This window comes from Castor canadensis, chromosome 8, assembly GCF_047511655.1.
Source record: "Castor canadensis chromosome 8, mCasCan1.hap1v2, whole genome shotgun sequence".
Classification (NCBI taxonomy): Eukaryota; Metazoa; Chordata; class Mammalia; order Rodentia; family Castoridae; genus Castor; species Castor canadensis.
Window position 1 is genome coordinate 51818200 of NC_133393.1, and position 972753 is coordinate 52790952.

General features: G+C 39.8%; 3 protein-coding genes, 1 long non-coding RNA gene and 1 other non-coding gene across 6 annotated transcripts; 2 read left to right on the forward strand and 3 right to left on the reverse strand.

The window, feature by feature from the left end:
* The first annotated feature begins 121907 nt into the window (after positions 1-121907).
* On the forward strand, positions 121908-753695 carry Gmds (GDP-mannose 4,6-dehydratase). 2 transcript variants are annotated; one of them, XM_074082996.1, is made up of 12 exons: positions 121908-122263; positions 250538-250582; positions 257818-257905; positions 258727-258836; positions 412570-412762; positions 413557-413661; positions 441686-441813; positions 636915-637033; positions 662488-662584; positions 717271-717316; positions 752961-753029; positions 753289-753695. In XM_074082996.1, exons 1-11 carry the CDS (start codon positions 122162-122164, stop codon positions 753026-753028), a joined length of 1101 nt encoding a protein of 366 aa, XP_073939097.1. In that variant the 5' UTR covers positions 121908-122161; the 3' UTR covers position 753029; positions 753289-753695. The 2 variants fall into 2 exon arrangements, with proteins under 2 accessions (XP_073939097.1, XP_020021540.2); XM_020165951.2 differs by lacking the exon at positions 717271-717316 and having other exon boundaries at positions 121916-122263.
* On the reverse strand, positions 159556-159627 carry Trnav-aac (transfer RNA valine (anticodon AAC)). The gene has a single exon. It is a non-coding gene; the product is annotated as a tRNA-Val (tRNA).
* A 9365-nt stretch (positions 753696-763060) lies between the features above and the next one.
* Positions 763061-766467, reverse strand: Foxc1 (forkhead box C1). Its single transcript, XM_020165949.2, has one exon. The coding sequence runs from the start codon at positions 766440-766442 to the stop codon at positions 764772-764774; it is 1671 nt and encodes a 556-aa protein (XP_020021538.2). The 5' UTR covers positions 766443-766467; the 3' UTR covers positions 763061-764771.
* A 19218-nt stretch (positions 766468-785685) lies between these two features.
* LOC141425708 (uncharacterized) lies at positions 785686-839307 on the forward strand. The gene is made up of 6 exons (XR_012450788.1): positions 785686-785876; positions 786221-786564; positions 788286-788448; positions 792308-792500; positions 800401-800673; positions 836657-839307. It is a non-coding gene; the product is annotated as an uncharacterized lncRNA (long non-coding RNA).
* A 106720-nt stretch (positions 839308-946027) lies between these two features.
* On the reverse strand, positions 946028-951718 carry Foxf2 (forkhead box F2). Its single transcript, XM_020165948.2, has 2 exons — positions 950138-951718; positions 946028-946894 (listed from the first exon to the last, which is right to left on the reverse strand). The coding sequence occupies exons 1-2, from the start codon at positions 951327-951329 to the stop codon at positions 946731-946733; spliced, it is 1356 nt and encodes a 451-aa protein (XP_020021537.1). The 5' UTR covers positions 951330-951718; the 3' UTR covers positions 946028-946730.
* Positions 951719-972753: the final 21035 nt, after the last annotated feature.

Sequence of the window (972753 nt, forward strand, 5' to 3'; positions counted from 1 at the left end):
TTTAGTACATTTTCCACGAGATGGACCATCAAAGTAACTACATAAAACTCACACTCACTTATACTTTTTTTTTTCAAATTTGAAAATCCAAATTCCCCATCTGCTCACAGAGCCTTGTCTGGACTTAACCAGACAGTGATCTCCTGACATTATAGAGTGGGTGCAGAGTTAAAGGAAGTGAATTGAATTTACAATGGTAACCTTTTCTTGCCAGGAAACTCATCCAACCAAGGTTGGAAATACAATCCTCAAATCTTGGGTATTAATTGACTCCTTGGCCAAAGCAATCATTCTATCAGCCAATTAAGGTCCTTGGAGAAAGACTATACTATCATCCAGCGCCAGCACCAAACCCGCGACTTTGCCCCTTTGTCTCCAGTGACTTGAATTTCCTCTCTTCAGTCTGTTGGCAAAATTAGAGAGTTTTTAAAGCTCTCTGAACCCAGCTGCCCAGGCATAGTTTAATAAGAAGCCACAGCTAGTTTGTTGAAACTTGTGAAAAGTTTGTGAATTATTAACGAGGGTCCACAAGGAGTCTGTGTTCTTCTGGAGCAAAGCAAAGCAAAGTGGGGAGCCAAAGGAAGTGGGAATTTTAGAGGGCAGCTGATGGATTGAAATAGCACACAAGACATGCCAGCTTCCCACCTTCTTTCTCTCTCCCCGCACTGCTACCTCCCTGCCCCAGTGCTAGAGATCTCAAACCCAGGGCTTCACGAATTATAGGCAAGGGCTCTACCACTGAGCTATACCTCCCATCCTTCTCACCATCTTTTTTTCCAACATGAAAAGGAATACAAATTAAGGACCTATACTCTTTCTGCTGTTACAGTTTCCAGTTTCATATGACTAGTGTGTTCCAATGACACTCATATTTCCAATGACTGTTGATCACCATTCATTGGAAAGACACAAAAGGAATGCTCTATCATCCTCTGGCTGGAGATCGTAATCCAGACTGTGATTTTCTAGTTATAAAAACCCTAGGCAAGGAAGTTAAATTCCCAAAATTCCTATGTTATCAACTTTAGGTTGCCAAAAAGTTTAAATGAAAACTACTTCATATAATATGTGCTTAATAAATATTAGTAGCTATTGTTATTGTTCTCTGATAACTGTTTTTCCTTGTATTTTCTAACTAAATCAAAGACTCCCCTTCATTTAAAAAATTATAAAATTGGACGTTTCTGTAAGATCCAACTCTGGATGAGTGTTTTCTAACATTAGCATACATGGAGAACAAAGTAAACTGCCTAGGGACTCTCTGGTGAACTGTATAAGTGTGAACAATCACCCCCATGTATATAAATCAGGAAGACCCTTTTGATATACACTAGAGAAAATGGAGAACTTAGGCAATCACAATACAGTTTTGGTCAGAGAAATTTTCACTTGAATTGTTCCAATCATTGAGGGGAAAAATGACAACTTTTTATGGATTTAGTTATCTGAACATTTGCTTCAGGTTCCCAGATCATCTGTAAACAGTGCTTTGATTTCCTGACAGCACACAATCCATATGGCATCCCACAGATGCAAATAATCAGTAAATAATAGGTTGACCTGGTATGAAGGTGGGGGAATGTTCCCCAAATGACAGCTATCACCACATTCAGGGCTCACCAAAGCAAGAAGCAATCAACTGGTTGAGTGGTAGTACTACTAGGCACTGCATCATTGTGGTCCAGTTTCCTGGAACGAAGCCAATTGCAATGTCCAAAAAGCATAGAAAATTTTCACTTTTCTGCCATTGTTCTGAAGGTTATTTGAGATTTGAGATAGTTGGCTTTGTCCAAGAATAATTGAGTGGCTAGCACAATGAGAATTTCTGGAGTTGTCCTAGAGCTCTTCAATTCCAAGCCAAACATGAAGACTCTTATGGAAAAAATTATCTCTGTCCATTTCACCTATGTTCCTTGATTTCCTACCTCCTTCATTAAATATCCTTAACATATTTACATTTCTTTCTATTGTTCTCTTCCCTGCATCTGTACAAGTGTCCACTCAAACATGCATTTATAGTGTTCCCAAAGAAAGTGAGATGAGTGAGGAGGGGTCTGGGGCAAGACTGCACAGTAGAAAACACATCAGTACTGATAAGCTTCAAGTGCCTACTGACAAAGCAATTAGCTTACCATGAGGTCCAAGTCATGTGCCAAAAACTTTGAGGGTCTTAGCAGAAAAGATGGACAATTCTCTTCAAGACAGGTCCAATAAAGCTGACCAAAGGGACTCATAGATGTATCAAGCATCTATGGAGCTACAGTGCTCCAACTGCCCCCTGCCATGTGCGGCCTCAATCTGAGGATGCCCAGTTCTGTTGCCAGACTGGGATTTTGTCAGCACTTGCTGTGCCCCAGAGACAGCTGCAAGTGAACCCTGCAGCACTGCAGCATCTACCCTACCTCAGCACTGGGAAGAGTCTATGTGGCATCTGTAGTCTCCTACCAGATACCTCAGGCAGGATCCTGCTCAGAGGACGATTAATTCAAAGGGCTTAAACTTACAACCATAACTTTTAAAGATTGTAATTTTTTAAATCTGTTTAAAACTCATTAATTCCTTCAGTAGCAAAGAAATAACAGCATTAATTAAAATGCCTAATAAATTAGTGAAAGCAGGCTGTTCCTCACCCTTATCCAACAGCTATCAAAGGCACCTAAAACACAAAGTCGATCAGGAGGTCTGCTTGGTGCTACCTGTCCTGATCTCCAACAGGATCAGACCGGACCTTTTACATCACTCCTGATGTGGGCCTGATCCTAGGTGCAAGGACTGGGAGGGACAGCAAGGGGAACAGTTATCATATCTATAACTACCATCTCCTACACTGTGTGCTAAAAGCTTTATGATATCTGTTCACTCATTTAATCCCATGAACAACTATAGCATAGGTACTTCTGTACACATTACAAGTAAGGATTCTGAGCTTTAAAGAGCCTCTGAATCTTGTCCCTTCTTAAGCACTACCACTGCCTCTCAAACTTTAATGTGTAGCCAAATTATCTGAAGAATCTTGTCAAAGTTCAGCTTCTGATTTGGTAGGTCTGGGACGAGGTGCTATGTAAGATTCACCCGTCAGCATTCTTGGGGGGTTGGTTCCAGGACCCCCAAGAATACCAAATTCTGGTGTACTTGAGTTACTTACATAAAATATCCCTTTTATACTTGCATATAACCTATACACATACTCTGGTACACTTTAAGTCATCTCTAGATGACTTACAATACCTGACACAAGGTACTTGCTATTAAACATTGTTATGCTATATTGTTTAGGGAGTAATGACAAGAAAAATGTGTACATGTTCAGTACTGATGCAACCATCAACAGCCTAACTATATTTTCAGTCCATAGCCGAATGAATCTGAAGATGCAGAACCCACAGACACAAAGGGCTGACTACTTTTTCTTCTGTGTTCACGATGGGTTCCCCTAAGTGACAGAGGGAGGAGTGCACAGAAGGGAGTGACAAGAAGGGAACCAACTTTCCTTCTACAAAACATTATGCTGTTTCCTAATGTCTACATAACAATCAAGAATCTCACAAAGTTAGTAATTTTCTTCCATGAAAGTGCTTAACTAAGAACTGAGTTGAGGCTCTGTGTATCTATGTCATATTTTTTCTGGAACACTAGGGCCTGAACAGATTGGCCAGTTTTTCATTTTAAAAAACCAGCCTCCAGGAATAAGAACTGGCCAGTCTCCTAAAGATGTGGTAACAGGACTGTGCAACCCTAAAAGCTTGCATGTGTCTGTCATACATACACATTGTGGAAGAAGGAAAGCTGCTTTTCTTTTAAGGACTCCTCCAGGATCATATGGCATCCAAGACAGCCTGAAAGAACAATGCTGGAGGCATCACGATACCCGACTTCAAACTATATTACAAAGCAATAACAATAAAAACAGCATGGTACTGGCACAAAAACAGACATGAAGACCAGTGGAACAGAATAGAGGACCCAGATATGAAGCACACAACTATAACCAACTTGTCTTTGACAAAGGCGCTAAAAATATACGATGGAGAAATAGCAGCCTCTTCAACAAAAACTGCTGGGAAAACTGGTTAGCAGTCTGCAAAAAACTGAAACGAGATCTGTGTTTATTACCCTGTACTAGTATTAACTCAAAATGGATCAAGGATCTTAATATCAGACCCCAAACTGTAAAGTTGATACAGGAAAGAGTAGGAAATAATTTGGAACTAATAGGTATAGGCAAGAACTTTCTTAATGGAACCCCAGCGGCTCAGCAACTAAGAGATAGCATAGATAGATGGGACTTCATAAAACTAAAAAGCTTCTGCTCATCCAAAGAAATGGTCTCCAAACTGAAGAGACCACCACAGAGTGGGAGAAAATATTTGCCAGCTACACATCAGACAAAGGACTGATAACCAGAATATACAGGGAACTCAAAAAACTAAACTCTCCCAAAATTAATGAGCCAATAAAGAAATGGGCACGTGAACTAAACAGAACTTTCTCAAAAGAAGAAATTCAAATGGCCAAAAACCACATGAAAAAATGCTCAGCATCTGAGCCATAAAGGAAATGCAAATCAAAACTACACTAAGATTCCACCTCACCCCTGTTAGAATAGCCATCATCAAAAACACCACCAACAACAGGTGTTGGTGAGGATGTGGAGAAAAAGAAACCCTTACACACTGCTGGTGGGAATGCAAACTAGTACAACCTCTCTGGAAAAAAATTTGGAGGCTACTTAAAAAGCTAGACATCGATCTACCATTTGATCCAGCAATACCACTCTTGGGGATATACCCAAAAGACTGTGACACAGGTTACTCCAGAGGCACCTGCACACCCATGTTTATTGCAGCACTATTCACAATAGCCAAGTTATGGAAACAGCCAAGATGCCCCACCACTGACGAATGGATTAAGAAAATGTGGTATCTATACACAATGGAATTTTATGCAGCCATGAAGAAGAACGAAATGTTATCATTTGCTGGTAAATGGATGGAATTGGAGAACATCATTCTGAGTGAGGTTAGCCTGGCCCAAAAGACCCAAAATCGTATGTTCTCCCTCATATGTGGACATTAGATCAAGGGCAAACACAACAAGGGGATTGGACTATGAGCACATGATAAAAGCGAGAGCACACAAGGAAGGGGTGAGGATAGGTAAGACACCTAAAAAACTAGCTAGTATTTGTTGCCCTTAACGCAGAGAAACTAAAGCAAATACCTTAAAGCAACTGAGGCCAATAGGAAAAGGGGAACAGGTACTAGAGAAAAGGTTAGATCAAAAAGAATTAACCTAGAAGGTAACACCCACACACAGGAAATCAATGTGAGTCAGTGCCCTGTATATCTATCCTTATCTCAACCAGCAAAAACCCTTGTCCCTTCCTGTTATTGCTTATACTCTCTCTTCAACAAAATTAGAGATAAGGGCAAAATAGTTTCTGCTGGGTATTGGGGGGGGGGAAGAGAGGGGGCGGAGTGGGTGGTAAGGGATGGGGTGGGGGCAGGGGGGAGAAATGAACCAAGCCTTGTATGCACATATGAATAATAAAAGAAAAGGGAAAAAAAAGATAGCATTTGATGTCTTCAATGCAAAGGAACTAATGCAGAAACTTTAAAGCAACAGAGGCTAATAGGATAAGGGGACTAGGAGCTAGAGAAAAGGTTAGCTCGAGAAGAATCAATTTAGAAAGTAGCACATATGTACATGGAAGCAATACTAGGAATCTCCCTATATAGCTATCCTTACTTCATCTAGCAAAAAGCCTTAGTCCTCCTTATTAATGTTTATACTCTCTCTTCAACAAAACTAGAGAGAAGGGCAAAACAGTTTCTGCTTGGAAGCGAGGGGGTGGGAGGAAGAAGGAGGGAGTGGGGGGAAAGGGAGGGGGTGGGGGAAGAGGGGAGTAATGCCCCAATCATTGTATGCACACATGAATAAAGGAAATTAAAATAAAAAGACAGCCTGAAATGGGCCTTTTGGCTCATGGCTCTCACTTGGGGGTGGTGCCCACTTGTTGGTGGCATTTCCTTCCCCATGAAGCTTTTTGAGGACATTTTATAGAAGATGAGTTTTATTTTCACTGAAAGCATCACAGTGATTCTTGAGAGTGAGGTTAGGAGATTTGGAGACATCCGCTGGAGCAAGGGGCCAGAAGTACTTCAGGAGCAAAGCAACATCTGCTCCTGTCCCTTACCGCATTTGGCTCCCTCCCCCTCTGTGGACTTCCTCTGTCTTCCCCATACCCAGAGCACAGGATTGGGAAGTGACCAAAACAGACCCTATGCCCTCATCCTTGGCATGAGCTTATCCTTCCTGGAGAAAACATGAAGTGCAGTGACCACTGCTAAAGAATGTGGTGAGGATTGGGCAAGAGACATGATGTTTTCACCCTGGTTTTCCTCAGTCTGTGGCTGGAAATCTTAGGGAGAGATTCTTCCATGAACTCCTCATCCATTGAGCCATTCATTCAGCAAATGCCTACTGAGCAGCTACCATGCTGGAGGCATTGCACTGGGCCGTGGGCTGCAGGGTAAGTGCAAACAGAGTTCCTGGGCTTACCGAGCTTTGAATCTGCAAGTGAGGCAAATAGGCAATAAATAAAGTAGCACACTGTAGTGAGTGCTATAACAAAGCCATGCTCAGAAGCAGGAGGGAGTAAGAGAGAAAGAGCAGCCACCTTCATTGAGCACCTACTTTGTGCCAGGCACTTTACACACATCCCTTCAATCTTGTTCACATTTCTGCTCATTTGGAAGATGAGAATAGCCCTGTGACATATTGAAGTAACTCAGGAGGGAAACACTAGTGATAAGCAAGATATAAAAGATGCCCTGCAGAATTCCTAGGACTTGGGGTAGCTTTATAGCCTTGAATAAAATAAGAAGTAATGGAATAAAACCAGGTGCAGTTTGATGACTTGGTGTCCTGGTTTTGTTACTCTCTTCACAGCATTCTGGAAGAGGATACAATGCTCTGGAAGAGCATTCTGCAAAAGGATACAAATGAAAATAGTGATCAATAAATGATCCTGACATCAGAACTGCTATAAAGAAATTTAACTCACATCATTTCCTGCTCTTTGATGCTAGACAGCTAACAGACAACACTGAAGGACACCCTGAGATGGCATCGATACACAATAAGTTTTGTTTCAAATATATGTATATATGTATATATTTTAATATATGGATATATATATATATATACACAATATGCAGAAATAAAATATTGCCTCGAATTCAGTTAAACTTATCTCTTTTTAGTTGGTAGGCAAAATTTTTTAGAGTACATGAGATAAATATGTATAATTAAAAACATAAGAATAGGTTGGCAAAAAGGATAAGCATTGAGAATACTAACATTGATAACAGATGATAGATAAACAGATAATTAGTTTCTTGTAAGCCACCATAACAAATTATATACTGGGTTGCTTCAAACAATAGAAATCTATTCTCTCAGAGACCAGAAGTCAGAAATCGAAGTGTCTACAGAGCCATGCCACCTCCAGAGACCCTAGGGGACAATCTGTTCTTTGCCACTTCCAGTGTTCGTGGTTCCAGGTGTTCATTTGCTTGTTACCATATCACTCCAATGTCTGCCTGCATGGTCATGTAGTCTCTTCTTCTGTCTGTCCCTTCTCTGTGTATCTCTTACAAGAACACTTGTCATTAGATTTAGGACCTACCCACCTAATCCAGGGTGATCTCATCTCTAGACCCTTCACTTGATTTTATCTGCAAAGACCATTTTTCCAAATAAGGTCACATTTATAGGTTCCAGGGATCAGGACATAAGAATATCTTTTGTGGGGGGGGGGGAAGGAGAAGTCACCATTCAGACCACTAAAGGTAGAGAGACAAGAGATAGGTCCTCTATTTATATACTACATTTATTAAATTGTACAGTGTCCTCTTAGTTTTGTCACTATTGCAACTTAAGCAGCTGTGAGTGGCTAGTATTCATTTTACCATATCACTTTGGGTCATGAGCTCACAAAAGACTACATTTGTAAAAAGATGATTGTCAAACCAGATGCCAGAACTTTGGTGGGACACCCTATAATTCAAACCATGAGCTCCTCGGGTTGTGTTTTAGGAACGACAATCCTATAATAACAATATTGTGTGCAGTCCCCTTGGCTTTCCACAGGCTTAGGTGCACAAAGGCCCCATCATCTGTGAGCAGCTGATGTTCTGGAACCTGTTTGGGTAGACATACAGTGAGTACTTGCTTGAAATATGTTTTTCTGCCAAGAAATAGTCACCATGTCTACAGCTCCAAGCATGTGGTTCCAGGGACGTGGCCTGTCATAAAAGGTATGTCTATGGAAAAGAGATTTTAAACATGTCCTGTTATCTTCTATTCCTCATTGCTGAAACAACTGCAAGAAAAGAAAGAGGAAGGAAGGGAGGGAGGGAGGGAAGAAGAAGGGAAGGGAGAAAGAGAGGGAAGAAGAGGGGAACAGAGGGTCGGGGAGGGGAGGGGCACAGAGGATTTTCTTGGACTAGTAAAAAAGGAAGATTGAATTTTTTTCTGTTTAATTTCCAAAGTGCAAAGAGCCAAAAGAAAAATTCTGATACTCTTTACATTCCCAATTAGTCAGGGCACATGCTTCTGTCAGTGAAGGCAGATTAAAATAGTGGTCCTGTTGACATAATGTACCTTACCCAGAAGAGAAGGAAGAATATAAAAGGGCTAGAAAACTAAAAGGAAAGTTTTTTTTTTAAGTTTATAGTAGGAAAATATTTAAATATACAGTAGCTAGGCATAATAGATATGTTTTTTATTTTAGTCAATCAAACATCTCTCATTTGTAATATTTTGTTTTTCTTCCTTTTGGTGAAAATTCTGTGACTTAGCTGATAAAATAGCAAATAGTCAGTGGTTTTCATTGCCGTCAGTCAATCCTATTCCCATCAGCATGCCAAAATATAACAGAGAAGTTATTCTTTTTATTTTTACAAGAAATTAATTTAACCATTGTACAACATCTGTTTAGCCACATTAGATAGAACACACTTGGCCCAGCTTTGAAGGCAAACCTTCAATGGCCATTAACCTTTAGGAGATTCTGACATCTGGCTTATGTTTTAGCTGGAAAAGTTTCTGTTTCATTTTACTTTTTGCTTTATGCAAATGCTTTTGGGTTTTTCCAAATGCTTTCTTGTTTTTTTATATATATTTGTGGCCTCAAATAGTTTTATTTTTATCCCTACACTGACAGAACCAGGTTATATGAATAGTTAAGGAAATGCTCCAAGTAAAAACCAGCTTTACCTTTCTGGGAGTTTTCCTGAATATTTCATACAAAGAAAAATTTTTTTACTCCAAGATTCTTTAGAAGTATCTAAACATTTATCTTTACTTTTTCCCTTATGTTTCTGTTGAAAGATTTTTTTTAATTTGCAATATAGCATTCCTTTGAATAAAAATTCCATTAATGGGCCAGAATTATGTAGGAAATAAAGTGAACTAGGATTGGTATTATTCACTTATAGTTACAGCTTAATACCATATTATTAAATTTTCAGTTCCTATTATTAAAATGATGTCTATATCCTGTTCAACTCCCTAAATTAAAAAAAAATCCATCCCTTAAAAATCGTGATGCCCAAATGCAGTATAAACTATAATGCTTAGAATTAATTGCTTCCATTATGCAACAAAAATATATAGCATAATATAAATTGTAAGCTTTGCAGGAACAGCTGGAAAATATTGTTCTCTTGATAGAAGTTACTTTAATTGTGAAATAATTCCCAAGCCAAGATATCAGCATTTAAATTTTGTTTGTCTGTCCCCTGAGCAATATTTTATGATTCTGTGTCTAACTAATAAAGGTTAACTCAGTTGTTTATTTACAATTATTACTGTCAGTTACCAAACCAATAAAAGATATAAACTCTATTATTTATCACAAGAAATCTGTGTGGTTTTACAGATATATATGGTAATTTTTCTGTGCATTTTACAAATTCTGTAACCAACACTAAGTCTCTAAACATCTAAGACAGCTTCTGCCCTGAGGGCACCATTTCCCAGGTGTTACATTAAACGTTAGTCACTACTTATTTTGTAAGATTTTTAATTTAGTAAGTTTTATGACTGTAGAATTAGTATTCTACACAGTCATCCAATTGGGTACTTACTATGTCCCAGGTGCTATGTTCAGTCTAGGGGATAAATAAGATCTCCCATTTAAGGAAGACTCAAACTTCCTGATCTTGTAAGATAGTGATCTTGTAAGACTTTTGATGCTTTCAGATATTGAAGCCTGAAGATAGTTTCTAAATTGAATTGAGTTTGGCCTAAAGTTGCCTCCATATACAATAAACTGCAATCTAACTTGAAGTTTAAACAAGTTGTAACTTCTTAGTCACAAGTAATGAACTGTTAAAATTATGTTTGAATAAGGTAGACATGGAGCTGTAAGCAATTAGGCTGTCTGTGTACCTCACTTCCACTTTTGGAATGTTGCCCCTTCTTTTCTCTAGCTATGAATAGATTCTGACCATGGGGTAGAAGGAAGCTTTCTAAACCATTTTAGGTCTAGATGGCTGCCTTATTGTAGAAGTGGTAATAAAGTCAATTAAGATCTACAAAACTAGAATTCTTACAATTTTGACATTTAATGGAATATACCTGTCAGCTTTTACTCTAATAATCATTTTAAACAGAACCTCTTCCAGGAGTTCACAAATGTCAATTGCCAAAAGTTAAAGAAAATAATAATAATATTTGAAGAAGGTCAAATACCATCTAGGTAACAGAATCATGTTCTGTCTAAAATAGACCAGGTGAATAGAAGACAAGACATTGGCAGCTGAACTTGTGTGATCTGCATGCATAATTATAGGAATACATAATCACAACATCATCAGCACTTCCACAGTGCTGGTTAGATGCAGATGAAATATATTTTTATGTAAATACATTTGATTCTTATTATTCCGGATATACTGAAATAGTGAGTATTGAACCATTGATCCTAGAGGCAATATAGTGTCCCTCCAAATACACAGGGGATTCGGTTCCAGTCCACCCCCTCAAACACACACCAAAATTCAAGGACATTCATGTCCCATAAGCAAAATGACATAACATAGTATGTGAATATACCCTACACATACCCTCTCATATACTTTTAATCATCTCTATATTACTTGTGATACCTAATACAATCAAATACTATGCAAATAGTTCCTGTATTGTTTAGGGAATAATAACAAGAAAAAAGTCTGTTCATCTAAGTACAGACACAATTTTTTTTCCAAATATTTTCCACTCACAGTTGGTTCAATCCATGAAAGTGGAAGCTACAGATACAGGATTAGGTTCCTGTAAGCCTCTGGCCACAACATTTTTGTAAACTGAGAGCCTTGTTTTTATGTGTGTTTCTGTTTAAGAAACCTCCTTTAATATTTATTGATTCATTAACATTGAACTCAAAGCCAACAGAGTTATAATTTATTGCTGAAAAAGCCTCTCTAACACACATAGTTCCTCTATAAGTCATCTCACGACTTCTCGCACTTAGGAACAGTAAACAGCACTTCAGTACTATGCTTGGAGGCTATTTTAAACAGCAAAATCATCAACAAAAATGCAAAAGAAATGAATTAAATAGATCATAAAAAGGACACATGTAGTATGAAAGCAGAAACAAGGCAGAGCAGTATCTTTGTTCAACCTCAACTAGGATCATGCATGTCTGGTGATTCAAATATCTTGTGCTGTGCAATGTCTGATGAATGGACCACACAGTGCTGCAAGTACTGATTTGGGGTTACAAATATATTTTATCAAATGGACAACTTTGAAATATGGAACATAATGAGGATCAACTATGTATGGGACATGAATACATTTTAAACATTTTATCATAAAAATTTACAAAACTGCACAAGATAGAGAGAATATTAAGAATATTAATATTTTCTTTCTATCTGGATCTCTCAATCTCTTTCCTTCTCTCAGTGTTTTGTCAGTGCTAGGAATGGAACTTGTGGCCTAATGTATACTAGGCATTTGCTCTAGCACTGAGCTACATACAGCCTCTCTACCAGAGCTCTTTTTTTAAACATTGCATCTATGACCTTCAATATGTCAAAAGAAAGGAACAATTTGTGCTTATTCTTTTCCAGTAATATAAAGATTAGCACAGAGCCTGTCTGGCCTATGTGCTTGCCTAGTATTTGTCCAATTTGAGTCCTCAGAATCAGTAATGAAAAAAACCATGCTGAACATTTCATAACAGAGAGGGGATATAATGAAGAATTTATTGGATACATGTAAAAGATAAGCACTTTATTTTGGAAAAAAAAAAAGAAAACCAGTGAACAGGATGAGCTGGGAGTATAGTTCAAGTGGTAGAGCACTTGCTTCGCATGTACGAAGCCCTGGGTTTGATCCCCAGCACTGGATAAATGATTGAGAGAGAGAGGAATACTCATCAAGGATGTGTGAATTGTATTTCATGTCAATTAGGGTCTTGCATGAGGTCAAAGCTGAGATAATTTGAAAAGTATTTTGGTAAGACTCTACACAAGTTAACAAATGTACAGTAGAAAACTGACCAGGAACAGCTGGCCCAAGGAAGTGTTCTCATTGGAAATATCAGATGTGGATTCAAGAATGGGTGTGAAATTAGTGCTCTGAGAAATGTTGTAAATTTAAATGAAACCTCTTTAACCCAAAAGTTCACAGTGCCATATGTCCATACTAAAGGAAAATTACGATAATAAGAAATAAAGAGAAATCCTTCCTAAAAGACAAAGAAATTAAGAATTCTGTCTATTTGGCATTCATCTATTTTTTTTTTCTTCCCATAAAATGTCACAGCATTGTAAATACTTCTACCATAAAATCCCCAAAACAATTTCTAAGCATTTTTCAATCTCACATTCCTGAAACTAACACAGAAATTAAAACGTCTGCCATATGCATGTGGATTTCAGACCTTGAGCACCTACCTTAACAGACATTCAAAGACTCAGTGAGGCGTAAACCAGAGACCACTTGGATTACCTTTCCTTCTTCTGTGCATGCCGTTCTCCATAGCAGGAAAACATATCATGTATCCTATCATTTACCCCAACCAGTTTTTCCAAGTTTCATGGTCATCATCTCCCTTATTCCTGGAACAGAACAGTCTTGCAAAGTTTGCCAACAGTAATTCAGATGTGGGCTGCAAGTCACTCCCTAGCCAAGGCTGCCTGATGACCAATACCTGCTTTCCCAATACTCAGCTGTGCAATGAGATGTTGCTGCCCTGCAGTGTGGATGGCTGTGTGTGTTGGATACAAGAGTGTATACGGCCTCAATTATTTGTCCCTGACAAGTGAGGAGTGACAGAAGTGATTGGGATAATGGTTTTGTTGGGGGGGGGGGGTGAAACACAAAAATTAGGAAGCCAGGAACTAAGTAGGAGACTAGCTACACATTTGTCTCTTAGGGCACCAAGGTCAAAGAGCAGTGGGGAGTATTTTGTGGAGAAGAAAGCCAGGATCAAATTAGAGTGGCTAACTTTGTCTTTTGTTAGCCCCATCCTGGCTCACTTCCTGGACCATTCAATTTATCTTTGTTTCTCTAGCATCTGACATTTGCCTGCATCAGGCATTACTAAAAAGATATGATCCAAGAATGTCTTTTATTTACATTATGATACTCAACACAGCCCTTGTGTCTCAATTCACATAAGATATATTAAGCCTCTCATTTTAACATAAAGCAATATTCTTCACACTGATCAAAGTTGGTAACTATTAGGTTCCTTTTGCCTGGTTAATTTCAGTGCAATGCACTCCTTCAGAGAATTAGTGGTTTCATTTCTAAAAGAAAGAACAATAAGAAGCAGGCAGTGAGCACAGGACTTTAGCAAGGACTAAAGATTAAATATTCCTCTGAATGACCAGTAATAACTAGGTAGTGACTGCTTTATTTATCCAGTTGGGTTACTTTCCTGAGTGACATTTTCACCCTGGTTTTTATAGTGTCCAAAGAATGACTTCTTGATTCAAAAGAATTTTTTATCTACTTTTGCTTCAATTCAGGGGAAACTTTCATTAGCCAAATTAGATAGACACATCTACTTATGCATAATTATTGGATATTACTGATGTTGAAAAACTTAGTGAAATTTAGGATCTTTTCAGACCCAAAGAGAAATAGTGTCAGAATTGTCTTCCTCCTCAACTTATCTCCTTCACATTCCATATTCATCATTTCCCAAAGCAGAGACAGAGTATGCATCAGACACATCTTACGTTTAGGAGATCCAATCACCCCTTTACTGTGTGTGCATCAGTGTGTGCCATGTGTGTTAAGACCCTCTTTACTTCATTATGTTCCTAACTTAATTGATTCCTTAACATGAAACAACCATTCCTATTCACAGGCATACACATATGTTCACATATCCGTGGGGATACATGTGTATATACTGACATGTAAGTTCATCATGTGGATAAAATCTGGGCTTTATCTATTTGATTTGCTGGTCTGAAGATTCACTGGCCACAGCTGGGTTGCAATGCTCAGTCTTTCCACTGACTAAAGCTATTGGGAAAGCCATTCGTTTTGGCTCTGTGTTTGGAGAGGGAACAAGATACTATAATTCCAGTTCAGCAGAGCATGACCAGAACAGATGAACATTACCCAGAGTACGGGAGGGCAAATGACCAGGGAAGCCCATGCACAGGGACAGGGAGCTCTTTCTAACTTGCCCTGCACACTTTTCTATGCCTCTCCTTCATACCTTTCACTGTAGTTAGCTTTTCCCTGATGGAGTGTGTCTCCCTTACTCCAGTTCCAGCCCAGCTAGTTAAGGAGGAGAGGGCTGGGGTGTATCTCAGTGATAGAACACTTGCCTAGAATGTGTGAGACCCTGGGTTCGACCACCAGCAATACCAAAAAAATGCAAGAGAGGCAAATTTGTTCATCACTGCATCATTTATTCCTTTATTCAAGTAGCATTATGTGCCAGATAGAGTAGGCTCTAGAGAGAAAAACAGGCATGGCCTCCCTCTGCCTTCATGATGCCCACAGTTCAATAGGGGAGACAGACACTAAAAATATTATCATCAACTAATTGATAAGCTAGAATCATGATAAATACAGAGCACTAAGAGAAGAGTATGCCGTTTCCCATGGCTCCTCTCTGGTAATAAATCCTAAAACTCTCCTGGCACCTGAAATGAAACAAAACACTCTACTATAAACTGCTGCAGGACTGGAGAAATCATTAAGAAATTCAAAGGCCTGGGGGTATGGCTCAGTGGTAGAGCACTCTCATAGCTTGCATGAGGCCCTGGATTCCATCTCCAGCTCTGAAAAAAGCAAAAAGAACTGAACAGAAGCCCAACAAGACTGAGGTCTGCTTACAACTGTATTGTCTTTTCCAGTATTAAGGTGTTAAGTTCTGGTCTTGTTTAGCACTGGTTCTCATCCTGATTTGATTAGTAGTAATACTTCACATATCTACAGTATTTTAGGCTTCAAAGCACAGCCATACATGGAGGCAGTTCCTTACATGCTTTGTTTTATATTTTTGGAACAGAGCAGGACACTAACTAATTAGCCAGTCATCTTCACATCCATCCTGTGAAAGAGATATGGCCTTGATTATTCCCTAGAGAAAGAAATGGAAATTTCAAAGCCAGGTGACTTGCTCTAGTCTACACATCCAGGAAGGAGGGTCAAGGGATCTTCACCTCTACCGATGCTGCTTCTAAGGCCTGTTGCCTGTTGATTTTACTAGTGACTACATGTTGGCATAACTTGACCATATTTCTGCCCTTTTTTAAAACTGACACATAAAAACTGTACATATTTTGACATGAGTGTAAAAGAGGGACCATTTGTGGGCAGAACCAGGGAGAAAGGAGAGGATGATGGAAGAGTGAATATGACTGAAGAACACTATATGCATGTATGAAAACAGCCTAATAAAACCTACTAAAATTGTTTTTTAAAGGGAGGAGATAAGAAACAATAATGGAGGGTGTGGATTTGAATGAAGTACATTATATGCATGTAAGGAACCACTATGAAACCCTGCTGAAAATATTTGCAAATAAAAATTGTACATACTTAAGAAGGGCCATGTGATATTTCAATACATGTACACACTGTAAAACATTCAAATTAAGATAAGCATATCTTCTCCTCAAATATTTATCATTTGTTGTAGTGGAAACATTAAAAATCCTTTCTTCCAGCTTTACCAAAATATATATTATTATTCTCTATAAATCACTCAACTCTGCAATGGAATCCCAGAACCTTTTCCTTTCTAACTGTAACTTAGTACTCACTGATTAGCCTTTCCCTATCCCTCCCCAGTACCCTCTCTAGCCTCTGCTAACCACCATTGTCCTCTCAACTTATATGTGATGAGCTTTTCTATATTCCATATATGAGTGAGATCATGTGGTTCTTTCTCTGGTTTATTTCTCATAATATAATGATCTCTATCCATGTTGTCACAAATGACAGGATTTCATCCTTTTTACAGCTGACTAGTATTCCATTGTGTATATGTACCACATTTTCTGCCCTTCTGTAATGAGGTTGAGTAAGAAAAGACTGAAGAATCTACAAGTTAAAGTATAAGCATTTAAATGTGCATTTTGTTTTTACATCACCTGATGTGTACTCTCCATGGGCACATACCTTCTTTATATCTATAACATCACAAATGAGTTCATATCATCCATTTATCTAACATTCATAATGGTTTAGTTAGTAGTTCATGAAGCTGCTTTTTGTGTTGTGATAAGTGATATTGTGAGGCATGTACTTGAGTCACTACAACATCTTGCAGCCTTTTGTTTTCAGGAAGCGGTATCCCAAATACTTTCTGGAGTAAGACAGAAAGATTAAGATCTAACACAGAAGTCAGGAGCGGTGGTGCACACCTGGAGGCCTAGCACTCAGGAGGCTGAGGCAGAAGGATCACAAATTCATGACCAATCTGGTCTACATAACAAGACCCTGTCTCAGGAAAAAAAAAAAAGCTAACGTGGTTATTTCAAAATTATGCAGCCAGTCAAAGCAATAGCCCTTAATATGAGTACCACAAGGTAAACAAAGAGGGACAAAATGGGCTTGGCCAACAAGTCCCTAGTACCTCCTGCCCATTTGTCTCAACGTATGTGCATTCTGCACTGTAAGACAGTGTTTGGAACTGAGAACATGAACTAGGCTAAGTGATAAATCTCCCATACGTGTAAATTATGTAAGCAGAATTCCCAATGCTTTTTTCTACTTTTTTTTGGTGGTAGTACTGGGGTTTGGACTCAGGGCTTCATTCTTGCTAGGAAGGTGCTCTACTAAAGCCATGCTTCCAGCCCTTTCTAATGCTTCTTTAACCTACTACACATCCATCCTAAGTGGCTCTTATTGCAAATAACTTTGTGATAATCACATATCCTACATCAGAGTGACTGAGAAAATTAAATAAATCTGCATATTTGTATTTAACATTTATTTTCATTTGTCATCATCATCATTATGAACTCATAACAGGTCAGATAACTTTAGCAGTTAATACTTTTAGCCCTGATCATTAAAAATATTTTATATGAACTTCTGTGGGCAAAAACTTATAGCTTATTAACTTGTTGGGTACTTTGTACAAAAACCCAGTAAGATCCAGGGAATGGCCTTTATCATAACTTTACCCATTTTTCAGCACCTCCACATATCAATAATCTCATTAAAGTATATCTTCTCCAAGCTTCTGAACATATAGTGGGTTCTCAATATACATTGCAGGAAAAAATGGAAAATCCTACTTTAGTATCTCATTTTCCTATTGTGGTGAAGAAAAATACTTAAAGAACCAGTTCCTGCAGAGATGTTAAGATTCCCCAAGTGCTGGGAAAACTGGCTATTCACATGCAGAAGACTGAAACTATACTCCTATTTATCACCCTGTTCAAAAATCAACTCCAAGTAGATCAAAGACCTTAATGTATGACCTGAAACTCTGAAACTAGTACAGGAAAAAATATGGAAAACCCGGGAAAATACAGGCATAGGTAATTATTTTCTGAATAGGACTCCAATTGTCCAGGAAATAACAGCAAGAATTGACAAATAGGACTGCACCAAATTAAAATTTTTCTGAAAATTTAGTTACCAGAATCAATAGACAACCTACAGAATGGGAGAAAATCTTCACTAGCTGTTCAACAAACAAAGGATTAATATCCAGAATATACAAAGAGCTGAAAAAACAAAACAGCAAAAGAACAAATAAGCCAATTAATAAATCTGCAATTAACTGGTAGCTAGTTCTCAGGATATAAGTGGCATACAAGCACATGAAGAACTGTTGAACATCCTTAGCCATAAAGAAAACGCAAATTAAAACTACACTAAGATTCCATCGGTCAGACTGGCTATCATCAAGAAAACAAACAACAAATGCTTGTGAGGATGTAGAAGAAACAGAGCCCTCATCCACTATGGAAATCAGTATGGAGGTTCCTCAAAAAACTAAGAATAGACTTACCTTATGAACCCAGTGTTGGGCATATATATGAAAGAGTAAAAATCAATATACAAGAGAGACACCTTCACGCCCAAGTTTATTGCAGCTCTCTTCATAGCCAAACTGTGGAAATAGCCAAGATACCAAACAACTGATGAATGAGTAAAGAAAATTATATAAATATATATACCACTATTACTCAGCCATAGAGAAAAATGAAATTATGTTAACTGCAGGAAAATGGTTGAGACTGGAGATCATAATGCTAAGCAAGATAAGATAAGCTCAAAAGGCCAAATATCATGTTCTTGCTCATTTGTGAAACTAGATCTAAAATGATGGTGATGTTGTTGATGATTATGATGATAAGACATGAATGTATATGGGGGACTGTCTGGGGGAGTCAGCATAACGGGAAGGGGGAAAGAAAGGATACTGAGGGGTGAAGAGTTTAGAAGTACACTGCCTATATACATATGAAGACAGCATAATTAAACCCACTAAACACTGTTCAAAAAAGCAGGGAGGGGCAGGAATGGAAATGTAATGGAGGGAGCGAATTTTTTCAAAGTACACTGTATGCATGTATGGAATTATCACAATGAAATTCCCTTGTATTATTAATGTATGCTAAAAATAAAAATGAATAAAACTGCACGAAGGGGGGAAAAAAAGAATCCCCCAAGATCATGTGCATTTAAAAGAGGGTTTCCTGGGCTGGTGGAGTGGCCCAAGTGGTAGAGCACCTGACTAGCAAGCATGAGGCCCTGAGTTCAATCCCAGTACTGCCCAAAAAAAAAGGAGGAAAAGAGGACTTCCTCATGCAGTCACTATGTAAAAACCACAGGTACAATTATCATACCAGATTATGAAGACCAGTCTGGGAATGATGGATTTGAGGTCAAGTTTGGAAAATGCTGCCTCACTCTGAGACTTCCTTTGAGACACAATAAACACTCTGAGATGTTCCGAAGCTGTTTAATAGTCCTTAAAATTGGAATTCTTGAGAGCTTGTTTGGAGGTCCTAGGAGGGGAGCACAACTACTCATATACCCTTGACCGAAGAACAGTCCTCTATCGGGACGGACATCCTCTTCCACCGAGTGTGCAGCTTTGGGAGGGATGCACATGCAGCAGTGAGGGAGGAAGGGGACACCCGCCTAGCCAGCCAGATCAGCCAAATCAATCCTGGATATCAATGGGGTGACAGATGTCACAGCCAGATCACCCTCACATCCTAAAATTGGAATTCTTATTTTCACCTTTTTGATAATAGCCACTCTAATTGGAGTGAGGTGATATGTCACTGTGTTTTGATTTGCATTTCTCTAATGATTAGAAGTGCTGAACTTTTTTTCCACATTTGTTGGCCATTTGTATGCCTTCTTTTAATAAATATAAATTCAAATCTCTTGCCCATTTTTAACCATATTATTTGCCAATGCTAACATGAATAGTAATCCTTATACATTGTTGATGGGGACATAATGAATATAGTCATTATGGAAAACAGTATGGAGATTTCTCAAAAAATTAAAAACAAAACTGGCATATGACCCAGCAACCCCACTACTGATTATTTATCCAAAGGAAATGAAATCCACATGTTAAAAAAAAAACTATCTGCGCTCCCGTGTACACAGTACCACTATTCAGAGCAGCCAAGATAAGGAATTAACCTAAGTGTCCATCAGCGGATATGTGGTGCATATATACCATGGAATACTGTGCAGGCATAAAAAATAATACAAGTCTGTCATTTGCAATAATGTAGATGAACCAGGTGCTGATGGCTCACGCCTGTAGTCCTCAGCTACTCAGGAAGCAGAGATCAGGAGAATCACTGTTCAAACTCAGCTGGGGCATATAGTTCCATGGGACCCTATCCCAAAAAAATCCACCACAAAAAAGGGCTGATGTAGTGGCTCAAGGTGGAGGTCCTGAGTTCAAACCCCAATTCAAAACAAGCAAACAAAAAACCTGGAAGACATTGTTAAAGTGAAATAAGCCAGACAGACACAGGAAGACAAATATCACATAATCTCACTTATTCGTAGAATCTAAAACAGTTGATCTCATTGAAGTAGAGTAGAATAGTAGTTACTGGGGCAGGGGGAATGAGGGAAGGTGGTGGGAGGTCAGAGAGAGATTGGTCCATGGGTACAAAACGAGGGTTACACAGGAAGAATAGGATATGGTGATCTATTGCACAGTAGGTTGACTATAGTTTACAATATTGGATATTTCAAAATATGTAGAAGAGAGGATTTTGAAGGTTCTTACCACCAAATGAGAAATGTTTGAGGTGATAATGTGCTTAATACCCGATCTGATTATTATACAGTGAATACATGTATTCATTAAAAAAGAGAAAAGAGTCAGGGACCTGTAGTCCTAGCTACTCAGGAGGCTGAGGCAGGAGGATCCTTTTGAATCCAGGAGTTTGGTGGGGCCCCATTTTGAAAAACTTAAGGAAGAAAAGAAAGAGAGATGAAGGAGGGAGAGAAAGGAAAGAAGGAAGGAAGGAAGCAAGTTTGGGAGCCAGGCAGCATTACATGGGAAAAAAATGGAATTGATGCCCTTCCCCACCCCACCCTCCACCCCTGTTTTCAGGGCACCTCGAGACTAGCTGAATAGCCTTCTTTACCAGGCAATTAGGCAATTCTAACCCAACAAACATGACTTGCCAAATGGAGAAGACCCATCTTGGAACAGTGAAGCCTTCCTGGCATCTTGAAAGTTCCAGGCTTTCTGCTTTCTCCAGTGTGAAAAGGGACAATGCTACCTCAGGCATGCAAAGGTTCACTGAATCAGTACACTTAAAATGCTTAGAGCAGTACCACAAAGAGTGTGTGACTGCATGCTCTGTCAATATGCACTATTGTCACCAGATTGTTATTACTATTAATCACTAAGACTAACCATGGGGCTAGTCCTGAATGAACCTTCTTTGAAATACTCACTGGGGCATATGTTCAGAATACTCTTCTTGGTGGTAAATACTTTTTGAATCAACAAACGAACTGGCTCCCCTGGGTATGCTATTTTTAAAAATGACCTCGCTTACTGTTACATGGGTGGGCAGCTGTTTGCAATTACAGCCATATATGTGGTCCACAGGTATGCCAGGGTTGGGCATCTGGCTTTCCGTGAAATGTTTTCAAGCAACTTGCCGCCGCATCATGCTCAGCAGCCAAACCACACCAAATGGAAATGTACTAAAAGAGACGGGCAGAGTGAAACGCTCCCTGAAAAACAGAAAAGTGACTCACGCTCGTAAAATACCATTACCATGGAAATTCTTTACACACCGGCCCATCCTAGGAGGGGGGAACATTTCCATGAACTGTTTATTGGCCAGTTGTTGAGAAGGTTGGTTTTTTCACAATGGCTTCTCACTTCTTTATTGGTGAGGTCAGAAGACAAGCTGGTGCTAAAAAGAGAAGCCTTCTCAGCTATGCAAGATCACCCTGCTTGATTGCTACAAACCCTAAAAACCTAAGTCTGTGTCCAACATCACAGTAGCAGCCATCAAAAAGAGTGTGTGTGGATGTTTTTAGTCTTACTTTACAGTTTTACAATCATGAGATATTGAAACCAAGCAAATGGTTATATGAAAGATCCTGTAAAGGCTGACAGGCCCTGAAATATGGAAAGATGGTTTAAAAAACTACTTATTTGAAAAGTGTCCAGTCTTGGTACTTATGTCCTTCATGCTACCCCCTTGCCCTATGCTTTCTCAGCTTGTCATTCCATTGCAGGCCGTGTCTCTTCTGAAGAGCATGATTTTCTCCATGCCTCTGGAGGACATGCATATAAGTGTGCAGTATGAGCATGTGTGTGTACTGGGGATGTGCTGTATGTCGGGTTTGTGTAGTATGGTGTGTGGATGTGTTTGTTAGGTGTATGAATGGGTGTTGAGTGTATTTGATACGGTGTGTGTATTGGGTGTGTGTGGTATGTGTATAACAAGGGACACATGCTTCTATCCAAGCAAAAAATAATAATAATAACAGTAAATAATTACATTTATTCACCTTCTGTAGTTACTTCCTGGGTCAAAGCTTCATGTTCATTCCATAACTCGATGGACACAGCTGGAGAATAGTAAGGCCCACAAATCAACTAAAAGTTGCCAACTAACCTTTCTGTATTTTCTGTTATGCTAGCTATGTTGATGACTATCACATGTTAAAATAGTACATATTGAGCTGAGCATGGTGGCCCATGCCTATATCCCATCACTTCAGAGACTGAGGCAGGAAGACTGTGAATTTGACGGTGAGATCCTGTGTCAAAACAAACAAATAGTACATCTTTTTTGTTTCACTATCTCTTTCCAATTTTGTCTATGTTCATCACCTTAGAACAAGGGAGGAGGAAGTCAAGAAGACTGGGCAAGTAGGGAAATGAGGGAGACCAGATGAAAAGAGGAGTAGAGAAGCACAAAAACAGAAATGGGCAGAAATCTAAGCTAGCACTTGTTGGCTGGCATGACCAGCACGTGCCTTGGAGGAGCAACACCCTCCAACCACCCGGAAACTCAGAACAATTGCCTGAGTGTATCTGAGGATACGTGAATTAATGGCTCCAGAACTGTCATCACCCCCTCACTAACACGTTCTCACCTGTGACATGTTGGCTGGCTTGGGTTTGCAGGTTCAAAGCTGGCTTTGTATACCCATTCCCTTGTGAAATGTGTTGAATTTTCCCCACATGCACACTTTTACATAATTGTTACATGTTCTTGTCCTTAATGAGAATAACATGATACTCATGTAAGGACGCCCCAGGTGTTCTGGAACAGTAGTCTCTCAGATAAGAACTTTGAGGGGGCAGGGATATGGCCATGAGATGCAATTCAGCAGATGCTGCACCCAAATCCCCAAGCTTCCTCAATCCCACTTTTCCTTGAGACAGCCAAATCAAGTTATTATTTCCAAATAGTTGACTGGTGTAAATGATAGTAGCTTTTGCAGCTCTGCTATTTTCCCCATAAAATGCAGTACTAAATAAACTTCCAAATTCTATTTCCATCTGTCTAGGGATTCTGAACATGCTTAATAGATTCATTCATAGAATGTTACAGCTAGAAAGGATTTCAGTGATCATTTGGTGCAAACATGTCAGGCCTGAATATATGAAATGATTTGTCTGGGGGGACATGTCATAGTGAATTGGTTGGGAACTGAAATCAAACCCTCTGCACCCAGCCTCCATGGCACCCATCAAGGAAAGGAATGAGCAAGAGACAAAGAATGACTGGCTCAGGACTGTTTTATCACTGGGAAAGTGCTTAACGGAGACTTCATTTAACAAGATACTTTTAAGTGACTGGTCCTGTTAGCCAACACCTACCCCCACCACCTTCTTGTGCCAGTTCCAGGAAAGAGAATGCTTGGTTTGTCATGAGTAAAGATGCACAGGCCATTAAGGAGAGCTTGTTCATAACACATTGCTCTAAAATACTTTGCCAAGTAAAATGTCCTTTCCACTCTCATTTGCAGGCATTTGCATTGAATTGGCCTAGATAGAAAAGGAGAGAAAGTGTGCCATTGAAGAACATTCTAGAACTTGAAATTAGGTATTTTGAAGTTCCTATGAAATATATATGTCTCAGTTTGTCTCGTCTATAAAAAGGAATATGAGAGCAAAGTTTCCTTTTTTTGGGGAAAGGAGAAACAGGCCAATATATCACAAGTGCTGAGCATAAGAGAATTTGGCAAATACAGACTACACTGTCTGCTTTAATACTTTTGAGACTATGTAGAAACAAGGTGGGTGGGAAAACATACCTTCTTCCTGCACTCACTAAAAAAAAGTATAGAATAAAATGTCAGTGTACCCTAAGTAATAAACATCCCCAGAGATCATATCCAGACATTTTAACATGGACTTAGGCTAAAAGTAAAGAATGAAAGCAAGCTTATCCTCTTGGTTTATCTAATACCTACACATACTGAAGGTCATCTGAGCTCAAATACAATCTCTTCATAAATGCTGTTCCTGTTCTAGAATTCTCCCAGGTTCCCAACAGAAACACAGAAGTGTGGAAGGCAGGCAAACAGTCTGCCATGTGCACTAACCAATTATGAGACATGAGTGATTGTCCCCTATAACTAAATCTTGCCCCTGATATTGATGCTTACTCCTGCCTTGGGCTCTATATGGGCACTAGTACCAGAAAGGATTGTCTTAATGCAATGAGATAATACTAAAAGAATAGAAGTGAGTCTGTCCTATAAATCAGAGGTAAGCAGAACCAGATAGTAAATAGTTTATACTTTGTATACCTTTCAGTTTTTGTCACATTTACTCAACCTAGCCCATGTAATGTGAGAGCAGCCACAGACTAAGTGTAAATAAATAGGGGTGGTTGTTTTCCAAAAAACTATTTACAAAGGCAGGTGGCAGGCTGGCAGGCTTGGGTTGGCCCTTGTGCCAGTTTTCCCGCCCTAATTTAAATGTTGCACTGAGTCAGGAAACACAGCAGAATGTCCCAAGAAAACTTCTGGTGTTTTGAATAGACAGAAACAATAGGAGAATAGAATCATTCTGCAGAAGATGTTAAAGTGGTCATATTGAACAAAATGGGGGGGATGTCAGGTACCAGTGGCCATGCCTATGATCCTAGCTACTCAGGAGGCAGAGATCATGAGGATCACAGTTTGAAGCCAGCTCCAGGCAAATAGTTCAAGGAAAAAACACCCATCACAAAAAAGGGCTTGTAGAGAGGCTCAAGTGGTAAGAGCACCTGCCTAGCAAGTGCAAGGCCCTTTGCCCCCTGCCAAAAAAAATGGGGGAGAAAAGCCAAATCTTAATAGACAGTACCTTATTCACTTTGAGAGTAGACTTGGTATAGAATTTATATACTTAATAAAATTGATAAAGGGAGTTTATGTACAGCTTTATGACTTTATATGTAATTATTACAACAAAGATAATTTTAATACCCCCATATATACGTACAACTTTTGTTTTATATATCAGTTTTAAAATTCGTATTAAATTGAAAAGCAAAAACAAAAAGATAATTTATTTAAACACTAGGGGACTCTGTTGAAACAAGGACTCTTTCCTTAAAAGAGATTAGTCCAGAAGTACCTGGGAGTTGAAAGCCACTGGCTTAGAAGAAATGTACACTAATTCTGTAATATCAACCCTCTTCAAAATTGAAGAAAGCTTCAGAACCAAAAGCACTGCTAAGGTCTCGAAAACAGATGTTAACTAAAGAACTTCAAAGGCACCACTGACTTGACCACAAAAACAGGACACAGTATGAACACTGCTCATCAGACATCCAATTTCTTTTGGGCCTGGTTGGTTTTGTTTTTTAGTTTAGCCAAAATTTTCTTAGGTTTCAACACTCCAAACACTATTTCAATGAACACAGAAATGAGTAAACATTGTTCAGGGTGTTTGGGGAAGGAAAAGTGTAACTAAGTTTATGAAGCCAGTACATTGTGTGCACACAGACACATGTGCCATAAGTAAATGAGCTTTTGTGGGGATGCTGGTAGGTGTTTGGAGCCTGCTTGTTTAAGGCCTCAGTTTTTCCCAGAGTTGTCTCACGTTTGAGCATAACGTTTTTTTGCTGTGGGTTTTTTGGTAAACATTCTTTGTCAGAGTAGGAAAGTTTCTTTACGTAATGCTAGAGATGGAATCCAGGGCCTCTTGCATGCTAAGCAAGTGTCCACTGCTGCTGCATCCCCCGCCCAGGAAGGTTTCTTTCTATTCCTACTTTGTTGGGAGTTTTTATCATAAAGGGGTACTGAGTTTTGTCCGATTTTCCCCCTTCATCTATCAAGTTGCTCGTGATTTCAATTTTGTTCTAGTAATCTAATGAGTTACACTGATTAATTCTCAAAAGTTGGACCACTCTGAATTCCTGGAATGAGCCACGGCTTTTCATACATCGTGGGATTTAGTTTTCTAATGGTTACGAAAATTTAGCATTTTGTCATTTCTTTGTGTTTTAATGCCGTTGTTGGCTTTCGAAACTCAAAGTAAATGCCTCCCCAAAAGAGAAAACGTTCCCTGCTTCTTGTATTCTGGAAAAGTTTGTATGGCGTTATTACTTCTTTAAATGTTTAGAATAATTGATCAGGGCCTAATTTTCTCTCATATAAAGGACCCTACGAATGCTTCCTTCACTTATTCCACAGCAGCAGCTATCCACCCGAGCCCTAACTCCCCCAGGACACCCCCCAACCAGCCCCCGAGTGTGGGAAGACTGACCCCACCCTACCATGCTTTGCCCTCGCGTTCTCCAACGGCCAGTCTACCAAAACAGACTGTTAGCCATGTTCCCTCTTGGCCTTGTGCACTAGGGCTGGAATCACTCTCAACAAGCGGCTCTGATAGTGTGGCGGGCACAGGACACGTGCGCGTCCGCGGGGCCACCTCTGCCCTGGGCACATCGCCTGCAGCCTGGCACATCTGCTACTGCCGTGACCAAGCAACTGGGAGCAGAGGGGTGGGACTTCCGCTTTCCCACTTCCACTTCCGGGCTATGAGGCCTCACCGCACAAAATGCGAAGGCACAGGTTGTGTGTGTAACAGCGCCCTTTGGTCCTGTTGGGAGCCTCGGTTTTCCGCACCTTTCAAGTTAGTCTGGGACAGCCACACTTGTCTCAGCCCCGTAGGGCTAAAAATAATATATTCCCCACTTCCGTGCAAAGTCCGTACACATAAATAAGCATTTAATAATATAATATTAGTTATTATTTCTCACTGTGGCAGATTGCTCTTCCAAAAGTTGGGGTTCTAGGTGAAGCAAAGCACTTGCCACCATCTCCACTGTAACACACACACACATCTCTCTTTACACTAGTGTGCTGGGGTTTTCACACATGCCACGTAAGTGCTCTACCACTGAGTCACACTGCCAGGAGAAACGGAGCCTGCCTTTCTTCTGGAAACCCCCTACCTCTCCTCCCCAGCTCTATTGGCAAGCCACAGTTCAGCTAAATCTGTCCCACCCTGGGGCTGCGGACACTCCATCTGAGGCAGAGGCTGGGCGGTTGTTTGCTGGAACTTCTAGGAAACAAAAATGTTCCCTTCCTTTAGGAGGAGGCTGCGGAAAGGAACTTCTTTGTCTCTGTAGAAGATAAGCCATGAGATGTGAGGCCCCCACGTGCCACGTAATTATATCAGCATCTCTCAACCTCGCATCTATTGATATTTGGGTCATTGTTGTGCAGACTGTCCTGTGCATTGTAGGTTCTTGAGCCATACTCCTGGCCTCTACTGGCTAGATTCAAGTAGCAGTCTCTCCCTAGTTGTGACAAAAAACTGTTCCCAAATATTGCCAAATGTCACCTGGTGAGAACTACTACTTTATCTTAAACATGTCGACTTTTCTGTCATTAACAACATATTATGATACATGTGAATGATGTCCTTTGTCTCTTAGAAAAATCTTTAACTTAAAGGTTTTTTTACCGATACATGAGAAGCACATGGTGCATATTTTTGGGTAGTCATGCTGCCATGTTTGGATACAAGTATATATTGTATAATGTTTAAATCCGGTTCAACCTACCTGTCTACTCAAGCATTTATCATTTGTCTGTGCTTCCTTGCAAAAATTGTAAAGTGGGATACTAACAATTCAAATTCCACAAGTGAGTCTCATTTAAATCTCATGTATGCTTGTTTTTCAAACACTTATTTTAAATAAAAGGTTTAATTTCAAACAGTTGGTTCTAAAAGGAAGAAAAGCTACTTTGGAAGACCACTTTTGAAATACTTCCAATCAAATTTGATTGGAAACACCAAATTTGAAAGATTATTCTAAAACCTTCATTTGTATTTGGGACACAGAGTCCAAGGACATAGCTGATCCATACAGAAGAAAGAACAAGATTAAGAAAGAACAAAAGTCACTATGTCCTCTGCATTCCTAGAAATGATCCCTCCTTAACCCCTAGTGCTATGGTTCGGATGTGGTTTGCCCCCAAAGCTTGGTCCTCAATGTGGTCATGTTAAGATGGTTGAACCTTTAGCTGGGTGCAGCAGTTCATACCTATAATCCTAGTTAGTTGTGACCAGAGATGAGGAGGATTGAGGTTCAAAGCCAGCCAAGAGAAGAAATTCACAAGACCCTATCTCAACCAATAAAAACTGGATGGTGTTTCATGCGTAAGACCTCAGCTACCCAGGAAGTATAAATAGGAGCATAACAGTGCAGGCTGGCTTGGACATAAATGGCAAGACCCTAATTGAAAAATTCCTATAGCAAAAAGGGCTAGTGGCATGGCTCAAGTGGTGGAGCACAAGGCTCTGAGTTCAAACCACAGTATCACCAAAAGATGGTGAAACTTTTAAAAGATGGGACCTAATGAAAGGTGTCTTGATCATGGAGACTCCATCCTCATGAATGGATTAATGCTGTCTCAAAGGAGTGAGTCAGATCTTGTGTGACTGGATTAGTTCTCTTTTTTTTTTTGCAGCACTGGTGTTTGATCTCAGGACCTCACGTTTGCTAAGCAGGTGTTCTTACAACTTGAGCCACTTCACCAGCCCCTTTTTTGTGATGGACTTTTTCAAAATAAGGTCTTCAGATTGTGATCCTTCTGGTCTTTTCTTCCTTAGTAGCTAGGATTACAGGCATGAGCCACCAGTGCCTGGCTGGATTAGTTCTTGAGAGAGCAGGTTACCATAAAGTGAAGTCACCCCACACACTTGCCCTTTTCTGCCTGCAGCCAATTCCCTTTCTGCTTCTCCATCATGTTGTGATACAGCCAGGGCCCTCACCAGTATACCAGGCTATTTGAACTCTCAGCCATCAGAATCATGAGCCAAATAAACTCTTTGCTTTATAAGTAGCCCAGCCTTGTGTATTTTGTTATAGCAATATAAATAGAGTAAGACACCTAGCTACCCTATTCCTTCTAAAGAGACCCTTGCACACTTAATACTACCAGTCTTTGACCTCTTATACAAAAGGGAACTTACACTGCTACAGTGTTCAGTACCTTGCATCTTCCTTCACTTCCCAATACACTTTGAAAGACTCTTCATATCAATAAAGTCACCCCATTTCTCATAGCTACAAAGTATTAGCATGTAAGATACTTCCAATCATTGGCTATTACAATTAACTTTGTAGATATGTTTGCACATGCTCAAGTGTAGCCACATTAAACATCCTTGAGGTGAAATTTCTGTATCAAAGGGTTTATAATTTTGACAGACAAATAAGAACAAATTGCTCTCTATAGCCTGTAACCGATTTGCATTCCTTCCAGTAATGTACGAGACTTCCTACAACTTTTCTACAACTAAGTATGTCAGTTACCAAACTCTCTGTCAATCTAATAGGTGGAAATTGGTGTTGGTAGGGAAAGTATGTGTGTGGTGTGTGGGGACAGGGCTAGATAAAGCAATATTGGCCATGAATTGAAAATGTTGAAGAGGGGTGATGGGGAAGTTCATTGTACTATTCTACTTTAGTATAGATTTAAACTTTTCCAAAGTAAAAGAGTTGGTAAAAGAGCCATTTATTTGGTTTTGCTTTTCTGGGTCCTGTCTATTCTCATCCTTTTCCCATTTTTCTACTGTATTTTGAAACTTTTCTATTGATTTGCAAGGATCAATTTAAATATTAGAGAAATTAGCCCCTTGCTTATGGAACAATTTTAAAATATTTTTTCTTGAACTTTCAGAACTATTTTTACATATTTTAATTTAATAACTCTCATTTTATGACTTCTGAGTTTCATATCATAACTAGAAAGACCTTTCCTGGTTCAATGTTATTTTTTAAATTCTTCTGTCCTCCTTTATAGTACCGTCATGGTTTCTGAATTTCTGTCTTATTTTCTACACTTAAAGCTTTGGTAGACCTACAATCTAGATGAAGCCAATATTTGAGACAAACATCCAGTTTTATTTAGATGTTTGTCCTATGGTCTCAACATCATTTATTATATGATCCACCTAGTATTCATTGATTTCGTATTCCTTTTAGCATATACTGACTCTCTGGAGGTACTGGGTCTTATCCATGGGCCAAAGCCTCCCTCAGTTTATCTGGGATGGCTAAAATTCATGACTTCTTCCTCTTGTCTAATTGCATTGGATAGTGCCAACAGATCAATGTTGAATAGTTTGCCAAGTGGATATTCTGCTCTTAGGTTTAATGCGAATAAATGTTTTTCCCCATTTAGCATGATGCTAGTTTGAGAGTGAAATAGATATGCTTTATTTTAAGGATATGTCCACTATTGCTAATTTCTGGAACAACTCAGAAATCCCAATGACTTAAGTAAATAACAGTTGCTTTAATCCTTCAAATCACAGCCCAACATAAGTCATGTGGGCCATCTGAGGACTCTCCCCCAGGCAGTCATTCAAGGATACATGCTCATTCCATGTCCCTTCCCAGAGCCTCAGAGCCCTGACTGCGTTCTCTGCCTCTGGCAGAAAAAGGGAGAAAATAGCAGGGGGCTGAATGGGAGATGCCTGTGGGTGAGGCCTTAAAATGGCAATGTCACTCCTTTGCACATTTCCTCGAAAAGAGTTCCTACCTGCAAGAGAAGCTGAACAGTGTTGCTATCTTCGTGTCCAAGAAGGAAAAGAAAACTGCTGTGTCCATTAATCCAAATATTTTCTGTTCAACTTAAGCATATATTCTCCTATATGTGCACCCTTTGTGTGTGAATCTGTCTACTGCATCTATTAGAACTATGTCAGTTATGCTGCAGTAACAGACAATCTGAATGTCTTAGCTTATTTTCTCTAATGATCCATATCCCAGTGCAGAGGAGAAGCTCTGCTTGTCCTGACCACTCAGAGGCTCAAAATGATCAAGGGACCTTCTGATACATGCATCCATGATAGCCATGGCAGGTGCTATGGTTTGGACGCAGTTGTCCCTGAAAGGTTCATGTGCTGAAAACTTAGTCCGCAGTGTGATGACATTGAGAGGTGTTGGAATTTTTAAGAGGTGGGGCCTAGTAGAAACCGATTAGACCATGGAGCATTACCCTCAGAAGGGATTAAGTTGGATTCTTGGAGTGGTTTAATTATCAAAAGAATGAATTGTTACCAGACAACCCAAGTTTGACTTCTTTGACTCTCTTTTGCTTTGTATTGCCATGTGCTCTCTCTCTTTTACATACCTTTCTGTGTCTCTGCCATTTTGTGACACAGCCAGAGGCACCCACCCTCTCCAGGGTACTGGTACCATGCTATTTGGACTTTCCAGGCACCAGAATCATGAGCCAAACAAAGTTCTTACTTTTAAATTATCCAGCCTCAGGGTGTTTTGTTATAGCAATGTAAAATAAACTAATACAAATAGTAAGTAAAAGACCAGAAAATCAGACTCTACCATTGCATTAACAAGTCATATGGCCATGATGAACACCAAAGGACAAGGAAATGCAATTCTCCCAGGTGCTCGCATGCAGCAGCAAATCAGATAAAAGCTAACTGTGAAAGTACATCCCCCACTCAGAGTATATTAAACTGTAACTCTATTCAATTCAAAGTCTGTCTCACCTCTAATCTATGATTGTTTTCATACCCATAGATATGCATTAATATAGCTGGAAAATACTGACAGGATAAGGAATTGACAAATTGTTAAACCTTTACACTTTGGTCTACTCAGGGATGCATTTCAATACTGTTAGCCACTACACAGCAGAGCCTGCCTAGGAAGAGCATTTCTGCATTTATTAATTGTAAGGCTGATAATTAGTCTTTCAACATTATCAAACCATTTTGCAAGTCTGTATTTCAAGAACTAAAATATACTGTGACTAAAGTTTTTAATGTCAGATGGAATCTGTCAAATACCATAACGAGGCCAAAACTAAGCTCTCTGTTAGCAAAGGTCAAATTTTGTGGAAATTAAATACAAAAACAATCTTTTAAGTGGTTACATTTTCAATAACTTTTCCCCTCAAATTTTAGAAATAAATTAACCCCCCTTTTTATTCTTTATGGACTCTCAGGTACAAAGTATTACAAATCGATATAGAGATTTCCCTGGAATCAATCAATCAATAAGTATGAATTAAGTCCCTACTGTGTGCAGAGCTCTTAGAAGGTTTGTTAATGTGTCTTCCCATTCAGATTATTATTCAGGTTTCTAATTGGTTGTTGCATGGTACAGAATAAGTCAGGTGAAACCTGAATTGAAGATGCAACTTTGGACAGATTATCTTCCACGGCTTGTCAGAAAGTAAGCAAGGTGGGTATATTACAGAATAATTATCTGCTCTCAATCAACACCCCTCTCCAACACGTTTTCTTCAATAGGAATGTTTGGAAACCATGACTCTCCTCTTACCAGGTGTTGCAGCAAAGCAACTGGGGTAAGCTGCTCTTTGTAAGCCCTTCTGCAAGAGAAAAAGGGTGGGGAGAGTGGAGGAGGAAATTCCCCTAATGTCTGGACTCCTTTGTTCTCCTCTGCCTCTTCCTCACCTGCAGGTTTACCTGTGTCTGCACCCTGTATAATCCTCTCATTTGCATCTTCAACAAATGTTTACTAAGGAACAGTGTGCACCAGATCCAGTGCTAGGTCACTAGGATGCAAAGCACACTCAACCTGGACCTTACGCCTCAGAAAGTTACACTGCAGTAAGAAATTGGCTATACAAATGAACATAGTTTGTAAGCACTGCTTTATGTTTCCAGATTAAATCAAAAGGCTCAAGCCTCCACCTGAAGATTGGCAAGAATTCCAGTGACAAACTTGCACTTTCCTGTCCTCCTGGATCATTTAGGTGTCCTGGAGCCTTCTTCCCAGAGATGGAAAGCCCTGTGGTCTCCCAGGCAGCTGCTCCCATTGCTACACTGGTTCTTACTACCACCCGGAGCTGCAAGTCACCTTGTCACCCATTGCTCATCCATGCTTCAGCTGGAGGGGTCCTTTAAAAGAGAGATGCGCAGCAGGTTTCCACATGCCACAAGTCCCCATCACCCAGCCTCCAGAGCTGTGGCTTTAAAGACTCAGTCCTTCCAGACTCCCTTCCTGTATGCTCTTCCAAGGTTTCACCTCCTCCAGGCACATGGCCTCAGAGCCTTCATAGAACCCACAAAGACATTCTCTTCCCAGACCTGAAGATTCCCACAGTGGCATGGCTGCTTCCCTTTTCAACTCCTCAAATACAAAGGCTTTATGTTTTCTGTTTTCCATGCACTGTTGCCGTGACAAACCTAGGTCTGTGAACTACCTGGCAAGCAGGAGGTCCTCTTCCCAGATGTTCCAAGCAGCTCATTTTGTGGTCTTGAATCCGGGCCACCACTGACTGTTGGGAAAGCTACACATTGCACAACTTCAAGAGCAGCATTACTGGGTCAGAGGACAGATGCACATTACTTTCAGAAAGAAACTGATGATTTTCCAGAATGACTATACCAGTTTGAGTCCCTTGAGCAATGCTCTGTCTCCCCACATCCTTGTCAATACTTGAGTCATCTGTCCTTCTAATCGTTGCCATTCAGATGGGTATGAAGTGGTTTGTATTACTGTGATTTCTAGAGCTAGACTGTTGGTGACACTGTACTCTTGTCATTTGTAGTCTGCCTTGGTCATGAACTGTAAGAGTGAATGTTTGTGTCCCACTAAAACTCCTATGTTGAAATCCTCCCCTCCCTCCAATGTAATGACCTTAGGAGGTAAGGCTTTTTGATGGTAATTAGTCAGGAGGGTGGAGACTCCAAGATAGGATTAGTGAGTGCCCTTATAAGAATAGGCAGGAAAGCCAGACACTGGTGGCTCAGGCGTGTATGGCTAACTACTTAGGTGGTGAGATTGGGAGATTTGTGGTTTGAGGCCAGCCCAGACAACTAGTTTGTGAGATTCCATCTCCAAAATAACCAGAGCAAAATGGACTGGAGGTGTGGCTCAAGCTGTAGAGCACCTGCTTGGCAAATGTGAAACCCTGAGTTCAAAACCCCAGTTCCACCAAAAACAAACAAACAAACAAAAAAATGAATTCTTTCTCCCTCTCCTCCCTTCCTCATTCTCCCTCCCTTCCTCCTGCCCTTTCTCTCTCTCTCTCTCCGTCTCCCTCTCCCATGTGAGGATATAACAAGCCATCTATAAATAAAAAAGAGAGCCTTCACAAGAACCCAACCATACTGGTGATCTCTGACTTCCAGCCTCCAGAACTGTGAGAAATCTGTGTTTGTGGTTTATAAGCCACCTAGTCTATGGCAATTTGTTACAGCAGCCAGAACTAACTGAGACAAGGACCTACACCCAAGTAAGTGAGTAACTCAGAAATATGCTTAACATAGCTGGTGTATTTTAATAATAATAAATAATAGCCTATCAGCCCCCTCTTTAACCATTATTCTTTCAAAATACTCTAAATGCATCATTTCCTCAGCCCTCACAGCCATACTGTCAAGCACTTGCCACAACATGTTTCCTTCTGTGGGGCAACAAGTTGCATTGCCAAGACAGGTGCTGTGGAAGGATAAGATAGTAGGCAATGTAAGTGTAAGCTTTGCACTGAATTCAATATCAATCTTATTTGAACCAGCTATTCAAATTATTTATATTGTACATCTTTCCTTATCCTGCTCAAACTTACTTACTCATAAACAAATACTTATAGAATGCCAGGCATTATTCTAGACACAGAGGACAAAGCAATACAGATGACAGAGGCACCTCATGGAACACTCTTCCTGGAGAAAAAAAAAATGTAACTTTAGAATACAGTGATGCTAACAGATGTGCTCCAAGTACAGAATTTCAGGCACCTCAGTTCTTTTCCCCAGTATCCTATGGCTAATCTACTCAGTGTGGCTCCTTACCACACTGTATGTGCAACAGGAATGATGTCTTCACAAGGTGTATGTGACGGAACCATGGGCAGCTAATCCAGGAGGCGTCAGGCCCTGAGGACCCACTCCTTGTTGTTCTGGGCCTTCTTTTCCCTACCTGGCTCTCCAGGCATGCAGTTCATCAATGGTGAGTGAGGCAGGGCCTTCAACTTCTCCTGGGTGAACAAAAAGAGGTGTCTGCCCTATATCCTGTGCCAGGCTAAGGCCTCGCTCTTCGGCTTGAAGATGGCTGTCTCTTCCCTGTGTCCTCACATGGTCTCCTGGGTGTGTCTGGGTCCTAATCTCCTCTTCTTCCAAGGACACCAGTCCTACTGGATTAGGGCCCATCTTTATGACCTCATTTTTAACTAGAGTACCTTTGTAAAGACCCCATTTTCACATATGACCACATAGGAATTTGCAGGGGAATACAGTTCAGTCCTCAACAGGGAGAAACAACTAAAACACATCATTCAATCAATAGAGCCTCTGTCCTATGCCAGGTGAAGGAATGCAGAAAGCAATAAACAATCATCCAAGCTAACAAGAAACTGGAAAAGCGGCTCATTTGACTTTTATTAGATTTGGTTTCCCTACACCTTCTTCTGTTAGCAGAGACATGGACCCTGAGAGCTTGCCTTATAGTGACCATGGCAATGAAGCAGGGAGCCCAGAACACTGCACCATACTCTGTCACTCTCCAGGCAGAACATGTTCTAGCAATAATGGTCATTGAAGCAGGTTCTAAAACCAGGACAAGGCAAAGGCATGATGCTCTTCTGTGACCCAACAACACAACTAATATCATAAAAGAACTAAGTGGAATATTTTATTAATTGTTTTTTCATGTTACATAGAAAAACTGAATCGGTTTCACGTACCACTCCCCAAAAAATGTATAAAATGGTAAAAGGTTTAAAAAAAAAAGTGGGTGTGATGGCACATGCCTGGAAATCCAGCTATCAGGAGGCAGAAGCAGAAGGATTGTGAGTTTGAAGATAGCCCAGGCAAAGGTAGCTGCAAACCCTGTTTCAAAGTTAAATTAAAAACAAAAGGACTGGGGGCATGGCTCATGTGGTAGAGCACTTGCCTAACTTTTGCAAGGCCCTGGACTCAATCCCCACTACTGCAAAAAAAAAAAAAAAAGGTTATTATAAAGTTGATGGTATTAAAAGCAGTAGCCATTGGACATCCTTGCAAAGTGCAAAGAACCTCTTCCAAGAGAGACATCCTTAAATTCAGCTTTGCAATATGGTAGGTCCAGGAGGGAAAGCAGCTAAAAGCCTGGAGGCTTAGATACTCAGACAGGTCTAATGTTCTAGGGGAAGGGAAAAATCTAGAATTTGTAGAGTCCATATTAGGGGTATCAAATAAAATTCAACTTTATTTTTGCGGTATTGGGGTTTGAACTCAGGGCCTACACCTTGAGCCACTCAACCAGCCCTCTTTTGGTGATGGGATTTTTCATGAGAGGGTTTCATGAACTATTTGCCTGAGCTGGCTTTGATTAATCCTAGCTAATCCTAGCTCCAAGTAGCTAGGATTATAGGAGTGAGCCACAAGCATCCAGTTAAAATTCAACTGTTTTAAATCTCTTGTCAATTTTTTTCTGTCATTACATGTAAAGCAAATATAATATTAAATACCCTTTTCACCACTATCATGATCGACCATGATGTACATCATGATGACCTTTCCTTTTGCAACTGAATAGTCCAATTTGATAGAATGACTTGGAAATCAAGAGAAAAAAAAAACAGCAAAATTGCACCTGGTAATCTCCTACAACTCAACACATGAAAAACAATTCAGTTCAGAAATGAGCAGACATTTCTCCAAAGATACACAAATGGCCATAGTGCATGAAAAAATGGTCAACCTCATTAGTTATTAGAGAAATTCAAGTCAAAATCACAAGATACCACAGACACTGGGATGGCTTTTAAAAGAAAAGTGGGGGTGGCTGAGGATATAACTCAGTGGTAGAGCATGTGCTTAGCATGCACAAAGTCCTGGGTTTGATCTCAAGGACCACAAATGAAAAGGAAAATAACAAGTGCAAGTGAGGATGTGGAGAAATTGGAATTCATGTGCAAATGCCATAGATGTTGTTGGATATGATTTGTTGAATCTTCAAAAAGCTACACACAAAATTACCACATGATCCAACAATTCCACTTCTGGGTATATGCCCCAAATAATTGAAAGCAGGCACTCAAACAGATAAGTGTATACCCACATTCAATGCAACATTAGTCATCACAGCCAAAAAGGCAGAAGCAACCCAGCTGTTCATCAACAGGTAAACAAAATGTGGCACACATGAAATATTATTCAGCCATAAATAGAACTGATATTCTGACATATTCTACAACATGGATAACCTTTGCAGATGTTAGGCTAAGAGAAATAACCAGATATAAAGGATAAATAGTGTGTGAGTCCACTTACATGTGGTACCCAGAATAATCAAATTCATATTGACAGAAAGAAGAACGGTGATTGTCAGAGACTGGAGAAAAGGGAGGTAAGTGTTTAGTATGTGCAGAATTGCAGTCTCAGAAGATGAAAAGGTTATGTGTATGGTTGGCGGTAATGGTTACACAACTACATGAATATGCTTAATACCAGTGAATGGACACTTAAAATGATGTATTTTACATTATGTAGCTTTACAAATTTGTTGTAAAGTCACTCTTGTTGCTTTGAGGAGGAGGGTAAGGCAGGAATGGAAGCCAAAAGACCGTTAGAAGGTGAGTGCAGTAATCTAGAAAACAATGACTTAGGCCAAAAGGGAGGGTGCCAGTAAGGTCAAGAGGTCATATTTGGGATATCCCAACATTTCCCACTTAATGCTAGTAACTTGTGATCCTGAAAATCACATGTTCTATGCAAAAAACATTTAGAGTCTATTTCTTATTGTTTATAAATTAATTACGCCACATTGCATGGCAATCCATAACCCCAACAGATTTCTTAAAACATAACTAAGGAGACAGCTGCAAGATGGCAGAGGGATAGATGCTTTCTGCATCAGGCCACATGAGTAAAAGGTTGGATAACAAAGAAGAGACTACATATACAAGAGACAAAGAGAGGAAAGCACAGTAGAAATATAAAAGAGTAAATGGATATCTGAAAAATACTCTGAATCAAAAAGACAACATAAATAGTTTGCAGTGTCCACCCATTCATGCTCTCCCTGAAGATAGGTGAAGACTACTGAAGGTAAGCCAAGCACCAGATGCAGCAGAATAGCAAAACTAGCTCTGGGACAATAATTACACTACCCACAAATCCTAACACCATAGTGGGGATATCTATCACAAGACAGTAATTTTCCCCTGTGAGGCAGCAGGGAACAACAGCAAAATAGACCAGCACTACATTTCTCATATGTCCAAGGGCTGTGGCAAGGTGCCATCTCCAGTGAGTCAGTGGAGCACTGGTTTATCAAGACACCTGACTTGAATTTGCAGTAAGCTGAGAAGTTAAAAGGTGCCGGGGTAGGAAACTGGCAACTCTTCCTAACTGCCTGAGGAAATTCACAGGAATAAAAGAGCCTTCATTGGCAGAGAGCTCAAATATCTGAAGCTCCTTGAAGGCAGGCCAGTTTGGAGACTGAGCATTGGAGTGATATGGGAAATCACAGACCATAGATTTCTGAGTCTCCCAGCCACATCATCCTTGTAGAAACCTTCCACCAAGAGCATCTCTGGCAGAAACACCCAAAGGTCTGCAACCACACCCAAACTTGCCACAAAAACCCCCACTGGATAAGGTCAATTTAAAAAAACAAAACACTCAGCCCCCACTGAGAACTCCAGTTAGTGGAGCTGCTTAATAGTAAACAACAACAAGCAATAAACATCTAGCTGGGCAAAGCTGGGATTTGAAAGGTCACATCCTGGGACACTCCAGGTCTCCAAACCACTATGTCTGCTTGGAAATCCACCACCAGAGGCAGACATAAAGAGGTGGAGGTTTGGACTGGGTCCAAGTGGGAAAGGCAGCTGGTAGACCTGCCCTCACAAGCCACCAGCCCTGACCTCACAGAAGCAGTGGCCCTGCCAGCTTCAAGTCCTCCACATTTCAACAGAAAGCTCAACCCCCATCTATGGAAGCCACTTGGACCCAAAATAACTCAGAGGGCAAAGCTCTTAAAATGAATTGACTGTCTCAACTGCTGTTCCCTGAGGCTTTAGCTAGAAACACAACCCCGCCTTTCTGAAGCTGTTTCCATAACAACCAGGGTAAGAAGGACAGAGAAAAATGCTTGTCACAGACAAGAAATATAAGCTTTTTTATTGTTATTATTGTGGTTGTGTTGTTTTATGTTTTCTGTTTGTTTGTTTATTTGTTTTTTGTCTTACCTTACTTTTGTTTTTGTTTTGGTTCTTTGTTCAATGTTGGACTGTTTCTTTCATTGTCTATTTCTCAATTACTAATATCTAAAGCCCTCTCATACTACTACTTACTACACCTCCCTCCCCTCCTTGCCATTATTCCCCCTCCCTTCCCCTCACCCAACCCCCACAATACTCAAATTCCAATCCTTATACTCTGAAACTAGTGTTAAGCTCCCAGATCATCCTCCTAGAAATAAGAATTTTGCTCCCATACAACCTTACTGGAGAGTCAGATTCAGGCATCAATTGTTCCTTACTCATTTGAATACTTGATTTATTGTTGAATTGTTTATCTCACTTCTGCAATAGTTCTCCATACACCCAAGGAAGTAAAAGGAATATTAGACCAACAGATGTGCAAGACACAGTATAGAAATTTAATATGAAAAACCAAGGCAATGTCTCACCTCCAAACTCCCAAAACAACTTAACATCTGAATTGACTGAAATACTAGAGAGAGAATTCAGAAGCTTATTATTAAAAAATGATCAGAAACCTTAAAGAGGACTCAAATAAACAGATAAATGAAGTTAGGAAAACAATCCAAGACCTACAAAAGAAAGTCAGTACAATGGAAGAGAAATTCAGCAAGGAAATATAAATTATGAAAAAAAATCAAGTTGAAATGTTAGAAATAAAAATCTCAATATATCAAATACAAACCATAATGGATAGTATTATCAGCAGACAAGATCAAACAGAAGAAAGAATATCAGAGATGGTAAACAAGATTGAGAAGCTATTGCAAGCAAACAATCATAAAGAAAAAAATTAATACACATGATTACAACATAAAAGAACTGTGGGATACAATCAAAAGACCAACCCTAAGAATTCACAGGGTGGAAGAAGGAGCTGACATACAAACCAAAGGCATAGAAAATCTGTTCAATGAAATCATAGCAAAAAAAATCCCCAAATCTATATGACAATATAGATGACCATGTACAGGAAGCATTTCAAACTCCAAATAGACATGATCAGAAAAGAACAACCCCATGACACAATGTAATTAAAATGCCAACTCTAGAAACCAAAGAAAGGACCCTGAAAGCTTCAAGAGAAAAATGCCAACTCACATCCAAAGGTAAACACATAAGAATCACCTCAGACCTCTCAGCATAAACCCTAAAAGCCAGGAAAGCATGGAGCAATATAATTCAAGCTCTAAGAGAGCATAACTCCCAGCCAAGAATATTTTATCCAGCAAAGCTGTCCTTCAACCTTGAGGGAGAAATAAAGACCTTCCAGGACAAGTACAAGCTAAAGCAGTTCATGTTCACCAAGCCTACATTACAAAGTATACTCAGAGAACTAATACACATGGAACAGGGCAAAAAATAATCACAAATACAAGAAGCTAGGAAAGAATAAAACTCAAGAGGAATTGACAAACCTATAAGAGATAGGAAAACAGCAAGCATGATCAACTCAGAAAACCAATAAAACCCAAAGTTGAACAAAGTCAAAAGTAAAGAACAATTAACACATGATTCAACCTGGAAAAAAAGCAATAGAAACACAGGAATCAGTAAACACCTCTCGACCATTACCCCAAATGTAAATAGACTTAACTCTCCCATCAAAAGACAGATTGTCAGAGTAGATCAAATAGCAAGATCCAACAATCTGTTGTCTACAAAAAACACACCTCACAGCCAAAGACACACACAAATTAAAAGCAAAAGGTTGGAAAAAGATTTACCAGGCATATAGAAACCAAAACCAAGCAGAAGTAGCTATTCTTATATCAGACAAAGCAGATTTTATGCAAAAATTAGTCAGAAAAGATAAAGAAGACCACTACATTTTAATAAAGGGAACGATCCAGCAAGAAGATACAACAATTCTATATGCTGTGAACGTTGAAGCCCCCACATTCATAAAACAAACACTTCTGAGCTTAAAGGAACAGATAGAACCAGATTCAATAATTGTAAGCAAAGAACCTGATTCAATAATTGTAAGCAATCTCAACATCACACTCTCTTCAATAGACAGAATATTCAGGCAGAAAATCAACAAAGATATCCTAGAACTAAACAATACCTTCAACAAAATCAATTTAGCAGACATATGTAGAGCATTTCATCCTACAACAGCAGATTACACATTCTTCTCAGCAGCCCATGGAACTTTTTCCAAAATATACCATATCATAGGTCATAAAGCAAATGTCAACAATACAAAAAAAGTGAAATAATCCACTATATCGTAATAGACCATAAGGGAATAAAATTAGAAATCAACAGTATGGAAACCACAAAAACCATTCAAACTCATGGAGACAGAACAGCACACTCTGAACAAGCAATGGGTCATTGAAGATATAAGGAAAGAAATTAAGAGATTCCCAGATTCAAATGCAAAGGAGGACACAAGTTACCAAAACTTGTGGGATGCAGCAAAGGCAGTCTTAAGAGGGAAGTTTATAGCCATGTCATCCACATCAGAAAGCTAGAGAGATCTCAGATAAATAATCTGATGATTCATCTCAAAATCCTAGAAAAACAAGAGCAAGACAACTTGAAAAGTAATAGAGGGAAAGAGATTATAAAAATCTGGGCAGAAATCAGTGAATTAGAGACCAAAAAACCCAACAAATCAAGGAAACAAAAAGCTGGTTCTTTGAAAAAATAAACAAGATTGACAAACTTCTAGCCGAATTAACTAAAAGAGGAAAGGAAAAGACACAAATTAATAAAATCAGAGATGAAAAAGGGAACATTACAACAGACACCAATGAAATTCAGATGATCATATGGGAATAAAAACCTATACTCCAGAAATCTGGAAAATGAAGAAGAAATAGATAAGTTTCTTGGCACATACAACTTGCCAAAATTGAACCAAGAGGTGATTAAAACTTAAACAGATCTATAACAAGTAAAGAGATTGAGACAGTTATAAAGAACCTCCCAACAAAGAAAAGCCTAGGCCCTGATGGCTTTGCTGCTGAATTCTACCTGACTTTTAACGAAGAATTAACACCAATGCTCCTCAAATTATTCCATACAGTACAAAAGGAAGGAATATTCCCAAACTCATTCTACAAAGTCAGTATTACCCTAATACCAAAGCCAGGTACAGACACATGAAAAAAAGATAGAAAGTTATAGGCCAATATCTTTGATGAACATGGACTCAAAAATCCTCATTAAAATACTTGCTAACAGAATGCAACAACACATTATGAAGATCATACACCATGATCAAGTAGGTTTCATTACAGGGATGCAAGGACAGTACAACATTTGCAAATCAATAAATGAAATGCAAGACATAAACAGAATCAAGGACAAAAACCGTATCATTATATCAATAGATGCAGGAAACGCCTTTGACAAAATTCAACATCTTTTCCATGATAAAATCTCTGAAGAAATGAGGAATAAAAGGCACATTCCTCAACATTGTAAAGGCTATATATGACAAACCTATACCCAAAATCATACTTAATGGGGAAAAAACTGAAACCATTTCCTCTAAAATCAGAAACGAGACAAGTATGTCCACACTCTCTACTCTTATTCAACATAGTGCTGCAATTCCTAGCCAGAGCAATAAGACAGAAGAAAGAAATACAAGGGATTCAAACAGAGAAGGAAAGGCTGGTGGATTGGTTCAAGTGGTAAAGCACTTACCTAGCAAGCATAAAGCCCTGAGTTCAAACCCCAGTACTGCCAAAAATGCAAAGCAAAACAAAACAAACAGGGAAGGAAGAGGTCAAATTGTCCCTATTTGCAGATGATATGATATTATACTTGAAAGATATACCATAAAAACTCCACCAAAAAACTTAGCTCTCATAAACACTTTCAGCAAAGTAGCAGGATAAAAAATCAATACACAATAATCAGTAGCAATTCTATATTCAGACAATGAACAGTCTGAGAAAGAAATCAGGAAAACAATACCATTCACAATAGCTTCAAAAAAATTAAAATACCTAGGAATAAATTTTAAAAATGAGGTGACCTACCTATACAATGAAAACCACAAGTCACAAAAGAGAGAACTCAATAAAGACATCAGAACATGAAAGGACATCCCATGATTATGGATTGACAGAACCAATATTGTGAAAAGGTCTATGTTACCAAAAGCAATCTATGTGTTCAATGCAATCCCCATCAAAATTCCAATGACATTCTTCAGCAATATAGAAAAATTAATCTTAAAGTTCATATGGAAGCACAAAAGACCTCTAATAGCCAAAGCAATCCTGAGCCAAAAGAGCAATGCTAGAGACATCACACCTGACTTCAAACTATACTACAGAGCTATAGTAATAAAAACAGCATGGCACTGCACAAAAACAGACATGAAGACCAATGCAATAGAATAGAAGACACAGACCCAACACCACACAACTACAACCATTTGATTTTTGACAAAGGTGACCAAAATATGTGCTGGAGAAAAGACTGCCTCTTTCAACAAATGGTTGGGAAAACTGGATTTCCACCTTCAGAAGACTGACTAGTCCCTCATCTTGTAGTACCATGAATTCAAAGTGGATTGAAGTTCTTTTTTTTTTCAGTTAACTCAAATAACTTTATTTAGTACTTCTTTTATGCAAAGAATGTTGTACATGGAGGGGTCACAAAATAAATAATTCTCACTTATTTTCAAAAAGTTTTAACCAAGAACTTGAGCCAATAGCTAAATATGTAAAAATAATATACTACTCATTAAACAACTCTGAGTTCAACCACAGAGCCATAACTGGATAGTTTTTGCCAGGCAGAAGCTTGTCAAGTTTGAAAGCATATTTGTAGCCAGTGAGATTATGGTGAGGTTATAAACTATTTTTAATATATAGTCTGGAAATGTTAACATGTAGCTGTTGTAAACGTTATAAGTTGTCATTTGATCTTGTTGTTGTTGTTTTCAAGATCTTGATTGTCATTTTATCTAACCTTTTTTTATTTATTTTTTGTTATTGTCATGCTGTGATACATTGTAACATTTACAAAGATTCTTATGATATATCATACTTGAACTCACTGTCCCCCATTTCTGGAATAGTTTTAACAAGTTTCAATTTTCCATTTACATCCATGTGTACACAATATTTGCACCATATTCACACTTCTACACCCTCTCCCCATATCGTCCTTCTTCCCACTGGAAAAAATTCCCCAGACAGGACTTGTTCTGCCCTCCTGTTTTCTGTTTTTATAAATAATGGAATTTTTGTTTAAGAACCTGTTGAAACTGTTCCAGGAAGGATTGAAGTTCTTAATGTAAGATCTGAACTAGTAAATTAATCCAGGAAAAAAATAGAGAACACTTTGCACCACACAGGCATACGTAATAATTTATAAGCAGAACTTCAATAGCTCAGCAATTAAAAGAAAGTATTGAAAATGGGACTGCATGAAACTAAAAAGCTTCTGCACAGCAAAGAAAACAGTCACCAGACTGAAGAGACAACTTACAGAATAGGAGAAAATCTTTACCAGCTATACATCTGACAAGGGATTAATAACCAGAATATACAGGGAGCTCAAAAACTAACCTTGCAAAGAATTAACAACCCACTGAATGGGGTTGCAAATGAACAGAACAGACAGTTCTCAAAAGAAGAAATACAAATGGCCAAAAAACATATGAAGAAATGCTCAACTTCCTTGGGCATATAGGAAATACAAATCAAAACGACATTGAGATTTCACCTCAATGGATCAGAATGGTTATCATCAATAATACAAAAAACAATGAATGCTGGTGAGGATATGGGGAAAAGGAACACTTCTACACTGTTGGTGGGAATATAAATTAGTGCAATCGTTATAGAAAGCAATATGGAGGTTTCTCAAAAACCTAAAAATAGAACTACCATATGAGCCAGCAATACCATTCCTGGGCTTATATCCAAAAGAAGGTACTCCAGGATATGATAGGGCCACTTGCACACCCATGCTTTTTCAGCACTATTTACAATAGTGCTTTGAAAGCAGCCCATATGCCCTACAACTGATGAATGAATTAAGAAAATGTGGACTATATACACAATGGAATTTTATTCAGCCATAAAGAAGAATGAAATTAATGTTGTTTGCAGGTAAATGAATGGAACTGGAGAACTTTATGTTAAGCGAAGTACGGCAAGTTCAAAAAATCAAAAGTTGCATGTTTCCTCTCATATGTAGAAGCTAGTCCTATAAGTTAAACGCATGCATAGAAATATATGTGATCATATTATATATATATTTATACATACATAGTTTCAGAGAGAACGAAATTGTGCTAGTGAATCTGTCTGAAGGGGCTATGGGGGATGGGAGAGAAAATGTTAAAGAATGAAAAATACTGAAACAATCCATCTCTATATAAATACAATATAATGCATTGTGTTGTACGCTGTTGAATATTAGGGGAGCATGGTAATAGAGAATGAGTAAGTAACAGGGGAAGAGGTTTAATTTGATAAAAGCACAGTATATACAGACCTGAAGTGCCAAAGCAACCCTCTTGGACTATCAATATACACTTAATTTTTTAAAATGCAGGGCGTGAGGGAAAAATAAATCTTTTCCAGGAATGGGTATCAGTAGGAGGTAGTTAGGCACAAGGAAAGGGGGAATGAGGGTATGTATGGTGGACATGTTTTGTACCCATATATGAAAATAGAAGAATGAAAACTGCTGAAGTTGTTCTAAGAAGGGTGAGAGGGAGGAAGAAAGAGAATGATGGAGGGGTTAATTCAACTAAGATTTATTTTAAACACATATGTAAATATCTCATTGTATCCCCTGTACAGCTATTACATGTTAATAAAATCTTAAAATAAAAAGAAGAATTTATGAGCATTTAAAAACATAACTAAACACATTGAAATGTCTGTATGTAAGTAATAAATTATAATGTCAGGATGTAAAATGCTTAAAGCATTTCCTAATCTCCAAAGATTAATGTGTTGCTACATGTCATGTTAATTTGATTTATAGGCAGTAACATGTATAGTTTATACACTATAATATAAACATTTTGTTTATAATGGGCCATGACAAATAACATATAGCAATGAATTCGTTTGTTAGAAAAATGCAAAAAAAAAGTTTATAATAAAAAATAAGTCTCGGGCTTGAGTGCTGGGATGCAAGTGCTCAGTGGCAGAACACTTTCCTAGCAAGCATATGGCCCTAAGTTTGACCCCAACACCACAAAAAAAAAAGAAGAAAGAGAAGGAAAAGAAGAAAGGGAGGGAAGAAGGGAGAAAAATAAACAAATCAAGCTATTTCCTGTCTTGAATTGTGATCTGCCATATTCACAGGTTCTAGGGATTAGGATGTGGACGTTTGTGAGGACTATTGTTCTGCCTTCCACAATGCTGAAGACATCAGTGTGAGAGAATGGAAAGAACTCAAGTTCCTCATGCACAACCTGGAATCTCTTACCTCTGGACTTCTTATTATATGAAATAATAAACTTCTAAATTGTTTAAGTCCCAAAACCCCAACTACCTCAGTTTCCCAACAATGTTACCAACATTTTCATACCACAGCAGTATTACCCTTCACAATTCCACCTTTTGTGGTTTCAGTTTCATGCTATCAACTGTAGTCTGAAAATATTACATGGAAAATTCCAGAAATAAACAAGTTTTAAATTGCTCACTGTTTTGAGTAGCATAGTGAAATCTCTTGCCATCCTGCTCCACTTGCCTGGGATGTGAATTGTTCCTTTGTCCAGCATATCCAGGCTATATATGCTACCCTCCCATTAGTCATTTAGTAACTGTCTTGAGCATCAGATCAGTTGTTGTGGTTTTGCAGTATCTGTGTTCAAATAACCTTTATCTTACTTAATAATGGCCCCAAAGCACAAGGGTATTGATGGTGCTAATTCAGATATGACAAAAAGTAAACACAAAGTGCTTCCTTTAAGTATCATCTCATACCACCACAAGAAGGCTGAGTATGATACAATAAGATATTGTGAGACTAGAGTCACTTAAGTTTATTGTAGTATATTGTCATAATCATTCTATTTTGTCATTAGTTATTGCTGTGCCTAGTCTATAAATTGAACTTTATCATAGGTATGCATGTATAGGAAAAACAACATAGTTTCAGGCCCCATGGATAAGGGGAATGGCAATATATAATTTTATGCCTTTGAAACTTCTAATTCTAAATTTATACTTGAGAACACCAAAGTGCCAGACTAAAAATTCAGGTGCACAGATAAATATGGGAGAAAATATTTGTCTATGGCTGACCCACCAAATTTTGATCACTACATTGAAGCATTCAATATTAATCTTTACTAGTAAAGTACATTTTTGCAAAGAAACAAAAATCCTCTTGAACATATTCATAAGGTTGAAGTAAAAGCTCAGCCAGCCAGACATCCACTCATCCACACTAACTTACTATGAAAATATTGCAGGCCAGCTTTCTCTAAATTTGCTCTAGAACAACTGGATGTCTAAGGAGTTCTTATTAATAAAACATGATGTTTCTTTCCGTAGAAAGAGGCCTTGGGGAGTGGTTCAGAGAAGAAAAAGGCAAAGGGACTTCAGAGTTTGGTCTGCTCAAAAAGGAGATTAAAAATATCCACAAGAAGCAAAATAAGAATTAGAAATAAATACATGGCACTTCTTTCTTTAATCTCCCTCACTTTCCTCTTTCCCAAGTTTTGCATTGATAGGCTCTCAATAAACACAACAGGTACAGAATGAATGACTGAGTGAAAGAATAAATGAATGAAAAGACAAATGATGGAACAATAGGGCTCATCACTGGGGATCCTGTCTCCAAAGGGTAGTAAAGAAAGTATGAGGTATGAGGCTGGGGTAAAGCTCAGAGAGACAGCACGTGTTCACAATGCACAACACCCTGGTTCAATCCTCAGCACCAACAAATAAACAAATAATATTAAGTTTGAGGTGTTGTTTGAGAGCCTAATGGCTTTTAATAATTTAGCTCTTCTTCCTCACTCATCAGCAGCCACACATTCTCCCTGTCTTATTCAAATCTAATAGTTGCATGCAACACTAAGGTCTAATCCTGAGTTCGCCTTTTGATGAAAACCCTCATTTTGTCATCACATAGGACTCTATTGGTTTGTTTTATATATAATTTTTTGTGGTGCTGGGGATTATAAAATTTGAAAATTAATAGACCTAAAGGATGATTTTTAAATATGGTGGAGCAGCCTTGTGTGTGTGGTGCACACCTGTAGTCCCAGGTTCTTAGAAGGCAGAGGCAGGAGGATAACGAGCCCAGGAGTCTGAGGTCAGCCTGGGCCACATAGTGAGGTGCCACCCCCATCTCAAAAAATAAAATAAAGTAAGGTGGAAACAACTAGACCAATTAGTGTGAGAATACCAGTTTAAAAAAAAAACATTCAGTTAGTCCAAGTGAAGAGCACTCATTCAATTAGGATATTGAGTTCAAGTACCGATTACTTATTTAAGCCAATGTCCTAGTCCTAGCCCAACTGTAATCATGTTCTGACACTGTAGCTGACTTCCTTAGCCAGGCAGGACCTATTAGATGGCTATAGTATCTTCCATTTCAAAAACTTGACCCCATCATCCTAGTGGGTAGTAGTTTGAAGTTATGGGTAAAGTAGTTCAAATGTCAAATGCTGTGACTAGACTTTAACCACTAAGCAAGACAGCCTGGGCAATTCTCCAAGAATCAAAATTTACGGTTCAAGGAAACAGAAATGCTGAAAATAAATTGATGTGACTTATGGATAGGCAGCAAAATATGTTTTTGACCAAAATACACAATTTTGGGGTGCCTAAAAGCATGCTTTTAGTCATTATCACCCAACTTTCAATATTACAAATGTTATTTTAAGGTCTAAAACTATATATAATTGATAGGTTTTAAATGTTATATTGCTCTTACATTTTTATTATCATTGTTGAGGTGGGGACTGTTTCATTTCATAACTTGAAATTCTAAACTTTGCCTAAGAATAGACATCCACGTCATTGGGCGTACCTGCTCCACTTCACGTCATCCGTGTGGCATTATTATCATCTGTGCAAATTTCTCTAAATCAATTCCCTCCTCCACCACTGCGTATTTTTTGCTTTGGGTTGGGGAGTTTGTTTTGTTTTTGTGGTGCTAGGGATGGAACCCACAACCTCTCCCATGCTAGGCAAGCACTCTAGCACTGAGCCCTCCTCTGCTTCTTAAAGGATTTGGCCCGTTACAATGGCAGAAATGTTGCTTACATGTCCTTTTTTCCAGGCAGCTACCAATGTTGAAAAACAAATTTAAAAAGTAATTCTATTGAAAAACAAATACAAAAGTAAAATCAAATGCAGACATATTACAGAGATAGAAGCAAAAACATTTGGTTGAACTAACTGTTCAAAGTCAAATGTGTGATTCAAATGTATTTACTTGGAAGTGTAAGAGAGTAGGCACATAAAAACATTATGGCTTTTATAATTAAGTCAATGTAACACCATAAGTGCTTTAAGTTGATGAGATAATCATAAGCTGTCATTTAATCAGTGATTTAAAATTTCCCTTCCACCAAACATCTAATGACTGCTTCAAGCATGTGAAACTAATGTAAGTTTTACCTTCTTTTCTTTCATTTGTTTCCAATATGTGTATAATTTGAAAATAAAGAACTGGGCATGGTGGCACACACCTGGAGCTACTCTGGAGGCTGAGGTGGGGGCTTACTTGAGTCCACGAGTTAAAGGTCATATTGGGCAACACAGTAGGATCCCCTTTAAAGGAAAAGGAAAGAAGGAAGGAAGGAAAGAGAAAGACCAAACGTAACTAGCAGCATTTACAAAAGTAATTATTAGTGCCACAAACATTCATAATTCTTATAACTTTAAAGGTAAGTATACTGGAAATGGTAGTTGTCTGTGATGTCAATATATATTCACCCATATAAAAAAATAAGTCACACATAAAAGCATAATTCTATTAAAGCTATTAGCAAAAACAAAGAAGAGATTGAATTTTGAAATGATTGAGTCTGAACCATCCTGCCAAGACGTTTACTTTCATCATAAAGTTTTCATAAAGAAATGTTGACACAAATAGCCTTCCTCATTTAGACCAGTAGGTGGCGGTATTGACTGCCTGCCAGAACCGTCTAAACCTGGCTGGAACCTCTCATTGTTTCAAAATAATACCCAAGAAATACAAATGAGTTCATCTTATCTGTGTTTTGAAACTTTCAAAGATACTATTCCACACTATCAGACTACTGTGAACTCTCTTTGTGAAGCCCCATGATCTATCTATTTCTCTTGGCTCTGTGCATGGCATTCGATTGATGGGACATGTTTGGTTTCCAAGTGTTAGTTAACCGATGGATACACACTTTATCTATTTCCCCACTTGCAAAGCACCACTGTTTATCCTGCCTAGCACAGATCTTTGGAACTGCATGGGAAGTTTCCTATGAGCCAAATACAAGGCAACATGTGCATGAGAAACACAAGTTTATATTTGGACTCAGAAACATTAAAATAGTCCAGGCTGCTCTGGAATTTATATACACTACATATCCACTGCAGTAATTCAAATCCCATCTTCTCACAAGCTTCTCTTCAACAGCATTCTTTATTGTGTTTTTATTTGATGTATCCTTATCTGAGTAGTTTTTGTTGCTGTTTTGTTTTATTTGCTTACTAAATGGAATAATCTCTGACATCAGGAATTTGAATGCTGCCAACAGGATAAACTAAAATCTGTCATTTTGTCAAAACATGCTTATAAACATAAAAACTGCTATGTTCTGTGGATAAAATTATCATCCTTTTTCACGCCTAAAGTTTTCAGCTTGCTCTAACAGTCCTCTCAAAGGGATTGCTGAGTTGCTGATTCATTCCTTTCACGTAAACCAGGGTTGGCAAACTTTTCATATGGGTTAGATAGTAAGTATTTTGGGCTTTGGAACCCACAAAGTAAAGAGTAGATACTTCTGTGACCATTTAATAATGTAAAAAACAATTTTCAGCTCAAGAACAATATAACAACCAGCAGCAGTCCAAATTTAGCCTGCAGGCAGTTGTTTGCCAACTTTACTGAAAGATACACAGATGGTTCGACCTAAACAATTTTTTAACTTTTCAATGATTCAAAAGCATACCCAAACACCCACTCTATGTTTCATTTTCAGTTCAGTATTCAGTAACAAATGAGATATTCAACACTTTATTACAAAATAGACTTTGCACTAGGTGATTCTGCACAACTGTAGTCTAAAGAAAGTGCTCTAAGCACATCGAAGGTAAGTAAGGCTAAGCTGTGAGTTTGGTAAGTTAGGAATATTCGGTGCACTTTGAACTTAATATTTCCAACTAACTATGTGTGTCAGGATTGTACATATCATAAGCTAAGAAGCATTTGTATCTATATTTTCTAACAAAGTCCTTGAAGACTCAGAAAGAGAGACTTTAGCTCCGTCTTAATTTTTTTCTACTTAAAAAGTTTCCTGTTTAAGGCTACGTAGCAGAATTTGATACTAACCTTTTGAGATATATATATTTAGGGAGTGCTGGGGATTAAACCCAGGGCCTCACACATGCTAAGAACATGCTCTACCACTGAGCTATCAACAACCCCAATCTTCTATATTTTTAAGATATATATTATTATTAAGAAACATGGGATAATCCAAGCACAGAAAGACAAATGATCTCATATGTAGAATATGAAACAATTGATTTCATAGAAGCTGAGCAGTGGTTACCAGAGGCTGAGGAGAGTAGGGAGGAGAGAGGAGTGGAAAAGATTGATCAATGAGTACTAAGTTACAGTTACATGGGAGAAACAAGTTCTGGTGTGCTATTGCACAGTAGGGTGACTATAAAAGTTAGAAGAAAGGATTTTGAATGTTTTCACCATAAAGAGATGACAACACACATCAAAACATCACTGGGTACCCCATAAATGCACAATTTTTGTTGTTAATTAAAAGTTAAAATTAAATGAAAAATTTTGCAAGAAAGAAAATTGCTAGACCCAAGATCAGAAAATCTGGGGCTGGTGGAGCAGCTCAGGTGGTAGAGAGCCTGCCTAACAAGCATGAGGCCCTTGCTTGCTAGGCAGTTCAAGTCCCAGTACCACAAAAAAAAAGAGGAAGATCAGAAAATATGGTCCAAAGTAGACTCACAACGCTGCACAGCGAGCTGGGTGCAGGGTGAAGAGGAGATCAGAAGTTGCAGAGAGACAGCCAGAAACACCCATATATAAATAGCCATCCTACTGAACACAACGGACAAACCATGGCAGATGCCTTTCAGTAATCCCTTAGAACATCTTTCAAACTGGTGTTAATGACCTTTGCATTTCAATTGAAATTTTATAATCTTTTGGAACCATTACTACAGCAGGTGTTTCAGAAGATATCCCCTGTGGCAGACTTTGACTGTATGTACCACCAACACTTCTGAGGCCAGGACAAAGGAGTGCTAAGTGTGGGATGGGGCTGATGCCCCTCTCCCCTGGAGACTTGGGGAAATATGGAACACATCTGCAGAGTTAACTGGAATGCCACAGTGTGAGTTGAAGGTCCACAATTTCTTCTTCCCTTTCACCAGCAGCATAGTATGTTTTGCAGAATAGATCAGCTAGTAGGAAAAGAATGACATAAAATAACAGATCCACTCAATAATTATTTATCTTTGACTTTGCAATATGGTCAAATATATTCTCAGAAGCTTGTTTTTAAAAAATGAAGCTGAGGATGGAGATTTAGCTCAGTTGTAGAGTGTTTGTCTAGCATGTGGGAAGACCTGGGTTCCATCTTCAGCACTGTACCCCCCAATCAAGCCCAGGACGGTAGCACATATTTGTAATCCCAGAACTTACAAGGCTGAGGCAGGAGTATCATGAGTTTGAAGCCGGCCTGAGCTCCATAGTGAGACCCTGTCTCAAAAAACCAAGGTCTGGGGATATAAGTCAGTGGCAGAGCCCTTGCATAGCATGCAGTAGGCCCTGGGTTCCATCCTCAGCACTGCAAAGGAGAAGAAAATAAACCTGAATTCACATGCCTGCATACTGTGTCCTGATTTAGCTGGGAGTGACCTTAACATCAGCTAATCCAGTCTTCTTTCACAGGTGAGTAAGAAAACCAGAGATGTGTGGCTTGCCTGAGGCAACACAGCAAGGAACTGGGTTGGGAGAGGGGGTGGCTTATGAATGGTCAGCCTCCTTAAGAGCAAACTTTCTAGTTCTATGGGTAGGGCTGACAACAAATTGCTTTTCTTTCAATGAGTGAGTTTTTACTTAGATTCCAAAACAAAAGGGGTGGAGGGAAAGAATACAAGGTAATGTGAATGCCTTCCACATTGTCCAGAGACTAAGTAAAAATGGGAATGAAGGGCTCCATCTCTCACTTCTCCAGACATAGTATCGTACAGACTGTGAGCTGGGCCTTTGGATTTGCTCAGCCAGTCTACAGGCGCACAGAAACTAGCTCCTGCCTCCTTCAGGTACAGGAACCACACTGAATCTCAGGGTCTCTGATAATGGCACAGACCAGCAGCACATCTAGTTGTCTCAGACTGTTCCACTGAATCAGCCATTGGGCCTTCCCTTTTGAGGAATTAAAGGGAAGCATTACATGGAGCATATCCCCCACCGAATTGCCTGGGTTCCATCCCCAGCACTAAAAAAAAAGAAAAGAAAAGAAAGCAGAAATATCAAGAGGTACCAGGTATTTCAAGGCTGGATTCTCTCCAAACACCAACAACAGATCAATTTCTTAAACATGTGAAGCCAAACTTCTCTCAAACTTCTCTTTGGTATGTTTACATATAAACATACCAAACCACTGCATTACAAGCAAATCACAGCAGCCAGTGTTATTTTTAAGATTCAAGATTTCTACTTTATGGGACACTCTGTGACCCATAAAATAAAATTTTATCACAAAGTGATACTTGCTTAGGGGGTTCCAGGCTGCAAAGTGGACTACTCTGGGGTCTCCTATCAGGATGGTTTAATCCTTTGGATTTTAGGCCAACCGGATAGTTTTCATTCTACTAAACTATGTCCCCTTATAATGCACAACCTCATTACCATTCAGCCTCTCCCACTTATTCATCAACCCATTTATTCCAGAAAGAATAAATCACTGGTTTTTTTACATTTTCTAAATTTTTCCCCATATGAAAACAAATGCCAAAATTATGCCAAAAGCAATGTGCAACTGGATATTAGAAGGCAAAGTGGGAACATTCCTTCTGCAGGCAGTCCTCCTCACAAAGAAGGGAGAACCCATAGATGCCACCTCAAGAACAGTCACTAGTGTCCACCAGCATTTAGTTCCATTATTTTCTGGGCCCAAAACAACACTGCCCTGATTCTAGAAAATGTTTCTTTAAGCAATGTGGCCTTGTCATTGGCTGGGCCAGTCAGAGCCTATCCCAGACTGCAGCTGGCCTGAAGGAGCTGTTTCTTTTTTTGACCATAAAGTCTTCAAGAAGCATGCTTGGATCTCCAGGCTGAGCCTGCTGTGATGAAGCCTATCTGAAGTAAGACAGAGATGCAGGAGTTCAGGAGAAGGTGAGAGAGCTTATGGGAGCCAGAGAGAGGGAAGGAAGAAGAAGAGAGAGGAGGGGAGAAGCAGAAAAAGAGTGGCTTTGCACACTTCCAAGTCCCTGATTCTCTTTCCCTCTGACAGTAGAACTGAAGAGGAAGAGGAAAGAAGAGAGAATAAAGGGGAGAGGGATGGCCAAAAGAAATGGTGATTTCATGTAGAAAAAGTGTCCACCAACAATGAATGAGAAAGGCCAGCTACATTTATTATTTATTTACCTTTAGAGTTTAAGAGCATGGCAGGATATCAGGCACTTTGTCCTTGGGAGGGATTTCATTGATCTGAATTGGGGGATTTTTCTTTGCCTTCAGTTTTATTTTGTTTTTATTCTCTCTGTGTGTGCCTGTTTGCAAGATGGGACGGTCTCTTTTCCAGTTTAAGATATCTACAAGTGTCTTTGCCCACAGATGGGGTTTAGGAAGTGGGCTGCCTAGCCCTGTTACCTGCAGGACCATAGTTTATTTTGGATTCTGTCTGGTTTTTTGTTCTAAAGCACTTCCAACATGCAGTACTTCTGCCAGGTTCAGCCAAAAGGGCTAGCTCTCATTCTACTTTCTGGTTTCAAGATAGGTCTCCAATTTCAGGTTCAACTCCATTGATAAAATGAGATGAAAAGGTTACAGTTACATCTGCACCTTCTTCACACTCATCGTTGTCCAGAGGTATTTCCTGTCCCACCAAAAATCTCCTGTGGTCTTATGTTGTTTGTTTGTTTGTTTGTTTGTTTTGTATGATTGAATTATGGGAACCTTTTGGGTATGGTTTTTAAGAGACTTTGACTTAGGTTTATTGTGGAAAGATGGATCCCTGGGATCCTTTCTGGGTCTGTACAATCAGCTTTTATCATCCAGGATTTAGCTCCTGAGGTTCCAACCAACATGTGTACGAGTTGGGATAAGTCAGTTAACCCTGGGTAATATTCCCCAAAGGAATTCCAAATTCTTCAGTGAATATTTGCTAGTCTTGGTTAGGCTTAGGGAAATCTTTATAACTCTTAATTCGGCTCATGACCAAGATTTGTGTTTTTGTTTTTGCGGTGCTGGGGAATTGAACCCGGGACCTTCTACATGCTAGTCAAATGCTCTGCCATTGAGCTACACTGTTCTCTAATTTATTAACATCTGCTGTTATTTTTAGAAATTTTATTTCCTAGTTTTTTCAGAGATTCGCACATTGATTGTTTTGTTTTCTATTTTTAATTTTCTTGCATAATAATAAAATAATTTAAGTTTCAAGATTTTCCTTCACACATTTTCACCCTCATCTCCTAAGTTTTGATATTGTGTCTACATTTCTTTTTAAATAGATAACTTACAATTTCAGTCTTAAGATGTCACCCTACATCCAAAAGTTATTTAAGAGAGTAATCTCTCACTACTTCTGTATGTGTGTGCGTGTGTGTGTGTGTGAGAACACACGTGCACACGCATGTTTGGTTCTTCTTGCTTTGGTCTTAATTTTTTCCTTGTGACTTATTATATAAACAATTTTATAAGTGTTACATGAATTTTTTTAAATGACTGTAAAAACCTTAAAGATTCCACCAAAAAACCTAGAAAACTTAATAAATTAGTTCAGCTAAGTAACAGGATATAAAATCAACAAGAAAAATTGCATTTCTATACATTAACATGAACAATATGAAAACGAAATCAAGAAAACAATTCCATTTACAACAGCAACCCACAGAATAAATACTTAGGAACTAACCAAAGAGGAAATACACTGAAAACTACAAAAGGTTGTTGAAAAACTTAAAGACAAATACATGGAATGATATTCCTATTTGTTAGATTGAAAGACTTACTATTGTTAGGGTGACAATATTACCCAAAGCAATCTACAGAGTCAATGTGTAGGAGTGGAAAAGGGGTGACCCCTATCTGCCATCATAGATGGTCATGCCTGACAACTCTTTAACAAAAGCAGGTTGACAAGAGAAACGCAAAACCAATGTACTTGATTACTTTTATGTGACATGAGAACCTTTAATTTTTTATTGTTAGTGTATTGGGGATGCATCGTGACATTTATAAGAGTTCTTTCAATATATGGTAGTTGAATCACCCTCTCCATCATTCTCCTTTATCCCCTGTCCCCCACATAAGAACCTTTAGAATGAAGACCCAAGGACACAGGGAGGCTTTCTGATTTTATGCTTAGGTTCAAGGGAGCAGGGACAGTTGTACAGAAATGTGACTAAACAAAAAGTGTCTGAGCTAGTGGGTTTATTCAGCCAAGTAGGGAAACACAGCAAGACCTGTCCATCCAGATTCTTCCTGGCCCCTCAGCTGCAGGATGCTTTCCTCCTGGACACAGAGCAAAAACCTGTGGAATAAGAGTCATGATTTCCTTATGGCCAACTGTTACACAGAAAGGCAGAAGAACGAATAGAGTAATATTTTTAGGCTACATGACTGGCTTGAGAAAAACAGGTCCCGGTTTTCTTGACCTACCTTGGAAAAGAGGAATTCTAGTTTCTCTGGCTTGCCTTGGGGAAGGATGAAAGGCAAAATAAAGGTGGGCAGGGAACTATAGGAGAGAAAGATTACTTCTGTGACCTTCATTTTGGGAAACCATTTTTTGAGTCTTCACAGATTTGAGCTCTATGAAAAATCCCAATGAAGTTTTTTACAAAAGCAGAAAAACCCATCACAAAATTCATATGGAAGTTCCAAGGACCCCAATAGCAAAACTTCTAAGAAGAACACAGTTGGAAATCTCAAACAGACTGATTTCAAAACTTACTATAAAGCTATTGTAACCAAAACAGTATGGTTCTGCCAAAAGGACAGACAAAGTGACAAATGGAATAGAATAGAGAGCCCAAAAATAGACCCTTTCATCTATGGTGAATTGATTTTCAACAAAGATGTGAAGACCATTCAATGAGAAGAGGAAAGTCTTTTCAACAAATTAATTTCAGGACAGCCATATGTACACGCAAAAGAAGAAGTCCAGCCCTTACCTTACACCATATAAAAAATTAACTCAGAAAGATTACAAATCCAAATGTAAGCACTAAAACTGAAAGTCCTAGAAGAAAGTATAGAACAAAAGCTCCAAGATGCTTAATTTGGTAATGATTTCTCGGAAAACACAATAAAAACACAGTCAATCAAAAAAATATAAATAAATTGAACTCCATTAAAATTTTCTGTGCATCCAAGAACACTACCAAATGAGTGAAAAAAGAATGGCAAAAAAATATTTGCAAAGCATGTATTTGACAATGGTTTCATATAAAGAATTTCTAAAATTCAACCACAGAAAAATAATCCAATTCAAAATGAGACATTTTTCAAACAAGACACAAATGACCAAGAAGCATATGGGAAGATATCCAACATCACTAGCCATTAGGGAAACACAAATCAAAGCCACATAATGTATCCCTTCAGAGCTACTAGGATGGATGTTGTAACACCAAAAAAATTAAAAAGAAAAGTTGCAAGTGAGGATGTAGACAAATTGGAACTCTGGTGCAGTGCTGGTGTAATCCTTGTGGAACACAGATTGGTGGTTCCTTAAATAAACACAGAATTACTGTATCTAGCAATTCCATTTTTAGGTACATACTTAAATTCTAAAAAGGGTCTCAAAGAGATACATAAACAATAGTGGTCACAGCAGCATTATTCACAACAGCTGAAAAGACAGCACAGATAGATGGGCAAATTGTGGTCTCCGTATGATGGAAGATTACTCAGTCTTTAAAGGAAGAAAATTCTAGCACAAGACAAAATATGAATGAACCTCAAAACATCGTGTTAGTGAAATAAGCCAGACACAAAATGACACATATTGCATGATTTCCTTATATGAGGTCCTTACAATAGGCAAATCCATAAAAACAGAAAGTAGAATAGAGACTGCCAAGGGCTGAAAGTGTATGTGTGTGTGTGGGGGTAATTATTCCTTAATGGGCCACAGACTTTCTGTCTGAAATGATGAAAAAAAAATTGTGAAGATGGGTAGAGAAGGTGGGTGCTTAACATTGTAAATGCACATGGAACCACTGAGCTGTTTATACACTTAAAATTGTGAAGATGGGGCTGGTGACCCCATCAAGTGGTAGAGCACTGCCTAGCAAGTGGCAAGTGTGGGACCCTGAGTTCAAACACCAGTATCACCCCCCAAAAACTGTTAAAATGATGTTTTACAGTATTTTACCACAATAATAATAATTTACAAGAATGGCTGTATTAACCAGATTAGAAAATTCAAATTCATCTGTAAAAGGGTCAAGTGAGATTGACAGGTGAGGGCAGACACATGGGGTGGGGCAAGAAGGTCTCTTCATGATGATTATGGGAAGAGAGGAAACGGTTTCCCAGCAGGTTACAGTCAAGGGACTATTTCATCACAGAGAGTGGAAGTCTATCACATTTCACAACAGATGCCAAAGAATTTCTCCTAAGAACCAAACTACATTAGAAAAAGACATGAATCCTTTGATAACAAAATTTGTTTCATTCTAAATCCTTTTGGAAAAAAAAGCAGCATAAATCCCAAGTGAAACGCTCCCATAATTCTCCTTACACACCCCATCCACAGGACAAGAGTCACGCAATGCACCTTACTTACCTTGTAGTGTAGAACACACACATCTTCTGTATCCTTGTTTAGTTTAGCCTACTGGATCTGTAAAAATATAAGAACCCCACTACAATCCTACCCCCACAGCACCTGTCAATTTCCTCTTGTATTTTTAAGTGTTTGCTTTATTTATATTTAAGCAATAATATTAAGTGCAGAAAGATCAATGAAAGCTGTTCCATATGTATGAAATAAAAACCTTTATTATCAGTTAGTTTAAAATTAACCCAATTTCCTACATACTGGAATTTGCCTTTTATTTTTAATTATAATTCCTACTTTTTCTTTTTTTATATCAATGTTATACTGGTCTTACCCATTATTTTAATTTTAAACTTTCTGGGTCACTGAAACTGACTAAAAGTCTGGACAGACCCAGACATAAATTCCTTAAATAAGAGAGTGCTTAAGTTGTCTTTCAGGAAAAGCCTCCAGATTCACACTAAGAAGGGTATGAAACAGGCTTTTCAAGAATGGACATGTGGACCAGGTGTCATGGAGTTTGTCTATAATCCCAGCTACTTAGGAGGATCACAATTGGAGACAATCCTGGGTGAAGCTAGTGAGTCTCTGTATCAAAACACAAGCAGGGCATGGCAGTACAAATTTTAAATCCCAGCTACCACACAGGGGGAGGTAGGAAGATTGCCTGGGGCAAAAAGTACAAGACTCTACCTGAAAAATAAAGCAAAAAGGGCTGAAGGCATAGCCCAAGTGCGAGTTCCCGAGTTCAATCCCCATGGAAAAAGAAAAAAAAGAAAAAGAAAACCTGCATGAAGTAACTGCCCCTGAAAAAGAAGCATGGAACCCACAGAGAGGCATGATGGCCATCCATGCCTGCAGGAGAGAATCCTAAACCTCCCCTCTCTAGACTGCAGTCAATAAGCTGCTTCTCCCCTCTTCCTCCTCCTCACCAGAGGCAGGTTTGAGCTTTCTGCTCCTATCCTCCCTGGCTGGCCAACCTCACAACCAAACTCCTTCTCTGCAAAACCCAGTGCCGAGGTATTGGCTTGTGGGTGGGGGGCAGGAAGCCCTCGCCTTTATAAAGCATGTACAATGAAGCTTCTATTTTTAATCTGAGTCTTTTGAATCGTTAGGTTTAATCCGTTTACACTTCTGGTAGTAACTGATATACTTTGTTTTGTTCTAATTCAATGTTTTAAAAAATATTCTGCTTTTTTTTTGTTGGAAGCAATACTTTGAGATTTCATTTTCATTTTGTTTTGTTTGTTGGTGCTGGGGATTAAATGCAGGGCCCTGCACATGCTACATGTGCCTCCCCACAGAGCGGCACTCCCAGCTCCAGTATTTGGAGTTTTGCTTGTTTTTTTTTTTTTTTATCATGAGATATAGAAAAGGGAATACACATTACAGTTACACACAATTTACTGAAGCAAATACTGCCATAACCGTGGTACCCTTCAGTGTGTCACAACCAATTGTAATTGAGAGGTAACTGCTATTCTGGCTTTTGCAAAAATCAACCTCTTGCTACAGTCTCCAATTGTGCATGCATCGCTAAATGACATAACCCCGTTTTGCCTGGTGTTGAAATTATACAAGTAGAATCACGCTGCCTTTTTTGTGTGTCTTGCTTCTGTCACCTAACATTATTTATGTGAGATCTATTTGTGTCATTATGTACACTTCTGGTAAATTCATTTTCAATGCTACATCTTCTGTTTTATGACTATGTCAAAATTAATTAGTTAAGACAGCTACACCAGTTTATTCCAAGTATTTCATGCATGGTATATATTTCCCCTGTTTTCATTTTTAACCTTTCTGTTTCTTATGCTTTAGAAGTGGTTTTTGTAATATGCAGTTAGGTTCTTGTGATTTTGTGGTTTGTATAAGCTAAGCTAACAATCTTTGCCATGAAGCTAGAACATCTAATATATTTATATGTAATATAATTGTTTTTTGCTGAGGCTTAAGCTACTATCATAATTTGGGCCTTGTATTTATTCCATCTATTCGTTGTTTGCTCTGTCTTTTGCTTCCTGAAAATTTTTTAATCATTCTAGTTTGTCCCTTCTTCTAGTTTCAAAGTTAGTTAATTTGATCTTGTTCTTTTAATGATTATCCTAGAAATAAATATCTGAATAGTCAAGGAAGACTACATTTGTCCTACTTCTAGACAACACATGTGCCTTAGAAAAATTTGATTCCAGTTTCTTCCTGACATATGCTGTTGTATTAACTCTATCATGGACTGGCAGTATGGCTCAAGGGGTAGAACATCAGCTTTGCAAAGTGCAAAACCCTGAGTTCAAACACAGTCTCATAAAAAAAAACATTTAAAAAAAACTCTACCATGTTTTTTTATTTCCACTAAATGCTATTTGCTTATTTTTCATTTAAGTTTATCAATATATTTACCATTTTCATTGTTCTTTTTTTGGTGGTACTAGAGTTTGAACTCAGACCCTTGCACTTGACACGCAGGTGATTTACTGCTTGAGCCATGCCCCCAGGTCTTTTTGCTTTGGTTATTTTGGGGATTATTTATGTTGGGGCGGGCCTGGATTGTGATTCTCTTATTTATATTTTCCACATAGCTGGAATGACAGGCATGCACCACCATACCCAGTTTTTATTGGTTGAGATGGAGTCTCTCAACATTTTTGCCAGGTTGACTTCAAACCACGATCCTCCTGGTCTCTGCTCCCCAAGTAGCTAGGAATACAGGAATGAATCATCACACCCCACTTTCTTATTATTTCTTGCCTATCACATCTTCCACTGGGATTATTTTCTTTAGTCTAAGGTATATCTATTAAAATTTCCTTTAGAGAAGGTCAACTGAGAGTGAATTATCTGAGTTTTCATTTATCTGAAATAAAATGGGCTTTTTTTTTTCTAGCTTGTGTTTGCTGGCTACAGAATATAAAGTTGGCAACTAGCACTTTGCCTTTCATTTTAAACTGCCACTTTTTGTGTTAGGATACTGCCATTCTCCTACCTATACCTTCTAGGTGGCTGGAATTACAGATCTGTACCACCACACCCAGTTTATTTGCTGAGATGCAGTCTTGCTAACTTTTTATAGGGGGAGGATAGTAGTCTCCTCCTACAATCTCCTGAACTCCACCTACTCAGTAGCTAGGATAACAGGCATGTGCCAGCACATCTGGCTGAAGGGGTGGTCTTTCATTAGTTCTAGAAAATTTCCATTTAACATCCTTTCAAATATTGCCTCTTCCTCTTTTTCTTTCTTTGGTTTTCTGGAACTACAAATAGACATGTAGTTCATTCACTTTATTCTCCATAACTTCTTTCATAGTTTGCATCTTTTATTTCTCTATACAGCACTCTGGATAATTTATCCTGGCCTGTCTTTCAGTTAGATAATTTTCTCTGTAGTACAGTTGAATCTTTTGTTTAACACATCCAATGAATTTTTACAGTTCAGCATTTCTATTTTCCATTTCTTGTTGATTGGTATTTTTATATTTTCTTGGTCTCTTTTAATAGAACTAGATTCTCTGCATGTATATTCTTCTTTTAAAAACAGTGAACACTATTGTTTTACAATTTATATCTGATCATTTTCCCACCTAGTCTTTACAAGTTTGTTTCTGCAAACTGATAATTGTCCTATTCTTTTGCCCATGATGCAATGTATCTATGTACACTTAATTCTTTTTTTGGGGACAGGATTTCACTATGTTGTTCTGGCTGGCCTCAAACACTTGGACTGAAGCCATGCTCCTGCTTCACCTTCCCCAGTAGTTAGGGCTGTAGTCCAGGTATGCTCTACTGTGCCTGACTGATTTTTTTTTAATTGTGTGTGAGGCGCTGTCCATGAAAAACCATTTGTGGAGACTTTTTAGAGGCCAAAGGTAAAGAAATGTCTTCACAGTGCCAGGTGCCTAGTGACTCAACAAATCTAGGACTTTAAAAAAAAAAACGTTATTGAGCTATAAATTACATGAAATGGAACTTTCATGCCTTCATTATATACATATCAGTGACTTTTGACAAATGTTTACAACTGTGTAACCACTATCATATCAAGATATAGAACATTTTTCTCCCAGAAATCTCCCTTGTGTCCAGCACAGTCATTCCTCCACTCTCAGCCCCAAAGAACCACTAATCAGCCTCCTTTTTTTTTTTTTTTTCATTTTTCTTTTATTATTCATATGTGCATACAAGGCTTGGTTTATTTCTCCCCCCTGCCCCCACCCCCTCCCTTACCACCCACTCCACCCCCTCCAGCTCCCCCCCTCAATACCCAGCAGAAACTATTTTGCCCTTATCTCTAATTTTGTTGTAGAGAGAGTATAAGCAATAATAGGAAGGAACAAGGGGTTTTGCTGGTTGAGATAAAGATAGCTATACAGGGCATTGACTCACATTGATTTCCTGTGCGTGGGTGTTACCTTCTAGGTTAATTCTTTTTGATCTAACCTTTTCTCTAGTACCTGGTCCCCTTTTCCTATTGGCCTCAGTTGCTTTAAGGTATCTGCTTTAGTTTCTCTGCATTAAGGGCAACAAATGCTAGCTAGTTTTTTAGGTGTCTTACCTATCCTCACCCCTCCCTTGTGTGCTCTCGCTTTTATCATGTGCTCATAGTCCAATCCCATTGTTGTGTTTGCCCTTGATTTAATGTCCACATATGAGGGAGAACATACGATTTTTGGTTTTTTGAGCCAGGCTAACCTCACTCAGAATGATGTTCTCCAATTCCGTCCATTTACCAGCGAATGATAACATTTCGTTCTTCTTCATGGCTGCATAAAATTCCATTGTGTATAGATACCACATTTTCTTAATCCATTCGTCAGTGGTGGGGCATCTTGGCTGTTTCCATAACTTGGCTATTGTGAATAGTGCTGCAATAAACATGGATGTGCAGGTGCCTCTGGAGTAACAGTCTTTTGGGTATATCCCCAAGAGTGGTATTGCTGGATCAAATGGTAGATCGATGTCCAGCTTTTTAAGTAGCCTCCAAATTTTTTTCCAGAGTGGTTGTACTAGTCTACATTCCCACCAACAGTGTAAGAGGGTTCCTTTTTCCCTGCATCCTCGCCAACACCTGTTGGTGGTGGTGTTGCTGATGATGGCTGTTCTAACAGGGGTGAGGTGGAATCTTAGTGTGGTTTTAATTTGCATTTCCTTTATTGCTAGAGATGGTGAGCATTTTTTCATGTGTTTTCTGGCCATTTGAATTTCTTCTTTTGAGAAAGTTCTGTTTAGTTCACATGCCCATTTCTTTATTGGTTCATTAGTTTTGGGAGAATTTAGTTTTTTAAGTTCCCTGTATATTCTGGTTATCAGTCCTTTGTCTGATGTATAATTGGCAAATATTTTCTCCCACTCTGTGGGTGTTCTCTTCAGTTTAGAGACCATTTCTTTTGATGAACAGAAGCTTTTTAGTTTTATGAGGTCCCATTTATCTATGCTATCTCTTAGTTGCTGTGCTGCTGGGGTTTCATTGAGAAAGTTCTTACCTATACCTACTAACTCCAGAGTATTTCCTACTCTTTCTTGTATCAACTTAAGAGTTTGGGGTCTGATATTCAGATCCTTGATCCATTTTGAGTTAATCTTGGTATAGGGTGATATACATGGATCTAGTTTCAGTTTTTTGCAGACTGCTAACCAGTTTTCCCAGCAGTTTTTGTTGAAGAGGCTGCTATTTCTCCATCGTATATTTTTAGCTCCTTTGTCAAAGATAAGTTGCTTATAGTTGTGTGGCTTCATATCTGGATCCTCTATTCTGTTCCACTGGTCTTCATGTCTGTTTTTGTGCCAGTACCATGCTGTTTTTATTATTATTGCTTTGTAATATAGTTTGAAGTCAGGTATTGTGATACCTCCTGCATTGTTCTTTTGACTGAGTATTGCCTTGGCTATTCGTGGCCTCTTGTGTTTCCATATAAATTTAACAGTAGATTTTTCAATCTCTTTGATGAATGTCATTGGAATTTTGATGGGAATTGCATTAAACATGTAACTAATCAGCCTCCTGATGTAGTTTAGACTACTCCAGAATTTTATATAAATGAAACCATAAACTTTTCACTCTTTTGTGTCTATGCACTCATATTCAGCACTATATTTTTGAGATCCACTCATGTTGCTGCATATATTAGTAATTTGTTCGTTTCACTTTTGAGGGGTAATTCATAATGTAAACATACCACAATTTTTTTTTATCAATTCACCAGTTAAGAACATTTGAATTGTTTCCAGGTTTTGCTCACTATGAATAAGACTGGTATTCGTAAGAACCTCATTCATATAAACAAACCATACATTTATAAACATGTTTTGTAAATGTACGGTTTTTTTTTCTCTCTCTCTAACTCTCTCTCTCTCTCTTACACATGGAGTCCAGGGCCTGCTCAGAGTACACAAGTGCTCTACCACTGAACTATACCCCTAGCCTTGTTTATGTTTCTCTTGGGGATAGAATCACAGGGTCACATGGTGAGTAAAGGATTAACTTTACAAGAAGCTATCAAAGTGTCTTCCAAAGTAATGATAAAGCAATGGGGTCCCACTGTGTTTCTCAGTCTGGACAGTCTGGACTCAAATTCCTGAGCTGAAATGATCCTTTTGCCTCAGCCTCCCAAATACCTAAGACTACAGGTGTGCTTCCATGCTTGGAGCCAAGATCACTTCTCTGGTCTGTTTCCCTAACCTCCAAACTACCTCTGTTCAGCGTCAGGGCAGATTTTCATACAGGTTCTTGTAAGAGTTTGCTGATGCTTTTACCCTGGTCCTTTTCAGCTCATCTTAATGTGAAGATAGCCTCTCCTTCTCAGGTGGATCATGGGATTTGCTTTCTACCACCTCCTGAGGCCATCAAAAAGAAAAGATAAAGTTTGCCAGATCCGCCAATGCGTTAGAACTCACAAGACTTCCATGCTCTACTTACCTCCATGGGCTTTTGACAGGCAATGCCTCACATCTTTGCAGGTTTTGGATGATTTTAAGAAAACATCTTTTATAATTTATCCAGAGTTTCAGCGTTTTCAGAAGCCAGGTTGGTTCTGATAACTTAATCTGTATCAACAATTTGTTCTTTTCTTTCACCTCTTCTATTAGATCAACAGACAGATCTGCTTTACTCATGTTTCTAAATTGTTTGAATTTTTACAGAGAGTATGCATTCCACTTATAATCATAAAGATATTTTCAATTTAAAAACACCTAAAAGTGGTTATCTTTAATTTTTTCTAAAAATGCACTGTGTTTTCTTACAGGCTCATCATGGAAAATTATGAGAAATATTTCCCCTATTTCCTTTAAAAGAGAAAGCTAAGGATTTTTATAATTGTCATTTGGCTTCATTTTAATTTTTTGTGGTACTGGGGTTTGAACTTAGGGCTTGGACTTTACTAGGCAGATGCTCTAACACTTGAACCATGCCCCTAGCCCTTTTTGCTTTAGTTATTTTTTGAATAGGGTCTTGCTTTTATGCCTGGGCAGGCCTGGATTGTGATCTTCCTACTTAGAGCTACTTCTGTGTAACTGGGATGACAGGCACATGCCACTACCATGCCAGCTTTTTATTGGTTAAGATGTGGTCTCACTATTTGCCTGGGCTGACCTCAAACATCTATCCTCCCAATCTCTGCCTCCCTAGTAGCTAAGATAACAGGCATAAGCCACTGCACCTGGCAAGAAAGCTAAGTCTGTGTCTTGAAATTAGATGTGGGTTAAAGGCAGGAATGGGATACCCATGGTATAACACACAAGACCAGACTAGTTGTTATAAGTTGAATTGTGTCCCCAAATAACTTAGGGTGAAGGCCTAAAGCCTCATACCTCAGGTTATGACTTTATTTAGAAATAGAGCCCTTGCAGACATAGTTATGATAAGATCATGCCACGGTAGGCTGAACCATTAATCCAATAAAAGCCTTTAAAATAATCCAATACTTACAAAAGGATAAAATAGAGACAAAGACCCCATATGACAATGGAAATTGGAGTGAGGTATTTCCTATTCAATGGGAGGAATGACAATCTCTTCAAGAAATGGTGAAGGGATAAAATTGGACCTTTATTTTGTAGCATACACAAAAAGCAACTCAAATATGGTGACAGAGTAACATTGCCAGCCATTATTCCTCATGGATACACCCCAATAAAGAGAAATTACCTCACCTGACTCTGCAGAACCTGTAAGATAGTAAGCACTGGCAGCAAAGTAATTTTGATTCCATCAATAGCCCATTAGTGTATCGGTAACTTCAAACAAAGCAGAACATCCAGACTGAGGGTTTTTCCAGTGGATGCATGTATAGATGGGCATGGAAACCTGCAAAGAAAAAACAACAGGAATCAGGCACACCTACATAGAAGCCCTGACCAAAACAAAAGATAGAGCCCTTCAGTTGTACAGGATACAGCTACTAGCTACTAACTACAGCTAATAAGCTGTGGCAGCATGCACAGAAGCACAGTTCAACAGGTTCCAACACAGGAAAGGACTGCTGCTGGAACATACAGCTCACCGTCTTCCTAGATCACAAAGATTCTTCTTTGTTCCTAGAATTCTCTAAATATACTGGAGCAGAAGCAATGATTGTACTTCATTAGAGTTTACTATAATCTCAAGATCATGGTCTATCACTTGTGATAGCTCCTGCAGCTAAGCTTCTTCTTCTGAATGGAGTAGGGAACTGTACCCAGCATTTTGAGCCCTGAGATCAAACATTTGACTACTGAACCACACACTATGAGTCTAGTGACAAGAAAATACACCAAAACCCAGCCACTTCAAAGTTATCAAGATAACCTGACAGTTATCTTGATAAAACAAAAAACATTTTTAAGATAGTTTTTTGTAAATGTTATCAAGAACAACACAGTATTTTTAAGATAGCCTTGTTGTTATGAGCTTAGAGAATTAAGTTTTAGTTTAACATCAGTACATTTTGTATCTTACAAAACCTTTAATATAATTTTTAGATTTTAGTCAACTTAATCATTTACATAAGCATTTATAAGCTCCATCTTTTATGACAACTTACTCTGTACTTTTATGACAACTTATTTTGCAACCCCTGGGGAAACTTGTCTTTATCCTTTTTAAAATTTATTTAAAACTATTTTTTAACCTTTTATTTTTAAAAACCATATCTTTAATACCTAATATATATTTTTGTTACTTATTGAAAATAATTCACAAAACCTTTTAACTTATAGCCTTATTATTTGCATGTAAAAACTAGAAAGAAAGCAACCTTAAAATTATTTTTTGTATAAAAACAATTTATAGAAAGCCCATTTGTTAATAGACCATGTATATGAGAGAATTGAATCCCAGATTTTACTTACGACAGAATGAAACAGGCTAAGGTCATTTTTTTAACTACCTGAAATATAAGATTCTTCCTGCAAGCTATGGTCCCCCTTTTCTTTCTTTTTTCCCTCCTCTGGTCTGAGCTAGAGTGTTAACCCCTGAATGCCTGCATTCTAGTGAGACCTGATTAAAATGAGTTTGAAAACTGGTTTTCTTAAAAGTAGCAGTAGAACAGAGTAAAAGTAACACTTTTTATATTGACTCTATAATAAGAACCATCCTCAAGATGTTCAATATGTAAAAAGCTTAAGTAGTTTATAACAGAGATCTTTAACACAAACACCCTGGGGTTTTTTTGTTACCTTGAATATTACCTTATAACCTGTTACCTTATAACAGCAGTTTAAGAACCATTTTGAAGATGCTTATGCACAAATGCATTTAATAAATTAAGGATGCTAAAAAAAATGTCAACTTAAGTACACATAAGATGAACTGGAATTCCAGGAGCAAATTAAATTATGCCCAATGCTTTAAACAAATTGACACACATATACACACACACACACACACACACACACACACACACACAAAATTATAGTGCACTCTTAAAAAAAAAAAAACTTCTTAAATTATACCCAGAGGGCTATCAGGGCTATCTGGTGGAATAGTGGATGATGCATTTGTTCCCTTGTGAGTCTCCCTCTTTGGAACTGAATTTTTGTTACCCATCCCTTAATCTCAGTTGTGGCTATTTCCCAGGAAGCTCAACTCCCCCCTTCACTTCTCCCCCCTCTCCCCTCAGTACTGGGGGTTTCTTGCATTTTACCCAAAGTGCTTTGTTTTACATCCTAGTCTGTCTTGCTGGTGAGAAAACCCAGTATGTGTTCACCTCCCTAATTCTTGGAGGTGTCTCACACACTTTCACCCTGCTCCCTAAACCTAAGAGACAGTTTTATCCCAGATAGGGTTACTAGGGTGTCTGCTGGGAGTTGATCAGGCTCCCCTTCTGCCACCTAAAGGCAGACCTATTATTCAAAACTGGGTTCTTACCAGTCTGATGGCTGGAGCTCCCAATTGGTTCCTGAGCCTTCTCTGTGTTCCTTTATGCAACCAAGACTTGTTCTCTGGCATGCCAGGAAAGGTAAGTCCCTCCATTGGATCCATAGGTCCACTGGCACCTGGCTGGATGCTCTCTCAATGAGCTGGGGTTGCCAGGTTCCAGCAACAACCAGGTGAAAACACTATCTCTGAATCCTGGACAATCCCCTGGAAATGTTATGGGATATTTAAGTGGGGAAACAGGACACCAAGTCTTTTCAGGAAGCAATATTTATTAGTGTGCAGGCAGCAGCTCAGTGGATTCACACTGAAAGAGTGAGCCCCAAGAACAAAGGGGTTTTACCCTATATACCCTTGAAAGCAAGTTACAGAAGCCAAAAGCAAGGTTTAACCCATGTGTGGTTGCATGTAACTCTATTGGCTACTTCACCCCCAGTGCTATGTGACCTTCTTCACATTTAGATTTAAGCTTTATCTCACTGCTATGCCATCCTCTCTCCCATGCTATATTATCAGAACACAGACTTGTTTGCTTCTTTTCTGGCCCTCCTCCCTGCTACAATGTAACCTTACATGTTCATGAGTTCCAAGAATTTAAGAGAGCTCTTTAGAGAACTATTATTTTGCTTACTGTAAACTGGTACATTTGACTTTGGAACTGTGCAAATATTTTACATCATTACAGAAAAAAAAGATAATTTTATAGGAAAAAAGATAATTTTAAAACCTCTACAAGTTGAAAATAAAATATAACATATGCAGTTAAATACATGTGTATTCAGCCTCATAAACAGATGCTAACAATTTCAGGGGATGCTAGAACACAGTGATAATCACTGCATCTCATAAAGGTATACCCTAAAAAAAAAAGAACTCCAGAACAATTCTAATTGCTTTCAATAATCATGTTATCAGTGGTAATTAGTATGTTTATTCTGAAACTGGTGTGTGTGTGTGTGTGTGTTGTGTACTTTGAAGGAAATGAGTGATTATATCATATCCTAGTTATATTTCCCAGTATCCTTAAGAACTATGATTTTCATGTAGAAAAAAAGGAGATATGCTCAGAAAGGTTGAGTAAAACTCTGGATATCTAAATTGGAATTGGAAGAATCATCATCAACTCCAAAAGGCCTATGAGCAATGATAAACTCAATGATAATCATTTCCCTTAGAATCCAGCCTGTAGTTTTCATGTATCCTTTTTCACTGGAAGGAACCAGGAAAATAGCTGACTTCAGGTATGGGCAGGAAATTTTAAAGAAGAGTCTGGAAATAGAATTCACCAAATGCTACCTAGATTGTGTCAGAAGAACTCAAGAGCTGGTGTGAAGAGGTTAAAGATGAGAAAATTTGAGCATCAGTAAGAATAATAAGTGCAATGAATGAAACATAACAAATGTACCTAAACCCAAAAATTCACAATGTTACTAAAAATAATAATAAAAGGTAGGGATAGAGTTAAAGTGTAACCATTTTCCAATATTTAATGAATTCGTATTCAACATCACATACACCCCCCCCCACACACACACACACAAAGCCGTCCATATTTTATATGCTTCTTGATGGAGAAAGAACATAACACATCTGTAAGTATCGTGCCAAAAAAAGGATACATAATTTGATCAAAGCTTTAGATCTGATTGTCACTTTTTAATAAATTCAGAGAATAGAGGAGACTGTTAAATTATACCATGGAAAAACAATCAACAAAAGCCAAGATATGGAAATTATACAGGACAAATGATCCATTTGCTTCATCCAAAAAACTCTTAGGAAAAAGAAAGAGATGAAGAGAAAATTACAGATTAAAACAAAACAAAAAAAAGAAGACTTAATAAGACCCATGTGGTAGGGCATATCTGTGGTCCAAGCTTCTTGGGAGGAAGAGACAGGAGGATCACAGTTCGAGGCCAACCCTGGAAAAGTTAGTAGAAGACCTTATCTGAAAAACAAAATAAACCCAAAAAAGCTAGGGGCATTGCTCAAGTGGTCCTAATTCAGTACTACAAAAGAGGAGAGGGAGAGAAACAGGAAGAGGGAAAGGGAGAAGAGAAGAGAAAAGAGAAGAGAAGAGAAGAGAGAGAGGAGAGATAGAGAGAGATGAGCAAGAAAGAGAGACTTCACATTTATGTTAATCTATTACAATCTGTGATCTTTATTTGGAGCCTGATTGAATCAAACACAAAAGGTCCTTATCTTATAGATACTTAGTAAAATATTTTTGAGTGAAATGATAAAATGCTTTAGATTTTCTTCAAAAACTACAAGGAAGAGGAAATAGGTGAGGGTACCTGTGAAATGAGATCAGCCATTGGTGATAGTTGCTGAAATTGGGTGGTAGATATACAAGAGCTCATTGTAATATCTACTTATTTGTTAGTTTGGGCTGATAAAACAAAACACCATACAGTGAATGACTTAAACAACAAACATTTATTTCTCACAGACCTAGAGGCTGCAAAGTTGAAGATTGGAGCACTGTCAGTTCTGGTGCCTGATGAGGCTTCACTTTCTATTTTGTAGACAGTCATCTTCCCCTTAAATCCTCATAGGGTGGAGAGAGAGAGGAAAAGCAAGCTCCCTCTGTCTTGTCTCTTCTTCTAAGAGCATTAATCCCTTCATCAGGGCTCTGTCCTCATGGCCTACTTACCTCTCAAAGGTCCTATCTCCAAATATCATTGTTGGTTCTGTTTTCAACATGAATTTGGTAAGGGGTCACATTCAGTCCACAGCAACTTGTATTTGCAAAGACTAGAAAGATTACCTAGCATTGTCTCTCAAACAGAAGACTAATGCATGTGCTTTGGTTATCTTGATGTCTTCCTCTAGATAAGAGCCATATTGCTCAAACAAACTACAAATTTCTTTCTTCTTCATATAGTCCTGGGCTGGCATTGCAGCTCCATGAGCACCAGAGAACCAGACTTCTCCCTTGTTCTCTGCCATTCTCAACATGTGTTTCTACATAATTATTCACACTGGCTACCCAAGTTCTACCATGATGTCCATATTATCACCAGAAAGAAGAAGGAAAGGATGAAGAATGGAATGTCTTTTTCTTTTTATAATAGTAACTTGCAAGTGATTCTCTGCATTAGGTAAAAAGTTCTAAGAATTCATTACAACTATAAACAGAGACCAGAGACTTGATATGCTGGCTTCCTCTTGCAAAGTGGGAGGTTTCTCACATTTCCACCTTATGGCTAATATTTTCTGGTAGCAATAAAATCAAATTTCACACTTTTATTTTTCCAATAGTCTTTGCCAGTATGCAAGCAGAAACACACCCTGGTATTCAAATAAAGTGACTTTGGGGGTGGAAAATGGCAAGCCTTATCCCATAAAACTTCAGAACTGATCTATAACTGGTAAAATAACTCCTAAAGAACTCCTGCATTATGAAAAATAGGGGAAAATATTAAAATTAAGTTGTCAAGGGCCAAAGATATATGACATTTTTCCCCAGTGTCAGTAAGAGTGCTTCAGTGGTACCATCCTGACACTGAAAGAAAATAGCTATTTGTATGGTACTCATGTGTTTTTTTTTCTTGGATTCCCATCATCTTTAATTCTTTTGTTCCTGGAAAAGATGTACTCAACCCCAATGCTCTTTTTGTAATAGGACCTTTCCAAAGGTCTCTGGTTCAATGGCACTCAATAAATCTTTTAAAATAGTAAAACTGAAGGTAACATATTTTTAAATGCCCCAGAACAATATCCTGCCTCATACGCATTAGGATTAGGACTTAAGAAGGAGAATTTTTTGTAAAACATGCATAGAGTTCAGTGGAGTCTAGAGGACATTTCCAAGAACTCACTCCCTTGTGCTTAAGCAAAAATATTCCAAACAGATTGGTGATTAGGTTATTTTGTATAATCTGGTCTTCGATCTAGGAGGGATTCTCCACCATCAACAACTTGATGACAGGTAAGCTACAGGAATCATAACAAAAGAAATAAAGGACATTCCAATCTCCTCTGGTGAGGCATACCTCATTATTCTAGGCACAGATGAGATATCCACCTGTCAGAAGTTTTTATCTGAATTTAAGAAGAGTAATAAAATATGTGCTTATGAGAAATGGAGCATTATAGACCTATTTATGGAGAATCTATCTTATTTTTGCTCTTGTTTTCAGGAAATGGGTATCGTGGATTGGGAAGCCAAGTATGGCAAAAGAATTTGCAGCAACTAAGAGAAAGCACAGTCAAATGGGACCTCATAAAACTAAAAAGTTTCTGCTCAACAAAAGAAATGGTCTCTAAACTGAAGAGACCACCCACAGAGTAGGAGATAATATTTGCCAGCTACACATCAGACAAAGGACTGATAACCAGAATATATAGGGAACTCAAAAAACTAAATTCTCCCAAAACTAATGAACCAATAAAGAAATGGGCAAGTGAACTAAACAGAACTTTCTCAAAAGAAGAAATTCAAATGGCCAAAAAACACATGAAAAAATGCTCACCATCTCTAGCAATAAAGGAAATGCAAATTAAAACCACGCTAAGATTTCACCTCACCCCTGTTAGAAGAGCCATCATTAGCAACACCACCAACAACAGGTGTTGGTGAGGATTCAGGGAGAAAGGAATCCTCTTACACTGTTGGTGGGAATGTAAACTAGTACAACCACTCTGGAAAAAAATTTGGAGGCTACTCAAAAAGCTAAACATTGATCTACCATTTGATCCAGCAATACCACTCTTGGGGATATACCCAAAAGACTGTGACACAGTTACTCCAGAGGCACCTGCACACCCATGTTTATTGCAGCACTATTCACAATACCCAAGTTATGGAAACAGCCAAGATGCCCCACCAATGATGAATGGATCAAGAAAATGTGGTATTTACACACAATGGAATTTTATGCAGCCATGAAGAAGAATGAAATGTTATCATTTGCAGGTAAATGGATGGAATTGGAGAACATCATTCTGAGTGAGGTTAGCCTGGCCCAAAAGACCAAAAATCTTATGTTCTTCCTCATATGCGGACATTAGATCAAGGGCAACAAGGGGATTGGACTTTGATCACATGATAAAGCGAGAGCACACAAGGGAGGGGTGAGGATCATTCTGAGTGAGGTTAGCCTGGCCCAAAAGACCAAAAATCGTACGTTCTCCATCATATGTGGACATTAGATCAAGGGCAAACACAACAAGGGGATTGGACTATGAGCACATGATAAAAGCGAGAGCACACAAGGGAGGGGTGAGGATAGGTAAGACACCTAAAAAACTAGCTAGGATTTGATGCCCTTAATGCAGAGAAACTAAAGCAGATACCTTAAAGCAACTGAGGCCAATAGGAAAAGGGGACCAGGAACTAGAGAAAAGGTTAGATCAAAAAGAATTAACCTAGAAGGTAACACCCACGCACAGGAAATCAATGTGAGTCAATGCCCTGTATAGCTATCCTTATCTCAACCAGCAAAACCCCTTGTTCCTTCCTATTATTGCTTATACTCTCCCTACAACAAAATTAGAGATAAGGGCAAAATAGTTTCTGCTGGGTATTGAGGGGGGGGAGCGGGAGGAGGTGGAGTGGGTGGTAAGGGAGGGGGTGGGGGCAGGGGGGAGAAATGAACCAAGCCTTGTATGCACATATGAATAATAAAAGAAAAATGAAAAAATAAATAAATAAATAAATAAATAAAATTAACCATGAAAAAAAAAAAGAAGAAGAATTAACCTAGAAGGTAACACACATACACAGGAAATTAATGTGAGTCAACTCCCTGTATATCTATCCTTATGTCAACTAGCAAAAACCCTTGTTCCTTCCTATTATTGCCTATACTCTCTCTTCAACAAAATTAGAGATAAGGGCAAAATTTCTGCCAGGTATCGAGGGGTTGAAGGGGGTAAGGGAGGGGGTGGGGGGGTTAGAGAGGGGATGGGGGAAGGGGGGAGAAATGACCCAAGCATTGTATGCACATATGAATAAAAAAAGAATATAAAAAACAATAATAAATAAATAAATATAAAAAAAAGAATTTGCAGAGATGGGGAGTGGGTGAAAGCAAAGATTTTTTAGGATGCCATTAAAGGGAAAAGAATGGCAGACAGTTAGGCAAAGGAGCAGAGCACACCAAGACAGGATTGAGAGTAGATCTTACACTTTCAGTTAGGCCACTTTTGACTGTCCACCTCCCTTTTTGTGGCCCTTACTGGTTGGTTACCTCTTCCCTGGATCATGGTTTGAATTTTGCACATACAGGAGCTCAGCCCTCCTTCCTCATTCCTCCTAACTCTCAGTGTTTTGTTCCCACCATCCTTTTGCAATGGGTTCTCAATATGTTGCCTGGCTGGTCTAAAATCACAGTTAAGCAATCGTCCCACCTCAGGCTAGATGGGACTGAAGGCATGCTGTACCACAGCTGGCTCACTTTGGCTCTTTAGAGACGTTACATAAAATCATTTGGTTTCCTAACCTTGAATTTATAGGTCTTTGAGATGTGAGTACATTATACTTACTATTATGGAGAACACTCAACCCTCAGAATTGATATAAAAGTTATTTTAGTGTGAAAACATTTGGAGCTACAGAAAGTGAACCTGAACTTTTCCTTTTTTTACTAACAACAGACCTTCAGGGAAATACAGCAACATTAACCCCGCTCTAAGGGGATTTCCTACTAAAGTAGCTACCATGGAGAAAGTTCAGGCCATTAATATCAAAAATCCCCATATCACTTTCCACACTTTCTGGGTGAACCCTTGACCCCACTCTCTTTATTAAGTTAGTATATAAACATTTCTCTCTGTCTATTCATGTGCACATGTAAGTAAACTTTGCCTTTTAGCCCCTTACTCTGTACACTGTCAGCTAATTTACTATGCCCCAACCTTTCAAACCTAAGATGGAACAGGAAAAGCTTCCCTCCAACATTACCTAAACCTCTAAGAGTGCTCTGCTTACAAAGACAGGAGCAAGGAGGCAGGAACAACAAAAAATCCAGTATAAAAACAATTTGTTCAGGCTAAAACAGAGTAAGTAACACATCACCCGATATGAAAATCTTTTCTGCACTTTCTCCTGTGCTCTGGCTTTCAAGAGTCATCCAAGCCAGTCCTGACATCTGTGCTGGTACCCAGGTGGATGTGTTGTATTCTTTTGTTTCTTCTGCATTTAATGAGCACTTCCTTAGTGTAAGAGTCCTGCGATAATGATCAACCAGACCATACCTGACCAATATCGCCACTAAGGCAAGCCCCAATCTTGCTCTTTCCCTGTGTAATCCTAAGACTATTGTCACTGAGGACACAGATTTATCTCTTTTCTTTTCGTGTGTCCACACTGAAAATAACTCCTTTTCTGCCTTACCGCCATTCATCTCTTCGACTGACCTTTTGGGATAGGTGGGCAGACCTGGTCTGTGGGGCACCCCAACAAGGTGTCTTTGGCCTAGTTCTGGCAACAATGGTAGATGTGAGCCCATAAGTGGCTGAAATGGTGGGTGGGGAGAGAAAGAGGAGAGATAGAGTCTTTTTTTTTTTTTTCTGTTTTGGCTGGACTCACGTTTGAACTCAGGGCCTTGGGCATGCTAGGCAGGTGCTTTACCATTTGAGTCATGCTACCAGCCATTTTTTGCTTTAGTTATTTTTCAGGTTGGGTCTCGCATTGTTTTTGGCCAAGCCAGCCTCAGTCTGCAATGCTCCTACCTATACTTCCCAGTTGCTGGGAAGTATACCACTATGCCTGTTTTTTTTCTGAGATAGGGTCTCTCTAACTTTTTGCCTGGGTTGTACTTGATCCATGATCCTCCCCCTCCCTCTCTTCCTAGTAGCTGGAATTATAGGTGTGAGCCACTAGGTCTGGCAATAAGTATCCTTGAAAGAAAAAAACAACAAAAATGTGTCAAGGAAAAAATCAAAATGGTATAGCATTGGTTTGGGGCACTTAAAATAGAGTCATGAGCTGGACACCAGTAGCTCATGCCTATAATCCTAGCAACTCAGGAGGCAGAGATCAGGAGAACCATGGTTCAAATCCAGATCCAGGCAAGTAATTCTGAAGACCCTATCTCTCAAAAGACCCATTACAAAAAAAGGCTGGCACAAAGGCTCAAGAGGTAAGAGTACCTGCCTAGCAAGCATGAGGCCCTGAGTTCAAACCCCAGTGCTGCCAAAAACAAATTAATTAATTAAATTAAATACAGTCATGAAGCTGTTCTTACTCACATCTCAGACACATCCACAACTGAGCCTTTTTTTTAATTTTTATTTTATTCATATGTGCATACAATGTTTGGGTCATTTTTCCCCCCTTCCTCCTGCCCCCTCCCTTACCCTCCCCTTACCCACCCTTACCCTTTGCTACCCAGCAGAAACTATTTTGCCTTTATCTCTAATTTTGTTGAAAAGAGAGTATGAGCAAAATAGGAAGGACCAAGGGTTTTTGCTAGTTGAGATAAGGTTAGCTATATGGGGGAGTTGACTCGCATTGATTTCCTGTGCATGTGTGTCACCTTCGAAGTTAATTCTTTTTGATCTAACCTTTTCTCTAGTTCCTGGTTCCCTTCTCCTACTGGCCTCTGTCACTTTAAAGTATCTGCTTTAGTTTCTCTGCGTTGAGGGCAACAAATGCTAGCTAGTTTTTTAGGTGTCTTACCTATCCTCATACCTCCCTTGTGTGCTCTCGCTTTATCATGTGATCAAAGTCCAATCCCTTTGTTGTGTTTGCCCTTGATCTAATGTCTACATATGAGGGAGAACATAAGATTTTTGGTCTTTTGGGCCAGGCTAACCTCACTCAGAATGATGTTCTCCAATTCCATCCATTTACCTGCAAATGATAACATTTCATTCTTCTTCATGGCTGCATAAAATTCCATTGTGTGTAAATCCCACATTTTCATAATCCATTCGTCAGTGCTGGGGCATCTTGGCTGTTTCCATAACTTGGCTATTGTGAATAGTGCCGCAATAAACATGGGTGTGCAGGTGCCTCTGGAGTAACCTGTGTCACAGTCTTTTGGGTATATCCCCAAGAGTGGTATTGCTGGATCATATGGTAGATCAATGCTTAGCTTTTTAAGTTAGCCTCCAAATTTTTTTCCAGAGTGGTTGTACTAGTTTACATTCCCACCAGCAGTGTAAGAGGGTTCCTTTTTCCCCGTGTCCTCACCAACACCTGTTGTTGGTGGTGTTGCTAATGATGGCTATTCTAACAGGGTTGAGGTAGAATCTTAATGTGGTATTAATTTGCATTTCCTTTATTGTTAGAGATGGTGAGCATTTTTTCATGTGTTTTTTTGGCCATTTGAATTTCTTCTTTTGAGAAAGTTCTGTTTAGTTTACTTGCCCATTTCTTTATTGGTTCATTGGGAGAATTTAGTTTTTTGAATTCCCTATATATTCTGGTTATCAGTCCTTTGTCTGATGTGTAGCTGGCAAATATTTTCTCCCACTCTGTGGGTGGTCTCTTCAGTATAGAGACCATTTCTTTTGTTGAGCAGAAGCTTTTTAGTCTTATGAAGTTCCATTTATCTATGCTATCTCTTAGTTACTGTGCTGCTGGGGTTCCACTGAGAAAGTTCTTACCTATACTTATTAATTCCAGAGTATTTCCCACTCTTTCTGTATCAACTTTAAAGTCTAGTGTCTGATATTAAGATCCTTTATCCATTTTGAGTTAGTATTGGTATAGGGTGATATATGTGGATCTAGTTTCAGTTTTTTGCAGACTACTAACCAGTTTTCCCAGCAGTTTTTGTTGAAGAGGTTATCTTTTCTCCATTACATATTTTTAGTGCCTTTGTCAAAGACAAGTTGGTTATAGTTGTGTGGCCTCATATCTGGGTCCTCTATTCTGTTCCACTGGCCTTCATGTCAGTTTTTGTGCCAGTGCCATGCCGTTTTTATTGTTATTGCTTTGTAATATAGTTTGAAGTTGGGTATCGTGATATCTCCAGCATTGTTCTTTTGACTGAGTATTGCCTTGGCTATTCGTGGCCTCCTGTGTTTCCATACAAATTTGTTGAACCACCCTTGCATTCCTGGGATAAAGCCTACTTGGTCATGGTGAATGATCTTTTTGATGTGTTGCAAAATTCTGTTTGCCATTATTTTGTTGAGGATTTTTGCATCAATGTCATTAAGGAGATTGGCCTATAGTTCTCCTTTTCGGAGGTGTCTTTGCCTGGTTTTGGGATAAATGTAATACTGGCTTCATAAAATGTGTTAGGCAGTTTTCCTTCCCTTTCTATTTCATGGAGCAGTTTTAGGAGGGTTGGTATCAGTTCTTCTTTAAAGGTCTGATAGAATTCAGCAGAGAATCCATCAGGTCCTGGACTTTTCTTTTTGGGGAGACTCTTGATTGATGCTTCAATTTCATTTTGTGTTATAGATCTATTCAGGTGATTAATGTCCTCTTGGTTCAGTTTTGGATGATCATATGTATCTAGAAATCTGTCCATTTCTTTAAGATTTTTGAATTTATTTGAATATAGGTTTCTGAAGTAGTCTCTGATGATTTCCTGGACTTCCATGGTGTTTGTTGTTATCTCCCCTTTTGCATTCCTAATTCTACTAATTTGGGTTTTTTCTCTCCTCATTTTAGTCAGGTTTGCCAGGGGGTCTATCAATCTTGTTTATTTTTTCAAAGAACCAACTTTTTGTTTCTTTAATTCTTTGTATTTTTTTTGTTTGTATTTCATTGATTTCAGCCTCTTATTTCTATTATTTCTCTCCTTCTATTTGTTTTGGGGTTTGCTTGTTCTTGTTTTTCTAGGAGTTTGGGATGTATCATTAGGTCATTGATTTGGGATCATTCAGTCTTTTTAATATATGCATTCATGGCTATAAACTTTCTTCTCAGGATTGCCTTTGATGTGTTCCATAGGTTCCGGTAGGTTGTATTTTCATTTTCATTGATTTCCAGGAACTTTTTAATTTCCTCTTTTATTTCATCAATGACGCATTGTTCATTAAGCAATGAGTTATTCAGTTTCCAGCTGTTGGCATGTTTTTTGTCTTTACTTTTGTTGTTGAGTTCTAGTTTTATTGCATTGTGATCAGATAGAATGCATGATATAATTTCTGTTTTCTTATATTTGCTGAGACTTTCTTTGTGCCCTAGAATATGATCTATTTTGGAGAAGTTTCCATGGGCTACTGAGATGACTGTATATTGTGTAGAAATTGGATGGAATATTCTGTAGACATCAAGTAGGTCCATTTCATCTTTATTGATTTTTTGTTTGGATGACCTATCTATTGATGATAGTGGGTGTTAAAATCTCCCACAACCACTGTGTTGGAGTTAATATATGATTTTAGGTCCTTCAGGGTATGTTTGATGAAATTGGGTGCATTGACGTTGGGTGCATATAGGTTGATAATTGTTATTTCCTTTTGGTCTATTTCCCCTTTTATTAGTATGGAATGTCCTTCTTTATCTCATTTGATCAAGGTAGATTTGAAGTCTACTTTGTCAGAGATAAGTATTGCTACTCCTGCCTGTTTTCAGGGGCCACTGCCTTGGTAAGTCTTCTTCCAGCCTTTCATCCTAAGCCTATGCTTATTTCTGACAGTGAGATGGGTCTCTTCTAAGCAACAAATTGTTGGATCTTCCTTTTTAATCCACTTTGTCAAATGGTGCCTTTTGATGGGGGAATTAAGTCCATTAAAATTAAGTGTTGGTACTGATAGGTATGTGGTGATTCCTGTCATTTAGTTGTCTTAGTTGTTTGAAGGTTTGATTGTGTGTACCTAAATTGAGGGTATTGTCTACTTTCTTGCATTTTCTTTTCCTGTAGTTTGGTGCTGCCTGCCCTTTCATAGTTATTACTTTCTGCATGCAGAATCCCTTGAAGAATCTTTTGTAGTGGTGGCTAAGTAGTCACACATTGTTTTAGTTTCTGCTTATCATGGAAGACTTTTATTGCCCTATTTTAAATGATAGTTTTGTTGGGTAGAGTATCCTAGGTTTGAAGTTATTTTCATTCAGTGCCCAGAAGACCTCACCCCAGCTCTTCTTGCTTTTAATGTTTCTGTTGAGAAGTCTGCTGTGATTTTGATGGGTTTACCTTTGTATGTTATTTGTTTTTTCTCTCCCACAGCCTTCAGTATTCTTTCTCGGGTCTCTGTACTTGTTGCTTTAATGATAATATGCTGTGGATAGTTCTACTTTGGTCTTGTTTGTTTGGTGTTCTAGAGGCCTCTTGCATCTGTACAGGAATAGATTTCTCTAGATTTGGGAAATTTTCTGTTACTATTTTGTTGAATATATTATGCATTCCCTTTGCTTGCACCTCTTCTCCTTCTTCAATGCCCATGATTCTCAGGTTTGGTCTTTTGATGGAGTCAATGAGTTTTTGAATTTTCTTTTCACAGGTCTTGAGTTGTTTAACTTGTAATTCTTCAGTTTTTCCTTTAATTACCATTTCATCTTGAAGTTCTGAGATTCTGTCTTCTGTTTGTTCTATTCTGCTGGATTGGACTTCCATTTTGTTTTACAATTTTGTTTCATTCTTTTTTCTGAGATTTTCCATATCCTGAGTTGTTTCCTCTTTAATGTTGTCTATTTTTGACCTGAGTTCATTTATCTCTTTGTTTCACTTTGGTGTTTATACAGTGCTTCTATGGTTTCTTTTATTTCTTCTTGTGCTTTCTTAAATTCTCTATTTTTGTTGCCTTGGAATTTCTTGAGTATCTCCTGCACATTTTGGTTGACCATACCCAGTATCATCTCTATAAAATTCTCATTGATTACTTGTATGATTTCTTCTTTTAGATTGTTCTTGTGGGCTTCATTGGGTTCTTTGGCATAGTTTACCTTCATTTTGTTGGAGTCTGGATCTGAGTATCTGTTTTCTTCATTTCCCTCTGGTTCCTGTACTAATTTTTTGCTGTGGGGAAACTGGTTTTCCTATTTTTTCTGTCTTCCCATCATTGCCCTTGGTATTGTTATTGTCCCTGTACTGTGTGCAATTAAGTATTTTCTAGCTTGTAGTAATAACAATGGTGATATTTAAAATGGAAGGGTCAGAGGAGAGGGAAAGCAAAGAAGGTAAAGGAAAAGGGAAAGTCAAATAAACAAGTAAAAAAAAAACAAACAAGTAAACAAAAAATTTTCCAAGATATAAACAGGGAGAGCTACTGTACTAATCAACAGTAAGCTAAACAGGCATTAGAGAGACAGAGAGAGGATTGAAAAAAAAATCTCCCAAGTTCAAATGCAATAAAGTTTCAGTCTTAATAATTTTGGTGTTAGGCCTTCAGCCTCCAATCCTGGAGATGGTGTTTCAGAAGTAGTTCTGTCATTGTCTCATCAAAGGGGAAAAGACAAAAACAAAAAAAACCCCAAAACACCACAAAGTGTCCCAAGTTCAAATGCAATACAGTTTCAGTAAGGTTTTCAGCATGCAGGTGTAGTTTGGTTGTTGTCTCATCAAAGGAAGAGATAAAAAAAAAAAAGAGTCTGGAGACAGTTCTGTGAATGGCTATCTGAGGCTGTGGCTTACCTGCCCGTGGCTGTCAGCCTGCTATGCAGATCTCAGGAGTGAGATTAACACTCACCTAGCCCCTCAGGCTTTGTTTACTCAGAGTTCTCCTGTGTGTGAGCCACTGGTACAAGCTTTCCCCTTTCCAAGCACACTGGGAGAGGTGACACTGCACCAGCTTTCTCAGGCTTGCATGTTTATTTACAGCTCACTGGGAAGTGGGTCTTCCCCCCTCTCCTGTGGAGTTTTCCTCCCACTGCCGCTTTTACAAGCTTTCCCGCTTCTGGTTGCTGGGCATGTGCTGCTGCTCCTGCCTTCTCCAGCCGGCTTGTTTATTTACAGTTCCATGGGGGATTCCCCTCCCCCTCTCTTTGGCACTCAGGGCACCCCACCCTCTTTGCTACATGTATTTTTTGTTGTTATTGCTTATTATTCAGTTTTTTCTCTTTTTTCCCCGGGTGGTGGTCAGTCTGTCCAGGGGGCTATGCTGATCTGGCCCAGGGTTGTCCGTGGGAGTACTGCATGCTGCTTAGCTCACCTTGTGGTCTGCGTCCTCCCAAGCTGTCTGGGCGCTGGCATCTGGCGGTGCAGGAGCCCTCCTGGTTTCTCCATATAACTTGGAGTGGAGATGCTATTTGCGGGCTGGGGGTTTGGAGGAGTCAAAGGTTTGCCTCTTCTTGGTGGTTTTTCCTGTAAGGTGTATCTCCAGCATCTCTCCAAGATTTTACTTCAGGAAGCACGCTTTCTGCTTCCTCCTTCTTGGAATCCCAGCCCACAACTGAACTTTTGAACTGGGCTGCAGACATGCCCACTCCCAGATTTGAGATGACCTTTGAAACATTAGTAACTTCTACTAACCTTCTGTATAAAAGACCCCCTTCTCCCAAACTACCCAGAGATTGAGACCAACCAAATCTCTTCTTACTAAAAACTTGGCTTTTGCCAATGTTTGCCTGTGGTAGTCTATCATAGGAACACAAAACAGACTTTAAGAGCCCAGCTGAATCAGCTGAGGAGACTAGGTGGTAGAGGATTTCTGCTGGATGGTAGGAAGAGGTAGACCTTCAGTGGCAGTGATTTATATGAAAAGAAAAACAAACATTACTGGTTAGAAACTCACGTTTTGAATTCAAAGGGCCAATGAATCTTTCAATGTCAGAATGAAGGCAGTAGTTGTAGGCTAACTTCCTGGTTTATGTTTTCAGTGTCTTTGGCAATGGAATTGACTGTGTTTCTTTTGTTGTTGTTGTTTGTTTTCTTATTGTTGTTGTGGTACTGGGGTTTGAACTCAGAGCCTCATGCTTGCTAGGCAGGTGCTCTCTACTTAAGCCACTCTACCACTCTGGCATTGGCTATTTTGATGAACTTTCTGAGTGTCTCACATAGCAGTAGGCACAAAAATTGTCTGCACATGATCTGTTAGGATGATTTCTTTGAAATTTACACACATTTTCCATCTTCAGCTTGCAGGACTTCAGGAAAAGGTCAGTTTGGGCTCTCAGTGCTGTCAAAGCAAGAGGGTAAAAGAAAAACCAGAAATGTTAACCTGAAGAGTCATAGCCAGATTTTGGAGAAAATGAGAATTAAAGGTTCAGTCCAGTTTATAGATAGACAACCAAATCCCACAGACAATGAACAGGACTAGAATCTAATAAGAGGTGCACTAAAGTTTTCCAATGAAACATAATTTTATTCTCTACCAGCACTGCCATTTCACCAAAGATAATCACAATAAGACTAATGTATTTGCAAACAGGTCTAGTCTCAGGGCTGGTGGAGTGGCTCAAGTGGTAGAATGCCTGCCTAGCAAGTGTGAGGTCCTGAGTTCAAACTCCAGTACCGCCAAAAAAAGAAAATTACAAATCACTAAAGAAAGAAATCAATGAAGACATTAGAAGATGGAAGGATATCTCATACTCATGGATCAGCAGAATCAATATTGTAAAACTGCCTATACCGCTAAAAGCAACCTATATGTTCAATTTAATCCTTATCAAAATTCCAATGGTATTCTTCACTGAGATAGAAAAATCAATTCAAGAGTTCATATGGGAGGCACAAAAGACCTCAAATTGCCAAAGTAATCCTGAGCCAAAAGACCAATGCTGGAGGCATCATAATACCTGACTTCAAACTATACTACAGAGCTATAGTAATAAAAACAGCATGTTACTGGCACAAAAACAGACATGAAGACCAGTGGAATAGAATAGAAGACTCAGATACAAACCCACACAACTACAACCATCTGATTTTTGACAAAGGAGCCCAAAATATGTGTTGGAGAAAAGATAGCTCTTTACCAAATTGTGCTGGGAAGCAGGACACTGGTGGCTCATGCTGTAATTGCAGCTACTCAGGAGGCGGAGATCAGGAGAATCATGGTTCGAAGCCAGCCCAGGCAAATAGTTTGCGAGACCCTACCTTGCAAAAACCCATCACAAGAAAGCCTGGTGGAGTAGCTCAAGGTATAGACCCTGAGTTCAAACCCCAGTACCAAAAAAAAAATTATGCTGGGAAAACTGGATTTCTACCTGCAGAAGACTGAAACTAGACCCTAGTCTCTCACTGTGCACAGAAGCAACTCAAAGTGAATTAGAGATATTAATGTAAGGTCTGAACCAGTGAAATTAATCCAGGAAAAAATAGGGTACACACTGAACCACAGAGGCATAGGTAATAACTTTATGAATAGAACTCTAATAGCTTAGCAATTAAGAGAAAAGTTTGACAAATGGGACTACATGAAACTAAAAAGCTTCTGTAAAGCAAAGGAAATAGTCATCAGACTGAAGAGACAGCCTACAGAACGGGAAGCCTACATCTGACAGGGGATTAATAACCAGAATAAACAGAAGTTTAAAAACTAACCTCCCAAAGAATCAACAACCCACTGAATAAATGGGCAAATTGACCGGACAGACAATTCTCAAAGAAGTACAAATGGCCAATAAACACATGAAGAAATACTCAACATCTCTGGCCATAAAGGAAATGCAAATCAAAATGACATTGAGATTCCACCTCAGCCAGTCAAAATGGCCATGATCAATAACACAAACAACAACGAACGCTGGCAAGGATGTGGGGAAAAGGAACTCTTATACGCTGTTGGTAGGAATGTAAATTACTACAACTGCTACGGAAAGCAATGTGGAGGTCCCTCAAAAAACTAAAAATAGACCTACCATACAATATAGCATACCACTTCTAGGCATATATCTGAAGGAATATGCTCCAGGATATGGTAGAGCCTCTTGCACACCCATGTTTATTATAGCACCATTTACCATAGCCAAACTTTGCAAACAATGCAGCTGTCTCATGACTGATAAATGGATTATTAAAATGTGGTCTATATATACAATAGAGTTTTATTCAGCCATAAAGAAAAATGAAATTCTGTTTGCAGGTAAATGGATGGAACTGGAGAACATCATGTTAAGCGCAGTGAGCCAGGCTCAAAAAAAGTCAAAGATCACATGTTTTCCCTCATTTGTAGAAGTTAGACCTATAAGTTAAAGGTATATATAAATGTATACATGACTATGCGTGTTATATATATATATATAAATATATATATATTATATATATATATATATATATATAGTGAGAGAGAGAACAAGCCTGTATTAGTGGGTCTGTCTGAGGGGACTACAGGAGGCAAGAGAGGGAAAGAAAATGTTAGAGAATGAAAAATATTGAAAGAACTTATCTATATATGAATATAATATAATGAAATGCATAAGTTGTTGAATATTAGGGAAGCATGGTGATAGAGAAAGAGTAAGTAATGGGAGGGAGTTAATTTGATTAAAGCATGATATATATAGGCCTGGAGTACCACAGGAAAACCCCCTTAGACTAATAGCATGCACTTAAGGAAATTGAGCTGGCAGAGTGGCTCAAGTGGTAGAGCACCTGCCTAGCAAGTAGGAGGGCCTACAAAAAAAAAACAAGAAGAAGAAGAAGAAGGACAATAGGATAAAACAGGTCTTTTCTAGGGGTGGGTATCAGTGTGTGGCAGGGAGAAGGCATAAGGAAAGAGTGAATGAGTGAGAATATGGTGGATGTATTTTGTATTCATATATGAAAATATTAGAATGAGGGCTGGCAGAGTGTCTCAAGCAGTAAGAGGTCCTGAGTTCAAACCCCAGTGCCACCAAAAAAAAAAAAAAGGAAAAAAATTGAAAATGAAACCCAATGAAATTGCTGAGTGGGGAGAAGGGAGAAAGATGGCAAATCACAATGTATCCCCCTGTACAGCTATTAAATGATAATAAAAAAGAATATTAAGAAAACATTAATGTAGAGTGTTCAAGCCTGGTGCTGGTGGCTGACGCCTTTAATCTTACCTACTCAGGAGGCAGAGATCAGGAGGATTGCAATTTGAAGCCAGCTCGGGCAAACAGTTCACAAGAACTTACCTGGAAAAAACCCATCACAAAAAAGAGCTGGTGGAGTGATTCAAGGTGTAGGCACTGAGTTCAAACCCCAGTACCAACCCCCTCCCCCCAAAATGAAGAGTGTTCAGGAAATAATAAATGGAAGATCTAACCTTGGGTTTTTCTTGATTCTCACATCTCAGAAACGTCAAGAAGTATCCTTAGCACCTAATATGTCCTTCAATAAATAAATGAGTATAAAGAAGCAAAAAACAATCAGAAAAGAACAAAAAAGAAAATATGTAATTAAAAGAAAAACAGAATACTGAGCTATTTCAGGAAAATATAATATTTCAAACATAGTGAATTTGTTTAAAATTTCCAAGTAAAATCTAATGAAAAATTTAATGAAAAAATAGAACTTGTATTTTAGGAATGGGGGAAGGGAGGAATAAAGGAAAATGATAGAGGGGTGAATTCAACTGTGATATATTGTAAGAACTTTTGTCAATTTCACAATATCCCCAATACAATAATAGTAATTTTAAAAATAAATAATAGCATAATAGAACTTGTTTTCTTTAGCATAAGTGGTTTTTTTTTTTTTTTTTTTTTTGGTGGCACTGGGGTTTGAACTCAGGGTCTCCAGTGCTCTACCACTTGAGTCACTCCTCCAGCCCTTTTTTGTGTTGGGTGTTTTCAAGATAGGGTCTCATGAACTATTTGCCTGGGCTGGCCTTGAACCATCATCCTCTGGATCTGTGCCTCCTGAGTAGCTAGGATTATAGGTGTGAGCCATTGGTGCCTGGCTGAAGTTTATTTTTCCTTTGAAGGGTTTTTATACCTGTCAGTCACATCATTGATCCCTGCAAGGCTTCCCTTATCCTACTCTCATTACACTCACCCTGCTCAGCCACTCTATTTTGTTTAACATATACTTTTTGTTTGAATGTCCTCTTATAAGATGTGAGTTGTTGCTTTGTATGACACATTTTTAATTTATGTAAATGGCATTGTGCTATCTACTTCATTTCATTCCTTTACTTTGTTTTCAGTAAGTACTGCTTTTGAAGTGCAACCCACATCGTTCTATTTCTTTACCATCCATTGCTCCTTCCCACTGTACAGCACTCCATGGAGGTCATGTCCTCATTTCACCTATGGACTCTTTTGCTCATGGATGTCCAAATTGTCTTCAAGGCTTGTCACCATCATCTGAGAATACAGGGAAAAAACAAGTTCAGTTTCTCCTATATTCCCATTCAACAATCAACACAGAACATTTCTGTGAACAAACGTGGGAGATTTTCCCTGTACACAAAGTAGTCCTTCAGCAGCAGACACCAGCCAGTCATCCTTTAATTCACTTCAGTTTTGATGCTATCTATCTGACGATCTCAGACCCTCCAAAAGACTCCCCCTACTTCAGATGCCAGTCCCAAGTCCAGGCCTCTGGAACTTCTTATTAACTTGCTGTATTTTGGGGTCCCAGTGCCTCCCCCTTGCATTTGATTAGTTTATTAGCATGGCTCACAAAACTCAGGGAAACACTTAGGTTTTCTAGTTTTTAGGTTGAGCACCCGTAATTCAAATCCCAAAATCTGAAATGCTTCAAAATCTGGAACTTTCTGACCATCCCCATGGCTCATTTTGAAATGTAGCTTTTGGAGCATTTCAGACTTCAGATTTTCAGATTAGGGACATTCAACCAGTGAAATCTATGTGAATATTCTAAAATCCAAAAAACTCTGAAATCACAAACACTTCTGGTCCCAAATATTTTGATTAAGGGATACTCAATGTGTAAACAATATAAACGAACAGATGAAGTTCAATTTAGGGCAAGCCATGTGATAAGAGAGGCGGAGCTTCCATGCCCTGTCTGGGTGCACTACCCTCTAGAAACCTCCACAGGTTCAATTATTGGGAAACTCTGAACTTTACCTTTAGGATTTTCTAAGTATGCTTTCTTATGTAAGCATGATTGATTGAATCACTGTCAACTTAACTTTCATCCCTTTTCCTTCCTCAGAGACATGTGGGTGAGGAAAGGTCCTAATCCTATAATCCTACCCTGGTCTTTCCTCCCTGACCAGCCCCATCCTCAAGCTACCTAGGGGCTGACAGCCAAAAGTCAATTCATTAGCATACAAAAAGACACATCCACTCTGAGCTATGTAGTGATTCAGTGATATTCTCTCTCTCTCTTCTCTTTCTTTGTCTCTAGATTCCAAGGGTTTTAGAAGTTAGATACCAAGAAACTGGGATGAAGACCAAACACATATTTTACAATAAGGATTGTGCAAAAATGTACCATCATGTACTGACATAATAGGAGAGGGGTAGAGATATCAGCTTATTGGCTTTCTAACTCTGCATTTTGTACATCCTGGTTCAAGTGTCCTGTATCTCACTGGTTTAGTTGACTTCTCTAGGGACTTTCTATTTCTATTCCTGTCTTCAGCAGGTTGATTGACAGCTTTTGAGGGAAACAGAAAGCAACAGGAAACAAGAACACACATGCTGTTTATGTATGTGGTCCTGCTGGTCTCTGATTTTGCTGCTACTGAGGTGCTTGCTGAGGCCGGCCTACGCTTGGTCTGCTCACTGGGTGTCTTCTCAAGGACACCACTGTCTTCTTCATCTTCTGTCTGTCCTTCCTCTGGACCATTTCTACAAACATACTGTTATTTTACATGACCCATGTCCCCCTTCTGTTATTTGTTCCATTTATCTCCTTCCCTTCCCACAAAAATTTTAACTCTTGCTGTGTCTAATTCATTTCTCCTATTTCCTCGTTAGCTCATTCCAAGAACTACCCTACTTCTATGCCTCTTTATTACTAAATCCAATGACCAATTCTTAAGTAACTGCATTAGACCTTGTTGATTACTCCCTCCTCCTTATAGCAATGTCTTTTCCTGACTTTCAGAATACCATATCTCCTGATTTTTCTGATTTCCCCAACTTCTTAATGCTGGGAGACATTGGATCTCAGACTTCAGACTATTCTTTCTAGCTACATGTGTTCTGATTACATGTCACCTATGACTACTCTCATCTTTTATCTCCAGTCAATTGCTTTCATGTGAACCCTAGGCCCATATATTCCTGTGTCCTGCTCAACAGCTCCATTTGGATGCTTCAAAGGCATCTCAAAGTTAACATATCCAAAAGTGACTTCTTATCTTTCCCCAAAACTGCTCTCTCCCACAGGCTTTTCCACCTCAATTAAGAATAAGTCCACCCTTCCCCTTGTTCAGATCTAAGGCCTCAAAGTGATCTCTGACTTCTCTCTTTCTCCTCTTCCTATTTCTAATCCTTTAGAAAATTCTGATTATTCTACATTTAAAATATATCCAGATTACAACCACTTCTCACTCCCTCCTCTGCTACCATCTTAATGCAATTCAACATTATCATGTCTTGTCTGTGTTATTATAATGGCTGTTCTTGCTCACTACTTTACTTCAATTCAACACAGCAGCAAAAATACCCTTTAAGTAGGTAAAGGATATAATTTACTCATTTACTCAAAATTTCCAACAGCATCTCTTCTCACTTAGAGTAAAAGATAGAGTAACAGAATAGGCTATAATACTCTACCTACCTGTATTAGATATTTACTGCTACCTAATAAATTACCCCAAAACTTGGTAGCTTCAAATAACCATTTATTTACCTTAGTTTTCTGTGGGTCAGGACTCTGGGATCACCTTAGCTGAGTAATTCTGGTTCAATATCTCTCGTGAGGTTGTAGTCAAGCTGTTGGCCAGCTCTGCATTCATCTGAAGCTTTCAGTAGGACTGAAGGATCCACTGCTCACTCACATAGCCATTTGTGGACTTCAGTTCCTCACAGGATGAGGGACTAAGGGCCTTTGACCATGCTATGCAGTCCTTCATAGGGCTACTCTAGCAAACGAGCTGGCTTTCCCTAGTGCACTGCAATGCACCTGATGAAAGAGAGAGAGAGAGAGAGAGAGAGAGAGAGAGAGAGAGAGACTGAGGCTTCCACATTGTTTCTTCTGTTGCAGGCTGGTGTTGAGAGTTCTTGCCTTCATGGACCAAAAAATTGGCTCGTGGGGCAGCAGATTGACTCATGAGACAACAAGGTCGGCACACTAAGTAGGATTTATTCAAGAAAGAAAAGGCTGCAGCTAGAGCAGTGCAGCAGAGCCCGGAAACCTGTGGCTCCCCACTCAGGTGAAGGCTGGGGCTTTTTATGGATGCTTTAACTCTGGGTTAGGGTAACGGTTAGATGGCTTCTTTCCATTGGCCATGGATTCACTCATGCAGGTGCTCTTAAACAAGCTGGTCTGTTTGCCCCTTATGGGGGTAGGGGGGTGGAGAACAACCCTGAGAGCATTCTGTTTATCAATCCCATGGCAGATTTATGAGACCATGTATCTCCTCCTCAGGGTGCAGGGCTCATAGTGCTCTCCATGGCAGATGGGATACTGAGATGGGATACTGACTCACTCATCTGTCCTTTAGGTTCCCAGACCCAAAACTTCCATCATCCATCACATTCTCCTCTCTCTCTCTCCCCCTCCCCCCACTGAGCCACAACTCCAGCCCCTCTCTCTCTCTCTCTCTCTCTCTCTCTCTTTGTTCCTTGCCATGAAGAGAAAGGGTTTGCTTTACCACATGCTCCCTGCCATGATGTATTTCCCTACCACAAGTCCAAAAGCAACAGAGCCAACCAATCATGGACTGAAACCTCCAAAACTACAAGCCAAAAATATACCTTTTCTCTTTATAAGTTTCTTTTCTCAGGTATGTGTTACAGCAATGGAAAGCTGACTAACAGAGTCACTATACAATGGGTACATATAGCAGGATGCAGGTGGCTCACGTCTGCAATCCTACTTACTAGAGAGGAAGAGACAAATAGTTCAAGGTTGTCGAGGTTCAAGACAAATAGTTCTCGAGGCTCTATCTTGAAAATACCCAACACAAAAAAAAGACTGGCCAAGTGGCTCAAGTGGTAGAGTGAGATCACCTGTCTAGTAAATGTGAGACTGAATTCAAACACCAGTACCTCACCAAAAAAAAAAAGAAAAGAAAAGAATGAGATACAATTTTGCATTTTATGGGCTTTCGAGGGGTTAATGAAAGAGTAAATTCTGCTAACTCTGGAATTATACCAATTGCTGATTTAATGTGCTGATAAACTACATTATATTATTCTTCACTAATTATTAGCTTTACTTTACTGAATTTCATTCTTGCAAGGTTAGCTGGCTTTGTTTCATCCTATCAAACTTTTAATCTCTTAACACCATCTAAGTCGGAATGCCCTGAGATTTTCCAGCCCTGAAATTTATGATAAGCATGGAGTTAAGTTAGAGAGGCAGAGAGCAGTCTGAGTTTTCCTAGCTCCATTTCCTGTTTTCCCTTAGTCCCTCCAGGAGAGAGTAGTCTTTCTTCTCATCGGCTGCTTATAATGGACCATGTGATCCTACTTCCTTTAGTAGCCCATTTCAGCAGCTGTATAGGGGAGGGGAAAATGACTTCCCTCCACTTTCTAGATTATTTGGCTAGGCTATGATTTAAATTTATACAAAACAGATTAACAGAGAAAAAAATACCAATTTAAGTACATTCCCAAAGCAGTCCCACAAAAACACTAGACTCAAAGAAAGGCTATATTGATTGGATCTTATATAGTATCTGAAACCACAGAAAGCAGTAAGCTGGGGAAACTTTGTGGAGATAAATTATGAGAGGGTTATGGGAGATGATATATAGTGAATCAAGGTTGCCTTGCCATGTGGATAGAAGTCTCTCAGGTGATAAAAGCTCTCTTCCTAGTAGGAACCTTTAGTAATGAAACTTTCCTTTATGTATGGAAATTTTTTTATTGAAAGAGCAGCTTTCAGAGCTACTTCTATGTCTGAAGTTTCTCAAATTAAGCAACTTGAAATAATTAATATGCCAAAGAAGGATATTTTGGGGTGTCGTATCCAGGTCTCCTTCAATCATGTTTTGGGATAGTGAGTCATGAGCTCCAATATCAGCATTAACAACTGGTTATCATAGTGCCTGGTATGAGGTAGGCACTCATAAGGATTTGCCAAATGAAGTTTGAATTAATGAAATGTCCAACCAACATTTAAGTTTAATACTCTTTTGTTTTCTTTGAGCTTCAGCAAAAATGAACTGTTCACCAGTTTTCACAAAATCATTTATTGGACTTTAAGAGAATATTAAAGAATTTTTTTTAAAATTAATTTTATTAGTAGATAATAATTGTGCAAAGTGAGAGGTTTCACTATGATATGTCTGCACATACATTTTATGTACTTTGGTCATATTCACTCTCTCTTACCTCTTGACAAAATGACTTTTTAAATCTTGCAATAGGAGCATTTGATTCTGTTTTTGATTTTTACAGTAATTCTGGTGCCTAGTCTGTGTATTTAACCCAGGGAGGAATACTGAATACAATAAGCTGAAAAGGGCTTCCGGGAATACAGAGTGAGGAAGAAAGGACATTCCTGACTTTGAATGTCATAATCTAAATGGATTAATTTTTAAGCTACCCTCATAAAATAGAATTAATAGTTAGGAGAACAGAACTATCTGTTTCTCATCAAGATTCAATTCAGCAAGCATTTGTTAAATACCTTTGCAATGTGTTCTGGGTGTGTTTGAAGAAGTAAAATGCACAGTCCTTTTGAGAACGGGAAGCTTAGAAGACTCTCTACTTTTTCAACAGTGTGAATTAAGATCTGTTTTAACTTAGCATAACCCAAGAAGTCTTTTGCAGGAAACACTTTTTTTCTAGTGTTTATTTGCCTTAGAGTTTTGAATCAAGAGGCAGAGAAAGGCAGTTAGGGAGGTATAAATTTTCTAACTGATCTAGAGTTTCCATTCACTTTGAATTCCCTCTATCTTTCTATTTCTTGGGATTTTTTTTCTCCTTTGTTTCTAAATATTACAATGATTTATACTGGATTCTAAAGAAGTTCACATAAGTTTTGTAAATAGCAGAATGCATGCCATTGTGAGTAACTTTTCTATTTATCTCATCACCCTTTACAATACATGAGTTGTCCCTTTATGTAACAGTTTTTTTTTTTTTTTTTGGTGAGACTGGGGTTTGAACTCAGGGTGTCATGCTTACAAAGCAGGGGCTCACAAAGCAGGCCCTCTACCACTTGAGCCACACCTCCGGTCCAGTTTGCTCTGGTTATTTTGGAGATGGGGGTGGGGGATAGCATCTCACAAACTGTTTGCCTAGGCTGGCCTCAAACTGAGATCCTCCTGATCTCAGCCTCCCAAGTAGCTAGGATTTGCAGGAGTGAGCCACCTGGCTTTTAAAGGAATTTTTAAAAGACAGGCAGCATATTTTTACAAGTTTCATAACCATTCTTAGATGGCACATTTAACCAGAAACACCAAAGTGTTTGAAGTTCTGTTGTTTAAATGTGCGAGTTTTCCTCTGCAGATGAGTTTTATAGATTTTTCTCAGGAATGAGTTAGAATGTATGTAATAAGTATTAAAGGAAAGTTCCAGTAACATTTTTGGTTTAGGATGTCAAGAAACACTTGTCACATTTGGCTCCATTCATGGCTTGGTTGATTTAAATTTGTGCTAATGAAAACTGAAATAGAGCTGGGAGTGTGGCTCAGTTGTAGAGCACTTGCTTGCCTAGTGTGCAATAGGCTCTGGGTTCAATTCCCAGCACCAGAAAAGAAAATTGAAAGAGAAACTTGTCTTAATTGATAAGAAGATGATATGTAGGAACTTTTGGGTGGTGAGGGTCCTTGGTCTGCTCTTAGATAGAAATCAAAGACGGACTGGAACAGCAAAGGTCAGAGAAATTTTATTTGTAGAGAAGAGAAAGGAAAGGCTGCATGGAGGCATGCAGCGGGCTCCTGCAGTCCACCCTTCATAATCAGAAGGTATACCATACTTATTAATGATCTTAGATTTTAGTACTAGAAGGTTAGAAATGTAATTTTCTCCAGCACCCTAAGACCTTGGCTCCTAAGGGCAATGCTGTGTCTTAGTCTCCAGCGTTTCTGCTACATGTCAGGAAATAGGGAGGAGTGGAGAGAGAGAGGAACATGATCCTCCTCATTCAACTGTGAGGTCACTGAGGACAGGGAAGTTTCCTGATATTTTACAACCAACAAGTGTTACAATCTTAGACTTTCTGCATTCCTCTGTATGACATGGCAAGAAATATCCATTTGGTTTCTACCCTAGGTTCCTGGTGCAGTGCTCTTAAAAGCATTGAAAGGGTAGTAGGGGTAATAGGAGCATCTCTTTGTTATAATATTTGCTCTTAGGTCCCAGATCCTGACACAAGAACTGCTAAGATCTTTGGAGTCTTCAGGATGCATTTTGTATATTAATAGGATGAATGGTGGCTAGTGCCCCTAGATAGCTTTAGAATGGGAGCTAAAAACATCAAGACATGACCAGAGAGTTGGGACTTCCAGCCTTACCCACCAACCTCCAGGGAGGGAAGAGGGGCTGGGAGTTGAGTTAATCACTAATGGCTAATGTTTAATCAGTTTTTCCCATATATAAAACTTGCTTTAAAACCTTTAAATGGGCTGGGGAGTGTAGCTCAGTGATAGAGCTCTTGCCTAACATGCACAAGGCCCTGGTTTTGATCTCTAGCACCCAAAACCAAAACTAAAACCCATGAAATATCTTCTTTCCCTCTACCTCCACTATGCTTCCAACACTGCCGTCAACCTCCCTTTGTTATCTTGAGATTCTTTTTCCTCTGGTTACTGATCCTAGCTAAAATTACTTCTGACAGCAAGGGTGATATTCAAAGAGAGAAAGAACAGGACCTTCATTGCCCATCTGGAGGCTGTGTCTTATTTTGCCTTGGGGGAAAAAAGAAGTTGATTTATAGTAGGATGAGTCAGTAATTGGGTGACTAGTTCCTAACACCAGGGAATTCCCTATGCCTTCTTCTCAGATGTGGTTTTGTTCATCAGTAGCTTCGCACCCAATGGGTAGTAAATACCTTTGACTAAATGATGTTTTCCATCTATTCCAGCCTCCATTCATGGAGACAGGTGACTTCCCAAACCCTTGTAGGATGGTTTTACCTAAGCTCTACTCTTGTTCATACAGAAGTAAGAGCCAGGACCCAGCAGGAGATTAGCACTCTAATTTGTGCCTTTTATGCACTACCCCATGCTTGAGTGGAGGTGCCAACCACTTGGATTACTGGCATCCAAGCCTACATATTTAAAGGGAAGCAGACCTTTTCATTGCTTTCATGTGTCTCCCAAGACATTCTGCTTTCTTAATCACTAGTGGAGAATCTGTCACTGGTTCTGCCTGCATATGGTCAACTTGTCGTAAAAAGTAATAAAACAGTGTTTTTGTTTTTGTTTTATACCATGGACTTCTTTTCATGGCTAGCATGATACATTTACCACTGTGCTAATCAAAAAGCTATATATAAAAAAACTACCACATGTAGGTTCATCTTATTTGGGCCCTCATAACAAAATACTACAGGCTGGGTGGATTAAACAACAGAATTAATGTTCTCACAGTTCTGAAGGCACAAAGACCAAGATCAAGGTGTGGGAAAAGTTGGTTCCTGGTGAGGCCTTTGTTTGTGACTTGCAGATGACTGCCTCTCACTGTGTACTCATGTGACATTTTCTCTGCATGTACACAGAGGGAGCAAGAGTTCTGGCATCTCTCTTATACTTTGTCTCTCTGTCTCTGTCTCTCCTTATAAGGACACTCAGTCCTACTGGATAGTGTTCCATACTTATGACTTTATTTAACCTGAGTTAGGGCCTTCTTAAAGGTCCTATCTCCAAATATAGTCACGTTAGGGGTTAGAGCTTCAATCTACAGACTTGGAGAGACTCAAAATACATAATAGGGTTAATAGGGACAATTCAGATATTGTAAATGTCTTCCATCATCACATCATGATCCCTTGGCATTTATGTCTACTTCTCTTTTTATATATATATATACACACACATATATCTATGTATGTATAAAAGACTTATTGAAAGACAATACAACTTGGCTTTCTGTTAGGACACTGGCACTGGGGCTAGTTCCCATCTCTGAAGACACCTGACTTTGAGCCATGGCTGAGCTCCCATTGGGCAGCAGTGAACAACAACTTGCAGGTCCTGTGAGTTTGCCATTCTGGAGGTGGAGCTTCCTGCTTCATCAACATGCTGCAGCTGAGGCTGTGTGAGGCAGAGAATAGCCTTGCCTACAGAGCCCTGAATAGATTCAGTCCTAATAAAAGCTGTGGACTTTGTGTGATTGGAACTAACGGGCCATTCTGGAGGGGTTTTGGTAGTGTGGGAGGCTGTGCATGGGTGGAGGTAAGGCAGTATGGGTACTTTGTACTTTCTGCTCAATTTTTCTGTGAAGCAAAACCTACCCTAAAAAATAAAATCAATTAAAAAATATACATATAATAAATAATGTATAGGGCTGGGGGTGTAGCTTAGTAGCAGAGTGTATGCCTTAGCTTGCATGGGACCCTGGATTCAATCACCAGGACCAAAATAAATAAATAGACCAACAATACAACTAGAAAACCAAGACAGGTTTATTAGAAGAGAGAACTTTCAGGAAGATATAAAGAACCAATTTCTATTTATATCTTGGTATTTGGCTTTGACTCAGGGCTTTGTGCTTGCTTGGCAGACACTCTACCACTTGAGACACACTTCCAACCCTTCTTGTTCTGGTTATTTTGGAGATAGGGTCTCAATTTTTGCCTGGAACACAATCCTTCTGTGATCAGAAGTCTTCCAAATTCTTTGTATCCCACCAGTAAGAACGCATGGCAGGGCACTTGGGTGTAAAGGGAGTTTATTAAAAGTTAGGGAAGAGAAATACAAAGGTAAGCATGGTGGCGCCCAGGTGGAAGCCGGAAACCGAGAGAGCATGTTTCTACTCTTCAGGTGCTTTTGAAACCTACAATAACCTATGGGAAGGGCAGAACAAGGTGATTCCTATCCAATAATCAATGAGTGGGGAGGGGGCATGGGTGGTTCCTGACCCAGGCAAGGACATGGCCTTACCTTGACAAAGGAGCCCACCTTTGAGCCAGGGGGAGGATGGGTAGACTCCTGTGTACACTTATGTTAATTCTCAGGTGCCCTACCCGTGAGGGAGAAAGTTCTCATTCTAACTTATTTTAATTAGAATGGAGCTCAGGAGCTCCATTCAAGGAGGAGCCTCAGTCCCAAGTTTTCCCATATTCTACCCTGCCTCAAATTCCCCCTGAGAGACAATATTCCAAACAATTCTTTTTTGGGGGTTGCAGTACATCATCAGTATTTGCTTTGAGCTGACAAGTGGCTGTAGCCCCTATCTATCAGGAATATTGTCCTCCTTCTATTGCTATCCCTGGGGGCTTAATCAGATGACATCTGTTGTCTGAATTTTTGTCCAACCTGATCAAGATTGTTCATAGGAACCTCATTTGTCTGTAGAGATGGATAGTCCCATTGCCTCATGATTTGGGTTCTAAAGGTTTTTATTATGGAAGAGATAAATCTGGTTTAGAAGGCATGACCCAAACATTAACAAAGATAGGTGCATCAGAAGAGGCCCTACCAGGTGTAGCAAAAAGGATAAAGAATCTAACTTCTCATTTTGAAAAGTGACAGAGAGTCTTATGGTTACTTTGTCTATAGGTGTTTATGCCTATAGCTATTTTTAACTCTTAGATGGAGCTCTGTTTGGACTGCCATTGTAGTGGACAGTTTAGGACTGGTCGTATGGGGTAATATCTACATGAGAGGCTAGATGTACCAGGGGCAGGTGCCAGTCCAATTAGAGGGTAAACATCAATGAGTCAGTGTGGGGAGCAGATTATAAGAAACCTATGAGAACTTGACATGAGCACAACTATGTCAGATAATCTGCAGGCTGGGATTTGGCACAGCCCCCAGCTGCAGAAGGGAGCAAGCACAGCTATGCCCAATAATCTGTAGGCTTGGATGGAAACAGCCCCCTTGTAAGATGTTTACATGCAGAGAGTAGTGATCACAGGTTCCCCCTGTTTCTGATGACTACAATGTCATGCCGCCCGAGAACTGTTGCTCTACTTCCTTGTTTGCTGCTTTAACTAATAAACTCACTAGAGGTGGTGGAGGCTGCTGTGTGTCTCCACCAGAGTGCCCAGCCCACCTGACCCCAGCTTTTCTGCATGTTTGTCTTTTCTCGATCTCCCATTGCTCCCAGTTAGGTTTCTAGGATGAGCTCACGCGGGCTGTTAAGAGGTGGCACCCGAACAGGGACCTAACTATGGGGGAACTTGAAGCCAGAGAAGAAGACTATTCAAGAAGCACATGCATAATAAAAAAATAAGTAAGGTGAGGGGGAGAGTGAGTTAAATACAGTCAGGTGTAAAAACATGGGACACTACAGGTCTAAGGATCGAGCTATACTAAAGATTAGAGGAAGCAGGGTCAGGTCTCTTCAGTTTATGCAGTTTTTAAATTTTGTACAGGGTACTTGCCAATGGTTCCCTGAGGAGGGCACTGTAAATTTAGAAAGATGGAAAAAGGTAGGAGACAGACTGATGGCACAATATACGGCTGAAGGGCTGGAATGCATGCCCATTTTTACTTTCGGTTTGTGGTCCATGATTAGAGATTGTTTAGTTCCCACTCCCTCACATAAACAAAGATTCTCCTCTTCAGTATCCGACTTGACTCCTGGAGATATGCCTTCAGTGTCGGAGGGGAGGAATGGGATTTGCAGAGCGCAGCACCACTGCCAGGAACAGGCAGATCCCAGAGTGACTGAGTCACTGTGAGTGCCGGCAGAGCCACGGCATCAGATCTGCCTCCTAAAAGAGCTCAACCCTGTCTAGGCCCAGCCCTGTTTCTGTACTGCTGCTGCACAGGAATATGGGGGCACTCTGGCAATTGCAGGGGGTGTTGGAATGGTTACTCTTAGGTCACTCTCCTGCTAAGTTTCTTACATCATATTATGAGCTGGTAGCTAGGCTGATTGCTAAGAGATGCACTCCTTGTTTGAATTGTTGGGGCATGAGCCCAGTAACATTGTTGACCCATTTTTTAAAAGATCAACAGCACTGGTTATGGCAATTTTCAGACTTATGGCAGTCTGCACTGGCTAATTTTCCGGGACAGGTTGGGGAACATCTCCCACATTCAAAGCTCTTACAGTTTGCCTCCTTTCACGCATTTGTCTTTCCAAAAATTATTCTATCCTCTCCTCTGTCAGAGGCTGTCACAATTTTCACTGATGCTTCTGGGCATGGACCCCCTGGTACTGCTGCCTATTACACCAGAGATTGCCACAAGGTTGAAAATACTATTTTTGTCTCCACTCAAAGGGCAGAGCTTTATGTTGTTGTCATGGTCCTCAGGAGCTTTCCACAACAACCTATCAATCTGTACAGTGATATTCACTATGTGGTAGGTGTTTTATGCCATATTAAAACTGCTTATATTGGCCATATTAGAAGTGAAAACTATGCTGTGTAGTGTGGTGCACACTCACCTCTATCTCTGTTTTGGGAGCCATTTGTGCTCACATTCTAATCTCCCTGGCTCACTCACTGATGGTAATGCCTGAGCAGATAACCTAGTCTCTGGGCTTGCCCATGCAAACTGCTGCACCCGTAGAAGCTGCCTAAGTCATGCTTTGTACCATCAAAATGCTTCAGCCCTGTGTAGGCAATTTCACCTTTCCAGAGAACAGGCTTGACAAATCATTATATCTATGCCTCCTCACACATTGGTGAGGCCACTAAGCATGTCATCACTCATTGTTTGGCTATGTAGGTTTGAGGGCATGTTTGTGTTTTTCCTGAAAGCACAGAATACCCAGTGTGGCTACCATCATGGTTTGTCAAGCTTCAAGGACCCCCTGGTCCCAAAGATGAGGAGGCTGAGACTGGAAGACTCACCTGCCCTGGGACAGGGAGCGCTGAGGCTGACTCTTCCACTGACCAGAGGGTGACCAAGGAAATGGCCTCTGGTAAGAGAGATGTGGGACAGTGAGCCACCCACCTGAGGTCAAATTAAGAAACTAATGGACATGGTGATGACAGTAACCAGTAGCCTGGGGATGGCTGAGAATCCCATAGCCACATTGCTGGTGGCATTGGTCATAATTACAATACAGTTGAGTATTGTCCAGGGTGGGTGATGCATACTGGACTTTCATGCCCAACCTGTCAATGGTGCATCTTATCACTTGGCAGAGCCACCTTATACCTATCTTTACCAATGATATGGTGCATAGGAGATTATTCCTCAGGACATATGTTGCCTAAATATAGTGACTATAACTTTACAGGTAAAAGCTCATCTTATGGGTACATGGGAATGAAGCAATGATTCTGTGGACTTATGGCAATTGAGGCAACAAATATTGACCATGCAAAAGGCTTATAAAATGCTGTTTCTCCAGCTAATACTGCAAAAACTATTCTGGATGAACTCAATGGTTTCAATCCATTTAACTTGCTAAAGTACTCCTTCTGGTATTTGGCAGGAACAAGTGTGTTATTGTTCATCTGTTTTCTTGTTCTTTCAGTTGGATGCCGCATGGTGCAAAGACAGCTTCTTGGATTAAGGATCAGGCTTCATCAGGAGCATTTAGAAAATAAAAAAGGGAGGGATGTGGGGAGTGGATTGTGAGACACCTATGAGAACTTGACATGAACACAGCTACGCCCAATAATCTGCAGGCTGGGATGGGAACAGCCCCAACTGCAGAAGAGGGCAAAGACAAAATGCAGCCCCCTTGTAAGATGTTTACATGCAGAGAGTAATGATCTTGGGTTTTCCTGTTCCTGATAACTACAATGTCATGCCTCCCCATGACCCCAGAACTGTTGCTCTACTTCCTTGTTTGCTGTTGTATATAATAAACTCACTGGAGGTAGTGGAGGTTGTTGTGTTTCTCCATCAGAGTGCTGAGCCCAGCTGACCCCAGCTTTTCTGCATGTTTGTCTTTTGTCTTTTCTCAATCTCCTGTTGCTCCCAGTTAGATTTCTAGGACAAGCTCACACAGGCTGCAAGAAGTCAGTTCTGTACAGAAAGAAGATTCAGTGTCCCTAGGCAGAAGTTAGATACCATTGAAAGTTATATTACCTTTGCTTAAACAGAAGGCCTTGGCCAAAGACATGAGTTTGACTTTTGTCAGAAGCTTGGAAGGCTTAACTATTAGAGCACATGCGTAAGAGCCACCCCCCCCCCCCCTTTTAAAAATATCTTGGCTTTGGTTACTTTTCAAGGTCTGGCATAATCAACTCCATCTGGATCTGGAGAAGTCCCCTCATTTGTGCAGTCCTTTGAACTGTTTAAGATGATTGAATGCCACTTGTTTCTCTAAGACATTGGGGAACACCAGCCACTCGAGGGTCACATCCTCTTAAACTGTTGCTCTGAAGAGTCATCTCTGAAGATTCTGCCAATTTGGCTGTTTTGTCCCTTGGAACAGGAGTAGCTTCTCCCAGAAAGTCAGATTTTGTCCCATGGAGGAGGGGGAGTGACACATCAAACAGATCAGAAGTCAATGCCAATGTGACCTTTATGGCCAAATTAAGCAGCAAAGAGACTTATTTAAAAATGGTTCTTAGGCTGGGCTTAATTGAATCTAATTGTCTGTCCCATACAGGATGTTCTGATAACCTTGAATTGGTGTAAAATGTCAGCAGACAACAGTTATAAAGCTTTACAAGGAAAATACAAAATGACTCCAATACTTATGAATGTTTGTCCTGGTTGACAGATTAGCATTTTTTCAGATCAATCAAGATACAGGAAACAACAGTTTCTGTATTTTGCTATCTTTCTTTTTATTTATTTCATAAATTTAATGTTATTCTCCCTTGAAAAAGTGAAATGAGTTTGACAAGATGATTCTGGTGTGTGTGTGTGTGTGTGTGTGTGTGTGTGTGTGTGTGTGTGTGTGTATGTGTACTGGGGGTTAATATAAGGCCTAGTATATGTTAGGCAAGTGCTGTATCACTGAACTATAACTTAGCCCAGAGTCTGATATTTTTGGGGAAGAGAAAATGTATACTAGAGAAGAAATTTTGAAAATGAAGAATCATAAAGGGGAAAATATTATAACAGTAGCTCTTATATTAAAAGAGTTTGGCATTTGAAAAGAAATAGATAATTAAGCCAAAGAAAGAAATCAGGTTCCAGTAAAAGTTTCAACTATAAATTGCAATTCAAGGTACAATAGACCAGGGGTGGTGGCTCAAATCTGTAATCCTAGATCCTTAGGAGGCAGAGAGCAAGAGGATCAGGGAAGTCAGCCTGGGCAAAAAGTTCACGAGACCTCATCTTTACAAAAAAAGCTGGGTTTGACAGTGCTTTCTTGTTATCCCAGCTATGTGGGAAAGGTAAATAGGAGGATGTGAGAAAAATGATCTTTTCTATCAAAGTATTTGTTACCCTCTTACATTACTTAAAAATTCCTCAGGTTGCCCTCTTAGGTGACTTGCATGTTTAAAGGGTCCTTGCTTCTTCTTCTGGATTTCTGTACAACTCCATTGCCTGCCAACTGCATGCCCTAACCCATCCGCTAAGCCTTTTAGCCAATCGAGGGAGATTGTGAACCTTTGACCTGGACAAATCCCAGGTGAGGGGCAGGTATGACTGCATCAGGGATATAAGGAGGAGCCACTGTCAGCCATCTTGTGCTTGCGTGTTGCTTAACAGGAGTGAGCACATGTTTGCACCCTCTTGATCAAAAGAAAATTGCCTTGTCAAGATTTTCTGTCTCTTGTGTATTTGTTTTTGGCACCAGAGGATTATTAATTCCAACAATTTGGGGTTCATCCGGAATATTACATTCCGTCTGGGAAGGGAGGCCCCCGGCCCTTCCCTGGGGAGATGCGTCCTGCTTCCTGATTGTGGCAGCCCGGAGGTGCTGTGGGACGACAATTTCCCAGATCTGCGAATGAACTTGGACTGCAGAATTTCTTGACAATGTGGGTAAAAGAGCTCTGAAGACAGGAACTATGGCAACCATGTAAGTTTTGTGCATAAACCAAGACAAGAAACATCACAGGGGTGAACAAGTAATGTCTTGGTGGTCAGGATACTGGGGCTGTGTGATGTGTGAATAAGTCGTGTTGGGTGACATGCAAAAGACATGTTGGGTGACACGCAGGGAAAGCAAAGTCCTGATCCATAGTTCTGAGGCGACCTCATACTATTTAAGGAGGATTGTATTTTTAAATCTAAACCAGGTCAGTTTATACTGATCTGCAAGCTACTGAAAGGTGCCTCAAGCTCCCATGAAGGACGTGGGTGATAGACAAAGTGAAAAAGAATCAGAGTGCAAGAAACCTCCAATACAAAGGGCGGGGGGAGGGGGGTTGAGCTCCTGATAGACAGAGCACAGTTGACCAGAAGGGAGAAATGGGAAATAAAGGCAGCAAAGAGGGGGACCAGAAAACAAAGGTCCAGGATAAGATATCCTCTGGGAGTCCCCTAGGGAAGATGCTAAAATATTGGGGTGATAGCCCCTGTACTACAGGGAAAAAGAAACAAAGAATGGTTAAATACTGTTGTTTTATCTGGACCCAAGAACCGATCTTAAACCCTTTGGGTTTTTGGCCAAAATTTGGGTCTGATGAGGACTGGGTATGTCAACTTAATTGAGCATGTTAATGACAAGAGTTCAGTCACTCAAGAGGAGATGGAATATGCCCTCTGTTGGAGACAGAGTCCTGTAGTCTTCTTTCCACTTGAAGAAAAAAAAAAAGACAAAAAGAAAAAAACCCCAAAACACCTTTTAACTGGTATTTACTCTCCTCCTTCCCCACCCCCCCAATAACCCTCCTGTTCCTCTGGTTCAGGTGCCAGAGCCAGCCCCCACACCCCCATCCCAGGCTTCTGCCTCTCCACCTCCCCCTCCCAACTCTTTCACCTTTGCCCCCTTTCAACTCCCTGCCCCCCAGGCTTCCACCTCTCCACCTCCTCCCCCTAACCCTTCCACCTCCACCCCTTTCCAGTTCCCTGCTTCCCCCACTCCTTACTGAAAACCCGTCCCTGCCATAACTCCAAAAGGAGTTAGAGCAATGTCCTTGGGACATTGAGAATCTACCTTTTCCTCAGTTCCAAGTGGAAAAATCATACTCCCTCTTTCCTCTAAGGGAGGTCCCCCTTGGAGGGGGTAAAATTCGGTTTATAAATGCTCCTTTTACCAGCTCTGAGATCTGAAACTTTAAAAAGGAGTTGCGACCCCTTCTCAAGGATCCCTTTGGGGTTTCAGAACAGGTCGATCAATTTTGGGGACCACAGATATATACTTGGGTTGAGTTAATGTCTATTTTGCTAATTCTCTTTTCAGGGGAGGAAAGAGCCATGATCTGTAGAGCAGCAATGGCTATCTGGGAATGTGAACATCCCCCAGGACAGAATGTCCCAGCTGCTGATGTTAAGTTTCCTAACCAAGATCCCCAGTGGAATAACAACACCCAAGGACACTGAGAAAATTTAAGAGATTTAATAATAAGGGGAATCTGGGAATCAGTGTCAAGGTCACAAAACCTCTCTAAAGCCTTTAATGTCCAACAAGGGAAGGATGAGGGACCAACCGAGTTCATGAATGGCCTCAAGCACAGATGAGAAAGTATACTGGGCTAGACTTAGAAGACCCTTTGGGACAGGGAATGTTAAAATTTCACTTTGTTACAAACAGCTGGCCAGATATAACAAGAAAATTACAAAAGCTAGAAAATTGGAAAAATAGATCCAGAGAGGAATATTGAGAGAGGCACAAAAGGTGTATGCAAGGAGAGAGAAAGAAAAATAAAAACAAAAAGCAAGGATTATGTTATCCATGATCGAGCAGGTTAATAGGGGAAGGTCAAATCGGTGCCTTTACCCTATCAGACAGCAGGTTAATAGGGAAAGGCCAAACCAATATCCTGTTGGACCTCAACTGGCCTGGCTTCCCTCAATGGAGTAAAAGAGACCAGAAAGTCAGAAGATGAAACAAAGAAGAGGGGAAATTAAGTGCTTTAAGTGTGGGGAGACCAGACACTTTAAGAGAGAATGTCCAGAATGGGAAAGAGAGCATAGGGAAACTGTTACCTTAATTACATTAGATGAAGAATAGGGGAGTCAGGGGCTCTTTTACCTTGAAGGGTCCCACTCAGAGAGCCCTTGATAAATTTAGAAGTGGGACCACAATGTGAAGTTGTCACCTTCCTGATTGACTCATGTGCTTTCCAGATCCTCCCTCTGTCTTCTGCCCAGGGGCTTAATCTATTCCCTGGAGAGGATACTAATTTCTGGGGTAAAGGGAGAAAGCTTTTCAGTTACAATGTTACAAGAAACAGTATTTATTTCCAAGACAGGACCACTAAGATACAATTTCTCCTAGTCCTGAGGCAGGTACCAACCTATTTGGAAGAGATCTAATGACCCAATTAGAAATTGGTTTACATGTAAAAAGGGATAAAATACAAGCATCCCTAAATCTGCTTATTCCATGGGCCAAGAAACAAATTAAGCCAATAGTCTGGGCTAGAGATGGGAACCAGGGCGGCCTCCAAGCCCCCTAACTTTAACTACTGATGAGGCCCTAAATCCAGCCACTTTCTTGGCAGGAAAGCTGGAGGGTGGAGCCCCCGAACATAAATGTTTAGATATTATTGAATATCAAACAAAAGTGAGGCCAGACCTCAGGGAAACTCCTTTCCAGACTGGGTTCCATTTTTTTGTGAATGGATCCTCTTGGGTAATTGAGGGAAAAAGGCATAATGGATACTCTATAGTAGATGGGAAGGCCATGACTATAATAGAATCAGACTGACTCCCTAACAATTGGTCAGCACAAACTTGCAAGTTGTTTGCCCTAAATCAGGCCTTAAAACACTTAAAGGCCAAAGAAGGGACCATATACACTGATTCAAAATATGCATTTGGTGTGGTCCACACCTTTGGAAAAATCTGGATGGAACGGGGCTTAATCAATAGCAAGGGCCAAGACTTGGTACATGGGAATGAATTCAACAAATATTACAAAGCCTAAAACTACCTGAAGAAATAGCCATAGTCCATGTGCCAGGTCACCAAAAGGGGGTAAACTTTGAAGCTCAGGGAAATTCTTTTGCAGATGAGACAGCAAAACAGGCTGTTCTCACCTCTGAGGCCCTGGTCGTTTGTCTCATTCAACATCTCCCTGCTCCTCAAGTCACCCCTATCTTTACCCCCTCTGAGGAAGAACAACTAAAAAAACTTGGGGCAGTCAGGACTGAACAGGGAAAATGGGTTCTCCCTGACGGGAGGGAAATGATCTCAAAGCCCCTAATGAGAGAACTCCTTACCTTTCTCCATCAGGGGAGCTACTGGGGACCCCAGGACATGTGTGATGCAGTTTTGCAAATCTATGGGTGTATAGGGACCTATACACTAGCCAAAAAAGAATCAGAAGGATATCTTACTTGTCAAAAGATTAACAAGCAAGCTCTGAGACAGAGACCAGCTGGGGGTAGAAACCCCGGGTTGCGACCCTTCAAAGCATTCAGGTAGATTACACTGAGATGCCCAAAAGAGGTCATCTTAAATACTTTTTGGTTATTGTAGACCATCTCACTCACTGGGTAGAGCCCATCCCTCTCCCAGGGGTCATTGCTACAAATGCAATTAGTGTATTACTAGAAAACATAATCCCAAGTTTGGGGTTATAGAAAATATAGACTCAGACAATTGGAGTCATTTCACTGCCACCATCCTTAAGGGATTTATGAAGGCTCTAGAAATCAAATGGGAATATCATCCTCTCTGGCATCCACCTTCCTCAGGGAGAGTTGAAAGAATGAATCAGACTTTTAAATAACAACTCACTAAATTAGTTTTAGAGACTAGATTACCTTGGGCTAAATGTCTTTCCGTAGTGCTACTCAGAATTAGGATGGCCTCTTGGAAGGACATTGGCCTCTCCCCCTCTGAAATGCTTTATGGGCTTCCTTACCTTAGCTCTGTTACTGACTTTGACTTCCTTTGAAGTCAAAGACTATTTCCTCAAAAATTATATACTTGGATTGTCCTCTACCTTACTTTGTCTTAGGAAAAAAGGATTATTAGCACAGGCTCCTCCACTTGACTTTCCTGTCCATCCACACCAGCCTGGCAATTATGTACTGGTCAAGACCTGGAAAGAAAATAAGCTTGAGCCAGCTTGGGAAGGACCCTTCCTGGTCCTGCTGACCATGGAGACAGCCGTCTGGACCGCAGAGTGAGGATGGACTCATCACACACGCATAAAAAAAAGGTGCCCTCACCTGACCAGAAAGAGCAATGGGCTGTGTTCTCACATCCAGGCAACACCAAAGAGACTTTAAAAAGACTGCAATGAAAATATTCTCTTTCATTTGGGAAATGGTATGCATGCTTATTATTAATGTAACTCAGAATACTTTTCCCTTTATTGTTGAATTCGATGCATGTCACGTCCTTCCTTGCAGAGACCCTATATCCCAACTTCAACTCCAAGGATACTCCTTTTATATGTGCCCATCCTGGGACCCACAGGGAAGCCTGGTATCTGTCCAGAGTGGATGATATATCCAGACTGGATATAAAGGATACGCTTCCCCTTTTTATGAAAATCCTAAGGGCTGGACTAGACCCCAGAGCACTGGAAAGACTCTGGTTTCCACCATACAAAATAATAGACAGTCTTTTAACAGACTAATAAAAATTACAGCTGTTTCAAACACACCCCTTTCTTACGTGTAAAGATAAACAATGTAACCCACTTAGAAAACCCTTGTAGTATGACAGGAGAACCATCAATATTTCATACATATGGGTTGGGAGCAGGGACAGACTGCTTAGAATCCTTTGAGCTCCATTTAGCTCCCAACCCCTCCCAGGTGACACCCAGTTCTACCTCCACTCCAACATTACCTCTATGTTTGTATGACAATTGAACTCAGGAGACCGTGGTAGAAGTCAAGGACTTAAGACAAACTGTAGCTATTGGAATCAGGTACAGGGATACGGAATGCTTGGATGAAATGGATAAAATATTCTATCTACACATTAAATAAGAGCGATTGCTACATTTGTACTACTGGGAGACCAGAGTCTCAGGTGGTCCCGTTTTCATTAGGATGGTCCTCAGATCCAGATGGAATGTATTGCATGTTGCCTCTGTTTCAGGATGCCAAAGCTTGGGGCAATGAATCCTGCTGGATGCTATCATTACTGTTCCCAGAGGTCAGAGGTCCTGTGGGTTAGCACCTAAGGACTATTAGGCCACCCACCCTAGACGTCAATTATATTCTATGTCTCACCAGACGGGGGGGACAACTGACAAATGTGGGAAGCCTGACAGGATGCAGTAAAAGCCAGACCTTCAACAGTCTCACAAACCAGTCCACACTCTCAGTGGGAAGAGCCGATGTCTGGTAGTACTACAGAGGACCTTTACTTGAGACTCTCCCAGGTAACTGGACAGGCACCTGTGCTCGGGTGCAGTTGGCAATCCCTTTCACCCTAGCATTTGGATCCCCAGCCCATGCCACAACATCTAGAAAAAAGAGAGACATAGACATGATGTTAACCAAAAAGGGAGGAGTTTGCGTAATGATTGGAGTTTCATGTTGCACTGATATATCAAACAACACAGCCCCTGATGAATCTGTTGCTAAGACACTATAGGGATTAACTACCCTATCTAACAAGCTAGCTGAAAATTCAAGTATAAATGATCCCTTTACTGACTTAATTGAAAATTGGTTTGGAAGCTGGAAGGGCTGGATGACCTCAATCTTAACCTCCTTGGTCGTAGTGTCCGGAGTTTTAATTTTAGTAGGATGCTGCGTAATTCCTTGTGTCTGAGGACTAATACAGCAATTAATTGAGACAGCCCTCACCAATCAATCACCCCTGCCCTACCAAAGTAACTTGGTTCTATTAGAAACGCAGCAACATGAGAGCAAATGACTCCTAAATGAGTTTGAAGAAAAGAATTTAAATTAAGAGGGGGGAAATTGTGAGAAAAACGATCTTTTCTATCAAAGTATTTGTTACTTTTAGAATACTTAAAAATTCCTCAGGTCGACATCTCAGGTGACTTGCATGTTTAAAGGGTCCTTGCTTCTTCTTCCGGATTCCTGTACAACTCCATTGCCAGCCAAATGTATGCCCTAACCCATCCCCCAAGCCTTTTAGCCAATCAAGGGAGATTATGAACCTTTGACCCGGACAAATCCCAGGTGAGGGGGAGGTACAACTGCGTCAGGGATATAAGGAGGAGCCACTGTCAGCCATCTTGTGCTTGCGTGTTGCTTAGCGGGAGTGAGCAAGAGCAAATTGCTTTGTCAAGATTTTCTTTCTCTTGTATGTCTGTATTTGGCACCAGAGGGTTATTAATTCCAACAGAGGATCACAATCCATGCCTGTGCAAGGCATAAAATGTGATCTTATCTGAAAAATAACCAAAGCAAAAAGGGCTGAGAGTGTGGCTCAAGTGGTAATATGTCTGTCAAGCAAGCATGAGGCTGTGAGTTCAAATCTTGTTACTACCAGAAAAAGGAAACAATAAGGATAAAATATTACATTAATGTGCAAAAAGGATAAAATATTATATTAATGTGCAAAAGATGAAGTAGTCAATACATAGCTTTGAGATCTTTACGCATTTGAGAAAAAAATTTTATTTATTAATATATGATATTATTTGTATATAAAAATCCATATACAAGAGAAGATAAGGGGACAGTTGTATACTTTTACTGTGGGAAATATCTCTTAAAGTAAGTTATGAGAAACAGCAAAATGAAAAGCATCTTAATGGGAGGAAATATTTGAAATGTAGAAAATGACATTTATTATCTATGATATGTAAAAAACTTCAGCAAATCTATATGAAGATAAACTACCCAAAAGAAAATTGGACAAAATGTATGACAGACCATTCACAGAAAAAGAAACTAAAAAGGAAAGATAACCATCTGAAAACATGCCTAACTTCACTAATAATTAGAAACTTGCAAATTAAAACAAAACACCACTTTTAGCCATGCTATTTTGAAGAATGCCAGATTGGCTCCTCAATGCTGCAAATGGTCTGGGGTTTTACACATGGAGTGGAAACGCAAACTATTATTACCTTGGATGAAGGCAGTTGGCAGAATCTAACCCCGACACTCCCTTGGGTCAGGGACCTGGCATAAGGTAGGCAAACATAGTTATTTGTTAACTTCATGCAGGATTGCTTTCACAAATGGAAAAAGTATGGGCTTTGTGGTTAGATAAAGGTGGCTTTTCCTCCTGGTTCTGCCCTTTATTTACTAAGTAACCTTTAAGCAATTGACTTAATCTCTCTTTGCTCCAACTTCCTTATCTAGAAAATGGAGATACTTTCTATTTTGTAAAGTTAGGAGAAATATTGAAACAACATATGCAGTGTTTCATCCAGTGGCTGCTAAGTTATAAGTGCTCAATATAGAATCATCTTTATTCTCTCCCACATGATTTTCCTGGAAATCCACGAACATTTCAGAAAACTGTACCCAGGTTCTTTTTACCTTCTTCCTCCTCCTCATCTAAACACCTCAACATTTAAATCCAGGCTCTTCTCTTTTGTGTTGCCAACACAGTTCATAAGAATCTTCCAATAGAGCCATCATGGTGGCTCACACTGGTAATCCTAGTTTCTTGGGAGGTGGAGATCAGGAAGCTAGAGGTTCAAGCCCAGCAAGACCCCATCTCAAGCAATTACTGGACATGATGGCACATGTCTGTCATCTCTGCTAGGGCAGCATAAACAGGTGGATCACGTCCAGGCCAGCCTGGGAAAAACTGTGAGAACCTATCACAAAAAATGACTAAAAGTAAAAAGGGCTGGGAGCCTAGCTCAAGTTACAGAGCACCTGTCTAGAAAGTACCAGGCCTTGAGTTTCACCTCCAGTACCACCAAAAAGAAAAAAGAGAATCTTCTAACAGAAGGTGACATTCATTATTGCACCAGTCCTTTAATAGACTTGTCATTTGTGGGTTATTGAGTCTCCCCAAAAGGTGTGTTCACATCCTAACCTCTGGTACCTATAAATGGATTTTTATTTGGAAATAGGGTCTTTGCAGATATAATCAAGTTAAGACACAGTCATGATAGAGTATGGTGGGTCCCAAATCCAATATGATTGGTGTCCTTATAGAAAGAGGGAAACTTGGCCATAGACACATACAGGGAAAACACCGTGTGATTACAGAGGCAAAGGTGGGTGTTGGGGTTAACAGTGAGGATAGCCATCCCTCCCTCCTTGCAGGTGGCTTACTGGAAACTCCCCACTGAACCCCAAAGACTGACAAAGGGACAGTTGTTAACATTTATCTCCAGATGGGTCTCAAGGACAATTGAGCAGACAGTGACCTAACCACAACTTATCTTTCTTGGTTGCCCAGCAACAATATCCCTTAGTAACTTTCCTGGTACTTTTCTACTAGCCCCCTATATCTAGCCCAAGCCTGTGTGTGGCAGTGGGCTCTAGCTCTCTTGCTGGGGTCCCCTCCGCAGGGCTCCCACCTGAACAATAAACCCTGTGCTGGTATTTGAGCGGTTTCTCTCCCTCCTCCATGCCTCTTTCATTTTCTAACAGTTGAAGTGATATGTCTGCCCATCAAGGAACACCAAGCATTGCTGGCAACTATCATAAGCTAGGAGAGACAAGAAAGATACTACTGTAGAGCCTTCAAAGGAAGTATGGCCCTGCTAACACCTTGATTTCAGACTCCCAGCCTTCAGAACTGGAAACTAGTATTCTGCCTCAAAAAGGGTCATTTGACTGTAATTCTAGGTTCGGTATAATTTGTGAGATAGATGGAGACATCATCAGGTTTGGATAATTATGAATGAAAAACCCAAAATACAATTGAGCCAGGCTTAGAAAAGGGAAGAATGTTTTTCTTGGTCTGTTTTGTGCTGATATTTGTACTGATATAACGAATTGTAACAGTTATTTAAGCTGCTCTTACTGAAAAGCAATGACTCCTCACTTAAACCTGAAAATTAACTAAAAGCTTCTTATTCTCTTTTTTTATCTGTGTCCTTTGCTGTGTGAAAGAATGTGTCCATTCTTTCAGTGTTTCATCCAGTGGTTGTCATAGTCACTTTGCTGCCATCTTGAAATCCTGGAAGGATCACCTGCCAGGTGTCAATAACTCTCACTGTAACAAGGCCACACTTGACCAGTCCTGAGGCAATGAGCTTACCAGACTGCCTGCCACCATGTATGTCCACAGCATGCACCTGTGACTGGGACTGTTTAATAATTATGTATACTTTTCCCCTTGCCCTCAATTCTTCCACCTATTTAAACCTAAAGCAAAAGTCTGTTTATGGAAGGTAGATTAAAATGCTACCTTCCTCTTCTGTAGCTGCCAGTGCTATATAATAAACTCCCTTTCTCTGCCCTTCACCATATTTTTCTTTTATTTGCAGCATTGGACAAGTGGCTGGACCCTAACATATGAGACTTTGGGCCTGAGGCCTAAAATCTCCTGTAACATAATAACATATATTGGGACATTTATAAATTATAGATACTTATTTCTCAAAGTTCTAAAGCCTAGAAAGTCCAAGATAAAGGCACTGATAAATTTGATCAAAAACCCAGTACTGTGAGAACTATTTTAATTCATTCCAAGAGTGATGCTCTCCAATGGAATTACCTTCCCCCATCTTAATACACTAAATTTCCAAATAATGAACTTCCGGCATGTGGAGGAGGTCCCATTTTAAGGAAACATGGTCTACAAAGGATACTAAGGAACAGATGGAATGTGTTAGGGCTGAAACTTACCTTCTGGGAAGCCCAGATGGAAAATAGATGTCATGTTGTCCATGTCACCCTCCTTCTCCCCTCCAAATTCCAACCATGATTCCAGGAAGTGACAATCAATCAAGTCCATTATATATAGCCAATCAAAAGTGGCCTAACCTGAGGTATAAAACTTACTCTAAACTCTGCCTCAGCACTGTTATGCTCCTTTGAAATCCACAGGAGACAAACCACATCCAAACAAAAGATTTTAAGAAGGTACCTTGCCACTGCTTCCTCAAAGGGAAAAAACAATGTGTCCTCCCATAGCAGAAGACCAAAAGACAGAACCCACTCCCACAGTCCCTTTTTATAGGCATTACTTCATTTGTGAAGGCAGAGACTTCATGATCTAAACACCTCCCATTAGGAGATAATAAGAGTGTATTGCTTGAATCTAAGTTTGTGTTATTTGTTTTATAGCACAGAAACTAGTGCAGGATGTATTTTGCATGAGGAAGGGTTGTGAATTGAAGTGGCCCAAGATTAGCCTGAGGAGATAGTTCCAAAGAGGGCCACTGGCATTTCTTTCTCTTTGTGTATATTTAGGCTGCTCATCACATCAACCAGAGCAGCTGGTACCAGAGGTAGAATGTGATTCTTTCCCTTTGAATGTGGACTAGTCTTAGTGTCTTGCTTTGACAGATACAATGTGATAGAAATGATGTCCTGAGACATCATAAGGACCTTTGGAGTCTCTTCCCAGGTATTACAGAATTCTCACTCTTAGTAGTTCTGACCCACGGTGTAAGCTAACAAAAAAGGAAATTGCAAGACCACAAAGAGAGGCCAGATGGAAAGCAAGGCCATAGTTGAGCTTAGCCTTCCAGTCTTCCCTACCATGGCACTAGACTGTGAGTGAAGACTCTTTGGATGCTTCAGACCACACTGGCCAACATCTGTGTGATTGTAGCTGATGTCACAAGGAGCAAAAGGACTGTCCAGCAGACCCCTGCCAGACTTATTAAGCCATAGATTCTGAGCAGTTTATTACACAGCACTCTGGCAGGACCGGGTTTGGTCTCATCCAGGAAAGGCAGCAGGCCACCAGCCTAAACCGAGGATAGCTCCCATTAGAGGTGGCTGGGAGGGACTCAGCAGCAGAATTATTTCATCCATCATGTATCAGTGGCTAGGGCTGCACCACATGTCTATGTCCACATCCTTCACTGACAAGGGGAATGGAATTATCCTGATGATTTTAGACTAGAGACTAGTTGTGGTTCTTTGTGCTCCTTTCCCTGAACATTTGCCAAACACCTTTGATACACACACACATACACACACATGGCCTATATGTGTGCCTAAAGTCAATTTGTCTCTAGTGCTCTCATATTTTAAATTTTCAAATTTTTTAAAAATAGACCAATGGTTTTCAAAGTAGGAGACTATTCATTGGGAAAGTTCTCCATTCTGATAATCTCAGTTTCTCACTTGGAATCATGGCTGTGCTGTCTAGTTAGAATCTCCCCCAGGGAAGCACAGCATTATTTTTTTCATTGGTGGCAGCAAACCCCAGGTAAGTGCATATAAAGCTTTAAGTCTTTTGGGTCCTGTTTCAGCATTTTTGTCTCAGAATTTTGAGAACACATATGTGCCTACTCCTTCATTTCTAACATTTCTGAAAGTCTTTCTCAATAAAAGTGTATCTCCTATAGCATAAAACAGTACAGATGAAGTAATACATTGTTCTTTAAATTAGATGAGGTAGTAAAATACCCTTGACTGACTGTGGAAACTTGCCAGTACCTGGCTACCAGTCTGATTCTTATAATATGTCAAAATTGCCTCAAAGTTATGATATTGGTCTCATTTTAAATTCTAAGTTCTCTACTGCCAGAGAAATCTTGTTATTTTGTGTTAACATGTTTAACATGTTCAATATGCTGTCATAAATCTCAGTTCTTCCATCCAGGCTGAGTCTACAGCAACTAGGAATGGCTTCAATCATCATCCTAGTACTTTGATGCCCATTAAAGGTCTTGATGCAGGACTTAATCTGAGGCCAGGATTATAAAGGCAAGCACCTTGAATCATATGCATTTCAGAATTTGCTACAGCTCCTTTGAGAAACACTAAAGAGAACTTCAATCCTAGTGAATTGTTTTTTAAATGGCTCACTCTTTCCAACATACACAGCTTCCTTTAACCCAAGGAGACATGTCTTTGGGAATTCATTTTAGGACAAAGGAGTGCTGAAGACCATCTGGGCTCTGTCCTGAATTGTGTAATAATCCTAGTAAGATGATCTAGACCTCATAATACTCATTTGCTTGAAGACAGAGATCTATCTGATGAAAAATTATATGAGTGAGGATGTAAGAGAAATAAATGTCTTCAATTAATTTGAATACTTTTAAAGTTTATTTTATAAACACATCAAGGTGTGGTGATGTGTATCTGCAATTCCAGATACTTAGGCAGCTGAGTCAGGAATTAGCGCAGGAATTCAAGACTAGCCTGAGAAGCATAGGGAGACCTCAGCTCAAAAAACAAAAATTGGTTGGGTATAGTGGTTTATGCCTGTAATTCTAGCCTCTTGGGAGACAGAGATCATCTGGAGGATTGAGGTTAGAGGCAAAAAGTTCACAAGATCTCATCACAACTGAAAATGTGGGTATGGTGACTCGTGCCTGTCATCCCAGCTACCAGGGAAGGATAAATATGAGGATCTTGATCCTGGCCAGTCTGGGCATAAAGCAAGACCCTATCTCAAAAATAACTAAAAGGGCTGGTGGAGTGGCTCAAGATGTAGGCCCTGAGTTCAAACTCTAATACCAAAAAAAAAAAGAACAAGTGGAGTTAAGGGCTGGAGTCTATGAAGTGCTAAGTCCTTAGGGATATAGGCAGGCAGCCCAACTTTATCTGCTATGTAGCCCATTTGTTTCTACATACTCTGCTAGAAGATAGTATCAAGCTATTTCATTGCCTTCCAATTCTGTTTGTAAAACCCTGCTGCTTCTTTTATACATTCTAACAAAGATTTTTTATATAATTTTTTTTTCAAGTGGAAAATAGGCATCTGTGTTGTTTCATGTCCTACAGACTTGGATTTTATAAGTTTTTTTTTCAAAATTGAGAGCTTATTTTCTGAATGATATAAATTCTAAAGGAAGGTAAAAAGGAAATGGTCTCCAATTCTCCTCTGTGTGCTTTTTGTTGCTCAAACCCTTCTCTTTCAATGTCGCTCACCAGTAGGTGAGCATTTTTGTCTTGATTAAGAACAGAGTCTGAAGTTTGAGTCTTGTCTGTACCACCATCTCAGTCAAGGGTTACAGCTAGACACAGAGACTGTTGAACGTATATCAAGCAGAAAGGGACTTAATGCAGGAAATTCTATGTTTACAAAATCCTCACAAGAAAACAGTTTGGCAGTTTTTTAAAAAACTAAACATACAATTACCACAGGACTCAGCAATTCTACTCCTGGGTAAAATGAAGACTTTCATTTGCACAAAAACTTATACATGAATGTTCACGGCAGCTTTATTTATAGAAAACCCAAACTGGAATCAGCCCAGATATACTTCAATGGGTGAGAGGTTAAACAAACTCTAGTATTCCCATACTGTGGAATACTATTCAATAGTAAAAGTGAATGACCTATAAATACACACAACTTGGATGACTCTCCAGGAAACTGAAGCTGGATGAAAAAGCCAAAATCCCCCCACCCCCAAATTACAAGCTCTGTGATTTATAATATTCTCTCAATGACAAAATTTTAGAAATGGAGAATGGATTAGTAGTTTCAGGGGTTAGAGATAGGGGTGGGAGAAAAGTGGTGTGGGTATAAAAGGCAACGAGTGTCCGGGCACTGATAGCTCATGCCTGTAATACTAGCTACTCAGGAGGCAGAGATCAGGAGGATTGTGCTTTGAAGTCAGCCTGGGAAAATAGTTTTTGAGACCCTATCTCAAAAATACCCACCACAAAAAAGGGCTGGTGGAGTGGTTCAAGTGGCAGAGCACCTGTCTAGCAACCATGAGGCTCCGAGATCAAACCCCAGTACCACACACACACACACACACACACACACACATATACACTCACACAAAAGGCACCAAGAGGCATCACTGTAGGGCTGGAACTGCTCAGTATTTTGACTATGGTAGTGGATAAATGTACTGTACACATGCAAAACTGAATAATGCCAAATATAGTTGTCCCTTTAGTGTCCAAGGGGGATTAGTTCCAGGGTAACTTTCTCTCCTCTATGGATACCTAAGTTTGCAGCTGCTCAAGTCTCATATAAAATGGGGCAGTTGGTAGTATTTGCATATAAACTATGTACATCCCACCTGTATACTTTTTTGTTTGTTTTGTTTTTGCGGTCCTGGGTTTGAACTCAGGGCCTCCTGTTTGCTAGGCAGGCACTCTACCACTTGGGCTACATGCCCACCCTTTTTTTTAGTTGTTTTTCAGATAGGTTCTTCCATTTTTGCTGGACTGGTTTCATATTGAAATCTTCCTACCTATGGCCTCCCATGTTGCTGGGACCACAGGAGTGTACTACCACTGCCTAGCTTATTGATTGAGGTGTCTTGCTAACATTTTGCCTGGCTGGCTTTGAACTGCCACTCTCCACCTCCCGAGTAGCTGGGATTACATATGTGTGTGAGCCACCATGCCTGGCCTCTTCCACATACTTTAAATCATCTTTAAATGACTTATAATACATGATACAACATAAATACTGTGTCAATAGTTGCTATAGTATTTTGTTTAGGGAATAATGAAAATAAGTCTCTGCATGTTTAGTACAGACACAACCATGGTAGCACTAACTATGTAGTACATGATCCAAGTTTGGTTGAATCCATGGATGCAGAACACATGGATATGAGGACAAACTGTATTGACATTTTGGGTGAGATAATTCTTGATGTGCACTGTCCTGTGTTGTAGAATGTTGAGCAACAGACCTAGTCTCTAATTACTAAATTACCAATTCTACAACTCCAGTTGTGACAACCAAAAATGACTCCATACTTTGTTAAATGTTCCTTGGTGTAAGCTTACCCATAATTGAGAATTATTAGGTTAGACTAAAACACAACTAGGGCCATTTCCCTCAGAGCTTTCAACTCTCCTGTAGCCCACACTTTTCCTTCTATCTAATATAATCTCATGCTGCCTAGAACCTATGCTGGCTGTTTATATTCCCTAATGCCACTGGGTAAATGACAAGACCTTCACTACCAACTCCCTCCCTCCCTCTCAAACAATAAGGCAAACCTTTTTTTCCTCTGTCTGAATAGAGCTAATTAAGTCAATGAAGTCATTAAGGAAGACCTTAATCAATTATAACTGGTGTCCTTACAAGAATAGGAACTTTGGACACAAAAACATACTAGAGGGAGGGCATCACATGAGCATGAAGATGGCCATCTACAAGCAGAGGAGAGAGGCCTCAGAAGAAATCAATCCTTGATCTTGTAACTCCTGCTTCCACATTTTCCAGAAATAAATTTGTGTTAAGCTAACCAGTCTGTGTGGTACTTTGTTATGGAAACCCTAGCAGACTAATAATTTGCCCTGATACCGGTTTTAGGAAGTTTTCTAGAGACATATCTATCCTTCATTTCTCATTTTGGATCTTCAGTATTTTGTAAATATTTTTTAAAAATTTTATTTTCAGGCCCTAACAATATTTGTATGTTTGCATGTATGTATGTATTTATTATTTTATAGTGCAGGGGATCAAACTTAGGAACTCATACATGCTAGGCAAGTGCTTTACTACTGAGCTACATCCCCACCCCACACAATATTGGTTTTATTTCCAGATTTCTTCTGTCACACTAAGAAGGACAGATGGATTTCCAGCATTCAGTGGTGTGATAGGAGGTCTCAAAGCTCTAGGCCAATTTTTCTCAGCTTATTTTTTCCGAAAGTGTTAAATCATTTACTCATGCATTAATTTACAGCATGAAAACAAATAGTTTTTCAAATAGTATAGTAGATTCAAAGACATTTCTTGTTCATTGTGAATTCCTTTAAATGAATGTGTTTCCTCTGCTTTAGGGTCTCATTCTCCACAGAGAATGCACAGAGGAAAGGCAAGGTGTGGAACTAGACAAGTCTATGTATGACCCTGAGGAATAACCTTGAGGATTTTTTTTTTTTGAAGGGTGGGGATTTTAAATTTAATCCTGAGTGTTCCTGATTTTGGAATTCCAGGTTCTCATCACATCCTGCATGTTATTTTGGGCACTGCTATGGTAATTCAGTTTGTGATTTGAGGCGAATATCAGAGGTTATTTTTTGGGGGAGAGATAGGTAGAGCAATCGGGACAATGAAATTTGTATCCCTCCCAGTGTCTGAGTCACTGCAGCTCCTTTCCTTGCCAAATGCAAGGTAAATTTAATGGACACGGAGCTGGGACCCTACCTTGTGTGGGAATGACTCTTTGAAATTTGCCATGTCCAGGTTCATTGATCCATACAGTCTTTCCTTATGCTGCACATGGGTGGGGCCAGAGTCCTGCAAACTAGAACACTGCACTTTGAGTCCTGTTACTTGGAACCTCCACGCCTAACTCCAAGGTTCAGGAAAGTGCTAGAAGTCAGAAAGCCAGGCTAGGACCGAGGTTAGTTATTCCCCACATCTGTAACTCCATTTAGAGGCCCTGTGACTCTAGTGTCTTTCAAGTAATGTAAAACCAGGCTCCTCAAAAACGCAGTGCAACAGGCTTCCAGGAATTACTAAGGTTGACCCCAGTCCTGTGACGCCTGGATTTGGGATTCAAAAGTCAGCCCAGGGTTCCTCCCAGCATACTCAGGTGACAACGGGATTTCTGGGAGATTCGGCAAGGCGGAAGGGAGGACTTCAGGTTGGAGTCCAAGCCTCCCCGTGTCAGTTCTCTACACTCGGCCCTGCTAGGGAGCGGCAGGCGCCGACTAGCATCCTTCCTCTTTCCGGCGCCCCGGCGGCGGCAGGCCCCGCCCCTCCAACGCGGCCGTTGGCGAGGGGGCGTGGCGTGGCGGCCGCCGGCGGGGCGGGGCTTGCCGCGGTCGCCGCAGTAGCGTCGTTGCTGACGTGACAGAAGCGGCGCCCGCCAGGTCGCTGCCCTGCAGCTCGCCGCCCAGCTCGCCTCGGCCCGCCCCCTCCCCTCCTTGGCCGGCCTCCTCGCGCCCTGTCAGACCGTGGCGGCCAGCCGCGCGGCGCACCTCCCTCCGCCTTCAGTATTGCGAGGCGGCCCGCTCGCGGGCACACCCCCACCTCCCTGCCGGCATTACCGCCCGCGTCGCGCTCCGCCCTGCTCTGCTCTCGACCGCTCCGCCGCTCGCCTTCCCGCCCGAGGCAACATGGCCCACGCGCCGGCACGCTACTCCAGCCCCCGGGACTCCGGGGACTGTGAGATGAGCAAGCCCAGGAAGGTGGCGCTCATCACCGGCATCACCGGCCAGGTGAGTGCGAAGGCTGGGGGTGACCGGGCCTGCTGCCACCCCGGCACGTGTGCGCGCGGACCCAGCGCTGGTACCCGCGTCTCCAGGAGCAGTTGTCAGGGCATCCCGGAAGGGGTCTGCGGCCGGGACGGGGACCGGGGCTGTAGTGGGGGCAGTGTATTGCGCGTGGAGTGTGGAGTGGATCCTAGGCTTCTGGTCTTCCTCTGGGGGATGTGAGCTGGGCTCCTCACCTGATGGAGCCTCTCCTGGGCACAACCACCCTCGCTCACCTGTTCGCCAGATGACCTCAGCGCTTGTTTCGCCTGGCCCAAGAGGGTGCACTTGGAATTTTGTTCTTTGCAGATTCTAGTGCAGGGGAAGGGAAAAGAACATGTTTCTGTCAGTATATAGGGAGGCAGGAGGGGGTGCCTTGGTGTTTTGGTTCCTCCTCACCAGATTTCCAGGTAGAAAAGAGGAAATAAAAGAAAGTGTTTTGAACTCACAAACTGGGAAATGTTTTTTTGGGAAACACAAACACATTTTTTTAGTCAAATGCATTTCTGAGAGTCATATTCATACATTTCGAAGCATATCTGACAGACCGGTTCAGAAGTGACGCTACTGTTTCCAGTTCCAAAGAAATGAGTTCGTTGAATGAAGTAAGAAGGTGAAGCTGTCTTAAATGTTGGCACCTCATTGTTGCAGACTGAGCATGGCTAGTTTGTGACAGTCATCTCTTACAGGTGTTGCAACAAGTAAGGCCATCGCTATGTCTTATCAGGCTGCGCTGTTTCAGATTCAATAATGATGAAATAATCATAATCTTATTGTTACAGAAAAAATGTGATATGTGGGTCCCTGATAGCTACAGGTGTCTAAAAATGTTGAAATAAAGATGAAAATAATGGTATATATTATGCTTATTATATATTCCACTCACTTGAATAATATTAGCTTATTAGTTCTCACAACAAACTGTTTACAATGTGGAAGTAAGGCTTTAGGAGTTTGATTTGCTTGAGGCCAAACAGCTAGGAAGTGTATTTGGGATTGAAACTGTGCTCTCAAAGATGCCTGGCCTTAGAAAAGGAGAAACTGAATTGATCAGACAATTTCAACTACTAGATACTGATTAATTTCTAGTTACTCTCACATCTTGTTTTGTTTAAGGTAATTATGACAGACAAGTGTTTGAAAACTGGTAGGAGAAGGATGAGGTTGAGGAGAAAACCCATAAATTCTGGCAGTAACAGCTTACATTCTCTCAGCACCCCCCTCTTTCACTCTTCCTCCTCCCTTCTTCTCCCCCACACCCCTTCCCCCCCAGGCCCCAGTCCAGGGCTTCCCAGATGCCTTCTACCCCTGAGCCACACCCCCAGCCCTGTCCTCTCTCTTTTTTTAATGTTGGGGAACTTTGTACAGATGATTCCCTCTTTTCTAAGTTTTCAGACTGAATCTGAAGCCCAAATGTTTACTGAATTTACTTGATTTCTTAAAAGTAAAGATTTTTAAAAAGTAGGGTCAAGAAATTAGTTAAGATGCTGATGTATTGTTATGGCTTATGTCAGTTTAATGACCAGCAGTATGAATCAGTGCAGGTTAGAAATGGAATCTTACTTAGATGTTTGAAAGCAGTCATTTAGCTGGTACTGAGTGGCCAGCAAGGCTTGGAAGTGGGCCCTCGAAGTGGTCCCCAACTCTAGTTTGTCTGGCATACTGCCACAAGGGTCTCCTGAAGTGCAATGCTCAGCATACCACTCTCTGACCAGAATTTTTGGCTTCTCATTTCATTTCCAATTTTAAACACCTGCTTTGCTCCTTCTGATCTTTGCCCTGCAACATATGCCCTTGGCATTATCTCCTTACTTGCTTGGTGCGGCATTGGCTTCCTAATGTTGTCTTAGCGCAATGCTGAGTTTGATAGCTGCCACGTAAGTGCTTGCTGATGGAATTGATTGCTCTTCTGTGCTGTTTATTTTCGCTGACAGTGACTTCCAACCTGGAAGGATCCTCGAGGATTCTTGAGGACTGACATTAAAGCAAGGTGGTCCATACCTTATTGTGTATTTTCTTAATAATATTGGATGAGAACTTATTGAGCTACTCACTATGGTAGGCATTTTATATATCTCTGCCTAAGAAACAGGAATAACTTGTATTTGAGAAGGATCATATGGCTGATACTGAGTGGCCAGAAAGGCATGGAAGTGGTCCCCCACTGTAGTTTGTCCTGCAAATTTGCACACCTGGCTAAGAAGTTTAAGTATGTTCTTGAGGTCACACATGATCTAAAACCTTTGGTAAAGCCACACACACACTAATTGAGAGAGAGAAAGAGATTGATTCAAGTGCCCCTGCTCTGGCTCTTTGGGCTGTCATGGCAAAAGTGAGCTGAAATTACTTGTCACAAATTCCTATTTGAGAATAGTACAGACAGGCCAGCTGTCTTATCTGTTATGCCCCTCTAATATATATTCTCAGGCTTTTTATTCTGGCTTTTCCCTCCTATCCTTGGCACAGTAGCTGTGAATCCTTTTCCAAAATGTACACCTTACTGAATCACTTTCCAAGAAACCCAGACATTGTTGTCCAGGCCCTCTGCTAACCATTCCCAAAGCTCACTTGCCTTGTCTAATGATGTTTGCTGTTCTTTACTGCACTAATGGAAATGCTTTTGCTGTTCTTTGAGTGCTATTGCCTTGTATTCTTTGGAGTCATTATTTGTGGCTGAATGGACAAGACTTGACTATAAGACTTTTGACTTGATTTATATGACTCAGTGTTCTCAGACTAATCCTGCCAAATGTAGCCACTTTAGGAACTTTTTTTTGTGTTTACATACATGCATCCTCTGTTGGTGGTATAGGTAATTTGCATATCTTCTTTCTTTCCGCTTGCAAACTGCTTTAAGTAGAAATCTCATTTTCAGTCTATTACCTCCCACATGGCTTCACCTACTGAGTTTTCAAAAATGTTGACTTAGTTTTCCCATTAATGGAAGGATGTACAGGCTTGTTTTGATGCTGCTGGGGTAAAAAGATGTTGGTTCTCACAGTCTTTGAGGATCTTAAGACAATGCAAATGTAAAGACAGTGCACATGAAAAAATTAGTAACACAATAGTGTTAGGGGCCAAAATGCGTGTTTCCTCCATTCCTAAGGGAGAAGTCATTGACTACAGAAACAGAAGAAACTGTTCCAGGTAATTGGAATATGTAGGAGTGTAGAGAGGGGAGTTTTTTTTGTTTTTTTTTTTTTTTTAAGAGGGGGGCAGGCATTCATTAAAAATTGTAACACTTATAGAGAAGTTTTTTATTTTGTGTGTGTGTATGTGTGTGTTTGTTGGGGATTAAAACTAGGGCCTTGTGTTATATATAGCACACACTCTACTGCTAAACCACATTCCTAGCCTCCACTTCCAAAAAAGAAATGAGGGTTGAGGTTGTAGTTTGGTGGTAAGTCATATGCTAAACATGCCTGAGGCTCTGGGTTCATCTTTGGTATGAAAAAAGCAAAAGCTGCCAAGACTGGTGGCTCACATCTATGATCCTAGCTACTCAGGAGGCAGAGATCAAGAGGATCAAGAAATACCCAACACAAAACAGGACTGGTAGAATGACTCAGAGGTTCAGAGTTCAAACTCCAGTACCACCAAAAAACAAAATAAAACAAAAAACTAAAAACACCCAAAAAACAAAAAAATCCAAAACCCAAAAAACTAACCAAACAAAAAAACCCAAGAGCGAAAAGCTGAGTGTGTGATAGCAATAGAAAGATGGAAGTATTGTACCCCAGGGCTGAGGACAGCACTGACAGTGAGCATAAAATTCAGCGTTGAACTTCCTGAAGTCAAAATGTATAGGTGACCTCTCAGGGCTTTAACTTTCAATCAAGAGACTCAAAATAAGATGACACAATATATTTGATGGTAGTGTTTTGTTTTTTTTTTTTTTTGAGACAGGATCTTACTATGTAGCCTAGGCTGGCCTCAAACTCTCGATACTCCCAACAGGTTTGGGATTACAGGTGTGTTACACCATACCAGGCAATTTTAACTTTTGGAGATTCTGTTGTCCTATGTATGTCTCTTTCCCTCCAGCCCCGTTTTTTTTAAAATGAGCTCTTTTTCGGGGGTGGGGAGGTTATGCATGTATTGTACGAGTGTGCATGTGTGCTAGGGATGGAACCCAGGGCATCCTGCATGCTATCTACCCTAGAATCACAACCCCCAGCCTGTTTTGTTTGTTTGGTGAGACACGGTCTTGCTATTTAGCCCAGGCTGGCTTTGAATGCATGATCCTCCTGCCTCAGCTTCCTAATACTGGGATTTATAGATAGGTACCACCATGGCAGGCTCAAAGTTGTTTTTACAAGACAGAAATGCCTTTCTAGCGTATTCTTTTATAATTCCAATGAAAGGTGAAAGCATACATTTTGGTAGGTGGAGACTTTAGAGAACTGAATGATAAGAGTGTCTGTGGATTTTTCCCTTTTCAATATTAGTTTTTTCAATCAGTTATCTGCCAGAATAGGAGCAGGTTAGAACTTTAGGTTACTTTGTGAGGTTCTAGGGAAGAGAGCCTTGCATTCTGAATACCAGGTGTACTTAAGGGTAGGATTTATGTTGCTGTTTTATTATGAAAGAATCTGATAGGTGAAGTCCTTCTCACCTGCTAGCGTGCCTAAGGGGGTGGTGGGGATCTGTCCAAACATTGAAATATGTACTAATTCAAGGTTCCAGAGTTCTGTACCTTGAAGCACCAGAACAGTCTCTTCTGTTTTTTATAATCAATGACTTTTCTATAGGGTTGGAGAAAATACTCATTTTGGCTCCTAACACTATTGTGTAATTAATATTACACTATTGTGTCCACTGTCTTCTCATGTGCATTGCCTTAGCATTCAGACAAAGCACCTGTCTTTAAACAAACATGGTCAAGAGGAGGTAACTGGTATGCCAGTTGAAGGTAGCAATTTATTTGTAGATAAGTCTTGCTTAGTTGAAGGAGTGGACCATTTGACTTATCAATATCAGGTTATTCAAGCCATATTATTTTGTATCAATTTTATTTTGATGGCTTTTTAAAAATTACTGTTTTTGGTGGGACTGGGGTTTGAACTCAGGCCCTCGTGCTTACTAGTCAGGCCCTCTACTACTTGAGCCATGCCGCCATCCCTTTTTTGCTTTAGTTATTTTTCAGGTAAGATACCATGTTTTTGCCTGGGGTACAGTCCTGCTACCTATGGCCTCCTGAGTGCTGGGATTATAAATCTGAGCCACCATGCCCAGTTCTGATGGCCTTATTTTTTAATCTTCAGTAATTTCATAAGTTTCCTTTGAGCATATTTTAGCTGCTCTAAAACAAACCTACTCTTTAAAGAAATGCATGTAAGAATGTATGACCTGATTCACTAGACTTAGGTCCTTTAATTTAAAAATTAATTTACAGTGTTAGTGATAGAACAATAATGTGGCCATTTATAAATCGGTGTCCATTTTATTCTCAGACCTCATTTAAGAAACTCCCAAGGACAGCCCTGCCCTTAACAGAAATTCCCATACTCTAAGACAGCGCCACCCCTACCAGAGACTACTGCTAACTTCCTTAACCTCCCTCTTCTATAAAAGCCATGCCTGGCCCAGAATTGCTGCTGCGCTATCTTTTCCCTGGCCAGCCTGGCAGTTTGGGCCTGCCATTAAACTTTGCTCTATGGATGTGAGACTTTTCTTGTGAGCTTTCTTTGTGAGCAGCGTTTTTCCTAATATTTGGTGCTGTGACTTGGATCAGGGTGCACTCCCGGCAGTCCTCCATCCCATCCTGCTCTCTCTCTCTCTCCTCCCATTCCCTTCCTCTGGGATCAAAGCTGCTTTGCCGAAACCCCTGATCATAGAAAGCGCTGCTCCTTCGTTAGCTCACAGGGAATTTCCTCCACCCCAGCACGCCTCCAGTTGCCATTCATCACTGGCCAGTCTTCCCTCAAGGTCCTCTCTCAGTGAGTCCTCGCACGCAGAGCCATGATCTTTCTTCTCATTTCCTTGAAATCCTAACACTAAGTCTCACCTCACTCCCATCCCTGGACACTGGGTCCCCCACTAGGGACTGTGGACCCCCGTGATGAAGACGTTTCCTCTGGGTGCTCCACATCTCTCTATCTCTCTCTCCTGAGGACCTGATATTTCAGGGACGCCCGCCATATCTCTCCTCAGGTCAGGCCTCTCCATGAGAGTTGGACCATCCAAAATTCCTTCAGACTCCCCATTGTGATGTCTTCTGGCCAATCTTGGGCCCCTACGCCTCACGCCTGATCTTAAGCCCTGAAAGCTCATTTTTCTCTGTAATCAGGCATGGCCCTGATACCCATTAGACAGTGTCTCCAAATGGCCACTTAATGGCACTTTCAGTCCCAATATTTTAAGGGATTTATACAATCTCTGTGAGCATGCTGGTAAATGGAAGGAAATACCCTACGCCCAATCCTTTTCCTACCTCCACACCAAACTCTCCCTCTGTACTTCCTGTTCCCCTGTGCTGGTTCTATTAGTCTCTAAACCAGCTTCTAAATGAACCAAATCCTCTCCCGAACCTTCTCCTTCCCCATGTAAGCAGACTTCTTGCGCTGCTCTGGCTGCTTGTCTCTTTGTATTTGTATGGTGTCAAGCCACTCCTTGCCAACTCTGGCCTCAAGGCGGTTCCAGCTCTGGGAGAGCTCATGCTTCCCTCCCTGTGGGCTGAGACCAAGTCCCCAGTTTATTCAGGTATGCCTTATGCTACATTGGCAGAGTGCTGTTTGATTATGACATCTGATGACTGCTTCTCTTTTCCCTCTTCTGTCTAATGCACCATTTTTCTGAGACGGTGACCAAAGACTAGAGGTGTCGTTTTACTGAAAGTGTTCCAGTACCAGTCAATGGGAGTGACCTAGAGGTGATGGCTAATCCCTCAGGTGTGTGTCATGCCTCTAGGCTCTGCCTTCCCCTCCCTTACCTAAGATGTCAGGACACCTTTTCTGCTTCCTCCATGGTCTCACCATGTGTCCTTCCCCTCCCTGGGCTTAGTGGGACCCTGCCTTCCATGATAAACTTGTAGCATGGTACCTTATGACTTAAGTTATTCCAACTAGTTTTCCAGGCCTCTCAGTCTAAAGTAACTTTAAATCAGCTGCTAGGCAAAAGCGCTTACAAAAAAAACTGTGGCTGCCACACTAATGCCCTAACTCCACCCCCACAAGGGGAGGAGGGAAAGCAAACAGGTGCACTCGTGCACAGCGGGAACACCTGCCATAGCTAAGAGAATCCATAGGCCAACCCAACACACATCCTAGGCTGCCAGCTGCACATGGGCCGCCACTTCCCCTAGAATAAAACGCGCACAGAGTACACAGGAAGCGGGGAGGGGCGACAGTCCGCAGGATCAGGCCTAGACAGTCAGGCTTGCTTGTCCCTGACTGTGTGTGTGTGTGTGTGTGTGTAGGGAGTGGCGCCTTGCACACGCCCTGCTCCTAGCCCCACCTCACACCTCGGGGCACTGGACCCAGCCTTATAAGCCAATTGTTAGCTCAAGGTTATAGTCCCAAAAATCTTAAAATGGACATTATGGTACTGTTATTGGCCTGTGGTGCCCTCTACATGCCCTTCTCTAACTTTGCAGATGATTTATTCCTTTGTTAAAAAAGTAGCCTTTATTAAAGAGGCTGCTTGCTGTTAGCTAAAAGACAGGATCATAACGTTTTGTTCTTTCTGGGAGTGACCTACATCTTCCAGTCTTCTGGCTTGTAGATGTTGGAAGCTTTGTACAGAGGCCTGGCCTCAGTATTATTTGGGTGGCCAAGAGAAGTGGCCTTCACAGGGTTCCTTAAATTACAATACCATACTCCAATTAGACCTTTTCTATAAAAGGGAAGATAATGAACTAAGGTCTGTTATACAAATTTCTACCTTCTAAGCCACCCTAATATTCAGAACCTCCTAATGGGTGCTTCTCCCTTCAACAGGTAATGGTAGAAAGAGGGCAAGTCTTATGTCCCCTTCCAATTATCAGATCTAAGTGAAATTTAGAAACATCTGGACAGCTATACTGATGCTCAGACAAATACATTCAAGCCTTTATCTCTGTAATCCAAACCTTTCAACTGACATGAAAAGATATTATGCTTCTACTAGACCAGACTCTTTTCTCATTAGAAAGGATATTATGCTTCTACTAGACCAGACTCTTTTTCTCATTAGAAAAGCAATGGGTTCTGGCCTGGCCAAGGCCACTCAGGTTGGAAATGATTACCATTTACAATGAGCCCCAATACTAGTGGCACCTGGAAATGAGGGAATAAATGTGCCTAACTATAGGGGCAGAGGCAGTCCCCTTGACAGATCCACACTAAAAGGGGCTGGTGATATGGCTCAAACAGTAGAGTGCTGCTTTGCAGGCAAAAGTCCTGAGTTCAAATCTCAGTACAGCCAAAGGGGAAAAAATATATTTGGGGATAAGGGAATAGCTCAATGCTATTCCCTAGTCTGCCCAGCACATGCAAGGCCCTGGGTTCAATTCCCCAGCATTGCTAAATCAAAAAAAAAAAAAGTGGTAAGAAAGATAAGTGGCATTAATGTTGCTTCAGGCATCTCATAGTGGAAGAAAGTAGTTTAACTACTCTCTTCAAGTGAGATCTTGAAGATCTCTCACTCTTCAAGTGAGGAAACTGGATCTCTCACTCTTCAAGTGAGGAAACTGGATAAAAGTGTTACACTTAACCTAAATCCCGACAGCCCCTGCCTCCCACAGGTCACCTACCTAGGTGTGGCCTTAAAGGGACAGACTCACTCCCTGAGTCATGAGTGCATCAACCCAGTCTTCTGCCATAAGACAGCTTAGAGCTTTCTTGGGAGTTACAGGATTTTACAGAATCTGTATCCCTAGATATGCAGTCCCTTAGCAGACATCTTTTTATGCTCCTCCTAATATTCCTATTTGGGTCTTAAATAATGTATGGCCACCCATTTCTCTTAGAAAACTTGCCTCCAACAAACTCTGCTCCTCTGGCTGACTACCTACCTTATCTTAACCTTCTCAGGGAACTTCTCAGAGAGCATGCAGACCAGATCCTGCCCCATCCTATAACAATTTCTGTTAAACCAGGGGATCTTGTTCTCTTAAAGGATCTTCTACCCTCTCCATTGGGATTTCAGTGGACCAGCCCTCATCTGGTCATTCTCACGACACCCACTACTGTCAATCTCAATGGGATCCCCCAGTGGTGGCACCTCTCAGGGAACAGTTAAATTGTCTAGGGAACAACATTTCACAGTGGTTCTTCTGGCTAATGCTAATCCTAATGCCTGTGTTTCTTGCTCTGCTATTCTTAACCTTCCTCCCTTGTATCATGCTACATGTCTGCTATTGCTAATCAAAAGTTTAACCAGTTGTACCTCCAGGGACATCAACCTACCTGGACACAGGAGTCTGAGGATCTTGTCCCATACAACGCCCCCTGCCAGCAGGAAGCAGCTAAAGAGACCGGTGCTTCACCCCAATTCCTGATCCTCATTCCCTACCCTCATCATTATTAAAAAAAAAAATTGGGGAATGATAGAACAATAATGTCACCATTTATAAATTGGCAGCCGTTTTATCCTCAGACCTCACTTGAGAAACTTCCAAGGACAGCCCTGCCCTTAACAGAAATTCCTGCACTCTAAGACAGCCCCACCCCTACCAGTGACTACCTTGCATGCGCTAACTTCCTTAACCTCCCCCTTCTGTAAAAGCCACGCCTGTCCCAGAATCTCTGCTGCGCCATCTTTTCCCTAGCCAACCTGGCAGTTTGGGCCTGTCATTAAACTTTGCTCTATGGACGTGAGACTTTTCTTGTGAGCTTTCTTTGTGAGAGGCATTTTTCCTAATAGTTAGAAATTTGTAATTGAGAGTTGTCAAGAAGTACTATTTTTTTTTCCCACAGTACTCCTTGAACTCTTTAAATAATGACTCGAATTATAATAAATAACAGGGACATTTCCTCTATGGTTTACTTTCTAATACCTATTCAGTTTCCTACAGATTTCTATATCCCAATATAGCTGTTAGAATAATCACTTAGATAGATGGAGATTTAAGAAAATGTGATTTGCAAAAAAAAAAGCCAAATCAAACTATTTGGTTGGTAATATTATATGGCATCCCATGGTCAAATGTGTATCTAGTTCAAGGGAAGAGGCTCATGATGGATTAGGGATGCCGCCTGGGAGAGGGAATGGGGTAATGGCATACCTGATATTTCTTCACAGGACTGTGACTGTCGGGAATAGGAAAAAATGTCCTAGTCACTTACCTATCTTGGTATCTAGCATAACTGATATAGAGTAGGTACTCAAAATATTTGATAATTTAATTTTTAGTTATAGATAACTTTCCTGGAGATTGTAAAGTTTGTATCCATGGGAATAAACTGTTATTATGTGTTCCTTGTTGGTTAGGTAGAGGCGAGACATTGTCAGAGTATTGGGGAGAATTGGCTAGTGTATACCTACCTAATGGACAAGTTGAAGTTTAAGTAGAAAAATGATTTCAGATTTAAAGAACTTGGGATGTACACATTTTAGGGGAAAAATAACATGTCCAGTTTTGTGTGATAGATTTCCTACTGTTTTTGTACTTATATCAACCTTTGAATTTAAAAAATACTCCTTTGTCATACATGTTGGTACTTTAGAACTGTAGTTAAATTACTGCCATTGCATAGAAGAGGGAAAGAGACTGAGAATATGATGTCCCCAGGTCACACAGCAAGTTATTACTAGAAATAGAATTAGAACCCAAACCCAGAATCCTGTCTGCTAGATAATTGGTCTCTCCATGTCTTGACGACTCTGATTTACACTGTTAACCACTAACTGCAAGAGAGAGAATGCTATGTGCCACAAAAATTGGAGTGAAAAACTATCCATTAGTGTATTAGTAATATATGTTATAGTATTACATAAAGTTGAATAACAAATGAACATCTGAATAAGCACTGGAATCTATTTTAGTATTCAAAGAAAAACTACGTAATATTTAACATCTTATTTTAACAAAATATTGGTAGTTTGAAAAGATTTGAGGGACTTGAGTTTTTAAGATTTGATCTACAAGGGAAAATTAACAAGATTATAGGGACTGAAGGAAGAGATTACTGTAGACAATACTTTTAGAGCACTCAAAGAGTCACTGTTCATTCAGGAGTGTATATAGTCCTTATCTGGTGGTTGACCTCCAGTGCTTCAAAACTTAATTTGAGTGCTGCATTGTTAGCTCATGATCTGGGAAGACCTAGTGCTGCATAATCTTTGTATTTGGCCTAAGGACTCCAAAGCTGCAATTAAGGGTGGGTTTTACTAGTTCCTGACTCGATTTCTCTCTTACTTGTCTTTGTTGCTATCTTTGAGTTACAGAGTTCTCAGCTTGTCTTTCCTTTTTTGGAAGTGTGCTGGGATTGAAACTCAGGACCTTCTGCATGCTAGGCAAACTCTCCACAACTGAGCTATACCCCCAGCCCTTCCTGTCCTTTGAAGCAGACTTTCTTCAACCTTTGTGAGACAAAATGATCACTAAATGTGTAACCAAACCAGAATTACTTGGCTGTGATTCAATGGAAAGAATTATGCATAAGGTGTAAGGCAAAATATTTACCTTTAACCAGGATTCTAGATACTTTGCAGGTAATTATTTGGGGGATGGGTAGAGAAAAGAGTTACTTTTATAAAACGAATGCCAAGCACTTTGCATAAATTATCCCATGTTACCAGGTGGTATTCATTTTTGCTGTCCAAATTACATTGGATGAGGAAACCACGACTTGATGGACATTTGTTGCTTTCAAGAAATAAGTTTTTTTAAACAGCAGCTATATAATTGAGAAGCACTTCTGAAAGTACATTGGGTGATGTTACCATGATCTGTTAACATGATCTGGGAGTAAGGGTGGACCTGGGAGGTGGAGGACTGTATTCTCCAAGACCCATCGAAATACTAGCACTTTTCTCAGTTCTTATAGGTAAAGAGATGAAAATGGTGAGACAAAGTGCTTTTCCCAGTCCATAAACCTCTACTACTTCCTGCTGAGAATCAAGAGCGAGTAGGCAATTCATGTGATCCTCAGAGGCAGTTAGATGCCTAGGGCTGCATTTTGATAGTGGATTGCTTGTAGGAAAGTTATACCTGGAGAGTCTACTTTGAGTTCTAAGAGCACATGGTCCAGATATTTGATTGTGAGGCCACAATAAAGTGTTCTTAGTGAACCTTCTTCCACCTATATGCTATAGTCTCCAAACTCAGTAGTGCTTGTTGTGTCCTTAGGTGAGTTACTTCTTTCTCTACTGCTACTTTCCCTCTCAGTAGAAATGTGCTTGGTTTCAAGGTTCAGATAGGATTTTCCTTGGGAGACTCAGGATTCCCCTATTCTAGATTTTTATACCCTGCTTTTTTCTTTTTGATGGCACTGGGGATTGAACTCTGGGCCTCACACTTAACTGGGTAGGTGCTCTTACCACTTGAGCCACTCTGTCAGCCCACCAGCCTTTTTAAATTTTTGTGGTTTTTTTTTTTTTTTTCAACATAGGGTAAGGGCTGACTTTGAACCTCGAACCTCCTGATCTCTGCCTCCTGAGTAGCTAGGATTATAGTTGTGAGTCTTTGGTGCCTGGCTTCTTGTATGATATTTTGAACAGAGAAGTCTGTTTAAGCCTGAAAACTTTTTGTCCTTTAGAAAGCTCTTAGCATATATTTTTAATCTGACTTTTCTTCCTGTGGTTTAGTTTGTCTGAAGAGATGCTTCCTCAGTTTGACAATAGCCTCCCCTCATATTTCGTCTGTTAAGCAGTGCATGTGGCCTTTCCTCTCCTATATATCTAAGCACCAATTTATCTTTTTTCCCTCCATGTCCTAGAGAGCATCACATTTTGGTGCAGATTTTCCTATACTTAGTAATAAAAGGTATTAGTTATCATAATTAACTGGTTCAACAAATGTCTGAGTATTATTTATTAGAGAATCAGGCAGATTAAAATTAGCACTTTTATGACAATGATGTACTAGTGCTGATGATAAATATGATTATAATAATATGTATTGAAATTTACTTTGTGTCAGGCATTATTCAAAGTACTTTTACACTTTGTTCAAAGTACATTACTTATTGAAGCAACAGCATTTCTCTGAGGTCTCTTGAGTTTTCCTTTGCAGAGTCAGATTTCAAATATAAATCTCAGTAATTTTATTTTCTATTACAGTTCAAATTCTAAATTCTAAGCAGAGGTAATTAAATTGTATATTAAATTTTAAAAATAAGGCATTTTCAAGAGCCTTTCCCAGTTGTAGAAAGGTGGATTATAGTCAATAAGCCTGTACTAATTACTAAGTTGTATTCTCCCCTCCCCCGATTTTATTCTGTTTGCTTGGTCATTTATAACAAAGATATTTGTGCACATGTTGATAACTAATGATCTTGCAAACTGCCTGAAGACTAGGACTCTATGAAGTGGAGGAGAGAAGAATGAGTTGGGTTTGTACAGTGAGTGACTTGGGTTTGAAACAACAGGGCTCTGAGCAAGTTATCTTTTCTACCAGCTTAGAAGAGTAATTCCTACCAAACAGAAAATAAATTTGCCACATAGTAGGGGCCTTTGCTTCATTATTAGAATGGACCTTTCTTCACAATGTTAGCACAATACTGAAAGATTTCTTGAATTTCAAGAAAGGAAATTGAGTGGGAAGTATCAATACTAAGCCTTGCTTTACATGGGGAGTGCATTAGTTAGGAGGGGAAAGTATTTGAAATCAACCACGAGGCTGTAAAATTTTGGGAGGCTGAAGATTTGTTGTCTAGTATGCCTTATGGAGTAAATGTGCAAAGCAAATCTGGTCTTACCTTCTCACATAAGAGGATTGTGGGCCGTGACTTCCACTCTAAATATTCTTTGCTAGGATTTGTGATCCTAGGATGAAAAGTTCGGCATAACTGGACAGAAGAGAGATGTTGTGTGTACTGTCCTGCTTTGATCAAGGACTGCTGTGTGGTGGAAGGCTTTTATGTCTTTACATGTAATTAATTGAAAATACTCTGCAGTGAGAAGTAGGCTGGGTGTTAAAATTGCAACTAATTGTATATTCCTACCTTTTTCTGGGTCTGTTCCTTAACTCTTTTTGTGAAGGATTACCAGGTCATCTCTAAAGTCTGTTTCTAGTCTAAAGTGCTGTGACTTTAGGATTGCAGGCAATGGTATAATTATGTGCAAAATACAAAAAATTAGATAAATGTCTTTAAGCAGCATAATCACTTAATACAGTTTTCAAAGATAAGTCCAGTAGATTCTTAAAAAAGTGAAACCAGTGAACTTAAGTGTGTAAGCGAAGAATTGTATTTACCTGGAATTTGTTAATAAGGTTAATGTGAAAAACTGAACTATTTACCTTTGTAGGATAAACCAAATGAATGAAATGATGTTTTAGAGGGTGGGGAGGATGATTTTCAGAATTCCTCGTTTTTTTGTAGAAATATTAAAAAAATATAAACATTTGTATTTTGAACCTGGGGTTCACATAGTTGAGCTTTTATTAATTCAGCAAATATTTGTTGAAATTTATTTTGTCCTGATCTAGGTGCTGGTGATGTAGCAATGAACAAAATATACACAATTTTTGTCTTCACAGAGCTGGTAGTCTAAGGGGGGGATTAGCAATCAGGTGTGTAACTTTATTGCTATAATAATGAATGAATTACTGTATTACAAGAAGATATGTCCTTAAACATCCTCTAAAATACCATTAATTCATCCAATTAATTGAACATCTTTACCATGTCAATTTCTGGTTATAAATGCCATGTTGTTGAAAGGGTTGGATGTGAAGGTTTCTTGTTTTTTGTTTTGTTTTTAAAGAGACAGGGTCTTGCTATGTTTAGCCCAGGCTGTTCTCTTAACTCCTGGGCTCAAGTGATCTTCCTACTTCAGCTTCATGTGTAACTGGGACTATAGATGTGTAATGCCACTCCTGTTGTGAAGTTTTTTTTTTTTTTTTTTGTAGGAAGCTGAACTGCTTAAGGACTGTCTGTGTGCTGCTTTATTTTTCTTTCAGGCTTAGAAATCTTTTGCAATCAAATGAGGACTGGTTAAAGACGTTAACTGTTTTTATTCTTATTTTGTTATCTTACAGGCTTTATTTCCTACTCTTAACAGTTATTCCATTTGGAGGGCATTGTAATTGGATCACATGTATTTATGTTTATACAATGAACTATTTCTTATTCAAATAGTTTTCTGGAGTGAATTGTCATCTTGTTGTGATGACATAATTTAGAGGGCAGCTTCACTTTTTTTTTGCCAATCATGAAAGTCCTGGAAGGCCACACAGAAGGGTTTGGATACAGCAGTATGGAGTCAGAGACACATGTTACAAAGAGAATTTAACCTTGGCTCAGGCTGAAAGCTGAGCTCAAAATCCTGCTTTCAAAATAAATGTATTAAAGAAAGTCGGCAGGATGAAAGGCTGGAAGAAGATTTACCAAGCCAGTGGCCCCCGAAAACAAGCAGGAGTAGCAATACTTATCTCTGACAAAGTAGACTTCAAACCTACATTGATCAAACGAGATAAAGAAGGACATTCCATACTAATAAAAGGTGAAATAGACCAAAAGGAAATAATAATCATCAATCTGTACGCACCCAATGTCAACGCACCCAATTTCATCAAACATACCCTGAAAGACCTAAAAGCATATATAAACGCCAACACAGTGGTTGTGGGAGACTTTAACACTCCATTATCATCAATAGATAGGTCATCCAAACAAAAACTGAATAATGAAATCCAAGATCTAAAATATGCAATAGATCAAGTGGACCTAGTAGATGTCTACAGAACATTTCATCCAACCTCTACACAATATACATTCTTCTCAGCAGCCCATGGAACCTTCTCCAAAATAGATCATATCCTAGGGCACAAAGCAAGCCTCAGCAAATATAAGAAAATAGAAATAATACCATGCATACTATCTGACCACAATGCAGTAAAAGTAGAACTCAACAACAAAAGTAAAGACAAAAACATGCAAATAACTGGAAACTAAATAACTCATTACTTAATGAAGAATGGATCATCGATGCAATAAAAGAGGAAATTAAAAAGTTCCTAGAAGTCAATGAAAATGAAAACACAACCTACTGGAACCTATGGGACACAGCTAAGGCAGTCTTGAGAGGAAAGTTTATAGCCATGAGTGCATATATTAAAAAGATTGAAAGATCCCAAATCAATGACCTAATGATACATCTCAAACTCCTAGAAAAACAAGAACAAGCAAATCCCAAAACAAATAGAAGGAGAGAAATAATAAAAATAAGAGCTGAAATCAACGAAATAGAAACCAAAAAAACCATACAAAGAATTAATGAAACAAAAAGTTGGTTCTTTGAAAAAATAAACAAGATCGATAGACCCCTGGCAAACCTGACTAAAATGAGGAGAGAAAAAACCCAAATTAGTAGAATTAGGAATGCAAAAGGGGAGATAACAACAAACACCATGGAAGTCCAGGAAATCATCAGAGACTACTTTGAGAACCTATATTCAAATAAATTTGAAAATCTAAAAGAAATGGACAGATTTCTAGATACATATGATCATCCAAAACTGAACCAAGAGGAAATTAATCACCTGAATAGACCTATAACACAAAATGAAATTGAAGCAGCAATCAAGAGTCTCCCCAAAAAGAAAAGTCCAGGACCTGATGGATTCTCTGCTGAATTCTATCAGACCTTTAAAGAAGAAATGATACCAACCCTCTTTAAACTGTTCCATGAAATAGAAAGGGAAGGAAAACTGCCTAACACATTTTATGAAGCCAGTATTACACTTATCCCAAAACCAGGCAAAGACACCTCCAAAAAGGAGAACTATAGGCCAATCTCCTTAATGAACATTGATGCAAAAATCCTCAACAAAATAATGGCAAACCGAATTCAGCAACACATCAAAAAGATTATTCACCACGACCAAGTAGGCTTCATCCCAGGAATGCAGGGGTGGTTCAACATACGAAAATCAATAAACGTAATAAACCACATTAACAGAAGCAAAGACAAAAACCACTTGATCATCTCAGTAGAATGAGAAAAAGCCTTTGATAAGATCCAACATCATTTCATGATAAAAGCTCTAAGAAAACTAGGAATAGAAGGAAAGTACCTCAACATTATAAAAGCTATATATGACAAACCTACAGCCAGCATTATACTTAACGGAGAAAAATTAAAACCATTCCCTCTAAAATCAGGAGCCAGACAAGGATGCCCACTATCTCCACTCCTATTCAACAGAGTACTGGAATTCCTAGCCAGAGCAATTAGGCAAGAAGAAGGAATAAAAGGAATACAAATAGGTAAAGAAACTGTCAAAATATCCCTATTTGCAGACGACATGATCCTATACCTTAAAGACCCAAAAAACTCTACTCAGAAGCTTCTAGACATCATCAATAGCTATAGCAAGGTAGCAGGATATAAAATCAACATAGAAAAATCATTAGCATTTCTATACACTAACAATGAGCAAATGGAAAAAGAATGTATGAAAACAATTCCATTTACAATAGCCTCAAACAAAATCAAATACCTAGGTATAAACCTAACAAAAGATGTGAAAGACCTCTACAAGGAAAACTATACACTTCTGAAGAAAGAGATTGAGGAAGACTGTAGAAAGTGGAGAGATCTCCCATGCTCATGGATTGGTAGAATCAACATAGTAAAAATATCGATACTCCCCAAAGTAATCTACATGTTTAATGCAATTCCCATCAAAATTCCAATGACATTCATTAAAGAGATTGAAAAATCTACCGTTAAATTTATATGGAAACACAAGAGGCCACGAATAGCCAAGGCAATACTCAGTCAAAAGAACAATGCAGGAGGTATCACAATACCTGACTTCAAACTATATTACAAAGCAATAACAATAAAAACAGCATGGTACTGGCACAAAAACAGACATGAAGACCAGTGGAACACAATAGAGGATCCAGATATGAAGCCACACAACTATAAGCAACTTGTCTTTGACAAAGGATCTAAAAATATACGATGGAGAAATAGCAGCCTCTTCAACAAAAACTGCTGGGAAAACTGGTTAGCAGTCTGCAAAAAACTGAAACTAGATCCATGTATATCACCCTATACCAAGATTAACTCAAAATGGATCAAGGATCTTAATATTAGACCCCAAACTCTTAAGTTGATACAAGAAAGAGTAGGAAATACTCTGGAGTTAGTAGGTTTAGGTAAGAACTTTCTCAATGAAACCTCAGCAGCACAGCAACTAAGAGATAGCATAGATAAATGGGACCTCATAAAACTAGAAAGCTTCTGTTCATCAAAAGAAATGGTCTCTAAACTGAAGAGAACACCCACAGAGTGGGAGAAAATATTTGCCAACTATACATCAGACAAAGGACTGATAACCAGAATATACAGGGAACTTAAAAAACTAAATTCTCCCAAAACTAATGAACCAATAAAGAAATGGGCATGTGAACTAAACAGAACTTTCTCAAAAGAAGAAATTCAAATGGCCAGAAAACACATGATAAACTGCTCACCATCTCTAGCAAGAAAGGAAATGCAAATTAAAACCACTCTGAGATTCCACCTCACCCCTGTTAGAATAGCCATCATCAGCAACACCACCACCAACAGGTGTTGGCGAGGATGCGGGGAAAAAGGAACCCTCTTACACTGTTGGTGGGAATGTAGACTAGTACAACCACTCCGGAAAAAAATTTGGAGGCTACTTAAAAAGCTGGACATCGATCTACCATTTGATCCAGCAATACCACTCTTGGGGATATACCCAAAATACTGTTACTCCAGAGGCACCTGCACACCCATGTTTATTGCGGCACTATTCACAATAGCCAAGTTATGGAAACAGCCAAGATGCCCCACCACTGACGAATGGATTAAGAAAATGTGGTATCTATACACAATGGAATTTTATGCAGCCATGAAGAAGAACGAAATGTTATCATTTGCTGGTAAATGGATGGAATTGGAGAACATCATTCTGAGTGAGGTTAGCCTGGCCCAAAAGACCAAAAATCGTATGTTCTCCCTCATATGTGGACATTAGATCAAGGGCAAACACAACAAGGGGATTGGACTATGAGCACATGATAAAAGCGAGAGCACACAAGGGAGGGGTGAGGATAGGTAAGACACCTAAAAAACTAGCTAGCATTTGTTGCCCTTAACGCAGAGAAACTAAAGCAGATACCTTAAAGCAACTGAGGCCAATAGGAAAAGGGGAACAGGTACTAGAGAAAAGGTTAGATCAAAAAGAATTAACCTAGAAGGTAACACCCACGCACAGGAAATCAATGTGAGTCAGTGCCCTGTATAGCTATCCTTATCTCAACCAGCAAAACCCCTTGTTCCTTCCTATTATTGCTTATACTCTCTCTACAACAAAATTAGAAATAAGGGCAAAATAGTTTCTGCTGGGTATTGGGGGGGGGAGAGGAAGGGGGCGGGGTGGGTGGTAAGGGAGGGGGTGGGGGCAGTGGGGAGAAATGAACCAAGCCTTGTATGCACATATGAATAATAAAAGAAAAAAAAAACAAGAAAGTCGGCCACTTACTCAGCATCTCTAGGTAAATTGCTTAATCTCTTGAGTCTTCATTTTCATTTCTTTAAAATTAAGTTTTACCCATGTCACAAATTAATGTGCAGATTAGGAATGATGATTATGAAGATGCCTATCACAGTGCCCTGCAGATACTATTTATGTCATGATAGATGTTATTATTTACTGTATGTAATAACTTCTTAAGATGGGTAGGAATGAGAGAAAGATGGAGAAGTGTTTTGGGAATGTATTTTAGGGAGTAGTGTGGAAAGTGAGTTTGCGTAGCAAAAAAATAGAGTCAGGAAGATAACCTCTTGAATTGCAAGAACATGAGGCAGTAGATATGAGCAAGTATGGTTATGAAGGAAAGGGACTGAAACACAGCAGCACACTGTGATAAATATAGGAATGTGAGAAAGGAACAGTTAGAAATCTTAAGGTTATTTTGATTTTGGAAAATGGCTAGACGGTATTACCATGGCCAGAAATACAATCACTAGGAAGGAAATCCAGTTGTCTGGAGTGAACAGTGAATTATTTTGATCCTCTTTTGAGTTTGAGTTGAGAGCATGACATTCAATTTCAAATAATCTGTAAGCTATTTAAAGTACATGCTTGAATTGAAGGTGAGAAATCATGGCCTGTTGTTTTATAACAGCCTGGCAAGGCAATGGTCTGAGATCAGGCTGTGAAGTAGGGAAGTTCTAAAAGTGTCTTTGCTGCTCTGATGTTCCCTCAGTCATCATCCCCCAGAACTTTTTGTGGCTCCTGTTTATCTGACATCAAAATTAACATTTTCTCTTAGTTTTGCCAGTATACTTCTATTTTCTCCTGCCTGCTTATTGCTTGTGTTTTTCTAATCATGCTAAAGGGAAGCAAGGTGCTTAGCCACACAATTCTCCTATGAGCTTATGGGAATGAGTGAGTGAAAAGAAAGCTGATTATCAGTAACATTCTTGGCACTGGTTCTCTACTGTACCAAACCCCATCTTTGGCAAAGTAGTAAACAGTTTTCTGCCAAATCTTACGATTTAATCATAAGTAGAAACCCAGCTGTTTATGTAACTTCACTTCTTAAAGTTACTCTGCTTTCCTAGATATCAATTTGATGTTCTTATATAGAATTGAAGTTAGATGATTTTGTTCTTAGTGACTTTATTTGTGGAAGTGTATTTACTTCATTTTTTTTTCTGGCTGCTCATACTATGCCTTTAAAAAATTTTATTACTTAGGATTTTTAGGTGAACTTTTTTGAGACCTTCATATTAATTTTTTTAACTTCAAGGGTGAAAAATGAAGGTATTTGAAGGAAGTTTTTATTTATACCTATTAGTTACACTTGGAAAATGTACCACAAAGACTTGATAATACTGTATGTGTATTGTATTTACAATGCATGAGCATTGAGTTTGATTATATTGTGAAATGAATTGCTTGGTTATGTTTAAAAGAAACATGTTTCTTAATGCAGAGTAAAAAAGCCTCTAATTTGACCCTGTAGTAGTGTTTTTAAATTAAGACATAATTTCTATGTTTCCTAGATGGTTGTGTAATCTTTCACAAAAGAAGTTGACTTTTCAGTGGTCCTTTTTTTTTATGAACTGTACTTTTACATTTCTTTAAAAATGATGAATTGCAATTTTTCAGGTATATTCAAGTTCCAGTAGTATTTGTCCATGATCAGTTTCATAAACATAAGCACATTTGTTGTAGTTTATAATAGAATATCTCAAAATATAATCAAGGTTGGCAGATACCCACAGTTCAACATGTGAATATGGAATGTACTCCCATTTGGATGGACCTAATCAAGGAGAAAGGCAACTGTTTGTCAAGACTGGTGAGAGGCTTCATATTTCCCCCCACTTGCAGAATAACAAGTTAACTTATAGTCTTATGGATGATGACAGAAGAGAGAGGCTTGCAGGTTAGAGATAAAGGACTTTATTACTCACAACATCATAGGTAGTGTGAACTTCATGTTTGTGCAGTTCTGTTTGCATAGCATTCTCCTGCCCTAGTCCCAATGCCTATGGGGGTAACATAGTAGTGGGTTTGCTGTGGGTGTGCACTACAGTTGAGAATATCTGAGGTTAGGAGTCCCCTCTTGCCTCCTCCTTTTTATTTTTTGAGATAGGATCTTGCAAAGTTGACCCAGGCTGGTCTGGAACTTATGGGCTCAAACATGTGCCACTGTGCCCAGTTGGAAAATCCCAATTTTTTATAGAGCGTCTGCTGGTAAATCTGCCCTACCTTTGACTTGAGGGAGACATTATCTTTATTATTACTAGGAAACAATTCTCTCTGCTCCAGAGAGAAACACTATCTCTATCTTAAAAGTTGTCTACCTCGAAAAAGTATCAGTGCATTTGCTCCTAATACAAGCAGAAATGGAGAGACTCCTGGAGAATTGCCTTCTCTGACTGTTTGCTCTGCTACCAAAACTCACCAATATGACAACACAGCAATTTTCCTCTTATTTCTCCATCCATCTCTGTAGGGCACTTGAGCTTCACTTTGGAACCCCATTTTCTTTTTGCCTGAGGAACAAAATGGTAAGACCTGAACTCAGGTGCTTAGTGTTTTTTTTTTTTCTTCCTTCTCTTGTGCTGGGAATAGGCAGGTGTTCTACCACTGAATTATGTATACCCCAAGTTCAGCTGCTTAGGGTGGAATGAATGAATGGGCATTTTATTTAGGAACATTTTATATTTTTCTCTGTATGAGAGTTGAAATTACAGTAGGCTTACCTTTCATGAAACATTTATTAAATTTAATCTGATGTTAAACAGACTATTAAGTCTCATTTGGTCTGAAGAACCCCATTCAGAAGAACCCATGTCCATATTTTCCCTGAATGTGATCTCAATTTGGATGATTCCAATTCAGTTGATTTAGAACTTTTCTTATCATCTGGCTCCTGGGTGAGCACATGCCATCGCTTGTTTTAATTTATTCTCCTAGCGACCATAATCTCTTTTCATTAATTTTTGTGCTTTCTCTCCATTCTTGAATCATACCTAATTGGAAACCCTCATCTTCACTTGAAAATTACTGATGCTATTTTTAAGAATGTTTGTATAGTGTCTCATAGGCCCTTACCCTCAAGGTAAGAAAACTTAGGTTTTTTTCGTATTTTCTTAAAGGTTTCTTTACAGCCCTGTTTTGATTTTCATTAGTTTCAATGTTATCATTGGAATGTAGTTTAGAAACTCACATGTTTTATTAAAGAGAGTGCTTTTTGGTTCTGAAGGGGTGCTTTTATAATAGGTTAAGTGTGGTCTCATGTGATTGGAAAGAGTAAGAAAGATTATGAGAGGAGGATTGGAGGTTGGGAGGAAGGATTTTGTATTTATCTCCATGTCTATGTCCATGAGAACAAGAACTGTATTTTACTGCTGTGTCCCAGGCTTAGTGCTCAGTATATGGTGGGCTTTCAATAAATTTTCATTAAATGACATCTGGAGTTAATATCTCCTCCATAAAAATTGAGGGGGAAGTATACTGCATTAAAAAAGAACCTGGAATATAAATGTGCAGCATGTCATACTTTGGAGCAAAAGCAACAAACTAGCCCATGGGCCAAGTCTACTTGCCATCTGTTTTTTGCAAATAAAGTTGTACTGGAGCACTGTCACACCTGCTTTAAAATATTGTTTCTTGCTGCTTCCAAATAGTGTTGAATAGATGCAATAGAGTGGGTGTGTCCTGGAAAGCATGAAGTAATTGCAATTAGGGAAACAGTTTGCCAAACTCTGCTGCAGAGCTGTCTTCATTGAGTAAACAGCTGGATTGCCACTGACGTAGATGATATCTCTAAATAGGAGACTGTAGAGACCAAAGGAATGAGGGTGATTTGGAGAAAATGTTTGTTTTTCAGGGTTGGGAGAGGAGGAAGTTAGTGAGGGGATAAGAGAGAGAACAAATTACTGAGTGATATGGAATCTGAGGGAGACCAGAGGTTTTGTTGTTGTTTTCGTGGAAAATACATGTAATATAAAGTTTACTGATAGTGATGGTATATTCATAAAATTGTGCAGCCATTATCATTATCTAGTTCCAGAACATTTTTTATCACCCCTAAATGAAGCCCCATACTCATTAAATAATTATTCCCTACTCCTGCCTTTGTCCAGATCCTGGCAACCACTAATCTGTGTTCTGTCTCTGTGGATTTTCCTATTCTGGATATTTCATGTAAATGGATTATACAATATGTAACCTTTTGTGTCTGGGTTGTTTCATTTAGCATAATTGCTTTAGTTTGTTTTATGTTGCTATATTAGAACATCTGAGACTGGGACTTTTAAAAGACAAGAGGTTTATTTTGGCTCACAGTTTGGGAGGCCAGGAAGTCCATGATTTGGTGGCTGAATCTGGTGAGGGCCATATGTTGCTGCTTCAACTCATGGTGGAAAGTGGAAGGGAAGTGAGCACATGTGGGTGAGGGAGACCACATGGCAAGAAAGAAATGCAAGAAAGCCAAGGAAACTGTATTCTTTTTATAATAATCTGCTTTCAGGGTAACTAATCTAGTCACTCAAGAGTGATGACTCACTCAAGCTTGCAAGATGGCATCAATCTATTGAGGACTCTACTTAGATTCTGTAACTCAAACCCTGTCTGCTAGGCCCCATCTCCCAGCACTACCACATTGAGGATTTAAGCCCCAACGTAAGTTTTGGTGGGGACGAATTATACCAACAATGTTTTCAGAGTGCATTCATGTTGTAGAATGTGTCAGAACTTCATTCCTTTTTATGGCCAAATAATAATTTAATTGTGTGGATATACCACATCCTGTTTATTCAGCTACCTGTTGATGGACATGTTCATTGTTTCTACCATTTGGCCTATGTGAATAATGCTACAGTGAACATTCCTGTACAACTGTCTCTTTGAACACCTGTTTTCAGTTTTTGGTCTATACCCCAGAGTGGCATTGCAGGACAAAGTTTTGAGTAAAAGTATGTAGAATTGCAAATGCTTCAAGGGAGATCAGGAAGAACTAGGGCTGAAATGGGTTTTTTTTTGGCAGTACTGGGGTTTGAACTGAGGGCCTCGTGCTTGTTAGACATTCTCTCTACCACTTGAGCCATGCTCCTAGCCCCAAAGGGGCCTTTCGATTTTGGCAACCAAGAAGTTATTTGGTGGCCTTCAATAGAGTTAAGAAGGGAGTAGCAGGTGTGTGTGTGTGTGGGGTGACATAAACAATGTATACACATGTAAGTAAATGTAAAAACAATAAAATGAGAGAGAGAGAGAGAAAAAAAAGAGAATAGCAATCAGATTGTAGATTTACTGCAAACAGGTCCTAGTTATGTTTGTAAGGTTTGGCTGAGAAAGAATAGATGGAGTTTCTCATCTGTTGATTGCATCCAGGCCTTGGCAGGTTTTTTTTCTGCCTCTCCTCCACTGCATCGAACTTTTGATCCTCCTGTCTCTGCTTCCCAAAAGCTGGGATTTTGGGTGTGCACCATTTGTGTTTCATGAAAGAGGTGAGAGAAACTTCTTTGCTGAAGTGGGAAAGGTCAAGGCCACCAAGAGACCTGAGATAGCCAGAGCCTCCAGCTCTGTACAGTTGCTGGAGGTGCAGAGATGCTATCTCTGCAGCAATGCTGTCCTTGTCAGTGTGGCTCTGCATTGTGATTTTGGGTGCTATTTCTGGTTGTGAAGTTCTGGTTGAAGAAGTCAGCTTCTTCAGCTTGTACTATAGGTTTTGCCCATTTACCTCCTACCCCCCCAATTCAATTAGCTTCAGACTGGTTTTTATGGTTTATAGTAAGATATTTAACTGAACGAGGATGGAAAGTGATAGATTGATGATGGGTGGGTTTTTTAATGTCCTTTAAGAAACATGGAAGTGGATGTGACTAAATCATACCAGTGAAGTTGTGATTTGAGTAATGTGGGGGTAAGTATATTTCATGGGAGAGACATGCTTGGTAGCCTACCTCAGGGAGAAGGGACAATTAAATGTATTGAGTGAATTTCTCAAGATGGACGGTTAGATTTTGGGAGATTGTTTCAAGGTGAAGTGATGTTACATAATGGAGTTTGCAAAGGTTTGCTTTTCTATAAATATAAATTTTGCAATGGAGAAATAGGAGTGGAGTTGAGCAAGTATTGAAATCTTTTTTCTTTTTAAAAATTTTTAAAACATTATTGTGTGGGGGTGCATTGTGACATTTGCAAAAGTTCTTATTAATATATCGTAGTTGAATTTACTCCCTCCATCATTCTCCTTTATTTCCCCTCCCTCCTCTTTTTTTTTCTTTAGCTTTTTTATAACTATACTGGTTTTTAATTTTACATCATCTGTTTTGCTATTTTGACTAGTTTAGGAATTTTTGAATGATTTTAACGTATATAGTATTTTCCTTTCATCATATTGTGTTTTAATTTTACTTATGTTGGGCATAAGGATTTTAACCTGTTTAAGCATAATAAAATATTTATACTTTTGCCAGTAGCTATTATGGAATTTTGGTTTTAATTGCCAAAAGCAAGGGAGGCTTTTAAAAGAAATTCTCTTATGACTGGGAGCCAACTGGACATCTTAGAATGTTCACTTAATAGGACACAGTGGTTAGTACAGGGCTTCAGGTTGGGTCTAGGCAATCTAAAATTACTGTTCAGCTCTTTAAAAATGCAGATCACTTAACTTTCATGGGCCTTTTTTTCTCCTCAAATACATGTTTTAAGGAGTAGATGTAAATACACATAGAGAATAAAGTCATCTAAAATTTCTTTTAGCTTTCCTAAGTTAAATTTTATAGCACCCTAGAATTTAGTATAGCATTTAGTACTGTAGATCATGTTTAATGTTTTGGTTTGGGAGAGATTTCAGGAATTAACCTGTTGATAGGGCTCTGAAGAGGAATCAGCTGTTGGCTCTACAGAGGGATCTTCACTCTTATGAAGTGTGGAAGAAGGAGCAGTGCTGTTCCTGGAACATATTAGAGAGGCTTCCCTCTGTGGCTGTAGGAAAGTATGAACCTCAAGGTTTACAGGGTAGAGGCATATGGAGAACAATCCATGTAATCCTTCTCAGGTAGGGCAACTAAGTATGCCTTGAAAGGTTGTCTTTATAACCTCACAGTTTTTGTGTTCTACTTAATTGAAGTAAGATTGTGTTAATAAACAAATTTTTTTTTGTCAGGAATGATGTGGGCAAAGGATCCACTTCTGTTACTCAAATCCTTGCCTTGGAATTGGTAGAAATCTAATCCTAAAATAAAAGCTTAGGAGAGCTAGCTGAATATCAGTTTGATTCCTGACCTCCATACGTACTGTGTACATCTGGCAAACTTCTAACCACCTCCCTTTTCTGTACCAGGAAGTAACAATGTGCCATCCACAATGGTGTTTAGGAAATGGGAGTACTATTATTTTGTTGCTCCCTGCCACCTTTCCAGTATACCATACTGGATGCTGGCCATGCTCTAATTCCTAACACTTCTGAGCTAATGACCCCAGGATTCCTGGGGTGAGATGAAGACCCTCTATCACAGAAAATCCACTTAGGTAGTCTTGCTGTGCCTCCTTTCCCATGCCTTCCTGCTCCAAGCCTCTGGTGCTGTTACTGCTCAGAGCCTGCCTGGCTACTCCCTTCCATTCCCCCATTGTCCACTGGAGCTGTGGTTTACCCTGCTTGTTAGATGTCGTACCCTACATGATGAAGCTGTCAAAAGAGGGTTTTGGGGTGAATTCTAATTTTAGTGGGCAAAGAATGCACTGCCCAGTTGGAATGAAGAAAGCCATTCCTCCCAGCAAAAGCACTGTTACTCATAACAATATATATAATGCATTTTCAGGAACTAAATTTGTGTTTAACAGAATGCTGTCCTCATTGAGAAATAGGTACAAGTTCAAATAACTGATTTTCAAGTGTACTTTTGGACCCTTTGATGAATTATTATCACTAATTAGAAGCCCATTAACTCTCTCCTTCTCTTCCTCTCTCCCTCTCTCCCTCTCTCCCTCTTCCTTTCCTTTTTTCCCCTCCCCCTCCCTCCTCTCCCCGCTGCTGGGATTTGAACTCCTCACACTTGCTAGGCAGGTGCTCTACCACTTGAGCCATTCCACCCATCCTTTTTTGAGTTGGGTATTTTCAAGATAGGGTCTTGTGAACTATTTGCTCGGGGCTGCTGTTTCTAGCCACGATCTTCCTGATCTCTGCCTCTTGAATAGCTAGGATTATAGGCATGAGCCCCCTGTGCCCCACTGTGCCTGCCCCAGCATGTTCCTTTATCTTAAAAGCAGTTTTATCATTTAAGGTGGGAGTGGAGAAGGGTTGGAGTGAACAGTGAAGGAAAAGGAGTGATTATAAAGAGGAAGGAAGAAAAGGAGGGAGGTGGAAGGCCCCAGAGGTGTTGGGAAGCTTAGAAGGGTAGTGTTGGCTTTTTAGTCTCCATTTTCCTCTGTGCATGAATCCTGTTAGATTAGTGATGAGGTTTCACAAACATTTAATCTCAAGTGACATTCACATTGACACAGCCTTGCTGCTTATATTAAAGCCAAGCATGCTCAGGCAGGTATCTGTCATTCTTGTTTCTTTAGGAAAAGTTATTGAAGGTGAATTGTTCCTCTGCTTACATGTTTTGTCTCGGTTCAGCACTGAAAGGGAAGTCTGAGGAACTGCTTTCCTTTTACCTCACACTTAACAATGAGGCCTTGCGTAGGAATGGGCCACAGGCTGAGGAAGGTTGCACATAGCTGTATATTGGTTCTCACTCAGTACGGGCATGTGTCTGTTTCCCATGTTGCCTGGGATGCTGCACAGAGTTGAGAGGATGGAAAAAGGTGGGAGGCCTGCATTTGGATAGCAGGCCCGAGTTCTGGGCAACCTCATGTAAATGACACAGGAGGTATCTGGCCATGCCTTTTCTCTTACTTATGTGGCCACTGAGATTCAGTTGCCATTGTGACCCAAGAGACACAATTATGTTAATATGGAACTCCTGGGCAGGAATACTCCTTCCTTCTCATCCTAGTTCTTCAGCTCCAATCTTGATTAAACACTCACTTTATTCACTGCTTTCAGTGCCATCTTGGGTATTATCTGCTGAGCTAGCTTTCCCCCCATTCACTCTTTAGAGAGTACTCAGATTTTTAGAATCAGCTATTTCTCTAGGTATGGAGTTCATTCCAAAAGAATGTTTCACAGCCAAGATGCCCCAGCACTGACGAATGGATTAAGAAAATGTGGTATCTATACACAATGGAATTTTATGCAGCCATGAAGAAGAACGAAATGTTATCATTCGCTGGTAAATGGATGGAATTGGAGAACATCATTCTGAGTGAGGTTAGCCTGGCTCAAAAGACCAAAAATCGTATGTTCTCCCTCATATGTGGACATTAGATCAAGGGCAAACACAACAAGGGGATTGGACTATGAGCACATGATAAAAGCGAGAGCACACAAGGGAGGGGTGAGGATAGGTAAGACACCTAAAAAACTAGCTAGCATTTGTTGCCCTTAATGCAGAGAAACTAAAGCAGATACCTTAAAGCAACTGAGGCCAATAGGAAAAGGGGACCAGGAACTAGAGAAAAGGTTAGATTAAAAAGAATTAACCTAGAAGGTAACACCCACGCACAGGAAATCAATGTGAGTCAATGCCCTGTATAGCTATCCTTATCTCAACCAGCAAAACCCCTTGTTCCTTCCTATTATTGCTTATACTCTCTCTACAACAAAATTAGAGATAAGGGCAAAATAGTTTCTGCTGGGTATTGAGGGGGGGAGCGGGAGGGGGTGGAGTGGGCGGTAAGGGAGGGGGTGGGGGCAGGGGGGAGAAATAAACCAAGCCTTGTATGCACATATGAATAATAAAAGAAAAATGAAAAAAAAAAAAAACAAAAGAATGTTTCATTTTTGGTGATTTGGCCTTTGATTTCAATCCTTTCTGGAGAAAGTCACCTTTTGCAGCCAAAATAAGATCTGTTACTGGCCCGGAATTGGATATGAATCATACAGTGCATCTGGGATCTTTGCTGAATGATTCTTTATGGGTCAGTACTAATGAATATAAGGTGCAATAGGGGTAAATGCATTTAGGGGTTCCAAGTTGAGGAAAAGCCCTACCTGGAAATCAGTTGTCAGGTAACCTGTCTAACATCTCCTTGGCCTCTGTTACAGTTGTCACAGATATACCTTGTATATTTTAGTTCAAAGTCAATAATTTTTTATGGTTTTGTATTATTTTGAGTGAGGTAATATAATTTAGGGAAATAAATGCAAATAGATTCATTGTTCATTAGTTTTTAACATATGTACATGCAAATTCCGTAAAAAAATTCCTGATGATTATATTTCCAGATGTTCATATTCCATTTCTGCTTATCTTGATAAGAAGGTTATGATATATTTTGAATATTGTTCTGGTGTATTTCTCAGTTAAGTTTTGTTAATGATACTCTGTCAAAGCACTGGGTTACTTAATTGATTAAGTCTAAATTTAATTACAATCTAGTAATGCCAAAATGTGGTTGTACTTTTTTTTCCCCTTGGCATTCTAGGGATTGATACCAAGGCTGTGAATGTACTTTTATTCTTTTTAGGTGGGATTGGGGTTTGAACTCAGGGCTTCATACTTGCAAGCAGATGCTTTACTACTTGAGCTATACTTCTAGTCCATTTTGCTTTGATTATTTTGGAGATGGGGGTCTTTCAAACTGTTTGCTTGGGCTGGCCTCAAATCTTGATCTTCCTAATTTCACCCTCCCAAGTAGGAGAACAAGCATGAGCTACTGATGTTCGGTTACTTTTATTCTTATGGGTAGTTATCGTGGGTTAAAATCTGACTCTTAGATCCAAATAGTAATGATGATCTCACAGGTCTCTTTTTGCTCTGACAAATTCTTTCAAAATTTGTGAATTGCATTCTGGGTCTCTACTGTAGAGGAGACTTCCAGCTTCATGAGTTTCCTATTATCTCTACCCAAAAATCAGATTCTGTACCCAAGGCCAGTTCTGGACAAAATCTGTGGGTTTTACATCTGTGGACTCAGCCAGTCATGGAACAAAAATAGAAAAAATTGCATCTGTCTTGCATCTTGTCAAGACAGATGCAGTTTTTTTCTTATTCCCAAACAATATAGCATAACAACTATTTACATAGCATTATATTGTATTAGGTATTGTAAGTAATCTAGAGATGATTTAAAGTATCCAGGATATATGTAGGTTATATGTAAATACTAAGCCATTTTCTATAAGGAACTTTAGCATCTGTGTGTTTTGGCATGTGTGGGGTGTCTTGGAACCAGTCCCCCGAAGATAATGAAGGATGCTGTAATGTCATTTGTGAGTGTATGAGACAGGGTGAAAAATGGGGTGCCCCCTTATCCTAGGAGAGTTGGAGAGGGAGAACCTCACCTGGCTACTTGACAGGTTCTATCTGTGTCGATTTTCTGCTATTGAAAGTTGGTCTTGTTCCAGGCACTGGTTCATATCTGTGTAATCCTAGCTGCTTGGGAGGCTGAGATCAGGTGAATTGTAATTTGAGGCCAGCCCTGGCAAAAAGTTCTTGAGACTCCATCTCAACCCGTTGGTAAGATGTGTGGTGGCTTGTGCCTGTCAAACTACTACATGGGAGGCTGAGATCGGGAGAATTGCGGTCCAGGGCAGCCTGAGTAAAAGTGAGACCCTATCTCCAAAATAACCAGAGCAAAAGGGGCTGGAGGCATGGCTCAAGATTGCCTGCTTTGCAAGCATGAAGCCCTGAGTTCAAACTTCAGTACCACCAAAAAAAAAAAAAAATTCTTCGTCTTGTGTTATGTAGCCATGGTAACGTGTCAGAAAGCTCTAGTAAAGAAGCTCAGAGGTAAATCTTGACTGCTAACCTGTTGGTAGTCCTTACTAATTATTTGTTTTCTCTCATCCTCCCTTTTGCCTTTTCCCTCCCCACTATTTCTTTTCAGGACTTCCCCTTTTGCCAACCCCTTTTTCCTTTCAGGTTAGGCCTTTAGATGTTGGAATGGAAACAGCCTTTCATCTGGGGACTGAGTTCACGTGCCAGGAAGTAACAGTGGCTGGAGAGTTGTAACAGCAGCCCTTGCCCTTCTGTGGTTGGGGTCTGGTTGCCTGTGGGTGGTCATCATGCCTTAGGAGATTTTATGGAACAAAAAGTGGAATCTTATTTTAATAGTTCTGGAAGGAGTGGTAATAGTGTTTGTAGATCATGGTCCAGATGGCAACTGGCTTTTTTCTGACCTGCCCTTCTCATATTGCCCTTGAAACATTTCCTTCTTCTACTTTGTGTTAGGGTTTTGCAATCATTCCCTTCTGATCCCTAGCTTCCTGGGTAATTGTAGATGGTTTTTTATTTCCTTTGTGCTGTGATATTGATCATCAATGTTTGTCTATAGCAAACATGCTGATCTGGATGCAAGCTGGAAAATCTAAGGGTTAGCAAATGATTCATCAGTCACACAGTGGTTCTTAATACCCACTAGAATGAACCTCAAAAGATATAGGAGCTGGAGAAACTACAAGTTGGGAGGGGCAGTTTGCTTTGTGCCTCTGTCGAATGAAATCAGTAGGACAAAGGGTCCTTGTTAACTTCAGGCAATGTCTGAAATTGTGCCAACACACCTGCATTCAAATCTCTCTGTTAATTCTTAGACCTGTTACCTTGAGGGAATTGCTTAATCTCTCTGCCTCAGTTTTCTCTTTTGTAAAATGGGGATAATAGTTCTAATTACTTCATAAGTGGGAGCTAAAGGTCACAGTGCCTAGTATGTAATAAATACTCATTAATATTTTACTCTTAACTGTCCGCCTTGACCCAGAGTTCTTTTCCTGGGTATGACATGCGACAGTTTGAGAGGAATACTCAACTATGTTTTCTTTGCCTGTCCAATTAAACGTGCTTTTTTGCAGGCATTTGATGTTAATCTGCAAATGTTATCCTAAAAATTTAGTCTTCAGCACTTACCTTGAGACACAATGCCAAACTTTTACACAGAATATTTCTGACCACTGATCCCTTTTCTTCTATAAATATAAAATTATTTATAAAGTAACTTAGAACTACTTAACACATTATTTTTAGAATAAATATGTTTCTCCTATAAGAACATTCATTTAGATCTTTTATTTAGAAAATAATTAGGTTGCAAATTGAAATAGTTTCCAGCTTTTTGATATATAGCCCAGTATTCTCAATATTATAACCCAAATGAAAACTCTGATGTCTAGAGATCATTGTTGGTGGTGATTAGTGTTCTGCTTAAGAGATTGCTGCCATGAAAGTGGAGTTAGTATGACGTGCAGTGATCCAGCATCTGTGTCAGTACAGATGAATAGTACTGAAGTCACAATGAGGTGTCTCCTACCTTTGTTTCCCAGCCCAGTGTTTTCAGTTACCGTGACCACTTTATTATCTCTTAGGGGCTATTCAGCTCACTCTTACTTTTCCCTTCCCACCCTACAGTGTCACCATACAAGATCATTAATGGTATTTCATGCTGAAGCAGTGTTAACTTAGGTCCTTTTTTTGCTTGCTTTGCTGGCACCTGTGGTCACTGTTGGGGCAGTCAAGGAAGACTGTCCATTCTGCTGGTTTTCCTTCTACCTTACTGTCATTGCCTTCTTCTAATGTTCATCTTTGAAGATTGACATTTTTATTTTTTGTCTTTTCTTATTGCTCATGCCAGGCAAGCAATCTTACCACTGAGCTACATCCCAGCCCAAAGGTTGGCACATTTTAAGGTCTAATCTCCAGCTTTTTTTTTTTCCTACTTTACTGACTTTCTGTATCTATAAACTGCAGGTTCTCTGCTTTTATGCATCTCAAACCATTGTCTCCAGGCCATATTTTTTTCTCAAGTCCCAGACCCTTAATTCCAAGTGCCTCAATGTGTCCATGTAGGTATTTTATAGGTGTGAAATCCTTACTCAGAAGTCCAAAGATTAATTTGTTTTTCCATTCTTTCTTCTTTATGTTTTTCTCCATCTTAATGCAGATCAGCACCATAATCCATTTGGTAGCCTAAATCAGAAATCTGAGTCATTCTGTTCTGCTTACCTTTCCTACTTTTCATATCTTTATGAGTAGGTTTTATTGATTTTACCCCACTGACATTGGCAGCTTCTTCATCTCTGGTTCTCTCACTGCCCAAATCAATTGCCTTGTCCTGCCCTGGCTATTGTAGTCACCTCTTGCCTGGTCTTTCTACCTCCAGTTCTCCCTTTCATTCATGTGGTGCCAGCAAGTTGCAGCTTTACTTTAAGCGTGGATGTCTGTCTCTTGTCCCCGGGGAAGTACAAACTCCCTTCTGGGCTTACACCACATGCTCCTCAGCTTCTGTGTGTGTACCCCTTGTAATCTAGCCATTTGTACTCCGGCTAGTTTTTTGAATTCAACGTGTCAGTGTTAGAGATTGCTAGAGAAACAGACCAGTAGACTGTATACATATATCCAAAAAAAGAGATTTATTTTAAGGAATTGGCCCCCATAGTTCTGGGGGTTGGTAATCTGGAGACCTAGGGACGAATTGATGTGGCAGCTCCAGTCTGAAGACCAGTCTCTGGAGACCTTACTTCCTCTGGAAAGGCCTTTGACTGGATGAAGCCCACCTGTATTATGGAGGGTAATCCACTGATTTGCTCACAGTTTTGCGATTTAAGTGTTTATATGTTTAAAAATAACATTCATAGAAGCATCTAGATGGGTGTTGGATAAACTACCTGGGTATAAGTTGATACCCAAAATTTACTATGCAGTGTCTTCCTCAACCTTGCCTATGTTCACATTTCTGTACAAGTTATTCCTATACCTCTGGTCATCTGGAAACCTGCTTCTCATCCTGTACTCAACTCTGAGGCTGACTGGCTTTCCCAGAGCAGTACAATATTTCCTCTTTTTTTTTTTTTTTTTTTTTTTATTCATATGTGCATACAAGGCTTGGTTCATTTCTCCCCCCTGCCCCCACCCCCTCCCTTACCACCCACTCCACCCCCTCCCGCTCCCCCCCCTCAATACCCAGCAGAAACTATTTTGCCCTTATCTCTAATTTTGTTGTAGAGAGAGTATAAGCAATAATAGGAAGGAACAAGGGGTTTTGCTGGTTGAGATAAGGATAGCTATACAGGGCATTGACTCACATTGATTTCCTGTGCGTGGCTGTTACCTTCTAGGTTAATTCTTTTTGATCTAACCTTTTCTCTAGTTCCTGGTCCCCTTTTCCTATTGGCCTCAGTTGCTTTAAGGTATCTGCTTTAGTTTCTCTGCATTAAGGGCAACAAATGCTAGCTAGTTTTTTAGGTGTCTTACCTATCCTCACCCCTCCCTTGTGTGCTCTCGCTTTTATCATGTGCTCATAGTCCAATCCCCTTGTGTTTGTCCTTGATCTAATGTCCACATATGAGGGAGAACATACGATTTTTGGTCTTTTGGGCCAGGCTAACCTCACTCAGAATGATGATTCCTCTTTTTGTTCCTGATGGACAGGCACAGCACTATTCCCTAACCTGAGTATTTTTTACTTCCTTGTTTCCTCTATTAATTAAAAATGCTTCAAGAACCAAGCTTTTATTCCATTTATATTCACCATGATTAAGCAGATAATGGGTGCTTAATTTGAGCCAAAGGTCTGAATCAGGCCATGAAAACGAAACAGTGGAAGAGGAAAGCAGAGATTTTGGAGCCGTGTTGAAACTGAGAAGTCACCATTGATGGACACTAGGGTGTGAACTGCAGTTCCCCGAGTGAGAGTTTATAGATGCCAAGGGAAATAGCTGCAGTCAGATTAAAGAAAGGATCAACACGAGCCCCCAGGAAGCTCCAAACTGAGTCCCAGAACCTACTTCTCACAGCAAGTTCTGGGCAGCCCTAATACTGTGATTGGGTGACAGTATGCAGACACTTTTGCTCTGCCAACCCCAGTATGTTGGGTGCTTCCTGCTAATCAGCCCCAGTAAAGGAGTTCCTGTGAGGAACATGGTGTCCATCTGTTGTTTTTCATTACCGTGGCGAATAACTTACAATTTTTGTATTTCTTATTTAAGAATGTCTGTCTCTTTATGGCCTCTAAGCTTTCATTTCCCTTTATTCTTCTAAATGATCAGGGTTGCTTATTATATGGGCAGTACTGAATTTGTAATTGGATATTTGTTTTGTTTGGCATTATTATAACATGAATAAGAGTTTCTAATTAATTTTTCTCCTCATAAAATTAACTATGATCACTTTGTTAACATTTTATTTATTTATTTAGGCTATTGGCATTTAAGCTCAAGGTCTTATGCTTGCTAGGCATACATTCTGCCACTTGAACCACACCTCTAGACCTAAAATGACATTTTAGATAACACCATTTTTAATAGTGTTGTATTTAAGGGAGCCTGATGAATATAGCAAGATAAAGTACAGTTGAAATTAAATGAATGGGTAATATTACAAATGAGAGCTGGAGTTCTGGATGAAGCCAGGAATAAAGCTGAGAGGAAATCTTTGTGCCACACTGCTATACATCCTTCCATAGAAGAAGGCCACAGTTATGGCCATAGCAAACAGAGGGCAATGCAGTTACTGGCATACTGTATAATATTTGAAGGAAGCAAAAGTAACCAGGCTTCTCAGGAACAAAATTCATGATACTGAAATCAGAGTGAGATTTTTTTTCTTTAAAGTTCCTTGGGTAAGGTGGTATCCAGATGGTGTGTTCTATTGACAGTGTGGTCCCACTTTCTTTGTTACTGGTCTATGACAGAAAATGAAAGCAAGCTAAGTTTCATGGCTGATCACCTTTCTGGTGACTCATTTTAAATCATATTTTACAAAATAACCAGTTCATGATGTATTAGAAATGTAAAATGAGGGAGATGACTACAACTGATTCTTCACAGACGATTGGTGAAGCACTGATTTAGAGGAGTCTGTTCCATGATTACATAATGTTCACACAGTAAATTCCACATTGTCCTGTCATCTCACACACTGTATTTTTGGCCTGTGGCATAGTGTCAGAATGCTCTTTGAAAGAATTCAATGAGTATTCAAGTTTGCAGTTCTTGAATAATCTGGCTTTTACTTAGATTTTGCTTAATTTTCAATTTTTCATTTTTTTGGGATAGGCAGTATATCCACCTAATTTAAAATATAAAGATGCACAGATGCAAATGAATATTTAGGTGATTCTTCCTCCTATTCCTCTCCTTCACCTCCCTGTGTCTTTTTCTTAAAAGATATCTTCTTTCTTGCATTACTGTATTTTAGTGTCAAGAATGAATATGCTCCAGATCCTTTAGATCATCCTCTGTGAAACATTTTTTTAAGCTTTGGATAAGTATGGGGCAGAGCGTAGGCCTGGGGGTCAGCATTTTCCGTGTTGCTAATTGAGGATAGAGAACTTTTCTTTTGTTCTGCATACAGTTGTCTTTTAAGTAAGTTAAAGAAGGAAAATAAAGTCTTACGTTTACTGGCTTTATCATGCTGCGGGAGAGGTAGATGGTGCAAGCTGATGAGGTTGACAAGGACAAGTTGAAGAGTAAAGGGCACTTCCTTTCTGCATGGAGTTAGGTTCAAAGACAGGTCTCAGGTTCCTAGTAAGTCTTTACTGTAGCAGATAGAAAAATGGACTCAAGGGCCCTAAGTTTTGCCTCATAGACTATAGCTATAGCAATTTATTTATTTATTACTGTTATTTTTTGTGGTGCTGGGGCTTGAACCCAGGGCCTAGTGCATGTTAGGCAAGTGCTCTACCATTGAGCTACACCCCTAGTCCTAGCTATGGTAATTTTAGCCTAGATTTTTCATGTGAACACTGCATAATTTTGGCTTTGAATAAATCTGAGCAAGCACCAATAGAGCATTTAATTCTGAGCAATTTTAAGTTTTTGTTCATCTGTTGAGATCTGCCCCAATATAGTCTGGCTATCTGAAGGCATGAATTTGTTATATAGGGGAGTTAGGCATTCTTGTTCAGCAAGTATGTCTTAAGTATGTAAACTACATCTTCTAATGACTGTGATGATAGGTTAACAGGAAAAATAAAGCTAGTGAAGGATGTGCAGACATATATCTGCCTTTACGTTAGATTTTGGAACCTTATAATCTTGAATAAACTTTACCTCTGTGAACCTCAGTTTCTTGGTCTATAAAATGAAGATAATTAACACTAAATTACAGAGTTATTGTCACACAGCATGGCTTTCAACAAATGGTGTGGTATTTATAATCTGAAACTCTGTAAATACAGACATTAAAAGGTCTACACTTTGTAATCGCTGAAGCAGATTAAAAAACAATCATTTTTTCACTCCTGGCTATGAATCGATGATATTATAGTGTGTTTGCAAAAGTAAATCATTGATTTTTGGCAAAGATGATTTCTTAATGCAAGAAGCAGTACAAAATCAAATATTTCCTAGTTCCTAAATGATCTAGTTTAACTGGTTTGTTCTCACCTTTCTAAGCAAGTATGTTTCTGTCTCATTTTTCCTCAGAAAACAAGGAGAGGGAACTTCTGTGTTTTCAAGGCACAGCGAGGTGAAATTAGTTTCTGTTGTTTATGTCCTTATTTTCCTTTAATCTGTGCATTTTCAGAGGTTGGGTCTTGTGTGTCTTGGTATTCCAGATGAATTCATTATAACCCTCAGCTTACTTTCTTTCCTTTACTTCACCCCCCCACCTCCCGCCGAGGTTGTGTTCCAACTCTGCAGGTTTATACAAACAGGGTGTAGCTCACTTGGCTAGCATGCATGAGACCTTGGGTCTGATCTCCAGTACAAAAAGAAAGATAAGTGAGAAAATGGCATCTCAAGCTTGGGGTGGTGTGGTGGGGAAGTCAATGAGAAGAGATAGTAAAGAAACTTTGAAGTCATTAAAGGGTTTTTGGTCCACCCCCAAAAGGTGAATTAATACTGACTAGTGGGATGCAATGGTCAAAATTCCTGGGCCTCAGAGCCACTGCACAGCTGCAGATAGGAGCTTGAGGTGGGTGGGGTGGTGGTGGAGGTGGAGGTGGTGGGGCAGTTGTCGTGAGGAGACACATCCCAGAGCAGATGACAGCTGAGCTTCCTTTCTTTGAAGAGTAGTAGGAATTACTTGCCATGAGAGTGGGCTGGAGTCCTGCCAGCATAAGGAAAGACAGGTGAGAAACAGCAAGGGCTTCTCATAGGGGATCATGAAGGATCTAGGTGAGCCAGCTTAAAAAAATATATTTTTGGGTCACAGACTTCTTTTAAAATTTTATTTTATTTTACTTTTTTAATTGGTAGGTCTTCTTTTTTTTTTTTTTGTATTGGGGATTGAACTCAGCGCCTTGTGCTTGCTAGGCAGACTACTTGGGCCATACTCTCAACCCAAGACTGTCTTAACTAAAGCCTGAGTCTTTCCCAACACAAAAAAAGCATGAACGCAAAGCATACATGCACAAGCATGCTCATATACGCTCACATGCATGCTCACTCACACTCAGATATACTCATGCACATATGTGCACATTCACGTACCAGGCTCATATACCTCCATACCATCATAGGCATTCACAAATATCTTGAAGCATATGCATGCTCTTTTGGTTAAAGAAGAATCTGTTTCATTTTAATTTGAGCCAATGGAGATCATGTTTTGTTAAAATATTCAAAATAACTTATGGGAATTATGAAATGATGCTGTTCTTCTTACAGATTAAAACACATGCACATATTTCTTCTTATTCCCCCCTGTGCTGCTGGGGATTGAACCCAGAGTCTTGTATGTGCTAGGCATGCTTTCTACTACTGAGATACACCACCCACATGTATTTCTGAACCTTAAATACTATTTAATTAGAAATTAAAATTATTTTATGACATGAGTCTTTAATTAGCATATATTGTCCCCATTAAAAAGCATTTTAATAGGTCTCTTTCTTGCTATCTGTCTTTCTGCTTCCTGGCTGCCAGGAGGTGAGTAACTTCCCTCTGCCACACCTTTCTGCCATGATATGCTACCTTACCAAAGGCCCCAAAACAATAGAGTCAAGTGATTATGGATTGAAACCTCAGAAACCATGAACCAACATAAATCTTTGCTCCTTTAAAAGGTGGTTTTATCAGACTGAATTTCATGACTGATTATGTAAACTGTATGTTCACTGGCTGTATCTGTCTAGGTACAGTCAAGAAAACATAACCTACTGATGGAGCAGCTCAAGTGGTAGGGCACCTGCCTAGCAATCATAAGGCCCTGAGTTTAAACCTCAGTACTGTCAAAATAAAAAAAAAAAGAAAACATAATCTAATACTAGATACTTAAAACACATGCTGCTTAATATAAACAATAGCATATGCTGGATGAGCTGAAAAACCTAGAAGACAGTGAGACAACTTAGGTCTTAGCAAAAGTAGGAAGTTGCTACCACTCCTAGGGCTGGAGGGAAAGCACTAAAGGATGACATTCTCATAGTTCAGAAGTCAGAGCCTACTAGACTAAACTAGAACTAGAGCAAACTAGAAAGTTGGGGTTGCTTGGCAGAGCTGGTATAATGAATAGAGGGTATGTGCAGAAGGTATTGGAAGAGATATAGTTGCTTGCTGAAAAGACCATTCAAAGCAGAACAAGAGGGGAAAAATAGCCCTGCTGTATTTATAATTGAATCAGTCAGAAAAAAGAGAACCATACCAAAATTTTTTAACAGAGGAAATTTATTATACACTATACTGGTGTTGGAGGACTAAAACACAAAAAGGAAAACCCTGAGATAGTAAGTGAAGAAAGCAACTACTAACCCCAGGCCTGGGGAACAAAGGGATTGAGAATATTGGAACTAGATACTTGAAATGGGTTAAATAGACCTGGAACCCAGTCCTCTGAAGAGGAAATGATTCCTGGCTGCTGTGTAATCCCAGGAGTTCAGATCTCCTGTGGGCTGGAATGCAGATCTGTAAACATGTGGAATGTTTCTGCATTTGGACTAAAAGTGCTTTCCAGAAATTAGATGAATTGTAAGGCACTTGGTGTAAAGCTATTTCCCTTGAGTAACTATTATCTTCCCATGCACAAGATGATCAATACAGAGCCAAAATACTTTTAAAAATTTGACTTGAGGCTTGGAGGCATGGCTTAAGCAGTAGGTACCTGCCTAGCAATTGCAAAGCCCTGAGTTCAAACTCTAGTATTGCAGATAAAAAAGATATCTGACAAGCTCGTAATTACTATATTTGGTTATGCTGATATGAAAGGCACAATAAATGATCAGTTCTCTATCTTTACCAACTTTAATAAATTGGTCCCATACCATCCTTGAATGATCTTTTTTAGTATATTATGAACTCATGGAATTACTTTTGATGTATTTCAGTCTTTGTACTTTGACGCTCCATTTGTCATAATCTACGGCAGGGGAACTTTTCCATTTGTCTCTGGGTCCTTTTGATGCAGTCTTGGTGGTCTTTGCTTCACTTGTTTTCTGGAATCAGCTCTTTTTTTCCAAGGAGCCTAAGGCAGGCTTATTTTAATTTTGAAAATCTTCAATAAAAAGTTAACACTGTTGTGAGTATGGTGGCACATACCTGAAATCCCAGGACTCTGGAGACTGAGGCAGAAGGATGTGGAGTTTGAGGCCAACCTGGGCTACATAGTGAGACGCTGTGTCCAAAAAAAAAAAAAAAATTATCTTGTCACCTCTTTGACCAAAACCTTTAGGCCTTCTCCCCTTTTAAGCTTGAGTTCTAGTATTATTCATCCCTGTTCATCATAACCTGCTGTGTTTTCATTTGATCCTATTATGTTCTCATACACTCTGTGACCAGTACAGTTAGTTTTTAAATGGCGCTCTTCCTAGATGCTGCCACACTGGAGTACTGCCTAGTAATCTGTTCTGGACCCACTGTAGGTTTTTTTTCTTCTACAAGTGCCCCTGCTCCTCCCTCAAACTGTGGTGCAACTTTTATGAACCTTAAGACAAATTGAATGTGTATTTTTGTTCTCCTTTCTCAAAGTGAGTTTACATCAAATATCCTATTTAATACTACCTACAGCTGCTTTGTCAAGACCATTGAGTTTGTATTACTTCCATTTCACAAATGAAGCAATTAAGACCTAAAGAGTTTAATGGGCCTACCATCCCATCATTAGTAAATGACAAAGTAATGAGCTGCTGGAATGGTAAATTAGAGCCCAGAATTTTTTCAGTGGCTTCCTTGACTGCTATAAATCAAGGAAGTCCACTTTGCAACATATTTTGAGACACTCTTGAGTCAAGACAGTCTCAGAGGGCTTTCCTGAGTGACATTTGCCCCCTTCTGGTGAGTTTTACTGTGGGTTATAGAGATTGCTGAGGAGAGTGCATGCTCCCTTTATTGAGTTCTATAATCTTAGGAGATAAAGAATGTACAACAGAGGGTTTTTATGATTTCTCTGTCTTTGAGGTTCTTTTATTTATTTCTCTTTTTTGGTTTGTATGAAGTAAGGTGTCACTACATAGGCCAGGCTGGCCTCAAACTTGGTGATTCTTTTGCCATAGCTTCCCAGAATACTGGGATTACAGATATGCACCACTATACCTGGTTTTCCCGAGAGTCTTAAGTTATCCATTGAGGGAGTAATCTTAGGTGACAGAAGTTAAGTAGAAAACAAAAACAGAACAACAGCAACAACAAAAACCCAGTCATGAAACCCTACAGAAGAAATGCTAAGCAAAGGTGATAGTTTCCTTTTAAAAAATTTAAATAATAGCTGGGTGCCGGTGGCTCACTCCTGTAACCCTAGCTACTCAGGAGGTAGAGAGTAGGAGAATCATGGTTCAAAGCCAGCCTGGGCAAATAGTGCATGATACCATAAATTGTACTAAAAAATATAGAACAAATACCACTATTAAGTTGGTCTTGCCTAAAGTTTAAAATGCAGTCAAGGAGCTTTAGAAGAAGAGTAACTGAATGTGTTATCGTTATACATTTAAAATAATCAGAAGTCATTTGAAAAGTAGATACTACCATGCTGGTAGCACTGGCTAGGTTCAAGCTCACTGAGCCCTTGTCTCCTCTAAAATGACTTGAGCTGCAGTAAAAATTGTGGCAAATCATGTTACTCCCTTGATAGATATGCTTTAGTTTTTGAATGATTTTACCCTGTCTCATTTTGGGACCACTTACACTGTTTCTAGAGGTTTTAATAAATACATGTTTGATACTGCCAACTATAAGCAGAAGTTCTTGTTAAATTTAATCTTCTCATTGTTCTTGTGTGTGTATATGTGTGTGTGTGTGTTTGGATAAAAGATGTATTAGGTGCAAGATGTGAGTCATGGCTTTCATCCTTCTGCTTGACACCTTCAGACTCTTAGACAAGTACATTGGTGCCTGTTGTTTGGTGGTGGTCTTTGCTAGTGGACCTCTCTCTGGTATGCAGGTTTGCTTCCCCTATAGGAGGAAGATGAGCAAGTCGTCCAGGTCAGGATTTAGTTACAGAGCTGAAGAACTATAAACTGTCAAATCTAGAAGTGACCCTCTTGTCCTACTGCCCAGACTTTTTGATTTTCTTACTAGCAGCATCTGCCCCCCCAATATATGTTAATTTCTGATTCTCTGTGGTGTTATCAAAGCTCTTATTTTATCACTTAAAGATACTTAAAATAAAACATTCCCCCCAATCATATACTAGCTCTTAATATTATCATTTAAAATAATTTAACACCAGAAAGTTACGAAGTAATCTTAAAGAGTAGAAGACCTTCTAAGGAGTGTGAGTTGTGGCTAATGATTTCTTTTGTTGATTTATAGTGCTTGGTGGACACTTAGTCACGGATATGTACTGTTAACTGGGAGATAAAGGTCCAAAATTGTGTCTTGGGAGAGATGCAAGTGGTTTCTAAACTGAGCTTGAGATACAGTTTAGAAAGATCCCTGCTCTCATTCCTGGGACCATCTCAGGTTAGTATTGGTGCTAGTAGCCAAAACAGTTATTAGCTGAGCTATTGAGAATATTAGATTGCCTTAACTCAGTACACCCTTATTTTTTCTTAAATAGGATGGTGATAGTTTACAGAGAAATGTTTCAAAGTTTTCTTAATGTAGCTCACTGCATAGGCTTTAGGATTCAGTGATAGGTAAAATATTGCATAAGTTTTATTTGAAGAAATTAGTAAAAAAAGCCAAAAGAACAAAAACGGTCTTTTTAAAATTGTGACTTCTCAAGTTGCCACATGTTGGACATGACTAGGGTGCTTTTATTTCCTTTTGGTTATTTCAACTACTCTGAGCTCTTCCACAGTCTGACTGCTATTAATTCATGCTTGTTTTTTTGAGGTAGGGTCTCACTAACTTTTGCTCAGGCTGGCCTTGAACTCTCGTCTTCCTGTCTTCACCTCCTGATCTGTCTACCTTTTCTACCTCATCTCTCCCATGCAAGTCTTTCATATGCCTGGACAAAGCTACTGACTTGGCAAGCACATATATACTTAACTTCCTGGTACTCAAGGTCCTATTTTAGAGAAATAGTTTCAGTTTTTTTCCTACCCAGAGGAATTTATTGTTGTAACAACTCCCCTTAGTCTTTAGACTATTGCTTGTCACACTGTTAACCTTGCAGTCTTCCCAAGAGAACTTTCAGATGGACATATCAAAGGAAATTACACTTTGCTTGGATGAGAAAATTGTTATCAGTACTTTTTTAATGTTCTCTAGATTACTGCCAAGCTATTTTAGTGAAAAAATGACAAATCATTTGAAGAAGACAGCCTACTCAAATTGACTTACAATGAAACAGAAGCCACATACAGTAGTATATCTATTAAAGAAGTTGATATCATTATCAAACGCCTATCTCACATATACAGAAAAAGCCTGCAGCACAAACAAGCAAACAGACCAATACCTGGGGCCAGTACTGATCAGTGGCAAGGAGGCAGTTGGTTGTTGCTCCCAGGGGAACAGATGTGGAAGTTGTGAACTGTAGGTGCAGAGCCACCAGCATAAGAACCTACTTGGTGAGGTCTCTGTGTGCAGGGGCCACACCATCCACGACCTTTGAGAATTTGGTGAGCTGTTTTGGTGTTACTTTAATTGGAAATGGAAACAAGTAGAAAGTATTAAGAGATGAGAATTGTGGTCTGATTTGTGATTCAACAAACTCATGTGACTGCTTCATGGATGGTGGGCTCCAAATGGCAATAGTGAAAGAAGGGATCCTGGCTAGGATGCTGTTAGACTAGTTCCCTGGCAATGGACCAGGGAACATGTTGAGAAGAGGTCTGGTTTGGAATACATTTTGGAGGCAGAATGTGGGATTTGCTATAGGATTGCACTGAGAAGATGACTTTTAAGTGAGAAGAATTTTAAATGCAACTGACCTTAACTTATGCAGAGGAGGAATAAGAATAGCATTTTAAACCACAAAACATATAACTATGAGTTGGTTGCTTTTAGCTGTGCCACTTACTGGTGTGGCCTTTAGCTAAGATGCTGTGTCTTCAACTGCCTCATTTGTAAAATGTTGATATTAACATCCACTTTGGGGGTTGCTGGGAGAATTAAAAATATTTTAAGTGTTTAGAAGCTCAATAAGCAAGTCATTACTTATTTCTTTTGTAAACTTAACAGAAAAAATTTTAAGGGACTGGAGGTGTACTCAGTAGTATAACAGGTGTTTTGCATATATGGTGCCCTGGGTTTAATCCACAGCACCAGAAAAAAATTAGTTTCTTTGCCATACCATATATATTATTGATTCTTTTTTTGTTATAGAAATTAATGCTCAGCATAGGTTAGGCCCTATGGTAATTTTTTTTTTTTTGAGACAGGGTCTTGCTATGAAGCTGGGGTGCCTTTGAACTTGGTGTCTTCCTGCCTCAGCCTCTCAAGTGCTGGGGTTACAGGTGTGGACCACCATGCATGACTTTTTTTTTTTTCTTAGCCATGATGGCATTTGAATTCAGGACTTTGCACTTGTGAGGCAAACATGCTACTGCTTAAGCTATGTTGTCAGCACTTTTTGTTCTGGTTGTTTTGGAGATTGGGTCTTATTTTTTGCTTAGGCTGGCCTAGACTGTGATCCTCCTATTTTATGCTTTCCATTGTGGCTGGTTTGACCATGCCCAGTTTTTTTCTGTTGAGATGGGATCTCATGAACTTTTTTTGCCTAGGCTGGTTTGGAACCACAGTCTTCCTGATCTGAGTTTCCTGAGTAGGTTGGGATGACAGTCACAAACCATCATGTCCTGCTATTGGTTGAAATGGATTCTTGCAAAGTTTTTGCTCCTGCTGGCCTGAAACCACAACCCTCCCAATCTCAGGCTCCCAAGTAGCTAGATTACAGATGTGAGTCACTGGCACCTGGCTCCAGACGTGGCTTTTATGGTAACTTGTTTTTTTTGGGTGGGACTAGGGTTTGAACTCAAGGGTTGTGCTTGCAAAGTAGGCTCTTTACCACTTCATTCTCACTTCCGGTCCATTTGCTTTGGTTGTTTTGAAAATGGGGTTCTTGAGAACTATTTGCCTGGACTGTCCTCAAACTGCCATCTTCCAGACCTCAGCCTCCCAATAGCTAACTAGGATTACAGGTGTGAGCTGCTAGCACTGGCTTATGTAACTTTTTAAGTAGCTGGAACCCCAACCCTTGCAGGGCTATAACAAGAGTTCTATAGTTAAGTTGTAGAGCTGTCTAAGTAGAATCCCATTTTTTGACAATAGAATGAGATAGATTTTATGATGATCCCTGGTTTTCTCTAATGATCCCAGACCATTAGTGGTAAAGGTAGTATGTTCATTAGGGTAGTGTAGTCCATTGAAGCTTCTGTGATGATAATGTTTTGTCCTGCGCTGCTTAAAATAGCCAGTAGCCACAGGTAGTCAAGTTCTTGAAATGTAACTAGTGTAACAGAATACCTGAATTTTAAATTAAAGTGGCCAAATGGGGCTATTGGTTACTGTATTAGACAGCATGGTTCTAGAAAGAAAGTTCTGTAATGCAGGAACTTTGTCTCCTATCACTAAAACAGCACTTACCATGTAAGCAACATCTGAGAGAGATTTGTTAAATGAATGAAAGGATATCCTTTATTTTTATTTTTTATTTTTGTATATGTATATTTATCATTTTTACATTTACTCACATTTGTATACATTGTTTGGGCTACCCTCCCCCCCTTCCTTTGGGATAGAACCTGTTCTGCCCTCTTGTTCTCTGTGTTTTTTGAAGAGAAGACATAAGCGATAATAAGAGAAACATAGTATTTTTGCTAGTTTGAGGTAAAGATAGCTATACAGAGAGATTCATAGTGTTGGCTTCCATGCACATGTCTATTGCAGCCAACATTGGTTCATCTCTACCAGACCTTTTCACTACTTCCTGGTCCCCTTCCTATAGTGGCCTCTGCCAGTTTCAGATTGCTATATTCATTCCTCTACAGTGAGCACATCAACCACATTCAAGTTTTAGGTTTCCTTTCTTTTCCCTATTCCTGCCATGTGCGTTCTCCTCTTAATGTGTGACCCATGTCCAATAATGTTACTGCATTTGTTTTAGGTCTATAATCTGCATATGAAGGAGAATATGCAATTTTTGGCCTCCTGAGCCTGGCTAACTTTGCTTAAGATGATGTTCTCCAATTCCACCCATTTACTTGCACATGACAAAATTTCATTCTTCTTTGTGGCTGAATAAAAATTCCATTGTGTATAAATACCACATTTTCTTAATCCATTTGTCAGTAGTGGGGCAGCTTGGCTATTTGTGAATAGTGCTGCAATAAACACGGGTGTGCAGGTACCTTTGTAATAACCTGAATTGCATTCTTTCGGATATATCCCTAGGAGTGGTATTGCTGGATCATATGGCAGATCTATGTTTAGTTTTTTAAGAAGCCTCCATATTGTTTTCCAAAGTGGTTGTACTAGCTTACATTTTTACCAGTAGTGTATGAGGGTTTCTTTTTCCTTGCATCATTGCCAACATTTGTGTTCTTGATGCTAGCTATTCTAACAAAGTGAGGTGGAATTTCAATTTTTTGGGGGGGAAATTTTCTGTTATTATTTTATTGAATATATTATGTATGCCTTTGACTTGCACCTGCTCTCCTTCTTCAGTGCCCATGATTCTCAGGTTTGGTTTTTTTATGGAGTTTCTAAGTTCTTGCATATTCTTTTTTTAGCTCTTGAGTTGTTTGACTAAGATTTCTGTTTTCTCTTTAATTTCTATTTTATTTTTGAGCTCTTAGATTCTGTCTTCCAGTTGTTCTAATCTGCTGGTGTGACCTTCCACTGTGTTTTTTGTTTGACTAAAGTGACTTTTTATTTCCAGGATTTCTGTTTGATTCTTTTTTCTGAGGTTTTCCATATCATTGTTCAACTCCTTTTTTATATTTCGTGTTGTCATCTTTAATTCATATCTTTTTTTTAGTGTCCTTTGTTTCACTTTGATATTTGTTGAAGTCTTCTCTGAGTGTTTCATTTATTTGTTTCTATGTCTTCTCATGTTCTTTATTTTCAGTGTCTTGAGATTTCTTGAGTGCATCTTGTACATAATGGTTAACCATGTTTAGTGTCTTCTCCATGAGTTTCTCAGCGATTTCTTCTTTGGGGTTTTTTTTTTTTTTGTGGGCATCACTGGGCTCCTTCGTGACATTTATCATTGCTTTGTTGGGGTCAGGAACTGGGTATCTATTTTCTTCATTTCCCAATGAATCCTGTATTGAATTATTTTTTTGAGGAGAGTAGTTTCCATCCCTTCTTCTTCCCATTGCTCCACTTGGTGCTGTGCAACTATGTTCTTGATAGGCTAGTTGGTGGTTTTAATTTCTTGTTTTCTTTCCCTTGATTTAATTTTTGTGTTGTGACTGACTTGGTTGTTAGCTAGGTTGATGTGCTCTTTCTGTCCCTGACCTGGAGGTGTAATTTAGCAGTAATAAATTCACAAGTTCAATGCCAGACCAGTTGTTTACATATTATATAGAAAACCCCTAGATGATAATATCTATAAACATTGGGAGCTGGGGGATTATTAGGCTAGATATAGATTTTGGGAAATTGGTAAAAGTGGCACTAAAAATGGGGGGGAGGGGAAAAGGGTGGGTGGGTGGGAGAAGAGGTATAGGGGCTGCTTATTTTGTGGCCCTTGTGAGTGTTTGGGTATATTTCTGTTGTTGTAGTGGAGGGTGCTTATGTTAGGGATTGTAGGGGGCTGGGATTGTGTACAGTTGGTACAGTAGGCTATTCAGTGGGCGGTGAGTGTAAGAGGGAGGGATAGTGTTGTGACAGGTTGTGGGGGGATAGAGGGAGGTAAAGACAGGAGAGAGTGGATGAGAAAGGGCAGAAAGAGTAGTTGGGAGGGAGAACAATGGATTGTAGCATAGGAAAAGGAGGGAAAGTGAAGGGGGTAAGAACAGGGTAAAAAAATAGTGATGGTGAAGTTAATAAAGTCAGAAAAAAACACAACAAAAAAACTAGGTACAGAACAACAAAAAGTTCAGTCTTTTGGTAAAAGTTCTGAAGTTATTCCTTAGGCATCCAATCTTGTTATTGGCTTACAAGTGGGAGCTCTGATATGGTTTCATCAGGTGACTTGCTTGGGAGTAGGATTTGCAACTAACTACAGGGTTAGTTGCAACTGGGAGGTGAGGTAAGTATGCCAGTTTGTGCAGGGTGGTCAGAGCTGTTGTTGTTTTCACCAGGTGGCAGCTGCATTGCCCTTCAGCTGCAACTCTTGTTTGGTCAGCTCCTCCCCCAGCAAGGTGTGGCAGTTAAGTTTTGAATACTGCCCTCTGTCCCATGAGATCAGCTCAAGGATCCACCACCTGCTCCACTTTGAGAGCTTGGTTTGTTTCCCCACCTCCATTCTCAGCCTTTGTGCCTCTCCCCACCTCTGCTCAGTGCTAGCAGCTCCTCTGGGAGGTTGGCTCCTTGCCCCACCCTTGGTCTCTGAGAGAGGTTCAGTGTTGCACCCCCAACTCTGCTTTTGGTGTTATATTACTGTTTGCTATTCATGCTGTTCAGTTTTGTTGAGGCGGGGATTCAGTCTACCCGGGGGCTGCACTGGATTATGTTGGCAGGGGTGGAGGGTGGGTTGCTGGGTAGGGGAGTCATGTATGGTTCATGATGCTTGCCTGTGTGTTCTGCAAATTCACTCAAGCAGCTTTAAAACCTGCTGGCAGGGAGAAATGGTGTGGCATAGGGAGGCTTTCCACAAGGTAGGGATCTGGGATGTCACAGAGTTCGATTCTGATTGATGCTCTTTTTCTGCTTGTTGGGAGACAAGACATGTCTTGCTGGCTGTGCTGTGTGGGATTTTTGCGGCTGTTAGGTGTAATTAAAGGCTGATTTAGAGGTCAGTCTTGAATTTTATGTGTACCTAACATAATGGCGGTTATTATTTTGGCTAGAAGCAATCAGAATTACTCAAGTGTCGCTCTGACGTGTCAAGATGGTTTCTGGAGTCACAGAGCTTAGGATTTCTGATTCCCTGCCCTAATTGCCATCTTCAAAACCCCATATCTTTTAAACATAAGGAATATGTGCAGGAAAAAAGTAATTGTCAATCATTTCTACTTTGTTTAAACATCAGGGTAGTAGGAGGTTAGAAAGCACTGACCAAGATTTGGGGAAGGAAAGGGGTACTATACAACTGGGCAAGGGCATTTCTTTGTATAGAACTTACCTACACCTGCAGAAGGGCCAACATAAAGATGGCCAAGAACTAACCTCTGTTAGGCACCAGTCCACAGGTGCCTATCAGACATGATGTATGATGACACTTTGAGAAAACACTGTGAAGGATAAGCCTATCAAAACAAAGATAACCCAAAGTACTAGTTTTGTAGCTGCCTGGAACAAATTTCTTTAAGAAAGTAAGTCACTCAAATTAAGGAAGTTTTGAAAGTCAGGTTGTTTAAAGATAACCCTCAATTTAACCTTAAGGGAAAATGTACTCTTCCCCTTCTACAACTTTTAAGGAAAGGTTAAATGCAGATATATGTTGACCCATGGCAATTTTATGTTAGTGATAATTTTTATTCTTACAAAATCATTTGTCCTCATAACAAGTTAGGAAGTTTAAAGTTTTTTGTTCCTTATACTATTGTGAAGGTATTACTCCAATTACCCCTCAAGTCTCTACATCACCACATGGTTTTCCATCAAAATAATACCCATTGACCAAGAATACATAGTGCAGCCTTTGGAATCAACAAAATCACTTATTGTGTTTTTTAAAAAACACAATTCATTTTAAAGCCAACCATTTTCTCCAAACCATTACAGAAAACATTGTTTAAAAAGTCATTTAAAAAAGGCTTGACATATAAAACAAAAATTGTGACCCAACACTCACAACAGTATTCACTCTGGGCTTTCACAGTAGGCCTACTGTACTATGTCTAAAGAAACTTGGCATTTTGTCTAAGAGTAAGTCAATAACAGGAACTCAATCATAAATGCTCTGGTTTCCTGCTAGTGAAGGACTCTCCGCTGCTGACTCTCACTAAGCACAAATTTAAACAACAGTTGGCAGTAAAGCCTGACAGGGAAGGCAGTGTTATTTTTAAATTGAGAAATTATTTTTTCATAAATTTCTTGTCTTATATATTCTTTTCCAATTTTGCCATCATTTTCCATTTCAAAATTGAATAAATATCTTCAAAGTGACAGGAAAAACTTCATTGAGTCAATAAATGTTAACTCCCCCCAGTCTCCTAGTGGCCTAAAATAATTCCAGTGTGTGAGGATCAGCTTTTATTAATTGGACAAGCCTTCAAAAATGAATAAAAGTAATTTATGTTGTCAGTTTGATTAACAGGCTTCCTATGAACACACATTCCTATAAAGTTAATAAGTATGGACTATTCAAGACACACTAGAAAATGTTCTTAGGAACCTTTCAATTGAAAATAGAGCAGAAGACTCATGGCAACGGGTGTGCTTAGTCCCCATCTAGGTACCTTTGTTACTTGACTCAAGGTGACTTTCTACAGACTCAGTCAAGTGTAAGAGACGAGGATTGCTTCTCCCTGATCATACCCACCACCTGGGACCTGCTTTGTTTTCCTTCTCTGCTGTAGCCACCCTGTCCACTTACCATCTGGAACCAACAGCGCAGCTCATCTTTATTGGAGCAGGAGAGATTTCAGAGCAATGGCAGCTTATGCTATCCAGATGAAGCACAGCAAACTTGGTACTATGTCAATTCAGATGGTTCCTCCTGGGCCTCCTGTCCACATATACCACAAGTCTAGTCTGAGATTGTAGCTGCCAAGACTGTTCCTAGCTTACCTGTTTTCCCCTCCTCCCAGAGTGAGTTGAACAGAGAATTGAGAGTTGGTTGAATGCATGTTTGATTTGAAACCAGACATTCAAGCACATCAGTTTCATAGTATCATAGAAAATCATATGGGGAGAAAATGAAGAAGAGGAGGAGGAGGGACAGAAACTTGACAATAGAATTACATGACTCTGCTAGGTCTACATCTAAAGCACCATGAGCCAGGCAGCTAGATGCAGCTCTCATTTTGCCATAATGGTGTTTATTGTAAGGTTATATCTATTAACAATAATAACGGCTGATTGGAGATTGCAACGGAAAGTGCCATTGTAGATATTGAGTTGAGTACAAATATTACTATTTTTTAAGGTTTTTCCCCTAAGACTATTTTCTATAAGGTTTTGTATTTCTTTTAATTCATCTTTTTCATTTTTAAAATATTTATGTATCTTCTGTGCTCTCCTAATTAATGAGTATTAATCTTGTCATCACATTGAATATCGGCACAGTGAATTGAATAGTTAAAGGACACATGGAACGGACTTGGTCCCAAACATGGACCACATAAAGCTAAAGACAACTTAGTTCTTTCTTAGATCTGGGAGGCAATAGAGAAGCATGGTTGAGCTATACCCATCTGCTCATATCACTTGTATGATTCATGCATCATTTTTTGCTTGATGTAGTTGAGGAATAGTTATAAAAGATCGGTATTTCTAAATTGGCACACTAAAAGTTAGGCAGAATATTGTGAGTGCTTGCCTACAGTTAAAATGAAATTACTGTTGTTTTTTTTTTTTTTTTCATTTTTCTTTTATTATTCATATGTGCATACAAGGATTGCTTCATTTCTCCCCACTGCCCCCACCCCCTCCCTTACCACCCACTCCGCCCCCTCCCTCTCCCCCCCAATACCCAGCAGAAACTATTTTGCCCTTATTTCTAATTTTGTTGTAGAGAGAGTATAAGCAATAATAGGAAGGAACAAGGGGTTTTGCTGGTTGAGATAAGAATAGCTATACAGGGCATTGACTCACATTGATTTCCTGTGCGTGGGTGTTACCTTCTAGGTTAATTCTTTTTGATCTAACCTTTTCTCTAGTACCTGTTCCCCTTTTCCTATTGGCCTCAGTTGCTTTAAGGTATCTGCTTTAGTTTCTCTGCGTTAAGGGCAACAAATGCTAGCTAGTTTTTTAGGTGTCTTACCTATCCTCATCCCTCCCTTGTGTGCTCTCGCTTTTATCATGTGCTCATAGTCCAATCCCCTTGTTGTGTTTGCCCTTGATCTAATGTCCACATATGAGGGAGAACATACGATTTTTGGTCTTTTGGGCCAGGCTAACCTCACTCAGAATGATGTTCTCCAATTCCATCCATTTACCAGCGAATGATAACATTTCATTCTTCTTCATGGCTGCATAAATTCCATTGTGTATAGATACCACATTTTCTTAATCCATTCTCAGTGCTGGGGCATCTTGGCTGTTTCCATAACTTGGCTATTGTGAATAGTGCCGTAATAAACATGGATGTGCAGGTGCCTCTGGAGTAACAGTCTTTTGGGTATATCCCCAAGAGTGGTATTGCTGGATCAAATGGTAGATCGATGTCCAGCTTTTTAAGTAGCCTCCATATTTTTTTCCAGAGTGGTTGTACTAGTCTACATTCCCACCAACAGTGTAAGAGGGTTCCTTTTTCCCCGCATCCTCGCCAACACCTGTTGTTGGTGGTGTTGCTGATGATGGCTATTCTAACAGGGGTGAGGTGGAATCTTAGCGTGGTTTTAATTTGCATTTCCTTTATTGCTAGAGATGGTGAGCATTTTGAAATTACTGTTGTAATTTAAGTGTATGTGTGGAGCAAAGGGTATGTCGAAAATCCCAGCTTTGCTGTAGACCTTAAAACGACTCTAAAAAAAAACTAAAACCTATTAAATTTTTTTAAAAATGAAGTTACTACTACCTGAGATGATTTATGCTTTGTTCTTTATAATAAATATTAGATTAAACCATATGAACATACCATTTCCAAGCATTTTAGACCCATAAAAATGATAACATAAAATTTAATTATAAGAGTTTGGGTGATTTCCATTATGTTCACTCATTTAAGAATTTGCCCAGCTTTATTTTAATATGGTGTTGTGGACCATGGCCAGGCCTGCTGCTGGCCTGAGTGCAAGCTCAAATCAGAACATAGAACTACAGAACTGTAGAGTCTCATGAAATCCTCATATGGCAGTAGACTCTTGGGCTTTGAAGTATCATCATGCCAGCTTAGAATATAATAGAGCCTATGGCTCTGGATTCTTCAGTGTCTGGAGTTCTTACTCAGCATGGGGTGCATTGACTAACAAACTCCAAGAATGCCTCTAAAGCCACTAGGGAAGCTTGGATGAGCTGTGCCTCTTCCTCATGGGAACACTTATCTTTCTTATGATTCGTGTATCATTTTTTGCTTAATGTATTTGAAGATCTGTGACTTATGCAAGTCCCCTTTAAGAAAAGTTACGTGTTTTTGATGAATTCGTCCACTTACAGATTTGAAAGGTTCTTCTTGAACCCTGGTAATACTGTTTTCAAGTCTACTTTGATATTAATTAGCCACTTAATTTTCTTATGCTGATGTTTACATTGTATATCTAAAAATGCATGTTGTTGATTATAACAGTACATAAATAGCCTGATATAGTTATTTAGGTGTTAGACTCCTGGAAAAACCTTAGTTATTTGGGAAATAGCTTACTAACTCACAAGAAAAATGCAGTGCCATCTAGTGATCCAAATGAGTGTTATATGCTGCAAGCACTTTGTATATAGCAAGATCTTCCCTCTGCAGAGATTGTTGACTGGTCTTCCTGCCCTACCCTTACCTCTTTAGGCTCCTTGTTCAGTGGAGTGACCAGAATAACCTTTTAAGTATAGTCCAGGTCATGTCATCCACTCCTCAAAACTGTCCTGGAAAAGCTAAGTTCTTCTGTGGCCTGCTGAAACCCTTAGGCTGTTTGTTCCTGCCATATCATTCCCTTACTTTCTAGGCCTCACCCACACTAGCTTTGTACCATTCTTTGAATACATTAAACATGCTCCCAGCTCAGGGCCCACCTGGATCATTTTACCCTATGTTGTGTGCTCTCTCCCTCCACATCTCTCATAAAAATGCTATTTTTTCATGAGCTCTTCAGAGTTGCTATCTCCTCTCTCCTGACTTCCTTGCCCTGCCTTGTTTTTCCCTGTAGCACTTTTCATTACTTGGCTTGGCACATGCATTTTTTTTCTTGTCTGTCTCTCTCCTGTAGAGTGTAAACTTCTTAAGTGTAAGACTTTGTGTGTATTGCTGGAATCTCCACTTCTAGAATGGTATCTGACACACAGTAGACGTGGAATAAAATTTTGTTTAATAAATGAAAGCATAGAGCTATTTGTACTAAAGTTTTCAGATGACAGTGTTCATATATATCACATATAATCCCTCAGTGTTTCCAACCTGCTGTCATGTGGAATAACATTTACTATATGCTTGAGGATTTTAACCCCTTATCTTTTAGAAATCCTTAATTTATTCTCTTGATTTTTCCATTTATTTATTTTTTGACAAATGTTTCCTGTGTCTGCTTTGTACCAGGACAGTTTTTAGGTACTGCTAAATAGTGAAATGTGATTAACAAGTGGGTGAATCATTTTCTTTTTTTCCCCTTCCTCCCTTCCTCCTTCTCCTCCCTTCCTCCATCTCCTCCTTTCTTCCCTCTCCTCCTTTCTTCCCTTGCCTCCCTTCCTCCCTCGCCTCCCTTCCTCCCTTGCCTCTCTTCCTCCCTTCCTCCCTCTCCTTCCTTCCTCCCTTCCTTTCCCCTTCCCTATTTTCCTTCCCCCATCCCTTCCTCTCTCTCATCCCTTCCCCCCCATCACTTCCCCCTTCTCATCCTTTTCTTCCTCTCTTCCATTCCTTCTTCCCTCTCTCTCCCTCCTTTCTTCTTTGTCAGGTTTGAATTTAGGACCGCAAGCTTGCTAGACAGGCGCTCTACTGATTGAGCCATACCTCCAACCCAAGAGTACTTTTCTTAAGGAGTTTTATACATGAATGAAGAAGACTGAAATAAATGAAGATAATGTCAACAAATAATAAATACCATGAAAATAATTTTAGGAATAGAGATTGAATTGGCTTGGGCCAGGTTATCATGTTAGATTATTGGTAAGAGGGCCAGGGCTTTTTTGAGTACATGTCATAGGAACTGATTATGTAGAAAAGCAGCCTGGAGGAGGTGTTCAAGGTGGTGGAAAAGGCAGTGCTAGGTTATGTTCTAGGGACAAGAGGAAGGGCCACATGGCTGCAGTATACATAACTAGGGAGCAGTGAGTAGGAACATTAGAAAGGAGACAGGGAAGACATTTGAGGGGCAGCAAGTAAGTAGAGGATGGATTATGTTGGACTTTTTAGGCCATAGTATCCAGTTTACATTTTATTCCTCTTGGACTGGGAAGCCAGTGGAACATCTGATTTACATTGTGCTGAGATCTCTTGCTGCCTGGGAGTTGTGTCAAAGAGTAAATTTATTTGGGGTTCCCATTAAGGTCTAACAGAGAGATTTTAGTATAATACTTAATTTTTATTGCCATTCATAAAACTAGAATCTTTCATTAAATGATTTTTAGGAAAGTCTCAATTATTGAATAAACAACAGCATGTGTTGCAGTCGTGAAAGTTAAAAACACAAAGTAAATAGTCTAAATATTTTTACCATTATGACTAATAAGTAATGAACAATGTTGGACTATAAAGTTTTTATGAAGTAGGAAATTGCATTTTTAAATATTACAGGGTAGGGAAATGAGAGTAGATGGTTAGAAATTAGAGATTCAATTTTATGAATAAGGATACTGTGTTCTCTCTCTGAGGGGAGAATGGTTAAGCGGCTTGGTTTCCCTTTTAGAGAAAGCAGAGCCATTAACAAGCCTGAGTTAGTGACTTTATAAATTGTCCCTTTTTTGCCTTCCCATTCTGAGAGATGGAACAGAGATACCTCATATATGGACTAGTGTAATTCTGTTGGCTTAGGGTAGTGATCTTTACCCTTTCTATTCTAGACACTGTAAAGTTGAAAATACTTAGTTTTTCTTGAACTTGATGAGAAGTCTCATGTGGTATAAAAGTTACAACAGTTCTAATATTTTCTAATTTCACAAGTCATCATAATTTTCTGAGTCTGTAAAATACCTTGTAGCAATAAAATGAAAATTTCCTTACCCCAGTTCCTATCTGTAGTTCTTCTTTTTTGCGGGGGCGGGGGCAGTGCTGGAGTTTGAACTCAGGGTCTAGACCTTGAGCCACTCCACCAGCCCTTTTTTGTGATGGGGTTTTTGAGATATGGGCTTGTGACCTATTTTCCAAGGCAGGCTTTGAACCGTGTACCTCCTGATCTCTGGCTCTTGAGTAGCTAGGATTATAGGTGTGAGCCACCAGTGCCCAGATTCTATTTTGTTTTTGTTTTTGTTTTTTACAAATTGCTCATTTTTTCTTTTTCTTTTTATGTTTCTAATCCAGTGATCTCTTAAACATGATTAAAAATGCCTGTAATCTCGGATCTTCTGGTCATTGAAGCGTCCTTTCATGAACAAAAATAGAATGAAAGCTATGTCATTGTAGGGGACAAAAAGTACATTAGTTTATGGCAAGGCCCTCAAAGCCTCTCAATATATTGAACGTATTTCATTTTCTACCAAGTACTTTTATCCTAGTAATAGTCAGGGAGTGATAATTATATGATACACCTGTTAACATGCCAGCCCTTTCTTAAAAAAATTACTTAATTTGTATATGAATACCTGAATATATATAAGCATACACACACATATCCAGATTTCTCATCATGGGCAGGAAATTAATTCCTTAGCTTCTGGTGCAAATTCTTTGTTTTTTTGTTGTTTCTTTCATTGGCTGATCCTAGTCTCTAGTCTTTGCCTCCAGTGGCCACTTATTGTAGTGAATTCTGCACAGCTTCTTAACATTCACTTACAGCGACCCTGTGGGGCAATGTGTGTTTTTTTCCTATGTTAAAGATGGAAACAAAATCGATCAGAAGGATTACTTTGTACATCTCCCTGATGGTAAATGACACAGCTGTGATTTGGACCCAAGCCTTTTGATGTGCGTTATTTTCCACTAATACTCATGTTGTTTCTCAATTACAGTTTGAAGAAATGAAAATAACTTTGGGTTCTGCAACTTGTCCTGCATAGTGGTTCCCTGAGAGAAGGACTTCGTCCCTCACTCTATGAAGGGGACCTTTCTTTGCTACTCATACTGTGCTTCAGACCTCATGACATTTCTGCCATTGGTTTTCACCATGCTGGCTGTGCCATGGAGCACCTACAATTAGGAAGTGTGGCAAATTAAAGCCATGCTGTCTTGTTAAAGTGTTTCAAGGAAATGGGACACTTTGAATTGACACATGTCAAGCACGTGTCTCACTTTTTGATCTAAGCAAAGCCAGAACATTTCTAGATGTAGTGCTCCCCTGTGAAGGCAAATGGTGTAGAGCCAGGCATGCCCTTTTATGGGAAATGCCATTACTTTTATAGACCTGGCCCTTGATGTGGTCAGGTTTAGCAACTTACTTGACCACACAGGAGTGGAGCTGCAGGAGTAGCTGGCAACAAAGCCTCTTCCTTCTAGCCCAATGGTCTTTCCCCGAAATTGTTTACTTTCCTCAGGAAACTAGCTTTTCTTTAAATAACAGTCTACCCTCTGCTGAGAGCCTGGACCTAAGGATGAATAAAGGCATCCTTTGAAGCCCCAGTGTTTCCACAGGTGAATTGTATGACCTTGAATCTCTGGGATGAGTCAGGAACATGCAGCACTTGACATGAGGGTGGAGCAGAGCCTCTGGCACCCCTGTGTGTGTACCTCCTCGTATAACTAGCAGTGGGAGCAGCCTTTATAGTGGATATGGAAGCTTGCTAATTGCATTTCTTTAATGCAGAATTTATTGGTTCTTCATGGAAGATCTTACAGCAACTTAGAATGAGGAAGTTGTCTCTTAGGGAGGGTGTGGACTGCCGTTGGACTCAGTCCTTGGCTTTTTTTTTTTTTTTTAAAGTTTTTGGTGGGACTGGGGCTTGAACTCGGGTTCACACTTGCAAAGCAGGCACTTTACCACTTGAGCCACTCCTCCAGTCCATTTTGCTCTGGTTAATTTGGAGATAGAGTCATGCAAACCATTTACCCAGGATATTCTCAAACTGTAATCCTCCCAATCTCAGCCTCCCAAGTAGCTAGGATTTTAAGTATGAGCCATTGGTGCCTGACATTTTTGCAAGTATCCATGTAGAGTCAAGTGTTATATATATAATCACCATCATAATTATGAGAATTGTTACGGCTCTTGTCTAAATGCTGTAGTTGTTAGGTTAGAAAGTTTGAAGATAAAGGTATGAAGGTATACTTGGGACATACTTTGATTTTCTAAAGGTTTGATCACCCCAAAACTCCCCTATTCCTTTTGGGAATTCTTTTGAATGGCATTTTTTTTTTTTTTTTGAGATAGGGTCTCTATGTTGCCTAGGCTGGCCTCATACTCCTGGGCTTAGGAAGTCCTCCTGCCTCAGCTTCCCATGTAACTTGGGCTGCAAGTATGTGTGTCTGCAACCAGCTTGTAGGACATAATTTGGTGTCAGAGGATTACAAAGATCGATGTTCTGCAGCTTTCCTCTTGGTGATCAGGTGTGCATCTAGTTTAACTTTTTTCTGTGTTTTTAAACTGATGTCTCTGAACACCTATTACCACCTTGCCAGTAAGTTAAAGACAGCCCCCTTTAGATGTAAAGTTTACCCTTTTCTGAACTTCCTAAAACTATGCAAGAGGTAAATTTTTCACAGGCAGTCCCATACAGTTTCTTTGAATTTGTTTTGGAATCAGTGTTTAGTGTAGGTGTCAAACACTGTTAAAAAAAAAAAAAAACATAAATAACATCTTCTAGAGACTAGCCAGGGTAGATTTTTGGGAGTGCCTTCCTGGCAGCAGTGAACTTTAAGTGCTTTTGAGTGCAGTGGTGCCTTGTAACTCACATGGTTATTACATTTTGGTAAATGTAAATTCCCTTTGATCTTGGCATTGAAAGCAAAATGTAGAATCCAATACAAGGCTGTGTTCATAGCTCAAGACGTTTAACAGTGTAGTGAGGAAAAAACCCCACCAGGTGGCTCAAGTATATATGGCATCTACATTTTTTTTAGTCCTTGAGTATTATACCTAAAATTTGCAGTTTGACTTGTACTTTAGATAGAGCTTTTAATATGAACCATTGTAAGAATTTACTTTTTTCACACAATCTTAGAATGCCAAAGCAAATGGTTAACTGCTTTGAATTACCACCGACTAACAGTTACAGATTTTTTGGGCACAAATACTGTTTTGCTTAGAATAAAAACTTTGATGTTATTTTTTTACTTTGGCAGAAATAGATGCCTACTTGTCAAATATGATATTTATGTTTATTTTGACATATACTTTCCATAGGTGCAGGTAAAATTAATAGATGTTTAATTTTACTCTTGAAATATAAACTATGAGCCTGGTTTATGTTGCCTTATTTTTATGTCCCCCTTCCTTAGAAAATAAAGAGGAGACTTTCATAGTTAAGAAATCAGCATGTAATTTTTATGGAGTTTCTATTCTTCCAAAAGAATGTAGAAACTTCAAAATTTTATTCTGAAGGCAGTTGCTGTGTAGCTTCCCATTTACATAGGAGAAAAGGACTAAAAAGCAAAAGCATTTGCTTTGTTTCAGAATATATGTACATTAAAGTTTATGTAAATCATCTCTGCTACCCTTGGTAGACCAAGAATAACAATTTTGGTTCTCATGATTTTTGTTTTTCATTCTGTGTCCCTGGAATTAGATTTTCTTTTTCTGACAAGTGTAAGCATAATGGAAAAATAAAATACCTCTTCAAAACTTTAGTGTTCAGGTTCCTGTTTATTTAGGCCTTAATTTTCAGACAAATTCATTGGTTATTAATCACTTGCATTACAGAAGAGGGAAAAAGAAAAAAGAGGTGAAATTTAAATTAGTTTTTTTTCTTTGCATTTATTCCAGTTTGCTGGAGGAAAGATGAAATAAGTCTTTAAGAACATGTTTTAAAGTTACCATAATTTTGTTTACTTTTATAACTCCATATAGGAATAATTACTTCAGGAAGGAAATTCAGGTCTTTATTGATATAAAAACATTATGTTTTCTTTTTCTTTGTAGTGAAGACTGTTAGTTCCAAAGAAGGCTTAAGGAGTGATTGTGGTTAACAGAATGGCATTTATTAAACATCGCTACTGTACTTGACAGAAGCAATATCACTACGTCTGAAAACCTTGATATATGTTTAGTTGACTATGATAATTTCCCCCCTTTTTACCTTGGTTACTTGTAGTAACCAAGAATCCTAAACAATAGATCTTTGTTAAGATCTTGATTTTTGTCAAGGAAATTGATGTGATTTCAAAGAACTATTACTATGTGTGAACTGTGTAGAGGAAGCTGTTTGGATTTCCACCCCCTCCTCCATGATTAAGAAAATACAATCAAAAGGCACCATTTGACAAACTGGATTAAAAAGGAAGATCCAACAATTTGTTGCTTACAGGAGACCCATCTCATCGATAGAAATAAGCATAGGCTTAGGATGAAAGGCTGGAAGAAGATTTACCAAGCCAGTGGCCCCCAAAACCAGGCAGGAGTAGCAATACTGATCTCGGACAAAGAATAAATATAAGAGCTGAAATCAATGAAATAGAAACCAAAAAAACCATACAAAGAATTAATGAAAAAAAAGTTGGTTCTTTGAAAAAATAAACAAGATTGATAGATCCCTGGCAAACCTGCCTAAAATGAGAGAAAAAAACCCAAATCAGTAAAATCACGAATCCAAAAGGGGAGATAACAGCAAACACCATGGAAGTCCAGGAAATCATCAGAGACTACTTTGAGAACCTATATTTCAGTAAATTTGAAAATCTTGAAGAAATGGACAGATTTCTAGATACTTATGATCATCCAAAACAGAACCAAGAGGAAATGAATCACCTGAATAGATCTATAACACAAAATGAAATTGAAGCAGCAATCAAGAGTCTCCCCAAAAGGAAAAGTCCAGGACCTGATGGATTCTCTGCTAAATTCTATCAGACCTTTAAAGAAGAACTGATACCAACCCTCCTTAAACTGTTCCACGAAACAGAAAGGGAAGGAAAACTGCCTAACACATTTTATGAAGCCAGTATTACACTTATCCCAAAACCAGGCAAAGACACCTCCAAAAAGGAGAACTATAGGCCAATCTCCTTAATGAACATTGATGCAAAAATCCTCAAGAAAATAATGGCAAACTGAATTCAACAACACATCAAAAAGATCATTCACCATGACCAAGTAGGCTTCATCCCAGGAATGCAGGGGTGGTTCAACATATGAAAATCAATAAACGTAATAAACCACATTAACAGAAGCAAAGATAAAAACCACTTGATCATCTCAATAGATGCAGAAAAAGCCTTTGATATGATCCAACACCATTTCATGATAAAAGCTCTAAGAAAACTAGGAATAGAAGGAAATTACCTCAACATTATAAAAGCTACATATGACAAACTTACAGCCAGCATTATACTTAACGGAGAAAAACTGAAACCATTCCCTCTAAAATCAGGAATGAGATAAGGATGCCCACTATCTCCACTCCTATTCAACATAGTACTGGAATTCCTAGCCAGAGCAATTAGGCAAGAAGAAGGAATAAAAGGAATACAAATAGGTAAAGAAACTGTCAAAATATCCCTATTTGCAGATGACATGATCCTATACCTTAAAGACCCAAAAAACTCTATTCAAAAGCTATAGCAAGGTAGCAGGATATAAAATCAACGTAGAAAAATAATTAGCATTTCTATACACTAATAATGAACAAACTGAGAGAGAGTATATGAAAACAATTCCATTTATGAGAGCCTAAAAAAAAAAATCAAATACCTAGGAGTAAATTTAACAAAGGATGTGAACAACCTCTACAAGGAAAATTATAAACTTCTGAAGAAAGAGATTGAGGAAGACTAGAAAGTGGAGAGATCGCCCATGCTCATGGATTGGTAGATTTAACAGATTAAACATGGCTATACTCCCAAAAGCAATCTACATGTTTAATGCAATTCCCATCAAAATTCCAATGACATTCATCAAAGAGATTGAAAAATCTACTGTTAAATTTATATGGAAACACAAGCGACCATGAATAGCCAAGGCAATACTCAGAAAAAAGAACAACACTGGAAGTATCACAATACCCGACTTCAAACTATATTACAAAGCAATAGCAAAAAAACAGCATGGTACTGGCACAAAAACAGACATGAAGACCAGTGGAACAGAATAGAGGACCCAGATATGAGGCCACACAACTATAACCAACTTATCTTTGACAAAGGCGCTAAAAATATACGATGGGGAAAAGACAGCCTCTTCAACAAAAACTGCTGGGAAAACTGGCTAGCAGTCTGCAAAAAACTGAATCTAGATCCATGTTTATCACTGTATACCAGTATTAACTCAAAATGGATCAAAGACCTTAATATCAGACCACAAACTCTAAAGTTGGTACAGGAAAGAGTAGGAAATACTTTGGAACTAATAGGTGTAGGCAAGGACTTTCTCAATGGAACCCCAGCAGCTCAGCAACTAAGAGATAGCATAGATAAATGGGACTTCATGAAACTAAAAAACTTATGCTCAACAAAAGAAATGGTCTCTAAACTGAAGAGAACACCCACAGAGTGGGAGAAAATATTTGCCAGCTAAACATCAGACAAAGGACTGATAACCAGAATATATAGGGAACTCAGAAAACTAAACTCTCCCAAAACTAATGAACCAATAAAGAAATGGGCAAGTGAACTAAACAGAACTTTCTCAAAAGAAGAAATTCAAATGGCCAAAAAACACATGAAAAAATGCTCACCATCTGTAGCCATAAAGGAAATGTGAATCAAAACCACACTAAGATTCCACCTCACCCCTGTTAGAATACCCGTCATTAGAAACACCACCACCAATAGGTATTGGCGAGGATTTGGGGAGAAAGGAACCCTTATACATTGTTGGTGGGAATGTAAACTAGTACAACCACTCTGGAAAAAACTTGGAGGCTTCTTAAAAATCTAAACATAGACCTGCCATATGATCCAGCAATCCCACTCCTGGGGATATACCCAAAGGAATGCGACACAGGTTACTCCAAAGGCATTGCACACTCATGTTTATTGCAGCACTATTCACAATAGCCAAGTTATGGAAACAGCCAAGATGCTCCACTATTGATGAATGGATTAAGAAAATGTGGTATTTATACACAATGGAATACTACTTAGCCATGAAGAAGAATGAAATCTTATCATTTGCAGGTAAATGGATGGAACTGGAGAACATCATCCTGAGTGAGGTTAGCCAGACCCAGAAGACCAAAAATCGTATATTCTCCCTGCGTACTTTAGATCAAGGGCAAACACAACAAGGGGATTGGACTTTGATGACATGATGAGGCGAGAGGGAGGTAATGAGGATAGGCAAAATACACAAAAAAACCAAGATAGCATTTGATGTCCTCAATGTAAAGGAAGTAATGCAGAAACTTTAAAGCAACTGAGGCCAACAGGAGAAGGGGACCAGGAACTAAAGAAAAAGTTAGTTCAAGAAGATTTAATTTAGAATGTAACACATATGTACAGGAAAGCAATGCGAGTAAACTCCCTGTATAGCTACCCTTATCTCAACTTGTTCCTTCCTATTATTGCTAATACTCTCTCTACAACAAAATTAGAGATAAGGGCAAAATAGTTTCTGCCTGGTAGCGAGGGGGTGGGGGGGGGAGAACAAGGGGGCCAGAGGAAAGGGCGGGGGTGCGGGGAAGGGGGATAAATGACCCAAACATTGTATGCACATATGAATATGAATAAAAGAAATAAAAAAATACAATAACAAAAAAGTGTGTATGTGCGATACTTTTCAATCCTAGTTACGTTTTACTTTTATTTGGCTTGGTTTTAAAATAGAATCTTTTTTTTGTTTTAATGATAAGGGGATTAAATATCTGAAACATGTTGATCAATTAAGGAAATAAAATTTGTAGAATGTGCTTAAAGATGCAATTTAGTGTTATTATACTTTTAGCTATTATGTTTGTTTAATGGATTTAAAGTATAAGTGTATGTGTGTGTGTGTTGAAAATATATTTAGATTGAGTGTGTTTGTCAGTGGTAGAGCACTTGGTCTAGTGTATACTGAACCCTGGATTCACTCCCCAACACTACAGAAAGATAAAAGATAAAATATGTTCCATGACGAATTGAACTTGATCTTTAAGAATCATGAAATAAACTGGGTGTAATGGTACATGTGTATAATCCTGGCTACTCTGGAGATGGAGGTAGGAGGAGCATATGAGTTTGAGGCCAGCCTGGGCAAAGTTAGCAAGACCCTATCTCAAAAACAAAAGGGCTAGGGGCATGGCTGAAGCAGTAGATTGCTCGGAGGCCCTGGCTTCAATCCCCAGTACCAGGGAGGTGGGGAAGGGAAGAATCATGAAGCTATTTTCCACCATTTAAAAACTCTTATTTCTTAATACTTCAAAAATGTTTGCATTGTGAATATTTTGATGCCATTTCTTCCTGAGTGAAAATTCTTTTTAATTAGTTTTAGTTGGTATATTGCTTCAGTGATTGTTGTGAACTTAAAAATTAAGCTTTGAACTCAAAAGAGCTCAAGTGTAGAATACAAAGGCACTTTGCTCACCTTGATCGGAAGGCACCTTTCCCTCCCCTCTCTCTCTTGCTCAGTCCAAACTGCTGACAAAGCTGAGATTAAATCAGGATTTCCTAGGGCATGGGAACTACCTAACTTGACTTACATCAAGCTGAATTGAGAAAGATAGGTAACATTTATAGCACTTTCATTAAGCTTCCACTATTCTGAGTGCCCATGTGGCCATTTTGTGTTTATTTGCTACCTTTATAGTCTTGGAATGAAATTTGTGAATATCCTAAGTGTGCATATTATTTAAAAAAATCCATGTAAGGTTTTTATTACAACAAAAAGGAAATCCTTTGCCCAAAGCACTTGCATTTCCGTATATAGATGTGCAGATGCTGCCTCACTGGAGCATTTGTTGAGGTGCTCAGAGGCTTACCACCTGGGGTATGTGGCACCTCAGCAAGCACTGGTAGTGGGCTGGTGGTGTCATTCTTTTTTAAAAAATGGTCAGATTTGGTTAAATTTGTATTAGCATAGTCATGTTTTTTTTTTACCACATGCTTTGCAATGATACTTTCTATGTAAAATCCAAGTTAAGTTCTATGCTTCATCAGTTATAAGTAGATTTCTGACCCACATAAAATTTCAGTAGGACTTTAGAAAGTCATGACAAATGCAGAATTTTTTTTATCTGTGTGGACCATCCTACAGGTTGTGAGACCTCTAGCATTCCTGATTTCCATGCACTTGGTGCTACTAACTCCCTCCATGATTTTGTGACAAGCAAAACACTTCCACTAATCCCTAGACCTTCCCTAGGGTATGGGTGTTGGGAACTAATTTTCTAGTGGCTAAGCCTAGAAAATTACTAAGCTGTGTTCATTAAGCAACACATTAAGAGTTCTGTGAGGCAGACAGTACTGGATGTTGCAAAGGGAATACGAGTGGTGCTTGTTTTCTTCCCCCAGAGAGTACATCTTGTATAAGAAAGTACAGGTGTCATGTCAGGGAATGTGAGGTAACTTGGGCATGGGAGGATTCAGGAAAAATATAGTTTATGGGTCATTCAATGGTGATCTGTTTTCCACTTGCCTTTTTCCTGTGTCTTGGCAGCCCGCTCTCACCCTAGCCAAGAGGATGCTGCCCTCTGGAAGCACTGAATGGGAAGTTTAGCTCTGCCCCTCTCACGAAGTGAGACCCTGAGCAGAAACTTGACTTCCAAGCCTTGGTGTTCTCATGTCCAGAAGTGAGGATCATGAAATCTCACTTGAGAAATTTTGTATAAAAATAAGGCAATAGTAAAAGTTTGCCTTTTGCTATTTTTTTTCCATAAAAGAGAAAATAGGCAATCAATACATGGGGTTACGATTACTCTAATTCTAAACTATTGTTGTTTATTAGAAACATTAAAAATATTTTTTTTTGGCCCAGCGTAATGACTCAAGCCTATAATCATAGCTACTTGGGAGACGGAGATTGGGAGGATTCTGATTTGAGGCCAGTCTGAGCAAAAGGTTTGTGTGGTCCCATCTCAACCAATGGCTGGGTGTGCTGGCACATGACTGTTGTCCCCAGCTGTTCAGGGAAGCACAAACAGGAAGGTTGTGGTTCAGCTGGTCCAGGCATAAAGCCAGATCCTGTGTCAAAAATAGCCAACACAAAAAGGGCTGGAGGTGTGGCTCAAGTGGTCGAGTGTCTGCTTAGCAAGTGTAAGACACTGAGTTCAACCATCTCTACCACCAAAACCAACCAAACACAAAACCCCAAACCCCAAAATAACCAGAATTTTTGTTTGCAATGTCAGGTTTCCATTCCAGACTTACTCTTTTTTTTTAAATTTTTTTCTCCTCTGTTTTTTTCTTCAGAAATAAAATATAAAAGCATTTTGTGATTTTTAATAAAACATGCAGGTTGAATGTTTCTCAAAAAATTACTTTTCTGAGCTGTGTGCTCTTACCTTTGTGTGATGGAAAAGGAGATAGGAGTTGATGGAGGCCTTGGAGGCACAAGTCCTTTGAAATATATGTTGGAGTTACTGATGTCTTTAAAGGATTCACATTTGATTACACAAGCTCACTGAGCTCACTGAGCTCCATCATTTAAAACTGAAGGACCACTTGCTACACACTATCATCAACCCAGTAATTGTGGAGTCATGTGCTTATCTTGGTCACAAAACGTTTCAGTGTTGTGGTAGTTAGTACTTGTAGACTACATAGTAGAATATCAGGGCTTACACTTATATATAGAAAATAAAAACCATTCCCCATAACCAGTGGAATACAGACTGAGAAGTAATTATTTTCAGATTTGAAGACCCTCTAGAGAGGTGTAGTTTTACATTCTGCAAATGCCATCAAAGTGAATATGCCCGGGAAGTATATTTAGAATTGTAAAATCAAAATGAGCAGAGCACTGAAAAGCAGTGGCTCTCCCTCTTGTTTTCTAAGTAATATGAATTCCTTGTCCCCATCCCAGATCAACTTAACAACTTAATTTCTTAGAGTGGGGCTGGGGAAGTTTTGCTTTGAACAGGTTCTCATTTGACATTGATTATCATATGAATTTGTGAGTCACCATTATAGATTGAAAAATTAACACTCTAAATATAAGATTACCCTGCATTTCTACTTGTCCATTTGATATCTCTACCTGGATGCTTTCTCTAAATATCAAAGTAAAATGACAAGTAAAAAGAACAATCCTTATTTCTGACTACTCCTCTTCTTATACCACTACTATTTCTGTTATTAGCTTTCTTTCTGTTACCCAGGTTTCAAACTCCAGTTCCTTTGAATAGTTTTCTGTTCCTTTCCTCCCATTAGGTCAGTCATAGTGTGTTCTGTCTCTTTCATTTTTCTCATCTCTCCTTGTCTCTTTTCTGTCTGTGCTTTCACTAATCCCCACTTGAGTTTTCCTGGATTCAGTCTTCCCCACCATTCATGTAGCTATGAGATTGTATTCTTAGAGAAGCATGCTGACATTGTGAGTTAAACCCTGTAGCCCAGCAGTCTAGACCTACCACACTATCATTCTAGCTCTTTCTCCTTTTTGTATCTACCACTAGCCTTTGGCCATCATGGGTAATTTTACCCTACTTCACTCTTCTGGAGGACCCACATTGTTGCTTCTGGGTTTAGTGGTATCTACCTAGGGCTCCTCTGTTGCTCACCCACCACTCCTCATTACTCAGCTCAGTTTCATGTTTTTGAGGAAGGCCTTCTGGTTCCTTTACCAGATGTGCCTTTGTCCCGCTCAGTCCTCTGCCAAGGGTTGCAGTTAGTCAGTTATTTATCCTTATGATTGGATGTTAAACTCCTGGAGCAGTAACTATTGAAGTCTTCAGTATTGAAATTACCTGGAAAATATTCCATTGCTGCAAAGGATAAGATTTAAAATCTCTTACTATTTTTTCCTGTCTCAGAAAATTAATCTCTACACTCAAAATGTCACCTTTTTTTAATCTCAAGAGGAAAATTGCTTAAGTGACCAGCATTGAGCAGTTTCAGACATTTCAGATGAGGCAGCTGGAGAGACAAAAATATTTTTTTTTTTCTTTTTTGGCAGTATGGGGGTTTGAATTCAGAGCCTCATGCTTGCTAGGAAGGCACTCTACCACTTGAGCCACTCCAAAGTCCTTGTTTTGGCTGGGTATTTTTTGAGATAGGGTCTTATGAATCGTTTTCCCCAGGTTGACTTTGAACCATTATCCTTCTGATCTCCGTCTCCTTTATAGCTAGAAATACAGGCCTAAGCCACTGGCACCTGACTTGATGTTGTTTTTATAGGCAACTTTAAATTGCCTTTGTTTAGGGAGTAAGGTGTTATTCTAAGCTAAAATTGTTTGACCATTGATGAGTTTCAGCTAAACTGGACTTTGTGTATGAGGAGAGAATTCTGAACAGTTAGGTAGAATAATCCACTTGTCTCCAGAGTAGGAGCCTATTCAGTCCCATTATCTCTCTTTCTAAAGCCCCCTCCTTGGCAGAAATGTCTCCTAGAATGCTGTTGGACTGAAGAGAAAGTCAGCCTGAGTAGACAGGGACTGACTCCTCAGTTATGAATGGACCTAGATTAGGTGCTGATCCTCCTGCCTCAGCCTCCTGTGTGCTGGGATTACAGGTGTATACCACCATGCTGAGCTATAACAATCCTTTTGAATAAAACAACTTCAACTTGAAAACTGTTGCTCATTTCCTTCTAATGTTTGTCATTTTAAATTGTCTCTTTTAGTAAAAGAATGACAATAAAAGTTACGTCCAAGGGTTTAAGAGTTTTTAACTGTTTCACTTGTTTGACATGTTTTCTAGCTTCTTAGTTTTTTAACTTTTCTAACTTCCACTTAAACCTCAGCATTCTGTTCTGGAATGTGGTCTTAGTGATGGTACCACTCTTATAGGGTAGGATCTCATGATTGAGGAAATGTAACATTGCATAACAAATACAGTGTCTCTCATGATGTGTTTTCTACATGGAACATTGTGAGGTATTTTTTTGTGCTTCTTCTATTTTGCATTTAGTGTTATGGCTTTGTACTGTTCCAACAAGTAGCCTTAGCCCTTCTTGGATGAGAATCAAGTTGTCACTGAGATGACTAATGGGACTATACGTAAGTCAAATCCATAGAAATGTGAATGGTTATCAGTGGATAAACAAAAGAATCAAATTTATTTTCCAGAAATGTCACAGGTCTTCCTAGTTACTGTGATTTCCTCTTAGACCAATAGGGTGGAGGTGAAGGAGAATCTGAAGACATAAAGAGGCCCCTCTGTGGCCTGAGACAGGAGTGCTTCACCCTCTGGCGAGCTGGAGGCTCACCTTCCTGGCTCCACTGCAGAAAGACCAGCTGAAACCAACTTGTTCATCCATTTCTTTTGTGAACTTGGCTGATGAATAAAGGTCTCATGTCCTAAATGATACTGTAAAGTCTGTAAAAATAATTATTTAAAGTATAAAGTATGATTGCCTAGAGAACAGAGATCACTTATGATGTCTTAATGAACTGTTTAAGTTTTAAAAAGTATTACTTTTAAACATAAAGTATCACTAATATCTAAAGGTAAACTTCACTCTTAGTTGGAAGTAATTGAATTCACATATACAATTATATATAAGTGTATACATGCATTATTTACATATATGAATATGACTTAATATATAAAATATATGTGTGTATATATGTGTATTTATGAAAGGTGACAAATTCTCAAAGACCTTTAGGTATCCATTTGATTTAATGCCAATAACTAGAAAGTTTTCATACATAACCACTCAGTAATTTTAGGTCTCATCTCAGTCATTCAGCTCTAGGTAAGTGAAACTATGTAGGTTGTTGTGTGGTTTTTGGACCTTGTTTTTAACAGAATGGATATTTTTCTTTAAATTAATAAGCAAACCTAAACAATGTTTTTCAGTTTATATTAGAGCAAATGCTTGTAGGTAGCTGGAAGGGACACCAAACCTAGAGATAAGGTTCTTTTAACATGTTTAATTTATTATGGGAAGGCTAGTTAGTACATTGTTCCTGTAGAACAGTTTAACTGTAGAGACTTGTTACATGTTCCCCTCCATTGAAGTTGTTTCAAATATTCAAGTGTTAACGGAAACCTCTAAACAATGCCCTTGGCCTTATTTTGGGAATTGGATAAGTTGACTTCTTATACTTATGTCAGGTTCCATTAATCAACACTTTTGCTATTTCTAAGGGATAAGCCTGGTTCTTGGTTGCAGTAAGGTAAACATCTGTAGCCATTTTTGAATTGCTACACAATTTACTAATAACATTGTACATTAAAATATTACAGTAATTCTCAGAAGTTTTGAAAATGAACAATTTTTATTTTCCTTCATTCCCTTCATATTTTTGTTCTTATGTGCAGTTAGTTTTTACCAGGCAAAGTTCATTGAGTACTAATTCAAGTTTGACTCATTTAGAACCATGTAGCAGCCCCAGTTACTGCAGTTTTCATGACTTGGAACCTAGCCAAGTTAGGGACTCATTGGTAAAAATATAACACTGAATTTAATGGAATACAGCTCTAACAAATATATGTTAATTTACTCATTTTTAAAACAAATAGTTACTAAATACCTCTGGTTCCCAGTTTTCTCATCTGTAAAATGTGAGTAATAACAATAGGAAGAGTTTTTGAGTGATGGTGAGTAGGTTGAAAGGGACTGAGAGTTGAGCATGTCCTAGACATTTGGGGTATAATCCCAGATACTGTATTTATGATCAGTGTGTTTTGCATGGAACCTCATTTTTAATAATAGTTGATGAGGCTGAAGGAAATGTGGGTCATGTACTTAATAGATACAATATTATCTGGGCTCTAGGGTGGCAAAGCTTGAGGCATCAATTATGTCTTAGGGGAAATTTTGAGTGTTTTAACTACTGATCTGGGATGTGGGTAAAGGAGCTGTATGGGGTAGAGTAATGCCAGCATGAAAGACTTAGTACACAGCTTGGCAGCTTACTTGTGGAAAATGAGTACAATAACTGTTACAGTGTTGTTATTGGTTCCAGACACTGGCTAAAGATGTACACATTGTTGGATCTTCACAGTTGGTATCTGGATGTGGACACCAATTTAGAATGGATTATTTTGATAACAATATTTGATCATTATATAGCACAAAGGATATACAGTGAAACGAGTGCACTAGTTTTAGGAGCAAATAATGGTGCCCATGAACTTGGGAGGTACCATGCTGAATCAGATTCTTGCTTTGTTTTATGCATTGCTGCAGCTTCAGTACCAGAAAAGGGTCTGGTACAGATTAATATGTAAATGAACAGTGATTCTAGAGGGTGCAAAGTGCTGTGAAGGGAATGTGTCCAGTGGTAAGCTGGAACATTGTCACAAAAAGAGGCCAGGAGTATACTAATAAGAGAATGATAAGACAGGTGGTGGGGAGGTCGGTTGGTAAGGATCAGATCTTCCAGGGACTTTATTAACCATTGTCATGAGTCAGGTCTTGTTTTGAGTAGCCTTTGTTGAATGGAAATGTGATTTCATTCAGTTTATGATCACTTTTGCTAGATTGGAATGTAGGGTTTCAAGAGTGGAAAAAAATTAGACAATTACAGTAATCTAGGCAAGAAATGACAGGACAGTACAGTGGAGATGGAGAGAAATAGTCCAATCTGTATGATATTTTGGAATTGAGCTGATAGGTTTTGGTGATAAGTTTGATTTCTGAAGGCAAAGAAAGGGAGGAGTCAAGATTTTGAAGTGTTTGTCTTAATCATTCAGATGAGCAGGAATGCCATTTATTGAAAGCAGAGGGACACTTTTGAGGAGAGAAGTGTGTTGGAAATTATGAATTGAGAAGTAACTGCTGTACTCTTTGTTCCTGTATACCTTTCTGTTTTATTGCAATTTATGTTTTTTAGGCAGTATCTTGCTCAGCCCAGGCCAGCCTTGAACTTGCCACCTTGCTGAATGCTGGGATTATAGGTATGTGTCACCACACATGGCATCTGTATACTTTTTAGTGCATCTGCTTAAGCTTGGGATTTCATAAATCTTCTACTGGTATAAATGAATTGGAGAAGAAATACCTAATGAAGAGAGCTTTTTGGATTCTCCAGCTTATTTTAATGGTTTAAAATTATTGAAGAAAGAAATGTTTTTTATCAGTAATTTGGGAAACTGTCAAAGATTCTTTGGAATTATGGAAGGTTTGTTCATTTTAGTTGCTATTTATACCAGAGTGACACTCTGGTCTTCATTTGTTTAGACTTGTTTTAAAGAAAAGTTACTCAAGTAGTGAAGTATTCATAGATATTGTGTACCAGGATATAGCTGTGTCACTTTCTGCAGCTAATGAGAGAAAGAAGGGAGAAATTCATATTAGTTTTTAAATCTAAACTTTATTTTTGAAACCATTTTTTATATTTGCCCTCTACTGTGTTGGTTTTTTTCCCTCACTGCTCTGAGTAGATTTAAATTCTCTTTTTGCAGTTTTAGTTTCTTTCCTTATTATCTTAATTTCTCATTTTACGTTAAACTATTATCTTTTTACCTTACATTCTTCTTTTATTATAGCTGTTTACATCTTTACATGGAAGTCTTTGTGTATTCAAATGAGGATAGAATTTTCTAAAACTTCTGACTCTTATAGTAGATTGTTTCAAATTATCCTAAAGATTTAGGATTAAGATCACATTTTCTTTCTTTTCTCCCCCAGGTTTTATAAAATTTTATTTAGTATTGTACTGAGGTACATTGTGACATTTACAAAAGTTCTTACAATGTATCATAATTGAATTCACCCCCTCCATCATTCTCCTTTATCTTCTCTACCCCAACATGAGAAACTTTGGAATGGAATTTGTCCATTTCTTCTAGATTTTCCAGTTGTGTTTGAATATAAGTTTTCAAAGTAATCTCTAATGATTCCCTGAATTTCCTTGGTGTTTGTTGTGATCTCCCCTGTTTTGTTTCTAATTTTATTAATTTGGGTCTTTCCCTTTCTCATTTTAGTCAGATTTGCTAGGGGTTTATCAATCTTATTTATCTTTTTAAAGAACCAGCTTTTTGTTTTGTTGATTCTTTGTTGTTTTTGTTTTTTTTTTTTTTTGGTCTCTGTTTAATAGATTTTGGCCCTTATTTTTATTCTTTCTTTCCTTCTGCTAGTTTTGGGTTTAGCTTATTCTTGTTTTTCTGGGGGTTTGAGATGTGCCATTAGGTTGTTTGAGATTTTTCTTTGTTTTTAATATATGTTTTATGGCTATAAATTTTCTCCTGCCATTTGCTGTGTCCTATGAGGTCTGGTAAGTTGTTCTTTCATTTTTATTAAATTCCAGGAACTTTTTGATTTCTTTCCTTATTTCTTTTATGACCCACTGTTCTTTGAGCAATGTATTGTTTAATCTCCAGATATTGAGTATTTTCTGCTGTTTCTTTTGTTGTCGAGTTCTAGTTTTATCCTGTTGTGGTCAGACAGTATATAGGGGACTATATTAATTGTTCTATATTTCAAGACTTGGCTTGTGACCAAATATGATCTATTTTGGAGAAATTTCCATAGGCTGTTCAGAAGAATGTGTATTGTGCTGTTTAGGTTGGAATACTCTTAGACATCTGTCAGGCCCATTTGATCTATGGTGTCATTTAGTTTTAAAGTTTCTTTGTTGATTTTTTTGTGTGAATAATTTATCTATTGGTGATAGGGGAATATTGAAGTCTTCCACTATCACTGTGTTGGGGTCTGAGTTTTTAAGTTTAGTAGTATATGTTTGATGAAGTTGGGTGTACTGACATTGGGTACATATAAGTTAACAATTATTTCCTCTTGATATATTACTCTTTTTCTTTGTATGAAGTGATCTTCTTTGTCTGTTCTGACTAATTTAGGTTTGGAGTCTACTTAACTGATATAAATACAGGTACTTCTGCCTATTTTGGGAGGCCGTTAGCTTGGTAAATCTTTTTCCACCCTTTCATCTAAGCCAATGTTTATTTCTGTCTGTAAGGTTGGTTTCTCATAAACAACAGATTGTTGTCTTCCTTTTTACTCCAGTTTGCCAGTCAATGTCTTTTGATGGGGGAGTTAAGGGCTTTTGACATTCACTGTTACTATTGAGAAATCTGTAGTGATTCCTGTCATTTAATTGGTTTTGTTGTATAAGGATTTTTGTGTGTGCAGTTAATTCTATGCTACTGTCTGATTACTTGTGTGCTCGTCTCTTGAGATTTAATAATTCCCATCTTTTTGTGACTATGTTTATTTTCATCTTCTGTGTGTAGGATTCCTTTGAGAATCTTCTGAAGTTCTGGTGTGGTGGTTATGTGTTGTTTTAGCTTCTGTTTATCAGGGAGGGTTTTTACTCCTCCTTCAGTTTTGAATGATAGCTTTGCTGAGTAGAATATCCTAGAATTAAAATTGTTTTCTTTCAGTGCTTGAAGTACCTCAGTCCATGCCCTTCTTGCTTTTAACATTTCCATTGAAAAAAATCTGCTGTTATTTAGGTAGGTTTACCTTTATATGTTACTAGATTTTTTTTCTCTTATAGCCTTCAGTATTTTTTCCTTGTTCTTTGTGCTTATTATTTTAACCACAGTATGCCATGGAAAGGTTCTATTTTGGTCATGTCTCTTTGGTGTCCATGATATTTTAAATGTCTAATCAGTGCTTGCATTTCTCCGATTATCTCTGTTTATGTATCACAATTCACTTGAATTAGAGTATAAGTAAGAGCAGTACATTGAGATTCTTTTTTTCTTGTGGTGGGACTGGGTTTTAACTCAGGGTTTTGTGCTTGCCAAGAAGGTGCTCTGTTGCTTGATTCACACCTCCAGACCATTTTGCTCTGGTTATTTTGGAGATTTCAAGTAAATTATTTGCCTAGGCTGGCATTGAACCGTGATCCTCCTGATCTCAGCGAACCAAGCCACCAGTGCCTGATGAGAATGATCTTTTTCACCATTTTTTTATTTGTTGTTTTTCTTTTACTTGGTGAATTTTATTGTTGAAAGCATCAGCTCTGTTTGTCTTGGAAGACTCACCACATCTGGATTTTACTAATTGCATCCTATAATGTCTATTTCCTTTAAGTTGATAGTAAGGTCTTCTATAGGTTTGATCAGAATTGGACTCTTTTTTTTTCCCTTGAAGAAAACTTCAGAGATAGTATTTTATTCCTCTATCAAGATGTATGTAATATCTGGCCATCTCTTTTCTTGTGATGTTTTTCAGCCAGTGCTGTTAACAAGCTAGATATATTAATTCCTGGAGGGCTTCAAATGGTGACATTCTATCTTTTCTTGTAGGTTGATAAGCTAGAATTCTTTTATAAAAACAAAAAGAGCTTCCTCTTATGTATTTGGTTATCCCAAGTCACAATCATAGGAAAGATAAAATAATTGTTTGATATTTTTTATTTACCAATTTTCAAATTAGGGAAGTGGTTTCCTACTCTGCTAGTGCTGCCATTATAGACACCACAGACTAGGTGACTTAAGTGACAGAAACTGATTTGCACATAGTTCCAGAGGATAAAATTAAAGATCAAGATGTCCGTAGGGTTGTTTTCTTCTGAGGCTTCTCTCCTTGATTTGTAGATGGTCAACTTTTCCCTTTAACTTCCCAGGTTGTCGTTAGATCTATTTGTACCCTAATCTTCAAATAAGGACACCAGACATATTAGATTAGTGCTCATCCTGATAACCTTATTTTTACCTTAATTACTTCTTTAAAGGCCCTTACTGCAAATAAAATCACATTTTGAAGTTTTGGGGGTGAGGACTTCAACTAGGGGATGGGGAAGATTTAATTCATAATGTCTAGTTCCTATCAAGTGGAATTAAAAAAATACAGCAATGAACATATCTTATGTGTTTCAATCTATTACATTTATCTTCAAATTTGGTTACTTGGAAGACTATTGCTCCTGAGTTCTTTAGATACAAATTCCAGTATTCTTACGTAGTTTTCTTGCATCTGAGTATAATAAGTTATTCTAGGCCTGCCTTTCCACTACAGAAGTGAATTAGATACAGTTTTTAGAAGTCCTGGCTTCTTTTAGTGAGATATAGTACCAGATGATTATTATATACTAATGTTGGAAACCTCATTGGCTAGGTTTTTTCTTATCCCCATAATGAGGGATTTTACTGTAGTGGTTAACAGCATCTGCTCTGGAGATTCATATTGCTCAGATGCAACTTGGCTCCATTACTTACAAGCTGTTTGACCTTGGGCAGTGAACTTAATTTCACTGACTCTGAATTTCATTATCAGACCCATTTCATCATCTATTGTATAAACTCCATGAAAGCTAGTACTTTCTCTCTCCTGTATTGTTAACAGCTATATTATCAACATCTAAAACAGGATCTGGACATAGTTGGTATTGATAAATATTTGTTAATGAATATATTTGTGAAATGACAAAAATAGTAATATTCTCTTTATAGGATGACGGAATACTTACGGATAATGCTTACAAAATGCCTATAGGTGTCAAGAACTTTGAAGGGTCTGAAATATTCTCCTACTTACAAGCTAACAAGTTTTATGGCTACTAGCATAAGATATGAGACCCTTGGGTCAGAGACAAATACTTTTTGTTGTTGTTATTGTTTGTACTTTTGATACAGGTCTCACTACGTAGCCGAGGATGACCTTGAACATTCAATTTTCCTGTCTCAGCTTCCTGAGTGTTAGGATCATAGGTATATACCACCACGTCCAGCTGATAAATAGTATGGCAGTAGCAGTACCCAGAGTCTCACATGACTCTTGCCCTCATTTCCTGAGCCTCAGTTCTCATAGAGCAATATGGTGATGACAGGATGAGATCTGTGTATGCAGTTGGCTAGTTTATAGCAGAGGAGCCTTGAGCTTGAGGGAGTTGAATCTTTTATAATGGACAGTAAAAAAACTTATTCCAGAAGGAAATACTTTCTCTTGTCTTCTAAAGTTATTCACACTCCAGAATGATGGCTCTGGACAAAAGCTGTGCAGAATCACAAGAATCTCATGAGAAATTATTTACCAAGAATAGTACTGATAAGTAATATTCAGTAAGTATTGGTCATTGAGAGATATGTGATAATTATCTTATGCTCATTTCCCAATCTGAACATTTAGTTTCTCCTCACTCCCTTAATCCAGTCCTTATTTAATTATTGTCTTGTCATCGTTTCCTGCAAGATTCCTGGCTATGTATTTTGTGATTTCTGACACATTCACAATCAGTTTATTTGTTATTTTTGATTGCTTATTTAATTTTAATTGAGTTTTAAAAATCATAGTCCTTTGTTAGGCAACAGTAATTTTTGGATTATATTTTTAGGGTTGGTAGGGCTGAACATTTCCCCTCTGCTCCCCTTCAATTTTCCTCCCCTTCCCTGATCTTCAGCTTTTAGACTCCAGAACTGAGAGAATTTCTGTTTATGAGCTACTTAATATATGATTTTTTTTATTGTTTTATTATTCATATGTGCATACAGGCTTGGGTCATTTCCCCCCCCTGCCCCCACCCCCTCCCTTACCACCCACTCTGCCCCCTCCCTCTCCCCCCCTACCCCCTCAATAACCAGCAGAAACTATTTTGCCCTTATCTGTAGTTTTGTTGAAGAGAGAGTATAAGCAATAATATGAAGGAACAAGGGTTTTTGCTGGTTGAGATAAGGATAGCTATACAGGGATTTGACTCACATTAATTTCCTGTGCATGTGTGTTACCTTCTAGGTTAATTCTTTTTGATCTCACCTTTTCTGTAGTTCCTGGTCCCCTTTTCCTGTTGGCCTCCGTTGCTTTTAAGGTATCTGCTTTAGTTTCTCTGCATTAAGGGCAACAAATGCTAACTAATTTTTTAGGTGTCGTACCTATCTTCACCCCTCCCTTGTGTACTCTCGCTTTTATCATGTGCTCAAAGTCCACTCCCATTGTTGTGTTTGCCCTTGATCTAATGTCCACATATGAGGGAGAACATACAATTTTTGGTCTTTTGGGCCAGGCTAACCTCACTCAGAATGATGTTCTCCAATTCCATCCATTTACCAGTGAATGATAACATTTCATTCTTCATGGCTGCATAAAATTCCATTGTGTATAGATACCACATTTTCTTAATCCATTCGTCAGTGCTGGGGCATCTTGGCTGTTTCTATAACTTGGCTATTGTGAATAGTGCCACAATAAACATGGATGTGCAGGTGCCTCTGGAGTAACTTGTGTCACAGTCTTTTGGATATATCCCCAAGAGTGGTATTGCTGGATCAAATGGTAGATCAATGTTTAGCTTTTGAAGTAGCCTCCAAATTTTTTTCCAGAGTGGTTGTACTAGTTTACATTCCCACCAAGAATGTAAGAGGGTTCCTTTTTCCCCCCACATCCTCGCCAACACCTGTTGGTGGTGGTGTTGCTAATGATGGCTATTCTAACCGACCGTGGTGAGGTGGAATCTTAGTGTGGTTTTAATTTGCATTTCCTTTATTGCTAGAGATGGTGAGCATTTTTTCATGTGTTTTTTGGCCATTTGAATTTCTTCTTTTGAAAAAGTTCTGTTTAGTTCACTTGCCCATTTCTTTATTGGTTAATTAATGTTGGGAGAATTTAGTTTTTTGAGTTCCCTATATATTCTAGTTATCAGTCCTTTGTCTGATGTGTAGCTGGCAAATATTTGCTCCCACTCTGTGGGTGTTCTCTTCAGTTTAGAGACCATTTCTTTTGATGAACAGAAGCTTTTTAGTTTTATGAGGTCCCATTTATCTATGCTATCTCTTAGTTGCTGTGCTGCTGGGGTTTTGTTGAGAAAGTTCTTGCCTATACCTACTAACTCCAGAGTATTTCCTACTCTTTCTTGTATCAACTTTAGAGTTTGTGGTCTGACATTAAGATCCTTGATCCATCTTGAGTTAATATTGGTGTAGGGTGATATACATGGATCTAGTTTCAGTTTTTGCAGACTGCTAACCAGTTTTCCCAGCAGTTTTTGTTGAAGAGGCTGCTATTTCTCCATCGTATATTTTTAGCTCCTTTGTCAAAGACAAGTTGGTTATAGTTGTGTGGCTTCATATCTGGGTCCTCTGTTCTGTTACACTGGTCTTCATGTCTGTTTTTGTGCCAGTACTATGCTGTTTTTATCATTATTGCTTTGTAATGTAGTTTGAAGTCAGGTATCGTGATACCTCCAGCATTGTTCTTTTGACTGAGTATTGCCTTGGCTATTCGTGGCCTCTTGTGTTTCCATATAAATTTTACGGTAGATTTTTCAATCTCTTTAATGAATGTCATTGGAATTTTGTTGGGAATTGTATTAAACATGTAGATTACTTTTGGGAGTATAGACATTTTTACTATGTTGATTCTACTAATCCATGAGCATGGGAGATCTCTCCACTTTCTATAGTCTTCCTCAATCTTTCTTCAGAAGTTTATAGTTTTCCTTGTAGAGGTCTTTCACATCTTTTGTTAGGTTTACACCTAGGTATTTGATTTTTTTTAAGGTATGGTAAATGGAATTGTTTTCATACATTCTTTTTCCGTTTGCTCATTGTTAGTGTATAGAAATGCTAATGATTTTTCTATATTGATTTTATATCCTGCTACCTTGCTGTAGCTATTGATGATGTCTAGAAGCTTCTGAGTAGAGTTTTTTGGGTCTTTAAGGTATAGGATCATGATATCTGCAAATAGGGATATTTTGACAGTTTCTTTACTTATTTGTATTCCTTTTATTCCTTCTTCTTGCCTAATTGCTCTGGCTAGGAATTCCAGTACTGTGTTGAATAGGAGTAGAGATAGTGGGCATCCTTATCTCGTTCCTGATTTTAGAGGGAATGGTTTCAGTTTTTCTCCGTTAAGTATAATACTGGCTATAGGTTTGTCATATATAGCTTTTATAATGTTGAGGGCGAATGGCCTTGCTCTTTTTTTATTCTGCCTATTACTTGATATGCCTTTTCCATATGAGGTCTGTTTTCAATTCTGGATAATGTTCTGTAAGTATCTATGTGACTAATTCACAGTCTTTGTTTTGATACTTCTATTTCTCAGTACTACTCTTACTGAATGCTTGTTGGAATTGCTCAGTCTAACATTCAGATTTCTTAGCTTGTCTTTTGTATTCTCTTTCTATCACTTTGAGTCATTTTAATTTCTTCTGACATTTGCTTTGAGTTTTTTTTTTAACTTTATCTACTGATTAACTCATCCTTGGAGTTTTACTTTTATGACTATATTTCTTAACTGGAACATATTTTTTTCTTTTTTGAGACAGGGTCTTGCTGTGGTACCCTGGCTGACCTAGAATTTGTGATCCTCTTGCCTTTCCCTGTTTAAGTGCTAGGATTATGGGCCTGTACCATCATGCCTGGCCAGAATTGTCTATTTATATTTTTATATTCTGATACATTGTGAATTTGATTACTTCCTTTATCTCCTAGATATATTTATTTTAAAGTTCCATGAAAAATGTTCTGTTGTCTATTACTTGTTATGAGCTGACAGCCTGTGTGCAGTTAAATAACCATTTGTAGTTGGTTTTTTGGAATATGAGTTTTATTCCGTAAAAGTGTATATGATGTGGTAAACATATGGATGGTTATTTTGTGTGTCAGCTTGCTATTTGGTCAAATATTCTGAGTGAGGGTAATTTTGAATGAGATCAACATTTGGATCAGGTCTGAATATAGCAGATTGATACCCCTAATGTGAGTGAGCCCTATCTCGTCCATTGAAGGCCTGAGTAGAACAAAACAGCCTCCTCTAATTGCCTAATTGCCTTGAAGTGAGAAATGAGGCTTTTTCTTCTTTTAGATTCAAACAGAAACACCTGTACTTCTTGGCTCTTGAACCTGCTAGCTTTTGGCCTGGAATCTATACCATTGGCTTTCTTAGCTCTTAGACCTTTAGACTTACACTGAAACTACACCATCAGCTCTTGTGACCCTCAAGCTTCTGACTGCAGATCTTGGGATTTCCATAATCACTACAGTTAGTTTCATTTTTTTCTCTTTCCTTAATTATATATAGGTATAGATCCATCTAACACAGACACACACACACACACTCTCTATTGGTTCTGTTTCTCTCGAGCAAACACATATTTTGACTAACATGGATTTTGGTATAAAGAATGGTTTTAGAGGAACAGAACTTTAAAGGTGGGTTTTTCTGAATTGGGCCTGAGGTTTTAGGAATTGCCTCTATAATCTGATTAAAGGATGTTAATGACTGTCTACTAGTAAAGAGCATTGATAGTTCAAGGTGTGATATATTAAAATCACAATAGAGATATATTAAATATCACAATTGAATACTCCTGATCAACCACTTATATGACTGTTTATGATACTTTTGACCATTTTGAGCAAACTAACAAATACTGAGATTGGCTGGTTGCTCCTAATATCATTGGACAAAGTGTGTGTGGGGTATTTTGGTGGGGAAAGAAAGTGATGAGCTCAGGAATTCAGATTCCTAGCTTAAATATCACATAAATTACCTGGAGGTTTCTATGTATGCCCTGAAGGAGACTCTTATTTCTTGTAGCTGTGGGCTGGGATTGTTGTTGATACATAAACCCGGAATCTTATCCTGTAATGGACAGAATTACACGAAAAGTTGCATTCTCATCTTCATTATAGTATCTACTGTTAAAGAAAGGACATCACTTGGGAAGGAATGTAATCCTGAAAGTTGAAATGGGGATGTGTGAAAAGACTTAGATAAAACTGGGGACTTTGAACTCTTAAATTCTGATGAATCTTCTTTGCTTATAGGCATGGCTTTATCAACCCTACATTGTCTGAAGAAACAGTAGTGGCCTTCTTATTCAATTGCTTTGGTAGATAGTGCTGAATCTTCTCAAGACCCATTCTCACCAACCATCTTTGCTTCCACACCTATAATTTCAGCAAGTCCCTAAAGGTGAATTACAATGTGTTATCTATGCATGACAAGGTGCACCACACTCCAAAAGAACTAAGTTTCCTAACTTAGATAGAAATCTGGGGAACAAGTATGAGAATGAATATTAAGAGTGTAGGACAATGGTAGAAGACACATAAAGTTGAGTTAGTCAAGATTTATTGCAGTGGGCTCACTGAACAGCGATTCTGCATTTAATGTTGCAGTTCAATGAGTTAGGGCTCTAACTAGGCCAGGTGTTGTGGTTCACACCTGTAATCCCAGCTGTAGCTAAGAGGATTGTGGTCTGAGTCTGGCCCAGGCAAAAAGCAAGATCCTAACTAAAAATAACCTAAAGCAAAAAGCACTGGAGGTGTGGCTTAAGTGGCAGAGCACTTGCTAGGCCCTGGATTCAAACCCCAGTACTAGTACTGCAAAAAAAAAAAAAAAAAAAAAAAAAAGAACACTAACTCACCAATAGAAGAAGCCTACTGTGTTGGTGAAATTTCTAGAGTCCAGTAGTGTGGGGTTTGCTGAGATACTCCTTTTAAGGTGACCGATCTGTTTTTACATCTGGTCCCTTCTACAACCAAGAAAGTGACACAACCAACAGCGCAGAGTGGGTTTTTTTGTTTGTTTGTTTTTGAATTTAGCAGCAACACATTTCTCATTTTGGTATGTTATTCCAGCTCAGTTACCCAGTGACCTGAAAAGCTGTTAGTTTTGAGTGGAGTCCATAACAGGAGAAAGCTCTTAATAGGTTCCTTTGCACACTGTTCTTCCACTTGGATCATATGATCCAGAAGATCCAGTGGTCCTTGAAGTGTCAGTGACAGATAGGGAAGTTGTTTGAAGCCTTTCTCAGGCCCTTTATAGGTAAGAGCTCACAGCATGAGCTTTTAGGATTTTGGAGCAAAGTCCTACCCTCGTCTGTGAATAATAACTATGATTTTGAGAAACAGCTTGTAGCTTTCTACTGGGCCTTAGTAAAAACTGAATGCTTCACCATGGGCCACCAAGTTACTCTGTGACCTCAACTGTTCATCATGAACTGGATGTTATCTGACCTACAAACTATGAAGTTGGTTATGTACAGTAGCACTCCATCATCAAATGGCAGTAGGATATATGTGGTCAGACTTGAGTAGGCTGTGAAGACACAAGTACAGTTACATGAAGTTAATTACACAAAGAAATGACCCAAATGCATCTGTTCCCCACTTCTGTTATAATACTTTCTCTTTCCCAGTCTGCACTTATGGTCCCATGAGGAATTCCCTGCAGAGCACCTGACAAAGGAAGGGAAGTCTTGGGCTTGATTTACAGTTGTTTCTGCATGATTTGCAGGAACCACCCTCATGTGGACAGCTGTAGTTCTACAACTGCTGTCTGTGACATTCTGGAAGGACATTGTGAAGGGAATTTCTCCAAGTAGGTAGAACTTTTAGCATTGCCCCTAGTTGTTTACTTTGCTTGGAAAGAGAAATAGCCAGCTGCATGACTATATACTTATTCATATGCTGTTGTTGTAGTCTCTAGCAATCTATGGTCAGCAGACACCTAGATTCTTATATCCTGTGTGGAAGAATACACACAGGATATGTGTATTTACAAAGGGAGATAATGAAGTTTATTAGCTGAGGGTTGTGGCATGGTTCCTCCCAGGTGGTGGGGCAGAAAGCTTGGGGAGCAAGAGCTTGTTTGTTTTAAGTGAAAGCACAGAGGAAAGAATGGGTGTTCCTGTGGGTCCAGCTAGGGTGATTGACAGTTTTGATCTACCCTGCACATGCACTTAAGCTAGCTGTTACGTATTTTAATTAAAAGCATGGAGTGTGATCATGTATTCATGTTTTAAGCAAGGGATTTGCAACTGAAAAGAGCTCTGCCACTAGGAAAGTTCACATGGCACCTGAATCCCCATGATTTCCTTTCCCTATTTAGCCTGCCTCAGTGTGACCATTGACTTGGTTTAAGGGGCAGGGATTTGGAACACAATTGGAAAATTGGTAGCATGGAAATTTGGGGAGAGGTATGAAGAATGAGATCTCTCTGAATGGGCAAAAAAGGTGAAGATAGATGTGTCCCATTTGAATGCTAACCCCAAAGGTGACCTCAGCAGAGGATAATTTTAATAATAAAGCTGATAGAATGATCCATTTTGTGGCTGTCAGTCAGCTTCTTTCCCCAGTCACTGTCATTGCCCAAGGAGTTCATGAACAGAGTGACCATGGTGGGAGGAATGGATGTTATGCATGGGTTCAGTGACACAGAGTTCTGATCACCAAAGGTGACCTAACTATGGCCATTACTGAGTGTCTCATCTGTCAGACTGTTACTAACTCCCTGATAAGTCTGCATTCCCTGGGGTGATCAGCCAGCTCCCTGGTGGCAGGTTGATTACATTTGATCATGAAAAGGGCAGTGTTGTGTTTTTATTGGAATGAATGCTTATTCTGGATAGAGATTTGCCTTCCCAACATGCAGTATTTTTGCCTTAACTACCATCATGGGCCTGTGGACCTGTGGAATGCCTTACCTACTGTTACGATGTTACACACAGCATTGCTTATGACCAAAGAGCTCATTGTACCCAAGTAAAGTGTGGCAGTGGGTACAAGCTCATGGAATTCACCACCTTAAAGAAGGTACCTTGAAAGAATGGTGGAATGACCTTTCCAAGATGCAGTTACAGTGTCTACTAGATTAAAATACCTTGCATGGCTGGAGCAAAGTTTGTTTTCTAGAAGGCTGTACTAGATGTAGAGTCAGCATCTAGCATGGTACTGCTTTTCCTGTAGCCAGGCTTTGTGTACTCAGGAATAAGGGGTGGAAATGAGAGTGACATAACCACCATTACCCGTAGCAATCTACTAGCAAACTTCTTGCTGTCTGACCCTGTGACTTACGTTCTGCTGGCCTTGAGTTCTTAATTCTGAAGAGAAGAATGCTTGTACAGGAGACACAATGATGATTCTACTGAATTGCAGGTTAAAACTGCTGTTCAATTACTTTGGGATCCTTATGCCTCTGAATCATTAGGCAAAGAAGGAAATTATGGTGCTGGTTATGGTGATTGATTCTGACTCCCAAGGGGATAATGAACTGTGGAGGTAAGGAAGAGTGTGTCCATGACACAGGAAATCCTTTAGGACACCTCTTACTCTTACCAGGCCTTGTGATTAAGGTCAGTAGAAAATTACAATTCAACCAGGCAGGGCTATAAATGACCCAGACCCAACAGGAATGAAGGTTTAGGTCACCCCCCAGGTAAAGAACTATAATTAGCTGAGACACTTACAGAAGACAATAGGAATACTGAATGGGTAGTAGAAGAGGGTAGTTATAAATACCAACTATCACTACAAGACCAGTTACAGCAACAAGGATTATAATTGTCATGATTATTTCTTCTTATGAATGTTTGATGCATAGTGTATACATATAATATATAAATACATGTGTGTATATATATATATATAGATATCTATCTATACCTATATCTATATCTCAGATACATTTGTTTTCTTTCCTCTCTTTTCCCTTACCACGTATCACAAGATGTATTGACTTTATATTCTAGTATTTAATTTACACTAATTTTTCATCATAGTATTTAATTTATGGGCTATCATGAAGAAGAATAACGTCACTCAGGGCTTTGCCGCCTCTTCTGGGAAGGGGAAGGGGTTACTGCATTTTTGGTTATACACATGGTAATTTTATTCTGTTAGGTAGAATTAGGACCTTGTTAATGTCTTTATTTGAAAATTAAGTTTGGTTGAAGGAGATGCATATGGTGCCAAGTTATTGGGGGCATGTGGGGATTAAGTTGTGTGTCAACTTGACTATACCATAGGGTGTCCAGGCATTTGGTGAAACATTATTCTTGGTGTATATGTAAAGGTGTTTCTGGATAAGATTAACATTTGGATTAGCAGGTTAACATTTGGATTATCACACTGATTATAGCACATTGCTTTCCCTAACGTGGTTGAGTGTCATTCATTCACTCCATTGAAGGCCTGGTAGGAAAGGTTGCCTCTCCTACCAGTAAGAGGGAACTCCTTATGCCTGACTGCGTTGAGCTGAAACTTGGGCCTTTACCTCCTTTGGACTCCTGAGACATTGGCTCCTCTTGGGTTTTGGATCTGCCAGCCTGTGTACTGGAATTGGCCTACTTGGGTCTCCAGTTTTCATGGTTAGGGCACTTATCATCACCTAGGTCATACACTATCATTCTAGATTATAACCCACACCTTCTTCTTCTTCTTTTTTTTTTTTTTTAGGTGTTACTGTCGTTTGAGCTCAGACCCTTGCCAGACAGGTACTCTACCATTTGAACCATGCTCCCCAGCCCTTTATGCTTTACTTACTTTTTTTTAATAGGATCTCATGTTTATGCCCAGGCTAGCCTAGACTGCAATCAACCTATTAATGCCTCCTGCATAGCTGGGATGACAGGTTGACCACCATGTCTACCTACATTATTTGTTGAGAAAGGAGCTCATGAACTTGTTGCACATGCTGGCCTTGAACAACAATCCTCTTGATCTCCACCTCCTGAGTAGCTAGGAGTCCAGATTTGAGCCATTGTGCCTGGCTCATCTCATCAGTCTTAATTGTACTTCTCAAGAGCTTGCCTAAACTCTCCTTAGGATATTTTCACATCAGCATTTTAGTGCTGGATCAATGAGAAAATTAGGGAGGTATCTAAATTGGTGGGCTATTGTTCCTCTGATTGTTTATTTTTAGATGTAGTCATAGAGTAGCTAGGGTGATAGAAAGGGGTGGTCATAGACACAGGATGATGGGAATGAAGAGAAACTGTAGTGACCTCTGAACTTAGAGAGCAGGAGGGGACTGAGTATCCTGGGGAGCAGTGTGGGTTAGAAGATGTATGTGTCACTGTTGCTGTCTTCTTTTAACCCACAGCCATGTCACAAAAGTTATTCATTCCATGGGTCTCAAATCTGGTCATGTAGTAAGGTTCTTGGAAGATGTGTGGAGGATGTGTGCATGTGTCTTTGTTGGAATGTTATAAAACATTCCTGGTATATTTGACTCAATCTTTTGAAACTAATAATTTTACTAGCAGTTCCTATGATTATTTTAGGTAGGAAGTTTCATATTCCAACTCTGAACTCATAAGACTAGAAAAATCAACAACAAAGTATACTCTTTTATGTTTAATAATCAATTTCTGCTTTCTCTTACCAGACAAGTAGTTTCAAGCCCCAGAGGCATAAGAAGAAAAATAATGGGAAAGAACTTTGAGAACAGATGCCTATTACTTGATTTTAGCTGTAGAAAACCACATTCTGAATTTGTGGAATGCTGGTGTTCCATGGGAGGAGAGTTTGAAAACCACTTTTCATTTGTCTAGTCAGTTCTTTTTCACCAGTGTAAAAATTGGCCTCCTACACTGTGTGGCTCACTCAAGATTCCAAAAATCCACTGCTAGGAGTAGACATATCACTAGAACCTAGGTACCCACACTTTTGTTCATGTGTTCTCTCTGCTCCTTGAAAAATGGACTGCTTTTATTCTCTAAAAATAGGACTGGAATTTATATCCTGGTGTGGCTCTGGGGCCAATTCAATCTCAAGAGAGTTTGCTTCAGAAAGCAGTGACCTTATCAAGCATAGACAATTTCCTGTGTCACTAAGATGTTCTTTGGCAGAATATTATTTTTCTTGGTGAATGTGTTGTGGTATAAAATATGCACAGAGCCAACTGTTCTTCCAGAGTGAATTAACTGTATTGTAGTTTATCTGTGTCACATCTTCCTTTTTAGGTTATTGACAGTGACTCCTGTCATTAGTGACTGGCTTGGATGATTTTTAGCTTTCTGTCTTTTTATTCTGACTTTCAAGCAGCCCAACTCACAGCCAGAAAGTCCTTGGGAAGCAAACTCTTAGCTCTTATTTGTGTTCAGGGACACTTTAGAAATGGTAACTCTGCCAAAAAGGGTTGCTTTAGTTATTCTGTTGGGTCCTTTATCTTTTCATCAGCCTCACGTGTGTTATTGTTCTATTGTGGTGGAAATATTGTCAGACGAGAAACCAAGCAACACTCAGAGAAGTGGAGAGCTCAGATTTTATTGTATGCCAGTGGTCCTGGATGAGCTCATACTCAAAATTCTGTGCCCCCAACAATGAATTCACGGGATTCTTAAAGGGCAGTGCAGGGCATCAGGTTATAAGAATGTGTTAGTTGTTAATAGGTGAGCCAGTGCTGGGTTAGAGTCCTGGGTTGTTTAGATAGGAGCAGCAGGGGAGGTCTGCTTTGGAAAGTTTGTTTACAGAAGGAGACAAAGGAAGGTGGGAATGGGCAATTATCTCTACATGGGGCCTTTTTGTCTGGGCCCTGAACTAATTTTATGGCTTAACTAGCACCTTCTCATGACCTATGGCCTGCTTGAGACAATCTTCGTGCTCATTCCCCCTTTTGATGCTTTTCCTACTTGTGGATGAGCATTGAGCCTAAATTTCAGGGCTTCCATTAGGTTTCTCCTGTCCCATAGGCCTATACTGGGTTACCAAGAACTGTATCTTTATTGCCTCCATTCAGGAGTTAATGAGGTGAGTTAGGGCATTGAGAATGCAAGGACCAAATACTAGTGCCAATAGGAGCATGAAAAGAGGACCAGACAAGGGGAGTAGCCATGAGGCCCAATTCCATATGCTGCTCCATCTGTTCCAGGAATTTGCTAATTCCTGTCTCCTATGTGTGACCCAGTCCTTTAATTGCTGAGCCATATCTCTGACTATTTTTGACTGATTCACATAAAAACAACATTTTTCATTTAGGAAAAGGCAGAGCCCCCCTGCCCCCTTTTGGCAGTGAGTAAGTCCAACCCTCTCCAATTTTGGAGGACCAATGATGCTAGGGAGTCCAGCTGGTCCTGCATGGTCATTATGGATCTAGCCACTTGTTCTCAGTCATTTGTTAGGTCCACAGATAATTGATTATAGTAAGTGGTTGACGAGGCAATTCCTTCCATGCCTCTTCCTATTCCAGCCATTATCCCTAATCCAATTAGTAAAGTATAAATTGGATATCTCTCTTTGACTGCATGTGGTTCATCAAAGGTACAGGGAGGGTCTGATTGTTAGGCACTGTGTTTATTTGGGGAGTGAGGAGTGCTAATGTGCAAATGCCCTTCTAGTTAGCTGGGAAGCACTGATTAGCAAGGTCCCACATACAAAGAAGGTTCCTGGGCTGTTGCACGATGGTCTGTCAACTGTACATCTAATGGCAGTGACTGTACAGTTTTGGATTTGGGCACATTGGCTAGCAGCCGGTCCCCCCACTGGATAGTATTTTCTTGAATTGTAGATACAATTAGGGGCCCTCTGAGCTAGCTGTATATTTCTTACTTTGGGTTTCATGGTGGTAGAGTTGGGAGTAGCATCATGCATGCTCCAGTTGAGGGGGCTCACTGGAGTTGCTACATAATGGAGGGGACTTGAGGACAGGCAGAGCCAACAATCACCCACCAATGGTGGGTTCATAAGATTTAGGAGGCAGTGAGTTGCATTTAATAGGTTGTACAGTTGGGGTTCCAAGTTAAAGTTCCCTGTCTCGGAAGGATGCCCTAATGGGGATTGTGGTGGTGGCAGATCAATGTCTTTTATAGGCTCATAGCTGCCCAGGTAATCACCTCTGGATAGCCTCTCTACATCTGTGGTTTTTCCTTTAGTAAACTGAATGGGGACGGGGTGGACTGGTAGAGTGCCCAGACATAATGAGGTTTATTTCCTCCCCCTGTCATTTTGTTGTTCCATGCCTTTAAGGGGTCCCCATCTTTCTGTCAGCAAACTGTCTGTGCTATAGTGCCTTTGTTCTTGCAGGACCCTGTCAGGCCTGTCAGTTTTTCTTTATAGTAAATTGTCCCTTCTCTGGTACATTCAGAAATTGATGTGCTGCATGTAGGTGATGTATTGGTAATAGGTAAAGGCATATTATAACTGTCCCTGGAAGGAGAGAGGTTTTACGCAAGCTGAACAGTCATCCTGGCCTCTAGATGGGACAACCTTAAAATGTAATAGAGTTATGAGGCAAAAATACATCGGAGACCTCATGCCTGAGACTGGGGTCTGGGCTACAGATAGCACCAAACAGCAGTAAGGCTTCCTACTATGAGGAGATAACAGGAGGCCAGCAGTAATTTTTGGTCTATGTTCCAATCCTGGGGAGCAGTGACTGCCAGTCCTAGTGCGAACAGTATTTCAACAATGGTAATCAGTAGGATAGAGTATGGGTGGCAGAAATTTATTTCCTGGCAGGAGAATCCTCAGGCTTCCACCGTGTGTTGACCAACCAGCTTCTGGGAGGTGGATAAAGCAGGGCTGGAGCTCTCTCAGGTGATGGCATGCTGTTGTGACATCCCTGGAACCTTAATTTGAGAAGGTTAGTTGGGTCATAGACAGCCTGCCAGTTGTTGGGGTCTGTGGAGCTGCTGCCTTTTTTATATGGGAGTGATGAATCCAGGGAGTGACACCTGCAACTTTAACAGCCGTGGAGTTGCTGACATTACTAGATGGGGATCTGTTCAACTGGGTTGGAGTGGTTCCTTTTTCCAGTCTTTTACCCATACCATATCGCTGGGTTGGGAGTTACCCATGCAGATTGGGGTCCTTTCTAAGACTTCCAGTGAAGTGTGGCATAGGAGTTTTCCTAGGGCCTGGAGCTGTCAGGACATGTCTAGATTTCCAATTTTCCCCCTGCTGTCAGCAATCCTTTTTCCTTGTGTATTGTTCCATGCATGTGCAGGGTGGCAGAGGCATACTTAGAATCTGTGTTAGATGTTCACACACTTTCCCTTTGCATATCGTAATGCCTGGACCAACGCCCAAACTTCAGCTCATTGTGCGATCCATCCTTGTGGTAGGGCTTCAGCCTGTATGATGTCGTTAGCAGTGGTGACTGTGAACCCAGCCTTTTGCCGTCTTCCCTGGATGAAGAGTTTGAGTTCTGGACTTGAGAGAGGGGCTTCCATTAGGTCTGCCCTTCTGGAGTACACTTCGTCCATTACCTCTTCACAATCATGATCTGGGGGCCCTTCCTCGGTTGGCAGGAAGGTGGCAGGATTTAAAGTCCATACAGTTTCAAGTCTGACTTGAGGATTTTCACATAGTAGTCCTTGGTAATGGTCCATTCTGGAACTGGTCAGCCATTTATGACTCTGCCCATTCATTAGGGCCATGACTGCATGAGGGACTTTAACATTAATGTCCTGTCCTAGAGTGAGTTTGTTGGCCTCCCTGATTAGGGTTACCATAGCAGCCAGGGCATGGAGACATGAAGGCCACCTTGAGGCCACTGTGTCCAAGTGCCTTGACAGGTAAGCCACTGGCCGCTGCCATGGACCCACCATTTGGGTGAGGACCCCCAGAGGTGTGTGATTTTTCTGTCAGGTGAAGAGATTGAATGATTGTGTTATATCTGGTAGTCTTAGCACAGGGGCGCTGGCTAACAGTCTCTTTATCTCCTGGAAAGCCTTTTCTTGGTCTGGTCCCCAGTTTAGAGGGTCCTTTCTGGAGCCTGCTGTGGCCTTGTAGAGTGGTTTGGCCATGCTTGTATATCCAGGTATCCAGATGTGACAGAATCCTGCCACTCCCATGAATTCTCAGACCTCCCTTTTGGTCTTTGGCTGTGGGATGGAGCAGATAGCCCGTTTCCTCTATGGATCCAGGGTGTGTTGTCCTTCTGAGATGATGAATCTGATGTTTGGACTTCTTGCTGGCAAACTTGGGCCTTTTTCCAGGAAACTTTGTAGCCTGCCTGGGAGAGTCAGGCTAGCCATGCCTTTGTCCTCTCCCAGTATTTCTCCTGGTCGTGGATTGCCAGGAGCAGATCTTTCACATATTGGAGCAAAGTACAACTTGGATTTTCTTCTGGGAAAGTTGAAAAATCCACCACTAGGGCTTCCTTGAACAAGGTGGGTGAATTTTTGAATCCCTAAGCTAGTCTGGTCCAGGCCATTTGTGTTTTTCTTTCAGTATGGGGGTCTTCCCATTCAAAGGCAAACAGACGCTGGCTAACTGGGGCCAGGTGGCAGCAGAAGAAAGCTCCTTTAGGTCCAGGCAGGTGAACCAGCTTGCTTGTGGTGGTAGAAGGCTCAGGAGAGTATAGGTATTAGGAACTACTGGGTGCTGCATGATGAAAGTGTTGTTGACTGCCTGCAGGTCCTAGACAGGTTAGTAATCATTTCCTTCTTGACAGGTAACAGTGGGATGTTCCATGGTGATTGGGATTTGATCAGTATCTCTGTGTCCTTCACCTGCTGTAGGTGGGTCTGAATTCCTAGGTGTGCTTCCCATGGCACTGGATATTGCCTCTATCTAAGAGGGAGAGCCCCAGGTCTGAGATCTACCAGTATGGGTGCATGGTTACGAGCCAGGCTGTGAGGCCCTTTTTCAGCCCAGACATTAGGAAACTCCTCCAACAGGCAGATGGACTTTGCCAGGTCCCCCTTTTCCTCGTGGTAGAGTTGCCATTCGTCTTCTATAGGCATGGTCACTGCCATAATTAGGGCATTTGGTCCTCTCATTGTAAGGCTTTTAGGCCCTCCCTGGGAGAATGTGATTTGGGCTCCAAGCTTTGTTATTAAGTCCCTTCCCAGCAGAGGAATTGGACTTTCTGGTAAATACAGGAATTCGTGATTCACCTTCTGCTCTCCTAGTTGGCATGTCCAGGGTTGGCAGAACTGCTGGGTAGTTTGGGTGCCGGTGGCTCTGACTGTTGTGGCCCTGTGGTCACTGAGTGGGGCCACAGGTTTAGTGACCATGGAATGCTCAGTGCCTGAGTCCACCATGAAGATCATTGGTTGAATCCCCACTTTCATTTTGGCTGTGGGCTCTCGGGCCTAGTAGTAAGGAGCCTGGTCTTCCCTAGTTTGACTCAATTTCTGCTAGGCCAATGAGGTCCTGGGACTCTGGTTAGGGTTGCCATCCTGTCTTCTTTCTGGGAGTAATTTTGTTAGGCTCCGATGCTGGTCCCTTGTGGTGGGGGCATTCATTCTTCCAGTGGCCAGTCTTCTTGCAATAGGCACATTGGTCTCTTCGGAGTGGGGTTCTTCCACTGGGTCTCCCCTTCTGTGATGGAGCTGACTGCTTGATCAGGTCTGGCTTCCCCTGTGCTGCAGACAGTAATGATACCTTGGCTTTCATTCTTTTTTTTTTTTTCTTCTTCTTGTTTTTCCTCATTTTCCTGGTTTACAAAGACTTTATTTACCACATCTAATAGCTGGGTGGCATTCATTGCTGGGTGGCATTCATTCCAGCGAGGCCTTCATGTTTCTGATGTTTCTGGTGAATGTCGGCATATGACTGTGCCACAAACGCTATATTGACCATTCAATACAAAACTAGCAGTTTTCTGGCAATTCTGGATTGAAGGGGGTGTACACCCGAAGGCCTCATGGAATCTCTCATAAAAATCAGTTGGTGTTTCCTCTGGCTTTTGGATAACTGCTGCGGTTTTGGTCATGTTGGTAGGTCTTTTAGCTCCAGCCCTGAACCTGTGTAGGAGGGCAATGCGATATTGAGTGAGGACTCCTCGTCCTTCTGCTGTATTGAAGTCCTGGGGGCTGCCTCTCTTGCCCAAGCTTCTGCATCTAGGTTTCCTGCTGGAGCCTGCCTTTGGGGCCAGCGGCAAGCTTCTGTCAGAATTTGCCATTGCTCTTCTTTGTTGAAAAATGTCAGGAGGATCTGTTGGCAGTCATCCCAAGTGGGTTGATGGGTCTGAAATTTGGATTCTAGCAGGTCAACCATGGCCTGGGGTTTTTCTGAATATGGCAGTGTGTGGTTCCTTCAATTTAAGAGGTCAGTTGTACTGAAAGGCTGGTAATAGAAGATAGAGCGTCCTGGTTGGATCATGCAGTCAACCTTGCTGGGGCCCTTGCGTCTCACGGAGCAGCATTTGCAGGGCCCTGGCCTGAGGGGCTGTCGCCTAGGATGAGTGCAGGTGGCAGTTTAGGAGCCGTGGACTTGGATTCCAAGCCAGAGAGGGGTGTGGGACATCACTAGGACTGGGAGGCTGCTGATAGGGCTGAGGGGGACTTATTGAAGGTGGTGGACTGTCTGGGAAAGGTGGCACTGGCTGCTGTGATGGCAGGGGCACAAGCAGTTCATCTTCTGGATCCCCTTGCAGATTAGGCTTCATCAGATTTTGGTCTTTAGGCTTCATTGGCTGGGCCACAAAAAAACTGCTCTGTCCCTTTTTGTTGGCGCAGAATCAAAGCCAAGAGGACAAGGTCTGAGGAACCTGAAGGTGATATAGGGGAACTGATCAGGGTGTCCAGGGCTTCCTATTATGATCTGATAAGTGGCCCTGACAGTGGGCAAATCTAGGGTATCTTCAGGGGGCCAGTTGATTCCAAAAGTGGGCCATTCCAACTCACACAGCATATGCAGCCTTCTGGGAGACATTTTGATTTCATAATCTCCTGAGAATCTCTTCTTAAAATGTTTAAGCATACATTCTAGGACTGTGGGTTTTGAGGAATTTCCACCTGTGGTAGTTAGAGGTGTCCCTTATATCCACCCTGTGTATTACCCCTGCGTTGGTGGCACAAACCAGGATGGGTGCCCCTTCAAGAGAAGAGACCATCAGATGTCTGCCTGGCCATGTCCTGAAGGAACTTGGGTGCCTTTTAGCATCAATGGCAAGGTCAGCCTTGTTACTGTAGATCGGGTTGCCCTGATGCTGCCCTAAGCTGTATGAGATCACCATGGGCTGCAGGACAGACCCACTTGGTCTCCATAGCTTTTCAGCTGTGGAGACACAATCTCGGGCCCGAAGTAAGAATGAATCAGGCTGCTTATTTACGCACACATTCACACCAAAGTTATTACAATTTTCCTTTTCCGCTTTTGGAGAAGTCCCTGACCTGCGGAATTCCTATCAGAGGTTTCTGGGAGCTGATCAAACTCCCCTTCCGCCCAGTGGGGTGGGACCTGACTGAGGGCTGACTTTCCCAGGATGAGGGGTGCTTACTGAGTCCAGATGAAATTGCCAGGTGAGTTGTTCCACTTCTTGGAGTCCAGTTGGGTGAAGACTTCTCAGAGTGTTGGAACTCTGGGGCGAAGGAGGACCTGGGATACCATCAGGTGGCACACTGCTGATCCCGAGTCCCTCCCTACTCCGGTGCAGTCCAGCCGCCAGCTGGTGGCTCATGAGGCCAGAATGGTTGATATCCCACTGGGGCCTCTAGAAATGTTGTGAAAATATTGTCAGACGAGAAACTAAGGGGCACCCAGAGAAGTGGAGAATCCAGATTTGTTTTATGCCAGCAATCCCAGATGAGCTCACACTCAAAATTTTGGGTCCTCAACAATGAATTCACGGGATTTTTAAAGGGCAGTGCAGGGCATCAGGTTATAAGAATGTGTTAGTTGTTAATAGGTGAGCCAGTGCTGGGTTAGAGTCCCAGGGTTGTTTAGATAGGAGCAGCAGGGGAGGTCTGCTTTGGAAAGTTTGTTTACAGAAGGAGACAAAGGAAGGTGGGAATGGGCAATTATCTCTACATGGGGCCTTTTTGTCTGGGCCCTGAACTAATTTTATGGCTTAACTAGCAATTTCTTTTGTCCTATGGCCTGCTTGAGACAATCTTCCTGTTCACTATCCTAGGTCCAAGGGTCATGGTGGGTCGCTGGAGTTTCTCAGTTTCCTTTGGGTCAGTGCTTCATAGCATAGCTTTGTTATGCTAAAAGCGAATTTTCAGATCCTCAGGGGTGCCCAAATTGAAATAAACCAACAAAACCTCTCAAAAATACACTATGAAACTTCTTGAGGGAAGCTCTCCATTCTCTGCTAATTCATAAATCTTGTTGTAGGATAGTGGATACTACAGTAGGTGCTTTGTTAATACCTGGATCTCTCCTGTCATTTGTCATATAAATTGCTTATTGCATCAATGAATAAAATTAACATATACATATAATTAAAGATCATTTGTATTTGAAAATTATTTTGCATAACATTTTTGACAAAGTTTATTGAAAATGTTTCAAATACCTTACAGTCTTTGGATATTCAAGTTGTAAGAATAACTAAAAGTACATATTCAGAGAAGTACTATTTATTGGAATACTTTATACGTTAGTTTAGTAAATTGAATTTGACCAATGGTATATTAGTTTTCATAAATTTGTATCAATAGCCACAACTATAACTTTTTTTTCTATAATTTGAAAAACTGTCTTCATAGAATTAATTAAAAAAAAAAAGAATTAGTACAGTAGGAATCAGTGTCAAACCTGGGTTGAGCCCTAGGTCTTTCTAGCCGAGAGGGTTTCTACCTATAAAATGGGGTCTTTGTGAATGAAAGAAGTTGTGTTTTATACTTACCTGGCAGGGGAGATACCATGATCAAGAAGTTGTGTTACCACATGTACAGGAAACAATGCTTGTCAACTCCCTGTATAGCTATTCTTATCTCAACTAGCAAAAACCCTTGGTCCTTCCTATTATTGCTTATACTCTCTCTTCAACAAAATTAGAGATAAGAGCAGAATAGTTTCTGCCTGGTAGCAAGGGGTAAGGGGGGGTAAGGAAGGGAGTGAGGGGGGTAAGGGGGAAGGTGGGGGGAAGGGGGGAGAAATGACCCAAACAATGTATGCACATATGAATAAAATAAAAATAAAAAAAAAGAAGTTGTGTTACATGTTTATTACCAATCTGGAATACTCTTCATAAATGTCAGCTGCTGATCCTCTTCTGGTAAAGAATTACTGTTCAAAACTGACTCCTCTCAGAGTTCAGATGTGATATTCTGGCCTAAGTTACAGTTTATACAGGTAAAAATTATTGTATATAGCAAAAAATTATTGTGAAATATAGTACTTTTTATGAGGGGAGAATTTTTATCTTTCTTTAAGTATGTAAGTATTTAGGCTTAAATAGATCTTAGTTGTTTCCTATGAACTCTAAAAGGATTGAATTATATTTGTACTTGAAGAACTTTTTGTTAGCTTCCTTGTTAAGGAATCTTTAGCCTGCATCCTTACCACTCAGGAGCTTAGGCAGGAATATCTTGAATTCAAGGCCAACCTGGTCTATATAGTGAGCTTGAGGACAAACTGGCTACATAGGGAGACCCTATCTCAAAAACGAAAACATAAACAAACATCAAAACCTAGCATGTAGTAGAAAGATTTTTGTAAAGTGACAAAATTCTAAAAAGTTTATGAAAAATGTAACTTTTTGAAGAAGGCCAAATGTTTATGTTTGATTTTACTCACTTGGAGCACAGAATTATTGATCTTTCCTCTTACCTCCACTCCCTCTTTTTTTCCAATGATCTTTCTTCCTATAAGACTTAACCATGCGATTCTTTAAGTAAGGAGGTGTGTTTGTTAAAAACTGCTCAAGACTTGGCTCCCTTCATTACCTCCAGCAGTGTATGGAATTAACTGCACATACCATTTATGCCAATTGAGAAAGAAAAAGCCGTAGTGACCATATCTGGCTCTTGTGGTTTGAAGGTTAAAATGAACAATCAAAAGAGATTTATTTGCTAAGCCCCATCCAACCTTCCTTAGTTCTTCCTCCTATGCTGAAGGGGAGGTCAGAGCAACTATCTTAGTAGTAATCATACAGCCCTTGACAAGTTTGGGCTCATGATTCTTACTGAGGTTTAGAAGTTATGCTGAGGTCCTCTGTAATGTTACAACATCCATGTAACTGATGAGACACATAATTTTATTTTGATATCCAGATTGTATCTGAATTAATGAGAAATTTTGCTCCATAATGCTTTTCCATTTTTCAGTGAAAAAACTATTGTCCCTGGACATATTTATGCTTAACTTTTGTGTTACATTCTCATACCACTAGAAAGAGTATTCTTATTATAAATTAAGAAATTCCTGCCAGGGGAATTATTTGAATGTCATCTGAGACAGACTTCTGGTTTCTGTTACTCTTATGTATACGTATAAGTCTTTTTATTTTTAAACATTGTTAGTACTATGAAGGGAAAATATAAGTTGGAACCAGCAAGGTGATGAAAAAGGCCACTGTGGGAGTTGAACATGAAAGAATGGAGCTTTCATGTGGAGGGAGGTATTGATGTGGTTTTGGGGGCTGAGATTTGTTTTTCTTTCACCTACCATCTTAGAGACAATAGTGAATCAGAACTGTATCAGGCAGGCAAGTCTTTCAAACCTGCTGAACAGTGCTAGTATTAGTTTAGGCTGAAGCACATAATTGTATTGGGTAATAAAGGAATTTAAAAATTCCTGCCCTCCCCCCATGTGGCTCTTTTCTGCAAAGCAGACTAATGGAGAAGTACTTTTGCATGTGTTACTATTCATCTCTGACTGATGCAAGAAGCCGTACCTTGTGATTCCCTCATTTCCAAAGCCCTTATTTCTTTGGCAGGGCTTTTGTGTGTTTGATGATATACTTTTGAAAGCAAAAAATATTTTCTCACATGATGAGTATTGGCATCCCTAGTCTGGACAAAGCAACATCTATATACTGACATTAGCTATAGGATGTGTGATCTTTTATATTCAGGTCAGCAGACTAGCTGACCTTGGTTATTGGGCTGAGATACAGATTTCTTGCCATTTTTTGGTTTCCAGACTCACTTAAAATGCACAGAAATTACAGTGCCCACACTCAGAAGAAAAAAGAGTTTGAGTACATATGCATGACTATCTTAGGGGAGTGCTTTCTAGAATCTTGATGTGCAAAGTATGCTTCACAGAGGAATAGTGTCCCCTGAGAGCCTGTGAGACACACTAAGTCTCTGGCCCCAGTCCACTCCCTCTTAATTAGAACGTGTATTTTAAAAAGATATCAGGTAATTTGGATGTGCAGTAATGTTCAAGAAGGTCTGCTCTAGAACATCCTGAGGAAATAAAGGCAATCCAGTTGTGCTATACTCTGGTTACAAATGGTGTTTCTAATGTGCCTATATGTCATTGCAGTACTTTTCATAAAAGCTGGAATAAAAGGAATAATGTTTATTATCTGTGTACTAAGAAGAAATAATATAAGTTAGTTGGTTCTTGCTTTTCTTTAATAGTAATTTGGTAATCATTTTATGTTCTCTTCTATAACTTTAGAAGGAAAATTCATGGCACTTGGCTCTCTTATTCAAAATCCCAGGTAGTTTTTTTCCTTCTTTTTTCATTTTGATGGGACGTAGAAGGAAATTTGGGCCCTTTGGTGTGTGTAAAGAAAATAGGAACATATTCAGAGCAGAAACTGAAACATTGTGATGTGCAGAGATAAATAATATTTATCCCCAAGCATATTTAGTTTTTTGTAGTGGTGATGTATTTGTATCATAGTCTCTGTTCTTTTTATCTGACTTTAAGATGAAAGTATTTACTTTATTGGTCATATTATGCAATTTAATTTAAAAAAAACTGAAGTATAATATCATCTTGTTTCAATAGCTATTAAAGGAATGCTCTAAGACTGCATTTTTTTTTCTTTTTGGTAGTACTAGGGTTTGAACTCAGGGCATTACACATGTTTAGGCAGGTGCTGTACCACTTGAGCTACTCCATCAATCTCGTAAGACTGCATTTAAAAAAAAAACATGCTGTTTTAGCTTTTATGAGAGTCAGTATTTGGTTGTGTCTCCAATTCTCATTTGTTGTCTTATTTATCTCACTTTTATTTTTTGAGGGTTTACTATGTACAGATTCTATGCAAGGCAGGTAAGGTTTTCATTAGATTAAATACCATTTTTTGTAAGACCATGTTTTCAAGTTCTCAATGATAGTGTCATATAAATAATTGTATTATCATGGGAAGATTTTTTTGAGTGATAATTTCTCTGCCAATAGTTTTTCTCCTTCACATTTTGCCTTGAAATTATGACATGCAACTTCTACATATAACCAGCTTTTAAGGTTATATATAATATTCAATTTTCTAAACCCTGACTCAGAAAGTAGTATGAAGTGAAAGATTTAGGATTAGGAAATCTATTTAGATTTTTCCTGATAGAAAGATTTGTAAGTATCTTGCCTTCTAATACTCATGTCTAGTAAGTGCCAAAACAGTGGGAAATTTAACTTTTGTTATTTTTTTAAAATTTTACTTTGATTTTATAAATCACTAATTTTAAACTCAAATTTGTGAAAGCATAACAACCTGAATAAAAAGTATCTTTTGGCAGGGATGTTGATTCTTACCCTCCATGAGAAGAACAAGCAAATAACTTTATGGAGCTGTTCTTTAAGGAAATTGGCATTGCGGCTATTCTCACACTTCATCTTTCTTAAGGATGTAGCATTCCAAAATGCTCCATTAATAGGGAACTCCTATGGACATGGTGCCTGAGTTTGAGAAATTTTTAAACAATTATGTTCTTGTTACTTACTGCTTGGGATACACTAATCTTGTCAGCCAGATGCAATTTATATTGAAATATTGAGTTGTCATAATATTGGTGGCAAGGAAATAAAATGCTTCCTTTTAAATGGGGGACCACTTATGAGAAAAATCCAAAGTAAACTGGAGGCATTTGGTCACAGGGTACAGCCACAAAAGATATCCACCCAAATGGTAATTACCTTTGATGTCAGTTTTTGAATCTATATCACTTTTGGAAACTGTCCAATTTTCTAAATCTTTATTAATTGTCCCATTAGGAGGAAAAATGTTTTCTTTTGTGCAGCTTAGCTTCTTTTGTGTCTTGTCTGTTAAGTGTAATTACTGAGACACAGTAAAGTGGTAAAGATAAACTAGGTTATAGATAATCTTTAATTGGTAAGAATGAATATTCTTGTGATTTGATATTGTATCACATTGGAAATAGAAAGACTCATTTAAAGAAGTTAGCTTGTTTACTTTTTTGAAGTTGTCAGCATTTATCAAGTACTTGTGCCAGTATTTATGAAAGATATGAGGCAAAGCATCCATTCTTTCAAGGAAAAGCCTTACCTTGGGTAAGGTTCAAAAAATGTATTTTAAAAAGAAAGTATGATTGCACATAAAAAGATACAGAAGTGTTGTGAAACAGTTGATTGACCAGCCTCTTTAAGGTTAAGTGTTAGATTTAGCCATGTGAATTGTTAAAAAAAACTATAACTATTGAATGCTAGCAATTTCATGTGGTTTAACTTTGAAATAGACTGGTTTAATCTAAGCTAAATTTTTCTTCCCTTCCCCATCTCCTCAATAATGGGCTTTTATTGAACTTGTCTGTAGATAAAATTTAAGTCCAGGTTGGACCTAGCCTGAAGTTCTGGTCCTTAATGATAAATAGCTTGAAAAAAAATCCAGCTTCCATGCTCACTCTTCATATAATTGCATCTCATGAATACATTTATTGATATGTTCCAATAAACAATCCAATACTGTGAACCTTAGAAATGAGACAAGAGGATAAGTTTTAGGTGGCACTAGACAATGAATGCGTGGAAGTGAGTGGTGTAAGTTTAGGTGGAAAAGTTTTCATTAAATTTGAGTTGGAAAGGAGTTGGTGCATACCTGTGATCAGTGCCTTTCCTTCTTGTCTGGTGTGCCAAATCAGAATTATAGATCCTAACCATTTCCCAGTATCTTAATTTAATTTTGAATCTGAGTGCTTTTTGAATATTGTTTTTTGTTTATTAGCATATATTCCCATTAATAATCTGGATAGAAAAGAAAGTTTATTTAATATGTTATTTTCATATTGCATAGCATTATTGAAATAGAGATTTCCTCTGTAGCATTGTTGTATATATTCACAAACATTTACCTTTTAAATCCAGAATAATGTGGACTGAACCAACATTTGGAGAAGAATGACTAAATATATTTCAAATTTGTTTCCAGCTTTTATTTCTAAAATCTACCATGATATATATATACTGTGAGCTCAGAGCCTTGCACTTGCTAGGCAGGTACTCTGCCACTTGAGCCATGCCTTCAGACCTGAAAACATTTGTATTTAATCTTTAGTAATGGGATTGTGACTTAGAGTTGTCTGTATCATTGGGAAAAAGAATGTTTACATATAAAAACAAAAAGCAGCTTTAATAACCCTTTCTTTTTCATATGAAAGTATTATATAAACAAGGCAGAAATTAAACTGTGTAGAAACTCCCTTTTAAAAAACTGGGAGTGGTAGTGTATGCATGTAATTCCAGCACTTGGGAGGTAGATGCAGGAAGATAGTAATTTGAGGTCATCCAGGGCTACATAATGAATAAAGCAAAGCAAACCAAACCAAAACAACAACAAAAAGAAAGAAAATCCCTCTTGTCATGTTTACCTCTAGAATTCTGTCCTTGCAGAGTACAATTTTTAGTGTCTTTCCAGAAATGTTTTTATGTTCACACTAATATATATCCTTTAAAATTTATGTAAATGTTATGTTCTACATACAGTTCTTCGCCTTGCTGGAATAAACATTCTTGTTCATGCACATGTATGTAATTTGTCATATATATTTCAGTTTATCCTGAGTGTAAAATTCTTAGCAATGGAAGTATTAGATCAGAGATGTGTGTCTCTCCAAACTGTTCTCTAAAAGTATGTATAACAATAGCATACAAAAGTACCCTGTCTCAGTAGGGTTTATATAGCATTTTAGCATGTGTCGGTAAAAAGGATGGCATTTCAGTTATATTTATATGTATTTCATTGAGCAGGGGTTGCATATGTGTTTATAATATATATATATATATGTATTTGTCTGTGTATGTATATATATATTTATATATATATTTTCTGTTAATTGCTGGCATTTGCCTTCTGGACTGTTGGTTTGTTGCTTTTTCTTCTTAGACACTTTTTTTGTGAAATTGAAGATATTTTTTCCCCTTTTGCTTTTTAACTATTGATTTTCTTTCTTTCTTGACCCTATAGAAAGTTTTATTTTCCTTGCAATTAAATTATTAGTCTTTTTCTGTATGATCTGGATTTTGAGACTTTCTTAAAATATTCCCTGCTCTAAGATTATGAACTCATTTATCCATGCCTTTTCTAATATTTTTATGATTCATTTTATGATGTTTTTATGATTTATGATTTCATTTTTAATCTTCGTTCATTGTATCTTAAACTTGTTTCGGTGCAAAGATAGGGAGGGCCATAGATTTGTTATTTTTTCCTAAAATGGTATTTCCCAGCTTTATTTATTAAATAATCCATTTTCCCCCATTGATTAAAAGATTTTGCCTTCATTTTATACTGTTCCTGTATGTATTTGGGACTCTATCTAGAGTTTGCATCTTTGGTATCTCTGATGACATTATTATATTTTTATAGTATGTAATTTTCATGACTAACACAATTCTGTTTCTTCTATTCATCTTTTTCTGGGATTTTCAGGTCTTTCTCATCAGTTTATATGACTCCAGAGTATAATTTTGTCAGTTTCCATCCAAACTCATATAAATAGTCATTGAATCAAATTTAAGCTTAATTAAGGTAAAGTGTGTGTCTTCAAAATGTTGAATTTTTTAATCTAAGAGCAAGGATTGTCCTTCAATGTTGTAAAATTGTTTGTTTCTATATTCTTAGAAGAGATTAAATTTTTCTTTGTGTGGTTCATATTAATATTTTGTTAATTCTATTTTTAGATATTTAAATTTTATTGTTATAAATACAGTGTATCCCCCAATATAATTTTTTAAATGTTACTATCATAAAATGGAAAACTCTTGATTTTTAATGATAACTTTAAAGTCAGTTAATTTAATAAATTCTTATTTTTTTGGTATACAATTGTATCATTTGCAAGATAATTGTCTTTTTTCTCAGTTGCATTGTTTAGTAGCAGTAACCAGTTCCATGTCTTTTAGATACTTTCCAAATTAGCCAATAAAGTGCCTTGACTAAAATAAATTTTATTTAAAACAGCTTTTTAAATATTTTTTGATCTACTGGGATTTAAGAAAGGGGGAGGGAGAGTGAGGGAGAGTGATGGAGGGGATGACTAATTAACATATATTGTAAGCACATATGTAAATGTCACAATGTGTACCCCTTGTACAACTATTATGTGCTAATATAAAAAAGAAAGGTACTTCTGAATTTTGTTTTCTGTTAATAAAGGAACTTTAAACACCATTCTTTAAGAAATAAAGTCAATTTAGAACAAAATAAAGTATGAACTTAGGTGTTTGCATATTACATTAATATTTTCATTTTAGAGGAAAATGCGTTTATGACATGCTCTTATAAAGTCGTGTCTGGCCTTTAATTATGGTGAGCCTTCTTCCAGAAGATGTGAACTTTCAGTTGGCATAGATTAGCAAAAGGCAGTTTAAATCAGTGTTTCTCAGAACTACTGGTGAAGTTACATGGCATATTTTAAAAAGTACATTTAAAATTAGTAGTGTTTAAAAAAACACAAGGAAGGGGTGAGGATAGTTAAGACACCTAAAAAACTAGCTAGCATTTGTTGCCCTTAACACAGAGAAACTAAAGCAGATACCTTAAAGCAACTGAGGCCAATAGGAAAAGGGGAACAGGTACTAGAGAAAAGATTAGATCAAAAAGAATTAACCTAGAAGGTAACACCCACGCACAGGAAATCAATGTGAGTCAATGCCCTGTATAGCTATCCTTATCTCAACCAGCAAAAACCCTTGTTCCTTCCTATTATTGCTTATACTCTCTCTACAACAAAATTAGAAATAAGGGCAAAATAGTTTCTGCTGGGTATTGAGGGGGGGTGGAGAGGGAGGGGGTGGAGTGGGTGGTAAGGGAGGGGTGGGGGCAGGGGGGAGAAATGAACCAAGTCTTGTATGCACATATGAATAATAAAAGAAAAATGAAAAAAAAAAAACAAAAACAAATAAACAACAAAATTCTCTCACTAAAAAAAAAAAAAAGAAAAGAAAATGTGGTATCTATACACAATGGAATTTTATGCAGCCATGAAGAAGAACTAAATGTTATCATTCGCTGGTAAATGGATGGAACTGGAGAACATCATTCTGAGTGAGGTTGGCCTGGCCCAAAAGACCAAACATCGTATGTTCTCCCTCATATGCAGACATTAGATCAAGGGCAAACACAAGGGAATTGAACTTTGATCACAAGATAAAAGCGAGAGCACACAAGGAAGGGGTGAGGATAGGTAAGACACCTAAAAAACTAGATAGCATTTGTTGCCCTCAATGCAGAGAAACTAAGGCAGATACCTTAAAGCAACTGAGGCCAATAGGAGAAGGGGACCAGGAACTAGAGAAAAGGTTAAACCAAAAAGAATTAACCTAGAAGGTAACACACATGTACAGGAAATCACTGTGAGTCAACTCCCTGTATAGCTATCCTTATCTCAACTAGCAAAAACCCTTGGTCCTTCCTATTATTGCTTGTACTCTCTCTTCAACAAAATTAGAGATAAGGGCAAAATAGTTTCTGCCAGGTATCGAGGGGGTTGGGATGGAGAGGGAGGGGGCAGGGTGGGTAGTAAGGGAGGGGGTGGGGGCAGGGGGGAGAAATGACCCAAGCATCCCAAGCATTGTATTGTATGCACATAGGAATAAAAAAAAAAAGAAAAAAAAGAAATAAAATTTTTTGTATTCATTTATTCACATGTGCATACATTGTTTGGGCCATTCCTCACCCTTGCCCCCTGCCCCATCCCTCTCCCCAGTAGTGTTATATACATATTTATCTGTACATAATTTAATATATCCCAGTAAAATATTGTATACCCTGTTTCTAACCTGTGTTTTCATTTTTGATATTTGCTTAGAATGAGGTTAAGTAAAAACAGTACATAAGTGTCTTAAAATTCTTAAATTGATTGAAATGTGCAAAACTCAGTTTTAGATTAATATTAAGTACATAAATTTTCAGAGCCCAAGGGCAGTATTCTGTATATTTTCTTATTTATGGTGTTTGGTAAATAGTAATAGTGATGTAAGTACTGAAGATTATTATGAGTAAGAAGTTACACCAAGAGCATCTATATGTTATCTCATTAACTGATGAAGGAATTCATTTTCCAGAATTCAAATAATTTATACAGAATTTATCTCAAAGAATTTATACAGATTACTTGCGCCACATTATATAGCTATTATTGTAAACTTTATATACATATAATTCACTCTGATTTATTTATGTTTACATGAGAGTATTATATTTGACTATACTTGCCTTTGGCAATCTTCAATGACAATAAATAAAAATTTAGCTTAAAATATTTAAGTTATCTTTACCTAGACAAATACATAAAACTACACTGTCTCAGAATAATCCAAAGATGGCCTAATAGTTTAGGCATCCCTAAAGAAAAATTGCTAGTATAAATGCAGCCCAATCATATTCATATTCCAGAGTTTCAAGATAGTTAGAAGGTGTAAACTTTAACTGTGGTCTGTATAAATGTTTTGGATTAGAAAGAGATAGCTTATATAGGCACCATAATTGATAATACTTAGAAATATTAGTCAACCCAACATCTTTAAATTTACTGAGTGATTAGAACTCAGTATATGACCAACAGCTACAATTTTTGCAGAAACATCCAGTCTTTTGTATATTCTCTAGTTTCAGTTATTATGGATTCTTAATCTAAAGTAATTGCTTCTGATGGGTGGAAATAATTTCAGAGACCATTTTAGTGTTTCAAGCCCTAATTTTGTGGATGAAAACTGAAATCCAAAGAAGTAATTTTCTGAGAAGATAATGTAAAAGTGGTGGAGACAGTTTGATGCTGGAATCTCCAACCATATAACTCCATGTTGACAGTTTTATAATAATGGTAGAGGTACACTTCAGGGTCACACATATCTCACTTAGAAGTTGTTCATTTTGTTGTCATCTTAGTAAGTGCCTAATTTTGCTAATGTATTCATACCTGCTCCTAAATGAAATTGATAAGTAGTCTTTTTTTGTAATATGTACTGTGTAGAATGAGTGTTTTTTGAGAGAAATAATAAAATACAAACTGTAAGAATACTGTGAGATGGTAGTATTTGCCTTGGGCACATTGTTACTAGTATGATAAAAAAAAATTCAGCACTCAATCTACATAGCAAACCAAAATAACAGGGTGTTATAAACATTTCCTGTCACTTCCAGAATATAAGGTGGTTTTAAGACAGTTAACAAAAAGAAGAAAGAAAAGGATAAAGAAAACTCCCAAGCCCTTAAATCTTGGGACCTAGTTAATGTGCACAGCTCTGGCTGAGATTTGTTGTGTGCTGAGTCTCCTCAGAGCTTGTAAAGGCAGTTAAATATAGTCACAGTTGGGCTCTGTGGACCAGCAAATAGGAAAAGCAGGGAAAGCTGGAGGCAGGTTGGAGAAGTATACTTCAAAGTAATTTATTTTGACACTTTTTAAAGGCTTCTTTGTAAATGCACTTTTAAATAGTAGTTCTGTTTCCTTGAATCCATGTAAGAGCATAAAATAGACTGGATTCAGGAGAACTGGCGTGGGAATATTTTCAGCTCAGTTACTCCTTGTGTTGGGACAGCTGCTCTACTCTGCACTGCCCTGTTTCTTTTAATGGGCCTGTATTCAGGTGGCTAAAAACACTGTTCTGTGGTAGAATTTTACATAATCCTTATGTACGTGTTTATTGTGTTTGCCTGTTCGTTGGAGTGATGTGACTAAATTCTGTACCTATTAGGTTTTCAAACAGAAGGAAACATATATAAATGGCCCAATAGCAAATATTTAGCAGTTGGATCAACACATAAAAAGATAACACCTTATTCTCCTTACTCATGTTTTAAAAACATTTTAGTTGTTTTTGCAATTTTGGTAATAGATCCCACAATCTTGGGTATGCTAAGCACGCACTCTACCACTGACCTACCCAGCCCGGTTATTGTAATTTAATGAAATCAGCTAAACAGATTATTTCTTCAAACCAAACAAATGACTCTTCCAAGATTTTTCTCCAATAAGAAAATAATTATCTACCATTTCCCTGTTAGTTAATTATTCTAAGGTAAATGGTCAGAGATAACTATGGACAAGCAAAAGGACAATTATGTGTTTTTTGTTGTTGTTTTTCTTTTATTTTCTTTACCAAAGTTTTGGTTTCCTCATTGGTGAAGTAATTGAGTTTACTAATCTCTAGGAGCCACTCCTCATCTATAAATTTGTGATTCATAACTGTGGATCGATGGCACAGGGGAGCTCTGCATCTGCAGGCCCTAGCTAGCCATGGCATCTGAGGTGTGGAGGCACTTGTGTTCCATTGTAAGGCAGATGACCATTCACTTCCTTTTCTCCTGTATTTCTGCACATCCATGAATGATGCTTCAGTTGGCCCACTCAGATTTGGGAGTTTTACTCTTTTAACTCCACCTCTTTCACAGATTAGGGTGTGATAACAGGTCTTGGAGAACCCCTGCTGTCAAGACTACTAACTTCTCAACCATGACCACAAACACAGAGGCCAGAGAATGCTTTTTTTAAGTCTCACATTTATACTTTGCTGCCTTACTTAGGACTTTGAAGTACATGTTGAATTACTGAATAGATCCATTAACTGGAGGTTTTCACACTACAAATCTGAATTTACCACATTCGGCTTAGTCACACCAGCATTTAATTTATTTTGGATCAGCCCCCTGCAGCAAGGAACTTAAGGTTTTACTACTAAATAGTTGCTTTTGAAAAGTTATTTATCCTTTTGCTCACTCAATATCTGACAAAAAATGTGCAAATGCTTCCAGGAATAGTAAAATGGTATTTCTAAACACTAGACTGAAACAGGGAACTTAATTCTAGGGTGTTCCACTTGAGGATGTCTACTATATATTATAGGATTTTACACAAGATTCTTTTAAATAAGGAATATTTCTAATTTCTTTCAAATGTGAGTCAATATGTAAATATTTTGTTAAGAAAACTTGTCAGCAACACATGTATTTCATTATGCATAAAAAGTAGCTACTTTTAGTTTGTTAGTTTCTGAACTATCTAGCATGCTCAAGGGAATTGCTATGAATATAAAGCATTTGCTAGACTTGGATACCTTTTAATATTTTTTGAAGTATCTTAGAGAAAAGTTCTGTGTTTTGTAGCATGATCTGCTTTGTAAAGATCTCATTAAGAAATGAAATCCTGTGAAAAGTATGATTATTGATGTTCTTACTTAATGGATGGTGATAACATATGGGTTGGGAGGGGAGGGACAAATTGATAAATCCAGAGGGATCCAAAGTGATGATCTAGGAACGATGCAGAGATTTCCAGTGTCTTAATGCTATAGAGTAGAGATAATTAATGCTAAGGTTTAAAAGTTATGGCAATCTGATGTTTAGGTCTTTCTTCCCCATTTGGAATATTGTCAAACTATCCTTTTGAACCAAGTCACTGGAAACTTTAGGTTCAGAGTCTCATGCATCTTTTCTGGGCTAGCAACCAATATCACGTACCACTGAAATTAGGGACTCTCAACATGTATATGAGTGTGAGGGGAGGCTGGTATTAGTTTTCCATTCTTGGCAGAGTCTGCTGTGTCAGAGGTTTTTGAATGATTACCATTTTGATTATCTTCATGATTTGTTTCAGACCATCACTTTCACATTTTGGCCAACTGGTAAGGTTTAATTTTTTTTTTAATTTTTAGATTTCATCAAAACCAAACAGTTTTCTGAGTATTTCTGTTTTTCTCTTAATTCCAAAATACTGCCTTTGACGCTAAAATACCATAAGAAAATAGACATTTTAAAATTAAATTTAAAAGCACCAGATAGGTGTAAGTCAAGTGGGACTCCCATTTTCTTTTGCATTTTGGTCCTTCAGTGCCAGTTAATGGTATACCATATCTATCAGTGACTTCCTCTTTCAAGTCTTCTTACCCTTAGAACACATCATTCCCCCTACCAAGAATATCTCTTTCTTCTTCTTGCTGATTAAGTTTTTTTACATCTTCAAAAGGTCAGCTCAAAATTCATCTTTGAGAGAAGATTTCTTGGCAGATTTTTCCTGATAGTTAATTCTATTTCTGCTTTCTGTTTAGGGGGTAAATGAATTACTTATGGTATCAACAGCAAGCAGTAGTTTCCTTCTTTCTAAGGAAAGAAGGCACACACGGTATCTTACTTGTATAGGAAACTAGTGTTTAATAGCAGAACTAAGAAAAATCCAAATGTTCATATTATAAAGAGATTTGGGGGAGAGTTTTTTTTTAAAAACCACGTTTTCATACCTTTTCAGGTATTATCACAGAATTGTATAGCTTTAGTGCTATAGGTACCATGAGAGATTATATAATTTAATTAAATTACAGTCTTAAATAACCAGAGGTTGCCTACTGAATTTGAGCATTTTGTTTATTGTCTAAAACTCAAAATGCCTAAATTGAAGTATTTTTTCCTTCTTGTACCACAACTATTGACATTGCCTTTCTTTTTAATGTGTTCATTATTATCACATTCATTTAAGAACTTAACCATGTTCATGTCTCTTGAGGTTATACCCTACATCTTAGGGTATGAACAACTTTCAGTGCTGGAAAATAATTGTTATCTTGCAAAGTGGTTTGACCAATTTGTAGAATCACCAGCAATATATAAGAATATGCCTTGTATACAAAGAACACATCTTTGCTATATATTATACGATGGTTATAATTTGCATTTTCCTGACTGCTACTGAAGATGTAATAGTCTGTTTCCTTCCTCCTTCCCTCCCTTTTTATGTCCCTCCCTCCCTCCCTCCCTCCTTTTTTCCCTCCTTCGCCTTCCAGGGCCTTGCAAATACTCTACCACTGAGTTACATCCCCATCCCTCCCCTGCATTTGTGCATTCCTACTTAAGATTCATTGGGAAAGTTTAGTTACAGAGAAAACAAAACACAAAAGGAAAATGGCAGTTAGAATTAGCTTGAATGTTAGTAAGGAGAGTAGCATAGCCTATTACCCAGATGTGCCGGGTGCATGGCAGTTGAGATGTTTCAAGCCAAAAGACCCAGGGCATTGCCCAGGTGAAATGGTAAGAGTTCATGCATTGGGGAGTCTGGGAAGCACTTTAGGGGTTGGGGAAAGCCTATATAGCAGTGTTCCTCAGCAGATAGTGCTGGAGGCAGCACCCTTTGAGATTCCTTGTTTTAAGACAAAGAGACCACCCAACTGACAACAGTTATAATATTGAAGTTTCAGATGTTATCATGGTATTGGTATATCTCTTGGAGACTTAGGACCTCTGAGATTAGGAATCCAGGGCATTGAATTTTAATTTGTGAAACGAATATGTATTGCATGCTTATCACAGAATGCAGTGTGTGGCGTCATAATGAGCAGAGTAGCTGTTGTGCTGTACTTATGGATCCTATAGTTCATTAGGGAATACACATAGTCCATATCCTTACTACTATAGGTTAATGTTGCCTAGGAACATTGTGACATTAGCTATGAAGGAAAAGTGCAGTGTGCTCTAAGGGTTTCTTTCACAGTAGGGATCTTACTTGGCTGGAAGAGAAGGAAAGAATTTCTGAGGAAGTGATGGTTGAACCAGCATCTAGAATTATAGGAGTTGCATTGAGTGAATAGGTCAAGGACAGAGCAGTCAAGGGAGATAAGGAAGAATGGCAGCCTGCATGAAGCTCAGGAGGTACAGATTATAGAGCCCAAAGAAGGCCAGCATGGCAGGCAGGCAAAGTGCCAGGGGGAGACCTGGGTCACTTCAAACCTGTGGTTACTGATTGTTAACCAGTGGTACAGAGTGGAAACTCCTTAAACTGCCCCACTTCCTGCCTTGTCTGACCTTTTGGTGGATTCTCTCCTCACTCTTTTGGGGACCTTTGTTAGTCTGCCAGGGCTGCCTTCACAAAGCACCACAGAGTTTTGGGGTGGGGTGCTTAATGCAGGTTTATTGTTTTAGAGTTCTGGAGGCTGACAGTCTGAGATCAAGGTGTTGATAGTATCACCTTGAGGTCTTGAGAATCTCCCTTGTTCCTCTCTCTATCTTCTGGTGGTTTGCTGGCAATCTGTGGCATTCCTTGGTTTGTGAGACATAACCCTGATCTCTGCCTTCATTACTTGGCATTCTTCTTGTGTGTGTGTGTGTTTGTGTGTGTATGTGTGTGTGTGGTCTAAATTTTGCCCTTCTATGAATTAGCAGCCCACCTTGCTCCAATATGATCTCATTATCTTAACTCCATCTGTAATGATCCTATTTCCAAATATGGGTTGTTTTCTGAGGTACTGAGGGGTTAGGACTTCAACATAGGAACTTGGGGGGATAAAATCTAACCTATAACAGGTACTATATTTAGCCTGACATACATTTATTTATTTATTTGTGCCCCTTCCTATACAAACATGAACTTACTCTCTGTTTGTTTTAAGGCCTAGGGTCAAAACCATAAAATTGAAATTGCCTTGTAGTAAACATGCAGTAAAACTTAGATAATAATGTCTTTGTTCAAGTGCCATAATTTACCTCCACCTTATAAGAAAATACAAGTGCCTATTATTGGGCATTCACCCATCAGACAATTGTTGCCAAATGGATATTACCAGCCTTGAAACTAGTGGGACTCCAAATTGTGCTATAAGAGAGGGGAACTGAGGAGAGAGGGAGCAGAGACAAGATGGAGAGTGTTAAGAAAGGGGTGGTGGAGGAGAGGGAGAGAGGAAGAGTGGGGGAGAGAGAGGAGAGAGCACACACAACCAAAACCAAACCTAGACTTCTTGGCATGTAATTAGTGTTTGCAGAAGGTGCTGAGTTGAACTGGCAGCCTTGGAGACTATCGTGCCTCAGCATGTGGCTGCTGGACCTTTGTGGTTAGAAGACCAGTATTTCCAAAGTGTCTTTCAGCGTACCTGGTCACCTTTCCTTTCCTTCTTGTGGCTTACCAAGCTGGCATACCTATTTATTGTCAGTTCAAATAAACAGTTTTGGTGTGGGATTAGTATCCCCTCCCTCTGTATTCCTGCTTGTCCAGAATCCACATTCAACTATGGGTTTGTGTTAACAGTTAGATGAAGACTAAAATTCAGCTCGCAGGTACCCTGTGTAGATATGTAAGCTGGCAGCCATTTGGTGCGTTAATACCTAAGCTGCACATGTTTTTCAGTATTTTGAAGCTTGCCCCTTGTTTAATGCAATATATTTAGTCAGTTGATATTGCAGCTCTGCATGTGGGCATGACAAACAGGTCTGTAGCCAGCTCATGGGATAGAATCTTAGAGTCGGAGAAAGCATATTAGTTTTGGGGGCCATCTTCCTACCTGTTGTGAATTTTCTCTCCCTACAAACATCTTGTCTTCCAGTCTTCACAAGAGTATTTCTACTACCAAGTCCATGGACAGCTTCACATTGGTCCAGCCCACTCTCCTTGATGGTTTCTCTTTGAACTCCTCTTAAACCCTTTGGAGTTCATTTTTTCTGTTTGTGATATGCTAGCTCTTCACTCACTTGTATGTATTTCTTTTTCCTTTTGAATATTGTTCTTTAGAAGTAACCCTTTTTTCATTCTTTCCTATCATTTTTCACTTGTTACTCTATAAAGTCTTTTCAGCTATTTGGAGTCTCTTAGGACGTGTTAGCACTTCCCAGAGGAGATGGTTCCATTGGATAGAATACAGTATTGTTGCCTGGGATGCCTAGTTCAGCTGCTCAATGTTTTATTTTTCAAAGCAGCACATTCTGTCACTTTGAAGCCAGCTGAAATATAGGGTTACAAGGCCTGTATATCTTACCATAAATGATCAACTTCTTACAACATTTCTCAGAAATCTTCAATGGTTCTGCATTGTTGTTTGAATAAACTTCAGACTTATCAGCCTGAATTACATGCCTTCCAGAATGTATCTTGGGTTAGGATTTCCCAAACTTCCTTAGAAGAATATTATGGCTGCCAGAAGTTCACAGGTAGTAGCTTTTACCATCAGTCTTCCCCTCCAGAGTACTGGGGATTCTGTTACTAAATAAAACTTTTTTGGGGGTGTGTTGGTGGTGTAGTTCCAGTGGTTGTGAGCTTACTTGGCACTTATCAAGGTACTTTTGCAGAAAGGATTTGGAAAGGTCATAGTAACCGTATTTTCTGTGACTGCTGTAAGAAAGCACTACAAAGCTGGATGGATTTATCCTCTCAAAAGTTGTGTAAGTCCAAAGTCAAAGTGTAGGTTGGCAGGGCACACTCCCTTCAGAGGCTTCAGTTGAAATACCTGTTCCTTCCCTCTTCCTGGTGGCTGCTGGCATCCCTTTATTTGTGTCCTCATTGTTCCAATCTCTGCTTCTGCGGTCATCATGGCCTCCTCTTCTGTCTGTGTGAAATCTCTCGCCGCCTCTCTCTTATGTGAACATTTGTGTTTGCCTTTAGGGCCCACCAAAATAATCTAGGGTAATCTTCCCTATGCAAGATCCTTAATCATATCTGCAAAGACTGTTTTTCAATATAAGGTAACATTCATGGCTTCCAGTTATTAGGACACAGCCACATCTCTGGTGACTGTTAGTTAGCCTGCCATAGTCACTAAAGAGTTGATTTCCATTATCTGTTCATGACTAAGCAGCTCTTTCCACACACTTCCCACACCTACTTTTCCCTGCCTCCAGCTGTTTGTCCTGTTCATCTGTGACACTTATTTTTGACTCTCCAGTTCATATTTTTACTTCCACCTAACTTTCTTTGGGCCTGGTTCATATATATACTTTTAAAGCATATTCTGTGCTTTTCATGCTAACTCTTGTTAATCTCTATGCTGTTGTTAAAGTTTGACAGTTTGGAATAGTGGGGAAAGGTCTCTGTACTTACACTGTGTGGACATGAATTCTGCTTTTTCAGCTAATGGCTGGATAAAGTGACATAATTCTGCCTCAGTTTCATTGTCTGTGATGTGTTGATGATTAAATACTTAGAGAGTAAAGTTGTGAGAATTAGCATAATTTATGTAAACTGCTAAGAACAGAGTCTGTCACTGCACTGACCAAAAATGGTAGTCATCAGCCACATGGGTTTAAACAATTAAAATTTGGCTACTACAACTGAGGAACAGAGTTTTAAGATGAAATCAGTGTAAAATATGTTATTGTCAAAAATACAACTTTCTTGTTTGGAAGGATTGATTAATGTTTAACATATTTCACAGATAAACACCATCCCCATCTTACTGGTATTAGCAGATTTATTCTTGTTGGTGTTAACCAATTTGAATATTTTTTCTGTGTGCTAACATTATATATAGTCAGTATATTTGGATATTTTATGCATAGAGCATGAATTGAAGTGACCGTGAACATTACAATTATTAATTAAATTCAAATGTTTATTATTTTAATAAATTTTGTTAAGTTATTTTTTGTTAAAATAATGAAGGACACATTTCTAAATTAATGCCGTAGGCATACGCCAACTAATGTAGAATTGAGTACAGGTACAGAAACCAATGTTGTTATTTGAGCAGTGAAAACAAAAGGAGAAAAAGGTTTCATGAGGAATGGTATTTGCATTTTACTATGCCAGATCAAAACCAAAAGCTTTGTGTAAAAATAATGTGACAAAGTAGGTGATAGTAAGATGTTTTCAACAAATCCTTAGTGGATTTGTTAGAAGCTTCCTCTCAAAGGACAAAAAAGAATTGCTATAATTAGCTGCCTAAAATCAGTATTTAATGTCCAACAAATTTCTAATTAAAAAAAAATTATTTATTTTTTCCATTATTGGGGTTAGAACTCAGGGCCTCATGCTTGCTAGGCAACTGTTCTACTCCTTGAGCCATCCCCTCAGTTCTTTTGTTTATATTTTGTTTTTGAGACATCTTTGTCCAGACTGGCTTTGAACTCTTGATCCTCCTGTCTCCACTACATGCCTACCTTCAATATTTCATTAACATGTTGATACAACATTCCAGATATATCGAATTAAGTAAATATGTTATTAAAACTATCTTTTATCTCTTTCCCTTTTTAAGTTGACTACTAGATAATTTTGACGTAATATCTGTGGCTTAAGTTATACTTCTGTTAGCTGGCAGTGGCTTAAAATATTACGAACATATGGTAAATTAATTAGCTTTAATGTTTTTGCTAACATGAAGTTGATGATGGATTGTTTTCTTGTTTTCCCACTATATTATAAACTCCTCAAAGGTAGCAAATGCATTTCATCCTTTTATTTATCACATCACATAATGTAGTACTTTAGCTATTTCCCCACGTTTTTATTAGAGCATATTAATAGTACAATGTGGGTGGTTTCATTGTGGTATTTTCATGCATGCATATAATAGACTTTGATAATATTCACCTCATCTGTTACTCTTTCTTATCCCCTCCCCCCAACTCTCTGGAATTTTATCTTTCTTGTAAATTTTAAAAAATGGGTTTCAATATGGTTTAAGTATTAATAGATGTTTATCAGTTAACTGATTACCCCAAGGTATTCTTTTAACAAATAAAAGTATGCATCAACATTTTTTTAACCTCAGAATAAAGGTATATGGTAGGCTTTTTGTGTACTCGTGCAGTCACATAACACTCCAACATTCATGTATATACACACACATACAATAGCATTTGTTTAGTATACTTGGTTTAAGCAAGGGGTTTTGTTTTGTTAGTGTGTTATTGTCAGGTAATAATTGATATATTTTTCTTTTTTTGTTAGTGTTAATTGTACACAGGGGTGATGATATTTATTATTTTGCATTAAAATTTACTTGTGTTTTCATGATTTACATGAGTTTTTTACTTAGTTAAAAAGCTGCTATGCATCTTATTTTGGTTGAAATATTTCAGTTTTGATTGAAGTACAAGTATTGTAGAAATAACACTGTAGTTAGGATTAGATCATTGTTTATATTTTGCCAAGTTCTCTACCTGGATCTATGACCTTGTAAAAGGGATTAGGCTTTTGAAATTGAATTATCTAATCAGGAAAAATGAGGATAATATCACCTATCTCACCAAGATGTTGTAAGATATAATTGGGAAAAGTTTCTTAAGAGTACTTAGCAACTATAAGAAGTTATAGTAATGCAGATGATAATATTTTGATAGAAACAATGATAAATACTTTCAAGAACATACATGCTCTAATGTCAGATTGACTTAACTATATAGTTTAAATATGTAACCTATATCTACAAAATGTACTCAAATATATCCCAAATAAATTAGAAATCTCAGAAGAGAGAATAGCTGGGAAGCAAAAGCAGTAGTTAGACATTTAAGTGTTGGAGTATTGGACTTACAGGTGCCTTACCCTTTCTTCCAAAAGCTCTGGTCTTTTTCAGTGGAGTCTTAAAAATATTTCTATCAGCCATGTTGATTAGAGATTTAAATATATATACAGGCCGGGCACTGGTAGCTCACACCTATCATCCTTCTACTTGGAAGTCTAAAATTGAAAGGATCTCTGTTCTAGGTAAGCCCAGGTAAATAGTTTGTGGGACCCCATCTGTAAAATAACCAGAGCAAAATGGACTAGAGGTGTGGCACTGTTGTAAAGCACTTACTTCACAGGTGTGAAGCCCTGAGTTCAAACTCCAGTCCCGTCAGGAAAAGAAAAAAAGAAATATATGGTAGGATAAGAGCTTAGTCCCACTGCTATTGGTGAAAGATAGCAAAACAACAAAATAAAAAAACAACTGAAAGCATTAGCCTTGCAGAGAGTTGAACTGTAATCTTGGTATCTCACCAACAGTTTCTTTTATCCTCCTCTGTTTCTGTGTTGGAGCTAAAACAAACCTGGATTGTACAGCCTAAAAGGCAGTGACACTGGATCCCTACCTGTTCCCAAATGGTTTTGGATATCATTCTGGGTTGTAAAATCTTAATGGACATTAATAATATAGCATGACCCTAACAAATAAATACAGAGATGTTCTAACCTACAGAATTGAGTTTTAGCAGCCAAATCCACCATAGGATACCACTTCCCAGTCAAATCAACATTTTTTGTCCTCTCTAGAAACTCTGCTTGTAACTTTCACTTAGAGCATTCCATCTGTCTTTGGACTGAGTATTATCATTATTAGTTTTATCATCTGTAGGTTTTTGGGTAGATGTTTACACATTTCTGTATTGACACTCATGTGCAGCCAATTGAATTTTATCTTTCTTTCAGTGGTTTTAAGTTCCTGAAAACACAGCATTTTCTTTTGTTGTATATACTAGGCAAGAGCCATATTACTGTTATGTCTCCAGCCTCACAAATCACAGTTCTTAACTTGTATCTTCCTTTAGTGATTTACAGTGATTCCTGCATGGCAGGAAGTCCATAGGGGCAGAGCAGATCTGAAATGCATAAGGTAGGCAGTAGGTGACATTAAAATATTCACATATTTTAAGACCAATCTTAACTGGATTATGCTAATTAATTGTATCTCTTAAAGAAATTGGGTTAAAAAAGCACAAGGATATTTGTAAATAGTTATTAAGCGCTTATATAACCAACTGATATTTTGGGCAGCAACCCATTCAATGAATGTGCAGCAAAATGGACATCTAGTCACTAATATTTATCCTTTTATTATTATTATGATCTCTTAAAAGCCATAAACAAAAAGACTTTTAATTTTTTTGTTTTTCTGCCTTAGCCAGGACACAAATTATAAAAAAATAAATCTATAAAGAAACATTAATGCTAAAATTTCATACTTCTCTTTTCAGTATCAAGTTTTTTCTTTCAAAGTTAAAATTTTCTGTTAAGCATAACCTTGAACACTGGGCGAACTAAAGCTCCATTTTAGTACGAGTACCTGCAAAAAGTCATTTCCTTTATAAATCACTTGAATTAACTAGAACAGTATAATTATGTACTTTGCAGAGAAACAGCCTTTAATTGTATAGGTGTACATTGTGGGATTTATAAAAGTTCTTACAGTGTATTAAATATATCATACTTGAATTCACCCCTTCCACCATTCTCCTTTATGTCTCCTTCTCCCCATTCCTGAAATAGTTTCAACAGGTATCATTTTTACATTTAAACAGTATTTGTACCATATTCACGCTCCTGTACCCTTTCCCTGCCATCTCCCTTCTTCCATTGGTACCAACCCCTTCAACGCAGGACCTGTTCTGCCCTCCTCTGATTTTGAAGAAGAAAAAAAATGACATTTTTGATTGCTTAAGATAGCTACACAGGGAGTTTCCTTATGACATTTCCATTGTAAACTGAATTTGTTCATCTCCCCTATTTTTGTACGTTCTACCTTAGACCCTGGTTTCAGCTGGTTTAAAAATTCTATATTCATTCTTGTATAGAGAATACACCAACCATATTCACCTTCTTAATTTCCTTCTTTTACCCTACCCCTCTTGATGTGACCTCCCCTTAGTGTGACCTGTTTTTCATAATATTGCTGTATTTGTATTAGGTCTGTATTCCACATATGAGAGAAAATGCGCACCTTTTGACCTTCTGAACCCAACTATTTTTATTATTTGTCTCCTTCTGCTTGTTTTGGGTTTAGCTTGTTCTTGTTTTCCTAGCACTTTGAGATGCAGTAACAAGTTGTTTATTTTAGCTTGTTCTGTATTTTTAATATGTGCACTCATGGCTATAAACTTTTCTCCTAGGACTGCCTTTGCTGTGTCCCATAGGTTCTGATAGATTGTGCTTGAAAGCACATTAAATTAAATTGAAAGCACACTATTTGATTTCCTCCCTTATTTCTTTAGTGACCCACTGATTGTTGAGCAACATGTTGTTCAGCCTCCCATTGTTTATTTTCTGCTGTTTCTTTTGTTTTTGAGTTCTAGTTTTAGTACATTGTGGTCAGATAGTATGTAGGGGATTATTTCAGTTTTCTTATGTTTGTTGAGACTTGCTTTGTGACATAAGATACAGTCTATTTTGGAAAAAGTTCCATGGGTCGTTAAGAAGAATGTATATTGTGCTGTTGTAGGATGGAATACTCTATATAGTTCTGTCAGGTCCATTAGATCTGTGGTGTCACTCAATTCTAGAATTTCTTTGTTGATTTTTTTTGTCTGAATGACCCATCTGTTGGTGATAGAGTAGTATTAAAGTCTCCCACCACCGCTTTGTTGGGGTCTTTCTGTGTTTTTAAGTCCAATAATTTATGTTTAATCATGTTGGGTGCACTGACATTGGGCACATAATTAGTTAACAATTGTTATTTCCTCTTGATGTATTGCCCCTTTTATTTGTATGAAATGATCTTTTTTTATCTCTTCTGACTAACTTAGGTATGAATTCCACTTTATCTGATATAAGTATTGCTACTCCTTCCTGTTTTGAGGGGCTATTAGCTTGGTAAATCTTCTTCTACCCTTTTACCTTAAGGCAATGTTTGTTTCTCATACATAAGGTGGGTTTCTCATAACCAACAGAATATTGGTTCTTCCTTTTTTAATCCAGTTTGCAATTTGGTTAGACTGTCACTTTGAAAGATATCAAGGATTAGGAAAGGAAAGAGAAAGTGTCTCAATTTCTAATATTTATACAATTTTACTTTTTATATAATTATAGCTATTTATTATAAAAGATTACTAAAAAGTGAAATTTACTGATAAATTGGTATTCTAATAATTGTTTAAGTCCATATCAAGGTATTTGGAACCCTGATTTATAAAATCTTTCTGCTAGTATATTGCTAAACTTGAAAGGAGTTATTCAACCAGCACTGACCTAGCCAGTTAGGCAGATTTTTTGACAGGATTTTGACAGGGATATGCTTCTAGTATTTCCTCTGTTTTTTCTTTTTCTCATCCTTGATTTCACATTCAAGTGTGGTGATTTATTTCTCCAGGGCACTGTGCCATCTAGGATAGAAGAGGTCAGTGTGATAGTATTTCATAGCTTTTCTTTCATCCACAACACGTTGCTACCCTCTCTTTCCATGACTCACATCTCCACTGCTGTTCCCTGATAGCAGGACATTTTGAATAGCTATATGGGTTACCTGCTTATTATTCTCATCCTGTCCACATGTGGGTGTGCTAATGTGTGTGGAATCTGGTAGGTCCAGCCAGTGTTGAAGCATAGTGCTATCTAGGCCAGGAAATGCCTGGCTGCCCAGATACTTCTTAGAGCAATAGGGCAGGGACTGAATATCTTATTTCCTTCCTGTCCTGCTCCATTCCATAACACCTATGGCTCAAATGAGTGTTTGATAGTCACTAATCCAGCTCACTTTTTATTGTTAATGGAGTCTGTAGAAGCCAGATTTTATGTGGAAATATCTCTAGGTCCATCATTATGGAGTGATTGAACCTATTAACAAGGCAAAATGCCATAAAAGTAATTTATTACAACTATATCTTACTTAAACTCTTGTATTAGGCCTTGGGCAAGTTGATTAGTCTCAATTTGCCTTGGTTTCTTCCTTTGTAAAATGGAAATATTAATAGTACCAACCTCATAAAGTGGATGGATGTGGACCAGGTGGAGCAGGTGTGGCACAGATGCACAGAGTGCTGTGTGAGTGCTCATTGTTACATGAATTATCATTTGAAGTAGTATTTCACAGTAGAATTTTTTCTTGTGAAGGATTAAAAATTTCAACATGAGTGGTAAGATAAGTGTGTGTGTGTGGGGGGGGAATGGGGATTATAAAAGAAAATGATGGTTAAAATTTCATGGGTACACTTCTTCATTTGTGTAGAGGTGAGTGGATGAACCTCACCCTTCATGCATCTATATACCATGTACCAGCTGGCACAAGTGTGGGCTGTTGAGTATCCTTGGATTTACCTTTAAAACTTTCAAACATATCTAGGACTGTATGTGTTGGGGTGTGTGTGTGTGTGCGTGTGTGTGTGTCGTATTTTTCCTAATCATTGAATTAAAAATTATTTTTCTATACAGTTGCTTCCACTTGTTTTTAAAACTATTAGTCTCATTTTGTTAAAGTGGTTGCCCAAATTACAGAAAGTTATTTAGTCTGTTGAAATTAGTGTTATTACAAATGCTGAATTGTGCACCTATACTTGGAGTTCATATTTCACTATTTGCTTTCTTCCTTGTTCACTAAAGTAAAGGTGTGCAGTAATTGTTTGCAATTTGGAAGGACCATGCATTTCAAATTATGTTGTTATGGGGCTTGGCCACTGAAACAGGCTCACCCATTTCAAATATCAGTTTTTGACTGGCATTCATGGGACATGAAAATGTAGGTACTTTTGTACATTTTGTAGATACTTGTAAAAATAAACCAATCAACTAGAAAAATGGGTAAAGGTTATAAAAGTTAAGAATAAGCAGTCCTCAGAAGGAATAAGATATAAGGTCACAAACACAAAAACCCTTCAATCTACTACTCAAAAATGAAGCATTTCCCCTCCCCGCAAATATACCATTTTGCCTATGATGTTGGGAAAAATGTTTTGTAAAGTTAGATTTTTTTGGAGGGCAGTCCTGGGGTTTGAACTCAGGTCCCACACGCTTGATAGGCAGGCAGGCACTCCAACACTTGAGCAACTCCACCAGCCCTGTAAAATTAATCTTTAATGACACGTTTCCTCCTTCATGTTTTTGATATGTAAATCTTTTTTGTTTTTAACTGACCATGGGCTCAAAATATCACAACCTTTTGAAACTGAGCATGTTTTGAGAGAGAGAATTGTGGTCATGATATACCAATGTGTAGGATAACTGGAGGTGTCTGGCCTCTTTCTAGAACTAGTCACTGGGGCTTGGGAATGTGGCTCAAGTGGTATAGTGCTTGCTCAGAAGTATGAGGAATTGAGTTCAAGCTCCAGTACTGCCAAAAGTAAAACAACAACAAAAAGCCTTTTTTTAGAACCAGTCACTAAAATGCAGATATTTGGTTGCAAAGCTGTTCTTCCTTTGCAGTGTGAGTGAGGCATGTGCAACCATGTAGTACCTGCTCAGGACCTTTATGGCACAGAGGGAAGGGAAAGAGTATCTCAAGGGTTGGGCACAGTACTGAGAACTGGTCGATCCCTGTTTCTGTATTGCTGTGCTTTTCTCTACCAGGAGGCAAATCAAAGGAAGTGAAAGTTCGTTCTTTGGTGGCAACTTTTATGGGCAAATAATTTTCAGCTATATGAGATGGTTCTGTGTGTTTAAAATACTGATGGTGTCCCCATTTCCTTTAACTACCATTCTGTTCTTGCTTTTCACTCTGGTAATGCCTGAGAGCATGTTACTTGGTTTTCAGCTGTAGTCACTTAGTCCAGTCTCTCTATTTTAGGGGTTTGTTAGGTTTTTTTTTTTTGTATTTTTGTTTTATTTGAGACAGGGTCTTGCTTTATAGCCCAGGCTGACCTTGAACTCAAGATCTTCCTGCCTCTACCTCTTGAGCACTGGGTTTACAGGTGTGTATCACTATGCCTGGCTTGTTAAGCATTTTTTAGTGCAAAATCTGAGTCCTGGGAGTCCAGAGACCTGTTTATTTTTTATTTCAGTGCCAGTTTTGTTACTTCCTTAGTGTGTGACTATACACTAAATACTGCTTTGAATCTCAATTTCCTGATCTGAAAAATGAGTTAAATTAATTAATCCTCATGGTCTTGTGAATTCTGTGAGTCTGACAGAAATGTTACCCAGTCACATGTTACAAACATGAGCCAGGTGTAAAGACTTTTCAGATATATTCTGCCCCTGGATGCTTGACACCCCAGTAGTTAAATCATTGGCAATTTTCATTCTGATTCAAAACAGCATCTTCTGGTAATCACTGAGTGTTTCTTGTTCTCTTAGCAGAGGTTCAGAATCCCTTGATGTTATAGTTTTGATTAGCTAGAAAGATGTTTCTTTTCAGAGTAAGTAGAATACATAATGAAAGAGTGTGGTGGACCATGCAAGAGAGTGCTTTCTTGCTGCACAGATGGAATATTCCATTTCCTGATGCCAGAGATGTTCTAAACAAAGAGATTCATTTTATTTAGCGACATGGCTTCTCTAGCCCAATATTTCTTATCTCACTCTGTTCGAAGAAGCTGCCAATGGTTCCTAAACCGAAACAATGTGATTTAGTGAGCAGTTCAGAAGGGACCAGGTTCTCAAGTTGCATGTAAGATTGGCCTGTTTTCCATCTTGACCGTAAGTGCATCCATGTTGGAAAACAGAAAAGAAACTAGTCTCTTGGTTGCAGGACAGCTGCCGCAGTACATATGTATTTGAACACAGTATGAGTGTTTAGGGCCATTTAGGGCTTTTTCTTAACCATCTCTGGCCATTGAGAGAAGTGGGAATTTCTGCATCTCCTTCAGCTTTTTACAGATGTGGAGTTTTAAGTAGTTTTTATATAATAGTCAAAACGTGACTGTTAATTTCTAGAATTATGCTTAATTTTATGTGATTCTCTCTTTTCCATGAAAAATGAGTCCACATCTCTTAAAGAATGGGATAGGCATCAGGCATACTGAAACCTGACCCTTTTTGGGCCATGGGACATACATTTACCACCAGAGCAATTATGCCTCTAAACAACAGTGATTCACCTCAAGGGTATAACACATGCCCGAGAACCAAGACCTGGGAAATCTCAGGTGCTGTACTCTTTCTCTTTCCTCTGGGCTCTGGAGTGCTCTAAAATTACACGACTTTTGGGTATGGGTCACTTGATTAAAACTGGAAGCATGTTTAATCTATAAAACACCCTGTAATGGAAAATGACTAAATCAAGTTGGTTTGAAATGAATCCTTTATGGTCTTTTATAACTTTATTGGGTTTTGACATGTTTTGGTAGCTCCCAGGTGGAGGAGGGTAAAGGGAGAGAATTTCCTAGTTCAGAATAGTGAAAGACTTGGACTTGTCTTGCCTTTGTTGTAACTAGTGGTGTGATGTTAGGCAACCTGACTAAACCCCCCATGCCTCAGTTTCTGGAGATGCCAAGTAACTGCTTTTACTTCCTAGCCAAGTTTTTGTGAGAGTAAGGCAGAACATATTTCTGTGTCTTGAAAATGTTAAAGTCATGGTGATTACCTAGAATAGTATGGCATTTGATATGAAATAGATACCTTCAATAGCTATGTTCAAAATTAAATTAAAAGGGTCATAGTTGGGACATTAGCTCTCTAATTAACGTTTTCTGCAACAAGGTTTGAACCCAGGCTGCAATTTATACCAGACAGTAATAGTGAATGAGTTGGAGATTTAGTCTGTTTTCGTGGTTTCAGGAGTCAAGTGTGAGAACTTAATGTTAGCTGCAGGTTTTCAGTGTGACATTTCTGATTGGAGCAGTCTCTGTCAGCCTTTGCTTCAAGAGGAGGTAGAAACAACGTCCTTCTGGCTTGGTGGATATCTACCTGCTCAGATACCATGTCTGTCCTGGAGTCCTCCAGAGGCCTGCGGGAAGGGTGAGGAGAAGTCAGATGGGCTCCCTGGGCTAGAATCCTGGAGCCTTCCCTTGGCTTACTTTCTGCTCATTGTGCATCCTGGGCCCTGTCACTGGAGAGGCCTGGCGGGGAACTAAGGAGGAAGCAAGTGCCACTACTAGTTCAGAATGTTCAGTGTAGTTGGAAAGTTTGAGAAGCAGCCTGGGTGAGAAGTACAAGACCTTGTTGACAGGGTTCAGTCTTGGTTAGGTCTGTTTCACATCAGCTTTCTGAATAATCACAGCTCTCCCCACCCGAGAGATCTCTAGCCCACTCGCTTCTGTCTTTGCTAATTCATGTATAATTTTTTAACATTCTATGTGGCTATGATAGAACATAAAGTATTTTTAACTTTTTATTCTAAGAGAATTACAAAGTATGAAAACTATAGTATTTATTGTGTGCTTTAAAACAATAGTATAATAACAGGGCTTTCCAACCAGTTGTCAAATTGTTCTTATTGCAAATATTTTTCTATAAAGCTGTTTTTCTCATTGATTTGTGGGGATAATGATTACTTTAAAACATTTTTAGTAGTCATGTAGGCCAGCCAGGCTTGCCCTGGCCTGGGTTGGTCAGCTTCATGATCTGACTTAGTCAACATACTGGGTATGTACAAACTATGTACATTATAAGATTGGAGTGAAGGCCAAACCCTTTCTCTTCTCCATGGGTCTGCAGATTAGAATATTTATGTCAGTAAGTCAGAAGAAAATCTGTTAGAGGTTTTAATGAACCACAAAATATTTCCCTTGTACATTACCTTGTCATTCTGCCTGAATTAACTCATGACCTTTGCATTAATGTTGTAAACCCTTGCTTGGCAGCCTGGTCATCTTCATGCAAAGGGTGTCTCCAGTTCCAGCTTTAGGTTTAGTCATGATAATAGGCTTGGTTCATTTTTTTCTTTTTCCTGGAATATCTGGTAGGCACTTTTGAAGCTCAAAGAGATATTTTAATTTTTTTGGACTAAAGAGAAAACCCAAACCTTCCCAACTACCTTTGTGTACACAAATTTGCAGTAGTTTGAGCCTCCTGGTTTTATGTTTAAGTCTGCATAGAATGGAAGGGGCTCCATACTGGGGCTGAAATTAGAGAAACAATTATAAATTGTTTATAAATACGTGTCCAATTTGTTTTCTGAGAAAGGTGACTTGTTTAAGTATCTCTAGAATAGTTATTGCTCAACTTTTGAACTCTTACTTGTTTAATTAGGTATCTCTCACACTTTATTTCCCTAAAAATGGTGCACATAAAATAGTTTAGTTTAAATAGAGACCCAGAAATTTAAAAAAGCCAGTTGAGAATTTAAACACTTTTTATCATAAGGTAGGAGTTAACTACATGATTTAAGATTAATACAAATGAAGTGCTTATTATTTTATAAAAGTTAATATCCTCTTCCTTTTTAAAGTTTATATGTATATGTACATACATGTGCTGTGATAATACAAATCTGATCATATTTGCCTCACACCTAATATATACATATATACCCTAAAACCCTTTAAACCCCACCATTGACTTTTTAGAACCCTTGGACTTAGCAGCCAACTGTCCTCCAGTGCCTGGAAGCCCCACCCCACCAAAAGGTGCTCTCGCTTTCCAAGTCCTCCTTGGCCTTCTCCTCTCTACTGAGCAGCCTTTTTCAGTAATGTCAACACTCTGTGTTCTCTGCCTCCTCTTGCACTTGCCCTTCTTTCTCTGCAAGTCCCTCTAGCTCCCATCTCATCCTCTGCAGCGATTCCTTTTTTTTACCGCTCCCCCAGAATTTGTTGTATTCCTCTTTTATGTTTCTGTAGTACAAAGGCATTTTGCGTTGTGTACATATTTGCGTATTTCACATAGCTTGTAAGTGGCAAAACTTAAGCCCAAATCCGTGTGGTTCTGAAACTTTGTGTTGCCTTTGAGTACCTCCTTGGATTTCTGTGGAACTCACATGAATTACTGGCTGGGAAAATGCTCTGTGAATGGTGAAACACCATGCATTGCATATTGTCATTATCACAACTGGTTTTATTTTGGTTGTCATGATCCTTAATTTTAGTTCAGGTGGACTTTTAAATTCTTTTCTCAAAACCCTTAGTATAGGCCATCTTCCTGTACCATGTACTACCATGAATCTGACATATGCCAAATTTTCCTCTTTTTCCAGGATGGTTCGTACTTGGCTGAGTTCCTGCTAGAGAAAGGCTATGAGGTGAGTGACTGATGCAGTGGGCCAGTGGTGATGGGATCTGTGGGATGTAGCCACTTCTCCTCCTCTGCAACTTCCATGGAAACTGATAACAAATCAGACTCTGGTGCAGACTGTGCTGTTGTGCCTATGATGCTGCCAGCTCATTGTCTGTGTGATCGTGAGCCCTGGTGGTACAGCCATTCTGCATGCCGCTCATATTCCCAAGAAAGCAGCAGCCTGTGTGAGCCTGACTATAACATTATAAGGGTTAATTTATGATGTAATGTGTTACATAAAAATGTGTCACAGTGAAGTCACTTCATTCGGAAATTGCACAGAGCAATAAAAACCAAGTTGATCTTTGGTGAGCTTGAATGCAAAATTTACACCTGGAGGTTTTTGCTTTCTCTAATAGGCAGCATATATTTTGTGGAGGGTGAAATGTAAATTTGCTCTGCTGCTGCTGCTGTCATTGTCACTTTTGTTTCTCCTTCAACATTTTCTCCTTAAAAGAAACACAGGTTTTTACACTAAATTTGATGTACAAAAGAACATGCACCTTACATATACACGTGTATAAATTTATGCTCTATAGAGAATAAAAACCTACACAATGGTTCATATACTCTGACCTGCTTGGGGAATGTTTACATTGATAGTTTTGTATTGACTTTTATCCCAATTATAGGACATTTCATAAAATATGTGCAGTTAGGCAAACGGAAAAACAACAGCAAGGAATCTGACCTCTAAATGCCAATAGGATTCGAAGAAAAGGAAATTAGTTTTCTAATCGTACTCATAATCTTTTTGGAGAGCCTTCATTTTTACACTTTAAAAAATCATAGTGGAGTGTTTCATACCTTCTGTACTTTCATATAATAGTTCTACAGATCAATATTAAAGACAAATGTAATTATGAAAGTACATATGTACACATATGAAGAGATTACTATAATAATCAGGAGTATTTGCAGACCAGAAAGCTCTAGAATAGGTCATGTATGGTGCAAAAAAGTAGATTTTAAGAAAAGTCTTAGCTACTCTTTACTGCTTTAATAATTATGGTGAGGTGTGGCAGAGAGACTTTTTTTTTTTCCTTTTTGCAGTACTGGGGTTTGAACTTGGGGGCTTTACTTCGAGTCACTCCACTAGCCCTTTTTTTTGTGATGCGGGTTTTCAAAATAGGTCTCATAAACTGTTTGTCTGGGCTGGCTTTGAACCTCGATCCTCTTGATCTTTGCCTCCTGAGTAGCTAGGATTTCAGGTGTGAGCCACTGATGCCCGGCTGGCAGACTTTTGTAATGCTGTTTCAGATGCGTGGGACCTTCTGAGAAGTAGCCAGAGATGTTGGTGAAGTACAAGTGAACCAGGATGAGTAGCTAGCTAGGTGAGTGGTTGTCTTTTCAGTTTTGAAGAGGGAGGTGGTGTGTCTGGAGTGAATCTCTAACTGCACAGGTGTTGTGACTTACTTTGAGGTGGACTTTGATGTGGACACAGCGGTTTGAGAGTAGAGGTGAGGTTCGTATCAAAGGCAGTGTCTGTATCTAGTTCAGCAGATAATGGGTAGATTAGTGGATGGAAAGGGTCTGGGGCTAGTCTGACTGTGTAGATATTAACCGTTCTCAGGCAGGAGGGCTCCACATGTGGGTATTGTTAGTGCTACTAGAAAAGGCTGGGAAGGAGCTACAGGGAGAAGCAAAGCTCCATTCAGGTGTGTCTCCTTAAGGAACTAGCAGACTTTAGAAAGCAGGTAGGATGAGAGATTTGGAAACAGTAATGAGAGACCAGAACTGCTTGGTTAGTTGTAAACGTTTGTATTCTACTGACATTTGAAATTATAAGAACAGATTTGATTCTGATATAGAAAGACAATAGAAGGCCCACTTGGCAAATAACAGTTAGTTAAGAGGAATTTATCACAGAAACAATGATTGGACAGAGAGGAGAGGTTTAGAAGTGAGACCCATAAACTGATAGAAGAAAACATTATTGATAATACAGCGGGGAGTACAGAACCCCAAAGCACAAGTAGAAACAAATCCTCCTGTGTTACAGAGGAAATGTGAGGTGTATACATATGGTGGGAGGAAAGGGTGTTTATCTGTATTGAATTTTAATAGGTTCCCATCTCAATTTTAACAGATTGATATAATTGGAGAATAAGCTATTATGAGGAGTCTATGGTGAGGCATCATCTTTTTCTGCTTAGCACAGCAAATGTTAGAGTGATTTTCAAATTGGCAGCATTGGAAAATTTCCACTTTGATTAGCTAACAGTGGCAAGGTCAGCCTGACTGACTGTGAAGGAGGCAAGTAGAGGAGCAGACCCAGAGGCAGTAATGACTGGGTGGTATAGGCAAGAACAAACCTTATGTGTAGAGTTAGTACAGCACAGTTAATTCTTTTATTCTCTCTCTAGTCAAAGAAAAAAAACAAAACAAAAGAACAACAACAACAACAACAAAACCCCAGGAAAAACTACTTGAGAGGCAGAGATCTGGAGGATGGCGGTTCGAAGCCAGCCCCAGGCAACCGAGATACTATCTTGAAAAATCACATCTCAAGAAAGGGCTGGTGGAATGGCCCAAGGTGTAGGTCCTGAGTTCAAACTCCAGTGCACCAAAAAAAGAAAAACAACAACAAAAAAAAAAACACCTAGAAAAAGCACAAATGATTACCTAAACTTCAAAAACAGACATTTGTGAGTGGCTTGAAAAGGAATAGCATCTATCAGCAGATTGATTAGTAGTAGTTAATTGCCTTGTGTGATCACACATGCCTTTGCATTTCTGAAACCTCGGGGACTGGCCATTTAGTTTAGCCACTGAAATCTATGCATCTGATCATGTTCTGAATGGCCATTCAAAGTGTAAAAGTAAAGTATAGTCATCCTTTGGTATCATCAGGGGGTTATTTCTAGGACCTCTCGCAGATATCAAAATCTGAGGGTGTTCAAGTCCTTTATATAGTATGGTATAATATTTGCCTATTACCTATGCAGTCCTTCCATATACTTTAATCTCTAGGGTACTTATGATACCTAATACAATTCAAGTATTATGTAAATAGTTGTATTTGTTACAGAATAATCATAAAGAAGAAAGTGTGTATATTTTCAGTATAGTGTAGTTTAAAAAAAATACTTTGTAGTAGATTGAGTCAATGGATGTAGAGCCTATGGATACAGAGGACTATGTTGCTTTATCTCTATTCCATTTCTTACTGAGAAGAGACATAGTAAGAATTACAGTTTTTATTTTTTGTTTCTTGAATTTTACTGAGGACTAAACATTAAGGAAAGTATAAAGAGAATGGATTCAACATTTGTTTGTTCTTTATTGATACCTGCAGATGTCCTCTCATAATAAGGAAAACTAATAATTATTAGGTTTTATGGAAAATTACCCTGTAAATCCTTTATATACTTAATTCTGCATCTTGCTAAAGCACAAAAGACCTTTCTCCTTTATATCCCGCTGATCAGCACAAAGCAAGGGAATGGAATAAGCAGTCTAGCCTGTTTAACAAGGGAATCTTGTGGCTTGAGCACTGGATGGCCTATATCTTAATCTTCCTCTGCCTTTGCTGGCTGTGTGTCCTTAAGCAAGTCACTTGACCCCTCTAAGTCTTGACTGTAAATTGGGATGATGAGCACACGTATCTCCCAAAGTTGCTGTAACCATTAGGTAAGACAGAAAATGGAAAACACTTAACTAGTGGGGGTCTGTGAGATGCAATTTGCTCATGGATGCAGGAGTGAATGAGAGGCAGTGTCTGATGCTGACAAGCCAGGGGAAACATGGTGTAGAGGGCTCCTTAGGCCCATTCATTCATACTGAATGGCTGAAAGGCTGGCATGTTCTCTTGCCTAGGATGTTGGAGCAATCTTCGTTCCATTCCATTGTTACAGAAAAAGGAAAATCAACACAAGTAAATCTTTTTATGGAAGCACATGTGAGCTCTAAGTGCTTTTCAGCACCATTGTTAGCAGATAAGCTGACAATATACTGCTAACAACATACTCTTGTGCCAGCTTTACACAGAGGAAAGCCAGAGAAATAAAAGTTGAACTCTTTAAAAGCTAACATTTGTGATTATATTAAATCATGTGACAAGAACAACAATAACATAGCATATCAGAATTTAAAATAAAGAATAGGAGCTAGTGGAGTAGGTCAAGTGGTAGAGCACTTGCTTAGCAAAGTGAGGCCCTGAGTTCAAATCCCAGTACCACCAAAAGAATAGGTACACTGTGGGGTTTCCATCCAGGAAAGGAACTATTCCCACCTCCTCTGAAGTAGAGTATAAAAATAGAAAGGAAATGGGATGCCAGAATTGTTCGATTGCTATCTCTGGGAGATTGTTAGCATATGAAGGTCTTAATACTTCTTTTATTGATCTGTGAGAATATGTGAAACTTTTTTTTTTCCCTGGGTTGTTGGTTATGCCAAAAGCCTGGGTACTTTGCTTTGAAAAAAGGCCAAGGTTTTTTTATAGATTTCATTTATACACTGTAGTGAGTATGGGCAGTGTTGGCCACGTTTATCCTTTAACAATACCACTTATTAAGAGTTGTGTGATGTAAGGAGTGTTCTCAGCCGAAGAATGGGGATAATAACAGTACAGGTGTTGTGAAGAGTAAGTGATTTAATAGCTATAAAGAATAATGGCTGGCACAAGGTCACTGCAGTGTAAATGTTAGCTGTTGATACTGCCTACACAAAGGTGAATGGCATTAACCATTCCTGGGAGGCATCCTGCTTCTAAGAGAAACTTAGACACTAAAGAATCTAAAATTGAATGGTAAGAACTTCTCATTTTCTTAATTATAGTAAAAAAAAAGTAAAGCATTTTTCTCTTATAGTGTAATATGACTCTAGGTTTTAAAATCCATTCAGCTTTGTTCTGACACTGAGAGAACTTGAAGTTGTTCTCTTTACCTAGTTCACTGGAATGTGAACTTTTTTTGGTTATCCTTTTCATTTATTTTAAGACCTCAGTTTTTCAGAATTATATTTTGTTTTTGAACTACTATAATGCAATAACCATACTGATTAAGTTTATATAAAGTCATTCAGCTCATTTATCTTTTCAGTTTGGTTTCCTTACTTTCATTTTCTCCCAAAATCCTTACAAAAACAAACAGAAATGCCTACATCCTTTCTGTAAAGAGAAAGCTGCTAATCTCAAATTCTTAACTAGTTTACTGAGTTTGCACACATTTTGGCTTGTTTTAGAATTTGTATTTCACATGTCTCAGAAGTAGACAGAACCAGCTTTCATTAGTTCTTAGAATAATACTTGCTGTCATGTATTAAGCATTTGGCAGGCCTTTCTTTCCTTGTAGACACATACCAAAAATTGGGAGTTGGGGGAAATTAAAACACTTTTTATTTTTCAATTAGGAAAAAACAAAACAAAAAAACCTAGCACAATGCTTTTCATTGTCAGTGTGACATTAAGGGCCTATGTTACAGATTTGTGTAGTCTGCTTTTTACACTGAATCCATCAAGATAATTTGATATTTTTTATCAAAGCTTTTGATGTATAGATAATATATACATTTTATATATATATATATATCATAGTTCTCTTACAAGTTAGGCTATTAGAATGTGTGATTTCTCTAGAATTCGGTAATCAAGAGGTCACTAATAATATTATTTTATTATAATATCAAAGTTGAATTACCTATTTTTAGAACATAAAATAGAAATTCTTCCCTATCAAGCACAACAAAACACTTACATCTGAGGAATCTATATTTCAGAAATAACTGGTGGTAAATACCAACTTTCCTATATAAAAATATGTATGTGAAATTGTTCTTTATTAAACAAAATTCATTAATTTTGCACAGCAGTTTAACTTTATGATTCAGCAGCTTGAAAAGTCAATACCATAGAGCAGAATAAATTCTGAGCTTAATTAGTGCTGTTTTCTACACTTCTAAATTAGGAGTAGCTATGTATAGCCACATCTCAATTTAATGCTTCCTAGATTTTATTGTTTGTTTCCTAAAATGTCAACCAACTTTGCAGTATTCTTTTCCTAAAATATTTTCATATTTACAAACTTTTCTTGGGTTTCATTATTCTGGAAAATGATGGTGATGAGTGCTTTTCTGTTGGCTAAAGTAACTAACCAATAGAGTTATTAATTGTGGGCATGTTGTAGCCGTTGGAGAAGTCATTTTCTCATGTATGCCACGTAAAATGACAGTGGCATTTCTTTCTGTTGGAAAGAAAGTTTTAATGTGCTTATAATTTCTCCCTTGCATTTGGAATATTTGAGTCATGCCAGGGATTAATTTTTGGTTTGAAGTAGACAGAAAATCATTGAGCTAAAATATAGAAGTGTATTCAGCTGCAAATGAAACTACTCAACATTGGAAGGAACACTTCTAAAATAAGTCAAGGATTAAAATTGCCGCCAGTGGAACTGGAACTTGGGCAACTGGTGACATAAGCTGGTGTTAGCTTTGGCAGCATAAAGAGCAATCTTGACACTAGAATGAAGTAGGATCAGTTCTGGAATAATTTCTCCTATATATCAGACACACATAGTCTTTTCTTCAGTATTAGATAGGCTTGGATTCCTGTCCCAGTGACCTTATCCCCTTGCATTGATCATGGCTATGTCAAGATAAAGTGCAAATATTAAATGTCTCTTAATTTGAGTTTTTTTTATGTTGTAAATTGGGTCCTTAACCTTTTCACTTTAGCTTTCTGACTTTTCTACACAGCTCTGTTTAATAATAATTGCTGTTCAATTTTAACTGTGACCCCAGAAATATGTATATAATAGATGCAACATGCAGTAGTTCTGAAGACTCTGGAAAGATGTAGAGGCCTCATGCTCTGTGTTAAATAGGCCACAAAGCACTTTAAAGATGTAGCCTTATGTGGTCTGTCTTTAGTTTCAAATTGAAGAGATACTTTTGTCATCAGAAAGGCTCAAGTGTGTGTGTGTTTGGAAAAAGAGACATTTGAGTATCTACCACTAAGCATGCAGTCACATATTTATCTAACTATGTTTGTTGAGATAGGCAGTAAAAACACTGGAGAAACACATAGGCGATGGTAACTGGCAGGCAATGATCAGGAGCAAGTAAGCAGCAGAACAATTTCTAATACTTGATAAATAGTATGTTTTCATAGAGTCAAAAATTAGCAAAAGAACTTCTAAGTTGTTTAGTAATCATCAGTGCACATTTATAATTTACTTTTGTCTTTTTGTACTTAAAACTTAGGTCCATGGAATTGTACGGCGATCTAGTTCATTCAATACAGGTCGAATTGAACATCTCTATAAGAATCCCCAAGCTCATATTGAAGGAAGTAAGTCATTTTAATTCTCTAAAATCTCTTTCTATAACTTCCTATCATCAGAGAAGATGTTTTCAATGTCATTTTTCTCAAAGTTCATCCTGTCACAGTTATTTGCCTATGAATTATTACATAAGAATATGACCTACATGCCTATGAAAACCTTTGTTGTTGCTTGCTGCCCTAGGCTGTAGTATCATCTTGGTTTGGCTATTAAGAGGATATTGAGGCTGGGCCTAGTGGCTCAAGCCTGTAATCCTGGCTACTTGGGAGGCAGAGATCTGGAAATTGACGGTTCCAGGCCATTTTTTTTTTTTTTTTTTTGTGAGCTCAGGGCTTTGTACTTGCAGAACAGGTGCTCTACCATTTGAGCCATACCTCTAGTCTGTTTTATTTTGGTTATTTTGGAGATGGGGCCTCATGAACTGTTTGCCTGGGATGGCCTTGAACTGTGATCCTCCCAGTCTCCACCTCCCATATTGCTAGTGTTACAGATTTGAACCACTGGGGCCTGGCTCTGCAGGTTCTTTAAAGATGACAGCTATACTCTGCAACTTCAGAACCATCAAATAGCAATGTTTCCTTGAGGCTAGCTATCTAAACTAGGCTGGTGGCTTCAATCTGGGCCTCAAATTTGCAATCCTTCTGCCTCAGGAAAGGTTTTCCTGCATGCTGGGACTAAAGGCATGGGCCACTACACCTGGCAACACTTCAGTTAGATGTTGGCTCTCACACTCTCACAGCGTGCATTTCAGCCGAGATCATTTCAAAAAACCAACCAACAAGCTTCTATTGTTTTCTTCTAGCTAATGCTCTGTTTTTAAACCCTAAAGACATGAAGTTGCACTATGGTGATCTCACTGACAGTACCTGCCTTGTGAAGATCATAAATGAAGTGAAGCCTACAGAGATCTACAACCTTGGTGCCCAGAGCCACGTCAAAGTAAGAAATTGTCATTGTCATGATTTCTCTGGCTGTGTTCTGAATTTTACTCATGTGTGTTTGCCTCTTGATACAATAGTACACCCACTTACTCTGGTCTTAGTCATCAAGGTTAACCCTCAATATTAGTTTGGGTATTAGTCCTAATAGAAATATTGATAGGTTTTTAAAAGATGTAGTCTCTGTTACTGAACAAATTTTACTGAGTAAAATTTTACTGCTGAGATTGAAGTGGCAGTTTTCATTTATTTGGGTCTTGAGCCCCCATCAGATGTATTTTCTGCCATTTCACATCACAGTGTGAATGAAGTATTTTGTTAAAATGTTAAAAGATAACTCAGTAAAACCTTTATTTTAATACTGCTTTTGTTATTGGCTAACTCGCTGAAAAATATTTTTTGATTTCTAATAATATTAAAATTAGCTGAATCAACTGTTATGAGTGGTAAAGATCAATGGAAGAAAGGTTTTTTAGCCTTTTCTTCCTCAATGTGACTTCCCTGGTGCCCTGCCACCTTGGTTTACTCTTTCTTTCTGGAACAAACTGCAGTAAATCCAAGAAGCCCTTCCCAGGCTTTAGTGATCTGCTTTACTCAGGTTTTGGTGACTGTGTTTGACTGCTCCATTGGGTGAGTGAAATCTGAAAACAGGGATGATCTGAGTTCTACTTAGATACTCATTCCATTAGGATGGTTAGTGGAGCTTGGAAATAAAAGTAAACAACTCTTACATTAAAAAGAGCTGGAAAAAAAAAAGCCCAAAAAACTCCAGAAAATCTATCAGCATATTTTGTTGTTTGGTGAACAAAATAGCAGTTTTATTTCAGGAAGTATATATGATGGTTTGATCTCTCTCTATTCTCAACTTTGTACAGAATGGAGTCTATTTGTCTGTTTTTTATACCTCTTTGACTTTAAGGAAGAAATTATGAACTGAATATAATGCAGTATCACAGTAATTCCAGCCTTATAATAACAGATTTAAAAATTGAGTGTCAGTCCTCATAATACCTTTTTCTCTAAACTGTTAACATTAAGAATGTCCACATATTGATCATAAATATACCTCTTTCCTGCCTGTATCGTCTAGGAAGAAAATTTTCCCACCTTTTTTTTTTTTTAATGGCATTGCATATGGAACCCAGGATCGCGAACATATTATGCACCTACTATACGAGAGATATAACAGCAGCCCCTTTTGCTTTCTTAATCTCTGTGATTCTGTTTTATATCTAGACCTAAAATTTGGTCTATAAGAGGTATCAGGGTCTTTAGATTCTAGTGGAGCTGTTTTCCTGAGTGATTCTCAATATGTTCTAATTGTGATAGGGTATCTTATGCATTCTCTGCTTGAGAGGTTATCCATTCTCTTTTGTGCAGAGAAGCTGCACAAAATGACTGTATCATTTCAGGAATGAAGACTTTTCTCTAATTGAGGCAGTCAGCCTATCTTTCACCTTATAATTCATTTGTCTGTTTCTTGGCCTTCCTGAGCAGCCGTGAGAGAATCTTTCAGACAGAGTGGAAGATTTTGGAATGAGTATTTTGTTATTCAGTTTCCCTAAGGTGAAGTAGTTTTCTTTGTAATTATAGATTAGTTTATCATGTCGAGAAACTGTAAACAGGATGATAGGAAGATGTGGGGAACTTTCTAAAAATTCATTTATAGAAGCCCATTTCCCTGTCATTTTAGTATCAATTGAGCTGGTCCTGTCCTTTTTCTAAGATGTATTTGTAGTTCAAAAGCCTGTTATTGTTTTCTTTAGTTACAGTGATCGCACTTGTATTTGGGTATCATTTTTGGGTGGTTATATTATAAGTAATAGGAGGTTGAGTCGATTGCCTCTCAGTTACTATATATGTGAATATCTGTTTTTATTGTGTTTTCATTGCTTTTCCTAAAGGGTCAGTTAATTGGCAGGAATGGTTCTCAATTAAGGCTTTTGGTTTGTCACATTAAGATTCCACCTTGCTCTTGCTAGAATGGCTATCAAGAACACAAACAATGACAAATGCTGGTGAGGATGGGGCAGGGAAGGAACCCTCATAGTTGGTGGGAATGTAAATTCTGCATCTACTGTGAAAACCAGTATGGAGGCTCCTCAAAAAACTAAAACTAGAACTACCATATTATCCAACAATACCACTTCTAGGCATATATCTGAAGGACTGTAAGTCAGGATACAATAAAGATACTTGCACACCCATGTTTATTGCAGCACTATTCACAATAGCCAAGCTATGGAAATAGCCTAGCTATGGCAATAGCCCAGATGCTCTACAACTGATGAATGGGTTAAGAAAATGTGATATGTATATGTTTGTATATATACACATACACAATGGAATTTTATTCTGCTGTAAGGAATGAAATTTTGTCATTTGCAGGTAACTGAATGAAAATTTGTCATTTGCAAGTAAATGGATGGAACGGGAGAACATCATCTTAAGTGAGATCAGCCAGGTTCAGAAAAACAAAGGTTGCATGTTTTCTCTCATATGTGGAAAACAGATCCAATACAAGCATTATCATATATACATATAAATGTGTAAAGAACATGTTTCCTCTAACAGTGGGACTGTTAAAGTAAGGAAGAAAAGAAAAGAAGATAGAGAGTGAATAATAATAAAATACATCACATCTATGTAGGAACAAGTACTGAAAACAGTTGAACAATACAGGGTAGGAAGAAAAGAGTAAGGAAGAGTATGGAGGGGGTTAGACTGATTTAAGTATAGTATATTTACATGTACAATAAGAAGGCAGATCCCCACTGAACAACAAACAATAAAGGATGGGAATATAAAACAGGTTATGTTAAAGGGAGGGTATCAGAGGAGGGAGAGGGTAAAGGAGGGTGACTGTGGATGATATACTTTCTATACAGGTATGAACAATCCCTTTAAGAAAGGGAATGGGAGTAGGAGGGAGAGTAATGGAGAGGATAACCAAATTGGAATACAAACATGTATATATGGACATGTCCCAAGGAACCCCCCCATATAACTATCATATGCCAGTAGAAATGTTTAAAAAATAAAATAATAAAATAAAAGAATATTTGAAAACACAAAAAAAGAATTTTGGTTTGTAAGGTTATTTAATCCTTCAACAAATGTTTGTTAAGTGCATACCTCATTCAAGGTACTATGAATGATACAGTGGATGACAAATGCATAAAATCCATTTCTGCTGTGGAGGAGTTCAATTTTAGTAGGGGTGTTTGGTGGCAAGTGCCACTCTGGCACAGAGTCTTCATCTATGATTGTAAGAACTTTTGTAAATGTCACAGTGTATCCCAGTACAACAATAATGTAATAAAAAAAATCATTAGAGAAAGATGAGTGGGAACTTCCATCTGAAGGATTATGGATGGTGTCAAGGAGGAAGGAGTGGGCACTGGCTCAGGTCTTGATGTATAGTGAGGGCATTTGTAGGTATAGTGGGAAACGTCAAAATGGAGGCAATAACATAAAGCTAAGAGTTACAAGAGAGGAAACTCAGGTCATATTGCAGCATGATGAGCATTTGTATGGTCACCTGGGCAAAAGGAATACTGAGGAGGGAAATGTGAGAACAGGTTATGTAGGAAGGGGGGCTATGTCCAGTCAACCTCTATGTTTTAAATGGGGGAGAAATGTATTCATACATGAGTCTTAGAGGTATAGCTGGAGAAGACATAGGAAGTTCTTGGATTTGAATGGTGGCACAGGAAAGGAGGTGGGAGGAGGACAGAACAGGATGCCTGGTGGAGCTGACTTCCCTGCCCACTAGATGTGGTCACCAGGGAGGAGGGAAAGCCCCAATGCTCAGGGGATCAGACAGTTGATGAAACCACAAGAAGTTTTACTTGGCAGTACTTGAAAAACACTCAGGTGAAGCAGGTCATGAGGTGGTTTAAAATATGTTGTGAGGCTTGAGAGGGCTTTGAAGTGTAGAGGTGTAAATTTAGCTCCCAGAGTCCTTGAGATGGTGGGTGGTTGCTGAAGGAAGAGAGGTAGGAGACTGAAGATTGAATCTTGGGGACAGGCCTTCACAGAGTAGAGTAGGAATAGGGTTGATTGATGGAGAGAATGGAGGATAAGAGAGAGAGAGTGGGTGGAATTGTGTCTTGGAAGTCCAGAAGTTAGACCATTTTAAGCAGAAGGGGATGAATCTGGGAGAGAGAGGATTGGGAAAAGGTCACTGGCCTTGGCAGTAATGTGGCAATAACTTGCAACTTTTGTTTCGGTGGCACTATGGATGGAACCTTGTTCCTCATGCTTGCTAGGAAAGTGCACTACTACTGAGCCACATCTCTAGCCTGACTTGGACTTTTAAAAGAGTATTTTAGGGATGAGATGGAAAGAGTTAGCCAGAACACAAGGGGTTTAGAAGTTGAGGGTTTGTGAGGGGAATGTAAATTGAGTGGATTCTTTTCTAGAAATTTCCTATTGGAAAGGCAAGAGAGAATATGATAAAGCTTATATCACCATCCCCTCTAGTTTTCTAGGCCCTTCCCCAGAATCTCTGATTCTTTAGGTGCAGAGGAAGGGAGGACTTGCATTTTTAGGATGTGTCCAGGTGATGCCGACCGTGGTCTGGTTACCACATTTTGAGAACCATTGCTCTAGTGTTTCGGACTTCTTGATTTATCCATGTAGAATCTATGCTTTAAGTACATTCTTCTTAGACTTTCTTCCTTTAATGTATTAACTTTTGAGTTTGGTATGAAATAGTCCTGTTATTTACCAGTTAATGATAGTGTGAGCTTTTAAAGTCCAAGGCTATGCCTGCAATTAGAATGGAAAGAGTCTCAAGAGAATCTGACATACCTTTATATCTGCCCAAGTTCTTCACATTCAGAAATCTTTTTTTTCCACATAGTGTCTAGTCCATGAGCATAAATACTTCTCAGTTACTCCTAATATTTTATTTATTTATTTTTTTTTTTTTCATTTTTCTTTTATTATTCATATGTGCATACAAGGCTTGGTTTATTTCTCCCCCCTGCCCCCACCCCCTCCCTTACCACCCACTCCACCCCCTCCCGCTCCCCCCCTTAATACCCAGCAGAAACTATTTTGCCCTTATCTCTAATTTTGTTGTAGAGAGAGTATAAGCAATAATAGGAAGGAACAAGGGGTTTTGCTGGTTGAGATAAGGCTAGCTATACAGGGCATTGACTCACATTGATTTCCTGTGCGTGGGTGTTACCTTCTAGGTTAAAATAATCTGAGTAAAAGCTACAGTTAACATGCCCTTAAAAATCCCATTTTTTGCCAGCTGCTGGTATCTCATGCCTGTAATCCTAGCTACTCAGGAGGCAGAGATCAGGAGGTTCATGGTTCAAAGCCAGCCTGGGCAAATAGTTTGCAAGAGCAACACCCTATCTCAAAAGAACCCATCACCAGAAAAAGAAAGGGCTCAGGGTGTAGGCCCTGAGTTCAAACTTGAGTACAGAAAAAAAAATCCCATTTTTCATATCTTTGTTTATACTGTGATTTTTCTTGCCATGGGCAGAGTTGGCATTGGAGATGATATTGGGATAAAGGTCCCTGTTTGCTGGCTCTGCTTACCTGCCAGGCAGCTGGGCCATGCTGCTCTGTCCCTGATCACTTTAGGCTCTATATTTTGGGTTTCAGTTGTTTGCCTGTTTTCCTAATAGCTTATTAGGGAATTAGGGTGGAAAAATACATATTTTATTCATTATGATTAATTTCTTTGTAGGACTTACTGTGTTCATAGGCAATTTCTTACTGTAATGAAAAAGTTCAGACAGTGGAATGCTTGCAATAAGAATAATTAAAATAAGTATTTTTTGGTGCTCTTTTGATAAAAAGGTTCTAATATTAGCACACTTTTGTATTTAATTTTGAATCCATGACTTCTAGAATGGGCATTGTTTGTGTTGGCTTCTCTTTGTGTGGAGTATAGTCTTCTGTCACTCTCACTTCTAGTTAATTCAGTGTGGGCTATGGTATACTAAAAGTAAAGAAAATAAAATAATAGGAAGTTAGTTTGGTTTCCTGCAGGAAACCAGTGAAGATGAAATTGGTTCTTGGAATAAACCCACAGCAGTCTGGGAAATACTGATTGAAGAGATTTTTCTGAATCATAAACAGAAAAATTATGACTCATGAAGTAGGTCATTGAAAGGCTGATCTTATGTGGGAGAAAGTGAGAGATGACTGAAATGTACTAGTTATTAAAGCAGTTAAACATGGCATGATGACATCATCCACATAGGAACAAATGATCCAATATGTAGTCCTGCCCATTTTGATGGAGAAAGTGTTTTAGCAATCTGCTTTTCTGAGGTTATTGTTGTTTGCTGTCATGCTTTGAGATTTGTTCACAATTTCTCAAAGCTTCTTTGAAATCTTAGGCCATTTTTGCAGTTAATAGTGTTAAAAGAGATCTTTGCATAGTGAATGTAGTCATGTTCCTCACATTCATCTCATGTTGGAATTGCCTTGATTTTTTCAAAAATATGAAAATTATGCAGTCATGGAATGTTAGAACTAGAAGGAACTTTAGAAATAATTAACATGATTTTCGTTTTTACAAATGAAGTCACCTGCTCAAGGTTTTATATTTTGTTACTGCCAAATCCAGGGTTGGACCACAAATCTTCCTATTATGTTATTTATTTTAAAGACCAATCAATAAAATGATTATCTCAACCAGTGGTAATTCTGATGTTAAATAGTCATCATTAAGTATTGTCTTCCTCCACATAGCTCAATTTCTTCCCCATGTGTCTTTAGTGGAGACAGAAAGTCACCCTTTTCTTCTTAGTTTTAAGAAGGATTTTCACATCCCTTCTTAACTTTCTTTCATTCAACACTCCATACTTTCTACTCCTCTTCTAACCCTTTAATTATCTTTATTACTTTTCTTTTTCAATTCTCTATGAGTTGCTTATTAAATTTTATTTCATGACAGCAAGGAGGCCTGAGTACCCAGGATATAAGCTGGAGCATTTCCTGAGGGGTGGGAGCTTAGATTTCCCCACACAGCAGATTCTGAACATGAAAGCCTAAAGGGAATGAGTTTATGTAGTCCTCTTTGAGGCTCAGGAAGCTGGTCACAAAAGCAGAGCTGTGAGCCAAGGGGCCTGATGTAGTAGTAAACAGGCACCAAGTTAGAACCAGGGAGAGAGGAGACAGAAAAAGCTCATCCAGGGAATGAAGTTGGAAATAAAAATAGCAGGGGAATTAAATTGGTGGACCTTGGAAAAGTGCCCAAGCAATATAATTACCCAAGCTAAAGAATTTTCTATGGATTCTGAGTTGAAATTTAAGCTTGATCGGTAACCCCCATATTCACCCCCAGGAAACCCGAACCTTTTGGCAACTGTAAATGAGGGAGGGGGCAAGTGACTAAATGCAGTGGGAGAATTGTATTATGGTTGGGAAGGGCAGGTGCCTATGATTGAACATCTGGCTAGTGCCTTTCTGACTCAATTATAGAACAAATTATAGAACAAAACAGTATTACAACAATATGATCCTTACTGTGTAGTTATAGCACCCTTACCTTACAGCAAGGTAGGAGGGCAGCCTGTTAAAAACTCAGAGCAAACAGCAGGTAGGGACTGTTCTTCTATGTTCTTACTTATTAATTTTCTTATTTTGGACCCTGGGGAGCCTGGAAGGGAAGTGTGAGTTGAACAAGAAAATGAAGGGTAAAGTAGGGCAGGGAACATAGCTATCACTGTTAGAATGAATATCCTTATATGTGGATCAGGGCCTGGCCCAATGGCTCTCACAATTGCATGGTTAGAGTTCATTATAATGCTATGCGTGAACACAGTCATCTACCTCTTCTCTCTGGTGGCTGCCTTTTACCAGGTCCTGGACAGAATGCAGTGGGGAGATATTGTGACTGGTATCTGAATAGGGATAGACTGTGCCATGTAAGCAGAAGACAGAAATATTCTTATGAGAAATTGTAGAAATTGAGAGCCACAACTCTCAAATCAGGGGTGCATCAGAATTCTTGGGACATACTCTGAATTACCAGTGCACTTATCCCCACAAGACACTGAGTCTTGGGGTTTTCCCTGGCTTCAAATCCTGGTCACTTCATGTGCTGGCTGCAGGACCTTGGCAGGATCCTCAGCCTTTCTGAGTCTCCATTTTCTCATCTATGTAGTGAGCCACCTGTCTGACAAGATGATTTGGCCCATGGACCTGTGCACTTGCACTTGATTGTAACACTCTTTTCCTAGGTACCACCCACCACATTCTCTTGACTATGCCCAACCGTTAACAAAATGTCAGCTTCACAGTGAGCCCCTCCTGACCATCCTCTCTGAATCAGTAATGCTCCTGAGAATGGTGGCACCCTCATCCTAGGAGAGTAGTTTAGCAGTAAATACGGTAGGCAAGGTAGGGTGGTAGTGGTGAGGAGGAAATGAAGTATGCAAAGGGGGACTGCCCTGCCCCACAGGTTTAGGCTAACATGAGGCAGATTATCCAGAAAAGTGGAGGGGCTAATGTCAACCTGCCAGTTATTACTGCTTCTGTCTGGGATGAAATCTGCTGTTTGAAATGATAGGAAAGACTGTTTTCCATGATAAAATGCCTATACTTCCTGCTACTGAAACATTAACTTTGTGTGACATATTCTAAAGCAGTGAAATGATGTTTTGGGCTCTTTCATTTTTTTATTACATGGGCCATAGAATTTTGAGGTGGAAGAGCTCTTGGTAATGACCTAGCTCAAGCCCTCATTTCACAATTGCCTTCCTGGGATTGCCATTTGATGGGCAGCCAAGCTTTGTCTAATCTAGAACCTAAGGCTAATGCCAGTCAGTTCCTTGTTGTGCTACTAAGCTGACAAGGCCAAGGATGGGGGGTGGGAGAAACATGGCAGTGAACTATGAGAGTTTTTACTGCTGATGTCATTTTCACCATTTACTATAGTGAAATGGAGTTTTGGTGTAACAGGTTTGAGTTAAAAACATTTTTTCCCTTACTGGAGGGAATTGGTTATAATTAATACCATAATGGAAGTGTTTGCATAGCTAGGAAGATCCCCAAATACAATAATTCAAGGTATAACAGCATATCGGTGATATTAAAATAAAATTAATATTTAGGAAAGTAGAAATTTATAGCACTAACTCATAGAAATTATAAATTCTTTGGTTAGGATAATCAGTACAGTGAAACTTTGTGTACTGGGTGCTTACACTGTACTGTATAAACTCAGACAGTGTCAGTTGTGGCTGATAATACTATTTGCTACTCATGTAGTCAGAATTGTTAGTTTAGTAATTAGAATGAGCAGCCTGCTCCTGTTTGTGTAATTATTTTTAAAAGAAGTTACCAAGTCAGTTACATAGCTATAATATTCATTAATTAATATTTTCTGTGACTCTGAATAACTATCTGGTCTCATACTGCAAATACATTTTGTCCACTTACTAGTATATACAAATTATTATTATTATTGTTGTTATTATCGGCAATACTGGGTTTTGTTTGTTTGTTTGTTTTTTGGCTGTACTGGGGATCAAATTTCAGGAGTAGTGTTTTGTTTTGTGGGGGAGCAGTACTGAGGTTTAAACTCAGGGCTTCACACTTGCTAGGCAGGTATTTTGGCACTTGAGCCACACCCCTTAGGCCTTTTTGTTCGGGTTATTTCGGAGATGTGGTCTTGGTTTTTGTCCAGGCCTGCCTGAACCATGATCCTCTTATTTATGCTTCACACTTAGCCGTGATGATAGATGTGCACCATGATGCCCAGGATTTTTTTTTTTTCCCATTGAGATGGGGTTTCACAAACTTCTTTGCATGAGTTGGCCTCCAATTTGGATCCTCTGGATCTCAGCCTCTCAAGTAGCTCGTAATCATCTCTGACAATAATTTATTTACTTAGTAGATAGATGAGCCAATATAGTCTTACATATTATATAAGAAAATTGTTATATTATCATGTGGATATGCTCAGAGCAATGTAAAACCTCCATTTTGTTAGCAAATTGTGGGTGTTGAAATAATAAAAGAGACCTCATGTGTAGATTCTTTACTTTGATAAAGAGCAGTAAGTATAACTTTGAGAACCTGAGGATTTATATGTTAGGTTTGCATTTAGTCATAATATCCAGGCATTCTACAGTGCCTGTTTCTGGAAAACTTAGCTCTGTTGCAGGGGAGGTACATAGGTTGATGAGTGAAACAGTACTGGGTGCTTTTAATCGCCATGTGGATAGATGGCATGTGTTTTTGCTGTACCACTCCCCATCCCCCATTCTTTCTGACCAGTTCTGTTGTCTTCTCATCTGTGCAGGCAGAGTCCCCACGACATTTAATATAGTTGGTAATTGTATCAGTTTATTATACAGCAAAATTGCACTATGAGGTCTTTTTCATTTTATAAGTTAATGTTTGTTCTGTAGTATATAAACTCTACTAATACAAATATGGTTAGTAAGTTCTCCTGGTTCCTAGGAAGATGCTTGGTACTTTTTTTTTTTTAATCCCATATTCATGAGGGTAAGTGAGAGTGTCCATTTACTGGTGGGTCCTTGTGTGTTGTGTGGCTCAAATTCTTCTTGGAAGTCTGTTAGAGATTTGAGCAATTGAATTCTACAACCACTTAAAAAGTGCTTTATAGTCCATTAAGAATTTTTATGGAAGAGAACACTCAATGGAAGTTCTCTTCTCCCTATTCAAACAGATTGTTCTGTTTTATTAGATCTAAGTGGTATTGTAATTTTGATAACAGCTATAATGTCTGGAATTTTATAATTAGTGGACCTCACAAAGGTATGGTTGTTGGGTTTCGCATACTTGTTTACTAAATAAAATCCAAAGTAGTAGTATTATAGTATTATAATAATTTTATGTTTATTAAGCCAAAAGTAATACAAATGGCCAAATCTATATGTTTATCTTAATTTCAACTTCTAGGTGTATTTATAAATATAAATGGTGAGCAAATAGTAAGTCAGTAACTGTATTGTGAGTGGAAACTTTTTTTGAACTTTTAATGATGCATGGAAACACTTCTTAGGATTCATAATTAGGTGAGAATATGTAATTTGTATCAATTAAATTATAGACAATTAATAACTTTTAAAATACTATTCCCCAAAACTGTGTGTAAAATTGAAGGAATTAAATTTATTTTTTCTTTAAAAGACCTAATAAAGCTTGGTTTTAAATGTGATTCCTATTTTATCCTTTTAGTACTATGGAGTTTATAAGATTTTGCATTGCTAAATTTGGATCCTTAAAGTTGGAATAGTAACATAAAATTAAACCTTTTCTAATTCAAAGAAATTTAATTCATCAGGTTTTTTTTCTATTAATTTCTACTGTAAATCATTAACTTACTACCTTACCAGTGCTTTCAAGGAAAAAAATGCTAAAAAATTGTTCTAACGTATTAGATTTTTGTCTTTTGAAAAGTGTCTAACCACAGCAATTAAGAGATAGCATAGATAAATGGGACCTCATAAAACTAAAAAGCTTCTGTTCATCAAAAGAAATGGTCTCTAAACTGAAGAGAACACCCACAGAGTGGGAGAAAATATTTGCCAACTATACATCAGACAAAGGACTGATAACCAGATAGGGAACTTAAAAAACTAAATTCTCCCAAAACTAATGAGCCAATAAAGAAATGGTCAAGTGAACTAAACAGAACTTTCTCAAAAGAAGAAATTCAAATGGCCAGAAAACACATGAAAAAATGCTCACCATCTCTAGCAAGAAAGGAAATGCAAATTAAAACCACGCTAAGATTCCACTTCACCCCTGTTAGAATAGCCATCATCAGCAACACCACCACCAACAGGTGTTGGCGAGGATGCGGGGGAAAAAGGAACCCTCTTACACTGTTGGTGGGAATGTAGACTAGTACAACCACTCTGGAAAAAAATTTGGAGGCTACTTAAAAAGCTGGACATCGATCTACCATTTGATCCAGCAATACCACTCTTGGGGATATACCCAAAAGACTGTGACACAGGTTACTCCAGAGGCACCTGTGCACCCATGTTTATTGCGGCACTATTCACAATAGCCAAGTTATGGAAACAGCCAAGATGCCCCAGCACTGATGAATGGATTAAGAAAATGTGGTATCTATACACAATGGAATTCTATGCAGCCATGAAGAAGAACGAAATGTTATCATTCGCTGGTAAATGGATGGAATTAGAGAACATCATTCTGAGTGAGGTTAGCCTGGCCCAAAAGACCAAAAATCGTATGTTCTCCCTCATATGTGGACATTAGATCAAGGGCAAACACAACAAAGGGATTGGACTATGAGCACATGATAAAAGCGAGAGCACACAAGGAAGGGGTGAGGATAGGTAAGACACCTAAAAAACTAGCTAGCATTTGTTGCCCTTAACACAGAGAAACTAAAGCAAATACCTTAAAGCAACTGAGGCCAATAGGAAAAGGGGAACAGGTACTAGAGAAAAGGTGAGATCAAAAAGAATTAACCTAGAAGGTAACACCCACGCACAGGAAATCAATGTGAGTCAATGCCCTGTATAGCTATCCTTATCTCAACCAGCAAAAACCTTTGTTCCTTCCTATTATTGCTTATACTCTCTCTACAACAAAATTAGAAATAAGGGCAAAATAGTTTCTGCTGGGTATTGGGGGGGAGAGGGAGGGGGCGGAGTGGGTGGTAAGGGAGGGGGTGGGGGCAGGGGGGAGAAATGAAGCAATCCTTGTATGCACATATGAATAATAAAAGAAAAATGAAAAAAAAGAAAAGAAAAGTGTCTAACATCAAAGATTAGTAGGTATGATTGTTATTGTTGTTTTTAAGGTCACACAATAGAGACCTTATAGTTAGGGATGTTAATTTTAAAAATATGCAAACAATTTGAATTTGCTTTATTTATGAGAAACTGCACGAAGTCTTGGTTTGGCATGTTAAAACTATGTTGTTCATCATTAAAATAACTGAGAATTGTTTAGAAATTGTTGCATTTTAAAAGGTGTGCTAACGTGTACAGTTACAGTGTTGATGATTAAACTTAAATGTGTACTGAAAGGAAGAACATTGTGTTGGTGGTAATTATGCAGTTGCTGTAAAAGGCAGATGGGTAGAGAGAAGGCAGGCACTGTTTGAGCTCCTCATTTTGTTTGGTGTAACAGGGTATCAGGGTCAACATTTTCCTGAGTCTCCTTTATGCTCCCATTCTCATTCAGCCTTTTAGAAGTCAGTAATATTGACAAAATAAACCTTTAACCTTTAAAGAGGACATTCTTCAGTCCTATTAACACACATCATTAGTCCTAATTGTAAAGAATCACTCTTTACCTTTATTGTGGATTAACTGATGCGGAGAACAGTTTGTGCTACCATTCTCTTGTGGTTTACCTTGCAGTGGTTTTTTAGTTTGTGTTGAACAGTGATATTTATCAGGACAATTCAGAAGCAGGCTGAGAGGCTGATAGATTTCTCTATCTTCTCTAGAAAAGAATTGTTTGAGTGTTTGATAGAGGTTATTTGACTATTCACAGTATTTGAGTTACTGGTTTAAATAATGTGAGTAAATAATATTTTATTTGCTTATTTTACACTAAATATGATGAAAGTATTTGGCTCAGTGATCATTTAGTCCTATTATTGGCAAGATGTTTAGATTGTAATTTTGCAAAAAATTTTTTTATTGGAATTATTTGCTTAAAGTGACTTAAAAATCTCAGCTTTTCTTTTTAACTTTTTTTCTTCCATCATATTTCCATCAAAGTTGCCACATTAATCAAAAGTATCAGTAGCAGTAATGGAAGAAACTATTGGTTTTGTTAAATAATGTGCCTTCAGTAGTCTTTCAGTTTTATGAAGTTGTTTTATAGAGGAAGTAATAGAACTTCCTGACACCAACTCCTGCACTTGGGTGGGGAAGCAGTTTATTCCTGAAGCTCCTTCTACCCTCTGTCTAGATGAATGACATGATTCTTTTTGGAACCTAGGAAGTTTTTGGTGTGTGGAAGATGCTGTGCTCTTTTGTACACATAGATGGCAGCAAAGTGTTATAGACAAAGGACGGTCAACCTTGTAGTTAGAAAGATGAGTGACAGTACATACTGATTCCCAACAGCTCAGGTCCTTGTGTCCCATAGTTAAAATAAAATAAGAAAGAAAGGTATTACTGATAACACAAAGTATAGCAGAGTGAAGGCAATGGGAAGCTATAGTACACTGCATTTCTGGACAAATCCAAAGTGGCAAAGCTTAATCTCTTAAGGTATGTCATCCACTCCTGTAATGTGATTGGAATCAGCTAAGATAATGTGCATGCATGTCAAAAAGACAGTGAAGGCTGAGGGGTAGTTGGGAAGAGGGAAGTAAAAGAGAAAACATACACAAGTTGCAGGGGCAAGTAATGACTTGCTGCCTGCGGGTACTGTAGAGTTTGGCCTGCCTGTCTCCTTTTTAGTTAAGCAAGTTATGAAGAGGAAATGTCAATCCATGAATCAGGCAAACATTCCATGGGAACCTTTGCTCAAATGTCAGCATTTTAGAAAATAGAACTGCAGTCTATTATGGCTCAGTCCCCAGGCTGGATTTGCTATTAAATGCACAAGTACAAATGTATTTGTTCAGAACACGTTTGCAATTAACAAGTCATTTTATGTCTTAACTAGCATTCCTGTATAATTACATAATCACTATAAAAATGACAATCATCATTATAATTAATATTTAATATGTGTCTGCTTCTGACCATCTTTCTGTGGTTTCTCACACATCTCCAGGTCATTTTCAAGTTTTAGAATTGCATTTGGTGAAATCATAGACAGGAAGAGCTAATGAAGTAGAAGTGTATTTGTTAGACACTGAGATCTGGAAGTAAGTTACTAAAAAAGCAATTTGTAGCGTGTTCTGAACAATCGAATGTTTGTAATACTACTAAAGTAATCGTAATGTTGTTCAGAAAAACATTTCACCTATCCTTAGATTTTTCTGATCTCCTTTCAGGTGATTTAGTGCCACAGACTAATCTCTATGTCCCAAAATTGATTCTAGAGGTGTGCATAATAACTTTCTTAAATGAAGTATCTGGCAAGTTTCTCTTGTGACAGCAACTTATTTCTCACATAGTTATTTTCTTAGTAAATTTGATATCTTAATAACCCCTTCCCTCATTTCTGAGTTCAAAAAATAACACTTAATATAATTTATTTCTCATACTTAATAAAGGCTTACTTGAGAGTATATTGCCGTTTACCTTTTAGCAACTTCAACCAAATGAGGGTCAGAAGGGAATGTGGTTTGCAAGGGTGAAGGTGGTTTCCAGCATCATTTGCTGTGTACTGTAATGGCCCTCAATGGTGTTTTAATGAAGCATAAAACATATTCTGGCTGCTGCTTGTTACTTAGTAATGATTAAATGGTTATGCTCTGTCATAGATCAGTTAGAAAAGATACATATATGTAGTTTTCTATTTTAAACAAACTATTGTGTTAACTTTAGTTTGCATAAACAGGTCTATAAATTAATGTTTTTAATGTGACTGTGTGATCATGAAGACTAAGAAAAATTTGATTTATAAACATGTAATTATAATTTTGTGAATCTTAAATTTAACTAATTTGATGGAATATTTAAGATGAAGTTTTACCATCATAGATTTTTTTAGAGCCAAAGTATAAGATGTTTGAATTACTTATAATTATATATTAATTCCTTTGGAGGTCATTAATGAAATAGCACACAATTTGTTAAATGAGCTTTAGTTTAACATACAGTGTTTGAAAATAACTTTTAACCAGAATATGATATGTTTTGCAAGCGACTATATTCTTCTTTTTTACTTTTAGTTCTGCCGTGGCAGACATGAGGTTTAGACTATGTGCTTTTTCTTAGTAGGATAGTATCATACAGATTATTTATTTGACCTTTTCATTGCTACAGTTTTCATAAAAAGGACAGGATTGCAACACCACTTCCTCTAACTGCTTGGTTTCAAAAAAATCACGTCTCAAGTAGCCAAATCTAAGTCATTTGTATGGCTCACTAAAGAAGAATTTTGTTCTACAACTTTTAAAAACAAATACATTGATTTTCTTAATATTATCATCACTACATTAATTTTCTTTGATAGTAATTTATAAATATTTTGCATAACTAATAAATGTTGAATAATAATTTTTTCCAATAGCTTAAAACTTTTAAATGGATTTTAGAAAACAATATGCTTCATAAACAACTTTTGATATACTTTCAAACTAGGAAAATATTTTATGTGTTATAGAGGACTTCAATATTTTATCGGCATCTTATAACTAATTTTAATTTATGATAGCTTTGAATTTGTTTGTATGACTAAATCTTGGATATTTGAAAGTTTTTCAATATTACATAATTGTTTAAGTAATGTGTCTTATTTAATTTTCTTGATTATGTTGACTTTAATCTACTTAAGTAGGATTCCAGTTGATCAATAAAATAGAGCACACAGTTATTTGGAATTATGCTACCAGAATGTTTGAGCTTATGATTCTTAGCTTTTCTTTCCTTATTATGTCCAGGTTGTGACCTCTTTTATTTGGTGTAAAATATTTTAAAATGTGGAAATATTTTTTAAAGTATTTAAATTGATAGATGAGAAAGACTATAGTCACAAAGTATACTTTCTCATGTGGCTATTATTTCTTATGAAGTATTAAGATCAGTGGAAAAATAATATCTTATGAATGTCCTAAAGTTCAGTTGCAGCCCCAAACTTAGTTGCCTTTTTTAAAAAATGGGTTGAATCTTTATTTTGGTACTGAACATCTAAATTCATAAACATATTGCCCCTATTTGTATTCTTTGAGAGATGATTTCACGTAGACTTAATGTTCTCTCATTTTTAGGGAGATTTGTTTATGTTTTTAGCACACGTTCTCCCTGCCTCTCTGTTTTTTATTGAGAATTCCACTTGTCAAGTTGAACCATCTCATATGATGATGAGACTTTGGTGGTATGACTTTATTGGCATAAGATCCAGAGATTAAGCCCTAATTCTGTTTCTCCAAAGTGTGAAATATGAGCTTGTGTTTTTTTTTCCCCCTCTCATGACAAGCGTCTCTGAATTTTCTTTTTCTTTTTTCTCTTCCTTCTCCCTTTTCTCCTCCTCCTTTTGTGTGCTATTTATAGCTATGGCATTTGGGAAAAGATGTATCTTAACTGATAGCATGAACATCGTGAGTAAACATTTATCTGGTCATTTTGTTGGAATTGTAATTACAAACCAGCAAAAATTCATTCTTTATAATATGGCATAAATTTTGTACTAAGTAATTCCTTCAATAAAAACTTTTTAGAAAAATTTGACACTTTAAACACTGTCATTTTTAACAAGAAAACTTGATAATGTCTGCTTACCTGCTCACCCTTGATAGAAACATTGCTGGTTAATTTTTATCTTGTTTCATTGTGAAATAGAAATTGACAAGGATTTTGACTCATCTTGCTCATTTTATTGCATTCTTATAGAAAATACTAGTGTAATTGAAAATTTGTAGTGAAATTAGTTCTCTGGATAAGAGTTACATTTCTGTGTGTAAAACAACAACTATGAAGTGCTGAGATTTAGTACTTTACTTTTCAGGGATGCTTCAGTTTTTCCAATGTACTAAACTTAATTCCATGTGCCAGTGGACATTTGTGTAGTGCTCCTGTCCTGTGTTTGTTTGAATTTTTAAAATATTACCTCTATGATCTAATGCTATACATAGTATCTCAACTTCTCATTGATACATATTTTATTACTGTCATATCCCTGGCCCCCAGTCTTCAATCTGTCTTAGTCAGATTTAAACTAAAGACATATGTTTGCTACCACATATCAAATCCCTTACTGGATGATTCGTAGTTTATTTACATTGTATCACAACTTTTGGTCTTTAAAAATACAGCTTCATAAAATAAAATAATTTATTGCACATTTAGATATCTTAATGAAACAGTATAATGCTGAAAATATTGATTTTTGTAACACTTAGAATCTTAGGAAGACAAAACATGACTAACTTCTGAAAATTTACCAGTCAACTCTCAGGAATTTGTAATAAATCTAAAAAATAACTACAAGGTTATATGTGAACTAAGAGTTTCACTATATTTGTATACACTTATTTAACCCAGTTTTGATTATACAGTTCTTAGGTTCCAACCTCATTGATTTATATTCGTGATTGATAAATTGAAATGAAAAGCCTTCTAAATACTAGCACAGAGTATTGTGTATGTGTGTGTGTGTGTGTGTGTGTGTGTGTGTGTGAGAGAGAGAGAGACAGAGAGAGAGAGAGAGAGAGAGAGAGAAAGGGAGGAGAAATATAGTATGAAGACTTATCAAAGTATTTTTCATGTAAAGTGAAACTTCTGAACAAAACATGTAACCTCACAGGGCCTCAGTTTCCTCATCTGTAAAATGGTGTGTGAGACTTTGGGAAGGAAGAAGGGTTACATTAATGCTCTCCCAAACCTCTTTTATCCCAAAATTCTATGATTTGTTTTTGAAATAGTATGCTTATCAATATAAATTATATCTCCTGACTAATGTACATATAAGTATTAATGAAACCCAAGGATGAAAGATCTTACTAAAAAAATATTCGTTTTCGGAAGAATTAATTGACAGAGTTTAGTGTATAATGGTTTTCTGAAGAAATATTTAAAATTCTTTTTAAAAGTAGGCTTATACGTTTTTAAACATTCAGTGCAAAATAGATGGAAACTCTGGGATGGAAAAACCATTATGCTTCATTTTGTCAAAAAGTACAAATTATATTTGAGTGCTCTATAAGGGGTGGTAACACTCCTACCACGAGAATATCTTATCTAGAGAAAAATTAGTATATGAATATTTTCTATAAAGCAGAAATATGAATGAGTAAATTGTTTTTTTGAATAATAAATAATGGCTTTCTTAAAGGTAAATACATGTGCATTTCTACAAATTGATTCTGAGGCATATAAATAACCTTAGGTGCTAGTGTTAATTTGTTTCTACATTTAGTTATAATAGTTATATCTTTATTTCTTACAAATTACAGACAGTTGTAGTAGAATCTGTTGTGCCCCAAATTTGCTTATCAGGGAAAAGCATAAACAAATAAATCTGTTTTCATGTTCTGAATATATTGAATATGTTAATTATAAAATTATGCATCTAAATATTATAACTCATTCAAGTACAACTTTCCATTTAAAGAATTATTACTGCTTTTCTCATTGGGAAAGAAGTTTGGAGATGTAGTTGTGTTTATATTATATATTCAATTTGTGGAATAATAAGCTGGTATTGAGAACTCTACTGAATGAATGCTAAATGAGAGTTGATACCACAAAATATGGTGGTTGACTGTAGATGATCATTTTAGAGAACAAAAAGTGAAAGCTTCAAAACTATATTTTAAAATGATAGCATTATAATTTCCCTAGCACAGTACAAATTCACCATCTGGCCAAACACAACAAAACAAAATAAAACAGAGCAAACCCCACAAATTAAAAGTTTTACTTTCCAAAGTGTTTTTTTTTCCTCTTTTAGTGCAGAGGTTCAAACTTGGGACTTCACACATGTTAAGCCAGTGCTCTATCACTGAAATACATCCCTAGCTCCTTAACTTTTTATTTGAATTAAGAATTACTATTTTTTCCTAGGATTTATAAAAGTCAGAGAAAAATACTTGGTAGTAATAAAGTTTTTTCCTTCTTACCTGTCATCATATTTAAACCTTGTATTCCCACATGAAAGATCCCAACATTATAACCTTATAGCATAGATTCAATTATTTTTAAATCATCCAGATTCCACTTCCAGCTAGTGCTGGAATTTTTAAGCTTATTGTCAGTCTTATTTTAACCCTAATTAAGGCATTCCTAAAATATTTAGTGTAAGCTTTTTATAAGTTTCCTTCTATATCATGTGAAAAACTTAAAAAGTTTAGTTTAGGGTTTGTAATTCAGATAAGCATGGAAAAATTAGATTTTTTTCCACCTTCTGTGAAATTACTACTAAAGGGTTAAGAATGTTTCAAACTTAAGCTATAAATTGCACACAAATTCTTAGATTGGTTTTTATCCTTTGCTATCTAATAAAGACTAAAACAATTTAAAATAGATCACTTTCTTTGTGACTACACTTTCATTATTTGAAGAGCAATTACAAAAATAATTTGTGTATACTTTTTCTTAAAATCCTACCTTGTTATTTTTTTTTTTAAGTAGTAACAAAGAAGTATTTTACTTGTTTTTTCACAGTGTTTTCATGCTTTTGGTAGACAGTTGAAGTTTTTTTTAAAAAGCCGTGGTTTTAAATTTACAAAGTACCTGAAAATTAGTTATGGGTTGTAATTAATGCTAACAGTTTATTTATTTGACATGTTCTTCTTTTGTCAGTATCCTAATCATGTAGGCTGGTGATTATCTTCTTAGAACTGTAAGATCCTAGTCTAATTTCTGAATCTCAAATAAATTAAGTTCCCTCAGTTGAACAGCCAGACTTTGTGGGGCAGGACTGGGGTGGGAATGAAGACTTGCTTTCTTACTCCTCAGTCAGAGAGAGCTAAATCTTCTCTACTCATGGCCTTTCACTTGCTTTGTCAAAGTATGACATGGATAGATTGCTTGGAATTTTTTCAAAGCTTTTCCTATGTAATAACGATGGCAAAGATTCTAAGCATTTGTCAGGGACCACTAATACATGTTGTGACAGCAGTTTAAGGGGGGAAAAGGTGAATTTATTACTAATAAAACATTAAAACCTTATATTTGAAGCCAAACATAATTTACATGTAGTCTCACCCCTGACTGCATCACCTGTTGTGATTTAAGCTTTAGTCTTCTTTCTCTTCTCACAAGCATTCATTCTCTGCTTCCCCTCAGGTACCCCGCCCTCCCCCAGTAGATAGATGGTAGCATAAGTCCTCAAAGGGCCTTGACTAGAACCATCTGGTGTTGTCTTCCTCAAGCACAATGGGCCAGGCACCATTCCATGGGGGGCTGGTATACACAATTATAAAATGTGAAAAAAGGTTTCAGATTCCAAAAATTCAGTGTTCTGTTATAGCCTCTTTTAGGCTTCTGGGTATTCTTGTGATTCTGTTGTTCATTTTCTTATCAAACTATCTTGCAAACTTGTTAGCTTGTTTTATTTTCCCTTTTCCTTCTGAGTAGCATTTTCTTTATGTACTTGTACGACATATTATTAAGATGATAACTGTTGGTCATTCTTATTCTCACTCTACAGTCGACCCATTTTCAGTTTACTGAAAGTGTATTCCTTTCCTAATAAACTTACTGCCACTTTCACTACAAAAAAGATGATACCTATTAAAATCACATTGTTTAATATATGTATCATATAGCTGTCCTTAATAACCAGTGTTTTAAAAAGCAACTGAGGCCAATAGGAAAAGGGGAACAGGTACTAGAGAAAAGGTTAGATCAAAAAGAATTAACCTAGAAGGTAACACCCACGCAGAGGAAATCAATGTGAGTCAACTCCCTGTATAGCTATCCTTATCTCAACCAGCAAAAGCCCTTGTTCCTTCCTATTATTGCTTATACTCTTTCTACAACAAAATTTGAAATAAGGGCAAAATAGTTTCTGCTGGGTATTGGGGGGGAGAGAGGGAGGGGGCGGAGTGGGTGGTAAGGGAGGGGGTGGGGGCAGGGGGGAGAAATGAACCAAGCCTTGTATGTACATATGAATAATAAAAGAAAAAGGAAAAAAAAATTGGGAAATCATTTGGAAAAACAAAACAAACAAACAAACAAAAATAACCAGTGTTTTAAAAAGACAATGTATTCTTGGACTAATGAACATTTCTTAATATAGAATTTTCAAACACTAATCTCTAGATATATGTGTATACACACGCAGACATACAATTGAATTGCAAAGTTGATATTGCTTCTGATGATGTGTTCATTGGGACTTGTTTGGGATTTTAGTGAGATAGCTGTACTTTAGAGCTGCTATCCCTCTGAATTGGGAACCTTTCAAAAAGGTTTTCACTGTTTTTTTCACCCTAGCATTTGGTTAGTCCTAAAATTACCAAGTAATATGTGAATTTCATAGGCAGAGAACATATTGAAGTACTTTTAGAACTAACAATATGTTGTTCCTAATGGTTGTGAACTTATTTTCCTTAAAATGGCAAAACCTTGCTGTGGTGTTTTCCACTACATCAGTTAACATCAAGTTTCTTATTTCTGAAACAGACTTTGTGCTTAAACAGTGCTCAAATTTCTAAATGTGTTTTCTTAAGGCAAATTCTTATAATAAGTTAAAAATTAATTAAATGTGTGCATTTATTTAGAAATCAAAATATATTTTATTTCTGTGTATGCCTTACGCTGAGACACTTGGGCATATAAAAACCTTAACTTAGAAAACAAATCAGGATGATCATTTTTAATTGTCAGATGAATAATTCATTTCAAAATTATTTTTAATAAACTTTATGTCACCTTCATTGAACATAAGATTTATTTTTTGTAAAAAAAAATATACATTGTCTTTTTAAAACACTGGTTATTTTTGTTTGTTTGTTTGTTTGTTTGTTTTGTTTTTCCAAATGATTTCCCAATTTTTTTTTTCTTTTTTCTTTTATTATTCATATGTACATACAAGGCTTGGTTCATTTCTCCCCCTGCCCCCACCCCCTCCCTTACCACCCACTCCGCCCCCTCCCTCTCTCCCCCCCAATACCCAGCATTATACAGTGTCATGGCTATGTCTCTGATTCATGATGTGGTCAGGTAGTAATATAGATTATAAATTAATTGATGTCTCTTTCTGTGAAATGCCCTTTTCTATTCTTTGTCCATTCAGTTCTTTAACCTTTTATTTTTTTAAATTTCCTGACTTGTAGTAATTCTTACTGATCTTTTATCAGTAATATGTGTTGAAATATATTCTTTCAGTTTGCCACTTCTATACTAGCTTTGTCTGTAGTGTCCTTCACTGAGCATAAATCTTGAGTTTTGTTGAGGCACCACTCTACTTTAATTAGGGCTATATGTGATGTGTTTGAGAAAGCTTCTTGGATAGCATGGTTTCTACAATCACTGAGAATCTTTCAACATCTTAAAATGTAGTCATTCGGCACATTAAATAAATTATTGAAGGCTTCATAAAGTAAATCAAGTTACTCTACATGATCTCCAAAATTCCTTCCAACTCTACAATTCTAACATTCTATTATATTATAGCTAGGTTAAAGATAAAGTGCCATGTAGTATAAAATATACTATACAATTGCAAGAAACACCCTGTCTTTCATTGATTCTGTGACACCATTGATTTTCAGTTACATCATTATTTCATGTGCTATTAGGAAAGGATAATCTCTTGTGGTGAAACTGTGACACAGTTCCTTTTCACCACCTACATTCTTTTATTATTTGTTGATAAGTTCATGTAGATCGATTGAGACACTCAATGTGTACACTCTTGTGTACATCTCAAAAACAAAATATGAGCAAAATTAATAAGAGCAAAATCAATTGTAAGAAAATACAGAATTTTAGATATTCTTTCAGTGACAAGTGTTTGCTTGTTAATAATTTGTGCCTTGCTGAATTTTGAGTTTCTTTCTTGATAATGCTAAGTGATAATCTTATTAAATTTAAGATGTATAATACTCACAATGTGTACCATTTAACTAAAGTAACAACAGCCTGGGTGGTGATGATGCAAATGTACACATGATCAAAAAGTGACAACTACAGCATAGCTGCTACCTGGCTGACCATGATTATAAGGTTCTACCTGTTTACAGAAATCGTAGAACTGAGAAAATGCCTCCTGTGTGATGCATGGTGTCCTGCACTGTGTTGTCAAACTAGGCACGTATGTTTGATGCTTTGCAGCAGTACCGTCTGCTTCATGGCTTCCAAATTACCAGAAGAAGTAACTTGTCTAAGTCATAACGAGAAAATTCCATATGGAATCCTGTTTTATCTTCAGTGTTGTTATAGTTGTGCCTCCCATACTCATTAGCTTAACACATCATGGAATGTAGCAGATGGAAAAGATTTTCCAGGTAGTTTGTTCTTTCCTTTTAAGTAGAAGAGGAATCATTTCTGTAACTTCACTGACTGCATGTAAGGGATTCACATACAGTCCTGTTTGAGCAGTCTCCTTCAGTACTGAAGACCCTGTGTGTCAGGACTGCTTTTTTGTCAGGAAGGCCCTTTTAAAATTAAGCCCAGATCTGCCTCTTCTAATCTCTATGCCATTGATTCCAGCTCTCCCTAGCCTTCAAACTACACCCATGTGTCTATCCATCTCTCTATAATGACTTCTACTGGAAGTTTTGGATCACATTTTCTCTTACTAGTGCTTCATTTATGAATGTCTTGTGTGGAACCTGGTGCTTAGTACAATATGTGGCACTCCAGTGACTACCTGCCCTCTTTTTCTTAGTGCAGACTTGAATCATCTTTGCTTTATTGGCAGTCATGCCAAGCTGTTGGGTGACAATTCAAGTGCCTAAGTTTCAGATATTTGGTATGTTAGCTATATTTCTTTTTGCCCTTCTTTTAAAGATTAATATTTGGACTTTAAAACTTCAGATTTATTTTGGTTAAGTCGCCATCTTGTTAGATATAGGTTAATTTTTTACAGTCTGTGGAGACTAAACAAATAAAAAGTCATAGTCTATTTAGAGTATCCAGTATGGTTATGATCATTTCTAGTGTTATTTCCTAATGTGTGCAGCTTGCTCTTTGCATGTGTGAGCATCTCTCTGGCATGTGTGTTTTTGAGGATAGTCTGGAGGAGAGAGTCCTGTGGCACTCAGTGGAATGTTCCCTGCAGATGGACGTTGACATTGGTCTTCCTTGGGAATAGTCATTTTGCCAGTTTAGTATTTTCCTCCTGCTTCACAATGGCTTACATTTCATTATCCTGTCGATATTAGACTTCAAGAATGTGGGGGAAATTATCACAGGATTGTTTCTTGAGAAATGTTTCTCATGCCTGTCATTTCCCTACTATTATATCAGATATTTGTAAAAGTTTTAAATGAAAATTTGTTTCTAAATCACAAAAGTAATATAACATTAAAAAAACTTTGGGCCTCCCCCTCAAAAAAAGTTACCTAAAACCTTTTAAACATTTTGGTTTTTTTTTGTATTTTGAGATAGAGTCTCTGTATGTAGCCCAGGCTGGTCTCAAACTCACAATCCTCCTGCTTCTGCCTCCCGTGTGCACCACCATGTTTGACTTGGTTACTTAAAATCTTAACACTTGAATCTGTTTTGCTGCTCTTTTTTTTTTTTTTTTTGCTAGTTTTCTTTCTAGTTTGTTTTCAAATGTTTTTGAGATACATGAAATCATAATATACATTCAATTGTGTATCTTCCTTAAAATTAAATTTTTATTAAAAAATCCTTTTGCTATTAATAAGTTCCATTTCAGTGGCCTCATAATTTTACATGAGTCTTTCACCTTGAATAATCATGCAGAATAATGAATTTTTAGCTTTGCGTTTATATCGAGTATCATAGTCAAAATGTGTTCTTACACGTTTTTCTTCTCCCCGTTATCTATAATAGGTGCAATTAAAGATAGTAACTACCACTACTAACTTCAGGGGATTATAGTGAATCTGTGCTGACAATATGAAATGCCCCCAAATGTCTGTTTTTAAGACAGATATGTTTTGTTTTCTCATGAGTTTTGGTTTCTTACTTTCAAAAAAAACAAAGATAGATTAAGAAAAAAAAGGGGGGTTGAGAGTATTTTTTCAAGTATTTTCTGTCTTTTAAATGTGAGAAACAATGTTTTGTGATCTTGTAGATCTATTTTTCTTTTTAAACAGAGATTTCTAAAAGCTGAATCAAAATGGAATAGGCTAAATATGTTTTGACTTAATTCTCAGTCCACTTAGGTATATCTGGAAGACTGGTCACATTGGAAATATTTGCATTGGTGGTGAGACTATAGGTTTCCTGCTTTGCTTTACTTCCGTAGTTTGGCATGTTTCAGTGAGCAAGCTCAAAATGTAGAAAACAGGATAATGAATACTTTTTGATTCATAAATTCATAATCTAATAACTATTCACTTAACACGTATACCTCTACGTATTTCTTGATAAGATTTAAAAAAATTTTTTTTGGTGCAACTGGGGTTTGAACTCATGCTTAGCTTCATGCTTGCTAAGCAAATGCGCTACCCTTTAAGCCAGTCCACCAGTGAGATTTTATCTTTCCTTATGTACCATTCTGTTTTATTTATAATGTCATTTATATTGCTATTCTGGATTGCTGAAATGCCCAACCTACACATGTGGAGTTTCTGAATGAGCTTTTTTTTTAAAAAAAAAAAACAGTGGGAGAAATGTACTAGATCCTGTGTCTTTCAGCTTCTGTCAATACATTTGTAGTACTTTTTGAGGAATACCAGTGATGGAACATCATGTGTGTTCATTTCTAGAAGTCCTTACACATGTCTCTACCTTTGCCACTACTATAGAATCTCAGTGTTTTAAAAAGTTATACATGCTGACTCTGTATCTGATATTTGAATATCTTTCAAAATATATGACAGGCACTAAAACTATACCAGGCACTACATAGATGGTAGGAATATGAAGATGATTACAGTACCTTTGACTTCTGTGGTCACATTTTAGTGTAGATAAATACTGTAACTGAAGAAAACAGAAAGTGCTGCAGGATATGAGATGAGGAAATGATCAATTGTAAGGGTAGGAGAGAGTGGGGAAAAGGAGCTGTCAGGGAAAATTGCAGAAAGGACTCCATTTGAACTAGTATGATTGAAGTTATGTTTTGCCAGGTGGTCAATAAGGAGAATGGTTCAAAGGAACAGCACAGATGAGGCATGATTGTCTATGACGTTATGTGGTTATTTACTAAGAATTAACAGGTCTACTCTGAGAAAATACTTAGTCTACTATTCCTTGTTAGGTCAGTCCATTCTATTCTCAAACAACCCCAGTTGAAAATCTCTCTGTAGCATATTTTACATCCACTGCTTCTAGGTTTTTTCCCTCTTAGTAATTCATGTGAAACAAATTCAATTATTTTGTTACATTTCTACTCTTTTCCCCCGTCCCCGGGAAGGGTTATTACTCCTATGTAGGCAACCTGTTCCTCAACCCTGCCCTTACCTTCCTTCTTTGCTCAAGGTTATATAGCCCTAATTCCTGTATTTCCTGGTCCCAAAGTGTCCAGATTCTTGTCTGTTCAACACATCCTATTTGTCTCTATCCTTCTTAAAGTCTAATGCTCAGGATTAAAACACTTTATACTAGGTGTGGCTTGGCTGTTACGGAAAGAAGCAAGATGTCATTTTCTTTGTTCTAGTGACTACACTATTGCTTTTCAGACCATAATTGTAAAACCCTGCTTTGGTGACCATGTCAAAATGACCCACTGTCTAGTCAAATTAAATATACTTAAACTATATTTATAGATTATTACTACATGACACTTATTGAAATCCTGATAGTCCAAAGAAAATTGGATAGAATTTGAGTACCTAATAATGGAAAAATGCAAGAACTAAATTCATTTCCTCTGGAGTTTTAATATGTTTTGATCAGTTGCATTTGTTAAATGTATGAGTCTGTGTTTTATACAGCTAATGGTATTTTGGATCTCCTTTTGATATGTGTTGGTTTTACATCCATCCAAACATCTGGTGAGGATATTTTAGACCACATTGGGTTTTCTATCAGCATACTTTAAAAGTAAGCAATTCCAGCTAAACATTATGAAGTCTTCTATACTATAAACCAAGAAGCAATTTAGTTGGCAACTCAAATGGAGAATGTAGAATGGAAATGAAATGAGATAAATTTCCCCTAGAGGCAGTCCACATTGTAGACTCTAAAGGGATGAATGCTGATATTGTACATAAAGTGTGCTTTTACAAAAGCTTAGAATTTCTAAATATTTATCATGGCAGTGTTCTATACTTAAATAACATAATGAATATAGTGTCATTTTTTTCTTTTAGTTCTGTTAGCCTGGTAGTTGGAACTAGTAAGTGGTGAGTCCTTGAAACTTCAGCTAAATCCTTCTTTGATATTCTAAAACATAATATTCAACTTTGGTTATGGGGTATTCAAATTATTTAATGCCATTATAAACATAGTAAGTGTTCAAATATTTTAATTTGAACGGGTATCAGTATAAATCAAAGTATCATTTCAAAAACTTTTACACCATTGTAAAGAAAGTCATAAGACTGAGAAATAAGTTTTTAAAAATTATTCTGGATTGTATTTGGAATCCTAGAAATCAATGTAAAGTGGGTCGTTTTACAAGGTCATGAATTTTAAAATCTATTTTCCTATTTATTCAGAAAGTATGCTACTCTGAAAATTTAGGAGATTTGTTGATATTTAGAATGTATATCATTAGGAGTATTTTCTTTGGTTTCTGGCCTAGTAAAACAGTTTTTAGAGGTAAATATAATTTTTTATAACTATCAAATGAATAAGTTAATTTCTGTTTTGTGAATACTTATTTTTTCTAAATATATTGGCAGCATGTTTGGAACCTTTTGTGTATAGAGATTTGAATTCATTGTTTTGTTCTGTATCCAGGAATATTGTAGGCTGGATTGTTCAGATCAAATCATCTCTTGAAAGCAAGTAAAAATGCAACTTAAATCTCTTTAAGATAATTAAGGCCCTAAAAAGATAGCAAGCCATTATCAGGCAAATAACTTATGAGAAAATAGGGAGGGTAAGTTATGTATGCAGGCTGTTTTAAACATGATGGTATTTGTCCACTTCAGTAATGGGAAAGATCTTCTGTTCCGCACCCCCCCCCACTCTCTATTTTGGTGGGACTGGGATTTAACTCAGGGTTTTGACTTGCAAAGCAGGCATGCAACCACTTGAGCCACACCTGCAGTCTATTTTGCTCTGGTTGTTTTGGAGATCAGTTCTCTCAAAGTATGTGTCTGGGTCGGCCTTGAACCTTGACCTCTGGATTGTGGATCTCAGCCTCCTAAATAGCTAAGATTATAGATGTGAACCACTAGCACCCAGCTTGGAAAATGATCAGTCAATCAATCAATCAAATACTTAATTCACTTATTTATTCATTTGGAAGTACTGAGGTTTGAATTCAGGACCTCAGGCTTGTTAGGCAGGTGCTTTACCACTTGAGCCATGTCCCCCAGCCCTTTTGCTTTTGATGAGTTTTGAGATAGGGCCTTACCTTATGCCCAGGCAGGTCTGGACTTCTATTCTCCTACTTATATTTCCCATGTACCTGGGATGGCAGGTACATGGCCACCACAACCCAGCTTTTGTTGGTTGAGATGGGGGATCTCATGAACTTTTTGCCTGGTCTGGTTGGGAACCATGATCCTCCCAATCTCCACCTCCCAAGTAACTAGGATTACAGGCTTCAGCCACTGTAGTCAGCCTGGATATTCATTTCTGACAGTCCCGTGTGATGAAATAAACAGAAATCAAAGAACTACTTCCTTAGATTTAGGGCAAATTAGGTATAAATCCTCACTCTACCCCCAGGGAGTGTCACAGGAAAATTGCTTTGGTGCAAAGCATAGCTGATGTGAAGGGGAATTCTTGAGAAGTTGTAACTACTAGTAAGCCCGCTAAGCATATCGTAATCCACATATATGTTGCTTGGGTAGTCCAGAAACCTTTAAGCCCAGGATTTAGTTAGAGAAATTTAAGAATTTGTAGAACCCTTAAGTTCCTGACAGAAGCTAAATAAATTATTCTCTAGAGGGAATTACCATAAATAAGACCTAAGGGTAATTTTTTTTCAAAAGCAATGAGCAGTACATATAAAAAATAACAAGGTACTCAAGGAAAAGGTAATTTTTTTTTTAATTTTTGTGTTGAGGATACATTATGGCATTTATAAAAGTTGTTGCAGTATATTGGATATATCATGAGAGCTTTCTTCTCATATCTTCTCTTTTTCTTCTGCTTTCATGTGCTGCTTTTCTTTCTCCTCTTTTTTTCTCTTTCTTACTACATACTCTCCTGTCTTTAGTTTTGTAGTTGTTTAATGCATTTTCTCTGGAAATCCTCCTCTTTGAGACTTTCAAAGCACTCATTTCCTCTGCTAATGTTATTGCTCTGGCTAAGTCTTTCCTCATCAACTCACAAATGGGTTGGTTTTAGGACTTTCTAGTGGACTTTACTTTTTTCCTCAATTCAGTAGTAAATCTTGTTCAGGCTAATTGTTTTTCACAATCCTTCAGTAGTTTCTATATGAAAATTCCTAAGTATTACATTTGATTTCTAGGTAAAATGGCTAAAATATTGGAAGCTGGGAAAATGATTGAGAAATATTTATTCATGTAATTCATTTCCAAACTAGATTCTATTTTATAAACTAACCTATAAGCTGTTTCAGGAATGAGAGTTCTTTGGTTTTACTATTATTGTTGACCTTTTATATAGTGTTTTACACTTAATGGCTATCAAATAAATGTTCTGAGAGAATTAAAGATTAAGAAAAAGCAGATAAATTTTCAGTCATCTGTCTCCTTTGGCACACATTGCCTCTATTGAGGCTAAAGGAAGAAGGCCTGTTTAAACATGTCTTTTCTTGCACTGTGGATTGTTTTTTGGCCATTTCTTGATTTGCCACCAGTGCCTTAGAGTTATTCATCTTATCAGCATTCTCAGTCTCAGCTTACTTGGCAATGGGATAAAGGGAAAGAGCATTGCCAACATTAGCCATGCTTAAGGAATGGCAGGAGGACTGGATTCTCTTTCCTTGCCAGGTGAAATTTTCCATCCCTAAGATCAAGCTTGTGATCAGAAATCATCAGTTTTCTCTATATGTTATTTCTAGAACCAATAAAAATATCCTCCATTTTAAGTAAACCAAAGATAAATATTTCAGCTTTGCACAAAAGAGAAAAGAGGGAAGTATTTATTTTATGTACCCTAAAGACTTCTGGAATTTTGAGTCTGGAAGAACCTGTGAGTTATCCCAGGCAGGCTGAGCTTGATAGGAAGGACCTACTTTCACTGTAGCTCTGAGGTTTATAAAACATTTGCCTACTTCTTTTTATGTTTATACCTATCATGTGATACAGGCAACTATTATTGCCATTTTACAGGCAAGGTAATGCCTAGCCAGCTTTCATTTTTGCAAATGAGTCATTTAGGTCATTTCTAGAAGCATTAACTAAACACCTACCATATCCCTTCCACTTTGATTTTAACTGCAGTTTTTCTAATCCCTGTTACTGTGGCTAATTTAAATGTGTAACCTTAGCACAACTCTGACCTTTTTCTTCCATGATGTTCTCATTTGTAAGATCTGTACTCCATAAGGTAGTATTTTTCATTTTGATTTTTTTCTCACCACTTCTCTTTCCTCTATTTTAATATGTGAGTGGATTATTTTATTTTGCAGAGTAGTAAGATGGATGAGCCCTGAATTAATTTCCTAATCACAGAAGCTCTTTTGGAATTAAGGAAAACAAAGACCATGCTTATATGTAAACAAGACATGCAAACAGTCTATACAATAATGTCAGTAGCAATCTAAGGACATAAAACTTGAGCAATATAGATAGTCAACTTTGACTGAAGATATTTCATTCGATCTAAAATTTTGTCCAAAAAGACAAACTTCTTTGATATGGATAATATTTAAAAACAAATAGGCAGAATTTGTTAGGTTTTGGGATAATTGGAAGTCCAAGACTTGTTTTGTATTTTTATAGAAGAGCCAGTGGCACTCAGGGAATCTTAACATTAATTGTAGCTAAGTACTAATATAAATATAAAAATATATATATATTGTCAAACTAGAATAAATTTTAAGTATCTACTGTTTCTAGATAGTAAGGATAAACACGTCTATGTGCTTTCAGATTTGAGAAGTGGAAATGAAATCACAGACTCAAATGCAAATTCAGCCTCTTTCGTTGGAGTTTCTCTACTAGTAACTTGTTAAATTTACTTGTAACTTGTTAAATTTACAAGTTCAGAGTCTTCAACTAAAAGAAAGAAACCTAGAATTAGAATAATGGAAAGAAAGAAAAAGTACCTACATTTATCATATAGAAAAGAAATAATTTATTTATTTTTTTTTAGTTTTTTTATTTTTTCATTTTTCTTTTATTATTCATATGTGCATACAAGGCTTGGTTTATTTCTCCCCCCTGCCCCCACCCCCTCCCTTACCACCCACTCCACCCCCTCCCGCTCCCCCCCTCAATACCCAGCAGAAACTATTTTGCCCTTATCTCTAATTTTGTTGTAGAGAGAGTATAAGCAATAATAGGAAGGAACAAGGGGTTTTGCTGGTTGAGATAAGGATAGCTATACAGGGCATTGACTCATATTGATTTCCTGTGCGTGGGTGTTACCTTCTAGGTTAATTCTTTTTAATCTAACCTTTTCTCTAGTTCCTGGTCCCCTTTTCCTATTGGCCTCAGTTGCTTTCAGGTATCTGCTTTAGTTTCTCTGCATTAAGGGCAACAAATGCTAGCTAGTTTTTTAGGTATCTTACCTATCCTCACCCCTCCCTTGTGTGCTCTCGCTTTTATCATGTACTCATAGTCCAATCCCCTTGTTGTGTTTGCCCTTGATCTAATGTCCACATATGAGGGAGAACATACGATTTTTGGTCTTTTGAGCCAGGCTAACCTCACTCAGAATGATGTTCTCCAATTCCATCCATTTACCAGCGAATGATAACATTTCGTTCTTCTTCATGGCTGCATAAAATTCCATTGTGTATAGATACCACATTTTCTTAATCCATTCGTCAGTGCTGGGGCATCTTGGCTGTTTCCATAACTTGGCTATTGTGAATAGTGCCGCAATAAACATGGATGTGCAGGTGCCTCTGGAGTAACAGTCTTTTGGGTATATCCCCAAGAGTGGTATTGCTGGATCAAATGGTAGATCGATGTCCAGCTTTTTAAGTAGCCTCCAAATTTTTTTCCAGAGTGGTTGTACTAGTCTACATTCCCACCAACAGTGTAAGAGGGTTCCTTTTTCCCTGCATCCTCGCCAACACCTGTTGTTGGTGGTGTTGCTGATGATGGCTATTCTAACAGGGGTGAGGTGGAATCTTAGTGTGGTTTTAATTTGCATTTCCTTTATTGCTAGAGATGGTGAGCATTTTTTCATGTGTTTTCTGGCCATTTGAATTTCTTCTTTTGAGAAAGTTCTGTTTAGTTCACTTGCCCATTTCTTTATTGGTTCATTAGTTTTGGGAGAATTTAGTTTTTTAAGTTCCCTGTATATTCTGGTTATCAGTCCTTTGTCTGATGTATAGTTGGCAAATATTTTCTCCCACTCTGCGGGTGTTCTCTTCAGTTTAGAGACCATTTCTTTTGATGAACAGAAGCTTTTTAGTTTTATGAGGTCCCATTTATCTATGCTATCTCTTAGTTGCTGTGCTGCTGGGGTTTCATTGAGAAAGTTCTTCCCTATACCTACTAACTCCAGAGTATTTCCTACTCTTTCTTGTATCAACTTAAGAGTTTGGGGTCTAATATTAAGATCCTTGATCCATTTTGAGTTAATCTTGGTATAGGGTGATATACATGGATCTAGTTTCAGTTTTTTGCAGACTGCTAACCAGTTTTCCCAGCAGTTTTTGTTGAAGAGGCTGCTATTTCTCCATCGTATATTTTTAGCTCCTTTGTCAAAGATAAGTTGCTTATAGTTGTGTGGCTTCATATCTGGATCCTCTATTCTGTTCCACTGGTCTTCATGTCTGTTTTTGTGCCAGTACCATGCTGTTTTTATTGTTTTTGCTTTGTAATATAGTTTGAAGTCAGGTATTGTGATACCTCCTGCATTGCTCTTTTGACTGAGTATTGCCTTGGCTATTCGTGGCCTCTTGTGTTTCCATATAAATTTAACAGTAGATTTTTCAATCTCTTTGATGAATGTCATTGGAATTTTGATGGGAATTGCATTAAACATGTAGATTACTTTGGGGAGTATAGACATTTTTACTATGTTGATTCTACCAATCCATGAGCATGGGAGATCTCTCCACTTTCTATAGTCTTCCTCAATCTCTTTCTTCAGAAGTGTATAGTTTTCCTTGTAGAGGTCTTTCACATCTTTTGTTAGGTTTACACCTAGGTATTTGATTTTTTTTGAGGCTATTGTAAATGGAATTGTTTTCATACATTCTTTTTCCGTTTGCTCATTGTTAGTGTATAGAAGTGCTAATGATTTTTCTATGTTGATTTTATATCCTGCTACCTTGCTATAGCTATTGATGATGTCTAGAAGCTTCTGAGTAGAGTTTTTTGGGTCTTTAAGGTATAGGATCATGTCGTCTGCAAATAGGGATATTTTGACAGTTTCTTTACCTATTTGTATTCCTTTTATTCCTTCTTCTTGCCTAATTGCTCTGGCTAGGAATTCCAGTACTATGTTGAATAGGAGTGGAGATAGTGGGCATCCTTGTCTGGTTCCTGATTTTAGAGGGAATGGTTTTAATTTTTCTCCGTTAAGTATAATGCTGGCTGTAGGTTTGTCATATATAGCTTTTATAATGTTGAGGAACTTTCCTTCTATTCCTAGTTTTCTTAGAGCTTTTATCATGAAATGATGTTGGATCTTATCAAAGGCTTTTTCTCATTCTATTGAGATGATCAAGTGGTTTTTGTCTTTGCTTCTGTTAATGTGGTTTATTACGTTTATTGATTTTCGTATGTTGAACCACCCCTGCATCCCTGGGATGAAGCCTACCTGGTCGTGGTGAATAATCTTTTTGATGTGTTGCTGAATTCGATTTGCCATTATTTTGTTGAGGATTTTTGCATCAATGTTCATTAAGGAGATTGGCCTATAGTTCTCCTTTTTGGAGGTGTCTTTGCCTGGTTTTGGGATAAGTGTAATACTGGCTTCATAAAATGTGTTTGGCAGTTTTCCTTCCCTTTCTATTTCATGGAACAGTTTAAGGAGGGTTGGTATCAGTTGTTCTTTAAAGGTCTGATAGAATTCAGCAGAGAATCCATCAGGTCCTGGACTTTTGAAAAGAAATAATTTAATTTCTTCAAATGGAATTGTGGGTGTGGCTATTGGCTTATTAAACATCCTTTTACTCCGGGATTGAATGATGACTTATTTCTTCTCTTGTCATTCTAATCTGTCCTGTCAGAACTTCTAGAATCCCCAAAATCAGTTCATTCTGGTGGCGGCATCAGTGTTACAGTGAAGAAGAACATCAAATATGTGCCTATAGTAGGAATGGAAAAGCCTTTATGAAGCTGAGGCACTCAGATCCTCATAAATTACATCTGTGGTAATAATTCTTTAGTGTTTTAGCTCGACATTTCAACAAGTTTTTTATGTTAATATTTTATTTGGAACAATATTGTGATTTTCCAAGTGATTTCTCTTATGGAAACTCTTGAGTTTATGAAGGACACAGACAAATATTTCAGAGCTTTTTTTTTATTGCTCCAGACAGCAGCAAACACATGGCAACAATAATGTACTAAAAGGAAAACCATTATAGTCAGCTCAAACTTTCTTCGTTCAAAGCCCTTCTTTCATAGTCTTGGCCATAAGGGCCTGGAAATGCATACTATCACCTCTTCATTGTATTATTTTCTGCCAGCACACAGCCCAGAAGGGAAATAAAACATATTTAACTGATGTGCATAGCAGAATAAAGTCTATCAACAACTTTTTGTAAAATGTCTATTATATGAGTTGAAAAGAATGTAAATGTGGAGAAGCAGCACCTTCCACTACTAAAGAAGTTCCAGCGTCTTGGAGGTAGCCACAGAGCAGCAGCTTGGGGGAGGAACAACATCATGCTTTCTCTTTGTTGACCCTTCTCTCCTGATACTATGTTGTCAGTATTCCTTGAATGGTCTGGGATCTTAGTCAAATATCTGAATTGCAGATATTGATGGGCCCTCAAGAGATGTAATGTTTCTTCGAATTGTGTTTTAGAGTTAAAGAAGTGCTACTGTTAGTTGAAGGTTGGAAACTGGAAAAGACACTAAGGTAGGATTTTCATAGATTTCTGCCAGCTCTTGGGGACATCAGGGCACATGCCCTGATGAAAGAATTACTGCTTCAAGATGCACATTGCCGGGTAATGGGATTCCAGAGATTGCTTTAGACCCTTGGTTAACAGAGCATTCTTTTAGGTGTTGTCTCTGGAAGAAAAGGAATCTGATTTGGGATAGTGTCCATTTTCATGTGATTGGACCAAAGTCTGTAGAGAAGAGCAACAATACATAACCACTGACCCCTCACTTGGGGCTGCTCTCTGTGCTAAGAGTTACACATACACATTATTTTGTTCAATAATCTCCTTTAATCTGTATTACATTCCACATTTTATTGATAAAGAGACAAAGAAATTTTGTATTTTAGGACCACAGAATTAATGAATGTGGGGAGAGCTTGGATTTAAATACAGCTTTGTTTGATAAAGAAAATGTTTATAAACTTCATGGTAGCTTTTTTCCTCTTCTGATGAGATTGATGTGAAAAAGGAAAAGTTAGAAGAAAGAACATATATATGACCATGAAAAATGTTGTAAAGTAAGGCATGCAGGCAATTAACTGAAAAGTAATGTCAATTCAAAATGAAACATTATAATCAGTAGTACTTGACTAAGTGAAAAAAATTTAATTGATAAACCAAGCTAGAAAGCTCTAGGTGGTTCAGAAAATAACTTGAGTGAATATTGAAAATTATGTGACACATGTTATGATACCTGGAGAGAGAGAGAGAAAAGAAAGAAAAAGATGGGGTCCTGGGAGTGGGCCTGGAGTTTTTGGTAAATCTTTCTAAGCTATATTTTTGTAAATTTAAGGATCTCATGATATTGTCTAAACGTGGTTGTAAAGGAGGCAAACTTTTCTAGATGTGACTGTGTTTAGGGTTTTTTTTTTTAGGCTTCATTTACTTTGCCTAGTAAAAACTGGCATAACCTTGAAAAGTGATAGGGTTGCTAAATTTTGTACTGGCTTCTGAATTTAGTTGTGATTTTATGTAATTTCAAGGTTGGCTCTTTCCTTTTAGTAGTGTTAGAAAGTCTCTGATGCAGGGAACAGCCCTCTCTCGTTTGCTCAAGCTATATGTAAACCAACCCTTTTACTTTTGGAAAATTGAATTCAAGAATTTTATTTGGATTATTTTATTACAGCTACTTGCTGCAAAATGAAGGGTAATTGGCTAATCTAGGATCTGGGAGCTATTTTAGAGATTGGAAAATTGGATCTCTATCTACCACTTGAATAAATAAGCAGCCTCTCAAATGTGAGCCCAGCCAGTTGATAGGAAAGGGTATATGTTTATAGGTTCTCGTGATCATTAGTTTATCATAGTCTATGATAAATAGCCTCTTCCCGTCTCAAACCCCCAAGGCCAGAAATGCAGGTGCAAGTAGTTGGAAACATAAGCTGATATGAAAAGTACCTATGACAGTGAAAGAAAAAGTTAAGCTACACACTATTAAGGATAACTTATAATTTTATCTGAAACATTAGCCAGGAAAAGTAAGTTACCTGCATTTACCTAAAATCCAGAGTCTACCACATTTTTTGCATCTAGAAAACATTTGAAGAAATATTTGTTAATTTGTTTTCTCTAACCAAAATTGTTCTTGAGACATATAATTATGACTGACTGAGTTATGATTCATTCTATCTTGAATGTTGTTTATTTTAGCTTTGCTGCTTCTTTCTATTCAAGTTGAAATGATTTCTGTTAATATGGGATGTTGGAATGCCTAACCCCCAATTAACTGGAATGCTTTTGGTAAAAATAGACCTCGACTTCAGAATATCTGTCAAAAATCAATAGCACATGATAAATATACCGCAATTTTAAAATTACTTGATGATGGACTTGCCCATTACTTTAAGAATATTCAAGTGACATGAAGATTTGTGAGAAATCAGAGACTTTATTATAAAATTAAGGTAAAATTAGCTTTCGCAGGCCATAGGCCTTCAAAGAAGTTGGCCTTCAGCTCCTACCATCTACAAGGTGTTTGAGCCAAATTTTCAAACTGGATAGAACTAACCCAAATGTCAGAAGACTTGTGTGGTTAATATTCTGAAGAAACATTGCAGTTGCAATGAATCTGATCTGATTCTTTCTTCCTAAGCAGTTGTTTTGGGTTTGTTTTTCTGCCTATTTTATTTAATTCTATAATTTAATAGAATAACTCGGAATATTTCTCTGGTTTGTGTTTTCTTAGGGCTACCATAGACACTTAAAGAACTAAGATTATTTAATAATGCTAGATCTCACTTTTGCACAGTTAACTTAGACAGCCAAGTTTCTATTGTCTTAGATGATGTGGCCTTGATTTAGGCTCAAGATAGATGAGTGGAATTGTAAAGGAGAGATGATTAAGGAAAGTATTGGCATTTATTAAGTTTTTGACATTGTGTTGAAGTTTTGGTGTTCAAGGTGTCTAATTTTGATTGATTGAAAGCCACAATGACTAGTTTCTAGCCCTACTGTCTGATTTTTACCCTTAGAACACAGATTTGCCAAGTGATTTAGAGAAATTCCTTAAAATTTTTGTACTAAATTCTCTGATAAATTTCTGGGTACTTGCTTTGTTTTACAAGTGAACATATGTGGTGAGACTTGTTGAAAAAGAATTATAGCTTTAAAAATACATCTTGGTATAATAAAGAATGATCAGGTTTGAAGTCCTTGCTGATAATAAATTATATAATTGGAGAGTGTTTTAATCACATTTAGGCTTTTTCCAGGCTTTGGAGACAGGGTCTTGCTTTGTATCCCAGAATGTCCTTGAACTCCAGATCCTCTTGCTTCAGCCTCCTTATTGTTTGAATTACAAGTGAGTGCCACCATGCCTGGTGAGGCTCACTTCTATTATCTAGCAAATAAGGATGTTGAGTGAGATCAATGTTTTCAAACTATTTTTTTTCTTACTGCAAACTCCTGTAAGAAATGATTTTATAAAGCATTCCAACAGGTAAGCCAAGTTGGGTTAAATAATATTTGTCCTTACAAAGTACAACATATCTTTTATTTTTTTAAATGTCATTTGCTAGACTGATTTCTTGACTTACAACCATCACTTTCAGTTTGAAAACACTGGGTTAAATGCTTTCAGACAACCCTTTCAGTTTTGAGATTTAAACTGGAGAATTGGGGTTTGGTTTTACTGTTTTTGCCTCCATAGATCAAGTTGAGTACTTATCAGTGATGACCTGTAACCCTCATTGCAAGATGGAGGGCGATCATGAAGCCTATGCCCTGAGGTTAGTAGGGACAATTGGCAAAATGACTGTTGTCATCCCTGTCATGCCAGCCCTGGGCAGTCTACCAGCCAGCAGTGACACTCAGCTTTCTGTCGTCTTCTGCTGACTGCCTCGCTGTGTTGGTCTCTCATTTATTGGAGCTGAAGTCATCAGAACTCAGAAAGAAAGATTAGAATAGCAGATTGATCAGGAAAGAGTAGACATGTGTGGTATTTATGTCTGTGTTACCTGACTTTCCTTGATTATGAAAATAAAATGTTGTCTGGGCATTCAGGGAAAGAGATGGGCCATCCTACTGAGCTGCAAAGAGAGGGCGCCTAGCACCCTGTTGGCACAGTCTGCATTCATACTTTGTTGGAGTTCTTGGAGCACATTCCTCTCTTGAATTTTGATTTCTGTTTTCCATAGAAGTCCTAATTTTAGCATTATCGTTTTTTCCTTCAGAAATTAAAAACATAAAATTATTTCTCTGAGAATTTGACATCCTCTATCGAGTAACACACTTTATAAGCAAAACTTTAATGATATTGAAATAGTTTTTGTTGAAATTACTATATGATCCCCATATAGCAATCCTGTTAAACAGAGGAATAGTACTTCAGTTTTGCAGAAAATTGAGGCTCGTATTGTTTGGTTAAGCTGCATGACATTGTCATTTTATATCTTCAAGTAATTGCCTATTAGCAGTATTAGATTGCTCAGTCCAGAAACTTACCTAAGATCAAATACCTAGAAAGGACATTCTAATATAGCACTGACGACCCCACAGCACCCTCCCATTTCTCACTGTTCTTTACTATTTCCTGGGTGAAATTTACTCTATTTAAAAAACTCAGTAAATGGATAGCAAAAGACATATTCCATTATGAGAACTCATTCTAGATTGGCACCAAGAAATGGAAAAATGAAGATCAAAAGGTCATTTGATCATTCATATATAATATACAATTATGTATATATATATATACACACACACACACACATACACATGGAATACAGGTATTCACACATTTTTCAGAGAATTTAGTAGAAATGATGTAAAAATTTATGTTACACATATTTCTCTACATAGGTTTATATATACATATGGATATATACAGATCTCGAGAAAAATATATGTGGAAAGGGGAAAGGGGGAGAGATAAAGAAAAAGAAAGGGAGGGGATATTAAGTATTTCTGAAGAAGGTGATTTCAGTGTTTCTAGAATTATTTCTAAGCTTATTTACTGAAAGTTGTTATTTCTAATATTTTATTAATTAAAAATTTATAGGATTGAAATTTAAAGTATGATCTGACAAACAGTAGCTCAAAAGCAGCATTCTAAGCCAGGTGCCAGAGGCCTATGACTATAATCTTAGCTACTTGGGAGGCTGAGATCAAGAGAATTGCAATTTGAGGCTAGTCAAGGCAAATAGTTTGAAAGACCCCATTTTCAAAATAATCACAGCATGGACCAGAGATATGGCTCAAGCAGTAGTGTCTGCTTTGCAAATGCTGTGGCCTGAGTTCAAACCCTAGTGTCCCCCCTCCACACAAAAGCATTCTAAGTAGAATGCTACTTTTTGAGTACTAAATATGCTTTTTGTCCCATGTATCTGCTGAACGACTTCTTCTATCTGTAGGCTGATGCTCTGCCCTTCCAGGATGCCTCAATGGTGAAGAGTAAGTGGATATGTTTAGAAAAGGCACCTCCCCCAGCCCAGCACTGTCCACAGATACTCTGGTCCCTTCAGCACAAGGGTGACACTTCAGAAGTTAGCATGAGTTGTGGCAGATGGGGGTTGGTTTAATTTTCTCTGTGCATTGACTGTCTAATCTAAACATTCCAATGTGGGAAACTAAACTGGTAGCTGGTATTTCTAACGAAGGGTCATTGATTCTCAGATAGAAAACATTCTATTGATGCAGAATATCTGAACCTGAGATGGAAAGGTCACGTGTTTGTTTAATTTAAGTAGATAGAAATTTATAGATGTGTTTGGATTTTACTAGCTATAGCAATTTCAAATATTGAAATGACATTTATAACAGGAAGATGGGGTTCAGATTAGAGTAGTGAATAACAAAGTGAAAATGTTATTCTAGCAGCTTACAGATACTTCCTTGTGCCTTTACCTCTGCTAAATCCAGACGAAATGATCTTGAAAGAGCAATGCGTACTGTTGTTGGTTTTCATTGATTTTGCTTCATGCCATGTGAAGGATACACTGCTTGCCCTAAAATAATGAAATTGAAAGAAATTTGATTTTGGTGGACTTCCAGTATCTTTCTTTACACTTCAGTTTTGCAGAAATGGTCACTCAAAAGCAAAATCAACTTCACAATCTACTCCCGGCTGCCATGAAACCAGAACTTATAGACATGGAGAGAATTGAAAGTTTCAGCAATTTTGGAGCAACATTACTTCCATGTTTGATCAGTTTTATTTAAAAAAAAAAAAGTTAGACAACTTACCTCAGACATCCTGAAGCTCTGTAGATAACTTACATTTCTTCAAATGAGTCATGAAGAGTGACTGTTGGAATCTTGAAGAACTATAGTATTGAGGGCTGGGGTAGAGGAGTTTCCCTATAATCTTATAGATTTTGAACATTTTAGGGTATCTAAGTTGTAGAAACTAAATAAAATTTTTAAATAAATCAACAATTGTTTAATAATTTAAAATAATAAATTGGTAGTGTCTTTTTCCTGTGGTATGCATTTTCTGTTGAATGAATGAAAAGTTAAATGTCTAAAGCACAAATTGTTTCATGACTGCATACACAGATATATATATATATATATAATATATATGTATATATATTTAGAGAGAGAGAGAGAGAGAGAGAGAGAGAGAGAGAGAGAGAGAAAGAGAGAGCATGAGCCTGGCATGAGCCTTCTGATTGACATATTTCTTCATAGAGCTGCTCTACAAATTAACAGGCAGCCTTACCATCACTTACACCTGTTTTTTATTTTGCAGCCTTAATGGTATCATGTGTATTTTAGAAATGAACAAAACGAGAGCTGGATGTGTGATGTGCACTACCCAATATCACATTAAAAGTAAGAAATATAAGCATAAGAAGCCTGTAATTGGGCCATCTTTGGTTGCAATTCATTCATCACCATCATCTACCTTTTTGCACTCTTTAAAGTTTCAAATATGGCAGTATAGGTGGCTGACTGGAGATTTGAATTTTGGAGGGTTTAGAATTTTAATTCTTTTTTTTTAAATGTGAAGTATACATATGTCTTTGTTTTCATAGACTTTTCAGCATGCAATTCATTATTGAAGAAGATGGAAAGCTCATTCTTGGCTGGAGATGCAGCCTCTGCATATCAGTAGTGGCCTATGTTTTCTTTGTTGTTGTTTCATTCATTCAGTATTTATTGAGCTCCTGTTAAGTGTGAGGAAATTACCCATTAGGGAAGATGGATTTAGAAAAAGGAATTATGAAATGCCCCTTGTTGCCCTCACGCCAGTGGGTTAAAGGGATCCTTAAGATTTCTTTAAAGTTCAACTCACTCACATTAGAAACCAAGAAACCCATGTAGAAAAATGAGCAAAGATGGCTGATAGTCCTTGTGCATTGTATCTAGAAATTTCTGATTTGGCCATTGTCAGCCATTAAATGGGGAATTCAGGACTTGAGGTTATGATTCTGGTTTTGATAAAGTGAACTTCTGGGATATGGAGTTGGTGGGACACATTCACTGGGAAACTCAGATTCTTCAGAGCAGCTGTGTGTTTCTGGACAGTGGACAGAGCAAATCAGTGGAAAAAGAGTAGGGCTCTTGGCCTTTGCTTGGGGGGAATCCTTGTTGTTTTGGGGCAAGGCAGTCATTTCTGTAGCAAGGATCTGGTTTCTGTGGGAAACATTACATTTCTAGTAACTGTGGTATGTGTGTTTGGAAAATAATACCAAGAGAGCTATTCAAGAATTTATCAGGCAGTGGTCCATGAGATCCTGGTTGTATGATGCACATTCTGGTAGGGCATGGCTCTGACCAGAGATTGGAAGAACTTTGGAAGCAGCAAAGTAGGAATATAGTGGTAAAGGTAGGAGAGGTAGGTGATTGTGGGGTCTTAGACACCAAGGCCAAGGAAATCCTGGGGCCCAGTAGTGTCTATGAGGTCAAGGGCATGGTCACTTAATAAAGCCACTGGATTAGAGGGATATTCAGAATTGTCTTTTGAGATAATATGACTTTCATCCTTTGGTGGACTTAGTATTGATAGTGTCTGTACATATATAAAGAAGTGTTTTCAGAAGTCTGGAGGCATGGGTCAAGTGATAGAGTACCTGTGTAGCAAGGGCAAGGCCCTGAGCTCAAACCCTAGTCGCATACACACACACTCACTCACGTAATGTTTTCGGTTAGTATATTTTATTACCTTTCCAGCCTCAGTTCTTCTCTCTTCCTCCATTAAATTGCTAGATCTTAAAGGAGACACATTACTATCATGATGTCATGAATTTTTCACAATTTTTTGATATTTTTCAATATAATTTGCTTTCTTTGTAATTTATAATTTATAAATTCATAATTTATTTTGGTTCTTTAAAAGCACTATTCTGAAAGGACCCTAGATTTCCTAGACTGCCAAAGAGGTTCATGGAACAAAACAGTGCCAGCTGTTGACTTGGGGACTGCATTTCTGAGTTCATAGTAGCTGCATGTAGGTGCTGAGTAAATTCATGCCCCAAGCAATGGGGTTTGCATAAACTCTATGAATTTATTCCCTCCCTTATGGGGAAAGGCAAAATGCAGTCTATCACATTTCAGCTCTCTTATTTCATTTCCAGTCATAGTTCAGTGGTGACATGACAGTTTGAAATAGAGTCTACAGTATCTCCCTAGCTAGGCTTCTTTTGTCATCAAAAAGAGGTAGCGTGGGAAGGGATTAAAATCATGGGTCTCAAGGCTGGATTCAATGGTAAATTCTGTTACTTCCCAGATGAGTGTGTTTGGACAGGGTATTTAATGTTGTGTATTTAGATTTTCTTTTCTGTAAAAGATGATAATGATAGAAAAGGATAGAAAATTATAGATACTTTATGGTATGTGCTTATGAAACAATAAACAAATAAGATTGGAGTGGAAGGACATTTATTCGTATTTTTCTTTGCTTTTTCTCTTTAAAATGCCTCTTAAGCTGAAATCAACAAAATAGAAACCAAAAAAACCATACAAAGAATTAATGAAACAAAAAGTTGGTTCTTTGAAAAAATAAACAAGATCGATAGACCCCTGGCAAACCTGACTAAAATGAGGAGAGAAAAAACCCAAATTAGTAGAATTAGGAATGCAAAAGGGGAGATAACAAGAAACACCATGGAAGTCCAGGAAATCATCAGAGACTACTTTGAGAACCTATATTCAAATAAATTTGAAAATCTAAAAGAAATGGACAGATTTCTGGATACTTATGATCATCCAAAACTGAACCGAGAGGAAATGAATCACCTGAATAGACCTATAACACAAAATGAAATTGAAGCAGCAATCAAGAGTCTCCCCAAAAAGAAAAGTCCAGGACCTGATGGATTCTCTGCTGAATTCTATCAGACCTTTAAAGAAGAACTGATACCAACCCTCCTTAAACTGTTCCATGAAATAGAAAGGGAAGGAAAACTGCCTAACACATTTTATGAAGCCAGTATTACTCTTATCCCAAAACCAGGCAAAGACACCTCCAAAAAGGAGAACTATAGGCCAATCTCCTTAATGAACATTGATGCAAAAATCCTCAAGAAAATAATGGCAAACTGAATTCAACAACACATCAAAAAGATCATTCACCACGACCAAGTAGGATTCATCACAGGGATGCAGGGGTGGTTCAACATATGAAAATCAATAAACGTAATAAACCATATTAACAGAAGCAAAGACAAAAACCACTTGATCATCTCAATAGAATGAGAAAAAGCCTTTGATAAGATCCAACATCATTTCATGATAAAAGCTCTAAGAAAACTAGGAATAGAAGGAAAGTTCCTCAACATTATAAAAGCTATATATGACAAACCTACAGCCAGCATTATACTTAACGGAAAAAAATTAAAACCATTCCCTCTAAAATCAGGAACCAGACAAGGATGCCCACTATCTCCACTCCTATTCAACAGAGTACTGGAATTCCTAGCCAGAGCAATTAGGCAAGAAGAAGGAATAAAAGGAATACAAATAGGTAAAGAAACTGTCAAAATATCCCTATTTGCAGACGACCTGATACTATACCTTAAAGACCCAAAAAACTCTACTCAGAAGCTTCTAGACATCATCAATAGCTATAGCAAGGTAGCAGGATATAAAATCAACATAGAAAAATCATTAGCATTTCTATACACTAACAATGAGCAAACGGAAAAAGAATGTATGAAAACAATTCCATTTACAGTAGCCTCAAAAAAAAGCAAATACCTAGGTGTAAACCTAACAAAAGATGTGAAAGACCTCTACAAGGAAAACTATACACTTCTGAAGAAAGAGATTGAGGAAGACTGTAGAAAGTGGAGAGATCTCCCATACTCATGGATTGATAGAATCAACATAGTAAAAATGTCTATACTCCCCAAAATAATCTACATGTTTAATGCAATTCCCATCAAAATTCCAATGACATTCATTAAAGAGATTGAAAAATCTACTGTTAAATTTATATGGAAACACAAGAGGCCACGAATAGCCAAGGCAATACTCAGTCAAAAGAGCAATGCAGGAGGTATCACAATACCTGACTTCAAACTATATTACAAAGCAAAAACAATAAAAACAGCATGGTACTGGCACAAAAACAGACATGAAGACCAGTGGAACAGAATAGAGGATCCAGATATGAAGCCACACAACTATAAGCAACTTATCTTTGACAAAGGAGCTAAAAATATACGATGGAGAAATAGCAGCCTCTTCAACAAAAACTGCTGGGAAAACTGGTTAGCAGTCTGCAAAAAACTGAAACTAGATCCATGTATATCACCCTATACCAAGATTAACTCAAAATGGATCAAGGATCTTAATATTAGACCCCAAACTCTTAAGTTGATACAAGAAAGAGTAGGAAATACTCTGGAGTTAGTAGGTATAGGTAAGAACTTTCTCAATGAAACCCCAGCAGCACAGCAACTAAGAGATAGCATAGATAAATGGGACCTCATAAAACTAAAAAGCTTCTGTTCATCAAAAGAAATGGTCTCTAAACTGAAGAGAACACCCACAGAGTGGGAGAAAATATTTGCCAACTATACATCAGACAAAGGACTGATAACCAGAATATACAGGGAACTTAAAAAACTAAATTCTCCCAAAACTAATGAACCAATAAAGAAATGGTCAAGTGAACTAAACAGAACTTTCTCAAAAGAAGAAATACAAATGGCTAGAAAACACATGAAAAAATGCTCACCATCTCTAGCAATAAAGGAAATGCAAATTAAAACCTCGCTAAGATTCCACCTCACCCCTGTTAGAATAGCCATCATCAGCAACACCACCAACAACAGGTGTTGGCGAGGATGCGGGGGAAAAAGGAACCCTCTTACACTGTTGGTGGGAATGTAGACTAGTACAACCACTCTGGAAAAAAATTTGGAGGCTACTTAAAAAGCTGGACATCGATCTACCATTTGATCCAGCAATACCACTCTTGGGGATATACCCAAAAGACTGTTACTCCAGAGGCACCTGCACATCCATGTTTATTGCGGCACTATTCACAATAGCCAAGTTATGGAAACAGCCAAGATGCCCCAGCACTGACGAATGGATTAAGAAAATGTGGTATCTATACACAATGGAATTTTATGCAGCCATGAAGAAGAACGAAATGTTATCATTTGCTGGTGAGTGGATGGAATTGGAGAACATCATTGTGAGTGAGGTTAGCCTGGCTCAAAAAACCAAAAATCGTATGTTCTCCCTCATATGTGGACATTAGATCAAGGGCAAACACAACAAGGGGATTGGACTATGAGCACATGATAAAAGCGAGAGCACACAAGGGAGGGGTGAGGATAGGTAAGACACCTAAAAAACTAGCTAGCATTTGTTGCCCTTAACGCAGAGAAACTAAAGCAGATACCTGAAAGCAACTGAGGCCAACAGGAAAAGGGGAACAGGTACTAGAGAAAAGGTTAGATCAAAAAGAATTAACCTAGAAGGTAACACCCACGCACAGGAAATCAATGTGAGTCAATGCCCTGTATAGCTATCCTTATCTCAACCAGCAAAAACCCTTGTTCTTTCCTATTATTGCTTATACTCTTTCTACAACAAAATTAGAAATAAGGGCAAAATAGTTTCTGCTGGGTATTGAGGGGGGGGAGAGGGAGGGGGCGGAGTGGGCGGTAAGGGATGGGGTGGGGGCAGGGGGGAGAAATGAACCAAGCCTTGTATGCACATATGAATAATAAAAGAAAAATGAAAAAAAAAAAAAAAAAAAAGAAAGTCTGATTTGAACCACCATAGACAGGAAAACCCTTAGCAAGCAGTCAAGGTTGCTGTGTGCCTTGAGGATTATCATGATCAATCCCAATAAATGTTCATTTATCAAAAAAAAAAATACCTCTTAATTTTTATAGTATTTAAAGTATATTTCAAATATAAAAGATTGCCTTAGGTTGGGGCTGGGGCTCACTGGCAGAGCATTTGCCTAGCTTGCATGCGGCTTTGGGTTCGATCCCCAGCATTGCCCCCCACCCCAAAAAAGGAAAAAGACTACCTCTTGCTGAATTATTGGTAATGAAGTCAAAACCATAATTTTCATGGATTAATTTGCTAAATAGGGGTATTTTGAGAAAGTACAAGATGCTAATCTGGGAAAAATTGCCTGCCATCTGTTGAGATCCAGGTATACTTTGACCATAATTATCTTCAGGGATTATGTAATTGAAAAGAACTTTGCTTATAACCACATCTAGTTTAAGCTCTGTCCCAGTGTATCAGAGTTCTGTATTGCTTTGAGTATCTGTAATACTTTGTTTAAACCATGGTTGTAGAAATTAATGTGTAAATTGTGACTGTTTTCAACTTATTTTTAAAAAAATTACAAATATTGATACAGATATGGAGGATGAACAAATGCAAAGATCTAATATACAACATGAGAACTCTAGTCAATAATATTCAGAATTATATTCAGGACTTTTGCTAAAATAGTAGATTTTGGGTGATCTTGCAATACATAAAGAGGTAAGAATGTAATGGTGTGTATATTAATTTGCTTCACTATACTCAAACCATTTCACTAAATGTATATATATAATACATATATATATCTGATGCATCTTGTTCACCTTAGATATACAATAAAAAATAGAAGGTGAGTTGCTTATTGCAGTTAAATTGTGTGGATCATTTTTATCCCTAAAGATTCCTATAACATCTGGGACTGTTGGGCATTTGGTAAGGTCAGAGTGAATTATTTTTGTGTAAAATCTGATAGTTTCCAGTTACAGGGTGTTTATTTGCATGTAGTTGTTGATAATTGTTAAATATTATTTTTGGAGGATTTATACATTTAACTTTGGTTGTGTCTGGGACACTAACTCGTAGTCTTAATTCTAGAGTAACAGAATAATTTTTCTTTGTTTAAAATATTTGAAGACCATCTGACATCATTCACCTTTGCATATGTAAACCTACCTCCTTCTTTCAGCTGTTTCTCAGGAGCCAACATCCCCAGCATGCTTCCCTCACTTTCTACTGTGCTCCTGAGCTGATGTTGCACAGCAGGGTGCAGTTCTCTAGCACTTGAGTGGCCAGGGATCTCAGCAGCCATGTGTCTTGCTTTGCTGTCCTGAAACGGAGCTAGGCTTCTGAACAACTGATGTTCTTTTGGTCTTTAGCAACTTGACTACTACCAAACCATGCCATCCCTTTCTGAGATGTGGCATTTATGTAACTATGAATGTCTCACATGGTAGTTTTTCCTTCTTTGTTTTGACCCAAATCCACTCAGAGTTGTTTGTTGGATGCCTATTCTGAAATCAAGAGAGGTAAAATACCTTAACTGTCTTCTCTTTAGGAAACTCATTTTGCATGAATTTGTAATTTCATTTCATTTTATTTTTCTCATCTGTTATTTATGAGAAGTTTGTCTGTAATAAAATAAATGCAAGAATTTTGACAGACTATTTTATACTCCAATTTTATATTATACGTCTTTACTTACTTTGCTGCTTCTGAACTCTAAATAGGATTTCAGAAAAGAGAGATCCAAGGCAGTAGGGTGTAGTGGTTCAGATTGTGGGGTCTGGAGCCAGATGCCCTGGGCTCAGATCTTCCCTGTCATGGTCTTGCTGGCTTCTGTGACCCTGAGCAAGTCATTTTCTGTGCCTGTTTCCTTATTTATAACACAGGTTATTGTGACGTTTCTAGGCATATAAGTGAAACGGTTAATGACCTTTTCACCTTCCCCTCAAAGGGGAACATTGTGGTCTTCCTAAAGAATCAGTTGCATGAAGTCAACCTAGCTTTTCTGAAAGCAAGTGAGGCAAGGATCTCTCTTTCTCCTTGTGCTATCTGTGTACACCGCCTGGCTACCAGCTTGTGTCAGAAAGCTAACCCAAGTTACTTGACCAGAATGGGATAAACGAGGTGGGGGTTAGGGAGTGAAGGTAAAGCTGGAAGAAATTGTAAGAATTGTGGCTAGGGAAGGGGGGAGGTGCCATGGGTAGGGGGAAATAGACAGGCTATTTCTTCTCATGGACAAATATCTCTGCCCCAAGGAGGAAAATAAAACAAATTCAGCAGTGAATGTTTCAATTGTGAAAGTGTGATTGGTGAAATACACTTTTCCTCTTTCTCTCCCTTTATTCTTTGTTCTAGTCCACTTAGGTTGCTTTTAAGCTTTTTTTGGCCTTGTTGTTTCTTATCCTTATTTCCAGTATACTTTACTAAATTTTGACATATAATTTTTTAAAAATCTAGAAAGTAAAGTAGTTCCCAAAGCCTGAGTTCCTTTTTATTATCAACTTGGTATATGAAAACATAATTTATGACAAGGTCTGCTCTTCTGGTGGTGGAAAATATGAAATACATTCTTTGTATTTTGAAAACCATTTCATCAGGTGCCATTTCTTAATGTTTTAAATATGTGAGATATCTTTTCCATATGGTCTGTAACTAATTATTAATTCTTGATATATTTATTTGTAGATCACCTATTTATATAGTTTCATTTGTCCATCACCTGTGTGTGTAGCTGTACTAGTAATATCTGTTAATTCATTGTTGTTTTCAACCTGTAATGCTAGAGCATTAACAAGTTTTACTTCTTGCTGTTCTTCTTAACTGCTTGGCGTATTTCTAACCTTCAAACAGTTTTTCTTGGGTTATTCTCTCAGCACATTTGACATGCAACAAAAGTGACTTTTGTCTTGTTATGGAAGTGGGCCAAGTTGTTTGACATAATGACAGGTGGGATATTATATATATATATAGGGCTGGCTGAGGCATTGGGTTCCACGAGTTCTTTGTTCCCTGTAGTTTGTGTTTTGACTTGCATTTTTCAGACAGCCATTGGGGCCATCCAGCTCCTTTACTGAGTTTGGAGCATACCTGTAAGAGTTGGCCTTATAAAGATTTTAACTGCAGTGTTAGCAGTTTCGTAAACATTTTATATATTCATATTTATTGTAGTTTGATTTAAGTATTAGTTTTATACTTAGCATTTGCTGAGGGTGATTTTGTTTGTTTTTACATAGTCTCCTGTTATGAGAAGTACAACCACTGTGTTTATTGTGATGAACATTGTTCTTTTTCATGGGATGAATGTTTTGGCCTGTATTTATTTGCAAATAAAAAATAATACAACAAACTTTCCCCACCTTAGGCAAATAAATCCTTTAGAAACTAAATATCTTTATCTTTAATATCAGAAATACGAGAATATACTGTTATAGCAGGAAGTGATACAAAAAATTTAAACCAATCTCAACTTTGAGGCATATCAAAATATTTCACAGAGGCAATGATTTTTCTTTCTTTCTACCAATAAAAAGATATTTATAGGATATCTATTAGATTCCAGGCACTGTGTCATGCACTGGGGAGGCTATCATGCAGACAGATAGATCCTTGTCCTCCTGGGCTTGGGTTTAGGTGCCACAGCTTATATCCATAGCTTATTAGGGCAAATGCCATATTTATAGGTCTGACCACAGAAAGATTCTGAGGCAAACTGGTAGTAATTGCTGTAATTTATTGAGAGATAAATGCTATCTATCTCTAGCCCTCACAAGTGAGAATGAGCTACTAATATCCTTGTTATATAGGTAAGTGAACTAAGGCTCAGAAAGATCGATTAGTTTTACCCAATTTTTGCTGAGAATTTAAAAATTCTAGTCTATTTGTTGCCAGTTAGTACTTTATATTATGACTTGTCTCTCAATACAGGTTTTAGTCTAATAATGTTAACTTGATTTTAAGATGACATCAGGGCATTGCAGTTTAAAACTTGAGTTAAATCATTAATAGAAAAAAATTGTTGTTTTTACAACTTGCCTTTTGCTTTTTTTTTTTGATGGTACTGGGGGTTTGAAATAAGGGCCTCATGCTTGCTAGGCAGGCACTCTACCACTTAAGCCATTCTGCCTACCCTGCTGTTTGCTTTTTTTTTATAGTAATGAAGAAGAGTGATTGGCCTTTAAATTCTACCACCCACATATTTTGAATGTGGTTTATGCATATATTCACTAAAGCAGGAGAATTATTTTTTTCTTATTTTAATGCAAAGTAATAATATATGTCATAGTTCTTGGGCTTTTCAGAAATACACGCTTCAGTCTCAACGATCTTAAGTGTTATAGAATCTTTCTTCCCAATCTTTATCATAAGCAGCAAATATTTTAGGCCAACAAACAACACCTAATGTATTTATAACTTTGTTTTTTATTCAGATCTACATGTATCATTGGATGAAATTTCCTAATATATAAATACAATTGGCTCTTTGTATTTGTGGATTTTACATCCATGGATTCAACTAATGAAGGATCAAAAATAATTTAAAGAAAATAAATTGATCTGTACTAACCATGTATAGACTTTTTCTTGTCACTCATCCCTAAAACAATGCAGTGTAACAACTATTTGCATAGTATTTGCATTGTATTTGATATTGTAAGTAATCTAAAAATGATGTAAACTATACAACAGGATGGGTATAAGTTATTTGCAAATGCTACACAACATTTTATATAAGGGACTTCAATATCCAAAGGTTTTTGTATCCAAAGGGATCCTGGAACAAATTCCCCATGGATACGGAGGAACCATTGTACATTTATTGAAGGGAGAAAGGGACCCAGAAGAGGGCCATTGAACATACTGTGCCATCCTCGTTGGTGCCCCCTCCAGGGCATTAGGGAGATGCTTCTCTTGGGCCCCTCAGAAGCTTCCCATCTTTTCCTTCAGATGGGAAATTGCTTTAAGGCCAGTGTACAGAATATTGCTGGCAGTGCTTTCTCTGGTTTCTTATGCTGATCTATGCATAATTGTGGTCAAGAAAATAATGAGTGAATGATTAACATATAGCTCTCAATTTTTATTCAGCTGCCAAACTCATAGCACTAGGAAATAACCCAGGCCAACTGCCTTGCAGTGGCTTAGAATTTCAGGTTTTAAAGTCAAAATCCATAGCTCTAAAATCATTTGAAAGCTTTTAATGGAAAGATGAAGAATGACTAATGAGATCAAATTTAAATCAGCACACATTATCTCTTTCTCTGTTTTCTTTTGTTATGTTTGTGACTGTTATAAACATTGGTAATGGTACCAGTACAGGTGGGTACTTTCAAATAATGTAGGTTTGGTAACCACTTAAGATCTTTAGTGTTGATTGATGTATAATATCATTTCTGCTCTCCAGAGTAGCATCCTGCACTTTAGGATAGATTTTGGGGAAACAACCAATCAACAGAAAAAATGTTTTCCAAAATATCATCAAGACTTCTGTTTGATGACCTCTAGTCTCAGAGGCTTAAGGTTCAGGTATACAAAATGTGAACATTGGGTGGGCAGGTGTTCTACAGGGGTCTCCAGGGTCTGGCCACACACTCATTTCCTGCCCCTTCTTCCCTGGCTGCCAACCTTATTGCCCTTTTTGCTAGTCCTGGAACACTCCAACTCCTGCCTCAGGACCTTCTGTGTCTGGAGGTTCAATTACATGCTTCCTTCTTTTAGTCTTTTTCACCTGGGTGAGACACTCCCTACCATGCGTGACTTGATACCTAACCCCTTTCTCCATAGCACTCACCACTCCCTAACATACTTACATGTTTTGTGTTATTTATATTGTTTATTGACCTTCCTTCACTAAAGTTTGAGATCCACAAAGGATGAGATTTTGTTTCTGTAGCATCTCTTAGAATATGTATTACAGTGGGGCTTAGGATGATGATAGTCCACGGTAGGTGCTCAAGTAATATTATTTGAATAAATGATAGGAGTTTTTCTAAAATCACAGAATGTAGAAACTAACTTCATTTGTTTTGCTATTTAAGCTGTGCTTATTAAAGGACCTGAAAATAAAATCTAAATATTTAAACTATGCTTCCTATTGGGCATTTAAGGAAAAATAATTACCATTGTGGAGGCATCCTCAGCTTTCATTTAGAGGCTGACCTGTGGCAATTGTGAACTGACAACCAGAGGGGCAAAAGGCATAGGGGTCTGGAGGCAGGAGATCAGGTGCCACCCTTGATTGGTGTGTGTGACTGCAATAATTTCAATTCAATAAAACGTGGGCATTTATGTCAGTATATCACTTCCATGGCTTATTGACTAGAGAGAATAGTTAGAAAAAGGAAAACATAGGTGTTGAAAAGAGGCTTACATTTACTTATGTATTCTTTTGTTACCTTATTTTGAAATATGGTCATATTGATTTATTGTTATTTCAACTATAAATCTTATTTTATAAAACTTAAAGTTCAAAAGTCAGATTATAATGCCATTGCTGAAAATGGTGTAGTCCTATCTTCATTTTGTAGAAGTGTGTATTACTGTATAAGTTTTTTCCCAGGATGATGCCCTGAGCTTTACTCTATCAGAATGATTTAGCATATATTTGGGGCTGATACATGTGAAAAATATTAAAGGATGAATTTTCTTTTCTTTTTGGGACTTGAATAATAGTGCCTTTTTAGCCTCTCTAAATAAATGAATAAAATAGCTATGAACACCCCACAAAAATATAATAACTAGTAATAAATTTAACCGAGGAAGTTAGTGACCTCCAAAATGAAAATTATGAAACTAATTATAAAGAACACAAACAGGTGGAAAGACATCACATGTTCATGGATTGGAAGAATCAGTATTATTAAAATGATTATAGTATTCAAAGCAAACTATAGATTGAATCAATTATCATCAAAATACTAATGACTTTCTTCAGAGAAATAGAGAAAACAATCCTAAAATTCATTTGGAATCACAAATACTCAGAATAACCAAAGCAATCCTGAGCAACTAAAACAAAACAAAACAAAAAAATTAATGCTGAAAGCATCATAACACCTGACTTCAAAATACACCACAAAACTATAGTAACTAAAACTGTATGACACTGGCATAAAAACACACACACAGAGCAGTGGAATAGAGTAGGGAATCCAGACATTAATACACATTTATATAGCTAGCTGATGTTTGACAAAGGTTTTGAAAACATATAGTGGAGAAAATATAGTCTCTTCAATAAACGGTCCTGACAAAGTTGGATATGCAGAGCTGGGTGTGGTGGCTTATAGCTATAATTACAGGTTCTAGGCCAGCCTGAGTTACACAGTGAGTTTCTTGCCTTAAAAAAATAGAGCACACTGGTGCATACCTGTAATCCCAGCTACTTGGGAGTTAGAGATATGAGGATCACAGTTTGAGGCCAGCTTGGGCAAAAAGTTAGTGAGACCCTATCTCAAAAATAAGCAAGGTATGGTGACTCACATCTTGTAATTCCAGCTACACAGGAGGAAGGTAGGATCACGGTCTGAAGCCTATCCAGGCAAAAATTATGAGACTTTACCTTAAAATAACTAAAGCAAAAAGGACTGGGACATGGCTCAAGTATAGAGCACTTGCCTCGCAAGTGCCAGGCCCTGAGTTCAAGCCCCGGTATTGCCAAAAAAAAATTGTGTTTGCATTGCATATACAGATGAATGAAAATAGAGCCGTTCTTTTCATCATTTACAAAAATCAACTCAAAATGGATCAAAAACCTAAGTGTTAAACTTGAAACAATGTAATTACTAAAGAAAAAAAAATTAAAAACCCACAGGGCAATACAATTTTTTTTAAACCAGGCCAACATTATTTTAGCTTGGATCCCAAAGGTACAGTCAGCAGAAGTAAAAATAGACAAATAGGATTATATGAAACTGAAAAGGGTTTGCCCAACAAAGGAAATAATCACCAGATCCAGACAACCTGCAGAGTGGGAGAGTATATCTTAACTAATTCTTTAACATTTGATTGATATCCAGAACACGTAATGAACTAAAAAAGCTGAACACTAAAAATCCCAACAACAACAATATCCAAATAGTCCAGTTAAAATATGGACTAAAGAACTAAGACTAAACAGATAGCTCTCAAAGGAAAACATGCAAATTACCAACAAGTACATGACAAAATGCTCAGTTTCACTTATCATTAGAGAAATGCAAATTAAAACCACACAGTAAGATATCATCTCACCCCAGTTAGAATGGCCATCATCAAAAACTCAATTCCCCCCTCCACTGCCAAAAAAAAGAGCCTTAAGTGTTGTCAAGAATGCAGAGAAAGGGGAATTCTTATATACACTGCTAGTGAGAATATAAGTTAGTATAGTTGCTTTGAAGAACAGTATGGATATCATCAAAAAAACTTTAAAATATAACTACCATATGATCCAGCAGTTACACTATTGGGTATGTATCCAAAGGAGATGAAGTCATTATACCCAAGAGATATGTGTACTCCCGTCATTTTTGCAGCACTATAGCAAATAAAGGAATCAACCAGATGGGTTACTATTCAGCCATACATAAGAATTAAATACTATTATTTGGAACTGGAGGAACTAGCGGTCATTAACTTAAGTGAAATAAGCCAGATACAGAAAGACAAATACCACATGTTCTCTTTCATTTGTGGAAACTTAAAAAGTCAATTATGTAGAAGAACATTGTAGAATAGTGGTCACTAGAGAAAGGGGAGGGTGGATGCAGAGAAGTTCAGTAAGAGCCACCAAAACACAGATAAGTGGAATTATTTCTGGTTCTTCTTTAGCACATTGGAGTAACTATTGGTTAAAACAATCTATGGTATATTTCAAAATGACTAGAAGAGTGTGAAATTCTCAACACATAAAATGATTAGTGGTTGAAGATATGGAATTATTTATTAACCCAACTTGATTGTTACACATTGTAATCAGGTATTGAATTGCTTTAAGGTATCTTATAAAGCTGTACATATATTATTTCTTAGTGAAAGTGAATTATTTTCTGAAGCATTACTTATGAAAGGGGGTGATAATAAACACTATAAATAGAACTGAAATAGCTGATCATTTTTCCAATGATCATATTCTCAATCTGCCTCAAAAGCAATAAAAATAATAGTTCTGATAAGTTAGGTGTTTTCAAATGCATATAGTTCTCTATAGAGTTCATAATGAAACTTTGGACATAACGGCATGTTTAATAAACATCACTGCCAGTGGTTGAAATGAAACCCCAGGACCTTACAATGTGCAAATGCCTGTATTCTAGTGGGTAGGATGAATGGGGAGTTGGAAAATCTAGGTCTGCTTCTAAAAGTCCCTTTGACTTATATGGTAGTAATAAAAATTGGATTTTTAAGTTTCTGAATGGAATTTCAAGCTTAGACTTTGATGGCTTCTTGTTTGCACACTGCTCACATTCTTCATATTCCTTCACGGTGACCCTCAGTGAGGTTGGTAGAGATATTCTTGAGCATCTTTGTTGATATTCAAAATATATAAGGGTATTCCTTTCTGCTTTCAGAGAGCTCTATTTGGAAGTTATTCCTATATTCATAATCTCTCTGCTTTTAACTCAGTAAAATAAATCTCTCTTCTACTTGATGTTTTCTTGGATTTGTCAGGGTAGGTACACTATGATAAGAATTACTATGGTCTGTCATTCCAAGTTTAATCTTCCTGACATTTTCCCCAGTTCTTCTCAGGCATGATTTTGAGCATGTGGATACCATCCTGGTCTCTGTCTGTGCAGCCTGTTCCACTTGGGTCAGGCCTAGCTTTTGGTAGCACTCTGACTCAATCCATAAACCAGATGCAACCACCAGCCTGAAGAAAGGGGAGTGGTTGACTGGCGTCTTTTTTGGAAAGAACTCTGTCTGTATGTAGCTATGATCCATTAGTTTCCTTGAGTAGTCATTGTCATACTGTTGACATGTTGAGTTTCAGTTAGCTAAAGAATGTTTTGTTTTCTTTTTCCTGGTTATGTACCAGTGCATCTACATCATCATTATCCTACATTCATGATTCTATTTGTGTTCATTTGTTGGGGGTTGGTGTTTCATTCTCTTTACATAGCCATATGCTGTTTAACAATGGGGACATGTTCTGAGAAAGGTGTTGCTAGGTAGTTTCATTGTGAGAATGTCATAAATGTGTTTACACAAGCTAAGATGACTGTGATGTCAGTAGGTATGGGTCTGCATTGTGTATGTGGCTCATTATTGACTAAAATGTTTTAATGCATAACTATTCATTTTCATTCATTGTGCTAGATAGAGACCTTGGTATAGGGATAGTACTCTTCCTAACTTACTAATCTCTCATTTTAGCCTCTAGTCTTTCAAAACTTGATCTGAGGTATCAATATAAAGATTTAGAAGGATGAGGCTAAAGACAGAGTGCTCTAAGGTATATCCCAATGAGTTTCTAGACCTGAGTTGCTCAATATGGTAGCTATGGCTATGTGACTATTTGTGGTTATAGTTTAATTAATTAAAGTTAAAGGAAATTAAAAATCTAGTTCCCTAGCTATACTGGCCACATTATAAATGCCCACTACTTAACTCATTTATCACATGTGGCTATTGGACAGCAGTAATATAGAATATTTCTATTGTCACAGCAAATGCTAGTGGACAATGTGGCTCTGGTTTAAGATTGGTCCCTTTATTGACACTTGAAACATAAAAACAATGGCGTGTATTATTATCCTATACTTCCCCATACTGATTCCTTTAATTCGATTATAACAGATGGTTAAAGTGACACATTTTATCTGAGAGAATAAGACAAGTTTTATTAGGACAGATATAATTCGTGTTTTGAAGGATGACTGATTTTGAGAATAAACATGGGTAGACTTGTCAATTTCTTGGGAAAACTGGAAGGATATTGAGTATCACAGAGGACAAGGTATATAAAATTTTGTAATTAGAGATGTATATGGAAAAGGAAATTTGGGATGTGATGAAGTTTTATTGAAAAATACATATATTTGTGTGTATAAAACTGATTTAAGTATGAAGTAAGAATTGGAGGAGGAGAACGTTCATTCATTCATTCAGCATTTATTTGTTGAGTTCCTATTCTGTCTTGGTACTGAGCTGTATCTAGAAGATACTGTCATAGAGGTCTTTCCCTTGGAGTGCTTGGTGATCAGGTGGGGAGACACATACCCCCAACAATGCAGACCACTACGTACTATGTACTATGTACTATGTACAATGGTTAGGATAGGGACAGGAATGATGTTCTTAAAAAGTAAGTTACTGGCCCAGGAAGATAAAAAAGTGGTTAATTTCAGTTTCTGTCTCTTAAGTGGAAATTTAAAGACACTGATGATTCATCCAAAAAAATTTTTTTTCATCTCTCCATCCTGGTAGGAATGCTGCATTTTATTATCTCACCAAGTTTTAAAAGTTTGGTGATAATGTTGCATTTATACAAAAACAGAAATTCCCTTTCTCAGCAATCCCTAAGTACACAATTTTTTATTTTAAAAACTGTAATGAGGTTAAGATCACATTAACATCAGAATACTCTTGTGTATTATATAGTTAACTTCCTGTTACCTGGGCACAGATCACTGTTTTTTAAAAATTTTTTATTGTTTTATTATTCATATGTGCATACAATGCTTGGGTCATTTCTCCCCCCTGCCCTCACCCCCTCCCTTACCACCCACTACGCCCCTCCCTCTCCTCCCCACCCCCTGGATACCCGACAGAGACTATTTTGCCCTTAACAGATCATTGTTGGTAAGATTAATGAAGAGTGTTTCAGCAGAAAAAAATTAATCAAAATCAAGGTTGACTGGTCCTCAAAGTCTGCTCTGTGAGAGTCAGTTTTGGACTACAAACAGAAGTTCACGTTCTTACATTCCAGTGCTGGAGATTCTGACCCAGTTAAGTCTGGGTTTGTTTCATGTTGTTCGTGGCTTTTAAAGCACTTTTGTGATTCTGATGTGCAGCCAGGGTTGAAGATTCTTGGTTTCCTGTGTAGAATTTTTTGGTAAATAACACATTTCATATTTTGTCTCCTGTGACTTTGTTCCCTTTTTTTCACCATTCTAATCCTTACATTGTAGTGGTGCAGATATAAGCCCTTTGATAACATTTAAAGATAATAAAGTAATAAAATAACATGATCTAACAAAGACATTAATGTATGGTGGTTAATTGTAAGAACTCTAAAATCAGGTTGCCTATCTTTAAATCCTGCCTCACCATTTACCATCTCTGTGACTTTGGACATATTTCTTCCCTTTGCAGACCTCAATTTCTTCATCTGAAAAAAAATGGAGAAAATAACAATCAATCTTATAGGACATTGTGAGAATTGAGTTCTTTAAAAGTTTGTTAATTGTTTTGGTGGCATTGGGATTTTTTTCATGGTCTCATGCTTACTAGGCAAGTGCTCAACCACTTTAGCCAACCCTCCAGTGTATATTTTTCTTTAATTCTTATTTTCTTACTTTTTTTTTTTTTTGCTGGGAGCCAGCCTTGGACTTCGAGCCTCCTACCTAAATCTTCCTTATAGCTGGGGATAACAGGAGTGTACCACCATACCTGGCTTCTGTATTGAGATGGGTGTCTCACGGGCTGGCCTTGAATGGCAATCCTCCTGATCTTTGCCTCCTAAGTAACTGGGATTACAGGCATGAACCACCACACCTTATCTAGGGAGATTCCAAGATTCCTAATGGATGCCTGAAGCTTCATATGGTATAAACCTTATATATGTTATGCTTACTCCTGTACACATATACCTATGATAAAGTTTATAAGTTGGGCATTAGATGAGATTAACAATAATAATGAATTAGAACATATGGGACTAATAATGAATTAGTCCCATACTGTGTTATGGGACTGTTTCTCAAGATATGCTATTAAAGTACTCACTTTTCTTCTCCTTGTTATGTGAGATCATACAATGTCCTCATAATGATATGAAGTGAGCCAAGTAGCCATTGTGAGGTAGCATTGACTACTCAGTGTCACTTGAACATAGTACTGTGAAACTCTGAGGGTGTATATTAAAATTGAGATGGTTACTAAGTGACTCATGAGTGACTAGCATATAAAGCATGGATACACTGGACAAAGGAAGAGTTATGTTTCCAGGAGGAATGGAGAGGGATAGCACAAGATTTCTTCATACTACTCAGAGCAGTGTGTAATTTAAAATATTGTTTATTTCGGGAATTTCCTACTTAATATTTTTGGACCTTAGGAAATCACTGGTAATTGAAACTATGGATATGGTAGAACTGCTACATATGTACCTTATTTCATTGATTCTAAGATGTACATGTTACCAACTCTAAAATCAGGGGGTGACATATAAGCAGTAGAATGTCTGGATCACTTGACAAAGCTTTTCCTTCCTATGTAGTACATAAAATATGGGTGTATCTTATAATCATTAATGTCTTAGATTTGTTTAATTTATGAACTGCAAATGATTAGATGCATTAATTTTTGTTTTAGTAAACTGGAATGCCTTGATCTCTTTAAACTTATAAATATGATGATCATAATTTTAAACAACTATTGGGTATTTCCTATGTGCTAGAGAGTGGGCTAAGCATTTCAATAATAGGTATTTTTTTGCAATGATGATTTGGAGGAGGTAGAAAAATCTCAAACTGATTCAAGCATATTTGACTTCAAAATCTAGTCTGTTAATCACTGTCATATACTGGCTATCGTAATATTTAATCTGTACATGCTACATAATTTTTAGTGAGTTCTTTTAAGATAAAATGGAAAGAAGCATGTAAAGTCAGGATCCAAGTTAATGTTCCTGCTCCATCAGCAACTTAGCTCTATATGCTAACGTAAGTGTTTATAAAACTGAGGGAAGAAGTGGTTAAGAAAAAGAGGAAATAATTTGACATCCTTGAGGCAGGATTCTGTAAAATGCAAATACCAGAGGCATCATACCTATACATGACAACATGTAGTAGGACTGGGAAATGCCATACAAAAGCAGAGGCCAACAAAAAGATAATTGTCTTTATTGTTTTTCAGTAGGTATAGTTGACATATGTAGGTGTGATTATCTTTGCATTTTTCCTGCTTAGGATTTAGTAACATTTATGAATCTGAAAATTCAGTAATTTTACCCTGTTGGCGAAATTTATTCCTTCTGCCGCATTCTTTTTTTTTTTTCCTTTTCTCCGTGAGCCCAGTTAAAGGATTTTTTTTTTTTTTTGGAGACAAAAAAATAAAAAAAGAAAGAAAAACCCCTGTGGGAGTAGTGGCCTTGTCTTCAGTCTTTGTCTTCTCCTTTCAAGGATGCCACTCATGCTCCATCAACCTCTGGCCTGCCATCTCCTTAAGACTGAACCCCAGACCTTCAATTCAGAGAGTTCTGATGGCAAGATAATTTGAAGTTGACATAGACATTGCCAAGCAATCTATGAGATCAAAACTGTGTTGGAAGATTTGGAAAAGGATGATGAAGGTGATGATGGCCCTGTTCCTCTACCAAGCGTTAACGCACAATACTTAAAGGCCATTCAGTGATATAACCACAAGGATGGCCCTTCTTCTGAGAATGATGAGGGCGTAGAAAAGGAAATAGATGATATCCTTGTTTGGGGGCAAGAATTCTTGAGGGTCAAACAATGAACACTTTTTAAACTCATTCTGGCTGCAGACTCTTCAGGTACCAGAGGTTTGCTTCATGTCACAAGCCAGTGATCAAGGGGAAAACTCCGAAAGAGATTTACAAGACCTTGGATACTATAAACGACTTTACTGAAGCCCAGTATTTGGAGAGAGAACCAGTGACATGAAGAGAAGTGAAAGACTGTGCCCAACACTGTAGCAGTGCAAGGACTATTTGAAATGCTAGTTGCACTGCACTGTTTATAATTGTTAATATTAGACAAACAAATGCAGCAGCATATCAATTGTATTAATACAGTATTATCCTTATTGCATGTGTAGTTTGGGTACACATTCTAAACCTATGGTTGAGTTTCTTCTAGTAGGATTGGAAGCTGCTGTTTTCTTTTCTCTGAGTAAAACTGAGCTGTGGGTTTTCTGTAGAAAGTAGTATTTTGGAATTTCCCTCTTTTTTGTAAAGAATTTTCTGCCTACTTTATTGTCCAGTTAATTTTACTGGCATTTCAAAAGTTGGCATTGTAAATAAAACTATGTGCAAAAACTTTTCTGAAATAGAATTTGAAAAAATGAAAAAAATCCTTGTCTGGTAATTTCAGCATCATGCCATCTTTGTTGATTGTCTTATCTTTTTAGAATGGATCATGCTTTCTTCTCTGGATTCTGCTACAGTCTTCCTAATGGTGTTGATTGTTTTGTTCTTGCAAAAAATTAATTTGGATCATTCACACTGCAATTTCTGTTTCCTTGACAGTAACTCAAAGTACATTCATTTCTTTCAGTGTTAGGCTGGTTTACGGGTCAGAGATTTGAGCAGAGTTCATATGCAGAATTTATTCCTCATCTTCTCTCTCTCTTAAATACTCTCAAGTGCCATTAGGTAGTGTTTATTTTTGTTTGTTTTTTGGTGTGATTGCATGGTTTATATTGGCTGTTCAAAAAGGAACATTTTTTATTTCTTTGGAAGAAGATTCTTCTGGGGTACTTACTTTTTACTACTTGCCAATGTTTCTTGTGGAAGAGACATGCACATTTGCAAAAAACAATGAAACTTGCCCTTTCTAAGATGCTAGAATGAAAGTTTGTAGCTTGTGTTTCTGAGATTGAATGTACTCTTTTGACATTTTAGTATCTTCCATGAGTGCAGTTTATTCTGACGTTTGAATAAGCATGGTTGATGTATTTCTTATTTTGGTGTGACTGGGGTCTGAACTGAGGGCATTGTGCTTTCAAAGCACATGCTCTATTGCTTGAGCCACACTCCAGACCATTTTGTTGTGGTTATTTTGGAGATGGGGGTCTCATGAACTATTGTTTGCCCGGGCTGGCCTTGAACCACGATCTCCCAGTCTCAGCCTCCAAAGTAGCTAGGAGTGAGCTGATGTAGAAATTAAAATGTTTTCTTCAACATGTTGAAATTTTGACCTTATAATAAATAAAAATATTCACAAATTATGTATATAAACTTTAATTATCCAAGTAATTCTATAGAGAGGGACATTAAATAATTCACTCTTGTGTAAATTACACGTATAATTGGAGGAAAAACAAACTGATTGATTTGCCTTGATAATTGCCCAATTGATTTGCCTTGATAATTGTTTACTTGATTTACACAATGTTAATCTAATTAGCAATATATTCATTAATAGAAATATGTTGTCTTGAGTTATTCTGTAATTATTTATGGCTATAAAAACAAGATTTTTTTGCTTACTCATACTGAAATTAATGTTTTTTCTTAATGCGTTTAATCTTATGAATCTCAAAATTATGTGCTGTGAAATTTAGCCTATTGAATAAGTATTTTAAAAGATTAGGATTATATGCTTTGCTCTTCTTTAATTTCCTCAAGTTTGAACTATTATAATAGAAATATTTGGTAGGCTAACTTTGAAATAATAAGTATAAGTGAGGATTGGAAAATGATCATGATCATGAATATTTTAAATGTTTAATATTTTTATAGTTCATAATTTTAATCCTATCATCTCCAGTGAGTCCATCTTGTTGAAAGCAGAAGAGAAAATAGAAGACAGGGAAGACTAAACAGCAAGATGGACTTATTGGAGATGATTGGTGCAGCATATGGCTTCATACAGTCCTTCCGTTGAATTATATGACCCCATTCTGTGTACATAGGGAATGTACACCAGTGTAACTTTGATAGCACAAGCTGACATAATGACAAAGGGGATGTTAGAGATTAATTTCACTGTCAACCTTTGTGCAAATTAATAAGCCAAAACCAGTGATATAAGGCTAACATAACATTAGCCAATTCAGTTTATTCCAGGAATGTAAGAATGCTTTAATATTTAAAATAAGTTAGTGTATTTCAACATATTATTTAAGTAAAGGAGAAAAATTATATGATTCTTTTACCAGAAAAAGAAAAATTAATAGATAATAATGGATCTTTTAAATCTTTTATATGTTACTTTGCTGTTGCTGCTATAACAAGTTATCAACAAAAACTTACTACCTTACAGTTCTGGACAGCAGAAGTCCAAGATGGATCTCAGTGGGCCAAAATCAAGCACTCAGCAAAGCTCCATTCCTTCTGGAGGCTCTGTGGGAGAGTTTGCTTCCTTACCTTTTAAAACTTCTAGAGACTATCTGTGTTCCTTGGCTTGTGGTCCTATATCACTCCAGTCTGCTGTTGTCATCACAGTACCTTCTCTGATGACTATGACCCTCTTGCTTCCTTTTTTTTCCATAAAAGGACCTTACTGATTATCTTGGGCACACCTGGGCTATTCAGAAGTAGTTCAGCATTTCACAAATCCTTAATTTAATCGCATGTTGAAATTCCCTCTTGCCATGGGGTAGAACATATTCATTGGTCTTGAGGATTAGTATATGGACATATTACAGGCGGGGGCGGGGTTTACTAATCTGTCTACCACAGCATGTCTAAAAAAAGTGTATGAAAAACATTATACTTACAGCATTCTTCTGATACAAGGAATGAAGTAAGTTGCCCACTAACACCCTATCTGACATGGTCATGGAGGACATATCCAGTGTATTTAGTCAAATAAATAAATAAATGAACAAACAAATTATAACCTTGGAAAAGAAGGAATCCCTTTTATTATTTGTAGATAAATATGTTTGTGACAAAAGAAATTCTAAAAGAATTTAGAGATAATTTCTGAAATTATTCATTGTAATAATTTTGTTTTGGATAAAATAACAACATAGACTGGGAGAATTAAACAATGGAAGTTTTTTTTCACACAACTATGGAGACTCCAAGGCACAAGATCAAGGCAGATTTGATTCCTGGTAAAGACTCTTCCTGGCTTACAGAGGCTGCCTTCTGGTCGTGTGTTCACATAGGGAGGAGAGAGCAAGCAAACTCTCTTTTGTGTCTTCTTATTAGGGCATTGTTGTCATTGTGAATCCCCATTTCATACCTCATCTAACACTACAGACTTTATCTCCAGCAATCATAATATTGGCATCTGAGGGAAAGGGGCCACAAATATCCAGTCCTTAACAGGAGTTTTGCTGGTTACAAAGTCAATGCAGTGAACAAAATCAGTTGTATTTCTATATAACAACAACAAACAAAAAACAAAAATTTAAAAGAATATTTTTATAGTAGCATTAAAATATCAAATAATTGTGAAAAATACTCAAGATCACACCAGAAAAATTATTCAGAGGAAATTATTATAGAATAGTGGCCTAAGCAAAAGGAGGTAATGCCACGGATGTAGATATGAAGAATCAGTATCTTTAAAATGTAGATTCTTTTATAATTCATCTTTAGATTTATAAACAATTCATGTGATTTATGTTGTGGGTATGTTTACATAAACTGATCCCAAAAGTTTTATGGAAATACAAAAGGACAAGAATGGCCAACATATTCATAAAGGAAAACAAATAGCATGATGAGAGAAATTGCTTACTTGGTTATTAAGGTTTATTTTATGTTATATTGATTAAAACAATAAGACTTTGGCCTGATAGTATCAAATAGAACAGTGGAATACAGTATGAAGGACTTCATATGGTGCCTTGAAAAAACCTCATCTTCTGTCACTGGTGCTATGTCTGTTGCCTGGCTGTAAAGAAGAAACATCCTACACAACATACAACATTTGTGGATTATAAATGTGAGTATGAAAAGAAAAATAATTAATCTAGAATGTGTCAGACTAGAATATTTTCATAACCTCATGGGAGGGAAAAATTTCTTGTGTAGAATACCAAAAATAACCAAATTTGTTGTTTGATCTCTGCAGTCTGAGTGAATTCTCTAGTGTAGGCCATTAGAGACTATTATTAAGTGAGATGGTATAAATCCAAAGAATGATCAGTGACTTCTTGGATACTGTTTTTAAGGGTGTACTGTATACTTTTAGTGTTGTTGATCAGTGTGAAAATAAGGGTGTAAGATGGAGGAAACATTGCAGCTTCAGCTGAAAGTATCTGGAAAGAAAGTTTAGTGAGGAAACTGATACTCACTTTTTTAACACTAAATGTAATTTGCCCCATGGAATTTTCTTAATAGGGTGACAAGACATTTAAAAAATATGTAATACATATTATCTTATGTAAATTTGTTCTTAAAAATCGTGTGAATGATTTGAATATAATTCAGTTTAAAAATATCATGCCCCCCACCTGGTTATTTTAGAGGAACTCCACAATAAATTTGCTTTACACAGCCTAAGATTCCTTCTGTGACTACAGAAATCCCACCCTCTTCCCCACTTCTCTGTCCATTTTTTGGTAACATCAAATTGGTTAATCCAGTTTATAGGGGCAGAATTGGAGTTGTGAGGTTACAACTCTTAATATAATGTTAACTGTGTAAGGCAGTCTTAAATTGCTAAGAGGTTTGTGTTCTAATGGATTGTATCAAATGTCAATTGCAATAAGACTATAATCTAGGGCGTGCATTGGGTATTGGTTTTACTACATATTCAGGCTGCTTCTGATTTTGTTTGGAATTGTTCCAAACAAAACTAAAATGTGAAATTTGTATTCACAGAATTGTTAGAATTTCTATTGACTCCTTTCTGTATGAGAGCATGTTTATGTACAGCACAATATGTGGGCTTATATAAGTACAAAAATATTTTTACTTGAGTGTAAAACTAATGTCTCAAGCCACCATTTAATATAAATTTTATGATGGATTTAGGGGATATTTGTTAGCTTTGTAATCACTGACCATGTTTTTGTTTTAGCATTTTCCCCCAATAAGTATGAAAAATATGTTGGAAAATGAGGAGACTAGTTTTACTTTATTGAAATAACATATAAATATGAAACATGAAGACTAACATAGCCTTTTAATGGGAATAAAGTACCAATTCAGGAAATATTGTACAGAAAGTTTTTGCTGATGGTAATTACTGCAGCATTTTGTAAATTTGTCATCTTTTAGGATTTGTTAATGACCATTTACATGAAAATCTACTTATTCCATGTGAGGATCAAAATGAAAATTGTACTAAATAAATGTAGTTTTAGATATCAGTTTCAGCATTTGACTCATATAAATTTTTTAAAAAACGTGTTCATCTAGTTTTGGGGCTTATACTTTTAAAAAGAAAGTTATCTTAGTATTGTTTGGAATGAACTATGTAGTTGTCATCCATGTCTAGTAGTTCTTGTAGTGAATGATTATAAAATGAAATTGTTGAAATCAAACTCACAGTAAAAGATAATTGATTTGAACTTTTTTTTTTTTTTGACTAGGCCTGACTCTTCTTTATTTCAGAGCCAAATTAAGAATTCTGTTATTATGACATTGAAGATCACTCCAAAGTCTGACATGCTAGTACGTACCTATAATCCCAGGCTATGGGAGCTAAGGAAAGCGGATCATAAATTTGAGGCTAGCCTGTTGTTCATAGTGAGACCTGTGTTAAAAAACAAAAACAAACAAATAGATTGCTGCAAAAAGGTTGATGACCCCATAAATTTTCGGCACTACTACATAAATCTAATTCTTACAACAAAACCTACCAATTGTAAAGACCAACAACATGTCTTTAACTTACTGAATGAAAAAGAGAAATCAAATCTTCATGAGCTTATTATTTTGACCTTAACAATAGCATAATTATTAACCATGCTGAAATTTATCATAATACAAGAAAGAGTAATAATAAATGATATAAGTATTCAATACTAGCTCAGGAGAAAAAGGAAAAAAGAACACATAAATAGAAGAAGGAATTAAAAAATATAAAAAGTGAAGCAGTAATGTGTTAATAGTAGTACCAGTTAATTTAAAATATGATTACTGATTGAGAGTGTCAGTGAAGAAAAAGGAAGAAATGAATGTCTATTAATATTAGAAATAAGGAATGAAATATATTTTAGAGGGGATGTATTTTAAATATAAGAATTTTTAATGTAATATAGGCAATATGAAAAAGTTAGTGAAATGAATTGTATAGGAAAGTATAAATTGACATTTAATCATGAAACATTTTAAATATTCCCATTAAAAATGGTCTTTCTTGAGGATCCAAAATGGTGACTAGTACACAGACGCAGACTGCGTGAGCTCTGGGAATCAGAGACCTTGCTGAGACTCTGGAGACACGATTGGCTGAGGTAAAGCATCAGGGAGAGCTGAAACTTCGGCACCCTGAACCCATAGCCTGTGGAAGGCTTCTCCACATCATGATACACTAAAAGAACAGGCTCACCTGCTGTCCCACCAAGCCTCCACCAGGCCACCACCCCAACAGGCCACTGCCTCCCCCCCACTTCTGCCAGGCTGCCGCCAGCCTGCCAGGATGCCACCGGCCTGCTGGCACACTGGCTGCTGCCTGCCACAGGAGGGCTCCAACACCACCAGGCTCCAGCTCCAAACCTGCCTAAGAGATGCAGACCATCAGGACAGGATGTTAAAGGAGTAACACCAGAACTACTAAGACTGAAATTATATTGTTCCTGAACCAGGGATTTTTCTTTTCTTTTCTAAGTGTTTGCTTGTCTTGTTCACTGTTTGATTGTACACCATCTCCCCTGTTGATTTCATTGGTTCTCCTTCTTTTTTTCTTCTTCTTTTTTCTCCTTCTTTCTTGGTTTTGTTAATTTTAATATTGTAAGGTAGCTAATACTAAATTACACATAGACTAGGGACAGAAACAGTACCAAGTGAAATGATGGGAAGATGAAAAAAGGATGGAAACCATTCTCCCCCACCCAAAATAAATTAGTACTGGATACATAGGGAAGTGAAGAAAATGGATGCCCAGATCCAGACTCCAACAAAACAAAGATAAACTATACCAAGGAACACAACGAAGCCCACAATCACAACCTGAAAGAAGAAATTCTGCAAGTAATCAATGAGAATTTCACAGAGATACTAGACACGGTAAACCAAAACATACAGGAGGCACTCAAGAAATTCCAAGAGAGCCAATGGCCCCCAAAAACAGGCAGGAGTAGCAATACTTATCTCTGATAAAGTAGATTTCAAACCTACATTGATCAAACAAGATAAAGAAGGACATTCCATACTAATAAAAGGGGAAATAGACCAAAAGGAAATAACAATTATCAACCTATATGCACCCAATGTCAACACACCCAATTTCATCAAACATACTCTGAAAGACCTAAAAGCATATAGAAACGCCAACACAGTGGTTGTGGGAGACTTTAACACCCCATTATCACCAATGGATAGGTCATCCAAATAATAAATCAATAAAGAAATCCAAGATCTAAAATATGCAATAGATCAAATGGATCTAGTTGATGTCATTTTCATCCAACTTCTACACAATATACATTCTTCTCAGCAGCCCATGGAACCTTCTCCAAAATAGATCATATCCTAGGGCACAAAGCAAGTCTCAGCAAATATAGGAAAATAGAAATTATACCGTGCATACCATCTGATCACAATGCAGTAAAAGTAGAACTCAACAACAAAAGTAAAGACAAAAAACATGCAAACAGCTGGAAACTAAATAACTCATTACTTGATGAAGAATGGATCATCGATGAAATAAAAGAGGAAATTAAAACATTTCTGGAAGTCAATGAAAATGAAAACACAACCTACCGGAACCTATGGGACACAGCTAAGGCAGTCCTGAGAGGAAAGTTTATAGCCATGAGTGCATACATTAAAAAGACTGAAAGATCCCAAATCAATGACCTAATGATGCATCTCAAACTCCTAGAAAAACAAGAACAAGCAAATCCCAAAACAAATAGAAGGAGAGAAATAAAAATAACAGTTGAAGTCAACGAAATAGAAACCAAAAAAGCCATACAAAGAATTAATGAAACAAAATGTTGGTTCTTTGAAAAAATAAGATCGACAGACCCCTGGCAAACCTGACTAAAATGAGGAGAGAAAAAACCCAAATTTGTAGAATCAGGAATGCAAAAGGAGAGATAACAACAAACACCATGGAAGTCCAGGAAATCATCAGAGACTACTTCAAGAACCTATATTCAAATAAATTTGAAAATCTTGAAGAAATAGACAGATTTCTAGATACATATGATCATGAAAAATGGAACAAAGAGGGCATTAATCACCTGAATAGATCTATAACACGAAATGAAATTGAAGCAGCAATCAAGAGTCTCCCCAAAAAGAAAAGTCCAGGACCTGATGGATTCTCTGCTGAATTCTATCAGACCTTTAAAGAAGAACTGATACCAACCCTCCTTAAACTGTTCCACAAATGGAAAGGGAAGGAAAACTGCCTAACACATTTTATGAAGCCAGTATTACACTTATCCCAAAACCAGGCAAAGACACCTCCAAAAAGGAGAACTATAGGCCAATCTCCTTAATGAACATTGATGCAAAAATCCTCAACAAAATAATGGCAAACTGAATTCAACAACACATCAAAAAGATTATTCACCGCAACCAAGTAGGCTTCATCCCAGGAATGCAAGTGTGGTTCAACATATGAAAATCAATAAACGTAATAAACCACATTAACAGAAGCAAAGACAAAAACCACTTGATCATCTCAATAGATGCAGAAAAAGCCTTTGACAAGATCCAACACCATTTCATGATAAAAGCTCTAAGAAACTAGGAATAGACGGAAAGTACCTCAACATTATAATAGCTATATATGACAAACCTACAGCCAGCATTATACTTAACGGAGAAAAACTGAAACCATGCCCTCTAAAATCAGGAACCAGACAAGGATGCCCACTATCTCCACTCCTATTCAACAGAGTACTGGAATTCCTAGCCAGAGCAATTATGCAAGAAGAAGGAATAAAAGGAATACAAATAGGTAAAGAAACTGTCAAAATATCCCTATTTGCAGACGACATGATCCTATACCTTAAAGACCCAAAAAACTCTACTCAGAAGCTTCTAGACATCATCAATAGCTATAGCAAGGTAGCAGGATATAAAAATCAACATAGAAAAATCATTAGCATTTCTATACACTAATAACGAACAAACTGATAAAGAATATATGAAAACAATTCCATTTACAATAGCCTCAAAAAAAATCAAATACCGTCGTGTAAACCTAACAAAGGATGTGAATGACCTTTACATGGAAAACTATATACATCTGAAGAAAGAGATTGAGGAAGACTATAGAAAGTGGAGAGATCTCCCATGCTCATAGATTTGTAGAATCAACATAGTAAAAATGTCTATACTCCCAAAAGTAATCTACATGTTTAATGCAATTCCCATCAAAATTCCAATGACATTCATTAAAGAGATTGAAAAATCTACCATTAAATTTATATGGAAACATAACAGGCCAAAAATAGCCAAGAACAATGCTGGAGGTATCACGATACCTGACTTCAAACTATATTACAAAGCAATAACAATAAAAACAGCATGGTACTGGCACAAAAACAGACATGAAGACCAGTGGATCAGAATAGAGGACCCAGATATGAAGCAACACAACTATAACCAATTTGTCTTTGACAAATGCGCTAAAAATTTACCATGGAGAAAAAGCAGCCTCTTCAACAAAACCTGCTGGGAAAACTGGTTAGCAGTCTGCTACAGACTGAAACTAAGTCCATGTATATCACCCTAAACCAATATTAACTCAAAATAGATCAAGGATCTTAATATCAAATCACAAACTCTAAAGTTGATAAAGGAAAGGGTAGGAAATACTCTGGAATTAGTAGGTGTAGGTAAGAACTTTCTCAATGGAACCTCAGCAGCACAGCAACTAAGAGATAGCATAGATAAATGGGACTTCATAAAACTTAAAAGCTTCTGCTCAACAACAGAAATGGTCTCTAAACTGAAGAGAACGCCCACAGAGTGGGAGAAAATATTTGCTAGCTACGCATCAGACAAAGGACTGATAACCAAAATATATAGGGAACTTAAAAAACTAAATTCTCCCAAAACTAATGAACCAATAAAGAAATGGGCAAGTGAACTAAACAGAACTTTCTCAAAAGAAGAAATTCAAATGGCCAAAAAACACATGAAAAAATGCTCACCATCTCCAGCAATAAATGAAATGCAAATTAAAACCACACTAAGATTCCACCTCACCCCTGTTAGAATAGCCATCATTGTATCCACATATGAATAATAAAAAAGGAAAATAAAATAAAAATTCCAGGAGAACAAAAATAAAGAATATGAGAAAACACAAAAAGAAATATGAAATCATAGGAGCACTAAATAAACACCAAAGTGAAACAGAAAACACCATAAAGAAACAGAAAACACCATGAATTAAGGATGAAAATTGATAATACTAAAGAGGAAGTGACCCATGATATGGAAAATCTCAGAGAAATAATGAAACAGAAAGACAAAACAAAATGGAAGGCCACTCCAGCAGACTAGAACAAGCAGAAGACAGAATCTCAGAACCTGAAGATAAAATGGTAATTAAAGGAAAAACTGAAGAACTGTTAGTCAGACAACTCAAGTCCTGTGAAAGGAATATGCAAGAACTCACTGACTCCATCAAAAGACCATACCTGAGAATCATGGGTATTGAAGAAGGAAAAAGGGTGCAAGGAAAAGGAATTAGTAATATATTCAACAAAATAATAACAGAAAATTTTCCAAATCTAGAGAAAACTATGCCCATTCAGATACAGGAAGACTCGGGGACAACAAACAGACTTGACCAAAATAAAACTACCCCATGACATATTATCATTAAAAGAACAAACACAGAGAATAGATAAAGAATATTGAAGGCTATAAGAGAGAAAAAAGAAATAACATACAAAGGTAAACCCATGAAAATCACAGCAGATTTCTCAGCAGAAACCTTAAAAGCAAGAAGAGCATGGAATGAGGTATTCTGGGCACTGAATGAAAATAACTTTAACCCTAGGATACTCTACCCAGCAAAACTATCATTCCAAATAGATAGAGCAATAAAAGTGTTCCATGATAAGCAGAAACTAAAACAATATATGACCACCAAGCCACCACTACAAAAGATTCTTCAAGGAATTCTGCACACAGAAAGTGAAAGCAAACAAAACCATGAAAGGGCAGGCAGCACCAAACCACAGGAGAAGAAAAGGCAAGAAAGGAGAGAGTAACATTGATTCAGCTGCACACAATCAAACCCTTAAACAACAAAGACAACTAAATGCCAGAAATCACCACATACCTATTAATACTAACACTGAATGTTTACAGACTTAATTCCACCATCAGAAGACACTGCTTGGCAAAGTGGATTAGAAAGGAAGATCCAACAATCTGCCTACAAGAGATCCATCTCATCGACAGAGACAACATTGGCTGAGGGTGAAAGGCTGGAAGAAGATTTACCAAGCCAATGACCCCGAAAACAGGCAGGGGTAGCAATACTTATCTTGGACAAAATAGACTTCAAACTTACATTGATCAAACGAGATAAAGAAGGAAACTCCATACTAATATAAGGGGAAATAGACCAAAAGGAAATAACAATTCTCAACGTATATGCAAACAATGTCACTGCACCCAATTTAATGAAACATACTCTGAAGGACCTAAAAACATATATAGAGTCCAATACAGTGGTAGTGGGAGACATTAATACCCCCCTATCACCAATAGACAGGTCATCCAAACAAAAATTCAATAAAGAAATTCTAGAACTAAATCATACCATAGATCAAATGGACCTAGCTGATGTCCACAGAATATTTCTTCCAATTTCTATACAATGTACATTCTTCTCAGCAGCTCATGGAACTTTCTCCAAAACTGATCATATCTTAGGGTACATAGGAAGCCTCAGCAAACATAAGAAAATAGAAATAATCCCATGCATTTTATCTGATCATAATGCATTAAAACTAGAAATCAACAACAAAAACAACAGTAAAAAACATGCAAACAATTGGAAGGTAATCAATTGGAAATTGTTCAATGATCAATGGGTCATTGATGAAATAAAAGAGGAAATTAAAAGGTTCCTGGAAGTTAATGAAATGAATACATGATATACCTGAACCTACGGGACATAGCAAAGGCAGGCCTAAGAGGAAAGTTTATAGCTGTGAGTGCATATATTAAAAGGTGAGAAAGATCTCAAATCAATGACCTTATGCTACATCTCAAACTCTTAGCAAAACAAGAACAAGCAAATCCCAAAACAAGCAGAAGGAGAGAAATAAAAAATAAGAGCTGAAACCAATGAAATAGAAACAAACAAAAAAAAGATACAAAGAATCAATGAAACAAAAAGCTGGTTCTTTGAAACAATAAATAAGATTGACAGACTCCTGGCAAACCTGACTAAAATGAGGAGAGAAAAAACCCAAATCAATAAAGTCATAAATGCAAAAGGGGAGATCACAACAAACACCATGGAAATCCAGGAAATCATCAGTGATTACTTTAAGAACCTATTTTCTAATAAAATTGAAAGTCTTGAAAGTCTTGAAGAAAGTCTTGAAGCAGTAATTAAGAGTCTCCCACAAAAGAGAAGTCCAGGACCTGATGGATTCTCTGCTGAATTCTATCAGATGTTTAAAAAAGAACTAATAACAACACTCCTTAAACTGTTCCATGAAATAGAAAGGGAAGGAACACTACCTAACTCATTTCATGAAGCCAATATTACTCTCATCCCCAAACCAGACAAAGACACCTCAAAAAAGGAGACCTATAGGCCAATTTCATTAATGAACATCAATGCAAATATCCTCAATAAAATAATGGCAAACCATATCCAACAACACACCAGAAAGATCATACACCAGGAACAAGTCAGCTTCATCCCAAGATTGCAGCGGTGGTTCAACATACGCAAATCTAGAGATGTAGTACAGCACATTAATAGAAGCAAAGACAAAAACTACTTGTTCATCTCAGTAGGTGCAGAAAAAGCCTTTGACAAGATCTAACACCACTTCATGACAAAAGCTCTAAGAAAAATAGGAATAGAAGGAATGTACCTCAACATTGTAAAGGCTATATATGACAAACATACAACCAACATCATACTTCACGGTGAAAAACTGAAACCATTTCCCCTAAAATCAGGAATGAGACAAGGGTTCCCACTATCCCCACTCCTATTCCATATAGAACTGGAATTCCTAGCCAGAGCAATTAGGCAAGAAGAAGTAAAAGGAATACAAATAGAAAAGAAAATGTCAAAATATCCCTATTTGCAGACATTATGATCCCATTCCTTAAAGTCCCAAAAACTCTATGCAAAAACTCCTGGACACCATAAACAGCTATAACAAGGTGGCAGGATACCAAATCAACTTGCAAAAATCATTGGCTTTTCTATACACCAATGACGAACAAACTGAGAAGGAATATATGGAAACAATTCCATTCACAATAGCCTCAAAAAAAAAAATCAAATACCTAGGAATAAACTTAACAAAGGATTTGAATGACCTCTACAAGGAGAACTACAAACCCCTGAAGAAAGAGATCGAGGAAGACTACAGAAGATGGAAAGACCTCCTGTGCTCATAGATTGGTAGAATCAGCATAGTAAAAATGGCTATACTACCAAAAGCAATCTACATGTTTAATGCAATTCCCATCAAAATTCCGATGACATTCATTAAAGAGATTGAAAAATCTGTGAAATTTATATGGAAACACAAGAGGCCACGAATAGCCAAGGCAATACTCAGTCAAAAGAACAATGCTGGAGGTATCACAATACCCAACTTCAAACTATATTATAAAGCAATATCAATAAAAACAGCATGGTACTGGCACAAAAACAGACATGAAGACCAGTGGAACAGAATAGAGGACCTGGATATGAAACCACACAACCATACTCACCTTATTTTTGACAAAGGTGCCAAAAATATGATGGAGAAAAGACAGCCTCTTCAACAAATGTTGCGGGGAGAAGTGGTTATCTTCCTGCAAAAAACAAACTAGATCCATGTTTATCACCCTGTACTAGTATCAACTCAAAATGGATCAAGGACCTTAATATCAGACCCGAAACTCTGAAGTTAGTACAGGAAGGAGCAGGAAACACTCTGGAAGTAATAGGTATAGGCAAGGACTTCCTCAATAGAACCCCAGCAGCTCAGCAACTAAGAGAAAGAATGGACAAATCGGACTTCATAAAATTAAAAAGCTTCAGCACAACAAAAGAAATGGTCTTTAAACTGAAGAGACCACCCAGAGAGTGGGAGAAAGTATTTGCCAGCTATACATCAGACAAAGGACTGATAATCAGAATATACAGGGACCTTAAGAAACTAAACTCTCCTAAAATAAATGAACAAATAAAGAAATGAGCAAATGAACTAAACAGAACTTTCTCAAAAGAAGGAATTCAAGTGGCCCAAAAACACATGAAAAAATGCTCACCATCTCTAGGCATAAAGGAAATGCAAATGAAAACCTCACTAAGATTCCACCTCACCCCTGTTAGAATAGCCATCATCAAAAACACCACCAACAACAGATGTTGGCGAGGACATGGCAACACAAGCTAGTGTAACCATTCTGGAAAAAATTTGGAGGCTTTTAAAAAATCTAAACATAGATCTGCCTTATGATCCAGCAACCCACTCCTGGGGATACACCCAAAGGAATGTAGCACAGGTTACTCCAGAGGCACCTGCACACCCATGTGTGTGCAGCGCTATTCACAATAGCCATGTTATGGAAACAACCAAGATGCCCCACTACTGACAATGGATCAAGAAAATGTGGTATTTATACACAATGGAATTTTATGCAGCCATGAAGAAGAATGAAATCTCATCATTCACAAGTAAATGGATGGAACTGGAGAACATCTATCTGAGCGAGGTTAGCCAGACTCAGAAGACCAAAAATCATATGTTCTCCCTCATATGCGGACTTTAGATCTATGACAAATACAGCAGTGTTGTTGGAGTGGATTCACATGACAAGGGGAGAGCACATGTGGGAGGTATGGGGATAGGTAGTAAATCCAAACCACGAAAGCATTTGTTGTCCCCACTCCAGAGGAACTAATACAGAAACCTTAAAGAGACAGGTCAACACGAGAAGGGGATCAGGATCCAGTGTAAGGATCAGTTAGAGATGAATCAACTAGGATTGTAACACATTTGTACGTGGAAGTAATGCTAGGAATCTCTCTGTATAGTTATCCTGAACTAGCAAAAACGCTTTATCTTTCTTATTATGCTTATGTCTTCTCTTCAAGAAAATTAGAGATAAGGGCAGAACAGGTTCTGCCTAGAAGCGAGGGGTGGAGAGTGTGGGGGTGGGGGCAGCGGGGAAAAATGACCCAAACAAGGTATGCGCATGTAAATAAATGAATAAAAAGAAATGGTCTTTCCTTGGGGTGGGGGTGCGGCTTAGCAGGAGTTGTTTACCTGGTATTTGCTTTGACACTATGCTGCACTTAAAAATAAGTATACGTTTTGTCTCATAGGTAGTGTATAAAGCCAGCACTGTCCCTTGGAAGTATAATGTGAGCAGCATGTGTAATTTAAAATTTTTCCTTCCCACACTCTTTCTCTCCCTCCCTTCCTTTTGGCTGTACAGGTGTTTGAATTCAGGTCCTTAGGCTTGCTAGGCAGCTGCTTTGTCACTTGAGCCATACCCCCAGCCCTTTTTGCTTTTAAGTTATTTTTTAGATAGTATCTCACATTTTTTTGCCCAGGCCAGCTTGGATTGCAAGCCACCTACCCATGTCCTCCCTTTTAGCTGGGACCATAGGCATGCTCCAAGCCTGGCTTATTTATTGAAATGGGTGTTCACTAACTTTTTGTGTGGGCTGGCCTTGAACCCTGATCTTCCTAATATTTGCCTACTGAGTATCTGAAATTACTGTGCGCAGCCTAAATTTTGTAGTACCTGTGTAAAAGTGAAAAAGGAACAACAACTAGAGGTGTAGCTCAAATGGTCAAGCACCTGCTTTGTAAGCATGAATTCCTGAGCTCAAACTTTACTACCACCAAAAAAAGAAAAAAAAGAGAAAATGAAACAGGTAAAATGAAGCTTAATTGTATGTTTTACTTTATCCAAAATATTCAAACTATTGTTTTACCTTCAGCAGTGGCCATATTTCATTGCTATCTGTGGTATACAGTTAGCACTGTGGAATACAGTGTGCTATTTGCCCAGTTGACAGCCTTTTTTTATTCCCACGTGCATTGGCTTAGCTTTTCTCTACCTCTTTCTAGCTTATCAAGGTGCTACAAATGCTGAGTTAAAGTGAGGAGGGAAGTAAGGTTTTTGAGGTATACTTTGGTAATTTTTGTGAAAGATTGCTTGAATTAGTAAAGATTTAGAGGGCACACAACAGGTTTTTTGGATAACAGAGCAGCCCTCCATTAGACAGTGAGTATTGGCCTGTGATATCAAATTATCTGACTCAGAAGAAGTTGGCTATCCCTGTGGGCAAAGCCCTCTCGGCTTTCTTGGACCTATATGTTGAGTGTCAGCAGTAAACTTGATCTTGTTACTCTACTCCTTTGTCTTCACTCTTTTGACCCATGAGACTAATCCAACACCGTGAAATGACAAACATTCTATCCTGGCCATAATACTGTCTTTTGTTAGTCTTTAGTGAACCAAGGGAAGTTGTAGAAATTTCATATGGGTGTGTGATTAAATAAAGTGAAGACTGATGATGAACTAAGTATTTTGGGAGATGTATGTGACTGATGACCACAGTCTGTATAGTACCTTGATGTAATGAAAAGAGTCAAAGTGAAAGGAAACAATTATAGTCATTATCAGTCTTTGTTAGTTATCACTGGCTCTTTTAAAAATACAAAATTCCCAATGTTTATGATTTTGATAATTAAATTAGATTTGTTACTTGTGTTGTGCATATAATTCTATCAATAGAATTTTGAGTTAAGGTAATACTTAGCAATATGATTTTATAATGGCTGCTCTTACGCTTGCTATGGAGCCTTCTATGAGGAGTGAATATAAGTATTGGTTTTCCTCATATTTAATGGTTGTTATCAATAGTAACTATTCATTCAAATGAGATAAAGGAAATTATAAAACAGTAGTAGGTTTTGCTTCCTATCTGTAAATGAAATTTTATGGGAATTCACCTTACACAGTTTCTAAATCTAATGATAAATACCAAGAAAGACATCAATAAATATTCCTCCATTTGATTTTTTTCTATTTGTATAAAGCAGTTGAGATCATTCACATAGTAAATCTGCCTTACGTGTGTTTTATGTTACTTAAAGGCAAATTTGTGATATAAAAATACAAGAGCTACTAAGCCAAGATTATAAAATGAATAATAATGGTATGAGAACATAAAAAAAATGAGGTATTTGAATCTGATAGGACAACCCTTCTCAAAGTAGGTTCAGAAGACTACCTAATCACAGTCACCTAGGGTCTATATTCAAATTCAGTTTCCTGTGTTTTCAGTCAGACTTTTGAAATTAGAATATTGATTGATGGTATCCATAAATGTGTTGGAGTAATTTTCTCATGTCATTCTTGTGGTGCAAGATGTCGAGAAGAGGTGTACAAATGATGAAGGCATCTCTGAGGAGGTGTATGTGGAGGATGGATGGGGTATGGAAGGGTGAGGCATGCTGTGCAGGTAGGTAGGGTGGGGGGAATAGGTGGAGTGGGAGATTCAAAGAAGGTAGAACAGACAGAATGCAATGATGGGTCAGCTATTGAGTATTAGAAGAAAGAAAGAAGTTTAAGATGTTTCCTTATCTATTGTGGATGATTTCTAACATTTTTTTCTTAACTATTGAATACTTCAAAATATTTACCATTCCAGATAATGACATTTTTAAGTTAAATAGTGGGAACACTCAAATGTAAATTCATGTAGCATTCAATAAGTTAACTTCTTATATTTTCCTTTGTTACCTTTTCTAAAATTATGTCATTCTATTATATTGTTTTGTTAGCTCATTTTACTTCTTTCAGAAAAAAAAAAATCTCATTTGTTGATGAGGGTGCATGACCTGGTTTTAAATGATATCCCTTCCATTAAAGTGGTTATTTTGGAGCATCTAAATCTCCAAATGGAGGAATATTTATTGATGTCTTGGTATTTATCATTAGATTTAGAATGGTCATGTACCACAAGGGAAAATGGTCACATTTATGGGTGATATCATCACCTCTGTTTTGGGATTGTATATGTTTTTTTTGTTTGTTACAATGTATTCATTACTTTTGTTACCTTAATTTCTGCTCACAGTGCATGTTGTTCATACTTTGTACCCCTTTTACCTGAAACTTCTCTAATAGCTTTCAAATTTGTATATTTTTACAATGTTATATTAAGGTGTTTAAAGCAAATTGATGTTTAAAAAATGTATCTTGCAATATGTTTAACAGACACTCTTGAGTCCTACTGTACTTCTAACCCCTGTGTTTCCTTGTTTCTCACCTCTCTTGTAGGTCCAAGGATGGGGAGGGCATAAGGATGATAGATTAGGTCAACTGTCTGTAATGTATGTTGTTGGAAAACATTTTAAAGTTGAACTGTTCAATGGTCCGTTTTTTTTTTTTTTTTTAAAGCCCAGTCAAAATAGTCTTGGTGTCGAAATGGCTCTATAAAAATGTCTCAGGACATATGTCTATGATTAATGTCATTTGTATACTGTTATTGTTATTTGTGATCCATTAATAATACCTCTCTCTCTAGGTACCTGAAATGGTCACAATCTCTTGCATTTCATTGTTTATATTATATATATATATATATATATATATATATATATGAACACATATATATATATTTATTATATATATTATATATATAATATTCATATATATACAATGAATATATAATGAATAATGAATATATAATATATATTCATATATATAATATATATAAGATAATCTATGCACACAGACATATAAGCACTTTTGTGTACATGTGCACATACATTCATATGTGATGCAGTATCCTTTTAAACGTTTGTCCTTAGGGCCACAGAACAAGAATTATTAAGAGTTGCCTCCTTAAGCGAAGAAAATATAATTTCTTACCTATCTTAAAGTTCATAGCTGAACTACTGCACAAAAGACAGATTAACCAGAGAAAAGTATACAATTTTATTTTATGTAAGTTTTATGTGACCTGGAGCCTTCATAAATGAATACCTAAAGGAAGAGGGAAGCCTGTGCATTTTAATGCTAGGTTTGATGAGGAAGTGTATAGTAGTGAAGTATAATTAGAGGATACATGGTAATGATCTAATGGTAATAAGTTGTGGTGGTGAGAATTTAGCAGAGCCTATTCAGTTTTGGCTTTGTGTCCCTGTGTCTTCACAGATAAGAGTCTTCCTTTCCTACAGATATGGGGGAAGCACCTCTGGAATTACAGTTTTATGACTTGCTTCAAGGAAGGGAGAAGATGAGAAAGGCCTTCCTGCTTCTGCTGCTTTCTCAATGCCATGGTACCATATTTAGGGGTAGCATGCCCTGAGCCTCCACATGTCCTATTACCTTTGATTCCAATTGAGAGACCTCTATTTTACCTTTCTCTTCTAGAAAATAACATGAATAATGAATTCAAAGGTAATATTATAACGTGTTTGCCATAAAGAATAATCCTTTCTGATGTAAGCTAAGTAGATCATAGAACTATTTTTTAATGGTTCATATAGTATATTCTGAATCATATACCATCTTGAATTTCACACATTCATTGACTTTTTCTTAGAAAGCATTCTTATAAAATTATATTTTCTTTTGCAAGATTTCAGCCAAATGGATGATACACATCACTTGATTGTGATTGATGTTGATGAATGTTCATATTGGCCCATCCTTGCTGTTGTGCCTTAAGTCCTTTTGTGGATGTGTGGCATGCCTGCCCTCCTCTACAAACCCCTTCTCTGCAGAGAGGAGCAGTGTGCTCTAGTGTGCTGTCACTTATGTTCCAAGGCACTGTCTTGGTCTGTCCTGTACTGCTATAACAGAATACCACAGAGTAGGTAAATCATACACAATATCAGTTTATTCCGGTCATGGTTCTGGAGGCCAGGGGCTACATTTGAAGAGGGCCTTCTTGATACACTGTAATAGCCTTCACGACCTATTCACCTCTCGGTCTCACCTTCCAGTACTGTCTCAATGACAATTAAATTTCATCATGAGTTTTCTAGGGGACATTCAAACCATAGCAGGAGCCAGTGGACTCAGAGGAAATGTATTAACAGAATTCCAGCCCTGTAGTCCACAAATCCAAATGAGGGGACAAGCTTTTGAAGGAAAACATTTGTAGGGTTTGTATCCAGAGGTACCTAGTAGTTGAAACTCCAAATTAAGGACAGGTTTAAAAAATAATAAATAAATAAATAATTCAAATTTCACTTTGTTAATACAAATTGAAGAAAAATTTACATCCCTATGTTATTCATTAATCATTTATTGGAAGAGCATTTTCCAGGAGGAGTATTTTCTTCATACTCTACTTTTAGTTGGAGTTTGATTGGGAAGAGTGCTTTTGAGGAAAGTTATATGAAGAGGTGATTTCTTGAAGTTTTAAATATAAATATAAATATATATTTGTTTTCCTATATGAACAGGATACTGGTTTGACAAGAATTGGCCTTATTGCTATATGAAGGAACACTGAAGCATGTGGACCCAGTTCAGTTTGGGGACCACGAATGAATGCCATCAAGGACAATGCCGAAGCACAGCCTCTCTCCAGACAAGCTGGCATTCATTACTGATAGCTGGCCCTCTTGGCAACCTTTCCAGCTTTTGCCAGTTTAGTGCTTATCAAAGCACTTTATCAGTGGGGAAGGGATGTGGGCTAAGCACTTCACTTAGCTCTAGCTTCCTAGCTCACAATCTGTCAGCAAACAGCTGCTTTTCAACATGCTCGCTCTGTACTGTGCAGCTGATGCTGGGCTGGGGACAAAGCCAGCTTTGTGTCAGCAAGGGGGCAAGAGGGGCCAATCTTTAGTGGAAAGTGGCTGAGCCCAACTTCAAGCTTTAATTTTTAAAGGGTTCTTTGGACAGCTTGGTACTCCCCTCCCCTTTTTATTTGAAGGTTCGAGGTTAACTTTAAAAGTTTAGCTTACCAAGGCAGGTAGACTATAGATACATTGTGGCAAGGAGTGGTTCAAACATTTATCTTTGTAAGCTACAATTGTACTGCCTGTGTTACCTTTTTCTGCCAGTTTTTACCTCCTTTTTTCTTAATCCCCTGTTCTCTTGTCTTCATGTACTGTATTCTTCTGTCTTCATTTCAGGCTATTTCAGAAATAATATGCAAGTTACCAGCAACTTTTAGATCTTAATGGTAAGGAAAGCCCAGCTTTAGTGTTTGTAAACACTAGAGAGCAGCAGAACCAAATTCCAAGCATTCAGTTGGTCCCATTCACAAAATCCAGCCACTCCATGTTGCATCACTACTTAATTTGTAGAATTTTCCAAAAACAAAGCAAAACAGTATGTTTAAATGATGTCATGGATATTCATGCTGTTGCAGATGTTCAGGTTTCTCCTTCTGGTCCCACGATAGGAATGCACCTCTTTACCTATCTGAAATCATATGAAGATGCCAGTTTCTTTTCTGGCCCCTTCATTGCTGTTGAAGCAGGGGTCAGGATGCAGCCTGTTTGTCCCTGGAGTCCAGGATGAGCAGAAGAAGCCTGTGCTCAGCTGACTAGTGAGGGACATTCAGTGTGAGCCAGCATATTTCATTCAGCAGGAGTGTTTCATTTGAAGGGTCCTGCTACCAGAGCATAACATAGCTTTCTGACTGATTTCCCGCTTTTGGATCATTTGTAATTTCTCTGTTAGGATTTTCATCTCTTTTCTACCTTCTTTTTTACAAAAAGAAATGCTCAGCTGGGTGCCTGTGGCTCACTCCTGTAATCCTAGCTACTCAGGAGGCAGAGATCAGGAGGATGTTGTTTGAAGACAGCCCTGACAAGTACTTCTCAAGACCCCATCTCAAAAACCCCTTCACAAAAATAGGGCTGGTGGAGTGGCTCAGGGTGAAGGCCCTGAGTTCAAGCCCCAGTACCGCAAAAACAACAACAATAAAAAAGTGTTCAGAGGCATGTGCTACAAGGACTAAGAGAGGTGTAGTTGAAGTGGCCTGAGCAGTTTACATGAGGATGCAAAGCTTTTCAAGTATTGGCTGGTTTCCTAGCTTTGTCAGTGGAGATAGCTTTGTTGGAGAAATATTGTTGATAGTTATGATGCTCGTATTGAGGGCTCTTTCCTTTCATCTTGTGAGTTCAGGTTGTTCTTACTTCAGTATCTTTCTGTTCCCAGAAAATAATTCCAGGTAGAACACAAGTAGAAACTGGTGAGTATTTATTTAAAATCTTACTTATGAATGTGTATTTTATGGCCCAAGATAACCATACTGTGAGCTGAGCCACATTAAATTGGGAAATACTGCAAGTTTCACAGTACAAATTAACATGCAGGAGGCTCTGAAGTCTTCGAATAGAGTAACTTGTTCCTATCTTGCTTACAATTTATTTTTCACATAGAATACTGTTCATGAGGATAATGGTTTACTCTTAGTATATCCTATATTTACTTCCTGTCACTTATAGGAAAAGAATTACTATTAATCATCATATCGTTTAACATGACTTGGCATTTTGCCTGGAACACTGTTTGTGGGTAATTTCATATGGATAGCTAACACCTAGAACAATTGATTTGCTAAGCAATTCCTGAGATAGACCTTCCCACATGGGGCATAGCTGAGATTTCTTCCACCAATAAGCAATAAGACTCTGAAAAGCAATGGTTTTTATTTCCAATTATCAAGCTTATTAAAGGATCAATAAATTAGTTTATATCTGGGATGTGCATTTATGAATACAACTTCATAATCTATTATGCTGATATGTTTAGCTCTTTACCCAAAGTCTAATTTATCAACACCTTTTTATCTTAAATAATTTATGCAGAAGGGTCATAAATGCTCCTTAAAAGAGCTTTATTTCACCAGTTAATTAAGTCTCCCTGATTTCTTTCATTGACTTTAAAAGGGAGTTCAGGGTTGAGCTGACTTTCATTAGGCACACAATTTCTTACATTAAATTGAAGTTGTGAAAGGAGAACACTGTCATCTAACTCTTCATTGCACAATAAATTGAAGGCTGAAGGTCTGTTGGCCAGTCAGGCCCATGATAGGAGAATATTCTTGGAGGAAGAAGTTTTTGTTTTATTTTATTTATTAGCATTTATTAGTTGTACAAATGGGTTTCACTGTGATACTTCCATATATGTATATAATGTGCCTCGATAAAATTCACCCCCTCTATGTCTCTCTTCCCTCCTTTGAAAACAGTTTCTACAGGTTTCATTGTTCTATTTTCATGTATGGGCATAAAATACTTTGACCATATTCAATACTCTTTCACCCTCTCCTTTTGCTCTCTCCCTAAACAACATCTGTTTTACATTCCTGTTAATCATTTTTAAAGACTAGATTCCACATATGAGACACAACATGAGGTACTTGTCTCTTTCCGTCTGTCTTTTTTCACTTAACATGATGAACTCTAGTTTCATCCATTTTTCTGTAAGCAAAATATTTCCATTCTTTTTTATGGCTGGATAACCCTCCTTTGTGTATCAATACCATATTTCCTTTATCCATTTATCTATGATGGGCACCTAGACTGATTCAGTATTTTTACTATTGTGAGTAGTGTTGCTCTAAACACAAGTATGCAGGTATTCCTTCAGATGTATGCCTAGGAGTGGTATAGCAGGATTATAATGTAGTTCTGTCTTTAGTTCTTTAAGGAACTTCCACACCGGTTTTCGTAGTGGCTGCACTAAGTTACACTCCCACCAACAGAGTGTAGGGTCCATTCTCCCCCTCCACCCTGCCCTCTGTCCTCATCAGCATTTGTTGCTTGTTTTCTTGATGATAGCCATTCTGATTAGGGTGAGATGGAATCTCAGTGCTGTTTTGATTTGCATTTTCTTTATGGCTAAAAATGCTGAACATTTTTTCAAGTATTTATTAGCCATTTGAACAATTGCTAATTTGTTTGCCCAGTTATTAATTAGATTATTTATTCTTTTGGTTTTAATTTTTAGGGATCTTCATGTATTCCAATGAATAACTTGAAACCATTTTCTTCTATTTTGAAGGTTTTCTTTTGATTCTGTCAATTGTTTCCTTTGCAGTGAGGAAGCTTTATAATTTGATACAATTCCATTTTTCAATTCTTGTTCTTATTTTCTGAGCAGTTGGGGTTTTATTCAGGAAAGGATTACCTACACATACATTTTGAAGGGTTTCCCTATGTTTTCCTGTAGCACTTTCAAAGTATTTGGTCTGACATTAATATCTTGTATCCACTTGGAATTGATTTTGTACAGGGATAGATATAGTTCTAATCTCTAGATTCTGTTTTCTACATGTGGATATTCCATTTTCCTACCTCAGTTTCTTGAAGAGACTATCTTTTCTCCAACATAGGTTTTGGTGCCTTTGTCAAAAATCAGTTGGCTATAACTGTGTGGGGTTATTTCTCAATTTTTTGTTCAATTCTGTTGATTGACATGTCTGTTTGTATACATTTCTGTGCTTTTTTTTGTTACTTTGGCTCTGTAGTATAATTTGAAGTCATGCATTGTGATAGTCACAGCATTGCTCTTTTTTCCTCTGGCTATTTGGGGTCTTTTGTGCTTCCAAATTAATTTTAGGATTGATTTCTTCTATTTCTGTAAAGATTGTCATTGGAAATTTGATGGGGATTACATTGAATCTGTAGATTGCTTTAGGTAGTATAGTAATTTTCACAGTATTAATTCTGAAAATCCATGAACATGGGAGGTCTTTCCATCTAGTACCCATCTTCAGTTTCTTTCTTCATAGTTTTATAGTTTTCATTGGAGAGGTCTTTCACTTCCTTAGTTAGGTTTATTCCTAGGCATTTAATTTTACAAGGCTATTGTGAATGAGAGTGTTTTCTTGATTTCTTCAGCCTGTTCATTATTGGTATATGGAAAAGCTATTGATTTTTTTAATGTTGATTTTGTATCTTGCTGCTTTGCCATGCTTATCAAATTAAAGAAGGTTTTGGGTTTTTTTGTAGAATCTTTAGGGTTTTTAGGTATATGACCATATCATCTGCAAATGGGGTAAGTTGAATTCTTCCTTTCCTATTTGTGTTCCTTTTATTTCTTTCTCTTACCTTACTGCTCTGGCTAAGAATTTTAGCACTATATTGAATAAGAGTTGGGAGTGTGGACACCCTTGTTTTGTGCCTGACTTTAGAGGAAATGTTTTTAGCCTTTCCCATTTAGCACAGTGTTGGCTATAAATTTATTGTATATAGCCTTTACTATGTTGAGGTATGGTCCTTCTATTCGTAGTTTCATCTAGGCTTTCATCATGAAAGGATGTTGAATTTTGTCAAAGGCCTTTTCTGCATGTATTACAATGATCACATGATTTTTGTCTTTTATTCTGTTTGTTTTCTGTATTACATTAATTGATTTGTGTATATTAAACCATCCTTGCATCCTGGAATGAAGCTAACTTGATTATGGTATGATCTTTTTAATGTGTTGTTAAATTCAGTTTGCAAGTATTTTTTTTTGAGAATTTTTATGCCTGTATTTATCAAGGAAATTGTTCTATGATTTTCTTTTTTTGTAGTGTCTCCAGATTCAATATCATGGTAATAAATGGCTTAATAGAATGAGTTTGGTAGTGGTCCTTCCCTTTGAATTTTATGGAATAGTTTGAGCAGCATTGGTATTCATTTTTAAAGTTCTGGTAGAATTCAGCAGTGAACCCATCGGTTCTGGGCTTTTCTTTGTTGAAAGACTATTATTGCTTCAGTTTCATTGCTTACTATAGACCTATTTAGGTGATTTATATCCTCTTGCTTCAATTTTGTAGGTCATATGCACCTAGAGATTTATCCATTTCTTCTAGATCTTCCAGTCTTAGAATATAGGTTCTCGAAGTATTCCCTAATGATCCTCTGGAATTCTTAGAAAGATAAGTCCTGGCATAATTACAAACATTTTAGGATTCCTAGTATATGTTGTTCATTGTTAGTATGCTATATAATGACATCTTTTATTATTGCTGTATCTTTGTCACTCATCTTATGAATTTAACCAGACGCAATGCTTACTATCATTTTTTTCCTTGAATACAGAGATGAGTCGCTCAAGAAACCAACTTATCTTTTAACAGCTCCTTATTCTAGTTTGTGTTCTCTCTCTCTCTCTCTCTTTCTCTTTCTCCCCCTCTGTCCCTGTCTTCCTCTCTCCTGCTCTCTCCCCTTCCCTCCCCACCCTCACTCACAACAATTTTTATTAGCATATGTTAGTTGTACAGGGTCCAGTTCTTTGCTTCGGAATTTTGTCAGATGTGATACTGTAGCTGTATGAACTTCTGTATTAACTTACAGTAACAGGGAGTTAATGTGAAGTGGCTAGATTTAACAAGGATCTCATTTCTTGGAATTTAAAGTGTATTTAAAACAAGGTTGCTTATTTGAAAATAGAGACTCAAAACACTCAGCACTACTGAGGATTACATTTCCAAGGCTTACAAGCTGGTTAAAATTCTGCTTAAATTATTTTTGAATTACTATATTTAAACTCATTTGAAATAAAAAAAAAGGAGGAGTTTTAAGTATTCTTTTGCTCTATCATTGTATGGTGTTTTCCTTTCCTAAAGAACTTGATTATGGGTAGGGATATTGATATAATTGAAAGAAGTATGAGCTTATATTTATACAAAGTGCTTTGTTAAGTATGATGTGGTATGCAGAAGTGAATAAGAAATTTAGTAAAATCATATGACAGAGAAATGAATGAAATAGAAAGCAAGGGCCCTTTGAGGCTCTGATGTAGGAGGTAAGAATTGTGGGTTATTCCTTGGCAAATAAAGGAAGACCTATCTAAGGAGGTCATTCATTATTTGAGTTGGCCTTGAGGAATGGATAAGTTTTGAACTTTGGAAGATAGGGAGGAATGCATCCAGGCAGGTCAAGCACAGGTTTCAAAATCACCAGGGAAAAAATGCCTTGACACACAAGACAAAAGAAGTTACTTTAACAACTTTGGTGAGCAGTGGTGTTTTACCATGAGCCTGCCCTCCACACAAGGCATGAGGCTACCTGACAGCAGACAATAGTCAGCAGTGTGTTCTGCTTATGAATTGTGTAGTGGTGTGGTGCTACGCACTTAAAGGATTTTATTCAGCTACACATCATAGGATCCTGAAAACAGCTTACTTGTTCTCATGTAGGAGGGAGTCTAGAGATGGAAGATTGGGGATGGCATGAGATTCTACAGTGCCCTGAGGGGTGGCCACTTCTATTGTTTTCCACTTAGTCATCCTGAGCCTGGACCCCCCCCCACTCACACCCTCACCTCCACCCCCACCCCCGTGCTCTCAAGGTGAATGCTTTACCTGTTTATGCATTTGGTCTCTTTCATTATCTTGTATCATGTACAGATCATGTAGGCTCTGGAAAGTTCCACTATATACACGTGAGAATATAAAGATGAAAAAGACAAATAATGGGCCTAGGGATATAGCTTGGTGGTACAGTGTGTGTTTATTATCATGCCTGAGGCCCTTGGTTCATCCTCTAGCACTAACCCCTAAAATACAAATTCTGCTTTAATATTTTTTATAATATCCTTGACTTTCTACTCCCCCATTTAATTGTGTCTGAGATACCCTTAGGCGTTCCCAGGTCACACTTAGAATACTGCTGTTTTAGGCCTCTGGGCCAAATGTAGCTCTGAGATTGAAGGGAGATTTAAGGGTTTTTTTTGTAATAGCTTTATTGACATATCCTTCACCTAGATCATAATTTGCCATTTAAAACATAAATTAGGTAGTTTTTAGTATACTGCAGAATTGTGTAGCCATGATCCCAGTGGATTTTAGAACACTGTCATTAACCCACAAAGAACCCCATGCCCATGAGTGTTTACTCTCCATTCCTCTTACTCACCTGGCCTTGGTACCCATTGACGTATTTGCTGTGTCTACAGATTTACTTATGTACTGACATATAAATGGAATCATACAATATGTTATCTTTATGTCTAAAGGGTTACAATGAAAACAGCAACAAGAAAGAATAATATACCTCAGAGATGGTGTATGACCTGAAAAGCTGAAAATATTTTCTGTCTGACCCTAAACAGAAAAAGTTGCTGACCCCTTTTTTAAAAGAACAAGGTACAGCTTTGACTGGAAATATGTTTTTGAACAACGTATCTCTGTACATGTATACACATCTACGTATATTTATAATATGCTGTTACTCATTCAACTCAAGAATTAAAATGAATGAGATGAAAATAAAGAAGTTTTATATAGCAGTATATGTGCCTCTCAAGTATGCATTCTGCTCCACATCAGTGACTCTAAAATATTTACTTATAACTTGCTGTGTTAGAATTTTCTTGACATTTTTTACAAATAGTTTTTAGTTTTCCATCTCAGTGCTACTAAACTGACACATTAGCGTTGGAACCCAGGAATCTTCATTTCAGTAAGTTCTTCCCCTCCCCAAAATTGTGATGTGCAACTTGATTTAGGAACCATCTCTTTATACCTTTAAGAGCTGAAGTATTGTGTACAGGCAGATTATAGAGCAAATAGTGCAATGAAAGCCATGGCATTGAACATCTAATACATAGCCCCTTAAATTTTTATTTTCAGAAGCCTTCTTATATCCTGACAGCATTCTTTCAAGGTATAAATTTATTCTTATGAGTCAATATAGCCACTTTTTCCTTAGGAAGTGCAAAAGTTTAATAATAAAAAAGACCATTTCATTTGTTGAGAAAATGAAGAGTTTGTTCCACTATTCACCACTTTTTAACTAGACATCTTTGTGAGATGGAGAGATTGCCATGGGCTCGAAAATGAAAATAATTGAGATGCTTCCCCAGTCAAATAATATGATAATCTTCAAGTTTATCAATTTAAGAGCAGAATAACCTGATACTTTGAGAACTTCTGATTTCTTCACTTCTAACACCCTGACTGGGTTTGAAGTATCTTTTAGCAATTATTGTTCATTGATTAATGAGCTATTGAATTGATTCAGTGATATTCCATTGGTTAGATGATTTGGCTCAAACTACAGATGAAGGCTATATATCAATTTAAAATAATTCAGAAAGGGCAACTACTTGAATTGAAAATACCTCAATCTTTCATTTTCCTGAATGATAATTCATTTAACTATTTGCATGATTTAATATACTTTAACTTTGAGTCAGTTACTTGTAACTTGTTAAACCATGTTTACATGGGTTTTATTTTATTGAAGCATTTTTGTGACTTTTATTTCAAATTCTTCTTCTTTTTTTTTTTTTTTGATAGGACTGGGGTTTGAACTCAGGGTTTTGCACTTACAAAGCAGGGGCTCTTCCACTTGAACCACACCTTCAGTCTGTTTTGCTCTGGTTATTTTGGAGATGGGGGTTACGTGAAGTATTTGCTTGGGCTGGCCGCAAACCATGATCCTCCTAACCTCAGTTTCCCAAATAGCTAAGGACTACAGGTGTAAGTCACCAGTACCCTCTACCTCAAATTCTTAAAAAACAAAACTTAACCCCAAAATAGTGTTGAAATTTTTCTTTGTATCATCTTCTTATACAAATCAGTGACTTTTATAGTACACTAGTAGGAAGAATTGTATTGTGTCTGTCAACAGGAGGTTATATTAAAATCCAGTGCTGTGTCTTTGTGGAAGACATTTCAGCTAACTATGAATGAGCAGTTTTATAATAATGAGAGGAACTACAACTACTACTGCTACCATCACCATCACTATTAATTATGGTATTGATTAAATGAGATTCCTTGTGAGCAACTTACCTTTTTCTTTTTTGCCTGTGTCTGTGCTTCTATTTACATATGCTTTCTAAGGGTCTTGTTTTGTTCTTTTTAGCGTTTCCTTTTTTCTAAAAAGAGAATAAATAAAAATTACTGTTCAAAATAATGGGCCTAATTATGACATTTTCATGCATGTTGTTTTGTTCTATTTTATAGGCCTTGCACTTAAGCTAATAATACCTACCACATCATAGGCACTCAATAAATGTTTAATGAGTGAATGCATTTCAGACCTCATCTTTAAAGGGATTAGGAGATTAATGATTGTGAAGGTGTACTATGCCAAGAGAAAATAGACTTAATATTGGTACAGAAGAAAGCAAGGCAGTGGGAAAGTACCGTAGCAAAGTAAGATGGCACCAAGGATGAGAATAGTGTATAGATTTGGCTGTGAAATTTTTGGCTGCACAGCATTTTATATTTGAGGATAAAGGACAAATTAGATTTATTTTCTCTTAAGGCACTTTCCTTTCAAACGCTTGATATTGGTCACAAAGACTAAGGCATATATGTATGCAGTACAGACCTACACCAGAATCAGAAAAACAGCTTACCATGTATGTCTTCTTAATGAATTAGTGGCAGTTAAGTCAGAGATGAAGGACAACTGAAGTTTACATTTTCTGGGATTTTATTCAATCTTTGATCATTGAGAGATCTTAACGTCTGTAATTGCTCTTTGTGGATCTTTTTGTGTACACATATTCAGTAATAAGTTCTACTTATATAATTCTATATTTTCATTAATTAGATTTTGAAACTGGAAATTGAACTCAGGGCCTTGAAAATACTAAGCATGTACTCTACCATTCAGTTACACACACCAGGCCCACAATTATATACTTTAAATGTAGTGGGTTTTGTTGTTTTGGCAGTATTGGGGTTCAAACTCAAGCACTTGTCCTTGCGAGGTAGGTGCTCTATTATTTGAGCCGTGCCCCTAATACTTTTTCCTTTAGTTGTTTTTCTAATAAAGTCTCACATTTTTGTGCAGGCTGACTTGTACTGTCATCCTGCCATTTATGCCTCTTGCAAAGCTGGGATTATAGGTGTGTACTACCATGCCTGGCTTGTTTGTTGAGATGGGGTCTTACTGAGTTTTTGCATGGCTGGCTTCAAATAGTTAGCTTCCTGATCTCTATCCACCCTGAGTAGCTGGGATTACCAGCATGCACCATCATCTGGTTTCAGTGAAGTAATTTGGCAGTGATAAAAATAGCTAATAATTTATCAATAAAGCTTTTCACTAAAATACTAATCATATTTCTATGAACTCTCAAAAGTTCATAGACCAGAATGTGGCGACCATTGTTTGGATACTTTCAAAAGTCAGGACTTTGTCTTTATTTTTTTTTATTTAAGGTCATTACAAACTTCTTTTTAATTTTATTTACTTTTTTCATTATCATATTATTGTTGTACTGGGGGTACATTGTGACATTTACAGAATTTCTTAGAATAGATCATAGTTGAATTTCCCTCCTCCATTGGTCTCCTTTATCTCTCCTTCCTCCATTCCTGGAATAGTTTAACAGGTCTCATTTTTCCATCTTCACACACGAGTACATAACATTTCACCATATTCACCTCCTACACCCTTTCCTTATATTCCTCTCCCCCAACACACACACACACTGGTACCAACCCTAGGTCCTGTTTTACCTTCCTGTTCTCCATTTTCAAAAAACAGGCATTTTTGTTTGTCTAAGATAGCTATACAGGGAGTTTCATTGTGCCATTTCCATGTATATATGTATTATAATATTGAATTGGTTCATCTCCACTACTTTTCTCCTTTCTGCCTTAGTCCCCTTCTTACGGTGATTTCAACAGGTTTAAAAATTTTGTATTTATTCTTGTATAGAAAGTACATCAACCGTATTCGACTTCTTAACTTCCTTCTTCCATTAGTGACCTCCCCTTAGTGTGACCTGTTTTTCATAATATTGCTTGTTTGTATTGTGTTTGTCTTCACATATGAGAGAAAACATGAGGCCTTTGTCTTTTAGAGTCTGGCTTGCTTCACTTAACATGATGTCCTCCAATTGCATCCATTTACCTTCAAACCACATGGTTTCATTTCTTCCTTATGACTGAATAAAGCTTCATTGTATCTATGTGCCATATTTTCTTAATCTTTTAATCAGTTGTAGGGTATCTGGGCTGTTTCCCTAGCTTGGATATTGTGAAGAGTACTGCAGTAAATATCGGTGTGCAGGTGTCTTTATTGAATCCTGACTTACATTCCTTCAGGTATATGCTTGGGAATGGTTTTGCTGGTTCATATAGCAGTTTTACTTTTAGTTTTTGAGTAGCTGCCATACTGTTTTCTAGTGGTTGTAGAAGAGACTCTAAAGCCTTTTGGTGGCAAGTTAGCCTTTCATCTTTTCCACTCTACTCTGCTTCTGTTGCCTGACCTCTCTAGCAGTCCTGTGCAATACACTTTGGTTTTGTACCTCTGCTTTGTTCTTCTCCCAGATACCCTCATTGCTTTCTTCTTCATCTTTTTCAAGGGACTCAAATGGCATATTCTCAGTGAGACTGTCCTGGTCATTCCACCTAAAATTTTGCCAACTCTCACCTCTAACCCATTTTCTCTTCCTTTTTGGTATTTTCCTCAGGCACTCTGTACTAGCCTGAACATTACACTTATTTATCTTGTTGAGTGGCACCCTCCCATTATCAAATTAACTCTGTGAGAGTGTATTTTTATCTTTCTGGTACACTACTGTATTTTGGGTCCCTAGAATTTGTGGAACATAGATGAGGTTGACATATACATTTAATGAATGAATTTTCAGCTGCTGAGAAGTCAAACAGCCCTTAGCCTGGTGGCCTTCCCTGTAAGGAGGCTCCTATAGGAAGGGAAGGACTCTTTAGATCTTTGCTTCTCTCAGGAGCTTGTTTGAAATGCAAAATCATGGGCTCCACTCCAGAACTACTACATCAGGAGATGCATTTTAACTGGGGGGTTTCTTTATGCACATTAAATGTGGAGAAACACTGTTGTGTAAGTACCACACGCTAACCGATTACATCACTTGAGCCACAAATCTGGAGAAACACTGTTAAGTTTACCACAGTTTGTACCTGGCTCACTTCATTTGTTTATATCACATGTTTGCCCCTTTAGACAACTGAATTTGTGACCCTGGCATAGAAAGAAGTATGATCATTCTCACTTGACCCAGTGATAGTTGATTTCATTTATAATAAAGCAATTAGGGAAAATCTTAGTTATTGTATTGGTGTTGAATCATAAGTATAATACTCATATTCTATGCTTTTCACATTTTAGTGTTATGTGGGCTGTATAACACTGTGTCTCCTGGCAATGTTTTGACCTACTGTATATTCACATTATAGTGAACCACTTTCTAACACTTTTACTATGTTTGTCTAATGCACACTGCCTTGTTTTGAGACAATAGGTATTTTGGCAAGTATACTGTTTTTTAAAAAAAAAACTATTACCTTTACCATCAGAAAGTAATAGTTCCAAAGGAACTGTTACAGTGAGTCTTATAAATTCTTCTCTGTACGCACATCATTGATCCCCAGAGAGGATTTAGAGCCCTAAGAATTACTGTGATCAAGTTGGTTCCACAAACTGCTTCAAATCCTTGGGAAATTTTAGATAAGACATTTTATGTATTGGGTAAAGCCAATGTAAAGTAGAAACTGGAGCAACATTTGAAGTTGTATGTTTCCTCTTAACCTCTTGCAAGAAATACTCAGATACTGAAATAAAAACAGCAAAATATCCTTCAGGTGCTTTTTTAAAGCACATTAAAATTTACCTCACTCACGTTTTTCTCTACTTTCCCACTTCAAACATTTCATACATGTATTCTTGTGTCCTACCCTTATCATACTTTAAGAAAATGTGAATATATATTTATTCTTGTTCACTTCCTATTTTGAAATGACCTTTTAAAGAAGTCCAGATCAAAGGCACCAATTCTTACAGAGAAGACAGACAATAGCACAGTTACTATGCCTCTGGCCTGTATGCAGAACTCCCTGTGGAAGTGACATGTTCTGTCTGGATCTCTGTGTGGACACCATCTCCTGCTGTCCCACAAAGGCCTCTCTACTTTCTAATGTCTCCATGGCACGTTGTTGTCATCATCTTACAGGGAGAAGACAGTTGAACAGTTTGATAGACTACATGCTCTCTGTTTTAGGATAAGAGTAGTAAAGTCCATGTAAGATCTCCCAGTCGTAATTCAAAATGTCACAAAATGTAAATTCATATTTCAGTTAAAGTAGCTTCTTTGAAATATGTGTTGTCAAAATTCTAGATAAATGTATTGAAAATGAACCTTCTTTTTTTGGAGTGACCCACACAGCACTGTACAGGTACTTAGTGGGTTTTATGATCCAGCAGGAGTCAGCCCTAGATCTTTCCAGAACATAATTCAAAATTATTTCATTATAGAAACCATTCTTGGCACAGTCTTACAGAATGAGCAAAGTCTTCCAGGCTTATAAACTTCAGCACTGAGACTACCAGAGGTGTAGTTTACAAACTTGTCCCCCTTTATTACAGATGCAATTCATGGGAACAACCAGTACCTTTGTAGCAGGTTTTTGCTAGGTAAGTAATTTGTTGGCTCTTGCACATCTCCTAGTTCAAGTGCAAGGTCAAAGGTGGTTAGAAGGAAATGAGGGGACTCAGGCAAGAGTTGACAGATTGGACAGTCATCTGTGGAGTAAATAAAGGTTAGAATTTATTATAGTTGAAAAATGTCCAGCTAGGATGTGTGTGTGTGTGTCTGGATATATGAGAGAAACACACACACAGAGGCTCAAAGAAATGGAAGAAGGCAAGGGTGATGGCAAACATTAACATTTGTTCAGATGTCATATTTATTCTCTGTTGAAGGAAACCAAACTCTAACAAAAATGCTTTTACATTTCATAAACATAAAAGATAAAATATTTTTTAAAATCAGGATAAAGATGTTAGGAAATCTCTGCTTTCTCATTCCCTCTGGTTAAAAAAAAAAAAATCACACAGCAAAGCCATTTATCTTGTATAATTATTCTCATAAACCCCTAATGTATGCTTGTCTCCCAAAACATTATTGGCGTTGATCCTGGCATGCAGTCATCACACCAGTAATTATTGCTCTTAACTGGAATATAGTCTTCAGTATTTACTAGCCTCTTTTATGAACACATAAATCATTTAATAAAATGCCAAGTGGACACATTGCTTGTCATTTTGTTTATGTTAGGCATTCTCTGCAGGTATTCTACATGAAAGTTAAAACCGTCTGGGCCTCTTTTTGTAGACTGTGCTTATCATTAATAGAAAGCAGCATGTGTGCATCCTGCAAACCCATTTCCTTATTTAAAGTGGGCATCCTTCCTCCACTGAGATATGCTTCCTCTTTCATTACAGGACTGGAGACCAGCCCTTTGTAAACCCTTAAAGGCACATCCCTTCCAAATGACCTTTTGTCCTGAAGGGCTAAGATGTATTGTTCAGACCACTCAGAATTACATGGGGTGTCCTAGGAATTTTTGTTTTGGTTAATTAAATTTGGAAATGTGTCATTTTTTCCTATTATAAAGCATAAATGAAAGTCTAGTCAAATTGATTTTGGAGTTCTGGTAGATGAGATAATTGTAGAGGCTAAATGATTTGGAATTTAAAACTATGTTTATCTTTTCTCTATTCAGAGAAACTTGAAATTTTTAACTTCAATTAAGTGATCTTGTCTGTGATGCTTTTCATCTTGTAAGAGTGTTTTCCATCTATGTCATAGGGTATCCAATCTTTTCCTTACTAATACTAAACAGTATAAGACTCTGTAGGCTTGGATGGAACTATACTTTATACACTTAAAATATTTGTTGAGAAACTAAAATAGAAATTTAAGCAAATTTATTGAAATATATAAGATGTTGTCATACAAGTGAAACTTTTTGAACTAGGCCCTTTACAATAGCTGCCTTTAAGGATGTTCTTTTGCCAAAAATTCATTGGTTTTCTTCAAAGATTTAAGGGGCTTTTTGGGGGGGTGGGGATAGTATTGATGTTTGAACTCAGGCTCTACCACTTGAGCTACATCCCCAGCTCTTTTTGCTTTAGTTATTTTTCAAGTACTGAGTCTAGTTTATTTGTGGGTCAGATAGACTGCACAATCCTGTTTAAGTTTCTGCATGCTCAGCTTTTATTGGTTGAGATGGGGTCTCATGTTTTGCCCAGGCTGGCTTTGAACTGCATTCTTTCTGATCTCTGCCTCCCAAGTAGACAGGATTACAGGTGTGAGTCAACCATTTGGCAGATTTGAAGCTTTTTAAAACCTTTGTTCAAAGAACAATAGACACTAGATTTTTTTTTTTTAGTCTACAAGTATGATAAATTTATACACTTTATTAATAGAAAGCCAATTAGTATGGCAAAAGAAAGCCTCAGTTTTCTTCTGCATATGTTCACATTATGCAGCTAGTTTTCTGAAGTTTGTACTCTGTTGTCAATCTATCTTTAATAAAAAGAATTGTTTTAATAAACTAAATGAAATACCTACTTACGGCTTATTTTTAGGTCTATTATGTCATACCAATTACACTGTGTTGTAATACCTGCCATGTACTTTCCTGTATTTCCTATTTCCTTATATTCTGGAAGACTTCCCCCTTACCTTTTAGTTGCCATGTTCAGAGATCAGTAAATTCTGTTTTTACTAATATGCCAAACATTTCTATTGTTATATTGACCATTCCGAGTTCTATTCCAGACCTTGTCACTTTTCTCCTGAGCTTGCATGTTCTTACAAGAATTTCTCCCTCTGTGTCTGCATGTCTTATATAGTCAAATAAAAATCATCTTTTCTAGTGTCTTGAATTAAAAAAAAATTACCTAAGCTCCCTTTTCAACATTGTAAATATTTAAGGAAAAGAAAAAGTAAGTAGGCTCTGGGGTTTGGAGCTTTCTACCTGTCATGTGCTTTCTCCATATTTGACCTCTTTATTTTCTCCCTGTCCTTCACTTGCTGTCTCCATACAGCTGTGCTGCACAGACAGTCTTCTTGGTCAACATTTACCTGCTCTTTTCTTGGGCCCTATTCATGGGCGCATGTGTCCTTTTAGGAATGCCATTCTTCACTGATCAGAAGGCCTCAATTGTCCAAGAACTGACGTTGGCTACCTTCTTTATGAAGCCATTTTAGACTGTTTTATCTTGTTTTATACTATATTCTCTGCTTCCTGCTCAGCTTACCATTATATTTTTGCTTATATGAATGTTAATATTTACCCCCATAATTTCTAGGGAATTTTGGGTATGTTTTCTTTGACATTATTATTTCACACATGGTCTGCATTCCTCCTTGGAAAATGTATTTACTTTGCTTTCTATGTCTTGATAACATTGCACAAAGCTCTTCACATAAGCAATAAACCTATGAAGATAGGACATTCATGATACAAAGCAACTAATTTAAATTTGGTTAATATGCACTAAGATTCCACTTACCTGCTGGCCATGTAGCTGAATAAGTGACTCATTCACAGATAGAGTTCTCTAAAGCTCATTTTGCTATACTTTTATGCTCATTATCCAAACTAGTTACTGGAAAAAAATTCCTAGGGAACATTGAGATTGGCCATGAGCAATTTAGAGAATGTAAAAATTAATTTTTAATTAAAATTTTAATGCTAAAATTTAAGCATTTTGCTGATAATGTACAAATCATACAAAGGACAAAACTGAGATTCACAGTAAGCTTGCACCTGTGGCCAGTAGCAAATAAAAATGACACCTTAGATGCTGATGGTTTTGAATATCATATCCTCATTTGCTAAGAAATAGCTCCTTTTTACATTACAAAGGTCTTTTTGTATGACTCTGTGTTTGTAAAAGACCTTATTTTTATTTTCTACCTCATTAAACCTGTGATGCATATGGAAGATTTTTGTACCAAGCTGGGAAAGCAGAACAAATGGAGCCTAGTGAATAGAGAGTGAAGGTGTGTTCTTGGGAACCAAGAGTGAATGGAGTCTTTGGAGTTTGAAGTGAGAAGCCTGGAGGTTGTCCACACTGAGATAGAGAGCCACATGGCCAGAGAACCTAGTTGGGGGAGGTGTCTCTTTCCCAGGACCAGGTGGTAGCCCTTTGTTTGACCTTCCCTTTCCTTTTGAATACTGTTTTTAGTAGGCAGCCATTCACTAAAGTGATTGTTCTGAGGTTTAAACCTTTGACGTTTAAAATATGGTAAAACTTGAGCAAAATGGGCAAAATGACCTTAACATTAACTTAAAAAGTTGCTTTGTCATGCCAAAAAATTTTAAGAGTCATGTAAGCAGTTTTAATTTTTTTCTTTTTTCTCTTTTTAAGGAGATTATCCTCTTAAAGGAGTCTTCATAATTTCAAATTTGACTGGTAAAATCATATAAGTCACAGAACTAATTATTCATTCAAACAAGTATTTCTTATGTAGATTTCTTAGGACTAAGAGTTTGCCCATTTTCAGTTTAATTTTTTTAATATTGTATTCTCCAAATGCTGACTTCAACATGAAAGATATATTCTGATTGCCAGAGAACATCTTGACATAGCACTACATGGTGTGCATCTTTATTCATTCACCTATAGATGTAAAGGTTAAGGTATAAACTGTAGAAAGTATTTTCTCTTCATTATTCATGCAATGTGTGAGTTTCATTTACTTGGCTACTGGTGACATCTGTAAAGCTAAGTGTTTGATTTGAAATTTTTTCAAGTACACAAAGAAGAAATTCTCATTTTTATATGTATTTCCATTAAGACTTCTAAGTATTTATTTCCAATGGGCTGTAACCTCTTCAACATGGCCATTTTATCATAGCCATTTAATAGGCATTCATTAGATATTAAACTCATATAATTAGATTTACTGAACTAAACAGTAGTTTAGGTTTAATTCTTCCACTATCAGACTTTAATTTATGGGATTAACAATGTGAGCATAAATGAAATCAGACTTGATTTCTTTTCAAAGTAAAAATAAAAAAACTTAAATTTTAATACCTTTTACTTTGTTTTGTTGTTGTTTTTGGCTTTACCGGGATTTGAATTCAGGGACTCTTCTACTTTCTTTGAGTTATTTTGTTCTGTTTTTTTTTAATTCTTTAAATGCTATGCTCATTTAATTTAGTATCTTTTTCAAAATGACTGCAGTGAAAAATTATAACATTCCTAGAAAATATTAAAACTTTGAACTGACCACAGTGAAGTATACTCAGCGGGGATACATTGAAAAACCCTTTTGAACATTGATTTAGGAATTAATAATGGAAGACAGGACAGTAAAATAGGTACAGTGTGTGTGTGGGGGGGTACTTGTGGAAGCAGGGAGGGTGAAAGAGATGAAGATGAGGAATAAGCTCTCCTCAGTGAGCTTTTTTTTGATCCGGTGCTAATGAAGCTGCTAGACTACTGAGCTACACCCCCAGCCCTCTGTTAGCCTGATTAACCTGAGCTTCAGAAGTGCCCTGAAAAAAGGGCTTCTCCTCTTTATCTGCCAGGGCTCCACAGGTTTCTTCAGTTTCAAACAAGTTGATTTATTTTGGGCAACAGTACTGGGGAATTGAACTCATGGCCCTGCACTCAGTAGTCATGTTCTCTGCCAATTAAGTCATTTTACCAGCCCTTTTTTATAAGTTATTTTTGAGATAGGGTCTCACTTTGTGTCCACACTGGCCTGGACTTTGATTTGTGTTTTCCTACCTAGCTGGGATGACAGGTATGAACCACTAGACCCAACCATTTGTTGAGATGGGGTCTCATGAACTTTTTGCCTGGGCTGGACATGAACCAGTAGGATTATAGGCTTGAACCTCTGTGCCTGCCCTTTAAGCAAGTCTTTTATGTTTGAATTCTGAAAATTATAGCTCAGTTTATTCAACAAGTAGTTATTGTGAGGAAGAGTCAAAAGTCCTGTTCCTTGTAACTTGTGACCATCTTCATTAATGACATATCTAAAAGTATATGTAAAAATGTCCTCCAGTCTAAATGAATTTAATTTAACAGCACAAGTACATGTAAGTAGTTACCAATACTAGAAATGTCAGTGTAATTTGCCTGTGAGTTTGAATATAGTTTTCACTATAGTGTAAAGAGAAATTTAGGTCAGCTGCTCGAAAAATGCTTAAAACACCTCTGGGAACACAGTTTGATAGCTATTTACCAAGATTTTAGTACCTACACTAGTATTGTCTGACTTTGTTAGGCAAGCAGACCCTGGATCTATGTATTTAAGGAAATAAGTTATAGAAATCAATTGTAATTTTTCAAACCTGTCTAATTATGTGAATTTAGATTGAATAAGCAATTCTTAAAGTCCCTGAATAGTTTTAATATTCCTCAGTCAGAAATCTTGTTAGTTTTAGGGTTTCTTTTTATCTGTTTTAATATTCTTTGCCTGGATATTTTATAATTCACCGATTTCCAGATTATTTACATATAAAGTAAAAGGGTAATCTTTTTGGAAGGCTGTTTTCTTAAAAATACACATTTTTGATATACTAATTAGGTGTCAGCACCTGTGGTGTACCTAACAGTAAATATTGGGTAGCTAAATAAGAAGTTCAGTTTTGTACTATGTTAAGTGAAGTAGTAATTTTTATTTTATAATGTGCATTACTGATTTTACGTTTAACAAATGATCTCATTTGTGATTTTCCACTCATTTTCTTTCAAAATTTAAAAGTTATGGAAGCCTGGTATTATTTGAAATATAGAGAAGCATCACCATACGTCTTTTTACCTATGAATCTCACAAATATGAAAAAAAATCACCAGAAAAATGCCACAACATTGTCACTTGGCTTTCAGGGCATGAGTTGATGCCAGTTAGGAATTAGAGCTGCCGTTGCTAGGCATATGTTCTCTACTTACTCATTTACATTTGGTACCCTTAAGATTTGTCCTCCATACCCTGGCTGATTTGTGTTAAATACTGCCCCTCCCTTTAATTTTTTTCTTTAAATTTTGGTTCCTTTAAACCTGTTCCCTGTCCTTGTTGGTATTGCATCTGCCTGGGTACCTTACATGTGTTATCTCTGCCATCTTCCCATAACCTGTTGCCTTGCTAGGCTAAGGAAGCCCATGAGACTTCATAAAACTTGGGTTTCGATGAGAACCATGCTCTCTTCCTTAAATTCAGCCTTTCTCATCCTTTGGCTTAAGAAGATTACACAAAGGCCATGTGATGTTGGGTCTTTTGTACTAGCAGTTTAGTTTTGTTGAGAAAGGGATGGCAGCCAGGTGCCATTTTGCAGCCTCTAAATCAAGACCATCCAGCTGAGGAAGTCTGGCTTCTTGCCACCCTCTAAGCTGGGTGGTGTATGTATTGTTGGTATCATGTTACCAAAAGATTAAACTCAGCTATGTGGTATGGTAGGGAGACTATCCATGGGTGGGTGAGGACAGGAACTTCCTTGGAACATTGTCATTATTGGTTATAACTACTGTGTTTTACCTGTCCAAGAGACTGAGAACTTTAATATCTTATATCTAGGATTAGAGTTTTAGGAATTGAGGTTAAGACAAGACCGGGAGATTTAAGAGAGTCATAGATATTTTAATAATTGTACTAATTTTGGCTCTTTTTCACTGTAGATCTATAATTCTGTATTTACAATTAGTGATTGAATGCTCATATTTTTTAACTAAGTCTTTAAATATTCATTTCATGCTTCTTGATTACTAGTAAAATGGCACCTAGATCTTTTGGTCTGTTAATTTACTATTTAAATGGTTTTTAAGACTGTAACTAGTGTCTCTGCTATTGGTGACTACAGTTTTTATTCAAAATTAGGTAGCTACCTATTCTTTTCTAACACTCAAAAATTTTAAGGATCAACATTTGACTTCTTGGCGTGCCTGGTTATAAATAAACCGGAAAATAGCATCAAGCCAGGCTGCTGCTTCACTAATGACCCCTTTTCAAATACTTAAAAGCAAATGATTCATCAAATAGAATCACTACAAGCAGAAACCTGCCAATTTGTAGAATTTGACTCCTCCTAATCAGAGTAAGGCAACAGGATGTTGAGTTCCTGCTCTGTACCTGATTAAAGCCAAATGTAAGAGAAGCAGCTGGGAGGGGGAGGAGGCTCAAGACCGTCTCAGCAGGGGGTAGAACAGCTGCAAAAATTTAGATGAAAATTGATTTTTCAAAAATCTTCTACATCCCTTGTATTTTCCAGATATGTTTAGTAGATAAGCACATAATTCAGTCTCAGTTTTAAGTTTTTTTTTTTTTTTAATTTCTTTTATTCATGTGTTTGGGTTTTTTAGAGCAACACTCTTATGTACTACTTAAGGAATTCAGTAAATCTATTGATGTATGATTTAAGCAAAATTTCTTCCTGTGCGAGTAGATGTGCTGTTTTCGGGTAATTATATGTTATCCTAATCTTGGCAAAGTCTCTCTTTAAGTATCTATTGTAACTACTGAAATGATCACTTTTGTTGTGTATATTAAAAGGTAATAATTTCCTCATTGAACTTCTTTTTTAATAAACACTTTTTGCCCATAATGGGCTCTCTTATTTTGATTTTTAAAATATTTGTTAGCATTTTACCATGCAGGAATAAAGCATTGTAAAATGAATTATTGGTATTTATTTTAATACTTCCACAATACATTTAACTCTGCTTCCCTAAAAATAAGTTTTTAAAAAACGGAATTCTATTTCCCCTAATTTAAAATTATATACCTAAGATGTATTAAAAATTTTAAGACTTATTTATTTTAGTCTAGTTTCTAAACCTTGCTGTTTATGTTCTACATGTTATCTTTGATAATTGATACATTTGTACATATATATGTACTATTTGTTGGTTTTTAATTATACGCTTTAGGTATATGTGTTAAATGTTGACATAAATATAATGTCTATTAATCATCACAGTTTTTATGCATACTTATCCACACGGATAACCTTCTTAAAATACTATTTTCTTGGGGTAAATATTACAACTGTATACATACCAATCATATAATAAACTTTAATACCTGTAGAAGTTTTCTGAACTTTTACCAGTTTAAGATCTCAGGTAAAACATGTAATTTCAAATATCAAAAATCAGAGTCATCACTAGAGAAGAAAACTATATACCAATATCACTTTTGAATAGATGAAAAATCCTAAACAAAATACCTGTAGAATGAATTAAACAACATATAAAAAGAGTTACACACCACAACCAAATAGACTTTACCTCAGGAATGAAAGGTTAGTTTCAGTAAAAAATTTGACTAACATAATTCAAATTCAGTCTATCTGTAGAATAAAGAAAAAAAAATACATGATTATCTCAGTTGACCCCTGCAATTTGATATTTGAAAAAAAATCTTCCCCCCCCTGTTTTGATAATGCTGAATAAGCTAAGAATAGAAGATAACTTCCTGGACCTCAAAAAGGACATGGCTGATATCACTTAACAGTGGAATAAAGGCTGGATGCTTTCCCTGTAAGATGAGGAACAAGAGAAGGTTGTGGACTTTCTCCACTTCTATTCAACATTGTGTAGAGGTTCTAGCTTGGCTAATGGGTCAAAAAAAAGTAATAAGAGTCATACACATTAGAAGTATTTCTATTTGGGGTCTGGTAGAGTGGCTCAGTGGTAGAGTGCCTGCCTAGCAAGTATGAGGTCCTGAGTAGTTCAAACTCCAGTACCACGAAAAAACAAAAACAAAATACAGAACTATCTCTATTTGGAAATGACATGATCTTGTATTATATGTAGAAGATCCTAAGGAATACGTTAAAGATTCAGGATGCAAGATTAATTTAAAATCATCTGAATTTTATTCATTGTAGTTGATACCATTAAGCATGTGAAAGCATCATTAACCATCAGAGAAATGCAAATCAAAACCACTTGAGATATATTACTTCCCATCTAATAGGGTGGCTTTAATCAAAAAGAAAGTACCAAGGATATGGAGAAATTAGAACACTCATGCACTATTGGTATGAATGTAAAGAAGTGTAGCCATTTTGGAAGCAGTCTGGGAATTTTACTGTGTACCTCAATGGTTCAATCCCTAGATAAATACCCAAAGAAATTAAAATGTATATACACCCAAAAACCTGTATATAAATATTCATAGCTGTACTGTTCATAATAGCCAAAAGATGGAAACAACCCAAATGCCCATCTACTGATCAATGGATACATAAAATACAGTGTAAAGTACAATGAAATGTTATTTGGCTAGAAATGGTGGTGCATGAAGTACTCATTTATGCTAAAACATTAGGCTAAATTAAAAAGCCAGTTAGTAAAGAGCACATATTATATGATTCCATTCATATGTAATATCCAGAATTGGAAAACTCAGAGACAAAAAATGTTGATTAATGTTTATTATGGGTTTGGGGCTTGGGGAGAAATGACTAGTAGAAGGTACATAGTTTTTTTTTTTTTTCAGGATGATAAAAGTGTTCTAAAGTTAACTGTGCTCATGGTTGTACAACTGTACACACTAAAACTTATTTGCTTTTATACTTTAAATGAATTATACATGTGAATTATCTCAACACAAGTGCTATCAAAAATAGGTATGCTTCCCTGTTATTTCATCATATGAAACTATGCTTATTTAGATGTGTCTTGAGTCATGGAATCAGTGTAATTCAATTCTAGAATAATTACAGTAAACCTTAATGTTTAAGGTAGAATATATGCCAGACTGTTGCTACTAGATACAGATGATTACAGTTAATACTCTGACTGCTGGGGAAGTAGCCCAGTGGTAGAGCTCTTTTGCCTACCATGTGTGAGGCCCTGAGTTCCATCCTCACCACACCAGAGAAAGTTAATACTGAGAAAATAGAACTTACGCTGACTGTATAGCTGAAGATTCAGAGAGCAAACAAAACATGTAAGGGATGGTATAGGACAAGCAGGAAAGTTGTGAGTGGCCAGAACCATATTTTGTATCAAGTTAAAATTTAAATTTAAAAATTATTTTCATTATTACAAATAAGACAGAGAATGTTAATTGTGTCAGGCGTACCTGCTGCATAAGTAGGAACTAAAGAGCAGTGTTTGAATGATGTCCTGATGATAGACCAAATATATATTTTGATATTTTAGAAATTAAAGGATAGCTTTTTAAAATCTTCTATCCAGGACATAAACTTTTTCATGTGATGGCCCTGGTGCACTTCACACGCAGCCTCCTGTTTCTGTGTGTTCTCAGGAGTGTATGTTTACTCATTCTGTTCCTGGTGCCTGGTAGGCCTTTCTTTCCCCTTTCCAGTCTGTTCCTTTCTGTCCAGTAAAAGTGCTACCTAGTTTTCATGAAACTGTCCCTGATTACCCTAGTAGCAAGTAATTTTTTAGAGTGAAAATATATTTTATTTGTATCTCATTGTTTTTTAAAAAATACCTTTCCCACTTGTTTTAAAGCCAGTGTGTTACTTCATTTATAAGATGTAAGATCTGTATATAAGTCACCTTTGTTTTAATCCAGTTCTACTATCTATAGGAGCACTCACTCTTCATGTTATGCAGTTCAGTACATGCCAGGTATTTACTGCTGCAGTACCATACAGAGTGGTTCCACTGACCTGAAAATACCTAGTGCTTCATTCATTCATAACCTCCCCTCCCTTCCATTCCTTGGCAACCATTCATTTTACTGTCTGTATAATTTTGCCTTTTCCAGTGTGTCATACAGTAGGAATCATAGAATATAATGTCTTTTCAGACTGACTTCTTTCACCAAACAGTATGCCTTTATGGTTCTTTAATGTCTTTTCATGCCTTAATAACTAATTTTTAAAATTTTTACTATTATTATTTTACTGAAGATACATTGTGACATTTACCAAAGTTCTTACAATATATCATAGTTGAATTCACCCCCTCCATCATTCTCCTTTATCCCCATTCCCCCAGTTTTCCCATTTACATACATTATTATATAATAATATTTACACCATATTCACCCTCCTTGACCCTTTCTTCATATTCTCCCCCCTCCCACTGTTGCCAGCTCCCCAGACAGGGCCTATTTTATCTTCTTGTTTTCTGTTTTTGGAAAAAAAAAAGACATTTTTGTTTGTATAAGATAGTGATAGAGAGAGTTTCATAGTGACATTTCTATGTATTTATGTGTTATAACCTGAACTGGTTCATTCCCTCTATTTTTCTTTCTACCATAGTCCCCTTCTTATGGTGATTTCAACATGTTTAAAAAATCTGTATTCATTCTTGTATAGAAACATCAACCATATTCACCTTCTTAACTTCCTTCTTTTACCCTCCCTCAATAACTCATATTTTAAAATTTTTGAATAATAATCCATTGTGTGGATATGCCATTGCTTATCCATTTGCCTAGAGAAGAACATCTTTGTTGCTTACAATCTTGTATGATTGTGAATCGAACTTCTATCAATATTAATGTGCAGGCTTTTTGTTTTTTGGATAACGTCACACATTTTTGTTGGGACTGGCCTTGGATCATGATCCTCCTACTGTGCCTCTCACATAGCTGGGATTACAGATGTGTACCATACGTCCAACTTTTCAGTTGAGATGGGGTCTCACTAACATTTTGCTTGGACTGGTTTTGAACTGTGATCCTCCCTATCTCCTCCTCCTCAGTAACTGGTTCAGGTGTGAGCCACTATGCCCAGCCCCAGATTTTTGCATTTCCAACTCAGTTGGGTAAGACTGTTTATTTCGTACTAGGGATTGAACTCAGATCCTTATGTTTGCTAGACATGCGCTCTAACTGCTGCACCATTCCTCCAGACTTAGGGAAGACTGTGTTCAGCTCTGTGATAAACTGCCAACCATTTCCTCTTAAGATGTTTCAATCTTCCTTTGTTTTTGTTATTCAAATAGTACTGCCTCATAGAATGAATTAGGAAGTTTCTTCTGCTTTTATTTTCTGGGTGAGACTATAGGGAATAGGTATCATTTCTTCCTCATGTATGTGGTATAATTTGCAAGTGAAGGTACTTGAACCTTGTGCCCTCTTTTGAGAAGGTTAGATTATTGATTGAATTTCTTTAGTAGGTACAGGCCATTTCAGAGATCTCTTTCTCCTTGTCTATGAGTTTTGGTAGTTCTGTTTTTTAAAGAGTTTCCCATTTCATGTAGGCTATAAATTTGTGAGTATAAAATTGTTCATAATAGCTTCTTGCTAATTTTATAAAAGTCCAAGGACCAGTACTGTTGGTCCTTTTTAAATTTATGATATTAGTAATTTGTGTCCTCTGGATTTTTTTTTTAGCCTGGCTAGTGGTTTGCTAGTTTTATTGATCATTTCAAAAAACTAACTTCTGTTTTCATTGATTTTTCTCTTTTGAATTTCATTGATTTGTTGTAATTTTTATTTTTTCCTCTCTTTACCTTACTTTAGGTTTATGCCTTTTTTCCTCTGGTTTCCCAAGATTGAAGATTAGATTGTTAATTTTAAATACTTCTGTTTTCTTAATATCTCATTCAGTGCTGGGAATTTTCCTCTAAACACTGCATTCTCTGTATCCCAGAAATTTTGATAAATTATATTTTTATTTTCATTAGTGGAAAATATTTAAAAATTAGTCTTGAAATTTTTTTTTGGTCCTTATTTAGAAATATGCTGTTTAACTCTTCAAATTTTTTTAAATATAATTCCACTTTGATCTGAGAGCATATTTCAATTTCTATAGTCTTAAATTTGTTAAAGTGTATTTTATGGCCCCAAATGCAGTGTATCAGTTTTTGTCTGATGAATTTTGTGCTCTTTTGTTGGATGTGCTCTTGTTAACAATTATTTTGTTGTCTTTGAGAATTAACCCTTTCCTTGTTAATTAACGCCAGTTTTTTCCCTGATAATTTGCTTTGTTTTCTTTGAGATTAATATAGTTTCTAAAACTTTGTGTTGATTAGTGTTAGCAGGATATATTTCCCCCCATCTTTTTACTTTTAATTGTTTGTGTCATTATAATTAAAGTGAATTTCATGAGATAATGTAGATGAGCATTTCTTTCCATATTCACGCTGCAGTTTTATTTTAATTGGCATATTTAGACCATTCCCATTTAAAATGATTATTGACATAGTTGGATTGACATTTACACTGTTTCTCTCTGATTTTTATTTCTTGTACTTACATATTTTGTTTCTTTTTTTTATCTTGTGTTCTCAGGTTTTTAGAAATCATTCTATATGAGTTCATTTTCTCTCTCATACCATACCACATATTTTAAAAACATTTTAGTGATTTCCCTAAACTTCTCACTATACATTTACAGCTAATCCAAGTCCACAGTTTAACAACATGTTACTTCATAGATATTTAAGTGTCAGTACCTTCGTAAGTATTCCATCTTCTATAACATTGTTGTCATTCATTTTTACTGTAATTACCAAATACATTGCTGATGTTTTTACATTGAACAGTTACACGTTAAGTCAATTTAGAATAAAAAAATTCTTACTTTTTTTTTGAAGGTGTGTGAATATACTTTAAGGTTTTTCAAATATATTAACAATCTAACCAATGGCACTTTTGAATGCTTAATTGAATTTAGAAAGGGCACGTGCTGACTTCCATCTTGGGATGTTTATACATTAGATCTGTATTTTTGAATTGTCCAAACTTATTTTACTTTCATTTATTCCTTCTCTTGTGACTTTTCTTTCCTGCTAGGGAGATCCAGGTTTTTTGTACGTATATTAATTGTACAAAGGGATTTCATTGTGATAGTTCCATACTTGCTTATGATATACTTTGATCGAATTCACCACCTCTGTTACTCTTTCTGCCCCTCCCCCACCAGAAAACCCAATTCTAACAGGTTTTGTTATTCTATTTCTATGCACCTGTGTGAAGTCTTTTAATGATATTCACCTTCCCTTCACCCTGTCTTTTTATCCTCCCACCTCCTGCAGCTTCCTACCCCTAAACTGGCTCCTGTTTTACACTCATGTCATTCATTCCATTCTTTTAGTTCTCGAATCTGCATATGAGACAGAACATGTAATATTTGCCTTTCTTAGTTTGGCTTATTTCACTTAACATGATGATTTTTTGTTCAATCCATTTCCCTGCAAATATCATAATTTCTCTTGTCTTTATGGCTGAATAAACTCCATGTATATGTGTACACACACTCAACCCCACATTCATAAGTTGATGGACACCTAAACTGATTTCATAGTTGGCTATTGTGAATAGTACTGCTATAAACATGGGTGTGCAGGTTTCTCTGTCGTACGCAGACTTACACTCCTTTGGATAACAGCTAAGGAATGGTATAGCAGGATCGTGTGGTAGTTCTGTTTTTAATTTTTGAGAAACCTCCGTACTGATTTCCATGATTCCCACCAACAGTGCAGAAGGGTTCCTTTCCCCACTCCAACCCACATCCTTGCCAGCATTTGTTGTTGTTTTGTTTTCTTGATGATTGCCATTCTGACAGGGATGAGATAGAATTTCTTTTTAGTTTTTATTTGAATTTCCTTTATTGCTAAGGATGTTGAATATTTGTGTATTTATTAGTCATTTGGGTATTTCTTTTTAAGAAACATAGGAAAAATTTCACTTAAGGTTTTCTTTGAATTGAATCCTTTTGCATTATACATATTTTCCCCATTCTCCTGTTCTTTCTTCCTTTTCTCCCTGCTTCCCTTTCTTCTGCAGGGTCCTTCTTTACCTCTTACCTATGTTCTTAGTAGAAAGAGGAGGGATTTCATGCTCCATTTCTTTTTATTCTGCTGTTCAAGGCACTATAGGGCTTATTGCCTCAGGAATTCTCCTTACTCAAGAGCACAAAAAAACTGGGCTCAGGGTAGAGGCTAAAGTGGTAGAGCATCTACCTTCAAAGTACAAAGCCCTGAGTTCTAGCTCCCCCACACACCCAAAAAAGAGTGTAAAAACATTAGAATTTCTTTTGGGCCATTAGAGCCATAAAGTCCTCTCAACTCTCCATAGTTGTTTGCTGTTTGTTATTTTCTTGAAACATGGAAGGAAAACCAATAAGTTAGGGTTTTATTTAAGAGATAAAACTTCTCATACTCAGGTTCAGAGATCCCTTCTTCTAGTTGGGTGTTCATGTGGTACCATTTACTTAGATTTTGGCCAGTAATTACACTGCTTTGAATGACCTGTGCATGATTTTGTTCTGATAAAGCTCTAATTATACATTTACCTTCATCTCATTCAGACATTTTGAAAGAACTCATTGAGGTGATATGGTTTTGCTTTTATATTTCCTTCATTACCTTATCTTAAATTGTGATGTCCTGTGTCTATGTATATCTCTGAGTCATGAAAAGCTGCTGTTTCTGCAGTGCAGATGGGATTAAAGTGACCATGAACAACAAAATGAAATAGTTTTTAGTTAAAAAAAGAGAAAAAGGTGAGTTTTGGAGTCTATACAGTCAAAGGGGGAAAATGCCATCTACTATCCAACATAGCTCTATATTTTAGATGATTAATGAACCTTTTTAATTATCAGCACTGTGTTACTAGGATACTGATTAAAATTGATAATACAGGCAGGATTAAACAACCTTCTGTGCTCAGCTCTAACATAATAGTGGAACTGATTCCCTGTGATTTTTTTAAAAGCTTATCTCTGTGGCACTGTGAAAAGTTCCCAGGGCTTCAAGTGGAGAGTCTTGTAGTTAGGCTTGACCAGTAAGTAGCCACAGGACCTAAGATCTCTGGAGTATAGTTTTCTAAACCTTCAGTTCCCAAATCTGGCCATACATCTAGAGATAATGTTCACATGCCCTCACCCTAGTGTCTGATTTCAGAGATCTAATACAAGTCTTAGGAAACTATGTGTATAAGAAGTCTCCTGAGTAGCACCTTCTCACTACTGACAGTTAACTTACACATTTTCTCCATGGTTTCATTTGGATGTCAAGGAGGAAATACAGAGTACAGAGTCCTCAGGGTGTGTGAGTGTATATATGGGGAATTTAACTGGGGATAAAAACCTGAAATATATTCCCAAATGTGACTGGTTAATCAAGAAGTTGAGCTAAATACAAACTTATATTTTTCTCCTTTAAATTGGAATAATAATAATATCCACCACATTGGATTGTTATAAAGATTAAATGAAAGGCTGAATATAAAATAATATTAATAACAGCTAGCATGTACACCTTGCTTCTTGTTTTTTATTTTTATAAACTGTTACAAATTCAGCATCTCTTTTTCATAAAGTAATTTGTGAAATAGATAACAAGGAAAGCAGAAGTCAAAATAGAAAACCAGAAAGTGAAGACTTCCAGGAGTGCAAATGACTTTTAAACTTAAGAAAGAAGGAAGGAAGGAGGGAGGGAGGGAAGAAGGGAAGAGGAGAGAAAGGGAAGAAAGGAGAAAGGGAGGAAGGAAGGGAGGAAGGAAGGAAGGAAGAAAGGAAAGAAGAAAGGAAGGAAAGGAAAGAGAGAAAGAGAAAGAAGGAAAGAAAGAAGGGAAGGAAGGAAAGAAAGAAAAGAAGGAAGGAAGTTGTTAAGAATGTTATCTTTTAAGGACTGGGGCTATAGGTCACTGGTAGAGCTTACCTAGCATATGCATGGCTCTGGGTTTAGTCCTTAGCACTGCCAAAAAATAAACAAGAATGTCATCTTCCTTATTGGAGGAAAGCTCATAGTGTGCTATTTGCTTTGTGTTGTTCACTCAGCAGCACATTTTGTATCCTCACTACCACTACTGCAATACCCTCCTCCCCCCAAAAAAGGAAAATAAAGAAAGGTCTTAAGGGTTTGGTATCATGACATAATTGTATGCCTGAGGCAATCTGAGACACTCCCCTGTATTTCATACCTTGAAGCTGAGAATTTTTCACAATTACTCCATCCTATCAAAACCTGCTCAGATCAGTCCTGTATTTTAGGGTAATTTGTTATTTTTACTGTATTTATAAGAGTACAAAGAGTACTCTATATGAAACTATTTGTTATGTCACTTTCTCTCTGCCTCTAGGGAAAATTAGAAGAAATTATATAACACGTCAGTATTTTCCTTCTACATAGCAATACACATATTGCTCAAAACACTGTTTTTTGGTTGCACAGTAGAAAAGGTGGTGGAAATTATTGATGGGTAGACATAGTAGAATGATGTTGAAAAGTGTTCTTTTAATTAATATATAGTAACTATATAATTACATATAATTATATATAATTATGTTTAGTTAATATATAAGTAAAACAGAATACAAATAATATATAAAATGTTCATTTTAGGCAATAATTAAAAATTCTATTTTGTGTCTGTTGCTAAGAAATGTGTTATTATGATCAGACCCTAACTCTTTCTTCTTCACCCTGAAGCCAATGAATTTGATAGTTTCTACATTTCTTTCAGTGCAGCTAGGTGAGTGGAGGTGAGAGACATTAAGATGGAGGCATCTGGGCATGCTTGTCTGGAGTTTAGATGATGGTTGATTTTTTAGAGTTCAGAACTTTAGATGAAGTCCTTCGTGTATTAAGTGGTAACTGAATGTGAAGAAATTAGTATGATAGGGTGAATTCCATGCGTGAAAGCTATCCTTTGGGAACACCCAGAATTAAGTGTATCTTGGGTAAAAAGAGCCATGTTAGAGAAGCAGAGGACAATTTTTGGTGTCTGGAAACCAAAGGAAGGGTTATATATCAAGAGACCTGGGTCACATGCAGTCAAAAGGAGTACTGAGTGGTACTGAGGATCCCACTGAGTCTGGAAGCAGTATGTTTGAAGTTTGTGCCAATTGGTGCATCTCTGTGGTTTGCTCTTTGGGGTTGAACACACAGTGTTTAAGAATGGAGAAGACAAATGGCTAGGTTTAAATTGGATTAATGGGAAGATCAAGAAGGTGAAGCAGTGGTCCTGATAGAGTGAGTAAAAGTAATAGGCCATGGGATTTAGTCTTTTTTGTTTTACCTAGATTTCTGATAGAAATAAGCTAACAAACACTAAAACCATTAAACCAGATTTCACATGTCAAAATGCCAGCTGATTTAGACTGTGGTTCCAGTTTCTGCCCATTCCAAGACACATAAATTTGTCTCTACTTTTTCACTTGGAGTTGAAATTGTAAAGAAACAGTTGTTTTCTGAAAGTAAATGGCCATTATAGATTGGCTCTGGATAGAATTTTCTTACTTCTAGCTTAGACCATACAGCTGAATTCTGTGAATCCTAGTGATACTTAACATCTTGCACGAGTCCTTGTATTTTGAGGTAATTTAAAACCTTATTAATCCAGGCCCCATTGAGTCAGGTTTTGAGCTGTTCCAGACACAAACCTTATTAAAACTCACCATAACAGTCTCAGAAAAAAGTTTCATTAAGCAAACTAATAGTGCAAACAAGATTTTAGCAAGAATGCTTGAACTAGTTAAAATGGGACTTTGTTTATAAGTATGTGTAAGTACTTCTTAAGTACTTGAGAGGCTCTCACTTACAAACTATCTATACATTCAATGCAAATCTCTGTTTATCTTGTTATTAAATGTGTGGATTGATAATGTGTAACATTTTATTAGTTTAATCCTAGTTGCTATATTTTATAGTTAGGTTTCATCAGCAAATGTCAAATATTAGTTCAAATAATTTTCTAAGGAGCAGTATTAAACTGAATCATCAGAAACCCACTTAAAATTAGGGTCTATCTTGACTTCCCTTACTTTATACTTTAGTCCTTATTTCCATCATTTCTGCTCTTCCCCACACAATTTAGGAAATGTCAGTAAAGTGCTCAGAATTTTTTCCCATTCCTTGACTGATACTACCAGAAGTCTAGAATTTTAAAGTCAGCCACAGGACCCAGAGATAGTTAAGAATGTTTCAGTCAGTAGGAATATTGAACCAACCTCAGACTGTGAAATCTATGTCATGCTCCCAGCGTCTAGCAGCTTGTGGGCTGTCAGAGTTCCCTGGTACATAATGTCTGGTATTATCTGGAATAACTTAAGATGAGGATTTTTTGTTTTTGGAGGTTAGAGGTAAATTCTAAAACTTTTTTTTAAATGGCTAAGTTCTGTTCTCAAAGTTTGAATTGTTTTGAGGTAGCACTAGGTAGCTAGTTTATGGCAAAGGATAATACATATTGTTTAAAATTGTTTTTTCTGGTGCTGGAGATCAAACCCAGGGTTTTGCACATGTTAATTACATGTTGTACTAGTAGACGCCCCCATTCCCAATAATGGCCTTGCAAATGCTTCCATAGTTTGTGGCTCCCACAGAGCCCTATACCTAGAAAAACTGCTTTGGGAACATTGATGCTTTAAACCTACATCTGTCCTTGTAGAGAATATGTATTTTATGACTAATAAATAATTTCCAAATTGTTGGTCTAATGGAAGGGGCTTGTCTGGTAGCCTTTTGGCAATGGGTATACTTTAAAACAATTAACAAATAATTATAAATGTAGAGATATATACCCAGATTAATTTTTATTTTGGTGACCTCTGACTGCTTCATATGCTTTCAAAGAAAAGGGCCTCTTTGTCACATCCTGAACTGTAACTGTGGAATATTTAATTATGTGGTAGACAGTACAGAGCGTGTTATGTAAACATTCTGTTGGGTGTTTTCTCTCTCTCCCTCTCCCTCCCTCTCCCTTCCCTCCCTCTTCTTTTTATTTCGTGCTTTCTTTATTTCTTGTTTTCTTTCTTACTTGTATTGGGAATAGACCCAGGGCCTTCCACATGCTAGACAAGCACCCTGCATCTGAACTACACCTTTATCAGGTCTTATTTTAACATGGGGTAGGTATCTAAATGTCAAAACATGAATATACATACCTATATTGGCTATTTACCAGATGTTCAGGACAGTCATAGCATTGGAAAAGGATTCATAATAATCAGGATTCATGTACAATAGCAGCTTAAAATGATGGTCTGTGGCCCCAGCCTAGGACAGTGCTTTCTCTGACCTTTAGAATGTGTTGATTTAATCCTGAGATAATTTTATCCTTCCCTATAGCAAACCTTACTATATACTATTGTACTCCAACTTGACTATTTTGAGATTGTAAAGGAAATGGTTTATGATTAAAAGAACTGATAGGTCCCATGTAGCTCCTTATTTCTACTAAGTGCTTTGGAATTTGCTGCTGCTGCTCCTTGAAAATTTCTGCAGAAATTTTTGTTATGGATTCTTTTGGGTGTGGTATAAATGACATGTGCTTGCTAAATCATGGTTTAATGGACAGAGTTATTGTACTGATCACTGAGCATGGCAATGCTGAATCATTGGAATTTTAAATAAATCATTTCATTTACTTTTTTCATTTCCAATTTTGCCAAATTAAAATAATATATACTCTCGCCTTCCCTCAGAGGGATATAAAAGATATTGATAAAATAGCATCTAATAGCTCAATAAGGTTGTGATGCCACACGAACATATATCATTGTCATCTGTCAGCAGCATTATCATCATGACTTTTGCTGTACCTAGTTTAATTATGACTAAGTAGTAACTCATCCCACACTGGATTTTGATTTTCACTCTGACATTCCTTACGTGCATGTTAGCTTAGGAAACAGGTAGTTTATTATCATGTATTCTGTCGTAGGAAATGGTCTTTGTCCTACCCAAGCTTCTACATGTTCACACAGGAACTGCGTACCTAAAATGTATTCCTGTTTTTTTCCTCTGAGTTTTGGTAGTTGGAAAACAGGCTATAAAAGATTCTAACTTTGTAAAATAACCTGTTCACCAAGGACTTTTGTCCTTGATGAGATAAGAGTGACAAATTATTCTGGTATTATTTTAAATTATGAAATTTTGAAAACAAAAACACTGTATGAAGGTTGGGATCCATTTTAGGTATAATGCTTGATGGTGCTAGCCACTTAGCAAGTAAATTCAATACTGAATTTAGTGTTATTATCTAAGTGTGATATTCTTGAATTCTGAAAAAAAGCAGTCATGTATGGATTCTCTGCTGAGAAGTCTAATGCTTATGTTTAATATAGCTTGAAGTTACTATGAAATAGAGTGATCTGGCTAGAATCTTCTTCAGTATCTAAGTCCCTGGAATTAGTATAGGTTTGGGTTTTCAGTTTAAGGAATAAATTATAGAGACACTGAAAGAGCTGTTCAACTTTAGATTAAAGTCTTTTCAACATGTTCAACATTGCTGCCTAAAAATATTCCTCAACAGTAAAGAGGGAAAAAAAAAAAAAAAGATGAGGAACTTTGAAGTTGGAATATTCTTTGACAATATGTTTCCATTTTTACTTAAGTTTCTAACTATATCACTCATTTATCTTTCCCTATGTCCATGTTTGTCAACAACTAATATTTAAATTTTTTCTGATTATTCATTTCCTTGCTTTAGGATAGAAAAACCATGAGAGAAAGGACACTGCTCCCCAACCCGCAAACTAATGTTTAAATTGTGTTAGGTACTAAACAGTATTTGTTAAAGAATTAGAATTAATATTCCTTAGGTTCCAGAAGATGATTTTTGCCTGAGCAAAATATGTGGGGCACTATCCAAAACATAACTAAAGCAAAGGGCTGGGGCAAGGTTCAAGTATTAGATTGCCTGCCTAGCAAGCATGAGGCCCTGACTTCAAACCCCAGCCCTTCCTCCTACCTGCAAAAAAGACCCTTTTAAGACAAATTTTAAATAGAACTCTAGTTATTCGCACTTATGTCCTTCCTTTGGAATCCACTTCAGAATGTAATTCAACCAACAAATTAGTGAAGCAAAATAAAGAAAATTTGAATTGTGAATCCATAGTAAAAGGAATTGGTTTTAAATAGTGAATCAATTTAAATGCAAATTATGGTTGCTGGTTTAGATCTTTCATCCATTTAGTTGGTTCACATTTGGTGTGAAGTAAGGTCCACCATCTCTCTTCTGCATGTAATTAATGCAATTGTCACTGCACTATTTGTTGCAAAGACCATTCTTTCTCCATTGATTGGTGTAGCACTCTTACTAAAAATTAGTCAATTTTGGACACATGAACTTATTTCTGGAGTCTCAGGTCCATTCCTATGATTTATTTATCTAGCCTTATGCAGTTTCTTGAATCATAAATTTAGGATTTGAGAAGTGTGAGATCTCTAGCTTTGTACTTTCTCAAGATTTTTTTGGAGGCTATTCTGCACCCTTTGCAGTTCCATGTGGGTTTTGGAATCAGCCGCTCAATTTTCAGAGATGCAATATAAGAGGTAAAACTATAAAACTTTTAGAAGAAAACATAGGAGGATTTGTCAGTGATTTTTAGTTATGACACCAAAAGCACAAATAAGAAAAGAAAAAAAATGTTAAATTGTGTCTGTTCAAAATTTAAAACTTTTGTGCTTTAAAAGATGCCATGAAGAAAGTGAAAGGCATCCCTTAGAATGGGAGGAAATTATTTGCAAATAATATATCAGATAGAGGATGTATATCTAGCCTATGTGAACACTCTTACAACCCAACAATAAGGTAAATAACCCAATTAAAAAGTGAGTAAAGGACCTAAGGAGACATTTCTCAAATAAAAAAAAAGTACACAATGGCCTGGAAGCACATGAAAAGATACTTGATTCTATAGTTTGAATCTTAAATGTCTCCCGAGACCTGCATGTTGGCTTGATTCTCAGGGAGGTGGTAGAACCTTTAAGAGATGGGGTCTAGAGGGAGATCTTGAGGTCACTGGGAATGTGCCATTGAAGAGAATTGTGGGACCCTGGTCCTTTTCTCTTCCTCTTTGCTTCTTCACTATCATGATAGTGGTTTTTCTCTGACACCTGCTCCTCTCTATTGCCACCAGGGACCCTGAACAGTAGGGCCAACTGAACATAGTTTGAAACCTTCATGACAATGAGCCAAAATAATCTTTTTTTGTCTTTATAAGTTGATTGCCCCAGATATTTTGTTTAGGTGATGGAAAGCTAACTAGTGTGTGAGGTTATCAGAGAAATGCTGGTGAATGCATAAACAAAATCTGTTATATATTGGTGTACAGTGAATATAATTTGGATATAAAATACATATGGATAAAACTTAAAAACAAAAGAAAACAACTGCAAACATTCACATGTACATATTTCCAAAATAAGTAATAAGAGACATAAAGTAGATTAATTCTTGCTTTAGGTGGGGAGAGAGATAGGGGGTAGAGATTAGGAGTGCTCACTTATGGATATAGTATTTCTTTTGGAATGGAAATGTTCTGAAATTGACTGTGATGGTGATGCTGCAAAAATAAGTCAATCAATACTCTAGTAGGTGAACTTCAAAAAGATGTGAAATAAAATATTGTAGGAATTTAGAAACAGATTTAAGTACTTATAGGTAAATTTTTCTGCCCATAAAATATATGCATATTGAAAATATTACACTATTAATATATATCTTAAAGTTTAAAATTTTTATGTATATGTGGTTTTCCTTTCCTACACTCCCCTGTATTGTCCTTCAAATAAAGTTGTATGCCTTTGTGTGGTAGCCTTGCAGTAAGTGAAGGACTAATGGCCTGTGCTTCCCCGTTCCTCCTTTGCAGGCACTTCTCCAGTGCTCGATGTGTGCTCTAGAACCTTTAACTTGATGTTTCTGATAACTGGAGATTTAACACTTAGTTTTGCAAGCAGGGGCAAGATGCAGGCCATTGCTGTACTCAGTATACCTCTCCTCACCTTTCCCTCCATCTGGAATCAGGTGGTACCTCTGTAGGCCTTTTCTAGAGAGGTAGGAAGTCAGAGCTGGACCTCAGTGCCTTTGTGATTGTCTTATCCTTGTCCTTTCCAGCTCTCTTTTCCCTTCCTCCACATGCCTTTTTTGTTTGTTTTTGACTACTTTTTCAGATTCGAAGATTTATCTAGAAATCCTCCAAATAAAATTGTATTGTCTAATTCTGCTGGGTTTTCTAAGTGTTTTCACTTTCTATTATTATAAACTATGATACTTTGTGTTCATAATGTTTTATATAATTTTAATAGTCTACATTTTTACATTATATTCTACATTAATTTCATAAATATATTTTCCTGATTATTGCCATTTTGTTAAATTATACTTTATTTGATGTTGATAATACCACTTCTACTTTATTTTTCTTTAGTATTTATCTGTTTGTTTTCGGGCTTTCTGCTTCATGTTGTTTCTGGCATGTGCCTTGAAAATAACATCCAATTAAATTTCTTTAATACTCAAAAGAACTTTTATGTCTTAATAAAAGAATTTGAGGCCTTTATGTCTGTTAAATATTGATATAGTCCTGTCATTGCATTTCTTTTTTTTCTTTAAAGTTAAGTTTTGTTTAGGTTTCTCTTCCTTTCTTCCCTTCCTTCCTTCCTCTCTCCCCTCCTCCCTATATTTCCTCCTGTTGTTCTGGAGTTCTGCATTCTAACTGTATTTTGTTGTTTCTCATAAGAATGTTTGAATTTTTAATTCTAAGACCATAACCACATCTTTTAGCCCACTATACCCTTGCCAGGATAGAAGGGAATCTTGTGCTTGATTTAGCTTATTTGCCAACTCCTACTTGAATCCTGGGTGCTGTAGAAATATTTGTATGTTAATTACTACATCAGTATGCACTTTCTCTTTCAATATCTTTATGAACAATTGCCATTAATTCCATAGCTATCTTAAAACATGGTCTAGACTAATTATAATTTTATTATCTTCATTGTTTACCACTCATCACATGACTTACTTAGTTTGGATTGGGGAAGGGTATTGTAGTACTTCTCAAGTAATGTTTTGCATGTGTGGTGGCATAATGTTCTTTTGTTTTAAAAAAAGATTTTATTTTCACCCTTGATGTTATATTTTGTTTCATCTTTGGGATCATAATCCTTTCCCTTAGATTTGTGTAATTATCCCTCTCTTTATATGTAGTTTTTTTTTTTTCTTTCAGTTTTTTTTCTTTGGTGATACTGGGGTTTGAACTCAGGGCCTTACACTTCCTAGACAGGCGCTTTATCACCTGAGCCATTCCACCAGCCCATCATCACTCTCGTTTCAGTAAGTGGAATTGTTTTTTCTTCTGTGTCACATATCTTGTTTCCCTTTCTTTCTCTTTCTGGCTCCTGGAAATTTGTGTTTAGGAGCTGCCCTGGCATTTCGTGTGGTCAGTTGGTGTCCTGCCTGGACCCTCTAGTCCTTCTCCTCAGTGCAGGGTTGCATTCACTTGATCCAATCATTCCTTCTGTTTCATCCACTCAGTTTCTCAGCCTGGGTATCTCCTGGATATGTGTTTGTTAATCATTTGTTCACTTATTATTTTCTATATTCTGGAAGGTAAGTTACTTTGGTCTTCTAAAAAAAAATGTGACACCTCCGTATTCATTTCATTTGTTTCCCTAGGATGTCCGATAAGTCTCTTCCCTAAGCAACTGGATTTTACTTTCCTGAGCTCTCCTTGGGCCTTTGTTCTTCATGGTGATGCTGTCTGCTCCTGATTTGATGTCTTCACATCTCCTGAGGATGCTGAGGCGGGGCCATTCCTCTGCCTGCTCAGCCTGGTTCCCCCCCTGTTTTGGTGCTGGTTTTTCTCTAGTGTTCAGGACTTTTCCTAGCCCAACCGTCTTTATATGGGAGTGGGTTGGGATAAAAACTAGTTGGTGTTGGTAGTCAGAGCGGGCACCCTCACAGGAGGGATGGCAGCCTGTTTGCTCTTCCTGGTGACTCTGTCCACAAAATGTCATTGAGCATCAACTCCCTTGGGATCTAAGGCCTGAAAGTGTCCTTCTCTTTTAGGTATCGCTCCTGGAAAAAGACAAGGTTATGACCCTGTAGCAGTACAACAGGGGATGTTTAATGTGATGTTTTCTGTTCTGCTACTGGTGATCTGTGTCTGAAGCAGAGATCCTAGCATCATGAAGTCTTCATATTTTTAAGAAAACCATCACCTACAGGGACTTCTTTCCCTTCTTGGGGACAGAAATCATGGTTAGAAACAGTTTTGCCATCTCCCAGCACCTTCTCTTCCTCTTGACACCTTCCTCTCCCCACCTGTGGGAACAACTGGTATGAAGAGGAGAGAATCATGCTGCATGAGTCATAGCCCCCCTGGGCAGTGCTCTTCCTTACCAAGCTAAGAAGGGGTGGGGAGCAAAAGATTATTGGGAAAAAAATGTTAGTATTTAGGTAATATGTCAAATGCTATTGATTGTCCTCAATTTCTTTTCTACATGACATAATTCTTGATCTTTATCTGAGAATATGTTCTTCCATACACTTCACACTACTCTTATAGCTAGGTGCGAACATATAATGACTTTATAAGAAAATTGCTCTTAAGTGGAAATGGCATATGCCAGCTACTTAGAAGACTCCAAGGGGAAGGGAAGAACCCTTTTGATTGGAAGAGGAAAGTGGGGGCATGAATCTGGGCAGCTGTTTTGCCTTGGGTTAGAAGCCATATGATATGGATGGTGAAGCAATAGGTAGAAAAAAAATGAGGTCCCTAATAGTTGTGGAGGTACCATACGAGCTCTTTCTGTCTATAAGTAGGCTTATATAAGTGAAAGATGAACTTTCATTTCTTAAGCTTCTGTTTTCTGACTAGAGCCTTGATAAGGAAATTCCCACAGTGGGGGATGGTGAGGGGAGAGTGGTGCTGCAAGAGACAGATGTCAGTGTGGGGAGCCTGTCAGAAGAGGCTGTTGTAAAGCCAGATTTCCTGCTCTGTTCTTTGCAGAACTAACTCTGGCAAATCATGCTTGAGTTAGCGTGTGTCCACATGCTATGTGCCATTTAGTGACCCAGATGGCTGCTGTTAATGATAGAAGCAGAGGTCACCAAAAAGCAGGAAATTTTATCCCAGGTAGTTATGCAGAGGTAAAAGAAGTACTCCACGAACCAGCACCCCTTCCTTTCCAGTCAGAGGTGTAGGATTGGGAGGCATCTGAGAAGAGACTGGTGCTTGCCTCACCCATCCCTGAGCCACCATATTAACCTGAATTGGATGGGGAGGCAGAGAAGTAGAGTGGTGACACCTGAAAGTGACTATCAGGCTATAGGTTCTACCCACATGTGGAGGGAGGGACATTTGATTGTGTACTGTCAGGAGCAGGGGAAGATGTCATTAAAAGTTTCACGGCTATGTGTTCCCAAATGCATGGGCTCTAGTGCACCAGTTACATAGAGCAGGAATTGACACTGCTCTATGTCTCTCCAAGACAAGACAGGAAGGAAACACTAGGGCCAGCTGCTCTGACTTGGGGGCTCTGATGGAAGTCTGTGGTGTGCTTTCCATCTCTGCTTGTCCTCCTCATCCTATTGGTGGGCTCTGAGGATGAGTAGGCAGGGGTTACAGGCAGCCCATATGTGATCAGAGCTGTAGCCAGCAGGGAAGAAGATAGAAAGATAGGCAAGCTGAGGTGAGCAGGGGTCTCTCTACTCTATCTGCACTGTGTCATGTGGTCCTCTGTCCCCACTGCAAAGCACCTGTGACTGAGCCACATTATTTGGTGAGCTATCCTCTCCAAATATTGCAGCAGTAACCCTGCAGCTATGCTAACTGGAGTACACAATGAGGCTGCTGTTTTTGTGGGCTTGTGGATATATCTAGGGGCTTGTGGGTAGATGTAGGGGCTTATGGTGACTTCTTAGAAAACTTCTGCCTCAGTCTGTGCACTGTTGATACCAACTCAGCACTGATTATTGCTGCCTAATCAAACTGATCATACATGCTTTATATCAAAGGTCCTTCAGTTTTCCTTGGTTGAATGTGCCCTTCCCTGTTTTCTAGTGCTGTTGATGATGTTTCTCTTGACTGTATGTGCCTTTGGTGATTTCAGGATAGTTTTACAAAACAGGAGAGGTAATGAGCATGACTTCTAGAAACCAGTGTCTTCTGCCTGTGATCACTATTCTCTCCACTTCCCTCCAGGTCTGACTTTTTGCCAAGGCCAGCCTGGACCGCTATCCTCCTATTTTATGCTCCCCGCTATAGATGGGATGACAGGCATATGCCACCATGTCCAGCCTTTTCTGTTGAGATAGCGATATCTTAACTTTTTTTCACCAGGCTGGCCTGGAACCGCCATCCTCCCAATTTCAGTCTCCCACATGCATGAGCCACCAGTGCCTGATAAGATTTTGGATTTTTCAGGCAACTGCCCACATTAGAAGTATTGAGCTCTTTGCTGTGCCAGGCCCTTGCAGAGGCACCAGTCATACCCAAATGGATGTGCCATAAACCCTGCTTCAGGGAATCCACAAAGCAGAAGATCCGGTTTATATGTTAAAAATGATCATGTGATATCAAAAGTGATAGGAGGAATTATCTAATTGAGTTCCTATGATGTAGGGATCACCATAAGAGGGAGGTCTTCCCACCTTCCCTCTCCAGTTTGCTGTGGGCAGGGTGGGGTGAGGTGGAAAGTCATCATCTGATGCCCACAGTGTGCTAGGCACTCAGAGCATTTTGGGGTTTTGTTTTGTTTTTTCAAAGACTATGCAAAGTCTCTTGGATGCTTATAAGAGAGAATTTCCTTTCTTTTTAACTTCAGTGTAAAGGGTCACTCTGAGTGAAAGTACTAGTACTAGTGTGCAAAAACAGAACCTTTCTTCTTTGAGCATCACCCCAAAGCAAATCCTTGGTCTCTTTTCTGTCTTTTTCCATGGCCTTGAGTACATCCCCTGTCCTTCTTCCTCATACCAAGAATTTTGCCAGTTCCTTTGCTCTGGGGTTCAAACTATTCAACCCTATCCATTTCCTTTCTTGCCCTTGTCAGCTATGTTGGCCTTATGTTTAAAATATTGTATTGCTCACTAGATCGTAACTGGTAGCATTTTCCTAAGTTCCCATATCCCTTTGACCTTCCATTACCCCTTTCTGCTATGTGAAATGAACTTTTCTGAAATTTCTTCATCTCCAGTCTCACAAACTTTATTGTTAAAAAAAAAAATTCTGAGCTGTGTCCCCCTCTTTTTGAATCATTCCTGGTCTTTAGAGGAGGACTGCCTGTGCTCTCTGTCCTTGTTGCCGCTATTGTCAGCATCATTCTTTGCAATTACAGCTTGCCCATCTCACCTGGGAGTTTTCTTAGGTTGTGTGTGTATATATGTGTTTGTGTACTCCTCACCTGTATTATTCTTTTTATTTCTATGCCACTTATTTATGTCCTGTCTCTCCTCCAAAGCTAGATAACAAACTAGATAACAAGCGCTAAAAATATTTCAAACTCTATTTCTCATTTAAAATACTGATTTAATTTTGTTTCAAAATTTAATCCCTTTTAAACCCATCAATATAGTTACTAAGCTCTGATTGCATGTTCATGTAGTACTAAATAGTTCTTTGCTTTTAGATATGTGGAACATGATATTATTTAGATGGCATGCGTGTTTCTAAAATCCATACGATGGGTTGTTCCCCCAGAGAACTTGTTTTCATGGCTTGCTGAACATGGACCCCAAATTCGAGCAAATTCTGGTACCTGGGCTTGGAGCCTCCTGAGAGAGGGCAATGGGAATTTTTTTTGTTCTAAAGGGTGGAGATGAAGATGAGCCTGGGCTGGAGAAGGGAGGGGAAGCAGTTGCAATGAAGAGGTATTACTAATGCTCTCTTACATTGCACTTGTTTATTTATTTAGTTGCATTCTGCAAACAGACTTAGGTGAAAGCTAACCTGCAATTTGCAATATTACGTCTATGAGATAATACACTTTAGGATGCTTATGAAAAACAATCCTAAAAATACATTCTTACAGTCTGATTCTAAATTGCAGCCACCTCGTGTTTAGCAAAAGTGAAGCATCATTTTGGTATTAAATTGTACAGAAAAGTTTGACCACTGGTTCTATATTTCTAGCTAATAGTTACAGGAAACATTATGAAACATTTAGAAAATACTAAGTTAAAGGATGCCTAAGGGATTGTGTGTATTGGTGAAGGTTTTATTTTTCCCCTAGTGGAATTCCAGCTCCAGTACTTATTAACTATGGCCATAAGCAAGCTCCTTAATTGCTCAGAGCTTCAGTTTTCCCAGGTGTAAAATAGATATAATCACAATCCCTGACTCACAGACTTGTCATAGTACTTAAATGGCAGAGTGCTTATAAAGCCATTTGGCTTAGTGCCTGGCACATGGCAGGTTTCAAACACAATGACTGTGACTTCTACTATAACTAGTACTTCTGTGCCTATTGCGTTGGTATTATTGTGTTTAATTCCTTTGTGTAGTTAAGCCTCACCTTATTTAAAAGTGTAACCCAGTATTCACCACACTATTCCGTACTTCATTATTCCCCATATTGCTTATCACCATATAATTTACTATATATTTTTGTCTGTACATTGTTATTTTCTTTAGCTCTCGCTAGAACATAATCCTTCTATAGGACAGGGATTTCTGCTTTTTTGCCATTGCTGCTGTGTCCTGGTGCCAGAGCCTTGGGAGCTGTTCTGTACATGTCAGTTGAGTGAACAAAAAAATTCTTAACGATTATCAAAGGGTAGTTTTGCAAATACTGTCACTTGGTCTATCTGTTGCAACAAGTGAAAGTGAAAAAGAGACACAGCTTTCAGTGGATTTTGAATTTGAGTATATTTTCAATGTATATGTATAAATAGAAGAGAACAAAAGAGAGTGAGAAAAGGTTTTAAAATTCCTTTCCCACATTTAATTTTACTCTACTAGTTTTCCTTGACACAAATTAGGAAAGCATGAATGAGCTATCTTTTTACATCTTATACTAGTGTTCTCTGGTGATTCTCAAGACTCTTCTTACCCTTCAATTCTGACCAGCAGTGAAACTTCTAGCACAGCTGCATCTGGCTTGTATGAAGCAATACATGGAGGAGGCCTGTCATGAAGGAGAGTGTCACATGGGTTCCAACAGAAAAACCTTTTCTGCATCAGCTGCTGGTTTGTTGTGCTTTTGCAGTAAGAAAAAAGAGAAAAAAGCACTGAAACATTTCCTTTGAAAAAATGTGATACGTTGCTTCTTTGATTATTCATATCATTCTTGACTCCCCAGTCCCCTTATTCTCAAACTTGATATAGCTTGGAGCTAAAGCAGCTTTGAATTGTGGGTTGGAGATCATTCTGAAAGATAAACTGCTATAACCAAACATCCCTGACAGCTACCCCAGACCATTAAATTAATAGCAGTGAATGGAGAGATAAGCAAAACTAATTGCAAGATTTAAGTCTGGGGACAGAGGTTTAGTGTCACTGTGAGTGTGCTGGTCTCAGAAGATCACATCTATACTCCACGTTTTGTTTCCATGTTGCACTATTCATTTATGTAAAGTCTGCTTTCATATAGAAGCTTGCAAGTAGCTATTAACACAGTTTTGATTATGTAGCACCACAATTTTAAGAGCTTTCAGGTAACTTTCTTAGGTATTTAATCCTTGTGATCTGCTCTCATCAAGGTAGTGAAAAGTCTAAATTTCAAAAGCAAAAACAAAGTGGTTGAAATTTGTACTTGTGAACGATCATTGTTGATGCTAAGCTTAGAAGCCTCATCAGTTTTGTCTGTGCTGCTGTACAGTGTCTCAGCCTCTACCATTGATAGGGGTGCACTGTGTGTATGGTACACCTGTCTAGACTACAGTGCTGGCTCCCTGGGTAGTCTGCAGGTGGGGAAAACAGGTAATAACCTCTCATTTGACTCTAGCAAACTCTTAGGGAAGTTCATTTTTGCAGTCACAAAGAACACTGTTTACAGATTACCTGTGATTTAAGACCTTGACTTCTTATAATAAATCTTAAAAGGAAAGCAATGTTCTGTAAAATAAATGTTGAAACTTGAAATTGTAAGTGCTTACTAGTTTTCTAGGCCCATTTTTCAAACTGTCATAAATATGCCAGTGTACCAAGCTGGGCTTTGTGCAACATGAAGTGATGGAGGAGCAAAGTGCTTCCATTTATAATGTGGAAATGAGCCATTTCCCAAATACCAAGTGAGCAAATCCTCACTTGAAGCCAGTTGCAAATTCTAACTTGCCCATCTTCCTCCAAGGTAGGTTTTAAGACTTATAAACTTCTGCTTCTTTTCAGTTCTGGAGGACCCCTGTTTGGGTAGCCCATCTCTTCTTATTTGATAGCCAGTTATCGTTCCTTCCCTCCCTTGCTCCTTCTTCCACTAAATTTATATGCTTTTGGCTGCATTTCCAGTGTTGCACTAAATGTTGAATATTGAAGGATTTGGCATCTTTTCTTGTGGTGATGCTGCTAGATGTATTTCATAAAGACTTGTGCCTTTCTTAACGTTCATATTTTCAGTTTTGCTGATTATGTGTTCTATTTCCAAAATTATATTTGATTCTTTTTCAAATCTATTCCTCTTACATTTTGACCTGTTTAAAAAATGATTTCTTGTTTTATCTGATGTTCTTCCCCTATCCTTGATCCTTTTGCGGTCCAATTGAAAGTCAATGTTACCTTATTTCCACTTCCTCTGGATAGACTCTTCCGTAATTACAGATCTTATTGGTTCTTGCTAACATTAATAATTCATTTTTATAAATTTTTACTTATGGGCTGAGCCTATAGCTTAGTGGTAGGACACTTGCCTAGCATGGGCAAAGCCCTGGGTTCAAGTTAAAAAGGAAGAAAAAAGAATTTGCATGTCTTTATTAAGCAGGAGCCTTACCCCACCCATGCTGTGGTTGTTAATAGCACACTCAGCCTGTATGACAGTCTAGCATAGAGCCAGTTCCGTACTGGGGATTTAGAGTGTCCACCCAGCCCTGATACTGGAATTCTAATAGGTTCTGTTCAGTGACAAAACCACCAGGCATCATAGAGCAGATCTTCATTTGAAGCTTTGTCAGAGACCATTGCCCCTCCTTTTTTTTTTTCTTTTGACACTTTATTTTAAAACAGAAAGAACCAGGCATGCTGACACCCATCTGTAGTTCCAACTGCCCAAGAGCCTGAGGCAAAAGAATTGCTTGAGCCCAGTATAAAATTCATAGTTTCAAGCTGTGAGAAGCAGATTTACCTCTTCCCTTTATGGATTGAAAAGGGCTGCTTCAGCCCTTGGTTGGAGCAGCAAGCCTTGCTCAAAATTCCCACATCACTAGACACTTTGAGCCATCTTGTTCTGTTACTCACTTCAACCAACTCCAGTCTGCACCCCAACATGTTGCAGCTCGTGCATCACTTTCTGTTTTGTGTTTCAGTAGCTACTGTTTTAGATCTGGCCTACACAGCCATGTCTTTTTAATTTTCTTTGTTTAAATGTCACCATTGTTTGTTGTAGAGTGGTAGTGATGTGGAGTTGTGGCCTCAAATTTGGCCACATGTTTACCATCTTGACTTAAACTAAGGTATCTGAACTTCATCTGGAAGTGTTGCAGGAATCTCAAGCTGAGATATGGGACACAGAGGCAGTTTAGCAGGAAGCAACGTTTTATTGTGCCAGCACAGACTCAGTAGACTCGTGTCCAAAGGCTGAGCCCTGAGAACAAAGAGGTCTCCCCTTATATACCCTTGCAAGCAGGTTACAGATGCAAAAAGCAAAGCTCAACCCACTTGTAGCTGCATGTGACTTCATTGGCTGTTTCATTCCCCCAGTGCTATGTGACCTTATTCATGTTTCAATTTTTTTAAAGATTTATCTCTCTGCTTTGCCATCCCTTTCCCCTGCCTCATTATCATAACCTAGCCTGTCTGTTTTTCATTTGGCCCTCCTCCCTGCTACAGAAGCTCTGGGTAGCCACAACACTTTCAGGAGGATGGCACCTAATTAGATTTTTCATTCTAGAAAGATAATTCTGATAGCAGAAAGATGGATTATAGAAAGGTGAGATAGATGCCAGGCAACCTGCTACCTCTAGGGCAAAAAGTCATCACTGACCTGTCCCATCCTGCAGGACACATCAGCGTGGGTAGCGAACCTAGAAGGGGAAGAATGAAGGGACAAGAGACACGAAGGAGACAGCAAGACAGGAGTTCTGATCAAGCTGCAAAATTTTATTGTTCACACAGGGGTATTTATGTGTGAGGGGTATGACGAGGTACAGGCTGGTTGGCTGGTTCTGCTATAGGACTTCTGATAGGGTGCACGTTCACGCCGGCGGCAAGGTAAACTCCCGGAAGAGAAGCAGGGACGGCGCCATCTTGTGCTGGAGGTGGAGAAGTTGGGACAAACAACCGCAAAATGTTCCAGGGAAAGGTCAAGACAGAATGGCTAACAAAGGGAGCCTTGTCTCCGACACTGACCCAAGGTGTTAAGGGGTGAGTTTAAAAAAATGTTAGGGTCACGTGGGCATTGGCAGTGTACTGGGCAGTGTCCTTGGTGATGCCTAGAGGTCTTCTCCTCATCCTCCAGCCCAGTGATTATGCTTTTTATTGTACCATTCATCGGCTGTTTTGAATATCGAATGTTGGTTTTCCTCAAATTAATGTTGACTAGATACTTGTATGTAGTTCTCGATTATGTAGGTGAATTGTGTAGTCCTGGAGAGGACTATAATATTTAGAAGAAAGAAACTGAATCTTTTTTTTTCTTCTTTTGTTTTTATTCATATGTGCATACAAGGCTTGGGTCATTTCTCTCCCCTGCCCCCAACCCCTCCCTTACCACCCACTCCGCCCCCTCTCTCTCACCACCACCCCCTCAATACCCAGCAGAAATTATTTTGCCCTTATTTCTAATTTTGTTGTAGAGAGAGTATAAGCAATCATAGGAAGGAACAAGGGTTTTTGCTGGTTGAGATAAGGATAGCTATACAGGTCATTGACTCACATTAATTTCCTGTGCGTGTGTGTTACCTTCTAGGTTAATTCTTTTTGATCTCACCTTTTCTCTAGTTCCTGATCCCCTTTTCCTATTGGCCTCAGTTGCTTTTAAGGTATCTGCTTTAGTTTCTCTGCGTTAAGGGCAACAAATGCTAGCTAATTTTTTAGGTGTCTTACCTATCCTCACCCCTCCCTTGTGTGCTCTCGCTTTTATCATGTGCTCAAAGTCCAATCCCCTTGTTGTGTTTGCCCTTGATCTAATGTCCGCATATGAGGGAGAACATACGATTTTTGGTCTTTTGGGCCAGTCTAACCTCACTCAGAATGATGTTCTCCAATTCCATCCATTTACCAGCAAATGATAACATTTCGTTCTTCTTCATGGCTGCATAAAATTCCATTGTGTATAGATACCACATTTTCTTAATCCATTCGTCAGTGGTGGGGCATCTTGGCTGTTTCCATAACTTGGCTATTGTGAATAGTGCCGCAATAAACATGGGTGTGCAGGTGCCTGTGGAGTAACCTGTGTCACAGTCTTTTGGATATATCCCCAAGAGTGGTATTGCTGGATCAAATGGTAGATCAATGTCTAGCTTTTTAGGTAGCCTCCAAATTTTTTTCCAGAGTGGTTGTACTAGTTTACATTCCCACTAACAGTGTAAGAGGGTTTGTTTTTCCCCACATCCTCACCAACACCTGTTGTTGGTGGTGTTGCTAATGATGGCTATTCTAACAGGGGTGAGGTGGAATCTTAGTGTGGTTTTAATTTGCATTTCCTTTATTGCTAGAGATGGTGAGCATTTTTTCATGTGTTTTTTGGCCATTTGAATTTCTTCTTTTGAGAAAGTTCTGTTTAGTTCACTTGCCCATTTCTTTATTGTTTCATTAGTTTTGGGAGAATTTAGTTTTTTAAGTTCCCTATATATTCTGGTTATCAGTCCTTTGTCTGATGTATAGTTGGCAAATATTTTCTCCCACTCTGTGGGTGTTCTCTTCAGTTTAGAGACCATTTCTTTTGATGAACAGAAGCTTTTTAGTTTTATGAGGTCCCATTTATCCATGCTATCTCTTACTTGCTGTGCTGCTGTGGTTTCATTGAGAAAGTTCTTACCTATACCTACTAACTCCAGAGTATTTCCTACTCTTTCCTGTATCAACTTTAGAGTTTGTGGTCTGATATTAATATCCTTGATCCATTTTGAGTTAATCTTGGTATAGGGTGATATACATGGATCTAGTTTCAGTTTTTTGCAGACTGCTAACCAGTTTTCCCAGCAGTTTTTGTTGAAGAGGCTGCTCTTTCTCCATCGTATATTTTTAGCTCCTTTGTCAAAGACAAGTTGGTTATAGTTGTGTGGCTTCATATCTGGATCCTCTATTCTGTTCCACTGGTCTTCATGTCTGTTTTTGTGCCAGTACCATGCTGTTTTTATTGTTATTGCTTTGTAATATGAAGTCAGGTATTGTGATACCTCCTGCATTGTTCTTTTGACTGAGTATTGCCTTGGCTATTCGTGGCTTCCTGTCTTTCCATATAAATTTCACGGTAGATTTTTCAATCTCTTTAATGAATGTCATTGGAATTTTGATGGGAATTGCATTAAACATGTAGATTACTTTTGGGAGTATAGACATTTTTACTATGTTGATTCTACCAATCCATGAGCATGGAAGATCTCTCCACTTTCTATAGTCTTCCTCAATCTCTTTCTTCAGAAGTGTATAGTTTTCCTTGTAGAGGTCTTTCACATCTTTTGTTAGGTTTATACCTAGGTATTTGATTTTTTTTGAGGCTATTGTAAATGGAATTGTTTTCATACATTCTTTTTCCATTTGCTCATTGTTAGTGTATAGAAATGCTAATGATTTTTCTATGTTGATTTTATATCCTGCTACCTTGCTATAGCTATTGATGATGTCTAGAAGCTTCTGAGTAGAGCTTTTGGGGTCTTTAAGGTATAGGATCATGTCATCTGCAAATAGGGATATTTTGACAGTTTCTTTACCTATTTGTATTCTTTTATTCCTTCTTCTCGCCTCATTGCTCTGGCTAGGAATTCCAGTACTCTGTTGAATAGGAGTGGAGATAGTGGGCATCCTTGTCTGGTTCCTGATGTTAGAGGGAATGGTTTCAGTTTTTCTCCGTTAAGTATAATGCTGGCTGTAGGTTTGTCATATATAGCTTTTATAATGTTGAGGTACTTTCCTTCTATTCTTAGTTTTCTTAGAACTTTTATCATGAAATGGTGTTGGATCTTGTCAGAGGCTTTTTCTGCATCTATTGAGATGATCAAGTGGTTTTTGTCTTTGCTTCTGTTAATGTGGTTTATTACGTTTATTGATTTTCTTATGTTGAACCACCCCTGCATCCCTGTGATGAATCCTACTTGGTCGTGGTGAATAATCTTTTTGATGTGTTTTTGAATTCAGTTTGCCATTATTTTGTTGAGGATTTTTGCATCAATGTTCATTAAGGAGATTGGCCTATAGTTCTCCTTTTTGGAGGTGTCTTTGCCTGGATTTGGGTAAGTGTAATACTGGGTTCATAAAATGTGTTAGGCAGTTTTCCTTCCCTTTCTATTTCGTGGAACAGTTTAAGGAGGGTTGGTATCAGTTCTTCTTTAAAGGTCTGATAGAATTCAGCAGAGAATCCATCAGGTCCTGGACTTTTCTTTTTGGGGAGACTCTTGATTGCTGCTTCAATTTCATTTTGTGTTATAGATATATTCAGGTGATTAATTTCCTCTTGGTTCAGTTTTGGATGGTCATATGTATCTAGAAATCTGTCCATTTCTTTTAGATTTTCAAATTTATTTTAATATAGTTTCTCAAAGTAGTCTCTGATGATTTCCTGGACTTCCATTGTGTTTGTTGTTATCTCCCCTTTTGCATTCCTGATTCTACAAATTTGGGTTTTTTCTCTCCTCATTTTAGTCAAGTTTGCCAGGGGTCTGTCGATCTTATTTTTTCAAAGAACGAACTTTTTGTTTCATTAATTCTTTGTATGGCTTTTTTGGTTTCTATTTCGTTGATTTCAACTGTTATTTTTATTTCTCTCCTTCTATTTGTTTTGGGATTTGCTTGTTCTTGTTTTTCTAGGAGTTTGAGGTGTATCATTAGGTCATTGATTTGGGATCTTTCATTCTTTTTAATGTATGCACTCATGGCTATAAACTTTCCTCTCAGGAATGCCTTAGCTGTGTCCCATAGGTTCCAGTAGGTTGTGTTTTCATTTTCATTGACTTCCAGAAACGTTTTAATTTCATCTTTTATTTCATCGATGATCCATTCTTCATCAAGTAATGAGTTATTTAGTTTCCAGTTGTTTGCATGTTTTTTGTCTTTACTTTTGTTGTTGAGTTCTACTTTTACTGCATTGTGATCAGATGGTATGCACGGTATAATTTCTGTTTTCTTATATTTGCTGAGACTTGCTTTGTGCCCTAGGATATGATCTATTTCGGAGAAGGTTCCATGGGCTGCTGAGAAGAATGTATATTGAGTAGAAGTTGGATGAAAATGACATCAACTAGATCCATTTGATCTATTGCATATTTTAGATCTTGGATTTCTTTATTGATTTATTGTTTGGATGACCTATCTATTGGTGATAATGGGGTGTTAAAGTCTCCCACAACCACTGTGTTAGCGTTTCTATATGCTTTTAGGTCTTTCCGTGTATGTTTGATGAAATTGGGTGTTTTGACATTGGGTGCATACAGGTTGATAATTATTATTTCCTTTTGGTCTATTTCCCCTTTTATTAGTATGGAATGTCCTCTTTTATCTCCTTTGATCAATGTAGGTTTGAAGTCTACTTTGTCAGAGATAAGTATTGCTACTCCTGCCTGTTTTGGGGGGCCATTGACTCGGTAAATCTTCTTCCAGCCTTTCATCCTAAGCCTATGCTTATTTCTGTTGGTAGATGGGTCTCCTGTAAGCAACAAATTGTTGGATGTTCCTTTTTAATCCATTTTATCAAGCAGTGCCTTTTGATGGGTGAATTAAGTCCGTTAACATTAAGTGTCAGTACTGATAGGTATGTGGTGATTCCTGTCATTTAGTTGTCTTAGTTGTTTGAAGGTTTGATTGTGTGTACCTATGTTGAGGTTACTCTCTACTGTCTTGCTTTTTCTTTTCCTGTGGTTTGGTGCTGCCTGTCTTTTCATGGTTAAGTTGGGTTTCACTTTCTGTGTGCAGAATCCCTTGAAGAATCCTTTGTAATGGTGGTCTTGTGGTCACATATTGTTTTAGTTTCTGCTTATCATGGGAGACTTTTATTGCTCCATCTATTTTGAATGATAGGTTTGCTGGGTAGAGTATCCTGGGGTTGAAGTTATTTTCATTCAGTGCCCGGAAGATCTCACCCCATGCTCTTCTTGCTTTTAATGTTTCTGTTGAGAAGTCTGCTGTGATTTTGATGGGTTTACCTTTGTATGTTGTTTGTTTTTTCTCTCTTACAGCCTTCAATATTCTTTCCTTAGTTTCTGAACTTGTTGTTTTAATGACATGTTGTGGGGTAGTTCTATTTTGATCTGGTCTGTTTGGTGTCCTGGAGGCCTCTTGCATCTGTATGGGAATATCTTTCTCTAGATTGGGAAATTTTCCATTATTATTTTGTTAAATATATTACGCATTCTCTTCGCTTGCACCTCTTCTCCTTCTTCGATGCCCATGATTCTCAAGTTTGGTCTTTTGATGGAGTCGGTGAGTTCCTGCACTTTCTTTTCACAGGTCTTGAGTTGTTTAATTAATAGTTCTTCAGTTTTTCCTTTAATTACCATTTCATCTTCAAGTTCTGAGATTCTGTCTTCTGTTTGTTCTATCCTGCTGGATTGGCCTTCCGTTTTGTTTTGCAGTTCTGTTTCATTCTTTTTTCTGAGGTTTTCCATATCCTGGCTGTTTTCTTCTTTATTGTTGTCTATTTTTGTCCTGAGTTCATTTATCTGTTTATTCATTGTGTTCTCTGTTTCACTTTGGTGTTTATACAGTGCTTCTATGGTTTCCTTTATTTCTTCTTTTGCTTTTTCAAATTCTCTAATTCTGTTGTCTTGGAATTTCTTGAGTGTCTCCTGTACATTTTGGTTGACCCTATCCAGTATCATCTCTATAAAATTCTCATTGAGTACCTGTAGTATGTCTTCTTTTAAATTATTCTTGTGGGCTTCATTGGGTCCTTTGGCATAGTTTATCTTCATTTTGTTGGAGTCTGGATCTGAGTACCTGTTTTCTTTATTTCCCTCTTGTTCCTGTACTATTTTTTTGCTGTGGGGAAACTGGTTTCCCTGGTTTTTCTGTCTTCCCGTCATTGTCTTTGGTGTTGTTACTGTCCCTGTACTGTGTGCAATTAAGTATTTTCTAGCTTGTAATAATAACAATGGTAATATTTAGAATGGAAGGGTGACCTGAGATGGAAAGCAAGAAGTTAAAGTAATGGGAAAAACAAATACACAGACTGGAAGGAGAAAACAGAACAAGGTATCAGACAAGAAGGTTTCAAAGGTATAAACAGGGAGCTTTAGTGTACTAATCGACAGTAAGCTGAACAGACATTAGAGAGACAGAGAGAGGATTGAAAATCAAAAAAAAAAGATAATAAAAATAAAAAATAAGTAAATTAAAGAAAAATCTACATATAAAAATGTATTAAAATAAAATGAAAAAATAGAAAAATTTATAAAACCCCCAAAACCAAAAAAACCTCCAAGTTCAAATGCAATGAAGTTTCAATCTTAATAATTTTGGTGTCCATCTCAGTCTCCAATCCTGGAGATGGTGCCTCAGATGTTCTGTAGTTGTCTCATCAAAGGGGACGCATAAAGTAGAACAAAACTACACACACACACACACACACACACACACACACACACAAAAACCCACCAAGTGTCCAAAGTTCAAAGGTAATACAGTTTCAGTAAGTTTTTCAGCTTGCAGGTATAATTCGGTTGTTTTCTCAGCAAAGGTAGGGGACAAAGAAAAAAAAAGAGTCTGGAGACAGTTCTGAGAATGGTATCTGCAGCTGTGGCTTGCCTGCCTGCTGCTGTCAGCCTGCTGTTGCTGGAGGCGTTATTTATGCAGATCTCAGGGGTGAGCTTAGCACTCATCTGGCCCTGCAGGCTTTGTTTGCTCAGATTTCTCCTGTGCGCGAGCCTCTGCTACAAGCTTTCCCCTTTCCAAGCACACTGGGAAAAGAGACACTGCACCCGCGTTGTCAGGCCTGCATGCTTATTTAGAGTTCATGTGGGAGATGAGTCTTCCCCCCTCTCCTGTGCAGTTTTCCTCCCACCGCCACTTTCACAAGCTTTCCTGCTCCTGATTACTGGGCGGTGCCGCTGCTCCTGCCAGCCGCCATATTTGTTTACAGTTCACTTGGGAAGTGGGTCTTCCCTCCTCTCCTGTGGAGTTTTCCTCCCTCCGCCACTCTCACAAGCTTTCCCACTCCTGGTTGCTGGGCGTGCACCCCCGCTCCTGCCAGAGGCTCCTCAGCCAGGCCGGCTTGTTTATTTACAGTCCCCGGAAGGGTTCCCTTCCCCCAATCTTCGAAGCTCAGTGCACCCCACCCTCTTTCCCACATATCTTAATTGTTCTTAGTGCTTATTACTCAGTTTCTCTTTTTTTCCCCTGGTGGAGTTTAGTGTGTCCAGGGGGCTATGCTGCTCTGACCCAGGCTTGTCTGTGGGAGTACCGCGGTACTGCGAAGCTCACCTGGTCCGTGTCTTCCCAAGCCATCTGGGTGCGGGCGACTGGCTGCCTGGGGGCCCTTCTGGTTTCTCCTTTTAACTGTAAAGTGGAGATTCTCTGTGCCAGCTGGAGGTGTGGAGGTGTCAAAGTTTTGCCTCTTCTCAGTGATTATGCCTGTAAAGTGTGTCTCCAGCATCTCTCCAAAATTTCACTATAGTAGGCTCGCTTTCTGCTTCCTCCCTCTAGCCGCCATCTTGGAATCCCACCAGAAACGGAATCTTAATGAGGCTAATCTCTTTGACAGTCTGGTCTCAAGCTTTAGTTTGGGAAAATAAGAACTAGAGCCCCAGAATTTTAGTTAATTGACATAAATAACTTCCTGTGTCACTTTCTTCTTGTTTCACATTCATCAGTGACATATACACAACATCTTTTCCCTTTCTGATGGGATTACCATTACACTGAATTACTATATTTCTGCTTCTAAGAATTCATGGGTTCTTTTTCTTTGTAGTTGTTGTTTTTTTGTAAAACTTTAATTTGAATAGTTATTTCTCCCCTTTCCTTTGCAATTAATTTCTTTTTCTCATTTCTTCTTTTTACCTAAAATGCTGTAGATATAGACATCAACATCTCTCACCTCCTGTCTTTAGGGGCCTGCTTGCCTCACATCAGTTCACAGGTCCTAAGGAAATAGACATCGTTTTACATCGTAACAGTATGATCAGAAGCAATATGCAAAAGAGACTAAAAATATATCTTACTCATTGTGACTTATATTTTCTCATAAAATCGAAATTCTGAATTGCACAGGAATTTCGGCGTGGAATAAAAACTTGAAAAGGCGGCATGTAGCCAGTGGGCATGGTGGCACACACTTACAATCCTAGCTCTTGTAGCTTGTGGTAGGAGGATCTTGAGTTTGAGACCAAATTGAGCTACAGCCCCTTGTTGGGGAAGAGGGGCCCACAACATTTAATATTTTTATCTCAAAACTACACTCTAGTTAAATCATCTTGGTAAATACCTTTCTGTATACTTTTCTTGTGGGTACATAAAGCCATTACTTTAAAAAAATGTTGATTATTCGTAGCATTACTATCAGAAGCATTAACATTCCAATACTATTATTAATAGTGTTGTTCTCATCAAGAATTTGTTTTGTTATGTGGTTTTTGGTTTTTGGGACAGAATCTCACAATATAGCCCAGACCATATTGAACTCACTAGGCATCCTAGTCTGGCCTTGAATTTGCAGTCCTCCTGCTTCAGGCTCCGAAGTAGTGGGATTGCCATTGTTCCATGCTTTTAACTTTAAAGACTACTTTAATGTATCTTACTCAGTCACCTAACCATGTGCTTTTATGCGTGTTTTTTTGTTGTTGTTGTTGTTGTGGCATTTTTGTTATCGAAAAGACTAACTAGAATTCAGACATGAAATTTAGAAAACACAATCTAGAGAGAAAGAAGTGGTTTTGAAATCATTGTCTTTTCTGAAGACATCAAAATACTTTGCTATTATTTATTCAGTCAAGAAATACTGCTGAGCTGGGAGCCAGTAGCTCATACCTGTAATCCTAGCTATTCAGGAGGCAGAGATCAGGAGGATCACAGTTCAAGACAGGCTGGGCAAATAGTTCGAGAGACCCTATATTGAAAATACCTAACACAAAAAGGGCTGGTGGAGTGACTCAAGGTGTAGGCCCTAGGTTCAAGCCCCGGTAGCACAAAATGAATAAATAAACAAACAAACAAATGCTGCTGAATGCCTACTACGTGGCAGGTACTAGGTGAGGTACATACAGATGAACAAGATGTGGATAGTTTCTGTTACTTTGCCTCTAAAATTTAGTTTCTTCTGTGCATAATTTGGTTCTAAATAGAATGAGTTCTTTCAAATAGAATAGGTTAGGAAAATTGTCCTTCACATATCACTCAGTTGAAGGCAGGTATTTTATTATTTATTGGTATTTAATCAGACTTAAGGGTTTGCCTTTGATCATTTTCTGGATTCTTAATGAGCTTGGCCATGATCTCTCTCTTCATTATCTTATTATCTTACAAAGCCTCAATCTTTACACCCACTCCTGGCTTAGATTTCATAAACCAAAGAGGTGTAACTTTTTTTAAGAATCCTGTCTTTGTGTGATAACTGTTCTATTTCATTATATATTTTCCTTGTCCCCTAGATAAATCTTCAAGTTCCAGGTGACTTTCTTAACATGTAGTTACCAGGATATCCCTGTTTGCCAGGTGACAGAACTACTGGTTTCTACAAAGGGGCAGTCATTTCTGCTTTCTTCATTGTGTTCTTAGTGAGACATGCTATTTTTTTGGCCTTTCAGTGTCAAAACAATGCCTTGTTTCTTGAAACTCTGAGGTATTTAGAATTCTGAAGATGTGGTTCCAATCATTTTCTTTTGACCCTCTTGTTTTAAATGTTTTCTTCCCAATGGTCCAATTTAAAGTGTCTCATCATTTTTCAAGCCCTTTGGGTAGCCCCATAAGATCTCACAGTATACTAGTCCTTATGTGACTTCACATATTTTTACATATTTCTGTAAAAAACAATGGAACCTTTGGAGATTTCCATCCTGTACTCCCTTTCCCAGATTGTTTTAAAAACATGAAATAAGAACAACTCCTAAACTAGACACTGATAGAATCTGTGTTATTATCAGCTTGTGTTATTATCCCTACTTTTAGTTTCTGTCTGTGAGTTCCTGATTTGGGTGGGGTTGTGAGGAATAGGAAGTATGCCTCCTGTTGGCAATTAGGAGACAGGATATTGTCCTAATTCTAGGGTGACTCTGAATCTGTGATTTTTTTTTTTTTTTGTAGTGCTAAGGATTGTTCCTAGGGCAACATTGCTTGCTAGGCAATTGCTCTACCATGTGAGATATGCCTCCAGCCATTTTGTTAGTATTTTTTGAGGGAGGGTCTTGCTTACTTTGCTTAGGCTGGCCTCAAACTCATGATCCTCCTATCTGTGTCCTAAGTAGTGGGATTACAAGTTTTGTGCCACTACAACTGATTTACTGTGATTACTTTGTTATATTTACATTATTATGGTATTTGTCAAAGCTTGTGATAATTAGGTGAATTATATCCATGTTTTCCCCTATTGTTTCTTGCTATGTTCTTCTTTGTCCCTTAAAAGAGTTTTATAAAAGTAGTAATGTATTTTGACTCCCACAAAGCCTCTTGACTTTCTGCCATGGCATTATCTTTTTCCATGACTGTCTATTACCATAGACTTTCCTAGACTTTTTACTTTGGTTGCAACATCCAACCACAGTCTGGTGATTTGCATTCCCCATCAGTGTGACCATCAGCTACCTTTTTATGGACCAAAGTCACATTAGCAATCTGCTGGTATTTTTACCATAGTGCATAGAACTCTCCATTATCACTCATGGCTTCTTGACTGACATCAGTCTTAGAGATTTGTCTGCATTCTAGTTGGTCTTGATCTTGACCAACTAGTAAGCTCTAGATTTACTGCTGTTTCTATTTCTCTGTCTTCAACAGAAGTTTGAGAATTAGAATCTCCTTTGTGTCTCTGCTAAAGTGAAAGCTGTCTCTTGGGTTTCTATTTCTCCCCTTTGTCCCATTTCTCAATAATCTGCTCTCTATCTGGTTGTGCCCCCTATTGACTTTGGATTCCTGTCCTTATCTTGAACCGTATCCTATGCTTTCTTGAGTATTATTTTAATTTTGTTCCATTTTTGATAAAGGTTTTTTTTTTTTACTGTTCTTTCTTCTTTGTATGCAAGTTTGCCACATAGTTCTTACTAGTTTTGAGTTTTTTTCTTTCCAGTTCTTTCAATAAAATAATTTCTACAAACCATCTAGTTCTCTCATGAGTGGGTTATTTATTATAAAAACCTTTTGTGTATTTCTCACACGGCTTAGATTGCTTCTTCCTTAATATTCCTTCTGAACTTAATTCACTGTATAGTATTTTTCAAAGAGAGAGGTCAACTGAAATGGAGGCAAGCAAGGAAGGAAAACAGCTTATTACTCACCTAATATGATGTTGCTTTGGCTTCTCTTGTATTTGATTTATAAACACTGGTATAAGCCAGTTGCCTGTGAAGTCCAAAGCTCTCTAAGTTGAGTTGTTGAATTGTTTGTACTGCCTAGTGATAGTAGTTCCTCTCTCTCTCTCTCTCTCTCTCAGGCTGTCTCTCCCTCTTTTGTTTTTGTTGTTGTTCACTCATTTTGTCTACTGATTAAAGAGTGATTAGCTATTTACATGCCAAGGTCTGCTTTAATGTTGTAGTAGTGTTCATTCCAAATGTGATTATAGGAATCCTAAAAGGAAAGTAGTATTGGAGACTTTAAGGCGTTTGCTATGTTTCATCCCTCTTATACCAAACTAAAGTACTTTTTACCTAGTCTCTCTGTGCAGAGAACACATGTAGTATCTATGGGTTATCTTCAACAAATATGTTTAGTTCCCTGATTTAATATTGTAAGGCTTTTGGCTAAGAACACCTGATAGGTTATTCCTCCTGTGCCATCACTGACTGCCAGCAGAGAGCTTGGGAAATATAAGTTCATCTTGGTATATGCGTGAGCACAATACTTCAGAAGATTAAAGTTTTAAATATTATAAAATGCATTTTAGAGACAATCCATTTATTTACCAATATAGATGTACAAGTCTAGTGAAATATTAATGCCTTAGTGTGCTTATGGTACTTTCAATGCTTTGTTATTGCGATCAGGAATCTATTGAATGATTTGAATCATAGAGCGATACATTATGTACTGATAATGTGTTTAGGTTGTGTGCGTCCTGAACTCAAATTGGAGAAGACAACTTGGAGAGGGCTGTATATGACCTGTGGGATAGGTTCAAGAGCTTTTCCTCTTTAAGCACAGTCTAAAATACTGAAATTCTGTTATTACTACTCCTTATACAGCAGACATTCTTAACCCTTTCTTGCCATAAACTCCTTCAACAATTTGATGAAACAGGCTTATCCTTAGAATAGTGGAATGAAACAAAATATTTAGGGTTACATAGCAAACTGACTGTTAATATATTAACATTACATATTTAAAAGTCAGATGTGTGGTGCATTAATATGCTGTGATCCATGTAGAGTAAGACCTGGATGTGGGCCTCCTTACTCCTGGAGCTTCAAAGTAGGGAGGGACACAGGTGAAACTTGAAGACACCTGCCATAGTTATAGTTGCCCCTGTGGCTATCTGTGTTGGTGAACAGGCCACAAGATGGGCTGCTATTGCTGAGGATAGGGGCTTGCATTTTAAAGTGAAGGAATTTCTCAAGTTTTGTATAGTATTAAGTGAAAATGAAGATGTATATTTTTCATATCCAAATCTACATGCTTCCCTGAATTTCATCCATGGTCCTGAAGGATTCTTGGTTTAGTACTATATGTTTCCTTTAGGTTACCTGTAACTCATTGTTTCTGTTAGTCTGTAAAGAATCTTTGTGAGTTTTGATCTAGAAAAATTGGATAGTTAATCTGGTGCTATTTTCTCATACAGAAGTCATGACAGGATTTCCCTATATTTATCATCAGCTGGACAGAGAATAGATGTCTGAATGTGGCTGATTTGTGATCATTGGAGTCACAAAGTGTTTTTAAATAAAGGTTTTCTACAAAACCAGGACACCTAGTTTAATATTTGTTTTAAAACAAATTGTTTATTTGAAACTTAGTATTTGTTTTACTTGAGAAAGCATTCAGGAAAGACTGCAAGGAATGGGGCCAGGAATTGTGCCTCAAGAGTTATCACTGAAGTGGGGTAAAAATCAAATCACAACATTTTAGAAATGAAGATTACCAAACACAAGGAATGTCCTTTGGGACAGCCAATCTTCCTTTCCTTTTCATGTCAGCAAATGAGAAGAGCCAACAGATTTGGTCAGGTACTATAGTAAAGTTGGAGTGGGAGCTGAGACCCTATAAAAGGCAAAAATTTTAAGCCAGGCACTGGTGGCTCACACCTGTAATCCTAGCTACTCAGGAGTCAGCGATCAGGAGGATTGTGGTTTGAAGCTGGCCTAGGCAAATAGTCCAAGAGACCCTATCTTGAAAAAAAAACCATCACAAAAAAGGGCTGGTAGAGTGACTCAAGGGGTAGGTCCTGAGTTCAAACTCCACAAAAAAAAAGTTTTTTTAGAATGTTTTATGAGTAGAACACCGTGTCTTTTATGCTCTGATTAGTAGAAGCATCAATTTACTTTTTATTGATAAAAATATAAACTCATGAAAACAACCCACCACTGTTCGTTGAACAGGTATTTTTTGTGTCCTCCTCTCTATTAATCAATAGAGACACAAGATGGAAAACCAGGGCCCCATAGTATGGAGAGTAGACAGACAGACTTAGTTTGCATATTGGTCACTCTCAGAGTCCGTGAAATCTGGTACATTTGGGAAGTGTTACCTAATCCTGTAAAATGTAAGTTCTGATTCCCTATGAGAGCCATAGTCTACTTTGAGTATTCCAAAATACTTAATGGAAAATGCATATTAATTTACCTTTGAGCATACAAAGGCAAACAAAAATGGCACATTTTAGTCTGGCTGGAATTCATATCTGGTGGAGTCACAACCTTATGATTGATGTTCCAAACTGTAATTATAAACATTTTGAACAAAAATATAATTGCAACAGAATAAATAAAAAATCATAAAATGTTGAATTTATTGATGTGAGGTATAAAAGTTTCTGAAATTCTGGGCCTTGGTCTGGGCTGACACCACTAGAGTAGAGGCTGGACTGCAGCACGGTGAGAGGGCCAGGCTGAAATGGTGCTCTCTCTTGCTCTAGAACTATTATGTACGGATGGACTACTGCATAATAGCATCCACTTACATGTGTATAAATATAGGACTCTTCACTTACAAAATGTAGCCAGTGCATTTTCTCTCCATTTGCTCATGCTAATCACCTCTCTGCATCCCCACTTCCTCCTGTGGCTATCTCTTCCATGGGCCATTGTTTGATCTTTATGTCCTTAAAGTCTTGTCCCCCATGCCCACATTCTGTAGTGCTTTCACCACACCCTTGTAGTATCCTTTTGTATTCTTTTCCTGCCTCTCTCTCATTTGCACTCAGAAGGAGCAAGCAGGGCAGCAGGGAGGGCAGGGTTCTATTTCTTTTCATCTTCATGTTTCTTATAGTCAGGCCCTTTTGCCTGCCAACCCAGACCCACATCTGCCCTATTCTGTACAACTTTGGAAGATCAGATTTGTATCTAGCTCCAGCTGCTAAGTGAATGTCAGCTGTGCTGGGCTCCTCCTAATGGGGAAAGACTGAATCAGGATGGAAAGCAATATTTGATTGTTGCTCTCCTTGAATAATAACTTTCACTCACAGAGGAGCCTTAAACAGTGTGACTGCTTGTGTGGTCTTCAGTATTTCCAGCTCTCAGTAGTTTGAGCCTCCTCCTTGTGTCCAAAGATCAAATGTTAGAGGATGGTTTCTGGTTATCTTTTACCACATTTAGCTCCTTCACAGACACATCTCTTTTTCTGACATGACATTTGAAAGTCAAGAACCTTTGACTTTAAAAATGGAATTTGCTCAATATGAGAAGTTTATTCCATTATTAATTATGTGATGAAGGGTCAAGTGCCTAAACTTCACACTTAAAACTTCTTATTAATTCACGTAAGGTTTCTTAGTTCCTTCTTTGTGGCAAGTACTTTTCTGTGTGGTAGGGACAGTGAGGAAAAAAAAAAAAGAAACCAGCTAAGCTGTCCTCAGGGAGATCCAGACCTTTCCAACCAATAGGGCAGAATCCTAGAGTTGGATGTGGTGACTGCTCAGAGGCAAAGCACACCTGGACAGAGTTCGGTGAAAGCAGCTGTTCTAAGTGGTGAGGTCTAGAGAGGGATCTAGGGGTGGGAGGGGAGGACTGGGCAAGATTCCTGAGCAGAGGATGGCTTCAATGCCCAGTCTAAGGTCCTGGAGGCTAGGAAGAAGTCAGGCTGGGGAGCCAAATCTTGGGGGACTTGGAATATGAACCATGGAAGCATAACAGTCTAAAGGGAAAAGTCATATGGGCTACACATAATTTTACTGATCTTTAAATTTTATCATGTAGCATGTATGTAAATGCAAAAATTATACCTGTTGAAACCATTCCAAGAATGGGGGAAGGCGAGGATAAAGAAGAGTTGTGGAGGGGGTAAATTCAAGTATGATATATTTGATATATTGTAAGAACTATTGTACATGCCACAATGTACTCCCACCCAGCACAATAATAAAGGGGAAAAAAATAATCACTTAAAAAAATATTTCATGTGTGGTCGTCTTATTTCAGCTGAGAAGTTTGAAAGATGCCCATCCATATACATCAGTCTATTATTCAATCTGTCTTGCTGGTTTGAAATTTCTTTCCTAACTTGTTATTCAAATATTTCCCAATTAATTTATGTTTTAGAAAATTGTGGTTCTATTAATATTTGTAGAAGTATATACTATCTTTAACTTGTTATAAAGAACGTTTCTTCATCTGGCTTTCCATTTTAAAATCCTAGCTGTGTTTTGACCTGTGTGCCATTCTAGGGGATTTCCATGACAGAAATCTTTCAGGCCCCACCCTGAGAATTACACAGTGCAGCAGGTAGTGCTGGCTGCTGGTGGGGCTTTCACTCCTTTTAGTTCTCCTTAGCGTTTGTTTTCAGTAGATTTCAGAATTTTAAAATGTGTGCCCTTTAGCAAATATTATGACAGTACAGCATGTGTGGAGAATGCACAAAGGTGAACCAGAAGCAGTTCTGGTAAGCCAATCATTGGTAACCAGAGCTGCCACCTTGCTCTGGACTCCTAAATTGAAATCCCAAGTGAGGTCTAACTGTCTCACTCTTCTGGATTCCCTTTCTAAGTGAGAGGATTAGTCCTGGGCAACAGCAGGAGCGATTTGGGACCCAGGGAAGAACCCATGTTCCAATGGGAAGTTCCAGCAGGAACCTAGGACTTTTCCTCCAAAATGGTCACTACCTAGCTACCTCTCAGAGACTGTCTAGAATCCTGTCTTCAGCAGATAGAGTGTTATGTGCTGTGCATCATGGGTAATGAATTCCCATATCTGATGTGTTCTACCTCAGATTCAATCTCAGTTGTCATTTTTAATAGATGAAAATGTGAACATTGATCTCTACCACATGGCAACAGTCAATTTTCTCTTATAATCATCTAATATAAATAACTTGTGGACTATCTGGAGACAAAGTGAAACCTCCATTTCACACCCCAAAATAAATAAATAAATAAATCACTTTAATTGTCATTTTCTGTGTTCATTTTCACAGTTATGAAATTAACATATAGTTATATGACTTTGAAAAAATAAAATGGCTTTAAGGATAGTAGAATTATAATTATTTGCTGTATTTGATGTGTAGCCTAGCACAGTGATCTTGGGCCTTCCATAGTAATAATCTTATATGATTTGATGAGTGTCTGGAATTCACATTCTAGTCTTTAGGCTGTGCAGAATTGAATTTTGAACCTCCAGTGCCAAAATCTTGTGGCCCTGATAGAATGTTTAGAGGACCATTCTGTAAAGGCCATGATTTATCACTCTTAAATAATTAAGGATAATTCTTTGGATATCTACTTATATCTTTAAATATTGATAGGAGCAATCTTTATACTTGAATGTAAATTTTCTGTTTTCCTTTTATTTTGAGTCCTTCTCTGGTTCCTCAAGTCTTTACTTGTGCTTCTCTGAGATTGTGTAGATGGTATCTCATGCATAGACACCTCAGAAATTCCCAAGATCTTTGGAATTTCTGTAACCAGCTCCTCCACCGTCACTTCATCAAGATCTAAAATGGTTCTCCTTAACTCTAAACCCTCACTCTTGTTTTTTTGAGACAGGGTCTCACTAAATAGCCTAAACCAGCAAGAACTTGTAATCCTCCTGCCTCTAGTACTAGGATGAATTTTGACTCTTTAGATACTATAACTGTTAACTCTTTGCCATAATTACTATGCTGAAACTTAACATCATATGTAAATACAATTGTATCTGTCAGTTTTACCTATTATTTCAATACTATTCAATTATCAACCATCTTCTATCATTCCTATAGTCTGTTTTTGTGTTTTTATCTGATATTTGTGTATTGGATATTTTGATGTGTCATTAGTTTACATGCTTTCTTTATTCAGAATATACTAGGCCAAGCAATGTTGCAGGTGGGGAAGACACTGCAGACAAAATCCAAGCCTTATCTCACAGAGCTTACATTTAAACAGGGAGACAGATAATAAACAAGTAAATGGACAAATAAAAGATTACAATGATGAAGATATGACACAGAGTAAAGGAGTAGGTAAAGATAGAAGTGACAGGCATTATGTTGTTTTAGAGGGAGTAACAGACCTAAAGGGGGACAGTAGTGAAGAGCTCCCTAATTGTAAGGACAGTTTGAAGAAAGACTCCAGGCTGAAACAAGGTGGCACTAACGTGAGGACAGCAGGATGGCCAGAGAGGCTGGCCAGAACACTTGTGAGGGAAGAGAGTAGTATCTGAGGCCAGGTGGGAGGGACAGTAAGTAAAGTGGTTGAGGCTCATGTCAGTTCCTGTGAAAGGTGATGGCAATCCACATTGGGCAGCTGGGGTAGAAATGGTGAGAAATGCTTAGATTTCTGTGAACCGAGAAGGAAAGGCACAGATGGGATGATTCCTGGGTTTGTTTCCAGCAGGAATAATTTCTAGGTTTTCTTTTGAATGGGTGTTATTTGCAGAAAGGGAGGGGCTGAGGGAAGAAGAACTTTGGTGATAACATATCCAATTCTGTTTTACTGAGATGATAGTAAGCTAGGCAAGTAGACAAGGAGCAGTGCCTGGGGTTGGGTCTTTGGAGCCATCTGCACAGTGATGATGAGATAGCGATTAGACTTGGGGACATACCTGGAGGGGGGGTAGGAGGAGAACACAGTGCCCACCCCTCCTTTCCCAATCGGGGACCTGATTGAGGATGGCACCAGAGGCTGGAGAGTTCTTGCCAATGAAGTGGAAAGAGATCTGGAAGTTAAGAAGATATTTCTGGAAGGGAAGTTAGGGCAAGGTTTTGTAGACTTGAGTTTTTTATTTCATGTGTTTTCTTATTCTCCTTATTATGTAATTAAGTTTCTACTGCTAACCAAATCTCCATGCCTCTGAAAATGCAGCTCTTTTTTTTGTAACTGGAAACATACTCCATAATCATCCTAGAGTACTGATGTTCCCCAATTTAGGATTTTTTGACTTTACAGTAGTACAAAAGCTGTATATATTCAGTAGAAACCTTACTTTGGATTTTGAATTCGGTCTTTCCCAGGGCTAGTGATATGCAGTTCACCTCGCCCCACCCTACTCTTTCTCTCTCCTGGAAAGAGGCAGTGAGACCCTGCTTGGGTCATCACTGTGATCATAAGGGTTAACCACTGATTCTCTACAGTGGCTATATTGCTAAGCTAGGATGTGATATAGGTTAGGTGTATTAATTACCTTTTTAAAAAAATTTACAATGGGTTTATCAGGAAGTAACCCCAACATCAATCCAGGAGCACTTGCCTTGGAAATAATGTATCTTTTAAGTTACTCATTTTGACTCTCAGACATTACTTTAGCTTAGTTCGGGGATCAGAAAACCTTTTCTATAAAGGGCCAGGTAATATTTTCAGCTTCATGAGAAATGCATTCTATATAGCATCTATTCACCTCTGTAGTTACAGCATGAAAACAACTGTGGAAAACATGTAAAGGAATGAATACAGCTCTGTCCTTATAAAACTTTACTCCTCAAAAACAAGCAGCTGGCCAGATTTTGCCCATGGCTCTATATATCTGGACTTTCTGGTGTAACCTTTAAGAGTTGATCAAGCTATAAAGTACTGGTTTAATTTTTTTTAAAGAAAGAAATCAATTAAATTTGGTATGTTAAACACTTTTTAAACTATTGCCTTTTATCAGTCAGTTTTAGCCTCCAAAATTTTATCAAGCATATACTTTATTCTCAATGGAGTTACATAAAAATTTGGAAACAGGTAGTCATCTGTCATCTCTCCCCTCCACCCCCTGTCATCACTTGCTTTATTTGCTTGCATCAGGTTACTTTTAATCCTTCTCTATGAGTATGTTCTCTGAATAATGTCCTGCTGCTTATGTTAAGTAGTGCAGAATTTCCATATTATAAGTTCCAAAGGTTGAGGGAATGTTTGGTTCATCATGAATATAATGCACAGGTATATAAAACATCACATAGAAATTACATTTGCCATGAGTGTACCATGGTGCCCTACTACTTACTGTTATTTCTGTTTCCATTTAAGTGCTTACCTGTTTTTAGGGTTAAATAATAAATTTTTATGAACTGCTTAGAACAGGTCTGTTCCATACTAATGACTTAAATAATCCTAGCTGTTGTTTTCATGTAGCTATTGATGCCCTCTGTCCTGAGGTCTTCTGAGTGTACTGTATCCTCAACATGGAGTCATGGCCTTTCCTGTGAATAAAACAGCCAAATGTCCAGACCATTTAGTAGGGAGATGATAACCTTTTCAAAAAATGGTGCTGGAACAACTGGATATCCATCTGCAAATAATGAAGTTGGACCCCTAATCATATAAAGTAACTCAAAATGTATTATAGAAATAAATGCAAGGCCCAATTGTATGGGAGGCTGATATTAGAAGGATTGTGATTTGAGGCTAGCCCAAGCAAAAAGTCCGTTAGATACTATCCCAACCGAAAAAGCTTAGTGTGATGGTGCATGCCTATCATCCTAGCTACTGTAGGCAACATAAATAGGAGGATGGTGATCCAGGCTTGTGGGCAAAAATTGAGATCCTATATAAAAAATAACCAAAGCTAAAAGGAGCGAACATATGGCTCAAGTGGTAGAGCACCTGCCTAGCAAGTGCAAGGCTCTGAGTTCAAATTCCAGTACCTCCAAATACATACATACATACATACGTGCAAGGATTAAACAATAAAACTCTTAGAATAAAACATAGGAATGAGTCTTCATGATCTTGGGTTAAGCAAAGTATTCCTAAATATGATACCAAAAACACAAGTGACAAAACAAAAAGTAGGTAAGTTAGACATTTTGGCTTCATAGATAGGCCACCATTTAGAAAGTGAAAAGACAAACCCTACAATGAGAGGAAAACATTTCAAGTTTTATATCTGTTAAGGGACTTTATCCAGAATATATAAGGAAGTTTTACAATTTTGCAGCAATGTCTAATTTAAAAATAGGAAAAGGATTCAAGTATACATTTCTGTAATGAAAAACAGAAAAAACACATGAAAAAATGCTCAGTATCATTAGTCATCATGAAAATGCAGATCAAAACCACAAGGAGGTACCATTTTACACCATTAGCGTGGCTGTAATCAAAATCATACCACAACAGTTGTTGGTTAGGATGTGAAGAAATTAGAACCCCTAGTCATTGCTGGTGAGAATGTGAAATGGTGCTACCAGCTTGGGAAAGAGACTTGGTAGCTCCTCAAAATGGTAAATATTGGTGTTACCATGTGGCTTAGCAACTCCACTCCTAGGTATTGATACACAAGAGAAATGAAAACTTTAGATGATAAAAGCCAGTTACAACAGCACACAATCTGTAGGATTCCTTTTTTATGAACTGTTCACAACAGGTAAATGTGTAGAGGCAGAAAACAGATTGTTAGTGGCTCTCTGGGTCCAAGTGGGAGTTGGGGGTAATGTCTGATGGATAGTTTCTTTTGGGGATGATGAAAATGTTCTATAACTAGATGGTAATGGTGTACATATGGCCATGAGTATATGTAAACCACTGAATTGCAAACTTTACAATGGTGAATTTTATGGTATGTAAATTGTATCTCCATAAAGTATTTAAGAATAAAATGGTCCTGGATCTGCCCTCATGGCTTTGAAAGATTATGTGTGAAACATACCTTTTTTCTTTTTTTATTTCATAGTTGCTACCTGGACTTTAGTTACAGCTCAGTTTTATAGGCTGAGTCCCTAGTGAGCTCTTGCCCTACTTTCCACGATCTGTATACTTCTACTCAGGGTACACTCAAGACCAGGAAATGATGAAGGCCGGCGGCCTTATGTTGCACTGAGAGGTTTTTCCACAAGGCAGTAAATATACCAGTGACAAAGGTTTTCAGCTGATTAATTTTAGGGATTTAATATTAGGTTAATTTTTTAATTGTGTATAGAGATGATTTTAAGACAAAGTCTCTCAATCACATCTTTTCTTTTAAAAAAAATCTTTGTTGATTCATGTACATATTAATATTTTACTTATTTTATGTTCTCCGTGCCTTATAAAGATTATATATGTACATATTTGTTATTCCAAAGTTTTTGTTTTAATTTAAAAATAGAAAGCAGTTCTTTAAAAAGAAAATTAAACATGTTCTAAAGCACATGCTCTCCATGTTCTGTGTGCACAAAAACCAACTGTATCTTGTTAAAAATGTGAATATCCTCGGCCTCCTACCCCCAGCAGGTTGGTTCAAACTTAATTTTTAAGGAACATCCTCCAAGGAGCAAGGTTTTGCCCTATGATAAACAAGGGCCCCAGTGATTCAGCCTAAAATGAGGAGGTAATATAAGAGTGGTTGACTTGTTCTTCACGTTATCATAGGTAATAAATAGTGGGTATTCAGATATTTTCAAACCATTTGATAGGAGAAATAGATGACATCCTGACTCTTACTCTGCTGTTAGAAAATAATACTCTTTTCTCACCAACGTATTTCTCAGTGTATGAAACTGTAGTCCTTGCTGCCACCTCCCTGCCAGCATCTGTCACTGTGAATGATCTCAGTCTCTGCCCTTTCTTTCCAGATTTCCTTTGACTTAGCTGAGTACACTGCAGATGTTGACGGGGTTGGCACTCTGCGGCTTCTGGATGCAGTTAAGACCTGCGGCCTTATCAACTCTGTGAAGTTCTATCAGGCCTCAACAAGTGAACTTTATGGAAAAGTGCAGGAAATACCCCAGAAGGAGACCACCCCGTTCTATCCTCGGTCACCCTACGGTGAGAGCACATGTGCCTCTCTGTGCCTTTGTGCAGCATTCTCCATGGGTGGGTGTGTTCCTGAGTTCATTCTGCTGGTGTCTAACCACTGACGTCATTTAGGTGTGAGATTAACATTGAGATGGACTAAAATGACCGGACTTGTTGAGAAGCATACTTCTTCCAACTACAGGTTTTGCTGCCATTGCCTCCAGGGTGAAATTATGACCCCACTTCACCATCCATGTTCATTCAATCCTGCCACACAGATCACTTTAAAACTAAAATTAGATCCAACATGATTCTTTTTCTAAGTTGTTCTGAGATTGTGCTGAAGTGATAGGGCTTCAGGTTCTGTATTTCCTCCTGAACTCAAACCGTTAAAAAAGAAAAAAAAAAAAAACAAGAATTATGAGAGATGTAATATCTAGCATATTTGTAGAGAATATTCAGTACTTAAGTGATGAGATTTCAAAGCAGTTTGAATGTTAAGATACCCAGTGGTTTTTTTAATTCTTTAAAATTGAAAAAAAAAAGAGTGCAAGATCTAAGAGTGCTAAACTTGATTTATTCCACACAATATAGTTGAATCAATTAGATGGTGAAAGAGTAAGTTACAGGTATCAGAAAAGTAGGAAATTATTAACTATTTCCTGATGAACAGGATTAACTGTCATAGGAACCTGTATTGACTTTTGATTCATATGTTTGTCATTTTCATGGCAAATTATAATTTTTGCAAGTATTTACTATTTAAGGTGGCTTAGAATCATTTTCTTTCATAACAACTTTATCTTTAAAATTTATTCTAACAGGGGCAGCAAAACTCTATGCCTATTGGATTGTGGTGAACTTCCGAGAAGCATATAATCTCTTTGCAGTGAATGGCATTCTTTTCAATCATGAGAGTCCCAGAAGAGGTTAGTGAATGTAGTTTCTGTTATAAATGTTAGAGGTGATAGATGAAGAAATGGAAATCTGGCTTTAATTAATAATCACATTTATGGGTTTTTTTAAATATATAAGAAAAACTGAACAGTGTTCCAATTTTAGTGTTTTTATTAGTAGTTTTTATCAGGAATGTTTCCAACCTAAGCATTAGGAAGTTTCCATATGAATGCAAAGGAATAAGGAGTAAATTAATCTTTGTTTCTGGAAGTCACTTCTATTCACAAAGACTCAACCAGTTGGATAGTCAGTATTTTTTCTTTATGTTCCATTAAACATACACCTCAGAAATTACAGTGCTTCTAGAAATCAGTTCTTAGAGTTAGAAGCATTAACTTTTTTTTTTTTTTTAACAGCACTGGGGGTTGAACTCAGGGTTTCATGATTGCTAGGCAGGCGCTGCTACTTGAGCCACTCTACCAGCCCTGATTTTGTGTTGAGTATTTTCGAGATTGATAGGTCTCTCGAACTATTTACCCTGTGGCTGGCTTCAAACCTTGATCTTCCTGATCTCTGCCTCTTGAGTACCTAGGATTACAGGCATGAGCCACAAGTGCCTGTCTCTCTCTCTCTCTCTCTTATTTTAATTTTATCTGTTTGTGTTGGCTTGTTGCCTTTTCATAGTTGTCATTAAGACTGTGTAACCAAATGGTAGCTTTCTTATAATCAGCATTAGGTTTTAAATAAGAAGATACATACTCCCATCCTTATTTCTCTTTAGTGAAGTGTGAGAAATCATAACCAAGTATTTGCACTTTTTTTTTGCAAAAAAACCCTTAAAACTTGAAAATTAATTTTCAAACTAAGTTAATCTGGAAGATTAACTTAATATTTAAGCTAATATTAAAGATTGTTTTCTGAAACTTCTTTGAGTTATATTCAGCTGGGAATAGAACTTAGGGCCTCACACATATATACCCTTTATAACATAAAAATTATCAGTATATTGCAAGAAATTTTAGTAAACTTTTTGGCTATCTTTTAGTCTGAGAATACACTGGAAGCCCAATGGATAAGTTGTTTCTTGTCCCAAAACAAGTAATACTTTATAACTTTTTTAGGGAAACTTTATGTGACTATATAGCCACCTAATTAAACCAACAAGTCATGAAGAAAGATTAAAGTGATAGGCTTATAAAGGTATCTTTAGCGTCAGTACATTTTTATTTTATAATTGCTTAAGTTAAAAATGCCCCTGGTGGGTTGTTAAAGCATAAGACACTGGCCTGTCATTTCTGTTGCTGGAGCAGCCAAAAACATTTCTTAATTAAATTTGTGGTTCTGAGTTTTGCTGGTAATGGAAAAGGAAAAGAAAGGTCCTAGCTGACCTTGACAGCAGCATCTGATATCTGGGGCACTCAAGGTAGGATTCTGTTCAGTGAATGGTAATCACTGCCTCTTTTCTTACAAATGTGTTTCTACACATTGTTAGCTTCCTATATTCTTCCCTCTTCAACTTTTCCACCTGAGAAAAAAGGTAAAAGTTGTTGTGAATCAGGTTAGGAAAGAGAAAAGCATTCTTAAGTTATAGAGTAAAAAGAGAGGTTTAAATATAACACCCCTGCTAATCCTCTATAGCTCCTGATAAGAGAGAACCATTTCTTTTTTTTTGATCAATGTTATTTACTTTCTTTTAAGGAAATTTTAAGTAATTCTTCTTTATTTAAAAGAAAATTAAAGGAGGGTATAAGAAGAAAAGAAAAATTTTCTTCACATTCCCTCCCATATCCTCAGACCCAGTGTTAGCATCTCTTCAGAAGTGTGTCTTCAGACCTGCAAAGAGAATTATTCCATGTGTATTGTTGTGCATCTTGGATGTCTGCTTAGTATTTGTTAATAACTTGACCTTGTAGCACACACCTTTTTGTATCTTTTTGTTAAATATCTGGAAATCAATGTTGCTCCATTTTTTTACTCCACTTATATAATCACATAATTAAAATATATAGACGTATATGTGACAGTGGTATTAGTACTTTGATAAACTATCTAATACTTGATATTTACAGCATTTCTTAAAACCTGAAAATTAATTTTCAAACTAAGTTAATCTGGAAGATTAACTTGATCTTTAAACTAATGTTAAAGATTGTTTTCTGAAACTTGTTTGACAGACAGAATCCTAGTGGCAAGTCCATGTTGTGTTCTTAAAGCTCCAGCTTCTAAAGCACTGCCTACCTGTGAATAGACATTCAGTAAATACTCTTAAATGAATGGATGAATTGATTAATTAAGTCTTATGTTCCAGTAAAACTTTATTGACTTAAAAGTTAGGTGATCCAAGTTAGAAAATAGTAAAAATTCATAAAGTTTAAAATGAATATTGTCTTGTTGATTGCACACATATAGAAGTTAAAGCTAATAAACTATTTTGAAATAATGATTCGATCTGATATGCTTTAATAAATAGCTAAAAAGCTGATTTTTAATAATCCTCGCTTGCATACCACAATTTGTAATTTGTACATTTATTTTCATAAGCTGGTTGAGCATCAGTTCTGTTGCATCCTATTATAGGGAACAAGCACTTTTTCTCTAGATGGAGCACTGATAAACATCAGTCTAGTCCAAGGTATAGTCACAAATGCCCACTGAATAGAGCCCAAGTTGGCATAGTTTGGGGGAAACATATACTTTTTCTCTAGTGAAGAATAATTGATAATGTGTTTTTCAATAGCATGAATAACATTCCATGAGAGTTTCTGACTTGAAAAATTATGGAAGAAGTATTTTTTAGACTAGAAGATGGCAATCTATGGATCATGGGCCAAATCTAGCCCATCAAACTATTTTTTGTAAGTAAAATGTTATTGGAACAGAGCCAGGTTTTTTTTTTTTTTTAATATATAGTGTATGACTGCTTTTATACTACCAAGTCCCGTAGCCCACAAAGCCTAAAATATTTACTGTCTGGACCTTTAAGAAAGCCTTTGCTGGCTCCAGCTATAGATCTGTAGGTCCTCAACAGCCAAGAAACTTTCAGTTGGGTTTATTATAGATTTCTCCCAAGTAGCAAGGTAGTTTTTAGGAAGATTTCCAATGAATGCTAAAGTCCTAGAGTCAGTAATGGCCAGCCCTTTTACTTATCTCTAGAAGTATTTTTGTCATTTGGAGTTCTGTTGTCCTTTATATGACCTTGGGCTCTAAAGAAAGTGTAGAACCAAACAAGCTAGTACCTGGCCAAATGTCTGTAGCATAGCTCCCCATAGCCACCCCAGCTCCTGCGTTTTGTTACTTCCTCATTCTGTTTTCACGGTCTTCCCCATTTCAATCCTTTTGGCTTTCTTTCAAGACTTTATTTAGTTAGGTTTTCTTTTAAATATATTTGTGTTGCTAGGAGAACCTATGCTACATGTAGAGATAGTCCAAATTACCTACGATTGCATAGAATCAGCAGTAGGAAATCATTGATCTGTGGAAGAAAGCCAGTGATCCAATAGCTTGGCCTCTGTGTTCCTGTCAGCCATCCAGTCACCCTTTCAATGAGAGTAAGATGATCAATGCTCTCATGCTTTAGGTTTGCTTTATATAAGGTACAAACACATTAGTAATATTCACTGTAGTTATGCTAATGGATAATAAGTAAAATTTTAGAACTGTATATCCATGAGGAATGAAAATGTATTAGCATGTTTTGAGAATAATTATTTACTATGTTTTACATACTCATATTCACAAATAGTAACAGTATTCTTATTCATAAGCATTACATTTTTAAATAAAAAATACTATTCGTTTGTTAAAGAGTAAATGCTTTGTTTCATAAATAAGTTGTACAAAGCTGCTCATGTATTTGGAAAACTTTCTCCTATCATATTGTTTCCTCAAACTTGAAATTCTGTCCCTACTGCTTCTGGTTGTAGAATAACACATAATCTTTGTCTTTATATTTACATTTCCTTTTGCCACACATGTGACTGTGATGACACCTTTCTGCTGGAAATGTTAAGTTATATATTATCTGTTCAGGAAAAAAGATAGTGTTTATTATCTGGAGCTATTTAATTTTTGCAAGGAAATTGACATATACAATTTTTTGCCTTTGTTAAATTTCTTTAAAAAGTAATATTAAATATGACTGTGATGTCAGTTATATAAGTTATGGGGAAAATATGTAAAGATTTTTAATTAAAGTTTCTTATTAATAAGCATATTTGAATTTTTCTTTTCAAATATGTAACTTGCCAATAATAAAATCTACCCATAACTTTATTATTTTACAAATTAAAACATTAAAAACAATGTTATTTAATAAACTAACAAAAATGTTTCAGTTTTGATTATTATATTGGAAGGTAAAGTTAAAAAATACCTATTTGTCACCTAATAATATAATCAGTTTGCTAATTATGTCTTAATTCTTAGCATATTAGCAGAGTATTTTGGCATATTATGGGTGCAAATTTGGTGACGTGTAAGAAATTGTAAGTAAGATTAACAAAAGTTTATTCCAAATAAAATAAAACATTTTGCATGATAATTAAAGGGAGGCAAAAAAAAAAAAAGACATCCTAACTTATAGTCCATAAGATTAAAAATCAACTGTTCAAGTTAAAATTGATTTTCTGACTTTGATGACTATGGTCATAATGAGTAGAGGTTGAAATACACATAATACTGTGTGGTTTTGGGTTTTGAATGTGATTTTTTTTTTCTGTTTTCAATGGAATTAGAGACTTAGGTTTCCCTCAGATAAAGAGTGACTGAGGTTTCTGGGAAACTTGCCAAGATCCAGTTGTAGAGGAGAAAGGCTAAAAGTGTGCCCAGTGGAAAGTTCCCTGACTGCTCAGAGTGCCCAGTCAGTGCTTACACTGTGAAGACCCTGGCTTACCTCTGATTGCCAGGTGTTCCATGAAGATGTTTTTCTTATGTTGACACACCTTAGTCTTTTGATAATTAGGAAAGTGTGTGCTGTATACTGACTTGTTACTTCCAGAATTGACTGAGACGATTAGTTTGACTATGTGAACCTAACTCATGGACTGTTAGTTTACCAGAAGTGAGTCACACTTAGTGATTAGTTTCATATCTGGATACCCCAAGCCTGTGTAAGAAGTATCGCTCCATGTTAACAGTGTATTTCTTCCATTCTTCTCCCACTCTTTCTTCTCTTTGTTTAAATGTTTCAAGATGGAGCATTTGGAACTGGGGATGTAGCTCAGTGGTAGGAGTGCTTGGAGGGAGGGGATGGAAAGGGAGGAGAAAGGGAAGAGGAGGGAAAGAATTATACATTTACTCATCTAGGTAAATTATTCTCTTTTCTTTTTTTTTTTCTTTTTTTTTTTCATTTTTCTTTTATTATTCATATGTGCATACAAGGCTTGGTTCATTTCTCCCCCCTGCCCCCACCCCCTCCCTTACCACCCACTCCTCCCCCTCCCTCTCCCCCCCCCTCAATACCCAGTAGAAACTATTTTGCCCTTATTTCTAATTTTATTGTAGAGAGAGTATAAGCAATAATAGGAAGGAACAAGGGTTTTTGCTGGTTGAGATAAGGATAGCTATACAGGGCATTGACTCACATTGATTTCCTGTGCGTGGGTGTTACCTTCTAGGTTAATTCTTTTTGATCTAACCTTTTCTCTAGTACCTGTTCCCCTTTTCCTATTGGCCTCAGTTGCTTTAAGGTATCTGCTTTAGTTTCTCTGCATTAAGGGCAACAAATGCTAGCTAGTTTTTTAGGTGTCTTACCTATCCTCACCCCTTCCTTGTGTGCTCTCGCTTTTATCATGTGCTCATAGTCCAATCCCCTTGTTGTGTTTGCCTATTCTCTTTTCTTATTAGTTTTCTCCTTTTCTTTCTCCTTTCATGTTTCCGTGACACCTAACATATGCTCTCTTTCACTTTCCATGTGTAGCGCTATGCTACCTTCTCTGTGATTTGGGGCTTTCAAATCACAGAAGAGTGATTTGTCACCACTCTCTTCCTCCATGAGTTCTTCAGCTGTTGGACTCCCTATTTTCTGTAGAATTCCATGAGAGCCTAATACGTACCATTGAGAGGCTGGTGCATGCACTCATTTGATTTTATATTTCATTCTTCATTTTTTCCAAGCTGAGGAATCAAAGTAACTTGGTCATCATCATCATCATCATCATCAAGCATTATGATGGTGAAAAGTATTATACCTAGCAGCTAAATATGGTGCATGTGACATAGTAGTTTAATGCTCTAAAGATACTTTTAGAGGCACTTTGATTACTTCCACATTTCTTTATATGTATAGGAAAATTCTTCATACATCTATGTTTTTTTACAAAAATGATTACTAGTATAATCATTATTTAGTTTTTAGTTGTTCTTTGAAAGAATTTCTAAGAAAAAGCCAGCTTTCCCAAAATAGTCTTAGAATTTATGACACAGAGAGAAACTTAAAGATCATTCCATCCCATTTTTTTCATCAGTAAAGAAACTAAAGTAGCATGATTGTTGAGTTTTCCCAAGTTCATAAACATAAGAAATGTCACCTGAAGCTAAAAATAATCTTGGAGGGAGGGAGAATTGTGTAAATATTGTTCATGTGTGGAATCACATGTGTGTGAATTTTATGGTTGGAGCTGGGGCAAATCAACCCTTCTCTGGTAGGTAGGTTCTTGGACTTTGCAATAAAATAAGTGGAGAAGTTGGACATTTAGCATACAATTGCTCTTATCTTTTGTAAAAGATATTAGTTTAGTTAAAGATAATATTCCTTTCAGGTGTTTAGTAGAATTATAATACAACATTAAATTTAGTATTAAAATACAAATTTGATATGAATCAAATGCATATCAACAAGAAGTGGACAATGAGAAGAAATAGAACTAATAAAAATACATTAAAAATCGTGAGGCAGTAAGAAGTTAAGTACTTTAAACATATCCATAATTAACAGTTTCAGATTACCACAAATGGATAGTGTACTACCACTGTTTAGATATTGAGCCATTTTTAGATGATATAGCACATTCCTCTAAATATGGGCTTCATAAGAAATCATATATATCAGTCTAAACACAGGATTCACCTCACTGAGAGAATCTGACATCCTAAGGTTCATGAACTTGTGGTTTTCACTTGTATGTAGTCTTTAGCATTTTTTTTCAGTTGCCAAGTGTTTTGCTTTGTAAAATGTCTGTTTCTGCTATTGAGAGTAGTCTTCAGAATTTTTAAGGTGTAATTCATGTGAAAAATTAACTTCTTAAGTCATAGTAAAAATTTTAAATGACTTTCCCTTTTGGTTTCTCCTGAAGAGTATTCTTTATTTGTTGCTTTAACAATGAAGATCAGTACTTTTTGATAGTGGTTATCAACTGTGGGTGGGGGAATGAAAGGTGGGGAGAGTCCCCCTAAGGGGGACTTGTGGCGAAGTCTGGAGATATTTTTATTGTCACAACTGAGGAGGGGCTATGCCTGATATCTAGTAGATAATAGCCAGGGACACCGATGAACATCTTACTGTATACAGGATAGTTCTTTATAAAAAGAATGATCTGTTGCAAAATGTTGACAGTCATGAGCATGAAAAACGCAGCTCTATAGTTTCAACCCCCAAAATGTTATCACAGACTCTAGACAAATGTCATTTGTAAGACTAGGATCTCAGTTTTCTTTATATCACTTTCACTTTTCAGTAAATTCTTAGTAGAGTTTTAGCAAACATGTAACAATCTAATATCAGTAGCTCCATGCTATTTTGGCCTTAGGTCTCCTGTCTACTGCAGGGAAGACCCAGACCAGGGAAGTACAGAGAGCAGAGTTGTAATTTCAGGACTCTCCTACTCACTCAAGGCTGAACTCTCACTTTAGCAACCTGCTGATCCACAGACCAAATCACAGTGGACTGTGACCCTCTTTCACCTCTCAAATCAATGAACATACTAACCTTTTGTTACTACTTAGAACAAGAACAAATCTCTCTTTTGGCAATAAATTATAAAGTTCATGTTCTGCCTTGTATAAAGCACCATTAAAATAGATTCAACACTATCTTTTAAGATCCATGATTTCAGTAATATTAGTGTGAGAATTTTCCTTTAAAATTTTGAGAGTTTGTAGATAACTTAGTGCTTTAGGGGGATAGTAGAATGCATAATAGAAATTCAATAACTAGACCTTGTTTTTATTTAATCTCACTAGGTGGAAAGCAGTCCTTTGTTTCCACATAAATAACATACATACATACATATATATATATATATAAATCTTCTACAAAAGTGCTAGGTTGTTATTTGCCAGTCTGATTAGTAAATTCAAATTATACTGCTATAGAAATACCAAGGAGCAAGCAAACCAATATCGAACAACTCAGTATTTTATTTCTTTGGCTATCAAAGGTGCTTTGTGATTTTTTTTTTGACCTCAACATCAGAACCTTAACTTCCTGAAAAAAAAATTAGCTACTCATTGTGAAATCAGGGATGAAGTAATCTCCTATCAGAGTTCTGTGGTACATTATAGATTTTACACAATACCATTTTGTCTGTTCATAAATGGTTAGATTGTTAGCCACTGTCCTCAGACCCACAAGGTTCTGGGTGGCCTTTCTGGTTGGGGCACATGGTAACATCATCTGGTTTACCATTGCATTTATAGACTATGATACTTCACAGATGACATGTATACTTGGTGATCCCAGTGGTGTCTGGCCCATGTTATTCTCTGTGGAGAGATGAGGTGTAATTGCTTAAACATGAAAGGCTTTTGAGGCAATTCTTAAAGCTCAAGGTGGTTATTATCAGCAAACCAATGGAAGTGCCTCCTACTGACTACAGTGAGACTTCTGGAATTCTCAAACTGAATTTGAGGGTTTTTTCCCCCCCAATGTTTCATAAGCTGTATGACATTTATGTCTGAAACCAAACTGTTGACTGATCTTATGCAGTGCAACTCCTTGTAATATAGCCAGGTAGTGCCCAAATAGCTTGGCCACTTACCAGCTCTTTGCACGTGGGCAAGTTACTTACTCAGAACTCAGTTTCTTCATCTGCACATGGAGAGGATGGTCTTGCCCACCTGGCAGGGGCATTGTAAGGGTCACAATCCTCATCAGTTCATTGTATAAGTAATAGGGAGACCAAGTGGAAGATTAATACAGTGCCTGGTAGATGTGAGCATTCATTCATTTCCTTTTCCCTCTTCAAGTGTTTTCAGTGCTGACTCCTACAGTATGTTTTTTTCCTCCTCCCCTTTTAAGGTGAAAGATCCTGTTGGAGCCAACTCTAGTGGAAATGTGGCTGCTGCATAGGAGTAGGACAATGAGAATATGAGTAAGGAGGGCTTGCCAACTGCAGGTGGTCTGGAACCAAAACCCAAGACTGTCAGTGGTACTTAACAGATGAATTAGGGTAGTCATGAACATTTATGAATTACACAAAGGTAAAACATAAGTAGTGTTGGAGAATTGCTGGGATCATAGGAAAAACCATTTGCAAATGAGATTCTGAAAGGTAAACAAGTTAACATTTGAATTAGAGAAGTCAAAAAAAAAAAAGGATGTAAATGAAAGGACTGTGGAGAGAGATATCAAAGGCCTGTGAAAAACCCTTGAGAAAATGAAACTCTCAAGTACTTTTAAAAGTGAGCCATATATTTTTATTAATGGTATTATTAAAATTTTACATGGAGAACATATGCTTTTGTCAAAAATATTACAGCCCCTCCAAAAAATACTCCTTTCCTTTTTAGCTATACTAAGAAACACATAGGTGCAGTTCATTCATTCATTCATTCATTCATTCATTTTTGCTGTGCTAGGGATTGAACCCAGGGCCTTATTTATGGGGGAGGAGCTACACCCCTCCCCCACAATTGTAATTTAAATTTTTAAAGTTATAAGACAAATTGTCTTTTTAATCAAAATATAATTTTGGATTGTTTTCAAAATTAAGTTTGAGCTTGAGCTTTCTTTCCCACTATTTTTAAGTGAGACTTTGCCCCTAAGAATGGAACTCATGATTCCATGCTAAGCACTTGCTGTACCACTGAGCCACACCCAAGCCTCCTCCTCCTTTTAGCTGGTTCAGGTAAAGCTAGAGAAGTGTTTAACTGTTGGATTCAACTAATGTTTTACCACTTATTGGAAGAATCACTTTATGCAAGTTTCTCAATCTCTGTGAGCCTTGATTTACTCATCTGTAAAATAGAATAATAATAGTTTCTCCTTAGGGCTATTATGAAGCTTGAAGAAAATAGTATAAGTAAAGTTATTGGCATTTTATCAACATTATCACTTACTGCTACTAATGTCCCACCTAGAGAAATAGATTCAATTTTTGCCAATTCACAATTTAAAATATTATAATAGTAAATGGGAATAATAAAGGGGAATGAATAAAAGAATAGATGACTTGTTTTCCTTGTGTAAGCTAAAATCGTAAGCTCTCAGAATTGACTGATAAAAAGATTGAGAAACCAATTCGCAGAATATTGAGCACAAAGTATTAGAAGAATAATAGTCTGTCCTTTTGTTGTGTAAGAGTATTTAATTCCCAGGTATTGTTATATAGACATTCCTGGCATATTCAGATCCTAATAATGGGAAGAATAAAAAAATGCTATAGATAGAATTAAAAATGTGCTAAAGCAAGGTATACCTAAAGATCACTAAGAAATCCTTCCTGGCAGGAAGAAAGATAGTTTCTCAGCATAATTTCTCCAGTGGGATAGCAGAAGCCCCAGTGTCCACAATAGTAAAGAAGGCCAGCAAAGGTTATTAGGGAGCTAACTAAGAGTATCTGAGAAGAGCAGTCAGTGGAACTTGGGAAGCAGTTGACTGGAGAGCAAGTTCCAGAGGAATCAAAGGCACTACCAGACCACTGAGTACAGGCAAGCCATTCACCAACAATGGCTTCCAGAAAGTCTATCAGCTAGAGGTAAGAGAAGAGGTGAGTGAGGGCCAGGAGTTATATCTCTCGAGGTAAAGAGGAGGAAGATTTGGAAGGGCAGACCCCATAAAATAGTGACCAGGCAATGAGAGATAGGTGTGGTTGCTTCTCCCTTAGTACTAAGTGACCACAGCATGAGAGGAAATGCAGTGAGGAGGCACTGATGTGAGGTTTTGCAAAGTGTGAAGTGGAGCAGTGAGGAGAACAAAGGAATTAAGAAAGTCACAGGCCTTAAAGTGGTCTCCATGATGGATCATAGTGTAATAAGGAAGGGGATAAAAGGCTGGTGATGCTGAGGATCACCATGTGCTTGGTGAACAGGTGGAGTGGGCCCACAGTCATGGTGGCAGTGAAATGAATGTTGTAGTAGGGAGGGATTTGTTTTAAGTTTGAGGAAAAAATAGAGGCCCTTAGAGCACACAATCCACCCTGCTTATGTGGTCTCTCTGCCTTCTCCTTGTGCCCTGTAGTTCCTCTGTTACTGCCTCCTTGAAGGCCTACCCAGAAATGTTCATTTCTCTCCCAAGTAATTTCTCCATTCTCACTAGATCTTTCCCTTCTCATGCTGCTGCTTTTTTCTCCTAACCCTAAAAACATCCTCCCAACCTTACCATCTTCTCTGCCTTGCAGCAAAAGTACTCAGAAGCGTGTCAGTGCTCTTTGTTCCTAAGATCTGTCCATTCTTTCTGTTGTTTTGTTTTCTGGTACAGGGACAGAGCCCATGGCCTTGAACATGACACATATTAGGGCAGGTGCCCAGCCACTGGGCCACATCCTTGACCCTATTCATTCTCTTTTGTGCCCTCTCCTTCCTGAGACCTTTGCCCACATTCCTAAGAAACTCTTTGATGAGGGGGCGGGGGCAGTCACTTTCAGACTGCCATACCTTTGATCACATCTCTGTCTTTGTCCTCACCTGGCTGTCCTGGGCAAGGGGTTTGCAGACTTTCAGGGTCCCTCACTTCCTTCTTTTTCTTCGTCCTCACTGCTTTCTCCTTTCAGCCTCTTTGAGGCTTCCTCCTCATCTTTCTGACCTCTGAACAAGGCAGTGTCAGTGGGTTTGGTTTGTGGACCATTTTGTTTTCTTACTCTTCCCTCTCTTGGTGGTCTCAGCTAGTCTTCCGACTTGACATAACATCCACACATGAATAGTTCCCAAATGTGTGTTCTCCTTGCCCTCCACCCTCCTTGGAAGGTCAGAATGAGTGAATTACTCTGACTGCAGATGAAGAATCTCCCTTGTTCCATCAGGATTTAAATATTTTATATTCATTATTTGTTCTTTTATAGTATAGTGTATGGGATATATAGAAATACTTGAAGTAACTAGCACAATAGATCTATGGAAGAGGTTAGTTTTATATATAAATTTGATTTCATTATGTGGAGTCTTGTCTATCAGGGTTGTGTTTGACTAAGGGAGTGGTTCTCCACCAGGACAGTTTTGTCAACTGGGGAAGTTGGCAATGTCTGTAGACATTCTTGGTTTTCATAACTGAGGATGTGCTACTGTTACCTATTGGGTAAAAGCTAGAGATACATAGGACAGCCTCAACAAAAAGGAATTATCCAGTTCTCAATGTCAGTAGTGCCAAAGTTAAGGTACTCTAAACAGGGATTTTATGAATTTGAATTATCTGTCAGTGGAAAATGCATTGGACATTTGACGAAAATAACAAAGTACTTCGAACACCTCTCTTTAAGCACTTATTTATAAATACTTGCCAAATGGTGGTAGCTATCTCTGACAAATGCACTTTGTGAATTGTCCTCTTTCAAGCCTGAGATTCTTTTAAACATGCCCGCTGGATTTTGAGTACCTGCAGTTAAGTAGTGTTGCTCTTGGCAGGACTTGGTGAGCAAATGAGGTATGATCTCTCTGATCTCAGTAGTCTGCTCAGTCAGCCATGACCTTCCTAGTGTCTCTTCTTTCTACACCCTGTCTGCACCGAGCCATGGCCCAGGCAGTTCCCAGTGGGGTGGCCACAGATTACCACAGGGAAAAAAATGCAGGGCCCCATGGTGGAGGTTCATATGGGGTTCAGAATAAATTGGAATGTTTTCTGTTTTGCGATGAATATTGTCCAAACTGTCTTTGTACTTTATCTAACTCCAAAAATATCTTTAAATCAAAGCTTTTGGATAAAGTTCTGGCAATGGAATAGAATTTTTATTAGAAAAATTATAGTTACTTCAAATACTGTTTGGATGCTGACAGATAAATTTTGCATATATATGTATGTATGCCTGTATGTACACAGTTTGTACAATAAAATTTGCCATACCCTCAGAGTTACATTGCTTCCTAGGGGTCAGGCAGTCCAATTTTAGTGCCATGGGAAATGTACATTTGAAATGAAAGTGACTTTGTTTAGGTAATGAGGGGCATAATTGTGGGTTTCTTCCCCTGCTTCCTACTGCATCAGCATAGAATGCCCCTTGTTGTATTTTGTCTTAAACAACACACACACACACACACACACACACACACACACATACCTCTTTGGGAGCAGTTTATTGTAAAAAACTACTGTGATTTAACAGCTGATCATATTCTTTAATTTCAGTAAATGTATTATTCATATCTTGTCTCTAGCTTAATGTTGCTTATTTAAGGTATGTTTTATAAATTTTGTCAATTATTTTCCTTTAGCTTTTGTTTTAGAAGGTATGTGGCTACAGGGATATTATATTGATGTATCTGATGATATTACAGAAGAAAGTTTAAATTAACAAGGACCTATGCATATATGTGTGTTGGGGTATGCCTGTGTGGGTCCATGCATGCACCCCCCCACACACACCATACTGATGTCAGGATTAGACATGAGAACAAAGACAGGAAATTAGGAGCTTGGTTGTGGCTCTGTATGTGAATCACCTCCTGGTGTGTTGGTACTGGCTGGGCCTAACAGCTGACTTGGTCATCTGTCTTCACGAGAAGTGAGGCCCAGTATCAGAGGTTGAACCACAAAGTCAAGGTGCTCTTCTGGTTCAGAATTCATAAGGAAGAAAGTTAATTTGCCTAGAATATGAAAAATATCATTACAAATAATTGTGCTTGAGTCAGAGAAATGGCACGAGCCCAAAAAGTGAATTTTTTAAAATTTTTTAAAATTTTATGTTTAAGCTTGTATCTTTATATATGTATATGCATTGTACACATATACTATACATAAAAATCAAACATAAAAATAAAATAAATTTTTTTCTGAATTGTAAAGTGAAAATATACATAAATATGTGCCAGGGGGCATAATAATTCATATGCCATCCAGGTACACAGAGCAAGAGCAGTTTCTTTACTCCTTTAGGACTGTCTTCATCTTCCTGTTGATTCATTTTCCTCATGATTCTCCTCTATTTGGCAGGTGGGAATACTAACATGGCCATTTTAATCAGTACATGTCAACAAAGGGAAAGAGCAAAATACTGTTAACTTTTAGGGGCTTGGGAAGAGAATGAGATCTCAGGTGTTAGTTTCTCTTCGTTCCATGAGAAATGAGCACTGACTCTTTCTGGAGTACTATCATTCTCACAGATGTTGTCTGGACTCCAACAGATAAAGATTCCTGAACATGAGCTCTCACTGAAGGCACAGGAAGCAAACCACCATTAATTAGTCAAAGCCAGCAGAAATAACAAAGAATAAATTTGTTCCCTAGGAACTTTAAGTATTGATATTATCACATTCATATAGTAAAATTACTAAAACATATTGAAATAAATAAAATGGATAAATCACCAATGGTAAGCAGGCACCAATAAAATATAAAAATGCCTAGGCAGCTTTGGAAAAGAACCTTTTGCAAAAAAGAAATTATGAAATAAAAAATTAATTAAATAACTGACTTAAATATTAGAAATGCAGAAGGAAAACTAAATGAAAGTAAGGAAACTGCCCAGAAGAGAAAAGAGATAGAAATTATTTTTAAAAATTTAAGAAACTAAAAGGTAACATGAAAAAGTCTAATATTCTTTCCCAGAAAGACATAGAAAGAGGAAACTAAATAAAGAAGAGGCAATATTTAAAGTGAAAGCTATTGAGAAATTTGCAGACCTGGAGAAAGACTCTCTGATGCAGGAAATACTGTGTTTAGATATGCTATCTTGAAACTCCAGTACACCAAAGACAAAAGAGAGTGTCTTTACACTAGCATGAGAAAAACGCAGATTTCCTCCAGAGGAATGGCAAATGATAGCAAAAAGTGAAAATCAGAAAATAGTGGGAGAATACATCAACATGAAAGAACAAATAGTTTTTAATTTAGAGTGGTGCATTATCTTTGTGAAAAACTCTCAAGTGTGAGCCAGATAATTTGTATACATTAAAGGATTTTTTAAAGAATGCATTCTGGGCTAGAGGTATAGATCAGTGCTAGATCAGGTGCCCAGAATATTCTGCTTGAGGCCCTATATTCAATACCTATACCATGGGTTGGGTGGGGAAAAATGCATTCCAAAAAGGGAAATTGTGCCAGAAGAAAGGTGCAAGAAGGAATGCTGGAAGGATCCAAGATGGTGACTAGGGTTCAGAAGCAGACAGTGTGAGCTCTGTAAATCAAAAACCTTGCTGAGACGCTGGAAACACACTTGGTGGAAATACAGCAAAAAGGAGAATAAAAACTTGGACACGCTGAACCCCTAGCCCGTAGAAAGCTTCTCCACACCACGTTACACTGAGAAAACAGTGTAACCGCCACCAGCCACCGGCTCCAAACCCCCTTGGGAGACACTTGGCAGACAAAACAGGTGAGTGTAAAGCTTCATGCGGTATTCCCCCAGCTACCCCTGGGATAAACCAGCATAGCCCCCTGGACAGACTGACCCCCCCTGCAAAACTAAAAAGAAGAAACTGAACAATAAGCAATGAACTGAAAACTAGCACACAGCAGAGGGAGTGGAAATGCTGAAAGTGCACCAGAGAAGTGGGGAGGGGCAAGGAGCTAATCTCCGCGTGAACTATCAGTAAACAAATGACTGGAAAGGCAGGAAGGCCGACAGGGAGCAGGTGATAAGCCACTGCCTGAAGTAGCAGACCCACCAAAATCACAGCAGATGTCTCAGCAGAAACCTTAAAAGCAAGAAGGGTGTGGAGTGAGGTTTTCTGGGCACTGAATGAAAATAACTTCAAACCTAGGATACTCTACCCAGCAAAACTATCATTCAAAATAGATGGAGCAGTAAAAGTCTTCCACGATAAGCAGAAACTAAAACAATATATGACCACCAAGCCACCACTACAAAAGATTCTCCAAGGAGTTCTGCACACAGCAAATGAAAGCAAACAAAACTGTGAGAGGAGAGGTAGTGCCAAACCACAGGAGAAAAAAAGACAAGGAATCAGAGAGTAACATTGATTCAACTGCACACAATCAAACCCTTAAACAACAAAAACAACTAAATGACAGGAATCACCACATATCTATCAATATTAATACTGAATGTTAATGGACTTAATTCCCCCATCAAAAGACACCATTTGGCAAACTGGATTGAAACAAGATCCAACAATCTGTTGTTTATAGGAGACCCATGTCATTGACAGAAACAAGCACTAGCTTAGGATGAAAGGCTGGAAGAAGATTTACCAAGCCAATGGCCCCCCAAAACAGGCAGGAGTAGCAATACTTACCTTGGACAAAGTAGGCTTCAAAGTTACAATGATCAAATGAGATAAAGAAGGACACTCCATACTAATAAAAGGGGAAGTACACCAAAAGGAAATAAGTTATCAACCTGTATGCACCCAATGTCAGTGCACCCAGTTTCATCAAACATACTCTGAAGGACCTAAAAGCATATATAGACTCTAATACAGTGGTAGTGGGAGACATTAATTCCCCCCCATCACCAGTAGATAGGTCATCCAAATGAAAAATCAATAAAGAAATTCTAGAACTATATCACACCATAGATCAAATGGACCTAGCTAATGTCTACAGACTATTTCATCCAACTTCTGCACAATATACATTCTTCTCAGCAGCCCATGGAACTTTCTCCAAAATTGATCATATCTTAGGGCACAAAGCAAGTCTCAGCAAATACAAGAAAATAGAAAAAATCCCATGCATTCTATCTGATCATAATGCATTAAAACTGGAACTCAACAGTAAAAACAACAGCAGAAAATATGCAGACAATTAGAAGCTGAACAACACATTGCTCAGCTCAATGACTCAGTGAGTCATTGATGAAATAAAAGAGGAAATTAAAAGGTTCCTGGAAGTTAATGAAAATGAAAATATGACCTACCTGAACCTATGGGACACAGCAAAGGCAGTACTAAGAGGAAAGTTTGTAGGCATGACTGCATATATTAAAAGGACAGAAAGATCTCAAATCAATGACCTAATGCTACGTCTCAAACACCTAGAAAAACAAGAACAAACAAAACCCAAAACAAACAGAAGGAGAAAAATAAAAATAAGGGCTGAAATTAATTAAATAGAAACAAACAAACAAACAAAATACAAAGAATCAACTAAACAAAAAGTTGGTTCTTTGGAAAAATAAACAAGATTTACAGGCCCCTGGCAAATCTGATTAAAATGAGGAGAGAAAAAACCCAAATCAGTAAATCAGAAATACAAAAGGGGAGAAAACAACAAATACCACAGAAATCCAGGGAATCATCAGAGACTAATTTGAGAAGCTATATTCCAATAAATTTGAAAATCTTGAAGAAATGAACAAATTTCTAGATACTTATGACCATCCAAAATTGAACTAAGAGGATATGAATCACCAGAATAGATCTATAACACAAAATGAAATTGAAGCAGCAATAAAGAGTCTCCCACAAAAGAAAAGTCCAGGACCTGATGGATTCTGTACTGAATTCTATCAGACCATTAAAGAAGAACTAATACCAACTCTCCTTAAACTTTTCCATGAAATAGAAAGGGAAGGAACACTGCCTAACTCATTCAATGAAGCCAGTATTACACTCATCCCAAAACCAGACAAAGTCACCTCCAAAAAGGAGGAGTATAGGCCAGTCTCCTTAATGAACATTGATGCAAAAATCCTCAATAAAATAATGGCAAACCAAATCCAACAAAATATCAGAAATATCATTCACCACATCCAAGTCGGCTTCATCCCAGGATTGCAGCAGTGGTTCAGCACACACAAATCTTTAAATGTAATACAGCAAATTAATAGAAGCAAAGACAAAAACTGCTTGGTCATCTCAATAGATGCAGAAAAAGCCTTTGATGAGATCCAAGAGCACTTCATGATAAAACCTCTAAGAAAACTAGGAATAGAAGGAATGTACCTCACATTGTAAAGGCTGTATATGACATACCTATAGCCAACATCATACTTAATGGAGAAAATCTGAGACTATTTCCCCTAAAGTCAGGAACAAGACAAAGTTGTCCACTATCCCTACTCCTATTCGACATAGTCCTGGAATTCCGAGCCAGAGCAATTAGGCAAGAAGAAGAAATAAAAGGAATACCAATAGGTAAAGAAACTGTCACAATATCCCTATTTGTATGCAACATGATCCTATATCTTAAAGACCCCAAAAATTACCAAAAAACTCCTAGACACTATAAATAGATACAGCAAGGTGGCAGGATACAAAATCAACTTACAAAAATCATTAGCTTTTCTATACACCAACAATGAACAAATTGAGAAAGAATATATGGAAATAATTCCATTTACAATAGCCTCAAAAAAAAATCAAATACCTAGGAGTAAACTTTACAAAGGATGTGAATGACCTCTACAAGGAGAACTACAAACCCCTTAAGAAAGAGCTCGAGGAAGACTACAGAAGGTGGAAAGATTTCTTGTACTCATGGATTGGTAGAGTCAACATAGTAAAAATGGCTATACTACCAAAAGCAATCTACATGTGTAATGCAGTTCCCATCAAAATCCCAATGACATTCATCACAGAGATTGAAAAAGCTACCCTAAAGTTCATTTGGAAACATAAGAGACTGCAAATAGCCAAGGCAATACTCAGCAAAAAGAGCAATGCTGGAGGTATCACAATATCTAACTTCAAACTATATTACGAAGCAATAGCAATAAAAACAGCATGGTACTGGCACAAAAACAGAGATGAAGACTAGTGGAACAGAATAGAGGACCCGGGTATGAATCCACATAGCTATGCCCACCTTATTTTTGACAAAGGCACCAAAACCCTACAATGGAGAAAAGACTGCCTGTTCAACAAATGTTGCTGGGAAAAGTGGTTATCTTCCTGCAAAAAACTGGAACTAGATCCATGTTTATCACCCTGTACTAGTATCAAGTCAAAATCGATCAAGGACCTTAATGTCAGACCTGAAACTCTGAAGTTAGTACAGGAAAAAGCAGGTAATACTCTGGAAGCAATAGGTATAGGCAGGACTTCCTCAATAGAACCCCAGCAGCTCAGCAACTAAGAGAAAGGATGGACAAATGGGACTACCTAAAATTAAAAAGCTTCAGTACAAAAAAAGAAATAGTCTTTAAACTAGATAGACCACCCACAGAGTGGGAGAAAATATTTGCCAGCTATACATGAGACAGAGGACTGATAATCAGAATATACAGGGAGCTCACAAAACTAAACTCCCCTGAAATCAATGAATCAATAAAGAAATAGGCAACTGAACTAAACAGAACTTTTTCAAAAGAAAAAATTCAAATGGCCAAAAAGCACATGAAAAAATGCTCACCATCTCTAGCCATAAAGGAAATGCAATCAAAACAACACTTAGATTCCACCTCACCCCTGTTAGAATAACTATAATCAAAAACACCACCAAACAACAGGTGTTGGCAAGGATGTGGGGAAAAAGGTACCCTCATACACTGCTGGTGGGAATGCAAGCTAGTGCAACCACTCTGGAAAAGAATATGGAGGCTTTTTAAAAAACTATACATAGACCTGCCTTATGATCCAGCAATCCCACTCCTAGGGATATAACCAAAGGAATGTGACTCAGGTTACTCCAGAGGCACCTGCACACCCATGTTTATTGCAGCATTATTCATAATAGCCAAGTTATGGAAACAGCCAAGATGCTCCACTACAGACAAATGGATTAAGAAAATGTGGTATCTATACACAGTGGAATTTTACTCAGCCATGAAGAATAATGAAATCTTATCACTCACAAGTAAATGGATGGAACTGGAGAACATCATCTTGAGCAAGGTTAGCCAGGCTCAGAAGACCAAAAATCGTATGTTCTCCCTCATATGCAGACTTTAGATCTAGGGTAAATGCAGTAATGTTGTTGGATTGGGTCACACACTAAGGGGAGAGCACATAGGGGAGGAATGGGGATAGGTAGGAAAGCCAAAACTTGAAAGTGTTTGATGTCCCCATTGCAGAGGATCTAATACAGTTCCTTAAAACAACAGAAGTCAATATGGGAAGGTGACCAGGAAGTAGTGAAGAGGTCAGGTAGAGATGAATCAATTCAGGTTGTAATACACTTGTGCATAGAAGCAATGCTAGGAATCTCTCTGTATAGCTATCCTTATCTCAACTAGCAGAAATGCTTTGTGTTTCTTATTATTGCTTATGTCTGCTCTTCAACTAGGTTGGAGAAAAGGGCAGAACAGGTTCTGCCTAGAAACAAGGGGTGTAGGGCAGAGGGGCAGAGAGTAGGGGGTGGGGGGGGAATGGCCCCAACAATGCATGCACATATGAATAAATGAATAAAGAAAAAAAGGGAAATGATTAAGGAAGTAATAAATACATGAATATGTATGGCATTTCCATTGTGAAATCATAGATAAATGCATATTCTCTGAAGAAAGAGACCCACAGAAGTACCCATATTTTCTGAGACAAACTTACAGAGCTAAAGTAGAAGGGAAACTTATTTGACCACCTTTAAATTAATCTTGTACAAGAGAATACCCTATTTGACTGTTACACACCTAAAAGATACACAGTTACCCTTGGAATGATATTTATGTAATGAAACAATGTCCCATTTATATTTTATCATATTTCAAATACTCTAATATTTGATCCAAGTTTGGTTGAGTGGTGCTCCCAGAAAGATGCTTCCACATCCTAATTCCTGGAACCTGTGAATGTGACCTCATGTTAAAAAAAGTTCTTTGGGGTATAATAAAGTTAGGGATCTTCAGATGAAGAGATCATTGTGGTTGATCAGCATGCGCCCTCAATCCAATGACAGGAGTCTTACAGGAAACAGAAGAGGGGAGGATGAATACACAAGAGGAGCAGGACATGTGAAGATGGAGGCAGAGGTAGGAGCAATGAAGCCATATGCTAGTTGCCCTCAAGTACTGAAAGAAACAGAGAAAGGTTCTCCTGCAAAGAGCCCTACAGAAGACAGGCTTTGTGGGACCCCAAGCTTTCAACTCCCAGAACTGTGAGACAGTAAGTTGTCATCTTAAACCACTCAGATTTTGGTAATTTGTTGTGGCAGCCTCAGAAAATTAATATAGAACAAGTTAAATTTAAAACGGTCAGTGTCTGCTCTAATAGTGTCAAAGCTAGTTTTTCTATGCTCTGAAATAGGTATGCTTTCTTTTGTTTTCTCTTTAAGATGGCATCTAGTTATATGGGATATAGGTATGCCTTATTTGGCCTTGTGCTTACTAAGGGTCAACTGGCATGCTCAGACCCAGGTGGGACTTTCACTGTCTCCTGGTTTCAGCCTCAGAGTTGTTGCCTATGTTACTCCCCTGTTTGGAGGCCATATAGGTGGGACCAGTCCTGGGCTTGGCTCTTCTCAGAGTCTGCTGTTGGTAAAATTCCCAGGCTTCTCATTTCTGAGTATCTTAGGGTATATTGGATTCACTCCTAGGTAGTCTTCTCTCTACACCTCAGTTATAGGACATCTTCCATTCCCTGCCTGTATAAGCATCTTAGCTGGGCTGCCAGCCCTCTCATCACTCCTCATGTCTTGCTGCTGATTCTCCCTGCATTGCTTAGCACATCTAGAAGCAGTTGCCCTTGGCCTGTCTGGTGATGTCCGAGGAGATCTCTTTGACTCAGACATAAAACAGAGTGCAGGTCCTTTACTTAGTTCCCTGTCTTATCCCATATGCTTTGGCCCAAAAAAGGGTTGATGGAAACACTAAAGGCTCACAACCTACTCCACTAGTCCAGATGGAACAGACTTGGAACTGCTACTTCCAAGAACCACAGATGAGCTTTGTCAATAGTAACCCCAAAGTCATTGTCTTTGACATACTAAAATTATTTAGAAAATTTTTTTCATGAAGTCTTGTTACAAAATGCTGTTTTGAATAATGGAGATGCATACTCTTTCTTTTGGAATTTCTGCTGTAGGTCTTCTAATCTTTCTTCAACCTTGAACATACTTTGGAGACATTCATGGAGAGAGAGAATATAATCCAAAGCAGCAAGCCTTTGAACTGACAGAAGTACTTTACATTGATGTAGACTTGGAAATGGAGTCCTTCTTTGGTCCCTACTGCAGATATGATCCCCTCCTATAAATAAGACAATGAGAACTTAAAATACCTTCTTAAGAAAATAGCAGTGATAAAAGTACTAGAATTACAGGTATAGGAACTAACATTGAACATTGTGTGTTAGTCTTAGTTCCCTACTGAAAGTCATGTTTCCTTGACTTGAGGTGGCCTTTCATTTTTCTTCCTAGCCACACTCTTTAGTTCCTATCCATGGTCTGTGTTTTAATCCCGCTTCACCTGTGGATTTCTCTTCATTTCCTAGAGGCTCAGCATTGGATTTAAAGAAATAGTAATAATCATATTTTACCCAACATATATTGGTGTTTTTAATGTGATAATTTTCATTTGTTGTTTTGTCTGAACACAAGTTCTTTCTGTCATGCTGGCAAAACTCATTATCAATATCTTATTTATTTTTTTTCTTCTATTATTCATATGTGCATACAAGGCTTGGTTCATTTCTCCCCCCTGCCCCCACCCCCTCCCTTACCACCCACTCCGCCCCCTCCCTCTCCCCCCCCTCAATACCCAGCAGAAACTATTTTGCCCTTATCTCTAATTTTGTTGTAGAGAGAGTATAAGCAATAATAGGAAGGAACAAGGGGTTTTGCTGGTTGAGATAAGGATAGCTATACAGGGAGTTGACTCACGTTAATTTCCTGTGCGTGTGTGTTACCTTCTAGGTTAATTCTTTTTGATCTAACCTTTTCTCTAGTACCTGTTCCCCTTTTCCTATTGGCCTCAGTTGCTTTAAGGTATCTGCTTTAGTTTCTCTGCGTTAAGGGCAACAAATGCTAGCTAGTTTTTTAGGTGTCTTACCTATCCTCACCCCTCCCTTGTGTGCTCTCGCTTTTATCATGTGCTCAAAGTCCAATCCCCTTGTTGTGTTTGCCCTTGATCTAATGTCCACATATGAGGGAGAACATACGATTTTTGGTTTTTTGAGCCAGGCTAACCTCACTCAGAATGATGTTCTCCAATTCCATCCATTTACCAGCGAATTATTATCAATATCTTAGAACTAGTGTTGATTCACAATAACTAAGGTATGGAAACAACCCAGATGCCCTACAACTGATGGATCAAGAAAATGTGGTATAGCAGGTGCAGGTTGCTAATGCCTATAATTCTAGCTACTCAGGAGACAGAGATCAGGAGGATTGCAGTTCAAAGCCAGCCTGGGTAAAATAGTTCAGGAGACCCTATCTCAAAAAAAAAAAAAAAAAAAACACCACAAAAAGGGTTGGTGGAGTGGCTCAAGGTGTAAGCCCTTAGTTCAAACCCCAGTACTGAACAACAACAACAAAAAAAGACACCATGTGGTTTAAAGGTTAATGGCTGCAAAAAGTGAAGTACACCAGTTTCAAAAAGACAAATGCCACATGTCTTCTCTCATATGTAGAAGATAGATCCAAAAGGTAAACATATATACAAAATCAAACATCATCCTATACAAACTCTTATGTACAGCATGTTTATAATAATGGAACTATACTATAGAACTTGGGGAAGGAAGGAAAGGAAAAGAGAATGTTATAGCATCAAAAATATTATAAAACATAACATCTGTGAAGGTAGAGGATATAATGGTAAGTATTGAAAGCTGTTGACAAAGGGGGGTGGGAGGAAAGAGGTAAGGGAGAGTAATGGAAGGGGTTAACTGACCAAAGTAAAGTATACTCACTTTCAGTATACACTGAAAAACCCCTTTGAACATTGACTTAGAAGTTAATAACAAAAGAGAGGACTGTAAAATAGGTACAGTGTGTGTGAAGGTATTTGTGAGAGGAAAGGGTGAATGAAGAAATTAAGGTGAGAGAATATGGTTGATGGACATCATACACTTATATGAAATAGAACAATGAAACCTTTTGGGTTGAGGGGGAGAGATGATGGGGACAATGTACCCAATGTACTATATAAGCCTATTTGGAATTGTCACAATGAATTACCCCCTGTACAAGGAATATATCCTAACTAAAAAATGAACTGGTGTTGAGACCAAACCCTCCTTTATTCTCTTATGAGTATACTTGTATGTGAATTATGTAGGTACTCTCATTTTCCTAGGTTAATAACTTTATATTGAAAAAGTAACCCACAATGATACAAGAAGTATTTAGTAATGCTTCCTGCATGAGTCCACATACCTACTTTTGGCCATGACTATGTATTTAGATCTGTTTTCAACCTCCTACTTTCAAAATCAGAGAACATATGACTATGAGACATAGTTACAAATGAAGAAATTTGAACTTTTCTTTGGGACTTAATTGTAGATATCATTACCATTTTAATATAATAACAGCTAGCACTTACTGAGTATTTACTAAGCCTATTAACTGGATTTTCTGAAACCTACCTGTTATTATCCTTATTTTTATAAACAAGGGCACAATGATAGTCCTTATATTTCTATAGTGCTTTATGTTCTGCAACACTATTTCAAATGCATTCTTCTACCCTTAGTTTGGCATGGCAGATGTTAATATGCAGATAGTTTACAGAGGAGATTAACTTCAGGGCTGTCAAATGGTTTGTGCAAGATAGCACAAATAATTAACTACAGCTGTCCTCCAATCACTGGGTTAACTTTTTTCTTAGTCCTTTTCCTACTGAAGTCTTCTAGTTCAGATACTTGGAATCAGATATGCATTTAAACTTTCTGAGAGTTCCATTATCCACATGGGTTCTGATTCACAATCACTGAGGTCATCTCATTGGAAGAGGCTCACCTTTTGCTGGGTTCTGTGGATTAGTGAGAGCCGCAGAGGGCTAGACATCAATAACCTTTACTGGGTCAGGTGCAGGAATTGGTCCTGCCAGTAGGTAGGTACTCAGCTTCCAGGACCTCCTTACCTTCATCTACACATTTTGGATGGTTGGGAAAAGTGCCCTCTAAGGTCTCACATTCTGTGAGTTTAGTAATTTGACTTTTTTTTTTCTGTTTTGGTGGTACTGGGGTTTGAACTCAGGGCCTCAAGCTTGCTAGGCAGGTGCTCTATTTCTTGATTCACTCTGCCAGCCCACATTCTGTGATTTTATATAGTTGTCTCCTAAAAGCAGCCGTCTTGTGTAATAAGAAGTGAAGTTTTAAGAGTAGATTTTTAAAAAATCATTTTGGTCTGTCCTAAGAATTAAGTAGTAAAACATGATTGCAAAAGTAATGTTTAAAATTAACCTGAAAATGAAATTAAGAAAACAACTTGGATGCAGAACTCTTTATCATTAGAAGACAAGTAACCCAATTCAAAATGTACAAAGGGCCTGAACAGACATTTCCCCAAAGGAGATATACGAATGTCCAGCAAGCACATGAAAAGACAGATTCTTGATATCATTGTTATCAGAGAAATGCCAATCAAAATCATAACGAGATATCACTATGATGGCTATGCTATAAAAAACATAGACCATAACCAGTGTTGGAGTGGTTGTGCATAAATCAGAACCCTATTTCACTGTAGGAATGTAAAGTTGTACAGCCACTTTGGAAGACAGTCTATAGTTATCAGTTAAGTTAACCATAGAGCTCCTATGTATAAACTCAAAAGAAGTTAAACACATGGCCACACAAAAGACTTGTACACAAATGTTCATAGCAGCATTATTCACAACAGCCAAATATTGGAAACAACACAGGTATCCATCTGTTAATGAGTAGGTAAATAAAATATAGGATATTTTTCTTATAGTAGAATATTATTTGGCCTTAAAAAGGAACGATACACTGATTGAAGCTTACAAGATGGATGAACTTTGAAAATGAAGTATCCAGTAGAGACAAACAGGTCAGCATGGATTAATTGACCTAACTTCTCCCTTCTCCATGCTCCCTAACAGCAGGCGCTGCCTTTTCACTTCCAAGTACCCATTGCTCAGCTCAGTGCTTGGGCTGGATAAGGGCTCAGGTAATATTGATTGGAAGAATGAGTAAGTCACACAAGGTCAGGTGCTTCCCTTGGGTCCTAAATCTTGGGTCAATTGGAAAATCTGAGCTGTTTGTATGGGAAACTTAGTTTACTAATTTGGCATACTTTATCTGGTATACTTGGGTTGACAGTGTAATCCTGACATTGATATAAAGACAGACATAAAATCTAAGTTTAGTCATAAAGTTAAATTTGTTAAAGTCAATAGAAAATTAAAAATGTGTTAATTTTCTTCATTTTGAATGGCTCCTTCTTAAAGAACTATGTTTTATGAACTGTTATGGAAACTTGAAGCCTGTGAATTGTAAGGGAGATTTGAACATTTAGGTTTCCATTGCAGGCCCATTGTCTTTTTAATCATCTAGCATTGGTATTAATGTATATACTGAGTTGTTGTAGTAAGTTCAGTATGTGTTTGAACTTGTGCTAGGCCACATTTCTTATTAAAATTTAGAAAATTATTTAGAAATATTCCCCTTAGTCCTATGCCAGTTTTTCTCCAGAAGCCAAAACCTTTTATCATATTTGCCTCACTGCTTCTTGTACAAAAGAATAAAGGTAAAGTTTTCAACATGTGATAATGACATATCAGTATATCGGAGCTATATGAAGTCATTATTAACTCACATACATATATATACATATATATAATACATAATATTCATAATACATATCTATATTTCAGTCATGTGTCTTTTTTTTTGTCTTGAGAATTTGACATTAAATAGTGTTTTCTGATAACCTCACCTAGATACAAGGACTCAGAAATGCCTTTTAATTTTGTCCTTCTTTGTGATCTTTTAAAATTAGTAGAAGCTAGGCATGGTACATACAACTATAGTACCAGCTACTCAGAAGGCTGAAGCAAGAGAGTCAGTTGAGCCCAGGAGTTGAACCAGCCTAGGCAATATAACAACACCATGTCTCTTAAAAGAGAGAAAAAAAAGTGAAATCAAAGCAGAGAGAGACTTTCATTAAAAGCCAAAGAACATTAAAACAATCTCAGTAATTTTATCAATTTATGGCACTTTTCATCAAATAATTTTAAAAAGTTTAATATAAAAATGACAAAAGTCAGAAGCCCGTTTTCTTAGATATCACTTATATGACATTGGAAAATGGCATTGCAGTCAGTATAATACAGAGAAATATTTGACTCAGAACCATGCCATACTTTATATTTGGATGGCTGAACTTATTTCTAAATAAGAGTGATCACCACTTATTTTGTTAAGAGAGAGGCAGCCCAAATAAATTTGCTTTTGGTTTCCTTAACTAGCAATCCCTGTGAACTAAGTTACTTCCCCCTTCTTCCCAGGGGCCCCAAAATAACCTTATTAATAGGAATATATGATGTTTGTGTTCTTAAAAAAATCAGGGTGGTCTTAGATGTCTGTCTTCCTTTCTGGTATTTCCCTTTATACAACCCTTTAGAATTCTCTGTTTAAAAACTGGCATTCCATATCTTTTCTTTGGCCTAAAGCCTGGGTTGCATATTGAAACAGCAAATTAGGAATGTTAAGATATCCCCTGAAGAAAAAATGTTTGTTATGAAAGCTGAGCTGATGTGACATTTAGAATTAGAACTTCTTAACTTGTCTAAGTGACAGTTAATGATCTTTTTTCTTTTTCTTTTTTTAAGGGTGGGGAGGAGAATGAAAGAAATGCCCAGAGGCTGATGATTGAGTTTGGTTCACCAAACTGTTAAATGTCAAAGGTACTGCGCTAATAATACACCTTTTGTCTTTTTTTAGGAGCTAATTTTGTCACTCGAAAAATTAGCCGGTCAGTAGCTAAGATTTACCTAGGACAACTGGAATGTTTCAGTTTGGGAAATCTGGATGCCAAACGAGACTGGGGCCATGCCAAGGACTATGTAGAGGTAGGAACTGACTCATTCTGTTCTTAGAAAATGCCTTTATCAGTTGATATTTTAAATGCTGGGTCTGTAGCAAAAAGCATGACCTAGAGGTGGTGGCATATAAACTTCTGGTGCACATATGGTTAACTTCATGCTATTTCCAGTTCAAGACTTGATGGCTCAGGAGTACATGTTGCTTATACTGAATGTTATTTCAACAAGGAAATCGTTCACAGTTTTGTTTTATTTTAAATTGGTTGAAGGAATGGTGCTGGCCAGTACTTTGAATGATGGATGGGAAGATGGATTGAGAAATTTTGAATGTTGGTTCTCTTCACTTTCCAAAGCTTTCATCCTGCCCCATTGTTTCACCTTCTCCTCTTCCTTACCCAGTACTCAGACAACCGCCTTTTTAAGAATGTTTTGAATATAAAGATACTTGTTTTCAACTCTTTAAGAAGCAGTATCCAATTTCACTTTATGTAATGCAAGACCTTTAGATTTACATTATTCTATAAAATTTCTCTGAGAGTAACATTCTTCTGAAACTTTTGGGTTTTGCATTATATCTTGTAACACCACAGGCTTCTTCCCATTGCATACCAATGAGCTTTCTCCATTAAAGAGGGATGGGAGTGTTAATAATGACATTAGTGCAGAGTAATGGATATAGTTAAATCTCCATGCTGATTCTATATCCGTACATGAACAAGCATGGTAAAGGTATAGTCTACCACACCTCTACCATGGTAGATGACCTTGTTCTTGTTTAGCTGCCTACAGATTTCATGTGATGCACAGAAGTCTTTCTGTCCTGAACATTTTTGTCTGGGAAATTGAATTTGACTTCCTTGTGCATTGCTGTAATTCAAAAAGAAATTTGAAAATTTATAAAACAAAACAAATAAGGTTCTGGTGGAGTGGCTTAAATGATAGAGCGCCTGCTTGGCAAGTGTGAGGCCCTGAGTTCAAACCCTAGTGCCACTAAAAAAAACAAAAAGAAAGAAAGAAAGAAAATAAGTGATTCGTTTGCTAACATAAACATTAGCTTTGCCTATGTTTTTATTTTGTTTATGACAACTAAAAATGTGTATGTACTTGAACATGTGATACTGATTTATTTTATGGACAGAAATTCTGATTTAAAATTTTGAATAGTTCAGCATTTTGATCTTTTAAATATGGTTTTCTAAGTTATAATTACAAAGAAGCATTTTACAGCTATAGTCCTAAGATGTATTTTAAGAATATTACATTAAAAAATCCACACTTGCAGAAATTAGAAGAAAGAGGAGATAGGAAATATGAATAGGAGAAGCTAAAACTTTGTCTAACTTAAATAGCCCTTCCTACTGAAAATAGGAAGCAAGTTTTGTAAAAATAAATACCGCATTTTTTAGTAATACCATTTGTGTGTGTAGCCTTCTACAATATTTATATACTTGTGCTACATTAAAGCTATATCCAAATTCTTCTCTTGATTTGGACAGCAAAAAGACTTTATTTCGTTTCATTTTATTTTATTGACTTAGGTGAAAGAAATTTGTACTAGAACTCAGGAATATATTAGATTTTGATAAAATACTATACCAATATGTTGAGAGTGCTTGTTATTTGTTTTGTTTATTCTCTTCTTTATGATTTTTATGTTTCCATATCTTTGAAATGGACACATGTAAACCTTTACAATTAGGAGCAGAAATGACATTTTAAAAATAGACCAACAATCTGATGAAAAGGAATGAAACTATTAAATAAGTATGTAAGTAAAGAGAAAATTTGTGAACCAATGGTTTTCCCATCTTCTCACTCTATAAAGGCCAAGGCCAGCATTGCTAAGGGGTGTAGCCCAAATCTTGGCATAAAGAACTCATGTTTGTATTCACATAAAATAAAAATATTTTATAAATAGTTTGGGCTCAAATATTTGAAAGCTTGTCATTTTTATGATTGCTTGAAAAAATGATGTTAATACAAAATGCCCAGATGTAAAAATACCCACCTGATGTTAACATGCTCAGACCTTTTAATAAAAATGTGAAATTGTTACATTCCATACACACAAAGAATCACAAAGTTAAGGCATTCTCCTTGATAGCTAAGATTTGATTTGTTCTGCAGTACCAATGAGTTTTGTATAGTGAAGATGCTTCTGGAGTTCTAATGGTAATATTCTATTAATGATATAAGAAGCTTTTCATAGTTCTCATTTATATGTGCTGAAAGAAGTCTAAATTTCCTGATTTCTGAAAAGGCACCATTATTAAGAATTCATACTTTGCTACTTTTCCTTTGCAGAAATAGTGACATTTCTTAAGCACAAGTAGACCCTAGCAGTGATAGTGGGAGACTTCAATACTCCATATCAGCAATAGATAGGTCGTTCAGACAGGAAAAATCAACAAAGAAGTTTCAGAATGTAATGACACTGTAAACCAAATGCACTAAGCAGACATCATCCAACAGCTGCACAATACATATTCTTCTTAGCATCCCATGCAACTTTCTCTAAAGCAAATCATATTTTAGGACACAAAGCAAGTCTTAGTAAATATAAGTTGAAATAACTCCCTGCTATTTCAGACCATAATGGGGTAAAGGTAGAACTTAACAGCTAAAGAAACTACAGTAAATATTCAGATATATGGAGACCAAGCAACACATTGTTGAATGACCAGTGGGTCATGAAGAAATAAGGGAAAATCCAAAAGTTCCTAGAACCTAATGATAATGAAAATGCAACCTACCAGAACCTATGGGATACAGCAAAGGCAGTGTTAAGGGGGATGTTAATAGCTATGAGCACCTACATCAAAAAAAGAGAAATCACAAATAAATAGTCCCTAGAGAAACAAGAATATGTCAAACCCCAAATTAGCAGATGGAAAGAAATAATAAAAATTAGGACAGAAATTAATGCTGGAGATATGCACATAGGGAATTATCTTTTCAATAGGATACCGGTTGCCCAGGATATAAGAGCAAAAATTAACAAATGGGCCTGCATCAAATTATAAAGTTGCTGCACATCAAAAGGAACAATTACCAGAATCAACAGATAACCCACAGAATGGGAGAAAATCTTTGCCAGCTATTCCACAGATAAACGATTAATATCTAGAACATTCAAAGAGCTCCAAAAAACTAAACAGTAATCGTAAATTTATTAAAATAATGTTACTTCATAGACTTGTGACTAAAAGTAAGTTTGTTGCCAAAATTAACATGCATAGCTATATCCACACTCTTAAAGAGAATGCATGTGCATTCTGTCAGGGGGATTAGCTTTAGGTTGAAGAACTGTTTGCAAATGTAAATCAAAGAAGTCACAATTGTGTTTCACTTGCATACATTGTAAGTATGTAATGCCTCTTGTTTAAACAAAGATGTTGATAAATCTTTAGGTTAGGAGACTCACATTTTTACATTCAGATGTCTTTACCCTAATAGAGAGTATTGGTCCATTGACTATGACACAGAGAAAATAAATCCTACCTGGGCCAGTGAATTGCTCCTCATCCTTAGATAAGTTGTCATTTCTCAGTTTACTCATCTGTGAAAAGGACCTAATAGCAACCCTATAAAAATTGGCATCAATGTGCTTGACATATATGATTAGTCTATTTCTATCTTTTAAACACCATGAAGTCATTTCCTCTTGTTTATTCTGATTTCATTCATATCCATTTATAGTCCTGCTTCCTAGACCAAAATGCTTTAAAAATTATTTAAGTGAATGAAATGTATTAGAAGGCCAGGCACAGTGGCTCAAACCTGTAATCTTAGTTACTTGGGATGTGAAGATTGGAAGGATCATGGCTCAAGGCCAGCCTGGACAAAAAAAATTTGTAAGACCCCATTTCAACCAATGATTGGTTATAGCAGCACATGTCTGTCATCCTGGGCTACACACCAGGAAGCACAAATAGGAGGATTGTGGAACAGGATGCTAAAGTGCGGCTCTAATGCAAAAATAACCAGCATAAAAAGTGCTGGAGGCATGGCTCAAGTGGTAGAGTACCTACCTACCAAGCACCAAGGCCATGAAGGTCAATCCCCAGTACTGCCAAAAATATTTTTTAAGTATTTCAACTTGAAATGAAGAAAGTATATTAAAACTGTATTAAATTATAGTTTACTTCATAATAAATAAGCTATAGGTGAAATATATCTTTGCCAATGTTTTATTACACAGGTTTTAAATATACAGAGATAATTGAACACATTTTACTATAAACACTCAAATATCTACCACCCAAGATAATTAATACCAAACTATATTTTGGGTTTTCTGTTGTTTTATTTTTTAATTTTATTTTATCATTTTTACATTTATGTACATGTCTATACATTATTTGGACCACCTCTCCCCCACCCCCGCTTCTGGGTATTTTGAAAAAAAATTACAATATTTAGATAATTACAATAGTGCTAATGTTGACAATTGTAGATGCTTAATTTAAACAATGACAAGTTAATAAAAATTCCTATTTCTTATAAGATATAGTAAGCAATTTGAACTTTTGAAATGTTCTTATTTTCTGTTTTCCCTGAGCCCTCCACAAGGTGTTTTCTTACCTGCTCCCTTTGTATGTACTGACTCCTGGCATTTTTGAGCACACTCTGGGGCATATGATCCACTTTCAAGTGGTGACTCAAAACTGCAAAGGGAAGAACCTCTAACTTTGCAGGATGGCATTGTTCACCCAACATGTATTCTATTGAGCACTACCATGGTCACATTTTAGTTGCTTTGTGTAAAGCCCTATAAGACTGAAAAATGCTGTTCGCACAAAGTTGAACAGATTTTTTTATAGTAGAACTGACTGTCCCAAAGTTCTGATACGTGAATCTTCACTAGCCAGCTAAGATTGTGATAGGGCACCCTTTGAACTTATTTGACTTGGGCACCTTTAGGTACTGGCATGAAAATAAGTTTAAGCTTTTACCACTTATAAGAGGGACCCTTGCCCTTGAGAGACACATGTAATCGAGAGATCTACCTAACTTCAGGTCTTGCCAGACTCAGCAAAAACCATTTATGAATCAGGGAGTAGTTTTCTGCCCACATCCAACCTCACAGATGCTCCTGAAGAGTTTTTACTGTCAAATGTCATTAGAAGTGGGCTTAAAGTTCACTAAATTTAACATCATAACCTCCTATCTTCTTTTTCTTGTTGGGAGCACATACTGAATAACAGCAATGGTGCTTTTTAAAATAAAAATTATTGTGGAATGTTAGGTACTTACTATGTTAGGTGACAGAAACCTTATTGAGGATTGTATAAACATTATCTTATCGGTACAACACTCCTGAAAGATAAGTCACATGTCCTCATTTTACGGCTGAAGAAACTGAGAAGATTCATTGATGCTTTGCCCAAAGCCCTAACAGTAAAGGCTAATGAAACCAAAATACCAGCTTAGTCCTGGTACCTATACCATTATCCTAACCACCCATTTACAGTGGAGAGTGGGTTTGGGGACATTAGCACTAAAGTACCACTCCATTTCTAGGCACATTGAAAATTAAGCTCTTACATGATAAAAGCGAGAGCACACAAGGGAGGGGTGAGGATAGGTAAGACACCTAAAAAACTAGCTAGCATTTGTTGCCCTTAACGCAGAGAAACTAAAGCAGATACCTTAAAGCAACTGAGGCCAATAGGAAAAGGGGAACAGGTACTAGAGAAAAGGTTAGATCTAAAAGAATTAACCTAGAAGGTAACACCCATGCACAGGAAATCAATGTGAGTCGATGCCCTGTATAGCTATCCTTATCTCAACCAGCAAAAACCCTTGTTCCTTCCTATTATTGCTTATACTCTCTCTACAACAAAATTAGAAATAAGGGCAAAATAGTTTCTGCTGGGTATTAGGGAGGGAGGGGGCAGAGTGGGTGGTAAGGGAGGGGGTGGGGGCAGGGGGGAGAAATGAACCAAGCCTTGTATGCACATATGAATAATAAAAGAAAAATGAAAAAAAAAAAAAAAAAGAAAATTAAGCTCTTCCTTTTTTTCTTCCTACCATTCATGGCCCAGGAGGAAGAGAAATACTTGTAAGATAAGAATCTGACATAGATATGTTTCTGATCTTGCTGGATCTATGATTCTGGGTGTATTAGGCAAAAATACAGAGGGTGTGTTTGGGGAAACTGTGGAGTGAGGTCTTCTTCTCCCTCTGTCCATTATCCTCTAAATGAGTGGACCTTCAGTGTATATCAATGCAGCTTCCAGTACTCAGCTAGTACTGATAACTGGGAAAGCTGGGGAGTCTCTGCAGGGGATGTAGACTATGAACAGAGTTGGGGAGAACTGACCAACATTTCTCTTGTCTTTTCTTCCCTATCTGTCTTAACATTTTAGACATATGTGTCACCAATCTGAAATGAAGAGATACCACTTAAACTTTCTGAGATCTTATTTAAGGGAAGTTTGCTGGTTAAAACATCACTGTCAACAAACTAGTGCATGGGTGTGTGTGCATGCTCACACACATGCACAAAGAGTAGCATATAAAAGTAGAATCTTTTGTGTTTCACTTCTCTGAAGTGTTAGTGGTGCCAGAATCTGTTTTATTAAGGCCTCACCTAACAGGAAGCAGGAGTGAGGTTTAACTCCTAAAGTGACCTCAGGTGAGACATACCAGGTCACTGTAGAAATCTCTATCTGAACACCATCATTCCACTTTTGAAGTCATTATGTGAATATCTGCAGAGAGCTGACTAGGGGTGGAGGTGAGGCTGTTCCTGGAGAGCCTGTCCTAGTGGAATCTTCGTCATCTGACAGGTAGGAAACAAGAGCAGTGGTAGGATTTCTACTAAGTCCAGGAGTCTAATCCATGCTCTTATTTAGGAACCTAGGATGTTCTTTCTTTGAAGGAAAATATGTCAGTAACCTTCTTGTTTAATGTATTAGTTGTAACAGATTGGTTTTTAAATTTTGACTTTATATATTGACTGGCGAGGTATTGACTGCTGTTTTCCATTGGAGGGGAAATCTTATATAAGCTGTATGGTACAGGTTTTGAAAAATATTCCAGAAAAAATGCAAATAACTAAATAAATAGGCTCTTTTATTTGTAATTAGAAGAACATGATTGTTTTCTGTGTATTTCTAACAAACCAGCCATCTATACAAAGGCAACTCAAAGATCTTACAAAGAAAAAGGAAAGAATAGACTTGTTTTTTTATTTTTGTGGGGGGGGAAGCATGTAACAGATTTTCTATAGTTTTGAAATCTAAAATGTTTAGATTAAACAGCTATCTCTCTTCCAAAAGATAGTACTATTCACCACACCAAAGTACAGAAGAAAACCATTTCCCTATTCTGGCTGTATATATATATATATATATATATACATATATAAATTCAACTTGTATTTCCCCCTTTTTTCTCCTTTCTTCTGTCAAATATTGTTTTTGCGGAGTGGAGGGGAGACTTGCTAGGGTTGGAACCCAGGGCCTTGTTTATGCTAAGCATGTGCTCTACCACGGAGCTACATCCTGAGCCCTGTGTAGCAAACTTCAAGGTTTTCGGTGTATTAATTTTTAAAGCCAAGAAAAATAAAGAAGTATAGCTATCTGTTTCATCTGTCCACGTCTTAATGGTTAGGAATGATGGCCTAGAAGTGGTCATGACCGAATCAGAAATTGTAGGCCCCATTTGAATTTTTGCGTTAATGAAAGACAGCTTTCCTGTCTGTATTTTTCAAATGAATTATTTATCACGTTTTCATCCACAGGTATTTAGAAGTATGAGGGTGAGTGCATTTTTAGATCACATTTTCAGTTTGACTTTAAACATACAAAGTGAACATAAGACATTAAATTGGAAAAGCTGTCCTGGGTGAGCAGTAGTTGGGATGGGAGTGCAAACCCAACATAGAATGGAATTGCAAATTCTGTTGGCATTGAGCCTGTGAACATGGGTTAAGGAACTATAAATGTCTTTTTAAGTTCTAGTGGGTAATAATTAAGCATGTTAAGATAGAAGCTATACTGTACCCTGTAGTCACTTCCATTGATGGGGCAGGTCATCACATCATTGTCGATCATGTGATCGACAATGAAGTGATCCTTAGTTCCTAAGAAGGTCTGGTTCTAGCCCTGAATATGAAACTGAGGAAAATAGTGTGGAGAAATTTCTTTTTATACTGTGATCATGACTTTAAACATTTTCCTGTTCATGAGATTCCTTAGCTTCCTCCTTCTGCACTGGCTGGTCTGCCCTCTTCCCTCATTGCAGAGCTCAGAACTTAGACTCTCCCCTAGGTCCACCAGCTCCTCCCCTGTGTCACAACCACTTACACCCATCAAGGAAAACAAGACTATTCAGATGGCATTGCCTGATAAAATAGACCCTCACCTAAATTTGTTGGTAATTTTACTTATTGAAAATATAGGTCTTTAATATTCAGTGCTTCACTTTTACACTAATGAACTTTGGAAAGGGAAAAATGCATCTTTAATCAAGGCAGTCTTTCTCTTATTTTCATCTGTTCTATGTACACAAACACTATAGATTAATCTCCTCTCCCTCTCTCCTTCCCCCTCATCTCCCTTCCTCCTTCCCTCCCCCTTAGTTATTCCTCCTTGCTACTCTTTCATGCACACAAACATAAGTAAGCACACACATCAAGATAAATTCAAAATCCCAGTTTTTGAATTCATTCTCAAGTATTGTTTGGCTTTATCCTACTTAATGGACACCTTTATTGTAGGAAATCATTTACCAAAAATTAGCCCATATTCTACTCTGCATTACTGAAGTTAGAGAACATTCAAAAGCCATTTTCCTTTTGTAGTCAAATTTCCAGAGTTACCAACTTGATAGAGTTGCCTCAGAAACTATGGGCATATCTTGCACACAGTTAAATATGTTCCATACAGATGAATTTGGGGTATATTTAAAAGAAGGTCTCCTAAAAGATAAAGAATCAGACTTCCCCTAAATCTACTTAGTTCACAAGGATTCTTTTACAGAATTAGAATTAGCTAAAGGCAAAATAGAGAAATCCTTTGAGAAATTGTCTCTGCATTGTAGATGTAAGCCTCATATGGAAATTATTAGTAAAGCTCTCAAAGAAATAGATGAAATTACCCCTTAGGATAGCTTCTCTGTGTATTTCAAAGAGTTATGTAAAATACTTAAGATCATTTATGCTATTTTTCTTGTATTATGGAGAGAATGGTTGGATTCACAGCATTACTTTCTATAGAATTGTCACTCCCATAAACATAGGATGCTACCTCCTGTCAGTCTTTCAAGGAAGTTCCTTGAAGGCAAGCATCTGTTATTCTTGATACATAACAGATGATCAGTAAATTGTGATCATTTCTTTATAAAATCCTACTCTTTATGAAATTTCTTAAAATAAGATACATATATATATTGTGTATATATATATATATATATATATATATATATATATATATATATATATATAATATGTTATTCCTTTTACTATCAAAGATGTTTTCATAGCATAAGACATTATGCTAATCTTTTCACAAGTTGTGATGGATTTGCTAGATTCCAGCAAAATGCTTTTAAGTATACTTCTCTCTGGTTGCTTGCAGACTGTGCAGGAAACTGGGCTGTGCCCATATGCTCTTATGGTAGCCAGTTTCCTGACTATCTTTTGATTGTCCTATGAGAATCTAGATTCTCCTATCAAATTTTATTCTTACTTTATAAGGAACAGGTATAAAATAGAAAAACTGATACTGGCCCTGATTTATCAAACAAAATTTGCAATTCACAAAAATAACCTTGGCGTGTAAAGCCAAGTACTAAAATACTCCCAGGTGTGCCTGATAGTGTGGCATCACCTAATTCAGAAATCACTTTATTTGTGGGCTCACTGCAGTATTTCCTCTCCATTTTTAAGGGTCTTGTATCCTAGAGCATTCTTCTAGATAGACCTAACCTTCAATTCTTCCATTCTTTCCCTTCTCCCCTCCCATCCTAATTCCAACACATACCCAAACATTAAAAACAAGTCCCTTTTTAATAAGGGGCTTTGCATTGAGGTGCATAAAATTTTACTCAAAGATTCTTTGTATGTGTTGTGCCTTAGATAGAACCCAGGGCATTACCCATGCTGAGCCTGTACTCTACCTCTGAGCAACACTCTGATCCCTTAAAGATTCTTTAAAAAAAAAAAAAGAATATATATATATATATTCTATATATATATAGTATATATATATATATATATATATATATATATTCTATATATATATATATATTCTATATATATAGAATATATATATATATATATTCTATTTTATTTTATTTGGTGCTACTGGGATTTGAACTTAGGGCTTTACACTTGCTAGGTAGGTACTCCACTGCTTACACCATTCCTCCAACCCTCTTTTCTCTGGTTATTTTGGAAATTGGGTCTCACTTTTTGCCTAGGCCAGTCTGGACTGAGATTCTCCTATTTTATGCTTCCTGCCATCTTTGCTGGGTTGACAGGCATGTACCACCACACCCAGCTTTTTTTTTTTTTTTTTTTGCAATGAGATAGAGTCTTGTGAACTTCCTGGCCTCAAACCATAGTCCTCCCAATTTCAGCCTCCCAAGTAGCTAGGATTATAGGAGTAAGCCATTGACACCCAGCTTAAAGATTCCTGTATACATTTACTTAACAGTAGGTGCTGAAAATTTATGTCAACTTTTCAGGAAGAAGAGAGGTATTCTACAGTGTCCCATCAGTTTCTTGGTGGGTGTGCCGTCTTTTCCTCCTGGCTGCCCATCACCCACATACTTACAGAACAGGTCCAAGGTCCATCCTGCAGCCTCTGACTCACAGAGCATAGTGACAGTGTATGGCCACCTGTGCTGAAGGGAACTAGTTACATTCCAGGTAAATGACTGGAAGAGGCTTCCTGCCTCTTGGGCCATTCTGTCACCAAGTCCACAATGGACAGGTAACCCAGCCATGCCTACCTCCTCCTCACCAGGAAAAGGCAAAAACTAGGATCCCAAGGGCTACATGTTTCCATTTTTTTTGTATAGTGTGTCCTTTATTTACAGAATTTCTTGCTGGTTTTCACTGAATCTTATTTAAAGTTTGAAGATAAAATACAAAGAGCTTTCACCAGACCTTGTCTTAAACCCTAGAAAAAAGGTTATCCTCTTGTGTTTGTGTAATGCCTTTTCCTTTCTTTTGCCTTGATTCTCTCAACAAATTTCTGACCATGGTTAGTGCAGCAGGGATTGTTGCTTGAAGTTTTCATGAGAAATGGCTCGCTTTGAGAGGAGAATCCCTCTCTGAAGTCCTTGCCTGGCACCAAGCAATGGGGCCCAGCCCCCTCCAGCTGTTTTCATTGTGATGCCTGCTCTGATACAGTTCCCAGTTTCTGGATTGGGTTTTGGCATATGTAACTTTTTTTTTTGAGGTTTTAAAACCATTTTTCACTGACTTCAAATGTTTACAATCTAACAAACTATGTATCTAACTAAAATGTGTACATCTCACAAGAAACTGCAGATAAGCTAACATTTTTGCTATTGGCCTTCTAAGTTCTCTACTCATCCTGTGAAGTAAGTCCAGTGTGAGAAATGGAATAAGAAATACACAGCAAAATATTCCAGAAGCCAAAATTACAAGGCCAGGTCTGCATTCTAAACAGGAGGCCTTCCTGCAGGAAGTAGTAATTTAATAGTTGTACACTCATATAATTTGAGGAAGACATCACCTCTGTACAGGAAATACAAGTTTAACAGAAATCATTTCATTTGATCCTTATCTTAAAAAAAAAAAAAACTAAAGAAGTTTCAAGAAGTGGCAGAGGTGGTTTAAATTCCATTCCCTTTTGTAAGTGGGAGCTGAAAACTTCCTTGTGGTTAACTAGCCAGCAGGGCCTTTGGGAAACCAAAGCATCACTGACTGGCTGGGCCAAATGAGTCATCTATTAAAATTATCCCTAATGAATTATGGGTTTGCTTGTTTAATTGCATGTGGTATAGGGCTCAGGATGTTAGGAGTATGGTGGGACTTAAAGAATTTCATTGCCTTTCTTAAGCATTGTAGTGTTATCTTTCTTAACTTATTGCATCATGACATTCCCTGTCCCTTGCCTCATGACCATCCCCTTTCTTGCTCTCCCTTCCTCCTCTCCCCTTCTGTTCATTTCTCTCTCTCTCTCTCTCTTTTTCTCTCTCTCTGCCTCTCCTTTGTTTCCCTTTTTTCCTTTTTTTTGCCCTTCAGTTCTTTATTCATGTCTCTATAAGTCCTCTGACCAGCCCTCCCCTTTAGATGCATCTAGTGCTACTCACAGCTCCCTGGACATGGGTACCATGTTGATAAATGACTACTTGAGAGAGTAAATGAATCTCTAACCAGGTCATGGGTTCCTTTAATTTAAATACTAAAGGACCTGTGCATATCATCTCCTTCAGCCCTTTCTTCCAACATTACTATTATGTAGAGCTGTTATTGGCTTGAGATAAAACAGTTCAGAATCTGAAGTTCCCTTGTCACCTTCCATTCTTGCAGCGGGTATATTCTGTGATGTGGAGACTGTTCATCTCATTTATTTCACAGATCAGTAGAGGGGTGCAAGAAGTCCAGGGGCAGCTAACTACCAGCCACTGCATACCTCTGCATGAGTCTTCTTATGATCCCAAGTGCACAGCAGCTCCTACTGTCCTGTGCTCCTTCAGCCCCAGCAGTAGGGGGTGGGCTTGTCAGGGCAGAAAAAGCCACAGCACTCTAGCCACCAGCTCAAGCACTTCACTAGCCAGGTTTATGTCTCAGGTCCACTCTGCTGGAAAGGGAGGCCAGGCAGCCAAGTGTTGAGCTCCACAGACTCAAATCAAGAAAGACAGGACGAGGGTGCTCCTGGGACAGACGAAGTACAGCTACACAAATTCAGGAGGCTTGGGAGACATGTGCCTGAGACTGAGTGCCCGATGTGGTTCGAGAGCATAGTGTAGTGTGGGGGAGCCTGAAGTGAATAGCTTGCCCGCAAAAGTGGGCTCAGGTGTTGTCCTGCATTTAGACTTTACGCAGTTGTGAATAATCATATTTAAATATGTGTATAAGAAACCAAGAATACAGAGCAGGGACTGTATTTCAAGTATTTCAAGTATTTGAAGGTTTGTGTGAAATAGTTTTTAGGATAATTCACAGATACTTGGTGCTGTTGGCTTCCCAAATTTTGCAGCAGTGTCCAAATTGTTCCCCTCAAGAAAACCATTCAAATCTATTGGATAAATCCCCTGTATTCCTTTTCCTTCTTTTCCTCTTTTTCCCAACCCAATCTGATGTAGATGGGAACATAATGAAAAACTAAGTATGTCTTATTTACATAAAGCTCCCTTTTTGCTTTTCATTTTACTCTATCTGCATTTTTGTATTTGACCTGTTAGTATTTTTTTGGCTTTATAAAGGAAAAAAAGTGCTTCCCTCAGCAGAACCATCTGGCTTAGTTTCCTGTTCCTCAGCAGCTCTATGTGTATTCTAGCAAGGCCACCCCTGCGGTTTTCTGAGTGGTGGTATTACACTGGTGGTCTTAGAATTCAACTGAAGTGATGGAAAACTTATACTACAGACTTCTTTCAAGTCTAAAGTTTCCAAGGTGAAAAAAAATGCATATTATTGTCATTTTTGACATAGTTATTTTTTTTCCTGTAGCTGGGATATAGTCTTTTTAAAAGACTTGCACTATTCTATTCTTTGAGGAAGAAAACTTTGAGGAAGACTTTCTAAAAGTCTTTTAGAAAGTGTGCTGCCAAATTTGCATGGCAGCAAACTGATGTGACTGGGAGTATAATCGGGGCAAGATTGCCACATACACGTTTTTTTAAAGGGTCCATTAACGTGAAAGATGAGATTAATAGCAAATAATAATAACACATAAATTATTTAAAGAAAGGACTCTGTACTCAACTCACAGTCTGTGTGACAGAGGTAAGGCAAATCGACGCTGGAAAGGCACTTTGTAATGCTCCTTTGGCCTTCAGTGCCCACAGAAAAGATCATATGGTTTGTGCACATTTCTACAGAATGTGCAAAAAGTTGGAATTCTGTATTTTTGTGTTGTAACGCTCCACAAATTTTGAAACTTTTCTGACTTAAGGTGTATTTTTTCCATTTTATGAAATGCTATATTTTAATGTAATATCTTTGTTTTTGGAAACAAACTTTAAAAGGGTTTGGGGGTGTATGTTTTCTCAGTTTTCTGATCTATAAATATGCCATATGTAGCTCAAATGCATAAGTTATGGAGAGAAGAAAATTCCATAGTATTTTTTTTAAATTATCAGATTCATCAACTAGTAGGCACTACTTTTCCCACTTGGATAAGAGTTGGTGTTTTGGGGGTTTTTGTGTTTTGTTTTGTTTTTTCCCCAGTGCTGGGGATGGAATGCAGGGTGCTACTTATGCTAGCCAGGCTCTCTACCACTGAGCTATACTCCCAGCCAAGACTGTGTTTTATAACTGTATTTAAAACTTTCAGACTATGCTGCATAAGATAATAAGTGTAAAGTGCTTAACCTAGTGCCCATCACATAGGAAGGCCTCTGGAAAGTTGGAACTCTCTCCATAATGCTTTGATTAGATTACTTCCTAATGATGAAATAAACCCCAAAATCATAGTGTATGAAATAACTTATTCTTCCCATGGTGAACTTTGAAAAGTTTTAAAAATACAAACTCAGACTTGATATTTTTTAATAAAGGGTTAGAAACTTCAAAAGAAATTCTGGAGCACAGAATTCAGTGATTTGAGGTGTTGTTCCCCCTGTAGATTAACTAGTCTGTGATCCTGTGAAGACCCTTCTTAGTCTGCATACTATTAAGGTGTGCAGAGTTGAAGAGAATGCTCAGTTTCACTTTTAAGAGAAAGAAAAAAGTTAAAAATTGAGGCTAATAAAAGTTAATAAGGACCATTTAAATCCCTTAATGGTTCAATTTAATTTGCAAGTCAAATGGTTAATGCTGTCATTATATGCATGGGGCAACATCCTCTCTGGCTGTAATTCTTTTTCCTTGAAATGTACCAGTGCAACGTGGAGGGCATATGATACTCTCATGTTCATTCCTTGACAAATTCCGCATTTTGTTAAATGGGAAAAAAGAATAGGTACAAGGAAATTAAAATATAATGGTCTGTTTTTTCTACCATTTTCCCAGACAGATTACTAAATAAAACATAGGTATCATCTGAGTGACCATTTCTAACTGTCTCTTTGTCTTTAAATTTTTATTTTGAGATGGGAAACATTCTCCAAACCCAGAGGGTGCACTTAATATGCCAGTTTTCATTCGAGAAGAATTACTTTTCAGTTGTAGGTGTTTGGGGAGATAGCCTGACTCACAATCCAGTATTAATGATCCAAAGATAGCACAGCTGAAGTTTCTGCCTGCCCTTCTCTGCAAGACATTAACATGCCCCTGGAGACAGGTTCCCAACCTCTGGTTTCAAGAATCAGTATGTTGAGAAAACTTATTACTTTTAGAAACGTTATTCTTGCATGGCCCTGTCTGTTACCACACCAAGCATGGGTGTACAGTGCTGTTTTTTTTTTGCTTTAGAAGTATCTCATACATCAGTCTACCCCAATGCAGGGTACAGTCTGTGGGAACACATCTCACATCAGACCACTTGAAAAGGGTACTTTAATCACTGGGGTGCATGAATGTGCCACTGGCTATATGCAATAGCCACAGATTTTGTACACTGATTCCAGCAAATGGAGCAGAGTGAACTTTATTGTAATAAATGTAATTAATCATTTGCCCTTTCCTCTGAGTTTCCAGAGACTTTTCCTTTCCCCCTTTCCCTTTCCTTTTGTATTGGTGATCAACTCAGGGTCATCCTATAAGTGTTTTACCACTAGGTAACATCCCAGCCCTCCAGATTTTCTTAAAAGCACAAACCAGTTTTTCTATAGCAATTTATTTATTTTTTGCCTTGTATCTCATATTTATTTTGTATTTATTTGCCATACTCCACTTTACATCTTCGGGATATAATAGTTAATAACCCTTTTCTCTCTGAATTCAGAGGTATTATAGTTAGCTATCCTGATTACAAATGTATACAAAGACATAATAAATGTCTGAAATGCATCTGGAATTCAAGATTTGTGTACTTACTTCTAAGCAATGTAATGTTAATAATTTAATATAAAATTTAATGCATTTTTCATACTTAAGCTTAACTTGTAAAGGATATTTGAAAGAATTTTAGATACAGAATATTAAATGTCATATAATTATTCAACATGTGTTAATGTATTAAAATATTTCTTTGACTTTCTACTGTCAAATAAATATGGAATCTCTTGTTTGGGTGCTTTATCTTCAGTGTGAGATTTTAGTCACAATTGTCAAAGGTCAAGCTGCTACTTCTGATAACAAACATGAGATATATGTTTTCAACTTGACATTTTAAAAAGTTAAATACTTAACTCATCTACAGAAAAAGTCCTGTTATATTTCCTAGAGGGCACTGATCTCGTCACTTGTTCTTATTTTTAAGAAGTGTGTGTGCATGCGAGCACCTATACAATTTATCTCTTAATGGAGCATTAATCTTGCATGTCTGTACCTACTCTGTTCCTGTACTAAAGACTTTGTGGCAGGAACCACTGACTGTGTGGCCTGACCCAAAGCACTGTTTGGTGTGGTGAGGCCCACCTCTCCTGTTGAGTCTGGGTCTTCAGCCTTGTGCTACCATTCCCTCTGCCTCAGGCAAATCACTTTACCACCCAAATCTTGATTTTCTCATCGCCAAGGGGTTAAGATCTGTGTAATTTTAGATTCTGAGAATATGATTCTACCTTAATAAACATATTTCCCATAGAAACATTATTATCTACTTTAAAATTGATACAGTATTCTGTGATGCAGAGGATGATTTTGCACTTTTAACATTGTGAAATCCTTAAGTGAAACTGATAATTTATATAGCTGATATGAATTCCTCCTGATTTTCCTGTTATTCTGAGCTAACTAATATTTATTACTTTTTATACCACAGGATAAAATATACTAGAGAAAACACTATCTGATAGAGGTATAATTCAAGCTACACATGTGAACCACACAATTTTAGGTAACTTTTACATTTAGTGCAGTTCAGAGGGTTGAGTACGTGCTTAGCATGCTCAAGGTCCTGTGTCCATTCCCTGGCAGCATAAAATAAAATAATAAAATAATTGAAAATTTTTTGACTAGAAAGAAAACTTTCTAGTAACTATGCTGAAAAACGTAAAAACAGATAACATTAACTCTATAATATGTTTATTTAGCTCAATAGGTCCCAAATTAAATATTTAAATATATAAAAGATATTTTAAAGATTACAGAGACATTGTACATTCATTTTTTCTATTCTAAATGTTCAAAATTTAGTGAGAATTTAAGACATTATACAGCACATCTCAACTTAGATTCAACACAGTGCAGTAGAATTCTGGACCTTTGTTTATTTAGAGTTTGCTTTCTTATACTTGGGGGTTGCATGTTCTGAACCTAGCATTCTTACTTTCAGGTGTAGAAGCCTGAAGGTGACAGCCACAAGAAAAATAGGATGCTTGTATGATGCCACCTTTTGTAATAAACACTTTGTCATTTTCTCTGAGCTGATTAATTTACTGGTGCCTAGGTGACTCTCACCTTGGCTCCAGACACACCAGCACTTCCAGCAACTCTCCCTAGTCTTCTCCTAGATGGAATATTCAGGGAAGTTTTAGAGTAACCAAAACCACATACAGATGAATACCTCAATCTTCTGGAATATACACTTCCCTTGGGTAGAAGCAGCCATACAGTTACCACAATTTTGTAACACTAGGCTATAAGCAGAGCAGCTTACACCTCTTAACAAAAGCCTTGAACAATCCAGAGAATCCTAGACATGATTTCATAAGTGAAGGGCCTCAAAAGCGTCTAGTTACTAACATAGGACTAACTATAACAACAAAGTCTATTATCTTCCTATCATTGTTGAGTCTTTTAAACACTGTTCTTTCTGGTGGATAATCCAGAAGTAGACATAACCTCAATTGTCAAGTGAAATTCTGGAAAAACTCACTTAAGTGCTTTGGCTGTGGACTGAGTATCGATTCTCTTGTGGAAGTTTTTCAGCAGCACCTTTCTCTCCGTTTATCCTACTCCTTCTGAAGACTGTCAAACCCCATTGATCACAAAAACCCAAAGAGTCTGTTCAAACTGACCTTCACAAAGGTGTTTGGTTCACAAAGGTGTTTGGTTTCTAATGACAGTAATACAGACAAATTAGCATTTATAAGTTTATTAGTGTAGATCTCCTGTTAGCCTTTGCATTTACATAGCATCTTTCTTCTAAGGCTCTCAAGGCAGCTTTCTGACACAGAGATGGATGTTGTAGCTTTCCTGGGGCTAAAGTGTCTTGTCTTTATGGCCAGCCATGAGTCAAAGGGGTAAACCTTGGAGTTTAGACCCCAGCTGCTGATTCTTGGATGTCTGCTCTAATCTTTAGTTATTTAAAAATATGAATAAATAGATTAAAGTGGATCATTCCAATAAGTGTTCAGTTGTTTCTGAGCAAGTAGTCCTGGGAAGGTCTGTGCTTCTTCATATCTTTTGGAGTCTTTGAAAGTAGAAGCAGCATTTTAAGCTTTTGGTTGCTAAGTGTCTACATGAGGTTCAGAGTGATGAGCAGAAGAGATAAATGGAGAAGAGGAAAGAGTGGCTGAAAGGGGCGATATACCTTCCATGCCTCTTTGTGTCTTTGTTAGCAAGAATGATGAAATTAAAATGATACCATCTTTATTAAAGTTTATAGATCATAACTCAAATTATATGACTCAAAATTTTTTATTCTAAGAGAAATTTAGAACAAAACTATTTAGCAAATAGAAACTTTAGGTTAAGCTTTTGAGTGAAAAATAGAAGAAAAGGAACCTATAAAAATAGTAAAGGGACTGGGGGCTATAGCTCAGTGGTAGAACACTTGCCTAGCATATGAAAGACCTTGGGCTCCATCTCCAGCACCAAAAAAAAAAAGTTATAGCTTACTTATTGATTACTTATTGCCTCATATATAGACATGCATCTTACTACGTATAGTTCCATGTGACCTTAAAACTTTATTAATTTGTACTTCTATAAAATGTTTCTTAGCTCCATAGAGGCCCAGAAGAAAGCTTTCATGGTAATCTCATGACAGACTTGCTTCATAATGTTCAACAGTCCACTGACATTTGCTGTAAGAAATCGTTGGCCTGTTCATCTGGGACAAGAAATACACTATAAGAAAATTCAGGCTTTCCTCTGAAGGTTTGATAATTGAGTCCACTGAATTTAACCAATAATAGATTAACAGGAGAAAGGGCACACATGTTTATTAATGTGTATGGGAGACACAAAATATGAAGCTCAGAGAAGGACATATGTTGAACTTAAATACTCCCTTCACAGGGGAGATGGAATGGGGTCTATAGACATTTTTAGAGTGGAGTGAGTTTTTCGAGGGAGATGAGCAACTCTGGAGAATAGCCATCAGCCCAGGACAAAGTTCATCTGTGCTCTGGTGTGATGTTTGATTTTCAGTCTTCTTCCTCTGTGGTCTGGAATTAATCTTCCTTCTTATTGCAGGCACTTGTGTTCTTTGTTGCTGAATCTGGTCTTTAGGTAGATAGGAAAAAACCCTTCTGAGAAAAAGTCTTCCCTGTTGTTGCTGCTTCCAAGGTACTCTCAGATGGAAGTCCAAAGTAGCATATTTGGGGGTATGCTTTCTGAGCCCCGGAAACACTGGTTTCTAAAAGGAAAGTGTTCAGGTATTATAGAAAAATCCCTTCATGGTAGGACAGTTCTAGGAGCATTCCTTTCACTTTTCTTTTGTTACTACTCTACTGGCCCAAAGTAGGTATTGATTTTGGATTTCTTAAAATCAAAATATTTTTAGAAAGTTACCTCTATTTGTAGGTCGCAATGTATTACTGCTTGGTGTCAGGTTTGTTTGAATTTTGCTTGAATTCAACTTTGAAAAGTGGTACATACTTCTGGGTGACACTTGATTAGCTGGGACCAGTCATTAGTATCTCATCTTCCTCTCTTTTTTGTGTTTTTGTTTGGTTTTATGCATGTATATTTTCGTGGCATTAAGGTTTGAACTTAGAGCTTCATGCTTGAAGCATGAGCTCTACCCTTTGAGCTATGCCTCCACCTCATTCCCCTCTCTTTTGTGTAGAGTTTTAAATTTTCTAAGTCTGTGCTTGGGTGAGTTCACTTTTAAGTAGACATGTACACACAGGTGCGCACAACTATCTTTTCAAAAGCAAATGGGGAGTTTTCCCGTATGGAGCTACTAGAGGGAGAGAGCTCCTGGTCTTGGACTCTGCCCTCCCCCCCAAGTACAGATACCCTTGGAGCCACAAACCCCACCTCTGATGTGCAGACCTAGGACTCACAGATCTCGCAAATGCCTGGTACTTCTCACCACCCTCTTCAGAATCTTTTTGAGAAACTTGAGTATCATGGAGATGTGGAAAGAGTTTGATTCCAAAATCAGAGAATAGATGTATTCAATCAACTTAGACTTTTTGTTTGTTTGTTTTGAAGTACTGGGGCTTGAACTCAGGGCCTTCATCTTGAGCCACTCCATCAGCCCTTTTTTGTGATGGGTTTTTTTTGAGATAGGGTCTCCCAAACTGTTTTCCTGGGCTGGTTTTGAACCACAATTCTCTGATCTCTGCCTCCTGAGTAGCTAGGATTATAGAAATGAACCACCAGTGCTTGTCAACATACACTTTTTTTTTTTTAAAAAGGAGGTGGGGAGAGCAATAGAAATTTAAATATACTGGCTTCAGTGACAAGACAGTTGCATTTTGTGTGTAATTGTTGGCTTTGTCTCTGGTCATTTCATTTACACAACTTAGTGTTTTGGTGTGAGGTACATAGTGCCTAAGAATCCTGTGGACTGTGGATTTCACAGCACATAGGCCCACCCATCCTTGGAGGTCACTTACTGAGTCCTGGGATACCAGCCTTCAAAGTTGGCTCTTGACTATTTTCAGAAATGGGGAATCCGACCATCTACTAGATGTTTTATATATTGTATGAATATTTTCCTAAGGCCAGTTTGAAGTATAATAGTACTTCTCTGAGGTCCTCAATGTGTTACTCAGCCTTTAAGTCTAATCAGTAAGCTCACAATCACATTCATACTTGTCACAAGCATCACTATTCAGTAGTTTTAGTTAAAGTTTATTGCATCTTTAAGAACAGCCATTCTATGTGAATTTATGAAGAAATACCCAGTATGTACTTTCTACTTCCATTGGAGCATGGCAGATGGTAAGGACTCACAACCACCTGAGCACTCCTCCCACAGACCCTACCCTTAGGGTCATTCTTGCACATTAGCCCCCACAGCTGTGTATTGGTGCTCCATCAGGTACACAAGTGCCTCTGAAGTCTCCTCCAATGTGTAGCCTGGGTCCTCATAACCAGCAGAGCCCCTTTCCAGACCTTTCCTTGGGTTCTCCCAGCAGCCCTGCAGAATAAGTGTTTGATCCCTTTCATGCTCCTATAAAATAGGAGGCTCAGCTTGATTAGTAAGTCTACCAGAGCACATGGTGATAAATAGCTGTGAGAGACCCTAGCCTCTCCCACTTGTGTGGGACCTTGCTGCCTCTGTGCTTCTCTTAGGCTCTGTCCCCTTTCTTCTACTTCCCTTTGTCTTTCTTTTTACAACCCGTTTCTCCTACCATCAGTTCACTTTTAGGGAACTTAACTTTGCTTTTAAAGATTGTTGACACTTGTCCTTTGTTAGCCATGTGTACCTTGTGACATTGCGGACAGGTCTATCCCGTGTACTCTTATCCCACAGGAAAGGAGGCAAGGCTTTGTTAGCAAAGATGCCAGGATGGGGCCCTTGCTGCAAGTTAGGCATCATGCTAGGCAAATGGAAGGCTGCAGAGAGGCATTGGTGGGCATTACCCAATGAGCCCAATTGTAGAGTACTGTGGAGCTGAGTAGGGATTCAGAACAGGAGCCACCATTCTGATGGGCTTTGCTCAAGGACAGGGCAGTAGCCACAGCTCCTTGTCGAAGCCTCAGCCAGGAAACCCTGCCCAGGACTGAATTCATTAGTTGACATATCTCTTTCCCAGGAATGCAAATAAGAGTCCTAATTAACACTGTTAGGAGTCCTTCTTTTCCAAGAGATAAGGTGGGCATCCTTTCCTGCAGCCATCAGCCAGCTATTTCAGTAGCAGTTTCTCTTTTCTGTGATTGTGTTTGTTTCCTTTTGTACAATTTCATGTTATTTAAATCTTAGGTTTTTAAAAACAGCTTCCTCAGATCCACTCTTCTCTGCCTTTCTTGCCTTACAGCCCTCAGAAGTCTTTAGGTCCTGTTCTGACTTAACGTGCTCGACATTCAACAGTGCTTTTCTGTTCTAAGCCTGCCCTCTCCCCAAAGCTGAAATAAATCAACGTTGGTTGAGACTCAGTCGCAATAAATCAAGACCTGTCCAGAACTGGAGCCTGCCCAGTCAAAATGTCATAGCGTGGCTTTCACTGAGGATTAATTAAAGGCCTGATATAAAGCCCAGATGTGCTACAGGAGAGCAGTAAGCTGCCTGGTGGCCAAGACTCCCAGGTTCCTGCCCACCCAAGAACATGGAGGAAGACAGAAGGCATCCAGGGTTGGGAGGGCCCTGGGGAAGGAGGCGCTCATCAGCACACAGGGTGGACGTTATATAGTGTGCAGAAAATAGGACAAGCTTTCCAACAAGACAAAAAAAGAAAACTCTAGTCCACTCAGGATTTAAATGGAAGAACATAATAGATCAGAAATCTTGTTTTAATTTAGTGACAAAAGAAAATTGTCTTAAAAATTAGTGAGATTAATGCCTGGCTTGCATTAAAACTTGTAAATTCTTAGACCAAGAAAGCTAGGTGGATAAAACTTTTTACTCTTTTCAGGTGCTCCACCTCCCCCTCAAGCTGACTTAGACAAGGATAACATTTGGATTAGCATTTACTCCTAGTTCTTCCCAGTTCTACATGGTTCCACATAACCATCCACAAAAGGGCATTTGATTAAACTCTTACTAAACAAGTCTAAATGAAAATGAATATTCAATATGAAGTAATTATTCATATGTATAAAGTACTATATTTGAAACAGAAAATGAAATTTAACATCATTCATAAATCATACCTAGTGGCCATGCTTAAAACTTACCACTGTTTGTGAGAGATTTGATTCTGAAGTTGAAAACCAAGCACCATCACAGTCTAATCTTTTTTTCTGGTAATGTGTATTTTTTTCTTTACTGAATATTTGCAAAACAGCCTTTACAAACTTTATAAACAAAACAAAGTGAGTCTTCTGGTTACTGTGTGATCCATACTAGATGATTAGTACTAATAATTTGAATACTTTTTTGGTAGGAGAAAATAAGATTCTTTGTGACTACTGTTTTATGCAGCATATTTTTATATCAATGGAAAATTCAGTTTTTCCCAGAATGAGAGATTCCCTCATAATGTTACAAGGATGTTTAAATTGTAGGCATGAAAATTTGATTTTTATAAACTTAAATTTGTGCTTAACAGACTAAAAGAGATATTCTGGTTTAAGTGATCTGAATGTTTTTCTATCTGATTTACTATAAGGATTTTTTTTAAGCATTTGGACTTTTAATAGTGACATTATAAGTGATGTGGTATAACTTCTTAGCATTTTTTATTTTAGTACCTGCTATTATTTTTTATAACCTGCTTATCTGGTGGCTAACGTAGCCATAGACTCTGATATTTGTGTGTAGTTTCTCAAAAACAACAGTTGAATCAATTTTCCAGATGACCTAGATATTTTTATTGAGATTACTATATACTGGTAGGTCATTTGGGGTTGTTAAGGACCTAGCAACATATTTTTCCTATAAAGTGTGTTTTAAAGGACCCTTTACTTATTTTAGTCAATGTAGAAAAAATAATTTACTATAAACTTACATTTCCATTAGTTTCAGTTAGTTGATATTGATATCAAAGGATTGCCATTTCATACTCATTAGTCCATAAATAACTGTTATATTTAACCTCGTCTTTTAGTCTATATTTTAATTTTCAAGTGGAGTTGGAAATCCTAAGGCAGTGCGTGTCCAGAGTGAGGACTGAGCGTTAAGGATCAGGAAATTTAGAGAAATAAGGATTTCCCATTCTAAATACTCTTGGGTACTCAATCTTCCCTATACAGACTTTACATACTTCTAGAACTCTGAACCAGTTGGCACTGGGCAAATGGCATTGAATGTGGTATTTTATCACAAATTTGATTGTTCTTTTATATTTAAATCTTAGAGTATTTTTACCTTTAGATAAAAACTGTTCCATTAACTTTTAGACTAAAACCTTCCAAACACCCATAATAACCCTTCTTCCTTCCTCATTTCTGTGTGCATGTGGCCTTCATAGTAGTGGTTTGCCACGTAGTTGTTTATTCATCTGATTCCTCAAGGCAAGAAGGGTGTGCTTCATTTGGTTCCTTCAGGGTCTAACTCAATAAGGAGCATGTAGGATGAACTCAATATGTGCTGATTAATTGAATGAACAAATGCTAGCTTGGGGCTTTTCAGACTAGTGAGGGCAATTTGGTGTGCTAATTGTTACTCCACAGTTTATCAGAGGCTACCACAGAAGTCTTTGGTGACCCTGTAATACCAGTCCTACAAGAAAGAGAATCAGAATTCTAATATATAAAGTATTTTTTGAAGGTGGGTTAACTATTTGATGCCTTTTAGTCTATGGAAACAATAATATATAATCTTGAACTGATCAGAAGGAATTAGTGCAATACCCTGAAATAGGTGGCTTGGCTGCAGTAATCTTTCAGTGTGTACTTTTCCTTCCATGTTTTTTAATTATGGTAGGGTGAAACACTGTTTTTACCTTTAGTTTTGATAAGTGTGAGCATGTGCTGTGCTGCAGCTAACAACCTGTGCCAGCAAGACCATCTCATTGCCTAGTCTAAGTAGTAGCATGTTACTAAAAATAAAAACTGACTTTAAGGGTTTGCTGGAGTCAAAATGAGAATTCAGTTCCACAATTGATAAGGGAAATGTATCTTAACTAACACAGGCTATCTATAACCTGGAATCTTGGGCCCCCGTGGTGAAGCCATACTTGTCCCCCATGGTGAGGCTGGGAACCCAGGAACCAGAGAGCCTACATCTTCAACACTGAGTTCCCTGGGCATCTGGGTTGGCTCTCTGCCAGACTTTGCTTCTCTCATTTTAATGGTTGCTGAAGACATGCATTTCTTGGTAGTACATTTATGAGGAAATGGCCTCAAAGGAAAAAAAAAAACAAAACCAAAAACAGTTAGAGCCTATCTTCCATTTCTCCCCAGCATAGTAATGGGTTAGTATAATGTGCTGGCATAAGTGAGCATCTGAAACACTTTGTGAGTGGCATCATCTATAGCACTCTTTTTGAGTTAAGGAAGCCTACATTTGAAAGAATAGCATTTAGACTAAAAGGTGGACTCGGAAATTGTCTACTCTGATGACACACATAAATGAAGACCAAAAGCAGTCAATGATTTATCCAGAGATACACTATCAGAACTGAAAAAAAGGTTCCATAAGCCTCCTTGGCTACTGATTATTTCTTTCAGTATTCCAAATGGTCTCTTAACATCACATCATTTGAAAGATTAGTAGAAGTTGGGTATATAACCTCATGTTAGTTTCTGAAAATATATCAAGGCGTATGCTCATGATAGAACTACCTTCTTATTTATACATCATATTTCAATATGTCATCTTGGAAATTGTATGATTTATGAAATTTGACATTGTGCTTACTGGTTTAGGCTCTTTAGGCTCTTTATGACACGTTTTTAATAATAATAAATGGCTAGTGCCTAAAGTTGAGGACCTGGATATGAAAAGATGGATTTGATTGCAAGTATGTGTTTTGTGTTAAAATATCAGACATTTTAGTTTTCTCCTTCATGTATTGTTGACAGTGTTTGCTGTAGACCCTTGTGTAATAAAAGTATTAGACAAATTGTTACATTTTCAGTGTCTGCTCAGGAACCACCGACACCGTGGCCCTCTTCCCTGTGCTAGAACCCCAAGATGGTAGCCCCACAACTCCAGTCTCTCCTGCTTCATGTGGTTGAAGGCTCTTGCTGATGAACAGGCCTCTGAGCAACAATTTTGGCACCAATGCGCTCCTGCTCTTCAGAGTTCTCCTTTCTAAGGAAAGGATAGTTCATATAGAAAATAGTGACTTAAACCTGATGCATTAACTATGAATGCAGGGGCATTCTGTGACTGAAGAAAGGCTGTCTACCACAGGTTTCCACATGGCCTTTGAGAAGTGACTGTTCTTTTTGTCCTCTTCCTCACTGCCAGTCCCAACCGATGCCACCTTTAATAAAGATGAGGTCATGTTTACAGAGCAGTCTGAGCTAAGGTTTTACTGAAGCCTTAGGAGATTGTGTTTTGGCTTTGAAATTTAATATTTTTATAGTTAACTTATTAAACTTTTGCTTTCTTCCATCATTTCCTGAAATGGTCTGAGGGTTTTCTCTCTGGGTTCAGCCTAGCTTTAGCACCAGGCTTCTTGGTAAAGGTTCTTTTTCTGTAGTGGAGGCTACTCCTTAAAAATCTCATGAGTCACCATTTTTCCACTCTGCAATGTGAGCACTGGAACCACTGCTTGCTTTACTTTACTTCCTCTCTGTGTAGCCAAGATGCACATGGTAATTGTCCTAGATTTTCTCTTAGTAGTTGAGATATTACTAATTATGCCCATGTATCAATATTGGATCAAAGCATTCAGAAAAAATAACATTGCTAACATTTAAATCTGACACCCTAAGTAAAAACAGAGCTTAGAAATAAAAACACTGTAATGACTCTATTTACCATGTGCCTGCCATGTTTACAATGTAAGTCTTAACAAACAGCTCTCTAGACAGGTAAGGTGGGTGAAGGGAGAAAGGAAGAATAGGAAGAGATGCAAGGAGAGAGAAAAGAAGCTTTCCTTATAATGCTGTTCTTCCATTGCTCCTTCTAGTGCCTTAATAGAGTGAAACATTTATAAGAGATGCAAAAGTTCATGAAGTTCTTGTATCTCATCTGTTCTTTCATGGCACTTATTCTAATTGTAGCTGACTCATTATTTATGTAATCTGCTGGAATCTTTCTCATTGTAAGTTCCATGCCTGTCCTATTCATCTGATATCCCCAGCCACTGGCACACTTCCAGGCCTAGCACAGGCTAGTGTAATGTCTCTTCAGAAAATGGATGATGGAATTTGATTCTCATTGCACACCCACCTTAAATGTAACTCCCTGAGGAAGTTGTTCTGATTCCCCATAAAAAGTTGGTGCCTCATTTTCAAGCTCCCAATGCATGTTGTTGTTTATTTTATAATCAACAGAATACTGATAGTTGTTTAAAGTCATTTCTTCCATGGGAGACTGTAAGGTTCATGAGGGCTGAGCTGGAATATCCCCTAGGAACTTAAGGACAATGGCATCCAGACAAACTGGTTGGACACTCTTACTTTGTCCATTCTCTAGGAAAGGAGGTTAACCCTTAAAAAGTGAGCTGTTTCTGGCATACGATCCATTTCTGGCACTGATCTATGCTGTCTTCCGTAGCACTCTCACTGCTCTGAAGAGCTCAGCATCTGAGGGGCATACTTTCAGCCTAGAGAAGGGGATCTGGAAGCTCGGGTCAGCAATGATGTTGATGCCTTGCGCATCCTTCAGATGACATGCAGAGGAGAAAGATCCACAAGATGTCCCACTTGTGATATGCAGCATTCACCCAGAACATTCCTGCCCACCTCCCATCTGCTGTTACCTTTGGTAATTTGCCAATGAAACACTCCATAGGGGACCCAGAGCATTCTCTTTTCTCCCTGAGATGAAGCTGTTGTGCATAGGTATACCATTGAGGTACTGGGACACTCATAGGTCCTAAAACCATCTCTTCTGTAGAGTTCTGGAAGTAAGCATGCTCATTGCTCTCACAGATCCTTGAAAATAGTCATAGGGCAGAGTGGTTCCTCCTTGGGAGGAGAAACCTTATTTTGACATACAAAGCTCCACAGTAGACCTCTGTATTTGGAGCCTTTAGGCCATAGTCATCCATTTATTTGTTCATTCATAGGAATCCACCCCAGGAAAACTAATTCCTCTCTTCAGTAGCCTTAGCATCTGGGAAGTGAGAATTTATTGCAGCCATGCAGTATGGTATAAGCAGCAAGCACAGTAGGTACTGGAGCAGCAAAGAAGGCTTTGTAGGGGCCCTGCACTGAGTTCCTGAAGAAAGAAGTTTTAATTAGGAATTAGAACTTAAAGGGTTTAATCTGTTTCTCTGTTTAGTCATACAACTGTGACAGAATACCATAGGCTGGGTAATTTATAAAGAAAAGCAATTTATTTGGCTCAAGCTTCTGGAGGCTAGGAAGACAAAGGGCATGTGACAGGGTTTGGTGAGGACATTCGTGAAGTGCTTAACTCTTAATGGAAAAGAAGAAGGACAAGTGGCTTTGTTATTAAAGCCATGCTCACTACAACTAACCCATTCCTCTACAATGGCCTTAATCCATTGCTGAAGGTACAGCCCTAATGATAGACCCACCTCCCAACACAATCACATTGTGAATCAAGGATCTACCACTTGAACTTTTGGGGGACACATTTAAGGTATAGTAGTAAAAAAAAAGACTCATATCTGCAAGTTTCTTCACCTTAAATTAAATCATGAGCTATGTAGTTTCTAACATACCTTGCACTTCTACTTTTAAAAGTTCCAAATAATTTAGACAGTTTCTTTCTTTAGTTAAGTTTTGTTGTGGATTGAAGCAAAGGAAATGCCTCAAGGGTCTCTCGTGGAGTGGGATCTGCTGCCCAGTAGTGAGCCCTGAGTAGAAGAGGAGCAGCAGGAGGTTAAGCAGGAGGTTAATCCAGGTGGCAGACATAGGTATGGACTGAAGCCATTCTGTGAGAGGTCTCAGACATCCTCGGGTATCTGAAGCTTATATGATGAAAGAATGTCTATTTATTAATATTGAAAAGACTGAGAACATTAATCTTGAACACAGGGAATCAGTGGGTTCTTGTCTAGTTATAGTAATTGAGCATTTTTGGTTCCTGATGAACAGTGCTTTATTGTAAAGAAGCTTAGGATTGTACTTTAACAGCACTGTTTACTCACATTGTATTAAAACTCCAAAAGATCCCTTTTTAGGATATATGAATTCTTTGTATATATAGTCATTCCTCACTACTACAGGGAATCAGTTATAAGACCCTCCTTAGATACCAAAATTCATTGATACTCAAGTTCTTTACATGAAATACAGTATTTTTTACATAGGATGTATGCATGTGTTTCCCTATACTTTAAATTATGTCTAGATTACTTATAATACCTTAGGTATTATAAATACTGTATTGTACCGTATTGTTTAGGAAATAATGAAAAGGGAAAATGTCTGCATTTTTTACATTAAGTATAGGCACAGCTTTTTAAATTTGTGTGTGAGAGAGAGAAAAAGAAATTAATTGGGGATTGAATTCAGGGCCCCATTTATGCTAAGCATATGCTCTACCACTGAGCAGCATCCTTTTTTGAATATTTTCAATTTGAAGTTGTTGAATCTACAGATGCTTGATCCTTGGATGCAGAACCTGCAGATAGGCAAGATCCAACTGAAGAATGTGCCATGGGATAAAAAAAGAAGAAAAAGAAATGAAACCAGTTGATTTATAAAAATGCATTTTTTGTGCAACTAGATCTTTGGGAGTAGACGTTCATTTTACAAAAGGGCTCACCTCACTGTGCTCTGAAATCATGAGTTCTTCTAGTACATTACAAATATAAAGCAATACCTTTTTGATTTATACATATTTTAAGCACATATTTTTTGGTAACCTCAGTGTCAGACTTTACTGAAATTTAAAGTGCCCCATTGTGATGTAAAAACATATGGTTGCTTAAGAAAAGAAACCATTCTATTGGGGGAATTGCTTACCAAACTTGCCTTGAGATACAGTGGATTACTAAGAATCCCCCTTTGGCAATTAGTAGCTTAATGCCATGGAAAGCAACATGGTATCAGTGGTCCAGCCACTCCTGAGCCAGTAACTCACCTGTACTTTTCACCATGCTGATGCTTTCCTGTGTGTGAAGTGGTCATGGACAAGGTTCCAGAGCAAGGCAACTCTCTTGTCTCTATCATCACTATGGGATGGTGTAGCTGAAACTCAGTTGTCCTCTGAAACCTTTGACTCCCTGAGTTGTGCCATCTATTAGCAACTTTCTTTGTGTTGCAGAGAGATGTGGCTGTGGATCAACTCTGGCCAGTAGCACAAGAATTGGGTGGCAGCTTTTAGGAAACCTCCTTAAGTGGTATCTATTGCCCCTTCTTTCCTTCTTTCTTCTTACTATGTGGAATGTGAATAGAATGGCCAGAGCTCCAGAAGCTGTGCTGGAGTTTTGGAGTATGATGGAGTAATAATGTCGCTATTTTGTGAATCGGCCAAAATGGCAACCCCACCCCTTAACAGAAATTCCCATCCTCTAAGACAGCCCCACTCTTACCAGAGACTACCGCACATACGCTAACTTCCTTAACCTCCCCCTTCTATAAAAACCATGCCTCGCCCAGAGTCTGGGCTGCGCCATCTTTTCCCGGCCAGCCTGGCAGTTTGAGCCTGCCATTAAACTTTGCTCTTGGACTTGAGACTTTTCTCATGAGCTTTCTTTGTCAGCAGCATTTTTCCTAACATTTTGGTGCCTTGACTCAGATTGGGGTGCACTTCCAGCACTGACCTTGCTCTCCTGGCCTCCCCCACCCCAACTCCCATTCCCTTCCTCTGGGATTTGAGCTGCTTTGCCAGGACCCCCAATCCTAGAAAACACCACTCTCTCTCAGCTCACAGTGTGCCTCCAAATTGCCATCCACCACCAGCATGCCTCCAATTGCCATCCACCACCGGCCAATCTTCCCTCAAGGTCCTCTCTCGGTGAGTCCTTCTCGCATGCAGAGCCATGATCTCTCTCTCACTTCCTCGAAATCCTAGCTCTAGGTCTCAGCTTGCTCCCATCCCTGGGAATCGGGTTCCCCACTAGGGACTGTGGATGCCCGTGGTGAAGATGTTCTCTCTGGGTACTCCACATCTTTCTCTCCTGAGGACCTAATATTTTGGGGATGCCTGCCATATCTCTCCTCAGGGCAGGCCTCACCATGAGAGTTGGACCATCCAAAATTCCTTCAGACTCCCCATTGGGATGTCTCCTGGCCAATCTTGGGCCCCTACGCATCATGCCTGATCTTAAGTCCCAAAAGCTCATTTTTAATTTGTAATCAGGCATGGCCCTAATACCCATTAGACAATGCCTCCAAATGGCCACTTAATGGCACTTTCAATCCCAATATTTTAAGAGATTTACACAATTTCTGTGAGCGCACTGGTAAATAGAAGGAACTTCCCTACGCCCAATCCTTTTCCTCTCTCCTCACCAAACCCTCCCTCTGTACTTACTGTTACGCTGCACAGGTTCTGTGAGCCTCTAAACGAACTTCTAAATGAACCAAATCCTCTCCCAAACCTCCTCCTTCCCCATGTAAGCAGACTTCTTGCTCTGCTCACACTACCTGTCTCTTCCTATCTTCCTGAGGGACTTTCCCATCATGGTTTCAAGCCACTCCTTGCCAACTCTGGCCTCCAGGTGGCTCCAGCTCTGGGAGAGTTCATGTTCCCTCCCTGTAGCCTGAGACCAAGCCTGGGGTTTATTTAGGTACGCCTCATGCTACATTGGGGGAGTCCTGTTTGATTATGGCATCTGATGACTGCTTCTCTTTTCCCCCACCATCTAATGCACCTTTTTCCTGAGACAGCGACCAGAGACTGGAGGTTTCGTTTTGCTGAAAGTGTTCCAGTGCCAGTCAATGGAAGCGACCTAGAGGCACAGTTGATGGCTAATCCCTCAGGTGTGTGTTAGGCCTCCAGGCTCTGCCTTCCCCTCCCTTACCTAAAATGTCAGCACACCTTTTCTTCCTCCATGGTCTCACCACGTGTCCTTTGTCTCTGTCTTCCTTCCCCTGCCTGGGCTTACTGGGACCCTGTCTCCCATAAAAAACTTGTAGCATGGTACCTTATGACTTAAGTTACTCCAACTAGTTTGCCAGGCTTCTCAGTCTAAAGTAACTTTAAGTCAGCTGCTAGGCAAAAGCACTTACAAAAACACTGCAGCTACCACGCTAACGCCCTAACTCTGTACCCACAAGGACAGGAGAGAAAGCAAATAGGCGTGCTCGTGCACAGTGGGAACGCCTGCCATAGCTAAGAGAATCCATAGGCCAACCCAACACACATCCTAGGCTGCCATCCACACGTGACACTGGCTGCGGCCCACCACCACTTCCCCTAGAATAAAACTCGCACAGAGTACACAGGAAAGGGGGAGGGGCGACAGTCCGCAGGATGAGGCCTAGACAGTCAGGCTTGCTTGTCCCTGACTGTGTGTGTGTGTGTGTGTGTGTGTAGGGAGTGGCGCCTTGCACACGCCCTGCTCCTAGCCCCACCTCACACCTCGGGGCACTGAACCCAGCCCTTGTAAGCCAATTGTTAGCTCAAGGTTATAGTCCCAGAAATCTCAAAATGGACAGTATGGTACTGTTATTGGCCTGTGATGCCCTCTGAATGTCCTTCTCTAACATTATAGACGATTTATTCCTTTGTTTAAAAAGTAGCCTTTATTAAAGAAGCTGCCTGCTGTTAACTAAAAGACAGGATCCTAAAGTCTTGTTCTTTCTAGATGGGACCTACACCTTCCAGTCTTCTGGCTGGTAGATGTTGGAAGCTTTGTACTGAGGCCTGGCCTCAGTATGCCTTGGGTGACCAAGAGAAGTGGCCTTCACAGGGTTCCTTAAATTACAATACCATACTCCAATTAGACCTTTTCTATAAAAGGGAAAAACGTGAACTGAGGTGCCCTATAAAAATTTTCTTTCATCTCAGATTGGCTCCACAATTGCTATTTAGATACTCAAACGCTGGCCATTCTTTATAAATAGCAGGATAAACATGGAAAGGAGGACCAAAAATGCCCCTTTATCAATGACAAGGCCCACCTTTACTGTTCCACCCTCTGCCCTACCTTCTAAGGCATCCCAATATTCAGAACCTCCTGTGGATGTTTCCCCCTTCAATAGATAGTGGTAGGAAGAGGGTGAATCTATGTCCCCTTCTAGCTATCAGATCTAAGGGAAATTAAAAAACATCTGGACAGCTATACTGATGCCCAGACAAATACATTCAAGCCTTTGTCTCTGTGATCCAAACCTTTCAATTGACATGAAAGGATATTATGCTTCTATTAGACCAGACTCTTTCTCATTAGAAAAGCAATGGGTTCTGGCCCAGGCCACTCAAGTTGGAAATGATTACCATTTACAATGAGCCCCAGTACTAGTGGCACCTAGAAATGAGGGAATAAATGTGTCTACCTACAGGGACACAGGCAGTCCCCTTAACAGATCCACCCCAAAAGGGGCTGATAATATGGCTCAAGCAATAGAGTACCACTTTGTAGGCATAAAGTCCTGAGTTCAAGCCCCAGTACAGCCAAAGGAAAAAAATATATATATTTGGGGATAAAGACGTAGCTCAGTGAGAGAGTGTCTGCCCAGCATGTACAAGGCCCTGGGTTCAATTGCCTAGCATTGTTAAATCAAAAAAAAAAAAATGGTAAGGAAGATAAATGACATTAATGTCACTTCAGCCATCTCATACTGGAAGAAAGTAGTTTAACCTAGACCAGATCCCTCATTCTTCAAGTTAGGAAACTGAGGCCCAGAACGGTTCAGAGACCTGCTCTCTAGAGTATCATGTGTCAATGTGAAATAACAACTTTGCTTTACAGCAATGCTCTGAAGAAAATCCCCTTACCTTTCTGCAGCATCTTAAGGACGCTATCAAAAAGCATACCACAGTGGACCCAGAGTTACAGGTGAGAGAGGTTCTCCTTGAAGATAAATTTCTAATACAGTCAGTCCCAGATATTCGTAAAAAATTCAAAGTCTGTGGCTGAAGGAGAAAAGTCATTGAATCAAGTAATACAGCTAGTCATTTCTGTATTTATAGCTATGTTTGTATGTCCTGGACCTTACTAACAGGAGAGAGAAAGATAAGAGACACCATGGCCTCGTTGCTGATCTCACAGAGGGCCCCACCCGACTGGGGTCTGCATCCTGAACTTGCTACCATGGTGGATAGGAGGTGCATTTCTGCAGAGGATGCTCAAAAGGGGGGACAGCATCAATGTTGAGGAGCCTCAGAGTAGCCATGGTGGCAGAAAAACAAAAGATCATTTTCCTCCTAGATAGTGGAGCTGTTTCTCTGCCTTACCATTCTCTCCTGCTCCCCAGTCCAATGACAAGGTTATTGTTCAGGGCATATTTGGCCAGCCTCTAGAGTGTTATTTTATCCAGGCTCTAGCCTGCTCTTGGGAGGACCTCCTCTTCTGTCACTCTTCTCATAGTCCCTGAAACTTCAATGTCTCTGCTGGGATGGGATTTACTATATCAACTAAAAGTTTAAATTCTCCTCCCCCCAGGCAGCTATCTCTGCTGCCCCCTCCTTCAGGAACAAATAGATTCCACACTGTGGACTGATGACGTGAGTGTAGAGCGAGCCAGGATGGCCCTCCCCTACTCAAATAAAACTCAAAGATCCCTCACAATTTCCACACCCAAAACAATATCCCCTCAAGCCTGAGGGCTGATGAGGCCTTATGCCTATCATAAGTTCCTTAAAACAACAAGGGCTACTAAATTAGTTGCTTCAGCCCCTATAATAAATCTAAAATTCTTATAAAAGTTAATTTTAAAATACAAGTTACAAGGTAAACAACTAGAAAGGACATAGATATATATGAATGTATTTTTTGAGAAGTTAAAGGAAAAAGGAATGGTTTTTTGGATGAGAAAGGATTTTGTAAAGAAGGGTTTGTCCTAAAGATTGTTTCAAACAGGAGGGATTAAGACAAGCCATCAAAGGGTTTAGTATGTTATATAAAGGTCTGAGTAAGTTTTAAAAGTGTATAATAAAAAGCTTCAGTGTGTGATAAAGTTAAAATTGACTATAATCTAAGAGTTGCCTAAAAGATTTTTAGGGTCATGTCAAACTAAAATCAAATTCTCTATGTCTATAAAATAACAAGGTTATCTTAATATTGTTCTGCTCTGAGTAACATCTACAAAAACCTTTACAGAGAAAACTTGCCTCCAACAAACTCTGCTCCTCTGGCTGATTACCTACCTTATCTTAACCTTCTCAGGGAACTTCTCAGAGAGCATGCAGACCAGATCCTGCCCCATCCTATAACAATTTCTGTTAAACCAGGGGATCTTGTTCTCTTAAAGGATCTTCTACCCTCTCCATTGGGATTTCAGTGGTCATTCGCAGGACACCCACTACTGTCAATCTCAATGGGATCCCCCAGTGGTGGCTCCTCTCAGGGAACAGTTAAATTGTCTAGGGAACAACATTTCACAGTGGTTCTTCTGGCTAATGCTAATCCTAATGCCTGTGTTTCTTGCTCTGCTATTCTTAACCTTCCCCCCTTTTATCATACTACATGTCTGCTATTGCTAATCAAAAGTTTAACCAGTTGTACCTCCAGGGACATCAACCTACCTGGACACAGGAGTCTGAGGATCTTGTCCCATACAACGCCCCCTGCCAGCAGGAAGCAGCTAAAGAGACCGGTGCTTCACCCCAATTCCTGATCCTCATTCCCTACCCTCATCATTATTAAAAAAAAAAATTGGGGAATGATAGAACAATAATGTCACCATTTATAAATTGGCAGCCGTTTTATCCTCAGACCTCACTTGAGAAACTTCCAAGGACAGCCCTGCCCTTAACAGAAATTCCTGCACTCTAAGACAGCCCCACCCCTACCAGTGACTACCTTGCATGCGCTAACTTCCTTAACCTCCCCCTTCTGTAAAAGCCACGCCTGTCCCAGAATCTCTGCTGCGCCATCTTTTCCCTAGCCAACCTGGCAGTTTGGGCCTGTCATTAAACTTTGCTCTATGGACGTGAGACTTTTCTTGTGAGCTTTCTTTGTGAGAGGCATTTTTCCTAATAGTTAGAAATTTATAATTGAGAGTTGTCAAGAAGTACTATTTTTTTTCCCACAGTACTCCTTGAACTCTTTAAATAATGACTCGAATTATAATAAATAACAGGGACATTTCCTCTATGGTTTACTTTCTAATACCTATTCAGTTTCCTACAAATTTCTATATCCCAATATAGCTGTTAGAATAATCACTTAGATAGATGGAGATTTAGGAAAATGTGATTTGCAAAAAAAAAAGCCAAATCAAACTATTTGGTTGGTAATATTATATGGCATCCCATGGTCAAATGTGTATCTAGTTCAAGGGAAGAGGCTCATGATGGATTAGGGATGCCGCCTGGGAGAGGGAATGGGGTAATGGCATACCTGATATTTCTTCACAGGACTGTGACTGTCGGGAATAGGAAAAAATGTCCTAGTCACTTACCTATCTTGGTATCTAGCATAACTGATATAGAGTAGGTACTCAAAATATTTGATAATTTAATTTTTAGTTATAGATAACTTTCCTGGAGATTGTAAAGTTTGTATCCATGGGAATAAACTGTTACTATGTGTTCCTTGTTGGTTAGGTAGAGGCGAGACATTGTCAGAGTATTGGGGAGAATTGGCTAGTGTATACCTACCTAATGGACAAGTTGAAGTTTAAGTAGAAAAATGATTTCAGATTTAAAGAACTTGGGATGTACACATTTTAGGGGAAAAATAACATGTCCAGTTTTGTGTGATAGATTTCCTACTGTTTTTGTACTTATATCAACCTTTGAATTTAAAAAATACTCCTTTGTCATACATGTTGGTACTTTAGGACTGTAGTTAAATTACTGCCATTGCATAGAAGAGGGAAAGAGACTGAGAATATGATGTCCCCAGGTCACACAGCAAGTTATTACTAGAGATAGAATTAGAACCCAAACCCAGAATCCTGTCTGCTAGATAATTGGTCTCTCCATGTCTTGACGACTCTGATTTACACTGTTAACCACTAACTGCAAGAGAGAGAATGCTATGTGCCACAAAAATTGGAGTGAAAAACTATCCATTAGTGTATTAGTAATATATGTTATAGTATTACATAAAGTTGAATAACAAATGAACATCTGAATAAGCACTGGAATCTATTTTAGTATTCAGAGAAAAACTACGTAATATTTAACATCTTATTTTAACAAAATATTGGTAGTTTGAAAAGATTTGAGGGACTTGAGTTTTTAAGATTTGATCTACAAGGGAAAATTAACAAGATTATAGGGACTGAAGGAAGAGATTACTGTAGACAATACTTTTAGAGCACTCAAAGAGTCACTGTTCATTCAGGAGTGTATATAGTCCTTATCTGGTGGTTGACCTCCAGTGCTTCAAAACTTAATTTGAGTGCTGCATTGTTAGCTCATGATCTGGGAAGACCTAGTGCTGCATAATCTTTATATTTGGCCTAAGGACTCCAAAGCTGCAATTAAGGGTGGGTTTTACTAGCTCCTGACTCGATTTCTCTCTTACTTGTCTTTGTTGCTTTCTTTGAGTTACAGAGTTCTCAGCTTGTCTTTCCTTTTTTGGAGGTGTGCTGGGATTGAAACTCAGAACCTTCTGCATGCTAGGCAAACTCTCCACAACTGAGCTATACCCCCAGCCCTTCCTGTCCTTTGAAGCAGACTTTCTTCAACCTTTGTGAGACAAAATGATCACTAAATGTGTAACCAAACCAGAATTACTTGGCTGTGATTCAATGGAAAGAATTATGCATAAGGTGTAAGGCAAAATATTTACCTTTAACCAGGATTCTAGATACTTTGCAGGTAATTATTTGGGGGATGGGTAGAGAAAAGAGTTACTTTTATAAAACGAATGCCAAGCACTTTGCATAAATTATCCCATGTTACCAGGTGGTATTCATTTTTGCTGTCCAAATTACATTGGATGAGGAAACCACGACTTGATGGACATTTGTTGCTTTCAAGAAATAAGTTTTTTTTAACAGCAGCTATATAATTGAGAAGCACTTCTGAAAGTACATTGGGTGATGTTACCATGATCTGTTAACATGATCTGGGAGTAAGGGTGGACCTGGGAGGTGGAGGACTGTATTCTCCAAGACCCATCGAAATACTAGCACTTTTCTCAGTTCTTATAGGTAAAGAGATGAAAATGGTGAGACAAAGTGCTTTTCCCAGTCCATAAACCTCTACTACTTCCTGCTGAGAATCAAGAGCGAGTAGGCAATTCATGTGATCCTCAGAGGCAGTTAGATGCCTAGGGCTGCATTTTGATAGTGGATTGCTTGTAGGAAAGTTATACCTGGAGAGTCTACTTTGAGTTCTAAGAGCACATGGTCCAGATATTTGATTGTGAGGCCACAATAAAGTGTTCTTAGTGAACCTTCTTCCACCTATATGCTATAGTCTCCAAACTCAGTAGTGCTTGTTGTGTCCTTAGGTGAGTTACTTCTTTCTCTATTGCTACTTTCCCTCTCAGTAGAAATGTGCTTGGTTTCAAGGTTCAGATAGGATTTTCCTAAGGAAACTCAGGATTCCCCTATTCTAGATTTTTATACCCTGTTTTTTTTCTTTTTGATGGCAGTGGGGTTTGAACTTTGGGCCTCACACTTAACTGGGTAGGTGCTCTTACCACTTGAGCCACTCTGTCAGCCCACCAGCCTTTTTAAATTTTTGTGTTTTTTTTTTTTTTCAACATAGGGTAAGGGCTGACTTTGAACCTCGAACCTCCTGATCTCTGCCTCCTGAGTAGCTAGGATTATAGTTGTGAGTCTTTGGTGCCTGGCTTCTTGTACGATATTTTGAGCAGAGAATTCTGTTTAAGCCTGAAAACTTTTTGTCCTTTAGAAAGCTCTTAGCATATATTTTTAATCTGACTTTTCTTCCTGTGGTTTAGTTTGTCTAAAGAGATGCTTCCTCAATTTGACAATAGCCTCCCCTCATATTTCGTCTGTTAAGCAGTGCATGTGGCCTTTCCTCTCCTATATATCTAAGCACCAATTTATCTTTTTTCCCTCCATGTCCTAGAGAGCATCACATTTTGGTGCAGGTTTTCCTATACTTAGTAATAAAAGGTATTAGTTATCATAATTAACTGGTTCAACAAATGTCTGAGTATTATTTATTAGAGAATCAGGCAGATTAAAATTAGCACCTTTATGACAATGATGTACTAGTGCTGATGATAAATATGATTATAATAATATGTATTGAAATTTACTTTGTGTCAGGCATTCAAAGTACTTTTATACTTTGTTCAAAGTACATTACTTATTGAAGCAACAGCATTTCTCTGAGGTCTCTTGAGTTTTCCTTTGCAGAGTCAGATTTCAAATATAAATCTCAGTAATTTTATTTTCTATTAGGGTTCAAATTCTAAATTCTAAGCAGAGGTAACTAAATTGTATATTAAATTTTAAAAATAAGGCATTTTCAAGAGTCTTTCCCAGTTGTAGAAAGGTGGATTATAGTCAATAAGCCTGTAGTAATTACTAAGTTGTATTCTCCCCTCCCCCGATTTTGTTCTGTTTGCTTGGTCATTTATAACAAAGATATTTGTGCACATGTTGATAACTAATGATCTTGCAAACTGCCTGAAGACTAGGACTCTATGAAGTGGAGGAGAGAAGAATGAGTTGGGTTTGTACAGTGACTTGGGTTTGAAACAACAGGGCTCTGTGCAAGTTATCTTTTCTACCAGCTTAGAAGAGTAATTCCTACCAAACAGAAAATAAATTTGTCACATAGTAGGGGCCTTTGCTTCATTATTAGAATGGACCTTTCTTCACAATGTTAGCACAATAGTGAAAGATTTCTTGAATTTCAAGAAAGGAAATTGAGTGGGAAGTATCAATACTAAGCCTTGCTTTACATGGGGAGTGCATTAGTTAGGAGGGGAAAGTATTTGAAATCAACCACGAGGCTGTAAAATTTTGGGAGGCTGAAGATTTGTTGTCTAGTATGCCTTATGGAGTAAATGTGCAAAGCAAATCTGGTCTTACCTTCTTACATAAGAGGATTGTGGGCCGTGACTTCCACTCTAAATATTCTTTGCTAGGATTTGTGGTCCTAGGATGAAAAGTTCGGCATAACTGGACAGAAGAGAGATGTTGTGTGTACTGTCCTGCTTTGATCAAGGACTGCTATGTGGTGGAAGGCTTGTATGTCTTTACATGTAATTAATTGAAAATACTCTGCAGTGAGAAGTAGGCTGGGTGTTAAAACTGCAACTAATTGTATATTCCTACCTTTTTCTGGGTCTGTTCCTTAACTCTTTTTGTGAAGGATTACCAGGTCATCTCTAAAGTCTGTTTCTAGTCTAAAGTGCTGTGACTTTAGGATTGCAGGCAATGGTATAATTATGTGCAAAATACAAAAAATTAGATAATTGTCTTTAAGCAGCATAATCACTTAATACAGTTTTCAAAGATAAGTCTAGTAGATTTTCAGACTGTCCCTTAAGTAATGACAATATTAAGGATGAGGATGTGTCCTGATTTTGATGTAAGAGCATCATAAAATGTATTACATAAACCTAAATGGCATTTTTTTTTTTGGTGGTACTAGGGTTTGAACTCAGTATTCACACTTGCTTGGTACTTGCTTAAGCCATGCATCCAGCCATTTTTCCTCTGGTATTTTTGAGATAGGATCTCACTTTTTGCCCAGGTAGGTCTGGACTGTGATACTCCTCTTTAGGCTTCCTGCTGTAAATGGGATGATAGGCACACAGTACTGTTCCCAGCTATTGGTTGAGATGGGGGTCTCTACAAACTTTTTATCTAGGCTTATATTGATCCTTGGTTGTCCCTGATCTCAGCCTCCCAATAGCTAGGGTTTTAGGCTTGAGCCACTGATGCCCAGCTGAGATGTTATTTTTTAATTAAAAACAAAAACTTAACTAACACATAAAAATGCAATATACATACAGAGTATATTGCATAATGTTTAAATTAGGCTAAACATATTTATCTCCTCAAACTCTGATCAATTAATTCTCAGTGGTGTAGCCTATGACATACCTAGGCTATATAGAGTCCATCATTGACTGAAACATTACATATGTGCAATTTATCAAAGTCTCAAAGCTAGAGAAGACAAACCTGGACACAAATCAAATGTGAGAACCACGACCTCACACTAAGCTCCATTTTCAGCATTTGTTTCCTTGGTTTGCTGGCTGGGTTGTGTTATGGACTAAATTGTGTCTCTTTACAAATTCTCATGATGAAGTCCTAGTCACTCAGAATATGTCCTTGTTTGGAAACAAGATCTTTAAAGAGGTGATTAAGTTGCTAACATGCATACCTTATCCACTATGATTGATGTCCTTATAAGAAGATACTAGGACACCCTATAAAGGGAAGATGATGAGAAGGAAGTGAGAAGGCCATCTGCAAGCAAGAGAGACATCAGGAGAAAGCCACCCTGGTAACATCTTGATCTTCGACTTCCAGCCTCTAGAACTGTTGAGGAAGTAGTTTTTTTTTGCTTAAGGTACCCCCATCTATAGTACCTTGCTATGGCTGCCAGAGCAGACTGATGCAGCTGCTCATTCCACATTCTCCCTTCACAAAACCCAGCCCATGATTCCAGCCAACACCACATATCAAGACCTCGTAACCATCTTGCTAGTCCTGACCACTCTCCTCTCTTACCACCTGCTCCTCTTGAATCTACCACCTTTCTTCATGTAATCACCATACATGTAGTTCTCCTTACTCAAAATTGGGAAGTCATCCTGAGGTGTTCCCTCTTTCCCCCCTTTACTTATTCCCCAAAAGTGGGTCTCTGAGCCCTGTTAGTTTCACTTCCAGAGATAGTCAAATCCCTGTCTCTCTGATCATCCCTGTGCCCATCACCTAGGGTTTGGAACATTGTTAATTTTATCTGGGAAAAGGTTCCTAACCTGTCTGTTGGACTTTAGAAGTTTGATGGCACTGGTGTATTGGCAGATCATACTTTGATGGAACAAAGTCCATACCACCATCTGAACTATAATTGAGATCACTTATTCCTTTGTTCAGATGTCCTCACAATGCACTCTAACTTGATTCAATCAATATGCATCACACGAACACCTTCTTACCTTTTTCTGCCTCCCTATCTCCCATCATGCCCTGCTGTTTCCTGCCCTCATGCCTCCTCTCCTCACAGCACCAGCCCACATAGTACCCTGGAAAGTTCTCAGGAATTGACTACCCTCTGTAGTCTCCTATATGCATCCCTTCATTTTAGAATCTCTTGGGAACCTGGACCTTTATCTGACTATTCTCCCCACTGAGTTTTCAATGGTTGCTTCAAGCATTTTGTTGAGGAAACATGACTATTTCTAAGGGCCTCTGCTCAGTACTTCTCCGAAGTAGGCAATTTTACTCCTGAGGGATATTTGTCTGAATATATGTTTGCTTGTCACATCTAGTGGGTTGAGGCCAGAGATACTGTTAGACATTCTTCAACAATGCACAGGACAGAAAAGAATTTTCTGGCCAAGAATGCCAGCAGTACAAAGTTTGAGAACTCTGCCTTAGAGCCCATCCCTTAGGGAATCGTCTTCCAAGCCATGCTTCCTGCTCCCACTCTGGTATGCCTTCGTGTTGCTTTTAGGAAATTCCTCTCCTATATTTCATCACTTTACTTTTCCATACCCATTAGTGGATTGTTCTCCTTGAGGTCTAGAGCTGTGAATTATCTTCAGAGCCTGCACTGGGATGGCTCAGTAAGTACCACAGTTATGCATTGCTTAAGGACAAGGATCTATTCTGAGAAATGTGTCATTAGGTGATTTTGTCCTTGTGAGACCATCATAGAGTGCACATATACAAACTAAGATGGCTGTCACATCAAAAGGTGATTTAATCATGCATGACCACTGTCATGCATTTGGTTTGTTGACTGGAACATCATTATGTGGCACATGAGTATAGTTGAGTAGAATGAATGAGGAAAGAAGTGGTGGTATAAGATGCTAATGGCCAATTTTTTTCTTTATATTTCAAACTTAGTTCAGCTCTGTATCCAGTGGTTCTGAGTAGAAACACAGAGAGGGTCAAATGAAAAGTAAATTGATAGGCATGTAAATGAACCTACTGGCAAGGGTACTAGATTCAAACATTAGATAACTGGCAAGTAGGTTCATTTAGCTATTCATTTCTGCCCTATATTAATGCGAAGATGCTATAGTGATAGAAATGCTCTGTTCGGTGCAAATACCACCAGCCTCATGTGGCTGTTCAGCACTTGAAGTATGACTACTGCAACTGAGGATCTCAATTTTTAATCTTATCCATTTTAATTAATGTGAATTCAAATCCTGACAGGTTAGTGCTTACCGTAATGGACAGTACAGATATGAGGTCTCTTTTCAAGCTAACCACCTACACATGGTACTCTTGGGATTGTTTTGTTAATCTTATCATGGCTCATTTTGGGCAGAGAAACATGATACTTAACACAGTTTTTATCACCAGTACTTTTTGTTTGTTTGTTTGTTTGTTTTCAGTAGTACTAGGGTTTGAATTCAAGGACTTATGCTTGCTAGGCAGGCATTTTACCATTTGAGACACACCCTCTAGCCCTTAACACAATTTTTAAAAATGTAAAGCAGTTCAGTGGAGAAATAGCCCCTGATGGTCAGAATCATTCATAAGGTTATGATAGATGGAAGACAGGGCTTCCTGGGCAATTAGTGAAAACATTGACAAGCAAGCCAGGCACCTCCTCAAACATTCCCCAAAGTCAGCCCAGTGGAAATAAAATTTCTCCAACTGCCTAACTGTGCCACACCATATGTTATGAGGACATCAGGACCCTTTGTGAACTTTGAACAGGTTTGAAGTATACCATGTTCCAGTGGAAATGAATATTAATTACTTCTGAAAGTTCAAATTTGTTAGTAAATTAGTTAAGCCTAATAGGGAGAAAAGAGCATCTTCTGTTTTGAATTTAGCTTAAAAGGATGGATTTTTTTCAGTAAGATTTTTAATGATAAAGTAAAATCCCATCCCAGCATCTATCCACTGGATGCCTAATGCTATGGGCCTGCATAAGTAGAAACTATGGGCATATTTAAGAGAACTATTGAACATATCTCCAAACTCTATTTACATCAGTCTTTTTCATAAAACACAATTTTCTAATGCAGTAGTTTCCTTCCTATGTAATTTCTCCCTAATGCTTTTAGCAGAATAGCCTGTGCTATTTGTGTATGTTTATTGCCTTGCCGTATGTCTGATTATGGAAATAAAAGAGTAAATGTTAATTTTATTTTCCATGTAATAAGAAATATTTAGGTTAAAGTGAGATAAATGAGTGTTAACACTTTGAAGCTGTCAAAGTATAAAGCAGTACTTAAGATATTTAATATTCATGTTCTATTATTATTGTGATTTTATTAAAAGTCTTAGTACTAAAATTAGATGGTTGCTTAAGGAAGGAAAATTTTTCTACAAGTAGAATATTTTAATAGTATATCAATACAATAATATAAAATATAATATAAATACCTATAATATAAAATATTAAATATACCACTAATTTTAAAAACCTATGGCTTATAACTACACCATTATTCCTACAGTTTAATTCCCTATGACTTTTCTCAGAGTGGCAGTAAGATCAGATTAGAAGTGTGAGTAAAATATTATTACTATCAATTAAACAATTAGGCTCATAAATTTATCAGGATTTTTTCAAGAACGTGATAGATCATGATTTCTTTCATTGAAGAAAAATGGGATAGCCAAGATGAAAAGTCATGTTTATTTTTGTGGCAGGTATTCTGTGATTAATTAATTATTTTCATCAGTTCTGGTGACTTCTTGTCTCTCAAGTGCATATTGACTTTCCCAACCATGTCTTCCACCCTTCTGAGTGAAGGCAGACAAACCCTGTTCTGAGTCACCTCCCACTGTCTATCTAACTCAGGAGCACCTCCTTCTAGGGGCTTCCCTTGGGCTGGAAATAAACCCAAAGGTCTCAGTTTTGTGAAAAGTTTCATGGCAGGTCAAACATTTTGCAGTATATTTTTTAAAGGTGTGGTTGAGCTAATTTAATTTCTTATGTTCATTAATTCCTCTCCTTCCACCTCTAACCATCTCTGAATAAATGGCCCTTCACACAAATCCAATTTAGCTTCAATACACCTTATTCACACTACCTTTTATTGCAAGCCATATTCCAGCCAGCTGTAAGGTTGCCCAGCCACCTCAGGTTTCCCAATTTAGCTCTGGAAATGATTTTAGCATGGCAAAAACTTTTTCACTGGCCAATTTGGAAAACAGGATTGAATTCCAAAATGGCAAGTAAGAAATGCTGGAGCAGGTTGGGACCAAAGGGCTTCAGAGATAGAAGATGAGAAATTTCATGATTCCTTTCCTGGTTTTCCTTGCTTCTCCCCTACTGACCCCCTTTCCCATTCTCTCAAAATCAGGTAGGTTGGGGAATGAGTGGGGACAGGGTTGAAGCTAAAATCAGTGTTTGGCTTTGCATTTTCCTCACATTCTTTGGCCCCAAGTTTCATTGCAGGAGTGATAGAAACAACAGGCTAGTGTCAAACACACAGGCAGCTGGAAGGAAAGGAATGGCAATGGCCAGGATGAGGCTCAGTGCAGAGATAGAGTTGTATGCTCTTATCTGGGAGTCCAGCAGGAAGTGGAAACTATACAACCATGAGTGAGAGTGGGTAGCTAATCAAAGTAGGCCAAAGCATCATCTGTTCACAATGAAAACATAGCAACACTCCTTTGACAAACACCATTAAGCCTTAAGCCACCTAACATAGCTATTTATAACACTAGCTTTTTTCATATCCCCTCTTCCATCTTGACCATTAGAGCTATGACATTTTTACAATAGCTCAGTAGGCCAGTGTAGATATGGATTTATTTCTCAACTCTCCTGAAGACAACAGTAGTGTGTACTTGATTTAGTACAATGGCATTGAGAATGGAAAAGATACAGGAAAACAACTTGTGGAGATGGAATCCACATGGTTTTGACAAATACTTGTACACGTGAGGAAAAGGAAAGGAAAGAATCAAACATAACTTTACATATAAGACAAGGAGAATATATGACAATACCATAAAAAAAAGTCAAGAGTTGGCTTTGGGAAAGAAAGGAAGATTTGATTTTCAAAATATTAACTCATACATATTGATTTTCTACAAGGATACCATGACAGATTAAATCAATGAGAAAAGAACCTCATACCGTACATAAAAATTAACTCATAGTGAACTCAAAATGGCTCAGAGCCCTAAATAGAAGTGCTTAAACTATAACACTCTTGGAAGAAAACACACAAGAAAGTCTTCCTCACCTTTAGGTAGGCAAAGCTTCTTACCTATGCACACACAACAAAAGAAAAAATGGGTATCTCTTATATCATTAAAGTTAAAGACTATTGTTCCTCTTAGAACACCATCAAGAAAGTTAAAAGGCAACCTTATTTTCACAATGAAAAACATTTTAAAATCTTAACAGTGGAAGAAAATAATTGCAAATCCTATATCTATTAGGGGCTTATCTCCAGAATATATAAGAAGCTCCCACAGTTTAGTAATAAAAAGCCAAATAGCCCAATTGAAAGGAGGCAAAAGATTTGAATGGAGATTTCTCTAAGGAAGCTATTCAAATGACTGTTAAGTATAAGAAAAGTTGTGAACCATCATTAGTCATTAAAGAAATGCAAATGAAAGCCACAGTAAATTACAACTTCACACCCACTAGAATGGCTCTCATCATATACTAGGAGTGTAAAATGGTTTAGCCACTTATAAAACAGTATAGCAGTTTCTCAAAATGTTTGATATTATAGGTAACATATTTAAGCAAAATGAAAACCCCTGTCCACATGAAAACTTGCAAGGAATGTCTGTAGCAATGTTCGTAACAACCAAAGCATGGCACTTATTTATTCTACTCTGTGAATAAACAATATTTGGTCTATCCATACAGTGGCTTATTAGTCAGCTACAAAAAGGATGGAGTACTAATCCATGTTGCAACATGGATGAATCTTGAAAACATGCTAAGCAAAAAAAAAAAAAAAAAAAGAATGGCCCTTGGCCCTAAAGGCAACATATATGATTCTATTTATATGACATGTCCAGACTAGGGAAATACATAGACACAGAAAATAGATCATGGTTGCCAGGGATAGGAGATGAGGAATGTTGAATGACTGCTAAAAAGTACAAGTTTTCTTTTGGGGGTGATGGTAGATTGTGAAGATGTACAACTCAGTGTCTATTCTAAAATTGAATTACACATTTTAAATGGGTGAATTTTATGGTATTAGACTTTCATATTTATGAAGACATCTTTTTAACAGTATTAAAAATGTGAATTTTTAGAAACCAAAAGTACACACAAGGGTGAAGTCCACTGGGTTTAGAAGTGGAAAGCATGTGAGGCTCTCTGCCAGCTTTACAGAGTGGGTAAAGCTGTAGAGTACCCACAGAGAACCTAGAAGAACTAGTGACACTTGAATGCAGACCCTGGGAGCACAGCTCTGTTTAAAAAGGATAAGTCAGTGAAGATATCTCAGAGTACAGAAGGAGCCAAGGTGGCTCAAAATAGGTTAAGAGATGGAAAGGTAGACTGACAGAAGAGGCAGTTGTAAAATGAGAGAATGAGGCATGACTGAGCACACAGTTGTGGCTGGTGGGGTCTGGGACGTGGTAAGTATTCAGTTAAGTTTTAATGAATGTGTGGAAAGTGAGTGCAGCTTTAAAAAAAAAGTAGTATAGACTAGTTTTCAAGGAATTTGAGTGGGAAAAGAAGGTTGAAGGAAGGTTTTATTGTTGCTAATGAAAATGGCCTCGTATAGAAAGGGCGATTCTTAATATTTAGAGGCAGAAGGGAAGGAACCAGCAGAAAGGAGAGGAAGACTCAAAATGAAATCCTGGATCCAGATATTTTGAACATTCAGTACCATCACCTCCCCTAACATTCACACATCAAAAGCCACTTCTTCCCATTTTGGAGGTAGGCAAAATGAGTATAAATTTGGGTTATTTTCCCTAGTGAAAAATATACTTAGAAATGTTGATAACTTATAATTTTGTGAGGTGTTTCTGTATCTGTGTTCTATCTAATACCTGGAACTCTTCCCTGTGAGATGTCTCATGGCATAAGGAGCACAGAGTCTAGTGCTGCTATGCATAAGCTTTGGTACAGTTTTTGTGACCCTCTCCAAGTATGTGTATCTACTTACAATGTTTCTGTTAGGATTTGTGAGAAAGGCTTACCACATAATACAGCTACTAAACAGTTGGCTAAGAACAAGACCCTAGAATAGACTCCTGAGTTTCCCAAAGCAAGCTGCTGTGCCAGCTTTAAATAAATGATAAAGGTATTGATCTCATGTGCTTATTAAGATGAATAAATGAGAAAATGCATGTAAATAGTAGCATAAAAAAATGCATAAAATAGTAGCAGAGGCTACTGTTTTATTACTATTCAGAATAAAAGTGCTAAGAATAAACAGAAAAAATGAAAAGATTTTGTCAGTTGTTAGTGTGCCCTAACCAATAAGAATGATCTCTTTTGACTTAACCATTAATTCAAATTAAAGCCTGATGATGCTGTGATAAACTTCTACCATTTGCTCAGAGTAGCCAAACAAGACTACCTTTGACATGGAAACTTTAGTCTTTTTCCCTCAGGCACTGGTATTGATAAATATAATAAAATAAATATTGCTTTTGTTCTTGATTTTTTTAAATTATAATTAAAATGAACTAATCAAAGTGGTCATTGTTCACTGAAAAACATGTGAATCTGTTAGATGGGCTAACAAGTAATGCTAACAGTACATTTTATTATTTAGGATGCTACTAATGAAGTACATAACAGATTTATAGGCCTCTACAAATGAAGTATCTTAATACAAAACCTCCTTGGGTTCACAAAAATAGGATCTCTAATTTATGTGTATCTATCCATTTCTGATATGTGATAAAGTTACTTGATTTACTGCAAAATGAAATCCATGCCATTTCTGTTCATTATCATTTTTCCATTGATATTTTAGTGCTTGTTACAGTAAAATTCCAACCAGATTACACAACTGAGAAAGAATGATTTGATAGGTCCTAAAAGTGTATATCCTAATGGATTTCTGATGGAGATTAAACTTGATGGCAGCATGTTAAGCTCTTGAAGCTGGAAATTAATGTTATATTTTTAGGGACATTCTTGGCATTGCTTTTACCTTTGGAGAAGAGGGATATCATAACTTTTATTCTTTTTTCTCAGACAAATGACCAAGTAGGAAATTTTTTTAATAAATTATAGAAATATTCAATTTGAACAGCATGCTGTGATTCGCAGTTCCATCACTTTGTTTCAGCCCACCCTTGGCGTTTCTGCATACAACACAAATCAGAACAGAATGAGAGCTACTTCGTCTGTGTCAGTGAATCCCAGGGCTCAGAGGTCTCCCTTGGAGAAGGAGGAAAGAGATAAGCTGCCCTCCTCCTTTTTTTATTTTTATTTTTTTTATTGTTTATTATTCATATGTGCATACACCGCTTGGGTCATTTCTCCCCCCTGCCCCCACCCCCTCCCTTACCACCCACTCTGCCCCCTCCCTCTCCCCCCCACCCCCTCAATACCCAGCAGAAATTATTTTGCCTTTATCTCTAATTTTGTTGAAGTGCAACACCACCAACAACAGGTGTTGGCGAGGATGCGGGGGAAAAAGGAACCCTCTTACACTGTTGGTGGGAATGTAAACTAGTACAACCACTCTGGAAAAAAATTTGGAGGCTACTTAAAAAGCTAGACATCGATCTACCATTTGATCCAACAATACCACTCTTGGGGATATACCCAAAAGACTGTGACACAGGTTACTCCAGAGGCACCTGCACACCCATGTTTATTGCCCTCCTCCTTCCTGTGTCTAGCAGTTACAAAAATCAAGTCTGCCAGCTTCACTAGGCAAACCTGCAGAATAGTGTTGCATAGGAAATGCCAGGTAGATGGTAACATAGGAGGACAGAAAAAGCAAGATAAGCAGGCAACTCAAAATGGACTCACCTTGCCCTTGCACACCTAAAGAGCCTCAGAGGCCAAGGAACAATGATGACATTGCCTTTCATTTCCCATTGTGATTTTTTTCACACTTAAAACATTACATTTCAACCCTGAAAACACTGCTTTGTCCCATCGCCTTTGTAGTCTCCTGCCAATGTCAATTAAGATATATTTCACCATTTCTCCTACTCTTCCGTGGTATGAGAAAGTGACATAAAGTTCAGATTAAGTACTTCACTTCTTTACTTGGATTTGCAGGCACACTGATTTGATATATGGTGAAGATAAACAGCAGAACCAGAGAGTGAGTGGGAGAATCCACTTATTTTCAGATAGCTTTTCTTTTTCAACTTCAAAATGAGAAATAATTATATTTATCTCTGTAGCATGGAGATAACTGGGCTGTAAATTAATTTCCATGCAAACTTTTCTAATAAATTACAGAATTTTACCCTTTTCCAGAATCAGAAGTCTAGGGTGGCATCTCTGGGTCAAGTGCTCTGAGCTTTCTGACCCTACTTCCTTACAACAAGGGCTTTATCCCCTTAAATCCATAAATTATTAGAAACACTTTTAACTTCTCAGAGGAAAGGTGGTAGACTGCTTAAATAGTTCCTGTTTTATCAGAGTTCTGTGTTCATTTTTCATTTGTTTCAGTGTAGTTTCATCCTATAGTTAAATCATTATTTCAAAATAACATTGAGTACAAAACTTACAGATAAATGATAGGACTTTGTGCTTTACATAGATAAATTTTAGGCCTTTGTCAGTACATAAATAACTTACTTGTATACTAACAATTTAGTAGTGATCAGCTCCAAGGTCGAGCAGCTCAGAGCACCATCACCTAATGCACTTTTTAATGAATAAATCATTGCTAACTGGTGTGTTCATAACTTAACTCCTTTTTAAATATACTGGTCAAGCAAGTAAGGTGCCCTCAGGACCAGAGGTGACTGGGAACATTCACAAATGAACATGACACTAATGTGAGCCAGTGGGTTATTTGTTTTCCACTGTTGTAGTTTGTAGTTATCACTTATTGGCTGCAGGCTCTAGTAGCAGGCCTACGGTTGCATTATGTTGGCTTCAAAAATAAATGCTAATATCTGTGATGCTTTCACATTCCCCACCTTATTTGGTAAATCATACTAGCTTAGTCCCTTTAAGGGCTGCCAAGAGTCTATTGGCAAAAAATGTCACTTGGGTAAAAACATCAGTGACCACCAGTCCTATTTGTAGACTTTCCCTGGGTGACACTGAGTCATTTCTGCACCCAGAACTCTGGGATTTGTGCCTTTTATTAAATGTGATCACTAGAGTTACATACAAATTCCCTCCTGTACCATTATATCCATTGTTGACTATATTTTGATCTTCAGGTAATTCTCTCAAAGGAATTTCTCAATTTTATATCTTTAGTGAATGATGTATTGCTTATTGGTCAGCTTTTCACATAGGTATGTGCTTGGCCTGTATAGACCAGTTGGTGGGGAAACCAAGCTGCATGGGGTAGAAGGAAAATGATAGAATATTCAAGTTACTGCATGTTATATGTTTTTATATTATGTGCTTGTATCATTACAAGCAATATTACATATGATCAGGGCTCTTTTTCCATAAATTGAGGCTAATTTATAATTCCATTAAATGAAAATCTTTACCAGTTGAAAAATTTTTGCTAGATGTGTTATATTCCATTCATTAATTCTAAATGAATAGGTCTTAAACTAGGTAACTAGCTATGTGCAGTGGCTCAAGACTATAGTCCTAACTACTCAGGAGGTGGAGATCGGAAGGATATCAGACAAAGAGTTCACTATACCCCATCTCAATCAAGAAAAAAGCTGAGCATATTGGTACACATCTGTCATCCTAGCTATGTGGGAGGAGGAAAAATGAGGATTGAAATCCAGGTTGACTGGGGCATCAAGAGGAATCCTATCTCAAAAATAACAAAAGCAAAAAGGACTGGGGGCATAGCTCAAGTGGTACAGCACCTGTCTAGTAAGAACATGGTCCTGAGTTCAACTCCCAGTGCCACCACAAAAAAAAAGGCTAACATTTTGTAATGATTGTATTATTTTGATTAATAAACATGTATTTGAATCTTATAAATTCTATTTGGTCAATAATGAAACAAAACTTGGGTCATTATTGCTTTTTAAAATATTTTGTATCTAAGATAAAGTAACATTAGAATTAAATGTTGGCATTTTAATGATGAAAGATTTTTTATCACTTGATTTAACATAAAAAATAATTTGGGGCTGTGGGTGTGGTTCAAGTGGGAGAGTACCTGCCTAGCAAGGGTAAGGCTCTGAGTTCAAACCCCAGTCCTGCCTAAATTAAATACATACATATATATACATTATATGCATTTAAGTAGGAAGAACAGTGTTTCTTTGTCTACCACATAAGCTCACTTGCAGACCTAAATCTTCTCCATAGTATGTGTATGTCTGTGTGCAAGTTAAAGTCTCAGCTAAAGTTCTTCAGTAGAACAGGGTTTTAGAGCAATAATCATATATATGAGGGTCTTTCTGCTATTGAAACATATGATTTTGTAAAATGTGTGAAAAGTTCTTTCGGTTTTTCAAATTGGTCTTTAAGATATTTATTTCTTTATTAACAGCTTTTAAAATTCATAGATCACTGTATAAAATTTTAAGTCAATGGGCAGTTGTGATTTCTAGAAAGTGGTAGTCTTAAAAAATTAGGATCTTAAATATGTATTTATTTTTAAAGTCACAAATTGCTTATGTGTAAAAAGAGTAATCCTTTTTTCTAGGTAATACCTTTAATTACTACTGCCAGCATAGCTATCATTTTATGAGCCCCTGTGTGGAGCCAAGCTATATCATATATACTATTTCATGGCAGGTATCATCAGCTCAGTTTTACAGATGGGTAAAAGTTGGAGCAAAGCCCAAAAGGTATAAAGATAGGGGAAGCCTGATCTGGATAACCCATGGTTTTTCTGTTATATTATGTTGCCTTATCTTTACAAATTCATTGTTAGAGATCATCAGATAATGACTTCAAGAGAACATGACAGAATTTAAAGATCTTATCTGTAGCCATCTTAGTGCTTATTAAACAGTCAGCATCAAAAACTGTGTTAACTGGAAGAATATTAATTATAGTTCTAGCCTAGACCCTTATAAATGGCAGTTGATGAACATTGTAATATAGCTTCCGGGACTATTTGTACGCATTTCTTTTTGGTAAACTCAGACATTTTTAGTCCAATCTGGTTTATATTAAATTGTTTAAGCATAATAAATATATTTTATATTAAAAAGAAGAACAACAAATAGTACTATATCAGGAGTCTCTCATCAGTGACTCTGCTAGGTATAGTTAATATTCTTGACTTTCTTAAGACTGAATTTTTGAGTTCTTTCCCCTCCTATATCCATCCATATATAGAGTCCTTCATTTTGTTAGTTCTCTCTCTTCTAATTGATCCTGTGTCATGTTCATGCTACTTGGGAAAAATACAGAATCTTTTAGTTAATTTGTCCTGTCCTGATACCATCTCTGATCACACTTTGCTTTATTTCATTCTATCCTTTTATTCATACTTGAGTCTACATTTATGTATGCATACACATATGCATACAGTATGCATTCAACTGGGGAGGATATAAGTTATAACCAATATTTCTATTTCTAAGCAATTTTATATTTCCATTTTAAAATAGGCCTCTGGTCCCACACTAAGAGTAATGCACATGAGTTTTCTCTGCCTTCAGTTCTGAGGGATCAGAGGCTGTAAAGAATTCTCAGACCCCTGCTGTCTGCTAAATATGCTTAATTTAGACAATATAAACTATATGTCCCAGCTTGAAAATGCCACATGTTTTTAAGTCAGTGCCTTCTTTGGTTGACTTACAGGTTTTAAAAATAAAATACCATAAATAAACCTAGTTATGTGTATTCTAAATCATTTTTATTATCTTTTGTGGACAAAGGTTCATGGGCATAGGATCTTGTATGTATATGTGGGGGGGGGGGTGTGTAATCTAGTAAGTTTTCCTGTAGCTTGCAAGACTTTGACTTGCCCTGATATCTGTGGTTCTGGAAGGTTTGGTCTGCCTCATTCTACTATAATTCTTACCAGATCACTTACTGACTGTTGGTTAATTTGCCAGGTCCTGAGTGATGTCTTTTGCTTCATCCTGCTGTGCATCTTGAAGGAAAGCAGATGCTCTTGATCATTTGAGTAATCTGAATCCTGTTATTTCCAGTAAACTCAGTAGGATTTCTGGGATATGAGTTGGAGCAGTCCTACTGAAAAACTGGGATGTGAGATGAGAGGTTCGCTGAAAAATAGAATAGACATTTTTTGGTGGATTAATTTGTCTCATTTACCTGGCTCTTATTTTCATCATATTTTTGCGGTTTTAAGTAGAACACGTTATTTCTTATTCACTCTTTGACTGCTTCAATGCTGACCTTATAGGGCTCCAGGACAGAAGCTTAAAACAATATTTAAATCTCTTTTTCCTAGAAAGTGAGTCATTTTAATTTCCAGTCTCCCATCATCCTTTAAATCTTTTAAGTTTTTTTTTTTTTGTCTTATATCTTATTTTTAGGATAAGGAGTTTGCTGCTAATGGATTAAAATACAGTGTGGAATACCATAGCTTCCCTTTATTTTATTTGGTTATTTGTTTCTTGTATGTTCTAGGTATGAACAATCCCAAGTTGATTGTATTACTGATTCTATTTTCTGAAAGGAGCAGCTTTTTTCATTGCATTTGGTCTTTTTCATTTCTTAGTCCCCCTCCTCCTACCTGGTTTTAAGTTATGAATTTAGCAAACAAAAAAATCATTTCTAAAATTTTCCAATTTTCTATCTCTAAAATATACTTCAGGCATGATTTACCTTTGGTACAGTCTAATATTTTTAAGATAACAAAACGTTCTTTTGTGTGTATGTGTGTCTTGGTTTCTACATTTTATCAGTAATTCATATCCTTTCTAGTTAAATTTTTTTACTAAGTATCATATTTTGCATATTTCTTTCCATGTTCATTTCAATAGAAATAGAAACTGTATATCATAGGTAGGCAGTGTTTGAGATTTCCAACTAGACATGAGGCATTGTTTCTGAAGGTTTTTTTTTTCTAAAAACGAAAGAATCTAAGATCATTATTTATTTAACAAAGTGTTTTGTGGTAATGCCTTAAGTATTAGAAAAGTTTATGGAGGTAAAGGAATACTCTCCATCCCTTACTCTAAATTCATACCACCTCCTGCCTTCAGTCTAGTATGTCTCTGTGATGTTTCCTTTGTCTACAGATACCACGGATATGGATACACATAGCAAGGATTTTACAAAATTGAGCTTAAGTATGTGCTCAAAAGAAAAAGTATAAATACCTTAAAAAAAGTTCACATTATAATAACAAGTTTTATATGTAACATATAAAATTTGTTATAAGCAATATCTTAATTACATTTTAAAAAGTTACCTAAAAAAAGAAAAAAGTACAATATATAATAAGTAAGTATGTAAATAAATGACTATTAAATACTAATTGTGGATACTAATAAGTAATTATTACTATTAATAATATTTTCTCCTGTTTCTGAAGATTTTTGAAGTAGGTTAATGACATTTAGTTGGAAGTGAAAAAGGATTGAACATATTGACCTCTGTCTCTGCATTCAAAGATACCATGTAAGTGAATACTTTCTGGTTATCCTGGCAGAAATAACCAACTCTAGCAATTATTTGGACAAAGCAGTGTACGTTGCTTGGTAAAGCAAGAATACTAAGAAGTATTGGGTAACATAAAAGTAGTAAGCACTAAACTTGGTGGTGTTTTTGAAATTTTCTTCTAACAGTAAACTACATTTGCAACGCTTCCTTCCCTTCCTTCTCATTTTCATGACCTACTTCCCTATCCCTGTAATACAACCCTACGAATATACTTTATTGTCACTTCTCCCACACGTCAACTCAAATATACTAAATTACAAATTCAACTCATTACCTTCCCCTCGTGTTTACCAAGTTCTCCCCACATCTTATATGTGGAATGAGGACTCATGTTCTTGAAGCAAAATAAATAGTACTTCTCCAGATCCTTGAGTCAGCATCAGCATTCAGAAATGTCACTAGAACATGCCCTGAAGACCTTTCCCTCACTCAGAACACTGAGGCCTCTTTTCCAGTATCTAGATCAAGTCACACTCTTAGGATAGTTTTGTTTTGTTTTTAATTAGAATATATTCATTGTACAGGGGGATTCATTGTGACGCTTCCAAATAGGCTTACATTGTACACTGGTTAGATCACCCCCACCATCTCTTCTTGACCCCTTCCTGCCCCACTTAAAGCAATTGTAAGTGATTTCATTGTTGTATTTCAGGTACATGTATGAAGTTGAGGACAGCTTTTAGAAATATTTTGGAAATACAACTGATTTCTGAATTGGAAAACTGAAGCCATCTGTTACGTGGTTGATTTGGCAAGTCAGGGAATCATTCTGTTCACATGTTTATGAAATGGTACTAGAGAGTTTTCTGCTTCAAAACAAAGGTAGAAATGAGAGCATGTTGATAGTGAGAGGATTTCTCTATATTATCCTAACATTAAAAAAACCTTTAGCAGCACATTGAAAAATAATAATAAATTTCAGTCTTCAAGAAATATTTAGGGGCTGGGAGTATAGCTCAGTAGCAGAGCCCTTCCCTAGCAAGGCAAGGCCCTGGGTTCAATCTCCAGTACTGCTCCCCCCACCCCCACACACCCCAAAAGTAGGTTTTTGAGGAGGGTGTAGGGAAGTAGTTCTTTTTGTTTTGTTTTGCAAGACAGGTCTTGCTATGTAGCCCAGGCTGGCCTCAGCCTCTCTAGTGCCAGAATTTACAGGCCAACTTGCCATAGTTGCTTAAATAACATAAAAATCCCCTATTGGCTCATTGGCTGTGAAGATACTTGAAGTTTACTGATCAAGCCAGCTTATTTTCTTAGCAGAGCAGTATTCGGTCTATCCAAGGCTTGCATTTCCAAGGTTTCTGAGAAATTCTAGGACCCTTCTTGGGAGACTACTTACTGTTTTATCTTTCTTATAGTCAATAAGTCCTAGTGCTGGGAACATGGCTGAAATAGTACAGCGCCTGCCTGGCAAGTGAGGCTCTGAGTTCAAACCTCAGTACTGCCAAGGAACAAAAAAAACCAAGTTGGATGGAAGTATGGTTCAAGTGAAAAGTACTTGCCTAGCAAGCATCAGCCTTGAGTTCAAACCCCACTCTCTCCCCTGTGAAAACAAAACAAAACAAACGAAGAAGTCCTTCTTACTTATATCTAAGGTTTTTTTGGTATTTTTGTATCCAATTCTGTTTTAAATGGAAAATAAACAGTTAATTGTTTTCTGTATTCACAATGAAATTTTATGAATAATCCTTGAATTCTTTTTTCTCTTTTTTGTCATTCACAACTTTTTATAATCACTTATTTAGCAAATGCTTCTTAAATACTGGACATCTATTGAGACTTTATTGTTTTGCATATAGGCTAGATAACAAAATGAATACTGCAGAGCCTGTCTCCCCATAAGTCCCACTGTGTAACCAAGGAACCTGATAACTGAAGCCAGCTGCAGCAAGTGCTGGTGAGCTGTGAGCAATATCTAGAATCATTTCCCCTGGGTCTTCACTGGCTACTCTGTTTATACTTCAACTCATAATTCTAGGGAGTAAATAATATTTGATAAGCGCATCCACATTTACATTTGAGTTTTGCTTCGCACACTTCTGTGTGTGTAACTTTCTCTTTTCACACAAGCAGAGTCCTATGTGGCCAGCAGAAATGTTAGAGTTTGCCCCACAGGAATAAATGTCACATGTCCATGTTTGCACTTCAGGGCACATTGATAGAGCCAAGAATCCCTCCATGATTGCTGGTCCTAAGGGTTAAACATCTCACATAATCCCTGTAAAAATGGGAGGATGCCCCTGGAGAATAAATTAATGTACATTGTTTTGCCTGGCTAGCTTAAGCACTTTTCAAAGAGATGACATTTCTGCAGAGTTGTATGTTGTAGCTACTGGGAACAAGAATGTAGCCAGTTACATGAGAGCAAATAGGTGTGGCTAACCTCTAAATTATGAATAGCAAATGCATTTTTGCTTAAAGATTTTTTTCGATGGTACTGGGGTTTAAGCCCAGGGCTTTGTATTTGTGAGGCAGATGCTCTACCATGCCTCTATCACAAGATTATGTAATTTGTATAATTTTACTCCCCAACAAAGTATCCCTCAGAAAATATAAAGTTTCCCTAAGCCTTATATCCTAAGATATACATAATAAAGTTCCTTCATACTAGATGGACAACTAAATAGCATACCCACCAACCTTTTTGATATTTAAGTCTTTCACAGTATATTAACAAATGATCTGTATTGAATATACCTGTATCAGATGTGCTTTTTCCCTTCCAAAATGCATTTTTATGTAGTGCGTCCAGGATCTAAAGAGGTGACAGAAGAAGGTGTACCTTTGGTCCTTTGGTTATTTTTGGCCCCTTTTATTTTTCCCATCCATAGTTCCATTGGACATTTGGGAGTATACTACAAGCCGAGAACACATTTCTGTGGTTCTGGCTATGAGACTTAAGAAAAACTCGAGTCCAGCCCCTCCCCACAGGGAGGTGGACCACACCACACCCCCCCGCCGCCCCGGAGGTGGACACTAAGGGGAAGGAAAAACTTGCCCCATATCCATCAGCTTTTCAGAAACCCAGAGAGGTGCTGACTCTCTTCTGTTATTTTGAGAAGGACAATGGCCCTGAAACACAGCGGGAGAAGGATGCGATATCACTGGGGCATGTTAGCTGTGACTGTTCCCCAGACCTCTTTCCTATACAGTCATCTTCTCCGATTTGCCACTGTGGGAACAAATGAAGATGAGCAGAGTCCTCTTTACACCCAAGAATTAACTACCTTCTTTTTCACCAGAAATCAGAAAAAGAAGGAAAACATTTGATTTCATGGTATGGTTCAAATAAAAGTTTGTTGAACTAGCACACTGAGAATCCACAATAATACCTAACATTTATGCTGTGTGTCAGGATCCAGAAAGCTTTCCTGTGCATGACCTCCTTTCATCAGTCTTCACAATGATTCTCATTGAAATGAGGGAGAGAAAGATCACAGAAGTTCAGGAATTGTCTGGGCATGAACCTGGTCTCCCATTCCAGTCTCCTCTGCTTCCTACCAGCCAAACACCACAGCCTTCCAACAGCCTGGGTATGGGTTTGTTTCTTTAACAGATCACCACATTTATTTCCAGAGGTCTGGTTATTCTGTGATGACTGCAACCTAAGGTTGAAGAATGTATAAATCAGCGAAAGATCCCTTTTATGTTTCTCCTCAAACACCAGTTCTTTCTCATTACCTTCAGCCCCTGAGCTTCACAGATAGCACAGTTAGAAGGCTCCTTAGCCTTGCTAACAGAATTATTTTTATCATTTTAAATGAAGACACCATAGAAGACTGCCAAAAACAATTCATGCTCACATACTTTAAAACATGATTAATAATATGCTGTTTTTATTTTGAACAAATTTTACTTTGTAAAGTTTACTTTGACATAGTTTGACAAATAAAAATTGCAAAAATTTGGCAATACTACAAGGAAAAAAAACCACTGAAAATACATGAGACATAACATAATGACTTCTAAGAATAATGATGACACTGTAATTGATAACTTCTTCAGGTTTTGTATCTGCCTGTGAAATTCCTATATTTAAAGGTTTTGAGACATTAGTAGAATACTATGAGTTTTGTTGTGCAGGTATGTTGTTAAATAAATGACATTACATATTTTAAAACCTTTTAAATTCTAATATTCAAAGATTGTGTTAGGGCATATCCTTTCAGTCTTTGTGTGTGTATGTGTGTGTTTATATAAAGAAAAAACTAACATATAAAATACATTTGGTTATATCAAACTTATTCAAATAGGTTTATAAAATTTGAATAATAAAAATTAAAACTGATGTTTCCCATAAATGGATTCATTTATTAGCTTCAAACAGGTTCTTTGAACCTAACTTTATTGGGTATTATTAGCTATTTCAGTTTAGTAGAGGAGTTTTTTTGTTTTGTTTTGGGTTTTTTGTTTTGTTTTAGGTTTTTTGGGGGTTTTTTGTTTTGTTTTGAATTTTATGTGCCCATGTGTAGGTAATCTCAATTATAACTCACTCCTATGTTTTCTAAATGAGAAGAAACAAAAAACATTCTAAGCCTGCTGAATGAATGTATAAACATTTAGGAACGTGGTCAAATTGGTCAGTAACTATAAATATTTAATTTCCTAAATTAATTGCACATATACACTTAAGATAGCTTTAAAATATTTCCAAATATTTTCTTCTACTCATATTTTATGAAATATTTTATTCAGTATCCTCCAATGCATCTTTAACATTAGAACCTCTTTTAACCCAAGACTTTTTTCTAGAGCACATTCTCATGCAGGGCTTTCAAGTCCACTGCTGGTGTGACCACAGAAAGGGGAGTCTCCCCCCCCGCACAAGTCTTCTGTGAACAACATGAGGACATCTTTTATTTTAGTCATCATAGGGGTTTATTGTATTACTGTTTGGGGTGGGGCATGCTAACTCAGCGTGGTCAAACCTAGGGCTTCAGATATGCTTAGGTAAGTACTATGTCACAGTTTCACCTCAGCCCTATCATATGGATATATATCCTAATATACTGCTTTTTAAAGTGATTTTTAAATGGCTGTTAACATCAATGATGCCATACCCACATTTACTACAGCCAAATCGCTACCTCTTGTTTTCAGCAGACTCTCCCAAGACCCTTCAATGGAGGATGGTTTTATGTTATTTAAAACTGACATGTTATCCCTCTCCATTCCATGCAGGTTTTAATTATTCAAAATAAACTAACGAGAAACTGCCCATCTTAATGGAATTTTATTACTAACTTGAATATAAGCTGACTCCTGTTTTGCTAGGAGGTATTAAGATGGAGATTTGAAAATTTAAATCATGACTTAAAGGAAAATCCATCTCACTATGGTTCATTCAATATCACCTGCTGATTTTCACATTTCTTTTTATTAAGCTTTCCTACAACCTCAAAATAACAGTCTTGGAATTCCACCATGCCCAAGTGAAACACTAAAGAATAAAGTGATTCCTAGCAGGGGAGGCTGCAGGGGGTGGCATACCACTGAGCATACTGTCTCAGGGTAGTCAGTGCCTTGTTAGGGACATGGTCACCCTTCCTCCTGATGGTCTGCCTCCTCCAAGCTACAATTACAGCATGGCTCCAGACCAGTGTGACCTTTGCAGAATACAAAAGTGCAATCCATGGATTGTTTCATGTGACTAAAGCAAGCGTATGGTGTAAAAGGCTATAATGAGTTCTGGTGGTTGCTAGAACTTTGGAAGAAGTTGACACTTGTCTTTTCTCAGTAAATTGTGGCCCCATACAAACAAGGTAGGGTGTTCTGTTTTCCTGTTGTCAACAATTTCTATCAGTTAATCTTGTCTTTTACCAAGCAGGCCTCACTGAGATTCTTAAAACCACAGATACAGAAGTCAGACCATTAACCATGTAAAGGAAGCGAATTGCTGTGGTGTTTGGGTCTCCAGCTTTTTACATCGGAAACATCTTTACTGTTCTATCTTTCTCAGTCCTTCTTTCTTAGCGGTTTCTTCAGTGCTACCTGAACATTGCAGGCAATGAGAACATTCCCAAGGGTGTCAGCTATATTTTAGTGCTAAGCTTTTTGTCTGTACTGTTTCCAGGGAAGAGTGGCCCCTATATGGGCATCCTTCTGGGAATGTTGTTCAGATTGAATGAAGGATGTGGATGTATATCCATCCTAACTGATAACTTTCTTCAGGAAAAGGGAAGGGAAGGAGGTCCAAATGCAAAACATCCTGTGACTTGTACACTGGATGTTGCAATACATAATCACAATCCTTATGACTACCATAGGCAACTCTTTTTATCCTCAAAGCATCCTCCTAACGTTGTCCTGTCATTCTCTGACCCCACTGTGACGTAGGATTTTATCATCATCATGTTGTGGAGTTGTCACCCCTCACCATCTCAGTGTCTGTCTTTCCTCTTTTGTGAAACAACTCTCACAGATTTCCTGAAGTGAGCATTTCAGCAGGTCCTAGAAACCTGTGATGAAAAATTTCATTCCACTTGTTGCTCTTGAAAATTACTGAGCCTCCTTGTTCTGCAGTTCTGTGTCTGCTTACAGCAGCAAAGCACAGACTGAAAACATGTAAACAGCTGTTGGGGGCCAGGGCGCAAGTGTAACAGAATAGGCTGCCAAATTCTTGACTGCCATATGTGCTGTGTAATACTTGTCATCTCAAGTGAGTCATTAAAAGGTTTCCCCTTAATGGGGCTTTGAAGTGCCAGGACAGCTTGAGCGCATCTATAAATTGCCACAAACAGCCCTCTGACTGAGTTAGCTAATTGCTTGCTCTTTGACTTATTAGGATCAACTGAGTTAAATAATTTGTCACATGTGTGGCTCGTAATAAATAATGTGACTAGCCAGTTTGTGAGCTGTTTCAGTGATATATTGTACCCCTTTTGGATGTTGTTACATGTAGCGAGCAAATGTGAGCTATTTTATCCACAGGACTATCATATCCCTGCAAAAAGAGTAAGTTCTGACAGAGCAAGTGGGAAAAATTTTAAAAGGAGTTTGGTTACAAACAAATGTGTTCACTTCTCCAACATTTCCATAAAACATTAATCATCATTTTCCTTGGATGTTAGGCATAAATATCACATGTCATGCAAGTCATAGGCAAAAGAATATAAATAGTAATATTGAAATATTTAGTTAATATGTACTGAATTATTATAGTTAAAATGTTATTTATTCCCTTTGTGAGAATTAGCTGTTCCTGCCAGCCAGCCTGGTGGATGTGCACAGGGTAGCCAGGTCTGTATTCAGGCTGTCACTCATGCTGTGAGCCAGGGAAAGATGAACTTGAAGGGGGATCTCAGGAGATAGTCGCTCAGTCTTAGAGGAAGGAGAATACTTCGCCAGCTAGCAGTTAGAATTAAGTGCTTCATTTGTCCAACAAATGCCCAAAGTTGCTCATAGCATCCCCAAGAAAGAAGATGGTACCAGCATTATCTGTGTTGCTAGCTTTGGTATTGATAACAATGTTCTTGTCCCCATTCAGAAAAGAAAAGAAAAAAAAGGCAAGTAGCTTGCCATGTGGTTAATCTAAATTTGGACTATGTTCCTGTAGAAAGTATGTGACTAATAAGAAAAGAATTAAGCTGTTTTAACTGTCTTTTTTTAAGTCCTTACAAGAATACCTCATAGAATAGCAATTGTATTATATTTAGCATGGAACAAGTATGTCTAAAACAAAGCTGAGTATGCTTTACTTTTATAAAATTAGCAGATGAATCCTTTTACAATTTCATGAAGAAGTAATTTCTGTACAAAGAAGAACAGGAAAAGTCCAAAACTAAAACCAAAAGTTTCTTTCAGCTTTTCACTTCAGGGAATGTCATTCATATTTATTTATTTGGCTTCCCTCTTGAAAGTACTCTCAATTGAAATAATAGCCTTAACTAATACTTTTAATGGCCTTTTTAAAATTAAAATACTGCATTCTCTGTATATGTCACTTTAAAATTAATGTTCTTTTGCTATTTTCTCTAATGACCTATTCTTTTTCTCTCTTTGAATATATTTACTTAGGGTTTTAATATATCTCTGTGCTTGCACATTATCACTGAGACAACAGGCAATAAAAATGCCAGAAAGTCTCAAACACTGAGGCTGAGAAGTCACAAACAGGTCCCAGCTGGAGGGTCCCTGAGCGTGCCTGCTCTCCCCTCCCTTTTCTGGCCAGACTTTTTAACCCAGAGTACTGGCTAACTCTCCTTGTCATGTCCATGGTAATTTGGTAATAGTTCAGGTGTGTGTGGATAGGGGCGGAGATATGGATGGAAATTTGGAAAGAATAAGCATTTACTCTATAATTAGGGAAGCCACCCAAACCAAAATTGTTTCCTATGCAAAACAGTAAATGTCTGCAGCAGATACAGACTTAGATCCAGCAAAATGAAAGGGTGATATTGTTAGTTCTCTTGGCCCTATTTTGTTTAATTTTGCTTACATTAATTAGTTGGTTAAATGTATCATTTCTGTCTTCTCTAAGAAGTAATATAAAGAAAAATCAAACTACTCTCCTATTTTGGATTAATTCCACTAATACTGTGTGCTTTGCATTTGTTTGAATACTATTCCTGAGTGACTTCTTAAACTTAATAGGTGTGTTTTGGGTGCAACGAAAATAATTATTCTATTAAAAGGAATATGTGTAAGGAAGAGTGTCTTTAAAGATATGTATCTCAAGGTAACTGGCACTGAACAGCTATTTCCTTCCCTCAAAAGACAAAATGTGCTGAGACTGTACTCGCATAGCAGGCCTAAGGCTTCCTAAATCACAAGCTAGGAGCCATGGTGATTCAGTTTGGATTGTTTTGCAACTGTGTTGTATGTAAGTGCATGTGGGGTTGGGGCTTGGATCTATTGGTGAGAGAATATATTCTGCTTCTAAGTGGCTAGTGCATAATGGCTGCTGATGTTATGAGCTAGATGAAATATTGAGAAGAACCTATGAAATGTATGTCCCAGTTTTCTTACTGGGTATCCATTGACATAGCAGTGACTGCAAGGTCACTGCTACATAAACCTGCCATACTGATCATCCAACTCTGAGGAGCAAGAAGGGACAGAAAGAAACCAGCGTGGATTTCACTGCTTAGTACAGAAGAAAAACTGCAATAAATTGGCTAGTGAATTAAAGCAGAGATGAAAACCTTCCCACTCAAGTGACAAAGGTGACATGCTGTCAGAATCACAGCTATGTGACTGTAGGTCATGTCCTCATTATTCCATCAGCCCAGAAAAGTAAGTACCAAGTACAACCTGTGGTGGAACATGTACACTATTGGGAAAAGAAGAGCAGGCATGGATCCTGTTATCACATACTCATCCTGTGGAGGAAGGACCATCTGCAGAGCACACAGCTGTGCTTGTGCCAGAGAGTGTCACCCTGTGCATAGAACAGCAGCATGTCTGAGGCAGAGCAGGAGACAGCAGTGGGACCCCTGACTTCAGGTCCTCCATGTGTGAGAGGGAAGTCACCCACTACATGCTTCTCTCATGCAATGTGATCCCCAGCACTGGGTTCTTTGCTGTTTGTTTGTCTGCAGATCTTCAGTCTTTTTAAATTCAATATTAATGGTTGTTTATAAGCACTTCTGTAATTTATCTACAACTGAAATGCTGAGCTACTTTCCTTCCCTGTTGGTCACAGGTTGTTCATTGTCCCTAGCCATGTCAGTTTCTGCCTGAACATCTAAAAGTGAAGGCTTTCACACAGATCAACAATTCCAAATATCAAAATACCAGACAGTAATCCAAGAGCAGGATCAGATAGCCCTTAGCCTTTTACTGAAAGGAGTGTGAAATTAATACTGTTACAAGAAGGCCACCCTGAGAGCCCCTTTGCTTTCTAAACCCTGAGTCGCCCTCACATTATATCCCCATAGAGAAACTTACATGAGCAGAAGGGCCTGTCTTAAACATGGTATATGCCTTTATTTGCCTCTATTTGGGGACACTATTTTAAAAACAAACAAAACCGATAACAAAGTAACAATTTAGCATCTAGGCACATGTTTGGGAACTTTCCCAGTTGTGTTAGTCATTGTCCCTATGTGTGAAGTCATGTAGCTAGTGCCAGAGGAAAGCATTCCTGAAGAACCTGTATTTTTCTTTTGTCCAGCAGTGTGAAGTGCATAACCTAGCAGGGTCCCCTTCGCGTGTCAGTTGCCTTATTTTCTTATGCTTGGTGCTTACAAACCATCCGACACACCCCTGGTGTGTTCTTCTCTGTTACAACATGGCTTCAGATCCCAATTTAGTAATTCCTTTGCACTTCAGTATTTCAGTTGCAGGTAGACTACAGTGTAAGACATCTAAAATCATTTTTAGAAGAAAAGTGGATATAAATCATAAGTAATGAATTTAAAATGAGCATTTTAAACTTATAATGTACATACAGAATCTATTCTTGATTTCTGGTAATATGCAAATTTTGCTTTATAAGATTCTGAGTTACTGAACTACTTTACCTGGATATTGGATATTGAACCTCTGAATTCGTAATCATACATAATATATTCTGCATATTCTAAAGCTACTAAATACTCATTTGTAACCTTTATAGCACAATATACTGAAGAGAGCCCTAAACTTGCATTCAGAGATTTGGGAATGAAACACCACTCTACCACTTTTGAGACAAAATTCTCATCTGAAAATTCTTTAAAATAATCTCAAAATTATTAAATGAAATGAGAAATGTAGAAATGCTATCTCAGGACTTTTCCATTCTTTTTAGCTGCCTGGGTAGGAGGAAATTTTTGATGAAATGTACTCCATTTAGGAAAACAGGTGCATTGAACACAAATCACAATTGTCTTCCTCAGCTTATCTTTGTAGTTACACCGTAAATATAGGGTAGCACTTCATAAATACAGGACAGTACTTAACCAGGCTTCCTGATTAGCCATTTAGAATAGACTGGTGTAGTGATTTAGAATAAACTACTAATGTCGGAACAGCTGTTGAGAGGGAAAAGGAAAGGTAGTGTTTAGGACCCCTCTCTTCCTAAGGACATCTTGGGTGAAAATCACCCATCCACAGGTGAAAAGACACTTGCAGAGTACAGGGTATGTTTATTACACTCCCAAAACTTCTGCCTTTTATTTTCAATATTCTTGGGTGTGTGTTTTCTTCATAACTTCCCAGCCAATTTTATAGCTTTTATTTTGATTTATTTTCTTGGGGTTTTGATTTACTGACTTATTTTTGTTCGTCTTCCTAGTCACATTTATGAAAAACTCAAAAGTTCTCAGGCAGTAGAGGGAAATACCCCCTCATCTCCTTAGTCCACTTCTGGTGGGATTATCTTGTGCCGCGCTTAGGGAGCTTGCAGTGCCCCTGTTTTTGGCTAGGCAGTGTCAATAATTAGGATGCAAATTGTTCAGCTGTTCTATGTCCACAATATATCGAAATCCAGAAGAGTAGATTCTAGGCATGTCAAAATTATTTTTGTCTGTACTTGCCTATAAACTCTTTACAAATTTGTTAGATATAACTTTGTTATCTATTTACATTAATACTTAACCCTCTAATAGTATTAATAAAATACATTTGGTTCACATTTCCTGGAGCAAAACTCCTTTACAGAAAGCATTTGAACATTATTTTATGAGTCTTATTTAAGTACTTTTAAAAATAATCCTTATTTGACCAATTAGAATGTTCTAAGAAAATGCAGTTATGTGAACATCTTTAACTTTAAACATTGTCACTATTTACATTCATTTCAAATTCATAGTGATTTCTGCATTTATGAAAGAACTCACCAGAATTAATATAAAAAGAGAACACAAAGACTTTCAATTATTGTGAGAAAATTGAGAAACCTGCCTAATATGTCAATCCAGTTTGATTTTTGTTGTCATTCAATGTGTGTGGTGTGCGTTGGTGATTTTTATTCCCAGAGAGGACACGAGCAAGTCATATTGCTCATTCCATGTGCACAGTCTGTAGGCATTTGGGGTGTCCTTGAGCATTGTGGTGAATGTCCCCTACAGGTTCAGTAGCCTCTCTGCTCACTAGCAGGCTTCCTGCTGTCCTCTGGGATGGTACTACTCTACTATGGCCCTGTTTTCTTAACTAAACACAGTTCGTAGTATTACATTTTCAGAAATTAAAAATGAAACCTATATATTTTAATTACTTATTTTTTAAAACCGAAGTATTTTCTATTTCCTGGTTTCAGGAAGTTTGTTGAACTTCAGCAAGCAATTCAGAGCTGAGATCCACCCCTTTCACATATAGAAAGCCAAAAACAATTAGCCACAGAATTAGTTCATACTACTGGACTACCTGCTTTCTGTATGGCACTCAGTAGCTCCAACCACTTAACATTTCTAAGCCTTTTTTCCCCTCTGTAATGTAAACTCTGTAAAGTTCAGCCCTTTTAAAAGCATATACCCTTCACTATGTAAGCTCAATATAATAAAATCTTTGTTCTATGCAGCATTGCAGATTCAAATATGTTTATACACACATGCACTGTCTAATATTTATCTGGTTTGGAATAAGCATTAATCTTTAATTACTGTATAAACATTTTAAACAGGTGTGGAATAACTGCACTTTCAAAAATGCAGTGTTTATCTCCTCACTGCCTGATGGCATCGGCTCACGGCCTGACAGCTTTCACCTCCCTGCTCTGGAGGTGGAAACCAAGAGGCGGTGGGTAAAAGGCAAAGAAATACCCTAAAATCCCACATGAATCAGAAATTTTCAGTTATAAATTATGCACCACCATAACATCCTTTACCACAGTTTGCTAGCCAGGAATTGAGTTCGGGATAGTTTCTAGCAGAAAAATGTGTTTTTCTGTCCTAGTGGGGTGGAGTGAGGTTGGGTAGGGGTTGTGTGTATATCCAGGCATTTTTTTTCTTTCTGTGGATTGTACACTCTCAGTCGCCTTTTCTTGGGGCTGTGCACAGAGCGTGTGGTGTGAGAAGATATAAAGCAGCATTTTTCTAGCTGCCTTTGAAAACAATGAGGGCTCTGTTAACAAGAACTCAAACCTCTGCAGACTACATTGCAGGGTGGAATGGCTTGTGGAGCCCAGGTTCAAAGCCTTTGGCCTCCAAGTGCTTTCATTCAGCATAATTTTTGCTTTTCTAATTCATTCTCTCTCTCTCTCTAACCCCCCCCCCCCCGCCGCCCCGCTTCTTCCCTCCCTCACTCTCTCCCTTTCTCTCCTTTCTTTCAAACCAGCTGAGGTCTTCTTGTTTGGAAGAAAACTGAGCAATGACTTTTTATAATTAGATTTAAGTTAATCAAATGAAGACTTGGATATTTTTTAATGTCATTTAATCTCCTTCTCCTTCTCTTCCCCCATGGGTTTTATCACTCTGCTTAATTTGTAGCAAAATTTCACAACAGGTTTTCCAGTTTGAAAAAAAGAGGAAAGCAACATGTATTTTCAGGAGCCTTTGTTTTTCCTTAAAATAAACACAAACTTCTTTACTAGATGTTACACTAGTTGCAGTCTTCCTTGCACATATTCTGCTATTACAAATCTACCAGGTTGAAGAAGTAGAAGAATAGATAGAAAATAAAAAATTCTTTAATCAAGGACAAAAAGGGGAAGAAAATGTTCTAAAGAAACCCTTAATTGGGAAACATTTTTTATGGAAAGCATTTTGTGTCTGTGCTCAGGGCCAGCTGATTAGATAGGATATTTTGGTCCATTTAATATGATGATGCTGCAAAGAGTGAGATTATTGGCAGGGGTGAGCCGGTGAGCATGGATGATTAACTTTATATTCCACAATAAAAATAAACACATTGTTTTTTGTTTAATCACAATTTATGTCTTCCCCATTATGTTTTGCAAATGAAATATGAAAACAGTACAGTAAGTTCAAAACTGCTTTACATTCCTCATTGCTATAAGCTCTAGGTCCCCTATGAAGGTAGGTTGTCCCCAGGATCTCTGTGAGCTTACTCTGGAGGGAACAGTCCACACAGCAGCAGGAGTCTGCAGCAGCATAAGCCTTTCACAAGTGTATTCTATTGGGATGAAGGGAGATCAGGTTTCCAATTTGTTAGGCTAAAAACAGTAGGGTGGTATGCTGAGGGGTCTGGTTCTGATTTTTAAGTGGTGTTAAAAAGGTCAGAGTTCACATTTTCTCCATTTTATCGTGAGTTCATCACCAGAAAATCTGCCTTTGCCATATTTAGTCAACACTACTAAGTGAATGAAGACCAGAAGTGGGGACCATTGGTATTTCCCTTCCCAGTATATAGTGACATCCACTACCTACAAAGAAAATTCATGTCATTGTAGAGTGGCCCTTATTGTATAGTTTTAGTTCTCTGATAATTAAAATGTCCTATTAACATTTTTATTGTAGTAAAAATAAAAATAATTTTAATCTTTGGAATTATGAATTGAAGTTGAGTGTTGTTTTATTAATTCATTTTTCTATTGTCACAGTTGTTTAAATTTACACCTGTGTTTTGAAAAGTACTGTTAGGGACTACATTATGTCAAAATAGATAAGTATCAAAATTTCCCATCTTTTCTGCTAATACAAAAGTTAATAATGGCTTCCCAAACCCTTGCTTTCAAAGATTAATCCAAGTATTATTCTCATAATAATATAAATAAATAATGACAAAATTATATAGAAATAACTCTTGATTTTATATAATTTATCTCTTTGGGATTGGTTTTTAGACTGATGACACATAGAAGGTGCATTTCTTATTTTTGTAAAAAGTCACATAAAATTTTTATAAATAAAATGTTATGACCTTACCCTCTTAGATAATTTAATTTATCTGTTGAAAGTTGCCACCTTTTTCCTGCTGGTTCATTGGCTCATTGTTTGAATTTTATTAATCTCTTTTTAAGTGACACACATTAGAAAATATGTTCTCAAGTTTGTTTTTTATTTTCAGAAAAATGTGATAGCTAGTTTAGTGATCAGTGATTTTTCTGAAATTCACAAGTATGAAGGAATAATGTATGTGAGATGTCAGCATTTTATTGGAAATAATATGCTTTGCCATAGTGGCAAAATTAAGTGACTTAAAGATTATCAAATTGCCATACTGCTTAAGGCACATTTACTGAGATGTCCTTATTGTCTTAATCTTTGATTTTTTTTTTGCATTGTTCTGCCAGTTTTTTTAAATTTTATTTTATTGTTTTTATATTTACTTACATGTGTATACATGCCCCAGCCTCCTCTTGTCCTCCAATTTTGTTGAAGAAAAACGTATAAGATAAAAAAGAAAAGCATAGCATTTTTGCTAGAGATGAAGCTAGCTATACTGGGAGATTCCTTGTGTTGATTCCATGCATGTGTGTACAACCCAAATTGGTTCATCTCTACCAGACTTCACTACTCCCTTCCCATAGTGGCCTCTGCCAGTTTAAGATTACTACATTCACTTCTACACAGTGAGCATATCAACCACATTCAGGTTAATCTCTGATTCTTTAATCTTTAATTTAAAAGCAAATTTAATTCATTAGATTAAAAAGAATCTTTCAGAAGGTATTCAGATCTTTAAATTATTAACAACAAAGTAAGATATCTTCTTGTGACTTTAAAAAGAAAGCTAGCCCACTACTTCATGTAAATTTAGTGGTAATAGATAAAATTACTAGGAGGCTTTATTATTTCCTATTTATATTGAAAAACACTCAAACATGCACAAAATGTTTTCTGTTTGGGGAAGAAATTATATGAGGAGGTAGTATATGGATATATTACACAATACCTTAGTTTTACAGGCAAATGTTTGTGGGAGCCATTTCCAGCCCCATTCTTCTTATACGAAAAATGTACTTAAACAAGAACATTTACCCTCAAAAGTGAAGCCCTAAAACATTTTCCTTTTTGCTTGCTAGAATCTTTCCTATGTTGAATTTTCTTTAATATGATAAAAGAAATGAAAGCTTATGTATGATTTTAATACCTCCCAAGACCTATCTCATTTCTTTAATTAATGGAGATCTCAAATAGGTTACACAGGTAATAAAGGTCATTGAAGCAGCAGACACTGCTCAGGAGTCTCTAAATGCAGTGTTTAAAATAAGACTTCCTAAAAAAAATATTTCCCATTACTTAGTATAAAAATGCAAGCATTATTTCTTATACCTTAAAAAGTAAAATAATGTGATTAGTTTGACCTCTAAGTAGTTATTACTCCTAACTAATTATGTGTAGCTTCAACATTTAGCTTCTCTAATTGTAAGGTTGTTTTATTAGTGTTTTGTGTAAGTTTTTTAAATAGGTTTTGTATCTGTAAGAGAAAATACTGCTTAGATTTATTATTATCAGTGTTACAAACCCTGAATGTATAAGATTTATAGTTCATGAAACCAGGAAGTTTCATATTGTAGACATTATTTTATCCTAAAGAAGACTATACCTCAATGGTACAAAATAATAATAAATCTACAATTTTATGCATGGAAATACATGTGAATACAATGTTAGGTGTTTCCAAGTTGATTTGACATGGCTGTCAATCCAAGATACCCCTGTGTGCAATGGGAAGAGATGCTGGCAGAGGCTAATCAGTACAAGCTCCAGCAGGCTGTCGAACTATCAGTCACGATCCATGTATGGCAGATTTTAATGTTTGTTAATCTCATTTTAGCTAATACAAAGAATTTGGGAGATACATTTGCTGTATTCAGCAAATTCTTTTCAGCAGCTCAGTGCATTGCCCTGTCCCTTAATGTAGCAGTGGTGTGAATCGCTGGTGGGCTTGGGTAATGATGGTACCCAGGAGCCCAAGCTGTACCAGCAGGAGCCTTTGTCTTTTTCCTTTTTCCTCTTGTTTAAGGTGTGTTTATACAAAGGGAGAATCATTATTTTAGTTTAAAATATTAAACAAAGTAATTTTTATTTCTGTTTCAATAGGGATGGATCAGCCACAACCTCTACAATAAATAAATGAGCTTAAGTCATCAAACAAAACATTGTTTTTATTGGTCTGGTTTATGAAGGAGGAGATGTCCTGGTGTAGAATTATCTGTTCTTTTATCATCATTATCTCCCTTCCTGTTCAAGTTATTTTCTGTAAATTCCAGTTAAATACTTAAAGGTTTAAAGTTTAACTACAACATAGATAGTTAGGAAAGTGGCTGAAGTGAATGTTCTCTCTGCAGCTCTTATTATTTAAGGTTTGTGTAATTTCATTGTTCTGTGTTCCTTAGCCTATTCAATAATACCTACTTTTCAGTTTGAATTTTAACAAAAGTAGTTCTTAATGTATTACATGATGTGCATCTTTGTAATCTGCTTTTTCAGAAGTGAAGACAGGAAGGACAGTGTTCATAAGACCCTCAACTTACCTTTGCCTGGGACTGGTGTACATGTGTTCAAATTCTCTCTCAGGCATAGAAGTGAATGCGACAGCAAGCCAGGAGGCTGATGGAAGGCCAGCCCTCTCCTAGCCAATTTCCCTGTGACGTGGGGATACCTACATTTTTGTATTTCACCTTTTTAAAAGAAAAAGAGCAGTGATGATCTTTTGCCACTGACATTTCTGCTTCATGCCTGTAATAATAGGAATTTTGATTAGCCTAGTTTGTGCTCGCAATCCAACTCTGTAAGCCAGAATTCTCTCAGGAAATGTCCTTCTGCTTTCCCGCTAAAATGCAGGAGCAAGGTGCTCACTGCACTGTCTGTGTGGTCAATTGAGACCTCCCAACACAAGATGGCAGGGTGGCCCTGTTAGTCCTCTACATTGGGGATTCTTAGTCCTTTTATTGTACATGCTTGTTCATTATGTGCATGATTTTGTTTAAAGGTTCTACCATCTGTTCCCATTTATGTGTGTTTGTGTGCATGTATGCTTGTGCTCCCAAAATGAACACTGACTTAACACATGAATGTGAGCTCAGACCTTCAGAGATGACTGGTTTTCTGTTCCTTCACTTGCTGAGGGTACCTTCACTGCATGTGCATTTCTATCTCCAGGTAATTCATAAAACTTTTCTCTAATGATCTAGCTCAAAAGGAGACATCTTATTTGGTTTAACAGTACAGTGACTGGAAGTCAGAGTAAAGACAGACCTTCTTTCTTTCTGTAAGTCATGCTCTTAAATTGAGAAGCATGATACTTCATTGTTAACACAGTGGGCTCTGAACAAAGTTATGTGAATGTGAGTGTGCTGCTAGCAGCTACCATTGCAGGATGAGGAAAGGCACCTTGCCCATGTGATGTAATCATCATAAAAGCACAAATGCTCAGAGTCTTATCTTCTTCCCAGTCAGTGTTTGGTCACTGTGTAACTCTGCACATTGGAGAACTTCTTTTTATTTATTTATTTATTTTTTTTTCAGTAGCAGGGGTTGAACTCAGGGCTTCATGCTTGCTAGGCCATTGACGTACCACTTGAGCCATTCATTCCACCAGCCCAAAAAATCACTCATTAATCCCACTACTTTTTATTTATTTATTTACTTACTTACTCACCTACTTACTTACTTGGGTAGAATTAGGGTTTGAACTCAGGGCTTTGAGCTTGCAAAGTAGGTGCTCTACCACGTGAGCCACACCTACAGTCCTGGAGAACTTAAACCTTTGGATTTTTGCCTTCCTCACTAAGTTCCTCACCAAACCTGAGATCCCAGCTCTCTTCTCATTCATATCTGACAACTTAAGATGACTCTTCTTTTTTTTTTTTTCCTTTTATTATTCATATGTGCATACAAGGCTTGGGTCATTTGTCCCCTCTGCCCCCACCCCCTCCCTTACCACCCACTCCACCCCCTCCCTCTCTCCCCCACCCCCTCAATACCCAGCAGAAACTATTTTGCCCTTATTTCTAATTTTGTTGTAGAGAGAGTATAAGCAATAATAGGAAGGAACAAGGGTTTTTGCTGGTTGAGATAAGGATAGCTATACAGGGCATTGACTCACATTGATTTCCTGTGTGTGTGTGTGTGTTACCTTCTAGGTTAATTCTTTTTGATCTAACCTTTTCTCTAGTTCTGTTCCCCTTTTCCTATTGGCCTCAGTTGCTTTAAGGTATCTGCTTTAGTTTCTCTGCGTTAAGGGCAACAAATGCTAGCTAATTTTTTAGGTGTCTTGCCCCTCCTTTTGGCATACTTACATTAGCGTAAACTATCACCTTTCTTGTCTTTAAAGCCAGGATTATTGAGGGATAACTCATATATATTTAAATTCACCTTTTTAGTGGATAGTTATATGTGTTAAAATGTCATATACTTGTGTAACCACTAACATAAGCAAGATACAAAGCAGTTCATCACCCACAACTCTCCCTACCCTGACCTCTTTATGCTCAGTTTCCTCAACATCCCCATAATCACTCATCAGTTTTTGACTTCTGCCATTTTTCCTTTTACAAAATACCATACAAATGGAATTACATAGTAGCTAACTTTTGGAGTCTGGTTTCCTTCTCTTGGCATGCACATTGGAGATTCATCCATTTTGCATATTCATTTCTTATTTTATTGCTAACTAGTAATCTGTCTGATAGAGCACCTTTTTAAACTGGAAAAGTAACTTCATTGTAACATTTTTATTATATTTCAATTTCAATGTTGTTTTTCCAACATTTAATTGATAGTCTGAGGTTCCTCCCACTAATAGCATTGTTATTTAGGATTTCTTTTTGTTGCTGTTTTATTTTTACTGTTATTTTCTGTCTCTTCCTTGCTCCAAATGGAAGTCTCAAAAACCAATAGCAGTCAAGATAGTCTTCAGGGCAGTGTATAGGTCAACCCTTACTATAGGCTTCTAATCCAATCATGTTAAAATAAAATTTCCTAATCTCTTAATTTTTACTTTAGTTTTCTCTTAAAAACAAGTGCTGAATGGTGACATGTGTGCTTAGCATGCTCCAGGCCCTCAGTTCAATCTCCAGTATTACAAAAAGAATTTTAAAAAAGGACTGAGTATATTTGAAAGTATTTAATAAGTAAACTAGAATGTTTCTTCTTTGCATACAGCCCAGGATGCTCATGCACAACTCAACCTTGACTGTCATAAGGACCATAGAAATCATCTGGTCAGTCCTCAGATTTTTCAGTCCATTGGGTAGGAGGGCATCCTCAGCCTATAAGCCTTTGTTTCTTTAGTGACATCAGATGCTCTCCAGCTCTTCTTTACGGCTTCTGTCCATTTATCAGATCCTTCAGAAAGAAGGGCTTTAGGATAATTTCTCCTTGACTTAAAAATCAAAAACAAGAGTCAGGCATGGTGTTACATGCCTGTAATCCCACCACTTGGTAGGCTAAGGGAGGAGGATTTTGAGTTTAAGGCCAATCTGGGCTATATGGCAAGATGCTATGTCAAAAACTTTAAAAAAAAAATTCAAAACCAAAAAAAAGTAAATTATGAAGCTTTATACTGGGGCATAAACTTGTTAAGATTCATCTCATTATACTTTTGGTGGCTATTAATAGCTATGAGTAGTGTCTCTTCAACTTGTCCATGAGAAGAATGGTTATGGGGGTACCCCAGGCACTGACTTTGGGTGCCAAAAATAAACATTTGAATTTTCTTTCTTTCTCCAGTACATTTTTTTGCCTGCTTTTACCTACATTTGGTACCACATAGTGCACTTCTCAGCAAAAATGCCAACCAAAAAAAAAAAAATGTAATTGGAAATAACTAAAATCTAAACCAAATACTAGTGTGAAGTAGTAGAAAAAAACAAATGGAAATGTAGTGACAAGCATAGCATTGTTGTTGAAAAGCTTTGGAGAGAAAAGCCTCTTTCACTTCACTTGCCCAGTTAGGAGGTTTGTTCCCTGGTAGAAAGCCATACAGCTGCACACAATATAAAGTAAGGTTAACAGCATATTTGGTGCGTTTATAACTTCCCTGGGGCATTTTAACATTAAAAATAGTGATTGTTAACCAAGTCCATCTGAACGTACATATGAGCCTACTTTGCGAGAAATGAGGGGTAACGTCTAAGCACTTTTCTCTAGGTTTTATTATTCTTTTAAGATTTTACATTATGGTTCCTTTTTGTCTGTTTTTATATGTTTTGTTCAGATACTTGGAGTAGTAGGCTAATTGGATATAAAAATCCCAACTCTCAGCCCTATAACTTCACTCTTTATGGTATGACATAGATCTTCATAAATATAGTACACACTTTACTCTTCTGTAGGGTGACATTGATCTTTATAAATATATGCACTTTACTGTTACTTGGTGTGGCATAGATGTCATAAACACAATGTAAGCTTGTGATGAGTGTGGCAGTACTTTACCTTAGAATCAGCATGTGTGTTTCACGATAAGGATTATAGATGACTACCTTAGTATACTTTGATTGTAATCACAGAATAGCAATTATTAACAACAGTGGGAACAAGTAGATTCTCAAAATGATTACAGCCATATTTTTGACCTTCTTTTATTTTGGAGGTGGGGGAGGGGTACTTGGATTTGAACTCAGGGTCCTGCACTTGCTAGGTAAGCACTCTACCACTTGAGCCTTTTTTTTTTCTGTCTTTTCTTTTTTGGTGCTGGGATCGAACCCAGGGCCTCATGCATGCTAGGCAAGTGCTGTACCACCGAGCTACATCCCAGCCCCCACTTGAGCCTTTTTGTTTTAGTTATTTTTCAGATAGGGTCTCAGGTTTTTACCTGGGCTGGCCTTGAACCACCATCCTCCTACTTTTGCCTCTCACATAGCTGGGATGGGATTACAGGCAAGAACCACAATGCCTGGCTTGTTTGTTGAGATGGAAGTTTCGTTGACATTTTGCCCTGACTGGCCTTGTACTGAGATCCTCCCATTGTCCACCTCCAGCTTGGATTATGGATATGCACCACCATTCCTGTCCATATTTATGACTTTTATTAATAAAATTAAGGAGTCTGCACATGGACTGTAGCTCAGTCCTGCTATAAAATATAATTAATAACAAAAACATATTTTATTATGTCCCCAGTAATGCAAAAAAAAGAGGCATTCATCTCAAACTCACAAATAGTAATCAAATATATTTAACTTTAAGAGGCATCCTGATATGAAGAAGCTTAATTAGCTTGTACCGTGACCCTAAAAATGACCAACTATTACCCAGAGTCAAACCATAATTTCCAAGTGTAAAGATCTGAGGATACTAGAACAGGCAACCACTGACAGCCCAAGCATAGTGGTACTGTCTTCTGTGTCCTATGCTTCATTTATTGTTCATAGGCATTGGAAGCTGCTCCTGAGTAATCCTGTTCTTCCCATTATGATGGCTGGAACTAAACTCAGCATGCAGACTTTCAAGTGATTGCCGTTTGAGGGTTTTTGTTGTAATTGTTGTTTTCCAGTACTAGAATTTGAACTCAGGGCCTCCGATTTCTTGAAATGTGAAAATAACAAGACCCAGTTCCATATACTTCAGTGATGTTAGACAAATGTTTTCCTCCACACCATGACTAAGACTCTGTTCCAGTTATACTTCATAACATGGTAATGGAGTCAGTATTTTCTTGGACAAAAGCTTTGGGGTGTCTCAGATGAGGAAAGATCAGAGTGGTAAGTGCTGATGTTCTTTGTGTATGCATGGTGTGCATACTTCCTCTGGAAAGCCCAGGGAATTCTCAAGAGAGGCAGGAATTTATTAGCATGTAGGGCAACTCTGCATTCTGGGACTGAGTTCATCTGCTTCATTTCTTAGCTTATCAGTGTAATCAAAACCTCATGAATTTACAAGGTACCTTTCTAGGAATGGCTTTTAATATTTCTGCTCTCTGTCTTCATAACACATAAGAATTGGTGTCCCTTACCTCCAAGATAGGCTAAGGAACGAGTTCTGGTCCACGTGTCTCTGAAGGGATGCAAGTGGCTTGTCAAAAGGTGTAATATCTAGGAAGAAATATCAAAAACAATGCAACCTCGCAAGGGCTTTTCTATGTCAAACTCATCTAAGCTAACTGTTGGGTCCAAAGTGCAGCCCCCTGCATGCTGACCTCTGTTGGAATTAAGAGGCTATACTCTGGTGCACTTTGTCCAAATGTGCTACAGCTCATGGTAGTATGCCAGGAGAGCCTATCTTGAGCACAGTTGGGGCATCCCCATCATAAAGTGAGCAGATTCAACTATAGTTGCAGACTGTTGAAATGCAAATTAAGCAAATGGGTTAGTTCTCAGCCATTTAAGGAGCTGTTGTCTACATCAATGACAGATTTTGGCACCGTTTGTGGTAACCGATGATGTTCTCCGGCCTGCAGGGGCTTTCTGACTTATGGAAGTAAAGGGAACAGTGTCAGTGCTGAGTTACAGGAATACTAGTTATAATCACCCTCTCACAGGTAGATTGGAGTACACTTTTCTGTGACATGGCAGTAGACCTGGTGAATTACAAACAGGGTTTTCATTTTTAGCAACTTTATTCATCAAAATCAGGAGGTAGAAATAGTTGAGATACTCTAAACAGAAATAAACCATCCTTCTCACCACCTGCAGTCACCATGTTTGGTCCTCATTTAGTCATAATTCCAAAGTACAAAATTGATCCCTGAGACATCCATGCACAGGGAGATTTAGATTTCTCAAAATATATGAAAGTTCATTGTTCAGCCATTGAGAATTCTAGAGGATCTTCAAACTGTTACAGGAAGATTTTAGAGTTGAGAGATTAGATACACATTCACATGGCATATATAAATACATGTTTATAAATCCAATGCCTTACCTCCAAAATCCATCCTCCCATGCATACATGTGTGTGTGTGTGTGTTGTATAGTAGTAATAGATAAAAAGAGACATTTTTATTGCTTGGTTCATTTGAATATATGACAACTATATAGATAACAAAGGTATGACACATTCTTGAAATGTTGGGGTACACCAACCTCCTGAACTTGTGAGTTCCAGATTATCTAATCTAGAATAGAGCTCATTCTGTTTACTTTTACCTGCAAACCCTTTCCAAGCCTCCAGCTTCTTGCTCTTTACTTCCTTTGCTATGAAGGCCTTCCCCTCAATGATAAAAAGAGAAAAAAAAATGAATTGAAATCTGAGTCACCAAGAGTTGCTACTTGATGAATGGTTTGACAAATGGACAGCACCTGGGGAAGACATTGGAGCTGATGGCCAGGAAGAGTACTGGGGCTTTGCTTTAATGTCTTTGCACTTCTCTGTGTCTTCCATAGGGTAGGTCATCAAGGCACATAGAGCTACCTAATATCCTTCCTGATGCAAAGTTGGGGACTAACTGGTTGATGTAACAGATAAAGCATGGGATTTGCTATATGTTTTTCATAGATAAGCAAAGTGAGGGGAAAAAGGTGTTTAAAAACCACTTGAGCACCTACCACGGATGAGAAACTTCAGTTCTTTTTTTTGCAGACAACTACGCACTCCATCCCTTCAGCCTTTTCCCTTTCTATAAGGAAGAAAAAAAAAAAAAATAACCATCTGTTTGTAGCCCAGAGTCATTATTGCTCACTCTTGCTTTCCTTTTTCTACTTACCTCTGTGCTTTAAAAGAAGTCACCATTTACCAAGAAAGTATGATAATAAAGGAAGTATTCCAGGATAATTATTCTGAGGTTTTGAAGTATCTTCTCTCATCTGAGCTTAAATTTAAAAAAAAAAAAAAAAGTTAAGCAAATGAAGGATCATTTCTGGACACTAGGGAAGGGACTGTTTATGAATGTTCTATCCTGGACTGGGAGTCTGGACAGCTTTGTCCCTGAGGCACTTCCATACTGAATTGGGAGACTCTGCAACAGTGCTCAGCATCATCCCCAACCTCCACAGACCCTTCATCACCACACAAGCCCAGTGGTGACAACTACCTGTGTCTCTAGATGCTTTCAATTGTCCCTTAGGAGCAGAATCTCTCCCAGTCGAGGACCACTGCTTGAGAAGAATGGATGAGGCTAGGTAGTGCTGGGGGATAACATTAAACAGCATATGGAAGTTTGTCATTAGACTTATGATCTGAGTGTTTGAAATTCCAGTTTGGTCACATGGTGTTTTTGCCCTTGATTTTTGTAAAACTAGTGCTATCAAGGTTGCCTCAATCCAGTGGCCACACACACACTTGTCTTTCTGTATGTGGGAAACTGGTGCACATTACAAATGAGGAGTTTTTTGTAAGACAATACATTTTCCAATTTTACAGACCGAAATCACTTCTGCTACCAAATTTTCCCTGGGTGTGAATTTTTACAACTGAGATATTAATCCTTGAAAAGATATTTTTATAATGGAAATGGTGACACAACCTTAGCTGCCCTGCTGCAAATGGCATCATTATATTATTCCTCTCTTGACCATGTCCATGTTCTGAGAACAGTGGTAGTATTGTGTGCCTCTGAATAGTGCTAAAGGATTGAGGTGGGGAAGGATTTGGCAGTGATATCAGAGTAGGGGAAATAACTTAAAATTTTAAAAATACACCTTGCGTGCATGACTCATTCATTCAACCCAGAGGATTTTCTCAAATGAATAAGTAGATTTGATCTACATAGGAATTAACATGTTTCACCACATATGGGTGAATCAAATTGATAATGCCTTCTGGTTACATCTTCCAAGTATCTTAACTGAATTTCAGATTGCTAAAAGGATTACTCAATTATGAGTATTCTCTTTAGTGAACTAATCACTTCATAATAATCTAACTTAATTGAATTTTTAGTATCCTCTGTAGCTCGAAATGGCTGATTTGGACAGCTCGAAATAATTTTTTTTTATTTTTATTTTATTCATGTATGCATACAATGTTTGGGTCATTTCTCCCCTCTCCCGCCCCCTCCCTTACCCCCCCACCCCCTTCCTCTCCCCACCTACCCCCTCACTACCCAGTATCGAAATAATGTTTTCTGTGTTGCTCCATAAACATTGTCATCCAACTTGCACAGGTACGCACAGACACAGTTTTCTCCTGATATAATCTTGAGACAAACTTTTACAAAAGGGCATGGTGTTTTGTTTTTGGTGTTGGCAATACTTCATGCCTCAGATACTTTTCATGGTTTTCTATGCACACTTGGTGAAGGGAAAGGAAAGAAAATAAAAGGAATTCTAGTGACTCCTACCTGCATTTCTCCTTCCTCTCAACAAGGGCAGAAAAAACATCCTTCAAGAGATAGACTTTTACTGCTGATCGCACTTTCCACTGTCCTTCCACCATTCCCAAAAACAGAAAAAAAAATAGTCAAGGGGGAAAAAATCAGAAGAAAAATGAAATGCTAAATTATCAAAGTAAGAGTTAAACTATGTTGTCAAGCATAGGGCAGAAAATCTATCACTGTGTCTAGAATGAAAAGGATACTAAAGTTTTTCTGTATACATCTTGACTCATTGTTAAGTTTACTCATTAGGCAAAATAGCCATTTATTGTTATGGAAAAAACATTTGAAAGTTTTTGACCAGAAGGAAGCCCTAGTAAGTTCATTATTTGATTTTAAGTTGTTAGCCAGCACACTACACACTTTCCTTTTCTTCAAAAGGCATTTCATGCTGAGTGCTGGTGGCTCACACCTTTCATACTAGCTACTCAGGAGGTAGAGATCAGGAGGACTGAGGTTTGAGGCCAGCCAGACAAATTGTATCTCAAAAATACCCAGCACAAAACAGGGCTGGCAGAGTGGCTTAAGTGGTAGAGCACCTGCCTAGCAAGCATGAGGCCCTGAGTTCAAACCACAGTACCACCAATAAAAGGGCATTTTGTGAGCCTTGAAGCCTGTGACTTCTAGGAAGTACAGAATACCGAGCTGTGATATGTGACTGAATTCCACTGTTGCTTAGAGTTGTTGTGGAAGAATTATATGTGTCCCAGAGCAAGGTAGATGGTGCCATCCAGGATGGCACATTCTATGAAACCCTGTCTGATGCCCTTGAAGGGCACTGCATGATTTAGGGTCTGGAATCTTCTCTTCTCTGGAGGTCTCACCAGCTGTGAAGGGCACAGAGATATTGAAACAGCCCAGGGCAGTGAAGGACATGCATGTGTACATATGTTTCAAGGTTTGCTGAGTAGCCTGCCATTCTTTCCTTATCTGAAAGTGTGAATCTCCAAAAGAAAAGGTATTATGGACATTAAAAGCTTCTCATATTCTGTGGACAATTTCCAATTCTGGTTTTTTATTTTGTTTTCTTTTTTGGGTTTTTCTTTGAGAGGGAGATGTTCTGTAATTCTGGAGAACAAATCCAGGGCCTCATGCACACTAGGCAAACAGTCTACCACTGGGCCCTCTACACCCCCAGCCCAGCTTTTCTTTTTTTTAATTATCAATTTTTAAAAATAGGGTGCTTAGTAGTAAAATCCAGGGCAAACTCCCTAGCACATTAGCAGTGGTGATTGCTCTTTCTCATTAGTTGGCCCATATTGATAATTCTACAAACATAGTCCCCTTAAAAAGAACCTGTGTTCTGCTATTCAGTGTGGGTCTGCTGTATAGTATGTGTGTTTGCAAATAATTCGATAGCAGCGTTGATGAGAAACAAATTCCTGCCCTGGAGGCCCTAACTTTAATAAAAGCACATTATTTCCAGTAAGTCCCTTTAATATGAGTTTATTATTTGCCAAATGTATTTAAATATTTAAATGTTGAAATGGTATCAGCAAATACTTAAAATGTTTTTCTTGTAATAAAATATATTTTTTCTCACTCTTACAACTCTCCATATTAATGATAATTAAAAGGCTGGAAGACAGTCTTAATTATAATTAATTGCTGAGCCTTTATGATCATTGTTTCGAACAACCACACAGGTTTTCTAAATACACTAACCAGACCGTCTTATATCCCATTACTTTTATACTTTTTTTAAAAGTTTATCTAATATATAAGAAAGAGCATTTGATTGATGGAACATCTCTGTCTACAACCCCTCCAGTAAATCTCTCAAAATCCTTAACCTTGTACAGCCTGCTCAATAGAGCATTTGCTGTTGTTTATAGTCTGTTATCCCTGGGATTGGCTTTCCTTGTAATAAAGTACTAAAAATCTCATGGAGTAGGATCAACTTGGGTGTTCTGCGGTTTGCATGGTGGTTGTTATGCCTAATTCCCACAGCAGAGAGGGGAGTTAGGGAGCATTATAAAGAACAAAAGTCAGTGGGTTGCCAGCTGAGTAAGCCCGCCCTGCAAACAGGTTTGGGTAATAGCAATATTTCTAAAAAGGGAGGGCTGTGACACTTACTCGAGATTGGTTTTAAGAAGCGTTGCAGGTCTGGATCCAATAATGTATCGTTGACTGTGTCTGGAATAGATCGCAGGATAAATTGAGTGAACTCTTACCCTGCTGGGAGCTTTCTGCTGTGTGCTCTGTGCTTATTAGCCTCCTAGCCCTCATTTGACCCTGTTCCCTTTTTAAATTAATGCATCTCCAGTTCCCTAAACTAGCCCTAAAAAAAAAAACAAAAAAAAAAAAAACTCTTGTTTCTTTGTTTCTACCCAATTTGAGGAAATAGCTGAGGAGTTTTCAACTGTTTACCCAAAGGCAAAATTAACAGGTGTATTCATGGTTATTGTAAAGCTCATCAAATACCCTGAAGGCTTGGCCTTTTTCCAGTTCTGATAAACAAACCAGCATTGCAAATTAATTGAACAAAGCAGTATTTGGTAGCTGAGATGAAAGTTTTACTGTAGGCAAACAGAAGAGTCTCAGTACCATGAATATTTTGACACTTATGTCCATAGTAATGAGTTTCTCGTGACTACAACCCTGGTCATAGATACTGAGACAAAAGCAAAAAAGAGCCAGGTTCTAACACAGTCTGGGAATGTATTTACATCAATAGCAGCTTGGCTCAAGGAAGAAACTATTCAAAAGTTTGGACATCTGTTTGCTGCCAGTTCCTGCCTTTATCTGGAGGTAGTAAGTGTAAGGCCCAGGAACCTGCATAAAGGAAGATCAGGATGAAAGTGCACCAGAAGAAAGAGGATGTGTCTAATATTCTACACTGGAACACATAGGGTCATTTATGGGAAACAAACAGCGTTCTACATGCAGTGAATGTCTTCAGGTACAAAAGCTCTTTAAGACTTAACTTCCTTCTTGTGCAAAACAAATTTCATATTTTGCAAAACACACCACTTTTTCTGGGCAATTCTAGCTCCACGAAAGAGTTCTGAAAAGTTCTTTGTTAGATAGAGAAAGGAATTGCAAAACCATAATCCTGACGGTGTTTCTGCTTTATATAATATGGCAAAGAACTTCCATCTGAACTGTTGATTCTCTGGATATAATAGGGTAATTCTTATAGCATACTCTTCAGAATGAGGAGATTATAATAAAGACTTAGGAAAGTCAAATTCAGGGAAAAGCTATAGCAACAGTAATTCTAGGATTTCTTTTTCCAATGACATTATTTTATTTTCTAGGACTTGAGAATATTTACTGGGTATTCACAACCTACTTGCAAATAAAGAGCCTTCATATGTTTGTGCCAACATACTTTGATTTTGTTTTTTGTCAACTGACTTTTCTGAGTCTGGAAAATAAAGAAGTAAGAATAAAAGAAGTATTACTTGCTTATTTGCCCTGTGTCACCACCTTTAAAAAAGTTCATCATAGACATTAAATCACTAAGTTTCTACTCCCCTATATTGTTTATGGTTTTAGCACATGTGGCTTGTAGATGTGTGACTGTGAAACCATTTGGTGTACATACTTATGCTGGTCATATTCCTTTATGAGCCATATTATCAGGTTTTTTCCTGAAATACATTTTTTTCTTTATTACTAAGTATTTATTAAGCAACAAACATAGGCCTTCAGAGTATTTTATACATAGTGGATGCTCACTGAGCATTTGCTTAATGATTAACTGTTGTGTAAGTAAATTACAAGAAAAAAGAACCATACTTGCAATCTACAGCTAAAAATCTAGGCAGTGTTCTCCATCATTGACACCTTCCCCCTGCCAGGGTTGAGGGGACATTTGGTGATGTGTAGAGACAGTTTTGATTGTAACTGAAGAATGGGATGAGCAAGGAGGGGGTAGAGGCCAGGAACTATTAAACATTCTTCATCTTACAACATATATTTACCTGCCCCCTCCCATCAGGTCTCTTTATTGTTACATACCCTCCTGCTCTGTTTACTGCTCACATGCTCTTCTCTGCTCTATTTACTTCCAAATTTTTGTCCCTAGCTCAGACCTCTTAGTTCATTCCTGTATAGCCCTGCCATATGGATATCCCCACCCCAGTATCTGGAAGACACTTTCCATCACATCCATCCAAAAATAAAATTCACCATATATTTCTAAATGTTTTCCTAAAGTACTCTGCTGGGCACACAATTAGCACTCTAAACAAAAAAATGAAAACAGAGAAATTGGGGGGAATGCTTAATTAAATTAAATCGCATAAATGACTCAAGCCAGAGAGTAATCAATGTCAAGAGAGATACTGGGAAATCAGAGTAAGGATAAAATGCTTCTGAATTTAAGGAATTGTGGAGTGAGGCTCTGTGGGAAGCCAGGGATCCACAGAAATTTTGTAGAGAAGGTACCATTGAAGCTGGGCATGAAGGATAGGTAACATTTAAACACTTAGAATTCTGGGCGGAAAAAACAGAGGAGCAGAGGCACAGAGGATGGAAGGTAGGGTTGTGAGCAGGGATTACCAGATGGAGCAAACATTCTGCCTCTAGCCTTAAGGGGATCGGTATGAGATTGCGAAATGTAAAGATATGTTGGCACTCAATATAGAGAATTTAAGCACAAAGTAAAGAACATCCCCAGGCAGTGGGAAGCCTTGAAGACTGGACATTGACATGATTTGTAAGGGACTTCAAGACCATTAAACTCACAGCAGTGCTTGGACCACCCACTGCTTTCTACCTCCCATCCTTCAGGTTTCCTTTCAATGCCACCTCTTTAGAGAAGCTTCCCCAGCACAAGGCTTGGCTTAATGCCCTTGCTCTATACTCCCATGGTGTCCTGTACTTCTCTTCTGTAAATCTAGCCTGATTCTTTCCTCCTCCTTAAGTGCTGATCTTCCCATAGGACTGCACACTCTTGTGTCTTGATGGACACACACATTGGTCTTAATCTACCTGAATGCCCAGACCTGTGGAAACTAGACTTTCAGCCTGGGCTGACAGAGATGTTGTTTATGAACTAATTAATATTGGGGTCAGAGTTGTTTTGTTTTGTTTTGTTTTTTAAAGATGAACTAAGAATGACCCCAAGGTGTTTTAAGCTCTCCTTACAGGGGGCATGTGGTGCATTAAGAGTGTTCATATTCCAGTCTAGGAAACACAATTTGACACATGTTCCACAGAAAAGAAGCCACGTTCTGTACTGGACATGCTGAGATTGACATGCTGGTTAGTATCTATGGGGAAAAGTTAGCAATCACAGGATATGTGAAAGAGAACTCGGAATGCAGACCTAGATATGAAAGTCAATTGAAATGGAATGGTAGTGTTTAAACCTCAGGCTTAATAGACTTCTGTTGTCTTGATTTTCTGAATGTTGTCAAGAAGGGAGATTTCAGTACTGCCCCCATCACTTTTCTATCTTCTAGTATCCTTCAAGAACATTTACTCTTCTCTCCAACAGTTACATAATAATGCTTAAACATCTGAAGGGTCAAAGAATGAATTCATCTGCTTTTTTTATGCCTTAGTTATTAGCAAATTTCATGTATATATTCACATTTTATCAAAGTTTTCTTCTTGGGTTAGTAGTGTCCACAGTAATACATTTGTTACATCTTCAAAGACAAAAGCTGTAAAAGCTCTAAATTTTTTAGTGTCTGGTCAGAATGTCTTTCCCTCATGCTCAACCTGGCCCAGCCCTAATTTCCACAGTACAAAGAATGTAGAGAGCATCTTTTATTTCTGGAGTCCCATGGCTACCAAACTCTTTCCCCATCCCTTCCAGATATCAGTTTTCCATCTTTTCTACTCTATAGAGTGAAGTAGTCATTGTTGTAAAATAAATATGATTCACTTTAATCCTGTGTTGTGGTAGTTTTTCTTTTGCTTGCTTTTGAGAATTTTGGAGATGGAGGGTAGGTGGCCCCTACCCTAGCCACCTCCTATTATCAAGGAGACCCCAAGACAAGTGACTTTCCTGGGGTTCACAAATAGCCTGGGGTTCAAACCAGAACAAAGATGCCCTGTGAGCAAATTCAAGTAAAAAGGAGGGATTGAGGGTATAACTCAGTAATAGAGCTTGTACTCAGCAGGCATGAGGCCCTGGGTTCCATCCCCAGCAAATAAATAAATAAACAAATCAAGCCAGAAGGTCTCAAATGTGTTAGATATCTCATCACTGAGAAAAGGTCTATTTAATGTTTACAAGCAATGATGTAATTGGCTAGTGAATTTAGGGTAAGAGCTTTAGTCTGCTATAATCTTTTTTTTTATTGTTATGCTAGGTGGGGGTACATTGTGGCATATACAGAGGTTCTTACAATGTATCAAATACATTATACTTGAATTCATCCCCTCTTATATGTGCATTTTCCATAAGACCTATGTTTTCATTAATGTGTTTCCATGTCAATAACTATGTTCACCATTGATAGTGGTGCAAAGGGAAACTTTCCTCCCCAAAAGTACAAGTATAGTCTTGAATATTGGATAATAAACCGTGACTATAAAATCCATTATTCTCTCCACCATTAACTCAGTCTGTGACCTTATATAAGTCACTTTTTAAAAAATGTACAATGGAGAAATCATTAGAGAGTCAAATAATGACATTGACAAATTGCCTCAATCCCAGTTGTAAAATGCTGTGTGACATGAAAACAATTTGTCTTGCCATTATTTCATATGTTTTTACTTTTCTATAACCAGTCATTTTATAATCAGTTTGAACATAAGAAAAAATATTAGAAATACATGATTTAACCACTTTGAGCTTTCCTTCTGAGACCAAATGTCCATTTCATTTGAAGAGGGCCACTTTATTTAGATATAATTCATTCACATAAAGAAATGTGCCCTTATGATTCTACATGCAACACTATGTTGTTAATTTCTTCTATTTAAAGGAAGTTGTGTGAGAAAGAAGCTAACCTATTTATAAAACTATATATATGGACATGGGCCAAAAGTTATTTTGAAATGTACTTTTATGTATTAATGTAACTAAAAGCTGCTCAATGTAGTACAGGCAGCTTTTCTTTGCCATTTTCTTTGCCATAATTTCAGACCAAAAAATTTTAGACAAGAGATAGACACTGCTAAAGTCAGGTTTTTTCAGATGCCTCAAGAAAAAAAGGTGTAGGATGTTAAATTTCCCGGTACAAAGGTTTTGAATATTTCCTGTGATAATGAAGACTGTTGTTGATTTTAGAAAAATGCATGCTAAATATGAAAAAAATATGATAAACATTAAGTTTGGAAACTCAAGCTAAATGTAAAAAATATGGTATGTGCCAAGAATTTTAAACATAGATTAAAATCTGTTGAAGGTAGGTTTGCTGTAATGTGTTTTATTTTATTTTTATTTTGTTTTAATTGATACATGGTAATTGTACAGTTTTGATACACATATAGATTGTGTAATGATAAATTCAGGGTAATTAGCATAACCATCTCCTCAAACATTATCTTGTGATAAGAGCATTCTAAATCCTCCTGTAGTCATTTTGAGGTATATAATGCAGAATTCTTAACTGTAGATACTCTGCTGCGCAACAGAATACCAGAACTGATTTCTCCTAACTTTAACTTAGTACCTCTCCCCATCCCATACTCTCCCATTCCAAGACCAAATTGATAAAGCATGTGACTCAGGTACATTGAATCCATTCATTCTTCATGCAGGATTTACCTTAGTCTTTTGATTTAAGAAAAAATGATTCTACTTCAGGGCTTTTTTGTTTTGCTTTGTTTTGGGGTTCTTGCAATCCTGCCTTTGCCTCCTAAATGCTGGAATTATAAACGTGTGTCACCATGTCAGACCTTTTTTTTTTAATATATATCTTTCATTTTACTTAGGTAATAAATTCTGGCCTTGCCAGAAGTCCCTGCAGGCCTCCACTTCCATCTCCCTGGACAAAATTAGGTCACTTGCCAGTCAGGGATTGCTCTACTGGTCATAGGCTAGAGCTGTAGGCAACCTTTATGAGGCATAAGAGTGAGAATGAACATCCAGACTGCATTACAGTTCCCTTAGGAAAGAAGGTGAGAATGCTCTGGGGCCAACTTCACAAAGCCACTACTAGGAGATTTTCATGTTTGGAAGAATAAGTAGAGTTAGGAGCAGGAAAGGAAGAAACCTTAAGTTGACAAGAGTAGCATATACAGAAAGTTCAGAAGTGTGAACTAACAGGGAGAACCCTAAGTTCTCTCTAAAATGGTTAGTGGAATGAGACATGAGCCTGAGGGTAAGATCTGTCTGTGTCATACCCAAGAAGTATGTCCAGAACAGATAGTAGGAAGCTCCTGGATTAAAACCATGGTAGGAAAATGGAGAGGAAATAGCATTTAGCACAGTGTTTGTGAGGGTATTTGCAGAACTTCCTGGGCAGTGGGATATAAAGGAATGAAAAGAAAGGAGTCAGATGATAAGTCTAAACAAGTCCTAGGTCCCCAGGACACTATAACCATCTGTGTCAGTGTCTTTTCTCACCATCTGCCCCCCCCTTGCTCCCACTCTCTGTGCCACACACACCTACACACACCCCTATACCTATATGATTAGGGAGAAATTGTCTATGGTAGTGATACTGCAGCAGAAATAGGGACATATATACAAAATATTAATTTTTAATTCATTCTCTTCTGTTCTAATATTGATAGCTTCCCCTTCCCACACTGGAAATATTTTAAACAAACAATAGCACTTGTTTGAGAATGCAAAAAAGTAGCTCTTAAAGGATTCGGTGATTTTTGATTTTCTGTGACATTGATCTTTAGTAAGAATCAATTATCTCAGAAGCCACAGCATTTACTTGTGAATTTCTTGAGTTCCATACAAGTTTCCCTTTGCAGTTAGAGTTTGAAAGGACATGTACTACTTTCCAGAGTCATGTTTCCTACAAATGACTGAAATGTGCTTAGTCAGGCTCCTCCCTGCATAAAGTTTACCTTTGAACCAAGATTCAACTGTAAACAAGGAATGCCTTGAAAAATTTGGGGATGTTTTGAAAGCAAGAGATTATAGGAGAAGGAGTCCATTTTCCTTTTAGCACTTTCAGCACTTTAGCACTCCATAAAGATAAATGTCACAGTTTCTTGGCCCTATTCTACTTAGGATCTTTTCCCTGCACTAAAATATGACCTGTTAAAGCTTGAAAAAGAAAAAGCAGGGACTTTAAAATGTATACCTTTTTTAGTCTTTGATACCTAAATTATGTGTAATGTTTTCCAGTGTGCCTCATTCCAGTGAGGCATTTTACTCAGTACCACATATTATGGCTGTTGTACAGATTTCTCTCTTTTAAAGCCAGCTGATTCAAATGTGGGGTTTGGCTCCCTTCAGGAGTAGGCTTCTGGATCAGTTGGTCATCAGTGCCCAGAGCCTCCACTCCTGTTCTTCTTGGAATTGCAGCTGAACAAGACTTGGGTTTCTTAAAGTAGCCAAAAACTAGCATCTAGCTCTGATTTAGACTCAGCTTATGGGTTCTCTACTACCAGCACATACATGTCTTGCTCCCTGGCCTCTCTCATTCTGCCAGGGTGGAGATGGGAAGGGATATATGCCTTTGTTTTTCTGGCTCTGACTCCCTGTTCCCTCTAGTAACTTTCTTCTTTCTACTTCCTCAAACCTAGTTGACATTTCTGTTTGCTGTGTTTACCTTTTTAAGCTGTTTTTATGACTGCTGAATTTATTTCACACTCATTCCAAAAGTTACTGGGGACCTACTGTAGATGGGGGTATGCTGCTTGTGTTCTAGAAACAGCTAGAGCAGGTGGAGCAAGAGATAGTGTTGTCATTCCAGAAGTAAAGACCTGGAGCACCGTCCACTGTGCAATCCTGCAACCTGTCAATACAGTGGCATCCTAATGAGAACTTTTTCCCCAGTCTTTTGAATTAAAAGATATTTCTAAACTCCTAGCATCTGAAGCATACTCACTATTTGTTAGATACTGTGGGAATTTTACACCAAGGGAGAACATGTGCTACCTAGGAAAACTCAGGGGAGTTTAAAAAACACACTTTCAGGACTGGGCACAGGGGGGCTTATTCCTGTAATCTCAGCTATTTGGGAGGTGGAGATTAGGAAGATTGCAGTTTGAGGTCAGCCAAGGCAAAAAAAAGTTAGGAAGACCCCCATCTCAATCAATAAAGTGGACATGGTAGTACACTTGTAATCCCAGGTACAGAGGAAACATGGGTAGGAGGATTGTGGTCCAAGGCTGGCCCTGAGGAAAAATGTGAGAACCTACTTGAGAAATAATTAAAGCAAAAAGGGCTGGAAGCATGGCTCAAGTGATAGAGTGCCTGTCTAAGAAGTGTAAAGCCCTGAGTCAAATCCCATACCATCAAAAAACCAAACCAAAACAAAAACACCCTTCCAAATCATATCTCAATCAAGTTGATTTCAAACAAGCCAAGGAAAACAGTTACCAAAATATTCCTTTCAGGACTATGAGTTAAGGATGACACTGGTTCTAAGGCATCTCCCACACAGGCTCAGTGGGCTACCCAGAGAGCAGCCTTATCCACTCCACCTGCCACCTGTGTGTCAGGCTCAGCTGTGTGACTCCTGATGCGAGCCCACCCTGCTCCTTCCATGGGTGGCATCTAGCAGTAAGTGCTTTTAGTTTTGCCTGATGGATCTCATTGTGTAGCAGCATGATTTTTATTTCCAGTTTCAACATCAGCTAGAGTAGTCATTCCAGTAGACTTTGAATTGACTAGAGTGGTCAGAGTGCATCTTAGATATACTTGAAGGGATAATTGTACACAACCAGTTTAAAAGCTGGTAAATATTTAAGGGTCAGGGGTTAAATGTCAAAGCCACAGTGTTTTTGCTCAGCTCCATAAAGTATCAAGAATGACTCCTAATTAAATCCAGGGTATATTTCACCAAAGGGAAATAAATTTGACAGCTAACAACCAATACTGGATTACCACCTTATAGAGGTTAGGGATCACGCTAGTAATTGTAAGTGGTTTACAGTTTTTAACCCAGTACTAATCGGAAGGATGATTGCTTATAGTTACAGATTACCACACTACACAAAGTTCAGTCTTGTGAGCCAAAAATAAGTATTACCAAAGGCATATATATACAGATGCCCTGGCTCACTCCTTGTTTAAAAATAAGTGAGTGCCCTGTGGCTGTCACAGAGAAAATCTTTAAAACGAATGTAGTCAAAAAACATGCTCACTTTTTTTTCTCTGAGCTAAAAACTTTCTGTGATTAATAATTGCCAACCAGTGCCAACTATGATGTTAAATAAATTAGATTTCCAAACAAATTGAAGGCAGAAAACTCTCAGCTAAAAAGGTATAATAGTCCCTTTTCTAGTTGCACACTTGTCATAATACTTAGATAATACAATGGTGACGTAAGTTCAGCATTCTTAGATGGGCATGTAATTTGGACGCTACTTTGGGTGCCCCACCTCAGGGAAAAAGCTGTTTACCTTAAGATGAGATATACCTTATGAGCACTAAGCAAACAGAGTAATTGTAGTATTTTAATAGCTATGTTTACATGCAGATGTTGAGATTATTTCTTCATTAGGTGATTTATAGGGCTATATTAAGTAAGTTACGCTTGAACTGCTATTCCAAAGCATGAATCACAAAATGCTGCCATCTCCTCTTTCCCCTTTCTGAGGGAGAGATGAAAACAAAATCCCTTACTCCCTATCCCAAACTGAATGGTAATCCAGAAATCATCCCATGTAAATTAACATCACGGCTATTTTTGATATTTTGTTTCCTTTGTTATCTTTAAAGAAAAATTGTCAAGCCTGGAATTTCAGCAATAAATTTATGTGGAAAAAAGTAGCCAGAGCCATTATAGAAAACCTCATCATCCTTAATACTCTGGTTTCTGCAGGCTGAACTAATTACTGTATAATCTTCACTTGAGGTATTGGTTAAATCAATTAAGTTGTTAGGAGTAATTTCAATAATGCTAGTGTTTGAGAGAACTACATGACAAGCAGACTTTTAAATTCAGAGCCCTATCTAAGTGTGGAGCCAAGTACCCTATTTTGAATCTCTCAGTATTCATTTAGTTGTGAAGGGAAATTTTTTAATATGTCTGGCTCTAAGTAATTAGTTTGCAATTTTTTAATGTTAGATGTTGTAGGAGCTGAGTTGGGGAAGGAGCTTCCTCCCTTTTTTGTTTTATTAGCTTTTCCTGTGTCTGGAGACTTCCTGCAAGGACTGAACATTCCTTTAAGCTCAACCTGTGGGAGGTTTGCACCAATAGCATAAAATGCCTCCAGACAGGTACCTGCTGCTGACCCTCATGTGCCTTTTCCCCTTAAGAAAGCACTGCTTTTCTTTATCAAGACCTTCAGAAAGCTTGGTGGGCAGTGGAGCCCTGGGTTGGCCTGAGATGGGTCTCTGTAAGGCCTGCCTTGCCTTCCTCTCTAAGGAATAGATGCTGAGCTGCAGATCCTGTCCAGACCTGTGGGAAAGTGCACAAAGCCCCAGCCATGCATCCTGGGCCTTTCCCACTCACTGGGGAAGGAACTCCAGCCAGGAAGGCTTCATTAGCCTGGAAGAACTTTGGGAGTTCAGCTTTTGCTTTAACTCTTTGGTTTCTCTATAGTCAGTCCACTGAGTATTTTCTTTTCAAAGGCTGACATTCTTTAAGACTTTCATTGCTTGGATCTCACAGAGAATTTTCTCAGCAACTTCCTTTACCAGACAAGGGTTAATCATACTGTACTCCTGCCCTGGTTTTAGTCCAGGGTTCTCCCATATTCTTAGCACTTTGACTAACACCATTATCATGTATGTAGGTAACAGATTAGGAAGCTAAAGGGTCACATCCACATCATATAGAAATCTGAATCCTGAATAAAATGTAATTTGTTTAAGGTTTTCCATTCTTCAAAGACTGCATTTGTCTAATTTTGTGGTAACTTATTACATATTATACAAAAATAGCTACCACCCTTATATCAGAAAAGGGCTGTCTCTCTCCACTGCCCTGCCCTTTCATTAATGCAGAAAAATCACCACAGGATTGACATACAATTATAACAAACATTTAACAATCTCCTGCTTTTCCAAATTTATCTTATCATCTGAACATGTGGTGAGCCCAAATAGGTTAAATGTCTTTTTCCTAATACGCAATATTTCTACACTTTTTAATGCAATTTAAATTTTATTTTTAAAGTCTTACAGTGACACATTTGAACATTTTGAAAGTAAACCTGTTAGGAGCATAATTGCAAGAGTTAGAGGAAATTGAACAAATGAAATATACACTTCCTGTATATGAATTTCTAGCCTTTTCCCAAATTTTTTCTATTGTAAACTTAAAGTCTTATCAGCAAGTAACAGAGTAGCAGCTGGATATCATTAAATCCCTCTGTCTATGCTATTCTTCTTCATTACCTTTTTCCTGACAGCTCTTGCTCTGCACAGAAATTGTAACTTTGTGATAGAGATTTATGTAATTCAGGTGTCCTCCATTCTGAAGGAAAGATTGGCTCAGAAGAATGACTGTTTTCAAGAGTCCATAGAATTTTATCAGAAGAAAAAGGCAAACTCTACAAAAATCAGTGAAGAAATGCACACTAAAGTAACTAGTTCATTGATGACTTTCACACAATATCCCTTTCGTAGGCTATTTTTTTAATAAGAATATTTTTCTGCAAACTGAAATAGCTAGTATATTTCATTCTACTGAAGCATAAACTATTTTAACATAAAATACACAGCACCACTCTTTGCAGATTCAATGAAACTCTAAAATGTTTTTTCCTGGTACTGAATACAAAATACTGTGAAAGACATAATGAGGAACACAGATTAGAAGGAGCAATGCCCAGGCCTCTTTCGGTTTAAGTGAAGTAGCATACAAGTTGTTACATTGATTGTGATGTAACATGTGTATGCCTCTATGAGCACTTACTTTGGCTTCTACTGGCTTTCATATGTCAAAATCAGAGTTGAGGCTTAGGCAATTTTTTGGTGATATAACAGAACCACTATGAAAAGAGACTTGAACCTTTCAGTCTGATAAGACACTGAAATAAAAAATATATATATTAAAAAGTAAAGCAAATTGAAAAACTCTGACCTTCTTGAACATTAAATTGATAGCCTCTTTTTCCTTGATACAATAGTTATTTTTAATCATGTTACCAAATTATTGTCTTAAGGAATTATTATAACCACAAAGCATCTATTAAAATTTTATTCATGGCTTCTCACTATCAACTATTCAAATGATATTTCTGCCTCTGATCTTGCACTTATTATTGAATAAGAAATACAAAAATAAGTCTTAAGGATTTATAAAATAGTTAAGTCATCCAGTCTAAAAAGATATAACCCTTATTTAGTAATTTAAATGTGAATATTACAGGGCTTATTATAGTTCATAGTGACACAAGTTATTTTATTTCAACATTGTTTCACATTATTTTCTGTAAAAATAAAATAAAAATTCTCAAAATTTGACAACCACTTCCCCCAAAGAATATTGGGGCCTCCCCAACAGGAATTTACTTTCACTGTTCTAAAGACAGAGAATGTAGACCACTGACATGGACTTTGCCCTGCTTTACAGGCACCTGTCCCCAGCCACCTGTCACACTTAGCACACACCTGGCACCCCTGTTCCCTCTCATACCAACTTCCTCTCCCTTCCAGGGGAAGATACATGCCTGGATCCTTTTCTTTCTCAGATTTTTGGGTTCATCACCTCTTAAGAAATTTGCATGTCATTTCATCCACTCCTCTTAAGCAGTCCTGTGAGGTAGAGGGAGGCCTGGAGAGGGTAAAAGAAATTTGCCAAGAAAATACAGGCAGTAAGTAGCAGAATTCCTTTTAGGAACTCAGTTCTTCTGACCAAAACCCCTGCTATTGTAAGCAATTTTTAAACAATTTTTCTAGCTTACTAGGGAACATCTAAACTCGGGTAGCTATTATTTGGATGTCTGGTCATACACTGCTTTGGGCTTTTTAAGCTTTGCGCTTGGCTTGTCTCACTAATAATATAATAAGCTCCTGTTTGACACTGGCAAACATTAAAATCTTCTTCCCCACCTCCACTATACAGTATTGATAAATACTTGTTAAAAATGTAAAATTGAAAGCAGAATACAGTATTGTTCACAATGCTGATGACAAGATAGATGACAAACATTGTTTATGAACCAAACTCAAGTGACCAAACATACTGAGTTAGAGCCACAGAACAGAATCATAGCAAGATCTAAAAGTCCAAGAATGTTTTTCTCTTCTTTTTAATTTTTCCTAGCAGGAGGAGGGAAAGCCTGTGTTAATCAATAGAAAACTAATTCATGTCTAAATTTTAAAAAGTAAATAAATGATGACAAATCTGTAATGTGATTTGCTTATAGCTCTAGAAAAGTACAAGAACATTTTCTATGAAACTGAAAACTCCTCAGAGATCTTAAGTTGAAAAGGCAAAATTAGAATAGTATGCATAGGAGAGCATCAAAAGGGGGAGGGATAGGCATAAGTGAGAATTTAATTGTGTCTGCCTGGTCACAGGAGGAAGGGGACTGAGCAGATGGGATTTCATGAACAAATGGAGACAGTTCTGTATATACCTTGTTAATTTTTAACCATATGAATGCAATATCTGAGTCTTTAAATGAGTTATTTGGGAATTATTGCATGTGACATAGTTTAGTAAGAAATTGCTCTTAATCAATTCTCTTGAAGAACAGAGTATGTTGTGTTCATATTGCAAGTGTGTTAAAACCCAAATCCTGATGTTTAAAAATCTTACAGAAGCACTGTAAATAAAGGATTTTTTTTTGTTATGTTTTGTTACTTAATGAAAGAGGAAGTTACTGACTCTCCTATAGGTGTCATGCACTAAGAAAACATGTATCCCAACTGGAGCCAATGTACAGGAGAGACATCATGGTGCCACTGACATTGAGTAGTGCCCTCCCCACCACCACCACCACCACCACGGAGCACATTAGGTTGGGGGAGTGCAGCATTGCAGGTCTGGGTCTGGTCTGCTCTGCAAATGGAAATTCGTATCTTAAAATAACCCAACTTTTCCCTACCACCGAGAACATTTTAAATGGAATCCCTCAGATTTAAATGTTTTTTAACTTTCAGTGGTCCCTTTCTTGCTAATTGATGAAATTAATACTGGATAATTTAATTTCAAATCATGCCAAGTGTTTTAACCTGACAGTCTAACTTTCCAGGTTTCCGTTTTAATTACTTTCTCTTGGAATTTTTTTGTAAATTTTAGCCAAGACTTAAGGTCTGCCTTGGTGAGTCAGTTCTGTTTGTATATATACATCTTCATTTTTAAGTGAGTAAGAAGAATCCTGGGGCTATTCTCAGAATTTGGTGCAATGTATGCATTGTGGTTTTCAGGAGAGCATATTTTCCATTTACTCACTGACTAGGAACAGAAAAACTAACTAAAAGCCATATAATTTAGTTTATTCACCTAAGGACCAACTTGGTTTTGATGTTAATTTCTGCCTCCATTAATTGGAGGCACTTGAATAATGAAGTTTTTCAAATCATTGCCCTTTAATCTTTTAAACAACCTTGGCTATAGTTTTAAACTTTGCTGGGAGAACTAGGTCATCCAAAATATGTGTGGAGTGTGAAGTTTTTTTTTTCTGCACTAAGATTTGTCATGAGTCTAAACATTTTTCTCTTAAGTAATTTGCTGTTTAATTACATTGTGTTATGTTTCCTCAGGAAGAGGAAGAAAGGGGAAAGGAAGAAAAAAGGCTTTTAAAATGTGTATTGCATTCAGGATTTAGATTTCACCTTATAAAGTTTTACTGCAGTGTCCTCCTCCCCTCTTTGTGCCATGAAATAGTGAATCACTCTTGCTGGTCTCTGAGGACAGATGCTGTTCTCATGTTTTATCCCAACACCTCGGAGATGAGCTTTCCATATGAAGGAAGGGAGGACATTTGATGTGTCCAGTGTTATTCTGGGGCCTCCCCATTTCTGGGAGTCACTGACACATGTAGTTTTGGCAGTGAAGCCCAGCGGGAGGTGACATTTAGACAATTCCCCTGCTGATTAATGTGCCTCAGGGTCCTTACCACCCTTCATCCCTTTCCAGTGTGTTATTTAAAAAAAAAAAAAAAAAACAGCTTTCATACACTCCAGTGCAGGGTGAGCTGGGCACAAGGCCAGCGGCGCCAGCAATTTTCCGTCCTTTGTATGAGTGATCAGAGGCCAACCCCAAGAAACTGACAGTAGTTGTACTCAGCACTACTAATGATCTTCAGTAGCCGAGGACTTCCTTCCTCATGTGTCCTGAACATTTTTGCTAGGGAAATGTGTTATTTGGAAAGTGGCCACGGAGACAGCCTGATAAACTTCATTGTGTGCCTCGCACCTTCAGGTCTATAGTAGGCAAAGCTCCACTCAGAAGGGAGAAAATGAAGAGTTCAGTTATGTGTTAAAAGCTTTTTTGCAAATGTGCTTTCTGAAATGTGTCGGCTTCACTTGGTTAGTTTGTTTGTTTTGTTTTTTCTTTCTGAATCTTTACAGTCAAGTTAACAATTATATGATGGATTATTTTTAGGCCAGAGACTCTTTGGCTCACTCTACCCTCACTTTTCCCTTTCCACCTTTCTGCTTTCCATCATGAATAGTCAAGTTCTTGATCTGTAATGTGTACAAAAGGCAATAGATGGCCATACCATGACTGGCCACCAGTGTATCTACTTATCCTTCAGACAGAAGAAAACATCATCACTTGAACTCTAGGCTCAAAATACTACAGACAAAACTGAACCACTAAGGAATTTTCTTATTCTGCACTATAACTTTCATTTAGTTCTAGCCAAACCATGTACATCATAGTCTTCATATATACATTAAATTTCTGGGGACACTTTCTAAGCCACCCTGTGGTTATTTATTTGATCTGGAATAGATTAACTATGACCATGAAGAAACTCTTCCTTAGAATTAGTACAGAAACTCTCAGGATGCAGATAGAAATGGGGAGGATAAAAGTCGCTGAAACTACCTGTGGCCATATGCATGGCTGAGTAGAGTCCTTGTCAGAGATGGCCAGTATGGGCTTAGGCCAGACTACCCTGGATGAAGTACATGATCTTCCCTATTCCTTTTGGTAAATAGTTTATAGCCATACTTTACGTATACTTTAGTATTTTAGATACTTCAATAAAATTAGAACTGCCTCTGTTTAGTGTTTTGCAGCCTCATAGTTCCCTTCTCCCACTCCTGTAGGAGGAATTATTTTGATTTCTCATTTTACTGAAAAGACTAAGAACTGGCACATTGGTACGCAGCAGATACAGTCCAAGACCTTCTCTCTTCTGTTGCCCATCACAAATAGCAGAAGGAACATGGCCAACCAAATTCTCCTTTGGTTCCAAAATCTTAAATGAGGTAACCTGTTCATTTTGGTCTTCAACCAGGAGGCCAACATGGCCACTGGAATGATTTAAAGGGAAAAAAGCCATTCACTTCCTCTAATCCTCTGATGGCAGTAATACCTTTGTAACCAATCAGGACACAATTTACAGATGTCCTTAACATAATAACTGCTGGTTCATTCTGATTTGGAAACAATAAATCTGTATCTATGTTGGCAAATAAAGTCAACAGAATCACTGCATTTAAATTGATGGAGTTGCTTGAAGAACAACTTAAAAATGATAAAGCTTTTGGAAATTGTTTTGTAGATATGAGTGAAAGAGGGTATATTTTCTGGAGTGTTTGGGTAATTTTACATGCATTCCTATTAAAAAAAAATAGGCTCCAGTGGTTCTCTATTCCTTTTCACCTTGGTTCAGTGCACAAGACTCAATTTTTTATCAATGCAGACATCATTATTATCTTCCTGATAATTACCAAATACAGACTTCTGAAAAGGTTTTAGGTATATTGTATCATTCACTTATGTTCTAGGCAAAAATTGTATTAAAGTGGTTTTTGTTAGCTTTTTAAAAAACTAAAGAAGAATATTAACTTTGTTATATGTCTTGTCATTTCTTGGGCTTTTCTTCTATCCTCCCACCCCACTTTCTTACTCCTAAATATGCAATGAGTCCCTGTGGTTTACCAGGCACTGTGACTGGTTATATGGAATACAAACCTAAATGAACAGATTCCCTTATGTTAAGATGTTTATAGAGTCTAGAGTGGTACTTTTCAATGGGAGTAATATCTGGAAACATTTTTTATTGTCAATATTCGAAAATGTTCTTGACATTTAGAGGGTAGAGGCTACTAAGCAATCTAAAATGCAAGTCAGGGGTTAGGGGTACAGGTCAATGGTAGAACTATTGCCTAGCATGTGAAAGGTCCTGGGTTCAATTCTCTGTACTGAGTGGGGGAGACGGGGAGGGAGGAAGGGGAATGGAAGGGAGGAAGGAGAAGAAAAAAGGAAAGAAAGACATAGGACATATCCCACATCAGAGAATTATTTGATATAAATGTCAATAGTGCCAAGGATGAAAATTCCTTATCTGGAATAGCTATATTGAATAGAACTTTATCTGATGGTGAGGCTGATCTGTATTTGCACTGTCAAATGCAGCTATTCGTCACATGTGGATTTTGAGCACTTGAAATATGGCTATTGTAACTGAAAAACTGATGTCTTAATTTTAAAATTGATTAATCTAAATTTAAATTAAAAAGCCACTAGAAGCTACTATATTTGGACAATGCCAGTCCAATAGAAGAGCTTAATGAGGTAAGCCATGATCACAGCTCTCTGGAAAATAACTCTTAAAACCAAGGAAGAAGTTATAGAAACCCAAATAAAAAAGAAGAGTTCACCTGGGGAAAGAGGTGGTTTTCTAGGAACATAGCACATGGAGGTTCTTGAAGCGAATGTTGGAGAATTAAATACCATTTTTGCCCACATATAAAATCACTTAGAATATAAGATGATATAATTCCCCTGTTCACCTAATGAGAAGATTCACTGAAAAAAATTGAATAGAGGGGCAACATGAATAAGTAAACTCTTAGGGAAAATATCTGCTCTTAGTATTTAATTTTTTATCATTTTAGTTATATAAACATTTAAAATAGCATATATATGTATATATGTTCATTTAGAAATACATATATTATACTTTTCTAACCTTACGTTTTCTGAAACAATTTTTTCCAGACAGATCTGTTTCACTCTGTTGTACCTGCCTGACTTCACTAGAGCCCCTGACATCATCTACACGTTTTTCCTGAACACATTATCTCACTTCCATCTAAGCTACTTCAGATACACTAGCTTTAAAATCTGTACATGATTCTACTTTTGGAAATTTTGTCCTGTGTTATAAGGATTTGCTTGTATAACACTTACTTTGGTATTTTTTTTCCTTTTACCTTTATGTATTTATCTTTGAAATCCCTAAAACAACTACACTTTGTACTGCTTTTTAAGTCAGTCTTTGAATGACTTGTTTTTACCACTTAACAGTTGTAATGATGAGGTCTTTATAATATGTACCACATCTTGTTTAATTTCTTCACCTCTTTTGTTACAAGTTCCATCAGTTCACATCTATATTGGCATTTAGAAATAACATTGGATGAAGTCTTCTCAGGTTTTTGAATCTTCCATAAAAGAATACTTTGGTGTTTCAAATAAGGTAATTAAGAGAAGGTCACATAACTTGAGGGGTCTTTTTTAAGGGTTTGAAGAAGATAACATAGAATTCCACTTCAAGAAAGTTTTTTGTTTTTTGTTTTTTTTTTTAATTTCTTTTTTTTTTATTTGTCTTTTATTATTCATATGTGCATACAAGGCTTGGTTCATTTCTCCCCCCTGCCCCCACCCCCTCCCTTACCACCCACTCCACCCCCTCCCGCTCCCCCCCTCAATACCCAGCAGAAACTATTTTGCCCTTATCTCTAATTTTGTTGTAGAGAGAGTATAAGCAATAATAGGAAGGAACAAGGGGTTTTGCTGGTTGAGATAAGGATAGCTATACAGGGCATTGACTCACATTGATTTCCTGTGCGTGGGTGTTACCTTCTAGGTTAATTCTTTTTTATCTCACCTTTTCTCTAGTTCCTGGTCCCCTTTTCCTATTGGCCTCAGTTGCTTTAAGGTATCTGCTTTAGTTTCTCTGCATTAAGGGCAACAAATGCTAGCTAGTTTTTTAGGTGTCTTACCTATCCTCACCCCTCCCTTGTGTGCTCTCGCTTTTATCATGTGCTCATAGTCCAATCCCCTTGTTGTGTTTGCCCTTGATCTAATGTCCACATATGAGGGAGAACATACGATTTTTGGTCTTTTGAGCCAGGCTAACCTCACTCAGAATGATGTTCTCCAATTCCATCCATTTACCAGCGAATGATAACATTTCGTTCTTCTTCATGGCTGCATAAAATTCCATTGTGTATAGATACCACATTTTCTTAATCCATTCGTCAGTGCTGGGGCATCTTGGCTGTTTCCATAACTTGGCTATTGTGAATAGTGCCGCAATAAACATGGATGTGCAGGTGCCTCTGGAGTAACAGTCTTTTGGGTATATCCCCAAGAGTGGTATTGCTGGATCAAATGGTAGATCGATGTCCAGCTTTTTAAGTAACCTCCAAATTTTTTTCCAGAGTGGTTGTACTAGTCTACATTCCCACCAACAGTGTAAGAGGGTTCCTTTTTCCCCACATCCTCGCCAACACCTGTTGGTGGTGGTGTTGCTGATGATGGCTATTCTAACAGGGGTGAGGTGGAATCTTAGTGTGGTTTTAATTTGCATTTCCTTTATTGCTAGAGATGGTGAGCATTTTTTCATGTGTTTTCTGGCCATTTGAATTTCTTCTTTTGAGAAAGTTCTGTTTAGTTCACTTGCCCATTTCTTTATTGGTTCATTAGTTTTGGGAGAATTTAGTTTTTTAAGTTCCCTGTATATTCTGGTTATCAGTCCTTTGTCTGATGTATAATTGGCAAATATTTTCTCCCACTCTGTGGGTGTTCTCTTCAATTTAGAGACCATTTCTTTTGATGAACAGAACCTTTTTAGTTTTATGAGGTCCCATTTATCTATGCTATCTCTTAGTTGCTGTGCTGCTGGGGTTTCATTGAGAAAGTTCTTACCTATACCTACTAACTCCAGAGTATTTCCTACTCTTTCTTGTATCAACTTAAGAGTTTGGGGTCTGATATTAAGATCCTTGATCCATTTTGAGTTAATCTTGGTATAGGGTGATATACATGGATCTAGTTTCAGTTTTTTGCAGACTGCTAACCAGTTTTCCCAGCAGTTTTTGTTGAAGAGGCTGCTATTTCTCCATCGTATATTTTTAGCTCCTTTGTCAAAGATAAGTTGCTCATAGTTGTGTGGCTTCATATCTGGATCCTCTATTCTGTTCCACTGGTCTTCATGTCTGTTTTTGTGCCAGTACCATGCTATTTTTATTGTTATTGCTTTGTAATATAGTTTGAAGTCAGGTATTGTGATACCTCCTGCATTGTTCTTTTGACTGAGTATTGCCTTGGCTATTCGTGGCCTCTTGTGTTTCCATATAAATTTCACAGTAGATTTTTCAATCTCTTTAATGAATGTCATTGGAATTTTTTTTTTTTTTTTTCCGGTGCTGGGGACCGAACTCAGGGCCTTGCACTTGCCAGGCAAGTGCTCTTCCACTGAGCTAAATCCCCAACCCCTGTCATTGGAATTTTGATGGGAATTGCATTAAACATGTAGATTACTTTGGGGAGTATCGACATTTTTACTGTGTTGATTCTACCAATCCATGAGCATGGGAGATCTCTCCACTTTCTATAGTCTTCCTCAATCTCTTTCTTCAGAAGTGTATAGTTTTCCTTGTAGAGGTCTTTCACATCTTTTGTTAGGTTTACACCTAGGTATTTGATTTTTTTTGAGGCTATTGTAAATGGAATTGTTTTCATACATTCTTTTTCCGTTTGCTCATTGTTAGTGTATAGAAATGCTAATGATTTTTCTATGTTGATTTTATATCCTGCTACCTTGCTATAGCTATTGATGATGTCTAGAAGCTTCTGAGTAGAGTTTTTTGGGTCTTTAAGGTATAGGATCATGTCGTCTGCAAATAGGGATATTTTGACAGTTTCTTTACCTATTTGTATTCCTTTTATTCCTTCTTCTTGCCTAATTGCTCTGGCTAGGAATTCCAGTACTATGTTGAATAGGAGTGGAGATAGTGGGCATCCTTGTCTGGTTCCTGATTTTAGAGGGAATGGTTTTAATTTTTCTCCATTAAGTATAATGCTGGCTGTAGGTTTGTCATATATAGCTTTTATAATGTTGAGGAACTTTCCTTCTATTCCTAGTTTTCTTAGAGCTTTTATCATGAAATGATGTTGGATCTTATCAAGGCTTTTTCTGCATCTATTGAGATGATCAAGTGGTTTTTGTCTTTGCTTCTGTTAATGTGGTTTATTACGTTTATTGATTTTCGTATGTTGAACCACCCCTGCATCCCTGGGATGAAGCCTACCTGGTCGTGGTGAATAATCTTTTTGATGTGTTGCTGAATTCGATTTGCCATTATTTTGTTGAGGATTTTTGCATCAATGTTCATTAAGGAGATTGGCCTACAGTTCTCCTTTTTGGAGGTGTCTTTGCCTGGTTTTGGGATAAGTGTAATACTGGCTTCATAAAATGTGTTAGGCAGTTTTCCTTCCCTTTCTATTTCATGGAACAGTTTAAGGAGGGTTGGTATCAGTTCTTCTTTAAAGGTCTGATAGAATTCAGCAGAGAATCCATCAGGTCCTGGACTTTTCTTTTTGGGGAGACTCTTGATTGCTGCTTCAATTTCATTTTGTGTTATAGGTCTATTCAGGTGATTAATTTCCTCTTGGTTCAGTTTTGGATGATCATATGTATCTAGAAATCTGTCCATTTCTTTTAGATTTTCAAATTTATTTGAATATAGGTTCTCAAAGTAGTCTCTGATGATTTCCTGGACTTCCATGGTGTTTGTTGTTATCTCCCCTTTTGCATTCCTGATTCTACTAATTTGGGTTTTTTCTCTCCTCATTTTAGTCAGGTTTGCCAGGGGTCTATCGATCTTGTTTATTTTTTCAAAGAACCAACTTTTTGTTTCATTAATTCTTTGTATGGTTTTTTTGGTTTCTATTTCGTTGATTTCAGCTCTTATTTTTATTATTTCTCTCCTTCTATTTGTTTTGGGATTTGCTTGTTCTTGTTTTTCTAGGAGTTTGAGATGTATCATTAGGTCATTGATTTGGGATCTTTCAATCTTTTTAATATATGCATTCATGGCTATAAACTTTCCTCTCAAGACTGCCTTAGCTGTGTCCCATAGGTTCCAGTAGGTTGTGTTTTCATTTTCATTGACTTCTAGGAACTTTTTAATTTCCTCTTTTATTGCATCGATGATCCATTCTTCATTAAGTAATGAGTTATTTAGTTTCCAGCTGTTTGCATGTTTTTTGTCTTTACTTTTGTTGTTGAGTTCTACTTTTACTGCATTGTGGTCAGATAGTATGCACGGTATTATTTCTATTTTCTTATATTTGCTGAGGCTTGCTTTGTGCCCTAGGATATGATCTATTTTGGAGAAGGTTCCATGGGCTGCTGAGAAGAATGTATATTGTGTAGAGGTTGGATGAAATGTTCTGTAGACATCTACTAGGTCCACTTGATCTATTGCATATTTTAGATCTTGGATTTCTTTATTGAGTTTTTGTTTGGATGACCTATCTATTGATGATAATGGAGTGTTAAAGTCTCCCACAACCACTGTGTTGGCGTTTATATATGCTTTTAGGTCTTTCAGGGTATGTTTGATGAAATTGGGTGTGTTGACATTGGGTGCGTACAGATTGATGATTATTATTTCCTTTTGGTCTATTTCCCCTTTTATTAGTATGGAATGTCCTTCTTTATCTCGTTTGATCAATGTAGGTTTGAAGTCTACTTTGTCAGAGATAAGTATTGCTACTCCTGCTTGTTTTCGGGGGCCGTTGGCTTGGTAAATCTTCTTCCAGCCTTTCATCCTAAGCATATGCTTATTTCTGTCGGTGAGATGAGTCTCCTGTAAGCAACAAATTGTTGGATCTTCTTTTTTAATCCATTTTGTCAAACGGTGTCTTTTGATGGGTGAATTAAGTCCATTAACATTAAGCGTTAGTACTGATAGGTATGTGGTGATTCCTGCCATTTAGTTATCTTAGTTGTTTGAAGGTTTGATTGTGTGTACCTAACTTGATGTTACTCTCTACTGTCTTGCTTTTTCTTATCTTGTGGTTTGGTGCTGCCTGCCTTTTCATGGTTAAGTTGGGTGTCACTTTCTGTGTGCAGGATCCCTTGCAGAATCTTTTGTAATGGTGGCTTTGTGGTCACATATTGTTTTAGTTTCTGCTTATCATGGAAGACTTTTATTGCTCCATCTATTTTGAATGATAGCTTTGCTGGGTAGAATATCCTGGGGTTGAAGTTATTTTCATTCAGTGCCCGGAAGATCTCACCCCACGCTCTTCTTGCTTTTAATGTTTCTGTTGAGAAGTCTGCTGTGATTTTGATGGGTTTACCTTTGTATGTTACTTGTTTTTTCTCTCTTGCAGCCTTCAATATTCTTTCCTTAGTTTCTGAACTTGTTGTTTTAATGATGATATGTCGTGGAGTAGTTCTATTTTGATCTGGTCTGTTTGGTGTCCTGGAGGCCTCTTGCATTTGTATGGGAATATCTTTCTCTAGATTTGGGAAATTTTCCGTTATTATTTTGTTGAATATATTACGCATTCCCTTCGCTTGCACCTCTTCTCCTTCTTCGATGCCCATGATTCTCAAGTTTGGTCTTTTGATGGAGTCAATGAGTTCTTGCATTTTCTTTTCACAGGTCTTGAGTTGTTTAATTAATAGTTCTTCAGTTTTTCCTTTAATTACCATTTCATCTTCAAGTTCTGAGATTCTGTCTTCTGTTTGTTCTATTCTGCTGGATTGGCCTTCCGTTTTGTTTTGCAGTTCTGTTTCGTTCTTTTTTCTGAGGTTTTCCATATCCTGGCTGTTTTCTTCTTTATTGTTGTCTATTTTTGTCCTGAGTTCATTTATCCATTTATTCATTGTGTTCTCTCTTTCACTTTGGTGTTTATACAGTGCTTTCTATGGTTTCCTTTATTTCTTCTTTTGCTTTTTCAAATTCTCTATTTTTATTGTCTTGGAATTTCTTGAGTGTCTCCTGTACATTTTGGTTGACCCTATCCAGTATCATCTCTATAAAATTCTCATTGAGTACTTGTAGTATGTCTTCTTTTAAATTATTCTTGTGGGCTTCATTGGGTCCTTTGGCATAGTTTATCTTCATTTTGTTGGAGTCTGGATCTGAGTTTCTGTTCTCTTCATTCCCCTCTGGTTCCTGTAATAATTTTTTGCTGTGGGGAAACTGGTTTCCTTGTTTTTTCTGTCTTCCTGTCATTGTCCTTGGTGTTGTTACTGTCCCTGTACTGTGTGTAATTAAGAATTTTCTAGCTTGTAATAATAACAATGGTAATATTGAGAAGGGAAGAGTGAGCTGAGATGGAAAGCAAGAAGTTAAAGAAAAGGGGAAAACAAATATACAGACAAGAGGGAGAAAGCAGAACAAGGTATCAGACAAGAGAGTTTCAAAGGTATAAACAGGGAGTGTTAGTGTACTAATCGACAGTAAGCTGAACAGACAATAGAGAGACAGAGAGAGGATTGAAAATCAAAGATAAAAAAAATAAAAAATAAGTATATGAAAGTAATATCTATTTATAAAAATGAATTAAAATAAAATGGAAAATAGAAAATTAAAAAAAAAAAGAAAAACCAAAAAACTTCCAAGTTTATATGCAATGCAATTTCAGTCTTAATAATTTGGATGTCCGTCTCAATCTCCAGTCCTGGAGTTGGTGCCTCAGATGTTGTTCTGTAGTTGTCTCATCAAAGGGGATGCATAAAGTAGAACAAAACTACACTCACACTCACACAGAAGAAAAAAAAAAAAAAAAGCCCCACCAAGTGTCCCCAGTTCAAATGCAATACAGTTTCAGTAAGTTTTTCGGGTTGCAGGTGTAATTCGGTTGTTCTCTCATCAAAGGTAGGGAGAAAAAGAAAAAAAAGCATCTGGAGGCAGTTCTGAGAGTGGTATCTGCAACTGTGGCTTGCCTGCCTGCTGCTCTCCGCCTGTAGCTGGCGGCGTTATTTATGCAGATCTCTGGGGTGAGCTAGCACTCACCTGGTCCCACAGGCTTTGTTTGCTCAGAGTTCTCCTGTGCAGGAGCCTCTGCTACAGGCTTTTCCCTTTCCAAGCACTGGGAAAGGCGACACTGCCCCGCGTTGTCAGGCCTGCGTGTTTATTTACAGTTCACGTGGGAAGTGGGTCTTCCCTCCTCTCACAAGCGTCCCGCTCCTGGTTGCTGGCGCGCCCCGCTCCCGCCAGAGCCTCTCCGGCCCGCCCGGCTAGTTTATTTCCAGTCCCGGGAAGGAGTCCCTTCCCCCAATCTTCAGCGCTCAGGGCGCCCCACCCTCTTTCCAGCGTGTCTTAACTGTTCTTATTGCTTAGTACTCAGTTTCTCTTTTTTTCCCGGGTGGAGGTCAGTCTGTCCAGGGGGCTATGCTGCTCTGGCCCAGGCTTGTCTGTGGGGGAACCGCGGTACCGCGAAGCTCACTGGTCCGCGTCTTCCCAAGCCCTATGGGCGCCGGCCACTGGCGGCCCCGGGGGCCTCCTCGGTTCTCCGTTTAACGTGAAGTGGAGATTCTCTGCGCCGGCTGGAGATGTGGAGGAGTCAAAGTTATGCCTTTTCTCGGTGATTATGCCTGCAAAATGTGTCTCCAGCGTCTCTCCAAGATTTCACTATGGGAGGGTCGCTTTCTGCTTCCTACCTCTAGCCGCCATCTTGGAATTCCATCCCACTTCAAGAAAGTTGAATGAACATTTGCATTTGTTTCTACTAACTCTGCAGGCTCATTAAAAGGATACTAAAAGAATAAAAGATTTATATACTCATAACCTCAAGAAGAAGAGTAAACTAAGGACTTTCCTTAATTTCTAGAAAACAGAGCAGATCAAAGAATTTTAATGGACTAAGCAAAACAGAAGTTGCTGTTTAAAACAGCATTTCTTAAACATTCATGTACATGTTCACTTTGACAAGATACCTAGGTAATGCATATGTTGCTGACCGAAAGACCACATCTTCAGAACAAGGGTCTAGAAGACACAAGAGGAGCCTGCCTGCCCAGAGCACACAGGAAAACTTTACATTAGGAGTTAATGTATACCACAGAGGACAAAAGCCACTTGCAGGTCTACAACCTGAGGATTCACAAAGGGTCTACCTAAGAAATGCCTAGTCAGGCCTGCTTTTATCTGGTAAAACAGATGGGTTTTCTCCATAGTATCTGAGCAAGCTGGATAGAACCAGCATAGCAGATTTGATTTGGATTCCCAAAACTAAGTATTCAATCTGGTTTTCAGGGGGATTCTCATAATAGCTGAGTCTCTAAACACTCTGAAACAAAGCACAATGTCACCACCAATTTCAATTCTCTTGCATCATTTCTCATTTGTATCCACAGAGAGGTTCAACAAGTCATTGAAACTATAAAAGAGCAATAAATCAGGGAATAAAAGAGCATGTTTGAATAGTAAAAATATAATTACTAAAATAAATGTTGCTATAGAAAGATGGGTACATAAAGCTAAAACTATGCCAGAGCAAAAAGCAAAAAAGACAAAGTAATAAAACAGGAGGGAAAGATAAGACATAGTAGATAAATCACGGATGCTCAAATTTTTGCCTAAAAGTCAGAGGAGGAAAATCCCTACAGCTTTCAGAGTGCTGTGAGCCTTTAGGTTCAGAGTGCCTATGAAATCTGCTGAAGATGAATGAGATCAGTCCTTCCAAACTCTTGGCTTTATGAAGTTGGAGAATGAAGGATAATGATGGAGGAGGTGAATTCAGCTATGATATATTGTAAGAACTTTTGTAAATATCACAGTGTACCCCCAGTACAACAATAATATGATTAAGTAAAAAAAGAACACCAAGTATAATGGAAAGACCAGAAAAATAAACACAAGTCACTCACCATCAAACAAGAAGCATACTAATTCCTAGACTTCTGTCAACAACAGTGGACACTAAAGACAAGTTGAGCAAGACCTTCAAAATTCTGAAAGGAGTTTCAATTATGATCTTTCCACATATGTATGTGTATTATATTCCAAACTGGTTCATCCCTTCCATTTTTCTCCTTTCTACCTTAGTACCTTTCTTATGGTGATTTCAGCAGGGTTAAATATTCTTTATTCATTCTTGTATAGAAAGTCCATTAACTATATTCACTTTCTTTACTCCCTGTACAACTATCTTGAACAAAAATGTCTTTTTTTTCAAAAATGAAGAATAGGAAGGTGGAGCAGTTTCTGTCTGGGGGTTGGTACCAGTGGGTGGGGGTTGGGGGGACATAAGAAAAGGGGGAAGGAGGTGAACATGGTGTAAATATTATATACTAATGTATGAAAGTGGAGCAATGAGACCTGTTGAAACTATTTTAAGGGGGATTGTTAGGGAGATAAAGGAGAATGATGGAAGGGGTGAATCTAACTAAGATATATTATAAGCACATTTGTAAATGTCACCATGTACCCCCAATACAACAATAATATGCTAATAAAAAGTTTTAAAAGATGAAACAAGTTTTACTACTACTGACAAACATTCTGAAAGAAAAATTAAATTATATTGATATATAAAATTATCAACATACAATAAATATAATTAATAAAATTTTCCTTTTCTGGCCACAGTGGCCATCAATGGGAAGTTCAAGTCAGTTTTGAGAAATTCTTCTATACCCACAATTATAACAAAAAAGGAACAAGAATTCCAAAACAGAAATGTGTGATGCAGGACCTAACATAGGATCCTATGAAAAGAAACTTTGGTCTACTAGCTGTGATTCAAGCCTATTTACATGATAGTAGAGATGAAACTAGACTCACTTGGTTCCTAAAAGAATACCTCGCACATAGACTGGCATAAATTCTAAAAATAAATAAATTGAGTAGGATAAAAAATAAGGAATACAAACATAATATTTTATCACTTTATACACAAAAGATGGTTGAAGAAACATAAAACGCAAGTAGTCATGGTTCAAATATGTAGCAAGCTAAAAGTGAATTCACTTTTTTAACTTTGTTTTAGAAATTTTCATACATTCAAAATTAGTGTAGAATAATCAACTCTCGAGTACTCATCACCTACCCTCAACAATTTATCAATGTATAGTCTATCTTATTTATACCTTTACTTACTCTTCATCCTGTATTATTTTGAAGTAAACCCTGGGCATGATATTCCACTTGACTTTAACACTAGCAGAATTCTCGTCTTGACAAGCACAGGTCTTTTGTGCCACCTTGGAATCTTAGGGAAGGAAATAATCTCAAAACACAGTAAGTGACTCTGCAGAGAGCACTATTTGCACAGGTATTATAATGTAAAATAATTTTTTGGGTTTCTAACATTTAGTCAGCCTTTGACTAATCTTGAATTCTTCAATTATAAGGATAAATCAAAAAATGCAAATGCTACCAAGTAGATAGTGAAAAACTGGAAGATAGGAGCGAACCAGAAGATAACATGATGTGCTTTGTTGTATATACAACATATTGGTTGTATAACCCACTCATCAGCCTTGGAGGAAATTGTAGGTTCCTTTCTCTCCTACCAGGAACCTTCTGCTCATCTGGGAAGAGGGGACAGTTAATATGTGCCATTAAATTGGTTTCATTAAAATATTTTTGTTTTGTTACAAATCCCTGAGTATTTACAGCTATTTTAGTTATACTTCTTGACTTAATTATATTGATCCCTTTGTTGACTTCATTATTTTGAATATCTAAGTCCTGAATAGAATTCTAAATGCACCTTCTTGAGAAGCACATGCAGTGTAGGCATATCAAGGTAGGGTGACATGTTTCCTCCTGTACTCTAGAAGCATATCCAAGTATGGTGATAACCCTGCATGTGCTCAGTTTGTATTTTTTGATCATTACAAATTTTACTGCTTTTATTTGGTAACAGATCTCTTGCAAGTCATCTGAAAACTAATTACATCTCTGGAGTTACTTGAGTTCTTGACTGAAAATGTTTGTCCTAAGGTATGCTTCATCATCGCACAGTTTTGCCAAGGGCAAAATCAGGCGATGTGTAAATGAATACTTTGTCTTAAATTTAAGAGCTATGTTCAAAGATTATTAATACTGATATGTGGAAACTCATGAGCTACCTATAAATATAACATATATAAATATTATATATTATATATAAATAATATAAATATATAAAAGTATTTACATATGGATATATAAACATTGGATGTACAATACTAGTTTAGAATACTAGAATATTTCTAATTCATGAAACACCATTTGTAGCATTGAACAGAAAAGCATAGGGTATCCTCGTTTTGTATATTAAGAGATTGGAGAGCATAAGCACAAACATGAACATCTGCATAGCAAGTTCATGTGGATAAAGTGCATTTTCTCATTAAGTGCCCAAATTCCTTATGGAATGTTAGTGTTTACTAAGCATTTTACTTATATTAGATCACTTTATCTTTATACTGACTCTGTTAGGTAGGCAGGGCAAGTGGTATTAGCCCCATTTTATCAATAATGATACAAAGAGTCCAAAAGATTAATTGGCCAGCCGCTTTACAAGGCTAGTAAATGGCAGAGCTGATTCCACTTCCTTATGTTTTTCTTTCTTATTGCCTCTTCTGTGTATCCTGTAGATGTTTCTTTATGCTTTCCATGGGAATTTTAGTTAATATCCTAAAATTTTTTTCTTTCTTTTTTTTTTCTTGTTTTGCTGGGATACACTATGGCGTTTACAAAAGTTCTTAAAATATAGCAAACATATCATACTTGAATCACCTCCTCCATCCTAAAATTTTAATCTAATTTGAATTTATACTAATTTACCTTCAATTTGCCATCACTTTCCCTTTGTGTTATAAATGCCACAGATTACAGCTTTATGTATAAATGCCTAATTATATAGATTAATACTTGTTTCTTACATACTTGTTTTTAAAAAAACATATAGAAAATGAACAGGGTTACAATAATACTATTATAGGGGCTCGTGTACTGTATTTACCTTTAGTGGAGATCTTTATGTCTTCACCCATCATCCAATTACTGTTTAATTTACTTTAATTTCAATGTAAGGAACTCCCTTTAGTATTTATTATGGGACACGTATAGTGGTGATGAACTTTCTTAATTTTTGTTCATCTGGGAAAGTCTTAATTGTTCCTTCTGTTTTAAAGTTTTGCTAGCTATAGAAATCTTGCTCAATGCTATTTTTCTTTTTAGCATTTGAAAAAAAAAATATTTCAGCCAAGAGACCTCCTAACCTCCATTATGTCTGAGAAGAAATTGGCTAATAATATTATTAAGGATCCCTTGTATATGATGAGTTGCTTCTGTCTTGATGTTTGCAAAATTCTTTGTCTTTTGATGGTATGATTATATATCTCAGGCTACTTCTTTTTTAGTTTAACCTACTTACTCATTGTACATGTTGGCTATGTAGAGTGAGGTCTTTCATCAAATTTGGTTAATTTTTGGCCATAATTTCCTCTCTTTGCTACTTCTGGGATTCCCACAATGTATATGATGATCTGTTTGATGGTGTCCTACAGGTTCCATTCTTTTTCAAATTGGTGGATTCGTTTGCTTGCTCAAATCTGCTTTGAACCCCTCCATTATATTTTTTTCATTTCAGTTTGTGCACTTTTCAGCTGGAAATTTTCTTTTTGATTGCTTTTTAAAGTTTCCATCTTGTTAATGTTCTCATTTCATTCACATCCCTTTTTCCTGTTACTGTCAGTGACTTCCTTTAGATCTTTGATTACCTTTAAGACAGTTATTTAGTCTAAGTCTAAAGTCCACACTTTGGGTATGTTTCTGTCAGTGAATTTTGTTCTTCAAGAGATCCATACTTTCCTGTACCTTGTTATGTCTTATGATCTTGTTGAAACATGGACGTTTAAATGTTACAGTGTGGTAACTCTGAAAATCAGATTCTCCCCTTACCCCAGGATTTGCTGGAATTTTTTATTGCTATTGAGTGCATGCATACTGGGAATTATCCTGAGGTGAAAACTTCAGGTCTTCTGTGGTCTTTTTTTCTGAGCCTATGTCTTTCCCCCCATATGTGCACTGACTTTCTAAGTCTGTTCCCACCCCTTTGTGGTTGTTTGAATAACCAAAAGGCAGATGCAGTTCTTTTGACTTCCCTGTAACCTACATCTGCCAGTGGAGGTTGAAACAATGGTAACAAATCATTTTGTTTTAATAAAACTAACTTACAAGAATAATATTAGAGCCATTGGTTCTGCCTCAGGACTCTTCTGAAACATGATACAGTGATTTTAAAGTAATATGTATTCAGCAGATATTAATTAAACTATAATAAACATTAGCTCCTCATTGTGCACATAGTAGGGTCTAAAGTGAAACAATTTCTCAGATAGGAATTTGAAGCTTAACACAGGGCCTTAGATTTTTGTTTTGTTTTGTTTTGTTTATTTGGCAGTACTGGGCTTTGTACTCAGGGCCTAGCACTTGGTAAGTAGGTGCTCTACCACTTGAGCCATGCTTCTAGCCCTTTTTGCTTTATTTTGGAGATAGGGTCTCTCAGTTTATGTTTCAGCTAGCCTGAACCACTATCCTCCTATTTATGCTCCCTGTATAGCTGGGGTGACAGATGCACATCATATATCCAGCTTTTTGTTGAGAATGGGGGTCTCTTGAACTTTTTGCCCTGCCTGGTCTTAAACTATAATCCTCTTGATGTCTGCCTCCCAAGTAGCTAGGATTACAGGCATGAGCCATCACACCAGGCCTTTAGATCATTCTTGATAAGACCTTAGAATTGAACATTCAGCCAGGTATTATCTATAATTAAAATGGTGCTGTTTTAATTTGCCTCATTAATTTAGAGTTCATAACTATACCTTTACAATCAAGTATGATATATTTGATATATTACAAGAACTTTTATAAATGCCACAATGTACCCCCATCCAGCACAATAAAAAAATTTGCTTATAATGTTAATATTTAATAAATTATAAATGATACCTACAAGGTTTAAATATTTTAAATAATTTAGAAGCTTCCATTTTATGAAAAGAATTTGCTAATAAAATGTTGTACCTATTTATAAATGTAGATCCAGAGACCTCCACTTAGAAACTCCTAGATTGACTATCTTTATTTACCATAGCTTAATTATGCCAATTTTCATTTATTTGTGTGCTATTTTATAAGCCTGAAGTTTTGTGATTCATTTAGTTTGACACATATTCATAAAATTAAGAAAATGTGTATTTACAAAATTTGTAGGTTTTAGTATCTCTTATTAACATGATCTTGCAAAGGGCAAGATGTTGTTAAGCTACCTTACAAGTTAAAACTTCATCAGTAGTCTCAGCTAATGCTTTGCTTTGGTACATGAGAAAACCCTAGGCATTGTGTTCTGTGTGCAACTCTGAAATGCCAAGCAGATGTACGTATTTGCAAGTAAGGGATTTAGGTGGAATGAAATGTGTTTTTTAAATAAATAAATAAATAAAAGCCTTCAAAACTCTTAAGTGATTTCTTTTCTGCCTTTTTCCCCTTTGCACTCCAGTAACTTCTAACCAAAGAAAGAGTGATTTCAGAAAAAGCAACCAAATATTTAGTAAGCACCTTCTATATGTAAGACACTATGCTGGATTCTCAAGGAGATTTAAATGTAAATTATGCATCCCCTAACCTTTAAAATCATATTTGGGAAATGAGAAAGCAGTAAAAAAAATATACAGTACTAAAGACCACTATAGAGAATAGAAAGTGAAATCATTGCTGGAAGTGAGGATATTAAAATAATAGCTCAAGAGTATTAAGCACATGAAATGGACCAGGCACTTAGCATGCTTTATTCCATTTAATTACTGCATCCTGACCATTAAATTTTATCTGTGCTTTAAAAGAAGGGCCAGAGTGTGAAGAGTTTAAGTAGTTTACAGATGGCAACTTGAGTAGTTCATGCTGGAGCTGGGGGCCAATTCTGGTGTGATACCCACACCCTGTGGCAAACACTGCCTTCCAGAGAGCCTCACACAAGAGACAAACAGAAAGACCAAAGGTCATTGTGAGATCTGAGGATTTGCTTGTGTTTTTCCAAAACACGGGGGTCAGTAGGAGTTATGGCTTTTCAAAAAGATATGGACATATTAGGAATGTAAATAGTTGATTAGGGAAAGGCAAAAGGGCATGGATGAAAATCAGGCAGCAGAGGGAAGTGAGAATGTGTTGTGGAAAGTATAGAAGTGTGCACTCAAATTTATCAGCTGTGCACACAGCCCTGGATCTTCAGTTACATCCCATGGAGATGTGTTGGTTTGCAGGGAATATGACATGAATTGCACTTGTGCAGCAGTGGCTTTGCCTGCTCACATGGTATAGTTCAAGAGTCCTGGACTAACGGACTCTTGAAAACAGATATGGTGATGAAAACAGATAAGAACATTGCAGAGAAGCCTGCAGACTTCAAGACATCCCTCTCCCTTTTGGGTGAGGCAGAAAGGATAGTCAGAGATGGTAAGATGGTAATAATCATGACCAAATAGGAAACACTGGAGAGATGACTTTCTCTGGAGGAGACAAGCAATGGGACAGGTATGTGTTTGAAGAACACTCAAGTGGAGGTGCTCAATTAGGCTATTAAAAATGGCATTGTGGTATGAGAAAGGGACAAAGGTACATTAGATTTGTGTTGGCTTTGGTTTTGAGTCATGGACAATTTTCAAAGACAGTTTTAGATTCTCAATCAAAAATATACATATTCATATAATCTGACATAATTTCAGGAGTCTAATGGGTACCCCCCACCCCTGAAGACCTTCTGTTGCCTAGGTTGAAGAGCCTTGGACTAGAAACAGATATTTGAAACCATACTAGTGGATGAGTTTACTGGAAGACAGTGTGTAAAGGGAAAAGAAAGGGAAGGTCACCATTTTCAGATAGGCTGAAATATACGTGCCAGGAAGAGGAGTGGGAGGAATAATTGTGGTTAGTGCTGGGTCTTAGGAGCCCCAGGTCTCCTCACAAGAAGGCTGTGTGGTCAGTGGTATCTAAGATGATATCAGAAAAACTTTAGACTTGATGAACACATGGTTATTGCTTTTTGTATTATCACTCCCAGTTTTACAAAGAGCTGTGTGAAAAGAGGCCAGATTTTAAAGCTGAGAATTGGTAATGAGAAATAACAGATAATACGGAATTTTATTAATTTGATGTCAAAATATATAGTGGTTATTTCTTTTTACTAATTTCTGACCCAAAGAAAAAATAGTCAATCAGTAGTATTAAGTTCTAGAGGACATTTAAATATAAAACTTAGGTAATTTCATATAAATTTTATAAATAAGTAGACTTTATTTATAAATAAGTTTTGCCAAATATCTTACACAGTTCTGGTATCCATACCAAATCTTTTTAGTAAGCTCTAAACTTAAAAAGCACAAAAGTCACTGAAATAGAGAAGATACTTGGAAAGAAAGAAATCCAATAACATAAATGACTCCTAAAACATAGTTTTCACTATGGTATAACTAAATTGAAGTATTTTCTATCACATTTTGTGTTTTGAGGAAAATTGTGCATTGATTCTCTCAGACTTCCTTTTAGGAGGGAAATTTATCATAAAACATGGTAGTTTTTATATTATAGATCATTTTACATTATAGATCACTTTAAACACTAAGAATATGTAAGTGGTTAAGAGATTAAAAAAATTTTTACTGATGTAAATGTAGATCATGGTAATCTAAAAGCTTGTAATGAAAGAAGAAGCAAGCCTCTAAGATGTAAGTAAGTTTCAAACATTCTTCTGTTTTTTATTTATTTCTGTATTCATCACAAAGGATTAAACTTAATAGGTAATCCCATTTCTCCTTTTTTCCTTTCTTCCATCCATTGAAACACTACCTATTAAATAATTTTCTAAGGAATTGTGATCATCTAGAAACATATCAGTATTTTTCTTGAACTATCTCATGACTGCATGTTTTGTTTCCATGTTTCCTTTGTGCTCCTAGGATTTATCAAAATTATCACCAATTTTGAGGGTTTTTTTATAGGTAGTTTCCCTTCTTTTTGTCTTAAGAAACTCACTTTCTGTAAAAATAATCAAGCACACCATCAAGACTACCAGTAACACAATCTAAACCTTACTCCAGTGTGTCTCAGAGTAATAAGTTTCCTAATGTGTTTGGGTTTTGCCAAGCTATCTATCACACACATATAGTATATATGGGTATTAAGTTTCCAAATGCATTCACTTAAATAATTTTATAATGTTGGTATTTTTTAAATGGGAAATTGTGAGTTGGGTCAGAAAGCTTGCCTTTCTTTCTCTGCATTCTTCAGCTTCGTGACGTGTGGCACCATTTTTTATTGTATAGAACTCAATGAACAAGAAGTCAGTTGTCGTAGCCGTCTGTTTCCTGGTAGTTTACACACTAGAAGCTGAAATCTGAGAACGGCACTTGAAGGAAAACAAAGAGCTTTACAGGGTTTTTTTTGTTGTTGTTGTTGTTTTCTTTTCAGGAAAACACACAGAGCTAATTTTAGCTTCTTGATCAAATTGACCCAGCCTTTAACCCTGGCAAATGTTACCACAACCTCTTCCAATAGACAATAGTTTGCATACCAGCATCACACTGGAGACAGATGTGCATGCAGAATTGGCCTCTTTTTGCCCCTTGAAGACGGAGCCTGCCCCTGTAGTGAAAACTGAAATGGGGTCCTTCCTAGTTGGGGGACAAAGTGGGTCTTCTTTCACATTTCAGGCTATAAACTTTCATGGCTTCTTTAAAAACATTTTATGTCACAGTTGTATTTAGGACCAGAGTTTCAAAATATCATTCACTAGAGAAACATCTCTGGTCTTCACCATGATTTTTACCCTGAAGAAAAAAAGAAATTGTTAGCAGCTGTGCAATTCATGAGTGATGGTTACACAGTTTATGTATTAAAACATTTGGAATGTGAACAATTACTCTTTTACTTTCTCACCAAGTACATTTTTGTTACCAAAGAAATGTCAGTCTCTCATCATCATTCCTGTGCACCCTGGCCTGCCAGGGCTCACTCCAACCACAACCATCCACCAGCTGCAGCTTGGGTAGGCAGCACGAGGCTCATGCTGAATGGAGCTTCGTAGTTCAAAAGGAGCCAGAAGGGTTTGATCAGTTATTGATTATTTAGCATAGTCTCCTCTGGACCCTCAGGGGAGGCCCAGTAACTTCTGAAATGCTAGGGAGTTTTCTCAATTTTGCCAAGAGACAAGAGAATCTTCCTCAATCAAAAACAATGTTTCCAGTCTTGTTTGCTTATAGTAATTGCTTCTCTTTTCACTCTGGGATAGCTATAACTCAGTGTAATATATGGGTCCATATATAGAGTCTGTATATGAAAGACACAGTGAGGTAGCTTTTTATAAACAATCACCATAATTTTTTTTTTAAGTTCCTTTTGAAACATACCATCTCTGTGACTTCCCTGAATTTAACAAAGCAAGTTGATGGCAGATGGGTCTGTGCTAGGACCCATACTAGTATGCAGAGCATCCCACTGACCTTCACAGAGATCCCCACCTTCATAGGGTTTGCTCGAAGAAAAACCTTAACTGATCACTCATATTTGTACAATAAGAATTTAGGAGAGTGAGTGGGCTTTTTTTAAGTTCAGGGTTTACGTTACAGAGCATTATGTAAACTTAGTGTTGATCAGAATTTTAGAAATTAAATGAACTTCTTCAGAGTATAATTATCCCCACTCCTTAAAAACATTCTTCTCTGTTTAAAAACATAAGGAACATTGCTTCTCTCTAAGTGAACTGTTTATCTTAAATTTTAAATAGAATTTTAGGATACTGGTTAGAATTCTAATACATCTGTATAGAATTGCTAAATAAATTAGATCTTGTACTGCTGTAACAATCAATAATTACATATTAAATGTATTAAATACTCCCCAAATTTAAAATTTTGTATGGCACATAGCAAGCATTGGTCAGGTATTCACACCAAAATTTTGTTTCTTATATTTTCAAGTTAACATCCAGTAACTACATTTGAACTTAATGAAAGGAATTTAAACTATTTTCCTGGAATTTTTGTTTGACTGCCCACAGGGTAAAAATTCTCACTGGATTTTGATTGTGAAATTCAATGCTTTTTGTGTACACGTTTTTATTACCAAAGGATTCTTTATCCACATTTTATTAATAAAGTTTATTTCTCTTCTTTTATGAACACATAAATGGCAGATAACTACCCTAAATATGTTCCTCCATTTATAATTTCTACTAAATATGTTTTCAAGATTTTAAGTTTGTTTTCATTAATGCTGAGTCGAAGATAATGTTGCTTGTGAACTTTAGAAACTGGTCAGGAAACATGTAATTTCATAAAGTAATGATCATTATCAAAGAGATTTTATTTTTTGTACCAGGCAGAAGTTTTATGCTATATGTATTTATTGTTACTCAGATTGGCAAAATAAATACTCAAAATTGTACATTTCCACTTACCATGAAGAATCCTAATTTATACCCTACTACTTTATTTTCTTCGGTGTTTTCATTATCATGATGCAGAAGTGCTATAAGATTACCTCTAAAGCAGGAACTTGTCATATCTGTCTCTGTGAAAAACTTAACCCAAAGTACAAGTTTTTTAAATGGATGTAAAGAAGTGTCTTTCAAGGAGAGCTTTCCCATGTGACTTTCCTGATGAGACAAGCTACAGCAATGGATTTTCATATAATGAAATCCATTGAATAAATCCACCTCAAGTTTATAAAAATAAATATTTACTAATAGCTGGGTACAACACTAGAGCCCCACCTGCATGAACATTTTATTTCTCTTAGTAGCTCTGTAAGATGAGTGGTATTATCCCAAATTTGAGTCAGAGAGGTGCAATGAGAGTCATGTAAGTGATAAATATTGGATCTGGGATGTAAGCACAGGCTCTCCACCTAACTCCAAAATGTAAATCATACCACTTATTGTGATGACCATGTGTGTGTGTGTGTGTGTGTGTGTGTGTTGTTGTTGTTATGGTATATGTGTGTATGTGTGTATTTGTGTATACACATGCATTTATACAGATACATGTACTTATACACATATTAGTACCCCAAATATCATCTTGTCTCACTTTCTTAAGGGAGAAAATTTTATTTATAGAAAACCCGACTTTCACTTGTTAGAACATTCCCTGATATCCTAATTTTTTAAAACTTTGTCTTGGCAGACATGTTTTAATTTACCCAATTAAGTTTCTCAGAAATGTAACAGGTCTAGACGTACTCACATTCAGTAGTGTGGATGCCACTGTCATGAATATGCCACAAGCACTCATTCATATGCATTCAGATGATGCATTTGTATTCTGTAGTTTCTGTAGTTTCTGTTGGGCTACTGATTTTGAGATCTAATTATAAGGCCAACTCTGTATTTCAGAAAGCTAAATAGTGGATTTATGTTCCCCCACACACACTTTTTTTTTTTTTTAGCTTTTTGAGGCTTTTACAAGTTTTCATTCTTTTGCAGTTCTTTTTTTTTCACTAATACATACTTCTATTATAATCTCCTTTAAGATGTACAAGGCACGGGTTACTTTTTCTCCTGTTGACCAGGCTTCCCCTCTTTCCTGAGGTTCAGCCACTTTGATAATTGAGAGTCAGGCGCCCCACAAAGCCAAAGGTGTCCTTGACCCAGCTGCATCAGAAGCTGCTTGCCCTCACATGGACAGAGCAATTAAATTGTTTGTTCTGCTCCAGAGTAAATGGCCTACTGAGAACTTGTTTGTACTTTTATATGTTTTCATGGTTAATGTTTTCAGTGACCCATGTTATAAAGTAAACCATAACTACTTTTGTAAGCATGTTACAGTAGTAAAACAAAACTGTATATTCCTAGATATTTATATCATTTCATTCAAACCCTCAGAATAAAACTTAAAAAATATTTTTCTTCCCAAACATTTCAGTTATAAACTCAGTTTCAGGTCCTTGGCAGTCTTATGTATAGGCTTTCTTACATGATTGTTGAATAACATGTTATTATATGTGGGGGAAGAATAGTTCTTTTGTTGGCTGAATTACATTTTGTGGTGAAATTGGAGAAAACAAATCATTAAGGAAGTCTATTTTGGTTCAAGACATTACACACTTATGACGAGTCTGTTTTTTAACCTTGCCAAGTTAAAAGAAAATGCAGACCCATTTGTATTGGAACAGGAAGGCATGTTCTAGATTGCAATCTATTAGTAGCATCATGTGTGCGTGTGTATATATAGGCAAGCAATATACTAAATATATATGTATAAATACGAGCTTTATGTAGCCATGCTAGTTTTCTTAAATGTGGTCACCAGTAATGTACTAACAACTACATTTTTCCAGATACTGCTTTAGAAGAAGGAAATAATATGGTTTCTTGAAATAAGAAGATCTCAACTCTACCTAGACCTGCTGTTCTCTGGTGGTTTCTCTAGTATTACAGAACTCTTACTACCTCTGCACTGAAACTCCCATCTAAGCAGTGCCTTAAGGTCAGGAGACAAAAAGAAAAGTTTCCACAACTTAAAACAAACAAACAAAAAGAATGTATCTGTTGTTTACTTGTTGCACAAAGCAACAAAGAAAGTAGAATGAAAGGAATGAAAGGAAATACACCAGACTTTGGACATTGGTTCAATAGGTGAATTCAGTATTGGTTGGAATAGTTGGAGAAAGCCTGTTAACTCTTTATATACTTTTGTGATCTTTGATTAATTACAGTGAGAATGTATTGCCTTTATATGAACGTTATAAAAAATAGAAGACATAACAAAATGGTTTATAATGTATTCTGAATTTCTAATAACAGACCACATTCTCTCTCTTGCTCTGTATTTTAGAAGAAAGTGCTGTCCTAGTATATGAACAAGTCTAATCATGGTGCTATATGGGGTGACCATGGTATTCAGAGAGCACTTGAGCTTTGTAATGAGACAAAATTGGGATCCAATCATAGTTCAATCCTTATTAGAGGTGATTTAAGATAGCTAAATAAGCTCTCCAAACCTCAATTTCCTTATCCTTAAGTCATAAAAATACCACTTCCATAAGATGGTTTAAAGATGAATAGAGATAATTACAGCTCTGGCACATAGCAGTTTTTCTCCAAAGTCCACCAGAACATTGCCAAGCACAAGATAGGCTCTCATAAAACCTGAGTGAATGGATGGTTACTTTCCTCTCACTCTCCTACCCTTTGCCCAGTCTTACTCCTATAGCACCAGTTCAAGACCAGGGAGCACAAGCCCCCACAACATTCACTCTGCTCCCTTTCAGAGTAGAGAATGAGTGTTCTTACTCATTTCCTCTTTCCTTCCTCCTCCTCTCCCTCCCTTATGTTATTGAACCCAGAGCCTTGGGTGCATGGTATGTATGAACCCTGTAACTATGCTAACTCACCAACTTCTCACTCATTTATTTCTCATTGCAAACTGGGAGGGTTTTTAGCAAGAACGGCATCTCAGAAGTGAGAAATATAACCCAAGTTTTCTTGTGAAAGAAACCTGGAAGAGTGAAAATAAAGCTTGACATCAGTATAAAGTATACAGCAAGGGCCATCAAAAACAACCAAATTCATCATTGCAAGTTATCTGTAGAATATCGCCTCCTGACTGCTGGGGTTCCTTCTAATTCAAAGAAATTAAAAAGAAAAGAAAGGAATTGTAAATTTAATAATATAATAATAAAAAAGAAAAAAAGAAATATCTTATTACCCTTAAAAAAGTAAATATGTATATATTTGGAACCTACAGATTTAGAATAAGAAATTAAATGTGAATATATGATTTTAAATTATCATTAATAAATACATATATCACATTCATGGGAACTTTTTTTATAAAAACATAAAGTGCCTTCAGATTAGATCTCTTCATCTTCTGCCTCAGTGTTCTTTAAAACTGTAGGCATTACATTGATCTTTCATACTGTCTTACATTATTTAAGTCTTCATAATATCCCACACATGTTTAAATTGCTCTTTCACCTCATATGGCACATCCACAAACTTAGAAAATACAGCTTGGGTGGTCCCCAAGTGTTCCAAAAGCAGCTGCACTCTTTTTTTTTTTCCCCCTCTGGGTACCCTTATCTTGGGTATTAATGTTGAAAACATTCTCAAACTTGAATGTCCTGATAGTTTTTCTGATCTCAAAAATATCTCTTTTAGAAAGAAAAGGTTGGGGGGAGCTCTTCTAGCCTTGGTCCTGAATGTGAGATGCTGGTTCTTGTTGCCAAAGTCCCTGTCTTTGCTACAGGTTATCCTGCAGGCCTCGGTGCTGCAAATTTCCTTGTAGCCACTGTGCATTTAATCAGGCTCTTAGGCTAATGCTGACATTCTGATTTGGCTTAAAAATTATGCTGTCAGTCTTGGTTTTTCTTATCAACATGTCAGAATCAAGTGAAATGAAATGAAAACAAAAGGAAACAGAATGGAAACCAAAAGAACAAGCAGACTCCAGATTGCCTTGCATCACTTTGTTGATGTTGAAGCACAACTTGCATCATGATAGGTTTTTCAGCTTTTCTTCCATGAAGTAATTAGGTTTTATCATTTGATTTTTATATTTCCTCCTATGAAACCAAATATTGCTGTTTGTGTTAAACAATGCATGGAATTCTCTGACTTTTACCCTAATAGTTCCCCTGTCAGTGATAAAGCAATAGAATAAATAATGCTGTGCTTAATTGACTTTTTCTAAGAAAAATCTAGAGAGGTTTTGTTTTAAATCCCACATGTACAGCACAACTTAATAGAGACTTGGATTACTACAGGGAAAGTCAGTGGGTTTCTTCTTCTTTTCCTGGAAGATCTTGTGTGTCTCGTGGGGATATTGTAATCCATGGAAAGATGCTGTTTTTTATTAGCATATATTAATTGTACAAGGTAAGGAGTTTCATTATGATATTAACATACACACATATAATGTATTTGGAAAGATGCTGTTTTTTAAATCTCCTGAGTATTCACTGCTTTCTCAACAGTACATTATTAGCTACCTAGACCTAATTACTCTCAAGGCACTGCTTTAGGGATTTTATGATTCTCCCTGTCTGCTGGGACATCTTGTAAAGTTTTCATATGAAAAAGGAAGCCCAAAATGATCTGTTCTGTTTCTGAAGTCAGATGAAGATAGGAATGGCTCAGGAATAGTAGTTTCCAAAATAGCTCAACACTTTGGCTGTTGAGCTCTGGATTTCCCTTTTGAAACTTCATCTTTTAATCATTTTAATGACTAGCTTTTAGAAGAAAAGTTTTTATTCTTTCTCAAAGTTCTTGAAAACATCGTAATTCTTAACATCTTTTAGAGGCATGTAATTAAGAGTTATCAGAAAGATAAAGCCATGAAAGCTCTAACAAAAAGTTCGATTCCCATTCTTTCTGTACTGGAATCTAAGAAACTTATATGAAACTGAGACTTTTGTTCCCACCAAAACAGGTTACCCAAACTACATGAGAAGTTCAGGTTCCTCAGTCCCTGACTGTGGATATTCTGGTTCAGCCCCTAGGGCATGGGCTGACATCTATTTTCCCTGAGTCCTCATGTCTCTGACCATCTGTATCCTTAGTCTTTTCTCTTTTCTCCTTGTTCTTCCTTCTTCTCTCCTTCTTCCATCCCTTTTCTCTTCACTTTCTTCTTTTTCTTTCTCATCATCCTGAAGTTCCTAGAAGATTCTATAGCTACCAACATTGGGAACCACTTTTTAGCTACAGAAAGTCTGGATTCCCTAAGTAAATAATCATCTAATTCTCAAATCCTCTTCTCATATACTCTTCCCTTTCTGACTTTCTGCCTTATCTGTGCTGCACACAGCCTGTTTCTCTGCTTATGAAGTCCTCTTCATTCCACAGGGTCCTGTCCTAAAATTGTACTTCTGTGAGCATTGTTCCAACTCAGGACCAGTAGTATTTGCATCTTTCAATGAGGCACAAAGGTTGTCCATGTGGATGCTCCAAATATTTGATATAACAGAAATCAATTTTAATTCCCCCAAAAGCATTGTGGATATCTTCCATTTTTAAAAAAATTGGATGGTAAAAATATTTTAGTTATACAAATAAAACTATGTTATTAGAGAAATTAAAATGAGCTGGGTGTGTTGTGCATGCCTGTAATCCTAACATTCAGGAGGCTGGGTGGTGGGGAGAGGTTTGAGGCCAACCTAGGTTATATATGAGACCTGTCTCAAAAAAAAATGATTTAGTAAAGTGAAAGAATCACTATCATTTTTTTTTTTCATTTTTCTTTTATTATTCATATGTACATACAAGGCTTGGTTTATTTCTCCCCCCTGCCCCCACCCCCTCCCTTACCACCCACTCCACCCCCTCCCGCTCCCCCCCTCAATACCCAGCAGAAACTATTTTGCCCTTATCTCTAATTTTGTTGTAGAGAGAGTATAAGCAATAATAGGAAGGAACAAGGGGTTTTGCTGGTTGAGATAAGGATAGCTATACAGGGCATTGACTCACATTGATTTCCTGTGCGTGGGTGTTACCTTCTAGGTTAATTCTTTTTAATCTAACCTTTTCTCTAGTTCCTGGTCCCCTTTTCCTATTGGCCTCAGTTGCTTTAAGGTATCTGCTTTAGTTTCTCTGCATTAAGGGCAACAAATGCTAGCTAGTTTTTTAGGTGTCTTACCTATCCTCACCCCTCCCTTGTGTGCTCTCGCTTTTATCATGTGCTCATAGTCCAATCCCCTTGTTGTGTTTGCCCTTGATCTAATGTCCACATATGAGGGAGAACATACGATTTTTGGTCTTTTGAGCCAGGCTAACCTCACTCAGAATGATGTTCTCCAATTCCATCCATTTACCAGCGAATGATAACATTTCGTTCTTCTTCATGGCTGCATAAAATTCCATTGTGTATAGATACCACATTTTCTTAATCCAAGAATCACTATCATTAAAAGCAGTACTTCTTTCTTCCATCTATTCAAGGTGTTTTTAATCACTTACTCTGCAAGATGCTATACAGAGTTTATGCATAACATAAGCATGAATAAAACTTAGCTGATACTTATGTGACCTATGTGGCACCATCTGTTGAAACGTCATAGTCTCATATTGAATATTAGAAATAACTTCAAAACTATGTTCTTAAATGGTATCTATGAAAGAGGACAAATATCTGTTTGACGAAGGTGAAAGATTTTAAATTATTATCACAGAAAATATAATTGCACAAAAATAAGTTTTTAGTTTCCATGATTGTTCTGTTGAAAGCTAAAGATGCTTAACTTTGATCATTTTATGTTATTATAATGAAATTAGCCACAGTGCTGAAAGAATAATCTCTCTACATGCCAATCTGATCTTGTCATTAACCTACCTGCCTACAATGTATGGTCACCCCCCTCTTTTGTCTAAGGAAATCCCTCCTGATCCACTCACACACACCCCTACCTCCCTCCCTGCACCTTCCTACTTGTCTGTCGCCTGCTCAGGTTCTCCATGAATCTTTCACCCACTTTGTTCCACCTTCCAGGACTACTGTTCACCTGTCTCCCCTCCCCTCCAGTTTCCTCCCATTTATTCTACTTTCCTATCTTCCACTGAGACAAGTGCCTTTCACATGCACCATACCATACCAGGGAGACCTGCCCTGATGAAGCACACAGGACACATCGTGACAAGATGCTTCAAGGAGCTCCCTCTTCAGAATGTGAGCTCCTGGGGGCCAAGAGCTGTGCCTTTTTAGTCTCTGCACTTCGGCCCTTAGCCCAGTGCTAGTGTACAGCAACTGCTCAGTGTAGTTTAGTTGCATAAATGGAAGAACTACTAACCATGTTCTAAAAATAATATTAAAATATCACCTTCCAAGGTTTGTCTCTGGGATGGCTATTAGTGTTTTCCCTCTCATGGGTTCAGTGAAGTCTGTGAATGTAAAGTGTTACTCTGAGTTTCTCCCTTTCAAGTCAGCAGGTCATTTTAATACATTGCCCCACCAGGTAACATAAATGTTCCTTGCATGGTTGTCGCATCCCTTTACTTCCTTCTTAATCCAGTCTCTTATTAGAATTCAGAATTCTCTCACTACTCTTCTTCTTCATCACTAGGTCTTTAATTTACACATTTGGTTGGCTGGTTCCTGTTATTCAGCCTACAAATCTGTTCTATGTCATCTCCTTTGAGTAATTTATAACCTCTATAAAACGCTATGTAGATGTTCTTTTTTACATTTTTGAGTAATGGCGAGAAAGAATTGCCCTGGGAATCAAAAATCCAATGAGTCATAGATTATTTTGTTATTTATGACGAGAGAGTATTCATTGACAATATATGGCAATTTTACAGCTATGAACCTAGGCTATTGTGCTTTAGAATGTAATTTATTAAGCAAATAAAACTCATACTAGTAATGGGTCCTGTTAAATCTGGGGAACCATGTGAGCACCAGCCGGTACAGCTGTGTAAGTTTCATAGTAGTCACATATATCTCAGATGTCTGGGCACCAGTATTTTACACTTACTTCATGGTTTTATTTATTCAGTTGCATTTATATTCTTGATTGGATTCTAACCAACTGTTTTTGTTTAAGAAGTCATCAGCTTTGAGTAGTGAGGGAGGAGCCTAAAGAAAAAAAAGTTTATGTCCAAAAAAAAAAAAAATCCCTCTTTCATTAGATATGACATTGAGTATATCTGGGCTATAAAGAAATACCAGATGTGTTCGCAGAGAATATTGATGTAAAGGCATCTTTGAGAAAGAAAAAGACAAGGACCTAAAATGTTAAACACACCTGATGGAAAGATATTGATATAAATACAGATATAAGTAGATATGTATATATACATACATAGATACACAAACATGTACAAAGAACATACACTCACACTAGCACAAACAAGTATGAGTGGGCAAGCTTAGGATTTCATTTTGAATTATTTGCTTATATCAGTAGTAGTTTGTAATATTGGCTTCAGTTTAATAATTGATGGAATTCCAGCCATCCCTACCTTTTAATCTGGAGAAAAGGAAAATCTTGAAATTCTCAACAAAGCAAGTTAATATTTTCCTAAATGGTAAATTAGGCACCATTTTCTTTTTCAGATTTTTTAAAAGCTAGAAATGTACCTCCTTTGGGATAATTACTGTTCTTGTATATATCTGACAGCATCTAGGACTAGCAATATTCAGTTATTTCAAACTTATCAGCATGAAACACTCAAAAAGTTGAGTCTAAACCCAAGCTCCAGATACTAATCAATAAGAAAATTCCAAAAATGCTCCTTCCTTTGGAAAGTAACTTCTGGATGCTGCACATAGCTATCTGCTCCACAGGTTCAACATCACTCTTGTCTCATGTCTCTGTGTAGACATGAGATGAGCAAATAAGACTTGTATGTGTGACAGAAGTGGCAGTAATAAGAATAAGATTAGAAGAAGATGGAACCAGTTTCATGACTTTCAGAGCTACACTTAAACTTAGCCAAACTTTGTCTAGGATCTTACCCCTATTTTGTGCTCTCTTGCAATTCCCTGATTTCTTTTCCACCTTTCTGATTAAATTGAGAATTTCTTGTCATGTACTTAAAGCTAATGCATGAAAACTGAACCTGTTTATGGGGTACCATGTGAAGTTTCCATACATTGCCATTAATTTTACCAGCTGTGTGTGCATAGTTTCTAACATGGCCATGCAGTAGGAACCTGCCTGAATGGATGAACAAGCTACTGCCCTATCAGTTCTCTTGATCCTCCTCAGGACAAATGAGCTCTTAGTTTTCCCTATTAATTTCTAGCTCTTTAAATAGTCTTCAAATGTCTTCTGCTAGTTATGTGTAATGTGAATATTTTCTCTAAGTCTGTGGATTACCTCTTTGCTTTATTTTTTAATTAGCATATAATCGTTGTGTATGTGCTTACAATGTATCTTAGATTCACCCCTCTCCATCATTCTCCTTCAATCCCCTCTACTTCCCTTCCTAGAACAATTTCAACAGGCTTCATTCTTCCTTTTCATACATGATTACACATTGTATCTACCCTATTTGCCCTCCTTCACCCTCTCCTGATGTTCTACCTCCTCTCACTGGTACCCACAACTGGACAGGATCTGTTTCACTTCCTGTTCTTCATTTTTTAAGTTTATATTGATACTTCAAGGGAAAACTATTAACAGCTTACAGTACATTCCATTATATTATCTTCATACACAGATTCAATGTTTCAGTATTTTTCACTCTCTAACATTTTCTTTCCCTCTTCTGCCTCCCTGTAGTACCCTCAGACAGACTAGACCCACTAATACAATCATGTTTGTGCTCTCTCTCTCTCTCTCTCATGTATTATGTAAGTATTTGTGTATATATATATAAGCTCATATATGTATTTGTGTGCACATTTATTTTATAGGCCTAGCTTCACATATGAGGGAAAACAGGCTGTCTTTGACCTTTTGAGCCTGACTTACTTCTCTTAACATGATGTTCTTCAGTTCCATCCATTTACCTGCAAACAACCTAGTTTTGTTATTCTTTGTGGCTGAATAATACTCCATTGTGTACATATACCACATTCTCTTAATCCATTTACCAATTGTGGAACAGCTGGGCTGTTTCCAAAGCTTGGCTATTGTGAATTGTGCTGTAATAAACATGGATATGCAAGTGACTCTATTGTATCCTGGTGCACATTCCTTTGGGCATATGCCCAGGAAGTGGTATGGCTGGATGGTATGATAGTTCTGTTTTTAGTTTTTTGAGGACCCTCCATGGAGTGAGCTTTCTCTTGCTTCCTTGTTTTCCTGACCTAACTGGACTAACTGGGGGTGACTGGAGATGCAGAAGGACAAAGATAGACAAACAGGCCAAGTGTGTTGGGCACTCACATGAAGTGCACAACAGCCTCATTACATCGTTTCTCTATTATTCTCTTCATTTACTTTGCTTCTTTTCTTCTCTATTCTTTAAGGTCTTACTTCCAAAGTCTTTCTTTAAAACCTTGCTTCTTTTCTATTCTTTGAAGTCTCTTTCCTTAAAATCACTCTGTCCCATGTTTTCTTTAATCTCTCTTAAAGTCTCAGCCCTCAGATTTGCAGACAAACAACAGCAGCCGTGTCTAAAAACTGCATTAGTGTAACTCTTAAAGTCTCGGTCATTAGACTTGCACTGTCCCATGTTCTTTTTAGCTTTTCTTTAGCTTAGCTTTTCTAAAGCCTAAGTATTAAGTTTTTCATGTTAGAAAGCTACTCTGATGGAGACACACAACAGCCACCGTCACTGGCAGCCAATCAAAATCCCCCATCAAAAAACCTCATGTCCTCCTTCAGCAAGTCTTTTATATCCAGTGCTAAACAAGGAAGTAGAGCAACAGTTCTCAGGGAGGGGTGTGACATTGTAACAAGAGAAACCTGCATTCCTACTTCTCTGAACTTAAACAACTTAGGAAAAGCAGCTGTGCTGCATTTTGCCTTTTCGCTGTCTTCTGTGGCTGGAGCCCTGCCAAACTCAGCCTGTAGATCATTGAGCACAACTGTGCTATGACAAGTTCTCATAGGCTTCTCATAATCTGCTCCCCAAACCTCCATATCACTTTCCATGGTGGTTGCAGTAATTTACATTCCCACCAACAATGTAGAAGTGTTCCTTCCCTTCCCCCATCCTCATCAGCATTTGTTATTGTTTGTGTTATTGATGATGGCCTTTGTGACTGGAGTGAGGTAAAATCTCAATGTCGTTTTTTTTTTTTATTTCCTTTATTCATATGTGCATATAATGATTGGGTCATTACTCCCCCCTTCCCCCGGCCCCCTCCCTTTCCCTCCACCCCCTCCCTTTTGCCCCCACCCCCTCGCTTCCAAGCAGATACTGTTTTGCCCTCATCTCTAATTTTGTTGAATTAATGTGGTTTTGATTTGCATTTCCTTTATGGCCAAGGATGTTGAGCGTTTCTTCATATATTTTTTGGCCATTTGTAACTTCTGAGAATTGCCTATTCACTTTCTTAATGGCGCCTTTTGATAAGCAATGTTCTAATTGTCAGCAAGTCCAGTTTACCGTTTTTTTTTTTCTTTATGGTCGGTTATTTTTGCATCCTCCTTAAGAAATCTTTGCCAGTCCCACAATCTGGAAGATATTCTGTTTCAAATTAATTTTGCATATGGTGAGTGAGGTGGGCATCTCATATGAACATCTCTGTAACCTTACTGAAAACTATAACATAGTAACATAATACCATTTTATGAAAATAACTGCATTTTCCAAAATAAAAAAAATCAGTCAGAAGAGCAGCATTGTTTCATGATTTGGAAAATCTCACAATGCTTGGATTAATAGAAGACAGTTGGATTCTTTTCCTTCAACATTGACACTTACAAATCACAAGTCATGTCTGGACAACTCCTGTACAGATGTGAGAGAATGGGAATGACAAAGAACTGAGATCCTAGAATTACTATGCAAATACTTTGACCTTGTAAACCAGGTAAAAAGTGGTCAGGCCCTCCATGGGTTCCCAGACCATACTTGAGAACTACTGCCCTGTGTGGTTGGAATGCTAATGGACACCACATTAGAACAGTTTGGCAGAATACCATGTAACCCTGTAAAATGGCATATATGCAGAACCTGACAATACATCAAAAAAAGTTTAATAGTATATGCACCTACTATTCAGAAACAAACATTGCATCTTACAATATTCAAAAGCATATACAATGTGGTGGGAAAAATAAAGCATAAGTATCAGACCCCTTCTTATAGCAGTATTTAGTAAAATCAAACTACACAACGTTGACCATCTCTGAGCTACATTAATAATCTACCTCATGGGACTCTAATAATATAAAGATGGAGGTTTAAATTCTGTGTGACTAAAGAAAGACCCGTCACCTCTCAAATGAAGTAAAGTAGGGAGCAAATTGACCGTCTGTTATAGACTAAAATACTTGTTTTAATTTCTCTTTGAATACAAAGTCACTCAACTTCTTTAGAAGGTTTGCTACAGGATACCTGGAGACCAATGTTTTTTCCCCAAACAAAAGGTTAAATTTTGTTGAGGCACTTGAAAAATGATTCCATTGAGACCCTAGATTTCTATTCCTTAAAGTCAGACAGAGAGGATTTTAGCCTAGAAAACGTTAAGGGTAATAATATATTTCAGCTGCCATTGAAAAAAAGCAAATGATGTTAATGATTTTTAGAAAGACACAAATTAAAATATGCCATCTATGCCATCTAAAAATGTGCATTGATAAAAATTAGAAGTGAGTTTTTGTTCATTTTTAGAATTTTCCATTTGCTGGATTTTTTCTTGCCCAAAAAGATTAGTATACAATGAAATTCTGAAATAAAAGTGGGTATGGTGATAAGTAAGAGATATCAGTGTTCTATGGTAGCAGGAGACCTGTCAGCCTGGTGTCATCAGCTGAGAGGTCCAGTGTACTCTGAAGTTTTCATTCACTGACAAAATCAGCATTGTTTACATGCAGTCCTAGAAGTGACAAAGAGGAACACAGAGGAAAGTTCCCAGTGATTGGTAAAGCCTCAGAGTGGGCCAAGGTTGTCCTGGGTATGTCAGGGGGCCTCTGACCCTACTGGCCGTCCATGATGTAAGACTGAGGGGCAGTGCATGGCATTTAAAAGGCTTCTACTTAGAACCAAGTTAGAGTGCAATCAGTTAAACCCTTCAAGTAGCCAGTGAGCACTGGCAAGCTGCATGAAGGATTTTTACTGCTTTTGCTTCTTTAGAGAAAATGCATTTATGAATCAAATTAGCCATAAAGCATTTACAGAATGAAGACAATAAAGGAAATGACACAGTAACTAACAGTTAAAGTTGGTTCTCCAACCCAATTAGTCGCCTATGCTTACCATCTGTTTTCTTCTGGTGAGCAGTCAAGTTTTACTTTTCCTTTGATTGAAACCCTAAGAATTTGGCAACTCTTTGAAAATATATCACAACACTCAGAGACACTAAATTACACCTGTGAGCTGAAAGAAGCAAAAATCATTTACTGACCGTATTCACCCCTTCATTTTCAGCAGCCTCTGTACTGTATACTTCCTACACCCTGAGTGTGTATAGAATTCAGTTTTTATTTCAAAACCTCCCCTCCACTCTCTCCTACCTCTTTTCCCCTCAGTGTAACCAAATACTTTCAGCAACTGGAGGCCCAAACAATCTTGTTAACTTAAAAGTTTTCCTGCAGATTTATTGACCCAGTAGAGTTAAACAGGGTAAGTGTTGATCAACACCTCTCAGGTATTTCTTTAATTACTGGCCTGGCATCTCTAGGGCCTAATAAAAATTCTCAATGTGAGTTAGTAATAAAGTCACTATTATATATATTTATTTATTGTGGGGGAGGAAGAAGCATTTTGGTTTTTCTAAGGGGAACCTCTACTTTTTGCCATAAATTGTAGCTGTAATCTTGATAATACTGTGGTTGAGCAGTAAGGTCTCCAGAGCTGCTCAGTGAAAGAGATTAAACTATAATTAAACTACACTATGAGTAAGAAGGGACGGGGGGAGGGGAAAGAGGAAAAAAAAACTGGTTTTCATAAAGCAGAAAAGAAATACATTGACTAGTGTTTACAGTTCAGAGACTTTTTTTCTTTTTTTGCCTTCTTGACTACAAAACAGTCTTATTTTTAGCCAGCCAAGGTTTTGAAAGAATGCCCTATCAATCCCACAGTTCTGGGCTTTGAAATAATTGCACCAAGCTGGTCCCAAATCAGCAGTAACTAACTGAAAGGCAGGAGGGGAACATTTCTCAAACATACAGTGCCGATGAAATTTGCCATAACACTATGAATTATGCTAGCTGCCTGCACGAAGTTCCACATAATGGGAAAAAAGAAGTTAACTAGATCTTAATTGAACGTACAGCTACATAATATCCTTTTGTTTAGGCTCAAAAATGGATTTTTTTAAACCTCCTTATCAGTGCAGCTATTAAATATTGTGGCTCTCCAGCTATCAGTCTCCGATCAGCACAGTTAGTGCATTTTACCTTCCAAGGAAGTGTACTTTGAGCCAGCTGGAGCACGAGAAATGTAGGAGCTGGAGAAAGTCATAATTGAAACAGGCGACTGCTTCAGTACAGACAGGAAATAAAAGGAAGACTGGCCCTCCAACGGATTAAATTAGATGTTTCAAATTCAGACAGTATCAGGAAAAAGAAGACTTATGTGAGAGGGGGGAAAAAGGTAACAGTGAGTTCATTCAGCTGAGCACCCCTCCTCCACTCACAACACATGTTTTTGCTGGAATCTCACTGTGCTGCCCTGTAGGGTGGCCTCCCAGCATTGCTCCTGCCAAACAACAGCAAGCAGGTCCCTGTGTTAATGTCACACTATCCTCTCCCTCCTGCCTGCCCTCTCCCTTTCAGAGGCCTTTGGTATTCTATTTCCATAAATTAGGCGTGAAATTATGTTGGGCTGAGGATACATGATTTCAGCTGTTTTATAGTTGGAAAGGAAAATCTTTGAGACCTAAAGCAAAAACATTTTTTTAAATATACTTCCTGCCTATTAGTTTGAGATATGCCTATTATAAGAAAATGCTTGCTTTGTAGAAACTTTCTTCTTTCGTTTTGATCTCAGAGAATTCTGTCTTGTCCTTCGGTTCAAGTAATATTTATTGAGTACTAACTATATACAAAGCCCATGGCTAATTGGTGTCTGCATATTTGTACATTCATTAAAACATTTATGTGTAGTTCAGGTTTTCAGGTGAAGGCTTCTTCAAAGATTTTACATAGCAGATTTTATTTTGCATTGGAATAATCTATTGAAACTAGTACAGCATTTTCTAGCACTGCATCTCAGTTGTTCTACTTAACAAGTAAGGCCTTTATTTAACACATTAATTTGCTTTAAATATGCAATTTGACAGTTACTGGCGTGCCTGAGACCTTGCCTTTTAAGATCAATCACTGCCTGCTCAGCCAGTGTCATCTATGGGGAGGTAGTAGTGGTAGACGAGATTATTTTCTCCGAGTTATACATGAATACACTGCAGAATCCAAGAAGCTCAAAAATACCACCATTCTCTATTGTCCCCTCTTGAAAACTGGTAAAGTTAATCACTCTAGTGTGTAGATGGAATTCCAGCTGTGAATGTGGAAAAACTGGTGACACACTAGTCTTGAGAAACGTGGGGCTTCTGCCTAGGCTGCCCACAGAGTGGAGCCTCATTTGCTCAGGTGTGCTTACTACTTTAGCTTCTTGAATTAAGCCCTGGGAAAATTCTGGTGTAAACATCTGCTTTACTTACCCTGACTCTTGATGGAGTGAGGCAGGGTAGGGAGTGCACCATGTGAATGGGTTTTACATGGAAAATGTGGGTTGCTTCCACTCCAGCTGGACAGCTTTACTCAGCTATAAACCTTTACTGCTGCATTAAGGTTCTGTTCAGAGGGTCTGAATCTCTAATATTCATGGTCCCACAAAACTGTTACTAATTACTTATCTACTGAATAGCTACCACGATTGGCTACTTGAACAGCAGAAATGCACTTAGCATTCTCCAGTAAGGCAATATTCTCATTCCTATAATACTTATAGCTTGCCTTTTTTAAACTAAAAAGAACAAACTTGAAATATATGCTGTGCCCCAACCTCCAAAGGCCGCATCGCATAACTTCCTCACAGAGAGCATGCTTCTCCATTCCTGGATGGTAATTTCAATCTGAATCTTAAAGAATGAGCACATTTTACAGAGAACTTTGGTTTCTTAGCTTTGGGAAAGCTGTTCTCACCACTGTTTCTTATAGTCAGGGGAGAATTTTTCCAAGAATCACTTGGAAGCAGATTGTGTCCTCAGTATGTCTCTTTAGGGGTAAAGATGGAGTGGCAGCCTGGCATCAAAACCTGTTACCTCCACTGCCCTACATGTGGACATTTGCTTCAGGAATCACCTGTCATCAGAATTCTTTCCTTCAGTTCTTCCCAGAAGTTGGCAGCAACATAGTAACACATTTTGGTGTGATTGTTCTTAGAGTCTCAGGCCCATGTTTGTACAATCTGATGCAAAATCACATCCATTTTTTACAGCTCTTTGAAATAGCTATGTCTGTCTTATAGGTCCAAGCAGTTGTTTATAGTGCAATACCTTGAAGAAATGAATGTTAGTGGGAACAACAGACCTCTGTGCCAGCCCATTGTAGATAGAATCACCTTCCTGGCTTACAGTAGCCCTCCTGCGAACAGTTGCTAATGAAATCCACTTTTAAAGATGAGTCAACTGAGACAGGGTTTAAGGAATTTATCAGTATCAATACAACGTATATTTGGAGCAGCTGGAATTCATACCCAGCGTTCTCAGAACTGGAAGCCTCTTTATTTCCATGTATTACCCTCCTTAAACTAGACCTTATTTACTTTGAAAGCCTAGTTTTACAAGAGGCCACGAATAGCCAAGGCAATACTCAGTCAAAAGAACAATGCAGGAGGTATCACAATACCTGACTTCAAACTATATTACAAAGCAATAACAATAAAAACAGCATGGTACTGGCACAAAGACAGACATGAAGACCAGTGGAACAGAATAGAGGACCCAGATATGAAGCCACACAACTATAACCAACTTGTCTTTGACAAAGGAGCTAAAAATATACGATGAAGAAATAGCAGCCTCTTCAACAAAAACTGCTAGGAAAACTGGTTAGCAGTCTGCAAAAAACTGAAACTAGATCCATGTATATCACCCTATACCAAGATTAACTCAAAGTGGATCAAAGATCTTAATATCAGACCTAAACTCTAAAGTTGATACAGGAAAGAGTAGAAAATACTCTGGAGTTAGTAGGTATAGGTAAGAACTTTCTCAATGGAACCCCAGCAGCACAGCAACTAAGAGATAGCATAGATAAATGGGACCTCATAAAACTAAAAAGCTTCTGTTCATCAACAGAAATGGTCTCTAAACTGAAGAGAACACCCACAGAGTGGGAGCAAATATTTGCCAGCTACACATCAGACAAAGGACTGATAACCAGAATATATAGGGAACTTAAAAAACTAAATTCTCCCAAAATTAATGTACCAATAAAGAAATGGGCAAGTGAACTAAACAGAACTTTCTCAAAAGAAGAATTTCAAATGGCCAAAAAAACACATGAAAAAATTCTCACCATCTCCAGCAATAAAAGAAATGCAAATTAAAACCACACTAAGATTCCACCTCACCCCTGTTAGAATAGCCAGCATTAGCAACACCACCACCAACAGGTGTTGGCGAGGATGCAGGGAAAAAGGAACCCTCTTACACTGCTGGTGGGAATGTAAACTAGTACAACCACTCTGGAAAAAAATTTGGAGGCTACTTAAAAAGGTAAACATTGATCTACCATTTGATCCAGCAATACCACTCTTGGGGATATACCCAAAAGACTGTGACACAGGTTACTCCAGAGGCACCTGCACACCCATGTTTATTGCGGCACTATTCACAATAGCCAAGTTATGGAAACAGCCAAGATGCCCCACCACTGATGAATGGATTAAGAAAATGTGGTATCTATACACAATGGAATTCTATGCAGCCATGAAGAAGAACGAAATGTTATCATTCGCTGGTAAATGGATGGACTTGGAAAACATCATTCTGAGTGAGGTTAGCCTGGCCCAAAAGACCAAAAATTGTATGTTCTCCCCCATATGTGGACATTAGATCAAGGGTAAACACAACAAGGGGATTGGACTATGAGCACATGATAAAAGCGAGAGCACACAAGGGAGGGGTGAGGATAGTAAGACACCTAAAAAATTAGCTAGCATTTGTTGCCCTCAACGCAGATACCTAAAAAACAACTGAGGCCAATAGGAAAAGGGGAACAGATACTAGAGAAAAGGTTAGTTCAAGAAGAATTAACCTAGAAGGTAACACACATGCACAGGAAATCAATGTGAGTCAATGCCCTGTATAGCTATCCTTATATCAACCAGCAAAAACCCTTGTTCCTATTATTGCTTATACTCTCTCTACAACAAAATTAGAAATAAGGGCAAAATAGTTTCTGCTGGGTATTGAGGGGGGGAGCGGGAGGGGGCGGAGTGGGTGGTAGGGAGGGGGTGGGGGCAGGGGGGAGAAATGAACCAAGCCTTGTATGCACATATGAATAATAAAAGAAAAAGGAAAAAAAAAAAAGCCTAGTTTTTATTTTAGGAGATCTTGTTGTTCAGAGGGAGGCAGGTGGGTAAAGACCAGCTCACAATCTTTCTCCTTGTCCCCTTGCTCTCAGCTGGCAATTACTGAGACCCTCTCAGAAAAATGTGATTTTTATTTAAAAAAAAAAACAAAGACACTGTAATATGAATGATTCTAGCATAACTCTTAGGAGTTTATTAACTAAAATTGCCAACCAATATAAATGTAAAGAGAGACATTTGAAGTCAGGGTGGAGCGGGGGAATGGTGTCCTTGTGTGTTCACAGAGGAAGTTCTCAAATCAGTGCACCTGGGAGTCAGACACATGGAGTTTGTTTGGTAGGATGTAACCCTGAAATCAGCACTTATGTGTTAGTGATAAACACACAGCATTAGGTTGATAGCATATACATGTCTCCTCAGAAATGTCTTCTTTGGAGTCGCTACTCTACGTTTAATTCTCCTCCCTCCCTACCTCCAAACAATTTTCTCTTGACTGTCCTGCTTTGCCTTCCTTCTCCTCTAGGGTCTACATGACTTGTTATTCTTGAATGTGACAGAGCAAGGACAACAAGCCAGAGTCGTATTTTCTTACCCTCTATACCCTACATTAAAGACCTTCAGACTTAAAATGAAACGCGGTCTTGATCCTAGTTTTCCTATTTAATAAAACACTCCCAACAGAGTTAATGCAATTTGAAAGTGAAGATTAGGCCTTAGCCAAGTGGCTTAAGTGCACTCACTTAGGCTGAGTTGTGTGTGATACCTCACCCTTTCTTTTAAGGCACTGGTTGCTAAAGCTTAGGCCCACTCAGATATTCACAGTCTGCTTGTACATATCCAGGCACTCACATTTATCATTAGGGATTTAAATACATTATAAGTTTGACATCTTAAAGAGAACCTGGTTTTCGCTGTCTGAACATGGAGAGGATGGCAGACTCCTGACAGTGGGAAGCACTTGGCCTGGCTGCCTGACCTCCTCCCTGCTGGTCCCCATTCTTTCTCTTCCTCCAGCCCTAGCTCCTTGCTCCAGTCCCTTCTCTTGCTTCTCTTTGACCTGCAAGCTATCCTGGGAATTGATAGGAGTGAAGGTTTTGAAAGTTTGTATTTAAAAAATAGTGTTGACTGAAGTGCCTCTCTGCTGGTTCATGGAGTGTTGACCAGACAGAACCCCATTCATGTGATAGAAGTAAATTAGGGGTTTCAAAGCTGTTTGTGTCTGGCTTTCTGCCTGACTAAATTCATTGAGGCTGCTTCTCAAAAGGAAGAAGCATGTTTTGAAGCAAGCAAAATACAAGTTTATATTGCCACCAATGTGTCATAGCCAGCAGTTCACACCTCCCATATAGGTGTCAACAAAGCCATCCCATACTCTCCTACAACAGTACCTGGTGTCAAAACCCGAAAGTGCAATTTGATTGCATAGAAGGTGCTGGTGAACAGAACTTTATAGTGCTTGATTCTGTTTGACATTTAGGGGTCATTCACTTGGAGGACTCCCAAACACAGAATACTGATAGAACAGGGATGCTTGCCCTTGTACATTCAGTAGGCTGCTGGCTGTGGGAAGGTTCTACTCCCCTTTTGATCAAGGAGACCGATGCTACCTTCCTCTGCACACTCCTCACACACATTCCACTGTGGGACAGCATGAGTCGCCCACACAGGAGGTTGCACAAGACTCAGTGGTTCGACAGGTTCTGCTCTCACCCAAGAAGAATGAAGCACAGAAAGATTGTCTTCCTATATCTTTTAAAATATGGTTTCTTTGGAAATTACCCATTACAGTGAGTTCCTGAGTTTAATCCCCAATACCACCGAAAAGAAAAAGAAAAATTACTCATTACAGCTCTTATTTGCAAATCATAACACATTATGGAGTTGAATTTTGCAATGATGGATTCTAAATCCTTAAAACTTTTCCCTTAAGACAGAAATAAATGAATGAGTGTACATGGATGTGTGTATGTTAAAGTAAAAATTTTTATCAAAATTTAGGCAAGGTTTGCCTCCTTCAGTATGCAGTCACAGTTAATGAAGTTTCTAGAACAATAGAGTGAGTGTATATCTAAAACTGGTACAAACTGGGATATAACCAAAGCTGAGAAGTGTGAAAACACTGGCTTCTTTGACTGTGTTGTGCAGGAAGCATGGGGCGTGTTTACCAGGAGTACTTCTGAATACATGACACCAGGAAATAACTGTGTGATACTCCTAGCATGGGGACCAAAAAATGAGTCAGTGTTGAAACAGAAAATCCAAATGTTCTTCCTGTTACCAAAACTCAAGTGCATTGATATGTTAGCAAATCTATCCTGGTATGTGCTATAGTGTGGGACCTGCAATCCTGGAGAGGTCTCCACATCACCTGTGTAAGGTGTCACACAGGACTCAGACCAAATGCACTTAAGCCACTTTGCTAAGGTCTAGTCTAGTCTTTATTTTCAATTAGTTTTAACTCTGTTAAGAGTATTTTGTTGTGGGTTTTTTTTGGGGGGGGCGGTTTGCTTGTTTTTTGAACTCAGGGGTTTGTACTTGGGGTCTTCACCTTGAGTCCCTCCACTAACCCTATTTTTGTGATGGGTTTTTTCTAGACAGGGTCTTGCAAATGATTTTCTGGACTGGCTTCAAACCATGATCATCCTGATCTCTGCTCTCTGCCTCCTGAGTAGCTAGCATTACAGGTGTGAGCCACTGGTGCCCAGCAATTGAGAGTATTTTGTTAAATAGGAAAATTGTGATTAATTTTCACTTTAAATTTGAAGGTATGCAGCCATACCCTCTCTGGTATTCTGTGACCACTTTCTGGCTCTTTCACTTCCTAGCTATGAAATGGCAGACAAGTCTATTAAGATCTTTATTACTGAAGATAGTAATAATACTTATTTCATAGGAATCCAGTGGGGAGTTAAGCACATAAACATATATAAGATACTAGAACTAGGAGTGCTTTAAAATGTTAGTAACCATGATGGTGATATTGTGTATTATGCACAACAGAACATCATAAAATACATCCTCCAGAAGAGCTTCTGGTCATAGAAAGTCAGGCAGACAGAGACAAGTCTATTACAATATTCATGACATAAAAAGGGAAGTAAGAGGATTCTGTTTACATTTTTATCCTATGTGGAATTTGCCAGATATACCTGTGCTATAAAATAGCTTTAGAATATAGCAAAGTCATGATCTAGTAATCATTTGTTGTGTATATCATAACACCATTTTTTCTACTTTCTTGAACCATTTGGATAAACATTTTTCATCAAGAGCTAGATAAATTTTTTTCTGATTTGTTATTTGGTGAAAGGGTAAAAAAAAAAATCCCAAAGAGTATATCAAATAAATAAAAAATCACTACAGTTTGAGGAAGCAAGATCCCAAGAAGTGCTGAGGAAGAGAAGAGAAAACCTTGTTCCCCGCCTTCACAAGTTTTCTTTACTAAGACAAAGTGAACTTTTTGGATGAAAAACACAACACCTTAATATTTTATGTTATTTTTAATTCAGGCAAGGTAGCAAATTGATAAATTATGCTGCTAATGGATAAAATGGTTATAGAAGTTCAGTATTTCAAAATTGAAATAAGGAGTCTTTGCTCCCATTTCCTGAGTGGGGTACAGGAAATGTTTCTCTGTCTTTTCCTCCCTCCCCTACCCCCTGTCTATACTTTATCTTGTTATACTAAAATAAATCCTTGCTAAAACTTTAAAAAAAATTTGAAATAAAATTTGAGGGTTGTGATTTGAGAGGTTACATTATCCCAAGGAAATTTTCTAAAACCATATCAAATATGAAATCCCAAACATAGTTTGATCATTAAAAGCATTTGGGCAGAGTACTTGCCTAACATGCACTGGGCCCTGGGTTTGATCACTATACACTTGCACAATGTACACTATATACTTATACAAACCACATCGGCATAATTTTATAATTATAATTTATAATTTTATATAATATTAATTAATTTTAGGTGTAACAGAATTTCTTAAAAAACAAAATGTCTCTACCTGCCTTTGTTAGCACAACATATAGAAATCCATGCATGATAATACATTCATTTTAGACCACTTAGGACATATTATATTATATTATATTAGGATATATTATATAATATTTAGTACTGGAGTTTGAACTCAGGGCATTGTGCATGCTAAGCAGGTTCTTTATTACTTGAGCCACACCCCTATCCCTTCTACTTTAAGTATTTTTTAGATAGGGTTTCCCATTTATACCAGGCAGGCCTGAACCACACACAATCCTCCTACTTAGGCTTTCTGCATAGCTGAGAAGACAGGTACATGCCATCACACCCACCTTTTTATTAGTTGAGATGGGGGTCTCACTAACTTTTTGCCTAGACTGGCATGGAATGGTGATCTTCCTGATCTCTGCCTCCCAAGTAGCTAGCATTACAGGCTATGATCCACAGGGCCTGGCTCACTTCACATACTATTAAAATCAAAATATAGTCTAGAATGGGACATTTTCATCTCCTTTCTGAAGGTTCCAAATAAATTTGATATCCTCAGAGTAAGAATGACATGTCGCAATAGTACACATATAAAGGTCCTTTTGCTAAATACATGTAGCTTTTAATAACTAGGCAGTGATTTGAGTACCACTGTTAATATTCAGAGTTGATAGGAAGCTTTGAAAATGACTCCTAACCATGCTTCAACCCAAGTCAATGGTAGTCATAAAGTCAAACTGAGGCTGAATTCTCTCAAGGCTTGTGCATTTCCTACAGCATTGTGGTACAGGAATAGGTCATTCCATAGTTTCAACCACCAGACACCCAGTTCTAGCATAATGCCACAATTGCCTTTCCTTGTGAGTTTTGCTAAGATATATGTATCTTTGTTTACTAAAATGGTTTGCACCACTTCAGTTTATGTGTTGTTACAGTTTTCCAAATTTTTTTCTCAATAAATTGGTCTTAGAGAGTATTTTAGATGGAGAAATCCTCAGTAGAATAGATACAAGTATAATAAAGCAAAATTGGAAATGTAATTACTTAATTGTGAAAAATTCTATAAGTTTATCATAAAAGAAGAAAGAACCCACCATGTGTTGATACAGCACTGAAAAAGTAATTAGCAAACTCTTTCCTTCTCAATAAACATGGAGTTACAAACACTGCCCCCATCCTTTGTTTAGAAATGGCTATCTCCATCTCTTGTCCACCTAAAACTAAGCCATTCCCACATAAGCACACAAAGCCCTTTCCATCATTTCACCTTTTAGGTATCCTCATCCTGCTAGACTCAGGTACATTGTACTCTAAGTTGAGTATAGGCATCACTTCACTTTGGGCACTGTATTGTCAAACTTTCTATTCTTTTAAGTCATGGACATGAGGGAAAATCTCCAAGACTTGAGATGTACTGGCAGAAAATTTTTGTGGATTCAGGAATAGTAAGCAAAATAAGAAATTCAGAATTCTAGGTGGCCATAAAATTGCAGAATGTGAAGGTTAGTAATTATCCCCCATGAGGGCTTCAAAGTTCCTTTGCCATTTAAAAGTGAGAAGATTAGCTGCCTTCACCATGAACTCAGGACATGAGGCAGCCCCATCTTCTCCTGGATGACTGAGAAACATCTAGGTGTCCTGAAATTGATGCCATTCACTTGACACAGGCTCAGATTCATCAAAACCATGGCATCTTAAGGTTATAAGTCAGATTTTCATTTATTTTATGAACTTCTTTAAGTGGCTGTTTATAGTTTCTCAGCCTGGTTTAGATTTACTTTAAAGGAATACTAGAATTTATTGGTTTATCTGAATATCTTATAACTGTTCAGAAGTCAGCTGGAAGTCTTAGGGTTAGCTATACCCTTATCTTTATCCCTAGCACAGCCATCTTAGAGTAGAGAAGTACATCACAAATACATCATTTGATCAGGGGTCTGGGAATGCTAGAGACATGGAATACCTGGGGAATTCCTCACAGTCCCCCAGAAAAAGTCTTTTGTTGAGACTGAAAGAGATCACTATTGCAATGTGGAGAAAGGACATCAAGAAAGGGATGAAAATTAAAGATATGAAAGCAAAATAATGCAGAGCACCTAATAAGAACTTCATGAGAGAAGAAGAAAAAATAGAAGGAAATTATTAAATGAGTATTTGAAGAATGTTTCCTAGAACTAAGGAATATGAATCTGCTAGGCAAGTATTCTGCTGCTTGAGCCACATACCCAACCCTTTTGCTTTATATATTTTTCTAATAGGATCTCACATTTATGTCCAGGCTTGCCTGGACTGTGAGTCTCCTATTTATGCTTACCACAAAGCTGGAATAACAGGTGTGCACTACCACACCCAACTTTTATTGGTTGAGTGGGGGTCTCAATAACATTTTGCCCAGGCTGGCCCCAAACCCTAATCCTCTTGATCTCTGCTAGGATTACAGGCATGAGCCACTGTACCCAGTAAAAATATAAATCTTGATATTGCAATAGCTGTCAGCTAGTGCATACAAAGACTCAGAATAAGGATCATTATTGTGCAAGTCAACATTGGGTTTAAACAGGAGGTCCTAAAACCTTGCAGGAATCAGATCTCAGACAAATGATCAGGAATAAATATGGCATTATATCTACATTGGAATGAGAGCCAAAGATGCAAGGAAGTGATTTTTAATCTAAAATTCTAAGCCCAGTGAAACTATTCCAAACATTTGTAAATATGAAACATTTTTAAAATAATTATTCTCCAGTCACTTTTCTGGAAAAGCTATTTGAAGATATACTGCTCTAGAACAAGAGAATAAACTAAGAGAAAGATGAAGATATAATATCCAGGAACAGGTAATCCAGTTAAAGAGAAAAGAAAATTCTCAGAATGATAGTAAAGGAAGTTCCAAGAAGCAACAGCAACAGCCCTGGCTCAGTCAGTATTCAAAGTGGAAGGATTAATGTCCGTAGATTAAAAAAAAAAAAAACTATCAAGTTCTCTGATAGGTTTGAGGTTATGGGAAATTATTTCTCTGATGGGTTTAAGGTTATGGAAAATTATATTGAAATGTGTTTTATGGAGAGCTGTAGGATGTGATAAAACCACTATAGCAAAAAACTAATTTTTTTTAAAAAAAATCCTAACAGTTATTAGTCTGATGGAGAGAGTGGATAGGTTTCTAAAGAAAGGAACAAAACCATGATAAACTATTTGATTCAGGAATGAATAACACTCATTTAGAAATTAATAATAGCCAGTGTGAATATAAATTGAGAAGTAATTATATAGAGGAAGTGGAATGATTACAAAGAAGTTTTATTGTGATAGTTACATACATGCAAATTCACTCCCTCTATTACTGTTTTTCAACCCTCTCCATCCTCCTTTCTCCTTTTTAACAGTTTTTAAAGTGTTTCATTATGCTATTTTCATACATATATATGTATATATATAAAATGTACTTCGATCATATTTGCTGCACCACTACCCTCTCCTCTCTCCCTCCTCCTCCCTCTGGTTTCCCTCCAACAAACAGGCCCAGTTTACAGACCTGTCATATTGTTACTTTTTTTTAGGTTTAAATTCCACATATGATCAAAAATGTGGAATCCTTGTGTTTCTTAGCTTATCTCACTCAATATGATAATCTCCAGTTCCATTAATTTTCCTCCAGATCCATTCTTCTTTATCACATTGTGTATATGTACCACATTTTCTTTATCCATTCATCAGTTGATGTACCCCTAGGCTGATTCCTAGGTATTGTGAATAGAGCTGCAATAAACACGGATCTCTATTTTAGTTGACTTACATTTTTTCAAATATATGTCCAAGTAGGATCATATGGTGGTTCTATTTTTGCTTTTGTGCAGAAATCTCCATATTGATTTCCATTGTGGCTGAACTAATATATATTCCCACCAATACTTGTATAAGGGTTCCTTCTCCCACACACATATCCTTACCAGCATTTGTTATTGTTTGTTTTCTTGATGGAGTGAGGTGGATTCTCAGTGATGTTTTGATTTATGTTTAACATAAACATGAAGGTGTATTTATTTACCATTTATACTTTTGAAAACTGTTCAGTTCATTTGCCCATTTATTAATTGGTTTATTTTCATGTTTAATTTTTTGAGCTCTTTATTTCCAATGAATAGCTTGCAAAGATTTTCTCCCATTCTGTCGACTGTCTCTTCGATCTGGTCATTGTTTCCTTTGATGTGCAGAAGCTTTTTTATTTGATGTAGTCCCCTTTGTTAATTCTTGTTCTTATTTCATTCTTCTAATCAGCTTTCCTAAAACCATTTGTTGAAGAGGCTATCTTTTCTCCATTGTATGTTTTTGGCTCCTTTGTCAAAAAATAAAATGAATGTAGTTGTGTGGGTTTATTTCTGGATCTTCAGTTCTGTTCCACTGGTCTTAATGTCTGTTTTTTGTGCCTGTACCATGCTATTTTTGTTATTATGGCTCCATAGTATAATTTGAAGCCAGATATTGCAATATGTTTGGCATTGCTCTTTTTGCTCAGGACTGCTTTGACTCTTTGGGGCTTTTGTGCTTCCAAATGAACTTCAGCATTGACTTGTCTATTTCTTTGAAGAATAACATTGAAATTTTGATAGGGATTGATTGCATTGAGTTTATAGATTTCTTTCAGCTCTATAACCATTTTCACAGTATTGTTCTTTTCATCTTCTAGTTCCTTCTTCAATTTCTTTCTTCAGTGTTTTACAGTTTTTATCATAGAGGCCTAGGTATTTTTTTCAGACTATTGTGATTGTGATTGTTTTCCTAATTTCTCAGCATGCTGATTATTGGTAAATAGAAATGCTACTGATTTTTGTATGTCGATTTTGTATCCTGCTACTTTGCCAAAAGAGTTTATCAGACCCAAGAGTTTTTTGGTGGAGTCAGTTGGGTCTTTTAAGTATAGGATCATATCAGGGCAAATAGGGATAATTTCACTTCTTGGGGAATGGGTTTTTTTAATTGTGTAAATATTCTAAAAATCCCCTACTGCCATATAGGAAGTCAACAGTTAATACCTAAATAAATTGGTCAGGAGATAACAGAATAGACACCAACTTAGCACATTACTATAAGTGTTGCACAGTGACTCTGGAATCTCTGACAAGGTGGGAGAAGGAGGAAACAAAGGATTTCTTTTTTTTATTAAAGTCTTATAGCATTATTTGACTTTCACATGTAATACTCTAAGAATTAATTTAATATAAACATGGAAATGTCACAAAAAAAACCTCCCTGCGTAGCTATCTTAAACAAGCAAATCCTGAACATTGATTCCTCAGCTGTCATACTGGAGTGAGGTTGTTAATGTCTGGCTTTATCACCTAGTGATCAAAACTAAATTTCAATAACAGTAAATACAAAAGTCATACACTTAAGAACAGAAAAAATGTTACTATGAATACAAGATGGGAAAGATACACCTTAGTAGAATAAAATTTTTTATTACAGAAACTAATACTTATAAGTGTGATATTATGTGCTACCCTTTTTAATGCTAGCATAGTATTTAGCTGTATTACCAAGAGTAAGATGCAATTAGAATTTTTTTCATCTGATTCTATCTAAATTATATAATAAAGAATTTGGCCTTTGTCATGGTTCTATAGAGGGAGATCTCATTTCCTGAGTAATGTCAGTGTCTTCTTTATTCCCGGTGGGCCTATAAATGATTTCAGGACCTGAGCTGGGCTGTAAAGACCAACTATGCATCTAAAGGGTTGGGAGTTTGAACCACTTGAGTTCAGCCTCATGCCCAGTAATTCAATCAGTCATGAAGGGAAATGGAACCCCAGTAAAATCTCTGGAAAGGATGCTCAATGAAACTTCCTTATTGATGAATGCAATGATATAATAGGAGGGTGATGCATCTGGAGCACATGGAAACTCTGCCTTTGGAACCCATCCATACCATATCCTAGTATCCCTTCAATTGGTCAATTATGAGGTATTTCCTTCATAATAGAACTGTTATAGAATGTGCAGTACTTTTCCTGAGTTCTATGAGTCACTCTAGCAAATTATCAAACTTGAGGACATTGTGGAGACCCGCTGAATTTGTAGCAAGTTGGTTAGTTTAAGTGACCTAGGAACTTCCAAATTTGTGACCAGCATCAGGAGTGAGAGCTGTCAGCCAAGCACCGTGGCTCATACCTGTAATCCCAGGTACTCTGGAAGCAGAGATGGGGAGGATCCCTGTTCAAGTCCAGACAGGGCAAAAAGTTTGGGAGATCTCATCTCAGTCAATAAAAAGCTGGACATGGTGGCACATGCCTGTCATTCCAGCTATGTGGGAGGATCACAGTCCAGGACAGCCCAGGCATAAACTCAAAACCCCATTTGAAAAACAATTAAAGCAAAAAGTGCTGGGAGGGAGGGCATGGGTCAAGTGGTAGAGTGCCTTCCTACCAAGCACAGATCCCTAAGTTCAAACCCCAGTACCACCACCACCAAAAAAGAAAAAAAAGAGAGTGAGAAGGTGAGAGCTATCTTATTGGGGACTATGCCCTCCATACAAGCTGCAGGTGCTTGCTATCAATGCATTGCAGTAACAAACTAATACATTGAGGGAAATAAAAGGACACCCAGGAATCAAAGAAAATCTATTAAAATCAAGCATATTGTTCTTGAAAGAGTTTAAAATTATTTGGGCTATTTTTAAAATATAGAGTGCTAAGTTCCATCAGCGCCATTTGAACCAAATTCTAGCAGGTGTGGTGGAGTACTTAGATACTTTTTTAATTAGCAAGATTGAAGGTTGGCCTAGATTAGAGATTTGTAGAAAAGGAGAATTCTAGCAAAAATGTCTTCCTGTCTTCTCTAAAGTAATGTAGCCATCACCTGCAGGCTTTATTATTCCTTTTCCACTACTGGCTGAATATCAGAAGCTACCTTTCTTCCACCATTTCAAATCAGATCTTCTCAGACATTTCTGCAAGGAACACCCAGGATAGCCATGCCATCCATGCCTATGCATGACTAGAACCAAACATCTTAGGAAAGCCCCCACATGAGGCCATTCTTGAACTACTTTCCCCACGCCTATACAGTACACAGTCCACGGAAGGCATTCCTTATCTGTGTAGTTTCACTCTGGATCCTCCATGCCTGCCTTCTGTTCTTCTGCCTCCCATGTCTAAACATTGGAGCGCTGTCCCAACTGTGGCTTTGATCGTCCTCTAATCCCTGCCTCTGTCTCCCTTACTTGTGACTCATGATTTCCTCTCTGTGCCTGCTCCAGCCTTTCCTCATTGTGTGTTCTAACCTCTGTGCATTAATAGTCTAGCTTGATATCTGGGCGACTGAGACAGCAGAGGGGAAGCAACCTGCCAAGGTTGCAGGGTGAGCATGAGGCAGGGCTGGGCTCTAGGCCCATCCGCCTCAAGGCTGTCTTCCCCAACTCTCCCACATTGCCACCCACTAGCCACTAGCTGAGCCCGCATCACCAGGTGGAGCCTGCATTTTAGGCTCCTGTAAATGCTCCACTTTGAAAAATCATGTGACAGCCACCAAAGCTTTAGGGTTAAGAAGTTTTAAAAAAAGTGTATATCACACACACACACACACACACACACACACACAGATACACACACACACAATCCAAAATCCCTCTTTATTCACTCATTTTGGAGACCTTATGAAATTTATTTAGGCTATATTTCTATTCTTGGATCTAAATTCTCTCTTTGTTATCCAGGAAAATGTTTTTATACCTTTTCCCCATTAAAAATATTTCAAATATCTAGGGCTTGCTCTCCTTTTGTTTTCATGTATTTGAATTGAGAGACTTTACATGTTAAGTTTGTTGTTTAAAAAAAAAAAAGAGTCGAGCCAATTAATATGAAACAAAGAAACAGGCAACTTAAATTCAAATGACCATCTGGAGATCTGTCTTTTCCCGTACTGTAAGTGAAATTCCCACTACTGGCAGCCAGGCTGGAGCACCAGTATAGAAAGAGACCTCTCATGTTCCGAGATGGACTTATCACATGGTTAGCAGCTGGGATTTATGTGGAGACTCATTAAATAAAACAGCAGTGGCAGCTACCTCCTGCTGAAGTATACTTGGAGGTACAGTACCTGAATTTTTCCTATCCTAGCTGGTTTTTTCTGCTTTGTTTTATGTCTCTCATTTTTCTGACCATTCTTGACATATTCTGACCTCACAGTACTTTTATTATTTTTTATTGCTACTATAACAATGATAACTTAAGGGTCTGATTTATATGATGGCAACTTAGCCAAAGGGGAGATTAAGGCATACTCAAAACACATGCAGTAAATGTTCAAGTCTATTAGCCTTTGTTTTTATTAAGTGGGAAACTCATTTTGTTTTGACACAAATGAGTATAGAGAGTCATGAATAGCTGCAGAGTTGTGTTTGCTGACAGACCCATAGCTATGGGCAAATGAATGGTGAAATAATGGGTGACTTTTTAGTGTATCCATAGCTCAGGCATCCTAACAGGACAGTCAGTTCCCTCGATTCCATTTGGTTTTTTATTTTTTTTGAGTAGTTGATAGTCTTTTTTGTTGTTGTCGTTCTTTTTTATTTCCCAATAGAATGATCATTTTCAGTTTATTATAATGATAAAAATGCCACAAATTATTGACAAATTTCCTTAATTTTAGTAATTTCATGGTATAACTGTCCCACTTGAAAGATATCAAACCATCTGATCTCACAGCAAAAAGCTAGTCTCCCAGGAGGGTAGGAGCACTGCTCTAAACCCTGTGCTATGCTCCATCCCTAGGAAGAACACTGTCCAGCTCTCATCCTAGGCAGCACATGAGTAAATGCACACTTGCCCACAGTAAAAACCCAATTTCAATCTATTCAGTCCTGTGGATAGCCTGTGAGCTTGGAATACTAAGCCCCTACTGCCCAGGAAACCTCTATAGTACTTGCCTTGGCCATGTGACTGGGATTCTGTTCTGAGTCACCACATTCCACTCCCAGAAGTAGGCCTACTCTTGGTCTAGCCTGCTGAACCAAGGTTCTCATTGGTGCCTGCCCACAGCAGACCTTGCCTCCCCTATGCTCCTTTCTCTCCACCTGGGCTCTGCACCAACTAGATGCTTTTTCTTGAGGATTGCCATTTCCATCCTTTTGGATTGTAGTTACTAACCTCATTGGTGGTTGTGATTTAAAGAAGTTTGGTGAATTAAGTTGACTTACACTGTTACTTCATTGTTTCACTTTTTTTTTTGTAATGTTATTAAAATAACATCTTTCTGTTTGGCATAGATTGTATGACCTTTAACATCCCTGAAGAGGTTTCCCAAGACCTTCACAATCTCAAACAGCACCATAACATCATGTGGATATAGTAGCACACTGAATTTAGATGGTTTCTCTTTCTTTTACCACTGTCCTATTTAACATTGCACTCTTGATCAAATATCTCATCCCTCTAGACCTCTTACTTCCTTCATCAGTGCTTGCATTAGGTTTGTTTCCAGGGACATTTTCTACCAAGGATATTTCAGTAAATGAGTACTGGACAGTGAGCAGAAATCACAGCCCTTCTGAAACCCACAGAGATGTGCAGCTTGGTTGTCTCTAGGTTCAACTGTAGCTCTAACAATGGCCACAGCCATGTCTGCAGTCCCACTCACTCTTCCAAAACCTTGCCATTCCCCTATCAAAAGAAGGAACCTTTTTCCCCTCCTTGATACTGGGAGGACTTTGTGTTTGCCTCAACAAAGAGAGTGTGTCAAAAGTGGTGCTAAGGTAAGATCACAAGAGATGACAACGCCCCAGCTAACCTGTTCCGCATGAGGAAGCCCAAATTAGCCCACACAAAGAGGGCTGTGTAGAAAGGAGCTGGGGATCACAGCCGACAGTCAACCTTAGCTTCCACATATAGGCGTGAGCCATCTTTCCAATGAGTCCAATCACCAACCTCAGCATCCTTCTGCTTAGGCCTCAGATAATAATTCTGTCCATTTGCCAACCCAAAGAATTCATGGGCATGAAAAATGGTTGTATTATGCAATCATACATTCTGGGGAAACTTTTATTCCACTCGGTGATCATAACACTCTCCAGAACAGTAGCTTCTGTAGACCAGCTTCACTGAGTATGGTTCGGATCTGTACCTCACTACATTTCTCAATATCACTTCATGGGCCTGTGTGCCCTCCAGTAGTGAAAAGCTGGGCTTTGCATGCTGTTTCACCCAGAATGCTAAGCCTGAGCCACATCAACACAAATCTAGAGTAACTTTATTTCTTTCTCTCTGATAAAACATTAGAGAGAAATCAGGATCACTGCATTAGGAACTTCAAAGTGATCGTGGGGCTTGTTCTACTTGAGGAAGATAAAAACAGAGGCTTGTAATCTGCCAGTTTTCTACAACTCCTTTGAGTTGTTCCTCAGTTAGAAAGTTTCCTGGTGCCTATTCAGAGCAGAATGACATTGGTCACTCTTATGCCTTATTTACCTTTTCTTTTCCTGCTCATTGACTGGAAATGAGTCTCTAAACCTTAGAGTGGAGGGAGGGCAACGGGAGATCCATAGGTTGAAAGGACCCTGGTCCCTGAATCAGTACATGGAAGGAAAACTGTTTTTAAATACCCAATTGAATCCAGGAGAATAAGACAAAGAGAGAATGCTGCTTTGCTAAAACTGATGTATAATGCTGTAACCACCAGCCACTCATGGCTGTTGAGCACTTGAAATGAGACCAACCTGCCCTAGACTAATGGGTTGTAAAATACACACTGAATTTCAAAAAGCATACACACAAACACAAAGAAGGTAAAAATATCTCCATAATTATGTGGATTACAAATTAGAAGGATAATATTTTGGGCATATTAGTTTAAAACTCATTTTGCCTATTTTATTATTCTAATGTGGCTACTAGAAAAATTTACATTACATATGTATAGCCAGGCATGGTGAAACACACCTGTAAAATCCCAGCACTCAGAGACTGAAACTGGAAGATGTTGAGTCCAAGGCTAGCCTGGGCTCCAATGGGAAGAACCTATCTTCAACAACTGAGAGAAATGAAATGAAACAAAATGAAATGACATCTGTTGATAACAGATTTCTGGTGGACAGATCTGTGCTAAAGCATACCGTGTACAGAGTTTATCGACTATAGCAGCATGTACAACCTGGCAAATGAAATGGTTCCATTCAATGTATGCTGTTATGTGATCTCATAGATTGTTCTTCTAGAATAATACTAAGCCATTTTCTTAAAAATTTATTTGTTCAGAATGAGATGTTCTCCACATTATACATGCTTAAAACTAAGCATTTCTTTCTTTTTTTTTTTTTTTTTCTTTTTTGGTGGTACTGGGGGTTGAACTCAGGGTGTTGAGCTGACTAGGCAGCTAGTGCCTACTCTACTACTTGAGCCATTCTACCAGCCCTTTTTATATAGCTGTTTTTGAGATAGGGTCTTGCTTTATGTCCAGGATGGCCTGAACCATAATCTTCCTATTTGTGTTTCCCCACATAAGAGGAATAAAGGGCACGTGTCACCATATCCAGCCATTGGTTGAGATGGGGTCATGAGAACTTTTTGCCCAGGCTGGTTTTGAATCATAGTCCTCACAGTCTCTGCCTCCTGAGTAGCTAGGATTATAGGCTTGAGCCACCATGCCCAGCCCTAAAACTAAGCATTTTTAGTGTAGCTTTTGTGTGCTGTCATTGAGGGAGAAGAAAGTTTAACAGAATGCTATTATGGTATTAGATTGTCATAGTCATGGTTTAATTTCTGTCTTTGAGGAAGTGAAGCTTCCTGATACATCCTATTGCAATTGTATATAATTTGTGAAATCTGATAAACACCTTTTTTCTTGCTAATTGTTAGTAGTTTTCTCAACCCACTATTTGTAGCTCAGTTTCTATTTTTTTATACTGCATGGCTAAAGATTTATTAAGAGTATAAATAAAAGCATGTTTTAATCTTATTTTTTAATTATAAACCACCTGGATTTGTTACGGCCAAGCAGAGAGCTTCATGAATTATAGCCCTAACCCTGCTTTGTTAATGTAACTCTCTGTTAGAAAATAGTAGGTTGACTTCTTAGGACTTTGAGGTATTACTACAGCTTTATTCAATACATTTTTATGTTGAACCATGTCTTATTAGACTAAAAAGTCATCCTTTGTGTTTTTTTAAAGAGAAATTCAGGCCAGAAATGTGTCTCAAGTGGTAGAACTCCTGTCTAGGAGTTCAAACTCTACTACTGCCAGAGAGAGAGAGAAATTCATGTTATAACACAGATTATTTTAATATGAAATCTACTTTGGGAAATTCAACTCTTTTTCTTTCTGTATGCTTTCTGAATATTATGTTCAAAATAGAGTTCCACAGTTTTAATTTGTATTGGTATGCCTCAGTGGTTCATTGTTCATATCTGCAAAGGTATACTTGTAATATGTCAAAGAATAAAATCAGTTTGCTACTTGTGACCATCTTAGTTTGGCATTACATTCAAAAGAAGCATGAACCCAACTCCATGCAAACATTGAAAAGTGTCTTTATTCTTTTCTGCTGTGTCCAGAAGAGTTGACAAGAGGTATCAGTCACAAGACACAGAGCCATGAGTCTAAAAGTACCTCTTCACCCATCTGGGTCCCCAAACCTCTCAGATTTGTTTTTATCCCTTTCAGCCCCAAACTCTGCTCACAGCGCCCATAGCTATCTTGACTCTGGCTCTGGTTTCTGCTCTCCTTTCAGCATCAGACAGACCTAGGAGCAGATAGATTTTAAAAATTCTTAAGCAGGGACATGTACATAAGAACTTCTCTGGTCTCTGTAATATCACACTTAGAAATTTTGTTTTGGAGGTACTGGGGTTTGAACTCAGGACCTTGTGCTTGCTAGGCAGGTTCTATCACTTGAACCAATAAATTCTTTTAAAGGAAAATTATAAATAGCCCACCTATAATATACAAAATATACCTTTAGGTACTGGAGACGTAGCTCAGTGGTAGAGTGCTTACTTAGTGAGGTCCTGGGTTTGATCCCTAGTACCATCAAAAAATAAAAAGGAGAATATACCTTTTGCTATAGCAGATTCAACTTCCTAACGTTTTGTAGTTGTTAGTGCAGTCACTAAAGTTGAGAAGTTTTCTAGTTTTGTTTTGTCTCATTTTTTTCAAGCAGGCCCAATTAGCCTAACAATCAACACAATAATCACAAGTCCAAGGCTGAACTAACCTTAATGTTTTAAAATCTTTTCTGTCATCAAAGAGCCTTTTAGTGTCTGTATTGGAAGCTCACTAATATGAAGGAATAAGCTGCATTAATAGATAGCTTATACCTAATGCCTTCAAATATCTCTCTTCTGTGTATTTTCAATAATAATAAAATTGCCAACTCTTAAAATGGTAAAGTTATGTTTACTCCACAGCATTGTCCTTACCTGTGTAAAAACCACAGCTTCCCTAAAGAGCAAGGAAAATTAACTGAATGCATTTTATTATTTTGGTTCACAAACTTTATTCAGATTTTATATCCCAAAAAATAAGAGAAGCTTCTTTCTCCTTTGTAATTCTTCTTGATATGTGGATCCTGACATCAACATTTAGTGTTCATCTCACATTTATTGAGTTGGACATTAAGGATATAGTGGCAGCAAAGCACTGTGCTGCCCTCAGAGGATGTGAGGCTTTGTGGGGTACCCAAGTAACAGACAATTGAAAGCTTGGTGCCCCAGCCCCTGTGCAATCTCAGGGGCAAGACTTCCCAATGGAAGTTTGTCAGGAGTTTTGAAGTGACTGATCCAGTCTTGTTTAAGGTTGATGTTAAATAACTCATTCAGAATCTATCTTCCCAGGTACTTCTCAACTAAGCCACTTTCTTAACCTCACTGCTCTTTCTTGACAGTAATAAAAACACCTCCCTTACAGGGCTATTCTGAGAGTTAGACATGTGGGTATGTGTAGTGCCAGGTACACTGTAGGCATTTAGTAAAAGCATTTTATAAGTATTTACTTCATTTTGATATATATTGCCATTTCATCCTTACTCATCCCTTCCTAATACTTCCTAGTATTTGTCTTTGCCAAGGTTGAGTCAGAGTGAGAAAGAACTAAGAGTTGGACATTAGCTGTGAGCCATTTTCTGTCCAAAATGTCCTGATAAAAAGCTTTCTTCCTCTTGTGGGTGATGCATAATTGATGTTTGATGTGGTCCTGTTTCCTTTAAATTTGGGTTTTTATTGGTCCTAACTAATAAATTTAGAGCAATTGTTAGGACCAATAAAAACCTGGAAAACTTGAAAGATATTTTTAAAGATTAAGGTTTGGAGCTTTTTGTGGCCTCTTGTGAGATAATAAATAAGTTAACTATTTGTCTTTACTTAAATAACATGAATGTTCACAAATCTTGAATTGTAGATTGGAATGTTTACTTATGAGTATCTGGAAATAGTGACACTTAGTGAATACCTAGGATTAGGTGTGATGGTTTGAGTGCTTTCTTTTTCCCTCTTGGTTTTTAAATAGATGAAAGTGGGTCTTTTGATAGAAATTTCTTTTGGGTTAAGTTGGAATGAGGAAGTAAATGAAAAAATTGGACCAAATTCTATGAGTCTGGACTAAATAAGCCAAATTCTCTCCCCCACCCCATGCAGTTTCAATAGAATTCCATTGAATTAATTTCACTCATAATAAAATCCGTTTTGTTTCAAGCTTGCCTCAAGACTCAGGTCTTCTTGATCCAAGCACAACAGTCTGTTGCTGTGCTGTCTGTTGAACTTGGCGGCGAGGCCAGGGACCAGGGTTTGTGTTTGAAGTTAGCCTATTCCACCCAGCTCATCAGTATTTCAGGACAGCTGGGATTTGCTGAAAATCAACTTTGGGGGAAAAAGATTTAGTTTACAAGAATGATGCCACTCCTAAATTATAATTTCTATAATCTATAAAGTTGTAAAAAGACCCCACGGCCATTATGAATATTGGAATCTGGTGACTCATCCTCCAGTGTTAAGTTAAAAGGAAAGGAAGTTATAGCCAGCAGGGTTTATTCCAAAAGAGAGTCCCAGCAGGATGTTATTCCCCCATCTGACAATGCAGTAGGGCTCAAGTCCACATGGGAGAGCTTCCAACAAGTTTTACATGAGGGAACATAACACAGCCTGGGAGGGAAGGGGGCCTGGGACAGCAGAAGGAGCCAGGCCCTACAGCTTGGCCTCCCACCCTGTGGGCACTAAAACTCCCCAAAGCTGGGCAGAGTGTAGCCTTTGGGCAGAGTGTAGCCTTCAGGCAGGAGGCTGGGCAGAGCCAACCTGCAGAGCAGAAAGGGGAGCCCTCCCCAAGGCCCTACTAACACAGTACCAGAACCCAGTTCAGAAAGAATGAGCAACAGGGGGCCAGAAGTCCAGTGTGGGCTTATAACCCAGTGAAGACCAAAAGTAGCAACAGAGCCTTCTGTGAGTTTTTCTTCCTCTTGAATGACCTGAGTCAACACAAGGCACCTGGAGAGAGGACCACAAAATCAGGTCTGGAGAATTTAATTCAGTGGTAGAGCACTTGCCTAGCACACACTAAGCCCTGAGTTCAATCCCCAGCAATGCTAAAAAACAAAGTCAGGTCTGGATAGTGTGGAGAGGTAAGAGGTTTGCCCCCATCCCAAAGCAGGAGGCCACCTTACCATTGGTTAGCAAGGAGTGTTTTCTAAGTAGCAAATTTTCACTTGCCTTTTCCAATTACTACACCTTCCAAGTTCTGTGATTTCTCATGTTAGGCAGTGCTTGTGAAGTTGAGATTACACAGCACAAATCGATGTTTGTTTACTTGCAACAGTTATTGAGAAAAAAATTACTTCCCACAGGCAATTCTCCAAACTCAAATTATTTTCCAAATGAGATGTGAAAGGGAAAGAAAAATCTGCTTCTGTTTTTTAAATTTAAAGTTTGGTCTCTTGATATGAGAATGGTTTGTGTGTTTGCTTGCTTGCTTGTGGGGGTTGTTTGTTTTGGTTTGGTTTGGGGGTTTGGAACTTTTTTGAGACAGGGTCTCACTATGTAGCCCAGGCTGGCCAGGGATTCAAGATCCTTCTGCTTCTACTTCCTGAGTGCTGGAATTAGAAGTGTGTACCACCATACCTTGTTGATATGACAGTTTTAAATTTATATGTGATAAAAAACAAGACATGCTGCAGTATAATGTGTGTACCACATAAATCTCTCTCTGGCTTTGGGCTTGGAAGTCTCAATCTTGGATTAATTCAAGCTTTCTGATTGTCACATACTAATGCCATACAAGACAAGTCCTTCTTGGAGTCTGATATTCCCTCAAACTCCTGAAATACTGTCAGGGCATGGGTGCAGCACATAGCTTGGGTGGGTAACCATGAGACTTTCCATGTTGATGCTAACAGCATGGACTGAGAAGGAGCAGAGTAGCCAAGGGTAGTCGTTGCTGGGCCTGGTGTGCAGCTTTCTCTGCTCTTATCAGTCATGCAGTGGAGAAACCCAGCAGGACTCCCCAGTCACACAGTCTGGGGAGTAAGAGAGGAAGGAGATGGTTTACAACTGACTGTTCCTGGTGCAATGGAGGGGCTAAATATTACAGGAAGCCTTGAGGCATGGGGTTGAGGCGGGGAGTCCTTTCCGACTCTCCCTCTCACAAACCAGTGTAGATAATCACTATGAACCTCAGGGCCACCCTTGCTACCAGTTAGGTTGTTGATGATAACAGTTGTTGCCAATCCAGTTACAGGGCTAGCTCCCTATAGGATCCTGAGCAATTAAAATACAAATACTTAGTTTAATTAAATCCATGGCCCTTGTCAAATTAAAGAAGTTGAATTTGTCCAGTGGTGTTTTTAATGTACCTCTATCAATTAGAGAGACAGATTAGCATACATAATTGAGGTATGCTTGCCTAGCTGCTTATAAGCTGTTCTCTGGGGGTGAGCAACAAAAGAACACTTTCCAGACATTTCCTGGAAGAGGACATTTTTTATACAGGCATGTGCACATAGAGATGAGGGATGTCTGCAGGAATCAGATGCATTGTCCCTCACTGGGAAACTACAGACTTGGTCAAAAATTTCCTTCCAGAATTTTCATTTCTAGAAGCTTCTCAGGCTACTCATAGTTCTACTCAATGGGAAAAGTTACCTTTATGGTTGCTTGTGGAGAGGAGTTGGAGGAAGAGGGCCCAGCAGAGTCCCAGGTTGTTATCTCACTGATATGTGACCTCAAGCCTCAGCAAAGTCATCTGGAAGCTGTAGGAACACTTCCAACTCCACCACACACTGATTGTCCTTGTCAGGAACCCATGTTGTCAGAACTGTGTCCGAAGGGTTGGAGCTGTACCAGAACTCAAAGGGAAGTACTAGGGAGTGAGAGACCCATCTCTGAAATTTCCCAGCAAGTGATGTCTTGGGTCTTAAGAAGACAGAAAAGCCCACAGTATAACCACAGGAGAGAACTGCTGAAAAAAATTCTATCTGCACACCCAGAGGTATGTGGATAGTGGTAACCACCTTTGCTTTTATTTGTACATCTCTTTCCGCTGGAGGTCCTCCTCATCCCCACCCCACTAGGCTTGGCCCAGGTAGTAGACAGGGAAGCCTTATGATTTCCTGGGTGACAGGCCAGGCCTTCAAAGGACCTGAGCAATAAGAAACTGTACCTGGATTTTTCTTTTTTTGGGAGACTGTTTATTGCTGCTTCAATTTCATTACATGTTGTACATCTGATTAGGTGGGTAATATCCTCTTGGTTCAGTTTTGAATGGTCATAAGTATCTAGAAATTTGTACATTTCTTCAAAATTTTCAATTTATTTGAATATAGGTTCTCAAGGTAGTCCCTGATGATTCCCTTGATTTCCTTGGTGATGGTTGGTATCTCCCCTTTTTCATTTCCAATTTTATGAATTTGGGTCTTTTCCCTCCTCATTTTAGTCAGATTTGCCAGGGGTTTGCCAATCTTGTTTATTTTTTCAAAGAACCAACTCTATTATGCTATATGGCCCAGAAACCTGTTAACTACCATTCTGAAATGAACTTATTAGGAAGGTTGATTGTCCTGCACAGTGTTCCACTCTGGGAATGAGTCTCTGTTTCATAGAATTTCTCTCCATCAATCATCATTTTCAATTTGAAGAAACACTCATATTGTCTCATAAAGCTCTGTTTTGCTGTAAGGCAGAGTAACATGTAATTGCCATTATAAAATGAACTAAGATAGAAAGTTGAATGTCTTGCAAAATGTTCTAGTCTGGGAATTGAGTCTGTATTTCACAGGATGACTCTGTATCTATTACCATTTTCAACTTGAAGAAAAATTCATTTTGGCTTCTAATACTTTTATTATGCTAAATGGCCAAGCAACATATAACTCCCATTCTAAATAAACTTGGTAAGATGGTTAGATGTACTACATAATGTTCCACTCTAGAAATTTAGTCTGTATTTCATAGGATGACTCTCCATCTATCACCATTTTCAATTTGAGAAGCATTCAATTTGTCTCATAATGTACTATTATACTGCAGGGCAGAGAAAACTGTATCTGTCATTCTAAAATGAAGTTTGAAGGTGAAACATATTGCACAGTGTTCCACTCTGTGAATTAAGTCTGTATTTCATAGGATACCTCTCCATCTTTTTCATTTCTGATTTTACTAATTTGGGTCTTTTCCCTCCTTATTTTAGTCAGATTTACCAAGGGCTCATTGATCTTGTTTATTGTTTTTAAAGACCAGCTTTTTGTTTTGTTGATTCTTTGTATTTTTTTTTTAATCTCTATTTCATTAATTCCGGCCTTTATTTTTATTATTTCTCTCCTTCTGCTTGTTTTGGGTTTAGCTTGTTCTTGTTTTTCTAGGAGCTTGAGATGAAGCATTAGGTCATTTATTTGAGATTGTTCTGTCCTTTTAATATATGCATTCATAGCTATAAACTTTCCTCATAGGACTGCCTTTTCTGTGTTCCATAGGTTCTGAGAGGTTGTTATTTCATTTTCATTAAATTCCAGGAACTTTTTGATTTCCTCTCTTATTTCTTCTATGACCCACTGATCATTGAGCAATGTGTTGTTCAGCCTCCTATTGTTTGGTTATTTTCTGCTGCTGCTTTTGTTGTTGAGTCTAGGACCTGACGGATTCTCCAATAAATTTTTCCAAAATTCAGTTTTTCTTTAAAGAAAAACTAATATCAACACTCCTTACACTTTTCCACAAAATAGAAAGGGGAGGAACACTGCCTAACTCATTCTTTGAAGCCAGTATTAAACTCATCCCAAAACCAGCCAAGAACACATCCAAAGAAAAGTATTACAGGCCAATCTCCTCAACGAACATTGATGCAAAAATGCTCAATAAATAATGGCAAACTGAATCCATCAAGACATCAGAAAGATTATTCACCATGACCAAGTCAGCTTCATCCCAGGGATGCAGGAATGGTTCAACATACACAAATCATTAAATGTAATACAGCGCATTAATAGAAACAAAGACAAAAACCACATGATCATCTCAAGAGATACAGAAAAAGCCTTTGATAAGATTCAATACCATTTCTTGATAAAAGCTCTGAGAAAACTAGGAATAGAAGGAACGTACCTCAACATTATAAAGGCTGTAGATGGCAAACATCATACTTAATGGGGAAAAACTGAAACCATTTCCCCTAAAGTCAGGAATAAGACAAGGGTGCCCCTTCACCCCACTCCTATTCAACATAGTTCTGGAATTCCTAGCCAGAGCCATAAGGCAAGAAATAAAAGGAATACAAATAGGTAAAGAAGTAGTTAAACTATCCCCATTCGCAGATGAGATAATCTTATACCTTAAAGACCTGAAAAATTCCACCCAAAAACTCCTAGACACCATAAACAGCTTCAGCAATGTAACAGGATACAAAATCAACTTAGAAAAATCAGTAGCCTTTCTATACACCAACAATGAACAGATTGAGAAAGAATACAGGAAAACAATTCCATTTACAATATCCTCAAAAAAAAAAAATCAAATAGCTATGAATTAAACTTAACAGAAGATGTAAATGACCTCTATAAGGAGAACTACAAAGCACTAAAGAAAGAGATGGAAGATGGTGGAGAGATCTCCCATGCTCATGGATTGGCAGCATCAACACAGTAAAAATGGCTATACTACCAAAAGCAATCTACATGTTCAACACAATTCTTACCAAAATCCCAATGACATTCATCACAGACATTGAAAAATCTACCCTAAAGTTCATTTGGAAACACAAAAGACTGTGAATAGCCAAGGCAATTCTCAGCAAAAAGAGCAATGCCGGAAGTATCACAATACCCAACCTCAAACTGTACTACAGAGTCATAGCAATATAAACAGCATGGCACTGGCACAAAAACAGACATGAAGATCAGTGGAACAGAATAGAGGACCCAGACATGAATCCATAAAACTATGCTCACCTAATCTTTGACAAAGGTGCCAAAAACATACAATGGAAAAAAGACAGCATCTTCAACAAATGTTGCTGGGAAAAGTGGTTATCTGCCTACAGAAAACTGAAACTAGATCCATGCTTATCACCCTGTACTAGTATCAAGTCAAAGTGGATTAAGGACCTTAATATCAGACCCAAAACCTTGCAGTTACTACACGAAAGAGCAGGGAATACCCTGGAAACAATAGGAATAGCCAAGGGCTTTCTCATTAGAACTCAAGCAGCTCAGCAACTAAGAAAAAGAATTGACAAATCGGACTACATGAAATTAAAAAAACTTCACAACAAAAGAAATGGTCTCTAAATTGAAGAGACCACCCACAGAATAGGGGCAAAATCTTTGCTAGCTATACATCAGACAAGGGACTGATAACCAGAATTTACAGGGAGCTCAAAAAACTAAACTCCCCAAAAATCAATGATCCAATAAAGAAATGGGCAACTGAGCTAAACAGAACTTTTTCAAAGGAAGAAGTCCAAGTGGCTGAAAAATACATGAAAAAATGCTCATCCCTGGCCATAAAGGAAATGCAAATCAAAACCATACGAAGATTCTGCCTCACTCATGTTAGAGTTGCTACCATCAAGAACACTACCAACAACAAATGTTGGTGAGGATGCAGGGGAAAAAAAAAATGTTGGTGAGGATGCTGGTGGGAATATAAGCTAGTATAACCTATGGAAAACAATATGGAAACTTCTTAAAAAACTAAAAATTGATCTGGCATATGATTCAGCAATACTACTCCTAGGGATATACCTGAAGAAATGTGACTCAGGTTACTATGAAGGCACCTGCACACCCATGTTTATTGCAGCACTATTCACAATAGCCAAGCTATGGAAATAGCTAAGATGCCCCACTAGTGATGAATGGATTAAGAAAATGTGCTCCTTATACACAATGGAATTTTATTCAGCCACAAAGAATGAAATTTTGTCATTAGCAGGTAAATGTATCGAACTGGAGATCATCATCTTAAGCAAAGCTAGTGAGGCTCAGATGGCCAAAAATCGCATGTTCTCCTTCACATGTGGATTATAGACCTAAAGCAGTAATATTATTGGACACAGGTCACACACTAAGGAGAGACCACGCACAGAAGAAAACCAAAAACTTGAATGTGGTTGATGTGCTCACTGTGTAAGAATGAATGTAGTAATCTTAAACTGGCAGAGGCCAGTATGGGAAGGGGACTAGGAAGTAGTGAAGAGGTCAGATAGAGATGAAGCAGGTTGGCTTGTAATACATATGTGTATGGAAACAACATGAAGAATCTCCCTGTATAGCTATCCTTATCTCAAACTAGCAAAAACTCCATGTTTTTCTTACTATCCTTTCTTTTTTCTTCCACAAAATCAGAGAACAAGAGGGCAGAACAGGTTCTGCCCAGAGGCAGAAGATGGGATAGGGGGGTGACCCAAATAATGTATACACATGTAAGTAAATGTAAAAATGATAAAATAAAATTTAGGGAAAGAAATCTGTACCTGGGAGGTCAACAGGGGTGTTGAGGTTGGAAAAACATTTTCAAACACTTTTTGCCATAAGAAAGAAAAAGAAGGGGCCGAGCTCTAAGTGTGGAGCTGGTACAGCCCTGACCAGTGCCCACACTGGTCAGGCACTGCTGCAGACATGCTTTGAGGTCAGAGCTGCAGACGTCAGCAGGCTTTTTCCTGGCTGGCAGGAAGGAAAAGTTCCCTCCAGTGACAGACGAAAATAATGGATTTGGGGCAAGTCTAGGACTTCAGAGGTTATAGTGAAAATTAATGGAGGGCCGTGTTGACTAATGTTACTCTAATCCTACAGTTTGGGGCATCAAGCTAAATTTCTGTTTTATGGCTTATTTTACTAACTAACCTATTTTAGATCTTGGACTGCTCCAGGCTGGAGTAAGTTCCAGGTCAGAAAGCCTGCCCCCACTCTTGCATTCCACAGTTACTTGGCTGTTCCCCAGTGCTGCTTCACTCTTATGCCATCTCCACTGAACCTTTCACATCAGCTCATTTATCTTTCAGGTGTTATAATAATTGACTTCAATCAGTATTCCATTATCCTAAACAGGCAATTATCCACATTGTCACTTTTGCATTTGCTCTTTTGACCTAGGGGTCACAGAGGCCCTAGTGTAACAGAATCCAGCAAAATTATTCCCTTACCTGTCATATAAATAGTCATCCCAGCAAAATGAGACCCAAGGGGGCTTTTCACAAGGTGTTGAGAAGGCCAGTCTAACTCGATCCTTTATTCGCCACTTTAAGGAATGCAGTACTGTTTTGGCACTCTATCAAAATAAAACAAAGTTCCATTTTTCATCTACTTTTTTTAAATGCATGCACCCCTGAGCTTACAAATGCTTCTTTGTGGCCCTCTTTATTGAAATTTCCATTCTAGCTCTTCCATCTGTTAGCTGTGTTTACTTCTATTTTTAGGGAAAGAATTTAGCATTTCACCTTTATTTGGGGTGTAAGGTCATAAAACTGTCTGGATTATTTCAGCTATATTTATACCAAACTTAATATTACTTCTTTAACAGGTTTAAAGCTTTTAATTCCCAGGTTTGTTATTCATGGTGAGCAGTCTGAAGAGAACAATTTTTATTTTATAATGAGGAAGGTATTTTATATTCTCTTGATATCCATCCTCCAAAAGAAGAAAGTGTTCCACAAATGTAAATTTCATTCAGAGAGCATCATCAGATTAAGCTTTAGTTCTGTCTCTGAACCACAGCTGCTGAATGCACTTGATTTCATTTTAAGAGGAGTGACTTGGTGCTCATCATTTCCTCTTTACCTAGAAATATTAATGTCATTATGATCTTGGAAAAACTCTTATAAGAGTGACAGTGTAGCAACCACTGTTGAAGTGGAGACTCATAAATGAAGCTGATGTGTGTGTGTGTGTGTGTGTGTGTGTGCACTTTTATTTCTCAAAATAAAATGTCATCAGCCTTCACTGATGAATTTGGAAGCATACCAAAAAGAAATATATATACAAAATAAAAATAAAAGCAGGTCACAGATCACTTTGCTATGTAGAATTGCCTTATTAAAAAAACAAAGCATTTCACCTTCCCCATTTAAAAAAGGTGTGGATTAATGGAAAGTACATCCCTTTGGCATCTGGCAGGAGTCAGGCTGGTTGGGAGCTGAATGATATTAGCATAAGGATGCATCTGACCTGTTTCTCCCACCATCTGGCAAGAGTAATACAGCCTTCAATGGTGAGGATTGGGGTGTATGGAAAATGCCTGCATGGTGCCTGGCACATGGTGGGTGTTCATCAGTGATAAGCTTTGTTATCATTATGCCAAACTTTGTAGGGGAAAAGATGCCTTGAATTAATGTCTGAAGCCATTTGTTTTCCCACTGGTGGTTGTCTGACACCTCATCTATCACCTGTGACCCTTTACCAGGTCACTGCCCACAGATGTTCCTGTTGCTTCTATGCTGCTGAGGTTGGGGCCACGTCCCTCAGGACTTTGCAGACCTTAATAGGGAAGAGCATCAGTCTTCACCCGCATATCTCAGCATCAACCGGAGTTAGCAGTCTCTTTCTAGGCAGGCACGTTGGAGATCTGACTTAGTGCAGGTCTGGGGAAGAGCCTGAGATCCCACAAATTTGATTCTCAGGGGATTCTAGTGCTGCTGTTCCAAACTATTCTTTGTGTAACAAAAATGCAAGAGTTTGCAGAATCTGCATGGGATGTAGCCTTGGTAACAGTTATAACTTAGATTTAAATGACAATTGTATGCATTTTAGCCTAATCTCTTTAAGGAAGAGCAACAATTGTCCCATGACTTTGCAAACTCAAAGGGAATAGAGAACTGGAATTTCTTCTTTGCCCTCCCATCAATGGTTAGGGAAAGTCTGTATTCTTTTGGTCTCAACTTGTGGTTAGCTCCAGATGTTGAACGGTTATGGTTTTCTGTGTACCCATGGGAGTACTTACAGTACTTATAGTCCAGGGAGTCTGTATCCCTAGCTGCCCATGTAAGTATAACACAGTGACAGTGCAGTGGTCTGAGCAAGCAGAGCAAGGTAGGTGGCAAAATATGCAGGTGACAGAATATTACGATAAAATCCCACATATCTCCAGATCCCATAATCTCCCAGCTTTCCTTTTGTGTATCATACAAATAAACTTTTCTCTTTTTTTTCACTATAAAGACAGAAAAGTGTATACATTCTTTTTAGAAAATTCAGCGAAGCTGAATAAAATAACCATCATTTAGAGATAGCTATCTATTGCTCATATCTTTGAAAATCATAGATGGTTTCCTTATATTTTATTTTATTTATGGTGCTGGAGATCTAAACCAGGACCTTGCATATGCTAGGCAAGTACTGAGCTACACCCCCAGCCCTTCCCTGTATTTAATTTTATTTATTTAGTTTGTTGGTTGTTTAGTTATTTTTGAGATGGGGGGTCTCACTATGTTGAGGCTGGCCTCAAACTCCTAGGCTCAAGGGATCAGATCGTCCTGCCTCAGCCCCTTATGGCAGCTGGAATATACAGGTGTGTACCACCATGCCTAGCACCCAGGTATTTTAAAGAACAACACTTTGAACTGTAAATAACACAAGTTTCTGGAGCAAAAGATGGGTTAGTTACTTTCATCCCACTTCACAGCCACATGGAAAATATATAACAAGGCATTGCTTCCTCCTCCATGGATTCCTGGGTCAGGGCATCAGGCCAGTTGTGAAGCTGTCTCTATGCACAGGCCTCAAAGTGATGTATTTGGACTCCTGCTAAGCATAAGGCCAAGGATGCTTCAAAGTTTAATGGGTTCAAGGACATCATGTTTAGTGTAAATGCTGTTCCTTTAGCCATCTTTAATTTGTATACTTGTGATAATTTTTTTAGCAAGTGACAGTATTATCTTATTATAGCAATCAATATATTAATGCAATTTTTCAACAGCGAGAAGGAAAAAAGACCCCTTTTTCTTATGCATACAAAGATATCCTTTCAGCTAGCAGCTACCCTATGTAATTGGTATTGGTTGTGTGGTACTTACCTTAATTAACACTGGCATAGTCCTAGCTTTTCAACTGTCTCCAAAGACTGTGCTGATAGATATGAGGATGGTGTGACCAAAGAAGATGGAAGCACAAAGATGACTCACTAGGTCTCACTGGAGCCACCCATAAAATTCCTTACCTCCACCCAGGCATACACTGCTAGCAGAATGCTCCAGTTCTTTTCTGGGTAAGTGGATAAACATGAAGAATCTTTTTTTTTTTTCCTGGTACTGGGTGTGAACTCAGGGTCTACACCTTGAGCCACTCCACCAGCCCTTTTTTGTGATGGTTTTTCTTAGATAGGTTCTCGTGAACTATTTGCCTGGGCTGGCTTTGAATCACAATCCTCCTGATCTCTGCCTCCTGGATAGCTAGGATTATAGTCACGAGCCACCAGCGCCCTGCTAAACATGAAGAATCTTACTCCTGGGTTCCTAATTGTATCATGATCACTTTTCTCAACAGTCTTATTAGGTGTTGTGAATTTTAATTAAGTAATTATCTTTAATATACTTATCCTTTGGAAGAAGCTGATGACAAGAGACTGTTAAATCCCTGATGCACCCTGCCCCAGGGATGTGTAGCCATAGTCCCAGGAAAATTCCTTATTAGTCAGTCCTGGTTTTGCCTGTGACTACCTGTTCAATCTTCAGTTCTGTGAAACTCAGTTCCCTTCCCTCAATCTTAAGTCTCCCAAAAGGCCAGGCCTGGTGGCATACATCTGTAATCTCAGCACTCAGGAGGCTAAAGCAGGAAGACTACAAGTTCAAGGCTAGCCTGAGCTACATAGTAAGACCCTGTCTCACAAAATCACAATAAATAAGTAGTCTGCTAAAATCCAATGATCCTTTAACATGTTATACATCTTTGATTCAGTCACAGTGGCAAGTAAAAATAACTATAGTAATGAAATGTAAAAATAACTACAGTAATGAAACATAAAAATTCTTTTTTGGCAGTGCTGGGGATGGAACCAAGGGCCTTACACATCCTAGCTAAGCAAGCACTCTGCCACTGAGCCTCACCTCCAGCCCATTCTTAATTTTGTTTCTTTATAAGCACAAAGAAAAATTTTAAGAGTTACTACTCCTTTTTTACTTTGAATTAAGTCATTTCTACTATGACATGAGTTTCTAAACTAGAACTTGCTGCACATATGTTTTCAATGTGACCATGACCTGAAACATCTTTCCTAGCTATTTGACGAGACAGAAGGGCAGAGTGTGTACATTGGCATGCGTGTTTGTCTATGTCTGCACATTTACACATAGTCGTCATTTGGAGATGCTGATAGTCCTAATCCATTTTAATGTAGTGAGAGATTGCATCATGTTTTATTTTACAAAATATGAAAACTATCTGCAGCTGTGAAGGAATAACTCACATAATTTTATCTGAGAGCCTGCCTCTCTTACTAGTGGGATATACTCCATATCTCATATCAACTCATTGCTCTGTTGTCCTCCGTGGATGCAGAAAGACCACGTGATAGATGCCATAAAACAAGAATGTTATTTCCACGAGTGAGGGAGGTTAAGCCCTGTGACATATGAGTGATGAGGCACAAGTGAGTTAAGAAGACAGTATATCTCTCCTCACCAGATAATATACTGTCCTTTGTTCTGCAACTATATTTATATTAGCAGTACAACTAAGAGAAGAGTGGAGGGAAGTAAAATTCTTATGGCTTTGATTCATTTATTATAACCCTTTTCTCTGATATATGCAATGCTCTTTGGGCATTTTGCAAGAAGCAACAATGACCTTGGTAATCTTCTTTCAAGATTTCCTTCAGTTGATTTTTATATGAATCTAATACTGATTTCAGATGTTTTGTTGTTTCTGTAGTCTAAGTTGAAGCTACTATAGGAAAAAAAAAAGACTTAGTTCCTATTTTTCAAAAAAAAAGTACAATGTAGAGTCATTTGAAGTTTTGAAGTAAAAATATTTAAAGTCTAAGATACTCATAAACTTAATATATTTGATATTTCTTTAAAACAAACCTGTATTGACTGGGTATCAATAGCTTATACCTGTAATCCTAGCTACTTGGGAGATTGAAATTGGAAGGATTGCAGCCAGCTCTGGAAAATAGTTTCTGAGACCCCATTTCGAAAATAACCAGAGCAAAATGGACTGGAGTTGTTGCTTGAGCAGTAGGGCGCCTGCTTTGCAATTGTGAAGCCCTGAGTTCAAATTCCACTCACACATACATACACCAAAAAAAAAAAAAAAAAAAAAAAAAAAAACAAGCCTGCATCCTTTCAAGGTAAACCATCTGCTTTCTGAGGAGACTGAAGTCTTGATGACCTCTTTCCTTCTTGGAATAAGATATGGCTATATTTATAGTGACTTTTTCCCCACATTTTTTCAAGAAGAATTGTTAAATGGTTATAATTCACATGTTAGATGTTACTATTGGGGAACTGCGCCAGTCCATCCAATAGCAGTCCAAGCTGCTCAACACACATTCCCAGTTTGGTACCTGGCCTGTGTCAGACTGAAATGCTCACTTTTCTTGCCTACACTGTGAAGCTGGCATACCACATATACCTGTCCAAGGGGCAGCCCTCTTTCTCCATTAGTGCAACTGTTCTCATGATGCTCTCCACACACCCAAACCCTTCTGTGAAATGACTTAATACAAGCATACTTTATGCTCAGTAGTTTGGCATTATTAAGTGTCAAACATTCTGACCAGTGGGCAGAGTTTTTGTTAATAATCTTGTTAAAAGAATATTATTTGAGGGATTCTTACTTTAGTAGGTGCTAATACATTCAAAGGGTATGGTAACTAGTGAGAAAGATCTAGATTAATCCAAATCACTTATGTATTTCCCTCAAATAGTGCACTTCTCTTGAAGTTAAAACAGAGGAACCCCAGTGAGTTCTCAGACTGCCCTGAATGAAGATACACTGTGAAGTTTGTGCTCTGTTTTCCTGCTTTCTTTTACCCAGTGAGATGGCACCAATCCCCTCAGCCTCCTGTCTTTGCCTTTGTCTCACTTTCTGTTTGAGCCTAATCTTTGCAATTCAAGGATAACAAGCACTGCATTCACAAAGAAAGAAGAATGTGAGTTTTCAATATTAGTCCTAGCTAGTAACAATCAAAAGTTTCCCTCTTCAGTCTTTTCACTTTCTATTTTACTCTCATGCATCCCAATTTAAATATGAGGAATATCAAATAGGAACACAGAGGTATTATTTTCAATAAAACAATTTCTATTCTATTTTTTCATTTTATTTTCAGTAAAATAATTTTCCTCCTAGAAACTGGTTGTTACTGACAATAACAAGGAAATAAGGGATATTTGGGCCCTTGTTCATTTTCAGATTTTGCCTTTGGTAGTATCATAGACCCCTACCAACTCCTGTCCTATCAGGCCTTCTCCATGGTCACCAGCTGTGTTCCAAGTTCTTATAAAATAGTCCCCAAGTAGAGAGAGTCCTTTGTGTTTGTTCTACATAGTTAACTAATCCAGTACATGATACTTGAGGATGCAGCACCCCAAATCAGCACCTTTGTTTACCGAGTCTCTGCTCAGTCTCTTCTCATTTTAATGTAAGAGCTAAGTATAATTTGTACAATGTTTAACTGTCTCTTGGGGTCCAGTCTTGATACTAACCTACTGAATTTCCCTGTTGAAATTGAAAATTGCCTTTTATTACACACAGGTTCAAATCATTTGCCTCATTTCTCACTGGAGAGAGAAAGAAAAGTCTCAGGGAAACCATGTATGTCAAAATTTCTTCACACACACTACAAGCACTCCATAATCAGAAAGAGCATATTTTTCTTTTTCTTTAGCATATTCTTTCCTTGTCTCACCCTCAAGGGTTTAAAAAAAAAAAGATTGTAGTCTTCCATTCATTTTCTCCTTTTGCTTCATTTTTCTTGTAGCAGTAACTGAAAACTAGCATGTGAGTCTAGAGATTACAAGAGGGCAGTGTGTAGTTTGGCACATTATTATACTGTTTTCATAAATATCATTCTTCTAGTGCTGGCAAACCTGATCTTCTATTAATAAAACTGCAGGTTTCTGCTCACAACAGTTCTTTCTGTGATGGTTAAGAGCCAGCAAAAACCTTTTCTTTTCTTCCCTGCTCTCCTCAGTTGTTCCTGGACTAAGTGCTTCTTTGTTATACATTCACATGTCACAGATAGTGAGCTCTCTCTCTTTTCTCTTTTCCTGACTTTTTATAATGTTCACATGCTAGGCTCAAACGTCATACTGTATTAATAGCTGCTAGGAATGTAGGATGCTCTCCTCACTGGACCAGATGTTATAAACAGTTGATTTTCAGTTGGGCCATTTCTTATTTCTACTACTGTGTGATGTCAGCAAATCAGTGAGCTTCTCTCATCCATTGCTTTTGCACAGGTAAAAGAGAAGCAGTAAGACCTATTTATGTCATTCAGTTTTGTCCTAAGGTTTAAATGTCTAATATGAGGGTTTCATAAAACATATACTACTACCACTGTAGTATACTTGCATCTAGTTTGCTCTAAGTGAATGGCATCGTCTCTGTAAATTATAGTAGCTACTGTTGTATTGATCCACTACTACATGCCAAACACTATTTCAGGCAACTTATACTCATTTTTGCTTTTGAAAAATGGGTATTGGTATCCCTATTTCAAAGCTGAAGTGGCTTGCTTAGCATCCTAGTCATTAAGTAGTAGAGCTGGGATTCAACCTGAGTCTGTCCCAGTCCCAGGCTTTCCTCCCAGCGTCTCTTCTTTCAGTTAGGACAAAGAGAAGACAGAAGGAGCCCCAGCATAGCCATCCTCAGTGGGATACAGTTGCATTGGAACATGGTTGGTTTGACTGTGTAGCATCTGACATGCTCCACATCAATCACACCATCAGGCTTTGATGTCTGAGCTCCAAAGAATATGGTGTTTGAGTGATATGGAGAGACAGGGTTTTTTTAAGCACATAAAATAAAATGAAAAATAACTGGGTTTTAAAAGTGACTGTATCTTATAAATATTTTACTTATTTAATTTTAGTTCATTAGTATACCCTGTGAAATAAATAAAGAATACTTAAGTAACTCATTATTTGGCATAGAACAGATATACCTGGGATAGTCTGAAAAGTGAGGGGGAGCAAGTTTACATAAATTCACAGGTGAAACTCCATGCTATCCTCTCCAATAAGTAACATTTATTCTAATTATTCAATTATTATTATAGCAACTTTATTTCTTTTGGATCACCAGTTTTTAAAAAAATCTTTTCAGAACAGTTTATTTGTTGCATTTGGCATTTAGTCTTTGATGGAATGATCTTCTGTGCTCATAAAGAAGACCCGTGTGGATGCTTCTGATTAATTCTCTGACATCTCTCTCTCACTTTCCTGGTAGAATTTTTGCTTTACTACTCAGTAGTTGGCTCTCAGAACAGGAAGGCCGGTTTGACTTCATAAAACCAACAACTATTATTTGCATGGTGGTTTCCCCTTGACAAAGCAAGTACTGTTCCTTCACATTGTCTTACTCCCTGTGCTGGAGGTCCTGTCACAGATTCCAAATCACCAAGGAGGAAGCTCCCATCCCAGAGGTGCTCTGGAGCAGTCATGTGGGGACAGTATTTCAAGTTTCAGCCAAACCTGCTACATGGTCAGATTCTCTACTGCCAAGACTGTCTTTTACATTTCATTTGTGTCCCGCACAGCTTTTAGTACAGTGGCTTAAACTTGGCCTTCAGTAAACATGTGCAAGATAGCAGCATGAATGAGTAAAAGATCAGTGGTAATTGTGGCCTTATGTTTGTAAATTTAAAAAAATTTCTCTTCAGACCTCTCTTTATCCAAAAAGGTCAATGAATAAATACCCAGAAATCTGAAGCAAAATGTATCTGTGTACACACTCATACATGTGCGTATTTTACAAAAAAAGGCATCCAATTTTCTGTCATTCTCAAAGGGATCCATGACACAACTAAAGTTAATAATATAACTGTTTTAAAAGATTAAATAGCCACAAAATGTTTAAAGATTTAATTTAGAATTCTTAATGAAAAATAGAAATTATCAAAGAGTTAGATTTAACTTGACTGTGTTACCTGAAGGATATCAACATTGTATCTGAGCTAATTAATTTTGGTTTGTTAGAGCTCAACACTAATGTAATTGAAGTTTGGACTTCAGTCTTCCTGTTGGCTCATTGATAGCATAGTCCTGTGGGCAAGAAAATGCTTATGATGGGTCAAAAAAAAAGAGAAAAAATAGTATCTTTTATTCTATATCTCTTGAAAGAACAATAGTCACAGAATATTAAAAGGAGTCCAAAATGGAAAACGCCTAAAAGTACACAATGTGAGAAATTTACACATACCTCTTTTAGCTTACAAAATATCAATAGGTGAATAGTTCCAATTGTCACAAATTATGAATATTCAAAAGAAACAAAATATTTTAAAAATCAAAGCAAAACATATCTGATAAGATAGTAGCTAACAAAAAATATTCCTTCATTAAAAAATTAGTAGACATAGTACTACCTTAGTTGAAGCAGAAGAATGTATCCAAATTTTAATACTTCAACATTTAATCTTTCCTATTTGTGGACAGCTGGCTACATTGGTACTTTTTCTAGGGTTGTCCATCCAGTTAAATTTTTTAGAAGCAAATGATGGTAAAATCATTATCCTTGCACTTTTTGAACACATCACATTAATTATAATATAATTCTAAATATTTATATTGTAGTCTTTCAAATATTTGTAGATATAATAGAAAGCACGTCTCCATGGCATTATATGCCTTACTAAACTGACATTAGATATTCCCGTGTTTACACGCATACATATGGTTAATGACTCATGTTACCTATTAAATTTTCCCATTTCCTGATTTAAAAGATATTTAAAGGCAAAGCACTGAAGTGTTTATTTTTGACTTCTGGATCTTCTGCTTCATATAGTAATGCATAAACAAGCTACACACTTATTTAAATACTACTGCACCCACTTTTTACCTTTATTATGAAACCAAGATTTGGCCAGTGAGGTCAAACTGTACAAGTAACATGGATGGCATTGCAGTCAGTGAACTGTCACAGAGGAGAGCAAGTCAAAGTATAAACTCCTGAACATTTCTGCAGCAGCTTAGAGCTGGGATTAACTTGGATCACCTAGTCTTCTGCTTTTAATGAAATTTTCTCTTTTGTGTTTTCATGTTTGGGAGAGAGTCCAAAGTTATCTCATGCTAATTTAGTTAGGCAGTGCCCTCTGGGGATGTCACAGGCTTCCCTGACCTCTCCAGAGAGAGACTGTCGTGAAGGGATGAGGAGAATTAAGCATTCCTAAGAAATTGGAAAGCAGCAACCCCCAGAGAGTTCTCAGAGAAACTCACTCCAGACTCTGCTGCCAGAGCTTCAAGTCACCTTTTCAGCACTTGCTTAACGTCTTTCTCAGTCCCATCTGGCTTGACTCAGGGGTCAGTCTGGGGAGAGGTGGCAGCTCAGAGAAGAATTTAAGGGAGGTCCAGCCTTAGCACATTCTGTTTTTATTGTTCGTTGTTATCTGAAGTACATTTTTTTTTAAATGGGCAGAGAATAAGGTTGAAGTAGTATATTTACCTGGCTGTCTTCTGCTCTTTTACTTCAAAATTTACTTTAGATGAACTGGTATTTTAACTTCTCAAATTATAAGCTCCTTGATTTTCAATGACTGAAATTTAAGAGTTGTTGGTATTTTTTTATTACATTGGCTTTTTGTGTGTAAGTATTTTGTAATTATATTAGCTGTTTCATAGAAGATGTTTTCTCTTGCACATCTAATGAAATGGATGATGGGGCTGAAAATTTTGTTTCCAAAATTAAAGTCATGTTCCCTTTTGTGGCTTACATTTCCTATACAAAGAATTTCAGAAAACTAAGAAAGAAAAGTATTACTAACTAGGGGGATCTGTATTACAAACACATCTAAGAAGCCAAATTTTATAATTTGTTTTGTTTTCTTCTAAACTGGATAAAGTTCAGTGTTCCTGAGTAATGGTAAGAGAGAAGGTAGTTTGGGGGGAATTCTTGCTTGCTTGATATAACTCAGATTCCTCAAGAGAAAATAATTTATCAGGATATTCCTGCAGGACCAGATTGCTAAGCAGGCAGACCCACCATATCAGATCTGGCCCATTGGGAGGCTTTCCTTTAGTCTAGTCAATTTATCAGCCTTCTATTAAAACTTGAGAGATTTTGTTTCAACATAACCCTGGATTCTTATTTAGCACTTCAGACGTGTGACTCCCCTCTTATAACCAGAAGATCTGGTAAAGCTGGTTCCATATCCCCAGTGCGGGAACAGTTGTTGTCCTGTCACACTCATGCACCTTCTAGAAGAGATGACTGCCAGCAGCCTTGAAGTGAGCCCAACTGGGGCTCTAGAGGCATAGGAGTAGCAAGCCCCACCTCATACTCTTTTGCTAGTGCCATATAAAAAAAGCAAGAAGTTCTCAAAGCAAGAATATTTGTTGACCCTAGAAAGTTAGTTGTTCCTAATTTCTATGTAAAAGCAGATACATAAATACAACACCCATTTTTCATTGGCTTCCATTGTAATTCTCAAGGTGCTCTTTCTTCTCCATTGGTGACCTAGAAAGAAAGTTGGCCTGCAAGACAGAAGGTATGGGCTCTGGCCCTGGACCTGTCCCCAGCCATCTGGAACACCTTTTGGAACCCCAGTTTCCTTATCTCTAAAACCCAAACAAAACTATGAACTCTTGAAAGTTCTGTGAACTTTGCTTCTGTTCAGTTTCCAGTGGTCAGTCCACAAGTCCACTTCAGCTTAAGTTTCCTAACTAACCCTAGTTTCTCTGTCAAAAAAAATGATAATAATAATAAAATACATAGATTCAAGCATTCCAATGTACTGAGAGAAGATTGCATTTAAACAGAATCCCTGTGTAAAGATAAGAATCATTCTGTACTTTAAATCTTCACCTCCCATTTTGCATAAGGTTTTTGCAAAGTGCAACAGGTCTGACCACAGTGATAGAGGATGTGTGAAATTGGTGGCTAAGGTAAAGGAGTTAATCAGGGACCAGGCATGTTTCACAGGACCCTGGCAAAAAGCTTCCACCTTAGCCGTTGGTGTCAGGGGTAAACATGGGATACGAAGAGTACCTTCCTGTGGCCTCTGGCTTTCCTGCTGCTGACCCTGCTCCCCCACTGCATGGACGGAATTAAAGGGCTCTGTGCCTAAAACACCCCTTTGGGAGTGTCTTTGGACACTGGAGAAAATCTGGCACAGGACGTGTTTTCATGGAACTTCTTATCAAAAGCTAAGCGTCTGCTGTTTCATTTCAACGGGTGGATGAGGTGGAAACCTGGCCCAGGGACCAGGAAATCTGCCTTCTGTTCCTGCTCAGCCATTGCATGATCCTGCTGCAGGTCAGTCCTCCAAGTGTGTCTCAGTTTCTCCATCTGTAAACTTGTACAATGAAGTGAATGTTATTTGTTAAAAAAAAAAATATTGAGGAAATCTTCCTGATTATTTTCACTGTAACTATGGCCTTTTTCTGCTCCTGGGTTTCTGCTGGTCTTATCTGCTTGAAGAATTTTCAGACACAGTCCTGTTAAAGTGTTGTGTTCCCACCTCACCTTGTTACTACCATCCCAGATGAGGAGGAGAGTGGAGGAGCTAGGAGCACCTTATGCCAAAATAAACAATAAAGTTGGGAATACTTAGAGGAAGATAATTAGGAAAAGGATGGCATTAAATTCTGTCATTCTTAAGTTAAAATCTGGTTCTAAACCACACAATCTCCAGCTAACTGATCTGTTTTTAAAAGGTTTTTTGTTTTATTTTGTTTTTGTGTCTGTCTTTAAAAGATTTAATTTGTTTAAATCTTCTGCTTACCCCTTAGTTTAGGTTCCACTTACAGGTTTTTATTCTTCACTGAGAAGTCATGGTAGAAAAAATAACTTTGTCAATATCTGCTTACTATTTAGGAACACTATTAAACAAAGGAATACAATTTAGCATAAGTAATACAGCTAACTATTTGTCTAGCTACCTATATAATGCAAATTTGTTTTGTTGAAGTGGCAGAACTCACATATAAGACACATATAAATTGCCAAGATTTTTATACTCTTTCAAAACTTGAACATACTCAACCTATTTTGGGCAAGGAGTCAGAAATTCTTAAGGAAGGAAATGTTGAAACCCTAGATTCTATTCTAAAACACATTTTTTAAAGGAATTAGTGTTATGAAAAATGCTATGTTTTTATGTTTGGAATGATAACAGCCCATGGAATTATCACATCATATCTCGGTGATCGTTATGGACCACTGATCTCTGAGGCATTAACCCAGGAATTTTGTCCAATAATATTATCGTTTAAAATAGCAATAACATTTGGTAGATCACAAAGTGCTCTTAATATATTATCTGATGGAATATCTGAAACCCTGAAATCTGTGTAAGAAAATCAGGGGTGAAATAAGGAAGTTGTCCAAAGTGACTCCACTAAGCCCAGCAGGACCCAAAAATCCTGAGGACTTCAGTCCAAGTTCTTTTCACAACATGACATGAAGACTTTTCTTTACATTGTCCATTTTCCTATAAAATTACTTCATTTGGAAAGACAAACATGCAAGGCCTTCATCTCTTGCCTCTGTGAGCCTCTCGGCTCTCACCTTCTGCAGACGGGTGTTTGCATGTTTTCATCTTCCCTGTACCATTATACCCCCAGCTTTGAATAGTGTCTCCCATCTTGTATAAAAGGACAGATGTAATCTTAGAAAGGCCTTCTAAGCTACCCACACTGGTTTTGCTTCTGGGAACAAGATCATGTTAAACAAACTTCCTTTTTCTTCTCTACTTCACTCTGAACCCCTCAGACCCGGTAGCACTCCAAGAAATAAAGCCAGACAACAAGCAGGCAGGACTGGGATGCCTTTCTTTTTCTGTGGAGCTTCTTTCTCCAGAGACCCTCTCATATGGCAGGGGTAGTGGGGACAGGGGCAGCTCTAGCAGGTGGTGCTGTTGCCTCCCAACTAGGGGGTACTGTGTATTCTCAGGAGCAGATGGTGTATACCTATCTCTTCTCTTAGTGGTCCCAGCAAGCTTTAAACTAATCTACTACTGAGTGGAAGATGGAAATATGCTGTACAAACAGAAAGTGGTTTTCATTGCTTTGTAGGTCTTAGTGCCACTATGACGACTGAGGTGTCCCATTGTTCCCGTTGTTTCCCCAAAAACAAACGTGCAGTCCACTGTACTGGTAGAAATACATACTGTACTCAAGATTTTTTTTTTCTCTCTTTTTGTTCTGATTTTCCTGGAGTCAATCACACACTGGGCAATCTATGTGAAAGAAAGCAGAAAGGAAGGAGCAATTGTGTGACTGTCACACAGCCAAGTGTGTTTACTCTCACATTAACCACATTCTTTCATGTCTGTGCACACCCAATCTGCAGACCTACCCCTGAAGATACTAAGGAGAGCACTTTCAGAAGAGGGCATTTGTCACTTGACAGTGTACTCTCAGGAAGACACTGGAGTTTTATCTTAGTATCCTTGGAAAATTGATTTACTGAACGTTTCTCTTTAAGAATTGGTTCACTGATTCTTTAGTCTCCGTGCAGCATACTATCACTGGACTCAGAACTGAGTTTGTTCTTTTTTGATTTTTGGTTGAGAGGATGCTTTCTAGAAGACAGAACAATGGGGCTGACCTATTGGGAAAATGTTCCTTGGTTTACTGTCACACTTCTGGATGACCCCACGGCCCACACATATGGCAGCATTTTAGAGCAGCTCCTGAAGCTCCTGAAGCTCCGGTAGTCCACCCTCGCCCACCTTGTTTTTCCCTCCGTGATCTCCGAAGGAGTTTAGCAGAAAAAAGGAACCGAAGCATAAACAGAAAGTATGATTACCGCACGATCTACTGGCTGGTTTGCAAGAGCAGCAAAAGTGTGCTAAGTATTCTGACTGCACACATAAATTGTGCTTTAAAGTCACCAGCTTTTTAAAATATAGATTTATGTTTTTCAGAGCAAATGTTCACTAGCTATTCTTTGATATTATTGATTCATAAACAAAGTGACCAGCAATCCCTAGGGTCTCAGAGCAAAGACAAACATTTAGGGGAATATAGTTAAAATTTAGTTTGAAATTTTTGCCAGTATGAGGCTTTCTGAATACTTGTTTACTCCATAAATACAATGCAGTGAAACATCCTCATGTTCTTTGAAAACAGAGAGTATGAATGTGGTAGAATATGAATGTTCTAGACATACAATACACTTCATTTTGAAGACCCTGCATGTTGCCCATCTACCCAGAAAGGTTCAGATCACAAAGGTAACATCTGTGTTTTCGTAAACACCACTTGGTGCTCTTCCTCTGAAGGTTGAAGGCTGAGAGAATGAAGTGCAAATTCTCTCTGGGCCAAGAGTTGCCTCATAAGCCCTGTGTGATCAATAAGTACATTGTGGTGGTGATTTCATAGCTGATTAACTGATGTGTCTACAAGCCAACACTTGACTTGAAAGGCTGGTCTGGCTGCTCACGGTGTGAGCACAGCCTTCGCTCGCCTGACTGGCATCGAGCTCTAAGCTGCTCCGTCCTGACCACAGCCTGGGTGCAGCCCTCAGTTTCGTCGTGAGTAACCCATCAGCCAGAGCCTGCACCTTTGTGAAAGAGCATTTTGTCTTTCCAGGCAATACCAAGTTATAAGATAATTAATTAGTGATAAGGAGGGAAAAAACTTAATTGAAAACCTCATGGGATACCTGGTTGTAGAGTCTTCAACTTTGTGTAGAAGCAAATGTGATAACTTTACTTTTCTTAATAATTGGAATTAAAGCAAACAATAAGCAATGACGTAATGAAAATTGCCCATGTGCTTCTCAGTTCACTGTTGAAATGTACAGTGTTTCTTGACTTTTCTATAATTGGCTTATATTGTATTGTCTTTTAATTGTGTTAGGATCATATAACTTTTGTATTGGACTTTTGTATTCCTCCCTGCAAACTTTCTGTCTCATTATTAAAGAAATGAAATCTTATAATTGAAATACAGTTTTGTTGTTTCTGACATCACTTTAATCTCAGCAATTGTGGAGTAAATAAATCATTGTGTACTTGGGGAAAAAAACTGGCAGGAAGGCAGAATATGTTAAAGACTCTTGCTTTTCATTGCTAGTGAGATTTCCCAACTGGAGCGTCTCTGTTTTATTTTGCCTCTGGCTAACATCTGAAGATAAGTAATAAAGCTCTATGCAAATACTTTCATGTATTAAAAGAACAATATTTTGACACTCATTGACACAAGCAAAAAAATATAACACTAAATTAGTGTTCAGGAAAACAATGAAGACATTGTTCATTCACATGAAATGAATGTGAAAAATGTTGTGTTATATTAACAGAAAAAGGTATCCTCAGAACTCAGCCTTTGCACTCTCTCAGATGTTGTTACTTATAGTGGTGAACAGTACTAGACAAGTGTTTCTGGAGAACTCAGCCTCAGCACTGTCCTAAACAACATTACTTACAGTGGTAAGCATCAGTAGACAAGTGTTTCTGGTCAGCAATCTTGAGCAGTTATCAATACTTAAACTATTGAAAATTTTAGTAACTGAGTCTCCAGAGTCTGATAATTTACATTTCTCTGAAGATTGTTTAAAAATATTTTTGTATATTTTAGAGTTTTCAAGTACTTAACAACTTTCTACATGTTTTTCTTGATTTCATCTAGAGTTATACAGACTTAAAATTCTAAAACTCTCTCTTGACCTTCTATATATTTTTTTAAATAATTGAATTTATAGAAGCACTCCTGGTTTTTATTTTAAATCTTGGGGTACAAAAGAGCTTTTTGTTGGTCTGTTTGTTTGTTTAGTTTTTAGGCGTGTAGATGGGCTCTTCTTTAGCAAAGGGGCTTTCTCTAAAGTGTGTGTGTGTGTGTGTGTGTGTGTGTGTAGTGTAATTTCTCCTGTCACTACACTCACATATTACTGTTATTGTCAATGTTTTCTTAAATGTAACTGGCTTCCCTTTTCATCTGTGTTGATCAAAGACATTGCAGAGCCAGCAATGATGTGACAAAAGACACATCATAGTCAAGAACAAGACTAAGATAGAGCAACTTGACCACACTAAAGAATAATGCTCATATACTGTATATAGTGAGATATCTTACATGTAGCAAACAAAAACAAAAGGAAAAATGATTAAATCTAACTCCAAGCATATTTTTAAGAGTACTAAATGGAAGACTTTTTTTAATTTCCTTTATTCATATGTACATACAATGTAAGTGGAAGACTTTTAACTTGACATCCTGGTGGTTTTTGTGATTGGATGCTATAGGGAAACACTTTTGAAATCAGTCTCAGTAAATGAGTCAAGTGGAACATTAGGTTCTTAGTTATAAAGTAGTATCTGTCCTAGCCCACCATCACCACAAAAGCTGAAGGGTGGGTAGTCTCCTGTGCCTGGGGCTGCGGGGGTCAGACTGATGAGAACTCCAAACTCACTCTCTCTTCTGCTGATAATTCATGGCCCTTGTGCTCTCACCCCTCCTCTCACACTGGCACCTCTCCCATCTTCATGCATGTTTGGATTGCTGCTTGGTACATGGAGGGCTTCCCCACTGGCTCTGCCATATGTCCCTTGGATCTGCCTTTTCAGTACTGAGCCCAGAGCTGACAGATGACTGGTCCCCTAGGCTCACAGGTCCACAAGCCTTATTTGTGCCACAGCTGAGTTTGTTGACACAAGGAGCAGAAACCAACCCAAAGAAATCCAAGTGAAAAGGAATTTGTCCTAAGGAGTCTTGGATACTCCATGGGCATAGGAAGTGAAACCTCTTTTTCTCAGTTGTCTGTGCCTCTCTTGCCTTGTTCCCACTTGAGTCTTATGGGCTCCCTTTCCCATTGCTCTAGTTATAAGTTTCCTTCTCTGTGCTTGATTCCACTTGGCAAGCCTCCCTTAGGCATAGACAAGGACTGGACTTACGCCACCCCAACACTAGGTGACAGTCTCACAATTCCAGTGCCCACACTGTCCTGCTGGCTCAGTTTCTGTGTCTACCTCAGGCATATTTGACACTCTGATTGGCCTAGGATATGACAAAGGAGGTTGGTGGAGCAAGAGACATAGGGACATATCACCTAACTTAAATAGAACTGCCTTTGACAGACACTTCCTCTGGAGCAGTGGGTAGGAACAATCTTACTAGGAAGAAAGCTTTAGAAAGGAACCATACCTGCTGGCTCCCAAATACTACCTGGAACCTATATCCCAAAGCGCTTTCATAAATCAAATGATGGGCTTTTAAAACCTTTTTTCATATGTGGAAAGTCCCCCTGCCAGGCATGGTGTCTGCCTTGTCTATCCCTGCCTGGTATCTCCTCAGATCTTAACACAGTGCCTGGCACCTAGTCAGCACTCCATAAATATCTATTGACTATCTGGTCTAAGCTCCAAGTTATCCTGCTGCAGTTCCTAACTTGCATTTATAACAGTTTCTCTAGGGAAATGCATGTTAGCGTAATGAGGTTGAAAATACGTGAGAAGGGGAGTCAAAGTGCTCATCCCAGCTGAGTAGGTGTGTGACTTTAAGCTAGCCACTTAATCTCTCTGGTTTCAGTTGCCTCATCTTTAGAATGAGTTGAATTGAATGAGAACATCTCTGAGGCCCCTTCCAGCTATAAAATTCTGTGGCTCTGACTAACCGACTCAGGATTTAACTGACCCCGCCCTGTGTGTCTCCCTGCTCTTGCCATTTATGGGTGTTAGACTTTGGTCATGAGGATGAACTAGATTCTCCCAGGCACCAATAACTCTCCCCAGCTACGTAATCATCATTGTCATCCTCATCCTGATGATGAACAATAGTTTTGAGCACTTCCTATGGCCAAGACACTCTTCCAGATATTTTGCATATGATAGCTAATCTAATCCTAAAACAACCCAATGAGGTAGGATTCTCATTTTACCAAGGCACCAGAAAATTGAGTAACTCACCAGAAGTTGCCCATAAGAAGCATGCTGTAGTTGAAGCATGGGTGGTCTGGTCCCAAGCTTCCACTGAAGAAGCTCTCTCTTGGTGTGGTTGCCAGAGCAGCAGCCCCAGCTTCCACTTGGAACTTACTACAAATGCATTTTTCCCTGGCCCTACCCCAGGCCTTTAACTGAATCTGTAAGGCTTGAAGGGTCCAACAATCTGTGTTTTAACCTTCTTTATGATTTTCGTGCATACTAAAATTTGAGAATTCCTGCCTCCTCTCTTTAGCACTACATTTCACCAGACCCATAAATGCTCCTTAGGTGTGGTGGCTGGAGGGGGAGTGTGGTGTGCCTGCCCATTAGTGGATGAATGAGGCAGGCACTCAGTTGTCAGTCCCCGTAAATTAAGAGCTAGTTGTGCTACTTTTCAAGCTCATTTCTTTTTGAAGTTGTCATCACTGATGACATCTGCAGAAGTCAGGAGGTGGAGACAATTACTGAAGAGGGAGAAGAGGGAGGGTTATTCCTCCAGATATGCTCTTCCTGCATGAAGCCCTGCAGTCTCTTGACAGGTTGAGCAAACAGGATTAGCGCAGTATGTCATGTAGTAAGGTTTATCCTCTCCTTAATCCAGGGTCAGCTATTTAGCTCTGTCCTATCCAGTGTGACAATCACTAGCCTCATGTAGCCACTGAATACTCAAGGTACTGAGTATTCTTTTCTGTATGTGATGTGCAATAAGTACAAAATACATGAGAAACTTTGAAGATTTAGTATATAGTAAAGTATGTGAAATATCTTAATATCAAAGGATAACATACTAGATTTATTGAGTTAAATCAAACTTTAAAACCATTTCTTTTAACTTTTTAAATGTGACTAATAGAAAATTTTAAATTATATATGACTCACACTTTATTTCTATTGGATGACACTATTTTGTACTAGTTTTATAAAATCATATTTATGAATACATGTAATGTGATACATATATAGCTTTTATTTATTGGTAACAAAGACAACTGGAGAGACTTATAGCAAGGCTAGTGTTTGCTATCAAGGAAACCTAGAACTAGCCCAGAAGTTGGATTGCCATGGTCAGAATCAGACCTAGAAACAAAATCAGGTGGTCAGGACTGGCTTGAAGGATAAGGTCAAGAGGTCAGAGGAACAGGAACAGGTTTAGGCAGCACAGCCAGGAGCCAAGAGCAGGGAGATGGACAATCATGTGGTCATGAGTATAAAGCAAGTTCCTCCAGCATATGCAGGGCTTTTATATTGTTCCTGCTGAGCCAGGCACTAACTCTAGAATGGCTTACCTGGGTATTTGAGTGGGAGCAGGTAATTGGAAACACCTGGCCCAAGTAGGTGGCTGGGCACACTCCAGGAAATAACCACTTCTGGGAAGTATGTTGTGACAGTAATGATGTTGGGGCCAAGTTAGAGCATTTGTCAAATTATAGTGACCTGAAAGTAAGCCTCTATATTCCTGGTGCCAGACGTGAATTATTTTTGCCCTCATGCAAACCTATCATTGAGCAATGTTAAGGATGGAACATTGCATAGAAACTGAACACTTAATAATAATGCTTAATGTTAAACACAAATGTCATGATTTTGCTGTTACATTGAAACATTCTGCCAACATAATTGTCACCTCAGATAGCCCTTTGTGTTGTATTCTTCCTAGAGATGGTTGCAGTGATCCCACTCATCCTGCATGCCTTTTTGCAGTGTGACTTTACCACTCTTCCTGTAAGGGTGAGACTCTATTTTCCCTTTGATTGAGATTGCTGACCTTGTAGACAATATTCTGCTTAGGAAGTGACAATGGGTAGCTTCCATGCCAACTCCTTATAAAGCCTTCAGCTTCTGTTCACCTTCTTGGGAGCAGCACCATGTAAAGAAGCTTAGGCTTGGCTTATGAGTGGTGGGAAACAATGCAGGGGAAAAATGGCCATATGGAAACTGAGGTGCATGTAGCACCAAGCACCCAGGTCTGGGAAGGAAGCCTTCATGGTCCCACAGCTCCAGGCAGACCCCTGTAACCAATACTACCAGGAGCCTAGATTAACCATGTTGCCTCATCCCTCCTGAATTCCTGACTCAGAATCATGAGCAACAGAAAGGCTGCAGCCATAAAATTTTGGGATGATTTATCAAGTCGAGATAGATCAATATAACAACCTTTATTTATATGTGCATTTTTCATTAAGGTTCTTTCATACATTATTTATAGGGTCTTATAACTTTGGGTACATATGATAGCTTAAAATAATTCTTTATGTACTCATTCACAATATATATTTTTTGTTGAGCACTATATCCAGCAAGTTATACAGCCTTAATCCTGAGACATTATTATTAACATTAAAGTTATATGTATAAAGAAATGTCATTTCTTTCTTTCTTTATTATTATTGTTGTGCTGGGGGAGAAATGTCATTTCTAAAAGATTGAACTAAGGATATTGTCATTCAATATCCCTTCCTAAAAAGGGGAGAAAGGTTTCCTTGAAACTCTCTAAAACCAAGTAAAAGGAAAATATGTAACAAAAATTAAGCTTCAGTTTCATTGTAACAATGAAATTGACCATAACTCATAATTACAAGATGCTAAGTATTTGAGGCAGGTGTTATGAAATTTGGAGAAAAATAAGAGTGGATGCTAGAAGCTATATATATATATAGCCTATGTATTTTGCCCACAAAGTACCATTACATAGAGAAGATAGTGAATATCCTTATTGATGGCCACTTCTGCACTGCAGAATAGCAGGAAGAAGTAATTAAGGAAAATCCAATGTTAAGGTGTGTGGGATAGTCCCCAGCAGAGGGACACTGCAGAGCATGGTCCTCTTGAAGGTCAAGGGAAACCAGTAATCTCCAGATAGCACTACAGTGACTCTGATAATTGGCTAGCCCATGAGCCACATTAAACACCTAAGTGCTGAGAACCATGTACTGGCACAAGGCATGGGATGAATTTGATAAGTGCTATTGGGAGCAGTCTACATTGAGGCAATAGATAACAACACTGATGTGAAAACAATATTCAAGGAAAAATACATAGCTAAGCTTGGGTAATTGTTCTCTATAGACTCAAAAGAAATTATAGTGACATGCTTTTGACAAGTTTACTTACAGCAAATGTGGCCTTTGTAAATAATGTTTTATTGGCATCTTACCCATTTGTTTCCATCTTGTCCATGGCTGTTTTGTGGTATGGAAGGCAGCTATGCTCACCAGTATACCACCAACACCCACCTGTTTTGTGCTATGAATGGTGATGAGAGACCATATGGCCCACAGCCTAAAATGTTTGATGTTTGGCCTTTTAAGAAAAAGAGTTATCCTCTGGCTTCAGTGAAATTATCAAAAGAGATAAAAAACAACAAGCTGACAGTAATCAGAAACAATATGGACGAGAAAAAGAAAATCGTGATATATTGAAGTCACATTAATAGAAACATTTAAAATAAATGAGAAATAGAAGAGATGATAAACACAAGGAATACAACAAAAGAGAGATAGAACATATGCATAATAGATGTGTCTGAAAAAAGAAGTGGAGCAAACAGAAGAGACAAAATATATTAAAAGGTAAACCAAAGTAACTAGATACTACTATTCTACTCTGTTAAGTAGAATAACTAGCATCTGCATATTAAAATGGATATCCCAGAGAAATTTATTCAGAATGGTTAACACATGACTACAGAAACTCTTTCTGATTTTATATCCAGGGAAGAGAAAAAGTAACTCCAACCTTTGAATTTACATATTGGTGTGCCTGGGCTAAAATAGAAAGATAAAGAGCAAGGCAGATTTTGCTATAGCCTCTTTCTTTCAGAACATATGGTGTCAGTGGAGAATATGTTAACAGCAAAAAAAGAACAAGAGCTGTATGTCTTCTTAAATTTTGTTAATTTCTTATCTATTAATTTTTCCTGCTCAGTAATTTTGTATGTTTAAAAATGTCTGAGAGAAGAGGGAGGGCAAAAGAAGAACGCTAAGAAGGCAAATGTGGTTGATGTACTTTCTATACAACAATGAATATAGAATTTTTAAACCTGTTGAAATCACCATAAGAAGGAGTCAAAGGTAGAAAGGAGAAAAATAGAGTGGATGAACCACTTCAGTTTATAGTACATATATACATGGAAATATCATAATGAAACTCCCTGTATAGCCATCTTAAACAAACAAAAATGTCTTTTTTCAAAAATGGAGAACAAGAAGGTAAAACAGGTCCTGCCTGCGAGTTGGTACCAGTGGGAGGGGTGAGGACATAAGGAAAGGGTGTAGGAGGGTGAATGTGGTGGAAATATTATGTATACATATATGAAAATGGGAAAATGAGATCTGTTGAAACTAATCCAGGAATGGGGAAGAAGGTGGATAAAGGGAATGACAGAGGGGGTGAATTCAACTATGATATATTGTAAGAATTTTTGTAAATGTCACAATGTACCCCCAGTACAATAATATGATAGTAATTTTTTTTTAAAATTAACAATAAAAACATCTGAAAGACCTTTAAACAAAGGTGGCATGAAGAAATTAATAGAGTGAGAGGGTCAATAAGAAAATGAATATATTAAGAGGGCCATAAAATTAGGCTTTGGTTTTATACTATTTGGTTTTGTTAATACAATTTTTTTTGGTAGTTCTCGAATTTGAACTCAGGACCTTGCACTTGCTAGACAGGCTGTCTAACACTTGAACCATGCACCCAGTCCTTTTTACTTAGGTTATTTTTTAAATAGGGCCTCAGTTTTACGCCTGGTCTGGCATGGACTATAATCCTCCTATTTATGCTTCTGGTGTAGCTAAGATGACAGGCATGTGCGACCCTGAACTTCTTACCCAGGCTGGCCTTGAACCACCATGCTCCCAGTCTCTGCTTCCTAAGTAGCTAGGATTCCAGGCATGAGCCACTGGACCTGGCTATTTGTCTTAATTAGGTCATTTGATTCTTATTTCCTAAAAATGTCAGAGCAGAGGTTGCTATCCTGGACTAACCCTGAGACCAACCTACATAGGATCTACAAACCCTAAGGCCTGGCCTACCACAGGATCATTTGAGATGCCAGCCCAAACTATCAGGCTATCTTTGTCAAAATAGCTTAAGTAAAGTATGCATGTGAAAGGATCCACACCTGTATCCTTTAATTTGAAACTGTATTTCCATTTGTTCAAATTCACTTTGTTTTTTTTTTGCACAGTACTGAGGATTGAACCCAGGATGTTATACATGTTAAGCAAGTATGCTATCACTGAGCTGCATCCCCATCCCCATGATTTTTCTTATAATTACTTTCTTTGAAATATATGAGTTTTTATACACACATACATAGCTGCATTTTAAGATTTTTTTATGACAGTAGCATGAAAGCCTAAGACTGAAAAACCCACATAGTTAAACATAACCTTGATTAACAAATCTTGTTATTCATGGATGCCAGCTCAGTTAATAAGTGTTTGTGGCTTAGATACTGAACTGGAAGTTAATGGTGAGGTAGAAGCAATTGTAGAATCCAGATTTTTAAGACAAACAACATCACACCCCAAAAGGCATGCATGGAATCAGGTGTAGTCAGTCAGCTGTGGTGATGTACTTTGGGTGTTCTCCTTCACTGGTCCAGCTGTGAATAGCCACCAGAGCTGACAGCTTATCAAGCAAAGAAGACCGGCGCCCTCACCAATGGCCTCCTGAGCCATTTGAATAGCAGAATAATAGACTGAGAGGGTGTTTTTACCTGAATTTTTTAAAATTTGATTTATATTTAGGCTTTTCTAAAGTAGATTTGTGGGGCTGGTAGAGTGGCTTAAGTGGTAAAGCACCTGCCTAGCAAGCATGAGGCCCTGAGTTCAAACTCCAGTACCACCAAAAAATAAATCCATTTGTAGAACAAATAGATTAATTATATAGTTAAAAGAGAGCATATGTACGAATTTAATATTTATACTCATCTCAACTTGGTTGTCAAATGCCACTTTTATGGAGTCAAACTTCCCTCAGTCCTCATGTGCCTTGCATATAAAATGAATGTGAGTCATGATTTGAAAACTACATTGTTCATTTCCCATTTATAAATAAGGGACATTTTTTATGTTGAAAAAGCTGAAGCTCTGGTACATTCCTTAACTGATTTGCTTTCCTCTCTGTAGGCTGGATGAAAAAGCTGTAGATTTTTTTTCCTGTGCACTGGTAATCAGGATTGAAAGTAAATAAGTGTCTGAGGAAGTGGCTAAGTCGGTCACATCCTTAAAGAGCGCCAAAAGAATGTGGGATGACTCTTTTTCCTCCTTGATTTCTTGAGCAACAAAGAAAGAAGGTTGATATCTGAAACATGTAACATCAAGATTGTTTCACCAGTCAAAATCCAAAGCTGGGTGGCAATTTGCTTATAGCCTATGGCCTGGTGTTTCATGGGTCATGTGGTCCCACATGTGAACAGGAAGGTAGAATGGGTGAACTTTTGCCTCAGTTGTGCCATCCATCAGAGAACAAATGGAGCAGATCAATGTGTGCAGCTGTACATGGAGGCGAGTGGCTGAATCTTTCTCACACAGAAGCCTTTGTCTCCTGGACATGATCTGGCATTATGATGGGATGCACTAGGCCTGGGCTTTGTGGCAAATTACTAACCCATTATCACACCAGAACACAGGATCATTTATCTTCTAATCCAGAATGTCACCTGTTCTTCATTTACCAGTCAATAACCATTAATTATCTTCAGTGGAAATCTAAACAAAGCCCTTTCCCTCTGTTAAAACCAGTAAACTCTTCAGCAATAACAAATAAATCTGGAATTGTATATCCTTTCCGTTCCCATTCCCAGACTGGAGTCTGGTACAATATGAACTGTAGAGGAAATGCCTAGAAATTGATAGGTCAAAGGTCACGGATAGTCTGATGGAAAAGAAAAGAGCAGATTCTTGGCTCTGGCTCTCGTACAAGAGAAAGGCTCCTACTAATTCTCAGATTCCTGCCAGGAAAACAAGCACCAGGGTCCTGGTGTGTTTAGAATGATGTACTGCTGACCAGCAGGCACATTTCTTCCTTTCGTTGTTACCAAGCCTTTGTTTCTTTCACAGACTAAGTCTAGGATTTTTGTGTGTGTATATGTGTATGACCATTTTAAACACAACAAAGTGTTCCTAAAGAAATAAAAATCAGCTGAGTGGTCCTGAAAGGCCTATATGAAATGTTATTTTTAGAATGGAAATTTGAGTCAAACACACTTAAGTGTATTTACCCTGTTACATATAATCCCTCAGAAAAATTTTCAAATAGAAATTCTAGCCAGAAGCATAATTTAATTTTTCCTAAAAACTCTGAAACTACTTTGACAAAAGCCAAAAGAAGTTTGTGAGTATGCACATGCATATGTGTGTGCCTGGGTTATGGTTCATGCATGCTCCCACTTGGGAAAGATGGGATGGTCACCTTAGTTGGGAATGGTGGCCAAAGGGCAGCTTGGGCCCAGGGAGGCCACTGTGCTGTGTGCCGTTGGGAAACCCAGCAAGACAACAGGAACTCATTCCAACGGCTAGACTTGAGACCCTGGTCCAGGACCAGGAAAGAGAGGTCAACATTCCCAGACAGATGAGGGGAGAAAGCACATTCCAGCCGTGGGGACTTCACCTACAGGGACTGTGAGTGCATGAGGCTTTGCCCCCATTCCAAGAAGCACCTCTGCCTTTGTCTCGGGCTCCAGCATTTAACAATGAACAGAGACTCCTAAGCCATGTAGATTCCATCTGCTGCATGTACTGTCCCCATGAAAAGGGCAGCTTGTATTTTTCCCTTTTTAAAAAACTGATCAAGCTCTTATTAGTCACTGTAATAGTAGAACAACATTTGAAAACTGTTGTAACTAATTCATCAGCCACAATTCCTTAATGTAAAATGATATTGCAGCTATTTCATTAATGCAAACAAAACTGTATCTTAGCCAAGACAATTTCCTTTGCCAGTTACTTTATAGTAAGTATATCACTGACTTGAAATGATTATCGTTCTCCCAACCAGCATGCTGTATTCAGAGGTATGCAAAAATTCACAAACTCTCATCATAGAACAAAAGTATGATTTAAAACAATTGCTTAGTAGACCAAAATATAAAGATATGCAAAGAAAAACTTAAAGTAAAAGCAATATATACATTTTATTTTACTGTTTAGAAGGGTGCCACAAATTCACAAATGTAAGTAAATACAGACTAAACTTTTTGGTGTTATTTTCTAAGAGATAATGGGCTGGCTCACTGATTGCAGCTTCTCCAGTAGCAGCTAGGGAGACACCAACAAAAATAATTTTTACAAAATGTTAGAACAAGAGTTCAAGTGATATACTGTTGTGGACCATGTCAGTATGAAATGTTTATTCTTTTTACTTATTTTATTCTGAGAAATGGATGGGAATGATAGAAAAAAACATTCTTTTGCTCAGAACCAATCCTTCCTTCCTTCCTTCTTTTTTTCCCTTCCTGCCCCCTCCTTCTCTCCGTTCTTTCCTTTCCTTTTCTATTTTTCGGTCACTATGGATTGAACCCAGAGACTCATGTATACTAAGCACATGCTTTACCACTGAGCTACACCCCCACCCTGCTTGAATCTTTCTTAAAGAGATATGCTCCTGTCAGATACCAGAAACACTTAATTAAAAAATAAAATCTGGGTCCTCTGTGTTTAAAAAAAACTCTGCAATTAATGTGCATTTATAGGTCTGTATGCTATTGATAAAATTTTTCTAACCAAGTAGAGCCAGACTGTGAAAGCTGCCACCAGTCTGTCTTAGATGCTCCTGCATTTTTGCCAAGCCAGACTCCTTGTTCCTGTTGAGGGAGTACACCTCAGTAATATATCCATTTCAATCATAGTGTGAAAAGGGTATACCTTAACTCATGTAAATGTGTTCACATATCAGACAACTTTTTAAAATACTAGTACTCTCTATTATGAACTTGTTTTTCCATTAATGATTATTATCTATGTTGTGTTTTGACTAGTAAATTTTCACCTTATTGTTAAGAAATGAGGTTCTACTTTTAAGAATTTTAATGATTCAGTTTACAATCTGTGTTCAAATGATTTTTTTCCTTGCCTGCCATCTATGACATGCAGGACAATTAGACAATTCTTTTGGAACTACTCTTTCATAAACTTACTATGGAAAGGTTTATCCACCACAATGTCAAACAATATCTAAGTTGTGATTCAAGGATCTACTCAGAATCTTCTAGAATGTTAAAGATAAAGATTCCTCCTGAGTCCATGCCTCTTTGATTGGGCCCAGGAATCCATAGCAAGATGTCCCCCATATGTTTCTGATTCACACTAAATTGTGAGAACTATCACTGTAGTGGCTAGAATATCCTATTAAATTCACGCTCATTTTCTAGCTGTACATCTCCATATCCAATTATGTGTATTTGATAGCATGGTATTCCCAAAGTGGCTGCTGAGTACGACTTTCACGTGGCTTTGCTTCTCTTTTTTTCTAGGCTATGTGGCTGATGTTACAGAATGATGAGCCAGAGGACTTTGTCATAGCTACTGGGGAAGTCCACAGTGTCCGCGAATTTGTCGAGAAATCATTTATGCACATTGGAAAAACCATTGTGTAAGTACACCTGAGAGGTGATTGCTGCTCTTTCACCAGATGTTTGCTAGAAGGTGTGCATATGGCTTGCTATTTCATTTTGATTCTGTTTCTCATCTTCTCTTTTTATGGTCTTATAAAGCAATACAGGTTTCCATGTTAGGTACTGCATGCAATCCCTCTTACGTAATATGTCAAATGCTTATTAGCATCTAAACCCAGTCTTTTCAAAATTTATTTTATGTTTTTATTTTTAGTTTTTTTTGTTTAAATTTTTTCAATTTAAAATTTTTTTATCATAATATAAATGCCATCTTTTGCTGTGATTTCCCTGTAGCTAGCTGCACCCTTACCACTCCAATGTGAAAACATTACCCAATTTTCTCCACTTCTTTCATTTTATATTTTTAATATTAGAAACCATCTAAAAGCTTCAACAATGTAACAGTCTTCTTTCTCTAAACCATTGAGAATAAGCTGTGACCTGATGCCCCATCACCCTGAAGGTATATTTCCTAAAATGGCATTCTCCTACAAAAATGTGATACAACGACCAAACTCAGGAAATTCAGTGATAAATTACTACCATCCAATCCTCAGATCCCATCTAAGTTTTGGCAGTTGAGCCAATGCTATCTTTTATAGCAAAATGATCCAGTTTAAATCATGCACTATATATACTTCTAAAATTACACAAATTTTGAAGTCATATTTTATTAGAATATTTGAAAGATTTGTGGAAAATCATTATAGATGAAGGATTCTTTTTTATTTTTTGCCATCCTAATCATAATACACATTTATTATGTTCACACAGTTATACAATTATCACCAATAATAACTCCTCCTTTCCTTTTCCCACAGTACTTGGTTACCTCTATTCTATTTTCCATCTATGAATTTGCCTATTCTACCTCAAAATAGAATCCTACAATATTTGTCATTTTTGTGTCTGTCTTCTTTTCCTTAGCATAATGTTTTCAGAAGTCATCCATGTTGCAGCGTTTCATTTCTTTTTCTTAACACTGAATAATAGCTATCTATGGCCACACAGACCTACAATACCAGTGTTCAGGAGGCTAAGGCAAGATGATTGTGGGGCTGGTGAAGTGGCTCAAGTCGTAGAATGCCTGCCTAGCAAGATTGTGAGTTTGAAACCAACCTGGACTACAAGGTAGCAAGACCCTATTTCAAAAAACAAACAAAAAAGACTGAATAATATTGCATTATGTATATATACCACATTTTGTTAATCTGTTCATCTGTTGATATACACCCAGTTGTTTTTACCTGTGGGCTATTGTGAATAATGCTACTATAATATGCATTCATAAAGATGTGTATGTGTCCCTGCTTTTAATTATGAGTGGAATTTATGGGTCATATGGTCATTCCACTTTTTGAGGAACCACCAAACTATTTTCCAAGATTCATTTTTATTTTTTTAAGTTCATTTTAAAAAAAATTGTTGTACTGGGGGTACATTGTGGAATTTACAAAAGTTCTTACAATGTATCAAATATATCATACTTGAATTCACCCCCTCCATCATTCTCCTTTATTTCCCCACTCCCCCCTTCCTGGAATAGTTTCAGCAGGACTCATTTTTCCATTTACATATATGTGTACATAGTTTTTTCACAGTATTCACCTTTTCCCCACATCCTCCCCTCCCACTGGTATCAACCCTCCATACAGGACCTGTTCTCTGTCCAATTTTGTAAAAGAAAAAGAATGACATTTTGTTCGTTTAAGATAGCTATACAGGAAGTTTCCTTGGAATTTCCATGTATATATGTATTATAACCTGAGTTGGTTCATCTCCTTTATCTTTCTCCTTTCTACTTAGTCCCCTTCTTATGGTGATTTCAACAGATTCAAGAATTCTATATTCATTTTTGTATAGGAAGTTCATCAACCATATTCACCTTCTTAACTTCCTTCTTTTACCTTCCCTCTTCTCATATGTGACCTCCCCTTAGTGTGACTGTTTTTCATATTACTGTATTTATATTAGGTCTGTATGCCACTTATGAGAGAAAATATCCAGTCTTTGGCCTTCTGAACCTGACTAACTTCACTTATGATGATGTTCTCCACTTCCGTCCATTTACCTGCAAATGACAAATTTTCGTTCTTTTTTTATGGCCGAATAAAATTTTATTATGTATAAATGGCACATTTTCTTAATCCATTCATCAGTAGTGGAGCAGCAAGATTCACTTTTAAAACATAAGAAAGGATTTCCACTTCTAGTCATGATGATGGAATAAAAGAAACTAGATTTAACTTTTTATCTTAAAAAAAAACTATGAAACTAGACAAAATATATGACACAATTGTTTTACATTTTGGACAATAGGCATTCCAGGACTGTGATCCCTAACAGAAGAGAAACTAACAAGTTGGGTCCTGAAATCACCCTGGCTTTCTTCTTGGGGACAGAGTAGACTATGAAGCATGAAAAGGGGAAGCCTAAGCAGAGTACTATCATGCTGAGTTGAGGAAGCAGAGACCAGAATTCAGCAAGTCTGAGGTACCTGGACTTTGTGGACCACAGTTCTAGAAAGATGGAATCTACAAAGAAAAGAGCTCCAGAAATCTGTGTAGAAGTCCTCTTGAGATGCTGCTTCATCGTAAGGTGCATGTATATAAGAAACTCTACTAGCTTAAACAGAGAACTACTGGGATCTGGGGCTGAATGTTTCTCAAAGTTCTACCCAAGACTGGAAGGCATTCAGGGTTCATCCAGCCATGATGGAGCAACCTGTGGGTCACTTAGAGTGCAATACAGGTTCCAGAAGGGCTCAGCCTCAGTTAACAGGATAATCTCTAGAGTAAAGGCTGGTTTAGACTCAGCAATAACAAAGTGTAAATACTTGTCTCAAAGGGATCTAACTGAACACACATAATTTAGCTTCCTGCCATTATAAAATGCAACATTCTTCAAAGGAAGACAGTAAAATCTTGACACTCAACTACATAAAATTCATTATGTTCAGCTTAATCAAAAATTAGTAGGTATGTCAAGAAGCAAGAAAACATGACCTATAATTAGGATAAAAATCAAGCAATAAAAACAGACTAAAGAGTAATGAAAATATGATATGAACACATAAGGATTTTGAAATGACTGTTATAACTATGTACTGTTATTTTAAGAAACACACGAGTACATTGAAGAGAGAACACATTTTTAGGAAACTAGATAGAACCTCTAGAAGTGAAAACTTAAGCATTGGAAATTAAAAAATTCATTGTTGGCATTGCAGATTAGATATTGTAGAAGAAGACGAGTGAGCATGTAGAAATGAATATAGAAATGATCCAAGATGAGGCACAGAAAAGAAAGATGAGTAGGGAATAAAAATGAACAGTTTCAGAGCCCTGTGGAACAATTATCAAGCAACCTGAGAAGTATCATTGGAGAAATGGGGGCAGGGGCAAAGAAAAGAATCGAAAAAATTACCATTTTCCCCAAATTTGATGAAAACAACAAAACCACAGATCCCACAGGCATAAACCTCAAACAGAAAGTCATACCTCATAATCAAAATATTGAAAATAAATGCTAAAGAGAAATCTGTAGAGCAGCTAGTTCAAGCCAATTATTTACAGAAAAACAAATAGAAAACAAATTTTGTCAGAAAATATGCAAGGCAGAATGCAATAGGTCAGCATTTTTATACTGCTAACAGAAACCTGCAACCTAGGAGTCTATCCCCAGGAAAAAAATACTTGTTAAGTGGATAAGGTATGTTTCTATTGCTGTGACAGAATATCTGGAAAAAAAAAAAAACTTACAGAGGAAAGGTTTATTTGGCTCATAGTTTCAGAGATATTTCCTGGTCTTTTGGCCCTTGTTGCTGTGGGCCCTATGCAAGGCTGAATGTCTTGGTAGGAAGTATGTGGTGTAGGAACGCTGCTTATCTCATGATGACCAGGAAGCAGAGAGAGTGAGCGACCAGGACACGACATACCCTTCAAGAGCATTCCTCAGTGACCTACTTCCTACAACTAGGCCCCACTTTCTGCAGCCTACATCACTTCCCAATAGTTCATTCAACTGGGAATCCATCAATGGATTAAGCCATTGATAAGTTCAGGACCTTTATGATACAACTGCCTCTGAACACTACTGCATTGGGGACCATGCCTTTAACACATGAAGGCTTGAAGATGAATTAAAAAATTTTTTCAGATAAACAAAAGATGAGATGATTTTTTACCAGCAAACATTGAGACAGAAGAAAAATGATACTAGTTCAAAACTTGGATCGATACAAGAGAATCAACAGCAAGATAAATAGAAAATATGTGGGAAAAGGTCTCCCCATTCCTAAATTTCTTTAAAAGATAATTGACTTTTTGGAGTTAAAATATGTGGTGGCACATACCTCTCATCCCAGCTACTTCAGAGACAGAGATCAGGAGGATTGTAGTTCAAGGCCAGCACAGGCAAAAAGTTAGACACAAAAGCTAGGCGTGGTGGTGCATGCTTGTAATTGCATCTACACAGGAGGCCTACATAGGATCATGGGCCATAGCCAGTACTAGGCAAAAAACATAAGACTCTGTATGAAAAAAATAACTAAACAAAGAAGAGCTGGTAGTGGAGCTCCAGTAGCAGAGCATCTGCCTAGCAAGCATGAGATCCTAAGTTGAAATTCTAGTACTGCCAAAAAAAAAAAAAAGAAAATTAAGTTAAAATAATATACTGTGGAGTTTCTCTTTTTTTATTATTTTTTTATTATTTATATGTGCATACAATGCTTGGGTCATTTCTCCCCCCTGCCCCAACCCCCTCCCTTACCACTCACCCCACCCCCTTCCTCTCCCCCCCACCCCCTCGATACCTAGCAGAAACTATTTTGCCCTTATTTCTAATTTTGTTGAAGAGAGAGTATAAGCAATAATAGGAAGGAACAAGGGTTTTTGCTAGTTGAGATAAGGATAGCTATACAGGGAGTTGACTCACATTAATTTCCTGTGCATGTGTGTTACCTTCTAGGTTAATTCTTCTTGATCTAACCTTTTCTCTAGTTCCTGGTCCCCTTCTCTTATTGGCCTCCATTGCTTTTAAGGTATCTGCTTTAGTTTCTCTGCATTGAGGGCAACAAATGCTAACTAATTTTTTAGGTGTCTTACCTATCCTCATATCTCCCTTGTGTGCTCTCGCTTTTATCTTGTGATCAAAGTTCAATCACCTTGTTGTGTTTGCCCTTGATCTAATGTCTACATATGAGAGAGAACATACGAGTTTTGGTCTTTTGGGCCAGGCTAACCTCACTCAGAATGATGTTTTCCAATTCCATCCATTTACCAGCGAATGATAACATTTCGTTCTTCTTCATGGCTGCATAAAATTCCATTGTGTATAGATACCACATTTTCTTAATCCATTCGTCAGTGGTGGGGCATCTTGGCTGTTGTGAATAGTGCCGCAATAAACATGGGTGTGCAGGTGCCTCTGGAGTAACCTGTGTCACAGTCTTTTGGGTATATCCCCAAGAGTGGTATTGCTGGATCAAATGGTAGATCAATGTTTAGCTTTTTAAGTAGCCTCCAAATTTTTTTCCAGAGTGGTTGTACTAGTTTACATTCCCACCAACAGTGTAAGATGGTTCCTTTTTCCCTGCATCCTCACCAACACCTGTTGTTGGTGATGTTGCTAATGATGGCTATTCTAACAGGGGTGAGGTGGAATCTTAGTGTGGTTTTAATTTGCATTTCCTTTGTTGCTAGAGATGATGAGCATTTTTTCATGTATTTTTTGGCCATTTGAATTTCTTCTTTTGAGAAAGTTCTGTTTAGTTCACTTGCCCATTTCTTTATTGGTTCATTAGTTTTGGGATAATTTAGTTTTTTAAGTTCCCTATATATTCTGGTTATCAGTCCTTTGTCTGATGTGTAGCTGGCAGATATTATCTCCCACTCTGTGGATGTTCTCTTCAGTTTAGAGACTATTTCTTTTGTTGAGCAGAAACTTTTTAGTTTTATGAAGTCCCATTTACTTATGCTATCTCTTAGTTGCTGTGCTGCTGGGGTTCCATTGAGAAAGTTCTTACCTGTACCTACTAACTCCAGAGTATTTCCTACTCTTTCCTGTATCAACTTTAGAGTTTGTGGTCTGATTTTAAAATCCTTGATCCATTGTGAGTTAATATTGGTATAGGGTGATATAAATGGATCTAGTTTCTGTTTTTTGCAGACTGCTAACCAGTTTTCCCAGCAGTTTTTGTTGAAAAGGCTGCTATTTCTCTATCGTATATTTTTAGCATCTTTGTCAAAGACAAGTTGGTTATAGTTGTGTGGCTTCATATCTGGGTTCTCTATACTGTGAAGTTTCTAGTACTGTGTATGTCTGTTACATGACAGTGGTAGCACAAAGGTGGGGCATGATGGAAGCATTATTTAAATCACATTGTTGTAAGAATTATACATTAGATGTGAACTTGGGTAAAATAGTTGTAAGATAGACTGCATGCAGTAAGCTAAACTACATACTATAAATTCTAGACCTCTACTGAAACAAAACAATAGCAACTGGCCAATGGTGGACTTGAAATGGAATCCTAAATTCTGAAGCCAAATAGAAGTAGGAAAAGAGGCAATGGAGAAAAAATAACAGATGGGACAAATAGAAAACAAGTGATAACTGTATTGATAATTATGTCAACTATAAATGCCCCAAAAGTGAGATGTCAGACTTGGTTTTAAAAAAAGCAGCGTACTATCTGAGACTTACTTTAAATAAAAACACACAGATTAGAAGTAAAAAAGGTGAAAAATATGAAAATATTCATGATACAAAAGCTGGTATATTATAAGAAACAAATTAGACTTTAAAACTTGCAAGGAATAAAAAGAGTCATTTCATAGCATTCATCAATTCATCATGAAGACAGCGATTTTTAGTGTATATCAACCTTTTTATATTCACTTCAAAATATAGCACTGAGGAGAAATAGAATAACTTTATAGTTGGATATTTCAACACTCCTCTCAGTAATTAACAGAATAAGTAGACAAAAAAATCAGGATATAGCCAGGCGCTGGTGGCTCATGCCTATAATCCTAACTACTTGGAAGGTTGGGAGACTGGGAAGATTGTGGTTTAAGACCAGCCTAGGCAAACAGTTCACAAGACCCCATCTCCAAAATAACCGGAGCAAAATGGACAGGAGGAGTGGCTCAAGTGGTAGAGCGCCTGCTTTGCAAGCACAATGCCCTGAGTTCAAACCCCAGTCCCACCAAAAAAAAAAAAAATTATGATATAGAAGATGTGAACAACATAATAAATCTAATTGGCCTAATTAACATCATAAAACATATCATCCATTACTCAAAAATGACAAAATTCACATTCAAGTGTACCTGAAACATTCACTAAGATGGACCATATTCTATGCCACAACAGAAGTCTCCTTAAATTTTAAAGAACTGAAATCATAAGTGTGTTTCCTGATCAAAATGAAATTAAATTAGAAACCAGTAACAGAAAAATATCAAAAATCCCTGAATAATTGGAAATTAAAGCACATATATCTAAATAACTCACAGGTGAAAGAAGAAATCACAAGGGAAATTAAAATACATTTTGAACTGAATGTATTACTGACTATCAACACTTATTGAATACAACTAATGCAATGTTTCAAGAGTAATTTGTGGCTTAGAATACTAATAGTGAAAAAGAAGGAAGCTTCTAATCAGGAGTCTAAGAAGCTAGAGAAGGAAGAGCAAATTAAATCCAAAGCAAAGAGAAGAAAGGAAATAGTAAAGTAGAAATGGAGGTCAATGATATAGAAAACAGAAAAACCTTAGAGAAAATAAATATACCCAGAACATAGCTCAACCTGTATCCAGACTGGCCAGGAAAAACAAGAATGCGGAAATTATAAATATTGGAAATAAAAGCAGGAACATCAATGTAGATCCTTTAGACACTAAAAGAATAATAAAGGAATATTCTGAAGACTTTTTTCTAATTTGCTAATTTGTCAAATTCAAGCAAATGGTCATATTTTATGAAAGACACAATTGCCAAAACTGACTCCAGAAAAAATAGAAACATTAATTATTCTAAAACTGTTAAAGAAAATGAATTTTACTGGTGAATTCTAGCAGTCATTTTAAGGAAAAAAATAATATTCTTGCTATATATATTTAGAAGAGTGAATACTTCCCAACTCATTTTATGGGGCTCTGAAACTAAAACAAAGGCATTACAAGAAAAGAAATCTAGACAGTATTCCACATAAACATAGAGACAACAACAAAAATCTCTAGTAAGATATAAGCAAGTTGAATCTAGAAATACATAAATATTGATTCAACATGAGAGAAGCCATATTCCATTTGATATCTTTTCAATAGACACACAAAAAGCATTAAAGCATTTGACACGTTCAACAGCTATTTAGAAGACATAAAAAAGGGGCTGAGAGTATGGCTGAAATGTCAGGTAAGGCTCTGAGTTTCAATCCCAATACAGTGGAGGAAGAGGGGGAATGGGAAGAGGGAGGAAAGAAATAAGACTTTCAACAGGTTAAGAAATGAAGGAAATTTCCTCAATGAATGGCATTAAGGAAACCACAATTATATTTCATGATGATTCCTTTTCACCATTGTCCTAGAGATCCTGTCCACAAATAAAACAAGCAAAAGGCATTAAAGAAAGAAGTATGTTTGCCTTTATCATGCACAATAGTGAACATAGAAAACCTAAATAATTTACAAATTGAAAAAGCTATTAGAACAAGCATGTGTATTTAATGAAGTCATAGAAGCAAGGTCTGTGCATAAAAAACAATTGTATTTCTTTGTACTACCCATGAATAATTGGAAATTGAAATAAAAATACAGTTCTCAGTAGATTCTGAAAAACATGAAAATTTCAGTATGAATTTAATAAAATACATGAAATACTTGTGCATTAAAATTTAGAAGACATTGATGAAGCCTAAACAGAGGGGAATATATACCATATTCTTAGATTGGAGGACTGAATGTTGATAAGTTGTTGCTGTCCTTCAAATTAATGTAGTACACTTCTAATCAAAGTCATGGGCATTAAGCAGGCAACAGAGGCTCACACCTGTAATCCTAGCTACTCGGGAGGCAGAGATCAGGAGGATTGTGATTCAAAGCCAGCCCAGTCAAATAGTTTCTAATACTGAAGAAAAAAAAGTGTCATGGGCTTTTTTGGTAGAAATTGACATGCTGAGTTGGGCCTAGTGGTACACATCTATAATCCCAGCACTAAGAATACTGAGACAGTAGGATCATAGTGAGTTTGAGCCAGTCTGGGCTATAAATAGTGAGAGTCTATGTAAAAAAAAAAGGAGGAAAAAGGAGAGGGGAGATTGATCAGCTGATTCTAAAATTTATATGGAACTGCCAAGAATCCAAAGTTATTTTGGAAAAGGTCAAAGCTGGAGAACATTTGTTGCCTCATTTTAAGAGTTCTTTTTTTTTTTTTAGTGTAACTGGGATTTGAACTCAGGGCCTTATGTTTGCAGAGCAGATGCTCTACTGCTTGAGCCACACTTCCAGTCAATTTTGCTCTAGATATTTTGGAGATGGAGTCTCAAAAACTATTTACCTGAGCTGGCTTTGAACTGCAATGCTCTCAACCTCAGCCTCCCAAGTAGCTAGGATTACAGGCATGAGCCACCAGTGCCCAGTTTAATTCTTTAAAGCTTAAACCATATGGTATTGACATGAGGTTAGACTTATAGACAGACTGACAGAACACAAAATTTGCTAGAAATAGACCTAATCTTATGTGGCCAACTGAATTTCTACAAAGATGTCAGCATAATTCAGTTGGGAAAGTATAGTATTTTTCAACAAATAGTACTGGAACAATGGATGACAGTCATGGGGAAAAAATGTGAAACAGCAGATAGATACCTCATACCATAAACAAAAAATGGATCACAGATATAAATGTTAAGAGCTAAAAACTAAAAAACCTTTAGATGAAAACAGAAAAGCTTTGTTATCTTGAGGTAGACACATATTTTGTTGGATGTTTTATTATTGAGCTGATGAGTTTTTATGTTTTGCGGACAGTCTCCCAGACAGCGGCTTATTTTTTCAGTTCTTCATGAAGCCTTTCAAATTGAAAATACTTTATATTTTGTGTAGTTTTATGGATTTTGTGTTCTTAGGTATGTGTTTTCATTGAATAGATAGGTCAATTTGGGGAAAAAGCAAGGATTTCTTAGAACACTAAAAGCAAGAATCATTACCAAAACAGGAATATTGGGGATGTAATTCAGAGCTTGCCTAGCATGTGTGAGGTCCTGGGTTTAATTGTCAGCATCACAAGATTTTGTTTGTTTGTTTGATAAAATGAATTGCAGAATTAAAAATCTCTGCTCTTTGAGAGTAACCATTAATAAAATGGGAAGCTAAGCCATAGTCAGAGAGAAAGTAAGTATAAATATCTGACAAAAATACTTGTGTTTAGAATGTAAAGGATCTCTGATAATTTAAGAATAAGAAGACAACTCAATGAAAATGAACAAAATTTTGAACAAATGCTCATACAAGAAAATATACAAATGAGCATGACAAATGCTCAGTGTGTTTAGTTATCTGAGAAAGGTATGTTCAAACCACAAAGTAATACCACAACAATTTCTTTAGCATGGCTAGCATGAAAAAAAGATCCACAATGCTGAGTGTAAATGATGATGTAGCAAATCACCTCTCATCACACTGATGAAAGTAATAGTACAGCCACCTTGAGAAAGTATGGCTTTTTATAACCAATCTATATTTACCATGTGACGAGAGATTTATCAAAGAAAAATGAAAATATGTGTCCACATAGAGACCTACACATGACTATGCATAGCAACTTTATTTCTAATAAAATGTCACCTCCCCAATGTCTCATTAACCAATAAATAGATAATCAATTGTCACCATATAATGGAATGTATTACTCAGTAACTAAAATGCATAAATTACCAATACATGTAACAACATGGGTGAATTGTAAAAATCTTGACTGTGCCTGGTGAAAAAAGTCAGATTGTAGATACTGAGTGACTCATTTTGAATGATATTCTTAACACTAATCTGTAGGGCTAGAAGCCAGTCAGAGTTGCCTGAACATGATTGAGTTAACGGTCATCTGGCACACCAAAAGATGCCAAAGATTAGTCTAGGAAGGCCAGGCAAGGTGACTCTTGTCTGTAATCCTAGATACTCAGGAAACAGATCAGGAAGACTGCAATTTGAGGCCATTCTGAGCAAAAGTTAGCAAAACTCCATCTCAACAACCAAGCAAGGTATAGAGGTACACATCTATAATCCAGCTACTTGAGAGACATAAGTAGGAAGATTACAGTCTGAGGTAGGCCCTGGGCAAAAACAGGAGACTCTACCAAAAACATAACTAAAGCAAAAGAAGACTGGAGATTTGGCTCACATAGCAGATCACCTGCCTAGCAAGTGGGAGGCACTGAGTTCAAGCCCTATTACCATCCCAAAAGAAAAAATTAGTCTGTGAGATACATATTTAAGCTTGGAGCTGAGTGACTAGGACAGGCACAAGGAATGTTTGGGGTGGTGGGAATGTTTCTATATTAATTGTGGCAGCGGTTACATGAGCCCATGCATTTTTCAGAACTCATAGAACTTTATAAATTACCTAGTTGATTTTTTATAAATAGGAAATAAGAAACTATGTTGTAACCATCAAGGAAATGTTTAATTTATTATATTGCTACTTAAAATAACACTGTGAGGGATACAAGTACCATGAAATATGGTTATGATGACACTAAATGAAATAGACAGGATGCAAGTTTAGATTGTTATGAGATCAACCACTAAGCTGTGACTAAAATATTAGAGGCAAACACATCAGAATTTAATACTGACCATTCATACAATTTGCTCTTTCTCAAACTATAATGAGCTTGTGGGTGTAGTAAGAAGTAAACTTAAACACAATTTTAAATTTTGGGGTAGTCTTACAAATGAATCCTCCAATAAGACACTTTTCTGAATGTATATGAATCTCCCATCTTTGAAGATAAGGCTCTTAATGGAGCCACCATGGTATTCTTTTGTCCTATAGTCCTGTGGACTAAATGCTTACTTTCTGTGACCTGGCATTGTCTTTCCCAAACTAGGATGCTATTCTAAAACAGCATTGCATATCTAGTTTATTTTAAAATATTGTATATTACAAGCCCCTCTTGGACAATCACAAATCAACAGAGAATATTAAAAAGTCTACATTGCAGGAACTTTTTAACTTCATTTAAGCCAGCATTTTTCCAAGCTTAATTTTTACTTTTTTATTTTTTACTTCTTGGTGCTGATGGTTCAACCCAGGGGCTTGCATATGGTAACCATGGGCTCTACACTTGAGCTACACCTGGCCCAAGCTTAATTGTTAGATTTATATTGAAATCCTCTGCATCACTAGCTGGGAAACTCCTCCTGTCATTCAGAACTGAGCAGCAGATGTTTATTATATCTGACTCCTTCCTCTTCCTAAGATAGGCCTTGTCATTATTGGTTTCTCCTCAGCAGGGAAATCCTAGTAAAGCAAACTCCATTTTCAGATGACAGACTAAAATACAAGAGCTTTCTCCTTTGACAAGCAGATATACAAATTATAAAATTTTAGTGAAATAAAGGGGTTGTTTTCACCTTCCTCCAGAAAAGAGGTGGATGTGAGGTGCTGAGCATTCTAAAGGAACTAAAAACCTCACTTAGTTCTTTAATAACATCTTCTGAGTAGCAGCCTATCAATGCTGGTAGCTCTTACCTGATAAATTAAGAAATGGTACCCTACCTGTTTCAAATCTTTCTGCATCATATTAGGTGAATTGAGGGTTCATAATTTCCACAATACATATTCTTCATACAGTTTGATCATTCTGAATCTGAAATTCAAAATGTTCCAAAATCTGAAATTTTTTTATCACCAATATGATGCCACAAGTGGAAAATTTCACATCTGACCTCATGTGGTGGGTCAGGTATGCTACAAATACTATGCAAAATTATTTTTAGGATGTGTTATAAGGTGTTTGAAATATAAATGAATTTTATGTTTAAACTTGGGCCTTAGCCCAAATATGGATACATAGCCTACTATGTATTTGCAAATATTCCAGAAACCAGACAAATTCAGAATTCTGGTTCCATGCCCTTCAAATAAGGAATATTCAACCTGTAGTTTGTCCAAAAAGGTAAACTTACTTCCAGGCCAGATTTTTTAAAAATGACTCTGGCTTTGTGATCATGTCTATAAGTTATGTTTCATTGTTTTTTTCAGTTGCCTTCTTCTGGATGTTCTTGGGCCCCATGTGTCAGCATACTGTTCTCAGCTGGAATAGGAGCCACAGGCAATGCTTTGTTGAGCCCATACTGCTCCTTGGCTGCAGCTGTGAGTTTTGAGGGATCTAGCAAGTCTTTCATGGGAGCAGTAGCCTCAAAATCAAAACCTAGACAGAAACAGACAAAGCACACTAGGACCTGAACAAATCATAGGAGGCTGAGTGTTGTACCTGGTTTTGGGAAACCTTCTTTTATTGGACTTCAGAAATATAGTAGTCCCCCTTACCTGTGGTGCGCTTACTGGTAGTCAACTACAATATAAAATATTAAGTGAAATTTTCCAGAAATAAATAATTCATAGGCCTTAAATTGTGCACTATTCTAAGTAGCATGATGAAATCTCACACTCTTTCCATCCAACCCAGGACATAAATCATCTCTTTGCTCAGTGTATTCACACTTAATATACTATCTTCTCATTAGTCATTTAATAGTCCACTTGATTATTAGATCAGCTGCCATGGTATCACAGTGCCTGTGTTCAAGTAACCCTTATTTTACTTAATGGCTGAAAAATGCAAGAATAGTGATGCTGACAGTTATAGTATATTGTTATGCTTATTCTATTTTGTTAGTAGTTGTTAACTCTTACTGTACCTGATTAACAAATCAAACTTTATCCTAGGTATACATGTATATGAAAAAACATAGTATATATGGAGTTTAGTTCATACCGTGGTTTCAGGCATCCACTGAGGTCATAGAACATATTCTCTCATAGGTAAGGGGGAACTGATGGCCATGCTTCTTTTTCCCAAGATTACTATTTAATTTCTTTATTTCATGATTTGGTCGGTTCCATTCCAAAGTCATTCATCCTTACCTATACACAATGTGGTGTAATGCTGTGGTTAAAAGCACAGGTCCAGTGCTACCTTCCTAGGCTAGAATCCCTGTTCTGTGGCTTCCTAAGGCAGTTATTTATCCTCCCTCTGTCTGTTTTCTCCCAACTGTAAGATAAGGATGGTAAAGGCTGGGTTGAAGAGTTCCTATCTATATGTATAGCACTTGGCAGAGCCTAAGCTCTACATAACCATTTGCTGTTAATGACTGGATAATGATCAAAAGCAGTTGGGTCTTATGATCATTCTCTAGCTACAGTCAAGAGTGTGTGGCTGGATCAGGCCTAATTTTGTGGTCAAGACAGGGAAGTCTGTAATGGATTGCTCCACTGGGTATCCACAGTTTGAATGGGAAGGGAGCAGGGTCCTCCACAGTAGCAGGGTGCTGTTATGCAAGAAAGGTAACACATGGTGTGAGGCAAACAAACAGCATATGCTCACAAAAGCATTCCAGGAGCTGCACACTCATACAGGTTAGTTCCCAAGCTAGATTACTGTCACACTGAAGAGGAAACTGAGGCACAGTGATGTTCAGTGCCCACCCCAGCAATGGAGTTCTCAGAGCCAGGATCTGAGCTGAGCATGTTCTGATTCAAGAGGAACCTCTAGGACTGAGGATGTAGCTCAGCAGTTAAGCACATCCCTAACATGCACAGCCCTGGGTTCAATGCACCTCTAAAGGGTTGATACACCTCTTCCCTTTATTTGCACTGTTCTTCCTCCTTATTCATATTCTTTTCAAAAAAAAAAAGTTGGTTATATGATATTTGCAGGGAAATAGCTCTAAGCTTGCACACCTCTGGTAAAGGGAAGCCCCCATCAAATGCAAAGAGACCAAACAATATAACACATGTCTTTTGTGCTTTTAAGAGTCCAAATTCTAGTTGAATGATGCAAGATTTAAAGGATTTTTCAAGGTCAGTTTTCACTAAATGCTGTTTTGGTCTTAGAGTTCTCTTTCTAGAAGAAAATCTCCCCCTAAACAGCAGCACCCCTCCTGAGTTGCTTGAGCAACAACCCCCCCCCAAAACACACGCTCCCTTTTGGGTCTGCAGCTGTAAGCAATTGAGACCGGACTAGCATCCGTCTCATTCCCAGGGTATTCTCAGTGCTCAGAACAGCTGCTGCAATAGGCACTCTGTAAATACTTAATTGAGCACAAATGGATATTCCCCAAAGCCAACTTGTCCAGAAAGTCTTTCTAAAATTGCTCATTGTCACTGTAATTTCCATGGATTTCATGCTTAGCATGATTCACTCTGGCATGGTGGTGACAGCTATAGGGAAGCCACCATACTTCTTCCCTAGAGGACTATTGAAGCTACCCTACTAAGAGGGGTTTGGTAAGGACCTGACCTCACCCACAGGCATGGAGAGAGGGGGTAAGGATCGACTCAAGAGAAACAGAAGGAACAGATTTGGTGAGCCACTGGATAATAGAGGGCCAAGGTTTCTAGCTTCATTAGTGGCACCATTAAGACAGAATGCTTTTTGCCCTCATAATTTTCAGCAACTATGCTTCATGAGCTTAAAGGAACCTTATCAATATTTTCCCTCAGCTGCTAGAGTCAAAATACATGATTTTATTTATTGGATACATCAATAAATATATGGGTCACTTCATCTGTTTTAATATCTGTTGTCTCTTCTCATTTCTTCTACTGTTTTTGAAAATATCTGTGGTAGTGTTCATTAAAAGCCTTAACAACTGTTGCCATCTATCTGTTTAGAACCAATCCTCATATTCCCTCTTAATGCCTTTGAATACCACTGGAGTAATTTTTTATTTGAATTTGTGAGAAAACAGCACATTAACTTGAGTTTGGGTTAGTTAAAGATATTCAGGAGGGCAGATGGGTACCACATGCTATCTTAATAGTCTCATAGGGTCATTTGTATTAGGAAGGCAGCAACACTGTTTTCATCTCAGAGCATTACAGGGTGTTTGCTTGCTTGTTTGTTTGGAGGAGATTGCATTATTGGGGCTCTTTTTAGTGTTATGTTTTGTTTTTCATTTTCCTGTCAACTTATTACTAAGTAATGTGAAAAAGGAAAACACTTTTCTCCTATTATCTCCAAGATGCTAGTAGAAGAAATCAAACAGGCAAATGCTTGTTGACTAACTTTATGTCATTCATTTTGTTAAAGTTTGGGAAGAGAGTTGTAAGAATAGTCTACACCCATGTGAGAGCTAGTGTCTGCTACTGCAGGGGGAAAGAAGTTTTGGACATTGAAAGTATTTATCATAGTTTTGGTGCTATAAAAACAACGGGGCAAAATTTTTACACATTAGAAAAGAAATGCATTTCTACAGTCCTGGCTGAGATAGCAAGCATTTTATGTTGGCTGTGCCCATGTGACGGCAACTCCTTTCTTTTTCTTTTATTTTGAGGGGAGGGACACGGATTTGAACTCAGGGTCTCACGCTTGTTGATAGTATCTCCTGAGGTGTGACTTCTGAGCCCTTGGACTAAGAGGACACCTAAGAAGGCTGACAGTGCCTATGGGGTCTAGGGTAAGTCACGTGTACCTGGTTCTGGCTTCACTCCTGCAAGACCTGTGACTGCTGAGCCTGTGACTGTTCAGTTGCACTATCCTTGCAACAATGAACAACATTCTCACCGGACATCCTACTTCCCTCATAGGACAGTGAGGAGAAGGAAAACCATTATGGCTCTGCATTTTTTTCCCTTCATACCTTCAAAGGTGCTGTTTTTAGACCAGCAACCTTTGAGCCTTCTGGGAACTTTGACTCCCACCTCCACAGTTTGCTAAATCTTTAACATCCATACTGTCTAACCATGTTAAGCAAAATCTGCAAGACTAAGTGACATAACTATAACTCACCTCATTCATCATCACTCAGTTGCTGTTAGAACTAGAAAATTCATCTCTGAGCAAACTTGCATATAGCTGCCTATTTCTGAGTGCAGGTATCATGAGAACTTTCTGGAGATTCTCTTAAGTAGGCCCAGACCTTCAGAAGTATCCACATTGATAAGAGAAATTAGACCTTTCAGTAACCTTCAGGTTGCCATTTAAAGGGAGTCTGTGTTGTCCCATCAACACCCCTACCTTTCTCTTTCTCTCACCTTCTCCCCCTCTGCCTCCTGCCCTTTCTGTCTCCCCATGTCACCACTGGAAATCTAAGATCTGTTAGCATGTATTTTTATAAACTTCTAAGATACTTGGAGTTTTAACCCATTAAAATCTCAACCCTCCAATAGCACCTATGTTGAAGCAGCATGCTTTTGAATTATTAGCATGTAGAAGAAGCCAGTTTGAGCCTTGAATTTGATGCATTGGCGATTCAGGCAGCCCTCTTTCTAGTTCATGTGCCATTGGTGCAATTCACTAGGTAGCAGGTCAGTTTTAGTTTTAAGGATCTAGTAGATCCTGAAAACAACTGTCCCATTTATCATTACCTCATTGAACAACCAGCACAGTACTTAACACATATAGATGCTTAGTAAACATCCCCTATGTCTACCTCATTCTCTCTCAAAGCCAAACTCATCAAAGAGAATCAGAAGATATTTCCTTGCCCTTGAATAAAGGTAGACTCTAATTCGGTGACAGTTAATAAGAACACACACACATACATGCATAGATGATGGCGTTTGTACAGATGTCAGTACCAAAGTCATGGTACCATGATCAAAATTGGAGGGATGTCTGCTTTCTGCAGATTGAGCAGCCCTTGCTCAAGTGGGAGATTTGGATAGTAATGAAGACAAAGTAAAGCAGCCCATGTGGGTGGGATGGCATGAAAAGGCATGGAAGCAGGAGGAAGGGAACTGTACATGGGTTCTAAGCAAGCCAACAAGCAGTGTAGAGCAGCTTGACCACATTGGTCATACTAAGAACTATCTGATCCTACAATTCCCTCTCTTCCCTGGCCACTTCCTACACATCCCTTGGGTCTTAGCTCAGACATCCTCCTTGACCAATACCTTCCCTCAATCAGGTCTATGCTGGGTTCCTTTCTTTGGGCTTGGCAGTTCCATGTCTGTTCTGCCATCACTCACAAGATTTTGGTGACCACCAGACTCTAAGCAACTGAAGGATGGAGTTCAGGTCCACCACATGGCTTAGCATAGTATGTGGCTTAAGGACTGTTCAGGACAGATTTATAGTGGAGGAGAGGAAGTGAGCTTGATAGATACAGGAAAGATAGGACTGTGCAGGTAGAAGAGAGTACAGAAAGGCACAGAACTATAGGCTGAGACCAGTCCCTTCCCCACCTTGTAGTAAGATTCTGTATCTTTTGCTTTCTCTTGCAAAGCATAGAAACTGTGCCTGCATCTTTTGATTCTGGACAGTAATGCCCCAGATTAGTTAATAAAAATAAAGTGGGCAGCCATAGCATGTTTAGTAGTCCATGTAAAGATAGGGGCTTGTTTAAATGCTAACTGTGCATTTGAAAACTCTCTTCTACAGCTGTATCACCCTGAACATGCCTGATCTTGTCTGAAAATTCTTTTACTGCCATTTTGACACCAGAAGAGAGTCACCTCTGGTCTTTTTTTTTTTTTTTTAATCTCTTGAGTCCTCCCTCCCCTAAAGTAAGTACCACCACACAAGGCTTTTCCATTGAGTTTGTCATACCAGTCTGGCTTCCTAAAGATAAGGCATAAGAAGAGACAATTTGAAAGTAGAACTTCTCTGTTGAACAGCTTCTCAGTGACACTAATAAAAAAAAAAAGAAAGAAAGAAAGGGAAGTATGGACCAGTTGACCACCATTACTGAAAATAATGATGGAAACAGCTTCCTCATAAAAATGACAGTACCCTTTTAAGAGGGTGCCACACTCATTAGCTCATTTCAGCCTTGTGAGATAGAGGCAGACCTGAGTCCAGGTTGATGGCACACAAAGCCTGACTTTGCAATTGACTCCGATACTCCTTTCCCATGTGGCCTTCTGTAAATCATTCAGCTCTGGAACTTCTCGTTCCCCATTCATAAACAACAGATTATACTACCGGCTCTACTCTTAGCAGTATTCAGCAATACTGTGCCCCATTTATAAGGGCCTACAGATACAGAAAACACAGAAGTGTAGGTATTAATCTTAAGAAACACCTTCCACATGTAGAATAGATTTAAATTCTACATTTTGTTGTTAGTGATCTCCTGAGCATGCAGGTTACACTCCCATCCTAGATGCCATTTGAGAGCTGTTCCTTCTCCTTCCCAGGACTCTCTGCCTATACTCTTCTCCCTCTTACCCAGGCATTGCCCTTGCTCTCCTTTCCGCTGCTTGCAGGAAGCTCACAGCTTCTTCCCTGACACTCCAGCACAGAAGCTTTCTCTAATACACCTAAGGGCCTGTTTGAGTCCCACATCCTCCATCGCCATCAAGCATCTGGTCTGTTGATCATTGCTTCAGCAGACACCCTTCTTGTCCTCAGTTTCTGAAGCCAAGCCTCTATAGTTGGCCTGCCCAGACAGGTTCTCGCCAGGCTCCTTTACAGACTCATTTGCCCAGCTGATGAAGATTTCCTTGGTGCAAGAAACTCATTTGCCCAACTGATGGAGATTTCCTTGGTGCAAGAACTGGCATGTTGATGACTCTAAAGATGTTAGTCTCTGCCCTTGTCCAGAGGCAGAGTGGCAAAAGGAGACCCTGGGGAAGTTTTGTTGGTGGAAGACGCAAGAGACAGAAAGAAATCCTGTGCCTGGCCAGAGTTCTGGGTGGGCCAGAATGAAACCCACTGGGTCTTTCCAGAATCCCTCTCAGTGCCACACAGAAAAGCTGCTGGGGACAGGTTAGTCTGTCAAGGTCAGCATGGCCAGTGACCTATCAAGCTTTTCTTTATAATTCATGCCTATTATGATGAAGCAAAATCTTGACAATGGTGTGTGGAAGCAAATATTTTGTGAGCAACTCTATCCAAAAATATATTTAGTCTTTCCTCAGAATTAATAATGTAGCTAGTATATATTTCTAATTTTTCTTGAGCATTTTGAAGACGTTCTATTGCCTTTGAATTTGCAGTGTTACCATGAAAAACAAACATCGGATTGTCAGTTTTGCTTGTTCACTCTGAAAGGTAGCTTTGACTTTCCTTGGTCTCAGTGCTCTGAAACTTTATGTAAGGTGGGTCTGGATCCACACATCCTTGGTGTGAGCACCCTTTCTTGTTTACAGATGCATATGCTTCTACCCTGATAAATTTTTTCTTTGTTAATTTTTTTTCATTTTTATAAACATATTATTGTTGTACTGGGGTACATTGTGACATTTACAAAAGTGCTTACAATGTATCTTAGTCAAATTTACCCCCTCCATCATTCCCCTTTATTCTCCCTCCCCTGTTCTTAGAACAGTTTCAACAGTTCTCATTTCTCCATTTTCATATATGAATATGTAATATTTCCACCATATTCACCCTCCTTCACCCCTTCCCTGTCTTCCTCCATCCTACTGGTACCAAACCCCAGACAGGACCTGTTCACTTTCCTGTCTTCCGTTTTTGAAAAAAGACATTTCTATTTGTTTAAGATAGTTACACAAGGTGTTTCATTATGACATTTCCATGTATATTATATCTTGAATGGGTTCATCCCCTCTAATTTTCTCCTTTCTACCTTAGTTCTTTTCTTTCAGTGATTTCAACAAGTTTTGATAGTCTGTATTCATGCTTATATAGAAAGTATATCAACCATATTCACCTTTATTTCCTTCTTTTTTCTTGATTAATCTTAAGATAATTTGTTGTACTCCATGTTTTCTGTACTCTTTCTGGAAATCCTATTATGCTGCCTCATGTGCAGTCTTCTAATTTTCCTATCTTCTTTCTTCTGTTTTCCATGCCTACATGTTTTTGCTCTACTTTCTAAAAGATTTCCTTGACCTTTATCCTTACAATCTTCAAAATCTTCTCTTTTGAATTTTGAATTTCTGGTTTTCCTTTTCAATTTTTAAAATCACTTGTTTTTCAAATTGTCCTTTTTATAGAAGTTTCCTGTTCTTATTTCTTTGTGTTTTCCCTGCTTCTCTGCCTGAGATTATTAGAGGTGGAGGAGGTTTTGTTCATTTGGTTTGGTTTTTTATTTTTTACCATGCTTATTCTATTTCCTCTCAAGTTGCTTTTTGTTCTACTTGTTATTATTTCATTACCCTCACATATATGTCTGATAATCCTTGCATTTCTGCTTATGTTAAAAACTGAGGGCCTACAAGATGAATTGGCAGTTTTGAAAGCATAGTTAGAGCTTGACTATAGTTGTCTGTGTCACTATGGGATAACAAGACAGGGCCATTTAGGTGGAGAGTCTGATGTCCAGAGGAGACTCCCTAGTTTGTTGTGTGAAAGGCAGGCTGACTGCTACCTGCTGGGGTCTGGGTTGGGGTCTCAGACACCAGTACGTATAATCACTCAGTTTTCCCATTTTCAGAATCTTGACCCACCCTTCACTGGGCCACTTAACCTTCAGTCCAATGACTTTCCGCAGACAGATGAGGCAGTTGCCAAGTGATAAAGAATGGTAAGAGATGGGGATCCTATCCTGATTCCCAAATAGACTAAAATTGAATTACACAGGATCTGTATTGATGAGCTACTAATCTAGATTAGTGGGTAGAAATTCCTATTAGTTAGCTGAATCCTCTCTCCCTGTCAAGCCATCTTCACTTCATTGACACTGCAGCTCTGGTTTGAGTCATAACATTACTTGTTAAGACAAGTTAGCTGTTACCTTTTGCTTGTTAATACAAGTATTTCATGTATGGTAACTAAATGTTTTTTGGCTTTTGGCCAAAACCTTTGCTTACTGCCCTCATGCAGACCTGGTGCAAACTAGAAAGTGGTTTTTGCCAACTCAGTTCTGCTTTGAGCCATTTCCTGGTTCATTTTGATTATTCAGTGTATCTATATCAATTGTAGAGGGCAATGCCATGCCCTTCAAGACTCTTTTGACTGTAAGTCAAACTTCTGCAAGATGGAAGCCCAGAGACAGTGTTCAGACAGCAATAGGAAAGACTTGCTGGGAGCTTGGACCTGAAAGTGCCAAAGGACTTAAACCCATCTCTGACTTTCAGGGTATATTTAATAAGCCATAGAGGGGGGAAATGTCCTTTCTTCAGCCTTTTTCCACTTGAACTAGCATTACAAATTCCAAATATTCTCTGTAACTAACAAAGCAACCAAAGAGAATTGGTAGTAGACCTTACAATTCCGGTGGTCCAGCCTCTTGATATAAACAGGAATTAAACACTTTCCTTTCACTGACAGTAAGAAGATGCCCCTAACCCAGACAGCTAAAGCAAGGAGCCAACTCTGATCTGCAGGCCAAGCCCAGCTGAGGCCTGCTTTTTATTGTCCTTGAGGTAAGGACAATGATTTCCATTTTAGTGGGTGGCTTGGGGGAAAAGAAAAGAAGCAATGAAGAAGAAAAAAAGAGTGGAGAGGAAGCAAAAAGAAGAGAATGGAAGAATATGCAACGGAGACTATATAAGATCTGTAACACTTACAGTAGTTGCTGCTTGGCTCTCTGCATAGGTTTGAGGATCTGAGGGCTAGACTTGCTGGTTGGCCTCATTCTTTTCTGACTTACATGGAAATTTCGCCAAGATTTTACCAAGGCTTTATGAACTTAAGTATGTATTTGTGTGTGTGTGTGTTTTAAATTGACATACATTGAATCACCAGTTCTTAAGTTTGTGACATCTAAGGAGATCCGTGGAATAGATGTGTGTACATAAGCCATCATGGGCTCTATCTACTGAATTATTTAGCTAAAAATGGGGAAGAAAAGCAAAATTGTAAATATTGTTTCTGTTAACCCCTTGGTTTACTGAAGAGGCTGTCATTTGTTGGATTTGTCTCTCTTTGTGAAGTACGAAACGTGGATAAATATAAAGTTAAAAATATGCTTTTGAAATACAAATGTCCCTGCACTTACCAAAAACCTAACCAAAGAAAATGTTCCACTTAAACTGTTAACTTCATAATTAGATACTTTTTTTTTCAAGAATCATGACTTAGCCAGTTTTATTCCTTCTCTGTAGATATTAGTCAATTCATAAGAGGTTATGAAGGCTATCATTGTGTTAGGTTATCTCATTAAAACGTTTTCAGTCCTCACACCCCAACACATCCACATACCATTTTGAGGTGAATTTTCCAAACATTTATCTTTGATCCATAGCTTTGAAATTGTCAGCTCTCTATTACTCGTCAAACTGATCTACTCAACATTAAGAAAGAAGTTAATAGATTACCCAATAAATAGATTACCAAACACCTGTTTTTTTTCTTTTTTTTAATTATATTCATATGTGCATACAATGTTTGGGTCATTTCTCTCCCCTTCCCCCTACCTCCACTCTTATCCCCTCCCCCCCTCCCTCCCTTAACCTCCCCCAATCCCTTGCTACAGGCAGAAACTATTTTGCCCTTATCTCTGGTTTTGTTGAAGAGAGAGTATAAGCAATAATAGGAAGGACCAAGGGTTTTTGCTAGTTAAAATAAGGATAGTTATACAGGGAGTTGACTCAAATTGCTTTCCTGTACATGTGTGTTACCTTCTAAGTTAATTCTTCTTGAACTAACCTTTTCTCTAGTTCCTGATCCCCTTCTCCTATTGGCCTCAGTTGCTTTAAAGTATCTGCTTTAGTTTCTCTGCGTTGAGGGCAACAAATGCTATCTGGTTTTTTGGGTGTTTTACCTATCCTCATACCTTCCTTGTGTGTTCTTGCTTTATCATGTGATCAAAATCCAATCCCCTCATTGCAAACACCTGTTTTTTGAGTTAACATAAAAGTATGGGGAAATGACCAGGCATATACTTTTATTGTTCAATATATTGTGCCATAATTCTTTTTGTTATGGGAAATTTTTCATGTCTGCCTTGAGTCCCTTGGCAAATTCAGCATAATGATAAACTGATGATTCCTCCAACAGTGAAGTGTTTCCCTCTTACTTCCAAGAGGTGATTCAATAGAACATTCAAATTAATCAGAAGTTTGTAAATCCAATTTGTGTCTTAAATATTCAACCTATTTTAAAACATAACCTTCTCCAATACTTAATGATCACCTTCATTGCCACCTGTAACTCATATAGTCAAGCAACTAATTTAATGTTCTGTTCTTCCCTTTGATTCCCCTCTGTGAATGATCTGGGAAGCACACAGAATTGTCCTGTGCTCATAGAATTCATCTCTAGCTGGTGAAGCAAACTCATTCTAAGGATAAACACTGAAGTCATACTTTTTCATTTTTCTTTCCTTGCCAAAAAATTTCATTTGTAAAAATAAGTAACTCAAATTATATAGTGTATTCTATTGTTGGGATATTAGATTGTAGAAACCCTTAGGTCAACATTAAGCAAGTGGGTTTTTGTTATTGTTGTTATTTGTTTTGGGTTTTGTTTGGTTTTGAGACAGAATCTGTTTACTAGGCAGGCCTAGAACTCAAGATCCTCCTGCCTCAGCCTTCCAAATAGCTGGGATTATAGGCATGTCCCACTATACCTGGCACTAGTAGATTCATTTATAAAAAGTGAGAACATAAAACAGGTAGGTAAAATCTCCATGAGAAGTTTATGAAGTTTAGGAGTGTATCCTGTGTAGTGTTCTTGCTGTTGTCAACTGTGAATGTTTAGGGAATGAAACTCAAGTCCAAATAGCGTCCAAGCCAAGTCAGAGAAGGTTATGGTAGAGAGATGCTGGTGCACTCTCCCTTAGCAGGAAATAAACCACTAATTGTACACTTTGAGGAGGCTTAAATCATCTGAGGTATATTAATGAGACCCACTGCTGATGGGGAGCAAGGGCATGAACTGAATGGACAATTAGGTATGGAACTTATCCCTAAATGGGATGGATTAAGTTAATACTGAATAGCTCTAAAAGTACAAAAGGGAGGAAAAATAAAGGAAGGGAATAAAAGACATGAATTCATAATAATTAACAGTATCAGGAATGGTCTAAAACTACAAAATCTTTAAAATTCCTAAAAGTTACCCAATTCCTGTTTTTGTCTCGTCTGTTTATTTCTCATGCCTTACTTCTGAATTCATTGGGATTTTCTTTTTTTTCTTTTTTTTTTTTATTGGGATTTTCTTAAAGAGAAACGGGGAAAAAGCTACCTTTGAAAAAAGATTTAGAAAGGTTTTGAAAGCCACTGTTGGTCTAATAAAAAGGTTGCATGCAGGTAAATGCTCCTTCAGTGAATGACATGTCTTCCTGTGGAGAGAATGTAGGCTTCCAAGCAATTAGGATCTGATTAGTGTTTATCTTCTTTGTAGGTGGGAAGGCAAGAATGAAAATGAAGTGGGCAGATGTAAAGAGACCGGCAAAGTTCACGTGACTGTGGATCTCAAATACTACCGACCAACTGAAGTGGTAAGGACTCCCTCATAGCCCAGGGCATGGCCACCTTTGGCCAGCTGATTGGGAAAATGCTCGCATGGAATGCCTGCTGTCAACCTTCAAAGCTGTCAGTGTGCCTCTCTGGCATCCTTCAGTGGAAACTTCCCAAACCAGAAGTCAATGAATTAAATTTGAGGTTTAATCTCAAATCTATTGCTCTATAAAGGAAAAGAAGAGTAAAATGCACCCAAGGAAATCATTGATTTCAGAAATAGAGACTCTTAGCATGAGCAAGTCTTCTCTCATTAGTCTGTTTTAAGGGTTGATTCCTGATACCTACAGGATGTCTGACTCACAGAGCCCCCTAGACCTTACAGGACTTTTAGGGGCTGGGGTCACCTACCTTTCCAATGATGCCTGTGTATACCCACACACATGCTCACCCATTCAAGTACATATTCACATACATACTTAAGTCATACTTAGGTCTACCAGACATTTTTTTAAGATTCAACTCAAATGCCTCCTTGTCCATGAAGCTTTTTGTGGCCAATATACTACTGAACTTTCTCCCTTTCTTGTGTATCCACATTATATGTTTTACATAATTTTACTATAGGCATGTTGTAGTTATTTGTTTTCATGTCTTTTTTCCCTTTCCCAAATTGAATTCCTTGAAGATAGGGACTTGGAAAAAAGAAAAAAAGACTGTAATAAGGTGGTACTTAAAAATTATTGACTGACTGGTTGGTGAATGGATAAATTTCTAAATACAGAAGTTTCTGAATTAGGAAATAACCTAGATTGTTAGTATCAATAGTACATATTCTAAATTTATGAAATTGTGTAGTTTGATATTATTGCTTTAATGTGATCCACACTCAATGGTGACAAAACTCAAGGAATCAAATATGATATAAATAAACAAAGATAATAGAAAGTAGCATTTTTAAGGGGAAGTAGTCAAATGTGATAGTTACCTAAGTATATATTAACTGTGAAAATAGAATCCTTCCAGTTCTTTTTCCTGTGTTTGGAAGCAAATTTCTATCTATTAAATAACCTTTTCGGAGATTAGGAAAACCCAGTATAGAGAGCTTGAAAGTGCATGTGTCATCATTGACCATCCTTTAAAATATGTTGTTTCAAACAAGAAAATGCTGTACTTCATGAGCTCTTACTAGGAGGAAATCAAAAGCAAAGGAAGTAAGCAGGGCTTGGGAGAGTATGGCTGTGCAGGCCTACATTGTCCTTGTGTGGGTGTGTCTGGGCTTTGACACCAGGAACAATTGTTCTTGGTACTAATGGCAAGTGGGTGTGCCTAGGAGAGGATGTGCCTTCCCTGTGGGAGGAAGATACTAGCCAGGCTGCTGCTGACACAGCCCAAGCCAAGCCACTGCTGCTTGTTCTCCTAAACTAGCAAGGTGCTGCAAGCCTATCATTTTTCTGGAACATTGCACAGATCATAATGGGGCAAGTTTCTTTCTCTATTCACCAGCAAAAATGGTCATTCCAGCATAGAAATTTTATCAAGCCAACAGAAGCCTGAGTTCTTCACAATGGCGTACATGTGCTCTTTCTTTGTTTAACACCAAAATAGTTTCAAAGGCTAGGAAGTCCTTAAGAATGCCTTATCTGTCATTCTTACTTAGGCAAGGTATAGGATTGATAAGGACACAGAACAAAAGAATTTGTTGAACAGGAAAAGGACCCTCAGACTAACAAGACTGTTCTTGAATCCCCATAAGACCCTCTTCCCTGCCAGCACTACATCCTTCCCATCCAATTCCTTTTGTTCATTCAAATGGTATCATCATACCTGTTCTGCAATTCTGTTGACACCAGCATTGTTTGAACACAAGAGTGGTATCTTATTTCACGTGCCTGCTTTATTTTTCCCCCATCTAGCTTTCACCCAGGATTCCCTTTACTCCCTAATTTTGGATATCGAAGTGTATTTCATCTTTGTAAGCCTGTAGGCTCCATTAATTTCGTTTACCACCCTTCAACCTGATATTCCACGGGGCATACTTTTCCTGTATAGTGAGACTAGACTTTTAACCCCATTCCTCAGAACAATAAAGTTCCCTGAAACTTGGATCAGTGTGATAGGAGGGCCTTCTATGGAGTTCCCTAGTAACAATGTTCTTCCAGGTAGAAGGTGACCAGAACTTTAAACTACATTGTAAACAACCTTCTTCTAAGACAGGGGGCTCTTGCAACAAAAAGAAATCATTCTTCATGTGTCCTGAGCAGCACTGAGCTCCCTGAGTCTTGTTAGCACTTACTGAAGGGTAATCATGGGATTCTCCCACTTCTAAACCTTGTTCTCATCTTCTCAGCATCTCATTCCATCCTGTGCATGCCACAGGATTCTTTTCATTCTTCTTGGGAGTCTGTGCAAGTTTGTTCTCCTGGTCAGCTTTGGTCATCTATCTCCCAAAGCACTTAAATCCAAAAGCACAAGCTAGGTCTGTAATCCTAGCTTCTCAGGAGGCAGAGATCAGGAGGATTGCAGTTCGAAGCCAGCCCAGGCAAATAGTTCCGCAAAACTGTATCTCGAAAAAACCCTTTGCAAAAAGGGGATGGTAGAGTGGATCAAGGTGTAGGCCCTGAGTTCAAGATCTAGTACTGCAAAAGAAAAAGCAATACCATAAAGACGAACTGAAAAAGCAAAAAGTGATAAGGTTCAGAACACCAGTATCCTAAAGCCTGACAGCAAGTAGAGTTTTGTGTTGTTTTTTGAATGAACTGTGGCCTGGTCTTAAGAAAGCCCTTTCCTCAGAAAAGTCAGGTACTAACCCAGAAGAGGCCACAGGCAACTCCATATACAACATAGTTCCACATGTAATGATAATTATTATCCTCGTTGATTCAGTCACCACAAAACCTTAAATCTTGCTGCTGTACTAACATGAAAAATGTAGAAAGTTTTTATTCTGGATCCAGGACACCCATGTGCAATTACATCTGAATCGACCTGCACTTTTTGGTACTTTACTACAAGCCTCAGTTTTCTTTAGAGGTTGAGAAGTTTTACAACTGCAGAGTGCTTGATCAGGGAAATTAGACTTTAAGTTTCCTATCGCCCTAAATTCCAGTATTTGGTGATGGCAATAATAATATTTAACTTCTGTTAAATTTAAGATTTCTCCCTTAGGCTAGAGTGTATTGCTCAGTGGTAGAACCTTGGCCCAGCTACAAAGCCCTGGGTTCCATCCCCAACCCTGCAAAATAAAACATTCCCGCTTTGTGTATAGTTTTCCATACATGTATATGTTGACACACAGAACATGGATTTCTGGGAAGGAAATAGTATTGTACTTAAATATGGCCCTTAGGCCAGACTATCTGTGTTCAAAGCAGAAGGTGTCAGGATATTAAAATTGGAAAGAACTTTTTAGAACAAGCAGTCAACTTCTTCTTTCAGAGCCCAGGAGTGCTGGAAGAGAGGTGCTGGCTGTAGTTTGCTCTCACTGTATCCTATGATCCTTCACCTTAGTGAAGTTACTTCTCAGTGCATATTTCCTCATTGTTAAAAATGGGGTTAGTTATAGAACTTCTTTAAATATCCAGTATTGTTGTTTTTGTTATTTATTTATTCATTCATGAAATACTTATCAAACACTGTACTAGCCCCTGGGAATACAACAATGAACAACACAGACACAGGCCACCCTCATAGAGCTGATAGATGTAAAGGTGATTTCAGTTCTTGGAACCTAGAACCTTTGAAAACAGAATGACGTTATCAGGAAGGATTATCCAGTTAAAAGAAGATAACAAGGATAATTCAGGCCTTTGCAAACACAAACGTGTACTTAGATTTTTTTTAAAGTAATTGTTCTATCTTGGTTTTCATCCTTTCAGAATCTCTTTCTGAGTGATCAGTAGCTGGTGAGTTGTATAGAAATATATTAATATGAAAAAATTGCTATTGAATTATTAAACCATAAAGCTGTCTTCTTTTTCTTTGAGAATTTTTAATTGGAAAAGTCACAAAAGAGGGATTAATGAAGTATTCATCCCCATGTGCCAAGTTTTAACCTCATCAAATGAAAAAAGAAAGAAAAAGTCAAGTTTCTTTTTTCCCCAGAAAATTCTTTTTTTTATCCTACAGAACACTTTAGGAAATGGGGTGAAGGACATACATGTATATTAACCAATGATCAAGTACGTTTTATGAAAAAGATCTTGGCTTAAACTCCCTTAGCTGCTATTTACTAATTTTTCCCTTATTGTATACCGTTTGTCTTTAACACTCATTTTTCTTCCCATTGTATTTTTGACGTCCTCAGTTGTGATTTGTTTCTGTTTTATTTACTTATATACATTACATTTATTCCTAATCTTTATATAGATATTAGGGAAAGTCATGGGTTAAAATCTAGAACTAAGAAAGCAATAACTTCGAAGAAGTCCAACAAGCGAGTTAAAATAGCACCTTCCTCCAGCAAAAACATGTGGCCTGTTTCTAATCAGATTACCATATGCTTGTCAAGTTGCCCCCCCTGCCAAAAAAAAAACTTTCCCTATTATTTTTCTATAATGATGTTAAGCTAAATGGCTTATAAATGCTTACTCTATCTTATAACCCTGTTTAGAATAATGATATGTAACACTTTCCAGATCTCAGGAGTCTGATCTGTCATCAGAGGACTTGAATAAATATCAGTTAGAACTTCCCTCAGCTCTGTATCTGTGTAAGTGGTGGTGAATAGCCATCAGCATCATCACCAGACTAGCCTTTTGTCCTGAAACTGTCTCCTTTTCTCCCATCATTGTTCTCACCACCTTTTTACACTTGCCCTTCTGGAGCCTGATATGTATGAAATCCCCCTGCATTCTGTCTTCATCCAGAGGCCAGTCCTTCTCTCCCTGTCCTGAGCCTTCTGGCTTCTAAGGAACTTGTTCTCCCTCTACTCCTGATCTTCAGTATTTCTTGTTCTGACTGGGAAGAGCCAGGATCATAGGATACAGTGAGAGCAAACTACAGCCAGCACCTCTCTTCCAGCACTCCTGGGCTCTGAAAGAAGAAGTTGACTGCTTGTTCTAAAAAGTTCCTTCCAATTTTAATATCCTGACACCTTCTGCTTTCACAGCTATCAGACCACAGTGGTATGGAATGCTGTCAATTATACCTATCATAATGCTTTCTCTTTTGTAATTTTTCTCTGGATTTCTTATTACTTGGATTTCATAAATAATTTGTATCTCTAAATCACTGTTTATATATTTTAAGCCTCCCTCTTAGGCTCCTCATACTAATCATTATATCCTTCCTTAATCACATTGGCCTTTCTTGCCCTTTTCCTTCCTTGGTCTCAACCAAGAGAGCTTTAAATTTCAATCTCTTCAGATGATTCTCAGATATTCCACTGTATGTTTTCCATATTTCATAAGATCCTGTTGAAAACCCCAGGGGCATATAACATTCCCTCTGAAGCCTATGTGATCTTTTCTCAGTTGCTGCCCTGTTGAGAACATTTCATATGTGATGAAATAGTAATTTCGTGCTCTCAATATTCTCTGCATTTTTTCTTTGGATTTCCTTTTCTTATAATCAGTCATTAAAGATTCAAAAGTATAAAATAAAATATTTTTATTTGCCCTTTAGATTGTCTGGTATCCTTAATATAGACTCTTTCATTACTTGTACCAGAAGAGAATTCCTATGGAATTTGTACCTCTTTTCCAAAAGGCCATCTGGGTAATGACTATCCTCATTTGTAATCATAGTACTGACCTCTTGACATCTACAAAATAATTTCCAAGATCTTTTATCACCTTAGAAATTTAGGATCTACACCTGTTTTCATTGGGAAACGCAATTAGTAGTTTAATTCAACTTCTACTTAAACGTGTTCTGATGTGGTATGTTAGTCACCCTTTTAGTCACTGTGACAAATATCAGATAGAAACAGTTTAAATGAGGAACGATTTATTTTGGCTCACAGTTTCACAACTTTCAATCTATGATCAACTGGCTCCACTGTTCCTGGGCCTATCGTTGGGGCAGAGCATCATGGCAAAGGAGTATGGTAGAGCAGAGATGCCCACCTCATGATGGCCAGGAAGCAAAGGAGAGGGGAAAGGAGCTGGGAACAAAGTATATCTTTCCTGGGCATACCCTCAGTGACCTGCTTCCAATGACTGGGCCCTACCTCCCAGTAATGGTATTAATGATTAAGCCATTGACTAGGTCAGAATCCTCAGGATCCAGTCACCTCTCAATTACTGAATCTACCAGCTGTGGACCAAGCCTTCAACAAACAAGCCTTTTAGGGAACACTTTATATTCAAATCACAATATGTGGGCCACCAAGGTAGTGTATCTCTTGAGAGATGCATCCATCACCAGTGTGATTGCCTGCTCATCTTTATTTTCATCCTAGCCTATACTCTGAATTTCTTTTTTAAATCCTCATTAGCTACTTTTTAAATTGTGTTTTGCAAATCAGCAGTGCTCTTCTTGTTCTATCAAGCCATATTTACCTTCCAAAAGAACTAATCCAAAATCTTTATTCATGAAGATTTTATGGAGAATAACACCTGTTGTTTTCTTCTTCACTCTATTCTTCCTTATACTCCTAATAAAGTAAATTGTTCGTTACCAAATTTGACTTTCTTCCCTTGGAAACAGTTGCTCTCCGATACAGTGTTCTGGTCTATTAAAATGTAGCTCATGTACCTCTCCCTTAGCTCCACTCTGTTATAACTAGGATGTCTCTTGCCTCACTTCCCATACCCTTGGCTCACAACAGACTGGTTTCTTCATTCACTGTTACATCTACTAGCAAAGCTGAGATCCATCTGACTTCTTTTGCAGTAAACCTCCAAGGTAATAATATCCACAGCTGAGGGTCTTCTCCCTGACTCAGTAGTGCTGATCTGCCTCCTATGCAAGGATGCTCAATGTACTTGGCCTGTGGCAAACACTTGGTTCCATTCACCTGTTGTGAAGAAATAGGAATTGTCCTTGATAGAAAAATCCAGTTCCTACATTTTGTAAGGCTGTGATAAGTTGCCAATTTCCTGGATAAGACAGGTGTGCCTTATCTCATGAAAATCTGGTGTAAGAATAGCTAGACTAAAAAGTGAGTAGGTAAATAGGTAGTAAAAACTTCTCCAGGTTTTAGTATTCATGACAGTAATTCTTTAGGTATTACATTCACCATGTACATTTAAAATGGCATTCTGATTTACCTTCAGTTTCTCAGCAATATATCAATAAAATATCTTATATGATTGAGACCTTAGTGACTCCATACAGAAAGAATGCTTATTGAATTCTGACCATAGAAGTTAGTACTAATCTCTAACACCCAGAAATGTGAAATGGATGAGTTAATGTCTCATCTGATAGCAACTCTCTACTAAATGACTTGAGGGGTAGAAGCTGAGAAACTCCAAGGGAGGTAGGATGAGGGTCTCAATGACATAGGGCAGTAGAGGCAAGAAAAATAGGCCATTGTAGCGATGGAAAGCACAGACCAGGGATCAAACTGCACATCAGCATATGGGAGAGAAGCCCCAACTGACCAGAGGCTCATTAGCCCAGATCAGGACAGGGTTTTCAGGGGAGGTGTAGGAGAACTCTGATACACTGGCTGTGCGTTGGGGATATCCATGTGGCAATGTCAAGGAGGCAAACAGAGCTGGAATCCTGGTGCTGAGGAAAGAAGTCAAGACTAAGGCCAAATGTGCAAGAGGTGAGAATCCAACCTCTCCCTTCACTTGCCCCCCAAGTGACAAGTGGATGTCCACTTCTGTGGTCCAAAACCTGTGTTGGTTTTCTATTGCTGTGATAACAAATTATCACAAACAAATGACAAACTTTTAACTCTAGCAGCCTAAAACTACCCAAACTTAACCATCTTGGAGTGCTGGAGACCAGAAGCTGAATTAGGTTTCACTGGGAAAAAATCAAGTTGTTGACAGAGGCTTCCTTCTGCAGGCTCAAGGAACTGAGGCTTTCTATTAGCAGAGATGATCACATTAATCACTTTGTATCATTGTTGCCATGGTGTTTTCTGTTGTTCAGAACGTGCATTGCTGACCATATTGAGGAAGAAAACAAACAGAACGAGGACATTGGCTGCTCATCTGTTGAAAGCTTCACCACATACACACTCAGATTCCCATGTGCACACACCAGTGGGACAGACCTTCTTGAAGTCCAAGGAGACAGACACTAGGCAAAGGCACAAGTCAGGCTTCCTAATGAAGGGGAATTTGAGAGTTGGTATTGTGCTTAAAAGGAGAGAAAGCTGTTCCCAGTAGGGCCGGAGGTGCTATGGGATGCACCAGCAGTACCTATGGAGACACAAGGCAGAGGTTCTGGCCAGGCTGGGGGCCCAGAGGAAGGAAGTTGACAGGGTGCACATCACCACAGCCACACCCTACCATGCCTTCCTCTGCTTGATGGCCAGCAACACAGCCCCCCTTTATGCACCTGTGACCTCTGTGCAACCACTTAGAGGCTCCTACCCCTTCGTTTTCACCTTCTTCTCTTCCTGTTTTTGTTGTTGTTGTTTGTTTGTTTGTTTTAGTTTGGTTTTAGGTTGGGGGGGTGCGTTTCTGAGATTTGAACTCCGGGCCTTGTGCTCGCTAGGTGGCGCTCTACAACTTGAGCAGTGCCCCCGGCTCTTTTTTGCTTTAGTTATTTTTCAGGTAGGGTCTCACACTTTTTGCCTAGAGCTGGCCTCAGATGATATCCTCTTACTTATAACTCCCACATGGCTGGGATTATAGCAATGAGCTACCACACTCAGCCTTCTTCCTGTATTTCTACCTTCCTAGTTTTAACTTCTTTTTTTCCCTTCTCTTAGTTTTGCTATTGTGAGTCTTAAAACCAAACATATATCTTCCTTAAACTCCATGTAGTCACTCTTATTTCTGAGAACACCAACCTGTCTTTTGATACTTGCTATCAGACCCCTAATGTGTTCAAATTCTTGAAGAGTATCCCCTCACCTGTTCCATTAAGTTAAACAGTTTCATGTTTGAGACATATTCTAAAAGGTTTCCAGCTGTTTTAGTGATCCAAAGACAGATTGAGAGGACTTTATGTAAGAGAGATCTGTTTATATAATAAACATGAGTCCTTAACAGTCCTTCCAAGAAGAGCAAGCTAAAGAAGCTTTTTATTTTTTTTTAAACATATTCCTCAGGTCATAATGAAATGTTTCCTTATTGTACAGTAATTTTATTGAGAATGAAATTGATTCCATATGAAAGTGTTTCTTAGTGGTATTAAAAAGACACTGCTTTTTAAATTCAGGTTGTTCCCATTATTTTTTGGAAAAAGGTTAGAGAAAATGTGTGTCTAACATCATCTAAAACCAATTGTTGGAACTTTGGGGAATGTCAAGTTTTCCTTAAGGAGAGTCAATAAGGTGTATTCGTTTCTGAATCGGTTTTAATTTTAGGTGACTAGAATGTATTATATTCCCTTGCCTAAACTGTAATATTTGCAAGTATAGTGATAATTAGAGTATGTCTTATTGGCTCACATTGTAAATACAGAATGTGTAAGTCCCAACACCATTCTTACCAACTTTCATATGTCTTTTGAAGCTCCTGACCTCTCTTTCCATCTTTCCCACTGTAACATAACATTGACTATACTGAAGAAATGGATGAATTATTAGTTTCAAGACACTGCACAAATTCAGCCCTTTCTGAAGCCTGCTCTGGTTCCTCCAGGCAAAGTCAGCAGTCACCTCTTGTGAAGAACTTGCCCTATCGAATTGTGATATGTCATTTTCACCTGGGAGCCCGGGGGACAAGAGTGATACGTGATGGCCTTGAGTATACCTGGCACAGAATGCTGGATAAATGAATGAGTGTGTACATGTCACCAAAGAACCATTCTCATGGGTTCCAGCAAGGAAACCAAAATTTCTCTAACCAGTGTATTAAGCTATAATTAAATTCTAAATAGCCAAAATAAAAACAATAATAATTCTCCTCTTTTTTTATGTGAGATTCTGTGGCAAGAAGCATATCACAGTTCATTTATAGCTTGCATGTGTACATCTAGCCCTTAAAAATACTCTTATTCCATTTCTACTCCTTTATATAGCCCTTCTTAGTAGTTGTTCCATTTTCTGCCCCTTATCTCCTTTTCTTTATCTTCATCTTTTCTGAAACTCTTGATTTTATAGGTTCTGTCCATTTCTCTACTTCCTTCCCTGCAGCTTTCTTTTTAATCTACCCCAAGCTTCTCACACAAGCTCAATGCACCAAAACTGACTCCTGGTTCCTCTTCATAGGAAGAGCTAGTGATAGTGACTATGCAGCCGGCCCTACCCAACGACCCACCAGAGCAAGTTGCCTCTGACATCCACAGTATGGAGTCTTTAAAGATTTGGGGTACTGTACCCATAATATTACATACTAGGTTACTTCTACATGAGAAAAGTCCAAGTGGAATCTTCAAGCTCTAAGCCTTGAGTAAGTCCCACTGGCAGCTGCTCTTTCTTGTACCCACTCTGAGAATGCATTTGTGGAGAACAGAATCACCTGGCATAAGAGGTACTTTCTTAAACCTTTGGCCTCATCTATGGCACATGTTCCTTTGCTATTCCATCTCTAAAACTTTCTGAATGAGAAAATGAGAAATAAGTATCAATCAGTAAATGCCTGTTATGGCTAATATTTTTACTGTGGAGCAAAAGTCTACCAGAGACCTAATGACATGTTATCACTTCCTTTCCTAACTAGAGTCTTCAGTTTTTTTCCTAATGTTTTCATAAACTGCAAAGAATTTGAATATATTATTGTATAAGATATGTGATAATCATTTAGAACACTTATGAAGTAAGTATTGGGTTTACAGAGGTTTTTCTAGTAAGCCTTTGATATCTTCCACTCATACCCATTTTGTTGAAAAATTCAGTCATATGATCTAGAATAGGCTTCAGAACAGGTGCCTATTGTATTTCCCACATGAAGAGAAATGCTCTGATTGAGAATGGCTTTCTAAAAATTTTAACTTATACTGAGGACATGAAGAAATAACTCTAATGGATCAGATGAATTGGGGGGTGGGGATAGGATATGGATCAAAACAAATGTTAATTTTCCTTGTGCTTCATGCTGCCAAATTGAGATAAGAGAGGAGCCACTTTCATAAGTTTGTCCCATCTGTAAAATGTAGCACATGTGTGAGTGTGAGTGTATGGGGGTAGGGAAGGCCGTTGATCCAAACCTGTTTTTCTATTGGTGAAATGAAATACTATCATCATGAATCAGCACCTCCCACTTATCCTAAAGCTGGGATGACTGCTGATGCCAATGCTTTGTCTTCTGTTTCAGCTGGCAAGGAGGCAGTGGGCGGCAGCCACAGGGAGGAGACTCTGAACAAATAGCCTGAGCCTCAGATCCCAGTGTAGGTTGGTGGTGGGTGCCAGGAGCAGCCAGGGCTTGTGCCCATTTGTCACAGGTGATATTGAGCAACTACCAAGTGATGCAGAATGGAGGTGAAGAGATAACACACACTGAAGTCCACTAGAGAACTAGGACAGTCCAGCCACAGGGTTAAGGAAGTGTTTCTAGTAATGATTTCATTTAACATATCTATGAAAAGGCTAACACCCTTTGTCATTTGGGTTTATCTGTCAAAACATAAAACAGTTAGTTGCTTGATCATTGAGAGTGGCCACTGTGAGTCCACCACAGTTCTTCCAAGCTATCAGTTTCATGTCAGCAATGGGCTTTATGTAGTCTGTATTTACTTAATTATCATTTTTGGATAAGCATAGATATAATGGCCTTGGCTTTTTAGCTTTCTCCGGCAGAAACATCTTTACACATTTGCTCCATGCCCTAGTTCATTTGTGGACATTTGTCAGACTTTCTGGTTCATATCACTGTTTCTTTAACCCTTCCCCAACTAAGTAATATTTATGTTGTTCTGCTACCATTTCTATTGAAATCCAGACTTAACAAACCATTGTTTACTAGCGATATTCTCCTTTCATTTTCTGCATTTTTTTTGTGGTGCCTCTATTTTTCTTAAGGAACTCAACCTTTTTTTTTTCTTTTTTCTTTTCTCCATTTTTATAATTTTTCAGGCAGTTGAACTTTATTTCTAAAACCCTCATTCTTTGTGGTCAGCATCAGACTTCAAAGAGTAAAGCATGTATTTGTTTTAAAACCTGAGTTGACAATAAGTCACTATTTCTCCTGAATTTTCTAACCATATGAGTGACATTTTTGTACTCCAACTTTAGCTTGAGGGGATATGTTAGGAATGTGGTTTTTTCTTTTACTGTCATTTATGTAAACCATTGGCAGTAATATTAGTTTATTCATCTGAAGGAAACAAGGGAAGACACTTTGGTCAAAATAATTAGAGGTTAAGATAGAAGGCAGCATTTGAAAGTTCTACATTTAGTTATCTACATCTTAAACTTTATCCATCATCTCAGTTTCCTTATTGTCTAAATGAAGGATGATTATGCTAAACTTCACAAAAGTAGTGGGAGGTTAAAAGTGTTTGTGAAATGTGTTGACATCTTATGATTAAAGATACTATATTATTGCAAACTGATGTGATTACTATCAAAGCAAGAACTCCTCAAAGGAGTCTGGATTAATCTGACTAAATTATCCAGCATCTTTTGTATCTGCTGGAAAGTCCCAAACCCCTAATCTCTTGCAGTTTTCTCCCTAAATCCTGGAGTCCATTTCCAAGTATTGGAGAGGGTTAGAGAAGAGGTCATGGTTAATGACACCATAAACAGAGGAAATGTGTCATGCATTAGTTAAAGCTAAGGTGAGGGCTTAGGGTAGGTTTTCAGGGTATATTCTGTGACGGTTGGCCAGCCTGTCACATCTGCTGTGAATGCTTATGGTGGCATTTACTATGTTAGAGAAACAATCTTTCCACCCAACTCATCCCAGGCAGCCAACAGTGATCTGCACTGCCCAAAATCTTACTGAAAAGATAGCTTTCCACAAGTGACTTACAGTGGGGTTGAACGTGGTGTCACAGCAGTCCTAGGCCTCAGAGGCAAAGACAGACTGATAGCACAGAGATAAGCAATGTAGACCTACAAACCTACCTAAACTTACTGCATGTGAAAAGTACAGAGGGGCACCCGCAAAACCACAATCCGCATACACAACAGGTTCAGTGCAAACAATACCAAAATGGGTTTCTCCATTTATTTCCCATCATGTGTTTCATTTTAACTATAAAATTTGGAGTTGTAGATATGTTCCCAGTGTTTCCAAAAACACTCAAAAACGGCCAGATGCCATTTCTCTTCAGGCAATACTACTACCTTAAGCAGAATTGTGGGCATGTTTTTCTAAATGTAGCCACCCTAGCCCGTGGTTCTTAAGCCTGGTGCTTCAAAGTGGGCCAGAAAGCTATTAAAAGCATTTTTCCATGACTTATCCTTACACCATTTGAGCAGTGGCCTCTGGTAATGGAGGACTTTTTGCAGGACCCTGATCATCCAGCTTCGAGGCTAGTCAAGCACCTGTGGATGGGAGTTATCTGTCCCCTTGGTTTGCAGTCAGGGAGTGATGCAGATAGTTCAGTTGTCTCTGACCTTCTTGGTTTCATTAACCTCACTGAGGATCAGATAAAAACTAATTCTGCCTACGGGAAGCATGTTCAGAATACAAACCTGCATCTGATTGAGGGAGTCCTCATCCTTTGCAGTCCTCCATGCTGAGAAAAGCAAACCAGTACTACTGCTGCCCCTCCCCCCCCCCCCCATCTTCTGTAGTCCCAAGCTTCTGCTTGGTTTGGAGTAGACTTTTGTAGACTTTTGTCTTCTAAATGTACATTTGGGCTAATCCAGCTTCCATTTGTATAATTTCTGATGAATAGTCAACCCTTCACAAGTCTGCAGTTAACCCCCCCCAGTTGATATCTTCCCTCCCCAGTGGAACACAAAGCCTTTCCCCTGGGAGGGCATACTCAGGGCTTGCATGTTGGACTTCACTGTGTCTATCACTAGATAATTTACCAATTAAAATTAATTGACAGTAGAAAATTAGAAGTACAGATTTGGTGCCTAGACAGTCTTGGTTTCTCCAACCCCTCTGGGAGCTCCAGGTCCTAGGAGGCCACAGCTAAGGAGACCTCAGAGGTCAACTGGCATATCTGTGCAGATGTGTGTTGGCTGCTTCGTGGTGAAACTGCTTGTAGCCCACATAGTTCTGACGGGCTGCAGTTCTGTCATATCTGGCACCATGGCCAGGTTTACAGCGTGCCAGGTACAGAGCAGGTGGCCACTGGGTGTTTAAGACTGAGTAAATACCACAGATAGGCATGGAAAAGAAAATCAGAAATCAGCTACCTGTTTGAGGTATCTGATCAATGAGTGAGATTGATTTTCTTTACCAAGTCAAGGGGTAGATCTGCTGCAGATCTCAGCATCAGGTGGTGAAGCCTCTCAGGAGTAGGCACTTACACATGTTCCTCCCTGTCTGGCAGATGGTGGTAAAAGAAAGCAGAGGATTTGGATGCAAAGTCAGCCTGACAGGCAGAGTGCAGTTGAACAGCCTTCCTCCTCGGGAACGGTGTCACAAACCATGATTCTCAGAAAGTGTCTAACTCTAGCATGGGTACCAACGCCAGGGACTTAGGCAGTATAACAACATTGTTTTAAGATCGGAAGTCATTTGCTTTAAGTGTACTTGTTCAGTTTGGAGTTTTATGTTATGTTTTTATATACATATACAGTTTTTATTGATTATTTCCAGACATAATTCCACAGTTAAGTCAAAGCTGCTGCGTAAGTTGCAAACTCTCAGTTCTTAGCGCTCTGCCACAGTTGGGCAAGGCAGGTTCACAACCCAGAGGCCACATTCATGGAAAGAAGAAACACTACATTTCCCTCCACACTTTGAGGTGTAGTTTTTAAACATAACTCTGAGTTCCAACTCAAATCCTAGTTACAGCATTAATTCTCAAAAAAATTCTTCTTTTTTTCCTTTCTCCTCTAATGCAAGCAAGCAATTGTCTCCTTATCTATGCATGAGCAGCCAGCAAATCAAATTCTGGCCAAGGCATTGGCCTATGTCAGTTGTTCAGTTCTCTTTGCTTCTGTGATAATCAGCTCAAAATATCAATCAGCTAAAACTGACTTTCTGATCATTGAGGACAGGCAGTAGAACCACTTGTGGAGCTGGTGGCCTGTGCTGCTATTTTGGAAGTATGGTTTCCACAGCCATTCCTCTCCATGACTCCTGCAGTACAGAGCCTCGTTGTCATTTCCTCCACCTGCCTGGGGAGTATTATCTTCACTATCTTCACTCCAGGTGAGGAAACTGAGTCACCAAAGGGCCTAATGACCTGCCCAAGGCTATACTGCCCACAGCTTGTTTCCAGGCTGTCCTTCCCCATGAATCTTCCATCCCTTTCCTCCAGGATAATGTGCAGTGGGTCACCAGAGAACTTTGCCCTTCTGCCTCATGGCCTTGAGAGATACCTACTCTCTGTGTCTTTTGGCTAGACCCCTCAGCTGCAGCACTAAGAGACAGTGACAGATGGTGCTCTGCTTCTCCACAAACTTCCCTGCCTTCTGCAGGGAACTGGTCTTTGTAGTAGTAGGCATGTTTGTACCTACTTAACGGCCTGAAACTATAAACCAGCACTCAGAGACCACTGTCCCATTCAGGGGACATAAACCTGTCTGCCTACTTGCAGATTTGAAGTAGTTGGGACCATTGCTCAGACTACCATATCATCTCTCCCAGTAGCTCAGACATGGAACCACTGAAGAATTTTCTGGGAGTGGGAAGGGTCAGAGCCCAACAATGGCTCTTTGTCCTTTCTGTGTGTAACTGGCATACATTCCTTTATTGTGCAAACTCACTTCTAGTTTACATTTAAAACAAAAACTAATCTGTGGGATGCAGCATGTATATGGAGATGTGATCCCCCACTGGCCCTTTGATTTTTCAGGTAACAATGCCCATGAGAGTGTGCTTAAGGCCCAGAGTGCTTACCTCATGTGCTCAAACCTCATCACCAGCACTGCATAAAACCAAACCTAAACAAAAGGAATGTAATAGACACAGTTTGAGGAAAACCCAAACCTACTTTCCTAAGATCTGAACCGTGTTACTCACCAGTGATTTGATGTCATGGAGGATCTGATGCTATCTTCAGATCTAACCTGCATTATTAATATCCTCCTTCATTGCACACAGTGATTATTTATCCTTCTGCAGTTCAGATTTGAACCTTCCATGTGGCATGCTTGTCCCCACTGCTGCCTCTAACCTGGTAATGCCCCCAGCCGAGTTCTGAATAAAGCCTGCCACAGACCCTCCTTTTGCCCCATCTGCCCCTTAGCTTCTTTGTACATGCTTCACTACTTGTGGGGACGCTCCAAGTGTCAGAAATGTCACCGCCTTCTTGTTGCTTCCCTTCCTACCTTTAAGATAAATATAGATGCCACGTTTTGTTTCACATACTTTTCTGTGGATGGTGAACAAACAGCTCTTTCTTTATAGCCTTCCATTCCCTAGAAGGATGTGGATGGGTACCTTCCCTGCTTGATGCTCTGGATATTTCCCTTTCCATTTAAACGGAAGGAGCAGTGTATTTGTTTCATCTTATTTCACTTATTCCTGAAAATGCTTAAGAACATTGAATTATATGTGTGAATAGTGAGAGTGCAGCCTATTTTAAGAAGTCTTTAGTGCAAAACAGATTGGGATTTGAAAACATGTTCTCAATGACATTAGGGCCACAAAAATCTATTTTCCCAATGATGTATCTAAAGTATTGATAAAAAATACTTTAACTGTACCTAGTTGTCATATATAAAATTGTTTCTGTGCAAATACACATTCAAAATTCCACATCAGAAGGAATGAAGTGAGAGATGGCAGGAGGCTGGCAGAACTTCTACCCCCTGACCCTAGATGACCAACCTGTGTAAGGGCTGTCCTGGAGAGACAAAGACAGGTAAGCACTGCCTTGCAGGTCCTTGCCCAGCATTCCACGGGTGGCAGGGCGCTGAGCAGGGCCTTTAAGAAAGTTGCCCTCTTATTTATCCTCTCAACTCCATGGCTATTCAATCTGTTGTTAAAGTTTACCCACACACACACCCTTATAGGAAACAAGCAAGTTTTTTAAGTTAGATGTAGGTAGATGGGTGGACAAATAAATATTTTTAAAAATCAGAATCTCTTTAACCCATGTCTTGAACTCAAAACCTTATGACTTGATTTTTCTTTCTTTACGTCACATAAAAAACATGGTTAGCAGAGACATGGTTGTGGTGGGCAAAATGGAGATATAATTTTAATTCCTTCTATTCCCAACCAATAATAATATTGAAATTTTGAGTAAACATTTGAGAGGTACTGAAACTTGAGATCCACTTAACTGCTAAAATAGTACTCTGTTATCCACAAACCACCGGTTATAAATGTTTCCATGCCCAGTTCAGTTGACAGCAAGAGAATTTGGAAAGTTACAAGTTAGGAACCATTGAGAGATGCCAAATGCCTCCTTGCCTTCCTAAAGTATTGGCATGAGCTTTTGCTTTTAAAATAATTTCCTCTGAGTTTAGAGATCTGTTAGACAACATAATATCTAACCATAGGAGATAATTGAGTAGGATGCTTCAAATTGGTATAATATAGAAAAAGCCATCAAAAACTGCGTTCTTTCAAGCTATGTACATCTCAGGAAAATGCCTAAGCTAAAATACTAAGTGAAAAAAGAAGATGTGTAGGCAGCATGATCAGAACCATGTAAGAAAGCCTGCACACAGGTGGGGAAGACTGGAAGGACATCAGCATCTGGTACACATTTCAGGCCTCCCTACTGCTCTGGCTGCACTCCCACAGAACTGGTAGTGATGTTGGTTATATGATGAGTTAACATGGGACTCTCCCCTACTGTTCCACGTTTTCCACATGTGGACTGATGAACACATATGCCTAAAATGAAAAAAAGATGAAATGTGTTGGTCAGATCTCAACCTTGTTCTCATCAGAATAAAGAAAAGCCTGAGGAGAGAGACAAGTATTTTTCACAGGACTCAATTGGCAAGTAGGTAGAATAGGCAAGTAAGCAGAAAATCCTGGATTCTTCCCTTGTATTCCCCATTCTCCTTACTTCCCCCTGCCTCTAATCAGTCACCAAGCTTTGCTTCTGTCCCTGAGCATCTCGAATGCATCTCTGCCTCTGCCTTGGCCCTCTGCCCCAACCCTTCCTCAGATTCATCAGCCTGATGTGATCAGAACGCCCTCAAATCTGACCCTGTTCCTCAGGCTACTGCACACCTGTTCCTCTGGGGCCTTCTCACCACACCACCGCCCTTCCTGTCACTGTCTAGCTCCAGCCCTGCCACCTCCTAAGACTTCAATTCAACCTTTATTCCAATCCTCCCTGTTTCCAGCCTCTCCTCCTCAGGCTTACTGGCGCTTCTTCTGGACACTCCCCCAGCCTCCTGGAAAGGTGGCTAACTGTCCTTCCTCTGTTCCTGTGACACCTGTTGTTACCACCCATGTCTCCTGCAGCCCCTTATCCAAGACTCTAGGTGCAGGGAGCTCAGGGACAACCAAGACTTTTCACTTAATGCATTCGTTCACAAAATATGGCCTGAACTGACACGAGACTATTTATATTCTGTCTTGTTATCATTTAGTGTGAATATTCATACATTTTACTGAAGGAATATTTGTGTATTTGATTATGGGTGCTGCCCAGACATTGCTTGGTTGTTGAGAAAGATGGCATTAGAGTGACCACAAATTTACCATCCAAATACTGAGCGCAAAGGTGGACACTGACTAGATGCAGCCCAGGACTAGTGTAGACCAGGACTGTCCCTGCAGACCAGGGCAGATGTCTACCTGTGTGGACTGCAATACCCACCTAATCTTTCTGCACCCCCACAGCTCCAAATGCTACCTAAGGAACTATTTGCACAGGGTCTATGAACCTGTGTTCAAATTGGGGTTCATATGCCTGTTTACAGCATATCTCTTAAACTCTGTAAGGATAGGCCATGTTTTGTTCCGTTTGTGTCCACAGTGCCTTGCCTGGCTTATGATAATCTATCAATACCTATTGATGGACTTGAGCTTCTGTATACATCACTTTGTCCTTTAGTGGTGCTTAATAATTGTATGTTGAACTAGCATCTCATCATCCAAAGTCGTTGAGCTATGGATGTAGCACACTTCCACATGGACTTTGTCAGCATCTTAACTATGAATATTACTAAATGTGTTAATGATACTAAAGCCACTTAATGATCCAGCTCTAAAGGTACTTTTTAGGTAGAACAAGAGTATAACCAACTCCTCCCTCAAACAATAGAACAAGAGCTATAATAGCCCTAATATTAATCCCCAAAGCAAGCTCCATGCAGGCAGGTACTATGTCAGTTATTTATTTGTTACATTTCCTTTCACACATGGAAATAGTAATAGTGACTAGGAAAATTGCAGTAGGCTGCACTTACTGAGCATGTGTGACATCCTAGGACCTCTGTTCAGCACTTCATGTGCATTTGCTCATTTTATCTTTTCACTGACATCACAGGGCAGATATTTCATTCTTTGTCTTCACTTATCCAGGTCCTCTTCCTTTCTGGGATGTGTCTCTTGATTTCCTAAAGTTTCTTTCTAGTAAGTCATGCTACCTTTATCCTCTTCCTTCAACATGCTATCTTAACTAGAACTGTACTGACTTTCCTTCCTCATTGGCACAGTTTTTCATTGTTGCCTTTCCCATGGAGTCTGTACTGCCCTGCCATCAGAGCTCTCCAGAACCTTCAGAACTCTAAACATCCTTTGTTCCAGGCTGGACCATCCCTTATCCCCCCAGACCTTCTGTGCCTTACTCTGGCTGATGTCACCTCCCAGAACACTCATTCTTTGGATACCTAATGTATATATAGCCAGCACCACCTAATTAAGTCTTCGGAAACAACCTTGTGTTGTTGATGAATTGTATCATCAGTATTAGTCTTTTTTTTTTTTTTTTATTTGTCTTTTGGTTTTTTTGAGACAGGGTCTTTCTATGTAGCCCAAGCTGACCTCAAAGTTGCCATTTTCCAGCCTACCTTCCTAATACTGGAATTACAGCTCTGTGCCTCCATGCCAGCTTTCACTAGTGTTAATCTTTTCTGCTTAGCAAACATTTTAACTTGTTGGAGTGAAGAACTCTGTCATGTCTTGTGTTGTGTCTTCCAAGGCACCTGTCAGCTGATGGATTCAGTGAGTGATGAGCCTTAGAGACTCGGTGCACAGACTTTCAAAACCATATGTCTGGCATGCAAGGACCCTGTCTAAATTCATTTGTAAATAAACCTATGGCAACAGTGAAAGAAATGGGAAAGAGATATAGGATGACTTAAGTCCTGTATGTGGATCTAAACAACATCCACAGCAGTGCATGTGGAAAAGATGGGGCTGTAGCCATTTGTACACTCTGAGTGAACCAAGTGTGCAGGCCAGGACCTCAGAGTGGGGGTCAGTCATGGGCTGTTTTTACAGTGTTATGATGCTTAAGGGCAAGCCATGATGCTTACTAGGCTGATGAACTTGTCAGGGACAGTGGCCAGCATGCTGCCCCACAACCTTATTGAGGATGGGGAAGAGGCTTATATTTCTGTATTTTACAAAAGATTAGGGGGGGTGTTCTGAAGATTGAACCCAAGGCCTCCTGCCTGTTCAACACATGCTATGCCACTTAACTAGACCCCCATCCCACAAAACAGTTTTGACTGAACTTCCCCTCAATGCAGAAAAAGCAATATACAAAAGTATCTTAACATTTTTTTAAAATGAAAGTCCCTATCTACCTAAGCTACAGACTCTTTGCAATAACAAGACATGTCTGGTTATGTTGTATTATCATTTTCAGGTAAAACCAGAAATAAGAAAGGTGAACTTGGGTAGCAACTGTGTGCCTTAAGAATATTTACAAACTATCAGTTAAAACATCTTCTCTTTCACGGGAAGAGAGAGAAGCAGAGGCAGGAGAGAAGAAACAGTGAACACACCACTGTGTCTGCTCAGTCTCCATACCATGCCCTCTGTCCCACATGGCCACCAGTTCTGTCATTCCATGGGGGAGTCACTCACCAACCGAAGGGACCCACCACACTCACACAGCTTCAGGGTACTTAAGAAAAGGCTCAGCTTCCTCACCCAGAATGGACAGCTGCATCTGTAACTCCAGGCATGCATTTTGCTTAGCACTTCAGCTCATCTTTGCATAGGTGGGCTCAGGTCCAACTGCATTATGATATCCTCCATGGATGGTGATCTGGAACACAAAAACCTATAAGTCACACTATTGATCATCTCTCTCTTAGCATGAATGGGGCAAAGTTATTGCAGTGATGAAGTTATCTTTCATAGGGACGATTTCCACAGATTGGAGTTAAGGCAGGACTGCAAAGCTGTTTGGTTCTCTGCATCCCGTGTTTGCAGCCTGTGGCTGCAAACCTGCTTAAGAACTATTGGAGCCTTTCCAGCATTCACCACTGGTGGGTACTGCCCTGATCCACAGTAGTGATTCTAACACAATTAGTGTCATTAATGCCACTGCTACTGGGGTGGGCAGAAGGACCAAGAACTAGAGTATACCTGTGGCCTCTCTCAAAGGCACTGTTGTCTTCTTCCCTAAGGAACAGAATTCAATACATCAAGTATTGCCTGTGTAAGACTTTCTCCATCCCCTAATTATTTTCCCACCCCACACAGTAACATTATAAAGCATAATCAAGACCCATGCAGTAGGAAAAGGTGCACATTAAGTTCCTGAGTGGGCAGAGGATGTTTTGAATCAGATTTAAAGCACTTCATGATTCAATTCTGGCTCTACCAACAGTGGTGTGTTCCTTTAGCCTTGCTCTGACTATAAAAACCATACAGCCATACTGAAAGTCCCTTTCACTCTCAACTTCTTTCATTCTCCAGCAGTGCAAGAGGGGTGGTGGGGTGTGATGAGCTGCATCTTTGTACAGAAAATCAGACTACGGCTACTCTTGTCAAAACCTGAGAATGTATCAGGCTTTGCTCAGAAAGCAGCCAGCTTTGACCATGTGCTGTTGTGGCACCTTTCTTCAGAATATGTCTGGTCTTAACCTGGCATTACAGCTTCAAGTCCCATTATACCCGAGAAAGCTCCCTCCCCTTGTCACGATGAAAGAATTCCTCAACCACCCCCATCCCCTAGCTCAGAAAGCTGGGACACGGAGTCTACTTGTAAAAGGCAACCACCTTTGTGTGGATCAGCTCTCAGCCACTTGAAAGAACCCTTCCTCTTTCAATGAGAACACATTTTGCACTAAAATGAAATTGTCATCAGTAAACAAAAATAACTACTTTTAAAGAATTTGCTTAAAGAAATAGAAGAGACAGAGATAAAGGACAAGATTTATCCATAAATGAATTTACTATACTCATTATTTATATATAATTTGAAAGTGATAAGAATTCTGCCCCAGAGACCTTTTAAGGAATAATAAGGTACAATAAATTATTTTATTTTTAATTCTGTGATCATAGGCCAAAATATTCATTTCTCAAAAATTTGAATTTGGGCCAAGTACAGTGCCTTGAGCCTGTAATCCTAGCTACACAGGAGGCTGAGATCAGGGAAATAGTGGTTCGATTCTAGCCCAGGCAGAAAGTTACAAGATCTCATCTCAACCAGTGGCTGGGCATGGTGGTACGTGCCTGACATCCCAGCTACATGGAGAAACACAAATAATAAAGCAAGACCTTATCACAAAAATAACCAACACAAAAGGGCTGACAGGGTGGCTCACATGTAGAGCACCTGTCTGGCAAGTGCAAGGCACTGAGTTCAACCCCCAGTACCACCAAAACATTTTTTTTGAATATGTATTCCTTAAAATTGTGCAGAATTATCTCTAAATTCAAACTGTGGAAAAATGGAGAGACTGTGAACGTGAGTCCTCTGCTCTGAAAATGCTAGCAGGCAGTGTACAACCAGGCTGGGAAGTGGGTTGGACAGATGCATGGCAGTGAAGGACAGAGCTTCAGTTTTCATTTCATTTTCTATATGAAGAAAACATTGTATACACACAGTGAAACAGTCACAGCTGAAAGAAAGGGAACCTGTATTTTCAAATAATCAGTAAAGTTTATGTGAAGATTCGGATCAATTTGTTAATTATAAACCAAAGCTTGATAGGAGTACAGTTTATGCCTTTGAACAGAATGATGTATTACAGCATGGGAGAAGGGATGGTCCAGGTAGGGAGGTGGGTCAGCAGAGAATGGCAGGCCATCCAGCCTGAAAGTCAGTGCCTGCAGCTTCTTCAGTGCAGACTTCTAAAGAACAGTATCTGCTCACATAACCCTGGCCCTGGCCCCGGCCCTGACCCCAGCTTGAACTGGGCTTATGTACTTTGCTGTTCTGATTTATGGATAGGATAAGTTACCACTGGCCCTTCTTGACTGCTGTCGCTTCTCATCAATTATGTTTTAAAGTACAGTCAAGGTCTTAGATTTCCAGAAGGAGGGCTGGGATGGACCTTTGAGTCTCTGGTATCTCTGTGTCTAGTGAAGTGAAGTGTGGTACAACCTGGCATCACAGTGCCAAGTAAGAGAAGAGGTGATGGCATGTTGTATGGCTCCTTTGAGCCTGCTATCTTTGTCTCACCTATGGTGCCTTCATCAGACAACAGAGTCCAAGTCTGCAGAGTACCAAAAATAGACAGTGTTGTCCAGCGCCAACATCTTTCCCCTCAGTCATGTCCCTAATACCCAGGCAGTCTTCAGTTTCATCATTTTTGGCCATCCACAGAAGTTTAAAATGTGGTGTAGACCCCTTCCTGTGCAGCTTCTAACTGTTCAGAGGAACTAGGAGCCAAAGGATGACAGATGTGCTTTTCCCCTTGTAAAGAGAGAAACTAATATTTGGAGCCATGAAACTTGATGCAGCTCTCCCTCTTCTCCTTCTTACGCCGTACTGAGTAACTCCATTTAAGCTGAGCCTAAAATTTAGTTTTATTCTGATGCATTTTGTGACTATGTAAAAATGGAATTAAGGGATTACAGATTTTTTTCAACTAGCATAGTAATAAAATTCAGTACAAAAATGAAACCTTCCAAAAAGTAGTTGAGAATACAAATGAGAAGTTTTCTTAAATAATAAATTTTAAAAGTTCTCTTATATAGATAAATTAGAAGGAACATAGACACTTTCCTTAAAGAAATGCTTCTTTTCTTGCACTTCACATTTTGGTATTTCTGCCATATTACTAACTAAATAAAGGTATTTCAAATTGAACAGCAGCTTCCCCTGAGAGTCTTTGAGTAGATGAACAAAATGAGTAAGAAAGGGCAGATCCAGTGTTTGTGAGAGTTCATGTGTTTGAAGATCCTCCCCACAGAAAAAAATTCAGAACTATCTGACTTCTGTGGATTTTTTACAAAGGCTTATGTAAGCCATTGCAAGGCCACATGATCCTGGAAAATACAAGTGAGGTCCTGAGGCCAAGCAGCCTCATGGCAAAGATCTTTTTCACATGGGATCAAGTTAAGCATCTTAGAATGAAAGATGGTCCTGGATTATACAGGTGGGCCCTAATTATCCATAGTTTCACTTTCCCAGGTTTCAGTTATCCATGGTACAAAAATATTAAATGCAAAATTTCAGAAAAAAGACCACATATAACCTTTATTACACTATATTGTTAAAATCATTCTACTGTATTATTATTATTATTATTATTATTATTGTTAATCTCTTACTGTGCCTAATGTGTAAACTTAACATTATCATAGATATATATGAATAGGAAAAACAATATATGCAGGGTTTGGTCCATTCAGTTTTTGGCATCCACTTGAGGTCTGAAACTTGTTCCCTGGGATCAGAGGGCACAGCTGTAGTTACAGGATCCTTATAAAAGGAAGACAGGAGTTTGAATCAGAGAAGGTGATTCGAGGGCAGAAGCAGAGGGCAAAGTGAAAAGAAGAGGATGCAAAATGGGCAGCTTCCAGAGGCTGCAAGACAAGGGAAAAGGTTCTCCCTGGAGCCTCTAACAGGACCCCGCCCTACCCACACCCACAATTCGAGAGGATAAACTGTATTGTTTTAAGCCTCTACATCTGTGGAAATTTATTAGAACAGGCAACCCTGGGAGAGACAAAGATCTCACCAGTGTTGCCCCTCCGTCCCACCCCAGCGCATCCCCAGGGCTCTAGAGAACCCCCTCCTGGCTGCCTGACTCTTTTGTCGGTTCCAGTCTCTCCTTCATTCCTCCTTCTGACTTTTTGTTTTCCCCACCCATTTTCTGTTTTTCTTCTTTTCTCCCTCCCCACCTCCCAACCCAGCTCATTTTTCCAGCCTGACTTGCAGTCTTCCTCTTCTCCCTTCTGTTTCTTCCTTGGCCAGTTGCACACTGGAAGAGCCATACCAAATGCTCAACTTCTCTTACTTAACCCAGCCTGGGCATGTGCTATTTATCATACATGGAGACTAAGAAGTCCTGTCAAGAAGACAGGTAGAACTCTTGGGGATATACCCAAAAGACTGTGACACAGGTTACTCCAGAGGCACCTGCACACCCATGTTTATTGTGGCACTATTCACAATAGCCAAGTTATGGAAACAGCCAAGATGCCCCACCACTGACGAATGGATTAAGAAAATGTGGTATCTATACACAATGGAATTTTATGCAGCCATGAAGAAGAACGAAATGTTATCATTCGCTGGTAAATGGATGGAATTGGAGAACATCATTCTGAGTGAGGTTAGCCTGGCCCAAAAGACCAAAACTCGTATGTTCTCCCTCATATGTGGACATTAGATCAAGGGCAAACACAACAATGGGATTGGACTTTGAGCACATGATAAAAGCGAGAGCACACAAGGGAGGGGTGAGGATAGGTAAGACACCTAAAAAATTAGCTAGCATTTGTTGCCCTTAATGCAGAGAAACTAAAGTAGATACCTTAAAAGCAACTGAGGCCAATAGGAAAAGGGGACCAGGAACTAGAGAAAAGGTGAGATCAAAAAGAATTAACCTAGAAGGTAACACACATGCACAGGAAATTAATGTGAGCCAACTCACTGTATAGCTATCCTTACCTCAACCAGCAAAAACCCTTGTTTCTTCCTATTATTGCTTATACTCTCTCTACAACAAAATTAGAAATAAGGGCAAAATAGTTTCTGCTGGGTATTGAGGGGGTGGGGGGAAGAAGGAGGGGGCGGAGTGGGTGGTAAGGGAGGGGGTGGGGGTAGGGGGGAGAAATAATCCAAGCCTTGTATGCACATATGAATAATAAAAGAAAAAAAAAATAAGAAGAAGACAGGTAGAGCCTGTAATTTATATGTTTGTAACATTTTCCGAAAGTCTAAGCTACCCATTCAGTGTTCCATAAAAACAAACCTGAGTTTTTTTGTTGTTTTTTTTTTTTTTTTGTCATGCTCTGGTTATAGGTTGTTGTGAATGTATGCACTGAATCTTAGTGGCACAGCATGTTCAGAATACTTTTGGAATTTCCATTTGGCCAGGTGACAAGAAAGCATTCACAATTTTAAGGAGGAACTTATCTGCTCCTTCCTGAGGAAATACCCGCCCCCCTACCATTTATAAAAGGGAAACCAGGCCCAGAGTGCCATAGCAGCCACCTCCAGCTGACCCTGCCCTCTGTCTGGGTGTCTGGGCTGCACACACAGAAAGCTGTAGGTAGAGGCACCAGCATCACCAACCTCAGTGTCAGGCCCCTTGTGGTAAGTGCTTTGTCCTCCATCCTAACTCTGGCCTCAACTTGAAGCAGTGGACTGAGTCAGCAGTCAACAGACCATCTCATTTCCTTACTCTGGAGATTGGCCATGTCTTTTTATAATAAGTCAAGTCCCAGAGAGGAAAAGAAGCCTCTCAGGTCTTTCTGAAAACAGAAGAAAGACCCTGCTGAACCTGTTTGCAGGGAGGGAGAATGTCTTTCCTCACAGGCACATTCATATGTGTTTGTAGCACACAGAGGTGGGGCTATTCAGGAAAACAAGTTTTTGTTTAAAAGATCTTGGTTCCAACTTACTAGGTCTCCCCTAGCCATTCTAGGCTTCATCTCCATGATACTTCCCATGTATATCCTATATAAATAGTGCAGTGTCTATATATATGTATGTGGATATACACAAAGCTAAAGTATGCATTAACCAACATAAATCTATTCTTGCTAGGGCTTTAATTTCTCCAGGAGAGAGTGGCCAAGTTCCAGCTGAGGAGAGGAACCCAGATTCTGGTAGCAGGAGCTGGGAGGAGCCTTTCCACTGCCTGTCACCCCTCTTCTTCTCAGAACACACCCATAAGTAGTGTTCCCATATGGCCACAAATGATGTAATGTGCATTACTTGCCTCTGAAGATGCCTTTCTAGCCAGTATGTTACTTTCTAGAGACACTTTACACTTGTTCATATCTAAGTCATACTGGATTCCTAGGGAACAAGGAGGCTGGAAGTCCACCATCATCCTGTGTTAGCTTTGAGCAGTCAAAAAGGGAAGCAATGACGATGGGTGGAGGAAGAGGTTTCCCTTATAAACGTCATGGCTTGCATTGTACTTGGCATCTCCACACCGGTGGTTCTAAACTTGGAAAAGCCTCAGAACCATCCAGATTCCTAGGCCACCTACCACAGCTTCTGGTTCACAAGGTGTGGCCTGTTACCCCCATTTGTTTTCCTAATGATTTCTAAGGTGCTACTGTTGCTGCTGGCTGGACCTGGGGTCCACACTTTGAGAACCACTGACTTAAAACATGGGGTTGCAGTGACCCAAGGTTTTGTGTTATTTTCATTATGGAATACTCTATCCCTTATCTCAGGCTTTTTTATTTCAAGTGCTTCTTCTTCTACCCACTTCCATTCTTTAATAGAGAGAAAGCCATTCAAGAGCAGAAGGTAGTGGACTTGCCATCAGGAAGCCTAGCCTTTGGTCCTACTGCTTCCATCCACTAGATGTATAGTGTGAATCCAGTCACTTTTTTTCCCCCCTGGTGCTAAGATTTGAATACCAGGGCTTTGTACTGAGTTACTTCTAACTCCTCTTAGCCTCACTTTACTTTTTTGGGTACAAAAAAGCCTGCTCTGCCTTTAGCTCTGCCTTTAGTGAAAGAACGGGAATGACTTTTGTGAAGCTGTCAGTAACCTGAAAAAGCATTGTCCAAATTGTGCAAATTCTTTGCTAGTCCACAGAAAGATTTGGCACATCAACCTGAGGAATATTTACTTAAGTGGAGAAGAAACAAGGTAGGCATCTCCAGTAGTCAACACCAGCAAAGAACAAAAGAAAATTATCGTCGGGGAGAAATGGTCCTTCAGCTGGTTTTCAAGGAAAAGCAACTTGCATGTTCAGTCCCAGAGCAGCACATAGGCCAGGCCTATGCTCTGGGAATATTGCTTTCTTGGGGAATGTTCTTTTGCAAGATGCAGATTATAGGTGTGCAATAGAAGGCCAGGCCTACACTGTCACTTCCTCAGTGTCAAAGGTCTCATTACATTTCATTACAGTTATTTTGTTTTTGCTGAAAACATTAGGAACCCTAGAGTACTAGACCAAGATCACAGAACAGAGTCATCCTCTTGCATGTGTGTTCATTTCTGCCTTTACAGCATTCCTGTTCTTAATTTACTCTGTGCATGCAGATTCTCAGCTGCCTACAATGTCATTAAAGCTCATGTACATGGATTAAATCCTGCCCTCTCATACTCCCTAGCACTGTCTTTCTCATTAAAGCTTCACCTTAGGAAAGTGTGATTATTTTCTGGTCAGAGTCAGCCTGCTTGTGGGGCATAGCCTTCCCTCTCATCACTCTATCTTCATGGCTAACTCATTGGGTTCTAGTCTCTACATATGGGTCAGAACACATGGGACTCAGGAGAGGAGGTATCTCAGGACAACAAGGCAAGGTCTTACTCCCAGACTCCCATTTGGCATGGTCACATGTGTCCATGTCAATGTGAAGAAAGGACTGGCCTGTTAGACGTTATCTACCACTGCTTGAGAGAACCCTCTGTAATTGCCAATATCTACTGTTCAGAAAAACCTGTTCCTTATATGTCACTATCACCCCTCACACTTTTGAAATAGAACACATAATGAAGCCATTCATATTATAAATACTGCATTGCTAGATCAGGATTAGTGCAATCTTTGCATTAAGATACCTATAATTCTGCAAAGCATTACTGATGTGAAGCCTCAGAGGGACTTACATTCCATCCAACTATTTCAAAGCTACTCATTGGTTCAGAGTTTTTACAGAAGGCTCAGAAATCCATTTATTTCTAAGATTAACCCTCTGTTGAGAATTATAGGCCTTATCAGAAATGAGGATCATAAATAGTAGCCTGTCTTCAGCATTCACCACACCCCACAGCAGACACTTCACTGTGGACTGCAGTTGTCAGTCATAGGAAGTGACCAGCCTCAGGAAACTTTGGTTTTTAAAAAAATTTGATCATTGAAAGTAAAGTATGAATATGTTCTCTGGGTTTTTTTTTTATACTTAAGAGAGACACAAATAGCATAAATAAATAAAAAAGAAGTCCTGGGCTGGCAGAGTGGCTCAAGTGGTAGAGTACATGCCTAGCAAGTGTGAGGTCATGAGCTCTAACCCCAGTGCCACCAAAAAAAAAGTCCTACTTGAAGGGGTATCTTCCTCCATAGTATTGTAAAGAAGTATTCTTTATTCCAAGAGCATAGACAATTATATCTGTGAAGCAGAGTTTGCCTTAAGTCTCTTAACATACTCAAACTTGGTAGGAATCTACAAAAGCAAAAGATATTTTGCATTTGAATGGATGTATGACCTAATTTAAAATTCTTTTAAGCTTTAAAAGACTTTAAAAAAACTTTTCCTAAGTTCATGGAACATTCATGGCATAGTTACTCATTTAGTAGATAGTGTCGGTAGAAATTTCACTCTACCAACATTCCCTGGTTCTATTTCTGCCTTTCACGATCCTGTTAAAGCAGACCTAACAGGACTCCCGGGACACTCTCAGGAACACACCTGTGTGCAGATGTACTTCTGTGTGCACATACAGGGGGCTAACATGCCATTTGCAATATACCTTTGACATTTACTAGCTGTGTGACCTTGTACACATCACCTCCCATTCTGAGCCTCAGTACTTCTATAAAATATAATCTGTAATGTGTACTTTTGAGGATTGTTAAAAGAATCAATTACAATAATGTCACACAGTGGGTACTTAGTAAATCATACTGTAACATTTTATTGACATTAACATGCAAATCTTTTCATTTTCAACACTAACATTGATATACAAACTGAAATTGGTGGTATCCAGTACACTGTGTCATATTTTAAATGGTCTAGGTTTTTTTCTGCCTTAGGACTGAATTATTACTGCATTATTATTATTACTGAATTATTACTGCATTTTTTTTAGTAGTGAACTTTATGAAACTTTCATCCCATTCAATAGGCACATGTTAAAAGAACATTCTCATCGGTGTTAATGCGTTAATGTGTTCCTTCATTGTATTTTGGACTTTTATATTGCACTCTTGTTATTAAATTAAATATGCCTTCAAAAATGTGGCAGCTTAGAGTGTGAAATAGAGTACATGTTATCATTATCCATCCTACCCATCAGAGAAAGTGCTGTACTTAGTGTTTAACGCTCTAACACATATTTTTTGTGCCCAAGATCTTTTCTTTTTGTTTGGCCATACTGGGGTTTGAACTCAGGGCTTCACACTGCTAGGCAGGTGCCCTACCACTTGAGCCTCTCCAGCAGCCCAAAAGTCTTTTCTTTAGTGCATTCAGAGTATACTGAATAAGTACACAGACTGGGAATCTGGCAATCTTGGTTTCAATTCTCAACCCTGTCACTTACTAACAACATAACCTTGGGCAAGTTACATGACTCTTACAAGTCTCAAGTATTTATAAGGTTGATATAATAAAGATTAAATGAGATAACATACATAAAACAGCATCCTTGGGGGAGTGTGTACTACATGCTCAGTAAATAATAGGGAAACAAACTTGTAAGCATGCTTGCTAATAACAGATTTTTATACTTTGCCATTTAATTTCCGGAAAGAAATAAAAATAACCTAAGATGGCTACAACTTAACAAAGATTAAGCCAAGATTGTGTGACAGGGACTAGATTTATCCCCTGCTTGAAGGAAGATAGAACAAGAAACACAAAATAAATGAGAAAATGAGTTTCGGTACAGAGCATATGAGGCAACAGAAGACAGATCTCTGAGAAATGGAAAACAAACAAGATGAGTCCATCATGTGCCCCAGCTCACTGCTGGGAGAGATAATAAGATGCAACCTGGGGCATGAGTCAGGCAGGGACAGCAGATTCCCTACAATGAGAGGAGAGAAGTTAGAGAAGCCAGACTAGTGGAGAAGGCAGAACAGAGAAGGAAAGAGGAGAGCATTACCCAGATGACTGTATTGATCTGAAGAGTCCTCTGACTTAGGCATGCCATTCAGCATATTCACACAGGGCAGGGAACAGTTCCTGTTCCTATGAGCCAGACTTGGGTACTAGTTAGAGCAATGAGAAGGGCCTTGACTCTGCAGTGTGGATTTAGTAATCCCCAGACTGTGCATGCTCCAAACCTGCATAACAAATCATAAAAGGAAGACCTAAAAGGACACCATTTCCAAGTAACTTTACTGGCACCTAGAATAAAGTTCAAGAGTCTTCACAGGAACAGAAAAATATCTACCACCCCTTTGATATAAATTTTATAATATGTGACAGCCAACCAAAACTTACCAAGCTTGAAAAGCAGCAAGAAAATATGTTTCCTAATGAATGAGAAGAGAACCATCAAAAGTAACCAAGAATTGACAAATATATTAGAATTAGATGCAGGGATGTTGAATTAGCTTTCTAGAGCCCTATTACATATGAAGGAAGAAATTGAACCATACTTGCCATGGAAATTATATAGGACAGAATTAATGATGTATTAGACATTGCAAAAGAAAAGATCAGTGAATTTGAATAGCAATAGAAAGTACCCAAAACGAGGGCTGGTGAAGTGGCTCAAGTGGTAGAGCACCTGTTCAGCAAGTGTAAGGCCCTAAGTTCAAACCCCAGTACAAAAAAAAAGAACAACAACAAGAAGAAGGAAAAACATTCCAAAAAATAAGAAAGAATCAGTTCTGGGGAAAAACCTCATGTGCCCTGATGTACATACATGTTATTGGAGTACCCAAGAAAGATGGTACATTTGAAGAAATGTCTTTTTTTCCCAAATTTTGTGAAAACTATAAATGCAAAGATCCATGAAGCTCAACAAATCCCAAGCCTAAGAAACATGAAGAAGTCCTCATAAAGGTACTACTTAATCAAACAGCAACAAAAGGAGGACTAAAAAGAATATACAAAACGTGATCAAAGAAAAAGGTCTGATACTTCTCATAGGAACACTCATAAGAGAACAGCTCTTTTTTATGCGTAAGTATATAATACCTAGTAGAGCTGTTATAGCTGGACAGATTTAATAACACTGTAACTCTACAATCTAAAACAGGTTTGTTTGTGTTTTGGGGAAGCCAGGACCTTGCACAGGCTAGTTGAGCACTCTACCACCAAGTTACCCAGCCCTCTAAAAGTGACTTTCAGTTTGTTGTATAGACTCACCACAAAGACAGCTCCCAGAGGTGTTCCAGAGAAGTATTTTGAACCAAGACTGATAGAAATAATACTAGATTTCCAAGATGTCTAAATTCAAGTCTGTAAATGTGTTTCCAGTTTTACCTTGTTTAACAGGAGCAGTATTATCACGTGTGGTCATGATTTGTATATTACCTGTGTGTATTTCAACCTGGTTTCTGTGTGGGCAAAAGCTAATTTGAATATTCATTTAAGATGAAGCCAAGTATGGTCTACTGACTTAAGGAAATCATGACTTTTCTTTATTACAGTTTTCAGAAGACACTTAGGAAGTACACATTTGCTTGATACTACAGTATGTGCTCTAGTAGCTGGCAATCTATGACAACCTCAAATCAGACACATAGATAACAAAAAGGCAACGTAGACAAAAACCCTGGGAAATGAAATCATATAGAACACAGAAGCAGAGGAAAGGAGGTTTATGTGTCAGTAAGCAATGGCTCCATACTAGAGCTTCACATTCACCTGTGCAGGGATGCCAGGAACATATTTCCTCCTAATATCCACTATCATATTAGAAAGTACATATTATCTGATTAAAAGATAGGTGTCATGTTAACATTGTATTTCAATTCGAAACTGGTGGTGATTCTGGGGGAGTGTCCCATGATTACTCCATTGCTAGGTGACATTAGTCATGAGGCAGATTATTCAGAGCATAAAAAGTTATTTTATAATAGCCAGTGAAAGCTTTCAAGTATTCATTGGGAGACCTACACTTAAGTAATTTTACGGGCTGTCTTGGCTCATGTTTGAAGTATTGAACAAGGGACAAAGTGAAATGAGGAAGAAGAGGGAAGTGCTAGATGAGTCCTTCCATGATGGTGTCCAACTAAGTATGAAATATGGAATCCCCATAGACATTCCTTCTGCCTCTTTTCACTGGTTTACAAATATGTGTCTGACACAGCAATAGTTTAGCTTAACAAAAAGGCCAACTACTTGTCTGTTTGTGTAATAGGCTGCTAGACCTGGTGATGGCACAAAAGTTATAAATGACACCTTGTAACAAGGCTGCTATGTAAAAGGTAATCTTTAAAGCAATGGTCTACAAATATACATACTCTAATGTTGGTTTTAAATGATCTCTTGGACAAATGACAGTATTTTAAATTCTCTCCCATAACCTATGTATGTATGTATGTAGAAAGCTTTCTTTTCCTATAAACTCATATTTCTTGAAGAGATGCCAAAAGGTAGAAAAAGTGCCACCTCAGAAATCTGTACATATCTCAAAAGTGTTAGTGGGTATCTTTATAGAATTTCTACTTTATCTCATCTTCATGCCTGATAACACTATTACATCAGAGTCTTTAATATTGACCAAGTTATATGCAGAGTGTAAAGTCCCAGGCAGCCCTCTGACTCAGGCTAGTGTCTAGGATAGAGAGCTTCTGAGACCCTCAGTGGACTTGTGGCTCAGCAGCTGCACATGTGCTTTGAAGGACAGAGCAGGTTTAAGAGAAGATGTGCAGAGGTGCCAAGTGGAAACACATACAAACTCAGCCAGTTCAGGGAACTGGGACCCTCATCTATGCAGCAGGAATAATGCAGATCCACAGCGTTTCTGAGAGTATTAGAGATAATAGACCTGCCTCATAGTAGGTGCCTAGCACATGTTCTGATTACTTTCTGCTGAATGTCATAGTCAACTTTTACTCCTCTGCATCTCTTGCACACCCCACAAGTTTTCCATCAGCAAACTGCCTACTCTCCTTTGGAAATAAATCTGGAATCCTCCATATCGTGCCTCATTCTCCAGTCCCTCTTAAAATGAGCTGCTCTCACATCTGCTCTCCTACCCCACCCCCCAAGTCTGTTCTCAAGACAGCAGCCCAAGCAACTCTTTTAAAATGAAGGAGAGCACATTCCCCCTCACTCCAAACCCTCCTGTGGCTGTCCATCTCACTCAGAAAGAAATATCACAGCTGATACTGCTGCCATGGCTCTTGCGCTCCCACCCCACTGGCCCCTCTCCAATCGTTCTAACCCTTCCACTTACCTCAGGGCACTAACCTGCTCCTCCCTCAGAAAACTGGAGGGCAAGCTGTTCCTCACCTTTTCAGTCTCTGTGTCAGAGAAGCCTTGATGAGACACCCCTAACCCCCACCCCATGTCATGCCATGCACCCACAATGGGCAAAATGGGAGAGTTCCCCTCCTGAAAGGATATCAGTCAGCTGTGTGGTCAGGACATGGTCTACTATACTCCTAGTGTCTAGGATGGTATCTGAGGTACAGAGGTCTGTGATACTCCAAGGGAAGAGTTAGTACTAACCCCTATACAATACTGAAGGAGAGGCCTGGAATGCAGTGGGAAGAGTCCACAGCTGAAATTCAGAACACCTGGGGCCTGAATTCAAGCCCTGACCTTGACACTGACCTTGGGCAAGACCTAGACACTATAGTGTAGGCCTCATTCTTCTTCCCTGAATATGGAGCCTGTGTCAGTCACTTGGCCACTGAAATTCACTGAGCCTATGAATTACAGAAGAATCCGTTGCATATGCTGCCCCACTGTTCTCCACTAAGGAAGTGCACAGCATAGTTTCTGCTGTGGAGGAATTTTCTGCCAGAGATGTAAGCAAGAATGCTCCTCTAGGGCTCTGCAAATGAGGCAGGCCTACTGTAGTGGAAAATCATCATGATGTTGCCTAAAACTGAGGATGGAGTTCCTACCTTACTTGTGGTTCCAAATTTTTTTTTATTTCTACTTAAATATTATTTGGGATGGAGGAAATGAAATTTCTTAATATTTCAACAGATGGCGCTAATGATAGCCCTTAGATGACTTTGAAAAATAAATTTACGCTCCATTAATTTCAATGATCTTATTTTTTAAATTTTTTTTAAAAATGAGTGTATCCTGGGATGATACACTCATTTGTTTAGCCCTTTATCCTGCCAATACTGCAGAGCAAATTGGTCTTAACCCTTTTATATACCACCAGCCCTGAAACTGCTATCTGTCAAAGCAGCCCACATTAATTTATTTACCCAACACCATCATAGCAAATATGTCAAAATGCTTTGCATAGAACAAAAGAGAGGACATGGGCATACAAATACAGTCCAGTTTGGCTTATGACATAAATATCTAGAACCATTACATAAATAAAGATACTTTCTTCAGTGGCTGTACATACAGAGAAAAATACTGTGATTCATCAGTAGACATGAAGAAAGATGCCTGCCTACCAAAATCTAAAGAGTAAGTGGTTTGCACAGAACCACAACCAAAGTGCCAGAGATCCTGCTGACGCTCATCCATCAGCTTCTTCCGCCCCTCACCAATGTTTCCAGCTGGTCTTCCAGCAAGATTGTTGTAATTACGCAGCCATGCACTTGCTTCTGGGTGTGGCTTCCCTGATTGCATACTTAAGTGCAGATTACAAATATTTGGCAGGATTCCTCCCTCTGTGGGAACTAGACAAGTCATAACACCAACTGAACACTGCACACTGTTGTGCAGGAAGGAGGCCCGTCATCTCAGGTTTCAGAGTATGGAGCATGAGAAACGCGCTTCAGTTCTGCCCAACCACTTGCAGCATGTGCCTCCAGCCAGGAAAGGGTTTGTAATGAGAGTTACAGACTTTTCTTCCCTCACCACCTCCATACAAGACCCACAGCCAACAAGAACCTACCAAAAAGTCCCCAGTGTGAACTGACTTTATGTCTCAGAAAAGGACTCCATTTTCTCTCCCTTGTGGCATGGTCTCTGGGAATGGGAAAGAGAAATTTAGATTCACATCTGCTCCTCTGTGCCAGAAGAAGACTTTGGAATGTGACAGTCAACAATGTGCTGATAAGCTTAAGAAGATTGTTGCAAATGGTTAAGTTCTTAAAAACATTAATTAGTGAAGCCAAGAAATGTTGAATGAAACAACCATACTTTCCCTTCAATAATTTTTTTTTAGCCTTAAATTACAACCTGTGACCCCTCCAGTCCTTTTCTTCTCCTTTACTCCATTCTTCCCTGGTACCTGCCACTGCCCACTCCTGAGTTTGGCTGAGACCATGGTGAGCTTAGAATTGTGGGTCAATATGGGCTGGGATGTATCTCAGTGATAGAGCACTTGCCTAGTGTGTGTGAGGCCCTGGGTTTGATCCCAGCACCAAAGAAAAAGAATTGTGGGTCAAAGAAGGTGGGTGCTAGAGTCCATAGGCTCCCAAATCTGGAAATGTCAGCATGATAATCTGTCAGCAGAAAAAGAGATAAGGAATATATTGTCAGATGGCCTTTAAATTACTGAAATCAAGAGTAATAATACTTGGCATTCATGTATCACTTTTTATTGTCTCAAAGGGCTTTAGAAAGGTAATTATGTCTCACTACCCTTTTTTCTTTTTTTTAAAGATAGGTAGGTTAATTTTTTTTAGGGGCAGTTTTGTATCAGAAGTAATTAAAGGAAAAAAGCAATACTTAGGCCTAAGATCCATGTGGCTTCAGTGACAGGTAATACAAACACAGGTGTAGGTCTGTAATTCTCAATGACAACTATAGTTTCCTTGGTGCTACGTACCACACTTAGTAACCCCAGCTTTAGTGAGGTATGATTTATTTAAAATTGAAATCACTCATTTTGAGTACACACTTTGATGAGTTTAGCTATATGCAGGTGCATAACCTCATTGCAAATCCTGTCCTGGTTTGGAGGCATCTGGCATCAACACCACCAAAAAGCAGAGCATTTCTTGGACCCCCGAGAAGTTCTTCCCTCCCCCTTGCAGTCAGTCCTTCCTCCAGCTCAGCCCCCTTTACTTTTGTCACTATAAGGTAGCCTTTTCTAGAATGTCATGGAGATGGAGTTATTCATGATATGTCTGTTTGTCCTACATAGCATTGTGTCTGTAAGATTCATCCTGTTCTTTAAGCACATCAGTAGTCCTTTCTATTGTATAGGTATGATCCCATTTATCACTGGAATGATATGAATGTTGCTGCTGTGAATAAGGAGTTGAGTGGGATTGTTGGTTCATTTTGGAAGTGTATTTTTACTTTATAAGACACTATCAAATTGTTTCCCAAAGTGTCTTTGCTCCTGCACATGCCCACAAGCAACATATATGACTCCTAGTTGTCCCACATCCTGGTATTTCCATATTACTTCAGTCAGTCGTCACAACAGCACTTTGAAGTTGCATACTATTGTCATTATTCCCATTTTATAGGTTAGGAACTGAGGCCCAAAGAGAATAAGTGACTTTTATAAAGTATCTAGCTAACAGATGGTAGATTCAGATCTACTGACATCAAAGCCCCACTATTTCTATTATATAACTTATTGTGTACTTAGAGTTAGGAAAACTATTTGTTGACAGTCTAGAGGATTTTAGGATGGGTACAATATGATTAGTTACACATAAAAAGCCAAGAGCCTACTACTTAATGAGTCATGAACTCAAATGTTGAACATGTACAAAGGAACTTTGTTTAATAACTGAAAAAAAAGTTTAGAAAAAACACAAGCAAGACAAAAACACCTCTCATGTCTAAAGCTTTTTTCCTCCAAATTGGTATATCATGTCATTTTTATATAATGACTGACCCTGTCCTTGAAAGCTATAAGGGTAAATGATCACACCCTATTTGCTGAACTTGGGGGAAAAAAATCCAGCAACAGAGCCAGGACTCCTGGGCCTCTAACATCAGCCTTCCTACCAGTTTCTTGAGTTTAAAAAAGCTCTCCTTTGTGACAGGGCTTAAGAATCCCAAGACCTTAAAAACTAGAGCCCCTAGTGGAGTAAACATGTGCTGTGGATCCAGTCCCAAAGAAATAGGAAATTGGCACAGGCAACACAATGTTTTGTCCAGGTATTTGTCCACAGGTGTGGCTTCTCCCTCATCTTCATAATGGGGGCCCCCAGGACCAACATAGCCAACAGAGGTGCTTCCTTTAATTGAATTTAAGTGCACACAGATTTCACAAAGAATTCAGCTCTCTATTTCTGAAAAAGCGGAAGCCTGTCAGCACCAGCTACACATTCTCTGGCCAAGTCATCTGCCTTCTCTCCCAGATCATAGGTGGGTTGTAACCCTGCTACCCACAATTGATGAAGGGATCAGAACAGCAAAGGGCACACACCTGAATCCCTGTGATTGTTTGTCAGTGAACCTGAACCTGTTGGCCACTAGCTAGGCTACAGTTAGGTGGGAGGGAAGGCTGGGAGCTCAGGGAAGGGAACTTGCGTGGGCTTTCACTACCAGTGTTTTCCTGCCTGAAGGTGTGGCATGTTCAAAGTGTGAGAAGGTCTTCTAGGACACAGATTCCTTTTCCTCTTTTCTTCGTATTTATCTTAGAATAAACTATAGAATAAAATTAATGAATGTCATCAAATTATATCTGCTTGGGGAGGTAAGATAGTGTTTAGTAAATATCAAAGACTTAGAAGAAAAGAACATTTCGTGATATGTGAAGGACTAGGAGGCTTGTAAGTGAAATGACCATAATTTGGAGCCAAATCTTCTAAGTGCCATCGTATTTCCATGGTTTTTTTTAAACAGAAATTTCCATATGAACATGCTAAGTGGATTTTTGAGCATTCTCTTCATTCATCTTTGACTGCTTACTGTTGTAGTTCAGATCAAAAGGGCTTGGTGGGGTTTGGTGTCACCTCCACAGCCTAGGCTGCCCTGGGACCTAGAGTCACCTGCTCTCTGCTGACAGCCTCTCCGACCTCTCCTGTGTGTGCCTGAGGCTGACACCTGGATCTCCTTACCCAGAGCCACACTGGTTTTCAGCTTTGTCCTAAATAAAAAACCTCCATAATTTCTCATAACTTTAGGCTCTGAACACTATGGGGCTGTTTTCTTCCTGTGACATTTTGGGACCCTGCATGCTAAAACACAGCAGGCTGAAAAATAAGTGATTTATCTAGTCATGTGACCAAATTTGCAGTGTGATGTCATGCATGTCAGTCAGGCAGAAGCTTTTGCCACAGTCTGACAAGTACCAGCATGTCTGAGTGGCAGAGTGGCAGGACACTGCCAACAGGTGATTCACAGACACTCCCCCCCTTCGACACATGCCCTGTGCCCATCACTTCTCTGGGTGTGTGCGTGTGCACATATGTGTGAATGAGGATATGTGTTGTACATGTGGGTGTGAGTATGTGTGCACATTTTTTTCTTTTTTAAAAAGCTTCCCTTTAAGGAGGCACTGTAAATGTAGTGTCAGAGAGAACAGACCAAGAGTTGAGTTATCTCTGTCTCACATATGTGACTTTTCTTTAGGAAACATCATCCAGGGTAATTTGTCATGGAAAGCAACTTCTCAGGTCACTCAAATCAGTTTCAGAAACAACAGGCATTCATAAGTACCCAGCAAGCACCAGGTCCTGTTATAAGAGGATATCTCTGCAGACTGTTTTGGTTTGCCTGATATCCCAGGACAGAGGAGTTATCAGTAAACTGTGGTCTGGCTCTGACTGCTGTAGCAGTGCCCCTAGAACATACATCATCAGTGCTGCTTTGCTATTACGAGCCCCTTAAAATGAGAGTCTCAAAGGGTTCATCAGTGTGACATTACTTGTGCTAGTTCAGCTCCCAAAGGAGGAGGCCAAAAAGCAGGCACCAGGCCCAAAGTGAGAAACCAAGCCACAGGACAGAATCAAAACTAATTCCTGACCTTAGCCTGGGATCATGTGTGGCTTTGAAAGGCAGAAGTATGAGAAAAGAAACAGCAGTTCAGGAAATGGGATTCTGATAGTTGGTGTTGGACTCTAAAACATTTAATACCCATTTATTCACTGACACTCACCTTCTTACCCATCCTATTCACTAATCTGACTGCCCAGAGACATGTCTCATTGTTTCAGAAGATGCTGGAAGGAGGCAGATTGAGGAAGGGAACAGGGATTCATGCTAGTTGTAGAGCATGCCTCATCAGTGAAATTAACTTCTGAGGCCTGGTGACAATGGCCTGTTGATATTAAATATAGCATATTCTCCTGGCAGTACAGTCTCCTCTTTGTGACCAACTAAAAACATAATCTACAAAGTGAGCACAATTTCAGTTTACAACACCAAGCCTAATGTGTGAAATTACAGCCGAGTTGAAATTAATGATCACTTTGGCAGGGTTTTGTGCAATATGGCCATGATTGTCTATGCTATGACATCCAAGAACAATATATTCCATTGTCAATCTTTATTTTGTTTTCTTTCCTTTTTTCTCTCTTGTCTCCAGGAGACCAATTAATTGTTCAAAGGTAATATATAGAGAAGATTTCAAGAGCATTTACTTTGGCACAGTCTCTGCCCCTTTGTGGTCTGGCTGACAATAAAGCTAAAATTTGTTTTGTAATGATGGTTCCAGTTGGACTGGAATCCCTTTGAAGTTCCTGAAGTTTGCTGTTGTGAGAGCTCAAGATACTATTTGACTGCAATAAAACACATTGTGTATTATCAAAACACATTGCACACTGAACTGTAGCAACTTGTAGTGACTGAACTCCCCCTTGCAGGTGATCTCCAGCAGTGGAACGCCTGGCACATGAAAATGCAGTATTCTTAGTGTCTATTTAGTATTCAGTCCTCACTCCAGGGGCCTTTTGTGGACCTCAACCTCCTCACAAAGTCAGTACTAGCAAGTATGGGGAGAAGAGAACAAATCTGAACAGAGTGACATTAGCCAGGGTACACTTGCCTAGTCTGGTAATTAAGACAGAGCACTGTGCCAGTTGTAAAGTTTCAGCTTCTCTTGCATCAGCTGACCTAAATTATTTAATAATGTAGTCACCTCTAGATAAATATAGTCATTGTCCTAGTCTCTATTTATATTTTAAAACTCTTTCCCACCCACCCCCACGGCTGGAACAATTCATGTGCCTCAGTAGAAGAAAGTGTCACAGAGCTATATGCACAGGTTTGGAGCCAGAGCCAAAGTTTGGCTTCACCCGTGTTCCTGCTCCTCTGTGGTACAGCTGTCTCTCAGCATATCAGTGAAGATATGTTTGGTAACCACAATCTGTATGTGCTCAACACATCACAACAAAATGATGCCTTCCTTTGTTGCCACAGAGTGTGTGTGTGTGTGTGTGTGTGTGTGTGTGTGTGTGTGAGAGAGAGAGAGAGAGAGAGAGAGAGAGAGAGAGAGAAAGAGAGAGATTGCACAAGTATGTGAGAGAAAGCATGTTGGGATCATCTAAATCTCTAGAGGAACACTTTGACTGGGGTTGTTTTGGTAAATGGCATACTTTTAATCAGTATTTTTCTGATATCAAAATCATATTCCAGGTATCCAAATGTATTTTAACAGGTGCTTTTTAAAACAAAAAATTGACGTATTTGTACTGTTTAGCAACACAATTAACTATGCTATGTTCCACTGCTTGAATAAATGAAAATATTTAAAGTTTTTTTATAAGTGCAAATGATCAGAAGAACTACTGAAAATATATTTTGTCAGAAGGAACTCCCACCTTACAGAAATTTATAAGTGTGTCATATGGAAAGGAAATTATAAAATTCATTTTAATTTTTTTCTTCTGTCCTTTTTGCTCTTTGTCCTTGCCTTATTTACCTTTCCATGCTTAATCTGAGTTGCATTTAGTTGAGGAGAAAAGCACTGAAAATCCACTGAATTCACTTCTGGCTTTAGTCCAACATTATAAGGAGCAAGGATGTCATCACTTCATCCTTACAATGAGAAAAAAGCTGAACATACTGAAAACCAATGCTTAAAGCATCAAGATCAAATGGCAGACTGCTGACTCCCAAATTGGAGAGATGCATGAATACAATGAAACAGAACTCACCAGGAGCAGAAACTGCTACTGGAACCAACATCAGTAGGAAGGCCTAGAAGGCAAGAGACCAGTTACTGTAGACTGTGTAGACTAGTTTGAAAGGGCAAAATCCTCTTCAGTTCAGCCTCATGCTTGCAAAAGTTTTATTTCTTACTGGGTTTTCAAGGTAAAAATAGGGGAAAATCCCCATGTGCTCTTCTTTTTGGGGAGTAATCGTGGTTACTTTTGAAACATACCCAGAACACTCTGATCTTTGTTTTAGAGGGGTATGAAAATGCTCATAGCAGCTTTATTCCCTTTTGTTTTTTTCTCAAAGCATTTTTATCAGCATACATTAGTTGTACAGGGGGGGATTCATCGTGACATTTCTGAATAGCCTTGTAAGGCTTGTACATTGGTTAGGTCGCCCCCACCATCTCCCTCCCTCATCCTCCTTCCCTCCTACTCAAAACAGTTGCAAAAGGTTTCATTGTTCTATTTCATATGTGTATATAAAGTACATCAATTATAGTCACCTTTCTTTACCCCTCCATTTACTCTTCCCCTTCCAACAAGTATCCACCCCCTCACAAGACCTATTTTTTTAGTCCTGTCCTTCATTTTTAATTCCAAAGTCAGTGTTCAAAGGGGTTTCTCCCTGTATCTCCACTGTGAATATATTATACTTTGGTTAGTTACTCTCCCTTACCCTTTCCATCCTACCCCTGTTCAAGAGCTTTCAATACATATCTTTATGCCATCTACCTGCACAGATTTAATGTATTTCAATTTTGTTAATAATCTATTATTCTCTTTTCCTTTCCCTCCTCCCCTGAGTTCCATAGGATAGTTCCACTATTACAAAGAAGCTCTGTTTATAAATGTGTATATCATTGTGTTTGGTTTTGTGTATATATTTATCCTTTGGATCTGTCTTCCATACATGAGAAAAAACATGCAGCCTTTGTCTTTCTGAACCTGGCTTACTTCACCTAACATGATGTCCTCCAGTTGCATCCATTTACCTGCAGACAACATAATATCATTATTCTTGGGTATATGTACCACATTTTCTTAATCCATCAGTGTAGGGCATCTGAGCTGTTTCCATAGCTCAGCTATTATGAATGGTGCTGCAATAAATATGAGTGTGTAGGGAAGGTTAATATTCAGTTCCAGCCCTGTCTGGGACTCTGTTTAAGGAAGAATCCCTAGGGAAATAGAAGACAACGTGAGAAACAAAACAAGGACACTGAGGGAAATTTTAGCTGCTGATACCAGTTGCGTAAACACAGTAAACACAGCCTGACTCCTGGCCAGGTAAACACAAAACCTCACACTAAGAGTCTATTTACCTTGGTGTCTTTAACCCAATGTATCATTCTAGCTTTCAAATGCAGGGTATGCTAAAATGCAAAAAAATCATAGTGTGAGCCAGGTGCTGGTGGTCACACCTATAGCCTACTTACTTAAGAGGCTGAGGTTAGGAAGATTGCAATTCTAGAACAGTCTGGGCCAAAAATTAAAAAAAAAGGTTTGCAAGACCCACCCCCATCTCAATGGAAAAAAGATGGGTATGGTGGCACATACCTGTCATTCCAGCTACAACAGAAAGCATAAAATAACAGATTCATGGTCTAAGCCAGCCTGAGCAAAAAGCCAGATACTATCTCCAAAATAGCCAGTGCCAAAAGGGCTGGAGATATGACTCAAACAGCAGAGCACCTGCCTAGCAAGTGTGAATCCCTGAGTTGAAATTCTAGTACTACCCAAAAAAACAGTGTAAAGAGACAAAGCAAGCATTCAGATACAGAGACTTTTGAATCATGAAACCAAGAATTTAAAGTTGCTGTGATTATACAATAAGCATTCTAATGGAAAGGGGATAATGTGCAAGAACAGGTGGATAATGTAGGCAGAAAGATGGGATCTTGATTCTGAAAAAGAATCAAAAGGAAATGCCAGAAATAAAAGATACTGTAACAAAATTGAAGAATGCCCTGGGAAGGCTCATGAGTAGATTAGACACAGCCAGGAAAAGAATCAGTGAGCTTGAAGATGTATCAGTAGAAAACTTCCAAAATTAAAAAGCAAATAGGAAGAAGAATGAACAATAAGGAACAGCACATCCAAAAGATGTACATATACATATAAATATGTATATGTGCATCTCTATATGTATATGCATATGCATGTATATAGGAAAAAATTATTCTATATACGTAGTGGGAATACCAGAATGAAGAAAGAAAAGAAATATTTGAAGGAAAAACAGCTGAGAATTTTTTAAACATATGTTGTCTATAAAAGATCAACTTTAAATTAAATGCATAGAAAGTTTAAAAGTAAAGGGATAGAGAACACTCCATGGATAGATGCTAAACTAATCAAAATTAAATGGTGGAGCTATGTTAATTTCAGACAGGGCAGATTTCAGAGCAGAAAATTATCAGGAATAAAGAAGGATAAGGATAGATAAGTTCTCTCTTATAATTGTACATTTCAGTACTCCTTTATCCGTAGTGGACAGATTCACCAGACAGAAAATAAATAAGAATATAGTTGAACTGAATATCATCAATCAAGTGGGTCTAATTGCACATTTGTAAAATAGTTCAATTAACAACAGCAGAATATATTCTTCTCAAACTAACATGAAATATTCATCGATAGATGACAGTTTGGATCATAAAATGTATCATAACAAATTTCAAGAATAGAAATCAGTTGACCTATTCTATCAGATAACAATGGAATTAAACTACAAATCAATAACAGAAAAATCCAAAAAATATTTGTTAATTAAATAAATACTTCTAAATAAGACATTGATCAGAGAAGTATCAAGACAAAGTTTAGAATATTTTAAGCTAAATGAAATTGAAACTTATCAAAATTTGTGGGATATTGCAAAAGCAGCAGACATAATCTATCAAGTCTCACACAAGACAAAATACATAATATGAATAGGCCTATATCTATTAAATCAAAAATTAATAACCTTCTAGGCCAGGTATGGTGTACATGCCTATTATCCCAGTTACTCAAAAGGCAGAGGTAGTAGGATTATAGTCTGAGGCCAGCTGGGGCAAAAGAATGCAGACCCTATCTAAAAAACAAAAAACAAAGCAAAAGGACTGGGTGCATGACTCAAGTGGTCGAGTGTTTGCCAAGCAAGCATGAGACCCTGAGCACAGTTCTCAATAGTGCAAAAAAGAAAAAAAAAGTTAATAACCTTCCAAAACAGAAAGCACTGGACTAGATGATTTCACTGGTGAATTCTAACAAACATTTAAGGAAGAAATGACACCCATTCTCTACAATCTCTCCCAGGAAACAGAAGCAGAGGGAAAACTTCCTAACTCATTCTACCCTAATTCTAAAACCTATAAAGATAGGAAAATTATAGGCCAATATCTGTCATAAACATAGATGCAAAAATTTCAAGAGAATTTAAATCCAAATTATAAGAAAGCATTATATACTATAATCAAACAGGATTTTTTCCAAGTATGTGAGGCTGGTTCATTAGGAATTTAACTAATGTAATACATCAGATCATTAAGTTACAGAATAAAAATTGTATGAGCATACACTAGATATAGGGAAAGCATTTGACAAAGTCAAACATCTATTTATGATTTTTTTAACTTTCACTAAATTAGGAATACAGGATAACTTCCTTCACTTGCCAAAGAACATCTACAAAAACACCTATTGTTAGGTTAATACTTAATGGTGAGAGAATAGATGCTTTCCTACTAAGATGAGGAATAAGGCAAAGATGTCCGTTCTCACTACTGTGTAGTAGCAATGAGAATATGAAGTATGTTGAATAAATTGAACTGGAAGTCCTTGCTAATGCAATTACATAAGAAAAAGAATAAAAGGGCTGGGCACCGGTGGGTCATGCTTGTAACCCTAGCTACTCAGGAGGCAGAGAGTATTTGCCAGCCTGGGCAAATAGTTCTGTGAGACCAGATCTGGAAAAAAAAAAAAAAAAAACCGTCACAAAAAAGGGCTGGTGGAATGGTCCAAGGTGTAGGACTTGAGTTCAAGCCCCAGTACAGCAAAAAAAAAAAAAAAGCATACAGAATAGGTAGGAAGAAATAACACTGCTTTGTTCACATATAACATGTAGAAAATTACAAAAATTGAAAACAGAAATCTTGGAATTAACATTCAATTATAGAATGGTTACAGGATTAATATACAGAAAACAATTGTTTCTTCTATATTCTAGCAATGAACAAGTGCAACTTGAAACTAAAAACACCATTTAACACTAGGAAAAGAGAAATACTTAGGGATAAGTCTATCAAAATATGTACAAGAGCCGTATGAGGAAAGATAAAAAGCTCTGGTGAAAAAAATTAGAGAAGACATAAATAGAGAGATGTTTCATGTTTAATGGATAGGAAAACTCAGTCTCATTAAGGCATTGTTAAGACTCAACCCAAACTGAGCTACAGATTTAATGAAATCCCAGTCAAAAGCCCAGTAAGTTAATTTGTATATATTAACAAACTGATAAGAAAGTTTATATGGAAAGGCAGAAGCTCTAGAGTAGCAAACACAATACTGAAGAAAAACACAAGTCATAAAAGTGACACACCTGACTTCAAATGCTTTGTCTATATCTGCTCTATGTTCATATGAGTTTTTTCTATTGCCTACTGATATTATGTATTACTTTAATTAAGTGAGCTGTCAGCCAAAAAAACAGGAGGAACCTTAAATGCCTATAATTAAGTGAAAGAAGCCAGTCTTAAAAGGCTGCAACTATGACACCAACTATATGACATTATGAAAAAGGCAAAACTGTGAAGAGTAAAAGAATTACTGGTTGCCTAGAGTGTGGGGTTGTGGGTGGGGAAGATGAATAGGCAGAGCACAAGAGGGGGTTGTAGGGTAGTGAAACTATTCTATATGATACTGTAATGGTATATATATATTTGATATATTTCAAAATTCATATAACTGTACAGTACAAAGAATGAACCCTAATGTAAACTGGGGCTTTAGTTAATAAGAATGCAACAGTATTGCTTCATCAATTGTACCAAACATAGCACTCTACTGAAAGATGTTAATAGTAAGGGAAATGGTGCAAGGGACAAGGGGGAAGGGGGAGGGATACACAAGAACTCTATACTTTCTGGATAACTTTTTATAGAACGAAAGCTGCTCTAAAAAATAGACCTATTTTAAAAATAAATTAGTAGTTTGGTAACCTAACTGAGGAGCATTTGACTTACCATGCCAATAAAGTAGTGAGAAGGAAAGGAGGGACATGGTGATTCTCTGACCACCTGGCCCTATCATTTCTGGGGAATAAGCAGCCATGGTGTGTTCCGAGGGTGAGCAGACTCAACAGAGAGAAAATAGAGTCTGTATTAGTGATGGCCTGAAGCAGGAGAGGCCCCTCTGAAATCCTGAGCCTCATTTGTTTTCACCAAAGTTCAAGCCACTAGTGGGCCTGCTTGATCCTCTGCCAGCTGCTGTCGACTGATCGATGGTTTCTTTCATGCTGTGTTTAAAGATAGGGAGCTGGGAATTGGGTGGTACTTTCTGAACTCCTGCTGAAATGCCTGGCTGGAGCTGCTGGGAAATGCAGAGCCATCAGTTAGTTGTCTTTCTTGACACAGCCAGAAAGGACACAGGAAATGGAGTTCTCTCCAGCCTGTGACATCTCTAGCTTCTGACCAGTAGGGCTCAGAGAACATCTTAGGGCAGTTTTCTAAGAAAGGGTCAGAAGAAGGCAGCATGAAAAAGGACACAGAAACCACAAAGAAACAATCCCCAGATGTGCGTCACCTCCACTGCACTGCTTGTGGGGTGCTCACAGTCTCTGTAGGAGTCCCACTTTCTGGGAAGGTGCTCCATCTGGCAATAACATCAGTCTTCTCTCTAAACCCCCATGTGCACCCTCTGCAATCTCATTTCTTGGGCTCCTTGTATCTAATCTTAGAATTGTCTCCCAGCACCAGATTTTACTTACTAAGGAAACCAGCCATTGTGCTAATGCCTCATCACACTAACCCTTAAGATATGAATTGTGACTGACATAGAATTGGAAATTTCAGATAGACTTTTGTATCTAAGAATCATCACTGTACTGCAGAATCCACACAGAGCACTTAGTCAATGTATGTTTATGCATGCCTACACACACACACACACACACACACACAGAGAGAGAGAGAGAGAGAGAACCTAATCAGTTGCTCAAGAACTTTCTTTTATCACAGCTAGCAACTTTCCCTTCCCTCTTACCAACCCCTCTTCCACTCCATTTTTATTCTAACTGCCTGTCATCCCTTGTCACCCAGTGCAGCTCCACTCTCTTTCCATCCCATCTGCCCTCTCATATGCAACATGAAGTGGACAACAAGTCACTCTTTATCATTTGGAAAAGTACAGCACAGCAGTGGCTTAAGTTAGCCCATAGCACTCAGTGTCTGGGGGACTCCTAGGCATTGTCTAATGCAGAACAAAACTCTCTTTTTGTGGAAATACAATAAGGAAGTATGTGGTGGTATTGGGTCTGTAATCTTGCTCATTTTTAATTTATATGATACATATTTAGTAATGCACAAAATACTTGCCTCCCAAATCACCAGAATAATGCCATTAATTCGGTGTTTTGGTTTATTTACTTGTGGTTTACCTTTCTTACATTTGTGACTATGTGCCCAGAAAATGCTAATGTCATTTATCAGGAGTAGCCTTTGTGGTTGAAGTGTGGTGGTACTGTTTTGGATCTGATTCTGTGGGCAAGGCTTCACTTCATGGTCATTGTCGTGCTTTGTATAGAAGAATGGCCCCACAGGAAAGCTGTCTGCAATTGCTTGTTTACTCTGAACAGGGCATTGAGCAAAAACAGCCTTTTAAACATATGTGCCAACATGCATGGGTCTGTAAACTCCACCAGGCTCCAACAGGCTGGCATCTTTGTTGGTTACAGGTTGCTGAGGAAGGTGAGCTCAAAGTGTCTGATTGACCCCTTGGAGCTTTTCATGATGCTGTGGGGCCTTGGCAGATCTGCTGCCATCAGATCTTTACTCAAGTCTGAATATTCAAGCCCTCTGAAGGCCCCTCATGGCTGCTGGGAGGTGAATAACATGGAAATGAGCCTCATTGTCTAGAATTTCAAAAAGTCCTGCAGCTGGGAGGTGACAGCAAAACTCTAAGCAGAAGTCCACCCATCTGGGTGAGGACAGGAAAGATGAATAACTTTAAAGAGGCATGGTGGCTCATTGCATCCCACCTCAGAGCAAGAGTCTTCATGTTTTCAGAATAAAGATGCATTTTTTAAAGATGTACTAAGTATTTACCTCAGGCCATGGTTTGACCTGCAGATGACTTCAGCATTTGGAACCCTGGAATGCAGAATGAAAGTTAAAAATGTAGCTGAAGACAAAAGACACAAGGAGATGGTTATCTATTATACTACTGAACTATTAACTTAGTAAGAGTGTGTTTGGAGGATAAATCTGTTGACCTTTCCTCATTTTGAAATGAGGAAAACATTCAAGCTTTTCACTTTGAAAACACTCTAGCTTTTCACATTAATGGGGTTTTTTTCCCTCTGTCTTATCCCAGTATAGAGAAACCAATTTCATTTAAATGTCTGGACTTCTCATTAAGAAAAATTAAACAACCGCCATTACCAGTCATCATGCATCAGAAACACAAATTCCACATTCTAGTATGTGTTACATTTAGCAGAAAAGGTTTGTCTAATTACCAGAAAGTCTCCCAAAGCATTGTCTTCTCACTGTTAGTTTAGGTGAAACAAACAGAAACACTAGATTTTGCAAGTGGGTGTGATGGCCCATGCTGTGATCCCAGCACTCAAGAGGCTGAGGCAGGAGGATCATAAGTTGGAGGCCAGTGTGGGCTAAAGAGTGAGACCCTATCTCAAAAACAAAGGAAAAGAAACACTAGAATTTGAAATAGTGCTTTCAAATCAAGGCAAGAAAATTATTACTCCTGAAAGGTATATGAAATGCCTATAAACAGCATGTCCCTTCCTCCTCCGGTCTTCATTACAAACATTTGACACTCACTAGCAACAGCTGGCAGAAGTCTCCATGCTGTCCAGCACTACCTGGTAAGGCTGCCTTATTCCTATCCAGAGTTGAATGATGTGTTGTGCATTTGCACAGTTCCTACTTGATCCTGCCAGGAGACTTGGGTCTAAAAGCATTGTTTAAGATCTTCCCTCTTTTGTAATTCTAAGGGTTCAGTCTTAGGAGGCTTATGTGGTCCTTGTTATCACACAGCCATCATGGAACAGGTCTAGTGACAGCTCTTGACATGAGATCTTCACTTATACCTGGAGGCTTCAGGCTCCCTGCAAAGTGCTCGTCTTACTCCCACAAATGTGGGAAAATACACAATGTGTGCTGTTTCTTTTTATTTACTTCTTACAAAGTGCATTTTTCCCTCTAAACAAATGTTTCATATATTTTCGAATCCTAGACATAGGAAGAGCCTTAAGATTATTGATGTGGCTCAAGTGGTAGAGCCCTTGCCTAGCAAGGGCAAGGCCCTGAGTTCAGTCCCCAGTACTACCAAAAACAAAATCGATTAGTAAAAAGATAACTTTAAAAATCTGACACTTGGACTGTAGGTGTGACTCAAGCAGTAGAGCACCTGCTTTGCAAGCACAAATCCCTGAGTTTAAACCCCAGTTCCAGCAACAATAACAAAAAAAAAAAAAAGATTATGGGTTTTGAAGTGCATCCCAGAAAGAATTTTTATTCTGAAATAATAGAGTCTTAACTGTGGAGCCTGAAAGAACCAGAGATTCTTTCTCCTCCGAAGTGCACATGGGTAGAAGGCCCAGCCCCAAAGAGATCACAGGATTGCCAAAGAGCATTCTACTGACCAAGACAGCTAAGCCTAGACCCCAGGCTTTCCAAGGCTGGCATCAGTTCTCTCTGCCATTATCCCATGAATGGACAGCTCCTTCTGAGGAGAAGGATTAGAATAATTTGGGGGAGGGGAGATTTGAGCCCAGACTGGCCTCAAACTCACAATCCTCCTACCTTAGCCTCCCAAATACTGGGATTGCAGGACTGCACCAGCACACCCAGCTTAGAATAATTCTTTCAGTCAAGCTAGCAAGACATTTGACATAGTTTCTAGACATCAGTATTCAATGTTAAGGTTGCAGAAAGTTCTTCACTAGTTAAAACAAATATGGATTCGAGTTAGAAGGATATTCTGGTCAAGGCTGCAATTCCTCACTGACTCCAGTGTGCCTGAGGTTCAAAATAAAATCCCAGTGAGTTTGGCAACTCACCGACCTTGTTTTCCTGAACTAATACCTTGGTACTTGTTTGATTTGGCAAAACTCAGATGATGTGTTGATTTGTCTAATTACACATCTTTACACATGTTCTAAGAACATTATTTCTAAATTCATAGCATTTTTCCCTTAACACTATTTCAATATTTGTATTCTTTTTTCCCGTATCTTGTTCTACATGTTCAACTTTTTTTTTTCAAATTTATAATTTATAATTCAAAGATTTTTTGATCAAACTGATAAGACATTTTTAAAGTAATTTCCAAAAGAATTTATAAGCCTTATAACAAAGACATACTTACTTGCTTACAAGTGTCCTATTTTATCATATTAACTGATAGTAGCATTATCCAGTTTATTTGGGAAATAGGCTATAAAGTGACTGAATAACCTTTTGATAACAAAGCAAACAAGAAAAAATAAACAGGTCTAAGTTTGATCTTCCTCATTAAAATATATTTCTTTATAAAACATAAATATATTTTTACATTTAGAACATCTAAGTTTCATTTATTTGAAATATTAACAATGGGCTGGGGTGCAGCTCAGTGGTAGAAGACTTCCCTAGAATGTAAAACCCTGGGTTTGATCCTCAGCATCAAAACTATTAAAATAAATATTAACAAATGAATAAGAATGCCATAATTACTACTTTCATCCCAAGGCCTGTGTATGGACCAGACATTACAGGGATATCAGCTTCATGTGATATGGGAAGAATTATGATAGCTTTATCTAAAATTCTTGAATGTAGAGGGTGTTCTAGTATTCAATAGAAAAAAACCTACCAGGACAGTAAATATGTTCAATTCTTTTTCTAAATTGGAATGGTCATCTTAGAGTAAACATTGGAAAAAAAAAAAGAAAAAGAAAACAAAGTATGTCTCTAACAAAAAAAAAAAGTTTCAGACCACCTCCTACTCATTCTAGGCTGCCATTACACCAACTAGTCCTCAGAAAAGACTGTCACCATCAATTTTTCATTTTTAAAGGATTTTAATTCTTTCAGCATGTTCATATGGTTTTATAAAGCCCCAGATACTCAGCAAATCCCTTTGGTGTTGTAAGACAAGATTGCTGTTAAAAAATGTTTAGGCTTAGTCAGCTTCTTCTCACCACTGACTTCACGAGGGGCTCTGGGAAATGGTGTTTATACTAAGCTCAAATTGATAGGGCAAGTTTAATGCAATCAGGTCAAAGGTACAACTGCTTAGCTGGTCTCATCAACCACTCAGATTTCAGCGTGGGTTTACAAAGAGAGGTCTGCAATGATAACATCTGGCTGCTTGAGTGTGACTGCATTTTGCCTACCATGATTGAATGGAATTTAATGGTGAAGAGAGGAAAACCTAGGGCAATTTCATTCTTGAATTATGGTTTCAGATAGATAAGACAGACTGGCAGACTTTGATCCATCATGGTCCCACCACCAAGCAGTTTGTTGATGAGACTTGCTTCTTCCAACCCTACCCTACTTCACCCTCAAGGGTCAGGGGCAGGGCCCAGGTGGACATAACTGCCGCTAAGACTCATGCTAGCTTCACCCAAGGCCTCTTCTTTCCCATCAATCACATCACTGAGCTCTGACTTACTGTGCCATAAGGACTCCAAGGTATTTGGGCTCAACAAGAAACATACCACCCCTCCCCAAGAGTGCTCCATGAGTATCTGTTGGCCAGCTAGGAGTTACATTGACTACTAGACAGAAGGTGACTAGAAAGCTGGTATCCAGCTGAGTTCATGTCTTCAAAGAAAAGAGATAAAGTTAGCTCCTTGTAGCCACATTATTATAATTCCCTTTCTTAGTGCCAGGGACACAAGGACATTGTGACCTTTGGGACCAAATACATAAGTCAGCTCTAGACTGTTAAAGTCCTCCTGGCTTTACCTTTGAGTCACTGAATATCTATATAACTTTTCGAGTTACAAGGACTTCCTTGTGAAATAAGCAGGTGAATAGAGATACACTTCCCTGGTACTATGTGGCTAGGACAGCAGAAAGAAGGGCCAGTTCTCTGATTTGTAGCATTTATACCATATTTGTGGGGTGAATATAAATGGTCTTTGTGTTGTTTCATCATCAGGATGATAGGAATGGAACCCTGGCCCACCAGATCCACAGTGTGAAATATAAGATGTGCAGAAAAGGATGAAAGGCAGGCATTGTGATAAAGGTTCTAAACACTTTGAGATAAGAGTTGGATCCCATCTCTGGGACCTCACAGCTGTCAGATCCTCAGGGACTCACAGAACCTTTGTTCTTTTGCCCATTACAAGAGGCAGATGCCTGATGTACATGCCTACTGTGTACTTAGTTAGCCCTGTGGCATGGGAGAGTTCACACAGATTTAGGTGAAAGCCCCTCCATAAATGCAAAGACCACCTGCATGGAAGTGTCATTATCAGTCCTCCATTGACAGACCACTTGGCTGAAGCCTGTTAATATGCCAGAAATCAAGTCAGCTCCTGTAAGTTAATGAAATTCACAATGCAGTCCTCAGAAGGAAATAGTCCTCCTATTACAGGACTCAGCACAACCAGCTATAATAAACTCAAGTATACCAAACAGAGCTGTTCAGATGCTATTTAGAATGCAGTCATTTGAGCCCAGTGAGGTCTTTCTCACAGAGCCTGCTTCCTCACCAGTTTAAGACATGGTCATCTGTACATAAATTCTGATTTTCAAGGTTTGTAGCCACTGTATGAAGCAAGGTAAAAGTGTGTCCTTCTCCACCCAGCATTGCCTATCACAGCAGGAGTATTTAGCCAAGAGGCCTTCTGCTGTGGTCCTAATTAGAGAACAACCAAGATACCAAGTACAACAGCAAAACTTGCCCAAAATATTCCTGTCAGATGTCCATTCCCACGTAGAAGAAAAAATGGGAAAGTATTATATAAAGATACTTAAGTCTATCCTCTGGTGTACTAACAAGACAAGGGTCAGCCTTCCCTCCCCTTTCCCATTAATATTCACTATCACTTTCAATTCCTAGGCTGGCGCATTACTTCTCTCCCACATGGAAACGAAATCTTTTAAAGGTATGGTGCTTATACATTTTATGCCCTTACAAGCATGAGCTATCTTTGAATCCAGCAAAGATAAACCCACCAGCTGCCACTTCCATGAATTGTGCCTGTATAGGGTGTTAGAGACATGCAAAGCCAACAGTATATGCAGAAAGATATACATATTTACACAGTGCACATGTCATGGGAAGAAACCCTGATGCACACTACTGAAATAAAATATGTTAATTTTACACTTAGGATAATTTTAACCTCAGTTTGAAATGTTTTCACTGCTTTGCACCCTAAGTGTCAATGTGCTTACAAAAATCTCTACCTCTAAAGGACTATATGTATAGTCCTTTACTGTTATACAATAAGTAGGATTTTCCAAATTAAATATTATGCTTAAACATTAAATATTAGCACTTCCCTAATTGTTAGGCCAGAATTTCAGCTGACTGGGAATAGTTTACATGAGGCTCAAAGACTTCAGTGTAGCAAATCAATCTGGCTTACATTCAAAGAGCAGCATTTCAGACAGTGGTAGAGAACCCTAGCAAGAGGGCTACCATTCATCTCAGTCCCTGCAGAAGTGATTCCTGCCCACAGAAGAAGACAGCTTTCTGTCTCCCATGGGAATGAAAGATAAAGTTGTGAGGATACTTCCAACCTCACTTTTGGTGACCCGAGACAGTGGGGTCAGAGGAGATCAGGTATGTGAAGCAGTGGTACTGGGAGAATTGTGAATAATCCTAAAATCTCAGGGCCAGCAGGTTGGCCCAGACTTTTATTGGTTTTGGTCAAAGCTGATAACAAGATTCAAGTAGCAAAGACCAGGTCTTACACTAAAAAGAAATTATAATGATCCAAAGAGCTGGTTTTTAGAGTAAGAATGGGGGACATTTCAGCATGAATTTGATAAAAAAGAATCACTAAAGTAAAATTCACTTAGCTACTTTTTTGTCTTATTGTAAGCAGCCTTTAGTATAATTAGTGTACAGAAATTCTAACACATACTCATGGGGCATGTGGCTTATTTGTCAGATAGATGTAAGCATTTATCCACAGGTTCTTATGGGGATCCTGCTATGTGCCAGCACTGCTCCAGACTTACAAAGTTGCCCACCCTTAGGGTACTCAGTTTTATGGGAGGGCAGAGACATGACTGTCTGAATAACATATTGGATGAACACATGCACTGTGAAGAAAAGTAAAGCAGAGTAAATGTGATAAAGGAAGGCCTCTAATATTGGGACAATGCACCAGAACCATGAAGGAAGTGAGGAAGCAGGCCATCTTCAAGGAAGGACACAGTGCAAAAGACCCTGCAACAGTGGAGACACAAGTACAACAGTCCTGGACAGGTTTTACTTTCCTTGCCAAATGGAAGAATGGCAGTAGGGCCAGTGTGCTTGGCATGGAGTGACCAAAGAAGACTGGGAGGTGGCAGGGGAATAATAGACACAGGCCAGTCACATAAGATACTGTGGCCCATGTTGGTGTTGGGATCCTAGCATATGTGATCAGAGGAGCCTCAGGGTTGCTTCCACAGAAGTGCCACAGTGTGACTTGCATCCCTAAAAGCATCACTCTAGTGCTATAGGAGGACTCTGCAGGGACAGCAGTGGAAGGGAGAATGAAGCTTGCTTTCCTACTATCCTAGAAGAGGTGACAATTCAAGTTTCTTCAGGCAATTTAGGAAGTGTCAGGTGAGTAGGTCAGGACAGGAGGCAATCTGGATGTGCTTTGGTGGAGATGGCCCCAGAGGTTAGGCTGGGCTGAGCTCATAAAAGGGAAGTGGTGGGAACTTTCTGAACTAGCAGTCTTCCAAGTCCTCTACCTGCAGGGTTTTCATGCCCTCCTCCATCGCCTGCATTTCCCAGCATCCCCAACTAAGATTTCAAAGATGTCCAAGTTGAATTTCCCTCACCTGTCTTTCCCAACGCACACTCTAGAAAAAATTATGATCTGGTCATAAATATCTTACCTGAGCAGCAAATTTAATGTAAACAAATTCTAATTTAGGTCTGACATCTTCCTAAAGAGATCAGAGAAAGAAAGTTCATATTTGAAAGTTAAAGGTTCAGATCTCTCTTATGACATCAAGAAACAAGGGAAATAGGAAGCTTTAAATAAAATAAATAAACAGAAATCTGTATCCTAATTCTGACAGTCTCTATGTAAGGATTCATAGAAGTTTCTCTTCTGAATCCTCACTCATTCGTTCATTCCACAAACTTACACTTGTCCCCAAAACAGCATTTGTCCCAGCCAACAGCCCTCAGCATCTTGGCAGGAGAAAACACAAAACATTAGGCAGCAGTGAGTCCCAAATGTGCCTCTCTGTCAGATAACGGGGGAAATATTGGGGTGCTTTCTTTCAGTTCATCTTTTTAAAAAGTCAAGACAATTTCCTTGGCTCTCATGACACTCTACATATATTAATATAAACCAATGGGTGTGACATTTACAATCCCCTTGGCTGTTTCTTCCTGAATATACCAGTGAGTTATCCTGAAAGCACCACATTAATTCTAAGAATGTGCTTACCAAAAGTGCTGAAAGGTATGGATCGCCCTTCTCCATCTAGGGCCTCCCCTCAACCAACTGCACTTCTTCATGGGGGAGCTTTAATCCTTGAATGCCAAGTTCCCAGCCACCCACAGCCACAGGTGCCAGTATTCAAAGCCAACTCTGGCACATACAGTGCTGCTGTCTACATAGATTCTCACAGCTCTTCCTGTGTCTGTCTCAGAGGGCATGGGATCCTCAAGACCTGGGCCTAATTCTAACACTATGTGAGCATCAGCACTATTATCTCAGCTTCACAGGCTAAAGATGAAGGTAGAGGGTGTGACATACACTTGGGAGAGTTGGTTGCAGTGTTCTTCGCATGCACAAGGTGCTCAGGAGGTACTCTCCTCTCCTTCCTCTTCCTGGTCCTCCAGGTTCCCTTCAGGTCACCCCATTCTCCCACTCTCTGCCAGCACCAGGGCAGGTCACTATTCCTAGCTCACAACACTTGCCATGGTAGCATGTGTACTTCTCAGCAACTCCCTTCATTTCTCCACCATGAGTTTCTGGTGTTTTGTTTTTGCTTTTCAGTTTATTTTCTGATGACTCTCAGATGATACATTACTCCTGCCATGTTTCCTCTTTTCCTTTGTTATCTCCTCCCTCAATCACACACCCTTTAGCCCTGACATCTGACTTATCAACTGCCTGATGTGCCTGGGCCTTCCCTTCCAGCCATACCATCAGGGCTCCCTCAGTAGCAGGTTATGCTAAAACAGGGCCTACACCTCCCCATCATAACACCTGGACTGTCTTAGTTGGTTTTATCTGCAAAACAAAATTCCTGAGACTGGGTAATTTACAAAGAAAGAACAGAGATATATTCCTATTCCTTGGAGGCTGGGAAGTCCAAGGTCTTGGGGCTGCATCTGATGGGGACCTTTATGTTGGGGGAGCTCTCTACAGAGTACTGAGGTGGCACAGGGCATAACATGGTGAGACAGCAAGCATGCAAAGAGAGCTCACTTTTCTAACAAAGCCACTCCCTGAATAACTTATTCATACATGAATTAATCCATGAATGGATTAATGTATGAATGGAATAAGGAACTCTGCCTCTCCCATTCACCTCCCAAAGGCCTGACCTCCAAATATCATTAATAAAATAGACTTTGAGGATTAAGTTTCCAACAGGAATTCTGGGGAACAAACATTCAGACCATAAAGTGGACATTAGTGGATTCTTTAGTACAGGCACTGTCATTTTTGAACTTCTTGCCAACTGTTCTGGGTTGGAGCATGGTGGAGGAGTCAAACAGGGTCTGGGGCTTGCCCCTCCCATCGTGTGTCAGCAGGTGTCCTTTGGCTACAGGCCCACTACTGGTGAATAGGTGAGCCCACTGACCACACTATAGCATGCCTCTGTGTGCACTGGATCAGGTGCTTCTCATTTATGTTCCCAGACTCACTCCAGGCTTGTTGTGTGGCCTCAAGCAAGCCACTTAACCTGTCTGCTTCCTTATATGTCAAATGGAGATAATAATACTTAACGACATCACAGGGGTTAGTATATATTAATTAATTAATGTTTGTATAAAGCTTTGAAGATGCAAAGCTGCCTAAGTGTTTAAGTATTCTGATGATAGGCCTTGCTTATTATTAGAGCCTTCCCAGGTTCCAGGACCATCACTCACTGCTTAACAGCTAGGATCTAATAGCACCTGCTGTGCAGTGCACATGGGGATCTAAGGCATTACCCATGAGAGTTTAACCCAAATGGATTTATAATTTGAAAAAGATGTCAGTGATGCCTATGCTGGAACTCTGAGCCAGTTATGGCACTCCCTTGCAATTTTCCAGAAGTATCGAGTTATTGACTGCAAATGGTGCTCATTGTAATTACTTTCATCTTTTATGTGGTGCTGCTCAGCTATAGATTGAAAACTACTTGCTGAGACTTGTGTGTGATGTCCTTGGGCCATATCCCAAGGTCATGATGGGAGAAAATGGAAGCCATTTGGTATGGCCAGCACTGATTTGTTTACAAATACATGGAACTGTACTGGAAAGAATGAGAGCACCTAATGTGCTTGTCTTCTAAGCAGCTCTCTGAAAGATTCAAGGTCCTGTGTCTGAATATATTTGGCTGCTGCTCTTGTGTGGCCACATCTATTTTACAAAGATTTTAGAGTGGGATTTGGGTTTTAGATGTAACAGCAATGTCTTCTATCATGTAGTATTCTCTGCCTCTCACAAACCAAATACGTGGGTTGGATTCAGGTATGAAATAGTTAGTAATCGGAATAGAAAAAAAAATCAATTGCCAAACCCTGTTAGGGTTTTGATTCATTCATTTGAGTAGGAAGTGAACAGAGTTGAATGCATCCCAGTATTTGGCAACTTTGATCACATTTTGCCTAATGACCCTAACCAAAGACATGATTCCAGTACATTCGTTCATTAACATATGTCTTCCTTTTCTACTATTGGACAAGCCCCACAGGATCTCTTTACAACTTTTTCTTACCAAGCCTCCCTAGAGAAATACATTTTATGTCTACAATGTTTTCAAGGTTTTAGAAAACAAAGTTGGTTTTTTTGGTTTTCTAGGTACTTTGTGTTGCTTTTGGATTTTTGGTACTTAAAGCCTAATGATATTATGAGCCCCACTCCCTTTTTTTTTTGGCAGAACAGGCACTCTACCACTTGAGCCACTCCACCCACCCTATGAACCTCACTCTCTAAAGTTTCAAATGAAGAATTAACTATCACAACTATCAAATTCCTATAATAGCTGAAGTCTTGGACTTGACTTTAAATGAGTTATTCTAGTCTAACTTGCACATGGGTATATGGTTTTACCTTGAAATCTAACTTGCACATGGGTATATGGTTTTACCTTGCCATCCCATGATTATCACCCCAGATGTGGGAAGCAGAGGCTTACTTCCCAGGTACACTCCAGCAAGGAAGTATGAGTGTAGACATAAGCAGCAGGCATGTCATTTTCCTCCAGGTGCCACTTAAACACCTGACTTGAGAACACAAGCATATTCTTTAGGATAGGAAGCAATGTGACATACATTTAGTGCTTACAGCAAAGCCAACTCAGCTCTTACAAAGTGGCTGAGTCCAGACTGAGACCTCCTTTCAGGGTGTCCCTCAGAGAGCCCAAGTTTAAAGAAGCCACCCTTATTCTGGGCAACATATGTTAACTTGTTAGAGAAATAGAGTTTTAAGTGGATGTTATTATTAAGAGGAAATTGACATTACATAGCAGTTTTGATCATCTTTTTGCTAGAAGCTGAAGTTTTTTTCAAGTGATTTCAAGTTTATTGTGGTAAACTGTTGGAGTGAAAAATCTCCAGTACCTTACCTGGATTTATTATGACTAGCACATTTGTGGAGTTGGAAGGGACCAGTGAGAGAGGAGGACCACCTCAATGGCACCTGCCCATTTGGTTACCCATGGACTTCTGGCACCTGCCTGCCAATGTCTTCCTCTCCATCCAGCCCCTGCCTTCCCTTTCTCTGTGTGGATAGTCACCCCAGATGTGGTTTATGGGCACAGCACTTAAACACACCCAGAGCAAGACACCCAGGTTGCTATGGAAAGGATCATTGGGCTCATGAGACAGGCCCTCACATGACCCAAGAGACATATTTTAGTTAACACAATCCTTATAAAGTAAAAATGTTCTAAAATTAACTTAGGATGATGATTGTACAATTTAAAGAAGTTAACATCAAATTGTACAGTTGAAATGGAAAGTTATATGATATATATAAATATTTTTATATATTTATATAAATATATATATTCATCAATGAAATTGTAAAAAAAAAATCATATCCCAAAGTTATCCCCAGCATAGGTTTTCCCTGGTCCTCCAAAACCCACCAGGGGCATCCCAGCCTCCTTCCACCACTGCAAGACCCCTGGCATGACTGTGCGAAGGCTAGCAGGTGTGTTTCTCACTCAGGAGTAAGGAGTTCCTCACTAGCTCACAAGGCAGTCCTTTCCACCCTCAGAAGGCTGGTATTAGAAAGCTATTTTGGTTTCTCTATTATACTGAAAGCTGACTCCATGTAACTTCTACACTTACTTACCCCACGTAATCCCATCCCATCCCCTTCCCCTCTCTGGCCCTTGTGAGAACTGTTCAGGTTATTTGAGGAAACTTCCAGGTGTGCCACTCCCACCCAGGGCTCTCCAAGAAAACTCTAATTTCACCTCTCCGTTCCTGGGGTGTTTTCAAATACTAGCCTGACTGGGGTGATGACTAACACTAACAGGGTGATTTATGTCAACACATTGGCTGTCCCAAGCCTGAGAGGAAAGCTGAGCTAGACAGTCTTTCAGTTGGTTTTGGTTTTTGTGTTTTGTTTTGTCTTTATGTGTGGTGCTAGGGATGAAACCCAGCCCTTTGTGCATGCTCAGCATGCATTCTATCACTGAACTACACTCCAATCTTATAAAACTATTCTTTTTTTTAAGAATGTAAGGGTATGGTCTGAGGGGGATCAATGGGAAGAAGGAGAAAGGAAAAGATACAAAGGGAGGAGAGGACCAAAATTCAGTACATGTATATGTTGAAAGACATTATAATGAAACCCACAAAACACTGCACCAAAAGAGGGGGAGAAAAGAGAAGGAAATGGGAATACAATGGAGGGGGTGAAATTGTTCAAAGTACACCATATGGAATTACTACAATGAAACCCCCATGTATTATTAATGTATACTAATTCAAAATATAATAAAACTTTTAAAAAATGAATCAGGCTTAACAAAAGTTAGGGTTACCTAGAGAGAAAAAAATACACACACAGACACACACACACACATACATATATACACATACATATATATACGTATACACATACACATATATGTATACATACATATATATATTGCTTTTTGTCCTTCATAATAAGTAGATATCATTTCATTGCATACATCATAATATAGATGAAGCATTGAATGATAGCACAGAGCTGGAGCTGGCCTTTCACCTATCTCACGTGCCTTGCTGCATTCTCTCCTTTAAGAAGGCAGCTGTGACTCTGGGCTATGCAGGAGACATGGGGAGAAGGGGGCTATGTGACCAGTGATTGGCAAGAGTATGGACTCAGTGGTATCCCAGTGGAAAAGTTCAGTAAAGTGAGACTTAACAAATCATGGCTTCAACTTAAAAACAATGAACAAGTTGAAGGGTCATCATTAAAGAAAGAATTGCCAGATAAAAATCACTGTTTCACCTAAATTCTGGTATGGAGATAGCATTGTTTACACTTTCACCACGAAGGATAATCTGTACAAAGTCAGTTCATGATGGACTGTACAAACTGAAGAGAAACAAATGACCCTCAAAATAAGTCTTCATTTAGAATTCAGGGCACGTTTCTTGGATAATCATTCAGGAATTTATTTGCAAATGCACACACCTCACAATCCCAGTCTCTAAGTTGTTCCATGAGAATGCTCCAGAAACACTGGCCCCAGTGCTAATGTAAGGCAGAACTGAGGAGAGACCCAGTCTCCTGGACTGTTCTGTCCATTGGACTTGCCTCAGACTCTAAAAAAGGAGAGACTATGCTGGTGATCTTTTTTGGTGGAGGAAGGACTGGAACTCTTTGTTAAAAGGATATTTTTAGGAGTAAAGAATACAATTAATGAAGACTTGGAGGTAGCTCAAGTAGTAGAGTACCTGCCTAGCAAGCAGGAGGCTTTGATTTTTCAACCCCCAGTACTGTTCCCCCAGTACTGCTCCGCCCCCCCCCCAAAAAAAAGTAATGAAAGAGAATTTTCATTACTTGAATTGCTTTTCTCTCCCAGGAGAAAGGGGAGGGTTAGGCATGCATGAGCGTGGAGCATTTGCCCTTGTTTTACTGTGCCCCTGTGCCCCTGTGCTTGCCGCTCCTGAAAGAATTGTTAGGACAGGAAATCTGGTCTTGCTTCACATACCCAGCAGTGAACAAGCCGTGTGAATACCAGTTAATAAATGCCCAGGTCTGTTTTTTACAGTGGAGGATATCAGTGACCTGCTTGAAAGCATTCCTAAGTTAGTCGATGTTATAAAAAATACAGAAAACTGACATTTTTATTGTGACATTAATTACCAAATAGCAGTTATCTGCTGGTTCATCTGTTTTTTATGATCCATGAGGTAGCTGTCTTATGAGATTCAACCAGCCATCAACAAGCTCAGCCTCTCATTTCAGCACCTGGCTAACTATATAAGCGCTGTCCAACGCCAAAGCTAACAGGCTCTATCTACATGCCTGCCCCCTCCCCTACACCATCTCCTTCTCCCTTCATAACTCACTCATCAGCTCTAAGGAACAACAGCTGTGAAGCAGAGGCTCTGTCATGCCTATGGTACCCAGCATGATAGGCCTCGTGCTCATCAGGAATCTGGTGGCATAAAAGTCTCTGTGACCATTTCCTGGTCAGATACCATGAATCAGTTAAGACTCCCAGGGGACTGACAGCTGTCTTGTTTGAGGCAAATCTTCTCAGGTGTCCTGGCACCTAGGGACTCTCCTGCAATGGGATGAGGCAGAGGCCCTGGGAGGTGCTGTACCTGTGCCTGCTGTTCCAACATAGAATGCAATGTGGAATTTCAGTCCTTTGTCCAGTAATATCTCATTTATATGAAAAAGAGGCATCCAAGAGCCAAACCCAGATCCAGAAGATGTGAGCTTCCATTTTCAACCATCAAATCAGTCCTACCTTACCACGTGCACTGACTCACCATTTACAAATCTTTTTGCAGATGTCATCTCATTTGATCCTCAGTTTGTGATTTTGTGGTGGTAGATCTGGCTGGGGAACAGAGTGAAAGAAAGAGTAGGGCTTTAAACATTTTCACAAAATGAATAAATTGCTTCCTCATTGACAAAAGGATAAATCTGGGTCTAATTTAGCAACTTAAGTTGCAGCTGACTATAAACGTAGCCGCTCTCTTCTGAATTGCACAGCTGTGCAGTAACAGCTGTTGCCACCGACTCCCCATGCCTCAGAACCTGCCTCCAAAAGTCAGGGCTCAGGAGCAAAAATGAGTTCATACAGGCAATAATGACAACACTTCCAAAGCTCAAGTACCCATGGCAGGGGAGTACAGACACTGAGTCATGTGTTTTCTGTTACAGAAAGTTTTAACTAACCTCATCTGAAAAATTGCCAACTCATCTTGGAAAATTAATGTTATTCGTTAAGATAAGTAACTAACTAATTTATATATTTTTAAAAAGGAGAGATTGAATCTAGTGCGTTTGGCAGACATTGTCCTAGAGCTGAGCTGTGGAGGCAGGCTGGGTCTAGCCAGCCCCTCCACCTGCCATCTGTGCAACCTTGGTCAAGTGACTTGCCTCCCTGCCTCTCAGCCTCTTTATCTGTACCCAGGCAGGGGGTGCACATGACATGAAGATGTAACCCTGACTCTGAGGATATTACCACTAATATATATGATACCCTATAGCCAGATGAAAAAACTGACTTTTTGAATCCGGGAATAGATACAGAGGTTCTTCTCCCTTATTTTATGTAAAAAATTGTTAAAGGCTTTATATAAATTAGATTTTTTAATTAAAAAAGGAATATATGCATATTAGTATAAAACAAGTGAGTTTAATGAATAGTCATGGAAACTTAAGAAAAGAGTAATCTGAATCTATGTATTCATTTTTTTAAAAATTCAGTTTATTGAGTTCCCATGATATAACCAGTACTTTGCTAGGCACTGATTGTAGTAAAATGCACACAACATAAAATTTACATTTTAACTACCTTTAAGTGCACAGTTTAGTGGGGCATTGAGAACATTCACATGGTTGTACAACCATTACCACCATCCATCTCCAGAAATCTTTTCATCTTCCCAAACTGAAACTCTACCCGTTAAACAATTCCCAGTTGCCCCCTCCCCCAGCCCTTGGTGATCCCAACTCTACTTCTGTCTCTTGAATTTGACTACTGTAGGAACCTTATATGGGTGGAGTTATCCAGTATGTATCATTTTGTGACTGGCCTATCTCGTTTAGCATAATATCTTCAGGGTTCATTCATGTTGTGTGGCATGTGTCAGAATTCTCTTTCACTTTTATAACTGAATTTTTATTCCATCATATGTGTACCACATTCCATTTAGTCATTTAGTCATCAATGAACACTTGGGTTGCCTCTGTGTTTTCACTATTTTGAATAATATTGCTATACATATAAGTATGCAAATGTCCACTTGGGGCTCTGCTTTCAGTTCTTTGGGTTGTAAAGTCAAAAGTTGAATTGGTAGATCATGTGCTAATTCTATTTTTATTTTTTTAAAGAACTGCTATACTGTTGTTCATAAGGTCTACACAAGTTTACATTCCCACCACCAGCAGTGTCCAGGGATTTTCATTTCTCCACATCCTTGCCAACCTTTGTTAATTTTTGTTTTTTATAGTAGTCATCCTATTGACTGTGGGATGGTATTTCATCATGATTTTGGTTTACATTTCCCTAACAAGTACTAATGTTGAACATCTTTATGTATGCTTATTGACAATCTGTATATCTTCTTTGGAGAAATGTGTATTCTATACCTTTGCCCATTTTTTAATTGGTTTGTTCTGTGTTTTTGAGTTTTAGGAGTTCTAATATATTGGTGGTTTTAGCCCTTTATCAGATATCTGCTTGCATTCCCTAGGTTGCCTTTTCATTCTGTTGACTGCTCTGATGTAGTCCAGTATATCTATTTATACTTTCCTTGCCTGTGCTTTTGGTATAATATCCAAAAAATCATTGCTAAATCCAATGAAATAAAGCTTTTCCCCATGTTTATTTCTAAAAGTTTTATAATTTTAGTCTTATGTTTAGGACATTGATCCATATTGAGTTTGTATCAGTATGAGGTAAGAGTCAAACTTCCTTTGTTTGCATGTGAATACCCAGTTTTTCTAGCATCATTTGTCCAAAATACTGACCTTTCTCCCACTGAATGGTCTTGCCCCCTAGTCAAAAACCAATTGACCCTATTTTTGAGGTTTTATTTCTGGACTCTCTATTCCATCCATTGGTCATCCATAAATCTTTCTTTGTGCCTGTGCTATGCTGTTTTCATTAGTTTATCTTTGTAGTAAGTTTTGAAATCAGGAAGTTTGAGACCTTTTTTTCAAAAAAAATTTTTGGCTATTTGGCTTCTCTTGAGATTCCATATAAATTTTAGGATTTCTACTTTGGGGGGAAAAAAATGCCAGGCACTTGTGGCTCACAAGTAATCCTAAATACTTGTGATACTGAGATCAGGAATATTACAGCTCAAGGCCAGCCTAGCCTAGTCAGGGAGATGAAGACCCCATCTCAACCATTAGCTAAGCACAGTGGTGTACAGCTGTTATCTCAAGGTACACAGCCATCCCAGTAATGGCAGGAAATGTAAAATGAGAGGATCTCAGTCCAGGACAGCGTGGGCATAAAGCAAGACCCTATCTCCAAAATAACCAGAGCAAAGGGCTAGGGGTGTGGTTCAAGTGGTAGAGCAACTGCCTAGCGAGTGAAAAAGCCATGAGTTCAAACTCCAGAACCACCAAAAAAAAAAAAAAAAAACCCTATGGGGACTGATAGGAATGCACTAAATCTGCAGATCACTTTGGGTAGTGATCTTTGCTACCCTGACAATAGTCTTTCAGTTTATTATGCTTGGTTTTGAAGGCCTCTTGTAAATGCAGCACCATCTTTTGGTCATGAAAAAAATAAAATGTAATTTTTACGTTTAACTGTGGCAGCTTACTGTCCAACTAAATAAGACAAACCACAGAAATGAGCATAGATTGGAAGTGACACCAGTGCCTTGGGCATGCCATGGGGAATCCAAGGAAGATGGCATATTTCTGTCCTCCTTAGGCTATTCAATAGTGGGAATCCTGGGAGTCTAAAGAGGGGTTACAAGCCAGGTATGCAATAGGTTAGTGAACTGGGTGAGTGGCAGGCAAAATACAAAGCAAGCCAACCTGAGGAACAGGGTGGGAGAGTAGGACTTAAGCAGACATGGGTAACCCAGAGGGTGTGTGAGGAAGGCCAGGGTGGCATCTGTGCACATCCCACATGCAGAGAAAGTATAAACCACAGGACACAGATAGAAAGAAGAACTTAACTGCTGTCAGAACTGGCCAGAAATTCAGTTCAATAAGAATAACCTTTTTGAAAGCTTCCTTCTGGTCTCAGATCTCCCAGATTGACATTTCTGAGCTCTGCCTGTTAGTGAGGAGAGCATCAAATAAGGAACTTCACATTCCCTGCATAAGCAATGTGGAGGGCAGTTGTATGTGTGAGGTTGAAGTTTTCCTCTAATGCATGCTTGGAAAACATGGCATCTGTGCATTTATTTAGAATAAGAAGGAAGGATGAACCCTTTTTATCAGGTGCCAGGTCTAGGAGATTTCATATGCATGTTCTCATTTACCTCCATGCATACAATTCTGTGGGGTAGGGATGGAGTTCTAGCTAAGATGAAGAAGTTGGCACCTTGACCTGGAAGAGAGTACAGACTGAATAGGTGCACCTGTGTAACACCAACTAAAGGCGCACATCGGTGTCTACTGTCTCTCAGGTCAGAGCTGGGGGGAGAGAAATGTGGTTTCAGCTAAATCTTTAGCTTCAGACCCCTTACACAGTGAACCAACTGTGAGCCCAGCCTGGAACAAATACCCCAACTGCTGCTGTACATAAAGAAGGAGTGTACTCTGAATGGTAGTAGCCCCAGTGATGAGGCTCACAGAGCCTCTTAGAAGGAGCTCAGGGAGAACATCCACTTTGTCCTGAAAGGCCAGAAATGCCAATCCCAGGACCATGAGCAGTGGGCTTAGCGTATGCCAACAGACTGACTTTTTGAGCTAGTCACTGAGAGCTCCTACCCTGTCTAGCAGGTGTGAGCTAAAGACGGGGAGAAGGAACCACAGGGGTGCATGTTGGCATTGCCTGTGAACCTGCCCATTAGATCTAATTAGACTTCTGTGCCACAATGTACTCAAATATGCTGATTGAAGGGGAAGATGATCTGCCTAACACTAAGCCTACTTTTCATTCCATGAGAGGGCCAAGAAAACCACTCTCTGTCTTCATAGAAGAGCTGGCCCTGCAGGGCCATAGCAGTGTGGCTGCTATTATTCTGATTCACTCATCTGTTCATTTGCTGTTTGATCTAACAAGCCTGCCATGATTCCTTAAAGCACTTAATCAACAGACTGTAAAAATCAGAAGGGTTTTTCCTGGGTTTTTGTGATTAAAATGAAATGGGACTGGTGGGACTACGGCATGCCTCATGCATTGTCCTTAAATGTATACCACTCTAACAGTCCACCTGATAGGACACTCTTTCTGAAAAAAAGAAATTAGCATATTATTCCCGGTGGCTTCTGTTCTTGGCTTGGGTTTGGATCAGAAGAGAACTGACAGAACCATGTGCGGAAGTAGGGGCTTTCAGTCTTCCGAAGATGTGGCTGCCTGGACATTTAAAACTGCCATCAGTTCACTGCTGGCATGGTTGACACAGACTCTATAGACAAATGAGGAGGGTCTCAGCAATTAAATCCAACTTTGTCGCCTTCCAGCTGAAGAAACCGAGGCCCATGAATGTTGTTACCTGCCTTCAGTAAGACAGATAGGAAGCTACTTAGGAAGTTATGTTTAGAAGGCAAGAAAGAGATTCATTGTCCAGTAGACATGCTAGAACATTCCATTCTGCTGTTTTTAGGGCTCTCTAACAGGTAGATTTGGAAAACACTGTGTCACCAGGCACTGTTCACCCATATAAAGGGAAAAGGCATGTTAAAACTTTTTCTAAATTCCTAAATTGCTGCTGTGAACATGATATCGAAGGAATATCTCTGAAGCATAGTAAAAATGTATTTATTGGACAAGGATACAATAAACTTTTCTTTTAAAATAAGAAAAGACAGTTTGGAAAGAACCTGAGTAATTGACTTTGTGTTTGAGAATGAATTGGAATGTAGCAAAAAGAAAAAGTGCCCTTTGGCCTGCACATAAAGAAGATATAGTAACTACGGCAGGGACTCTTGGATCTGTTGCAGCTGACCCTTCTGTGATGTGCTTTCCTGTTACAAAGTGCAGTAGGATCTGAGTTTAAAAGGCATATGATTAGGAAAATTAAAGTGTTGCCTTAAATGTACTCAGCAGGAGGCTAAATATGCACTATTACAGACATTTTTAATGTTCCTGACATAAGTATGTGTTAAATTTAGAACTAAGAAATTATCAGATATCCCGACTCCTGAATTTGAACCACATGTAAGCCACTGACCTCTGAGACTGAATTTTCCATCTATTAAGAATTAATGATGTATACATGAAACATGGGTTGATGTCATAGCAAGACCATCTAGAACCCCCAGAGAATAATAGGCTCCTTTCTCCCAAGTACCCAAGTTTCCTTCCTGAATCAAAAACAGACTCCAGTGGCCAGAAAGGGTTAATGTGACACACACACCCCATGAACCCCAGCCTTATGGTAGATGATTTGCAGAATAACCCAAAACTTCATGTGTGAATAATATTTTAAAAGAAGCATCATAAATTAACACTTAAAAAAAGAATTTTAATTATATTTGTATATTTTAAAAAGTAAGTCCATACTTATTTCTGATTTTGTGTACTGTTGCCTTTGTGGCTATTGTATCTGGAAATTTAGAGCAATAATACATTTAATTAAGAGTTGTGAGGAATCGTATGTTCTCCCTCATATGTGGACATTAGATCAAGGGCAAACACAACAATGGGATTGGACTTTGAGCACATGATAAAAGCGAGAACACACAAGGGAGGGGTAAGGATAGGTAAGACACCTAAAAAATTAGCTAGCATTTGTTGCCCTTAACGCAGAGAAACTAAAGCAGATACCTTAAAAGCAACTGAGGCCAATAGGAAAAGGGGACCAGGAACTAGAGAAAAGGTTAGATCAAAAAGAATTAACATAGAAGGTAACACACACACACAGGAAATCAATGTGAGTCAATGCCCTGTATAGCTATCCTTATCTCAACCAGCAAAAACCCTTGTTCCTTCCTATTATTGCTTATACTCTCTCTACAACAAAATTAGAAATAAGGGCAAAATAGTTTCTGCTGGGTATTGAGGGGGTGGGGGGGAGAGAGAGGGGGCGGAGTGGGTGGTAAGGGAGGGGGTGGGGGCGGGGGGAGAAATGACCCAAGCCTTGTATGCACATATGAATAATAAAAGAAAAAAAAAAGAGTTATGAGGAGAAAACTTGATGTTTTGGTGTTTTCTTGCAGTGCTACAAATCACACCCAGGGCTTTGCTCTGCCGGGCAAGCATTTTACTACTGAGTACATTCCCAGCCCAGAACACTATGTTTTAGATCTTTTATTGGCAAGGCCTCTGCAACAGCCAACAACAACAAAAATCAAATAGACATAAGCAGGTCCATGACCACCACAATGATTTCAGCTATTTTACAAAAATTATTTCACTTAAAAGTGTTAATAGTTACAAGGTTGGAGTGGTAATTTAAGTATTGCAAAACTTAACAGCTCTGACTATTCTCCATGCAAAATCAATTTGTATTTTTATAGAGATGGGAGAAGCAATGCTTCCCATATACAGAAAAAATATAATTAGAAATTCTTACTATGTTCAAAACTATCTTAATGTGAAAATGAAGAATAAGGGTTTGGCAGAACTGATGCTTCCTCTGTCTTTCTCACATGCAATGCAGTGACACTGTTTCTAGTTATAGAATTTCCTGTTCCTTTTGGAGCAACCCTAGGTAGTGACGTAAAAATAATCTTTACAGTCTCCTGAGTTCCTCAGCACAGCTCTACCGCAGCTTCAAAGAAGTGGGCAACTCAGATAGCTCAACACTGAAAAGGAAGGTTTCCTTCAGAACAGGTACATGCTGAAATTTCCAGATTTGTGCAGACATGAAATTCCATCTAACATCAATGCTTCTAAGACTCTGCCACATAGAACCGCCACTCTGCTGATATTGTCACATCTACAGAACAATGGAAGATCCTGGAAAGGGAGGAGGGGTACAGTGAACCATTGCCCAAATTACAGAACCCCAGGCCTACCCCATCTAACCAGGAGAATGGTTTAAGCAAGGAACGTATTTTGAGAGCTCACTATAGGCAGAGTAGGCCTGGGCTCTGAATGTGGAGGGAACTAGTGAAGTCAGAAACCTCTGCCATCAGGAAGGCCCTGCAAACAAGACTACCTGAGCCTTGGAGAGAGGGAACTGTTCCTTACAGCAGGATGAACTAAGAGCCACCCAAGAGGCAAAGACCAGGTTACTTTGTATCCTGTCCTCTGGAAGGAGGTGTGGCACTAAGCTGGCCCTTTGGGGCAAGATGGCGCAATGTTGGTAGGTTCAGATGGAGAGAGAAATGTTCTAATAGTGTATTGCTCCCCACACTGACCTGAGGAGGCTTCCAGGATTCCTGAGGACCCTGCCTAGACACTTCCTTCTCTGCAGGACACCTCCACCTCTGCAAGACATCACCACCTTTGCAGGACAACACTCCTCTGCCTTTTTTCCTTCTATGGTAGTCACCATTAGTGTCTCATTACACCAAATTGTGATTATTGGCTGTGTCCATGTGCCCTACTCTGTGTGCAGCTGGAGGTGATATCCTGTGGTTTATGTCACTAACCAAAACATGAGCCATGATGATGCCTCTAAATCCTTTGGCCTGCTGAGAACACCCTGTTTTTAAAGTTAAACAAAAAGCTGCTTGAATTCTCGTTCTCTGTGCATCCAGAAAGGTCTTTCCAGGACCTCTGAAGATTATTTGGTTCCACATATGTCTCAGCCCTTGCTGTGTATCCCCACAATTTTCACTTCCCATGTCACATAGCGTATAAGATGTTCTGGGATTTTAAAGGTTTGGTTGAGGGCTTACGTCTTAGGTAATAACCCACTTTAAAGCTGTGTGGTGAACAGGTCTGTTCTGAAAGGTGCCTGGTCATTGTTTCCTGAAGAACACTGGTCCTCTCCCTCTGCCACCTGTCCAGCTCCCTAACTAGTTCTTGTCACCTTTAGGCAGAGCAGTTCAGTGCTTTCTTCCTTGACAGGCCAGGGGCAGAAATAGTAACACAATAGGAAAAGGCGCTGGTCTATTTGCTTGGGGGAAAATAAATTGTCATCAATTTTAAACATCCCTTTTCCAGTCAACAAATACCAGTTGAATGCCTGCTCCATGGTAGGTCAGGCCCTGAGGATAGAGGTACACACGTTCTGGGGTGGTCAAAGATAGGGTAGCATGTTAATTGGCAAAATAGTCCCCAACTGTGAAAAAGCCTTCACAAATGAAGAGGTCATGTGAGAAAGAAGCAGAGTTGTACTTGGAGACTTCTTCTATAGATTCAGGCTATGCACTACACTACAACCGGGTGCCACACGGCTCTGCCCTTGGGAGCTCTCCCTCATTTTGGGGAAAGAGCACAGTAGTAAAGAACACAGGAGGAACAAAACAGGGTTGGAATGTCACCTGTTCATCCCTACTCACAAACTGTGACTCACAGTCTCAGCTTCCTCATCTGCAAGGATGAAGTGGAAGTCAGCACCAACAGCAGCTGGAGGAAGAAAACAATGCCCAGAGTGCCTGGTGGTGGCTATGGCTGTGAAAGGCTATGTTGCACACAGTTGCAGGCCCCAGGGAAACTCACAGAGAGTCATCCATGGAGCAGCACAGCACCCTGGTGGGTTCAAACTCTGGCTCTGTAATCATCAGCAAAGTACACTGTTTCCCTCCAACATACATGGGGCCTCTGACTCCTGGAAATGGGAGAAGAGGCAGCAAGGCTTGGGTCTCTGTGGTAGCAGATTTGATGCCCACAGAGAGGCACAGGGGTGGCAATCTGCCAGTTCAGCAGACAGGCCTTGAGTCCCCATGCAGTAGTGACCACCAGAACAGAGCAGCTACAAGCCATAGTCCACCTGTTCCCTCAGGGTGGGTCAGTTCATAGGTCTCCCCTGGTCTCAGGGCCTTCCTGTGCAGGTTCCTTGGAAGAGTGTCTCTGACTGGAGGTTGCATCCCAGGAGTGCCACTCTGGAAGAATAGGCAACATGATGTCTGCCCCAGCATAGTCCCTCAGAGCTTGAAGGTGGGAACATGGGGGCAGCTTCTTCTTATGGGCTTCGAAGCCCATAAAGGCACAGTCAGAGCTACATCTCTATAGTGCTCACTGTCAGCACTTTTCTCCTTTGTTCCCAGTTAGCATTTTAAGAGAATTTTTAAGGCTCTACTTGCCTCATGGATGCCAAGGGGACCAACCAAGGAATGGACAGTGTGGGAGTCCCTGGAAATGGGAATAATTGAAGCAAGAGGATCTTGGAGATGGTTAGACTATGGGCAGGTGTCCATCTGCACCTGGACAGTCAAGTTTCTTTCTGAAGAGAGGGGCCATTTTTCCTATAATGCCTGGACAGACCCAAAATGGGCTGGTTCCCAGGGATACAAAGCCCTCAAGAATAGCCAGTTTCTGTCTGAGGCCCCTCAAAGCTCTTGCTTCAGTCCAACTGGCTTAGGATGCCTCCCAACCCCACTGTTCACAGACTCTACAAAATAGATTGAGAATCACTGATTGCTCTAAGGAGACCAGGGGAAGAAAAGTAACTAGATATCAAAATAAAATGAAGAATTGATGAGTTTTGTAGGACACCTACTTGTCAGCAGATATACCCTAGTATAGAGCCATCCAGCACAGGCTGGGGGAGGTTGAAAAGCTTCAATAGAGTCTTTCTGAGCAGCTATTTCGAAACAGGAGGATAATTGTGTGACAAGAAGATTAGGAAAAACTTTGAGGAATAAAGTCCAGGGAGTTTGCTTCAGGCCTTACTGTCAGGAACAGAGACCAGGGTCCCACTCCTAGGCGCCACTTACTTCCTGTCCCACTCAGAGAGACAAATCTTCTGTCCTCAGTTCCTCTGCCTCTTGGGTGGAAGTATGCAGCTGGCCACCTGCATGAGCCCAAAGATACTAGATACAGATGATGATGGCAGATTTGAACCCATGTGTCTGTTCATTCATAACTGTGAATAAACACACTGCTTTTTCTTTCTTTTATGAATAACTATTTTATCTGCCCATCACCCCAATGCTCTTCGAACACTGTGAGTTTCTTAACACCAGGCAGGGCCTGCACACAGTTGGTGCTCAACAGATATTTCTTTGAATGAAAGAATATTGACCCATTTGTTCAGTAAATGTGAGCTCTTGATGTTATCATTAGAGGAAAGGTTGCTTGGGGAGACACACTCCATTTATAACTCAGGATCATGGTCACCATGAGACCATGCCTATAGGACAAAGGCCAGGTTGACCTCAACCTCAGGAAAAGGAGGATCTTGAAGTTTTGAAGGAGGCATTCATTTTCTCCCCAACAAAATCAAATTCTTCAGTCAGACCAGAAAGACTGTTACAGAACTATGGCTTCAAGGGTTTAAAGACTGAAATTAGCCAGATTTCAACAGAAGTGAAGCTTGTTCCTGTCCACCATTATCTGAAGGATATGACTGCTCAGCAGAGACACAATGAAAAAGGAAGAGCTATGCAGAACACACTTTTGGAGCTAGGAACCACAAGAAAGGGCAAGGAAGAAACCCCAGAGAAGGTGATGAAGTCAGGGCTTTGGGGTTCTGAGGAACTTCCTAATGTGTTTCCCTTTTTGGAAGAAAAACTGCACTGCTTCACAGAAGGAGCTCTACTCTCCCTTTCATGAAGCCCCCACAACTTGCACAAAATATCAAACAGAAGGATGACCAATTAGTAAAAGCCTCAATGTAAATTAATTAATTCAGTCCTACAGAAGGAAAGGAGGAGGTGGAGGTGGAGGAAAATCACTCAGGGGAAGTGAGCTGCGAGCCCCTGGCTGCTGACTCAGGGAGCTCAACCTTGCTCACCCGCTTCAGACGTTAAGGAGCGTCCCACGTCCACCTGCTCGGAAGCTTTGTCCTTGCCCAGTTCTGGGGTTGAGTCTGCCGATAAGGATCAAAGTGGCCCTACAAGTTCTACCACAGCTCAGGTTAGGCAGGCCCTTGCTGAGCTGCCTGGTGCCATGACCTTCCCAGAAGTATTTCCTATTTCCCTCCTATGACAGAAGATAAATCTTTTCTTTTGAAAGATTTGCTCCATCCATGACCTGGGCAGTGCTTCCCCATGGCACTTTCTATACATCATCAGTTGGCACAACATATTTTCCTCTGTTTTGCTTTGCTAATATGGTGACGGTGACATAAAGTGTCCCCAAGGGACATAGAAATGTCATTCCCTGACTTGTGTCCCCCAAGAACTTGAAGCACACAGAAACAGATGACCAGTGACCCCTGTGGTTTCTCTTAAGCCTTCTGGGCTTTGGAACTCCTGACACATAGGGTGACATCCCAGGACCAACTCAAATTAGTCCAGTCCAACCGCCAGCACTCCCCCAGGGACCCCTAAGACCACCGCAGACAGAGGGTCTGACTAGCGTAGAGAAAGAAATTTATCCAGATATCTTTCTTGATAAAGCCAAAAGTCACTACACCCTGAAGGCACCGCCACCAGGAACAACTTCCCCCACCCCAGCCTCAAAAGTCACCTTGAAATTTAGCGTTTCTGACCATCAGCCCCCCAAGACCCAGTCAAAGCAGCTCCCTTCCCAAAGAGTGCTTGTCCAGTGGTCTCTCACAGCTACACATCACCTTGGCACTGTTCCTGACCCCTATTACCCAATTTGTGGAGTGACAGTACTGCTGTGGTGGGGCATGGGCCACCTCCTTGTCACGTGGGCTACTGGATCAGCAGCCCCGGAATAGGGCTGAGGCTATTCCCTGAGACAGCCTACCCTGCAGGTCCTAAGAAAAGTATTAACTCTACCCTGACACTTAGAAGATTTGGCCCTATCTGACCTGTACTTCCTGCATGGGGTGGGCAACAGAGAAGAAGGTGGGAGAAAAGATGAGGCATGGGAGTAGCGAGTGAACAGGTAGGTGTAAGGTCTCACGCTATGGCAAGCATATGGGACATAGGACATCACATCTGTGCCATGCTGGAGGCGGTAGCACAAATGAGGAATTCACATTCCAATAAATGATGGATCAAAAATTTCAACCTAAGTCTCTTGGACACCAAAATCCCATGTGCTTTTACATGGATACTGTTTTAATAAACGAATCAGAAGAAAAATGTTCCAGACTCCAGGGAATTATCTGCATAGGCAAAGGGCTGCAGATTGCTGGAACTGAAGGGCTTAGGCACCAACCTTGCAGTAATATGGAGGACTTGAATGCCCATCCCAGGGACCTAACTTGATCCCCTCAACCCTGATAGAGCTATAAAGATAGACACTGGTAGTAGCTGCTTTTTATGGAGTACCTGCTCACATCAGCCACTTGTGTTATCTCTCCTCTGTCATTGGTAGATATGATATAACAGGTTTATAACTGATAAAATGAAGGTTCAGATCACCCAGAAAATAAGTGTCAGCTTAGAAAGCTCTAACACCAAAGTTCATGCTGAGCTAGTTCTGACTTCTGTGCACCTGGGGATCCATATCCAGCAAGAAAGGCAAATTCTACTCCACCCTGTGCCATCCTTATCCCCTCCTGCAGTTCCTCAGGGGCTGTCAACCTCCTTTGTGCCTTTGAACTCCCAATCCTGTATCTAGACAGCCTTACCCTTACCCTTTGTGTTCCTGTTTCCTGCTCATTCCTTACATCCCAGTTTGGAACTGGGACAGTTTTTCTGAGTCCTCTCACCTCAGTGGGCCTTCACCTTTCTTCTGTCCTCATGGTGAGGAAAGCCTAATCCTGGCACTTTTCCCAGGGGAAAAATTTTAGACAGGTCATCCCATTATTTATTTCTGCAAGTGCTTCAGTAGCCTGCTGAACATGGCATCGATAACAGCCCACCCCAATGTCCGTTCTGCTTCCTCCTCATGTTCTTCTTTAAGTCTCAACCCTGTCCCTGCAACCAAGAATCATTCCAAGTCTGTTTTCCTTCTCTCTGTCACTAACCCTGTGCATGGCTACATGTCAGCTATGACCATCCTCTTGTTTTTTTTCCATTATTGACCTTGAGCTTCTTGGTGACCAGGTGTTTAAGGCTATTGTGCATGAATGATGAGTACCAAGACCTGATGAGAAAAATGGGTTGGAAGATCATTTTGTGATAACTGTTACTATCATTACTACTATTACTATGGCAGTGATTGCTTGAGGTGTCTTTCCTTTCTTCACTGTTACTAGCCATACTGAAAAATTAGATAGATTTGGATAAAGTCTCCAGACTCATTCAACTCATATCCAGGTATGCAGACCCTGATAGTATGGTCTCTTTCACTCTGCAGACAAGCTCTGCATCCTCAAGATTATTTGTGTTTTTGTTAGGAGCAGTCATGGTGTTAGCAAAAGTAAGAGCCAGACGGTGAGTTGAAGTCTTTTCGTAGAAAAGGGTGTTGTGATAAGGTCAGATTCCAAGCAACAGCCCTTTGGAAGTTTTCCAAACTTCAGAGTTCCCATGCCAGGCAGTTTTTATTATTCCCTGTGGTCCTAGAAAGCAGCAATTCCTTGAAGAATCTGGAGGAAGTCCACTGGGAGTGTCATGGTCTTATAGCACCAGGAGCTCATAGATAGAAAAGAATCCCTCCTTGGGCAAATGGCACCATGGACTGTTTACTCACAAATACAAGATCTAGGACTATGACTATTCCTTATGGTACTTGAGGAATAAATAGTTAATTTTGAGAAAGTTACATTAATCATATTAACCAAGTCGAAGATGTATTCTCTTCCTCCAAGGTTTTCTGTATAAAACTGTACATCTCAGGTAGAGAAAAACAATGGAATCATTTTTGCTCTTAAAATTCAAGGCTATATCAAACTCTTCCATAGTATACAGCTTTGTGCCTATTCTAGCTGTTATCTCTTAGTAGTACCCCCTGTTTTCTCACTCTTGGGCTGCAATGCATATTCCCCTACTCTAATCAATACAGGTAGTCTAGCCTTCAGCCATTGTATCTGGGCCTCTGTAGAGTGAAATCATACTTTCCTTCTTCTATCTTTGTTTTTTTCTTTTTTTTTTTTTTTTTTTTTTTTTTTTTTTTGCCATGCTGGGAATCAAACCCAGGGTCTTATACATGCTAGGCAAGCTCTATACCACTGAGCTACATCCTGTCCTTGTTTTTTTGAGACAGGGTCTTACTGTATAGCCCAGGTTGGCCTCAAACTCACAATCCTGCCTCCACTTCCAAGTGCTGGAGTTACAGGTATATATACCTGGTCCTATCTTTGTGTTTAAGTTCTTCTTTTCCAGGATACACATTTCATTCTCATCTAGAGCTTTGACTTGGGGGGTGAATTCATGGTTTGCTTATGATTGTTCTCAACTCTCAGCCTACTTACCTAAATAGAAAAGACTCCTAAGAAAGGCAGTGTAGACTAACAGGCTAGTAACCTAGTCTTTACAGTCAGACAAGCCCAGACTCCACCATGGAGTAACAATGAGCAAGTTACCCAATGAGTCTGGTTTTCCTTACCTACTACATAAGACTGATTGTTAGCAGGTTAAACCATATCATTGTACAATGGTGTTTGGTACATAGTGCAAAAGAGGGGCCTATTAGATATTGCTATTGCTGGTTCTAGAGGGTTCCCCATGTCACCATAACTGGACCAGGCAAGAACCCTTCCTGAAACTTGGGGTATGCTCCCTGGCCCACTGCAGAAGAAGCCTCACTTACAAGCCCAAGTAGATGTTCCCTGTCCCAGCTGCAGTCTCCAGTGGTCAGGCCACTTGATAAAAATTTGCATCAGTGGGGAATTTGTCTCACTCCTCTTGCCATTACTTATTATACAAGTGTTTTAGTGACATGCTTTACACAGGGAATTAAGATACTACAAAGTAATGTCAGCTCTCAGAGCCTGAATGTGGTAGGTTAGAGTGCCCAGAATGTCCAAGGAAGCTCTAATTCCCTCAGGACCTTGTTCCACACTCCAAAACCAAAATCAGGCCTGCACCCTGGTGCTGTCTGTGTGGAGCAGGCTGGGAAGCATGTGCCCAGCTGTGGGGCTCAGGCCAGATGCCTACAAAGCCTTTATTAGGCTAAGGTGCAAGGAAGCCAGGCCAGAAAGACCTGTCACCACCTTCTGCCACCAGACTGTGTGCTAAGTCACCTGGTGCTCTGGCCACCTAGCTTTACTCAAATTCAGTGCCACACTGAGCCCAACTTGGAGGAGAACTGGAATCATACTGATGGGATGATGAATGGTGATAGCCAAAGAACAGTACAGGGTCCTCAGACATGAGAGCAGACTCAGAGAAGACTCATTACAGAGCCATTCTTATTCCCTGCATGGAACTTGGGAAGACAGGCATGGGCAAACCTACTGAAGCCTGATGAGGCAGTTAAGAAATCAGACTTACAAGGAGGCAGGGATGGTGTGTGAAAGCTGCCTTATGTGGTAGTAGGTGGCGCCTTTCCTGGGCTGATGGTGTGCCAAGCCAGGACTGATCTCCCCAGCCCTGAGGCCCTCATCCCTCTCTGGGGACCACACCAGCACCAGCCTTTCAAGAATCTTCAAGTGGACAGAGAGGTGCTGAGAGCTGTGTCTGCTCCCTTGAGTCCTTGGTCCTATGGACAGTCTTTGGCTGCACACTGTCTGGTTTAATGGCAAAATGAAGTGAAAATAATTTTGGGCCCAAGTGTTCATTTCTGCCATCCTACAAACCCACACCAGCCCTTTTTCAGCCCTAGCTAACCCTTTGCAACATCTTCCTCAAAACTCAAGAATTCCAAGACCTTCAGAAATGAATTTACTTTGCAAAGATAGGCTTTCTTTCTTGTCCAACAGGCTTCTGTAGAATTAATACAGCCAGAATTCTAGAACCTTGCCAGGCTCTTTCCAGAGTTTATTTGCAAAGCACATCATGTACCTCACAAGAGGCTCCTGCTTGATGGCTTTACCAACTTACTGAGGAAAACAAACATGAGGAGATACAGACATCCATGGGGTGGATATCTTGTGGCATAAGGAATTCATCGCTTTATTTTCTCTGACATTTTGGGGTATCTCTGCTCTGTCATTTCTCAGCCACCTTTGTTACTAGGCCAGTGCTGCAGTGATGTATTGCTCTGGAAATGCTGCATAGGAAAAGCTCTTGGTGAGGATAGGGTCTAACTAAAAGACGGTCCTAGGGTTAGGGGTACAGTCTGGTGGTACAGCACTTGCATACCGTGTGAGAGGACATGGGGATCATCTCCAGCATCTCCAAATAAATAATAAAATCAATGAAGACAAGCCTAGTTCAAAGCAGAGATCATAGGAGGTGTTTGGCCTGTCTCCTCTAGGATGGCTACATAATTTTTCTAATCCTACAACCAATAATTTCTTACATCTGGATAGAGTTATAGTTTCCAAAGCATGTTGACATACACTGATGTGCTGCTCTAGTCAAGCTGGCAGAGTAGGATCCTGACTCCTTTTGTCTGTGGGCAGGAAACCGTGTTCCATCACAGGACACTGTGTAGATCAGACCCTTAGCCTGGCCAGGGAGGACAGTGCTGAGGCCAAACAAAGCACCTGCCAAGGGTGACTGTGCAGGGAGTCACACTTGGAGTCCCCACCAAAGCTTTCATCAAAGTCAGGCTGATTATTTTCCACTGCATTTTCCTGAAAGGATGTTATGATTTTCTAGATGTTTGGTGGCTGGTGATAAATCAGGCTTTTATGATGTCATGTGAAAGGCCACCTCTCGGACTTCCTCCTGCCGCAAGGGGAGGATAAAAGTGGGACGTGTTGGTAGGTCGCAGTGGACACAGCTTGACTTAACCCCTTCCTTGTTTGTCCATGGGCACGAGTCATGGAAGAAGGTGAGCCATCACCAGTGACCTTCCTTTCACAGGAACACAGCCAGAACATGTAGAAACAGACCTGCTTTTTTGGGACAAGCCGACTTCCCCAGCTTAGGGATGTTGGTATCAAATTAAAATTCACAAGGAAAAGGTGTGCTCCATAGAAGGAGAGGACAGATCTTCAGTAATGTTACAAAAATGATCTTTTGAAAGAGTCCATGTTTTACAGTATCGGAAATATGATGTTTCTTCAAAAAGCAGATAATACATAACAACAGTGAGGTCATGGTAAAATATCTGGTAGCATTATAAATTTCTACAATGCATTTGAGAGAGGGGGAAAAAGGTTCTCATTCAGAATCCTAGGAGATCTCTGAATCCTCTTTCTCTCACCCCCACAGCCAGCCCATCCCCAGTACTCTGATCTTCCTCCAGGATCCAGTTTCCCCACCATGCCTCTGCTCTGCCATGTCTCTCACAGAATGTGTGGTTGGGGTCTCTTAGGTAGCCTCTTCTCCTATCCTTGACCCTCAGCTTTAGCACAGCATCTATAGCCATCCCTGGAAACCTCCGTAAGAACATTTGCCTCCAGTGCTTACACCCTCTAGGGACCGAACAGAACGCAGATTCTCTACTCTTGGAACCAGAAGAGTAAAGCAGTTCTTTCTCTGTAGATGAGTGGACCTTTAAGACACAAACCCAGGCTTAGAGGTGTTAAGAAGCATCTAAGTAGCTGAGCCATGATGTGAATCCAGGTCTCTCCAGTGATGTCTCTGTGATGTTGGTAATGTCTAAGAATATTTCTATTTAGATATAATTTACAAAGAGTGAAATGCACAAGTGTTAACTGTGCTGTTTGATGAGTTCTAACAAATGACACAGTCCTGCAACTTATACTCACATCCACATGAAGAACACTCCATCTACCCCAGTCCTCCCCTGCATCTTCCTACTCAGCACTCTCCCTGCAATCACTGGTCCTGTCTCCATCACCACAGATGAGTACAGCCTTCTTCATCTAGCATTAGGCTGTGTCTGTATCACCATATGCTAACAGTATTATTATTTACATACCTCTTGGCTACTCATATTAAGGTAGCATAAAGTGGAATACTTACACTGTTTTCCACAGAGAGCTTTGTCCTTTGAATATCACATCAGAAATCCTGCCTTCTAGTCCAAAACCCAGCCACTAGATGGCTTTGTGACATTAATTGAGGTATCAGGCTTAAAATATCTCTGCAGATGCATTCGGGAACAGGACTCTGTTCTGCTCATGAAGATTTGAAAGAAAGAATGCCAGGTAATTCATACAGATGCCCCACATCCCGTTAAAGCTCTCTAGTAGCCATGATCATAAAAGCCAGCAGACTAGGAAACAAAATTATGGGAAGCCTAAGGATTCATCCTAATGATCCTCTTTTCTCTTTGCCTCTCAAAAAACATTAGCAAATGTCAGAGTAGTGTTTTAATTTTTCCTCAAAAGGTCCCCAGAAAAAGCAGCCAAAAGGAAGAATTTGATTGTGGTCAGATACCTGGTTAGTCCTAGAGCTTCTCAAGAAGTTTCTGAGAGTGAATGTGGGAGCATAAGGGCATGCATTTGAAAAACCTGTTGTGTCATTTCTTTTTGGTTTGGAGAAAGGAAGGGAGAGAGGAATGCATGGATGAATTATTAAAAGGAGGGAATTAGAGGACCTTAATATACTATATAAGTTGAGAAAACCCCCAAAGGAAAAAGATCCCACCTGTATTGTAGCAGTGTTTGTATTATTTATGATGCTCTTTGGTAGAGGGGATTTTCTAAGAGATGGGGTAAATTTCCTAACAAAGGAGAAGGAAATAAGCTTAAGGAAAATTACTTTTGTCTTGTGCAATTCGGGATGCCCTGTGGCATAAGCCACCTTCCCGGATGGGAAGGTGCTGGCTAAAGATAAACAAAATGACAGAGTTTGGCTTTTAGCTCCAAGATACATTGTACAGACTTTCATCTCTAGGAAAGAGGCACCTGAAACAGATCCGAGATCTCCTGAGTTGCATTGTGAGCATGATTGTCTTCAGGTTTAATTAGCTGAAGTCCGTAAAGTGCTTTGAGGGCAGAAAGTACTAAGTGGCAAAAGAAAAGCAGCCTGTGTCTTGTGTCCAGAGTCACTTGCCAATTATGTCACAACAGTCCATAATCAGTTCACTTAAAGGTGCTTAATCTTTTTCCTCAGGGTTTGTGCCACCTCCTACCAGCATGGACAAATCTTCACACCCCAGATCCACTTATTAACAGTAACCAGTAATTTCCAAGGAAGATGGTGCTGACTTTGAAGCCTGGAATGCTGAGGTCACTGACAATCTTATCTCACTGTCATTAAGTGGCCCCTGCATTACAAGAGTGAGTCAGCCACCACCCCCATCAGCTGCTCAGAATGAGCATCAGTGAAGAAGTCAGGACCAAAGGGACTCCAGACACAATAATTCAAGCAGCTTTCCCCTGGCTGATGCTACTGTACACATCAGAGATCAAGAAACTTAGCCAAAAGAGTTCTTTCCATGTTTGCAGTTATAGAGCAAAACAGACACAGAGACATAGCACCTCATAAATATGTATGATGCAGGGTCACTTCCCCAAAGTCTCACAGGCTTATTGTCTTTAAAGCAACCTGTTAGACACATACCCATAGGTAGGCAGCTCTCCAAAAGCTACTAGACACAGCTTCTGAGTAATGCTTTCCTCTGCTCAGCCAGCTCAGAGCAGTGCCTGGCTGAATGGGCCATGCCTGGTCCATAGGACTATAACATGGCAGATACAGTGTTCTTGGGGTGGTTCCTGCTCTCTGTCCCAGTCAAGGACTGGGCAGCCAGTGGGTGGTGGGTGAGTGGAAACTGAGGGAGTCCTCAAGGCTGCTATCTAGGGGAGAAGCTGCAACTTGATTGGCCCAAATGGCAAGGTACATGTGCTCCATTCCACAGAGAAGATTGGACTTCTGCCCATATTCCAAACAAGTTGGTCAAAAAGGACTTTCTCTAGAATGTTTTTAAACTCTCAGAGGAAATAAGCTAAATCCTGTATTCCCCCAAATACAATCACCCCTTGGTATCCTCAGAGGACTGGTGCCAGGACATCCTTCCTTAGATACCAGAATCCACAGATGCTTAAACCCTTACATAAAATGGTACAGTATTCACACAGAACTTACACAAATACTCATGTATATGTAAAGTCATCTCTAGGTGATGTCAAATACTGGATACAACATAAATGGTATGTCAATGGTTGTTTTCCTAGGGACCTAATCACTGACATTCTTTTATTCCCTTGGAACCTAAGCAATAGCATAGGAAATAATGGCAAGAAGAAAGTCTGTGCATGTTCAGTACAGATGCAGTTTTTCCCAGTACTTTTGATCCATAGCTGTTTGAATCCTTGTATGTAAAACCCATGGATTCAGAGGCTGTTGGAATTATGTTGCCTGTGTAGCCTACAGAGCCCTTTTTGCCTAACCACACTTTGCTTTTAAGCTAACTGTATTTTTAAAATATAAATGAAAAAGATGCATCTATTTGTAGGCTGCACTATAAATGCCATTAAGCTCTCCCTTTATGAAGTGAATGCATTTTAATTTTTTATTATGCCTATGCCACAATGACAGGAAGACACAGAAGGAAGGGAATATCCTCATCCACTCTCCAAGAGAGCACCACACTGCATGAACTTGACTCTCTTCCATATCTGGGCCATACATGAGGATGAATGTGTTTCTTTCCCTTTGTTTAGTAGCTCCTAATAGCTGCTGAGCCCAAATGACAAATTCAACCAAGAACAAGTGGTCTCCCTAGAGAAATGGGATTAGTGAGGGGGTCACAGGATTCTAAAGATCCCCCAAGGCACCATCCAGGAAGATAAGTGGCAAGTCGGACTCATGACTAATGGGCTCTTGTGCGGCCACCAGTGGAGGGGACAGAAGTGAGGGTGAGAATGCCTGGTAGTAGTTTTAATTCAAAGCACTTTTTTAGGGGCTGCCGTGAGCCAATGGCCATACTGCAGCCTCTGTGCAGTGGCTAAGAGGGACCACTGTGCAAAGCCTGCTCACTGCACTCTGTCTCCATTGTGGTGCACTCGGTGCTGACTGACTCAATTTCCCTGAGGCTGCCTGAGCATTGTTTGAGGCACTCTGTCAGCCCCTGCTGATGGACAGGCCCGCTGAGCCCCACTTCCTGAGCAGACGAAAAAGCCTGCTGTTTTCTTCTTGTCTCTTATCACCCCTTGTCATTAAAGGAGAGGCCTGGCTTCCACTTCAATTTGTGCTGATCTACAGCAGTAAAGGGGAAGAGAGAGGGGAGATGTCGTTATCGTTCTTCACACCGGCAGCCTCTGTTAAATTTCTTAGTATTCTGAAATTCTCTCCCTCCTTGGAAAGGATTTAGCTGAGGGAAAATTCATGAGCATGTATAAGCTGAAACTGCATACTGGGAGACAGGTAGCATATTGCAAACTTCCTGGGGCAACTTTCAGACTTCACTTTTGGCTTTTCCTCAGTCTTGCTCTAGGCCTGTCTTGAATCCTGACTGGGATAATGCAGCATAACTTCAAAGCTTTTCCTGAGATTTTGTTGTTTTGTTTTGTTTTGTTTTGCTTTGCTTTGTTTTTAGCAGTTCAGTGTTTCCCAAGAGAAGCATTACCCCAAAAGCAAAGCTTTCCTACTTACTCTGCATTAGTATAAAGTTAGATCAAGGACTTAATTCACTGCCATTCTTTTATTCCCTTGGAACCTGAGTTATCCCTCAAATTTGCCTCTCTAAAAAAAAAGGAGGAAAAAAATATTTTTGCACCACTCACAGCTCCATGTCTTAAATTCCTAAAGATTCTTAATCAGGGTTTCGATCAGTCTTGGTTTTCCTTTGTAACTAACATCCCCTGTCTATACACCTTCTCCTTATTTATAGCACTCCAAGTCAGTTTCTTTCAATGTGTACATTAGACACTTAACAGTATCCTGCCAAGAGATCTTACACTCTTAAAATGTCTCTCTGCCTCAACAGACATTCTTCGCAAACATTACTCACAGACCTGTTGAGGAAACCTGGTTCAAACTAAATACTAAAAAATCCCAAAGCAAGCTCAATGAAAAAAGAAAAAGAAATGATACTGTGAACCTGGAGTTATCCTATGTGACACAGTCTACTTAATAGCATTTCCTACCATGATTGTAGGGAAAGGGGGTGAGAAGGTACGAAAGGGATTTAATGTGTTGAAGAACAATCAAAATAAGATTGGGGAAGGAAAAAGAAGTAACCAGTGTAATTTAAAGGTGTGTTGTTATCTTGACAGAGATGAAAAGGGAGCCAAGAGATTTGAGGAAAGGACCTATAGTTAGGGAGAAGATAATGGCATGGTGTGGGCGCTCCTTCTCTGGGTTTTCCGTTAACCACTGTGGGCTCAGGAACTGGCTTAATGACTTTTCCAGGATTTGGTCTGGCACTTTATCAGCTCACTACAACAGGAACATGAGCCAGGAAAGCCTGAAAAATTGCTGCAGCAAAATATGCCCTCTGCCAGGCTGCTGTTTGCAGCTCCAGCTGAGGGTGCTGAGCCTCTGAAGCTTATGCCCGGATGCTGTAGCTGGAGGACAACTGCTAAGGTCAAATGAATAAGCAGTAGTCAGGGAGTCTGAGGAAAAAGGAATGGGTGTCTGCACAGAGACATTTTCTCCCTTTTCTCGTGCTATTTCACTGCTGTAAAATGCCCAGTTAAACCTAATTGAATTTGACAACAATAAATGACATACTGAAACCGTATAGTTCACCTAAGGAACAGCAATGAAACAGTGAAGACACCAGAAGCCAGAGTTCAGGAAATGTCATATTCACATAGAAATGCTTTACATTTTTCTGAGCTTTATTGTCTCTTTTTTTCCAGAAAAGCTCCAGACCACCCATTGTACAGGGTCCTTTCTAGAAACTATACATAAAACCCTCTCTTTAGCTCAGCTTTTGCCCCATTGTCATATGATGGCTTTAAGCCTACAAATAAAGAAGGAATGAACTGTTCAAAAAGAACAAAATACATAAACTCATCCTTTTGCTTATCCTTAGGAGCTGGCTGTGCCCTAGTGGAAGGGATCTGTAGAGGTTCAGAAGTTTTTAAAAGAATTAAATATAAAAAAAGAGCCTTACACTCCCACCCTTGGCCTTGCTCCACAAAATCCTGTGTGTGAGTACAGCCATTCTTGACTTTCACAAGCCCAGCTTCCACAACCTGATTTCTCACAGGCCTGAGGAAGCCATGCTCAAAGAAGCATTTCCATACCTGTCCTCCCATCCAGAGCTGCATCCGTCTCCCACACAGGCCTTCCCCACACCACCCCTTCAGTGTGTCTGTGCCTATAACTTTGCTGAATGAACCATTGACTATATCTTTTCTATACATGATAGATCCACAGTTTAAAAAAAAAAAGTCTTCAGGAACAGTTATATACAAAACAAGCTGAACTGACCTTAATCTTTCCCTACAAGTTGATGGGTAGAAGACTAGTGTATAGCTCAGTGGTAGAGCAGTTGCCTAGCATGTGCAAGGCCCTGGATTCCATCCTGAGCACATGCATACACACACCAAAAAAAAGGTCAACTAGGTAGCAGTATATTGATTGGTCCAGATGTCAGCTCAGTGGCAGCTGGCATGGAAAGCCACTATTTTGTTCTGATGGGACCTCTTCCTCTTCCTTCCCAAGGTCTCTTGGTCTAATTAAATTTCAGGGAGACAGAGCCTTGGCAGAAGGTTAAAGGAAGCTGCTAGACTGCAGTGTAAGAACTGGGCTCAAAACTAAATTGGGAAGTTTAACTGGGCCCGTCTCTGGTTTCAATGAAATACTTTTACAGCATATGGTAGCAATGTCTGTTTCTAAGCTTTTGAAAACCATTTTTCTTTTTCCTTAATTGTAGTTCCCTGGCTGTTTTTATATTATGAGCTACTTGTAGAAAAATACAGGAAACATAATTACAATACAAAGCTCCCTTTCCCAAACCTACTGAGATCATTTGAAGCCAAACTGGGTTTTAGGGGTTAGCTAACTATAAGTTCACAACCAAGAATTGCATCTTATGCAGTGCTGGTTGATTTACAGCTGGTGTTATGTGATTAAACAATAACCATGTTTCTCTCAGCTATGTAGCTGCTATAGGATTGAGGGAGGGAAGGGACGGGCTGGGTTGCTTCATGACTCCACATTGCACAGCTTCCTCTGGGGAAAAAGAATGAGTATCTTTGTGTGACTCTTAAAGAGAAGCATTGCCTAAGTATATACAAGTTTATTTAGGGAAAGAAAAGAGAAATAAATTACTTGGTTTGATTTTCCACTTACATTGACAGCTCCCTATAGCACTGTGTTAAATTGCTAACTGCTAATTTTTGTATCCTACCTTTCCTGAGGAACCTGTAATGGACTTTTAGGCCATCAGAAATAACTTGCTTTACTCTGGGGAGGAAATGGCTACTTTGTTGCATTGTGAAAGGCAAAGCTTTGGAACTTTGATTTATTCAAGTCTAAAAAGCAATGATGGATGATTGAGAATGAGAGCCACTGAATGTCCTCCGCTAGAGCACGGTTTCTAGCAGAATGTCTTCTGCTAAAGCAGAAGGGCAGACATGCAAAAGTGGAGTCCTGGCAGCCTCTGCTGGGGAAGGCTGAGAGGCCAAGGTCAGCACCAAATGGGCAAGCAGGTACTCCACCTTCCCGTCATGAATCTAGATCAAAGTGCCCTTGCCTGCTATGTTCAGGGGAATCTGAAGCAAATGAGCAGAAGAGGCCTCACTTATCTGTTACTTTCACTTGATGTAATTGTTTTAGGTTGTTCTTTAATAGTGTGTGTTGCTAAGAGTATCTAAATGGCGTAATTACCACTTTAGAAGATCACCTCTTTTTATACTACATTCACATTCTCCAGTTTATTTTGAGGATTTACACTTTATGTACCATTTGATGAATACATGAATATGGAAAAGCTAAAATGTTTATCTCCCTTCTAAAATGATGTAGTTCAGTCTTTTTCTTCTTTTCTCCTTTTCTCCCTTCCCTCCCTCCTTAACTTTCTCCCCTCTTGCAACCCATCTTCAAATTCTCATCACTGCCTTCATCTAATTCAGTCTTCTGAGACGTGTAATAAAGAAACCACTGAGTGAGATCTAAGACATAGGATGTATTTCTTCTCTACCTGTTTTCTTTTAGGAGCCTTCCTTCCAAGGAAGTCTCTTAAATGGGTGGAAATGAACTTCCCTTGTTTCCCTAGAACGCTCCTTTTGAAACCCTGGTGTAAGAGCAGAGCTGAGCAGGCAGATCCAGAGCCTCTGGCCTCCTTTTCGTATTTTGATAAAGCCCTGTCGCTCGCGTTAGAAACTCAAGTATCAAGCACACCACACGGGCAGCCTCAGCCTCTTGTATGGAGTTAGGGGTTCCCATGAACTTTAACTCGGCCCTCCCTCCACGGAGCTGTTTTGGGAGGATCAGGAGGTGAAAGGTGCTCCAAGAAGGGTCTGCAGCCGATGAAGCTGTAGGGCTGCGAAGTGCAGTGATGGCAAACTGCTGGTTTCAAGTCGTGTGGGTCGTGAAGTGAAGCGACTGGCCAGAGACCAGCATTTTCTAAGTAATAGAGAGCAGGATGGAATGGACTTGCACGGTGCGGCTGGATGGAAGGGTAAACATTGCTGCGGAAAACTTCAGTTTCGGTTTATAAGCGTGTGGGTGTGCCGCAGGCAATGTGAACTGTCTTCACTGTGGTCAGAAAAGCTCGCGCAGCCGCCGCCCGGGAAGAACTGCGCGCGGCTGCACCCCGCCCCGGGCCTAGAGCTTAGTCCCAGGTCCCAGGACCCCGCGCCTCCACACTGGAGTCCCGCCCCCCGCTTGGCTTGTGCCTTTGGGTAGGAGGACATTGGAAGTCGGGTGCCCAGTGCGTGCCCGCCCTGCAGCGGGAGCCCAACATGTCCCTGGGCGCGGGGCGGGGACGGGACGCGGGAAGATTTACTCACTTCTCCTGCCTAAGTACAGTAATTCGAAACAGTTCTCGCAGCACAGTCCCTGACAACTTAATGTTTAAAAAAGCCATTAAGAGTCGTTGGGACGCGAAGTGAAAGGCGGATGGATGGCGGAATGTGGCTGGGGGATGGACTGGGGACAGATCGTTGTCATGGCCCTCGCTGGTTTGTACAGCGCACCCTTAACGGCGATCTAGTCACAATTTACCGTGATTGAACGTGCCCGGCGGGGACACAGACAGGAAAAAGGGGAACCTGCCCACGCTTCACCCGCCCCTCCCTCCTTCCCGCAGGACTTTCTGCAAGGAGACTGCACCAAAGCGAGACAGAAGCTGAACTGGAAGCCCCGGGTCGCTTTTGACGTAAGTGTCTCACACGCCGGGACCCGCACGGCCACTCGCGGCCAGGCGGCCTGGCGGGAGGGGGCGGGGCGGCCCACGCTGCGGGCCCAAGCTGCCCGGCGCCTGGGTGCCCAAGGACCGGTGCTGAGAGAAGAGAGATGCTGGGTGGATGTGGCTGGCGGGGTGCGGGAGGCCTCTCGGCAGCTCGAAAGAGGGTTGTCACCAGGGGAGAGTGGCAGATGCTCCTCCCTCATGGCCCACCCTGTGTCTCGGGTCGCAGGAGCTGGTGAGGGAGATGGTGCACGCCGACGTGGAGCTCATGAGGACCAACCCCAATGCCTGAGCACGGCCGCGGCCTGTTGTCCCACGGGCAGCCCTCGGCGCAGATGCGCACTGCGGGGATCTAGGGAAGGAGAGAAATCCGGCAGCGTACCCGCAGTCCTTTCCTCTGCTGCACTGTCCCCTCAGCGGTGTCGGCCGCCGAGGTTTGTAGCAGCTGGGACGTGGCACTCCGGATTCCGAGCTGCTTTGCTTTTGTCGAAGCCTCCGCTGAATGATTTTGTGAAATCAAGATGTTTTAATCACTTAATCATTTTACTTGAAATTGTGTCAGTAGACAACTTAAATTTTGGGGCCTTCAAATTGTTTTTTCTTATTAAAAATGATCTTTCTATGAGCTAGCATTAACAGAGCATTACTGTTGATGTTTTCTCAAGTTATAAAAGCAGCTTTATGAGCCTCAAAACAAAAGTGTCAAAGTCCATGCCTTGATGAAATAGCTTTCTTCAGGCCTTGCTCCCTTTGGAGAAAGCTCCTGCTGGGAAGACCCCAGGCCTCTGAAAAGAGAGTGGGATAGTCCCGCTAAGTCTGAGCCTGGGCCGTTTCTCTCCCTTCTGGTGTGGACAATATGGAACTGAAGTTTCACACACCCTCTAGTCTTTCCTGACAGTAACTAGAACCACTGAGCTCCCATGTGTCAGAAGACAACTCCAGAAAAAGAGGAGTTAGGAGGAGAAACTTGAAGGTAAGCTAAGTACTGGAGGAACATTCTATGACAAAGATACCCAGGGGTCTCCCAGCCCTTTCCTGGTGGTCTAGAATCTCTCACATACCCAATGCTTATTTACAATCTCTTCTCATCAGTACTAGGTCATATATTTAACCTAATGTTGATTTATTTGTTCAACCAGTTCATATTCAGTGCTGAATATATGCCAGGCATTGTGCTATGCACTCCAAGTACTGAAGCATTAATTAGAAGTTATAATGAAGAGGTTTAAGGCCAGCCTTGGCTCACAGGATCTGGATTCATTGAGTGCAGCGTTTAGTTGGCCTGGGTATGCCCCTAGGTCTACACTCCTGAGCTGTGTAGTGTACAGCCATAGGTAGGTTGACACAAAGGTAAGATCACCTATCCCCAACAGCAAGCAAAGATCTGTGTATAGGTGTACACAGTATTTTACTCTAGAACAAATTAGGTCAAGATTCTTCTTCTCCCCCTCCCTCCCCTTGCAATCAAAATAAAATAAAACTTTACAACGAATGGAACTCCAGCACATTCATGTGTGAGTGTGAGTGAACTATTTCTGAATGTCTTCACAGGCAGGTTTATGGCCTGGGGGAGGACCAGGACTCCAGAGGCTGGTGCGGAGAGAGGGCTCTTTGTGTGGCTGCCCCAGTCCCAGGAGAACATGCTGGCCAGGGCAACCTCAGCCTCCACAGAGCAGAAGCCACCCCAGGACAAGCCTGTCTCCAGCTCCCAAGTGGGATGCTTCATTGGAAGCAGATGGTCCCTGGGAAGCTGGGCCTCAGAATGAGGAGAGCTGGTGGCATACACAATGGCAGGCACACATCACAAATGGACACAAACACACATCCACTTACAAATGCAAATGCACTCACAAACATGCTGTCTCTCATACACACTGACAGACACTTGCAAACACTGCCACACAGGGACTCAACAAGTCTCACAAACAATCCCATGCCCCTTAGCCTTGACCCTGCTGGACAGGCACTCCCCCTCTCCTCTGACCACCTGAGTCTCCATCTAGCACACAGGAGAGGTGCTCCAGGGACCTTTGGCTTCAGTGCCCCCATTAATTCAATGTTTTGTGGCTTTTTAGCCCAAAGCCATAATAAGCTCCTCAGGGAGACCTGCAAAGATTCTAGGCAGGGGTTTAATGACTCTAGCGGAGCCATACTGTTAACTTACACTTCTCAAAATGAACAGGAGCATCAGTTTTTGAAGGAAAAGGTATTTTAATTGCAACCTTCTCACTATTCCTGCCTCCTCAGTCACAGTATGGGGGATGCTCCTGTGGCTTCCTGACAGTGTGTGTTAAAAAGGAGAAAAACAGCAGATTTGCTTCAATATTTTCTGTGCTTTGAGGGAAATTCATGTAGCCATTCTTAGTTAAAAGGATTTCTTCTACCTTAAACTCAATTTCAGTGATTTTTGTAAATCTGTGTCCTGTAAATGTTCCTCTTTTTTTTTCCTGTTCTGCAAACTTTGGCTATTCAGTTTAAGTATTATAAAACATCTCCCATCTTGACTTTTTGGTAAAACCTAAGGAAGTTAAACTCTCAGCAGAGCAGTCAGACCCATGTTCGTTTGCCAGAGGAAGGACAGGTACATGGGTACTTGAGACTTCCAGTGGCCTCACTTTCCATCTGATTTGCCTGCCAGCCCATCTCTTGGGCTGTGTCTGCTGCTCTTAGTCTTTAAGGAGTTACAGGACTCAAGGAGTTACAGGACTCAGCTAGGTCCAGCATAACAAACCTGTCACACCTCCACAGTTGTTCAGGGCACAGGCTGACTGTGTGGAAGAGCACAGCACAAAATGTCTCCTTAGGAAGCATGATTGTAGGTCTAGACTGTGCTGCCAGGTAAGAGGCAGGGCCAGCCTGTGAACAAAAATTGCTTTGGGTGCCTTTTTGTCCCCTTTAATCACCTTTACCTACTGGAACCACCACATCCCTGGGAGCCAGTTAGTTGATGGGCCACTGGTGAATACAACCTGTATATTTAAATTTTCATTTAAAAATAATAACTTTGGGCATGAAATGTAGCTCAGTAGTAGAGTGCATAGCATACGTGAGGCCCTAAAAAATAAATATTAAAGAATAACCTTAGATTGTTTACAAACAACTTTCTAGGTCCTACAACCACCAAAAAAGAAAAAAAATCCTTAAAAGCACCCAGGCACCTTTGTATTTGGGAATTCCAACCCCATAGTCCCTGTTTTAAGGTGTACTCCAACTAGTTCAAGTTCACACACCATGTGTTTTCCAGGACCTGTGTGTCAGCCTCAATTTGCTCAGCAGAGGGCACAGGTGCAGGAAGCTCCCACTGAGGTTCTATATGAAGAGTGTCTGTGTGGTTGCCTTACAAGTAGATTAGTAAGTCCCAACAGGTCACTTGCACCTCTTCAAAAATTGGGGGTGGTGGCAATTCATCATTGAGGGTGCTGAGAAGTTTCACAAGCAGCGGCGACTACTGAGGCACCAGGGGGAGTAGGCCCACCCTCTATAGTCCACAGTGTCCGCTAAGAACACAGGGGTTGAGCCTCTTCTGAAAGTAGGAAGGTGGTGCCCCTGGCCTGCAAGCTGTTGGTTGGGCAGATGCCTCCTCTGTGGGGCCTCCCACCTTGCTCCCTCCCTGCACACATATGCTATTACGGCCCACCACTGCACCTGGAGCCCTTCTCGGGTCCTACAAGGCTACCCAGGAATCTGGGCCTGCGGCTGCGCCGCCATCCCCAGGCCTGAGCGGCGGGCTCCTGAAAGGCACACTGAAAGTGGGCTCTACCCCTAAAACCTCTCCAAGATCCGCATTAGGAATAGGATGGCAGGGCCCTACCCCCTCTTCACTTGCATCCTTGGCCAGAGTGTATGCTGGCAGCAAACGACCGCAACCTGACCCCAGACCCTACTGCCTACTGCTCAGCTCCAGCCCTTCCTCCAGGGTCAGGGGTCACGCACAGCGGACACCCGACCTCTATTCCCCTTTGATCTTTGAATTTCGGGGCCAAGGTGCCCGCAGGGGTGCCCAACCAGTATCTACGGGACCATTTTGCAGAGCGCCCATGCAAGAGGCCTGCAATCTCAGGCTAGGTTTTAAGTCTCTGGGTTTCCAGGCTTCGGCCTTGAAGGAAGGCCCTGGCCTTTTCCGCCCGTTGACCAGCGAGGCCCTGGCGGCTCCCGGCTGCGCAAGTGTCCTGAGGCCCTCGATCTCAAGCTCCCCAGCCCCGGAGCCTGGTAGACAAGAGGTGGTGAGGGATCCCTGTCATCCATAGAAGAAAAGCTGCACACTTGCGGCCCTGGCCCTGCTAATAAGTCAGTGCGCTTTGGAAGTACGCAAGCACCGTCGCGCAGTCCCCAGGCCAAAAACCACCAGAGCCCGCGGGCTGGAGAATCCCGGAAGGCCACTAAATCGGGGCCCCATCGGCTCCCGCTGCTCCGGGGGAGGCACCGGCCCGGCTGGCCTGAAAGGAAGCGGCGCAGCCCGTGGCTGGGCTGGAGTGGCGGCCGCAGGCGAGGGAATGTATATTTGGAAGGGGTCAAGACCTCAGCTGGAGTCTGGCTTTTTATGGCGAGGAAGGGCCTTCTGGAGCGGTTTTCCTGTTGGGCCACTTCTCCCCGGCAGCGCAGGGAGCGCGCCGCTGCAGGGGAGCTCAGAGGCCTTTTCCTGCCGCTCTGAGAACCGGCTCCCGGCCGGGCCGGCGGGCAGGCCTGCCCTGGAACCAGCTGACAAATGCAGCAGAATGTCACATTATTCCTGTCGCCAGACACACTAAACCGGTGCCCTGCTCCTCCCAAATAGTCCGTCTACCCTAAGCAGGAGTGGGAGGCGGAGGCCGCCTGGAGAGCCTCCTCAGAGGCCAGGAGCTGATGTCCCAGGATATCAGACCCTGAGTTCTCTCTGGGACTAGCAGGGACTCACACTTGCCATTGGCGTTGGGGCCACGTCCCCCAGGCACTCTCAGGGACACAAAGCGGCGGCTCCAACAGCGCACCCAGGCGGGGGTTAGCCCACTCCTCTAGCCGGCCTGGCAAGTCCTTCCTGGCTAGTAACGACAAAACTCATCTTAGAATCCCAAGGGAACCTCCACCTCTGCAGCCGCTGCTGTCCTAATGCCCGGACTACGTAAAGGCGCCGCGGCCGCCACCGACCTGCGCGTGAACCCGCTGCGGCTTCGGGCCCGGGAAGCCTCCCGCGCCAGCCTCCGAGGATCCCTCTGCGCTGTCCAGGGCGCCGACTTTTCCCAACTTGAAGACCAGAGTTTTAGGTTTTCCTCTACAGCAGATCTTAAAGAATTCGATTGCCACTGAAACCTGTGCTCCCACCCATGTCGAGCTTGCACGCGGGAGCCATTAACCAGCCCCTGCACAGCCTCAGAGACGGTGACCCGCTCTTATCCTGAAGGAAATGCGGAGACCTTAAGAGTTAATGGCGCTAAATGTGTTGGTTTTCCTGCTTTTTCCCTAGAGTAGGTAATGCGAGGGAGGTCTCTCTCCTCTCTCCGCTCTCTCTCCCAATCTCTTAATATAAATCAGCCCCAAAGCCCTCCAAACTCCTTATTTCCTAAACTCGAGTGTCCCACTCCCTGCCTGGGACCCACCGCCCAGGTCACTTACTAGCTGGGATCACAAATTGCTCTCCTGTGCCCACCCAAGTAGCACCAAGCTGTGTCCACTTTGGGACAAGCCTCTGGTCCCCTTCCTAGGAGCCACCTGCAGGGCAGGTAGGGAAGAGGGTAGGAAGTCTGCTCAGAACGAGACCTGTGTGAACCAGTGGGAGCAGAGGGGGCCCTGGGCAGCTCAAAGAAGACTGTCTTCCCAGAAGAGAGGGAGCTCCAGCCTGAGGGCAAAGGCCTGGGGAAGTGCCCCATCACCCTCCTCACCTAAGGCCAGGAGACTCTGAGCTGGATGCCATGCCAGGCCCTCTCTCAGGTCCACGCAAACCACACCTCAACTCCAAGGGGGGCGGGGGGAAGGGGGGAGAAATGACCCCAACATTGTATGCACATATAAATAAAAGAAAAAAGAAAAAACTCCAAGGGGGGGGCTCCTCCCTTCTCTGGCCTGTATGCAAGGAAATTCCAGCTCCTACTGCATCGCCTATAATACGCTCAATATGCTACAAATTTAAAATCGGTGAGGGAAAAAATCAAGTAAACAGCAACAACAACAACAACAAAACTAATACAAAACAGCATTTCTTCTGAGGCAGGGTAAGATGGGAAAGGAGGGCGCTACGGGCGCTACGCTCGCTCGCTCTTAAGTTGAGCCTCATGCTCTCTGTGCCTTATTTTGGCTTCCACTGAGATGGACATGGTACATTTTGCTCAATTTTCCACTCCTAATCATGTTGAGAACATTGGAGGAGAGGGGCTTTCATTCTCCTGGATGGCTTTTGGAGCTGGAATTCATTTAACTCAGTATTGTTCCTTTTCCAGTCAAACTCTGACCTGGAACCTGCCAGTCCTACTGGCAGTGTGGCCCAGCACAGTTCCAGGCCTGGGTGCAAGTTGGGGTCATAGAGATGTACCCAGAGGCCATTCCCCAGAAGGCTGGGGGTGGGAACATCAGAGAAAACTCCCGGGGCCCTAAGACATTCTACAGGGAGTGAAGAAGGATGGTAGAAAAACAAAGACCCAGAGGTATGGAAGTAAACACAGAACAGAGTGGTTATGCTAGGTACACACTTGAAAAGAGGGACCTGGAATAAAGAGGGTGGAGAATTGGGCCTGCAAAATTCCAGCCATAGCAAAAGTTCCAAATAGCAAAGGAAGACTTTTCAGGTAGGTGGGATAAAAATACCACTAATGCAGCCTCTTTGCCCAGAAACTTCAGCTGCATTATAAATCCAAATATAAGACTGCAGGGATGTGGAATCTAAAGCTGGTTTTTTGGACCCCACGGGCAAATCTTCATGGGTTTCTCCTCCTGTCAAGTGGCCAGTGTCTGAAAAATACACTTCCCTCCGTGGGAGCGCTTCTGAGCTTCTGGACCCCTCTGTCGGCCCCTCACCCTCAATGCAGTGGACTCTTTGCTGGGCTGGGCTGGAAGGGACTGTCCCCAATGAAATATATTCTGTCCTGCCTTGCCAGCTTTATTAATTGGCCATGGTCCATCTTGCCCCTAACATGACACTTGTTTATGGCTGGGTGGGAAGGACTAATGGCTTCATGAACCAGTCATGAAACAAGCAGACAGAAGTCAAAAACACAAAAGAGAGAGAGAGAGAGAGAGAAGGCCACAGGCAGGACCCAGTAAGGTTCTTCAAATACAAGGGACTTGGAGCAGACACCACAAAAGCAAATGGGGCCTTCTCCATGAGATCTAAGATGTGGCCTTGCTTTGGTGCCACCAACAAGCTTAGAGAACAGTGGTGTGGGGTGCCTGAAATCTGCTTGAAGAAGATAGTCCTCTGGGCTGTCTGACCAGGCTGCCCAAACCAGCAGAGTTCAGGGCCTCTTAGGTTCTACTCCATTAAGAATAAAACTAATGGCCCTCCACCTTAAAACAGTCTCCTCCCACCCAAGACAACCTGGTGGGAGAGAAAGGTGCTATGTCCTTTCCTAACCTATCAAATTTAGGGGAGCCCAAAAGGGCTATAATGCCCTCTTGTTTCCTGATCCTTGTTTCTGACCTGGCAGGAAACCGCCAAGAGCTCACAGGCAACCAGTACAACCAAGCCTTATTTCTCTGCAAATATGATAAGCAGTGACACAAAGTGCCATGGAATGATCAATTGTAAAATGCATGCTTTGTTTGCATGCAGCCTGGTGAAAGAGTCTGCTAACTACATAACCCTGGAAAACAGCATGCGCTCCTATCACACGTGCAACATGCCGAGTGCAAAACTGTATATGGCATATAATATGCTGGCATTTGCTGCTCATGTATAAATTTCTTAGAAAAATAAATGTGCCCCACTTTTACATACAGGACAAAGTATTATCCTAAAGTTTTCTACAGAGTCGATTTTAAAACTTACCCAATTCCCCACCCTTTACCCTGTCTGCCATAGGCAGGTTAACTTCCAAATAGTAAAATATCAAGTTAAAATATCAAGGAGTTTTTCTTTGAACATTTTGCAGGAAAACTGCAAATCAAACATGCTAACCACTAGGGAATAAATAATTCCAGGTTAAACAAAGTTGGCAGGAATTGGTTTTCCTCAAATTGTATGAGGATTCAAGGCAAATATATTTATATTAAAAAAGATTATATGCACATGGTTTTAAAAATTAGAATAATGAGCATAGGTCTCCTTCCACTCACCCAGAGCTATCATGTAGAGAAGTCGGGCAGAAGTAACTACGTATATGTAGCACGAACACCTTCCTAGACACATACGTCTTCCGTACCTAATTTTTCAAACTTTCACATGGAAGAGGATAAATACAAAGAGTCACCTCTCCTGGGAAAGCAGGGGCACACTTCTTCGCGGAGGCGAAGAGCTCCTCTAGGGCCGCGAAGCCGCGGCCCCGCACTCACCGGTTTTCTTCTCCAGCCTCAGGGCGGAGAATGGAAGGGCAAGGGGTCCCCGCAGCCCCCTCCGCCTGGCTGCGGCCGGAGGGTCCTCGCCCTCGCTGTGCTCGGTGTGTGGCGTGCGGGGCGGCGGCTGAGCAGAGTCCTGTCCAGTTCTCCAGGATCGAGTTGGGCCTAGGCCGGGGACTGGCTGCGGCCGCGACGTCTTCTAGGTCTCCAAGCCGAGGTCGGATCCCATGCGGAGAGCCGCGGGCTCGTGGATCCCGAACACGCCGATCCAGTCGCGCGCCCCTAAACTTCTCGAGTCCATTAGGCTGAGCGACTCCCACCACAGCCTCTGTTTAGTAATTCGTGCCCTCAGTAAACCGACCTCCCACGCTGCGTGAGGTCGCCAGGGTCCCAGCGCTGGCATGGACAGGTCGGGCGACCAGGGCCCGGGGGAGGGGGTGCCGCGGGGTGATGCAAACGCACGGCTGCGGGGCGCGCTGTCACCGTGAGCAATGAAGTGCCTTTGACCTTTCCACCCCTCGGGGCTCCTAAACACACGTGTGTCTTCACAACAAAGGTAGCTAGTGAGGAGAGCTCGGGACTGCGGGACGGGGCCGCGGAGGCGGAGTCGCGGGGTGAGGAGGGGAGCAGGAACACCCGCGCGCAGCGGCCAGGGCTCTCGGGGCGACTCGGCGACCCTGGTCCCCGACAAGCGTAGGCGCCTGCTCTTTGCCACCTTGCGCTCCGCGCGGTCTTTCCTGCACGCCAACCCAACCTGTGATAAGGCCATCAAACATAACAGGTCTCCGCTATTTCCTCCAAACACCTCATTTCGGGCGGAGAAGCGAGCGGGAACCCGGAGGAGGCGGCGGGGCGGGGGCGGGCGTGGGAGGAGGAATCCGCTCCAAACGCAAACAGAAGCCGGCAGGGCCACTGCGGGTAATTACAGCTCATTAGTGAGGAGCGTTCCCCTACAGCAGCAGTTCCCTTGGAGGCCCGCGTCGGGCCGGGCCGACGCGACTTGGAAGGGCCCGGGCCGCGAAGCAGCGCCCCCGCCAGAAAGCCAGCGACGGGCCGCGGGTCCCCGTTCGTCACCCCCCTCCAGGTGGTTGAACCGAACAAATTGACCACTGTAGTGTCTCCAGCTCCCGGGCCTCGGGTCCATCAGCTGGACAGACGGAACAGGGCCATGGGTCACCTGCTACCGCCCTCCTCCAGGCCTAGATAGCCCAGCTCCAGCCACAGACTCTTTGTCCGCAAACCCCAACTCCACGCTCGACCCCCCCCCGCACCCCAAAGTGGAACAAGGCACCAACTCCAATTCCACGAGATTTGTCGGTGGCTCTTTACCTTCAGCCCCTGCCCACCCCTCCGACAGAAAAGGGTGGGCAGAGGAAGCTCCAGGCAGCCCGGGACCTAGGGCTGCGACAGCCCGGCAAAGATTTAAATGCAGCAGTGAGGCCTGACCGGAGGAGACACCACGCCAGCGCCAGCGATCTCCCTGGCTATTAGGTTACGGCTCTGAGGGGAGGGGACCGAGCGAATCAGGCCACGTAAAGCAGTTTTTGACTGAAATTAGAGTGTATTTATTTGCAGCAATCCTTTAACAATGATCAAATCTTGACAACAAGCAACAGCAATTACTGCTTAAGTGTCGCCTCTAGATAGGAGCGGCAGATAGGGAACTGCATTATCTCGAAAACAAACTGAAAGGCCCTGAATGTCTGTAATCAAATCGCCATCTCCCCAAAGTCTGATTGACAGGGCAGATCACCCCAAGATAATGAATTTATTACATTTCCTGGGTTATTTACAAAAGGGGGGAGGGCCAATCCGGGTTGCCCCCTAGGTTTAACTGTAAATTAACAAGAAAAATTGGCTTGAAAAGAAACCATACTGGGCTAAGACGTTCTGCCTGTGTCTCCTTCCTTCGTGTTATTGCTTTAAATGTTTTCCAAAAATAATTGTTCTACAAACAAATCCTCTAAAAGAGTTTCCCAAAGATTAAATATCCCTTTTCAACTCACAATATATTTATATTAAAAAAATCAACCCTTCTATGTAATACATGGAGGATTGTGTGTTTGAGTTATATACATACATTTTAAAAAACGGTTTGTTTTGCCTCTTACAAAGGACTGAAATTAGCAGGAAAAAAAATGTTGGCATTTGGCTCACGAGGGTGCAAGTTTATATGGGGTACAGGAGCCAAATCGTGTGTGTATCTTGAGGCACATTTACATCTCCACACACAGGTTATCTGTGGTGAGACTGCTGCTGATTCATGGCTTAAAATTTCCAAATCATGTTCTGTCATTACTGAGAAAAAGTATTTGTTTTAATGCCAAGTCAGATCTGTTTAGGAAATTATCTTTTTACTAGCCACAAAGCAAGTTGACTATATAGTACATTTTGCAGAAGATGCTGCAGGAAAAGAAATCTACTAAACAAAACTTTTAGCGAAATTTGACATGGACTAGTCAGGAGGTTTCTCCGTCTTTCACAGACTTGGGTGGAGAACAGCCCATTCCTAGTATTTTATCTCTGGAATCGTTTCTTCATATTAAAGCTGTATTAAGGTATCCAGACATAAAGGTCTCATTCAAACTGAATGGTAATTTATTAATAAACAATGAATATGTTCAACAAAAAGAAAAATGATAGAATAAGATTAATAGTTTCCCTTTTTATAATGAGAAAAAAAGCACAATTTTAGAGTTTCAGGCAATTTAACGTCAGCTTTTGGAAACACTTTCTGGCGTTTGGTCCACGACATCCAACTACAAATTAAAAATAAATTACTATGTTGCAATTTACATTTTAAAACAAGTCCATGAATAAAAAGAAAGCGATTTTCATATCCGGGGACTTTCCCCTCCTTTCCACATAGGATAAAATACTATGTTACAGGTGAGAGGCCAAGAAAGACAGGGAGGGAGAGGAGGAGCAGGAAAGCGAGGCTCTGAGAAGCAAGAGGAGACTTACGTGTTATCTGGAGTAACACTGTCCTTTAATAAACCATGATTTTGCTGTCTGTACAAAATTGTTTATGGTCTGGTTTATTCAAATAAGGCAAAGTGGAGGTGGCGCTGAAGGAATCTTTTAAGAAAACAGTTTTCTTTGAGCTGGTGCTGGCGAGCTGAATTTTGGGAAGGGCTCCGGTCGCTGGTGCGCTGATTGTCTCGAGTTTTTTTAATCGGGATTTTTGGTTTCGATTTTGCACTCCTGGGTTCTTTGGGCTGTTCCTGCTTCGGGGTTCCACTCGGTGCGTGGTCAGAACTTGCTGCAGTCGTAGACGAAGGCCCCAGACGCGCGGTACAGAGGCTGGCTGGCCGGGAAGGCCATCTGACAGCTGCTGTTCCCGTTCACGGGAGAGTTGTTCAAGCCGATCCGCTGCGACTCGAACATCTCCCTCACCGAGTGGAAGTTCTGCTGCTGCCCGGGGTAGCCGGCCGCCGCCGCCGCCGCCGCCGCGCTAGCCAGGTGGCCCAGGTCTCCACCCGCCTGGTTCAGGTACCACGACGTGAGCCGGCCTTGGTGCGTCGCGGGGTGGTGGCCGGCCTCCGGGCCGCCCCCGCCGTGACTCAGGGACGACGAGCTGCTGCTGGTGACCGGAGGCAGAGAGTAGTCGGGCAGGGGGTCGTCCACCGCCGAGCCCGCGCCCCCGGGCGCGCCCTGCAAGTGGCCGCCGCGCTCGCCAGCCGCGTACAGGCTCATGGCCTGCAGGTTGCAGTGGTAGGTCCCCGCCGTCCCCGCAGCCCCCGCGGCCCCCGCGGCCCCCGCGCCGCCACCGCCGCCGCCGCCGCCGCCGCCCGAGCTGCCCGCGCTCGAGCTCTGGCTGCAGGGGGAGCTGTAGAGGGAGCTCTGGCCCGGCGAGTAGGCGCCAAGCGCCAGCGGGGGTGCGATGCCTGCACGCGACGACGCGGCCGCCGAGGCCAGGAGGCCCGAGCCCAGCTCCGCCGCCGCGCCCTGCGGCGACCCCCGCAGCGACGTCATGATGTTGTCCACGCTGAAGCCCTGGCTGTGGTGCGGCGGCGCGGGCGGCGCGGGCTGCGGTGGCGGCGCGGGCTCCGCACCGTCCAGGCTCAGCGGCCGTGCGGACGGCAGGCTCCCCGGGGGGCTGCTCCCGCTCGACAGGCTGCTGCTGCTGCTGTCGGGGCTCTCGATCTTGGGCACTGCGGCGGCGCTGCCACTGCCCAGGGCGGCGGCGGCGGGGGACAGGGGCTGGGGCGGCGAGGGGCACGTACCGTTCTCCGTCTTGATGTCCTGGATGCGCACTGGCGGCGGTTGTGGTCCCGGCGCGGCGCCGTCCGCCTGGTCGGGTGGCGCGGCGGCCGGGGGCTGGCGGCCGGGCGGCTGTGGCGGCTCTTTGAGGTGCAGCCGGTCCTTCTCCTCCTTGTCCTTCACCGCGTCCTTCTTCTTGAAGCGCCGCCGCCGCCGTAGAAAGCTGCCGTTCTCGAACATGTTATACGAGTCCGGGTCCAGCGTCCAGTAGCTGCCCTTGCCCGGCTTCTTGTCGTCGCGGGGCACCTTGACGAAGCACTCGTTGAGCGAGAGGTTGTGGCGGATGCTGTTCTGCCAGCCCTGCTTATTGTCCCGGTAGAAGGGGAAGCGATCCATGATGAACTGGTAGATGCCGTTGAGCGTGATCTTCTTGTCCGGGGCGTTCTGGATGGCCATGGTGATGAGCGCGATGTAGCTGTAGGGCGGCTTCACCATGTCCTTGGGCTGCGGCTGAGGCGTGTAGGGCCCGTAGGCGCGGGCCATACCGCCGGGATACTGTTCGGCGTGCGCCGGGTGCGAGTACACGCTCATGGGGGCCGGCATGGCGGTGTAGCCGCCCCCGGCCGCCGCTGCCGCCGCGCGGTAGTAGCTCTGCTCGCCGCCGAGGTAGGGCACCACTCCCAGGGAGTTGGGGCTGGACACGGAGTAGCGCGCCTGCATGGCCCCGGCTCGCCGCCGCCGCCGCCGCCGCCCCGCGCCGCCCGCCGCCCCCCACCCTCGTCGGGCCGGGCCGCGCCGCGCCGGCCGCTGAGTCCGAGTCGGAGTGTGAGTCTGGGCCCCGCCGAGCTGGTGCCGGGCCGCCGCGCGGCGTCTGGCTCGGCCGCCGCCGCCTCCCTGCGCCTCCGGCCGCGCGGCCTCTCCCGGCGCCCGCTTGGACTCCTTAGGCCACCTCAGGTCCGGCTCCGGCCGCGGGAGGGTCGCTGCAAGGAGACAGGGCCGGACGAGGATGCGGCAGGGCGCCTTGAAGGAACTCGCGGAGCAACTTCCAGGAACAAACGGTGGGGGGGGGGGGTGGAAAAAAAAAGCCCAAAAGAAAAAAAAAACAAAAAAAAAAAAAACACAAGAAGACTCCCTTCTCGCCCCTTTACTTGAGCCTTCAGGAGACTGCCCCGAGCTGCGGGCGAAGGCGGCCAAATAACCAGGGGCGGGGCGGGGGGCGCCTGCCGGCCGCCTTCCCGGGCCCCCGCGTCACCTTTTCTCAGTCTCTCGCGCGCCGGCCGCTTAAGGAAGCATTGGGAAAACTTCTGAACTTTTGAGCATCCGTCACCCAGGCGAGGACTTTTTTACGCAGTTACATTTTTTTCCGGGCAGCGGAGCCCCGCCCCGCTCTGACTGCAGCAGCCAATGGGAGGCGAGAACCGCCTCTGAATGAGCCGGAGGCCGAGCCCTGCCGGCCCGCGCCTGGCGGCTGGAGGACCGCGGGGCTGACCACACGCGCGCCGGCCGCCCGTGCCCCGCGCCCCTGCCCGCGCCCGACCTGAGCCCCCGCCGTCGGTTGGCCCCCCGCGCTCCACCCGCTCATCGTCGGCGCCCTGTACGATCTCTCACTCCCTGCCACTCTCAAGGAGTCCCATTGTTCCCGCAGACATCTTGGGTCCACCTGGGCCCCACGCAGACCCTTCCTCCGTCCACCGCTCCCAGATGCCCACCGTGTCCTCGGGCCCCGCCTCGCACTGACTGGCTCCCATTCCTTCGTGGATCTGACGTCTCCAGCGTGGGGTTTCCTGGGCCTCGCCTCCTCTCGGCTCACCCCCTCAACTCTCCTCCTCCTCCTCCTTTTCTCCCCCACAGCCGCCAATCTCATTGGGTTCCCTGATGTCTCTAGTTTTCCCCAACCTGGAGGTTCTCACGTCCTGAACCCGGTTACAAAGGGCACGATTTTGAGGGCTCAGTCACACAGACACCTAGTTTCCAGCGAAGATGTTGTCGTGACTGCACCTTGCCCCACTCCCTGACCCTTTCCTAGTCGAAATAAAGAGAAGGGATAGTGGCCCTGCCAGAGGCTTGGGGGGGGGGGTCGTTCGGTCCGATAAACTGCAAGCCCCACTGCGGGCTACCCTGCTCACCGGCGCCTCAGGGCCCTTGGCAGCCAGCCGGGGTGATGCGGGACAGAGGGGGCAGGGCATGGCTAGCCGACGGGACCCTTCACCCGCGGACTGAGGGCTCTGTGACATTAGCAGGTGTGATAACAAGAAGCCAATACGTCGAAGAGCTTAACACTTCCCCAGGCCAATCTCCATCTGCACACGCGCGGGGCTGCCTTCTCGCAGAGATCCTGACTGTAGTTGGGAATGTTCAGACTCGCGCCTAGGGCGGCTTAAAGGTTCTGGAAGGCTGAACACAGAGCGACCCCCACTCCTTGTGCTTACGCCTGACATTTGCAGTCTCTGGGTGACTGGAATGAGATGGGAAGGAAAAGAGAAATGAGAAAGGAATGAAACGTGAAACTAAGGAGCTGAAAAGGGACGGGCCTCCCCCGCCTGCAGCGCGATTCTACATTTCAGTTTTTCTAGAAAAGACCTTCCCAGAGACTGGACACTAGGTCCTTTACTAGAGCTGGGGACGTGGTCAATTTGAAACTGTGGGGAAGAAGTGTGTGTGACACATTTTACACCTCCGCTCCTCCAATTTCTATCAATCTTTTAAACTCAAGGACATGTTGGCAGACCCTTTTGGTTCCCGGCTAGAATGGCCTCCTCACTTCTGCACGAAAATACTAATTGCGGCTTCGGTTGTTAGCTGTCAAAGATGCTAACTTAACGGCCACGGCTCTGTGTAGCTTGAATTTTATAAAATAATTTCAAAATGGGCATTTACATCAAGAGAAGAAGATCTGTTGTTTCTAGAATCCGCAGTTTTGGGAAGTGGTTTCCTCGTGTTCTGCTGTACATTTGAGTCACCTGAGATTCCTTTCCCAGGTTGTTTGCAAGGCCAAGTCACTGGTGGGTTGGGAGAAACCAGATTTGTCAGCAGGAGGGTCAGTAGTTGGTGATTCCTGAAGATACTTGTGTGTGTGTGTGTGTGTGTGTGTGTGTGTGTGTTTGTAAAAGCCCCAGAATTTTAAAAAAGTAAATCTGCATCCAACCCTTCGCCCTGCACCCTGCGGGTCTTATCAGCTCCCAGGAGGAGGTTTTAAGCAGGGGGTCTGGCTTCAGTCCCGAGGACAATTAGAAAGTGATCTCCCTAAACACCTTGGCATTTGGTGAATTTGGGCTTTAAAATGCGTTTGCACTGCTAGCAGTGAGGTAGATGAACGCAGCTTTGTTTTCCGAATGTGGGAAACGCCAGCGGGGCCAGGCTTTGCAACAGACAATGTGCTAGGCTGCGCTTCCTCCCCCTACCCCCTCCCCCGCAACCCTCCCCCGCCCCCATGAACCCAGTGAAGTGTAAACAGCTTGTTAGGTAAATTGCAAATCGAAGAACAGAGGTGTTTTGAACTCCCCACTTTGAGTATAAAAATTGCTGCTGTGAACTTAGTATCTGGCATGCGAAATAAAATGCACTTTTATAAAGATCAGCTTTCCCCTGGTTTAGCTCTGGATATTTGCCAGGAAAAGATACTTGCATTTGTGTTTTATAAGCTCAGTCGGAAGCAAACTCCAGTAAACGGTTTGATTGTATTTCGAGCACTTCCCTTACTTTATTATTGTTATTGCTGTTGTTTGCGCATTAAGACGCAGACATGAAGTCTTTTGGGGAGCAGGTTAAAGTTTTTATTTTCAGGTAAACGTTTTTGGTGCCCTTTTACTGCTGCTCCGTGGGTCAGTTCAACCATCCGTCTTCCCTATAACCCTTGACTCGACTGAAAGAAATGCCCCCTCAAGACCCCTTGGCTTCTTTTCTGACACCTCGAGTACTTGCAGCCTGAAGGCCCCGCAGGCGACAGCGGTAATGGATGTTCGGTTGGAACCCTAGCTTTGCGAACCCCGCCTCTCATTCCCCTTTCTGACCCGTCGGGCGGGGTTACAATTCCTTGGGCCCACCGAAGGGTTCTTTGCCCTGAGGAGGGGGCGTGACGTCACAGCAATGTTTAAAACAAGGCCTCTACGGCCCCTAATGCAGCAAAAAAACACCGGGAAGGGGGATGTGGCGAGCACTCCAGGAAATGCCCGGATTGGGGACGTGGTGACACCACGGGAATAAGGGGGAGGGGAGGAACGGTGTTCTATAGCGCGTCACCAGTAGCCAGAAGGAGCTCTTTTCCCCTTTTTAAGTAAAGTAGAGGGAGTACGGATTGGGCTGGGGGTCCCTAGTGCTGAAACTGAGTTCTGAAGAACGCGAGCCATCCCTGTAGGAGACGCATCTGGAGCCTTCCAGTGACCCTTCTACCCAGTCCAGGCCAGCCTTATGTCCCGTGACCTGCCCAGACCCTTGTCCCGCCGCCTTTCAGGCTTCCCCACGCCCTTGACTCTGGATTCCGCCCTAGAAGGCGATCTGTCGGAGGATCAGGGGGATACAGACGCCTGCGTGTCGACCCCAGGGCCCCGCCTGGTCCCGAAGCTTCGGGACGCAGGAAAGGCGGGCTGACAAGACGAGGGAAGGGGGCCTCTCACGCTCGACACGGAGCAGTGATTCCCGGGGGCTCCGCACGTCCGCAGCCTCTCCCTGCTTCACTTCGGGAAAACGAAGTGGGAGACTAAGGCAATTTTTCAGACATTGCGAGTAGAAAACTTCCCACTAGGCTGCTACCACAGACAGTTGGAGCAAAATCCGCTTGGGGGTGTCTTTGAACTATTTAGATAATTGTCTTAGTTCTCCATTTGGCCTCGCGCGTAGACCAGAAGCCCAGGGGGTAGGGGAGGACGTACTGGTGTCAATACCCGTTATTCGTTATCAAACCGTCAAGCCGGCACTTAGCGTTTGTCATCGGTGTGACTTTTCAGTGGAGGTAGGAGGCGGGGAACAAACGTCAAGGTGGCAGCGACTGTGCTGATCGACTTCCTCCTCTCTTAGTGGGGGGATTTGCTAGTAGAAGTTTTGTAATACGGTTACCCCCACTTCAACCACTTCTCAGAAAAAAAAAATTCCTACAACAAACGAAAAGAGCATTTGTTTTTCAATTATTGTAAAAACAAATTGATCTATATTGCGTAACTACATGATGGAATTAATCGGATAGTTACCCGTTTAGAGGCGACCCTCCACGGGAAGTTTGTACGATGGTATAATTTAATGTCATCCTCCAAGTTTCCAAGACGATCCGTTCTCCTTAATTACTCACACAGGGGAGAAAGCCAACACCTGCTCACTAAGTCCTCGGGGAGCCCACTTCTCGCCCTTCTGCAGGAAAGCCGCAGTCTCCCAGAGCGTGGCCAGGGCTGAGCCCTGAGAAGGGGCCACAAGGCAAACAGGAAGTGAGTCTTTAACTTTGGTGACTGACCACAAAAGACTCAGGGCTTTCTTTGTCTAGGCAGAGGTAATTGGAGAGCCGAACTGTCACCTTTCACAAAAGTCCCGGATAACAGTAAAACTCATAAAGTCGTGGATGATCTAGAAGGACTAGTGGTGTGTTTGTGGGTAGGCGTTCGCCTCGGGTCTTTCTCATCCAGATCCCCAACAGACCCGCGGAGGCTCCTCAACTTCCCAACCTCGGCACATTTGGGGCGGGCGGAGAAGCGCCGGCAGGTCCCCAGGTCTCAGAGACTGCGGGGTGCGTGCGTGCGTCCGCCGTCGGAGGGCCACAGAGCTAAGGCGCCTTCTCCGGGCTGGGGCGGAAAGCGCGCGCTCCTGCACGGATGCGCCTTGGCACTGGTTGTTGGAGGAAAGGCTTTGATCAGCCGGACAGACCTACAAACGGTTCCGGTACCGCAGGCCGGCTGAGAATGGCTGCACTTTGCAGACGGAATGCTCTTCCCATGCAACCGGCCCCGCGCAGTGGTGGGTCCAAGTACTAGGGCTGCCGCGAGCCTTTCTTCCCAACCCCAAGGACTACCATTGCAGAGAGCCTCGGCATCGGAGGCCCTTCCGCGTGTCTGGCTGGCCTCAGCTCTGGGACGATCCTCCTGGTGCACTTCGTCCAAGCCCCTGGCGTTCCCACTGAGTGTTCGCACAACTGGGCCTAGTGTGGGCAAGGAACAGTTGGCTTCGCACTCCGCGTCTTGTGCGGGGCCTTGGGCCTTGAGTGTTTGCACCTCTCAGGGACAAAGCCAACACCTGGCTGTGTGCAACAGACTTCCCCAGAGGGCCTGAGGGGCAACATGCGGCTGAAAGCCGTGGCACGGAGACTTGGAGCCTCTTCCCCCCTCTACAGGCTTCCCACCTCTTTCCCGCGAGCGCAGGCAGAACAGAGGGAAGGTGTGGAAGCCTAGACCACTGGGCAGATCCGGGCTGGGGCTCCCGGGTTGGATCGGGGGCGGGGAGGTGGGCACCGAACCCCGGGCCAGGCTCGCGTCTCCGGAGCTTGGGGCCGGCGAGCCGCTCGCAGGAATGCCCTGGGCACTGAGCGTGCTCCGAGCGCCCCCTGCTGTCCGCTGGGTCCATCCCTTCGGGCGCCTTCTTGGAAAAGCGGGTCTTGCTTGAGGAGAAACAAGCCACTGGAGTGGAGCCCCTGGGGCCTGGCCCCAGGTCTTTGCACGTAGCAGCTCTCACCTCCCCAGGCACTAATCCCATCGGGCTGAGCAGGTCAGACTCCCAGGCACAGACCAGGGACGTTCTTGTTCTGGAGCCGGAGGTGACCTGGGATTGGGGCTCTCAGCCACCGGCTACACATTCCTTCCAGGCGGCCCCTTTTAATTGATGTACGGGTTACAGAAAAGCAAGGCCGCTTCATCAAGTGAATTACATTGTGGGAGATGCCAAGGAATGCATTTACTGGCCGCCAGGTCTGCCAATAAAAGTTGCAAATGAAGACTGCTGGTTTCCAGGAAAATGTACTTGTGTTTTTTAACCACTCCGTAGTCTCAATTACCAAAAATTGAACCTGCAAAAAGAACCAGTTTACAGAACAGGACTAGTGAGTGACAGTGATGGTAAGTGTTGGTGAGGTCTCACACTCCCACATGCATTTACATACCCCATGTCACCGCCGTGAGAACAGACTACGCACACCTACGACTTAAGGCTTTACCGGTGGAGAGGCGCGCCAGTATTTACATACACTGCAGACACAGACACAGGCTAAATCTGGCACACACGGAGGTATGCATTCGGATTAGTGAGTGCTATTTAGTTTGGAAGTGAAGCTATAAGAAAAGACAAATTACAGCAATAGAGAGGCAAATGTCCACGAAATATTAAATAGAAATAAATGTATGCAAAGAAAGAAGGCATTTGCTCCATAGTATTTGGCTATGGTTGTTATAGTGGGTTTTTAAAAATACCAATAGTTGATCAGAGTTAAATTACAAAATAAGGCAACATGCAAACCATAATTCACTTTTTTTTATTTTGGTGTTGGGGATTAAACCCAGGGGGCTCACCTCTGCTAAACACTCACTATACCACTGAGCTACATCCCCAAGCCCCCAGAATTCATTTTTTTGCCAAAGGTTCCTTTTTGTTTGAGGTCACAGACCTCAGCTGGAATTAGAAAACTTCACCACTGGCCAAATGAAGCAGTTCCTTCTCCTCCCCAAAGCTTGAACACTAATGAAAGGCGAATTTGTTCGATAGGCTACTTCTCTATTCTTAAGCACAAACACTAACAGCCAGGATTCATTGCTGGGAGTATTTGGGTTGTCATTCTGTCTGTTGATATAAATAATCACTCCATTTAACCCTCACAAAGGGTTAAACTGACTTCTTATCTGCATCTCTTACAGGAGAAAAAGGAAACTCAAGTAGAATAAATAACCCTATGCCTAAGGGTACATAGCTCTCATAATTTTACTTTGCTGTGTCTCAGATCCAAGGTGACATTTCTAATAAGGCACATCATTTATAGGCCACTCTTTCAGATGTTAAATTGTTTTTAAAAGTTGCATTTCAGATCTGTTACACATTTGCCAATCCATTGAGTCAACAAATACACCAGGGCTATCTCTGTGGCATTATTGTAACGGCTGGGCATATAACTGGATTCCCTTTGCTATCAAGGTCCCTACTAATAACTATGGGATGATTACACACATTAGCCTGGTTTATCTGCATACTTACCCATGATTCCAGACCCTCACACCAATGATATGAGTGGTAAATGCTGTCAAGTACATGCACAGAGAAGTGCTGTATATATCAGCACAAACATTCTAATTCTACATGAAAGAACGAATAAACATCTAGTTAACTGTTGTTTTCTCTTTTCTTGGATGCTGTCTGGTGCTTTCTCTCCTGGTAACCTCTCCAGTTGGTTTCCCCAAGAAAGATTCTCTAGGAAGCACAACAAATGAAGAAGACAGGATCCCTCTTCCTCCATGGTGGCCCTGCCCTTACACTCAGCTCCACCCCCTGCTCTCAGAGGGAGCAACCAGCCCTTGCATCCTGGGAAGGCTTTAGGACCCTGTGACAGAGCAGGAATGACCCTGGTTCTTATCACAATGGTTGAGGATGGAGGCTGGGGGAAGAATGGAGCTGCAGAGGGTGGGTTTCACACTGTCGCTATTCTCCAGGACCCCATCCAGGACTGTCCCAAAGCCATCAAAGTCAGATCCTTTAGAGTCACAGGGAGAGAAACCGAGGCTCCCAGAAGAGAGATGGCCCAAGATGATTCAGGGCTCCCACCCAGGATTGCAAAGTCTAGTCCAGCCTTGGCCCAGGTTCCTCTGCCTTAAATCCCTTAAGTGTCTGATGCCTGTGGAGGCCACTGGGCAGGTTGGCTGGTTAGGGAGTTGCCTAGGAGCAGAGAAAAGGAGAAAGGTGGGCAGGAGGGAAAATGAGTCAACCACAGGACCTTTCCAGGAATCCCTCCCCTGCTCAGCTGGGGCTTGATACAAAGGCCAACAGAGGGGCAAGAGCACCTGGGGCTCCAGGGTGGAGGAGGCACAGGGTGGAGGAGGCGCAGGGTGGAATGCACTGCCTGTGCATTGGCATTGCCTGTGCTACCAGTAGGGCTTGGCCACCAGTGGGGAGCGGGGAGCAGGGCAGCTATAGGGGCTCTGCTTTCCCAGGCAACAGGGCAGTGCCGGGGTGGAGATCGCCACAGGGAAGACCAAGGCCCAGAAAAAGCTGGGGACCACAGGGCTGGCAGGCGGATGTCTTCTGTATTGCTGGCGGCCGCAGGCGGTGGGCACATCGAGGCCAGACTCCCCGGGGAGCGTCCCAGTCCCTGCTGGCCACAGCAACAGTCTGGGACTGTCCTGCTTCTCCTCTCTCAAGAGCAGTGAGGGTCGGCGTCTGGCCTGATTTGATGCCCACCCCCCCCCACCCCCCATGTTGCTCTCGCCTCACCCCCCGCCGCAGCGCGGAGGAAGGTCCCTCTGCAGTCGGCTGCTGTGTGCGCGGGGCGCAGAGCCCTGAGCCGGCCTGTGTTTAGTCTACCTCGCCCTCCGCCTTCCTGAACACATGGGAAGAGGAAGCGAGTCTCTCTCAGCCATTTTTTGCCCTCACTGTACAGGCCCATCCATCATTTTCTCACCTACGTCCCGGGATGGCAAAGCCTAGCCTGTCGGGCTGGGGCTGGGTCCTGGGAGAGTCGCCGGGCCAGGTCGGCCGGCAAGGCTTTTCCTCCTTCCTTCCACACAAAGGTTTACATTATTGACTGTCCCTGTGATGCAACGAGTACCAGATTAGATAAGGCTAAGTTACACTTCAGAAGGTGCCAAGGTGGCCCATGGACAAGCGCCTTACATTTGCGAGTGTGCACATACAATCATAGTTTGTTTGGGGCTACTTCTTTCTCTTCCCAAACAGACAATATACCCAGGCACTGCAACTTTTTAGGGACCACGCACTGCCCACAGCCAAGAAAGGACAAGCAGCTAAAAGTCGCTGACTTCTGGGAGTGGGCCAGGCCAGCCAGGCTCAACTGTTTTGCTTTTGTGTGTGGCAGTTACACACAGTACAGGCGTCCTAAGAAACACACCATAGTACTTTTCATTGTTTGCCTTTATGAGTATTTGCTATCAAAGATTATTTGTTAGGCCTATTTGTTTTAGTAAGGAACAAGTCCAAAGGCAGGCAGACGTGTAGCTGGGAAAATGTTTTGGCAGGAGTGGGCAGGGGAAAACACAGGGCTCCACCCTCGACATGAAGGCAAACGCATTCACATATTTTGTTTAGTATCAGTCACATTGTCTACTGTCTGCTGGAAGCAGGCTGGTTTTCTAGTAAACATCGCTGTCATCAATGCCAATTGTTTTTTCTGGAATGGGTTCGGATTCACTCAGGCTTCAAGCCAAGTTGTCCACTGAGTTTTCAGATTGTGTTTGGATTTTTAAAAGAGAGCTGGGCTGCAGATGTACCTTAGTGAGGCCCTGGGTTTGATTCCCAGCACATATATATATATATATATATATATATATATATATATATATATATATAATGTTATACTATGTGCTTAGGAATTTATATACATGCAAAACACGTCCAATGAGATGTTTGAGAATTGTACAAAATTCAAGTCCAAAAACTGGGAGTGTAGCTCAGTGGCAGAGCACTTGCATAGCATGTGCAAGACCCTTGTCTCCATCCTCAACACCACAAAAATAAAATAAAATAATAAATAGAGAGGACTAATGCATTATGATGTTTCCTTTTACTTTTAAATGAAGTTTGAAAAAAAAAACCTGTGTCTCCTATTTCTTCAAAGTTTAGCAAACTTTAAGTTTCCCTGCCTTAAATGGAGTAAAATAAACTTTTTTTCGTACTCTTTTTTTTTCTTCCTTCTCACTGGTTTGTATGTCAGCTTTCCTGATGATATCTATATAGCTCTGCAAATTTTCAGGAGATTCAATTATCAGATGGTGTTGACAGTCTGTTGTAAATCTCATAAAAGGAGAATTGTGCTTTATTTTCTGACTGTGCCAGACATTTTCCAAGTAGGTATTTAGAACCCAGAGGGTGACCCAAAGCAGATTGGAGTCATATTAAATACAGGTCAAGTACTGGATTCAAAAGTTCTTGGCAATGTCCCTTTGAAAACAAATGTCCCTGATATGCTGGCTCTGCTTTTCCAATATTAGCATAACCTTCAGTTTCATCCACCAGACAAACAAATACTGTAAGTGTCTCCATTGGGTGAAAACGAAAATGATGGATGCATAGTTTGTTCTTTCTCTTAGGAAGTTTATGGCGCTCTGAAGGTTCATTCTCATGTGTGTTCTGATGGATTCAATTCACCCTCCTCCACTTTGCTCTGTATCTAACCGTTTAATATCATTAAAAAATTTAAATTGGGTGGGCATAGCGGGGTGGGAGAAGGAAGGTGGGGTCAGGAAGGACACCAAACGAGGGCTAAACAATGTATACATGTATCGAAATATCACGAGTGCCCTGTTAATGTGAATACTTTTACTATCAGTTAAAAATAAATTGAATTTAGAAAAAATATGGGCTGGATCTTTTACTGACACCACGTTTTCTTACAAAGCATGGTGACTACAGTTGTTAATGCTCTCAGATTTTAAAGGGCTTGTTAGTGATCACACAGGACAGAACTCCATCTGTAATATTCTCCCCTAGGTGGGAGTACCTAGGGCTGCACAGGGAGATGCAGGGCTCTCCCTGTTTGCTGGACATTTTTTTAATGGAGTTTTTATTGTTCAAGCATGCCTCTCTGCTTTCTTTTCTTTTTTGGCGAGGGTGCTAAGACTGACCTCTTGCTCTATCACTGAGTTATTACCCCCAAGCTGCTTGCTCTTTCTTTCTTTCTCTTTCTCTTTTTTTCTCTCTCTTTCTTTCTTCCCTTCCTTCCTTCTTTCTTCTTCCCTTCCTTCCTTCTTTCTTTCTTCCCTTCCTTCCTTCCTTTCTTCCCTTTTCTTTTTTTAAAAATGTTATTATTTTTACATTTACTTACACATGTGTAAGTACATACTCCTCTTTTTTTTATGCTACATGAACTCTCTTACACTTCAGTACACATGTTTTATTTATTTATTTATTTATTGTGGTTCTAGGGCTTGAACTCAGGGTCTACATCTTGAGCTACGCTGCCAACCCTTTTTTGTGAGAAAAAAAAAAAACAACACCCTTTTCGTGAAGGGTTTGTTTTTGAGATAGGGTCTTGCAGAACTATTGTCCACAGGCTGGCTTTGAACTCCTGATCTCTGCCTCCTGAGTAGCTAGGATTACAGGCGTGAGCCATTGGCTCCCAGCCCCATATTGTTGTTTTTATATTACCATTTTTCTTCATTAGAGAGACACTGAGCCTAGGGAGAAGGGACAGAGACAGGTGGTAGCCACCATGTCCCACAGTACTTGGTGGGCCCCAGCTGGGATCTGACTGTGTCACTAGCCTGGGGACAGGGCAATCCTTTTCTAAGAGAGCAACCACATCCTTTCCATTGGGAGTATCAGAGGGGCGGCAGATCTGTGGTCCCTAGCTGCTCCACAGAGCTCAGGTTTTCCTTTCTTATAAATGTTTCTGGGGCCTTCTTTACCATAGGCACTGCAGGAAGGACAAAGGCACACTGCTGCCTGGAGCTGAAGGCGACCACATGGTGAGGAGGGTGGGACACCCTTCCAGGCCTGGTGACTTGGTGGCTGGGCTCGCAGGTCCTCCCCTCAGCCCTCTGAGTGTGGGCGTTCCCATGAATAGTTTCCGTCTCCACAGGGAGCAACAAGTCTGCCCACTCCAATTTCTGCCCACATGCCGTACACACCAAGAAAGGCCATTTTTCTTTTTGAAGCAGCTCCAAAATTATACACATGATGAGGTGCAGGCAGGAGGCGTGTGTAAAAAAATAACTTCTACCAGTTATTTCAATGGAACGAAATGGTGGGGCACTCCAAGCAAACTCTGACTGTGAAATGAAGCCTTTCCCCACTTAAGGTGGAGGAATTAGCAGCAGAGAGGAATGGCAGAACTCAGGGGCAGGCATGGCCTTAGGCCTCTCATTGCAGGCACTGCCAGGCCAGGCAGCCATAGGGTCCTACCTGAGGGGTCTCAGCCATGCCCCAGTTTAACTCATTAAAGGAGAGATCAATATTTTTTACTTAAATGTAAGAAGGACTATCATGGCCTTTGAAAAGAGAAACTGTGAATACAGGAAATTAAAAACTGAGTATTATAAATAGCAAATGAAAACTACTTCAGAGTAGTTCTCTGAAGCTCCAGTTAGTCACTGCAGTTCAATGGCCACCTTCGACCCCAGAGACCCAGGTCACAAACCATGTGTTCAAGGATTCTGCTTGGAAAACTGCAATAAAGAGCCAACAGCTGGCATAGAAAGGGTCAGGTTCCTCCCAGCTCATAATGTTTGTATACAAAGCAACTCACTGGCTTTAAAAGAATGCTACAGTACCAAGCAAAGGCAGCTATGAAGTCTGGGAACAATAGTCCTTTATATATTGCAGTAAATTTTTAGATTTGTAAAAATATATAATATCCTAATGCACTCTAGTGTGTGTGTTGGGGATCCAATCCAGGACTTCATGCATACTAGGCAAGTGCTGACATAAAGTTTGAAGCCAATCAGATGTCTACTAATAAAAACATTAATTTCATCATAAAAAAAGAACAATGAGCACTTTGCCAAATGATGGATCCATTTGGGTTGAAAACTATCAAGAACTGCAAGCTGAAAAAAGATCCTTTTGGTAGTACAATGATGCTTTCTTCCATGACAACACCGCTTTTCAGCATGATAGATTTCAAGTTAGGAAGATGAAATTTGGAAAAATCTTGTAGTTTGAGGTAAAAGATCATGGAAAAAAGCCTTTCAGAAAGGCTCTCATGGACAAGGCCTGGGAAGAGAAAGAAGCCGCTGTTGGGGAAGGAGAGGTGTGAATGGCCTGAAGTAATTTGGTGAGAGGAAGAGATAAACCAGGGGGCCTAACGCTCCTGGAAGGCAAGAAAGAAAGCCTCAGTTACTGCCAATGAGGGCCTTGGGTTTCACATAAAGCCTTTTATCTCCCTGGGTCTGATGTTATCTCACCTTGAAAATGGTAAATCGTTTATATAACATTTGTGATTCACAGAAAAGACCGTGCTTCAAATTAAGGTGAGGCCAGAGCTCCCTCCCCACATCCCCCACAAGCTGCAGCAGGATTGAGTTCCTTCTTTTTGTAGGGATTTTATCTCTTGGGCTTGTCGGTGGGGAGTGTGGAGGCAGAAAAGGGGCCCAGAGCTGGGGAAGAAGAGGGGACTGGCAGAAGGCTGGTTGTGGCAGGGCTGCTTTTCTGGTTTTTCTGGGCTGGGGTGTGTGTGTGTGTGTGTGTGTGTGTGTGTGTACCTGTGTGCCTCTGGGGCAAATGGCTCTGGCTTCCCCAGCAGGAGAGGAATTTTCTTTGGGCAAGCCAACTATTGGACCTTTAGTCCCTGGTGCTGTGCAGGCAGCAAAGCCTGTGTTCTTGTGTGGTGTGTCTTAAACAGAGAGAGGAGGTGCTAAGAATAGGAAGGAGTGGAGACTTGTTCCTTCCTATTATTGCTTATACTCTCTCTACAACAAAATTAGAAATAAGGGCAAAATAGTTTCTGCTGGGTATTGAGGGCGGGGAGAGGGAGGGGCGGAGTGGGTGGTAAGGGAGGGGGTGGGGACAGGGGGGAGAAATGAACCAAGCCTTGTATGCACATATGAATAATAAAAGAAAAAGGAAAAAAAAAAAAAGGAAGGAGTGGAGAATCAAAAAGTTCACTTTGCTCACCTCCAGCCAAGACGATTTCCAGCACCCGTTAGCATTTATGGAAAAGAAGTATCTCAAAAAATCCATTGCCAACTTTTTCTAGACAAAATCCATATCTCATTACTTGTTGCAAATTTAGTTTTTAGGGGGTTTTCTGCAGTGTCATCTTGTGATTCTCAATAAATAAATTGGACCTCGATTTTGGAGACCGAAACCAGGGATTTTCTTTACTTCTCCAGTTCATAAGAATGTATTAACCAAAGTTATTTATGAACTCTCCAATCCTCCCTACTCCTCTTCCTTTCCCCCCTCAGGAATCCAGGCCCTTTTTAGTTGCTGTCTGCAGGGACTGAGATAGAGCTATGGTGCCATCTCATGGCAAGAAAGGAGATACACACTTGAAAACTTGAAAAAGTAGGGCGATTTCACACCAGCAAGGTTGTTTGCCAGGTAAAACCCTTCACTTTATGACTATTTGTAAGCCAAGAGCTTTCCTATTGGCAATATACCTCATGGTGCTTACCAATGGATGCAGCTGAGTTTTACGACATCCAGTTAGGATCTGCTTTGGTGGCCTATTTCCCTATGGTGGGACGTGGGCTCCCTTGCTTTGTACTTTAGTCTTTTCCATTTTTAAGTCCAAATGTAGCTATGTACATGCTGTCACAGGGCTCTGCAGATGGCTTTGAGGACTTACTGTATAAACTTGGCTCACATTATTTCAATACTAAACTAACTTTGAATGCCTGGCTGCCCCTCCCTCAAGAAGTCTTCCCAAAGTGAGATGTCCCTCTGGTGCACCATGGGGAGCTCAGTGTGTAAGGGGCAGAGCAAGCCCCTGGGCTGCTTGAAGAGCAGCCTGAGGCAGAGGAGACTCACATAAAAGTATGTTAAGGAGCTAGAGATCACAATTCCCAAAACAGCATTACCACACACCTTCTGGAAAGTCCAGGTGTGGCACACGAACCCCAAGGTACAGCTCTGCATCACAAGGAGGAGTCAGGGAGGCTATCTGAGTGAGGAAGAAGCCTGCCTGCCGTGTCCATCTCACTCAATGCAGAGGGCTTCTAAACTCCAAATAGACCTGGATGTGAGAGGCAGGGGCAGAGGCCCACTTATCAGTCAGGGCTGCCCAAAAGTCACCTTGAGAAGATTTCTGAGGCTGATGGGTACGCTTGGAGACCCTGAATCCAGCTGGCTATTTTCTGATCACCGTGGGAGTCTGAAATATGTGTGTGTCATCTAAAAATACAGCCCTTAGAAAGACCTGGGTTCCCATGAGGGACGCGGTGGCCATATTAACTGATAAAACAAAATGCTTATAACTCCCCCTTCACCTGCAAGCGAGAGCATTGGCTCACTCAGCACAGGAGCCTCCGTGACACTTCCCAATCTTCAGCACTATGTGTTGGCCTGGTCAGGCACCCCAGAACCAGCTCAGTCCTTCCTTTTTCCTCTGCTTTGCCACAAGGCAAGGCACTGGAGGGGGACAGAGACTGTCATCTGCCTGGGCAGATGGCCAGGGGACAGGGAGACCTTGGAGATGGCCCAAAGTATTGGAAATTGCTGCACTGACTGACCGAAGGTTACAGCATGACTATTGAATGGCTCCCATGCGTTTTTCATTCTTTTCTTTTTCTTCATATGGAGCCCAGGACCTTGTGCATGCTAGGCCAGTCCTCTATCACTGGGTGACACGCCCAGTCCAGAAGGCTGACTTCCATCGGAAGTCCCAGAGCTTGCCCTGGCAGCTATGTTGTCACTGGGTCTGCCTTCCTCATCGTTGTGAGAGTGCTCCAAAGCCACAAACTGTGTCATTTCACCAAGCACCTTGCTGCTCTGGGGGCTCCTTGAGAGACTCCCTTACCGGTGGACCTCAGCGAGCACTGAAAGTCTGAATCCCACTGAGGACCAGAGCAAGCGAGATGGGGGAGGTGGTGGGGAACAGGGGTAGGAGGGTGAATATGGTGCAAAAAATGTGTACACATGTATGTAAATGCAAATATGATACCTGTTGAAACTGTCCCAGAATTGGGGGAAGGGAGTTGAAGGAGAGCAGTGGAGGGGGGCGAGTTCAAGTGTGATGTATTTGATATATTGTAAGGACCTTTGTAAATTCCACAATGTAACCCCACCCAGGACAACAATAAAGGGAAAAAAAAGAACCTAAAAAAAATAATAATAAAAAAAAAAGATGAGGGAGTGAGATGAGAAGGAGAAAGGCCCAGCCTGTGGAGGCTGTGAAGGTGTGGGCCTGGGTCTGGGAGGCCAGGAAGGTGAGCAGGCTGCCAGGGTACCTGCCACCTGGGGATGCGAGACTTGTGTGGCTGCTCCTGTTCAAGCATTACCAGAGCCAAGTTACATAAGACACCTTTATGAGCAGGGCAGAGGGTGTGATCCGTCTGGAGGAGCACAAAGGTCATTGTTTCTCTTCCCTCGCCATTGTTCCTCTCAGCTTCTCTGCCTAGTTCTGTGGGCTTCCAGGAGGCACACACAATTCTAGTCCTGGAACAAAGTAGGCTTTTCCTTTCTTCCTTTGTTTTTTAGAAAGGGATTTTAAAAAATTTTAGCAGCATGTATTCATTGTACAGGGAGGATTCCTTGTGACAATTCCAAATAACCCCACCAGCTCTCCACCACAACCCCCTCCCTGCAGAAAGGGATTTTTTCTCTTTTTTTTTTGAAGACTAACCCTTGACATGTTTCCTTGTTGCAAACCCCTATGCCCGGGATGGAACCCAGGGCCTCGCCCATGCCAGGCAAGTGCTCTACCACCAAACCCACCTCAGGCCTCCGTGGCACTTGGAATCATGACATTCATGATAAAACCTAAACCCAGATGTTTCTCTCAGAGGGGTTCAGTTGCCCTCAAATGGAAATTAAATGCAGGCACTCGCTCAACGTTTGCTTTTCACCTTGAAAGACTCGGAGCTCACAGGGAAAGACCAGGGCAGCCACCAGCAAGGAAACCAAGTTTGTCTGTGGCCTGTGCTCTAGGTAATATGCGTGCCAGGGATTTTTTTCTCAGCTTAGTTAATGATTGTGCCTTTGTCTTAGCTTTTTGCCTCTAGAACAGCAAAATTAAAACAACTTTCTAAATTATCATAACACATGCTGTACTATGGGATTCACCTATGGAAGTCACACAAACTTCATGGCCTTGGGCCACACAGCAGATTCAAGTCAGGACAAAACAAAGATCCCCAGGATCCCATCCTGGGAGGCTGCCATTGTTAGAACTCCAGAGGAGGAAAGAGCACCCCTTGTCCCCTCCTCATTTCTTTCTTTCTCAAAAGCAAGTCGCTCCCCTTTTCTGCCCAGCGAAATACCCAGAGCAGCTTCCTTTGCCAACAGGGACCCACTCAAGGCGCTTACCTGTGGCTCCTTCGTCCCTTTCCATCCTGTGGCCAGCTGTCCTGAGCAAAGGTGGCAGGGTGTGGGCTTCCTTTGGTTTGGCACAGAGCTGTCCACAAACACTCATGGTTAGCACAGGTGCCCAGTGTTCTCAGGGCTTCCAGAAAACTCCCCAAAGGAACCAAAGCTCCTCCTGAGCCCTCGGAAGCCTTGGAGACGATTGCCTCTGCCCATGGTGTGTTTGCACAAGCCAGTGAACCCCTGGTGAGTTACTTCACGCCTCGCAAACACTCGTACAGCCTTCAAAATCGCCCAGGGAGCTTTTCATCAGTTCAAAGGAAAACGTGCTATTTCAATCTGCGAGTGTATCTCTTTATAGCTGTAGAATTATCACGTCATGTAACATGCACGCTGCACCTGGGGGTGGGGGCCACGAGCACAAAGTGCCATTTTTGTGCCGTATTTTCCACGGAACACAGTTTAAAATCACACTTGGCTGTATCCTCTATCATGGCTGAGCCTAGATCATGCATTATTTTCTCTTTAAGACCGCACAAGATCAAAAGTAGTGGCTTTTTTTGTCTCTGTGTGTGAAGAGCAGGGAGAATGTGCTAGAAGGAAAGACAAGCATTGATTTCTTTTTTTTCCTTGAGAACTGAATGTGGTCCTGTGCACCAGACAGCTCCTATATAGTAAAAATTCTCTTTGAAGTTGGTAGAAGCCATGTGGTCTGGCCCAGCACACAACTCTGGTTGACACTGCTGGGGACAAGAGTAGCTGGTATGGGGGCCTCCTTACAGATGTTCTAGATTCTTTAGAGAAAAGATTGAAGTTATTGAAACTTATTTGATATTATATGGAAAAATATTTGATAGTATTTGAAATATTCTGTCAAGCAGAACTTCGTAAGGTTGCTTGAAATTACAATTGTGCAGGGAGCCCTTGTCATATGTGAGGGACACGGCCAAAGACGTCCCAAGCTGGTCTGAAAATGAGGCTGGTACTGAGCCCTACCTGTGCCATGCTTTCTCCTGTACATACATTCTTATATTGTTCAATTTATAAATAAGGTACAGTAAGATATTAACTTAATAAAATACAAGTATAACAATATGCTGTTAGTATAATGTAACATTTATAATATAAAACTCATTTATTTCTGGAGTTTTCCATGTAATATTTTTGGGCACTGGCTGACTGCAGGTGTCTGAACTTGCAGAAAGTGAAACCATAGGTGGGGACCACCATATTTGATTATCATGACTTTTGGGGTGCTGGGGATTGAAGCAGGTGCCTTGTGCCTGCTATGCACAAACTTTACTCAGATTTGGTTGAAAGAGCACTTTGACCATTGCTCTGTCAGAAAGGACCCAGGGGAAAAACTGGCTCTGTTTTCACACAAAGGGTTTGCAGCTTGAGGCACCTTACTCCTCGATAGCTTATTCACTTTCTGAAAGCACCCTGCCAACTTCTGGGAGACTTTTCCTTGAAGGAAGCTTTGTTCACTGTATCCACATATTACTGAATCAGGATCTGGGCGGCAATGTTCTCGAATGTCACCATAATCACTGAGCTGTGAATACAGTATCCCCACCAGGGCTCCACTTTCTGCAGCTTCAGTGACCCTCGGTCAGCTAAAATATTAAATGGAAAGTTCCAGAAATAAACAACTCTTAAGTATCAAATGACTTTTATTACAACTTATTTTTATAATTGCTGTATTTTATTATGTTATTGTTGTTCATTCTTAACTGCATCTAATTTATAGTTTTATCATGGCTATCTTATTCAAAATGTTTTCCCCAGGTAAAAACACCATCCCATGTGAAATTCCTTTTTTTTTTTTTGATGGTACTAGGGTTTGAATCTTGGGACTTCATATTTACTGAGAAGATGCGCTACCATTTGAGCCACTCTGCCAGCCCCAAGTGAAATTCTTATTTCTTCTACTATGCTGAACACATTTATATCTGTAGTTCAATAGCAGGGGAGCACTCTTCAGGACATCCCAAACCCTATCATTGGTGCATGGTTCATGAGGACAACACCCAGGGCCACTCATAATAGAAATGCAGGTGTTCGGTGAGTAATTTTTTGATGAAATATCAAAGTTAGCATATTAACCATAGTTAAGTATGTCTAGGAAACCAGCATCTGTAGGTTTGGTACCATCTGTGGTTTCACAAATCTGTGAAAGTCTTAGAATGTATGGCTGGACACAGCAGGCCTTCTGCCAGAATGGTTGAAGGGCAGTTCACAAGGACAGTTCAAGATTAGGTTCTTTTGAGCCTCTTCTTACATCTCAATCACCAATCAATATATAACCTTGCCTGTGTGGGATTCTGTTTAAAGACACCTCATTTAATACATGTTGTTGTTTTATTGACATTGAACTCATGCCTAGATGATGTTTATCTCTTTTGCAGTGCTGGGGATGGAATTCACAGCCTTACCCACGCTAAGCACGAGCTGTACTATTGAGCCACACCCCAGCCTCCAGGTGAAGTTGTGTCCAGCACACTGACGCCCCACAGGTTCCTGCCCCTCAAGTCTTTGGAATACTAGACAGACTTCAGCAGTATGTGTGGGGACTGTTTTAATCAGTAAAACCACCAATAAAGAGCACACAAATGTGAAAATGGGGCCCTCCATAGTTGGTGACAAGGACACTTATTTGTAGTCTGAAACCTGAAGTAGGAAGGCAGGGCATGGCTTCTTTCAGCTGGGACCACGCTCATCTGGCACCTCACATTCTACCATTCCACCCCAGGTACAAAAATGACTGTGAAAACTGTACAAGCATTGATTTTGGGGTTACACATAAATTTTAGTGGGTAGAAGAATTTGCAAACACACAATCTGTGAATAGTGAAGACTGACAATGGGTTTTTTTTGTGTGTGTGAGACTGGGGTTTGAACTCAGGACTTTGCTTGAGCCATACCTCCAGTCCATTTTGTTCTTTTTACTTTGGAGATGGGGTCTCATGAACTATTTCCCTGGGCCAGCCTGGAATTGCTATCCTCCCTATCTCAGCCTCCCAAGTAGCTAGGATTACAATTGTGAGCCACCAGCATCCAGGTAAAGACCAACAGTGTGTTGATGAAGTCAACATTTTTAAGATCTGTTCATTCTGAATAATGTTTTTTTCCTAGGAGTTTAATTTTAGATTTCATCTAATATCAAAATGTTAAAGAATTAACTGCTTTTGTAGAGTGTTTTGCTAATGAAGCTATTTTCCTTTCTCTCCCTTTGAAGTCTGTGATATCTCTCTGGCTTCTTTTTCTATACACATCAAATTCACTCACCAAATACGCATTTCTGTTATGATTGGCCCTGGTCTTTTGATCCTTTTTTGTTTTGGTGGTACTGGGATTTGAACTCAAGGCTTCTTGCTTGCAAAGCAGGTACTCTACTGCTTAAGCAACACCTCCAATCCTTTTTGCTCTGGTTATTATTTTTTTGAGATGGGCAGGCTAGCCTTGAACCTGATCTCAGCCTCCCAAGTAGCTAGGATTACAGGCCTGAGCCACCAGCATCTGGCAGGCTCTTGGTCTTAAAGGTCATTAGCCAACAAACAATGATAGAGTTTTGGGATGTCCTAAAGATGACAGCCCCACTGCTGTTGAGCTATAGATATAAATGTGCTCAGCATAGTAGAGGGAATAAGAATTTTACCTGGGGATGATGTTTTTGATCTTTGGGCCAATACTGAGGAAAATATTTTAAGTAAAATATTTCTTTTAGCTGTCTTTTTCATATTTTCTTGACAAGTAAGGTTTATTAAACTCAAAAGTGAAATTATAAAGCTGTCCCTACAAGGCACCCGGAGAACACTCGTAAGGGGAGCTATGTATCTAGATAGCAAAATGAGACTTAATTTCCCCCTGCAGGCCTTCTCAGAGCCTTTAGCAACCAACGCACATGTTGAAATCCCATGAGGGGCACAGAGGGTTGACCATGAAGCAGTGTGCTCAGGACTCCCTTTTGAAAGCTCTACGACAGGGACTGATGGGCACAGTGCACGGAGGAGCGTTAGTCAGTTTGCTGCTCCTAAAACTAATACCTGAACTAATCACTTTGGAGGCTTCTGCCCACAGTTGGTTACTCCCATTGCTTTTGGGCCTGTGGTGAGGCAGCACATCATGGCAGGGAGCACATGGGAGGACAAAACTGTTCCCTTCATAGCTGAAAGTGAATGAGAGGAGGAGGAAGGGGCTGGAGCCTCAATAGCACCTTGAAGGGACGTTCCAGGAAGTTCTACCTGTTAAGAGCTCTACCACCTCCCAGTGGCATCACCCTCAGACCAAGCCTTTAACACGTGGCTTTTGCAGGGCAGTTAAGATCCCACCACATCTCAGGGAGGTCTGTATCTGGGGTGCTGCCTTGGGCGTGGGCTGGGCATGACCCTCTCCCTGGTAGAGGGAGCAGTTTGGAGACCCAGCACAATGGGAATGAAAAGCCTCTGAATCACTCCCTCTTTTCTCTTTCAGCACCCACTGTGGATCGCTGCCTGGGTTTGGGGTTTGGAATGGAGGTGCTGTCTCATGGGTGACTGGGAGAACCATTTCCTATCCACGGTGCTGACCAGACTCTCTGCTTGCTGTGGGTAGTGGCAAGGCACAGGAGACATGCTGCCAAGAGAAGAAACTCCCCGTGAGTTCCCTTTGATCTTGTTTTTCATGGCCCATTGATAATCATCTCAACCTCAGTTACCAAACACAAATATTTCGGGAGGCACCTGGGCAGACATTCACTGCTCTTTGAACCCCACTGGCCATTATTGAAATACTATGGCTTTTCCTTCTCCTTTCCCAATTCTTATGGAGACAGCAACACATGAAGAACAAGTGTAAAAGTTGTCCCAAAGTGGACTTAAAAAGGAGACTCACTCATTTGATCATGTGGGTTCTCACTGTCTCTCTTTTACTTTGTGCAATTTGAGATCTAGTATCAGTATATCTGTATGTGACAAAACATGATGGTGTCATAATCAAAACCTGTGATGCTCCAGGCATTGTTCTAGGCACTCAGAGGTCATAAATGAAACTGCATTCCTGTCCCACTTAAACATGGATTTGCACTCATAGTTAAGTAGTGACAATTATAGGTATTTGTTCTCAAATGCCCACTTGGTGTCAAATACTAGGCTTTGCTGACTTGCTCTGAACAGTAACTGATGTTGGGGGCAGTGTTTGGAATAGTTTATTTATTTTTAGAGAACTGACTATAATCAATGGTAATTAAATGAAAGTGTCTGCCCCAAGGGAGGAGGGTAGGAAAAATTGCTTTTATTACACATTGCAGTCACCACACAGGTCAGCGTCTGTTTCTTATTCTTCTTGGTCTTCTCAGTACCTAGAATAGAACAGATGATAATTGTTTATTAAACAAATAATGATGACTTAAAGATTAAGTGATAACCGTCTACTCAGCAAAAAAGAATAGATACAAAGTCACTTACAAGAATTTTTCCTTCTGCTCATTTTGGGAACTGAACCCACGCAGATAGAAGTGGAGAATTGAGTGAATTTATCAGATCATTCTAGCCAGTGGCAGGATTGAGTCCACACTTTATCTAGAAAATTCTGACACAAGTATTTTGGATCATGTGTTATCTAGGAAATTGCTTCACTTCTCCATTTCTTACTGTTATTGATCCTGGTATTCTCAGATAGAAAGGAAAGGTTCTATCCTAAGGATAGCTTTAGGATATCTATAGGTCTGTGGTATTTGATAGTTCTATAAAGGTCACTTAACATAGCTCACAGATATCTTTATGGGAGATAATCCCCAGCTACCAAGCCAAGTGAAAAGTCTCTGCTGTAGAGTTTGACTGTGCTCGAGTGAAAAATGGACACAGAAGCAAACAGGTTCTGTGGAAGCTCATTTTCCAAATCCTTTATTCACTTGCTCATAACTTCCTGACAAATTCTTTAGGGCTGAAACCTTTCTTGTCTGGTGTTGGGCCATGTCTGCCCTAAGGTAAATTTTTCTGGAGAGTTTTTGCCAGAGTTGAAGCCTTTATTGAGGCAATGAACAATAAATCCTTTTCTTTTTTCATGCTTGCCAACATTTGAGATTGGCAACATTTCCCCTCTTTTTCTTACTGTATACTAGTTGTATAAAATAATGCGTTCCATTATGATATTTTCATACATATAAAAGGTACTTTGATCACATTAACCTCTATCACACTTTATGTTTTCTCCCTCCTTGTCTCCTTCCTCTTTCCAAATAGCCCCCCTTCTGCAAAAAAATAAATTCCTCACTTGAATTGGCTTCAGTTTGACAATATTCGAAGTTTAGCTCAGCAACTCAGATTCTCTCTCTCTCTTATACCACACCCAACACACACACTAGCATCTGAACACACACCAAATACACACTCATGTAACTTGTATGCACACTCACCCTTATACATGCCCAACATACACTCACATACTCAGACACTCATTCAATATACACTCACACAATTTACACAACACACAGACACACACCAATACACACAGATGCAAGTATGCGTACACCAAACAGAACTTTCTTCCACACACTAACCTAACATACACAGCACACAGACATATCTAACATACACTGGCACAAATTCACACATGGACACAGGCATACCAGGGCCTCCTCTTCCAGTCTAACCTGTGCCATCCCTGAACAAGGGCTGTTCTTCACTTGGAACAGTCTCTTCTTGTGTGGTTCTGACAAGAGGTAGGAAACCTGGAGGAGCAGATGACCTCAGCCTGTGGTCATTTTTCAGCACAAAGACACTCGTTTGCCTAGGACTTGACTGTTAGGAGTGTGAAGTCCCAAAGGGAAAGGACTGGAAAATTGCCAGGGTAACCGCAGCCTGGAGGTGGACTCAGAGCCAGTTCTACCATCCTTGGTCTTTGTCACCCTCTGCCTGGTCACCAACGGCCTATATTTCCACATTGGTAGGAAGCAATCACTGAGAAAGGAGGAAAGCATGTGTGGCTGGAGCAAGGCTTGTAGTAACCTCATGTTGCCTCTGCCTCCCCAACACCCTCCACTCTACTGCTGAATGCTACCTGCCAGTAGCTATGATGCTCTCCAGCTTTTGGGAAAAAGAGAGTGCTGGCCTCCATGAATGTGGTCCCTAGTCCTTCAGAGAGTCCTCTGGGATAGGTCACCAGAGTGAGCAGCCCTTCCTTTCTTGTCTTTATTGACAGTCTTCTCTCAACCCCAAGCTCTCTTCCAAAGGGCTCTGAACAAGAATTGGATACTAACATTACCTGGGAGAAACTGAAGTCTCTACTTTTTTTATATTTAAATCTTTTATTGCAGCCAGGTGCCTGTTGCTCGTGCCCATAATCCTAGTTATTTGGGATGCTGAGATCAGAAGGATCACAGTTCAAGGCCATCCCTGAAAAATAATTTTCAAGACCCTATCTGCAAAACAACCAGAGCAAGCCGGACACTGGTGGCTCACTTCTATAATCTTAGCTACTCAGGAAGCAGAGATCAGGAAGATCATGGTTTGAAGCCAGCCAAGACAAATACTTCATGAAACCCTGTCTCAAAAAAACCCTTTGCAAAAAAGGGCTGGTAGAGTGGCTCAAGGTGTAGGCCCTGAGTTCAAGACCTAGTACAGCAAAAAGACAAAGTAGTACAAAGTCTTGAGTTCAAATCCCAGTCTCACCAACAAAAAATTTCTTTTATTGCTTTTTGTGCTTTGATTTTGCAAAAGAAAAACTTTAAGTCAGAAGAAGCCAAAGAATTTAAGAAAATAAACAGAAAGAGAAAATAAAAATTTCAGGGCAATTTGTTCCAGGGGTGTCTGGCTGTGGTAGCAGGGTGTTCACCAGACATTCAGAGACAGCTCCAACCTTTCAGGGACCTATGCTTGATCTGTGCTCTGAGTGGGAACATGAAATGAAGGGAATGGCTTAATCCAAGGCAGGCCAGAAAAAGGCAAATCAAAATCACCTGCAGCAACCCTGGGTGGAGAGCAAGGTCAGGTATGTGACCTTGACCTTGCCATGGCCACTGTGAATGGTCCTTTCTCCCATCCACAGCCCATGAACCCACAGAGCCCCAGAAGTATACCTCTTTCTGTCTTACAGATCCTTCCCTTCAGGCTGCACATGCTTTTTTGTGAATACTTTGTTATTTCCAAAGCTGTTTCTTTTAACCCCCATTTTGTCTGCATGAAAGTACATAGTAGGACATCCTGGTGTGGGGAGGCTGGGAGATACCCATGTCGAGGTAGCTCCTGGGAGTGTCAAAGGAGTCCTGGGGCCCCATGCCTGCCTGTAAGCAACAGAGACATTTTGTCTCATCTTTCCTGAGAGAAGAAGTAGAATCATGGAGTCAGCATGTGTGGCCTTCTGGCATCTGGGTGGCTCAGAGGGTGTGGATGTGTTTGGGTTGGTTTTGGAAGAGGCCCATCTGGAGCGATGCTTATCCCGCCTTTACTGAACAATGGCCAACTCTTCTCACCATACATTTCCTCACCTCCATGTTTGTTTACGAATTATGTGGAAAGATGGTTGCGTGAGCGTCCCGAGATGGAGAGTACCCAGAGGCAGCTGGGGGAGATCCAGGGGCCATCTCCACAAGCAAGCCCAAGTGGGACAGCCAATAGGTTGACCTAGAGAAAGCGTCATTCCTAATTATTGAAGAAAAGTTTTGAGCCTGAATTGCTGAGATTAGCTGTCTTTGTGGACCAGACTTACCAGGTAAGTGGTTAGCTCATTGTTTTGCACAATTTAAAGAGGATTACACAGAATGTTGAGAATCAAAATCTTAAAAAAAGAATCAAAATCTTGACTAGGCAACCTATAAAATAACCTTGAAAATAAGTGTCTCCAACAGTTAAATCTTCATTGAAAAGTGAGAAGTTCTTGAGGACTTTCTTATTCTTTTATATTGTCTTATGCTGTTTGGATAAACAGAAAATGAACAGAATTTAAATAGAAAAAAGACAAAACAAGGTAGACATTGAGGAGTCTTCCAATCAAGTGCAAACCTCACCTCAGACAGAATGATTTTGATTAGATTTGCAAGGGTTGGGCAGGAAGCACATGCATTCATTACAGAAATATAAAGAAAAAATTTAAATTCTTATTTTTTTAATCCCATAACCAATAAGCATTTAGCCTTTTTTTTTCTGTTTAATATTGATCTGTTGATCTCTTCTTAGTCCATAGGAAGTCTCTGATTTAGAGCTGCCTGAGGTTCAATGGGTGGCTATGCCACGGCTTCTTTAACCAATCCCCTGGACTTGAATACTTGTGCTGTTGTCAACATTTTACTGTAATTAAAATGACTGGGCAGATCATGCCGGACATGTCATCATCCTGTGTGTACAAGAGAATCTATGGGTGAATCCCCAGCAGTCAGATTGCTAGGTCAAAGGGTAAATGCTTTTTATGATTTTGACAGCTATGAAATCCCTCTCCATTCCATTTCAGCAGGAATGTCTGAGAGCACACATCTCCCCACAGCCTTGCCTGACTAATGTGTTGACAATCTTTTGGATTTTTGCCAATCTGATAAGTAAGAACTGCAGTTATCTTGGTGTAGTATAACAGATGTATTTTGAGTGAGATTGTACATTTTAAAAATATATTCATATTTGTTTTTTTAAAAAAAAACTATTTCTTCCTTTTCTTACTTTTCTACTGAGTTATTGAACTTTTTCTTCTGGATTTGTGTAAGTTCTTTATGTAGTAGGAAAATTAACCCTTGTTATGATATAAATTACAATTTTTTTCTCGTTTGTCTTTTGACTTTGTTGATGATGTATTTTTCAACTTTTTATTGAGAATGAATAAATTACTAAAAGAAGAGTAAAATGATACATCTACCCTGACTTCAACAATTGACAATGCTACCACATTTGCCTGATCTCTGTGTACACATGTGAGTGAGTGTCCATCTATGCAGACCTAAGGTACAGACAGAACCTCATTAAACCCAAGGACTTCACCAAGCACCGTCTAAAAATAAGGACATTTTCTTACACGATCATTATATCATCATGCCAAAGAAAATCACGTTAATTCCCTAATATCTAAGATCCATACCATCTACAATGTTTTCGCCATATGGAAGTTTTAAAATTTTTGTATGTTTAGACTAACCAATCTCTCAATTCTTTTTTTTAATGGCTACTGAATTGCTAAGCTTAAGTTGAAAAAGATATCCCCATTCAAAGTTTTGAAGGACCTACCCTTGAGTTTTCTAGAAATTTTATGCTTTCATTTTCTTACATTTAAATCTATGATACTTTGGAGTTTATTCTGACATATTCTGTACTTTATCTTCTCCCAAAAGGCTTCCTGGTTATACTAGCCTCAGTTACTTAAGAGTTTATCTTGGGATGGTGGAGTGGCTCAAACCGTAAGAGCACTTGCTAAGCAAGCATGAGGCCCTGAGTTCAAACCTCAGTACCACCAAAAGAAAAAGAAAAAAAGTTCATCTTAAAACCAGGTGCAGTGGACAATGCCAGTAGTTCCAGCTACTCAGGAGCCTGAGACAGGAGGGTCCCTTGAGCCCAGGAATTCAGGACCATCCTGGGCAACATAAAGAGAGCTGTTTCAAAAGAAAAAGAAGTGCAGCTTAGATGGAAGTGCTAATATTACTGGTAATTACGCATTGTATACATGTATCAAATTACCACACTGGCTGGGTGCCAGTGGCTCACACCTGTAATCCTAGCTACTCAGGAGGCAGAGATCAGGAAGACAGCGGTTCAAAGCCAGCCCTGGCAAAATAGTTCCCAAGACCCTATCTTGAAAATACCCATCACAAAGAAGGGCTGGTGGAGTGGCTCAAGGTGTAGGCCCTGAGTTCAAACCCCAGTACCACAAAAAAAAAATTACCACACTGCACCTTATAAATATGTACAATTATATATGCCAATTAAAAATAAAATGTTTTGAAAAAGTCTTCCCTTATTGCCACAGATTTAAGATGCATGCTTTCTCATACTTAGCTCACAATTTTACTTGACTCTATTCCTTGGCTTCCTACTCTTTTCCCTGGGTCTTTCTTTCAGTTTTTTTTTAAGGTTCCAAACATATAATTTTTATAACACATTGTAGAAAAGTCTTTACCATTTTTTGTTGCTCTGATCAAAATCAAATTGTGAGAGCACAATTTAAGGAAAGACGGTTTCAGAGGTTTCAGTCAGGCAGAGCAGAGCAGAGCAGATCACTCACGTCATAGTGGCCAGGGAGCAAAGACATTCTTTCAGTTTTAATTGTTGAATATTTAGAGCATGTATGAAACTTCTTAAGGTTGGTTCCTCCTCATTTTTATTTCTTTTCAAAAAGTTCTTGGCTCTTCTTTTTTTTTAATATACAAAAACTTTAGAATTACTTGTCTCATTTCAGAACAATCTCCTTTTCAAAATTGAAGTGGTAATCATACTTAGTTAAATGAACTTAGACATCTTTTGATGTTGAGTCATTCTGGCAAGAATGGTAGATGGTATGTCCTTCTATTTAAAAAGTTCTACCAAGGACTGGAGGTGTAGCTCAGTGGTGGAGGGCCTGGGTTCCATCCCAGCACTACAAAAAGAAACAAAAAGTTTTGCCTTTATATGCTTCAGGGACTTTTGAAGTTTAGGGTTACACAGTTCTTGTTAAGTTTCTCTTAGACTGTTTTTTTAAAAATTACTCTGGTAAGTGGCAGTGCCCTTTCCACTATTTTTCTTTCTCCTCCTCCTCCTCTTCTTTCCTCCTCCTTTCCCTCCTACTTCTCCCCCTCCCCCCTTAAAGGCAAAAATAAGAAGACTTACATGAGTATTTTGAAACAATAATCCTCAGTCACAATGATTAATAACTAGGGTGGCATCAGCCTGAGGTTGCTGAGCAGATGTCCTTGCAGGAATACTTTTTGTCTGAGGTTGTAGTGGTCTCTGTGCAGGCTTAGAGTCTTTTGTGACAGTTACTGTTTGGGAATCATACATAAGAGCCCTGTCTTAACAATCTCCTGGCTTTACTTACTATATTGTTGTTGATAGGATTGACACAAATGCTCCACCTTGATTTTGACAGTTTTTACAATTTTTCAGTCTATATGAAGCTGTTCATTTCTATACATTACCTGAGATTCTGCATTTGTGTACTTATGTCACTGAACAGGGCAGCTAGCTCAGGGGATGTGGGGCTGGAACTCAGTCCACCCTTCCCCACATGCCCACAGAGCTGTGACTACTAGAATGGGGCACCTTTTCTAAACATCCACCCTGAGGGGACATGTTGGCTACATGGAACAAAGGCATGGTAGAGGCCTTTTTTGGTCTGGCTTCTACCTTCCACAGCCTTACCTCTGTCTCGGTTTTACACATCTATTTCCTTCTCATACCTAATTGCTTTGGTTGACAGCTCCAGTAAGCATTAAGTAGTAGTGATGATGGCACAGATCCTTTAAAATTTTTGTTTTACCTTTTAACTAGCATACATTGATAGTACAAGGGAGTTTCATTGCAATAATTCCATAAATGGACACAGTGTACTTAGAACAAGTTCACCCCCTCCCTTATATTCTCTTACTCCCCAGGATCCTTGGTTTGATATTGACATTAATAAGAACACCTAGCTTAACTTAAAAAAAATCTCAACCATTTTTAATTGTGGTAAAATGCACATAACATAGAGTTTACATTTTAACCTTCTGTAAGTGCACAGTTTCGTGCATTTAGTTTATACACACGGTTATGCAGCCATGGCCACCATCCATCTCCAGGACCTTTTCACCTTCCCAGACTGAAACTTTGTATCCATTAGACACTAACTCTGCATTTCTCCCACCCCTGCCTGGTTCTTGACAACCACAATTCAAATACTTTCTGTCTGTGTGAGTTTAGCTACTCTAGGTACCTCACGGGAGTAGAATCAAACAATATTTTTCCATTTGCATCTGGCTTATTTTGCCTAACACAACATCCTCACAATTCCTGCATGTTGCAGCATGTGTCAGAATTTCCCTTCTTTCTAAGGATGAATAATATTCTATTGTGTGTATATCGCACTTTTTAATCCATTCATCCATTGATGGACCCCAGGATCCCTTTCAAATATTGATGGAGATGCCCGTCCTTGTTCGCTGTGGTTTGCCCAGCACCTAGCACAGTGCCAGCAAGGACCAGGCACACAGTAGATGCTTATGGAGTAGTCGACACAAATAAACATCCAGCTGCAGTTAACATTATAAGATGGGGTTTATAAAAGTTATATCTTCTATTATGCATTGCTCCTTGGGATTTAAAACATTTAAAAACATACCCATGAGCAACACAACAGCCCTCTGAGGTAAGTAGGAGTTATTTCCACTGTGTTATCATTTATATATTGTTTAGGTAAGAAAATTCAGGCACGGGAAGATTATACTACTAGTCTGAGAGTCTAATAAGTGACAGAGATTGGAATGTAACCCGTGGAATTATGTCTAAGTTCAGTGATCTTTTTCCCTTCCACCTTTAAAAATTTTTTTTTTAACTGTATGCTGCAGTTTGGATCAGAAATGTTGCCTAAGACCCATGTGTTAAAGGCTGGTTTGCCAGCGTGGTGCTATTGGGAGGTGGTGGAACCTTTAAGAGGTGGGGTCCAGTGGGAGGTCTTAGGTCACTGGGGGCTTGCCCTTGAAGGGGACTGTGAACCCCTGATCTTTTCTTCTTCTGTTCTTTGCTCCTTGGCTCACCATGAGGTAGTGGTTTTTCTTTTGCCATGGCGTGCTGCCTCACCACACACCCAAAGTAGCGGGCTAATTGATTGTGGACTTACACCTCAGAAACCGTGAGCCAAAATAAACCTTTCCTCTTTGCAGGCTGATTATCCCACATGCTTGTTACAGCAGTGGAAAGCCAGCTAATGCACTGTACGCTGCACACATGCAGGAAGGGCTTCTGTGTGTGTGTGTGTGTGTGTGTGTAGCTTAGTAAACAACCCAGATCAAGAAGTGGAGCGCCACCAATATCCAGGATCTTCCTTCTCCTCTAGGACGGGATGCCATGGACCATTCCCAACCACATCTTTACCCCACTTGCCTGAAGATTTCTGCTTTTCTTTTGTAGTTTTACACCTAGATATAACCCCTAAGCAGTATAGGGTTGGTTGGTTGGTTTGTTGTCTGTCTGAATTTTTTGCAAGTGGAGTTCTGTTCCAGGAGTCTTGCTTCTCTTCTTCAACACTGTGCTTGTGAGATTGACACTTCTTTTTTTTTCTTTTATTATTCATATGTGCATACAAGGCTTGGGTCATTTCTCCCTCCTGCCCCCACCCCTTCCCTTACCACCCACTCCGCCCCCTCCCCCCACCCCCTCAATACCCAGCAGAAACTATTTTGCCCTTATTTCTAATTTTGTTGTAGAGAGAGTATAAGCAATAATAGGAAGGAACAAGGGTTTTTGCTGGTTGAGATAAGGATAGCTATACAGGGAGTTGACTCACATTAATTTCCTGTGCGTGTGTGTTACCTTCTAGGCTAATTCTTTTTGATCTCACCTTTTCTCTAGTTCCTGGTCCCCTTTTCCTATTGGCCTCAGTTGCTTTTAAGGTATCTGCTTTAGTTGAGATTGACATTTCTTACTAAAGCTTGTTTTCTTTGCTCATTAATGTTCCTCCCTGCTAGATATTTGCATTGGTTGTTTTCAGCTTGGGGGTGTTATGGATGGTCTTCTGTGAACTTCTCATATGTGAATCCTGGTGCACAGGTGTTAAGTGTATCCCAGGATGTATAACTGTTGGTCATAAGTGCTTATATTGTCATAGATATTTCCAGTGATCTGTTATCTAGGAGTGCAGTCCAGTTCCTGGTGGGGAGGTCTACATTCTGCCAAAGTGGTGGCTTTAGGTGGCTCTGGCCTTCTGCCCTTGCACGCCTTTACTCAGAGCTGTCCCAGTTTCCATTTCTTGAAACTTTCTCCCTTTATGGACAGTGCCAAAGATAGTTTTGGGCCCCAAGTACCCCTGTGCATTTCCTCAGCCCAAAAGCTCCACTGTCAGGGAGGCAACAGGGGTGTTAGCCATTGTAGGAAGGCAGTCACATATGAAAGGCACAGGTCCATGCAGTGGGATGTCTGAGATGACAGAAGACAGGACACATATGGAGAGCTATGATAGACTGGATATAGCAGTCATCAAGGACTTCCTGTGTCAGGCTGAACTTACCTCTTTGCCCCATGCAGTGTTGCATTGGCAAGTCACTGGATTGAGGAGTGGCTTTGGAGGCTTTCTGCCTGTAGGCATCTGTCTGGGGTCTTTGGAACTCAGACTCCATGAGCTGTCCAAGCCTCACTTCCTTGGGTGTCTCAGAGACTTCTGGGAATATGATGTCCTTTCTGGGGGATCGTTATCTCCTCATTTTTGTCTCAGGGCACTAGCCTCATCCACCTCTGCTTGAGTCCTTCCTGAAGCCCTCGGACTATGTCTGTCTGTTCCTTTAATATAAGGAACACTGTAGTCACCAGTGTAGATGTATGTCATAGCCCTGGAATCTATAAGACAGAGGCCTAGGGTGACAGAAGGACAAGGCCCTTAGGCGCAGGGAAAAGACAGGAAGAACAGAGGCAGTGCAAAGTACAACTCAGGAACATTCACGGGCCCAAAGAGGCATTGTGTGCTGGCTGCCTTGCTGGTCTCTCTACCCATGCCTATCTATGAATTAGGTCAGCAGAAGTTCCACAGGTGATGGACTTGCGAATCTGAAGTAGAGAAGATTTCTAGAATTTATGAAGATTCCTTTCTAAGGCAGGAAAGCAGACATGGGTTTGGAAGACTTATAGCATCATGGCTTCCTTGGGTGTGAGGTTCCTTTAGTGGTCCCCAGTTTTAACAGCAAAGTGAGGGGGGTTCACAGGGCCTTTCATGCTGGGCTCCCAGGAACCACTAAATCACTGTGCACCTCTTCCACTGTGCTGCTTTGAGTTTTCCTTTGTGATGGTTTAATCAATTCATACAGAATTGTAGCTTGTTGTTTTCAGTCTTCATTCCCCGGGATCCAGAGGGGACTGGTTCCAGCACCCCTGAGATACCAAGATCTGTGGATGCTGAAGTCCCTTATATAAAATGGTGTGGTATTTGCATAGAACCTACATACATCATCTCATAAACTTTAAATCATCTCTAGGTGACTTAGAATACCTAACACAATGTAAATAGTATTGTAAATAGTTGTTATAATGTACTGCTTGGGGAATAATGATAATAAAAATTATGTACAACAGATGAGTATTATTCCCAATATTTTCAACCTGCAGCTGATTTAATTCATTGTAGTGGAATCTGTCAGTGAGGTGAGAAAATGGAACCAGGGCTGACTGTGTTATGAAACACGAAAAGGAGACTCACAAGAGCTTTCTCCAGCTGCGACATGAGTTATCCATTCCCAAAATGCTCCAGGAGTCACTACCACCACTAAGCACGTTTTTCTCAGATTGGTTTCAGAGCTAGAAGATGGAAATAACTCTACCACATCTTTCTGTATCAGTTTTGTTTTAGTTTTCAAACATAGAGTGGGAGGTTGTGTGTTTCAGGAGGATGGATGCAGACTGGTTGCATGAACCATGGAAGCTAATTCCCTAGCAAATACTGTCCTTGGCATCTGACCTATGCTGCTCTTGACCCTTAGGGCAGCAGAGGCTGAGATCAAGGAAGGAGATCAGCAGTGACCTCTACAAAGCTTCTGCAGCCACCCTGCCTATTGGGCTCTCTGTGTTTGCAGAGGCTGCGTCTTGGAGGCTGGTCTGCAGAGATATCCACACCTCAGTACCACTGGCTTGTTGTCTCAGCATCCTCCTGGACTGGTCAGGCTGATGGAGCAAAAGATCACAGAGGATCTCTGCATAGGGAATGGAGGAGGAAGGAAGGCACACAAAAGAAAGAGGAAAAGGTCTGAAGCAAGGTAAGCACATTGACCACTATCTGGGCGTTCTCCTGTGTCCCTGGGGACTGTGTTGGTCTGAGCTGTCATCATCCTGGGCACCATGTCTCTGAGAGTTGACTTTGCTAATTTTCCAAGGAGGCCAGCAACCAATGGTCGTGGAAGCTTCAGGTTATAAATATATTGTGGGTTCTTGGCCAGCAGCCTGGGTGTGGTCTGTAGCTGCCCCAGTCCCTTCTCAAGGAGAATGGAAACCTTCATCATAGGGGAGGCCCTGTGATTATTTTTAGGCTGCTTTTGCCCTGGTTGACTTACTGCTACTGCCCTCCGTGTTCAATACCATTGACTTCTGTATTGCTCAAGATTTTGCAGCCTGTAACTCAGCTTTGCGGTTCTCTCCTGGAAGACTTCCAATGTCTTGATGTTCCTCTGAACTTGGGGTGCTCCGAACTGTCTGCGGTCTTACAGGGATGAACTGAGGTTATGATCAGCAGAATAAAGAAAGCCTTGTTACCTCTCAGGCCACAATGTTTTGCCTTTGTGTGCACTCAGTGTATCATTTTTAAAAAAAAAAAAAGATCCTGTTAGTGACTGTATTACATCATATATTTATAAGGACTTTGCTGTTCACTGACATACCTAGACCTTTCCTGAAACCATTTCTTCCCCCATCAGCAGCCCATTGTTTCTCTGTACCTGCCACAGAAATTAACTAATAATCCCATGGCCTCTCTTGTCTCCTGTGGCTTTGATGTGGTGATACATGTGTCCTTCCTGGATAAAGACATGTCTAACACCCTTCTTCTTTCGGCCTGGGGTGATGCACCTGAGACTACAATCTCTTTGCCTGTTAGGGCTGCTAACCTCAGTGTGCAAAATCCTTTAGCAATCATAAAGGCTGAATTCTCTTTTCAGAACTCAGACAGCTTCCTCTTGCCTTCTGTTGCAGGAGGTGTGACCATCTGCTATCTCTGTCACCAATTTCTCTTTAGGTTTTTCTTCTTGATTCTTCCAAGACATCTGATCTTTTCTGCCTCTTGAAAATTTCAAAGTAAAACCATACAGTCTCATAGCTTTCCAGCCCAGTAGGGACTAATTCTAGGGCACGAGCATCTGAACTGTGGTTAGGCGCTGGTAGACTAGACCAGAACTCCTAAAGGATGAGCGTCATGGCCATTGTAGTGAACAAATGATCAAAGAAGCTGGGTGTAAGTGCAAACTCACTAGGCATCTCCCCTCATGGTAGCATCCTCAATTTATGAAGAGGGGATTTGTGTGCTTTTCCTGTAGATGGCCACTATACTTAAATCCATCATATCTAGCTTCAACTTTGTGGAAAGGACTGTGGTCAAAATGACTTACTCATCAATGGATTTATGGTCTGTTCAAAGACCATGTAAGAAATAGAAGATCCACAGCCAGTCTGTGGCAGGAACAGGATTTATTTAGTATTATTTGGTTTCCATAGACAAACTCCTTACAGTTTTGAGGATATGAAATTTTTACAAGCATGGAATTTTGGACATGTGGCACTATTGTTTTTGGAGAGATGGTGGAATACCCCACTCAATTTTCAGTAATAAATTCCAGGAAAGAAATGTAGAAAGTAGGATGGCAGACTTTCTTGAACATTCTGGATGTTGTCCTCCATCCTTCTTACTCCTCCCCACATTTCATTGGTTTAGCCTTTTTTTTTTTTAAAGTTGCTCAAAACCAGGATATTCTACATAAATAATGAAACATAAGTGTCAAAATAAATCCTACTGGTGGCATTTGAAGCCAGGTTGCTCTGCACCCAAGCTCTGGCTTCAATTCTAAAAGCTGGACTTTGTTGCAGAATGTTCCCTCTGGGAGGGAAGTGTCTCAAGGTTTATTCCAGCCTCTACCCTTAGGACTCACTATCCTTTCTTTCCAGGGACATTGTTACAGAAATGGTGTCCAAGGCTCTCTGCTAAGAAGTAGCAGAGTTGTTTCTTATACTTTAAAGACCACAGTACAAAATCACAATATTGGACTTTGTTAATATTTCCAGATGGTCTGACAGGGAAACTCAATTTTATGAGCATGTATTCTTTGCTTTTTGGTGCCCATCTTCAGATATTTTCCCTTATTTTGGACTTTCAACCTGTTCCTGGATCCCTGCAAACACCAGGCGAGTTGTGGATCGAGGAGCTGCTAGGCAGGGTGAGGTGGGCTGCCTCTGTTTGCTGTCACTCTGCAACACTGTGAAACTGCCTGTGATGGCTCAACTTCATTTCCACTTCACAAACTTTCCCCAAGTTGGCCATCCTAGTACAGGGCTCCAGCTGCCTGGGGTGGACCCTGGACACCAATGCTTCACATTGTCCCAATTTAGGGCTCTGGCTGCAGGCCAGGGGGGCTGAACAGCCAGTGTCTTAGGAGAATGAGTACCCTCTGTTCTCTAGGAGACGTTTACTAGCCAAGCTTGAAGGGGAACCTCAAGTGAGGGATGCCTGAGTACTGACACAAAAGGGTCCAGCCAAGTGTGGGAAGCCATCAGGGAAGCTGGTACTTCTCCATTTGCTCTTTGTCTATTTATCTTTTAAGCATGGCTAAGAATGCATTTAAAAGAACTTTCTCTTAGGACTCTTAAGTATATTTAGGTTTTTTTTTTTTTTGGTGGTGGTACTGGGCTTTGAACTCAGAGCCTCATGCTTGCTAGGCAGGTGCTCTACCACTTGAGCCACTCCACCAGTCCTGAAGTATATTTAAAAGTTTTGCACCTCAGCTGCTCTAGCCCGAGTGTAGAATGTGTTCCATTTGTTCTAGACCAGGGTTCCAAAACCCAAAGGCTTCTGGTGGCCTGGGATGGTGGATGTGATTTGAGGGAGAAGGGGCTTACCTTGGGGCTCTCAGCCCAGCTAGTGATGCATGTAGGATTTGGGCCTAAAGTAGCCTCATCTTCCAGTTGCCAAACAGAAGCAGAAACTGAGATTTTTAAAAGTATGATGTCTTTGGAATGGTGGCCACTAATTCATTTCTTAAAAAAGAAAGAAAATAAAAAAGAAACTCCCTAAAAGCCAAATGAGACCATCTGGGTATGCCTTTTGGCTTCCTTGTAGTCAACAGTTTTCCCTCAAATCTTTTCCTCTTGCCAACAAGAGGCATCATATTAGTTGGTCATTCTTGGAGAGCTCTGTCTTCTTAAGTTACTGGAAGTTTTTTGTTGTTTTTGTTTTTCTGGTATGGGGAGCAGCTCCTCACACATGCTAGGCAAGTGTGCTACCACTGAGTCACACCACCATTCCAACATACTGGGAGCTGTTACCCACTACACTAAGTTATCCACTGAGCCATGACTGGGTCTGAGCCTTACTATCCTTTTCTCCATCCTCTCTCTTTTGTGTATTGCTAGGACTGGTTGTTCTGCAGGACATTTTATAAACTGATTTCATGAAATCAGATTACAAGTCCCCTATGTGCTCTTGAAGTGATAGCTTGTTAAAATTTGAGAGCTGAGGGTCCATCAGGTCAGGGTATCATCCAAGCACAATGGTGTGGTAGATACCATTAGGTTAATCACAAATTTCAAGTATCAGCATAGAATCCCGTGTTGCTCAGTGATGAGCTGTGTCTGAGAACTGCACGGTTAGGCCATCTCCTTGTGCCAACATCATAGAATGGACTTACACCAACCAGACCATAGCCTTGCACATACTCAGGCTGTACTTCCTAGGCTACAAACCTGTGCAGAACCTGTACTGAAAACTGCAGGCAACTGTTACACAGTGGTATTTGTGTATCTAACTATATCCAAACACAGAAAAAGGTGTAATGAAAATACTAGGGAACAGCAGTGATTCAGCTCTGCCATGATCTCCTGGGACCACGTCACACAGGCAGCTGGTTACTGAAACCGCCTTGGGCAGCGTCTGCCTGTACTGCAGAGATCATTAGTTAAACTGCAGAGTCGAGTCTGTCATGATCATGACCAGGGGATGTTCATCTTGTCCTCCATCTGCAGGGGCTTTCTGTCCTACAGTAGTCTCACTATCCCTAGTTGTGCTTTGATTCTTCTGTGGTAACAGGGCCTGCAGCTCATGAACTGACCTCTAATATAGCACTTCAGACCTTTTTCATGGTTTTCCAAACCCCAGGCTGTGACCCTGGGGCCCTGTGGGTCACCTTAAAAATTAAAAACAAAGTTTTAATTTCCTTTCCCACTGGGGTAGGAGTTCAGAGAAAACAAGGCTGACAGGCAGTCACCGGTAGCCTCCTCTCCTGGACCTCGCCCACCTCCCACCTGCAAGGTCCCTCACAAAGCCTGCTGAATGTGCACTTTAATCAAGAACTGCCCCTCCGGTTGTGGGGAGCCACAGGCCTCTTTCCCATGGAACAAGGGCCTCCTTTCACTCCCTCAGGCAGGATGAACGCAGACCATCCTGACTTTTCCTGCAGTGACTGAGGTCTGAGTGTGAAGAAACCAAAATAGAGCATCCGGGCTTGCTGTTTTGGGAAAAAGAACTTTCTGGAATCTCTTGCTTTGTGCAAAGGAGCAAATGGAGACAAAAACCCTCAGACTGTGGCCTCCTGGGCTGTGGGGTGTAGGTGTTATGACTGGGCCAGGACCCAGCGCTGGCTCCCGACTCTTCCCCACGGTGAATTACTGCCTAAGCTGTCCAGTTTCCCAGGTAGAAGTGATGTCCTGCCAAAGCCCCACTCTGAGGGTCTGTGTCCTCTGCTGGCGCTTTTCTCTTACAGCTTGGAACTGCAAGGGAAGTGTCAGCAGCTGGTGTTTTCTAAAAACCAGACTTGTGCTTTTAAACCTCTCCCAGGGGACTTCTGGGCCACAGTTTGCATTAGCTGTGAGGTGACATGGCTCGGTGAGTTGACAAGGAGCCTGGGAACTGGGAGGCTGTGAGTTTTATAGTCCCTGCTCTACTCCATCAGCAAAACCCTCTGGGGCTGTTAAGGTCCTGGGTTCCCACACCTCTACACACCTACAGAAAGGGGACAGAGGGTGGGCCCAGATGAGGGTGGGGGCCCCACAGGCCAAAGGGGCTGCCGAGCCCCTGTGTTGGTGGGTGGCCAGTGACCTCAGGGCAAGCACAGGGCCTCAACACAGCTCTGCCCTGAGAAGTTGCAGGTTGTGTGGAGATATAGTCTGTACCATGGATTAGGAGGAAGGGAGCTCCTGTTTACCAAGTTGCTGGTCAGGGACCATGATTAACACTTCAAGGTGTAGGAAGCAGAGGCCCAGCCAGGGCAAATGTGAAGTCACCTCTCCCTGCCTTTTCCAGATAGTAAAAGACTCTGGAGCAAAGTTGTGTTATGCCATCTTTTTATTTTTTTGCAGTACTGGGGATGGAATCCAGGGCCTCCCATGTGCCAGGCAAGTGCTGACACTCAGCTGTACCCAGCCTCTATGGTATCTTTTTCACAGACTCCAGTGGGTTCCTGTTGGGAGCTCATGAAAGCTGGGACTTGGCTCCAGACCCCTGCATTCCTCCCTAAAAGAAGTGCCTTTCAAGAGTCATCAAAGAAATTTTCTGAACCCCAAAGCTGATCATGGTGGTCATTAGGTGATTTTGGAAAAGGCTGGGACCTGACTCATCTGACAAGGGTCCACTGAGGGTGCAAGACCAGCAGTAGGTCCTGCAGAGATTGGATGCCCTGGGGACAATCATAAGACCATAAACCTGTGATGGGTGAGAAATATCTGAACAAGAATTATTATTCAAAGTGGCCCATATTGAAGATGGGCAAAAATTGGTACCACCAAAGTCCCCCCTTACCCATAGTTCTGCTTTCTGTGCTTTCAGTTAACTATAGCCAACTGAGATCCAAAAATATTCAATGGAAAAATTTCAGGAATAAATACTTCAAAAGCTTTAAATTGCATGATGTTCTGAGTATTGTACCTAAATCTTGCTCTATCCTGCTCTATCCCTCTTGGGACTTGAGTCATTCCTTCGTCCAGTGTGTCCAGGCTATATATACTACCCTCCAGTTAGTCACTTAGTAACTATCTTTTATCGGATGGACTGTAGTAGTATCACAGTGCTTGTGTTCAAGTAACTCTTATCTTCCTTAATAATGCCCCAAATACACAAGAATAGTGATGTTAGCATTACATATATGCCAAAGAGAACCCATACAAGTGCCTCCATTAAGTGAAAAGGTAACAGTACCATATGATGTTTAGAGAGCAAGCACAGTCACATAATTTTTTTGCAGTATATTATTATAACTGGTTTATTATGTTACTGTTAATCTCTTACTGTGCCTAATTTATGAGTTGTTTTATCATAGGTATGTATGTGCAGAAAAACAGTCTATGGGGGGGTCTGGAAGATTTCCCCCCAAGGATAATTGGTGGGCAGCAGGAGTTGATACAGCTGGTCCAGTGTTACTTTACTTTGGTTTGACTTGAAGCAGGGGAAAACATAAAGGAAGTTGGGCACTGTTGGCTCACACCTGTAATCCTAGCTACTTGGGTGGCTGTTATTGGGAGGATCAGGGTTCAAGACCAGCCCAGGAAAATAGTTTGAGAGACACCCCCATCTCCAAAATAACCAGAGCAAGTGGATTGGAGGTGTGGCTCAAGTGGTAGAGTACCTGCTTTGTAGGTGTGAAGCCCTGAGTTCAAACCCCAGTCCCACCAAAAGAAAGAAAGAAAGAAGAGAAGGAAGGAAAAAAAGGAAGGACGTGAGAGAGAGACAGAGAGAGAGAGAGAGAGAGAGAGAGAGAGAAGAAAATAAAGGAGGCGGTACCGATGGAGCCCTGCATGTCTCTCTGGGCTGTGTGGCATTCCCTGACGCTGGCTGCTGCATGGTGGGTTGTCTGCCAGTTGGAGAAACACTGAACTGTGTGCTCACTGCCTTGAGTGTTTCCAGCTACATGGGCACCAGAAACAGCAAATATGACCATAGAAAGCAACACTTCTGCTCCTCACTGAGCTGTGGCCCCTAAATGTGCCATGAGGGTGCTGAGGTTTCTGTGGATGGAGTGGGTGCTGGGCTGCCACCCTTTATCTCGGCCCAGGAGTTTCCCACTGAAGCCTGCCTAGGGGCTTTCCCTGAGCAGGCCTGGCTGTGTCCTGATCTGTAGGAGACTTGACTTTTCACCCAGAGATTGCAACCAGGCAGCCTACAGGTCGGATTCATTCTGCAGATGTGTTTAGTTGAATCTACAGTGTTTCCAAACATTCTGAGTCATTATTTTTAAAATTGAAACCTGGGTTCCTAGCTTCTGTTCCAAAAGTCAGGCGATCAGGCAGTAACTGCACCTGCATTTCATGGTGACCGCAGTGGGAAGCCCCTACTAAACCCTGCGAGATTGTCATCTCTCAGGAAGGTGTTGGTGAGCATGCGCAGGCTACTGAAATGCCTGTCCCTGCTCTGCCTGACTTTCCCTCCATGTGAGCTGGATCTGCTCACCTGTTTCAATCTAATCCCCATTAATCTAATTCTTCATGCATGCAAGGCAAGCGCTCTGCCACTGAGCTACACCTGGAGCGGAGTGCTGCATTTTTCAACAGCACCCCTTGCTCTGATCCTCTGTTTGCTAAACAAACTCCTAATTATAATTGGTTCATTATCACACCACCCTGGTGGAGAGAAGGCATACAGTGAGAGTTCTGTTGTTAATCAACAAACTGTTTCTGGGTCACTCTGGTCTCTTGTGGGCTCAGTGAGTGCTGATCAAGAGGCACTTTAAACTGAGCACCAGGTCTCTGCCTATGGTGAACACAGCCAGGTAAATTCACCTGGGAACCTCCTCAGCAGACCCCTTCCTTTTAGTGTCTACAGCTGCTGTAACTGGCATCTGTTCAGGGATTCGGGAGCCCAGCCTGAGGCCACTTGGAACAATTGCTTTAGCTCACTGAGGTGCTCTGGGTTGGGGATTCCCCAGATTGATGACAAGTGGCCCTGGATCTTCCTGGCTTGCACAATGCTCTCATTCCTTTCTACCTGCTGATCAAGAGGCACAAGAGAAAGGGACAAATCTGCATTCTGAACTGTTGTAGTTTGTATGTACTCCCCAAAAGTTCATGTGTTGGAAACTGAATCCCCAAATTCTTACGTTGATGGCATTTGGAGGTGGAGACTTTGGGAGGAAATTAGGATTAGATGAGGTCATGTGATGAGGTCATTGTAAGGAGAGCAAAGACAGAGGTGACTCCATTTTGGATGAGAGAGGCACTTTAAAGGCAGACGTCTAAAGAGGCCTGGGAAATAACCAGCTTCTCAGAGAACTAACAAGACTGTTACCAAAGAAACAAGATGCAGCTGCACAATTCGGGTAGTGGGCCCCAAGGCCAGGACAAGCTGGGCAGACTTCCAAGGCCAGGGCAAGCTGACCAGATTCTCCAGGAATGTCCAGTTTGATAAGGAGAGGGATGGACTGGTGGTTGGACTTAATGAGAAGTTGACTAGGCACCAATCAATCACAAATATAGTTTCAAGGTAGAATAGTTGGACCTAAGCCAGGAAATGCCCTATATTATCCTTGGACTTCAGCCTCTCGTTGGTTTAGCTCTTTCACTAAGTCCCACCCATCAGGGTGCTTTGCTATCTTTCAATAAACTTTGTGTTTGCTTTAACTTTGAACTCCCCCGTTCCTGCATCTTCATTGACTATGCCAGGACACAAACTTGGGAAACAACATTTCACTATCACCATGATGAGATTAGTAGCTTACAAGAAGAGGAGCAGAGACCTGAGTGTATGTGCTCTGTACTCCTTTGCCCTCTCACCATGTGATACCCTCCACCATGTTAAGATGCGGCAGGAAGGCCCTCAAAAGAGCAGAAGCGATGCTGTGCTCTTGGGTTTCCCAGCCTCCAGAACCGCAAACCAAATGAGCTTCTTCTTTCCTTTGTAAATTTCTCAGTGTGTGGAATTCTTTTAAAACAACAGAAAATGGACTAAGACAAGAGCTGTTACTGGGACATACCCTGTGTGTTTCTCCCTTGCTCCAGCTATCCGTTGCTGTTTAATAAGCCCACTCCACACTCAGTGGATACGATAACCATTGTATCATGCTAACAGCTTCCAAGGGTCCAATTTTGGAGGGGACAGCAGGGGTAGCTTGTATCTGTGTCAGGATGTCTGATGGCTTGATGTTTGTGGCTGGCACCTGGGGTGGGACAATCTGACGGCTGGGATCAGCTGGGTCTCTGTTGTAGCCCAGGCTTTGGCACAACATTGCAGACTTGGCATAGTCAAAATTCTTACAAGACAGCTGAGGACTCCAGAGCAGGGAACAAGGCAGAATCTGCATAGTATTTTAACATCTAGCTTTGAAATTGCTTATTTTTTTTTTAAAGAAAGCATATTCTGAAGTATATTGATATTAAATGAAAGTAAGTTTATCTCTCTTCACCCTTTTGTATACAATTTCTTAAATATTCGTCCCTAAGAATGATTATGCATAAATGAGCATGCATGATTAACTCACTTCTGAAAAGGCAGTGTGAAGAACACCATGGATCTGTTCCCTAGCAAAACAACTATAATTAATGAAAACAACTTATGGTGAAGGAGATTAAACTCAGGCCCTCATCCATGTTAGGCATGCATGCTACCTCTGGGTCACACACCTAGCCTTAATAAAAATTATACATATAAGACCCCAACCATTTAAAATCTCTGGACATTGTTCTAGGAACACCGGAAAGTTAATAGAGAAATATTCAAGAGACTTTACTCAATTCTGGTAGGAAGAGCACCTGAACCACACTCTGCATCCCAGCAGAATGCTCAAGGTGATGGTAATCAGAAAGAAGTAGGCTGCTGGCCTTGCTCCCAGCTCTGGAGTAGCAGGCAGGATTCCACCTAATAGGACAGGTGGGTCTTAAGAAGAGTGAGCTCTGAGGCTGGGGGCTTGGCTCAAGTGGTAGAGCATCTGCCTAGCAAGTGTGAGGCCCTGAATTCAACCCACAGTACCACAGATGCCCCACGATGGATGACTGGATTCAGAAAATGTGGTATATATGCACAATAGTTTTATTCAGCGATAAAGAAGAATGAAATTATGTTGTTTGCAGGCAAATAGATAGAACTGGAGAACTTCATGTTAAGGGAAGTAAGCCAGGCTCAGCAAGTCAAAGGTTACATGTTTTCTCTTATATGTGGAAGCTACAGTTATAAGTTAAATGTATATCTAGAAACATATGATCATATATATATGCATACATATATATAGTAAGAGAAAACAAAATTGTATTAGTGAGTCTGTCTGAGAGGATAGTAGGAGACAGAAAGGATAAAGAAAATGTTAGAGAATTAGAAATATTGAAACAACCCATCTATATATATGAATATAATATAATATACAATACTGTAAGCTGGTGATAGAAAATGAGTAAGTAATGGAGGGGAGGGGTTAATTTGATAAAAGTACAATATATACATACCAAGGCAAAACCCCCTTGGACTATCAGTATACACTTTAAAAAAATGAAGGGCAGGAGAGAAAAATCAGTCTTTTTCAGGGGTGAGAACCAGTGGGAAATGGGTGGGTTCAAGAAAAGCAGAGCATGGTGGTGCACACCTCTAGTCCCAGCTACTCTGGAGGCTGAGGCAGGAGGATTGCTTGAACTCAGGAGTTTGGGGTTAACCTGGGTAACATAGTGAGACTCCCATCTCCTAAAAAACCCCATAATAATATGCCACTTCTCACCCACAAGGATGGCCATAATAAAAAAGATAACACCAAGTGTTAGCAAGGATATGGAGTCATCAGAACTCCAAAACACTGTTGGTACAATGTTAAATGATACAGCCACTTCAGAGAGCTGTATGGAAACTGCTAAAAATGTTAAAAACTGAGTTACCTTGTAACATAACAATCCCAATGCTCACACAGAAACTTGTACCTGAATATTCACAGAAGCATTTTTCACAATAGTAAAAGGAGTGGAAACATCCCAGGTAACAAACATCCATCAATTGATGAATGGATAAACAGAATGTAGTATATCCATGCAATACAAACTCAGCAAAAAAAAAAAAAAAAGGAAATTAGTACTCTCAAAATGGATCAAAGACCTAAACACAGGACCTAAAATTATATAACTGTAGAGGCAAACATGGGGAAGAACTTCATGACACTGGATTTAGCAATGATGACACCAAAAACACAGGGAACAACATTTAAAATGGAAAATAAAAATTAAAAACTTCTGTGCACCAAAGCATACAACCAATAGAATAAAAAGGAAGCATATTGAATGGGAGAAAATACTTGCAAATCAAATGTCCAATAAGTGGTTAATATCCATAATATATAAAGAGCTCCTACAGCTCAACAACAGCAACAAAACAACCCAGTTAAAAATGGGCAGAGGACTTGAGCAGATGTTTCTCTTAAAAAGATGTACAAATGGCCAAGAAGCACGTGGAAAGGTACTTAATGAAACTTATCACTGGGGGAAACAAATCAAACCCACACCGAGCTGTCTCTTAACCCCCATTCGGATGGCTCTATCAGAAAGTAAGCCTTGGTGAGGATGAGGAGAAAGGGGGTTTTGTGCACTGCTGATGGACTGTGAAGTGGGGCAGCTGTTCTGGGGAATGGCATAGCGGTCCCTCAAAGAATTGAACATAGAATTATCACTTCGAGGTGTATACCCACAGAATTAAAGCAGGAAATCAAGGAGATGCTTGTATACCTGTGTGCATAGCAGCATTACTCACAGCAGTCAGAATACAGAAGTAACCTGTGCCCAAAGACAATGGGTAAACAATATGTGGTGAATATATACAGTGGAATATTATTCAGCCTTAAAAAGGATGAAAAAAATTTTAACACATGCTGTAACATGGATCAAACTTGAGGACATTATTTTAAATGAGATAAGCCTGTCACCAAAGGACGAATAGTGTGTATGGAAGCTGGAACAATCACGTTCATAGAAATAGAAGGTTGAATGAGATCCTTCAGTATTGGGGTGGGGGCAGGGGAAGTAGAGCCTTGTTGTCTAATGAGTACAGAGTTTCCATTTTGTGAGATGGTAAAGCTCTGGATTGGTTACAGAGCAAGGTAAATATACTTACCACTACTGAACTGAATACTTAAATGGTTAAGATGGCAAATTTCTCATAAAGTGTATTTTACCATAATTAGAAAAAAAGAAAGCTGTACTGGGACCTGCTACAATGTGACTGTACCTTGAAACTATTGTGCTAAGAACGAAGCCAGTGATAAAATATGACCTTCTGTATGATTGCACTCATGTGAGATGTCCAGACTTGGCAAGTCTGTAGACAGAAAGTAGGCTAATAATTGGTACCTTGGCCTGGAGGGGGCGTGTGGGGAGAGAGTGAGCTGTGACTGCTAACAGGTATGGAATCATTTCTTTTTGGAGTGACGAAATACCCTAAAATTGATTTTGGACATGTTTTCAGAACTCTGCTAATAAACTAAAAACCTTTGAGTTACATACTTTAAATGAGTGAACCATATGACATGTGACTTATATCTCAATGAAACTGTTATGTTAAAAAATTTTTAGAAAAATTTTAAAATGAACATGCACGAAGAAGCATTTATTTGTCAGTTTTCTTTCACAGTAACAAAACACCTGAGGTAATCAGCTTATAAAGAGAATAGGTTTATTTTGACTCACAGTTGTGGAAGTTCCAGTTCATAATCATTTGTTCTGATACTTTGTTCCTGGGGCAAGGCAGCACAGAGGGCCAGGAATGTGTGACAGAGAGAACCACTTATCTCACAGCCGGGATACAAAAAGAGTGAGAATAGAGCCAGGTTCCACAAGTCCCTTCAAGGTCAGGCCCCAAAATAACCTGAAGACCTCTTACCAGGCCCCATTTCTTACATTTCTTAGAAGTTCTAGTACTAAAACAATAAAAAAAAAAAAAGAAGTTCTAGTACCTTGTAACAGTGCTACCCTAGGAACCAAGTGTTTAACACAGGACCGTTGAGGAACATTAAGATCCAAACTGTAACAGATTGTTAAAGTGATTTTTTTCAAAAGATAATTTTCTAGTACATTGGAGAAAGTTTCTGAATGCAATACTAGCAAGGCTCATGCCTCTGATGAAAGGAGACATGGAAACCTCTCCTTCTGCTTTTGCTGAGGGTCCTGGAATGGGGAGGGACCGGTGTGAGCAAGGAAACCATCATTGTTTCCCCAAGAGGAACATTCCCTGGTTTCCTCATGCCTCAGACAGCCAGCCAGGACCCAGCTCTCAACACTGCCTCCAGCTCGTCCTGCTCATCCTTCCCACCGCCCCGTCATTCTCCCTCTGTGCTAAGCTCCCTTATCCCAAGAACTTCCTTCAGTGTTTCTCATGGTGCCAGTACCCTGGTGATGAAATCTCTCAATTTTCGCCTTAAGTTTCAAAGCTCTCTTTTGTTGTGTAGAATTTAAGGTTGGCAGTGTTTTCTTTCAGTACTTCCAAGATGTCATTCTACTGTCTTCTGATCACAGCCAGTGATCATTGGCTCACTGTGAAAAGGCTACTTTCCTTTTCAAAATTAAGTCCACCTAGTTCTTGTTACTTCTATGACTCTTCAGTGTCTTTAAAACTATGTCCACTACAATTTAGCTTTTCAAATTGCAACAGAAGTGTTAGCCTGTCATGACTCTCAAGTATTTTTTTGTTTTTAATTGCAACTCTCTTGTTTTTTCTCTGTGCGTTGTTTGAACACAAGGAGCTACTTGGGGAAGAAGACTTCTTCACTTCACACAGCATGAGTATATTTCATAAATACAGAGCCACCTTAAATGTATGGAATATGATAAGAATATGGAAGGATATTGGAAAGTTAAAGGGGTGGACTGTTGTATACTCAGAACTCCTTCCTTGCTTCTTTCCTCGTAACAGGACTTTAAATTTGTTCAGGCATCCACCTGTCCATGTTCCATCCCACGACTCAGGGAAGTCTAGTTTCTGCCTTAGCTTTGAGGAGAGGATTTCACTGGTCTAAGTATGGTCTCTCTCTATTGCCAGTAATTCAGCTAAGGAAGATGTAGGTGGTTCCATGACTAGGGAGGAATGGACTTTTGACATTACCTGTATATGTGAGAGGTTCACAAATGGGAAAGTTGGAAAGTGAGCAAGTTATGAAGTTTCCTAATTTAGTTTCCAAAGCAATATCAGAAGTTAAATGGCATTTTCTAAAAGCCATTCAATGAACTCCAAGTTGGCTTGTAACATGTGACATAAAGTAGCACAGGTATAACTCCTTAGGGCAAAGGGTACCTGCTTCCTGTGGCCCAGCTCTTACCCTTCACGTGAAAGGGAGAAGGCCTCACTGTGAGGTGGGCTGTTAGGTCCCCCTGCAATTCATGGTGCCATAAATCAAAGCCCCATGGCTGACTTGGTTCTTCCGTTTTGGACATGGTAACAAATGAAGCTCTGTCTTCAGATCTGAACTGGATACGCAGCTAAACTCAACCTGGGGTTCTGATTGCTTTTCTCTGGCATTATATCTTCATGTCCCCCATAACTCAATTTTTGAGGCTTATGCCAAGACACAGCAGCCTATTCATGTTCATAAATGTTCCTGGGTAGCTTTCTACCTTTAATAGCTGGACCCTAGTGATGTTTTAGTTTTATGCCCATCAGTATTTCATTTTTGAGTGAATGAAAAGACCCACATTTTCATTTCTTCCTTCAACAAGAATTGATTGAGAACTTGATATTTTAGGCACTTGGGTTGGGAGTTTGGGATGTGGAGACAAGACCCCCATCTGTACCCGTTCCTCCAGAGAGACACTAACAAGAAGCATTTGTTCACAGGGACAAATCTTGAGGTTGTCCATTGGAGCACTGTTTGTAGTGGCGAAGGGGGGAACATTCCTCAACAGGGGATGGGTAAATAAGTGGTAATTTATGCGTAATAGGATACTGGGCAACAATTAAAATAAATGGAAAAAGTACATACTACATCATGGGTAAATCTCAAAAACGTATCAGCAAAGAAGTAGCAAAACAATATATACAGCTTGGTACCATCTATGTATCCAAGATCAAGATTAAAGATATGCAATGGTATATCTTAGGAATTCACATTTAAATATATATGTATATACATATGTATATATGTGTGAAATAAGTATATATTTATATGAAATAAATTACAGAAAATGCTTTAAAATGGGCATTTCCTTTAGACAAAAGAATGAGAGACGTGTAGGGGTGAGGCTTTAGTTGATCAGTAACTTTTCTTTTTTTAAGAGAGAAGAATGAAACCATTAGACAAAATCATATTAATACTTGCTTAATTTTGGTGGTGAGCACTTTGGCATCTGATATGCTTTTCTGTATGTTGTTATATATGAACTGTTTTATAATTAGAATAATTAAATAAAAATATACAGAGGTACTTTCCGTAAGAAGCTCACAATTTAGTGAGGAAGAGAAACAGGTGCATAATAGTTGTTTTAATAACAGCAAAGACAGAGGATGGCTGATCACTCAGCTTGGAGGTGTGGGAGGCTGGGGAGGATGGTTGGCTGGATGTTGATAAGCGACACGGGATGAGGAAGACAGGTTGGGGAACAATGTTGGGACAGAGAATAGAGCCATCATTGATAACTCTAGAGTATTAGGGTAATGACAACCCCTGTTGAAAACCTAGTGTACTCAATGCTTTTCATGTGTGCATTAATCTTTTTGACAACTTTATAAGTCAAGTATATGTGCTTCTATTTTATAAATGAAATAACTAAGGTTTAAATAGTTTGCTCAAGGTCATATAGAGCATAGGCAGTGGGTCTGCCAGTGATCTCTATTGGGCTCTAAATTTCATGTTCTTTCCCTTAGTCCACACAAGACATATATCCTCCTTACAAGGAATAGCACAGAAAACAAAACAAAACAAAAAAACCCAACAGCTATACATGGCATAGCAATGAGGAACTTTTTCAAAGGGAAGGCAAATCACAAAGCTGAAACAACCTCAGACAAGTAACAGTGGATCTCACAAAGGATCCAGATCTGTAACTTTACACAAAGTACAGGGGACTTTGAAATGCCATCCCTAGAATACAACTGGCAGCTTCCTCAAAAAATGCATTTCAAGGAAAAAGAAAGAGAGGAAGATTATAAAGAGACATATGAGCCAATTATAATGCACAGACTTTGGAGCTGTTTTGAACAGATCATAAGAAATGATGGACGCCAGGCATGGTAGTACACACCTGTATTCCCAGCACTTGAGATATGGAAGCAGGAGGTCACAAGTTTGAAGCCAGCCTGGGTAACATCATAGCGGGACAACTGCCTCAAAACAACAACAAAAAAAGGTTTGGTGTGCTGACAGCCTGTGTTCTCGCAGCCGGTCTCACTGCTGTACGTGGTGGTTGGCCATGGGTGTCTTGTCCCTCTTTTTCCTTGTTTATGATGTTGTCTTCTAGCAAGGGTTGCCTTAAATTGTGCCTTCTAGCAAGGGTGTTATGACTGAGTTAACAGACTTGATGCCGTTGTAAACACTCAAACACAGTTTGCTGCAAAGTTCCCACTGTCCCTTCCCTCCCCAGGAACTTCAAAAAACCAACATAGCTTTATTAATCAGGAATATTATAGTAATAAGGAGTGTTCTTCTTTTGCTTTTTTTGTTAACACATATACAACTAACTTAAAAGTTATAATCGTGGCACTGTTAATAGAGGTTTGGGATGTTTGCTGTTTGCAGTGAGATGTTTTTGTTCATGTGTCATTTTACCTGATATACTTGTTCGAGCTCAGCTAACAGCTTAAAGTAAGGGACACAGAACTTAGTGACACATATACTGCATAAGCAAAAGCAGCAGACACTCTGAGGCAAAGTTTTTTGTTTATCAATAGCCCTTGCAAAATTAGCAAAAGAATTTTTTTCATTGTTTTCTCCAGAGATAATGTGCTATATTTTTGTATATACAATAATATTTGCAACTGTGAAAAAAGATTGTGCCATACTACATGGCACAGTCACAAAATATTATGCTAATATGTTATACATTCAGAAGAATGTGAATCAATCAATATATTTTTGGATTGTATTTTGCCTTACAGAAAGGCTGTATTGTAAGACTGATTTCCCTTTGGACTTCATGTATATTGTACAGTTTACAGTAAAAGTCAACCTTTATTTTCTAATTTTTTCAACATACTGTTTAGTATAAGGAATATTTATTTGAAGTTTCATTATTTTATGAAAAAGAATATTTTAAGAGGCATCTTATAAATTTTGCTCTTTTATGAGGACATGATGGTTGCTGCAAATGAGGGGTGACAGATGTATACATTCAATAGAAAATATATTAACATTTGAAACTAAAAAATTTTTGGATGTTTGATGGAAAAAATTTTTTTGGTGTGACAATTTTAGTATAGTTATTTTTTGAAGGAGTCATAACACCTTAGAAGTACGTACTGAAATATTTTATATGAAATCATGCATATTGCATTTATTTCAGTCATAGGGGAGATGGGTGTTATTATGGAGGGTTTATAAAAATAAGATATGTATTGGTAAATATTGAGTTACATGAAGAGTATAGCAGAGATCATTACAATATTCTGTTTACTTTTTGTATATATTTAAAAGATTTTTAAATAAAAAGCTAGAAAAATAGGAGGCCGTAGAGATTATCTTGTTTAATTCTTTCACTGATACGTGAAGTCCTTTTATGGAATGCTAATCTCATAAAAATGTGAACTCCTCCCTTCTCCCATTCTGTTGTCCTGTTTTATCTTTGAAGTTAAGTATTTTTTCAAAGTAAGTCATCATTGTGGTGAAAGAAAAGCTAAATTTCCTTGGCAGTATTGTCTTGGGTTAGGGAGGATTTTGTCATATGGCATTGCAAATCTTACATTTTCCAAGTTTAAAAATTATGTAGCTCCATTTTTCTTTTGCAGGAGAAGCGTAAATATTTCACAATACAACTAGACTTAATTTAACCTGAAGTAGTCAAATAAATGCTGCAATTTTTTATTGTGATTTCAGTTGATATCCAGTCTTCATTTCTAAGTTAACTGTAGAGCTCTTTAAAGATAAATCACTGCAGAAAACTCTCAGGCATGGATTAAAGTTTAAAGTCTCTTTGGTCTTACCATGTGGGCATTAATTTGGTTTTATAAGCATTATTCTTCTCTCACATTCTCCTAATGCCCATTGTAGTTCAGCCTAATAGAGGAATAATGCACCCATTTAATTAACTAATGGCAATTAGTAAAAGGCACCAATAGGATGGTGGAGCATGAGGTACTGGCTCTAGCCAGACCTGGGCGGGCCCCTTGGGCCTCTCTGCCTTGGGTGAGTGAGAGGCACTTAGAGGACACCATAGCAGTCCTAGCCTCCTGGGAATTTTGTGAGCGTCCATGTGAAATGTGAGCCTGGCACATAGAGCACTGTCTGCAGGTAGCAGCTCTAGTCATTAATTCCTGGATCCCCGTGGGTGTCATGGAGATGATAAAGGGCAGGGCTGTGGGACAGTGTTGGAAATATGGAGGACAGCATGAGACTCTGTTTTATTGTCTGAATTGAAAGGGAGCTTTTGCACTGCCTGGCACCGCCAGGGTCCAAGGCTCACGTGCAGCACGTCCCACTCATCAGCTGCACCTGAGCCACATCTCCATGGAAGAAGATGTTGGTTTCAGATGCGATTCCACATGCCTTGGGGTAGGAAATTAAAAACTTGTCCCTGAAATTGATGAAAAGAAGGATTTTAGATGTGTGCACTTGCATGTTTTAGGTAATGGGCATGACACTTTAGTCACACATGCTGTGTTTGCTATCAAATTTTCTTTGTAATTAAGAGGACTGCAGTTTGTTGGCACGTATGTGAATGTGTGTGTTTATGTGCATATGTGTGTGTTCATATGTGTGCGTACATGTGTGCATGCATGTGTGAAACCCAAAGCCTCATAATGCTCTACCAGTGAGCTATATGCATAACCTTTTTTAATTTTCATTTTGAAAACAGGATTTTAAAAATGTATCTGAACTTTGTCTTCTTTTTATTAGTGTATGTCAGCTTTACAAAGGGGGGCGTTTCACACATGCACATACTGCACTTTGATCAGATTAACCCATCCACTGCTCTCTCTCCTTCTCCTCCTGCTCTCTCTCTCCTCCTCCCCCCCTCCTCCCCCTCCTCCTCCCCCTCCTCCTCCCTTTATTTTTTAGCCACTTTCTTTGGATTTTCTTATGCCATCTTCATATCAGACACAATGCCTGTGTCTATTTCTGTATTGTTCATCTCCATCATTCTCTTTCCCTCTCCCAATCATGTTAGAGAGAGAGAGAGAGAGACAACATGAGACCTTTGTCTTTCTGAACCTATCTTATTTTGTTTAACATGATGATAGCCTATTACATCTATTTTCCTGCAAAAAAAAATTTTGTCCTCCTTTATGACTGAAAAATATTCCATTGTGTATACATACCACATTTTCTTTACCCATTCATCAGCTGTAGGGCATCTGAGCTGTTTCCACAGCTTGGCTGTTGTGAATAGTGCTTCAATAAACATGAGCGTGCAGGTGCCTCTTTGTATCTTGGCTTACATTCCTTCAGATATATGCCCAGGACTGCTATCACCGATTGCATGGTGGTTCTAGTTTGAATTTCTTGAGGATCCTCCCTATCTATATCCACAGTGGCTGCACCAATTTTACATTCCCATCAACAGTATACAAAGTTTCTACCCACCAACCCCTACCTCTACATACTTGCCTACATTTGTTATAGTTTGTGTTCTGTTTTTAAAATGTTTTTCATTAGTATATGATAGTTATATATACAATGTAACAGGAGGTTACATTGTGACATTTTCATACATGCATATATGGTACCCTGGTTTGATTCATCCCCTCTATTATTCTCCCTCTTCCCTCACTTCCCTTCTTAAAATGACTTTGACAGGAGGAATTCCAAGATGGCGGCTAGAGGTAGGAAGCAGAAAGCGAGCCTCCTATGGTGAAATCTTGGAGAGACGCTGGAGACACACTTTGCAGGCATAATCACCAAGAAAAGGCATAACTTTGACCCCTCCACATCTCCAGCCGACGCAGAGAATCTCCACTTCACGTTAAACGGAGAACCGAGGAGGCCCCCGGGGCCGCCAGTGGCCAGTGCCCACACGGCTTGGGAAGACGCGGACCAGGTGAGCTTCGCGGTACCGCGGTAGCCCCACAGACAAGCCTGGGCCAGAGCAGCATAGCCCCCTGGACAGACTGACCTCCACCCGGGGAAAAAAGAGAAACTGAGTACTAAGCAATAAGAACAGTTAAGACACGCTGGAAAGAGGGTGGGGCGCCCTGAGCGCTGAAGATTGGGGGAAGGGAATCCTTCCCGGGACTGTAAATAAACAAGCTGGGCTGCCGGAGAGGCTCTGGCGGGAGCGGGGCGCGCCAGCAACCAGGAGCGGGGAAGCTTGTGAGAGGAGGGAAGACCCACTTCCCACGTGAACTGTAAATAAACACACAGGCCTGACAACGCGGGGCAGTGTCACCTTTCCCGGTGCTTGGAAAGGGGAAAGCCTGTGGCAGAGGCCACCGCACAGGAGACCTCTGAGCAAACAAAGCCTGTGGGACCAGGTGAGTGCTAAGCTCACCCCAGAGATCTGCATAAATAACGCAGCCAGCTACAGGCTGAGAGCAGCAGGCAGGCAAGCCACAGTTGCAGATACCACTCTCAGAACTGCCTCCAGACGCTTTTTTTTCTTTTTCTCCCTACCTTTGATGAGAGAACAACCGAATTACACCTGCAACCCGAAAAACTTACTGAAACTGTATTGCATTTGAACTGGGGACACTTGGTGGGGCTTTTTTTTTTTTTTTCTTCTGTGTGAGTGTGAGTGTAGTTTTGTTCTACTTTATGCATCCCCTTTGATGAGACAACTACAGAACAACATCTGAGGCACCAACTCCAGGACTGGAGATTGAGACGGACATCCAAATTATTAAGACTGAAATTGCATTGCATATAAACTTGGAAGTTTTTTGGTTTTTCTTTTTTTTTTAAATTTTCTATTTTCCACTTTATTTTAATTCATTTTTATAAATAGATATTACTTTCATATACTTATTTTTTATTTTTTTATCTTTGATTTTCAATCCTCTCTCTGTCTCTCTATTGTCTGTTCAGCTTACTGTCGATTAGTACACTAACACTCCCTGTTTATACCTTTGAAACTCTCTTGTCTGATACCTTGTTCTGCTTTCTCCCTCTTGTCTGTATATTTGTTTTCTCCTTTTCTTTAACTTCTTGCTTTCCATCTCAGCTCACTCTTCCATTCTCAATATTACCATTGTTATTATTACAAGCTAGAAAATACTTAATTACACACAGTACAGGGACAGTAACAACACCAAGGACAATGACAGGAAGACAGAAAAAACAAGGAAACCAGTTTCCCCACAGCAAAAAATTATTACAGGAACCAGAGGGGAATGAAGAGAACAGAAACTCAGAGCCAGACTCCAACAAAATGAAGATAAACTATGCCAAAGGACCCAATGAAGCCTACAAGAATAATTTAAAAGAAGACATACTACAAGTACTCAATGAGAATTTTATAGAGATGATACTGGATAGGGTCAACCAAAATGTACAGGAGACACTCAAGAAATTCCAAGACAATAAAAATAGAGAATTTGAAAAAGCAAAAGAAGAAATAAAGGAAACCATAGAAGCACTGTATAAACACCAAAGTGAAAGAGAGAACACAATGAATAAATGGATAAATGAACTCAGGACAAAAATAGACAACAATAAAGAAGAAAACAGCCAGGATATGGAAAACCTCAGAAAAAAGAACGAAACAGAACTGCAAAACAAAACGGAAGGCCAATCCAGCAGAATAGAACAAACAGAAGACAGAATCTCAGAACTTGAAGATGAAATGGTAATTAAAGGAAAAACTGAAGAACTATTAATTAAACAACTCAAGACCTGTGAAAAGAAAATGCAAGAACTCACCGACTCCATCAAAAGACCAAACTTGAGAATCATGGGCATCGAAGAAGGAGAAGAGGTGCAAGCGAAGGGAATGCGTAATATATTCAACAAAATAATAACGGAAAATTTCCCAAATCTAGAGAAAGATATTCCCATACAAATGCAAGAGGCCTCCAGGACACCAAACAGACCAGATCAAAATAGAACTACTCCATGACATATCATCATTAAAACAACAAGTTCAGAAACTAAGGAAAGAATATTGAAGGCTGCAAGAGAGAAAAAACAAGTAACATACAAAGGTAAACCCATCAAAATCACAGCAGACTTCTCAACAGAAACATTAAAAGCAAGAAGAGCGTGGGGTGAGATCTTCCGGGCACTGAATGAAAATAACTTCAACCCCAGGATACTCTACCCAGCAAAGCTATCATTCAAAATAGATGGAGCAATAAAAGTCTTCCATGATAAGCAGAAACTAAAACAATATGTGACCACAAAGCCACCATTACAAAAGATTCTGCAAGGGATCCTGCACACAGAAAGTGACACCCAACTTAACCATGAAAAGGCAGGCAGCACCAAACCACAGGATAAGAAAAAGCAAGACAGTAGAGAGTAACATCAAGTTAGGTACACACAATCAAACCTTCAAACAACTAAGATAACTAAATGGCAGGAATCACCACATACCTATCAGTACTAACACTTAATGTTAATGGACTTAATTCACCCATCAAAAGACACCGTTTGACAAAATGGATTAAAAAAGAAGATCCAACAATTTGTTGCTTACAGGAGACTCATCTCACTGACAGAAATAAGCATATGCTTAGGATGAAAGGCTGGAAGAAGATTTACCAAGCCAATGGCCCCCGAAAACAAGCAGGAGTAGCAATACTTATCTCTGACAAAGTAGACTTCAAACCTACATTGATCAAACGAGATAAAGAAGGACATTCCATACTAATAAAAGGGGAAATAGACCAAAAGGAAATAATAATCATCAATCTGTACGCACCCAATGTCAACACACCCAATTTCATCAAACATACCCTGAAAGACCTAAAAGCATATATAAACGCCAACACAGTGGTTGTGGGAGACTTTAACACTCCATTATCATCAATAGATAGGTCATCCAAACAAAAACTCAATAAAGAAATCCAAGATCTAAAATATGCAATAGATCAAGTGGACCTAGTAGATGTCTACAGAACATTTCATCCAACCTCTACACAATATACATTCTTCTCAGCAGCCCATGGAACCTTCTCCAAAATAGATCATATCCTAGGGCACAAAGCAAGCCTCAGCAAATATAAGAAAATAGAAATAATACCATGCATACTATCTGACCACAATGCAGTAAAAGTAGAACTCAACAACAAAAGTAAAGACAAAAAACATGCAAACAGCTGGAAACTAAATAACTCATTACTTAATGAAGAATGGATCATCGATGCAATAAAAGAGGAAATTAAAATGTTCCTGGAAGTCAATGAAAATGAAAACACAACCTACCGGAACCTATGGGACACAGCTAAGGCAGTCTTGAGAGGAAAGTTTATAGCCATGAGTGCATATATTAAAAAGATTGAAAGATCCCAAATCAATGACCTAATGATACATCTCAAACTCCTAGAAAAACAAGAACAAGCAAATCCCAAAACAAATAGAAGGAGAGAAATAATAAAAATAAGAGCTGAAATCAACGAAATAGAAACCAAAAAAACCATACAAAGAATTAATGAAACAAAAAGTTGGTTCTTTGAAAAAATAAACAAGATCGATAGACCCCTGGCAAACCTGACTAAAATGAGGAGAGAAAAAACCCAAATTAGTAGAATCAGGAATGCAAAAGGGGAGATAACAACAAACACCATGGAAGTCCAGGAAATCATCAGAGACTACTTTGAGAACCTATATTCAAATAAATTTGAAAATCTAAAAGAAATGGACAGATTTCTAGATACATATGATCATCCAAAACTGAACCAAGAGGAAATTAATCACCTGAATAGACCTATAACACAAAATGAAATTGAAGCAGCAATCAAGAGTCTCCCCAAAAAGAAAAGTCCAGGACCTGATGGATTCTCTGCTGAATTCTATCAGACCTTTAAAGAAGAACTGATACCAACCCTCCTTAAACTGTTCCATGAAATAGAAAGGGAAGGAAAACTGCCAAACACATTTTATGAAGCCAGTATTACACTTATCCCTAAACCAGGCAAAGACACCTCCAAAAAGGAGAACTATAGGCCAATCTCCTTAATGAACATTGATGCAAAAATCCTCAACAAAATAATGGCAAATCGAATTCAGCAACACATCAAAAAGATTATCCACCACGACCAGGTAGGCTTCATCCCAGGGATGCAGGGGTGGTTCAACATACGAAAATCAATAAACGTAATAAACCACATTAACAGAAGCAAAGACAAAAACCACTTGATCATCTCAATAGACGCAGAAAAAGCCTTTGATAAGATCCAACATCATTTCATGATAAAAGCTCTAAGAAAACTAGGAATAGAAGGAAAGTTCCTCAACATTATAAAAGCTATATATGACAAACCTACAGCCAGCATTATACTTAACGGAGAAAAATTAAAACCGTTCCCTCTAAAATCAGGAACCAGACAAGGATGCCCACTATCTCCACTCCTATTCAACATAGTACTGGAATTCCTAGCCAGAGCAATTAGGCAAGAAGAAGGAATAAAAGGAATACAAATAGGTAAAGAAACTGTCAAAATATCCCTATTTGCAGACGACATGATCCTATACCTTAAAGACCCAAAAAACTCTACTCAGAAGCTTCTAGACATCATCAATAGCTATAGCAAAGTAGCAGGATATAAAATCAACATAGAAAAATCATTAGCATTTCTATACACTAACAATGAGCAAACGGAAAAAGAATGTATGAAAACAATTCCATTTACAATAGCCTCAAACAAAATCAAATACCTAGGTGTAAACCTAACAAAAGATGTGAAAGACCTCTACAAGGAAAACTATACACTTCTGAAGAAAGAGATTGAGGAAGACTATAGAAAGTGGAGAGATCGCCCATGCTCATGGATTGGTAGAATCAACATAGTAAAAATGTCGATACTCCCAAAAGTAATCTACATGTTTAATGCAATTCCCATCAAAATTCCAATGACATTCATTAAAGAGACTGAAAAATCTACTGTGAAATTTATATGGAAACACAAGAGGCCACGAATAGCCAAGGCAATACTCAGTCAAAAGAATAATGCAGGAGGTATCACAATACCTGACTTCAAACTATATTACAAAGCAATAACAATAAAAACAGCATGGTACTGGCACAAAAACAGACATGAAGACCAGTGGAACAGAATAGAGGACCCAGATATGAAGCCACACAACTATGAGCAACTTATCTTTGACAAAGGAGCTAAAAATATACGATGGAGAAATAGCAGCCTCTTCAACAAAAACTGCTGGGAAAACCGGTTAGCAGTCTGCAAAAAACTGAAACTAGATCCATGTATATCACCCTATACCAAGATTAACTCAAAATGGATCAAGGATCTTAATATCAGACCCCAAACTCTTAAGTTGATACAAGAAAGAGTAGGAAATACTCTGGAGTTAGTAGGTATAGGTAAGAACTTTCTCAATGGAACCCCAGCAGCACAGCAACTAAGAGATAGCATAGATAAATGGGACCTCATAAAACTAAAAAGCTTCTGTTCATCAAAAGAAATGGTCTCTAAACTGAAGAGAACACCCACAGAGTGGGAGAAAATATTTGCCAATTATACATCAGACAAAGGACTGATAACCAGAATATACAGGGAACTTAAAAAACTAAATTCTCCCAAAACTAATGAACCAATAAAGAAATGGGCATGTGAACTAAACAGAACTTTCTCAAAAGAAGAAATTCAAATGGCCAGAAAACACATGAAAAAATGCTCACCATCTCTAGCAATAAAGGAAATGCAAATTAAAACCACGCTAAGATTCCACCTCACCCCTGTTAGAATAGCCGTCATCAGCAACACCACCAACAACAGGTGTTGGCGAGAATGCGGGGAAAAAGGAACCCTTTTACACTGTTGGTGGGAATGTAGACTAGTACAACCACTCTGGAAAAAAATTTGGAGGCTACTTAAAAAGATGGACATCGATCTACCATTTGATCCAGCAATACCACTCTTGGGGATATACCCAAAAGACTGTTACTCCAGAGGCACCTGCACACCCATGTTTATTGCGGCACTATTCACAATAGCCAAGTTATGGAAACAGCCAAGATGTCCCAGCACTGACGAATGGATTAAGAAAATGTGGTATCTATACACAATGGAATTTTATGCAGCCATGAAGAAGAACGAAATGTTATCATTCGCTGGTAAATGGATGGAATTGGAGAACATCATTCTGAGTGAGGTTAGCCTGGCTCAAAAGACCAAAAATCGTATGTTCTCCCTCATATGTGGACATTAGATCAAGGGCAAACACAACAAGGGGATTGGACTATGAGCACATGATAAAAGCGAGAGCACACAAGGGAGGGGTGAGGATAGGTAAGACACCTAAAAAACTAGCTAGCATTTGTTGCCCTTAATGCAGAGAAACTAAAGCAGATACCTTAAAGCAACTGAGGCCAATAGGAAAAGGGGACCAGGAACTAGAGAAAAGGTTAGATCAAAAAGAATTAACCTAGAAGGTAACACCCACGCACAGGAAATCAATGTGAGTCAATGCCCTGTATAGCTATCCTTATCTCAACCAGCAAAACCCCTTGTTCCTTCCTATTATTGCTTATACTCTCTCTACAACAAAATTAGAGATAAGGGCAAAATAGTTTCTGCTGGGTATTGAGGGGGGGAGCGGGAGGGGGTGGAGTGGGTGGTAAGGGAGGGGGTGGGGGCAGGGAGGAGAAATGAACCAAGCCTTGTATGCACATATGAATAATAAAAGAAAAATGAAAAAAAAAATGACTTTGACAAGTTTCAGTGTTCCATATTCATACATGTAAAAGAAGTACCTCAACCATATTCATCCTACTTTACCCTCTTCATTTACCTTCCTGCTCCCGCTATTACCCTCCCCTTAACATGACCTATTTTACATTCCTGTCCTTCATTGTTTATCTGTTCATTTTTCAGAAGGGGTTTTGCCTCAGTATTTTACCTATAAATATAGCCCCCTCTATTGCTCTTCTTTACCCTTTTCCTCCATCCTATATTGTTCAATGGTTTTCAGTACATTTTGTTGTGTCTTGTTCCTTCACAGATGAACCATGTTGGTTTAGTTACTATGGCTCTGTAGTACAGTTTGAAGTTAGGCATTGTGATAACCTTCAGTGTTGCTCTTTTCGCTCAGGATTGCTTTGGCTATTCGAGGTCTTTTGTACTTTCATGTAACTTTAGAATTGATTTTTCTACCTCTGTAAAGAATGGTATTGGAATTCATGTATTAAATATATAGATTGCTTTCAGAAGTGTAGACATTTTCACAATATTGATACTGAAGATCTATGGGAGGTCTTCCATCTTCTAGTATCTTCTTTGACTTCTTTCTCCAATGTTCTATAGTTTTTGTTGTATAGGTCTTTCACTTTCTTCATTAAATTTATTCCTAGGTATTTTATTTTTTGAGGCTGTGACTGTGATTGTTTCCCCAATTTCTTTCTCTGCCTCTTCATTGTTGTGAATAGACAAGCTACTGATTTTTTGTATATTGATTTTGTATCCTGTTACTTTGTTGAAAGTGTTTATGGGATCTAAGAATTTTTTGGTGGAGTCTTTAGGATCTTTTAGGTATAAAATCCTATCATCCACAAATAAGGATAATTTGACTCCTTCCTTTCCTATTTGAATTATTTTTATTTCTTCCTCTTGCTTTATTGTTCTGGCTAGTAATTCCAGTACTACATTGAATAAGAAGTGGGGAGAGTGGACACCCCTGTCTTGTTCTTGACTTTAGAGGGAATGATTTCATTATTTCCCCATTTGATTTGATGTTGACTATCAGTTTGTCATATATAGTCTTTATAATGTTAAGGTATGTTCCTTCTATTCTTTGTTCCTTCTGTTTTTTTTATCATGAAAAGATGTTGAATTTTGTTAAAAGCTTTTTCTGCACCTATTGAGATGATCATGTGGATTTTGTCCTTGATTCTGTTTATGTGTTTATTATATTTATTGACTTGTATATATTGAGCCATCTTTGTATCCCTGGAATGAAACCAACTTGACCATGCTGTATGATCTTTTTAATGTGTTGTTGGATTAGGTTTGCAAGTATTTTAGAGAATTTTTAACATCTGTGTTCATCAAGGAAATTGGTTTATAGCTTTCTTTTGTTGTTTCTTTACCTAATTTTGGAATTAGGGTAATACTGACTTTATAGAATGAGTTTGGTAGTATTCATTCCCTTTGCATTTTTTAGCATAGTTTGAGGAACATTTGTGTCAGTGCTTATTTAAAGATCTGGTAGGATTTGGCAGTGAATTCATTCCTGGACCTTTGCCTTTAAGTAATCATAATTGAGGGCATTTCCCCAGTTGTGTTTGACTTCTGCATATGTATGCCTTTCAAAGGGTTTTCAGAATTTGTCTTTTTAAAATTACACTTGCAGGAGTGGGGAGCTGCTGGCTTTCTGGAGGTCCACAATTTGTTCTTACGAAGCCTTGTAGGAGATACACTTCAGGACAGTCAGTTCCCTTGATGTACCAAGTTTATAGTTTTTATCAACTTTTCCTTCTATTTGGGGACTTTTCTTGAAACCTTGCAAACCAGAGTCTAAACACAGAGAGGCAAAAAGTCCTCTGAGCACTTCTCTCAGTGTTCAAAGTGTGGCTGAGTAACCAGTGGCAAACATGCTTAGTAAGTCCAAAAACGTAGCTTACGTAATTTATGGCCAGGCTATGCTTATGTTCTTTTAATATCTGTGTGATTCCTGGTGAGACAAGCATTTTATACATGTATAAATATAAAATTATAGCAAAACTTATTGCTGTTTTGGGTAAATGTCCTCCAATTGCCCATTTGTTAAAGGTTTGTCATCCATCCTGTGGTGCTATTGGAAGGGGGTAGAACCTTGAAGAGATGGGAGGAAATTAGGTCATTGGAGGCATGCCTTGATATTGTGACCCAGATCCTTCCTGTTTCTCTTCAGTTCCCAGCTGTCATGAGGTGGACCGCTTCTTGCACTGCTTGCTTCCTGCCATGGTGTTCTCCCTTGCCATAGGCCCAAAGACAACGGGAATAAGTGGCCACAGACTGAAACATCTGGAACTGTGAGCCCCAAATAAATCTTTCCTTCTTATAAGTTCACTTTTTCAGGTCTTTTGTCACAGTGTCAGAAAGCTAATTAGCATAGTTTTGTAATACAAAAAGGAGCAACAATTTAATGTAGGACCAGGCTTATGTCCTTAGTAAGGAGGCTAATCTTCCAATTAACAATCTCTTCAAATTAGGTTTTACTTCCAAATCCTAATTGTTGACTTGGGGATATGTCACAGAAATTGCTAGAGAAAATTGGTTTTATTCAAAGAATAATGAGTTTTGGAAATGAAACATAGACACATAAAGTTGACTAGTTTGTCAACTTTAGTTTCTTTAGCTTTTGTAAAACATGTCAGATTGTAGACAGGGTTGTAAATTGCCAATTATTGTCTCTTTAAATTTTCTACAGTGCTTGTTGCTGCTGTCTAGGTCAGATGGCACTGTTCACTGAGGGTCATAGCACCACTTTGGATAGGGTAGGCACAGGGTTAAGAAAAAGCAAGAACTTTAGAATGGCAGATGACTTCTCACATATTTAAGCTGTCACAATGACTTCTCACATATTTAAGCTGTCACACATGGTATTTATTGGAATAACCACTCATCATTTGATTTTCCTTTGAAAACTTTTTCTTGCAAAATGGTTAGTGAGTTGGTTTCTACATGTTTACCTGCCTTTGCTCCTGGCTAGATGGAAAGTCTACAGCTTCAAAATGGATCAGAGACACCCATGGGCATGCAAGACACTGCCAGGACCCATCCATAGGGGTGTTGGGTGCCACTTACGGGCCTCTGAGCCATTCTGCATCGGAGTGCCTGGGTGTTGGAGGCCTAGCAAGCTGGAGGCCTGGGCTGTAGGTCTACTGAAAGGAGAGGATGCTTGGTTGACAGATGTGGATGCTTATTTCTGGAGAATCTTCTCATTCCATGATAAACTACCCTCACCTTTGCTGGCAATGGTTTTGGGAAGGAGAGAGAGAGAAGGAAAGGTAGTGAGGAGTTTGAAGAATTAGAGGAATGAGTATTCTCATCATTGCTGTCTCAGCCTCAGGCGGGAGTTTTTAGTCCAGCTCAGGTCAAAGTGCTTTTACTTTATGTGAAAAATGCTTCCCAAGGGAAGCTCTTAGCCCAGTTCTGAAACTGATTAATGTTCCTAGACCCCCACAGAACCATTCCTAAAGTTTCAGAGGAAATGGGATGCATTTTGAACCACCTAAAATGGCTTTGTGGTGGGTAAATTTCCAGTTGAAGTTTTAGAAAGGGAAAGCCAGTGGTTTGGCCAGGAGGAATGAACAATTAATTCTAGATACATGTGGTGAATTGGTTTAAAGCAAAGAAGGCCATGCAGTCTCTTGCTCAGGTTTGCTTGCAGAGAACAGAAGTTGATTTGGTTAGCTTAAGCTAACCAAAAAAAAGAAAGAGAGAAAGAGGGGAAGTGGTTTGTGACAGGATATTAAATGGTTTGCAGACTCTTTGGGAAAGACTAAAGAATCAGGTTCCATACTGATTGCTTTTAAGAATGCTATTCAAAGCCACCCTGAAGGACTAAAGAAGCTATTGCCTCTTCTCTAAGTCAGACAATGGTGGCCACCAAAGTTGCTGCGAAACAATGTCACCAGCAGTGATGAGGAAGCTACCCTGACAGCTTGTTGGCCTAATCAGGAAACTTCCATGAGTAGAGTATCTGACTGCTAGTGTTAAGGGCTTCAAAACCATGCCAGACCTGAAAAAACAGGTTCCTGGGCATGTTTTCAATGCCCCATAAACCAATGAACAGACAGCAAGACCTGTCCTCAGGCCTTACAGAGAAATCAGATGCCTTCGTGATCGTGCTTGCCATAGCACACTAGAAACAGACTTTGCCAATCTTGCATTAGACTTGACAGTTTGGATGTCAAATGTCCTCCAAAAATCCATGTGTTAAAGGCTTAGTCTTCAGCCTGGTGCTATTGGGAGGTGGTAGAAAATTTAAGAGGTGGGGCTTGATGAGGGGGGGTGTCTTCTGGCACCAAGGGTGTCCGCTTCTACTTTTTCATGTCTCAGCCATGAGGTGAGCAGCTTCCTCCACCACCCGTTCCTAGCATGATGTGCTGCACAGGCCCCAAAGGACCACACTCGTTTGCTGGGCCAACCAACCATATACTGAAACCTCCAAACCATGAGCTAGAACAAAACTTTCCTTTTAATAAGTTGATTATCTCAGGTATTTGTTATAGCCATGTAAAACTGACTGGTACAGCACTCCTGAAGAATGGACCCTAAATCACTATGGAGCCCTAGGGGTAAGGGATTTGGGGAACACGCTCTGGTGTTCTAGCCCCGCAGTGCACATGGGCACACTGGAAGGATGTTGACATGGGCACTGGTTGAATCAGTTCAGTTATATCACAGTCCCCCCTTGGCAATTCAATTGCTACCTTACTCCCTTCTCATATTTAAACATTCAAACACTAAAGACTCTTTATGCAATAAAAAGTGAAATCGTTTTCTTCCCCAAAGGTGAGACATAGGCCCATCAGCGTCATTTTCTCAGAGCATTCGGATTGTGTTTAGATTAACTTGTTTATCATCCTGTCTTAACCTAGACACAAAATTATAAGGTAACAACTTGCATAAAACACATTCAATATAAACTATCAAAGGAAAGGGGAGGAAGAATATGTCAGATGTAATAAAGAAAAGAAGAAAAAAAATAGCATTATTATAGTGTTCTTTTTTTTAAGATTTGAGTTTAAGGTTGGATTCTCTCTCTCTCTCACTCTCTCTCTCTCTCTTTCTTCCTTTCCACTGCTGGTGATTGAACCTAGGTCATGGCACATGCTGGGCAAGCATTCCACTACTGCTCTCCACCCCAGCCCCAAGTCCTTTCCTTATCGTTATTACATGTTTTTTCTCCCCTTGCCCAGTGTCTCTGCTGGTCAAAGGGATGGTCTGTGTCTTTACTCCTGAGAGGTCCTGTTTCCAATGCTGTCATCTTCCAGTAATGTCTATGATTGAACACAGCCATGGCTGTAGTGTTCCATAAGGAATTCAGCAGCCACCATCAGTGTCCTGATCTGCCACCGACACTTGACACACTATTAGATCTGTTACAGGTCCAAGTGATAAAGCTGCTTGTTCATGGCCTGAATAACTTGTCCTGGCTTCCTCTCAAAACCGACACCCTAATGGATTAATCAGGAGATGTGTCAGAGTCGCACACTCACATTTAATTATGTTAATTCCTGCATGTGAGCAGAGTACTCTTTATCAGCAGTTGGAGGTGCAAGGTGCAGGGAGAACCCGCCACTCTCCAGATCACTGGGCACAGCGATTGTGCAGAGCACATCTTGAATTCTTGTGATGTGGCGCTGCACTCTTTGGTACACATCCACGCATCTAATGTACATCTCCCTGATCACCAACATGATGGATCAGCACAATGTCCTCTGGAATGGTGAAATGAGCACAGTCCACTGCAGGTGAAGTTAGAGAGAAGGCAGGGTCAGACACAGGTCAGACTGAAATGTGTGCTGCTGACCCCATGAGGTAAAAGAATACTGCTTCTGGTGGCTTCATCAGGAAATAGAAAAGGCATTTTCCAAACTGACAGCTGCATGTTGAGTGCCAGGGGCTGTGTTGACTTGCTGGGGTAATGGAACTACATCTAGAATGACAGTTGCGTCTGGAGCCATTAGCTGCTTAACGGTGCGCTGCTGTTTACCTCCACTGACCACTGCTCCACATGGCCAGGCATCGGGCTTCTGGGAGCATAACAGGGACCATCTCTTTTTTTTACAGCATCCAGGTCTTTGGCAATTCATCAGGGATGTGACATTGTCTTCTGATTGACTCTTTTGGTAGGGACATTGTTCCAGGGCCTTCCACTCGGTCCTTTTAAACTTGATAGTGCTCACTTCTTGGGATGTGTGTGGGTGTTCTGTATTGAGGTACAGAAAACCAAATGCATAGAAATGCTCTGCGTTCAGAACCGTGGGATAAGCTTGTGGACCCACAAAGTTCACAGCGAGAAGGTCTTGAGCTCAAACCCCACTGCTCACTTGGCTCTCGTAACCCAGATTCTGAAAGGCAGCGTTCAGGTAACTGTCATGTCACTGGATATCAGTATCTCCCTTCTGATGTAAACGGGACCTTTTGTGCTTCAAATCCAACCAAGTCAGAGAGTTTAGTGCTCTTCAAACTTCATCTTCCTCCTTACATCCCTTGAAAAATTTTGGAAAACAATTTATAGTAATAATAATAATAGGACTTGTGTGTGAAGGGAGGACTGGGGGAGTCAGTGGGAGTGGGGAGGGGGAGGGAAAAAGGAGAGGTTACTAGTACTGGGTGTGAGCAAGATTGAAGCATGTTTCATATATATATATTTATTTATAGCTGCATAATGAAGTCTACTACATACTGTTTGAAAAAGGAGTAGGAGGAAAGGGAGTTAGGGGGATGTAATAGAGGAGATGAACTTGTTTAAATTAGCATTTGCAGATAAAAATAATTTTGAGACAATGTATCCTTCACACACTTACTATTATTACTATCATTATTATTTTGGTTCTTGAGACAGGACCGGGTCTCACTATACAGCTGTCTGGAACTTATAGTCCTCCCGCCCAAGCCTCTTGAGTGAGCTGCCATGCCTGGCTTCTTTCACACATTTTGAAGGTACCAGATTTTGAACTCAGGGCCTTGCATTTGCTATGCACTTGAGCCACACTCCAGCACTTTTTGCTTTAGGTATTTTTCCAGATTGAGTCTCAGGGTTTTTTTTTACCAGGGTCTGCCTCAGCTGTGATCCTCCTACCTATGTCTGTCACATAGCTGGGATGACAGAAGCATGCCACCACCCTCAGCTATTGGTTGAGATGGGGTCTTGTTAACTTTTTGCCGCCTGGGCTGGCCTTGAACCTCAGTCTTCCTGATCTTCTCCTCCTGAGTAGCTAGGATTACAGGCATGTATCATCATACTTGCCTACCTCTTTTTTTATTTGTTTAAAATTTCTTGCTCTATTATTGAGTAGACAAAAACAAATTCTCCAAAGCCATGACCACTGAGCATAATTAAAGCACAAACACAACAAAATTTGGCAGTGATCCACCAGTTATTTTAATCCTAATTTATTGCCTATTTGGATCAATTAGACCTCAAAATAAATTTTGTTCAAATGAACAGTCTGCAACTAACTAAGGACTGACCAAGTGAAACGGGTCATTATCAACCCTACTCTGTGTTTTGCAGTCAGTGGGGAGATCCATTACTTCTATGTAAGATGGGACCAAAGATCCTGGGTTCATATTGAAAATGCGTGAATTTCTTCAGGAGACACTTAATCTCCCAGGGCTTGGTTTAAATGCCACCTGGCATTACCACATACCTCCTAATAACGTTCCCTAACCCCCCCGCCAACCCCCCCCCGACCAGTCCACCCTTGGTTTGCTTCCCTCTGCTGTACATGGTGCTGCCCACTCAGGCATCTGGAATTCTGCCTGGACAACCCAAAGGAATGAACTTAGAACAATTTTGAGGTCTCTGTTATTTTTGTAAATGGCACAGTTGGTACTGAGAGAAGAGCCAAATTATTTCATTTCTTCCTTTTACAGGTGAGCCTTCATTTCTTCCAGACCACTGGAAGTCATTCTGTAAAAAAGGGTTATTTATTTGGCAGTCTTTATTCCTTGGTTTGTCTATTTTTAAGTGGCTTTATATAGGTCATGTCCCCTCAATCTTGAAGATGTGGCTCCCTTTGGGTCAGAACAGTGGTTTGGGGCCTTGAACACGACCCCACTGTTTCTGAAACAACAGACAGAGTCTATTTGAGGTGTTTTCAGGTATCAGACTCCCCAAAGTCAGTAAGAACAAATGCAAGAACTAAGTCTATGAGTCCTTCCATCCCTGTGGCTTGCACATGCTGGGTCTGTTGAGTGAAGACTTGAGGTGCTATTTTGTCAATTATTTATGTCCTGTGCCCACCCATTTCATAGTTTCAAAACAGCACTAGGTGCATAGGCCACTCTCTTCTGTGCAGACAGCAGGAACAGGTGTGGGAACAGAGCCTGCAAGATGCCAGGGCTGAGGCAGAGACAGCCTGGCCACTGGCTGCTGGAGGTGGGTGCTGCCTTCCAGGGCTGAAGCCCATGGGTCCTGGCTAGTAAATGGTTTGCTTTTTATTTGTAAAGTGGTCTTGAGCACATCTCGTGGTGAGCAGTAAGAATAGAAACAGAAAATACAGACTATGTAGGGAATGTGCAGGCAAAATACTGAAATAATCTTTGAAACATCATGCAAGGCACAGCACATTTTTTGACCTTTTTTCACTTGACTGGCCAACTGGATGTATTTCTGGATATTCAACTGAGCAGGATGGATAGCTGACAGAGTGACCTGCTGGCCTTCAACTGCCTACCCTGTTGCTTACTTTAAACCTCAATCTTTTAAAATTAGAATATGTTTACTGTAGAATATTTGCTCAATTCCCTCCTCAAAACCCAAATAAAAACAAAATTACCCATAGTCTTCCAGCCAGATAGAGCCACTGTTCATGTTTTGGTATTTTTCCCTCCCAGTCATTTTGGTCAATGGTGGCATCTATATGATGATGGTCCTATGAGACTGTGTCTTCTGGTGTCATCACAGCCATCTTACAGTTGTAAGTACACTCCATGAAGTTTGCGTATGCCAAAGTAGAAGAATGTGACCTTGTCACAAGACTGTATTTATACACATGGATTCTGAAGGAGTTAAGGACCTGCCATCTTGTGCCAAGTTGACAATTGAATATTTTAATGAGAAATGACTTGAAGGGAACCAGAACTTCAGAAAGAGCTATTTTCCCAAATTTCCTTTCTTGCAGCAAGCCAGGAAGATTCCTTTAAGGATAGTGGTCTTCAGGGAGCAGGGTTGAAAAGAGTCTGGATCACCGACTGGGCGGCAGTGAACTTGAATAAACAAATGCTGGTCTCCCTCAGCTTCACCAGCTTTGCTCCCTCCATATACAGCTCTGTCAGATGCCCATCGTCTTGTCGTTCCTCCATACACTTGCTCTTCTTCATCTCAAAGGTATGCAAGCAGTGCTCTCCAGCCTTTCCTTTGGACTTCTCTCTTCTGTACAGCTTCCCACATATGTGTTAAGAGAATAAAACTTATGCTTTTCCCTGGTTAATAAGCTCTCCTTTGAATTGGTTCCTAGATCCAGCCAAAGAGCACACATGAGGACAAAGTTGAGATTTATTGTATATGCTGCTGTTTTTTATTCATAACCTTGTTTTCACTCAATGTTGAAACAAGATTCCCTGCCATCCACATGGTGATAGTATTATATGACACAAGTTAAATCATGAAATACCAGGTGCTAGTTTTCATTAGAGATGACAATGGTACCAGGAAATGAAACTTTAATATCCAAGTGTCTGTCCTTGCTCAAGGGTTCTCAAGATATTCCAGTGGGCTGTCCCATTTCCTAGGAAGGTGAAGCAGGACACAGGCCAAGGAAGACAGGCCAGAGCCAACTTCTGTCTGGATGCAGGTCCCTTTAGGCCAAGATCACATTAGTATCAGAAAGACTTTACCTCTGTGGCTCCCAGGCTGGGAATGTGAACAGGACATTGCACAGTTTTTTGGGCAACTGGCTTAGGGAGTGACACAGAGTTACAGGCAGGTGACCTCTCCCTCCTTGCTGATGTGTACTTGGGACCCATAAGATAAAGGGTAGGAACAACTAAGATGTCAAGTATACAGCACTGTGCTCATAACCAGTATTTATTGCTGTTATGATTACTGAGGACCCTGAGGTGTCTTCCTGAACAAGCATCCATGAATAAGCAAGGTCTTCACTAACTTGATGTAAGAAAAATGATTCAAAGGTGGGTGTGGTGATACACAGCTGTAATCCCAGCACTCAAGAAGCTGAGGCAGAAGGATTAAGAGTTCAAGGCCAGCCTGGGCTACATAGCAAGACCCTGTTTCAAAAAATCAAAGGGAGAAAAAACATTCAAAAAAAGTCCTCATCAAAACAGCAGCAAAGACAACCCTGCAGCAACTTAGCAGGATAATAGACCATGACTGACTGATTTGTCTCCAGGCAAGGATGACTCACCAATAGGAAATCTATTAATAAAACCCAGCATATTAATAGAACATAAGAAAAAATAATTTGGTTATGCCACAAATTCTAAAAAGGTGTTTGTTAAAATGTGTTGCTCAGGATGGAGTTGGAGGACACTATGTTCAGTGAAATAGACATAGAAAGACAAACACTGAATGTTCTATCATGTGTGGGAGCTCAAAAGTCCTTCTGAATGTATAACAGTGATGACCAGGGTCTGGGGAGGGTTGGAGGAAGATGGAGGGAGGTTGGAAAACAGGAACCAAACTCAGTTGCCCAGAAGGAATCCATTCTGGTGTCCATAGCACAGTGGGCCACCGCAGCTCACAGTAACTTACTGTGCATTTTAGGAAGGGCTAGAGGAGAGGGGCTTGAAGGTACCAGACACAAAGTGATGACAAGGAGATGGAGGCATTAATTGGTCAAATTCCATCAGCATGCATTGAAATATTGCACTGTACCCCATAAATATGTACAATTATTGAATGTTATCCAAAAAAATTTAAAACTATTTAAGGAGACAGAAATGTAACTATTCTGATGTGGTCATTGCACACTGTATTCATGTACTGAATTTCATGCTGTACCCCATAGGTGTATAATTAAGAGAATAATAATTAAAAAATGAAACACATTTTTTTTTACTTTGCATAAAAGAGAATTTCAAACAAATACATTTGACAGAATAGTATAATGGTCTCATGAACCCATTACACACCCACACAGCTTCAACTGCAGCTGTTCTTTTAATATCTATACCTTGTCCACATCCTTCCCTTTATATTATTTTGAACCAAATTCCCGACATCACATTACTTTGTTCATCAGTAGTTTTGTAGGTCTCTTAAAGATGAAGATTTTATAAAGCAACTATAATGTCATCATCACACTGATTGACAGATAGTCCTCGACTTACGAGGTTATGTCTGAATAAAACAACCAGAATTTGAAAGTATCATAAGTCAAAAATGTGTTTACTGCACCTAATACATCCTAGTGTAGCAGCATGGCCAGTGTTCTGGGTCATGTCCTTGTGATGGCAGCTGATTGGGAGCTGTGGTCACTGCCACTGCCCAGCATTGGGAGAGAGGATTGGATCATGATGCCAGCCTGGGAAAAAGCTCAAATTTAGAATTCAACATGAGTTTTTACTGAATGTGTATCATTTTTGTGCCATTGTAAATTTGAAAAACTATGTCAGGACTGTCTGTGCTTCCTTAATGTCACCAAATATTCAACAAGCATTCAAATTTCTAATTATTTCATGGGTAATTATTGACAACTTGTTTACTTGAATCAGTATCCAAATAAATCCACATGTTATAGTGGGTTATGCACCTCAAGTCTCCTTTAATCTAGGGTATTTTCCTCTATCTTTCTCTTTCCTCTCTCCTGGAATTTGTTAAAAACTCTGGGTGTGTGCTCTGCAGCCTCCCATAGCTGGGTATTGTAAGTGCTCCCCCCTGGTGTGGTGTATGATGTCCTTCTGTCCTCTGTGTTTCTGTAAATTGTTACAGGTTTTACATACCTAATCCAAATTGTCGTGACCAGAAGTATTTCAGATTTTAAATTTTTATTTGCATATGCATAATGAGATATGAATTCTGTCCCCAAGACAGGACTCAAGTGTAAATGTAAATTTCATATATATCTTAGGCACATAGCCTGAAAGTAATTTTGTACAATGTTTTTAGTACACTGTGTTTTGACTATGACCTGTCACATGAAATCAGGTATGGGATTTTCCACCTGTCATGTCAGCACTCACAAAATTTTGGATTTGGAGACATTTCAGATTTTGCATATTCAGATTAGGGATGCTCAACCTGTAGTTAGTTCTATAAGTGCAATCAGCTCCATCTTTGATATTTTTAGGCAAAAATTACTTTATAGGTGGTGTATATTTTGCTACCAGGAGGCACCTAATACCTGGTCAACTCTTTATTTGAGACCCTAGCAGCCATTTTTTTCTTAACACTTAGCTCCATTACTTCATAAACACCATTTATTCTGGATAAAAATCTCTTTCAAATAGAGATAGATACTTCCTTCATGTTACATAAAAATCATATTTCAATTCCAAAGATGGTATCATGTATAAAAATGAAGAAACAGTTGAAGCATTTACATAAAAGAAAGAGGTAAAACAAATACATATATGTTCACAAAACATGTGACACTGCTGATATGGCCTATATTTGAGTGTCCCCCAAAGGCCTGTATGCTAAAGGCCTGGTCACAGGCCAGTGATGTAATTGGGAGGTGGTGAATCTTCAGGTGTGTGACCTTGTGGGAGGAAGTTAGGTCACTGGAGGACATGCTCTTGAAGGGGATATTGAAACCCAAGCCCCTTCCCCTCTCTGCTTCTGGCCATCATGAGATGAGTGGATCCTCTGCCATGTGTCCCACCATGATGCACTGGGCCACAACAGGCCTTACCATGGATTGAAACATCTGAAACTATGAGGGAAAATAAATCTTTCTTTCTATAAGATGTTAATCTTAGGTATTTTGTTACAGCAACAGAAAGCTGACTGAGACAAGTGCTCTAGAGATCAGTCAGTGTAACACAAAAAAGAAATGAGATACATAACAATCTCAAAGCCAAAGGCAAACTAATCATCATGTGCAGCTTTCATGATACTTTTTTCTTTTCAGTAGATTTTCTTGACTCTTTTAGGGAATTATGAACAGTAGTAAGGTGGCTGGATTCAATGTTCATACACTGCAGTCATTAGCTTTCATATAGACAAATGAAAACCTACTAATCTAAAACATAATTAAATAAAATTTTTATGTACAGTAGCAACAATCACAAAAAGGCCACTTAGGAGCAAAACTAACCAGAAATGTGCAAAAAATCTATATAAAACACATCACTGGCCAGGCATGGAGGCTCAAACCTGTTTTCCTAGCTTCTCAGAAAATCAGGAGGATGGTGGTTCAAGGCCAGACCAGTCAAAAAGTTTATAGGACCCTCATCTCAATAAATGGCTGGGTATGGTGGGGAGTGTCTGTCACCCCAGCTATGTGGGGAAGCACAAATAAGAGGATGGAAGTCCAGGTGGCCCAGGTGTAAAGGAGATCCCATCTCAAAATGACCAACACAAAAAAATTTGGGTGCATGGCTCAAATGGTAGAGCACCTGCCTAACAAGTGTGAGGTCCTGAGTTCAAACCCCTGTACTCCTTCCCACCAAAATAAAGCCACATCAGATGCTACTAAAGGAATCCAAATTGGATTTAGCCAAAACCCAACAATAATAAGAAGCAAAAACCAACCAACCAATCAAAACCTACCAAACAAAAAAGTACACATTTTGTTATTGTATAAGACTAATGCTAAAGCTCACATGGAAAGATAAAAAAGTATAGGCAGAAAGTTCTAGAAAAAAAGAAATAAGGGCGGGGGATGAGATTATTTGAGCCAGACATTAAACACATATAAAATAACAGAATGGAAACTATACTTCTGATGCATGGTTAGGGAAATGAAACAACCTAAAAAGTTAGAAGTCGAACAAGCTCAGGACCATCCAATGACATGTAAGGATTTAGCATATGTGCTAAAAGTGGCATTTCAGATTAGTGAGGAAAATGAGGTATCTGGAAAGAAATTAAGTTAGGTCCCAAATTACATGTTACATAAAAATTTAGATCAATTGAAGATTTAAACATAAAAATAAAACTATAAACCTATTTTAGTATTAAAATTAAACATGAGAAAATTATAATAATAATATTGGAGTGAGGAGGCTTTTCTAAGTATGACAAAAAATGCAGGAAAACTGAAAGGAAAGGAAAAAAATCCTTCTGCAGAGGAAAGAAAAGCAAATCCCTCAAATACCTTAGGAGTCAAGGGGAAACAATGAAAAACAATGCTTGAACTGGAACATTACAGAGACTGATGCCCTTGACCCCAGAGTTCTTACAATTAGTGAGAAAAGAACCCAGTAGGAATCTGGGCAAAGAAGGTGAAAAAAAAGTTTTATACAAGGAAGAACTACAGGAAAAGACACTCACCTTGTCATGTAAGAATTGCAACTCAAAAGTTCAATGAAATGCTCTCCACTGGTCATCGTAACAAAGATCACACAGGTGATAAAAATGTGGTAATGTAATCATTCACAACTGGCTAATTTGAGTCAGAACTGGCATGGAGAACTCCATGGAGGGCACGTGGGCCATCCCTGCCCAGCAAGCCACACTAGTGGTGTCTCCCACAGATACAATTTCACAAGAGTATGCAATATTACTTACAATAGAAGAGTGAGAGCATCTTAAATGTCTATCAGAGGGACAAGTTAAATACATTATGGTAAGTCTGTTGTAGGCTCCCATAGTCTCTGATCAAAAATTCCCAAATTCTTTGTGTCTCACATGGAAGCATCCAGGCAGAACACGTGGATGTAGTAAGGGAGGAAATAGAGTTTATTAAAGATAAGGGAAAAGCATTACAAAAAGCAATGGTGGTCCCATTTGGCCAGGTAGTCAGGTGAGATGAAAGCAGGAAGCAGAGCTTGGGCTCTCCCTTTCAAGGTGATTTAAATTGCAGATAACCTGTGTGTGTGCAGGGGAAATTCAGCAAATTCTTGTGGGTCAGGCTAGGATGATTGATAGTTACTCTGCCAGTGCACTTAAGCTACATCTTAGATATTTTAACTACATGCACAGGGTGTGATCAATATTTACCTTTTTTAAAAAATCTGAGAAACAATGGAGGGTGGAATCACCCCAAAGGCTTTTTGAAAATTTCCTACAGCAAAGGATAGCATTGGGCTGAGCTAAAGAGTTCAGTATGAATATGTTACATGGGGTCTGAATAGTACCATGGCATTTTTTCCTATTTTTAGTCTGTCTCAAATCCATATAAAAGAATGGTACACAGCCATGAGAAAGAGCATGGCAGCTCTAAATGCACTGCTATAGAATAAATTATAAGACAAAATAACTTGTGTATGCAAAAATGGAAGCTAGGTACAGCTCACTTTCAACACACATACACACATATTTAAAAAAAACAACAGGGTTTAGTGAACACAGCAATCTAACACAAATTGAATAAAGTTGAAACAAAGAAGAAGGTACAGATGACTATCTGAGCATTTCAAGGAGGAGGCAGAGATTTAAATGAATGCAAACAGGTCACTCAGATGAAAGGGATGGACTGGGATCCTCAAGGCAGCTACAGGCAGGGCCCAGTAAGTTTATTACCAGGTTGTCACTGCTGATCCCAGGAGGGCCCCCTGGGATGATATGATTGTCCTGCTGGGGCTGGTGAGGCCCCACCATGGGCATGACCAGTGCCTGGCTCAGTGGACAGATGTCCTGCAGGTAGCTGACTGGCTCAGGAGGTGGCAGCTGATCCTTGAGTTGCAGATGCTCAGGGTTTGACCCCTATGGGCTCCTGGCAAGGAGTCTAGTGATTAGAATTTGGTGCTCTCACCACCACGGCCCAGGTTCGATTCCCGGTCAGGGAACCAACTTGAAGGACAGACCACAGGAGGTCAAGGAGACACTTCTCCTTTCCAGGGAAATGCCCATCTGCATCTGAAAGACATCTCTGTCCTCAGGCAATACACAAAAAAGGCTATAAAACCCAATCCCCACCCTGACCCATGGGGCCACTGGTTTCTGGGTTCCCCTGCATGCTACACCATGCAGTCTTTCTCTTCTCTTCTCTCTGCTGCTGGAGTCCACCTGTGCTTTCATTCTCAGAGTGGGCTCAAGAACCCTGAGAATTCCTGAAATTCCTGCATGTGTCATCTGTGCATCATAATTGGCGACCACAAAGGGACCAGTCTTCACCTGAGGTTAGTATATGTTGTGCCAAACTGGGAAAGGCTGCCTAGGAATGTGACTGTGAGCAGCCAGCTCTCCAATGGAGTCTGTTTTCCAGGAGAGCCCCCCTACCACGGCCTAGCTATGGTGGACCTCTCAGGCCAACTTTCTCTCTCTCTCTCCCTTGTTAAGGAGGGTTTCTCCCTTGGGAACCTGAGGAAAAGCTCTGAGCCCATTACAGCTGTAAGGCAGGCAACCTGAGAGAACTTGGTGCCAGCCGGGGGCTTATACTGGACTGCCAATGCTACATGGGTGGAGCTGAACTTCAGTGCACTGAGGCTTTTTTCCCCCTCTCCTTAAACTCTCTCTTTCTCTCTCTCTCTCTCTCAAGATCTGACCCACTTAGGAGGAGGTCTGAAAACAGCCAGTGGAAAGAAAAGTTTCTCTTCAAGTTATAAGGGTGCTCTGGCTAGGGCACTCTCCAAAGGCTGGAGATGCAACTTCCTGACCCACCCTGAGGCTCCAAATGTGGCTAAGTCTAGGACCCCTCCAGCCATGTGTGTGGCAAACAATCAGATCTCTTATGCTTCCTTCATGGTTTCCATGGCCCAAGAGTGGAGGTCACCCCTTGCTTCCAGTGCTCCAATGCTGCCCTTGGGCAAGATTGACCTGGGCAGCAGTGGTGACCAATAATCCCTCATGTGTTGAGTCTGGAAACTCTTTCCCCCCAATCCTCAGCCTCTCCTTCCCTTTTCCCAAGTAGTTCAGGATGAGTGTTCCCCTCCCCCTTTTTCTCTAAGCAGTGGTGGGCTTCCTTCTTCAGCGAGTTTGGGGAAAATCCCTACAGGCACCAGAAAGTGCTTGTCTCTAACTTAGGCATAACTGCCTTTGTCAAGCATCAGGTCAACTGGTTAAACAGGTTCCACAGCCTGCCCTCAGGGAAATAAAAAACAAACTGTTAAAAGGCAGAGACCTCAGGGTCGTCTCCATTTTTGTCCCTTACCGCAACAAAAGCCTTCAGATGCTCCCTCTTTTTTCATAGAAAATATATGCTTCACAGGATATATAGGGGGACAAACATTTACTTCATCAGGAGTTCCCATCTATGCCTCTGCAGGGGTCCTCCCTCTGGCCATGTGAGCCCTCTTGGTTACTTTGATATAGTTATTTTTAAATTACAAGCTTTCAGCTGGTAGAGAAGAACCAGGTACCTGGGTTGCAGGGCAAACAGGCAAGTCAAAATAAATAAATAAGAAATTGGTCAGGGGCTTTCGGTGGGGGGTGGCTGCAACTGGAAAACCTAAATGTCTTCCACAACCAGGTAGCAGCAGCAGGACAGGAGAGAGGGATGCCCTCTCCCATGTAGTTGCTCCTTATTGGGGATGCCTAGGTAGAAGGAGAAACCTCTGTCTGGTAAGGTGATCAATTTTCTCTTGCTTCCCTTTTTAGATGGGAAATCAAACATCAAGGATCTAGGAAGGATCTCCCCTTGCCTGCTTACTAAAATATTAATTTTAACAAAAGTGGCTCAAGTTTTACTGCACCCAGGCCTGGCCACTGTATCCTCTGGGAGATGAGGAAAGATGGCCAGAAGGAGGGAGCATTAATCATAATACCATTCTTCAATTAGACAGCTTCTGTAAAAAAAGAGGGAAAGTGGACCAAAGTTCCGTATGTTCAACTGTTCTTTTTCCTAAGAGACCACCCAGACTGGCTGGACAAATGCAGGCTAGATACCCAGGCTATGGTGACCCTCTGCAAAAAGCCTTCAAACTCCCTTCAGGAACCAAAGAACCCATCTGATGTTCCATCAGCTCCCCCTCTTCCTCCTTACCCAGCTACCTCACACACCAGACATCATCCCACAGGACTCTACCCCTCCAGTTAATTCTTGGAGGGGATAGGGCTCATGTTCCTTTTAGAGTGAGTGAACTTAAAGAAATAAAAAAGGATTTAGGAAATTACACAGAAAACCCAGATCAGAACACCCAGCATTCAGAGAAGTCAGCCAAAACTTTAAACTGAGCTGGAAAGATGTAATGCTATTGCTATCTCAGAACCTTACTAGTCTGGAGAAATAGCAGGTACTAGATCAGGCAGCCAAAGCTGGGGATGATTATCACTTAGATAAAAGTGGCCCTACAGGCCTGTCTCAGACTAGGCCCTCATAGGAGGATAAGGGGGAGGGAGAAGAAAGACAAAGACACTGGATACCTAAAAGGGAACCTCAATTCCCAACATGCAATCAGGCAGTACCTAGGTATGACCCTAACTGGGACCCTGAAAATGACAAGGATGAATGGAGCCATAACCATTTCATCCACTCCATTCTTGAGGGTCTAAGGAGAGCCAAAGTAAAACCCCTTAATTATTCTCAAGTCATGGCTATACAGCAGGGATCCTTAGAAACCCCAGTAGCTTTCCTACAGAGACTTTACAAAAGCATACGAACATTGTACCAGAGTCACAGGAAGAAGAAATCATCCTAAAAGATAAATTTCTAACACAGCACCAGATATCTGTAAAAAACTTCAAAAACTGGTGACTAAAGGGAGCAGAGATCCAGACCAACTGTTCCATGTATCCATGTCTGTATATTATAACAGGAATTTAGAAAAAGAAAAGAAGGACCGGGATAACGAAAAGAGAAAGGATAAATGACAGGTGGCTCTGAAAGCAGCACTCAGAGAGGTTTCCCCAGGGCAAAGTCCAACCCGAGGACATGCTTTCAATGTGGACAGGCAGGCCATTTTGGGAGGGAGTGCCCCTGGAGAAAGCTACCTCCAGGACCCTGCCCCATTTTTAGGGGAAAACATTGGAAAGCACACTGTCCTTGGTTCCCAAGGGAACCAAGACCAGAGTCTCCCACCAAATGATGGGTCCCAGGGCCTCCTAGCCAGGCTCCTGTAACCACTGTAAAAGCAGAGGAGCCCCAGGTTATAGTCACTATCGAAAAGCACAAGGTCAGCCTCCTTATTGATACCGGAGCCAGCATCTCAGCTATTCCTCTCTCTCCCAGACCCAGGTCCTCCAAGAAAATTACTGTTTGGGCATATCATGCCAGCCTCTAGAGTGTTATTTCACTCACCCTTTAGCCTGCTCCTGGGGAGATTTCCATTTCTGTCACTCCTTTTTAATTGTCCCAGAAACTCCAACACCTCTGCTAGGGCAAGACCTTATATCTAAATTGGGGGTACAGCTCCTTTTACCCCCAGGAGAGTACTTTTGCTTGCCCTTAATAGAGGAACAAGTAGACCGCACAGTGTGGACGGATGGACACACTGTGGGATGGGCACGAACAGCTGCCCCAGTCCTAATTCATCTCAAGAATCCCTCCTGGTTTCCCCATCAAAAACAATATCCTTTAAAACCAGAAGTTAAGGAGGGGCTAATTCCCATAATCAAAGACTTAAAGAGACAGGGACTGCTAATAGAATGCTCCAGCCCATATAATACTCCTATACTCGGTGTCAGGAAGGGACCTAACAAATGGAGGCTAGTCCAGGATCTCCGCCTGATCAGTGCAGCAATAGTGCCTGTCCATACTGTAGTTCCAAATCCCTACACACTTTTAGCCCAAGTACCTCCAGGTACCGCTTACTACTCTGTCCTGGACTTAAAGGATGCCTTCCTTTGCATTCTCTTCCATCCTATAAGCCAACCTATCTTTGCCTTTGAGGACCCCACATGAAAGTCTAGACAAGTCCCTTGGACTGTCCTCCCCCAGGGATTCAGAGAGCCCCCATCTCTTTGGGTTGGCTCTAACCCAAGACTTGGCAGAGTGGCAATATCCATAAGCTACTCTGCTACAATATGTAGATGAGCTCCTGCTCTGTGGACCAAGTGAGCCTTCATTTCACAAGCCACTGAATCCTTACTAAACTTCTTAGCAGATAGAGGATATAAAATGTCTAAAGAAAAAGCCCAATTGTGTCAGTCTAGGGTTACATATTTAGGTCTTGTCCTGGAGAAAGAAATGAGGACTCTAAGAGAAGATAGAATCTGTCCAATCCTGATGTTTCCTCTACTTAAAACTCTAAAGCAATTGAGGGCCTGTTGGAGGATGACAAGATACTGTTGAATTTGGATCCTGGGATATGCAGACCTAGCCAGGCCCTTATATTAAATCCTTAAGGAAGAACAGAAGGATCCCAAGCCCTTTATTGAATGGGATGACAAGTCAGAAAATGAATTGTACCAGTTAAAAAAGGCTCTTATGACAGCTCTAGCCCTGGGTCTCCTAGTACAGGACAAGTTTCAATTATATGTCTATGAAAAGGGAGGACTGGCCTTGGGCATGGTGACTCAGCTCTGGGGCATCACTCCCCAGCCAGGAGGCTATTTAAGCAAAGAGTTAGATCAGGTAACCAAGGGATAGCTAGGATGCCTCAGAGCAATGGCCGCAGTAAGTCTTCTAGCGCCTGAAGTTCAAAAACTTATCCAAAATCACCCCTAATGGTTTATACCCCACATGACCTAGGGGGAATTTTAAACTCTAAAGGAGAACTTTGGCTATCTGACAGTCATCTACTTAAATTCCAGGCCCAGCTTCTAGGAGGGACAGAAATAACTTTAAGGATCTGACAGAACCTAAATCCTACATCCCTTCTATCAGAGGCAGAGGGAAATCCTGAACACTCATGTGAGGAGGTACTTATGGAAAATTATGCTGCCTGACCTGACTTAACTGATTAGCCCTTAAAAAACCCAGATCTAGAATTATGCACTGACAGCAGTTCCTTTGTCAAGAAGGGGTCAGACATGCAGGGTTTATGGTTGTAACAGAATTTGGTGTCCTCAAATCAGGTCCTCTTCCTCCTAATACAAGTGCTCAGTTGACAGAATTAGTGGCCCTAACAGAAGCCCTAAGACTGTCAAAAGTACAGAGTCAACATTTATACAGATTCTAAGTATGCCTTCCTGATCCTGCACTCTCATGCAGCCATCTGGAAGGAGAGAGGAATGCTAACTACAAGAGGAACAACTTCCCATAGAGATAAGAGGGAGGTTGCTCTAATAGTTTTAGGGATAACAGCATTATTTGCAGCCCTTATTGGAATCAGTTATGAGGTAATTGCCAATCATGTAACTGCAAAAAACCTAACCAAAGTAGTAGAGGACACCTCAGACTAGGTAGGCCTTGCCATTAAGGACATACAAAGGTCTTTGTTATCCCTTGCCTGTATGGTCATGGACCACTGCCTGGCCCTAGATTTTCTTTTGACTAAACAAGGCGGGGTATGTGCCATCCCCAATACTTCCTGTTGAACATATATAAACACTTCAGGCATTGTAGAGGAAAGTGCAGATTACATTCTCCAATAGGCTAAGTGGCTCTGGGAGCAATCTCTTGAAACTCAGGTTTCTGGACAGGTATGGGACCAAATAAAATCCTGGCTCCCTTCCAGGACTTGGTTCCTACCCTTTCTGGGGCCTATAGCTGCTATTATTCTCTTGGTTGTGTTCAGGTCTTACATTTTAAACTTACTTGTCAAGTTTGTTTCTTCTCACCTAGAATCCATCAAACTACAAATGCCTCTAATGGAGATGAAAATGACCTACTATCGGGGTCCTCTTGACAATCCCTCTTGGTCAGCCCTGATGCTGCAGGCCCCTTTATCATCCCCTGTCAGCAGGAAGCAGTTACTGAATATTCATTGTCCCTATTCCTAACAGCAGTTAGTGGGGGTTAATGAGAGGGGGTACTTGAAGGACAGACCACAGGAGGTCAAGGAAATGTCCATTTGCATCTGAAAGACATCTCTGCCCTCAGGCACTACACAAAGAAGGCTATAAAACCCTATCCCCACCCTGACCCAGGGGACCACCAGTTTCTGGGTCCCCCTGCATGCCCCACTATGCAGTCTTTCTCTTCTCTTCTCTACAAATAAAATCTTTCCAACCTCTGCTGCTGGAGTCCGCCTGTGCTTTCATTCTCAGAGTGGGCTCAAAAACCCTGACCACCTGAAATTCCTGTGAGTGTCATCTGTGCATCGGAGCTGTTTGGAGTTGATGGGGGAGAAATGGTCTCTGTGCTCAGATTGCTGTCCTGGATCTGCAGTTATCTGCTTACCTATTCAAGGAGAGTTGGTGCTTGGCTCCTTCTAACCTAAAGCCCGCTGTGCATCCAACACTCCTGCCTGACACCCAGTGCTGGGAATAAGTAAGAAGTGCCCCTTTCTCCTGACCTCACTGTCCAGTGAAAGACAGGCGAGTGGACCCACATGGTGTTAGCAATTCTCCCCATGCCAGTGGGCAGACCCAGGCCCCGCACAGGAATTCAATGGGCTCAGGAATGAGAATGTCCCAGGGTTTTCTTTGAGAGAAGATGTTGGCAATAATGGCGCCGATAGGTTTTGGTTCTTACTGTACCCTTAAGCTTCTGTTTTCCAGGGTCACGGTCCTGCCTCAAGTCTAGTTTGAATTCCCCTTCTGCCCCAACCTCCAATCAGCATGAACCATAAGATCTTAACCAATCAGATTATGCCGAGTCTCACTGAGGGATATTTAAGCCCCTCTCCCTCTCCCTCCCCCTCCCCCCTCTCCCTCCCCCTCCCCCTCTCCCTCCCCCTCCCCCTCTCCCTCCCCCTCCCCCCTCCCTCCCCCTCCCCCCTCTCCCTCCCCCTCTCCCTCTCCCTCTCCCTCTCCTTCTCCCACCTGGCAATAAAGAATCTCTTGGCCAGATCACTTCTCTCCACGTGGTCAATTTGGGGCCTACATTTGCCTACAGAAGAAATGTTAACATTCTATGAAAGGTTATAATAAAGAGTCTGGAGTTTCTCACAAGGAGATATCTCCTTAGACACCTGAAAGCCAAGAAGCATGGCAGTGATCTGCCTATATTTCTCACCAAGTTTCTTTCTCATCACCCCCAACCTGTCCCATAACTTCCTGGAAAGACAAAAGTAGTGCCCAGTGGCCTTAGGAAGAACCTCTGTGAGTGGGACTTCAGCTTGCTGTCCCACTGCCCCAGCCCTTTTCTGCTGATTTGTGAGCTTCATGACTTTGACCTTGCAGAGTCCCTGTTTCCACCTGATTCTCAGAGCAGAACTGGCCCACAGCCCTTGTTTTCCAACCCAAGGCTGGTGACTGTCACTCAAACGGGTCCAATGAACTGAAGACACACTACTGATTTGGTAAGCTAGGAAACTGAGAAGGTGTAGGCCCTGGTAGACCATCTAACCAGTTTTAGGCTTTTTTTTTTAAACCTTTGAGGGAAGGGTGGAGCAACCTGGCAGCTGGTGAGCTGTTGATTTGCATCACTCTTGAAGGTGCAGGAGATTAGGGATGGTGAGGTAAATCAGCCTCCTGCAGCTAGTTTAAGTGATTAACCCTGAGGCTTCCTTTTGTAAGAAGAAAGGCTTTACAAACCTGTCACCATTCCTGGAAGATAGTGGAGATTTTGGATGTGAAGTGTTGTTTTTGGGGCTGAGGTTGTGGCTCATTGTTCGAGAGCAAGCACTTACCTAGCATGCATGAAGCTCTAACAGCTGGAGAGAGTGAGCTAGTGCTGGGGCCTGTGGTGGAAAGGTAACTAAGCCACAAGGGTACTCACAGGGACCCATCCCAGGGTGAAGCAGGAGTCAGTGTCTCCCAGGAAAGGGAGAGACAGGGATGAGACCCATGCAATCACTCATTCTCGCAGAGCTGGGGACAACCAAGTATGTAATTTACACCAGAAACTCAACTTGCAGGCTGTCTGGATGATCAGCGCCCTTCTCACCCTCAGACCTCATCTGCATCCTTCGCTTTGAAACCAGGGTCTAGAGAGGTAGGAGGAAGGTGCGGCCATAGGCTAGTTTGAAAATGCATATTTAGGAGAAAAATCAAAAACAAAACTAAGAAACTCCATACCTTCACTACTCATCCAAGAAATGAAAATTAAAGTAACATTTAGGTTTCTAGTTTTTATCTACGAAGTCAGCAAATACTAATTTAATTATTGGCAAGTTTCCCATTAGATAAGTCATGCTTGCTTTTGTAAGTTGTTAAAAGCAATTTGGAATTAAAAATTGTTAAAATAAATTGAAATACATCAAGTACTGAAAATGATTATTCCAGTCATCTCATGAAAATTCATCTTACATGTAAAAAAACCCCAACCTATCTACATGTGTTACATCCAAATGTCCAGCAAAAAGAGAATGACAAAATGAAGCCCAGATGGGGTGTGGCTCAAGTAGTAGAGTGCCTGCTTAGCAATACTGAGGTCCTGAGTTCAATCCTTGGTATCACCCCTCCATTACATTAGAATTGTACAGATTGTATTGGAAATGGATGTGGCTTTAAATGATGATATTTAATTCAATTATATAATTATACAATTGCAATTATATTAATATAATAGTCAATAATATGTGGAAATGCTGGCTATCCAGTTAATATATTGTGTCAACTATATCATAGGGTCACTTAAACAAATAAAAATCAGAGTTAATAAAGTGTTTTTTGGATTACTAAAATGATTTTTTCAGAATTTTCTTTAAAGATGTGTTTTTTTCAAAGAAAATAAAATATTAAAAACTATGCAGTTACTTCTGTATACCCATGGGTTCTGCATTCATGGATTAAATGAATGCAGATTGAACTGTAGATTGAAATTTCTTTTTGAAACCTGCTGCATCGGTACTGAGCACATTCAGATGTTTTCCCCCATCATTATTCCCTAAACAGTACAGTGTTAGCAACTATTTACTTACATTGCCTTAGCATTGTAAGTGCAGCATAGAAACCCGAGTTTCTGTAGATTGTTGGTATCCTGGGTGTCCTGGAGCCAATTCCCTGCAGATGCTGAGGGACCCATAGGGTCTAATGGGAAAGGTAGAGGGACTGGCCTAGCACCAAAGGGAGCCTTCTAGCTGAAGATGACAGTGACAAGGATGTTAAAGGGGGCATTCCCTTGTGCAGAGCATCTGTGCTGTGTGGGTGGCATTTTAATTGAATCCCCTGATCAGAATGGTGGTGTGGCAGAAGTAACCTGGGGAGGCAACAGCATTTCTTCAATGCTGCTGAGAACTTTCTGGAGTAGAAAACCAAAAATCCTGGGACTACCTGCAGGATTGATGGTTTGAACAATAGCTTTGCACCCTAAACCAGCCCGGCTTTGTGGTCATAAATACAGGGGCTGTTGACAGACAGTTTCCCACCTTGGGACCTGGTCTGCTGTTTAAGAGTCACATGGGCCTGTTTGAGCCACAGGGCTTGGCCCCATGCACAGGCTTCTAGAAGAAACTTACGGGAAAGGAAGCACTCAGGTTTCACTGGAAGGAGGCACTGTGAGGGGGCAGGGCAGGAGTGCAGGGAAAGAATGGTTCCTTTCAACACAGACAGATGCAGTCTGGCTCTGAGTCAGCTCAGCTTCCAAAAAACCCAAGTGGTCTAATAACGTTTAAAATCTGCACACTTTCAAAGCTGTAAGTTAAATACCATACAAGGACAGACAATAAATGTGATGACTTTTCCATCCTCTGCTGTGACTCCCCTACCATCTCCAAGGCTTTCCACATATGTGCACAGGTAAAAGCATGAACACAAGTGTGCACAACGCCATGTCACCCAGAACCACCTCCTTCTATCCTCTGCTTGGAGAGCTCTGGAGCCTCAGTTGGCATGGGTGGAGGGCTGGGCTGGAAACTGTTGCTTAGGCCAGTTCAGAGCAGGTGACAGGCTCATAGCGTCTCCTTTGTACCCTGTTGGTAAATGAGGACAGACTGCCATTGCAGGTTTAGAATGGGGGCTCAGCCATGATGTAGTCCTTCAGATTCCATGCCAGAACTATCGTGCTCCCAGTCCTAATCTCCTTCTCTCCCTCCTTCCATCTGTGCCTCCCTCCCTCCTTCCCTGCTTTTCTTTCTTTTTTGTACTGGAATCAAACCCAGGGCCTCACTATGCTGGGCAAACATCTACCACTGAGCTATATCCCCAACCGTAGACTTCTCATTTTTCAGTGTTCCTTCTCCGTGATGGAGGAAAATGACCTGAAAGGTTGACTCCTAGGACTTCGAAGTCTTGGTGATGGGCTTGCTCCTCAATGCTGTGAGCTTATTTATTTGTTCATCCTATGTGACTTGGCCTAGAGAGGCAAGGCTGGGCTGGGAAACATCAGCTGGCCCTGGATCAAGAGAAGGCTTCATAAATCTGCCACTGTCACATCAACCCTTCAAGAACTGTGTCTACCTCATAAAACTACTGCTTAATTAAGGTCAGTGCAGTTCCAGACAGGTGTGACTCTGCTGGCCAGCAGAGGGTGACCAGATGTCCTATTCTATCCCCTATCCCTGCAGCTGGGACAGGCTGGGTTGCTACCCCCAGGCCAGTGGGGTTGGCAGGTGCTTGAAGCTGCCATGGGTAGGTTCTGTGGAGTAGACAGGAGCCAGGGAGCAGGGAGTTGAGTATATTCATGCCCTTCCTGAAGCTTCTCCCAGGGGATAGTGAGATGCCCTATGGGAAACAGCAAGGAATTCTAGGGTCCAGTGGCCTTCTTGTGTGTTAGAGGTTTTGGGGTACCCTTGCCTTTCTAAGGTCTCTAGGCTAGCCTCTCATCCCTGCTGGGGCCTCTACTCTCTGTTTTGGCTGAAGACTGAGGTATTCAGTGAAACACTTTGTGGTGCGTGGCTTTGTGGTGCTGGCTTTGTGTTGGCAATGGCGAAGGACAAGCTGGAGGGCATGGGGGAAGGCACTGGTTGCCAGTCCCTGGCCATATGCTAGCCCCTTTCCCTCAGCCCCCTGCCAGAGTTCAGGGGGATCAGGAAGGGCCTGTGTAGGCCAAGTGCATGGAGTTGCCCCACCCTTGTCTTTGCCTATGTGCTTCTCTGAAATTGGGAGATAGGAATTAGCCACCTTTGATTTTTTGCCATGTGAAAATATACACAACATATAATTAACCACTTTAATACTTCTCAGAGCATAGCACAGTGGTATTGAGTGGTATTGCTGTGCACCATCACCAACATCATCTCCAGAAAGTTTTCATCTTATAAAACTGAAATTCTACACCCCTATCCTAACCTCTGTATAGTTCCAGATGACCACCATTCTGCTTTCTGCTTCCATGAGTTTGGTCACATTTGTGTCTCCTCCAGACATCTATGTTGAAATCTTCACCTACAGTGACAGTTTTAAAAGGTTATGGGCAGCAGAATCCTCTTAAGTGAGATCACTGCCCTCATAAAATAAGCCCAATAGACACCAGAAATACTTTGTCCTTTCCACCATCTTTGAACCAGGAAGACGAGGATTCTCACCTCTGTCAGTAAGTTGACCATGAACTTCCAGTGCCCAGGATTGTGAGAAATAAATTTCTGTTGTTTTTAAGCCTCCCAGTCTATGGTATTTTTATTGTAGTAGGTCGAACAGAATGACAACTAGGTAGCTCACATACAAAATAGAACCTTCTGTGACTGGCTCATTTCACTGAGCCTCATGTCCTCAGGTTCACCATGCTGAAGCAGGTGATCATAAACCCCATCTGCCCTGGAGGCTCTTTTCTCCTAGCCCACAGTTCTGCAAGAGGTGGCATGGCATTGCTGCCTCCCAGCACTGGGATGTAGTCATGGGCCAGAACCAGGATTCTGGGGCACTCTGCTCTTACTCCTCTTTGCTTTGGGACTAATTATTGACCTGTGGTGGTTTTCTTGCTTTTGCTGTATTCACACAGGAAGAAGAACTTGGACTCAGTGCGTGTGAAAGGAGGATAAGGATTTTCACACCCTCTTGCAAGATTCAGAATGTCTGTGTGGCTTTAAACATATTTCCTAGGTTTTTCATAAGCTAACATTAAGTATTTTAATGAAAAGAGTTTTATAGGACTAGCTTCCTGCCAGGCCTTGGAACTGTTTGTCTGCTGGACTTTCCTAGGTCCTTCAGGACCACAGTGACACTCCTGGATGATAAAGGCCTGTGTGTAGTCAGCAAGGGCCTTCTGGGACAGTCCAGGACTGACCTCTAGAAGATTCCTTTTCTCATGTTCACACAAACACCCTAGAGATGACCAAAAGTAACAGGGCTGGGATGGCAGGGGACCAGAGAGGATTGGAGCCAGATTGGGGGCTATTTCCCATGGGGCTGTTTCCGACTGTGTTCCCAGACCCTTCAGCCTTGGATGGTACCAAGGCGGTACCAGGGAAAGAGGAGGTGGGGCCTTTGTCCCTCAGGGTGTGTTGTCTGGAAAGGCTGGAAGTGGGCCTGATACTGGGGAAGATTCCATGTCCCTGAGAGAGGTGCAAAGAGAAGCTGCAGCTGTGGTATTCACATTGGGGTGCAGAGAGCTATGCTGCTGTGACCCCATGCTGTGACCCCAGCATGGAGCTGTGTATATGGTTCCCATAGGCCTCTTTAGCCCAGCTTAGACCCTGAGGTCATAGGCAGGCAGCAAGGGCATCTCAACCTGCATGGAGAGAGTTTTAAAAAGAAAACTCAAAAACGCATTTGTGTGGTAAAATGTACCTACCAGAAATTTCACTTTCAGCAGCATTAAGGATGTCCCCACTGGAGCACAGCCATCACCATCATCTGCCTCTGGAATGTTTTCTTCTTTCCAAGTTGAAACTCTGTTCTCATTAAACAACTCTCCATTCTTCCCTCCCCAGCCTCTGGCAACACTCCCCACACCTCGTATCTCTATATTTGACCCCTTTGAGTACCTCTTAAGTGATTAACTTATTTCTCTTAGCAGACTGTTCTCAAGGCTCATCCACGCTATAGGGTGGAACAGGCTTTTCCTCCTTTTTAAGGCTGAATGACATTCCATCATGTGCATGCCACCAAAGAAGTCTTTCTACACTGCAAGCCTGTGGGAGAAGCCAGCCAGGCAAATCTTATCTCAGTTTCTTCTGCTTTTTACTCTGTGCTTGGCCTGTGTCAAAGGCTTTCTCCTTTTTTTCATGGCTCCAGTCTAATAAGAAGCTGAGACCGAACCAAGTAGCAAAGTCAACAGGCCCAGCCGATGCTAAGACCTGCCAGGCCATCTCTCCAGGCCACTGAGGCTTCAGGACCAATAAGGGAGAAAGCACTTTGAACTGAGAGGGGACCATGGGCTTCATGGGCTTCTCAGAGGAGGATGCAGGGCTTTAGCTGGAGGAAGAAGGTAGGAGGTGTTGGGCAGAGGACAGGAGGACACAGCAGGATCAAAGCAGCCACAGGTAGAGTACAGACTGTGCTGGCACACAGTAAGCATGATGTCTCAGACCTTTCTGAAATAGGCACTGGAAAGGCAACTTCCTGATGTCTCATGGATCACCTTTGCTTTTGCATAGAACAAGCAGGATGCCAACTTTGAGCTGCTGTAAAAAGAAAGGTCATGAGCTCTGAACTTGGAAAGATCCAGATTTTGGTCCCAATTCACTGTTGCATAACGTGCTGCCTTGAGCACGTTTCTTGGTAACTTGGGACACAGTTTTCTCATCTGTATAGTAGACATATTAATACTCTATTTTCAGATTCCTGAGGGACTTAATGTATTTGAAATACCAGCACAATACCAGACATATAGTAGCAACAGAATTGCAGAAGAGTAATAGAAGATGTGTTTATTCATTGACAATTGCTTATTGTGGTTTGCTTTGAGTCTATTATCAGACAAGGTGTTAAAGATATCGTAAGTGAGACAGGCAGGATGATTGCATCGAGGAGCTATGTGAAGAGGGAGATGATACAAAAATCAATGATAGGAATAAGCAAGATTGCAAGGCTGTAATAATGGAGATGATAATTGGGAATACCCAAGATGATTGATTACCTAGGGTTGCTAGCTTAGGCTCTGAGCTAGGATGGGAAGGGCCAGAAGGAGGCTGCCAAGAAAAGTTCAGGGAAAGAACTCCATGTGTCTGAGGCAGAGGAAAGAGGCCCTAGGGGCTGCTTAGCTAGCCAGAGGAAAGTGGTGAGAGGTGGAGGTTTATAGAAGGTTAAAGTGGAAGATGACATGATCTTATTTATGCTTTAAAAGACAGCCTAAAACTCAACAACAGAAAAATAAAAAAATAGGCAAAAGACTTGAATAGACGTTTCTCCAAAGAAGATATTCAGATAGCCAATAAGTACATGCGTAGATGCTCAGCACCACAGTCATCAGGGAAATGCAAATCAAAACCACAAGGAGACATTGCTCCAAGCCATTTGGATGACTACTATAAAAAACAAAAAATGAAATAACCAGTATTGGTGAGCGTGTGGAGAAACTGGAATGCTTGTGCACTGTTGGGGACAATGTAAAGTGAGGCAGCTGCTGTGGAAAACTGTGTGGCAGAGTCCATCAAAAAATGAAACCCAGAAGTATCCTATAGCCCAGTGATTCCACTTCTGAGTAAATACGCAAGAGAACTGAAAGCAAGAACTCAAAGAAATATTTGCACATCAGAGTCATAGTAGCGTTGTTCGCAAAAGGTAGAAACAACTCAAATGTCTATTGACATTTGTTTGTCTATCACAAACAAAACACATACAAAATACAAGCAAAATTCCATGCAATGGAATAATAGTCTTAACAAGGAAGGAAATTTGGACATGTTACAACAGAGATGAACCTTGGGGACATTATGCTTAGTGACAAAACACAAAAGGACAAATGAGTCCAATCGTATGAGGTACATAGAGTTGTCAAGTTCATAGAGACAGAAAGTAGAGGCGGGGAGGTTGCCTGGGCTTGGGAGGAAGGGAAAATGTGGTGTCAGTGTTTAATGGGGACAGAGTGTCAGTCTGAGAAGATGAAAAAGTCCTGAAGATGAATGGTGAGGGTGCTTGCACAACCTCGTGATTGTCCTTAATGCCTCTGAACTGTACACTTAAAAATGGTTACAATAGGGGATGGCATAGCTTAGAATACTTAAAGGTGTGGGTTCAATCTCCAGCACCAAAACAAAACAAAAAGTTAAGATGGTAAATTTTATGGCATATGCATCTTACTGCACACAAAGGGGGAATTGGAAGGCAGTGAGTACAGACCAGTGGGTAGGTTGTTGGGGAGCTGAGGCACATGGTGATGATGGTCCAGGTTACTCCGATGACAGGACAGGCAGAGAAGTTCATTAATTTGAGACACTGAATAGACAAGACTGCTCAAGGAAAGAATGCAGGGGATAGAGGGAGGCACAAAGACGGGACAAGGCCCAAGGATGAAGCTTCATGTTGGATCTTGGAGATCAGGTGGCCCCATCTGTTGAAATGGCAGCCTCTGGGGAAGGAACATATACAGGGAGGGAAGCAACTGTTCCTTTTGTATATACAACGCTTTAAAAGCCACTTTATTGAGGTATCATCAATACACAGTAAACTATACATATTCAAAGTGCATACCTTGATAAGTTTTGACATATGTGCACACTAAATCTGAGATACATACTAAATAACCTTGTGACAATGCCAAGAGAGAAGTTGGCTATTTGGATGTGTAGCTCAGGGGAGACTTCAGGCTAATGAAGTAATTGGGGAAATTGCTATTACGTAGATGGTATTTATGGATAGAGGACCAGAAAAGAGCGTGTTAGAAAGAAGCAAGCGTCTCTTCCTATTTCTTGAATTGGCAGAATGGGCTGGGCACGTTTAATCAGCTTACTTGCAGCACACTAAGGGGAGGTGGAAGTGTGACGAAAAATCCTAGTTATGGCCAAAGTACACCCTTTCCTTCACCCATAGAAATCAATCTTACTTGAAATTTAGATACCAGTCAGACACCAATGTAGCCAAATTCTGCCCATGGACTACAAGTACATCACTTCCAGAAGGCCCATAAGACAACAGGAGTGTGTTATCCATGCTCTCTATCCCTTCCTTACTGACAAAAATGGTAATGACTTCAGTGACCTAGGAGGCCATGGGCCAAAGATGGCAGAGATGCTCTCAGCCTGGGGTCCTGAGAAACCTAAGGTCATACAACTAGGACAGTAATGTTATTTTATCTAATTTTAAATATTGACCCATTCACTGCCTGACCCAGCCTGGCAGGTCATGGAGCCAAGGTTATCTCCTGCCATTTGGAGTAGATAATCAAAGAGCATGTGGTTCACTAGAGTTTGGATCCGGAATGTCCCCCAAAGGCCCCAGCCTGTAGCACTTTGGAGAAGTTAAGTGACTGGGGATGTACCCTTGAAGGTGATGCTGGGACTCTTCCTGCTGCCATGAAGTGAACAAGCCTTCTCTGCCACACTCTCTTGCCATAATGTCCTGTGCCACCACATGCCCAAAGCAACGAGGTTGAGTGATCATGGACTGAAACCTCAGAAATCATGAGCCAAAATAATCTTTCTTCCTTTAAGCTGATTATCTCAGGTCTTTTGTCATTGTGATGAAAAGCTAACACATGGTTTGTGCAACTCATGCTCCAGAGAAGCATTGCAAAAAAGTTGTCTTCTTAATAACCATGAAGGCAATGTGTTGCTTGGTGCCACATTACAACCTTACACGGGTGTCCTTTAAGAGTCACATACCCAGAGCTCATCCGTACTCCACAGATGCTGTGCTCAGTTCTTCAAAATTTCTATTTGACTCCCCAGTTGTAGTTTCAGACTATTCCAGAATGGGGGGAGGGGGAGATAAAGGAGAATGCTGGAACGGGTGAATTCAAGTATGATATATTTGATACATAAAAAAAAAAAAAGATGTCTCTTATGGGATCCTGATAAGAAAGGGGAGTTTTGGGGTTTGGTTTCCATGACAACCAAATGAACAGCTAAGAACTGCTGGAAAATTTTAAAGGACTCCTTTGATGAGAGTAAATTTGACTTTCGAGGCATGAACCTAGGAACTGCTTCCTGTTCTTAGTATGATGCCACTGCTGAAGGAACAGACACAGAAGCCAAATGGTTGACTGTCATAGGCAATCTTGACTGTCAACTTGACTGGCTTGAGACGTGCCTAGGAGGGATTAGCTATGTCTGGAAGGGTTTTTCCAGAAAGGATTAATTTAAGGGGAGGCCCTACCTGAAGTTTGGGGTAAGATAGGGAACCCTTGTGGCTTCCTGGCCACCATGATGTGAGCTTCTCAGCTGTGCCCTCCCCACTGTGACGGATTGAAACCTCTGAAACTACAAGCAAAATAAATCCTTCCTCCCTCCTTTGAGTTGTTTTCTCAGGCATTTTGTTAAAGTAGTGAAAAGCAAGCACACTGAGCCTGGCCATCTATACCAGGTAGACAGGGATATTTCAGGTGAGCATTTGGTTGACATCACTTCAGGCCTCTGGTATTCCTTGGGCTGTTGATCACTCTTTGGCCACTTTAGAACCAAGGCCATTAGAGGGCTGTAGGCCAGTGGTTAGATGTTAGAGCCTTCACCTGAAAGATCTTCACATCTCTAGAACTGATTCCCAGCTCTGTCACTGCACAATTTGTTGTCCAAACATGGATGCCTCTAAAAATGAAAGGGGATGATATGAATGATGACTGTGGGACAACAGGATGGAATGACATGACCTTGGGCAAGCTAGGATGAGTGGGCACCCTCTTTAGCTCTCACCACCTTCTACAAGGGCTTGCATAAGTCTCATTCGGGACACACTGATATAAATATATGCGTATCTCTGAGGATTCCCTATTGAAACTTTTCCTTATACTTTTGTTCTGTGTTCTTATATGTTTGCTTTGGATCCAGTTGCAATGTTATAAGGTAAAAGAATACACAAAGCCTTCATCTTGCATACATGTTGCAAGGATATATGTTATTTAAGTCTCATCTTTCTTCTGGGGTCTTTCAGAGAGAATGACATGGAGGGTAGCATAGAAGATGAAGTATAAAACATCAAAAGGCAGATCCCAAATCCTAATGGGCTTTCTGCTTATGCAGGAGCTATAAGGGGGAGACTTGTAAATCTATAAGTGTGAATCTTTGGATTTTCAGCAGAGTATCTTGTGTGTCATAAAATCTACAACTAACAATCTTTCCCACAGCTGGACACCCTGAACCGGGGGTGAGTCACCCCTCATTAGTTGCCTACACCTTCCCTTTCTTGCTTCTTTCCATTTATCTGGCTGGTGGAGGGGTAGAGTTACAATGGATCTTGGATATAGGCTGTCTCTGATCCTCTTCTAGAAACCTGACTTATCATACCCCTCCTGTCCTGTTACATCCCTAACCTTCCCTCTACTAAAATCCCACTGCTTTTCATATTCCTGATGAAGGTGGCTTCATCTTGTGGAAATCACCCTCCTCCTGCCATCAATGATTAGGTATGCCTTAAACATACCTTTGGGTCACTGTCCATCTTTCCTTCTGCATGCCACCTGCTGGTGTCCACTGTACTTGCTCCTGTTGATTGTACCTGGGCTTCATGGAACAGAAACCCCATGGGCATGGGCGACTTGCTTCCCTGGAAAGAATGTAACATTAACGCTTGCAACATTAACTTTATTGTAACATAGGCTCTGTTGTGTGCATGCTGGGACTGTCATTTGGCAGTTAAAGCGCCATAAATCTTGTGGCCTTGAGTTGGCCCCCGGGGTATTGCCGTTCACCTCATAAAACTATTACTTAATTAAGTACAGCACAGTATAATTGGCAGCCTCTGCTTCTGGTCTGAGCACCAGACCCAAGGAACCAGTGTGTTCTTACCATGCTTGTGACTCAGGCTGCAGAGGGGGCTTCTTCACCAGGCGGAAGGCAGTCCTCTGGGGTCATGGACAACATGAACAGTCATTACAAATACCCTGCTGTGCTGTGCAGTCAGAACTCAGGGCTCAGAGGCCTCCAAAACGCTTGTTTTTGACAAATTGTGCTTTGTAGATGTATTTATAGGTTATAAATAAATAACAGAGAAAAGCCATCTTTGACCAGGAAAATGCCAGTCCTATGGTCATTTTAGAAATACTACTTTAACTGATTATCCCTTATTCCAAATGGGAGTTTGGATTTTTTTCAGATTTGGGAATATTCACAAATTCATAGTGAGCTATCTTGGCAATGGGACCAAATTTAAACAGAAAATTCACCCATACACCCTGTACACATCCTAAATGTAAAGTTACACAGTATTTTGAAAAATTTTGTGCATGAGACAAATTTCCATGATGTGGAATTTTCCAGTTAGGGTATCATTTTAGTGCTCAAAAAGTTTTGGATTTTTTTTTTAATGGGGCTGGGGTTTGAACTCAGGGCTTCTTGCATGCAAAGCAGGCATTATACTACTTGAGCCACATCACCAGTCTACTTTGCTCTGGTTATTTTGGAGATGGGGGTCTCAAGAACTATTTTCCCTTGCTGTCTTTGAATCATGATCCTCCCAAGTAGCTAGGATTACAGGTGTGAGACATGGGTGCGGCAAGTTTTGAATTTTAGAATATTTCAGTTCTTGGGCTTTCAGATTAGGAATGCTCATCCTGCCTGCCCTGTGCTTCAGCAGAGCTTTGAGAAAAGGTGGCTTTGAAATTTAGGTTCTAATCACTTGAATTAAAAATAACAGTTCACAACTTTTCTAGAGAAAATAATAAATGGTAATGATGAATGTCAGTGGCTTCGGGTGATCTTTTGATCTTCAGCCACAGGAAAGTACTATATGATTAAAGTTTATTAAAATGAAATTCATGAGCTAAGTATAGGTCCATGTGATAATTAGAGAGGGTCTTGGGGTTGGCAAAGGTCTGATGCAGACTCAAGGCTGTTGCAAGTGTCACCTCACAAAAACTAAAGCTTTTCAGTCAATGCAACTGACCCTCCATTCAGTTTAAATGAAGACTTTATCTAGTTTAATGCAAAAGTAGAGAAACATTTGCCTGGATTATCCTAAAGTCCTTTACATCTGTGAGGATCTTTTAGCACACTCTAAATACTCTTTTTTTCTGCATACAGTAGGAAGAAGATGACCTCTGGAGTGAGATATTCCTGGATTCTAATCCTGAGTCTGCTAAACTTGGTGGTCGTGTAACTTTAAAATTACTTCCTCTGTCAACTTGATCTCTTGCACTCAAAGACTGTCTGATATTTCTTACCTTGGTGAAGCTTAAATGAACCAACACATTACGAGCCATCCCTCAATTCACCCAATGTGTGTGGTACAAAATATATTTCCGAATGATTAGTTTTAAGAATACTGTGGATTCATTCCTTTCTCTCTGTCTCCTGGGGTGGAGCGGAGCCATATTTCCTCCGGATCACCCCTCTGGCATGTGGGGCACTGGGAGAAGAGTGATCTGGTGGGGGAAGAAGCACTACCTTAAGAATCAGCCGGGCTAGGGTTTTAATGAGACATGGCCATGACTTGGGGGCTCTGCCCCTCTTGCCACAGAGCTGGATGGGAACCATCCTGGGCTACAGTAAATAATAGCATCAGAAAGCATGATGAATAGCTGTGCATGAGGAAGTTCCAGGTCCCATTGAAGGATCTTGGTGTTACTACCATCAGATCTCTAATCACAGATAGCTAGAGGCACTGGCACAGAAAGCCTGGGGGCAGACTCCCAGAGGGCAGACACACTCCTCAGCAAGACAACCATTTAAAACTGTGGAAATTACTTAAAAGAAACGTGCAGCCCAACAACCATTTGTTGTTTTTGAGGTAGGTCTCACTACACAGTTCAGACTGGCCTTGAAATTGTGATCCCTCCTAAGTGCTGGGATTACAGACATGTGCTACCAAATCAGGCTCCAACGGTTATTTAAAGGCTCAATTAATGACAGAGTAGATTGAGTAGACTGGAGATCACTAGAGACTAGACAGGAGGTAGAGGAGGAACACTGGGAGGCTGGATAACAGGTGCCAAAATATACTTAGGTAAGAAGAAAAAGTTCTAGTGTTCTATACCATACTAGGATAACTATAATTCACATCAACTCATTATTTATTTTATAAGGAAGTAGATGACAGGAGTTTGAAGGCTCCCAACACAAAGAAAAGAAATGAGATGGAAGTACTAATTCCCCTGATTTTATCATCATGTATCATTTACACATATCAAATTACCACACTACACTGCATAATTTGTACAATTATGTTGAAATTATTTTGAAAATCTATATTAATTGTTCCAAGAGCATATAGCAAAGGAAGAGTCATTATTCAAGAAAATCTATAAAATTCCGGTAAGAATAGAGACTGTGGCATCTGTACTTTGGCTGGCCCTCGCCCTCTCCCTCCAGCTCTTGGCTAGTGGAGCAAAAGAGATGAGGACTCAGACTTAACTCAGCTCCTAACCTAGAGAATAGACTCTTCCCCACAGGGCTTGCTCAGGCGCAACAGGGCAAGAATGCTGGGCCCAGTTGTCCTGGGCTTCTCCTGTTCATCTCTACAGCAAAACTTATTTTTTTTATTTATTTTTTTATTATTCATATGTGCATACACTGCTTGGGTCATTTCTTCTCCCGGCCCCTACCCCCTCCCTTACCACCCACCCCACCCCCTCTCTCTCCCCCCAACCCCCTCGATACCCGGCAGAAACTATTTTGCACTTATCTCTTTTTTTTTCTTTTATTATTCATATGTGCATACAAGGCTTGGGTCATTTCTCCCCCCTGCCCTGCACTTATCTCTAATTTTGTTGAAGAGAGAGTATAAGCAATAATAGGAAGGAACAAGAGTTTTTGCTAGTTGAGATAAGGGTAGCTATACAGGGAGTTGACTCACATTGATTTCCTGTGCATGTGTGTTACCTTCTAGGTTAATTCTTTTTGATCTAACCTTTTCTCTAGTTCCTGGTCCCCTTCTCCTATTGGCCTCAGTTGCTTTTAAGGTACCTGCTTTAGTTTCTCTGCGTTGAGGGCAACAAATGCTAGCTAATTTTTTAGGTGTCTTACCTATCCTCAAAGCTCCCTTGTGTGCTCTCACTTTTATCTCTACAGCAAAACTTCCACACAGGAAAGGACCAGCTATCAAGAGCAGACAGCACCATCCCACTCTGAACCTGCTCAGAGTCGGGGCACTACTTTCGGATATGGGACAGGCCCTGAGGTAGGACCAGGCCTGAAAAGTTCAAGGAATATCCAAGACAGAATGGCTGAGGCAGATCGAGCAAGAGGAACACCAGGAAGAGAGGAAGTCGGAGATAACAGGATCAGGTTATACAAGACACAGTGGCTCTTGTTGAGTGGAAAACAGAGCCATGGGAGAGTTTCAGGCAGTGAAGTCATGTGATCTGACTCATTTTATCATGGTCCCCCTAGCGGCTATGTGGAGATTGAATTGAATGGAGCAAAGCCACAGCCAGATGGACTGGGAGGCTTTGTGGGAGATAAAGTGGGAGGTAGCACAGCCAGTCCAGGTGAGTGAGCAACCACTGCATCTGGATCTGTTCCAAAGGCATAACTGATAAGATTTGCTTGCTAATTGACTGTGGGTACAAGAGACAGGAGCCATGGGTGGGACCCTGTTCTAACACCGAGAGGCTCATCTGAGTCCCATGGGGGACGCAATCTTAGCTAGCAAAGGCTAAGAGACACTTACTCTAGAATAGGAGCCCAGAGAAAGCCATGAATCTGGCAGCAGACAGAGTGGAGCACCTGGGTTGCCACCCTGCTGCCCCTCCTGGTCACTCTGTGGCTGTCCACGTGTGGCCTTGGCTTGGATATCTGTGGTTTCCATCTTTGCTCTTTGTTTGGTCTGATGGGGGAATTGGGTAGACCCTGCTTTGTTTCTGAACAGAAGAAAAGCCTTTCTGTGGTGCCTCTCTGCTGTCTGCTTGCATCTGTGATGGGATGGTTAAGGATCAGACAAAGAGCAACCCTTGGCTGCAGGCAGGTGTGTGGGGTGGACCACCAGCGCGTACCAAGGTTGCCCCCTGCTGTTCCAGTGCTGCCTGGGCTCTTTCCAGCTCTTGGTGTCCCACGCATGATCTTTAGAAGCCAGATATCCTTGGTTCTTTCTGACTCTGAAAGGCTGCAGGCCTGGAAGAGACTGCTATGAATTCAATGCCCTAGTTTTTATTTTAATTTCTGACAGTCTGGTTGGGTTGATACTTCTGACACATGCTCTACACTTGTGCTCTGAGGGACTACTTTATTAAATGAGTCTTTTCAGAGATTCAGACATGAATTACTGGCTCTAATAGCTTCTCCATAACATGAGTAAACAGAATTCCTTCTCTCAGTTTGTAACTCTTTCCTCACTGATGCATCCTGAAATTCTTCATCTGCCCTGGTCCATGGAAGGCTGCCAGTCGGTCAAAGATGGTCTTTCTGAGGAGTTGCTCTCATGTCTCAGTGAAAAATAAATTGCATGCTTTTGGTGACCAGATAGGATTCGGCCACCCTGCCCGTCCTGTAAAATGTGCAGCATGGACACTTTCTGCTAAGTAGAAAACAGAATTCGGCAGGAGGCAGCTTTGTAAAGAAAACGGCATGTTCCATTTACAGGTCTGCGGGAATCCTCCCTGGAGGCTGTCCTCAGCTCTGGCTTGGACATATTGATCCATCAATGCCACCTCCATCAGAGATGTTGGGGACTCAAGTGGAAGGGGTAGTCGTGTGGCAGCTCTGCACAGCCCCAACCCAAACCCTCCTGGTCCTCTTACCTTGCTGGTGTTTTGACTGGAGCATCCTGGTGGCTTCTCTGAGCAAATTGTCCTTTCTATGGAAGGGTGGATGCTGGCCTAATGGAGTGGCTCTGGGATCATGCTCGTTCCTGTGGAATCCACTTTTCTGTATCTGAGACTCTGAAGTGCATTATGCACTGGCAAAATGACTCACATTACAAGAGTTTAGAGGATAGGCCATACCTGCCACTCTCAGCCCAGGCTACACCCAGACTCCCTGGGATTACTGGGAAAAGACTTCAGATCTCAGCATCTGGTCTGAGATTTTCAGAGCCATTTAGTCAAGTTTTTTTTTTTTTTTAGTGGACTTTGCTGACTTTGGTCAAGTCTTCCTCTCCCAGCCTCATTGAACTGGTGCACGTAGGAAAAACAGAGTGAGTTGGGCTAAGACAGTGATTGTTTCCTGGTGATAGAGTCACAGAGGCTGTCCAATGTTCTGCACACTGTGTGTTACTTCAGTGTCAGGCTTCCTGCAAACGAATCAGCAGCATGTGGAGATGGGTGTCACCAGTGTGGGTCCAGGCATTGACATAGCCTTCATCAGTTGAGGTGTTTTATATACTCACCTGCACTATTTGAAGTTGGTACAAGAAAGTAATGCAGTGCAGAAAAGAGATTGATACAGATATTTAAATAGCAATCATACAGAAAATTTTATCTGACTGATAGGCAGTAAAATTAAAACAATCAAATGAAATGAGATAGAATGATTTTTTAGGAGCTAGTGAAGCTATTTTATTTATTAGCAAGAAGGTGGGTGGAGTCCAGCCTTCCTCCAGAACAGTGGGATCAAGTCAGATTTGCTCTGCAAAGGTGCAGAAAAACTTGAAAAAACACCAAAGCTAACTGAGGTCAAAAATATTTTGGAGCCTTACACCAATGTTGCAGCTACAAAGTTATCCTCACCTAAGCTAATCCCAGAGACTCCAACAAAGGAAACCCATTAGGAAGCAGTTCTGAGACCTGTTTTGAGATTCAGAAAATATCAATTACTTACATGTTTTTTAAAAGTGTTTTAAACCATTTCTTTGAATATGGGCAGAAGCTTAAATCTAAAATAATTTTAGATTTAAAGAAAAGTCCATTATATACCCTTCATCCAGCTTCTTGTTAACATCTGACACCTCTGTGCCACAATGATTAAAACTAGGAAATTAACAGCACTCCCCAACTATCCACAAAGTCCAGGATTTAGAGGCATTTCTACTGGTGTCCTTTCCCCTGTTCCAGGGTCCCACAGTGCAGTTACTTCTCGGGGTCCTTAGCTCCTCTCTGATTTCACAGAGACTGGAGACCGTTAGTAATGACAGTGTCATTGCACTTGACATTCCCACTGTGCCTCAGCTTGCAACAGCTTAGCTTCTGTCTCAGAGACCTGGGCCCAGCTTGCGATGCCTCATCTCAGGAGTCAAAGCTCTCTCAGGAGATGTCCCAGTCTGATGCTGTCTCATGCATTCATGACACTGGGCAGCTATCAGGGAAGAGCTGGGCTGTGGTTTGGATATAGCTATTTGTGCTGGCACAGGGTTGTGGTGGAGCCTTGAAGGAGTGGGGCCTGTGGAAGATAATTAGGTCTTTGGAGCCTCATGAATGAATCAATGCTGGTTTCAAGAAGTGCTCTGGGTTTTCTGGAAGTGAGTTAGTTCCTTCAAAAATGGGTTATAAAATAAATGAGCCTGGCTCTTCCCCACTTCTCACTTCCTGTCTTGTCCTGCCATGTAACTGCTCGTGCTCTCAGTCTCTCTCTCTCTCTCTCTCTCTCTCTCTCTCTCTCGCATGTGCTGCTGCATGATGTCATCTGTCATGTTGTGATATAGCCAGAAGTCCCTTACCAGAGCTGGTAGGTGACAGTGCCATCTTCTCCAAAACTATGAACTAAATAAACCTCTTTTCTTTATACATTACCCAGTGTCAGGTATTTTGTTACAGCAGTAGAAAATGGAGTAAGACAGTGGTAGTTCTCCCATTGTGAGGTTACTCAACTTCAGAATAGCATCACTTGCATTCTATAATCTTCATACAGAGGTTAACAAATAAAATAACACTAACAAATAAATAGCTACATTTAACTAAGTGCCAGGAACTTTGCATCTGAATTATTATCCTTTTTTTTGTATACAATATTTTGCTATTTCTTATGTTTTATCTTTTTGTGTAGCTCTTTGTTCTATTTCCAGTGTTTCAAACAAAAATAATTTGGATCGTGACACTTTAATGTTTTGAATTGTGATTTATAGCATTGACTTTGACATTGCTGTTATGATGACATTGAAGATGATGAAAACTGGTATTTTATAAGCGGCTCATAGGGTTTGAAATCTATTCCCTTCTTCATCCTAAGAGGATATCTAGAAGGTAGGAAAGAATGTTAGCACTTGTGCAAGGCAAGCATCTTTGGGTCATTTCAATTTGATTTGCATTGACTCGGACACCCACATTCTCCTTTTTGCTGGTTTCATTTTATTTTAAGTGAATGTAATAATTGTGTACTTTTATGGGGCACAGTTACATCTCAACACATGTACACAGAGTGCTGATTGGGGTGATTTGCATTTCCATCTTTACACTTCTCTGTTTGGAACCTTTGCTCCTCTCTATTCTAGTTCTTCATAAGACATATCACAGACTCTTGTGAACTATAGTCACCCCACCCCCCCACAGTGCTGCAGACACTAGAGCTCATTCCTCCACCTGTGTTCTGGTGTCAGTCCCCCCACACCCGCCAGTGACCACTAATCACTATTCGACACTCTCTCCTACTTTGATGTTATCTTTTTGTTTTTTGGTGGTACTGGGGTTTGAACTCTGGGCCTCATGCTTGCCAGGCAGGCACTCTACCACTTGAGTCACTCCTCCAGCCACTCTCTCCTACTTTGAGATCAACATTTTTAGCTTCCACATGAGTGAGAACAGGTGATATTGATCTGTTTCTGGCTTATTTCACTTACTATTACTGTCCTCCAGTTCCATCCAGATATGATGACAGGATCTTTTTAAAATTTTTTTGAGACAAGGGTTTCTCTGTGTAGCCCACACTGGCCTGTAATTTGCCATGTAGCCCGGTCTGGTCTTGAACTTTCAATCCTCCTGCCTCAGCCTCCCAAGTACTGGGATTACAGGTGTGCACTACCATGCACAGCACGGATCACATATTCTAGGGATGAATAATGTCCATATATGTATATACATATATATGTATGTTTCTATATGTATGTACATACATGTAACATTTTTTAAATCCACTCATTCATCAATGGACCCCTCTGTTGGTTCTGTATCTGGGATATTGTGGATAGCACTCCTTTCTACACTGTTTGGACTTCTGACCCTCAGGGGCAGAACATGCTGCTGGCTTCCTGTCTCGCTCTCCTTTTGCTGCTACTCTTCTTGCCTTGTAGATGCAGAAGTTCAAACCCATTCACCTTATTTAAGACTCTCACCCAAGCCTGTGACTTCAGTGTTTATTTAAATGGCAATTGATTTAAGTTCCAGGGGCAGTGATATGTGTTTACGAAACCATCCTGTACAGCACCTGGCATAAGACCTGCCATGTAACCTTCTCTTTTCCTCTTTAGCTCCAGACTTACGAATCTGACTGCACCTCCAAGTCGATGTCTTGTACGAACTTTAAAGATGACATTGCCCAGTAACCCACATGGGTGGTGATGTCCTTTCACCCAAATTGGTCCATGATATAAGCCATTGCTCAGGCAGCACCCTGGAAGGCAGTTTCCACTCTTGCCATGACCTCATGTGACACTTCCATCTACCACCCAGTCCTCGTCCCAAATATTTCTCAGACTTGTCCATGTCTCTCATAGCTACTGCCACCATGGGGATGGGGAATGAGCAGCTTTTTCCCCTGTAGCTGCCTTTGCCTCCGGCCTCACTCCTTGCCATTCCATTTTCTTTTCTACAACCAGGGTGGGACTTTAAAACTGCTCATCATTGTGGCTTTAATGCCTTTTCTGCTTTCATGGTTGATTGAGGATAAAGTGACATGTTCTACATTTTGGATTAGGATGAATGGTAAGGAACACTTCTTACATCTAGACTGATAAACACACACTTATGAGAAAGTATGGGTGCACACATGCTTTACTGGTTAGGATACTAAGATAAAGCATAAGGGCTGGGGCTGTAGCTCAGCAGCTGAGTGTTTGTCTTGCATGCACAAGACTCTGGGTTTACCCCCACCCACCCTAGTAACTGTCACAGTGCTGCATATCACTCACATAATGGGACTTGATTTTTTTTTCTCCTTGAGGGCAAGGGTCCTATTTGTCTCTCTCACTACCACATTCAGAGTTCCTGGCAAAAGACATGCAATAAATATTCATTAAACTATCAGAATTGTTCAGTGTAATGGTCAAGATCACTAACTTATCACTGAAGAAAAAAGCATTGCTTCTTGATGGAAAAATAATTATTGGGCAGCGTGAAACTGAGTTTGAATTTGTCAGCTAGATTTCCAGGAGAACTATATCTTATACAGTTCAAGAGGACATTTATAGAACTATAAATTCACATGCACTTAATGCTAACTATTTAATAGTCTCACGGTAACTTTAGTACATCATAAATGTCTAAATTAAACAGCCCTAGGGTTCCTAAGATAAAAAACAGCAAATGAGGCTTTAGGACCAGATTGAAAATTAAATCGTAGAAGTACGCAATATATAATTCTGGCAATACTATTTTTTACCTTAATTGAAAATGTATTTTTCTTATGTGGTTTGATGTATTTAGAGTACCAACATAGCTACATTTCTCATGTGAGTTTATCCAGCTGGATATATTACACTAAAATATTAAAAACTGGAGAAAACCTTTTCATAATGACTTTACTAAAATTATGACCATGTTAGAAGGACATGGAGACCCAGATTTTAGGTCAAAGATGTGAATCCTTCATTTAGCTTTCTGTTATGTTTTTATCTTTGTAATGCCCTGCCCTATATTTTGTTATTTTCTCTTAGAATGATAGATTCTTAGAAATCCTGTTCATCATGCTCTATACCCCACAGTGTCCTCCCAGCATTTGTCTAGCTTGTACCTTCTTTGTCTGGCACATGTACCAGGGCAGACTTAGACCTGGCTGAGGTCGTGCATTTCGTGCCCAAAGACCTGAATGATTAGAAGGTCTTCACTTGCATTAAGTTGGAATTGGCCCCCCTCCCCGCCACAGCTCTTAGCACTCTCTCCCTATTTGAATTCCTGGTCCAACAGGGCAAAGCCAAGTCCATATCTGCATCCACAAGCCAGCTCATCAGGAACGTGAAGGCAGAAGCTCACAATTTCCTTCAGCTGCCCTTGATGCGGTGTAGCTATACTTTGGAGTGACATGGCTTCCACACCCTTTGCTGGCTTGTCCTCCTCCTTTGCATGTAGACAGCCATGCTGTTTTTCAGGTGGAACATGAAGGTCACTCAGGCAATGGATCAGCCAGGACTCAGTCAGGAGGTAGAAACCATTACTGACTTGAACAGGGGAAGCTTAATATAAAGAGTTACTGGGCTGGCGGAGTGGCTCAAGTGGTAAGAGTGGCTCCCTAGCAAGCATGAGGCCCTGAGTTCAAACCCCAGTGTCACCAAAACAAAATAAAAAAAATAATTGCTAATGGGAAGGTGATTAGAAGTGTAAAGAACTGGTTAGTTAGAAGTGTAAGAATAATGAAATAACAGATTTATAAGATTTATCCCAGTCATAAGGCTGAGATAAAGTGCCCAAGGAAAGGACACTTAGTCCCTGCTGTGAGGTTTATTAAAACCATGGATATGGTCTCTGAATCTCAGAGAAGCTCTCAGTCTCAGGCACTGCATGAGTAGAACTTTCTGGAAATCTGTCTTCGAATGGCCAGAGAAAGCTATTCACAAGAAATCATCTTTCCAGGGACCTGAAACCCAAACATGGTCTGGGCAGATGGTCTACAGCTAGAGAGCTGTAGAAGCCTGAAAGGGCATCCAGGATCTTTCTTCCTGTAATATTCTTATAACATTTCTCCGACAGTCTTTACCCATGAGGCTTCCACTATGTCAGCTGGCAAAGGAAGCACTTAGTGGGTCCACTCTGTCTTCAGAAGCAGGCCATGAAGGGTGAGCTGGGAGCTGTGATGCTTGTGTGTCTGGGGTCACACTGGATGATAGCCTGAGTTTGCCCTGGAACTCTGCTTCCTGATGAGTCTCAGTCACCTTGGTGCTGGGTCACTGGTGGCAAGTGCTGGCAAGACTGAGACTCATCTGCTTCCTGATGAGTCTCAGTCACTTTGGTGCTGGGTCACTGGTGGGCAAGTTCTCATCGGGAAGGAACATGAGGTAAAGCTGGTCAGCTGTGACAGCTGTAAGAGACAAGTGACTCAGGTGGCAAGTGGCATCTGAGGAGTCTGGACTCACATCCTCACTTTTCTCACCTTGGCTGCTTCCCACCCAGCTCGAGGACTTAGCAGTAGCCAGGTGCTTGATCTATAGAATGAGTAGAGGAGTGTTCTGTCCAAGTTCAGGTAAGTGTAAGGCCAGAGTGAGAAATAACATGCAAGCGTGAACTGCTGATGCAGTCACAATTACTCAACACTAGCACTATTTATGGGAATTGGTTCCAAGACCCCTCCCTCCACCAGACATCAAATCGTGGGTGCTTGAGTCCCTTATATAAAATGGTGTAGAGGGTAAAACAAGTCCTGCCCACAGGGGAGAGCTGGCACCAGTGGGAAGGAGGAGGTGTTGGGGAAAAGGGATAGGAGGGTGAATATGGTGCAATAAAATGTGTACACATGTAAGTAATGCAAAAATGATACTTGTTTGAAACTACTCCGGGAATCGGGAAGGGGGGGATGAAGGAGAATGGTTGAGGAGGTTTGTAAGAACCTGTGTAAATGCACGATGTACCCCCACCCATCACAATAAAGGAAAAAGATAAGTAAAATGGTGTAGTATTTACACACCTGTGCACATGCTCTTGTACACTTTAAGTCATCTCTAGATGATTTATAATACTGAATACAATGTAAATGCTGTGTAAATAGTTGTTAGACTGTATTGTTCAGGGAGCACCGACAAGAAAAAAATCTGCATAACCCAGATTATTTCTCAAATACTTTTGATCCATTGTTGGCTGAATCTGAAGCTCCCAAGGGTTGGCTGTACTGGTAAACCTGGTTTTGAGGGTGGCAATTGTTGGTGGATGGCTTCTTGCTGCTAGGGAAGAACATATGGTGAGAAGAAACCCTCATGTATTAACTAAAATAATTAAGGAACCCTCACGCATTAACTAATTTTGAGGAAGTTAGGTTGCCTGTCCACTGACCATTGCCTCAGCCTCTTTCTCAAAGTGCCCCAGTGACACTGTGCCTTCAAAATTGCTGGGCTGTCTGGGGGAAGGCTGGTTATTGAAAACAGCCACGTATGTACGTAGGAGGCTGGGAGATGGCTGACAGAGGATGTAGAGCTTTTACCAAAAAAGAAAAAAAAAAGACTTAGAGGCAGGGAGGTGGCATGTGCCTTTAATCTCAGCACTTGAGACAGGAGGATTATGAGTTTGAGGCCAGTCTGGGATAAACAGTGAGACCCTTTCTCAAAAAAAAAGGAGGAAGAAAGACAAGGGGAGGAGGAGGAGAAAGAGAAGAATGAGAAAGAGGAGAGAGGAGAACTGGGAGTCTGAGCATGGGAAGGGATTCAGCTGGGTTGACTTGGCCCCTGGTTTGCACTCCTGCTCCTACTGCAGAACTTCCCGGTGAACCTGGATTCCCCTGTGGGCTGGGCCTGGGCCTGGGCCACGTCCCACAGCTCTGGCCGAGTGTCGCTTGCCAGTGCTTTACATAAACCAGACATGGGCTCTCTTGCCAGGCCCAATGTGGAGCCTCCCAAATGTGGAGCTAGGGGCTGGGGCCTGAATTCAGGTTCTGGGGAGGTACAGGTACGAGAGCTAGCATGGCTTTCTGCTGCCACTACAGGCTGGCCCAAAGATACCCCTCATTCACATAAGAGCTTACAGAGCGGCTGAAATGCCACTATTTGTTTTGTGTCCTGGGGAAGAATTCTCATGATCATTACCGAGTTTCACTCTTGTCCCTGAGTATTATTTCAAGTGCAGGTTAGCACACATTGTTATTAAGTAATTCCAGCAAGAATGTTAGTGCACTGATGTTCTTATAGAGCAGTGAGAGGTGAACACCTGGGGATGTGACTTATGGATGGCAATTCTTCCTTTCACAGAGGTACTCTATACTGAAATGTGCTCTGCCCCCATTCCCATTCCTATGGTGACATCCTAGCCCCTGTGATTTAAAGAGGCAATTAGATAAAAATGAGCTTACTGGGCTGGTGACCAATCTGACCAGTGTTCTTAGGAGATCAGGAGACACACACACACACACACACGGAGACCAGGGAGTAGATACCATCAGTAAGCCAAGGAGAGAGACCTTAGAGGAACCATCCTTAATCTTGGACTGCCAGCTTCTAGAACTGTAAGAACAGAATTCTGTGCTGTTTAAGCCACTCTGGTATTCATTGCATTTCATAATGACGGCCTTAGAAAGCTAACGTGGGAGGCCATGCAGTGTTCTAGTTATTGAGTGTGGTACGACAAGCTGTAATTGGTCCTCTTTAATTGTGGATTCCACAGCTGCAGGTTCAACCACCTTAATGTCAAATCTTTGAAAAAAATTGTACTGAACATGTACAGACCTTTGTCATTTTCCCCTAAATAATGCAGTAGACAACTATTAACACAGCATTTACGTTGTATTCAGTATTCCAAGTGATCTAGAGATGATTTACACAGGGTATGCGTAGGTTCTATGCAAACACCACAGCATTTTGTATAGACTGAGGGCATCTGCGGATTTGGGTGCCCACAGGTGAAGGAGGCCAATCTCTCACAGCTATTGAGGTATGACTATACTCCAAACCTAGTGGCTTAAAACAATGATTTTCTTCTATAGCCCCAGACTTTGTGGGCCAGAGATTCAGGCAGGACTCAGCTAGGCAATCCCTCCATGCCACATGGAATTGACTGCAGTCCTTTGGTGCTATTCAGCGGCGAATGGGCTGGTCTGGATGGTCCAAGACTTACATGCCAGATTTCAAATGTAGGGCTGGGGACAGTGAGATGCTGGCCCAGTGGCACCGAAGGAAGTATGGACACGTGGTCTACTAAGTTCACAGCCTCAGCCGAACTAGACATCATATCTAGTGACTCAGAGATCTAAAAGTGAGTGTTCCTAAAAGCCATTTTTGACCTAACATCAAAATGCAACCTACTTGCACCATACTCTAGTTGTCAGAGGAACCAGCTGAGCCCCATGTCCCAGTAGGGAAAAGTGTAAGGAGTCTGTTATTTCCCCAGTTGTCCTCCGTGGCACCCTGGGGAGAGCATATGTCAGTGCTGGGAATATACTAGCCCTTGTCACATTGGTGACAAGCTGAGCAGGCTTGGGCAAATTTGGGCAAATTGCTTGGGTCTAGTTCCCATCTGGTAAAAAAGCACAAGACCTCAAGGAGCTTTCCAACACTGTGATCCTGGGGATGGTATAGACACCTGGGACACTGTTCCTGAATGGCACATTGGGTGAAGAAAAGTCCTCTGGGCAAGCCCAGGGTGTGGCCTCTGAGTCCGAAGGGTGCATTTTGCCTTGTGTTTGTGGGTGCGTGCATGACTAGAGTTGTGTTTTACACAGGCTCTGCATCTGGTTTTCTCTGGATCTTGTGGCTGATGGGCTATTTAGAGGATGCAAACATGATAGTCAGTCTGAGCCATCCCAGAATATCTGGGCTCTGGGGCACAGCACAGGGGGTTAATGTGAGTCCCAAACAAGTGGTCAGGGTGAACTGATGATATCTATAGAGGTCAGGTTGGAGGGGGTGCACTGTCCTGGGGCAACTGAGTAGAGCTGGTGGTCTCTGAGTAAGGAAGGGTGTGGTTCTTCATTGTGCTTGGTATTTACTAATTTATCTCAAGTTAACAAAACAACTGAATGCATAACCAGTTCTTGCTATGGTTGGGGTACTGTTTGAGTGTTCCCCAAGTGTCAATGTGTTAAAAGCTTGGTCCTCAGCATGGTGGAATCCCAGTGGAACTTTTAAGAGGTGGGGCCTACTTGGAAGGTTTGTGAGTCACTAAGGCTGTGTGCCCTTGGAAGGTGGCTGTTCTGGGACCCATCCAGTTCTTGCAAGAAAGTTGTCACAAAAGAAGCAAGCCCAGCCTCTCCTGTCTCCTCTCCCTCCACTTCCTGGTGAGAGATGTGACCACTTGCTCTGACATGAGCGCCACCACAAGTCACTCACTGTGAGGTCCTCACCATGATTGGGCAGAATCAGGCTCTGTGCCCTTGAACCTCCAAAGCTGTGGACTAATTAAACCTGTTCTGGTTACAAAGTAGCTTGTCTCAAGTATTCTGCTACAGTAACAAAAAGCTTAGTGGTCAGTCTTTCAGAGTAGGCAGGCTGGGAGATTTTGTGAACCTGGAGAAGGCAATCTGTCACCTTCCACAGGAACCAAGGTTCTGAATTCAACAGTGTGGGTGAGAGCATGAGATCCCACAATTGCCAAAGCAGGAAGATCACATCCTGCTTGGTTGGCAGGAGGAGGATCTAAGGATGGACCCAGCTAGCAAGCAGAACCAACGACCAGTAAAACCAGCTGGCCAGGGAGGGGGAAGTGGGTCAGGGTTGGGATGGGGCTAGAAGTGCTTCCCCGTACTCAACATTCCAGCAGGGGGCAGTGTGACACCGGAGAGACAGGACGGTTCACACTCCACGGTGCCAACAGTAATGCCCACCTCTAGTTCCTTCCTGTTGCAACGTCCAATACACTTTAGTACACTTAGAAGACCCAAAGAAGGAGTGTCCGCACATGCTCTGGAGGGGTCCTAACCTAACCGAGGAGCGTGCACATCTGGCCACCAGCAGGCACCTCTGCAGCACAAGTGAACAGCAGTCCTTAAGGGGAAGGAGGGCACAGGGTTTGGGGCCACTGTAGCAGCTCCCCAGCCACCTGCAGATTTGTTCTCTTGTCAAAACTTCTCTGCTCAGACCTCCGAAGTTCACTTCTTAAGGGATACTGAGGCTGGACACTGCTGATCCTGGCATGTTCTGTCTTGTGGGTATTTGGTTTCCTTACAATCATATAACAGTTCCCTCCAATTTGTATTCTCATTTTATTTCATGTAAAACCACAGTCGATAACAAGTAAGCCCGGTCAAAGGAGGACTTGTATCATGATCAGTCTCTAAAGATGATTCAAGCCGGGTTGAATTCAGAGGGTTATACAACCACCAGGCTACACACTTTTCATTTAGTAACACTTTTGAATTAGTGTGACTTGTCTACTGAGGGGCTTTACATAGGAGAATTCTTTTTTTCCTTTGGCATTTATGATCAATAACAAAATCATAGAAGTGATGGGTTGTATCAGATAGAATACAAAATGTAAAAATCGTTCAAATAAAAAAAATTGAACAATGAGTGCTGGTCAGAGCAGATTGGGCTTTTTTGAGAGGAAGCAAGAATCCTTGGCTGTGGGAGTGAATTGGACAAGAAGACTTCCCTGGTCATTTGACTTCTCTGGCCTGTTGTGCTACAAGAGTTCATGGTTTTGTAATTCCAATTTTCAGTTTTTTCCTCCCAAGATAAGCCTCTGGATTCCAGATGTTCACATGGGAGCTACAAACCAGAAGTTTCAGGGGTGTTTGTTTATGTATGCCCTGGGAAGAGAATGAATCAGTCCTAATTATGGTTTCTTTACCTTCAAATAATACATGTCAAGTTTGCATGAGTCTGGGATTTTTACTCAGGAACTTGCTTTTTTATCTGAAACCTTTGCAGTGTGATAAAGTGAACATATCCCATAACACGTTAAAACACAGCAGTAGCTTGCCACAGATTTGGGGAGAATCTTCTTTTATCCCAAGGTGTAACTAACTCCATAAAGGAATGTATGCCACCTTTCAAGCCTTTTTTTTTAAAGCAAAACAAAACAAAAAACACAGTGTACATTGAGAAATATATGTAGCTCGGTGGTAGAGCATTTGCCTAGTATGCTTGCTCATCCCCCCTACTGCATGCATAATGTCAGTACAGACCCTAAACTTAACCAAAGAAAAAGTTTCAATTTTATTTGAAACAATAATTTACTTTTATTCTGTATTATCTACTTTGATAATTCCAGTCACATTTTCTGCTATGTCTTTTTCTTTTCTTTTTAAAAATAATTTTTTTAGCATATAATAGCTGCATAAGGGGGATACGTTGTGATATTTACATATGTGCTTAAAATATTTCTTAGTTGGATTTAGCCCCTCCATTGTTCTCCCTCTTCTTCTCCTCTTCTTAGAGAAATTTTAGCAGGTTCCATTCTTCTATTTTTGTTTATGGATACAAAATACATCCACCATGTTCACCCTCTTTCCCCCTTTCCTTATGTCTACCCCCTCCCACTGGTACCCATCTCTGGAAAATATTTTTTTTTTTCCTCCTGCCCTTCGTTTCTTTTTTTCTTTCTTTTTTTTTTTTTTTAGTAAGTGTATATTGATAGTCCGAGGGGGTTTTGCCTTGGTACTTCAGGTTTGTATATATCGTGCTTTAAGTTAACTCTTCTGCCTGTTACTTACTCATTCTCTATCACCATGTTCCCCTAATGTTCAACAGCTTACAACACAGTGCATTATATTGTATTCATATATAGATGGATTGTTTCAAAATTTTTCATTCTCTAACATTTTCTTTGTCTCTCCCACTTCCCATAGCTCCTACAGGTGGACTCAATAATAAAATTTTGTTCTCTCTCTCTCTCTCTATATATATATATATTACATGTAATATATTATATATACACACATATGTACATAATATATATAAATAATATTTTATATATACACTTAACTTTCAGGTCTAGTTTCCACATATGAGAGAAAACATATATATGTCCTTTTGTTTTTTGCCTCATTAAAAACAATGCTTACTAAATTGATTTTGTGGTGCACTAATAGGGTGAGATCCTTAGTTTGAAGTTCTGAAGTAGGTTAATAAACTTGTGAAAAACTGTCAACAGTGCTTAGAGAAATGAGATCCATGAGTCTGAGACTTATTTATGTATGTGTCTTTGTTCATATGCATACATTACTTTAATTGGTCAATACTGATTGTACTGTTACTATGTGCCACACACTGCTCTTCTATGGTTACAAAAATAATCCCTCTCCTTAGGAAGCTCATAGTCTGGGACATGTGAACCAATTCAAGCCTAAACTTTGTTCCTAGGATTTGCTTAGCATTCATTTGAGAATCTAATACTTCTTTTGTAGGACAAGAAGAATAAACTTTGGCAAGTTAGTGTCCTGTTGGCTGTGCCTGGGTTTTCACAAAAAAAGCAGAGTGGGATCCTAGGCAGGACTGGGAACTCATACTCCATGATGCCAAGAGTCTTTGAGAACAAGGCTAGACACTGCTAATGTCAGTTGACATTCTTCCTTGTGAATATTTAATTTCCTTACAATATAACAATTCCCTCCAATTTGTAACTTATTTCATTTTATGTAAAACCACACCAATGTCAAATAAGCTAGGCCAAAGTAGGACTTGAGTTATGATCAATCCCTGATGACGACTCAAATCAAATTGAAGTCAGAGGGTTGTACAACCACTGGCTAACTCTTTTTAGAATTAGTCTACTGAGGGACTAATAGAGAATAATAAAGAGTATGTGCTGTGGTTTGAATGTGTCCCCAAAGTTCAGGTGTTGGAGGCCCTCATCCTCCAAGCAACAATGCTGGGAAGTGGCCTACAATTATGCCTTCTGTCATGAGATTATTTAGCAAAACATCCCTCACCAGATGTGACCCCTTGATCTTGACCGTCCTAGCCTCCATGACTATAAAATAGAAATCTCTGTTTTTAAATACATTTTCTAGTCTCAGGTGTTCTGTTAGAGCAACACAAAAGGGATTAAGACAATGTTCAGCGCTAGGACCACCAGCATTTGCAGTTCCAGTCTCTCTCTATTCCAGAAGACATGGAATGATCAGAAGGAGGTGGCTTCTTCTCCCTTTGCCAAGATCCCCTTATTTGGTGCTTCCTGTACTCAGACAAAGCCAGTGGCCACGTGCTCCCTGGGCATGGGCTGATACTGAGGCACCATCGGAGACAGCCTGCTGTTGCCTGCCTATGGAGGCTGCTCAGGGACTGCCAGTGAGTTGGTGTGTAAGGAGTGGGGCCTGAAGCCTCAGAAAGTCCAATAACAGTACTGCTGTGCACCACACAACAGCGCCTTGCGGAAGGAGTGACACTCCCCGACTTAAAGAGGAAGAACGTGAGTTAGAATGGATACAGGTGGCCCTTCACCTCTGTAGGTCTGCACCGTTGGAGTCAAACAACCATGGATGGAAAAGGTCAGAAAAATATTCCATCTGTACTGAACATATACTGTAGGAAAAGAAGACTTTTTCTTCTCATTATTACCTGAACAACACTGAATAACAACTGTGTACGTGGCATTTTCATTGTATTATGTATTATAAGTAAGTTATCTAGTGATGATTTAAAGTATACGGGGAGAATGTGTAAACATTCTATGCAAATACAAACTTTTATATTCACCAACTTAAGGTCTTGGAACCAATTCCATGTGGACACCAATGGACAACTGTGTATCCCAAGATTGCTCAGGTAATAAATGGCAGAGATAGGATTTAAACATAGAGTTCTAGGATTCTAAAGCCTGTGGCTTTGGCCCTGCCCATGGGTGGGGACTGAGACTGATCCCAAGGAAAGGAGGAACATTCAGGGGAAATGATTCTTGGCTAGTAAGTCCCAGGGAAGTGGGGCTTCAGAGGTCCAGACCCAGTCTTTAACTACCTGCCTATTCTGCACTATGATGCTTCTGTGCCTTTCTCCCTGAGACTGGGGTAGGCTAAGAGATACCTCACTGGGACAGGTTGAATAGGCAAATTCAGGAATGTCCATGCAGCTCTGCACACAGACTGTTAGCTTGTAAACACTAGGTTCTTATTCTAACTTGGCCCTTGGCCCAAGCAGAGTTTCTCTTCTTTCCCAAGGTCCTTCCTTAATTCACAGAAATGCATTAGTTGGGACCCTCAACCTCACAGCTCCTAAGAAAGACTTACTTCCTGTTTTCTTGGCAATTCCCTCATAAGTACCTCCTAGGGAGGAGGATGCTTAAGGAGTTCATTTTATCATGGCGAGACTTTGCTGCAAAACTGCTTATCCTCTGTGCTGGTCTCTAGATGTGGGGCTGGGGAGACGACTCCCAGTTGTGCTCCTTGACTTGCTTGACTTATTTGGGTCATCTTCTCCCTGACTTGCAATGGCATCAAAGTTTGGGACTACCTGGGCAGAGAATCCTCTATAAAATGCAAAAGCATCAGTGATATATAAGTACCCTGTTATTTCTACATGAAAGTATACATAAAAGGGACATTTGTTCCTTGGGGAGACCATAAAAATAGAAGCCAGGGTCTTTCCCATCTCCCACAGATAGAGGCTTTGCCAGCTCTTGCTAGCAAAAGGGTCATTTCAAATTCGTGAGTCTGCACTTCTTGGCCCTTTATCAAACTAATAGTTTAATGTGAGAATCCAACCATTACTGCCAAGCAAGAACAACTGGTCTAGGTCCCAGACAAAGGCATCTAGAGTTTCACAGAAGAGAGCCAATGTTATGCAAAGGGAAGCCTCCCCCCTCCCTTAATTCAATTTATTTATTCAGTCAGGGACTTGGGGAATATACAATTTAGGCTGAAAAACAAGACTATGAGGGGTATTGTATATCAATCTGGTTATCAAAAAGAGACCAGAGTCCAGTTTCTCCTTGACACTATGTGGCTTTCTCAAGAGGCCCCTATGTAAATCCAGAGGCCTTGTGCTGACAAAGCCTTTTGATAAGATCAGCCTTAGATCCAACTAGGAAAACTTCATTGGGAAAACAAGAGAGGTTTTGATTTGAATATGCAGTACGTTTTGAAGAGGTTTTACCACTGTGCAGAAGTCTATCAGGCAATGAGAATGTTTAGACAGATATACTTTGCCAAATTTCCTCAGTACCCAAAGAGAGAGGCAAATTTAGGCGACTGAAATTGTGAGACTTAGCTGATGTTGCTCTGAGCAGATAAGGGTTAACATGGAGAAACAGATTTTCAGGTTCCTCTGTGCAATTGTCTTTCCAAGCTTTCTGTCTTGAAGTGCCAACCCCCAGGACCTCAGAATGTGACTGAATTTGGAGCTAGAGGCTTTAAAGAAGTAATGAAGGTTAATTGAGATCACTAGGATGGGCCCTGATCCAATCTGACTGGTGATTTTACAAGAAGAGTAGACTAGGACACAGACACACGATGGAATACTGTGTGGGGACATAGGGAGAAGAGAGCTGACTACAAGCCAAGGACAAAGCCCTGAGGAGAAACCAACCTTGTGAACACCTAGATCTTGGACTTCAGCCTCCAGGATTGTGAGAAAATAAATGTTAGTTATGTAAGCCACCGGTTTGAGGTATGATGTATGGCAGCCCTAGCCAGCTAATATACTTTGTAATAAAAAATGACCCTATTAGGCAGTTCTAGTGATGACTTGGGGACATTTTGAGGTGACCTAGAAAACCAAACATTAAACTCTCAGGTTAAAAAGGAAATTATTAGAAGCTCAGTAGTACAGCCTGTGCTGAATGTAGAAGGGCCAGGATTCATTCCCCAGATGAGGGAGAAAGAGAGAGAGCGAGAGAGAGAGAGAGATAGGAAAGAAGGAAGAGGAAAGGGGATAAAGAATAAAAAAGAAATTGTTAAAGTGCAATGCCTGGAAAATACATTCTCCTTCCTCATCTGCATCCAAGTCCAGGGACAGGAGATGGGAGCAGCTCTAGAGAGAAGCAAGGGTCTAGGTAGAGAGGGGAGCAGTATCTGACTTGCCCAATGGGAGCCTTACCTTTGTAACAAGTGGGAACCTGACCATACAAACTCAGGGGAGAAAGGTTGCTTTATTTGTTATAAATCCAGTAAATCTGACTCTCAACCTGGCTCTCATTTTCTGCTGATAGGAAATCCATCTCAGTCATAAGTGGAGCTATGATCAAACTTTTAAAAATTTTTTGTTGATTTTTAAATTGTGGTAAAATATACATAACATAAATTTTATCATTCTAACTTTTCTTTTTGTTTTGCTATGTAGTTTAGGCTGGCCAGGAACTCACTATGTAATATAGGCTGGCCTTGAACTTGCCATCCCCCTGCCTCCACCTCCCCAGTTCTAGGATTACAGGCCTGTGCCACTGTGCCTAGACAATTTTAACCATTTTAAAGGCACAGTACAATGGTATTAAATATATTCATAGTAGTTCACAACTAATACCACCATCCATCTCTGTAATTTTTATTTTTTGTTAAACTGAATGTCCGTACCTGTTAAATACTAATTCCCCGTTCCTTCCTCCCCAGTCCCTGGCAGCCACCATTCTACTTGTGTTGTCAGTTGTGAGTAATAGAAATCTCACGAAAGTGGAATGATACAGTATCTGTCCTTTTGTGATTGGCTTATTTCCCTTAGTATGATGACCTCACGGCTCATCTGTGTGAGTTACCTTTTTATTGCTGTGACAAATACCTGAGAGAAATGACTTAAGGGAGTAAAGATTTCTTTTGACTAAAGATTTCAGTATGTGATTGGCCAATTCTACCTTTTTCTGAGCCTTTGGTGAGGCAGAAGGGAGTGGAAGAGCTTACCTTATGGTGACCAAGAATTAGAGGGAGGCATGAAATGGCTGGGGGCAAGGGAAATCTTTCCAGGGCATGCCCCCAATTATCTATTCCCTCCAACCATTCTTCATCTCCCAATAATGCCACATGTTATGAATCTCTCTGTGGATTTATCCACTGATGAAGTGAGATCCCTCAGGATCCAATCACTTCTCAGCAATTGGATCTACCAGCTGGGGACCAAGCCTTCAATATCTGAATCTTTTGGGGGTACATTTCACATTTAAACCATAATGATATTGTAGCATGTGTTAGAATTTTCTTCTTTTTTAAGTATGTAATACATTTTTGTTCATTCATCCGTAGATGGACAATTGAGTTGATTCTACTTTTGGGTTATTGTGGACAGTGCAGCTATGAACATGCATGTACAGATATAATCTATTTGAGTATCTGCTTCCAATCCTTTCTGTGTATATATACCCAGAAGTGGAATTGCTGGATCATACATTAATTCCATATTTATCTTTTTAAGGAAATCGCTATGTACTTTCCGATGGTGGCTGGACCATTTTTCATTCCCACCAGCCGTACTCCAATTTCTCTGCATCTTTCCAGCACTTGCAATTTACTGTGTTTTCTTTTCATTTTTATAATAGCTATCCTAGTCGATGTGCCAAAGGTTTTACAAAGGAGGTAGGATGTATAGAATTCTCTGCATGAAGGAGACTGTTCTGGTCATTATTCAAGGTCCTGATCCATGTGGACACGAACTCTGGGAGCCCAGCCACCCAAAGCGGGGCATCTTTCCAGGGTCCAGGAGCATAGGGTCCAAGATCTGGCCACCTTAAGGGTATCATAAAGTGCATGGCATGGAGAGGAACTCACAGTCCCTAGCACCTTTCTGATGTTGGGGACTCTGTCTTGTCTCTCCTACTCTTCCAGTACATGACACACAATCTTCTCAACAAGTCTAGGCCACAGCTCCCTAGCAGGGCTCTGGACTTGAAGGCAGCTCCTAAGTTTGTTTTTGTTGGCTCACCCCAAACTTAACTCCTTTTAAATTAAAATCTCTGTCTGCCAGGGGAGGTAAACCATGAACCCACAGCTAGACAAAGGATCAGCAGCATTCCTGCATTGCCTCCCCTCCTGATGGGTCTGATTGACTGGCTGGTACTGGGTTTCTACAGACCTGACTGGAAGAATCTTCTAGTTTCCTTTTTTTTTTGTTCCTGGCCACTCCTGTAACACAGGATGAATGGACCACCTGGTGTCGGTTTACACAAAGGCTGAAAGAGGTGGTCTTGACATAGCCTTTTCCAGCCCTGTGACACAGAGCTTTCTGCTTCTAGTGTATTTGATAAAAATACTGGAATAGGAAAGTGTGACTTCTGTTGTCAAGTAATTTCATAAATAAAAAAAATAGAGTAATTTAACATTTCCCTGTTGATAGCTGCCTCAACATCATTGTTCCAAAAAAGATGTATTTTTCTGGCTTTTGCCTGTGCAACTCACTGGCCAAAGAGAAGCAAGGATCTGTGCGACTAGGAGCAAGAAGGGATTCTGAGCATGGGTGTGGAGAAAGTGTACCAACTGGGTTTGGGGGCCTCCTTTCCCTTCCTCTTACCTGGTACTGTGCCCTCCTGCTTTTCCTAATGCCCACCATTCTAAGAAAATCTCTCAAGGGATCTCTGTATTTGGATTGGATCCCAGAGAGCTTACAGGAAACGCAAATGGTATTTGTAAAACAGTCCAAATATCACTAGAAACACAGAAGTCTGAGAAGTGGAAATAAATACAAAAGGGACAAAAAATGGGTACTGGACAGCAAAGTCCACAGATACCTGTTTGTAAGATGCTTCTAGTGATGGCTGGGATCCTAAAACCACAAAGCAAGAGAACAATTGACACCAGTGGTTGGCCAACCAGGTTGGTTCTCGCTTCTCCTCTCCTCTCTAGAAACTAGAAAGTCCTGATGAAGTTCAAGACATTTTAAGAATAAGCACTACATAGTAATTGAGACAATTTAAAAACTCTGTCAGATTTAACAACCACTAAAAAATTTGAAAAGTTTTTGTGTCTTTTATATATGACTAATGTAGAAGCCCATAACATGAATCAGCCCCAGGACATCTTAGGAGTGCAGCAGCCCCTGCCACCTGGGAGAAGCAGAGGAACCAGCTCAGCCAGATGACCAGGAGGTACAGGAGGCCTGCATGCACCAAGAATGGACCTATAGGATTCCACTACCAACTGTTCTTTAGGGGTTAGGGTGGAAGCCTTACATATATATATATATATATTTATATCCCCTGACTCCAGTGCTTGGGGGGCGCCTGGTTTCCGGACCCTGCTGTGCATCTCTTCACTCAGCCTTTCTCTACCAATAAAGTTTCTTTCCTTCCTGTAACTATGGTGCTCCAACCTCTCATTCTTGAAAGTGTTCTGAGAGCAAGAACCCATTAGTGTGTCAGTGGATTCCCCTGTGACATCTTGTGCCCTTGACATCTTGACGATCTAGAGGGGGCCTTCTTCTCTCTGGGGTGAAAGATTGGTATTGGCTGTGCCTAACTGGTGGTAGTCTGGCTGGGAAGAGACTGTGATCTTCCAGCACTACTATGGATTCTGTCTACTGGGAGAGCCCCCTTGCTGAGGAGTAGCCAAAAGCAGAACTTCCTGGCTGCCCCTTCCCTTCTTCCCTCTATCAATAGGAAGTTTTCTCCTGAAAGCAGAGGGGGAATTTCCTTCATTTAGTAGGGAGATAATAAAGTGTCTTTGCCCTCAGGAGGTTCCCTGTCCTTTTCATTCCCCACTTTTCCTTGGATGATGTATGCCCCCCTGACTGTGCCAATTTTGGGGGTTTTTACAACACCTCACTGAGCACTGTCCTCCCTTGCACTCCCACTGCTCTATCTTTACCCTTCAGGACTGCCCCAGGGAATGTACTTGCGTTGCTGTTGTGGCACATGCCACTGGGGTTTTTCTCCCATGGCTGCCCCAGAGTCACTGGAGATCATATTTTCCAAAAACGCACCTTTTCCTCACAGTCTTCTCCAGAAGACACGACTGACCCCAGGCTCACCCAACGTTCCCTTGGCCTTCTGTGCCCTTATGTCTCTCATTCAGCCTTTCCTCTGGGGTGTTCTCTTTGAACTGGACACTTTCACTAACTGGAGACATTATGAGTACTCCGGCATTAAGGTTGACAAGGTCACATGTGGTTGGGGTCATACTGGTGGGGTGACTGCAACCTGGAAGGCCTTTTTCAGCTTTTCCTTCAGTCTTGGTCACAGATGGAAAATGGGACAAAATGGAGGGGAGAGGACATTCTCCCCTGGGAGGGATTTCCTTATCAGGATGCTGATAAATAAGAATGCCTCCTCCATTGTAGACCACATGTTCTTTTTCTAGATGGGAACTTCCTCCTCTTGAGTTCCTGAGGGGTCTCTTGCCTGCCTGCTAAAATGTTAGAAGGACATTAATCCTGACAACCTTCACAAAAAGGCTTTGATTTTCTTTTGCACTCAGGCCTGGCTCCAATATCCCCTTGGAGATCAGGAAAATGGCCCAAGGGCAGAACGCTTAACTACAATACTATCCTCCAGTTAGACCTGTTTTGCAAGAGGGAGGGCAAATGGACAGAAATCCCCTGTGTATAGCTGTTCTTTTTCCTTAAAGAACATCCCCAATGGGTGAAACAGTGTAAGGGAGGTGCTCAACCCTGACCATAGTTTATAAAAACACACCTAAAGAAGGGGTTACCTCTAAGACACCCCCAACTGCCCCTAAGGGAGCCACTTCCCCCCCTCCACCCAAGGGGAGTGAGGAGAGCGGCCGCCAGACCCCCAGAGCTCCCTTGCCTCCTTACTCAATGGCCATCAGCTGCTACCCCCTCTAACCAGTTTCAGGAGAGAGGGGCTGCTGCCCAGAAAGAATCCATTTCCCCTTCAGCAACCTTAAGGAATTAAATGGGACTTGGGCACCTTTACCAATGACCCAGACCAGTACATTCAAGCCTTTATTACTGTTATCTAAACTTTTGAACTGGCTTGGAAGGCTGTCATGCTGCTCCTAGATCAAACCTTCACTTCTCTGGAGTGGCAAAGAGCCCTTGATCAGGCCACTCAGGAGGGCAATGATTATCACCTTCAGAAGTCCTCTGTTAAGCCCACACCTCTAGAAGGGGAAGCTGGGGACCCTGGAGTCCTGACTGGGATCCAAGTGATTCCCAGGACAGATCTCAAATGGGATACCTGACGTAAGGCCAATGAATGGGCTACATACCATTTCATTCACCTCACCATTGAAGGCTTAAAAATGGATAGAGTCACACCCCTTAATTACTCCCAGGTTACTGCTGTCCAACAAGGACCTGATGAATCCCCCATGGCCTTCTTACAGCATCTAAAAGAAGCCATTACAAAACATACCATAGTGGATCCTGAGTCACACATTGGGGTTGTCTTCCTAAGAGATAAATTCCTTACCCAATCAGCCCCAGACATTCATGGAAAACTTCAAAAGCTGGTGGCTGAGTGTGACAAAATGTTAGACCAGTTGGTACAGATGGCTACTTCTGTATACTATAATCAGGACCTTACTAGAAAAAGAGAAAAAAAGACAGAAGGCACCACAACCTAGTGGTGGCTCTTAGAGAATTTCCCTCTGGATGCAGACCAAATGCCAGGACATGCTACCATTGTGGACAGGAGGGACACTTAAAATGGGAGTGTCCATGAGGTGGGCAGGCTGGGAAACAGTCCTAGTCCTCTCTGGGACTCTGCCCTCTCTGTAAGGGTAACCACTGGAAGTCACACTATCCCTGTTTCCACCCAGAGAAGAGGTCAGATGGCTCCCTTGAATGGTGGGTCCTGGGGCCTCCTGTCCAGGCTCAGGTTCTTGACATCCAGAAGGAGGAGACCCAGGTAGTCCTGACAGTTGAGAGGCACAAGGTTGTTTTCCTTTTGGATAGTGGAGCCATCTTCTCTGTCATTCCTTTCTCTCCCGCTCCCAGGTCTAATGACAAAGTCAGCATGTGGGGCATATTGGGCCAGTCCCAAGAAGATATTTTACCCAGCCTTAGGCATGCTCTTGGGGGTGACCTCCACTTCTGCCACTTGTTTCTACTAGTCCCTGAGACCCCTATTCCCTTGTTGGGAAGGAATCTCCTGTCTAAACTTAAAGTCCAAGTACTACTGCCCCCTGGAGAGTATTTCTGTATATCCCTAATTGAGGAACAAGTGGATTTGTCAGTCTGGATGGACATCTCTACATTGGGAGGGCAAAAAAAGCCCCTCCCCTTTTTGTTCACCTAAATGATCACCTCCACTGTGCTTGGAGGCCCCAGTCTTCAGGGAAGATGGAATAGGCCAGTGTGTTACTCAAGCACCACCTAGCCAAACTGGTCCAGGAAACACATCGTTCCTGGCCCAAACTTCTGCCCTTGGCCCTCCTCTGCCTCAGAAACACCCCTTTTGAGTCTCTTTATGGCCATCGTTTTTCACTAATGACCTCACTGTGGATGGTGAAGCAGCCAGACTTACCTCCCATATCACCCAGCTAGCTAAGTTCCAACAAATCCTAACCGAGTTACACCAAGGCATCTGTCATGCTCCCTCTTTTCCTCCATCCTTTGTCCTGATGATTTGGTGCTCAATAAAATTCCTCATGTATCCAGAGAGCCTTCAGAGCCCCTGTGGGAGGGGCTCTGTGCTTCTTTCCACCTCAACAGGAGTTCAAGTGGCTGGATTGGAATCTTGGATCCCCATCTCCAGAGTCAAGTGCTGGATTTCCCCTACTGACACAGCCACTGTTAAACCTGCTCCTGAAATTTTATGCAGCCATGAAGAAGAATGAAATGTTATCATTCGCTGGTAAATGGATGGAATTGGAGAACATCATTCTGAGTGAGGTTAGCCTGGCTCAAAAGACCAAAAATCGTATGTTCTCCCTCATATGTGGACATTAGATCAAGGGCAAACACAACAAGGGGATTGGACTATGAGCACATGATAAAAGCGAGAGCACACAAGGGAGGGGTGAGGATAGGTAAGACACCTAAAAAACTAGCTAGCATTTGTTGCCCTTAACGCAGAGAAACTAAAGCAGATACCTTAAAGCAACTGAGGCCAATAGGAAAAGGGGACCAGGAACTAGAGAAAAGGTTAGATTAAAAAGAATTAACCTAGAAGGTAACACCCATGCACAGGAAATCAATGTGAGTCAATGCCCTGTATAGCTATCCTTATCTCAACCAGCAAAACCCCTTGTTCCTTCCTATTATTGCTTATACTCTCTCTACAACAAAATTAGAGATAAGGGCAAAATAGTTTCTGCTGAGTATTGAGGGGGGGAGCGGGAGGGGGTGGAGTGGGTGGTAAGGGAGGGGGTGGGGGCAGGGGGGAGAAATAAACCAAGCCTTGTATGCACATATGAATAATAAAAGAAAAATGAAAAAAAAAAAAAAAACCTGCTCCTGAGGAGACTCACTACTCATGCGAGCCTATCTCTGACCTTAAATTGCTCTTTAAAAAGACTCCATCAGGAAAGTAACTTATGTTAGATCTCCTCCCCTATCTCTTCATCGCACTCTATCTCACTCTAACCATAGTTCTAAACATAAGCCTATGGGTGACTTCTCCCCAAGAGAGGATCTGCCTACACCATGGGGCTCTAATTTTTGGTTCCCTCTTTCTGTGCTCTCTCCCACCTATAATCTGCCATATATTATGAGACCTGGCTAAAATTACTAATCTCACCAAATTCTGGATTTATCCCAAGGATCTCTGGGCACAAGATGGGAGTTGGGGTTACTGGATTCCCATTTACAAGCTCAATCAAATTATTAGTTTACAAGTAGTGAGAAATTATCACCAGACTGCTTCTGCCTTAGAATTACTGGTCGGACAACAGACCCAAATGCGTGCCTCTAGATATCAAAACCATCTGGCCTTCGACTATCTTTTAGCTGAGGAAGGGGACATATGCGGCAAATTCACCCATTCAGACTGCTGCTTTCAAATTGATGACAACAGACAAGCAATAACAAACATTGTTACTAACATTAGAAAAATCTCCCACATCCCTATACAAACTTGGGATGGGTGGAAACCTAACAATTGTCTTGACAGCTGGTTCTCATGGTTTTCCCTCTCCTGGGACCCATTGCTGTTATCAGAGCTGCCCTGTGCTTTGGTCCATACCTCTTTAACCTTCTTGTGCATTTCATTTCTTCTCACCTAGACTCCATCAAACTCCAAATGTTACTCCACCCACTCTTACTACCATGGACCTTTGGATATCTCCTTGGGTTTGGATCTCTGACTCCTACAGGGGCCCTTCTTGACCCCCTCTCAACAGGAAGTAGCTAAAGACTGGATCTTGACATCCCATCTCCCTAATGACAGTTAGGGGCTCCAACCCATAAGGGAGATTTGTAGCAGCCCATAACATAAATCAGCCCCAGGATATCTTAGGAATACAGAAGACCCTGCAACCTGGGAGAAGCAGAGGAACCAGCTCGACCAGATCACCAGGAGGTACAGGAGGCCCACATGCACCAAGAATGGACCTATAGGATTCCACTACCAACTGTTCTTTAGGTTGGAGTGGAAGAGTTTCATCTATATATCCCTCAACTCCAGTGCTTGGAGGGCACCTGGTTTCCAGACCCCACTGAGTGTCTTTCTGCTCAACCTTTCTCTATCAGTAAAGTTTCTTTCCTGCCTGTAACTATGGTGCTCAGCCTCTCATTCTTGAGAGTGCTCTGAGAGCAAGAACCCATTAGCACATCCATGGATTTGCCCATGACATCTTGCATCCATGACACTAAGTACACTTTAAATTAATACAGTCTTTGGGTTTTGTTTCTGCAGACACGTGTCTTCTATATCACCCTCATCACTATGGTTCATACTGGCTTAAAACTTCACAGTGTGCTTTTCACATGAGCTATCTCACTGAATTTCATGCGCCTATTGCTTAGTTTCTTCTTTCTATCTATTATGTGTTTTTATTCTTATTAAAAACAGTTTTATTGAGATTTAATCTACATCATAAAATTCATTATAAATACACAATTCAGTGATATGTGTAGGAAGTTTATAGTTATGCAGCTGTCCCCATATCCAGTTTCAGAATGTTTTCCCCAGTCTAAAAAGTTCCCCATGCCTATTTGCATTTCAGTTCTTGCCTTTACACCATTCCTGAACAACTTCTAATCTTTCTGATTGTAGATTTGCCATTTCTGGGCACTTCATTAATTACAAAGTATTAGCTAGCTTAACAAATTCCTGAGCTCATCAACTTACAAAGGGAAATGGTTCATTTTGATCTATAGTTTGAGAGGTTCTAGTCCATGATTGGTTGGATCCACTGCTTTGGCTGAGACAACACATTATGGTGGAATGCATGACAGCAAAACTGCTTACCTTATGGCTGGGAAGGAGGAGGAAATTGGAGTCCCATAGTCCCCTTCAAGGGCACATCCCCAAATGACCTCCCAGTAGGTCCCACCTTCCAGTAGAGCCACACTGTGGACCAATCCTTCAACACATGAGCCTTTGGGGAGCATCTAACATCCAAACAGTAACAGGCAATCATATGATATGTGTTCATTTTTGCCCAGCTCTTTTTCCTCTCAGCGTAGTGTCTCTGAGACTCATCTGTGTTGCAGTGCGGATCAATGGTATTGGTGCCTTTTTCCTCTATCAGAAACTTTGTAGTGGACTTGTGGCACTTTTCATGGGTTTATTAGCCATTCATTTGTCTTCCCTGTTGAAACATCTATTGGAACATTTTGCCCACTTTAAAATTTGGTTTTTTTTTTTGTTGTTGTTACTGATTTATAGGTGTTTTTTTTTCAGTACCCTGGAAAGAAGTCCTTCATTAGATGATTTCCAAAATTTTTCTCCCAATCTTTGGCTTGTCATTCCATTTTCTTAATGTTGTCTTTTGATGAGCCAAACTGATTGATTACAACAATGTCCAATTCACCAAAATTTTTTGATTGAACTTTTGATGTCATATTGAAGTAACCTCTGCTAGCTCAAGGTAAGAAAGATTTCGTACTAGTTTCTTTTAGAAGTTTTGTAGTTTTAACTTTTACATTTAGATTGATGATCCACTTTGAATTGATTTTTGTCAGGGTCTAAGTTTGTTTCATTCTTTGTGTATGGATATCCAATTGTCCTGGCGTCATTTGCTGACAAACTTTCCTTGTATTACTTTGGGAGGGTTGTCCAGAAATGTAAGGGTTTATTTCTTGACCTTTTTCTATTCTGTCCCAATGCTTTTTGTGGATTCTTACATCAGTTCCACATTGTATTGATCACTGTTGCTTTACAATAATTTGTAAAATCAGGCAGATGCCCTGTTTGATAAAACATACCACACACATCAACTCCCCTTTCTGAAACTATGAATTACTTACAGGTTAATTATAGACTTATTTTCTTCAAGCTCACCCTCTGGCATTCCATAGTTTCTTGTTCCTGCTTCTCTTTATTTCTCTCTGTCATCTATTTTTCCCTGTGTCTGATTTAGTCTCTGATGACTGCCATAAAAAAAAAAATACATGGGTATTTTGTCTGGGTGGCTTAAACAAGAGAACTGTTTTTTTCACAGGTCTTGAGGCTGCAAGTCAAGATCAGGTGTAATCAGGATTGGATTCATTGTGTCTCCTTGGCTTGCAGATGGATTTTCATCTGAGCTAGAGAGACTCTGTCTCAACAACAAACAAGAAAAATTTTGGAGTGGTTTATTATGCACTTAAATCTATGTCTGGGAATGATAAACCTTAGATAAACTCATACATAGTAGAAAAAATTTGCCAGGGAAAATGCTAAGGACTTTCCAAATTCTGTCTGTCACATTTGTTGGATTCAGCATTTAGTAAAAGACTATTCAGTGCTTACTATGTTCAGGTCCAGGGTGGGGCATTTGGGAGTGAGTGGTCCTTACCTTTGCGGGCCTGGTTCCTAAGGATGTCATACTGGGCTCTCTTCTACCTTGAGGTCAAGTGCTGAGCTAAACTGTTTACCGAGCAACTTCACCTGGTAACGCAAATCCCATTTGTACGATGCTAAAATCATTACCTCCTTACTGTGGTTTAGATGTGGTATGTCTCCCAAAGGCTCATGTGCTGGAAGCTTGGTCTGCAGGGTGGCTGTGTCGAAGTGGTGGAACCTTTAAGATGTGGGCCCAGTAGAATATAATCAGGTCATGGGGGCTTCATTCTCATGAGTGGATTAACGTAGCCTCTCATTACTGGGTCAGGTCTCCTATGACTGGATTAATTTTCTTGAGAACTGGTTGTTTCCAAATAAGGCCACAAAACACACTTGCCTCTTACGAACACTGCCTTTTCCACATCTGCTTCTCAACCTTGTTGTGACACATCCAAGAGGGCCCTTACAAGGCACCAATGTCATGTCTTTTGGACTTTTCAGACATCAGATGCATGAGCCAAATAAGCCTCTTTACAAGACACCCAGTCTCAGGTATTTTGTTATAGCAACACAAAATGGACTGAGATACCCCTAAACATGCCCCTCTTCCTTTGTCTTGAAAATCAGGAACTTGTTAGAATTGGCTTGTGGGAGAAGAAAAGTTATCATAACAAGACAGAGGACAAGGGCACAAGGACAAGAAGTATAGCAAGGCCCCACAAGGATAAGAAACAACAAATGGAAATCATCTAAAACCAGGACAGTCACCTCCATTTCACCCTCTGGAATTCCATAGTTTCTTGTTCCTGTTCTCTTTATTTCTCTCTGTCATCTATCTTTCCCTGTCTCTGAGTTAGTCCCTGATGACTGCCATTAAAGAAAAAATACATGGGTATTTTGTCTGAGTGGCTTAAACAAGAGAACTGTTTTTCTCATAGGTCTTGAGGCTGCAAGTCAAGATTAGGTGTAATCAGGATTGGATTTATTGTGTCTCCTTGGCTTGCAGGTGGATTTTCACACCTTCTCAACATGTCCCCAGCTGATCTTTTCTCTGTGTGTCCCCACCACAGTGTCTCTTCCTCTTCTTCTAAGGACACTGATACTATTTGACTAGGGCCCAATGTGGACCCCATGCAAACTTAGCCACCTTTTAAAGGTTCTATCTTCTAATATAGTCAGTCACATTCTGAGGTCCTGAGAGTTATGGCTTTAACAACATAATTCAGTCCATAAAGATGGCTGCGTCTTTGTTTCCAAAGTGGTATGACCTCTCAGATCTCATTAAAATCAGGTCTGCTTACTGACTCCATTTTCAATTTCAAATTCTTAGGAGGGGAGATTTTACTGACATAGTCCATCTATGGAACTATAGGACCCTGCCCTACTGTGTGACCTTATCAGAGGATCACATATTGTTGACTATGGTGATCACAGCTACAGTGGTTAGGGAATGGGAGCTCTAAGGAGTGGGCTTCACAGAAAAATCAATCTCAATTCCTTAGATTGTTAGAAAAAAGCTTTGGAAATGTTACCTGCTCATCCTGTCTCCTTGATGTTGATCTTCTAAGAAAAGCCATGTCTTTCCCTCACTCCCTCACGTGGTCCCGCTCTTACATCTGTTGAGCACCTAGTGACCCCATCTTCCCAGGGCCAACTGATGTAGCATCTTTTCTACAGAGTCTTCCAGAATATTCCTGAAGGTGTAAGAACATCACTGTATTCAACCTCAGCTTTTTCAGTACTCTGTGGATGGAAGTCTGAAAGTATTGATTTTGGGGTTACAAATACATCTGTGTAAGAAGGTGAATTTATGAATATTAAAATCAGCAAATAATGAAGATCTAATAACCTAAAAAGTCTGAAGACTATTATATAATACTGTTGTACAGATTGCATAACAATATACAATGTCCCCATATATTGTGATATAACAATATCTGAGGGCAGCGTATCTTTGACTTTATGAGGGAGTACAGCATAATAGTTTGGAGCACTTACTAGCTTTGTTACCTCTATCAAGTCACTTACCTCTCTCTGTCTCAATGTTTTTGTCTATAAAATAGTTACAATAATGTCACCTACTGTTTGAAGCTGCTGTGAGGATTAAACAGGACAATTCAGGTAAGAATTCATTACAGTCTAGGCACAGAATACCACTCAATAAAATGTTAGCTGTTATTGCTATCCTAAAGGTTACTTGAATCAATTGTTTGGTAGTTCCCTGAATTTATTTTTCTAAGGAAATACATTATACATGGTTTTGGGCTCCCAGTTCTACTCAGTCAAGGCTTTGAAACACAAATTTCCCAGCTCACTAACAAGTGATAGTCCATTCAGGCTAATATTTGATCTAACTCAGTGCCCCATTTGCATAACTGCATAGTGTTGGGATCCCAACACATTACTGGGATCTTCCTTCAGCTCATTCCTCTCTAGCATATCACAAATATGATCACCAACATCCAAATCATCTTAGTTTTAGATGATTTCCATTTGTTGTTTCTTATCCTTGTGGGGGCTTGCTATACTTCTTGTCCTTGTGCCCTTGTCCTCTGTCTTGTTATGATAACTTTTCTTCTCCCACAAGCCAATTCTAACAAGTTCCTGATTTTCAAGACAAAGGAAGAGGGGCATGTTTAGGGGTATCTCAGTCCATTTTGTGTTGCTATAACAAAATACCTGAGACTGGGTGTCTTGTAAAGAGGCTTATTTGGCTCATGCATCTGATGTCTGAAAAGTCCAAAAGACATGACATTGGTGCCTTGTAAGGGCCCTCTTGGATGTGTCACAACAAGGTTGAGAAGCAGATGTGGAAAAGGCAGTGTTCGTAAGAGGCAAGTGTGTTTTGTGGCCTTATTTGGAAACAACCAGTTCTCAAGAAAATTAATCCAGTCATAGGAGACCTGACCCAGTAATGAGAGGCTACGTTAATCCACTCATGAGAATGAAGCCCCCATGACCTGATTATATTCTACTGGGCCCACATCTTAAAGGTTCCACCACTTCGACACAGCCACCCTGCAGACCAAGCTTCCAGCACATGAGCCTTTGGGAGACATACCACATCTAAACCACAGTAAGGAGGTAATGATTTTAGCATCGTACAAATGGGATTTGCGTTACCAGGTGAAGTTGCTCGGTAAACAGTTTAGCTCAGCACTTGACCTCAAGGTAGAAGAGAGCCCAGTATGACATCCTTAGGAACCAGGCCCGCGAAGGTAAGGACCACTCACTCCCAAATGCCCCACCCTGGACCTGAGCACAGTAAGCATTTGATAGTCATTTACTAAATGAATAAGCGAGATTGATTTGCTGCATAGTAATAAGCTTTGTTTTCCTAATGGAAGTTCTTTCATTGAGACTATGTAGCCCATGCTGGCCTCAAACTCATCCTCTTCCTGCCTGAGCTTCCCTGAGGGCTAGCATTATAGGTGTGCCTCACCATGCTTAGTATTTCACTTATATTGCAGTGATTCTGGCTTGGAGCAACAGCTTTTTTTTTAAAGTCCTGATATTGGAGGAGTAGAAGGTCAGGGAGATTGAGCTTATCATTCACAGATTCCAGAAAATTCCATGGAAGACTATTTTTTTCTCCTCCTTTGTAATTCCTCTTGCAAACTGTCAAAGTTATCTAATTTCCTTCTTTCCTGAAAGTGAAGGGGTGAAGGAGTTGTAGTCCAAAGATTCTTTTAAATATTTCATATGTAAGCTTCAATATACTTGCATTCTGGGTTGTTAAGATATTTTTTGAGAATAAAAACCTTAACTCAGAAATGAAACTCATTTGAATTATGTTTCAAGGTTCTCTGGATTTCTAAGATGTGCCTGTTTCCAGGTGTTTTCTCTTTAGACCTGAAGGTCTAAAATATAATTTAAAAAACAAACCAGGAGGCATGTACTTGCTAGTATGTTTAGTTGGGAGCAAAGATTTGGGTTGTGTCCACATACCCTACAACTGTGCTGAAGGAAAGACTGAGAAAGAGATTAAAGAGATCTAACTGTGGAAGGAACTGATTTGAAAAAGACTTTCATGGAAGATTGAAGGACCTAGGGGCTGAGCTGAGTATTAAGAAACGTAAGTGATTTGGGCCACTTTACTTGCTTTGAAAGCCACACAAAATAGTTTTTCCTTTTTCCTAAGGCTTGGAACTTCTATGTTCAAAATAACTTCAAACAGATGTGTTTGATTCAAATGTTCTCCCAAAAGACCACATCCTCCCCCCTGTCGGGTAAAGTGACATATAACCTGGGAACAGGGGGTCCTAAGTGATTGTGCCATATATCTTATTTCACTCCAGATTGGGAAATAGTCAAACCCAAATCAAGTTAGCAGCAAATGGCTTTGAAAACATATGCTGGGCTTCACAAAAATTGAAATGCAAAATTAAATGGTATCCAAAGATGCCATTGAGGGAAGAAGAGGTGGGAGAGGTAGGAAAGGGAGGGAGAAGCCTGAATGAAAATCCCTGGGCTTCATCCTTCATCTGTTTAACTTGACATTTTACTCTTTGTGGTTGTCTACTGTGGATCTTTGTAATGAGGGTCGGGAATGCCATTTGCCTAATTCTTAAGGTCTGATTATAGCTAATATATAGACCCTACCACCATCATCACCAGCACCACTATCACCACCACCACTATCACCATCACTGCCACCATAACCATCACCACCACCCTCACCTTCACCACCATTGTCACTGTCATCAACACTATCACCACTACCATCTCACCCTCAATGTTTGAAGACAAGTAAAAGTTGGAACAAAATGTTAGCATGCAGTGGTTATCCCACTCTGGGTTTATATTTACCAGTCTGCTTAAGAGGATTAAAATTCTAAATTTAGCAGCCATCTGTTACAAAATTCTTCCACAGCCTATGTCATGGGTTATACATCAAAGCCAGGTCTTATTTGGCATTTTACTCCACAGTTCAGCCAAACCCTTACTTGAGGAATTTAATTTATTTCAAATCTACATTTCATTGATGTTGCTTGTATTTTTACCTAACCATGTTCTTCATATTTACTTTGGCTGGTGAACCATTGCATAGTCAGATGAAAGGAAATAGCTCTGTTTTCTGAGTTGCTAATGCTAAGGGGAGCAGTTAATCTTTTGAGTATTTTAAGAAAAAATCCAATTTCAAGACACATGGATTCTTTGTGTTGAAATTTTCAGGGATCATGACTAATGTCGTGAAGAACACATTTAATGAATAGAAACCACATCCCAGAAGTAACTTTCTTTCAACATTTGAAAATGAGCGTTTGGTGCTGTTTTCAGGGTTCCTTGTACACTTTGGAAAATATGCTGCCTTTTCCCTGTTGGTTACTATGATAATAGTATAAATTTTTTATTTATTTAGTGCTTGGGATGGAGCCCAGGGCTTCATACATGTTAGGCAGGCACTGTACCACTGAGCTACACCCCCTGCCCCAACCACTTTCTTGATATAGAAACTGCCTGGCAGTTTGAAATTTGTAAGCTCATTTAGGCTTTAAGAAAATTGTGAGGTTGGTGAGTTATTTGCAGTGTCTGACACATAGAAGGTGCTGGAGAAATAGGCTATGACTGTAACTTTTATAATGCTCTAGCCCTGAACTCACATCTAGTGTTAGGGGAAGAATTCAAATCGAGTTCTATTTGACTTTGAAGCCCATCTTTCCAAAACACCAGTAGTGTTCCCTGTGACAGTCCACCACACATCTTTCCAAAGGACTACTTGGATCCACTGTTACTCCATTCCCAGGTTTCTCTGGGAACATTGAAGATGAGAGGACATTTCCAAGTTCAGGAAAAAAAAAAAAAGAACTGAATTATTCCCAAGGACTGGACCTGGAATCTTGAATTAGTCCACGTAGCACGGATTTTTACTGGAGCCAATTGTGGGGAAAATAGGTAGATGGCAACTCTGTCAGCAGCAACTGCCCCTTTATAACTGGGACACGTGTATGCACACACACCTCTACATTCACACATACACACATACGCAGCCAGATACATATCCCCAAACTGCCAGTGCTTGCCTTTCTCTTCTCCCCAGCCTCCCAGGTCCTACTCACCATTCCTACTGATGCTAGGTTGGGAGGATGAAAGCCCTAACCTCTAGCAGAAGACTCTAGACCAGCCCAGAGTGGACAGTGAGGACCTGAAGCTTTAGCATGAGTTGACAGGTTTCCGTGAGGAGGGAGCACTCCTCCGAAGTCCTTCTTCAGAATATGGGCCCTGACTCAGAGGGCCTTGGGCTTCTTTATAGACTCCTGATGATCTAACTAATTAGCGTCTCAACATTTTTTTCAGAAAAAAATCAACTTTTATTTTGAAACAATTATAGACGCATAAGAAGTTACAATTACATTGACAATCTTGGTTACCCTCTCTCCATCTTCTCCTATCTTTCCCCATAGTAGTATTTTATATAATTAAAGTAAAATACAGAAGCCAGGATGTTGATATTAGTCTAATACTGTTAACTAGACTGCAGATCCTTGGCAGATTCCACCAGTTTTTGCCTACACTCATTGACATATGTGTGTGCATAATTCTGTTCCATGTATGAATTTTTGTAACCACTATCACAGCCAGATTCCAAACTGCTCTATCCACACAGAGTAGCCCTCTCATGTTGCCTCTATAGTCCCATCCCACTGCATACTCCTCCTTCCTTCTGCATCCTGGCTCTGCATCCTGGTCCCCTAGGCAACCACTAATTTTCTTCCATCTTTATAATTCTGTCATTTTGAGAATGCTAATAAAAATAGAATCATACAATATATAACCTTCCAAGATTGGCTTTTCACCTCAGTATAAAGCCCAGGAGATCTGATGGAGTAATTGCATCTGTCAGCAATGCATTCCTCCTTATTGCCGAATAGAATATCATTGTATGGATATACCAGTTTATAAATTCACCCTTCAAAAGATAGTTAATTTTTTTCCAGGGTTTGGTTGTCACAAAGCTTCTATAAACATTTTTGTGTAGATATAGTTTCCTCTGCAGGTTTTCCTTGGGGTAAATGCTAAGGAGGGCAGTTGCTGCCCCGTGTGGAAAGTATATGCTTGGTTTTGTAATAAACTGCCAAACTGTTTTCCAGAGTAGCTGCACCATTTTGCATTCCTATAAGCAATGTTGGAGAGAGGCAGTATCTTCTGCTTCATTGCCTGCACCTGATATTTTCATTAGTTGTGTTTTAGCTATTCTAATAGGTGTGCAGTGACATCTCAGCTTAATTTGTGTTTTTCTAATGTCTAATTGTGCTGCGGAACTTTTATGCTGTTCATTTGAACAAATGTGTGTTTATTTGTTAACCATATATCTTTGGCAAAGTGTTTATTCAATCTTTGTCATTTTCTAACTAAATTGTTTATTTGAGATTGACTTTTGATTTACTGCAGAAGTTTAATTAGGCTAACAGACCTGAAAATACTATTCCCTGCCACCTATCCTCAGTTAGGATTTAGTTGTGCCCATCCTTTTGCCTTTCACCCACTAGCCCTCCTCCATGACTCAGAAGAATGCCTTCCCTCCATTGTCCATTTATTCTGGCTTTGTCCATCCTTTCCATGGTCCATCTCAAGTCCTTCCTCCTTCAAGAGTCTTCTCTAGTGAGTCAAGCCATTGATCTCTCTTCTCCTGACTGTCAAAAGCATTTGCACTCATTACCACAAAACCTAATGAGGAAAATTAAATTATGAGTGTCTGTTCTACTGTTTTTCCCAATGTAGTCCAGTGTTTGGAGCCTAAGACTCCATCAGTTGTAAGAAGAACTATTCTTTTATGCCCCAATAAGGAAGAATAAATGGTACAATTAAAATATGGTGCACCATCAAATATAACACATGCTGGTTTTAGAGATGCTAAAATATGAGGACGATGTGCATCTTAGAATAGAAAAGAGAATGTATTACATAGACTCCACTTCCATAGATAGGCTCAGTGAGGTTTAAGGTATGTGTATTCTTGATGATAGAGACAGGGCTTTCGTAGCTACCAGCTCCTGGCTTTTCTAGTTAGTACAGGGAACTAGAAAGTTCCTTCTGCTCTTTAGTCTTGAATGGTCTTAGTCTTCTTGGGTTATTGGAAGCTTCTTTTTTTTTTTTTGTGGTACTGGTATTTGAACTCAGGGCCTACACCTTGAGCCACTCCACCAGCCCTTTTTTGTATTGTGTTTTATCAAGGTAGGGTCTTGCGAACTATTTGCATGAGCTGGCTTCGAACCCCGATCCTCTTGATCTCAACCACCAGAGTAGCTAGGATTATAGGCATGAGCCACCAGTGTCTGGCTATTGGAAGCGTCTTGATCTCAAGAAATTAATCATAGAATTATCATATAACCCAGTAATCCCACTTCTACATATGGATGATACATACATATGCTAATTGGAAGAAGGGACTCTAACTGGTATATGTAAACCAATGTTCATAGCAGTATATTCACACTATCCAAAGGTGGAAACAACACAAGTGTCCATCTATTGATGAATGCATAAACAAAATGCAGTCTCTATACACAGAAGAATATTACTCAGCTTTTAAAAGGAAGGAAATTTGGACACATGCTACAATGTAGATGAGCCTTGAAGACATTGTGCTAAGTGAAATAAGCCAGTCACCAAAGGGCAAATATTCTATGATTCTGATTGTATGAGCACATTGAGTTGTCACATTCAGAGGGACAGAAAGTAGAGGGAAGGTTTTCTGGACATGGGAAGAAGGGGAAATATGAAGTTAGTGTTTAATGGGGAGTTTCAGTCTAGGAAGATGAAAAAGTCCTGGAGATGGATGGTTGTCATGGTGATGGCTACACAACAGTGTGAATGCACCAAATGCCTCTAAACTGTACACATACAAATGGTGAAGATGGTAAATTTAAATTAAGTGTATTTTGCCACAGAAATAAAAAGCTTTTTGAGGAGAGAGCCTACACATTGCTTCTTTGGGTTCCCCAGAGTTGGGCACCTGCAGTTCCCTCAGGGAGCAGGCATGGGAGAGGGTCTTGGGTGTTGAATGAATCCCTGCCCTCAGAGAGCTTACACTCTCACCCTAGTGTGCACCAGTAGAGAAGACACACACACACGTGTGTAATGGTGTGGAAATAGGCGCTGCAGGAAAACCCAGGTGACTCTTAATGAGGGGAAGTATTTTTCCACATGGAATAGGTTAGGAGAGTTAGATGAGGCCTGAAGGAAACATGGAATATTTCAATGGTTTGAAAAGAAAGTGTTTGAGTTCAAGAAGAAGAAAATGTTTGGAGGTCCCTGAATATAGGATACTATAGTATGGATCTGGAATGCCCCCCAAAGGCCCATGCTTTGAAGCTTGGTCTCCAGTCTGTGGTGTATTAGAAGGTGGTGGAATCTCTAGGAGGAGGGGCTTAGTGGGATAAAGTTAGGTCATTGAGGGCATGCCCTTAAAGGGGGTTACAGGGCCCTAGCCCTTTCCTCCCTTTTTGCTTCCCAGACTCCATGAGCTGAGCAGCTTCTCCTGTCATGTGTTCCCACTATAGGTCTTTCTACAGGCCCAAAACAATACTCTAGCCAACCATGGACTAAAATCTCTGATACCATGAACCAAAGTAAACCTTTCTTCCTTATAATTTGCTTATGTCATGTATTTTGTCACAGGAAGCTGACTAACACACAGTAGATTGGTAGGGGACAGAAAGGCACAGGAAAGGAGAGCCGTAGGGACACTGTAGGTGAATAGATGGCACAGAATGGGAAGGGCCAGCTGAGAGAGGACCCACAAAGCAGAAATAAGAGTGTGTTTGCTTATTTATAACTGCGGTAAGATACACATAACACGAAACCAGTTAAACCAACTTAAGTGTACATTTCAGGACATCAGCACAGCACATTGACATGTAACCATCACCACAATCTGTCTCCAGGTTTTTCATTTTCCCAGACTAAAATTTTGTATTTGTTAAACAACACCTCCTCATTTCTTCTCTCCAGGCCCTGGCAAGTAGAGTTTAGCTTTGAACTGGCAATTAGGCATGAGTCTCCATTCTGGGTGTCAGGAGGCTTAAAATAGATGTTTCAGGGTGTTTGGGTTTAGAAAACTTCCTTCAAGGTGGTCACATAAAGAGACTCCAAAGTGATGGGGTACAACCCTCAATCTGTCACAGAATGGAGACTTTTGGGAAGGGAGGGTGTGGGTATCCAAAGCTGAATTCGCATTGGCCCAGGGGCTTCAGCACAGACAGACTTGACTCTCCTCAATTTGCTCAACTAACAGTTACTCTACTGAGACTCTCAAATAGTAGTTGCTCCAAGGGGTGGGGTGATTGAGGGATAAACATGACCCCAAGAAGCGAGGCAGGATTGGAGGGCAGGCCCCTTTCCTGCTGCTCCTTGTTGAGCTGTGTGGGAGAGAGAAAGGCCTGTGCTAGGAAGAGGCAGAATTCTGGGGATGTGCAGGAGATACTGAGCTGAGAAAGACAAGGCCCTTAGCAGGAGAGGCAATATCACTGAGGCTGTGGTTGAGCCTGGAGGATCTGTTATGGTCTACAGAGAAAAGCTGCATTCTCTAGAGAGCCCTTGCCATATAATAATTTCATGAAATCCTGGGCAACCCCCTCTACAGATAGGCAACACCACACAGGAGAACTTAGGGAAGGGAGGCTGGGTCTCCATTTAAGCCCTGGAATCCCTACATGGTCATCCCTGATGACCTTGGGAAATCATTAAGTCCTCTGAATCACAATTTCCTCATTGGTGAAATAGGGAGAGGACCAGCACCTACCTCACAGAGTTGGGCTAGGGATCAGCAAAAGGTGGCCGGGAAGGTGTTCAGCCAATGGTGGTAGTGTTATTAGGTACTAGCAGTGCATTAAATCAGCCTTTTCCAAACCTGCCCATACCTCTTTGTCCTGGGCAGAGTTCTAAGGGAGCTCTGAGAGATTGAGCTCCAGCCTCCTGTGCACATGCCATGATGGTCCTCTGAGGAGCTGCTAATTGGCCAATTCAGTGGTAATGAAAAGGGCGATTTTTCCTCCCCTCCTATCTGTCACTCCCACTCTGGCCCGTTCTGCATACCTTTGTTCACTTTTCAAACACTTCCAAGTTTGTTCCCACATTAGGACTACTGTGCATGGGAATGATGTCACTCTCTCTCTCTTGGCCCCTTAAGACAATCAAACAAGGTTCTCATTGTACAAATCTTCTGCAGTGGCCATACACCTACCTGGTTAGGTACTTTTGACTTGAAGCTCATTTTTCTCATTTCCACTAAGGGAAAGAAATTAATGTTGAAGATGAGATAAAGTAGGTTTAATGTTAACTGGAAATTTACCCACTAAATAGGAGCTGATGAAGATTTAGAAGGGGTGAATTTTCTAGTTTAAATAGAATTAGGGAGCAGATACTATTTCATCAGCCATGTTTAAGATAGACTGAGAAGAGATGAGTGTGGAGCCAAGTAAAAAGGTGCTAATCTTTCCAGGAATAGCATCAGGCAGAAAAAGCTCTTCATGAATGGATCTGGCAGCTTTCTGATGATGAACTTCAGCTGAAATCCATTACAGAAGGCCAGGGAAGCCCCACACATGAAGGCGAGTGCAACTCCAGGAGGAAGGAAGTGTTCTGCACAAGCCATTTCCACTTTCTAGGGTGGCAGGAGACAGTGCAATCAAAAGCAGAACTTTCATTGTGGTTGTCTTTGCTTGTTCTTGGGTAGTCATTCACAAACAAGGGCAAGTTCACACTACCCATGTGGCTTTTGTTCCTCTTCACCTAAGATTCTGCTAAAGCCTTACCCCTTCTTCAAGGGTCTGGTTTGTGAAAAATGCAAACTTTCTCAGGGTCCCACAATTGCTTGTCAGAATTATTGTTCCCAGTGCTTTTTAGAATCCAGTAATTTTGCTAGGGTTCAATGGTGAAAATCTTTGGGGACTGAGGAGAAAAGAAGAAAGTTAGAGCTTGGCAAATAGGAAGATATTGAAAGAGCAAGTGAGGAAGGAAGGGATGGTTCAGAATATAATGTGGGTGGTTGGTTGGTATGTTAAGTCCAAGAATGCATAACATTTACAATATCTGAGTGTCAATGCAAACCACAGCTCTTGCTACAAAGGAAATATGAGATAGCTTATTCTGAGCAAAATATGAGTGACCATGGCCTAGTAACAGAAACTCAAGTCACTCTGAACAAGGTGCTCCATAATGGAAAAGGTCACATGAACTTTTAGAGTCACAGAACAAAATAAAGTCATGAATCAATCCATGAACTGTTGTATTGGTAGAGGACCGGGTAGGAGGGCTAGAGCAAAGCAGGGAGTCTATAGGCTTCAGATCTTATGGCATTCTTAGCTGTAGGAGTGTTTAAAGCTAGAAGTCTGCGAAGCCTAGCCATACTTCCCAAGAGTTTCACCTCATAGTTACAAGCATGTTAGGTCAGATGCAGAGGTTGAAGTCAATGGGCAGTAAAAGGACTACTATGGCCCACGACGACTTTGACACTGGACCTGTGACTCTCCATCTCTCTATAATCATGATGTTCTATTCAGTCAAGGTTAAGCTTCTGCAGAATCTTAAACACAGATGCAGCTTCAGGGAACTTCAGTTCCATAAGAGGGAATCCCCAAGTAGAAATGCTAAGTCCTAAAATAAGAAAAAGATTCACCTAGTTAGATGAAATTGCTACTCTATTTGTCACAATAAATATGTATTAAAAACTCTCTGATAATTACCTTCCTAAAGAAAACTGAGTAACATTGCAAAGTAAATGCTCATTGGTAGAGGAAAGATGGATGAATTGTGATTTTCCATACTATGGAGTTTTATGCAGCCACTAAGAAAAAATGACGTGATCTGCTAACTTACCTGGAGGGATCTCCATGGGCAGTGTGCGAGAGAAAAGAGTAAGGAATGGAGAAGTGAATACTATGAACCTATATTTATATATAGTGAAATGCCTTTATGTGTGTCTATGTAGGACAGTTTATAGGCACGGGTAGTTACACAAGCATGGATGAACTGCCAGAGGACACATGCCAAGTTGTCACCTGCAGTAGGGACCAGGAAGAGGTGTCACAGAGGAGATACAGGTAGAGGGGCAAGGACAAAAGAAACCTGTGTCAAAAATAAAACCTGATATTTATGATAGAACCCCATTTTTATAAAATTCCATGAGTCTCTGTATCCATATATACATCTATCCATCCATCTGTTCATAAGAAATTAAGGCACATGATCTCTTCAAATTGATAGGAGAAACATTACATCATATATATTGTTAAGTCAAAAAGTTTTATTACAAATAAATATGAACACAAGGAATCTAGTTCAACAAAAACAACAACATTCCTGTGAATATTTGTTTTTATCTACCTCTAAGTGAGGAGAAAGTGCTAACACACATCTATCAGGCTTTTAAGAAAAGCATCTCAGTTTTGCTTGAATATTCCTTTGTCCTCTGAAGTGGGTCAGAAGTCTTTTGAGGAACATGGAACAATTCTGCCCTCTATCTGACCATCTTGCCCAGAGAGAAAGCATGGCACAAGGTCCTAAAGTTTGAGGTCAAACAGCTAGTATAAGTTAATTAGGAGAGTCCTGTGCTAACCAACAATCATCTGTTTGATCTTTCTTGCTGAGACTCTTCTGTTATAATTCATATGTGACAGTGAGGGTCACAGAACAAGAAGTGATTCCTAGTACACTAAGCTTCATGGTAAATCAATAGTTGGACTTTTGGCTTCAGCCATTTTTACTTGCCCTACAGACTTTGTTAAGACTTGTTCTCCACTTATTAGCTGCTAGCTAGAATGGGAGCTTGTACACATGTGAGCCCACTTGGCTAGCATTTAAGCTATAGCTTGCCGAAGAATTATGTACCCATTGTGACTTTGGCTAGTATTTCATAGGCATCTGAAAAGCTAGAATGCTGAAAGAGCTGGCATTTTTGTGGGGTTGAAATATAAGGATTAGGATTATGGCAGACATTTGGAACATTCTTATCCTGGTTATTGTGTGGGGTCAATGGATGGTTGTGTTTCATGAAACACAACAGAAACCCCTCACAACGTCATAGACACAGGGTTCTTGCCCATTCTTTCTGCCTTCTTTTCTTTCCAAGTTCAGGGGACAGAGGGTATCGTGCAGGGAAACACGGAACTTGATCAGTTAAATCAAAGCACAATACTGGATTCCACTTCTGAGGGAAGCATTTGGAACCAGTGAGAGGCTCATCCTCCCTGCTGATGTGAAAACAGAGCGCACATCATTTGTGTATTGGTATTTGTGAAGCAACCAGCAACACTGAACTGTGCGGGGAGAGAGTTGTGTGAGAAGGGGTCCCAGACCTGCAGTACCTGGCGAGAGCTCTGCATAGCCCTGTGAGTGCGTCTGAGTGCCTATTGGGACAAGTGAGACGGCTGCTCGTTCCTTATTTGTTTGCCTCCTCTTATTCAGGTTAACAGAACATTTTCAGCTGGGTGTATAGGAGCATAAACCGAAGGTGACATTTCCCAATCCCCCTCCTCACTAGGAAGCTGATATATAACTGACTTCTCACTGTGGTGGTCTGCTGTGTTCTAGATAACTGTGGTTTACACCTTTATTCTTTTTCTTTGTTTTATCTGAGCAAAAGCAAGCTGATTCAATGGGTATGTCCCCTATGGGCCTAGTCCCAGGTCTGAACAGAACGGAAATATCACTTCGAAGGTTAGGTTATAAAAAGACTTGGCTGCTTGCTTGTTCTGAGGGGAGCCAGCTGCCATTCTGTGACCTGTTCTGAGGGGCGAGGAAGCCTCTGTCCCATGGTCAGCAAGCACTTGGAGCCCTGGTCCCACACCTTACAAGATGCTGAATACTGCCCTCCACCACTGGTGAGCGAGCTCAGACGCAGGTGGTCAGAGGGACGCCATTCCCCCAGTCAAAGCTGCAGGTGAGACTGAATCTTGGCTGACAGCCTGTCTGCGATTTCACGAGACACCTTGAGCCAAAGGCAACCTGCTCAGGCCATACCCAGACTCCTGACTCTTAGAAACTGTGAAACAATGAATGTTTGTCATTTGAAACAGTTATGTTTGGGATATGGTATGTTATACAACAATACACCGCTAAATGGTGGCCAAGAGGATTTGCGTTTCACTTCTGATTCATGCCATTAAACAGAGGGCCTTTCCCTGTCTGCTTACTGCTGGAATGTCACTGTGATATGACAATGGACCATGGACACAAGGGACACAGCTGAGGGATGGCATAGCTGTGAGGCTTACAGCTGTGTGAGGCTGAACTATGACACCAGCCAATACTTTTACATCTAGAGAAATAAACTTCTCTCTCAGTGAAACCACTGTGGCTTGAGTTTTGCGAGGATGTTGAGCCTCCATCGTGGCTGAAACATTTGCCCAAATCCCGCTGAAGGTGTAGGCTCTAGGAGCAGAAGGTCCTGGGACCAAGCTTCTTTAAAGAAGCTGAGACTCATGACTCTAAGTTGATTGAGCCTTGAAATCACTTGGTAAGAGCCATTTTCTTCCTTTGAAATGGTAGATTAAAGAAACTGGTCTCTTGAAAATGAGGTGAAGGCTACATCTAGGACCGTCAGATGGCACTGGCCAGTTGGGATGCTATGGAAAGGAGTTTGGGCAGCTCCAGAGGCAGGCTAGTGACTTGCATTTTTATTTACAAAAATTCTTTTGTACATTAGGCTAAATGGCTCTTTTCAAAGAAAGTATCCACATGGGGTCATATTTATACCAAAACCTCAGAAAAAGGTATTTTTTGCATGCCACAGATGAGCAGCACAGGAGTGGAGCACTGCAGTAGCATGTGAGCCTTCTTGGAGGGGCCGGCTCGGGTGAAAAATGAGCTGAGAGCCCCTTCACTGCAGTGAGTTACGGGCTGCATCCGAGCTGGAGCCTCAGCTGTAACTGGGGCTGTTTGCTTTTCTAATCCTCAAATTCAATGCTGTAAGTTTTACAAATAGCTGAAATGGGACAGACATAAAAAACATCATTGACAGTGTACGTCCCCAGCCTGTCCAGTTTGCAACTGCACCAGAGTCCTGCTCCTGTGCTGCTGACCATGAAAGCTGAGCACAAACACCCGAGAAGAAAGCAGCCGGTCAGAAACAAACAAGGCTTTAACCAGAGGGACAATGCTCTGTTCTTGGCTTGGGAAGCAGTACCACCAGGGACATTTCCCCTCAATTACTCTATTTAACCCAACATGGCTTCAGGTAAACAGCTGAACAGAATTTGGGAAGAACTTGAGAAATTTATTCTAATGTTGAACTGAAAAATAAATATTTGAAAATAATTGAGAATATTTTGAAAAAGAATAAGAGAAGACTTGTCTTATACAAATGAAATATATTCTTAGAGTAATAAAAACAGTCACAGTAATAAAAACAGTGTGGTCCTGGCCCAGGAATAGTCGGATAGATTAATGACTGGAACAGAAGAACCCAGAAATAAACTCACATAGATCTCACAGTACATAGAAAGACACCATGGCCACTCAAAAATAGGAAAATAACTTAATAAGAAATTTGGCACAGGATGGGAAGGGATATTTCACCAAAGAAGAGCTACAAATAGCAAAAAAGAAAAAAAAAAAAACATGAAAAGGTGCTTAACACCGTTAGCCACTGGGGACATGTGAATAAACCATAATGAAATACTATTGCATTGCACATCTGTTAAAATGTTCCGGTGGAGAAAGACCCAGAACACATGACTGAAACACCACATGCTGCAGGCAGGAGAGGAAAGGGCACAGCTGCTTCCAGCACCTGGGGCCACCTGAGGCAGGCTCTTTTCAGGTGAGAAACACTGGCCTGTGTGATACAACCAGTAATCCCGCTCCTTGGTGCTTGGAGATGAAAACATGTGTTCTCACAAAAACCTGCAGGCAAATGTTAATAAAAATAAAAACAGAAAACACCTCCAGTGTCCCTCAATGGTGAATGAATGAAGAAACTGTGGGGTTAGAATGCTCTCAACAGTGGGTCTCCTTGCTATGACACTGGATTGGATTGTTTGGATGCTGAGCATCTCTCCCCCTCCCCTCCCCCATGTGGCACTATTGGAAAGTGGTGGAACTTTAACTTCTCCTGCTCCTTTCTGCTCCCCCTCCACTTCTGACTGCTGGTGGTGCCGGGGTGGTGGGCAGTGAAGGGGGTTGTGAGTCCCTGGCCCTCTCCTCTTTCTGCTCTCTTTCTGGTCACAGCATGAGCAGTTTTCTCTGCCACACCCTCCCACTGCCATCCAGAGCCTCCCAGTCTCCAAGTAATGAGCTCACCCAATCTTGGACCAGAACCTCCAAAACATGAACAAAATGAAAGGCTTTTTCTCTTTGTGGTTTTTTCTCAGACATTTCATTACAGTAACATGAAGCTGGCTAACACAGAAGCTAACACCAGGTCACTCCATCTTTATGGCATTCTGGAGAAGGTGAAGCTGTAAGAATGGAGAGGAAATTACTAAATTGACTGCAAAGGGTTTGTGAGAGGGAACTGGGGGTTGATGGAACGCTCAATATCTTGTTTGCCATGGTGCTTACATGACTCTGTGTTTGTCAAAAACCTATGTAACAGGGGTTACGGGTGTATGGGTGTCACTCAGGGACAGAGTACTCGTCTAGCACTTGTCTGGTTCCATCCCTAGCACTGTAAAAACAAAACAACAAAACTCTATATCAAGAGTGAATTTTACTGAATGTAAAATATAAATTTTAAAAGACATCCTGTCATCTTTGAGTTAAGAGATTATCTAAAGTATGGGTGTGGTAACAGATGAGCAACTTAGATGTAAGAAGCAGATCCTTATTTCAGACTTCATGTAACAACAAGGTTCAGGCAGATGGAGGATTTAATTATGGTTGAAAGGCAAAATTACAATAAATTTAGTTATAGATCTAATTGGCTTTTCTGTGTGATTCATGAAATAGGGCAGCTGCAGCCACAGAACAGAAGAACTGCTAGGCGGCAAGGTAGAAGGGGCTTTGTACTGTGGACTGAGGAGGCAGAGCAGCAGAGACACAGCTGAAAGGTTTACCAGGCTGCTCAGGTAAGTTCTGATCAGGTTACTCAGGTCAGGGCTCTCTAAAGCAGAAAGCAGAGGTTTCCTTATTATGCTAATGCAGGAAGGCCAGGGTCTCCTGTTTTCTGGAGGGAGGGGAACGGGTCTTGGGATCTATTTGACCTGCATAGTTTCAGCTTGATTTTGTGGCATTTAGCATAGGAGACTCCATGTTTATTTGGTCTGGCCTGGTCCAGTACAGAGCCTAGTCTAAAATAGGGCCTCCCATCACTTTTACATCATCACTGTAAATATAGAAGCTATAGAATGTGGTAAGAAAACTTGGGTGAATATTTTTATAATCTTGGTGTGAGAGGTCTTTCTTTTTTTTTTTTTTTTCATTTTTCTTTTATTATTCATATGTGCATACAAGGCTTGGTTCATTTCTCCCCCCACCCCCTCCCTTACCACACACTCCGCCCCCTCCCTCTCCCCCCCCTCAATACCCAGCAGAAACTATTTTGCCCTTATCTCTAATTTTGTTGTAGAGAGAGTATAAGCAATAATAGGAAGGAACAAGGGGTTTTGCTGGTTGAGATAAGGATATCTATACAGGGCATTGACTCACATTGATTTCCTGTGCTTGGGTATTACCTTCTAGGTTAATTCTTTTTGATCTCACCTTTTCTCTAGTACCTGTTCCCCTTTTCCTATTGGCCTCAGTTGCTTTAAGGTATCTGCTTTAGTTTCTCTGCGTTAAGGGCAACAAATGCTAGCTAGTTTTTTAGGTGTCTTACCTATCCTCACACCTCCCTTGTGTGCTCTCGCTTTTATTATGTGCTCATAGTCCAATCCCCTTGTTGTGTTTGCCCTTGATCTAGTGTCCACATATGAGGGAGAACATACGATTTTTGGTCTTTTGGGCCAGGCTAACGTGAGAGGTCTTTCAAAGAAGCATGTCAGAAACCCTCAAGTCTCTGTATTTCATGATTTACAAACTAGGAACTATTATACAGCAAAATAAAATAAAACAAACAAGTTGAAAATGAAAATATGAAATTATTTGCAACCCATATAATAAAAGATTAATTTTCATATTAAAGGAGTCACAAAAGAAAAAGAAATGTAAAAAAAATAAATTGGAAAGGACATTGAGCAGGCAACTTGCAAATAAACCAATGCACAGTTCATTAAGGGCTACAGAAGGATAGAAGATTGATAAGACAAAGGGATGGATAAAATCTTCGAGCCCTCCAGCTTAGGACAGGGAAACTGTCAATTTGGGGGAGTGTAAAGTTGCATGCTCTTTGTGTAGGGTGAAGTGCCTGCTTTGTTTTCTAGAAGGAAATAACACACAAGTCAAAAACACATATACTCAACGGAAAAAAAAAATATATATATATATATATACTTAAGGGTATTTGCAGTGGCACTAGCTGTAACATCAGAACTTTTTGCTGGAACAGTTTGGGGGGGTTCTTTAAAATGCTAATGTCTCTGTGACCTCCAAGTGAGGCACAGAAGATGCAGAAGGCTCTCAGAATTATTTCACCAAGGCACCCGTTCTGCTTGTCATTTCTTTCTCCCCCTTCTCCAGTGGATCGCTGTGAGGTCTTACAAAGGTGCCTGGAAGAATGGTCACTAAAATGTTAACCAAGGCTTCATCTGAAATGTAAGGTTTCCCTCCCTTTTTTGCAGCCTTTGGCTTTGCTGGAATTGTTTAAACAATGACCACACATCATTTTGTAAGGAGTAATATGCTTGCAAAAAGAAGAAAAAGGCAGCCTGGTACACCAGGACAGACATTCCAAATCTTTCAGTGAACCAAAGACCTGGAAATTCAGAGTCAATGGGTCAGAGCCCTCACTGTGGCCTGCCTGCTTTTGTGACATTGGACATGTGATTTAACCTCTCACCTGTAAGACGGAGGTAACCGTGTCTCCCTCGCTTCACTGTTAGCATGAGGCTGTTAGCACGAGGTCACCAGTGCCAAAGGACTGTGCTTCAGTTCTGAACTCATTCTAAGAAAAGCTGCCTTGGGTACCTGAAGGATCTGAAGCTCAGAGAGGGTAAGTAAACTTCCCTAGGGGCTGCTGTGTACAAACTGGAGAGAAGAACTCGCTCTCCTCTGAGGGTGAGACATACCTGTGTGTGGTTCTGTTTTAGAGCTTTGCTACTCAAAGTGGGGTCTGCCAGCCAGCGGCATCAGAACTATCTGGCCTCGCACAGCTGACTTTGTTAACAAGATCGCCAAGTGCTTCTGGGGACATCAGAGTAGGAGCAGCAGGACTTTACAGGATGTGGTCTAAGCTACAGAACATACAGAACTGTGACAGTAGCAACATGAGAGAAGAGTAGCATCTGATCTGAATCATGACTAGGAAATCATTCAATACTTTTAAACTCAGCTGCCCATTGGCTCTCTTTTCACAGCATGTACTGACGTGAGTTAACTGAACTAATGACTTACGTGTAGACCACACTGTGGAGCAGACACAGCCACATAATTTGTGGAGCCCAAACGACACGGAGGTGTAGGGCCCTTTGTTCAGAAATGACTAAGGATCTTGAGATGGGAGCAGCAGAGCATTTAGCATAGCTCGGGGCCTTGTGCTGCTGAGCAGAGGTGGCACCCTCAAGTACTAAGTTCAAGCCAGTCCAACCAAAGGACAAGCCAGCTTTGTCACTCACAGAACATTGCTGAATTTTTTGGTTTTACCCTAAAAGATGAAAGCATAAGCAATGAAAAAATGTCCAAGAACTCCATTCACTACAGAAATACAAAGGAAAACCTCAGAGAGGCACCATGATCACCCAGCAGGTGGAGAGGAGTGGGGGTAGGTGACACACGACAGGATACAGCTCTCACAGGCTACACATTGAAATGGAAATGGTGCTGCCACTGTGGGCAAGAGTTTGGCAGCTGCAGTTCTTACTAAAGGTAGAACCTTGAACTCACAGTCAAAGTGATAAATATGGTTTCTTCCTGCCTTTTGGTAATTCCTCCTCCCAACCCCAGGCAATTACTCATGTGCTTTGTCTAACTGTATATTAGTTCTCATTTTCTAAACTTTATTAAAAACAAACAAACAAACAACCAGACTGTATGTGTTCTTTTAGGTCTGGCTTCCTTCACCCTGCATAATTATTTGGAGGTTCATTCACACTGTAGCATGTATTCAATAGTTCCTTCCTTTTCATTGTTGAGTAGTATTCCATTATGTGGATACGTGTGACACTGTTTTTCTACTCACCCACCATGTACATTGAGGTTGTTTTCAGTTTGGGGCTCTTACAAATAAAGCTGCTGTGAAATTTCATTGACAAGACTCTGGGTGGACCTTTCCTTTCATTCTTTTGGATAAAAATCCAAGAGTGGAGTCTCTGGGTTGTATGATGGGAGTGTGTTTGAACTTTTAAGAAATTCCCAAATTGCTGCACCATCTTTAATTTCCATTTAGAGCCTGTGAGAGTTCCCTGCCCCGCTGCCTCATCTATGCCAGTCCACTCAGTTGGCCTCCAACTGAAAGGCACCCAGTGGTGTCTCACTGTGGTTTTCGTTTGTATTTCTCCAAGTGATTAAAGCATCTTTTCCATTCCTTATTTGCCATCCTTAGATTTTTTTTCATCCTTTGTATCTTTGGTCAATTAAAAAAAATGGCTAGGGGTGTAGAGGACCTGCCAGCAAGCATGAGGCTCTGAGTTCAAACCCCAGTACTGCCATTGCCTTGAAAATATTTAGATTGGCACTGTGACTTACACCTATAATCCTAGCTACACCAGAAGTCGATAAGGGAGGATTGCAGTTCGATGCCAACCTGGGCAAAACGTTAGACTCTCAACAAAACAAAACAAAAGCTAGGTGCGGTTGTTGTGGGGTCACATGGTTTCTGATCAGATTTCCAAATTCTTTGTGTCCCACGTGGAGGCATTCAAGCAAGACCTGTATGTATGTAAGAAGCGACATAGTGGAGTTTATTAAAGGTTAGGGAAAGGAGATACAAAAGGTTGTGGTGGACCAGGTGGAAGGGAGAGGGAAGAAACGGATGTTTTTAAGTTTTTTTTTTTTTTTTTTTTTTGGCGTTCTGGGTTTGAACTCAGGGCCCCACACTTGCAAGGCAGGCGTTCTACAACTTAGGCCATTCCACCAGCTCTCAAGGTGTTTTTAAACCGGTAACCCATGGAAGGGGAAAAGCCTGGACAGTTTTTGATCACCAACGATCTGCGAATGGGCAGGGATTTGGGTGGTCCTGGTGGGCCGGGTTAGGGTGATTGACAGTTTCTCTGCGCATGCACCCAAGTCAGCTACTAGGCCCTCTAATCATACGCCTGGGGTGTGATGAACATCCCGCTTTTTATCTGAGTGATAATGGAGGGCGAAATCACCCCAGGGCTTTTTGAGTTAAAATTGACAACAGCCCATTATTGCTTATACTCTCTCTTCAACAAAATTAGAGATAATTTCTGCCTGGTAGCGAAGGGTAAGAGGGGGTAAGGGGGGAGGGGGGAGAAATGACCCAAACATTGTATGCACATATGAATAAAATAAAAATTAAAAAATAAATAAAATTGACAACAGCAAAGGATAACATTAGGCTGAGCTAAGAAGTCCTTAGCATGAAATGTGCAGAGAATAAGTTACGTGGGGTCCGAGGAGTCCCATGGCATCTTTTCTGTGTCCTAACCTGCCTCAAGGTGTTTCATGCCTATAATCCCAGTGGAGGCAAAGGCAGGAGGACTGACGTCCAAGGCCAGCCTGGGCAAAAAGTGTGAGATCTTATTTGAAAAATAAAGCAAAAAAAAAAGCTGAGGTGTGGCTCAGTGGTAGAGTGCTTGCCTAGCAAGCCAGCCCTCTGAGTTCAAACTCCAGTAGACTAGAAAAAAAATTAAGTACTATTATTGAATTCCGAGAATTCTTTATATATGCTGGATACAAGTCCTTTATCAAATATGTAACTCACAAATGTTTTCTTTCAATCTGTGGCTTGTCTTTTCATTTTCACCAGTGTTTTTTGAAGAGCATAGGTTTTCATTTTGATAAAATCCGATGAATTAATTTGATGCTTTTGCTGTTGTGTCTCAGAGATCTTCGACTAAGAAAAAAAATCAAACCTGTATCTTGGCTTCAAAGGTCATGCATTTTCCAGCAGAGAAGGTGCACGGAAAGGGTGGGTCGCAGCCTGAAAGTGGTGAGAGAGCCCCAGAAATCCAGGAGGCAGGGCCGAGCCAGGGAGGTGATGTGCAGGTGTGGGCGGTCTTGGGAGCCGTTCCCGTGGCCCTAGCAGGTAAAAGGAGGATCTGGCCCAGAAAGAAGGGAAGCCCGGTGGACTCGGGCCTGAGAGGCGACCGCCGCCGAGCGGAGAGCGCGCGGGAAGCGCGTTGTAAGAGGGGTGTAGTTTGGACTAGGAAACCTGCAGGAGGCTTTCGGAATCGCCAGGAGGAGGTGGTGGTGCCTGGACCCTGGCGGTGAAACCTGGTGGAATCGGATCTGTCTTGGAGACAGTGGGAAGGCGGTTTCCGATGGCGAGGTGTGGGGACATTGAGGCAAAGGGCTGCGCTGAGCCACACGGGCCGGCGCCCTGCATGTGCGAGGCCCGGCGATGTGGGAGGTGGGAAAGTGAGAGGGCGGCCAGGGTAGGCGCGGAGCTCAGGTCTGCACGCCGTGCGGCTGGGGCTGAGATCCAGTTCTGTCCTGGTCTCAGGGACAGAGCGACAGGGACCCCGGAGGAGGTGGATCCTGGAACCCCGCGAGGTTGGGGCGGGCGGGGGGCAAGAGGGACCTGAGACACCAGATCCTTAGGGACACTGCGGACACGCAGTCAGGACGCGAGATGGATGATGTGAGAACGGCGAAGGAGGAGAGCCACCTTTTCTTTTGATGACCAAAGTGACAGCATGCGGACGGGGACGCGACAGTCCCGCAAAGAGCGACACCCAGACCCTTTCCTGCTATTCAAGTGCTGAGACAGATGTCGTCATCTGGAGAGGGAAGTCGAGGTGACGTGGGAACCTGACTCTGCCCGACACCGTCATCTGCGGACTGGGACATCTGAAGGCCCCAGCGCGGCCGGGTTCTGCAGGTCCGGGTAGGAGCGGCCTGGCTGGGGAGCCGCGCCACGCCAGCGCCGTCGGGAGGTGGCGCTGTTGCGCCGCGAAAGAGAACATTGTAACGCGCGAGACCCCTCGGCTCCGCCCCGCCCCCGCATGCGCCTTGCTCCGCCCAGCTTCCTCCAGTCTACACTGCGCGCTTACCCCGATTCCAGTTGGCAAAGCGTGTGCTCTGCCGTTTCCCCAACCGCTTCTCTGCAGCCCTGTTGTTCCTGAGATTCGTCATGTCTACCAGCCTTTAGAAACCAATTATGGAGGGCGGGGTGGAACCGGCTGTGCGCCGCGTCGAGAGAGCAGAGTCCCCGCATCTTGGCCCGCTGATGTTAAGGGGACCCGTGGTTGTGACCTCAGGTCCTTTTGTCTTTTATTTTTCTTATTGAATAACAATACACGCAGCACACATTTACCACCATAATTGCACAGTTCCGTGCATTAAGTGCATTCCCACTGTTGTGCAGACATCACCACCATCCATCTCCAGGGCCTTTTCACTTTTCCAGTCTGTAATGGGTACAGACTGAAGCTCTGTACCCATTAAACACTGACCCCCGTTCCCTCTCCCAGCCCCTGGCAACCCCCTTTGTACCTTCTTTGACTACTCTAGGTACCTCATATAAGTGGAATCATACAGTATTTGTGTGTGTGTGTGTGACTTGTTCCACTTAGCACAATGGTTTCAAAGTTTATCCATGTTGTAACATGGCTCAAAATTTCATTCCTTTTAACATCTGAGTAATATTCCATTGTGCACACCCACACATGTTTATACCATCTATCCATTGATGGAGCCTTGCTTGCTTCCATTCTTGGCCATTGTAACTAACACTCTAGGAACATGGGAATATGAGTAAGTCTTTGAGACCCTACTCTTGATTCTTTTATGTGTACACCCAGAAGTACAGTTTCTGGATCATGTGGCAATTCATGTGTAATTTCTGATAGTCACCATAGAGCTTTCCAGCGTGGCTGGACCATTTGCAAAAGCAACACCTTCAAACATCATCTTTTTTTTTTTTTCATTTTTCTTTTATTATTCATATGTGCATACAAGGCTTGGTTCATTTCTCCCCCCTGCCCCCACCCCCTCCCTTACCACCCACTCCACCCCCTCCCGCTCCCCCCCTCAATACCCAGCAGAAACTATTTTGCCCTTATCTCTAATTTTGTTGTACAGAGAGTATAACAACATCTTAATGATTCTCCAAGTGAAGTAGTGTGGTGAGCACCATAGTTTAGGTGGAAGTCCAGAGCGGTCTCCCAGCCTGAAGTGAGGTGGGAACCCAGCTCTGGCCACTTTCAGATCCCAACCGGTGCACATGGACTGACATTGCCACTCAGGCCTGCGTCCCAAACTTCCATGTCTTCAGTATTACAATGACCAGTCGGACTCACAGAGATTCATCTATGCCATCAAAAATGCCATGTTCTGAATTTTTGCATAGTTTTGGCTTTTCCCCATTATAAGAACTTTAATGAGTTTAATGACCAGTGGCACTGTGGTCAGCTGCACACAGCCAGCTGTTCACTCTAAGTTTCATGACATGCCTCTCATCCTGATGGCTGAGAGCCTTGTGTGACTTCAGTCACTGTTCTGTGCACCTGCCAGTGGCACAGTCACTGCTCTCAGAGGGTTCTGTCTGCTAACATCTGATTCTTTATATATGAGCCCAGAGTTGGTACCAAGAGATACACCACTTAAAAACAAAATCCATGTTGGCATAAGCTCTGCTTGTTTGACCATAAGAATGAGGGCTAAGTCCTGGGTTTTTAAAGTTGCAACTTGGGCTGGGAAGGGTGTCTCACATCTATAATCCCAGCTACTCGGGAAGCATAGGTAGGAGGATTGTATCCAAGGCTGGCCTGGGAAAAAGCTTGAGATTCTTTCTGAAAAGTGCCTAAAGCAAAAAGGTCTAGGATGTGGCTCAAGTTGTAGAGCACCTGTCTAGCAAGTGTGAGGCCCTGAGTTCAAATCCAGTACCACCAAAAAACAAAGCAAAAGCCCCAAGTTAAAACCTGTCATTCTAAAGTAAGTCTTCTGTTTTCTGTGGGTAGTACATGCAGGAAGATTCAGTGAATTGTGTGCCAGTAGGCACAGGTTAACAGGGAAAATGCACTGGTGTCACTGGGGTACATACAAGTTCCGTTTCTCTTCATGTACTTCTGACAGGAAGTAAATGGTGCCTGAAGGAGAAATGGGGACTTTTACCCAGCAGGCTCTCCCCTATCTGGGATGGATGTCTAAGCTCCATAGGGACTGTCCATGATTGTTGGGCAGGACTGGGTTTCAGAACTCACTGAGGAATTCCTTGAATCAGAACATGTATTTGTCGGGGTGGGGGGCAGGGAGAGAAGAAACCTACAGATTCTCTTGCTTCCTTAACATTGGTGGTTTCTGCAAAGATCCTGGTTGGAGCTGTGCTGAATGTTCTGAGAGGAGGAGCCTCAGCCAGGAACAGCCAGCTCAGCACCTGTGGTGGCCCTGGGGCAGCCTCTCCAGTGGGTGGCCCAGGCCTAGCCAGAAAGCATGCTGCAGGGAAGTAACTAGGATCTGAGATAAGTCGTGCCTATGGTGGCCTGAGGCACTTCCTCTCCACTCAACCAGCAGTGAATCAAGTCTTGAGACATCTGTAGCACTTGGTGTATGAGATCTGAGCAGATCTGCCCTGACTGTTTTTGTAGGCATTTAAAAAAAACAGGGCTGGAGTGTGGCTCAGTGGGAGAGCTTGCACCAGTCACAAGGCCCTGGGCAATGAAATAACAGAAATTTCCAAAGAGCAGCTCTGCAGAGTGAAGCTGGGTGACAGAATCCAATGGAGCTGCCTTACCTGGTGTTAAAGAGCCTGACTTTCCTCCAGCTGTGCTGCAGAGTCAGGGATCCCGCCTGACAGAAAAGCTGATCTTGTATCTACAACTTTTTGAAGAAGGAATTGTCTTAACAACAGCTCCTGTACAATTAAAACTGTGTGTGTGTAAGTTCCGGTTTAGAAAAGTAGGCATTGCCGAAGGCGACGAGCATATGGCGATTGTGCTGAGCATGGGCACAGGCCCTGGTGAGTCTCCTTGGCTGGGGCTTTTGTGCCTGGTTTTCCCAGAGCCCAGCGTCCAAGGGACAGGATCCCTGGAACAATTCCCGGCCCTCCCCTGTCCTGTACTAGGCAAGTGCATGAATGCATGCAGCTGTCCTGTAGGGAAGGCATACCTGGGGCCCTGCCTCCCTCCAGCTCAGCTCTGTCATCAGAAGCCTTTTCTCTTTCCTTCTCTTCACCAGTGATGGTGATGTGTGTGAAAGGGCTTTGTTGGCTGTGAACAGTGAAAAGGGCTTATCCCCATCCTATGTCATATAACACTTGCTGTTTTCCTTTTCACCTCCTCCTGTTTGATGGACCTGAGTCCAGCTATTACCCCCAAAATGCTTTGGTTCACCATCCCTGGGGTACTGTAGTCTTCCACAGGTCTACCTGTATTTTCAAGGCCATTAGCAATCAGCTATCATTCAGAAGCCACTGTGAGTAACGATACTCTAGATGCCTTGATATGAATGAAGTCACTGATCTGTTAATGAAGTTATTAACCCTATGAGGCAGGTATTATCATCAACCCACTTCACCAATGCCACACTGATGAGAGGTTAAGTAACTCCCTGCGTTCACACAACTGTTAAGATGCAGGAGTGGCCCAAACACCCGTAGTTAGACTCTAAGTGAAACACTGACCCCTAATCTCTATTCTTTATTGCCTCTGAGTGAAGACGGAATTAAAATCCTAGCCTGATTTCCCTGTTCTAGTCTGGAGTGCATCCAGATAGGAATTTATCAAACCGAGTCCGTCCGCTACTTAACGGCACCGCCACCAGAGGGCGGTCAAAGCACCAGGCTGCGCCAAGACCGCGGGGAGGCCGGCAAGAGAGGCCTGTGGACCACGCAGCAGGGGCTGTCCCAGCTGCAGGATTCCTGGCTCCGACACAAACGTGCGTGCCCCGGAAAAACATAAAAACGAGAGATGTCCGAAGGAAAGAGTGGTTCTGAAAAGAAGCAGTTCTTCAAGGAGTCTCATTGATCCACGAAGGGCTGGGGAAAGTTCTCAGTGAAAAACACGAGAGTACGTGGCGATCACTGCTCTCAAGTCCAGCTGGAGAGCGCTGGGCTTCCGGGTCCCATTGCCCCATGCGCACCACCCCCAGGAGGAGTGGCTACGCTTTTGGTCCAAGCTGCAGTCACGTGGCACCTGGCACTCCCCCTTGTGGTGAATGGGACCCAAGCCACAGGGTCTTGCACCCCAGGCTGGGGGCCCCTGGCTTTCACTGGTGGATTGGGGCATGAGCAGCATCTGGCTAGTGTTGAAGTCTGGGCACTAGGTAAGTTCTTCCTTCCTCGCCCTCTTGGGATGTTTGTGCCCAGAGGCTCCAAGCTGTGAGTGAGGCCCCTTCTCAGCTGGCAGGCAGAGGACCCAAAACCCCCAAGGGAGCCCGGGAACCCCCAGCTTTCCCATCCCCAGCATCAACCAACCTCAGATCAAAGATATTCCCCAGAAATGTATTTGTACTGAACATGTTAAGACTTTTACCCCTAAACCTTACAGTGTAATGACTAGTTCCATTGTATCAGGTGTCACAGGTCATCTAAAGATGATTTAAAGCACATGGAAGGACATAAGGACATGCATAGGCTCTGTGGAAACATTGCCCCCTTTTATTTAAGGACCTGGGCGCCATGGGTTTTTGTAATCTCAGGATGTCCTGACACCAGTCCTTCATGAATCCCAAGGGAGGACCATTGTGGTTTGAGGCTACCTGGTTTTGGTGTGATTTATTTCTCATTCAGATAACCGGCCACCTCCCTGGTAGAAACTGGTGTACGTGAAAGGTGAAGTTCTTTCAATACAGAGAGCTTGTCAGGACATGAGAGAAATCAGAGTGCATATGGTGCTGGTAGGAATGTCAAATGACCAGCCAGGTTTGAAAATTGACAGTTCCTCCAAAGGTTAAACAGAGAGGCCATCCAACCCAGCCATTCCCAAACCACGAAAGTATACATCCACACAGAAACTTGTCCATGAAGATTTACAGCAGTGTTGATGTGACAGCCAAAATGCACACAACCCAAATGTGGACTGTGCAACCCTATGTGCATACAGTGGAGTATTTTCAGTAAAAAGGAACTATGAACTACTAAAGCACACTAGCACATGGAAGAACTTTGAAAACATGGTGCTAAATGAGGCAAGTCAGACAAAACCTACATGGTCTACGAATCCATTCCACCTGAAACGTCCAGAGCAGACAAATGCCTAAGTCTGGGATTCCGGTGTTAGAGCACGGTGGGGAGGGATGATAACCGGGTCAGGGATTCTCTTTAAGGTGATGAAAGTATCCTGAAATTGATTGTGGTGATGGCTGCACAGCTCTGTGTGTACCCTAAGACCAGTGAGGTGATCCTTTGTGTGGCAGGTGAGGCAAGATTCAATAAAGCTGTCAATTCGCAATTCAGCTTCCTTTAGCTTGTTCTTCAAACCAGCTGCCTGGACATTTTCACACAGATTATATAACACATTCACCCCTCCCCCACAGGAGCAACGGGCACCCCCATTTGAAGATGAGGAAACTCACAGTGCGATGTACTCAGCGTCACACAGGTGTGTGGGCTGGGTCAGAAGACTGTCTGTGGTTTCCATCTGCCACGGGAGGCAGCCTGAGGGTGGACTCTGGAGCCATCTGCTTCCTTGTCTATAAAACCAGAGTGCTAGTTGTACACATTTTGGATGGCTAGTGTGCAGCTTTTGGGGGGTGCTGGTTGGCAGTACTGGGGTTTGAACTCAGGGCTTCATGCTTGCTAGGCAAGGGCTCTACTGCTTGAGTACCTACCTCCAGCTGTAGTGTGCAGTTTACAAGTGTAAATCACCCAAAGTGCCTTCCTAGAGTCTTAGTCTGTTTTGTGTTGCTATAACACAATACCTCAGACCGGGTCATTTACAAACAACAGAATTTTATTTGGCAGATAGTTCTGGAAGCTGGAAACTCCAAAGATTAAAGGGTTACATCTAGTATACAACATGGAGGAAGGCATCACATAGCTGAAAGGAGCCAGGGAAGAGAAGAGAGAGAGAGAAAGAGAGAGAGAGAGAGAGAGAGAGAGAGAGAGAGAGAGAGAGAGAGAGAGAGAGGAGAGAAAGGGAAAGAGAGCAGGCTGAAGTCATACTGTGAGGAACCCAGTCTTGTGATAACTAACTCACTCTCACAATAATGTCTTGACCAATTCATGCTGGCTGAGCCCTTATGACTGAATCACCTCTTAAAGGACCTACCTCTCCACACAGTTATGGAAGGTTGTTTCTAACACATGAACTTTGGGGACACATTCAAACCATGACACCCAGCACACAGCAAATGCTCAATCAGTGTTACCTATCAACAGTGTAAGGACTGCTGTCTATTGTCTGTACTGCACGACACTCCCTATTCCTGCAGCCTTCCATTGTGACACAGGGCTATGCGTGCCTGAAAGCCTCACATGGGTGTCGTCAGCACCTGAAGTATCTAACCTGCATCTGCACTGGTTGAGTTTTGAAGGATCGCAACCAAGGATCAGTGCCCTGGGGCAGTAGTTGGTGAGCACCAGTTGACAAGACTGCATCTGTAAGTAAAATGTTACTGGGAGGCAACCGGGCCATTTTTACATATTATCTAAGGATGGTTCTCTTGCAAAGCTAAATCACTATTTACCACCTAGCCCTTTGTAGACACGGTTTGTCAGCTCGGGTAAAAGAGCAAGCCTTTTGTTTTGTGTTTTGTTTGTTTTTTAATTTTTTTTATTATTCATATGTGCACACAATGCTTGGGTCATTTCTCCCCCCTGCCCCCACCCCCTCCCTTACCACCCACTCCGCCCCCTCCCTCTCCTCCCTACCCCCTCGATACCTGGCAGAAACTATTTTGCCCTTTTCTCTAATTTTGTTGAAGAGAGAGTATAAGCAATAATAGGAAGGAACACATGTTTTTGCTGGTTGAGATAAGGATAGATATACAGGGAGTTGACTCACATTGATTTCCTATATATGTGTGTTACCGTCTAGGTAAATTCTTCTTGAACTTAACCTTCTCTCTAGTTCCTGGTCCCCTTCTCCTATTGGCCTCAGTTGCTTTTAAGTTATCTGCTTTAGTTTCTCTGTGTTAAGGGCAACAAATGCTAGCTAATTTTTTACGCGTTTTACCTATCCTCATATCTCCCTTGTGTGCTCTTGCTTTTATCTTGTGATCAAAGTTCAATCTCCTTGTTGTGTTTGCCCTTGATCTAATGTCCGCATATGAGGGAGAACATATGATTTTTGGTCTTTTGGGCCAGGCTAACCTCACTCAGAATGATGTTCTCCAATTCCATCCATTTACCAGTGAATGATAACATTTCATTCTTCTTCATGTGTATAGATACCACATTTTCTTGATCCATTCGTCAGTAGTGGGGCATCTTGGCTGTTTCCATAACTTGGCTATTGTGAATAGTCAGAGCAAGCCTTTTGAATGCCCCCTCCTAAATGTGCACCCGAGAGCTTGTTACTTAGCCATAAATGTTAACAATGGCATCCCTCAGCTGGGGACATGGCTCAAGTGGTTGAGCACCTGCCTGACAAGTGCAAAGCCCTGAGTTCAAACCCCAGTACTCCCTGGTTAAATGGGGGGTGATCAAGATATGTGTCCATGGGAAGGACTCTGATGCCAGAAAGGACTGTGAGCTTATGTGAACCTACAGGCCTGACAGCTCGGGGACACACATGGTCTTGCCTCTGGCTGTTCGCGCATCCCACATTCACACCTCAGGTTTTGGGATGCTGCTGGAAGGTTCGCTAATGTGCTTCCAGGCCTCAGCCTCAGAGCTCATCTTCCATTCAATGCACCTGTGTGACTGAAAGGATGGAAAGCAGGAGCCTCATCAAGTCTAGCATGCTCAAAAGAACTTGCTATGTCTAGGCATGGTGGTTCACACCTGTACTCCTAGCTACATATCATCTACAGATGAGACAGCCACATGTGGCAGGAAACAATGGGCTGGAAGCCCAGTTCTGCTACTTGCTTACTCTGTGACAGCAAGCAAATTAGCTTCTTTTCTGAGCCCATTAGTTCATTTGTAAAAAAAAAAAGAAAAACAGGGGTGATGCATCCCCTGTGAGCAGAAGGCAGGGCAGCAACAGATAGGTGCTGGTAAAGGTTGGGTCCTTTAGGTTTTGTAGAAGAGTCCAATGATGGCTCTGAGCTGGAAGAATGGGGTCACAATGGTGCGAGGCTGGTGGTGGAGACTTCGGGAAGGAAAGCCAGGCTCTGTGTAAGGAGATGCAGGCGTCAGGCTGCCAGCCCTATTACCTTCACATCCCACAGCGAATGCCTGGGATCTCCCGAGTTGAGTCTTCTCCCTGCTGGTGTGGTCGCCTGGGCTTCTGCTCAGAGGGGAAGTTCAGACAGCATTTCACGGTGGTGACTTTCTCATCTCACTGCCCCCCACGTCCTGTCCTTAGTCCTTCGTGCTGGAAAGCCTGATGCTGATTAGATCTGCGGGTGGTCTCTCCTGCTGGCCAGGCTCCTGCTCACTGGCAGTGGCTGATACCAGCAGCTTTGGTTTTCCAACCATGAGAAGCCACATGAAGTAGAAATTGGAGAGTGGCTTTTCTTCACTGTACAGTCAGCATCTTGGGCCACCCTGTTTACCACTGGGGGTGATGACATCCCCCAGGGCTGCCTGTCCCAGCTGACTGACGCTGCGCCTTTGTGAGGGGTCTAAGCAGATTATGCCTCCCACACTGTGCATGGTGAGACTGGGGTTCAGTTGCAGGCCGTACCATTTAGCATGGAAGAAGTAGCTCTGTGACCTTGGGCAAGTTACTTGCCCTTCCTGAGCCTTTCCTCTTTATCTATAAAAATCTGCCTAATAGAGTGATTGGAAAGAGTAGAAAAAAATGTGTATAAACCTACTGTGATCCACTATGGTATCCAGCACAAATAAGTGTTTGATAATGGTAACTATTACACAGATGAGAGCCATTATTGATATAAAGGTGAAAAGTTATAAATTACTTATTTTTCTTGCCGGGCCAGTGTGGTAGACACTTTCTTTGATGTACCCTGGCTGAGGACCCAGGCCAGCCAAGGGTGGTCACAAATATTACCATCAAAGAGGTTGTTTGAATCACAATGCCACTCTTTTCTGGGCCTGAAATTCTGACAGAAGGTTGGGCCCCTACATTTTTTTTGTCTGCTTGTTTTTCAGTGCTGGGATGGGGCCCAGGTCCTCAAGCATGCATGACAAGTGCTCTATCATGGAGTTACATGCCAGCCCTGGCCCTGTAGTTTCAAAAGAGGCTTCTGAAAGTCCTCGCTTACACAGTTTTACAGCCAAGAAGACATTCAGAGGCAACCTGACTCAATCTCTTCACTTTTCCTCTTTCTCTTCTCTCTCTTTTCTTTTTTGCAGTGCTGAGTGTTGAACCACAGTCTTGGGCATGTGAGACAAGTGCTCTGCCATTTGAACTCTGCCTGCAGCCCCATGTCTTTGCTGTCAATGAGGAAGAACCCAGAAAAGGGCTGTGAGCAGCCAGTGAGTGCTGAATAGGAAATCACTACTATGAGTAGATTGCGGAGATCATCCGCAGGGCACCAGGAACTGTTGGAGGCATCTGACCTGAATTATCTTATTGAAGTTTCTTCATAGACTTTTTTGTCCCCATCAGAGATGCCACATGTCGCCAGCTATAGGAGTCAGAAACATGCATGAGAGACCCCTGCAGCATGGGCTGGGTTTGTGGGCTTTCTCAGCCCTTAGCTGTCAGGGCAGGACATGGATGTGGGGAAGGAGTGCAGAGAAGCGGTACCCTGAATGTCTTCTGGCAGCCCTGCTACTATCATATTGTGATTGGCAGTGAAACAGCCCAGGGAGGAAACAGCCAGGGTCTTGTTTCAGCTGGGCCTTGTGTGTGAAAACCACACAGCCTAATTTTCGCCTCCATTCATAAAGAAGATGCAGGGAAATTACAGAGAGAAGTTTGCAGTTCTGTCCTCCACGTGCCTGGAATTGGTATGAGTCTTTAGAGGTCTGACACTGGCCAGCACCTCATCAACAATCCTTAACTCAAAGCATCACAGCAGGACACACAAATAAATCTTTATTTGGGCATGCCCCTAGTTTACCTTCAGGGGCTACTTGTCTGTGTCCTCAATAGCAAATCATTTTGGTGATGATAGATCATAAAATCAGGAGGAAATTACCTCAGAAGAACAGGTACTTAATAAATCATCTAGGGGTCAGAGAGAGGCTGCCTTGCCTCAGGATGGGGAACTCCAAGTCCCCTTAGATTCAGGGTCTGTTATAAAATACCAGTCTACACTGGGGCTTCCCAGGACCGGTGCCAACACTCAGGGCCACTCTTCTCTCTGGGTCTGCAGCGTCTTTGCTGTGAAAAGCCGTGGTCCCTGTATCCCATGATTGGGGCATTCTGAGTCTCCTTGGTGTGGTGGATAAGCTATGTATGCATCTTCACACTTCAAATTCTCCCCCCGAGGAAACTGTTTTCCCCACTTCTAACCAGAGTCCTGGGCTGCTCTTTACAGTACCCCCCATCATTGGGGTCAGGTTGTTTTTCCATTTATTTTCAGGTTGCTTATGCAGCTGGGCTCCATGGTGGTTCTACAGGCTGCTTGGCACCTCCCTGTACTTATCACCCTCACATTTACATTGCTCTTTGGAAGGTGCATTGACTTCCCTTGCCTCCAGCTGATTCTGTACTCTGCAAGGCCGAGGCCATGTCAGTTTTGTTCACATTCCCAAGGTCTAGGATATAGCTGCCCAGAGAGTAGCAAACAGGTAAGTGTTAGCCATGAGTGAACTTGAATTATGAACAAATAGACTTGCAACTCCATGTCATGCACTTACTCCCTCCTGTAAAGATGGAGACCCTTGGTAGTTTAAGTGTGTTGTGCTCCACAGTTACTCAACAGTTACAGTCACTTCTGAAACTGGCCATTACCCAATCCCTGTGGCTTGAGCATTAAAAAAGGGATTTTTGTTTTTCTTAATAATTCAATAATCTTTCTAAGCTTCCAGTTGAGTTGGCACAGAAGTAGGTCCTGACTCTATGGCATCAGTGACTTCACTGCTTGCTCAGCCACCTTCTTGTTTCAGCTGGGCCTTCTTCTGTCCAGTTCATGCACACACACAATCCCATGGATCTTGTTGAAGATGAGCCCCTTTTCATTTCTTATTTTTCCAATTTTCATTAGCATATATGAATTGTACAAAGGGTTTTGCTGTGATATATCCAAACACACATAATGTACTTCGATCAAAATCATCCCCTCCATTAATGTTTCTTGTCTATCTCCACACCCCCTTTTCCCTTCTCCTTCCATCTCCCTAGCGAAGCCTTTTACTTGTTTGTTTGTTTTTCCCTGGCTTCTACAAATGAGAGAAAATGTGATGTTTATCTCTGTGGGACTGCTTATTTCATTTAACATAATGATCTCTTGTTCCATCTGTTTTCCAGCAAATGATACAATTTCATTCCTCTTCATGGCTGAGTAAAACTCCATTGTATATGCTACATTTTCCTTATCCATTCGGTGGGCACCTAGGCTGAGCTTTTTAATTTTTTTATTAGTTTTGATTCATCATCTTTTCTTTAGCTACAATATGATTTCAATATCTTCTTAATAAGTTCAGAGACCTACGACCCATTAATGCCTTTAGGAACATTCCTTTCAATATGTTCCGATTATTAAAAGTATAAAATATGTAGACTCACAGCAATTTTTCCTGTTCATTTTTGTTTGGAGGTAAAACTTCATACCAACAGTTTCAATATGATGGCCTGTTGTTTGCATTTAACCAACAGATGTATTTTATGTGGCTGGCATAGCTCTTACAGAATATGAGCCAATATTTTAACAACCAGGAACTTTTACATAAAATCTGGCTTTCTAGATAATTAACCTACCTGCATGCTCACTGTTGGTTGTGTGTGCATGGGGCTTTCCACAGGTGACCCCAACTTGTTCACTTTGTATCTATTGTTTAAATTTCCTGGAAGTGTGAGATTAGGACTAATTTGTTTTCTTTTTGAAATTTTTTTTAATGTTTCAAAAATGTTGTATTAAACAATGAAGAAAAACAGCTTTGGAGGAGCTTAACTTACTGGCATCATCACACTGTACTTCCAGAACTAGTGAAACCTGTAGACAGACAGCTAGAGGAAGAGAAATGAAACGAGAATGAGTTCAATGGCCAGATGCTTTCTTGATTCTTCCTTTGTTAGTGAGTTGAGTTATTCTGTGCCGGGCTTGTGGTTTCTGGTGTTGCCAGATGTAAGAATGCCCCCGAGTGATGAGTCGGGAAGCAGCCACGTTACAAACATCTCCTTTTTCATCTGGGGGAGGGTGGCCGTCATCGCTGTGCCGGGGCTGCTCTCCAGTCCCCTGTGGGTTTGTTTAACTCCAGCCGCATCCACATCTGGGATAGCTGTGGAATGCTGATGAACTAGCTGCCATGAAGAAGGGTTGTTAACTATGATACATTGTAAGAACTTTTGTAAATGTCACAATGTACCTCTAGTACAACAATAATACGATAATAAAAAAAAAAAAAAAGAAGGGATGTAAAATCCATAATAAACCCAGGGAACTCTGGAACATTGTCTCACCAAGAGTCCCATACAGTTCTATCGCTGGAGGGTTCAGTGTTTTTGGGCAATCGTGCTTCTCATAGAAGGGCACTGCCACTAGTGACCATCGCTTATTCTCTAGCTGAAGGATGCAGACCCTGACTGCCCACAGCTCTGTTTGCAAGAAGCCTCGCCTTCATCTGAAAGACCAGGAATTCTTTTTGGGTGATGTTACTAAGATCACAGTAGTCCCGTCTCTTCCTGGGGACTGTGTTCCCTTCCCCAGTGACTGCTAAAACTTCAGACAGTTACTGAACACTGCACAGACATTTCCTACACATGCGTACTTAAGATAAATGTGCAAATTAGGCACACGAAGAGATTAACAACAGCTCCTAATAAAGTAGAACAATCAATAAAGTTGCCAGCATCACTACTTGACTTTGCAGACATTTTTATGCAAAATAAAGCTTAACTACAACCCCGTTTAATTTGCTGACCACCCAGAACAGTTACATGCTTTGTCTTTATCATTGCCAGCACATCAGAGCTTCTTAGCCTCTGTCTACCTATATGACATTTTTGGACACATTGTCATTTGTGGTGGGGAGCTGTCCTATGCACTGTAGGAGCTTAACAGCATCCCTGGACTTTGTACCCACTATACATCTGGAGCAACCACCCTTCCCTACAGTGTCACAACCAACACTTGCCAGCATCAAGTTGTCCTCTCAGGCAAAATTGTCCCCTGTTGAGAACCACTACTGAGGACCTTCTGAGATCTTTGCTGTTGCCAGAACAGTTGATCAAAGATCTCAAGAGGAGCTCAGAAGGCCATGCTTATTCGCTCTTGGACTCCCTGAAAGGCAATGGCTCATTTGTAAACTTTGAGCCCTTTGTTAAGCTGCCCTTTTGCCTGTGGTAAGTCACTAGCCTGTCTCCTATGGACTGGGCTGCCCTATTGGAGAGACTCAAGCTCTTTCCTTCACTTCATTTTTCCCTCTTCCATCCAGCCCCTGCTGGGGAAGGATCTGCTTTTAGTAAAACTCAGCAGTGTTAGCCAACAGAATTACGTCTCCACTTTTAGACAGTCACCTGGTCTGGATCCTTGGTTGCTTGGCCATCCACAAAAGGAAGCCTGAGTTTTTTTCTTCTCCAGTGCAAGAGGGTTTGTTATTTTCTAAAAGGGTGAGTGAGGCTCACTTTCCGAGCTCACCTGAAAGGCACTGTGGTGACTCATGGCTCAAGCCCTGGCCACACGGATGGAGCTCCTCGTCCCACCTTCCCATGCTCTCCAGAGATGGCCATTTTATACTGTAGTTCAATGGTGTTCACATCTACATATGAAGTGTATTTATTTTTCTGATTCTTGCAAGAAAACCCAAAGCCACAAGATTGTGTTTGAAGCTTCAAACCAATGGCTTGAGGTTTCCCTCCCGTAGTGCATTCCCCTCCCACCACACTAGCACAGCAGCTCCACAGACTGCTGGTGGGCTCTGGTTGGGTTCGATGGCTGAGAGTCAGGCAGCCGAAGGGATGTTCCAGCCTGCAAAGGTCCCTGTTCTTCCTCTGCTCCTCCTGAAAGACCAATGAATTCCATTCCCTTCAGAAATGGAATTGCTTTTGTGAGCTGCCTCACTACAGCAGCTCCAGGCCTGTTGAGTCCTCTCTTCCCTTTGAGGTTTGGAATGGAGTCCAGGGGACAGTTCAGGCAGAAGTGTTAGTCATTCATTTTTGTACCCAAAGAAGACAATTTTTGTGTGCAGGTGAGTTCAAGAAAGTCCCAGCTCTTGTTAGCAAGACCTGTATGTCTTAGCAGTGAGTGCATATGAATAAATAGGAAATAAGCAACAAGAAAGATAGCAATGGTTATACTTTAAGTGCATCTCAAAATTATAATTAAAAACTGAATTTTGCTTACATATCCAGATGGTCCCCAACTTACGATGTCTCAGCTTATAGTGGCTTGACTTTTCAATGAAAAGACACCATACTGACACTAAGTTTGAATTTGGATCTTTTCCCAGATAGCAGTATGGTCTGATCCTCTCTTTGGATTCTGGGAAGGCTGGCAATCATGAAGGGACACACTAGACACTCTGTGCTGTGTGGTTGAGCTAATGCACTTTCAACTGATGGCATCTTCAGTTTATGAATTGCTTATCAACATGCTTCCCCATCATATGTCAAGAAACACTTTCACATCCTCCTGTGCCTATAGCCTGTCTGGGAACACCACACAGGAACGCTCCTGCCATGGAGGAATGGTGGAGGAGAAAGACTTGTTGCACAGTTTCACAATATATGTCTATGCATATAAACCATTGCATCTTTACTATGTGCATGTATCTAGTAAGATAGAATAAAATTTAAAACAAAATGATAAAAAGACTGAAAAATGACACATTTTCTAAGACAAGGTGGGAAAAAAAGGAAAGCAAAGTTGAGGCAGTTTGAAGAGATCTGTTTAACAGCAGAGAGGATGTTGGAATTTGGAGAAGACAGGTAAGATAACACTTGAGAGATATAAGAAAGCACTCTACAGTTTGCCCAGGTGGGCGGGAAAGGACTGAGCTCAGAAATTTTCTTGGAGCCACAGTTAAGAGTGAGATATGACCATTACTAACCTGATTTGAAATCCATCAGTTAGAAGCTCACTTGTGTCTGGGGGATGCCCTTAAGGGACAAGAGTGTGGCCTTAAGAAGTGTCCTCCAGTACACTTCTTAAGTGTCAAATAGCCATCCTTGTAAGGCTCCTCAGCGTAGGTGCTCAGGTTGTGCTCATGTGCCACAAAGAGTTCTTCCTGCAGGTTGCCAGCAGCTCACCTCTGTAATCCTAGCTACTTAGGAGGCAGAGGCCAGGAGGATCACCATTCAAAGCCAGCCCCTGGCAAATAGTTCTCGAGACCCTACCTCAAAAATACCCAACACAAAAAGGGGCTAGCAGAATGGCTCAATTGGTAGAGTGCCTGCTTAGCAAGCATGAGGGACTGAATTTAAACCCCAGTACCACCAAAAAAAAGAAAAAGTCCCTTCCTGTTGGGCAGGTGAATCAAGAATGGAATTTGGAGTAGATGGGTGACATGTCTTGGGGTAATCTTTCATGAATGTTGTTTCTTAAAAATTAGCTTTAGAGTTGGGCACTGGTGCTCAAGCCTGTAATCCTAGCTACTTGGGAGGCTGAGATCAGGAGGATTGCAGTTTGAGGCCATCCCAGGCACAAGTTTTTGAGATCCCATCTCAACAGAAAAAAGCTGGGCATGGTGGCATGTGAAGGCAGGGAGTTTAAAATAGGACTGTGGTCCAGGCCAGAATGGGCAACAAGTGAGACCTTATCTCCAAAATGACCACAGTTAAAAGGGTTGGAGGCGTGGCTCAAGCAGTAGAGTGCCTGCCTAGCAAGCACAAAGCCTTGAGTTCAAACCCCAGTGCTGCCAAAAAAAATTAGCTTTAGAAGTATACAGTAGTGGCACCAATTACCCCAACTAGTGCGGAGCCTGAGGCAGGAGGATTGTTTGAGCATAGGAGATTAAGGTCAGTTTGGGCAACACAGTGAGACCACATCTCAAAAGAACAATTAAAGTTAACTTTGTGAGAAGACTTGAACAGCAGCACCTAAGGTCATCTTCTCTGACGAAAACCTCAGTATAGAAACTGAATTTCCAAAGAAATGCAAATCAATGTCCTTGGATTGGCTACAACCCTTGTCAACTCTGCACAGACAAATGTGAAGTTGTTGGCTTTTCCGTCATCTGGAGAGATCCAAAAGGAGTCAAGGTTTTGACCTGTCCAGGGCAGGCCTTAGAAAACTGGCAACATGAAAAAAACATGTAGGGCTTCCCCACCCACCAAATGCTATCTTGGGCCAGAATCAGGAAGCCAGGATAGAGTGTGGTGTTTACCCAATCCGATTTCCTTTGACCATGAACCACACCTGTCAGTATTTTGCCCAAGCAAAGCCTGTTCCCCATCCTGGGCAGGCATCAGTATAAATCTCAGCTCTGACTGTTGGGTGCCGGATTTGAATGGTTGGCCTTTTGCGTGCATCTGCAGCTGTGGTGTGCTGCAGGGTCATGGCAGCCTCAAAGTGACTGTGAAGTTGAAGGTTCAGTGCTGAGGAGAAGCTGGAGAACCAAATCAATCTCAGTAGCCATTTGCTGCTTCATATGTTACAAAGTGAAGAGATTAGGTCCTAATTACACGCTCTTCATTCTAAAAGGCTAAGTTCATCTGCAGTGGCCACTAACATTTAAAGAAATCTATGGAAAACATGTGCCTGGCCTCAGGTTAGTAATGTGCTGGTGATTTTTCTGGGAGCCAAGAAGGTTTCTGTAATCATGGACGATTGCTGTGTGAGTTTATAGTGAATGCTGAGCTGAGTCACTGGACTGTAAACACGCTGTGGGGAACGTCTGGCTCATCTTGGGTGCTGAAGGCAGAAGTGACCAGAATCTAGACCAAGGGAGGTGGCTGCAGTGAAAACTGGGGACCCTGCAGGGCTGTGTGGCCAGAGTGCTGGTCTCTCTCCCAGGAGCCCTGGCTTCTCCCCTCTTAAAGGAAATGCACCAGACACTTAAATAGTTCCAAACCAAACAAGTCACCCTGAAGGAGGCTCCTTCTGAGGCCCCATCATGTGAGCCAGGCTGGATTTGAAAATATCAAATGAGGCAGTGACAGAGCAGCCCTGCTCTGAAGGGGATGGTGGAAGAGACAGGGAAAACAAAGCTGGCTGTCCTGCTGCCCCTGGACTCAGGAGCTGCTTTTAAAAACCACAAAGTCAAGAATGTGGGGGTGGTCTCCAAGTCACAGTTCACTGAGGGCCCCCATCTCTCATCTCTCCACTAGGGTAAGAAATAACAACCCAGGGTGGTCATGAGGTGTTTTGATTTGTCACATCAATTCTTTTTTACTTGATTTTAGGTTTTGTAATGTCTATTTGTCAGAGAGCATCTCAGTACCTTATCCTACAAGCCCAGTAATTCAAAATCAGATTTAACTCTTTCATTGGAGCTCTCATGGGAATAGAAATAAAAGTACTAGAATCAAACCATCTGAGTCCACATCATGATTCTCCTTCCCAACCCCAAAGTCACCTCTTGTTTGTTCCAGGACATTAGAGCCTGCTTGCAAGTTTTCAAAAGCCTCATCTAAAGTCAGTACTGAATTTGGAGAGAAAAAGGAAAGTTGTAATTCTGGCCTTGTTCCGCATATAATTGTTAATAGAATTGTGGTTTCTTTCTTTCTTTTGTAACCTTGTTTTCCAAATTAAAAACCCTCAGTGACTCAGCCTCTGCCATGGTCTGAGAAACAAAGAATCCTGCAGGAGAGCTGGTTGGGGAGAAGGCCTGAACTGCAGAAGTAGGTGGGAAAGGCAGGAAAACTGAAGGCCTTAGCAAGCATGTGTGCGTCCTTGTGTGCATCCTCACCCACGTCTACAAGCCAGTAGCTCTGTTCTCCCCCCTACCTTGAAGGGATGTTTCAGTTCCCTAGAGGTAATATGACAATGACAGCACCACCCTGCCTGTTGGAAGTGAGGCTACAGTCCTTAAAAAGGAGTCTAGCATGGGCTAGTGGAATGGCTCAAGTGATAGAACACCTGCCTCCCAAGTGTGAGGCCCTGAGTTCAAAATCCCAGTACTGCCAAAAAAAAAAGAGAGCCCAGGACCTGTGCTTTCATTCTGAACATGGAGGGCTGTTCTTCCTCTTCTTCCTCCTCCATCCTCCATGCACCCCTGGAGTTCCTTTTCATATCAGGTCCTATTCCACCAAGTGGATCTGCTACATTGCTTCTCTCAGGTGCTACCAGCCTATGCTCTGAGTGGGAATTTGGCTTTTGATGGCCCAGTAGAGATGCTCAGTGTTAGCTGCCATCCCACTCTCTGTGGGAGCCCAGGCTTGGGCCTGACATACCTTGCTCCTGTTCAGAATGGAAGCTGATGGCACAACCTAGGGGCAGCAGGTTCTTGCCTAGGACCTTAGGAAAAAGGGCAGGAGTCAGCCATTTTTGAGCTCTGTTCTATTCCTGTGTCTTGGGCATTGGCATTCGAATGGCCTGACACATGTCCAGGGCATCTTGTGAATTACCAGGATGTATGCATGTGAGGAATAGCTCCGGTTGCCACCCCATTCTTCCTGAGCTGTAGGGGTGTCTGACAGGTTTGGTATGGGATTTCAGCAATCCCAGATATTAGCTATGTGATTATAAACAGGAGGGGTCATATAGGAAGTGGATTTGGTAACACCTACCTTGTAAGAGCATTTCAAGGACTAATCTGAGATCTTGCACATGTTGGTTAGCAGAGCCTAGACCTCAGGCCTCCCTGTTTCTTGATGCTGATTCTCCAGATTCAGCGCTTCCCATATTCAAACACGGAAAACAACTTTGCCCTGATCTCCTTTCTCTATGGCAGGTGAGATTCTTGAAGCTAGGACCCTATCTATGTAGTTGTAGGCAACATGGCCTCTCCAAGGCCCTGGAGTCAGTAACTTGTAAGCTTTGCCTTCCTGGAAAGGATACAACATGGCGGGGCTTGAAGTTCACTTGTGTGCTGGCTGGACAGTGTTTTTTCTTTGGAGAAAAAACACTTTTGGCCACTTACTGTTCAGGAGATAGGTGGACAGAAGGGTGGACTCTTCTCACTGTTCTTCAGAGGCTTTGTTTTACCTGAAACAGTCCTGGGCTTTGCAGGAGTCTGCATGGACAACCACAGAAATCAGGCATCTTTGTGCTCTGCCTTGAATTTGGTTTATAATTGTTATGGGTTGAATTGAGCGTTTTACTCCCCACCCTTCCAAAAAAAATGAGTAAGTTAGAGTCTGTGGTGGTTAATCTTTGTTATCAACTTGTCTGGATTGATAGACACCTACAAAATCGATCAAGTACACTTCTTGGTATGTCTGTGAGGGTGCTTCTAGAGACCACTGGCGTATGGGTCAGCAAGCTGAGCAGGGAAGGCAGTTCCTGAATGTGGGCCTTGATGGAATGAAAAGCAGGAAAAAGGGAAGCTCAGCTACTCATACTCAGCTCTTCTAGAGCAGGTACCTTGTTTGCTGCTACTGTAGCTTATGGACATCCAGACCCCCGTTTCTTCAGCCTTTGAACTTGGGCTCACACCAGCAGCTCTCTGGGGGGGCTTTCAAGGCTTCAGTCTTGGACTGGGGCTGCATCATTTGTCTCCATGTTCTGAGGCTTCCAGCTTCTTGAACTGAGCAAGTTACTGGGTTCCCTGCCTTTCCAGAATACGTATACTCTAGGTTCTGTTCCTCTGGAGAGAGCTGACTAAGATAGAAACTTATTCCTAACCCCCAGTGATCATATTTGGAGATAGGATCTTTGTAGAGGTGACCAAGTTACAATGAATACAGTCATTTGGATGGGCCCAATCCAATCCTCATAAAAAGGGGAAGTTTGGACACAGATGAAGACATTCTTGTGGAAAGACAATGTGAAGGCACAAGGAGAAGATGACCACACATATGAAGGAGCAGCCTGAAACAGACCTTCCCTCACAGCCCATGAAAACCCCTGCTGACTTCATATTCTGGCTTCAAACACCTGACACAATGAATTCCGCTGTTTAAATAGCTCAATTTGTGGCACTTCAGTGCAGACGGTTACAGTAGCCTCAGTTTTCTTCATCTTGGTCCCTCTTTCTGCAAACACTGATCATAGCTACCCTTCTCTGGGAGAGTTTCTGTGGGTCACCACTCATGGACATATGAAATGAGGATCTGGCCTTTCACAGCTTTGCTATCCCAGCTTCAACTTGTACATGGCCAAGGGTGAGACCTGGACCCTGACCCTCTATGTTAGGCTGGAAGTGAACTGCTTTGTTGTGTCATTGGTCACCCCAATGATGTTTAGGTTCGGTGTTGCCCAGCTCAGGAATCTGAGGCACAGACAGCTGAAGTCACACTGTGAGTGGCAGGGCTAGGATTTCAATAGAGCCACCTCTACCTGTCTCTGATCTCCCAGACTCTTCCTCAGTGAACAGGGTGCTTTTTGGAAGGGACCATAGGACTAATGGCCAACTTCAGGCTATGCTGAGCCATCTTTAGCATGTGCACTTTTTTCAGGAGCTATTTCCTGGGATGCAGTAGGAGTAGAGCAGGGTTTGCCTGAGAGCCTAGAGTGGCCTGGTTGTGGGGTTTCCTTGATCTGCAAGCTGGCCCTCCACTAGGCAAGATGGAAGATGGAGGTCATTCTCACTCTCTATAGATGATCCATTTTCAGTCTATCGGAAGTGTACTCCTTTCCTAATTAACTTTGCTATCACAGTCACAAAAGAACAAAACCAAAAAACAAACAAACAAAAAACATGCTGAAACGTATTAGTAAGCATGTTGCTGGGTAAGATATTGACTGACTGAGACTTACATCCAGTTTGAGGACTCCCTACCTGGGTACCTGTCTGGTTCCTCTTGGGACTTGTACCTGATTGGAGAGAATAAGTCATCCAAAAGAAAGAGGGGTCAGCCTCTGTTCTTATCACTGCTTGGGACTCCCTGGGTCCAGAGGCTGAGTCAGAGTCCCAACCTCGCCACAGCTGTACCTCCTCTCAGTGCTCCCAGGAGCCCTGTTCTCCATTCTTGGGAAACTCTGCTCTTTGCTCTGATTCCAGCTGGTGGCCTTATCCATGGCCGCAGGTCTCATTTTGACCTCTGGAAATAAACCAATACTTTAACTTAAAAGAGGCAGTGTTTTCTGCTTTTGGGATCAGGGCAGAAGGAAAGTCCAGCCATTAGAAAAAAGGAACTTCAGACCATGAGGATGGCACCATTGGGGATGGTATGGAGAAAGATGATAAAACGTCAGCCTTTGGTACTTTGGGTGACAATCACAATGGATTAGTAAGTTGTGAGAGTGTCTGTGTCTGTGTGTGAATGTTGTCTGTGCCTCTGTATGGGAGTGCATGTGTGTTTGAGTGAGTGCATCTCTATGTGTGTATGCATGAGTGTCCATGTGTGCCTGTATGTCAGTGTGTGTGTATGTCTGTAGGTGTATTTTCTCTAAGCAGTGACTCTAGCACGCTTGGCCTGAAGCGCCCTTCCTCATTGGTTTTGCTCTAGTCCCTAGGGCAGACCTCTGTGTGGGCCTTCCCATGGGACTACTGTGTCAGAATGCATGGGGGCTGTGGACTTAGAAATCTAATAGCCTTTAGTGTCTCCACAGTCACAGCCATCATGCCTAGTAGCACAATGACAGCTGCCTTCTGAGAAGTGCAAGGGAAGGTGAGATGGGGTCAATGACCCTATTGTCCACATATCCTGTGTCCTGGGTGGAAGGTTTCACTGAGTCCACAGCACCTCACCAGGTGACCTGGCCTAGGTCCCTGCTTTTCCTTTCCCATGTTTCCTTCTCCACACTCATGGCCTGCTCTGCTTCTTGCCTGTAAGCTGACTCTTCTCTTAGGAAGGAGCTTTGGTAACTGACTGAGGCACAGGCTCCTGGCTTGCCCTCCCTTTTCTGCAGTTTACCTCAAAGGAAAAAAGAAAGAAAGAAAGAAGAAGAAAGAAAAGGGTCTGCTGTGTTCAGGCGTGTGGCTCTAAGGCAGACTCTCTTCACCTCAGCTCACAGGGGCTGACATCCCTCAGGGACCCTCAGGTCTACTCTGAGATCTCAATGTCATGGTTGTGGACAACGGCAGGTGTCTGATCATCAGAGGAGGGCAGGTGGTATAAGGTGCCAAGTGTACAGGGTTAGTTTATGATCAGAACATGTGGGATCATTAATTTAACACATCCTTATCTGTAAGTTGCCATCCTCCAAGGATTTCTGGAAAACATCAAGATACTGCTCATCCCAGGGAGCTTTTGAAAAGCACTAGGCCAGTCCCCATCCCAGACAAGCTGGCCAAAAGGGATGGGTGGGCCACAGACAGCCAAAGACATGGTTGCTTTTTTAAAGCTCCCAGTTGCCTGACAGTCACTCAAGTGAGTGCCAGCCAGCTGTGTGCATAAATGCATCATCTGGTGACTGCAGGCCCCAAGAGAGAACATCTGTTAGGTGACTTCATGTCTTTGGAATCCCTGTATAGACACAAAATCCTGGATACCTGTGCTTCAACCTGGTGGAGCAACTGTTTTAATAGCAGGTCCGGCTCCTTTCCTCCTTCTTGAAAAATGGCTACTTGGGTGGACCATCGACTGGTCTTTAGGCTCAGTCAATCAATGCACACTGAAATCTCCTGACACTTCCTGCATGCTTAGGGTAGCAGTGTGAGGTAGGAATGGCAGCCCAGTGGTCACCAGGAGAAATCAAGGAAGCAGCACTTCCTAACCCTGGTTCTGGGCTGAACTTGACCCAATTAAAAGCAATTTGTAGGGGGCTGAGGTTATGGCTCAGTGGCAGAGTCCTTGCCTAACATGAACGAGGCCCTGGGTTCCATTCCTAGCACAGGAAGAACAAGCTGTGATTCCGGATGGTGGAGGTGTTCTGCGGGTTTTGGGGGGAAGTACCTTGCTGGCAGTCAGAGTTGCTGCCCAGCTGGTGGCCAGGCTCCTAGGTGTCCATCAGGATGAAGGGTGGGATGGGGCCATCTAGAAGGACAGCTGTGGAGGGCACTTGCACCCTGCTGCTACTCAGAACTCTTTTTGGTTCTCTCATGAATACATTTATACCAAGGAGGGTGCAAATTCAGTCATGAGAGGGACAAGGTTCCATATCATGCATATATCATACAGATCCCCCAGAGAGCTGAATATTTATAGGTTGGATTGCTGTGGCCTCAGGATACTCTGAACTCCAAAAGAACTTCCAGGACTTTCATTTTCCCCCAGTGATCTTGCCTTCTGTGTGCTGTGGCCCTCTCTGGCCCAGTCTCTCCATTTGTGGTATTTTCCCTTGCTCAGATAGTGTTTCATAGAGGCAGATTTGGTAAAAATGTATTTCCGCTCTGATAAAATATATTAAAATACATTTCCATTCTAAATAAGTCTGTGCCTGTTTTGAATTAATCACCATGATGCACATTAATTAGGTATACACAAATCTGGAAAGTTTTTCTTTCAGAAGGAACTTGCTAATTCCATGTCATGCCATACAGTGGCATAGCTCAGCCTGAAATTTCTACAGTGTAAGTCAAGGTTATTCTTCAATTCCCTCAAAGTTGCTGGAGCAGTTCAGAAAATGTGAGCTTGTCCAGCTAGAGAGTTCACTTACTTCTCCAGAGTCCAGGCAGAAGCCAAGTAAAACAGGAGTGCACAGGCCTTTCAGCCAAAGTATTGGCACTGTAGACCCGAGACAGTGGTAGACTCAGGGGACAAGAGCCCTTTTAGGGCTGCTGTTCACTCAGCAGGAGCTTTCTATATGGCCTGAGGAGGAACTCCAGACCTCTCTATTCCTTTCCTGCTTCCCTTGCTTCTCTTCCCCCTTCTTTATCTCTCCCTTTCTCTTTCCTTCTTTTTCCTTTTTTCTCTCCCTTCTATTCTTTCTCCCCTCTCACTTCTTGCCTGTCGCCTCTCTCTTTCCTTCTTTCTGTATCTCCCTCTTCTTTCTCTCCTCTCTCACTTTTTCTTTTCTCTATCTCCCCACTCTTTCATGCTCTCCCTCTTTCCTTTTCCCTCTCCCTTCCTCACCTCTTTTTGTCTCTCTTCCTCCCTCCCTTTTTGTACTTAGGGATTGCTAGTGCTGTTCTGGATATCACAGCCTCCTTTCTGCTTTACACTCAGAAGCTTTTACAACCAATAAGGGAATTTTTTCCTGAGCCATCTCTCTGTTAGGAGAACCCTGACTTTGCTGCTTGTAGGTACTCCCACTTACTGCCCTGAAGCGGGCAGGACTGTAGTGATGCCACCTGAGTCTGTTTTGCAATGTTGACTGGGATAAAACTAATGCCCTCATGTCTCTGAGTAAAAATGAGGAGATCCTATTTTCTGGTGTGTACCAGGATGACCTAGAGGGCACACTCAAGTTTGGGAACCACTGCTTCCAAGTGAAGACCTCCACTGCCCCTGGGTCTGCAATGTGTCAAATCTGAGGTTCTCCTAGGCAATGCCAGGGAATGCATGGAATAAGCCCAAATCCATGGTGGTGCCTTTAAGAGGCGGGGCCGAAGTGGAGGTCTTAGGCCATGGGGAGCCTGCCCTCAGAGCAGATTGTGAGAGTTGCCCCATTTCCTCTCTCTCTAACTCTCTGGACTTGAGGTGAGTAGTTTGCTCTATCACACTTCCACAATCAACTTTTGCTGTGGTGTGCTGCCATACCACAGGCCTAAGAGCAATGGGCCCTACCAATTATGGATTGAAACTTCCCAAACTGTGAGCCAAAATAAACCTTTCCTCTTCACAAGTTGATTATCTCAGGTATTTGTTACAAGGGTGGAAGCTGACCAGCACACCCTGCATCATAAGGCAACTGGAAGAATTAACTAAGATACCAACACAAGGTTTAGTAAGATGAGCACAGTGCCCAGCGTTTGGCGAAATCTCAGTATTTACCTGGTTTCTTTCTTCTGTATTTATACAGTTCTAACTAAAAACAAACCAAAACTAGCATTTCTTTCCCAATATAATCAAGTGTCTTTTTATATAGCTTTTTATTCTGTCAATGAACAGAAACTAAGTTTTCAAAAATACATTCAATAAAACAGTGAGACATGGGCTTGGGGTGTAGCTCCAGGTAGAGTGTGTACTTAGCATGTGCAAGGTCCTGGGTTCCAGTCAACACACACACACACAGTGCAGGTATTTGCCCTCAGCTGAGTTAGTACATTTATTTTTCACCTCTAAAGGCACTACATGTAGCACTTCACTTATTTTTAGAATTTGTTAGTAATATTCCAGCACCATTTAAAGCTATGAACTACTCCTCAATAATAAAAGAGGGAGGGGCAGTTAGGAGAGAAGCAATTTTGACTAAAAAGGAAACAAAATAATGTCTTTAGTTGAAACGAAATCTAGCAATGAGGTACAAAGTGGCAAATCAGGATTTTACTGCTGTTAAACACAATCAGGACTGTTAATGAATCTTGATCAAGGCTCAGGATGAGACAGCAGGTAGAAAGAATAAAATAGAGAAAAGCAAAGGTCTCCCCTAAAACTGGAAAACATAGTTCCTAAATTAAGTAAGATATTTTAAATGTCTTCTTTGCTGAGTACCGCAGACGGTCATTTTGTAAAGTTCTTGTGTTTCTTTCCAGATCCCAGATCCCCATGCGCTGGTCTCCTCGGGCCACCAGGGGGCGCGCTGGCCCTCCCGATATGGTCAGTGAGCCCGGCGGAGTTTTTGTCTTTGGGGTCCTGTCATTCTCTGTATAAACAAGTTACGTTCAAGTGTTTAGGATATAAATTACGACCATGCCGGCTGCCTCCGAAGGAATGTAAACACAGCACTGTGGTCGGAGCAAACTCTGAGACTGACTTCATAATTTATAGCAGGCCCCGGAGTAGCTCAGTAAAAAAAAAGAAAAAAGAAAAAAGAAAAAGAAAGGGGGCTCTATTTAACTGCAAATATGATAATAGGGAGATAAAAATGTTTACATCACTGCTTAATTTTGGAAAATATAAGAAGGAAGCCTAAAGATTAGGAAGATGGTTAAGACTTTTCAAAACAAGACGTTTTACCCAGGAGCCCATCTCTGGGTTGAAATTCACTTGGAGCACAAAATCCAACCTGTCAGGTATCTCCTGAGCTGTAGCAAGTGCCTGGTGATGGACTGGGTAGAAGGCCTTTTAGGGGACCAGAAACAAATGTGGGTTTCCATTCAAAAAAGCAAAAGCAAAAACAAAACCCACTGTACTGCACTGCTTGTTGGAATGAGCAATAACCCTAGGTTGACTGTGGTGAGGATTCCCTGCTCCTGCTCAGATCTCTAAGTTGCCAACTGCTCAGAGTTTGAAGGGTGGTCAGATAGAAGGGTGGGCTGGACCTTTCTCCTCTTTGGTCTATTTTCTCTAATCTCTGGCTTCCCCAGCTCTGTGTGCAGCATCCATGATTGGGAAACCCAGCAAGAAAGGAAACAGGGTGAAGGAATCCAAGAGGGGGACCCTGTGTGGAGCTGGAGTCCCATGCTCTCTCAGAGTGTTTTGTAGGCACTGAACTTCCCCCTGGGGCCCTGCTGATCTGACCACTACGCACCATGGAACTGTTACCTGTGCAGGGGGTGCAGGGTTCTGCTCTTTGTGCACTTTACCCTCACTGGTGCCAAGCCCAGCCCACGCAGACTCTGTGGTGATTTGCCGGTGAGGTCCCCACATCTGTTGCCAGTGCTGATGGGAAAGAGAAAAGAGCAGAGGGCAGAAGTCTTCGGGGGATACAGGAAAGAAGACAAAAGGGGCACAAAAGTTTCCTTGCATCAGACCTTGCCTTTCATTATCTTGCCTGGTTTTCTTTTAAGTTCTTTTCTCCTTCTGTTTTTTGTTTGGTCAGGAAAAGTGAGGGTGAAATAGAGAAATAACAGAAAGCATTCTCTCTTCTTTTCTCTCCTGAGAAGATCCACATCAGAATCTGGCCTGTGTTACCCAAGGCACAGACCTCACACCGTGTCAATTAGACAAGATGGGGGTGGGCAGTGTAGAGTTGCACTCCTGTAGAGGAAACAGGTCCCCAAAACAACTATTTGTTATATACATTTTATTGAAAAAAATTTACATCAAAATGTTTTGGCAAACTGTAAAAGTATACATAAGTGCAAATATATCCTCCTTTTAAAATACAAGCAAAGTGTGAGTATACACGAAGATCATAAAAATATCTTTAAAATACGGTGTAGAAAACAACCTTATAAAAATGTATTGTCACAATACTGAGAGTCACATTCTTAAGCGAGACTCATCGGTTCTAGATCATTTCTTTGGCACCTGTATCCAAACGGAGCGATTGGGGGAAACAGTTCTGACTGAGGAGGCAGATTGAGGCTATTTTGAAGTCTTGTGCTTAGCACTGCCTTTTTGAAAAGCACACGTTTTCATAAACAAACAAACAAACAAAAAAACAACACAGAGACACACAGCTTGTCTGTTTCTTTCAGACCCTGACTATTGGAGGCAATGACAATCCCAGAGTTGCAAGTTTAGCTTTTACGTGTGGTGGTAACTTTTTACCATGTCACTCTCTCCCTTGTCTGGGGCGTTACCTTGCAGGCTTCCCTCTTGCAATGGTAGGCAGATATAGGTGAGCAGGGCTTTCCCTGGCATTCTCGATAAGTGAGAGTGTGCTACTTACTGCTTTCCAAGTGCACATTGTGTGAGTCCATCACAGTTCCCATCTGCCCCTCATGAAGAGGAGAGGGGAGAGAGGCCTCCAAGTGGCCTCTGTCCCTTCACATAACGCAGGGCTTAATATCCTGGCACACGCTCTGGTGGTGATGGTGATAGTAAGACCCACTGGCTGAGGGGTGGAAAGAAGAAATGCCATTGAAATTGAGGACAAAATCTTTTCTGTCACACACTGGAGTAGAATGATGCTGGTAACGGGGCAGTCCCACTGAAAGAAGAAAGGAGAAAAGAAACTTCAGAGACAGTGTCATCCAGCTGATGGTGGGGTGTATTATTTTTAAAAGTTCACTTTAATGCGTCTCATTTTGGCTCAGGGTACAAAACCTGTTGGTGTGCCTTTCAGTACATTGCTATGAAACTGGTAGAGAAAACCTGTGTTTGGCAGTGTGTAGAAATTTCAAACAGTGGGTCCCAGTAACTGTGGAATCATGTTTTGGTTGCAGAGCAAAAATCTTGGGGATGGGTTGGGGCGGGGTGGGTTGTCTTGTATTCTTGATTTCCCATTTCCCTCTCTAAGGTTTCTGCCTTCGCTTTGTTCAGAATGAGCAAGGTTGGACTGCTCCCTCCAGGCCCAGAATCCTGGCTGCAGGGAGAACCATGCATGCTGTCCCAGAACATCACTGCCACCGCATCTCTTGTTTTGAGCCTTATTTTCCAACTAAGTGGCCGGGTCAGAGTCGCAGGAAGCAAAGTATGCCTGTGCCAAACGAGAATGATAGAAAATAACCCTATCGCAAGAGAAAGGGAGGGGGCTGTGAAAATCGCAGCCCTCTCTTCCGCTGTGCGGGAATCTAAGCGGGTGCCTATCGCCCGGAGGCTTCGTCTAAAAAAACCAGGACTTCACGGAGCCAGGGATGCTCTTAGATCCAAGGCACCACCAGCGCCGAGAGTCGCTGCGGGAGCCCGGCCGGCAGAGGCTGGGGAAAGCCTGCATTCAGCTCCTGCAGGGCTCCTCTTGGCGTCGACTCACTGCCCACTTTTGCTTTTGCTTTCTCGGCGCCTCTCGACCCCCGGTGCAATCCGCCTGGGGCGTCCCGGGTCCCTGCATCTCTCCAGCCCGGCTGCTTTCGGCGCCAGGCTGGACGAGGCCGGTTTGCAGGATGTCTTCTAGTCACCCCAGTGGTGTGGGCAGCCTAAGGTGCACCTTCGTGCCAGCCCGAATTCGGTTTTTGTGCAGAAGAAAACCGCGCTCTCAGCCAGCGAGGCTTGGGCCTCGTTCACGTCTCCCGGGCGCCTACAGAGCGATCAAGCTGCACGGTGGCGGGGTCTCGTCCTACCTGACGGCCACCAGCACCTAGATTAACCAGAGCTGACCACCCTAGGAAAACAGCCCGTGACCCGCGCCAACCCGTACTCAGGTGCGTTCGCTCGCCGCCCAAAGCCTGTGGTAGCGCGGGTTCAGGGACCACAGTAGCGGGTCGGGCGGGAGAGCGAGCGCTCACTGACCCAAGGCCACGGTGGGCCGCAAAGCCCAGGCTCTCACTTGAAAGGCTCCTAGGGCTAGTGAACATCGCGGGGCCGGGCGGGTCACGCCGCCTGCCGCCTTGCTGAGGACCACTGGCCGCGGTCACCGGACCGCGTGGGAGGACTGAGCTGTGTGCGGAGGGGTGTTGATCAGAGGTCCTCCGCCCACTGCCGTGGCCCCTCCTGGCCTCCCCAGGCCTTCCAGGTTCGGGGGTCCGCGGCTTTGCGGGATGCACACTGGGAACCAGGTCCCCGCGCACAGAAGCCCACGACTCAGGCCCGCCCGCCTGGGAGATGACAAAAAAGGGAAATAATATTCAAGAGCGAGGTGAGAGCAAGACGGCAAGGGAGGAATGGACAGTGTGTTTGGGTCGTGGACCCTGCCATCGCCTCCCCAGTTTTCCCAGATTGGCCTGGAGGTCCTGCTAGGCGCCAGAGCAAGGTGGGCTTGGGAGGCCAGCGGGCAGGAGCGCGGAGGCCAGACGCTCGGGCTGGGCAGTTGTAGGCCTCTCCAAGGCAAAGGGTCAAGCTTCCAGACCCCAGGATTTCTGGGGGCTTGTTCGTGTGCCTGGTGAGTGGAGTAGTGAGGAGGAGGGTCAGGAGTCTCTTTCACAAGTGATTTTGCTTTTTTCCTAGAGTGTTGTTTTGTGAGGGCTGCAAAGACTAGAGCTGGGTTCAAGTTGAATAGAGCCTGTCCCAAGGAGGATGGTCAGCAGGACAAGGAGGAGAGGAGAACAGACAGTAGGGCAGGGGTCCTTGGGCTCCAGACCAGCGTGTGAGAGAGATTGACAGCCAGTGGGAGGGGGAAAGAGGAGGGGAGAGTCGTCTGTATTGGTTACTTGTTGAAATTCCCATAAAATTGAACAAGACTCTGTTCTCAGTGGGTTAAGTCAGGCTAAAATCCTCTCCGGTGTGGTCCTGCCGAGACTGTCTTTGTTTAGTTAACCTCTGAGACCCACATTTAAAAGGCCTATTTGGGAAATTTCTCTATTCAGGGAACCAACATCTTTTGCCCATTTCTGGGCTTCCCTTCTCCCCCATGCTCTCGCTACACAGGCAGTCAGGAACATATAAAGTAGGCATCTTCCTAATTAGGGTGGGAGGTAAATGTGAGGGGCAGCACCTTTGAGCCTTGCCTTTGACAGGCAGGCTCCCCCAATTTAAATCTGTACCCTATGGAAGCCTCCCAGGGGTTAATAAGGGTTTATCTCCACTCTCCAGATAAAGCTGGCCAAATACTCTACTGTTCTCCTTCACCCTCTTCTCCCCTCCCACCTTTCGCCACTTTCCACAGTCAATAAATTTTCATACTCTGCAGCCCACACAATTTAAACCAGCCACACTACAAGTGGCCTTCAAGCACATTTCTCATGGGAGTCACAACAGGGCCCTCAACTTCTGCCCAGGATGGACTTGTGTGTCATCAACATGGTCCACTGTGTGTGTCTGTTTAGACTCCTGTACACTGGCACTGTCTCTCAGGTTGCTTTTCTCTCTGCCCTTCCCTTATCTGTCGGCTCAACACTTGCTCAGCCAAGAACCTTCTCCACTCACACCCCAGGGTACAGGACATCTCTCCTTTTGACATTTACTTTAGAACAAAATACAGCAAAACAAACTTAAAAAAAAAAAACAGGACAAAAGGAGCAGGATGCAGTTCCTTGTCTAAGGTCCCTAAGGCCACACGACTTCTCTTAAAGCTAAGTCAGGTCTCAACTGGAAGAAGTTTGTAGGAATACCCTCAGAGGCTAGGAAGGCCTTGACTTCCAACCAATTCTGGAGGACAGGCTCCCGATCCGGGAAGCCAGGGAGGGCAGGAAGACCCGGATCCTCTCCCCCCCTCATATCTATGAATAAGGAGCCAGCTCCCCGCAGCATGCTTTCCATACAGCACCTCAGACCCCAGCGTCCCTGAGGGAGTTGCCAATGGGCTTGGAGGCTTAAAGGAGGCATATCCCTGCTGGCCCGGCGTGGTGCGGTACCTTACCTGAGAGGTCCTCGCGGGCGTTCTGGTGCAAGTAGCTCTGCTCCAGGGAGTAGGAGGACATGCTGGAGTGCAGGCCTGCAGAGGTCGCAGGGTTGCTACTTGGCGTCAGGGCTGCCGGCTGTTTGAGGTAAGGCGAGGCTCCAGGCGAGCTCCAGTGCGCCGCAGGGCTCGTGTAGGGCGAGTGGCACTCGATGGCGCTCGCCATGGCCGGGGATGAGGGCACTGGGCTGCTGCTGCTGTCCGGCCCGTAGTCCCCGCCGCCGCCGCCGCCACCCGCTGCCGCACCGACGCCCCCGGGGCCTGCGGGCACGGGGCAGCTGGCCATGTAGGTGGAGCCCGGATTGGGCGACATGTGCGGGACGTGGTGGTGGTGGTGGTGGTGGTGAGGATGCGCGTGGCCCGGGGCCCCCGCGCCCGCATCGTAGCCTGCGGACATCATGTCGAGGCCGCCATAGCCGCCCTGGCCGTGGCAGCCGAGCGGCGCCGACGGGGGCGCCTGGAAGTCGAAGCCTTGGGGCAGCAGAGAGGCCCCGAAGCCCAAGCCACTCACTACGCGATGATACATTGGCTTGAGCGCCTGGCACTTCCGCCTGAAGCCGCGCGGCCGGCGACGAAATGAGCCCTCTTCGAACATGAACTCGCTGGCCGGGTCGATGGTCCAGTAATGGCCCTTGCCGGGCCGCCCGAGGCCCTTGGGCAGCTTGATAAAGCATTCGTTGAGCGAGAGGTTGTGGCGCACGGAATTCTTCCAGCCCTGGTAGGCGCCCCGAAAGAAAGGGAAACGCGCCTGCAGGAACTGGTAGATCTCGCTGAGCGTCAGGCGCTTGCTCGGGGAGCTCTGGATGGCCATGACGATAAGCGCGATGTACGAGTAGGGCGGCTTTTCGGGCCGCCGCAGCCCCGAGTTCGCCTTCTTGGTGCCCCCGCTCCCGGCGCCCGCGGCGCTGCCGCCGGCGGCACTCTTGCAGGCAGCGGAGGAGGCGCTGGCCGAGTTGGAGGAAGAGGAGGCACAGGAGGCAGAAGAAGAGGAGGAGGAGGACGACGAGGTGGTCTCCAGGGCGGCAGCGGCGGCGGAGGGCGGCGGGCTCATCAAGGCGGCCTGGAGCGCGCCGGGGACCGGACTGCATGCACGGCGGAGCGGGGCTGGCGGCGGGCGCGGCGGGGGCGGCGGCGGCCCGCCCTCGGTGGTCATCTGGGACCCCGGAGCGAGGCCGGGCCTCGGGCGCAGACCCTGGACCGGGAGCGGAGGCGCCGGAGCGGGGTCGGCCCAGAAGCCGGGCGAGTGCCTTAGCCCGCCGCCCGGGCTGCAGCCGTGGCCACTCCGGGCCAGCGCTTCGGCGTCGCCTCCCTCAGCTCCTCTGGGGCTTCTGGCGGCGGCGGCGGCGGCGGGCTAGAGGCAACGCCCGGCGCATCCCTATCCCGAGCCTCGGGTCCTTGCCTTGCGCAACCACCTCCCAGGCGGCGGATGCGAAGCGGCCGGACGCCGGGCAGCTGCGCCCACAAGCTGGTACCGTGGCCGGGACCCCGGGGACCAGCCTGACGTCTCCCTTCAGGAGCGCTCTTCGCTCTGTCTCTCGGACTTCCTCCCTCCCGCGCCCTTCCCGCGGCCGTCCTCCCTCCCTCGCTCCCTCCCTCCACCCCTATCCCGCCCTGCCCCCTCCTTGCTCCGCGCCGCCCGCTGTGGGGAGGGCGCTGGGGCCGCCGCTCTCTCCTCCCCCTCCCAACCTGGCGGCTGGCTGGTTCCCTTATCTCTTGCCTCGCTCTCCAAGGTCCTTCTCGCCTTTTTAATTCCTTTCTGGGCCCGGGTCCCTTTCCCCACCCACCCTCTTTCAAACGGAGGGATCACACACCAACTCACATTTTGGTAGGAGGACTCCCACTCTTAGCAAAACGGTCTGCCTATGACTTTGCGAACTGGTTCTTTGCGTCTTCTAGCAGCCCCAACTTCCCAACCTAGAAATGATCCGCTACCCCCACCATCCACCCCCATCCTCCGGAGTGGACCCACCTCTTCTCCCCTCCCTCTCCCCCTTCTTCCTCCCCGCCCTGCCCCCGCCGAGTGGTTCGGGCTGCGGGTGCCGCCGCGGGTACCCTCCTTAGCCGCCGTCCTTAGTGCCCGAACTGACACCATCTGTCAACTTCATTTAGACATTGCCGCCCTCAGCCACACTCCAGGGTGCCAGACGCCCCAAGGTAACGTGCCAATCCTCTCTTTTTCTGCAGGGCCTGCAGGCTTCGGACAGTTGTTCAGAGAGGGCGAGCGCCGGGCGCCCCAGGATTTTAGCCCTCGGGGAGATCGTTTTCTGAACTTTGAGCAAAGGGGTTTTGATGGAGAAACTTGGGCCAAGTTTTAGAGGCTCTGGAAATCTTGGATGAATAGGATTCATGTTTGCATTTGCTTCCATTTCCTTTTCGTTTTCCACTTCATGGTTTATTTAAAAAAGAAAGAAAAGAGGAGAGGAGAGGAGAGGAGAGGAGAGGAGAAGGAGAGAAAGAGAGAGAGAGAAACAAGAAGGCCCACCCTGAGATAAGGAGATAGCTGTATTTATATTCAACCCTGGGGAGTGTGCAGCTGGCAGTAGCTTTATATCTTCATTGTCAGCATTGTCCACCAAAACTGTGTCACGGCTAAGCTAACTTCTGTCCAAGAACAGCCATCCCAGTTGTGGCTGAGCCCTCTCTGTAAGAGTCGGGCTCTGGGAGAGAGGTGCCCTCGGGAGAAATCACTTCCAATGAGACCCGACAGTTAGTTATTGGATTACACGTGCAGGGAAATGTAGTCTGACGAGGGATAGGGGCTGGGAAGAGGGAGGAGAGCAGGAGGCTGGGAGCAGGCCGGGCCACACAAGGACTGATGGAGAAGCCCAGAGGGAAAGTGCTGCCCAATAGGGAACCAACTGGAAGCCAAGCTAGGCCCACCACAGCGTACAAGCTGAAAGGAGCTAGCCGCAAGGCTATTGTACTGGGAAGCCTGGGGGAGATTAGGGGCAAGGGAAAGTGGTGGGGGAATCTCACAGGGACCCAGATAAAGAACTCAGCCTTGGTGCAGCAGAACAGGGCAAGCCCCTTGGGGCTACCGCAGCTCCTGGAGCCCCTGGAGCGGTGGGGGACTGGGCCTGGCCCTGAGCGCTGGTCGGTCTGTGGAGAGAAGGAAAGGGCGGGGTGGAGAAGAGGAGGGGGCTGGGCTGGGGCTGGCCCCAGACAGTGACCTGAAGTTGAGTGGAAGCAGGCTTTTTCCATCAAACCCTGCCTGGATACCACACACGGAGACCGAGTGTCAGTTTACTGCCCCGAGCCGGCTCCTTTTCCCTAAGCTCCACAGTAATTAGACAAAGAAAACCTAAATTAGCTGAACAGGCGTCGACAGCTTCCTCCAGAGCACCCCTGGTACCTACATGGGAATGTGTCCGAAAATGGCCTGATTGTAGCTGAGAGTCAGCTAAGAAAACATCACCAAGCCGAACTCAGTTTACCACTCATTTCCAAGAGAAAAAAGAAACAAGTCGCTCTTTTCCGGAGGGGTTGTTTTGATTGGGTTGGGTGGGGGTGGGGGTGTTGCAGTTCCTACTTTCTAAGAATTTCTTTCTGATTGACTGGTGAGCATTTTGGGGGGACAGGTTCTCATTTATTTCATGCTATTTTTCTTTATTCTTCATTTGTCATTTTGCATGGAATAATTTTTAAATAAGTGACTCACTACAGCATACGCTCACTAAATCAATGCTCTCAGAGTCTGAAAATAATACATTAAATGGAAATGGGCTGGGAGGATGGTAGTATTCAAGAGGAGCCCCACGGACTTCAGAGTGTCTGTGTGAATAGGTGTGTGTCTGTGTTTTAAGTGGAGGAGCATCGGAACCAGGGAGAAGGTAGAGAGAAGGAAAACAATCATGCACTTGTAGGAGGGGGTTGTAGGAGATAGATTGGGGAAACATTTAGTGAGTTGGTATCCTTGTCACTTTGACTGTGGGCCCTCTGATTATCTGCACCTGGGAATTCTAGATGTTAAAACAAGTCCTGGGGGTGCTTGCTTTAGGAGCTGACCTAAAAGGTTGCAGGACTCTCAAGACTGAAGAATAGAAGGCACTAACCCTTTATTCTAGCAGGGCTAGAATAACCTTCTGGATTAATAGCTCTCAGCATTGATAGCAGAAGATATAGAGCCCATCTTCAAAAAAACAAAAAACAAAAATAACTTCCAACTTGCCTGAGACTTTAGGGTTTTTGCAGATAACTCTTGTTAAAAAATACCCACTCTACATATTTTTACCCTCTAACAATTCAACTGGTTAAATTATGAGGGATTTTTTAAAGGCTACCTTCTCCATCCAAGTAACAATGTTACTCATTTTACTTAAGCATTCTATACTCATGAGAAATCTTACAATTTGTTGAGGATTATTTCCCGCCCCCAGGAAATTGGAGAGCAGTTAGGACTATATGAGGCCTGCTGTTGAAGCCTGCTTTTTCTCCAGCCCAGAACTCCAGGAAGATAGGGAGCTTTGTGACCTTCTTAAATTATTTAGCAGGAAGGGCTCTCTTCTCTTTCTTAGAGACTCTACTTCTGTCTGTTTCCCTGGCAGAGGCTGCCCAAGATGACTTGGCACAAATCATTCCTGAACAAGTGACACAGCTGACCTATAGTGGGGGCCTGGGACTCTAAATTCAATGCTCCATTCACCACATTATAGCAAAACCTTTCTGGGATGTGGTGTTTTCATCACTGGTGTGTACAAATCCACTGGGTAAGAATGCACATGGTAACAAATTATGTCAAACAGTTTCTCCTTGGCAAGAGAGGCTAACTTCTGGCTAGGAGGCAGGATTTATTTATTTTTCTATTTATTATCTATCTATCTAACATCATCTATCCATCCATTCGTCTGTGGTGCTGGGGATTGAATGCAGGCTAAGCTGTACCCCTATCCAGCAGACAAGGTTAAAGGGAAGTTGTTGTCTCTGATCCAGCCTTGCCTTTGTTCAGTTTTGGCTGTAGGAGGTCCCTTATGGTGGTGAGCTCTTCTCCACTGACTTTCACTCTCTATAAACTACAAAAATCTTGATTTTTTTCTTACGGGAAGGAAAGGTATAGTTCATTTAAATGATTCTAGATCAGCCCAGCTGCTTCTTGATTAACCGAAATATACAGCTCCTGGCCGACCAGCCCTTTCTCCATTCTGGTTTGGTTGACATTCTCCATCTGGGCTGTGGGTTCCTTTCCTGCTCCAAACCCTTAGGTCCCACCCCTGCCCGAGAGCAGGGGAATGTAAACTCCGGGAAGCTTGGGTTTCTCCGATTTTGTTCTGTAATCGGCGTTTTATTCTAGGAAATCTCTTCATTATTGCGGTTTAAATTTTATGTTCTTAGCCTGCTTCCTCTGCTTCGTGGGTTTTACATGAAATAGCTTAGACTAAACCAGTTAGCGGCAGGAGAGACGCATCTGCATCGATCATGTTTAGGATAATTTACTACAAGTCCTGGGCTAGTTCGTGTGCCGCGTTACCCCTCCCTTCCTTCCGCCTGGGCCCAGGAGGAAGAAAGGCTGTTCTTAGTTGGGTCTGAAACTGACCACTGTTTCACCCTGTAATGTAAGTGCTAAGTTATCGTGGGCAGAGGATTCTAAGTGTGCGTACTGATGGGCTCGACGGGTGTCGGCGTGATGGGAGGAAAGGATGGAAGTGCACCAGCCTGCACGCCACAGAGGCCTCGCTACAAACTTCAAATTACTGAAGAAAATCTGGCTAGGAACAGCATTGGGGGACATGTGGAGGAGGGGTAGCTGCGAATTTTACACTTCTCCTGGTGTCTGCTATTCCCCTCCCGGTCCAGAAACCCCCAAGCACCCAATTTCGAATGTTTATTTGGATCGATTCTTCCGCTCTCCAAATGCTTGTGTGTCGGGCAGGGCCCTTTTTATTACCATCTTCCTGAGAGATTTGCCGATAGCGCCCAGATGTCTTGGGCCTGGCTGTAGGCATGATTCTATGACCCACTTGGCCAGGTCTACGGGTGCTCAAAGAGGGCGGAGAAAGGTCGGGTCTAGCAGTCTCCCACACAAACACCCAGCCTCTTTCGACCTCCGCAATTTCCAGACTGCGAGACCCAGAATCCAGGGAGCAGAAGTCGAAACTCCCAGAATCCATCCCATCCGCCTGCAGTGCACCCGGCCCAGGGACAGACGCCGCAGCACCCGGCCGGGTCGCACTTAGACTTCGCCTTTAGAGGTGGAGGTGCCAGGGCGTAGAGCAAGGTTTCTTTGCGAGGGCGAGCTACTCCTTTCTAAAAGGCAGAGGAACAGGGCCTAGGTGGGAGCAGAGTCGTCCAGTGCGTCTCCCAAGGGGGCAGACAAGTGGAACTCCCAGCGGAGAAGGGAAACAAAGTAGGGACGCATGCACCGCACATTCCAGGAAGCATGTGTGGGTGCGGATTCTGTCGGCACCCACAGTTAGTTTTGTTCCACTTGTGCAGATGGGAGGGTAGTGCTTCTGCTTTAGGACGCGGGATGGATGAACTTTTGAGATGAAATGGAAACCGGTGGGAGCGAGGCTCTTTGTCTTGGAAGCGGGTGTGTAGAGAAGCCGCCCTAAGGACCCTTGGGACTCCGCACCTCCTCTGGGCGCTCTTCAGGCGGTGCCTCAGCTGCGGGTTACTACCCTTGTCTTTTATTCTGCTGGGAGGCCTCGTGATTTTCCTTCTGCCTGCCTTCCCCGGCTTCGCACGCCCGCCGGGCAGACCTGGTGGCCCATCCCCTCCCACCCGGGAGGCACCACTGAGTCTGGAGGGGTCATCTCCCCAGTACCGAATAGAGGAGAGTGCGCGCTGAGGGCACCAACCAAAAGCACCCGGAGGTTGCAAGACCGTTCTTGGGATGCCCCCCGACTGTGAGTGGAGGCCGGCAAGCAGCGGGCTTTCGCAGAAGCGCCCTGGAGGTCCCAACCCAGCCGGGGTCGGGTTTTGTTCCCCAGGTCTGGCTTGTCTTCTCTTTCTGAGTCCTCCCTTCCCCCCATATAAACAAATATCTCCCAGGGCAGCAAACTCGGTGGGGCGCCGGCCCCTGCACGCCTCGGCCACAGTTGAACTTCCTGGCGCATCAAAACTGTGCTCCAGTCCTCCCCGCCGAGCTCAGGATATGGGGCGCGCTCGCTTCTCTTCAGAAAAGGAAATGCAGCTCTTCCAAAAATATAAATCAGCTCTGACGTCCAAATGTTTCTTTTGTCCTCCAGCATCCTCTGTGAAGATAAATAAAAACGTGCATGGCGCCCAGAAGCCGGAGAGGGACCTCGGGGCGCCCCGATGCCGCCTCGGAGGCGCAATCTTTTTGGTGTTCCTTGGTCCTGTCTCCTGTTACCCCTACCCCCAGCCTGGCCATGGGTCTCGGTCCAGGGATGCTGCCTGAGCCTCAGGCGCATGAGGGAGGAAAACAGCTCCTGTTGGGACTCCGGGGCCTTGGAGCGTGGAAGGCCCGCAAGGGCTGCCTAGGGGGGAGGGTGTGTTCATTCGTGGTGGGATACCTCAGGCCAAGCCCGAGAGGACTTTGGGTCCCGAAAGCGTCCTCCAGGCCTCCAAGGTTTCCAGTGCTCCCAGAGAGCACGCGCGCACCCCTTCCTTGACACGGATCCCGATCCCAGACCAGTCACCTATTCCAACAGAGATCTTGCTTGTGCCCGAGAGGACACCGCGTGGCGCACCTCTGCGGGCCACTGCTCCTGGAGAAGCTGCAAGAAGGCTCTGCAGTGTCTAGGGGCTGCAGCCTGTAGTGGCCGAAGCTCTCAGACCTCCCGACTCTCGGATTAGCTTTATCAGGATCATCTTTAGATGTGTTCTCTCCTCCCTGGGATTTCTATCTCCATTGGGACAGGTTTTGGGTGGGGGCTTGAGAAAGAAATCTATACCAAGGTAAACAGGTAGCAATAGCAAGGGTGGTGGAGAAGCAAGGGAGATGAGTGATGACGAAATAGTGGAGGAAGGTAGTCTGAAGGGGCGACGACTTCCCTGACATGGCGCTGGGAACCCACCGGCTTTTCTGCTGCTCCCCACCCCGTTCCCAATAACCCCTCCTCCCCCAGCATCCACACAGCCATCCTAAAGACTTGGGGAGGGGGTGACGGGTCCATGAAGAAGTTTCCACCTGCCCTGGACCCACTTATCCACCTCTCTTTTCTTAGGCCTCTGGCTTGGGCCTTGGGGTGCTCAGTGGGGGCTGTTCACCCGCCCCTTCTCTCCAGGGGGGTCTTTATTGATGAGCTGTCTCGAAAGCCCGCCCAGAAGGCCCCAGAAGGGTTTAGACAATCCATCACCCACCACTTCCAGAGTGCTTCCTTCCTTTCAAACACAGTCCTCGCGCACCAGAGGAACTGCGGTGGGGAGGATCGCGCACTTGAAAAGAGAACAGCTATATCATCAACGTCAAAGTCGTCCCGCAAACTTTCGGAAACAGGGACTTGGGCCAAAAATCCCTCCAAATGATTTACGCGAACCGCCCCCCCCCCGCCCCGCTCCACTTGACTCTCCCCTGCGCATGCAATCCCGTGGCCATGCATCCCCTGCTCTGCTCTGAAAGTCAACCCAGAATGCTCCTCTGTGGGTTGTTAGTGTTTTAGGAGAAAGGGCTTTTCTTCTTGGGTTTTTGGGGAAAGGAGAGTATGGCCTGGCTGACATGCCTTAGAGGCCTGGTCACGGCGTCCTTGTTAGTGGAGAAGGGGTAAGCTGGGAAGGCTGGGCATGGCCTTTTGGAGTCCTCAGATGAATGTCACCTTCGTTTGGATTTGCGTCCCCGCTTCGTTTCAGGCGCCAGGAGTTCCTCTCGTTTCCGCTGGGTGGCGCCAGGCTCTCGGAAATCGCTGCTGGCTGGGCAGCCTAGCGCGCGGTCCTGCGCCCTCTGCGCCCTTCACCTGCTCATGGCTCAAGACACCAGCACCGACCCCTCAGCCCCCACCACCAACCCCGCGGTTCAGGACCCAGCCCTGGTCTGAGACAGGCCAGAGTTGGCCTACAGGGAGACAGAAACCTTCGAGTACTCGGTTATCTCGTACTCGGTTGGCTATCTTAGGATACACTTCTACCCTACACTTCTATTTCCATTTCCAGAAGAAAATGAGCCAGGTGCTGGATGTCCCTTTATGGGAACACGCGCTTCTTCAGGCCTTGCCAAAAAAACACTGGAAGCAAGGAGCACAGGCGCTGGAAGCAAGGGGCAGGGGTCTTGTGTCTTTCTTTTTTAAGTTCCGCCTTGAGCTCCTAGAACTCACCAGTGGTCTAGCAGAGAACAAACGAACGAAGAACTAGCAAAGGAACTGATCTGGAGAAGCCTGATCTGGTTTCTGCAATGATGGGTCTGGGGAAGGCGCCTGCGTCTCTGGACCTCAGCGATGTAATTTGTGAAGCAGTTCCTTGTCTTCTGGTGTCCATGGCCACAGAAAAACAACTGTTTGCTTTTATTTTTCTCCATGCTTTTTAGCTAAGGAATGTCTTTGCAGCTCTCTAAATTTGTCTTGGTGAAATTCTGCAAGGTAAAATGGATTCCCGCCCCCCCACCCCCATGCAGGGGTTTGAACTCAGGGTCTACACCTTGAGCCACTCCATCAGCCCGTTTTTTGTGTTGATTTTTTTCGAAATGGGGCTTGCGAACTATTTGCAAGGTCTGGCTTCCAACCCTCGATCCTCCTGATCTCTGCCTCCTGAGTAACTAGGATTACAGGCGTGACCCACCAGCACCTGACTATAAAAGGGAATTTGAGGGGTCTTTCTAGTGTAGGCTGGATCTACAATGGATTTGAAACCAGAGACCAAGGTATCACCCACTGCCTTTCCTCTGCAACATGGTGTCTTAAAATGAACTGGGCATTTTTATGAGACAAGAAGACATTCTCCATGGCAACTGACTTTTTAAAGAAAAGCCTTAAAAATTAGCTTAACGGGGTAAAATTCAATACAATAAAACACAAATATTTTAAGCTTGGGTTTTAAATTTCTGTCTTTTTATTATGAAGTTTCATAGTACTATAAAATGCAGAGTATGCTAGAGCCTTCATCCACCCAGCACCAATGAAACAATCATCAAGTTTTGCCACACTTGACATCATTCATCAACTTTCTACTTTCATTTTTGCTGAAATACTTTAGAACCCATGTTTTAAAAAATGCACTCTATTATCCTACTACTGTCCAGGCTGGGATATCTCATGCCTAACATTGCATTTTGGTGCAGATCAGCACACCTCCCCTCCCCAGGGAAGTTCAGAGTTGGGGCTGGGACATTGTTCTGGATGTGTACTTACTTTGCTAACAGAATTCCCCATCCTGGTGCTCCCCTTTCCTAGGTGATGTTAAGCCCTGAGTTTCTTGGCTTTTCTCTGGTTTCTGAATCCTGGGAAAGGATGACAAACTTTCTTTCCATCTGTTCACTGAAAGCTGGGTATGTGTTGCCACTGTCACCTGGGGAAAGAAGTGCTCAGTTACCAGAGCCAGCCCCGTACTGCCTTCTAGGCACACATGCCAGATCATTCATATAGAATGTAGCCCCGTCATGTGTCCTTTGAAAATATCTGTGGCTATGACGTTTGTATGTGTTATCCATAAGGACTGTAAGTGCTTTCCAAATCATTTATCCAGTGGCTAGCCATGGAAAATGTTTTCATATTGTTTGAATTGCCTGTGGGAGAATTTTGTATGAGCTAGATGGGCAAAAGGGTCTGGGAAGGGGAACTGGTATGTGCTCCCTTCAGAAATGTCAGGACTCTAGCAATATTTCATAATATTTGTTGATTTGTCTGATTTTTTCCTGCTCCCCAAAACAGCATATGTTACCATTCTTAGCATTTCCTTCCCTCAGATGTAGTCTTTAGCAGACCAGTAGCGATGTAGTGGCCATGGGTGGCCCAATATTTTAAGCTTGACAATTGCACCTGCTCCCAGTAACTTTGGGTAAGTCAAGTATGTCTCCAATCCTCAGTCTCTAATTTTTTTGTTCAGTGGGAACATTAAAAATAAAATAAATAAGTCTCCATTCCACACTGCCTATGAAGATGAAATGATGGTTGTAAAAAGTAATAACGTTTTAACATTTATACTGTTAATTTTGGCTCAATCCAATCAATCAAAGCACTTTTACTTTTAAGGTACCCTGCACATTTCTTGCATTCTTAAGATCATTTCTTCCTAAGCAATCTCTTATATGCACATTTGATTTTGTCCTTAATAAGGAAAACTACGTCCATTGTATGCAAGTTTAAGCCCACTTATGCAGGCAGGGGGTCCCTGCTCTCCCGGTGTTTTTAAACTGCAGATGGGGCCCCAATGCAAACAGCGAACTCTGGGAGAGGAGGGGATTTCGTCCCCCGGCAGAGGTCGTGAGGCTGTAGCTCTTTCGTAGCACCCGGACACTTGGACTAAGACTTGAGCCCTCTCAGCTCGGTGGGTGGTGTCCCGCAGGCTCGCTCAGGGTACCAAGGCTAGGGCGTGGAGAGGGAGGTCTTGGGAACCCCTCCCCTTCAAAGTCACTCGTCTCGAGATCCAAAGCAAAAAAGCCCGCGTTATAATCAACGCGCGGAGTGTGTTTGTGCGTCTTGGGCTCGCATCCCGGGTAGAGTCGTAGACAGACTGTCTGTCTTCAATGAGTCCTTTGCCTCCAGGCCCCATCTCAGAGATGGTGAAAGCGCGCCTCAAAAAAACCTTTACAGCGCCGCTGCCGGAGCGGCGAGTGTGCTTCAAAGGTCCCTTGGGTTCCTTGAGAACTTGACCGCTCACAAAACAGCCTCTCGTGTTTGTGTCAGGCAGGAGTTTCTCCTTTCTGCCTCATTTTCCATAAGCAAGAAACGCAGGCTCTTGACCGTCCGGTGAGAGGCAACCCGGCTGACAAAGAACCCTCACTGTCCACACGCACTGCAGCGCTGGGGCGTCACCGGGAGTCTTCGACGCCTGCCCCAGCTGCGGTGGGTCCCCAGGCGCCCAGTACTCCGAGTAACCAGGGGCCGCCACCGCCCGGCACCTCCACTGCACTTCTCTAGGTTCGCAACTCTGGCACGTTCTGCAGTACAAAAAGCTAAGATCGTTCCTCAAGGAGTTTTGCCCTTTTAATTTGTTTCTTTCCATTCACTCTTCAGTATACGCTGCACTTCCTAGTTATGTGATCTAGAACAAGTTACTTTATCTTTCTGCACTTCAGCTTTGTCCTTTCAGTAACAATAAGCAACAATAGGGTAATTGTGAAGATTGAACGAATTAGTGTAAACCGAGCGCTGACTCAGGCGTGCGGCACGTGGGGAGCGCTCAGTAAACGCTGGCCCTGCAATCCATGGTAAAGATTTCTCGGAACTTGGCCCGTGTGGGGTCCCCGGCTGGCTTCCCGTTGCGGCCGGCAGTGCTTAGGGAGAATTGGGCTCCGGGGCCTGTCCCACCCCCCAGCCAAACTCCTGAGCCTTGTTTTAGGATTTCAGAATTAAGGATTAGAACGCAGAAGAAATTACGAAAAAGCCAGGGCAAGAGGGACCCACAAGGCTTGAGCCAGGAGCAGCAGCGGCGAAGCAGGTGCGCAGCTAGGGCTCCTGCATGTTGGGGCAGGTCCTGTTCTTTCAGACGGCTTAGCGCTGCTTCTTGCCTCGGAGGCACCACTCCGCCCTCTCAATGTCCAGATTGCTAGGGGATGCCCGTTGCTTTGGGCAGCGGACGGAGGGCAGGGGCTACCCCGGTGTGGGAGGGTGCCCTTCGCGGGTATGAGTGCAACCGAAAGGCAGGGGATCGAGGGCAATACCTATAGAAGTTAGAGATAGAAAGCACAAGGAGTGTTTCCGTTTTAATGCCTTCCCTCCCAAGTATGACCTTGGCCAGCAGCAGTTCGTTAAATACTGCTCGGAAAAGGCAGACAATAAACAGCCATTCTGCCGCTATCGGCCTTTGCCTTGAGGTCAGCGCGGGCTCTCCAGGACCGGGCGGCGCCGGGCGAAGTGGGAAGGGCCGCTGGCCTTGGAAGACGAAACTGGCCCCGGGCGGCAGCGGGCGGCGGCCGCAGGACGCGAGGCGCGAAACCTCAGGCAGCGCGGCAGCCCGCGGGCTCGGCGGACTGCTACCGCGATCAGTAGGTCCAGACGTGGCAGCTCAGCCGACCCAGGGTGGGAGAGCGAGAGGGGAAATGACCCCTTGAACCTCACCAAATGCAAATGCTGTACAGAGTTTTTTAAGGAGAGAAAAGCGGAAGGACAGGGAACTGGAGAAACTCGGAGTCCACTTGAGGATTGAATGGCCTTTTTACAGTTCCAGGCCCCTGGGGTTTGCAGACTTCTCTGCGGTAGACCGACTATTGGAAATGAACTTTGAATTTTCCCTCGGGAGGGTGAAGCCTACCAGCTGACTTCCACCAATATGTATATTTTACATATATAAACACCTTTGCAGTTTAATAGCCATTTAAACAAATCATTCATAGAAACTCTTAAACTGATCTGGCACAAAATAGACGGTCTTTATCTCAGTTTTCTCCATTCTTTCAGTTACTGGCACTTGCAGCTTGGGTTTTCTCTTCAGGGTGGTGGTGAAAGTTATTTTATGTGTGACTTTGTTGTATGCTGTATTGTAATCTCTCTCAGGACTTGCCCTGTCAACGTGGACACAGGATAGATTTAGTATCTTGTTTTCCCAATTGGACAGGTAATATGTTTTTGGAAAAAGTAAATGACTGTTCTGTGTGGTCCTTGGTGGTTGTTATTTAGGGAACCAGAACACTGGTGGGACATCACCTGCAGCACTCCTAGTGAGAGTTGCAGCTGTGATTGAGTCTTGGTTTTAAAGTTTCTGACCTTCCTGATAAGACAGATTTCCACCTACTTCCTCTTCAAGTCTCTGGAATTAAAGTATGGTATGCATCTGAGAAACTAAGGATTGTTCCATTTGTCATCTTTTCATTCAGCAAAGGGAGGTGGTTCTTAAACATTTTTTCCCTCTTGTGAGAAGAAATACCATTTGGTGACATGAAAATATAAACTAAACCTCCAGAACCCATGTCTTGGAACAAAAGAGCTTAGAAAGCTAAGGAGGCCAGTTGGACAGGCAGGATTTAGGGATGCAGGCTGGAGAAGGCAGTGTTGTACAGATTCTATGTAGATAGCAATGGTGATATGAATATGGAGACAACGCATTTGGGGCTCTGCACCGGAAGTCAAGAAGAAGGGAGTGGTGGATTGTGTTCAGGGAGAATTTTCCTTTTGGAAAGCAGGCTTAGGTATCACTTACACACCTCTGTTGGCGGCAGACTGAGGAAAGCTGCCCTTGGAGCTCAGCTAAGACAGAACTGAATGTCTTTGTTTTGTGGTTTCTGGTATGGAAAACTTTTCTGTAATTGGAGGGCCCTCAGAAAGGATCTGAAACTGAAAATCTTTTAGTTTGAAAATCAATTACAAAAATGCAGTTGAGTTGTTGGCACTTTGTGGGGATTTAATAAGGAAAAGAACATAGAAGCATGTTGTAGCTAGTAACTGGAAAATATGTGTAGTCATTTCATTTTGTTTTTATTTTTGGGCACCAGTTCTTCGTAATGAGAAGGATGAGAGACCTGGTGTGTCTTAAGTTCGTTCTAGTGTATTCTGGATCTCTTCCTAACTAGAAAATTATTTCAAAGCTAACATTTGATTGATGTAAGGACCTGGGATGTCTCTGCAAAGTGAAGATGGAGTTGGCAGTGTGGGTGTCACCTCTTAAAAATATTCTTTCTGGACTATATGATTGGTACTTCAAGTGTTCATTCGCTTTTCTGATATAAATAAGATAAGGCAAATTACTTTCATACCTTGAGTTAATTGGAATTTCAGTTGAGGGGAAGCAGAGGAAATCATGCCACTCAAATAATGCAGAAAAGCCCATTTGTGTCATTAAAGTTATCATCCAGGCTTCCATTTAGGTACTTCTTAAAGTAAAAAAAAAAGTTCACATTGTCTTAAATATTACTTTAAGAAAAGGATTATTAAACTTTGAAATTTTTGAAGATTCTAAATTTCACTTTTGTTTTTATGTGAAAGTGTGCATTGCATTTATTTGTGATTCACTCTGCCTTTTCTGGAGAAAAAGAACAACTTGGCAAATCCATGAACCTTCACATTAATATTCTAAAGAGGGAGAGATCAACATGATTGTCAGTCTTTGAGAGTAGAAGACTGAAAGTAAACCCTGAGGTCAGTACAAGTTGACATTATCATTAATAACTGGGTTTCTTTTTTGAAAGACAGTAGCATGGTAGAATATAAGATGAAAATATAAACATCTTTCTATACTTAGAGAATTTTCTAGATGTACTAGTATCCATAGGAATTGGTTCCACAACCCTCTACAGAAATCAAAATCCTCAGATGCTTAGGTCCCTTGTATCCAATGGACTTCAAAAGTACAGACAACAAAAGCAAAAACAGGTCAGTGGGATTATATCAAACTGAAAAAGCATTTGCACAGCAAGGGAAACAATCAACAGAGATAACCTGGAGAATCAACAGAGACAACCTGGAGAATGGGAGAAAATATTTGCAAATTGTTCATCTGATAAGGAGTTCATATTCAGAATATGTAAGGAACTCATATGACTAATTAGCAAAAATCAAATAATTCTATTAAAACTGGGCTTTACGAGACATTTCTCAAAAGAAGACATACAAATGGCCAACATGTATATGAAGAAATATTCAACCTCAATCCAGGGAAATGAAAATCAAAACCAGGATGAGATACTACTTTACTACACTTAGAATGGCTCTCATCAAAAAGATAAAAGGCAACAATTGTTGGTGATGATGCGGAGAAAAAGGAACATTTGCACTTTGTTAGTGGGAATGTTAAGTTAGTACAGCCATTATGGAAAACAGTATGGAGAATCCTCAAAAAATTAAAAATAGTATTACCATAAGGCCCAGAAATCCTACTATTAGGTATATACCCAAAGAAGGTCATCTGTTTGAAGAGCTATCTGCATGCCCATGTTCACTGCAGCACTATTCAAAGTAGTGAATAGTGAAAATGAACCTAAGCGCCCAATAATGGATCAATGGAGAAATAAAATGTGGTATGCACACAATGGAGTAGTATGTAGCCTTAAGAGGATGAAATGCTGTTTTTTTGTGACAACATGGATGCACCTGAAGGACATTATGTTAAGGAAAATAAGCCAGGCACAGAAAGATAAATACTATAAGATCTCTCTCACATGTAGAATCTAAGAAAGTTAGAGTAGAATCTAAGAAAGTTAGAGTAGAATAGTGGTTATCAGACTAGGGGCAGGGAATGGGGAAAGAGAGATGGGACAAACTGGTTAGCAGATACAAAGTTAGAGTTAGGAGAAATATGTTTTGGTGATGTGTTACACAGTTAGGGTGATTACAGTTAATGATAACATATATTTCAAAATAGCTAGAAGAGAAGCTTTTGAATTACCTTCACCACAAGAAATGATAAAAATATGAGATGATGGATATGCTAAGTACCCTGATTTGATCGTTTGCACAATGTATTCTTGTATTGCAACATAACATTGTACCCCACAAATATGTAGAAATATTATGCGTAAATTTAAAAAATGGTGCAGTGTTTGCACATAACTTGCCTGCCCTCCCATATACTCAAATCATTCTAGATTACTTATAATACTTAATGCAATGCAAATGCTACTTTAATGTCATAATATATTGCCTAGGGAATAAGGACAAGTAAAAATGTCTACATCTTCAACGCAAATGCAGTTATATTTTTCTGAATATTTTTCATCCTAGATCGGTTGAATGTGAGGATTAGAAACCTACAGATACAGAAGGCCGACTGTGTGGTTTTTGGTTTGCCTCCATTTCTTTCTTCCCTCTACTGGTGACACCATTCCAGGAGAACTCTGTTATCCCTACCCATGTCCTTCTAGTATACTTACCCAGCCATGACCCCCCCACCCCAAAATGGGTAGTCTATAATTAGTTGACCAAGTACTGACACAAGATCAACCTCTGCCACTTAGAGTCTTTCCTTGGGTCTGTTGATAAAGAGAAGACCTTTTTCAATCATTCCCTCTGGATCGTGGACTTTAAGGGGGTGTACATGAAGCTTTCAGTGGCCACCTCATTGCTTCTCTTGTTTCTTAAAGGAAGTCAGGGGTAACAGAAGGGAGCAAGGCCAATGCATGGAAGGAAGCAGAGAACACAGCTTTGTTGCAGATGGGGAGTTAACTTTTTTGTTCGACATGTGTAATGTAAGTGCCTACTCTGATCTGGGGAAATAGTCAGGGAAGACAGTCAAATTGAAGCTTAAATCTGAGGGATGGAGTGATAGACAGCAAGGAAATGCACAAAAACCTTTCAGATGGAGAACAATGGCATGAGGACCAACTTATCTAAATGAGAAATCGTGATGGTGATACAAGAAGGTGATGTGATACAGTTAGACATTGGGGGTGGTGATGGATCTGAGGTGACACTTATGTGAGACTTGATGCTTGAGAGGAGCCAGCTGTGGGAAGACCTAGTGCAGACAGAGCCAAGGATTCAGAGGCCCTCACTGATCTGGGGTTGGTCAGAATGAAGAGACAATGTTAATAAGCAATGACAAAGTTTGACTTTGGGCTTTTCTTTTTCTATGAAGTCACCCTTAAATATTTACCATCCTATTACAGCCACATGACATCACCACAGAGCCTTCCAGCACAGCACAGTAGGTCATGTGCTTTTGACACTCAATTCAATTTCTCCATTTTTTTTTCACGAGGCACTCAAATTTTAGTGACATACATTTGTGGTTATATTGATTGTCTCAGTCCCAGTCCCAGTCACATTATTCCTAAACTCCGTTGGCACTGAAGTCAAGCCATAGAATTATTACCAGTATGTAACAGATTGAAGAACTTTGTAATTTCTGCACTATTCAAACTGTGCTTGATAATGCATCCAAACCTGGAACTCAGAATACTAGTGGAGGAGCCTCAGTATGTTCAAAAGAGAATCATGACTCTAATTAGAGGGATAAAGGATGATGCTCATGGTGGAAAGCTCACAAGGTTGAGGTTTGAGAAGGCTAAAGAGGGACTTTTTTTTCTTTTATTATTCATATGTGCATACAAGGCTTGGGTCATTTCACCCCCCTGTCCCCACCCCCTCCCTTACCACCCACTCCACCCCCTCCCTATCCCCTCCACCCCCTCAATACCCAGCAGAAACTATTTTGCCCTTATTTCTAATTTTGTTGTAGAGAGAGTATAGGCAATAATGGGAAGGAACAAGGGTTTTTGCTCGTTGAGATAAGGATAGCTATACAGGGCATTGACTCACATTGATTTCCTGTGCGTGGGTGTTATCTTCTAGGTTAATTCTTTTTGATCTAACCTTTTCTCTAGTTCCTGGTCCCCTTTTCCTATTGGCCTCAGTTGCTAAAGAGGGATTTTAATTGTGGTCTTTGATGCAGGCTGCAAACAACAGAAGCCCTTACACCAGCACGAGTAGGGCTGCCTGTTTAGCTCATGCAACAGGACATCTTGGAGTAAGATAGGGTTTGGAGTGAGTTGTATTAGCAGCACAATGATGTCAGCAAGAACCCAGATTCTTTCTGTTTTCTACTTTGCTGGCTATGGAATCCATTCCATTCTATAAATTGTTTGTGTTCTGGTTGTACAATAGCACCAGCAAGAGTTGTGGACTACACTATTTGCATCCAGAAGGATAAAAATAGAGAAAGATGTCTCCCCTGCTCAAGGTTCTGAGTTAAAAAATCAATACTACCAAAAAAAAGTCCTCTCCTCTAACAGTTGAATGACAGTCCCCTTCTTTTGGGGAGCAGTTTAGCCCATGCTTCTCCCTGGACAAAGGGAAGATCATTTACACATTATCTAAACCATTATAGGCAAGTGCAGAGGAGCTGACTTAAAGTACCCAGAATGGGATCCCATGGGAATGGGATCATCCTCCTCTAAATCACTCTTATGGATCCATGTATCTTATGGGATTAATAAATGAAATTTGAGTCTCTAGGAAGGAAGGAGCTTGCATCACACATGCCAAATAGATAGTGGGTTGATATATAGCATGACACATTTGTGGTAGATACAAAGAAGGATAACCTAACAGAGATAATTTTAAATGTTGGAAAACTTAGCATGGAAGGATACAGACTCTCTTTCTTCAAAATGATAGAACTTTATTTGCCTCAAATTACATCTCTGATTCTGTCTGAACATGTGGGACTGGTGGCATAGGAGCAAAAGAGAGTGCTTACTGAAGTTTCTGTTAGGGTTAACTGAGGTGGTAACACACGAGTTCCTGTGTGCTGTTATGAGCTGACACACTTCATGCTCGACTGCTGGAGTGAGGACTTCTGTTTTTCCTCAGTTATCTCTGAGACAGAGAGTTTTAAACAGAGAGTTTTAATTCATATGTATTTGATGTGGCCTGTTAGCTGAACTCCATTTGGAAACTACCAGTAGCAAATAATGAACAGAAACATTCTTTGAGCACATAAGGAGTATTCATAAGAATTGACCATGCCCTAGGCCTCAAGGGGAAATTACAATCAGTTTCAAAGAATTATCATCATATGAACCATATTTACTCATCACAATATAATAAATTTAGATATTTATAACAAGACATAAGGATAGCTTAAATATGTTTGGGAGCACTCCCAACAAAAAGAAAAAACTATGCAATAACAATTGGTTTTAAAAAGTTTATTATAAGGGAAATTTGAAATCCTGAGTGTTCTCTGATGACACAGTGAGCACTCTCTGAAAGTGCAGCTAAAGCTTTGCTCAAAGGGAAATTTTTAGCTCATTTCTTCAGAAATGAAGAAAGACTGATAATAAAGAAGCTAGTGGTTCAATTCCAGAAATCAGAACAAGGCCAACACAACAAATCCAAAGACACACTGTGTTCATCTGAATTCTTTCTCTTTTCTCTCTCTGGGTACTGGAGATCAAACCTAGGGCTTCATGCATTCTAGGCAAGCGCTCTATACCCTCAGCCCTGAATTCTTACTTGGAAGCAATAGAGCCCCCAGTGGCTCAATTCTGCAGAGAAGGAGTTCACTAAAAGATAATTTAAAGATGTGTTGGTTCCTTGACAGGACCAAGGAGTTAGTTTTGGAGTCTGGGACATCAGACCCCTCTGTAGTAGCTGCCACTGTCAGTACCACTACTGCTGACCATCTCATGCCAGGATTTCTTTGACTGACTAAAGTCCCTGAGATCACTCTGGTCAGAAAAGAGCGTCTATGTGACTTTCACAGTACCTGGTCTCTGATGTTCTTTCTCAAACAGAATCCTCCCCTGTCTTAGTCAGATGGGCAGAGTCTGTGTTGCACGTGGGAACTCTAGCCACAGGAGGCTGAGAAAGAGGCTTCCACCTTGGGAGGCAAAACTCATTATGTAGAAAATTCCCAATTCATGTGGGTGGAGGTGGAGCGTGTGGCAGATACCTTCTACATTCAAAAGGAAGGCGGTGATGAGCATAATGGCAAAAACCAGTAAAAGCGGGAAACTCCTTCTGCAATATTGATGCAATTTACAGAATCCAAGGTGTTTCTTTGAAAAGAGTCAGAAGATAGACACACCTCTGGTGAGATTTAGAAAAACACTGATGCTACACAGACACAAACTGACACACATAACAGGAAATAGCTAGAGAATTTATTTTTTTATTGTATTTTATATTTTGGGTGCTGGAGATTGAATTTAGGGTCTTGTGTATGCTCCAGCACTAAGCTGCTCCCCCCAATAATTTAATTTATAAACTTGTTTAAGTCAATGTGCCAGGATGGACACAGTGACTGGATGAGGTTGCCTTAGATATCTACCCCTCCCCCATCCTGATTTCTATCTGGCAGGCAATAGATAATACCTCTAAAGGGACAACCAGCAAGTAAGTGACAAATATTCACTACCTGCTATGTCATTAGGTACAACTGATGGTCATTTATATTCTTTTCAATACTTGATGGCTATAAGAAAGTTTCAGTAAACATCTTTATCATATTTTTGTTTCCCAGAGGTGAAACTGATGCATCAAAAGATAGGAATAATATGCTTTGATTTAGAGTGTCAAATTGCTTCATTTGACAGTTGTAGCAATTCACAACTTACCAGCTATGATAAGAGGGAACTCATCTCCGTACATCCTTTACAGCTTTGGGTATTTCATAAGAGAATTGATATCTCGTGGTTGTTTTATACTTATATCTTTATCTGTCTATTTATTTATTTATTTTTGGCAGTACTGGGGTTTGAACTCAGGGCTTGCATTTGCTAGCCAGGCACTCTCCTGCTTGAACCATATTCCCCAGCCTTTTTCTGGCTTTAGTTTTCAGGTATTATCTCATGTTTCTTATCTGGGTTGACCTCATACCATGATCCTCACACCTATGGCCTCTTTCGTAGCTGGAATCACAGACATGCATCACTGTGCCTGGAGTACTGGTTGAGATGGGGGTCTTGATAACTTTTTGCCCATGCTGGCCTCAAACTTCCATTTTCCAGATCTCTGCCTGTCAAGTGGCTGAGATTACAGGCATGAGCCACTGTGTCCAGCCTCATGGTTTCTTTGATACAAATTTTTTAAAATGCTTGACACAATTTACTATATATTAGTTCATCTAATGTTTATAGTATTTTGTAAGGTAAATACCAAAATTTCTATTTTCCAGATGAGAAAACCAAGGTCAAAGAAGAAAAAAATAATCTTCTCTCAACACCTTAGCAAAGATGTAAGATTCATACCCAGGTTTTTCTGAGTTAAAAATCCTTGTTCATAACAACTATTTTAGCTCACAGAAGATAGATATATTTGACTAAATAAAAAAATCAAAATATCTGAAGATCAAAACATGTAATGGGAGTTTCCCAAAGAATGTTCCAAAGAATGTGAGACTTTAAAAATTCTCAGAGAATAAAACAATTCAATATACAAAAAGTTGAGAAACATCAGATAATGTTTCTCTTCTTGGAGATTCATACAAATGTCAGCATGTGTAAGGTTTTCAGAAGTCTTACAACAAAGAATATTTTTGACTCTGTTTAAAAGTCCAGAAAAGCAGGTTTCCAAGGAACATGCCTTGAGAAATGCTGCCAAGTGTGGGACCTCTTATTTTTCTTTCATGTTTTATTGCATTGGCTAGAATACTTAGGAGCAGTAAATGATATTGGTGATAGTGGGTGTTTTATTGTCACCCTGGTTTAATGAGAATGTTCCTTGCATTTTATCATTATTATGTTAAGCATGAGTTTAAGATAATTAAATATCATTTCAAGTAAAAATCCTTATTTCTTATTTTCTGACTTAAAAAACCAAAGTGGATGTTGAAATAAGGCATCAAACATGTATTTTGTTGTTGTTATTTGCAGTTCTGTTATAGAAACCTGGAGCCTTGAACATCTAGGCAAGTGCTCTACCTGAGCCACATCCCCAACCTCAGACAATGTTTTTGATGGATGGGTGACACTTTCCAAGGATTTTGCAAAAACACCGCTCCTGCAGTGGTTGGGGAAAGGCATACACATTTTCTCTCAGATGGGTGACACTTTGGTATATTGATTACCTTTTCCCTGGACTGGAGAAGAGAGATGACATCTCCCTTGCTCATCATTCCTGCAGCAAATAGTTTTTGAGTGCCTGTGATGTGGCACA

Coding starts and splice junctions, on each gene's coding strand:
- Gmds (XM_020165951.2), top strand. CDS start 122,162: ATGGCCCACGCGCCGGCACGCTACTCCAGCCCCCGGGACTCCGGGGAC. Junction 258,837..412,569: donor GTGCCCAGAGCCACGTCAAA/GTAAGAAATTGT, acceptor CTTTCTTTCCAG/ATTTCCTTTGACTTAGCTGA. Junction 637,034..662,487: donor CACATTGGAAAAACCATTGT/GTAAGTACACCT, acceptor TCTTCTTTGTAG/GTGGGAAGGCAAGAATGAAA.
- Foxf2 (XM_020165948.2), bottom strand. CDS start 951,329: ATGACCACCGAGGGCGGGCCGCCGCCGCCCCCGCCGCGCCCGCCGCCA. Junction 946,895..950,137: donor CGCCCGCGAGGACCTCTCAG/GTAAGGTACCGC, acceptor TTCTTCTTTCAG/TGGGACTGCCCCGTTACCAG.
- Foxc1 (XM_020165949.2), bottom strand. CDS start 766,442: ATGCAGGCGCGCTACTCCGTGTCCAGCCCCAACTCCCTGGGAGTGGTG.